Below are 1037570 nucleotides of genomic sequence, written 5' to 3' on the forward strand. Positions count from 1 at the left end.
CGATCAGACTTTTTGATCGCTTTCTACTTGGTAGAAAATTTGGTATTTTAAAACTTTTAAGGCGTTCACCATATTGGATAAATAATGTTATATTTTCATTTGGACAATTAAGCATGCAGCAATACCAAATATGTTTATTTTTATTACACTGCTCAAAAAAATAAAGGGAACACTTAAATAACACAATGTAACTCCAAGTCAATGACACTTATGTGAAATCCCACTGTCCACTCAGGAAGAACACTGATTGACAATCAATTTCACATGCTGTTGTGCAAATGGAACAGACAACAGGTGGAAATTATAGGCAATTAGCAAGACACCCCCAATAAAGGAGTGGTTCTGCAAGTGGTGACCACAGACCACTTCTCAGTTCCTATGCTTCCTGGCTGATGTTTTGGTCACTTTTGAATGCTGGCGGTGCTTTCACTCTAGTGGTAGCATGAGATAGCGTCTACAACCCACACAAGTGGCTCAGGTAGTGCAGCTCATCCAGGATGGCATATCAATGCAAACTGTGGCAAGAAGGTTTGCTGTGTCTGTCAGTGTAGTGTCCAGAGCATGGAGGCGCTGCCAGGAGACAGTCCAGTACATCAGGAGACGTGGAGGAGGCCATAGGAGGGAAACAACCCAACAGCAGGACCGCTACCTCCGCCTTTGTGCAAGGAGGAGCAGGGGAGCACTGCCAGTGCCCTGCAAAATGACCTCCAGCAGGACACAATTGTGCATGTGTCCTCTCAAACGGTAAGAAACAGACTCCATGAGGGTGGTATGAGGACCCGACTTCCACAGGTGGGGGTTGTGCTTACAGCCCAAAACCGTGCAGAATGTTTGGCACTTGCCAGAGAACACCAATATTGGCAAATTCACCACTGTTCCACTGTTTCACCTGTGCTCATTACAGATGAAAGCATGTTCACACTGAGCACATGTGACAGACGTGACAGAGTCTGGAGGCGCTGTGGAGAATGTTCTGCTGCCTGCAAAATCCTCAAGCATGACCAGTTTGGAGGTGGGTCAGTAATGATGTGGGGTGGCATTTCTTTGGGGGGGGGCCGCACAGCCCTCCATGTGCTTGCCAGAGGTAGCCTGACTGCCATTAGGTACCGAGATGAGATCCAGACCTGAATCCGATTGAGCACATCTGGGACATCATATCTCGTTCCATCCACCAACGCCACATTGCACCACAGACTGTCCAGGAGTTGGCGGATGCTTTAGTCCAGGTCTTGGAAGACATCCCTCCAAGCCTCATTTTGACTTGTTTTAAGGACATTACATCGAAGTTGGATCAGCATGTAGTGTGGTTTTCTCTAAACCGTAATCCTCTAAATCTTGCAAAACTACAACTACAACAAAACTACAGCTACGCTACATAAAATATAGGGTAAAACACTACATATACACACTTACACTGTCCCCCCAATAAAAATGAATGAAAAACGAGTCGTACGGCACTGTTTCTAAAACGGAGCCTCTAGCTGTTGCAAAACTCCCAGCATTTCCGGACAGCCACTGACTGTCCAGGCATGCTGGGAGTTTAGCAACAGCTGGAGGAACCCTGTTTGGGAATCACTGTCGTAGAATATTTTTGGTAGCGCACGCAATTGTAACGCTTGCATCCAATTCCACCCCTATGCAATCCCTAATTTAGGCCTCAAATGCACATGGCACTCTCTCACTTCGGAGTCCTGTCGTATTTCAAGGCAACAGTTTAGAGCCACATATGGGATATTTTCATACTCAGAAGCAATTGCGTTACAAATTTTGGTGGGCTTTTTCTCCTTTTACCCCTTATGAAAAGGTAAAGTTGGGGTCTACATCAGCCTGTTAGTGTAAAAAATAAAACATTTTATACTAACATGCTAGTGTTGCCCCATACTTTTCATTTTCACAAGAGGTAAAAGGAAAAAAGACCCCCACAATTTGTAACGCAGTTTCTCCTGAGTACGGAAATACCCCATATGTGGACGCAAAATGCTCTGCGGGCGCACAACAAGGCTCAGGAGTAAGAGCGCACTATGTACATTTGAGGCCTAAATGACATGAACGCAAAAAAATAAATACCAACGTGTGAACCCATTTTGTAAACTACACCCCTCACAGAACGTAACAAGAGGTATAGGGAGCCTTAACACCCCACAGGTGTGTGATGAATTTTTGTTAAAGCTGGATGGGAGAATGAAAAAACTTTTTTTTTTTTCACTAAAGTGCTGGTATTACCCTATATTTTTCATTTTCACAAGGGGTAATAGGAAAAAAGCCCCCAAAATTTGTAACCCCATTTCTTCTGAGTAAGAACATACCCCAAATGTGGATGTAAAGTGTTCTGCGGGCGAACTACAATGCTCAGAATAGAAGGCGCACCATTGGGCTTTTGGAGAGAAAATTTGTCCGGGAATTATAGGCCACGTGTGTTTACAAAGCCCCCATGGTGCCAGAACAATGGCCCCCCCCCCCCCACATGTGACATTTTGGAAACTTCACATAATGTAATAAGGGGTGCAGTGAGCATTTACACCCCACTGGCGTTTGACAGATCTTTGGAACAGTGGGCTGTGCAAATGAAAATTTAAAGTTTTCATTTTCACGGACCACTGTTCAAAAAATCTGTCAGACACCTGTGGGGCGTAAATACTCACATAAATTCTCTTTCCAAAAGCTCAATGGCACTTCTTCTCTTCTGAGCATTGTAGTTTGCCTGCAGAGCACTTTACATCCACATATGGGATATTTCCATATTCAGAAGAAATGGTATTATGAATTTTGGGGGGTACTTTCTCCTATTACCCCTTGTAAAAGTAGAATATGTCAAAAAAAAAAAAAAAAAAAAAAAACATTGTCGGAATCAGAATGAAAGGTTAAAGCATCCCAGAGTTATTAATATATAAAGTGACAGTGGTCAGATTTGCAAAAAAGGCCTGCGTCCTTAACGGGTTAAAACCTAGTGATGTCGCAAACATAACATTTTCCGTTTGTGAACAGCGAACGTGAATTTCCGCAAAAGTTTGCGAACGTACGAACCTGGCGAACCGCCATAGACTTCAATAGGCAGGCGAATTTTAAAACCCACAGGGACTCTTTCTGGCCACAATAGTGATGGAAAAGTTGTTTCAAGGGGACTAACACCCGGACTGTGGCATGCCAGAGGGGGATCCATGGAAAAACTCCCATGGAAAATTACATACCGTATATATCGGCGTATAACACGCATTTTTTAGGCTAAAATTTTTAGCCTAAAGACTATCTGCGTGTTATACGCCGATAAGCCGCTGCAGTTCAATTATTTAAAGCGCGCGCTTAAAATCAATGAACTGCAGCGGCTTTTGCAGGTCCAGAGACCTGCTGTCGCAATGACGAGTGACGTCTTCAACGCGACGTCACTCATCATTGAGCCTCGCAGCGCATAGCAACGACGCAGGAGACGCATACCGGAGCCAGAAGCAGCGCGGACCTGACCCCGGCAACAGGTAATTATAAAACCGGGGATGGGGAAGGCAATGGGGCAGCGGCGCCGATAGCCAGGGGGAGAGAAGCGGTGGCAGCAGGGCTCTAGACCCCAGGAAAGGCAAGGGGAGAGAAGCGGGCAGCGATGGCCTCTCCCCACCCCTGCCTTTTCTGGGGGCTTCTGCGGGGTCAGAAACAGTGTATCGGGGTATACGCATGCACACACACGCACCCTCATTTTACCAAGGATATTTGGGTAAAAAACTTTTTTTACCCAAATATCCTTGGTAAAATGAGGGTGCATGTTATAGTCCGGTGCGTGGTATACCCCGATAAATACGGTAGTTGATGCAGAGTCAGGTTTTAATCCATAAAGGGCATAAATCACCTAACATTCCTAAATAGTTTGGAATAACGTGCTTAAGGTGTGTAAAGTAGTACTATTCCTATCAGTTTAATCCCTGTTATGTCCCCTATCAGGTGATGTGTATATTGCATTGATTTTAGGAACCGGGAGATGGAAAAAGATGCTTGGTCGGACCTCCTACTTCTCCCTGCTTCCAACTCGTCTTCTCCTCCTCTCTGTCTCCCCATCTGAACTTTCCCCCTGTTCTTCTTCTCTTCTAGCGGGCACCCACGTGACATCCACAGACGCATCGTCATCATCAACCGCTTCACTTGTATCTGACAACTCAAGAAAGTACAACATCATCATCATCACACCGTACGTCCATGTGTGTAATGCTGCCTGACTGAGACATATCCCTGTTAACTACATCCTCTGGCAATAATGGTTGCGCATTACTCATTTCTTCCAACTGATGTGTAAATAACTCCTCTGACGGATCAAGTAAAGCGGCTGTGGTGCTAGTGTTGGTGGTGGCGGCAGGCAGGCGAGTGGTAACTTGAGAGGTGCCCGAAGCTAAGCTAGAGGAGAAGGATGGTGCATCAAGGTTCCGAGCGGAAGCTGTAGAAGAATGGGTGTCCTGTGTTAGCCAGTCAACTATGTCCTCAGAACTTTGCGAGTTCAGGGTACGTGGCCTCTGAACACTGTCCATTATTCTAGGGCCAAAGGGAATCACAGCACCACGACCACGACGGCCCCTGCGGGGTGGCCTGCCTCTGCCTGCCATTTTTTTTCAATTAGTGGTACTATGCGTGCAAGCTACTGTGACAACAGATATGAGTGGCACTGAGCACTGGCAGAAGTTGGCAGAGTAGACGCTGTAGGCCTGACACACATGCTTGCAGACAACTAACTGCTATTCAATGTATTACAGTCCCAAAAAATTTTTTTAAATTTACACTACTGTTACACCAAATATGAATTGCACTAGTGGGACACTGAGCCCTGGCAGGCCCCAAAACTCCCAAGTGTGAAGTAAACTGACTGATATTATTTCACAGTCAAAACATTTTTTTTTTTTTTGGTTAAATGTACACTACTGTTACACCAGATATGACTTGCACTAGTGTGACACTGAGCCCTGCAGGCCCAAAAACTCCCAAGTGTTTTGTAAACTGACTGATTTTATTTCACAGCCAAAAAAGTTATTGTTTTTCAAATTTACACTACTGTTACACCATATATAAGTAGCACTGGTGTAACACTGTGCCCTTGCAGGCCCTGAAATGCACTTGTGTGATGGAAACTGACTGTTATTATTTCACAGTCAAAAAAGTGTTTTTGGAAAAAAGAAAATGCAGACTGATGTTTGAGCCCTAAAAAGGGATATTTTGGGTGCTGTCCTTACAGCAGAGATCAGATGAGTCCTTCAGGACTTTTGTGGACACTGAATACTGTAGTTGCTTGAAAGAAAGAAAAAAGTTTTCCCGAGCTAAAGGGGTAGCCATAGCGATACATAGGTCCCTGGCCCATCAGGTTCTAGATGTTACACTTGACGCGCATGCAAGGTACATTATCTTATCCTTATCGTTAAATGGAAGGCCCTTTACAGTTATCAATGCTTATGCTCCTAACCAGGGCCAAGTGGAGTTTCTGGTTAACTTGGTGGATGTCGCGCTGCCCTTGGTTCGGGGAACGGTGGTTCTGTGCGGGGATTTGAACTTAACTCTCGACCCTACTTTGGATAATTCCACGGGTCGTTCTAGTCTGTCATATGCGGCCATTAACCCCTTCATGACCCAGCCCATTTTCACCTTCATGACCTGGGCATTTTTTGAAAATCTGACCACTGTCACTTTAAACATTAATAACTTTGGAATGCTTTTACTTATCATTCTGATTCCGAGATTGTTTTTTCGTGACATATTCTACTTTATGTTATTGGTAAAATTTCACTGATATTTGTATCCTTTCTTGGTAAAAAATCTAAAAATTTCATGAAAATTTTGAAAATGTAGCATTTTTCTAACTTTGAAAGTCTCTGCTTGAAAGGAAAATGGATATTCCAAATAAATGACATATTGATTCACATATACAATATGTCTACTTTGTGTTTGCATAAAAAAATTGACGTGTTTTTACTTTTGGAGGGCACCAGAGGGCTTCAAAGTTCCGCAGCAATTTTCCAATTTTTCTCAAGATTTTCAAAATCGTAATTTTTCAGGGCCCAGTTCAGGTTGGAAGTGGATTTTAAGGGTCTTCATATTAGAAATACCCCATAAATGACCCCATTATAAAAACTGCACCCCCCAAAGTATTCAAAATGACATTCAGTAAGTGTTTTAACCCTTTAGGTGTTTCACAGGAATAGCAGCAAAGTGAAGGAGAAAATTCTAAATCTTCATTTTTTACACTCGCATTTTCTTGTAGACCCAATTTTTGAATTTTTACAAGGGGTAAAAGGAGAGAAATCACCCTAAAATTTGTAACCCAATTTCTCTCGAATAAGGAAATACCTCATATGTCTATGTAAAGTGTTCGGCGGGCGCAGTAGAGGGCTCAGAAGGGAAGGAGCGACAATGGGATTTTGGAGAGTGAGTTTTTCTGAAAGGGTTTTTGGGGGGCATGTCCCATTTAGGAAGCCCCTATGGTGCCAGAACAGTGGACCCCCCCCCACATGTGACCCCATTTTGGAAACTATACCCCTCATGGAATTTAATAAGGGGTGCAGTGAGCATTTACACCCCACTGGCGTTTGACAGATATTTGAAACAGTGGACTGTGCAAATCAAAAATTGTATTTTTCATTTTCACAGACCACTGTTCCAAAAATCTGTCATACACCAGTGGGGTGTAAATGCTCACTGCACCCCTTATTACATTCCGTGAGGGGTGTAGTTTCCAAAATGGGGTCACATATGGATATTTATTGTTTTGCGTTTGTCAGAACAGCTGTAACAATCAGCCACCCCTGTGCAAATCACCTCAAATGTACATGGTGCACTCTCCCTTCTGGGCCTTGTTGTGCGCCCCCAGAGCACTTTGCGCCCACATATGGGGTATCTCCGTAGTCGGGAGAAATTGCGTTACAAATTTTGGGGGTCTTTTTTCCCTTTTACCTCTTATGAAAATGAAAAGTATAGGGCAACACCAGCATGTCAGTGTAAAAAATTTATTTTTTTACACTAACATGCTGGTGTAGACCCCAACTTCACCTTTTCATAAGAGGTTAAAGAAGAAAAAGCCCCCAAAATTTGTAAGGCAATTTCTCCCGAGTACGGTGATACCCCATATGTGACCCTAAACTGTTGCCCTGAAATACGACAGGGCTCCAAAGTGAGAGAGCGCCATGCGCATTTGAGGCCTAAATTAGAGATTTGCATAGGGGTGGACATAGGGGTATTCAATGCCAATGATTCCCAAACAGGGTGCCTCCAGCTGTTGCAAAACTCCCAGCATGCCTGAACAGTCAATGGCTGTCCGGCAATACTGGGAGTTATTATTTTGCAACAGCTGGAGGCTCCGTTTTGGAAACAGTAGCGTACCAGACGTTTTTTTATTTTTTGGGGGGAGGGGGGCTGTGTAGGGGTATGTGTATATGTAGTGTTTTTTACTTTTTATTTTAGGTTAGTGTAAGTGTAGTGTAGTGTTTTTAGGGTACAGTCACATGGGCAGAGGTTCACAGCAAGTTTGCCGCTGGAAGTTTGAGCTGCAGCGCAAAATTTGGGCCATCTCAAACTTGCAGCACTCACTGTAAACCTCCGCCCATGTGAGTGTACCCTGTACATTCACATTGGGGGGAGGGGGCAAACATCCAGCTGTTGCAAACTCCAAGCATGCCCTTTGGCTGTCCGTACATGCTGGGAGTTGTAGTTTTGCAACAGCTGGAGGAACACTGGTTTGGAAACACTAAGTTAAGTAATAAACTTTCAAGTGTTTTGCAATCAAACTTAGTGTTTCCAAACCAGTGTGCCTCCAGCTGTTGCAAAACTACAACTCCCAGCATGCATGGTCTGTAAGTGCATTCTGGGAGTTATAGTTTTGCAACAATTGCAACAGCTGGAGGCACTGAGGTAGGAAACGGACAATGTTTCCCAACTAGTGTGCCTCCAGTTGTTGCAAAACTACAACTCCCAGCATGCCCAGACTGCCCAAGCATGCTGGAAGTTGTAGTTCGGCAATATCTGAAGGATCATATGTTGCCGAACTACAACTTCCAGCATGCTTGGGCAGTCTGGGCATGCTGGGAGTTGTAGTTTTGCAACATCTGGAGGTCCACAGTTTGGAGACCACTGTATAATGGTCTCCAATCTGTGCTCTTCCAGATGTTAGAGAACTACAACTCCCAGCATGCCTGGACAGACTGAGCATGCTGAGAGTTGTAGTTTTGCAACATCTGGAAGAGCACAGATTGGAGACCATTATACAGTGGTCTCCAAACTGTGGGCCTCCAGATGTTGCAAAACTACAACTCCCAGCATTCCCAGAAAGCCAAAGGCTGTCTGGGCATGCTGGGAGTTGCAGTTTTGAAACTCTCAGAGGCAGCAGTGAGATCACTTTACGGCGATCTCACTGCTGCCAATGAAGATGCCGCACTGCTGCCGGAAACTCACCTCCGGGACGCAGCGCAGCCGGACCGCATGGAGGACGCCGGGACCGCCGGGACCACTCGGGACACCGCTTGGACGGGTAAGTGACGCCGGGGGACGGGTCAGGGACACTTAGCAGAGCGGTGTGTGTCCCGATCCCCGTGATCCGGACTCACACACCGCGCTGCTAAGTATTTTCATAGGGAAACGCTGCTATCAGCTAGTCAGATTTGACCAGCTGATAGCAGCGATCGCTGGGGGGGGTGGGGGACGAAACCCCCCGTGGTCACACGGTAAGATGGCTGGCTATCAGTGATAGCCACCATCTTTCCGGGCGCTGAGGGATGCCGCGAGTAGCGGCAGTAATGTTCATGACGTACCTGTATGTCATGGGTCGGGAACACCTTGCCACCCATGACGTACAGGTATGTCATAGGTCGGGAAGGGGTTAAACGTGTGAAACGGGCCTTGGCTCTTCTACAGTTGGGTGACATATGGCGTTTGCAGCATCCTCTGGACAGAGATTATAGTTTTTTCTCTTCCCCGCACGGATCCTACTGTCGACTAGATTATGTGCTGGTTCAACATACTGCCCTTCCTTGGGTGGTCTCTTCTTCAATTGGCAACATTCTATGGTCCGACCACGCTCCCGTCTATTGCTCTCTCCATCTTCCTTTTCTAACTAAGTCAGCCTGGTTGTGGAGATTGAACGAATCCCTATTGTTAGACCCGCCTTGTTTGGCTGATCTGTCGACCACGGTTGCCGATTTCTTTAGAGACCACGAGGAAAACTCTACCAACCCGTTTATACAATGGGAGGCTCTTAAGTGTGTCCTCCGAGGGGTCCTTATTAAGCACGGGTCTCGCCTCAAGCAAGGTAGGGCTCAGAAGCTACGTAGGGCTCTCTCTGCAGTTTCCTCCCTCGAAGTTTTGCATAAGCGCTCGCTTTCCCAACCGGTGCTTCGAGACCTGCAGCTCGCGAGGTTTGAGGTGAAGAAGCTTTTAGAGGAATCCTGGGGTCACTGGCTCCAGATGGGTCGTAGCAGGTTTTATGAATATGGGAATAAGAGTGACCGCATGCTGGCTAGAGCGCTGCGCTCCAAGATAGCTCAATCACATATCCCTTGCATTCGCACCCCATCTGGCCATATAGCTCACTCCACTGAAGATATTGCCTCCACTTTTAGGTCCTTTTTTTTCTGATCTCTATAATCTCCCCATCACGCCAAGTCTTCCAAATTGCCTCTAATGATTCTTTCTTTGGATGCCGAAAAGGCATTTGATCATGTCTCCTGGTCCTCCCTGGCGCTGACCCTGCGACATATTGGTTTAGGCCCTGTTTTTACTGCTAAGATTATGGCCCTCTACCACTCCCCAGCTGCCCAACTCAAAATTAATGGCGCCATGTCCTTCTCCTTCCACATTAAGAATGGCACGCGACAGGGCTGCCCCTTATCTCTGCTTCTCTATGTCCTGGTGATGGAGCATCTCTTGGCCTCTATTCGGTCAGACCCCAACATCCACGGTGTGGTGGTGGGTGACCACGAGTATAAATGCTCGGCATTCACCGACGGCCTGCTAATCTACTTGATGGAGCCCATTTTGTCCTTACCTAACCTTATGCGCAAACTCACTGAGTTTGGCTCCTGGTCGAATTTTTTAATCAATTTCTCTAAATCAGAGGCCTTGAACGTTTCATTACTGGGGCGTGTAGAGGCTTCCCTTCGTTCCGCTTTTCCCTTTACCTGGCCCTCTGGGGTGATTTCATACCTAGGAACTAGGATTTCATCCGACCTTTCTCAACTGTTTTCCCTCAACTTCTCCCCACTACTAGCCCGTTTCCACACGGACTTATCTGCTTGGAATAGAAGGGAGTTTTCTTGGTTTGGTCGAATGAACATCTTGAAAATGACACTTATGCCCCGCTTGTTATATCTCCTACAGACCTTACCCATCTACATACCTACTTCCTTCTGGCGCTCGGTTCGTAAATGTTTCGGCTTATTCGTCTGGTCCTCGACACGCCCCCGCCTGAATCGCACCCTTCTCTTCAGACCTAAGTTGTCGGGAGGGACTGGACTGCCTGATTGTCGCTTGTATTATCTTGCATGTATGCATGCTCGTGTCCTGGACTGGTCGCATAACTTGGAGACTAAATTATGGGTACGGTTGGCCCAGGATCTTTCCTCGAGGTCCCTAGCCACGTTGCCGTGGACGTGGTCCCCCTCCCGACAAGACATGTTCCCATCCTCGTTTTCTACACGTCACACCCTAGCTTCCCTGCACGCGATGGGCGGTGGGGAGTGCCTGGTAGATAGATTAGGCCCACTTCTCCCGGTGTCGAGTAACCTGTCCTTCCCGCCAGGGGACCCCTCGGGAGGTGACTTTTTTGGGGCCTCTTTGACGAACCCTCTTAGGCTTTAGCAAATAGTGAAGGATGGAAGACTTAAGACTTTGGAGGAACTGCTCGCTGACGGACCCCCATCTAGGCGTGCCCCGTTCACTTATCTGCAATTACGCCACTTCTTTTTCTCACTCCCTCCTCAGGCCAGGGTACACCGCCCGCTGTCACCCTTTGAACATCTCTGCCTTGCCTCCTCTTACCCTCGGCATGCCATCTCTTTAATGTATGACCTTTTACTGCCTCCCAGAACACGCTCCCTTCCGTCTTATTGTCGAGCTTGGGAAGCTGAATTAGGCAAATCGTTTTCTGACGAAGAGTGGGCGAGATGCTTCTACCTGACACATAAAGCGGTTATTGCCTCTAAATCCCAGGAAACCTGCTACAAAGTCTTATCTAGGTGGTATCGAGTGCCATCGGTATTACATCGTTGGTAGTGTATGTTGGAGATGTGGTACTGCTGAGGGTACGATGACTCATATTTAGTGGGCGTGTCCGCTGCTGAAAAGATTCTGGGAAACGGTTCTCCGGGTGGTTGAGGAGGTCACGGGTGTACGGGTACCTCACACCCCGGAGGCTACGCTGCTTTTCATGTTCCCCATGGCGCAAGCGAAGTATAAACGATCTTTAGTGAGACACCTCTTACAGGCAGCTAAATCAGTTATCCCTAGGAAATGGAAGTCCCCTGACCCTCCTACCATTGAAGAATGGATGGCTGAAGTGGCGCAAACACGTCGTATGGAGGAACTACTAGCAATCCTCCCAGACGACGTTATGAGAATAGGTGCCACATGGCTTCCTTGGGGTGAATTTTGTTCCTCCGGACGATATAGTTCAATGTCGTAGGATAGGCCTGATCCATTACCCTGCTCTTTTACACATCATTGCACGCAGAGGCTCTTGCTCAGTAGCCCATGTGTCCCCGATCCCGATTGGTACTCAGGTTTGCCGTCTCTGTCTGTGGGCTTTCTTGCCCTTTTCTCCTACCTGTTCTGTTTTTCCACACTATCCCTGTCTCTCTTCCTTACTTCTTCTCCCCTTGTGTATTCGTGGGTATGTGAGTTTGATGTTTATTCTTTTCCTTTATCTAGTTTTCTTCTTTCGCTGCATTTTTGCTACTTAGACTTCTGCATCTAGCGAATCTTTCTTATACATACGCTCTCTTTACCTAGTGGTGCTCTGAGCTGGATCTCATTGCTCTATGTTTAGTATTCGATTATTATGTTCTGCTTGTTATTTTGATGCATTTACTTATCCATTGCATTTATACATTGATTTGATTCTTAGCCCCTTGTACTTTTGGCCTCTCAAGGCCGACGGGCTCGAATGCAGTTGATGTGTTTTCATGTTTATCTGTCATTCTTATGTTAATAAAAACCCTTTTGAATTTGAAAAAAGTTTTCCACCGGAGTACCCCTTTTAACCAGTGGTTCTCAACCAGGGTGCCTCCAGCTGTTGCAAAACACACAGGTGAAAGAAACTGACTTCTATATTACTGCTATATTGCAAGCTATTGTGACAGCAGATATGAGTGGTGCCACTGGGCAAGTGGGCACAATATACCCTGTGAGCGAGTCTGCCACACGCTGCCAGGCAGGCAAATGCTATTAGTGTACACAGGTGGAAAACAAAAAAAAAAATGCAGACTGATGTTTGAGCCCTTAAAAGGGCTTTTTTGGGTGCTGTCCTTACAGCAGAGATCAGATTAGTGCTTCAGGAGTGTAGTGGACCCTGAATAAACCACCTAACTATCGCTTTCCCTATTAAATCAGGAGCAGGTTCACTATCCCTCCTCTCTCTAACCATGCAGCTTCAGAATGAAGCTAAAATGGAGTCCGTGATGGAGGTTGGAGGGTCTGGAAGGGAGGGTCTGCTGCTGATTGGCTGTAATGTGTCTGCTGACTGTGATACACAGGGTCAAAGTTTCTTGCAATGATGACGAATAGGGGGTGGATCGAACATCGGCGAACGCGAACAATTCACATCTTTATTAAAACCCTGTATTGATATCATGACCCTGGCACTGTCTTACACCAAGTACTGTAGTACATACTAGTGGCAGACCATGAGGCTGCTATGGGGCCCTTGGAAAAAGAGAGAGAGGGGGCCCTGTCCTGGTTGGTTCCATTTCTATTGGTAAGATGTGCAGAACTCCTCTCTCCAGGGAATTGCATTGTCCAAAAATCCATGGAGAGGATACTGACCAATGGGTAATAAGACACAAATAGGAAATAACATCAGACCTTTCTGCCCTGGGGGGTAAAATCAAATGCCATATGGCCCCCTCTCTTCTATGTACGCCAATGGTCTAACATTTCTTTTTATGAATCAGATTTCATACGCTCTATGAACTCTAAATAGAATGTTTTCTAACCGTGAAATGTCACATTGGTCTGAAAGACATACCAAACATTCTGGAACTCTGACGGGCCAAACGCTTGCTGGGAATGAACATGTAACCGAATAGTCATTTCGAGCATACGGCGGTGACGGCTCTAAATAGCTTATGGAAAACATCAGGAGATCTATGTTTGAATCATAGCTGTAATGCTTCAATGGATGAACATGCTTAAAATATATTTAGGGACCACGCAGGCATCCAGGCTATGGATCCTGTTGTCAGGATTTATTTCTCCCTGTGATCAGTCAACTCCAGCCGTGTTGATTAGTAGACAGATTTAATGTACATGTATGGAAACAGGTGGATGTTCTCTTACATGCAGAAAAACCGCTCCGCAGAAGAAATCATACCCAAAGTTAGGTTACAGATTATTTTATAGCTGATAGTGTGAGCTGATTGGCTAAGGAACACTGGTGGCTCATAGTGCATAAATAGTTTAATTGCCAATCACAGTACCCCTTTCACAAATCTTTCCTAATGTAGCAAAGTCTTATTATTCTACAAAAGCTCATTAATTCTACTACCCAAGGTCAGTTGCATAGTTTCAAGCATCGCTGGGCACTGTCCAGAACTAAGATAAAAGTTAACTGAAGCTAGGAATAAAAACTAGCCAAAGCCATCTTTAGTTAGACAATATATAGAAAATACAGTGAATATAGAAATTAAAATATAATTTTCCCAACATTTGTCATCCGGCACGCTTGTGTTTATTGTAATTGCTTGTTTTTATTGTTTATTCTTGTTATGTATTTAAACCCTTCAATATTTTATATATAAAGCTCCCTGGATGATAATAAAATATATGAAACATTTTGTATTAAAAGTCAAATAAATATTTGACAAATATATTTTCTTGAATCTGCATTGTGGCTTCAGTTTATAATAAATTGAGACGCCATTGTAAACGTGAACATATACAAATGGAAGTTGGGGGGCTCACACTATATATGATATACATATATATATATATATATTTATATATATATATATACATATATAAAATCGAGGTACTCATGTTGCACTTAAACCTTCGTGCCAAAAAGAAAGACATAAAAGCTTAGAATACAGACCTCTATATATATATATATATATATATATATATATATATATATATATATATATGAGATGTACATAAAGTTTATAGATAGTTTGTAGCATGGTTCGGTGCTCTGCACTACTCACCGCACCGCTGTACAGATGGAAGCTCCGGGATAGATGGTAAGATATTACGGCTCAGTGACGAACTTCGCTTCCGCAGACTGGCACGGCTATGCAGACGGCTCGAGGGTGGTATCTGCGCAATGTGTGGGGTCACGATGCCTTTCCGGAGTGGCACAGACTGGTTACTGGCTGGCAGATGGATGCTGTGGGATGCGGTGAGTGGAGATGCAGGCAGGCAGCATCCTCGTGGATCCAGCGATTGTCCAGGTTTGCACATTCTGTTGCTGGATCCACAAGGACGCTGCCTGCCTGCATCTCCACTCACCGCATCCCACAGCATGCATCTGCCGGCCAGATGCCAGTCTGTGCCACTCCAGAAAGGCATCGTGACCCCACACATCGCACAAATACTACCCTCCTGATTCCCAATGCACATGCTTAACTGTGCATGTGTTCTGAATGAGGAGATATCTCTGAAGGCGGCTTATGTCCCCAAGGTTAAAAAGATTGGGCACATGCCCAGCTTTAAGCTACGTGGCTGATCCTGGTAGTGGATATTTTCAATGATTGGTGAGGCCTAATTATTACAATGGTTTAGCTAGTGAGGTTTACGGGGGTTTTTCCAATATGAAGAATTATCCGATTGGTGGTGGTCTAATTGCTGGGATACCCAATGATTAAGGGAACAGAGGTACACTGCCCCGCCTGGTGAATGGAGCATCATGGCACATGCTCAGACACTGCTCCATTCATAGTCTATGAAGTGCCGTAGAGAATGAATGAAACATATGCGATGCTGCGCCATTGTAAGACTCACAGCAGTAGGCAGGACACACACAGAGGTAGTGGATCCGCTGGATCTGTGTGGCAGAATGCGCGGTCCATGCCAGGGAGCGGAGTCTAAGGTACTGCTGGTTTTCACCAGAGCCCGCCACAAAGAGGAACCGTCTTGCTGCGGCAGGCGGCACCTAGGTCGCTACCCCTGGCACGATTCGACCACACAGGCGGCTGGGGAGGTATGAGGCACAGGAGGAATACGGCAAGTTGTGGTCTGAATAGCAGACGGTCAGGGCTGGCAGCAGAGGTGCCGAGTCAGGAACATAGCAGGAGGTCAATAGGCAGGCGGCGAGGAGCAAGGTCAGGTCATGGAACACAGCAAGGCAAGACACAGGATAGCTTTCTCTAGAGCACAATGGCAACAAAGATTCAGCAGAGGTTAGTGGGAGGTACAGATACTTATAGACAGGTGCAGGCGATGGTGATAATTACGGGTGCACGCCCCAGGAGGCGGGGGCACGCATGCTGGAGCTGCGAAAGGACCGGAGGGACAATAGAGAGAGAAGGTGAGTGAGTCGCATGCGGGCATGTCCCGTGATGCAAATCCCGGCCCCATTGACTGAGGAGGAGAGGGAAGGAAAACGCTCATGGCCAGCGCGTCTGGCCGGAGCGCTGACGTAACAGCCATTCACCCAATGGGTCTCTGTTATTGCGATTGTTTGGGTTCCCAGCATACAGATCCTCATCAATCAACAGTTACTCCCTATCCTGTGCATTAGGGATAATATTTAATCTTGGAAAACCTCTTTAAAGAAAACGTTTGAGAAGCCTTGTTCTATTTTCAGATATACTGGTTGGACTTTTCAAATGCGACATTCAAGCAAACGGAGGTTGATTTTATGCTTCATTTATCTTGCTACGTGCAGCTACATAGCTACTTTATGGTATCCCTTTAAAAACAATAAGCTTGCAATATTTTTCCTACAGCAAAAAATAAAACACCATTTTAATTACAAGTTATTGTTTTTGATCCGTATTGCAAATAAATTGCACTAGACTTCTGCTAGATAAACACGTTACACAAAGCAAGTGGCGGCTACAAAGCCCAGAGCAATTAATGCTACATAAAATGTCAACAAAATTTCAAGTTATTTGACTTTCAGAACATGTGCGCAGGACAGACCATCTGCGATAAAGTGGAATAACAAGACTCTCAAAGAGAGCAGCTCTGCTCAAAAACTCCCCGGATGGAAGGAGTCGCTCTCTCAGTTTTGGGGTTTGCGCAGCTGTTGTACATCCCCACATCCACCTCACTACATGATTTCTACTTAATTAATATGAAACAAAGTATGAATGCAGAATGCAGATAATTAATCTCCTCAGCGCCAGAGGACCCTTAATCTCATTATACTGCAGACAGCCTTATGGTGAGGTCTGCCTTGGAACAAAGGGTTAATGCCTTGAAGAACAGGGAATGCTATTTTGCTGTGAGCCTGCATAATCTTGTTATGGCAGACACATTGTTGCTGCATTTAGCAGCTCAGGGTATGATTATGTGGATATCAGAGTTAAATAGTGTGTGTAAGCGCCACTCTGCTAGCAATTTGCTATTATTTTAGTTTTTATTTTATCCTGTCATGCTATTTTATTCTTTCAGACACCCTTGCCCCCCAACCTAGGCCATACACATCCGACTGCTGTTGGCCAAGGATTACCTCTCCTTTTCGTTATGTTGGGCCAAGCATTTAATTATTCTGAATGGGAGAAAGGAAGTAAGCCACTGTCAGACTTCTCTGGTGACAGATTATTTCCCCAAAAGTAAAAGAATCTGGCAAGCAGAGTTCATTGTGCCCGGTCCCCCTCTCCACTAACATCATCGTGTGGCCCCATACATGATGACATCATCAGCCTCTCTTGCAGAAATTGGCTGGTTTGGGCAACACAAGTCCAATGTGTACAGAAGCCATGATTCTATGTTCATACGGTAAAGTACTTTTTGCTAGGGCTATACCTTGGCATACTGATAGAAAGATACCGTATGCCAAAATATACCTTGGAGTATCCAAGCCAGGCCTATTGAGTTCATTGGACTGAACGTAGTCTACTAAATACTATATTCGGTACATTTTTGAATGTGTACCTTATTTTGCGGGACTCAAAAGTGTGGCTTCCTGTGCCATGATCACCTGGCATCACTATGATGAAAGGCTGGGACCAGATTAAAGGGGTACTCCACCCCTACCCAAAGGATAGAGGATAAGATGTCTGATTGCTAGGACCCCCCCCCCATGATCTCCGGCCCGGCACCCTGGCATTCAGGACATTTATGTGTTGTGCGGGTTGTGCTTGGCTTCAGGTGGCCGTGTTTGTCATGCCCCCACATGAAAGCTGTGGTCATGGTCATGCAGAGAGGAGTTCGCTCCGTGCAGCAGATTACTTGGGTGCCAGGTCGGAGATTGCGGGGGTCCCCGATAGACATCTTATTTATCTTATTATAGGGGATAAGATGTCTAGGAGCGGAGTACCCCTTTAAGGTCCCCAGGGATGCTCCTTATAGAAGCAGAGGCATGCCATTAACAGGTCCCTATAGATCTTTCTCGGTAGATATTTCTACTATACTGACATACATAAGTATGCTAGTATATTGTAATAAAAACATGATGTTAAATCAGATTTCTTTATTCTATTGGGAAAAAAAGTAAAAAAAAATAATAATCATTAAAAATATTAATTGTTCAATAAAAACAAACAGGGTAATTCAAAAAGGATGGTGGAGGGAGGGCAGATACAATGAATGCTTAATATGGCCGCACAGAAAAAAGTCGCAGGGTATTAGATCTGTTGATCATGGAGGCCAGCGCAACATTGGTAAATGGTTGTTTCCAGAGCAGCAAATAGAATGTTCCGGTAGGGTTTCATCCAGGTATTGGTGAACATCCAAATGGAAATGTGGAGGTGACATCCTGCTGATAGACTACGCATGGCAGATCTTCCTCTATCTGTGGCAGAGGCCATTCCTATTACTAATTCAGTTTCTATGCCAAGCTCATTTACCACATTTCTCTGTACTGTAACAACAGACAATGTTATTGCAAATTCCAACATACAAAAATCTTTTTCTTGCTTCAATGTTACCATCTTATGTCACACTATGTAAGCACATTTTCAATTTGGCTACTAAAAATTATAGCTTGGCCCTTGATTGGTTCCAAAGGGCAACTATTTTTAGCTTTTCTCCCAGGATGAAATAAATTCAATCGTAACCTATACAGTATGTACTCTTTAATGTTAAATGGGTTATACAGGATTAGAAAAAAAAAGGGCTGATTTCTTCCAAAAACAGCACTACACCTATCTTCAGGTTGTGTGTGGTATTACAGCTCAGTTCCATTAAAGGTGTATTCCGCTGCTCAGCATTTGGAACATACTGTTCCAAACGCTGGAGTTGGCGCCGGGAGCTTGTGACGTCATAGCCCCACCCCCTCATGACGTCATGCCCTGCCCCCTCAATGCAAGTCTATGGGAGGGGGCGTGACGGCTGTCACGCCCCCTCCCATTGGCTTGCATTGAGGGTGTGGGGCGTGACATCATGAGGGGGCGGGGCTATGACGTCACGAGCTCCCGCCTCCAGCTTTTGGAACAGTTTGTTCCAAACGCTGAGCAGCGGAATACCCCTTTAAAGGAGTATTCTAGCGCAAAATAATTTATCCCCTATCCAAAGTATAGATCGCGGGGGGCCCGAGCGCTGGGGCCCCCCGGGATCTCCTGGACGGGGCCGCGGCAGTCTGCAGGAAGTGAAGTTTTCTCCCCAGCAGAAAGCCGCGGCAGACACGCCCCCTCCATGTTTCTCTATGGGGTACATGGAGGGGGCGTGTCGGCCGCCGTGTCATGCGGGGACAGAACGTCCCCTTTCCAGCATACTGCTGCGGCCCCGTCCAGGAGATCCCAGGGTTCCCCATCTATAACTTATCCCCTATCCTTCGGACCAACCTAAGGACAGGCGTGGTGCTTGGAGAAGCTCTGTTTTTCTATTCCTGTAAACACTTCAACTTCTCCAACAAAAAACAAGACCCCATATTGCTGAATTGACAGAAAAATTAAAAAGAGAAAAAAATATATATATTGTGTCCTGCAGGTCAAAATGGTCCTGTCATGAATAGGTTAATAATAACTCATCAGAATAGCTTTACCATCATGGGAGGTTGCAGATGATAAAATGACAAAAATATTTAGTTCTCTTTATTCTTGTGTACATGGAGTAGTGGTAGGTGTATTTTAGATATAGGACGCAGCTGATATTTCACAGCTTTCATCGCTGAACCTCTGCAACCAAAAACCTCTACACGCTCCCTAATCCCATTTTATATTTTTATTGACTTTCTTGAACTCTTAATGGCAAATCAGACAGGTGGTAAACGTTTTCGGTCAGGGGACCTTCATCAGACCATCTGTGGAACTATTACAAAAGTAGATTAAGTATTGAAACAAATATTCTGTGTTACACTCATAGATCATATAAAAGAAATCTACAACAACAGCAAAACAAAATTACAAAGCAATAATAACAGCATCTGGTGATGTAAAAAATAATCATAAATCATTGCTATTACTAGAACACATTGTAAAAGTAAGAGGGGCTGGGAATATATAATAATACATTGGGAAAGAGGAGCCTTAAGAACAGACCTTATATGAATCTGCAAAATAGGTATCTGCATTGTTAAACAAGTCCATCTCTACACATTGGTATTGTCACATCCAGTGCTCTCGCCAGACACGCTGGCCATGAGCGCTCCCCTTCTCTCGCCTCTCCAGCCGGCGGGGCTGGGATTAGCATCGCGGGGCGCACCTCCGTTCTCTTCTGCCCTTTCCATCCTCCCTCAGCGCCGGCCCTAGGAGGCAGGGGCACACGCTTGCTGGAACTCTCAGATTTAAAGGGCCAGTGTGCCAGTAATTATGTCTTGCACCTGCACCTTTGTTATAAGTACCTGCACCTCCCACATACCCCTGCCGGATCTTTGTTGCCTTAGTGCCCTAGGGAAAGCTATCTAGTGTCTTGCCTTGCTGTGTTCCAGACCCCTTGTTCCGTGACCTTGCTCCTTAGCCACCTGCCTATTGACCTTCTGCTACATTCCTGACTCCGCACCTGTGCCGCCAGACCTTACCTTCTGCTATCCAGACTACGACTTGCCGTATCCCTCCTGTGGCTCACATCACCTCAGACGCCTGTGTGTCGAGTCGTGCCAGGGGTAGCGAACTGGGCGCTGGCTGCCGCAGCAAGGCCATACCCCTTTGCTGCTGGCTCTGGTGAAAACCAGCGGCCCCTTAGTCTCTGCTGTCTGGCACGGCCCGCGTCATCTGCCACACAGGTCCAGCGGATCTACTTCTGTGTGTGTCCTGCCTACAGCCGTGAAACACCAGTTCACAAAAAGCTAGCCAGTGTGTTATGGTAATCTCACAACATAGTCATTTAGCCCCAAGACAAGCGCAGATCCTTCCTAAGCATGTCCATTACTGTCTGCCAGGTACATACTAAAATCACCTTATGGTGGAGAACCCCTTTAACATTCCTGCAAGTCATGCCTGGCCCCTTTAAGTATCCTTAAAACATGACTGGGGATTACTAGTCAAGTTATCACTATCACTGCCCTGTTCTCGTCTTTCAAAGAAGAGTCACGGCCCTACAAATTAATTCTGACATTGATAAATCGTTCTGTAGATAGTCCTCTGTGTCACGTAAGAACTTTGAACTCCTTTCAGTTCATCTGGTGGTAGAATCAAATACAAATTCACAAACAACGACAAGCTTACATTTTCTTTGATTCATCAACTGATTTTTGTAGTAAAATCAATAGTCAGGATCTTCAGATTATTCAAGTATGTTTAAAATATTTTTAAGGCACTCACAGTACTCTTCCTTGTCCTTAAAAAGCATTGGTCTAAGTGGCACTTGAGGGTTTGAGGATTCAGTCAACCAATACAATTTCAGGAATAGCTGAGTAATGCAGTTCAGTAGTCAATGGCCCAGATTTATCAAACTGTGTGAAAGAAAAATGACAGTGATTTTCCCACATCGACCAATCACAGCTCAGCTAACAAGCTCTGGTAAAGTGATGCTGAGCTGTGATTGGTCGCTGTGGGGAAAGTCACTATTTTTTCTCTCACAAAATTTGATAAATCTGAGCCAATAACTTTATAGATTCTTTCTGCAAATCAAAAAGTGTTGCAGTACAGTGATCCGTCAACTTACAATGGCCTCAACATACAATAGTTTCAACATACGATGGTCTTTTCTGGACCATTGTAAGTTGAAACCAGGCTCAACATACAATACTACAGACAGTCCAGATCTGTGAAACGTGTCAATGGCTGAAAGAACGGACCAATCAGAATGTGCATTCACTGGTAAAACATCTGTATTACTGAAGTGCATGCAGTGACTGGTGTCTGGTAGCGCCCCCTACAGTACAGGGAGGTATTACATGTTCTGTACTCTTTACCTGTACCAAGGTAGCTGCTCCTTTGGACACCAGGTGAGGGCTCCATGTTACTTTTTTAGGACATTGCATGTACTGTACAGGACCCAGAAGAAGCTCCTGTCCTCTACATAGACCAGTGTTTCCCAAGCAGGATGCCCCCATCTGTTGCAAAACTACAACTCCCAGCATGTCCGGACAGCCTTTGGCTGTCCGGGCATGCTGGGAGTTGTAGTTTTGCAACAGCTGGAGACACCCTGCTTGGGAAACACTGACCTAGACAGTGATTACAGCTTCCAGCAGATCTTTCTTACTTTTTTATGTAAGGATTTGCTTTAGCTATATTAGTTATCTACTTATTTTTCTTTAATCCTCACTTTTTTCCCCTATTTTTGGATGACATTTTGTTGGCTTCAGAACCAATTACCAAGTTTCCATAGAGTTCTGGTCTCAACATACAATGGTTTCAACATACAATGGTCGTCCCAGAACCAATTAATATTGTAACTTGGGGGACCACTGTATCTTGCAATACCTTTTTTATTGGACTAACAGAATTTTGTAGAGACAAGCTTTCGGGATAAATCCCGAAAGCTTGTCTTTACAAAATTCTGTTAGTCCAATAAAAAAGGTATTACCAGATATTGCAAAATTTTTTGATTTGCATCACTGGACTAATACGGCTACTCAAATGTATTAGATTCTTTCTCAAATTAAAAAATATGTAGGTACAAGTAGGAGAAAAATAGATCAGCTCACCACAATCTTCTTATGGAACAGACATCACACCATAGGATCCGGAAGCACGGAACAAAGGGGGTCGCTTCTCCTCGTGGTAACAGAATTGAAGAAATATGTAAATCCAGCTCCCGATGGAGAGAAAATGAGTAAAACTTAGCGTTTAATAAACCATATTAAAAACTGGTAGCCACATCGGGGGCAAGTGACATGTCACTTGATAAAAATGAGTGGAACGCCGACGCGTTTCGAGCTTGTGCTCTTAGTCATGGCTAAGCCATGACTAAGAGCGCAAGCTGGAAATGCGTTGGCGTTCCACTTGTTTTTATCAAGTGACATGTCACTCGCCATCATTGTGGGTACCAGTTTTTAATATGGTTTATTAAATGATAAGTTTAAAAACTGGTAGCCACACCAGTGGCGAGTGACATGTCACTTGATAAAAACAAGTGGAACGCCGACGCATTTCGAGCATGCACTCTTAGCCATGGCTTAGCCATGACTAAGAGCGCAAGCTTGAAATGCGTCTGTGTTCCACTAGTTTTTATCAAGTGACATGTCACTCGCCATCATTGTGGCTACCAGTTTTTAATATGGTTTATTAAATGTTAAGTTTAAAAACTGGTAGCCACATCAGTGGCGAGTGACATGTCACTTGATAAAAAACAAGTGGAACGCCGACGCATTTCAAGCTTGCGCTCTTAGTTATGGCTTAGCCATGACTAAGAGTGCAAGCTCGAAATGCGTCGGCTTTCCACTTGTTTTTAACAAGTGACATGTCACTCGCCACCGATGTGGCTACCAGTTTTTAATATTGTTTATCAAACGTTAAGTTTTACTCATTTTTTCTCCATCGGGAGCTGGATTTACATATTTCTTAAAAATATGTAGCTCATTCAAGGGGATCAGTATAAACTTGCTAGAAACAGTTACTTGGGAAATAATGAGAGCTACTGCTTCTTGTCTTCTTAGATGAAGGCCCCTGACAACATGTCACAAATAGGGATGTTCTGTAGTAAGAAAGATGAAAATGTGTAGAAAATTACAACACTCTGGTGATTCTGGAAGAGAAGTTGGTGGGAACTGACAAAGCACTGATTGCAATCAAAAACTTCCACACAACTGCTTAATCAAATGTGATGGGAATAATTCATCATTGCTTTTTAGCCTCTTTTTGACTGCACCTTCCTGACATTCATTTTCAGCAGTGCTCTTGAGATGTCGGGAAAGGATACGTGCAGCCCGGAGCTGACTTACCCTGACTTATAGGGTGGCCTCCAACCACAGTGTCTGGTCCTAAGGTGCAGGGTATAGCGAAGTCAACAAAACAAGCTAAACAGTCAAGGAACAGGTCAGGCCACAACAGTTTAACAAAGGAACAAACCTGTAATACATCAAAACTGAAAAACAAACAAATAAAGCAAAGTCAGACAGGATAGATTCAAAACCAGGATGGAGCAGAGGTACAAACACCCAGGGCACAGGCAATGTTAGAAAATGAGCAAGCAATGGGTCAAACCTATAGAGTGGCAGAGTACAAAATCAGCAAGACAGAAGAATGGTCAAGGTACAGAAAGGAGGTCAGACAAAAAGGTACAGGAAAGCAGGCAGACAGTAGTCAGAAAACAGGCCAAGAGGTCAGAACTTAAACAAAGCAGCAAAGGTAGCAAGAGTACAAACACTAGTAATATAGGGAAACTGTAATCATGCGCAGGGCTGGGACACGTTACAGGGATTTAAATATGCAACCTGCTGCTGCTGATTGGCCAGGCTGGCAACTGTTCCTATTGGTTAAAGCGTCTCAGAGCATGAGGGCCACGACTACCTTAGAAGCCGGCTAGCATCAGCTGAGGCGGAGGAGACAATGTTGGAACATGAACATGTGGATTCAATACGGCTCTTCTACCGTAGGCTTTTTTATAAATTAGGGTTGCAGTGGTTAGGAGTTTATCAATAGCAACAATTTGAGATTCTCCAAATTTATGCCGCATACAAGGACAATTTTTGTGCAATCCAATACCGGCTCCTACCACCTGTAAAAAGGTCATAACTACTTTAGCCACACAATCATTCATGAATTCCCCACTATATCTCTATTGACTTTTTCAAACTCTTTTTACAATGTCTTTAGTTTTAGGAATGGGTCCTCCTAACTTTACTATTAAAATAACACCTTATATTTTCTCCCAACACTCTTTCTTTGAAAGGACAACTGCAGTAAAATAAACTCCGCAAGATAGGGGATAAGTGTCTGATAGCAGGGGGTTCCGACCGCTGGGAACCCCCGCGATCTCCCGAATGGTGCCCTGGCATTGCCGCACTGTGCACCGGCTAATGCGCAGGTTGTCGAGCTCACTGAGCTCGACGGACACGCCCCCCCAGGGCCCCATGCAGGAGATTGCGGGGGGTCCCAGCGTTCGAACCCCCGCAATCAGACACTTAGGGGATAACTTTATTTAACAGCAGATTTCCTTTAATAGAGTTTTCTACTGATATTTTCTGCGTATAAGTTTTCACATTACCAGATGCTGTTAATATTTTTCTGCATTTTTGCTGTGCAGTAACTCCCATATACTGTTATATGATTTAATAATATACACAGAATATTTGTTTATATACTAAATCCACTTTTGTAACAATTACACAGATGGTCTGCTGAAAGTCTGCTGAGAGAAAATGTTTACTACCTGCCTGATTTACCATTAAAGGGGTACTCCGGTGTAAAACTTTTTTTTTTTTTTAAATCAACTGGTGCCAGAAAGTTAAACAGATTTGTAAATTACTTCTATTAAAAAAATCTTAATCCTTCCAGTACTTATTAGCTGCTGAATACTACAGAGTAAATTCTTTTCTTTTTGGAGCACAGAGCTCTCTGCTGACATCATGAGTACAGTGCTCTCTGCTGACATCTCTGTCCATTTTAAGAACTGTCCAGAGTAGGAGAAAATCCCCATATCAAACATATGCTGCTCTGGACAGTTCCTAAAATGGACAGAGATGTCAGCAGAGAGCACTGTGCTCGTGATGTCACCAGAGAGCACTGTGTTCCAAAAAGAAAAGAATTTCCTCTGTAGTATTGCGCAGCTAATAAGTACTGGAAGGATTAAGATTTTTAAATAGAAGTAATTTACAAATCTTTCTTACCTATGCATGTGGAGAAGGGAACTATCGACGCAAAGATTGCAGAACGTCTGCTCCCCCTTTTTCCTAAAGAAAACATAATGGTACATTTTACCCAAGGTGCACAAGTCACAGTCCAATCCCCCTGGCCTCCCTATAGTGGCCGGGATTGGGTCTGTGACCAAGCACCTGTCAAGATATATCTATTGGTTGTTGCGTCCTTTGCTCCCTTCTTATATGAATGATTCCACCGAAGTCCTGCAGTTCATACAAGGCCTCCCTTGGTCAAAGAATTACAGTTTAGCCAGCATCGATGTGGAGAGCCTGTACACCTGCATCCCCATCGATGCGGGTGTACAGGCGATCCGCTTCTTCCTCCAGCAGACAGACAAATCCATGGGGTTTATCGATTTCATATGTGATGCCATTAATTTTATACTTACACAGAACACATTCCAATACGAACAGCAGTGGTATAAACAAAGCATTGGGACTGTTATGGGGACCCCCATATCATGTACGTTTGATTTTTTTGGCTGTATTCGAACATTTCTATATTTTTTCTACAAGCAACAAATTTGCTAAATACATTAAAACATTTAAACGATACATGGATGATATCCTTATAGTGTGGGACGGACCCAAAACACTGTTTGACGAGTTTGTTAACCATCTGAATTCCACTAATACCATGAATATGCAATTTACCAGCGTTTTTAGTACTACCAACTTGGAATTCCTGGATATTAATATTGTCATCACCCCAGAGGGACTATGTACTGAGGGTTTTAGAAAAGGGATTGCCAAGAACAGTATTTTACATTTTTCTAGCTCGCATCCAGATCACACCAAACGCGGCATTCCGCTCTCAAATGCCTAAATAGCGATCCTGATACATATATCCGTCAAGCAGATGAGTTAGAAAAGGCTGCTAGATAGGGGCTACCCCCCCCCCCAGCATATCTTAAGAGCGCTGAAGATAAGGTGGCAAATATGAGTAGGCAAGACCTCCTGTGCTATAAAAACAGGAAAAAAAGATAAAGAACATGAAGAAAGACGTTTCACTCTCTCCTTTAAAAACTCTACAATGAATTCTATTATAAATACTACAATAAGGAAATACTGGCATTTTCTTGAAAACGACAAAGATATTTGTAAGATAGCCAAGAAACCACCATTAATCATATTTCGAAAAACATCACAATCTCTGATCATCTGAAACACCTAGTTAAAAAACATCCAAAAAACACTGAGACCTCTGGCCAGTGGCTGAGTGATAGGAAAATCACGGGCAATTTCAAATGCGGTAATTGCCGATTTTGCCGTTACATTACTTGCGCCAAATCATGTAACCTAGGAGGTGTTCATTTTCCGATTTCTTAAATGATCTCATGTAAAAGTATATACGTAGTTTACTATATTATCTGTCCATGTTCACGTTTCTATATAGGTAAAACTAAGCGCCAGTTGTGCGCACGATTTAGAGAACATCTCTATATCCTAAAGAAAGGTACGGGCATTCCTAGACTGGCCGAACACCTGTGAACATGCCACGATAATAACGTGGATGTATTGAAATTTGGTGGCCTCCAAAAAATTGTAGTACCCAACACAGGAGGCGACCTTCACAATTTACTTCTCCAGCAAGAAGCCTGCACGATCCTAAGAACTGGGGCTCAGGGTCCTGCCGGCTTTAAAGATCGTGTGGACATGTCTCCTTTCTTAGTCTAATTTTTATTCTCCTCGATGCTTTAGGTTTTATTTAATAATATTCGTAGGCCTATTTTTTCACAATAGTATTCCGTTACACCTATCTATATTGTTTTGTTCTTTGAGGGGTTTGGGTTGCAGAACCTTTTCTCTATCTTGGCTATAGCTATTTTTATTATTTTTCTGGTTTCCATTCTGTTCTTATCTTTTTCACTCCTAGGTGTTCACACACTGTGTTTAGTTCCTCTGTATTTTCCCCGTTACACCTGCATGTGGTATCGGAACCTTTTTGACCTTCCTCACCTTCCATTGGTATGTTTACTCTCACCATGGTTACCACGCTCCTCTTTGTTTCTGATAAATACCAGGCGCAATGATGTAAAACTTTGAGGCCGGGAGAAGCACACATACACGTGTGAAACAGCCGGTGTAGCCTCCGAGCGCCCTTCCACCTGCACCGATGCTGTGATCCAGCCCGAACCGGACTTCCATGATGAGCTGTCTCGGCTGAGAGGTGAGTGCACACACGTGTCTTTGTTATTGTACCTATTGATATTTCATATCCTTCGTAAGTGCACCCCGCAGGAGACCTACTAAGGGCCACTGAGTCCTTGCAGTACCCTCGAGACAGGTGTAGTAACACCTTAGTGTGCCCTCTCCTTTATTGCTTCTTTACATTGCACCTAATTTACAAATCTGTTTAACTTTCTGCCACCAGTTGATTTGAAAAAAAAAAAAAAGTTTTCCACTGGAGTACCCCTTTAAGAGTTCAAATCAATAAAAATCGAAAATGGGATTAAGAAGTGTGTGAAAGTTTTTGAATGTAATTGATCAAGGTTTAGGGACCTACCACCTGCACCTCCACAATCGAAGTACCATGACTTACTATATATTTCTGGACAGACAGCCTGATGTTTAGTTTAGACTGTGTGTTGAGGTGTAGTATAAAGCTAGACCCCAAATGTGTACATTATGTACATTTTCCTCAGATGCATTTTTTTTTTAATAATATTAGCCAAAAATAAAAAGTAAAAAAAATAAATGAAAACCACCATATTCAAAACCTGAATAGGAGTCTTTTTGACTATATATTTATAATTACATCATGCAAAAAGGTGTGAGAGAGCTTCTTTACTTTCTAGTTCTTCCCAAAATTCTCAGTGGAGCAGGAATGGCTTATAAGTCTCCACACATCTTTATGACACTCTCCTCAAAGAGAAACATTCCCCTTTGGTCCCACAATGATAGGCCCCTCACCAGCCACCACCCTGACATCTTCTTCCTGCTCAACACCTTGGATGCGCCGTCGCGCCGTCGCGTCCAAGGTGTTGAGCAGGAGGAAGATCTCGGCTCAGATACGTCTGTTGATGTGCTAAGCTCCACTTTGTTAGAAGATTTATGAAGAAGTCTCTAAAATAAAAACAACTGAAATAACCAGAAATGAACATCGTAATTGTTGAGTTGCTACCCAGCTGGGTCTATATATGATAGGCAGGGGAACTCCCATGGAAAACTTTTTTTTTTTTAAATCCACTGGTGCCAGAAAGTTAAGCAGATTTGTTAATTACTTCTATTAAAAAATCTTAATCCTTCCAGTACTTTTTAGGGGCTGTATACTACAGAGGAAATGCTTTTCTTTTTAGATTTCTCTTCTGTCATGACCACAGTACTCTCTGCTGACCTCTGCTGTCCATTTTAGGAACTGTCCAGAGCAGGAGAAAATCCCCATAGCCTAACATATTCTGCTCTGGACAGTTCCTAAAATGGATAGCAGAGGTCAGCAGAGAGCACTGTGGTTGTGACAGAAGAGAAATCCAAAAAGAAAAGCATTTCCTCTGTAGTATACAGCCCCTAAAAATTACTGGAAGGATAAAGATTTTTCAATAGAAGTAATTTACTAATCTGTTTAACTTTCTGGCACCAGTTGATTTAAAAAAAAGTTTTCCACGGGAGTACCCCTTTAAATGTTTCTACATCCCACGGTGTGTGAATATATTGTAGCTATAAGGCAGAGGTGGAACTCCCTTGTGGGACTATACACTCAGGGCCGGATCATCATTGGCCCTCACAGAGCGCCTGCTCTGGGCCCTGTGCCTGCAGGGGGCCCCTGTCACATTCGGGACATCCCTGTGTCCTGAAAAATCTTTTCAGGACACAAGAATGCCCCGGTTACCTCTCTGCGGCGCCGCGTTAACTCCAAAAACGCAGGGGCCACCGGGAAGTAGCGCACCCAGGGATGTCACTGGGACGTCACCAGCGGCACGTCATCTTCAGTGTTCCAACCACCCCTCCTCCGGTCCCGGGACCTACTGCTATGGCCCATAGGCCACAGCAGTAGATCATGACCCCGGAGCGGTGGTCGGAACACTGAAGTGGGGCAGTAAACAGTCATACAGCCTTTAGCCATACACTGTATATGGCTGAAGGCTGTATGTCTGTGGGGGAACTGTACTGAACCTAATGTGGGGAACTGTACTGCACCTAATGTGGGGAACTATACTGCACCTAATGTGGGGAACTATACTGCACCTAATCTGGGGAACTATATTGCACCTAATGTGGGGGACTATACTGCACCTAATGTGGGGGACTATACTGCACCTAATGTGGGGAACTATACTGCATGTAATGTGGTGAACGATACTGCACCTAATGTGGGGGAACTGTACTGCACCTAATGTGGGGGAACTATACTGCACCTAATGTGGGGAACTATACTGAACCTAATGTGGGGGACTATACTGCACCTAATGTGGGGAACTATACTGCACCTAATGTGGGGAACTATACTGCACCTAATGTGGGGAACTATACTGCACCTAATGTGGGGGACTATACTGCACCTAATGTGGGGAACTATGCTGCCAACCTAATGTGGGGGACTATACTGCACCTAATGTAGGGGAACAATACTGCACCTAATGTGGGGGAACTATACTGCCAACCTAATGTGGGGGGACTATACTGCACCTAATGTGGGGGAACTGTACTGCACCTAATGTGGGGGAACTGTACTGCACCTAATGTGGGGGAACTGTACAGCACACCTAATGTGGGGGAACTGTACTGCACACCTAATGTGGGGGAACTGTACTGCACACCTAATGTGGGGGAACTGTACTGCACACCTAATGTGGGGGAACTGTACTGCCAACCTAATGTGGGGGAACTGTACTGCACCTAATGTGGGGGAACTGTACTGCACACCTAATGTGGGGGAACTGTACTGCACACCTAATGTGGGGGAACTGTACTGCACACCTAATGTGCAGGGACTTGTACTGCCAACCTAATGTGCGGAGACTTATACTGCACCTAATCTGGGGGAACTACAACCTAATGTAACTATACTACACCTATTGTGGGGAGCTATACTGCACCTAATGTGGGGAACTATACTGCCAACCTAATGTGGGGGAACTGTCGGGGGGGGCATCATAATGAAGGGCTCCGTCTTCCAGGCAGCCTTAATATGGCCCTGTATACACTGCATTGTGTGATTTTTTGGCAGACCTTTTGAACTGTGTTTTTAGGCTAAAATTCCACTGAGATTTTTTTTGCAAAAATGCTGTAAAAAAAACGCTTATTTTCCCGCACAGCGTTTTTTCAGTGAAAAAACACAGCATCCAGATGTTAGCTGCAAGTCAATAGTAATCTGCAAAATGCCAGATCCACTTGGCATTTTTCAGTTTGGCATTTTTTTTAATCCTTTTGGCGTTTTTCAGAAATTTTGGGCTCAGAGGATGGTTTTTCAAAACGCCAGACAAAACCTAGTTTGGCGTTTTTTTCAGGCGTTTTTTATTCTTTTTTGGACTTTAGCGATCCAAAAAAGTGATGGAGATACCTTTTTAATAAAAATTTTTTAGGGTACCATTAAAAAAAAAAAACAATAAAAAAGATACAGTAGTGATGGAAAAAATTGTACTTAACGAAATTTATATTTTTTATTATTAAATTTTTATTAATTTTTAAACAGGGAACAATTTATGTGTGTGGGTAAAGCTCTAAAAATGTAGCCCACAATAATAAAAATGTAGTGTGTGTGTTTTTTACTTTTTTTTTCCAATTTTTTTTAGGTAGTACTACTACTCCCAGCATGGAACACACTGTTCCATGATGGGAGTAGCAGTACATGTACTAATAGACAGATCGCCTGTTGCGATCCTCCTGTATAATGTATAGATGCGGCTGGCCGCTCTTCTATGGTCCCCTGCACTGCCGTATATACACATATTCATATTTCCCGCAGAGAGCTGTGATTGGTCAGATGGTTCCAGCCAATCACAACTCTCTGTGGGAAATATGAATATGTGTATATATACGTCAGTGCAGGGGACCATAGAAGGGCGGCCGCTGCATCTATACATTATACAGGAGGATCACAGCGGGATACTCACTGTGATCTGTTCTTAACTACAAGTACTACTACTCCCAACATGGAGCACACTCTGCTCCATGCTGAGAGCTGTAGTACCTGCATTAATAGACAGATCACAGCAGGTGTCAGGAGTTACACTCGCTGCGATCTGTTTATTAATGCAGGTACTACAGCTCACAGAATGGAGCAGAGTGTGCTCCATGTTGGGAGTAGTAGTACTTGCAGTTAAGGACACATCAAAGTGGATGTCACTACTGACACCCGGTGTGATCGTCCTGTCTATTGCAGAGATGTGGAGCGGCTATATACATCGCTCGCATCTCTGCCACTCACTCATTGATATTTCCCTCAGAGCTGTGATTGGCTGCAACCATCCGGCCAATCAACACTCTGGGCGGAAAATATGAATGAGTGATGTTCTATTCTCCTATATAATGGATGATCACATCGGGTGTCAGGACTGAGACCTGGGGCCTGGTGTGATCATCCATTATGATCATCCATTATAGTGAGTTCCATGCTGGGAGTAGTAGTACTGCATAAAAAATGTAAAAAAAACAATAAAAAAGAGAGAGAGAAAAAAAATAATTTAACACAAACATACACTTTATAAAAAAATTTATAAAAATGTTGTTATAAAAAAAAATAAGGTTAAATAAATTTTTTTACATCCCCACTGCATCCTTTTTAGTTGGTACCCAACTAATTTTGTACAAAAAACGCCAAAGGGGCCAAAAATGGCAAATTCCACACAAAGGTAAAAACGCAAGAAAAACGTCAGAAAAAACGCCAAACAGTAGCAGTTTTTCTGGTGTTTTTAAACGCAGGTCAAAAACCTTAGTGGAAATCTAGCCTAACAAGTAATCTCTGGCTCGGCATATATTCCCAATACATTTCTAAAACTCTGAATTGGAATAAAACACTGACTTCAAAGGAAAGCTGCTTTGCATATCCTTTCTTCCCAAGGTACCTGAATTTACCGTATTTATCGGGGTATACCACGCACCGGCCCATAACACCCACCCTCATTTTACCAAGGATATTTGGGTAAAAAAAGTTTTTTACCCAAATATCCATGGTAAAATGAGGGTGCGTGTGTGCGCGTGTATACCTCGATACACCCCCAGGAAAGGCAGGGGGAGAGAGGCCGTCGCTGCCCGCTTCTCTCCCCCTGCCTTTCCTGGAGTCTAGGGCCCTTCTCACCCCCTGGCTATCGGCGCCGCTGCCCGTTCTGTCCCCCTGACTATCGGTGCCGGCGCCCCATTGCCGGCACCGATAGCCAGGGGGAGAGAAGCGGCGCCGACAGCCAGGGGGAGGGAAGGGGCAGCGGCACCCATTGCCTGCGCCGCTGCCCCGTTGCCTCCCCCCATCCCCGGTGGCATAATTACCTGTTGCCGGGGTGGGGTCCGCGCTGCTGCAGGCCTCCGGTGTGCGTCCCCTGCGTCGTTGATATGCACGGCGCGGCGCACTGACGTCATGCGCTGCGCCGTGCAGCACATAGCAACGACGCAGGGGACGCACGCCGGAGGCCTGCAGCAGCGCGGACCCGACCCCGGCAACAGGTAATTATGCCACCGGGGATGAGGGGAGGCAACGGGGCAGCGGCGCAGGCAATGGGTGCCGCTGCCCCTTCTCTCCCCCTGGCTGTCGGCGCCGGCAATGGGGCGCCGGCACCGATAGTCAGGGGGACAGAACGGGCAGCGGCGCCGATAGCGAGGGGGAGAGAAGAGCCGGCAGCAGGGCTCTAGACCCCAGAAAAGGCAGGGGGAGAGAAGCGGGCAGCGCCGGCCTCTCTCCCCCTGCCTTTCCTGGGGGTGTATCGGCGTATAACACACACATAGACTCTAGGCTAAAAATTTTAGCCTAAAAAGTGCGTGTTATACGCCGATAAATACGGTATGTCCGGTACACCAAAGATGTCTGTAACAGCAGGTACCAGCATCACATCTGCTTTTAAGGAGATACCGTATATACTCGAGTATAAGCCGACCCGAGTATAAGCCGAGACCCCTAATTTCAACCCAAAATCCCAGGAAAAGTTATTGACTCGAGTATAAGCCTAGGGTGGGAAATACCTCATCCCCCCCTGTCATCATCCAGACCCGTCATTAACATCCTCATCATCCCCTTGTCATCATCCCACACATCCCCCCTTCATCATCCCCTTGTCATCATCCCACACATCCCCTTATCATCCCACACATCCCCCCTTCATCATCCCCTTGTCATCATCCCACACATCCCCCCTTCATCATCCCCTTGTCATCATCCCACACATCCCCCCTTCATCATCCCACACATCCCCTTATCCCACACATCCCCCCTTCATCATCCCCTTGTCATCATCCCACACATCCCCTTATCCCACACATCCCCCCTTCATCATCCCCTTGTCATCATCCCACACATCCCCTTATCCCACACATCCCCCCTTCTTCATCCCCTTGTCATCATCCCACACATCCCCCCTTCATCATCCCCTTGTCATCATCCCACACATCCCCTTATCATCCCACACATCCCCCCTTCATCATCCCCTTGTAATCATCCCACACCCCCCCCCCTTCATCATCCCCACCCCCCTTCATCATCCCCACCCCCCCCCCCCCTTCATCATCCTCTTCTCATCATTCGCCCTCAGTGGTCTTCAACCTGCGGACCTCCAGAGGTTTCAAAACTACAACTCCCAGCTGGGAGTTGTAGTTTTGAAACCTCCGGAGGTCCGCAGGTTGAAGACCACTGCGGCCTTCAACATGCGGACCTCCAGAGGTTTCAAAACTACAACTCCCAGCAAGCCCGGGCAGCCATCGGCTGTCCGGGCTTGCTGGGAGTTGTAGTTTTGAAACCTCCGGAGGTCCGCAGGTTGAAGACCACTGCGGCCTTCAACATCATCCAGCCCCCTCTCACCCCCTTTAGTTCTGAGTACTCACCTCCGCTCGGCGCTGGTCCGGTCCTGCAGGGCTGTCCGGTAAGGAGGTGGTCCGGTGAGGAGGTGGTCCGGGCTGCTATCTTCACCGGGGGCGCCTCTTCTCCGCGCTTCCGGCCCGGAATAGAGCCGTTGCCTTGACAACGACGTATCTGCGTCGTTGTCAAGGCAACGTGACTATTCTGAGGCCGGGCCCGAAGCGCTTAGAAGAGGCCTCCCCGGTGAAGATAGCAGCCCGGACCACCTCCTCACCGGACCACCTCCTTACCGGACAGCCCTGCAGGACCGGACCAGCGCCGAGCGGAGGTGAGTACTCAGAACTAAAGGGGGTGAGAGGGGGCTGGATGATGTTGAAGGCCGCAGTGGTCTTCAACCTGCGGACCTCCGGAGGTTTCAAAACTACAACTCCCAGCAAGCCCGGACAGCCGATGGCTGCCCTGGCTTGCTGGGAGTTGTAGTTTTGAAACCTCTGGAAGTCCGCAGGTTGAAGACCACTGCGGGTGGGGGAGTTCACTCGAGTATAAGCCGAGGGGGGTGTTTTCAGCACGAAAAATCGTGCTGAAAAACTCGGCTTATACTCGAGTATATACGGTAATTAAAAGGTGACAACTCCTGCAATGATGCCGCAACATCATAGAAAAAAATTATATTTATGTAAATATTTCTTATCACTGAACTTTTTTAGCAGCTCTAGCGTATGATTACTAGTATATACCACTTTTATATCTTTGTTGGAAATCTTTTGTATTAAGCGTATAACAAATGTTCAGCTTCTTATATGGCCAAGACTTTGTTCTTTTTATTGATTCTGATATATAAAAATTGCCTGGCATAATGTTTTCCATCTACACCAATAATCCCTCTAATCTAGGTGTAAGAGACACTAGTGCATTCTTTCTCTGAGTGCTGAGGACAGACAGGATGTTCTATGCTCAACTTAAAGGGGTATTCCAGGCAAAAACTTATTTTTTTATATATCAACTGGCTCCGGAAAGTTAAACAGATTTGTAAATTACTTCTATTAAAAAATCTTAATCCTTCCAATAGTTATTAGCTTCTGAAGATTTCTGTCTAACTGCTCAATGATGATGTCATGTCTCGGGAGCTGTGCATGATGGGAAAATATCCCCATAGGAGCTGCACAGCTCCTGGGACGTGAGTCATCAGAAAGCAGTTAGATAGAAAACCGCAACTCAACTTCAGAAGCTAATAACTATTGTAAGGATTAAGATTTTTTTAATAGAAGTAATTTACAAATCACTTTCCGGAGCCAGTTGATATATATATATATATATATATATATATATATATATATATAAAAAGTTTTGGCCTGGAATACCCCTTTAAATAGAGTGATTCTGTTTATATTTCAGTTTGAACATCATGTACAACACACTTGATCCAATTCTCTTGATTATTTTCCTGTGTGTAAAAATTCTTGACTTTTTAATTGAATTTTTAAGAGTGTTTTTACCCAAAACTATAGCTTTGCACACAAAGTGCACACAGTAATGTCACATGAGATACAGTGGTCCCTCAAGTTACAATATTAATTGGTTCTGGGACGACCATTGTATGTTGAAACCATTGTATGTTGAGACCATAACTCTATGGAAACCTGGTAATTGGTTCTGAAGCCACCAAAATGTCATCCAAAAATAGGAAAAAGTGAGAATTAAAGAAAAATAAGTAGATGACTAATATAGATAAAGCAAATCCTTATATATAAAAGTAAGAAAGATCTGCTGGGAGCTGTAAACCCTGTCTATGTCAGTGTTTCCCAAAGATGGTGCCTCCAGCTGTTGCAAAACTACAACTCCCAGCATGCCCGGACAGCCAAAGGCTGTCCGGGCATGCTGGGAATTGTAGTTTTGCAACAGCTGGAGGCACCATCTTTGGGAAACACTGGTCTATGTAGAGGACAGAAGCTTCTTCAGGATCCTGTACAGAACAGGCAATGTCCTAATAAAAGGAAAATTGAGCCGCCTTCAGCTGATGTGCAAAGGAGCAGCTAACCCAGGTACAGGTAAAGAGTACAGAACATGTAATACCACCCTGCACTGTAGGAGGCGCTACCAGACAGAAATTCAGTGCATACACTTCAGTAATACAGGGGTTTTACCAGTGAAATATCCATTCTGATTGGTCGGTTCTTCCAGCCATTGACACGTTTCACAGATTCCATTAGCATTGTATGTTGAGTCTGGTTTCAAGTTACAATGATCCAGAAAAGACCATTGTATGTTGAAACTATTGTATGTTGAGGCCATTGTAAGTCGAGGGATCACTGTAATTGGATAGGGGTTAAGGGAAGATAAGATATAAACTACCCAGCATAACTATAGCTCATGAGTGATGCAAGCAGTGACGTCACAATAGTGTGATAATGCACAAAGTGATATCATACAACAGAAATAATACAATAAGCAATGCCACAGTATAGGGCCAGATGATATTGCAGTACAAGAATAACGTCCTTTCCTTGGTCCTAGGTTCAGAGCCTCTGATGGGCTCCAGATTTTGTGGGGAGAATAGTGCGGCTATGCTATGAAGTCTGTTGGATGATGGTGGCAATAAATAAGTTCTGCAGGTTTTTTTTTGTTTGCCTTTTCTATCTTTCTAAGTAAAACCTAACCATGACTGTATACTTTTGGATACTGTTTGTCCTTGAGGAGAGTGTGATAATGACTCCTATGGGAATTGTGGGGCGATAGGATATGCAAAGAAGCTCTCACACCAATTTTTCCCAAGAAGCGTTCTCTTAAAGGGGTACTCCACCCCTAGACATCTTATCCCCTATCCAAAGAACAGGGGATAAGATGTCTGATCACGGGGGTCACGCTGCTGGACCCCCTGCAATCTCCCTGCTGCATCCGGCGTTCGTTTAGAGAGTCGGATGCAACACTGGAGGCTCGTGACATCATGGCCACGCCCCCTCCCATAGACTTGCCTTGAGGGGAAACGGCCGTGATGTCACAAGCGGGGTGTGACCGGGACTTCATGGGCCTCCGCCCCGCATCGACAGCCAGCGAAGTTCGCTCCTTGCACTGGAAGTCTGGGGTGCCGCAGTCGAGATTATGGGAGTCCCCAGTGGCAGGACCCCCGCGATCAGACATCTTATCCCCTATCCTTTGGATAGGGGATAAGATGTCTAGGAGTGGAGTACCCCTTTAAAGTCAGTGTTTCATTACAATGAGGAGTCTTAGAACATGACTGGGAATGTATACAAAGCCAGAGACCTCTCCAAAAGGAACAAATACATATTTGTAGACAACTGTTTCAGGGTTTTGGCCCTCTCATTACAGAGCAGGGTGCTGGTAGACAGAGCTGCTTTGCATATCCTTTCTTCCCAGAACTCCTAGTGGACATCATGGCCTATAAGTCTCCACACGTTTTTATGACATTCTGCCCAAGGAGAAACATTCCCCCTTTTGAACCACGATAGGCCTTTCACTAGGTAGCCAGCAATAAGGGCCAAAACCCTCAAACAGCTGTCTACAGTTTTTCTTCTGGAGAGCTCTCTGGCTTGGCATATGTTCCCAGTTATGTTCTAAGACTTCTAGTTGGAATGAAACAGTGACTTTAAGGGAAAACCATCTGGAAAAAGTGGTGTAAGAGCTGTTTTGCACATCCCTTCATCCTCATATGTTTCACATGTAAAGGGATGCGTGCCATTAAAAAGTACAGCTTATCCCACAAACAAATAAGCCCTAATGGGCTCTGTAACTAGAAAAAATGTTAAAACGTAATGGATCTTAGAGTATGAGGAGGAACTTGTCCAAGTTATTAAATTGTCCAAACTATTAAAATATAACATTATTGATCCCATAAGGTGCACGGCTTAAAGGAGTAGTCCAGTGGTGAACAACTTATCCCCTATCCTAAGGATAGGGGATAAATTTGAGATCGCGGGGGGTCCGACCGCTGGGGCCCCCTGCGATCTCCTGTATGGGGCCCCGACAGCCCGCGGGAAGGGGGTGTGTCGACCTCCGCACGAAGCGGCGGCCGACACGCCCCCTCAATACAACTCTATGGCAGAGCCAAAGCGCTGCCTTCGGCAATCTCCGGCTCTGCCATAGAGATGTATTGAGGGGGCGTGTCGGCCGCCGCTTCGTGCGGAGGTCGACACCCGCTATCTGGCCGGAGAGCCTGACCCCCGTACAGAGAGATCGCAGGGGGCCCCAGCGATCGGACCCCCCGCGATCTCAAAATTATTCCCTATCCTTAGGATAGGGGATACGTTTTTCACCACTGGACTACCCCTTTAAAAAAACAATAATGAAGTCTAAAATGTATAAAAAGGCTTCCACTACTAAGCCTAGTAAAGTAAATGTTAAGAAAAAACACAAAACATTTTAAAAACTTTTGTTCAAAAAATCACTCCCCCACAAGCGCTGATTAACCATTTTATTAATATTTAACAAAAAAAATGCAGGTCAACGTTGTAGTCCACGGAATCTGAAGAAGTCCTCTGCATACACAGATCTGAAATGAGAAAAAAAAAAAAAAACAAGAAAAATAGGTTAGTAAATTTAGGGGGGAAAAAATTGGTAAAAAACATATGTAACACACACACACACATATACATATACATATACATATATATATATATATATATATATATATATATATATATATATATATCACATACCCTGCACTGTGATACATTTGGTGCACATTTCCAATACCAAAAATTAAGGTGTAAAAAAAATACACAACCACTACTACCAGCATTCCCTGAAAGTGAGGACATGCTGGGAGTTGTTGTTTTACAACAGCTGGAGAGTCATAGTTTGAGGATCACTGCCCTAAAATGTGTCTCGCTATATCAGTCTCTTTCTCCAGCACGACCAGTTGTCCTTTGTCATGACATCACTCATTTTACCACAAAATGTATGGCGCACCCAAAAAAATATTATTTGTGTGGGGAAATTGAAAAGAAAATGCAATTTTGCAAATTTTGGAAGGTTTCGTCTTTACGCTGTACACTTTACGGTAAAAATGTATTTTTCTTTTTTTATTCTGTGGGTCAATATGATTAAAATTATACCCATCATTACATACTTTTCTATTATTGTACTGCTTAAAAAAAAATCTCAAACTTTTTAGACAAATTAGTATGTTTAAAATCCCTCTATTTTGACTACCTATAACTCTCAAATGTTTCCGTATACGCGGCAGTATGAGGGCTCATTTTTTGCGCTGTGATCTGTGCTTTTTATCGATACCACATTTGCCTATATGAAACTTTTAAATCGCTTTTTTTTTGGAATGTAATATGACAAAAAAGCAGCATTTTTTTTCTCTACGTTTATGCCATTCCTCGTACAGGATAATTAACATTATATTTTGATAGATCGGACATTTACGCATTCAGCTATACCAAAAGTTTATTCATTTATTAATTTATATTTACACTTTTTGGGGGTAAAATGGGAAAAAGTGACAATTTACATTTTTATTGGGGGAGGGGATTTTTCACATTTTTTTTCACACCTTTTAAGTCCCCACAGGGGACTATTTATTGCAATCATTTGATTGCTGACACTGTTTAGTGCTATGCCTTATGCATAACACTGATCAGTGTTAATCTGCGATCTTCTGCTCTGGTCTGCTCAATCTCAGACCAGAGCAGAAGACCCGATGAGATAGACGGAGGCAGGTGAAGGGACCTCCACCCGGCATTTTGGATGACCGGATCCCTGCAGCACTGTTACGGCGTGGCGATCCAATCATCCAGTTTAACGCCCGCATAGCCGCAGATGTTGTGATCTGTATTGATCATGGCATCTGAGGGGTTAATGGTGGATATTAACGCGATCGCTGATGTCTGCCATTACTGGCGGGTCCCAGGCTGATAGCAGCCGGGACCTGCCGTGTAGGGTGCGAGCACCGATCCGGAGCTCGTGTCATGTATAGAACGTAAATGTACATCCTGGTGCGTTAAGTACCACCACACCATGACGTACATTTGCATCCTATGTTGTTAAGGGGTTAAAGGACAAGCATCATGTAAAAAACGTATCTCCTAACCGAAGGATAGGGGATACGTTTTAGATTGCGGGGAGATCTGAGTGCTGGGCCCCCCGCACAATCTCATGTTTAGAGCCCCAGCTCCCCTTTAAAGCAGCACATCAGGACCACCACCTGAAGCAGGGACCACCAAGCCCCCTCTATATCTGTATGGGAGAGCCGAAGAAGATTGCCGAACAGCTCTCACATACAGCTATATGGAGAAGGGGGGGAACAGCCTCTGCTTCGGGCTGGGGTCGTTACACGCCGAACAGGAGCCCTTCGGATAGGATTTTTTTTTTTTTACATGATACTTGTCATTTAAGGGGTTAAACTCGATTCTTGTGACTGTATACTTTGTTTCACTGAATACAGGAGATATATATATATATATATATATATATATATATATATATATAATCTTACCCATTCTTCACAACCTATAAGCAGACCAGTGACCAGTCCCCTGATTCCAGTAAATGAAGTCACCCAGCACAGTCAGCCATACACTACTACCTCACACCCCAAAATATCACCATAACCGCATCTACAAAGCGCGCGACCCCTCACACTTCCCGCCAAACCTCAACAACAGCTGCGGCCGCTGACTGACAAGCGCAGGTAACCTGACCTGAGAGTCCAGCGCGCGGCCGCTCCGTCACCACAGCAGGCGGCGCCTGTCAATCAAAAGCCATGTTGTGGGCGGGGCCCTGGAGCCGAGCGGTAAACAAGAGGCGAGAATAATCCTCCCGCGCGCGTTCCAAGATGGCGGCTGCGTGGTGACGTCGCCAATCCGAATGTAAACAAAACGTTGGAGAATAGCGGCGTAGAGCGTTCTCGATGGTTCTGGATTGGCCGGCGTGACGTCACGCAGGGGGAGGGGCGTGGCGCGCGAGTAGAATTCTACAGCGATGACGTCGTTTGTTTTGTATTCTTTGCGTTATGTGAGAGCGGATTTTTAACCATAGTTTTTTTTTTATTTCACTAATCTTATTCTTATGAGTGTATTGTGTTACAGAAGTGAAAAGTTTTGAAGGAACTACAGACAAAGTGATGACGTCATGAATTTTGCTGTCACTTTAAGGGGGAATCCCTTTGTTTAAAGCATTTTCCCAAACAGGGTGCCTCCAGCAAAACTACAAGTCCCTGCATGAGCCAAAGGCTGTCCGGGCATGCTGGGAATTGTAGTTTTGCAACAGCAAACAACTCCCTTTACGGTAAACAGCGAGCCCCCATTAATCTGTTGTATAGGCGCACAGTACGCAAGATCATCTGTGTACCACTACCACTAAATATATGGGGAAAACTACATGTAGTAATAATAAATTACTAGAGATGAGCGAACTTACAGTAAATTCGATTCGTCACAAACTTCTCGGCTCGCCAGTTGATGACTTATCCTGCATAAATTAGTTCAGCCTTCAGGTGCTCTGGTGGGCTGGAAAAGGTGGATACATTTCTAGGAAAGAGTCTACTAGGACTGTATCCATCTTTTCCAGCCCACCGGAGCACCTGAAAGCTGAACTAATTTATGCAGGAAAAGCCATCAACTGCCGAGCCGAGAAGTTCGTGACGAATCAAATTTACTGTAAGTTCGCTCATCTCTATAAATTACTATAACCATATATGAGAAGCTACTATCAGGGCAAGATAGGAGTTGTAGTTTGGCAACAGCTGGAGAACCTGGGGTTGGGGAACACCAGTCTAGACATGTGGCACTATATGACACTATTGCAAAACTACAACTCCCATCATGCCCTGACATCCGAAATGACCCTATATCAGATGTCAGGGCATGATGAGAGTTGTAGTTTTGCAACAGCTGGAGATCCTCAGATTAGGTAACACCGGTCTAGGAGCCCTATATGGCACTATAGATGTCATTTTGGCTTTCAGAGCATGATGGGTGTTGTAGGGTTGTAACATCTGGAGTATTGTAGTTTAGCAACAGCTGGAGAGCCACAGATTGGGAAACATCAGTCTAGACACTCTTGATGTCACATTTGTTGTCTGGACATGATGGGAGTTGTAGTTTTGCAGGTTGGGGAACATCAGTTTACTGCGGGCCTCTATATGACACTACTGATGGAATGATGGGAGTTGCAGTTTTGCAACAGCTGGAGAGCCGCAGATTGCGAAACATCAGTCTAGACCAATGGTCTCCAAATTGCGGACCTCCAGATGTTGCAAAACTACAACTCCCAGCATGCCCGGACAGCCAACGGCTGTCCGGGCATGCTAGGAGTTGTAGTTTTGCAACATCTGGAGGTCTGCAGGTTGAAGACCACTGGTCTAGACACTCTTGGCCACTATTGATGTCACATTTGTTGTCCGGACCTGATGGGAGTTGTAGTTTTGCAGGTTGGGGAACATCACTTTACTGTGGGCCTCTATATAACACTACCAATGTCATATCTGTTGTCCTGGCATGATGGGAGTCGTAGTTTTGCAACAGCTGCAGAGCCACAGATTGGGGAACATCAGTCTACACACTGTGGGACACTATATGACATTACTGATCTCATAAACGGGTTATCCGGGCAATGTTCCCCAAACAGTGTGCCTCCAGCTGTGGCGAAACTATAACTCCCAGGCTGTTCCAGTAAGAACGCTGCTCATCAGACACTGATATGACACTATTAATGTCATCTACATTCCATGGGGGAGATTTCTCAAAACCTGTGCAGAGGAAGAGCGGTGCAGTTGCCCATAGCAACCAATCAGATTGCTTCTTTCATTTTCCACAGGCCTCTTTAGAGGAAAATGAAAGAAGCGATCTGATTGGTTGCTATGGGCAACTGCACCACTCTTCCTCTGCACAGGTTTTGATACATCTCCCTCTGTGTCCCTTATTTTTCTAAACATTTATTATATTTCTCAATAACTACGTTCCATGAATCATTTTGTATCCATTGTTGTCTTGTTGTGTAACCTTCACCCACAAGTAGATAGTATCTGGGGGTATTTTTCCTTGGCATGATGTAGCAGTATTACTATCAGTCATTATTTAGGAGGGTGACACAGTGATAACGTGTGGGCTATATTTACACCCACCCCGGTGAGTACTGTGTATATAAATACGGCAGCATGGCTCAGGCCATTGACACAAACAGCGCAGCTCCTCCCGCACCATGCCCGCCTTCTCCTACCTCCCCCAGGCGCAGGGCAGCGCTCACACCCACTTCAGACCCATGTGCAGCCAGGAGAGGATCGTGCCAATCCGCCTCCTCCAGCCAAGATTTGGGAGGTCGGGGTCCAGCATGCAGCTATCTGCCCCCCATCTCCAGAAGAGCCAGGAGTGCCAGGCCCAGCCGCAGCCATCCTCCTCCCCCCCTTCAGACCTCCATACATGGCTGAGCGATATGGTGCAGCAGGAAAGCATCAGGCCGGAGGAGAGCAGCCGATACTGGCGGCCCAGCACCAACAGCTCCCCCTCCCTGCCGCTGGCAGATCAGGGCCCCAGGGGCCCCGCGGAGTCCTCCCAGGAGCGCCTGGCTTTGCATCTGGCCGAGTTGGAGAAGCAGGACAAGTATCTGCGAGAGAAGAACCGATATCGCTTCCACATCATCCCCGACGGTAATTGCTTGTACCGAGCGATCAGTAAGGCCATGTACGGCGACCAGAGCCTGCACTCCGAGCTCCGGGAGCGCACCGTGCACCATGTGGCCGACCACCTGGACACCTTCAACCTGATCATCGAGGGGGACATCGGGGAGTTCCTGATCAACGCCGCCCAGGATGGAGCCTGGGCCGGGTACCCAGAATTACTAGCCATGAGCCAAATGCTCAATGTCAACATCCACCTGACCACTGGAGGTCGCCTGGAGTGCCCCACTGTGTCCACCATGGTGCACCACCTGGGGGCAGAGGACCCCTCCAGGCACAGCATCTGGCTAAGCTGGCTCAGCAATGGGCACTATGATGCTGTCTTTGGGGAACCCTTACCCAATCCGGAGTATGAGAGCTGGAGCAAGCAGAACCAGGCCCAGAGACACCGAGACCAAGAGCTGGCCAAGTCCATGGCCCTTTCCCTGTCCAAAATGTACATTGAGCAGAACTCTTGTTCCTGAGATGTCTCCTTCTAAACCTTGAGCAGATGGACCTGGACAAGGTGGAACCCCAACCCTTCAATCCTTGAGGAAAAGGACCCTCTAACCCTGACCACACAAGGGGCCTAAAACCCCTCCAGCACTTTAAACCTTCTTCTTGCCCCCCCCCCCCTTCCCCTTAGACTTGAGGCCTTATGGTTTGTTTATTGTGTAGTTGTACCCTCGGATAATAAACTCCATGTGCTATTTATACTGTGTCAGATCCATTGACAAGATGTCTCTCTGATATTAAAAAAAAAAAGCGATTCTATTTGTACAAAAAGTCTATTTTGCTACATTTTGTTTGTTTACTATTCGCCTTGTTGTGGAGAACTGGATACTTTGTATCGGTCTGGGCGGAGGGGGTGGGGCAGCAGCATGGCGATATCTCCTTTCTTCTGTGTTGCAGCTCAGTATTTATTAATCCGATTCCTATTTTTCAAGTTTTTAGTTTTTTTTTTTGTAATGTTTTATGGGATTTCTATGTACATTCTAGTGACATTCCTTGTTTTTAGTTTTGGAATGAATAAATTTTCTTAACTTTTGTTTTTCAATCAGTGTTGTTTGTTCTTAACCCCTTTGTCTGGCGGCAGAGAGATGGTCCTGCAGTAGGTGGCAAAGTGCGGCCTGTTCAGACTGCGCATTTTGGACAGTGTGTGCCTCCAGCTGTTGCAGAACTAGAATTCTCAGCATGCCCAGACAGCCTTTTGATGTCTGGGGATGCTGGGAGTTGTAGTTTTGCAACAGGGAAACATTGCGTTAGAGTATTTCTCGGTTCTACTCCTTGGTAAAAATATTTTGTGTTGACATAGCCTTACAGCAGTGTTTTCTAAACAGTGTGTCTCCAGCTGTTGCAAAACTACAATTCCCACGGCTGTCCGGGAATGTTGGGAGTTGTAGTTTTGCAACAGCTGGAGACACACTGTTTGGAAAACACTGCCTTACAGTGTTATGCAATGGTGATTTATAAACCATTGTATTCGTGTTATACAATGGTTTGGAAATCCCTGCCTTAGGGTGTTACACAATGGTTTCATGCTGGAAGTTGTAGTTTTGCAACAGCTGGAGGCATCGTGTTTGGGGAAACACAAACAACTGAGTATTTCTCAGTTATGGTGCCACTCCTTGATGAAATACTGTGTGTTCACATAGCCATACAGCAGTGTTTATTCCAAATATGGTTTCTTCAGCTGTTGCAAAACTACAACTCTCAGCATGCCCTTTTACTATCTGGGGATGCTCGGAGTTGTAGTACTGGGAAACATTGCGTTAGAGCATTTCTCGATTCCACTCCTTGGTAAAAAATATTTTGTGTTCACATAGCCTTACAGAAGTGTGTCTCCAGCTGTTGCAAAACTACAACTCCCAGCATGCCCAGACAGCCTTCGGCTGTCCGGGCATGCTGGGAGTTGTAGTTTTGCAACAGCTGGAGACACACTGTTTGGGAAAACACTGCTTTACAGTGTTATACAATGGGGATTTCCAAACCATTGTATTCGTGTTTATACAATGGTTTGGAAATCACTGCCTTAGAGTGTTACACAATGGTTGCATGCTGGAAGTTGTAGTTTTGCAACAGCTGGAGGCACACAACTACAACTCCCAGCATGCCCAGACAGCCGTTTGCAGCCAGGCATGCTGGGAGTTGTAGTTTGGCAACAGCTGGAGGCATCGTGTTTGGAGAAACACAAAAAACAGAGTATTTCTCAGTTATGGTTCCACTCCTCGATAAAATACTGTGTGTTGACATAGCCATACAGCAGTGTTTTTTCCAAATAGTGTTTCTCCAGCTGTTGCAAAACTTCAACTCCCAGCATGCCCAGACAGCCTTTTACTATCTGGGGATGCTGGGAGTTGTAGTTTTTCAACAGGAAAACATTGCGTTAAGAGTATGTATCCGTTTTAGTTTCACGCCTTGGTAAAATACTGTGTTGCAGCAGTGCTTTACATACTGTGTATCTCCAGTGGCCAAACAACAACTCCCAGCATGCCCAGATAGCCTTTTACTGTCTGGGCATGCTGAGAGTTGTAGTTTTGTAACAGCTGAAGGTACACTGTTTGGGGAAATGCTGCATTAGATTATTTCTCTGTTTCGATTCCACTACCTGACAAAATACTGTGTGTTCACATAGCCTTACAGCAGTGTTTTCCAAACAGTGTGTCTCCAGCTGTTGCTAAATTACAACTCCCAGTATGCCCAAAGGCTGTCTGGTCATGCTGGGAGTTATAGTTTTACAACGGGGAAATACTGTGTTAGATTATTTCCCTGTTTTGGTTCCATTCCTTGGTAAAATACTGTGTATTCACATAGCCTTACAGCAGTGTTTTCCAAACAGTGTGTCTCCAGCTATTGCAAAACTACAACTCTCAGCATGCCCGGTCAGCCTTTTACTGTCTGGGCATACTGAGAATTGTAGTTTTGCAACAGCTGGAGGCATGCTGGGGAAACGCTGCTTTAGAGTATTTCTCTGCTTTGGTTCCACGACTTGGTAAAATATTGTGTATCCGTATTCTCATAGCTGTACAGCAGTGTTCTCCAAACAGTGAGCCTCCAGCTGTTTCAAATCTACAACTCTCAGCATGCCCGGACAGCCTTTGGCTGTCCGGGCATGCTGGGAGTTGTAGTTTTGCAACAGCTGGAGCTGTAGTTGTAGTTTTGCAACAGCTGGAGACACACTGTTTGGAAAACACTGCCTTACAGTGTTATACAATGGCTGTATGCTGGAAGTTGTAGTTTTGCAACAGCTGGAGACACACTGTTTGGAAAACATTGCCTGACAGTGTTATACAACGGTGTATTGTATTGTTTACACATTTGCAATGAAGTTTCTAGCAAAAGTGATTGTTTACACCAGAATAAATGTCCGCACCTAAGGTGTTTCCTTACAGTTATAGTATTAAGTTCTAGATCGCGGGGGATCAGAACGCTGGGACCCCCCCGGAATCTCCTGTAGGAAGCAGCGGCAGTCTTTAGGAAGCGCCGTGTCGTCCTCTATGGGATACATGGCGGGGGCGTGTCTGCCGCCGCGTCATGCGGGGACGGAACCCCCCCCCTTTTCCAGCATATTGTTGCGGCCCCGTACAGGAGATCGTGGGGGGGGGGGGGGGGGTCCCAGTGGTCGGACCCCTCCGCGATCTATGCCTTATCCCCTATCCTTCGGATATATGCGCTACAGTTCTCTATAGTCTACTGAAAAGTATCTCCAGTCCGTTGTGCCCGGGCTGCAAAAAAACCCACCTGAAAACAAACTTTAAGGGCATATTCACATCGCGGAATTCCATGAGTGGAATTCCGCGCAGTGAACGTTACCATCAGTGTGAATTCCGCTGTTGAAATTGTTTCGCGCAAAGAAGGAACATGTTCTTTGTTTGCACGGAAGTCCTCAAGCACTGCATTGCCATCAATGGTGACGGCGCAGTGCTGCGCGGTCCATGATAAAAAATACAAAGACTTGTAATGAGAAAAATGCAGGGGATAAAACATTAAAGGGGTATTCCAGGGAAAAACTGTTTTTTTATATATCAACTTGCTCCAGAAAGTTAAACAGACTTGTAAATTACTTATATTAAAAAATAGTACTTTCAGAACTTATGAGCTTCTGAAGTTAAGGTTGTTCTTTTCTGTCTAAGTGCTCTCTCATGAGACCTGTCTCGGGAAACGCCCAGTTTAGAAGCAAATCCCCATAGCAAATCCCCCGAGATGTGTCATCAGAGAGCACTTAGACAGAAAAGAATAACCTTAACTTCAGAAGCTCATAAGTACTGAAAGGATTAAGATTTTTTTTATAGAAGTAATTTACAAATCTGTTTAACTTTCTGGAGCCAGTTGATATATAAAAAAAAGTTTTTTCCTGGAATACTCCTTTAACCCCTTAACGACGCAGGACGTATATTTACGTCCTGCGCCGACTCCCGCGATATGAAGCGGGATCGTGCCGCGATCCCGCATCATATCGCGTCGGTCCCGGCACTCATCAACGGCCGGGACCCGCGGCTAATACCACACATTGGCGATCGCGGCGATGTGCGGTATTAACCCTTTAGAAGCGGCGGTCAAAGCTGACCGCCGCTGCGAAAGTGAAAGTGACCCGGCTGCTCAGTCGGGCTGTTCGGGACCGCCGCAGTGAAATCGCGGCGTCCCGAACAGCTGACCGGACACCGGGAGGGCTCTTACCTGCCTCCTCGGTGTCCGATCGACGAATGACTGCTCCGTGCCTGAGATCCAGGCAGGAGCAGTCAAGCGCCGATAACACTGATCACAGGCGTGTTAATACACGCCAGTGATCAGCATGAGAGATCAGTGTGTGCAGTGTTATAGGTCCCTATGGGACCTATAACACTGCAAAAAAAAAGTAAAAAAAAAGTGTTAATAAAGGTCATTTAACCCCTTCCCTAATAAAAGTTTGAATCACCCCCCTTTTCCCATAAAAAAAATAAAACAGTGTAAAAAAAAATAAACATACCGTATGTGGTATCGCCGCATGCGTAAATGTCCGAACTATAAAAATATATAATTAATTAAACTGCACGGTCAATGGCGTACGCGCAAAAAAATTCCAAAGTCAAAAAAAGCGTATTTTGGTCACTTTTTATACCATTAAAAAATGAATAAAAAGTGATCAAAAAGTCCGATCAAAACAAAAATTATACCGATAAAAACTTCAGATCACGGCGCAAAAAATGAGTCCTCATACCGCCCTGTACATGGAAAAATAAAAAAGTTATAGGGGTCAGAAGATGACATTTTTGAACGTATTAATTTTCCTGCATGTAGTTATGATTTTTTCCAGAAGTGCGACAAAATCAAACCTATATAAGTAGGGTATCATTCTAACCGTATGGACCTACAGAATAATGATAAGGTGTAATTTTTACCAAAATATGCACTGCGTAGAAACGGAAGCCCCCAAAAGTTACAAAATGGCGTTTTTTCTTCGATTTTGTCGCACAATGATTTTTTTCCGTTTTGCCGTGCATTTTTGGGTAAAATGACTAATGTCACTGCAAAGTAGAATTGGCGACGCAAAAAATAAGCCATAATATGGATTTTTAGGTGGAAAATTGAAAGGGTTATGATTTTTAAAAGGTAAGGAGGAAAAAACGAAAGTGCAAAAACGGAAAAACCCTGAGTCCTTAAGGGGTTAAGTAAAAAGAAGACAATATTAAAAAACACTTTTTGGGGAAAAAAATACCACAAAAAAATTCATCAAGAAGGAGAAAAACGAGGAGCATTTTTTGTGGCTTTTTGTTGAGTCCAAAAAGAGGCCAAACAAAAGATGTGTGTGTTCGTAGCCTCAAAATAGAAAAATAAAACTGTGCACCTCTGGTACCCTACTGCCTGCCTTATGTGTCCACTGCTTTTTGTAGTAATGTCACCACTGCGGCCCATCATGGTAATATAAATACATTGTACAGTTTGTTATTTTTCCATTTTGAGACCAAATTTAGCAACTCTTTTTAAAGTGCCAAAAAAGGGGTATAGTTACTCAAACATAGTGTTAATTTGTATACATTGTGCTCTCTTAAGAGGGTTGTCCTAGTTTACAACATCTTAAAAATATGGCTTGTGGCACAGTAAAAATAAATAAATAGTAATACTCACCTATCCTGGTCCTCTGCATATTTAATTCCAGCGCCTTCCGGTCCCCCGCTCTTCACCATGTGTTCCCATTTCCGAGATCAGTCTTCTCAGCAGGACCTTACTGCTCAACCAATCCCTGGCTGCAGCAGTATCCCGCCTAAATCAGTGATTGGCTGAGCAGCCTGATACTGCAGTAGGAACAAGCAGTGACCACACGGGAGCTGTGTGGGACTGGAGTAGGTGAGTATCACTTATAGGTCCCCAGCCTATATCCAATTCTTTTTTTCAACCTAGATGACCCCTTGAATATCTTTTTGTTATGAGAGTCCCCTGAAGAGCTGATTTTTGTATGTTCTACTGCTGCAACCCGCAGTGATTAGCTGTAATCTATGGGGGAACCTGACTGTAAGGGACTATTTAAACAGCAGAATTTCTACCTCAAATTAAAGCCCATAGACTTCTATGGGATTCCGCACTCCCATTCACACTTCTGAATTTCCCATAGAAGTCTGTGGGCTTTAATTTGAGGCGGAATTTCGCAAGCGGAAATTCTGCCATGTTAACAGACCTTAAAGGGGTACTCCGCCCCTAGACATCTTATCCCCTATCCAAAGGATAGGGGATAAGATGTCAGATCGCCGCTGCAGCACCCCGCTATTATTACTGCGCAGAGCGAGATCGCTCTGCACGTAATGACGGGCAATACAGGGGCAGGAGCATTGTTACGTCACGGCTCCGCCCCTCGTGACGTCATGGCCCGCCCCCGTCAATGCAAGTCTATGGGAAGGGGGTGTGGTGGTCGTCACGCCCCCTGCCATAGACTTGCATTAAGGGGACGGGCCGTGATGTCATGAGGGGCGGAGCCATGACATCACGCTGCTCCGGCCCCTGTATCGCCCGTCGTTACGCAACATCGGGACCGCGGCAATCTAACATCTTATCCCCTAGGGGGATAAGATGCCAGGGGCGGAGTACCCCTTTAAGTGTTCAACTCACCTGTAGCACTACCACTGGGAAAATAAAGTGTTACCCATTTAAAGTAATGGACTATCATATAAGGCCATGTTCACACACACACACAGTAAATGTATTTTTTTTCCAGTTTTAAATGGCTGAAAGGATGACCAAAAGCATAAATTGGCTTCTTTTTAAAGGGGTACTCCGCTGCTGAACGCTTGGAAAAAAACTGTTCCGAACGCTGGAGCAGGCGCTGGGAGCTCGTGATGTCATAGCCCCACCCCCTAATGATGCCCCGCCCCCTCAATGCAAGTCTATGGGAGGGGGCGTGATGGCCGTCACGCCCCCTTCCATAGACTTGCATTGAGGGGGCGGGGTGTGACATCATGAGGGGACGGGGCTATGATGTCACGAACTCCCGGCTCCAGCATTCAGAGCAGTTTGTTTCGAACGCTGAGCAGCGGAGTACCCGTTGATGCACTTAGTGTCCCATCGAGTGCCCTATAGGCTGAATTGGGGCACAGTGCTATACCTTAGGGCCATCCGTTAGAGTTGGCCTAGGTTGTTGTTGTATCAGATCAAATATCGCTTCATGAAATATTTTTTGATCCAGCACAACTGATGGCCACTATACCGATCTAGACATATGTGAACCTGTCCTTACATAGTGAAAGCAGGTTTATTATGTATTCCATTGATATGGATCAGTATATGTTAACATGCACTTCCCTCCAGCACATATACTGTACTGAGTTTGTTAAGAATCTATAGCAAGGTCACATTCACACGGCTGTATTTTGTATCAGTGATTAACATTTTAAAGGCATCCGTTTGCATCCGTTTTTTTTTTCAATTTGTTTTTTGATCCGTTTTTATTTCTGAGCATGCTCAGAACCAAAAATAATAATTTTTTTTATTTATCAACTGAACAATAACAGATCCAAACATATACCATCCGTTTTTATCCATTATTATCCGTTTTTTTTTTAAGTCCATTTTTTTCTTGACGGGAGAAGAACAGGAAGGGTCTAGACGGCCGTGTAAACGCAGCCTAAAAGTGGACTAAGTTATGTGCCCAGTCCTTTTAGGGATTTTTAGATAATATAATACAACGTTTTTATATGGTCCATTACTCTTTTCTTTAAAGGGGTTGTGCGCTGCCCTGACTTTCGGAGCTCCGCTCACAGCGTCCGGAAGTTCATTACTCCGAACGCTGTGTGCGAGCTTCCGTGTTCGCGGCCTCCGGGCATGACGTCACGCCCGCCCCTCGTGACGTCTCGCCCCCTCAACGAAAGTCTATGGGAAGGTGGCACGACCACTGTCGTCACGAGGGGCCGGGCGTGACGCCACGCCCGGGGACCGCGAACACGGAATCCCGCAAGTTTGGAGTAATGAACTTCCGGACGCTGTGAGCGGAGCTCCGCAAGTCAGGGCTGCGCACAACCCCTTTAAAGGGGTACTGCCCTGGAATTTTTTTTTAAATCAACTAGTACCAGAAAGTTAAACAGCTTTGTAAATTACTTCTATTTTAAAATCTTAATCCTTCCAGTACTTATCAGCTGCTGTATGCTCCACAGGATGTTCTTTTCTTTTTGAATTTCATTTTTGTCTGACCACAGTGCTCTCTACTGACACCTCTGTCCATTTTAAGAACTGTCCAGAGCAGGATAGGTTTTCTATGGGGAGTTTCTCCTACTCTGGACAGTTCCTGAGGTAAGACAAAAAGGAAATTCAAAAAGATAAGAACTTCCTGTGGATCATACAGCAGCTGATAAGTACTGAAAGGGTTAAGATTTTTTAATAGAAGTAATTTACAAATATGTTCATCTTTCTGGCACCAGTTGGTTAACAAAATTTTTTTTTTTCCAGTGGAGTACCTCTTTAAGGTCCAATGGAGGTTAATTATCAATAATGGTCTTGGCTAGATCATTTTTGTGGTTTGTCTAGATGCGGGTTTTATTAATAAGAAGGATTGCAATGGACCCGGGGCGATCTGTCAATTAGTACAGGTACTACTACTCCCATCACGGAACACTGTGTTCCCTGCTGGGAGTAGTGGTACAACATAAAAATTTTAAAAAATTAAGAAAAAAAGTGAAAAACACACACACACTACATTTTTATTATTGTCGGCTACATTTTTAGTGCCCTGCCCGCCCACATAAATTGATCCCTGTTTAAAAATGTTGTTATAAATTAGATAAATGTCGTTAAATTCTTTTCTACTTTTTTCAAATTTTTTTTTTTTTGCACTACTGTATCTTTTTTATTATTTGTTTTTTAATGGTACCCTACAAATTTTTGTTAAAAAAGGTATCTCCATCACTTTTTTAGATCGTTAAAGTCCAAAAAAGAATAAAAACCACCTGAAAAAAATGCCAAAGTTAAAACCCACATGTCGTTTTTCTTGGCGTTTTTCCCCCAAAAAACAAGTGGAATTGTAGCCTACCCATTCCTTTTTTGTACCTTAAAAATATATATCTGAATGTTTCACTGCTTTACTTTTCCTTTGCACGTTATTTCTTATTTTTGAACTTTTTATTTATTTAAACACTCTTATTCTCTACCTTATTTTCTCTCTCTGTCTATCTCCCTCTCTTTCACTTTGACTGATGTTTTTGGCAAACAGACAGGAGTAATCATTTTTTTTAGACTTGGTTGGAAGGTGGTCTAGATTTGTGTTTTTTTTTTTTTTAATTTGCGTAAAAATTTAAAACACGCAGATAATAAATTTGTGACCACTGCATCCGTAACTTTAAAAAATGGTCTAGCAACACCAAAAGGTCAAAATGAGGGATTTTAGAACTTGTAAAAAAAAACCTGCAAAAATAACCCGCAATTTGTGCAAAAATGTAAAAAATTCGCAAAAGTAGATGTCACGATTCGGCTTACGGGTTGTGGAACCGCTGTGTCAGCGAGGGATAGGCGTGGACCGTGCTAGTGGACCGGTTCTAAGAGGCTACTGGTGTTCACCAGAGCCCGCCGCAAAGCGGGATGGTCTTGCTGCGGCAGTAGCAACCAGGTCGTATCCACTAGCAACGGCTCAACCTCGCTGACTGCTGAGAAGGCGTGGGACAGAAGGACTAGGCAGAGGCAAGGTCAGACGTAGCAGAAGGTCGGGGGCAGGCGGCAAGGTTCGTAGTCAGGATGGATAGCAGAAGTTCAGGTAACACAGGCTTTGGACACACTAAACGCTTTCACTGGCACAAGGCAACAAGATCCGGCAAGGGAGTGCAAGGGAGGAGATCAGATATAGCCAGGGAGCAGGTGGAAGCCAATTAAGCTAATTGGGCCAGGCACCAATCATTGGTGCACTGGCCCTTTAAGTCTCAGAGAGCTGGCGCGCGAGCGCCCTAGAGAGCGGAGCCGCGCGCGCCAGCACATGACAGCAGGGGACCGGGACGGGTAAGTGACCTGGGATGCGATTCGCGAGCGGGCGCGTCCCGCTGTGCGAATCGCATCCCCGACGGCCATGACAGTGCAGCGCTCCCGTTCAGCGGGACTGACCGGGGCGCTGCAGGGAGAGAGACGCCGTGAGCGCTCCGGGGAGGAGCGGGGACCCGGAGCGCTAGGCGTAACAGTACCCCCCCCCTTAGGTCTCCCCTTTTTTTTGTCCGGTAACTGCCTCCCCTGGGATGAGGACACCGGGAAAGAATGGAGGGTTTCCTCAACGGCAGGCAGTATAGCAGGAGTTGGAATGGGGAGGGAGGGCAGAGGGTGAAGCTTGGCACGGGGCAGGGTGACACCAGGACGGGAGCCATGAGGAGGCACAGAGGCTTGCCTGACGGGACTGGGAGGGGGGGAGAGGCACTTCCGATGGCAAGCAGAGTCCCAGTTCTTGATCTCCCCGGTGGTCCAATCAAGGGTGGGAGAATGAAGCCGGAGCCATGGCAGACCGAGGAGGACCTCAGAGGTACAGTTGGGGAGAACGAAGAGCTCAATCCTTTCGTGGTGGGGTCCAATACACATCAGGAGGGGTTCTGTGCGGTAACGCATGGTGCAATCCAGTCTGACTCCATTGACCGCGGAAATGTAGAGCGGCTTGACGAGACGGGTCACAGGGATGCGGAATTTGTTCACAAACGACTCCAAAATAAAATTCCCAGAGGCACCAGAGTCCAAGCAGGCCACGGCTGAGAGGGAGGAGTTGGCAGCAGGAGAAATCCGTACGGGCACCGTGAGACGTGGAGAAGCAGACTTAGAACCAAGAGACGCCACACCCACGTGAGCTGGGTGCGTGCGTGCGTTTCCCAGACGTGGAGGACGGATAGGGCAATCCACCAAAAAATGCTCGGTACTGGCACAGTACAGACAGAGATTTTCTTCCCTACGGCGATTCCTCTCTTCCTGGGTCAGGCGAGACCGATCCACTTGCATGGCCTCCTCGGCGGGAGGCCCAGGCGTAGACTGCAAAGGATGCTGTGGGAGAGGTGCCCAGAGATCTAAGTCTTTTTCCTGGCGGAGCTCTTGGTGTCGCTCAGAAAAACGCATGTCAATGCGGGTAGCCAAATGGATGAGTTCTTGGAGGTTGGCAGGAATCTCTCGTGCGGCCAGCACATCCTTGATGCGACTGGATAGGCCTTTTTTAAAGGTCGCGCAGAGAGCCTCGTTATTCCATGATAACTCGGAAGCAAGAGTACGAAATTGGATGGCGTACTCGCCCACTGAAGAATTACCCTGGACCAGGTTCAGCAGGGCAGTCTCGGCAGAAGAAGCTCGGGCTGGTTCCTCGAAGACACTCCGGATTTCAGCGAAGAAGGACTGGACTGTGGCTGTGGCAGGATCATTGCGGTCCCAAAGCGGTGTGGCCCAAGACAAGGCCTTTCCTGAAAGAAGGCTCACTACGAACGCCACTTTAGACCGTTCTGAAGGGAACAAGTCCGACAACATCTCCATATGCAGGGAACACTGAGACAGAAATCCACGGCAGAGTCTAGAGTCCCCATCAAATTTGTCCGGCAGGGACAAGCGGAGGCTAGGAGCGGCCACTCGCTGCGGAGGAGGTGCAGGAGCTGGCGGAGGAGATGGTTGCTGCTGTAGCAGAGGCAGAAGTTGCTGTAACATGGCGGTCAACTGCGACAGCTGCTGTCCTTGTTGGGCAATCTGCTGCGATTGCTGAGCGACCACCGTGGGAAGGTCAGCGAGACTTGGCAGCGGCACCTCAGCGGGATCCATGGCCGGATCTACTGTCACGATTCGGCTTACGGGTTGTGGATCCGCTGTGTCAGCGAGGGATAGGCGTGGACCGTGCTAGTGGACCGGTTCTAAGAGGCTACTGGTTTTCACCAGAGCCCGCCGCAAAGCGGGATGGTCTTGCTGCGGCAGTAGCAACCAGGTCGTATCCACTAGCAACGGCTCAACCTCGCTGACTGCTGAGAAGGCGTGGGACAGAAGGACTAGGCAGAGGCAAGGTCAGACGTAGCAGAAGGTCGGGGGCAGGCGGCAAGGTTCGTAGTCAGGATGGATAGCAGAAGTTCAGGTAACACAGGCTTTGGACACACTAAACGCTTTCACTGGCACAAGGCAACAAGATCCGGCAAGGGAGTGCAAGGGAGGAGATCAGATATAGCCAGGGAGCAGGTGGAAGCCAATTAAGCTAATTGGGCCAGGCACCAATCATTGGTGCACTGGCCCTTTAAGTCTCAGAGAGCTGGCGCGCGCGCGCCCTAGAGAGCGGAGCCGCGCGCGCCAGCACATGACAGCAGGGGACCGGGACGGGTAAGTGACCTGGGATGCGATTCGCGAGCGGGCGTGTCCCGCTGTGCGAATCGCATCCCCGACGGCCATGACAGTGCAGCGCTCCCGGTCAGCGGGACTGACCGGGGCGCTGCAGGGAGAGAGACGCCATGAGCGCTCCGGGGAGGAGCGGGGACCCGGAGCGCTAGGCGTAACAGTAGACCTAAAAAAGCAATAGAACACAATGATAAATAACCCCTAATGTGTCCCAGTGGGGTGGGGACCCCTGAAGGCTGGGGCTCACTGTGTGGCGGCATGGACATGTATCTTACTTCCCCACTATTTAGCACTTATCGATTGAATCCCATAGTGGATTTTTTTTTTTTATAGATCTGGCCAGATGTCCAGGCTGTACACACCAAATATTGTGTGTTTGTTCACTAGGATTGTCCAGGGGGCACTGCTCTTGGTACACCCCTCCTGGAGGTCTAAGGGAGAAGTGTATGGCCATTAGGTTCCTCGCCTCCCTGCAATACCGGGTACCTTTTTTTAAAGAAAAACTGACAGCCTGTTCACCCACACTAAACCCAAGGATTCTAATGAGGGGTCACTTACTTATTTTGGTCCACTGGCTTCTGAGATATTTGCCTGTAAAGTTCAGGTATTTCTCCCATGACTAGCGCATTGAAGGCATTGCCCCTGTTCACCCACACTAAACCAAATACACCGGGTTATAGTGTGGGTGAACAGGATTCTAACAAGGGGTCACTTTCTTATTTTGGTCCACTGGCTTCTGAGATATTTGCCTGTAAAGTTCAGGTATTTCATCCATGACTGTTGCATTGAAGCGCATCCATGACCAAAATAAGTAAGTGACCCCTAATTAAAATCCTGTTCACCCACACTATAACCCAGTGGATTGGGTTTAATGTGGGTGAACAGGCTGACAGTTTTTTTTAAGGATTTCAACCAGTTTGGCTGCCCGGTTGACATTTCACAGGGCCCAGGTAGATGCTGGGAGCATGTTGGTTCCCCCTAAGCTTTGGCAAAAGGGGGACATCAATCCAGGACCCTCGCAGGGATTGTACCATTGTGTATTTTTATTTCTACAGGAAGTGGGTCCATTATAGGGAAGTGCAATGCAAGGTTCTTTATTAAAGGAGAACTCCAGAATATAAAAATTGTCCCCCATACTGCCGGCAGTAAAAAAATTAACAGGTACATACCTTCCTCAACTCCCCCAGGGCCTCCAGTAACTGTTTTTAGCCCTGGCAGCAGGTGCCGGTCTAGTGAAGAATTTTGTGTCCTGAAGCGCTCTCACACTGCAGCTCAGCCTATCGCCGGTCGAGTCGGGACTTCATTGCGGCCGGTGATTGGCTGAGCGCAGTATGACTCACCGACCACCAGCAATTAGGAAGAGGATACCGGCGGAGACCGGAGCCGGTTACCGGAGGCCCCGGGGGAGCGGAGGAAGGTATGTACCTGTTTATTTTTTTTTACTGTCGGCAGTATTGGGGCCAATTTTTATATTCAGGAGTTCTCCTTTAAATCCCGTGGTACAAGAATTAAAGTACAGAGCAGTAAGTACAGCTTATGTGTTATTCACCCTTAGTCATGGTGCATGTTCTGATTACAAAGAAGCGCATTAAAATACTCTTACAATATGGTCACATGACTATGGCTTCATGGCACTTCCTTGTGCTGGACCTTCTTTCTTTAGAATTACATTTCTCCTGCCAGAGAACACTACTAGTGGGGAACTATACTGCCAACCTATTGTGGGGGGACTATACTGACTAATGTGGGGGAACTATACTGCCCCTAATGTGGGGAACTATACTGCCTAATGTGGGGGAACTATACTGCACCTAATGTGGGGGAACTATACTGCACCTAATGTGGAGGACTAGACTGCACCTAATGTGGGTAACTATACTGCACCTAATGTGGGGGAACTATACTGCACCCAATGTGGGGGAACTATACTGCACCTAATGTGGGGAACTATACTGCACCCAATGTGGGGGAACTATTCTGCACCTAATGTGGGGAACTTTACTGCACCTAATGTGGGGAACTATACTGCACCTAATGTGGGGGAACTATACTGCACCTAATGTGGGGAACTATACTGCACCTAATGTGGGGTACTATACTGCACCTAATGTGGGGAACTATACTGCACCTAATGTGGGAGAACTATACTGAACCTAATGTGGGGGAACTACAGCCTAATGTGGGGGAACTATACTGCACCTAATGTGGGGAACTATACTGCCTAATGTAGGGGAACTATACTGCACCTAATGTGGGGGACTATACTGCACCTAATGTGGGGGACTATACTGCACCTAATGTGGGGAACTATACTGCACCTAATGTGGGGGAACTATACTGCACCTAATGTGGGGGAACTATACTGCACCTAATGTGGGGGAACTATACTGCACCTAATGTGGGGAACTATACTGCACCTAATGTGGGGGAACTATACTGCACCTAATGTGGGGGAACTATACTGCTCCTAATGTGGGGGAACTATACTACACCTAATGTGGGAAACTATACTGCCAATCTCATGTTGGGAACTATACTGCCAACCTAATGTGGGGAACTATACTGCCAACCTAATGTGGGGAACTATACTGCCAACCTAATGTGAGGGAACTATACTGCACCTAATGTGGGGAACTATACTGCACCTAATGTGGGGGGAACTATACTGCCAACCTAATGTAGGGGGAACTATACTGCAAACCTAATGTGGGGGGAACTGTGCTGCGTACTTAAAGGGTAGTCCACTGCCCCAGCGTTCAGAACATTGTGTTCCGAACGCAGGGTGCTGGCTGCGGGGGTCCACACACCTCCTCCCATAGATAGACTTGCATTGAGGGGTGTGGCGTGATGTTAAGAGGGGTGTGGGCGTGATTTTACACCATGCCCCTTCAATTCAAGTCTATGGGAGGGGGCGGGTCGACCACCGCACACTACTCTGATTGTGACCCTCCCGAGACTAGACTCTGGATCCGCCCCTGAATGAATGCATGCACAGTATGTCATGTGTACAGTATGTGTGTGTGTATGATGCATGTACAGTATGTAATGTGTACAGTATGTGTGTGTGTCTATGATGCATGTGCAGTATGTAATGTGTACAGTATGTTTGTGTGTATGACGCATGTACAGTATGTAATGTGTAGTGTGTGTGTGTATGAAACATGTACAGTATGTAATGTGTACAGTATGTGTGTGTATGATGCATGTACAGTATGTAATGTGTACAGTGTGTTGTGTGTATGAAGCATGTACAGTATGTAATGTGTACAGTGTGTATGTTTTGTGTTTGAAGCATGTACATGTATATGATCTGAATCTGTCACCAAGTTTTGCCTCATAAGCTCACACTGTGCTATGGGCCTTTTAATAAACATTTCTGCCATGTCTGTGCTGTAGCTGACACCGTTAGCACAATTCACATATTTAAATCAGCCATGAGCCCTATGCAAATTGTTTTATTGTATTTGTACATGAGGTTCTGTGTTTAACATCAATAGAACCAAGGGAACTATGACAATATCTGTATAATAAATGTCCTTATGCATTAGGAAGGACTATTAGGTGTACAGTGAGTCAATGTACAGTACATATTAACCCTGTTCTGTGAGTCACTGTACAGGATTAATATACACAATGATGTCACAGTCAGGGATAATATACAGTGATGTAATAGTGCAAGGACAGGACTCAGGAAACAGTATGTGGGGAACAGAGTCTAAATGAAAAGGACAAAGAGGTCAGGAGAAAGGGGCAGTGGGGTGATGAGGATCTCTGGAACAGGATCGAGGGGTTGGAGAAGGAGGGAAGAGAGGGATCTGGAGGAGGATGGGTGATGACGTAGGGGTCTAGGGGGTGACTGAGGAATCTGTAGGAGTGAGAGGAGGAGGGGAAAGGGGGGTCTTGAGGAGGACTGGGGTGACTGAGGGATCTGTAGGAGGACTGGGGGTCTGGTTGGAGGAGGGGACATAGGGGTCTGAAGGAGGACTAAGGCATTTGAGGTGACTGAAGGGTCTGGGGGTGACTGAGGGGTCAGGGAGGAGAAGACAGGGATCTGGAGGAAGGGACACAGAGGTCTGGGGAGGACAGTAGAGGGTGGGATTCAGCCAAACTGAGAAGAAACAGTGTGTGGCAGTATTTTCAGGGGCTTAGTGTTTGGCAGGATTATATTCAGGGGGCACAGTGTCTAACAGGCTCATATTGATTATTTTTTCATATACAGGATAAAGATCTGCTGACAAAGTGAGGAACCAATGATGTCTGAGCATCACACTCTGCAGAGGAAGATGTAGCTGGAAACAGCTACCCCATCTGGACCGGTTGAGGAGAAAATGGAAGACAACAGAGAAGACGTCACCTGTGAGCCATTATATCATTGTGTATTCTGTCTGACTAGGTGATCATGAGTGAAACTGTACCCCAATCTGTGACTTTCCAACTGTTGCAAAACTACAACTTCTGTGATGCCTAAGGCTCTCAAGACATTATGGGAGTTGTAGATTTTCATAGGTGGAAAGCCACTGGAACTGAGGTAATTAATGGGGGTCCCAGCAGATGGACCCCACCAAAAAATGGGCTGCATAATCTGAAGTGCCCATGCCTATGTGAAGGCTTGTTAATTGTCATCACTGAAAACATGCACAGGGTGGTTGAGGTTTAGGGATGTGCCTGTGTCGGTATTGGTTTATTTTCGGGGAAGGGGGGCCCCATCATATTAAAGTGCTCCGTCCTCCAAGCAGCCTTAATCTGGCCCTGGCTCTGGACATAACTTTATTTCAATATTTCTTGCTATCGGCAAGATACAAGCCATTCTGTTAATATGTAAGTGAGGCTCACGTGCAAGGAGCTTTCCCCAGAGCACAGGTAAATCCAACCCATGTCCTCTTTATCACCACCCCACAGTCCGCTTGCATCCGCCTTCCCTGTTTGACAGATAGCCACTAGCTAAAGAAGACATTGACTGGACCTGGGCTCTTGCCATCCTGGGGATCGCCCCCTGGGCACTTAAACATAATTTGCATAGCAACAAAAAGGCTGATGAGATATACAGATAAGTAGATAAAAAAGCCAGAAATCTCTCTAGAAGCAAACAATTGCCATCTGTAGGCAGCTGTTTCGGGATTATTGCCATAGGCCCCTCACTAGCCTGCCAGCACACCCTGCTCTGTACTGACAAGGGGCAATAACCCTGAAACAGCTGTCTACAAATGGGTACTCTTTCCTTCTTGAGACATTTTTGCCTTGGCATACATTCCCAGTTGGTTTCTAAGACTCCAATTTGGAATGAAATACTGACTTATAGGGTCTATTCACACGTACAGTATTCTGGGCAGATTTGATGCGCAGGATTTTCTGCTGCAGATTTCATGTAAACTGAATGACTAAACACGGCGCATCAAATCTGCACAGAATACTGTACGTGTGTATAGACCCTTAAGAGAAAACTACCTAAGGCTATTTCACACTACACTAGAGGCTCCATTACAATTGGACGTCAATGGCTTTTTTTTTTTTTTACTTTGACTAAAGGTAAAATCACATTGTCTGATTTTTTAAGAATTTATTTGCAAATTATGGTGGAAAATAAGTATTTGGTCACCTACAAACAAGCAAGATTTCTGGCTCTCTCAGACCTGTAACTTCTTCTTTAAGATTCTCCTCTGTCCTCCACTTTTTACTCGTATTAATGGCTCCTGTTTGAACTTGTTATCAGTATAAAATACACCTGTCCACAACCTCAAACAGTCACACTCCAAACTCCACTATGGCCAAGACCAAAGAGCTGTCGAAGGACACCAGAAACAAAATTATAGACCTGCACCAGGCTGGGAAGACTGAATCTGCAATAGGCAAGCAGTTTGGTGTGAAGAAATCAACTGTGAGAGCAATTATTAGAAAATGGAAGACATATAAGACCACTGATAATCTCCCTCGATCTGGGGCTCCACGCAAGATCTCACCCCGTGGTGTCAATATGATCACAAGAATGGTGAGCAAAAATCCCAGAACCACACGGGGGGACCTAGTGATTGACCTGCTGAGAGCTGGGACCAAAGTAACAAAGGCTACCATCAGTAACACACTACCCCGCCAGGGACTCAAATCATGCAGTGTCCCCCTGCTTAAGCTAGTACATGTCCGGGCCCATCTGAAGTTTTCTAGAGAACATTTGGATGATCCAGAAGAGTATTGGGAGAATGGACTCAGATGAGATGAGACCAAGATGAGACCAAGGTAGAACTTTTTGGTAAAAACTCAACTCATCGTGTTTGGAGGAGAAAGAATGATGAGTTGCATCCAAAGAACACCATACCTACTGTGAAGCATGGGGGTGGAAACATCATGCTCTAGGGCTGTTTTTCTGCTAAGGGACCAGGACGACTGATCACTGTAAAGGAAAGAATGAATGGGGCCATGTATCGTGAGATTTTGAGTGAAAACCTCCTTCCACCAGAAAGGGCATGACAATGATCCCAAACACACTGCCCGGGCAACGAAGGAGTGGCTTCGTAAGAAGCATTTTAAGGTCCTGGAGTGGCCAAGCCAGTCTCCATATCTTAACCCCATAGAAAACCTTTGGAGGGAGTTGAAAGTCCGTGTTTCCCAGCGACAGCCCCAAAACATCACTGCTCTAGAGGAGATCTGCATGGAGGAATGGGCCAAAATACCAGCAACAGTCGGCCTCATTTACTAAGCTGAAACCAACCAGTTTTTGTCTGGTTATTTTGGCGCAGAGTGTCTGAGACATGTCTGCGCCAGTCTGCGACAGTGTGCGCCTGGAAAATCCGACAAACCCAACATTGCACTGTGAAAAGCCAAAAGAGGCATGGTCTGTCGCAAAGGGGGCATTGCCATCCAAAAAGGGGCATGGTTTCACAACCCGACTGATTTACTATTGAATTCACAGAAAATCCTGTGGATAAATGGCTGGAAATATCCACCTAGAAAAAGCTGGTCAGAAAATGTTCCCGACTTTTCCCAATAGTAAATAGAGTGGAATCCTACAAGTCTGAAACAACTTTTCCCACTAGTAAAAACCCGACTCTCTTAGTAAATGAGGCCCAATGTGTGAAAACCTTGTGAAGACTTACAGAAAAGGTTTGACCTCTGTCATTGCCAACAAAGGGTATATAACAAAGTTTTGAAATGAACTTTTGTTATTGACCAAATACTTATTTTCCACCATAATTTGCAAATAAATTCTTTAAAAATCAGACAAGATTTTTTTTTTTCTAATTATGTCTCTCATATTTGAGGTATACCTATGATGAAAATTACAGGCCTCTCTCATCTTTTTAAGTGGGAGAACTTGCACAATTGGTGGCTGACTAAATACTTTTTTGCCCCACTGTACAAGCTTAAAGGGGAACTCTGCCCCTAGACATCTTATCCCCTATCCAAAGAATAGGGGATAAGATGTCTGATCGCAGGGGTCCCACCACTGGGGACCCCCGTGTTCTCAGTAGTGGCACAGAGGAAAATCTCTGTGCATGATGACGGGGCGATAAAGGGGCCGGAGCACCGTGACGTCACGGCTCCGGCCCCTCGTGCCTTCAAGTCCCGCCCCCTCAATACAAGTCTATGGGAGTGAGAGTGGTGGCCGTCACGCCTCCTCCCATAGACTTACATTATGGGGGCATGACATCACGGTGCTCTGGCCCATGTATCGCCCTGTCATCACGCACAGAGATGTTCCTCTGTGCTGTGATGACGGCGGGGTGCCGCTAAGGAGAACGTGAGGGTCCCCAGCAGTGGGACCCCTGCGATCAGATATCTTATCCCCTATAGCTCATGAGTACCCCTTTAGCTCATGATACCTAAACAGGGTTTAACTATCTGGATACCCTCTACAGCTGCATGGGCCTGTTCACACTATGTATTTTCCACTGTGGAAAGTCCAGTGCAGCAGCCTCCCATTGTGTTCAATGGGATTCTGCTGCACTAGTCACACTACGGAAATTCTGGATCCCAGACTCTGCTCAAAGAATGAACGTGTGGGCATGCTGCCCATGGAATATCTGCCTAGAATTTCTCTGTACGGAGAATCCATAGTGTGAATGGGCCCTAACACAGCAGCTGGTAGATGAGTACCGGGATTCTGCACTAGGGGTGTAACTATAGGGGTGCAGAGGTAGCAGTCTAAGCGGGCCCCAAGGCACATCTGCCCTATAAGAGACTAGTATTATGAATGACACATGGGCCCCTGTTGCAGATTTTGCATGGGGGCAGAGAAGCTACAAGTTACACCTCTGTACTGCACTATCACCCCCAAGTAGTTTCTTAAAGAATGGTGTTGTTTTACTCTTTTATCCTTGTAGTTGTGCTGCTCGTTTTTCTTGTACGCTTCACAATGCACCACATACTTCCCAGAATGAAAATTTGCTTCCCCTAGTGTTTTTTTTTCATGTAGGAATACAGAAGCCCCATTCATCAATTCCTCTCCTCCAAATGTACCTTCTAAATCTTGAAATTGCACCCAGCAGAGTACAGTCACAATACAGGTGGGATTTATAGGGGCTGTCAAGGGTTTTCTTTACCGTGTTTGTCATTCCCAGGAAAGCGTGCGTGTCGGATTTATTTTCACTCTAAAAGGAACATAACAGCTATTCTTTTATCGCAATGCAGCTACACTAAAACGAAGGGGAAGTTGGTTGTGGGGAGGTCAATGTGTTAGGCACGTCTATTAAATGATAGAATGAAAGGACTTACGGAAAATTTGTTGAAAAACTTCATGTACCATCATACTATGTGGACTTATAGGGGGAGATTTATCAAAACCTGTCCAGAGGAAAAGTTGCTGAGTTACCCATAGCAACCAATCATATCGCTGCTTTAATTTTTCAGAGGTCTTTTCAAAGATGAAAGAAGCGATCTGATTGGTTGCTATGGGCAACTCAGCAACTTTTCCTCTGGACGGGTTTTGATAAATCTCCCCCTAGTTTACTTATTGTGAGTCTGCTAAAGACTCTCCCAAAGAAATGCATTGAGGGGGCATGGTATGACGTCATTAGGGGCGTGGCCGTGACATCATAACACCCGCAGCCCGCACCCAGCATTCGGAACAAAATGTTCCGAACGCTGAGGCAGTAGAGCACCCCTTTAATATGTATCTGTCAGCAGTTTTGAGCCATCAAAGATACTGACAGTTTTCTACAGAGGTCGAGGAATGTAATAATAGCAGGGTAAAATTGCTGGATCTTAAAAACTCTATTTCTTAAGGAGTTATCCAGCCTTTAAAAAAAATAATAATAATATTGTGATGGGGCAGGACACCCCTGCAGACAGTGATTGGCTAAGCCAGCAGGTCCAGGTCCTGCTCCAAACACTCGTCTGCGAATATCAGGGGAGTGAGCATGTGTTGCATAGGACCAGCAGGTCATTGTGGCTAGAAAAGTATGGGTTTTTTACTATTTCCCCCTTCCCTACACCATATTATTTTTTTAAAGGAACCGCAGGTAAAAAGCCAAAGGTTGTCCGGGCATCCTGGGAGTTATAGTTTTGCAACAGCTGAAGGCACACTGTTTGGAAAACACTGCAAAAACAAAAAGCAGAGGCACTCCATGGTGCAGGCTTGTTACAAGGTGAGAAAGAGGGGGAGCAACAGTTTACCAGAGCAGGTTGTGTACCCGCATACGCAACAATGGTAAGCGTGTAGAGGAAACGATCATTCAGCCTGACTGCAGCCTTCCTGTATAGATGATAGGACAACAAACGACTTCGGAGAGGAACAGGAATTTCAGCAGCGCTGTGCAGGACATCCATCACGGGAGATGCCAGGTTACGGATAAAACTTTACTGGACAAGCATACAACGCGTTTCACTGCCCATGCGCAGCTTCTTCAGGCATCTGCCTGAAGAAGCTTCACATGCGCAGTGAAACGCGTTGTATGATTGTCCAGTAAAGTTTTATCCGTCACTTGGTGTCTCCCGTGATTGATGTCCTGCACAGCGCTGCTGAAATTTCTGTTCCTCTCTGAAGTCGTTTGTTGTCCTGGAAAACACTGCTGTAATGAACTCTTATGGGGAAAAGATATGCTTCATTGTGGAGGTATTATACAGTGGCACCATACCTAAGACCAAATACACCCTGTTCCAAATTATTATGCAAATTCTATTTAAGTGTCACAAAGATTAAATATTTTGTTTTTCAGTCTAACTCATGAAAACTCTGAAAACAATCTTGGACACTAGTGATAATTAGATTGTAAGGTGAGCCCAATTTAAGGAAAAACTACTAAAGGGCGGTGGTGCACATTATTAAGCAGGCGCCATTTTCAAGCAATATGGGGAAGAAAAAGGATCTCTCTGCCGCGGAAAAGAGTGAAATAGTTCAATGCCTTGGACAAGGTATGAAAACATTAGATATTTCACGAAAACTTAAGCGTGATCATCGCACTATTAAGAGATTTGAGGCTGATTCAGAGCACAGACGGGTTTGTGCAGATAAAGGCACATTGAGGAAGATTTCTGCCAGATCCATGCATCAGATCAAGAGAGCAGCTGCTAAAATACCATTACATAGCAGCAAACAGATATTTGAAGCTGCTGGTGCCTCTGGAGTCCAACAGACCTCAAGCTGTAGAGTCCTCCAGAGTCTTGCAACTGTGCATAAACCAATGCTCACAAGCAGAAATGGCTGCATTGGGCAGAAAAATACATGAAGAATAATCTTCAAACAGTCCTGTTCACTGATGAGTGCCATGCAACCCTGGATGGTCCAGATGGATGGTGTAGTGGATGGTTGGTGGACAGCCACCCTGTTCCAACAAGGCTGGGACATCAGCAAGGCGGTGGTGAAGTAATGCTTTGGGCCAGAAGCATGGGAAGAGAGCTGGTCAGCCCCTTTAGGGTCACCAAAGGTGTAAAGATGACCTCAGCAAATTATGTGGAGTTTCTTACTTCCAATTTCTTCCCTGGTACAGAAGGAAGAACTATGCTTTCTGTAATAAAATAATATGTAATAAAATAATAAAATAATCTTTTGCAATTTTTCACCAACAAATGATGCAAGTATTGACAAAAATTTACCACTAACATAAAGAAGAATATGTCACGAAAAAAAAATCTCGGAATCAAATTCATAAGTAAAAGCATCCCAGAGTTATTAATGCTTAAAGTGACAGTGGCCAGATTTGCAAAAAATGCTCTGGTCCTTAAGGCCAAAATGACCTTGGTCATTAAGGGGTTAAAATCTAAATTTAAACTTAGGTAAAATATACATCCCATGTGCTTGTTACATATTTGAATAAGTAAAAATAAACATATGTATCAAACAGTGATTCATACCAAAGGGAATATCCCAGCCTTATGTCATCAGGTCAGCCTGACCTTGTATATATAAATATATATATATGACTGGTCGTTGTCTTATTCATTGTGCAATAAATGATCTGGAAAAAAACACATTGTGGCATCATGAAGGCATCTCAGCAATCTCTGCCTCTGCCAATATCAGGGTTCTACATTTTCCTTCTTATGTCTGTACAATTCCATCATCTCCGGGAGACATAATGTACAGTATTCACTCAGTGCAGTCTGTTCTTTATACATACACCTGCTCACTGTGGTTTCAATAGCTGCCACCATGAGATGCCAAATATATCTTTACCTATGTATTACTATGTATTAAGGGGGTATTCCAAGAATTTTTCTTATTTGACTGTGCTACAGGGGCTGTGTAGTTAGTATAGGTCATAATGTAATGTCTGTCCCTGTATTTTAATGGCTGCTTTCGCAATTCTTATATTTGCCCCGATATTAATTTTTAGCAGCATACAAATGAGGCATTTTGATGAAACTATACCTAGCGAAACAATTGTTACCTGTGTCACATTTGCTTATAATAAAAGAAGTTAGACCATTCAAGAGTGCTGCAGCGATTCTCTTCTCCATTTGTGCTATCTGAATAAACACTTACCGTATTTTTCGCACCCAATTTATAGGTGCAAAATCTAAAAAAATAAAGATTTTGAACCCAATAGTGGTCTTCAACCTGCGGACCTCCAGATGTTGCAAAACTACAACTCCCAGCATGCCCGGACAGCCGTTGGCTGTCCGGGCATGCTGGGAGTTGTAGTTTTGCAACATCTGGAGGTCCGCAGATTGAAGACCACTGCATAGGAGGTAATACTCACGTGTCCCCGCCGCTCCGGACCCGTCACCGCTGCCCTGGATGTCGCTCCATCGCTGTCACCGTGTCCCCGTCGCTCCGGAACGTCTCTGCTGCCGGACGGGTATCCTCGCTCTCCGTCGCCGCCATCACGTCGTTACCCACGCCAACGCACGTACGCGACGACGTGATGACGAGGAAGGAGAGCGCCGGCCATACAGGGGATCCCTGAACGGAGAAGACACCGAGGAGGCAGGTAAGGTCCCCCCCGGTGTCCTGTAAGCACTAACCCGGCTATTCAGTCGGGCTGTTCAGGACCGCCGCGTTGAAATCGCGGCGGTCCCGAACAGCCCGACTGAACAGCCGGGTTAGTGTCACTTTCCCTTCAGACGCGGCGGTCAGCTTTGATCGCTGCGTCTGAAGGGTTAATACAGGGCATCACCGTGATCGGTGATGTTCTGTATTAGCCGCGGGTCCCGGCCGTTGATGGCCGCAGGGACCGCCGCGATGGTGTATTCGCCGTATAAGATGCACCGACTTTTCCCCCCCCAGTTTTGGGGAAGAAAAAGTGCGTCTTATACGGCGAAAAATACGGTACCTTGTGGGACTGATTGTGCACTGAACTAGTCCAGCTGCACCTATCCATAAGTCCAGCTTTTGACTCTCTCGCCCACTGTGTATGTGTGGATCTTGGCTGTGCTGGCGGACTTTTCTAAACATATATTATACAAAATTAGCACTGTCCCAGGTTTTCCCAGGTTGCAGTGTGGCTCGAGACATTACATCACTAGTCAGGTATCTGTGCTTTAATGGGCAGAGTGACCGCTTGGTGGTGGTTGGGGGTGGGTGACGGGGGATAATTCCCCACAGGACTTCAGGGAATTGTAGCTCAAGTGTGCTTCAATAGGTGGGGTGACTGAGTTGTGTGGCAGAAAAAAGTGACCTCACACTTACAAACCACGAATCCTGGGACTTGTAGTTGGTGGAGAGAACTCCAGAAGGAAATATTTATTTGACAAAAAGAAAGCAGTAGCGTTATAGTGGATTAACAACACAGCCATTTAGCCCCAAGACAAGCACTGATCCTTCCTAAGCATGTCCATTACTGTGTGGCAGGTAAGTACTAAAATTACCTTATGGTGGCTAATCCCCTAAAGAGATGGTATAAATATACTTCTCCATCCAAGTGCATTAGAAAGATGATAGGTAAAATAATATATCATAAATCAGTGAGCAGTACCCGATAGTAGCCCTTGGCATAGCTTTTCAATACTGAAATGTAGACCTGGAGATTTATCGAAACCTTTGTAGAGGAAAAGTGGCACAGTTGCTCAGAGCAACCAATCAGATCGCTGATATTATTTGGCATTTTTAAAAATTAAAAAAGCAATCTGATTGGTTGCTGTGGGCAACTGCACCACTCTTTCTCTATGCAGGTTTTGATGAATCTCCAGGCCTAAACTTTAGTGTTGAAGAGCTAAGCCAAGGGGCCCCTATGATTACTGATTTATTATATTCGTCCCCACAAATTTTATCTGTGTTCATCAGCTGCAGAAACAGAATATCTGGGAGGAACCATAGCTTTGTGTTTCTAGAATTCCAGGTTCACTAATAGAATATCAGGATTACAGAAAAGGTGGAACTACTTTAAAGGGGTTATCCACCATAAACCTGCCAGGCTATCTTTTTGTGAACTGGGTATTTCCTGTTGGAGTTCAGTCTCTTAAAGGGGTTGTGCGCTGCCCTGCAGTTCGGAGCTCTGCTCACAGCGTCCGGAAGTTTCACGCCCGCCCCCTCTACCAAAGTCTATGGGAAGGGGGCGTGACAGTGGTCACGCCCCCTTCCCATAGACTTTCGTTGAGGGGGCGGGCAAGAAGTCACGAGGGGGCGGGCGAGACGTCACGAAGGGGCCGGGCGTGACGTCCCGCCCGGCGGCTGTGAACACGGAAGCCCGCACACAGCATTCGGAGTAATGAACTTCTGGACGCTGTGAGCGGAGCTCCGAACTGCAGGGCAGCGCACAACCCCTTTAAACTACACATCCCATAGTTCCATGCTTGAAAGTGTGAAGTTACATTCCTCACTCCCACACATCAGTCACCCCACCCATTGCAGCACAAATAAGCTCAAAAGACCAGTGTTTTCTAATCAGGGTGCCTACAGCTGTTGCAAAATGATCTCTCTCCCACCCAGCGGTTGCTCCACCCATTGAAGCAGGACTGGCTCCCTGTCCACAACTGACGAGTGATGTCAGGTCTCAATGCACGGCAACCTGGGAAATCCTGAGACCTGAGTAAATTTGTATGCTGTTTAAAATGAATATTGGGGCGGAAATCACATAAGAACTGCGAGAAAACAGTCACACACACACAGATACAGACAATATAATATGAATTACACTAACTTTATAGCCCCTGTAGCATAGTCAAATAAAAAAATTTCCTGGAATACCCCTTTAACTATATTTTGTAACATGTCAAGAGTTTTGCATAGATAACAATCAAGCTGAGCTTCACTCGGCTATACCTAGTGATTAGTGGGGGTCTAAGCCTTGAATCCCCAGCAGAACAAAACCTTAAACATAACTGTGTTAACCCCTTAAGGACGGACCCATTTTTTTACCTTAATGACCAGGCTCTTTTTTTTTTTTTATTTGACATGTGTCTCTTTAAATGGTAAAAACTTTAGAAAGCTTTTTCTGAGCCTAGCGATTCTGAGATTTTTTCGTGACATATTGTACTTTATATAAGTGGTTTTTATGGTGTACACTGTGCAGTAAAAGTGATGTTATATTTATTCTATGGGTCAGTATTATGGCGATACCCATTTTATATAGCTTTTTATGTTCTTTTTCCTTTTCTAAGCAAAATTCTTTTTCTGCCATTTATTTTCCAACAGCCGTAACTTTTTTATTTTCCGTCCGATGCTATTGAGTGATGGCTTAATTTTTGCAAGATGTGCTGTGCTTTTTATTGGTATCATTTTTGCGATAAGTGCAACCTTTTGATCTTTTTTTATTCCGCTATTTGTACCAAAATTGGCCAATTTTGTGCTTTTTTTGTTGTTGTTTTTTTATGGCGTTCACAGTGCGGTATAATTTATATTATAGTTTTATAGTACATGTCATTACAGACGTGGCAATACGTATTATGTATATGATTTGTGTTTTTGATGACAATACAGGGTTTTATTGGGAAAGGGGCATTATTTTATTTTATTTTTTTACACTTCATACATGTATTGATCAACCTTTTATTATTTTATTTTTCACTTTTTACAGGTAATACTATGCTGCAATACATCTGTACTGCAGTACAGTATGACCTGATCTGCTGTCGATACTACAGATTGTGTGATCCAGCCTGTGACTGGATCTCACAGGCTGCCGTAGCAGGCAGACAGGAGGTTATCATCTGACCTCCTGCTGCCATAGCAACCAACGGCAATCCACGATGGTATCGCGGCACCGCTGTTGGTCAGGATTGATCACGGCATCTATGTGGTTAATGCTCCCGGGACCGGTGCGATCGCTGCCCCAGCAGCTGCATCGGGTCCCCGGCTGTGAGCGGGTGCCCGCAGTGCAGGAGATAGCTAGGGCGTATGCTTACGTCCCAGTGCGCAAACATGTCGGGTGCTGGGACGTATGCATACGTCCTGTAGCGGGAAGGGGTTAAAGGGTTTGTATGTAAAAAAAAAAAAAAAAAACATTGGCAGGCTGTCAACCAATCACTGGCTGAGGTGGGGCAAGTCTTTGGCCAGTGACTGGCTGGTGGCAATGTCTTGCGCTCATCCCAGCACCCAGCCACCGATGAACTTCGCTTCCTGGTGTTGGAGCCCAATACATCACATCGCTGGCTGCAGTGGTGTCCCACCTCAGCAAGGGATTGGATGAGCCCCACTATGACGCCACAGGCACCGGCACCAGAAAGTGAAGTGTAGCAGAGATGGGGAACGGCAAAACCAGAGGCTACAGGGTCCAAGGGAGTTAATGTGTACCTGTGATATCACAGAAAAAAATGCTTCTATATGTTACTCACGAGGTCATGCAGATGCTTTATACAGTATGGCCGACATTTATCATTGTCTTTAGACTGTGTTTTGTGTCTACAAAAGGCGCAAAAAAGGCGCAAGCAGGGTTTATTTGCGCCTTTTTTTGCACCTTTTTGTTTACACATTTCTGCTTATTTTGAGTTGCAATCCACTGATTTTGGCAACAGTGATGAAATGACGGGTTTTATGAACTGCGCCTTTTTGTGAAAAGGCACAAAAAAGGTGCAAAGCCACTGAAAAGTCTCTAAAACTACACCAGCCCAGACTTAGCTTTTCAGTGTATGTGAAGAGAGGAATTTCAGAAAATGTGACCTGCACAAAATTTATCAAAAGCTCTGCGACCATATAATAAATGTAATGCTCCTACACATTACAGCACACAAAAAAGGTGTAAAAAGGCTTCACTTACACTTACAATGATAAATGCCGGCCTATGTCTTTTTTAAGTGTATCTACTGCTCACTCATTCTGACATCCACTGCTCAGGAAGGGGTGTGTCTGAGGCAAGCACTGAGCCCCACCAGTGAAACAAAAATAGAGAAATAGAAACACAGCCGCACATCCACATTTTGTATTTTGATCTACTTGCTTCTCAGCATAATTTCAAAAACTAACAGGCTGTTCGTATACATTTTTATTACAAAGTACAAGCCCACTCATCACGTCAAGGAGGCCACCTAGTCAGGTCCCTAACCTAACACTGGCGTAGCGCCGGGTGGCGACCACTGCCTCTGCGACATCAAGCCAACAGGGAATGACCCAGTGCTGCCTGACCAAGCCCCCTGGCTCTGGGCACACCACCCCACAGACAAAGCATCACACCAACAATGGCCGCCACAGAGCACCACACCAGTGTGAACACCTACTATGTGCTCCCTGCCAGAGGGCTGGGAGAATACTCGGAGGACACCTGTTTTCATGCTGCAGCCTGTTAGGACAGGAAAGAGGAGTGCTAGTCCTGCCCTCTATTATTAAATTTTGTCCCTGCTTGTGCTCCAGCGTGGACAAAGATGATGCTGCAGTCAGACAGGATTATGTTGTGGATGGTATGGCGACCCCTAGTGGTCTTTAACTTTTTATAGAAATCATGGCTTATAAAAAAAAAAAAAAGAGTTAAAACGTTTTTCTGATGAATTGACTTTTTATAGAAATTGGAAAGGCTAATGTTTTGCCAAGATGTACAACATATAAAATGTTTTTGATTCTGAGAGTGCCCAAAAATGTGGCAAAAATGACATCAGGAAGTGCAACCATATTGGTTGTCACTTTTGAATTTATCTGTCTGTAAGCTCCAGCCGCCATGAACACTCCATAAACTCTATTAGATGAGGATTTTACTGTCCTTGTTCTTCAGCTCATATATATTCTGTGTTCTGATCATGAACCAGTTTGTGTGGGTGCGTCCTTTTATTGAGGTCAGGGTGTGAGAGCTATTACCATGAAGCATGCAGATTATAGATGTGAATGTATTATTCATGAGCGCTGATTAATTGTAATTGTGTGGTGCCGGCTCTTGTCTTCCTTTTACCTTTCTATGTATTTTTATTTTATGCCTGAGAACATGCATAAAATAACAGAGAACAAAGACTATGAAGATGCTTCACACAATACATTCATTCAATTACATAGGAAATATAGAATCCTGATTAATAAAGTCTATTGTAGTAATAATACAAATCTCTATTCATATAACAATATGTTAACCATTAGGGAAATAACAAACAAGTAAAATGACAATCACAACAAATGACTAGTGTGACAAAGGAGATGCAGCCCTGCCCATAGGAGCTCACAATCTAAATGGAAGAGAAAAAGCTACATAGCAGGTACATGGAGGTATTTTTGCCCAGGTCACCGGCCCCTTGTGGTGGCAACTGAAATAAAGGAGGCAAGTCAACCATAACATTAAATGGGCACTGTCATTAAAGCTCATTTTTAAAACTAAATTTTTGCTATTGCACTCCTTTGGTAAATATATATTTTTTTTAATGTACTACAAAAAAAAAATTAAGTTTTCTATGTTTTATTTGGGTCTAAAAAACTGCCACTAGGTGTCTCCCTACTTGTCCAGAGCACATTTCCCCCCATCTCTTGCACAGACTTTGGACTCCTGCTGGCCTGGCAGAAGTCCAAAATCAGGAAATGCAGTCTGGAGTGCTGAGGGTGGTTGGCTACAGGGGGTTGTTTCTGGGGGTGGGGACGGGGGCAGCCTTGGTAAATCATAGCTCATTTCACACTGAACTGCTCTGGGCTGTGTGTAGCAGAGTGAGGGAGGAAGTTCTCCCTTGTATGGCTTCAGATGATGTCACGCCTGCTGGGGAACGCCCCTTCCAAGTCTGTGAATCTGACTGAGACTGAGCAGAAAATACAGAGCAATATGAAGGTAGAAAACTAACAAATAATAAAAATAAAGGCAGGGGGTGGTTTATCATGATGGGGGCAGTGACCTGGGAGGATTATAAAATTTAACAAGATCATGACAGGTACTCTTTAAGTTGGATAACATTAATTATCTTGTTACAATGGTGCAAGTCATGGCCTGGGGTATATTAGACAGTAAGTGAACAGTCAGTTCTTGAAGTTGGTAATAGGTAAAGTGTAAGGATCTGAGTGACTGACAACGGTCAGATTGTGATGTTTAGGCAACTGGGTTGGAGAATCTGCAAACTGGCAGGTCATATGGGGTGTTCCTGGTATGTAGTAGTTAGTACTAGAGATGAGCAAACTTACAGTAAATTCGATTCGTCACGAACTTCTCGGCTCGGCAGTTGATGACTTTTCCTGCGTAAATTAGTTCAGCTTTCCGGTGCTCCGGTATCCACCTTTTCCAGCCCACCGGAGCACCTGAAGGCTGAACTAATTTACGCAGGAAAAGTCATCAACTGCCGAGCCGAGAAGTTCGTGACGAATCGAATTTACTGTAAGTTCGCTCATCTCTAGTTAGTACCTACCAAGAGTGGCCCAAGAAAGAACAACCAGTGACGGGTCATAGGTGCCCAAGGTTTATGAATGCACTTGGGATCAAAGGCTCATGCTAACCCCTGTCCACCACCAAAAGTACCTACAATAGACAGATGAGCATCAGAACACACAGTGACAATAAGCATTAGATAAATCAGACATGTTCCGTGAAGTGCCGCCCAAACATCTGGCAGGATCTATAAAAAATTATCATATCATCCAGCAGCCAAAAGTGCGTTCTAAGTGCTATCCATCGAGTTAGTTCAGGCACCTACTTACCATATCCAAACCTTCAGGGCAGCTATTGGGCCAACACCGGACCACTTATTATACTCCATGCCACCAAAAGAACAGACGTTACAGTTGATCTTAGCCAAAAGGCTGAGAAGAAAATGCTGATAGTTAACCTGGTCTGATGAATCACAATTTTATTCATGTGGCAAACTGGCTCCATATGTGACACTTACCTGGGAACAAAAGAGATAATGTTTTTTTCCCTTGAGGCAAGTGTCATATAGATGTGTGGGGACTTATAGGCCATTCACGCTCTACTAGGAATTCTGGGAAAAAACGATATCCATTCTTTCTAGAATTCCCAGTGAAGCATGAATGGCCTATACATCTCCACACATCTTTATGAAGCTAAAATTATTACAGCTTTATTTCATTCCAAGACGAGAGTGACAGCTGTTTCGTGCCATGCACTTCCTCCAGGTGACCTGGCTCATCAGATACACATTTACTTAATTGTAGATTAGTGCTTTTCCAAAAAATACAAAATATAGTCTGATGGGGTGGGCATTAATTTTAATGCAATGGGTCCTCACTGAAACAAATCTTTACCTTCACGCATGACTGAAAGGAGTTAGGCTACAGTCAGAGAATTCCAACACATAAAATCTGCAGCATTTGAGCACCACAATTTACAACAGAATATCTGCATCAAATTGTGTGGATTTTTTTCACTGCAGATTTTAAAGGTGGAATATACAAATTGACTAACGTTAGAAAAAAACAACAACAAAAAAACAACAGGGCCCAAAAAGTTAAGTTATCTAACTCTCAGACAGTGCAAACTTTAAGTAGACAGTCTTAAAATGCACCAGATATCACAGTGACTCTGGCTGTTTATTAACTCTGGAGAACCTATAAACTGTCTAGAAGTTTAGCCCATTCCACACATGTGCACCTTAGCTTAGCGCATTTGTGATACATGGCGTTGGCATTTACGTCATGCCCTCTTTCAGTTATGTCCCTTGCCAAGCGAGTTACCAATGTGCCTAAAAACTGTTTAACCGGTTGCTGTCTAAGGACCAGCCGGCTTGTCCTGAGATGGCAAGCGGTGTATTTCACGGGCTCCCGACTTGAGCTCGCATCATACTGTCTGACCCCCAGCTGATTCTTGTAGCTGGGGGCCGCCGTTAATAGCCGACATGAGGCGATCGCAGTGGCCGGCTATTAACCCTTTAGTTTGCCGCTGTCTAAAGGGACATTTAAACCATCCCTGGTGGTCCAGTGGGGTGTATCACCCCCCGCGATCACGCTGTGGAGGTAGCCGGAGGGCTTACCTCATGTCCTGTGCTGGCTGCGGCTCTGACAAGGATAAAGCCTGGCAGGACCAGGCTTTATCAATCGAGTGCAGTGCACACAGATCAATGTGGTTCTCTGAAACCACATTGATCTGTATGAGGAATCTAATGATTCCTCCTAAAAGTCACCTAAGGGGACTAATAGAATAAAAAAAAAAAGTTGAATAAAAAGTAAAAAAAAAAACACATATTAACCCCTTCCATTTTCAAAGTTTGAATCACCCTCCTTTTCCCAAATTCCATATAAAACATATGTAAACATAATAAAAAAGTGCTATCGCCGCGTGCGTAAATGTCCGAACTATAAAAATATAATGTTAATTAAACCGCACAGTCAATGACATGCACGTAAAAAAATTCCAAAGTCCAAAGTTGCATATTTTTGGTCACTTTGTATCCCCTAATCAAAGCAAAAATGGTACCAGTAAGGGTACGTTCCCACACGACGTATTTTGCTGCGTATTTGGTGCAAATACGCAGCAAATACGCCGTGTGGGAATGTACCCTAAAAGTTATAGGGGTCAGAAGAGGACAATTTTTCACATACTAATTTTGGTGCATGTAGTTATAATTTTTTAAAGTAGTAAAATAATATAAAACCTATATAAATTAGGTATCCTTGTAACGATATGGACATACAGAACAAAGATATGGTGTCATTTTCACGGAAAAATGCACTGCATAGAATCAGAAGCCCCCAAAATTTACAAAATGACGATTTTTTTCCAATTTTGCCCCACAAATATATTTTTTCTTGTTTTCCCGTAAATGTTGTGGTGAAATGATTGATATCATTATAAAGTACAATTGGTGGCGCAAAAAAAAGTGGTCACATGGGTCTGTATGTGCAAAATTAAAAGCGTTATGATTTTTAGAAGGTGATGAGGAAAAAACGAAAGTGAAAAAATGTAAAAACCCTGTGTCCTTAAGGGATTAAAACACAAAACTGTACTACGACTTGTGTCACAGTACAGAGGTAATGCATATAGGTATGTCGTAGAAGTAAGATAAAATGTACAGTGATGTCATAATACAGGGATAGTGTTTACAGCAATGTCACAATATTAGCATAATGCACACAATGCAGTCACAGTACAGAGGTACAGTACACAATGATGTTATTGCCTAGTAGTAGGCTGTCATATACCTGTGACCTTACCAATGGGGAAACATAATGGTAGCACAATACAGAAATAATTTATAAAGAAATACCTCAAATAGCAAATGTCACTAAGTTCACACTTCATCTTCTGTCCCATGTCAAGTTATATGTCAGCAACCTGTCAAAAAGAGATGCAGATATATAGCTTATGTATTGCCAATGGGCACTTTGACTGGAATGTAGTCTAATAATGACTACGTTCTGTCCATTTCCTGAATACATACTGTTTCTGTGCAGGACTTAAATGGCCATCAAAAGAATAGGGGTAGTAGTTCTGGCTAACTAAGGGTACATGTCCCACTGGCAAAGTCTGTGGTAGTGTTAAATGTGGCAGGGTTGCTTGCTAATTGGATGGGTCCTCCTGTGAGCCCTTACAACTTTTGTTAATGGGGGTCCTTGAGCCCTAAGGTTTTCTTAATGTGGTGGCTGGGATTGTACCCTTGGTTATGAGCATAATACTCTGGCTACACTTTTGTAGGCTAAAACAAACTAAACTGTTTTTTTTTTTTTGTGAAGGATCCAGCTGTCTGGGGAGAGGGGAGGTTGGTCTAGGGAACTCCTTCCTGAGCCTTTCCAGAAGCTTCTACATAGAAACCGACTGGAGAGTGTCATGTGACCAATGATTTACTCGTCCTGCACAAATATAATGCAAATGTTAACCCTTACACTTCCAATAATACTGCAGTGTATGCTAAAATGGCAGTACTTCATACAAAACAGCAGTTACACAAGTCAACTCACGATAACCCAAATACAGATTTAGGCACTGCTCAGCCACTCAAATTCACATTTTTTGTATCGGGATACTGCAAGTAAGCCCATTGGCCATACATCAGGCTGTACCTTGGCATTCTTTAACCCCTACAGGACCCATGACGTGCATGTACGTCATGAGTCCGCTCCCGTTCTATAATGCGGGGCCACGGCGTCATAGCGGGTCGGGCCCGGCCTCTAACAACGGCTGGGACCCGTGGCTAATAGCGCGCGGCACTGATCGCGGTGCCGTGTGCTATTAACCCTTTAGACGCGTCATTCAAAGTTGATCGCCGCGTCTAAAGTGAAATTAAAACGTTGCCGGTTAGCTCAGGGAGCTGTTCGGGATCGCCACGGTGAAATCGCGGCATCCCGAACAGCTTACAGCACAGCCGGAGGGTCCCCTTATCTGCCTCCTTGCTGTCCGATCGCTGAATGACTGCTCAGTGCCTGAGATCCAGGCATGAGCAGTCAAGCGGCAGAATCATTGATCAGTGGTTTCCTATGAGAAACCACTGATCAATGTAAAAGATCAGTGTGTGCAGTGTTATAGCCCCCTACGGGAGCTATAACACTGCAAAAAAAAAAAAAAGTGGAAAAAAAGATCATTTAACACCTTCCCTAATAAAAGTTTGAATCACCCCCTTTTCCCATTAAAAAAAAAAACTGTGTAAATAAAAATAAACATGTGGTATCGCCGCGTGTGGAAATGTCCGAATTATAAAAATATATCAATAATTAAACCGCACAGTCAATTGCGTACGCGCAAAAAAATTGCGAAGTCCAAAATAGTGTATTTTTGGTCACTTTTTATATTATGAAAAAATGAATAAAAAGCGATCAAAAGTCCGATCAATACAAAAATGGTACCGTTAAAACTTCAGATCACGCCGCAATAAATGAGCCCTCATACCGCCCCATACACGGAAGAATAAAAAAGTTATAGGGGTCAGAAGATGACAATTTTAAACGTATACATTTTCCTGCATGTAGTTATGATTTTTTCCAGAAGTGCGACAAAATCAAACCTATATAAGTAGGGTATCCTTTTAACCGCATGGACCTACAGAATAAAAGATAAGGTGTCATTTTTACCGAAAAATGTACTGTGTAGAAACGGAAGCCCCAAAAGTTACAAAATGGCATATTTTTTTTCAATTTTGTCTCTCAGATATTTTTTTTCCATTTCGCTGTAGATTTTTGGGTAAAATGACTTACATCATTACAAAGTAGAATTGGTGGCGCAAAAAATAAGCCATCATATGGATTTTTAGGTGCAAAAGTTATGATTTTTTTAAATGTAAGAAGGAAAAAAAAAATTTTAAACGGAAAAACCCTGGGTCCTTAAGGGGTTAAAGAGTACCTGTCACCAAACTAAACTTTTAGTATATTGTTCCTTATGTAATTATAAGACACTTTGCTATTTACTTGCTGTTAAAATTCTCAACCTTTATATGTTTTTTTTATGTGATTGAAAAAACAGTCACTAGGTGGCTCTGTTCTGTTCCCTGCCGCAAGTCAAACAGTTAATTTAGTCTTCTCCCAGCCTGGCAGGAGACCAAACTCAGGAAGTGCGTGCGGAGCATGGTGAGGCACAGCTCTCACAGGATTCAGTGACATCACGCCTGCTGGGGAACGCCCACTTTCTCCTGCCAATGTGAGCAAGGGGAAAGGTATGATACACAGCTTTTCAAAGCTTGGAATTTTTTTAAGGGCAGGAGGGGTGTTAGGAGTAGTCAGACTCTCCATAGTCATCACTAACTATACCTTTATATCTATTATCATTTTTACTGTACTTTTTTCTTATGCCAATATCCCATTTTCAGCTGTGTGAACATAGACTTACAGTCAAATAAACTTTATTCAAACTTTTACTGTTCTGGTGTAATTTATTCATAGCGCACATACTTCAAGATCTCTGATGTTATTTCATTTAGTCCTGTGTATATGACGGACTATGTAATCTTTTATCAATCAAATGATTATTATGAGCTGCCTATATAGACCTAATGAATCCTAAACTATAGTCTGTGAGGTGTATGCCGATGTAAGCGGCTTCATTCACTTCTCTCTCCTCCTTTCTGTAATTCACTGATCAGTAATTACTATTTTCATTGAATGCTTTAGCTCCTTTTCTTTCTGCAGGATCACAATGGACACCATGATTCCTGTATAAGCGAAGGATACAGCACCACCTACTGTTAGATAGGTACAGCAAGCCACCACATTACAGGAAATGCATGGTGACTTTTATATTTGTAATAACATTTTTAGAATAGATTCCTGAATAGGAAATGGCTACAATGCTATTTTATTATTTAGCATATGTTTCCATGGGGAAGATACACTACAGAAAATCTGCAGCATAATACCTATCCTGTCCACTAGTTACATAAAAACCAATCCCAAGAATATCTGCACATAAATTTACTTGTGGTGCGGATTTATGTCACTTTCATGCTGCGGATACACTGCTGATATACACATATTAGGAATCGACCGATATCGTTTTTTTAGGGCCGATACCGATACTCTGTGGAGGTTCGGGCCGATAGCCGATAACTTATACCGATATTCCGGTATAAGTTAACGGCTATTTATCCTCCCGGCAACACCGCTGCAGATCATTGATTTATAGTGGGCGCTTTAAATCAATGAACTGCAGCGGCTTTTGCGGGGCCAGAGACTGCCGCCACCCACTTCTCTCCCCCTGCCTGTCCTGGGGTCCTGAGTCCTATCACCTATTTTATTTTATTTTCTTCTTTGCACGTTTAAAATTGTCATCTTCTGACCCCTATAACTTTAAATGGGGCTATATGAGGGCTAATTTTTTAAGCCGTTGTCTGTAGTTTATTGGTACCATTTATGTTTTGATGGGACTTTTTTTTTTTATCGCTTTTCATAAATATTTTTATGGTATATGAAGTGACCAAAAATGCAGTTTTGGACTTTAGTATTTTTTTTACGTGTACGCCATCAACTGTGCGGTTTAGCTACTCTTATATTTTAATAGTGCAGACATTTATGCACGTGGCGGTACCACATATGATTATTTTCATTTTTCATTTCATAATTTTATTAAAAAATATGGGCAAAAGAGGGGGGGGGGGTTCAAACTTTTATTATGAAGGGGTTAATTCACTTGTATTAACTTGGAGTAGCAGATCACCGATCGGACAGCGAGGAGGCAGGTAAGTACCCTCCCTTCGTCCTCTCAGCTGATCAGGACATCACGGTTTCATCTTGATGGTCCCGATCAGCTCCGCTGAGCTGCCCGGACACTTTTACTTTCATTTTAAACACCGCTATCAACTTTGATCGTGGCGTCTAAAGGGTTAATGCCGGGAATCGGCCCGATTGGCGGTGCCCACCATTAACCCTGGGTCCTGGCTGCTGATCGCAGTCGGGACCCACCGGGTTTGAAGCGTGCTCAGCTCGTGTACGCCCTTGGTCCTTAAGTACCGGGCCACAAAGGAGTATCTGTACACCCATGTTCCCCAACAATTTAAATATGGGGTCAAGGAGGTATTTCCTCTATCCTATATGGTTGGATTTGTCAATCTCACACAGTAATCGGGTCATGTCTGGTATCTATAGAAAGGGAATTTGATGGAGAACCCAAATGATGTGGGTGCCTGGTCCATGATTGAAGATAGAGGCATTTTTCTTTTTCTTGATCATAAATGTATGGCTAGGAAAAGGGTGGTTCTATTCCAGCCCAGGGACTGAACCTAGAGGTGTCACCTTTCACAGGCGGTATAAAACTCAAATCTCTAGGGGGGCTAGGGTACGCTTGCATAGGGGACAAGATCTAATTTTGGATACCAGTGCGGTGGCCCAGTACAGAAGTGGCCCTTCTGTATCCTGTTTGGTCCTTTCAGGAGGACTCAGTCCCAGTCCCCTGGCCCCACACTCCTCAGGACTCTTGTCACACTATGGTTCATATAAAGGGATAATGTGTTGTATTTAAGTGAGTATGTCTTTAAGTCCTGTTGTTAAGTCATGAAACCTGGGAAGGTGTCAGTGACCAAGTGACTTGTGGGTGACCTATGGGAGTCCTCCAAGTTGCTCCCTTATATACTTGGGAGGAGCTAGTCAGCTCAGTTCTGAGTGGAGTTGCAGTGCAGTGTCTGGTGTTCTAAGGAGACCAAGGCCTGACCACTCAGTCATGCTTCCATCAACAGTGTACCCCTCCAGGTGAAAGTCAAAACCTGGTAAGCAACCACAGGGGAGATGTCTAGTCAGTCATAGTCAAGTCTATCAAGTCAAGTCTATTATCCATTTTAACCGGTTATAGCCCATTATTAATAGCGGACGTTATTTTGTGACCGATTTATTCACTCTCCCGTTACAAAATAACGTCTATTATTGTAAAAAAGGATAATGTAAAAATCCATAATGGGATTTTGTAACGGCCGTATGGGATTTTGTAACGGACGATTTTCAGGGTTTTTATAACGGACGTTTATAATGGATATAGTGTTTTAAAGTGTGAAAGCAGCCTTACCAGTCCTCGGCATGCTCTGGCCCCCACCTTCTGGGAGGAGCGATTTCCCAGTGATTAGACCCCCACGTTCTCTTGTACGAGGCCCATCTACTTACCCATCCTCGGTGTGCTCTGGCCCCACCTTACTGGACATGCGATGTCCCAGTGGCCAGACCACCCGGTGATCAGACACTTATCCCCTATCCTGTGGATAGAGGATGTGTCTGATAAGTTCAGCCCCACCGGACTACCCGGTGGAAAACACATTTATTTATTTTTTTATCAACTGGTGCCAGAAAGTTAAACATATTTGTAAATTAGGAGCAAAGTAGAAAAACAGTCAGCTCACCCGGCCACCGCACGGCAATATAATCCTCCAAGGATACGAAGAAAGCAGGTAGATGCCAGCGATTATGAAACTTCACCTTTATTAGAACCACGTAAAATCATTGACATGGAGAGACTTTAATAAGACAAACATTTAAAATTCCAGGAATCAGCGCAAAGCATGACGCGTTTCAGGTCATGTGACCTTTCATCAGATGCATGGTGGGAACCACCCCTCTGCTTCCCACCATGCATCTGATGAAAGGTCACATGACCTGAAACGCGTTATGCTTGGCGCTGATTCCTGGAATTTTAAATGTTTGTCTTATTGAAGTCTCTCCATGTCGATGATTTTACGTGGTTCTAATAAAGGTGAAGTTTCATAATCGCTGGCATCTACCTGCTTTCTTCATATTTGTAAATTACTTCTATTAAAAAATCTTAACCCTTCCAGCACTTATCAGCTGCTGTATGCTCCAGAGGAAGTTGTATTATTTTTTTTCTGTCTGACCACAGTGCTCTCTGCTGCCCCCTCTGTCCGTGTCAGAAACTGTCCAGTGCAGAAGAGGTTTGCTATGGGGATTTGCTCTTACTCTGGACAGTTCCTGACATGGACAGAGGTGTCAGCAGAGAGCACTGTGGTCCGACTGGAAAGAACTATATAACTTCCTCTGGCGCATACAGCAGCTGATAAGTACTAGAAGGATTAAGATTTTTAAATAGAAGTCATTTACAAAACTGTTTAACTTTTTGGTACCAGTTGACTAAAAAAAAAAAAAATTGTTTTCCTCCGGAGTACCCCTTTAAAGGTGTTGTCTGCGTTTTATCTGACCGATGGGACCCCACTCATCAGCTGTACCCTGCATGGGAATCCAGCTGTAAATGTTCAATTGCTGTGAAGTGCCACCACAGGTGAAATGAAATATTATTATATTCTATTGTTCTCAATGTAAATCACTGGCTATTTCTGTGATCCACAAATGTGCTGGGTCCTCCAGCGAGAGGGAGAGAGATATTCTTTGGTTAATTGATAAAAGTCCATAATGAGAGATCCCCCTGAGTTTATTCTGGATGCCCCAACAGGGTAATTGAAAAGGGCTTTCTGAGCTATACAACCCCTTTAATAAAATAATGAGATTTCTCTCTTTATTTCCTACAGACCTGTCCTTTAAGCAATCGACTTGACTTTGTCCTAATACAATGTAATCAGGACGCCGTGACACATTGCCGGATGAGATTTATTATTCTTTCTTTCCAGTTTCATAGTTTATCTATTGTCTGTGAGACTTTTTCAGTCTCTGTTCTCTGCCAGATGATGCTAAATAATGTGTCCAGAGTTTGATGAAGTGGAGGCCTAGACCTGCTTCTGCTGATTACTACTGTCCTATGGGAGCGGAGAGGCTATGGGAGCGGAGAGGCTATGGGAGCGGAGAGGCTATGGCCGACAATGGTTAGTCCAGTGTTTTCCAAACAGTGTTCCTCCAGCTGTTGCAAAACTATAACTCTCAGCATGCCTGGACAGCTGAAGGATGTCCAGGCATGCTGGGAGTTGTAGTTTTGCAACAGCTGGGGGCACACTGTTTGGAAAACACTGGGTTAGTCCTTGGGGCAAGCATAAGGCTATGTTCACACAGCAGAATTTCTACACTCTGAATGAATTTGTAGCCAATTCACAACAGAAATTGTGCGTGTGAACATAGCCTAAATCCGTGTTCACACGGCGGAATGTCTGCACGGAAAATCTCCTTGCAGACATTCCGTACAGTGCGGGGAGCCGGCAGGATCTGCGGGGGCTAGGACCGCACGGAATGCACCGTCTCGAAGACATCTATGCATTCCGTGTGGACTCTGCACAAAGAATGAATGAAACATCTGGCACGAAAATTTCGTTGTGTGCACAACGCAGCAGAATCCCGTGGAATTCAACAGAACTCTGTTGTAGCAGAAATTTTGTGTGGACATTCCAGACGGAAGTCCGCAAGGAATTTTCACCAAGTGAACCCGGCCTGGGGCCGGGTTCACACGGCAGAATTTTTGCACTGAATTCTGCATGAAAATTCTGCATGAATTTATAGCCCATACATAGAATTCCTGCAGCAGAATTTCTGCAGCAGAAATTCTGCTGTGTTAATGGGACAGCGGAATCTCATTAAAGTTAATAGGCTTATTAATTCTGCCATGTGAACTCGGCCTAAGAAGACATATATAGGAATATAGGTTTCTGCTTGTATCTACACAGTCCTGAACCTAACTATAGTAAGCCCTAACCATAACGTAGATGATCTTTAGAAACGCCTAAAAACACTCAGGGTCATACTAAGCTGCGTTCACATGGCCGTCTAGACCTGTTCCGTTCTTCTTCCGTCAAAATTAAAAACGGACTTTAAAAAAAACTGACAATAACGGATGCAAATGGATGTTATCCATTTGGATCCATTTTTGTTCAGTTAATAAACCACAAAAAAAACGGATCAAAAATGGATTGAAAAATGGATGCAAACGGATGACATTAAAGGCTCATCCGTTTACCATAGACTTCAATGTTATATTTACTGTATCCGTTTTTTCTTCCATTTTTTGGACGGAAGAAAAAATACTGCATTTGCCGTTTTTTCTGCCGTCCCAAAAAAAAACGGAAATGAGTGCAGATGGGTGCAAATGGGTGCAAACAGATTGTAAAAAAAATCCCATTGACATGAATGGGATTTTTTTTTAACCGTTTTGAATCCGTTTAAAGCCTGCAAAAAAGGAAACAAAACGGGGGGGGGGGGGGGGGGGGGGAAACGGGGAAAGAGAGCTGTGTGAATGCACCCTAATACATTGGGGGACATAGACCTGTGCGGAGGAAAAGTTGACCAGTTGCCCATATCAACCAATCAGATCGCTTCTTTTCTCTCTCTCAGAGGCCTTTTTTTTTTTAAATGAAAAAGCCATCTGATTGGTTGCTATGGGCAACTGGTCAACTTTTCCTCTGGACAAGTTTTGATGAATCTTCCCCATAGTCAAAACCTTTCACGCCACTTCTTACTGAGTTTCCCACTAAAATTCTGGTGCAAAACAATCACACTACATTTTCAAAGGAGTTTACCCCAAAAAGAACAAAAGTTTACACAGTGCACTCCAGTTTTTAAAAAGTGGGCATCATGTCGGATTTAGTCTGGATTACCGGACATTTTCAAAGCCTCATACATGTTTGCATCAAAATTCTGGTGCAAATTTTACACTACCTTTAGGCTATGTTCAAACGTCAGAATTTCCGTGCAGAATTCCGAGGTGTGCCTTAGTTAGCGCCCCTGCCACATTTGTTCCACCGCTCCCTGCCCGAACCTCTGCACTATGGGGCAGATTTATCAAAACCTGTCCGGAGGAAACGTTGCTGAGTTGCCTATAGCAACCAATCAGATCACTATTTTCAATGTTCAGAGGCCTTTTTAAAAAAGAAAGCAGCAATCTGATTGGTTGCTATGGGCAACTCAGCAACATTTCCTTTGGGCAGGTTTTGATAAATCTCCCCCATTGCACCTTTACCTTGAAATACAGATCAAGTAATCTGAAGACACTGACGCAGTGAGTGCTCCATTCGTTCGTTACTATTAAAGTGTTTTATTCTTGTTTTCCTTGTAGTTTTCCAACCACTGGAGGCCACAGGTTGGAGAACACTACAGTAAATTATTAAGAACCTGTTTAGCAATTAAAGGGGTACTCCGGTAGAAAACAAATGTTTTTAAATCAACTGGTGCCAGAAAGTTATACTAATTTGTAAATTACTTTTATAAAAAAATCTTAAGCCTTCTATTTATTACTTCTATTTAAAAATCTTCAGTACTTATCAGCTGCTGTATGCTCCAGAAGAAGTTGTGTAGTTCTTTCTGGTCCGACCACAGTGGTCTCTGCTGACACCTCTGTCCATGTCAGGAACTGTCCACGGCAGGAGAGGTTTGCTGTGGGGATTTGCTCCTACTCTGGACAGTTCCTGACACAGACTGAGGTGCCAGCAGAGAGCACTTTGGTCAGACTGGAAAGAACTACACAACTAACTCTGGAGCATACAGCAGCTGATAAGTACTGGAAGAATTAGGATTTTTAAATAGAAGTAATTGACAAATCTGTATAACTTTCTGGCACCAGATGATTTGAAAACATTTTTTTTCTCCCACCGGAGTACCCCTTTAAATCCCGAGTCTGATGACACTTCCCCTTTAATGTGATATGATATACATAGTTCTGACTTTAGCACTGAATACAATGGAGTAAGCTGAGTGCAATTTGCTGCTCTTTCTCCTTTGCCGCGTGTCATCAGCGCCCGTGCGCCCTCGCCACATCACTGGGTAGATAATCAGGTGGAAATTGTTCTGCTCCAATCTGTCTCTCTCCAGTGACAAGATGCTCTGTACTTGCTGTGCTTTATCTGAAATGCCATTTGTCATTCCCTGGTCAATTTTTTTTCCTCGTCTTTCCTGACTATATTTTCTTCCTTGGGATCTTGGTTGCTGTATGCTTCGACAACCAGGTTTTATGGGTTATAGTGTATAAGCAACTTCAAACATCTAATGAAAGTTTGGCGCTGAGGCGTGTGAACTCATGCATGTTATTAAAGGAAAATTCCATCCAAACGAATATTGAGATGGTGGTTAGAATGTAAAAAGTGGGATTCCCGATAAACATAGGACCTGTCGTCTATGGGCCGGATGAGAGAGCTTTGCAGGGAGCAAGCTTCAGTGATGGCCATCTCCAAGTGATCATCTATTACATTGTTTCCTGTTCATTAAATGCATACCATATAATACTATATTGACTTTAGAACAAATGTGCACTACATGGACAAAAGTATTGTCATTGCACCTACAGGGGCTTCTAGGACAACCCATTCTAAATCCATAGTTGGATTGTTTTTCCCATTCATCCAGAAGAGCACAACAGGCATCAATGGGTCCTGATGGATCCCATTGATACGGTGTCCATATTAGGGCATCCTCATGAGCTCCGTTCCTCTTCAGGCAAATCTCTGTTCTCCCTCAGGCAAAACTCCATCCTCCTTCTTTCCTCAGGCAAAACTCTGTCCTCCCTCAGGCAAAACCTCATCCTCCTTCTTTCCTCAGGCAAAACTTCCTCCTCCATCATGCAAAACTTCATCCTCTCTCCTCCCTCAGGCAAACGCCCTCCTCTCTCCTCCCTCAGGCAAACTCCCTCCTCCATCAGGCATAACTCCATCCTCCCTCAGGCAAAACTCCCTCCTCCTCCCTCAGGCAAAACTCTGTCCTCCCTCAGGCACAACTCTGTCCTCCCTCAGGCAAGACCTCGTCCTTCTTCCTCCCTCAGGTAAAACTTCATCCTCTCTCCTCCCTCAGGCAAACTCCCTCCTCCATCAGGCATAACTCCATCCTCCCTCAGGCAAAACTCCCTCCTCCTCCCTCAGGCAAAACTCCACCCTCCCTCAGGCAAAACTCTGTCCTCCCTCAGGCACAACTCTGTCCTCCCTCAGGCAAGACCTCGTCCTTCTTCCTCCCTCAGGTAAAACTTCTTCCTCTCTCAGGCAAAACTCGTCCTCCCTCAGGCAAAACTCTGTCCTCCCTCAGGCAAAACTCTGTCCTCCCTCAGGTAAAACTCTGTCCTCCCTCCTCCTTCAGGCAAAACACCCTCCTCCCTCAGGCATAACTACGCCCTTTCTTAGGCAAAACTTCCTCCTCCATCATTCAAAACTCCGTCCTCCCTCAGGTAAAACTCCTTTCTCCCTCAGGCAAAACTCTGTCCTGCCTTAGACTGAGAGGTCTGCAAAGTGTGAGAGAGGCCACACACGGAAGCATGAATGCATAGTGCAGTGTTTCCCAACCAGGGTGTCTCCAGCTGTTGCAAAACTACAACTCCCAGGTGTGAGGCAGGACGGAGTTTTGTCTGAGGAAGGAGGGATTTTGGTCTGAGGGAGGAAGGTGTTTGGTCTGAGTGAGGAAGGTGTTTGGTCTGAGGGAGGAGGGAGTTTGGTCTGAGGGAGGAGGAAAGACTGGGTTTTGCCTAAGGGAGGACAGAGTTTAGGATGATGTCTGAGGATGTCCTAAAATTAATTATAATGGGGTCCATCAGGCGCCGTTGTTTTTAAGCAGGAGAAAAAGATGGCACATACAGGAATTTTTTCAGAAATTCGCTCATCTCTAATCCGAAACACACCTCCCGGGCAACAAAGGAGTGGCTTCGTAAGAAACATTTCAAGGTCCTGGAGTGGCCTAGCCAGTCTCCAGATCTCAACCCCATAGAAAACCTTTGGAGGGAGTTGAAAGTCCATGTTGCCCAGCGACAGCCCCAAAACATCACTGCTCTAGAGGAGATCTGCATGGAGGAATGGGCCAAAATACCAGCCACAGTGTGTGAAAACCTTGTAAAAACTTACAGAAAATGTTTGACCTCTGTCATTGCAAACAAAGGGTATATAACAAAGTATTGAGATGAGCTTTTGTTATTGACCAAATACTTATTTTCCATCATAATTTGCAAATAAATTCTTTAAAAAAATCAGACAATGTGATTTTATGGATGTTTTTTTCTCATTATGTCTCTCATAGTTGAGGTATACCTATGATGAACATTACAGGCCTCTCATCTTTTTAAGTGGAAGAACTTTCACAATTGGTGGCTGACTAAATACTTATTTGCCCCACTGTATCTATCGATCTCTCTACAGAAAAAATGCAGGCAGCACACCACAGCTTGTATCAAAAAAGAAGGTGAGTTTATTCCATGATGTGATAGAGACTACGTTTCTCCAGCCTCACGCTGGCTTTCTCAAGTGCTTAACAGTTGACATGTATGAGGCTTAAATAAGCCAACCAATCACAAATTTATGACATCACATAGTGATTTACATATGTAAACAGAATACAAGAAAGCTTAAAATTAAGGCATCCAGAACACCTGAATGCAAACCAGTGTCCATACTTTGTGCACAAAGTGTATATGGTTCATTGTGCATCACCTGATCGTGAAGTGCAAACAGTGTCCATAAAAAAATGTCCAAAATCCATATATAAATTACCTCCTGAGCCGCTACCACGGTACTCTCCTTCCGGGACGCTTATTTCATCCTATCGCAGCCTCCTGCTGTATAAGCTTACGACTTCCGGTCTGTTAGACACGTCACATAGCGTCCATGGCAACCTGTATTGCTGCACCTGGCAACTCTTCTGTGTTTAATTGCAAAGCCCGGCATCCATAGCAACCAATGTATCATCCAATGCTTGTCCGTTGTTTTGCGCATGCTCACTTCCAAAATCGGCATACTTGCAGAGATGGCTTCGCTCATCTATATGGCTGTTGTCCTTGGCAACTGAATCTTGTCACATTATTCAGGTGAGCGGAAAAATAATTTTCCTTATAGTTGAATACTTATATCAAGGGTAACAATGTCGCAACGGACACATTCAGATCAGATGCTTCGGGGTGGTGTCATTGTAGTCCCCTGTGTATAGGGCGCATCGGGAGGTGCCTTCACAGTGTATTATATGTATCACTTACACCAGCACCGGATCAGGGACATTCCAGTAACCTAGACTAGATGTCCTCTCTTGTCATCCATGATCCCTTGCCCACACAGTTTGTAGGGAATTTACACCAAGTTACCCCCAACATACATACATAGATTTCATGCATACCTGTTGCAATGACAATGTTCTCCTTGAATAAGATGTTATCTCGACACATCAGAAAGAGGCAGGTCCGATGTAAATTGATTCATTTCTCAGCAAGCTTGGTTGCAAGGTTGCTATGGGTAACGGAAAAAAAAAATTTTATATAAAAAGGAAAAAAATAGGCATGCAAAATCCTGATGTGAAATAATTCCCTTTGCAGCGAATTTGGTTACAGGTTGCCATGGGTGACGGAAGCTGGATTTTTGTGAAAAATGTTTCTAGTACTATAGTGATCTTAGGTATTTTATTGATTGTAGTAATATATATCGTCATGGTAGGAGCAGTAGCATGGGCGGTCTCAGGTAACATCAGATACTAAAAGAAAAAGAGAAAATATACTTTAGTTTCATGTCACTTGTTATATATACATACACAAAGACTGAACTAATCACAAGTGGGGCTCAAACTTTCAACGCTTTATCATTTTAGGTAAAACCGTAAATTCAACATTTAGCCCATTCGGCTTTAAACTATTGAGTAGATAAATCCATTTGAGTTCTCTGGTTTGGAGTTGTATCTATCTATCTATCTATCTATCTACCTATCTACCTATCTCTTACCTAACCTTACCCCAAAGCTGCCCTAAAATGAACTCCCAGTTCACATGTTAAAGGGGTATTCCAGGCAAAACCTTTTTTTTATATATATATCAACTGGCTCCAGAAAGTTAAACAGATTTGTAAATTACTTCTATTAAAAAATCTTAATCCTTCCAATAGTTATTAGCTTCTGAAGTTTTCTGTCTAACTGCTCAGTGATGATGTCACGTCCTGGGAGCTGTGCATGATGGGAAAATATCCCCATAGGAACTGCACAGCTCCCAGGACGTGAGTCATCAGAAAGCAGTTAGGCAGAAAACAACAACTCAACTTCAGAAGCTAATAACTATTGGAAGGATTAAGATTTTTTAATAGAAGTAATTGACAAATCTGTTTAACTTTCCGGAGCCAGTTGATATATAAAAAAAAGTTTTGGCCTGGAATACCCCTTTAAAGCCAACACTTAAGAATTTAAAACTAGTTTATTTCCCACCCCGGCTTTCTCCTGAGCTCTGAGGAGGTCACTGACCCTATGTCTTGGCTTATTATGGGGGCCTCTCAAAAATCAGAGTGAGAGAAAAATGATTAAATATTTACTACGGGTCGCCCTGTGAAAATTGAATTTTTTCCTCTTTTAAGCTCAAAGGTTCTAGTTCCTTTGCTATTTGTGTTATGTGCAACCTTTGGTAGACTTCAATCTTTACAAGGTTTAAAATACAATTTCTCTATCAATTTTAACCATTACATAACTACAGTATTCTGTATGGACAAAGTATGTGGACACTTTACCATCACACATATATGAGCTTGTTGGATACCCAATTCCAAAGCCATTTCCATTTTATAACCATAAAACCATGTTTATGTCTATTAGAGCTCCCACTCTTCCGGTAAGACATTCTACACAATGATTTACTATTGTAAACCCGACCTATTTTGTTGGGTGGTGCGCCACAATGTAAACTACACAACAAATCGAAATAGCCCCTGGACAAAAGGGGAAGGTGCCAAATGACACAGACAACTAAGTGCCCAAAGGGCACTAAAACCCTATAAACCCCAAGTCCACTAAAACATCATTTTTATTAGTTTACCTAAACAAATTCAAATGGAAAAGAAAATTTAAAAGAACTGAAATTTAAATGTGCATGACTGAGACCATTCTTTAAAATTTCCATTTCTACATTGTTGAATTTTTTAAAGTAAACTAATAAAATTGATGTTTTAATGGACTTGGAGTTTATAGGGTTTTAGTGCCCTTTGGGCACTTAGATGTTTGTGCGCCAAAATGTTACACATTGCACCACAAATTGTGTCTGCATCAGAATTTGCGCAAGAATAAGAAAAAAAAAAAAAAACGACCAACTCTCCATTTTACATAGAAAACCCGAAAAAGGCATGTGGCCCCCTAAAAGGTCCTTGTTTCCGACATTTGTGAAAAAGCCCAACATATTTACTAAGGTTTCCACAGAAAATGTGGTGGATAGGATATGAGCTCTGGAAAACCGACAGCTCAGAGCATGTGTTTAAAAATAAGCAAAACACAGGCAAAAAGTGCAAAACGTAGGGAAACATTAGTAAATACCATGTAAAAATCCAGAATCAAAACTAACATGTTTTCATAGACGGCAATGCATTCCTGAGTGGAATCCGCAAAAACAATGAACTTGTTAATTGTTTCTGCAGATGCCGAAATTCCCGCGGAAGCTGTGAAAATTGTGCCATAAGCACGGAGCAGCAAAATCCCATTGAAATGAATGGAGCAGAATTTCTGAGCGGAATATTTCTGTGGAATTCTACTTGGAAGTTTCGCCGCGTGAGCATAACTTTAGTGAATTCTTAGTAAATCCCCCATTAATTTATATCACAGAGTGAATGCTGTAGAAACAAAACCCCAAAAATGTTGTAAACTATTCTTGAAAGATAATCAATAAGTTATACGTATCCTTAACCCCTTAAGGACTAAGCCCAGTTTGGCCTTAAAAAATGGTCATCCTGTTCACACACATTAAACTCAATACACTGGGTTATAGTGGGGCAGGGAGACTGATGTGGGGTCAGGGAGTTAAATACGCACCCTCAATCTGGCGCCCGGTCCCACCGAATGTCTGCTTCTATCTTCGGTGAATTGCGCTCTGGAGGCGGGCCCTCCAACTGAATTTGAATATTCTTGGTCGCTGGTCACGTGAGCGCACAGTAGGCACTATATATAAGCTCTGATACAGCTGCACTGATAAAAAAAAAAAATAGTTATGGATAAAAGTTATGTGAGGATGAGAGAAATATAAAAAAATTGTTAGACCTTTAAAGGGGTTATCCAGGAAAAAACTTTTTTTTTATATATCAACTGGCTCCAGAAAGTTAAGCAGATTTGTAAATGACTTCTATAAAAAAAATCTTAATCCTTTCAGTACTTTCTTGGGGAATCCGCTGAAAGAATAGACATGTCTTTTCTTTCTGCGGACGCCGGAATCGAAATTTCCGAGGCAGAGGCAGAAAAAAACATCTGACACAGAAATTATATATATATATATATATATATATATATATATATATATACATATACTGTATATATTGTAAGGATTCCTCCCTGGGGATAGCTCTGGGATCGTCCTTGACACCGCCACGGACACGTTTCCTATCAATAAACCGGCAAACAACAGTTCTTTATGCAAGTCTGGCACCTCACCAGCTTTATTAGACAGGTTGCAGGATAAATAAATATAAAACAGGAACAAACAAAACCCTAGACCGTCTAGTCACTAACTGAACAAATCAGCATGCTCTGACTAACAACTGGTGAGCTTCTTTTGGCCAGTTAAACGTATGCCTCCGGCAACCTTCTACTCACTGTTCACACACAGCATTTGCAATCTCCTGCTGTGTGTCTCGTCCACACCACTCTTTGGGGCCACTCACAGCTCGGGCTGTGTGTTCCTCAGCAGGACCCTTGCCTCTCCCCTACAGCCAGATTGCTGTCTCCTAGGGAGAGCCACAACTACTGTGTCTGTGTTCTTTTTAAAGACACTTCCCCTTTCTGCTTCTTCATTAATTAGGCCACAGGTGGAGGTTTCTCCAGGGTGAGCTAGGGAAATACACCCTTTCCTTGCCACAGTGTCACATATCCCCCCCACCCCCTCTGTTCAGACCACCAGAAAGGAGCACTTGCATTCAAAAGGCAGAGCCCAACTGCCTTTCCTTTTCCCTGGACAACTCCGTCCAACAGGTTCTGAGGCCCTTGGCTTCCTTCTTTAGCAAACTCCACCTGCACCACTCCAATGGTGAATCCCTCTTTCATTCGCACTCTCACCAGCCACCAAACACAAGACTCTTGGTCACCTTTGAAAAATTCCCTGCAAAAGGCTCCACTCATGTCACACCTCTCCAACGCCAGGTTCTTCACCTTGGTCTGTGCAGTGCTCTAGACACTAGGTGTGGACATGGCAGATGCTCCAGGCCTTTGTCTTCTTCTGTCAAGTATGGCCAACACCTAAACTTTGCTGGTGGCTAACCAAGCCTGTATCACCGATTTGCAGGACTTCTGCAGTTACATCTGTTTTAGCTTCTGCCTTAGAGAACTTCTCTGCCTCAGCATTTTCACTATCCAATGTACATATATCTGCAGCTTCACAGGACCATTCATAGGGTTTTACGTCAGTCTCAGCTTCAGAGGACTTCCCATATGGTTTCACCTCAGACTCAGCTTCAGAGGACTTCTCATATGGCTTCTTCTCATGGTCTTCAGACTCTACTGTTTCTTGAGTCCATTGTTCAGACCACTTTTAGAGAAAGCATCCCTGCCTCCAGTAGCTTTTGCCCCACAAGCAGCCTTTCTTCTTCTACACGGACGGCTGTGGCTTTGGCCTCAGTTTCCATCTGAGACACTTTTAACCTCTCTTTAGCCAGCTCTGCTACAGCTTGGTCTCTGCTTTGTTTTAGGACCTTCATGTCTCCTTCCAGCTTTAAATGTTTCTGCTGCTCACTCTTGAGCTTAGCAGAGGTCATTTTCTCCCTTTCCAGTAATTCTGTCAAGTTTTTGACAGTATCCTCCAGGGACAGCAGTTGTTCTCTCATCTGCTCATTGTCTTTTAACAGAGCCTCTTGTTCGGAGAGCTGCGTTCCCAGCGAATCCAAGGTAGTTGCATGAGACTTAATGTGTGTTTCGTTCTGCGTCTCCAGGCTCTGCACCTTATGAGCCATTATTAGTGTTGAGCGGCATAGGCCATATTCAAATTTGCGAATATTCGCGAATATATGGACAAATATTCGTCATATATTCGCGAATATTCGCATATTTGTAATATTCCCGTTTTATTTTCGCATATGCGAAAAATTCGCGTATGCGAAAATAACATATACGAAAATTAACATATACAAAATTAGCATAAGCAAAAATTAGCATATGCGAAAATTAGCATATGCAAATATTCGCATATGCGAAAATTCGCACACCAGTCTCACACAGTAGTATTAGAGCCTTCTTTACACCACACAAGCTGGAAGCAGAGAGGGATGATCACTGTGATGTGTACTGTGGAAAAAAAAATACGAATATTCGTAATTACGAATATATAGCACTATATTCACGAATTCGCGAATATGCGATATTCGCTAATAAAATTCGTATTGCGAATATTCGCGAGCAACACTAGCCATTATCACTCTCTCCTTCTCCAGCTCTTCCATGGCTACCAACCTAACCTTGTGTTCACTCTGTAGAGCCTGATATGCCCCACACAGAACATTCACTTCTTCTTCCTTGAATGAGATCTGCTTGGCCAGACCCTCCAATTCACTCTCCTTGCAAGTCACAAGACCATGGGAGCAGAACAGTTCATCCTGTGGTGCTCCATATCTTTCTGCAGCTGAAGCTTTGCTTCTTGCTCTTTCTTCAAGTCTGCAAGTGTTTTTTCTTTCTCCTTTGTCAGGTGATGAACCTCTTCTTCTTTTTGCACCAATTTAGCAGAAACCATCTGTAAGGTTTCTTAAAGATTCTGGATCTTCCCCCTTTTCTTACCAAGATCAGCTCGTTTTTTCCGAGACCTGTTACTTACAGCGGTCTCCTCACTCTCGCTGCTGGAACGTGAGTCATTCTCTTGTCCTCTGACAGTCCCCTGTCCTTGGCCTGTCTCTTCCTTCAAGCCAACTCATTCCAACTCTTCTTCATCTTTAGGAGTAGTCTCCCCCTTTGCAGGGGTCTTGGCCACTTGGGCCTCCGGGTAGTTCCCATACAGTCTCGCTGGACTGTCTTTCTGCTCACTGGCAGACTTTTCTTTCACTTCAACACAGTCTCTCCACTGCCCGGCAGAAACATCTAGGGCTCCTGGGTCTGCAACAACATCTGGTCTAGTGGTTCGACCTTCTTGGTCACGATCTCTCTCTAGTCCAGACGTCACATCTCCTTCACTTTTCTCCATCTTTAGGAGAAGTCTCCCCCTTTGCAGGAATCTTGGCCACTTGGGCCTCCGGGTAGTTCCCAAAAAGTCTCTCTGGACTGTCTTTCTGCTCACTGGTAGACTTTTCTTTCACTTCAACACAGTATCTCCGCTGCCCGGCAGAAACATCTAGGGCTCCTGGGTCTGCAACAACATCTGGTCCAGTGGTTCGACCTTCCTGATCACGATCCCTCTCTGGTCCAGACATTAAATCTCCTTCACTCAGGACTCTGTCTGTGACAGTAAGCGCTGTACCCAGCTCCACATGTACTCTCTTCAGTACTTCTGTATTATCCACAGATATCTCTGTAGCACCACAGACATCTCTGTAGCACCTCTTCCAGATGACTGCACAATTCTAGCCCCACCCTGGGCTCATCTTCAGCTGGTGGATGGAACCCATGTTCCTGTACCTGATCCGTTTCTGGTTTTACTGAAGATTCTGTTTCAGTCAGAGGCACACTTGTCACTTGAGTCTCTGGATCCTCTTGGACTTGACTTGCGGACTGTTCTTCAGCTCCCCAAGCAGTCTGGCAGACCCCTATCTGACATATATCTAGTGACTGCTGACACTCCCCGTCCTCAGCCTCTGCTGAGTAACTCTCAGCTAGTGTGTGGTGCTAGTCAAGTGTTGTGAGCCTATCAGGTGTTCCTGCTCTAGTCACCTGACAGTCTTCCCTTAATTGCTGAAAAAACGGAAAATCCGTCCCCAGTACTACATCATACTCCAATGAGGGCTCTATTGGAACCTTTTGACTCACAGTACCATAGGGAGTAGAAATACAGACATTAACTGTTTTATAACCCCAAATATATGCTTGTATAGACACTATGACGGGGTCTGGCTTTCTGCAACTGGTCTTTACCAGACTTATTATACCCCTAGGCTCTAGCAAAGCAATTATCTTTTTACCACCTACTACCAGCTCACACAGGTTTTCTTTTGTTCTGTCAGAGTTGGCAGCAGTACACATTACTTCAGAACACATAAGCATGAGTTTTTGACAAAAAACCTTATCACACTGCATAGGTTCAAAATTTACAGGACAGTTCACACAGTCAAGTAGTGACACACCAGTCATCATCAGCTCAGGAACCTTTGCGGCTTTTCTGGCACACTCTCCTCATCCCACAACTGCCAAAAATATGAGAAGTCTCTGCCCAGTATAATCTCTATCTTAAGCTCGGCACACACCTCCATAACATGGCTCATTGTTCCAAAATAGGTTTCAAAGTCAATTAGAACAGTCTTACCAGGCTCTGGTCGGGTTTTCTCAAACAGAATTATCTCCGGCATGACTCTGGATACAGCCTGGTGACAGTCCAGACCCACAAACAGTGGGATTCCACCCACCAGTAACTCACGGGTCCTCACATCCCTCTTGGCAACAACCGGTTGCTGCCCATGTCGATTGCTCCTAGCAACGGCATTTCAACGTTGACCCATCTTTCAGGACAAACAACACAGCTTACTCCTGTTGCACTGCACAGGTGGCCGGTCCACCTGTCTCTTTAGCTGAGAGACGTGATCTGTTGCCCCTAGCAACGCTTTCACCACAGGCTCAGTCCTGCACTTGTACTCCACAGCTGGGCTCATCCGACTTGCAACATGCAGGGTGGATTGCTCCTAGCAACAACTTTACTGCAACTCGACCGTTGGTTACCCTTAGCAACGTGATGCCCGCATCCTCCACCAAATGTAAGGATTCCTCCCTGGGGATAGCTCTGGGGTCGTCATTGACACCACCACGGGACACGTTTCCTATCAATAAACTGGCAAACAACAGTTCTTTATGCAAGTCTGGCACCTCGCCAGCTTTATTACACAGGTTGCAGGATAAATAAACATAAAACAGGAACAAACAAAACCCTAGACCGTCTAGTCACTAACTAAGCAAATCAGCATGCCCTGACTAACAACTGGTGAGCTTCTCTTGGCCAGTTAAACTACTCACAGTTCATACACAGCGTTTGCAATCTCCTGCTGTGTGTCTCGTCCACACTGCTCTTTGGGGCCACTCACAGCTCGGGCTGTGTGTTCCTCAGCAGGACCCCTGCCTCTTCCCTACAGCCAGCTTGCTGTCTCTTAGGGAGAGCCACAACTATTGTGTCTGTGTTCTTTTTAACGACACTTCCCCTTTCTGCTTCTTTATTAATTAGGCCACAGGTGGAGGTTTCTCCAGGGTGAGCTAGGGAAATACACCCTTTCCTTGCCACTGTGTCACTATATATATATATATATATATATATATATATATATATATATATACATATATATATATATATATATATATGTAACTTGTTAGATTTAACAAACAAGCTTCTGAATTGAGCCATTATCTGGAGACATTTCTAGGAGAGTTTTGTACAGACTGAAGTTTCTTTCCTTGTAATTAATCTACGGCTCAGTAGCTTCTGCGGAGCGCAGACGGATTATTTATGATAGTAATGATTCTCAGATTGGTGCCCTTTCCTCTCTGTATTTTATCCCAATCATTTCACAATAACCAACAAAGCACTGGGGGATCAATTGGAACATTTGTGTCACTTTACAATATTAGATTTTTGGCTAATAATCCGGTGTTATTATCACATTCTTGAGCCAGCTCAGTGTAATATAAAAAGTAATACAGGGATCTACAACAGAAGTCTTTGATGCTCTTATATTTCCGCCATAGAAACGCAGTAATGTCTCTAATAGGTATAACTAAAGGAGTGTTAAATGATTGTATTGTAAGAGAACAGGAGCATAAAATGAGCACTGTCAGATTCAAAAACTTTTTATATCTTGTTAATGTTGAAAATTGAAGACCTTTTGTTATATGGTTGTTTAACCTCTTCAGGACATAGGGCGTATGGATACGCCCTGAATCCCGAGTCCTTAAGGACCGAGGGCGTATCCATACGCCCGTGGGAATTCCGGCCCCCACCGCTAGCCGGTTGGGGACCGGAGCCGGATGCCTGCTGAAATCGTTCAGCAGGCATCCCGGCATATCGCCCAGGGGGGTCATTATGCCCCCCCATGTCGGCGATCGCCGCAGATCGCTGGACAATTCAGTCCAGCGATCTGCGGCGATTCCGGGTCAATCGGGTCTCCAGTGACCCGATGACCCGGAATTACTGGCTGTTCGGGGCCGTCAGAGACGGCCCCGAACAGCCAGAGCCTGCAGGGGTGAGGTGGCACTGGTGCCACCTCACGATCGCCCTGATTCGTCGGCCGGATTACCGGACGACCAATCAGGGCGCCTGCTGCGGGTGTCACTCCCGCACCCGCTCCGCCCCTCTTCTGGAGGACGTGAGCGGGTGCGGGACGTGCACCCCGGGTGCTGGGGACCCCGATCCCCGGCGCCCCTGTTGGGATCGGGGCCCCAGGAGCAGCTGCGGCGGCGGGACTGACCTGCAGCGTCTGGATCGTTGGAGGTGAGTGACAGCCTCCTGCTGTTGCTTAGCAACAGCTCCCAGCATGCAAAAAGGGCATGCTGGGAGCTGTAGTTATGCAACAGCAGGAGGCAGACAACCACAACTCCCAGCATTCCCTTATGGGCATGCTGGGACTTATGGTTTTGCAACAGCTGGAGGCACATTCTTTCTATGGAAAAGTGTACCTTCAGCTGTTGTCTAACTACAACTCCCAGCTTGCACAAACAGCTAAAGTGCATGCTGGGAGTTGTAGTGGTGCATCTGCTGGTTGCATAACTACAACTCCCAGCATGCCCGTTGGCTGTCGGTGACTGCTGAGAGTTGTAGTTTTGCAACAGCTGAAGGCACACTGGTTGTGAAACTCAGAGTTTTTTTTTACCTAACTCAGTGTTTCACGACCGGTGTGCCTCCAGCTGTTGCAAACTACAACTCTCAGCAGTCACCGTACACCATGCACCGTACATGCTGGGAGTTGTAGTTTTGCAACAGCTGGAGGCACACTGGTTGTGAAACACTGAGTTAGGTCACAAACTCAGTGATACATAACCAGTGTGCCTACAGTTGTTGCAAAACTGCAACTCTCAGCAGTCACCGACAGCCAACGGGCATGCTGGGAGTTGTAGTTATGCAACAGCTGGATGTCCCCCCCCAATGTGAATGTACAGGGTACACTCACATGGGCGGAGGATTACAGTAAGTATCTGGCTGCAAATTTGAGCTGCCGCAAACTTTCTGCTGCAGCTCAAATTGCCAGCGAGAAACTACTGTGAACCCCCGCCCGTGCGACTGTACCCTAAAAACACTACACTACACTACCACAAAAAATAAAATAAAAAGTAAAAAACACTACATATACACATACCCCTACACAGCCCCCCTCCCCTCCCCAATAAAAATGAAAAACGTCTGGTACGCCACTGTTTCCAGAACGGAGCCTCCAGCTGTTGCAAAACAACTCCCAGTATTGTCGGACAGCCGTTGACTGTCCAGGCATGCTGGGAGTTTTGCAACAGCTGGAGGCACCCTGTTTGGGAATCACTGGCGTAGAATACCCCTATGTCCACCCCTATGCTATCCCTAATTTAGGCCTCAAATGCGCATGGATCTCTCACTTTGGAGCCCTGTCGTATTTCAAGGCAACAGTTTAGGGCCACATATGGGGTATCGCCGTACTCGGGAGAAATTGTGTTACAAATTTTGGGGGGTATTTTCTGCTTTTTGGGAAAACAAGCATTTTAGGTAAAAAAAAAATTTTTTTTTTACATATGCAAAAGTCGTGAAACACCTGTGGGGTATAAAGGTTCACTTAACCCCTTGTTACGTTCCCCGAGGGGTCTAGTTTCCAAAATGGTATGCCATGTGGGTTTTTTTTTGCTATCCTGGCACCATAGGGGCTTCCTAAATGCGGCATGCCCCCAGAGAAAAATTTGCGTTCAAAAAGCCAAATGTGACTCCTTCTCTTCTGAGACCTGTAGTGCGCCAGCAGAGCACTTTTCACCCCCATATGGGGTGTTTTCTGAATCGGGAGAAATTGGGCTTCAAATTTTTAGGGGTATTTTCTGCTATTACCCTTTTTAAAAATAATTTTTTTGGGGGAAAACAAGCATTTTAGGTAAAATTTATTTTTATTTTTTTACATTTGCAAAAGTCGTGAAACACCTGTGGGGTATTAAGGTTCACTTTATCCCATGTTACATTCCCCGAGGGGTCTAGTTTCCAAAATGGTATGCCATGTGTTTTTTTTTTGCTGTTCTGGCACCATAAGGGCTTCCTAAAGGTGACATGCCCCCCAAAAACCATTTCAGAAAAACGTACTCTCCAAAATCCCCTTGTCGCTCCTTCCCTTCTGAGCCCTCTACTGCGCCCGCCAAACACTTTACATAGACATATGAGGTATGTGCTTACTCGAGAGAAATTGGGCTACAAATACAAGTAAAAATTTTGTCCTTTTACCCCTTGTAAAAATTCAAAAATTGGGTCTACAAGAACATGTGAGTGTAAAAAATGAAGATTGTGAATTTTCTCCTTCACTTTGCTGCTATTCGTGTGAAACACCTAAAGGGTTAAAACGCTGACTGAATGTCATTTTGAATACTTTGGGGGGTGTAGTTTTTATAATGGGGTCATTTATGGGGTATTTATAATATGAAGACCCTTCAAATCCACTTCAAACCTGAACTGGTCCCTGAAAAATACTGAGTTTGAAAATTTTGTGAAAAATCGGAAAATTGCTGCTGACCGTTGAAGCCCTCTGGTGTCTTCCAAAAGTAAAAACACGTCAATTTTATGATGCAAACATAAAGTAGACATATTGTATATGTGAACCAAAAAAAAAATTTATTCGTAATATCCATTTTCCTTACAAGCAGAGAGCTTCAAAGTTAGAAAAATGCTAATTTTTCAAATTTTTCATCAAATTTACGGATTTTTCACCAAGAAAGGATGCAAGTATCGACAAAAATTTACCACTATGTTAAAGTAGAATATGTCACGAAAAAACAATCTCGGAATCAGATTGATAACTAAAAGCATTCCAGAGTTATTAATGTTTAAAGTGACAGTGGTCAGATGTGCAAAAAACGCTCCGGTCCTTAAGGCCAAAATGGGCTCCGTCCTGAAGGGGTTAAAATATTTTTTATATTTAATAAAGAAAATGGGTCCTGAAAATCCCACCACTAGGGGTCCCCATACCTATTAGGACACTAATTAGTCCTGCAGCAGCATCACGCTTGTCCATGAGTTATGGACAAGGCTGCATGAACAGACACACCAATCACCTCCCACCACAAGGGAGTTACATGCTGCCTCCCACCACACACCACAAGGGAGGGACAGACCCCCTCTCACCACACACCAATCACCTGCCACCACCACAAGGGAGGGACTCACCCCCCTCTCACCATACACCAATCACCTCCCACCACCACAAGGGAGGGACAGGCCCCCTTCCCCTGGGAGGATTTCAAACACTGTGAGCCAATGAAAAGAGGGATTTTTTTAAATAATAAATATAGGTGACAGAGGCATAAAAATTAGGATTAGGTACTGAGTAACATATTCATTATTTCTTTTTGTGGAATCTGACAGGTACGTTTTAAAAGATTACAATGTAAAATATTATAGTAAAATATTATTTATACCACATTAAAAAACAGAAGTAATCATTTCATGTAAAGGGTCTCTTCTGAAGCTTTATGTTTTTGGTTGAGCCAACACGGCATTCTACCCTATGAGAAACAAATCAAATGGTAACTTGACCTGTACTGAGTCTATAGTATCCATTGAGTTTAACTTGTTGATCCAGAGGAAGCCAAAACATTTCAAAACAACAACTGCAAAAAAATTTTGCACAGATATTCCGCATTGATTTCAATGGGATTTTGCTGCACTCTGCACACGGCGGACCTTCCCCGGCAAATGTTTCTACCACAGAAATCCCGATTCAAGCATTCACAGAAAGAATAGTCATGTCTACTCTTTCTGTGGATTCTGCTCAGAAATGCATTGACATCTATGAGTGGTTTTAGTGCCAGCTGGATCATTCCCCACTGAATGGGCCATGTGAACATAGCCTTGGACCGGAATCACTCTTATATTTTTTAAACTAAAGATAGGAGTGGACCTCAAAGAGACCTTTCTGAAAAAATTGACTTTGCTATGCTCTTTTGTATCTATTTTACCTTAAAAAGTACCTGTCACGAAAAAAAAACTTTTCTAAACTAACTCAGGCTATATTCCCTAACTACTCCTAACACCCCTCCTGCCCTTAAATTCTTTTTTTTTTAGAGCTTTAAAAAGCTGTGTGTCTAACCTTTCTTCTTGCCCAGCAGGAGAAAGTGGGCATTTCCCAGCAGGCATGACATCACTGAAGCCTGCTGGGGGACCACTTCCACCCTCACATGGTTGCAGCGCTGTGATGAATAGAAGACCTCAGGCTCTGTGCATGTTTCAGTCTGTGTTGCTATCAGTGAGGCTCTCCTTCAGCTGTCAGTCTGTGCAGCTTTCTGTGAGAATCTGTGGAGCTTTCACTTCCTGTGCAGCTGTCAATTAAGCTCAGTGCAGAGAAACACTTCCTGAGTTTGGACTCCTGCCAGGCTGGGAGGAGACCAAACTCACTGTATTAATTGTGGCAGGGAACAGAACAGAGCCACCTAGTGGCCATTTTTTTATTTTACATTTTAAACATATTTATGTTGATAATTTTAAAAGCAAGTGAATAGTGTCTGCTAATTACACAAGGAACACTATATTAAAAGTTTTATTTGGTGACAGGTACTCTTTAAAGCATCACTGTTATTTAAAAAAAAAAAAAACTCCTTTTGACATGTTATCAAAAGTTTAGATCACACCCTGCTGCAATGTGAGTTATAACCCTGTGAAGTGTGCGGCAGCGCTTTTTTCCCTCTCGACGGCCACTTTGTCCTACTTATTCTCTACATAAGGGTATGTTCACACTGAGGAATCTTTGTGCGGAATTCAGATCAGGAATTTAGCTTAAAGATTCTGGTGTGAATGGACCTTTTGCTGACCCATTCACACTGTTGAATTTTAGCGGCAACAAAATTCCACCATGGAAATTCATATGCTGAAAGAAGCAACATGTTCATTCCTTTGGCTGAATTACACGCAGACTGCATTGCCATCAATGGTGAGGTTGCAGGTTGGCACAGTCCTAGCACCAAAGGATTTTGGCAGCAGCCACTCTGGATATCTCCAGGCAGAGGTTCTGCAGTGTGAACATATATAGAGTCTATGGTGAATGAGTCGGATTGAGTGAAAGTCATGGAGTGAAGTCAGTGATGCCATGCACTTCCCCCGGCTGTAACTCGTATTGGCAGTGGGACAACATACCAAAAGTTTTTCTATATGACAGTGATACTTCAGCCTCATCAGCTTAGAATTCTAATGGTTACCAAAGCCAATTGAAAATATCTCATACAGACATAATTTCTTTTCTGCATGAAGGGCCTTTTATAAAGCCTTATAGCAGCAGCCATCCAATGAGTGCACCGATTTCCTCTTCTTCAATAGTGGGGGCAGACATGATGAATGGAAACTTTTCAGGGATACCTAGATTCCCTTACGTCCTAACCAGCAGCACAAGTGGGGTGTTCTGCCCCTGTGAAGCTGGCAGGACGGTGGAATTTTTAATTCCGCCCAAGCAATTTAAATTAATTAGCCCCCCCATAAAAGGCCTCCTCCCCTAGGCCATCTCGCTTTTTTTCTGTCCTGTGTAAGGAAAGCAGGACGGTGCAGGCTCCTTTGGAGCCTGCCTGGATGTCTCCCCTGTATTGGGGAGATATTTTTGGAGCGCAGTACCTTTTCCAACTGCCCCCTGTTTTTTTCTCTTTATATTATCTGGGCCTCCGGCCTGGTTTATCTTAAAACTATTTGTTTTGACTATTTTTTGTTGCTAGAGGGATCCGGTGATCCCTCATAGCATTAGGGATGCCGCCGCGGGTTTTTTCTTACCCGCCTGGCGTCCCACGTGTCCCGGCGCACGCTCGCCTCCATTACACTGTGCGAGCCGTGGACCGGAAGTACGTCATCTGACGACTTCCGGTCCCGGCCTCACTTTCTTCAGCGCTTTGCGCTGCCTTTTAAGTTTTATATTTAGGTGAAAATTCAGGCGTGAGCCCTTTCCTAGTTAGGGAAGGGCTCAGTGGATAATTTTTATTAAAATTCCCTTCCGGGTGTTTCAGCCTATTGCAGGCTGGTCTTTCTCTGAAGGGGGCGGGGCTTCCGGGCCCCTTCCCATATAAAGACAGCTGAGACCTTCATTCAGTCTCTGCTGCCATCATAGCTAGTCCTATTTACAAGCCTAGCATTAGTGGTTAGAGCTCCTATCTGCATTATAGGTATCTCTCCCTCTCTATTTGGCGTTAGGGCGATAATAATTTTATTTATTATCCCTAACTTATTTTCTTTCTTTCCAGAGTCATGTCTACTCCTTCCTCTAGTGACCCACACTCTGGTGGTCGTAAGGCTAGCGCCAAAAAACGCCATCTAACTTGCGCCAATTGCGGCACTCCGCTTCCGGACGCTTACGAATATAACAGGTGTCCCGGTTGCCGTCCACCCTCTAATCCAGCTGAACCTACTGTCCAGGACATGTTCATCTGGATGAAGGAGTTTATGGGAAATTCCATATCTGAAATTAAGAGTGCTCTTGTTCCCAAAAGAGCTAGAACTGAATCCACTCCTCCTTCTGTGGCGGAAGAATCCGTTATGTCGGTCGATGTTTTGGACCAGAGGTCATCTGTACAGTCTGAACAGCCTGTTGAGGTGAAGATGTTTCCGCCTCTTTTCCCTGCGGAAAAGACGCAGAGATTACTTAGGTCCATCCGGTCAAGGGACCAGGATGTTGACCAAGGGGAAGCCTCTGCATCCACCTCTAGAGAACCTTGGGTTTTCAAGGTGAATGATGCACGCAAAAAGATGATGAAGGCTGAGTGGAAGCACCCAGATAAACCTGCGCTTGTCACTCGTACCTTCAAATTGATGTACCCTCTCTCGGACGCGGAATCTGATTCCTGGATGCCACCTCCTAAGGTTGATATGGCAGTAAATAAACTGTCCAAGAGAGTCTTGGTTCCCGCGGATGATGGAAGCAACCTCCAGGACCCGCTTGATAGGAAGGTGGATTCCCTTCTCAGACGCACATATTCAGCAGCATCAGCGTCTGCCTCTGTGGCTATTGCCTCGGGAGAAGTGTCTGTCTTCGTGAAGGAGCGTGTGGAGCGCATACAGACCGAGATTGACAACAATGTCCCCAGGGAAGACATCTTGGACAGCTTCAAGACACTCCTCCTTGGTATAGACTTCCTCTGCGAGGCCTCCCAGCAACACCTTAAGCTAGCTGCCAAGTCCATGGCACTCGCTTCTGCTAGCAGACGTCCCTTGTGGTTACGCCCTTGGGTAGCGGACAACACCTCCAAGTTTAACTTGTGTGGGATGCCTTTCGAGCCTACTTGGCTATTTGGTTCTGAACTGGATCGCATAATGGAAGGTTATGCTGACAAAAAAGGCAGGTGCCTTCCTGTTCAGGCCTTTCGGGGTAAAGGTAGAGCAAGAGGGGGGAAGTCCCAGGGCCCTCCTAGATCCCAGAGACGTCAGTCCTTTCAAAAACGTGGTGGAGGTCACGGCCGCGGTAAAGACCGGAAGGCTGAGCTATGACTCTCCACTGACATCCACCAACGTTTTCCCTCTCCCTTCCCCTCAAGTGTTTGTTGCAGAGAATCTATCTGCCCATCCTCCTCCAGTAGGAGGACGTTTAAGTTTATTCCTTACAACCTGGATGCAAGAAATCCAGGATCCCTGGGTTCTGAAGGTTATTCAGTCGGGGTACAGGATAGAATTTACCTCCCCTCCCCCAAGGAAGTTTGTCTTAACAAAGTTACTTCCTCAGCCAAAACAGGCTGTCATAGAAACCTCAGTTCTCCAATACTTGAAAAAGCAAGCTTTGGAAGAAGTTCCCCCAGATCAAAGAGGATCTGGCGTCTACTCCCCGATATTTTTGGTTCCCAAACCAAATGGCGACTGGCGCATGATAATAGACCTGCGCTACCTAAACCGATTTATAAGGAAAAGGCGGTTCAGAATGGAAACCATTCGTTCGGTGGTCAGTATCCTGAACCCACAAGATCTCATGGTCACTATAGACTTGAAGGATGCATATCTTCATGTCCCTATATTTCCTGCCCACAGGAAGTTCTTAAGAATCGCCGTCACCATAAAAGGTATGGTAAGGCATTTCCAATTTGCTGTTCTACCGTTCGGCATTACCTCCGCTCCCCACACCTTCACAAAGGTGGTGGCTCCAGTTGTCTCTGCTCTAAGACTAAAAGGCCTAGAGATTGTTCCTTATCTAGACGACTGGCTTTTAAAAGCCGCGACTCTAGACATTCTTCAAGCTCATCTTCAACTGACCCTGGATTTTCTTCAACACCTAGGGTGGCTCATAAATTGGGAAAAATCCGAGATCATTCCATCTACCTCAAGAAGGTTCCTGGGGTTTGTCCTAGACTCCTCTCGGATGACGCTGTCTCTCACCCCAGAAAGGAGAGAGCGCGTCATAAGAGCCGCAGAGTTTTTGTCGCTACCTCGCAGAGTGCCCATCAGAACTCTAATGAAGATGTTGGGCCACATGTCAGCGTCTGCAGAAGCAGTCCCCTGGGCCCTGTGGCACCTCCGACCTCTCCAAGATCAGGTCTTGACTGCCTGGAATCGCAACCCTAGTGGGTTGGACAAAAAATGCACCCTGTCGTCCGAAGTCCGTGCCTCTCTCAGGTGGTGGACGAACCTGACAGATGGGAAGTCCTTGATTTAACCTCTGTGGATCACTCTGACCACGGACGCCTCCCTTCTAGGGTGGGGAGCCCATCTGGACGACCATCCGGTTCAGGGTACCTGGACCCCTCAGGAAAGGTTACTCTCATCCAACATGAGAGAACTGAGAGCAGTTCGTCTTGCGCTCCTCCACTTTGCTCCCCATATCTTAGGGAAAGCAATAAGAGTCCGGTCAGACAACACCACTGTAGTGGCTTATATCAACAGACAGGGTGGCACAAAGTCCCAAGTGCTCCTCAAGGAGACCGGACTTATTCTATCATGGGCAGAGCTCAACCTATCCCACCTTGTTGCAGTCCACATCAAGGGGGATCTCAACGTAGTGGCAGATCATCTAAGTCGCGGGCTTGCAGTCCAGGGAGAATGGTCTCTCAACGAGAAGATCTTCAGGAGGATAACCCTGAAGTGGGGTACACCAGAAATAGACCTCATGGCAACCCGGCTGAATGCCAAAGTGAGCAAGTTTTGTTCCCTTTACAAGGAGGACAATCCGGTTGCGATAGACGCTCTGTCCATCCCATGGAGGTTCAGGCTGGCCTACATATTCCCTCCACTTTCCATGATACCAAGGGTATTGATGAAAGTCAGGCAAGACCAGACCTCAGTGATTGCCATCATCCCATTCTGGCCGAAGAGGTCTTGGTTCACCCAACTCATGAGGATGAGTCAGGGGTGTTATTGGAGGCTTCCCCACATGCAGAACCTTGTGTCTCACAACACAGGCTCCTGCCTAGATCTGAGGAGACTCAATCTGACAGCCTGGAGATTGACAGGACCCTACTAAGGAGTGGGCTTCCTGCGGAGGTCTTGAGAACTATTGCACACTCTAGAGCAGAGTCTACAAACAAGGCTTACTCCAGGATAAAGAAGATTTTCCTTCAATGGTGTGCAACGAAAGAGGTAGTTACCTCAGATCCTCCTCTTTCTGCAATACTGCGTTTTCTCCAGGATGGCCTTGACAAGGGTCTTAGCCCATCCACGTTAAAGGTTCAGGTCGCAGCACTCTCTGCCTTCCTAGGCAGGTCTCTATCACAAGAATCCCTGGTTAGAAGATTCCTCAAAGGGGCTGAAAGACTTAAACCTACAGTTCTCAGACCTATTCCCAGTTGGGATTTAACCACTGTTCTCAGGGGGTTATGCGTTCCCCCCTTTGAACCTCTGGAAGAAGTAGACTTTAGGTATTTGTCCCTTAAAGTCACTTTTTTATTGGCCATAACCTCAGCCAAGAGAGTGGGTGAGCTTCAGGCCCTTTCGGCTTTCGAGCCTTATACTGTTTTTCTACAGGGCAGAGTCCTGTTGAGGTTTTTACCTACCTTCCTTCCTAAGGTTCTGACTTTCTCCAATACCAACCAGGTTATTTCCCTTCCAGTTCTACTCCCTAATCCATCCTCTCCTGAAGAAGCGGTTGACCACACTCTGGACATCTCTAGAGCTCTCAGAGTCTATATCTCAAGAACTGGAGAATTCAGGAAGTCGGAACACCTCCTTGTTTCTTTTTCTGGAAAGAACAAGGGCTTGAAAGCCTCTAAACCTACCCTAAGTAGGTGGATTAAGGAGGCAATCCGAGAGACCTTCATAGTCCAGGAGCTAACTCCTCCTGCCTTTGTCACTGCCCATTCCACTAGGGCAGTCTCTACTTCCTTTGCTGAGAAAAGGTCTGTTCCTCTGGAACAGATTTGTGCTGCTGCTTCTTGGAGCACCCACAATACTTTTTTGAGTCATTACAGGGTTAATGCCAAACGATCGGAAGAGTTGGCCTTTGGGCAGTCAATCCTAAGTGCCACTCTGCCGTAGTACCTCCCTATTTGTGTTGTTACTCGCTAAGTCCCCACTTGTGCTGCTGGTTAGGACGTAAGGGAAGCGTTAATTTTTAACGTAAATTTGTTTTCCCTTAGTCCTAACAGCAGCACACAAATTTCCCGCCCTAAACTTTTTTGTTACTTGTTATTAAGCGAGATAGCCTAGGGGAGGAGGCCTTTTATGAGGGGGCTAATTAATTTAAATTGCTTGGGCGGAATTAAAAATTCCACCGTCCTGCCAGCTTCACAGGGGCAGAACACCCCACTTGTGCTGCTGTTAGGACTAAGGGAAAACAAATTTACGTTAAAAATTAACGCTTCTTATCCACAATTCCCTTCTCAATCCAAAGCTCTCATATGTCTCAGTGTTTGCTTTATAGTCAGCGCAGTCTGATTCCTATGTGACAAGCTGATCTTATGGAGTCCCGGATTCTGTGCCAGGGCTAATGAGGGCGAAGAGGCCGACACTGAAATATTGTTCAATTAGGCGGCTGCTTGGTCTGCGAGCAAGAAATCAATGCGCAGCCAAGTGCTGAGCCAGGAGCTGGAGAACCTGCCAGGACGGTATCTATGGGGATCGCTCTACATACCCCCTCTTCTCTGTGTTTGCCTGCAGATTTCCACTGTTAATGAAGCACTCCAGGTTCCCCCCCCCCCTATATTATGCACACTGACCATTACTAATCCTACAGTGCCATCTGTTTTATTCTAGCACAGCTGCATCTAGGCATTTCATTACTGTAACTGGGCCATGTGATCACCAGTCTGACCGACATAAAATCCCAGTGTGTAATGTGTCTGTCCTGGGTCAGCTGGCTATTTGTGAACTACAAGATTACATCATCTTTAAGATCCCAGACGCCTCCCTACCCAGGACTGTTTGTATACTGCTACTGAGATCAGGATATATAGTAGTTATACAGCTCCCCTTCAGCTCTATCAGTATACTGTTGCTATCTCTATGGGATTAGCATACATAGTAGTTATAAACCTCACCTCCAGCTCTATCTGTATATTGCTCCTGCTATCTCTATGGGATAAGGATATACAGTAGTTATACACCTCCCCACTGGCTCTATCTGTATAGTGCTGCAGCTATCTCTATGGGAACAGCATATATATAGTAGTTATACACTTCTCCACCAGCTCTATCTGTATACTGCTACTGCTATTTCTATATGATCGGGATATACTGCAGATATATACCTCACCCCTGAGGCTGCGTTATACACCTCCCTACTGGCTCTATCTGTATAGTGCTGCAGCTATCTCTATGGGAACAGCATATATATATAGTAGTTATACACTTCCCCACCAGCTCTATCTGTATGCTGCTACTGCTATTTCTATATGATCGGGATATACTGCAGATATATACCTCCCCTGAGGCTGCGTTCACACGTTGCATTTTTGCAGCTCTTTTTGCTGTGATTTACTTGAAATCACCACAAACTGGTGCTATTTCTTACAGCTTAAATTGCTGTAAAATGCAGCAAAAACACAGCCAAATGCTATTAAAACACAATGTGTGAACACAACCTGAAGATTTCACATCTTCATAAAACATATCAATTGTTAATAAAGGACAGATCACTTTCTCCATGTTTAAAAAAAAAAATTAAATCCACTTTGAAATAAATAATGCACCAAAACTGAACATAATGTGAACTGATTCCAACCCACAATGAATCAAAACAGAGCACCTAACTAGATGAATTGCAGTGATGAGACTCCACTCTGTCTCTCTCCAAAGCCAGAGGATTCATGGGAAATGAAGGCAGCAGTACAAAATCAGGGGAAAATACAAGTTAATCTCATGTCTGCCATCAGGTAAAACAGGTAAGCACAAGGGATACACAAGAACCTCGACATTATAAGCAGAAATGCTTGGGGGATCTGCGCCAAGGGTGCAGCAGCAGAGACAAGCTGGTGAGTTGGAGAGATCTGAGCTAATTCCTGTACAGCCTGTGTGAGCAGTAAGAGAAACTGATCTGGTTTCGGGTGGTGTGAGGGTAAGCCAGAAGCACTTCTTCCCTGTCTTCATGCAATATGTTCCCAGCAGGACCTTCCCATGCTTACCCTGAATGCTCCGCTGGGTGGAAGCACTGTCGCAGACAAGTACCCCCTGCTCCCAAGAAGATGAGTCTCAGGATCGGCCTGCCAAGTACAGAGAGACACCAGGGGACACCCCAAAACCCCATTACAACTGTATCATATTTGCTTCATCCACTATTTAAAGGGGTACTCTGGCGCTAAGACATCTTATCCCCTATCCAAAGGACGCAGCACCCCGTTAGAATCAGTCCCCGGAGCACGTCACTGTCACACCCCCTCCGATAGGCGCTTGCATTCAGGGGGCGGAGCGTGACGTCACACGGTGGCGGGGCCATGACATCACAATGCTCCGGCCCCCGTGATCACCAGTAATCAGACCCGGAGCGAACGTGCTCCGGGGACTGATTCTAACGGGGTGCTGCGTGCAAGATCACGGGGGTCTCCAGCGGCGGGACCCCAGCGATCAGGCATCTTATCCCCTATCCTTTGGATAGGAGATAAGATGTCTTAGCGCCGGTGTACCCCTTTAAATCAGTCTCTTTTCCGAAATTTCCCGAATTTTACAACGTGGCACAGATCAAAACTTTATCTTCTGTTCATCTCACATCTTCCCTCTAGAGCATTTCCGTGTACAGCTGCTACCGCTGAATTAAGTGCTCTCCATCCACTGACCTTGCAGGCTAATTCATCTAGAACAGAAGAAAAGATAATATTTTTGGCATAGTATGGAGCCAAGCCACACAGCACCATGGTCGAAATTCCGTGCAGCTGCCCAGGGGGATTTCTTGTAGATTAGCAATCACAAACCGCCTGCTGTGCTTGTCTTGGCACTGGATCCTTAGGAACTGCAGACGCTCGGTGCCAACACAAACCTCATAGATAAATATGTTGTGGGATTGAACTTTTTTTCTGGCTACTTCCAGAGCGCGCCAACATAAACTGTACGGCCATTGAAGGGCTCAGTCCTCTGGAGGTAACCGCTCGACAAAAACGGTAGGGCCGCCAAAAATAAAGAATGTGTATGAAAACAGCAATGGATACATTTGTATGTGAACAGATCCCAAACTTTGTCTACTCTAGAGAAGATGCAAGGATTGGCCGACTATCTAAAGTTGTGTTTCCCAACCAGAATGCCTCCAGCTGTTGCAAAACTACAACTCTCAGCATGCCCGGACAGCCGAAGGCTGTCCGGGCATGCTGGGAGTTGTAGTTTTGCAACAGCTGGAGGCACACTGGTTAGGAAAAACTAATCTAAAGAGTATATGGGTCTCTAGACTCTCTATTGATGGCAAATGTATGGCGAGCTGAGTGTGCACATCTATGGCCGAATTGGGAGGTATAGCTGTTGGCCAACAGTTTTGGGCTTTAGGCTTCTGATCTAAAATTGTAGCTCAAAAAGTGTAACCCTGCTTTCAGAAAAAAAAAAAATCCTTTTTTTTTTCTTTTTAAATGTAAATAAATAAAAATCGACAGATATTAAAGGGGTATTCCAGTGAAAAACTATTATTTTATTACTTCCTATCAAGTGGCTCCAGGAATTTAAACAGATTTGTATATTCCTTCTATAAAAAAAAAAAAAATCTTAATCCAACCAGTACTTAACAGCTGCTGAAGTTGAGTTGTTCTTTTCTGTCAGACCACACTGCTCTCTGCTGACATCTCTGTCAATCTCAGGAACTGTCCAGAGTAGTAGCAAATCCCCATAGCAAACCTCTCCTGCTCTGGACAGTTCCTGAGACAGACAGATGAGGCAGCAGAGAGCACTGTTGTCAGACTGAAAAGAACCACTCAACTTCAGCAGCTGATAAGTACTGGTAGGATTAAGATTTTTTAATAGGAGTCATTTACAAATCTGTTTAACTTTCTGGAGACAGTTTATATGAAAAAAATTGTTTTTCACCGGAGTACCCCTTCAATTAACTCATCTCACAACAAAAATAAAACAAATATATGGGAATAAGGAATAAAAAAAGGAAAAAAATAAGTCAATTAGAGATGAGCGAACTTACAGTAAATTTGATTCGTCACGAACTTCTCGGCTCGGCAGTTGATGACTTATCCTGCGTAAATTAGTTCAGCTTTCAGGTGCTCCCGTGGGCTGGAAAAGGTGGATACAGTCCTAGGAAAGAGTCTCCTAGGACTGTATCCACCTTTTCCAGCCCACCGGAGCACCTGAAAGCTGAACTAATTTATGCAGGATAAGTCATCAACTGCCGAGCCGAGAAGTTCGTGACGAATCGAATTTACTGTAAGTTCGCTCATCTCTAAAGTCAATATAAAAAATCTGCTTCATCCCTTAAAATCAATAAACTTCCATGTTTCCATTTTTCCAATTTCTTCGGACTCTTAATCGAGCTGTAGGTTCAGCCAACATTCTTACCAACGTAGCCATCTCTGCCATTATATTTTACAGCAGACAACAGTATATAGAGAGAGCTCATCCTTTATTTGCTCATGCAAATCCAGACACTCCAGAACTTACTCCATTTGCCAATTCAGCTCCTCTTCTCCGATCTCCAGTCTGACCACAGTGCTCTCTGCTGCCACCTCTGTTTATGTCAGGAACTGTCCAGAGCAGGAGAGGTTTGCTATGGGGATTTGTTCCTGCTCTGGACAGTTCCTAACATGGACAGAGGTGTCAGCAGAGAGCACTGTGGAGCAGCTTCCTCTGGAGCATACAGCAGCTGATAAGTACTGGAAGGATTAACATTTTTAAATAGAAGTAATTTACAAATCTGTATAACTTTCTGGCACCAGTGAATTGTAAAACATTTGTTTTCTGCCAGAGTTCCCCTTTAAAGGGGTACTCCACCCCTAGACATCTTATCCCCTATCCAAAGGATAGGGGATAAGATGTCTGATCGCCGCTGGGGACCCCCGCAATATTGCATGCGGCACCCACCTGTTTCTTGTCCAGGAGCGCTGGAGGGTCTGGGTAGCGACCACGGGAACGGAAGTCCGTGACGTCACGACTCCGCCCCCATGTGATGTCACGCCACGTCCCTTCAATGCAAGTCTATGGGAGGGGGCGTGACGTCACACGGGGGCGGAGTCGTGGCGTCACGGACTTCTGTTCCCGTGGTCGCGACCCGGACCCTCCAGCGCTTCTGGACAAGAAACAGGTGGGTGCCGCATGCAATATTGCGGGGGTCCCCAGCGGCTAGGATAGGGGATAAGATGTCTAGGGGTGGAGTACCCCTTTAAGGACACCTCCTGTTTTTACCCTAATGACTGGGCCCTGTTTTTTTTTTATATCTGGCATGTTTAATAACTAATGTTTTTACCGAGCGAAGCCCAGGACCTTGAAGTTATGGCTCTAGCCAGGGTTGTAGCTAGAGATGAGCGAACTTACCGTAAATTCGATTCGTCACAAACTTCTCGGCTTGGCAGTTGATGACTTATCCTGCGTAGATTAGTTCAGCCTTCAGGTGCTCCGGTGGGCTGGAAAAGGTGAATACAGTCCTAGGAAAGAGTCTCCTAGGACTGTATCCACCTCTTCCAGCCCACCGGAGCACCTGAAAGCTGAACTAATTTACGCAGGATAAGTCATCAACTGCCGAGCCGAGAAGTTCGTGACGAATCGAATTTACTGCAAGTTCGCTCATCTCTAGTTGTAGCTATAGAGCAGTGGTCTTCAACCTGCGGACCTCCAGATGTTGCAAAACTACAACTCACAGCATGCCCGGACAGCCGTTGGCTGTCCGGGCATGCTGTGAGTTGTAGTTTTGCAACATCTGGAGGTCCGCAGGTTGAAGACCACTGCTATAGAGGATGCAGAGGTAGCCGTCACACCAGGGCTCTGGTGCCTAAGGGGGCCCCAAAGCACATCTGCCCTATAAGAGACCAGTATTATAAATGGCATATGGGGCCCTGTTGCACTTTTTGCATTGGGGCCCAGAAGCTTCAAGTTCCGCCTCTGCCTCTAGCTATCCTGTAGCTGAAGATCATTCCTCCATTACATCCACAGTCTATAGAGACAAGTCTATGATCTCCAATCTGCAAAAATGAAATCAATTTAATTAGAAATTATTTCCCTGTTTATTCCTCCCATTAACACAAGCCTGTGGCCTCGTTCAACAAACAAATTTTCCCTCGCCATTTGCCCATTAAACAGTTTTTCGGTTTATTTAATTAAATATACATGAGGACCTGTGGGCATATGTGTTTTGCTTCTTCATATAATGAAAAAACATTTTTTTTTTTTTGGCTTCTGCGTTCGCCGCTCCAATGCAAATCTAATTGCGTCTTTTAACCAAGAGATTAAAGCAATCAGGAATGGCTGCCGAGTAAACACAGAGGAAGGGGCGAGCAATGGGGTATAGCTGCTGGGACTGAAAAAAACACTATACTAGGAATACTCTCTCGGGCTGCAGGTTGCTCATGATGATGTAGAAATGCTGACTGCAATTAGGATCGTGGTTATGACTGCTCTATATAGACTGCACTGTTCTCGATGCATTTTACAGTTCATCAGGAGCACTTTAGGTTAGATTAGTACTGCTAAAAAATTAGGAACTGCGTGCCGCTCAGCATCTATCAAATAGAGTACGCTTTAATATCCTACAGTCAATACCAACCAAAGAAACAGTCTTTTAATCTAAATATGTTAAAAAAAATTTATGTAAATTCATTCCTTAATATATCTTAATGGCGATCAGTTTTCATTTTCTAATACAGAGCTCCATATACCTAAACAATAGAATTCTGGCTACCTGCAGCCGCCACTAGGGGGAGCTTGCTGCATATTCTCAATAATTAAGCAGTAACTAGTATATGCTAAACTCTCCGAAGACCAACCCATTTATGGCCTTAAAGGGGTTATCCAACATAAGGTGACTTTAGTAAATAATTGTAATACAGTAATAGACATGCTTACCAAGGTTCTGTGCTTGTGTTCGTGGTAAATGGCTGTGCCCTGTGTAACAACATCCCGCTGCTGACTTGTTTTTGGGAACTGTCTACTTCCTGTTTATGGGGTCTCACTCAGACTACAATCCCCAGGATCCTTTGTTTCAAAATGGGAGGGGTTGATTTATTGTCCTCCCACATATCGGTCGGCCCACCTATTGCAGCACAGCACAACATGACACACAAGCTGTGGATCTGTGTGATGATGAATGCACGCACATGTGTACCTACAGATGAAGCAGGCAGCCAAGCCCCCTCTTAGCATCTGACTTCGGAATACCCCTTTAACCCCTAGAGGACACATGATGTAAAAGAACATTATGGTACCCTTGTACTTAGTGTCATGAACATGAAGCTCATCGCTAATGGCGGACATCAGCGGTCACGCTGATGTCACCACCGCAGCTATCTCACTTAGCCCAGCTGCGAGCAGGCTTGAAGAAGAAGCAATGGTGATGTCAACGTGCTCTTGGAGCGCTGCCTGTACACCAACCCTGCTGCCCGAATAAAGGAGATAAAGGGCAAATGGGGCCACTGATCAGGGATAGGTAAGTATCATTACCATCAGTGTCACCTGAACTACAAGCCTGTACCAACAAGTCAGTGTGGGTGACACAGATTCCCTTTAATTGAAAGGGATGTGGCTTTGTGGGGAAAGGGGTATGGTTTGTCCATGTCTCCATGTGCCAAAGTTGTGACGGAATAATTTGACGTAATCCAACGGTATAGTTACATCCAGAGGAAGGGAAAAAGCTCTAAGAGGCTGATGTCAATTGCCCCATACCAGGGGAAAAAATTCCTTCCAGACTCCCAATGTGGCATCAGAATAAATCCTTGCCAACCATTATCACATGTCGGGGGGTTACTGTACAAGTTATGTACTGGACAGAAATAGTACTGCTCCTCATATACACACACAGGACAGCTTATCCTGAAAAGCCACCTGAAATTACAAGTACGCTGACTACCTGTCATATCCCACCAAATTTTTTTTTATATGTTACTCTAGTACATAATGTTGATCATATACATTTAACTTTTATGTGTCTAGCACCTATAGTTCTCTGACAAATAGCTACTGTCTGTTGCCCAGATGTTTTTTTCATCCTGTTCTGGGAGGGGGCGTGCCCTCACTCAGCATGACTCATCTTCCTCCCTGAGCCTGCTGTTCTGGGTCCCTTCATCCTATCACTGCAGGCTGCTCTGTAACTCCCTCCTCTGTGTTTTCATGCTGAAGTTTGATAGGACAGGAGTGATAGTCCCTCCCACACTTCCTGGACAGAAAGATGAGGCTGCAGCCGGACAGGATTATGATCTTGATAATATAGGGACCCCTAGTGGTCTTTTTTATAAGCCATTATTTCTATAAAAAGGAAACACTTCTTATGTAGTATATTGGAAAGTTTAATGTTTTGCCAAGATGTTAAACATATAAAAAGTTTTTGAATCTGACTGTGTCCATGTAAGGCTAATCTACATGTGTGCTCTTAGTTGTATGCAGCTCAATGGTCTAGATTCACTAATACTGTCTAAAAAAAATTGTGCCAAATTTATTAACGTGGCTAAGGCTTGTTGGTAAATCTGACACATCTTCAGACTGTCTAGTCTAAGTTCAGATCATTTCAAAAGAGGCCTAGACGCATTTCTGTATACTAATAACATTACAAGTTATGGATTCCAGATTTAAGTGGATAGAACGTTCATCCAAGGATTTGTTCTCAGGAAAAAGAGATTTGGCCACTACTTTACAACAAGCCTGTGGACTGGACAAGCTGGGATCTGGGTACATACACTTAGGTGTATTAAGTTTGTGGGGTGCAGTGGCAGATCCAGGGGGGGGGGGGGGGACAGGGCAATTGCTCCCCCCCCCCAGATTAATTTCCCCCATCAGTATTAAGGACATCCCTGTGTCCCAAAAGATCTTTTCGGGACACAAGGATGTCCTGGTTAACTCTCTGCGGCCCCGCTTTAACTTTAAAAACACAGGGGCCGCCGGGAGGTAGCGCACGCAGGGACATCACTGAAGTCCCGTGCGTGCGCCCATAGGAGCGGAGGAGCGAACCATCGAGCAGGAGGATGTGCGGTGGCCAGCATGGTAAGTTATGAACAAGATCTGTGGTATAGTGACCACCACACAGTAGGTGAGATGCTTGATTAACTCTTCCCAGCAAAATTAAATAACAAAAAAGGGGAATAAACCATAGGAAGTGCTCTAAAACATAACTTTTACTGGCTTCTTGACTAAAATACACAAATTCTGTGATATTCCGATATAATCTGGTGCCAATTGTACCAAATGTGTAGATGGCCCAACACGTTTTCCACTGCATGCAGCAGCTTCCTCAGGGGATTAATAGTAATGGTACAATTAATTATCTCCTTGACACACAATCTGATAAATCAAACATGAGAATAATCAAAGATGCAGCAAAGCCATAGGTTCCGACTATACTGTTTCAGTAAGTATGCATAGTGCTTCAATCTCTTATAGACAGACACTGATAAAGATGGAATCTAAAAGAGGTAGTCCAGTGCTGAAAAACTTATAAGTTTCAGATCGCAGGGGGTCCGACCACTGGGGCCCCCCGTGATCTTCTGTACGGAGCCCCGGTTCGCTGGCCATATAGTGGGTGTCGACCACCGCACAAAGTGGCGGCTGACACGCCCCCTCAATACATTGCTATGGCAGAGCCGGAGATTGCCGGAGATTGCCGAAGGCAGCGCTTCGGCTCTGCCATAGAGTTGCCATAGAGCCTGGGATGGATAAGTATATTGATTGTATCATTTCTACACTAAATATTAATGTCATAGGTGTGCGCAGCCAATTGCATTTGGGTGTGCACCCTAAAGCACAAACTCACTCCGCGCACGCGTGTGTGTGTTTATATATATATATATATATATATATATATATATATATATACATACACACACACTCTTGCTTGCATAGTGTTTGAGGATTGGATCCAGGGCCGGTTTTAGGCTTAGCATGGCCCTGGGCAAAATCAGAAGTTGGGTTCCAAAAGTTGTAATAGTGCACTAATCGGATTAGCAAATTTTTGGTCACTTCAAATACCATAAAAAATATCTAAAAAGCAAAAAAAAAATGGTACCAATAAAAACTGCAAATCACAGCGCTAAAAATGACCCTCATACATCCCCATATACAGAAAAATAAAAGTGCTATACGGATCAGAATAGTACAATTTTATATTTTTGTATTCACATTAGGTTGGCAGCATAGTTCCCCCACATTAGGTTGGCAGTATAAATCTCCCACATTAGGATGGAAATATATTTCCCCCACATTAGGTTGGCAGTATAGTTCCCCCACATTAGGTGCAGTACAGTTCCTCCACATTAGGTTCAATATAGTTCCCCCACATTAGGTGCAATATAGTTCCCCCACATTAGGTGCAGTATAGTTATAATAGTAGGAAGTAGAGCAAGTCTAGAATTTACCATGAGGCTTACGGGACTAATTCTACCCCTGATCTTATATTTGCCAAGGGGTTCAATGGGCGGAGCCAAAGGGTTGTCAAAATTAGGTTTTGCCTAGAGTGTCAAAAATCCATATACAATATGTCTACTTTATGTTTGTGTAGCGGTCAGAGGAGTAGGGACCGCAGTGCAGGATTCAAGTACGGTACAGCAGACAATAAGGCTGAAGCAGAAACCCGCTTTATTAACCAACTGAGTATAATGGCCAGAAAATGATGTTAACAGAAATAACAGATTACATAGGTTTACAGCAAAGTTGACTGTAACGGGATACATAAAATGGCGCTCACGCCAACGCACACACAGAAATACAGGCTACTCTGCTATATGATCCGAACTGTTTCCCGCTAACCGGAACACGTTGCTGCAACGTTCTGTCTAAGGGAACCTGCTCTATGCCCTACCACAGGTCAGCACCGGTGCACACTCACAGTTCTGTAGGTACAGCTGCTTTGTCTCAGTCTCTGTGATGGTGGATGCAGTCAGGTCTCTGGGTCTCTCCCTTGCTGTCTACAGCTGCAGTCTATAATGCACTGGTCTGGGTTTCTTTGCAGGTTGCTTATCTTGTTCTGTCACTTGGAGGTCACTGCAGTCTGGTCCCTTGCTCTGTAACTTGCTTGTTCTGGGATGTTCTCTCCTCTCTTTCTCTGGTTCTCAGCTGCAGTCTGTAGCACCACAGTTCAGCTCTGTCTCCTCTGGCAGGATACTGTTGCTCTGTCCCTGGATTACACTTTGTACAGTCCCTCAAGGCCACTTTGTACAGTCCCTTTCCTCAGCTCAGTACAGCCATAGAGAGCCGAACACCACACAGTCCCAGGAACTTCCTGCCCCTCCTCCTCTCCAGAAAGATCTCTCTTCTTAAAGCAACAACAACAACTGTGTCTTATTCTCACTTACAACAACTGTGACATCTTGTGGCTGAAAGATGCCAGTCTGTGGGACTTTCTCACTATATGAACAGTGTACTGGAGTTTAGTCATTCTAGGGGCTGACCCCCCTACATGCCTCCCCACTTAACGATGGTCGTCCTCGGCCATCCTATATAGTCCATGGGGAAGAAAGTGATTATTACAATCTCTAACAGCAGCGCAACATTGTCCACAACACTTACAGGTTGACCAAACAAACTGATCAGCATTGTACTTGTTTGGTGGAACCCCTGCAGTAGACCTATTGGATCTCCAGAGGTCCTGACTATCTGTAATGGACTGACTTCCCTCATTGGGAGCTGCCAACCTGGGTTCCTCCTCATTGTGAGCCGGTGGTGATTCTGTAGCATAAGCTTCATCCCCTATGGCCTGGAGACCTTCCGCAGTGTCAGGAACAATCCACCAGTCTTCATCATTATTTTCATCGGAGATAATGAGTTCTGAGGACGGGACAGGAAGTGTTGTCTCTTCAGCAGGTTTGGGATCTTCAGACCGACATGGCCGTAACATATTCCTATGTAGGATCCTTGAGGCAAACTCCTCATTTTCCACCCGTACTTCGCAGACCGGGCCATTGGGGTACACTCTCCTGATCACTTTGTAAGGTTGTACCTCCAAACGCTCACTCAACTTGCCTCTGGGACGTTTCTCCCGCACCAGTACCCGGTCTCCAGGTTCCAGCGGAACTTCCTGGAGGGGAGGACGGTCAGTATGAGTTCTCTCTTGCAAACGCTGGCCTGCTAACTGGCGGATGGTCTGGAGCCGCTGACGGTGTTCTTTCACCTATGAGGTGGTCGATCGTTCTATTAGGTCCTCTGGTTGTTCTAAATTCAGTTCAACAATTTCCCGGCCAGCTCTGCCGAACAACAGCATGTACGGGGTATACCCGGTTGTGTTGTGAACCCGATTATTGTAAGCCCAGACTAATTTATGGAGGTAGTCTGGCCAGTGCATCCTTTTGTCTTCCTCTAATGTCCTCAACATCTGAAGCAGGGTTCGGTTGAAGCGCTCGCAGGCCCCATTCCCTTGGGGATGATATGGAGTTGTCCTGGATTTTTCAATGCCATACAGTCGATGTAGCTCCTCCATCACTTTCCCTTGAAAGCACGCTCCTAGATCTGAATGGATCCGCTTCGGACACCCGTAGACTCGGATGAAATCTTGACAGATGGCCCGAGCTGCAGACTCAGCCATCTGGTCTCGAGTTGGGGTGATCACTGCAAATTTAGAGAAGTGGTCAATCATGACTAGGCAGTATTGTGGACCTCTGGCGGATTGGCCCACGAGATTGTCTATCATCAATACTTTCAGCAGTTCTTTGGTCTGTATGGGCTGCATGGGTGCCCTCTGTTCGGTGCTTTTGGTCAGTTCACACATTCAACACTGCCGGCAGACTTCCATAACCGTGGCCTCCAGTCGTGGACAATATACATAGCGTTGCAGCCACTGGAAGGTCTTAACTGGCCCGAAGTGAGCTCCAAATTCATGAGCCTCCTTGGCTACCTCTCGTGCCATGCTTCTGGGTATTACTACCTGCCACCTTGCCTCTATATCAGCAGGCTGCTGCCACTTGCGGTACAAAACAGCTCCATGAACTTCCAGTCTATCCCATTAGTGTAGAATGGACTTCATCTCGGCATCAAGCTCAGTCCTATCTTCTCTGTCAGGTTTTCTTCGCTGGGACACCCAACCTTTCATCTGCCGCAGTCTGACATCTTCATCCTGTATTCGGCCCCATTCTTCATTGGTTCTTCCTAATGCCTTGGGTAGAACTTGGGCCTCCCCACTTGTCTGTGCTGTAACTGCTGGAGGTGTGAACCTGCGGAAGTCTGGAGTTTCATCCTCTTCTTTTTGTTCATCCAGATCCCCTACTGGAGTCTCAAAAGTAACCCTCGACAGACCATCGGCATTAGTGTTCTCTGTAGCAGAGCGGTAGCGGATCGAGAAGTCATACTTGGCAAGGCGAGCTGCCCAACCCTGCTCCAGGGCTCCCAGTTTGGCAGTATCCAGATGGGCCAGGGGGTTGTTATCGGTCTGTACAAAGATCTTAGCCCCTGTCAGGTAGCTCGCAAATTTTTCGGTCATCGCCCACACCAGGGCAAGGAGCTCCAGCCGGAAGGAACTATAGTTATGAGGGTTTCGCTCTGTATCCTGCAAAGACCGACTGGCATAAGCGATAACTCTTTCACGTCCTTCTTGTACCTGTGAAAGAACTGCCCCAAGTCCATAGAGGCTGCCATCAGTCGATAAGAGGAATGGTTTGTCAAAGTCAGCATAAGCCAAGATGGGGGCCGATGTCAGGGCTTCTTTCAGGGCCTGGAAGGCCTCTTCCTGCTTCTGTCCCCAGGGGACACTTTGACCCTTGGGCCTCCCAGCTGTTCCTCTATGCAGCTCATTCAGAGGGACCGCTATCTTTGCGTAGTCCTTGATGAATCGCCGGTAATATTCGATCAGACCGAGGAAAGCCTTCAACTCCCGCAGTGTTCTGGGCGCTGGCCATTGTCGTATTGCAGCCACTTTGTCTTGAGATGGCAGCACCCCATCTTGGGACACCGTATGGCCTAGGTACTCTATTTTCCTCTTGAAGAGATGACACTTCTTTGGCTTTATCTTCAGGCCATGGGATCGCAACCGCTTGAGTACCTGTCCTAGTCGGTCTAGGTGTTCTTGAAAAGTAGCGGAGTATACAATGATATCATCCAAGTATATCAAGGTTGCTTAAAAATTCAGGTCTCCCAGACACTTCTCCATCAGCCGCTGGAAGGTGCTCGGGGCATTGGATAGCCCGAATGGCATTCTGTTAAATTCGAATAGTCCCATGGGGAGTATGAATGCAGTCTTGGCCCGGTCCTTCTCGGCCACCGGTACTTGCCAGTACCCGCTTGCTAGATCCAGGGTGGAGAAGTATTTAGCCCGCCCTAGGGCTGTCAGGGACTCCTCGATGCGTGGCAGAGGGTATGAGTCTCGTGTGGTGCATGCATTCAACCGCCGATAATCCACACAAAATCGAATAGTGCCGTCCTTCTTCTTGACAAGCACCACTGGGGCTGCCCAAGGACTTTGACTACCCCGTACCACTCCTGAATCTATCATCTGTTTCAACAATGTCTTCACTTCCTGGTACAACTTGGGCGGAATCTGACGATATCTCTCCCGGATTGGGGCAGCGTCCCCGGTCGGTTTCTCATGTGTGATAGCATCTGTGCAGCCAAAGTCATCGGCATGGCGGGCAAACACAGCCTGATTCTCCCACAGCATGGCTTCAACCGCCCGCAAACGGTCTGGACTGAGATTCTTCACATCTATCTCCATTTGGTCCACAATGGTTCTCCCATTCCATTCTGGGGTCGGAGCCTCTTCGGGTCTGGCAGTAACTGCCAGTGTCCACGCAGCATTGCCTATCGGAGCTAAAGTCACTTCTTCCCGACTTAGCACTTCTCCCCAATGTAAGTACACACGGGCCAGTTCTACTCCAGGCGCCAAAGCGACTTCCAGATGTCCCACATTCACAGCTCTTATGGGTACTTGTCCATTCTGGACCACTGCCAGTGTCCGGGCCACTAGGGCATCCTGACCTAGTTCTCCTAGACCCCCTGGTTCGATGATCACCTCCATACCTTCAAGGTTGCGGAAGGTTCCCACAGGCAGTGTCAGTATAGTCTCCCGACCAGGAGGAAGAATGAGGGTAGCCTTTCTCGGCACTCGGATAGTTCCCACAGACTGGTGTACTGGGACACTCTTCTGTGTCCCACAGAACCGGATCAATCGTTGGAAAGCTTTTTGCGTGGGTTTGTGTGGGGTGGCTTGCTTCCAATAGCCTGGTCCCCGTTTAGTGAACATGATCTGGTCCAACTCTCGTAGAATATTCATGCCCATTATCATTGGTACATCCTCCTTGAACGTCTCGGGGACCAGCAGAATGCCTTTTCTTCCCACTTCCTGTCCACACAGCCGTACGTTCATCCACACGACTCCCGTGACCGAAATTTGCTGATGGTTCTCAGCTGTAACTAGGACCAATGTCTCTCGTTCTGGCTTAGCCAGTGCTTGGAAGTAACGATTGAAGTATGACTCAGGCATGATCGTCACCTGTGATCCGGTATCTACTAAGCAGTTGACTGGGATTCCTTCAAATTCAGCTTGTATGACGGGGCACCCTGCGACCAGGTGTTCAGAGCTGTGCTGGGTGTCTTGACTCTCCACCTCCCCCGCAGTACGCCCCACTACTGCGGGGGCCGGTAGTTTAACGCCGGCTCTGAGCGTCTAGATAGATCACTCTGACACTCTCTGGTAAAGTGTCCTTCTTCTCCGCACCGCCAGCACTGTGTCCCTGGACGGTAGTCTCTCGGCCTGCGTGCGGGAGGCGCCCTGGCTGGCCTTGTTGGAAGATATTGAGGAACTTGGTGTGACGGTGAACTCGGGTAAGGATGATGTGGTGTAGGAACCAGTGGGGAAATCTAATAGAGCGGATAGGCAGCCCCAGGGGAATAGCTCAACTCCATTCGCCTTTCCATTTGTGTCATTTTTTCGTGCATAGCACTCAGGGAGCTTTGCAGTTCTTGTACCACTTTAACTGGGACCTCTTCCTTCCCCACAGCCCCAAAGGGTGTGGCGGTCTGGGTCCGTATCACTCTGGAGGCATAACTTTCTTCTTTACTGCGTGCCACAGCCTTCGCCAATATTTGCCTAAAGTTCAGAGTAGGGTCCACCCTAACTCGCTCCCGCAGGACCTGTCTCAGGGGAGAGCTGAAGAGTCCCAGAATAAACTTTTCCCGCAATATTCGGTCTGCAGATCCCATGCCAGATACTCCGTCTGCCTCCTTTTTCTGTACCTCAGCCAATACTTCTTGTAGAGCCATCGCATATTGTGAAACCACTTCATTTTCTTGCTGAACCCGGTAGAAGAATTTCGCCCGGAGGTGGCCCGCACTAGCTGTTTCACAGTATATTTCTTCCAGAAATCGCACAATCTCTTGCAAGGTGCTGCGTGTGGCTTCTGATTGTAGAAACACATTCTTTCGGGCCTCACCCTCCAGGGCAGCCAAAGCAATTTCTACCTGTAGCTCTGGGCTGACATTGTAAATTCTTGCAGCACTCTGTAATCTTGTCACCCAGTCTGACAGTGACATGTTCTTGCCACCAAATTTTGGCAGCAAGTTAAACAGCATGCCCATATGGAGGGCCCTTGCAGGGGTTCCACCATTGCCTGAGGTACTCACATTAGCATCATGCACATTTCCTTCAGCCGCCTCCATCTCTGTAACCGTACCCTGCTCGCAGCGCCACTTGTACCGGTCAGAGGAGTAGGGACCGCAGTGCAGGATTCAAGTACGGTACAGCAGACAATGAGGCTGAAGCAGAAACCGGCTTTATTAACCAACTGAGTATAATGGGCGGAAAAGGATGTTAACAGAAATAACAGATTACATAGGTTTACAGCAAAGTTAACTGTAACGTGATACATAAAATGGCGCTCACGCCAACGCACACACAGAAATACAGGCTACTCTGCTATATGATCCTATCTGTTTCCCGCTAACCGGGACACGTTGCTGCAACGTTCTGTCTACAGAAACCTGTTCTATGCCCTACCACAGGTCAGCACCGGTGCACACTCACAGTTCTGTAGGTACAGCTGCTTTGTCTCAGTCTCTGTGATGGTGGATGCAGTCAGGTCTCTGGGTCTCTCCCTTGCTGTCTACAGCTGCAGTCTATAATGCACTGGTCTGGGTTTCTTTGCAGGTTGCTTATCTTGTTCTGTCACTGCAGTCTGGTCCCTTGCCCTGTAACTTGCTTGTTCTGGGATGTTCTCTCCTCTCTTTCTCTGGTTCTCAGCTGCAGTCTGTAGCATCACAGTTCAGCTATGTCTCCTCTGGCAGGATACTGTTGCTCTGTCCCTGGATTACACTTTGTTCAGTCCCTCAAGGCCACTTTGTACAGTCCCTTTCCTCAGCTCAGCACAGCCATAGAGAGCCGGACACCACACAGTCCCAGGAACTTCCTGCTCCTCCTCCTCTCTAGAAAGATCTCTTCTCTTAAAGCAACAACAACTGTGACATCTTGTGGATGAAAGATGCATGACAGTCTGTGGGACTTTCTCACTATAAGTACAGGGTACTGGAGTTTAGTCATTCTAGGGGCTGACCCCCCTACATTTGCATCAAAAAGTTGACGTGTTTTTACTTTTGGAAGACACCAGAGGGCTTCAAAGTTCCGCAGCAATTTTCCAATTTTTCTCAAGATTTTCAAAATCATACTTTTTCAGGGACCAGTTCAGTTTGAAGTGGATTTTAAGGGTCTTCATATTAGAAATACCCCATAAATGACCCCATTATAAAAACTGCACCCCCCAAAGTATTCAAAATGACATTCAGTAAGTGTTTTAACCCTTTAGGTGTTTCACAGGAATAGCAGCAAAGTGAAGGAGAAAATTCAAAATCTTCATTTTTTACACTCACATGTTCTTGTAGACCCAATTTTTACAAAGGGTAAAAGGAGAGAAATCACCCTAAAATTTGTAACCTAATTTCTCTCAAGTAAGTAAACACCTCATATGTGTATGTAAAGTGTTCGGCGGGCACAGTAGAGGGCTCAGAAGGGAAGGAGCAACAATGGGATTTTGGAGAGTGAGTTTTTCTGAAAGGGTTTTTGGGGGGCATGTCCCATTTAGGAAGCCCCCTATGGTGCCAGAACAGTGGACCCCCCCACATGTGACCCCATTTTGGAAACTACACCCCTCATGGAATTTAATAAGGGGTACAGTGAGCATTTACACCCCACTGGCGTTTTACAGATATTTGAAACAGTGGACTGTGCAAATGAAAAATAGTATTTTTCATTTTCACAGACCACTGTTCCAAAAATCTGTCATACACCAGTGGGGTATAAATGCTCACTGCACCCCTTATTACATTCCGTGAGGGGTGTAGTTTCCAAAATGGGGTCACATATGGATATTTATTGTTTTGCGTTTATGTCAGAACTGCTGTGACAATCAGCCACCCCTGTGCAAATTGCCTCAAATGTACATGGTGCACTCTCACTCCTGGAGCTTTGTTGTGCGCCCCCAGAGCACTTTGCGCCCACATATGGGGTATCTCCATACTCGGGAGAAATTGCATTACAAATTTTGAGGGTCTTTTTTCCCTTTTACCTCTTGTGAAAATGAAAGTATGCGGCACCACCAGCATGTCAGTGTAAAAAATTACATTTTTATACACTAACATGCTGGTGTAGACCCTAACTTCACCTTTTCATAGGGATTGAAGAAGAAAAAGCCCCCCAAAATTTGTAAGGCAATTTCTCCCGAGTACAGAGATACCCCATATGTGTCCCAAAACTGTTGCCCTGAAATATGACAGGGCTCCAAAGTGAGAGAGCGCCATGCCCATTTGAGCCTTAAATTAGGGATTTGCATAGGGGTGGACATAGGGGTATTCTATGCCAGTGATTCCCAAACAGGGTGCCTCCAGCTGTTGCAAAACTCCCAGCATGCCTGGACAGTCAATGGCTGTCTGGCAATACTGGGAGTTGTTGTTTTGCAACAGCTGGAGGCTCCGTTTTGGAAACAGTAGCGTACCAGACGTTTGTCATTTTTATTGGGGAGGGGAGGGGGGCTGTGTAGGGGTATGTGTCTATGTAGTGTTTTTTACTTTTTATTTTAGGTTAGTGTAAGTGTAGTGTAGTGTTTTTAGGGTACAGTCACACGGGCGGGGGTTGATAGCAAGTTTGCCGCTGGGAGCTTGAGCTGCAGCGCAAAATTTGCGCCATCTCAAACTTGCAGCACTCAATGTAAACCTCCGCCCATGTGAGTGTACCCTGTACATTCACATTGGGGGGAGGGGGAAGACAGGATTATCACCTTAGAACCGCAACATAGGGGATATGTTTTTCAGCACTGGATATCTCCTTTAAATAACGTCCATCACAGCATGGTTAATGATGAGGTAAAGATAATGTAAAAACAGTACATAATATATGACAAATACCGGACAGGCTTATTTCCTGAGGGAGACCTCCAGTCCCTTGCGTTTAGATGTCCAGTATGTAATAAAAATGAACAGGCCCGAGCGCTACCTACAGTGGTAGGGAGCAGTAGATTGTGACCACGGACCGGAGGAGCTGTGGTCGGAACACTGAGGTGGGGCAGTACAGACAGCCACACAGGATATACAGCATCCAGCCATACACTGTATATGGCTGGATGCTGTATGTGTGAGGGGGCCACTGCCTACCTAATGTAGTGGAACTATATTGCCTACCTAATGTAGTGGAACTATATTGCCAACTTAATGTAGTGGAACTATACTGCCAACCTAATGTGGGGGGAACTATACTGCCAACCTAATGTGGGGGGAACTATACTGCCAACCTAATGTGGGGGGAACTATACTGCCTACCTAATGTAGTGGAACTATAGTGCCAACCTAATGTGGGGGGAACTATACTGCCTACCTAATGTAGTGGAACTATACTGCCAACCTAATGTGGGGGGAACTATACTGCCAACCTAATGTGGGGGGAACTATACTGCCAACCTAATGTGGGGGGAACTATACTGCCAACCTAATGTGGGGGGAACTATACTGCCTACCTAATGTGGGGGGAACTATACTGCCTACCTAATGTAGTGGAACTATACTGCCAACCTAATGTGGGGGGAACTATACTGCCAACCTAATGTGGGGGGAACTATACTGCCAACCTAATGTGGGGGGAACTATACTGCCAACCTAATGCGGGGGGAACTATACTGCCTACCAAATGTGGGGGGGGAACTATACTGCCTACCTAATGTGGGGGGAACTATACTGCCAACCTAATGTGGGGGGAACTATACTGCCTACCTAATGTGGGGGGAACTATACTGCCTACCTAATGTAGTGGAACTATGCTGCCAACTTAATGTGGCCCCGACATATGATCAAATCGACATACCATGGCCTCTCAGAGGCCATTGCATGTCGATGTCAGCATCGACTTACGATGCTTTTATATGTCGAGGCCATCGCATTAACTGCTATCCGACAGCACAATATGCTTAAGCTGCTGTCGGATAGCAGTTTTAGCATCCCGGACAGGTTCACTTACCTATCCCCGCTGCTCCGGGTCCACTTCGCGATCCTCTGGCGTCTTCTGCATTTTTTCCGGGGTCTGGGCCTCGCTTTCCGGCGTCGTTATTATGTCGTGCGCACGCCGTGCCGGCGCAGCAGCGTAATAACGTCACCAGAAAGCGAGGCCCGGATACTAGAGAAGATGCGGAAGAAGCCGGAGGATCCCGAAGAAGACGCCGGAGCAGCGGGACAGCATCGGGAGCCCCTGGGACAGCATCGGGAGCGGTGAGGACGTGGTCCGGAGCGGGGGGACAGGTGAGTATAACTTCCTATACTTTACATTGCACGGATCCCTCAACATACGATGGATTTGACAAACGATGGGTCGTTTGAAACAAATTACCATCGTATGTTGAGGGACCACTGTATATGGTATTTTTCTGCAGATTTCTGCTCTGCAGGCTTCATCTCTAATTTGCAGTTCCCCCAAAGCCGGTGGACAGAGCTCCCCCTCCATAGATTTGTATTGCTTGTCTTGCAGATGCAGACAAAGCTGAGCCTTTAATACATTGTCACAGGAGAGAGGGGAAAAGGGAAGACGCTTCATAACAGGAGAAAAAGCATTTGTCTAATAAGATATATTACAACGTTTCTTATATTCATTTGTAACATTGTTGTATGCAATGTTTGTTGAAATAACACAGTGCCGATTTACCTAAACTAGATTAACACATATCCTATGGGACCTTGGGCTCAAATAAAGTTTTTACTTTAGGTTACTTCAAGCTTTCGCCGTTTGGCAACTCAACAAAAAAACAAATCTTCATAGGGGAAGAAGCATTGATTCTAGAAGTAAACAATATGGGGGAAGTGTCTTTTCCTAATTATCTCTGATGCTCAGCTGTGTCGGATACGGAATGAAAATGAATCCTGTATTAGAAATTAATACATTGGAAGGCGCTTATCATCAGACAGGCTGAGCCACAGCTTTTCCGTCAGTTCAGCATACCATTTAACCCTTCAATGGACAGTCACTTGTACTAGAGCAAGTGGCTGGACATTTCTATATGCTGTATCACTATGGTCTATTACAGTGTTTTCCAACCAGTGTGCCTCCAGCTGTTGAAAACTACAAATCCCAGCATGCCCTGACAGCCTTTGGCTGTCAACTAAAATATAGTAGAGTTAAATTAACTCTAACCCACCCCCGTGAGTGGGATTCTCTGAAGTCCCATGCAAGTCTATGGGACTTTCGGTACATCTCCTGATCACATTACTCTCGGGCCACAGAGATTGCCCAAGAGTTTTAAACATTCTGCCAACTTTCTGACTGGCAGGTGCAGAGAATAGTTAGTGCAGGGGACGGCATATAAGGTCGGGGTATGGAGACAGCATATGAGGATGGATATGAAGATGTAATATGAGGATGTGATATGAGGTCGGGATATGAGATCGGGGTATGGGGATGACATATGAGGATGGATATGAGGATGTGATATAAGGATGGCATATGAGGTTGGGATATGAGGATGTGATATGAGGTTGGGATATGAGGTCGGGATATGAATCGGGATATGAGGTCAGGATATAAATTGGGATATGAAGACAGGATATGAGGATGGGATATGAGGTCAGGATATGAATTGGGATATGAGGATGGGATATGAGGATGGGATATGAGGATGAGATATGAGGAGGTGATATGAGGTCAGGATATGAATTGGGATATGAGGTTGGGATATGAGGTCGGGATATGAATCGGGATATGAGGACGGGATATGGATTGGGATATGAGGTCGGGATATGAATTGGGATATGAGGTTGGGATATGAGGATGAGATATGAGGATGTGACATGAGGTCAGGATATGAATTGGGATATGAGGATGGGATATGAGGATGGGATATGAGGATGGGATATGAGGATGGGATATGAGGATGGGATATGAGGATGAGATATGAGGAGGTGATATGAGGTCAGGATATGAATCGGGATATGAGGTTGGGATATGAGGTCGGGATATGAATCGGGATATGAGGACGGGATATGGATTGGGATATGAGGTTGGGATATAAGGTTGGGATATGTATTGGGATATGAGGATGTGATATGAGGTCGGGATATGAGGACGGGATATGAGGTCAGCATATGAATCGGGATATGGGGATTGGATATGAGGTCAGGATATGAGGACCGGATGTGAGGACAGGATTTGGGAACTGAATATGGAGAACAGGATATAGAGTAGGGATCGACCGATTATCGGTTTGGCCGATATTATTGGCCGATATTTACGATTTTGGACATTACCTTGCCGATATATCGATAATGCCCCGTTCCCCTGCCCCACCTCCCTGGCCAGAGACCACTGCCGCCACCACCACCGCTGCCCCATTGCCTCCCCCATCCCCGGTTTTATAATTACCTGTTCCTGGGGTCCGTGCTACTTCTGGCTCGTGTGACGTCCTGCGCTGCATAGCGCAATGACGAGTGACATCCTCAACGCGACTTCACCGTCAGTGCGCACAGTGACAGCTCACGATGCTGCCGGAGCCAGAAGTTGCGCTGACCCCGGGAACAGGTAATTGTAAAACCGGGGATGGGGGCGGCAATGGGGCAGCGGTGGTATTTGGACTCGGGAGGACCCCAGGAAAGGCAGGGGGAGAGAAGCGAGTGGCGGCGGCTGTCTCCGGCCCCGCAAAAGCTGCTGCAGTTCATTGATTTAAAGCGCCCGCTTTAAATTATTGATCTGCGAGGCCGAGGGGGAAATAGCCGATAACTTATCCCAGAATAACGGTATAAGTTATCGTCCTGAAAGGTTGCAGATTATCGGTATCGGCCCTAAAAAATCGACATCGGTTGATCCCTAATATAGGGATATGTGAATGAGAGCGTCATTGTTGCTTTTCCTCTCCCACAAGGTACTGCTGGGTACTTTTCTAGTTGGTAATAAACTATGATTTCCAAGGAGCTTTATTGTCAACAAATGAATGGATTGGGTAGTGATAAACCTTTTTGTTCTGGGGTGAAAAATCATATGCCATAAAAGGAGGCCCCTTTCCATCTTTGCCCCTTTTCTTACATTGATGTCACTGCTATAGACATAGATGGTTGGCCGATCCTGCTGAATTTGAAGGTTTTGACCATCTTTAATGTATTGTATATGGGCAGCTTTATCTAGACTTTACTACGCTCACAAAAATTAACACTTGGCTAATATTTGTGTGGGACGTGATGTGTTATGGAATAATAAGTATAGGCTCTAGTGTAACATGTTTCCAGGTCAGAGGATTCTCCTTGCTGTTTCCGGGCTGTGTTCTCTAGGTATTCCGGCATCTCATATGCAGTGAGTTGGATTCTGGCAGTAGATGGAGCAGCGCACCAGGGGAAGCTCCGAATCAGATGAAACATGTGCAAACAAATTGTCTAATTAATGTCCTTCGTAGGATAAGTGATTTGTGTTATTATACTGTTGTTGTCCCATTTCATACTGTCGGTGCCGTGCTGTTTACTAACAAGGACACAACGCCTTTGGCTGATCTCTGCCTTCTAAATACATTTCTATTATGCGGGATGGCTTGTTTCATTCAGAATGGTTTATTAGCATTTTCTCTTTTTTTTCCCAGTTCAAAACTCCATTTTACTGTATAAATATTTACTTTTTATGGCGTTTACATGCATTTGAGCATTTTTCTGTCTCGAGGCAAAGAACAATTTACTTCATTACCTACTGCCCGCAAAGGGATGTTAATATGACATTACTTATAGGGATAAATCGTTTTTGATGTGTATTTCTAATGCAAATGGTGTGAGATGAATGCAAGGATTTTTATGGCTGCAGTGTTTTTTGGCAGGCTGCTTTTTAAATTTGTGTCAATAATTTCAAGCAAATAATAATAATAGTAATAATAAAAAAGGGAACGCTTGTTCAAAAAATTTATTTGAAGGCGTACAGATCAAAAAAAGTTTGCTCATCCGGCGTACAGGAAAGTTGTCCTACAACTGTCCAAAACACCTACTAACCAAACATGTCACTCATCATCCATCATTGTAATATCCACCTGTACGAATGGAGGGCGCTGGTATCCCCTGGATCAAGACACTCTCAACCCAGATAGAGACTATAAAAGAGGAGAAAAAAAAAAAGAAAGCAATACCAGCACTCAGAGGGTTAATGGCTCCTTAAATGATCAATTATTTCGCATATCCAGTCCCCAATTACTGTATAGTGTGGGGGGGACAAGAGTATTATAACCATCCACCCCTCCAGATTGGCCTATCCTATCTCCACCAGTTAATAGCTTCCACCTCATGGTTTGTCCCATAGATTGCATAGGTCACAAAAATGTGATAATTTTTTAAAATCAAATTTTATGTGGATTCTTATTGGGGCCGCAATTTTGCCTGAGCTATTTTTAACAGCATTTAGTGATATGCTTTACAGCAGGACTTATGGACCACAGACAAAAATAGACTGAAGCTGTCCAATTCAGATCAATTGTGACCTTTTCAGAAGTAATTCTACAGGGAGGGGAAGGCTGTTCTCTGAGCAAAAGCTATTGTGTGTATGCTATTGGTGTCACCTTTCACTGTACTCCTTGTCAGTGCTGTGAAGAAAGCACGGAGTATGTTTTTTGATAAAAAAAAATTTTAATAGAATGAAGTAAAGATTTGAGATTTTAACATTTTTCCTTGTGGAGCTGGATACCTCTTGCCTTGTAGTAGCTGTGAAGAAAGGGCATTACAGTGGTCCCTCAACATATGATGGTAATTCGTTCCAAACGATCCATCGTTTGTCGAATCCATCGTATGTTGAGGGATCCGTGCAATGTAAAGTATAGGAAGTTATACTCACCTGTCCCCGCCACTCCGGACCAGGTCCTCACCGCTCTTGATGCTGTTCCAGGGGCTCCCGATGCTGTCCTGCTGCTTCGGTGTCTTCTTCAGGATCCTCCGGCTTCTTCCCCATCTTCTGCAGGGTCCGGGCCTCGCTTTCTGGTGATGTTATTACGCTGCTGCGTCGGCACGGCGTGCGTAGTGACGTAATAACGACGCCGGAAAGCGAGGCCCGGACCCTGGAGAAGATGCGGAAGACGCCGGAGGATCCTGAAGTGGACCCGGAGCAGCGGGAATAGGTGAGCAAACCTGTCCGGGATGCTTAAACTGCTATCCGACAGCAGCTTAAGCATTTTGCGCTGTCGGATAGCAGTTAATGCGATGGCCCCGACATATAAAAGCATCGTATGTCGATGCTGACATCGACATGCGATGGCCTCTGAGAGGCCATCGTATGTCGATTTCATCATATGTCGGGGCCATCGTAGGTCGGGGGGTTACTGTACTGGGAAATGGTCTGTACAGAACAGAAAATCTCAGCTTAGAAAATATTTAGGAAAATATTTTAGGATTAATATAAAATATAAACAAAAAAATTAAAAATATGAGAAAATATCACCAATAATTCTTAACATCTATGGTGAACATAAAAACCTGATTGAAGCAATACACACATTCCCTTTAAAGGAAAGCATAACGAATATCCCAGAAATTCCTGTCTTAATATCCTGTTTTCCTTGGATTCTGTTTTATCTGCAGCAGGATCCTCCCCCCACTGCCCTGTTTGTGGTAAGCCACGAATATCATTAAAAGGGTATTCTGGAATATTTTTTTTTATTTGACTGTGCTATAGGGGCTCTAAATGTAGTGTAGCTCATAAGATAGAAGATAGTGTCTGTACCTGTGTTTGATGACTGGTCTTCCAATTTTTATGTGATCTTTGCCCTTATATTCATCTTTAGCAGCTGTAGCAAGGTGTTGGGGGTGTCCCTTGACATGTCTGGGGTCCTTTACCCTAGTTACATCACTATAGACAAGTTACAACAGGCAGATCCTGAGCCTCCGCTATCTGTGAGCTGGGGTACATTTCTGCAGCAGTGCCTCCACCCAGATGCTTCTCCGGGGTTGGGATATGGGGTCTCACTGGGAACATACTTTATGTAATGAAGCCTAACCAGAACTAACCTTATATAGAAAATATCAAATGAACAAGCAGTCATAAGAAAATACAATGACAACAGTATAGCATGAAAAGCAATGCAATGTGGATTTTCCTTACCCTGCAGCCCACCCTTTGTCTTCCCCCTAATGGCCCTTGTTGCACATAGGAGAGATGGGGCCTTCAAAAGTCCTACTCTGCAGCGTCATTGAAACAGGCTAAGGGTGGGTTCACACTACGATTTTACTGAATGGGAACCGAATCCGGCTGGGGGGAGCAAAAACCGGGCACTCCCGTATCCCAGCCAGACCTGGCCCGTGTCTAAATTATTTCAATGAGCCAGAGTCAAACAGTGACTCCGGTTGGCTCATTTTTGCCCCATATCCGGTTTTGTGACCAGACCTAAAACCATGGCATAATACGGTTTTAGGTCCGGTCACAAAAACGGATATGGGGCAAAAATGAGCCGACCGGAGTCACCGTTTGACTCCGGTCGGCTTATTGAAATGAATTAGACATGGGCTGGGTTCCCGTACAGTAAAATCGTAGCGTGAATCCACCCTGAGCTGGGTAATGTCCACCGGATCCCAGAGTCTTCACTTTGAATGAGAACACAGGTGCCTTGTGGTGAAACAGGGTAGAGAGGGCTTTTGGCTTACCCTACAGTGCCCGTAACCAGGTCAGTCCAACGGCAGTCTCCTCTCACTGCACCCACCAGATGTCTGGACTCAGTGCTTGTCTCTCTAATGCTGCCAGCAGGTCCCTCTCTCGCTGAACAGGTGCTATAAAGCAGATTCCTAAAGCTAGAAGCACATCCTCCCTCTGGCTAGTCTTCCTCTGGTCTGAGGAGATTCAGGACCTGTGTGATGTCACAATCATGTGATTGGAGTCTCCACCTATGCTGAACCATTATCGTCAAATGGCCGCTGATCACGTGATTATAATTCCATTGTTCAGCAAAATGGGGTTAAGTTAATTTGTGTTAATTTGTGGTCTCAGTCCACCATCTACTGGGCATTTTAGGTACTACAGCAGAAAAACTACAGGTGTTGCACAGCATAAAAACTACAGGGGTTGCACAGCTGTTGTCTAAGCTTTACCCATGTTGCAGTACGGCCTGAGCCATATTTAGTTTAGGCGATAAAAGGGGATCATGGCAGTTCTTCAATGGATGGAGTGACTTCTGGGTGGGAGATCATTCTCCACAGGGCTGCAGAAATTGTAGTTTACAGCACAACATGCAAGGCAGCTCAGCTGTACTGCAAAGGGTGGAGTGGCTGATGTGTTCGAGGGAGAAAAGTGACCTCACACTTACAAACAAGGGATCCTGGGACTTGTAGTTGGATGGAAGGAACTCCAACAGGAAATAGCTATTTCACAAAAAGAAAGCAGCAGCATTATGGTGGATTCAAAACACAGCCATTTAGCACCAATCCAAGCACGGGTCCTTCATAAGCATGCACATTACTGTCTGGCAGGCAAGTATTAAAATCACCTTATGGTGGATAACCCCTTTAATTCTTCTTTACCCTAAGTGAAGCCATACCTCTCATCATGTTAGTTTTATACCGAAATTTTGCAGACTGAGAAGCAGTGGCCAAGGTTTATTAAAACTGTCTAATTCTTAGTGGAAGCTTACTCCCTGCAGTCTAAGAATATGTCAGATTTATCAAAGTGACACAGCCTGTTTGATAAATCTGTCACATTCTAAGGCTGTCCATCTAAGTATAGACAATCTATTAGCTGGCTTAAAGGGGTACTCCGGTGAAAAACTTTTTTTTTTTTTTTTTAAATCAATTGGTGCCAGAAAGTTAAACAGATTTGTAAATTACTTCTATTAAAAAATCTTAATCCTTCCTGTACTTATTAGCTGCTGAATACTACAGTGGAAATTCTTTGCTTTTTGAAACACAACTGTCTGCTGACATCACGAGCACAGTGCTCTCTGCTGACATCTCTGTCCATTTTATGAACTGTCCAGAACAGCATATGTTTGCTATGGGGATTTCCTTTTACCCTGGACAGTCCCTAAAATGGATAGAGATGTCAGCAGAGAGCACTGTGCTCATGATGTCAGCAGACAGCTCTGTGTTTCAAAAAGAAAAGAATTTCCGCTGTAGTATTCAGCAGCTAATAAGTACTGGAAGGATTAAGATTTTTTAATAGAAGTAATTTACAAATCTGTTTAACTTTCTGGCACCAGTTGATTTAAAAAAAAAATGTTTTTCACCGGAGTACCCCTAGTGTGCCAGAATCTTGCACCAGAATTGGGAGACTGGGCCCCGATGTGGATCCCAGAGGTTGGACCTCCACCATGTTCACACACTTTTTCACTCATTGCTGGGTCTATTACTTTAGAAGAGTGGGGTGGTCCCTCTAGATTTCGAATCCCCTATAGTTCTGCACAGAAAATTTAAGATGCAAAAAGATTTTATTATTATTTTTTTCTCCCCGTCTTATTGCTTTATTGCTATGACCAGGAACTTTGGACAACTCCACCAATAATTCACACAAAACAATTGCCATGTCCAGAAGATGATATAAATCACAGTATTTCAATGACTATTACAAGATATTCATTTAGACTAAGATTTATATGGCTGCCACTGGCGGCTTTTCCTATATGATGTAAATGGGTTTTCATCTCAGTCAACATACACTGCTCAAAAAAAATAAAGGGAACACTTAAACAACACAATGTAACTCCAAGTCAATGACACTTCTGTGAAATCACACTGTCCACTCAGGAAGGACACTGATTGACAATCAATTTCACATGCTGTTGTCCAAATGGAACATACAACAGGTGGAAATTATAGCCACCCCCAATTTATAGCCACCTTCAATAAAGGAGTGGTTCTGCAGGTGGTGACCACAGACCACTTCTCAGTTTCTATGCTTCCTGGCTGTGTTTTGGTCGCTTTTGAATGTTGGTGGTGCTTTCACTCCAGTGGTAGCATGAGACGGAGTCTACAACCCACACAAGTGGCTCAGATAGTGCAGCTCATCCAGGATGGCACATCAATGCAAACTGTGGCAAGAAGGTTTTCTGTGTCTGTCAACGTAGTGTCCAGAGCATGGAGGCGCTACCAGAAGACAGGCCAGTACATCAGGAGACGTGGAGGAGGCCATAGGAGGTCAACAACCCAGCACAGGACCGCTATCTCCGTCCTGCAAAATGACCTCCAGTAGGCCACACATGTGTATGTGTCCGCTCAATCGGTCAGAAACAGACTCCATGAGGGTGGTATGAGGGCCCAAGTCGCCTGATGTCCACAGGTGGGGGTTATGCTTACAGCCAAACACCATGCAGGATGTTTGGCATTTGCCAGAGATCACCAAGATTGGCAAATTCGCCATTGGCACCCTTTACTCTTCACAGATGAAAGCAGGTTCACACTGAGCACATGTGACAAACATGAGTCTGGAGACCCTGTGGGGAACATTCTGCTGCCTGCAACATCCTCCAGCATGACTGGTTTGGCGGTGGGTCTGTAATGGTATGGGGTAGCATTTCTTTGGAGGCCGCACAGCCCTCCATGTGCTTGCCAGAAGTAGCCTGACTGCCAAAAGGTACCGAGATGAGATCCTCAGACCTCCTGTGAGACCATATACTGGTACGGTTGACCCTGGGTTCCTCCTAATGCAAGACAATGCTAGACCTCATGTGGATGGAGAGTGTCAGCCGTTCCTTCAAGAGGAAGGCATTGATGCTATGGACTTGCACGCCCATTCCCCAGACCTGAATCCGATTGAGCACATCTGGGACATCATGTCTTGCTCCATCCACCAACGCCACGTTGCACCACAGACTGTCCAGGAGTTGGCAGATGCTTTAGTCCAGGTCTGGGAGGACATCCCTCAGGAGACCATCCCCCACCTCATCAGGAGCATGCCCAGGCATTGTAGGGAGGTCATACGGGCACGTGGAGGCCACACACACACTACTGAGCCTCATTTTTACTCGTTTTAAGGACATTACATCAAAGTTGGATCAGCCTGTAGTGTGGTTTTCCACTTTGATTTTGAGTGTGATTCCATATCCAGACCTCCATGGGTTGATACATTTGATTTCCATTGATAATTTTTGTGTGATTTTATTGTCAGCACATTCAACTATGTAAAGACGAAAGTATTTCATACGATTAGTTCATTCATTCAGATCTAGGATGTGTTATCTTAGTGTTCCCTTTATTTTTTTGAGCAGTGTACATAAAAGTTATTCATCCACAATACAATTAAAAGTCATTACGCGGAGGCGCACCATAGATCAACCTTTTCTGCAGCCCGATGGATGTCTAGACTAATGTCTGCTGCCTGCCACATCCCTTTCCAGAGGAAATCCATGTCTTTTAGGAACAAATTAAAAGCTTCAATTATCTATTACAGTAAATTACGGAGAACGTCAAACATCTGAATCTTTTTTATTTTGTCACTTTCATAGCTTTTCGCCCAGATGTATCCTGGTATCATCAATCACTAGGCTGATACTCTGTCCTTTATATACTCCATTGCCTAAAGGGACTATTTTCTTCTAGTGTTAAATTAAAATGGAAAAATTCCACAGGGAAGGACGATCCATTTTTACAAGGCGGACAAGGCACTTTTTGCTGATATTTCAAGCATTATTGTAATAATAATTGTTACTTGCTTGTCCTGGAAGTCCCCAGATCTCGTTTTATTCTATAACGTTTATATTTAAGCACATTGCTTTTCTCTCCGGAGGACTCCCGCCTGGTGTTATTACCTCCATAAAGTCTACGGCTATTTGTCCTGGACTGGTAATAGGGTTCCTTCTATAGGAATACAATATGCAGACAGATTCACTACTGACCTGGTATTAGGGATTTTTTTGTTTCTTTGTTTTTTCAGATTTAAATAGGCTAACCACACCTCCCGCTTTAAATAGGACTGTCCCCCTGTTTTTTTTTATTTAGAGTCTGTCTCATTTTTTTTTTAATACAATGTTGATTTTGTCAGGCAAAATTTACATTTCAGCATTTTTTGTGCTGCAGCAGACGCTGGTCGCTGTTCTTAAAGTGACCACGGCCTGTGCTGCCTGATCTTAAGGTGGCTGCTGGCGCCACGACCACTTTAAAGGGATACTCCAGAGGGAAAAAAGTATGTATCAGCTGCTGTATGCTCCAGAGGAAGTTGTGCAGTTCTTTCCAGTCTGCCTTCGTTGCCCTCTGCTGCCACCTTTGTCCGTGTCAGGAACTATCCAGAGCAGGAGAGTTTTGCTATAGGAATTTGCTCCTGCTCTGGAAAGATTTTCAGAGTCAAGCATATCTTATATGGGATCTCAGTTCAGTTGTTTAATTTTGCAAGGACAATGAGTGTTATGTGGGATGAAATTAAATTGTCATTAGTAACTCCTATTTTTTTTACTCAACCTTCTTCCATAAATGCACAACTGAACTGATATACCATATAAGATATGGATGGCCCTTAAAACATAGGGGACAATTTGTGTCTTGTTATTGGAAGCACTGTCAGGTTGCAAGATGCCCTGAAACTCTGGAAATATAGTTACTATGCATGGGTACACAAGTTTGGAATGGGATTTAAATGTAATGTAATCCTCCCAGTTCACTGCCCCCATCATGATAAACCACCCCCTGCCTTTATTTTCATTATTTTCTAGTTTTCTACCTTTATATTGCTCTGTATTTTCTGCTCAGTCTCAGTCAGATTCACAGAATGGGAAGGGGCGTTACCCAGCAGGTGTGACATCATCTTAAGCCATACAGGGGAGAACTTCCTCCCTCATCTGCTACACATAGCCCAGAGCAGTTCAGTGGGACTTGAGCTATGATTGGCTAAGGCTGCCCCCCCCCCTCAGCACTCCAGACTGCATTTCCTGATCTTGAACTTTTGTCAGGCCAGACTGTGCAAGAGATGGGGGAAAATGTGCTCTGTACAAGTTGGGAGACACCTAGTGGCAGTTTTTTTTAAACACGAATAAAACATAGAAAACTTCATTTTTTACACTTTCAAAATAACAGAAAACAAAAAAATGGCATCTGCAAAAGTTTGGGCACCCTGCAGAATTTATAGCATGCACTGCCCCCTTTGCAAAGCTGAGACCTGCCAGTGTCATGGATTGTTCTCAATCATCATCTGGGAAGACCAGGTGATGTCAATCTCAAAGGTTTTAAATGCCAAGACTCGTCTGACCTTGCCCCAACAATCAGCACCATGGGTTCTTCTAAGCAGTTGTCTAGAAATCTGAAACTGAAAATAGTTGACGCTCACAAAGCTGGAGAAAGCTATAAGAAGATAGCAAAACATTTTCAGATGTCAATATCCTCTGTTCAGAATGTAATTAAGAATAGTGTTGCTCGCGATAATTCGCAATTCGAATTTTAATCGCGAATATCGCGAATTCGCGAATATTGCGAATATAGCACTATATATTCGTAATTATGAATTATGCTCATATGCGAAAATGTATGCGCATATGCGCTAATATTGAGTCCTCCCTTATTTAATGGTATTGGGAACTATTATTGGTGCATTAACTCTGTGATTTTGTTTGCCCATTGAAACCAATAGGCCCATTGTGGTCTATGGGGATCTTACAGCATGTAAAACAGTTAGATAAGCAAAACTGTCTCGGCAGCACAGTGGAATGGGAGACCACCACTGGTTCAAGTCCCAGGGTGTTATAGTGCTGTGTGTGAGGGGTAGTGTAGTCAAGGTTTTGCTTCGGTATATCAAGGGTTAAGGTTAACCCTATAGTTTGTGACCCCAGGCTGAGGGCTAGTATGCTGAGGTAATTCTCCGGCCTATCGCCGCCCTTCCCAGTAACGATAGGTGCATGCAAATAATGACTGAAGGTCTACAAGGTAGCTGAACTTGAACTTGGATAAACTTTACTTAAAGACTTGCTGTACATCCAATGAACAGTAACAGTCTCATCAATACAGTCTCTATGCACTTCAGCGACGGACTGTTGTTGCGGACTTTGACTTGTTTTATAAGTCTCTGAATTTAGGGTTAATTGCGAAGATCCATCCTGATTTAGGGGATATATAAGGTCCCGTGATCTTGCAGAGTGCTTAGGGATTGATACAATCACGGTTTGGTAATGATCAGCCGTTGCCGCAAGGCTCAGGCCTAAACTCACTGATGACAGCAGCGCAGATCCCTCTCTCACCAAAATCCGGGAACAAGAGAGCGAGCTATGGCCGCCACTTCCTTATATGGGCAGGGGCAGGGCCGTTTTAATTGGTCTGAATATCTGTCACTCACTGTTACAAGGAATTGTGGGCGCAATACATCATAGGGACCTCCAAAGGTCCTTAAGCAAAAACCATAGAGTTTACCTGATCATGTGACCCGCAGGTCCTGCCACGCTCCATACAGGTAATTAACCACTTATATACATTTGTACAATTACATTTATAGAAATCCTGAGTAAACTGTAAGATAACTAATATCTAGATGAGAGGTGACAAGGGGTGGACTAAATAAGAAGGACCCCGACGTCCTAGGGACTCTGGCTATGGGGACCTATATACAGGTACCGTATAGGATGCGGTACCGGGACACCACATGTGGTTTAACTTTACTTTACTGGAAAAGCAGCTGAGTTGTCGATAGCAACCAATCAGATTGCTTCTTTCATTTTTCACAAGGCCTCTGCAAAATGAAAGAAGCAGTCTGATTGGTTGCTATGGGAAACTGCACAACTCTTTCTCTACACTGGTTTTGATGAATCTCCCCCATAGAGGGAGACTTATCAAAGCCTGTCCAGAGGAAAAGTTTCTTAGTTGCCCATAGCAACCAATCAGATTGCTTCCTTCATTTTGCAGAGGCCTTGTGAAAAATGAAAGAAGCGATCTGATTGGTTGCTATGGGCAACTCAGCTGCTTTTCCAGTAAAGTAAAGTTAAACCACAGCACTGTAACACCCTGTCCCATCCCATGACTCAAACCAGTGGTGGTCTCCCCTTCCACTGTGCTGCTGAGACAGTCCTGCTTATCTTACTGTTTTACATGCAGTGAGATCCCCATAGACCACAATGGGCAAAAAATCACCGAGTTAATGCATTAGTCATAGTTTCCTATACCATTAAAGAAGGGAGGGTTCAATATTCACGAATATGCACATATATTTTCGCATATGCGCAAAAATCCAATATAACGAATATGCAAATTTTGCGAATATATGATAAATATTCGTCCATATATTTGTGAAATATTGCAAATTCGAATATGGCCTATGCCGCTCATCACTAATTAAGAAATGGCAGTCATCAGGAACAGTGGAAGTTAAAGCAAGATCTGGAAGACCAAGAAAATATCAGACAGAACAGCTCGCAGGATTGTGAGAAAAACAATTCAAAACCCACATTTCACTGCACAATCCCTCCAGAAAGATCTGGCAGACACTGGAGTTGTGGTACACTATTCCACTATAAAGAGATACTTGTACAAATATGGTCTTCATGGAAGAGTCATCAGAAGAAAACCTCTTCTACGTCCTCACCACAAAAATCAGCATTTGAACTTTGCAAATGAACATATAGGCAAGCCTGATGCATTTTGGAAACAAGTTCTGTGGACCGATGAGGTTAAAATTGAACTGTTTGGCCGGAATGAGCAAAGGTACATTTGGAGAAGAAGGGGAACAGAATTTAATGAAAAGAACCTCTGTCCAACTGTTAAGCATGGGGGTGGATCAATCATGCTTTGGGGTTGTATTGCAGCCAGTGGCACAGGGAACATCTCACGAGTAGAAGGAAAAATTGATTAAATAAAATTTCAACAAATTTGGGATGCTAACTTAATGCCATCTGTGAAAAAGCTGAAGTTAAAGAGAGGATGGCTTCTACAAATGGATAATGATCCTAAACACACCTCGAAATCCATGGGGGATTACATCAAGAGGTGTAAACTGAAGGTTTTGCCATGGCCTTCACAATCTCCTGACCTCAACATAATTGAAAATCTATGGATAGACCTTAAAAGAGCAGTGCGTGACAGACATCCCAGAAATCTCAAAGAACTGGAAGACTTTTGTAAGGAAGAATGGGCAAAGATACCTCAAACAAGAATTGAAAGACTCTTGGCTGGCTACAAAAAGCATTTACAAGCTGTGATACTTGCCAAAGGGGGCAGTACAAGGTATTAACTCTGCAGGGTGCCCAAACTTTTGCAGACGCCATTTTTTTGTTTTCTCTTATTTAGAAAGTGTAAATGATGGAAATAAAATCTAACTTTTGTTGACATATTATAAGAATGTCTAATCTGTAATTTGATGCCTTTTGGAGATTTTTCCATCTTTCCTTGGCTTCTTTATGCATATTAATACAAATTTTTACCAAACTTTTGATCCCCACTGTGCATTCAAAATATTATTTTTTTAATTTACCATAAGGAGTGCAACAGCAGAAATTAGTTTTAATGAGAGTGCCAATTTAACTTTATGTCATGGCACTAGAGGATCTGATGTGTGCCATTTACATGTACATCAGACAATGCTGTAGCCAAAGCCCCATTTGAATCACTCTACCATCGGCATGTGTAGTGCCCAGATAGGAGCACTAGTTGGTAGGCAGGGCCTTCTTTTCCACCAGCTCCAGTGTTTAGGGGTGACATTGCTAACTCCTGAATTCATCTCAAATAGAAAGTCTATATAGTGAGCGTAAGCAGCGATGCATACAGCGGGCTGACCCGTTATCAGTGAAAGTAAAGGGTACTCCGCTAAAAAACATTTTATCCCCTATCCAAAGGATAGGTGATAAGAAGTCTGATCGCGGGGGTCCCGCCACTGGGGACCCCTGCTATTTCCAGGCCAGCAGCGGCGGCATCATGCCACGTCCCCTCCATTCATGTCTATGGGAGGGAATGTGACGGCTGTAGTACCCGGATGACTGTGGTGCTGCACCTGAGATCGCGGGGGTTACCAGGAGCGGGATCCCCACGATCAGACATCTTATCCCCTATCGTTTGGATAGGGGATAAGATGTTTTTCGGCAGAGTACCCATTTAACTGAGCGGTGAGGCATACTGTACAGTGTATGCCTCGCTGCTCAGTATCTCAGTCTCTCCTGACCCATCCACTCTCCTGACCTGTCTTATCCTAACTACCCATCCTTCCCATGAAATTGTTCTGGAGCACCCTTTCTAAAAACTATGCAATGTGCCATTCTTCTGTTAATCCTCCTGGAAATGTGCTGTAGCAGACTCCAGTATTCTTTCTGAAGGAGGAATATGTAAGTGTAGATGTCCCCACTCACTTTTTCAATACCTATAAAAGAAAAATTTATTTTCACCCTCATACCACTAAGGATTTGCCTTTGAGATACACAGCAAAGGTACAGAACATTCCCTGAATGTGTTGGGTAATATAGATGATTATGGATATTCATCTTGCAGTGCAAATCCACCAGCAGAATGACTGCCGAAGTAATTCAGGAGAGTAACATTATGAGTTTTTTGGTGATTCAATTTCCAAGGTCTTTCGTGCTCCTACCTGTTCTGCTCTTTATTGGATTTCAATGCTCCGGGGTCCTTCAGGAAAAGGCAACTGTTGCAGCCGATTGTATAATTATTTGCTGTTTTAAGAACCGACCTAAATTATCTGTAGTGCAATAAATCGATCACAGAAAAAAGACTTGGGGGGTGTAACTGGGGGTCGGTAATTCACAACATTTGGCATTTAAATCAGTGGTCTCAAACTGTGGCCCTCCAGATGTTGCAAAACTTCAATTCCCAGTATGCCTTTTTATATATAGCTTTTAATATATTGTTCCTTATGTAATTATAAGACACTTGGTTATTTACTTGCTCTTAAAATTCTCCACCTTGACTGAAAAAACGGCCACTAGGTGGCTCTGTTCTGCTCCCTGCCACAAGTCCAACAGTTAGTTTGGTCTGCTCCCGGCCTGGCAGGAGACCAAACTCAGGAAGTGCGTGCCGGGCATGGTGAGCCACAGCTCTCGCAGGCTTCAGTGACGTCGCACCTGCTGGGGAACGCCCACTTTCTCTAGCCGGGACCTCACACAATCTGATCAAGGGGAACGGTATGATACAGAGCTCTTTAAAGCTCAGAAAAAAACTTTTAAGGGCAGGAGGGGTGTTAGGAGTAGTTAGGGAATATAATCTTAGTTAAGAAAATATGCTTTGATGACAGGCACTCTTTAAATCCATTAAACAGATCATTTTAATTCATTCATAAGTTAAAGTGTGGAAGGTCAAGAAAAACAGTAGCTGCCTAATGAATAACCAGAGAAAAAGGCAAGTAATATTCCTTTAAATGGGTTTCCCAGTATTAAAGGAAATCTGCAGAAAAATAAACTTATCCCCTATCCACAGATAAGGGGACAAGTGTCTGATTGCGGGGGTCCTAACGCTGGGACCCCTGCACGGGGCCCCAGGTCTGACGCGGCTCTCCCAATTAGGAGGTGTACAACGTCCCCTCCATGATTCTGTATGGGAGAGGAGGGGTTGCAGCGTGCGTGCATCCCCTCCTCTCCCATAGAGCTGTATAGGGGGGGGGGGGTGTTCATCGACCATGTTACGAGTATATGGTATATGTCATCACTATTGGGGATCTCCATCAGTCAATAGAATGAGGGGGCTTTATAGGGTTTCTCTGCACAGTGACATGGCTTGAATTGAGTTGCAATTTTTGGCTTAGAGACTGGACAGAAGTGCTACTGTGCAGGGGGAAAGTGGAAGGGACCTTGGACCCAAACAATTATATTTTTCTATTGAATTTAGGAAATTCTGCGGATGCCCTCGGCCTAAAAGAGAAAATGTTATTTTGTTTAAAGCAAGCGCATAAAATCAATTCTGCAGATAAAATGTAATTTTCTGATCTATAAAACAAGTTATGTGGATGAATTGTTGATGTGGAGCACTGCGGGCGTAACATGATCGATGTCTTTTTAAAGGATTATAATTGTAATCAATTGCGTAACCCATACTGGAAGTTTGAATGTTTGTATGAGGGAAGGTGAGCAATTCACTTTTTATGAATAAAGTTTTGAATTGCGTTAACTTATGTCTGGTCGAGCCGTGAATTTTTTACTTTTTAGAAAATGACAAATTAGAGGGATGGTCCGCATCATCTTAATACTTTCGGAGAAGCAGGACTTGTATCTCCTGGGCACCAATGGGAAAGCTGTAACGGTGTGGTGCCCATGAAGAGGATTGGTGGAGCAGCCTAAGTCAACTGTAGTCCTCTGGACAAGTGTTTGATGTGGTCTTGATGTGGTGTAGCAGGGTGGTCTTGCTAATCTGGTGGGTCCCCCTATGAGCCTGCACGTCATTCCCCACCATAGACACTGAGGCTGGTTTGACATTACAGAATCACAGTAGGGTTTCCACAGCTGGAGGCACCACTGGTTGGGAAACATTGACCTATATTATATACTACTATATAGTTCAACATGCTGGGAGTTGTAGTTTTGCATCAGCTGGAGGCACCACTGGTTGGGAAACATTGACCTATACTATATACTACTATATAGTCCAATAAGCTGTGAGTTGTAGTTGTAGCTGCTGAGCCACAGGTTGTATCAGGTCATGCTCGGAGTTGTAGTTAGTAACTAACTGCAGCTCCCGAATTTTATTTAAAAAAAAAAGCGATCAAAATAAAAATGGTACTGTTCAAAACTACAGATCCGGGGCGCACAAAATGAGCCCTCATACAGCCCTGTATAAGGAGAAATAAAAAAGTTATAGGGGTCAGAATAGGACAAAATTTCCCCCGCATATGTGTATCCTGTGATGTTACGCACATATAATTAATTATGCAAATTAGCAATGTATTCCATGTGGTATTTCACTAAAAGAATGATTCCCTCCCTTCCTCTTGTAAGCTGCCACCCTAGGCTCTGGCCTGGACTGGCACCCCCACCTGTTCTGGCCTCTTCTGGCCTTCATGCAGTTGCTGGAGGAATTCCAAAAATAGTCAAGTCAGGGGTAGGACTCTCATTTATCAGCTATTTTATGTCATACATTATTGACTTAGGAATGTCCCTTCTAGGCTCTGTACCATGATCTGTTATAGAAGAAACTACTTGTGCCACCTTCCCATAGGATCTAAGCTAATTATCTGGATGTGTCTATCGACAAGCTTGTTGACTGTTTCCGATGACAACCAACAGAACTGTCAATGTAGCTCTGGAATATATTACAGGCCAATGGGGACAATTTCTCAATGTTGGTGTGAAGGAAACAATTTTCTACACAGTTTGAAGTTGTGGTTTTTGGTGTTCTTGCGCCAAACTTATAAAAAAAGGCCCAAACTTTTTTGTGCAATTAAGCCATTGCACAAAAATTTGCATTTAAAATAGATAAATGTGGGGGAAGTACACATAACGTACTCCCGGGCATACGGGGGTAAGAAGAACTTGATTTACACAGAAATTCTCCCCCTAGTCTATGAATAAATGCAAATTTCCTAATTAAAGTCACATTGTTAAATGATTTAATGTAAACAAAATATAGCCGAGTCCTTAATACAGAAAGTTTTGAAAAACTTCTTAACACTTTGATAAATTTTGCCATTTTCAAATTTAAAAAAAAAAAATCTCTCGGCTGTACTAGAACTCGGCGTCTCTCAGAAGATCTCACACACAAATGATGTCCACAGATAATAATCTCTAACCATCTGCTTCACAAACAGCGTCTTCCCATTTTCCCCATGAGAAAGCCAGGATTGGAAGTTGATTAAAGGCACGGGAGAATCTGCTGTATTTCAACAAGATTTCACTTGGATAAACCAGCGCAGGCCTAAAAAGGACTTCTGGCAATGGATTTGTATGTGGAATTAAGCATGGCAGAGATTCATAAGATTGTAGGAATTGTGATAACGGGAACAAAATGTAACCTAATATATTAAAGGGGTACTCTGCCCTTAGACATATTATCCCCTATCCAAAGGATAGGGGATAAGATGTCTGAGTGCAGGGGTCCCGCAGCTGGGACCCCCACGATCCTGGGCTAGATCCTGGGCTAGGCACTGGGGCAATGAAGACACAGACGCCAAATTACAGACAATGGTAGCTTTACTGAGGGTAGACAATTGTTACAGCCTATGCAGTACAGCTAGGGCCCAAGAAGGTGACCAGTGACACAGAAACCTCGCAGGTTTGCTGGGACTTGTAGTAGACAGGAGAATTTAGTGCAGGCCACGCTGGATAGACAGAAGACTTGACTGACAGGACTGTGACTTTAGCTTACTTTGCACTTGACTTGTGGCTGCAGGAGAGGACTTGAGGCTGCAGGACTTGACTTGTAGCTGCAGGGCTTGACTTAAGGCCTCCAACTTTATGATACATTTCTGATTGGGCTGCCTGAGGCTATCTACCCAATGCCTTGGCTACTGGGGTCCCTTGGTTTAACACACTATCCCCCAGAACTCTACACATAGACTCCAAACATCATCTTACATTTACATTTGGTTAACTCTGTCTCTACACATGTGTTGTGAAGCTATCAGGAATACCTTCTGGCCAGTAAAGTATCCTGTACACTGGGACAGGAGAACAAATCAGACATACTCATTATAGACATGGGTGGACTGAAAAATATACAAATATACAAGGCTACAGTTCTATCTAATCATTGACATTGGATTAGTAATAATAGTGCAATGACTACACTGGACTATGTATGGTACTTAACTTTTACTTATGAGTTAATCTTTGTACCTTGCTGGGAGCTGTCCATGGGTGGAGCTTTGGGACCTACGCAACACCACTTCAGGAGAGTTTGGAACACTTGCGTCTTCTTGAGCTCTCGGTACAGTTGGAACTATGACGGGGTGTTCCTCAGCGAATTCTAGAGTTGGTACAGGGTCCAGACTGGCAGGACTCGGAGTCGCTGATTGTGGTGCTAGACAGACTGGTTACTGAGTTGGCACTCTGGAAACTGGTGTATAAAATGGAGCCAACGGTGACAGGACTGGAGCTGGAATAGAAATTAATGTTGGTGGAATAGACTCCAAGGATGGTGAGACACAGAAGACCGCAGGCTGACTTGGGGAAGACACAGGGAAGTCCATAGATGGATGAATCCCCTCGCCTGGGACGTACTCTCTTGCAGGTCTAACAGCTCGAGGAGATGGTGTGGGGAGCAGTGGCAGATCTTCTTTTAGGCACAGTTTGATTTGGTTGTGATGAACAACTTGTGGCTCATACCCATGCTTTTGTACTTCGTACACGTCGGAGTCTGGATAGTGTATGGCCGTCACTGTGTACGGTTCAATCTCTCAGATAGAGTCTAATTTATGGGTTCTTGGATACTTCTGCAGCCACACTTTAGCGCCCAATTGAAGTGGTTTGGCAGAAGCATGACGGTTATAATCCTCCGGTTGTCTCTGCAGGGCCTCGTCCATCTTCTTGCTGACAATTTCTTTGGCCTCTTGGATTCTTCTCTGGTGGTCAGAGACCCACTCCAGGGAGGCTTGCGGAGAGTTGTTGAACAGGACTTGGAGCCCAAATGTTCGGTCTTTAGGCAGTTGTCCATGGGGCCCCATCATCAAGTAGAAAGTGGTGTACCCCATAGAACAGTGGACTGTTTTATTATAAATCTCCAATAGTTCAAGCAGCAGTCGGGGCCACTCTTCTTGTCTTGACAAAGAAGAAACTGCTCGCAACATGTGGATAAAAACTTGATTGATGCGTTCACAGAGCCTGTTCCCCTGGGGGTGTTAAGCAGTAGTCCGGAGTTTCTTGCAGGCATGGAATTGACACAGTTCTTGGAAGAGTTGGGCCTCGATGGCCGTTCCACGGTCCATTAGGACAGACTCTGGACACCCAAGGGTTTGCACCCAATTGGAGTAGAACATCTGGGCCGCTGTCTTGGCTGTGAGGTCTTTAATGGGTAGAACGATAACCCATTTGGAGTAGTGATCCACCATGGTGAGAGCATTAGTGTACCCGGAGATAACTTGACATGGTCTAGCGCGACCAACTGGTTAGGCCTTTCACACTGGATGGAATGGAGGGGTGCTCTGGCGTCCTTGTGCACATTCTTGGTGACGTTACAGACTGCACATTCACTGCACCATTTCTCAATGCTGCTCTGCATTCCGACCCAGTAGAATCTGCTCCTGAAAGTAGCTTCTGTCTTGTGGACTCCAAAGTGTCCCGACTGATCATGGTATGCATTAAGGAACATCGCCGCATCTCTTCGGGGAACCAGAATCTGATGAAGTCGATCACCAGAGACCGGATCCAAATAATTTTGGCACAACAGTCCCTTGTGCACAAACAGTCCCTTGCTCTGTGGCCACAGACATTTCAGCTCACAATCACACTGGATCCAGCGTAGATGAGTTGGTACCTTTTTCGCCAGCAAGTAGTCCAACAGATCCTTCAGGACTCGACTTTCGTCTTGAAGAATCTTCCAGGTGTATAGGTCTTCTTGAACCTTTTCGGACCTGGGCTCGCCATCCCTGAGGGCGGTCACAACATTTTGATTCACGAACCGTTGATAAAATGGGGGCATCTCCACGTCTTCCCACACGTCTTCAACAGGGGGTTCTTTGGGGATCATCCGAGACAGTACATCGGCATTGACACTTGATTTGCCACTTCTGTACTTGATGGTGAAGCTATAATTGGCTAATCTTGAAGCCCAACGTTGTTCGATGGCACCCAACTTGGCAGTGTTCAAGTGGGCCAAAGGCTTATTGTCCATGTAGACAGTAAATGGCGTGGCAGCCAAGTAGTCTTTGAATTTTTCAGTCATGGCCCATACCAAAGCAAGAAGTTCCAATTTTAATGAGCTGTAGTTTGCATTGTTCTTTTCGGCTCCTCGCAGGTTATGACTGGCATAGGCAACTACCCGTTCCTGTCCTTCCTGGACTTGGGACAGGACGACTCCCAGACCTTCAAAACTGGCATCGGTATATAACCCGAACAGCTGACTGAAGTCTGGATATGCTAGGATGGGTGGTTCAGTCAGCAGACGTTTGAGAGCTCGGAACCCTGTCTCATGCTCTTTGGCCCATTCGACAAGTAGTCTTCCATTGTAGTTCTCCTTTGCTGTACCCTGTAAGAGAACTGTGAGGGGTTCTGCAATCTGGGTGAAGTGGGAAATGAAGCGGTGGTAGTAGCCAGCAAATCCGAGGAAGCTCCTGACATCTTTCACCGTGCACGGGGTAGGTCAGTTCTTGACAACTTCCACCTTTTCAGGATTGGGCTGAACTCCGTCGGCGCTGACAACATGACTTAGGTAGTGTACCTTGGGTTTAAGCAAGTGACACATTGAAGGCTTGATCTTCAGCCCATGCTTGATCAGGACTTGGAAGACGTCTGACAGATGACTGAGGTGCTCCTGGTAGGACTTGGAATACACAACAAAATTGACACTTTGAAAATTCAGATGGCCCAGGAATCTTTCCATCAAACGCTGGAACGTAGCAGGCTCATTACACAGCCCAAACGGCATACTTTTAAACTCGAACAGTCCCATGGGTGTCACGATGGTGGTCTTCTCCCGGTCTTCCACGGCGATGGGCACTTGCCAATATCCGCTGGTTAAGTCCAGGGTGGAGAAATAAGCAGCAGACCCGAGGGACAGGAGAATTTAGTGCAGGCCACGCTGGATAGACAGAAGAATTGACTGACAGGACTGTGACTTTAGCTTACTTTGCACTTGACTTGTGGCTGCAGGAGTTGACTTGAGGCTGCAGGACTTGACTTGTAACTGCAGGACATGACTTATGGCCTCCAATGTTCTGGATACACACACTAAAGCGACTTGACTGCACTGAACCTCAGGAACAAGAGCGAGAAGCTAGCTCCACTCAGGGTTTACATGGGGAAACTAGCAGGGAGCCCATAGGTCACCTTTGGGGTCAGCTGGTCACTAGTACTTCCTGGGTAACAATCACACGGTACATTTATTAAAGATTCAACACACAATATAATACACAACATATTTACATGGGAGAAACAACTGCAGGCGCCCTGGGGACACTGAGGGACACTACCTGACAGGACAGGGACGGGGAATCACTATCCCGTACTGGGTCACCATATATTGTATGGGGAAAAAAGTTGTGATGGCTTTTATTTGTGTCTGAGTCATAGAACTAGGGGCGAAGCGTGTCTTCTTGAGGAGACCACCAAACTGGCATGTGGAGTCTTACAAGTTGTGCAATGCTTCATGGGCAAAAGAGTTTGCAAAGTAGCTCACTTAGAAGGAAAAGAGCTTACTCTACATTGCCACCTTGAGGTAGCTTCCCTTCAAATCAAGTGTCTTAAAACAGGATTAGGGAAGGTGCACCAAGCCAAAATCTTCAGTGGGTAAACCCCCTTTTTGGAGGATATCCTGGTTTGACATGCAACCACTAATCAAGTTTTAACACTTGTCGGGTTTGCAATAGTAAATGATGGTCATTGAGTTTTTCCTTTTGACTGCACCTCAGTCAGCACCAATTGCATTGCTAAATATGTAAATGAACAGGGTAAGAGTTAACAGCCATCACTCCAGAATACTACAGTATAACATAGGATGTGGCAGAAAGGGTATTCCTGCTTTTTTTTTTTTTTGTCATATGTGGAGTCCTGGTACAGGACCTTGTCCTGTACCATCCTTAAGTCCCCTCAGGAAGAGTCCCTTGAGCCCATAGGTCTCTCCTGCAGGGCTCCCCCATGTTGCCTCATATAAATGTAATGTATTTGCATTGTGTACATATTGTCTGTATGTATAAAGTTGTATAGTTTGTATACCATGTAGAGGACCTTCCTTGGTCATGTGACCTCCTGTCAACAGGAACCCCAAGCATTAGCAACCAATGGCCTTTAGTCCAGCCCCCAACTATATAAGGGGCTGTAGTCTCTCAGTTAGCTCTCTTATTTCCTGCTTCTCATCCTGTACACTAAAGCAGCATCAATTCCTGCACAATTGCATCTAGGCCAAAGCCTAAAGAAACGCAGCCACTTCTAAAACGTGAGTTACAATTCTCTCTACAAAAATCCAGTGACTACTACTCAGCTAAGAAATATATTAGTAGCACAATGGCCTGCCTAAATATCTCAATAACTACAAGTCCAATCTAGCCTGCGAGGTATCCTGTGTCCCGGTTGCCTCTGAGGGTACTGCATTATTGTAAAGACTGTTCCCCAAGCATTTCAAGTAAAAATTCCAGTTTATTCAGAATCCTTGCTGTGGACATTCCTTTATTACAAACCGTTTTTGGGTTGATTGACGGCAGTTACCATATCGGAATAACCACATCCTGGCGTCACAAACACTAAGGGGTTAACAACATCTTGCCCCCAGGGTTAATTCCACTAGACCCTGCTACATACTGCAACACCCCAGTCACCACCCATATACTACTGGGTGGATTTTTGAGGTTACAAAAGAAAAAAAGAACATACTTACCTAGCCCTGGTCCCCCGCTTCTCTCATTTGCCTCAATTTGGTTCACCTGATCTGTCTTCTTCCTGTTTCCGGGACGAGCGCTTGGTACAGTAATTGTGTGGTGCCAGTAATTTGCTAAGTAGGCAGGTCCTGCACCAAGTGTATATCTCAGAAGGAGGAAGAGGACAGAAGATCAGGGCACAGAAGAGAATGGAATAGCAGTTGAGGAGGACCGGGCATAGGTAAGTATGTTTTTTTTTTTTTTTGCTATCCCCACCCCTTTTAAATACCCCATACCCTTTTAAATGGGCACATCATAAATCACATAAACTTTTTGTATGTTGTATATCTTGGCAAACCATTATCCTTTCTAATATACCTAATACAAAATGTGTATCTATTTTTCATAGAAATCATGGCTTACAAAAAAAAAAAAAGAATGCTAAGGGTTCCTATACCATCCAGAACATTATCCTGTCCGGATGCAGCATCATCTTTGTTCCAGCTGAAGTGCAGGCTGGGACAAAGTCAAGTAAGTTAGGGGGGGGACTAGCACTCCTTTGTGCTCACTCCTGTCCTTTCAGACTGCAGCATGAAAACAGAGAGGAGTGGGTTACAGAGCAGCCTTCAGTGACTGGATGAAGAGACACATTACAGCAGACTCAGGGAGGAAGTGAATGCATGGTGAGCGAGGGCGGGCTCAGTGCTGGCCTCGGACATGCCCCTTCATGAGCAGTGGGTGTCAGAATGAGTGAGCAGCAGAAAAGAGGGATTTGTGAGCCAAATACAGAAGCTAGACACATAAAACCTAGTGAGTAATATATAGAATCATTTGTTTTTTCTTTGATATGACAGGTACTCTTTAAGGTTCACTTGAATGAGGCCGATGTTCTTCATATGCGTGCTGCTTTCTGTCTGGATAGTCACTGAAGTGTTTGGACCCCACTAATGGCCGTACCCAGCGTTTCAGCATACATAATGCTACTCTTGCCATCAAAGCAATGGCGATACCCCAAAGACCTTGGATCCCTCGGACACTATTTGCGACCAGCTACGTGACCTCCATTGTGAAGGATCAGCTGTGATCTCCGCCTTAACCCATTCCTTTCCAGAGTGCGCAGCCTAGAGAGAGAACACAGGCGCCGCTGACAGTCGGCACACGTTTTGACACGTTTATTGGTTACCATAGATATGCTGAAGCCTGCAAATTGCCCTATTGATCCTATTTACTGCAACATTTAAGAAGTGTCAGGTAACGGCTCCGAACGGAAGGGAAACAAACCGATTGAAGGGACGAGCAGAACGAAGCGGGGCTGTGTGAGCGCTCGAAAAAAAAATGTGCAGACAGAGGTGAAAGATGTCAAGACGAGAGACGGTGAGATCATGTATTAACATTTCGGCACCGGCGCGGAAGGGGGGGGGTGAAAGCGCGGGATACGCTGCTAAATCAAAATCAATGCGTCTCTTATAGGAACTTAATTAATAATAAGCCGAGGATAAAAGCGGGAGTCGCCAAATGAAGGAAAATGGAAATTAGTCTGTACATTTGTACAAACTATAGTCTTCAAATCTACGAGGGATTATAGATAAAATTTGATCAGCAAATATGGACAATGCTAAATTATATCGGTGATCTGCAAACTGCGGCCCTCCGACGGTTCCAAAACTACAACTCCCAGCATGCCCGGACAGCCGTTGGCTGTCCGGGCATGCTGGGAGTTGTAGTTTTGCAACAGCTGGAGGGCCGCAGTTTGGAGACCACTGCATTAGGTCACCTTCTAGCAGCCGGTAGCACTGCTTTCTCTACAGTAAAATGTCCTTTAGTGATGCATGAAAGAGAAGAGAGGGAGGAGGATTTTGCTGTCTGTCCGCCTCAGACTGCCTGTGATTGTTAGGCTGCATTCACATCTCGTTTTTGCAATACGGTTCCTGTATCCGGTTCCATTGAAAAAACACGTATGGAACCATATTGCAAACCGTATATAAAGACATTTCATTGTAAACCGTATGCCAACCGTAGCATCAGCTTGTGTACGTTTTGCATCATTTACGGGTTTATACGGTTTTTACGGTACACAAAACCGTAGTCTAGTTATTTTAAAATGGAGTTCTATGGTAACCGTATTGAACCGTATGTGCGTACGGTTACATCCGGTTTGCACAATACGTTTTTTCATTCTTTATTTTTTTTTTGGCAAATTCAATAAAAAGAAGAGCTTTATTTAAAATGTTGACAAACATAAAACCGTATCCGTTTTTTTTCAAGGAAAACGTATTTAAAGGTATACAAACAGATATCCTTTTTCAAACCATATACGGTATAAAAACGTGAGGAGGCATTTACGCTTGCATACGGTTGCATGCGTTTCGGTCCGGTTTGGAGACATACGTTTTTTGTACAGAAACGGGATACTGGACCCGTATTGCAAAAACGAGATTTGAATGCAGCCTTAAAGGAGTTCTCCCACAGCCAAATGTTCGGCTTCGCACTAATGTTTGGAAGCCCCATAGAATGATTGGGGTAGTGGCGGTGGATGCCCATTGTGCTATGTTCATTCACGTGGCTGGTGAACCCAGTGGTCAGACCCCCACTGATCATCTAGTTATTCCCGATCCTATGGTTATGGGGCAACCTCTTTTGGTTGTCGGATACCCCTTTTAAGCGACAGTGATTGCCTTAAATGTTGGCACCCCTGAAATTTTTCTAAAAAATGAAGTATTTCTCACAGAAAAGGATCGCAGTAACACATGTTTTGCTATACACATGTTTATTCCCTTTGTGTGTATTGGAGCTAAACCAAAAAACTGGAGGAAAAAAAGCAAATTGGACATAATGTCACACCAAACTCCAAAAATGGTTTGGACTAAATTATTGGCACCCTTTCAAAATTGTGGAAAATAAGATTGTTTCAAGCATGTGATGCTCCTTTAAACTCACCTGGGGCAAGTAACATGTGTGGGCAATATAAAAATCACACCTGAAAGCAGATAAAAAGGAGAGAAGTTCACTTAGTCTTTACATTGTGTGTCTATGTGCCACACTAAGCATGGACAACAGAAAGAGAACTGTCTGAGGACTTGAGAACCAAAATTGTGGAAAAATATCAACAATCTCAAGGTTACAAGTCCATCTCCAGAGATCTAGATTTGCCTTTTTCCACAGTGCGCAGCATTATCAAGAAGTTTTCAACCCATGGCACTGTAGCTAATCTCCCTAGGTATGGACAGAAGAGAAAAATTGATGAAAGGTGTTGTGGTGGCCCAGTACAGGTGTTGTTACCCTGTACCCTTGCTGCCCTGTCAGGTAGCCTCCCTACAGTGTCCCCTGGGCCCCCCTTGCATCTGTCCCCCCATGTAAATATGTTTCTAATGTATTATACTGTGTAATGTGTTCAGAAAGCGTTGTCACTTTAAGACTGTTTACCATGTGACTTGTCATGTGATTGTTACCCAGGAGGTACAAGTGACCAGGTGATCCCAGGGGTGACCCATGGGCTCCCTGCTAGTCTCCTCCATATAAGCCCTGGGTGGAGATAGCTCTCTCCTTACAAATCTTTGCTGAGGTAAAGTCGAGTCCTAGAGAGTGTCCAGAGTCCTAGGAGGCCTCAGGTCCAGTCTGCAGCTACAAGCAGAGCTGTAGGCACACACCCGTATCCTGTTCGTGAGACGCCAAAAAGCTATGTGGTGAGCTTGTGGGGATGTAGGGTAGGTAGGGTGTAGCTGTGCAATGATGAAAGGTTGTTGGATTAACCCTTAACTCTCGTGATGCCAGGGTGCGGGTTCTTCCTCTGTATATATATATATCCTGACGCTACCTGTCCCAGGAACGATAGGGAGGAATAAAGGATTGTCCACAATCGGAGGTTTATTAAATACAGTGATGTCACAGTATAGGGACAATACCCACAGTGATGTCACAGTATAGGGACAATACCCACAGTGATGTCACAGTATAGGGACAATACACACAGTGATGTCACAGTACAGGGACAATACCCACAGTGATGTCACAGTATAGGGACAATACACACAGTGATGTCACAGTATAGGGATAACGCACACAGTGATGTCACAGTATAGGGACAATACACACAGTGATGTCACAGTATAGGGACAATACCCACAGTGATGTCACAGTATAGGAACAATACACACAGTGATGTCACAGTATAGGGACAATACACACAGTGATGTCACAGTATAGGGATAATGCACACAGTGATGTCACAGTATAGGGACAATACACACAGTGATGTCACAGTATAGGGACAATACCCACAGTGATGTCACGGTACAGGGAATACAAACAGTGGTGTCACAGTATAGATAATACATATTGGAATTCCCTAATGTAGAAGAGTGTTCCCTGGGTCCCTTTAGGCCATGAGGTTTAAGTGCATCTGCATCTTTTGTAATCCCCGTACGATTGTCACGATTCTTTATCCACTGGTCGAGTCAGGAGCTTATTGATTTATTGGAGAATAAAATGATGCCCATGCATGGAAAAGAATTGTTCACACCTCATATGTTTTGATTTAATTCTCCATTTTTGTGCGGTGAACCCTTCATTGCTGGTTTTAATGCCTAAAAAATAAATATATAAATGCGTAATAATGACAAATCTATGTCAAATACCTATTAATAATAGATATTTTAAACAGGCATAATAATTTAGCTGAAATAAAGGCAGGATCATTCGTCTCTGGATTGTGAGGCTGACTGCGGTTTTCCATTGTCAGTGATTAACAGTCGGCTTCACATGAAACCAATTAGAACACAAATACACCGCCGCCGCTGCCGTCACTTATACTGCCTCAGTATTATTTCCATTATCAACCCGGCTGAACAGCAGTCACACAATAAGAGCGCTGCCGCTGGAAAAGTCTGGGGCCGCTCTAATATTTGTGCACTGACTTTGTTACTTTTAGAAGTATTTGCTGCAGTCACAACCCAGCCCAAGGAAAAACGACTTTGCCAAGTCAGGGGTTCTCAAGTTTACTGCTAAATCATATGTCTTGTCAGTAATATGGAGATATAGTGTAATATATAGTATCCAGGTAGTCAGCAAAACACACACACTCTAAAGAATGAGCAAGCAATAACAATATCAAAAGCAACGCAAATGGTTAACCTAATCACATTTCTTACTTGTAGTTTAGTTTTTTCTCATTTAGAATCCAGTTAGGATAGGAACCTAGGGCACAATTACGGAGCATATGCGCTCCTTCATCAGGGATTTCCATAGGATGTCTATGGACATCCCTGATGAAGGAGCACATATGCTCTGAAACGTGTTGGAGATTTTTTTTTATTTCTGTAGTAGTGATGTCACTTACCCATAGGAGTGGGGCTATGGCTTTCATATGCGCTGCTGAGATGCTATATGTTGCTGATAGCTGGTTATCATGGTTCCACCTTTTAGAACATTTTCTGGCAGCAGTAGATGTACACTAGCTTCTTCCACCAAGCGCTAGTGTTCACCAAATTTAAACTCACTGGGGGAAATATTAAAAGACTTGTGCTATTAGGGCTCTTTATTTTGCACCTCAAAGAGAGTTAACTGCGCCTCATTTTCAGACGTGTGTTTGTTCTTTTGAAAATTTGTGGCAAGTAGCAAAATTAGCACATCATTAACTGCGACACTGTGCACCAAAAAGTCATGCAAAACCTTTGAAAATAGGATGTTAATGTCACAAAAACCCTAAACACGCCCTAAGCATGTCGCTTTAAAAAAAAATTGGCTAACAGGGCACTAAATCAGTTGCTAAATATCTCACCCCTTTGAAATGTAGTTCAATTGTGTCTGGCATTGGCAATTTAACCCAAAATGCAGGAATATATTTAGATCAAATACTTCGCCCTTTTGTACTTAGTCTACCTTCCTATCTAAGAGGCACAATGGATCTATTAATGAAAATAGCATACCTTACACTGGACCCGGAATGTTGGTTATGTTCGATAGATGTAGAGGCACTTTACAGCTCCATACCCAATGAGGCGGGGATGACTGCAGTAGCCCACTACCTTCGGAGTAGGAGTATACATTGTGTACCAAATAACCAATTCATCTTGTTAATTTTACATTTCATTTTGACCCGTAATTGTTTTAACTCCCACACCTACCACCAGCTCAGGGGTACCGCCATGGGCAGTCCCGTGGTGTCAACTTTTGCAAACTTGCTCCTGGGCTGGTGGGAGGAGTTGATGGTCTTTGGGGAATCCTATTCACATTTTCATCAGTTTATTCAATACTGGGGGTGCTACATAGATGACGTTGCCGTCATCTGGTCGGGTCCCAAATGTGATTTTGAGAAATTTATGGTGGTCTTAAACAAGAACGATATTGGCCTCACTTTCACCTATGAAATGCACTGTGACTCATTGATGTTTCTGGATGTTCTCATACAGAAAAATGACTCGGACGGTATAGAGACACAAATTTATGGGAAACCGACAGCCAGAATTTGTTATCTTGGGAAAGCCATCACCCATACCCCTTGAGGAAAGGAATCCCCAAAGGGCAATATTTAATGTTGTGTCGAAATTGCTTGTCAGACACAACATTCCACCATGAAGCAAAAGCCCTACGTAATAGGTTTAAATCAAAAGGTTATCCAGATAAAGTGCTAAAACAAACTTATCAACATGTCGTACCTCTTATTAGGACAGCTCTCCTACAACCTAACCCTAAGGAGAAAGAGCAATCCATTCCCACCCGGATTATTGCATCTTATGATGCCGTATCAGAGGATATTTGGGGTATCATCTCGAACCATTGGTCGATTTTACAAACTGATCCAACAGTGGGCTCACTAGTGGAGGAAAGACCCATAATCACATACAAAAGAGAGAAAAATGTAAGTGATCATTTGGTACACAGCTATTTTGTACCCCCAGCAGGCCAGCACCATCTGGCACATGGCTAGATCGGAAGATCACTGGAACATATAGATGCGGAGCGTGTAAAGCATGTCAATACATTAAGATCTCCAAGGGTCAGATAGAGACAGGATCTACAAGTGCCTCAATTATGCCAACTGTAAAACCAACAGGGGGATCTATCTGGCATCTTGCCCTTTAAGCTATGTGGGCAAAACCAAGAGAGAGCTAAGGCAACGGATTACAGAACATGTGGGCGATATCAAGCATAAATGTGAGAAACCCAATTCCCACCCACATTCATCATCCTCTATCAGATAATCCTCTATCAATTACTTTCCAAGTAATTGAAGTCTTACAAAAAGACATCAGAGGTGGAGATATAGACCAATTGCTTCTAAAAAAGGAGACTTGGATTTACCGGCTATGTACTGTAGCACCAACGGGTTTGAATGAAACATTATCATTTTGCGCCTTTATTTAATTCCATGCTATAATGTCAGTTCAGTAGTATTTTTCCATTCAGCAGCGCTGTTGTTATTTTGTGCCATTTCTGTCTTGCCATAATTTATTATCCATTTGGATTATCCTTCAACTAATGGACTTTTTTCCTTAACCATTATTATCATTATTATTATACCATCCATTTTCCTTTGCTGTATCCAGGTTTTCTGACCAATATATTTGTATCAATTTCATAATTTATGCACTGTATGTGTTTGTATGTGAATTAACATTCTCTGTGTTGCAGTTTTTCATATTATCAATTGTCATTCATTCTACCAATTAATCTGCAGCCCATGGCAATATTTTTAAGGTTTATTCAGTTTATTTTTCATCATAGTATAAATCTTATGTGCCCCTTTGGGCCAATAGCAGTAGTTACATATCTCTTCCTAATTTCTATTTCTTTTCCGATACCCCTTTTTTCTCTTTGGTGTTATTTTTTCCAACCAGCCCTTGCCACCTTTTGATCCTTTATATAGGCATACAATAATTTGATGCGCATCAGCTCATCCTTTAGCTAACGTTATCAGCTCCTCCGGTGTGTGAGGCGCACTGCGGATTACAGCTATTGCAACAGCCCTTCCGCCTACTTGGAACACAAAACGGTCCATAGCCGGCAGTTGTCGCATCCGGACATACGCATTAATTGCACACTAGCTTCATCATTTCTGGTCCGGAGGTATTTCAGTCAGACGCGCGTCACCTGCTGGTACCACAGGCCATGGTTCTGCATCGTGAGGAAAAAACCGAGGCCTTGCCCAGCCAGTCAGCCCCATCCTGCTCCTCCTTGCTCCAGTCATCTACCGGAGCCCGCACCGTTGGCTCTGTGACACGTGCAAAGCGCTGCAGCCTCTCCAAAACTCCCGACACCTCTGCGCAAGATGGCGCCGGCTCCCCCTGCATCTCTGCCTCACAATCTTCTGGTGCTCCCTGTGTCTTCCTATTATGTTTCCACCCAGCCATCCCGGTACCAAAATGCTTCAGGCACCTTATCCCACAGGTAGGCGATGAGAAAAAGCCGAATTCTAGCCAGATGTCCAGGATAAACGAAGGATGCTCAGCAGAGCTCCGGACCGTGTGTCTTCTCACATGCCGCGCTAAACCACGCCCCCTGGACCAGATTATTGCTTAGGATAAAAAAGGTTTATATATATATATATATATATATATATATATATATATTAAAGTGTGCTAAATCAGGTAACTTCTCAGGATAAACTATGATGTAAGTACATGAGGAGCTTCACTATTTCTAGGCATTACTTGCACATGGCATTTTTTCCCACAAATTTTCCCCTCTACAGGATTAATCTCTAATTCTCAGTTGTGCCTAGCTATTGGGAGGAGGTTAGCTGCTATAATGTCTCCCATATATTGCACGTATTCATAAGAGGAGAACCTATTCCTCTATATATCTATAGCACACCCATGGAAGCAGCAGCAGGGGGACATTATAGAGCAGTGCTAAGCAGTGTAAGCTTTAAATGAAGCACTAGCGTGGGGTATGACAAATTTTTGTATTCACTCTTTTTTCTCAAAGCTACAAAAGTAGAAAAAGGAAGTTATTTCAGCCACAATTTTACCATAATACTATTATGACTTTCTCACACCCCACCCTCCGAACTTCCGACAAGGGAAGGCGAGAAAAAAAAAAGTGTATGTATATATATATATATATATATATATATATATATTTTTTTTTTTTTATTCATTTATTGATTGAAAGGGGGAAAAACTTCAAAACTCTGCAATGTTTTTTAATCAGGTCTGACATACTCCAGATCCATACCTAAAAGGATGCAGGAACACTTATCCCCTACAGTCCTCAGGAATGGGGCGCCGACCCCGCACAAAGCGGCAGCCTACACAGCCCTCCTTGTACCTCTATGGTAGAGCTGGAGATACCCGAACGCTGTATCTCCAGCTCTCCTATAGAGCTACTTGGATGGGGAGTGTCGGCAGCCGCTCCGTGTGGAGATCTCGGGGCGGGGGTTGGTCCCTACAGTCCCTTTGGATAGGAGATAAGTGTTCCTGCACTGGACTACTCCTTTAAGTGAGCCAACAAGAACTTTACTCAAATAAGATGATCCCCAGGTCATATTCCAAGACATATTGCAACACATAAGCTTATGTGCCGTTGATTAGCCAAGTGTTTCCCAACCAGGGGGCTTCCAGCTGTTGCAAAACTACAACTTCCAGCATGCCCGGACAGCCGAAGGCTGTCCGGGCATGCTGGTAGTTGTAGTTTTGAAATAGCTAGAGACACCCTGGTTGGGAAACATTGGATTAGCCAATGGGAATTGGCCTATACGGCCATGTAACAATCATGAATGGCAAGGGGTGGATAACTGGAAGGTTTTGGAATAGCAGATCTACAAGATCTCTAGATTTTTTAGTCCTACTGGAAAGGGACTACTCATTATTTCTCGTGACTTTAGCAGAGCATTTCAGCGCTGTCGGCATTCTGATCTTCATGGCAGAAGATATTCACATTTCTGTTGACATAACAAAGGACATAGACCGGAATGACAATAAAGGACATTCATGTATCACGAGTATAAATAGAAATGTGTCTGGAGAGGCAGCTGAGTGCGGAACAGAACGGGCTGTAGAAAATAAGTCATGAATAGAAAGCTGTAATAATAATAATTATTCAAATATTTCCATTTATAGAAAGGGGGAAAAAAAATAAACAGTTTACCATGATGATCTGTGTAAATTACATCAAATGATTTATACTGCTATTAGGTTGAAAGGAAACGTGTTCATTCTAAGCATCTGTGTAGATGTCTAAATATGGGTTTGTCTTAACCCCTTAAGGACACAGCCCATTTTGGCCTTAAAGGGGTACTCCGCCCCTAGACATCTTATCCCCTATCCAAAGGATAGGGGACAAGATGTCTGATTGCGGGGGTCCCGCCACTGGGGACCTCCGCGATCTCTCCTGCAGCACTCCCTGTTCACCAGCTGCACAGAGCGAAGAACGTGGCTGATGACGGGCGATACAGGGGCCGGAGTATCGTGACGTCACGGACCCACCCCCTCTTGACGTCGTGACCTGCCCCCTCAATACAAGCCTATGGGAGGGGGCATTGTAATGACACCTTTTATTTTACCATACAATCTACGGCAAAACAAAAAAAAACATTATTTGTGTGGGGAAATTCAAATGAAAACTGCAATTTTTCACATTTTGGAGGGTTTCGCTCTTACGGTGTACACTTTACGGTAAAAAGCATGTTTCCTTCATTCTGTGGGTCAATACGATTAAAATGATACCCATGATTACATTGTTTAATTATATTTTGACCACCTATAACTTTCAAAATTTTTTGTATATGGGTTTGTGTGAGGGCTCATTTTTTACGCCGTGATCTGTAGTTTTTATCGGTATCATATTTGCTAATATGTGATATAATATACATTTTTTTGTAAATTTTTTGGTATATAATGTGACAAAAAAGCTGCAATTAAAATGTTTTTTTTTTTTTACGTTTACTTCCTTCACCGTACGGGATCATTATCATTATATTTTGATAATTTGGACATTTACGAATGGTGTGATACCAAATATGTTTATTCATTTTTTTAAATGCTTTTTGGGGGCATAGTGGGAAAAAGGAGGGGATTTTTTTTTTTTTTTTTACACTTTTTATGTCCCCATAGAGGACTATTTATTGAAATCATTTGATTGCTAATACTGTTCAGTGCTATGCATAGGGCATAGCACTGATCAGTGTTATCGGCGATCTTCTGCTCTGGTCTGCTCGATCTGAGACCAGAGCAGAAGACCCCAGGGGATGGACAGAGGCAGGTGAGGGGACCTTCATCCGCCTATATGGATGACCGGATCCCCGCGGCGGTGCCCACACTGCCGCAGATGGCGTAATTTGTATTGATCACGGCATCTGATTGGTTAATAGCGGACATCAGCGCAATCGCAGATGCCCGCCATTACCAGAGGGTCCCTGCCGCGGGGACCTGCCGCGCATTATGCGAGCACCATTCTGTTGCTCGCATCATGTATAGGACATAAATGTACGGCCTGGTGCATTTTGTCCTATGTTGTTAAGGGGTTAATGTATCGCCTGTAAATAGCTAAAGGTGATGTAGTTGATACCTTCAAAAGGGTACCCAGGTGAAAACATTTTTTTCAAATCAACTGGTGCTTAAAAGTTGTACAGATTTGTAAATTACTTCTATTTAAAAATCTTACTCCTAGCAGTACCAATACATCTATGTGGTGTACTATTTTGTTCCTGTTAAAGGGGTACTCCGGTGGAAAACTTTTTTTATCAACTGCTGCCAGAAAGTTAAACAGATCTGTAAATTACTTCTATTAAAAAATCTTAATCCTTCCAGTACTTTTTAGCTGCTAAATACTACAGAGGACATTCTTTTATTTTTGGAACACAGTGTTCTCTGCTGACATCATGACCACAGTGCTCTCTGCTGACATCTCTGTCCATTTTAGGAACTGTCCAGAGCAGCATTTGTTTTCTATGGGGATTTTCTCCTACTCTGGACAGTTCTTAAAATGGACAGAGTTGTCAGCAGAGAGCACTGTGGTCACGATGTCAGCAGAGAGCTCTGTGTTCCAAAAAGAAAATAATTTCCTCTGTAGTATTCAGCAGCTAATAAGTACTGGAAGGATTAAGATTTTTTAATAGAAGTAATTTACAAATCTGTTTAACTTTCTGGCACCAGTTGATTTAAAAAAAAGTTTTCCACCGGAGTACCCCTTTAAAGTCTTAAGGGCCTAGATATTGTGAAAGGCCAGGCAAAAGTACACACCTCCTGCTGTTCTAGACAAATACTGTTTTAAGCGTAGTGAAGCGTATTATACTCATATATGCACTTAGAATGTCAGGCAGAGAAGTGCCAGGACGTGCACAGTGGAGTGGCAGAGGCCTAAATTCATCAGGCAGAGGTCACAGCAGGTAGGGACGAATGGCATCAGGAGTCGCAGCGAGAGGCCTGAGCTTCCGGTATCAGCTAGCGGTCGCGTCTTGACCAGCAACCCATCTGCTGTCATTGATTGGTTAACACGGTCATCCACTTCATCACAAGTGACTTCTGACACCCCCAGTCAACAGTTGGTGAGTTCCTCAGACACAACCCTCAGTTGGCATGGCCCTGTCCTCCCATTGCCTCTGTCCTATGCTGTTCCCTCCCCCAGAGAAGTACCTTACGTTTTGGGTTCAGCTCCACTATTTAGTGAGGGCGATCTAGAGGATAGTCAGCAGCTACTGCCCAGCCAAGAAGTGGAGGAGACATCCGCCGCTTCCTCCGCTAGGCGGGCAAGTAGTGATGAGGAGAGTGGCGTGGGAGGTGGAACTGCGAGCGTTCAGGTTCCTGAAGCAGACACTGTTGAGGAACCTGAGGAGGACATCAGTGACGTGCAGACACAACTCGATGATGATGAAGCCGATCGCACTTGGGAGCCGGGTGCAGAAGGAGCTTCATCATAATCATCATCATCAGGAGAAAAGGGTTGCAGGTTGTCCGTGAGGCAGTAGCCGAGCCAGCAAGGTGGTAGCATAATTGGCAGCCAGCATTGGGGCAGAAGTGGAAAGTGCCCGGGGTAGACCACCTGCTCCGTGACATCCTACCTTCCCGGGAGGTAGTGGAACAGGGGTTCCTGGAGTTGGCGGCAGTAGCAGTCAATCAGTGCAGACTGTTGGTGAGAAAATCACCTACTCGGCAGTGTGGAAGTTTTTCATTAAGCATCCGGAAGAGGTTAACATGGCCACATGCAAAATGTGTAGGCATAAGGTGAAGCGTGGCCAGGGTCCAAATGTTGGCACCACTGCCCTGCGTCAACATATGCAGCCTCACCATAAAGCGGCCTGGGAGAACCGTGGCTTCGATGTGGTTATCCAACCTGCTGCATCACCCAGTGACACGCCGCTCCCTGTTTTAGCCAGCCAAGGCTCCACCACCTCAGTCGAAGGGAGCTGTGTGTCATACCCTCTTTCTGTCACTCCAGATGCTCTTGCTCCTCCTATATCGAGTCATTCCGCCAGCAATCCATCGGCGAAGCAACATACAAGAGACAACAGTATGCGCCCATTCATTCAACGGTGCAGAAGCTGAATGTCCCTTTTCAAGTGGTGGACTCTGCACCTTTCAGAGAACTGATGGCTTGTGCTGAACCGAGGTGGAGAGTCCTAATTTATTTGCGAAGAAGGTAGTACCAGCCCTGCACAATTTTGTGGAAGAGAAAGTGGGCCAGTCCTTGAGTCTGTCGGTGTGTACCAAAGTGCACAGCAGCACCGACATGTGGAGCTGTAACTACGGACAGGGACAATACATGTCCTTTACGGCCCCCTGGGTGAATGTGGTTCCTGCACATCCACAACAGCAACTTGGAAAGGTCACGTCATTCCTGCCTCCACGCTCTCCGCCTCTTGTGACAGTGTGCGACTCCGCCTCCTCATCCTCCACCGTGTCCTCAGCCTCCACTGTACGGACAAGTCTATGTGCCCCTCCAGCATACCATGTGTGCAGGGCACATCGGTGTCACGCTGCTCTTCACATGGTTTGCCTTGGCATACGGAGTCACACAGGGGAGGAACTGTCATTCATGAAGAAATTGAATGATGGCTTACTCCACAAAAACTGGAAATGGGCACCATGGTGACCGACAATGGGAAGAACATTTTGTCTGCGCTGCAACAAGGAAGCCTGAGACATGCGCCCTGCATGGCACATGTGTTCAATCTGGTTGTCAACTGGCTCCTGAAGTGTTCCCCCCATCTGCAAGACATCCTAACAATGGGAAGGAAACTTTGCATGCACTTCAGCCACTCGTACACAGCAAAGCACACCCTCCTTGAGCTGCAGCGTCAGAACGGTATCCCCCAACATAGCCTAAATTGGGACGTTTCCACACGTTGGAATTCCACTCTCCATATGTTGGACCGTCTATGAGAACAGAGAATAGCCATCACCGATTTCTTGATGATCCATGTGAATAGGGGGACTCCCCTGTGTAACTTCAATGTCAAAAAGTAGCAGTTCATACATGACACCTGCCGTTTGCTCAGGCCCTTTGAGGAAGCCACATTATTAGTAAGTCGCCAGGATTATGGGATGAACAAAGTCATTCCACTGCTTCATCTACTACAACACGTGTTGGAAACAATGGCTGGTCAGGGCACTGGAGACATGGCGCCTACATCTCACGGCCACATGAGCCCTGTGGGGGCTGAACTGGAGGAGGAGGATGAGGGGCACAGTGGAGCACACTTTAGGTTTAGTGAGATGGGTGGTTTTTCTAGTCATCTGACAGGAGAGGAGGTGCAGGAGCAACTAGAAGAGCTAGAGGGTTATGAGGAAGGCGAAACAGAGGACCCAGACACACCGTGTAGATGGAGGAGGGGAGACCCTCCGAGTCACTTGCGCAAATGGCAAGATGCATGCTCACTTCTGGCTCTCCACCTTATTGGACTCTCGCTCCCGGCACAAAATGGGGGCCTTTTTTACACCCACTGAGAGGGAGAACAAACGGACCTACTACAGAGACATCCTAAGTAGTCAGTTGGCCGATGCCTATCTCCGCCATCGTCCATCCTCTTGCAGGTCTGACTCGGAGGGCCCTCTGCACTCACCTTCCACTGTCATGGCTGCTGGGGAGGGGTGGCAGGAGCAGTACCAGCTCTATCAGCAGCAGCCTGAGTCTACAGTCGGTGATGAGTACCTTTCTTCACCCGCATAGTGAAGCAACTCATTAGCAGCAGGTAGACCTGGAGCAGGACCTGAACCAGCAGGTGGTGGCATACCTTCACATGACCATGCCAACACACCTTGAAGATCCGCTGGACTTCTGGGCAGCCAAACTCGATTTGTAGCCCCAACTAGCAGAGTTTGCCCTGGAAAAGCTGTCCTGCCCGGCCAGTAGTGTGCCATAAGAGCGGGTGTTTAGTACGTCAGGGGCCATAGTAACCCCAAGGAGAACTTGACCCTGGTGCCACACCAACACTTCACAAATATGGATAGTGCTAAACATATTTAAGTCGCTGCTCCCCAGTTAAAGACATTCCTCCTCATCAGACCACAAGTAAATATTGAGGATATGCATTACGTAAAACTTAACTTTTAATAATATTCTTAGGATAAAATATATGGACCCCAAATTTTTTTTCAATCAAACAGAAGGAAAGGTGTGCAAAAAACGGCATGTGCCACCTACACCACCAAGTATTGATGTGATGCAAAGACCTCTAAAAGGTGGAAGGGAACAACGTATGGTCCATTGTAACCAGTGGGGGTAAAATCTTCCCCTGTAAGGCCCTACCCTCGCATTATTAATTCCCTTCTTGGCAAGTGTTACTCGACCCCACACAGGAACCTCTCCCTATTTCCCCCTACAAACACTGCCATTTCCCAGGGTTTTTAGGTGCAAATAGATAGTTTTCTGTGTGGGGCCGTCCTTTTTAGGTTTAGTAGCAATTGCCAAGAAAGGAATCAATAAGGCGAGAGTAGGGCTTTACAGGGGAAGGTTTTACCCCCACCTGCTACAATGGACAATACGTTGTTCCCTTCCACCTTTTCGAGGAAAGTGTTACACGTCTTAAAAAAGTACCCCACACAGGAATCAATCCCTATTTCGACCTAAACTTCCTGGGAAAGTTTTTGTAGGTGGAAATAGGGAGAGGTTCCTGTGTGGGACTGCCCTTTTTAGGGCGAGTAACACTTGCCAAGAAGGGAATTAATAATGCGAGAATATTTACCCCCACCGGTTACAATGGACCATATTTTGTTCCATTCCGCCTTTTAGAGGTCTTTGCATCACATCAATACTTGGTGGTGTAGGTGGCAAATTGTGTTTTTTGCACACCTTTCCTTTTGTTTGATTTAAAAAAAAAAATGGGGTCCATATATTTTATCCTAAGCATATTATTAAAAGTTTAGTTTTACGTAATGCATATCCTCAATACTTACCCATGCACACTAACACTTTTACAAAGGAGACCTTATGCCTACCTATCTCAGCTACTATTTTCATCCTGCCACCCGCCTGATGCCAAGTTCTCCTTTTTTCACCCACCTTCGTCACCGAGTACTGGTATTGCCACCCACCGCACCACTCTGTTACCGGGTCACTTTCAGGACTCCTGATGCTGCTGAGGCCACCTCCAGGCTGTCTCATTCTGCCACCATATGTTCTCCTCATGCTGATGCCAGCTCCAAGCTGTCTCATACTGCCACCATATGTTCTTCTTATGCTGCTGCCACCTCCAGGCTATGTCATTCAGCCACTATATGTTCTCCTCATGCTGCCGCTACCTCCACGCTGTGTCATTCAGCCACTATATGGTCTCCTCATGCTGCCGCCACCTCCAAGCTGTGCCATACAGCCACTATATGGTCTCCTCATACTGATGCCAGGCTCTGTCATTGTGCCGCTCTGCGACAGTGATTCTAATAGCGACGGCTCTGATCTGCATGTCATACTGAATAACAGTATTATTTCACTAACCCAGCACACACCCTATGCGTGTTACAGCAATTCAAAGTGTTATACACCCCTATTGAGGCTCCCTGTAGGCCAGAAATAGCCTTTTTTAATAGCGATTTGCCACAAATAAATTTGGACGAAACACATTTTTGGGGAAAATTTGGCGAATCGGCTGAATCGAATTTTTCAAAAATTTGCTTATCTCTAGATGAGACCATTGCCAAAGTATACAGCATAAACATACTCAATTTCTACCTAGGGCCAATACGGTGAAGAATGGCCAATGGTATTCAATGGTATTCACTTTTAGGACTTCTGATGCTGCTGCCACCTCCAGACTGTCTCATTCTGCCACCATATGTTCTCCTAATGCTGATAGCAGCTCCAGGCTGTCTCATTCTGTCACAATATGTTCTCCTCATGCTGATGCAAGCTCCAAGCTGTCTCATACTGCCATCATATGTTCTCCTCATGCTGCTGTCACCTCCAGGCTGTGTCATTCAGCCACTATATGGTCTCCTCTTCCTTCCGCCACCTCCAGGCTGTGTCATTCAGCCACTATATGGTCTCCCCATGATGCTGCCAACTCCAGGCTGTGTCATTCAGCCACTATATGTTCTCCTCATGCTGCCGCCACCTCCACGCTGTGTCTTTCAGACACTATATGGTCTCCTCATGCGGCCGCCACCTCCAGGCTGTGTCATTCAGCCTCTATATGTTCTCCTCATGCTGCCACCAACTCCAGGCTGTATCATTAAGCCACTATATGGTCTCCTCATGCTGCCGCCATCTCCATGCTGTGTCATTCAGTCACTATATGGTCTCCTCATCTACATGTTACAGCAAGGCAAAGTGTTCTACACCCCTATTGAGGCTTCCTGTAGGCCAGAAATAGCCATTTTTAATAGTGATTCACCACAAATAAATTCAGACCGAAACAAATTTTTGGGAAAATTCGGCGAATTGGCCGAATCAAATTTTTCAAAAATTTGCTCTTCTCCAGATGAGACTATTGCCAAAGTATACAGCATAAACATACTCAATTTCTACCTAGGGCCAAAACGGTGAAGAATGGCCAATGGTATTCAAATCTCTAAAAAGAATGCCCTATGATAAGTTTTACATTAAGTGAATGTGTACTCTTATATACTGTATAGTTTATTGGGCACCGGTGCAGGGAAATAATTGAATAGGTCAATGGGTCAATTGATAGGACTAAAGTAAGTCGCGCTCTGTGCCTTTTTTGATCCTTGACCATATTCTTGTTTCCAGAAAAGTCTTCCATCATAGAAATGAAATCTCACTGCACAGGACTAGGTTTTAAAAATGGTCGCTTTCTATAAAAAGCCCAGAACACATGCATGCATAAGTAGGAGCTTTCATACATCTTCATGGGTAATTGGAGGAATAGATATCAGATGCTGAAGACAGAAAATCACAACCAGGGAAATGAGAACGAATCTCAGTCATTTCAGTACAACAGATGGTCCCATATTTCAGTACAACTTGGTGTAATGAGAGGAATGTACGGAGTTAATTAGGACGCAGATCGGTATCACTGGTTAATGTTACTTTTTACATTTGTCACAGCTCAGAAGTTCAGGGCCTTAGGACTCATTTCTGGAGATAAGAAAATATATTACACCTTCTTTAATCTGACATCAATGAGGCCTGAGAGGTAGCAGATATTTAGATATTCTGGATGATTGAACTGTCCTGAAATACTATATAATACTGACTCGTACTGAGATAACCTTGGGGGAAGCCCAAAATACAACACTAAGACAAAGCTATTAACTCCATCCAGACACATATTCTTTTAGTAGACTTGTATTTTAAAGCTTTAAAGTTTTTTCTTGTTCAGTCATTGAAATGCATTTTACATCATGCTTTCTGTGATATGTAGAGCTTTTTTATGTCATGTTAATTGTAGTATATTTATATTATTGTATTATGGAGGAAAAGTAAGAAACAAAGTCATTATGTGTCTATTTTTTTAATTCTTTTTTACTAGAAGCACAAAGTGCATCTAAAATACTTTTGAAAATTGTGCCTTCTTTCTATTATAGTCCTTGTATATGAAAGAAATATAAAGTTGCAGCAATTTTTTTGTCCGTTATTCATGCATTTTGTTTTACATATTTATTTTTTTATTTTTACAAATTATACCTCCCATAAGGTCAAAAAGACTTTTGAGGGTTATTTTAACATTACATGTTTTTATTGCTGATTTCCCATGTAACTGGGGCTAACATATAGGCCCCAGTTACTGGCATACAGCCCTCCGAAAGGAGAGAGGGAAAAAAAAGAAGAAAGGAAGGAAGAAATAAATGAAGAAAGAAAGGAAAGGGAAATGAAGGAAGGCGGAAAATAAGGATGGAAGAAAAAAGGGAAGGGAGGAAGGAAGGAGAGGGAAGGGAAGAAGAAAGAAGGGAGGGAAGGAAGGAAAGTAAGAGGAAAGTAAGGATGGAAGGAAAGAGGGAAGAGAGGAAGGAAGGAGAGGGAAGGGAAGAATAAAGAAGGGAGGGAAGGAAAGAAAGTAAGAGGAAAGTAAGGATGGAAGGAAAGAGGGAAGAGAGGAAGGAAGGAAGGAAAGGTAGGAAGGAGAGAAGGGAAGAAGAAAAGAGGAAAGAAAAGTAAAGGTAGGTAAGAAAGAAAGAAAGAAAGACAGAAAGAAAGAGAAAGATGGAAGGGAAGAGAAAAAAAGAAAAAAGCGAAGGGGAAAACGAATGAGAAAGGAAGCATAGAAAAAGAGGGACGAGAAGAAGTAGGGGGTGAAGGGAGGAACTAAGAAGAGAGGGAAGAGTAGAAAAAGGATGGAAGAAGGATATAAAGAAAGGAAGGAAAGGGAGGAAGGAGGAAAGTAAAGATGAAAGCAAAAGGGAAGAGAGGAAGGAAAGAAAAAAGAGGAAAGCAAGGATGGAGGGAAAGAGGGAATGGAATAAGAAAGAAGGGAAGGAAGGAAGGAAGAAAGAGTAAGAAAAAGGAAAAAAAGAGGAAAAGAAGGGAAAAAAGAAAAAGAAGAAAAATGAAACAAAGTAAGAAAGGGAAGAAAAAAAGGGGAGAACTGAGGAGTGAAGGAAGGAAGGAAGAAAGAGATGGAAGGAAGCGATGCAAGGATGAATGTATGGTTGTAAGAACTATGGGGGGCATTTACTAAGATATGTGTGATGTAGTTCACTTTTTAGTTCTTTTTTTTTTTTCCGTGACTCTACCAAATTTATTAAATGGTCGCAGGGCTTTTGATAATTTTTGTCGAGTACACATTTTCTGAAATTTCACTCTTCACATACACCACAAAGTTAAGCTAAGTCTCAGCTGGTGTAGTTTTGTGACTTTTTGGTGGTTTTTATGACTTTTTGAAAAAGTCACAGTTAATAAATTCATTACCACTGCACTGTTGTAAACCAAAAAGTCACAAAACATAGCCTGAGGTGCAGTACTGTGCCAAAATAGAGACAAATCTACACACAAAAACAGCTCTGAAGACAATGATAAATGCCCCTCTATATTTTTGATTTGTTCATACCCTGTGTAATATTATCTGCATAAGAGTTAACTTAGTATATACAGTATTTATATGTAATATTATAAAGATGTAGAAGATTTGATTGTAAATAAATACTCATAAGATGTATTGCATTATCAGTGTGAATGTATCAAGGAAATAAAAGGGAACAAAAGTCATTGAACATTTTTCGGTTAATTAGATACCGTATTTTTCGCCCTATAGAACGCACAGGCGTATAAGACGCACCCTATTTTTAGGTGCAAAATCTAAAAAATTAAAGATTTTGAACCCAATAGTGGTCTTCAACCTGCGGACCTCCAGATGTTGCAAAACTACAACTCCCAGCATGCCCGGACAGCCGTTGGCTGTCCGGGCATGCTGGGAGTTGTAGTTTTGCAACATCTGGAGGTCCGCAGATTGAAGACCACTGCACAGGAGGTAATACTCACTTGTCCCCGCCGCTCACCGCTGCCCTGGATGTCGCTCCATCGCTGTCGCCGTGTCCCCGTCGCTCTGCTGCCGGCCGGGTATCCTTGCTCTCCGTCGCCGCCATCACGTCGTTACGCACGCCGACGCACGTACGCGATGATGAGGAAGGAGAGCGCCGGCCATACAGGGGATCCCTGAACGGAGAAGACACCGAGGAGACAGGTAAGGTCCCTCCTGGTGTCCTGTAAGCACTAACCCGGCTATTCAGTCGTGCTGTTCGGGACCTCCGCGGTGAAATCGCGGCGGTCCCGAACAGCCCGACTGAACAGCCGGGTTAGTGTCACTTTCCCTTCAGACGCGGCGGTCAGCTTTGATCGCCGCGTCTGAAGGGTTAATACAGGGCATCACCGTGATCGGTGATGTCCTGTATTAGCCGCGGGTCCCGGCCATTGATGGGCGCAGGGACATCCGCGATAGGGGTGTATTCGCCGTATAAGACGCACCGACTTTTTCCCCCCAGTTTTGGGGAAGAAAAAGTGCGTCTTATACGGCAAAAATAACGGTAGGTGCTCATTTTTGTCTGGTGCTGGGACTAGCCTTAGTCTTCATAAATTTGCCCCAATGTGTCATTGACTGGTCAAGAGTGAGAATCTTATTAAAGTACAATCGTTGCCTTCACATACTTTATTATTCCAGTTTAATTTATATCTTCTTAAGATGTTACTTTTCTCAGTCAAAGCCTCATGGTATCACCGCAGGTTGTCCTCCAGTACTTGGGGAGAGAGAAATAAGAGTCACGATTATAGAAATGTTGGGATATTTAAAGCTGACGTTTCCAAAAAGGTGTGAAATCTGAATAATGAATGCATGATTACCATCGTCTATAAATGGTGCTGACTGCAATGCCGGCGGGTAATTAGGACTCTATAAGAAAGGTGATCAGCAAAGACGGCACTGATCAACTCTAACACACAAGATTCATACAAGGCAGAAGATTGGACTCAAAGTAAAGTGAGGGAGATTTATCCAAACCTGTGCAGAGGAAAAGTTGACCTGTTGCCCCTAGCAACCAATCAGATAGCTGCTTTCATTTTTAAAAAGGCCTCTGAAAAATAAAACAAAGCATTCTGATTGGTTGCTATGGGCAACTGCACCACTTTTCCTCTGCACATTTTAATGACAGGAGTTCAGGAGGCCCTATACACATTAAACAGCTGTAGATACAGTCATGGCCGTAAATGTTGGCACCCCTGAAATTTTTCTAGAAAATGAAGTATTTCTCACATAAAAGGATTGCAGTAACACATGTTTTGCTATACACATGTTTATTCCCTTTGTGTGTATTGGAACTAAACCAAAAAAGGGAGAGAAAAAACCAAATTGGACATAATGTCACACCAAACTCCAAAAATGGGCTGGACAAAATTATTGGCACCCTTTCAAAATTGGGGAAAAATAAGATTGTTTCAAGCATGTGACGCTCCTTTAAACTCACCGGGGGCAATTAAAAGGTGCGGGCAATATAAAAATCACACCCGAAAGCAGATAGAAAGGAGAGAAGTTCATATAGTCTTTGCATTGTGTGTCTGTGTGTGCCACACTAAGCATGGACAACAGAAAGGGAATAGGAGAACTGTCTGAGGACTTGAGAACCAAAATTGTGGAAAAATATCAACAATCTCAAGGTTACAAGTCCATCTCCAGAGATCTAGATTTGCCTTGGTCAACAGTGCGCAACATTCTCAAGTTTGCAACCCATGGCACTGTAGCTAATCTCCCTGGGCGTGGATGGAAGAGAAAAATGTATCAAAGGTGTCAACGCAGGATAGTCTGGATGGTGGATAAGCAGCCCCAAACAAGTTCCAAAGATATTCAAGCTGTCCTGCAGGCTCAGGGAGCATCAGTGTCAGTGCAAACTATCCGTCGACATTTGAATGAAATGAAACGATATGGCAGGAGACACAGGAGGCCTACAAAGAAAAGAACACAGTACCTACAGTGAAATATGGTTGAGGTTCAATGATGTTTTGGGGTTGTCTAGCTGCCTTTGGCACTGGGTGCCTTAAATGTGTGCAATGATTACTAACGGATTTTGGGTCGCACTGTACAGCCCAGTGTCAGAGATCTTGGGTCTTCCAGCAGGACAATGGGGGAGATTTATCAAAACCTGCCCAGAGGAAAAGTTGCTGAGTTGCCCATAGCAACCAATCAGATCGCTTCTTTCATTTTTCACAGGTCTCTCTAAAAATGAAAGAACTGATCTGATTGGTTGCTATGGGCAACTCAGCAACTTTTCCTCTAGACAGGTTTTGATAAATCTCCCCCTATGACCCTAAACATACGTAAAAAAAGCACCCAGAAATGGATGGCAGCAAAGTGCTGGAGAGTTCTGAAGTGGCAGCAATGAGTCCAGATCTAAATCCCATTGAACACCTGTGGAGAGATCTTAAAATTGCTTTTGGGAAAAAGCGCCTTCCAATAAGAGAGACCTGGAGCAGTTTGCAAAGGAAGAGTGGTCCAACATTCCGGCTGGGAGGTGTAAGAAGCTTATTGATGGTTATAGGAAGCGACTGATATCAGTAATTTTTTTCCAAAGGGTGTGCAACCAAATATTAAGTTAAGGGTGCCAATAATTTTTTGCAGACCATTTTTGGAGTTTGGTGTGACATTATGTCCAATTTTCTTTTTTTCCTCCCTTTTTGGTTTAGTTCCAATACACACAAAGGGAATAAACATGTGTAGAGCAAAACATGTGTTAGGCTAAGTTTCTATTTAAAAAATGTTTTTTCTGGCACTGCCACTGACGTTTTTGAGCCAAAGCCAGAAGTGTATTCAAAAGGAATAGGACATATAAAGGAAGGACTTACACTTCTCCTCCCTTATGGGTCCACTTCTGACTTTGGCTCAAAAACTGCCAGAAAAAGAAAAAAAAACTAAGTGGAAACTTAGCCTTACTGCAATCCTTTTCTGTGAGAAATACTTAATTTTCTGGAAAAATTTCAGGGGGGCCAATATTTACGGCCATGACTGTGTGTGTGTGTATATATATATATATATATATATATATATACAAATGTGTGTGTATGTGAGGTGTGGGTGGCTAAATAGAACCACATTTATAGAAAAAAAAAATGTCTTCTATGTATTTTCTTATTTTGATTATATTTTTTGTCGAATTTCTGGACTACAATGATGGGTGTAAGAATGGGATCACATCTAGTATTCTGGCCAGTATTTGTAACCAAAATTGACACGATCATGGAACCAATTGCACCCCTTTTCTGTATTTTGGACCCACTGGGGGAGATTTATCAAATATTGCCCATTTGCCCATAGCAATGAATCAGATCGCTTCTTTCATTTTTGAAAAGGTCTCTTAAAAATGATGGATTAACTAAACTTCAATAAAATCCGATTTTGGTGTAAAGCCGCACATTTTTCGGAGCGGCTGATACTCCTCCAATTCTTTGTCTTCTCTGTAATTCTGCATATTCTTTTTATTCTTCACAGGGAAGGGACATCACAGGACAGAAGAAAGAGCTGGTCAGTCACTATGAAAAGGATGTGTCTGCGCATTGTCAAGATATCTGCTTCTACATCCCGCCGCCGCTCACTTTATCTCGTATCCACCTGTTCTGTGTGATTCTTCTCCGCTGTCAGGGCACATTCATCTCACTTCATTTCTCTCTCACAGACATGTTCATGAAAATGTTCACTTGGGGCCGTATTGTTATAATGTACTCATTACACGGCATGTCTGGCTACTATAATAAGACCTGCAAAGACAACTGATAATAGGGGCATAACTATAGGGGTCCGAAGTCCCATAGGCTAAATAAGAATACACCATTGGGGTGCGTTCCCACCCGGCATATACGCAGCATATTTTATGCTGCACAAAATTTGTGGCCGCAGCAGGAAATATGCTGCGTATTCCTTGCTCACTATACACACAGGGCTTTCCGGCGGCAGCCCTATGCGTGTAGTGAGTTTTGGAGGCGGGGCCGTGTGCCAGCGTGACTATGACGCGCGCCTCCGCCTCCAAAACTCACTGCACACATAGGGCTGCTGCCGGAAAGCCCTGTTTGTATAGTGAGCGAGGAATATGCAGCGTATTTCCCACTGCTGCCGCAAATTTTGCGCAGTGTCAAATACGCTGCGTATACGCCAGGTGGGAAAGCACCCTTAGGGTACGTTCACGCGAGCGGATCCCCAGAGCGTATTACAGGTGCCCGCTCGGAGCGGCAAAACGCTGCTACAAACAGACACACTGAAGCGATGTGCGAGTCACTGCGCATGCGCGGTGTACTCGCTCATATTGCGGCCTCTCCCCCTGCTCTATGAGCTAGGCCGAGAGCTGCCGCGATGTGCAAGTATACTGCACATGCACACGGCAACTCGCACATCGCAGTGTGTCTGCTCGTAGCGGCGGATTGCCGCTTTGAGCAGGCACCTGTAAAGGCAGCATACAGAGGTCCTTCAGCGGCAGATCCGCAGCGTAATATGTGCTGGGGATCCGCTCGTATGGACGTACCCTTACAGTATTTCCCAACCAGGGTGCCTCCAGATATTGCAAAACTACAATTCCCAGCATGCCTGCACAGCCTTCGGCTGTCCGGGCATGCTGGGAGTTGTAGTTTTGCAACACCAGGAAGCACCCTGGTTGGGAAACACTGCAGAATTATAATAAATGTCTCCCAGTATAGGTTCGAAACATATTGTTTTTAGAGATGAGCGAACTTACAGTAAATTCCATTCGTCACGAACTTCTCGGCTCGGCAGTTGATGACTTTTCCTGCATAAATTAGTTCAGCTTTCAGGTGCTCCGGTGGGCTGGAAAAGGTGGATACAGTCCTAGGAAAGAGTCTCCTAGGACTGTATCCACCTTTTCCAGCCCACCGGAGCACCTGAAAGCTGAACTAATTTATGCAGGAAAAGTCATCAACTGCCGAGCCGAGAAGTTCGTGACAAATCGAATTTACTGTAAGTTCGCTCATCTCTACTTGTTTTATATGGTATATCAGTTTTTGATTGTCAATTATCGGGAGAAGCAACTTTCTTCACATCCAACTTTTTCAGTGAATTTCTATTCTTCAATCCACTTTTAGCGCAACACAATCTGGTTAGTGCTTTTAAAGGGGTACTCCGGTGGAAAACATTTTTTTTTTTAAATCAACCAGAAAGTTAAACAGATTTGTAAATGACTTCTATCAAAAAAAAAAAATAATAATCTTTACCCTTCCAGTACTTTTTAGCAGCTGTATACTACAGAGGAAATTCTTTTCTTTTTGAATTTTTTTTTTGTCCTGTCCACAGTGCTCTCTGCTGACACCTGATGCCCGTATCAGGAACTGTCTAGAGCAGGAGAAAATCCCCATAGCAAACCTATGCTGCTGTGGACAGTTCCTGACACGGACATAGGTGTCAGCAGAGAGCACTGTGGACAAGACAAAAAAAAATTCAAAAAGAAAAGAATTTCCTCTGTAGTATATAGCTGTTAAAAAGTACTGGAAGGGTAAAGATTTTTTTTAATAGAAGTCATTTACAAATCTGTTTAACGTTCTGGCACCAGTTGATTTAAAAAAAAAATAATAATAATGTTTTCCACTGGAGTACCCCTTTAACTTTGGGATATAGTTTGCCATCAAAATGAGCTGAACTAGAGACACACCTTTACTTTATGTTTTTTAAGTATCTACATGGCAAGTGGGGGCTCTGTTACAGATCTTGCTGTCACGATTCGGCTCACAGGTTGTGGATCCACTGTGTCAGCGAGGGATTGGCGTGGACCGTGCTGGTGGACCGGTTCTAAGAGGCTACTGGTTTTCACCAGAGCCCGCCGCAAAGCGGGATGGTCTTGCTGCGGCAGTAGCAACCAGGTCGTATCCACTAGCAACGGCTCAACCTCGCTGACTGCTGAGAAGGCGTGGGACAGAAGGACTAGGCAGAGGCAAGGTCAGACGTAGCAGAAGGTCGGGGGCAGGCGGCAAGGTTCGTAGTCAAGATGGATAGCAAGGGTTCAGGTAACACAGGCTTTGGACACACTAAACGCTTTCACTGGCACAAGGCAACAAGATCCAGCAAGGAAGTGCAGGGGAAGTGATCAGATATAGCCAGGGAGCAGGTGGAAGCCAATTAAGCTAATTGGGCCAGGCACCAATCATTGGTGCACTGGCCCTTTAAGTCTCAGAGAGCTGGCGCGCGCGTGCCCTAGAGAGCGGAGCCGCGCGCGCCAGCACATGACAGGAGGGGCCCGGGACGGGTAAGTGACCTGGGATGCGATTCGCGAGCGGGCGCGTCCCGCTGTGCGAATCGCATCCCCGACGGCCATGTCAGTGCAGCGCTCCCGGTCAGCGGGACTGACCGGGGCGCTGCAGGGAGAGAGACGCCGTGAGCGCTCCGGGGAGGAGCGGGGACCCGGAGCGCTAGGCGTAACACTTGCATTGGGGCCTTGGTGCTTCAAGGGCCCCCACAATTTACTTATCTAGCCCACCATAAGTATACCCACATGAGGGCATCATGGACATCATATATTTATAAATGACACCTCTGTCATGCTATGTTGTCTCCACAGCAGTACTGCATGCATTTTTTACCTCTAAAACGACTGATCTTTGGGCTTCAAGCAGCATCCTCCCCCTAAAACAAGCAGCAAATAAAAACAGCTAATAGGGGGTCCTACATTACTCACTGCCTTGGGGCCCCCTTTTCTGTAAACCCAAAATGACGTTAAAATGGTTATCCTCCATAAGGTGATTTTAGTACGTACCTGGCAGACAGTAATGGACATGCTTAGGAAGGATCTGCGCTTGTCTTGGGGCTAAATGGCTATGTTGAGAGATTACCAGAACACTGTGGCTAGCTTTTTGTGAACTGGGTATTTCCTGTTGGAGTTCATTCCCTCAAACAAAAAATCCCATAGTTCCTTGTTGTAATTATGAGGTCACTTTCCTCCCTCCCACACTTCAGCCACCCCACCCATTGAAACACAAATGAGCTGCATTCCATTCAAAAGACCAGTGTTTTCTAACCAGCGATCGCTTCACCCATTGAAGCAAAACAAGCTCCCTTTGATCACCTGACTAGTGATATCATGTCTCGGCCGCACTGCAACCTGGGAAAACCTGAGACCTGAGTAATTTCGTATGCTGTTAAAAATAAATATTGGGCCAAAAATCACAGAAGAATTGCAAGACCAATGTCACACACAGGTACAGACACTATATTAAGAATTACACTGACTGTACAGCCTTGTAGCATAGTCAAAAAAAAGGATCATCTTATCATGAGCTAAATGTCTTCCACGTATATCCGACACTATAATATGAGAAAAACAGCAGTTTTTGCCCTTAAAGTTGGCACAAATGTTTAATGTTGACAACTTAATTTATTTTAATATATTGTGATAAGAAGCTTCTTTATTCCACAAGTATAGTGGGCCCAGGCCTGACTAGTCTGTAGTTAACCTGTTCCTTTAGGACAAAGGCTTTTCATTGGGGTTCTCATTAAAGTCTCAGAATTTTCCAATTTTTTAATTTTTTTTTCTCCTGCTATTGTGGGTGGAGGGTGGGGTGGGTTATAATAGGACCAAATAAATGTATATGTATTTGTAACTTGTTGTATTGTTTTTGTAAGAACTTGTATTTTTTTCTGTAAGCGTTGAATAAAAAATAATGTTAATAAAAAAATAAAAAAAGTCTCAGAATTTGGAGATAAGTTCTGCCTGTTCTAATAAAGAATGCCAATGTAATCCCATTGCTCCCTTACTTATCAAAGCAGAATATTTATCTGCAGCGGAGGGAGCGTGCTGTCCTGTGCTCAGTACATTGTAGATGAAGTTGACGGATAATATGCGATGTGGAAGGTAATGAAGTGACACAAGAAACAAGTTACATTTGTCCCTCACAGACCGCTGCCCAAAATGGAGACCCACTTGGATGCAGTCCTTACAAGGGTATTCCCATTTCACTAAAACAGGGCTTTTTGGACCCCTCCAGCCTGTTTTGAGCTGGTGGAGGGGGTTGAGAAGCCAGACACAGCAGAGCCGACTATCTTACATAACACTCATTGACATTAATGGGGTTATCCAGGGGTAGAAAACGGAAATAATTTCTTCTGAAAAACAGCACCACACCTGTCCTCAGGTTGTATGTAGTATTACAACTTGGCTCCATTTACTTCAATGGAACTGAGCTGCAATACCACACACAATCTGAGGACAGATGTGGTGCTGTTCTTGGAAGAATTCAGCAGTTTTTTTTAGTCCTCGATAACCCATTTAATAGGAGTTGAGTAAACACTTTAGCCCCATGATCTACGCTGTTTACAGAACTTCTGAAGTTACCTAACAGCACAGCTCCCGGTGTAATGCCATGTATGAAACTCCCATGAAAGTAAAAGGGAGTTAAAGTATACCAATCATAAACAAAAACTTTTGATATAATGTAGATAATACTATTATATGTATATAATGTAATATAGATTGGTTAACAAATGTGCATATTTTTGGGGTGAAAAAACTGCTGTCCCTGCAGCTATAGTCTGTGTGTCTCTATGAGGAGTCCAAATACAGGAAGTGAGGGCAGAACTATTAGGGATCTTTGCAGGCTCCTGGCTTGTCAGTCATCCTGCTGTGTGAGCCGGTGTAGAGCCTCACTGCATAGAGCCCAGATTGTCCTCAGTGTACAGAGCCCTGCTTGTCCTCAGTGTACAGAGCCCTGCTTGTCCTCAGTATACAGAGCCCTGCTTGTCCTCAGTGTACAGAGCCATGCTTGTCCTCAGTGTACAGAGCCCTGCTTGTCCTCAGTATACAGAGCCCTGCTTGTCGTCAGTGTACAGAGCCCTGCTTGTCCTCAGTGTACAGAGCCCTCCTCAGTGTACAGAGCCCTGCTTGTCCTCAGTGTACAGAGCCCTGCTTTTCCTCAGTGCCAGGGCCGGATCATCATTGGAGCTCATGGAGCACCTGCTCCGGGCCCCGTGCCCGCAGGGGGCCCCGTCACATTCGGGACATCCCTGCGGGCTGCTTAGTCGCGGATCGGGGCCCCCGATAGCCCGGCCGCGGCCATTTTAAAAAAGTGACCAGCGGCGGCTCCTGTGGGCCCGCCCCCGACTCCTCCTGCTTTTTCTATATTTCATATTTCCTTACCAGGCTCAGGTGATGCGTCGGGTCATGTGGGCTGTGACGAGTGACGTCTCCTGCGGCTCCTCTGCACAGTGTCAGGGACGTCACTCCTCATTTCTGGCAGCCGCGCCGCTACAGGGCACAGTTTTCTTCATTACACCCCAGCGCTGCAGGAAATGACGAGTGACGTCGTGCAGAGGAGCCGCAGGAGACGTAACTCGTCACAGCCCCTGAGACCCGACGCATTACCTGAGCCTGCCGAGCGCGGCCAGGTAAGTAAATATGAAAAATAGAAAAAGCAGGAGGAGGGGGGAGCAATGAGCAGGGGAGGATGATGAGGCAGAGGGGGGCAATGACAAGCAGGGGGGTAATGACGGGCAGGGGGGGTAATGAGGAGCAGGGGGGGGTAATGATGAGCGGCGAGGGAGGTAATGATGAGCGGAGGGGGCGGTAATGATGAGCGAGGGGGTAACGATGAGCGGGGGGGCGGTAATGATGAGCGGGGGGGGTAATGATGAGCAGGGGGGTAATGATGAGCAGGGGGGGCAATGATGAGCAGGGGGGAGGAATGATGAGCAGGGGTGGAATGATGAGCAGGGGGGGAATGATGAGCAGGGGGGAATGATGAGCAGGGGGGAATGATGAGCAGGGGGTGGAATGATGAGCATAGGGGGAATGATGAGCAGGGGGGGAATGATGAGCAGGGGGGGAATGATGAGCAGGGGGGGAATGATGAGCAGGGGGAATGATGAGCAGGGGGGGAATGATGAGCAGGGGGGGATGATGAGCAGGGGGGGGAATGATGAGCAGGGGGGGGAATGATAAGCTGGGGGGTAATGATGAGCAGGGGGGAATGATGAGCAGGGGGAGGGAATGATGAGCAGGGGGGAATGATGAGCAGGGGGGGAATGAAGAGCAGGGGGGGAATGATGAGCAGGGGGGAGAATGATGAGCAGGGGGGAATGATGAGCAGGGGGGGAATGATGAGAGGGGGGGAATGATGAGCAGGGGGGGAATGATGAGCAGGGGGGGATGATAAGCAGGTGGGGAATGATGAGCAGGGGGGAATGATGAGCTGAGGGGTAATGATGAGCAGGGGGGAATGATGAGCAGGGGGTAATGATGAGCAGGGGGTGGAATGATGAGCAGGGGGGGAATGATGAGCAGGGGGGGGAATGATGAGCAGGGGGGTAATGATGAGCAGGGGGGTAATGATGAGAGGGGGGGAATGATGAGCAGGGGGGAATGATGAGCAGGGGGGGGGAATGATGAGCAGGGGGGAATGATGAGCAGGGGGGGATGATGAGCAGGGGGGAATGATGAGCAGGGGGGGAATGATGAGCTGGGGGGGTAATGATGAGCAGGGGGGAGAATGATGAGCAGGGGGGAATGATGAGCAGGGGGGGGGGGGAATGATGAGCAGGGGGGGAATGATGAGCAGGGGGGATGATGAGCAGGGGGGAATGATGAGCAGGGGGGAATGATGAGCAGGGGGGAATGATGAGCAGGGGAGGAATGATGAGCGGGGGGGGGGGAATGATGAGCAGGGGGGTATGATGAGCAGGGGGGGATGATGAGCAGGGGGGAATGATGAGCAGGGAGGAATGATGAGCAGGGGGTAATGATGAGCAGGGGGGAATGATGAGCAGGGGGGAATGATGAGCAGGGGGTGGAATGATGAGCATAGGGGGAATGATGAGCAGGGGGGGATGATGAACAGGGGTGGAATGATGAGCAGGGGGGAATGATGAGCAGGGGGAATGATGAGCAGGGGGTGGAATGATGAGCATAGGGAGAATGATGAGCAGGGGGGGGATGATGAGCAGGGGGGTAATGATGAGAGGGGGGGAATGATGAGCAGGGGGGAATGATGAGCAGGGGGGGGGGAAATGATGAGCATGGGGGAATGATGAGCAGGGGGGAATGATGAGCAGGGGGGGATGATGAGCAGGGGGGGAATGATGAGCAGGGGGGGAATGATGAGCTGGGGGGTAATGATGAGCAGGGGGGAATGATGAGCAGGGGGAGGGAATGATGAGCAGGGGGAATGATGAGCAGGGGGAATGATGAGCAGGGGGGAATGAAGAGCAGGGGGGAATGATGAGCAGGGGGGAGAATGATGAGCAGGGGGGAATGATGAGCAGGGGGGGGAATGATTAGCAGGGGGGGAATGATGAGCAGGGGGGGGATGATGAGCAGGGGGGAATGATGAGCTGGGGGGTAATGATGAGCAGGGGGGGAATGATGAGCAGGGGGAGAATGATGAGCAGGGGGGGAATGATGAGCAGGGGGGGGAATGATGAGCAGGGGGGGAATGATGAGCAGGGGGGGATGATGAGCAGGGGGGAATGATGAGCAGAGGGGGGGAATGATGAGCAGGGGGGAATGATGAGCAGGGGGGGAATGATGAGCGGGGGGGAATGATGAGCAGGGGGGGAATGATGAGCGGGGGGGGGATGAGGAGCAGGGGGGAATGATGAGCAGGGGGGGGAATGATGAGCAGGGGGGGAATGATGAGCAGGGGGGGAATGATGAGCAGGGGGGAATGATGAGCAGGGGGGGGAATGATGAGCAGGGGGGGAATGGTGAGCAGGGTGGGAATGATGAGCAGGAGGGAATGATGAGCAGAGGGGGGATGATGAGCAGGGGGGAATGATGAGCAGGGGGTGGAATGATGAGCAGGGGGGGATGATGAGAAGGGGGGGAATGATGAGCAGGGGGGGATGATGAGCAGGGGAAAACACAGTCTCTTGAAGGGTTATAATGATGTTGTCTTTTTACAGAGGATGAGGATTGGCTGGCAGAGTGAGGAACCAATGATGTCAAGGCGTCAAACTTTACAGAGGAAGATGGAGCTGGAAGAAGACCTGGCGTCTGGACCAGATGAAGAAGAAAAGGAAAAACAACAGAGAAGACGTCTCCTGTGAGTCATTTTATGTTTGTGTTTTCTCCTGACTGTCCCATTAGATCTCTCGTCACTTCTAAGTTTTGCAGTAATAATGGATGACACTGTATATGAGGCTCCAGCTGTTACAAAACTACAACTCCTATAACGCCTGAAGCTCTCCAGACATAATGGGGGTTGTAGCTTTGCAACAGCTGGAAAGAGTGACATGAACTAAAGTGATTTTAGACCATGTAGCCCGTTTTATTTTAACAGGGGCCTGATTCCTGTTCCACTCAGTGGAAGGGAAGGGGGACTGTCGGGGGGGGGGGGGGGGGGCATCATAATGAAGTGCTCTGTCTTCCAAGCAGCCTTAATCTGGCCCTGCTCAGTGCACAGAGCTCTGCTTGTCCTCACTGTACAGAGCCCTGCTTGTCCTCAGTGTACAGAGCCCTGCTTCTCTTCAGTGTACAGAGCCCTGCTTGTCCTCAGTGTTCAGAGGCCTGCTTGTCCTCAGGACTGTCGGGGGGGGGGGGGTGAGGTCTTCATAATGAAGTGCTCCGTCTTCCAGGCAACCTTAATCTGGCCCTGCTCAGTGCACAGATCTCTGCTTGTCCTTCCTGTACAGAGCCCTGCTTGTCCTCAGTGTACAGAGCCCTGTTTGTCCTCAGTGTACAGAGCCCTGCTTGTACTCAGTGTTCAGAGCCCTGCTTGTCCTCAGTGTACAGAGCCCTCCTTGTCTTCAGTGTACAGAGGCCTGCTTGTCCTCAGTGTTCAGAGCCCTGCTTGTCCTCACTGCACAGAGCCCTGCTTGTCCTCAGTGTCCAGAGCCCTGCTTGTCCTCAGTGTACAGATCCCTGCTTGTCCTCAGTGTACAGAGCCCTGCTTGTCCTTAGTGTACAGAGCTCTGCTTATCCTCAGTGTACAGAGCCCTGCTTGTCCTCAGTGTACAGAGCCCTGCTTGTCCTCATGTACAGAGCTCTGCTTGTCCTCACTGTACAGAGCCCTGCTTGTCCTCACTGTACAGAGTCCTGCTTGTCCTCGGTGTTCAGAGCTCTGCTTGTCCTCGGTGTACAGAGCCCTGCTTGTCCTCGGTGTACAGAGCCCTGCTTGTCCTCGGTGTACAGAGCCCTGCTATTCCTAGGTGTACAGAGCCCTGCTTGTCATCAGTGCACAGAGCCCTGCTTGTCCTCAGTGTACAGAGCCCTGCTTCTCCTCACTGCATAGAGCACTGCTTGTCCACAGTGTACAGAGCCCTGCTTGTCCTCAGTGTACAGAGCCCTGCTTGTCCTCAGTGTACAGAGCCCTGCTTATCCTCAGTGCACAGAGCCCTGCTTGTCCTCAGTGTACAGAGCCCTGCTTGTCCTCAGTGTACAGAGCCCTGCTTGTCCTCAGTGTACAGAGCCCTGCTTGTCCTCAGTGTACAGAGCCCTGCTTGTCCTCAGTGTACAGAGCCCTGCTTGTCCTCATTGCACAGAGCCCTGATTGTCCTCAGTGTAGAGAGCCTTGCTTGTCCTCAGTGTACAGAGCCCTGCTTGTCCTCAGTGTACAGAGCCCTGCTTGTCCTCAGTGCACAGAGCCCTGCTTGTCCTCAGTGTACAGAGCCTTGCTTGTCCTCAGTGTACAGAGCCCTGCTTGTCCTCAATGCACAGAGCCCTGCTTGTCCTTAGTGTACAGAGCCCTGCTTGTCCTCAGTGTACAGAGCCCTGCTTGTCCTTAGTGTACAGAACCCTGCTTGTCCTCAGTGTACAGAGCCCTGCTTGTCCTCAGTGTACAGAGCCCTGCTTGTCCTCAGTGTACAGAACCTTGCTTGTCCTCAGTGTACAGAGCCCTGCTTGTCCTCAGTGTACAGAGCCTTGCTTGTCCTCAGTGTACAGAGCCCTGCTTGTCCTCAGTGTACAGAGCCCTGCTTGTCCTCAGTGTACAGAGCCCTGCATGTCCTTAGTGTACAGAGCCCTGCTTGTCCTCAGTGTACAGAGCCCTGCTTGTCCTTAGTGTACAGAGCCCTGCTTGTCCTTAGTGTACAGAGCCCTGCTTGTCCTTAGTGCACAGAGCCCTGCTTGTCCTTAGTGTACAGAGCCCTGCTTGTCCTCAGTGTACAGAGCCCTGCTTGTCCTCAGTGTACAGAGCCTTGCTTGTCCTCAGTGTACAGAGCCCTGCTTGTCCTCAATGCACAGAGCCCTGCTTGTCCTTAGTGTACAGAGCCCTGCTTGTCCTCAGTGTACAGAGCCCTGCTTGTCCTTAGTGTACAGAACCCTGCTTGTCCTCAGTGTACAGAGCCCTGCTTGTCCTCAGTGTACAGAGCCCTGCTTGTCCTCAGTGTACAGAGCCCTGCTTGTCCTCAGTGTACAGAACCCTGCTTGTCCTCAGTGTACAGAGCCCTGCTTGTCCTCAGTGTACAGAGCCTTGCTTTTCCTCAGTGTACAGAGCCCTGCTTGTCCTCAGTGTACAGAGCCCTGCTTGTCCTCAGTGTACAGAGCCCTGCTTGTCCTTAGTGTACAGAGCCCTGCTTGTCCTCAGTGTACAGAGCCCTTCTTGTCCTCAGTGTACAGAGCCCTGCTTGTCCTCAGTGTACAGAGCCCTGCTTGTCCTCAGTGTACAGAGCCCTGCTTGTCCTCAGTGTACAGAGCCCTGCTTGTCCTCAGTGCACAGAGCCCTGCTTGTCCTCAGTGTACAGAGCCTTGCTTGTCCTCAGTGTACAGAGCCCTACGTGTCCTCAATGCACAGAGCCCTGCTTGTCCTCAGTTTACAGAACCCTGCTTGTCCTCAGTGTACAGAGCCCTGCTTGTCCTCAGTGTACAGAGCCTTGCTTGTCCTCAGTGTACAGAGCAATGCTTGTCCTCAGTGTACAGAGCCCTGCTTGTCCTCAGTGTACAGAGCCCTGCTTGTCCTTAGTGTACAGAGCCCTGCTTGTCCTCAGTGTACAGAGCCCTGCTTGTCCTTAGTGTACAGAACCCTGCTTATCCTCAGTGCACAGAGCCCTGCTTGTCCTCAGTGTACAGAGTCTTGCTTGTCCTCAGTGTACAGAGCCCTGCTTGTCCTCAATGCACAGAGCCCTGCTTGTCCTTAGTGTACAGAGCCCTGCTTGTCCTCAGTGTACAGAGCCCTGCTTGTCCTTAGTGTATAGAACCCTGCTTGTCCTCAGTGTACAGAGCCCTGCTTGTCCTCAGTGTACAGAGCCCTGCTTGTCCTCAGTGTATAGAGCCCTGCTTGTCCTTAGTGTACAGAACCCTGCTTGTCCTCAGTGTACAGAGCCCTGCTTGTCCTCAGTGTACAGAGCCCTGCTTGTCCTCAGTGTACAGAGCCCTGCTTGTCCTTAGTGTACAGAACCCTGCTTGTCCTCAGTGTACAGACCCCTGCTTGTCCTCCGTGTACAGAGCCCTGCTTGTCCTCAGTGTACAGAGCCCTGCTTGTCCTCAGTGTACAGAGCCTTGCTTGTCCTCAGTGTACAGAGCCCTGCTTGTCCTCAATGCACAGAGCCCTGCTTGTCCTTAGTGTACAGAGCCCTGCTTGTCCTCAGTGTACAGAGCCCTGCTTGTCCTTAGTGTACAGAACCCTGCTTGTCCTCAGTGTACAGAGCCCTGCTTGTCCTCAGTGTACAGAGCCCTGCTTGTCCTTAGTGTACAGAACCCTGCTTGTCCTCAGTGTACAGAGCCCTGCTTGTCCTCAGTGTACAGAGCCCTGCTTGTCCTCAGTGTACAGAGCCCTGCTTGTCCTTAGTGTACAGAACCCTGCTTGTCCTCAGTGTACAGAGCCCTGCTTGTCCTCAGTGTACAGAGCCCTGCTTGTCCTCAGTGTACAGAGCCCTGCTTGTCCTCAGTGTACAGAACCCTGCTTGTCCTCAGTGTACAGAGCCCTGCTTGTTCTCAGTGTACAGAGCCTTGCTTGTCCTCAGTGTACAGAGCCCTGCTTGTCCTCAGTGTACAGAGCCCTGCTTATCCTTAGTGTACAGAGCCCTGCTTGTCCTCAGTGTACAAAGCCCTGCTTGTCCTTAGTGTACAGAGACACACAGGCAATAGCTGCAGGGACAAAAATATACACACATTGCTAACCAAGGTATATTATAAATATACATATAACAGTATTATCTACTTTTTAAAAGTTTTTGTTAATGACAGGTACACTTTAAGAAAATTGTTTTTGATTTCTCAGCCCCCCTCCAGCAGCCTCAAACAAGCCATAATAACCAGAGAGCCATGTTTTTGTGAGATGGCAATACTGCTTTAAGGGCTGCATACACATTAGCGTGACGTTGACTGCATCTTATGTGTATAGACGCCTCCCGATTGTTCACCAACTGAAGGTGGATGGGCTCTGTTGAGCTTCTACCCCTTATCCTCCTCTTCCTCCTGGAGTTAAGCCACAACCAGTGGTGTCTCGCTGCGGCTTTCTCCTTACATTAAAATAACATCCACGGTTGCCCGATCTGAGAGTACATATGTATTGGGGGTCAGAAGGAATTGTTGTCTACCGAACAAGTGTTCATCCAACAGCTATTGAAGTTGATGGGCAACCTTATGGTACATCTACATGGCGTGGGATTGATGCAGATTTTCCACAGCGGAAAAATCCACAGCACTTTTTCAAAATAATCTGCAGTGGCAAATCCATCCCAAATTCTATGGGTTTTGGTATTGAGAGATTTGCGCTCTTGGAGTTTAGTGCAAATTAGATTATTAGGGAAAAAAATTCAGTGTTAGAAATCCACAGCACAATCAACAGCACAAAGGTGCAAGGGGGATAAGATTAACTATACCTTTAGTTTTGTAGATCACTGAATTATAAAAGTTCAATTTTTTGTTAGCAGCTGAAGAGTCAAACTGGCAGTGCTGAAACAGGCTGAAAACAGAGAATAATAGCTTGCATTCAACTGCATAGCAAATGGTAATAAGATAGACTTTTGGTATAATAAGGAATTACCCTGAGACATCGGGAAGCCATTAAATCCTTATAACAGACTCCTGTATTTATGTTGGCTAAGCCATTGACAAAATCAGGTCAGTGTGGCAGCGTTGGGCAAACTACTTATTCCACATAAGCTGTAATTATGAATGAAGAAGTAGACAGGCAGCTTAGCAGGAGAGCGATATCGATCAACAGCGAGTTCATTATAGAGATGCTACGTCTTTTAAGGGAAGTACAAAAGAAATGGAGAGATTGGAAATAAAAAAAATTATTTGGTACTTTAAATAGTTACATTTTGTCGCTCGTCATTTTATCCCTCGTCTTACAAAGGTAATTACATTTCTCTATCCAGTGAGTCCAGTAATAAATGACTTGCAAATAAATACTGAAAACATCTTCACCCCAGGTTGGATATAGATTATTTTGATCTGCACCGACATTTGTTGATTTTTGTCTTCCCCATAATCTGAACTGTGAACAGACTTTATTTTCTACCAATATCACTCTTTGGCTACATTCACATCATGATTTTTCAATACGGTTTTGCATCATTCCCCCCCCCCCCCCCCCCCAAAAAAAAGCAGGAAACAAAAAAACTAACCAAGCCGTAAGCATAGTCTGTTCCATGATGTGAGTAGTAGTAGGAAGGACGGCTCCTGCTGGGGAAGTGGGAGGCATTGTGCTACGTTCCCCGAGCGGACAGCTGCCAGTAATATGAAATTACATCACTGTCATTTCATATTCCCCGCTGAAAGCCGTGATTGGCTAGTCGGTGCTGGCCAATCAGGGCTTCCAGTGGGGAATATGAAGTTGCAGAGATTTTCTACTCTTCACATCACTGGCTGGCTGGGGAGCAGAAAATATCGCCTGCTTCACAGGCTTCTAAGTTTGCATAGCAGCGGGTCTCAGGAGTGAGACCTGGTGTGATCGATACCTCAGACTATGTACTACTACTCGCAACATGGAACAGACTTTGTTTTATGATGGGAGTAGTGGTAGTACAAGCGATCCTGCAAAGTCACCATAGCCGCCCGCAAACTCCTGCAGCCGGGGTACTACTGCTCCCATCATGAAACAGATTATGTTCCATGATGGGAGTAGTAGTACCCCCCACCTTGCTGCAGGAGTCTGCTGGCAGCTTTGGAGTAAATTGTAAATAACAGGACAGAACTGTGCACAAAACTGTGGTTCACCACATTTTTTCCAAGGAAAAAAAAAAAGCACAAAACCTTTCAAAGACTTACACAACCGGATACATTTAGTTGTGTAAGTTTTTGCATAGTAGGTCAATGAATACAGTTTGCTATTCAGTTGTATATGGTAAATAGAAAACCGTATACGGCAACTTTATAACAAAAATGATATGAATGCACCCTTAGAAAATGCTTTTTTGGTACTCTCTGCTTCTGGAGACATTTCTGGCTTGACATACATTCCCAGTCAGTTTCCAAAACTTTACAGTTGGAGAGAAACACTGAGGCAACACTGAAAGCTACCTGAAAAGGTGGTGGGATTGAAAAGGAGCAACCGCAAACCACGTAAGGTAAAAAAAAATATGTTGGTTTATTAATTTAAAAAAACAACAATGGACAATGCATTTCGAGAAGCCTCTGCCTCTTTGTCAGGTTGGCGCTTTTAGAGAAGCCTCCGCCTCTCTCCGTCAGGTCCGGTGGACCTGACGGAGAGAGGCGGGGGCTTCTCGAAACTTGTTGTCCATTGTTTTTATAATCTATTAATAAACCAACATTATTCATTTTACCTTACGTGGTCTGCGGTTGCTCTTTAATCAACTGACCATTGGCCGGGACACTGGCAGCTGCCGGATATCTTGACACATATATGTCGTCATGTGATCATAGATGTCGAACTCCATGGTCAACATCATACGATGAGCCAATTTCCTATCAACCTTCACCGAACACTTAAGGTACTGCACTAGGGAGCGCCCCCTCCTGCCTCTCTTTAATTTTTTTCATATATCCTATGAATCTCTGTCCAGCTAAGGTCCCATCTCATTGCAGAAGTATGTCAGCAGTATACTGCAACGTACCTGCATCGGGTCAAATGGCTTCAATGGACTGAATGTAGTTTAGTATACTAGTGGCTACATTTGGTCTGTTTTACAAAAGTAGACACTGTTTTTTTTTTGGAGCATGGTAGACTATGTTTTTGGTCTCACAAAAATAAAAAATATATGTTCAGGAAATAGACTGAGAGTAGTAACTAGTAAATAGCATTGGGCCCACCACTTGTACACCAATAAGTCAAGTATACATTGACTTACCTTTTTTCAGGTATCCCAATGTATATTGATCTTGAAGCTATATACCCCAAAAACATGACGTAAAAAGTGCTCTAAAACAGATGTCCAGTGGCAAAGCTGATGACACCAAACACATTATTGACTTCATAGGAAAGTTTGGGATCAGTGATGTCCTCAATAGGTCACCAACCATATTGTACTCTGGGCTAGATATATGTCACCAAGCCCTTGTATGACAGAAAGGATGTTTGGGTAGTCTCACGTGTCACAGCCAGGGTGCAACTAAAACCTCTGTCCTCTGTAGCTTTGTCACTGCTCTAGATATCCTTTTGGGGTATTTCAGTATTATTTTTATTATATTCATTGCTAGGCTTGGGGTACAAAATAATAAAAAGTCATACCACCCTAGTCCCGTTGTGGCTACTTCAGGTCCTTGGCCAGTGATTTTGGTTTAGTGGGAAGGCCTTGTTCTTAGAAGTAGGGAGAAGAGATGAGCAGCAGAGGATTGTAAGTAGCGAGAATGGGAACTACAGGGAAATGGGTAGGTAAGTGTGACTTTTCTTAAAATCTTTTTTTACCCCAGGCCCAACAGTATTTATAATTTTTTTTTAAATACTGAAACACCCCTTTACAGACCATCAGGTTGCTCTTGCATGATGACTAATGCCATTAAAACATCATGACATTGCATTAACAAACTATGGAAGAATTGTCTTGATGTGGGGTGCAGTGCTTGCGAATTGGTCAGTACCTAGTAGATTAGGCCTCTTTATGGTTATGTGATGTTACCAGAGCCGTATAAGCCACCGGAGTCCATCAGGAAGCATCTTGCACAACTTTATGGCTTCCCTTATAAACAAATGTGAATTTAGCCTAATAGTTTATTTTTTAGGACAATTTACGAAAAACCTACAATATCATGAAAAGCCAGCGTAAGTCCCCCCATACCAATAAATCTGCTTCTAGGAAATAACTCAAAGTGTTTGGTGAAAGTTTAATGGTAAAGCTTCAGTAAAATGAATCAAATCCTCAACAAAAATGAAAATATGAAACATTATTACTTTAGTTGCACAAACACAGTATATTCTTATGATTTATTAATGCAGCTTTCCCAGTAAAGCCAATAAGCACACACCCACAACTCAATACTGTTTTTCCAGCTCAATGCTTTGCAGATGGAAGAAGATTTTGTAATGCATCTCATGATGTACCGCACCGCAACATCACATAGAAAGGCCCCAAGGTGTTTATTACCTCTGGTCTAGATATTCAGATTTTGTTTGTGCTCCTCTTCCCCTATCCCTGAAGCATGTTGTTTTTATATTACTGTATGTTTATCTCCAATTTTTTTTTTTTTCTTCTAAGACACATATCTCTCTTACTTATCAATCTACAGAACCATATTAGTGCTTGTTTTTTTCAGGACCAGTGGTACTTTGTAAACGACCCCCTTCATTTTACCAAAAACTATACTGCAAAAAACAAAAAATGGAGACTGAACAACCCCCCCTACCTCAATTTAGCAATTGAAAGGTTCCATTTTTACACTGTTCCCCATATGGTAAAACTGACATGTTGTCTTGTTGCCTTTATTCTGCAGTCAGTGGGATTACAATAATGTTGTTTTCTACTACTTTTTATTACTTTTAAAAATATGGGTTGCATTGCCATAGCTTGGTCTCTATAACTTATTATTTTATTTCCTATGTGAAACTGTTGGGTGCTTTTTTTTTTTTTTTGCAATGTGATGTGTAGTTTCCATTAGTACCATATTGACATAGATGGGACTCTTTGATTGGTTTTTATTCCATTTTGTCTGGGAAGTTATGTAAACAAATATTTAGCAATTTTAGCATTTGGTATTTTCATTTAATTTATGAATCACCATTCATCTAATATGCTATACGTATATGTTGCACTGATCTATTCAACACAAAATCTACTAGTACAGCCTGCCATATGGGAAGTTACAAAGACCTGAAGAAGGCCTTGGGCTTCCATGACAACTGATCTTACCTTGCCATTGTGTCAGCATGGAGTCGATCAGATTACTGAACCGCAAATAATGTGCATTACAACAGTATCTAAATTCTTAAATAACCAGCACTGAAGCTTGCTCTGTGCTAGGTGCTGTCAATGGCCACTGGGTATGGAGTGGGCTGAGCTTAAAAGTACCATGTCGTCAGCCGTGTAACTGTTGTGCAAAAGCAAGAGGACATGGAAGACATGCTGCTGAGACCAGCTCATAGCTTAAAGGGGTACTCCGCCCCTAGACATCTTATCCAATGGATAGGTTATAAGATGTTTGATCGTGGGGGTCCCGCCGCTGGGAACCCCTGCGATCTCTCTGCGGCACCCGGCGTTCCTTTAGAGCGCCGGGTGCAGCACCGGAGGCTCGTGACATCACGGTCACGCCTGCTCGTGATGTCACGGCTATGCCCCCTCAATGCAAGTCTATGGGAGGCCGTAACGTCATGAGCATGCGTGACCGTGACGTCACGAGCCTCCACCCCGCATCGCCAGTCATCTGCCACGGAGCGAAGTTGGCTCCGTGCAACGGATGTCTGGGGTGCCGCAGCCGAGAACGTGGTGGTCTCCAGTGGCGGGACCCCTGCAATCAGACATCTTATCCCCTATCCTTTGGATATGGGATAAGATGTCTAGGGGCGGAGTACCCCTTTAAGAAGTACAGCCTTAGACTAAGGACCAAGACTAAGCTAGTGCCACCCAATGTGACTTGATCCTGTGCAATATTGACCCTTTCTTAGAAAAGTTTTTATGCATTTTGCTTGATGCTACATAAAGGTTAAAGGGGATGTTTGCTTTTGCAACCCCTTTTAAAGATCGTCATTTATTAGCCAGAACACAGAGGAGGTATCTCCAACTTTAGAGGACCCCGTATGTCAATGCAATATGCGAACGACCCCCATTGTTTTTAATGGGCCCTTTGTAGAGATTTCTTCCCCTGTGGAGGTGCTCCAGAGATATTGAACACTTGCTGGCTTGTTTAGTTACTATGTTAAAAAGTGATGTCATTTGTTTTGGAACAAATAAAGTAAAAAAAAAGCACAGAAACTTTTTGAATGTCCCTGGTATCAAACCTAGTGGAAAGGAAAAGTAGAACAGTTGCCCATAGCAAACATTAAGTACAAAATATACACAATTAAAGGAAAACTATCAGCCTGTTCACCCACACTAAACCTAATACACTGGGTTATAATGTGGGTGAACAGGAGTCCAACGAGGGGTCACTTACCTAAATATGTCCAGTAGGTCCTGAGATATGTCCCCCAGAAGATCCTCTGCTGAATTCAGTGAATCGCGCACAGGAGGCGTGGCTTCCTAGGCTCAATTTACATATTTATTCTCTGTGACTCCACATCCTAATGAAGTGGAGTCACAAAGCCCCGCCCCCTGCACGCGATTCACTGAATTCAGCAGAGGATCTTCTGGGGGACATATCTCAGGACCTACTGGACATATTTAAGTACCGTATTTTTCGCCCTATAAGACGCACCGGCATATAAAATGCACCGTCCTTTAAAGGTGCAAATTCTAGAAAAAAAAGATTCTGCACCCAACAGTGATCTTCAACCTGCGGACCTCCAGATGTTGCAAAACTACAACTCCCAGCATGGCCAATGGCTGTCCGGGCATGCTGGGAGTTGTAGTTTTGCAACATCTGGAGGTCCGCAGGTTGAAGACAACTGGAAAGGAGGTAATACTCACGTGTCCCCGCCGCTCCGGACCCGTCACCGCTGCCCTGGATGTCGCTCCATCGCTGTCGCCGCGTCCCCGGGGTGTCCCCGACACTCCGGACGTCTTCTTGCCCGGGATCCACGCTCTCCGTCACCGTCATCACGTCGCTACACACGCCGCTCCTATTGGATGACGGGTCGGCGTGCGCGACGACATGATGACGTCGAAGGAGAGCGCCGCCATGCAGGGGATCCCGGCACGGAGCAGACACTGAGGAGACAGGTAAGGTCCCTCCCGGTGTCCTGTAAGCTGTTCGGGATTTCACCGCGGCGGTCCCGAAAAGCCCGACTTTCGCTTCAGACGCAGCGGTCAGCTTTGATCGCCGCGTCTGAAGGGTTAATACAAGGCATCACTGCGATCGGTGATGTCCTGTATTAGCCGCGGATCCCGGCCGTTGATGGCCGCAGGGACCGACCCGATAGGTGTGTATTCGCCGTACAAGACGCACCAACTTTTCCCCCCCCAGTTTTGGGGAAGAAAAAGTGCATCTTATACAGCAAAGAATACGGTAAGTGACCCCTCGTTGGACTCCTATTCACCCACACTATAACCCAGCGTATTGAGTTTACTGTGGGTGAACAGGCTGACAGTTTACCTTTAAGAGACAATCTAAAGAATAACAAACGTTATCTCCCGTTAAAATGTGCATAAACACCACATAAGATAGGGGGGTCTGGTTGCCAAGACAGCTTTTTTGCACTGCCTGAGACAGCTCCTGCAGAGTCACTTTAAGATTTTATCTATTTCTAAGTTTTTATGTTTTCTTTGAGATTATAACTTAGTCTCCATTGTGTTTCCTACCTACAAAAAGAGTCTTCATGTTTACGAGTTAATACCATAGAGATGTGCGATTCTCCACTCCGGGGTGTTTTGTGATTCATACATAGAGTGTACAGCTGGACGATGAAAGGGACAGGGACAGATTCTGGAGTTTGCGTTGGTTCTGAAGTGACTGGTTGCCAAGAATGATGATTTCCCTAAAAAACCCTGAAGGAATCTAATCCTCGACCGCAGAGTCTTTGTTAGGTGGTGTTTCATTCCAGGTTCATTGTCCTCCGGGCTCACGGGAAGGCGATTTCCTCTCGGCCACAGACTTATCATTAGAGGGAGAAATTAATTTGGCTTTTAAAAGAGTTTTCTCTCTGGACTATTATTTTACGGTGCTCGGTTCCTGCGGTGGATTACTACCTTCATGTTAGATTAATAGGAAAACTTTCATTTTAGGTGTAAAGTGATTGCAGGTGTTGATGGTGATATCAGTGCGCATACCATGGCGGTACCCCTTATTTCCTCCTTAAACTATTGTTTGTGTTGCCCCCCTTGTATTTGTATATGCCTCCAGTATGTTTGTCCTTTTGGGGTGCATGTCTGCTTTGCTTCCTTTATTCTGATGTTTGTTAAGCTCAGCGCCATAGCGGGTGCACCCCACCAAGGCGGTAGGCATATTTAGAATTGAGGGGTGCCAGCGGGGCCTTTATTTGGTGCTTGGCTTTATGAAACAGCAGGCTTCAGGGTAATTTGGGTGGTCTTCTGCATTTGGCCAATGATATCAGACCATTTATGCAGGCTCACCAGGGGTGTCCAAGACAATGATTCTAGGCTCAGCCCTGGTTGGGCAGCTAAACATGGTGGCGCTGCTGTACCCGGACTACCTCACTGAGTACTGTAAATATGGCGGAGGGATCTGCTGCATGTATTCTGGGAGACTGCTAGAATGATAGACTTAAAGGGTTACTCCGCCCCTAGACATTTTATCCCATATCCAAAGGATAAGGGATAAGATGTCTGATCGCGGGGGTCCTGCCACTGGGAACCCCTGCGATCTCTCCTGCAGCACCCTGTGTCATCTGCTGCACGGAGCAAAGTTCGCTTTGTGCCTGCCTGACGACAGGCGATACAGGGGCCGGAGTATCGCGCTGTCACGGCCCCGCCCCCTTGTGACATCCCGCCCCCCAATACAAGTCTATGGGAGTGGGCGTGATGGTCACCACACCCCCTCCCATAGACCCATAGACTTGCATTGAGAGGAAGGGCCCCTGTATCGGCCGTCATCAGGCATCAGATGACACAGGGTGCTGCAGGAGAGATCGCAGGGGTTCCCAGCAGCGGGACCCCTGTGATCAGACATCTTATCCCCTATCCTTTGGATTGGGGATAAGATGTCTAGGGGGTGGAGTACTCCTTTAAAAGAGAGCTGAGTAAAGTATATTTAAGTAGAACATCTGTCCGGAGTACAGACTGAGCAATGGACAGAGCAGCTATGTGTCTGCTCAAGAGAGTAAGTGGACTGGTGGGGCAAAGGGGACAATGGTAAAAGGGGTTATCCAGGAATAGAAAAACAGAGCTACTTTCTATCAAAAAAACTCTCCCCGTCTGTCTCCAGGTTGAATGTGGTTCTGCAGCTCAGTTTCATTAAAGGGAATGGAGCCAAGTTGTAAAACCACACCCAACCTGGAGACAGACGGTGAGCTGTTTTTGAAAGAAATTAGCTGTGTTTTTCTATTCCTGGACAGCCCCTCTAAGAGTATTACTCCTAGTGAGTACTGAAGTGGTGTGTAAAAAAGCTGACTATGTGTTCTGCAAACATTCAGCCTCTTGTTGTTTGAAGAGGACCTGTCACACTGAAAATGCAATTTTGTGATACCCACAAGGATAAGTGCAGTCGTTTAGGTTAGTTGGGGATACTAGTCCCTCAGAAGAAGTATGTTGTAATAATGTCATGTATGGCAGGGTGATCTGGCTAACCTGATGAGCCCCCTTGTGAGCCCAAACAACTCTTTTGTCAATGGGGGGGGGGGGGGGGGGGGGGACTGCACAGTAGACAGAGGTATTGACCCTGGGATATTTGTAGTGAGATGTCTGGAAATGTACCGTGGTGCACTAAGACTCCAGACACAGTTAGAACTTGAATCAAGTTCTCTCCCTGCCTGTATTAGCTCTTCTGAAGACAAAAGAACTCTGCGCACCCTTGACATTCCTAGGTGTCTGAGAAGTTTTTTTTAACCTGACTGAGGAATTTAGGGGAAATGAAAACTTGCTTATATTATTTTCTAGCGTCATCCTCATTATTGTGCTGCTGGTGGGATGGAAGGGCAGCGTTAATTTCTAATGAAAAGTTGTTTTCCCTTAGTCCTTACAGCAGCACGCAAATATCCATCCCTTCATTTTTAAACTTCTTCTTGTTACTACACACTTAGTGTTGGCAGAGGTCTCCCTTTATAAGGGGCTATTTCTTTTGATTGATTGAATCATTGAATTCATCTATCAAAAATTACGTTTGTCCTATCAGTCTCATTGTGCCCCTGTTAGGACTGAGGGAGAAAATTATCATAACAAATAAGATGTGTGAGGGTCTATTCACACGGCAGAATTTCCGCTTGCGGAATCCTGCCTCAAATTAAAGCCCGTAGACTTCTATGGGATTCCGCACTCCCATTCACACTTCTGAATTTCTGCTTGCGGAATTCCGCTAGCGGAATTCCGCAAGTGGAAATTCGGAAGTGTGAATGGGAGTGCGGAATCGCATAGGAGTCTATGGGCTTTAATTTGAGGTGGAATTCCGCAAGCGGAAATTCTGCCATGTGAATAGTCCCTGAGTCTTTCAATAAATTTCCAGCAAAGGTATATTTTTTTATATTGACACCAGTCTTAAAGGGGTAGTCCAGTGGTGAAAAACTTATCCCCTATTCTAAGGGTAGGGGATAAGTTTGAGATCACGGGGGGTTCGACTGCTGGGGCCCCCTGCGATCTCTCTGTAGGGGGGCCAGGCTCTCCGGCCAGATAGCGGGTGTCGACCTCCGCACGAAGCGGTGGCCGGCACGCCCCCTCAATACATCTCTATGGCAGAGGCGGAGATTGCCGAAGGCAGCGCTTTGGCTCTGCCATAGAGTTGTATTGAGGGGGCGTGTCGGCCGCCGCTTCGTGTGGAGGTCGACACGCCTCCTTCCCGCGGGCTGTCGGGGCCCTATATAGGAGATCACGGGGGGCCCCAGCAGTCGGACCCCTGCGATCTCAAACTTATCCCCTATCCTTAGGATAGGGGATAAGTTGTTCACCACTGGGTTCACTACTGGACTACTCCTTTAATAAATGTAAGACTAAACGTTTATCTCTTTTGTGCAGGTCTGATTCTTGTCTTCATTGTATGAACTACGTAGGTGGCCATGTGAGATGTAAAGATTAGCTGAGCAGTATCCCAAGTCACTACATCTCTAATCTGCTCTGCTAGTGCATCTGATGTTCACCTGTCGTTGCGACTGAATTATCACAGTCGTTCATCCCCGGAGCAGTTCATTTATCAATGGGGAATAAAGGCATTTTGAAGCGTTTGATATTTCACAGTATGACAATTTGCAATGTTTAGCAGAAATCTCAGGGTGTTTGTAGTTATTAAAATAAATCCCCTGAAAAAATGCTTTGTGAAGGATTGGTGGCTTTTCCTTCAATTCATGCCTATTGCACTTTGGGGTTACTGCTCTAGTTCACATTTTCTCCCCATTATATATTTAAAAAGAAACGTATGTCGTCTGTAACTTAATATTATTGATGGGCGGTGGGGACCAGAACTACAAAGCCCTGGCAAAAATTTAGACAGGAAAATGAGTATCTTTTCACAAAACATTTTTATATTCTTATATTTCTGGGGTCTAGAGGCAGGGACAACATCATCATCCCTGGTGGTCTAGGGCAGTGAAGAGAATTAAAGGGTTATTCCAGATTTTTATTTATTTTTTTAAATAAAATTTTTATTCACAGGAAATAGGAGATACAACATTACTGGTACAGACGTTAAGCATGTAAAAATACACAGTAAGAATATGGTCAAAACATCGACATCTCAGTAAATAGCACAGCCGTCATGCCCCCTTCCATAGACTTGCATAGCGGGGCGGGGGGTGACATCACACGGGGGGCGGAGTCGTGACATCATGATACTCCGGCCCCGTGGTAGCCACCCGGTGTTTGTGAGCTGGCACTGCGTGGTGCCAGACCCCCGCGGGGATAAGATGTCTCAGGGCTGGAGTACCCCTTTAAGGAAAACGGGCAAAAGAACAAGGGACCGAGGGGTCTTTAACTTGTTTGTGAACAATTTTATGTGAGCTACATTACCAGTTTGAGGCAGTCGCCCAGATGACAATATCTCTATGAATACTGATAGTAATGTGGGGCCTAATTGGTCAGTTAAAGCTTTATAGAACTCCCCAAAATAGCCATCTGGCCTTGAGCTTTATGGTTTTTCAATGATTTAATCGCCAAGGACACATCCTCTAATTGAATAGGAGCATTAAGGGATGTCAATGCCTCCTCAATGAGTCTAGGCATAGAACGGGAATCTAGAAATGCCATAGCCTCTGGGATATCAATAATACCCCCCCCCCCCTCCTGTATATAATCAATGGTAGCAATAATGTTAATAAGAGTTTTTAACTGGTCTAATTGGGTCAATAGTACGTTGTCCACATGCCAAATTGGACAACATTCTCCCCGATTTATTCCCAAATTTATAAAAGTCGGCTAGGAATCTATCTCAATCATAGGTATCTAGGGTAGACTGAGCCACTTCAAAGTCCCGCTGGGCCTGTGTCCAAGTTGACTTGTTAGCTTCTATGGGATTGTATAAGTATTCTGTATAATCCTCTCGAACTGCATTAGTGAGCTTGTTAGAAGTTTCCCTTCTTTTTATGAAAGGAGACATGTGCTATGATCTTTTCCTCTCATTACTGCTTTACCCGCCTCCCAAAAGAGAAAAGAGTTATCTGTATGTATGTTATTCAGGGAGGAATATTCCATCCACCACCATTTCAATAACTGAACAAACACGTCATCATTAGCTAAATAGGACGGGTATCGCCATACTGTGTCTGAGCCTGGGGGGGTGGGAGGGAAGTACCTCAAAACTAACGGGAGCATGATCTGATATTACTATATCGTGGATCAGTTCCGCACCAAAGGAGTGGACACTAAAAGATAATCTAGTCTTGACCATGAACTAGGAGAATGGGAGTAATGAGTAAACGTTCTATCAGTGGGGTTACGGTATCTCCATGCATCTATCATGTCTGTGGTGGACAAGAATGTATGTAGGTGAGATTCCACCAAAGAGGAGGTACGTTTTCTATTTTCCAGAGTATACAGTACTGTATTCATATCACCTGCCACTATTATATGTCTTTCTTGATCACTCTGAATTCGTGTCCGTAACGTAGGGAAAAAAGCATGTTTGCCTCTTTAAGGTCCATACACATTGTAAATGCTAAAACGGCTGTCCCCATTATCCAAGATAATCTGCTGTAACATACCATCCCCGCTGTCCCATCAATGAACAAGGGAGGACACAATTTTCCTAAGCAATAAGATGACAACTCCCCCTTTCCTATCTTGTGCAGGAGAACGTAGAACATCGCCCACCCACAACTTTTTCAGTCTAAACAAGTCTTCTGACTTTAAAGGGGTACTCTGCTGCTCAGCGTTTGGAACAAACTGTTCCGAACACTGGAAACGGCGCAGGGAGCTTGTGATGTCATAGCCCTGCCCCCTCATTACATCACGCCCCACCCCCTCAATGCAAGTCTATGGGAGGGGGCGTGACGGATGTCACGCCCCCTCCCATAGACTTGCATTGAGGGGGCGGGGCGTGACTTCATGAGGATCGGGGCTATGACGTCACGAGCTCCCGACTCCAGCGTTCAGAACAGCGGAGTACCCCTTTAAATGCGTTTCCTGCATTAAGGCCACATCTGTTTTCAATTTTTGTAAGTGTCTTAAAACTAGAGACCTTTTCGTAGGGGGATCTGAGTCCTTTCACATTCCATGAGACTATTTTCATCCCCATAAACCAAAGAAAAATCTAGATATCATCGCTGACCATTTGTGTAGAAGATGTCGGACAAAGTAAAAAAGTAACACCCATGTAAACAATGTGACAAAAGTTCCCTGGACCGTATTACTATCAGGAGCAAATAATGATGTCACCGCAGCCACACTGAACAAGAACATTAACTGAGAACAAAAAACTATAAAGTAAGGACCTAGGGTCCAAAGCGAGAAATATGGAAGTTGGGACTTCACTTCTTTCGCCGAGTCCATACGGGTTCCCGCACACTTGTTCATCCTGAGAGAAGGATAAACTTACTGCAAGAGACAGGACATAGGCCCTCATTTACTATTCTAAACCCGACTTGTTTTGTAGTTTTTTTTTTGGCTCATCTTTGTCTGCGACATGTCGCAGACATCGTGCGCCAGTCTGTGACATGATGCAACATTTTTTCCCGACGGACCCGATGTGGATTCTCCCAAACCCGAAAAAGGGACGTAACTCGACATTTCTGAACTTTCCCACGTATTTATAAAGGTTTCCAACCCGAATTTGTTGAATTGTTGTGGATTTTTTCCCGACAACTCAGAGGAGTTGGAAACCAAAACCAACAAAACCCACGTGCAACAAACAGGATGCGACATGATAATAAATACCAGGGGAAAAAAGCAGTCGGGTAAGAAAGCAACATAGACTTACAACCCGATTTTCTAAGTAAATGAGGGCCATACAGTATACACACGTAGAAAGGGGGGGGGGGGGGGGGTAAGAGAAACGGCAGCAGTAAAGAGAGAGGGAGAAAAAAGAACTCATTAGCAGAGCAGGAGTAGGAGATAAAAAAGGGGGAAGGAGGGAGTTTACATGTAGGGAAGTTACATAGTTACATAGTTAGTATGGTTGAAAAAAGACATACGTCCATCAAGTTCAACCAGGGAATTGAAGGGTAGGGGTGTGGCGCAATATTGGGGAAGGGATGGGATTTTATATTTCTTCATAAGTTATTTTGTTCCAGGAATGTATCTAACCCTGTTTTAAAGCTGTTAATTTTTCCTGCTGTGACCAGTTCCTGAGGTAGACTGTTCCATAAGTTCACAGTTCTCATGGTAAAGAAGGCGTGTCGCCCCTTGAAACTAAACCTTTTCTTCTCCAGACGGAGGGAGTGCCCCCTCATCCTTTGGGGGGGGGGGGGGGGGGGGGGTTGACCTGGAACAGTTTTCTCCATATTTTTTGTATGGGCCATTAATATACTTATACACATTTATCATATTAAAGGGGTACTCCCGTGGAAAACATTTTTTTTTAAACAGATTTGTAAATTACTTATACAAAAAAATCTTAATCCCTATAGTACTTTTTAGGGGCTATATACTACAGAGGAAATGCTTATCTTTCTGGATTTCTCTTCTGTCACGACCACAGTGCTCTCTGCTGACCTCTGCTGTCCATTTTAGGAACTGTCCAGAGCAGCATATGTTTGCTATGGGGATTTTTTCCTGCTCTGGACAGTTCCTAAAATGGACAGCAGAGGTCAGCAGAGAGCACTGTGGTCGTGACAGAAGAGAAATCCAGAAAGATAAGCATTTCCTCTGTAGTATTTAGCTCCTAAAAAGTACTGGAAGATTTTTTAATAGAAGTAATTTACAAATCTGTTTAACTTTCTGGCACCAGTTGATTTAAAAAAAAAAAAAAGGTTTCCACAGGAGTACCCCTTTAAGGAGGGAGGGAGGGAGAATAAGGGGACTAGCAAAAGAGGGAGTTGTAGTTTTGCAACACTTGATGGTCCACATTTTGGTGACCACTGATCTAAGGTATGACAAGGATCAGATATCATGGACAGGCCGTCATATATTGTCATTGAATCATTCCATCCTACTTCCACACATCGATGCTTAACTTTGCAGCCAGACCTATAGCAAGGGGTGTTTTTTGCCCCCCCCCCCAGCGTTTCCATAGTAACCTACGCGTGCCGCTGAGTGAAAAATCACAATTTGGTGCAGGAATTTTAACCGTCGGGTAAACTAATAGGACATGATAGAAACAGAACTGACAACAAACACTGTGGAAATATATATTTTTTAAATCAACTGGTGTCAGAAAGTTAAACAGATTTGTTAATGACTTCTATAAACAAAATCTTTACCCTTCCAGTACTTTTTAGCTGCTGTATGCTACAGAGGAAATTCTTTTCTTTTTGAATTTCTTTTTTGTCTTGTCCACAGTGCACTCTGCTGGCACCTGATGTCTGTATCAGAAACTGTCCAGAGCAGGAGAAAATCCCCATTGCAAACCTATGCTGCTCTGGACAGTTCCTGACATGGACAGAGGTGTCAGATAAGAGCACTGTGGAAAAGACAAAAAAGAAATTAAAAAAGAAAAGAATTTCCTTTGTAACATACTGAAAAAACAAAAAAACAAAAATAGGAGAGCGGACAGGATCGATATTCATATACAGCCAATTTTATGTAGCATAAATATATATAAAAGAGATATATATATATAAAAGAGAATAAAATTAATACACGAACGCATTTTAAATCAATTGATTCAAATGTCTATTTGCACTTTATAAGTTGTCATCAAAAAAATTGGAAGGTTAATATCGCCTTCGGACAACTAAACAGAATAAAAAGAAATTGTTCGGAAAATAAATGTTATGAAAATCAAGCTAAAATAATAGAGAATAGATTTTTAGAAAAAGGCTATCCACCTTCAATTATTGAAGGTGCCGGGAAGAAAGCGGATCTTATCGTGAGAACAGATCAAATAAAAAAAACTAAGTTTAAATTATAAGAAAAAAGATAAAAATTATAAAAAAAAAAATTATTATTGCACAGCATTTGCATCCCGTTTCTCCAAAGATGCCAAAAAAATTGAAAATATAAAAAAAAAAAATTGGGATATATTACAACAAGACCCCTTTTTAAAAGAAGCATTAGGAACCAATGAATTTAGACCTAATTTTATTTATGGGCGAGCAAGAACAGTAGCACAAGAAATTGCACCTTCGTATCCCAAATTAAACATAAATACAAATAAAAAAAAACAAAAAAAAGAACAAGAAAAACCGAAAGGATCTTTTAGATGTAATGAAAGGAAATGTGGTACATGTTCACATATAGAAAAAGGGAAACAGAAAATAATAAGTGCGTCTACTGGTGAGGAAATTCCTATAAAATCTAAATTAAATTGTGCCAGCAATTTTGTTATTTATGTGCTCGAATGTCCGTGTGGGACCCAATATGTGGGCCGCACATCACAAACACTTCGAAAAAGAATAAATTCACATAGATTCAAAATTAAGCATAAATATTTAAAGCATAGTGTTTCCCGTCACTTTACGCGTTTTCGCTTGTCGCTTCGTCAGGGGGCGTGACACGCCCCCTGACGAAGCGACAAGCGAAAACGCGTTCGGGGTAGGTGAGCTGTCCCAGGATAGGGTGCATGACCAGAATTTGTTTGCTTTTTCCATTCTTTGTTTACCCTGTCTTTTTTCTTCGTATTTGATACCTGTTCTTCATAGTCTCATTCTCATACATATTATGTGCTTGCATATTGGCATACCCCATGTGGTACGCCACCGTTCTGGATGAGACTTTTTGTATTATGTGCATTCTGTTTATTCATACGGGACATTCTCATCATTTTGTTGCAGTGTGTGTTGTATGACCACCGACTTATTATTGTCATGTAATTTTTTAGTACAAGTTTTTACTGTATTTTCAATAAAGTATATGAATCTTTTCCATATGTGGCCTCATTGTTTTTGGTGAGAGTATGTTATAGTGGCCTATGGTACTATTATCTAGATAGTTCTTTGGCTAACATAGATGAAATAGACTTTTAGTATATTTAATGTCCCGGCCAATGGGCAATTGTTTCCGGGTGAATATGGGGTCATGGAACCAGATAAAAGTAGCATTTGTGTTAGGAATAGGTATCCCTGAGGAAAGGGAATTTTCTCCCCGAAACGCGTCAGATTGTATGTATTTCATGAAATAAATTGTTCTTTTGAATGAAGCTCAGTGCATCTCAGTGATTGCAAAGAAATTTTCGGGTGGACCCGAAAAAAAGGAGCAAGTGAATAACGGTGTGTAAAGTACCTGGTTGGCGTGGTGAAAGACGAATACGTTCACAGGCTGCCGGATTGAGGGGGGATTAAGGATGAATAAAAACCTCTCGACGAAGTAAGTAGGATTGCTCCATTGGTACATGAAATTGGCTGTATATGAATATCGATCCTGTCCGCTCTCCTATTTTTGTTTTTTCGTTACATTATTCGGGGTGACGAGTCACTTGTCGAGGAGGATTGATGCGGAGAAAGGACTGATATGAGAGATCACTGTTTGCATCTACGGGTCTTTTAAAGTGTGTGAGTGGTTTGAGAAACCACTCACCAAGTGTAAGTGTGAACTTCATTCATTCAAAAGTGTTTTGCTAATTGAAGGATCTGTACACCGCTCCCAAAAAAAGTTTTTTCTCTTACGTACTTTCTACTTTGTAGCATACAGCTGCTAAAAAGTACTGGAAGGGTAAAGATTTTTTTAATAGAAGCAATTTACAAATCTGTTTAACTTTCTGGCAACAGTTGATTAAAAAAAAAATAATAATAATAATGTTTTCCACTAGAGTACCCCTTTAATGTGTGCGCAGATCTGACGTCCATTGTGACAACACTTCAGATGACATCGGTGGACAGCATGAAGGCTTTATTTATTTATTTATTTTTTGTTACTTTTTTTATTCAAATTTTTTTCTCAATATGAAAAATAAAAAATCCTGCACTGTAACATTGAAACTGTCAACAAGGTGATGTTGACAGGATGCTACTCATTACTTTGATATAATTCAGTTTTACTGTGGATGGGCTGTAGATCTGTTGATGCTTTAAAGGGGTACTCCGGAGAAGAAAAAAAAATGTTTTAATAACAATTTGTGCCAGAAAGATAAACAGATTTGTAAATTACTTCTATTAAAAATCTTAATCCTTTCAGTACTTATTAGCTTGCACAGTGCTATCTGCTGCCACCTCTGTCCATGTCAGGAACTGTCAGGAGGAAATCCCCATAGCAAACCTTTCCTGCTCTGGACAGTTCCTGACATGGACAGAGGTGGCAGTATAGATCACTGTGGTCTTACTGGAAAGAACTACACAACTTCCTCTGGAGCATACAGCAGCTGATAAGTACTGGAAGGATTAAGATTTTTTAATAGAAGTAATTTATAAATCTGTATAACTTTCTGTCAGCAGTTGATTTAAAAACATTTTTTTCTCTCCAGAGTACCCCTTTAACAGTGGGGAGCATGAAATAGGGGAAGAAATCAAGGTCCCAAAACATTAGAAATTACTCTGAAACGCTCAAGTGTTTCAGAGAAATCATAGGTTATATAAACCTAAGTAACTAGTCATGGGGCGGGTCCCATCGGCTGTTCTTCACCCCAACCCCTCTGTGTATAGGGAGAAATATGTCACTCCGTGCTGGTGGGCGGAAAGTATCTGACAAGACCCACCCCAAGGACTAGTTACCCTGGGTCCCAGCAGCTGTTTGAACTATGAACCAGGCATCCAGCTCCCTGCACATCTTTTATGTTGTAAGAGATGGGCACTCTGAGTCTGCAAGAGCAAAACGTACATACATACCCTTCATTTTACCCAGGTGCCCCCGCTCCAAGCACTGTCCAATCCTGTCAACCTGTCAGCTGCTAAAGAAAGCTGTATACAGAATTGCTGGTAATACGGAATTCGCAGAAGTCTATCTACTTCTGCCAATTCCATATACCGCTCACTATAGCAGAGGAGAATGGAGATGACTGGATTCAGTGCTTGGAACCAGTACCTGGATGAAAAGAGATGTACACTTTATAGGGCAACTGTCCTGCATTATAATGTTGGGGTTAACCACCTCTATTGTGTCCAAATGCTCTAATAGGAACCTTTAATGCAGCGGTGACCTATCCTGAAAAAATTAGGAAAGGGGGATTCAAGCTTTTATTAGGGAAGGGGTAAATCCGAAAAGAAAAAAAAAAATGTTTGCACTTTTTTCTTTTTGTTATAGCTTCCATAGGGTATTTGCAGACTTCAGGGCATTGCACCCTAGGGTCTTTAGAAGACAGACAGAGGCCCTGGGAGGACCACCGGCCTGGCCGGGGCCGCAGCACAGCACACCGTGTGTAAATTGTAACATTGGTGGCAGCTCTGACTCTGACCTACCGTACTGGGCCTGGCGGCAGGGAGAAGAGAATAGATCCTCCAGGGCAGGCTGAGCACGGGCTCTGTGTCCATAAAATGGTGGTGCGCAGGTGACGGGGGAAGAAGACAAGACTGGGAGGAGCAGCAGCACCACCCTGCTGCGCTGCTGGTGAGTCCTAAGCTAGTGACTGTAAGCGGAGGGTGGGGCTAACTGAGTCACTGAGGCTGCCGCGAGGGTGCAGGACTTTGCAGGAATTGTGGGACCCACAGGCATAGTGTCTGACCGCCTGTTCGCAGCAGCCTCCTGACCACCTGCAAGTTTTGGGTTGGGTCCCGTGGAATCTCATTCCCCATGCAGGCCTCTACTATACACAACATACAATACTACAGACAGTCCCGATCTGTATAACGTGTCAATGGCTGGAAGATCTGACCAATCAGAATGGACATTCACTGGTAAAACCCTGTATTACTGAAGTGAATGCACTGACTGTTGTCTGGTAGCGTCCCCTACAGTACAGGGAGGTATTGCATGTTCTGTACTTACCTGCTCCTTTGGACACCAGGTGAGGGCGGCTCCATGTTTCTTTTTTAAGGACACTGTGTACTGTACAGGACTCTGAAGAAGATCCTGTCCTCTACATAGAGAACTTGCCTTATCTCTGTTAGTTACCTAGTAATTTTTCTTTAATCCTAACTTTTTTTTCCTATTTTTGAATGACATTTTGAGGGCTTCAGAACAAATCATCAGATTTCCATAGAGTTATGGTTTCAACATACAATGGTCGCCCTGGAACCGATTCATATTTTATCTTGAGGGACCACTGTATGTTGTACAAATTAACCTGTTGGGGACGAAGGGCGTACCTGTACTACCTACTCCCTTTCTATAACCCGGGGCCACGGCGTCATAGCGGGTCGGGCCTGGCCTCTAACAACGGCCGGGACCCGTGGCTAATAACGTGCCGCACTGTTCGAGGTGCCACGTGCTAGTAACACTTTAGACACGGCATTCAAAGTTGATTGCCGCGTCTAAAGTGAAACTAAAATGCTGCCGGTTAGCTCAGGGGTCTGTTCTGGATCGCCGCAGCGAAATTGCGGTGTCCCGAACAGCTGTAGGACACGAGGAGGGTCCCTACCTGCCTCCTTGGACCTGATCACCGAATGACTGCTCAGTGCCTGAGACCCAGGCATGAGCAGTCAAGCAGCAGAACCATCGATCAATGGTTTCCTATGAGAAACCATTGATCAATGTAAAAGATCAGTGTGTGCAGTGTTATAGCCCCTATTGGAGCTATAACATTGCAAAAAAAAGTTAATAAAGATCATTTAACCCCTTCCCTAATAAATGTTTGGATAACCCCCCTTTTCCCATAAAAAAAAAAACTGTGTAAATAAAAATAAACACATGTGGTATTGCCGCATGCGGAAATGTCCGAATTTTAAAAATGTATAGTTAATTAAACCACAAGGTCAATCATTGGCGTATGGGCAAAAAAATTCCAAAGTCCAAAATAGCGTATTTTTGGTCACTTTTTCTATCATGAAAAAATGAATAAAAAGCAATCTAAAAGTCCGATCAATACAAAAATGTTACCACTAAAAACTTCAGATCACGGCGCAAAAAATGTGCCCTCATACGGCCCATAAGTGGAAAAATAAAAAGTTATAGGGGTCAGAAGATGACAATTTTAAACATATAAATTTTGCTACATGTAGTTATGATTTTTTCCAGAAGTACGACAAAATCAAACCGATATAAGTAGGGTATCATTTTAATCGTATGGACCTACAGAATAAACATAAGGTGTCATTTTTACCGAAAAACGTACTGCGTAGAAACATAAGCCCCCAAAAGTTACAAAATGGCGGTTTTCTTCAATTTTGTCGAACAACGATTTTTTTCCCGTTTCGTCGTAGATTTTTGGGTAAAATGACTGATGTCATTACAAAGTAGAATTGGTGGCGCAAAAATAAGCCATCATATGGATTTTTAGGTGCAAAATTGAAAGGGTTATTATTTTAAAAGGTAAGGAGGAAAAAACGAGTGCAAAAGTGCAAAAACGGAAAAACCCGCCGTCTCCAAGGGGTTAAAGTTAAATTGATGCACAAGTTATGATGAGTCTTTGTGTGTTCGGGGTAATTGCATTTCACACCGCTATATAAACCTGCATTTGTCCCGGGCTAGAACACCTTACCGTAATATATTTATTACCTGAATTTCTGCCCCTTCCCTGCATGTTACAGATGTAAGAGACAAGGTGGGCTCCATGGATGGGGGTCACTGTATCCCTATGAGAGGTTTCATTATTTTCTGGCAGAAAGAAGAAGACTCTGAATAACACAATTATTAGGTTGTTCCCACCAGTGGATTTTATATAAGCCTTTTTATTCAGATAGAACGTGCAGTGTCCATATATACTGGTATTTCCTCAGAGACATGTCTGAAAGCCTAAGGAAGTCACACAAGCTCCTTACAAGCAAATGAACACAATTTATTGGCCTTAACAATGTGCCTTTAAGGAGAAGGAACATGACAGAAATAACCAGACGTGGTAACACGTCAGCCTCCTCTCTGCGCCGTCACTCACATCTAGGGCCCAGCGTTCCTCATCCCTGGCATTTTAATGGTACGTTGCAGAATTTTATACTCGAAAATGAGAAAGTTACAGAAACTTCGAATCGCCGAGGCTCACAGGAAATCAATACTGTCTGGCTGGAGGAGGACGGGTATAATGGACGGCTGGGGACATGTGCTTGACAGTTGTTTCACATTTTTGTAGAACTGTTTTAGTGGCACAGAAAGTCATTGATGATTCTGCATTATATTTCTCCTATGCAGAGTGTACAGGACCTGGTACGTCTTTACTTTAGACCAGTGTTCCCCAATTTGTTGTTCTATGTTCCCATCTACTCACAACTCTATGTTCCCATCTACTTCCCATCTACTCACAACTCATGTTATAGAGCAGGAGGAGCTGAGCAGATGATATATACAATACAGTACAATCTGCAGGTATCATGTTATAGAGCAGAAGAAGCTGAGCAGATGATATATACAATACAGTACAATCTGCAGGTATCATATTATAGACCAGGAGAAGCTGAGCAGATGATATATACAATACAGTATAATCTACAGACATCATGTTATAGAGCAGGAAGAGCAGAGCAGATGATATATACAATACAGTATAATCTACAGACATCATGTTATAGAGCAGGAAGAGCTGAGCAGATGATATATACAATACAGTACAATCTGCAGGTATCATGATTGTCACGATGCCGGCTGGCAGGTAGTGGATCCTCTGTGTCAGAGAGGGATTGGCGAGGACCGCGCTAGTGGACCGGTTCTAAGTCACTACTGGTTTTCACCAGAGCCCGCCGCAAAGCGGGATGGTCTTGCTGCGGCGGTAGTGACCAGGTCGTATCCACTAGCAACGGCTCACCTTTCTGACTGCTGATGATATGCGAGGTACAAGGGAGTAGACAGAAGCAAGGTCGGACGTAGCAGAAGGTCGGGGGCAGGCGGCAAGGTTCGTAGTCAGGGTGGATAGCAGAAGTTCTGGTACACAGGCTTTAGACACACAAAACGCTTTCACTAGGCACAAGGGCAACAAGATCCGGCAAGGGAGTGCAAGGGAGGAGACCAGATATAGCCAGGGAGCAGGTGGAAGCCAATAAGCTAATTGGGCCAGGCACCAATCATTGGTGCACTGGCCCTTTAAGTCTCAGGGAGCTGGCGCGCGCGCGCCCTAGAGAGCGGAGCCGCGCGCGCCAGCACATGACAGCAGGGGACGGGAACGGGTAAGTGACCTGGGATGCGATTCGCGAGCGGGCGCGTCCCGCTGTGCGAATCGCATCCCCAACGGCCATGACAGAGCAGCGCTCCCGGTCAGCGGGACTGACCGGGGAGCTGCAGGGAGAAAGACGCCGTGAGCGCTCCGGGGAGGAGCGGGGACCCGGAGCGCTAGGCGTAACAATGATATAGAGCAGAAGGAGCTGAGCAGATGATATATACAATACAACACAACCTGCAGGTATCATGTTATAGAGCAGGAGGAGCTGAGCAGATGATATATACAATACAGTACAATCTGCAGGTATCCTGATATAGAGCAGAAGGAGCTGAGAAGATGATATATACAATGCAATACAACCTGCAGGTATCATGTTATAGAGCAGGAGGAGCTGAGCAGATGATATATACAATACAGTACAATCTGCAGGGATCATGTTATAGAGCAGGAGGAGCTGAGCAGATGATATATACAATACAGCACAATCTGCAGGTATCATGTTATAGAGCAGGAGGAGCTGAGCAGATGATATATACAATACAGTACAATCTGCAGGGAGCTGAGCAGATGATATTTATACACAATACAGTACAATCTGCAGGTTTCATGTTATAGAGCAGGAGGAGATGAACAGATTAAATATACAACTAGCTTTTGCCCGTGGCTTTGCTCGCGTTAAATTTGAGGTAACATAGATCTACTTTTTATAATCCTATAGTAATGAGGCCGCTCTGCGTAAAGTCTACGGGCATCCAAACAACCCGAATTCTTTCAACTTTGATCGCCACGTCTAAAGAGTTAATGCCAGACATCTGCCGGAACGGTGATGTCTGGCATTAGCCACAGGTCCTGGCTGCTGATAGCAGCCGGGACTGTGCGGGTATGATGCGAGCTCAACTCCTGAGCTCGCTTCATAACCCTCCCGTGCCGCAGCGCCAAGTATACCCGGCGTTTTGTGGCAAGGAGTTAATCCATACAAACTTTGAACCCCTGTTTCACCCCTTCAGGGGGGGAATTTTAGAAAACATTAAAACACATGTTTCTTTATCTCTAATAGGTAGCCTAAAAACAAAGTTTCATGCTTCTAGCTTCAAAAATTATGGACTTCCATACAAACTTTCAACCCCTTTTTCACCCCCTTAAGGGTTGAGTTTCGAAAAATCCTTTCTTATTCCTTGTTACATCTTTAAAACACCTGTGAAAAAATTCAGCTTTCTAGGTCCAAGGGTTTAGGCTGGGCGTTAATGAGTCAGTGAGTCAGGTCTTTTCTTTTTTATGTATAGACACAGTACATTATACAGGTATAATATTATAGAGCAAGAAGAGCTGAGCAGATGATATATACAATACAGTACAATCTGCATGTATCATGTTATAGAGCAGGAGGAGCTGAGCAGATGATATATACAATACAGTACAATCTGCAGGTATCATGTTATAGAGCAAGAGGAGCTGAGCAGATGATATATACAATACAATTACAATCTGTAGGTATCATGTTATAGAGCAGGAGGAGCTGAGCAGATTATATATACAATACAGTACAATCTGCAGGTATCAGGTTATAGAGACGGAGGAGCTGAGCAGATGATATATACAATACAGTACAATCTGCAGGTATCATGTTATAGAGCCGGAGGAGCTGAGCAGATGATATATACAATACAGTACAATCTGCAGGTATCATGTTATAGAGCAGAAGGAGCTGAGCAGATGATATATTCAATACAGTACAATCTGCAGGTATCATGTTATAGAGCAGGAGGAGCTGAGCAGATGATATATACAATACAGTACAATCTGCAGGTATCATGTTATAGAGCCGGAGGAGCTGAACAGATAATATATACAATATACAATCTGCAGGTATCATGTAATATAGCAGGAGGAGCTGAGCAGATGATATATACAATACAGTACAATCTGCAGGTATCATGTTATAGAGTAGAAGGAGCTGAGCAGATGATATATACAATACAGTACAATCTGCAGGGATCATGTTATAGAGCAGGAGGAGCTGAGCAGATGATATATACAATACAGAACAATCTGCAGGTATCATGTTGTAAAGCAGGAGGAGCTGAGCACATGATATATATACACTACAGTACAATCTGCAGGTATCATGTTATAGAGCAGGAGGAGCTGAGCAGATTATATATACAATACAGTACAATCTGCAGGTATCATGTTATAGAGCAGGAGGAGCTGAGCAGATGATATATACAATACAGTACAATCTGCAGGGATCATGTTATAGAGCAGGAGGAGCTGAGCAGATGATATATACAATACAGTACCATCTGCAGACATTGTGTTATAGAGAAGGATGAGCTGAGCAGATTGATAAATAGTTTTGTGGAAAAGTTCCATTCTGGGACAGTGTTTCCAAACCAGGGTGCCTCCAGCTGTTGCTAAAACTACAATTCCCAGCATGCAAGGACAGCTAACGGCTGTCCGGGCATGCTGTGAGTTGTAGTTTTGCAACAGTTAGAGGCATTCTGGTTTGGAAACACTGCCCTGGGTTAATTAGTCATGTGGGTGGTCCTACTTAACCACTGAGTAGGACTGCCCACTTGCCTAAATAGCCCAAAATGAGCAGAGATGCACATGAATAAATGCAGATAATAAAAAAATAAGTAAAACTACTTCCACAAGCTTGTCTATCTCAGTACGTTCTGCAACACTTGGCCAAATATTAGGGGGGGGGCCTCTTCTGTGTAATCCTCATCTCCGCAGCGAGCGCGCATTAGTTCTGTCCGGTGAACAATTAATTCAGTGCGACCGTCTCATCAAGCTATGTCCGGACTTAATTATTCGGCTGATGATTAAATAGTGTCAGACCCTGAACTCAGATTAATAGGACATTACCAGATGAGGGACGGAAGAACAGGGTGATATAAACCATGGGGGGGATCCTGAGGAGCATCAATGAGAGGGTCCATGGGTAGAAGATGGGGGTGATATAAACCATGGGGGGGGGGGATCCTGAGGAGCATCAACGAGAGGGTCCAGGGGTAGAAGATGGGGGTGATATAAACCATGGGGGGGGGGGATCCTGAGGAGCATCAATGAGAGGGTCCAGGGGGTAGAAGATGGGGGTGATATAAACCATGGGGGGGGGGGTCCTGAGGAGCATCAACGAGAGGGTCCAGGGGTAGAAGAACAGGGTGATGTAAACCATGGGAGGAATCCAGAGGAGCATCAAGGAGAGGGTCCAGAGGGGTAGAAGATGGGGGTGATATAAACCATGGGGGATCCTGAGGAGCATCAATGAGAGGGTCCAGGGGTAGAAGATGGGGGTGATATAAACCATGGGGGGGGGGATCCTGAGGAGCATCAACGAGAGGGTCCAGGGGTAGAAGAACAGGGTGATGTAAACCATTGGAGGAATCCTGAGGAGCATCAAGGAGAGGGTCCAGGGGTAGAAGATGGGGGTGATATAAACCATGGGGGATCCTGAGGAGCATCAATGAGAGGGTCAAAGGGTAGAAGATGGGGGTCATATAAACCATGGGGGATTCTGAGGAGCATCAGTGAGAGGGTCTCAGGAAAACAGTATGTGAAATGACTGCAACAGGTGATCCCAGGACTACACACACAACATGATCATTGTAGGCTCCTGGCTCATCGCTTTTAGCAGATCCACTTTCCCGTATATCTTATTACGGCCTCATTTAGAAGCCTTAATGCGACCGTAACGCCATAACACCCATAATGTGACTGCACTTTATCATCTGTATTACAGCCGCAAGAGTTAAGAGCTGGACTCCTCACTGTTAAAATGAACGAAACATAAAAAGGTTTTCATATCTCATAATTTCATATCTCATAATTTCATATCTCATAATTTCATATCTCATAATTTGATGGCATGTAGCTATGACATCACTTTATGATCGGTGGTGGCCGAGAGGTTGGACCCCCATTGATTGTGAAAATAAAAGCGATACAGAACTGGCGTATCACTCTCTTTTAATGCCGCGCACCCCCATTACCAGGAAAAAACTCAGCGCGGCCCTACACCAATCCCTTTGTTTTTATGATGGAGGTCCCAGAGGTTTTATCATAAAATGGTGACAGATTCCATCCTTTACCACGGTCTTCACTGTACTTGGCTATCTTCACCAGTCCCTTGGACTTTAAATGGAAAGGAGGAGCGACTGCTTCATTATTTGAATGGGGTAATCGGTAGGCGTCCCCTTTAGGAGCTGGAACTATGGCTTACATTGATCTTTAACCATTTTGGGACCTTGTTGGACAGTTTTTACCATAAGAAGTGGGCACTAAAAAAGAATTGGGTTAAAGTATACCTGTCCCACAGACATCTCAAAACATTTTGATTGGTCGGTACTGAGACCTCACACGTGCAACTGGGAAGAAGCGTTTCACTCCCGGCTTGCAGCGATCACCGTCCAGCTTCTCTGACTAGTCCCATTATTAGTCTATGGGGCCATACAGCTTGTTCTCCTGGTGGGGGTATCAGCACTGAGACCCGACTAATCAAAACATCTTCCTCTGTGTCATCCCCGGTGGGAGATTGCAGCTCAGGTACTATATCACAGTCATTACATGTGGAGGAAACCAACTCTTCATGTGGTGGCCAATGGCCACACAATGTTTGGTGCCGCATTATGCAGCCATTGGCTACTACATGAGGACTTCTCAAAGAACATGGCTGTCATGTGGACCTGAAAATATGTCACAGGAAATCTGGTCTGGATAAGGGTGGTGGTCCTCTCAAGGAGGTGGTATTTTGGAGAGATTCTGCTCTATACAGTGACCCCTCGACCTACGATGGCCCCGACATACGATCATTTCACCATATGTTGGCCTCTCAGAGGCCATCGCATGTTGAAGGCAGCATCAATATACGATGCTTTTGTATGTCGGGGCCATCACATAAACGGCTATCCGGCAGCACAGACTGCTTCAGCTGCCACCGGATAGCCGTTTACGGTGCCCTGTGAGCTCCGTTGATGTCTCTTACCTGTCCTCGGGGCTCCGGCGCGTCCTCTTCGGGATCCCCTGCATCGTCGGCGCTCTCCATCGACGTCATCATGTCGCTGCGCACGCCGTCCCGTCATCCAATAGGAGCGGCGTGCGTAACAACGTGATGGCGGCGACGGAGCACGCGGATGCCGGGGAAGCAGAGGCCTTGCCGGAGCGTCGGGGACACCTCGGTGACGTGGCGACAGCGATGGACGGCGACATCCTGGGCAGCCGTGACGATCGGTGATGGTCCGGAGTGGCGGGGACAGGTGAGTACAACTTCCTCTAACAGTGGTCTTCAACCTGCGGACCTCCAGATGTTGCAAAACTACAACACCCAGCATGCCCGGACAGCAAACGGCTGTCCGGGCATGCTGGGTGTTGTAGTTTTGCAACATCTGGAGGTCCGCAGGTTGTAGACCACTGTCCTATACTTTACATTGCACGGATCCCTCAACATGCGATGGTTTCAACATACGATGGTCCGTTTGGAACGGATTACCATGGTATGTTGAGGGACCACTGTATATAGCTTGGACATAGAACCATAATGGTGGATTCACACGTGATATCATTTTACATCACTTTTGATGTGGATTTTGAGGTTCTGTAGGTCTGCTGTGGATTTCACCCATCGCCTACGATGGAGGAAATTTAAAGTGATAAATCTAAATCAAAAATTCCATCAGATTTTATGACAAACACACATTTCTGTGCACAGTGGGGGAAGTTCAAAAACTAATCTCTTCTGCAGCTTTGAAAATATGAAAATATGTGAGAATTCATTTTCGTGCCTCTTTCTTTCTTGGCAAAATTGCCAAATTTGTCGACAAATCTTTTTCTGCCCCATATTCATTTTTTTGCGCCAAAACTGTGGAATTTGCCACCCAAATCATCAATTTTAGCAACAAATGGTATATCCTAGAAAATTTGTCCGGAAGCATCTGATGTAATTTTCATGTTTACTAGTGTGCCCAGACAATCAATAACTGTGTGGATAAAACATGTCCAGGGGTTAAATGCGAGTGCAGGTGTAGTGACCATAAAGAGAAAAAGAAAAAAAATGTATTAACATTTGCCATTAATTAAAGGGGTATTCCAGGCAAAAACTTTTTTTTTATATATCAACTGGCTCCGGAAAGTTAAACAGATTTGTAAATTACTTCTATTAAAAAATCTTAATCCTTCCAATAGTTATTAGCTTCTGAAGTTTTCTGTCTAACTGCTCAATGATGATGTCACGTCCTGGGAGCTGTGCATGATGGGAGAATATCCCCATAGGAACTGCACAGCTCCCGGGACGTGAGTCATCAGAGAGCAGTTAGGCAGAAAACAGCAACTCAACTTCAGAAGCTAATAACTATTGGAAGGATTAAGATTTTTTAATAGAAGTAATTTACAAATCTGTTTAACTTTCCGGAGCCAGTTGATATATAAAAAAAAGTTTTGGCCTGGAATACCCCTTTAATATTTATATTTCAATAACTGATTAAATAATACTTTAAAATAAATAAATAAAGGAAAAAAATACAACTAAAAAGACTACAACCATTTTTGTGATTACTACACTACCAAAGAGCTGGAGTGACATTTTTTATGTACAATGGACTCTCACCCTTTAAAAATATCATGAAAAACATGAAATTTACATAACCATGCCCTCTTTTACAAAACTGGTGTGATAGTGTAAACCTTGGATCATTATAATGTAAGACACTTTGAATATCTGGCGAAGCGTGACATTTATGACGTAAAGAGTTTTGAATATGACCCCCAGTGTCTTAAGAAAACTTTTTTTTATTTTTATTTTTTAATCAACTGGTGCCAGAAAGTTAAACAGTTTTGTAAATTACTTCTATTAAAAAAATCTTAATCCTTCCAGTACTTATTAGCTGCTGAATACTACAGAGGAAATGCTTTTCTTTTTGGAACACAGAGCTCTCTGCTGACATCATGAGCACAGTGCTCTCTGCTGTCATCTCTGTCCATTTTAGGAACTGTCCAGAGCAGCATATGTTTGCTATGGGGATTTTCTCCTTCTCTAGACAGTTCTTAAAATGGACAGATATGTCAGCAGAGAGCTCTGTGTTCCAAAAAGAAAATAATTTCCTCTGTTGAATTCAGCAGCTAATAAGTACTGGAAGGATTAAGATTTTTTTTAATAGAAGTAATTTACAAATCTATTAAACTTTCTGGCACCAGTTGATTTTAAAAAAAAAGTTTTCCACCGGAGTACCCCTTTAAAGCATACCTGACGTTTCAGGTAACCTTTCAGGATAAGCTGTCATGAGGAGTAGCACTATTTCTTGCCTTTGTATCACTTGTATGTTTGTCATTATCCATCAGATTTCTGCTCCGCAGTCTTCATCTCTGATAATCAGCTTTTCCTGAGTTAGTGGGCGAAGACTGTCTGCTAGCATGTCTCCCATAAACTGCACAGACACAGAAGAGGGGATCCTGCTTCAATCTCTTTCTAGCACATCCTAAGAAGCAGCATTCATATAAAGGACATTATAAAGCAGCACTGATCAGTCTAAGCTGTGAAACAAGCCCTGGAATGAGATCGAATACAGTGAAATCTCCCTTAGTGGACACCTCCCATTAGGGGATACCTCCCAATAGTGGACAATTTTTTAATTCCCTTGCAGAGTCCTTATAGGACTTAATGTATTTGCACCCTCCGAATAGGGGACATTCCCAATAACGGTCGAGGACACACTCAATAGGGGACAAAACACTACCAATAGGGGGAAAAACACTCCCAATAGGGGACAACTAGGCTTATGTGCCACCCTTCCTTGTACACAGGTCTGCCTTCAGGGGGGTACAGCCAATATCCCAGTAAGTGGCTTGGTTTCCCAGGGGGCCATGGCCCCTGCTGGACCCCCCAGTAGCGGCCCAAGCACACCCCTTGTGCCAAATAATCCCCCCTGTGCCAAATCATACCCCCCTCCTCTGCACCTCAACCACTGAAAGCAGCGGCAGCTGCCTGAAATGACGAGTGACGTATGGAGCGTCACTGCTGACAGCCGCCGCTGCCCTCATTAAGTGAAGCGCAGAGGAGTGTCACTCATCACTGCCTGCAGGCCAGGTAAGAAATAAGAAGAACTGGGGATGAGGGAATGATTTGGCATTACTTTTTTTTTTTAAAGCCTTAATACAGTGCAAACTTATTTATTTATATTGAGCTTTTTATCGTGTTTTGTAGGTAATTACACTCTGGAGAGAGTACAGAACAGTATTCTGTTATTTAGAAAGATGTTTAAGCCTTTTCCCCAATAGGGGACATGTCTCAATAGTGGACACTTTTTTATTCCCCATTAGTGTCCGCTGTTGGGAGATTCTACTGTACTCCCCATAAACGTGTATACTCTTTTTGCAGTCTGTTTGCTTCTGGATCTCTCCAATCCCTCATTGATTTTCAGATTTGGGGGACATTCACATGTACAAGATCTGCTACAGATTTTCTGCAGCAGATTCCATGCTGTTAAATCAATACAAATAAATAGTTAAACTCAGCTACAAATCTGTATGAGATCCTGTACCTTGAATAACGCTCCGGTAGCATGATATGCCCACAAATATTGGGCCCCTTCTGATCCTTTGACTTGCATGCAGACTATCGCAGTCTGGAGATGGAGTTGCTTGAAGTCCCATACAAGTCTACGGAATTTCTGGAAAATCCGTCTCCAGATCGCAATAGTCTGCATGCAAGTTGCGGAAAAAAAGCAGCCTTGATAATTTTGGACATATCCTGGTGCCGGAAGAGAAAAAAAAAAAAAGTTGTATGGGGGGAAGGCTGAAAAGAGGAGAAAGCAGCATTTTTCTCTGGTAAGATACTGTACAAAGTTTCCTATAATCATTTTTCCTATTGATTTATTCTAGGTTTGTTAAAAAAAAAAAAAAAAAAAAGACCATTGGGGTTACACAGGAGCAGAAAAATATGTTTATTTTCCTACAAAAACAATGACAGCTGCCGAAATATTATGAGCAGAATCGCCTTACAGTTCCATTCAAGTAGATGGAACCAGTCTGCAATACCAGAGACAACCAATAGACAGGTGTGGTGCTGTCTCTGGAAGGATAAAACGTGTTATTTGAATAACGTTATAAATAATTTGCAGTGCATATCCCCTGTGAACCTCCAGATGTTGCAAAACTACAACTCCCAGCATGTCCAGACAGCCAGTGGGAGTTGTAGGTTTTGAAATAAAAAAAAAATTGCTGTCCGTATCTAATAGAGATCCTGACTCTTTTCTTCTCCATTCCTGGCTAAAGCAAGGATTCTGCTTGCTTCTTGTCAGCAGCATTATCTGCACACATTAGTGCTAAACCAGAAACTACATAGTACTAAGCCAAAGCTACAACTCCCAGCATGCCTAGACAGCTGCTGGCTGTCCGGGCATGCTGGGAGTTGTAGTTTAGAAACATCTGGGGCGCTAAGCTGTCGGTAGGGATTTGGAAAGTAGTAGTTTTGCAACATCTGGATGACCATTGTCTGTCTGGGCATGCTGGGAGTTGTAGTTTTGTAGTTTTGCAACATCTGGAGGGCCACTGATCTAGAGCAATGTCCGCCTACCTGTGGCCCTCCAGCTGTTGCAACACATTACATAGCACTAAGCCAGTGGTCTCCAAACTGTGGACCTCCAACTGTTGCAACATTACACCTCCCAGCATGCCCGGACAGCCAAAGGCTGTAGTTTTGCAACAGCTGGAGGCCCACAGTTTGGAGACTATTGGCTTATTGACATTTGTAGTTTTTCAACAGCTGGGGGTCAACAGTTTTCAGACTACTGTCTTGCTGGGAATTGTAGTTTTGCAACAGCTGCAGGTTCACAGTTTGCAGACTACTGTCTTGCTGGGAATTGTAGTTTTGCAACAGCTGCAGGTTCACTGTTTACAGACTACTGTCTTGCTGGGAATTGTAGTTTTGCAACAGCTGCAGGTTCACAGTTTGCAGACTACTGTCTTGCTGGGAATTGTAGTTTTGCAACAGCTGCAGGTTCACAGTTTACAAACTACTGTCTTGCTGGGAATTGTAGTTTTGCAACAGCTGCAGGTTCACTGTTTACAGACTACTGTCTTGCTGGGAATTGTAGTTTTGCAACAGCTGCAGGTTCACAGTTTGCAGACTACTGTCTTGCTGGGAATTGTAGTTTTGCAACAGCTGCAGGTTCACTGTTTACAGGCTACTGTCTTGCTGGGAATTGTAGTTTTGCAACAGCTGCAGGTTCCCTGTTTGCATACTACTGTCTTGCTGGGAATTGTAGTTTTGCAACAGCTGCAGGTTCACAGTTTACAGACTACTGTCTTGCTGGGAATTGTAGTTTTGCAACAGCTGCAGGTTCACTGTTTACAGACTACTGTCTTGCTGGGAATTGTAGTTTTGCAACAGCTGCAGGTTCCCTGTTTGCATACTACTGTCTTGCTGGGAATTGTAGTTTTGCAACAGCTGCAGGTTCACAGTTTACAGACTACTGTCTTGCTGGGAATTGTAGTTTTGCAACAGCTGCAGGTTCACTGTTTACAGACTACTGTCTTGCTGGGAATTGTAGTTTTGCAACAGCTGCAGGTTCACAGTTTGCAGACTACTGTCTTGCTGGGAATTGTAGTTTTGCAACAGCTGCAGGTTCACAGTTTACAAACTACTGTCTTGCTGGGAATTGTAGTTTTGCAACAGCTGCAGGTTCACTGTTTACAGACTACTGTCTTGCTGGGAATTGTAGTTTTGCAACAGCTGCAGGTTCACAGTTTGCAGACTACTGTCTTGCTGGGAATTGTAGTTTTGCAACAGCTGCAGGTTCACTGTTTACAGGCTACTGTCTTGCTGGGAATTGTAGTTTTGCAACAGCTGCAGGTTCCCTGTTTGCATACTACTGTCTTGCTGGGAATTGTAGTTTTGCAACAGCTGCAGGTTCACAGTTTACAGACTACTGTCTTGCTGGGAATTGTAGTTTTGCAACAGCTGCAGGTTCACTGTTTACAGACTACTGTCTTGCTGGGAATTGTAGTTTTGCAACAGCTGCAGGTTCCCTGTTTGCATACTACTGTCTTGCTGGGAATTGTAGTTTTGCAACAGCTGCAGGTTCACAGTTTACAGACTACTGTCTTGCTGGGAATTGTAGTTTTGCAACAGCTGCAGGTTCACTGTTTACAGACTACTGTCTTGCTGGGAATTGTAGTTTTGCAACAGCTGCAGGTTCACAGTTTACAGACTACTGTCTTGCTGGGAATTGTAGTTTTGCAACAGCTGCAGGTTCACAGTTTACAGACTACTGTCTTGCTGGGAATTGTAGTTTTGCAACAGCTGCAGGTTCACAGTTTACAGACTACTGTCTTGCTGGGAATTGTAGTTTTGCAACAGCTGCAGGTTCACTGTTTACAGACTACTGTCTTGCTGGGAATTGTAGTTTTGCAACAGCTGCAGGTTCACAGTTTACAGACTACTGGCTTGCTGGGAGTTGTCCTTTTGCAACATCTGGAGGTCTACAGTTTGGAGACCACTGGCTTAGCGCTAATGCAGTGGTCTTCAACCTGGGGACCTCCAGATGTTGCAAAACTACAACTCCCAGCATGCCCGGACAGCCAACGGCTGTCCGGGCATGCTGGGAATTGTAGTTTTGCAACATCTGGAGGTCCGCAGGTTGGAGACCACTGCGCTAATGCTTCATTCTCACGTGAAACAATTTCAATATGTGCAATAAATATGCAATGTGACAGCAAACAGATACTTCTACAAGTGATCTACAAAGAGATTATGACTGGGGGAAAAAAAATGCATTCTAGGACAAGACGTAGTCACCAGAAAAGGGGGGGGGGGGGGGGCATCCTCCAGCTTTTTGACAATTGATAGCACTATTAACACATGCTTAGCTAAATGTAGCAGCTGTCAGCTGTGTATGTATCACCAACCTCCAGCACAGAGGCACATGCCCACCAAGATGTCATTAGAGTCTATTGTGTTGTCTTCTCATGGTCACAACTTTTTTTTAAATTTTTTTTTTTTATGTGATCATAACCCCTTGAGGAAACATCTTGCATTGCATTGCACTTCTGCCAGACAAAGCCACCCTTTGCATGCCACTCTGGGAATTTTGTTGGGCAAAAGAGATGACGTCATGACTGCAGTCCCTGTTAGCTGAGGGTAGAACAGTGTTCTTGTGTAAATGCAAAGCCCTGATCTCCCATCAATCACTGAGTGCATGCATCTCTATGCCCAGGCTGCCTGAGAAGCCAACACGCCCCCCTCTCACATGCATGCCTACCTAGAGCAGCACTGCTTCTCCTTCTCCATCCAGGTGAATTGAAAGTCGTTGCAAGGAAGGAAGAGAAGAGCCAGAGCAGCTGCTTTGCCTTGTGCTGCAGTCCTTGTCATGCACAGAATATTGCAACCCCAACAGAAAGAACCAGCAGAGCTAAAGCACAAGATGAACACAGAGACACCCTGCTGGGAGACAAGGGCTGCATGAGGACAGGGGTGGTGGGGGGGTGACCCATCCCTACATCTCCTCCCTGGCATATGCCAGTCTGGGAGAGCACACTAACCTAAAGACTTGAGAAGACCACTGCAAGGACCTGACCTTAGTCAGAAGGCATCTCAGCCCTGCAAGATCTCACCTCATTCTGGAACAGGAGGTGATCTCTACCCACCAGGGACTGGCTGCAAAGGGGATCCAGCCTGTAGGTGCAAACTTCAGCCACAAGTGGACCATACACAGGGGAGCAAGAACCAGAAGTTTAGCAAAGAAGTCTCCATATAGAGACACTGAAAGTAAAGAACTGCTCTGACTAGGACCTGGTTTTGTGTTCAGGTAAGAACCTCAACCCAACTGGTTTACCTACTAAACCTAGCCAAGAAAAGGACTATCCTTAGGGTTACCACCTAACCTACAGGGGGTTCACCTTCTAAACCTATCCAAGAAAAGAAAGGACTATCCTTAGGGTTACCATCTACCCTTACAGGGGGTTCACCTTCTAAACCTAGCCAAGAAAAGAAAGGACTATCCTTAGAGTTACCAACTGCCCCTACAGGGGGTTCACCTTCTAAACCTAGCCAGGAAAAGAAAGGACTATCCTTACGGTTACCATCTGCCCTTACAGGATATTTACCTTCCAAGCCTAGCCAAGAAAAGAAAGGACTATCCTTAGGGTTACCACCTGACCCTACAGGGGGTTCACCTTCTAAACCTATCCAAGAAAAGAAAGGACTATCCTTAGAGTTACCACCTGCCCCTACAGGGGGTTCACCTTCTAAACCTATCCAAGAAAAGAAAGGACTATCCTTAGAGTTACCACCTGCCCCTACAGGGGGTTCACCTTCTAAACCTATCTAAGAAAAGAAAGGACTATCCTTAGGGTTACCATCTGCCCTTACAGGGGGTTTACCTTCCGAGCCTAGTCAAGAAAAGAAAGGACTATCCTTAGAGTTACCACCTACCCCTACAGGGGGTTCATCTTCTACACCTAGCCAAGAAAAGAAAGGACTATCCTTAGAGTTACCACCTACCCCTACAGGGGGTTCATCTTCTACACCTAGCCAAGAAAAGAAAGGACTATCCTTAGAGTTACCACCTACCATCTTCTACACCTAGCCAAGAAAAGAAAGGACTATCCTTAGGGTTACCACTCAGCACAACTGACCTCATACAGTGTGACCATACCAGCTACTACTGACCTCCATGTCCACTTTTTGCAGAAGACATTAGAACAAGACCTGAGAATCCAGGTAGGACTTCTCCACCAGGACCTGACCCTTTTAGGAGATATATTTGGAATGGCTACACACAGAGTCCAGTTCTTCAATGTGTCCCCAGGACTCCAGAGAACAGGAAGCCTCAAGCTGCCCTGTAAGTGTACAACTTTGTTTTTTATTATGTCTGAGTAAGGTAAATATTTTGCATTTATGGGATACAATGTTTCACTGGCTCTTCATAGTTTCTCAACTAAGTGTGCAGCCAAGGATTACAATAACTAAGTGCAGTGTGTGACTATTGGAGATGACCTTGTCCTCTAATCCTCCTGGTGTGACTACAGTGTCCACATTGTGTGTTTTTGTTACTGTATCTTTATATGCTTCATATTGATTTGAAAATTGAAACTTTATCTTCATAGCTATCTTCCAGAGCTTCGTTCTATTATGAAGCGGTGTATTGTGCACATTTTACAGTATGTCATTGTCACTGCTGCAAATTACAGGTGTAGCAGAGGTGAGTTTACTGCGTGTTAGACGTTTGCCTGTCCTGCAGTCTGATAAAAACTATCAGATAGAAACAAAGGATATAAAAGATCATATAAACCATCTAGTCCGTCTTTATATTATTTTCTTATTTGTCCCTATTTTTTTTTTTTTTTTATTATTATTATTTTATTTTTTTATTATTTATTTATTTATTATTATTTATTTATTATCTTAGGATAGATGGATATTTGTCCCAGGCAGGTTTACATTCACTTACAGTAGATTTACCAACCACATCTGCTAATACTTTGTTCCAAATATCTACTCCTTTACTTTCTGTAAAACAATATTTTATTCACCTTGCTTTTAATACGCCCCCGCCTTCCCAACTATTTCCGGATTGTGCCCCCTTGATCTTGTGTTTAACCTAGAACAACCTAAAATCTTGAGGTCAAAATAACTTTTGCTCAATGACAAACTCAGTTCGGCCACATATATTTGCATTGAACCAGTAGATTTTTAAAGCTCTAGAGTGGTGGTCTCCAAACTGTGGACCTCCGGTTGTTGCAAAACTGCAACTCCCAGCATGCCCGAACAGCCAACTGCAACATCTGGATGGCCGTTAGCAGTCTGGGCATGCAGGGAGTTGTAGTTTCGCAACATTTGGAGGACCACAGTTTGGAGACTACTGATCTAGAGGAATGTCTGACAACCTGTGGCCCTTACATGTTGCAAAACTACAATTCCCAGCATGCCCGCATAGCCAATGACCCTCCAGATGTATCAAAACTACAACTCTTAGCATGCCCGCATAGCCAACTGCAACATCTGGATGGTATAGCGGGAGTTACAGTGTTGCAACATCTAGAGCAGTGGTCTCCAACCTGCGGACCTCCAGATGTTGCAAAACTACAACTCCCAGCATGCCCGGACAGCCAACGGCTGTCCGGGCATGCTGGGGGTTGTAGTTTTGCAACATCTGGAGGTCCGCAGGTTGGAGACCACTGATCTAGAGGGCCGCTGGCTGTCCGGGTATTCTGGGAGTTGTAGTTTTGCAGCAGCTCTACAGCACTGTCCACTAACCTGTAGTCCCCCAGCTGTTAAAAAACCATAATTCCCAGCATGACCGCACAGCCAATGGCCCTCCAAATGTTTAAAGACCACAACTCTCAGCATGCCTGGACAGCTAATGGCCCTACAGATGTTTCAAAGCTACAAATCCCAGCATGCCCGGACAGCCAATGGCTGTCCAGGCATGCTGGTAGCTGTAGTTTTGCAACATCAGGAGGACTGTATTTTGGAAACCACCACTCTATATCTTTTTTGTCATCAGGATTTAAGGTTGCACTAAGTTAAACACAAGAACAAGGGGGCAGAATTTGAGAAAAAATTTGGAGCAAGGTGAAAAAAAATATTGCAGCATGCCCTGAACAGCCTTTTGGCTGTCAAATGACAAACTCAGTCCTGCTACATATCTTTGCATGAAATCAGTAACTATTGAAGCTCTAGATCAGTGTTCCCCAACCTGTGACTCTCCAGCTGTTGCAAGACTAACGACTGCCATCATGCCCTGACAGAGGAATGATGGGAGTTGTAATTTTGCAACAGCTTGAAGCCACAGGTTGGGGAACACCGATCTAGATCCTCACACCTTATTCAAGAATTGAGATGTTATGGTTGCAATGATAATATATATTTTATTTATTGTCTGTGTATTTTCTAGTAATTTCTAGTTATACACCAATTATTTGGGGATGGCAAATGTTATACCCATGTAGGTTCTGTATAGGCTTATTTTTTTTATGCAAAAAGTGCTCTGCATTTGCATGTGTTTAAATGTATATGAAAAGTGTTTACATGAACTTACACAGGAGAATTCCTTTAATTTGGCATTACCTTAAAAAAAAATTATTATAGTTTTTGGTGACCGTAGGTTATAGGTCATAATGGCTTTATGACGTCTCGCTATACAAAATATCCGACAATGGTAACTAAACAGTTTGTGAACTACATGTGCCTGGATGCAGAAAACAAAAATAACATCAAAGTTTTGGCTCAGATTGAGGATCTATGGGAATCTCACGGTATGTAAAGCTGTAAGATAAGCAGGAGGGTCTCGGCAGTACAGTGGATGGGAGACCATGCGGTGGTTCAACGGAGTGTTACAGTATTTTGGTTTAACTTTTTTACTCGTGATTGACAAATGTAGGTCAATTGGTAATTAAGAAAGCCTTTGAACCATGGGAACTAGTTCAATTGGCAATTGAGTGTTTTAACCATGGGAACTAGGTTAATGGGGTACCAAATATGGGTATTGGTGTTAATTGAAACTGGATGTAATGTGTAAAGCTGGGTATGAATGAATGAATGAATGAATGGGAGGTTAAGGAACATAATGGGATATTTATCAATACCTGTGCAAAGTTAAGGTTGCCCAGTTGCCCATAGCAACCAATCAGATCTCTTCTTTCATTTTGCAGAGGCCTTGTGAAAAATGAAAGAAGCGATCTGATTGGTTGCTATGGGCAACTCAGCAGCTTTTCCAGGAAAGTAAAGTTTAACCACAACACTGTAACAGTTCCCCATCAGTTCCCTATACCATTAAAGGGAGGGCTGAATATTCGCATATGCGCATCGATTTTCGCATATGCGCATACATTTTCACGAATGCGCATAGAAAAAAGGAATATATGCGAATTTCGCAAATATATGACGAATATTCGTCCATACATTCGCGAAATATCGCAAATTCGAATATGGCCTATGCCGCTCATCACTACTCTTTAAGTAGTTTTGAGTACAGCTCCACAGTTCTGGCACATAAGATTCTGTAGTAAAGGATCACGGCTGTAAGTAAGGCACATAAACTTACGCAAAATGGTTACAAAGAGTTCTTGGTTAGTCCACCGGGCACTTTTCTTGAACATTGCAAAAAACCTAGAAAACAACAGTGGTATCTCCACATAACAGTGTCAGTCTCACTACTAAGTAGTAGAAAACAAAATAATCACCTATAAGGATTGGCCTGGAAACCTTCCATCCCAGCCTTGTCTGTCGGACTGCTTACTAGGCTGGGAAATGTAATGGGGACCACGGAACTGTGCCCCCTCTAAAGGGTTCATATGAGTGTTCCAATTCACTCTAGAAAATGTGGACTCGGTTATGGTAGGAATCACAGTGACTACCATTTGTACAGGAGCAGCTTGCTCCACTGGGGGACAATGTGTTGGTGCTTGTCAGGCCGACCAAACCTCCTCCTCAGCAGTAGTAGGCTGAGGAACTTTGGTTGGTGCCTGGTGAGTAGGCCAAACCTCCTCAATGCCAGGAGTAGGCCTGGGCATATCTGTAGATGACTTTGTCTGATGTTTCAGTGCCATGATGGGCGCCTTGGGCAGGTATTCTTCCTCTTCTTGACAGATGCCCCTGGCTTTAGGGGTCAGAAAGCCAAAGGGGTCTGCATTTCAATCTTCTGATGGGAAGTAGGTGAAGGGGAGTTGCGTTGGGTTCTTTGGACTTGTAGGGGTTTAGACTCTTGGCTAGGACTAGATGGAGAAGTAAAGAAAGCGGCCTCAGCCGGGGTACTCACATCTGACTCCTCAGTGTGGATCTCTGCCCAGGATCCCCAGGTCCGGTTTTGTGGGGACAGCCTCACCGGTGACGCTCCTCGGGACGATGCAGGAGTTTTCTGAAACCTGAGTTACATTAGCATCTAATGCATTTTAATTACCCCTAACTGAATGTGCTGGGTCAACCATTACAGATGGAGCATTGATGGCATGGGTTAATACAGGAGGTGCTGAACTAGTAGATGGTAATGGACTAAAGATGGGGAGAGGGGCCACCCAAGCAGAGATAGCTGCAGCAGGGAGGCCCCGCTGAAGCTGGCTGCTTCCGACGGCGATCCCCTCTGCTTCGTCCGACTCGCATTCCGGAGCGAGCGGCGCAGCTATCCTGGAGATCCCAGAGTAAGCGGCGGTCCACCTGCCATGACAGGTCCTAACGCAGGCGCTGAAGATACTTCACCGTGTGGCTCCGCCTCCTCTTCACCGTTGACACTTCCGGTAGGAACATAACTCACAGACAGAGGTGGCGGTGGCATGGTAAGCAGCTCCCCATCTTCGGTCTCCGGGCCGGCTTGCTCCCTGAGACAACGGAGGAGCCAGGCTTCACCTCCGGACCCTTTCTCCAACAGCCGAAGATAGAGCTCATTAACAGCCGAGTCGGCAGGGGCAGATAACGGGTCTTCTGTAGGCTGGTGCATAGTACCGAACGAAACGCAAGCTGGTTCTTCTGGTTCTCTTCACAGGCTGGTACCCAGCGCAGCGATGTGGCAGTTTATATAGACTAAAGATTCCCGCCGTGGCTGAAGAACAGCCAATCAGAGTCCGGTCCAGATCTGCACAGCAACCGCTGGCCCTGTAAGACCTCTCAGCACAAAAGTTAGTAAAGTATTTAACTATTTCCTTACCAGGACACACCTAATAGCAAAACTAATGTTAACAGTGGAACATGGGGAGGGGACTCCCTATTTGGCCCCTCCGTTACCCTCCTGGGCCCTATACATTGGTTTGCATGTGGTATAAAAACAAACAAAAATATATATCAAATTTGTTTCTTAGACATTTTGCTGAAATATGTTTTACTTTAGATGAGTTAGAGGATTAAAAATAAATTTATGAAAGAATTGTAAAACTTTCCTATAGTGGGACCTGCTACATTGTAGAACCCTGTTTTATTTTCTTTGCCTACAGAAAATACCGTCAGACATATGCTGGGTTATGTACAGTCTATCTATGCTCAATGCATTGTATGTGACAGAATCCAACCATCTGGATACTTGCTGTAGGCAGTTTGTTTTCGTGATGTAGCGGTGACCACGTATATAGGCCAATTCTTCACCCTTTCAGAAACACGGCCCATACACAGCAGATATTGTGATAACTGCTCCAGTATCACAGTTTATATATGTACAGAACGGTACGTGCATTCTTTATATTGTTGTAATAGACAGGGTTAGTAAAGTTATAAAATGTTAAAGAGGTATTCTAGGGGGAAAAATTAAAGGGGTACTCCCATGGAAACCTTTTTTTTTTTTAAATTTTTTTTTTTAATCAACTGGTGCCAGAAAGTTAAACAGATTTGTAAATCACTTCTGTTAAAAAAATCTTAATCCTTTCAGTACTTTTTAGGGGCTGTATACTAAAGAGAAATCCAAAAAATAAATGCATTTCCTCTGATGTCATGACCACAGTGCTCTCTGCTGACATGTACAGCAGAGGTCAGCAGAGAGCACTGTGGTCATGACATCAGAGGAAATGTATTTCTTTTTTAGTATACAGACCCTAAAAAGTACTGGAAGGATTAGGATTTTTTTTAATAGAAGTGATGTACAAATCTGTTTAACTTTTTGGCACCAGTTGATTTAAAAAAAAAAAAAAAAAAGTTTTCCATGGGAGTACCCCTTTAAATCAACATGGTACCGAAAGTTGTATAAATTTGTAAATTTTAATTAAAAATCTCAGTCCTTCTGGTACTTATCAGCTGCTGTAGAGGAAGTCATGTAGTCTTTTCAGTCAGACATAGTGCTGCCACCTCTGTCTATGTCAGGAACTGCCCAGAGCATGAATAGGATTACTTCTATTTAAAAATTTTTTATATTTCAGTATATATCAGCTGCTGTATGCTCCAGAGGAAGTTTTGTAGTTCTTTCCAGTCTGACCACAGTGCTCTCTGTGTCAGGAACTGTCCAGAGTAGAAGCAAATTCCCAAAGCAATCTCCTTCTCTGGACAGTTCCTGACATGGACAGAGGTGGCAGCAGAGAGCACTGTGTCTGTCTGGGGTTGTCCACATTGTGCAACACATTGTTGTTTGACAGGTCCCCTAATGTTTCACTGCTGTGACCCAAGGAAATAAACTATAATCTTTGGGGGAACATGCTAGTAAATGCGCAGCAGCCGTGCCCTGCAGAGCCACCACCGGGGAAGTGTAGCATTACACACAGCAAATTGAGATTGGTGAGCTACCAATGCAATGCAAAGAGACACAGGGTCCTCAATAGATAAATGTTGTTCATACACATTACATAGCTGTGGGATGAACAAGTTGCTCTCTTTCCCGATCCTCCCATACACAGGCACGGCACGCTAGTCTGAGCATGCATGTTATTGTAAAAGGGAGAGGAGGTAAGTTGCTGCTAGACTACTTTGGTGGTAGATTATCTTCATGGAAAAATGTCCTAATAGGGTATGAGAAAATCCTTATTAGTGTCTGATTCACACTTGCATGCATGACAAAATTCTTTAAACGAGTACTACAGCAAAGGTTAAAGGGGTACTCCGCTGCTTAGCGTTTGGAACAAACTGTTCTGAACGCTGGAGACGGCGCCGGGAGCTCGTGATGTCATAGCCCTGCCCCCTCATGACGCCCCGCCAACTGAATGCAAGTCTATGGGAGGGTGCGTGACAGCTGTCACGCCCTCTCCCATAGACTTATATTGAGGGGACGGGTGTGACGTCATGAGGAGGCGGGGCTATGACGTCACAAGCTCCCGGCGCCAGCTTCAGTGTTCGGAACATTTTTCCAAATGCTGAGCAGTGGAGTACCCCTTTAACTTATGCCCAATCTACAGGATATGGGATAATTAGCAGATCGCAGGGTTCTGAATGCTGGGACCACCGCAATCTTCGGGACAGGACCCCGGCTCTCTTACTGAGGAGTGCATGTTGTCTACCAGTATACGGCAAGCACTTCATTAATTTCTATGGGAGCACCGATGATGCCCGAGCGCCATCTGCAGCTTGCGCGCTTCACTGAGCCTCCCATCCTGGACATTGCGGTGGGCCCCATCGGTTGGACCCCCCCGCAATCAGCTACTTACGGGTTATCCATCAATCAAACGGATTATCCACTGGTTATCCACCAATTTGGTGCTGGAACGATAGTGGTGGGGTGTGTGGGTGTGTAAGCCAAACTCACCTAGCCCTGGTCCCCCGTAGTGCCTGTTTTTTTTCTCTTCTTCCTGCTTTCAAGATGAGAGCTCGATGGAGGACCTCTCGGCTCAGCCAATCACTGGTCAAAGTGATGTACTGTCTTGGCCAGTGTGCTCTTCTCTTCTCGGTAGCAGGAAGAAGAGAAGACCGGAGGACCATACAGAGGTGAACAGGAGCTGCAGAGGACCAGGGCTAGGTAAGTATGGCTTTTTTTCTATTTACCAATACCCTCAAACCATGTACCCCCTTTCCCTCCCCGCAGTCCCATCAACATATTAGTTTTCATACCAGATAACCCCTTTAAAGCATACCTGTCATATTACAGAAGAAAATAATGCATATACATGTTACTCACTAGGTCATGTAGATGATTTACATGTCTTTTTTATGTGTCTAGTTTCTCACAAATCCCTCAGTTCTACTACTCAGGAAGGGGCATGTCGGAGGCAAGCACTGAGCCCACCCTCACTCACCATGGATTTACTTCCTCCCTGAGTCTGCTGTGCTGTGCTAGGTCTCTTCATCCAATCACTAAAGGCTGCTATTTAACCCCCTCCTCTCATGCTCCAGTTTGATAGGACAGGAGTGAGCACAGAGGAGTGCTAGTCTCGCCCTTACTTCCTGGACTTTGTCCCAGCCTGTGCTTCAGCTGGGACAAAGATGATGTTGCAGTCGACAGGATTATGCCCCGAATGGTATGGGGACCCCTAGTGGTCTTTTTTTTTATAAGCCATGATTTCTATAAAAAGGAAATATAATTTTCTTATGAAGTATATTAGAAAGGTTAATGTTTTGCCAAGATGTACAACATATAAAAAGTTTTTGATTATGACAGTGCCCATTTAAGTATATGTTTACACGTTCAGGTGTCAGCCATTTCTTTATAGGTGTCCTTCATTTAGGATCTTCTCCTGGCTTTTTGTTGAAAGATTGCAATTGAAAACTTGAATGTGTGAACACGCCCTAAGGGTTGCACAGGTTCTGTAAATCTAATAAAAACCGGGTTGTAGTCAATAAAAATACAGCTCCCACTGAGAATGTCATACCAGGCCTTATATAGTGATACAAAAGATTAAGGTTAGTGTTTTTCCTGGCTGGGGAGCCTCCAGCTGTTGCAAAACTAAAACTCCCAGCATGCCCGGACAGTCGAAGGCTGTCCGGGCATGCTGGGAGTTTTAGTTTTGCAACAGCTGGAGGCACCCTGGTTGGGAAGCATTGATCTAGGCAATAACTAGGCAGATTTACTAGTGCCCACATTGGATGTCACCCAGCTTTCCCAGAAACAGATATAATTACATAGGTGACCACAGTTGCTACTAACTTGACTTAAGAGGACAACTCAAGGACATCCATTCGTAGATGATTTTATTATCTTCTTCAAGGGGCGTTTTGGCTTCTCCCGCTATCCTTGCGACACCACATGAGGAGTAAAGGAATGGACGTGGACGCAGAGATTGGCTCTCGAGATTTTGAGGCTGACAGCTCCTGCTTGTTTGTAATTGTGTTTGGCAGCGGAGATGAATACTGCCCGCTCTCTACATAATGTTCTCTGTGTACTGGCTGTCATCACTTCTGAACATTCAACCGCAAAAAACATCATTATTCTTGTTCTATCACATCATAATGATTTAATTATTGAGCACTGCCGAAAATTTTACAACGCCCGCTTTATGTTTAATGCAGCTCAAGGTTTGATGGAGGGAAGAAAAAAAATGTAATAAATAAATAAATAAAAAAATAGCAGCGTTTGTCCTTTTATTAGAGAGCGCCAACGTGTATATCGAGAGCCGCTTTGGAATCAGGAAATAATGATACATTTTGTTGTCATTTCTGTTCCTATCTTCTTAATGGGTATAAAAATAAGAAAAGAATCAAAGGACTGGACGCGGCGCTGTATACCCGGCCGGAGTAAGAATATAATTGGGACTTTCTGGACTGGAAATCATCAAATGGACCTGTTAAGGGGAAGGATTTTTATTTTTATTTTTTTATAAAGCATTAGATAATTTTATTCTATTTATTATTATATTATTGTCATTGATTATATAAATTACATAACATTACATGTGTTCACCATGATACCAAACAGTACAGTGACTACTTTTTACCCTCTAAGGGTAGAGTCACACATAGTGTATATGCCACATGTTTCACGCTGTGCAGGGGATTTCGCACAGCATGAAATACACTGCATGGGGGGGTTTTATCAAAACTTGTGTAGAGGAAAAGTGATGCAGTTGCTTCTTTCATTTTTAGAAAGGCCTCTGTAAAATGAAAGAAGCAATATGATTGGTCGCTATAAGCAACTGCTCAACTTTTCCCCAACACAGATATTGATGTATCTCCCCCATATACATTAAGTGGGACCAGGGGCGTTGCTAGGGTGGGGGCTAATGGGGCTGTAGCCCCAGGTCTCAGGCCCATAGCCCTGGGTCTCTGACTACCGCTGGTTTTATTTTTTATTGCCACCGCTGCTTTAATACAGTGGTGGCTTCTGGGAAGTGACATGATGCTCCTGGTGCCTGTCAGCCCCGCTGTTCTCCCGATCTCCGCGCATAGCCGTAGTCTCAGAAGGATTCAGCATACATTTAAAAAAAATTAAAAATATAATAAAAATTTAAAAACACTATATATCTGGTAGTGCCGCATGCGTAAATGTAAATTTTTTGAAAATATAGGGATAGATTTATCAAAATCTCTCCAGAGGAAAAGTTGCTGAGTTGCCAATAGCAACTAATCAAAACGCTCCTTTCATTTCTGAAAAGGCCTCTGAAAAATTAAAGAAGCGATCTGATTGGTTGCTTTGGACAACTCAGCAATTTTTCTTCTGGACAGGTTTTGATAAATCTCCCCCATAAAGTTTATTATACCATGGAGTAAATATGGAGTAAACTTTAAAAAAGGGGGGATAGCTAGGTGATCGTGAGGTCTGCCTGCTGGGATACTCACCGATCAATAGAATGGGGGAGCAATGTCCTTGATAATTCTTCATGCATTCTCTTAGGGTGTGATTAGGGGTGTGGCTGGGCTATGGCCTCTATGCCCCTGAGTGGCACCCTAATCTAAACAGGATGACTGATTGATTACAAGTTTGGAGACACCTTATTTTTATTAATTACTAATTTTTATTAATTACTACTTTTGCCAGTTTCAAGTTATTCCAGGGGGATTGTGGGTTTTCCTGTTTTTAATGGAAGAGTACCAACAATTTTGTCCACTTGTGTATATATATATATATATATATATATATATATATATATGATTTTAAAATGACCTGCCGAATAAAACTAACAAGCCAATTATACCACACCGTGGTATATATATATATATATATATATATATATATACATACATATATATGCAATTATATTATGTAAACAGGTCAGATTCAAAAACTTTTCATATGTTGTAAGTATTGGCAAAACATCACACCTTCTACTATACTTCATGCAATTTTTTTTTTATCTCATAGCAATCATGGCTTATAGGGGTCCCCATTCAAAACATAATCCTGTCTGGCTGCAGCATCATCTTTGTTCCTGCTGAAGCACAGGATGGGACAAAGTCCAGAAAGTAAGGGTGGGACTAGCACTCCTCTGTGCTCACTCCTGTCCTGTCTATCAGACTGCAGCATGAAAACAGGGAGGAGGGGGTTACAGAGCAGCCTGCATTGATTAGATGAAGAGACCCAGCACAGCAGACTCAGGGAGGAAGTGATGGGAGGTGCATGGTGAATGAGGGTGGGCTCAGTACTTTCCTCGGACATGCACCTTCCACAGCAGTGAATGTCAGGATGAGTGAGCAGCAGAACAGAGAGTTAATAGTGGTTGGAAATCCGTTTTTTCCCCCTAGGGGTAGAGCCTATGAGTTTATTGCATACTGATTTGAACTAAACTCAAAATTTTGCAATAAACTGTCCCTATTGGTGGCTGCAGCCAGTGAAGATTTTAAAATGACCTGCTGAATAAAACTAACATGCCAGTTATACAACACGGTAAAAAATTAGTAAAAAAAAACCAAACCTGTGGCGAATGAGTATATTTAGATTTAGTTGCGCTCCCAGTGGAGTAGGGCTCATTCTGCAATTTCATATGTGGCCCTGTGGTTTCGTTTTTTTATTTTAGAGAGAAAGGATTTGCATTCTACGTGGATGTGGGAAATCTCTGTGGATACCGAGTCCTATAGTTTTCATCGGGTAATAAGAAAACATTAACATTTGCCGCATCGGCTCGAGTCGTAAAGATCTCAATATCTCCCCGCGCTCAGAGCTCATTTCGAATGCGGATAAAAATGTCAATGTTGACAGTAATAAAGTTTTTCGATAGCATAATATGAAAGAATTGATGGAAGCGACAATAATAAATCTATCCGGCCAGGAGGCAGAAGTAGTGTCATCCTGTCCGCCACATAATAAAGTGTACTTTGTGATCCTGCCGAATTTCATTTGGGTATCTTAGTTGTAAAGGCAGCTTTAAAGGGGTTATCCAGGAAAAAACTTTTTTATGTACATCAACTGGCTCCAGAAAGTTAAACAGATTTGTAAATTACTTCTATTAAAAAATCTTAATCCTTTCAGTACTTATGAGCTTCTGAAGTTGAGTTGTTCTTTTCTGTCTAAGGGCTCTCTGATGACACGTGTCTCGGGAACCGCCCAGTTTAGAAGCAAATCCCCATAGCAAACCTCTTCTAAACTGGGTAGTTCCCGAGACACGTGTCATCAGAGAGCACTTAGACAGAAAAGAACAACCTTAACTTCAGAAGCTCATAAGTACTGAAAGGATTAAGATTTTTTAATAGAAGTAATTTACAAATCTGTTTAACTTTCTGGAGCCAGTTGATATATTAAAAAAAAGTTTTTTCCTGGATAGCCCCTTTAAATATTCATTAGGGCAGTATTTTCCCAAACTGTGTGTCTCCAGCTGTTAAAAAAACTACAACTTCCAGCATGCCCGGACAGCCGAAGGCTGTCCGGGCATGCTGGAAGTTGTAGTTTTGCAACAGCTGGAGGCACATTGGGGGAGATTTATCAAAACCTGTGGAGAGGAAAAATCAACTAGTTGACCATAGCAGCCAATCAGATTGCTTCTTTCATTTTTAACAAGCCCTCTGAAAAATAAAAGAAGCGATCTGATTGGTTGCTATGGGCAACTGGTCAATTTTTCCTCGGCACAGATTTTAATAAATCTCCCTCATTGTTGGTAAAACACGGCATTAGGGGTTTGGTTCTGTCCATTTACAAAGGGCTTTCAATTCAGGATCGTAGAAGGGGGTCCATATGCTGTGATAGGGCATGGTTGTCCCCCAACCTATGGCTCCGCAGCTGTTGAAAAACGACAACTTTTACCATGTCCTGGCCACCAATGGCTGGAGAGTTGTCATGTTGCAACACATGAGAAGCCACAGGTTGGGGGATACCGATGAAGATGTCGAGAGGTGACTGAGCTACAGTGATCCCGATTGGCCAAACAAATGGCCCTTGATTAAAAATTCTCCAAGCTCCACCCATTAGACTCATCCTAACACAATTTTTATGCGTAAAAGCGCAGGCAGCATAAAAATGGTGCAGGCAGCGGAATCAGGGGACTCTATGATTTACTCTGAAATGCATTTCAGAGAAATCATATTCTAAATGGGTATTCCAGGAAAAAACTTTTTTTTATATGTCAAGTGGCTCCAGAAAGTTAAACAGATTTGTGAATTACTTCTATTAAAAAATCTTAATCCTTCCAATAATTATCAGCTGCTGAAGTTGAGTTTTTTTTTTTTTCTGTCTGGCAACAGTGCTCTCTGCTGACATCTCTGCTTGTCTCGGGAACTGCACAGAGTAGAAGAGGTTTGCTATGAGGATTGGCTTCTACTCTGGACAGTTCCCGAGACAGATGTCATCAGAGACAGAAAAGAACAACTCAATTTCAGCAGATTATAAGTACTGAAAGGATTAAAGGGGTTCTCCGGTGCTAATACATCTTATCCCCTATCCAAAGGATAGGGGATAAGATGCCTGATTGCGGGAGTCCTGCCGCTTTGGACCCGCCATGATCTTGCACGCGGCACCCCGTTTGTAATCAGTCCCCGGAGCGTGTTCGCTCTGGGTCTGATTACCGGCGACCACAGGGCCGGCGGCGTGTGACGTCACACCTCCGCCCCGTGTGACGTCACTCTCCGCCCAACAAAACAGCAAGCCTATGGGAGGGGGCGTAACAGCTTTTTAACTTTCTGGAGCCATTTGATATATAAAAAAAGATTTTTCCTGGATAACCCCTTTAAATTCCACTGAGACCCGGGTAACTAGGTATTTTTTCATTTAAAAAAAAAAGGATTTAATTGTTATAGAAATCATGGCTTATATAAAAGACCACTAGGGGTCCCCATACCATACAGAACATAATCTTGTTCGGCTGCAGCATCATTTTTGTCCCAGCTGAAGCACAGGCTGGGACAAAGTCTGGGAAGTGAGGTTGGGACTAGCACTCCTCTGTGCTCACTCCTGTCCTATCAGATTGTGGCATGAAAACAGAGAGGAGAGGGTTACAGAGCAGCCTGCAGTGATTGGATGAAAAGAGACAGCACAGCAGACTCAGGGAGGAAGTAAATGCATGGTGAGTGAGGGCTTTCCTCTGACACGCCCCTTCCTGAACATGGATAGGGGATAAGATGTCTAGTGGCAGAGTTCCCCTTTAAAAACTAGAAAAACTAGAAAAGGGCATAAATGTATAGCTATGGAGACCATTCGGCACAGGGCTCTGTAATATGCATCACTGCTTTAGTTCCAGTGTAAGGAAATTTTATTTGTACAACATAAAATAAGCAATGCAATTTAATATTATTATTATTATTATTATTTTTTTTTTATTAAAACAACATTTTTGTTTAAGGAAAGTCCTCTCTTATTAATTCTTTATGTTGGGAAAATGTGAACAGAGCCTTAACCAACATCAGTGCCCAATCTTTCCAGAAGAATGAAGACTGTCATAGCAGAAACAGAAGAGACCAACTTTATATCAAAGCACATGAGATGTTCGACCAGAAAACAGGTCATATAGTCTCATATTTTTGTCCTTTCTCCTGCTATGGTCTCTGATATTACCGTCGCTGCTGAAGGACAAAAAATCTTCAGTAGATGGCGCTCTAGCTCAGAGTCATCCAGACTTATCTATCGGCGTACAGTCATAATGTGCATGGATATGTAAAACGTTAGATTACTACTCTATAGGAAATCCGAAATTCTGTGACAGCCATTTTATGCCTGACTAGGACCCCCTTTGGCTGTGGACCCCGGGGTACTGCCCTGTTGGTCATTGTGGCCAAAGCTGCCTGACCAGCGGTTATCATGTAATGAATGGCATAAGTCGCTATATACCTGTCCTTGACTAGCATTATAACTAAAAACCAGTTACACAACCTACATTAGAGGGTACATACTTTATCAGTAGGAGTAATGGGACATACTTCTACTGATAAAGATGGCTAGAAGGGTGGAGGAGTGTTTAAACTAGGGACTGGGAGGGGGAGGGAATCTACAACATAGAGGGGAAGATAGTGTAGATAGAGAGGGGGGACTTATTAATGTACCTGGGGGTGGAGCGGGGGAGGGGTTAGAATAGTTAATAGGGATAGGCTTCATAGAAGAAAAAAACATACACCTTTGAATTGCATGATGACTGATGCCAGAAGTCTGACCAATAAAACAGATGAACTGGAGTGGTTGATGCCTGACATTATGACATAGTAGGTATAACAGAGACTTGGTTGGATGATAGCTGTGACTGGGCGGTCAACATACAGGATTATAGTCTATTCAGGAAGGATCGGACAAAACGGAAAGGGGGAGGAGTCTGTCTTTATGTAAAGTCCAGTCTGAAGGCCGCACTGCGGGAGGATTTTTGGGAGGGAAACGATAACGTGGAGTCATTATGGGTAAAAATATATGGAGATTAAAAAAATTCTTATAGGGGTTTGCTATAAGCCTCCAAACATAATGGAAGAGGCAGAAGATCAATTACTGAGGCAAATAAACAAGGCAGCAAATCAAAATGAGGTGATAATAATTGGGACTTTAACTATCCTGATATAAACTGGGAGACAGAGACCTGTGAATCTCATAAAGGAAAGAGGTTTCTGACCATAGCTAAAGACAATTATCAGTCCCAAATGGTGCAGAGCCCGACCAGAGGGGGCGCCCTACTGGAATAATAACGAACAGACCTGACAGAGTAACTAATGTGCAGGTAAAAGGACACCTAGGGAATAGTGATCACTTGTTCTGCAATAAGGGAATCTCTCAAGGGGCCACAAAAACAATGGACTTTAGGAAGGCAAAGTTTGATCAACGCAGAGAAGCCCTTAAAAGGGGTACTCCCGTGGAAAACTTTTTTTTTTTTTTTTTTTAAATGAACTGGTTAAACAGATTTGTAAATCACTTCTATTAAAAATCTTAATCCTTCCAGTACTTTTTAGGGGCTGTATACTAAAGAGAAATTAAAAAAAGAAATGCATTTCCTCTGATGTCATGACCACAGTGCTCTCTGCTGACCTCTGCTGTCCATTTTAGGAACTGTCCAGAGCAGCATATTTTTTCTATGGGGATTTTCTCCTGCTCTTGGCAGGTCCTAAAATGGTCAGCAGAGGTCAGCAGAGAACTGTGGTCATGACATCAGAGGAAATGCATTTCTTTTTTGGATTTCTCTTTAGTATACAGCCCATAAAAAGTACTGGAAGGATAAAAAATTTTTTTAATTGAAGTGATTTACAAATCTGTTTACATTTCTCGCACCATATGATGAATTTTTTTTTTTACCCCTTTAACATTGTAAAATAGGATAATGTCCTCAAAAACAAGTATACTGACACTAAATGGGAGACTTTTAAAAATATCTTAAATTCTCACTGTAAGAATATACCTTATGGGAATAAAATGGTCAGAAATAAAAGAAAACCAATATGGATGAATAAAAATGTTAAGGGAGCAATAAATGACAAAAAGAAAGCATTTAAAATACTAAAACAGGACGGCAGTGAAGAAGCATTAAAAAGCTATAGAGAAAAATGTAAAATATGTAAAAAACTGGTAAAAGCCGCAAAAATAGAGACAGAAAGACTCATTTCCAAAGAGAGTAAAACTAACCAAAAAAGTTTTTTTTAACTAATATTTTTTTTTTTTTTTTTTATTCAGAAGAGTTTTATTAATTGAGCAGTATACAAACAGTAGCAAAGAGCATTGTTAGAGTACTCAATAAGAATCTCCATCAGTGGAGTCAATAGGGAAAACAGCATGAAAAAGATAAGGCAATGAACATTTGGTACAAAGTATCAACAGGAAAGGAATGTCATCTGGAGACAATATACAATGCCATGGATACTAACAAGTTGTACCAGGACAAACAAGTAGTTAAACTGTCGATAGACATGTCTCTATATCCTTATGTGTTTAGGAAGAGATAAAAAATCTGTGATATAATAAAATAAAGTTGAAATAAAATAAAGTAAAGGGGTAAAGGGAAAGAGCTGGGGAAGACGACAAGGGGAGAAGTAAGGGGAGTTGGAAGAGAAGAGAGGAGAAACATCAGAACTCGGGTACTCACTTGAATCGCTACGTAAGGGTGCAGCCACCACCCCAACACTCCGGCCCCGGTCCACGAGAGGGTTACCACGTCTCCCTCAAATACCATCATCCGCCGCGTAGAGGGGTGAGTTAACAAAAGTGAGCCAGGGAAGCCAAATCGTAGTGTATTTTTCTTGTCTACCCGAGGAGTCTGCCATCAGTTCCTCCATACGGCATAAGAAGAGTATCTCCCTGTACCATTCAGAAATGGTCGGGGGGCAAGGGTCTTTCCAATGTCTGGGTATGACAGTTCTCGCAGCCATGAGGAGGAAGTGTGCTAGTGCCCTAGAGGGGGTTCTCCTAGTGGCGGGTAGTATGGAGAGTAGGAGGGCTTTTGGGTGGTTCATGTATGTCACACCAGTAATGGAGGCGATGCGGGCAACCACCACCTCCCAGAAACGGGTCAGTGAGGGGCACGACCACCAAATATGGGTCATTGTTCCACCAGGTGCGCCGCAACGCCAACATAAGTCCGGTACAGTGGGGTACATGCGGTTCAGAGTAGAAGGAACCCTGTACCACCGGGATAGTAATTTGAAGTTAGTCTCCTGCGCCCTACACGATATCGACAGTCGGTGACACATGGTAAAGGCAGTCGTCCAGTCCGAGGGAGCAAAGGTCGTGCGTAGCTCCGACTCCCACGCCCCCACAAACCTTGGAGGCGATTGCTCAGCCTTATCCATAATTAAGCGATAAATCTGTGATACAGGCCTGAGGGGCGCAGAGTCAGAGATGCACATCTGTTCCAAAGGCGAAAGAGGTCTTGCCAGGAACAGTGTCTGTCCCGTGGTCCGGATAAAATGATCTAATTGTAGGTATTGCCACTGGACTAGCGGTGTACGGGAGCGTTCAGGGACTAGTGTCTCATAGGGTTTCAGTCTCGTGCCGTCCAAGAAAGTGTTAATCGGGAGGAACCCTCGTCCCGTCATCCCCAAAAAGTCAGTACGGTGTAAACCAGGAGTGAAGAGGGGGTTGCCAACGACTGGGGTCAGGGGGCCACCCGGTATGATCAGTTCAGTCTTCGTTATATAGCGCCTATATGTCGTGACCATTTCCCTCAACACCCAGGGTAGAGTGCGGATGGATTCCCAGGACAGGGCATCTGGGGGTAACCAGGGGAAGGCGGCCAGTTGTTTGCCAGTCCCCAGCTCGGATCCCACCCATCTCTTGGACGCGTGACCGTGAAAGAGGTCTAGGAATCTCACCAGAGTGGCTGCTACGTAGTAGGCCTGACTGTCCGGGACCGCCAGGCCTCCCGCCCGCTTACTTCTCAATAAAACTTGCCTGGCTATCCTTGAAGGCCTGTTTGCCCAGATAAAGTCCCTAAACAGCTTGTTTATCTTTTTAAAGAATGCGGGGGGTAGGGTGACAGGCACAGTTTGGAATAGGTAGAGGAGTCTTGGGAGAACATTCATTTTAAGGATGTTCACTCTACCCAACCACGAAAAGGTATCCTTCGTCCATCTCCGTAAGTCCCCCTCAATCGTAGACAGTAAGGGCTGAAAGTTAAGGGCATAACAGTCCGATAGATTCGCGGGCACCTGGACACCCAGATAAGTGATGGATGTGGAGGACCATCTGAAAGGGTGGGCTTCCTTAAGTCGAGTCACTAACTCCCCAGGGAGGGTCACACTGAGGGCAACACTTTTGGTCAGGTTGATTTTATGGTTACTAAAGTGAGAGTACGTCTCTATGGTCTGCAATATAGCTGGCAGGTAGACCAGAGGGTCCGCGACGTAAAGGAGCAGATCATCCGCGAACGCAGAGCAGGTGTGACTCTCCACCCCCTGTCGAAACCCAGTAATCGCAGGGTTCGATCTTAGGGCAATCAGTAGGTGTTCCATGCACAGAACATAAAGTAAGGGGGAGAGAGGGCACCCCTGTCTCGTACCGTTCCGGATTGGAATGGGGGATGAAAGGGAGCCATTAATCCGCACCCTCGCCTGGGGGTTATCATATAGGGCCAAGATTCGCCCCAGCATTGAAGGGCCCAGTCCTATCTGCCCGAGGACAGCTTTCATGAACCCCCAGTCCACCCCGTCAAATGCCTTTTCGGCATCAAGTGACAGCAACATTAATGATTGGCCAGACGTCTTGGCCTGGTGTATGATAGAGTATGCTCTGACAGTATTGTCTCTGGTTTCCCTCGATTTAACAAAGCCAGATTGGTCAGGGTGGACTAGGGGACCAAGAACAGTGGTCAGGCGATTCGCCAGCAGCTTGGCAAACAGTTTGGTGTCAACGTTCAACAAGGAGATGGGGCGGTAGCTGGCACATAAATTGGGGTCCTTGCCTTCCTTAGGTATTACTGTAATATGGGCATTTAGGGCGTCTCGAGGGAAACTAGAGCCGAGGGAGATAGCATTGAACGCCCCGTGTAGGAGGGGGAGCAGGTCATCCCTCAGGGACTTGTAAAACTTGGCTGTGAATCCATCCGGACCGGGGCTTTTCCCCGATGACTGGTTTCTAATCACCGTGGCCAGCTCCTCCTCTCCAAACGGGGCCTCCAAGAGCTCAATGTCCTCTCCAGATAGCCTGGGGAGGGCTGTATCGGTAATATAGTCAGTCAAGGAGAGGTGAGGTGAGGTCGATGTTAGGGTGTCGGTGGGTGATGGGAGATTATAGAGATTGGTATAGTAAGATTCAAATGCGGCAAGGATGTCCTTCGTAAGGAAGGACCTCCCAGTCTGGGACGTGGTGATTGACGGGATATAGAGCGCAGCTCTTCTGTCTCTCAGTGCCCTGGCCAGGAATCTCCCGGGTTTGTTTCCCCACTCATAGAAAGTCTTCGAGCAGTGTTGTCGATAGTATTTGTAACCGTCGTTAAGGAGGGTACAGATGTCGTGGCGGGTTTTGATGAGGGCACGTAAAGAGGATTCCTGTAAAGATCGTTTGTGTTGTGCCTCCAGGGAAGACAATGTTTCTAGAAGACGCCGTAGTCTCTCCGATCTCTCTTTTTTGAGGCGGGAGCCATGTCTGATCAGCACACCCCGTAACACACATTTAAGTGCTTCCCATTGGGTGGGGAGTGGTGTATCATCAGAAACGTGGTCAGTTCTGAAATGTGCGATGGTGGTTTTGAGATCGGACAGACAGAGCGTATCAAGAAGTAGAGATTCGTTTAATCTCCAGTTATATTGCGGTCTGGCGAGGGTGGGGAAGAATAATGTGCAGTGGACCGGTGCGTGGTCAGATAGGAACAAGTTCCCAATTTGAGACGATGTCACTCTGGGTAAGTAAAAGTGAGGGAGGAATATGTAGTCTAGGCGGCTGTAAACATTGTGGGGGCTAGAGTAGTACGTATAGTCTCGGTCGGTGGCGTGCTGGAGCCTCCACACATCGCACAGCTGCATGGAGTGCAAAAGTTTTCTGAGTGTACTAAGTTGTCTATAAGAGACAGCAGAGCGCTGCGCGGAAGCGTCCAGCAGGGGTTGCATAGCTAAATTCAAGTCGCCCCCCAATATCAACATGCCCTGTGTGAATGAGGACAATTCCTCCAGCGTACGTGTGAGGAATGGGATTTGTAGTGAGTTAGGGGCATAAATCGTCGCTACAGTCACCACCTGCTCCAAAACCGTCCCCTTAACAAACAGAAATCTGGCTTCAGGGTCGGTTCTGACGTCTAGGACCGAGAAGGGTAGGGAACGATGGAAACCAATCGAAACCCCCTTCGAACGAGACTCAGAATTTGTACTATGGAACCAGGTGGTGAAGTATCGACTCAGGCGATCTGGCATGTGGCCTGTCTTAAAGTGAGTCTCCTGGAGACACAAAATTTTTGTGCGGTTTTTGTGTAAGTGGTATAAGATTTGGGACCTCTTTTCCGGGGTATTAAAACCCTGGACATTCAAAGTGGTTACCTTAACGTCCGACATGATGCTAGTGGTTACTGGGTCCAGAGGAGGGGGTCCGGAGCGCAGGGGTCAGCGGCAAGTCCCAAGTCCTAGATCGGAGGACAAAAAAAGAAGGACACACGAGGGAAGAAGAGAAAATTAGGAGAAGGAAAGATAAACAAAAATACAAGGTCTGTAAAAGAAAAAGCAAGTGTACTTGCAAACAAATCTACCTGCAGCACTAGACGTCTGCGTATCTGGTGTATGTGAACTACACCTACCCTAGTGGGGGGAAGGGTACGATGTGAAGGTATCAGAGCTAGTTCTAAAACCGCGTAACAAAATCAGAGAACAACTAGAACTATCGGCTGGGTCCGTCAATCCCAGGCCTCTACAACTGCTAAATAAAGGCGGCGGCAGTTCGTGCCACCACCGTCTAAACTCAAGATAAGGGGGGAACAGTGGCAGCTCGTGGGAGAAATGCTACCGATGGGGGGTAGGGGGGGGTAGGGGGGGGGGGGGGGAGGGAGATGGAGAAGGGGGGGAGGGGGAAGGGGGGTAGGGGAGGGGACCAGAAGAGGGAGGGGAGGGGGTGGGGGGGGGGTATGAGTAAATGGGAGGGCGGGGGGAAGGAGTAGGTGGTGGAGAGGGAGGGGGGGGGGGGGGGGAAGGGGTGGTTGAGAGGAAGGGGGTGGGGGGGGGGGGGAAGGGAGAGTGGGTGGGAGTTAGATTATGACATGGGTATAGACGTTGATAGGGTCGGCAGGAAATCAGGTGGCCCATTGGGGGGTACATAAGTGGTCAAAAAGGGGGGGTTCGGAGACAGTAATGGTCGTTAATGCGAAACTCAATCACAGATCCATTCAATCACAATTCCAATCCCCTCGACTCCGATCTGGTAGGCCGGCGTCTCTGAGGGAGCGGCTCCCCATCAGCCAGGCGTCGGTTCTGGGAGCGTTGCGAAGGTCTCAGGGTCGGGGGGGGTGCATAAGGGTCCCTCAGGTAGTTGATCCATTCAGGTAGTGTCAAAGGTGGGAGTCCCAACGTAGTCAGGAAGGATGAAAGGTCACCCGGGTGACGTAAGGAGGCCGTCTGGTTTCCAGAGGTGGCATATAAGGCAAACGGGAATCCCCATCTATACGGGATGTTACGTTCCTGCAGGTGTCTCAGCAATGGGCGTAGCAGAGCCCTCTGTCTCAGTGTGCGGCGGGACAGGTCAGGATATATTTGTAGAATAGCACCATCAAAGTCTATGTCCCCTTGTAGGCGCACTTTCTGCATGAGCTGCTCCTTAATTGTGTATTTGTGGATACGGCAGATAACATCTCGCGGTCGAGAAGGGTCCGTGCTGGGAGCTCTAAGAGCCCGATGGACTCTGTCAATTTCAATATGAGTAGTTGGTGGGTGTCCCAGTATCAGGTTGAAAATCCCGGTAACCGTGGCAAGCAGGTCAGGTGTTCTGGTGGCCTCAGGAAGGCCCCGTATACGAACATTATTTCTCCGGTTTCTGTTCTCAATGTCGTCTAAGTGATCCGCAAAGGCGTGGTGTGTGGAAGTTTGAGCATTCAGAGCAGTTTGCATGTCCTTTAGTGAGACAGTAACAGAGTCCTTAAAGTCCTCCAGAGCTCCAATCCTACCCTGCATGTCGGCTACATCGCGTTTAACAGGTTGCAAGTCCTGGCGCCAGGCAAATTTGAGATCTGAGGCCAACGCAGACATATCAGCTTTCGTGGGTAGCAGTGCCAGCAGTGCTTGTAATTCGGGGTGCCCCTTAAGGAGAGCCACGGCTTGGGCAGGTGGTGGGAGGGTGGAAGCAATATTCATGTATTCTGGGGAGCCAGCAGGCACCCGACGAGACCCTTGGTCCAGCACACCCTGTCCCCTCAGTGGAGGTCCCCCAGAGGCTAGGCTCTCAGACATGGCAGTCGGATCATGGGCCAGGGAGGGCGACAGCCAGGCTGGGGATGTAGTGGGAGACCTCTGGCGAAAGTGGGGGTCGTCCTGGGTAGGCAGATCGTGCGCCCCTTCTTCTTCTGGAGGGTGGAGAGGGGGGGATGGAGAGGGGGGTCCCTCTTGGCTTCCAAATATGGAGGGGATGCTAGGGGATGGAGAGGGAGCCCTGCATCCCTCCATGGCAGTGGAGGGCAGAAGAGATAGGGCCCGGGGTGGTGGCGTGTTCAGGACCCCTCCAGCACTCACCTCCGTCCAAGACGTTCGGGGCGCTGCCTCAGCGTGGGTCCCCGGCTGCTCGCGGGCATCCTCTGAGGGGCAGTCCATGAGGTGCGTTTGCGGAGCACCCATACCTCCACCCGTCTCTTCCGGTGGCTGCCGAGGTACCTGGAGCCCGGCCTTCACAGTCCCTGGTGGCAGCGGAGGCTGTATGGAGCTGCGAGGGGCCCTGGTCGGTAAGTCCAGAAGTGCTGGGAGCGGGGTCCCATGTGGCGCCGCTCCGGTCCCCGCTGTGCGTTGCCTCGTGGCTGGAGGGGAGTGGGCGGGAGTTGTGGAGCCCTGCTGGTCTCGCGCCATCTTGGACTGGGCCGGCATCTTCTGCGGTGGCTCCTGCAGGGCACTCAGCGGGCCGAAGAAGTTCCGGATCGGGGTCCCTGCGTTCTGGGGTGTCTTAGTGGAATGTCCCCTCTTTCCAGATCTCCTGCCGACCATTTATAGTGGCGATATCCCCCGATTTGACGGCCTGGGTGACGGAGCTCTGTGCCTCAGCGTCTTGCTCGCACCATGGCAGGACACGCCCCCTAACTAATATTTTTTGCTAATATAAATAGCAAAAAGTTTAAAAATGAAAGTGTTGGTCCTTTAAAAAACGATAAAGAAGAAATTATAAACGGGGATCAGCAAAAAGCAAATATGTTAAACAAATTCTTCTCCACTGTATTCACCGAGGAAAATGAAATGCCAGGTGAAATACAGCGAGATAAGGTAAAGTCCCCAGTACAGGTCACCTGTCTAACCCAGGAAGAAGTACAGTGCCGCCTACAAAAAATCTAAACAGACAAATCACCAGGTCCAGATGGCATCCACCCCCGTTTTCTAAAGGAATCAAGTAATGTAATAGACAGACCCATATTTTTAATATTCAGGGACTCTATAGTAACAGGGACTGTTCCCCAGGACTGGCGCATGGCAAATATAGTGCCAATATTTAAAAAGAGGTCAAAAGGTGACCCGTGAATTATAGGCCTGTTAGTTTAACCTCCTATTTTAGAGTATCTTGATAAAAATAAATGAATGACCCCGTATCAGCATGGCTTTATGAGGGATCAGTCCTGTCAAACTAACCTGATCAGCTTTTATGAGGAGGTGAGCTCCAGACTGGACATGGGGCAATCGCTGGATGTCGCATATCTTAATTTTTCTGAAGAATTTGCTACAGTTCTACATAAAAGGTTGGAGCATAAAATGAGAAGGTTTGGGCTGGGGGAGAATGTGTGTACGTGGGTAAGTAACTGGCTCAGTGATAGGAAACAGAGGGTGGTTATTAATGGTAATTATTCTGATTGGGTGACTGTTACTAGTGGGGACCACAGGGGTCAGTCTTGGGTCCTGTTCTATTTAATATATTTATTAATGACCTTGTAGAGGGGTTGAATAGTAAAGTAACAATCTTTGCAGATGATACTAAACTCTGTAAAGCGGTAAACACTATACAGCGCTGCGGTGGCCCAGTACTGGAGGTGTTTACCCGTACCCTTGCTGCCCTGTCAGGCAGCCTCCTGCAGTGTCCCCTGGGCCCCTGTATCTGTTTATTGCAATTGTATATAATCCCTATGTTATATATGTAAGAGTGTTATACCTTTAAGACCGTTTATCATGTGATTGTTACCCATGAGGTATCAGTAACCAGGTGACCTAGGAGTGACCAATGGGACCCCACCAGAGCCTCCCCATATAAGCCCTGGGTGGAGCCTCTGCTCGCTCTCTTAGTCTCTTGAGGATAAACCACGCCCTGGCATCACGAATACAGGGGGTTAATGCCATCTGCCCATAGGGTAATTCCATCTGCCCTTTGCATCACACCACATACCACAGTGCACTATTACAAATGGATCTGGATAGGTTGGAGGTTTGGGCTGGGAAGTGGCAGATGAGGTTCAACACTGATACGTGAAGGTTAGCTGGAAGAGCTGACCTAATTTGTGGGAGGAGTCTGAGCCTGATTTAAGGCAGAGGCCCTGACTCACGGGTGTCTGCCTCAGCACCGTGCTGCTTCCGGTACAGCTACGCGGTTTTACCCGGTCCTGACGTTTTGCTTCTGGGAGTCAGGTAAGGGCACCTTCGGGTATACCTGGTTATTGTTTCCTCATAGCCTGCGGAGGTTTGGGTCACCAACCCAACCGGCGATAAGGTCCTTCGTTCTAGGCATACGAGCACAGTAACTACGGGGTAGGGTATTATGTGGTGTCACTGCTATTCCCCGCTAGTCACGTGGGCTGCTGAGAGGGGCACACGTATCGGAGCGCCGCACCGAAGCCCAGAGGTCGGTCAAACAGGCAGCTCGGCCTGCTCGCTGTCACTAGCCGCCGCTGCGGTCAGGGAGGTGCTTGGTCCAGGGGGGGGTTTGGTGTTTGCAGGTACAGCGGGGTTTTCAGCAGCGTCCCGTGGTGCCCCCGGCAGCCCAGTTTCACGCCGGGTTAGCGGGACCCTCCCACGGGTGCTTACTGGCTGTCACGGGGACACCATGGGGCAGGCTGGAGAGGCCAGGATCGGGGTCCATGTTTGGGCCATCTTTTCCCGTGGTCTCTGTCAGCACGATGTCTCTGGTGTCTCCGGCATTTGCGCATAGTCTTTCTCCTTGAAACCGGGCTTCGGGTCACGCCGGGGGGGGGGTTTGGGACACTCAGGGAGGCTAATAGGCAGGGGCGGTTGCTACAGGCAACAGTTACTGGGCTCACCAGTATAGAGCCTAAATAGTTGGGTTTCAGGGTATGGTTGCCGGTGTTGCAGGTCACTTTGTTTTCGAACGTTAGGTAGCTGAACTATTCCTACTGTCTGTCTGTCAGGAGGGTTCTCAGTTATACACGGATTTATTTAGGTATAAATTTAAGTACATGCACCTTTGGAAGTAGTATATTTTGTGAGACACTGAGAGGTTTAGGTTACTGTGTTCTCTCTGCACACCTGTCATGAAGTCCTCTATGTGGTCAGACCAGGTCATGCTGACGCAGCACTTGTTATGTTATTTCTACAGATCCCGTCTGACTGAACATCTTACAGCCAAATAATCGGGCTAAAGTTTGTAAGTATGTATTGGTATCTAGACTGGATGTAGATGTCATGGTGTCATAAAAGTGGTGGTGGATAGGTAGTTTATCTAGTTAATACGGTATTTTTCCATATTTAGGTTAGGCCTTCTTTCCTTCACCGGAATTAGGAAAGTCACGATCCAACTTTAAGGTAGCGTACTGTTATGATTGCTTACGACGGTTGGGCACAGTTAGGCTTATACTGGTTTTTCTCTCTCTCTTTTAGCAAAGCCAATTGCACGTCTTGTGAGTAAAAAAAAAAGAAAAAAAAAAAAGAGTATTATAATTGGGGGGGGGAACGAGATACATGGCAGTTACACATGGGTTAGGGGCATAAATTCGAGGTGTTCAATTCACATAGGTGTTTTAGGTTATACGTGGTTATATGCATCAATAGGCATGGCAGGGGTAAGATTCTTGGATGTATATCCTGTCACTTTTGGTACAGGTCGAGGCGGATTGCCGGGTCAATCCTCGGGTCCTCTTTCTGTTATCAATAGTCTTGGATCGTCAGTAGAGGCTGATTGCCCGCGCAGTCCTCGCGCTTCGTAATCTGACGTAGTGTCACATATAGTTCACCTGTCTTGTCCTAAGAGCACCTCTCGAGGTTGATTGTCTCATCAATCTACGTGCCTCACGTGGGGATTTTCTCGGGAGCATCGGGTTTTCATCATATCAGGTCAATCCTGATATTCCGGTATTTGTCTTTCAGGAGATGTCGCACGTGTCAGAAAGCATGGACGGGGCCGCTGCCCCTCCTTCCACCGCTCCGCTTTCACCAGCAAGTTGTTCGTCTGGCGGGAATGCAATGACTCTTAGGTCCTGGACCATCCCTAGAATCACGGCTGAACTTCGCCGTCGGGGTATCCCCTTCCCTGCCACGGCAAGGAAAGCCGAGTTATTTAGGATCTTGCATTCCCACGAGGGCAATAGCTCCCACAGTCAAGAAGATTGTGATCCAGTATCCTTAGTACAGATCCATAAGCTTCTTAACTCGTTATCCACCTCGATGCACGAGATGCAGGATAGGCTTACCACTCTGGAGTCCCGTCCAACTGCCATCACTTCAATGGCACCCCCCGAGTCCACCAATCCCTTACCCACAGCTAGAAACTCCGCGGCCGTGAGCACTGGAGGTTCAGGTGTTGGGACGCCACCTGTGGCAGCTGCCACTCCAGTTATTCCATCAGGACCACCGGTCCTGTCCAGCTCGGGAATGGTCACACCTGTTCCTGATCCCCTTTCTGAGTTAATTTCTTCAGGTACGTCCTCTTCAGCCGTCAGCCTTATCCCGGCACATTTCATACCTGAAGCCATCAGGAGGGACATCCTAGAAGGGAAAGAGGTTAACCTTGCATCTCTCCTGGTGGCTTCCCAAGACGTCCTTGACAATAGAACCTTCGCCTGCGGAGAGGTCTCGGTTGTTGTCAAGGCTAGGGACCCCAGACTAAACAAAAAATTTAATATCCCCGAGTTTGTTTTGGCATTCGGTCTTTACGGAGATGTGGTGTGTGCTGCTAGTCCTCACAGGCGCATTGAATTGGACCAATACCTACACAAACTGGTAGACCTGGGGTACAAATATGGCGGTTTCGCGTTTTATGACTATCATCGTTCCTTTGCTGCTAAAGCCGCCGCGACATTGTCCCAATTCCAGCAAATCACAAATTGGGCCGTGCTAGATACAGAACTATTTTGCAGGCATTTTGCCGGCCTTAGGGCACCTTTGTGCGCTATATGTCAGTCATCTACGCACGCCACAAATTGGTGCTCTAGTTCAGTAGCCAGTACCTCGACAGCAGATAATGGTACAACCCCCAAATCTCAGTTAGGTGCCTCATTGGACAAACTAGGCAGGCCAGTTCACTATCTAGGGAATGCGCAGATATGCAATAATTTCAACTACTCCTCTTGCAGGTTTAGTCAGTGCCGGCTGTTGCATGTCTGCAGCATTTGTCACCGCGCCCACCCTAAGAGCCAATGCCCCAAGAAGACAGGACCAGAGGCATGACTAGGCCTGGTAAACACCCTAGTCCTTAGAGAATACCTCCAGGGTCACCCAGCTCCTGATCTCGTGGATTTCCTGTGTAATGGTTTTGAGTTAGGTTTTCACACAGGCCTGATTAGTCTTCCTCAGGAAACTTTCGAATGTCGGAATTTACAATCAGCATCTGCTAACCCTGAAGTCGTCACGGAGCTCTTAAGGAATGAGGTGATTAAAGGTTTCATTATCGGTCCTTTCCCTAGGGCTCCATATAACCAGTGGAGGGTGAGCCCCATTGGAATTGCTTGCGGAAAGTTCTCTAATAAATTTCGTATGATCTATGATTTGTCCGCCCCCATTCTTGTAACATTCCTAGCCTCAACTCCTTGATACCGTCAGAAGAATTTGCCATGAAATACATGTCAGTAGACGCAGCTATCCAGCGGATTTTGGACCTTGGCACTGGCACCTGGTTATCAAAAGCGGACATTACCGATGCGTTCAAATTACTGCCCATCCATCCAGACTTGTGGCAGTGGCACGGTATCAAGTGGGAAGGGCAGTATTACTTTGCCACCCGCCTCACTTTTGGCTCTAAGAGCAGCCCTTGGCTTTTTGATACCTTTGCTACAGCTGTTGAATGGATTTTGGTTAACCAGTGGTCCTGCACCAACGTTCTTCATTACCTAGATGACTTCCTTTTGTTAGAAAGTCCAAAGGAAGTACCCAAGGACTTACAGACGCTTATATCAGTGTTTGGCCACCTGAATATCCCAGTAGCTGATAAGAAAGTGGAAGGGCCCTCTACATCAATTACCTTCCTAGGGGTAGTATTGGACACAGTGAGGATGATAGCCAAATTGCCACAGGAAAAGTTAGAACGCATTCGCACAGTTATCCATGGTATGGCTCGTTCCTCGGTCACAAATAGACACCAGTTACTGAGCCTGTTAGGAATGCTCAACTTCGCCATGAGGATCATTCCTCAGGGCAGGGCCTTTATTTCCCGATTACTGTCCTTGTTACCATCGGCCCCAGAGATGGATTCCCCGGTGGTCCTGGGACAAGCGGCAAAAGCTGATCTAGTAATGTGGGACCAGTATCTTACAGATTGGAATGGGATTTCTATGTTCATCCCTTTAGCCAATGCTTCGTCACCTGTGGTTGTTACGGATGCTGCTGCCTCAGCTGGGTATGCTGCCATTTATGATAGCCATTGGTTTTCAGAAGCTTGGCCGCCCAAACTTCTGGCTCTGCCAGAATTCTCTGCCACCTCGGCCTTGTTTGAAATAGTCCCCATAGTCGCAGCAGCTCAAACATGGGGCACTTGTGGCAGGGACACACAGTAGTGTTTCACACTGACAACATCGCCACACGAGACATTATCCAAAAAGGCAGGTCCAGGTCACTCACCTTTATGTCTTTTTTGCGACGGCTGGTCCATACAGCATTAATGAAGCAGTTTCGCATAGAGTGCATGCACATTGAAGGTAGTAAGAATACGGCCGCTGATGCTCTTTCACGCTTTACTTTACAGGTTTTCCGACAGGTCATGCCACAGGCGGACGAGATAGCCACACCAGCACCTTCTCTCAGCCTTTTGACTCTGGACTAAGAACTCATTTGTCAGGGGCTTTACAGTTAATCAGTAATTCATTAGCCGGCAACACAGCCAGGGCTTACAAGGTTGCCTGGAATACTTTTCTCAAATTTACACATAAATATCCGACCTCTTCTCCCCACGACATCCATTACATCCTAGCTTTTGTGTCTTTTTGCCACTCTTCCCTTAACTTATCGCACAGTACCATCCGCAGTTATTTAGCAGGGATACAACATTTCCACTCACTAATTCACCCTAGCCTTCCTTCCATCTTAAGTGCACACCCCATTAAAGCAGCATTAAAAGGTATCCAAAAGTCTGAGAAACCCAGGTCGCCATCTAGAGTCCCGGTATCTGCCGCCGATTTTCAGGCTTTCAGCAGAATCCTCGATGGGAACCCGTTCGGTGTCTCGGCTAGCTTGGTTATTAAAGCAGCTGTTTATTTGGCATACTATGGGTTTCTGAGGCCGGGTGAATTTACCAAAACCAATTACAAATCCGACACCTTACAGATTAGACATTTATCAACCGACGGATCCGGTTTCAAGTTACGATTAGGTAGAACCAAAACACAACAGACTAAACAGGTGGAAATCAACATCTACCCCTCCAATAATCAGTGGTGTCCGGTAAAGGTCCTACAACAACTCCTAACTCTACTACACGACAAATCACCTGACTCCCTGTTACTGCCTTTCCCTGTATTACCCTTGTCTGCCAAAGATTTTACTAGACACATACGCATTTTAGCCCTTACCGCCGGATTAAATCCTTCTACAATATCTGGCCATTCTTTCAGGATGGGGGCGGCATCTTCAGCCTCGAGACACTCCATCCCTGCTCACGTCATTAAGAAACTTGGAAGGTGGAGTTCTTTGTGTTTTCACAGATATATACCCAATCCTAAAAAAGAGATGGCTAAAGCTTTTAGCCAGTTAGCACACGTATAACCTGTATCGTAATAAACATTTATTATTCACCTATCAGTTGGTATTTTGCCCTCTTCTTTATAGACTACCTTAATCGGCCATCCGGGCACACCTCTGGCTCTAGGTTTTAGTTACCAGGTTTCAGTATACATTGAGTATGATATACCTCAGGGGTGTGGTAAGTAGGTACTTCATAACCATCATACGTATATTAACTTGACCACAAATGTAAGGTAATGCACATGGGGAGGAACAATCTGGGCTGGGATTATGTATTAAATGGTAGAACACTTGGGACGACTGACATGTAAAAGGACTTGGGAGTCTTAGTTAATAGTAAATTTAGCTATAGTGACCAGTGTCGGGCAGCTGCTGCCAAGGCAAATAAAATCATGGGGTGATCAATAGGGGCATAGATGCCCACGACAAGGAAATAATTGTACTGCTGTACAAATCACTAGTCAGACCACACATAGAATACTGTGTACAGTACTGGGAACAAGTGTACAAGAAATATATATAGGAACTGGAGAGGGTTCAAAGACGGGCAACCAGGGTAATACAGGGAATTGGAGGACTACAGTACCCAGAAAGATTATCAGAATTAGGGTTATTTAGTTTAGAAAAAATAAGGCTTATGGGAGACCTAATAACTATATATAAATATATCAGGGGACAGTACAGAGATCTCTCCCATGATCTATTTATACCCAGGACTGTATCTATAACAAGGGGGCATCCTCTACACCTAGAGGAAAGAAGGTTTCTACACCAGCACAGACGGGGGTTCTTTACTGTAAGAGCAGTGAGACTGTGGAATTCTCTGCCAGAGCAGGTGGTCATGGTGAACTCTGTAACAGAATTCAAAAGGGGTCTGGATGCATTTTTGGAGAGTAACAACATCGCTGGTTATGGATTTTAGATTTATATGGACAGAAGATTGATCCAGGGATTTATTCTGACGCCATATTTGGAGTCGGGAAGGAATTTTTACCTCTAGTATGAGGTTTTTTTTGCTTCCTCTGGATCAACTCAGTAGGGACTCATTAGGGTTATAGGTTGAACTTGATGGACTCTGGTCTTTTTTCAATCTTATGAACAATGTTACTATGTTACTATACTAACGCTTACTACAGTGTGTGATATCTGAGAAGGTTCGTACCTTGCCACCTCCACTTTATATCGACTGTACAGAGTAAAGATTCCCCGACGTTCTTCCTGCCGCCTCCTCCGCTGACTCTGCAGTCGTCAAGGGCTAAATCGAGAAGGAAATGTGGAATGTAAATCAAGTATTTACTGTTCGGCTAACATCTGTGCATCTGCATAGGATAAAGCTGCTTGGTTTTGTTTTGTCATTTGATTTAAAAATACTTTTTATAGATTTTGTTATGTAATGTATATTATAAATGTTTAAAGCGGATCTATCATTTTATATTGATGAAGCGATATCCGGGAAGGAGGTCAGGATCAGGGTCAATCGGGAGTCAGCATGAAGAATAATAGGACAAGGAACAGCAGCTGTAATAGGGCAGGTAATGGTGACAAACTTTGTCCATTCCAAGCCAACAGTCTGCAGCAGTGTTTCCCAACCAGCGTGCCTCCAGCTGTTGCAAAACTACAACTTCCAGCATGCAAGTATGATAGAAGTTGTAATTCTGCAACAGCTTGAGGCACGATGGTTGGGAAACACTAGTCTACAGTGCATGGTGGTCTTCCAACTCTGATCCTACGGTTTATGTTGGGGAGAGAAAGAACAGTCATGTTTGATTTTAAAGGGGTACTCTGAAGTTAAAAAAAAAAAGGTCTTTAAACCAATTGGTGGCAGAAAGTTATACAGATTTGTAAATTACTTTTATTTAAAAATCTTAATACTTCCAGTACATATCAGCTGCTGTATTCTCCAGAGGAAGTTGTGTAGTTCTTTTCAGTCTAACCACAGTGCTCTCTGCTGACACCTCTGTCTGTGTCAGGAACTGTCCAGAGCAGGAGATGTTTTCTATAGGGATTTGTTCATGCATTGGACAGTTCCTGACACGGACAGACTAGAAAGAACCACACAACTTCCTGTGGAGCATACAGCAGCTGATAAGTACTGGAAGTATTAAGAGTTTTAAATAGAAGTAATTTACAAATTTGTTAAACTTTCTCACACCAGTTGATTTGAATTTCTTTTCTTCTGGAGCAATGACACTGTTGTGAGAGATAAGCCACCACCAGAGCTGTCTGGCTGCAGCTTTCCTCTCGCCTCTCCAGAGGACACATGAACATTTGCTATGCCAAACGTTTGTGGTGTCCCAGTACAGAACGTGGTTCTGTACAGTCCTAAAGTCCCCTCAGGTAGAGTCACTCAGGTCCACAGGGCTCTCCTGCAGGGTCCCCCCCTAAGTCATTATATGGTTATGTCTTGTATATTAAGTATGCACAGTACATCCATTGTATGTATTGTACAGTGAAAGTAAGTAATATATGAAGGTTGTTAGGATATTTACCCTGTATAGGACCTTCCTCATGTCATGTGATGAGTCATGTGATGTGTGATCACATGATATACCCTGATATATAAGGGGCTGTAGTCTCCACATTCTCTCTCTTATCTCCTGGACATTAAAGCAAGCACAAGTCCTGTACAAGTCTAGTCCAGAATATCTAGGCCAAAGCCTATAAATCTGAAGCCACATTAAATCTGTGAGTACAAGTCATAACAGTAGTACAGTGTCCTGCATCATCATTATAATAACTAAAATTCCAAGCAAGCCTGAGAGGTTCCCTGTGTCCCGGTCACCTCTGTGGAAGTTGGCTATTTGTAAAGAATGTTTTCTGCCTTCTTCAGAAAAGTTCCAGATGCATCAAAACCCTACTTTGGACTCTCATTTACTATATGCCGTTTTGGGTTTGTTGTCGGCGGTGCCCTACACCATACAACCACATCCTGGCATCAGGAACACTAGGGTTTAACAATATCTTGCCCCAGGGGTTAACACCATATGGCCCCACTACCTACACCACTACACCCCGTGGTCCCGCTATAACACCGGTGGCTCACCACACGTTCATGTGTTGAGAGATATAGCTGTCGGACGTATGTTTATTGAAAGTGTGTTGCCACCTTAAGACATGGGAGGATGGTTCCTTCTAATGTTGTCCTTGCTGTCACACCAATTTGACATCAAGGTGCCACCAGGAGGAATGGGACAGTTTTCCTTCAAGGAAGCATGAGTGAACCTACTGAAGTACTGCGGGCTGACAAGGAATGGCCCTACTGGGAGGTGTCAAGGAGGCATGAAGGTTAGAGACCAGACATTGTCCTCTCCAGAAGACACATGAACATTTGGCTGTGTTAAATGTTCATTTGTAGGGGGAGGCCGAAAGAGATAGCTGTCAGACGAATGTTTGTTGGAAGTGTATTGGCACCTTAAGTCATGGCAGGGTGATTCTTTCTAGCAGGAGATGTCGGGGTGGCGTGAATTTTTTTTTATTATGTAATTATAAGACACTTTGCTATTTACTTGCTGTTAAAATTCTCAAACTTTATGTGTTTTTAATGTGATTGAAAAATGGCCACTAGGTGGCTCTGTTCTGTTCCCTGCCGCAAGTCAAACAGTTAGTTTGGTCTCCTCCCGGTCTGGCAGAAGACCAAACTCACGAAGTGAGTGCGGGGCATGGTCAGGCACAGCTCTCACAGGATTCAGTGACATTGCACCTGCTGGGGAACACCCACTTTCTCCTGCCGGGAGCTCACACAATGTGAGCAAGGGGAAAGGTATGATACAGAGCTTTTTAAAGCTCAAATTTTTTTTTTGGGCAGGAGGGGTGTTAGGAGTAGTTAGGGAATATAATCTGAGTTAGTTTAGAAAATATGGTTTGATGACTGGTACTCTTTAAATGTAGGAACACTTTACTCAGTATTGACTTAAATTGCTGACTTTGCGCTAACTGCCAACTTACAAACTTGGCAACATCTTTTAGCACACAGAACCTCTCCTTGGACCCTCACTGGAGTGATCACAGCCACAAGAACTATTTGTAGTCTTTACTAGGGAGAGCCCTTAATCCATTGCACAATCTGAGGTGGTACTTGGCCTGCTGCTTCTCAGGGCCAACATGATCCCATTCCTTTTGTAGATGTCCACGCTCCACCGCACTTCTCAGGCTGTCCCTAAGACCACGTCACTTGTCACACACAACTTAAAGGGGTATTCCATGGAAAAACTTTTTTTTTATATCAAGAAAGTTAAACAGATTTGTAAATGACTTCTATTAAAAAATCTTAATCTTTTCAATAATTATCAGCTGCTGAAGTTGAGGTGTTGTTTTCTGTCTGGCAATAGTGCTCTCTGCTGACATCTCTGCTTGTCTTGGGAACTGCACAGAGTAGTAGATGTTTGCTATGGGGATTTGCTTCTAAACTGGGCGGTTCCCAAGACATGTGTCATCAGAAAACAACAACTCAACTTCAGCAGCTCATAAGTACTGAAAGGATTAAGATTTTTTAATAGAAGTAATTTACAAATCTGTTTAACTTTCTGGAGCCAGTTGATATATAAAAATAAGTTTTTCCTGGATAACCCCTTTAATGCACAACATGCCCCTGTCGGTAGCCCTAAATATGATAACTTCCCTTCCCAATTAGTCCTGTGACTTACAGAGTGTCCCCAAGACAGTATGGGAATCTCAGTCAGCTACCAGGGGTGGAGGCATGTGATGCAATGTTTAGGAGATTTCCACATAATACATCATATCATGCAATGCATATGAGCATCTCCATTAGGAATAACAGTAAAATGTCATCTGAAGTGCAGTACACAAGTAATAACCAAGGCTCATGTGAGAAACAACATGGCTGACCTGAACATCAACCCTTGGCCCAACTGGCCAGTTTCCTAAATTGTAAAATTAGCAGTATAAACCCTATTTACACCAATTTAATAACCATGGTTCCCAGTGGGCCCTGTTTCCTCTACTCCCTCTATAGTTCGGATCCGCAACCACTCACTGGGATGTGTTGCCGAAACCGGACAAGTTGACTTACACCCCCCATAATCGCTGCTTTATCTCACATATCTCCATCCTTACAGCCTCCAGATATCCATGTGTATGAATGATATCATCCGCTGTGGTTATAGCAGCTTTTATCGGGTGTGAACTTTAGGTTAAATGCCCCTTTAATGTAGCTGAAGCATAAAAGCTGGACGTTCCCCTCCTCCTCCCTGGAGAACGCACAGCGGCGAGTTGCGGTAGTCAATACCGTCCAATCCACTATATAAATCACCGCAGCCACAGTTGCTTGTATCATTAGGCCGGGTTACCTCCGCCGACAACCCTGTTCTCGCTGTCATAAATTGTGTCCCAACCATCTTATTGTAAAGGAAGAAGAAGCCAAAAAATAAAATTGCCAAATAAGTTTCAGTGACTTTTCCGTAACCGCAGTGTAGAAATCATTATATTTGTATTTGTTCCTTCACATCAAAGCGCCCCCCCCATCCCCCCCACCAGCCCTCACGAAAACTCTCTCCTCGTCTTTCAATCGGCTTATGAGTGTTATCCCTGGCACCTTTCAGTTCCTCATTTACTGTAACAAATGGGAATGTTACTTGTTCTGTCACTCTCTCTATCTCCCTCCGAACACTTGTGACCCGCTCACCGTCTACAGATGAGTCATTTCTCTGGAGACCGAGCTGTTCAGAACCAGCGAGGGGGGAGAAATACATAAAACAATTCTTTTAACTATTACCTAGCCAGGTCTAGCCATAAAAAAATGTCATGTCTTAGAACAGTGGTCTCAATCTTGGGCCAGACGAAGCTCTCTAATTAGGCAAGTTAGGCAGCCGCCTAAGGCCTTGCTTTAGTGGGGGCCTAACTCACCCTCCTAACAATGTAAAATGAATAGAGATGCATACAAAAATGCAATTTATATAGTTCATTTTTACTATCACTCTTTTTTGTATTCATGAGTGTCAGTGAGGGCCTCATGTTTGAGTTTCGTCCAAGGCCACACAAAGTCTAGAGCTGCCTCTGACTAACGCCCTCCAAATGTTGCAAAACTTCAACTCCCAGCATGCCCGGACAGCCGTTGGCTGTCCGGGCATGCTGGGAGTTGAAGTTTTGCAACATTTGGAGGGCCACAGTTTGAGACTAGCCTTACAATCATAACACAATTTATTTTGTAATAGGTGTAATTTTTTGGGAAATCTATGTATAATATCTGCTATGGATATTTTAAATATAGTACTGAATGTGTTATGCTATATCCTATGTCAGTATAGTGCAGTGCCATGGGTGGGGCATCTAGACGGAAATGGGATTTCTTGGCTTGGTTGATACATTTTCAGAACCTGTAAAACTTAAAGGGGTAACTAGAGTGTAAAACAACTTATCTTCTATCCAAAGGATAGGGGATAGGTGTCTGATTGCGGGGGGTCCAACCACAGGAACCAGGGGCGTAGCTATAGAGGTAGCAGTCGCACTGGGGCCCTGGTGCCTAAGGGGGCCCAAAAGCACATCTGCCTCATTAGAGACCTGTAATATAATTGGCATATGGGGCCCTGTTGCAGATTTTGCATCGGGGCCTAGAAGTTACAAGCTACGCCTCTGGCGGGAACCCCCCAACAATCTCCCGCCTTGGATCTCCCATACACAGAGCTGTGTCGACCCTCGCACAAAGCGGTGGCCTACACGCCCCTGCCTTGTATCTTTATGGGAGAGCTGAAGATAAAGCATTCGTGTATCTCCGGCTCTACCATAGAGATACATGGAGGAGGTGTGTTGATCACCGCTTTGTGTGGGGGCCGACACAGCTCTGTGTATGGGGGGAGCCAAGGTGCCGCGCAGGAGATTGCGGGGGATTCCTGCGTTCGGACCCCCTCCCCGTGATCGGACACTTATCCCCTATCTTTTGGATAGGGGATAAGTTGTCTTACACTGTAGTACTCTTTTGACATAATGTAAGAATAACTTCCAGTCCCATTTGGTCCCATGTGTTGATTAAGGTGCAGTGATGTCTTGTAAACTCATCATCCAAGGGCAGTAGGCCACCGATGGTGTTCCATAATGTAATTTGTCATAACATACTTTGCAGTCTTATGATATCATGTCAGTAGGGCATATGTGCTTACTAGAGATAAGTGAAATAATTTGGTTACTAATTCAGTTTGTTCTGAATTACCCCCAAAATTCTGACTTGCTCAAATCAAAAACCTTTGGCATTTGAAGTGACATAGTAGATAAGGTTGAAAAAAAAAGCCCTTTAAGTTGCACCTATAACCCAATGTTAATCGAGAAAAATGCAAAAAAAAAAAAAGTTAGAAGGCAGAACTTGTTTCGGTCGAATCATTCAAATCTCTGACCCTTAACCATGAGAAGTCCTGTATGACACAAAGATCTCCTAGGACTGTATTTCACCCTTACCCCTACCTTAAAGGGGTTATCCATGAATAGAAAACATAGCTACTTTCTTTCAAAACCGTCTGTCTCCAGGTTGGGTGTGGTTCTGCAGCTCATTTCCATTGAAGTGAATGGAGCCAAGTTGTAATACCACAATCTGGAGACAGACATGGAGCTGTTTTTGAAAGAAATTAGCTGTGTTTTTCAATTCCTTGATAACGCCTTTAAAGGGGTATTCCGGTGCTTAGACATCTTATCCCCTATCCAAAGGATAGGGGATAAGATGCCTAATCGCTGGAGTCCTGCCGCTGGGGACCCCCGTGATCTTGCACGCGGCACCCCGTTTGTAATCAGTCCCCGGAGCGTGTTCACTCCGGGTCTGATTACTGCCGATCACGGGGTGCCGCATGCAAGATCACGGGGGGTCCCCAGCGGTGGGACTCCCGCGATCAGGCATCTTATCCCCTATCCTTTGGATAGGGGATAAGATGTCTAAGCACCGGAGTACCCCTTTAAGGGTGCATTCACAACACGTTTTTGTAATATAGTTCCCGTATCAGGTTTTTGATGAAAAAACTTTTTTTAAACTTTTTTTTAAACCTTTTTTGAAACCGTACTAAACTGTATCAAAATGTGTGTACAAATTTTAACCCGTATACGGTTTGAAAAATTATGTCCTGTTGCATCCGTTTTTTAAGAAAAAAAACTGATACGTTTTTAACTTTTCACTCCATTATGAATAAAGTTTCACTTGTTTGATTGAAATTCCAAGAAAAAAAACTGTGCGAAGTCAAAAGCCGTATGGTGCAAACCGAATGGAACCGTACGCACATATGGTACTCTACGGTTCCCATTGTCTATCATGCAAAAAAAAAAAAAAAACATATATGGTTTCAATACGGTTTTTCACCTGGGCCAAAAACCGTGGTAGGCTATGGTTTTGAGTAAGGGAAAAGAAAATGGACAAAACTGTAAAAGACTCAAAACAGATTCAACCGGATGCATCGTTTGGCATACGGTTTTCAATGGAGAGTCAATGCATACATTTTCAATACGATTCCATACGGTTTTCAAATTGAAAACATAAGCGCGAACTGTGTCGCAAAAATGTGGTGTGAATGTGCCCTAAGGGATGAGGGTTAAATACAGTTCTAGGAGACCTCAGTGTCATACATGATTTTTTGGGGAACTTTCAGAGGAAGAAATGAGATCTCAAATTAAGTTAACCAAGCCCACAAGTACAGGCTACATCCTCTAGATAAACAATTGGATGAAGAGAACACAGAATTTTTGTGGCCGCTGCTTCTCTGATCAGAAAATTCCTTTATCAAGTCTCCAGTAGAACTCTATGTTGTGAGGATGGACCATGTGTGGAGACCATGTTTGCTTCCACGAAATTCAAATCCTACTGGACTGATGGAGTTATCCGACAGGACTCGGGACGACCTCTTTTTACATTGCTCGGCCATAGTGTTCTTTCTCAGAATAAATATAGGTTTTTATTTTTATATATTTACGACCCAGAAGCATTCAGTACAGCTTGTGCCTCTGCGCTGTAAAGACGGTTCCATTAAGTCAATAAAGGCTGTGGCAGTGATTTTTCTGGACGGCTTAAATCCTACAGAACGTTCTAGCAGATTTGTGTCAGATTTGTGTGCAAATAGTCTGTAAGGAAGAAGCTGACTGATATTCAGGTTATATTTCTGTATCTGGGGCACTGGTGTTCATAGAAGAACATCGCAGTGATCACAAGGGGACCCGTTATTATGGTGCCAGATCATACCACCCATGATGAAAGAATTTGTCTCCCCACCCACACCTCATCCAAGGACTGTATCCCACCCCAATGTAATTCTCCCACAGCATCATTTTTTATATTTGAAAATGTAAAAACATGACCCTGTCGCGCCCCCTCCCACAGACTTGCATTGACGTCACAAGCTCCCGGCATCGGCTCCAGCATTCAGAACAGTTTGTTCCAAACGCTGAGCAGCGGAGTACCCCTTTTCTCTATTACTAACTGGTCTGTCAAGTTTCCACCTTAGCATGTGACCTATGTCTGACTGTTAGCATTATGAGTCCATCCTCTCCTAGTTCTCCCAGCTCGTTCTTGTCATGTGTCGGGGTCAGAACACTCAGACCCAACCAATAAAAACTCTTGAATGTCTTTTTTCTTTTTTAAAGGGGTACTCTGCTGCTAAGCGTTTGGAACAAACTGTTCCGAACGCTGGAGCCGATGCTGGGAGCTTGTGACGTCATAGCCCCACCCTCTCATGACATCACTCCCCGCCCCGTCAGTTTTCACCTCCTTTTTAGTCAGCATGCAGGGAGGGCACTGTAGTACCAATGCCAAATGTCACCTCCTTCTTCCAACCAACCACAGAGCATTCCATTTATAAAACATAACTCCCACTGTATATAGTAGACCTTACACTAATGTGGATCCTATCATTCAAATTGTTACACCAGGGGTTTACATTTAAAGGGGTTATCCAGGAATAGAAAAGCAGAGCTAATTTCTTTCAAAAACCACTCCCTGTCTGTCTCAAGGTTGGGTGTGGTTCTGCAGCTCAGTTCCGTTGAAATGAATAGAGCCACGCTGTAATACTACACACAACCTGGAAACAGACGTGGAGCTGTTTTTGAAAGTTTTTTTTTTTTTTTTTAAAGTGTTTCATGATAACCCCTTAAATAGAAGGGCAGAGTAATATAGTTGGACTTATGGGTATAACTGAGGTATGTTTGTACTCTATGGAAAGCATAGCATGCATACATAAAGGCTCTAGCTATTACACCAATGTAGATCCTACAAGGAAATTGTAGGAACATTATTAAATGAACCATATTTGACCAGATGTAGAATATGCAGGACATCTAACCAAATGTATATGTTACAGTTAAAACTAGTTTTTAGTTAAAACTAGTTTTCCCTAGTGAAAACTAGGTTTGACTGAATGCCTTTGTGAAAACTAGTATTGACTCCTTTTTCCCAGTGAAAACTTGTTTTGACTATAAAGTCTTTGTGAAGACTAGAATTTACTGCATGTTCCTAGTTAAAAACAGTTTTTACTAAATGCCTTTGTTGAAACACCAGTTTTACTAAATGCCTTTGTACAAACTAGAATATTTAGCGAACGCCTTCGTACAAATTAGAATTTTCTGCTAATCAAAAACCGAATGTCAATTGGAACTTGTTTAAAATAGAGAAAACTAGTTTTAACAAAATGACTCAGTTCAAACTGTTTCCACAAAGCTCAAAGTTCATCTACTTACACGTGACGCTTGAGATCAAAGTTCATCTAGTTTATGAACTTTGAAACATGAACACATGAAAATAAATAGTTTTTCTAATATACTTCTTAAAAAAAGAAATCACATTTTATTAAAGAAAACCATCTTTGAGAATCACATCACTAGGGGTCCCCAAACCTCCTGGGACACTGATGAGTCCCACAGCAGCATAAGCTTGTCCACGAGTCATGGACAAGAGATGGCTGATGGACAAAGCTGCGGATGGGACTAACATTCTGCTGTTCTCGCTGCCGGCCTGTTACTTTGCCTGGGGGAGCGCGCGGCTGCAGGGAGCTAGCGTACATGAATTTACAGCATCAGTGCTAGGAGACTCTGAGGATCCCAGCACAAAACCAGGAGTTCATAAACTTTTATGGAGCTTCACTTCAAGGGACACCATTATATTTTTCTGTAAATATGTATGCTTTGCTACTGTTTCCATTTTCTTTTTCTTTCTTCTCTGTGGTGGAAAAAAAAACTGCATGTATCAACAAAATGTACTACTAATATAAAGTACAAAATGTCACAAAAAAACAACCTGAAGCAAAAAAAAACAAACAAAAAAAAACAGGCATTCAGTAAATATTCTAGTTTATACGAAGGCATTCAGTAAAAACTGGTGTTTCAACAAAGGCGTTCAGTAAAAACTGGTTTTAACTGGGAAAAAGCAGTCAATTCTAGTTTTCACAAGGCGTTCAGTCAAAACTAGTTTTCACTAGGGTAAAGCAGCCAACCCTACAATAGTTTTCACAAAGGCATTCAGTCAAAACTAGTTTTAACTGTAAGGCTAAGTTTTTTTTCTGGCAGTTTTTGGAAAACTGCTACAGCAGTTTTTGAGCCAAAGCCAGGAATAGGACATATAAAGGAAGGACTTAAACTTCTCCGCCCTTATTGATCCACTTCTGAATTTGGCTCAAAAACTGCAGTGGCAGTTTTCCAAAAACTGCCAGAAAAAAACCAAGTGAAAACTTAGCCTAACATATACAACACAATTAACACAGGGCTGGTTCTGGTTGGCAGAGGTCTTATTTACAGTCAAGTGTTAACTGGTGAACAAAGAGAAGACAGAGGAAAGAACAAGTCTTTGATGCCATATGATAAAACAACAGAAGCAGTTATAGACTAGCAAAAATCCTGGACAGAATAAAAAAGCATGAAGGTTGCTTTCTCTGCTAAAATATCAGACACCATCATGGAAACCTGACTGACCCCTTTACAGTCATTGGGGCCCATTGGTGTCTGGTGTGCAGCCGTTCTGGCACAGGTGTCAGTTTCGTTGTTCTGCTGAACAATGGAAATCTTGATGGAGATGTGAACAAGGCCTTAGCTTAGATGAAATGTTTTTTATTCCCACATCAGTGGGGCAGCCAGTTACTGGCCTCAGGGGCATACGGTATGATACTACTAAGATCAGATTGTCTGCAAAGGTGACATGGGTATACGGGCATGTCATGTCAGTGTTGACTATAAGACTATAAGTTATTTACTGTAACAACTCCATTCATTTCTTCAGATATCTCTATATCTAGACTCCAGTTAGATTAAAGGAGTACTCCGCCCCTAGAAATCCCATCCCCTATCCAAAGGATAGGGGATAAGATGTCTGATCGCGGGGGTCCCGCCACTGGGGATCCCCGTGATCTCGGCTGTGGCACTCCAGACATCCGGTGCACGTAGCAAACCACACTCCGTGCCGGATGACTGGCGATGCGGGGTGGAGGCTTGTGACGTCACGGCGAGGCCTCCTCAATGCATGTCTATGGGAGGGAGCGTGATGGACATCCCGCCACCTCCTATAGACTTGCATTGAGGGGGCGTGGCCGTGACGTCACGAGCGGGCGTGCCCGTGACTTCACGAGCCTCCGGCACTGCACCCAACGCTCTAAACGAATGCCGAGTGCAGCAGGGAGATCGAGGGGGTCCCTAGAGGCAGGACCAGCGCGATCAGACTTCTTATGCCCTATCCTTCGGATAGGGGATAAGATGTCTAAGGGTGGAGTACAGCTTTAATCATAACTCAACATAACTAGTCAAGTGACAACCCCCAGGGAGGTGTAATGCCATCATATTGGTTGCAGTCATTCATTTCCCCCAGTAATAGTTACAGCTAAGCAATGGCTGACTTTCCTATCTGCTGAACACTTCCTATCTGTTACACCAGGCTCCACATGTCTTCCTGTCTGACATTCTCATGCTGCCAAAATACACAAATTCAGAGATGTAACAAGGCCAACGCTGGCAGGGACAGGAGCTAAGGGCAAGGACAGGTGCGATCTCACATTAGGCAAAATATCAAGTTGAAGCTTTATTAAGAAGTGTTTTAGTGAAATCTGTAAGGTGGATTTGGTTATGATTGTGCAATTATTTGTATACATTGTACCCTGTTTTTAAGGAAGACTCCAGGAAAAACTGATACAGTAGTTTATGCTTGGTGCAATTCTTTAAAGGGGGACATCACTACCTTTAAAAGTATCCTCTATCCAGAGGATAGCGAAAAAGTCTGTGATCACAGTAGGTCTGACCTCTGGGACCCTACGATGCACTGTCTATGGAGGTGCTGTGTAAACCAGAGTACAGCACTTGTGTATCTCCTGTGCTTTAAGTGCGACTGCATAAAGAGCTTGGTTACACATTGCTCCCAGCAGATGGAAAGATGGTACCCTAAAGGAGTACTCCGGGATATAAAAACTTACCCCCTATCCTAAGGATCCAACCACTGGGACCCCTGCGATCTCCTGTACCGGGCCCACGCTCTCTTCCAGAATGGGGTGAGTCGACCACCACAGGAAGCCACGGCTGACACTATCCCTAAATGCATCACTAATGGGAGAGCTGGAGCGCTGCACTTGGGAATCTCCACCTCTCCCATAGAGCTGCATGATGGGGCATTATGGGAGATCTTGCAGGGTCCCAGCAGTCGGACCCCCCAATAACTGCCACTTATCCCCTATACTTAGAATAGGGGATATGTTTTTATACCCCCGAGATCTCCTTTAATCTTTAGACCACAGGGTCGTATCCTCTGCGATTAGGCACTTTTCTGCTATCCTGTGGCCACATATCATAGAAATCAGCCAAATGCACGTGCAGATCATTTCTCCCAATCTCCTCATATATATGAAGACTTGGCTTGACCAAGGTCCGTGTGTTTTCAAAAAAGCTCCTGCCAGACTCCTCTTTTGGTGGCTTATCTTCTTGAGACATAAAGAATGAGACTGTTAAATTCACGTTGCCTGATCCATTCCCTCCCAACATAATTTGTTAGAGGAGAGTTGGGAAGCCCCCATACACATTAAATAGTCAGCTGGTCCTGCCAAGATCATCAGGTTTGGCTGATTTTTGTCTGTGTATGGAGGCCTAGAGGTATGTGCAGTCATCATCCTTAAAGGAAAACTGTCAGCTGTTTACCTACACTAAACCAACTGAACTGGGTTATAATGTGGGTGAACAAGAGTCCAACGAGTGGTGACTTACTTAAATATGTCCAGTAGGTCCTGAGATATGTCCTTGAGAATATCGTCTGCTAAATTCAGCGAATTGCACACAGGGGGCGGAGCTTTTCCAGCTCAATTTACATATTGATTGTCTGTGGCTCTACTTCACTAGGATGTGGAATTACAGAAAATGGATATGTAAATTGGGCCAACAAAGCCCCGCCCCCTGCACGCGATTCACTGAATTCAGCAGAGGATCTTCTGAGGGACATATCTCAGGACCTACTGGACATATTTACGTAGGTGACTCCTCGTTGGACTCCTGTTCCCCCACACTATAAGCCAGTGTGTTGGGTTTAGTGTGAGTGAACAGGCTGATAGTTTTCCTTTAAACAGGTTGTATAGCAGGATAAATATATATTTTTCTATTTCAATTTCAATGCTAAAAAAAAACAAAAACATTATAGGGTTAGGGGCAAGTATCTGATTGTGAATGGGTCTTATGTCTGCCTGGTCAATTTACCAATTGTGTCATCACCATTGAGCACTCCAGCCCTACCTTGGGAGACGTGCTTGTCGGCCAGCCCATCCCCAGCCAAGACAGGGTCCCATGTCAGCCAGTGTTAGACTGAGCGGAATGTCACTCCTGTTTACCACAAGCCTGTCTCTGAAGATTAGGTTGGAGTGCTCCAAGAAGAAGACTCAAAGGGTAAGTTGACTGGGCAGAGATGGGGCTTCATTCAGGAGATTGTGGGACCGCTGGGATAGGGAATTCATTAAAAAAAATGGTGGTGCCCCTTTAATGACTTCACCAAGTTGAGGGAGTGTGGACTTTCCCACAGGGAATTCTGAGGCTGTTAAAAAAAAGTGTGGAACTCACCCAAGATTTCCATTTAAGGGCTGATCCTGCAGGACTTCTGCTAATGGAAATGATGTTCCTGCATTGGAAAAAAATGCAGGAACTCAGTTTCCACATGTTCCTGCAGGACTTGAGCCCTGGTTCCACTCCATTACCAACATGATGGTAGAATTCTCTCTGACAACGATCTGGAATGGGGGTATGAAGTGAACAAGTCTTTGCAGGAATACAGGTATACGGGTCTCATGAACCAACCCAGTAACGGCACTTAGACATTTGCTACTGATCCCCTGTAATCAGCAAATACCTGTAATTGTCAACCTTGATAAAGTCACAAAAGCTGCACTTTGTTTTGACATAGAATCAAATACAACAGAGTTAAGCGTCTGATTGCCTCCATGTTATTTTTAGGTATATGGTTCGCTATCATATAAATAAGTATTCCCCTGTTCAGTCCCTGTCAAGTTTTGTTGTTACAATTTAAACATGATTGTGCTGCCTATAAATATCATCTTAATTAAACCATAATTTCCATAATTAAAAGGCACGCATATAATTAATGTGAAGCTGCTACCCAACGCTGAATAAAACCCATTAGAACCAATTCCCCTTAGATGGCAGCACGACACATAACGCAATGGTGGTACTTCTGTGCCCAGTGCTTAATATGTCCAGTATGTGGAAGACCCCTGCTGAAGGGAGGAAGGTTGGACCGACAATAAGTTCTGTGCAGTGTCTTTAGTTATATAAGTTGAATTGGTTTCCAAAGGTAATTATACAACATATTACCAGTTGTACTATATATATATATATATATATATATATATATATATATATATATATATACGTGTTGGGTGTTCTGGAAGAGGGGGTGCTAGTTATTGTTTGCACTTTATTTTTGATACCATTTTAGGACTTTTAAACGATTGCATTGGGCTTTTAATTGTAGGTATATTGCTGCATTTACTACAATTTTTTGCCAGCATTCACCCACTATCTTTGGCGTGTTGCATTGTCAACTTTTTATTTGATCCTAATCTATTGAGGGTCTTTGTATTTTCCTGTTGTATACATTTAAAAAGATTTTATCATGTATTTTCTTTGATGTATTTTTTGGTCCTGCATGCTTTCGTACATATGGGTTGTTATTTTCTCATATTTTGTGACATGTAAGCAATGCAGCACTAACTCCGGACAGAAACTCAAAAATAAATAAGAGACAGAAGAGTCCTTGCTCAGCTATTCTCTCATCTGGCAAGATGATTCCCCCTTTTGAAGCAGTGCGAGAACACAATAATAAAGATTAAAGGGGTAGTCCAGTGGTGAAAAACGTATCCCCTATCCTAAGGATAGGGGATAAGTTTGAGATCGCGGGGGGTCCCTGCGATCTCTCTGTACGGGGCCCCGGCTCTCGGCCCAGATAGCGGGTGTCGACCCCCGCACGAAGCGGCGGCTGACACGCCCCCTCAATACATCTCAATGGCAGAGCCGGAGATTGCCGAAGGCAGCGCTTCGGCTCTGCCATAGAGTTGTATTGAGGGGGCGTGTCGGCTGCCGCATCGTGTGGAGGTTGACACGCCCCCTTCCCGCGGGCTGTCGGGGCTCCGTACGGGAGATCGCAGGGGGCCCCAGCGGTCGGACCCCCCGCGATCTGCAACTTATCCCCTATCCTTAGGATAGGGGATAAGTTGCTCACCACTGAGTCACCACTGGACTACTCCTTTAATGCCTTCTCAGGGTGGACTGAAGACAGTCCTGAGTAAATCTCCTAAACCACCACAGGGTGCCATGATCACCATGACCGACCCAGAGCTGATTCAGGAGAAACTGCTACAGAAAATCTGTAATGCATAACTGGGCACTGAGAAATTGAATTTCTCTAATGCTTTCCCTATTGTTATGAACGGGGGTGGGCCGGGAGAAGTGATCTTTAAGCTGTCCCTAGAAACACTCTCCCTACCTACTTGTGTAGAGAAAGAAAAAAAAACGGTGGATCGACAACTTGGAGCCGGTTCCTTTCTGCGCTAAAGTGTAATGGCGTCAAGGTCAACAAAACAAACAGAACTGTACATAGTCGTGGCCAAGTCAGGAACATAACAGGTATAATAGCCAGAACAGATATCCAAATATAAACTAGGCAGGATATAGCATACTAACATAAAACGGGGCAGGAAAACTAGAACACTGTTCACAATGGACTTAGAACAAAGAACACACTAGACACAAACAGATACAAGTTCAGAGGACACAGATCAGTGTTAAAGGGTACCTCTCATCAAAAAAACTTTTGATATATTATAGATTAATGTATGCAGATTAACTTTACAATTGCATGTTATTAAAAAATATGCTTCTTTCTATTTAATTTTCCACTTTGAAGAAATGACCACTAGGGGTCTCCCTACCAGTCCTGGCAGCAAGCATTTCAGACTCATGCTGGAGTCCTAAACACTATGAGCTGCCAGTCTGCTTTGTTCACAAAGGAGAACACTCAGAGCTGCCAGCCTGCTTTGTTCACAGCCTGTTTGGCTATGAACAAAGTAGGCTGGCAGCTCTGAGTGTTTAGTACTCCAGCATGAGTCAGAAATGCTTGCTGCCAGGACTGATTGGGAAAAATACAATAGAAAGAAGCATTTTTTTCATTAACATGCTATTGGAAAGTTATTCAACATTCATTAATCTAAAATATATCAAGTTAATTTGATGAGAGGTACCCTTTAATGCACAGAGGACACTATAGACCAGTGATCATGTACTAAAAACACTAAGGATCAGTAATCATGAACACACTAGACTTTCCATTCCAAACATGTAGGGACAACAATTCCAAAGCCAAATAGACTCCTAGCCAGCTGGCACTCTCCACCAAGTGATCAAGATACTGGCCTAGAAGGAAACAGAAATACTAAATACAAGACAACACGGGTACATGACTGATATAACGCACAGTGTGAACACAGACTAGGATATAGCAAGGTGAATGCAGAGCGAACATACAAAATACTAAAACCTGACAAATGTACTCAAACCAAGCAGGATAAAATCTATATACAGTATGTTAAACAGGACCCATAGCCATGGTTAAAACTAAGAATAAATACTAAAACAGACAAAAGGTGCATAATAAAACGAGACATGGTCAGAGTAAGAACTAATCACCAGCCAAGAGTTCCAGAAGAGCTCGGGTTTTATATCCAGACCCAAGCTGCCATAGACTGAGAGCAATAACTCTTCCAACACAAGGATAAATAGCACAAAAACTGTTCAGACATAAAAACAAAGTCTGAACAGGACCTAAAACAGCAAAATGCAAAAAACACAGAAACGGACATTACACCTATGCTGTATGGTGCCTTCTAATACCCCCTTCACCATATGATATATTGTTATATAGTGTATAAATTACTGTACCAAATATGTGTCGAATGATATGGTGCCCAAGTGGCATTTGCTGACCAAAAAACAATGAAAGGGATTTACCCTTTTCCTAAAGTGATGGCATAGCACAAGGATCGGCCATCACTTTATGACCATGGGGTCCAATTACAAGAAGTCTCACCAATTGTAAGAATGAAGGGGACCCAGCACTAGTATAGTGGTATAGTGCTGTCTCCCCTTTCTAGTTCTACCCAGCACAGTGGCAATCTTGGCCTTCAGCATTCATTCCCATGTGCTGCCGTTCACTGCACAGCTGGGTGGTCTTACAGTTGCCTAAATAATAATTGCACATAGTTCCGCCATATACCAGAAAAATAATGTTCTCCGCTCACCTCCTTTCAGCTGAGTGCTCGGATCCGCACCAAGCTCAGCGTCCGCTATGACTGCAACAATAAAACTGGTCCTTTATTGGATATGCATTAAAACACAGTTCCACTCCATAAGGCACTCCACTGCTCACACCCAGTCACCCATCTCATACATCCCAACGTGTTTCGTGTGCATATGCACAAAATGCTTTGGGGCGTACGAGATGGGTGACTTGGTGTGAGTGGTGGAGTGCCTTATGGAGTGAAACTGGGGGATTTTCTACATTCTTGCAACAATAATATACTGTATCATACCCAAGTAGTAATGCCACATGAAGCATACATGTCACACAGTACTATACATGGTTAAATGAGTACTGTTTTATTATACTAGACATCGGTGGAGCCCTCTTCAGCTGGGGAGGAGATGCTGTTCAGTGTTGTAACTGAAATCAGGGACATACAGAGGAACACTAGGGCCCCATAGAAGTACAGTGATCCCTTAACTGACAACGAACTCAACATACAATAGTTCAACATACAATGCTCTTATCTGGACCATTGTAACTTGAAACCAGACTGAGCATACACTGCTACAGACAGTCCAGATCTCTAAAACGTATCAATGGCTGGTAGCGCCCCCTACAGTACAGGGAGGTATTACATGTTCTGTATTCCTTACCTTTACCAGGGTTAGCTGCTCCTTTGGACAGATGTTACTTTTTTAGGACACTGTGTACTGTACAGGACCCTGAAGAAGCTCCTGTTCTCTACATAGACAGTGATTACAGCTCCAGCAGATCGTTCTTACTTTTATATGTAAGGATTTGCTTTATCTATTTTAGTTATCTACTTATTTTTCTTTAATCCTCACCTTTTCCTATTTTTGGATGACATTTTGGGGGCTTCAGAACCAATTACCAGGTTTCCATAGTTATGGTTTCAACATACAATATGAAACCGATTCATATTGTAACTTGAGGGACCACTGTATATAATTTCCTATTACAGCATAATAAACCCCTTTTGGGCACAAGCCTGTACGTTTTACATCGGGTCGGCACCATCAAATACCATAGCAGTAAATAACAAGTGTTCTATGTAAACTTGACTTTACACAACAGGTAACTTCATGCCTAATTTCCATGGGTACGGTAATTTGCCGCTGCGCACAATCCTTAGCCGTCATCACGGTTTACCTTATTAACCACCAGCGAGATGTTTATGACAAGAAACCATTACTCACATCACACTTCCCCAGCCTCTTCCGAATTAATGGCACCTATTTGCACCGGTTACTTCCCACTGCATTAGAACTTTCTTCTGAGTTGTTCAGGTTAAGAGATGAATAGCTGCTTATTCATCCAGACTACGGAAAGCTAGAAGCAAGGAGGGATGTGATAGTTCTGTAGATTTCCTATAGGACACTGCTATAGAGGAAATATGTCACACTGTCACAAAATAACGTCCGTTTTTAATAACAGACTATGACGGGTTAAAGCCCCAGCGATCAGACATCTTTGGATAGGGGATAAGATGTCTATAGGCAGGGTGCCCCTTTAAGAAAAGTGCTTTGTGAGTGCAGCAATAGGTCAGTGGCGATAAATGGATTATTGACCTAGGTTTTTGGCTTATATCAGCAGCTTTGTCGTTGGTGACCGTAAAGAGACTCATATTCCAGCGTTTTTTCTTGGCTTGCACATGATTTACTCAGAAAACGGCACATCACACGGGCTCACCTCTACACCCTCATCATTGTGCTCATGTATCATGTATGCTCCCACATCAGGGGAATGAATAGGTTCTGTAGATACATGATGAATGCCAGGGACAACAATGAGAAGCCCGCAAGCAAGGAATAATATTGTTCTCCCCTGTATAATGTTTTCCTATTGACATGAACTGTTCTCTTTCAGTGCGCGACACTTTACCAATAACTTTTATCGAGCACATAAAAGATGACTGTCATTTGCAGTATTGGAAAGAATATTATTGAGTGACTATAGAACATGTGAGCACAGTGTGACCGCAGCGCACACCGTAATGTAAGCCAAGCGCACATTAACTGGGAACATCACATATATATTCATAGAAGTAATTGTATTCGTACATTCGTATGCATCTTACAGAAACATGTGTGGTGGCCCAGTATAGGAGATGTTACCCCGTACCCTTGCTGCCCTGTCAGGCAGCCTCCTTTAGTGTCCCCAGGGCCCCTGTTTCCCCCCTGTACATATGTTCTGCAGTGTATTGTACTATAAAATGTGTATAAAAGAGTTATGTCATGTGATGTGTCATGTGATTGTTACCCAGGAGATACCAGTGACCAGGTGATCCCAAGAGTGACCTATGGGCTCCCTGCTAGTCTCCCCATATAAGCCCTGGGTGGAGCTTCTCTCTCTTCTCTCTCTTCTCTCTCTTCTGCTGAGGTCCAGTGCAGTCTTGTCTAGTGTGTGTGTCCAGAGTGTTGGAGACCTCAAAGTCAAGCCCTGCAGCCGCCATCAATTCAAGTAAGATAAAGTCACAGCTTTATGAGTCAAGTCAAGTCAGTCCCTGTCATCTGTCAAGTCAGCCTGGTCTGCATTCAATTGTCCAGTCCTAGTACAAGTCCCAGCAAGCCCTTAAGGTCTCTGCATCACTGGTCACCTCCTTTACCATCTGTCTACCCTCAATAAAACTACCATTGTCCGTAACTTGGCTTTGGAGTCTTTATTGCCCCGTGCCTAGCCCACGATCCAGTGGTATACCTTCGGGTGGTTTTAGGCTAAACCACATGCTGTCATCATGAATACAAGGGTTTATTGGCATCTGCCCCTAGGGTAGCAACATTTGCCCTCTTCACACCCCGCTACTGTGACAACTAGCGCTCCGGCCATACCCCTGGCCTTTATCGCAATGTTCCTCTCCCTTCCCCAGCTGGCGGGGCTGGGATTCGCATCGCGGGACGCTCCCCTATGCGTACTTAAGCCCGTCACTCACCTCAGTCCTCTTCTTCTTCCTCTCAGCTCTGGCGCATGTGCTCCCGCCTCCTAGGGCGCGTGTGCGCCAGAGCTCTTAGATTTAAAGGGCCAGTGCGGCCGTAATTATGGTTGTCATCTGACACACACCTATACGTTTCTGCACCTCCCACATTCCTCTGCCGGATCTTTGTTTGCCCCAGTGCCTTAGTGAAAGCGTTCTACTGTGTTTCCTTGCCATGTACCAGACCTAGTATTCCGTGACCTGACCGTGTACCTTGCCGCCTGCCTACTGACCTTCTGCTAGGTTCCTGTTTACGCTCATATGCAACCTGCCCTGACCTCCTGCTCTCCAGACTACATCCTGTCTCTTCCCTTCTGTACCTCGCATCACTTCAGCCTCCTGTGTGGTCGAGTCTTGCCAGGGGTAGCAACCTGGATGCCGCTTGCTGCAGCAAGACCATCCCACTTTGCGTCGGGCTCTGGTAAAAACCAGCGGCACCTTAGACTCCGCTCCCTGGCACGGTCCTGTGTGCAAAGTTACTGCATATGCACAGGATAGGGGATTACTATCTCATCATGGAAATCCTGACTACTTTGGCCCCTGCGATCTCAAGAACTAGGAACTGAGTCTCCCATTAGAATGAAGTAGGAGTCATGCATGTGCGCCATCGCTCAGTTTATTTTCAATGGTTCCCATAGAGCAAGGGTACTCAACTACTTTTAGTAGGGGTCCGCTATTCCAGGTCTGCCATCAGGTGAAGGTTTGAGCTAAACGCTAAGACCTGGTTCACACCTAGCGGCCGCAGTGCCATGCCAGAAATAGGCGCTGCCTGTTGTAGAACATAATTAGAACTTAATAAGTCATAATTGTTTTCCAACTGCCACACACTGTGTCCCTGGTATAATACTGCCACATATTGCACCCCTGAATATAATACTACCACATACTGTGCCCCTGGTAAAATACTGCCACATGTTGTATACCTAAATAGAATGCTGTCAAACACTATGCCTCTGATATCATACTGCCACACACAGTGCCCCTGCATATAATACTGCCACACACTGTTCCCCTGTGTATAAAACTGTCACACACCGTGTCCCTGAGTATAATACTGCCACACACTGTGCCCCTGAGTATAATACTGCAACACACTGTGCCCCTGAGTATAATACGGCCACACACCATGCCCCTGAGTATAATACTGCCGCACACTGTACCCCTGAGTATAATACTGCCACACACCGTGCCCCAGAGTATAACACTGCCACACACCGTGTCCCAGAGTATAATACTGTCACACACCGTGCCCCTGAGTATAATACTGCCACACACCGTGCCCCTGAGTATAATACTGCCACACACTGTACTCCTGAGTATAATGTGGTGAAGCACTATGTGGAAAGCCTTGTGGGGGTGTAGGGTAGTAGGGGTGTTGCTGTTCAATATAATAAAGGGCGCTGTTAACCCTTGTCACTCGTGACGCCAGGGTGAGGGTTAAACTCTGTAGTGATGCTGGGCCTATCGCCACCCTTCCAAAGAGCGATAGGTGAGTGTAGAATAAATAGATTGTCCACAGCAGTGCTGAACTTAAAACTTGCAGGAATCTTTACTGAAGATTTTCTGTATATGCATTAACGGTAACAGTCCAGATAACAGAGTCTTTACAAATAGCACAGCAGTGATTGACAGATGCTTAGGACCGGAAAGTTACCTTTAGATATTGAGGATTGTATTTGCATAGATCCGCTGGATTTAGGGGTTAGATTAGATCCAGAGGTCTTGCTGAGATAGCGGGGAATTGTAAGAACTATCCGTCTCTAGCGCTAGCCTAAGCCGCAAGGCTTTGGGCCTAGTAATTTGTCTTGTAAGCTGCGGAGGTCCTACCTCGTCCAAAGTCAGCAACCCAAGAGAGCGACAATATGGCGCAGTTCCCTTATATGGGCAGGAGCTGGCCGTTTTGGATTGGTCCAATCAGCTGTCACTCACCGTTACAATGGATTGTGGGTGATCACATGTCCAAAACCACCAAAGGTCCTTTAGCAAAAAACCATAGAGTTCTGCAACCCGGTCACATGACCCGCAGGTCCTGTGACGCTAAAACAGTGAGTAATACCATATACATTTATTTAGATAGATAATATTTATAAATATTAAATGACTAAGGGGTGACTAGGGGTCAAATGGGGAAAGCGAACCCCGACAGTCCTAAGGACTCCAACTTTGGGGACTAATAACCAAGGCACTGTATGAAATACGGTGCCGGGACAACACAATAATACTGCCACATTTTTTGCCCGTGATTATAATGCTGCCTCACACTGTGCCCCTGAGTATAAAACTACCACATGCTTGGCCCCCGAATATTATATTGCCACTGTGCCCTGAAGCGAATTATACCTCTGTGTCCCTTAAAACAATGAATGAGGTGCCCCCCATATGAACTCTCCAGCTGTTGCAAAACTAAAACTGCCATGATGCAGACAGGAGAGCATGATGGGAGCTGTAGTTTTGAAACCACTGTAGAGATAAAGGTTGGAAAATACCTGTAATACACATACTTTCAGGGCCGGACAGGGAGCAAAAATAGGCCCAGGCACATTAGACTACTTTTTTACGGTGGGTCGCAGTAGACACCTATTAAAATAAAATAGGCTGCATACTCTAAAATCACCTCAGTTTAAGTGGCTCTCCAGCTCTAGCAAAGCCTAAGGCGTTATGGGGGTTATAGTTTTGTAACAGTTGGAGAGCCACAGATTGGGGTACAGTGTCACCCATCATCACTGCAGAAATTACAAGTGACAACAGCTCTGATGGGACAGTCAGGAGAATACAAAATTGTATAATGACTCACAATAGACATCTTCTCTGTTTTCTTTACTTTTCTTCTTCCTCTGGTCTTTGCCTTCTTCCAGCTCCATCTTCTCTGCAGAGTCATATGCCCGGACATCATTGGTTACTTTGTTAGCAGATCCTCATCCTCTGTATGACAACAATAATCATTATAACCCTGCCAGACATCCTGACCCCTAAAAATAATACTGCCAGAAATGGTTTCCGCTGTTTGTTAGAATCCCAACCCAGTACTCCCCCAGATCCATTTTCTCCTCCTCCTACAGACCCCTAAGGTCCACACTGAGGATATTTAATTGGTGGAATGTCCGCTTGCTGCATGCGCCTCCGAAGCCAATGACTGTAGGACTGCACGGATGTGCTCCATCTCTATAGATGACATTGCAGTCCAGTGGAATTCCACCAGCAGAATGGATGTCCACCCAAAGAACGAACATGTTTGTTCTTAAGTTTACGTCCATTCTGCTGGGGGAATTCCACGTTGGTGATTCCAGAGTATGCACAGAGCAGCAGAAAATCATTGAAAACTTCATCATCCTTCTTTACACTTTTCTGTCCCCCCAGACCCCTCTATCCCCTTCTGCCCTAACACTCCACACATGCCAAGACCCCTGCATCATTCTTCTTAAAACTTTTCAGCCCCCTCAGACCCCTATGTCCACTTCTGCCCTAATACCCCCATGACACCTGCATCATTCTTCTTTGATTTTCTGCCCCCCCCCAGACCCCTTTATCCCCCTTCTAGCCCTAACACCACTACCCCCCCAGACCCCTGCATCATTTTTACTTTCACTTTATGCCCCCCCCTTTATCCACTTATCCACTTTATCCCTTCCTGCCTTAACACCCCCAAGCCCCCCCCCCCAAGACACCTGCATCATTTACTTTCAGTTTTATGACGCAGATGGCTAGCTCCGCTGACATCCCGATCCTGCTGCTTCATTATACCAGGTCCCGCACTGCTCCACTGCTCTGGCCTCTTCTTGTCAGGCCTGGCTAGAGCAGATGATGCAGGCAGCACTAATCACATCGTAGGAGATGCACGGCTGTGGTGGTCCAGTACAGGAGTTGCACTCCTGTACCCTTTCTGTCCTGTGTGGCGGACTCTATTTCAGTGTCCCCTGAGTCCACTCTTATTGTATATATCTTAAATGGTTAATAAGTGCCTTATGCTATGTATGAGAATGTCTTTATAATGATATATGCCTTTAAATGTTGTTACCAAGTCATGTAACCAGTGAAGGTCTCAGTGACCAGGTGACTTGTGTGGTGATCTATGGGAGTCCTCCAAATTGCTCCCATATAAACCAGGGGAGGAGCTAGCTAATTATCTTGAGTACATGCTGAGGAACAGTCAAGACCTGAGAGTGTCTGGTGTCCTGAGGAGACCCAAGGCCTAACCACGCAGCCACGCTTCCACCAAAAAAGTTCCCTACAGCTGAACGTGAAAGCCAGGTAAGCTACACAAGGGGTGGAGTCTAGTCAGTCCTAGTCAAGTCAGTCAAGTCTGTCTAAATTCAGCGTGGGTCTGCAGCATTCTATCCAAGTCCACTACAAGCCCCAGCAAGCCCACAGGTCTCTAAAGTCACTGGTCATCTCCTTGGGCCTAACTGAGCTGTAAAGACTATTCCATCTGCCTGCCTCAGTAAAGCTGCTATTGTCCCGTAACTTGGCATTGGAGTCATTATTTGCCCCGCTCCTAGCCCAGGATCCAGCGGCTATACCTCGGATGGTGCAAAGGTTAACCACGCCCTGGCGTCAAGAATACAAGGGGGTAATGCCATCTGCCCCTAGGGTAATAACATCTGCCCTCATCACACCCTCACCACATGGCCGGGCAGGGAGCAGAGTGTTCCCTTGCTCCGGCAGCGCTCAGCTATTCATTTGTATCAGTGTCTAAAAGACACCAATACATATGAATGCCAGGACAGCGGCTGCCACCTCTTGCCACTGGTCCGGATGACTGGCGGCTGCGGTATGGATTTGGACCGCAGTTCGCCAGTTGAGTACCACTGCTCTAGAGAATGAGTGGAGCGGCAATGCAAATGCACGACCCTCCGCTCCATTCTGACTGGAGACTCTGTCCCCACTGTCTAGACCGCAGGGGGCCCCAGTGTTTGGACCTCTGTGGATAGGGGATAACTTTGCAAGTTGGGAAAAAAAAACTTTAATCATAGTGTGCAAACAGACCTTAATAAAGAATCACCAATCAATACAATGAGGAGTAAGAACAATGTGATGCAATTTGACAGGTGCATTCTGACATGTAAAATCTGTGCATAGAGTAGTATGTCGACACATGCTCCTTCCATAGGTGTGCCGTGAGCCGCACATACAGCTGGAAGCAGTGTTAGCCTGGGGATCCAGGACAGGTGTCTTGGATCTCCAGTGGCAGCGACAGGTGGCGGGCCCTATACCTGTCCCGGCCCTCGGACCACGTCCGGCCAATCAGTCCGCCCCTTCCTGCTTGTTAAAAATCTTCTTGGTGCGGCAAAATGCCACCCCTGTGTAGGGCTTGCCCTGCCATTGCCCTAACTAAACATATACTGCAGAATTACAAAAAAAAAGGTGAGGACCCACGCTTGGGAGAACATCTTCTTCAGCATAGGATGGCTATGGTGGTAGAGGGATCCCAGCGGTGGGTAATTATGTGTTCCACTATAAGATCTCAGCTGAAGGAGGCTCCCAAATGTACACCCATGCCTTCTGATCTGTTTCCACTTAACTAATATATATATAGAATTAAGGTTGTATAAAGTGTTGATGCATCTTAACTTACACATTGTGAAATCCACATATCAGTATTCTTCTATTTACCTTTTGAAGCCTATTAATATTTATTGAAGAATGTATTGATTCCATTCTAATGAATATTTTGAGCCTTGTGTGTTAATGTCAGCCCTGGATTGTAGTGAATTAATATATTACTCTCCTCAATGTTGGTTGGCCTCACACTGTGTGTGTGGGAGACAGGCGCAATGGATTCTGACAGCTGCATCCTACTTATCATCTAACATAGTTGTACAATTAGTGTCGAGCGGAAGGAACGGCTCTGTGGATATTAATAAAGAATGTAACAAATGTCTCTAGTTAAAATCCTATTTGATAGTTGACTGGAACATTTTAATTGACGTATTGATTTTCCATATAACCTACAATGGGGACAGGACAAAAGTCTGAAAGGTCTTACATTGTAAGATAAGGCAAAAAGTCAAAACGTTCTCTCTGTAGTTCACCAGAATCTTATCAGTCCTGGACAGAGAAAGTAAAAAAAAAACTACACCTCAAGGCAAACATTAAAAAATATATACCAGGCGTTGCCTGGTTTTTCCTTCCTAATCCTTGTTGGGGAGGAAAATCAACAAAGGAGGAAGCTTTTGACTTCATATCCCATCCTCATATATTGTTGTCATATCCCGTCCCTATGTCACGACCTCCTATCCCGACATCATATCCTGACCTCATATCCCGTCCTCATATCTGGACCTCCTAACCGTATCTCCTATCCCGACCTCCTATCCCTTCCTCATGTCCCGTCCTCACATCTCAACCTCCTATCCCATCCTCATATCCCCTCCTCATATCCTGACCTCCTATCCCGTCCTCCTATCTCAACCTCCTATCCCGTCCTCATATCCCATCCTAATATCCTGACCTCATATCCTGTCCTCATATCCCGACCTCATATTCTGTCCTCATATGCCGTCCTCATATCCCGTCATTATGTCCCACCCTCATATCCTGCCCTCAGGTGGGAATGATTTGTGATAAAGATATTGTAAGCTGAAAATAGAAGGGGACGTGGCTTTGTGGGACTGGGTGTGATTTGCAAGCCAGACCGATGCACAAAAAGGCTAAATAATAAAAGGGGTGGGGCTTAAACAGTGGGCATGTCTTTGTGAGATGGGGTGTGGCTTGCAAGCCGGACTGACACATTCACCAGGAGATGCAGAGCGGAGCTTGTGGAGTAAGGAATTGGAAGTCCTATATACTTGCATGGGACTTGAAACAAAAACCCATCTTTTATATAAGGGTGTAGGTAAGGGTTACATTAACTATCATTCAACTATCTCTGGGTCAGTGAGAGGTGGTGGGGTCATTGAGAGGTGAAAGGGGCGGTGTAGGGAAGAGGTCATAAAAGGGCAGGAGAAGGTGGGAAGAGGCAGTCTGGAGCAGGGAGAGATTTGCCCGCCCGCCCTGTGTGTTTTCAGTTCTGGCATACGGTGTTGGTTTGGGTTTGATTTGTTGGTCCTTGTTGCAGCGGCAGGAGATGGAGGGGGAATCAGAGGCATATAAGGAAAAGGAGGTCGTGGAATGGAGCAATTGGTGTGGTGAAGCTGGGGATGGCACCCAGCTTGGTTTGGAAAACCCCTGCAGGCATGGTCCCAAGGGGAGGAGAAGGTCTCTGAAAGAGGTGTCCTGGGGTCAAGGTTCCGGCTGACCCAGGGCAAAGTAGGAGATCTGGAAGGTCACGTTGCCTCTGAGTTCCTCTCCTCTTTGGACGTTATACATTTACATATGCACTATTTGTTATATTTTGATACTGGTTATTTATGGAAATGTTTGGATATGAGAATTTGTTATTTAATAAAGTGGTCTGCTGTGGCCTTTCTACCATATATAAGAGTGTTGTGGTAATTGAAAAGGAAGGTAGAAGGTTAAGGGGTTCAGTGGGGAGTGGTGATGCTGGTATAGCGGAGATTTACGCTTCCCTAGTCATGAAAGTCTATGGATATCTCTTGAGTCTATAGACTGTCAAGGGGGTGGTCATCATGTGAGACCCTTAAACTAATAATACAGATAGCTGGAAAATGGGGGAGGGATTAGAAGAAAAGAACATCCCAGGTCCTCTTAAAGTCTACCTGTCGTTAAAAACTTTTTATATAATGTATATAATATCATTATATGTATATTTGTAATATACATCAGTTAAATATTGTGTATATTTTTTTCCCTACAGTTATTGTCTGTGTGTCTCTGTGAGGAGACCAAATACAGGAAGTGTGGGTGGACAAGCAGGGCTCTGTACACTGAGGACAAGCAGGGCTCTGTACACTGAGGACAAGCAGGGCTCTGTACACTGAGGACAAGCATGGCTCTGTGCACTGAGGACAAGCAGGGCTCTGTACACTGAGGAAAAGCAGGGCTCTGTACACTGAGGACAAGCAGGACTCTGTACACTGATGACAAGCAAGGCTCAGTACACTGAGGACAAGCAGGGCTCTGTGCACTGAGGACAAGCAGGGCTCTGTACACTGAGGAAAAGCAGGGCTCTGTACACTTAGGACAAGCAGGGCTCTGTACGGAGGACAAGCAGGGCTCTCTAAACTGAGGACAAGCAGGGCTCTGTACACTGAGGACAAGCAGGGCTCTGTATACTGAGGACAAGCAGGGCTCTGTACACCGAGGACAAGCGGGGCTCTGTACACTGAAGAAAAGCAGGGCTCTGTACACTGAGGACAAGCAGGACTCTGTACACTGAGGACAAGCAGGGCTCAGTACACTGAGGACAAGCAGGGCTCTGTACACTGATGACAAGCAGAGCTCTGTACACTTAGGACAAGTGGGGCTCTGTACGGAGGACAAGCAGGGCTCTGCACGGAGGACAAGCAGGGCTCTCTACACTGAGGACAAGCAGGGCTCTGTACACTGAGGAAAAGCGGGGCTCTGTACACTGAGGACAAGCAGGGCTCTGTACACTGAGGACAAGCAGGGCTCTGTACACTGAGGACAAGCAAAGGTCTGTACACTTATGACAAGCAGGGCTCTGCACGGAGGACAAGCAGGGTTCTGTGTACTGAGGACAAGCAGGGCTCTGTACACTTAGGACAAGTGGGGCTCTGTACGGAGGACAAGCAGGGCTCTGCACAGAGGACAAGCAGGGCTCTGTGCACTGAGGACAAGCAGGGCTCTGTACACTGAGGACAAGCGGGGCTCTGTACACTGAGGACAAGCGGGGCTCTGTACACTGAGGACAAGCAGGGCTCTGTACACTTATGTGGTGTCCCGGTACAGTATTGCATACCGTACCTAGTGTAGAGGTCCCCAAAGTCAGAGTAACTACGTTCAGGTAGGGTACCTTAGGTGTGACAGCCCCTAGTCGCCTCTTTTCAAGTATATCTTTAGTAATAATATATATGTATATATTTAATAATTATATATATTTTATAGTAATGTATAGTGCTTACCTGGTTCAACGTCGCAGGACCTTCGGTCATGTGACCATGCTAGTAACCTCTATGGTATGTTGGAGGACCTTTGGAGGTCCTTGGGTCACGTGTTACCCACAAATCTTTGTAATGGTGATTGACATCAGTATGGACCAATTAGCATTAGTCCAGCCCCTGCCCATATAAGGGAGCTGCGTCCAATTATCGCTCTCTTGGGTTGCTGCTCTCGTGGATGCCGGACTAACAGGACGGTGCTATGCAACTTTCAAAGACACGTTAGGCCTCAAAAACCTGCAGGCCTCAGCTGAACCAAAACCGTGAGTTTAAATCTAAATCCCCGCTAATGCTAGCATGACTACTGGACCGCAACTAAACCCCTAAATCCAGTGGAACAACGCACAGTACTAAAAGACTCTAAATGCTAAAGTCCCAATCATTGTCAATCTCCAAGGAAATCAGTTGTTATTCTTAGAGACTGTTCTGTTATCGAAGCTTGCAGAAAACCTTCAGTAAAAGTTAATGCTGTTTCAGAAAACTCTCTGGTTGTGGACAATCTATTCTTATTATCTACCTCCCTATCGCTCTTGGGAAGGGTGGCGGTAGGAAAAGCATGATTGAAGAGCCCTCACCCTGGCGTCACGAATAGCAAGGGTTAACAAGCACCCTTTAATTACTGCACAGCTACACTCCCCATACCCTACATCCCCCAGGCTATCACACTTAGGACAAGCAGGGCTGTGTACACTAAGGACAAGCATGACTCTGAACACTGAGGACAAGCATAGCTTTGTACACTGAGGACAAGCAGGGGTCTGTACACTGAGGACAAGCAGGGCTCTGTACACTGAGGACAAGCAGGGCTCTGTACACCGAGGACAAGCAGGGCTTTGTACACTGAGGTCAAGCAGGGCTCTAAACACTGAGGACAAGCAGGGCTCTGTACACTGAGGACAAGCAGGGCTCTGTACACTGAGGAAAGCAGGGCTTTGTGCACTGAGGACAAGCAAGGTCCTGTGCACTGAGGACAAGCAGGGCTCTGTACACTGAGGACAAGCAGGGCTCTGTACACTGAGGACAAGCAGGTCTCTGTGCAGTGAGGACAAGCAGGGATTTGTGCACTAAGGAAAAGCAGGGCTCTGTACATTGAGGACAGGCAGGGATTTGTACACTGAGGACAAACAGAGCTCTGTACACTGATAGAACTCCACCGTGCTCTTTTCTGTCTGATAGTACTCCTCTATGCTCTCTCCTGTCTAATAGTACTCCTCTGTGTTCTCTACTGTCTGATAGGACTCCTCTGTGCTCTCTCCTGTCTGATAGGATTTCTCTTTGCTCTCTCCTGTCTGATAGTACTCCTCTGTGCTCTCTCCCATCTGATAATACTCCTCTGTGCTCTCTTCTGTCTGATAGTACTCCTCTGTTCTGTCTCCTGTCTGATAGGACTCCTCTGTGCTCTCTCCCGTCTGATAGGACTCCTCTGTGCTCTTTCCTGTCTGATAATACTCCTCTGTGCTCTCTCCTGTCTGATAGTACTCCTCTGTGCACTCTCCTGTCTGATAGGACTCCTCTGTGCTCTCTCCTGTCCGATAGTACTCCTCTGTGCTCTCTCCTGTCTGATAGTACTCCTCTGTGCTCTCTCCTGTCTGATAGTACTCCTCTGTGCACTCTCCTGTCTGATAGTACATCTCTGTACTCTCCTGTCTGATAGCCCTCCTCTGTGGTCTCTCCTGTCTGATAGCACTCCTCTGTGCTCTTTCCTGTCTGATAATACTCCTCTGTGCTCTCTCCTGTCTGATAGTACTCCTCTGTGCTCTCTCCTGTCTGATTTTACTCCTCTGTGCTCTCTCCTGTCTGATAGCACTCCTCTGTGCTCTCTCCTGTCTGATAGTACTCCTCTGTGCTCTCTCCTGTCTGATAGTACTCCTCTGTGCTCTCTCCTGTCTGACAGTTCTCCTCTGTGCTCGCTCCTTTCTGATAATACTCCTCTGTGCTCTCTCCTGTCTGATAGCACTCGTCTGTGCTCTCTCATGTCTGATAGGACTCATCTGTGCTCTCTCCTGTCTGACAGCACTCCTCGGTGCTCTCTCCTGTCTAATAGGACTCCTATGTGCTCTCTCCCATCTGATAGGACTCCTTTATGCTCTCTCCCATCTGATAGGACTCCTCTGTGCTCTCTCCTATCTTATAATACTCCTCTGTGCTCTCTCCTGTCTGATAGTACTCCTCTGTGCTCTTTCCTGTCTGATAGCACTCCTCTGTGCTCTCTCCTGTCTGATAGTACTCCTCTGTGCACTCTCCTGTCTGATAGTACTTCTCTGTACTCTGCTGTCTGATAGCCCTCCTCTGTCCTCTCTCCTGTCTGATAGCACTCCTCTGTGCTCTCTCCTGTCTGATAGCACTCCTCTGTGCTCTCTCCTATCTGATAGGACTACTCTGTGCTCTTTCCTGTCTGATAGTACTCCTCTGTGCTCTTTCATGTCTAATATTACTCCTCTGTGCTCTCTCCTGTCTGATAGCACTCCTCTGTGCTCTCTCCTGTCTGATAGTACTCCTCTGTGCTCTCTCCTGTCTGATAGTACTCCTCTGTGCTCTCTCCTGTCTGATAGCACTCCTCGGTACTCTTTCCTGTCTGATTTTACTCCTCTGTTCTCTCTCCTATCTGATAGGACTCCTCTCTGCTCTCTCCTGTCTGATAGGACTTCTCTGTGCTCTCTCTTGTCTGATAGCACTCCTCTGTGCTCTCTCTTGTCTGACAGGACTCCTCTGTGGTCTCTCCAGTCTGATAGCACTACTCTGTGCTCTCTCCTGTCTGATAGTACTCCTCTGTGCTCTTTCCTGTCTGATAGCACTCCTCTGTGCTCTCTCCTGTCTGATAGCACTCCGCTGTGCTCTCTCCTGTCTGATAGTACTCCTCTTTGCTCTTTCCTGTCTGATAGCACTCCTCTGTGCTCTCTCCTGTCTGATAGCACTCCGCTGTGCTCTCTCCTGTCTGATAGTACTCCTCTGTGCTCTTTCCTGTCTGATAGGACTCCTCTGTGCTCTTTCCTGTCTGATAGCACTCCTCTGTGCTCTCTCTTGTCTGACAGGACTCCTCTGTGGTCTCTCCAGTCTGATAGCACTACTTTGTGCTCTCTCCTGTCTGATAGTACTCCTCTGTGCTCTTTCCTGTCTGATAGCACTCCTCTGTGCTCTCTCCTGTCTGATAGCACTCCGCTGTGCTCTCTCCTGTCTGATAGTACTCCTCTGTGCTCTTTCCTGTCTGATAGCACTCCTCTGTGCTCTCTCCTGTCTGATAGCACTCCGCTGTGCTCTCTCCTGTCTGATAGTACTCCTCTGTGCTCTTTCCTGTCTGATAGCACTCCTCTGTGCTCTCTCCTGTCTGATAGGACTCCCCTGTGCTCTCTCCTGTCTGATAGCACTCCTCTGTACTCTCTCCTGTCCTATCATACACAGAGGTGTGCTAGCCCACTCACACTAGACTAGTTACACTAGATATTTACACCATACAAATAACAGCCTGTTCTTCTATATTTTCCCTCTTTGTGTTCTAACCTAAAATGTATATTATTCTAGCCCAAACTCATTAAACAGTGGAGCCCCTCAGTGCGGAGCCTCAGCGCCATGTGTGATCATAACATCAGACGGCTGATGTCTGATAGCCCTCCTCTGTCCTCTCTCCTGTCTGATAGCACTCCTCTGTGCTCTCTCCTGTCTGATAGCACTCCTCTGTGCTCTCTCCTATCTGATAGGACTACTCTGTGCTCTTTCCTGTCTGATAGTACTCCTCTGTGCTCTTTCATGTCTAATATTACTCCTCTGTGCTCTCTCCTGTCTGATAGCACTCCTCTGTGCTCTCTCCTGTCTGATAGTACTCCTCTGTGCTCTCTCCTGTCTGATAGTACTCCTCTGTGCTCTCTCCTGTCTGATAGCACTCCTCGGTACTCTTTCCTGTCTGATTTTACTCCTCTGTTCTCTCTCCTATCTGATAGGACTCCTCTCTGCTCTCTCCTGTCTGATAGGACTTCTCTGTGCTCTCTCTTGTCTGATAGCACTCCTCTGTGCTCTCTCTTGTCTGACAGGACTCCTCTGTGGTCTCTCCAGTCTGATAGCACTACTCTGTGCTCTCTCCTGTCTGATAGTACTCCTCTGTGCTCTTTCCTGTCTGATAGCACTCCTCTGTGCTCTCTCCTGTCTGATAGCACTCCGCTGTGCTCTCTCCTGTCTGATAGTACTCCTCTTTGCTCTTTCCTGTCTGATAGCACTCCTCTGTGCTCTCTCCTGTCTGATAGCACTCCGCTGTGCTCTCTCCTGTCTGATAGTACTCCTCTGTGCTCTTTCCTGTCTGATAGGACTCCTCTGTGCTCTTTCCTGTCTGATAGCACTCCTCTGTGCTCTCTCTTGTCTGACAGGACTCCTCTGTGGTCTCTCCAGTCTGATAGCACTACTTTGTGCTCTCTCCTGTCTGATAGTACTCCTCTGTGCTCTTTCCTGTCTGATAGCACTCCTCTGTGCTCTCTCCTGTCTGATAGCACTCCGCTGTGCTCTCTCCTGTCTGATAGTACTCCTCTGTGCTCTTTCCTGTCTGATAGCACTCCTCTGTGCTCTCTCCTGTCTGATAGCACTCCGCTGTGCTCTCTCCTGTCTGATAGTACTCCTCTGTGCTCTTTCCTGTCTGATAGCACTCCTCTGTGCTCTCTCCTGTCTGATAGGACTCCCCTGTGCTCTCTCCTGTCTGATAGCACTCCTCTGTACTCTCTCCTGTCCTATCATACACAGAGGTGTGCTAGCCCACTCACACTAGACTAGTTACACTAGATATTTACACCATACAAATAACAGCCTGTTCTTCTATATTTTCCCTCTTTGTGTTCTAACCTAAAATGTATATTATTCTAGCCCAAACTCATTAAACAGTGGAGCCCCTCAGTGCGGAGCCTCAGCGCCATGTGTGATCATAACATCAGACGGCGTGAGAACATTTCATCACAAAGAATTCACTTCTAGTTAAGTTCATGCCAGTGACTATGAAAGAGATTCCTGTCACTTGCACGTCTTGCAGACCTGACCACTGGTTTGTGAAGGATGGCACGTGACTTCTGTGAGACAAAATATGGGCACTGGGTGATGGGCAAATATGATGTGTGTATATACAGTATATAATATCTATCTAATACAAGAGAAGACTGCAGCACTTCAGTATTGAAGATGTTCATCTTGCAGAACATTTTTTATTCCATCATGTGCCCAAAAGAACAGTAGTGGCAATGTCCACTCATGGAACCTTTTGCTGTGCATACCTATCTAGATAGATAGATGACAGACAAGGGATTACTGCAGCATACCAGCGTATCTTTGCAAAAAAAAAAAGTGTGTTTCCAACCAGAGTTACAGGCAATGTTTTTGCTGGCTCATCCTGACATTATCAATCAGTGATCCCTTGTCTTGCTTAAATAGATAGATAGATAGATAGACAGATAAGTAAATAGGTAGATATGAGATAAATAGTAGAAAGATAGATATGAGATAGATAAATACATATGATAGATAGATTGATATGGTATTAATAGATATATAGAGAGCTAGATAGAAAGACAAATAAAAGATTTATAAATGTATATCTAGATACAGTATAAACATTGATGGATAAATAGATCATTTCTATGCCTATCTTTCTGTCTGTTCATCTATCTATTTTATAGATGGGAAGATCTATGGATAGAAACATATAAGTTAGATAGATAGATATGTGTTGGCCCAGTACGGGGGTTGTTACCTGTACCCTTGCTGCCCTGTCAGGCGGCCTCCCTGCAGTGTGCCCTGGGCCCCCCCAGCATCTGTTCTACTGTAATTATATTTTATCCCCTATGTTATATATGTGTAAGAGTGTGTATCTTTAAGAAAGGTTAACATGTGATCTGTCATGTGATTGTTACCCAGGAAGTATCAGTGACCAGGTGACTCAAGGGTGACCAATGGGACCCCTGCTAGACTTCCTTATTAAAGTCCTGGGAGGAGCTAGCTCGCTCTCATTGTAGATAAGTCTTTGCTGTGATCAAGTCGAGCCTAAGAGTGTGTCTGGAGGCCTCAAGTCAAGTCTGTAGCCACCAGTCCACAAATCCGCAAGTATGCTAAAGTCACAGCTTAGTCTACCTCAAGTCAAGTCAGTTACTGTCATCTATAGTCAAGTCAGCGTGGCCTGCACTAAATTGTCCATATCTAGTACAAGTCCCAGCAAGCCCTTAAGGTCTCTGAAGTCAGTGGTCAACTCCGTGGGCCTGGCTACATTGTATGGACTTTACCATCTGTCACTCAGTAAAGCTTCCGTTGTCCGTAACTTTCCGTATGAGTCATTATTGCCCCCGTGCCTAGCCCAGGATCTAGCAGTATACCTTCGGGTGGTATTGAGGATAAACCACGCCCTGGCGTCACGAATACAAGGGGTTAATGCCATCTGCCCCTGGGGTAATTCCATCTGCCCCTGGGGTAATTCCATCTGCCCTGCATCTTACACCCCAGTACCACAGATAGATAGCTAGATATACACATCCAAAAGGGGCAGCACTCCATAAGTATAAGGTCCATGAGTGCCCGCTGCAATATGGCCCTGGCTATGGACCCAGTGTAGATACTCCAAAAAATGAACAGCGGCAACTACGGTGAAAAAAGTGATGGTCTTAATTCACAGTGTGATGCAACATTTCGGCTTGCACACCAAGCCATTTTCAAACAGCAAATAAGTGAACAAAGTGCTTATTTATGGTCACGCAGGACCAATACAGTAATTAAACAATTAATATAAATATGAGTGCAAATATATAAAATATTATACGATCCACACAATAAAGTGATTAGTGCATTTTCATGAGGCATATATCTTCCATATTCAGTGCTGTACATATTAATACATACATATATAATGCTCAGATTGTGTTAATCATCTAAGAAGTGCACATGTGTAATTCATATATTCATTAATAAGATGGGCGGAGAGGGTAGGAATCACTCACCATACTGTATCTATGCTGTAGAGACACGAGGACGCTGAACCAAGGTGTCTTCCGGTGATGGAGTAATGAAACCGGATGTTGCACTCCGCCTTGCAGCACATGACTAGATTGTCCTAAAAACGCGTCCTCTGTGGCCATCGCATGCGCAGTGCCCAACAAGGAAACAGCGGACGCCATTATACAAATGGTCACTATGTTATAATATGATACAGGCGCACAGCAATCCCCTATACAGAGCTCTATTTGCACAAGGGGTAAACAAAGGTGCAGCGCATAGCGTCGCACACTTAGCTCCCCAACCATCTCGGCTGAGCGCGGTCACCATGGGCAACTCCACCAGCGATAGACGGGTGCTGACTGGCTCTTTTCTGGAGAAGTGCATCCTCTATATAAACAGCAAACATATATGTGACCTGTGTACACTTTATAGATTGTATCCAACAAGACATGTGAATAAACAATATTTATGCACAAGACGTTATATATTGCATTTTTGGTGAGTGATTCTCCCGACCTCTACTCCATCTGTAAGGTGAAAGAAAAAAAAAAAAAATTATTAATAAAAATTAATCCAACCTATACAAATATGAGGCCAACATCCTTATGCATTATAAATCTCCTGTGAAATTTTAAAATCGTCATTTAAACCATGTGTTTTTAACGTATTTAATTCATAGATCCACCACAGTTCCCTGCGTTTGAGAACTGCGGTGCGATTTCCACCCCTTTTCAGTGGGGGTACATGGTCTACTATAATAAACGTCAGATCCTACTCATTGTGACCACATTCGATAAAGGGACTTGGGACTCGTAGGTCCATTCACTTTTTACGTATTGAATAACAATGTTGGTTAATTTTTGTTTTTACACTTAAAGTAGTTTCCCCTACATAAAGTAGGTTACATGGACATATAAGTATATAAATCACATGATCTGCATCGCATGTGAAAATTGATCCTATACTTTTTTAAGGACTGAGCGATTTCACGTTTTTGCATTTTCGTTTTTTCCTCCTTGCCTTTAAAAAATCATAACCCTTTAAATTTTACACCTAAAAATCTGTATTATGGCTTATTTTTTTGCTCCACCAATTCTACTTTACAGTGACATTAGTCATTTTACCGAAAAATCCACGGCAAAACTGAACAAAAATTCATTGTGCGACAAACTTGAAGAAAAAATGCCATTTTGTAAATTTTGGGGGCTTCCGTTTCTACACAGTAAATTTTTCGGTAAAAATGACACCTTATCTCTATTCCGTAGGTCCATACGGTTAAAATGATCCCCTACTTATATCGGTTTGATTGTGCATTACTTCAGAAAAAAATCATAAATACATGCAGGAAAATGTATACGTTTAAAAATGTCATCTTCTGAGCCCTATAACTTTTTTATTTTTCTTTGAGCGCCGCATCGGAAGGGTTAATAGCGCATGGCCGAACGATTGCGGCCGTGCACTATTAGTCGTGGGTCCCGGCTGTGAATAGGCGCCGGGACCATCCCGCTATGACGCGGGGTCCCGCCGGGACCCCGCGTTATAGACATCGACCCCACTTAGAACGTTTATTTGCGGTAAGGGGTTAAAGTTGTAGGATGAACAAATTCAGTGGTTTTTTGCATATAGGAACAATTGATACTAGAAAGACATGGAAATGACCCTTTCCTAATGGTGGACATATAGCGTTTTATGGATTTTTTAACAGACACATCTGCTTTTACAGTTTTGTCCCTAAGATTTGGTGTGCGGCGGTATGACATCAATGGAAAATTGGCAAACTCTGGGATGTGATTTAAACAACTACTCAGGATATGCCAATGTTTCCTCATAATATTTGTCATTTTATTTGACACCTCAGAGCATGTGCTTACAAAGGCAATACGTTTTTCCTGGCCTTTTTCAGGTTTAGTTTCTATTAGGGTGAATCTCTCCAAAGGTAGAACTTTTTGTTTGCTATTATACACCACCTTATGTGGATGCCCACGTTTCTTAGACTTGCACATCATAGTATTTAATGCTGGATCTATTCTCTCCTCCTCGTTGATGATTCTCTTTGCACAAATCATCTGGCTGATGGGCAAGGAACGAATCATATTGTGAGGATGATGACTATCGTTTCTCAATGTAGAGTTACAGTCTGTTGGCTTTCGGTAAATGTCTGATGTTAATTTGTTTCCAGAAACAGAAATTACAGTGTCAAGAAATTGTATGGAAGATGAAGAAGTAGTGAGGGTGAACTGGATACCCGCAAGCATAGAGTCAAGTTGTTGATGAAACTCATTAAGCTTTTCAAGGGAACCGGTCCACACTAGGAAAATGTCATCTATGTATCTCACCCACTTCAGCACAAGGCCAAAGGGGGGAAACATATAGATGAACGATTCCTCCATGTGGGTGATAATGTTTGGATAGGAGATAGATAGATAGAAGATAGATAGATAGATAGATAGAAGATATATAGAAATTAGATAAATAGGTAGATAGATAGGTAGATAGATATGAGATAGATAGATAGATTAGATAGATGGATAGACAGATGATAGATAGATAGATATGAGATAATAGATGGATAGATAGACAGATAGATAGCTAGATATGAGATAGATATGAGATAGATAGATATGAGATAGATATGAGATAGATGGATAGATAGACAGATAGATAGCTAGATATGAGATAGATAGATAGATATGAGATAGAGAGATAGATATGAGATAGATGCATAGATAGATAGATAGATAGATAGATGAAAGATAGATAGATAGGTAGATAGATATGAGATAGATGGATAGATAGATGATAGATAGATATGAGATAGATGGATAGATAGACAGATAGATAGATAGATAGATAGATAGAAGATAGATAGACAGATAGATGATAGATATGATAGACAGATAGATAGGTTGGTGATTGATAGATGCACAGATAGAATGATATATTGATAGATTTGTGAATGATATGCCATGGACTTCTATTGCCACTGTCATGTATGTGCCCGATACCCTTTTTACAGTCTTCGCCAATGTGGACCACAACCTCAAATTCGGATTTGAGTTTAGATCTGTAAACAAAAATATGAGCATAAAAAAAAACTCCTACTAAGCCATTGCTATCCAGGTTGTGTTCCCAGCTCTGCTATCTCCATGTATCCGTCATATAGGGGTTTGCATGGCTTGTTATACAGCTCCCAGACTTTAGAGTAAAGAGCCTTGTGCAAATGCTATCATCTCTCTATTGAAGCCAATGCAGCTAGCGGTCAATGGACCCCTGTGCTCCCCTGATAGGTGGGGTGTAGATGTAATACCCCTTTCCAATACCCCTTTATTAAATAAATGATCCTCCATAGCTGGGTGACTAGGCCCGGAGAGACACAGAGAACGTGGTTTTCTTCGTCCCTGCGTTGTATCCTTTATAATATATCGTCTCTTAAATAGCCCAAGGTCTGCAGTTATCTCCAGCTCGAAATTAAAATCAGAAATCCAGAAAGAATAAGACACATTTCAGAGGTGAAATGCACATTTTAAGTGGCGTACAATAAGCCTACTCATTGCATAACAAAGCGGAGCTTTCCACCACATAGTTAGCGAGATTCTATTCGCTGGTAGTGCCCCATAATCATGCCACATAAATATGATGATTCAGATCCCGTAAATGTCATCAGATAAGAAGAAACTTCTAGATAAGGTAAGCGTTCCTTCCTAAGCCGTACGGTGAAATGGAAAAATTGCTGGAACGTCTTAGCGTTAAACATTTTGTTGTACTTGGAAAAAGAAGTATTGAGCTTGACATTTCCCTCTCCCTGACAAGTCCAATTTCATTGTTACATTCTGAGCTCAGAATTGTACATGGGCTGGAATGGTCTACAAGGAAGATTTACAGGAATAACTTCAGTTACATAGTGTCAGGAGCCAGAGGAAGAACCAGGGATTATTTTTTATATATATTTTGGGCATAGTGGATAAGGCTATGTTCACACTGCAGACAGTCCATGCGGAATTTCACTGGAATATTCCGCACAGACATTCTGCTGCAGCAGAGTCCTATTGATTTCAGTAGGATTCTGATGAACTGTGCACATGATGGAATTTTTGCCATAGAAATCCAGATTCCAACATTCATAGAAAGAATAGACATGTCTATTCCTTCTGCAGATTTCGCTCGGAAATGCATTCCCGTCATGGCGCATTTCTGAGAGGTCCTAGCGCCCGTCGGTCCTAGCGCGCCATGCCGCACATTTTGCTACCATGTGAACATACCCTTAAAGAAGTACTCCAGCGAAAGTTAAAGGGGTACTTCGGCCCTGAGACATCGTATCCCCTATACAAAGGATAGGGGATTAGATGTCTCACCGCGGGTGCCAGCTCACAAACAGCCTGGTGGCGACCATGGGGCCGGAGTATCGTGACGTCACGACTCCGCCCCCGTGTGACATCACCCCCGCTATGCAAGTCTATGGGAGGGGGCGTGACGGCTATCACCGTGGCGTGAAGCTCAAACAGGTGGATGGCGAATACAAGATTGCGGGGTCCCCAAGCGACGGGATCCCCGCGGTGAGACATCTTATCCCCTATCCTTTGGATAGGTTATAAGATGTCTCAGGGTTCGGAGTACCCCTTTAACTTATCCCCTATCCATAGCTTATCATGTGGGGTCCAACCACTGGGACTCTCCGCGATCTCAGGGATGGGACCCCGGCTCTCTCCCTGAGGGGCGCCTGTCGTCTACTGGTAGGCGGCATGCGCTCCATTCATTTCTATGGGAGCATCGATGATGCCCGAGTGCTGTGTTCGGATCTTTTAGGCGCTCCCATTGAAATGAATGGAGCAGACGGCACGCGCTGCTCTCTGAGCATCAGGCCCCATTCTGGAGATCTGGCCGGGCCCCCCGCGATTAGCTACTTATCCCCTATCTTGTATATAGTGTTATTTTTTGCCATAGTTCTCCTTTAAGGAAGATCAATGCCTGACCAGGGAAAGAGGAGAAATCAGAATAAACGAGGACCCAACCATGATAAGAAAGTTTTGTTAATTATTTACTGCAGTATAAACTTGGCTAACTTTTTTGACTGCAAGGGTGGACATATCATAGAGCAGTGTTTCCCAATCAGGGTGCCTTCAGCTGTTGCAAAACTACAACGTCCAGCATGCCCAGACAGCCAAAGGCAAATCTGCCATGGTAGATATAGAGGCTTTCAGAAGGTCTCCAGCTGCCATGGTAACCAATCTGCACCCTTCCATTGTGTCGTGAGGGTGCTGATTGGACCCTTGACAGTTGAGGCTCCTTTTTACATTCTGCCATCGCTATTGATTCCAAGATGCAAAGGGTTAAACCACCGGGATTGGACTGACGTCCGATCCCGGTAGGCATATGTTGGCTATAGTTTAGGCAAATATGATGGCTATAGGTTACAGCCAGCACCCACCACATTTAGAGAAGTTATTAATGTGTGGTGTCCCGGTACCGTATTTCATACTGTACCTTTGTAGAGGTCCCCATAGTCAGAGTCCCTAGGAACGTCGGGGTCCCTCTTCTATTGTTATCCCCTTGTCACCCCTCAGTTAATTCATATTTGTATAGAAGTTCACATAAATATAAGTATAAATATGTATATATTCAATTGCCTACCCGTTCAGCGTAGCAGGACCTGCGGGTCACGTGATTAGGTTTGGAACTCTATGGTTTTGCTACAGGACCTTTGGAGGTTCTCATGATGTGTTCACCCACAATGCAATGTAACGGTGAGTGACAGTAGTTATGGACCAATCAAAAACGGCCAGCCCCTGCCCATATTAGGGAGCTGCGCCATCTTGATCGCTCTCTTGTTCCTGCGCTGCTAAGCAAGCAGCATCATTGCTCTTGGGTTGCTGATTTTGGAAGAGGTAGGACCTCCGCAGCTTACAAGACAATTTACTAGGCCAAAGCCTTGCGGCCTCAGCCTATATCAAAGCGGTTATACTTAGCAATTCCCCGCTACTCCCCGCAAGATCACTGGACCTAAACGCACCCTTAAATCCAGCGGATCTATGCTACAAAATCTCCGAGAAGCTAAATTGAGCTTATCTGATCCCAACCAACTGTCAATCGCTGCTCAGCTATATCTGTAGAGACTCTGTTATCTGGACTGTTACTATTGCTGCATGTACAGAAATTCTTCAGTAAAAGTTCCTGCAAGTTTTCAGTTAACAGTGGTTGTGGACAATCCTTTATTCTACATTCACCTATTGCTCTTGGGAAGGGTGGCAATAGGCCCATCATGATTACAGAATTTAACCCCCACCCTGGCATCACGAGTTACAAGGGTTAACAGCGCCCTTTACTATTCTGAACAGCAACACTCTAACTACCCTACACCCCACAAGGCTTTATCCCCCAAGGTTACCACAAATGCAGTGTTTCCCAACCAGGGTGCCTCCAGCTGTTGCAAAACTATAACTCCCAGCATGCTCGGACAGCCATTGGCTGGGAGTTGTAGTTTTGCAACAGCTGGAGGCACCCTGGTTGGGAAACACTGCATTAAAGAGTTAATCTAGAGAGCTCTTTTGCTATAGGGCAGCACTGTGGAATATGTGAGCACTGCAACCAGAAATGCACCTTTTCTCTACCCCCTCCTTAAATTTTCAATCACTCTTCAAAAACTACTCATATCCCACTCAAGCCATCAGCTCACTGAGGGATTGAGATACAGCTGCCCATAGAACTGTATAGAGAAAGGTAGGAGCTGCAAAGTGAGACAGAGAGAACGACACACATATATAGAAGCTGCTGAAAGCTCTGATAAGTGATTTTTCTCACTTCAGTGCTTTATTCATGACACTGCTCAGTACCACTCTATAATGTCCTCCATGCTTCCCCCTACTACTGGGCACATGCTATAAACTTATGGAGGAACAGGAAACATTAGCAGACAATTTCTATCCACTTACTCAGGGATATCTGAAAATTCATGGAGCAAAGGGGAAAACTGGTGAAAAACGCCATATATAAAGTATGTAATGGCCAATAAATTGTGCTATTCCTCATGTACACAATTAATTAAAAATGGGATCAATTTTCCTGCACTGAAAAGAGGCAATACTCACTAGTTACCGATACAGCATGATGTAGACACCAGCATGGTGGCTCAGTGGTTAGCACTGTTTCCTTGCAGCACTGGAGTCCTAGGTTCAAATGTTTCCCCATTGTTTACCCATTGTTTACCCCAGTTTCCTTCCTTACTCCAAAACATACTGATAGGTGAGTATAGATTGAGCCCCAATGGGGACAGGGACCAATTTGAGCGTACAGCGCCATCATATGTGTGTGCTCTATAAATAAAAAAATTATTATTATGATACTAATGAGCATGGGCTCCTATAGTAAAGTTTACCCCTCATGTTCACACATATAGCAGCTTATCTGCCTACCTGAAAGTGCAGCTACACTTTAAATATTTCCTTAAAGGGGTACTCCGGTGGAAAACATTTTTTTTTTTTTTTTTTTTAAATCAACTGGTCCCAGAAAGTTAAACATACTTATTACTTCTATTTCAAAATCTTAATCCTTCCAGTACTTATCAGCTGTTGTATACTACAGAGGTTCTTTTCTTTTTTAATTTCTTTTTGGTCTGACCACCGTGCTCTCTGCTGTCCATGTAAGGAACTGTCCAGAGAAAAGAACTTCCTCTGTAGGATACAGCTGCCAAAGTATTGGAAGGATTAAGATTTTTAAATAGAAGTAATTTACAAATCTCATGATATCCGTGAAGAGAAATGAAAATATCGGCACTCACCAGTGTGGCTGCAGGGTCTTCTTTATTGAGACATACTCACATGCGGGGTACAGAAAAGAGGGGAGTGGGGGGACAAGTGGTGGCGACCGAGCTCTAGTTTCGCACACTTGATGTGCTTCGTCACCACCACTTGTCCCCCTACTCCCCTCTCTTCTGTGCCCCGCATGTGAGTATGTCTCAATAAAGAAGACCCTGCAGCCACACTGGTGAGTGCCGATATTTTCATTTCTCTTCACGGATATCATGAACTTTGCTTATTATAGTATCTGAGCACCACCAGAGGCAGTACAGCTACACCAACGATCCCACCTGCCATTCCTAATCCAGCACACTCACGCAGTGCCGCACTACCTCCTTTGTGAATAATTTACAAATCTGTTTAACTTTCTGGCACCAGTGTATTTAAAAAAAAAAAAAAAAAGTTTTCTACCGGGCTTATCACAGCAGACAAAAAGAGCGCTCAACTTCCGGGGAGCACGCCAACACTGCAATATACATTCCTGCCTGCTTGCAGCAAGTGGGCTGTGCCACCAGGGACGATCCTGTATTGCAACCTCTGCATGGCTAAAACTATGCCTGCTTATAGCGGAGCACATTATTATCCAAAGGGAGCACATTATTGACGATACTGTGGCAGCATCGTGGGAATGGTTTTGGAGGTCCCAGCTAGTGATGAGCGGCATTGCCCATATTCGAATTGGCGATATTTCGCGAAAATATAAACGAATATTCATCTTATATTCGGGAATTTCGCGTATTCGTTATATTCGCATATGCGAATATTCGCTTATTCGCGTATTCAAGGAAGAAAACAGTGAGGGGGTGGGCAACTTTACTATTGGTTGCTAGGGATGTTGTTGATAACCTCTGACAAGTGTATTTGCATCATTCTAATTGGCCCAAAAGTGAAAAGAAGGAATATGTGAATATGCGCATATGCGGAAAAAAGTGAATATTCGTAATTTTGAATATATAGCAAATATATTTGCAATATTCGCGAATTTGCGATATTCGCGATAAAAATTCGAAATGCGAATATTCGCGCCCAACACTAGTCACAACATAGGATCGGCCCCAGCAACACAGCCAGCCTCCTGCAAGCGGGCAGGAAAGTATAGTGCCGGCACAATCCCCGGGGAGCATGGCTGTGCAATCACTTTTTACCTATGGAAACTATTAAAAACTATCAGTAAATCAACAATATGCATTATTAGTTTTCTCCCTGGGAAATCATCACAAGTATAAAACAATAACATAACAAGACTGTGAATAGGGGAATACATGGGAGTAAAGGCACTTTGTTTCTTTGCAGACTGTTGACAGGATTGTACATTTTATTGTGCCAGCGTAGGCATTGGCATAATATCACAGCAGAACATTGAGCAGATGGCGAAGTCATGAAGTGAGAGTCTACCATAATGGGCGAAACAGAGAGAAGACCTTAGATTACCTAAGAAGTGACTTTACCCTTATTTTACATATAAGGCTATAGAGTAGCTCAATATCCAATTTCGGGCGACACTTGCACTGGGGTTTACATAAAGCTAGATTACTTTTTTGGGAATATTGTAATATGTCTTAAGAAAATATTTTAAAAAAAAATTTGATTACACAGATGTACGTGAACACTGAAAATAAAATAAAAAGTTTTAAAAAATGTGTCATTTTTTAAAGTTTTACACGGTGACACAGATTTATGTGAACACTAACACATTTAAAAAGTTTTTTAATGAATTGAATTTTGTTGAACTCAATCCATATGTTCATTTTATGGCCTAAATTTTATGGCAATCAATCTAAGTGTTGGGTCCTTTTTTTTGGCACCGCTTATGGGCCAAAATACAGCCATTTTTTTGCGGCCATATGTTGGCATGCATTGTGGGCAGTAAGGCCCAGAATATGGCACACATAAAAATCGTGAAGCTTATGTTACAGCCGAAAAAAATTATAATGGATATGGCCAAAAACTGGCTGCAAAAATAGTTACAAATAAAAAAAGAATGCCCATTGTGTGTGTGTGTGTGTATGGTGGGGAAGATAAGTGTACGACTGCAAGGTAAGGCTATATTCACACACCATTTTTTGAGTCTTATTTTTATCCATAAACAGCCGAAAAAAATTGACCTGTTTACAGGACAAGTATCCTGGATTCTCATTAGCAAGTGAGTCTTGGCCAGACCAGGGGCTATAGCCCCATTAGCCCCCACCTAACGACACCACTGATGCTAGTATTTCCCAACCAGGGTGCTTCCAGCTGTTGCAAAACTACAACTCCCAGTATGCCCGGACAGCCAAAGGCTGTCCGGGCATTCTGGGAGTTGTAGTTTTGCAACAGCTGTAAGTACGCCGGTTGGGAAACTCTGGTCTATGTTTTTGTTGCAAACTTTTGTAAAGTTTTATTTCACCGCGTTTTACTCTATGAACCTGGGAATAAAAGGGTTTATTACTCTCTAGCCTGGGAATCGTTCCGGCTCTCGCTGGATGATAATGCGCTCTAATTACATGCAGCAAGTAATGTACAGAAAAAGCTGAGATCGCTGTTAACACAATCAATGCATTAAAGCGACCGAAAATGCTGACACTACATCAAAGAATGACAGCTAAAAACAGGCTGAAACAGCGCACCAGCGACATTAGCAGGGTCACCTTTCTGCAAAGTCTCTTGACAACCCGAGACTGATGCCGTCCGCTGTCTTTTGCATTTCTTTTGTTCTTTCAGTTCAAACGCCGAATGCGTAGCGCCTACTGTATATGGATGTTTATAGCTGTCACAGCGCTTCATGGACACTGAAACAGACACTATCTGGGGAGAAGCTGAGCTTCAGAGGGTTCACAAGGTTATGAATATTCTATTATAAATATCATGGAAAATTTAACCTAATTGACATTTAAAATTCATGTATTTGTGGTTAAGTACTATTCAGTAAAAAGTTCTCCAAAAGAACACCTCCTAGTCCAGACCAGATTTTCTGTGACACATTATACGTATATTTGTAATATACATTGGTTAAAAAAATGTGTACATTTTTGTCCCTGCAGCTATTGCCTGTGTGAGGACAAGCAGGGCTCACTGAAGACAAGTAGGGCTCTGTACACTAAGGACAAGCAGGGCTCTGTACACTGAGGACAAGCAGGGCTCTGTACACTGAGGACAAGCAGGGCTCTGTACACTGAGGACAAGCAGGGCTCTGTACACTGAGGACAAGTCAAAATTCCTTGAAAAGACTCCTTCTCTAAAAGACCATGTTCTGTTCAATTTTGGGGTTGTTTTAAAGAGGTTTAAAGCTATGTTCACATGGTGGAATTTCCAAGTGGAATGCAATAGAAAAATTCTGCTCAGAAATTCCGTTTCAGCACTGTTCCATTGTTTTTAATGGGATTCTGCTGCACTGTGCGCATGGTAGAATTTGTTACTTTGGCAGACTTGGGCGATATTTATGACACAATGGGAGACTATATGATAAATAAAGATGCAACAAAAGTGACTTGAAAAATTGGCATACAGAACAACTTCAGTGATAAATCCCCCCACCCCCTTTTGTTTTCGCCAATTCAAAATGTATCTAAAAATGTGAAATTTGACAAGCGGGTCTAATCTGTGAGCATATTTAATTATTTGCGTCTTGATCTGATGAAACCAACATTAGGAGCTGTGAAATTGAAAATGACCTAATTAAACAGCTTTATGATTACCGCAGCCTCTTAGTTAAATGTGTCACTTTCTGGTGACGGGAAAACAGAGAAGAGAAAAAAGATTAAAAGTTTGCTGGAAAAGACAAATAAAGATAACTTGGAGGCTACCTCATTAACTCCGGTGAACTCCGAGCCACTTAGCCCGGGTACTAACACTTTGACGGATTTATTTGCTCTTAAGTTTTATCATAAACAAAAACGCGTAAAATAATGATGGCTTAACCCATGTGTGGTTGGATAATGGCAGCAATTAGTGGTCATTCTACCAAATCTACTTTATAGAAGGAGCTTTTAATGAGCAATGGAACGTCTTTGCCTGTTACATCAATGGAAAACAGTTACTGAGGTTTATTTATTATTTTTCTAAAATAAATTAAGATGTTTTTTTTACTTTTTCTTACAGTAAAGGACCTTCTGATTTATCCTCTTACAGAGCATTTGTCAACAAGAAATGCCCTCATAAGTGGATAATTAAAAATATACTAAATATAGGCTTAACATTAAGGCAGTGGTGTCCGGGCATGCTGTAAATTGTAGTTGTGCAACAGTTGCAGGCACCCTGTTTGGGAAACACTGACTTAGGCACACCTAGCCCCCCCAGACATATACATATACACCCTGGCAACACTGGACTTTAAAACTTAGACCAGTATTTCCCAGCCAGGCACACCTTGCCCTCCTGACATGTTTTGCTCATCCAAGCGTCTTCAGAGGTCTTGTCCAGATCTGGGCTAATAAACAAATAAGATCTATTAAGATCTGTTATCATCAGTTACAAAACACATAATAAAATTTTGGCTATGTTCACATCAGCGTTCAGAGCTCCGTTCGCTGATTCCGCAAAAAATGACAGAACTTTAGCTGAGAAAATAATCCGCATGTTAGTTTTTTTTTCTCCACAAAACTTTCACAAAATATCAGACATCTAATGGAACACTAATGGACCCCATTCAAAGTGAGTGGGACCTGTCGGGATCCATTGATGTTGTCCCAGCCCTGTTATCAGCATATCATAAAAAGTGCACAAAAGTGAAATAAAACTCTTCATGTGGCTTCTTCACAATTAGTGTAAAACAAAAAAAAAGACTGTCACAATTAACTTCTAATGAAAACCTATTTTGCAGAGGCAGAATGTTCTCTGCTTCTTTACTACAATTATTATATATGTGTCTACTACTCCTATCTGTGTTGTTCACTGCTCACTGTCCCTCACAGAGATCTTCATCTAACACCTGCTATCTCTAAAATGGCTGCTGAAGCTGTCCATAGGTTTTCATAGTTGCTCAGACATCAGACCTATACTACTGCCTGATTGGCTGTAAGGCTGTTTGAAAGGCATTATGGGATACCCTTAGGTCATGCGATCTTTTCTTCTCCTTACTGCTATGTGGCTGATCTTCCTGAAGTTCGAGTTCTAGCGGAACCCAATTTTTAGCAAAGTTCTGACTGATTTGGGTTTTACGGCTTCTGTTCCTTCATCTCTATTGGTCACAAAGGGGTTAAAGCAGAATACTAACAAACTTTAAAAAGTATAGTTTTAAAACAAAAGCTTTCCCTCTCTCAGGCAGGCAGAATAATGATAATCAGCCAGTTCTGTGTTAATTTTATTATTTATTTAAATGTTCTAACTTTGGACATTTTCACAAGTGGTCCTGGAGTGGGCAGTGAATGGCGCGCGAAAATACAACTAGAGTGCACCTAATGTGCCTATATCTGTCTCCAAATATGAGCCCAAATGTTGTAGGTACATTACAGTGACAGGTAATTGCTGTCCATCTTTACCGCCTTTTACATGCTGCTGTTTTGGGGTCTCTTCACATGAAAACAGAGTTAAAAGCATAATTCAATACATTAGGGGCACAGAATACCCAATATAACTTTTTATTTTATTTTTATTTTTTATCAACCACAAATCCGAACGAGGGCTCCTTATTGTAAGGTGCATTTTATTTGTTAATGCAGCATTTATTTTAACATATAATGTATTGAGAAGCTTTTTTTTAAAAAATTAAACATGATATTAAGCTGATATTTTATGTACTTCTGATTTGGAAAACTTTGCCCAATTTTTTGTTTATATGATGCAATTCTATACAGTATACCAATTTTTATTCTTTAATAGAAAATAAGTTTTGTGGAGTGGAATTAAATTCTGCCAAGTTCAATTTTCATACTGTTTTCTCTTGGACATGTTAAAGGGCTATTTTGGGATTTTTGGTTCTTTGAATGTAAGACAGGGGCAGCAAAGTTAGTCTAGTTAATAATATACTTCACTTACCTGTGTTGGTGGCTGGTATTGAATTTAGTTGTCTTTCTTTTTCCCAGAAGTTCATTTTCTGCAGCCTACAAAATGAGTGTATTCTCTGACCATTTTCAGCTACAGTGCGGCCCGAGACACTGCATTACAATTCAGGTGCTGAAAGGGGGCTTGGTTGCTTTGTCTTATGTGTCAGGTGATGTCGGGCAAATCGTGATCAAAGGGAACGTGGCTGTACTGCAATGGTCGAGGTGACCAATGTGTAGGAGGGAAAAAAAGATGGAAACAAAAGATTCTGGGTATCGTATTCTGACCACAGTAACAGGAAATAGCCAGTTCCCAAACACAAGTCAGCAGCATGATGGGGAACACAGGACATGGCCATTTACCACCAACAGAAGCACAGATCCTTGGTAAGCATGTATGACACTTAATTACTATAAGCACCTTCTGTTGGATAACCCCTTTAACTTTATCCTGGTCAAATTTACCAAATGTATTAGGAATTTTTGTTATCCAAACGAAGAATGTCCGGCCCCAGATATGCAGATAAAACTTGCTTTATTAATTCTTGCAAGGAGTCACAATACAGACCAGCAACGTCTGACGTGCGGTGCGAAATGCATCAGACGTTCCTGCTCTGTATTGTGACTCCTTGCAAGAATTAATAAAGCAAGTTTTATCTGCATATCTGGTGCCGGACATTCTTCGTTTGGATTTCTATGGTGAAGCTGGGATGGGACCGGCGTGTCCGATACCACAGGTGTGCAATAGTGGTCGGAAGTGGAGGAGCGGACAAGCACCGCTCTTTTCTTAAGAATTTTTGTTACGTTTTCCTATTTTATTTTATTTTTTTACTTTGGGAGTACATACAACTTTTTGATCAAATGAAGAAAAAAACTTCCTAGTTTAGTAGCGCAACAAAGCTCTTCCTTTTTACATTAGGTGCAACACTTGTTTTTCCATAGAAAATAATATTGTCACGATGCCGGCTGGCAGGTAGTGGATCCTCTGTGCCAGAGAGGGATTGGCGAGGACCGCGCTAGTGGACCGGTTCTAAGCCACTACAGGTTTTCACCAGAGCCCGCCGCAAAGCGGGATGGTCTTGCTGCGGCGGTAGTGACCAGGTCGTATCCACTAGCAACGGCTCACCTCTCTGGCTGCTGAAGATGCTGAAGATAGGCGAGGTACAAGGGAGTAGGCAGAAGCAAGGTCGGACGTAGCAGAAGGTCGAGGCAGGCAGCAAGGATCGTAGTCAGGGGCAACGGCAGGAGGTCAGGAACACTGGTTAGGAACAGACAAGGGAACGCTTTCACTAGGCACTAAGGCAACAAGATCCGGCAAGGGAGTGCAGGGGAAGTGAGGTAATATAGGGAAGTGCACAGGTGATCACACTAATTGGTAATTGGGAAGATTGGGCCAGGCACCAACATTGGTGCACTGGCCCTTTAAATCGCAGAGACCCGGCGCGCGCGCGCCCTAGGGAGCGGAGCCGCGCGCGCCGGGACAGGACCGACGGAGAGCGAGTCAGGTACGGGGACCGGGGTGCGCATCGCGAGCGGGCGCCACCCGCATCGCGAATCGCATCCCGGCTGGAGGCGGGACCGCAGCGCACCCGGTCAGTGGATCTGACCGGGGCGCTGCAGCAACGAGGATGAGGCGAGCGCTCCGGGGAGGAACGGGGACCCGGAGCGCTCGGCGTAACAAATATTTTGTGGCACAACAGTGACATGAAATTTTTATTCTCCTCCCTGGGGGGAAACTTATTCCTGGGCTTATGACAAATGTCATGTGACAAAAATATGTATGAAAATTAGAAACCATAATTGAAAAAAAATTTACATATATTGACATATGCTGTATACCTGAAGCCATGGTGATATTTCTCACCATTCATTTTTATAAATACATATGTTTAGTCATAAAATAATAGAAGTCAGCATATAAAGTAAATATATAAATAAATATATAATTATAATGAATGTTAATAAAAGATTGTATGCTGGTGACATTGCAGTACAGTCTTGTGCTTTGTATTGGGTCTATACAGTACTACATTTGGGAGCTGTTCTTCTCTAGATGCAATGTTCCATAATATGACATCTGATGAAGCCTACCATTATTTTCTGTTCCCAAAGACTGTTCACGTGTGCTGGATTACATTACAGGCATTATCTAACATAAGATGACAGTAATGGACATGCTTACCAAGGATCTGTGCTTGTGTTGGTGTCCGTGTCCAGTGTCCCCCAACACACTGATGGCCTTTTTTTGAGGAACTAGCAACTTCCTGATTCTGTGGCCTCCCTCTAAGTACAATCTCCAGAATCCTGTGTTTCAAGGTGGGAGCTAACTTATTTTCCTCTCACACATTGGTCGCACCACCCATTACAGCACAGCCACGCTCCTTTTGATGACATGACTTGCCCTACATCACCCAACGGCTGTGAATCTGCGTGATGATGAATGCATGTACATGTGTGCCGGTAACGTCATCAGAAGGCCGGCTTAACAAACAACAGACAAAGCAACCTTCAGCACTTGACTTGTGATGTATTGTGTCAGACAGCAAAGCAAGCTGGGAAAGGTCAGAGACAACACTCATTTTGTAGGTTGCTAAAAAATTAACTTCTAGAGAAAAGAAAGACAGAAAAATTTGATACCAGCCACCAAACACAAGCCTGAGTCTAAGCACCCGTTACCTATATATGAATAGATATACCATAATTTACACCCATGGACCTCTAGGGGCAATACGATACGCATGCAAAAGTTCTTTTTGCTGGGAAATAAAAATCATGTTATGTTCCATCCTCCAACCTGTTATGGAGCTTATCTCCCCTATATGTCTGTATCTTTAACATTTATTGACAGGTCTGTATTGATTTTACTCACAGGGGCCTGAAAAGGGAACAATTTAGCACTTTCCTCCGTCCTCGGAAATTAATTAAAGTGCATTAGTCCCCCCGGTCACATCTAATTACATAGGGAGTGCATTGGACAGGAAAGTTTAGTGACATTAGGTCACGTTTTCTCAATAATTTTTCCCTTCAATAATTATATTCATCTTCATGCCCGAGCTGTAGTACTGCGACGGTAATTATGTGGTGAAGTAGGTACAATAAAACCAGGACCCTGGAAACGGAAAGCGTCATTTTATTGTTATGCTGTAAAGGGGTCATCTTCTCTACAAAACCCTTTTCACTAAATATTAGGCCAGTGTGTCTTCAGCTGTTGGAAAACCACTACTCCCAGCATGCCCGGACAGCTAATGGCAGCTAAACAACTTCTCACTTCATAGGCAACCCTCTTAAAAGACCCTCCCAAGGCCCCTGTGTATGGTGGCACAGTGACTGGCATCATCACATGTCCTTTGCCAAAATATACAGTGGGGCAAACAGGGCTCAAGTCCTGCAGGAACACACAGGAATGGAGTTCCTGCACTTTTTCCAGAGCAGGAACACAGTTCCCATTAACAGGAGTCCTGCAGAACTAGCCCTTGAGTGGAAATCAAGGGTGAGTTCCCACGCTTTTTTCCCCAGAACTTGACCCCTGGGGGCAAAACGTATTTAGTCAGCCACCAATTGTGCAAGTTCTCCCACTTAAAAAGATGAGGCCTGTAATTTTTATCATAAGTTATAACCTCAACTATGAGAGACATAATGAGAAAAAAAAATCATAAAATCACATTGTCTGATTTTTTAAGAATTTATTTGCAAATTATGGTGGAAAATAAGTATTTGGTCACCTACAAACAAGCAAGATTTCTGGCTTTCACAGACCTGTAACTTCTTCTTTAAGAGTTTCCTCTGTCCTCCACTCGTTACCTGTATTAATGGCTCCTGTTTGAACTTGTTATCAGTATAAAAGACACCTGTCCACAACCTCAAACAGTCACACTCCCAACTCCACTATGGCCAAGACCAAAGAGCTGTCGAAGAACACCAGAAACAAAATTGTAGACCTGCACCAGGCTGGGAAGACTGAATCTGCAATAGGCAAGCAGCTTGGTGTGAAGAAATCAACTGTGGGAGCAATTATTAGAAAATGGAAGACATACAAGACCACTGATAATCTCCCTCCATCTGGTTCTCAATGCAAGATCTCACCCCGTGGTGTCAAAATGATCACAAGAACGGTGATCAAAAATCCCAGAACCACACGGGGGGACCTAGTGAATGACCTGCAGTGAGCTGGGACCAAAGTAACAAAGGCTACCATTAGTAACACATTAAGCCGTCAGGGACTCAAATCATGCAGTGCCAGACGTGTCCCCCTGCTTAAGCCAGTACATGTCCGGGCCCATCTGAAGTTCGCTAGAGAGCATTTGGATGATCCAGAAGAGGATTGGGACAACATCATATGGTCAGTTGAAACCAAAGTAGAACTTTTTGGTAAAAACTCAACTCGTCGTGTTTGGAGGAGAAAGAATGCCGAGTTGCATCTAAAGAACACCATACCTACTGTGAAGCATGGGGGGGGAAACATCATGCTTTGGGGCTGTTTTTCTGCTAAGGGACCAGGATGACTGATCCGTGTAAGGGAAAGAAGGAATGGGGCCATGTATCGTGAGATTTTGAGTGAAAACCTCCTTCCATCAGCAAGGGCATTGAAAATGAAACATGGCTGGGTCTTTCAGCATGACAATGATTCCAAACACACCTCCCCAAGCAAGGAAGGAGTGGGTTTGTAAAAAAGCATTTCAAGGTCCTGGAGTGGCCTAGCCAGTCTCCAAATCTCAACCCCATAGAAACCCTTTGGAGGGAGTTGAAAGTCCGTGTTGCCCAGTGACAGCCCCAAAACATCACTGCTCTAGAGGAGATCTGCATGGAGGAATGGGCCAAAATACCAGCAACAGTGTGAAAACCTTGGGAAGACTTACAGAAAACATTTGACCTCTGTCATAGCCAACAAAGGGTATATAACAAAGTATTGAGATGAACTTTTGTTATTGACCAAATACTTATTTTCCACCATAATTTGCAAATAAATTCTTTCAAAATCGGACAATGTGATTTTACGGATGTTTTTTTTTCTCATTATTTCTCTCATAGTTGAGGTATACCTATGATGATTATTACAGGTCTCTCACCTTTTTAAGTGTTACTGTGACCTATTAGTGGCCTCGGCGGTCACGTGCCATGCTCAGTGACTAGAGCCATGATGCCAGAAGAACAAAGCGTGACAGCTGAGGTGGGTGATTGACTGCGACGGTCACATGGGACCAGTGCGGGATCAAACGGGAAGGTAAGTAAAAATTTAATATTTTATTACATTCGGGTTTTAGAAAAATAAATAGGTTCAGATGTACATAATCTAATGTGTATTTTATGTTGCTACCCATTGACTTCAATGGGTCTGCAGCAAATATGTTGTGTTTTTATGCTACGAATTATATATGTAACCTAAGGCTGAGTACACACTGTATTTCTGTTTATTCTTCATGTGTGCGTTTTATACTCTAAAATGTGTCCATTTAAAATAAAAAGCCAAAGAATATAGGTGCAGTTGCCCATAGCAACATTTCAGACGGCTTCTTTCATTTAAAAAAAAAGGCCTGTGAAAAATGAAAGAAGTGATCTGATTGGTTGCTATGGGCAACCCGTTAACTCAGGGGTCAAGTCCTGGAAAAAAAAAGTATGAGTGACACACTGTAACAAACCTCCTCCTCATGTAATCACCTTACTACTGGGGTGACACACTGTAACAAACCTCCTCCTCGTGTATTCTCCTAACTACTGGGGTGACACATTGTAGCAAACTTCCTCCTCATGTAATCACCTTACTACTGGGGTGACACATTGAAACAATCCTCCTCCTCATGTAATCTCCTTACTACTAGGGTGACACACTGTAACAAACCTCCATCTCATGTAATCTCCTTACTACTGGGGTGACACACTGTAACAAATCTACTCCTCAAATAATCTCCTTACTACTGGGGTGACACACTGTAACAAACCTCCTCCTCATATAATCACCTTACTACTGGCGTGACACATTGTAGCAAACCTCCTCCTCATGTAATCACCTTACTACTGGGGTGACACACTGTAACAAATCTACTCCTCAAATAATCTCCTTACTACTGGGGTCACACACTGTAACAAACCTCCTCCTCATATAATCACCTTACTACTGGCGTGACACATTGTAACAAACCTCCTCCTCAATGTAATCACCTTACTACTGGAGTGACACATTGAAACAAACCTCCTCCTCATGTAATCTTCTTACTACTGGGGTGACACATTGTAGCAAACCTCCTCCTCATGTAATCACCTTACTACTGGGGTGACACACTGTAACAAACCTCCTCCTCAAGTAATCACCTTACTACTGGGGTGACACACTGTAACAAACCTCCTCCTCAAGTAATCACCTTACTACTGGGGTGACACACTGTAACAAACCTCCTCCTCATGTAATCACCTTACTACTGGGGTGACACACTGTAACAAACCTCCATCTTATCTGTAATCTCCTTACTACTGGGGCGACACACTATAACAAACCCCCTCCTCATGTAATCTCCTTACTACTGGGGTGACACATTGTAACAAACCTCCTCCTCATGTAATCTTCTTACTACTGGGGTGACACATTGTAGCAAACCTCCTCCTCATGTAATCTCCTTACTACTGGGGTGACACACTGTAACAAACCTCCTCCTCATGTAATCACCTTACTACTGGGGTGACACACTGTAACAAACCTCCTCCTCAAGTAATCACCTTACTACTGGGGTGACACACTGTAACAAACCTCCTCCTCATGTAATCTCCTTACTACTGGGGCGACACACTATAACAAACCCCCTCCTCATGTAATCTCCTTACTACTGGGGTGACACATTGTAACAAACCTCCTCCTCATGTAATCTCCTTACTACTGGGGTGACACATTGTAGTGTGGTAATTGCCTTGGGGGTGTAGTGTGGTTGGGGTGTTGCTTCGGTATATGAGGGGTTAATTTAACCTCTGTCACTCGTGACACCATGGTGAGGGTTAATACGCTGAGGTAAATCTTCGGCCTATAGCCACGCTTCCCAGAAACGATAGGTGTGTGCTTAAATGAATGAAGCTCCACAATAGAGATGAACTTGAACTTGCATAAACAGATGCTGCAGACCATGGACTTATCCAAAAGACTAGTAGAATTAGGATTGGTGCAGAGATCCGTCAGGATTTAGGGGTCTGTTTAGGTCCGGTGATCTTGCAGAGTTAACAGGGATTGAGATAACTCACAGTTTTGTAAGATGGCCCTGGGCCCGCAAGGCTTGGGCCTAGTCACTGCGGAAGGTAGCTGCGCAGATCCTCCTTCATCAGCAGCCCACGAGGAAAGAGACTGAGTAATGGCCTCCCTTACATGGGCAGGGGCAGGGCTGTTTTGGATTGGTCCGTGTCAACTGTCATTCACCTTTGCAATGCATGGTGGGTGCATACGTCACGGGAACCTCCAAAGGTCCTAAAGCAAAAACCATAGAGTTTCTACCTGATCATATGACCCACAGGTCCTGCTACGATGCGAACAGGTAAGCAATTACATATATACATATATCTATACTTATATAAATATCAAATAGAATTACTATATATTTACTGACTAAGTGAGAGGTGACAAGGGGAAAACTAGAAAAGAGGGACCCCGATGTCCTAGGGACTCTGACCATGGGGACCTCCACACAGGCAACGTACAGGATACGGTACCGGGACACCACAGTAGCAAACCTCCTCCTCATGTAATCACCTTACTACTGGGGTGACACATTGTAACAAACCTCCTCCTCATGTTATCTCCTTACTACTGGGGTGACACACTGTAATAAACCTCCTCCTCATGTAATCACCCTACTACTGGGGTGACACACTGTAACAAACCTCCTCCTCATGTAATCTCCTTACTACTGGGGTGACACATTGTAACAAACCTCCTCCTCATGTAATCTCCTTACTACTGGGGTGACACACTGTAACAAACCTCCTCCTCATGTAATCTCCTTACTACTGGGGTGACACATTGTAACAAACCTCCTCCTCATTTAATCTCCTTACTACTAGGGTGACACACTGTAACAAACCTCCTCCTCATGTAATCTCCTTACTACTGGGGGGACACATTGTAACAAACCTCTTCCTCATGTAATCTCATTACTACTGGGTTGAAACACTATAACAAGCCTCCTCCTCATGTAATCTCACTAGTGGGATGACACACTGTAACAAACCTCCTCCTCATGTAATCTCATTACTACTGGGGTGGCACATTGTAGCAAACCTCCTCCTCATGTAATCACCTTATTACTGGGGTGACACACTGTAACAAACCTCCTCCTCATGTAATCTCCTCACTACTGGGGTGACACACTGTAACAAACATCCTCCTCATGTAATCTCCTCACTACTGGGGTGATACACTGTGACAAACCACCACATTATGTAATCTCCTTACTACTGGGGTGACACACTGAAACAAACCTCCTCCTCATGTAATCTCCTTACTACTGGGGGTGACACATTGTAACAAACCTCCTCATGTAATCTCATTACTACTGGGGTGACACACTGTGACAAACCACCACATTATGTAATCTCCTTACTACTGGGGTGACACACTGCAACAAACCTCCTCCTCATGTAATCTCCTTACTACTGGGGTGACACATTGTAACAAACCTCCTCATGTAATCTCATTACTACTGGGGTGAAACACTGTAACAAACCTCCTCCTCATGTAATCTCACTACTGGGATGACACACTGTAACAAACCTCCTCCCCATGTAATCACCTTACTACTGGGGTGACACACTGTAACAAACCCCCACATTATGTAATCTCATTACTACTGGGGTGACACACTGTAACAAATCTCCTCCACATGTAATCTCCTTACTACTGGGGTGACACACTGTAACAAACCCCCACATTATGTAATCTCATTACTACTGGGGTGACACACTGTAACAAATCTCCTCCTCATGTAATCTCCTTACTACAGGGTTGACATACTGTAACAAACCTCCTCCTCATGTAATCTCCTTACTACTGGGGTGACACACTGTAACAAACCTCCTCCTCATGTAATCTCCTTACTACTGGGGTGACACACTGTAACAAACCTCCTCCTCATGTAATCTCCTTACTACTGTGGTGACACACTGTAACAAGCCTCCTCCTCATGTAATCTCCTTACTACTGTGGTGACACACTGTAACAAACCTCCTCCCCATGTAATCTCCTTACTTCTGTGGTGACACACTGTAACAAATCTCCTTCCATGTAATTACCTTACTGGGGAGACATGTGACCTCTTCTCCCGCTCAGCCCCGCCTCCTCCCCAGCATCCTGCAGTACTCGAGCCCTGGGTTAGCGTTTCCTCAGCACAGGTCTTGATAACTCTCCCCCATTATTCTGTGTGTTCTGTAGAGAGCGCCCCCCCCCCCCTTCCCATTTCATTCAGCTTTTATTTTATTCACCCCAAGAAACATTTTATTTTTCTAAACCGAATCACAGTAAAATCTAATGACCCACGAAACATGTCAGAAAGTGTAAATTGTGAATTATGTGGAGACACGGTGTCTTTTCTACGGTTAAATTTAAGTATTCAGGTTTCTGTTCGAATTGCGGGTCAGGTCATGCTCAGAAAACCATCAAATATTAGGAAGGGAAATTGCATTGGAACGCTGCCCGGATTTGAGAACTTAGACGATAGAGGAGGGCATAAGCGGAGCGATTCTGTACATCTCAAAGAGGTAGTCAGCAAATAATTGTAGGAGCCGAGTCTATAGAGTTTAATGGTGTCTGCCCCCGAAATAACAGAGGGGCTTTTATTACAACGCACAATTATCCAAATATAGCCCCTTATAGAAGAAACCATCCTACTGATGTGCTGCTAAAATGCGTCTATAGCTTTTTGTTATACAAGACCAGTATATGGATTTACTAATTTCCAGCAATTATGTAATTTTTATGATATATAGCAGAGATTTTTCCAACCAGGGTGCCTCCAGCTGTTGCAAAACTACAACTCCCAGCAAGCCCTGGATAGTCATCGTAGTTTTGCAACAGCTGAAGGCACACTGATTGGGTATAACGCACACACACATATGGTATGCCAGCTGTAGAGTTTATGAGATTGAAACCCAATGCAAGCACAGTTTGGATATTGCAGCTCACACAGCCGAAAATGTGCCGCATGTCCGCCCGGGGGAACAGTCCGTACAATGGAATAATCCAGCAGGGGAGGGGCTAGGACCTTCCGGAAATGCGCGGTTGATAGACAAGTCTTTTTTTTTTTGTAGATGCCGGAAACAGGATTCCTGCCGTATGCACAGTGCAGTAGAATCCCATTAAAATCAGTGGGACTCTGCTGCAGCATAATATCCATGCGGAATATTCCGTCCGTGTGAACATACTCTTGAAATAGCTTACCTGACTGTGTGGAGTTGTGACATCACAGCGACTGAAACATTTTTAGGTTACAAGTTAAAAACTCTTAGCCTCTTCAATCACACGGCAGCAACTCAATGCATTAAGGCATGTAGAACTGGTCAAGACAATTTTCTAAAGTTCAATCCGAGCATCAAAATATGGAGGAAAGGGGATTTGAATGTGGCATGGCTGTTGGTGCTGGACGGGGTGGTCTGAGTATTTCAGAAACTGCAGATCTTCTGGGATTTTCATGCACAACCATCTCTAGGGTTTACAGTGAAGAGTACAAAAAAAAGAGACCATTTTCAAAAAGCTCCATTTGTGTGGATAAAAATGCCTGTTGATGTCAGAGAAAAATGGGCAGACTGGTTTGAGGTGACAGAAAGGCAATGATAGGGATGACCCTTCTGTTTCTAATGACTGATCAATATACTAATACTAATATGCCATTGCTGCTGGAAAAATATATCTGTTCCCTACCCCTTAACCCATATACATCAGCTTGCAATATGCTCATGACTACGATGGAGGCCTTGCCATGACACCGATACAACTGAGATAAGGAGTAAAAGACAAAATATCTGACGAACAGAGAACTCTGGAATTTCCCAGTAGAGAAACTTCTGCCAAGAAATTAATGGACACTAAATATGCTAATATATATATACGGACACAATAATGAAACAAGCAATCAAAATGTAACATGCTAATTTTGATGTCACAACTAAACCTCCTTCCTTGTCCAATGTAAAAACTAAATTTACTTCCTGGAATAAACACAACTCTTTTGGGGCAGCTGCGAGTATGCTGAGAGAGAGAGAGTTATATGAACATCCTGTTATGTCAACACTTAGCAGTATATAACAGCACCTTCAATCACAATTGAAAGCCTCACCCTCGGGCCATCCCTGACAGCAAGAGTAACTCTAAAGCCACTGGTTACAACCAAGGTATGCAGAATACCATCTCTGAATGCACAACATGTCTAACCTTAAAGCAGATGGGCTACAGCAGCAGAAGACCACACAGAGTGCCACTCCTGTCAGCTAGGAACAGGAAACCGAGGCCAGCTCCAGCAGCTGGGGCAGACAGCCTAACCCCCTTCCCCCTAAAAGTGATAGGAGTGTGATTACAGCAATTACACTCCTATCAAACAGTCGATGCAGCTCTGGAGGTGACTGCAGTAAAAGACAGCAGAATAGTAAATGCAGCTCTAGAAGTGACAGGAGGAAGACATGATCTAACAGCAGAATAGTGACTTCAGCTCTGGAGCCAACTAGAGTCTAAAATGTGATGCTAAAGCAGAATAGTGAGCGCAGCTCTGGAGGTGACTAGAGTATAAGATATAATGCAAGAGCAGAATATTGATTGCAGCTCTGGAAGTGACTAGAGTATAACATATAATGCAAGAGAACTGGTTGAGGACCAATAGTCTACTGCACTATTCTTTACCTTTTATAATGGCCATATTTAGGCCGATGTCGAACAACTGTAACCCTAATCATGTCAAGAAGATTCCAGGTCTAAATCCTAAATGTTCAACACACGTGATATGGACAGGGCCGAAATTTCTTATTAGGCTCCAAAAAAAAGTCTCAGCTTACAAAGTCAATGGGGAAAACCAGCTCCCTATCCGGCAAGGTGAACCCAATACTTAACCCAGATCTATAAAAGTCACGGCTGCCAAAAAGAAGTGACAGACCAGCTCGTATAAAGAGAGATGTGGGCAGCGAGATTCCTCCGTAATGACTCTTCATGAGGGAGTTTGTCAATGACAGGATGTGACCTTGAGCGCTAAATATATGACTTCCAAATATTCCGTATCAAGTTTCCAGCCGTCAAATCGCGTCTTCAGATGGAATGTTTAGCGGCTTTGTTTCCCCAGAAGCCTAGGACGATATTACTAACAATCATTCACATAAATTACCCCCTAATATAATTTCATCTTTATGTTCTGCACGAAATCTTCTTTTAATCACCAGTTATGTAATTGCATTTTATGGGTCTGCAATTTATTAGTCTAATAACTGCGCCGAAGTACAATAAATAGGGCACAGTTGGTAGGAATTTTACTTTCAGTGGATTCTTAGAGAGGTTTTTATACCAATTGACAATTTATGGCCAGTTTACAGGGTATGTAATTAAAGGGGTACTCCACTGCCAGAGTGTTCAGAACATTTTGTTCTCAACGCTGGAAGTGGGGGTCATGACGTCACACCACGCCCCCTTAATGCAAGTCTATGGGATGGGGCGGGGCAGCTGCCACGCCCCCTCCCATAGACTTGCATTGAGGGGGAGTGGTGTGACGGCACGAGGGGCGTGGCCGTGACATCACGACCCCCACAGCCTGCTCTCAGCGTTCAGAACAAAATGTTCCGAACGCTGGAGCAGTGGAGTATCCCTTTAGAGCCTGGTCATTGGAAGTGCGGCGCCCTCGGGACAAGGCCCGACAACAAGCTGGGAAGGACACCTCTCGGAACTGTAAAAGGTGAAACCTGTGGGCAGGGTGGGTATTATGGTTTGTAACTTTTTTTCATGGGAAAAAGGGGTCAGAACTGGTTTGTGCAGTCCCTAGGGTGGGCTGTAGCTGGTCTGCTGTAGTATATGGGATAGTTGGAGTAGTAGTAGGTAGTGATGGAAGATAGGAGCAGATACAAGTAGAACAATAACAATAATTCCTCCTTTACTTCTTGTAATTCAATAATAAAAGTCTCTTCACAATACAGTGCAAGTTATGGCAGATTTATACACTGCACAGAACACACAAGTGTACGGTGTCCATTTTAGGACAGCATCAGCCGTCAGCCGCACCTCCCTCATCCTTCAGCGAAAACTGCATCCCACCTCCTCCGTCAGGCGTCAGCCAAAACCTTTGTCAACCTAAACTCTGTCATACCTCAGACGGAAATGAAAGTGCTGAGTCAGCAGAGCAGAGCTTCGGCAGACCTGCTAGCACAGACAGTGTGTGATTGGCTGCAAGCACAGATACTGTGATTGGTTGATGGGAGGGTGTGTGCATTCCCGCTCCACTGTTTGGATACACTTCTTTACAAACCCTAATCCTCTCATGTATCCTGCAAAACAAACCTATGCTCTCGGCTTTTCCCGATTCCTGCAAAACCTACAGTTATGTACTCAGCTTTTCCTGATTCCTGCAAAACCTACAGTTATGTTCTCAGCTTTTCCCGAATCCTGCAAAACCTACAGTTATGTACTCAGCTTTTCCCGATTTCTGCAAAACAATTGACAATTGACATGAAGATGACTTTGGGCTTACTTGAGCTGACTTTGTGGCTGCAGACTTTAGGCTTGAGGCCTCCAATGCTCTGGACACTGAGACGACTGCACTGGACCTCAGCAGGAATAGCAATGAGCTAAGAGAGAGATTGTAGCTCCTCCCCTGGTTTTATAGGGGAGCTTAGCAAGGATCCAATAGGTCACTTGGGGAATCACCTGGTAACTAGTGCCTCCTGGGTAACAATCACATGGTATACTATTTAAAGCAACAGTACACTAGTAATACAAACATATATACAATAGAGGTTACACTGTAGGGGAGCCCTGGGACATGGAGGGACTCTGCCTGACAGGGCAGGAGAAATGTACGGGGACACCCCATCCCATACTGGGCCACCACAAATGTCTGGAGCATATGCATAAAAATGTCATGTGAACAGGTCCTGGGAAAATGTTTTTGCATCAATTGCAGATCTCTAGTTATTTATTAACACGCTCATCATTCGGTCCTTGGCATTGTGTTGGCATTCTTTTGAAACTAGAAAAGAGCTAGTTTGACAGAAAAGTGAACTATATTGAAAGCTTATATCTGCTATGACGCCCTTAATTCATGTATCACAGTGTAGTAAGTAATAGTATTATCTTGCTTAATGGGGTACTCTGCCCCTAGACATCTTATTCCCTATCCAACCCCGCGATCTTGGCTGCGGCACTCCAGACATCCGGTGCACGGAGCAAACTTTACTCCGTGCCAGATGACTGGCGATGCGGGACAGAGACCCATGGCGTCCCGGTCACGCCCCCTCAATGCAAGTCTATGGGAAGGGGCGTGACGGCTATCATGCCCCCTCCCATAGACTTGCATTGAGGGGGTGTGACCGTGGCTGTGATGTCACGAGCTGGGTGTGGCCGTGACGTCACGAGCCTCCAGAGCTGCACCCGATGCTCTAAACAAATGCCGGGTGCAGCAGGGAAATTGTGGGATAGGGGATAAGATGTCTAGGGGCAGAGTACCCCTTTAAAGGCTGAAGTAGATTGCTTTAGAAAACATGACTTATATTGCATTATTCTGTTTTTAAAATGTATATATAGGGGTTTTCATGTTACGACAGTAATTGGTTCCAGAAGAATACAGCGTTGTTAGTTGAAAATATTGTAAATAAAGACTATAACTCTATGGGAAACTAGCAATTCATTCCAAAGCCACCGTGTCATCACGAAATAAGAAGAAAAATATTTGGGACAGCAAGGTTTTACTAAAATGTTTTTTTTTATGGATATACAACACCCCAAATTATCCTAGGTATGCCAAAAGTAGGCTTGTAAAGCCCTACTGCATTGTCACTAAGAGTGTTGTGTAGGTTTCTTTGTCGGTTTTAATTCCCTACAATTTTTTTTCCACGGTATTTACTAAGGTTTCCCTACATTTTCCACTTTTCTCTTAATTTTGCTTTTTTACACATGTTCTGATCTGTCTGGTTTTCCTCAGCTGAAATCCACCACATTTTCTGTGGATACCTTAGTAAATATGTTGGCCCTCATTTACTATTGTAAACCTGACATGATTTGTCGGGTTGTGCGCCAGAAATTCTGTCTGCGCCATAATTAGCGCCATAATTCTGTCTCATTGTGCCAGAATTCTGTCTGCGCCAGAAATGAAAAACCCAACCAACTCTCCATTTTACTGAGAAAACCCCAAAAGGGACGTGTCTGTCAGGAGAAGGGGGCGTTGTCACAGAAAAGGGGAGTGTTCCCGGCATTTAAACAAAAACCCTACATATTTACTAAGGTTTCCACAGAAAATGTGGAGGATTTGAGCTGAAGAAAACCCTACAGATCAGAGCATGTGTATAAAAAGAAAGCAAAATGTAGGGAAAAGTGCAAAATTTATGGAAAGCTTAGTAAATACTGTGGAAAAAATTATTGTAGGGAATTAAAACCCAGGTTTTCCCAGTAAAATGGAGAATTGGTCAGGTTTTTCATTTCTGGCGCAATGAGACAGATTCTGGCGCACAAGCCGACAAAACATGTCGGCTTTACAATAGTAAATCAGGGCCAGTGTGTGCAGCTTCCCAAGTCTATTTAATGTGCCAAATGCTCTAAGCCACATCATTTGGTTGCCCAGTGAATCAAATATATTCAGTGTTGTGAGAGACCAGAGGTCCACTGTGGCTTGGGTGACCATGGGCCCACATAGATATGGTTAGTCCTATATGTACAGCTGCTGTAATTGTACTTTTGCCTATAGAACTGACAAGATAATTACCACTACATCTTCTGACATCTCAACAACTTTTCTCAGGAAAAGATTGGGGAGGGAACTGCTAGCTGCCACCGAGATTTTGAGGTTACTATTGACTGTGACATCTAGGGGTTCAACTAGGACCTGAGGAAGCTGCTCATGTGCAGTGAAACGCGTTGCATGACAAAAAATAAAAGGTTATTCTATCTTTCGTGATGCATAGTCCTGGTCAGTGGTGACATATTCCTGCATTTGTTGTGGAGTTTGTTTGTGTTTCTGTATATACCCTAGGCAGGAAGGCTGCAGATAGGACCCAAGTATACCTCTACATACGAGTATCATTGATGTGTATCATTGTTGTGTGTTGTGTAGGTTACACAACCATCTCTGGTAAGCGGCTTCAATACAGATTCGCTCACCTGCTTGGGAGTTGTTACACTATGGAGCGCTTCTCTTTTGCCCTCTGCTTAGTGATTGACAGCCCCCCTTTGCACACAGAGCTATCAATCACTAAGGGTGCGTTCACACGGCCGTCTGTTCCTTTTGTTTTTACCCCCGTTTCGGTTCCGTTCTTGCAGGCTGTAAACGGATTAAAAACGGTTTGAAAAAAATCCCATTCATGTCAATGGGATTTTTTTACAATCCGTTTACACCCGTCTGCACTCATTTTGTTTTTTTTTTTTTTGATGGCAGAAAAAATGGCACATGCTCTATTTTTTCTTCCGTCAAAAAACAGAAGAAAAAACGGATGCAGTAAATTTAACATTGAAGCCTATGGAAAACGGATGAGCCTTTAATGTCATCCATTTGCATCAGTTTTTTGATCCGTTTTTACTTCTGAGCATGCTCACAAAAAAAATAAAAAATTTCGGTTTATTAACTGAACAATAACGGATCCAAACAGATACAAACGGACAATTTAAAGTTCATTTTTATTTTTGACGGGAGAAGAACAGGACGGGTCTAGACGGCTGTGTGAATGCAGCCAAAGAAGGACCGCCCCCTGGACTCCTAGACAAAAATCTACTGGTATTAAAACCAATACATTCCAAGTCCTACCTAATAATTTTCTATAAAATCTATGTACTCCTCTTGTCTTGCTCTATAACATAGAAAGCATACTCAATCAGACCGGTTCCCTTTACCTGTACCGAAAACTGAATTCACACTTGAGGATAAATGCCTTCTATGAAATTGGCAGAAGCAGGTGTACGCATGTAATTCCTCTAGAGCCGGAGTGGAGCCATTTTTCTGTTATTTATATTATATTTCTAATCTAATTCTAATGTGTCTAGTCCCCAGATCCCCGCAGTTATGTGGATTGATGACGTCCATTTTTGAAAACTTTTGGACTAGTTGCTTTTATGAGGCTGCTTTGCAGCTGACGGATGTTCTGAAATTGGATTATTATGTAGCGAAGGTGCAGTGAAGAAGAGTTAATTTAATAGGGAACATTTCTGACTAGGAAACGCACTGTCTCTTCCAATATTACCTTGCCACTTTGATTTTAAAAACAAATATATTTTATCATTAGTAGGGCGCACTGCCTCGCGACTACGGAGCGTTCCTGGGGATGAATGTACTCAATTAAATTGCTCTTGTTGAATCTGTGACATTTCAGCTGAGCAGAGGCATAATATAGCTCCATCCCAAATCTGATAAATAATAGCCTGCCATTTTTAAATAGCGGAAAACTGATTTTTTTTTCCATTTCTTTTCGCTAATGTTCTGCAGATTTGGAGACATTTTACTCACTGTTTGTACCTTATCTCTTCCATACTTTGAAGCCGCAGATTGGAGCTGATTTGTTTGATCTAACAGAAACGCAACTTCTCATCAAGACCGCGAGACCCACTTTAGAGCAAACCGAAAGAATTATCATATTTTCCAGCTAGATAGAAATTACAACCCTGACTTCTCATGCCATAAACTACTTCAAATCTATGTATTAAATAAGATTCTATCTACTGTATATAAATTTAGAATCTTACAGGCTAGGGCTTCATAGTAACTTTTGGCTGCTCATAAGTCATGATACAATAGGAGATTTAAGGCCATTTTAGCCGTTTTTGGGACTACAGCAAAAGCTGCGGCCCCCAAAATGGCTGTTTTAAGTTGGGACCTTTACTTTATAAAATATATCCAAACTTATATGATACAGCCGTATACAGATGCGGGCAAAATTGTTGTACTTTCCGTTAAAGACAGAAAAACCCACAATGCTCCTGAAATAACTTAAAACATAATGAATAAATATTTACTGAAAATTACCTGATGAAAATCAGACATTGCAGACATTGCAGACATTGCTTTTGGATTGTGGTTAAATAGAATAATTTTGAAAAGTAACATAATAAAACTGTCCTGAACTTATTATTTTGTTGCACAACCTTTTGGGGCAGTCACTGCAGTGCAGCGTTTCTGTAATTCTCAATGAGACTTCTGCACTTGGTCCACTCCTCATAAGATCCTGCTCCAGCTGTCTCAGGGGTGAAGGTGTCTTCTCCAGACTTCAGGTATCTTGGCCCACTCCTCATAAGATCCTGCTACAGCTGTCTCAGGTGTAAAGGTGTCTTCTCCAGACTTCAGGTATCTTGGCCCACTCCTCATAAGATCCTGCTACAGCTGTCTCAGGTGTAAAGGTGTCTTCTCCAGACTGCAGGTATCTTGGCCCACTCCTCATAAGATCCTGCTCCTGCTGTCTCAGGTGTGAAGGTGCCTTCTCCAGACTGCAGGTATCTTGGCCTACTCCTCATAAGATACTGCTCCATCTGTCTCAGGGGTGAAGGTGTCTTCTCTAGAATGCAGGTATACTGGCCCACTCCTCATAAGATACTGTTCCAGCTGTCTCAGGTGTAAAGGTGTCTTCTCCAGACTGTAGGTATCTTGGCCCACTCCTCATAAGATATTGCTCCATCTGTCATAGGGTTAAAGGTGTCTTCTCCAGACTGCTGGTATCTTGGCCCACTCCTCATAAGATACTGCTCCAGCTTTCTCAGGTGTGAAGGTGTCTTCCCCAGACTGCAGGTATCTTGGCCCACTCGTCATAAGATCCTGCTCCAGCTGTCTCATGTGTGAAGGTGTCTTCTCCAGACTGCAGGTATCTTGGCCCACTCCTCATAAGATCCTGCTCCAGCTTTCTCAGGTGTAAAGGTGTCTTCTCCAGACTGCAGGTATCTTGGCCGACTCCTCATAAGATCCTGCTCCAGCTGTCTCATGTGTGAAGGTGTCTTCTCTAGACTGCAGGTATCTTGGCCCACTCCTCATAAGATCCTGCTCCAGCTGTCTCAGGTGTCAAGGTTTCTTCTCTAAACTGCAGGTATCTTGGTCCACTCCTCATAAGATCCTGCTCTAGCTGTCTCAGGTGTGAAGGTGTCTTCTCTGGACTGCAGGTATCTTGGCCCACTCCTCATAAGATACTGCTCCAGCTGTCTCAGGTGTGAAGGTGTATTCTCTGGACTGCAGGTATCTTGGCCCACTCCTCATAAGATACTGCTCCAGCTGTCTCAGGTGTGATGGTGTCTTCTCCAGACTGCAGGTATCTTGGCCCACTCCTCATAAGATACTGCTCCAGCTGTCTCAGGTGTGAAGGTGTCTTCTCTGGACTGCAGGTATCTTGGCCCACTCCTCATAAGATTTTTCTCCAGCTGTCTCAGGTGTGAAGGTGTCTTCTCCAGACTGCAGGTATCTTGGCTCACTCCTCATAAGATACTGCTCCAGCTGTCTCAAGTGTCAAGGTTTCTTCTCTAAACTGCAGGTATCTTGGCTCACTCCTCATAAGATCCTGCTCCAGCTGTCTCAGGTGTGAAGGTGTCTTCTCCAGACTGCAGGTATCTTGGCCTACTTCTCATAATATACTGCTCCAGCTGTCTAAGATGTGAAGGTGTCTTCTCCTGACTGCAGGTATCTTGGCCCACTCCTCATAAGATACTGCTCTGGCTGTCTAAGGTGTGAATGAAATTTTGCGTCCTGCTGCCCCTCCACACATCGGTGAGATTGAATTAGCACCACCCTGGCAGTAGCATCCCAGTCATCCAACAACAAACCCCCCCCCCCAGCAGTAGCACTCCCATCATCCGTCAGCTCATGCTATTACCACAGGGGGGTGCTACTGCTGGTGGGGGATGTTGCTGGTAGATGATGAGGGGTGCATGATGGTGGCATTATACGTAAAGGGCGCATGATCAGTGCATTATATGGGCGCATGTTGGGGGCATTATATGTGAGGGGCGCATGCGGCCCAGCCTCATCCAGCCGCTACCTCCAGTGGCCCCCAGATAAGATAAGAGTTTGAGACCCCTGCCCTAAACTATAAAAAGTTTTGAAAAATTCCCAGTGAAATGCTCAGACTCCTGCTCGATGGGAATATAAACTTCCAGATTGCCGACCAATCGAAATTTTGACATGTCTCTAAGATATGTAAAAACTTTTTCAAAGTGATGTGTGCACTATAACATTTTTAATCGACAAACTATGGAAAACATAAAAATGGAATATAGTAGATAAATAATAAAGTTAAAATGTTATTTATACTGCATGGTAAATAAATGCAAAAAATAATAGCATTTTCAAATTTGTGCTGTACACTGTACCCCCAAACTGATGCAAAACAAAATGAAGGATTTTTTTTTTATTATTTGACTATGCTACAGGGGCAGTTCATAATATAATATAGTGTCTGCACCTGTGTGTGACGGTGGTCTTGTAATTATTCTGTAATTTTCGCCCCAATATTTATTTTTAACAGCATACAAAATTACTCAGGTCAAAATGTTTCCCAGGTTGCAGTGTGTCGAGATGGGACATCACTAGTCAGGTGTGCAAAGGGAGCCTGTCCTGCTTCAATGGGGGGAGGGACTACTGGGTGGGAGAGAGATCATTTTGCAACAGCTCGAGGCACCCTGATTAGAAAACACTGGTCTTTTAAATTGGAATATATTTGTGTTTCAATGGGTGGGGTGGCTGATGTGTAGGAGGGGGAAAAGTGACCTCACACTTACAAACTATGGAACTATGTGATGTTTAGTTTAAGAGAATGAACTTCAACAGGTAATACGCAGATCACAAAAAGATAGGCACAGTGTTATGGTAATCTTACAACATAGCCATTTAGCCCTAAAACAAGCGCAGATCCTTCCTAAGCATGTCCATTACTGTCTGCCAGGCACGTACTAAAATCACCTTATGGTGGAGAACCTTTTTAAAATCCTATTGTTAAAATGTATTTTTTTTGTTAAATGTAATGTGTATTCAGTTTTCCCAGCCTATTTACAATCAGATCTTTCTTTTTATATGAATTACTGTTTTCTTAGACAATAATTCACACATGGCACTAATGTGTCAACTGGTGAAATTTTCGGCCTGTGGCAGATGTTGTGGGATTTGCGTTCTTCAGGCCCGGAGTGGTCAGTTTTTGGCCATCAGTTAAACACCGCCCTGACTGACACTAATTGGCGTGCCGGCTGACAGCGGGATGCACCAGGCGAAAACGAACACGAAGCTCTGCTTTCATGTGATCTCCTCTGTACAGAAAGCACCTTCAATGTGCATTATTTATTAATGGCTTCATCAATCCAGCTGTTATAATGCCGGCCTCGTAAACAAGGAAGTTATGTTCTCTGCAGGAGGCCTCACAATGAATAAAAGAGACGCTAACATGTAAAAATCAACACATAAAATAATAACCTGCGGGTGACTGCAGCTATAATATGTCTTATTAACCGGAGAAATCTGTTATAGTTAGATATGCTTATTGGTATCATTATTTATTATCATTACTACTTTATGTTACTAATGTTGTTCCTATATAAAAGGAAAATTACAATTTCTTCATTATAACTTAAAATTATACCTATATAATACCTTTTGTTATTACCATTTCTATAATTTTTATTGCTACTATATGAAATATGTTGTTTGTATTATCTTATTTTTAACTCTATATTATTAGCATTGACTTAATTATTGTTGTTGCTTTCAATTATACTTTAATCATTTTTAATAAAATAACTTTATATTTCAACATTGATTTGATAATTAGTATATTTACTATCATCATTATTATTATTATTCATGTATATAAATATGTAACTCAACATGTACAGTCGTGGCCGTAAATGTTGGCACCCCTGAAATTCATTTATACTTTAATCATTTTTAATAATATAACTTTATATTTTAACATTGATTTGATAATTAGTATATTTACTACTTTCAATTATACTTTCATTTTATTATTTTTATTCTTTATTATTCTTTAATTATATTATTCTTTATATTATGAGCATTTCCATGGTTATTATTATTATCATTATTATTATTCATGTACCATATTTATCGGGGTATACCACGCACCAGCCTATAACACGCACCCTCATTTTACCAAGGATATTTGGGTAAAAAAAGTTTTTTACCCAAATATTCTTGGTAAAATGAGGGTGCGTTTGTGTGCATGTGTATACCACGATAAATCCCCAGATAAGGCAGGGGGAGAGGGTCCGTCGCTGCCCGCTTCTCTTCCCCTGCCTTTCCTGGGGTCTAGAGCCCTGCTGCCACCGCTTCTCTCCCGCTGACTATCTGCGCCGCTGCCCGTTCTCGCCACCCGGATTATCGGTGCCGCCCCATTGCCGGCGCCGATAGCCAGGGGGAGAGAAGCGGCGCCGGCAATGGGGCAGCGGCGCCAATAGCCAGGGGGAGAGAAGGGGCAGCGGCAACCATTGCTGGCGCCGCTGCCCCGTTGCCTCCCTCATCCCCGGTTGTATAATTACCTGTTGCCGGGTCCGCGCTGCTTCACGCCTCCACTGTGCATCCCATGCGTCGTTGCTATGCACTGCACGGCGCGACGCAATGACGAGTGACATCATTGCATCTTGCAGCGCATAGCAACGACGCAGGGGACGCACACCGGAGGCCTGAAGCAGCGCGGACCCGGCAACAGGTAATTATACAACCAGGGATGGGGAGGCAACGGGGCAGCGGCGCCGGCAATGGGTGCAGCTGCCCCTTCTCTCCCCCTGTCTGTGGCACTTCTGCTCCATTGCCGGCACCGCTTCTCTCCCCCTGGTTGTCAGGGGGAGAGAACGGGCAGCGGCGCCGATAGCCAGGGGGAGAGAAGGGCCGGCAGCAGGGCTCTAGACTCCAGGACAGGCAGGGGCAGAGAAGCCGGCAGCGGTGGCGGTCTCTGCACCTGCAAAGCCGCTGCAGTTCATTGATTTAAAGCGCCCGCAGCGGCTTATCGGCGTTTAACACGCAGGTAGACTTTAGGCTAAAAATTTTAGCCTAAAAAGTGCGTGTTATACGCCGATAAATACGGTATATATAAATATGTAACTCAACATGTACTGTATATGTGTGTGTGCAGTGGCGTTGCTAAGGTTGGTGTCACCCGGTGCGATATAAAATGGTGTCACCCCCATACCTACCCCCCCCCCCAGTAAGTTTTTAGCCTGTTGTGACAGGCGCCACTGATGTAGCGCATTGTGAAAAATTCCAGTATAATAATCAAATATACCAATTGCCAAAGAATGGGAAAGTGCTAAAAAAAGGTTTCACCAATTAAAACTACAGCTCCCAGTATGACCTAAGCAGTGGTGAGGTTATGCTGGGAGCAGGCCCGGTGCTGTCATAAGGCAAACCATGCTTCCACTTGAGGGCGCATGGACTCGCAGCTGATGGAGGCGGAAAAATGAAGACTTTTTTTTATACTAAGACCCCCACCTGTGCGCCCGCCGCCGCACAGCAGAGGTCACTGCCACCACTCCACCCTCTCTGGTTTTATTGCTGCGGCCCACCGAGATTCCCGAAATGGAGCTTCGCTTGTGTAGGCAGAAATCCTTGCACCGGCCCTGGCTGGGAGTTGTAGTTAGAACTTACAAGTGACTACAGCTCTGATGGGACATAATGAGGAAAATACACAATAATATCAGTGACTACAGGTGACTTCTCTATAGTCTTTCCTTATGCACCCTCATCATACATAAGGAGGATCATCCTCCTGCCAGAGGTACCCCCATCATCCAGGATGGTGGGGGTGCTACTGGCAGAAGGATGATCCTCCCAATGGATTATGAGGGTGCTACGGCCAGGATGATGGGGGTGCTACATCTGCAGGAGCATCCTCCTGCCAGTAGCACCCCCATCATCCCGGAGGATGATCTGCTGATGGATGATGGGGGTGCAGCACCCCCATAATTCATCAGTAGCACCCTCATCATACATAAGGAGGATCATCCTCCTGCCAGAGGCACCCCCCCCCCCCCCCATCATCATCCAGGAGGATGATCCTGCTGATGGATGATGGGGGTGCTACTCACAGGAGGATGATCCTGCTGATGGATGATGGGGGTGCAGCACCCCCATCATTCATCAGTAGTACCCCCATCATACATAAGGAGGATCATCCTCCTGGCAATGTCACCCCCCAGAGCCTCTCAGCACCCCCTTTCTCCCTGTTACATTAAAACATTAAATCAGTGTTTCCCAACCAGGGTGCTTCCAGCTGTTGCAAAACTACAACTCCCAGCATGCCCTGACAGCCAAAGGCTGTCTGGGCATGCTGTGAGTAATAGTTTTGCAACAGCTGGAGGCACCCTGGTTGGGAAACACTGCATTAAATACACAGTTTTGCAGAGAGGTCTCACCAACTCACCAGTCTCTTGTCTTCACTTTCTCCTCTCCCCGGGCGGCTCCAGGTCCAGGAATGTCCGGGGTTTGGGGAGGAATTTATCACCCATGCAGACGCGGAGCACATGAGGCAGGGACACGTCGGGGGAGGGAGCAGACGTGCGCACGGCACTTCTGTTCCCAGAAAACATTGCAGGTCTTAAACAGGCAGCTTCCTGGGGCTGGGGGATAGGATTGTGTCGGGGGCTGAAACTGGAGTGCGGCAGCCTGCAGGACATGAAAGAAGCCTCTTCTGTCTGGGGATGCTGCAAATACCGGCTGAGTTGAGTGACTGTGTGCAGATACGGGGGGATGCTGCCGGCCGTGGTGTCACCCCTCCAGGCTGGTGTCACCCGGTGCGCTCCGCACCCCCCGCACCCGGGTCGCAACGCCACTGTGTGTGTGTATGTTCCAGCATTACCTCCAAATGGCTGGAGATATTTCGATGAAACTTGGTACACATGATACTTATATGTCAACTAAAAATATAGAGTAGAGTAAAAGGGGTATTCCGGTGAAAAACTATTTTTTTTCATATCAACTGGCTCCAGAAAGTTAAACAGATTTGTAAATTACTTCTATTAAAAAATCTTAATCCTACCAGTACTTATCAGCTGCTGAAGTTGAGTTGTTCTTTTCTGTCTGACCACAGTGCTCTCGGCTGACACCTCTGTCTGTCTCAGGAACTGTCCAGAGCAGGAGATGTTAGCTATGGGGATTTTCGCCTGCTCTGGGCAGTTCCTGAGACAGACAGAGGTGTCAGCAGAGAGCACTGTAGTGAGACAGAAAAGGATTTAAAAAATTTAATAGAAGTAATTTACAAATCTGTTTAACTTTCTGGAGCCAGTTGATATACTGAATACACCTTTAAATCAACCCCAATCCACCCTGTGTGCGAGGGTGGGGTTTCTTCAAAAGTCCCATACAAGTCTTTGGAACTTCCATTCATCTCCTGGTCACGTTACTCTTAGGCTGCTGATTGTCCAGCAAGCAGGTGTGAAGAATAGTTAATGCGGGGGACAGGATATGAGGTCTGGATATCAGAATGGGATATGAGGACAGGATAGGCGGATGAGATATGAGGTCGGGATATAAGGTTGTGATATGAGGACGAGATATAAGGTCTGGATATAAGATCGGGATATAAGCACTTTTCTGCATGCTGTGTGGGAATGTCCCATCATTGCTCTCTTCTGGAGGGAGGTGATTGGGTTTTTGGCTGATAATCTAGACTTTCCTTTCCTACTCACCCCTATGTTATGCCTGCAGGGAGTCATTAATGAGGTGGTTTCTAGTTCTCATAGATGCATATTGATTCGCTTTTTGCTGTTCTGTGCCCGTAAGGTGGTAGTGATGACCTGGAAGGATATCTCCCCTCCCCCATTGTCTCGTTGGCTGGCTTTGGTCAACAAGTATGTCCCATTATACCAGGCTCTTTATGTGAGTCGTAAATGCCCAAATAAATTTGACAGGGTATGGACCCCCTGGTTCCTGCTTGATGTGTCGGTAGATCCCCCGGCTAGACTGTCTAGTTTTCTATGTGTACTGTGGTTCTTACTTGAGGAAGGGCTGGGTTGAGGTTACTGGGATGTGTGTTTGTGTGTATGTGAGTGTGTCAGTCTGTGTTGGGCTTCATCCGGTGGGGTCTCAGCTTTACCCTTATGTTCTCCTGAGTAGTTTTCCATATTTTCTATGGAGTTTGTTCTATATGTTGTGTTTTGTTCCACCGTGGGTGGTGTTTGCTACTTATATTGCTAAAAATTTAAATAAATAGTTAAAAAATAAAAAGATCGGGATATGAGGATGGGATGTGAGGTTGGGATATGAGGATAGGATATGAGGACAAGAGTATAATTTAGAGTTGAGCGAACTTACAATAAATTGGCTCGTAGCGAACCTCGCAGCTCGGCTGTTGATTACTTTAGTCTGCCTAAATTAGTTCAGCTTTCCAAGGGATTCAGTTGCCTGGAAAAGGTGGATACAGACCTAGGAGACCTAAGACTGTCAGCCTGGAATTTTTTCCAGGCAACCAGAGCCATTGGAAAGCTGAACTAATTTACGCAGTGTAAAGTAATCAACAGCAGAGCTGCGAGGTTTGCTAAGAGCCAAATTACTGTAAGTTTGCTCAACTATAGTATCATTGTTACTTTTTCTCTCCCACAATGCTTAGGTAGGGAGACTGGGCAACACCGGGTTCTCAGCTAGTTAATAATAGTATTATTATTACTATTTTTATTAATAATAATAATAATAATAATTTTGGTTATTAAAGGAGTTCTTTAAGCTTTTTTTTATTGATGACATATCGGACATGTCATCAATATCTAAATAGTGGTGGTTTATATCATGGACCCCTGTCAATGAGCTGATTGCATTGGCTGCTGTGTCCTGCAAGCACTGGAGCCTCTTCACTTCCTACCAGGCACAGTGCAGTGCACTCCCTAGTGGCTGTACTCAGTATTGCAGTCATCTGTTTTATTTCAGTTGGACTACTGCAGTATGAGGCATAGCTGCTACCCAGTGACCAGTAGGAAGTAAAGAGGCTGCAGCACTTGTTCGAGCAGTTCGGCCCCCTTAGACATTTGATCTGAGTTCTTTTTCATATATTCATTTGAAATAACCCTAAAAGTTGTGACCACAAAATATTACACTGTAATTGCCTAATACAGTGATAGGGCATGAGAGTTTAGAAAGAAGGGGGTACGGAAGGGAAATTACATGCCTGAAGCTTTTTTGAGAGACAAAACACAAAGGGACAAAGGGGAAATGGGGGAAGGAAAGGGTGTTAATCCTCTTCTTCCTCAATATCTGGATTGCCTCTGACAGAATAGTCTCTTAGCAGGTTGTAGACTGCCTGCGGCAGTCCTGGACTGACGAATTTATCAGGTGATTCCTATCAAACCAAAAACTGGCCACCAACAGTTCATAAGACTCCAGTCCTCCAGAATAGCCCCAACCGTGTGGTCCCCAGGAAATAGTACATAAAGTAATGCGATAGGTTACTCCTGGTAACAGAGTCTCTAAGTTCATATTTCAGGGCATTTAACATGGCCTGTGTGAAGGGGACTACCAAAGGAGGTGCAAATTCATTTCCTCAACAAAAGGGCATGCATAAAAGTTCTTGGAGGCAGAGCCTCCTTAGCGGCTATGTACATGGAGCCACACAAGGTTAGGAAGGAGTTACAGATATCCCCTCTTTGCTGCAGACCTTCTTTGTGCGTGACTCTGTTTGCAAGACAAAATTAAAAGGAGGCTCAGCGTTGGACAACTGGGGTGACAAGCTTGGACAAGCTGGAGTGAATAAAGTCCGATTTGTGGAAACTGAATGTGGTGGCCCAGTATGGGAGGTGCTCCTGCTGTCCTGTCAGGCAGCCTCCTTCAGTGTCCCCAAGGCCCCCTGCAATTCCCCATTGTAAATGTGTTTTACCATGTTAAGTGTTATAAAATGTAATGTTGCTTTAAGAGTTATACCATGTGATATGTCATGTGATTGTTACCCAGGAGGTACCAGTGACCAGGTGATCCCAGGAGTGACCTATGGGCTCCCTGCTAGTCTCCCCCATATAAGCCCTGGGTGGAGCTTCTCTCTCTTCTCTCTCTTCCTGCTGAGGTCCAGTGCAGTCACCTAGTGTGTGTGTCCAGAGTGTTGGAGACCTCAAAGTCAAGTCCTGCAGCCACCATCAATTCAAGTAAGATAAAGTCACAGCTTTATGAGTCAAGTCAAGTCAGTCCCTGTCATCTGTCATGTCAGCGTGGTCTGCCTTCAATTGTCCAGTCCTACTACACGTCCCAGCAAGCCCTTAGGGTCTCTGCGTCACTGGTCACTTCCTTGGGCCCTGGCTGAACTGAATAGACTTTACCATCTGTCTACCCTCAGTAAAGCTACTGTTTATTGCCCCGTGCCTAGCCCAGAATCCAGTGGTATACCTTTGGGTGGTTATAGGCTAAACCACACCCTGGCATCACGAATACAAGGGGTTAATGCCATCTGCCCATAGGGTAACAACATCTGCCCTGCACCACACACCCCGGCACCACACGAAGACTGTCCACAAGATCTTCAGTCTATTTTAATGCTCTATGGGGGAGATTTATCAAAACCTGTTTTGTCAAAACCTGAGGCAAAGTTGTCCAGTTGCCCATAGCAACCAATCAGATAGCTTTTTTCGTTTTTCACAGGCCTTCCTAAAAATGAAAGAAGCGATCTGATTGGTTGCTATGGGCGACTTGGCAAGTTTTCCTCGGCACATCTTTTGATAAATCTCCCCCTATGAGGCCACGGCCAAGACAGTTTGGCAGGGGCAGACTGATAACACCCAGGGCCCCCAAACCAAGTAAAGCAAGGACCCCCCTGTGAGAATCGGTCCCTATCCACACCTCTACCCTGCCCCTATTCCACCCAAATCCCTCCTCATGCACCAGTTCTACACACAAAATAAAATTTATATATATGTATGTATGTAAAACATGTTAACATAGGTAAGATAATTTTCCATGCCCAATAATACCAGTATACAAGGAGGAAATATATACCACCACACAATGACTGGATTATACCGCCATACTGTACTGAATAAAACCACTATACACAGACCATTATTCCCCCATACAGTTCCCATATAGTTGTAGATACCAGTTGTACACAGGATCTGCAGACTATATAAGTGATAGGTAGAAAAAAAAATGTTCATTTTCACTGACCACTGTTCCAAAAGTCTGTCAGACACCTAAGGGGTGTAGTTTCCAAAATGGGGTCACATGTGGGTGGTTTTTCTTTTTGCGTTTATGTCAGAACCGCTGCAATTATCAGCCACCCCTGTGCAAATCCCCAATTTAGGCCTCAAATGTACATGGCGCTCTCTCACTCCTGAGCCCTGTTTTACGTCCGCAGATCGTTTTGTGTCCACATATGGAGTATTTCCGTACTCAGGAGAAATTACAAACAATTACAAATTTTGGGGGTCTTTTTCTCCTTTTACCTCTTGTGAAAATAAAAAATAAGAGGCAAAACCAGCATATAAGTATAAAAAATTAAAAAAATTTACACTAACATGCAGGTGTAGCTACGAACTTTTCTTTTCAATAAGGGGTAAAAGTAGCAAAAGCTTGGCAGTAACACAATTTCTGCCAAGTACGGAAATACCCCATATGTGGTCCTAAATTGTTGCCTTGAAATACAACAGGGCTCCGAAGTGAGAGAGCGCCATGCGCATTTAAGGCCTAAATCGGGGATTTGCATAGGGAAGCACCCTGAAGCAAGCATGGCGTTTGCCCCCTCCACCAAAAACACACTACAGCAGTGTTTCCCAAACAGTGTGCCTCCAGCTGCTGCAAAACTCCCAGCATGCCTGGACAGTCAATGGCTGACCAGCCATGCTGGGAGTTGTTTTGCAACAGCTGGAGGCTCCGCTTAGGAAACAGTGCCGTACGAGTAATTTTTCCTCTTCATGGGGGGTTAACTGTGTAAGGGTCTGTATATGTAGTGTTTTACTTTTCATTTTGTGTAGTTGTAATGTAGTGTAGTGCGATGTTTTTACAGTAAGTACACACGGATGAGTTTACGAGTTTCGCGGCAGATTTCCGAAACTCAAACTTGGAGTGGGAAACTGTAAAGACGCCCGTGTGCTCTGGCTGTTGCAAAACTACAACTTCCAGCATGCCCTTTGGTTGTACATGCTGGGAGTTGTACCTATGCAACAGCAGAAGACATATAGGCCTCACCTCCTGCTGCTGTCTTGATGCTGCTGCTATTCCCAGGGTCCCGATCCCGCCGCTGTCCTTCAGTGGCCTCCATTGCCAGTGACACTGCCTGGCAGGAGCCCAAATCATGCTGGTCGCCGAAAAGGGGAGGGGGCGATGTGCCGGGATGCTTGCTGTCAGATATCAGCAGTCATCCCGTGCCGATCACCGCCCAGTGCGCGGCAGTGACTGGAAAAACGGAGGGCATACAGGTATGCTTTTTGTCCGTAAGTCCCAGGACGCAAGAGTGTACCTATACACCCTTAGTCCTTAAAGGGGTACACCACTGGCCAGTTGAGTACCCCTTTAAGTGTTAAGGTATTAATGATAAGCAAACAAGCAGTGTGTCCACATGTTGTCCCACCAGTGGGGTCACTTTCCCTCCTCCAGTGTCCACAGGTTACAAACAGGTCACATTACAAGAAAATAATTTTGAAAAATTGCGGCAAAACTGGTGCAGTTCTGCTGCGATTTTTCACAAAAAATTGTTCTTGTAACGTGACCTGTTTGTAACCTGTGGACACTGGAGGAGAGAAAGTGACCCCACTGGACTGCTACTATACACATCACCCAGCTCCAGGTTATACTGCTAGTAGGAGGAGAGAGAGGCAGGACACAGTCACACTGGCTAACTCACCCTCACATGAAGCGGCCACTCTGCTGTGTTCCCGGGGGCCTGTCAGCTCTCGGCCCCCATCCCTATTCCTGTGTCTTGGGGCAGAGCCATAAGTCAGGGACACTTCATCCCTCCGCTGCTGCTGCCTGTCCCTACTAATGATACGCAGAGTAAAAGCAGCACAGGGATATGTACATAGAAAAACACAAGGAAAGGGAGGTCCAGCGCTTCTTGAGGAGGCTTTCAATTGTATGACTGGGGATCCAGGACAAATGTCCTGAATCCTTAGTAGCTGCAGTGGGCCCTTTACCCGGCCGGGCCCTCGCACCACTCCCAAATGGACCAGCTGGTCAGTCCGCCCCTGCAGTTTGGAAAACTGTGGCTTCAGGCAGGCTTACCAGTGGGCACAAAGACCTGGCATGGATGGCTTTTTAAAATCCTTAAAGGCTCCTTAATTAGTCAATGACGTGAAGGAAATCTGCATTCCAACAGGTGGCACCAGAGAGCTCTTTCCTTCTTTGAGATAGAGCTACTTTGCATATTTTTTCCCATGTTCTTTGCAGATGCAGCCATGAATGGTGCCACCAACACCTAAATGGCAATATGTGACTGACCACTGAATGAGGAAAATTACAGCTATACATAGCACATATTAATATTGTATTGAAGTCATTTCTTTTCCTGACACAGTCATCTATATGCAGCCGAGCCGAAATAATTAATTGCTTTGTGCCTCCTAACATTTAAATATTGGTTAAATTTTGCAGCGTTTAAAAAGTAATCAGCGGCTGATGTAATTGCATGGCTACCGCTTGGTCAGTTCTAATTCTACAATCCATAGATAATATTTGGCAATGGCAGGGCATAAACCAGTGTAACCGCTAAGCCTTTGTAGCTTGGTATCGGGGCAGTATTGACCTGGGCGCTGTGCCCTGTAAACTGGGCAATCTAAAACAGCAGCAAAGAAATATTGCCATATAGCAGCAATTACTTCATTAGAACATAACTGCTTGGAGTAGTTAATGGGTTTATAGTAACATCCCTGGGGTAATAGATCAGGACCTATGCCGTGGTGAAGTACAAAACACAAACAGGTCAGAATACAAGTCAGGATACAGGTTCAGGTAACAGATACAAACTAGACAGGATAAAATCGGCCATTAGTACAGACAGATCACAAGACAGATATGACAAGGGAAAAAAACAGATAAACAGGTCAGAACTACAAAGCCATGGCAACATCAAGCTAAGTCAGAACTGAAGCAGGCAAGCCTAACATCAAGCAAAGCTAAAAAATTAAGCAAATCAAGAGGAAAGCCAGAAGGCTAAAGAAGAATCTAAATACCCAGCCTCAGCTGCTGATTGGCCCAGGCCTGTAACTTCCAACTGTCCAGAGTACAGCATACAAAGCCTGAGCAGGTGTCATCATTACATGTTTGCAGTTTTTCGAAAGGCTATTCTTGCCATTGGTTGGTATTCTAGAGGTGTTTCCGTCCTGTTTTCTTTTATGGATTTAATTAAAATAAAAAGTAAATAAGAAGTTTATTTTTTACTCCCTTATTCAGATGCTGTTACCTTTTGAGTCAGGGAATGACATTTTCTTGTAACCCACATTGCAGGAATGACTTGGTGATGGGTGAACTTATGAAACCAGTTAAACCCTCATGTTGATGTTTCCTTACCATAAGTTGGTATCTAACAGAATAAATTCTTCATGAATATTCATTGCAACTTATCAGGGTTCAGTGTACTCAATCCTGCTTTCCCGCCATATAATTTGGTTATTGTCTTTTGTCTTTTACACACCTGGGAAACGTTGGCATCATATGGAGGCCCGGGCTGTTCGGCTATGTTATTATAAGCTCCCCATAAGGTTATTAATATGGAGAAACACACTCATTGTAACAGCTTAGGATCTAAGGGAGGAGATTACTGGGAGAAGAATCGGCAGTGGAGTGGTGCTTTAAGTCTTGGCATCTCCTCCCTTCAATCATGCTTATAGCCAAGTTAATTAAACTTCCAGTCACTTAAAGTTTCGAGCACTTTCTCAGTTTGTGATGTTGCTAAAAATCAGTGTTTATGCTGAAGATGAGAATTTCCATGGCCATCTGCTCAGGGGAAAGTGAATTAATTGAGTTCATACTGCGAGACAAATAAATCAGTGGGTGCAAAATGCGGGATATTACTGGGAAAGTAATTGGAAGAAATAATCCGGGATTTCTGAACAGAATAGATTCTTATCACAAATGTGCTTCGGAGCATGTCCCCACTGTATCCCAATAGGAGTTCCGTGGATGTATGTACAGAGCCTTTGGACAATATGTCGTCTTTATTTCAGGACATTCCCAATGCACCAGTTTATATGAAATGTAATCACAAACATGCAAAAAGTAGATAAAGGATGTATAAAAAAAAAGGTAAAAAATGGACAAAAGTTTTGGATGAATAAATTGATAAATTAATTAAAAAAATACTCAGAAAATAAACGAGGGATGTCTAGCACAGAAGAAGTGCAGTAAAATGTCCAGATTTATTAAAAGTCATTAACACAATTATTGTGAACATAAACACGTTTTAGTCATGCTGAAAATGATTTTATTTGAAATAACAAATAGTTATTTTAATGAAACCCACATACCATGGAATCACTCAGGTATTTGGTATTCCTCTGTATGTAACAAGCTATAACTAAAATACATGCACGTTATTTTAGTCTGCTATGAAGAGGGTAAAAAAAAAAACATGGAAAAATTGTATTTTATTATTTTTTTGCTTGTACGCCCAAAATAATATCTTTACATTTCCCAAACTGGTATAGTCTGCAAAAACAACAAAGCCTCAGTTAAGCATGTTGATCTCAGAATACCCCATAAAAAGGTCAGGTATGCCAAGATTAAAAGATTTTTTGGGCTATTTCCATCTTCAACATTTATGAAATACCCACAGGATACCACCTCTAGGACCTACACCGATAGTGAGATCAGCGTCCCCAGCCACCCTTGTGTCCAGCTACCAGAGGTGATTGGAAAGTTGTAAACAGCAGAAACAACTGTTTTATACTGCTTGCATAACTTTTATTGAGATTATTGGGAGCTACATTAACAGTCTAGTACCTTAAAATACGTAACTCCCAAGTTACTGTAACACCATAGCTTGTGGTGCTAAACTGTTTACCAACTTCCATTAAAGGGGTACACTGCTGCTCAGCGTTTACATTGAAGGGGAGGGGCATGACATCATGAGGGGGTGGGGCTATGACGTCACGAGTTCCCTGTGCCAGCTCCAGCGTTTGGAACAGTTTGTTCCAAACGCTGAGTAGCGGAGTACTCCTTTAAAGGGGTAGTCCAGTGCTGAAAAATGCAGGGGGTCTGACCGCTGGGGCCCCCCACAATCTCCTGTATGGGGCTCCGGCTCGCTGGCCAGATAGCGGGTGTTGACCACCGCACGAAGCTCATACATTGCTATGGCAGAGCCGGAGATTGCCATAGAGTTGTATTGAAGGGGCGTGTCAGCTGCCACTTCCTGCGGTGGTCAACACGCCCCCTTCCCGCAGTCTGCCAGGGCCCCATACAGGTGATCACGGAGGTCCCCAGCGGTCGGACCCCCAGCCATCTGAAACTTTTTCAGCTCTGAATATGTCCTTTAACATAAATGAGAACTTACATAAAGTGTGTACAACTGCAGGCTCGGCTGTTTTCAGCTTTCTGACTACCTTTGGTTGTGGCAACCCTGCAGGAGGGGGTTAGGGGGCCCTTAATCTAAAGATGGGACCTGCGTTTATACCATATTTATGGCATATCCTGAGCTGGATCAGGCATTTAGTTAGTTAGCAAAAAGTAGGGTGAGATTGAGGAAACTTTAACTCCACGATCAGACTACATAGGATCTGTTTGTAGTCTGTCACCATGGAGAGGCATAGAATTGTATGGAAATTGTACAAAAAAACTATAAAAAGAAGAAAAATAGAATTATTGATCATATGCTAATAAACTGGATATTCATGATTCAGAGTTTCAGATTTTTCTCCTAATTTAATTGAACCCTCCAGTGGTGAAAAATCAGAGTTAAAAAAGATATGCAAGTTAGGCTTTGGAGCCCACTGGGTGTTTCCCTCGGCCTCTAGATTACAGTGTAGAGGTTTGGATTACAGTACAGACTAGGGGCTGCCAATTATAGGGGTAGAGGAGGTGACAGCGCATAGGGGGGGGGAGCAACTAACTAGGGAAGGGGCCGGACTGTGCTGGACTCTAGCAGCTTAGGGGAACACCCAGTGGGCTTCAAAAGCCTAATTTGCATATCTATTTAAAATCCGATATCTCTTGACACTGGAAGGGTTAAATAACTAATGAGAGGTATGTACGGATTCAGGGTCCAAAGCCCTTTATATCCTTATTTAATACTCTAAAAACCTGCTGATCTAAATATGTGACTGAGCTGTATTTTTTTCCACAATTGCGGAAAATTAATAAATAAAAAGTTCCTGAAAACCTTTAGTAAAGTTTCTTAATTTCTCATTTTAGAAAACATTTGTTGGCGAAGGTGGACATCGCTTTTAAGTAGAGAGTCTGTTTCAAAATACGAATGTCCAGAGGAAGATGGTAACTAAAGAGTAATAACTTCTATTGTATAAGATGAGCTTATAATTAAGATTCCAGCTCAAGCCGCGTGCGTTGTGTTAAGTTATACATTTGTTCCTGTGCTGACAATGGAGAGAAATTAGGATGGTAAATCTCAGCGTATGCGCGGGGTATAAAATATGGCTCATTATGAACAGTGGTGCCGGTGCTGTATATCAGGCGAGTCATTTTTTATAAAATGTTGGAAATTAAAACACATTATGGAATAGAACGGAAGAATTTAGGGATGGGAATAAATTTCTGGTTCAGATCAAAAAGGTAATTCCAAAGGAAAACACTGAAGATATGTGGAATGTATGAGCGTCATTTTTTATGACCCTAATAGTATCTTAAAGAAGTATATTTTATTGCAGCAGGTAAGATAGGATTCCTTTGGAAGATTTCATAAGGTGGAAAATGAATTCTCTTAGTCTACTAATTGCTATTCAGAATTTGGCTCACTCTGCAATACTATGAACTTAAAGGGGTATTATGGGATTTTTTTATTTGACTGTGCTACGGGGGCTGTAAAGTTAGTGTAGTTGATAATATAGTGTCTGTACCTGTGTTTGATGGCTGGTCTCCCAATTCTTATGTGATCTTTTCCCCGATGTTCATTTTTATCAGCATACAAAATAAGTGTTGTCTCAGATTTTTCCAGGTTGCAGAGTGGCCCGAGACATTACATCACTAGTCAGGTGTTGAAAGGGAGCCTGTCTGCGCTTTAATAGGTGGAGCGACTGCTGGGTGGGAGGGAGACCATTTTCTGCAGGGCTGCAGGGAATTGTAGTTTACAGCACAGCATGAAAGGCAGCTCAGGTGTGCTTTAATGGGTGGATAACTGATGTGTGTGAAGGAGAAAAGTGACCTCACATTTACAAAGAAGGGATCCTGGGATTTGTAGTTGGAGGAATGGCACTCCAACAGGAAATAGCCATTTCACAAAAAGAAGGCAAAGTCTAAATGTTCCTGTCTCCAGGACAGATGCTTTGTAAAAAAAAGGTTTTGGTCATCATGCAGTTGCTACTGTACTATCCAATCTAATAGCTGTGTCTCTTGATCAGTGATGACATCCTGGTCTACACTGTAGAAGCCCAAAGGTTCTACTGCAGTGCTGCTATGCAGGGGAGGCTTAAGGTTGTTATGGCTGACTAACCACCCAGTCCGCCAATTTGGGTTCCTGCCCTCAGAGTTAAAGGGAATTTTTTTTTCACATCAACTGCCTTCAGAAAGTTAAACAGATTTGTAAATTACTTCTATTGAAAAATCTTAATCCTTCCAGTACTTATCAGCTGGTGTATACTGCAGAGGGAGTTGAGTTGTTCTTTTCTGTTTGACCACAGTGCTCTCTGCTGACACCACTGTCCATTTTAGGAACTGTCTGGAGTAAGAGAAAATCCCCATAGCAAACCTATCCTGCTCTGGACAGTTCCTGACATGGACAGAGGTGTCAGCAGAGAGCACTGTGGTCAAACAGAAAAGAAATTCAAAAAGAAAAGAACTCTGTAGTATACAGCAGCTGATAAGTACTGGAAGGATTAAGATTTTTTAATGAAAGTAATTTACAAATCTGTTTAACTTTCTGGCACTAGTTGATATGAAAAATATTGTTTTCCACTGGAGTACCCTTTTAAACTTTTGGAAGGAAACAAGAAGACCAACAATAGGTGATATGTTTTTTAGAGTTTCCAAGCTTTCCTTAGGTATCCAAATGAACAGTTCAACCAAGATGAAACAAAAAATACCAACAAAAACTTAACACTTCGTAGATTATATGAAATGTGTTTGAAACGTATCATTTGATATCATTATTAAACTGTAAGTTGTATCATATCTGTTATCTGCGTGCAATGTGTTTTCATACCCTCGGTGGTCTTGTTCTGAGTTACTTCCCTAAATCTTCTTACATAATTTATCTAGATTATAAATCACCGGGGTGTATGCAGCCGGCCAGATCTCCTAATTGACTGAATGCCTCTGCGCTGCTACTTCTAATAGAATCATTCAGTTCATTGGGGTGTCAGCTAGCGCTCTCCATTGTGCCTTGATCGAGGCAATTGTTTTAATATTGGATTTGCGTTGCGATAACATAATGTCACTCTTGCATAAGAACGTATTTTATGTCTATTATTAGCATTGTTTGCTGCCGTTCCATCGGTAATAATAATATATTCTCATATGGCTAAGCTATTAGACCTGTGCTTGCAAAGGGCACACTGTGGACTATCACTAAAAATATATTAGAGCAGGTAGTTCCAGCACAGTGGTTTCTCAAGAACATACTGTAACCTTCAGCATGTGGAGGTGTTAGGAGGAAATTACAGCCACATTACAAAGGTCTTAGCCATAGGAGATTATTATTTTGACATTCAATTGTCGATAATTTAGCAGACAATTATGAGCAGAGGAATGAGCAAAAAAAAAATAAATAAAAATAAATATATATATATAATCCCTTTTCTATATGTAAAACCCCCTGTAGGGCCAGGAGCAGGATCATCGCATGCGGTGACCAGTGGCCGCAATGATGTTGATGCAATATTGATAACATGGTCCAACCACAGGTCAACATATGTGGGCCTGGTTTTGCCTGCATGTGCTTCAAAGGGGTACTCCGGTGAAAACCTTTTTTCTTTTAAATCAACTGGTGGCAGAAAGTTAAACATATTTGTAAATTACTTCTATTAAATAATCTTAATCCTTCATGTACTTATTAGCTGCTGAATACTTCAAAGGAAATTCTTTTCTTTTTGGAATGCTCTTTGATGACATCACAAGCACAGTTCTCTCTGCTGACGTTATTATAATAATAATAATAACACTTTATTGATTGTTGTCCTTAGTGGGCTTTGAACCCAAGTCCCCAGCACTGCAAGGCAACAGTGCTAACCACTGAGCAACCATGCTGCCCTTAGCTTAGATCTACTATGCATGGTTGCTAAAATGGACAGAGATGTCAGCAGAGAGCACTGTGCTCGTGATGTCATCAGTGTTCCAAAAAGAAAGAAATTTCCTCTGTAGCATTCAGCAGCTAATAAGTACTGGAAGGATTAAGATTTTTTAATAGAAGTAATTTACAAATATGTTTAACTTTCTGCCACCAGTTGATTTAAAAGAAAAAAGGTTTTCACCGGAGTACCCATTTAAAGGAGTAGTGCAGTGAAAAATGTCTTATCCCCTATCCAAATGATAGGGGATGTTATAGATTGTGGGGGGAACGACCGCTGAAGCCCCCATGATCTCCTGAACGGGGCCCCGGCAGTCTGCTGGAAGCCGCCATTTTAGACCCCCGCAGGGAGCAGCGGCCGACAAGCCCGGGCATGTATCTCTGTGCAGGGGTCGACACGCCCCCTTTCAGCAGACTGCTGGGGGCCCCGTTCAGGAGATCCCAGGGGTCCCTGCGATCAGACTCTCCCGATCCATAACTTATCCCCAGGGCCGGATCATCATTGGAGCTCATGGAGCGCCTGCTCTGGGCCCCGGGCCCGCAGGGGGCCCCCGTTCCGGGCCCGCAGGGGGCCCCCGTCACATTCGGGACATCCCTGTGTCCCAAAAAATATTTTCAGTACACAAGGGTGTCCCGGCGGTTACCTCTTTGCGGCGGCCCCCACGTTAACTTTAAAAATGCAGGGGCCGCCGGGAAGTAGCACACTCAGGGACGTCACTGAAATCCCTGCATGCGCCCATACGAGAAAAGCAGAGTGTAGAGTGGGGAGCTATACTGCACCTACTGTGAGGGACTATACTGCACCTATTGTGGGGGAATTATACTGCACCTAATGTGGAGGAACTATACTGCACTTAATACTGGGAACTATACTGCACCTAATGTGGAGAGCTATACTGCACCTAATGTGGGGCAACTATACTGCACCTAATGTGGGGCAACTATACTGCACCTAATGTGGGGAGAACTATACTGCACGTAATGTGGGGCAACTATACTGCACCTAATGTGGGATGTGGGGGAACTATACTGCACCTAATGTGGGGGAACTGTACTGCACCTAATGTGGGGGAACTGTACTGCATCTAATGTGGGGGAACTGTACTGCACCTAATGTGGGGGAACTATACTGCACCTAATGTGGGGGAACTATACTGCACCTAATGTGGGGGAACTATACTGCACCTAATGTGGGGGAACTATACTGCACCTAATGTAGGGGGAACTATACTGCACCTAATGTGGGGGAATTCTACTGAACCTAATGTGGGGGAACTATACTGCACACCTAATGTGGGGGAATTGTACTGCACCTAATGTGGGGGAACTATACTGCACCTAATGTGGGGGGAACTATACTGTACCTAATGTGGGGGGAACTATACTGCACCTAATGTGGGGGAACTGTACTGCACCTAATGTGGAGGAACTGTACTGAACCTAATGTGGAGAACTGTACTGCACCTAATATGGAGAACTGTGCTGCACCTAATGTGGTGGGAACTATACTGCACCTAATGTGGGATGTGGGGGAACTATACTGCACCTAATGTGGGGAACTGTACTGCACCTAATGTGGGGGAACTGTACTGCATCTAATGTGGGGGAACTGTACTGCACCTAATGTGGGGGAACTATACTGCACCTAATGTGGGGGAACTATACTGCACCTAATTTGGGGGAACTATACTGCACCTAATGTGGGGGAACTATACTGCACCTAATGTAGGGGGAACTATACTGCACCTAATGTGGGGGGATTCTACTGAACCTAATGTGGGGGAACTATACTGCACACCTAATGTGGGGGAATTGTACTGCACCTAATGTGGGGGAACTATACTGCACCTAATGTGGGGGAACTGTACTGCACCTAATGTGGAGGAACTGTACTGAACCTAATGTGGAGAACTGTACTGCACCTAATGTGGAGAACTGTGCTGCACCTAATGTGGTGGGAACTATACTGCACCTAATGTGGGGGAACTATACTGCACCTAATGTGGGGGAGCTATACTGCACCTAATGTGGGGAGCTATACTGCACCTAATGTGGGGGAACTATACTGCACCTAATGTGGGATGTGGGGGAACTATAGTGCACCTAATGTGGGGGAACTGTACTGCACCTAATGTGGGGAACTGTACTGCATCTAATGTGGGGGAACTGTACTGCACCTAATGTGGGGGAACTATACTGCACCTAATGTGGGGGAACTATACTGCACCTAATGTGGGGGAACTATACTGCACCTAATGTGGGGGGACAATACTGCACCTAATGTGGGGGAACTACACTGCACCTAATGTGTGGGAACTATACTGCACCTAATGTAGGGGGAACTATACTGCACCTAATGTGGGGGAATTATACTTAACCTAATGTGGGGGAACTATACTGCACACCTAATGTGGGGGAACTGTACTGCACCTAATGTGGGGGAACTATACTGCACCTAATGTGGGGGGGAACTATACTGTACCTAATGTGGGGGGAACTATACTGCACCTAATGTGGGGGAACTGTACTGCACCTAATGTGGAGGAACTGTACTGAACCTAATGTGGAGAACTGTACTGCACCTAATGTGGAGAACTGTACTGCACCTAATGTGGTGGGAACTGTACTGCACCTAATGTGGGGGAACTATACTGCACCTAATGTGGGGAGCTATACTGCACCTACTGTGAGGGAACTATACTGCACCTAATGTGGGGGAATTATACTGCACCAAATGTGGAGGAATTATACTGCACTTAATGTGGGGAACTATACTGCACCTAATGTGGGGAGCTATACTGCACCTAATGTGGGGCAACTATACTGCACCTACTGTGGGAAGCTATACTGCACCTAATGTGGGGCAACTATACTGCACCTAATGTGGGATGTAGGGGAACTATACTGCACCTAATGTGGGGAACTGTACTGCACCTAATGTGGGGGAACTGTACTGCATCTAATGTGGGGGAACTATACTGCACCTAATGTGGGGGAACTATACTGCACCTAATGTGGGGGAACTATACTGCACCTAATGTGGGGGAACTATACTGCACCTAATGTGGGGGAACTATACTGCACCTAATGTGGGGGAACTATACTGCACCTAATGTGGGGGAACTATACTGCACCTAATGTAGGGGGAACTATACTGCACCTAATGTGGGGGAATTATACTGAACCTAATGTGGGGATCTATACTGCACACCTAATGTGGGGGAACTGTACTGCACCTAATGTGGGGGAACTATACTGCACCTAATGTGGGGGGAACTATACTGTACCTAATGTGGGGGGAACTATACTGCACCTAATGTGGGGGAACTGTACTGCTCCTAATGTGGAGGAACTGTACTGCACCTAATGTGGTGGGAACTATACTGCACCTAATGTGGGGGAACTATACTGCACCTAATGTGGAGGAACCACACTGCAACTAATGTGGGGGAACTATACTGCACCTAATGTGGGGGAACTGTACTGCCAATCTAATGTGGGGGAACTGTACTGCCAACCTAATGTGCAGGGACTTATACTGCCAATCTAATGTGCGGGGACTTATACTGCCAACCTAATGTGGGGGAACTGCAACCTAATGCGGGGGAACTATACAGCCAACCTTATGTGGGGGAACTATACTGCACCTAGTGTGCAGTCTGTCGGGGGGGGGGGGCATCATAATGAAGTGCTCCGTCTTCCAGGCAGCCTTAATCTGGCCCTGCTTATCCCCTAGGGGATAAGTTATCTTTCACTACACTACTCCTTTAAATGATTGCGCTCCCCCCCCCCCCCATATATATCAGAAGGTATTTTCCTGCTCCTGGATAACCCCTCTAAGCTGCCGGACAACAGCTACTTCTCTAGACCCCCCGCTTTACATACATGCATGCTCAGCCAAGTCTAAATGGGGAGAGGGAAGTAAGCTGCTGCCAGAAACCTCTATCAGTGTCTTATCTTCCCACAGAACAAAAGGACTGAACATGTTGAAACACAACAACCAACATCTATTGGGGGAATAGAGGGTTAGACAGTCCCATCAATGTATATGTAAATACATGACGCGTTTCGGGTTTAACCCTTCCTCAGATTAGCAATTGCCAATCTGAGGAAGGGTTAAACCCGAAACGCGTCATTGGTCAATAAAGAACATTTCTTCTAGACAATCCTGTCTATGTGACTGGATTGGGAAAATCAGCGCCTAATTTTTTTCCTGCATCTGTAAACAGATAGAGTTAGGTCTATTTGAATATCCCTACGGCCTCGCAGCAATCCCAGGAATCCTTTGTACCCAATGCACTTGGGCGATGCGTGCATATCCGTTGCGCTCAAGGTGAGCATATTACCAGCCTTCTAACCTACTGGTTTATTGGGGTAGCGCACCAGGCGCCCTGTGTGGTTTTCTTTTTCTCGTCCTGTCATGGCCATCCTCAATTATAATTTCAGAGCTGAGTAATACCTATCCTTTCCAAATATCATATCCAAAGGAACGCTCTATAGCAGTGGTCTGAAACTGTGGCCCTCCAGATATTGCAAAACTTCAACTCCCAGCATGCTGGGAATTGAAGTTTTGCATCATCTGGAGGGCAACAATTTCAAACCACTGCTCTATAGTCATTTCACATGGTATGACTTGGATATTTCTTCTTAAAGGGGTACTCCGGTGGAAAATATTTTCTCGTCAAATCAACTGGTGCCAGAAAGTTAAACAACGTTGTAAATTACTTCTATTAAAAAAAATCTTAATCTTTCCAGTACATCAGCTGCAGTATGCCCCAGAGGAAGTTGTGTAGTTCTTTCTAGTCTGACCACAGTGCTCTCCACTGACACCTCTGTCCGTCCCAGGAACTGTCCAGAGCAGGATAGGTTTGCTATGGAAATTTGCTCCTACTCTGGACAGTTCTTGACACGAACAGAGGTGTCAGCAGAGACTGGAAAGAACTACACAACTTCCTCTGGAGCATACAGCAGCTGATAAGTACTGGAAGGATAAAAAAACATTTAATAGAAGTAATTTACAAATCTGTTTAACTTTCTGGAGCCAGTTGATTTAAAAAAAAATGTTTTCCATGGGAGTACCCCTTTAAGGTAGAGAGATTCATGTCCAATGACATCCATCGGAAGCACATGCACCACCCACGTCTCCTTAGATGTTGGGACCAAAATAAAAAAAAATAAAAAAAATTGTTATTTCAAAAACAAACTTTATCTATAAAAACCTTTAAGACACAGAGAACAGTTCTCAGTTAGATCCATCTTTTTGATTTAGTTTATTACTATCACGGTACATATGGTGCTTCACTGTGTAAATGGATAAAATGTGATAAAAAAAAATGGAGAAAAAAATTAAAGTTCATCTCTTTAAATCTTCACAGAGTGTTTTTTATGTATTTTTCTGCGAAATGTGTCCAACAATAAAAGAGGAATTTTTTGATAGAATGGTAGAGTTCTAACCAGCCATGCATGCGGGAACTCAGAGCTTGGCGAATAAAAGCTTCCTTGATATCGCAGTTAAGAAAACAGCACTTTAGTCTCCCCGGTTATTATTGTTGCATTGTAAACAGAGATGATCCCTGCGCCGTGGTGAGGAGCGGTGCTCACCGGGATATTAAGCGTCTAACAAAGAAAACTCTGAACTTTCCACGTGCACGAATGCTCCGCTATTAGTCCTGACATACATTGTGTATTTAAAGGGGTTCTCCACTGCCCTGCCTTCCGGAGCTCCGCTCGCAGCGTCCGGAAGTTTATTACTCCGAACGCTGTGCGCAGGCTTCCGTGTTCGAGGCCGCCCCCTCGTGACGTCACGCCCACCCCCTCGTGATGTCACGCCCACCCCCTCAACGAAAGTCTATGGGAAGGGGGCGGCCTCGAACACGGAAGCACAGCGTTCGGAGTAATAAACTTCCGGACGCTGCGAGCAGAGCTCCGGAAGGCAGGGCAGTGGAGAACCCCTTTAAAGGGGTATTCCGCCCCTAGAAATCTTATCCCCTATCCAAAGGATAGGGGATAAGATGTCAGATCGCCGCGGTCCCGCTGCTGGGGACCCCCGGGATCCCCGCTGCGGCACCCCGCTCTCATTACAGCACAGAGCGAGTTGGCTCTGTGCGTAATGACGGGCGATACGGGGGACGGAGCAGCGTGACGTCATGGCGCCGCCCCTCGTGACATCACGGCCCGTCCCCTTAATGCAAGTCTACGGGAGGGGGAGTGAAGACCGCCACGCCCCCTCCCATAGAGTTGTATTGAAAGGGGCGGGCCATGACATCACGAGGGGCGGAGCCGTGATGTAACGATGCTCCGGCCCCTGTACCGCCCATCATTACGTGCATAGCGAGCTCGCTCTGTGAAGTAATGATAGCGGGGTGCCGCAGCGGGGATCCCGGGGGTCCCCAGCAGCGGCACCGCGGCGATCTGACATCTTATCCCCTATCCTTTGGATAGGGGATAAGATGTCTAGGGGCGGAATACCCCTTTAAATAAGAGCTCTTTATGGCACTATATAATGCAATATATTATTGATCTCCCTATCCGGCCCTTAGTAGTTTATCTATCCAGTGTTTTTGTATGTCTGATAATTCGAGGTGTAGTGTAATGACAGAATACAATGTATAAAGTCCTGTACACAAAGTGGGACAAAAAAGTATTTAGTCAGCCACCAATTGTGCATGTTCTCCCACTTAAAAAGATGAGAGAGGCTGTAATTTTCATCATAGGTATACCTCAACTATGAGAGACATAATGAGAAAAAAAATCCATAAAATCATATTGTCTGATTTTTAAAGAATTTATTTGCAAATTATGGTGGAAAATAAGTATTTGGTCAATAACAAAAGTTCATCTCAATACTTTGTTATATACCCTTTGTTGGCAATAACAGAGGTCAAATGTTTTCTGTAAGTCTTCACAAGGTTTTCACACACTGTGGCTGGTATTTTGGCCCATTCCTCTATGCAGATCTCCTCTAGAGCAGTGATGTTTTGGGGCTGTCGCTGGGCAACTTTGATGCACTTTCAACTACCTCCAAAGGTTTTTTATAGGGTTGAGAGGTGGAGACTGGCTAGGCCACTCCAGGACCTTGAAATGCTTCTTATGAAGCCACTCCTTCAATGCCCAGGCTGTGTGTTTGGGATCATTGTCATGCTGAAAGACCCAGAAATTGACATCAGAAATGTTGGGGCCCCTTACACAACTCAAGGCCTCTTGAGTTTCTATTTTTTGGCCCATTCTCTGTAAACCTTATAGATGGTTGTGCGTGAAAATCCCAGCCGTTTTTGAAATACTCAAACCAGCTCGCCTGGCACCAACAACCTTCAAAGTCACTTAAATCCCTTTTGTTCCCCATTGTGTTGCTCGGTTTGAACTTTGGCAAGTTGTCTTGAATGTCTACATGTCTAAATGCCTTGAGTTGGTGCCATGTGATTGACTGATTAGCTATTTGTGTTAAAGCAATTGAACAGATGTATCTAATAATTTGGCCAGTAAGTGTAAATGGTCTGTTGAATCCTATGGCTATGCCAGTGGCATGCAGTGGTCTACACCAGAGTACCTTTTTGATGTTATCATGATGTATAACAGCAGAGTGTAGCCGAAACTCCATGTAAAGCACCAATTTTGCCTTAAAGGGGTACTCCGGTGGAAATTATTATTATTTTTAAATCAACTGGTACCAGAAAGTTAAACAGATTTGTAAATTACTTCTATTTAAAAATCTTAATCCTTCCTATACTTATCAGCTGCTTTATGCTCCAGAAGGAGTTCTTTTCTTTGTGAATTTTTTTCTGTCTGACCACAGTGCTCTCTGCTGACACCTCTGTCCATGTCAGGAACTGTCCAGAGCAGGAGAGATTTGCTATGGGGATTTGCTCCTACTCCGGACAGTTCCTGACGTGGAGCACTGTGGTCAGACAGAAAGGAAATTCAAAAAGAAAAGAACTTCCTCTGGAGCATACAACAGCTGATAAGTACTGGAAGGACTAAGATTTTTTAATAGAAGAAATGTACAAATCTGTATAACTTTCTGGCACCTGTTGATTTAAAAAATAATAATAATAATAATGCTTTCCACAGGAGTACCCCTTTAAGGATCCTGTCTGCCATTGCAACTAATACCAGACAAAGCCTTAAGACAAGAAAGCAGCCATGTTTTTCTAGTCTTATACAAGCACTTTGGTATTCGAATAATGTATCCCTACATTTGCGGTTTCTCGTTTGTTAATAAAAAAATTATAAAAAAAAAAAATCATATAGGGGTTTAGTTGACATCTAAGAGCTGAGTGGTGAAATTCCTATCATATCTGAATATAACATAATGATATTATTCTTCTACGAATGTCTCCATGGACTAACTAGTTGAGTGTTTCCTTTCAGCACTACATTGCCTGAAGCCTTTAATCATCAGCGAATCACACAAGACTACATAATGATCCGTCAATTTAGTGCATACCTTTTATCCTACAATTTCCTCTAGTATGTTTATACTGTTGATGATGTTATCATAATTACATTTCACTCAGGCTTTGGCAGTACCACTCTTTAAAAGCCGCTCTTTGATTGCTAGGTGACAAGTGGGGGTACTTAAGAGTGCAGAGATTTTTTTTTTTTTTTTTTGTTATTCTGTATTTTTCTATGAAATATGAAGCAGTAATCAAAATATTTCCCCCCGGCATATTCAATCTTTATTTCATGTTAACTCAAGAAGAAAATTGACATTTGTTTGGTTTGCTGTAAATAAGTAGCAGCATAGTTTTACCATGGAGAGATGTGGCATGTATGATTAAACCTTTGTGCAAAGGGCCAGTAACATTCATAGCCAAGAGAGGTTCTCCCGTAGCAAAGATCAAACTGGCCCTTCATTTTACAGGGTTAAAAGGGTTTTCCACCCCTAGACATCTTATCCCCTATCCAAAGGATAGGGGATAAGATGTCTGATCGCGGGGTCCCCGGTGATCTCCCTGCTGCACCCGGCCTTAGTTTAGAGCGTTGGGTGTAGCGCCGGAGGCTCGTGACGTTACGGCTGCGCCCCGCCCGTGACATCACGGCCAAGCCCTCTCAATGCAAGTCACGCCCCCTCCCGTAGACTTGCATTGAGGGGGCATGGCCGTGACATTGTGAGCGGGGCATGACCATGACGTCAAGAGCCTCCACCTCGCATATCACCAGCCAAAGTTTGCTCTGTGCACCGGATGTCTGGGGTGCCACAGCCGAGATCATGGGGTCCCCAGTGGCATAGGGGATAAGATGTTTAGGGGCGGAGTACCTATTCCCCATCCTCTGTTTCCTTTGAAAATTTAAAGAGCCAAGAAGCGTGTGACACTAAGAGTGCACAAGGATGCGGTCTATTGCAAGACTTTCTCTAAAAGGAGAGAGGCCCCCACCAACCTTTCCTTACCCTTTGGGACAAAAGGCACCTGCAAGGGTCCAGGATCTAAGTTCCAACTCTTGGTTACCACCTGGACACCAACCCAAGTTTAGCTGAAGAGCCGACATTGTGGCATCCCATCCAAAACAAGGACCCGGGGTTGCAGGGTGGAAAGGAACCAGATGGCCACACATACCTCCCCTATACAGACAGGAGGGACATCCAGAAGGGCACATGTCAAGTGAACACACAGTGACAAAAAGTACTAAAGTAGATGCGTGCTATGAAATAGTGCCCAGATATCTGGCCGAACGTATAAAAATCTTTCATAGGGACCAGCAGGCAGGGAGGTTAGAGGTATAAGCTCAGAATGTGCGTGATGCTGCTGACAGATTCCCTTTAAATTGCATTTTACAATGCCCACTAGAGGTATGTGTTTGGGTAATTCCATTTCCCAAATCAAGAATATAATGTATGGAATAGCACCGGAGCCTGCAGGATTAAGAGCTACAAGTGTAAAGCCTATCAGGCTGTATTTGTGGGAGGATCAGGATCAATTAGTATGGACGCTGACACGTTTTCAGGTCCTTTCACTTACGCAAGCATGTTTGCAGTACATGACCCATAGACAGTGATGGTACCGTTGTCCTGACACGCTTTCAGGGGACATCCCTGTATGGTGGGTGTTAAACGACACGTTTTCAGAGCATCCTCTCACTGACTGGTATACTTGCATTGCAGGTATGTCAGTAACACTGTTATCTGCTAACACTTGGGCAGTTCAACAGTTGCATCACACATAGGTGGTGATTTACCGTGAATCCTGACACACTCCTCAGGGGGAATCACTACATTATTGATGTTATTGACACATCTTCAGGGCATCAATTTCGACATACAGGCTTTGGTCACTGTTATCTTGAAACGTTTTCAGGGGTGACCTTTGCTGTTAGCTGTTGCTGACACGTCTTCAGAGCAACTATTTTTTTATGTCAATTTACATACTGTGATTCCAGCATCACGACCTACCATACTTCTCCTTCGGGCTGTTCACGGTCACGTCTCGGTTGTCCTAGTTGAGTTCTTTCTCAGGCTTATATCACGGCTGCATGTTACTTTCATTCCGTTTCACTCCAGTAATTATGCTTTCACATTATTGCACCAAGTACCTGTACCTGTCACGGGTCAGGGTCGCTTCTCCAGTCTCTGACTTGGTATCAGTCTTTAGTTCACATTAAGATTCATGTTGTTTTCACAACCCAGTAGATGTCATGGTCACTTTGCTGGGATTTACTGGTAGTTGTTGGTAGAAAGGGGTCACTTTATTTGGTATTAATACCATATCTTCTTGTTAGCTTCCTGAGGCTTCGCAAGTTTTCCTTGTTATTATTATTGGGTCTACAGGTTAGTAGTTGTCTTGAGGGGTAGGATTTTGTGGTGTTTGCTTCTGTTGTTTCATGATTTATCACTCTTCCCCTGGCACCCTTTCTGGACCGGACAGGTTAGATTTTCAGTTAAGTATGTCTCACGGATCAGACATCAAGAATCCTCTGGCGATTCCCCTAGGAGCTCCCTCATCGGCTTACCGAGCATAGACCATCCCCAAGCTCATGGAAGAGTTACGCAGGGGGGAAACCCCTTTCCTGCCTCAGCTTGTAAAGCGGAGTTGTTTAAATTGTTGATGGCGGAGCCAGCGGCAGGGGGTAGTCAGGATGAGGCACTCGGGCAGGCTTCCATTGCACATTCCACGATGATGGAGTCATTGTCTGGTGTCCAGTCCAGTCTGGAAGCTCTTCAAAGGAGAGAGGTCCGCAAGACAGTTGCTCTAGCCAAGGCGGCAGCAGCATTCAGCCAATATGCTTATGTCACAGACTGGAGTGTGGTGGACACGGAGTTGTTTTGTAACCACTTTGCGGGGTTAAAATCCCCAGCCTACATGTTATGCCGATATCGATATCGCATATGGCAGCCTGGTGTTCAGGAATCAACCAGCAGGCCAAACCTGGTACTAGCAGGAGCTAGGTGGTCCCGTAAGGTACCTAGGGAGGAGCCAGATTTGTAATAATTATAATCTGTTGTCCTTCAACTATAGTAATTGCAGATTCCTGCACATGTGTTTCCTGTGTTATAGGGCACAGCCGAGCTCGATGTGCACTCAGAAGGGTCAGATGTGACTAGACGGGGTGCAGGTCACGGCTTTGGCTAGAATACTCGCTGGGCACTCAGACACCATTTGGGTACAGTGGCTTCTGGACGGTTTCGTGTATGGCTTCCACACAGGGCTGGTGGCTTTGCCACAAAGCACTTACAAGTGTAAGAATCTGCAGTCAATGATCCTCAAGTGGTATCGGATCTTATCCAGACAGAATTAGACAAGGGGTAAATAATCAGTCCGTTCCCGGTTCTCCCTTTTGATTTGTGGAGGGTTATCCCTGTGGGGGTAGTCTGTGGGAAATTCAACAATAAAAAACGTATGATTTATGATTTGCCAGTCCCATACTCTTCTGTCATACCTTGTATCAATGCACTAATTCCATTGGAAGAGTTTACGATGCATTATGTGTCTATTGACAAAGCAATTCAGATTATCATTCAGTTAGGACCTGGCACCTGGTTAGCTAAAGCGGATGTCGCAGATGCATTTAAACTTTTGCCTATTCAGCAAGATCTGTGGAAATGGTATAAAGTGGGAAAATCTTTATTACTTTGCAACTAAGTTAACATTTGGGTCAAAGAGTAGTCCATGGCTCTTTGACCAGTTAGCACAGGCTCTGCATTGGGAACTTGTCAACGTTGCCAGCTGTACCCATGTCATCATGATTTTTTTCTACTCGAACCACCTGATGCAGAGCCTGGTAACTTGGCAGCAATATTAAACCTGTTTGCTGAGGTAGATGTACCTGTGTCCCCCAAGAAGACGGAAGGTCCTCCAAAGCAATTGACCTTCTTGGGGGTGGTTCTAGATACAGTCACCATGCAGGCCAGCCTACCATTGTAGAAATTGACTAGGATTAAGGATATAATCCGCAGGTTCACGGTTACCCAGGTCACTTCAAAAGTAGAATTGCAGAGTCTGCTTGGCATGCTAGCTTTTGCAATGAGAACAATCCCACAGGGGAGGTCCTATGTGTCATGTCTACTAGCTCTGTTGCATTCAGTCCCTTATCAGAATAGTCAAATTAAGTTAAACACAGACGCCGCGGCGGATCTTATCATGTGGGACAGGTATATTGGGAAATGGAATGGTAGGTCAATGTTTGTCTCAGCAGTCACGGGAACACCTCCGCTCTTTTTAAAAATGTTCCCATCGTGGCAGCGGCCTCAGCCTGGGGACGTGATTGGTCTATTCAGACAGTACTGTTTGTTTGCGACAACGAGGCTACAGTGCAGATTGTGAATAAAGGGCAGTCTAAAAATGTACAGGTTATGAGTTTTGTCAGAAAGCTGGTTTGGATATCATTACAGTGTAAATTTAATTTAGTGTGCTCCCATATACCGGGAGCTCTGAATGTAGCTGCCGACGCGCTCTCCAGCGCTAGTTATTGTCTTTTCACACAGGTGATGCCTTATGCAGACCCAGTTCCTACTCCAGCCCCTCCTCTTCACCAGTTAATGATGGACTGAATTATTATACTCAAGTTGCCAATGGTCTCATCAGGGATTCACTAGCACCAAATACTAAGAGGGCAAACAACAATGTTGTATGCCCTCTTAGTGTGTTACAATGTTTTTGGCTTTCTACGGTTTTCTGTGGCCGAGGGAATTTGCATGTGTTCATTCTAAAGCTACACCTCTGACAAAGTCACAACTAAGATGGAAGGGTGACTGTTTTGAACTTAGCCTTAGAGCTACTAAGACTTGTAGGGTGGGGGGCGGTAATTAGATACTTTCCGTCCAACAACCCTTGGTGCCTGGTGGCGGTTCTGTCACAATTATTACGGGCTTTAAAGGACAAGACTGATGATTAACCCATGTGACCTTTTGAGTCAGGAGCTCTGACCATGGCACAGTTTGTTTCCCATATACGCACATTGGTCAGCAACTTGGGGGGTGATCCAAGGCAGTTCTCTGGTCACCCCTTTCGTATTGGGGCTGCATCTGCCGCCTCGCATCACAAGGTGCCTCCTCATGTTATCAGAAAATTAGGTAGGTGGAAGTCAGGCTGCTATCCAGTGTATATACCTAATCCATCTCAAGAAATGGCTGATGTTTCCACTTATCTGGTATTTTGATTCAAATACATTTTCTATTTCTCACCTGCACAGCTTTAATGTTTTTTGCCCTCTAAAGGCGGACCCTCGGTCGCAGTTTTGGGCACAGTTCAGTCGCTATTGTAATATATGTCTGTTCATTTCTTATTAAGGTTTGTTGACAGGTTTTATTTCTAGGGGGTCTCTGGCGATGTCGGCGTAAGGTGTATGGGTCAAGTAAATTCAGATGGTCACGTAGTAGTCCTAATGACAAGTGTAAAGCTCCTCAGGGCGTACGGTGCATTTGGCAAGCCAACCCTCCCTTCCCCCTTTTTCTTTTCGCTTATGATAGGGGATGCCCCCTAAAGGCGCACCCTCGGTTGCGGCTTTGGGCACAGTTCAACCGCTATTGTAATATATGTCTGTTAATTTCTTATTAAGGTTTGTTGGTTTTATTTCTAGGGGTCTCTGCCAATGTCGGCCTTAGGTGTATGGGTCAGGTAAGTTCAGAGAGAGTAGCCCTGACCACAAATTAACCTAAACCCTGATGTGAACCACACGAACAAAGTCCACAGTGACAGTCTTTGGCTTCTATCGGGTCATGGTCTGTGAATACATTTATTGATGCCAATGGCATGTGAAAAAAATGATGCAAGAAGAATATAGATCAGCGGCACCTACCACTCGTGAAAATCTTCTTTATTTCGTAGATACACTACCCGTACAAGCAGGGACAGCTGGACAGACCCCCGGCGATAGCCCCCGGTCTGTCCAGTCATCCCTGCTTGTACATGTAGTGTATCTACGAAATAAAGAAGCTATTCACGAGTGGTAGGTGTCGCTGATCTAATTTCTTCCTGCATTGTTATTTGGGACTTGTTGGTCTTTAGAAGCTGTGCACCACTAGCGTGATTCCTTGTGGTTCCATCCACACATCTGCTGTCCTATATGAGTTGGATGCTATTGTGAAGTGTCGGTCTGCCTTTCCTCATTGAGCATGTGAAAAAAAGCCTAAACAGAAATAGGAATTCTCTTCAATAGGTTTTATGATCTATGAGCCATTACCATAACTCCCATTGATTTCAGTGGGGAAAGACGACAAGTGTCAGCTACTTGAAATGGAGATGTAAGCTTTGAAGCTTGCAGAATTGTGAATGCAGCTCAGGAGAACAATACATGCCATAACTCAGGATCAGTACAAGATGTGTAATGGAATCAGTTTTTAAAATACAATTTTTTTTAAGTGGATCCACTGTTTGTATATGCAGCAATATAGGAGGAGATTTATCAAAACCGGTGTAGAGGAGGAGAGGTGCAGTTCCCATAGCAACCAATCAAATCGCTTCTTTCAGATTCCAGAGACCTTTTTTAAAATGAAAAAGCAATCTGATTGGTTGCAACGTGCAACTGGTCAAATTTTTTCTCTATACAGGTTTTGATAAATCTCCCCCAGAGTGTTTAAATAGGAACTGCAGGGTATGTTCACACAAGGAGGATACACAGCAGATAGGAGGAGATTTATCAAAACCTGTGCAGAGGAAAAGTTGCTGAGTTGCCCATAGCAACCAATCAGATTACTTCTTTCATTTTGCAGAGGCCTTGTTAAAAATGAAAGAAGTGATCTGATTGGTTGCTATGGGCAACTCAGCAACTTTTCCTCTGGACAGGTTTTGATAAATCTCCTCCATAGTCTCCAGCAGGGACGTGCACACATAGGAGTGAAAGGGGGCTGGAGCCCCTGCCCTTTTGCTCACCTGCCCCTCTAGTGCCCTCACAAAAGGAGCTTCAGACTCAGGGGGACAGGTTCAGTAAAAAGGATCCATTGCTGGGGAGATTTGTATGTGGTTTAATGGAGGGTGCTGTGCCCGCCCTGCAGCAAGGGGGCGCCACTTACCCTGTCATTATCTGCCATTTCTCTGCTTCTCTCCACATGGAGGAGACAGGAGCAGAGGAGGCAGAGAGAAGCCCCGTCCACAGCATGTCCGGCCACAAATTTCAGTCTATGCAGCCGTCACTGTAAGTAACTGTAAATATATGTGAGTGATTGTATGTCACTGTATGTGTATGTATAGAAATGTGTGTGTGTGTGCGTGCATGTGTTTGTGTATCTCTATGTATGTGCCTGTGCAGAGAGGGATGGCTGGGGCATTAGTGTAAGTGACTGTGTATATATTGAGTGACTGTATGTCAGTGTGAGGTGTATATATGTGTGTTTGTGTGTGTCTATATCTATGTATGTGCCTATATATGTGAGCAAGTGAATCTATGTATGTGTGTGTGTGTGTATGTATGTATGTATGTGTGTGTATATATATCCAATTGGTATAGGTCACAGCAAAAAGTATGCAGACTCCCAATTTCAAAAAGGCTGTGGTCTTTATTTAGGTCATCAGCAATGCAGCGTTTCGGCTATAGTGTAGCCTTTGTCAAGCATCTCATGCTTGACAAAGGCTACACTATAGCCGAAACGTTGCATTGCTGATGACCTAAATAAAGACCACAGCCTTTTTGAAATTGGGAGTCTGCATACTTTTTGCTGTGACCTATACCAATTGGATGTTCTGTATCTGGACTGGTTATCCGGATGGTCACGGGCATAAGAGCAGGGACTAGTGCTGTCTTCCTCCTTGGACGTGTGTGTATATATATATATATATATATATATATATATATATATATATATGTGAGCAAGTGAATCTATGTATATGTGTATACATCTAACCATCTGGAGTCACAAACAGGATCCATACACCCTGTACCCCAGTGGAGAGAAACCTTTCTGGTGGGCTGGGCCGTATGAACAGACAAAAGGGAAAGTGACTGACTCTGATCAGAGAAGACATCACTGGATGTAACTGCACTGGAATCACTATATCGACTATATACTCTGTAGTGATAACAAATAACAGGTATTATATGCTTGGTAATGGTAAATTGATGATAGCTTTCTGTGTATAGCACTATCTGAAGGGTTTAGGGGGTACTTTACATATTGTACTGTAAGTTGTGTACAAGTTATATTACCTTTTTAGATCTACAGACTGGAAAATAAAGTCCTTCACAATGCTAATTTCATGTGATACATTATATTGATACAATGTGTTTACATAATGACTAAGTTCACTGCAGGGAGCTTCACAAGACTTTAATTCCCCATCATTTCTACTTATCTAGGATAATGAGCCATAATGACAAATATTACCAGGGGCCAAGAAAGAATACGGAAATAACTCACTAAGTGGTGAAACGGGATCTCTACGGACAGCTAACAGCTGGATGTCTTATTGTCATTTGTATTTTAAGACTTCTGCAGTAGTTTCATAGAAAATTAATTGTCGTAGAATAGTTACAGGGTCATGCTAAGGCTACCTGGCCTTAAATTGCACCACCTGTTGGTGTGGCAATGTTATCACAGCAGCCGCCTCTAGAAGGAGCTCCATACAAATTTATGTAGTTCTATATAAATCCATCTGCAGTTAGCTCCCCCTAGGGGTCATGGCTTGCAGTTAGAATTATTACATTTTTATAATTTACCGTATTTTTCGTTCTATAGGACGCACCGGCGTATAAGACGCACCCAATTTATAGGTGCAAAATCTAAAAAAATAAAGATTTTGAACCCAATAGTGGTCTTCAACCTGCGGACCTCCAGATGTTGCAAAACTACAACTCCCAGCATGCCCGGACAGCCGTTGGCAGATTGAAGATCACTGCATAGGAGGTAATACTCACGTGTCCCCGCCGCTCCAGACCCGTCACCGCTGCCCTGGATGTCGCTCCATCTCTGTCGCCGTGTCCCCGTCGCTCCAGAACGTCTCTGCTGCCGGACGGGTATCCTTGCTCTCCGTCGCCGCCATCGCGTCGTTATGCACGCTGACGCACGTACGCGACGACGTGATGACGAGGAAGGAGAGCGCCGGCCATACAGGGGATCCCTGAACGGAGAAGACACCGAGGAGGCAGGTAAGGTCCCTCCCGGTGTCCTGTAAGCACTAACCCGGCTATTGAGTCGGGCTGTTCGGGACCGCCGCGGTGAAATCGCGGCAGTCCCGAACAGCCTGACTGAACAGCCGGGTTAGTGTCACTTTCCCTTCAGACACGGCGGTCAGCTTTGATCACCGCGTCTGAAGGGTTAATACAGGGCATCACCGCGATTGGTGATGTCCTGTATTAGCCGCGGGTCCCGGCCGTTGATGGCCGCAGGGACCGCCGCGATAGGGGTGTATTCGCCGTATAAGACGCACCGACTTTTTCTCCCCAATACGGTAGATAACCAGATATGCTCTTTAAAAAAAATTGTGACCTTAAACAGCATTGGGTTTTTTTCTTCCTGCGTTATACGGTAGTAGAATGGCCGACATTAACTTTAATAATAGAGTAGTAAAAATTTGCCGAACTCTATATAGCTATAGAGTTTTTCAAATTTCAAGTCCTTGGAGGAAATTTGAATCCACTCCAGTGCCATTCACATGCCAGCCTGGTATTAAAATTAAACTTTCCCAGGCATTCGCGGGGCATATGGCCGGGGTTGCAACCATACACGATCTTTAGGCTATGCTCACACTTTATAGTTTTTCACACTTTTTTTGCTGTAAAACGGATTGTTTAAAGCTAGAAAAAAAACTTGAGTTCAATAAAACTTAACAGTAAAACGATTGTTAAGTGTTATATCCACAAGATTATGCTGTGGCTCAGTGGTTACCAACAACCCCCCCGCCCCCCCTCCACCAATCCAGGTAGGGACTGAAGGGAGAGGATTATACAATAGAAAACTTCAGAAAAGTGCATAGGAGTTACAGAAATGTCACAATACCACTGGAAAGATAAAAGTGGCACTATTGTGATGTAAAACCTAGCCATATATTAAGGGATACAGGATTCTCAGATATGTTACTGTGGGAAGTCAAGGTCCTGTGTCTGCTAGTCCAGATGTGCTGGGAAGAAAACTCAAAGTCATAATCAAATCCACTGTACAAAGAAAAACAGTAACCCGCACTCACCGCTAAGCTGCTGTAGGTCGACTCGAATGTCTCGGCTCTCACTGACTCTCCGGGACCAGATCCGCTGCCGGGCGCTCTGAGCGCCCTGCAGCAGATCTGGTACCAGAGAATCCGTGAGAGCCGAGACAGTCGAGTCAACCTAAAGCAGCTTAGCGGTGAGTGCGGGTTACTGTTTTTCTTTGTACAGCGAGTTACGGAAATGTGGTGACTAAAGGTACCGTGTAAGATGTGCTAGGGCTTACTGCCGGGATGGATTTGTATTGACCGGAGTTGCTTGAGGCTTTCTCTGTCGTATCCTCTTCTTTTGCTTATGGGGCCTGTCAGCTCACTTGGCTCTTCTCCCCACTGTGAACTTGGGTCTAAACTTGAATGGACAGACTTTATGGTTGACCTGGTTGGCGGGATCCTGTGAAGGTTACTGTTGCTCAGGAACAGCTTGATGAAGAAACTGGGTAGCTTAGGCCTGTTCTCATGTGGTGAGGTACAGGTCCACAGCAGAGGTCGGAAGTTGACCTCCACTATCCTCACTCTCTTGACTCAACTCCTCACTACTGACTAGCTCCTCCTTGTCAAGCTAGACTTGTTGGAGCAGGAGCCCTGACTGGATGAAGCAATCCACAATAAATTGCATTTGACAATAAATATTACAATACAATAAATTATACAAAATTACACGTATAAACCTGAGTAAGGGTCCACGGCAGACATGTTAAGTGACATCCACCTGACAGGTCAGGGAGACAGGTGTGTTCTGTATGGGACACCACAGAAACAGCATGGCACAGCGAGTACAAATCATACAATTCTGGCACTTACAAGTATAAACCAATAGCTTGAATTTTCTTTAATAAAAAGCTATGTGCAAACATTATATCAGTACCATAAAACCTAAATGTACCATAAACCTAAATGCAGGTATGTCAGCACACAAAGGAAGATATACATACAAATAAAGGAAACCCTCTCTCTATGGAGCGCCTGCCACGTCTGCCTGACATAATATGTAAATTATATCGTGTAACAAAACCCATTCATTAACAAGTAAATGAGCGGAGCGCCGTATTGTCAGCTCCCGTACTGTTGTAAAATACAATCTGAATACTCTGATGAGTTTTCCTTTCTTCCTTTTTTTCTGCTAAATTCCAAATTCAATTTGCTATGAGACTCTAATGGATTTCCCTGAAAGTGATCCCCAGGTCTGTGTGATGTATGGCACTTTAAATGTTATGTATAAATGTTTGTTCTGGAGTGTCGTGACAGGTGGCCGTATATAATACGCTGGCAGATAACAAATGTTCGCTTGATACAGTGTAGCTCTTCCATCAACATCTCTGCTGCTCATTTTGTTTTCAATTCATTGTAGATGAATAACTCAAAGCAATATAGACAATATTCTCAATAAAAGCTGAAATAATGTACTGAAGAATCAATGAGGCATCTACCGATTTCAACATTTACTCTGACAGGCAAATTTATTTTCTACATATTCTTTAATAACAAAAGCAACACTGCAATATCATCTGCATCCAAGCAATTACAAGTATTGGTTATTTAAAGGCATACTCACCTGCATTATCCTCCATCCTGATGGGGCCCGAGTGCCGAGTCCCTACAGTGATCTGTAAAAAAACAACAGATCACCTCCTCAAAGCGAGCATGGGTCTACACCTGGTTTAGTCTGTGCAAGGCAGCTGGAAAGTAACAAGTCCGATCCAGGGCTTCAGAAAATATTATTGCAGCTTTAGTTCATCCATATTAATACAAGGAACAACTCAACTGTGCTACAACAGCTTGACGCGTTTCGAGAACATGCGCTGTCAGGAGATGCCAAACCTGCATGATGTTATTTTCTCACCAAGTGAGGTTTTCCTCTGGTGTACCCCTTTATGATCTCTTTAGCCAATGGTAAATTGTCCTTATCCAAAAAGAAGTTGTGCTTGAAATGTTCTTTAAATAGTTGCTAGTTCTTACTGTAAATTTTTTTTTACCAGAAACATCCTTTTATCCTTTACCCACTGTCATTGATGATGTATAGTCTGAAAGATTGAAACGGCCAATATTAACTACATTTTGTATCGTTGATTCGGCTAAACATAGTGCCAGCCAAAGGCATTGTGCTGCCTGGGTCTGAGAATAAAATGCTGCCTACACATAATAACATTACACCAACAAAAACACCCTCGTATCCATTATTTTATATATATATATATATATATATATATATATATATATATATATATATATTCGCCCTTTACCCCTCTTCTGTCTCACCCCTATTCCACCCAACCTCCTCCTCAAATTTTTTTATAAATACTGGTATACAAGGAGGTAAATATCAGACATATTGCCATCATACTGTTACAGACCAAATCCTGTATACTGAGACCAATATTATCAGTAATACCTGTACTACCACAAAAAGAATGGATAATGCCACCATACTAAGTTAAATCCACACTACACAGTAAAAACAATACCAATAATAACAGAATACAAATAATTCAAGGGCCAAAATAATATTGGCACACCAGGAACACACTATACACCACGCAGTGACAGACTAATGCATCAGACTGTAACTGAATAAAGCTACTGTACACAGACTTGTATTCCCACTACAGTGCCAGCTAGGTAGGTAGTGTGGTAGGTAGTTAGCTAGGTAGCCAGGTTGCTGGGTAGGTAGCCCAGAAGGTAGGTAGGTAGCCAGGTAGGTAGTTAGCTAGGTAGTCAGATTGGTAGTTTGCTACCTAGATGGGTTGTTATCTAGCTAGGTAGCTGGGTTGATAAATAGGTAGCTTTCTGGGTAGGTAGCCAGGTAGGTACTTAGGTAGGTAACCAAGTTGGTAGGTAGCCAGGTAGGTAGCAATCTATCTAATCAGGTTGTTATTTAGCTAGGTATGTAGGTAGTTAGATAGGTAGCCAAGTTAATTGGTAGGCAGCTAGCTAGGCAGGTTGTTAGCCAGGTAGGTAGTTAGGTCGCTAGGCATATATTTGACCAAAATATGACTTTTTTTTTACTGTGTACCTATTGCAGTACCAAATGTTTATATACCTTCCATTCAACCATTGTTTTCTAATTTGTTATGGAATCATAAGAGACGGCATGTCTCACTTATCTAGCTCTCACGGAAAAATAGACGGAGGATGTGTTACCAGATAGACACATTTGTCTCGATGGTTAGAGCTAGTTTGCTCTCCCTTTCCTCATATTTTCCTTCATTTTCCAATCCCCTTCATGTTGATATCAAATTATCTTCAATTCCTCCCTCTATCAGCCCATTTTGTGGCTGCCACACTACTCCTTGTTTGTTTTCCTCTTTTATATTACACGAATGCTCTGGTACTGATTCAGATTTTTCCTTCCTTCTCCCCTAACCCCAGTCTTTTTTTACTCCCCATGATTATTAATAAACACATCTTCCTATCACATTTACATTCTTTTACATGAGAAAATTTATATTTCAATAAGCAAAATGATGTAGTCTCTAAATATTTTAGGCGTCATTACTAATATATGTCCTTATGTCCTCTAAATTGGTTAGAGAGTTTACATTTATTTCCTAACGTCCCTAAGAAAATAATATCCAAGCTTTATTCTTACCTGATTACTTCTGCTCCTGATAGTAAACCAAAATTAATTCTGAAATGGGAAGATGTGCTAAATATTCACCTCCCTGAAGAGCAGTCTAAAGTTAACTCTTAGCATTCACATGGCTTCTCCCCCTGTATTCGTATACAGGAAAGTTAATAAAAATTATATTTTTGGTGGTATGGGACTTCTACTATTCTTTCTTATTTCCGAATCTGGTCACTCTTTTACATATATGGTGGTCTTACTTAAAAATTCAACCTTTCTGGCAGGAAGTTATTTTGATCATTTCCTTGGTAACAACAAGGAAGATTAATTTCTCTGAAAATGGTTCTTCTGGGGGTTTCTTCTTCGGATTTCTGTCCTAGCTTGAGTTGGCTGAATCATACACCTATTTCGAGGCTAGACAGCTTAGGCTGGTGTCACATCAGGGTTCAGAGTTCCATTTGCTGATTCCGTTATAATGACGGGAATTTAACAGAGAAAATATATTTTTTTCTATGCTAGAACCGTGTAAAATAACGGGCATCTAATGTTACCCCGATGGACCACCCTTCAAAGTGAATGGGATGTCCGGTGTCTCAGCCTCATCCCAGCCCCTTTATCAGCTGTTGTAACGGAGCTCCACAATGTAGATGTGAACACAGCCTTATTCCAAAACACTGGAGATCTGCAACCCAACCCCCCCTAATGCGGAAAAGTTTCCCAGTCTTTTAGAATGGAGGTCGGGAGAAAGAAGCTTCAAGAGAGACGCCGGCTCAACGTGGCGCAGGACATCAAAGTGAATGGGATGTCCGGTGTCTCAGACTCGTCCCAGCCCCTTTATCAGCTGTTGTAACGGAGCTCCACAATGTAGATGTGAACACAGCCTTATTCCAAAACACTGGAGATCTGCAACCCAACCCCCCCTAATGCGGAAAAGTTTCCCAGTCTTTTAGAATGGAGGTCGGGAGAAAGAAGCTTTAAGAGAGATGCCGGCTCAACGTGGCACAGGACACAAGCAGCAGGTAGGTAAAAGCCAACGTATTTTATTTCCCATAATGCGTATTCGCAGCCTTCATTTTCACAGCTGTTCCTTATGGTCATTATTTTACTGTTAAAATGTTTTTTCCCAAACCAAATAAAATCCAATACTGTTTCCATGCACTTATCAACTTTCATGATGCCTTCAGTCAAAAACAAATCTCCAATCCAGATGTTGTGTTTAATCTCCAGACTTGCACTGTTCCTCCATGGGGGTTTACTGACAAGGTTCGGAAGAGTCTTTCATGCAGTAGTTCCATGGCATACATACCGCCTCCTATTGCATCTTAAAGATTCTTGCCTAAAACCATACTTTCATGGTTGTCTACCAAGTTTTGCCCGTATGAACATTAGTCTAATTTTCCCTGTATCTTTTTTCCACTCATTTTTTCCATTCATTCTCCGAATCTTCAATCATTTCAGAAATATATCTTTTAGCCATTTAATAGACATATGAGTAAGAAATTTGAAAATCTAAGATATGTTTGGTTAGTTGCTTGGGTGCCATAAAATGTCTCCTTGAAGGTTGACTTTGTTAATACTCTTTGTTGGGTTCTCATCAATGTACTTCATTGATTTTAAGACTGAAACGAAGAAATGTTAAACTGGCGGGAGGGCGCATAAAGTAGAGAAATGAAATACTGTTAGATTTCATAATGTGTTAACTCTATGAGGTTTTTGGGTAATTTTCTGATATATGCAGTGGTCCCTCAACATACGATGGTAATCCGTTCCAAACGGACTGTCGTTTGTTGAAACCATCGCATGTTGAGGGATCCGTGCAATGTAAAGTATAGGACAGTGGTCTACAACCTGCGGACCTCCTGATGTTGCAAAACTACAACAACCAGCATGCCCGGACAGCCGTTGGCTGTCCGGGCATGCTGGGTGTTGCAGTTTTGCAACATCTGGAGGTCCGCATGTTGAAGACCACTGGTAGAGGAAGTTGTACTCACCTTTCCCCGCCGCTCCGGACCGTCACCGCTGCCCGGGATGTCGCCGTGTCCCTGACGCTCCGGCAAGGCCTCTGCTTCCCCGGCATCCTTGCTCTCCGTCGCCGCTCTCCGTCACCGCCATCACGTCGCGACGCACGCCGCTCCTATTGGATGACGGGATGGCGTGCGCAGCGACGTGATGACGACGATGGAGTAGGCGCTGACGATGCAGGGGATCCCGACGAGGACGCGCCGGAGCCCTGAGGACAGGTAAGTGATCGTCAGCGGACCACACAGGGCACCGTAAACGGCTATCCGGTGGCAGCTGTAGCATTCAGCACTGCCAGATAGCCGTTTATGCGATGGCACCGACATACAAAAGCATCGTATGTTGATGCTGCCTTCAACATGCGATGGACTCTGAGAGGCCATCGCATGTTGAAATTATCGTATGTCGGGGCCATCGTAGGTCGAGGGGTCACTGTATATATATATATATATATATATATATATATATATATATCTTCTGCTCCTAGCATGATATTGAAATATAAATAACTTGCACTTAACTGGCCATTAAATGCAAGAATAAAAATTCTTTCCACATTTATATATCTGGCTCCGGTTTAGATTTTGAACGTTTACGATCTTCACGCAATTAATTATTCAATGGCAACAAGTGCTCTTTATGGAAAGGTGCGACATGCAGCGCATTCAGGGATTTCAGGGACTTTTGAGACTTGGTTTCCTAAATTAGGCCAGGCCTTATCTGGAAACTGTCATTGGTCAGATGAAGAAGACTCATAAATCATTGATGATAGATAATTCCTTTCACTCCACAGTGGGATTATATTACTTGGTCGTCTCAATGTTATTTTTACTGTTGACCATAAAATGTTTAATGGTCTCTGTACTTTATGTAGCTTTCCAATGTACAATTTACACTGTAAATATAACATAGAAAGTGAAAGAAAACAAGCTTTACACCCCTGCCTCCCATGGGCTTTAGAGCAGGGGTAAATTTAGGATAAGGAGATTGGGTTCTTCTAAAAGAGTATGACTTTTTTTTTTTTTTTTTTAAGCTTGGCTGTTATCTGTTGGATCACCCAGTAGATAAATATAGGTTCTGAAAACACTTGACTGGTATAAAGTCATTATAAAATTGTAATCAGTCGAGTCTTCAGGTGAACCCATCCGATCCCTAGATCGAGTGCTGAGAGAAAAGCTTGTCCACCCTCTTCTCTCCCTGCTCTGTGTCTATGTAAGCGAGATGGTCTAATAGACTTTCATTATGAGACCGCCTCAGTCTCATCTGGGAGAGTAAGAGGTAAGCAATCACAGAAATTGATGTGATCCAAGGTTGATACAAGGTGCCCAACCCCAAGTGCAGTTGTGCACCTACGTTGGAGTGGAGGACCCGCACCTATGGATCACAATGTGGTTTCACTGCTGTGGTTAATGTAAACAATGACATTAGCTATACCTCAAAACTGATGTAAAATTGAGACATTAGCCAGTATATCCTTATATGAAGGACACACTTGAGCCCGCATACCACGCCAAGGTTTCTCAAGTGATGCGGGTCCTATCAACTAACCTACCTGGCCAGATAAATAAAACCAGGAACCGATATACGGCAGCCATAGGCCTGACTTGCAGATTGCTCCTCAGTCACCTCCAGTATGAATCTAAGCACACATACAATGGGAGGGAGTAGACAAACTACAAGCCCCACCCCTGGTTGGTTCATTTGTAGCAGGCCTCACAGGTGAAACCCTAATGCTACCCAGCAAGATAAAAGGGTGCATTAGTATAAGCCTTAAGCAAAGACATGTCGGCTTATATTTGCATGAACATGGTTATAGCATGAAAACTCAACCCCAAGTGCAGTTGTGCACCTTTGCTGGGGCGGAGGTCCTGCTCTTGTGAACCATTGCTAAGGGCGATCCCCAGCATAAATTTGCATACAATGGAGGATGCCTGCAAACGGTCACAAGTACCACAATAGCATCCTGACACCAGATAAATGTGTATGTGGATGTATTAAATATGACTAAACAATCACAGAAATTGATGTGATCCAAGGTTGATACAAGGTGCCCAACCCCAAGTGCAGTTGTGCACCTACGTTGGAGTGGAGGACCCGCACCTATGGATCACAATGTGGTTTCACTACTGTGGTTAATGTAAACAATGACATTAGCTATACCTCAAAACTGATGTAAAATTGAGACATTAGCCAGTATATCCTTATATGAAGGACACACTTGAGCCCGCATACCACGCCAAGGTTTCTCAAGTGATGCGGGTCCTATCAACTAACCTACCTGGCCAGATAAATAAAACCAGGAACCGATATACGGCAGCCATAGGCCTGACTTCAGGTGAACCCATCCGATCCCTAGATCGAGTGCTGAGAGAAAAGCTTGTCCACCCTCTTCTCTCCCTGCTCTGTGTCTATGTAAGCGAGATGGTCTAATAGACTTTCATTATGAGACCGCCTCGGTCTCATCTGGGAGAGTAAGAGGTAAGCTCACACTTCTCCCGTTCTACAGACTGATCAAAAGTTTTTTTTTTATATAAACAGTGTCCATTATAACCATTGAGATTTTTTTTTTCATTTAACCAATGTGCCCAGACTGCAGAGTAAAACAGAAACTATAAAACTCCCCTCTCTTGCTTCCTTGTAGCGTCCGGTATCTGCACCCAGTCTTAGCCGCTGCAATACTTCACGAAGTTGCAGATGCCACATGATTGCTTAGCCAATCACTGACCCCAGCGATGTCCAGCGTTACTCATTGATTGGCTCAACGGCTATGTGAAGTGGCATCTTTTTTTGTTCTATTATGAAGAGTGGACTAATTTTTGTAGTGTACAACCCCTTTAAGCATTCTGATGATTCCCCCAAAACCGAAGTATTTTCTCTTTAAAGCTAAAGGACCCCATGCACATTAGTGTAAAGTCAGCTAACCCCAACAATTTTAGTATGACCACCCCTCTCTTTTATGTGTTTGGGGGCTTCCTAGCTTTCTTCTAACAGATAATGTTTGGGAAGCGAATGGTCAAGCAGTTGAAGTTACAGAAGTCTGGCAGTGGCTTAGGCTAAGTTCACACTGTCATTATGCTCCGTCCCATTTTTGGCCCGGCTCTTTTTTTTTTTTTATTTTTTTTTTTTTTTTGTGCTGAATGGACCCAGAACAAGTGACACCATAGGGTCCCGACAGATCTTATTGACTTGAATGGGGTTCATCGGGGATCAGGTATTAAACTTGTTGCGTTGAGCAGAGAGAAAAAAAATAGGACATGCAGTATTTTTGCTCAACTTATATCTTTCCACAATGGCAGTGTGAACGAGCCCTTACTTCCTTTCTCCCAATTCAGAACACATAAATGTTAGGCCAAGCAAAACCTTTATGTATTTGGGGTCAACGAGGAAGGGGAAGAGAGATCGTTGTTAGCCAAATGGAATGTTTAGCCAACAGCGATTAAAGTTGACACCTTCACACAAAAACAAACTTCCCACAATAAAGGTGGCCATGCAATAGATATAATTTGGCAGTTTGCTGATGAACTTGTTGTACACTGTTGGTCTGTGATTGTTGGAATTGTCATTGTGACGGACAACACCATTGATCGCCACCTTAGTCTATGTCCAGGATTTGTTCAGTAACCTAAATGTCTGCTAATTCCTTGAAAAACTAACTACAAAGTCAATAACCGATCTATCATGTGATGCCAAAATAGGCAAAATGACAAAAATATGTTGTTTAAATCTGTCATTAAAGGGGTACTCCGCCCTTGGACATCTTATCCCCTATCCAAAGGATAGTAGATCAGATGTCTGATGAAGGGAGTCCTTGGATCAAGGGGGACCCCTGCAATCTCTGTGCAACACCCAGCGTTCATTTAGGATGCTAGGTGCGGGCGGCTGGGGTCATGACATCAAGGCCACGCCCCCTCGTGATATCCTACCACACCCCTCAATGCAAGTCTATGGGAGGAGGCATGGCGCCCGAAACACCCCCTCCCATAGACTTGCATTGAGGGGGTGTGGTGTGACATTATGAGGGGCGTGGCCGTGACGTCAAGACCCACCCCCCGCTGCCCGCTCCATGCGTTCGGAACGTAATGTTCTGAATGCTAGGACAGCAGAGTACCCCTTTAAATCCGTGACAAGCGAAAGGCCTTTCAGTGAAGATCAAGAGATCACGGTTTCCTCCATTGTTATCTGCTTTTCAGTTTGACAACCAATAATAGATAATATTACCTTTAATTATACTATAATACACGTGGATGTAATTGAACTGTTGTGGAGAAGAGTCTTTGTGCCGTCCACTGTGTTAATGCAATCACTTAGGATATGAAGTGGAAAGCAATTGAACTGCATGAATATGGTGATCAAGTAGATACTCCATGAAGTTGTTATAATGATGGAAAGGATAATATACAGGTGAAGCATCATTTTCTCAGATCTATAGAAGATGCAATGATATGAGGAATATTCCCCCTATATTAAGTCAAGTTCACGTATCATTTCTCCTATTTTTTTTTGCAAGTCTATTAATAGGGACCAGAATTCAGGGTATTCAGTGAAATGGGTTTTCCAGGATTATAATACTAATGGATTATCCTTAGGATAAACTGTAAATGTTGGTATGGTAGTGGTCGCCTGGCACCCGCAATGATCATAAGGTTGAAAGGGCCTCTGAACTCCAAAACAGCTGTGCCACAAGTAAGGTTGTGGGCGTGTCTGGTATTTCAGCTTCTTTCCTTTCACTTGAATGGGGCAAACATGCAGTACCAAGCACACCTAGAACAGTTTAATTGAGCGAGCTGAGCCCCCCTGAACAAGATTTGTTAACGTAGAGGGGTTAGCGGCAGGGGCCGAATGACAGATGACAGAGTACAGCTCAGCCCCGCAAGGTTAATGCTGAGCAGTGCTAGATAACTCCTGGGGGAGTTGTATACATTATACAGCCATCTATATGGCTGTATAATGTATACAATGAAGAAAGTGATACCTACCATCTCTTTGCTGGTCCGGGCATCTTCTTGAGTAGCTCTGCCCCTTGTGACATAACCACTAGAGGCAGGGCTACACAAGAGGCCCGGACTAGTGACCAGATGGTAGGTATCACTCTCTTCACTATATACATTATGCAGCCATATAAATGACTGTATAATGTATACCCCAAGGAATTAACTAGAGCTGCTCAGCAGTGCTAATTAACTCCTTTCTTGCTGGGCTGGGACAAAGCGCTCAGCCAAGCAAGATGTTACAGTAAAACAACAGATTCACTGGTTTGCGGTGACGAAAGAGTTAAATTGCGCTGAGCAGCAGCACAAATCACCCCTTTCACTGCCGAACACAGGAAAAGCCCCACTCCATATATGGTGGGTGCTGGCCTTATTATACAAGTGATACCCACTACAGCGGCCAGGGTAAAAGATAATGTTGATCTGAATGATTTAACCCATTAGATTACACCGTCAATAGTAGCTGTGGCATCTAAAGGGCTAGACAGATAGAGGGCACTCTTTCCATCACCTTATCGGCCCCCTCACACTGCAATTGCACAGTGTTGTTGGGTTGTCTTGACAATAGGGGCTTAGTGAATGTCTCTAGGCCCACCACAATAGTACTCCTCAGCCAAAAGTAAGAGGCATGGTGTAATAGGACATTGGTAAATTACAATACACTGCAATACAGAATAATTACAGTGTTCAAGTGATCAAATGTTCAAGTCCTCTCGGGTAACACTACAAAAGTTAAGTTTTTAAAAGTTGACCCCCCCCCCCCCATTTCCCCATGTATTATTTACTAAAATAACACGTAAGTTTTCCTCAATAGATAAATGCTACAAAAGAATTGATAAGCATAATCTAAGTTTACAATTAATCTGGGCCGTTATATGGTAAAAAAAAAAAAAAAAGGATGGTACCGTTAAAAAATATAACTCATTCCTGATACGGTTGTGCCGATAAAAATGTAACGGCACATGGCTATATGCTTATGGCAGACCTGTCAGCAAGAAAACAAGAGTGTGAATAAGTCCATGGCTAGATAAGGCTAGCCATCAAGATTCCAGGCATTCTATTTTTTTTTTTTCATTGTCAAATTATTATTATTTTTTTTAAATCTCTTATTAATATAGAAACTAGACTTAAGTGTCCAGGGGGTATTTTCCAGCACGTCAAGAGCCCAGGCAAGTCCAGCCCTTGTCCTCTTTATTACTGCCCCTTTGTCCACTTACATCGGCACACACAGTTTGACTGACAGACACATGGGCTGGACCTACCTGGGCTCTTACCGTGCTGAGGCACACCCCCTGGACACTTGAGCCTAATCACATATCAATAAAAAAGGCTTAGAGAAGACTATTGAAATAAAAAGAATGTGTCCACAATCATGATGGCTGACACTATCTAGCCATAGGATTATCTACAACCCCGTTTATCTGCTGACAGGTCTGCTTTAAGGGAATAAGGTACACTTTATTTTAATGCATAAAACCCAATATGTTTTGCATCAATGCCTCATTTCGGTTATGGTCGTCCTTATAGGTATTAAAGGGATACTCCACTGCCCCAGCGTTCGGAACATTTTGTTCCAAACGCTTGGAGCTGGTGGTGGGGGTCGTGACGTCACGGCCACACCCCTCGTGAAGTCACACTACGCCCCTCAATGCAAGTCTATGGGAGGGGGCGTGACAGCTGCCACGCCCCCTACCATAGACTTGCATTGATGGGGCGTGGCATGGTATCACAAGGGGTATGACCGTGACAACATGACCCCCACCACCCGCACCCAGCACTCTAAACGAACGCCGGGTGCTGCACAGAGATTGCGGGGGTCCTGCAACTGGATAGGGGATATCCATTGGCTAGGGGATAAGATGTCTATGGGCAGAAAATACCCCTTTAAAGGGGTTCTCCGGTGCATACACATCTTTTCCCCTATCCAAAGGATAGGGGATAAGATGCCTGATCGCGGGAGTCCCGCAGCTGGGGACGCCCGCGATCATGCACGCGGCACCCCGTTTGTAATCAGTCCCCGGAACGTGTTCGCTCCAGGTCTGATTACGGTCAATCGCAGGGCTTGCGGCGTGTGACGTCCCGCCGCCGTGTGACGTCACGCTCCGCCCCTCAATGCAAGCCTACGGGAGGGGGCGTGATAGCTATCACGCCCCCTCCCGTAGGCTTGCATTGAGGGGCTGAGCGTGACGTCACACGGGGGCGGAGGCGTAACGTCACACGCCGCTGGCCCTGCGGTCGACCGTAATCAGACTGATTACAAACGGGGTGCCGCGTGCATGATCGCGGGCGTCCCCAGCTGCGGGACTCCCGCGATCAGGCATCTTATCCCCTATCCTTTGGATAGGGGGAAAAGATGTGTAAGCACGGAGTACCCCTTTAAACACTTGTTCCTCAACAGATTACTGCTGATCACTGTTGCTTTCAATGGCAGGGCACCCTATGAGTGATTTATTTTTTGGATGACTTTTTTTAATAAAAACTAATTTTTCAAAACCAGCAACTCCTATAACCTTCATAGTTAGTAGGATTGCTAGAGCCTGTGTAGGGTCTCATGCGAGGAATGAAGACGAAATGATAACAATCCCTGTGACTTCATTATACCTCCCCCCACCTCAGTTTGCAATGTTTTTTTATGTGAAATATAATGGTAGACGCTGTTGTGGATTTTAGATTGGAATCCTGTAGACACCGGTTTTATGTATTCACGCCTTGTTAATTCGCTGTCCTGCTCAGAAAACACTTGCGCTGAGTGTAAGGACGGTAACCACGAGGCCACTGCCATATAAAGGAGCCATAGGGAGGGACGTTTTAGCATTCTCTTTAATTAAACCGGCCTTCTCACAATAAGATTTGGGCAGTAACTCCTTTTCCAGGATACGGATTCCCAGTCCCTTTGTATCTACATCCAGATGGCGACATTTTTTTTTTCCACCTGGGTTGAATTTTTCTGCATCCCATTAGCTCCGTATTGCTCCTGAAATGATGCACTAAAATTTCTATTCAAAAATATCCAAATTCCTATCTGCCAGCAATATCACAGTTTGCTTTTTAACCCTTCCCGCTACAGTTAATTTTTGTTTATGTTTTCATTTTGCGTACTTGGCTTCCAAGAGCTATAGCTTTTTAGTTGTTCCATTAACATAACCAGATGAGGGCTTGTTTTTCGCACGATGAGTTGTAAGTTTTAATTACACAATTTAATGTACCATATATTGTATGGAGAAACTTACAAAAAAAAATTAACACTTCAGCACTGGAAACGGTGAAGCTTGTCAGGTCACAATAAGGCAGCGACGAAGCGGGGAGGCGGAAGATGGAACGGGGGGGGGGAATAAGGTGTGGGGCCACAGCCGTATCGCACCTTGTGGTGCTTCGTCAGGCCCCTGCGACTGGTCGCAGGGGCCTGACGAAGCACCACAAGGTGCGATACGTCTGTGACCCGACGCCTGATTCCCCCCGTTCCATCTTCCTCCTCCCTGCTTCTTCGCTGCCTTATTGTGACCTGACAAGCTTCACCGTTTCCCGTTGATCGGGTGAGTTGCTCCGCTTCTGTCTCTCTGTGATTCCATTTTGCTCTGTTTTGTCTGGCGTGTAGCACCAATCACAGGAGAATATTGACTGCAAACACTGGGTGTACTACTGAAGGTATCAACTACTGAGTTAAAGGGACAGTGCCGGATTCTTTCTTTTCTTTTGTGTTTGCATACTAATATAATGTTTTTAGCCATACTGCAGAGATCTTTATCCCCTGTAACCAGTGATATTACGTGACAGGCTGTGAAAGCAGTCTGCTTCACCAATCCTCCCTTTCCCCTCCTGTCTGCACGGAACGAGACCAGTGATGTGAAGCAAGGGGAGCTGATATTACAGCACATTATATTTATGACTTATCAGATAAGGCAGCAGGAAGCCATTCTCAGTCACAGTATTTCCTGTCAGAACAAGCTCCCTGCTACCTGCAGGAGACAGCCTCCATTGTCTATGGAAACTGACTCCTGCAGTATAAGGCTAGGTTCGGACTACGGAATTTCCGCCTGCAATTCTGCTTTGAAATTGCAGGCGGACATTCCGCTTGCTAAAATGTACTGTATAGTGGATGGGTTTCCGTTCCCAAATTCACACTTCGGAATTTATGAACGGAAAATCCGCTTGGAAATTTCCACCTGAAGAAAGGGGTTGCTCTTTCTTCAGGCGGAAATCCGCGCAGAACACATTGTAGTCTATTGCAGACTGCAGTGTCCGCACGGTCCTAGCGCCGACTGATTCAGTCAGCGCTGGCCGCACTCAGAATCCTTGGGCGGAAATTTTCTGCCCGGAGATTCCGTAGTCTGAACCTAACCTAAGTCTTTTCAAAGAATGAAAGTTTTCTTGTAATTGGTTACAATAAGCAACAAAGACAGTTTTGTTGTTGAAGGGGTATTCTGGAGAAGAAGAAAAAATTTTCATATCAAGTGGTGCCAAAAAGTTAAACAGATTTTAAAATAACTTCTATTTAAAATATTTTAATCCTTCCGGTACTTATCAGCTGCTGTATGCTCCAGAGGAAGTTGAGTTGTTCTTTCCAGTCTGACCACAGTGCTCTCTGCTGCCACCTCTGTCCGTGTCAGGAACTGTCCAGAGCAGGAGAGGTTCACTATGGGGATTTGTCCATGTCCATGTTTGCTGCAGGCATTTGCTCATGCTCTGGACAGTTCCTGACATGGACAGAGGTGGCAGCAGAGGGCACATTGGTAAGACTGGAAAGATTACACAACTTCCTCTGCAGCATGCAGCAGCTGATAAGCACTGGAAGTATTAAGATGTTTTAAATAGAAATTATTTACAAATCTATATAAGTTTCCGGCACCAATTGATTCGATTTTTTCCTCTCTCCAGAATACCCCTTGAATTTTTACTCATGTGACCTGCGATTGTGATTTATACGCCAGGAAAGTTTATGGCAGGGTGCCTCACTCCCCATCTGTCAGTCAAATCTAACCTTTTCTTTGCCTAAGTCTATGCTGAAAAAAGGTCCGATCGGCCAGCGGAGGAGTGGAACACGATGCCGTGCACTTCCCCAACTTATTACTCTCGATCGCAACGGGTGTCAGGACTGCGACCCAATACGATCAAAACCTGTCAGGGTAACATGTCAAAAGTTTTTTTTAAAATAAATGAAAGTAATGCTTTAAGGTAGAAGACAAATATACTAGAGTGTAACACATCTATCATAAAGCGCAACATCAGAGCAAATATAATAAGAGAAAAATAAAGTTTTGTACATGAACAACAGGATAGTGGGGTTGAAGAAAGTCGGGTGAAGGTTCAAGTAGAACCTATCGGAGAGATTTATCAAAACCTGTGCGGAGGAAAAGTTGACCAGTTGCCCATAGCAACCAATCAGATCACTTCTTCAATTTTTAACAAAATGAAAGGATGGTTGCTATGGGCAACTGGTCAACTTTTCCTCTGCACAGGTTTTGATAAATCTCCCCCTATGTGTATTGTTATAGTTCAGTACTGTAGTGTGGCAACATGGTAACAGGGAAGTGTTCCTCCTCGACTCCATGAAGGTATCTTAGCTCTTTAATTGCTGCACCACCCCCTCTGGCAGGGCGGTCACCATCAGGCCCCTTGCAGCATCACCAGCAGCCTGTACGGTCATCATCCCATCCTTATTGGGGTTAACTTTAAGGCCACCACTTACATTTGACCCCACATATACCTTTCTATGGTTTGAAAGTCCCAAATGAACATTTATGGGATTATAAATATATATACAATATGTACACATTTACTTTTAAGACTGAGTCATCCGCCCTATTACACCGGGTTCACACCACGTTTTTGCAATACAGTTCCCGTATACGTTTTCAATTGGAAAACTGTATGGAACCATATTGAAAACCATATGCATTGACTCTCCATTGAAAACCGTTTGCCAAATGATGTCTGTTTTGCATCCTGTACGGTTTTGTCAGTTTTTTTTCCCCGTACCCAAAACCATAGCCTACCACGGTTTTTGGTCCGAGTGAAAAACTGTATTAAAACATATACAGTTTTATTTTTTTAACATGGGAGTCAATGGGAACCGTACAGAACCGTATGTGCGTACGGTTCCATCCGGTTTTCACCATCCGGTTTTTGACTTTTCACAGTTTGTTCTTGGAATTTCAATCAAACAAGTGAAACTTTATTCATAATGGAATGAAAAGTTAAAAAGGTATACGTTTTTTTTCTTAAAAAACGGATGCAACCGGACATCATTTTTCAAGCCGTATACGGATTAAAATTTGTACACACGTTTTCATACAGTTTAGTCAGGTTTTGAGGAATCAGTTTTTTTTTAATCAAAAGCCTGATACGGGAACTGTATAGCCAAAACGTGGTGTGAACCCAGCCTTATAAGGATTCACTGGGTCCGAGCAAAGGAAATATTTTGTTCCTTTCCCAGTTATTCTAACAGGTTTCCTTTAAGCTAAGCAGATGTTTCCTCTTTGAGTCGTTCTTCTGAAGATTCGGCAATTTACTTGTTTCTATGTTTACCATCTGTCACCATGATCTGTCATTGCCAAATATCTGCTCCGTGTCCTGGTGCACCTGAGAGAATACATTGGTATTCTTCCTTTTCCAGCTCATATGACCCTTTTGTAGATATCAAAGCTGTCGTCTGAATTCATCATATGCAAAGTACCGACATTTTGCATATTCCCCCACGGCTGTAGTGTTCTTTTGATACATCTACCGAGAGAGCTGCTTTGTCTTATGTCTTAAAACATTGCGCTGTATAATATGTGATCATGTTTTTTTTAATAAAGACAGTGATTTTCTCATCTTGTTCTTCCTACTAGAGATGAGCGAACTTACAGTAAATTCGATTCGTCACGAACTTCTCGGCTCGGCGGTTGATGACTTTTCCTGCATAAATTAGTTCAGCTTTCAGGTGCTCCCGTGGGCTGGAAAAGGTGGATACAGTCCTAGGAGACTCTTTCCTAGGAATGTATCCACCTTTTCCAGCCCACCGGAGCACCAGAAAGCTGAACTAATTTATGCAGGAAAAGCCATCAACTGCCGAGCTGAGAAGTTCATGACGAATCGAATTTACTGTAAGTTCGCTCATCTCTACTTCCTACCTGTAAAATAAGTCATCAATATGGAATATGCAAACATCCAGCCTCTGGTTGCATCAGTGTTTCCCAACCATGGTGCCTCCAGCTGTTGCAAAACTACAACTCCCAGCATGCCCCGACAGCCGTTGGCTGTCCGGGCATGCTGGGAGTTGTAGTTTTGCAACAGCTGGAGGCACCATGGTAGGGAAATACTGGGTTACATCATGAGCTGGATGAAGAGGTAAGCACTAGAGCAAGTCACTTTAGTCAAGGGTGGAAAATACTGACATACGTCTACAGTGATCCCTCAACTTACAATGGCCTCAACATACAATAGTTTCAACATACAATGGTCTTTTCTGGACCATTATAACTTGAAACCAGACTCAACATACAATGCTAAGGAATCTGCGAAACGTGTCAATGGCATGAAGAACCGACCAACCAGAATGGATATTTCACTGGTAAAACCCATGCATTCCTAAAGTGTATGCACTGACTGGTGTCTGGTAGCGCCCCCTACAGTACAGGGAGATATTACATGTTCTGTACTCTTTACCTGTACCAGGGTTAGCTGCTCCTTTTTGGCATCAGGTGAGGGCGGCTCCATTTTCCTTTTTTGAGGACATTGCGTGTTCTGTACAGGACCCTGAAGAAGCTTCTGTCCTCTACATAGACCAGTGTTTCCCAAAGAGGTTGCCTCCAGTTGTTGCAAAACTACAACTCCCAACATGCTGGGAGTTGTAGTTTTGCAACAGCTGGAGGCACCCTGGTTGGGAAACTGAAATAGACAGTGATTTACATGTAAGGACTTGCTTTATCTATATTAGTTATCTACTTATTTATCTTTAATCCTCACTTTTTCCTATTTTTGGATGACATTTGGATGACAGGTTTCCATAGAGTTATAGTCTCAACATACGATGGTTTCAACATACAATGGTCATCCTGGAACCAATTAATATTGTAACTTGAGGGACCACTGTATATCCACCAGTTACCAGAAGGATATATAGATGATATCCTGCTTCACACTCAGACAGAAACACAGAATACATCCTGCATGTCCAGTGTTAACCATACAGCTCTCGTCCCTGTCTATTCAGGTGGCTTACTACCAGCCACCTAACAAAGTGAGACAGATCACAATGTCCTCTTTTGAGGATGCAAACATCTAAATTGAAACTCTTATCAGAGATTAAAGGAGTATTCCAGTGTAGAACAACTTATCCCCTATCCTAAGGATGAGGGATAGGTTTCAGAATGCAGGGGTCTGACCGCCGGGGCCCCCCCGAGATCTCCCGTACGGGACCCCGGCTCGCTGGCCAGAGAGCGTGGGCCAACCACCGCACAAAGCAGCGGCCGACACGCCCCTGTATACAGCGCTATGGCAGAGCCAGAGATTACCAAAGGTCTGAAACTTATCCCCTATCCTTAGGATAGAGGATAAGTTGTTCTACACTGGATTATTCCTTTAAAGGGGTACTCTGGTGGAAAACTTTTTTTTTTAAATCAACTGGTGCCAGAAAGTTAAACAGATTTGTAAATTACTTCTATTAAAAAATCTTAATCCTTCCTGTACTTATTAGCTGATGAATACTACAGTGGAAATTATTTTCCATTTGAAACACAGAGCTCTCTGGTGACATCATGAGCACAGTGCTCTCTGCTGACATCTCTGTCCATTTTAGGAACTGTCCAGGGTAAAAGGAAATCCCCATAGCAAACATATGCTGTTGTTGACAGTTCATAAAATGGACAGAGATGTCAGCAGAGAGCACTGTGCTCGTGATGTCAGCAGACAGTTCTGTGTTTCAAAAAGAAAAGAATTTCCGCTGTAGTATTCAGCAGCTAATAAGTAAAGGAAGGATTAAGATTTTTTAATAGAAGTAATTTACAAAACTGTTAAATTTTCTGTCACCAGTTGATTAAAAAAAAAAAAAAAAGTTTTTCACTGGAGTACCCCTTTAAAATGGACAGAGATGTCAGCAGAGAGCACTGTGGTCATGATGTCAGCAGAGAGCTCTGTGTTCCAAAAAGAAAAGAATTTCCTCTGTAGAATTCAGCAGCTAATAAGTACTGGAAAGATTAAGATTTTTTAATAGCAGGAATTTACAAATCTGTTTAACTTTCTGGCACTAGTTGATTAAAGAAAAAAAAAGTTTTCCACTGGTTTTCCTTTACTCCTCACAGCCTCACTTGCAAACAGACTGTCACCTAATTTTAAAGCCCAATGACGAGCTGTGTTCGGCACCTGTGCTGATTTGAGCTAGTCTGAAAACCTGGAATTGTCCAGGAAGGGGAGGAAAATCTCCACTAACAAACCTGCCTTACATCTTATGCAAACTCAGGCCCGATAACAGGGCTTACCAAAGTCCCTTGCAAGCGAAGGCTCGCCAGGGATTTTAACTCTTTCCTTTATTCCCCATATCTCACCGATGAGATAGCCAATGGCTATGCTGGGAGTTGTACTTGTGCAAAAAATGGAGGACCGCAGGTTGGACACCCCTTACCCTACGTCTTTCCTTTACATTTTCCATTCCTTTTGAATCCACTACTGCATCAAACACTGCATATGCGTTTCCATCACTGCAGTTTCCTTTGCTAGGACTTGACCTTGCGTGTCTGGTAGAATATATTATTTGAGGAGGTAATGGATTGCGAGCTAGGGTAATAGCTCTTGACTTTTCCTGGAAACAATGTCAGCGGAGGTGCGATATATGCGCTGGTTCTGTGAAGCGTTTATCTCTTCATCTGTACAAGCTTGTTCACAACTTCTCTTGTCTTTGAATCTAAGTCTGATGACTGACTGACAGGGTATCGTAGACGTACGCCTGACATTGGCCATCTGCATTGCAGGTGTATACAGTGTATACAGGGGTCAAGTCCTGGAAAAAAAAAGTGTGGGAACTCACCCAAGATTTCTAATACAACCCCCCCCCCTCCCCTCCCGATGTCACGTTCCGCCCCCTCAATATAAGTCTATGGGAGGAGGCATGGCAGCCATCATGCCCCCTCCCATAGACTTGCATTAAGGGGACGTGACATCACGAGGAACAAAGCCGTGAAGTCACGATACTCCAGCCCCTGTATCGCCAGTCATTACGCACAGAGCGAGTTTGCTTTGTGCATTGATGACGGCGGGGTGCCACAGCCAAGATTGCGGGGGTCCCCAGCGGCGGGCCCCCCGCGATCAGACATCTTATCCCATATCCTTTGGATAGAGGATAAGATGTCTAGGGGAGGAGTACCTCTTTAAGTACCAGGGCACCAAGACGTATATTTACATCCAATGGCAGAGATTTATTAAAACCTGTGTAGAGGAAAAGTGGAGCAGTTGCCCATAGCAACCGATCAGATCTTTTCTTTCATTTTTTTAAAAAGGCCTCTGAAAATGAAAGCAGCGATCTGATTGGTTGCTATGGGCAACTGCTCCACTTTTCCTCTGCACAGGTCTTTTGTATCTCCCTTAATGTTCTTAAGGGGTTATCATTCTGATAATACACTGTACCAAAAACCTCCTTATGTCCCTATCATCATGATAACACACTGTAACAAACCTCCTCATGTAATCTCCTTACTACTGGGGTGACACACTGTAACAAACCTCCTCATGTAATCTTCTTACTACTGGGGTGACACACTGTAACAAACCTCCTCCTCATGTAATCACCTTACTACTGGGGTGACACACTGTAACAACCTCCTCCTCATGTAATCTCATTACTACTGGGGTGACACATTGTAACAAACCTCCTCCTCATGTAATCTCCTTACTACTGGGGTGACACACTGTAACAAACCTCCTCCTCATGTAATCTCATTACTACTGGGGTGACACACTGTAACAAACCTACTCCTCATGTAATCTCATTACTACTGGGGTGACACACTGTAACAAACCTCCTCCCCATGTAATCTCCTTACTACTGGGCTGACACACTGTAACAAACCCCTCCTCATGTAATCTCCTTACTACTTGGGTGACACACTGTAACAAACCCCTCCTCATGTAATCTCCTTACTACTTGGGTGACACACTGTAACAAACCCCTCCTCATGTAATCTCCTTACTACTGGGGTGACACACTGTAATAACCCTCCTCCTCATGTAATCTCCTTACTACTGGGGTGACACACTGTAACAAACCTCCCCCTCATGTAATCACCTTACTACTGGGGTGACACGCTGTAACAAACCTCTTCCTCATGTAATCTCCTTACTACTGGGGTGACACACTGTAACAAACCTCCTCATGTAATCTTCTTACTACTGAGGTGACACACTGTAACAAACCTCCTCCTCATGTAATCTCCTTACTACTGGGGTGACACACTGTAACAAACCTCCTCCTCATGTAATCTCCTTACTACTGGGGTGACACACTGTAACAAACCTCCTCCCCATGTAATCTCCTTACTATTGGGGTGACACACTGTAACAAACCTCCTCCTCATGTAATCTCCTTACTACTGGGGTGACACACTGTAACAAACCTCCTCCTCATGTAATCTCCTTACTACTGGGGTGACACACTGTAACAAACCTCCTCCTCATGTAATCTCCTTACTACTGGGGTGACACACTGTAATAACCCTCCTCCTCATGTAATCTCCTTACTACTGGAGTGACACACTGTAACAAACCCCCTCCTCATGTAATCTCCTTACTACTGGGGTGACACACTGTAACAAACCTCCTCCTCATGTAATCTCCTTACTACTGGGGTGACACACTGTAACAAACCTCCTCCTCATGTAATCTCCTTACTGTGATAAGTGATAAGCTGCCCTTCCTCCAGCACTGCCATCTCCCTGCCCCCGCACTGATTTGTTCACTCCCACTTCACTCTTCTCTCAGCTGGTAATAAATGTTCTCTCCCCACACCCACCCCAGACAGGGAAGCAGGACTCACAGGCTTTTTCTAGGAGTGAGCGGAGGAAGCAGGATTCACAGGCCTTCTCTATGAGTGGGCAGTGGAAGTAGGGCCCACAGCACCTGTTTATGAGTGGATGGGAAAGCAGGACTCCCAAGCTTTCTTTTTGAATAGTGGTAAAGCAGGACTCACAGTCTTTTTCTATGAGAGGGTAAAGTAGGACTCCCAGGCTTTCTGTATGCAGGTAGGAGAATCAGGACTCTCAGGCTTTCTTTATGAGTGTGCAGGATAAGCAGGACTCACAGGTTTTCTCTATAAGTGGGTGGAAGAAGCAAGAGTTAAAGCTTTTTCTATGAGTTGGTGGGGTTAGAAAGACTCGCAGGCTTTTCTCTATGAGTGGGCGGGGTTAGAAAGACTCGCAGGCTTTTCTCTATGAGTGGGCGGGGTTAGAAAGACTCAGGCTTTTCTCTATGAGTGGGCGGGGTTAGAAAGACTCAGGCTTTTCTCTATGAGTGGGCGGGGTTAGAAAGACTCAGGCTTTTCTCTATGAGTGGGCGGGGTTAGAAAGACTCAGGCTTTTCTCTATGAGTGGGCGGGGTTAGAAAGACTCAGGCTTTTCTCTATGAGTGGGCGGGGTTAGAAATACTCTCAGGCTTTTCTCTATGAGTGGGTGGGGTTAGAAAGACTCTCAGGCTTTTCTGTATGAGTGTGTGGGGTTAGAAAGACTCTCAGGCTTTTCTCTATGAGTAGGCGGGGGAAGCAGGACTTTTATGCTTTTTCACTTGCCAAGACTAAGGGTCTCAGTAGACCCAAATCACATCTGCGTCACCTGTCCGGTACCTTTTATCAGTTTGTGGTGTCAGCAGTGTGCAATGCAAGGTAGCTGTTATAACCCTAGGGGCAGATGTTATTAACCCCTTCTTGTCGTGATGCCAGGGCGTGGTTTAGCCTTAATCACCCAAAGATAATACCGCTGGTCCTGGGCTAGGCACGGGGCCAATGAAGACACCGATGCCAAGTTACAGACATTGGTAGCTTTACTGAGGGTAGACAGGTGATACAGTCTATGCCGTACAGACAATATCCCAAGGAGGTGACCAGTGATACAGGGGGACCTCGCAGGCTTGCTGGGACTTGCAGTATGTAGAGACACTTTAGTGCAGGCCACGGTGACTATATAGAAGACCTGACCAGACAATTGACATGAAGATGACTTTGAGCTTACTTCAGCTGACTTTGTGGCTGCAGACTTTAGGCCTGAGGCCTCCAATGCTCTGAGACGACTGCACTGGACCTCAGCAGGAACAAGAATGCTGGAAGAGAGAGATTGTAGCTCCTCCCCTGGTTTTATAGGGGCAGGGGGGGGTGTGTGTGTGCAAGGAGCCCATAGGTCACTTGGGAGGGGGGGGAGAACGCCGCTTCCGGGTGTACGGAACACGGCACATGCGCGGCCCTCCCCACCAGCCCTAGAAAAAGGAGTTAGACTACGAGGATAAGTTCATGAATATTCATGAGCCGGGCGGCAGCTCCGCCCAGCTATAATGACGTGTGGCCGAGTCCCAGATGATAACACCTCCCACTGGGTCCCAAGCCAGGGAATAACAGAAAACTAAAGATATAGATATCTGGAGAACCGCTGAACCATTTTTAACCAGGTAAGGAGCGTTTTAATCAGGATCACCCGCACTACAAGCCTGTGTAACAGGTTTAGTGCGGGTGATTCTGATGACAGATTTCCTTTAACAGTTTTTTTTTTTACTAAATAAAGTTGTGAAAACGTATAAGAATAGGCGAAACGATTGCACTCACCACCTCTGTAGTTTTTCTTTATTGCTGGTGCTTTACTAAGTGACAGCGTACAGCAGAGAGCATGATCTGCAGCGGGCGAGGACGCCGGGACGCTCCCGGCACTGATGACAGCTGTTTCGTAGGACTAAACAGCTGTCATCAGTGCCAGAATCGTCCCGGCGTCCTCTCCCGCTGCAGATCATGCTGCTTGCTGTCACTTTGTAAAGCACCAGCAATAAAGAAAAATGAGGTGGTGAGTGCAATCGTTTCGCCTATTCTTGTACATTTGGATATAGCGTCTTGTGCATTAACGGTATTAGCCCCCCACCTGTGTAGCTCCTACATAGGGATCCAGGCTCACACTTGAACAGTGTAACTTGCCGGATAAAACTGAGTACTGTGCCAGACATATTGACTCTTTCTCTTATATGGCTTAAAGTCATGAAAACAATATATCCCCAAGGTTTTCATCTCCTCATACGCTTCCCACAGATAGGCAAGCAGATTTGGTTGACTGTACACAGCTCATAGATCATTGGACGGTTATTGCCATAAAGAACATGCTACCAGAATTTTTGTGACGCCACAGCACTCACCAGGCCTGAATATTTTGTTCGCAAGATATACTCTAGATCGCAGATCAGAGCTTTTGTACCTTAAAGGGTTTTTGACTTACCCTATTTGTTTTGTTTCATTTCTATTCTTGTTGTTTAAGCTACTCTATTTCCGTTCTTTGTTGTCTTTTTATCCCCCACTTTGTTTTCCTGTCTTTGCTTCTATTTCCTGTTTCTTGCTGTGCTGAAAACTACAAATCCCAGCATACCACATGCCTTGCTGGTTTGGGGCGGTTCCTTTTTTTTCTGCCCTTTACCCACCCTACTATTTTCCCGGGTCAGCCCCCTTATACACAGCACACTAATATAATCAGCCTTGGTTGGGATACACTGGCATACACACACACAAAAGGGACTACAACTCCCAGCATGTGTCATTCAGGAGTCTTCAGTCTGTGGTATAACACCAGCATGCTGCCTCTGTATTCTCCTGGGGGTTGTAGTTCACCACACCTCTGTAGGGTATACACCAGTGTTTCCCAACCAGGGTGCCTCCAGGTGTTGCAAAACTACAACTCCCAGCATGCCCTGACAGCCTTTGGGCATGCTAGGAGTTGTAGTTTTGCAACAGCTGGAGGCACACTGGTTGGGAAACACTGGTGTAACATGATGTGTATGCTGAATAGGCTAGAACAGTGTTTCCCAACCATTGCACCTCCAGCTGTTGCAAATCTACAACTCCCAGCATGCCCAAAGTCTGTCAGGGCATGCTGGGAGTTGTAGTATTGCAACAGCTGGAGGTACACTGGTTTGTAAATTCTACAACTCCCAGCATGTGTCATTCAGGAGTCCCCCCCCCCCTTCCCCCTTCACATATAGGGGGAGATTAATCAAAACCTGTGCAGAGAAAAACTTGTCCAGTTGCCCATAGCAACCAATCAGCTCGCTGCTTTCAGTTTTATGAAGGCCTGTGAAAAATGAAAGTATGAGATTTATTCCCCTGCAGTCCATACATCCCCAGCCCGTGCACCTTCTCGTCCTCCCCTTCAGATAACACTTATCTTCTCCGTGTTTCTTCTCCTGTGCAGACCTGCGTCCTTAGAATACAGAGCAGGGGGGGAGGGGGAGGAGCTGTGTACTCAGCGGGATGAGATGAGGGGGCGTGGCTTATTCCTCTCATGCAGACAGAGAGAAAAAAAAAAGCTGTGACATCTTGTCCACAACAGACTCAGAACTGTGGACAACAGTAAAAGAAAACCCTCTGAACTACAGAACTTCCTGCCCAACAAACAGGTAAGAAAAACACATACATGCTGCCAAAACATATAACACGTGTATATTGCAAAAAAACTAAACTTACAAAGAAGATGCCATATAGTCAAAAAAAAAATTAACCACCGGAGTACCCCTTTAACATACGGTATTATTCTTAGGACACTGGTGGTGACAAATGTGGATCGCGGACTTGGGCTGTATCCCGGGCATGGGCTGTGACAGGCTCTTAAACATATGAATTAAATGGCAGGATTACAACAGCTTTCCACCAGAACAGCAGGACAGTAGCCAGATCGAAAAGCCTTAAAATACACATAAAATACAGAACAATCTGATTCTGTTATATTTGCAAGGGCATCGACTTAATCTGAGAACAATCTAACATATGTACCGTATATACTCGAGTATAAGCCGACCCGAGTATAAGCCGAGACCCCTAATTTCAACCCAAAATCCCAGGAAAAGTTATTGACTCGAGTATAAGCCTAGGGTGGGAAATACCTCATCCCCCCCTGTCATCATCCAGACCCGTCATTAACATCCTCATCATCATCATCCCCTTGTCATCATCCCACACATCCCCCCTTCATCATCCCCTTATCCCACACATCCCCCCTTCATCATCCCCTTATCATCCCACACATCCCCCCTTCATCATCCCCTTGTCATCATCCCACACATCCCCCCTTCATCATCCCCTTATCATCCCGCACATCCCCCCTTCATCATCCCCTTATCATCCCGCACATCCCCCCTTCATCATCCCCTTATCATCCCACACATCCCCCCTTCATCATCCCCACCCCCCTTCATCATCCCCACACCCCCCCTTCATCATCCTCTTCTCATCATTCGCCCTCAGTGGTCTTCAACCTGCGGACCTCCAGAGGTTTCAAAACTACAACTCCCAGCAAGCCCGGGCAGCCATCGGCTGTCCGGGCTTGCTGGGAGTTGTAGTTTTGAAACCTCCGGAGGTCCGCAGGTTGAAGACCACTGCGGCCTTCAACATCATCCAGCCCCCTCTCACCCCCCTTTAGTTCTGAGTACTCACCTCCGCTCGGCGCTGGTCCGGTCCTGCAGGGCTGTCCGGTGAGGAGGTGGTCCGGTGGGGAGGTGGTCCGGTGGGGAGGTGGTCCGGGCTGCTATCTTCACCGGGGGCGCCTCTTCTCCGCGCTTCCGGCCCGGAATAGATGCGTTGCCTTGACAATGACGCAAATGACGCACCTCTGCGTCGTTGTCACGGCAACGTGACTATTCTGAGGCCGGGCCCGAAGCGCTTAGAAGAGGCCTCCCCGGTGAAGATAGCAGCCCGGAACCACTATCCCACCGGACCACCTCCTCACCGGACAGTCCTGCAGGACCGGACCAGCGCCGAGCGGAGGTGAGTACTCAGAACTAAAGGGGGTGAGAGGGGGCTGGATGATGTTGAAGGCCGCAGTGGTCTTCAACCTGCGGACCTCCGGAGGTTTCAAAACTACAACTCCCAGCAAGCCCGGACAGCCGATGGCTGCCCGGGCTTGCTGGGAGTTGTAGTTTTGAAACCTCTGGAGGTCCGCAGGTTGAAGACCACTGCGGGTGGGGGAGTTCACTCGAGTATAAGCCGAGGGGGGTGTTTTCAGCACGAAAAATCGTGCTGAAAAACTCGGCCTATACTCGAGTATATACGGTAGTTCATTTCCTATTCGGTGAAACTGAGCTGTTATGAGGGCTTAGTCTGTATCCAGGATTGCTGAGGTTAAGGTGGCCCGTATTAGGTGGTCATGTGATCAGATTATGGTAACAGGCCTAAGAAAAGAGTCAGGCGACAGCTGCCTGTTGATCTACTACCAATGAAACGTACCCCTGCTAAATATGAATAAATGCTATTGGAATCGATGCAGATACATGAGGTACTGTATATTGGTATGATTATTTGGGGGGGGGGGTGATAATACTACATTTCATGTTTTGCATGGCGAAATTTCCGTCAGCAGAATTCCGCCTCAAGTGAAAGCCCAATACACTTCTTTGGGATTCCGCACTCCCGTTGACACTTCGGAATTTCCGCAAGCGGAAATTCCAAAGTGTCAACGGGAGTGCAGAATCCCATAGAAGTGTATTGGGATTTCATACGAGGCGGAATTCTGCTGACGGAAATTCCACAGTGGGAATAGACCCTAAGTATTATTGTGCATTCTTCTCCTTTAACCTTCAGAAGGAGCTGTGGACTTTCCTAGAGGGAATCTTCACACAGCTTTCCCCTTGGTAGAACATAGATGGACAGTAGACACCAAGACACAGTAGCAAGGAAATTGGAACTATACAGTACAGACCAAAAGTTTGGACACACCTTATTCAGAGTTTTCTTTATTTTCATGACTATGTAAATTGTAGATTCACACTGAAGGCATCAAAACTATGAATTAACACATGTGGAATTATAGACATAACAAAAAAGTGTGAAAATATGTCATATTCTAGGTTCTAGCCACCTTTTGCTTTGATTACTGCTTTGCACACTCTTGGCATTCTCTTGATGAGCTTCAAGAGGTAGTCACCTGAAATGGTCTTCCAACAGTCTTGAAGGAGTTCCCAGAGATGCTTAGCACTTGTTGGCCCTTTTGCCTTCACTCTGCGGTCCAGCTCGCCCCAAACCATCTCGATTGGGTTCAGGACAGGTGACTGTGGAGGCCAGGTCATCTGGCGCAGCACCCCATCACTCTCCTTCTTGGTCAAATAGCCCTTACACAGCCTGGAGGAGTGTTTGGGGTCATTGTCCTGGTGAAAAATAAATGATGGTCCAACTAAACGCAAACCGCATGGAATAGCAGCCGCTGCAAGATGCTGTGGTAGCCATGCTGGTTCAGTATGCCTTCAATTTTGAAGAAATCCCCAACAGTGTCGCCAGCAAAGCACCCCCACACCATCACACCTCCTCCTCCACACCAGCACACCTGTGAAGTGAAAACCATTTTAGGTGACTACCTCTTGAAGCTCAACAAGAGAATGCCAAGAGTGTGCAAAGCAGTAATCAAAGCAAAAGGTGGCTACTTTGAAGAACCTAGAATATGACATATTTTCAGTTGCTTCACACTTTTTTGTTATGTCTATAATTCCACATGTGTTATTTCATAGTTTTGATGCCTTCAATGTGAATCTACAATTTTCATAGAAAACTCTGAGGTGTGTCCAAACTTTTGGTCTGTACTATATATATAACGAAAAGTTCAGAGCATTCTTATCACTATAGTATGTCTTAGTTTATTCCATAGAAATAGAAATGGCCACTTGTTGTGTGTAAGATACAACAACTAGTAGGTATATAAATACAGAAATGGTGTTGCCTCTGGAAACCAGTCTACAAGTGCAGTCCTGGCCGATGGTTGAAATGGAAAAATGAGCGTCTGGGTCTTCATGCCGCAACTTACTTGGACTTAGGACAGGAGAGCTTATTGCTGACCAACAGCGGGGTTCTTTTAATATTAGATAGCAGTCTTGCCATTTATACACTGAAGAAGAGACACTGTTGTCTAGAAACACGTTTGTTCTTGCCTACTGTCAACATAGACAGCAGCCAAGAAGAAACACGCTTCGAGGCAACAGTGTCTCTTCTTTGTAGCAGCTAGAAGAGGAATGTCGGGTGCCCTTGTAGGTGGACTGGTGGAACATTACACCAGCACTGGATATTGGAGTTTGGGGTAGGTTTCTATGTAAGATAAACCTTGTTCATGAACTTTGTTCCGTTTCTTTGGGGATTAATAGGGCTACACAGGGTGAACGAGAAGGATTGGTACCTACTTAAATAAATAAGATTCTTTAAAGGGAACTCCTGTCCTGTCTGAAAACAGAGAGGAGGGAGTTATAGAGCAGCCTACAGTGATTGGATGAAGAGACCCAGCACAGCACAGCAGACTCAGGGAGGAAGCAAATGCAAGGTGAGTGAGAGCGAGCTCTTTACTTGCCTCGGACATGCCCTTTCCTCAGCAGTGGATGCCTGTATAAGGAAGCAGCAGAACAGAGGGATTTGTGAGCCAAATACAGAAGCTAGACATATAAACCTAGTGAGTAACACATATGAGCATTATTTTTTTCTGTGATAAGACAGGCACGCTATAAAGACGCCGGGCGTACCGCTGCATGAGGAAATGGACAAACTAATAAAATATAATGTAAATTAAACTGCACGGTAAATGGCGTAAACATAAAAAATTCCAGAATTGTTGATTTTTTGGTCCTTAAACAGCAACTGTCACTTCCGTAAGAGGTGCGGAGGTGCAGACACCAGCACATACAGCATAAGGAAATGGAAAAAAATGTGCCTTTACCTACTATGGTCGCAGTTTGTAAAGTTATATTGCAGCTGTTTTCTAATCCAGTTGAAAATTTGCAAAGGCTGCCGAGTTGCAGTGGTTAAAGGCTCCAGCTGTTGCTAAACTCCCAGCATACCCAGAAAGCTAACAGCTTCGGCTGTTGCAAAACTACAATTCCCAGCATGCCCAGACAGCCAAAGGCTTCAGCTGTTGCAAAACTACAATTCCAAGCATGCCCGGACAGCCAAAGGCTTCAGCTGTTGCAAAACTACAATTCCCAGCATGCCCGGACAGCCAAAGGCTTCAGCTGTTGCAAAACTACAATTCCCAGCATGCCCGGACAGCCAAAGGCTTCAGCTGTTGCAAAACTACAATTCCCAGCATGCCCAGACAGCCAAAGGCTTCAGCTGTTGCAAAACTACAATTCCAAACATGCCCAGACAGCCAAAGGCTTCAGCTGTTGCAAAACTACAATTCCAAGCATGCCCAGACAGCCAAAGGCTTCAGCTGTTGCAAAACTACAATTCCCAGCATGCCCAGGCAGCCAAAGGCTTCAGCTGTTGCAAAACTACAATTCCCAGCATGCCCAGACAGCCAAAGGCTTCAGCTGTTGCAAAACTACAATTCCCAGCATGCCCAGACAGCCAAAGGCTTCAGCTGTTGCAAAACTACAATTCCCAGCATGCCCAGACAGCCAAAGGCTTCAGCTGTTGCAAAACTACAATTCCCAGCATGCCCAGACAGCCAAAGGCTTCAGCTGTTGCAAAACTACAATTCCAAACATGCCCAGACAGCCAAAGGCTTCAGCTGTTGCAAAACTACAATTCCCAGCATGCCCAGACAGCCAAAGGCTTCAGCTGTTGCAAAACTACAATTCCCAGCATGCCCAGACAGCCAAAGGCTTCAGCTGTTGCAAAACTACAATTCCCAGCATGCCCAGACAGCCAAAGGCTTCAGCTGTTGCAAAACTACAATTTCAAGCATGCCCAGACAGCCAAAGGCTTCAGCTGTTGCAAAACTACAATTCCAAGCATGCCCAGACAGCCAAAGGCTTCAGCTGTTGCAAAACTACAATTCCCAGCATGCCCGGACAGCCAAAGGCTTCAGCTGTTGCAAAACTACAATTCCCAGCATGCCCAGACAGCCAAAGGCTTCAGCTGTTGCAAAACTACAATTCCAAGCATGCCCAGACAGCCAAAGGCTTCAGCTGTTGCAAAACTACAATTACCAGCATGCCCGGACAGCCAAAGGCTTCAGCTGTTGCAAAACTACAATTCCCAGCATGCCCAGACAGCCAAAGGCTTCAGCTGTTGCAAAACTACAATTCCAAGCATGCCCAGACAGCCAAAGGCTTCAGCTGTTGCAAAACTACAATTCCCAGCATGCCCAGGCAGCCAAAGGCTTCAGCTGTTGCAAAACTACAATTCCCAGCATGCCCAGACAGCCAAAGGCTTCAGCTGTTGCAAAACTACAATTCCCAGCATGCCCAGACAGCCAAAGGCTTCAGCTGTTGCAAAACTACAATTCCCAGCATGCCCAGACAGCCAAAGGCTTCAGCTGTTGCAAAACTACAATTCCCAGCATGCCCAGACAGCCAAAGGCTTCAGCTGTTGCAAAACTACAATTCCAAGCATGCCCAGACAGCCAAAGGCTTCAGCTGTTGCAAAACTACAATTCCAAGCATGCCCAGACAGCCAAAGGCTTCAGCTGTTGCAAAACTACAATTCCCAGCATGCCCAGACAGCCAAAGGCTTCAGCTGTTGCAAAACTACAATTCCCAGCATGCCCAGACAGCCAAAGGCTTCAGCTGTTGCAAAACTACAATTCCAAGCATGCCCAGACAGCCAAAGGCTTCAGCTGTTGCAAAACTACAATTACCAGCATGCCCGGACAGCCAAAGGCTTCAGCTGTTGCAAAACTACAATTCCCAGCATGCCCGGACAGCCAAAGGCTTCAGCTGTTGCAAAACTACAATTCCCAGCATGCCCAGACAGCCAAAGGCTTCAGCTGTTGCAAAACTACAATTCCAAACATGCCCAGACAGCCAAAGGCTTCAGCTGTTGCAAAACTACAATTCCCAGCATGCCCAGGCAGCCAAAGGCTTCAGCTGTTGCAAAACTACAATTCCAAGCATGGCCGGACAGCCAAAGGCTTCAGCTGTTGCAAAACTACAATTCCAAGCATGCCCAGACAGCCAAAGGCTTCAGCTGTTGCAAAACTACAATTCCCAGCATGCCCAGGCAGCCAAAGGCTTCAGCTGTTGCAAAACTACAATTCCCAGCATGCCCAGACAGCCAAAGGCTTCAGCTGTTGCAAAACTACAATTCCCAGCATGCCCAGACAGCCAAAGGCTTCAGCTGTTGCAAAACTACAATTCCCAGCATGCCCAGACAGCCAAAGGCTTCAGCTGTTGCAAAACTACAATTCCAAGCATGCCCAGGCAGCCAAAGGCTTCAGCTGTTGCAAAACTACAATTCCCAGCATGCCCAGACAGCCAAAGGCTTCAGCTGTTGCAAAACTACAATTCCCAGCATGCCCAGACAGCCAAAGGCTTCAGCTGTTGCAAAACTACAATTCCCAGCATGCCCAGACAGCCAAAGGCTTCAGCTGTTGCAAAACTACAATTCCCAGCATGCCCAGACAGCCAAAGGCTTCAGCTGTTGCAAAACTACAATTCCCAGCATGCCCAGACAGCCAAAGGCTTCAGCTGTTGCAAAACTACAATTCCCAGCATGCCCAGACAGCCAAAGGCTTCAGCTGTTGCAAAACTACAATTCCAAGCATGCCCAGACATCCAAAGGCTTCAGCTGTTGCAAAACTACAATTCCCAGCATGCCCAGACAGCCAAAGGCTTCAGCTGTTGCAAAACTACAATTCCCAGCATGCCCAGACAGCCAAAGGCTTCAGCTGTTGCAAAACTACAATTTCCAGCATGCCCAGACAGCCAAAGGCTTCAGCTGTTGCAAAACTACAATTCCCAGCATGCCCGGACAGCCAAAGGCTTCAGCTGTTGCAAAACTACAATTCCAAGCATGCCCGGACAGCCAAAGGCTGTCCGGGCATGCTGGGAGTTGTAGTTTTGCAGCAGCTGGAGGCACCCTGGTTGGGAAACACTTGTACAAGGTGTATTTATTTTCTCATTCCTTGCTAAATTACTTTCCAGTGATGCAAATGCTAATATCATTAAAATTCAATCACTTGTTTTTCATTTCTTAAGAATAATAAATATTTTGTTAAAGCGAAATTACTTTCAGATGAATATTGATGTGAAAATTCTCCGCTGATAGATGAACGAGTCTTTAAATAAAGTTATGAAAGTGAAAGATTGTGTCAAATAACCTGGAGAATAAAACTGGAGAATAAAAGGAAGTGCAAAAAGGAGCTGCACCATGTGAAAGCATTGTTATTACGGTACGGATCGGTAATACGTGGCCCATTCTGCCACGTGCCTGCCATTTCATACATATGTGTTATGTCTGGCCTGAGATTCCAAAGTGTGAACCTGGGCTTGTCTGTACTATGGATCTTCCACATAGGAAATTCCTAAACAGACTTCACTTGCAGCAGCCTCCCATTCAGCGCCAATTCCGAGCAGCATTGATCTACTGAGGAAATTCAGCAAGGAACATACCCTTAGGCTGGGTGCACATTACGGAATAAGAGATTCCGAGGGAGGCCGGCGGTCCCTCATGATAGTTAACACTGTAACTGTATTCCAGGGAAGTAACTGTAACTGTAACTGTATCTCTTCCTTGTATCGCCCTATCATAGCTATGGCCCTCTGCAGTTTGCCCTCTCTTTACATTGGCTACATCAGTCTCTCTACAGTATGGTAGACCTTCCATTGTCATCTACTTGCCAGGTTCACATGCTGGGAGGCCCTACTATCTACCAAGCTGCAGCACCTTTGCCTAATCCACAGGCGTGCTCCCAGTGCCAGCACACATACTGTCCTACTTCCTGCTCGGCAGCTCTATATATTCAGTCTCTGGTACTCCGTTGACACTTAGTTGCAGAAGATAATATGTCAGGCATAACTCTGCTCTCTCCTTTGTGCTGTGACATCAGGTCACATTCTTTGAAAACAAAGAGCTCCCGTCCGTGCTCAGCTCTCCCCTCCTGTCTGCACAGGATGAGACCATTCATGTGAAAAGAGGGAGATCATATTACTGCTATTACATTTTAAGGCAGGAGGAAGTCTTTCTCGGTCACAATAGTTTCCGTAAGAACAGGCTGTTCCATCAGAACAGTAATATTTGCTCCCCTCTACACATCAATGGTCTATTCCTGAGCAGACAGCAAGGGTGGGGGGAGCAGGGACGGAAGGTCTTCTGTCAGAGAGTGTGACGTGATGTCATAGCTTCAAGGGAGAGATCCATGCACTGAGGCTAATAACACTATATTAGTAAATCGCTTTATTATACTTTTTGACACCAGACACAGGTTGTTTCTTTTGCTGGACAACCCCTTTAAAGAAGGAAGTACATGTTTGCCCCCACTGCCATGCTGGACAACCACAGTCCAAATAGCAAACGTAAGGAAGTCAAAATGTTGCAGTAATTAATGTGGTACTCCCGGGGAAAACTTTTTTTTTTTTTTTATTAAATCAACTGGTGCCAGAAAGTTAAACAGATTTATACATTACTTCTATTAAAAAATCTTAATCTTTCCAGTACTTATTAGCTGCTGAATACTACAGAGGAAATGGTCTTTTTTTGGAACACAGAGCTCTCTGCTAACATCACGAACACAGTGCTCTCTGCTGACATCATGACCACAGTGCTCTCTGCTGACATCTGCTGTCCATTTTAGGAACTGTCCAGAGCAGCATATGTTTGCTATGGGAATTTTCTCCTACTCTGGACAGTTCCTAAAATGGACAGCAGATGTCAGCAGAGAGCACTCTGGTCATGATGTCAGCAGAGAGCTCTGTGTTCCAAAAAGAAAACCATTTCCTCTGTAGTATTCAGCAGCTAATAAGTACTGGAAGGATTAAGATTTTTTTTTAATAGAAGTAATTTACAAATCTGTTTAACTTTCTGGCACCAGTTGATTTAAAAAAAAAATATATATATATAGTTTTCCACGGGAGTACCCCTTTAAGGGCCCAGAACATACACAGTGACATCTCTCTGCATATCAAAGAGGTCTTCTCGGGTGGTGGCCTTCTTAAAGAAAGGTGAGAAGTATGCAAAATAAATGGTGGAACTCCGGCCTGGCTAAGTGGACATTTAGCACAAAGGCGTTCAAGGCAGAATGTATAGCAGGAGGCATAGTAGGGCTCTGAGCCCTTTTGTCCATTAATCTGCTCGGTTTTACCAACCTTTTGCGCTGCCCATAACTCCACACGTTGAAGAGAGATGGTGATTTACTTTACATCTGCCTAATAATACGTCAATAAACCTGAAGCCTTCATGGAACGAATCATCTCAATGGCAATGTGGAAAATCTCTGAACGGAGTCGCCATTTGGCTGAAGAATGTACATCTGCAGAACAGGTTTCCTAGGGAAAGTCTGAATATACCGTCAATAGGTCTATCCAACTCCTGTGTGATGTCACAGCTGCCCGTATACATACGAATGCCTATAGAGGTTGCTAGACCAGTGTTTGCCAACCAGTGTGCCTCCAGCTGTTGCAGAACTACAACTCCCAGCATACCCGGACAGCCAACGGCTGTCCGGGCATGCTGGGAGTTCTAGTTTTGCAACAGCTGGAGGCACACTGGTTGGCAAACATTGTGCTAGACGATTACTCAAGTCAAGTACAACAGGTTTAATTTGGTTTATGGGAGTTTAAAGGGGTACTCTGGAAGAAATAAGCGCTGCGGAATCTGTAGGCTCTATATAAATAAATAAATAAGAAAAAAATTAATTTTTAAACCACCTGGTGCCAGAAAGTTATACAGATTTGTAAATTACTTCTATTTTAAAATCTTACTCCTTCCAGTACTTATCGGCTGCTGGATGCACCAGAGAAAGTTGTGTAGTTCTCTCAAGTCTGACCACAGTGCTCTATGCTGCCCTCTGCTGCCCAAAACCGGATACGGGGCGAAATGAGCGTACCGGAGTCACTGTTTGACTCCGGTCGGCTCATTAAAGTAAAAGGATTTCAGCGCCGGTCCGGCTGGGGTACGGGAGCGCCCAGTTTTCCCCTCCCCCAGCCGGATCCGGCAACCGTAAGCTGCAATCGTGGTGTGAATGCAGCCTTGAACAGATTTGTAAATGACTGCTATATAAAAATCTTAATCCTTCCAGTACTTATCAGCTGCTGTATGCTCAGGAGGAAGTTGTGCGGTTCTTTCCAGTCTGACCACAGTGCTCTCTGCTGACACCTCTGTCCATGTCAGGAACTGTCCAGAGCAGGAAAGGTTTGCTATGGGGATTTGCTTCTACTCTGAACAGTTCCTGACATGAACAGAGGTGTCAGCAGAGAGCACTGTGGTCAGACTAGAAAGAACTACACAACGTACTCTGGAGCATACAGCAACTGATAAGTACTGGAAGGATTAAGATTTTTAAATAGACGTAATTTACAAATCCGTTTAACTTTCTGGCACCAGTTGATTTGAAATATTTATTTATTTATTTATTTTACTCCGGAGTACCCCTTTAAAGTCTCTATGAGGTTTCTTTAGAGCTGGATGTGCTGCAGGTTGGGTGTCCGGATGGAGATATAACTTTTTTCTTTTTTTCCTTCCATTTATTATCAGAGCGGTTGATTTGCGGTAAATGCTATACAACAGCGCGCAGTTTATTAAAGGAGGAGAAAGTGTAGTAGTAATTGCATTTCTGTGATGAAAGTAGTGATGAGCGCGGCGCTCTCGGTGGAATAATTACTTTAGCCCGGAGATGTTTTAAGTTTAATTTATAGGAAAGATTATTAAAAAAAAATAAATAAATAAATAAAAAAAGTTTGTAGTCCAGACAGGACTTATGGGAGAAGATAAATTCATTAATGTTCACCTGCTGGAGGGGAGAGAAAAGGAAATGCACTTACGCTCTTGTGCTTGCCCTTTGATGCATTTCGCAGTTTGGTTCTATCAGGTAAAGAAACAAAAAAAAAAGTGGACTTTATTCTGAAATCACCACTTTTGTGTCTGGTATTGCAGCTGGTTTCATTTATTGAAAGGAGCCGAGTTGCAATACCAGGCACAGCCTGTGGACAAGAGCGGTGCTGTTTTCAGAAGATCAGATGATTGCCAAAGCCTGGCTCTTAAAGGCACAGACACGATAGGTGGAGGTGGTGTGCAAACCACACATGAACATTAAAAAAAAAAAAAATTAAACGTAAATTCACCATACTATGTGAGACATATTTGCACATTTAAAGCTGGCAAAAACTCCCCCCCCCCCCCCCCCCCCCAAAAAAAAAATAAATAAATAAATAAAAAAAGCACATTCGTTGCACTGCATTTTTTTGCTGTAAAGAAGCTGCCACCAGATATTAGCCAAAAGTCAATAAGGAACCTACTTGGCTCATTTTTCTTTGGAGATTTTTCACTTGTCTTGGGTGTTTTTGGACAGCATGCTGAGACAATGGCATGTTTTGTTTTTAGACATTTTGTTTTGTCTCACATAGAGTGGGAGCCCAAAAAACACCATCAAATGGGTTTGGTTCTGGCATTATTTATGGCATACAACCCCCCACCCCGCAATTCTTTAATAGAAATCCTTAAAGGGGTACTCCGGTGGAAAACACTTTTTCTTATCAACTGGTACCAGACAGTTAAACAGATTTGTACATGAATTCTTTTTAAAAATCTTAATCCTTTCAGTACTTATCAGTTGCTGTATGCTGCAGAGGAAGTTCCTGATACGGACAGAGGTGTCAGCAAAGAACACTGTGGTCAGACTGGAAAGCACTGACTTGCTCTGGAGCATACAGCAGCTGATAAGTACTGGAAGTACACCAAAAAATAACTTCAGAAGAGCGTCTGTACTATACTTTGTATACTATATATTATGTGTTATCTTAATGTGTCGCTTCAAGAGAAATCAATAGAAAATCCATTTGAGTGCACTAGAGAGAAGGTTATTCACAGTTTAGCTCACTCTGTGTAAATGTGTCAAGTAATAACATCTTCTATCTATTTTGGGGGTTTATAGACGGTAGAAGTGTTTTTTGTGCAATTAAATTTTTTTGGATGGTTTCAGAGCTGAAGTAGTGTTGTTTTTTGTATACAACTCACATGCAGCCCTATGTGTTTCTATGGTTACAGCTGACATACATACTGGACCAGGCCGATCATGCAGTCATAATACCTTCTTTTTGTTCCCTACTCAAGGTTAAAGGTGAGGTCCAGCCGAAATTAATGTATCCCCTAATTACAGGATAGGGGATAAGTAGCTGATCGGGGGGGGGGTCTGGCCGCTGGGACTCTCCGTGATCTCCATAATGGGACCTGGCTCTCAGTGAGGAGCGCGTGTGGTAGACGGCATGCCCTCCATTCATTTCTATGGAAGAGTCGAAGAGACCCGAGTATAGCACTTGATCATCTTCTGCGCTCCCATAGAAATGAATGGACCACGTGCTGTCTACCGTGCTCTTCACTAAGAGAGTCGTGGTCTGGTTCCGGAGATTGCCTTTGGGGGGGCGCAATGGTGGATAGGGGATAAGTACATTTTGGCCTGAGTTCTACTTTAAGGTTAGCGTTGAATGAATCTACAGTAAGATTTGTTGAACCCCAATCTAAGAAATTAGCCATCGATTAATTTAGTCTTGTAAAAGTCGTTTCGCTTTCCAAGCGTTCTGCTTGGAATTAGAGTCTTTAGCCCAGGTGTCCAACCTACGGCCTTACAATCATTGCAAAACTACAACTTCCAGCATGCCCGGACAGCCTTTGGCTGTCCGGGCATGCTGGGAGTTGTAGTTTTGCAACGGCTGGAGGGCTGCAGGTTGGACATCTAGAGTCTGATTCCAAACTTCCTCTCGGGAAGCAAAACAGTTGGAAAGCGAAATGACTGGAATCAGACTCTAGAGTCCAGTCAGGGCACGCTGGTCTGTCCAGGCATGCTGGGGGTTGTAGTTTTGCAAGCACTGGAGGCCTACAGGTTGGACAGAAGGTTGGACAGGTTGGGTAAGCAGAACACTTGGAAAGCGGAACTACTTTTACAAGACACAATTAATCTATAATGATGAAAAAAAAGGGGGGTATCTAGCTCCCAAAGAAAAAAATAGGAGAATTAAAAGTCAAAAATGTATTGATCCATGTGAAAAGCATTTAAAGAAAAACACCCCGGGAAGGTAAAACCCCTACTCCGACGCGTTTCGGACCAATGGGTCCTTAGTCATGGTCAAGACTAAGGACCCATTGGTCCGAAAAGTGTCGGCGTAGAGGTTTTACCTCAACTGGGTGTTTTTCTTTAAATGCTTTTAACATGGATCAATAAAATTTGGACTTTTAATTCTCCTATTTTTTCTTTTTGGAGCTGGATACCCCCCCTTTTTTTCACCATTATTACCTGCACCGAGGGAACGGCTCGGCATCATCCTGGCTTCCTAAAAAACAACAACGAGTGCCCGGGGACTGATCTACTATGAGCGGTGAGCTGGCTACTATTTTTCTTTACAATTAATCTTTGGCTGATTCCTTAGATTTAGTTTGGGTGAATCTTACTATAGATGTGCGTTCTTTCTTTCTTTCCTTCTTTCTTTTTTTGTTATTCTATTTTGTGACTATTCATTTAAAAGGAAATTCAATAGCACTGCAGATGTCCTAACCATAGAAATGCTACTCCATGTTTTATGTTGAATGCAATGGTATGTAGAATGGCACAAAAAAACTATTTTCACGAATAATCTAAAGCCAAGGTTCCCCAGGCAGTATTCCCCAACAGGTGGCTATCCAGCTATTGCGAAACTACAACTCCCATCATGCCTTGATGGCAACAGCTTGAGAGCCATAGGTTGAGGAACAATGCTCTAGGGGGTCCTACTTGATATTGCGCTGTAGGCAGGGCTCAAGTCCTGCAGGAACTCGTGGGAACAGAGATCCTGCACTTTTTCCACAGCAGGAACGCAGTTCCCATTAGCAGGAGTCCTGCAGGACCAGCCCTTAAAGGGGTACTCCGCCCCTAGACATCTTATCCCCTATCCAAAGTATAGGGGATAAGATGTCAGATTGTGGGGGTCCCGATGCTGGGGACCCCCGCGATCTTGGCTGTAGCACCCCAGACATCCGGTGCACAGAGCGAGCATTGCTCAGTGCCGGATGACTGGTGATGCAGGGCAGAGGCTCATGACGTCACAGTAATGCCCCCTCAATGCAAGTCTATGGGAGGGGGCATGACGGCCGTCAGGCCCCCTCCCATAGACTTGCATTGAGAGGCCATGACCGTGACGTCACGAGCCTCCGGCGCTGCACCCAACGCTCTAAACGAATGCCGGGTGCAGCAGAGAGAATGTGGGGGTCCCCAGTGTTGGGACCCCCAGGATCAGACATCTTATCCCCTATCCTTTGGATAGGATATAAGATGACTAGTACCCCTTTAACTGGAAATTTTGGGTGAGTTCCCACACTTTTTTTCACAACACTTGACCCCTGGCTGTAGGGTTCAGCACAGAGCATGATCATACTCTTGTAGGTAATTTAATGGGTTAAGGAGTACTTGACTTGGAACAACTGGAGAGTACACGCAGCCTAGTTTGCTTTTCGAAACAATATGAACCTTTGTGAACTGTAACAGTTTTGGAACTGTAAAGGGTGAGATTTATTGTAGAGCACTAAAGGTTGTATGCCTGTCGGCTATAATGGTGCAGACTCCGTCATTCTACATGTCTTATCTGTGTCAGATCTGAAGGAGACATTTCCAGGTGTTTCGGAACTAAACAAGAGTAAAGCGTGCAAAGTAGTCCTCCTCTGGAGGGAAGAGAACATGCTCTCTGGCGCCACCTAGTGAAGATAGCAACCGGGCAGGTCAAGTCTTGACCTCTTTTAGAGTCTTGAAACATGACTGGGGATTATTAGCCAAGTCAGAAAACAGTTACCCCTGTATAGACAGTTGTTTTGGGGTAACGTTTCAGCTGCCTCTTGCAGCCATTTTCATTGGATATTTCCATGAGAGAAGAAGCTGAAATGTTGCCATCTGTGAAACTTTCGTTTTTTTGGTGAAACAAACGTCAGCCTCATCTTCACTTATAGAACAATGTGCTGCAATTATCCTTGACTACTACATTGGGGAACCTGTGACTAGGGTTTCTATACTTGCGAGCATCCTCCATCTGGCACCCAGGGCCTTGACATAGGGTCAGCAAAATAGGAAAGGCAAGGATACAGCTGGACTCCAAAGGAACTCAAATTAAGCCATTGATTCATCCATGTGCAAGGGCTGGAAAAGGCTTTAGAGGGAGCTGAAGCATTGCCCGGCACATTGGCAGATAAATCATCGGCTTAGTTAGAATTCCTTTGGAGTCCTGAGATATTCGGGCTTGTTGTATTTTGGAGACCATTCCTTTGGAATGTTGCGTTATTTTTCATATCTATTTATTTCATATCAATCTATCTCATATCTATCTGTCTCATATCTATCTCATATCTATCTCATATCTATCTATCTATCTATCTCATATCTATCTATCTATCTATCTATCTCAATCTCATATCAATCTCATATCTATCTCATATCTATCTCATATCTATCTATCTATCTCATATCTATCTCATATCTATCTATCTATCTATCTCATATCTATCTATCTCATATCTATCTATCTCCTATCTATGAGATCTATGAGTTTTGCTGTGAGAAACTTTTGATGGAATAAATGTAGACCTTTTTTTCACCTATGTGTGTACTGTAGGACTCTCCATTTTGCTGTTGTCTGAAGTTAAGATCCCTAACCTGTATTCAGTAACCGGCACCACCTCAAACTACTACATGCTTATGGGCTGTGCTGTTCTTCTTGATTTGTTTTTTATATCCTTTCTATCTATCTATCCATCTCATATCTATCTATCTCATATCTATCTATCTGTCCATCTCATATCTATCTATCTCATATCTATCTATCTGTCCATCTCATATCTATCTATCCATCTCATATCTATCTATCTATCTCATATCTATCTATCTCATATCTATCTATCTCATATCTATCCATCTCATATCTATGTATCCATCTCATATCTATCTATCTCATATCTATCTATCTGTCCATCTCATATCTATCTATCTCATATCTATCCATCTCATATCTATCCATCTCATATCTATCCATCTCATATCTATCTATCTCATATCTATCTATCTATCTCATATCTATCCATCTCATATCTATCTATCTCATATCTATCCATCTCATATCTATCCATCTCATATCTATCCATCTCATATCTATCTATCTCATATCTATCTATCTATCTCTCATATCTATCTATCTCATATCTATCTATCTATCTATCTATCTATCTCATATCTATCTATCTGTCCATCTCATATCTATATATCTATCTCCTATCTATCTATCTAATATCTATCTATCTCATATCTATCTATCTATCTCATATCTATCTGTCCATCTCATATCTATCTATCTATCTCCTATCTATCTATCTATCTATCTATCTATCTAATATCTATCTATCTCATATCAATCTATCTCAATCTCATATCTATCTATCTATCTGAATGTATAAAGAACCAAAGGACCAAAACCCGACTCCCTATTTCTGTATTCTGAGCGACGATGCATACAGTACTGTGGGCATTGCTGCTCAAAGTCTGGCCTGGCGATCTAGTAAGTGCATCCCTCCATTCTTCGCCTATTATGTATACTTGTCTAAATTGCACCCATAGCGAGTGTCACAGTGTGCCAATACCACACGAGGCTGACCCGCTCCTGTTGCCAGCGACTTCATTTGTATGAAACTAAAACACGTCTATAGCTCAGATCCTAATGTTCTTATTAGCAGCATTTACTGTAACCCAGGGGGACGGTGATCACAGTCTTAATAACCTGCACAGGCTACTCCAGCAATAAAATCTTCTCTACTTAGAGCAGCCATTGCCCACAAAGCCCCCCTATTGCTATAAACTGCCTGTGAGTGTAGGGAATTGTGCTCAGATAGTGTTATAACTGTTCTGCAAGTGTATTTGCTGTTAATTTATTCGCACCAATGAAGAATTAGGAACCCCCTGAGGGTAATACATAGTAAATAGTTGTAGTTTGCAGCTTGTCGGATCTCAGTCTACAACAGAGTTGGGAACAAATTGCATTGATGTTTATGGAAAGTATTTTCTCCTAAGGGCCTATTCACACTACGGAATTCCCGATTAGAGTTATGTGAAGCGGAATTCCACTTCCATTCTGATCGTCATATTGGAGTCGTGAAGGAATTTTTCCTCTTTCATGAGGCATCAGCCTCATGGGGGGATTTTGCCTTCCTCTGGATCAACACAGTAAAGTGTTAGGTTAAAGGGGTACTCCGGTGGAAAACCTTTTTTTTTTTTTTATCAACTGGTGCCAAAAAGTTAAACAGATTTGTAAATTAAACGTGGGGAAGAGTACGGCAATGCCGCCGAGCTTGCTGCACTCACCGCTACAGCTTCCAAAGGTATGCTCCTAGACGACCTCCTCCAGCGGGGACTTCAGAAGACAGGGGCGCTCAGACTTGAGGCGACTGCCGGCGGTTTCGCACAGGATCGTGCTTCGTCCGGCCTAGCCTTATTTTTTCTGTGGACGCCGTAATCAGAATTTCTGCAGCAGAAACATCAAGAATTCCATTGCAATCAATGGGACTCTGCTGCAGCTGAATGTCTGTGCGGAATATTCTGTGCAGACATTCAGTACAAATTCCTCCGAGTGAACCCAGTCTTACCCCCTATCTTACCCCCTATCCTTTGGATATCTTATTGCACATTCTGTACATTTGCCCGATTCAGCAGGCGGCGCGCAGGGACCGCTCAGAAATGTGGCGTCTCATAGAGAGAAATTTCCTGACCGAGTCTTCAGAAAGAATAGACATGTCTATGCTTTCTGCGGATGCCGTGATTGGAATTTCAGCGGCAGAAACATCTGTGGAAACTCTGCAATCAATGGGACTCTACTGCAGATGAATGTCTGTGCGGAATATTCTGTGTGGACATTAAATAGGGGAGATTTATCCTTTTCCAGAGGAAAAGTTGCTGAGTTGCCCATAGCAACCAATCAGATCGCTTCTTTCATTTTTGAAAAGATAAGATATCTAAGGGCGGAGTACCCCTTTAAGGAGAAAAGTCAGCTCATTAGATCAGTGTTTTCCAAACAGTGTGTCTCCAGCTTTTGAAAAACTACAACTCCCAGCATGCCCGGACAGCCGAAGGCTGTCCGGGCATGCTGGAAGTTGTAGTTTTACAACAGCTGGAGACACACTGTTTGGAAAACACTATGCAAGACTATGTGGAATTTGCCCAAATCCTTTTCCCGTGCAGAGTACACATCTGTGTGGTGGTCCAGTAGGGGAGGTGCACCTTCTGTCCTGTCAGGCAGTCTCCTTCAGTGTCCCCAAGGCCCCCTGCACTTGTTTCCCCAATGTAAATATGTTTTACCATGTTAAGTATTATAAAATGTAATGTTGCTTTAAGCGTTCTATCATGTGATATGCCATGTGATTGTTACCCAGGAGGTACCAGTGACCAGGTGATCCCAGGGGTGACCTATGGGCTCTCTGCTAGTCTCCCCCATATAAGCCCTGGGTGGAGCTTCTCTCTCTTCTCTCTCTTCCTGCTGAGGTCCAGTGCAGTCGCCTAGTGTCTGTGTCCAGAGTGTTGGAGACCTCAAAGTCAAGTCCTGCAGCCGCCATCAATTCAAGTAAGATAAAGTCACAGCTTTATGAGTCAAGTCAAGTCAGTCCCTGTCATCTGTCAAGTCAGTGTGGTCTGCATTCAATTGTCCAGTTCTACTACAAGTCCCAGCAAGCTCTTAAGGTCTCTGTGTCACTGGTCACCTCCTTGGGCCCTGGCTGAACTGTATAGACTTTACCATCTGTCTACCCTCAGTAAAGCTACCGTTGTCCGTAAATTGGCGTCGGAGTCATTATTGCCCCGTGCCTAGCCCAGAATCCAGTGGTATACCTTCGGGTGGTTATAGGCTAAACCACGCACTGGCGTCACGAATACAAGGGGTTAATGCCATCTGCCCCTAGGGTAACAACATCTGCCCTGCACCACACTCTCCGCCACAACATCTGTATTGTGTTGCACAACTTTACCTGAGTGGGTTGGGCATTGTCAAATTCCTGTTACTTTGTTGTGATGGTCAGCATCTAGTCTGAGCATGCAGCAGAATCTCGCCCAGCCACTCGCTCCCCCAGCATCATCCCAGCACCACCGCAGAGGAGTCCTGAGCCTTATCCCAGGGCACATTTACATTCCACAGGTCTGATAAAGCACCCGGTCTGCCTGCGAGACTCCCAACTCCTTCAACTTGCATCTCTCAGCAGTTCTGTCTCAGCAGCAACAAGGTGCGTCTGAGAATTCCCCCGACTGCTCCTTTGAACTGCAAAGTAATGTCGACTTGAAAAAAGGATTTATTTTTATTATATTTTTTGTAAATTGTATTCTTCCCATCGTGGAAATTTTTTTACCGCCTCCCATTGAGAATGTCCAAGCCGTCGCGTTTGGCCAGGCCGGTGTCAGCTAACATAACGTCTAAGCTGCCTGTGAGTCGGATTGAAGATTTTAACAGCAGATCAAAAAAAAGCAGCTTAGGAGAAAAGATTCCGAGAGCCGGCAGTGAAGGAAGCCTGGCGGCGAGGAAGAAGCAGCAGCAGGTGAGAACGGCGCAGACACCCATCAAGCAGCCCGGAGCGAACAATTGCAAAGGTACCGTACTGTATAGAGACTAATATATATATAATCTATCATGTCTAAAACCTGCGGAAGACTATTGTCGAGCCATATCCTGTGTTTGCATATCACTTTACTGAACGATTTTCACTCTTTATTGCTTACCGAGCTGTAGAAGGTGCATAAAGTCACCTGTAGCAATCGAGCACAACATGCTCACTAAAGTAGTAACTGTGAGACAGTGACAGGAATGGTGGTCGAGGATCGCTATATTTCCCCAAGGTACCTGTCATTTGTGGATACTAGGTTTCAGAAAGCACATCTCTAATCTAGGGAAAGCTGGGTGAAATGTGGGGTATCCAGGAAAAAGTTAAAATACTTCGCTTGCTAGGGAATTTGGTAAGCCATGTTATGGGGTCTGTATTTTTATAAAAAGAAAGGCAGGTTTGGTAGTGGGGCCTTTCATCCTCCTTCCAGCCCCGAGTCAGCACAGGTGCTGAGAGGCCGATTAGTACTGGGCTTACAGAAAGGTATAAGCAAGTCTGCACTAGGAGGCTGTGTGGAAGCTACGATGAGAGTTGGTTGGAGTCCTGAGGTGGGCAGTCTTAAAAGGAGTAACACATTTTTTGTGACTGTTTTGTTGGGTGGCTGGTAGTAAGCCACCTGTACAGAGAGGAAAGATTTTGTGTAGTCAGCGCTGGACATGCAGGATTTATTTTGTATTCATTTGTGCCTGATGTTAATGGCTGTATTTGTTTTGTTACTGAGACAAAAAAAATGTCCTGTTTAAAGCAAAACTGACAGCCGGTTCACCAGCACTAAAACCAATACATGGGTTAATAGTGTGGATGAACCAGTTATAACTTACCCGGATCTGTGGTCCAGTTCTGGATATAGACCTGTTATTAGGCGGCATTGCTAATATATCAGTTGCTGGCTTTGTACAATTGAGATGGGATATGGCATGGAGGCAGGGATGCTGGGTATGCCGGGTCCCCTCCCCATTGCTCAAAGCCAGCAATTAACATATTAGCAATGCCTATCTCCAGAACCGGACCACAGTTCCGGGTATGTTATTTCTCATTTTAATCCGATTCACCACTATTATAACCCTGTGTATTGGGTTTATTACGAGGAAAACGGCTGTCAGTTTTCCTTTAAACTTTACTCTCTTGTCCCTGTGTCTGACTGCTATTTTGATGCCTTTTGAATGGGTCTAAAGAGCTAATCTCCCACATTACTAACTGGTTGGTGAGGGTTAATGCTATGTGTGACAATGCCAGGCATTTGTAGCCTAAGGAAGAGTTCTGAATAAGACAGAATCTAACGTTTTCCTTGTAGAGGAGGTGTAACTTGTAGCTCCTGGGCCCCAGTGCAAAGAATCTATCACAGGGCCTTCTACCTGCCATTTGCCATTTATAATATTGGTGTCTTCTTATATGGTAGAGGGGCCTTTGAGCCCCTTACCCCCTGGACCCTGGGGCAACTGCTGCCTCTACATCCTCTATAGCTACTCCCCTGCATGAACAACCAACATTTACTACAATTGTATAGAAGTGTGCCTTGTGCGCCACATGTGACCCTGCCCTAATACATACGGATGATCTGATAATGTCATGTGATGTATTTTCTTCGCCGACCAATGGACGCCTGTACTGCTTGTCTTATAGCACTTAAGTGTTAAATGCGTTTTTTAAGCCTATAACATGTATTCCCTATCCACAGGATAGGGGATACGTTTCTGATTGTGGGTCTGACTGCTGGGACCCCCTGTGATTGCAAGAACGGGTACCCAAGTCACCTGTTGGGTTGTGTGTGCACAGGTGTACCACCTGTTGCTCCATTCCGACAGCAGACTGGGTTTAGAGATCACAGATGGTCCCATTGGTAGGACCCCATGATCAGACACGTGTTCCCTTTCAGGCTGGAATTCTCCTTTAAATATTAGTGGCAACAATTGTGATGCACTTAGAAATATTGCTTGGGGGAACCTGATATTTGCCCGCTTATACTGCCCTCCTGGCATTTTCCCAGTCTCTCTGTCCAACGCCAGTAGCCATGGACCCGCCACCCCCTAATCCTCCTCCTCTTATGATCTGGATGATGAAGAAGAGAGAGACACAAGTGCACAATGGCAAAGCCAAAACATAGTCACTGTTATGAGGCTCTCCGCTCCCTCTGCTGTAGTCTGCACTTGCACGCTGTTCTTCTTTTCCGACTCTATTGACCAACAGCCCCTCTGCTGCGATGTGTTACTTTTGGGGGAAAAAAACCCTAGCTGCATAAATGGAGATCAGATCCAATCTTTAAAGGGGTCCTCCGGTGGAAAGCGTTTTTTTTTTTTTTTTTTTTTTTTAAATCAACTGGTGCCAGAAAGTTAAACAGATTTGTAAATGACAAATGAAAGAAATTGGGGCTCAGAGTCTTGAATATTGGATTAAATTAAAACGTTTTTTAAACATGATATAAAATTGTACATATAAGTATTATATACCGTATTTTTCGTCCTATAGGATGCACCGGCATATAAGACGCACCCAATTTTAAAGGTGCAAAATCTAGAAAAAAAAGATTCTGAACCCAACAGTGATCTTCAACCTGCAGACCTCCAGATGTTGCAAAACTACAACTCCCAGCATGCCCGGACAGCCGTTGGCTGTCCGGGCATGCTGGGAGTTGTAGTTTTGCAACATCTGGAGGACCGCAGGTTGAAGACCACTGGTATAGGAGGTAATACTCACGTGTCCCCGCTGCTCCGGACCCGTCACCGCTGCCCTGGATGTCGCTCCATCGATATCGCCGCGTCCCCGTGGTGTCCCCGATGCTCCGGACGTCTTCTTCCCCGGGATCCACGCTCTCCGTCGCCGTCATCACGTCACTACGCACGCAGCTCCTATTGATGACGGGGCGGCGTGCGCAACGACATGATGACGTCGAAGGAGAGCGCCGGCCATGCAGGGGATCCCAGCACGGAGCAGACACCGAGGAGGCAGGTAAGGTCCCTCCCGATGCAACCGGGTTAGTGTCACTTTCGCTTCAGACGCGGCGGTCAGCTTTGATCGCCACGTCTGAAGGGTTAATACAGGGCATCACCGCAATCGGCGATGTCCTGTATTAGCCGCGGGTCCCGGCCGTTGATGGCCGCAGGGACCGCCGCGATAGGGGTGTATTCGCCGTATAAGACGCACCAACTTTTAGGCCTTACACCATGCAAAATATACTGATCAGCCATTCTAATATTGTGTAGGTTTTCAGCAGCAACCAAAAACAGCTCCGACCCATTGAGGCATGAACCCCACAAGACTTCTGAAGAGGTCCGGTGGTATCTGGTGCAGTAGCAGCAGATCATGCAAGTAGCAAGCAGGGGCATAACTATAAGGGGTGCAGAGGTAGCAGATGCACCAGGGAAAAACTGTTCTGCCACGTAAGACAACACTGGCATTATAAATGGCACATGGTAGACATAAGGGCCCTGTTACAGATTTTGCATTGGAGCCCAGAAGCTACAACTTACCCCTTTGGTCCAGTGCTGGTCCACTGGTTGTCCTTCCATGGATCACTTTGGTAGGTTCTAAGCACAGTATATTGTGAACACCCCACACGACATTCATGTTGCTTTTTTGGTGAAAGTCTGATTCTGTCTAGTGTTGAGCGCGAATATTCGCAATTCGAATATTTATCCAGAATTTTGCGAGTATGGCGAATATAGCGCTATATACTTGCAATTACGAATATTCGTAATTTTTTTCCCCCCCACAGAACACATCACAGTGATCTCATCCTCCCTAAAGAAGGTCTGAAGAAGGCCCCTATACTATTTACTGTATTAGACTGGAGGGCGAATATTCCCGAATATCGTCACTAAAACTATCTATCTGATAGTGACAATATTCGCGAATATGACATGACAATATTCAAAATGAAAAATGTCATAGACCCATTATCACTTCTGTATAGACCAAGAATATTAGGAGATGGATAGATAGATAGATTATATAGATAGATAGGTAGATAGTTAGATAATATAGATAGATAGGTAGATAGTTATCCACATTCGAGCATGCGCATTTACGCAAAGCAAAAATAACAGTGAATATATCGAATATGCGAATTTCGAGAATATAGGACGAATATTCGTCTATATATTCTCGAAATATCGCGAATTCGAATATGGCCTATGCTGCTCATCACTAATTCTGTCTTCTAGACATCACAATTTGGCTGTGGTCAAAGTCCCTTAGATCCCTACGCTGCCCATTTTACCTACTTCTGGCCCATTAAAGGGGTACTCCGGTGCTCAGCGTTTGGAACAAACTATTCCGAATGCTTGAGTTGGCGCCTTTGTGACGTCACACCCCGCCCCCTCAATGCAAGTCTATGGGAGGGGGCGTGACGCCCCCTCCCATAGACTTGCATTGAGGGGGCTGGGCGTGACATCATGAGGGGGCGGGGCTATGACATCATTAGCTCCCCGCGCCAGCTCCAGCGTTCGGAACAGTTTGTTCCAAACGCTGAGCAGCGGAGTACCCCTTTAACTTCAAGAACGTACTGTCCACCTGCCGCCTAATACAGTGTAGTCTTCCCCTCGATCATCAATGTTATTCATGTCACCTGTCAGCTGTCTTAATGTTATGGCCGATCCTTTGTACATGTATTATGTCGATGTAAAATAATTTGCGCAGGAACATCATTCATCAATTCAATGCTATATAAAAAAAAAAGCGTAATGAAAGCCGAAGCTATTGCCTTATCCAAGGTTAACCCACATCTCCCTATTCACTGAGAACAGCAGCATTTACCATAAAACTTGTCAATGAAAAATTAATAAATCATGGCCGTGGGCCGATTAGGATGGAAACAGGTAAAATGAAAAGACTCTTGTACATTTCCAGGAAGAGCTTTGTGGATGTAGCTTCGAAGTGCTGGAGGCCATAATACATTATAGTCTATGTAAATCTTCTGGAAAGGTCATGTGCTCAGAGAGCATTGGTCTTCTGTAGCTGCCGGCGGTGGAGCGGTCATATGTTGCGCGCAAGCAGAGACTGGCTGATAGTATGACAGAAGCATTAGACGGGTGATACTAAGTTAAAGGGGTACTCTGCCCTTAGAGTTAAAGGGGTACTCTGCCCCTCATCTTATCCCCTATCCTTTAAGATGGCTGATCGCGGGGGTCCCGCCGCTGGGGACCCCCACGATCTTGGCTGCGGCACCCCAGACTCGTGGAGGCTCGTGATGTCACAGCCACGCCCCTCAATGCAAGTCTATGGGAGGGGGCGTGACTGCCGTCACGCCCCCTCCCATAGACTTGCATTGAGGGGGCCTGGCTGTGTCAACACGAGCAGGGCGTGGCCGTGACAAGCCTCCTGTGCTGCACCTGATGCTCTAAACGCATGCCGGGTGCAGCAGGGAAATAGCGGGGCTCCCCAGCGGTGCAACCGCCGCGATCAGACATCTTATCCCCTATCCTTTGGATAGGGGATAAGGTGTCTAGGGGAGGAGAACCCCTTTAAGATGAAATGGTTTCTTGTTGGATCAGCAGATGTCAGGGACGCGTGCCCACCCTGAGTCATGTCCTGTACTATTTTACTGCAATAAACCAGAACCAGACGCGTTTCTTATATCAGAAACTGACTAATCGAAGAGAGAAACCATTTATTTGGCCTCTTCTAAGGTTTTGACTCCACAAAATAGCAAAGAAGAGGCAGAAGACGTAAGAGACTGTCCTGATGTGCCCCAGTTTCGCGGTAACACCGTGCCCACTGAGGCAAAATGTACAAAGTCATGATTTCTGCATCTGGAATGACATGTTTGGGGCACTCATGGGAGATGGCATTATGTATGCTGGTTTACTTCTGCATTATTTGTCTAAGAATAGCATGGAGCCCACATTGCCTTCTTTTACAGAGTGCGAGAACAGGACTGTGGGAACTGTTGAGGTCACAGGAGCCCAGCATTACATGGACATCAGCTACGGAGTGGAAGTCACCCCAGAACTTCTTAAAGGGGTACTCCAACATCAGGTTAAAGAAATAAAAAATGGTGCAGAAGCCAAAAGCATTACTTACCAGTCTGCCTGATTCTGAAATCACCAAGAATTCATTTGTTTTAGGGGTCATAGTCCTGTACTTCTTGCTTGTACTTCCTGGTTGAGCTGTTGCTCAGTACCACAATTCCCAAAATGCATTGCTCTTTCTCAGCTCTTCATCACAGTCCTCCCATGTTGCCAATTTCCATCTTGCAGCACTACTGCCAGTTCCATGCCCAAAGCTGTTGCAAAACATCTCATTTCACAACAGACTATCAGTGAGGTTGCAGCACCTGCTATTCATTCTCTGTGTGCTCCTCTGCCTGTGGCATTGTTCAGCACAAGGCAGCATGTTAAAAAGCACACTTCATTCTTCCCTAAATGTCCCAAGATATATATATATATATATATATATATATATATATGTGTGTGTGTGTTTATGACAGGGAGATGATGTAGGCTATAGAGGCTGGTCAGACGTGATGACATCACTCAGTGGGCGGTACTTGAGCTCAGAAACAAGATCCAGCCACAACTCTTGAGACAGGAGAAGAGAATGAGACAAAACCACACTGACATTGAGAGCACTACACAAATTCCTGTCAGGGGCAAATCACACAAAAAACATGCTAAAACGGTACAATCTGAGATAACACTATATTAGTAAGTTATGTGTCTTGGGTTTACAGTCTTATCTAAAATCATTTTTCTAAAACCGGAATTGCCATTTAACATTGCAAAAAAAGGAACATAAATTATGTAAAATAAAAATCCAAAAAACTATTAACATAAGTTACACAGACAATTGCAGCTTTTTAAAAATGTAAGTCTATGTGGAAAACGCCTGCTATGTTAGACTGTCTCGACTAATGTGTCCCAACCTGTGTCCCAACCTGTGTGCCTTCAACTGTTGCCAAACTACAACTCCCAGCATGCCCGGTCAGTCATTGGCTGTCTGGGCGTGATGGGAGTTGTAGTTGGCAACAGCTGGATGCACACTGGTTGGGAAACACTGGTCGAGACTCAGTTTGCACTGTTCAAAAATACAACAATTTTCAATCATCCCCACTGTGTGCAAAGCAAAATCAGAAAACTCCACATCTGCATTATGCTGGGGAGGGTTAGTAATACTAATGCACTTTACACAGCTTCTCCCCAGTGCAATGTGCGCCACATTAATCTGCCGCCGGCCATAAACACTGCTGCCAGTTTTTCCTTATAAAAAGAAGTGTCAGGACAGATAAATGAGTTGCAACCTGCAAAACTATGACACCCTGCCAACTTTTTTCCTGAAACATTCATTAGTGTCAGAAAAACATGGCGCAGGGGGCATCATAAATATGACGTTTGGCCCTAATGCCATGTGTTTCATTGGATTTATTTCAGTAGACTGGGAAAAAACGGGTGGTAAAAAATGCCAAAAAACAAACAAACAATATCAAGGGGGGAATTTATCATTTGTACCTGTTTTGCTTAATTATTTTTAGCCTGCATACCAAAAAGGATTTTAAAAAAATCCGGGACAAAAAAAAAGATAAAGTAAAAAAGAAAAATGCAATTTTTCTAATTTTGGGGATTTTCGTTTCTACGTAGTGCACTTTACAGGAAAAGGTACATGTATTCATTCTGCCGGTCAATACGATTACAATGATACCCAATTTATATAGCTTTGGTTCAATTTTACTACTTAAAATTGTCCTTTTCTGATCCTTATAACTTTATTATTAATCTGTCTGTTTGAGGGCAAATTTTTTGCGCAGTCATCTGTACTTTTTTTTTTAGGTACCATTTGTGTTTAGATGGGGTTTTGATAGCTTTTTATACATTTTACACCGTTTACCATGCTGGATTGTAAACATTATATTTAAATCGTTTGCACAATTCTGCATGAACCAAATATGTTTATTTTTATTTTTTTTTATGTTTTTGTTTATAAATTGGGAAAAGGGAGGGTGAATTAAATTTTTATTAGGGGAAGGGGTTAACGTTCATATTTTTTTAAATGCATTTTTATTTTTTATTACACATTTTTTAAGTCCCTCCTATAACATGCAATCTTTTGATTACCAACATTGTTCAATGATATGCCATAGCATGATACGGACATGGGACGTTGGGATTCTCCCTATTCTTTCCTTCTTGTTACATCAGTTGGTAACAGCCGCAAGACCAAAACGTCCTCAATATGGCATCTTATCTGAATCTAAATATGATCATCTCAGTCAGGATAAATTGAATCCGTAAGTCTGCTGTCGTAATTTAAAGGGAACTCGTCACAATCTCCGGCCGCAGGATATGTTTAAATTGGCACTGCCAGAATCAAAAAATGTTATACGTTGTACAAATAGTATTTCATGGCTTCTAAAAAAGGACCCCTAGGTGTCTCCCTTACATCCAGAACATAATCCTGTCTGGCTGTAGCATCATCTTTGTCCCAGCTGAAGCACGGACTGGGAAAAAGTCCAGAAAGTTAGGGCAGGAAGAGCACTCCTTTGTGTTCATTCCTGTCCTATCAGACTGCAGCATGAAAACAAAGAGGAGGGGGTTACAGAGCAGTAATTGGATGAAGAGACCCAACACAGTACAGCAGGCTCAGGGAGGAAGTAAATGCATGGTGAGGGAGGGCGAGCTCAGTGCTTGCCATGGACATGCCCTTTCCAGACAAGTCAATGTCAGAATGAGTGAGCAGCAGAACAGAGGGATTTGTGAGCCAAATACAAAAGCTAGACATATAAAAGAGACATGTAAAGAATTTGCATGACCTAGTGAATAACATTTAGAAGCATTATTTTTACTGTGATATGAGAGGTACAGTTTAAAGCTCCCGCAATCTTGTAGCCCAAAACTTGCTCTAAGACTAAAACAATCAGAGGACAAATTTCTGGAAGACCAACAGACTTTGCAAGGGACTTCTGAAAAAAATGTCCTCCTTTTGTGTCAGCCATGGACAACGTCTGGAGGTACTTGAGTGCCCCGGAGCTTTAAACATATCCTGCCCCCCCAAGATCGTGGCAAGTACCATTTCAAGAAAGGAGACAGAGAGCCATATGGAAATATAATTTTGCGTAAAAAAAAAAAAAAAAAGGACTGTCTAACGTATCTGGAAGAAGATGGGCTCAACAACAAGCACCCATTGATAAGCGAAGTGCACAGTTAACTTCAGGATTTTACGGATCATGGCGGCAGCGCTGGTGGTTTGTCATGCTGCCATAGCTGCGGATAGGCTTGTAGACTTGGGAACTTTTACGATTATTCTTGTTCTATTTAAACAAACAAGACATTCATTGTTTGAAGCCTAGACGATGGGTGATTCCAACGAGACTCAGGATGAATCAGATGCCTCATGTCTTTATTCACACCTTTATAACTGGATTCTTTTGTGTGAAAGACTCGGTTTATAGGTGAAATAGTTATTTGCTCAAAAAGTCAAGAAGAAGTAGCAGCTTGTCCCCCCGGCAAACACCTCGCGCTCTCCCTCAAGTCTTGCGGCCGACCTGCTATCATTACTCATTCAATTTCTCTAAACCTGCCAGGATGGGATTGTGTAACCTGAACCGGCTGCTTTTCAAGTTTACCCAGAGGCCTCGGAGGTTAACATTCCTGGCTCTGTGGCTCTGGAGAGGGTTTTAAAGCATTTTTTCAGCGTGACTTGTTCTCTACACCACATAACAAAGGTGATGACACATTATCTTATCAGAGCTGATGGATTAAGTGCTTCAGCACTGGAGCTGCATGAGAGGCAGGGATGATTCCTGGAACCATGGGTGTCTGCTGGAGGGTCAAAGACACTTTGATCAAGACCTTAGAAGTGGTGTACATCAAAAAGGACAATATACACAGAAATGCATAAACAGAATAAAAATAAAAGGTTGTCCTAAAGGTCATAAAAGCTAAGCTGGTTTATAGGCAAAGCCTGTTCTGGGCTCTCAGATAAAGTAGGTATATGTCAGTTGATACCCTTAAAGCATACCTGTCAGTTCTCACAAAAAAAAAAAAAAAAAAAGAATTACTATATTACCTCAAAGTCCAGTCCTGCAGCCGCCATCAGTTCAAGTAAGATAAAGTCACAGCTTTATGAGTCAAGTCAAGTCAGTCCCTGTACTCTGTCAAGTCAGCCTGGTCTGCATTCAATTGTCTAGTCCTACTACAAGTCCCAGAAAGCCCTCAAGGTCTGCATCACTGGTCACCTCCTTGGGCCCTGGCTGAACTGTATAGAGATTACCATCTGTCTACCCTCAGTAAAGCTACCGTTGTCCGTAACTTGGTGACGGAGTCTTTATTGCCCCCCGTGTCTAGCCCAGGATCCAGCGGTATACCTTCGGGTGGTTATAGGCTAAACCACGCCCTGGCTTCACGAATACAAGGGGTTAATGCCATCTGCCCCTAGGGTGACAACATCTGCCCTCATCACACCCAGCTACCACAAAAGGAATGGTACCAACCAAGACGGGGCCCACTCTCTCCACGGACCCAGAGCTGCATGGACATTTTTTTTAAAATGATATGAATGTCACATACCAATACATTAAAGAGAAATCACAAAATACATGACACTTTAACTTGGAGCTGGGGTCCAGAGCAGACACCATAAAGTAACATCCACCTGACTGGGCAGGTTTACAAGAGTGTTCCGCACTGGGACACCACAGGATCCTGCATGGAGAGGTTCATGACCCTCTGGAGACACCAGCAGATACTATTACCTGTTTGCTGCTCAGCACTGACATTTTTACAGCTACCCTTTTAATATGATTCATTTGTCTGACAGAAACTTTCCTAATAAACCTTTATCAGATCGGATTTGCCTGTTCTCTGAATCCCTCACACGCCTATCCACAGTACCATGATCTTTCTTCAGTTTTCATAAAATATCAATTGTTTTCAAACCTTTTACGAGACATTGAACTATTTAACACTTTTCATCTCCAGAAAGGTCTTTTTTTCCACCACATATTGGATGAGAACTGTGACTTAGTAACATAGAACAATGGGGGAGATTTATCAAAACCTGTGCAGAGGAAAAGTTACCCAGTTGCCCATAGCAACCAATCAGATTGCTTCTTTCAGTTTGCAGAGGCCTTGTTACGAATGAAAGAAGCGATCTGATTGGTTGCTATGGGCAACTGGGCAACTTTTCCTCTGCACAGGTTTTGATAAATCTCCCCCAATGGCCCTCATTTACTATTGTAAACCCGACTTGTTCCAATGTAAAGTATAGGACAGTGGTCTACAACCTGCGGACCTCCAGATGTTGCAAAACTACAACTCCCAGCATGCCCGGACAGCCAACGCCTGTCCGGGCATGCTGGGAGGTGTAGTTTTGCAACATCTGGAGGTCCACAGGTTGAAGACCACTGTTAGAGGAAGTTGTACTCACCTGTCTCCGCCGCTCAGGACCGTCACCGCTCGTCACCACTGCCCGGGATGTCGCCGTCTATCGCTGTCTCTGCGTTCCCGATGCTCCGGCAAGGCCTCTGCTTCCCCGGCATCCTCCCTCTCCGTCGCCGCCATCACGTCGCTACGCACGCCGCTCCTATTGGATGACGGGACGGCGTGCACAGCGACGTGATGACGTCGATGGAGAGCGCCGACGATGCAAGGGATCCTGAAGAGGACGAGCCGGAGCCCCAAGGACAGGTAAGTGATCGTCAGCGGACCACACGGGGCACCGTAAACGGCTATCTGGTGGCAGCTGAAGCAGTCAGCGCTGCCGGATAGCCGTTTATGCGATGGCCCCAACATACAAAAGCATCGTATGTTGATGCTGCCTTCAACATGCGATGGACTCTGAGAGGCCATCGCATGTTGAAATGATCGTATGTCGGGGCCATCGTAGGTCGAGGGGTCACAGTATAGGATAAAATAAGGTTACTCACCATGCCCGATGTCCTTCAGGCCGTTCTCTATTGTGTAGAAAGGTAGTTTTAAAATTGTTATGTGCTGTATACTAATGGCCCATAAGTAGTCATCTGGGCATGCAGCATGCAGAGGTAGTCACGGCGCTTTGGGTTCTAATCCTGCCTACTTATGCTTGACTGACAGCCCAGGAATGGCCAAAGTCACTGCTCTGCTCCCTCTGTCTCGCACATGCCCAGAAGCACCAATATCCTTGGCTTTGAAGTAAAGCTTTTGGGCAGGCATGAAACTTCAGTGTGCAGAAGGAGCAGAGCGGTGACTTTGGCCGTCAATCACGCATAGGTGTGATTAGAGCGTTGTGACTGCCTCAGGATGCCGCACACTGCAATGACTAGGGACAGGGCATTAGCATATGGCACAGGCCAATTTTAGAACTACTTTTCTACACTATAGAGGACAGGCTGGAGGATATTGGGCAATGCAAGAAACATTATTTTACCCTATATAACATGATGCCACCAGTTATATAGGGTAAAATCTGATGACATGTTGCCTTTATTGGACCTGCCCCCATATGAAATTAGAGGCATATGGAAGTACAGTAGAACCCACCATATGGTGCCATATTACAGCTCTGTAGAGCCCTGTGAATGAGGCCTTACAGTAACTTTGTCATGTCTTTATGTGAGGTTACCGAGATTATATATTTTGGTTCAATAAATCGGCACAGCTTGAGTTTATTTCTACCCATCTTACTGCGAGACCGAAGTTTTAGACGTTCTTCAGAATGATTTGGTCACTTGGCTTCACTTCACGTGTCTGTACGGATGTATTCTTTTCATGTGTGCAGGGATGTTTTACATGTTGGCGTTGTGGATGTTTTGTTGTGCTGGCTGTTTCTGTAATGTTCTCCAAATGATATGGGATAAATGTGATTAAAGACAGCTGAAGGGGAGAGGGCTGCGGAACGTACCGGACCAGGGCTGTAAATGAGAAGCAGGCCTCAGTGACGTAGGGCGCGGCGCACTGTATCCGTATACTGTATCTGAATCGCTTTACTGTCGAATTCTTAAGAATAAACTAGAATGACAATAATTAGATCGATAGACGTCACACGTTTTTGTTTCCTTTATTTTCCTAATCTAATAAACTAAATTGCTTAAAGAAATCCATAGATATTAGTCATTGAAATCACAGGGACTGACATCACGACATATTCTTCTCTAAGAACGACTGCTCTGGCAAGTTACTACATCAATTCGGGTTTTGTTCTGGGAACCTCGATGTGTTCATCTGACAACTGATTTTTCTTAATCATTATAAAAGAGAGAGGCGCTCCCAGTGTACACCGAAGGACTAGGTTCGAGATAGATAGAGTGACAAAGGGCTCACTAACCTTTCTTGCTTGTCCTAGGATTGGAACAACACTATAGAAAGCATAAAATGAGGAATCCACTGCAGCACTTCCCAGTGGGGTCCGGCGTCCAGCCATAAGGAAGAGCTAGATGAAAAGTCAACAGATTAAATAGGCCGGGATACTGCTATGGAGGATCATCTGGATAACCAAGAATGCTCAAGGCATCCACTTCGTCAAATTATAGATTGGGTGATGCTTAATCTCTGATTTGTGGAAGTGAATGCCCCTCCATAGCGCTCTTGGTAATCCAGATGCACCTACATAGCTGTGTCCTGACCTATCTACTCTATTCATATTCCTTGCAGCATGTGAAGTATTAAGGACCCTGTACACATTAGAGAAAAGTCAGCTAGACCTGTCGATTTCAGGAGGACTAGCTTTCTGTCTAATGTGTATGGGGGGGTCCTTCAAACTCCCTCTGCACAGATGAGGTCAGGGGAGAGAAGGTTGGGGCATGTTAATTTCAACTCCCCTTTTCCCCCTGACACCTCTGTCCATGTCAGGAACTGTCCAGAGCAGGAGAGATTTGCTATGGGGATTTGCTCCTGCTCTGGACAGTTCCTGGCTAGGACAGAGGTGTCAGCAGAGAGCACTGTGGTCAGACTGGAAAGAACTTCACAAATTTCTCTGTAGTATATCCATAGTATACAGCAGGTGATAAGTACTGGAAGGGTTAAGATTTTTAAATGGAAGTCATTTACAAATCTGTTTAACTTTCTGGCACCAGTTGATTTGGAAACAATGTTCTCCACCGGAGTACCCCTTTAAGGCTGGGTTCACACACAGATTCTCTTTGATAGGTTATCCTTGGATTTCTGGTGCATTTCATTCTTCTTTACTGCAAGTTTTTTTGTGGTGCAGACTTCACATGAAATAAGGGATTTCACTAATAGTGATCTGAGATACACACCTAATAAAAAAATGTGCTATTGTTCAGTGTGAACATATTGCTATTAACAACAAGCAAGCATTTTTTCATATAAAAAAAAAATACACTGTGGGAAATTGTCTGTAAAGGGTTACTGTCATTAGAAAAAACTTTTGACACGTTGCCCACACATTTCAAAAGTTTTGATCACACTGATCGCTGTGGTCGCTAGTTCAAAGCCAAGGAAGTTTGTGGCAGTGCTTGGCTCTTTTCACAGCTGTCAATCAAATCCAAACTTTTCACTGTATAAGTCAATGCAGACTTATATAGAAAAAGGTTGGATGTTCTGGTCGGCTAGGGAGTCGAGCGTGCGATCGAAACTTTCAACATGCAACATGTCATCAGTTTTTTCTAATGACAGTAACCCTTTTAAAAGTGTCAAGATAGAGGACTCTTTCTATTAACTCTGTATGCCCTATACCTTGGTAAGGTGTATTGAACCCTATGGTTATGCTGTGGACACACCACTGTATACACCAGAATACTGATCCTATGCCAATGTATACCTGTGGCGTACAGCCAAAACTTGAGGTATACATTGGCATATGATCAGTATTGGCAATATGGCGGCTTCTAACGTCTATGATCAACAGGTATCAATAAAGCTCCCAAATTCTACTATCCAGAAGTATACTGACAACATTATATCAAACTGGATATAAAATCTGTAAAATCTAACAGACACCACAATAAAAAATTTTATGTTGGTTATAAAAAAGTCAGACGAAACATAAAATTTACCGTATACGGAGAGATAATTAATCCTAACTCGGTTGCATTTTATGCGGAGATCTTCCAAAGCGTGAAACTGGAACTATTGATTGAGTCCTTTTTATTGGCACAGAGAAGTGTATTTTACCAAGAACAGAAGTGAATATCTTCAAGTGCCCGGGCGCTGATTTATGGCGGCTAATATATTCGCCTCTGTAATACAAGACAATATCTAGAGCTGTTTATCTGATGAATACTAAGCACGACAGCCAGGGCTCCAGAGAGGAGCAAATAAAAGGGAGCCGGTGTTGACAAAAGTCATAAAGAGTATAATAGATATTCCTTCCCCTCTAATAGGAGGTTTAGCGGGAGAGCCGCCAACGTCTTGGTAAAATAATAGTCGGTGGAGAAAGTGTGAAATTGAAAGACGGTTGGAAAATATTTGCTCCATTACATTTTATTTTAATAGTCTTGAGTTGTGCCGGGTGGTGACGTACATATAAAGCAGAAGGCTAGTGTTGACAGCGCTCGCGTTAGGTTGGCCATGTGGGAGAAATCTCTATAGGCATCAGACCAGAACCTGCACCAAATAAAACCCCACTATTTATTTACACAGGCTGAATGGCAAATAGTTTCTTCTCTTGTTGGTTTCTCCAAGGACTCAATGACAATAGTTTTCTTTTTCAGATATCAGATGTAAAATCATGTCCTTCTACCTTCAGCTACGTCAACATATTTGGCGATTTAACCCCTTAAGCACGCAACAGGTTTTTGTCTTGAGGACACAGCCAATCTTCATTTTTGCATTCTTTCTTGTCCTCGGCTTTTAAAGGAGTAGAGCAGTGAAATATAACGTATCCACTATCCAACCGCTGGGACCATCCGCGATCTCCTGAATGGGACCTTGGCAGTCTGCCGGAAGTGGCTGTTCCAACCCCCGCAGGAAGCCGTGGCGGACACCACGTGTGAGCGTGTCAGCTGGCGCTCTGTACAGGGTGTCTGTGCAGATTTATTTGGATAGGGGATAAGTTATATTTCACTACAGAACTCCTTTAAAGGGGTACTCCGCTTCTCAGCGTTTGGAACAAACGAACAGCGCCAGGAGCTCGTGACGTCATAGCCCCCTCATGGCATCACGCCCCAACCCCTCAATGCAAGTCTATGGGAGGGGGCGTGACAGCCGTCACGCCCCCTCCCATAGACTTGCATTGAAGGGGTGGGGCGTGACACCATGAGGGGGCGTGGCTATGATGTCACAATCTCCAGGCTCCAGCTGAGCAGCGGAGTACCCCTTTAAGAAGCATAAGTGTTTTATTTTTCCACCACCAGACCCATAGAAGGGCTTGCTTTTTTGCGTGACCAATTGTTCTTTGTAATGTAGAGTAGTGGGGGAATTGGAAAAGAAAACACAATTAAGCTAATTTTGGGAGACTTTGTTTTTACACAGAATACTTTTACAGTAAAACTGACATGTTAACTTTTTCTGCGGGTCAATACATTTACAATGATACCTTTATTACATCGTTTTTGTGTCATTTAACCACGTAAAAAAAAATTCTACTTTTTTCATTTTATTTTAACAAAATAAGTATGCCTTAAAGGAGAACTCCGGGATAGCAAAATATGTCCCCTGTCTCTCCTGTAGTGGGCCCCAGCTCTCCTCCTGAATGGGGCGGGTTGACCACCGCACAAAGTGGCGGCTGACATGCCCACTCAATGCAGTTCAATAGGAGAGCCAGGGCCCTGTACTGGAGATCGCGGTGGGTCCCAGTGGTCGGAGCCCCCACAATCTGGCACTTATTCTCTATCCTTAAGATAGGGGATAGGTTTTGCTCTCCTGGAGTTCTCACTTTAATCACCCTATTCTAAGTCTTATAACTTTTTATTTTTTTGTGTATGTGGCTGTTTGATGGTGTATGTGGCTGTTTGTGTAGTTTTTATCGATACCACTATTGTGTATAGGTGACTATTTCATCACTTTTTACTCCATAGTTTCTGGGATGTGATGTGATAAAAAATCAGCAATTTTGGATTTCGGTATCGGTTTTGTGTTTATGCCATTTGTCGTATGGAATCATTGATACATTTTAAAAGCTAGGACAAGTCCTCTCAGGGCAATACCAAATATGTTTATTTTTATTTTAAAAATTAGGAAGAGGGGGGGGGTGATTAGACTTTTTATCAAGGTGTGGGATTTTTTACATTTGAAAATAATACTCTAGGGGACTTTTATAAGCAATCATTAGATTGCCCATACTGGCAATCGGCATTCTGCTAGTTAAGTCTGGCTTTACAAGGCAGACTCTACGAGCAGATTGCCGAGTGGCCAGCATGGAGGCCTTCAGAAGGCATAGAAACTTATTGGACCACCGTAGTAACATTGTGAGGTTGCCGATCAGGATGGTGACAGGGGCTGCTTTTAGAAGTCACAAACTTCTAAAATGTCACAATTGCTGATAGCAGCTGTCACTCAGAGAAGCTGTGCTAGCTTCATAGCCGAACATAACATACATGTACATCTAGGGGTTAAGGGGAACAAGACACGTTAAACATGATGTCTGATCTTTCATGTTATAGAGCAGAAAGAGCTAAGCCTATTGATATATAGATTTTGGGGGAAAGATGCCATATAGCATTTAACTTATTGATTGAAATCTCTGCTCATTCTAGGCTTAGGAGTCCAGTGGGTGGTCCTAGTCAGCAATTGACAGCTCTTTCTATGCAGGAAGGCTGCTAATCATTGAGTGACACCACCCACTGCACTCAGAATAATTATTAAAAGGCTTTTCTGACCACAAACATTTTTCAACTATATCTTGGATAGGTGAAAAATGTTAGAGGGGATCTGACCTATGTGGAAGAAATAACCCATATAAATTTATATATAGGACGTTTCTCCCAGTGACAGCTACAGGCAGGTAGAATTGTATTAATTCATTTTATTACGGGAATAGAGATGAACTAATTGTTTCCTTATAAACCTTAGAATTTCCCCCCAAAATTTGGACTCCTCTGTAAAGTTATTTTTTGGGGATTTACTTTGGGTGAATCGCAAACAGGATCAGGGATTTCTATCTGTAAGAACCCGAAGGGTTAATCTGCACTAAGGTCTTTTGTTATTCTGGCTACTGTGGAAACACCCTGTTCTCTTGATGGTCAGCTGACCTCGTTGGCTTTTCACCTGCTTAGCTCCTTTTTTAAACCCTCAGTATTCATCCAGACGTCGCCTGCGAATGAGCTCTTACTCCTAGCTAGGGTTTGTATTGTATCTTGAATTTCTGGCATAATTGACCCATTGGCTCTGCTCTCTGACTCTTCTCCTGTTTCTGCGATTTGGCATTTCTGTAATTTCTTGGTTTTGACTCGGCTTGTGGACTGTGACATATTGTGTGTGTATGTTTAGTTATTATTTCTGTTAGTGTGTATGATTCCATACAGTGTCCTCACCTCCGTCTATATTATAGTTTATTTTGTTGACGTTTGAGACGTTTGACTCCCTGCATGTATTCAGGCTGGTACTGTCACCGTGGTTGTGGACCCATAACCTAGGGTGGGTACGTGAATAGGCAGGGCAGGTGGAAGCAGGTGAGTTTAGGGCTTTACTCTTCCCTGCCCATATGTGAACCTATCAAAGACAGGGGTTCCTGCTTCTTTACACTGAGTGGCCACCCATAGATAAGTTGTGATGCTAACACCAGCAAATATTACCTTAGTGGCAAGGCATACAGTGTGTACCTTACTGCTCGTCGTATAGGAGCAAGGACTCCTGTCTTTCGACAGAAGTTCCTTCTCCTGTACTAATCTGAATTGGCTATAGAATCCAATGGCTAATTCAAGCAAACAAGAGATATGGAGCTCTGTAGAAAAAAAAAACTCCTGTAAAGCTATATGGTGAAGTTTGACTGTGGGTCCAAAAATGCTCTGGGTGGGTCCCTGAGCTATGTATTCAATTGTGAATTGTGAGATACACCCCTCAGGCCCATTGAGATAATTATGTTTGATATAATGTTTAAAACTGTTCAGAACCAGTTATTCCATTTGCTTGTTTGTGCCTCTTTTTTAATTTCCACCTGTGCTTGTTACATCTGTATTTACGACATAGTTAGAGTTTATTCCGCTGCTCTGAGACACATCACAATGCCGTTTTATGGACATAAAAGAATGAAGTGCAGGAAGATGTGCCATAACACAAAATAGTAATGGGCCTCCTGAAAGTTATTTGCAAGGAAGCCGCTATTACTGTGTGACTACGTATAGATTTGGTGTCGGGTGAGGATAATGTGCAAATTAACCTTTTCGTGATGCCAGGGCATGGTTAACCTATACACATTCCAAGATTGAGCCAGCTTCTTCTTTGCCAGGCACGGAGCAATGAATACTCTGATGCAAGTTTACAGAAAAACTGGCTTTACTGAAGCAGGATAGATGGTAAAATCCATTACAGCTCTACAGAGTAAACCTTTGAAGCTTATCACCTTGCTGGGACTTGTAGTTGATTGTGCTGTATATGAATGACTTGCTGTATGGCAACCCACGCTGACTTTAGTGACTTTAAAAGATGCATGGTTGCAGGATTAGACTTGAGGCCTCCTCAGAATCACCTCACACTCTCTCTTCACACTTTCTTCAAGACTGTACCTCAGGTTAAGCTGAACTCTGAACTCCTACCACACTTTGGAAGGGGCAGATTTGGAGGATCCTCTTTGGGCTGACAAGTCACATGGTTTACCCCATGTACACTCCCCTAACAACAAGTTTTAACAGGCTTAAAGCAACAGGTACATAGAAAATACCAATACATTAACCATAGCATAACATTAAGGCACATTGAGTCCTAAGAAATGTGGGCCCAATATGGACACTGAAGGCAACATCTGCCACACAGGATGGGCAGTATGCTATATTCTGTACTGGGTCACCACATAGACCTACCCTCTCATCAGTGGAATTCTCAGTCCCAAGCAGATTCCCATTAATTCTGCTGTAGATATTTATTTAAAGGGAACCTGTCATCAGATTTTACCATATGTAATGTGTGGTAACATCAGGGAAACATTTCTGGCGGTCACAATTTTTAAAATATGAAGTTTGAAATGTCCCCGTTGGCACATAAGTAGTCACCTGGGCGGGAGCCATCCTCTTCTAGATCCATCTGCTCAGGCTGTAATCACACCCCCTAAGCATGATTGACAGTCACCATCATGCTCCCTAAACAGACAGATCAGAGTGATGACGTGGGCTTTGCCCCAGCTGTCAATCACATTTAGGGGGCGGGATTACAGCCACAGCAGACAGAACTATAAGATCTTGTTACCTGTATAAAAGACACCTGGGAGACAGAAATCTTCCTGATTCATAGGGGATCAAATACTTATTTTACTGATTAAAATGTAAATCAATTCATAACTTATTTGAAATGTGTCTGGATTTTATTGTTTTTATTCTGTCTCTCACTATTAAAATAAACCATCCATTAAAGAGTACCTGTCATGATCTTGATACATTTTATAATCCTCCCAGGTCACTGCCCCCATCATGATAAACCACCCCCTGCCTTCATTTTTATTCTTTTTTAGTTTTCTACCTTGATATTGCTCTGTATTTTCTGCTCAGTCTCAGTCAGATTCACAGACTGGGAAGGGGCGTTCCCCAGCAGGGGTGACATCATCTGAAGCCATACAGGGGAGAACTTCCTCCCTCACTCTGCTACACACAGTCCAGAGCAGTTCAGTGTGTGAGATGAGCTATGATTGACTAAGGCTGCACACACCCCTTTCAGCACCCCAGACTGCATTTCCTGATTTTGGACTTCTGCCAGGACAGCAGGAGCCCAAAGTCTGTGCAAGACATGGAGGGGAAATGTGCTCTGGACAAGTAGGGAGACACCTAATGGCAGTTTTTTTTTTTTTTTTTTTAGAAAGAGTTTTGATTTACCATAAGGAGTGCAAAAGCAAAAACATTTTTTATGACAGTGCCCATTTAAAGGGGTATTTCAGGCAAAACCTTTTTTTATATATATATATATATATATATATATATATATATATATATATATATTTATATATATCAACTGGCTCCGGAAAGTTAAACAGATTTGTAAATTACTTCTATAAAAAAATCTTAATCCTTCCAATAGTTATTAGCTTCTGAAGTTTTCTGTCTAACTGCTCAATGATGATGTCACATCCCGGGAGCTGTGCATGATGGGAGAATATCCCCATAGGAACTACACAGCTCCCGGTACGTGAGTCATCAGAGAACAGTTAGACAGAAAACAACAACTCAACTTCAGATGCTAATAACTATTGGAAGGATTAAGATTTTTTTAATAAAAGTAATTTACAAATCTGTTTAACTTTCCGCAGCCAGTTGATATATAAAAAAAAATGTTTGGCCTGGAATACCCTAGACCAGTGGTCTCAAACTGTGTCCCTCCAGATGTTGCAAAACTTCACCTCCCAGCATGCCCGGACAGCCGTTGGCTGTCCGGGCATGCTGGGAAGTGAAGTTTTGCAACGTCAGGAGGGCCATATTTTGAGACCACTGTTATAGACTGATCAAACAGAATCACGAGGGGATCAAATAATCTTTTCCTTCACTGTAGGTATTGCTATCGTTTATATCTATATATGTCTATGTATTCTAATGTATCTCCTCTCTCTTATGGGGATATGAGAATTCATTGGCTGTCCCCTGTGTCTTTATCAGTCACTGAATCGGAATGTAATCATTGAGTCGCTATTAAGCTCTTCAGGTAATGAATACCTCATAACGCCTTATTCCACAACTTCATTATATTACATTAGTGGTGAAGACAGATTGAAGATTAATGGTCGGCGATGTCAAGGAGTCTGTGAGCCGTCTCCTACGTATCACATGCACCATATGGCAGGGGCCTTGTAGCGGGTGCATCAGGCGGCTGACATTTATCCAGGGACAGTTGAATGCCAAGCTGCATCGCTTCTTCTGCACATTAGATGAGACTTTGTCAGTTCTGTCAGTTCTTCATCTACATTTGGGAAAGCTAAATTGTTTTTACAAAGCCTATTGTGTTTTTATACATTTCGTATGCACTGAAGATTTTATCCACACATGGGATTTTCGTGTAGATACCTTTTACCATTCTTAAAGGGTACCTCTCATCAAATAAACTTTTGATATATTTTAGATTAATGAATGTTGAATAACTTTCCAATAGCATGTTAATGAAAAATATGCTTCTTTCTATTGTATTTTTCCCGATCAGTCCTGTCAGCAAGCATTTCTGACTCATGCTGGAGTCCTAAACACTCAGAGCTGCCAGCCTGCTTTGTTCACAGCCAAACAGGCTGTGAACAAAGCAGGCTGGCAGCTCTGAGTGTTCTCCTTTGTGAACAAAGCAGACTGGCAGCTCGTAGTGTTTAGGACTCCAGCATGAGTCTGAAATGCTTGCTGCCGGGACTGTAAGGGAGACCCCTAGTGGTCATTTCTTCAAAGTGGAAAATTAAATAGAAAGAAGCATATTTTTTTAATAACATGCAATTGTAAAGTTATTCTGCGTACATTAATCTATAATATATCAAAAGTTTTTTTGATGAGAGGTACCCTTTAAAGGGGTACTCTGGTGGAAAACAATTTTTTTTTTTTTTTAAATCAACAGGTGCCAGAAAGTTAAACAGATTTGTAAATTACTTCTATTTAAAAATCAAAATCCTTCCAGTACTTATCAGCTGCTGTATGCTACAGAGGAAGTTGTGTTGTTCTTTCCAGTCTAACCACAGTGCTCTCTGCTGACACCTCTGTCTGTGTCAGGAACTGTCCAGAGCAGGAGAGGTTTGCTATGGGGATTTGCTCCTACTCTGGACAGTTTCTGGCATGGACAGGGGTGTCAGCAGAGAGCACTGTGGTCAGGCATAAAGGAAATTCAAAAAGAAAAGAACTTCCTCTGGAGCATACAGCAGCTGATAAGTACCGGAAGGATTAAACATTTTTTTATAGAAGTAATTTACTAATCTGTTTAACTTTCTGGCACCAGTTTAAAGTGTACCTGTTATATCACGAAAAAAAACATAATGCTTATACATGTTTCTTAATAGGTCATGCAGGTGCTTTAAGGGTGCATTCACACGCTCTTTGTTTTTGCGGGTTTTCTGCTGCGCATTTGAAAGGGGCGGGCTCTTCTCGGCTGTCCATAGCAGATTGTCCGCGGCGGAATTAACGCTGCGGAAAATACACCGCAGTCCCTACTGACTTCAATGGGGCTTGCGGCGGATTTTCCGCAGCCTAAATTCCTCCGTGGAAAATCTGCTGCGGATAGCCGAGTAGAGCCCGCACCCTTTCAAATATGCAGTGGAAAACCCGCAAAAACAAAGAGCGTGTGAACTGCTGCTTGCTCACTCTGACATCCACTGCTCAGGAAGGGGCGTGTCTAGGGCAAGCACTGAGCCCGTCCTCACTCACCATGCATTCACTTCCTCCCTGAGTCTGCTCTGCTGGGTCTCTTCATCCAATCACTGCAGGCTGCTCTGTAACCCCCACCTCTCTCTTTTCATGATGCAGGTGGACAGGATTATGTTCTGGATGGTATGGGGACCCCTAGTGGTGATTTTTATAAATCATTTTTTTTTATGAAATATGTTACAAAGAATAAAGACATAAAATGCCATCACATACAACACGTGAGCACGAGAAATTTGTTTACAGTGACAATACAAAAACAATGCAAAAATATTATGCTGGGCAGGCCGAGACAGTCCCCTTTTACAGAGACAATTTTATAGTTTTGCATTCTCTATTTTTTTTTTTTTTTTTTGTAGTTCTTTGTATGTAGGAAAGAAGGGCTATGCTAGAGGAACAGAGCTCTGAACCAGGTATATTATAAATTTTTTGCTTTTAGGGCATATGGCCATTACAAAGGGTATAAATCAGTGTTTTTTTCAACCAGTGTGTCTCCAGCTGTTGCAAAACTACAACTGTATACATTGGTATGAACTAAAACAGAGAGAGCTTCCAATGATCAGCAGCTATGTGTGAATTTTTTTATTCAGTTTTTGCCCTTTTGTGACAGTGTTTCTGGTGTCTGAGGCAATGGTTTATTTTTTATAGTCATGGTGCAGTTTCTTTCTGGTACTATTACATGGTCTGCAAACTGCTACATTCACTTACTGGATGGTCTGCAAATTGCTACATTCACTTACTGGATGGTCTGCAAACTGCTACATTCACTTACTGGATGGTCTGCAAACTGCTACATTCACTTACTGGATGGTCTGCAAACTGCTACATTCACTTACTGGATGGTCTGCAAATTGCTACATTCACTTACTGGATGGTCTGCAAACTGCTACATTCACTTACTGGATGGTCTGCAAACTGCTACATTCACTTACTGGATGGTCTGCAAACTGCTACATTCACTTACTGCATGGTCTGCAAACTGCTAGATCAGTGTTTCCCAACCAGGGTGCATCCAGCTGTTGCAAAACTACAACTCCCAGCATGCCCAGACAGCCTTTGGCATGCTGGGAGTTGTAGTTTTTCAACATCTGGAGGCACCCTGGTTGGGAAACAAGATTCTAGATTCATTTACTGCATGGTCCGCAAACTGCTACATTCAGTTTCTGCATGGTCTGCAAACTTCTAGATCAGTGTTTCCCAACCAGGGTGCATCCAGCTGTTGCAAAACTACAACTCCCAGCATGCCCAGACAGCCTTTGGCATGCTGGGAGTTGTAGTTTTGCAACATCTGGAGGCACCCTGGTTGGGAAACAAGATTCTAGATTCATTTACTGCATGGTCTGCAAACTGCTGCATGCACTTACTACATGGTCTGCAAACTGCTTCATTCACATACTGCACAGTCTGCAAACTGCTACATTCACTTACTGGATGGTCTGCAAACTTCTAGATCAGTGAAACAAGGTTCTAGATTCACTTACTACATGGTCTGCAAACTGCTACATTCACTTACTGCATGGTCTGCAAACTGCTAAATTCACTTACTGCATCGTCTGACAACTGCTGCATTCACTTACTGCATGGTCTGCAAACTTCTAGATTAGTGTTTCCCAACCAAGGTGCTTCCAGCTGTTGCAAAACTACAACTCCCAGCATGCCCGGACAGCCTTTGGCTGTCCGGGCATGCTGGGAGTTGTAGTTTTGCAACATCTGGAGGCGCCCTGGTTGGGAAACAAGGTTCTAGATTCACTTACTGCACGGTCTGCAAACTGCTACATTCACTTACTACAAACTTTTCTTTACAGATTCAGAAGAGACTTTTGCTATATTAGATAGAGACTTCTGGTGATTTACTGCAACTTCTCTCCATCTCTTTATATATTCTTGACACGCCGTAAAAAGTGCAGTGCAGCGCAGCACACCAGCATGGAGAGAAAAAAGAAACGTATTTGTAAACGAATACAAATACGGTGCGGCTTTGGAGGCCGACTGTGGTAGGAATAGCTGCGGGTCATGTGGCTGTAAGGCGAAATCAAATAGAGCGGAGTCGCTTTGAAATCCTAAGGGCTGAGCGCCATGAAAGCTCTGCGGTCACATTTAATACAATGCAGAAGAGGGACGGTAATGATAAACTGTAAATAAATGCTGATTGAAGCAAATTGATGTCTCATAGCACATACAGTATGACGTGATAGAAGGGAAGAAATACAAGCCATGTGTGTATACTAGATATATATATATATATATATATATATATATGTCCTGGATGTAACTATTTAAAGGGGACATCTAGGGATTATGGATTAGAACAGGGCGTTATAGAATTCTCCATTTATGTAACAGATAGCACAGATCATCCTGCTATGCTGCCTTCTCCCATCTACTAGTTGTTTGGGTAGTTGTCTTCAGCTATCTTGACCATTAGCCCTGGACTGTTTACAGTGGAGTTTCCTATTGGTTGGTCTTTTTTTAAAGTGTACCTGTCATATCACAGAAAAAAAAAAAAATCCTTATTCATAGTTCCATAGTTAGTACGGTCGAAAAAAGTTCAACCAGGGAATTGAAGGGTAGGGGTGTGGCGCGATATTGGGGAAGGGATGGGATTTTATATTTCTTCATAAGCATTAATGTTATTTTGTTCCAGGAATGTATCTAATCCTGTTTTCAAGCTGTTAATTGTTCCTGCTGTGACCAGTTCCTGAGGTAGACTGTTCCATAAGTTCACAGTTCTCATGATAAAGAAGGCGTGTCGCCCCTTGAGACTAAACCTTTTCTTCTCCAGACGGAGGGAGTGCCCCCTCGTCCTTTGGGGGGGTTTAACCTGGAACAGTCTTTCTCCATATTTTTTGTATGGGCCATTTATGTACTTATATACATTTATCATATACCCCCTTAAACGTCTCTTCTCAAGACTAAACAATTGTAACTCCTTTAATCGCTCCTCATAGCTAAGATGCTCCATGCCCCATATTAGTTTAGTCGCGCGTCTCTGCACCCTTTCCAACTCCGCAGTGTCCCTTTTATGGACAGGTGCCCAAAACTGAACAGCATATTCCAGGTGAGAATATGTATGTTACGCTCTAGGTCATGAAGATGCTTTACATGTCTTTTTATGTGTCTAGCTTTTTTATTTGGCTCACAAACTCGTCTGTTCTGCTGCTCACTCATTCTGACATCCACTACTCAGGAAGGGGCGTGTTCGAGGCAAGCACTGAGCCCCCCCCCCCCCACCCCCCTCACTCACCATGCATTCACTTCCTCCCTGGGCTGGGTCTCCTCATCCAATCACTGCAGGCTGCTCTATAACCCTCCCCGCTCTCTGTTTTCTTGCTGCAGGAGTGAGCGCAGAGAAGTGCTAGTCCCGCCCTCACTTCCTGGACTTTGTCCCAGGCTGTGCTTAAAAGGGATACTCCCGTGGAAAACTTTTTGTTTTTTAAATCAACTGGTGCCAGAAAGTTAAACAGATTTGTAAATCACTTCTATTAAAAAATCTTAATCCTTCCAGTACTTTTTGGGGGCTGTATAATAAAGAGAAATTCGAAAAAGAAATGCATTTCCTGTGATGTCCTGACCACAGTGCTCTCTGCTGACCTCTGCTGTCCATTTTAGGTACTGTCCAGAGAAGAAGAAAATCCCCATAGCAAACATATGCTTCTCTGAACAGTTCCTAAAACGGACAGCAGAGGTCAGCAGAGAGCACTGTGGTCAGGACATCACAGCCCCTAAAAAGTACTGGAAGGATTAAGATTTTTTAATAGAAGTGATTTACAAATCTGTTTATCTTTCAGGCACCAGTTGATTTAAAATAAAAAAAAGTTTTCCACGGGAGTACCCCTTTAAGTTGGGACAAAAATGATGTTGCAGCCGGACAGGATAAAGTTCTGGATGGTATGGTGATTTTTTAAGACAGATTTCTATAAAAAGAAGATATTTTCCTATGAAGTATATTGGAAAGGTTTATGCTTTGCCAAGATGCACAACATATTAAGAGTTTTTGATTCTGCCCATTTACAATTCCTTGGCTTGTAAAGTTCAGTCCGTATTATAGTGTATGCTTTGTGCACTTAAATTCAGAATTTCTTGTCTCTCTCCTGTTCATTGGTTCTGGTCTTTGTTCCTATTTTTTTTTGGTATTTCTTGGTTCTTGTTTTTTGCAATTCTGTTTTTTTTTACTCATGGAAGTTGCTGCAGTTTTTCTCAGATTGTCTTGTTAAAAGTGGCAAATATTCAAGTTTTGTTCAGCTTTGTTTCTCTGGGTCCTAGAGCCTTCCTGTTCTTTTTGCAAGTGAAAATTGGTCCAGGGTTTCCATAGGGACATTGCAGGGACAGTGAGTTGGGCCAATCAGCTTTGGTGTCGGCACACCCATCTCCTGGAGGTGGGAGATTTTAACAGGCATCTTAGTATATAATTGTAGTTTTTGCCTTTTACCAGCGTATTGTCCCTGTTTGCCTTCTTCTGACTCCTAGCAACCTGTTTCTTGACTATCCCTCCATCCTGCTGATTTTGATACCACACTACCCTTTTTTTTTTTTTTTTTTTTTTTTTATCCTAGGCTCCAGCCTGGTAATAACCAGGATAGCTGAAAAGTTTTCATTGTTTTTATTTGTAAATAAACTTTATTAACATTGTATCAGTATTGCCCAGAGACAGGCGGCTGTGACAGACAAACATGTACAAAGAAGTAGCGGATTCTTATTAATAAACATTATTCTAACAGTAAATCATGTATAAGCCAGAACAAGAACAACAACGCAGAGGTCTATGGGAAACACTGAAAATGACAGAATTACTGATTATTATCAATAGCTCCCAACATTCCAAGAGGTTTTAGAGGACATTTAAGGGGGTTCTGTGCTTTGGACAATCCATAATAGAGATAGGTAAATGTCCTGAAATTGATTTAAGGTCTTAACCCCTTAAGGATCGGGGGGTTTTCCGTTTTTGCATTTTCGTTTTTTGCTCCTTGCCTTTAAAAAATCATAACCCTTTCAATTTTGCACTAAAAATCCATATGATTGCTTATTTTTTGCGCCACCAATTCTACTTTGTAATGACGTCAGTCATTTTGCCCAAAAATCTACGGTGAAACGGTTAAAAAAAATCATTGTGCGACAAAATTGAAAAAAAACAAAACGCCGTTTTGTAACTTTTGGGGGCTTCCGTTTCTACGTAGTACATTTTTCGGTAAAAAGGACACATAGCTTCACTATGACGCCGGGCCCGCCGTGATATGATGCGGGGTTACCGTGTAACCCCGCGTTATATCACGGGAGCAGGACCAAGGACGTACCGGTACGTCCTTGGTCCTTAAGGGGTTAAAGGAGTAGTCCAGTGGTGAACAACTTATCCCCTATCCTAAGGATAGGGGATAAGTTGCAGATCGCGGGGGGTCCGACCGCTGGGGCCCCCTGCGATCTCCTGTACGGAGCCCCGACAGCCCGCGGGAAGGGGGCGTGTCGACCTCCGCACGAAGCGGCGGCCGACACGCCCCCTCAAAACAACTCTATGGCATAGCCGGAGCGCTGCCTTCGGCAATCTCCGGCTCTGCCATAGCGATGTATTAAGGGGGTGTGTCGGACGCCGCTTCGTGCGGGGGTCGACACCCGCTATCTGGCCGGAGAGCCGGGGCCCCGTACAGAGAGATCGCAGGGGGCCCCAACGGTCGGACCCCCGGGTTCTCAACCTTATCCCCTATCCTTAGGATAGGGGATACGTTTTTCACCACTGGACTACCCCATTAATTGGCCGTCAGACTCGATTTGGATTCCGATTTAGATGTCCACTTGGAAATTCTGTAGTGTGAACAGAGCCTAAAGGAATTTACAAAAGTAATTCTGATTAGAAATTACACTCAGAAATTCCAGTGCAGCAGAGTGCAGCAGGATTCTGGTCAGGGCTGACCCTAAAATGGGTCCCGCTGGGTCCTTTGGACCCAGGCGTGCCGCCTGGGTCCAATGGACCCAGCGGGACCCATTGTAGGGCCAGCCCTGACCAGAATCCTGCTGCACCTGCACTTCTTCACAGGGGCCGTATATTGCTGCCCTGAGAAGATTTTTAACCTCCCAAACTATGAAGCATATGAAAAAAACGATGAACCCTCCCATAGGCTTACATTGAGGGGGCGGAGCCGTGACGTCACAACGCTCCATCCCCGTGATTGCCAGTATTCAGACCCGGAGCGAACACGCTCCGGGGAATGATTCTAATGGGGTGCTGCGTGCAAGATCACGGGGGTCCCCAGCGGCGTGACCCCCGCGATCAGGCATCTTATCCCCTATCCTTTGTATAGGGGATAAGATGTCTTAGTGCCGGAGTACCCCTTTAAACTTTTGTTAGGGAAGGGGTTAATTCACTTTTATTAACTTTTTTTCACATTTTTTTATTACATGCAATCTTATGATTGCATATACTGTTCATTGCAGCTCCAACATTGATCAGTGTTATCGGTGCTCCATTGCTCCAGGCTTTTTTTTTTTTAAATAAAATGATGTAAACAAGAATAAATATAAACATACGTGGTATTGCTGCGCGCGAAAATGTCCGAACTATTAAAATATAATGTTATTTAAATCGCACGGTCAATTGGCATGCAAAATCCAAAATTGTGCATTTTTGGTCACTTCACATACCATAAAAAAATTAATAAAAAGCGATCAAAAAGTCCCATAAAAAAAAGTGGTACCGATAAAAACTACAGATTCTTTTTTCAATTTTTTAATGGGGCAGGGGGGGGGGGGCAGCATTTCGCTCTTGGACGCAGGCAGCACAATGGGATTCTACTGCACAATGCACACTATGAAATTTAAATGGCGGATGTTCTGACGCTGTAATTCTGCCGCCAAAAGACCGCTCTTGCTCATTCTTTTGGTGGATTCCGTCTGGCATACATTGTCGTCTATGGGGATGGCAATGTACGTGCAGTCCTAGTGCAGACTGATTCAGTCGGCGCTGACCGTATTACAAATCTCCGGCCAGAATTTTTCAACATCTGGAGGGCCACAGTTTGGAGACCACTGGTGTAGGTGGTGGATTTTATCATATATAAGAATTGGATTGTTATATATTAAGATATACAAAAATCATAAAAAATGATTATATCATCCATGGCGTAGCTGTATAAGGCCTCATTCAGTGTGACGGCCGTCGGGGCCGCCGGAGAAAATAGCAGGAGAAAAAAATACAGCTTGCGCCGTCTTTTTCTCCTGCTATATTCACTGAAAAACAGCGACACCCGATAGACTCCATTAACTATAATAGGGTCCATCGGGACCCACTGTTGCCCGTTTAACCCCATCAAAATGACGGCCGACAAATTGGAAAAAATTAAAAGAGAGAGTTTGGCGGCCGTTCTTGACGGGACGCAACGGCAGTGAGAAAGAAGCCTAACATCTGTCATTGCCAGTACATGTGGCCGGTTGTGGGGGAGGGGGGGAGCACCAAGGTTCTAGAATAATCTCATCTTTATTGATGTATCACAACACTAGCAGCTTACGGAGGAAATACAAATGTTAAACCATGAGGCTTTCTGTGAATCTACGCGTGATGGAGAGCTTCATACTGTTTCATAAAGTAAGAATTAATAAGCACGATGTATACAGCGGCCGGTAATGTAATCTACCCGCGGCGATAATATCTGACATTTTTAAAAGGATAAAGGAATTCTGATAGCGAAGACGTGCGGAGCTTTCAAGACGCGTAATTATTTACCTCTAATGCTCATGGAAACGTAATGACCTCCAGTCATGTCAGTTTAGTTCTGCTGTTTTCCAAGAACATCCCTTTAAGGACGAAGGAATTAAAATAATATAGAGCCGGAGAGAGACGGGGGCTTTATTTAAATGTGGAGAATGTTTGCTAAAGGATTATTCTCATATATTGTTATTAGAGATGAGCGAACTTACAGTAAATTTGATTCGTCACGAACTTCTCGGCTCAGCAGTTGATGACTTTTCCTGCATAAATTAGTTCAGCTTTCCGGTGCTCCGGTGGGCTGGAAAAGGTGGATACAGTCCTAGAAGACTCTTTTCTAGGACTGTATCCACCTTTTCCAGCCCACCGGAGCACCTGAAGGCTGAACTAATTTACGCAGGAAAAGCCATCAACTGCCGAGCCGAGAAGTTCATGACGAATCAAATTTACTGTAAGTTCGCTCATCTCTAATTGTTATACAATCAAGTACAAAATACAAGCGGCAGTAAGGAGTGGGGATACACCGCCCAGGCCAATACCAGCTAAATCATTCACTGCAATATTGTACTTAAAGGCGTACTCCAAAGGATAGGGGATAAGATGCCTGATTACGGGGGTCCCGCCGCTGGGGACCCCCGCAATATAGCATGCAGCACCCACCTGTATCTGCTTCCGGCAGCGCTGGAGATTCTGGCTCCCGACCACGGGAACAGAAGATCATGACGTCACGACTCCGCCCCCGTGTTACATCTGTCACGCCCCCTCCCATAGACTTGCATTGAGAGGGCGGGACGGGATGTCACACGTCGTGACATCGAGATCTTCCGTTCCCGTGGTCAGGAGCCAGAACCTCCACCGCTGCCGGAAGCAGATACAGGTGGGTGCTGCATGCTATATTGCGGGAGTCCCCAGCGGCGGGACCCCCGCGATCAGACATCTTATCCCCTATCCTTTGGAGTACCCCTTTAAGCAAAATCCTAATGCAATTGTCCTTCACTTCCCATATACACATCTGTCCTAAGAGAATACAAACTGACAAGATCCCTTACCTGTCATATCACAGAAAATAATAATGCTTCTATATGTTACTCTCTAGGTCATGCAGATTATTTACATGTTTTTTATTTGTCTAGCCCAGTGGTCTTCAACCTGCAGACCTCCAGATGTTTCAAAACTACAACTCCCAGCATGCCCGGACAGCCACCGCATGTCCGGGCATGCTGGGAGTTGTAGTTTTGAAACATCTGGAGGTCTGCAGGTTGAAGACCACTGGTCTAGCCTCTGTATTTGGCTCACAAATCCCTCTGGTCTGCTGCTCACTCATTCTGACATCCACTGCTCAGGAAGCGGTATGTCCAAGGCAATCACTGAGCCCGCCCTCACTCATCATACATTCACTTCCTGTGTCTGCTGTACTGGGTCTCTTCATCCAATCACTGCAGGCTGCTCTGTAACCCCCTCCTCTCTGTTTTTATGCTGCAGTCTGATAGGACAGGAGTGAGCACAAAGGAGTGCTAGTCCCTCCCTAACTTTCTTGACTTTTTCCCAGCCTGTGCTTCAGCTCGGAGAAAAGATGGTGCTGGAGCCAGACAGGATTTTGTTCTGGATGGATTGGGGACCCCTAGTGGTCTTTAAAAAAAAATAAAAAATGTATAAGCTGTGATTTCTATAAAAAGGGGATACATTTTTTATGAAGTATATTAGAAAGGTTATTGTTTTGCCCAGATGTAAATATATATACTGGATTCTATGTAATAAAGAAAAACAAATCTAAGCTTTTAAACTGCTATAACTTTAGTTTAGTGTGATATATATATATATATATATATATATGTATAGATATATATATGTACAATTATATATATATTATATATATATATATATATATATGTATGTATGTATGTGTATATATATATATATATATATATATATTGTTCTTTATTACATAGAAGCCAGTTCATTTTACTGCATATATATATATATATATATATATATATATATATATATATATATATATGTATGTGTAATAGAGAGCAACTTAATCTATAATGCATATATATTTTTGTTTCCCAGATTTTCTTTTACCAATTCATAAAGTGTATCCTATAGTAATATTCTTTACAGGGCCGAGCTGATAGATCTAAACAAAACCACGCGGAGATTTACTGACCAACAACAACCGAGAGCTCCGATATTTTATTCTATTTTATGCCGCACTAAATTACGTCAATGGCTCGGTTGACAGAATTATTGTGTAATACATAATACATTGTGTCTAAGCATTCCATATGGGAAAGGTTTATGTATTTGGAATAGAAAGACAGAGCTCAATGGAAAATGAGGATTTTTATTTCTTTATTGTATTATTTTCTTTTGTGTCGTGCTTTTTTTTTTTTTTGCTATTAAGATTGTTGGTAATGTAGGTCGCAGGGCATTTGATATATTTTGCGCAGGTACCCATTTCCTACATTCTCACTTTAGTGCACTATTTGATATGGTTTTACACAATTTTGTGACTTTTTATCTTATTGTGCAAAAATGTGCAACTTTTCTACACCAAAAAGTTGCGCCCATTCTCCGCTGGTGTGTTTTTGCGACTTTTTGGAGGTGTAGGGGCAAAAATTTGGAACAGTTTTTAAAATGTCACGGTTAACATATCCCAGGCCATTCAAAAAGCTAAGCGTGCCACCCTCCATTCAAAGTCTAATTGCATTGCGCAAAATATTGTGACTTTTTGACCCATTACACAAAAAAACAAACCAATGATATAGTGGGGATCAAAAGTTTGGGCACCCCAGGTTAAAATTTATTTTGATGTGCATAAAGAAGCCAAGGAAAGATGGAAAAATCTCCAAAAGGCATAAAATTACAGATTAGACAATCTTATAATATGTCAACAAAAGTTAGATTTTATTTCCATCATTTACACTTTCAAAATAACAGGAAACAAAAAAATGGCGTCTGCTAAATTTTGGGCACCCTGCAGAATTTATAGCATGCACTGTCCCTTTGCAAAGCTGAGACCTGCCAGTGTCATGGATTGTTCTCAATCATCATCTGGGAAGACCAGGTGATGTCAATCTCAAAGGTTTTAAATGCCCAGACTCATCTGACCTTGCCCCAACAATCGGCACCATGGGTTCTTCTAAGCAGTTGTCTAGAAATCTGAAACTGAAAATAGCTTACGCTCACAAAGCTGGAGAAGGCTATAAGAAGATCGCAAAACATTTTCAGATGTCAATATTCTTAAGAAATTAATAAATGGCAGTCATCAGGAACAGTGGAAGTTAAAGCAAGATCTGGAAGACCAAGAAAAATATCAGACAGGACAGCTCGCAGGATTGTGAGAAAAACAATTCAAAACCCACGTTTGACTGCACAATCCCTCCAGAAAGATCTGGCAGACACTGGAGTTGTGGAACACTATTCCACTATAAAGAGATACTTGTACCATGTTCTTCATGGAAGAGTCATCAGAAGAAAACCTTTTCTATGTCCTGACTACAAAAATCAGCGTTTGAACTTTGCAAATCAACATATAGACAAGCCTGATGCATTTTGGAAACAAGTTCTGTGGACCGATGAGGTTAAAATTTAACTTTTTGGCCGGAATGAGCAAAGGTATGTTTGGAGAAGAAGGGGAACAGAATTTAATGAAAAGAACCTCTGTCCAACTGTTAAGCATGGGGGTGGATCAATCATGCTTTGGGGTTGTATTGCAGCCAGTGGCACAGGGAACATCTCACCAGTAGAAGGGAAAAATTGATTCAATAAAATTTCAGAAAATTTTGGATGCTAACTTGATGCCATCTATGAAAAACTGAAGTTAAAGAGAGGATGGCTTCTACAAATGGATAATGATCCTAAACACACCTCGAAATCCACGGGGGATTACATCAAGAGGCGTAAACTGAAGGTTTTGCCATGGCCTTCACAGTCTCCTGAAAATCTATGGATAGACCTTAAAAGAGCAGTGTGTGACAGACAGTCCAGAAATCTCAGAGAACTGGAAGACTTTTGTAAGGAAGAATGGGAAAAGATACCTCAAACAAGAATTGAAAGACTCTTGGCTGACTACAAAAAGCGTTTACAAGCTGTGATACTTGCCAAAGTGGGCAGTACAAGATATTAACTTTGCAGGGTGCTCAAACTTTTGCAAATGCCATATTTTGGTTTTCTGTTATTTTGAAAGTGTAAATGATGGAAATAAAATCTAACTTTTGTTGGCATATTATAAGAATGTCTAATCTGTAATTTGATGCCTTTTGGAGATTTTTCCATCTTTCCTTGGCTTCTTTATGTACATTAATAAAAAAAATTTTGCCCAAACTTTTGATCCCCACTGTAAATTTCCCCCATGGAATTCACAGGAGTAACACCTCCAGTTCTTGTCTGCACTAATTGTCATACTTGTTGCCTAGAATGTTTTTTAATGTTGTTTAAGGGTGCATTCACACGCTAGTGTCACGATGCCGGCTGGCAGGTAGTGGATCCTCTGTGCCAGAGAGGGATTGGCGTGGACCGTGCTAGTGGATCGGTTCTAAGTCACTACTGGTTTTCACCAGAGCCCGCCGCAAAGCGGGATGGTCTTGCTGCGGCGGTAGTGACCAGGTCGTATCCACTAGCAACGGCTCAACCTCTCTGACTGCTGAAGATAGGCGCGGTACAAGGGAGTAGACAGAAGCAAGGTCGGACGTAGCAGAAGGTCGGGGCAGGCAGCAAGGATCGTAGTCGGGGGCAACGGCAGGAGGTCTGGAACACAGGCTAGGAACACACAAGGAAACACTTTCACTGGCACAATGGCAACAAGATCCGGCGAGGGAGTGAAGGGGAAGTGAGGTATAAATAGGGAGTGCACAGGTGAACACACTAATTGGAACCACTGCGCCAATCAGCGGCGCAGTGGCCCTTTAAATCGCAGAGACCCGGCGCGCGCGCGCCCTAGGGAGCGGGGCCGCGCGCGCCGGGACAGGACAGACGGAGAGCGAGTCAGGTACGGGAGCCGGGATGCGCATCGCGAGCGGGCGCTACCCGCATCGCGAATCGCATCCCGGCTGGAGACGGTATCGCAGCGCACCGGGTCAGTGGAGCTGCCCGGAGCGCTGCGGTAGCGAGAGAGAAGCGAGCGCTCCGGGGAGGAGCGGGGACCCGGAGCGCTCGGCGTAACAGTACCCCCCCCTTGGGTCTCCCCCTCTTCTTAGAGCCTGAGAACCTGAGGAGCAGACTTTTGTCTAGGATGTTGTCCTCAGGTTCCCAGGATCTCTCTTCAGGTCCACAGCCCTCCCAATCCACCAAAAAGAACTTTTTTCCTCTGACCGTCTTGGAGGCCAGTATCTCTTTCACTGAGAAGACGTCAGAAGAACCGGAGACAGGAGTGGGAGAAACTAATTTGGGAGAGAAACGGTTGATGATGAGTGGTTTAAGAAGAGAGACATGAAAGGCATTAGGAATACGGAGAGAAGGAGGAAGAAGAAGTTTGTAAGAGACAGGATTAATTTGGCACAAGACTTTGAAGGGACCAAGATAGCGTGGACCCAGTTTGTAACTGGGGACACGAAAGCGGACATATTTAGCGGAGAGCCATACCTTGTCTCCGGGAGCAAAAATGGGGGGAGCTCTTCTTTTCTTATCGGCAAACTTTTTCATGCGAGATGAAGCCTGTAAAAGAGAAACTTGGGTCTCTTTCCATATGGTGGAAAGATCACGAGTCACTTCATCTACCGCGGGCAAACCAGAGGGCAAGGGAGTAGGGAGGGGGGGAAGAGGGTGACGGCCGTACACCACGAAAAATGGGGATTTGGAGGAAGATTCAGAGACTCTAAAGTTATACGAGAATTCGGCCCATGGTAGAAGATCTGCCCAATCATCCTGGCGGGAGGAAACAAAATGTCGTAAATAATCACCCAAGACCTGGTTAATTCTTTCTACTTGTCCATTGGATTGAGGATGATATGCAGAAGAAAAGTTTAATTTAATCTTGAGTTGTTTACAGAGAGCCCTCCAGAATTTTGACACGAATTGGACGCCTCTATCCGAGACTATTTGTGTGGGCAACCCGTGAAGACGAAAAATGTGTACAAAAAATTGTTTAGCCAACTGAGGCGCTGAAGGAAGACCAGGAAGAGGGATGAAATGTGCCATCTTGGAGAATCGATCAACGACCACCCAAACAACAGTGTTGCCACGGGATGGGGGTAGGTCTGTAATAAAATCCATACCAATCAGAGACCAAGGCTGTTCGGGGACAGGCAGAGGATGAAGAAAACCAGCGGGCTTCTGGCGAGGAGTCTTATCCCGAGCACAGACAGTGCAGGCTCGCACAAAGTCCACGACATCCGTCTCCAGAGTCGGCCACCAATAGAAGCGAGAGATGAGTTGCACAGATTTCTTGATGCCTGTATGACCTGCGAGATGGGAGGAGTGACCCCATTTGAGGATTCCGAGGCGTTGGCGTGGAGAGACGAAGGTCTTTCCTGGAGGAGTTTGCCTGATGGAGGCTGGAGAAGTGGAGATCAGGCAGTCAGGAGGAATGATGTGTTGCGGAGAGAGTTCAACTTCCGAGGCATCCGAGGAACGAGAGAGAGCGTCGGCCCTAATGTTCTTATCGGCAGGCCGAAAGTGAATTTCAAAATTAAATCGGGCAAAGAACAGAGACCACCTGGCCTGGCGAGGATTCAGCCGTTGGGCAGACTGGAGATAGGAGAGGTTCTTGTGATCGGTGTAAATAATAACAGGAAATCTTGATCCCTCCAGCAGATGCCTCCATTCCTCAAGTGCTAATTTAATGGCTAGAAGCTCTCGATCCCCGATGGAGTAGTTCCTCTCCGCCGGAGAGAAGGTCCTAGAAAAAAAACCACAAGTAACAGCATGCCCGGAAGAATTTTTTTGTAGAAGGACCGCTCCAGCTCCTACAGAGGAGGCATCAACCTCCAATAGGAAGGGTTTAGATGGGTCAGGTCTGGAGAGCACGGGAGCCGAAGAAAAGGCAGACTTGAGCCGTTTAAAGGCGTCTTCCGCTTGAGGAGGCCAAGACTTGGGATTGGCATTTTTTTTGGTTAAAGCCACGATAGGGGCCACAACGGTAGAAAAATGTGGAATAAATTGCCTGTAATAATTGGCGAACCCCAAAAAACGTTGGATAGCACGGAGTCCGGAGGGGCGTGGCCAATCTAAGACGGCAGAGAGTTTGTCTGGATCCATTTGTAGTCCCTGGCCAGAGACCAAGTATCCTAGGAAAGGAAGAGATTGGCATTCAAACAGACATTTCTCTATCTTGGCATAAAGTTGATTGTCACGAAGTCTCTGAAGAACCATACGGACATGCTGGCGGTGTTCTTCTAGATTGGCAGAAAAAATCAGGATATCGTCCAGATATACAACAACACAGGAGTATAAGAGATCACGAAAAATTTCATTAACAAAGTCTTGGAAGATGGCAGGGGCGTTGCACAGGCCAAAGGGCATGACCAGATACTCAAAGTGTCCATCTCTAGTGTTAAATGCCGTTTTCCATTCATCCCCCTCTCTGATGCGGATGAGATTATAAGCACCTCTTAAGTCCAGTTTGGTAAAGATGTGGGCACCTTGGAGGCGATCAAAGAGTTCAGAGATGAGGGGTAGAGGGTAGCGGTTCTTTATCGTGATTTTATTAAGACCGCGGTAGTCAATGCAAGGGCGTAGAGAGCCATCTTTTTTGGACACAAAGAAAAATCCGGCTCCGGCAGGAGAGGAGGATTTACGGATAAAGCCTTTTTTTAAATTTTCCTGGATGTACTCCGACATAGCAAGAGTCTCTGGGGCGGACAGAGGATAGATTCTGCCCCGGGGTGGAGTAGTGCCCGGGAGGAGGTCAATAGGACAATCATAAGGCCTGTGAGGAGGTAGAGTCTCAGCTTGTTTTTTGCAAAAAACATCCGCAAAGTCCATATAGGCCTTAGGGAGACCGGTTACAGGGGGAACCACAGAGTCACGGCAAGGGGTACTGGGAACCGGTTTTAGGCAGTCCTTGAAACAAGAGGGCCCCCAACTCTTGATCTCCCCAGTGGACCAATCCAGGGTTGGGGAATGGAGTTGAAGCCAGGGTAGTCCAAGGAGGATTTCGGAAGTGCAATTGGGGAGGACCAAAAATTCAATCTTCTCGTGATGAGGTCCGATGCACATTAGAAGGGGCTCCGTGCGGAAACGTATGGTACAGTCCAATCTTTCATTGTTTACACAATTGATGTAGAGGGGTCTGGCGAGACTGGTCACTGGGATGTTGAACCTGTTGACGAGAGAGGCCAAAATAAAATTTCCTGCATATCCGGAATCCAAGAAGGCCATAGTAGAGAAGGAGAAGGCAGAGGCAGATATCCGCACAGGCACAGTAAGACGTGGAGAAGCAGAGTAGACATCAAGGACTGTCTCACCTTTGTGCGGAGTCAGCGTACGTCTTTCCAGGCGGGGAGGACGGATAGGACAATCCTTCAGGAAGTGTTCGGTACTGGCACAGTACAGACAGAGATTCTCCATGCGGCGTCGTGTCCTCTCTTGAGGTGTCAGGCGAGACCGGTCGACCTGCATAGCCTCCACGGCGGGAGGCACAGAAACGGATTGCAGGGGACCAGAGGAGAGAGGAGCCGGGGAGAAAAAACGTCTTGTGCGAACAAAGTCCATATCCTGGCGGAGCTCCTGACGCCTTTCGGAAAAACGCATGTCAATGCGAGTGGCAAGATGGATGAGTTCATGTAGGTTAGCAGGGATTTCTCGTGCGGCCAGAACATCTTTAATGTTGCTGGATAGGCCTTTTTTAAAGGTCGCGCAGAGGGCCTCATTATTCCAGGATAATTCTGAAGCAAGAGTACGGAATTGTACGGCGTACTCGCCAACGGAAGAATTACCCTGGACCAGGTTCAACAGGGCAGTCTCAGCAGAAGAGGCTCGGGCAGGTTCCTCAAAGACACTTCGAATTTCTGAGAAGAAGGAGTGTATAGAGGCAGTGACGGGGTCATTGCGGTCCCAGAGCGGTGTGGCCCATGACAGAGCTTTTCCAGACAGAAGACTGACTACGAAAGCCACCTTAGACCTTTCAGTAGGGAACTGGTCCGACATCATCTCCAAGTGCAGGGAACATTGGGAAAGAAAGCCACGGCAGAATTTAGAGTCCCCATCAAATTTATCCGGCAAGGATAGTCGTAGACCAGAAGCGGCCACTCGCTGCGGAGGAGGTGCAGGAGCTGGCGGAGGAGATGATTGCTGAAGCTGTGGTAGTAGCTGCTGTAGCATCACGGTCAGTTGAGACAGCTGTTGGCCTTGTTGCGCTATCTGTTGTGACTGCTGGGCGACCACCGTGGTGAGGTCGGCGACAACTGGCAGAGGAACTTCAGCGGGATCCATGGCCGGATCTACTGTCATGATGCCGGCTGGCAGGTAGTGGATCCTCTGTGCCAGAGAGGGATTGGCGTGGACCGTGCTAGTGGATCGGTTCTAAGTCACTACTGGTTTTCACCAGAGCCCGCCGCAAAGCGGGATGGTCTTGCTGCGGCGGTAGTGACCAGGTCGTATCCACTAGCAACGGCTCAACCTCTCTGACTGCTGAAGATAGGCACGGTACAAGGGAGTAGACAGAAGCAAGGTCGGACGTAGCAGAAGGTCGGGGCAGGCAGCAAGGATCGTAGTCGGGGGCAACGGCAGGAGGTCTGGAACACAGGCTAGGAACACACAAGGAAACGCTTTCACTGGCACAATGGCAACAAGATCCGGCGAGGGAGTGAAGGGGAAGTGAGGTATAAATAGGGAGTGCACAGGTGAACACACTAATTGGAACCACTGCGCCAATCAGCGGCGCAGTGGCCCTTTAAATCGCAGAGACCCGGCGCGCGCGCGCCCTAGGGAGCGGGGCCGCGCGCGCCGGGACAGGACAGACGGAGAGCGAGTCAGGTACGGGAGCCGGGATGCGCATCGCGAGCGGGCGCTACCCGCATCGCGAATCGCATCCCGGCTGGAGACGGTATCGCAGCGCACCGGGTCAGTGGAGCTGCCCGGAGCGCTGCGGTAGCGAGAGAGAAGCGAGCGCTCCGGGGAGGAGCGGGGACCCGGAGCGCTCGGCGTAACAGCTAGTAACTAGCAGCGGGTTTCCCGCTGTAGGAAACCCGCTACGAGTTACGCTACGATTCATTTGAATGGGTCCATGTACAGTCCGCAAATTTGACACTATTGCGGACTGTCTGTGGACCCATTTAAATCAATGGTAGCGTAACTCGCAGCGGGATTCCCACAGCGGGAAACCCGCTGCTACTAATAGCATGTGAACGCACCCTTAAACAGTTTAAATTTTTTTTTTTCTGTATACAGGGATATATGAGGGCTAAATATTTTGCTTTGTGATCTGAATTTTTCATCGGTACCATTTTTGTTTTGATGGGACCTTGTGATCGCTTTTTATACATTTTGTAGGGTATACAAAGTGACCAAAAATACACAATTTTGGACTTTGGAATTTTTGTAAGGCATTGACCATGTGGTTTAATTAACATTATATGTTTATAGTTCGGACATTTATGCACGCAGCGATACCACATGTCTATTTTTATTGACTTTCTTTTTATGGGAAAAGGGGAGTGATTAAAATTTTTATTAGGGAAGGGGTTAAATCACATTTATTAACTATTTTTCTTACACCAGAACGACGATCGGACGGCGGGAGACAAGGTAAGAAGCCTCCCGTTGTCCTCTCAGCTGTTCTGGATGCCACGATTTCACCGAACAGCCCACTGAGCTAACCGGCAAATGAGCTAACTGGCAATGCTAATATACGCTCGTGTTTGTTAAGGGGTTAAAGTCAATGTAAACTGCTGTAAAAATTCCGCTGCGGATTTTCAGGGAAACTCGCTGCAAACTCGCAAATAAATTTGTTAGTGTGAACATACCCTTAGGCTGGGTTCAGGAGAAGTAAACTGAGCCGGACAATCCACTGCAAGACTTAGAGACCCCCTTGACTTTAATAGGCTCCATTGGGTTTTCATTTGGTATTGGTCTGTCTTTTTTTTTTTTTTTTTGTTAATCAAATATTATTGTTAAAGTTTTATACATTTTTAAACACACAAAAACACCCACACACAGCTTTAGCCAATCATAGCACATCTCACACTGAACTGCTCTGGGCTGTGTGTAGCAGAGTGAGGGAGGAATTCTCCCCTGGATGGCTTCAGATGATGTCACACCTGCTGGGGAACGCCCCTTCCCAGTCTGTGAATCTGACTGAGATTGAGCAGAAAATACAGAGCAATATCAAGGTAGAAAACTAGAAAATAATACAAATAAAGGCAGGGGGTGGTTTATCATGATGGGGGCAGTGAACTGGGAGGATTATAAAATTGAACAAGATCATGACAGGTACTCTTTAAGTTGGACTTCTGTAGGCCAGGTTAATCGCCCCCCCCCCCCCCAAGCCCCATAATGCTAAAGAAAGGCACCCCTCATTTTGCAGGATTCTAACAGGACAAATAAAATACTGCATGCAGGGTTCTTTTGTCCCGTTATATAAAATGGAATTTGCGACGGAACCTTCAACACAGATGTGAATCCATAGGTTTATGTCCTATACCACAACTAAACATTCAGAAAAATAGGATTATACAGGGTTAACCCTGTAATATAATTTTTTGCACAGATGTATAATGAGTGCAGTGATACATACGGCATTCCTCCTGCTGAACCCAAATATAAACTAAATATCCATAATTCATAAGCCACCACAGTGCTTTATACAGAAATATACTATACTTTTTATGGACTGGTATTTTTTTCAAAATAGAATAGAATTGCAAAAAAGTTTGAATTTTACTCTTGACTAAAGTAACAATGAAACTAAAAACAAAAGTCCCATTGCTTTCAATAGGATCCTACTGCACTTTGCACATGGCAAATTTTCTGCAATAGATGTTTCCGAACGGAAATGCAGAATCGCTGACCACCAAAAGACTGTTCATTCTATCGATAGAATCCGCTCAGGAATGCATTACAGTCTATTAGAATCCGCTCAGGAATGCATTACCGTCTATTGAGAGGTCGCATTTCTGAGCAGTTCCAGCTGATTTTGAATTGGATCTGTCACTGATTTGCTGCTCCAGATTTAAGTGCAGAATAAATAAATTGAAAATAAAAAAGGTGGCAAGTGTCTACCATAGGTAATTGACTGAACCAGGAGTAGAGGTGAACATTGTCCAGTCATTTCTTGAGTCCTTGATAATGTTCTCTCTTAAAGGGGTACTCTGCTGCTAGACATCTTATCCCCTATCCAAAGGATAGGGGATAATATGTCTGATCGCCGGGGTCCTGCCGCTGGGGGCCCCCCGCAGCATTCGGCATTCTAAACAAACACTGAGTTCATGCGGCAGTGGTGGTGACATCACGGCCATGCCCCCTCATGACGTCACGCCACACCCCCTCCATTCTTATCTATGGGAGGGGGCGTGTCGGTCAACACACCCCCTCCCATAGACATGAACGGAGGGGGCGTGGCTGTGGTTTCACAATCACAGACTCCGGCTATGAGCATTCTGAACAAAATGTTCAGAAGGCTGGAGCACCAGAGTACCCCTTTAATGCTCATGAGTGTGACTTCATATCCTGACAGCGGGTCTTGGCTGAGGTAAAGAATGTGTGGCCGAAAAAAAATACTCACTATAATTTAGTGGAAGGGTAGTGTAGTGTACAGTATAATATAAATTTTAAGTAAAACATACAATAGCAACAGGATAAGAATGAAACAAAAAAAAACTTTATTAACATAAATTTTACCTCACAACTGACATTCACACAGGTGGCACCAGCACACATAGTAGAAAAATACACAGGAAAGACCCCTAAACAATGGACCATAAGGCTTACAGATGTATAGCAAAAAGGGGGGTAATACAGAGCACTTTAGGTGCAGCTGGAGTGAGAAGGATACCGCTGGAAGGTATATGGTACAGTGACCCCTCGACCTACGATCGCCCCGACATACGATAACTTCAACATGCGATGGCCTCTCAGAGGCCCTCGCATGTTGAAGGCAGCATCAACATACGATGCTTTTGTATGTCGGGGCCATCGCATAAACGGCTATCCGGCAGTGCAGACTGCTTCAGCTGCCACCGGATAGCCGTTTACGGTGCCTCGTGAGCTCCGGTGTCACTCACCTGTCCTCGGGGCTCCGGCGCTTCCTCTTCGGGATCCTCTTCATCGTCTGCGCTCTCCATCGGCGTCATCACGCCGCTGGACGCCGTCCCGTCATTCAATAGGAGCGGCGTGCGTAGCGACGTGATGGCGGCGACGGAGCGCGAGGATGCCGGGGAAGCAGAGGCCTTGCCGGAGCGTCGGGGACACCTCGGTGACGTTGCGACAGCGATGGACGGCGACATCCCGGGCAGTGGTGACGAACGGTGACGGTCCCGAGCGGCGGGGACAGGTGAGTACAATTTCGTCTAACAGTGGTCTACAACCTGCGGGCCTCCAGATGTTGCAAAACTACAACACCCAGCATGCCCGGACAGCCAACGGCTGTCCGGGCATGCTGGGTGTTGTAGTTTTGCAACATCTGGAGGTCCGCAGGTTGTAGACCACTGTCCTATACTTTACATTGCACGGATCCCTCAACATGCGATGGTTTCAACAAACGATGGTCCATTTGGAACGGATTACCATCGTATGTTGAGGGACCACTGTATATGTATATATATATATATATATATATATATATATATATGTGTGTGTGCGTGTGTAATAGAGACACCAAACAATGCATAAAGGAACTAGAAAGCCAAAAGGGGAAGCAGACAATAGGTATGTGCCATGTGTGGGGTCAGTCCCATGTATACCTACCCCAATGCACATTTCGCTTCTGGGCACTTTGTCAGGGGACACATTTTCCACTATATGTGCTGGTGCCACCTATGTGAATGTTTGTCGTGATTTTATATTTATACGTTGTTAGTGTATGTTTTCTTTGGAGCTTAGGTAAAAAATGCAGCTTTTGACTGTCTCTCTCCCTTTCTCGACTCGTTACCTAAGTTGCCTGTGATTATGGTTTACACCTTCACCAGCGTTTGTGACCCCTGTGTTATATACTTTTCCTTTTTTTTTTTTTTTTTTTTACTTCCTGGTTTACTTTCTGATTAACCCCTTGTCTGCCTTCTCGGTAACTGTTTTGCCTGTGTCTTGCTGACCTGGCCTGTTTGACCTCCCTGAAGCTCTGTGCACCCTTTTTATTGCCGGTTGCCAGATTTAGGGCTGATCGTTCAAGTAGGTAGAGACAGTGGTTTGAGGCAAGCTCCGGTCTGCACTGATTCCTACCCAACATGACAGAGTACTTGTAACTGCAGCATCAGGATAGGGGATAACTAGCTGATTGGTTGAGGTCCGACCTCTGGGACCCCCACTAATCATGAGAATAAAAATCTATTGACCTCCGTTCTTGTGATTGATCTCCACCTCTCAGCTAGATAGCCCCTATCCTGTGGATGGGGAACAACTTGAGAAAACCCCTTTGAAACAAAAACATTTGGGGGAGATTTATCAAAACCTGTCCAGAGGAAAAGTTGCCCATAACAACCAATCAGATCACTTCTTTCATTTTGCAGAGGCCTTGTTAAAAATGAAAGAAGCGATCTGATTGGCTGCTATGGGGCAACTTTTCCTCTGAACAAGTTTTGATAAATCTCCCCCTTGGTTTGTACTGCATCTGTGAGTATAGCCGTATTACATCAACTTACCAATGTTTGAATTACTTTTATACTTTGTAATATCACAGTTTGGCAAAGAAAACTCACTCAAAACCAACAAGGAAACCTGACCAAGTCTTGCCAAACCTGTGCCCGCCAAGTCTCCTATGGAGACATTCCACCCATAAGCAATGCTTCCTTATACCATCATATAAATGGAGTCCAATGGAATATATTACAATTTGTATTCTTATAGATTTGCTGGAGAATAACCTATGGATGTCTTTGTATAAATCAGAGATATACCATAGTACAGTAGAGGGCTCATGCATCTCGATAGGAGCCCTACTGTAACCGTAATATTGCCAATTATATTCCTGAAGGGCGAAGTTCTCCACTATAACCAGTTGTGATGTTTCTTCAAACAAAAGATAAAGGAAAAAAAGGAGGTGAAGGAACCTTTGCTTCTTCCATACATCTCCAAAGTTGACCCTTGTTCACAGCTATCCCTACGGGCCATCCTGTCTATTAGCCTGCCATGCTGTGTGTAATGTGCCGGTGCCCTCAGAGCCGGGATCTTACAGATTTCGTGAGCTGAAGGAATGAGCCGCCTGAGTGGTAAAGTACTTCTGAAAACCGTAAGGGAATTTTTGGAGACTCAGCATTGTGTGCTTGTTGGGAAAATTCAAAATAATGATGAAATTCTGAATCCTGCCTTCTGTGGTAATGATCTCTAGTTGAGCGAGTTGTATACTGCCTGGAGAACCTGTAATAAGAAATAATAATACATATATATACAATGCAAGCAAATCCCTGGTAGCATTCAGTAGAAGTTTGGTAGCAGTTCTGAATGTGACTAAAAAAAAAAAAACAATCAAGATCAGTTCAGGATAAAGTATGTGCAAGGTCAGCAAGTATAGAGTGTAAATGTAAGGGTACGTTCTCATGGAATGAAATGCTGTATGTTTTCTGTAACATTTGTGTGTAGAAAATTTGCATTATTTCTGCAGGTAAATGTCCAGCAGAAAATGTGTTGAAAATGAATTCTGATTTTGTGTGTGGATCTGTTACTGAGGCCATGCTGGAGATTATAGCGCATAATATGTAAAAATAACATGAAAAATAATAAAAAATGTTTTTGTGTGTTTTCATTTTTTCCTCCTTTCCTTCTAATAGGGATAACTCTTGCAGTTTTCCTCCTACAGACCCATGGAAGGACTTGTTGTATGCTGTGAAACGGATTTGAATTAGTCACGTCAAAAGTAGGGTTGTAGTTAGTATGTGTGACTGATGATGAGGGTTGTAGTGTTCAGTGGGGGAAGAATAACAACCTTGTCACACCTTTATTGGGAGTCTGCCTCCGACTACAATTGTCAGGATCCGGATACTGTGAGGATACTGGTGGTGGATCCTCTGTGTCAGTGAGGTGATGACGTGGGCCGTACCAGGGGAACGGAGTCTAAGGGGTTACTGGTTTTCACCAGAGCCCGCCGCAATGGATGGATTTGCAGCGGCAGGTAACCCCCAGGTCGTTACACCCGATAGCGACTCAACCTCGACTGACGGCTGAGATAGGCGCGGTACAAGGGATTAGGCAAGAGCAAGGTCTGACGTAGCAGAAGGTCTGGGCAGGCAGTAAGGATCGTAGTCAGGGGCAACGGCAGAGGGTCTGGAACACTGGCTTGGGACATACAAGGAAACGCTTTCACTGGCACAAGGCAACAAGATCCGGCAATGCTGGGAAGGGGAAGTGAGGTTATAAAGACATGTCACAGGTGTGAGCACTAATTGGGCCAGGCGCCAATCAGTGGCGCACTGGCCCTTTAAATCATAGAGAGCCGGCGCGCGCGCGCCCTAGGGAGCGGGGCCGCGCGCGCTGGGACTGAGCCGTCGGGGAACAGGATGGGTGAGGAGACAGGGATGCGAGCCACGAGCGGGCGCGTCCCGCTATGCGGGTCGCATCCCCGCCGGTAACATTAAGGCAGCGCTCCCGGTCAGCGGGTCTGACCGGGGCACTGCAAGAAGATGAACGCCGCGAGCGCTCCGGGGAGGAGAAGGGACCCGGAGCGCTCGGCGTAACAACAATATTCCAGGACTAGACAAAAAGCTGCAACCTTTCTGGTGTGTCCTGCTACATGTTTAGGACCAACTCAAGTGGTTGCTTTAGGGTCAACAGCAAAGCTGACTGCCTAAACTGACCCACACAACTGGCTGCCTAACTTCATACCTGGCTACCTAACTACATTCATACCTGGCCTACATACCTGGCTGCCTAATTACATACCTGGCTACCTAACTACCTTCATACTTGGCCTATATTCCTTGCTACCTACCTACATACCTGGCTACCTAATTACATACCTGGCTACCTAACTACCTTCATACATGGCCTACATACCTGGCTGCCTAATTACCTACCTACATACCTGGCTACCTAACTTCCTTCATACTTGGCCTATATTCCTTGCTACCTACCTACATACCTGGCTACCTAACTACCTTCATACCTGGCATGCATACCTGGCTACCTAACTACCAACCTACATACCTGGCTACCTAACTTCCTTCATACCTGGCCTATATACCTAGCTACCTAACTATTTACCTGGCTACCTAACTATGTACCTGGCTACCTACCTACATACCTGGCTGCCTAATTACCAACTTACATACATGGCTACCTAACTACCTGGATACCTTCATACCTGGATACCTAATTACATACCTACCTATATATCAGGCTGACTAACTACCTAGCTATCTACCTACTTACATGCCTGGCTACCTACCTAACTGTATAGTTACTTACCTACATATCTGACTACCTAACTACATAGTTAGCTACCTGCCCTTTTCTGTGCAGGACGCAGAGGAAGGCATTATAGATGGGGATATTGTGTAGAGGAGGGGACAGCACTGAAAAAATGCAGAGTCTAACATGTTTATCCTGCAGCCAACGGCTGCCCCGGCATGTTGGGAGTTGTAGTTTTGCAACAGCTGGAAGCCCCTTGGCTGGGAAACCCTGTATTATTTATGATCAGTGGTCATTCAGTAGCATCAGTAACAGCGAGTTGAAGATTACCCCTATTAAATGTCTTACAATTTTCTAAAGAACGGAGTATCTTGCATTGGCTGCTCAAGGAAAAAAATAAAGATAGAAAAAACAAATCCCCTTTGGCACGCTATTTTGAGTAACTTGTCATGCAGTCTAATCTGTTTAAATCCTTTATTGCTGTAACCGGCAGCATGACAATCGGTTTAGTCGTGTTGTTACTAGACTCTCTGTCAGTCACAACAACAACAAAAAAGAAAGAACGCGTTTGTTTGACTTGGATTCGTGCGCTGAACTTGCCAGGGAAAAGGCGGCCGCAAAGAGTCAGTTTATTTACTTTTTAATGGTTTCTTAACACGTACAAAGTCGCACTCTAATACCTCCAGGATACATGTAAATAATAACGCGACCCGAGTCACTGAAAAAATACCCGCAATCTGCCGCGCATTAAATCATTTCATTTCCATCTGTTCACAGTTGTAACATTTTTCGGAGGTGTAAATTTCTTGAATGTGGAGTTTGGAGAATTACAAGCAAATGTCGCCCTTATAATGCCGCTGTTACGCCTAGCGCTCCGGGTCCCCGCTCCTCCCCGGAGCGCTCACGGCGTCTCTTTCCCTGCAGCTCCCCGGTCAGTCCCGCTGACCGGGAGCGCTGCTCTGTCATGGCCGTTGGGGATGCGATTCGCACAGCGGGACGCGCCCGCTCGCGAATCGTATCCCAGGTCACTTACCCGTTCCCGTCCCCTGCTGTCATGTGCTGGCGCGCGCGGCTCCGCTCTCTAGGGCGCGCGCGCGCCAGCTCCCTGAGACTTAAAGGGCCAGTGCACCAATGATTGGTGCCTGGCCCAATTAGCTTAATTTGTTCCCACCTGTTCCCTGGCTATATCTAGTCTCCTCCCTTGCACTCCCTTGCCGGATCTTGTTGCCTTAGTGCCAGTGAAAGCGTTCTTTGTGTGTTTATATCCTGTGTACCAGTACCTTTGCTATCTCCCTTGACTACGAACCTTGCCGCCTGCCCCCGACCTTCTGCTACGTCCGACCTTGCTACTGCCTACTCCCTTGTACCTCGCCTATCTTCTGTATCTTCAGCAGCCAGAGAGGTGAGCCGTTGCTAGTGGATACGACCTGGTCACTACCGCCGCAGCAAGACCATCCCGCTTTGCGGCGGGCTCTGGTGAAAACCTGTAGTGTCTTAGAACCGGTCCACTAGCACGGTCCTCGCTATCCCTCTCTGGCACAGAGGATCCACCTCCTGCCAGCCGGCATCGTGACAGTAGATCCGGCCATGGATCCCGCTGAGGTTCCCCTGCCAGTTGCCTCTGATATCACCACGGTGGTCGCCCAGCAAGCCCGACAGATCGCCCATCTAACCCACCAGATGTCAGAAATGTCCACCATTGTGCACCAACTTCAGTCGCAACTTCATCAGCAATCATCTCCTCCGCCAGCTCCTGCACCCCTTCCGCAGCGAGTGGCCACTCCTAGCCTCCGCCTGTCTTTGCCGGACAAATTTAATGGGGACTCTAAGTTTTGCCGTGGCTTCCTTTCGCAATGTTCTCTGCACTTGGAGATGATGTCGGACCTGTTTCCTACTGAAAGGTCTAAGGTGGCTTTCGTAGTCAGCCTTCTGTCTGGAAAAGCCCTGTCATGGGCCACACCGCTCTGGGACCGCAATGACCCCGTCACTGCCTCTGTTCACTCCTTCTTCTCGGAAATTCGAAGTGTCTTTGAGGAACCTGCCCGAGCCTCTTCTGCTGAGACTGCCCTGCTGAACCTGGTCCAGGGTAATTCCTCCGTTGGCGAGTATGCCGTACAATTCCGTACTCTTGCTTCTGAACTTTCCTGGAATAATGAGGCTCTCTGCGCGACCTTTAAAAAAGGCCTATCCAGCAACATTAAAGATGTTCTGGCCGCACGAGAGACTCCTGCTAGCCTGCATGAACTCATTCATCTAGCCACTCGCATTGACATGCGTTTTTCTGAGAGGCATCAAGAGCTCCGCCAGGAAAAAGACTTAGATCTCTGGCCACCTCTCCCACAGTCTCCACTGCAATCTGCGCCTAGGCCTCCCGCCGAGGAGGCCATGCAAGTGGATCGGTCTCGCCTGACCCTGGAAGAGAGGAATCGCCGTAAGGAAGAGAATCTTTGTTTGTACTGTGCCAGTACTGAACATTTTCTGGTGGATTGCCCAATCCGTCCTCCACGTCTGGGAAACGCACGCTCACACTCAGCTCTCGTGGGTGTGGCGTCTCTTGATGCCAAGTCGGCTTCTCCACGTCTCACGGTACCTGTTCGGATTTCCACTTCAGCCAGCTCTCCCCTCTCAGCCGTGGCCTGCCTGGACTCTGGAGCTTCTGGGAATTTTATTCGGGACTCCTTTGTGAATAAATTCCGTATTCCGGTGACCCGTCTTGTCAAGCCACTCCACATTTCCGCGGTCAACGGAGCCAGGTTGGACTGTACCATACGTTTCCGCACGGAGCCCCTTCTTATGAGCATCGGATCTCACCACGAGAGGATTGAACTTTTGGTCCTCCCCAATTGCACCTCGGAAATTCTCCTTGGACTTCCCTGGCTTCAACTTCATTCCCCAACCCTGGATTGGTCCACTGGGGAGATCAAGAGTTGGGGGTCCTCTTGTTCCAAGAACTGTCTAAAACCGGTTCCCAGTAACCCTTGCCGTAACTCTGTGGTTCCTCCTGTATCTGGTCCCCCTAAGGTCATTAAGGACTCTGCCTGCCACAGGAAATGCCCCTCCCCCCCTCCCAGTTCCATCAGGCAAGCTTCTGTGTCCCCTCATGGCCCTCGTCCTGGTGTCACACTGCCCCGTGCCAGGTCCCGCCCTCTGCCCTCTCTCCCCATTCCTACTCCTGCGGTTCTGCCTGCCGTTGAGGAATCCCTCCATCCTTTCCCGGTGTCCTCATCCCAGGGGAGGCAGTTACCCGATAAAGAGAAGGGGAGACCTAAGGGGGGGGGTACTGTTACGCCTAGCGCTCCGGGTCCCCGCTCCTCCCCGGAGCGCTCACGGCGTCTCTTTCCCTGCAGCTCCCCGGTCAGTCCCGCTGACCGGGAGCGCTGCTCTGTCATGGCCGTTGGGGATGCGATTCGCACAGCGGGACGCGCCCGCTCGCGAATCGTATCCCAGGTCACTTACCCGTTCCCGTCCCCTGCTGTCATGTGCTGGCGCGCGCGGCTCCGCTCTCTAGGGCGCGCGCGCGCCAGCTCCCTGAGACTTAAAGGGCCAGTGCACCAATGATTGGTGCCTGGCCCAATTAGCTTAATTTGTTCCCACCTGTTCCCTGGCTATATCTAGTCTCCTCCCTTGCACTCCCTTGCCGGATCTTGTTGCCTTAGTGCCAGTGAAAGCGTTCTTTGTGTGTTTATATCCTGTGTACCAGTACCTTTGCTATCTCCCTTGACTACGAACCTTGCCGCCTGCCCCCGACCTTCTGCTACGTCCGACCTTGCTACTGCCTACTCCCTTGTACCTCGCCTATCTTCTGTATCTTCAGCAGCCAGAGAGGTGAGCCGTTGCTAGTGGATACGACCTGGTCACTACCGCCGCAGCAAGACCATCCCGCTTTGCGGCGGGCTCTGGTGAAAACCTGTAGTGTCTTAGAACCGGTCCACTAGCACGGTCCTCGCTATCCCTCTCTGGCACAGAGGATCCACCTCCTGCCAGCCGGCATCGTGACAGCCGCATTGTCGTAGTAACATTTTGTACTGATTAATTTCATAAACTATTTAGCGATCGTCTCTGCCGCAGACAGTTTTGCCTTTTAGGACATGGTCATTTTTTTTATTTTTGCAGTATTTCATCCCCCACCTTCCAATAGCCATAACTTTTATTATCTCTCCGTTGGCCTTGGCTCGTTTTTTGTGGGATTTGAGTTTTTCAATGGACCATTTTGAAGTATCTATAACTTATTGATAACATTTTAGGAACTTCTAAACACAGCGACGATTTCACCATAGAATTTTTAGCTTTTAGTGCCATTCACCATATGGCCCAAAGGGGTACTCCGGAGGGAAAAAAAATTTTTGCACATCAACTAATGCCAGAAAGTTATACAGATTTGTAAAATGCTTCTTTATAAAAATCTTGATCCTTCCTGTACTTATCAGTTGCTGTATACTACAAAGGAAGTTGTGTAGTTCTTTCCAGTCTGATCACAGTGCTCTCTGCTGACACCTCTGTCCATGTCAGGAACTGTCCAGAGCAGGAGAGGTTCTGTAATGTCCGTTTATTTGTTGTTGTATTTTTCTGTTTAGGTGTGTATTCACACACTAGTTTCTTCAGAGCAGTTTGCTTTTCCACCTGGATAGGGACTAGTTATTGCTCTGAACGAATGAGAACTCGGGTGGCGTTATTTAGCCAGAGTTCTCCTGCATTCTGGTGCTGGTTATTCAGTGCAATACTACTATGTCTCTTTGTGTTTATATTCTGACTATGTCTACTAGAGCATTTACCTTGAATTTATCTTGTCATTTTATCTGGGTTTTTAACCATGGTTATATAGCATGCTCCTTGTATTTTAGTCTGTGTTAAATTTGGGAGCAAACGGAGCGGGGGAACCCCTGGCGTAGTGGCGTCTTGACGGGGGTTTTAGTGGCCCTCCCAGATGTTAGTAAGGGTTAATGGGGTTAGAGGTATATTTCAAGAGAATGGGGGTTAAAGGGTTAAATGGCTGCTGCTCCTTTAAGGGACAGTAGCAGGTGGCTCGATAGTGGGGTGAAAGAGAGGTCATCTGGAGGGGAGGGGGAGGAGTGTATATAGGGGGGTGCCCCAGGGGGGGAGGGTACTCACCAGTCGGCGTGTAGAAGCGAGAAGAAGGTCCCGCCCGCCCGCCCTTTTTTAAACGCTTGGTGGGTGGGATTCTGATAAGGGGGAGGCATGTGAAAGGGTCCCGGGGGAGTTAATAGTTTGAAAGATAAATGTTTGAGATGGTTCAATTGGGCCTCCTGGTGGTGGTTCTGGGCCTCAGGAGTTCGAGGGATTGTGCGGAAGCTTACCGGGGTGCCCCTGGGCCAGGGGCTCGCGGCCAGGGGTAAGAAGCGTGTTGCACAAATCCGGTTGGGGGAGGGGAGTGCCCTCCAGTTTGGTTATGTTTATATGTAAATATTCAAATGTTATTTATTGGTTTGTTAAATAAATGGGCCACACGGCCCAATTTTCCCACAGCAGGTGTCAGTGTCTTTTCTATTGGGAGAAGGGGTTGTTACGTGGTTAAGAGTGGGTTAGAGAGGAAGGGATGTATCTAAAATCCCATCCAGTCAAGTCGCTTTTAGGATTATGTCTGTTTAGCTTTGTCGCTGTTCACACTATGTCTGAGTCTTGCTTGTACTCTGTATGTTATATTCCTGTTTGGTATTCTGGAGTCTATTCAGCCTCATCCGGTTCTAGTCTAGTGTTTCATTTATTATATTTCCGTTTCCAACTGGGTCAGCATTTTGTCCACACGGTGGAGTGTGTCCGCTATTAATGGCTACTCCTTTTGTGGAGTGGGGTGTCCAGTTTGTTTGCTCTGTGTCCCAGTGTGAACAGTGTCTTATGTTTCCTTATCAATTTGCCTCTTTATATTCTGCCCTGTTAGTATTTGTATCCTGTTTGGTATATATCTGGTTGTCTAGTTGTTTTCCGTTTCTGGTCTGTGACCGACTATGTATATTATGTGTTTTTATGCCACTGCACTTTAGCGCAGGAAGGTACCGGCGGCCAGTTGTCGATCCATCGTTTAGGATGGATGGGCAAGTAGGCAGGGAGAGTCTTTTTAATGTCAGTTAGGGCTCACTCTCCCTGTCCCCCAGTCGGTCATGACAGGTTCACTATGAATAGTTTCTCATGTTCCAGACAGTTCCTCATACAGACAGAGGTGGCAGCAGAGAGCACTGTGGTCAGACTGGAAAGAACTACACAACTTCCTCTGGAGCATACAGCAGCTAATAAGTATTTAAAAGATAAAACATTTTTTATATAGAAGTAAGATTTCTAAATCTGTATAACTTTCTGCCATTAGTTAATTTGAAAAAAAAAAATCCCTCCGGACTACCCCTTTAAATAAAACATTCTCTTTTTTTCTGCAGGACAGTACAAATATGATGGTACCAAATTTATATAGTGTTACTGTTTTTGCACAATAAAAAGGTAAAAATAAGATAATTGTTTGGATTGCTATATTCTGACACCCATAACTTTTTTTTCCCTATCAATAGGACTGTGTAGGGGCTTGTTTTTATTTTTATTTTTACACAATTTATTCGTCTAACAAGGGGCCTTGTTATGTGATCCTTTTCTTGCTCACTAAATACACAGTGCCATATAGTGCTGGACATTATTTCTGCCTGTTAATGTTCTACTAACTAGGCTCACACACATGACAGATAGGGTGGCCTTTGTAAGCCCATGGATGCCACGGCAACGGAGCGGCACCCCATGAACCTATAACTGCTTAGATGCCGCTGTCGCTAAGATTGCTGTATCTAGGTGGCTAAATGGTTAAATGGCCAGGATCTGATTTAACATTATTTAGGTAAAGGAAATAATAAATAAATTAAAGAAAACAACAAATTGATATTGAAGACTGGATATTCACTTTAAAGCAAAGACACAAAATACATTAGTTATCTGTATCTCTCTGATGTCCTTCAGAACAATTAGACTATCTCTACCAGACATAAGCATGGGAGGTTAGATAGCTATGACGGGTGCCTTTAATCTTCCTAATGGAAGGTGTTTATCTGACGCTGTCCGTATATATTAGTTTGGCATATCCCTGTTTTTGTCTGGATCCACCAATAATCTAATGTCTATCGGACCCTTGTCTTTCAGTAGATGTGAGAAGAATATATGAGACGTGTTGGATTCTTCCTGTCTGATTCTATCATTTCCCCTTAGATAAGTGGCACCAGAGGGGGTTGGAAACTACTCATCTCTTCTATTGAATTCAAATGCTCATGCATGAAAGATATAGAAGGAAGTTAAGTGAGGAACAGGACGTCTTAACTGATCGGAATACTTTAAGGCTATGGACTTGTTCCTGCCCTTTCACAGATGATTGATCTTTCTTTGTTTCTGTTTCTTCGGCTGCTCCAGAGAAATCTTGTGGATGTGAATGTGAGAGCGAATGTGAGTTATAGGATAGTGGTTGAGAAGGAACATGGATCTTCATTGTAGTTTAAAGGTTATATTTCATTAAAAAAAATCCTGTCCATAAACCATCTTAGTGCATAGAGACAACATAGATAAGAGTCACCACTTGGGCCAGAACCGCTCCCGAACTGGTGGACTTGAGAGATCCATGTGTTACATGGACAACTGTTACTACGTGTTATGCAAAGTATCACTCCTCCAAAAGGAAAGAAGTTGGCTCTCTAGTGCCACCTAGTGGACGTAGCACTAGAGAACCAGATCTTTTGCCCCTGGAGTGGAATGTCATCTGCATATTCCCAGGGAACATTGCCTGACCTATAAAACTCCCTACTCCAGCTTGACCATCTCCCCAAGTTGACACATTACCCCCTTAGTGCCATGTAATACTACATTTACCATGCAGGAGATAAGACAGTATATGGTGGGACCTTCTGAAATACTCACATACAAAACCACCATGTTCCCTGTTTTTTGTTACAAAGATTTTTGGGGTATGGCGCCCCTTTATGTGTCCTTCCTGGAGGTTTTTGTCCAATTTGTTGGTTTTCCCTGAGTTTCTGCGAAGGTGGGACATTGATCTAGGTGCCTTTTGGCTTGAAAGGGAAGCTTTGTGGGGGTCCCCTCTCCTTTTGGTGAAGGGCTTGTCATAGATTGCATTCTTGTGCACTTTTTATGCAGTCGGGTATAGAGCATGTACCTCGACTCTTAAAAGACAAAAACAAAACACCATTAGGGAGATTTATCAAAACCTGTCCATAGGAAAAGCTGAGTAGTTGCCCATAGCAACCAATCAGATCGCTTCTTTCAGTTTTCAGAGGCCTTTTCAAAAATGAAAGAAGCCATCTGATTGGTTGCTATGGGCAACTGCTCAGCTTTTCCTCTGTACGGATAAATCTCCCCATGTCCTCTGTTCTATAACTTGATGTCATATGACAGGCAAACGTTTACCCTGGACAGGGCATTAGATATACCCGGATTCAATGGGCGCTTGTGGGTTTAGTGGGGTTGGCCACCTTTCTTATGTTTTTATAAAAAAAAATCACTGCTGTGATTATGAAGATGTTACATTGTGAGGATGTTACGTACACTGTGAGGCTTCCCTGAGGCCATGTTCTCTTACATCACCCGGGTTCGCCCCCACTCAGTCTTCGGCTATACACATACCCGAAACGGCTCATTGTCCATACATGGCTGCCTATGGAGGGGCACGTGACGGTACATGTCCCTGTGGAGGAGGTAGAGTGACGTGTATTGTCACATGCTCCTTCATAGGCAACCATGTATGAACAATGGGGGAGATTTATCAAAACCTGTCCAGAGGAAAAGTTGTCCAGTTGCCCGTGGCAACCAATCAGATCGCTTCTTTCATTTTTAACAAGGCCTCCAATGGGCAACTTTTCCTCTGGACAGGTTTTGATAAATCTCCCCCAATAAGCCTGCATGTAGGCACCGAAGACTTAGTGGGAGCGGAGCTTAGAGACATCATGTGATTTATTTAAAAAAATTATAAAAAGAAGGTGGACAACCCCTTTTAAAGTTGAAATTTTCTCCTCCACAGATATCTCCTTAACCAAACACCAGTCGCTTTTAACCAGTGATAGAACCAGTAGCATAAAATACAATGACCCTCATTTACTAAAAGTGGAGTGTTTATTGTGGAGTGTTTTCTATATCACTCCATTTTATTTACTAATCTGGACAAAAAGGAATTGGGGCTCAAAGGTCAAAGATAGTGGATCCCAATGGTAAGTATAAAATAGCAATGATTTATTGGTATTTAGAATAGTATATTATATAGTGGTACCAGTGACTCACAGGGCCCTTGTGAAATCACAGTATTCACGGTAAAATAATACAAAATTAATAGTAATAAATAGATGCAAATATCATGCAATAAAAATATATAGAAAAATATAGAAAATAATACTGCTGCTGAAGAAAAAACTGAGCTAGTTTTGAAACGCGTCCAGCATTTATTCAAAGACATTGTGACCACCACAATCAGCATTTATTCAACTTATGTTGGCTTCTTACCCCGCTGACTAAAGGAGAGGCATCTATCAGCCACCCGGCCTATCACACGCGCGCCTCGCTGCCACGAGGACGTCGCAGGTATCTACACCTATTCAGCAATTGAAGCGCTGCAGGACCGCCACCGGGAGACCACCGCTGTCCGACACTGCCCTTCTGGGAGACGGCCGAGTCTCCAGGCAGTGTTCTTATCTGAGAGATCGCAGGCATCTGGAGGCGATCGCTACGTCCCCTGCTATACACATCGTGGCAGCCCCGGAGTGGTGAGAATACAAAGTATCGTTTTCCATTATCTAAGCGCTACTGTTCCACTCAGTTGAAACAGTGCAGTCATCTATCAATTGCATTTATGCTGGCAATTCATTTCTATGACTGATTGCTATTGCTTAACAAACTATCAGATTGTTGCTACGGGTTACCCCGGCTAGCTACTGACCAGCATTATCAGACTTTGCACATTGGGATCCACAACTGCTATATTAGGAGCCACTCCACCTACATATTGCATTATTTACTAATCTGTCACACATGTTGGTAATTTTTCTGTCGCACGTTTTTTTTGTGTCGCACTAGTCAATTGTGTCGCACAAACTCCAAACACGTAAAAACCTTAAAGACCATTTATAAATAAAAATGTATTTGTGTGAGTCAAAAGGTTGTGGACTAGTTTGTTTATAAACAGTTTCATTAATTACAATTATTCAGGTGTTATAATGTAAAAAAAAAATATATATATATATATCACCAAAGCATTAAATACTTTATTCAAAAAAGTGTTTAACTGTACAAAATGTTTTCCGGTGATAAACCAAGTTACTTTCACACCAAACACAATGGCAAACAGTCCCTTGTTAGAAATCCCTCCATTTTTGGAATTTCTCCCGGCCTCTTGGCTGTCGGTTATGGTGTGAGGCAAACTCACACTTTTTATCGAGTGATTTTGGAAGTACTCCGAGTATTTTAGTTTTTTTGGCGGTAAAGCGCCCATTTTTGCATAAAACATGCTCATTTTAGAGTAAAAAATAAAACCACTCCGAGTGTTTTCTAAAATGTCGGTTGTGCGACAAAAATTTGGTCGCAAAATTTGTGTCGCACAGACGTTGCGACCAAAATTAAGGCGCAATAACCGAGAAAAAGAGTTGGTTGGACTTCAGTAAATGAGGGCCAATGTGTACAAGCCAGGGTTGCCACCTTTCCTGGAAAAAAAAATACCAGCCATGCTAATTTGCATAATTAATTATATATGCCTAACATCAAAGGATACACGTATGCGGGGGGGGATTTTGTCCTATAACTTTTTTTTCTCCTTATACATTGCTGTGTGAGGGCCCCCGATCTGTAGTTTTTAACAGGACCATTTTTGTTTTGATGGGACTTTTTGATCGCTTTTAGTTACTAACTACAACTCCCAGCATGCCCTCATACAGCCTGTGGCTCAGCAGCTGCCCCAAACCGAAACTACAACTCCCAGCATGTTGGACTATATAGTAGTATATAGTATAGGCAGTGGCGCACCTACTGATTGGTGAGCTCGGCGCACACCCAGGAGGGGCGCAGGCCGCCAAATATGTCAGGCCGCCCCACTACTAGATTATAACATACACGTCCTCCTGACGTCACGCCCCGCCCCTTAATGTAAGTCTATGGGAGGGGGCATGATGGCCACCACGCCCCCTCCCATAGACTTGTATTGAGGGGGCGGGGTGTGATGGCACGAGAGGGCGAAGCCATGACGTCACGGTGCTCCGGCCTCTGTATTGCCCCGTCATCACACACAGAGATTTTCCTCTGTGCTGTGATGACGGCGGGGTGCCGCTACTGAGAACAGCAGGAACCCTCGCGATCAGACATCTTATCCCCTATCCTTTGGATAGGGGATAAGATGTCTAGGGGCGGAGTACCCCTTTAAGAGTAGTGCAGAACATGTAGTACCTCCCTGTCAGTGCATACGCTTCAGTAATACAGGAGTTTTACCAGTGAATGCCCATTCTGATTGGTCAATTCTTCCGGGTATTGACACGTTTCGCAGATCTGGACTGTCCGTAGCATTGCATGTTGAGTCTGGTTTCAAGTTACAATGGTCCAGAAAAGACCATTGTATGTTGAAACTATTTTATGTTGAGGGATCACTGTATATGTTTGGGGTGACATCTACTGAACCTTCTCGTCTTCTTGATGTCTCCTATAAATCAGCTATGTCAGGTCCCCTCGAGGCGTTTTCAATAGGACATAATGAATGTATATTTCCCTTGGATAGGATCAGTACTTACATAGCCAGAGAGCACATCCAGTCTCTTTTGACCAGCTTGGGCCACATGCTGCTTCTCTGAGATATTTTGTTTCCAGCCAATTGCACCATTGAGGGATTTTCCAAATAATTAAATCACAGCGGACGGACACCGCAGGAAATGTCAGCTCACGTCTACAGCGCATTCCAGGGACTTTTCTTTATTTGTCCGGTTTACAGAAGGGAACATAAACAAGTACCAACCTGCACGAAGGGGCAACATAAAAAAAAAATATGTGGGTTACAGACTTAAAGGGGTACTCCGGTGAAAACCTTTTTTCTTTTAAATCAACTGGTGCCAGAAAGTTAAACATATTTGTAAATTACTTCTATTAAAAAATCTTAATCCTTCCAGTACTTATTAGCTGCTGAATGCTACAGAGGAAATTCCTTTATTTTCTGAACACTGATGACATCACGAGCACAGTTCAAATACCACTAAGGACAACAATAAATAAAGAGTTATTATTATAATGACGTCAGCAAAGAGCACTGTGCTCGTGATGTCATCAGAGAGAATTCCAAAAAGAAAAGAATTTCCTCTGTAGTATTCAGTAGCTAATAAGGACAGGAAGGATTAAGATTTTTTAATAGAAGTAATTTACAAATCTATTTAACTTTCTGGCACCAGTTGATTTAAAAGAAAAAAGGTTTTCACCGGAGTACCCCTTTAACCAATTTAAATGCAGAGTGAGAGCAATTTGAAATGCTCCTGGGACTATATTATACCCATAGTGTACTATGCTATCCTCATAGCCGGCAATGCATTTCTGTTCCTTCTTAAGTCGGATGAATTTCAGCGGCGTAAAGTTACACCACTGAAATTCCCCAGTGTGCACTGTGTAACAGAATCCTATTGACAGCAATGGGACTCTGCTGCATTGGAATTTCCATGTAAAATTCAGTTTGGAAATTCCGCAGTGTGCATGGACAAGTCTAATGAGAAGGGAAACATCACAAAGCTTCCTCTGTTAATGGACCAAGAGGGCTTAGTACAGTGTCTCCCAACCAGTGTGCCTCCAGCTGTTGCAAAACTAAAACTCCCAGCCTGCCAGGAGAAGTCGCTGTGTTCACATTGGTTAGCACCTCCTGCAATGTACCCTCTTCTTCTATCAAGCTGAATACATTGTCCATTATCAGACCCTTACTAGGAACTGAAACCCTATATTAGCGGTCTTTAAACTGTGAACCTCCAGATGTTGTAAATCTACAACTCCCAGCATGCTCGGAGGTCCACAGTTGCCTTGAGGTCCACAGTTTGGAGGCCACTGGAATATGTAATTGTATATGAATTTCTATGTATTGAAGTTACATAAAAAAAACAACAATAATAACAACAATAATAATAATAATACGCATCAATAGTTACAGAAACATCACCTTCTGATGTCAAAATACACCCCCTACATAGGTACTACCGATCTAGTTTTGCTAAAGATTGCTGTGTGGAGCTCCAGATGTTGCAAAACTACAACTCCCAGTATGCCTGGACAGCTGGACAAACTTTAGCAAATTTGTTAAAGGGGTACTCCACCCCTAGACATTTTATCCCCTATCTAAAGGATAGGGGATAAGATGTCTGATCACGGTGGTCCTGCCGCTGGGGACCCCCACGATCTCTGTGCATCACCCAGCATTCATTTAGAACGCTGGGTGTGGGCGGCTGCGGTTGTGACATCACGGCCACGCCCCCTCCTGACGTCACACCCCACCCCCTCAATGCAAGTCTATGGGAGGGGGCGTGGCAGCTGCCACGCCCCCTCCCATAGACTTGCATTGAGGGGGTGTGGTGTGACATCACAAGGGGCATGGCCATGACGTCACTACCTCCCCCACTGCCAGCTCCAAGCGCTCGGAACAAAATCTTCCGAACGCTGGGGCAGCGGAATACTCCTTTAACATCCCTGTATCGCAAGTGATTTTTTTTTTCTACCAAACTGACTAGATAGACGTTTGTCACTGGTAATGCAGGCAGTCCACAAGATGCAAATGGTTCAAAAAATTCGCAAATCTACACCACGCAAGCAGAGCTCTAGAAAAGGCCTTTTGTTACATGTTAATCGGAATCTCACTACCTTTTTTAGAGTACTTGCGTAAAAATTTATCACACATCGTGCAAACTTTTAATCAATTTCCCTTATGTCCACGTTCACATGGCGTTAAATGAGCGGAATGTCCGCACAGAAAACATGTGCGGACATTCTGCACGTTTTAATAATCTGGCGGGCGCTAGGATGGCTTTGAAATGCGCTGTCTCATAGACGGCAATGCACTTCCGAGCGAAAGAATTGACATGTCTATTCTTTTTGCGGACGCCAGAATCGGGATTTGCAACGGGGAAATTAAACCGTGTGCACAGTGCAGCAGAATCCCATTAAATTCAATGGGACTCTGCTGCAGTGAAATGTCGATGCGGAATATATCTACAGTGGCGTTGGGTGGGGGCTGCAGACCACACTGGGTGACACCATCAAGCGGGAAGTAATCCCGCGATGGTGTCACCCCAGCAACGCAAGCAAGAGGCAAAGGCAGTACACTAGAATGGTGGAGCTGGAGCTGTCAACTCCCGCTCCACCACTCACGCTCACTCACATGCTGCAGACACATGCTGAGAAGCAATTAGATCATTGTGCAAGATTGTAGATGTGCACCATGTCTGTTTTCTACCTGAATTCACATAGTGTTTTCTATCCCCTCTTTTTTTTTGTTTTTGTTTGAACATGTTGTCTGCACTCTTCCCCACCCCCTCAGCCCAACCCTATATAAGTAGTAGTTAGCTACACATGGGCCTTTTCTTTCCTGGCAGCCTCCCAGTTTGACTGGGAGAGCATGGTAAGTGTGCTGTAACATCCTGTTCACACTGGTGTGGTGCTGTGCGGCGTCCGTTGCTGCCGTGTCTGCGGGGAGGTGCGACCCATGGACTGGTTTGAGTGGCATTGGGGCCGCTCTGCCAGTGGGTCGTTCCCCCTGTGGGCATTAGTGTCGCGGCGGTGGTGGTCGCCGCCCAGTGCTACGCCATTTTATGCTAGGGACGTTAGGGACCCACTCTAAATAGGTGGCCTTGACGTGGCGAGTGGGCTTTGTATTTTGATCAAAACGTATACTAACAACCTGTTAGTTTTTGAAATTATGCTGAGAAGCAATCAGATCATTGTGCAAGATTGCAGATGTGCACCATGTCTGTCTTCTACCCGAATTCACATCATGCTGCAGACACTTCTTGCTTGCAGCATGTGAGCTGCAGAGACGCGATCCCCAGCAGGCCGGCACGATGATGTGATGTCATTGTGCCTGCCCGGAGATCCTGTCCCCACGGCTCACAGCAAGCAAGAAGCAAGGGAGAGACCTGCTCGTGGGAACGTGGATTAGGTGAGTATAATTGCTGTTTGTAAAGAGAACGGAGAAGACCCAGCACAGCGGCATACGGTAAAAACACTTGCTTTTTATAAGCTTTCACATGGACATCAGTTCACATAAGTTTGGACAACAGAGTGACGCGTTTCTGTAGACGTGTCTGCCTTAGTCATACTGGCACATGGTACTGGTACAGTATTGAAACGCATCACTCTGTTGTCCAAACTGATGTGAACTGATGTCCATGTGAAAGCTTATAAAAAGCAAGTGTTTTTACCGTATGCCGCTGTGCTGGGTCTTCTCCGTTCTCTTTACAAGTTACAACGTGCGGTCCACACGTGTCCGTGACACAGCAGACACGGTGGTGAGCTGTATAACACATACAATTGCTCTAGATCTATAATTGCTGTTGTTTTTTTTAACTATATTTTGGGCACTATGGTACAGGAGGCATTAATAAAACTTGGGGGACACATGAAAGGGGACATATCTGAGGGGCACAGGACAGGGGGTATTTAATGTAGGGGCATATGCAGGGGGTATTTAATGTAGTCCTGTCAAGGTAATGAAGACTTTTCCTCAGGGTCATGAACGTCCTCCTTCCCTGCACTACACTCTACAGGGGACACATTAGGGGTTCCCATTGGCAGGCAGGGTCACATGGGGTTCACTGCTCTCAATTAAAGGTACAGTAACATGGAAACATATATACATATGACCAAAATAGAATTAATTTAAGAAAATATATTATCTGACATTATAATATGCAAATAATTGATTTAAATGTGAAACTCTGGGATAAACACCTTGTGCTGCAAAGCTGCCCGAGACAGTCGAAAGCCACAGGACAGCTATTGGTGCTGGGACACCACAGGGGCACATGACAGGGGGCTTATACATCAGGGGCACAGAACAGGAGACATTAAATGTGAGTGGCACTGGACAGGGGGCATTATTATGTGGAGGGCACAGGACAGGGTACAGTGGATGGTATTTTATTCAGAGGGTACAGTGTGTGGTATTATATTCAGAGGGTACAGTGTGTGGTATTATATTCAGAGGATACAGTGTTTGGTATTATATTCAGAGGATATGGTGTGTGGTATTATATTCAGAGGGTACAGTGTGTGGTAGTATTATATTCACAGGGTACAGTATGTGGTAGTATTATATTCAGAGGGTACAGTTTGTGGTAGTATTATATTCAGAGGGTACAGTGTATGGTATTATATTCAGAGAGTACAGTGTGTGGTAGCATTATATTCAGAGGGTACAGTGTTTGGTAGTATAATATTCAGAGAGTACAGTGTGTGGCAGGGTTATATTATTGTTTTCATATAAAGATTCAGAATAATTTTTTAGAACAGGCTAAAAAATTACTTTGGGGGGCATGGGGTACGGGGTGACACCATTTTTTACTGAACCAAGAGACACCAACCCTGGCAATACCACTATATACCTGCAAAATTCCGCATGGACATTCTGCAATGTGACTGGTTCAGTACCATAGCTTAACGCTGCAAGAAGCGACTATAGCGACTATACACAACGACCAATGATAAATTCCCCTCTCAAATGTTTCGGTCACATAACGTGATAGTTTTAGGAATAATGAAAAAACATTTTTTTTCTTAAGAAATCTGCATTTAGCAGCCTAGAAAAAGACCATTGGTGGCGTCCGTCTCCTGGTATCATGACTTGCGATAAGAAGGAACAGTAGCTGAGCCCCCTGAAGAATCCTATAGAAATCCCACAACCATAGGGACGGAGCAGCAGGAAATCCTGCATATGTTTTCCTTTAAGTTTCAGGACTTCTAAGGCCTGTTCCATTTCTCCTCAAACATCCTCACACTGTTGTATAATAACAGGAGCAGGGAAGGGAGGGGGGAGGCAGGAAGTGTCACGGTGCAGCCGCAGAGAGGGGCACCAGGATTGGGATACAAGAACGAAAATATTTCCACTTTTTTTTATTATTTTTTTTTTCCCTCATTCACAATTTCGGTTTCTCTGTAAATGGATAAAGCTGTCTCCGATCCAGACGGGATATCTGGGATATGGGATATAAAGACTGCGGACAACTAAGAGACAAGTATGTACAATCTGCTCAGTATAACAGGATCATATAAGGCAGTGATCTTTAAACTGTGGACCTCAAGTTGTTGCCAAACTACAACTCCCAGCATGCCCGGACAGCCTTTGGCTCTCCGGGCATGCTGGGAGTTGTAGTTTGGCAACAACTGGAAATCCGCTGTTTGGAAACCACTGATATAGAGTTTCAGTTCCTACCAAGTAATGTTTCCAGCTTGATACTGGGAAATCGCAGGAGGTTGCGACCAATGAGACCACAGCGACTTGTCCCTGTCTTATGGCTTTTTTCTTATAAGGGAGATTGTAAGCCCCTCGAAAACATTTTGGGGAGGTTTTATCAACTGCTAAATTGCGTTGTGTGTGTTTTTAATTACATTTTATATTTATTTAGTTATCATCTAACTTTGCTCTATTTTCACGTAATCGGTTCTGGTTTCTCCTGCTGTGTGCTTGCAGGCGTTTGGGGTTTGCAGATCATTGCATAATTATTTTTGCGCAAATGAAATCCAGTGAGACGTTCACGTTTCATGCGTCCTGTTATTTGCGCAAATATGTATTTGTCTTATTATTATGGTTAATAATTATAATTCATATTATTATTTATATTATAATAATTGATAATAAATGCAGTATGATTATTATTGTTGTTATTATTATTATTATGATTATTATTATTATTAATAAAAATAATAATATGAACAATAAAAATAATATGAATACTACTACTACTACTACTACTACTACTACTGCTACCAATAATAATAATAATAATAATAATAATAATAATAATAATAATAATAAAAATAATATTAATGATAATAATAATATGCATTATTATTAATTGTTATTAGTGCTAACTGTATGGTGGAGATTTATTAGTGGCGTAGATTTTTGCACAATGCAAAACCTTCTGTGTTGCAAGAGGTTTATGAATATATGATATTATTACTACTACTACTACTGCTAATACGGTAATATTAATAATAATAATAATATAATAGTATTATTATATTTATTTTTGATTAATATTATTATTAATATGTATTTATTTTTTATTAATATTATTATTATATTTATTTTTTATTAATATTATTATTTTATTTATTGATTATTATTATAGTTATTTATTATTATTATATTTATTATTATTGTATTTATTTTTTATTAATAATATTGATATTATTATATACATTTTTTTGTTAATATTATTGTTATATTTATTTTTTATTAATAATATTATTATATTTATTTTTTATTAATAGGATTATTATTATTATTATATTTATTTTTTGTTAATATTATTATATTTATTTTTTATTAATATTATTATATTTATTTTTATTAATATTATTATAATATTAATGTTTTATTAATATTATTATTATATTTATTTTTTATTAATATTATTATTAATAATAATCATTGTTAGTAGTCATAACTACATCGGGGGTTATAAGTAGCGCAGATTAAGAGCACCAACCAATGCATCTGCTAACCAAATCCCCCTGAAATGCACAAGTGAAAAGTGGTGTAGGTGAACGTCTTTTTACTCCATTAATTCTCGTGTTGGAAACTGTGTACCTGCACCAAATTCCTACACGGCGCAGGGCAAGTGATAAATCTGGTGCTGATCCCTTTTCTCTGCAAATTTTTGTGCGACTTTTTAACCTTTGCGACAAATGTGCGACTTTTTAATAATGTCAGTTTCTAAGCCATCTGAGGACTGGTGTAGAATTGCGCCCCAAATAAACGTAGATGCACCAAAAAAATGCCACAAAAAGAAAAGTAAAATAAAAAATAATGAATTCCTGAGCACTGCATGATTTCAATTTAAATCACGACTTCCAATGTCACTTTTGTAAAAAAAAATGTTTTATTGGGTTTGGCGCAAAACATTGTCGCGAAAAACCACTGCACCAAAAAAAAAAAAAAAAGTAACAAAGTACAGCCAAAATTATTGGGTAAAAGGTTTCATAAATACCCTTCAAAGTGTAGACAAAAAAAAGTGGAAACACAGCCTAGGTCAGGCTGGTAAATGTTCCCCTATATGTTGTATTTTGGAATTTCTGTAGGAATTTCTGGCATTCTGTATTCTGCCACACGAGGGGGGGATTCACATAATACGGCATATGCCAGTTCTCCCAGTCTGTACAGCAATGTTTGCCTACCAGGGTGCCTCCTGTTGTTGCAAAACTACAACTCCCAGCATGCTGGGAGTTGTAGTTTTGCAACAGCAGGAGGCACCCTGGTTAGGAAACACTGCTGTAGAGCTTTTATATTGGGTTGCCTCTTGTTATAAAGTGAGTTTTTTCATCCATCACAATATATATATATATATATATACATATATATATATATATATATATATATATATATATATATATATACATATATATATATATTATGGAATTGCCGTCATGCAGTTTCCCCTAGGCAACTAACTGATAAATGTCTCAATGTCTCCAGATGTCTACAAGACAAAGATGAAGCCCATATGACCCGACATCCTCCTGTACCAATTACTATAGTTCACTTTCCCTGGCACATGTAGGAAGAAGAGTTTGCGGATTCCCACTGTGTGTTGCTTTGGGAAATTCATAATGAGAACAAAGTAGTTGCCTGGGAGTAGTCAGACATTTAATAATGTACAGTGATTTCTTTTGGCTAATGGCTTTGGCCCAGCTGGCGGGGAGTCTAGATACATCACCCGCCATATCATGCACAGAAATATTGCTCTAGTTATCTTCTTTAATACTGAATTAATTGCGGAGGGAGCCGCCACATTAGACTATTTACTGAGTGTATGGATTCCAGCAGACGGAGGAGGATGGACCATTCCCTAGGACATTGTTCCCCAACCTGTGACTCTCCAGCTGTTGCAAAAACGACAACTCCTTGCATGCCCGGACAACAGAAGGCTGTCAGGGAATGCTGGGAGTCGTAGTTTTGCAATAGCTGGAGAGCCGATAAAAAGGCCAGATATGAATATTTTGGGAGGACATTTAGTTACTTCCCAACTTTTGCAGAGATCAAAGAGGGACAAGCCACGTCCATTAACGCCAAGGGCTGCAGGAGGTCACGGTGGGGGGGGCCCAGAAGCGGGACCCCCACGATCAGACATCTTCTCCCTTAAAGGGATACTCCCGTGGAAAACCTTTTTTTTTTTTTTTTTAAATCAACTGGTGCCGAAAGTTAAACAGATTTGTAAATCAATTCTATTAAAATAATCTTGATCCTTCCAGTACTTTTTAGGGGCTGTATACTAAAGAGAAATCCAAAAAAGAAATGCATTTCCTCTGATGTCATGACCACAGTGCTCTCTGCTGACCTCTGCTGTCCATTTTGGGAACTGTCCAGAACAGGAGAAAATCCCCATAGCAAACATATGCTGCTCTGGACAGTTCCTAAAATGGACAGCAGAGGTCATCAGAGAGCACTGTGGTCATGACATCAGAGGAAATGCATTTCTTTTTTGGATTTCTCTTTAGTATACAGCCCCTAAAAAGTACTGGAAGGATTAAGATTTTTTAATAGAAGTGATTTACAAATCTGTTTAACTTTCTGGAACCAGTTGATTTAAAAAAAAAAAAAAAAAAAAGTTTTCCGTGGGAGTACCCCTTTAACCTCTTAAGGACGCAGGGCGTATGGATACGCCCTGCATCCCGAGTCCTTAAGGACCGAGGGCGTATCCATACGCCCGTGGGAATTCCGGCCCCCACCGCTAGCCGGTTGGGGACCGGAGCCGGATGCCTGCTGAAATCGTTCAGCAGGCATCCCGGCATATCGCCCAGGGGGGTCATTATGCCCCCCCATGTCGGCGATCGCCGGAGATCGCTGGACAATTCAGTCCAGCGATCTGCAGCGATTCCGGGTCAATCGGGTCTCCAGTGACCCGGTGACCCGGAATTACTGGCTGTTCGGGGCCGTCTCTGACGGCCCCGAACAGCCAGGGCCTGCAGGGGTGAGGTGGCACTGGTGCCACCTCACGATCGCCCTGATTCGTCGGCCGGATTACCGGCCGACCAATCAGGGCGCCTGCTGCGGGCGTCACTCCCGCACCCGCTCCGCCCCTCTTCCGGAGGGCGTGAGCGGGTGCGGGAAGACGACCCCGGGTGCTGGGGACCCCAATCCCCGGCGTCCATGTTGGGATCGGGGCCCCAGGAGCGACGGCGGCGGCGAGGGACAGCCTGCGATGGAGCAGCAGCAGGAGGTGAGTTACAGCCTCCTGCTGTTGCTTAGCAACAGCTCCCAGCATGCAAAAAGGGCATGCTGGGAGCTGTAGTTTGGCAACAGCAGGTGGCAGACCACCACAACTCCCAGCATTCCCTTATGGGCATGCTGGGACTTATGGTTTTGCAACAGCTGGAGGCACATTTTTTCTATGGAAAAGTGTACCTTCAGCTGTTGCATAACTACAACTCCCAGCTTGCACAAACAGCTAAAGTGCATGCTGGGAGTTGTAGTGGTGCATCTGCTGGTTGCATAACTACAACTCCCAGCATGCCCGTTGGCTGTCGGTGACTGCTGAGAGTTGTAGTTTTGCAACAGCTGAAGGCACACTGGTTGTGAAACTTAGAGTTTTTTTTTTTACCTAACTCAGTGTTTCACGACCGGTGTGCCTTACACCATGCACCGTACATGCTGGGAGTTGTAGTTTTGCAACAGCTGGAGGCACACTGGTTTTGAAACACTGAGTAAGGTCACAGCTGGAGGCACACTGGTTTTGAAACACTGAGTAAGGTCACAAACTCCGTGATACATAACCAGTGTGCCTACAGCTGTTGCAAAACTAAAACTCTCAGCATGTACAGTCTGTCAGCGCATGCTGGGAGTTGTAGTTTTGCAACAGCTGGATGTCCCCCCCCAATGTGAATGTACAGGGTACACTCACATGGGCGGAGGCTTACAGTAAGTATCGGGCTGCAAGTTTGAGCTGCAGCAAATTTTCTGCAACAGCTCAAACTGCCAGCGAGAAACTACTGTGAACCCCCGCCCGTGCGACTGTACCCTAAAAACACTACACTACACTAACAAAAAATAAAATAAAAAGTAAAAAACACTACATATACACATACCTCTACACAGCCCCCCTCCCCTCCCCAATAAAAATGAAAAACGTCTGGTACGCCACGGTTTCCAAAACGGAGCCTCCAGCTGTTGCAAAACAACAACTCCCAGTATTGTCGGACAGCCGTTGACTGTCCAGGCATGCTGGGAGTTTTGCAACAGCTGGAGGCACCCTGTTTGGGAATCACTGGCGTAGAATACCCCTATGTCCACCCCTATGCAATCCCTTATTTAGGCCTCAAATGCGCATGGCGCTCTCACTTTGGAGCCCTGTCGTATTTCAAGGCAACAGTTAATGGTCACATATGGGGTATCGCCGTACTCGGGAGAAATTGGGCTTCAAATTTTGGGGGGTATTTTCTGCTTTTACCCTTTTTAAAAATGTAAAGATTTTGGGAAAAGAAGCCTTTTAGGTAAAATTTTTTTTATTTTTTTTACATATGCAATAGTCGTGAAACGCCTGTGGGGTATTAAGGTTCACTTAACCCCTTGTTACATTACCCGAGGGCTCTAGTTTCCAAAATGGTATGCCATGTGGGGTTATTTTGCGGTCCTGGCACCATAGGGGCTTCCTAAATGCGGCATGCCCCCAGAGCAAAATTTGCTTTCAAAAAGCCAAATGTGACTCCTTCTCTTCTGAGACCTGTAGTGCGCCAACAGAGCACTTTTCACCCCCATTTGGGGTGTTTTCTGAATCGGGAGAAATTGGGCTTCAAATTTTGGGGGGTATTTTCTGCTTTAACCCTTTGTATAAATGTAAATTTTTGGGGAAACCAAGCATTTTAGGTAATTTTTTTTTTTTTTACATATGCAAAAGTCGTGAAACACCTGTAGGGTATTAAGGTTCACTTTACCCCTTGTTACGTTCCCCGAGGGGTCTAGTTTCCAAAATGGTATGCCATGTGTTTTTTTCTTGCTGTCCTGGCACCATAGGGGCTTCATAAATGCGGCATGCCCCCAGAGCAAAATTTCGTTCAAAAAAAGTGACTCCTTCTCTTCTGAGACCTGTAGTGCGCCAGCAGAGCACTTTTCACCCCCATATGGGGTGTTTTCTGAATCGGGAGAAATTGAGCTTCAAATTTTGGGGGGTATTTTATGCTATTACCCTTTTTAAAAATGTAAAACTTTAGGGAAACCAAGCATTTTAGGTAAAAATTATTATTTTTTTTTTTACATATGCAAAAGTCGTGAATCACCTGTGGGGTATTAAGGTTCACATTACCCCTTGTTACGTTCCCCGAGGGGTCTAGTTTCCAAAATGGTATGCCATGTGGGGTTTTTTGCTGTTCTGGCACCATAGGGGCACCCTAAAGGTGACATGCCCCCAAAAACCATTTGACGCTCCTTCCCTTCTGAGCCCTCTACTGCGCCCGCTGAACACTTTACATAGACATATGAGGTATGTGCTTACTCGAAAGAAATTGGGTTTCAAATACAAGTAAAAAAATTTTCCTTTTTACCCCTTGCAAAAATTCAAAAATTGGGTCTACAAGAACATGCGAGTGTAAAAAATGAAGATTGTGAATTTTCTCCTTCACTTTGCTGCTATTCCTGTGAAACCCGTAAAGGGTTAAAACGCTTACTGAATGTCATTTTGAATACTTTCGGGGGTGCAGTTTTTATAATGGGGTCATTTATGGGGTATTTCTAATATGAAGACCCTTCAAATCCACTTCAAACCTGAACTGGTCCCTGAAAAAAAGCGAGTTTCAAAATTTTGTGAAAAATTGGAAAATTGCTGCAGAACTTTGAACCCCTCTGGTGTCTTCCAAAAGTAAAAACTCATCAATTTTATGATGCAAATATAAAGTAGACATATTGTATATGTGAATAAAAATTTTTTTTATTTTGAATATCCATTTTCTTTACAAGCAGAGAGCTTCAAAGTTAGAAAAATGCAAAATTTTCAAATTTTTCATAAAATTTTGGGATTTTTCACCAAGAAAGGATGCAAGTTACCAAAAAATTTTACCACTACGTTAAAGTAGAATATTTCACGAAAAAAACAATCTCGGAATCAGAATGATAACTAAAAGCATTCCAGAGTTATTAATGTTTAAAGTGACAGTGGTCAGATTTGCAAAAAATGGCCGAGTCCTTAAGGTGAAAAAGGGCTCAGTCCTTAAGGGGATAAAATGTCTAGCAGCAGTGTACCCTGTTAAGCTTCTCCCCCTCCCCTGTAAGACTGTATTCCACTGTTTAAAATCAGCTCAGCTTTGTCCCGTTCTGCAAGACAAACAATACAAGTATATGGATGGGGGAGGAGGAAGCTCTACCCACCAGCTCCGGGAGAACTGCAAATGAAGATAAAGACTGCAAAGCAGAAATCTGTTGAATAATACCATATACAAATTATATACTGGCTAGAAATGGTGCTGCCTCTAATCTAGGCAAAGGCCTATTGGGAGTTGACAGTCTTACTTAAATATATGGAATATAAGCCGGACAGAGGTGTGCTGGCAACTTCTGCCATTAACTGGTCACCAGGTGGCACTATTCTACAATCTAGAAGTCCAAGTGTGGTGGCCCAGTACAGGAGTTGCACCCCTGTACCCTTGCTGTCAGGCGGACTCTATTGTGGTGTCCCCTGAGTCCCTCTTTAATCTATGTCTTGTAAATGGTTAATTATACCTTGTGTTATCTATTATAATGTCTTTATACGGTTATGTGCCTTTAAATACTGTTAAACAAGTGTTGTAACCAAGGAAGGTACCAGTGATCACGTGACAGATAGGGTGACCTATGGGACCCCTCCAGAGTCTCCCCATAGACACCCTGGGAGGAGCTAGCTAGTTAGTTGTTGCTGAGCTACAGTACAGTCAAGACCTGGAGAGAGTGTCTGGAGTCCAGAGGAGACCCAAGGCCTACCACACCGCCACACTTCTACCAATCCAGTGCCCTACAGGGGAAAGTCAAACCTGGTAAGCTACATATGGTGTGAAGTCTAGTCAGTCTCAGTCAAGTCAGTCAAGATCAGTCTGCATACAGTCAGTGTGGGCCTGCAGCAAATTGTCCAAATCCACTACAAGTCCCAGCAGCCCCTAAAGTCTCTGAAATCACTGGTCACCTCCTTGGGCCTAACTGAGCTGTCAAGACTATTACACCTGTCTACCTCAGAAAAAGCTGCCGTTGTTCCGTAACTTGGCATCGGAGTCATTATTTGCCCTGTGCCTAGCCCAGGATCCAGCGGCATACGTTTGGGTGGTGCAGAGGATAAACCACGCCCTGGCGTCACCAATACAAATGTCACGATGCCGGCTGGCAGGTAGTGGACCCTCTGTGCCAGAGAGGGATTGGCGTGGACCGTGCTAGTGGACCGGTTCTAAGCCACTACTGGTTTTCACCAGAGCCCGCCGCAAAGCGGGATGGTCTTGCTGCGGCGGTAGTGACCAGGTCGTATCCACTAGCAACGGCTCACCTCTCTGGCTGCTGAAGATAGGCGCGGTACAAGGGAGTAGGCAGAAGCAAGGTCGGACGTAGCAGAAGGTCGGGGCAGGCAGCAAGGATCGTAGTCAGGGGCAACGGCAGAAGGTCTGGAAACACTGGCAAGGGACACACAAGGAACGCTTTCACTGGCACTAAGGCAACAAGATCCGGCAAGGGAGTGCAAGGGAAGTGAGGTAATATAGGGAGTGCACAGGTGATAACTCTAATTGGAACCACTGCGCCAATCAGCGGCGCAGTGGCCCTTTAAATCGCAGAGACCCGGCGCGCGCGCGCCCTAGGGAGCGGGGCCGCGCGCGCCGGGACAGAACAGACGGGGAGCGAGTCAGGTAGGAGAGCCGGGGTGCGCATCGCGAGCGGGCGCTACCCGCATCGCGAATCGCATCCCGGCTAGCAGCAGGATCGCAGCGCCCCGGGTCAGAGGACGTGACCGGGGCGCTGCAGCGGAGGAGGTGAAGCGAGCGCTCCGGGGAGGAGCGGGAACCCGGAGCGCTCGGCGTAACAGTACCCCCCCCCTTGGGTCTCCCCCTCTTCTTGGAGCCTGAGAACCTGAGGAGCAGACTTTTGTCAAGGATGTTGTCCTCAGGTTCCCAGGATCTCTCTTCAGGACCACAACCCTCCCAATCTACTAAAAAAAAATTTTTTCCTCTGACCTTTTTGGCAGCCAAAATCTCCTTGACCGAGAAGACGTCCGAGGAGCCGGAAACAGGAGTGGGAGGAACAGATTTGGGAGAAAAACGGTTGAGGATGAGTGGTTTGAGAAGAGAGACGTGAAAGGCATTAGGGATACGAAGAGAAGGAGGAAGAAGAAGTTTATAAGAGACAGGATTAATTTGACACAGAATTTTGAAAGGACCAAGATAGCGTGGTCCCAACTTGTAGCTAGGGACACGGAAGCGGACATATTTAGCGGAGAGCCATACCTTGTCTCCAGGGGAAAAAACGGGGGGAGCTCTTCTTTTCTTATCCGCGAACCTCTTCATGCGTGAAGAAGCCTGTAAGAGAGAATTTTGGGTCTCTCTCCATATAATGGAAAGGTCACGAGAAATTTCATCCACAGCGGGCAGACCAGAGGGCAAGGGGGTAGGGAGGGGGGGAAGAGGGTGACGGCCGTACACCACGAAAAATGGGGATTTGGAGGAAGATTCAGAGACCCTGAAGTTATACGAGAATTCGGCCCATGGAAGGAGATCTGCCCAGTCATCCTGGCGGGAGGAAACAAAATGTCGCAAATAATCACCCAGGATCTGGTTAATTCTTTCTACTTGTCCATTGGACTGGGGATGATATGCAGAGGAAAAATTTAATTTAATCTTGAGTTGTTTACAGAGAGCTCTCCAGAATTTAGACACGAATTGGACCCCTCTATCCGAGACAATCTGCGTAGGCAACCCGTGAAGACGAAAAATGTGTACAAAAAATTGTTTAGCCAACTGAGGCGCAGAAGGAAGACCAGGAAGAGGAATGAAATGTGCCATTTTGGAGAATCGATCAACGACCACCCAAATAACGGTGTTGCCACGGGAAGGGGGTAAATCAGTAATAAAATCCATACCAATCAGAGACCAAGGCTGTTCGGGGACAGGCAGAGGATGAAGAAAACCAGCGGGCTTCTGGCGAGGAGTCTTATCCCGGGCACAGATAGTGCAGGCTCGCACAAAGTCCCCAACATCCGTCTCCAGAGTTGGCCACCAATAGAAGCGGGAGATGAGTTGCACAGATTTCTTGATGCCCGCATGACCTGCGAGATGGGAGGAGTGACCCCATTTGAGGATTCCGAGGCGTTGGCGTGGAGAAACAAAGGTCTTTCCTGGAGGAGTCTGTCTGATTGAGGCAGGAGAAGTGGAGATCAGGCAGTCAGGTGGAATGATGTGTTGCGGAGGGAGATCAACTTCTGAGGCATCCGAGGAACGAGAGAGAGCATCGGCTCTAATGTTCTTATCGGCAGGACGAAAGTGAATCTCAAAATTAAATCGGGCAAAGAACAGAGACCACCGGGCCTGGCGAGGATTCAGCCGTTGGGCCGACTGGAGGTAGGAGAGGTTCTTGTGGTCGGTGTAGATAATAACAGGAAATCTTGATCCCTCCAGCAGATGCCTCCATTCCTCAAGTGCTAATTTAATGGCTAGAAGTTCTCGATCCCCGATGGAGTAGTTCCTCTCCGCTGGAGAGAAGGTCCTAGAGAAAAAACCACAAGTGACAGCATGCCCGGAAGGATTTTTTTGTAGAAGAACAGCTCCAGCTCCTACTGAGGAGGCATCAACCTCCAATAGGAAGAGTTTGGAAGGGTCAGGTCTGGAGAGCACGGGAGCCGAAGAAAAGGCAGACTTGAGTTGTTTAAAGGAGTCTTCTGCTTGAGGAGGCCAGGACTTGGGATCAGCATTTTTCTTGGTTAAAGCCACGATAGGAGCCACAATGGTAGAAAAATGTGGAATAAATTGCCTGTAATAATTGGCGAACCCCAAAAAGCGTTGGATAGCACGGAGTCCGGAGGGGCGTGGCCAATTTAAGACGGCAGAGAGTTTGTCTGGATCCATCTGTAGTCCCTGGCCAGAGACCAAATATCCTAGAAAAGGAAGAGATTGGCATTCAAACAGACATTTCTCAATTTTGGCATAGAGTTGGTTGTCACGAAGTCTCTGAAGAACCATACGGACATGCCGGCGGTGTTCCTCTCTTGAGGTGTCAGGCGAGACCGGTCGACCTGCATAGCCTCCACGGCGGGAGGCACAGGAACAGATTGCAGGGGACCAGAGGAGAGAGGAGCCGAGGAGACGAAACGCCTCGTGCGAACAGAGTCCATATCTTGGCGGAGTTCCTGACGCCTTTCAGAAAAACGCATGTCAATGCGAGTGGCTAGGTGAATAAGTTCATGTAGATTAGCAGGAATTTCTCGTGCGGCCAGAACATCTTTAATGTTGCTGGATAGGCCTTTTTTGAAGGTCGCGCAGAGGGCCTCATTATTCCAGGACAATTCAGAAGCAAGTGTACGGAATTGTACGGCATACTCGCCAACGGAAGAATTACCCTGGACCAGGTTCAACAGGGCAGTCTCAGCAGAAGAGGCTCGGGCAGGTTCCTCAAAGACACTTCGGATTTCCGAGAAGAAGGAGTGTACTGAGGCAGTGACGGGGTCATTGCGGTCCCAGAGCGGTGTGGCCCATGACAGGGCTTTTCCGGACAGAAGACTGACTACGAAAGCCACCTTAGACCTTTCAGTGGGAAACAGGTCCGACATCATCTCCAGATGCAGGGAACATTGGGAAAGGAAGCCACGGCAAAACTTAGAGTCCCCATCAAACTTATCCGGCAAGGATAAGCGTATCCCAGGAGCGGCCACTCGCTGCGGAGGAGGTGCAGGAGCTGGCGGAGGAGATGACTGCTGAAGCTGTGGTAGCAACTGTTGTAGCATAACGGTCAGTTGAGACAGCTGTTGGCCTTGTTGCGCAATCTGTTGTGACTGCTGGGCGACCACCGTGGTGAGGTCAGCGACAACTGGCAGAGGAACTTCAGCGGGATCCATGGCCGGATCTACTGTCACGATGCCGGCTGGCAGGTAGTGGACCCTCTGTGCCAGAGAGGGATTGGCGTGGACCGTGCTAGTGGACCGGTTCTAAGCCACTACTGGTTTTCACCAGAGCCCGCCGCAAAGCGGGATGGTCTTGCTGCGGCGGTAGTGACCAGGTCGTATCCACTAGCAACGGCTCACCTCTCTGGCTGCTGAAGATAGGCGCGGTACAAGGGAGTAGGCAGAAGCAAGGTCGGACGTAGCAGAAGGTCGGGGCAGGCAGCAAGGATCGTAGTCAGGGGCAACGGCAGAAGGTCTGGAAACACTGGCAAGGGACACACAAGGAACGCTTTCACTGGCACTAAGGCAACAAGATCCGGCAAGGGAGTGCAAGGGAAGTGAGGTAATATAGGGAGTGCACAGGTGATAACTCTAATTGGAACCACTGCGCCAATCAGCGGCGCAGTGGCCCTTTAAATCGCAGAGACCCGGCGCGCGCGCGCCCTAGGGAGCGGGGCCGCGCGCGCCGGGACAGAACAGACGGGGAGCGAGTCAGGTAGGAGAGCCGGGGTGCGCATCGCGAGCGGGCGCTACCCGCATCGCGAATCGCATCCCGGCTAGCAGCAGGATCGCAGCGCCCCGGGTCAGAGGACGTGACCGGGGCGCTGCAGCGGAGGAGGTGAAGCGAGCGCTCCGGGGAGGAGCGGGAACCCGGAGCGCTCGGCGTAACAACAAAGGGTTAAAGCGCAATTGTCATGAAATCTTTGTGCAATAACCTGCACACGGCCTTTGTACTGTGAGCAGGTGGTGGGTATAGCAGTGTTTTTACCTAATATTTGCAGGTTTTCATTACCCCAAAAAAACGGTCGGATAGACGTGGCGCGAGGTAGGCGATGCCCCGCCGCCGCCATGCCCACCCCCTGTATGTCAGAGCTGGGACCGCTGTGTGATTGACACAGGTCCCAGAGCATGCGCCGTTCAGCTAATCTCATGTGCATGCCGTGCGCGCGTGTCATCCAGCTAGCACTGCGCAGGCGCACTGAGGAGAAAGACGGCGGCGGGAGCGAGCACTTGCTGGATGACACACAGCGGCGCTCACATTAGATTAGCTGAAGGGCGCATGCGCTGGGACCTGTGTGTCATTCACACAGCGGTCCCAGCGCTGACATACAGGGGGAGGTGTGGCGGCGGCGGGGCATCGCGCACCTCGCGCCACGCCTATCCGACCTTCAGTGGCTTTGATCAAAAGCATTTTTTGGGGTAGTGAAAGCCTGGAAATATTAGGTAAAAACACTGCTATACCCACCACCTGCACACAGTACAAAGGCAGTGTGCAGGCTATTGCACCCAGATTTCATGAAAGTTGCGTTTTAATGCCATCTGCCCCTAGGTTAATGACCTCTGCCCTCATCACACCCTCACCACACAAGCAAAGCCTTGAAACTCTGTAGTTGATGCGATCTGTCATTTTTTTTTTTTCATAATAGTTTCCAAGTCCCAGGTTGCAGAGCATAGCTATTGGGGTATGACGGCTCAGACCTTGGTGCCTTCTGTAGATTTACAATAGAGGGGTCTTTTAGCATTGGGGCTTATAGGGTGACACCTCCACTGCCTAAACTGTTTTTGGCTATAGCACAACGTGTTGCTGGGTGTAGTGATAATTAGTGTTGAGCGGCATAGGCCATATTCGAATTCGCGAATATTCGCTAATATATGGACGAATATTCGTCATATATTCGCTGAATTCGCATATTCGTAATATTCCCGTTTTATTTTCGTGTATGCGAAAATTCGCATATGCAAAAATTTACATATGCGAAAATTAGCATAGACAAAAATTAGCATAAGCGAAAATTCCCATCTTCTCACGCAGTAGTATTAGAGCCTTCTATCTTTACACCACACAAGCTGGAAGCAGAGAGGGTGATCACTGTGATGTGTACTGTGGGAAACAAAAACAAAAAAACAAATATTCGTAATTACGAATATATAGTGCTATATTCGCGAATAAAATTTGCATTGCGAATATTCGCGAGTAACACTAGTGATAATCCTAATGCTTCAGACACTTTCCCCATTCGCCCCAATTTATATGTAAAGGCTATATGTAAAGTAGTACCTGGAATCTAATCTGTACCACGCCTCCTCCGCCTTCCATTTTACTGCCGGTGTCTTCTATTGTGGGAGAAGGGAACAGTTCCATGTGGATTCGAAGGGAATGACTTTATTTGCTATAGAACTGTCTTAATAAAGGTTGATGGTATCTTTGGCGCACGTATGAGTCGGTACTTCTTCTGAGTTACGAGCTGTCAGATTCTGTAAGAACATTTATATTTATTTGTTTCATTCCCCTGAAGGACAACTGAGATGAAAATATGGCAGAATCTTTATGCCTGAATATATAATATAATAAAGTGGAAAGTAAAGTTTTCTAAAACTTTTTGTCATGGTCATGGCCCAACCTACTGTAGACAGGTTTATATCTGTGCCGGATCCTTTGAATGATATTGTTACGCCGAGCGCTCCGGGTCCCCGCTCCTCCCCGGAGCGCTCGCTACACTCCTCTCACTGCAGCGCTCCGGTCGGTTCCACGGACCCGGGGCGCTGCGATACCGCCTCTGGCCGGGATGCGATTCGCGATGCGGGTAGCGCCCGCTCGCGATGCGCCCCCCGGCTCCCGTACCTGACTCGCTCTCCGTCAGTTCTGTCCCGGCGCGCGCGGCCCCGCTCCCTAGGGCGCGCGCGCGCCGGGTCTTTGCGATTTAAAGGGCCACTGCGCCGCTGATTGGCGCAGTGGTTCCAATTAGTGTTTACACCTGTGCACTTCCCTATATCACCTCACTTCCCCTTCACTCCCTCGCCGGATCTTGTTGCCTTAGTGCCAGTGAAAGCGTTTCCTTGTGTGTTCCTAGCCTGTGTTCCAGACCTCCTGCCGTTGCCCCTGACTACGATCCTTGCTGCCTGCCCCGACCTTCTGCTACGTCCGACCTTGCTTCTGTCTACTCCCTTGTACCGCGCCTATCTTCAGCAGCCAGAGAGGTTGAGCCGTTGCTAGGGGATACGACCTGGTCACTACCGCCGCAGCAAGACCATCCCGCTTTGCGGCGGGCTCTGGTGAAAACCAGTAGTGACTTAGAACCGATCCTCTAGCACGGTCCACGCCAATCCCTCTCTGGCACAGAGGATCCACTACCTGCCAGCCGGCATCGTGACAGTAGATCCGGCCATGGATCCCGCTGAAGTTCCTCTGCCAGTTGTCGCTGACCTCACCACGGTGGTCGCCCAGCAGTCACAACAGATTGCGCAACAAGGCCAACAGCTGTCTCAACTGACTGTTATGCTACAACAGTTACTACCACAGCTCCAGCAACCATCTCCTCCGCCAGCTCCTGTACCTCCTCCGCAGCGAGTGGCCGCTTCTGGACTACGACTATCCTTGCCGGATAAATTTGATGGGGACTCTAAGTTTTGCCGTGGCTTCCTTTCCCAATGTTCATTACACTTGGAGATGATGTCGGACCAGTTCCCCACTGAAAGGTCTAAGGTGGCTTTCGTAGTCAGCCTGCTGTCTGGAAAAGCCCTGGCTTGGGCCACACCGCTCTGGGACCGCAATGACCCCGTCACTGCCTCTGTACACTCCTTCTTCTCGGAAATTCGAAGTGTCTTTGAGGAACCTGCCCGAGCCTCTTCTGCTGAGACTGCCCTGTTGAACCTGGTCCAGGGTAATTCTTCCGTTGGCGAGTATGCCGTACAATTCCGTACTCTTGCTTCTGAATTATCCTGGAACAATGAGGCCCTCTGCGCGACCTTTAAAAAAGGCCTATCCAGCAACATTAAAGATGTTCTGGCCGCACGAGAAATGCCTGCTAATCTTCATGAACTTATTCACCTAGCCACTCGCATTGACATGCGTTTTTCCGAAAGGCGTCAGGAGCTCCGCCAAGATATGGACTCTGTTCGCACGAGGCGTTTCTTCTCCTCGGCTCCTCTCTCCTCTGGTTCCCTGCAATCTGTTCCTGTGCCTCCCGCCGTGGAGGCTATGCAGGTCGACCGGTCTCGCCTGACATCTCAAGAGAGGACACGACGCCGCATGGAGAACCTCTGCCTGTACTGTGCTAGTACCGAACACTTCCTGAGGGATTGTCCTATCCGCCCTCCCCGCCTGGAAAGACGTACCCTGACTCCGCACAAAGGTGAGACAATCCTTGATGTCCACTCTGCTTCTCCACGTCTTACTGTGCCTGTGCGGATGTCTGCCTCTGCCTTCTCCTTCTCTTCTGTGGCCTTCTTGGACTCTGGATCTGCAGGAAATTTTATTTTGGCCTCTCTCGTCAACAGGTTCAACATCCCAGTGACCAGTCTCACCAGACCCCTTTACATCAATTGTATAAACAATGAAAGATTGGACTGTTCCATACGTTTCCGCACGGAGCCCCTTCTAATGAGCATCGGATCTCATCACGAGAGGATTGAACTTTTGGTCCTCCCCAATTGCACCTCGGAAATTCTCCTTGGACTTCCCTGGCTTCAACTTCATTCCCCAACCCTGGATTGGTCCACTGGGGAGATCAAGAGTTGGGGGCCCTCTTGTTCCAAGGACTGTCTAAAACCGGTTCCCAGTAACCCTTGCCGTAACTCTATGCTTCCTCCAGTAACCGGTCTCCCTAAGGCCTATATGGACTTCGCGGATGTTTTCTGCAAAAAACAAGCGGAGACTCTACCTCCTCACAGGCCTTATGATTGTCCTATCGACCTCCTCCCGGGCACTACTCCACCCCGGGGCAGAATTTATCCTCTCTCTGCCCCAGAGACTCTTGCCATGTCTGAATACGTCCAGGAGAATCTAAAAAAGGGCTTTATCCGTAAATCCTCCTCTCCTGCCGGAGCCGGATTTTTCTTTGTGTCCAAAAAAGATGGCTTTCTACGTCCTTGCATTGACTACCGCGGTCTTAATAAAATCACGGTTAAGAACCGCTACCCCTTACCCCTCATCTCTGAACTCTTTGATCGCCTCCAAGGTGCCCACATCTTTACTAAATTGGACTTAAGAGGCGCCTATAACCTCATCCGCATCAGAGAGGGGGATGAGTGGAAAACAGCATTTAACACCAGAGATGGACACTTTGAGTATCTGGTCATGCCCTTTGGCCTGTGCAACGCCCCTGCTGTCTTCCAAGACTTTGTTAATGAAATTTTTCGTGATCTGTTATACTCCTGTGTTGTTGTATATCTTGATGATATCCTAATTTTTTCGGCCAATCTAGAAGAACAGCATGTCCGTATGGTTCTTCAGAGACTTCGTGACAATCAACTCTATGCTAAAATTGAGAAATGTCTGTTTGAATGCCAATCTCTTCCTTTTCTAGGATACTTGGTCTCTGGCCAGGGACTACAAATGGATCCAGATAAACTCTCTGCCGTCTTAGATTGGCCACGCCCCTCCGGACTCCGTGCCATCCAACGTTTTTTGGGGTTCGCCAATTATTACAGGCAATTTATTCCACATTTTTCTACCATTGTGGCTCCTATTGTGGCTTTAACCAAAAAAAATGCCGATCCCAAGTCTTGGCCTCCTCAAGCGGAAGACGCCTTTAAACGACTCAAGTCTGCCTTCTCTTCGGCTCCCGTGCTCTCCAGACCTGACCCATCTAAACCCTTCCTATTGGAGGTTGATGCCTCCTCAGTGGGAGCTGGAGCTGTCCTTCTACAAAAAAACTCTTCCGGGCATGCTGTTACTTGTGGGTTTTTTTCTAGGACCTTCTCTCCGGCGGAGAGGAACTACTCCATCGGGGATCGAGAGCTTCTAGCCATTAAATTAGCACTTGAGGAATGGAGGCATCTGCTGGAGGGATCAAGATTTCCAGTTATTATTTACACCGATCACAAGAACCTCTCATACCTCGAGTCTGCCCAACGGCTGAATCCTCGTCAGGCCAGGTGGTCTCTGTTCTTTGCCCGATTTAATTTTGAAATTCACTTTCGGCCTGCTGATAAGAACATTAGGGCCGATGCTCTCTCTCGTTCCTCAGATGCTTCTGAAATTGAACTCTCTCCTCAACACATCATTCCTCCTGACTGCCTGATTTCCACTTCTCCAGCCTCCATCAGGCAAACTCCTCCAGGAAAGACCTTTGTTTCTCCACGCCAACGCCTCGGAATCCTCAAATGGGGTCACTCCTCCCATCTCGCAGGTCATGCGGGCATCAAGAAATCTGTGCAACTCATCTCTCGCTTCTATTGGTGGCCGACTCTAGAGACTGATGTGGTGGACTTTGTGCGAGCCTGCACTATCTGTGCCCGGGATAAGACTCCTCGCCAGAAGCCCGCTGGTTTTCTTCTTCCTCTGCCTGTTCCCGAACAACCTTGGTCTCTGATTGGTATGGATTTTATTACTGACTTACCCCCATCCCATGGCAACACTGTTATTTGGGTGGTCGTTGATCGATTCTCCAAAATGGCACATTTCATCCCTCTTCCTGGTCTTCCTTCAGCGCCTCAGTTGGCTAAACAATTTTTTGTACACATTTTTCGTCTTCACGGGTTGCCTACGCAGATCGTCTCGGATAGAGGCGTCCAATTTGTGTCTAAATTCTGGAGGGCCCTCTGTAAACAACTCAAGATTAAATTAAATTTTTCTTCTGCATACCATCCTCAATCCAATGGACAAGTAGAAAGAATTAACCAGATCTTGGGTGACTATTTACGACATTTTGTTTCCTCCCGCCAGGATGACTGGGCAGATCTTCTACCTTGGGCCGAATTCTCGTATAATTTCAGAATCTCTGAATCTTCCTCCAAATCCCCGTTTTTCGTGGTGTACGGCCGTCACCCTCTTCCCCCCCTCCCTACCCCCTTGCCCTCTGGTCTGCCCGCTGTGGATGAAATTTCTCGTGATCTTTCCATCATATGGAGAGAGACCCAAAATTCTCTCTTACAGGCTTCTTCACGCATGAAGAGATTCGCGGATAAGAAAAGAAGAGCTCCTCCCATTTTTTCCCCTGGAGACAAGGTATGGCTCTCCGCCAAATATGTCCGCTTCCGTGTCCCTAGCTATAAGTTGGGACCACGCTATCTTGGTCCTTTCAAGATTTTGCGCCAGATTAATCCTGTCTCTTACAAACTTCTTCTTCCTCCTTCTCTTCGTATTCCTAATGCCTTTCATGTTTCTCTTCTTAAACCACTTATCATTAACCGTTTCTCTCCCAAATCTGTTCCCCCCACTCCTGTCTCCGGCTCCTCGGACATCTTCTCCGTCAAAGAAATTTTAGCATCTAAAAAGGTCAGAGGGAAAACCTTCTTTTTAGTGGATTGGGAGGGTTGTGGTCCAGAAGAGAGGTCCTGGGAACCTGAGGACAATATCCTGGACAAAAGTCTGGTCCTCAGGTTCTCAGGCTCCAAGAAGAGGGGGAGACCCAAGGGGGGGGGTACTGTTACGCCGAGCGCTCCGGGTCCCCGCTCCTCCCCGGAGCGCTCGCTACACTCCTCTCACTGCAGCGCTCCGGTCGGTTCCACGGACCCGGGGCGCTGCGATACCGCCTCTGGCCGGGATGCGATTCGCGATGCGGGTAGCGCCCGCTCGCGATGCGCCCCCCGGCTCCCGTACCTGACTCGCTCTCCGTCAGTTCTGTCCCGGCGCGCGCGGCCCCGCTCCCTAGGGCGCGCGCGCGCCGGGTCTTTGCGATTTAAAGGGCCACTGCGCCGCTGATTGGCGCAGTGGTTCCAATTAGTGTTTACACCTGTGCACTTCCCTATATCACCTCACTTCCCCTTCACTCCCTCGCCGGATCTTGTTGCCTTAGTGCCAGTGAAAGCGTTTCCTTGTGTGTTCCTAGCCTGTGTTCCAGACCTCCTGCCGTTGCCCCTGACTACGATCCTTGCTGCCTGCCCCGACCTTCTGCTACGTCCGACCTTGCTTCTGTCTACTCCCTTGTACCGCGCCTATCTTCAGCAGCCAGAGAGGTTGAGCCGTTGCTAGGGGATACGACCTGGTCACTACCGCCGCAGCAAGACCATCCCGCTTTGCGGCGGGCTCTGGTGAAAACCAGTAGTGACTTAGAACCGATCCTCTAGCACGGTCCACGCCAATCCCTCTCTGGCACAGAGGATCCACTACCTGCCAGCCGGCATCGTGACAGATATATATAGACTCCATTGTGTTCTGTGATCCATCTTGTGACTGATACATTTAAACAACCTGAGCATTCGAGCGTTCTTTTGTCTTTGTTGTGTTATTAAAGGGGTACTCCAGTGGAAAACTTTTTTTTCATAAATCAACTGGTGCCAGAAAGTTAAACAGATTTGTAAATCACTGTTACGCCGAGCGCTCCGGCTCCCCCTCCTCCTCCGGAGCGCTCGCGGCGTTTCCTGCCCGGCAGCGCTCCGGTCGGCAGTGCTGACCGGAGACGCTGCTCAGCTGTGCCCGGCGGGGATGCGATCCGCCTAGCGGGACGTGCCCGCTCGCGGATCGCACCCCGTCCCTCTCACCTGTCCCGTTCTCCTGCTGGGTCCCGGTGCGCGTGGCCCCGCTCTCTAGGGCGCGCGCGCGTGCGCCGGGGCTCTCAGATTTAAAGGGCCAGCGCACCACTAACTGATGCCTGGTCCAATCTTCCTAATTAGCTCCCACCTGCTCTTTGTGAATAAAAACCCACTTCCCTTTCCTGTCCTTGCCGGATCTTGTTGCCTTGTGCCCTGTGAAAGCGTTTAGTGTGTTCCCAAGCCTGTGTACCCAGACCTTCTGCTGTTGCCCCTGACTACGGCTCTTGCTGCCTGCCCTGACCTTCTGCTACATGCGACCTTGCTCTTGCCTTGTCCCTTGTACCACGCCAGTCTCAGCTGTCAGTTGGGGTTGAGTCGCTATCGGGTGGAACGACCTTGGGGTTACCTGCCGCTTCAAGTCCATCCCGCTTTGCGGCGGGCTCTGGTGAAAACCAGTAACCCCTTGGTACGGCCCACGCCATCACCTCACTGACACAGAGGATCCACCACCAGTGTCCTCTCCTCATACCAGTCCGGATCCTGACAATCACTTCTATTAAAAAATCGAAATCCTTCCAGAACTTTTTAGGGGCTGTATACTAGAGATGAGCGAATTTACAGTAAATTCGATTCGTCACGAACTTCTCGGCTCGGCAGTTGATGACTTATCCTGCATAAATTAGTTCAGCTTTCAGGTGCTCCGGTGGGCTGGAAAAGGTGGATACAGTCCTAGGAAAGAGTCTCCTAGGACTGTATCCACCTTTTCCAGCCCACGGGAGCACCTGAAAGCTTGAATTCATTTATGCAGGATAAGTCATCAACTGGCGAGCCGAGAAGTTTGTGACGAATCGTCTTTACTGTAAGTTTGCTAATCTCTACTGTATACTAAAGAGAAATCCGAAAAAGAAATGCATTTCCTCTGATGTCATGACCACAGTGCTCTCTGCTGACCTCTGCTGACCTCTCCATTTTAGGAACTGTCCAGCGCAGGAGAAAATCCCCATAGCAAACATATGCTGCTCTGGACAGTTCCTAAAATGGACAGCAGAGGTCAGCAGAGAGCACTGTGGTCATGACATCAGAGGAAATTCATTTCTTTTTTGGAATTCTCTTTAGTATACAGCACCTAAAAAGTACTGGAAGGATTAAGATTTTTTAATAGAAGTGATTTACAAATCTGTTTAACTTTCTGGCACCAGTTGATTTAAAAAAAAAAAGTTTTCCACGGGAGTACCCCTTTAATGCATCGTTGGTAAACTTTCTGGGTATACTTATGTTTGTTATGTTTGGGCATAAACAGGGAATCTCAATTTAACTGATGATGTAACTTATACCATTTAGAGGATCCAGAACTTTCTGTATGGTGCTAGCATATACTGTAGAGATGTACAGAGATCATAATCAGTCACATTAGTACATTTCCCAAATGGGGCTCATGAATTATTTCCCAATATCGGACACAGGGAACCTGTCATTGTACAAGAACCAAGGGTCATCGGGGTGGTCCCTGTTGACTTCTTCCCGTCCCACCGACCTTGATTGCTAGATCTCTCTCTCATCTCTCATCTATCTCTCTCTATCTATCTCATCTCTCATCTCTACATGTGGAAGTGCTGATAATAATAAAATAATAAAAGGAATAATAAATAAATACATAAATATATTATTAAAAATAATAATAATAATATTATAATAAAAAGAAAGAAATTGTAAAAATGGTGGGGCTGAATACTTTTAAGGAGCTTTGTAAAAGCACCTAGAATATTAGAGATGTTTATTGTGAAGGAAAAAAATCAGTGTTTCCCAACCAGGGTGCATCCAGCTGTTGCAAAACTTTGGCTGTCCGTGCATGCTGGGAGTTGTAGTTTTGCAACAACTGGGCACCCTGGTCGTTTTGAAACAACTGGGCCCCCTGGTCGATTTGCATCCATCAGGACCCTCAAATGTTTACTTGAGGGATCTGATGGATAAAAATCTACCTCTATATGTAGCCCGTATGGCATCATTTTTGAGTTATCATTTCTGATATCAGTGACTTTTGAATTTCATCAATATCAGATCCCAAATAAGATATACTGATATACTGTATACAGAGCCCCCCAAGACCCCCCCCCCTCCCCCGTTCTTACATCTGGCATTATTCAGTGACTATCACTACTTTATCTCATCTTCTAGGTGTAATTGCTTTTTGATATTTGTCAAATATACTAGAAGAAGAGTTCAATCAATTCATACGGCAAAAACTGGATGGTTAGAATACATTACTAGACCGCTGAGATGATGATAATATTTTCATTATTTTCTGTTTTACTATGTTCAACAACTCCAGTCGTATAGGCATCAGGCCTTCTGCTGGATTTCTGGTCCGGATATGAGGGTTACAAGGTTCTGGGTTATTTGTAAAACTGCAATTTATATATCCACCCAGGGCCAGGGGTATTGGGATTGAGGTGCAGTTAAGGTGGGGTAATCGGTAGATAGAGGCGGAGGAAGAACCCAGCTGAGTACTTTACTCCCTAACTCTCTGCTCTATTTATCTTGTTGCTGGTGTCGGACTCCATAGTGTTAATGTTACGCCGAGCGCTCCAGGTCCCTGCTCCTCCCCGGAGCGCTCACGGTGTCTCTCTCTCTGCAGCGCCCTGGTCAGACCCGCTGACCAGGAGCGCTGCACTGACTTTGCCGGCGGGGATGCGATTCGCATAGCGAGACGCGCCCGCTCGCGAATCGCATCCCAAGTCACTTACCCGTCCCGGTCCCCGGCTGTCATGTGCTGGCGCGCGCGGCTCCGCTCTCTAGGGCGCGCGCGCGCCAGCTCTCTAAGATTTAAAGGGCCAGTGCACCAATGATTGGTGCCTGGCCCAATCAGCTTAATTAGCTTCCACCTGCTCCCTGGCTATATTACCTCACTTCCCCTGCACTCCCTTGCCGGATCTTGTTGCCTTGTGCCAGTGAAAGCGTTTAGTGTTGTCCAAGTCTGTGTTTCCAGATCTTCTGCTATCCACATCGACTACGAACCTTGCCGCCTGCCCCGACCTTCTGCTACGTCTGACCTTGCCTCTGCCTAGTCCTTCTGTCCCACGCCTTCTCAGCAGTCAGCGAGGTTGAGTCATTGCCAGTGGATACGACCTGGTTGCTACCGCCGCAGCAAGACCATCCCGCTTAGCGGCGGGCTCTGGTGAATACCAGTAGCATCTTAGAACCGGTCCACCGACACGGTCCACACCAATCCCTCGCTGACACAGAGGATCCACATCCAGCCTGCCGAATCGTGACAGTTAAAATGGAGATTATGGCCTGCTAGGGAGTAAAGCAGGCTACTGTGAAATCTCAGGGGGCGTGGCTAGAGCTCAGAGACAAGATCCAGCCACGCCTCCTGAGACAGCAGAAGATGGAGAGAAGGAGGAGCCGGGAGCTGCTGAGACAATACCACACTAACAATGAAAGGACTACACAACTTACTTCCAGGAAAGAATCACACAACAGCATGCTGAATCCAGGACAATTAGTGATAAGACTAAATTAGTAAGTTATAGTCTCATTTAAATACCTTTCTCCAACAGCGGAATATCTCTTTAGGCCCATCCGGAGTAAAAGTTCTTTATTTCCACTTGCTTTTGTGACTAATGAGGACGGGGGGGGGGGGGGGCATCCTCAACAGGGTACCCCATGTTTAAAGGGGTACTCCGCTGCTTAGTGTTTGGAACAAACTCTTCTGAATGCTGATGCCGGCGCCGGGAGCTTGTGACATCATATTCACGCCCCCTCATTACATCACACCCCGCCCACTCAATGCAAGTCTATTGGAGGAGGCGTGATGTCTGTCACGCCCCCTCCCATAGACTTGCATTGAGGGGGCGGAGCGTGACATCAGGAGGAGGGGGCTATGACGTCACAAGCTCCGGGTGCCGGCTCCAGCGTTCGGAGCAGTTTGTTCCAAACGCTAAGCAGCGGAGTACCCCTTTAAACTCAGAATTCCCATATAGAATGTTTGACTAGGCAAACCTTTTATGTGTGCAATAAAGTTATAGGGGTTATCCAGGAATGTAAAAACACAGCTACTTTCTTTCAAAAACAGCTCCCCGTCTGTCTCCAGGTTAGGTGTGGTTTTACAACTTGGCTCCATTCACTTCAATGGAACTGAGCTGCAGAACCACATCCAACCTGGAGACAGACGGGGAGCTGTTTTTGACAGAAAATAGCTGTGTTTTTCTATTCCTGGAGAATCCCTTTAATTATTGTTTTACAATTTTGTTTCCAATATGTCTGTACATCTGTTATACTTAACATTTCTATAAAAGCAAAAGTAGCAGATATAAAAATAGATGACATTTCCTCTTCAATATTTCTCGTGATTGACATCTTCAGGATGCTGCGGTTTGAGTGGGAATGTAGAGTCTCCAGCTGGGTTTGTGATCCCCGCTGTGTGGAGGAGCAGAGCTGTGACCGGAACATGTCTGTGCTGCACTCTCTGGGATTGTAACTAAGCATTTAATTGGGAATCTGGGTAATGAGCGTGTAATCCCCCGAGGAAGCTTCAGTAAGCGCTTACTTCTTATCCTACATTTCCTGAAACTGGGATGAGTAAGAGTATCCTGAAGAATGTTCTTTACACATGGGCAGTTCCTCTGGTTCAGACGCTTTTAGTTTATGTAAAAAACTAGATTCCAATTTTGATGGTCCACCCAAGAAGCAGATGGGCGAAAGGGATTTTTTGAAATGAATCTATATATATATATATATATATATATATATATATATATAAAACTCAACGTGTGTGCGTGTGTATGTATATATGTATGTGTGTGTATGTATATATGTATGTGTGTGTGTGTATATATGTATGTATGTACAGTATGTGTGTATGTTCCACAAAAACTTCCAAAGGGCTAAAGATATTAACATGAAACTTGGCACACATGTTATTATATGTCAACAACAAACATAGGATAGGTGATTTAACCCTTACTCACCCCCCATTTGCCAGGGGCGGGGTTTATGTTTAAAGTCCCATGCAAATCAATGGGAAATGTATGTTCCCACATAACTTCTGTACGGCTGGAGATATTTCAATAACTGGTACACATATTACAGGTCGGGATAGGAGGTCGGGATATGAGGACAGGATGGGAGGTCGGGATAGGAGGTCAAGATAGGAGGTCAAGATAGGAGGACGGGATGGTCGGGATAGGAAGTCAAGTTAGGACGTCGGGATATGAGGACCGGATATGAGGTGGAGATAGGAGGACAGGATAAGAGGTCGGGATAGGAGGTCGGGATAGGAGGACGGGATAGGATGGGATAGGAGGACGGGATAAGAGGTCGAGATAGGAGGTCGGGATAGGAGGACGGGATAGGAGGACGGGATAGGAGGTCGGGATAGGAGGTCGGGATAGGAGGTGGAGATAGGAGGACAGGATAGGGGTTGAGACAGGAGGTCAGGATAGGAGGACGGGATAGGAGGTCGGGATAGGAGGACAGGATAGGAGGTCAGGATAGGAGGACGGGATAGGAGGACGGGATAGGAGGTTGGGATAAGAGTTCGGGATAGGAGGTCGGGATATGAGGATGAGATGTGAGGATGGGATATGATGACGGGATAGGAGGTCAGGATATGGGGTTGGGATATGACAACAATATATGAGGACGGGATATGAAGTCAAAAGCTTCCTTCTTTGTTTATTTTCCTCCCCAACAAGGATTAGGAAGGAAAAACCGGGCAACGCCGGGTACTCAGCTAGTAAAAATAATTAAAAAAGAGGCTGATTAGGTTAAAAAAAAGCGTATCCTACTACATAGGAAATGCCCGATTTCTGGCTGCATTATTTACCTGTGTGACTCGGCTTTTCCTTGCGTCACGACAGGGACCAGAAAATCAAGCTACAGGGGGATTGGTGAGTGCTCCATTATTTAAAGGGGTTGTGCGCTGCCTTGCCTTTCGGAGCTCCGCTCACAGCGTCCGGAAGTGCCCTGCCCTTCCCATAGACTTTCGTTGAGGGGCCGGGCATGACGTCACGAGGGGGCGGCCGCAAACACGGAAGCCCGCACACAGTGTTCGGAGTAATGAACTTCCGGACGCTGCGAGCGGAGCTCCGAAAGGCAGGGCAGCGCACAACCCCTTTAATCCAGTTTTCCTCCTTTAAAAAAAATAAAAAATAAACAATCACTTTAAGGGTAGGGTCACACATGCCATATTTTGCTGCGTTTTATCTGCAGCTGATTTTACTGCCCATTGACTTAAATGGGTAGGAAAATATGCAGCAGCAATTATGCAGCAAAATACGGCATCTGGGACCCTACCCTTTAAAGGGAATCTCTCAACTCTTTATCATGCTCAAAGCTGCAAACATGAGCAGATACATTAATGGCCGTAAATGTTGACACCCCTGAAATGTTTCTAGAAAATGAAGTATTTCTCACAGAAAAGGATTGCAGTAACACATGTTTTGCTATACACAAGTTTATTCCCTTTGTGTGTATTAGAACTAAACCAAAAAAGGGAGGGAAAAAAACCAAATTGGACATAATGTCACACAAAACTCCAAAAAGGGGCTGGACAAAATTATTGGCACCCTTAACTTAATATTTGGTTGCACGTCCTTTGAAAAAATAACTGAAATCTGTCGCTTCCTATAATCACCAATAAGCTTCTTACACCTCTCAGCCGGAGTGTAGGACCACTCTTCCTTTGCAAACTGCTCCAGGTCTCTCTTATTTCAGGGGTGCCAACATTTATGGCCATGACTGCAGCTGATAGAAAGCTAAAACAAATTATACCTGTCTCTTAGCTGATGGTTGTTTGCAAAGTTATAAAATCATGTTTTCCTTCCTAGCTCAGGAGTCACATACTAAGCTGCAGCATGCATACCTCCTTCCTCCCCCACCCCTCCGTGTACTGCATGATTAATGTACAGGGCTCAGTGCTGGAAGCCTAGCAGGGAGGGGTGGGGGAGGGAGAAGTCATGCACGCTGCAGCTCAGCATGGCATCTGTGACCCCTGAGCTTGAAAATATATAATTTTAAGTATATCAAGCATATGATTTTATATAATCGGCAGCTCTGAGCATAGAATAGAGCTGACAGATTAACTTGTTTGGGCTAAATGTGGTGTTGGCCCCTGGGTATTCTGGGTAAAGGGTACTCTGGTGGATTATTATTATTTATTTATTTTTTTAATATGCCCACACTGCGTGAATTTTAAAAAATAAACCTTTACTTAACTTCCATGCTCATCCGGTACCTCCAGTATCGTTGCTTCTGTCGATATGCTGCTCAGCAAATCACTGACCGCAGCAGTGTGCCGCCTCAGCAATGTGACTTATGCCCCAGCAACAGGAAGAAGACCGGGGCCAGGGCTCAATAAGTCATATTGCCACTTATCACTGGCAGTCTGGGTTTATAAAAAAAAAAACTGAGTCAGGGTACCCCTTTAAAGGCCATGGGTCCTTTGCAAACCCCTATAGCCAGAACACGCTCACTGTCTATGGCAGAGCCAGAGCTATTTGAGTCTTTGTGAGGCAGTGTTTTCCAATCAGGGTGCCTCCAGCTGTTGCTAAACTACAACTCCCAGCATGCCCGGACAGCCGTTGGCTGTCCGGGCATGCTGGGAGTTGTAGTTTTGCAACACCTGGGAGCACTCTAATTGGGAAACACTGGTGTAGAGATATGATTCATAAGAAAGTAGATGGCAACACCCCATTGCTAATTTACTTGTGCATTTCCAGGAGGAATAATAGAGGAACTAGATTTTCTAGTTTTGTCAAAAACACTTTGCTAAAACCTCACACAATGCTATTAATTGTTTAAGCATCTTATTGACTTTAATACTTTTACTTAGTATTGGACCAAGAATCAAATATTTCCCCGGTGGGACATGCACAGACGGTAGACCTCCATCTGTTCATACGCACTTAGAAATATCATTAAGGAGCGGATTAAAACTTACCATGAGGTAGAACTATTCGGACGCCCTGTCAGGAAGGCGTTTCAGCGTGATTTTATTGTGTTTTCCATTGTATTGATTGTGCGTCTTTCCAGCTGTGTCCAACCCTCGTTACACTGTGTTAAAACAAAATGACCTCCGCAGGTCAATTCTGCATGAAGGGGCTGGCTGGAAACTGCTGGCGTGACATAATCCATTCATTTACATGAATTCTAACGAAACAGTCAATTTTATTTCTCTGGTTTCATAGTTTGCGTCATCAAATACAGGTCATTCAGAAAGTATTCAGACCCTTTCAATTTTTTCACTTTTTGTTAAAATAAAAAGTCCCCCCCCCCCCCCCCCCCATCATTCTGCACTTAATGACAACGTGATAACAGCATGTGAGAAATCTGTACTAATTTATTGAAGAAGAAAAACTAAAACCTGGCAGTGCCATAAGTATTCATAACCTTTACTCAAGTCTTCGACAGGGGGTTCCATCCGCCAATTTTCTTTGGGATAAGGCGGCCATAAGGTTATTCATTGGGTTCAACTGGGTACTTCCGCCCCTAGATGTCTTATCCTCTATATAGGGGAAATGATGTCTGATCAAGGGGGTCCCGCTGCTGGGGACCCCCACGATCTCCCTGCTGCACCCGGCGTTCGTTTAGCACGTTGGGTGGAGTGCCGGAGGCTTGTGAAGTCACGGCCGCACCCTGCTCGTGATGCCTCCTCAATGCAAGTCTATGGGAGAGGGCGTGACGGCCGTCAGGCCCCCTCCCATTGACTTGCATTGAGGGGGTGTTGCCGTGATGTCACGAGCAGGACGTGACCGGGACATCACGAGCCTTCCCCATGCATTGCCAGCCATCCGGCACAGCAAAGTTTGCTCCGTGCACAGAATGCCTGGGGTGCCGCAGGTAAGATCGCGGAGGTCCCCAGCGGCAGGACCACCGCAATCAGACATTTTAGCTCCTATCCTTTGGAGAGTAGCCCTTTAAGTCAGGACTCATTTTCTCCTGTCTTTTAAAATGTAGATAATTCCTGTCAGCAGGGTTACTGTTACGCCGAGCGCTCCGGGTCCCCGCTCCTCCCCGGAGCGCTCACAGCGTTCTCCTACTCGCAGCGCCCCGGTCAGACCCGCTGACCGGGGTGCGCTGTGATAATGTCCCTAGCCGGGATGCGATTCGCGATGCGGGACGCGCCCGCTCGCGATGCGCATCCCGACACGCTTACCAGACCCGCTCCCCGTCTGTGCTGTCCCGGCGTGCGCGGCCGCGTGCGCGGCCCCTGTCTCCTACAAACTCCTTCTTCCTCCTTCTCTCCGTATTCCCAATGCTTTTCATGTCTCTCTCCTTAAACCACTTATCCTTAACCGCTTCTCTCCTAAGGTTGTTGCTCCTACTCCTGTCTCCGGGTCCTCTGACATCTTCTCGGTTAAAGAAATTCTGGCATCCAAGACAGTCAGAGGTAAAAAAAAATTCTTGTAGATTGGGAGAATTGCGGTCCGGAGGAGAGGTCGTGGGAACCTGAGGACAACATCCTTGACAAGGACCTTATCTATAAATTTTCTGGTTCTAAAAAGAGGGGGAGACCCAAGGGGGGGGTACTGTTACGCCGAGCGCTCCGGGTCCCCGCTCCTCCCCGGAGCGCTCACAGCGTTCTCCTACTCGTAGCGCCCCGATCTGACCCGCTGACCGGGTGCGCTGCGATAATGTCCCTAGCCGGGATGCGATTCGCGATGCGGGATGCGCCCGCTCGCGATGCGCATCCCGACACGCTTACCAGACCCGCTCCCCGTCTGTGCTGTCCTGGCACGCGCGGCCCCGCTCCCTAGGGCGCGCGCAGCGCGCAGTTTTTTTGCGATTTAAAGGGCCGGTGCGCCACTGATTGGCGCATGGCTTTTAATTAGTATGTTCACCTGTGCACTTCCCTATATTACCTCACTTCCCCTGCACTTCCTTGCCGGATCTTGTTGCCATTGTGCCAGTGAAAGCGTTCCTTGTGTGTTCCTAGCCTGTGTTCCAGACCTCCTGCCGTTGCCCCTGACTACGATCCTTGCTGCCTGCCCTGACCTTCTGCTACGTCCGACTCTGCTCTTGTCTAATCCCTTGTACCGCGCCTATCTCAGCAGTCAGAGAGGTTGAGCCGTTGCCGGTGGATACGACCTGGTTGCTACCGCCGCTGCAAGACCATCCTGCTTTGCGGCGGGCTCTGGTGAAAACCAGTAGCAACTTAGAACCGGTCCACCGACACGGTCCACGCCAATCCCTCTCTGGCACAGAGGATCCACCTCCAGCCTGCCGAATCCTGACAGTTAGTTTTTGCTGGACTAATGGTCAAGGCTGGGTTTTTGTTGCATCTGGTTCTTGGTTATGCCATCATCTATTTAAGGGTCCATCTACTAGTCCCAGGTGCTGATTTATTGGTTTAGTCTGCAATGTGCTTTCTATGTCCGTCCAGTCTATCTTTGCACATTTTAGCATTTGATTTTAGAAGTTTTTTTAGTGTACTATATAATTTTGCCTATTGATTTGTTGGATTTTCTTGTTGTCAAATATTCCCTTTAGTCTGAGTAGTCCTGTGATGTGTTTGTTGTTTGCATGTTATCTGAGCCATCCTGCAAGACTACTACTCTCTGCAAGATTACTACTTCCACAGGCCACCAGCATCCAATGGTGATTTGCCATATGTTTTTGCTTCTGATATCTGATTCAAGTCTTTGTGATTTTCCTATAAGACTGCTAATAAGTCACAACCTTCTGCCTTACCATAAGTCCTAGGGGTATCTGAGTAGAAAAAGCTATTGTTAGGACCCAGAAAAGTCGAATCCCGGTTCTAGTGACCCGTCAGCATAGTTGCAAAAACATAACTAAATTGCACAGCCTTTGGAATAAATATGCTACAATTTGGTGTATAGCTCTTCTGCAGAGCTATGCATCTCTATAGTGAAGAATACTATATGCAGTCTAATTATTTGGTCATGTTTTAAAGGAAATCTGTCATCAATGTCACCTGCACTAACCTGTCAGTACTTACCTTGTCCCATTCCGTGCAGGGGATCTCCGGTAATCTTCTCTGTTATGTTCAGTTCCGGGCCCGGCTTGGAGCATGGGCGGAGCTTAGTGACGTCACCGCTGCTGTTCTCTTCTGGGTCCCGCTGCTAGAGAACAGCAGTGGTGACATCACTAAGCTCCGCCCATGCTCCAAGCCGGGCCTGGAGTTGAAGATAACAGAGAAGATTACCGGAGATCCCCTGCACGGAACGGGACAAGGTAAGTACTGTTGTCATCAGTGTCACCTCCACTTCCTGTCAGTACTGACAGGTTAGTGCAGGTGACACTGATGACAGATTTCCATTAAATGATTGCAGGATCAGACTAGGAGTTTGATTGGAATTGGTTTCCATAGAGATACATAAATCTACATAGGAAATGTAAACATAAAAAGGCAGGATGTTTTTTAAATATGAATGTTGCTTTACTTTTTATTTAAATGGTCATTTTCAGCTTCAAAAACTTTTTATATGTTGTACATCTTGGCAAATCATAAAACTTTATCTTCTTTATATAGAAATTGCGGCTTTTACATAAGACCACTAGGGGTCCCCAAACCATCCAAAATATATTCCTCTCCGGTTGCAGCATCATCTTTGTCCCAGCTGAAGCATAGGCTGGGACAAAATCTAGGAAGTGAGGGCAGGACTATCTCTCCTCTGTGCTCACTCCAGTCCTGTCAGACTGTAGCATGAAAACAGAAAGGAGGGTGTTATAGAGCAGCCTGCAGGGATTGGATGAAGAGACCCAGCACAGCACAGCAGACTCAGGGAGGAAGTGAATGCATGGTGAGTAATGAGCGCGGGTTAAATGCTTGCCTCTGACACACCCCTTACTGAGCAGTGAATGTCAGAATGAGTGAGCAGCAGCACAGAGGGATTTGTGAACCAAATACAGAAATTAGACACATAAAAAAGACATGTAAACCATCTGCATGACCTAGTGAGTAGTTTTTCTGTGATAGGTACACTTTAAGTTGCATTGGTGCAATGAAATGAACATGGACATCTATGACAGAGAGAAGCAGGCACTGGCGGCCATCCCTTCATTCCTCTCTCTAGATGTTGCAGCTGGTGGTCATCCATTAAGCAGGCGCAGGTCCCATTCTACAAACAGGCGCAGGTCCCAGAGGTTGGTCTCGCCTCTATCAAACATGAATGGTCTATCCTGTAGACATACCAAATATAACCTTGTTGGGAGTACCCCTTTAAGATTTGTCTCCCGTATGCTCCTGATTATGCCACGTCTTTTCCACATTCTTATGTTGACCAGAGAAACCAGACTTTTATCCTCTGCACAATCTTTTTCTTTTTGTGTTGGAAATACACCACATTTGTAAGTCGTTGGATGGTTGCAAAGGGGTTAATGTGCCGTATGTTGCAATAGCGGGGGAATATATCAGTGCGTGTTTACTACATTCCAGCTACCTTACTTGAAGAAGCTTTAATAATACATCACCTCTACACTCCATAGTACACCGATCCCCCGAGAGATCCCCTCTGTCTCTGACATACACGTGGAATACTACAGATGAGGTTTCCAGGGCCGGGAATGGTTTTTCAGCCTTTCTGGATATTTCACTTTTTTTTTTTTATCAGCTGATAATTAATATTCCGGGCAGCAATTTATTCGTTGCAATTATTGGAACATTTCGGGTAATTATGAAACAGCTGCTATATTAATGGCAAATGTACAGGAAAGTCCCTGAATATCCCAGATATATTAGTTACATCACGGGATTTCATTCATCTTTACTATACTTAAAGGAGAACTCCAGCCACAATAAACGTATACCCTCTCCACAGGATAGGGGATAAGTAGATGATCGTGGGGTGTTTGACCGCTGGGACCCCCCCCCCCCCCCCCCCCCGTCGATCTCCAGAACTGGACCTGGCTCTCAGTGAGGAGCGTGTGCTGCAGACTGCACCCGTTCCATTCATTTCTATGGGAGCGTTGAAGTGACCCAAGTACAACACTTGGGCACCATTGGCACTACCATAGAAATGAGTGGAGCGTGCGTCATCTACCGGAAGATGGCACACGCTCCTCACTGAGAGCGGATAAGTTCATTGTGGCTGGAGTTCTCCATTAACTATATTAAAGGGAACCTAGCATGAGATTTCTTCATATACAATGCGTGTCACCCTCTCCAAAGGACCTTCCTGCCCGCAGGGAGGGTGAGGATATGAAGTAAGTTAGTTTCCCCCGCTGGCCCCGTAAGTAGTCCCCTGGGCGGGGAGCTATACTCTATTAATCCCATCTTCTCAGGCTTTAATCATGCCCCTTACGCGTGATTGACCCCTCCAGAGTCTTCCCCCCCCCCCCCCACCCATATAAACCCTGGGTGGAGCTAGCTCAGGCTCTTAGTCCAAGTCTTTGCTGAGTACAGTGAGGTCAAGTCCCAAGAGAGTGTCTGGTGTCCTGAGGAGGCCTGAAGCCTACCACGCAGCCACCGATCCGCAAGTCCACTTATGGTGTCCCGGTACCGCATTCTATACGGTACCTATTTATGTATGGGTCCACATAGCCAGAGTCCCTAGAACGTAGGGATCCCTGTCATCCAGTCTACCCCTAGTCGCCTCTATTTCAGTTTATAGATCGGTATTTTATGCAAAGATTAATGTAAATAGGATAACATATATGTAAATAAATGGTTAATTACTTGTTTCCATAGCGTTGCAGGACCTGCGGGTCATGTGACTCGGTGAACTCTATGGTATTAAGCTTAAGGACCTTTGGAGGCCCTGTGACGTAATCAATCCCATTACACCATGTAATGGTGAATGGCAGATGTTTGGACCAATCAGATTCCCCCTGCCCATATAAGGGAGCGGCGGCCATGTTTCTCTCTCTTACCTCGTGGGCTGTCATGAGAGAAGGATCTGCGCAGCAACTAACGCAGTGAGTTAGGCCTGAACCTTGCGGCGACGGATGAACAATCTAATTATAGAGTGTATCAATTCCTAAACACTCTGCAGCATCACCGGACCTAATAATTCCCCTAAATCCGGACGTATCTGCAAATCTCTCCCTAAATTCAGAGACTGAATAACTAACTCAAGGTCCGCAACAACTGTCAGTCACTAAGTAACCTAAGGACTGTTTATATGAGACTGTTACTGTGCCGTGGATATTGCAAGCACTTCAGTAAAGTTGTTCACGTTCAAGTTTAATCTCTTTGTGGCCCTTCAGTCATTTCATGCACCTATCGTTACTGGGAAGAGCGGCGATAGGTCGGAGCATTGATTCAGCATACCAGCCCTCAGCCTGGCGTCACGAACTATAGGGTTAACATTAACCCCTCATATACCGATACTATACCACCACTACCATACACCCCCCAAGGGCTACCACACACTACCCCACAGGTGAACGTCAAAACCTAGTAAGCTACAAACGGGGTGAAGTCTGTCTAGTCAGTCCCAGTCAAGTCAGTCAAGATTAATCTGTGTCAAGTCAACGTGGTCCTGCAACAAATTGTCCAAGTCCACTACAAGTCCCAGCGAGCCTGAGGTCTCTGAAGTCACTGGTCACCTCCTTGGGCCTGGCTAAGCTGTTACACCTGTCTACCTCAGTAAAGCTGCCGCTGTTCTGTAACTTGGCGTTGGAGTCATTATTTGCCCCTGTGCCTATGCCAGGATCCAGCGGTATGCCTTCAGGTGGTGTAGAGGTTTAAACCTCGCCCTGGCGTCACAAACACAAAGGGTTAATGCCATCTGCCCCTAGGGTAATTCCATCTCTCCCTCACCACAGTTCCCTGAAGGGGAAGCCAGGGATGGGGTAAAATGATCATATAAAATATACAAGAAGGATATTGGGGGAGATTTATCAAAACCTGTGCAAAGGATATTCATGTATTTCACCAACCTATTGTTCTGGGGGAAATAAGCCAGCTTACCCCCTACCCGCAGCTTACCCTTTCCCTTGAACATCCATCTATCCTGAATGTTTATGTGGTGAGGGTGTAATGAGGGCAGATGGAATTACTCTAGGGTCAGATGGCATTAACCCCTTGTTTTCGTGACACCAGGGCATGGTTTACCCTCTACACCACCTGAAGGTATACCGCTGGATCCTGGGCTAGGCACTGGGGCAAATAATGACTCCGATGCCAAGTTATGAAACAACGGCAGCTTTACTTAGTCAGACAGATGTAACAATCTATACAGCTTGGCTAGGCCCACAGAGGTGACCAGTAACTTCAGAGACCACAGGGCTTGCTGGGACTTATGGTGGACTTGGACAATTTAATGCAGGGCCATACTGACTTGAGACAGATTGACTTGGACTGATTATGGCTGCATTCACACCTCGTTTTTACGTTATGGGTGCCGGATCCGGCTGGGGGAGGGGAAAACCGATCTCTCCTGTACCCCAGTCAGACCAGCGCTGAAATCCATTTACTTTAATGAGCCAACCGAAGTCAAACGGTGACTCCGGTCGGCTCATTTTTGACCCGTATCCGGTTTTGTGACCGGACTTAAAACCCTAGTATACTACGGTTTTAGGTCTGCAAAAACAAAATGAAACAAATGTAGCCAGCACCTAGCCCAATACACGGGGGCACGCTGCTGTTGCAAGTACAAGACATGTAAAAACAAAAAAAAGAAAATGGCAGCAGCACACTTGGTCAACAAAATGGACGCTCTTAGCGCACTTTTTGATCAGAAGGTTTCCCCCCATCCACCACGTGGAGGTGGCCTCATATAGGATGGGACCCTAACATTCACTCACCACAGGCTGGGCGACATGCTGGATCCACTAACAACCTAAAACCACCTCCTGTGAAAATAGGGGAGGGGATGTTAGTGGATCCAGCATGTTGCCCAGCCTGAGGTGAGTGAATGTTAGGGTCCCATCCTATATTTGGCCACCTCCGCGTGGTGGATGGGGGGACACGTTTTGATCAAAAAGTGCGCTAAGAGCCTTCATTTTGTTGACCAAGTGTGCTGCTGCCATTTTCTTTTTTTTTGTTTTTACATGTCTTGTACTTGCCACAGCAACATGCACCCGTGTATTGGGCTAGGTGCTGGCTACATTTTTGTTTCATTTTGTTTTTGCTGTGCAATGTGGGGGGAGTGGCTCCCTCTGTAGCCGTGCATCCCCTCCCCTATTTTCACAGGAGGTGGTTTTAGGTTGTTAGTGGATCCAGCATGTCGCCCAGCCTGAGGTGAGTGAATGTTAGGGTCCCATCCTATATGAGGCCACCTCCGTGTGGTGGATGGGGGGGACACGTTTTGATCAAAAAGTGCGCTAAGAGCCTCCATTTTGTTGACCAGGCTTTAGGTCTGGTCAGGAAACCGCATACTCCCCCAGCCGAATCCGGCGCCCGTAACGTAAAAACAAGGTGTGAATGCAGCTTATGACAGACTTTATCCCGTTTGTAGCTTACCAGGTTTTGACTTGGACCTGGGGGGTAGTGGACTTGTGGATCTGTAGCTGGGTGGTAGACGTTAGGCCTCTTTAGGACACCAGACACTCTCTCCAGACGTGACCTCACTGTAGCTCAGCAAAGACTCAAAGAGAAACAGGAAGCTCCACCCAGGGTTTATATGGGGGAGACTCTGGAGGGGTCCCATAGGTCACCGTGTAGGTCACATGGTCACTGGTACCTTCCCTGGTTACAATCACATGACAACAGTAGTTAAAGGCATAGAACAATTATGTACATTGCATTGGATAAAACCTACATTATTTAACTATTCAGGGCACACAGGTGAAGGGGAGGCCCAGGGGTCACGGAATGGAGTCTGCCTGACAGGGCAGCAATGGTACAGGGGGGCAACTCCTGTACTGGGCCACCACATTTACAGTATGGGGAAGTCTGGGGAGATAATTGTCAGCTGAACAAATAGTTATTGGATATGTGTGTCCTCTTTAAGTGGGTCGTCCCATATAGGTTCCCACCACCCAAAAGCCAAGGTAGTGAGATCACCAAAGCTGGGCCTATTCTTTCTAAATGCACATGAGCTGCCATTATTGTACATAGGCCCCCTGGCCCCTGATCATAGTATTATGATATGAGAACCTATTGCCTACCTACAAGTTCCCAGGCCTGATGGGGTACTCCAGTCCTTTAAAATGTAACCTCTATTTGCGGGATGGGGATATGTATCTGGTCGTGGGGGGGGGGGGGGGGGGGGGTCTGTGTACTAGAACCCCTAGATCTCTAAAACAGGATCCCAACTTTCCCAGTGGGGCTAGGACGTGCTCCCTGTCTATGGAAGCACCAGAAACATCTGAGTACAGCGCTCATGTATCTCTGTACATGCTCCCATAGACAATACATGCCAACCCCACCACTTCATGAACAGGGATAGCTGGGGCCCCATACTTGAGATCGCAGGGGTCTCCAGAAAGATCCAGAGACACTTATCCCCTGTTCTGTGGATAATGGATAAGTTTTAAAGTACTGAAGGGCCCCTTTAAGATTTGCAGATAAGCACAGATATATTTCATCACACTAGTTACGAAGTAACACGATGGTATTAGACCTATATAAATTTAATTGATCTTGCTCTCGCATTACCACGCTATATGAATAAAATCTAACCACTTTCATCAGCTCAATTTAATGTTAATAAAATCCATCGGGCTATCAGTGAGAGGAATATGAATGCCGCCGACCTCTCTGGTGTGAAGAACGGCTTGAAGTGACATCTAAATTTAATGAATTTCCTCCATTGAGTAAGTCTTGGCTCGAATTCTTTTAAAGGGCAAGTTCACTTTTATCACCCACGGCCACTTTAGACCCAGAAATCACCTGTCTCGCCCATCGCATTCACATCTTGTTCTGTGTTGGGATCCTTTCAGTTGTCACTGGAAACAGCATTAAAGGGATACTCTGTGGGAAAAAAAATTAAAATCAACTGGTTCCAGAGAGTTAAACAGATTTGTAAATGACTTCTATTTAAAAATCATATCCCTTCCAGTACTTATCAGCTGCTGTATGCTCCAGAGGAAGGTGTGTAGTTCTTTCCGGTCTGACCACAGTGCTCTCTGCTGACACCTCTGTCCGTGTCAGGAACTGTCCAGAGTAGGAACAAATCCCCATAGCAAACCTCTCCTGCTCTGGACAGTTCCTGACATGGACAGAGGTGGCAGCAGAGAGCACTGTGGTCAGACTGGAAAGAACTACACAACTTCCTGTGGAGCATACAGCAGCTGATAAATACTGGAAGGGTTAAAATTTACAAATCTGTATAACTTTCTGGCACCAGTTGATTTGAAAAAAATAGTTTTCCACCGGAGTACCCCTTCAACATCATTTAATAAAAAATAAAAACTTTTGACCTGACACGTCAAAAGTTTACATAGGGCTGGGTCTTTGTGTGCCCCCCCCCCCCAACCTATCTTGAGATATACCTGGGAGAAGTGCACGATAGCACGCTTCACTCCCCAGGTCGGCGCTCAATCCGTCATACTGCAGGAGTCAGGCTTCATGCTTCTCCCGACAATATTATGAGATCGGAAGGGGGGGCCTCAACACTGAGACCCTGACGGATCAAAACTGTGTGACATATCAAAAAAAAAAAAATCCTAAAATGACAGTAGTGCTAAGGTTTTTTTTTTTTTTTTTTTTTTTTTTTTTACGGAATACAACATTTATGACCAATCATCAGGATAAGACACCAATATCACAATGGGGGTTCCGACTTCAAAAAGCTGTACTAACCATCACAGCTACTATTAAATGTATGGCAAGGGAGTATATGGGGCAATGTAAATGATAAAGAGGCCCCATTGCCGCATAGGTACCTCAGACCCTTCAAAACTACAATTCCCATCATGCCCGGACAGCCAATGGCTGTCCGGGCATGCTGGGAATTGTAGTTTTGCAACATCTGGAGGACTGTAGTTTGGAGACCACTGGTTTGCTGGATGGGGGTCTGATTGCTACGATGCTCAACAATAACCAGAACTAAGTATCACCAGCAGCATGTATAGTCAATGTCCGTAATATGGTCTCCGAAAAAGAGTGGAATGACACCTTAGAGTATGTTCACCTGGCAGAATGTCCGCCTGGAAATTGGCCTCATTCCACAGACAGCCGGCTGAATATCCCGGTGCTAGGACCGCTCGGAAATGCGCTGTCCCCACACCTGCTTATGCATTTCCAAACGAATTGAAGTTGGAATTTCCGCGCCATATTGAAAACAATGGGACTCTGCTGCAGAGAATTCTCCAAAATTCCGCCGTGTGAACATAGCTTTACTAGCGGCGCTGCCATTTCATTGCAGCAGTTCATGGCCGGCTCTGCCTTTAGGCAAAATAGGCAGCCGCCTAGAGCGCACTCTATGTGGCATCTGGAGCACCCACCCATCCACCAAAACCCCACCACCCCAGTAGTAAGGTGATTACATGAGGAGGAGGTTTGTTACAGTGTGTCACCCCAGTAGTAAGGAGATTACATGAGGAGGAGGTTTGTTACAGTGTGTCACCCCAGTAGTAAGGTGATTACATGAGGAGGAGGTTTGTTACAGTGTGTCACCCCAGTAGTAAGGAGATTACTTGAGGAGGAGGTTTGTTACAGTGTGTCACCCTAGTAGTAAGGTGATTACATGAGGAGCAGGTTTGTTACAGTGTGTCACCCAGTAGTAGGTTATTACATGAGGAGGAGGTTTGTTACAGTGTGTCACCACAGTAGTAAGGAGATTACATGAGGAGGGGGTTTGTTACAGTGTGTCACCCCAGTAGTAAGGTGATTACATGAGGAGGAGGTTTGTTACAGTGTGTCACCCCAGTAGTAAGGTGATTACATGAGGAGGAGGTTAGTTACAGTGTGTCACCCCAGTAGTAGGTGAATACACGAGGAGGAGGTTTGTTACAGTGTGTCACCCCAGTAGTAAGGAGATTACTTGAGGAGGTTTGTTACAGTGTGTCACCCCAGTAGTAAGGAGATAACATGAGGAGGAGGTTTGTTACAGTGTGTCACCCCAGTAGTAAGGCGGGGCATGTCAAAGGGTGGAGCCAATGGGCGTGGTCAAGGAGCGGCAAGATTAGCTTTTGCCTAGGGTGGCAAAAAGCCTTGCACCCGGCCTGCAGCACTTGTACCCTTCGCCTAATACAACCCCTGTAACTAATGTAAAGATTAATCAATCTTTTTTGAAAACTAGATGCAATGACATAAGCGGCTCCATAAGGACTGACATCAGCCAATACTTTTCCTACTTTGTAACATAAAATTTATTCATTTTCCGGCGTGAGCAGCTCTATAGGAATGTCTGATTTCCATAATGAGCCCCATTATCTCCGCCAATACCCTTATTGATTGGTAACTACCGCCTGCACAGCTGTGGCCTGCGCTGTTTTCTGTTGTCAAATTTCTGACAATTATCGGAAAAAGAATAAATAAAATCTGGCCGGCATTGTTAGTTCCTTCAATGGCGGAAGAATTGCCCATGATTATCACTTGTTGGAAATGCGGTGCTGTATAGAACACGTACGGTCGGCTGTTCTTCATGGCGGAAAAAAAAAATATCTGCCGATGTTTACCGTTTTCTTTCCTTCCGTTTATTGATATGTTTCTCCTTATGTAACTTAAAGTGCCAAAAATCATATTACCTTATTGGGAAGGTGTTTTTTCCTCCCATTGTAAGTTAATTTATATTAAAATTTGCAAATCACCGATGGCAGACGAGGGAAGAAATATGATGAATAAGTAAAATATTCCTTTGTACTTGGTTTTCAAAGACATCAATGACGTTCCTATGTAGTCTGTACATTTTGGAAATAAAAGAAACTTGCGATAGAGAACAGCGATTCAAAGGTAGCGGCTGAGTCTGGTTCTCTGAACAAGGATTCTAGGTCTGAATGATAGGGAATTTAACTCCTTTGTGTATACTGGTTTACAGTTCTACACTACAGTATTATTGTTTGGACAATTGGTAGGAGTTTGCTGGGGACTTATGTTGCCCTGAGAGCAGTGTAAGATAGAGGGAAAGAAGCTGAGCTCTGTGATATTTTAATGCAGACATATTGACAGTGTCTGGGCTACACGCATGCTCTTGCTGCTTCCTAAAGGGAACCTGTCATTAGATTTTACCATATATAACCTGTGGCAATGCCAGATTATGGCTCTGCTCTGCTTTTGGAGGTGACAGGTGACAGCCCAGCACAGGCAATCTAAATCTGTCTTCCATTGGGATTGTCAGCTCGCCCTACCTACTGTCCCTGCTTGTTATGTCCTTCTTGGCTAGTGTTGCTTTGCCCTGAAATGGGGCGGCCCCCATACTGGATCCTATCTCTGTTGTACCCTGGATACCCTGACCTCCCGACGTGTTTCATCCACCTGTGTCTGTGTAGTCCTCAGGGAATCTATGTCTATGGGACAGTATGGAAAAGCAGATATTTGTGTCAACTTGACCTGACACAAGTCACAACACAAACACCTAGATAGGTAACAGCTCTTAGTTCCTATATCACTACCAAGCATATAAGGTTAGTGCAGAGTAATCATCAACTAATTTTCCACCTATTTCTTACTAACACTGCCTATTTAGGTAGCTGTGGTGTCCCAGAACCAAAGGCTGTCCTGTGGGCTGCGGATCTACTCGTGCATGCCTACAGCACTAATGTTGGGCCCTCTGTAAAAATGTCTGTGTATATGTGGTGTCGGACGGGGTAATATGTGTATTAACCTCTTCGTTACGCTTATCCTATACACCACCCGAGATAGACCAGCTTCACCTGGGCCAGGCACGGGGGGAAAAAAATCACTCCGACTCAAGGTTACGGTTAACTGGTATTCTTTACTGAGGTAGACAATGTGTTAAAGTCCATACAGCTCAGTTTGGCAGGGTGAACTTAGGGAAGGTTGTCGGCTTGCTGGGACTTATAGTTGCTTGACTGATAATGAGGCGACAGTCGCACTGGTGATGCCCCTCATGACGATGCCAGTGTTCCATCTGCAGGGGTTGCTGGCCAGCTGCTTTCACTCTCTGGTACCTGTGTCTGGAGGCATTGCTCATCCAAGGTCAGCTTTTCCAGATGCTCCGCCAGTGCTGAGAAGACTTCTCAGGCGCTGCAAGCCATGCTGGACTATTTGCTCACAGGTTGCTCCACCATCTTCTCTCTCTCAGGTACTTCCGGTGGACTGAAGAGGTCCGGCTGCACCCCACTCTTTATACCGGTCCTCGGCAAGATGGCGGCCAGCCGGAAGTGCGTCAGCGGTGCGCCCTCATCACCCCCCCCCCCCCCCCCCGGCAACAGGGGGCGGACCTTTCTGGTTCCACTTTGGATTTGAGACTTGACTTCCACGCCCAGGGGCGGGACGCTGGTTTTCGCAGGACTTCTTAGAGCATTTTTCCTCCAGCAGTTTCACCCTTTCAGGTATGGCGGCAGACATCTTGGTACGCAACATGGCCTCAGTACGAATCTTGCACATGGCAGACACAGACTTCTTGCGGGCACAGTAGCCCGAATAAAGTTTTTTCAGAGAGTTCTAGGGAGAAGGGACCAATAACTGAGATTGACCTGGATTTGCCAGACAGGATGGGCAGAAGTACAGAGGAATGCATGACTCTGTACTGGGTCACCACATATAATATGTTCAAGCACCTTATAATTGTGGTGGCCCGATACAGGAGTTGTACCCGTACCCTTGCTGCCCTGTCAGGCAGCCTCCCGGCAGTGTCCCCTGGGCCCCCTGCATGTGTTCCCCTTGTACAGTTATTGTTATGCTATGTAATGTCATGTGATTGTAACCCAGTGATGTGTCAGTGACCATGTGACCGAAGGGTGATCTATGGGACCCCACCAGAGTCTCCCCTATATAAGCCCTGGGAGGAGTCTCCTCTCTTTGGAGACTAACTCTTTGCTGAACCACAGTGCAGTCAAGTCCTTAGTGTGTGTCTGGAGTCCAGAGGAGGTCTGTCAAGCAGCCACAAATCAACATGTCCACTACCCCCCAGGTCCAAGTCAGAGCTGGTAAGCTACAAACGGGGTATAGTCAGTCAAGTCAAAGTCAACCTGTCTTCAGTCAGCATGGCCTGCATCAGAATTGTCCCAGTCCACTATAAGTCCCAGCAAGCCCTAAGGTCTCTGAAGTCACCTCCGTGGGCCTGGCTAAGCTGTATAGACTATTCCACCTGTCTAATTCAGTAAAGCTACCATTGTTCCGTAACTTGACGTTGGAGTCATTATTGCCCCCGTGCCTAGCCCAGGATCCAGCGGTATACCTTCGGGTGGTATTAAGGATAAACCACGCCCTGGCATCACGAATACAAGGGGTTAATGCCATCTGCCCCTAGGGTTAATTCCATCTGCCCTGCATCACACCCACTACCACATAATATTTTCTATATGCACTGTACATTATGTTCTTTATGACCTGTGCCTTTAAGAGCAGGAGAAGCAGTGTTAACCAGGTGACCCTGTCTGCCCAATGGGAACCCCTCATGTATATAGTGTAGGGGGGAGGAGTTGCCCGAGTTTAATCTGAGCTACAGTGTGAAAAGGTGGTGAAGTGGTGTGTAGAAAAATCCTGACAACCCTGCAATTCTACAAGTGTTCCCCCGTAGAGTGGCGAGTCAAGCCCTGGTGGTGATTGGACCTTGTCGGAACCCTTGTCTGCGTGGGAAGTCAACAGTCTCTAATCTAATCTCAAGTCAGTATGTGGGTGAAAAGCACCATTAGTCCCAGAAAGGCAACAGTGCTCCCAAAGGGTTCCCCTGCATCCCTTTTACACTCTATCATCTGCAGCTGCTTAGTAAAAGACAGTTATCCATAACCCAACGTCGGTGTGTCTGGCCCCGGAGAAGCTGTCTCCACCTCGGTCCGTGTGTAGGCTAACGGTGCCCTAGCGTCACAATGTGATAGGAATTCCTTGCACCACCTGGTGACCACACAGCTCCTGCTCTGATTGTGCCAGATTATTGATATCTGATATGAGATAAATAGATAGCTAGACACTCAGATAGATAGATATGAGATAGATAGATAGATAGATAGATAGATATGAGATAGATAGATATGAGATAGATAGATATGAGATAGACAGATAGATATGAGATAGAAGATAGATAGATATGAGATAGATAGATAGATAGATGTGAGATAGATAGATATGAGATAGATAGATATGAGATAGACAGATAGATATGAGATAGAAGATAGATAGATATGAGATAGATAGATAGATAGATGTGAGATAGATAGATATGAGATAGACAGATAGATATGAGATAGAAGATAGATAGATATGAGACAGATAGATAGATAGAAAATTGAAGAAATGTAGCACAACAAAAATGGTGAAAGCAGGGTAAATAGGTGTACGCAGAGTCTCAAGCCTTGGTTAGGGGCTCCATCACAGTAGATAAACAGAAGCTCTCCACTTCACAGTGCTGTGGAGAGCTTCCGTTTATCTAGATAGATAGATAGATAGTAGATAGATAACAAGCAAATGGAGTAGCACTCAGCATAAGTAGAAGAACCAAGTAGAGAGGAGCAGCACCACCGGTGGCGTCCAAGGAGAGTGGGCCCAATCGCAGCCCTAGGTCACTGGCAGCAGCAGTAGAAACCAAATAAAGCGTCCCACAGCACTCCAGGATAGTGAATCAAATGGTGTAGTTTATTGCCTCATACAGCAGTGCAACATTTCAATCAGCTCTCATGGTCTTTGTCAAGCAATAAACGACACTGTTTGATTCACTATCCTGGAGTGCTGTGGGACGCTTTATTTGGTAGATAGATAGATAAATATGAAATAGATAGAAGATCGATAGACAGATAGATACACTGTAGCTTAGATCAGCGTAAATAAGTGTTTGCTGTCTCACAATGAAGCATATGCTCTTTAATTCCCTATAAATTGTCGGACCCTTTAAACCATGGCCGCCTCATGTTTGTACCCAAAATACCTGACATTCTGCCAAATGCAATGATTGGCAAGTGTCCAAATCCCAGCGAACTATTCTTCTTATCTGTTCGAGCAGCACACTGGTCCATTTGCATGTGAATTATTAGTTGTTATTTTGGCACAAAGGTTCTGGTATTTTACCAATTAGTGGCCGGGAAATCGCGCCAGATTCCTGAATATCACATTCGGGGCTGTTTTGTCTTGTGCGCTACATTCCGTCCTTTGTATGAGGAATGCATTAGAGGACTTCCTCCAGGGAGGATTGTTTCTTTATTTTTTTCTTGTAAGTCATGGAACTTTTTTAAAGGAAAGTTATTTTTTTGCAACCTATTTTTGTCCAGATCAGCTAACAAAACATTATCCCAAACAATAGAGGGCACTTGATTTATTTTAACGAAATTCTTGGCCTTGTTCCAAGGTAAAAGAAAAAAAAAAAAAGAATGTACTTAACCCCTTTGTTACCCACCAGTCTGTACTGTCTTCATTTGTCCTGAATATAACTGTAAGAGAACCGGTCAGCTCTTCTCTTTGCTAAATTCTTGTATTGCTATGGATTAAAGGGAATGTGTCATCAGAAAATGAATCAGTTTTATGTTAAAGGAGAACTCCAGCCAAAACTAACTTATCCACAGTATAGGGGATAAGAAGCTGATTGCGGGGGTCCGACTGCTGGGACCCCCCCCCCCCCCCCTGTAATCTCCAGAACGGGACCCTGCTCTCAGTGAGGAGCGCAGACGGCACAAGCTTCATTAGCTTCTATGGGAGCACAGAAGAGACCCAAGTACAGCACTTGGGCATCTCCAGGGCTCCCATAGAAATGAATGGAGTGCCGTCTACTGGTAGATGACACGCAGTCCTCACTGACAGCCGGGGTCCCGTCGCCGTGATTGCAGGGGGTCCCATGATCAGCTACTTATCTCCTATCCTGTGGATAGGGGATAAGTAAATTTTAGCTAGGTTTAAGCAAACCATTAGGTTAGGTTTCCACTTTATTTTATTTTATTTTGATTGTTTCCATAAAAAACTTCCCAGTCATTTTGCAAATTTTTAAAATGCAAAAAAAGTCTCTGCATGCTGCAATTTCACAAAACACCCAAAAAGAGTAAAAAAAAAAAATGACAGAGGAAAAAATACCAAGTGGGGTTGGCATTTCATAATTTCCTATTTACTTACAGCTTACCGTATATACTCGAATATAAGCCGAGTTTTTCAGCACGATTTTTGGTGCTGAAAATGCCCCCCTTGGCTTATACTCGAGTGAACTCTCTGCCTGTCAATCCCTTTCAGTAGTCTGCAACCTGCGGACCTCCAGATGTTCGGGCATGCTGTCCGGGCATGCTGGGAGTTGTAGTTTTGAAACATCTGCAGGTCCGCAGGTTGAAGACCACTGCGGTCTTCGTCATCATCCAGACCCCCCCTTTAGTTTTCTACTCACCTCCCCTCGGTGGGATGGAAGGGTGAGCTGTTCCGGGCCATCTATGCTGCAGGGACCATCCGGTGGGGAGGATTAGCCGTTCCGGGCTGTCCATTTTCACCGGGAGGCCCTCTTCTCCGCTTCGGGCCCGGCCCCGGACTAGTGACATTGCCTTGACGACGGCGCACAGGGACGTCCCTGCGAATGAACGTCCGATTGCTGTCCGGGCATGCTGGGAGTTGTAGTTTTGCAACATCTGGAGGTCCGCAGGTTGAAGACCACTGAAGGGATTGACAGGCGGTGATGATGAAGGGGGGGGGGATGATGACAGGGGTCTGGATAATGACAGGGGGGGGAGGATGATGTATTTCCCACCCTAGGCTTATAGTAGAGTCAATAACTTTTTCTGGGTTTTTGGGGTGAAATTAGGGGCCTCGGCTTATATTCGGGTCGGCTTATACTCGAGTACCGTATATATATATATATATATATATATATATATATATATATATATATATATATATATATCTATGGTACATCTGGTCAATGTGTTTCATAAATCTGTAGGTTTTTCATAGGTTTCCAGCAACTTATTTAATTGATAGTCCAACAATATTAGATGAGTTGGGGTCCAACACCCAGCACCCCTTTCAATCAGCTGTTTTTCAGAGTGGCAGAATCAGCATACATAGAATACAGAACCGGAAGCAGACAGCTCCATACATTGGGGGAGATTTATCAAAACCTGTCTAGAGGAAAAGTTGCTGAGTTGCCCATAGCAACCAATCAGATCACTTCTTTCATTTTTGAAAAGGCCTCTGAAAAATGAAAGAAGCGATCTGATTGGTTACTATGGACAATTTAGGAATTTTTCCTCTGGACGGGTTTTGATAAATCTCCCCAAATTGTGTTGTGGCCCTGCTGCTCAGCTCTGATTCACTTTAATAGAAGCTGAGTTGTAGTAACCCAGTGCGGCTACTACACAATGTATGGCACTGTTTTCGGTTACATCTGATCCGTCGGGTTGCCATATGTCTGCACCCCACTGGTCTGATATTGGTGGCCTAGAAACCTCTTTACACTAAGCACAGCTAAAAAAAAATTCTACCACAAGATAACCCCTCTTGGGTAGGCATAGTATGGATATAGGTCTACTCTACTATAAACCCAAACGGCAGAAAACATATTGTGCCATTTGGTTCTGGGTCTGCAGTGTTCAGGTCAGGAGGGTATGGACGGGCAGCATTGACATACATATGTGTGAGTGATCTTAGCAGTTCTATCTCCCCTTATATTAGCTTAATATTTCAGGTTTATGGCCCTTTACCGTTATTTTATACGTACACCATAAACACCAAATGCGGACAACCCTTTAACAGCAATACTATTGTAAACCTTTATAACCCTGACATAAACACTTGCTTTTGGTTACAAAAATGGAGCAACCTTTCCTTCTTGATTAAAAAGGATATAAAGGCGCTGGGTAAGTATCTCGCTGTCCGCGGTATCAGTCACCAGTAGGCTGTCCTGTCGGATCTTATATACACCATCCATTAAACAATGTGTGCCGCCGCCATCTATCATATCGTTCCTCTCCGTCACACGTTGGTAGTCTCACAGCCTAGTGTGCCTTTCTTTAGCCATAAAAAAAAGGGTTCATCAAAAATAAATTATGTAGAAAATGACAGGGAGAGGCTGTATACCGATTCTTCATCACCAATGTAGCGTCGCCGGCGTTGACATTAAAAGGGCAGCAATTCATTTGACATTAAGAGATCTGGATGAAGCGGGAGGCTGGTTGGTTTGTTGTGATTATTGAAGTTTATAATGCTTTTTAAGATATTTAGGCATTTAGAGAGTTTAGCAAATAGAGGCATAAGAAGTGCAAACCTAGAACAAGGTGGCTGCGGGGCACTTACATAAATAATATTGAGCCTGTCATTAACTCCTTCCCGCACCAGAAACAGCAAATGTTGACTGGTAATTTAAACCATTACATGCCTCTTGTCAGAAGCAAATAGCATCTAAGGGGGAAATTTATCAAAACCTGTGCAGAGGAAAAGTTGTCCAGTTGCCCCTGGCAACCAATCAGCTTGCGTTTTTCATTTTTAACAAGGCCTCTGCAAAATGAAAGAAGCGATCTGATTGGTTGCTTTGGGCAACTGGGCAACTTTTTCTCTCCACAGGTTTTGATAAATCTCCCACTAAGTGTTTAGATCCGGGTTTACCAACCAATGTGCCTCCAGCTATTGCAGAACTACAACTCCCAACCTCATATCCCATCCTCATATCTCGCTCTCATATCCTGTCCTCATATCTTATTCTCATATCCCGTCCTCATATCTCATTCTCATATCCCATCCTCATATCCCGTCCTCATATTCCATCCTCATATCTCATTCTCATTTCCCGTCCTCATATCTCATTCTCATATCCCATCTTCATATCTCATTCTCATATCCCGTCCTCGTATCTCATTCTCATATCCCGTCCTCGTATCTCATTCTCATATCCCGTCCTCATATCTTATTCTCATATCCCGTCCTCATATCCCGTCCTCATATCCAATCCTCATATCCCGTCCTCATATCCCGTCCTCATATCTCATTCTCATATCCCGTCCTCATATCTCATTCTCATATCCCGTCCTCATATCTCATTCTCATATCCCGTCCTCATATCTCATTCTCATATCCCGTCCTCATATCTCTTTCTCATATCCCGTCCTCATATCTCATTCTCATATCCCGTCCTCATATCTCATTCTCATATCCCGTCCTCATATCTCATTCTCATATCCCGTCCTCATATCTCATTCTCATATCCCGTCCTCATATCTCATTCTCATATCCCGTCCTCATATCTCATTCTCATATCCCGTCCTCATATCTCATTCTCATATCCCGTCCTCATATCTCATTCTCATATCCCGTCCTCATATCTCATTCTCATATCCCGTCCTCATATCTCATTCTCATATCCCGTCCTCATATCTCATTCTCATATCCCGTCCTCATATCTCATTCTCATATCCCGTCCTCATATCTCATTCTCATATCCCGTCCTCATATCTCACTCTCATATCCCGTCCTCATATCTCATTCTCATATCCCGTCCTCATATCTCATTCTCATATACCATCCTCATATCTCATTCTCATATCCCGTACTCATATCTCATTCTCATATCCTGTCCTCATATCTCATTCTCATATCCCATCCTCATATCTTGCTCTCATATCCTGTCCTCATATCTCATTCTTATATGAGGATGGGATATGAGGACGGAGATATGAGGTCGGGATATGAGATCAGAACATGAGGATTGGATATGAGTTCCGGATGTAAGGACGAGATTTGAGGACGGGACATGAGGAAGGGATATGAAGAAGCGATATGAGGTCAGAATGTGAGGTTGGGATATGAGGATGGATTTATGAGGTCAGAATATGAGGTAAGGATATAAGGACGAGATATGATGATAGACATATGAGTATGGGGATATCAGGTTGGAATATGAGGTCAGGATATGAGGATGAGATATGAGGACAAGAGCTTAATTTTTGCTTTTCCTTTGCCACAAGTTTAGGTAGAAAGACCGGGCAATGCCGGGTACACTGGGAACTATAGGAAGATAAAAAGCTATGTCACTTAGATTGTAGGGGTACAAAAATGACAGCCAAAAAAATTAAACAGTCCTTTAAGGGTTAAAAGGAAAAGTTAATAAAAATAAAAGAAGCCTTTCCTGCAGGAAACCAGTGGTAGTGTGAGCTCACAGACTATAATTTTTCCTTTAAAGCCCCCCATTTACAGCAGATTATCACACTCATATGAGCGAATTCGAGCTACAGCTACATTACGGGAGGAGGGTTTCATGGCAAAAATGAAGATGGAGTCTTAATGCACTTTTTTTTAGTCCATAACTACTGTAGTTACACCATTTTATCTTCAGTATTTTTCTGCAATTTCCTCTTTAAAGTGCCCCCATTGCGACTGCGCTCGAGGTTTTGTGTTCCCACTGCTACACTACTGATGGCAGCCTCGGGGGACGTTCTAAGGCGAGTCCTTCAGAACAAACCATGTGTGAAAGAGGACATCTTTCCAGCCTAGGACTCGTATTGCCTCCCCGTGACCTTGCATTTGGAACATTGGATCTCTTTCTGATGTATACTGGACAGACGTGGCATAAAGATTCAATAGAACCTTGTAACTATTTATGATCCAGTAAAAGACGACTAGAAATTCCAGACCACTGGGTTCATTATTATATACCGTATTTTTCGCCCTATAGGACGCACCGGCATATAAGACGCACCCAATTTTAAAGGTGCAAAATCTAGAAAAAGTTTCTGAACCCAACAGTGATCTTCAACCTGCGGACCTTCAGATGTTGAAAAACTACAACTCCCAGCATGCCCGGACAGCCGTTGGCTGTCCGGGCATGCTGGGAGTTGTAGTTTTGCAACATCTGGAGGTCCGCAGGTTGAAGACCACTGGTATAGGAGGTAATACTCACGTGTCCCCGCCGCTCCGGACCCGTCACCGCTCCGGACCCGTCACCGCTCGTCACCGCTGCCCTGGATGTCACCCTCCATCGCTGTCGCCGCGTCCCTGTGGTGTCCACGACACTCTTGACGTCTTCCTCCCCAGGATCCACGCTTTCCGTCCCCATCATCACGTCGCCGTCATCACGTCGCTACGCACGCCGCTCCTATTGGATGACGGGACGGCGTGCCCGACGACGTGATGATGTCGAAGGAGAGCGCTGGCCATGCAGGGGATCCCGGCACGGAGCAGACACCGAGGAGGCAGGTAAGGTCCCTCCCGGTGCAGCCGGGTTAGTGACACTTTCGCTTCAGACGCGGCGGTCAGCTTTGATCGCTGCGTCTGAAGGGTTAAAACAGGGCATCACCGCGATGGGTGATGTCCTGTATTAGCCGCGGGTCCCGGCCGTTGATGGCCGCAGGGACCGCCGCGATAGGTGTGTATTTGCCGTATAAGACGCACCAACTCCCCCCCCCCCCCCCCCCCCAGTTATGGGGAAGAAAAAGTGCGTCTTATACAGCGAAAAATACGATAGTTGGTTTTTTTTTCAACAAAATTTCCTCATATCCAGTTTCTCTAAGACGTGAACTCTCTAGCACTGTAAATATATACTGTATATCTTCTCGTTCCAGTAAGTCAACCCTCATTCAGTGTCAATAACTCAGCTGCCGGCTGATATTATCCCAAGGTACAGTAACAGCATGAACTGTACGACAAGTCAAATTCTACCATCCAATACTGATGGATAACTTTACCTGTTAGATCATGTTTCAGACAACAGTAGAAATTCCAAAAATGCTTCCATATTTGTTTCCAGTGACCAATACTTTTTTTTCATGCAAGTCTCCCCTAAAGAACACCTATTCGGTAAAACACTTAGTTGACTAATTTTAGACTTTGGCAGTGCTCAAGACCAAATCCATTGCAGTATTGACCCCAAAACAGGGAATAGAAAGGTAATTAGACATCCTAGTATGTCCTGATGACAAAAGGTTCTGAGCCCCCATCACAAATTCCTTAAAGAGGACCTGTGACCAACCTGTTCCTGAGGGTTTAAAGATTGTCTGACAATTCAGGGAATCAGTCAGATAGGCGTGAAATTAAAGGAGTACTCTGGGATATGAAAACTTATCTACTATCCTAAAAATAAGGGATAAGTTTGTGATTGCGGGGGCTCCAACCTCTGGGCCCCCCCCCCCCCGCGATCTCCCGTACAGGGCCCCCGGCTCTTTGCCGAAATAGCCTGTTGATTCAGTGTAGGGACGGGACCCCAGAACCCCACGCGTGGATCCTGGGGAGGAAGACGACAAGAGTGTCGTGGACACCACGGGGACGCGGCGACAGCGATGGAGGGTGACATCCAGGGCAGCGGTGACGAGCGGTGACGGGTCCGGAGCGGTGACGGGTCCGGAGCGGCGGGGACACGTGAGTATTACCTCCTATACCAGTGGTCTTCAACCTGCGGACCTCCAGATGTTGCAAAACTACAACTCCCAGCATGCCCGGACAGCCAACGGCTGTCCGGGCATGCTGGGAGTTGTAGTTTTTCAACATCTGAAGGTCCGCAGGTTGAAGATCACTGTTGGGTTCAGAAACTTTTTCTAGATTTTGCACCTTTAAAATTGGGTGCGTCTTATATGCCGGTGCGTCCTATAGGGCGAAAAATACGGTATATAATAATGAACCCAGTGGTCTGGAATTTCTAGTCGTCTTTTACTGGATCATAAATAGTTACAAGGTTCTATTGAATCTTTATCATGTTTCAGACAACAGTAGAAATTCCAAAAATGCTTCCATATTTGTTTCCAGTGACCAATACTTTTTTTTCATGCAAGTCTCCCCTAAAGAACACCTATTCGGTAAAACACTTAGTTGACTAATTTTAGACTTTGGCAGTGCTCAAGACCAAATCCATTGCAGTATTGACCCCAAAACAGGGAATAGAAAGGTAATTAGACATCCTAGTATGTCCTGATGACAAAAGGTTCTGGAGCCCCCATCACAAATTCCTTAAAGAGGACCTGTGACCAACCTGTTCCTGAGGGTTTAAAGATTGTCTGACAATTCAGGGAATCAGTCAGATAGGCGTGAAATTAAAGGAGTACTCTGGGATATGAAAACTTATCTACTATCCTAAAAATAAGGGATAAGTTTGTGATTGCGGGGGCTCCAACCTCTGGGCCCCCCCCCCCCCCCCCGCGATCTCCCGTACAGGGCCCCCGGCTCTTTGCCGAAATAGCCTGTTGATTCAGTGTAGGGACGGGACCCCAGAACCCCACGCGTTCCGTCACTGGTTGTGTGTCCACAACACCCCTGAGGAAGTCACAACCAGTGACAGAACGCGTGGGCTTCTGGGGTCCCTCCCTACACTGAATCAACTGGATTCTCCGTCTGTGGTTGCTGCTAATTGGTGATATTGCCTGCTATTTATTCTGCACTTTATTTATTGCCTTATATGTGGTGATGCTAGTTTAGTATATATTGACATTGTTTGGAATGTATTTAGTGCAATAGCAGTAGGCATATCTGTGTTATTTGTGTATATTTAGAACCACAGTTAGTGTGTCATATCCAGGGAAGGGATATTGGTGAGAGGGGGTTCATGGCCCCTCTCCCATGTTGGGTCATGCTCTGTTGAGCTTTTTAATTGATTTTAACCCTTGTTTTGTGCTGTTTCATAAAATCATGTTATCAATAAAGATATACATTTGTATACTATATGAGTATATTATTATTTTTGCGGTGTGCACTCTATACAGTATTCTTTTTCTTGGCTGTTGAAGGTGTTTCTCTTACTGAGTAGTAGCACCGGCAGTATTATGTAAATATATGGTGAGCCCCCCATTTCTTTACTACAGACTTCCTTAAATCAGTCAAATTTCAGATACCATGACAGGACCATCGACTCTATTGTTAATCCATGTGATCCACTGGACACCATTGTTACCCATTGTATGAAGGAAGAGTATTTTGGCCACAAGACAAACTGAACGTAGCCTAAAGTAGTTTGGCATGGATGACCCACACTAAGATACCAGGTTAATGTACATTTATGACTGTTATGGTGACATAGACAATCAGGACTAATCCACAACCCTTTTGTGTATCAAGGGCAACATTGACCTTTAAAGAACCTGGTCAAGGATTCACTTGAAGACAGCAGCATCAAGAGCTGTCACTTTGACAGTAGGTTTGGACTAATTCATTCTGCTCAAAGAATGGGGCCAGAAAAAAATACTGGAAAAAAAACTATGTAGCAGCTTTTTTGGAGTAGGAATGTAAGAAGGGGTTGACAAAATAAACATGGGTCACCCCATGGTAGTAGACCATACGTCAAAGCTTCGTGACCCCAATGCATTCGATTCTAGATGCCTTCTTTTCTAAATCATATCCAACATTTGATTGACCCATGTTAAATAACTAATCAAACATCCAGAACCTGATGAAGAGAGTATGTGCCCCTCAAAGCGCGTCATCTGAATCTAAATATAGTCTATTATATTGCCGATTGGCGCCATTTTCTTTGGGTGGATTCCTGGCTATAGACTGGACTACTTCCTACAATAAAATGGACCTGCTTGCCCTTGGTTCTGAATGATGGGAGGACTCTGGCAGCCATCTGCACCCCGTTGAATGACCACCAGCACCCCCTAAATGTGCAAGTAATATTGTTGCATTTTTAGCCGAGTACATAATACACCTCAGCTTCATATCACTGTAATAATGGCACCTAGAGCGCCATACTGTTCCTTTTTTTTATCTTTACAAATAAGCTTGACAGTCATGCGATAGTTAAAGGCTACATCATATTTATAGCTGTAGTTTCCTGGCTTAAAGACATTGTAGGCGGTAGATCCCTCCGTGTGTGCACCACGTGTATGTAGAAAGCTATCCAGCCGTAAAGTGTCACTGGAAATGTTATTGAGATGCCGGACGGTATGTTACTCATACATGAGAATATAAATAAGCAGAAGGAACTGGGAATTATTTATGGAGCCATATGTTCAGCTCTGATCCTGCCGGGGGTGAGATGACTACAATTCACACATGACATTTCTTATACTCATTTCTTTTCTGATTTGTGGAAGAAAAAGTATGTAGGACGGTGTACCCATACATATGTGAATATACTTCATAACCTTCGGTTCAATCCACTTTGAGTCATTAATCATTATAATTTTGTTTGTTCTATAAACTGCATCCTATATTCCAGTTTTGCTGTGGAGCTGTCACGATTCGGCTGGCTGGAGGTGGATCCTCTGTGCCAGAGAGGGATTGGCGTGGACCGTGTCGGTGGACCGGTTCTAAGTTGCTACTGGTATTCACCAGAGCCAGCCGCAAAGCGGGATGGTCTTGCAGCGGCGGTAGCAACCAGGTCGTATCCACCGGCAACGGCTCAACCTCTCTGGCTGCTGAGATAAGCGCGGTACAAGGGAGTAGACAAGAGCAAGGTCGGACGTAGCAGAAGGTCAGGGCAGGCAGCAAGGATCGTAGTCAGGGGCAACGGCAGGAGGTCTGGAACACAGGCTAGGAACACACAAGGAACGCTTTCACTGGCACAATGGCAACAAGATCCGGCGAGGGAATGCAGGGGAAGTGAGGTATAAGTAGGGAAGTGCACAGGTTAAAGTACTGATTAAAACCTCATGCGCCAATCAGTGGCGCACCGGCCCTTTAAATCTCAAGGACCCGGCGCGCGCACGCCCTAAGGAGCGGGGCCGCGCGCGCCGGGTCAGCACAGACGGGGAACGGGTCTGGTAAGCGAGTCGGGATGCACATCGCGAGCAGGCGCGTCTCGCATCGCGAATCGCATCCCGGCTGGGAGCATTATCGCAGCGCACCCGGTCGGCAGGTCTGACCGGGGCGCTGCGAATAAGAGAACGCTGTGAGCGCTCCGGGGAGGAGCAGGGACCCGGAGCGCTCAGCGTAACAGGAGCTAACAAAGAAAACAAGTGTAATTTAGATTGGAGCTTTATATCCAGGGGCATAGCTTTGGAGGAGACAGCAGTAGCCCCCATGCTCTAGTGTCAGAGGTGGCCAAGGACTCCTCTGCAACACAAGAAGACACCAGTATTCAGAATGGCACAGCCCAAATAACATAATAACATAGTTTGTAAGGTTGAAAAAAAGACAAAATGAAAACAAGAATTCATACAAAAAAGAGCACATACACGTGCACTCACCGCGAAGCAGAGACCATCAAGCCTGGAGGTCCGGTGGCGAAGACGGGGTGCCGGGTCTCGGCATCGGCGCTGGCGTGTGGCGCTCGGAGCGCCACACGCCAGCGCCGATGCTGAGACCCGGCACCCCGTCTTCGCCACCAGACCTCCAGGCTTGATGGTCTCTGCTTTGCGGTGAGTGCTCTTTTTTTGTATTTACGTTGTATACTTCACACTGTCATATGTGCACCCCGCAGGAGACACTGACAGAGGTCGCCGAAGACCGCTTTGCTTATAGAAGGTCATATTGCTCTTAAGAGTGCTCTCCCCTTTTTCTGTTGCTTTTGTGGATGTTGAAAACAAGAGTTCATCGAGTTTAATCAAAACTCTACTATGTTGATCCAGAGTAAGGCAAAAAAAAAAAAATTTGGGTTCATGCCAATTGCCCTATGACACAGGAAAAATTTCTTCCCGACTACAAAATGGCATCAAAATAAGTCCCTGGATCAACGTTCTATCAACATAGGTCTAGTATTCATAACCTGTACATGGGGGGCCTTATTACATAAATTGCATTTGGGTCCTAGTGGTCCTAGCCTTTTCCTATATGTAAGAATAATGGCAGCCATAGACATGCACACACTGTAGATTGTCAGCCAAAACTGCCAATTTCAGCAGGATTGGACACAAAATGACCAGGCTTGTTGGATTTCAACTGCCCCATCCTTATATTCTTAGATGGATTAGCTGCAGCCAAAAGAGTCTGGCAGCAGTTTTCTTACTTCTGCCCATTGAGAACACTTGTGTGCTTCGGTCGAGCCATGTATATGTGTTTGTATAAGGAAATCAGGAGAAATAGCCAAATAAGAATTCGACCCTCAACCATCTTATGTGGATGACAAACGTACGGTGTAGTGTATATCAATATCTGTCAAAGACAAGAAAAACTTCATGTTGGCTTCCTGGTTAGTATTGTTGCCTTTCAGAGCTGAAGTCATTGGTCCAAACCCCACCAAGGGGTCAATATCTGTCAAAGGAAAAGAAAAGCTGAGTGCTGGCTCAGTGGTTAGCATGGCTGCCTTACAGCAGTGGGACCCTAGGTTCACACTCCACCAAGGAGAATGGGGTTGATTTAGTGGAGTGGAGTTTTCTGTGTGGGGATATCTTTCCATGGTATTAAAGGGGTACTCCGGCCCTAAGACATCTTATCCTCTATCCATAGGATAGGGGATAAGATGTCTGACTGGGGGGTCCTGCCGCTGGGGTCCCCGCAATCTTGCATTCAGCACCCACCCTGGGGAGCTGCACGCCGCGCTGCCAGCTCAGAATCTGCCCCCTGCCATAGACTTGCATAGCAGGGGCGGGCGTGACGTAACACAGGGGGCAGAGTCGTGATGTCACAATACTCCGGCCCCTGTGGTGGTCACACGGCAGATTCTAAGCTGTCAGCGCGGTATGCAACTCCCCAAGGTGGGTGCTGAATGCAAGATTGCGGGGGTCCCCAGCAGCGGGACCCCCCCCCCCACAGTCAGACATCTTATCCCCTATCCTTTAGATAGGGGATAAGATGTCTTAGGGCTGGACTACCCCTTTAACTAATTTTTAGCTTTTTTTTACAGCAGTTCTAAACTATCGGATTTTCCAGAGTTGAAATCCACCACATTTTATGTGGAAACCTTAGTAAATATGTCAGGACCACACCCCTTTTGTCAGGGCCACACCCCTTTGTCAGGGCCACGCCCCTTTCCCTGGGAAGATACACCCCATTTTCATTTTTTTTTTTTTTTAAATGAAGTGATGGTCGGGTATTAAGTTTCGTTGGAGGCGCAAATTTTGGCACACATGACGTGCGCCTAAATATCGCTGCAAAAAAACCATCATGAACCCCAATATCTGTAAAGAGTTTGTACTGAATTGTGAGCCCTAATGGGTATAGGGAACAATTTAAGTGAACAGCACTGTGGAGTGCGTGTGTGCTATATAAAGGAAATAATTATTATTGTTGTATAGCTATAGGGTAGTGTCACATGTAGCGTCACATATGAGGTGTCAGCAGAGAGCACTGTGGTCAGACAGAAAATAAATTCAAAAAGAAAAGAACTTCCTGCGGAGCACACAGCAGCTGATAAGTACTGGAAGGATTAAGATTTTTAAATAGAAGTCATTTACAAATTTGTATGTAAAAAAAAATTGTTTTCCACCTGAGTACCCCTTTAAAGGGGTACTCCCGTGGAAAACTTTTTTTTTTTTTTTTAAATCAACTGGTGCCAGAAAGTTAAACAGATTTGTAAATCACTTCTATTAAAAAAATCTTAATCCTTCCAGTACTTTTTAGGGGCTGTATACTAAAGAGAAATCCAAAAAAGAAATGCATTTCCTCTGATGTCACGACCACAGTGCTCTCTGCCGACCTCCGCTGTCCATTTTAGGAACTGTCCAGAGCAGGAGAAAATTCCCATAGCAAACATATGCTGCTCTGGACAGTTCCTAAAATGGACAGCAGAGGTCAGCAGAGAGCACTGTGGTCATGACATCAGAGGAAATGCATTTCTTTTTTTTGGATTTCTCTTTAGTATACAGCCCCTAAAAAGTACTGGAAGGATTAAGATTTTTTTTTTTTAATAGAAGTGATTTACAAATCTGTTTAACTTTCTGGCACCAGTTGATTTAAAAAAATAAATAAACGTTTTCCACGGGAGTACCCCTTTAAGTTAGGTGCCATCATTAGGTGTCATTATTTTGTTAAGATATATATGGCCGGTCATTCCAAGAGCTCCTATCTCATTACTCAGTACTAAAAATAGGGATCTTGATCCTCCTTAGATTCCTCATTCAGAAGTCTTTGGACTATGTAGGATCAGGGGATCCATAAAGTATTCCTTATCGCAGCCTTCACTCTCATTAACTCCAACTTTGTTCATTTCTAATTCAAAGGAATATGTTACCTTTGATCACTTGAGTATGGACAAAATGGAATCCATCATGGCCTACGTGCGCATACCTCATGCCATTCATCAGTCTCTCTGCTCGGTCGTCTTGTTTCATCTGGGTGACTAATGTTTTACTATAAATGAATGGACAATAGGTTATCAGGAAGATTATAATAAGTAGCTAAAGAGAAGGGAAATACTGGTCACGGCCCATAAATCCTAAAATATTGCCTTTATAGGGGAAATTAGGGTAGAATGACAAAAAAAAAAAAAATGGTTTAATTCAGGGTTTTCCAACCAGGGTGCCTCCAGCTGTTGCAAAACTACAACTCCCAGCATGCCCAGACAGCCATCGGCTGTCTGGGCATGCTGGGAGTTGTAGTTTTGCAACAGCTGGAGGCACCCTGGTTGGAAAACCCTGGACTAGCCAATCTAAGAATGCACTATTTATCAGAGTTGTCCATGTCATTGAATAATTTGGTGCATTAGTTGACTTAATTAGTGCCGGAATATTTTTTGGCTCGAATTTTGGGGCACGCTTCCATATTTAAGGTGGAAAATATTTATTTATTTATTTATTTTTTTTTTAAATCAACTGGTACCAGAAAGTTATTGTATTTGATATTTTATTTAAATTATTTAAAAACCTTAATCCCTTCAGTACTTATCAGCTGCAGTATGCTCTGGAGGAAGTTGTGTAGTTCTTTTCTGTCTGACCACAGTGCTCTCTACTGTCACCTCTGTCCATGTCAGGAACTGTCCACAGCCGGATAGGTTTGCTATGGGGATTTGCTCCTGTTCTGGACAGTTCCTGACATGAACAGAGGTGTCAGCAGAGAGCACTGTGGTCAGACAGAAAAGAAATGAAAAAAAAAGAAAAGAACTTCCTTTGGAGCATACAGCCGCTGATAAGTACTGGAAGGATTAAGATTTTTATATAGAAAGAATTTACAAATCTGTTTAACTTTCTGGCAACAGTTGATAAAAAAAATAAAAAATAAAAAAAATAAATAAATAAATGTTTTACACCGGAGTACCCCTTTAAAGGAGATCTCTGGCAAAAAATAACTTATCCTCTATCCACAGGCAAAAAATTTACTTATCCCCTATCCTGTCCCTGTAGTAAAGTAGAGGGGAAAAAAGACAGACCGCGTACGGCGCTTGTGTATTACCTTTGATATATTAAATAAAGTTTTGTCTTCGGGGACAAAAAAACCCTATTAGGGTGGGTTCACACCACAATTTTACTATACGGTTTCATAAAAAAAAAAAAAACATACAGAAAACCGTGCCCATAGACTTCCCATTCAAAACCGTATGCACCATAATGTATACCGTTGTCTCCGTTTTTCAAACCATCCTTTTTTTTACTTTTTTTTTTCCCCAGACAGAATACCGTGGCCTACAACGGTTTTTGGTCCGGGTGAAAAACTGTATTAAACCGTATACGTATATATATATTTTTTTTAACATGGGAGTCAATGGGAACCGTACAGAACTGTATGTGCGTACTGTTCCATCCGGTTTTCACCATACGTTTTTTTGGCTTTGCACAGTTTTTTTTTTTTGGAATTTCAATCAAACAAGTAAAACTTTATTCATAATGGAGTGAAAAGTTAAAAGCGTATACCTTTTTTTCTTAAAAAAACGGATGCAACCGGACATCATTTTTCAAACCGTACAGTGATCCCTCAACTTACAATGGCCTCAACATACAATAGTTTCAACATACAATGTTTTTTTCTGGACCATTGTAACTTGAAACCAGACTCACTCACCATACAATGTTACGGACAGTCCAGATCTGTGAGACGTGTCACAACTGGGAGAACTGACCAATCAGAATGGGCATTTTACTGGTAAATCACCTCTATTACTGAAGTGTATGCACTGACTGGCTGTCTGGTAGCGCCCCCTACAGTTCAGGGAGGTATTACATGTTCTGTACTCCTTACCTGTGCCAGGGTTAGCTGATCCTTTGGACACCAAGTAAGGGCGGCTCCATTTGGGACACTGTAGGGGAGATTTATCAAAACCTGTGCAAAGGAAAAGTTGCACAGTTGCCCATAGCAACCAATCAGATCTCTTCTTTCATTTTGCAGAGGCCTTGTTAAAAATGAAAGAAGCGATCTGATTGGTTGCTAGGGGCAACTCAGCAACTTTTCCTCTGGACAGGTTTTGATAAATCTCCTTCTGTGTGTACTGTAAAGAAGCTCCTGTCCTCTACAAAAACCATTGTTTCCCAACCAGGGTGCCTCCAGCTGTTGCAAAGCTACAACTCCCAGCATATTTCAGTGTTTCCCAACCAGGGTGCCTCCAGCTGTTGCAAAACTACAACTCCCCGCATATTTCAGTGTTTCCCAACCAGGGTGCCTACAGCTGTTGCAAAACTACAACTCCCAGCATGCCCGGACAGCCGTTGGCTGTCCGGGCATGCTGGGAGTTGTAGTTTTGCAACAGCTGTAGGCACCCTGGTTGGGAAACACTGAAATAGACAGTGATTTACAGCTCCCAGCAGATCTTTCTTACTTTTATATGTAAGGATTTGCTTTATCTCTATTAGTTATCTACTTATTTTTCTTTAATCCTCACTTTTTCCTATTTTTGGATGACATTTTGGTGGCTTCAGAACCAATTACCAGGTTTCCATAGAGTTATGGTCTCAACATACAATGGTTTCAACATACAATGGTCGTCCCAGAACCAATTAATATTGTAACTTGAGGGACCACCGTATACAGATACAAATTTGTGCACACGTTTTGATACAGTTTAGTCCGGTTTTGAGGAATCCGTTTTTATATCAAATACCTGATACAGGAAGGAAATGTATTGCAAAAACGAGGTGTGAGCCCAGCCTTAGGTGGCAGCTTACCGTGCAGATAATAAAAACAGGCGTGTCACCCTGAAAAAAGGGGTACTCCGATGTGGAGTCTGCTGCTGCTATGTCAGAAGGTCGCAGGAATCAGAACTTACTGTCCTGGTAGAATAGGCATAAACGAGAGAAGAAAAGAACGCCTGGAGCAGGAGGTCCTTTTCTTCGCTCATTTATGCCTATCCTGTCCCGGTAATCATGGGGGGGCCCCAGCAGTCAGACCCCACGATCGGCTACTAAGGGGATATGTAAATTTTTTGGCCAGAGTACTCCTTTACTTCAAATCCCTCTCCCATGAAGTCACAACCCCTTTACAGCTAAGCTAGACCTTCTAATCAGATAGTAGCAAGAAATAGCTAACAAAGTCTCACCTGTTCTCATGCTGAGGTCTGCAGGGTCGACCCGGAGAAAGGGCCCACAATGATCCAATACCAGAGAGAGGCAGGACCAAAATTGTACTTCTTTATTGTAGAATGAAAACCCAGGAAATTCTACACACATGGACGTAGAGATGGGTTGACGGGTTTTGGCAAACCTGGTCTTATTCATGTTTGCCAAAAAAAGTTTATGGGTTTATGAATAAGGCTATGTTTGCCAAAACCCGTCAACCCATCTCTATGTCCATATGTGTGGAATTGCTTATGTGTTGATGTGTTAAATTCTGCTGCATCTCTCTTGTATTGGAGCCACAGTAGTGATCTTATGGCAATTCTCTATAGGCATTTACAATCATGTATCTCTGACTTGTTTACTTTAAGAGTTTTAAGAATGTAGAATACACTATAAAGGCGTGAAAACAGTAAAGTAACTGAGAAAACGCTGGGAACTTTTCATATCTGAACCTAAACAAAGCGAACACTATTTGTGTTTAATTTCACATTCTTAAGACTATAACCTGTCCTGAAATACAAGATTCCTGCAATATCAGTCTAATCCATAGATGACACACATTATATTACCGGTCAATGGTCCTACTGTTCTGTAAAGAAAATAGTAAACGTAGAAGAAACTAGTATCTACCTCTTGCTGATGTCACCATGACTGGTTCCCAGCATTCCTGATAGTCAGCAATTTATTGCTAGAAATGAAGTAGAGAAAAGACTTCGGTTTCGTATAAGTCCAGCATGTTGCCTTGGCACCTTAGGCTGGGTTCACACTGCAGAATTTCTGGGCAGAATTTCTGCCGGAGATCGAGCCAGCGGCACTAGGACCGAGCAGACTGCATTGCCGCCCCCATAGACTGCAATGCATTTCTGGGTGGATCTTTTGGGAGATCTGCTCAGAAATGCATTGCCATCTATGGCAACGACAATGTAGTTTGCGCGGTCCTAGTGCCGCCGGCTCGATATCTGGCAGAAATTCTGTCCAGAAATTCCACAGTGTGAACCTAGCCTTAATCTTGATGAAAGCTAGACTAGATAGACCTGGTAAAGGGAAGAGGAGGACCTGAGGGAGAACTGAAAGGCTGGGTTCACACTGCGGAATCTCTGGGCAGAATTTCTGCCGGAGATCGAGCCGGCGGCACTAGGACCGCACGGACTGCATTGCCATCCCCATTGATGGCAATGCATTTCTGGGTGGATGTTTTGAGAGATCTGCTTAGAAATGCATTGCCAACTATGGGGACGGCAATGCAGACCGCATGGTCGTAGTGCCGGCAGCATCGATCTCCGGCAGAAATTCTGCCCGGAGATTCCGCAGTGTGAACCCAGCCTAAGGGTCTATTCACACGGAAGAATTTCCGCTTGCTGAATTCCGCCTCAAATTAAAGCCCATAGACTTCTATGGGATTCCGCACTCCCATTCACACTTCTGAAATTCCGCAAATGGAAATGCCACTGTGTGATTAGACCCTAAGGTTGGGTTCACACTGCGGAATCTCTGGGCAGAATTTCTGCCAGAGATCGAGCCAGCAGCACTAGGACAGCGTGGACTGCATTGCCGTCCCCATAGATGGCAATGCATTTCTGAGCAGATCTCCCAAAAGATCCACCCAGAAATGCATTGACATCTATGGGGGCAGCAATACTAGCGCCACCTGTGGGATCTCCTGCGGAAATTAAACCCAGAAATTCTGCAGTGCGAACCCAGCCTAAGTGTTGCACAATTTAGGTAGTAAACTCCTCCATGGAAAATCTGTTGCAGACAGCCGAGAAGAGCCCGTCCCCTTTCAAATACGCAGCGGAAAACCCGCAAAAACAAATAGCGTGTGAACGTACCCTAAAGCTGGAATACCCAAGGACTGCAGGGGGAGAGGAACCTGATGGCCACACACACACCCTAGACCGACAGGGGAACCCTAGACCATCAGGAGGAACACCCAGAAGGGCTAACACACCCTGACCAAATCCTTTTGGACAAACAGAATACAAAAGTGTAAGCACTAAGCATTATCTTCATTTTGGTGAGAAGCGGATCCAGGATCAATGTCCTCCTCTTGACGAAGCTCAGGGAGAACCAACATTGCATCCTGGCATCCACCAACCCAAGGAACACAACAGCAGGTTGGTATCCCTTAGAAAGGATTGCTTTTGGTTAAATCACCAACCAGACCAGGCCAGATGGAAGACCCAGCCAAAAGAATCGTCAGTCTGGTTGTCTGGACTCCAATTATGGAGTAAGGATTCCCCTTGAAGAGAGTGCAATAAAGGAGTATGGAGAGTTATGGTCCATATTATTGATAGGCACCATATTTTCTTCTGTACCTCCCACCCATGAAGCCAAGGGCTCAATAACCAGTTTAAATAACGTAGATATAAGAATATTCTAAGGTAAAATATCGTGCCCAAGACTTATTCAGACCAAAACCTTCGGAAAGTGTGTCAGTCATCACAGAGCGATCGCAGGTAACAGACGCCTGATGTGTTATCCGTGACCTGACCTCCTTTCTATAAATTCTTTGTGTCCGTGTTTCCTCTTTCTGGGAGGCCGGCCAACTGCTGAAACTCGAATGAAAGGACTAATATGTGAAATTACTGCTGTTTTCCTTTGAATAGATCTTGGTTAATAACCGCCGGTATTCTTTAGCTTATTCTCCATTAATACATTCTATTATTTCTGAAATATAATTTATAACAAAGTTAATATCATCGGCATTCGGCCGCTTCTTGCTGATCATTCTAAATGCAGGAGAATGTTTTATATGGAGCTGTACTCACTGCTAAGAGGAGATTTACACAGTTTTTTTTGTAGTCCATGATACACAGGGCCGGCTCTGCTTATAGGCATAATAGGCAGCCGCCTAGAGCGCACTCCTGATGGGGGCGCCGCTTTGACTGCAGCAAGGTGGAGCCAATGGGCGGGGAGAATAGGCAGCAAAATTAGATTTCACCTAGAGGGATAACACCAGGCCTGACGATACATTAGGGCGGACTTCCTGATTTATTTATTTACTCATCATTGTATCAGTTGCTTTGGTCAACATCCAAAATGGGAAATATCAATTAGCATGAAAATAACAGACAAAGTTCTCATCTATCACTGGCCGATGTATTCTGTATGTTGTGACATGTTAATGTGATAGTCTGGGGGTATAGGGTATATGTAATGTAGCTGTGCGGTACTTCAATGGGGTCTGTTTAACCCTTTCTACTCGTGACGCCAGGGTGAGGGCTCCTTTGCAATGCTTGTCCTACCGCCACTCTCCCCAAAAGCGATAGGGAGGTATGAAATAATGGAATGTCCACAACCGGAGTTTGCTGAAAACAGTCGGAACTTTACTGAAGATTTTATGCAAGCTTTATAACCGGAACAGTCTCTGTACAAGCAAAGTCTCTTAGATATTGACAGTGGTTGGGACCTTAAGCGTTTTAGAGTCCGTAGACTGATATGCGCTATTCTGCTGGATTTAGGGAATTTAGTTGAGGTCCAGCAGTCACGCTAGCTTTAGCGGGGATTTAGCTGGACCCTACCTGAACGTAGTAACTCTTGCTTTGGGGACCACCGTACAAGGTACGGTATGCAATACGGTACCGGGACACCACATTAAACCAGTGCTTCCCAACCAGGGTGCCTCCAGCTGTTGCAAAACTACAACTCCCAGCATGCCCGGACAGCCAGCGGCTGTCCAGGCATGCTGGGAGTTGCAGTTTTGCAACAGCTGGGGGCAACCTGGTTGGAAAACACTGCGTTATACTAACAAATCCCAGAGCTTATGTCATTATCGAATTGTAGGAAACAAAATTAAATGATTGCGCTACATATTTCTACCACTAGGTGGTGATTGAAAATATTGGGGGAGATTTACTAAGTGCAGCATTATCATGCCCTGATATTATGTAAAGCTCCGCCCGTGTTTGCTGTGCGGCACATGCCTTTCGCTAAATGTACACAAGTTAATACAAAATAATGGAAGAATTTATTAAAGGGGTACTCCAGCATTTTAAAACATATCCCCTAAGTGTCTAATCACAGGGAGTCCAACCTCTGGGACCCCCCACTATATTAAGAACCGGGCTCCGAATCTCTCAGCTTGGAGAGTGGGGTCGGCACTGCTGCATGCATTCTCTACTGGAGCTCCAGAGATACACAAGTGCTGTACTCTGGTATCTCTGCTGCTTCCATAGAAAATACAAGAAGTGGGGAGATCAGGTTGTGTGCAGTATTATAACTTTTCTCCTTTCACTTTATTGGAACTGAGCTGCAATACCACAAACAACCTGAGAACAGGTGTGGCACTGTTTTATTTTTTAAGAAATCATCTCTGTTTCTCTAAACCTGGATAAAGGGGTACTCCGCTTCTCAGCATTTGGAACAAACTGTTCCGAATGCTGGAGACGGCGCCGGGAGCTCGTGATGTCATAGTCCCGTCACCTCATTACATCACACCCCGCCCCCTCAATGCAATTCTATGGGAGGGGGCGTGACTATGACGTCAAGAGCTCCCGGCGCCATCTCCAGCTTTCGGAACAGTTTGTCTCAAACGCTGAGCAGCGGAGTACCCCTTTAAGACTTTGACATAGAAGTCCACGTCCGTATCAGAAAATGCCCAGAGGAGGAGCAAATCCCCATAGCAAACCTCTCCCGCTCTTGACAGTTCCTGACACGGACAGAGGTGTCAGCAGACTGCGAAGAACCACACAACTTCCTCCGGAGCATACAGCAGCTGATAAGTACTGGAAGGATTAGGATTTTTAAATAGAAGTCATTTACAAATCTGTATAACTTTCTGGCACTAGCTGATTTGAAAAAACATTAGCTTGGATACAAGGCTTGGATACCAGTTTTCTGGTTAAAAAAAACAAACAAAAAAAACGTAGGAAAATATTTGCACAAACCTAATAAATTTGGGTGTAGCTTCGGCGAAGAGAGTTTTTAGCTACATTTATTATTTAAAAAAAAAAGTTTATTTATTTTTATTATTTATTTTTGTTGCACAACTCCACACCATTCAATAGGTGGCGTACAAACCACACGTCACAAAAAAGTGCATAAATAAATAAAAAAAATAAAAAAATAAAAAAAAAATATATATATATATATGTAAATTTTATAAAATTATTTTTTAAAACAATTTAATACATTTTTGCCCAATTAAAAGTGGCATAAAAAAAAAGCTTAAAAAAAGGTATGAAAAAAAGTTGCAAATAATTTATAAAAAAAAAAAAAATATGACATCTCTCTTTTTTGGATTTCCCTGCCGTCCCGTCCTGCCCTCCAGTGAAGTGATTCCATTCATAACGCGGCAGTCGTCGTGGCTATATGTGGAGTAGTGGGCAGAGAAGCCCGTCACCTGTTGGGGCCCTGGCGTTGCGCCTCCTTGGGACTATACCAGCAGCAGGAGCTGCAGCCAAGGCAGATTGTATTGGAGCTTGTCAGAGACCGTCGTCGTCTTCTTCTTCCCAGGGAGTGTGGTTAGACCGGGGGCTGGAATGCTGTTTGTTTTTGTTGTTTTTTATTTTTTTTCCCCCGTAATCTCTTTCTGTTTTTAAAGTTTTGTTGAAAAAAAAAAAAAAAAGCCATCAGCTGTTTGTTAAAAGGAGAATGGAGGAAGAAAATGCGATCCACACGCGAATTAACGGTGAGTAACAGGATTATTCTTAGGGGAGGTCGGAGCTGCCGCGCTATAGTTATTCCTTACTGTGCACGGCTTAATCTGGTAAAACTTAACCCTTTGCTCGGGGTCCCTTTAAGAGAATTCCATCATATGATACTGTAGGTATTCCCGGCACAAAAAAAAAAAAAGACTAACGGGTATCGGCATGCAGAGATGTACACTGTATTCCTCCATACCAGCAGTTGCAAAACTACAACTCCCAGCATGCCCGGACAGCCTTCGGCTGTCCGGGCATGCTGGGAGTTGTAGTTTTGCAACAGCTGGAGGTCCACTGGTTAGTAAACGCTGTTCCGTACAAAAACGCAGGAGATCCTCCAGCTGAAGGGAAAGTGAATTCACAGAACTAATATTCTTTGTACAGTGAAATATAGGTTTTATGGGATTAGCATTTATTGTTCACTTTACTGAAATTATAAACTTTGTCGTTTGCACGGAAAATTAATTCCAGAGCTGGGATGATGTTGCTTAGGTTGTACGTGTTGTGCGTGTGATGCTATATATGTGCATGCTGTATAGGTGACAAGGAAGAGTACCCGGCGTTGCCTGATCTTCTTACCTAAACCTTGTGAGAGAAAAGAAAAAGTATTATCCTCATGTCTTGTAACCATATACCGTCCCCATATCCCATCCTCATATCATGTCCTCCTGACCCAATATTCTGACCTCATATCCCGTCCTTATATCCTGAACCTCACATCCCGTCTTCATATCCCATCCTCCTATTCCATCCTTATATCCTGTCCTCATATCCCATCCTCATAGCCCATCCTCCTATCCCATCCTTATATCCTGTCCTTATATCCCGTCCTTATATCCCATCCTCATATCCTGTCCTTATATCCCGTCCTCATATCCTGTCCTTATATCCCATCCTCATATCCGGTCCTTATATCCCAACCTCATATCCCGTCCTCATATCCCATCCTTATATCTCGTCCTTATATCCCGACCTCATATCCCGACCTCACATCCCGACCTCACATCCCGACCTCATATCCCGACCTCATATCCCGTCCTCATATCCTGACCTCACATCCCGTCTTTATATCCTGTCCTTATATCCTGTCCTCATATCCCAACCTCATATCCTGTCCGCATATCCCGAACTCATATCCCATCCTCATATTCCATCCTTACTGTATATCCCGTATTCATATCTCGACCTTATATCCCGTCCTCATATCCCATCCCGCCTCATATCCTGTTCTTGCATCCTGACTTCATATACAGTACTTACAGTATATCCAGTACCCGTAACACGCCTAGTTCTTTCCAGTTTGACCACAGTGCTCTCTGCTGCCACCTCTGTCCGTATCAGGAACTGTCTGGAACATTAACAAATCCCCATAGTGAACCTCTCCTGCTCTGGATGGTTCCTCACTTGGACAGAGGTGGCAGCAGAGAGCACTATGGTCAGACTGGAAAGAACTACACAACTTCCTCTGAAGCATTTAGCAGCTGATAAGTACTGGAAGGATTAAGATTTTTAAACAAAAAATAATTTACAAATCTGTATAACTTTCGGGTATCAGTTGATTTCAGAATTCCCCCCCCCCCCCCCTTCGGAGTACCCCTTTAACCCCTTCAACCTAAGGGCACAGGGCATACATTTACCTACATGTAATGTATGTATAAATGTATGCCCTGGAGCATTAAGTTACGTTATTCTCTTCCTGACCCATGACATACATGTACGTCATGGGTCGGGTGCGCGGACATTACGCGGACCTGCGGGTCGAGTGCACGTCATAACCGGGAGATGTCCATTGCAATCAGCAGCTGACATCTGTTGGTAATGACGGACATTGGAGATCACTGTGCTATCTGCCATTTAACTGGTTAAATACCGTGATCTATACAGATCACGGCATTTAAACATTAAATACCTCTATTCCCTCGTGTCTAGTGGTCCCATAGCCCCCCCCCCCCCCCCCCCATGATGTAATCATTAGTTGCTAGGAAAGCCTGAGGTCTTACCTCCAAAGGATCGGGAATAAGATGTTACATCGGAGGGGTTCCGCCACTGGGACGAACCCTAACACATTTCTGTAGGTGGAAAACTTAAAAAAAGTTAACATTGTAATGAATCAATTATTATTATTATTATTTTTTTAACCATAAAGCTAAACGAAAATTATTAAAGTTTGGTATCATTGGAATCATACTGACAATTTATGTAATGTACTCAAGACGACTATTTTATTATTGTGAACTTTATATTATGTTTACTTAATGTGACACCAACAAAAACCATAGTATTATTATTTTATTTTTATTCTTATTTTTTTATTCTTATTATTATTATTGTTCACCAATTGATTATGAGATCTCCTATATCCCCCGAACAAGACGCAAAAGTTTGACCCTGAGGTGAGTCCTCCCTAATGGCCTCCTCAATGAATGAACTGTAAGCTCTTCAGACCAGGGATATACGTAGGAATATATCCTCCGCACACAGTTCTATAGCACTCCGTGTCAGTAGCGTCGTAGCCTATAAAAACAGTTTACACATAAACCCAACAGATAGAGAACTCCTCCCGCTCCTATTACATTACACTATTGTGCCCCCGCCGCCGTCTGTTGTGTAAATACTTGTGTGTTTTATATATTTATGGTTCAGCGCCGCACAAACAGCAACTTATAAAGTGATAGACTTTCTCAGGCTTTGTGCTCGGTGACCTTTGAACTCTGCTGTTTAGTTTGACTCGTGTCAACATTGACTGTGCGGATATATCTGCCATTACCATCCCCATCAGGTTATACCCACTCTAAACAAACATATTCAGGTACATATGTGGTATGGGGTGTGAGATGCAGGGCAGATACCGTAGTTACCCTAGGGGCAGATGGCATTAACCCCTTGTATTCGTGACGCCAGGGTGTGGTTTATCCTCAATACCACCCAAAGGTATACCACTGGATCCTGGGCTAGGCACGGGGGGCAATAATGACTCCGACACCAAGTTACGGACAATGGTAGCTTTACTGAGTGACGGATGATACAGTCTATACAGTCTAGCCGGGCCCATGGAGGTGACCAGTGACTTTAGAGACCTTGGTCTTGCTGGGACTTGCAGTGGTTTAGGACAATTTAGTGCAGGCCACGTTGACTTGACAATAGATGACTTGACTGGAGACAGACTAAGCTGTGACTTTAGCATACTTGTAGACTTGTAGCTTGTGGCTGTAGACTTGACTTGAGACTCCTATGGCTCCACACACACTCAGGGATTTTATGGGGGGAGACTCTGGTGGGTTCCCATTGGTCACCCTTAAGTCACCTGGTCACTGATTCCTCCTGGGTAACAATCACATGACAACTCACATGACAACTGGTGATCACATGTTAACCTTTCTTAAAGATACAACATTCTTATATACATAACAAAGGGGATAATATACAATTACAGTAGAACAGATGTAGGGGGGGGGGGGGGAGGGGACACTGCAGGGAGGCTGCCTTACAGGGCAGCAAGGGTACGGGGTAACAACTCCCATACTGGGCCACCACACATATATAAAGGGACTATTTCCTAAGTTCTCCTATTTCCCCAAAATAGCACAAGGGAATATAGTGCAAGTGTTGTGTGTTTCCTTCACTGAAATAATAGTTATAAGGAGAACATGTCAATTGCTGAAATACAATTTGTTAAAACACTATATTGGTGAGTTATATACCTTGGTGTGATTCCTTCATTCACCTTTACACGAGGGGATAAGATGTCTTAGCGCCGGAGTACCCCTTTAAGCGGTGAGTGCATTATTCACGTTGGTGCTATGAACTTACTTTGTCTAACTTAGTCTATGATTCAAAGGGATCGTTTGCTAGTTTGTTGGCCAAAATATTAGACACGGCAGTATCGGTATCGCCAGTATGTTTGGCCAATAATTGCCCCGTGTAATAGGGCCCTAAGTAGCTACCTGGTAGGTGAGAACTATGTCTCCTATTGGTATAAACCAAAGGCAATCCATACCCCTTATTTCCTCAACTCTGTTATTTCTAGTGCATGAATATAGGAGGTGGTGAGTGACAGAAAGATTCAAATTTCACCAAGGAGAGAATCCTCGTGTCATGCTCCGCCCCTGAGGGACCTGCACTAGGCATTACATAGTGTATTTCTTTGAGACAGAAATACACAGGCACATACACCACTAGTAGTCTCAGTGATCACCAGGATCGAATGCCGATCTTCAAACACCTGCCCTGATTGAGGCGGTGCACGTTGCCGATCAGAGAGTGAAATTGCAAAAAATTAGAAAACAGCAGCCAGCACTCACCATTCAGGGGTCATTTAGTGCAGGAATCGGTGCATGTACACAACTTCGACGAGCAAGGTATGGGGAGCAGGGGTCTCGGGACAGCAATGTTTCGCGCACCTCTCAAGAAACATTGCTGTCCCGAGACCCCTGCTCCCCATACCTTGCTCGTCGAAGTTGTGTACATGCACCGATTCCTGCAATAAATGACCCCTGAATGGTGAGTGCTGGCTACTGTTTTCTTCTTATTTTTGCATTACATATTGTATCTGTCTAGTCCAGAGTGTCCCATTAACATAAATAACCACATTATAAAGGGAGTGTGCCAGAATATTTGAGCCCTCCACCCATACCCCTTCCCTTTGTCCATCTCGTCCCCTTATTAGTTGAACTTGATGGGCATGTGTCTTTTTTTTTTAACCATACTACGTAACTATGTAGCTGCTGACAAATGTTTACAGAGGTTGGGGAGGGTTGTGGAATGATACCTTGTGATGCAGTCATGCAACCCACATGACCGAGAAACATGTTGTCCTGGCCGCTGCTACCGCAAGTGTCCAGGAGGCGGGATCTTCTTGATAGGAGCCATAGCTATCTGCATTGAGCTTCCCTTGCTCGTCTTTTTAACTATAACGGTCTCCTGATTGGACGCTACAGCTGTCACTCAAAAACATACCGTACGTAGGAATATTTTCAAAAAATGGAACCTTACATAATTACTTTTGGACTTATTTCTAAAGACGACTGCGAAAACGTTTTTTTCTATGTTATCAGCCATTTCAGGTTGACAATAGAGTTAGGGAAATGAATTACACAAAGTTTACTATGTTTAGCACAATAAATAGTCTGAGAATTACCATTTAATCTCAGATATTCATATAATCCAGGAAGGTTTGGGAATGTTAATAGCAGCGGATGTAAATGAAGCGGCTTCATACCGTTAAGTCTTGTGACTCTTCAGAATTCTCCAGAGATCCACTGTACGACCTCAGACAGTCTTCATGCTGTTTACCACAAGGAAAACATGTGACATTGATGCTGGGGGGTGAAGACATTGATGCTGGAGGTCATTGCTCTGGCTTGTTAACCATCGCTGATGCCGGAGAGGAAACGCAGGGAGAACACAGTGCGGCGGTACAGGATATTGACACACAATGAGCCGTAGTTTTTTGTGGCTTAGAGGGCATGAAGATGTGCCCGAATCACACTGCGGCAGCTAATAAATAATCTTAAAGGGGTTATCCAGGAAAAAAAATGTTTTTATATATATATCAACTGGCTCCAGAAAGTTAAACAGATTTGTAAATTACTTCCATTAAAAAAATCTTCATTCTTTCAGTACTTATGAGCTGTTGAAGTTGAGTTGTTCTTTTCTGTCTAAGTGCTCTCTGATGACACGTGTCTCAGGAACCGCCCAGTTTAGAAGCAAATCCCCATAGCAAACCTCTTCTACTCTGTGCAGTTCCCGAGACAAGCAGAGATGTCAGCAGAGAGCACTGTTGCCAGACAGAAACCAACAACTCAACTTCCGCAGCTGATATTTATTGAAAGGATTAAGATTTTTTAATATAAGTAATTTACATATCTGTTTAACTTTCTGGAGCCAGTTGATATATATATATATATATATATATATATATATATATATATATATACTGTATATATATATATATATATATATATATCGTTTTTTTCCTGGAATACCCCTTTAAAGTCAAATTACTTTGCTGGAAAATAGCTCTGTACTTAGGTTATACATACGAATATATCATCAACTATTACAAAGTATAAACGCTTCATAAAAAATATCTCTTTTATTTTATCTATCTATCAATCTACCCATCCATCCCGTTCTGGGTCTGTTCGGCTCTTTCTTTTTACACCGAATGGGTCCAGACGGGTTGGAGCAGAACTGACAACACCCGGTCCCGACGGATCCCATTGACTTGAATGGGGTCCTTCCGCATGTGCAGGAGTTGAGGACATTTTTGAGTACTATTTTTTCCCGCTCAACTCATGTCTTTCCGACTGATGTTCCTTTACCAGAGATCAACAGCAAATGTGAATGAGCTCCATCATCTTTGACTCGTAGTATGTATATTAAAGGGCCAGTATATTAAGTTTAACTGGCATCTTTTAGGGCACATCAAGTTCTACTGAGAACGTCTATCACAGTCCACATTATGGAGGGAGAAGATAAGAGTTCTACAGAAATTGAAGTTGTACAGGAGACTAATAACACACTAGACCTTGGCTTCAAGCCAGGCCTAGAGGCATTGTTGCTGCCAAGCTGCAGATTATCCAAAGGACCTTTTTTGATTGAAACTAACTTTATTAGCAATGAATCATCATAAACATACATGCATTGTACTGCAATGTAGCACAGGTTAGGAAGCAGCACAAAATAAGTTAGCACAATTACCATACATAGAATGACAGTACAACATACAGCACGGGTGTCCATACACTATACATCATACCACACTCTACTCTAACATTCCTGCACACATCATAAAACAAAGTCTAATTATAAAGCATTACAGATAGGGTTGGGCAGATTATACAAACGACCTGCACTTTACAGTCGGCATTGTAGCTCAACTCGAGGACTTCCTATTTTATCAAGTATCTGCTGGAAGCCAGAGAGAGAGAGAGAGACAACATTGGGACTGGAGTCTGACAAAGTTCAAAAGAGTAATAAAGAGACCCCAGATTCCTACCTCATACCCCTCAAGGGAATTCCCAATTCTAAAGACTGTGTTATCATTCTTCTTCCTCTGTGTATAGTTTATTATCTGCATCAGCAACACCAAAGACTGTCCACATCTGGGACTTATCGCCATCTGTCACCACCATGCAGTTCCCCTTTGCTGTGCCAGCCTAAGGAGTGCGGAACTATCCTGTGAAGCCCCGAAGCTACACTAAGCACTAGGGGCTGTAACAGTACTACTCCTAGCCAACCAATAGCAAACACTATGCCTCCTCCCAATGGACCCAAGTCTCTTACCGTCTAATCATGCCTCCTTGTTGTTTGAGGTGGAAGCAGAGCCCAAAACAAGTAGTCAATGGGCCATATTTACTAAGACTTTCACAATTAGATTTTGTAGGTTTTTTTGTGTCCCATGTGTCGTGCGCCAGAATAATAATAGAAAAAATCTAAAAAACCCTACTAACTCTTCACTTTACTCAGAAACCCCCAAAAAGCGGTGTGGCCTTCAGGTCAAGGGGCGTGTCTACAAAAAAGTGCCATGTCCCCAACATTTTCTGGGAAAAAAACAACAAATTTACTAATGCTCCCACATAAAATGCGGTGGGTTTGGGCTCTAAAGAACCCGACAGCTCAGAGCATAGGTAAATATATTGGCCCTTATTTACTAAGAGTGTTGTGTAGGTTTCTTTGTGGGTTTTAATTCCCTACAATTTATTTTCTACGATATTTACTAAGGTTTCCCTACATTTTCCACTTTCCCTACATTTTCCTTTTTTTACACATGATCTGATCTGTCTGGTTTTCCTCAGCTCAAATCCACCACATTTTATGTGGAAACCTTAGTAAGTATGTTTGGGTTTTTGTGAAAATGTCAGGAACACGCCCCTTTTCAGAGACCATGCCCCCTTTGCTCGGCAGCCAGGCCCCTTTTTCAGGGTTTTCTTAGCAAAATGGAGAGTTAGGCTGGGTTCACACCACGTTTTGTTAAATACGGTTCCCGTATACGTCTGGGAGGAGGGCTGCGGGCCTTTATCGCTGCGCCCGTGGTCGACCACGTTTTTGCCTGTGGTCGGGAAACCGCATACGGCCGAAAACGAAGCCGACCGGAGGCTGCGGTTCACTCCGGTCGGCTCATAGACATGCATTAAATACGGTTCCCGAATACGGCTGAGTGCGGGCGCCGCGATTAAGCCCCGCCCCCTCCTCCCAGCCGTATACGGGAACCGTATTTAACAAAACGCGGTGTGAACCCAGCCTTAGTCGGGGTTTTTTCAATTCTGGTGCAAATTCTGTCACAGAAAGAATTTCTGGTGCAATGGGACAGAATCTGGCGCACAACCCGACAAAACATGTAGGGTTTGCAATAGTAAATGAGGGCCACTATGTGTGTGTGTATATATATATATATATATATATATATATATATCATCTATTATTTATATATATTTACATATGCTCTGAGCTTTTGGGTTCTTTAGAGCTCAAATCCACCACATAGTAAATTTGTTGTTTTTTTCCCTATATATTATATATATATATATATATATATATATATATATATATATATATATATATATATATACCGTATATAATACACACACACACAGTAGAGAAAAATAGTAAATACAGTGGAAAAATACCTATTGGGACCCCACACCCCCCCACACACACACAAAGTTAACTACACTCCACTCATATTAATTGAGGGCTAATGTGTTGAAAATAAGATGTGTCAAACTGCACTAAAGTTGTACAGGTTTTCGTTGAATTTTACCTCGCATGGGTATAGCATGGGGCAATTGGCATCAGCCTCGTGGGGGGATTTTTGCCTTCCTCTGGGTCAGCACAGTAGGGTTTTTGGTTGAACTTGATGGCCTCTTGTCTTTTTTTAACCTTACAACCTATGTAACTGTGTCATAAGGATTAGGTACCCATTTTGGTAAATCTGCCTCATGGAGTTAAATTAATAATTTTTTTGTCACCACTAGGGGGAGCTTGCTGCATACAGATTTGTTATTGACTTTTTTTGGGTCTCCATAAATTTTCATGCGATTCCCTCTAGAGCAATGGTCTCCAACCTGCGGACCTCCAGATGTTGCAAAACTACAACCACCAGCATACTGGGAGTTGTAGTTTTGCAACATCTGGAGGTCCGCAGGTTGGAGACCACTGCTCTAGAGTTTTATTATATAACCAGACAGCTGGGTGAAGAGAAGAAGAGATTTAGAGCGTTTTATCTAGAACAAAAGAATAAATAAATAAAAAAAGAGAGCTCGGGTCGCTAAAAATTTATTAACCCCTAAAAACCCATGCATCTTAAACAATATATCTAAGCATTGGGGTAGAGGGGATTTGGTTGTATCTTTTAGAGCAGTGTTTCCCAACCAGGGTGCCTCAAGCTGTTGCAAAACTACAACTCCCAGCATGCCCATGCTGGGAGTTGTAGTTTTGCAACAGCTGGAGGCACTCTGGTTGGGAAAACACTATTTTAGAGGATCAAACCACTTGGAAACCACTAGTGTAGTGGTCTCCAGTCTGTGGAGCTCCAGCGGCTGTCCGGGCATGCTGGGAGTTGTAGTTTTGCAACATCTGGAGGTCCGCAGGTTGGAGACCACTGCTCTGGAGTTTTATTATATAACCAGACAGCTGGGTGAAGAGAATAAGAGATTTAGAGCGTTTTATCTAGAACAAAAGAATAAATTTAAAAAAAAGAGAGCTCGGGTCGCTAAAAATGTATTAACCCCTAAAAACCCATGCATCTTAAACAAAATATATAAGCATTGGGGTAGAGGGGATTTGATTGTATCTTTTAGATCAGTGTTTCCCAACCAGGGTGCCTCCAGCTTTTGCAAAACTACAACTCCCAGCATGCCCGGACAGCCAAAGGCTGTCCGGGCTTGCTGGGAGTTGTAGTTTTACAACAGCTGGAGGCACTCTGGTTGGGAAAACACTATTTTAGAGGATCAAACCACTTGGAAACCACTAGTGAAGTGGTCTCCAGTCTGTCCGGGCATGCTGGGAGTTGTAGTTTTGCAACAGCTCTAGTCCTACACGCTCTTACTATGTGTCTATGGATACGGTCACTGACCTACTCCCCCGGTCCATATACTGTTCCTAGAAGAAGACGACCCCAGGATGTATGGACTTTACTGTACATGGAAATGCCTGTATAGTGACCTTCAGCTCTGCTACATCTGCATTGAACTAATCCACAGCAAACAAATAGTGGAGAGGATTAGTGGTGAATTTATAGACTTTTGGAGGGCCTCCAGCCTGGGATATATTTGGAAGCGGGGGATTCACTTACTCTCTGCACTTCTGTTTTAGTTCCAGCAATGTTTTTACTTGTGTGATTTAAACAGGATACGGAATGTGGCTGCCATAGTGTGGGGATAAATATTTCACCGTGTTTTCCCTTAAGGCCACATAACATCATTTCATAGGGGGGCGAAAAAAGCCGATTGTTGACATTCTACGCTGGCGATGTCCAAGTCATTCAGTTGCGGGAGGCGCAATCCTATTAACTATGCATTTGCCGGCAGTGTGCTGTACAAAACATTGTGTTATTGATGGGATTTGCAATACTACAACTCCCAGCATGCCCGGACAGCCTTCGGCTGTCCGGACATGCTGAGAGTTGTAGTTTTGCAACAGCTGGAGGCACCCTGGTTTAGAAACACTGCCTTCCTGTCTCAACAGAACAGGATCTCTGCATGTCTGTGAAGCTTGGCTGACTGAAAACCTACTGTAGTCACCTCTAGTAATACTGTGTTTAAAGGAAATTAAAATGGAAAATAATAATATTATTATTCATAATAATAATAATAATAAAGATAAATGTTTTGCTCCGTAGACCTTCCCCAGAGGTCCCTACCAAATCAACTAGCCCCCCCCCCCCCCCCCCGACATGTTTTGCTCAGATGAGCTTCCTCAGAGGTCCTCCCCAAACAGCTAGCACCCTGACATGTTTTACTCCATAGAGCTTCACCAATTCCACACCGAATCAACTAGACCCCCTAACATGTTTCGCTCTACAGAGCTTCCTCATAGGTCATTACCAAATCAGCAAGCCCCTCCCCCCCTAACATGTTTCACTCCATATCACTTTTTTAAAGGTCTTCACCCAAACAACTAGCCCACTGGCATGTTTTGCTTCGTAGAGCTTCCTCAGAAGTCATCACCAAATCAACTAGCCCCCCCTGACATGTTTCACTCCATATCGCTTCCTTAGAGGTCTTCACCCAAACAACTAGCCCACCGGCATGTTTTGCTTCGTAGAGCTTTCTCAGAGGTCATCACCAAATCAACTTGCCACCTTGACATGCTTCACTCCATATCGCTTCCTTAGAGGTCTTCACCCAAACAACTAGCCCACCTGCATTTTTTGCTCTGGAGAGCTTCCTCTGAGGTCATCACCAAGTCAACTAACCCCCTCCCCCCCCCCCCCCCCCCCGACATGTTTCGCTTGATAGAGCTATCTCAGAAGTCCTCACCAAATCAAATAGCCCCGACATGTTTTACTCCTTAGAGCTTCCTCAGAGGACCTCAACAAATAAGCTAGCTCCCCTGACATGTTTTGCTCCATAGATTTTCCTCTGAGATTGTTACCTAATCAACTAGCCCCCCTGACATGTAGAACTTTGGTCTTCAATAAATCAACTAGCCCCTCTGACATGTTTCACTCCATAAGGCTTCCTTAGAGGTCATCACCAAATCAACTAGCCCCTCTGACATATTTCTGAGGCAGCTCTACAGAGTGAAACATGTCGGGGGGGGGGGGGGGGCTAGTTAATTTGGTGTTTTAATCACTGTAGCTGGAAAGTGGCAGGTGCAGCCCTTCTCCAGTAAAGTGAGTGGGGTTGACCTGCAATACTAAACACAGCCTGTGGACAGATGTGGCACTGTTTTGGAAGTAGTTGTACATGTTTGTATATTTCTGGAATATGTAAGAAAAAATATAGAGGGAATGTACCATGGGCCTAGGAGAGCAGTACTACAAATAGTATGTAATAGCTAGGTAACCATATTACATGTTTTGCTTAAGGGTCCTTGATATGTTCTTTTTAACGTTATGTTATTTACTTATATATATTTTTCAGGTCAGACAAAAAACAACACCTTTGGAGGCTCCTTAGATGATACAGAATGTCGCCAGTCAAAAGAGAGTCTATCTAATGGAAACAGCCCTAACCCATCCAGAGCGGGGCGGAATATACCCAGGAGACACACAGTAGGTGGGCCGCGGAGTTCAAAAGAAATCTTGGGAATGCAGACATCAGATATGGACAGGAAGAGGGAAGCCTTTTTGGAGCACCTCAAGTACAAATACCCTCATCATGCCACCGCAATAATGGGACACCAGGAACGTCTGAGAGATCAGGTACGTCATGAACAGTACACTAGACTACCGTGCTACTTAGCTTACATCACCGCTATGTATTTCCTTAGCTGACGTGTATTGTAAATTATTGTTTAAATATGCTTTATTCAGTTTTTATGGAGATAGACAATATGAAAAGGAAGCAGAGATACAAGGCGCAGCAGTGTGCCGTTACCCTTGCCAACAAAAATTAGTGGAAAACTATAATGGTTCTGCTCACCTTGTGGTGTTGCACTGTGAGTACAACACCATGAAGCACTTCGCGCCAAGGCAGTGGGCAGATATCCTCGTGTGGGGACCCAGGAGGGCCGCCGGCACCACTCCGTCCTAGGGAAGCTCCTGGACGGTTTGGACAGTGGAAAACAGGATACCGCAGCCTGCAGTTTCAAAATGCGGTGTACCCGGCGCTCTTCCTCGGTCACTGGGTTACTCCTCTCGATCACAGAGGGAGAATGTCCAAAGTATATTTGAAAAGACACTTAACATTTAACGACAGGTACCAGAGGATGACGCGTTTCGAGGTCTGATCTGACAAAGAGGGGGTCCCGCCCCTCGAAATGCGTCATCCTCTGGTACCTGTCGTTAAATGTTAAGTGTCTTTTCAAATATACTTTGGACATTCTCCCTCTGTGATCGAGAGGAGTAACCCAGTGACCGAGGAAGAGCGCCGGGTACACCGCATTTTGAAACCGCAGGTTGCGGTATCCTGTTTTCCATTATTCAGTATTTAACTATTACAACAAAATAGTATATATATTGTGATGACTCGCTCTTGCAGATAGGTGCGGTTGCAGTTTAGAGGCAAGGAAACAGTACTTTTCAAATCAAAGTTCAGTGTTTTATTCACACTTGGCACACAGCAAACAGTCTTTAAACGCAGAAGAAAGGAAAACATAACAAAAGTCCACCTGTATTCCTTAGGTGTTTGTTCACACCTGAGTTCGTGCCATGCGGCACCAAGCATGTCTTTTCCAGGCCTCCAGGCAGGCTGTTTACCAGCTTCCAACCTTAGAGCAAATGCAGGGAAGAACTCCACTCTCAGCTCTCTCTAGCAGTCTGAGCTGCAACTAGCAAATCCCCCTCAGCTGGTGAAACAGGTTGTCTTTAAGGCCAACAATAAGCGGCCTGGATTGTGTGGAATGACCCCCACCCTGCACTTGAGCCGTCCCGGATTGGCCTTCCAGCCATACTACAGCCATAGCGTCAGTCTGCATCGCAGCACAGACACTGACTAAATACCAGCTCTTACTTCACCAAGGCCAGGAGCCTTGGTGACACATATCGCCCATCCACCACGATGCCTTTCACCTTCTCACAATATACATATTAATATAACTTTTTTTTGATAACTTACCTCCTAAGACCAAAACTCAAAACCTCAACCACCTCCGTAAACATCTCCACCTTCCAATTGTTTACTTATGTATTAGGCCTTGTTCACGTTCCTATCAAACACAAATTTAGCGGCTGCTAGTACACGTTACTCACAATAACCAGATTGGGCGTCCCAGCAAGTATGACAGTGAGGTGCGTGAACAGCAATGCATATAGTACTGCAAAAAAACAAAAGAAACAATGCCAATGGCACTCACCCATAAAAACTTTTACTTTATTTCTTCATTTAAGACTCATCGGCAGACAGTCGGGAATCGAAGGTCTGGGAACCACATCAGGCGAAGCTGAGCAGTGAGAAAATCGGCGGCAGTTTCACGGTCAAACACCCGCTTCCTCCGGCCTCGGCCGGAGGAAGCGGGTGTTTGACCGTGAAACTGCCGCCGATTTTCTCACTACTCAGCATCGGATGATGTGGTTCCCAGACCTTCGATTGCCGACTGTCTGCCGATGCGTCTTAAATGAAGAAACAAAGTAAACGTTTTTATGGGTGAGTGCCATTGGCATCATTTCTTTTGTTTTTTGACATATTGTTGCTTTTTGTTTTTTTATTTTTTGTCATTTACACCCCCAATATATTTTCCCTCTCCCGGAGTTTTCGTTGAAGGGCATTTTTGCATAGAGTGTGACGCCTGAGTAGTAGTGCCACCCAGCTGTCTTCGTACCGTGCATATAGTACTGCATTCATCGCCGTTCACCAGGCTGAATGCAACAGCTGGTTTGGCAGACGTGACAGTATGGTGCGTGAGTGGCAGGTTCGGCATACGTGACAGTGCATACAGTACGATATGCATCGCCGCTCACCTCACATTTACTGGGCTGGGTGCAGGGGTAGGCTTGACGTATGTAACAGTGCATATAGTAGGGGTGTGAATCGCCAAGAATTTGGCGATTCGATTCGAATCGCGATACCAGTGTGGCGATTCGATATATCCCGATATATCGCGATACCGTCTAGGTGACGATACATCGCGATATATCGCGATATATCGCCCACCTGGGAGCATTCATAGATCCCAATAGACGCCGCTGTCAGCTTTGACAGCGGCGATCTAGTACTCCGGTGCACACTTTTCTCATGTTATCCCGTCCGGGCTGCAAAATAAAATAAAACGCACTTTATCTTACCTGTCAACGAGCCCGCGGAGCTCCGGTACAGTCCGGTACAGGTGTTCGGTCCCCGGGCTGTATTCTTCTTACTTCCTGTTAGTCCGGCACGTCACATGGAGCTTCAGCCTATCACCAGCAGAGGCGGGACATCGCTGCGGCTGGTGATAGGCTGAAGCTCCATGTGACGTGCCGGACTAACAGGAAGTAAGAAGAATACAGCCCGGGGACCGAACACCTGTACCGGAGCTCCGCGGGCTCGTTGGCAGGTAAGATACGGGCGTCCGCAGATAAAAATTTCACATCCCTAAAAGAATCGATTCAAAAATATTTTGAATCGATTCTGTATCGGCAAATGAAAAATCGCGATTATCGCGAGAATCGATTTTTTCTTACATCCCTAGCATATAGTACTGCATACATCACCTCACATTCACTTGGTCTTGAGCAAGAACTGGCCTGACAAATATGACAGTAATGTGCATAAGCGGCAGTGCATACAGTACTGAATGCATTGCCGCTCAACTCACATTCACCAAGCTGGATGCAAGAGCTGGCATGGCGTATGTGGCAGTTGGTTGCTGTATGCATTGCCGTTTACTGTGCTATCATGATGTAGTGCCACTACTATCTAGTTGTCAGGAACTATGGGGGAGATTTATCAAAACCTGTCCAGAGGAAAAGTTGCTGAGCTGCCCATAGCAACCAATCAGATCACTTCTTTCATTTTTGAAAAGGCCTCTGAGAAATGAAAGAAGCGATCTAATTGGTTGCTATGGGCAACTCAGCAACTTTTTCCTCTGGACAGGTTTTGATAAATCTCCCTGTATATCTGTAGGTGAAGGACAACGAAAATCATGTGAGTACCAGGTCCACTGCATGCTGGACACTGACAGACACTTAAAGGGGTTATCCAGGAAAAAACTTTTTTTTATAAATCAACTGGCTCCAGAAAGTTAAACAGATTTGTAAATTAATTCTATTAAAAAATCTTAATCCTTTCAGTACTTATGAGCTGCTGAAGTTGAGTTGTTATTTTCTGTCTAAGTGCTCTCTGATGACACGTGTCTCGGGAACCGCCCAGTTTAGAAGCAAATCCCCATAGCAAACCTCTTCTACTCTGTGCAGTTCCCGAGACAAGCAGAGATGTCAGCAGAGAGCACTGTTGCCAGACAGAAAACAACTCAACTTCAGCAGCCAATAATTATTGAAAGGATTAAGATTTTTTAATAGAAGTAATTTACAAATCTGTTTAACTTTCTGGAGCCAGTTCATATAAAAAAAAAATATTAATTTTTTTCCTGGAATACCCCTTTAAGTGACTATAATGGGGTCAGTTAAAGGGGTACTCCACCAGAAAACATATTTTTTTTTTTATCAACTGGTGCCAGAAAGTTAAACAGATTTGTAAATTACTTCTATTTAAAAATCTTAATCCTTTCAGTACTTATCAGCTGCTGTATGCTCCACGGGAAATTCTTTTCTTTTTGAATTTCCTTTCTGTCTGACCACAGTGCTTTCTACTGACACCTCTGTCCATGTTAGGAACTGTCCAGAGCAGGATAGGTTTGCTATGGGGATTTGCTTGTACCTTGGACAGTTCCTAAAATAGACAGAGGTGTCAGCAGAGAGCACTGTGGTCAGGCAGAAAGGAAATTAAAAATGAAAAGAACTTCCTCTGTAGTATACGGCAGCGGATAAGTACCTGAAGGATTACGATTTTAAAATTGAAGTAATTTACAAATCTGTTTAACTTTCTTTCACCAGTTGATTTAAAAAAAACAAAAAACTTTAACTTTCTGTTATGGTGTCTGGAATTTTACCCAACAAAATATTGCTGTATGCTGTGCTACCGTGTCCAAAGATTTATCCCATACGACAGAGGCTTCTAGCGGAACCTTCCGCTCCGATATGAACAAGGCCTTAAAGAGTTAATTATCTTAAGGACTGGAACATTGTCTCTCTTTCTTTTGCGGAGAACATTTCTCTAATTAATGAAGACGTCTCTTCTGGAAGATTTTCCAATGTTCTTGTAATTTCGTATCTTGCTCATATTCCAGTATAATTAATTTTCTTAAAATCCCAACTAAACGAGAATAAGTCAGAATTGTTTTTGTATGTAATAATTCAACATAACTTTGTCTGCGGATAACAATGCCGAGTGCAAACCTTGAATATTTTTTAGCTATGCTGATTATAATTTAGAAGGCATCTTGGTTATTGGGGTATTGATTCTCATTGAAGAGACTTAGTGGTGCCTGGAGACTAGTGTTGAGCGGCATAGGCCATATTCGAATTCGCGAATATTCGCGAATATATGGATGAATATTCGTCATATATTCCCTAAATTCGCATATTCGTAATATTCTCGTTTTATTTTCGCATATGCGAAAAATTCGCGTATGCGAAAATTAACATATGCGAAAATTAGCATATACAAAAATTAGCATAAGCAAAAATTCGCACGCCAGTCTCACACAGTAGTATTACAGCCTTCTTTACACCACACAAGCTGGAAGCAGAGAGGGATGATCACTGTGATGTGTACTGTGAAAAAAAACAAAAAAAATGAATATTCGTAATTACGAATATATAGCGCTATATATGCGAATAAAATTTGAATTGCGAATATTCGCGAGCAACACTACTGGAGACTAACAATGCTTTCAGAAAGTCTTCAGACCCTTTCATAACTATTTTCAATACAATACAACAATAGGAGTGTAGTTACAGGAGCAGGAACTCCGACTTACGATGGCCCCGACATACGATCATTTCAACATACGATGGTCTCTCAGAGGTCATCGCATGTTGAAGGCAGCATCAACATACGATGCTTTTGTATGTCGGGGCCATCGCATAAACGGCTATCCGGCAGCGCAGACTGCTTCAGCTGCCACCGGATAGCCATTGACGGTGCCCCGTGTGGTCCGCTGACGATCACTTACCTGTCCTCGGGGCTTCGGCGTGTCCTCTTTGGGATCCCCTCCATCTCCGGCGCTCTTCATCGTCGTCATCACGTCGCTGCACACGCCGTCCCGTCATCCAATAGGAGCGGCGTGCGTAGAGACGTGATGGCGGCGACGGAGAGCGGCGACTGAGAACAAGGATGCCAGGGAAGCAGAGGCCTTGCCGGAGCATCAGGGACAGCCGGGGACGCGGCGACAGCGATGTAGGGCGACATCCAGGGTAGCGGTGACGAACGGGGACAGGTGAGTACAGCTTCCTATACCAGTGGTCTTCAACCTGCGGACCTCCAGATGTTGCATAACTACAACTCCCAGCATGCCCGGACAGCCAACGGCTGTCCGGGCATGCTGGGTGTTGTAGTTTTGCAACATCTGGAGGTCTGCAGGTTGTAGACCACTGTCCTATACTTTACATTGGATGGATCCCTCAACATACAATGGTTACAACAAACGATGGTCCGTTTGGAACGGGTTACCATCGTATGTTGAGGGACCACTGTATCACTGTATCGAGTGCTGCAGTACCATGATGTAGTGCTGCAGTACCATGATGTAGTGCTGCAGTACCATGATGTAGTGCTGCCCTGCTCATGATGGCGGGAACTGCATCTGTATGCCAATGATCTCTCCTCCAAAGAGACAAGACTATCTCATATTAGCCATACCCCAAAAGGAAGAGTTGTCCATCTGTAGACAGCAGCTTTAGGGTTCTTGCTACTTAAAGGGGAGCTGTGGCCAACCCTAAATAAATAAGATTTTACTTAACTTAGGTGGTCCCGATCACACACCTCTTCACAGTTTCTTGATACGCTCTTCAGTTCCTGAGATATGAGGGTTTATAATTTGTCTGACAATTCATGGAATCAGTCAGATGGGCGTTAAGCTAAGTTTAATAATGGGAGTGGCTACCAAGTGATGGGAGTATACAGTCAGGGGGTGTGAATGTTGTACATTGAGGGGGGCGTGTATGCTTAATACACACCCCCTGTCTGTAAAATCCCACTCATCACCCAATAATCACTCCCGTTATTAAAATGAAATCACGCCCATCTGACTGATTTGCAGAACTGTCAGACAAACTATAAATCCTCATATCTCAGGAAAGAAAGGGTGTATCAAGAAACTGTAAAAAGATGTGTGATTGGGGCATCCTGATTAATTTAGTAAAAATGCGATGTCATTATTTTTGGGTTGGCCACAGGTCCTCTTTAAAGGGGAACATTTTTTTTAAATCAACTTGTGCCAGAAAGTTAAACAGATGTGTAAATTACTTCTATTAAAAATCGTAATCCTTCCAGTACTTATCAGCTCCTGTATGATCCACAGGAAATTCTTTTCTTTTGAATTTCCTTTCTGCTTGACCACAGTGCTCTCTGCTGACACCTCTGTCCATTTTAGGAACTGTCCAGAGTAGGAGCAAATCTCCATATAAAATCTATCCTGCTCTGGACAGTTGTCAGCAGAGAGCACTGTGGTCAGACAGAAAGGAAATGCAAAAGAGAAGAACTTCCTGCTGATAAGTACTGGAAAGATTAAGATTTTTTTTTAATAAGAGTAAATTACAAATCTGTTTAACTTTCCTGCACCAGTTGATTTAAAAAATGTTGTTTTTATAGTGGAGTACCCCTTTAAAAGGTAAAATAAATAACAAGGAATAAAAAAAAATTTATAAGCCAGTTAAAATACCAATTTTATTTTTGGGTGACTGAACATTTCATAATACAGGACAAGAACAATTGCATTCGCTACATCATATTGTAGACTTTTATGAATGTACTTTTCCACTGGAATGCAAATGATTGATGGATATTCCATCGAGTTTTCATCATTTTTCCGAGTAGATAAATTTCCTAATTTTTATATTATTTTATTGGCCTTTTATATGTCATCATAAACACTGACTTCACGGGTACATTGCATATATTCCCTATTCATTCCGCTTTCATAGTGTCTTTTATTAATCAGAGATGATGATCTTCCTCTTCTCCGGAGAAGTCTCCATTATCAGATCCGGTAAATTATTCTTATTTGGGGCCATCAAGGTGATTTTGAATCCTTGCCAGTTTTTGAAGAATGATCCTTGGGACGACTTGTCTTACGTTTTGAGTCTTCAGGCTTCTTAGTAATGTTTTCGTGATTTCTTTGACGCCATTCATCCATCTTGTTGCCAGTGATGAATTCGTGGCATCTAGATGGCTGAACAGTCGGCTCTGATGATTCTGCACATAGAATAAAAGTGTCATTTTATTAAGAATCTCCTATAGGAGTTTCTCGGCTACTCTACTCTTTGTATTATGCAAAGGCTGGGTTACTTACTTGGCCTAAAACAAATACTATATTAGGGACTATATTTCTTACAGCTTAAAGGGGTACTCCACTGACCAGCATTTTCGAACATTTAGTTCAGAACACTGTGTGCATGCTGCGGGGGTCGGCCACGCCCCCTCGTGACGTCAGGTCATACCACTCCATTTAAGTCTATGGGAGGGGGTGTGATGGTTGCCATGCCCCCTCCTATAGACTTGTATTGAGGGGGCGTGACCTGACGTCACGAGGGGGCGTGACCGACCCCCAAAGCACGCACACAGTGTTAGGAACTAAAGGTTCCGATTGCTGGACAGTGGAGTACGCCTTTAAACAAAGCTTTGACATAAAAGTAACATCCCACATTAAAGAGGTGCTCCGGTGCTCCAACACTCAGAGCCGGAGGCTGTGATTGTGATGACACAGTCACAACCACGTCCCTCGTTACAACACGTCACGCCCCCTCCATTCATATCTATGGGAGGGGGCGTGTCAGATGACACGCCCCCTCCCATAGATATGAATGAAGGGAGTCTGGCATGACATCACAAGGAATGATCAGACATCTTATCCCCTATGCTTTGGATAGGGGATAAGATATCTAGCAGCAAAGTACCCCTTTAACAAAAATTTTGACTGGTTGTCCACTTTGGTGAAACCCATTTTGATAGCTTATTGGAGTCCAATTCCGTTGAAAGTGATCATGCTGATGCTCGCCATTAATACCTTAGATGCCAAGATCAATGCTGTGAAAAGAGAAAAAAAGGAGAGGCCCAAGAGATGCGCCTAATATATTACCCTGGGAGACAAGAAGTACCCCACAAAAAGTGGGGGTGGGTAAGGGGTCTAGTGATGGCCGCTCACCTGGAGCGTATATTAAATACTCATGTAACCTCAATCTGAGGTAAGAGGAGGATTCTGTGCAAGTCCACAGGTCTCAGGATGAATCCAGAGGAAGATCCTGTATGTAGACTGGATATAACGAGTAAAAGGTGATCTTAGTGCAGGCGCTCAGAACATACCCCTTCTTCAGATTGACAGATTGAATCTGTCAATCTGAAGAAGGGGTATGTACACCCCGAAACGCGTTATTGCTGCTATGAAATAATAAAGCTTGAACTTAATTCACTTCCATGACTCTGCTGTGAGATCTCTCTGGACTTCCGAGCGCATGCACTAAGGTCACACCTTTTCCTCGCTATATCCATGATCCATGCTGATCACCACTGGGTGGGTGGGTGGGGGGTTAGACTTATCCGGCCACCCAAGTTGCAATCATGGGGGTCCAATGAGTTAAGAGATCTTCTACTTCTTTGCTCTTCAAGAAGGCAGACCAGAGAAGATCACAGATAACACTGATCAATGTAATGCCTATGCATAGCACTGGAATAGTATTAGCAGTCAAAAAAATGGGTACTAAAAAAAAAAAAGTTAAATAAAAAATAAAAAAAAGTTTTTATAAATGTGAATAAGCCCCATTTCCCCCTGTTAAAAATAAAAAAAATGTAAAAAATAAAAAAAAGAAATAAACATATTTGGTATCACCACGTACACAACAAGTTTGCTCTGTGCACCAGATGACTGGGGTGCTGCGCCGGAGATTGTGTGTGTGGGGGGGGATCACAGCTGCCTGATCCGCGGCAATCAGACATCTAGGGGATAACATGTTTAGGGGTGGAGTACCCCTTTAAGGGCTTAAAGGGGTACTCTGGCGCTAAGACATCTTACCCCCTATCCAAAGGGGGTAAGATGCCTGATCGCGGGGGACCCCCGTAATCTTGCACGCAGCACCCCGTTACAATCAGTCCCCCGGGATAAGATGTCTTAGCGCAGGAGTACCCCTTTAAAAATCTAAATTAAACCTTTGTTATTTGGAACCCGAAAGCTTCCCTCATGTAGTTGTTGCACAATGTTTTTATTTTTTATATTTTCTTGTTCTCAAAAGTGTATAAAACTATTAAACCAGAAAAAAATCTAAATTAATTAAAAACAATGCAAATAAAAAAAATTCAAAATAAATAAGTTGAGTGACAGGTTCCCTTCAAATGTAGGGAGGACCACCATTCTCTGCAGCTTTCCTTTGCCCTGCTTCTTCTTAAAGAGGTACTCCAGAGGAAAAAGAATGTTGTCACATCAACTGGTGGCAGAATGTTATACATATTTGTAAATAACTTCTGTTTAATTATCTTAATCCTTCCAGTACTTACCAGCTGCTGTATGCTCCAGAGGAAGTTGAGTTGTTCGTTTCTATCTGACACCCATTGCTCTCTGCTGAACCTCTGTCCGTGTCAGGAACTGTCCAGAGCAGGAGAGGTTTGCAATGGGGATTTATTCCTGCTCTGGACAGTTCCTGATACGGACAGAGGTGTCAGCAGAGAGCACTGCGTCAGACTGGAAAGAACTACACAACTTCCTGTGGAGCATACAGCAGCTGATAAGTACTGGAAGGATTAAGATTATTAAATAGAAGTCATTTACAAATCTGTTGTTACGCCGAGCGCTCCGGGTCCCTGCTCCTTCCCGAAGCGCTCGCGGCGTTTCTCTCCCTGCAGTGCCCCGGTCAGACCCGCTGACCGGGAGCGCTGCACTGACATTGCCGGCGGGTATGCGATTCGCATAGCGGGACGCGCCCGCTCGCGAATCGCATCCCAAGTCACTCACCTGTCCCGGTCCCCGGCTGTCATGCTCTGGCGCGCGCGGCTTCGCTCTCTAGGGCGCGTGCTCGCCAGCTCTCTGAGATTTAAAGGGCCAGTGCACCAATGATTGGTGCCTGGCCCAATCACCCTAATTAGTTTCCACCTGCTCCCTGGCTATATTACCTCACTTCCCCTGCACTTCCTTGCCGGATCTTGTTGCCTTAGTGCCTAGAGAAAGCTTCCTTCTGTGTTTACCATTACTGTGTTCCTGACCTCCTGCTATTACCATTGACTACGAACCTTGCCGCCTGCCCCGACCTTCTGCTACGTCTGACCTTGCTCTTGTCTACTCCCTTGTACCGCGCCTATCTCAGCAGTCAGAGAGGTTGAGCTGGTACGACCTGGTTGCTACCGCCGCTGCAAGACCATCCCGCTTTGCGGCGGGCTCTGGTGAATACCAGTAGCAACTTAGAACCGGTCCACCGACACGGTCCACGCCAATCCCTCTCTGGCACAGAGGATCCACCTCCAGCCTGCCGAATCGTGACAGTAGATCCGGCCATGGATCCCGCTGAGGTCCCCCTGCCAGTTGTCGCCGACCTCACCACGGTGGTCGCCCAGCAATCCGGACAGATCACCCATCTAAGTCACCAGCTGTCGCAAGTGTCCACCATGTTACAGCAACTTCAGTCGCAGCTACAGCAGCTGCAACAGCAGCCACCATCTCCTGCACCTCCTCCGCAGCGAGTGGCCGCTCCTAACCTCCGCTTGTCCCTGCCGGACAAATTTGATGGGGACTCTAGACTCTGCTGTGGTTTCCTGTCACAATGTTCCCTACATTTGGAGATGTTGTCGGCCCAATTTCCTACAGAACGGTCGAAGGTGGCTTTCGTGGTTAGTCTCCTGTCTGGGAAGGCTTTGTCTTGGGCCACACCGCTCTGGGACTGCGATGACCCTGTCACCGCCACTGTACACTCCTTCTTCGCTGAAGTCCGTAGTGTCTTCGAGGAACCAGCCCGAGCTTCTTCTGCCGAGACTGCCTTGCTGAACCTGGTCCAGGGTAATTCTTCAGTAGGCGAGTACGCCATCCGATTTCGTACTCTCGCTTCCGAATTATCTTGGAACAACGAGGCTCTCTGCGCGACCTTTGAAAAAGGCCTATCCAGTAACATCAAAGATGTGCTGGCCGCACGAGAGATTCCTGCCAACCTGCATGAACTTATCCATTTGGCCACCCGCATTGACATGCGTTTTTCTGAAAGACACCAGGAGCTCCGCCAGGAAAAAGACCTTAATCCCTGGGCACCTCTCTCACAGTATCCCTTGCAATGTACCCCTGTGCCTCCCGCCGAGGAGGCTATGCAAGTGGATCGGTCTCGCCTGACTCTTGAAGAGAGGTCTCGCTGTAGGGATAAAAATCTATGTCTGTACTGCGCTAGTACCGAACATTTCTTGGTGGATTGCCCTATCTGTCCTCCACATCTGGAAAATGCACGCACGCACCCAGCTCACGTGGGAGTGGCGTCTCTGGGTACGGAGTCTGCCTCTCCATGTCTCACTGTGCCCGTGCGGATTTCTCCTTCTGCCAACTCCTCCTTCTCAGCCGTGGCCTGCTTGGACTCTGGTTCTTCTGGAAATTTTATTCTGGCCTCTTTGCTTGATAGGTACTGCATCCCGGTGACCCGTCTCATCAAGCCGCTCTACATTTCTTCGGTCAACGGAGTCAAGTTGCACTGCACTGTGCGTTACCGCACAGAGCCCCTGCTTATGAACATTGGACTGCATCACGAGAAAATTGAATTTTTGGTTTTGCCCAACTGCACCTCTGAAGTCCTCCTCAGTCTGCCATGGCTCCAGCATCATTCTCCCACCCTTGACTGGACCACCGGGGAGATCAAGAATTGGGGTCCTGCTTGCTGCAAGAAATGCCTCACTTCTGCTCCCAGCCCCGTCTGTCGAGCCTCAGTGTCTCCTCCTGTGCCTGGTCTCCCCAAGGCCTATCAGGACTGTGCCGTGCCTCCTCATAGCCCCCGTCCTGGTGACACTCTGCCCCGTGCCAAGCCTCACCCTCTGCCCCCCCTCTCCCCATTCCCACTCCTTCTGACCTGTCTGCCATTCTTGAGTATACCCAGGACTTCACTGTCCCCCAGAAGGAGACTCTACAATCGCTCCCAATGTCCTCGTCCCATGTGGAGCGACATCCCGACAAAAAGAGGGGGAGACCTAAGGGGGGGGGGGTACTGTTACGCCGAGTGCTCCGGGTCCCTGCTCCTCCCCGAAGCACTCGCGGCGTTTCTCTCCCTGCAGTGCCCCGGTCAGACCCGCTGACCGGGAGCGCTGCACTGACATTGCCGGCGGGGATGCGATTCGCCCGCTCGCGAATCGCATCCCAAGTCACTCACCTGTCCCGGTCCCCGGCTGTCATGCTCTGGCGCGCGCGGCTCCGCTCTCTAGGGCGCGCGCGCCAGCTCTCTGAGATTTAAAGGGCCAGTGCACCAATGATTGGTGCCTGGCCCAATCACCCTCATTAGTTTCCACCTGCTCCCTGGCAATATTACCTCACTTCCCCTGCACTTCCTTGCCGGATCTTGTTGCCTTAGTGCCTAGAGAAAGCTTCCTTCTGTGTTTACCATTACTGTGTTCCTGACCTCCTGCTATTACCATTGACTACGATCCTTGCCGCCTGCCCCGACCTTCTGCTACGTCTGACCTTGCTCTTGTCTACTCCCTTGTACCGCGCTTATCTCAGCAGTCAGAGAGGTTGAGCCGTTGCCAGTGGATACGACCTGGTTGCTACCGCCGCTGCAAGTCCATCCCGCTTTGCGGCGGGCTCTGGTGAATACCAGTAGCAACTTAGAACCGGTCCACCAACACGGTCCACGCCAATCCCTCTCTGGCACAGAGGATCCACCTCCAGCCAGCCGAATCGTGACATCTGTGTCACTGTCTGGCACCCGTTGATTTACAAAAAGTTGTTTTCCACCGGAGTACCCCTTTAACATACAGTTGCTTAAGACAAGAGATGCGTTTTCCCGTCAGCCAGGTCATTGATATGCTAAACAGCGGAGGCGACGGGGAATAGAACGACGTTGATATTTGTGAAGAATAATTGAGTGTACTTTCCTAATCTGCTGTTTATTGGGATTTGTTTGTAATGAACAGATACAGAAATGTGCTGCTTTGTTAATAACAGAGTTTTTCGGAATTGAGATTTGGTTTATGGTGTTCTATTTATTGCCATTCTGCTTGTTACACTTATTCGGGGATTGACTGCTGCCTCCGATCAGAAATGCAAGGGGCTGTCCGGTCCTGCGAATGAAATTTAACCATAGTACAATCTGTAAGATCTCTGCTTGCTGTCAGTGAATAGGAGACATTCCAATAGCTGAAAACGCATTAGCAATGTACCAGTCTTTCCTTTACACCAGTGGTCTCCAAACTGTCCGGGCATGCTGGGAGTTGTAGTTTTGCAACAGCTGGAGGTACACAGTTTGGAGACCACTGCTTTATATTTTTCTCACGTATCGGCTTCAGACTTTGGCTCCATATGCAGTAAGCTGGGAAGGTGTGTTTAACCATAGAACAACCTGAAATATCTCTGCTTGCTGTCAGTGAACAGGAGACATTCCAGTTGACATCTAGAAACAGAAACCACTTTGTGACATAGTACCTTTTATGCTGGAAATCAAAGTACTAGTCTTTCCTTTATAATAGTGGTCTCCAAATAGTGGTCTCCGAATTGCAAAACTACAACTCCCAGCATGCCCGGACAGCCGTTGGCTGTCCGGGCATGCTGGGAGTTGTAGTTTTGCAACAGCTGGAGGTTTGCAGTTTAAAGACCACTGCTTTTATACTTTTCTTATGTATCAGTTTAACCATAGTACAATCTGCAAAATCTCTGCTTGTTGTCAGTGAATGGGAGACATTCCAGTTGACATGTAGAAGCTAACAACGCATTCTGACCTAGCAAAGTACCAGTCTTTTTATTTATACCAGTGGTCTCCAAACTGTGGACCTGAAGCTGTTAAAGCCGTTGGCTGTCCAGGAATGCTGGGAGTTGTAGTTTTGCAACAGCTTGAGGTCCACAGTTTAAAAAGTGCGGTGGCCCAGTACAGGAGTTGTGCCCCCGTACCCTTGCTGCCCTGTCAATCAGCCTCCATACAGTGACCCCTGGGCCCGCCCTGCGCCTGTACCCTATGTATATTCCTAAGTGCCTGTGTTGTATAGTGTGTTGCCTATAAAATGTGTTATGCCTTTAAGACCTGTTGTCATGTGATTGTAACCCAGTGAGGTACCAGTGACCATGTGACCTAAGGATGGCCTATAGGACCCCTCCTAGTCTCCCCCATATAAGCCCTGGGTGGAGCAAGCTCACTCTCTTAGTTCCTGCTTAGCTGAGTTGCAGTAAGGTCAAGTCCTAGGTGTGTGTCTGGAGTCCGGAAGAGGCCTAAAGTCTACCACGCAGCCACGGATCCACGAGTCCACTACCCCCCAGGTCCAAGTCAAAACCTGGTAAGCTACAAACGGGGTAGAGTCAGTCTCAGTCAAGTCTGTCAAAGTCAACCTGTCTCAAGTCAGCATGGCCGTGCATCAAATTGTCCCAGTCCACCATAAGCCCCAGCCAAGCCCTGTGGTCTCGGAAGTCAACCAACCAACCAACCTCTATAGACTGTTACATCTGTCTGTCTAAGTAAAGCTGCCGTTGTTCCGTAACTCGGCGTCGGAGTCATTATTTGCCCCCGTGCCAAGCCCAGGATCCAGCAGTATTCCTTCGGGTGGTGTAGAAGATAAACCACACCCTGGCGTCACGAACGCAAAGGTAAAAGTCATCTGCCCCTAGGATAATTCCATCTGCCCTCGTCACACCCTCACCACAAAAGCAATGCTTTCTACTTTTGTTCTGCATAAGCTCCAGTAACTGTATACAGAGGTCAAACTAGATATATAAAGCGCAAAACACATTCCACGCTATATCCAGTCGGAAATAACATTTGGTAATTATTAACCCTAACATGGAATTCTCTGCAGGTTTTGCCGATAACTTTTTTTTTTTTCTATGTCACGGCAGGAAGATCACAAGAGATCATTACAACTCTTATCTCTGCTATCTCATCACCTTTAGGGGTTAATCGGCGCACAATTTTACATTTTATGATTGGAGAAAAACCAAGTAGAATTGGTGTTTTAAAGCTGTGTTCACAATTTTGTGGATTCTCTTGTGGTGAAATTGCAGCAGAAAAAAAGTTGCCGTTTTATAGCAGTTTTGGTAAATTGCGCCAAAAAAGTTAAAGTTACTGCAACACACCTTTTGTTTATTTTTCCATATACAGGACTGTACAGGGATTATTTTTTCTGTCATGATTTGTAGTTTTTAACCGTACCATTTTTGTTTTGATGGGACTTTTTGATCACTTTTTGTTCAATTTATGTCTTGATACCGTTATCCTGCGGGAACATACACATCATGTTTAAAGAGTTTGAACAATTCCGCATGCGGCGATATCAAATAGGTTAATTATTATTATTATTATTATTAACAATAATAGATGATAATTTTAAAAATAGTAATTAATAATAATAATAAATATTATCATTATTATTATGATTTTTTTTCTTTCTTTATTTTGCAAAATGAGAAAAGGAGTTGTAGAGATGAGCGAACTTACAGTAAATTCGATTCATCACGAACTTCTCCGCTCGGCAGTTGATGACTTTTCCTGCATAAATTAGTTCAGCTTTCAGGTGCTCCGGTGGGCTGGAAAAGGTGGATACAGTTCTAGGAAAGAGTCTCATAGGACTGTATCCACCTTTTCCAGCCCACGGGAGCACCTGAAAGCTGAACTAATTTATGCAGGATAAGGCATCAACTGCCGAGCCGAGAAGTTCGTGACGAATCGAATTTACTGTAAGTTCGCTCATCTCTAAGGAGTTGATTAAAAATGTTATTAGGGGGGGGGGGGGGAGCTTTTATATCATTTTCAAAACTTTTTTTCTTTTTGCACATTTTAAGTCCCTATAGGGGTCTATTAGGTAATCATTAGGCTGCATTCACTATACAGTGCTATGCCTATTGCATAGCATTGTACAATGTGATCGGCGCTCTAATGACACAGCCTGGCTCTTTAGGGTGCTTCATTGAAGCGACAACATGGCGACAGGAGGCTGGGTAAAGGGAACCTTCATCCCTATTTTAACTCATCAGACCCCTGCAATCGCACTGCGGCGGGGGGTCCAATGAGCACCATAAAGAAAGCTGCACCTGTCATTTGTTCTTTTAGATGCCACGATCCATATTGATCATGGTGTTTAAAGGGTTAATGACGGGTTGTCTGTCATTAGCGATGAATGCCCGACTACTGATAGCGCCCGTCACTCAACGCAAGTGCACCACTTGCGCTCGCTTCATAGACTGTTATATCACTAGGGCGTAAAGATGATGCGCCCTGGTGCTTTAAGTCCCAGATGGCAGGGGAGTACAGGTACGCTTTGTGTCATCTAGGGATTAAAGCCACCCTATTGTCATAAAACTACAGACATTGGGGGAGATTTATCAAAACCTCTGCAAAGGAAAACTTGCCCAGTTGCCCATAGCAACCAATCAGATCGCTTCTTTCATTTTGCAGAGGCCTTGTTAAAATTGAAAGAAGCGAGCTGATTGGTTGCTATGGGCAACTGGGCAACTTTTCCTCCAGACAGGTTTTGATAAATCTCCCCCATTATCTCTGGATGGTATTTTTCATGAAAATTGGTAATAGGCGTCATCCATTTTTGGCATCCCACCATTTGGATTCAGACTGATAGGTGATAAACTTTTATTAGGGGGCAACCCATCTGCAAGGCTCGAAGTTCCAGGAATGTCCGGATTGCGCACTTTGGAACTTGATACTGATATCGTTGTCGCACAATAAGTATTCGACTATTTCATAACAGGCATTTCACAAGTTACAGCAGAGAAAATATGGACTCTCACAAATACTTGGTCTAGGATCATTTTGGTCTGTAACCCCATTGAGGGGTCTGTGTAACCCCTACATCTGGCCTGAAGGGACTTATAACTTAAAGGAGTACTCCACTGGCCAGCGTTCGGAATTAAATGTTCCGAATGCTGTTTTGGCGCTGCGGGGGTCGGCCACACCCCTCATGTCATCCTGCCCACACCCCCTCAATGCAAGTCTATGGGAGGGGGCGTGACGGACGTGATGTCATTGAGGGGGCGTGGTCGTGATGTCACAAGGGGTGTGGCTGACCCCCGCAGCGCCAAAACAGCATTTGGAACATGTACTTCCGAACACTGGCCAGTGGAGTACTCCTTTAAATATATCAAGCATGTAAGCACCTTACTTTTAGGCTAGGTTCACACTACGGAATCTCCATTTCCGCCCGGAGATTCCGACGAGTGCGGCCGGACCGTTTCGGACACTGCAGTCTCCAATAGACTGCAATGTGTTCCGCTAGTATTTCCGCCTGAAGAATGAGCAACGCCATTCTTCAGGCGGAAATTTCCAAGCGGATTTTCCGTTCACAAATTCCGCTTCACCAATTCCGAAGTGTGAATTTGTAAACGGAAACCCATTCACTATGCAGTACATTTTAGCAAGCGGAATTTCTCCCTGCAATTTCAAAGCGGAATTGTAGGCGGAAATTCCGTAGTGTGAACCTATCCTTAGGCTGCCCTGATCAAATATCTTTTTACAGTTTCTTGATCCGCCCTCCCGTTACTGAGATATGTAGGTTTATAGTTAGTCTGACAATTCAGGGAATCAGTCAGATGGGCGTGAACTTAATTATAATAATGGGAGTGACTATCGGGTGATGGGCGGGATTATACAGTCAGAGCGGTTTAATAGGCAGATAAGCCCCTCAATGTACAGTAATCACACCCCCTGACTGTATAATCCTGTCCATTACTGTTACGCCGAGCGCTCCGGGTCCCTGCTCCTTCCCGGAGCGCTCGCGGCGTTCCTCTCTCTGCAGCGCCCCGGTCAGACCCGCTGACCGGGAGCGCTGCACTGACATTGCCGACGGGGATGTGATTAGCATAGCGGGACGCGCCCGCTCGCGAATCGCATCCCAAGTCACTTAGGGCTGTCATGTTCTGGCGCGCGCGGCTCCGCTCTCTAGGGCGCGCGCGCGCGCCAGCTCTCTAAGATTTAAAGGGCCAGTGCACCAATGATTGGTGCCTGGCCCAATTAGCCTAATTAGCTTCCACCTGCTCCCTGGCTTTATTACCTCACTTCCCCTGCACTTCCTTGCCGGATCTTGTTGCCTTGTGCCAGTGAAAGCGTTTAGTCTTGTCCAAAGCCTGTGTTCCAGATCTCCTGCTATCCTCATTGACTACGAACCTTGCCGCCTGCCCCGACCTTCTGCTACGTCTGACCTTGCCTCTGCCTAGTCCTTCTGTCCCACGCCTTCTCAGCAGTCAGCGAGGTTGAGCCGTTGCCGGTGGATACGACCTGGTTGCTACCGCCGCAGCAAGACCATCCCGCTTTGCGGCGGGCTCTGGTGAAAACCAGTAGCAACCCTAGAATCGGTCCACGGACACGGTCCACGCCAATCCCTCGCAGACACAGAGGATCCACATCCAGCCTGCCGAATCGTAACAATTACCTGATCACTCCCATTATTAAAATGAACGCCCATCTGACTGATTCCCTGAATCGTCAATCTGTAAACCCTCATATGTCAGGAAGAGGAAGGCGCATAAAAAATGTAAGTAAGTAAAAAGGTGCGTGAACAGAGCCTCCTAAGATATTTAATGATAGACCTATGTTTTGGAGGGGTTGAATCCCAGATCCTCTTTAGGGTACGTTCACACGTGCGTATTTTTGCTGCAGATTTTGCTGCCTATTGAATTCGATGGATAGCTAAAACCGCTACAGCAAATCTGCAGCAGAAAATATGCACGTGTGAACTAACTCTTAAAGGGGTACTCCGCTGCTCAGCGTTTGGAACAAACTGTTCTGAACGCTGAAGCCGGTGTGAAGTGAGATTTTCAAACCAATGTAAAAGTCGGACCGCTCCGAAGCTAGAGCGGGGAGGAGCGAGGGCAGAGCCCGAGGTCGCGCGTCTGCAGGAAATAATTAAGCCACGCTCCCTTATCTCCCCCTCTAGGAGGATGGAGGACGCAGCTCTGCATTAGACAAGAAGACAGAGCAGGGGGGGAGAGAGGACGTACACAGCTCCCCAGCTCCCTCCCCTCCCCCTGCTCTGTCTCCAGGGGACCTAACTTACAACGGGGAGGTTGCAAGTTTGCACGGGGAAACCCTTGTTACTCCCCGCTCTAGCTTCGGAAAACTTCGGGGAGCGGAGGGGAGGAGCGGTCCAACTTTTACATGGGTTTCAAAATCTCACCTCACACCGGCGCCGGGAGCCCGTCACATCATAGCCCCTCCCCTCATGATGTCACGCCCCCACCCCCTCAATGCAAGTCTATGGGAGGGGGTGTCACGCCCCCTTCCCATAGACTTGCATTGAGGGGGCGGGGCGTGATGTCATGAGGGGGGGCTGGGCTATGGCCTCACAAGCTCCTGGCGCCGGCTCCAGCATTCAGAACAGTTTGTTTCAAACGCTGAGCAGCAGAGTACCTTATAGGATAAAGTTTACTGGGTGTAGTTTGTCAAATTATGCGTTTTATTTTATTTTTTTTCTCATTTGTCACATTTTTTTCACAAAATTTTGTGTATACTGTACATTTTTTTTTTTTTTTTTTTTTATAAAGCCTGGATAACCCATTTGATTCAAACCAGATCTAAAAAATATTCTAGACCTCCAAATTCAGACTCCAGATCAGACCTCAAAATCTGACTCTAATATTCTAACTCTACAACCCAAAATTCAGACCCTATGATCCAGACCGCAAACCAGAAAACAATATTCAGACCGCAAAGCCTAGAACCCAAAATTTAGAAACTGGGCTCCATAAGTCAGACCCCAGATCAGTCCCCTATTATCACTTTTCCGTACACAAGGCTCATGTTTGGCCTGAAGAGAAGTCAGAAGTGAAGAGACATGGGTAATATTGGCTGTTATCTGTGAGTGTAGTATTGGTGGGGGCCCTATAAAAAAAAAAAAAGAAAAAGGGCCACATTGATGAGAAGCCCATTGTACGGATTTTATTGCCATGATTACCTATAGCCAGAGAGCAAGGTTTATCAAATATAGTGTAAGACAATATTGGAGCTGTTGTCCATTACAAGTAGAGATGAGCGAACTTACAGTAAATTCGATTCGTCACAAACTTCTCGGCTCGGCATTTGATGACTTATCCTGCATAAATTAGTTCAGCTTTCAGGTGCTCCGGTGGGTTGGAAAAGTTGGATACAGTCCTAGGAGACTCTTTCCTAGGACTGTATCCACCTTTTCCAGCCCACCGGAGCACCTGAAAGCTGAACTACCGTATTTTTCGCCGTATAAGACGCACTTTTTCTTCCCCAAAACTGGGGGGAAAAAGTCGGTGCGTCTTATACGGCGAATTCACCCCTATCGCGGCGGTCCCTGCGGCCATCAACGGCCGGGACCTGCGGCTAATACAGGGCATCACTGATCGCGGTGATGTCCTGTATTAACCCTTCAGACGCGGCGATCAAAGCTGACCGCCGCGTCTGAAGGGAAAGTGACACTAACCCGGCTGTTCAGTCAGGCTGTTCGGGACCGCCGCGATTTCACTGCGGCGGTCCCGAACAGCCCGACTGAATAGCCGGGTTAGTGCTTACAGGACACCGGGAGGGACCTTACCTGCCTCCTCGGTGTCTTCTCCGTTCAGGGATCCCCTGTATGCCGGCGCTCTCCTTCCTCGTCATCACGTCGTCGCGTACGTGCGTCGGCGTGCGTAACGACGTGATGGCGGCGACGGAGAGCGAGGATACCCGGCCGGCAGCAGAGACGTTCCGGAGCGACGGGGACACGGCGACAGCGAAGGAGCGACATCCAGGGCAGCGGTGACGGGTCCGGAGCGGCGGGGACACGTGAGTATTACCTCCTATGCAGTGGTCTTCAATCTGCGGACCTCCAGATGTTGCAAAACTACAACTCCCAGCATGCCCGGACAGCCAACTACAACAGCTGGGAGTTGTAGTTTTGCAAAAATACGTTAATTTATGCAGAAAAAGTCATCAACTGCCGAGCCGAGAAGTTTGTGACGAATCGAATTTACTGTAAGTTCGCTCATCTCTAATTACAAGCAATAACATTTTACTTATTTTCCAAAGACTTTTTGGAAACTCAAAGTATTAACCCAATGGCTACCATGGGCATCATCCCGACTTTTGAGAAATCTCCTCCATTGTTTGCACAGTTTGTAATGTTACTTCCTATCTATCCCTGCAGTACTGGGCTGCAATACTCCATGTCAGCATTGTCTCTAATTTGCATAAATGTAAATTTCCTACGCAAAGGATCATTTACACTTTTGCTGATCTCGAATGTTTCCTTTCCAAAACATATCCAAACAAATAAAGGCTGAAATAAAAATGTTAACACCTTCCCTGGACGTGACAGCTTAAAGGGGTACTCCACTGGAAAACATTTTCTTACAAATCAACTGGTGCCAAGAAAGTTAAACAGATTAGCAAATTACTTCTATAAAAAAAAAAAAAAAAATCCCAATCCTTCCAGTACTTATTAGCTGCTGTATAATAAAGGAAGTTCTTTTATTTTTGAATTTCCTTTCTTCCCGACCACAGTGCTCTCTGCTGACACCTCTGTCCACGTCAGGAACTGTCCAGAGCAAAAGAGGTTTGCTATGGGGATTTGGACAGTTCCTGACACGGACAGAGGTGTCAGCAGAGAGCACTTGTGGTCAGGCAGAAAGGAAATTCAAAAAGAAAATTATACAGCAGCTGATAAGTACTGGAAGGATTGGGATTTTTTTTTTTTTTTATAGAAGTCATTTACAAATCTGTTTAACTTTCTGGCACCAGTTGATTTAAAAGAAAATGTTTTCCAGTGGAGTACCCCTTTAAGGGCTTGAATTTTATTGGGATTTACTGTCAATGATATTTTATGCTATTTCAGGGGTAAGTACATGGCTGTATAGGGCTTTTCACCACAAATCCATACATACCTCTTATTAGTTAACTGACCCCTCCAGCATTGAGATATCAGAGTCAAAAAATATGCAAATAAGGCTTTGGAGTCCACTGGGCGTTCCCCTAGGCTGTAGAGTCCAGCACAGTCCGGCCCCTCACCAGTTAGCCCCTCCCCTCTGGGCACTGGGCACCTCCTCTACCCCCTCTTATTGGAATTCACTAGTCTGTACTGTTACCCCCTCTACCCGGTAATATAGCAATCAAGGAGAACATCCAGTGGGCACCAAAGCCTTATTTACATACGTTTTTAACCCTTTAAAAGAAAAAAGGATGTGATTGATTGCTATGGGAAACTGGGAAAGTTTTCATGTCTCCCTTGGTGCCCAATGCCCTATGCAGACATTCTTTACTTTATGCCAATGGTGTCCAAACTGTGGCCCTCCAGATGTTGCAAAACTACAACTCCCAGCATGCCCGGACAGCCGTTGGCTGTCCGGGCATGCTGGGAGTTGTAGTTTTGCAACATCTAGAGGGCCACAGTTTGGACATCACTGCTTTATGCCATAAAAACCTGCTGACAAGTCTGTTTAAAGGGGGTGTCCACTGTCCAATTTTCAGGAGATCCTGGAGTTCCCTGTAGCGCCAGCACAGCAAAAATGAATTATTAAATAGAATTCAGTGAAATCTATGGACTGTTCATGGTTCGCATAGATTTCCTAGATCTTCCATCTTCGGCTATGTTCACATGGTTGTTTCCGGTGGCCGTTCTGCACATTTGAATATTCCGGCGGTGCGCTAGGACCGCTCATAGACGGCAATGCATTTCCGTCTTTCTGTTTGTTCTTTATGCAGATGCCAGAATCAGGATTTCTGCGGCAGGTTTGCACAGTGCTGCAGAATCCCAATGAAATCAATGGGACTCTGCTGCAGCACAATTTCAAAGCGGAATATTCCTGCTGCATTCTGCTCGGAAATTCTGAAAATAGTCTTAGGCCTCATTCAGCCAAAGGGTGCCCCGGCATGCTGGGAGTTGTAGTTTTGCAACAGCTGGAGGCACGTTGGTTGGGAAACACTGAATTACACAGTTAAAGGGGTACTCCACTGGAAAACATTGTTTTATTTTTTTTATTTTTTTAATCAACTGGTGCCAGAAAGTTAAAAAGATTTGTAAATTACTTCTATTAAAAAAAACGTAATCCTTCCAGTACTTATCAGCTGCCATATGCTCAACAGGAAGTTCTTTTCTTTTTTAACTTCCTTTCTGTCTGACCACAGTGCTCTCTGCTGACACTTCTGTCCATTTTAGGAACTGTCCAGAGTTGGAGCAAATTCCCATAGCAAACCTACCCTGCTCTGGACAGTTCCTAAAATGGACAGAGGTGTCAGCAGAGAGCACTGTGGTCAGACAGAAAGGAAGTTAAAATAGAAAAGAACTTCCTGTTGAGCATCTAGCAGCTGATAAGTACTGGAAGGATTAAGATTTTTTTTAATAGAAGTGATTCACAAATCTGTTTAACTTTCTGGCACCAGTTGATTAAAAAAAAAGTTTTCCAGCGGAGTAACCCTTTAATTCATCTGGGCACTATGCAATAGTCTGCACATTTTGGCTCTCCAGGTTGCACATCCATCACTCATGTAATACCAGAAATAATTACTAAACAGCGGCATCTAACAATGGGACCACTCCCAATAATGCCTGGTACAACCGGTCTTTTATATTATACCTGCTGATAGGAAATTTGGGGTTTATTTATTTGCCTGTTTATGTATTTATTTATATTATTTGGCCTTATTAGAAAGCAAATTCGTATTAGGTGATAAATATGTATATAAATATAAATATATATATATAAATATATATATATATATATATATATATATATATAATTTTTTTTATTATTTTTTCCCATTCACCTACACAGAACTTTAACAGGACAATTTGCCCTTGTAGGGTTAGTCGTGCTTCAGCGTCCTGCATTAATCCCGCGGATCTTTTCCATCACATTCCACATGTGATCCCATTCTATTTATACACAATTATAGGACAATTGAAAACTATTGACTCCAGCAGCAGGGCAGGATGTTTAGCCCAGATCCTGCCTCATCTTCCCGTGACCTGGGGCTAGACAATTGCAGCCACGCGTTCCCAGTCTGCAATTGGACCAAAGGGTCTCACGGTGCAGGTATTTGGGGCAGTCAAGCATACTGATCTTCTCATCCTACAGCTGGGAATGTTCCCAAGACACAAATCCATAAATGTATCAACCTATCTGGTGGACAGAGGGATTTAGTTCAATCCTGGAGATCGTCCTTCCAAGTAGGAGCATGTGGGGGGGCAAGGGTGGGTCAGATCCTACATTGGCAAATTGTCCTTGTTTCCAACTCATCTGGGTAAACATTAATCAATGATTGGCGCCCCCCACATGCCCCATTCTTGGCGGCTGTTCTAACAAATGGAAAAATAAATCTGCAGGCTTTCTGCCAAATAAGCCCCATTTAGATGAATGGTACCGATTTTAAAGGGTAACTCTGCCCTAGATATAACCTTTGGATAGGGGATAAGATGTCTGATATTGGGGGTCCCACCGCTGGGGACCCCCAAGAACTCGGCTGTGGCACCCCAGACATCCAGTGCACGGAGCGAACTTCGCTCCGTGCCGGATGACTGGCGATGTGGGGCAGAGGCTCATGACATCATGGTCACGCCCCTCAATGCAAGTCTATGGGTGGGGGCATGACGGCCGTCACACCCCTCCTAGACTTGCATCAAGGTCATCCCCCGTTCGTGATGTCACGCACACCCCCTCCTAGACCTGCATTGAGGGGGCGTGGCCATGATGTCACGAGTGGGGTGCGGCCGTGACATCACGAGCCTCTGGCGCTGCCCCCGACGCTCTAAACAAATGCCGGCTGCATTAGGGAGATCGCGGGGATCCCCAGTGGCGGGACCCCCGCGATCAGACATCTTATCCCCTATTGTTTGGATAGGGGATAAGATGTCTAAGGATGGACTACCCCTTTAAGTTGCTGAATTATTCTGAAACAATGGGGGAGATTTATGAATCACGCTATCACTGAAAAGGGAACTGATGTACTGATAAGTCAGGAGCCAATATAGCGAAAATTCACAGTGAAAGTAGTTTTAGCTCTTTAAAACAAAACTTTTACTCAAATCATTTAAAATAAACCGTCCTCAAAATTAAATAACATCAACATAGAGAAAAAATATATACAAGTAGGGTGGGGACAGGAGGCTAACCATGGACCACCTCACTGCTAATCCCACCAGAAATATCAAGCAAAGAGAAGAAGGTTGTGTCAATGACCACAACCTGATTGTAACAGTCTCAGCGTGTTTCTCTCTCTCCAATATAGATAGTAGGAGCCGATGCGGGGTTCATCAGGGGAACATTGGTAGGCAAACAAACATAAAGATAAATAAATAACAATTGATGTGGCTACCCATTAGTGTTTGCCAAGAAAATGAAATGATACCAGGTCCAGTAAGGGCCACTCACTCAGACCCATAGATGTAGTTGATGTGACAGGTGGGGGACACCGGATGAAAGCGTCTCCCCTGCAAAACGGCAGCAGCAAGAAACAGATTCCCCACGATCCCCATGAAGGAGTGTGGGGAATCTGTTTCTTGCTGCTGCCGTTTTGCAGGGGAGAAATTAAAACCACTATCCAAATAGCATCACTATAGTGTCACACTATGACAATGTCACTCTCAAGTGACCACAGGTTTACACTCAGGTCAGTCAGTTACTTGACAGTCTCAGTATGCTTATGATACTTAATAGCACTAGCTCAATTCATTTGTATATTCAATCGTTGCCACTGTGGGTATTTATTGGGCTGTATGAATTGGAGGTGCCCATCCGCACTCAAAGAGTAACCCTTTATTCACCCCATTCGTGGCAGGGATAACTGGCTGCAATGTCATGCTGTCAGTCATTCACCTTGATAAAGCCACATTGAGTGGTGAAACATGCCGGGGTGTGACAGTTATACCTTTTAAATAGCTTTCCCATTGCATCCAATACTATATAGTTCTTACAAAATGTATCTCTTAAGAATCAAGTGGCTTGTGGCCATAAATTTATTAGTCCGTACCTGCGGTGCACAGCAGGGTAACGGACACCGATAAGAGATATTGGGGGAGATTTATCAAATCCTGTCCAGAGGAAAAGTTGCTGAGTTGCCCATAGCATCCAATCAGATTGTTTCTTTCATTTTTGAAAAGGCCTCTGAAAAATGAAATGAAAATCTGATTGGTTGCTATGGGCAACTCAGCAACTTTTCCTCTGGACAGGTTTTGATAAATCTCCCCCATTGAATTTTACAATACTAAGAGAACCAGTTTAACTCTCGGTAGTGACTTATAAATCCCCCCCCAGAACACATGAACGCTCCGCTGAACTGAATGTGTATGCAGGGATCAGCTGTTGGCCACACAAACATTTAGCTGGCAACTATTGCATGTGTATGAGTGCCTTGTTGCAGAGAGACCTTCGGGCCCTCTTGGGCACCAGGATCCAGTTGAGGCTGCTTCCTCTGCACCCACTAGAGCTACACCCCAGGGTGCATCTCCACCTGTATATGTGTAGACTTGAGTTAAAGCGGTACTCCGCCCCTAGGCATCTTATCCCCTAACTTATCCTCCGCCGCTGGGGACCGCACCCCAGACATCCGGTGCACGGCGCAAACTTTGCTCCATGCTGGATGACTGGTGATGCGGAGGCTCATGACATCACAGTCACGCCCCGCTCGTGACATCATGCCCATGCCCCCTCAATGCAAGTCTATGGGAGGGGCGTGACGCCACCACGCCCCCTCCCATAAACTTGCATTGAGGGGGCGTGGCAGTGAAACCATGAGCGGGTCAGGGCCATGACATCACGAGCCTCCAGCGCTGCACCTGACGCTCTAAACGAACGCTGGGTGCAGCAAGGAGATCGCGGGGGTTCCAAGCGGCAGGCCCCCTGCGATCAGACATCTTATCCCCTATCCAAAGGATGGAGTATAGGATATCTAGGGGCGGAGTACCCCTTTAAGGACATTGGAATGCAAACCCCTCAGGAGACAAGGACTGATAGAAGCGTCTTTGTTCAGAGCTGCAACATCAAAAATGAATAAATAAATAAACAAAAAGTATATATAAACAGATAAATAAATATACAAATATTAATATAACATACATACAATTGTAAACATTTCTTGAAAAAGAAATACAAAAATCAGGAAAAAACACTAGAGCAAAAAATACTAGTGTACAGTACGAAGATTGTTTACATGGAAGAAGGAAAGGGGAAAAACCTGCTGCGGCAGAATGCTGAAACCCTCCGGAGCTGCCAGCAATACCTGGTGGCACTGTTATGGACATTGTTAGACAGGGAGGGGCAGATAAGGGGGGGGGGGGGGAAGCCATTGTTCTATTCATGGCCAGGAGCCCTTTGCTAAACTCATCAAACCTCTTGACTAGTATTATGTACACACCGGACCTGTGGGACACAGAGGTGCTGACAGAACAGGATGGAAAATGTGCTAAAAAAAAAAAAAAAAATTTAACAAAAAAATAAAAAAAAAATTAACAAAAAAAATATATTTGTTTTTAGTTTTTTTTTTTTTTTTTTGTTTTTTTTTTGCATTAGCCAGTAGAGGCGAAGTAACTTTGCCAGGTGGGGTTGTAGTAACCATGGCAATGTTGTGATGTCACGGTCGGGAGAGCATGTCAAGGCAGCTGAGTGAACATGTTGCAGCGGCAGAAGGTCCCATAAGCTGGAGGCAGTTTCCAAGCAAGTACTGGAGGGAGATGGGGCTCATGGTTTACCCGAAAGCCTGATAGGAATACAAGTTGTTGACCGGGATATAACTTTGGATTGCGACTCGAAACTTTGCCGGACACCTTGTCACCTGGCGGCCAGGTAAACGCAGACTCCCCCACCCCCACCCCCCCTTTAAAAAAATAAGTAACTTATTGTAGTCAAATCTTATCAGATTGACAGGCGAAATCTTTTTGAGGGTCTATTCACACGTACAGTATTCTGCGCAGATTTGATGCGCAGGATTTTCTGCTGCAGATTTCAATGTAAACTGAATGACTGAACACAGCATAAAATCTGCGCAGAATACGGTGCGTGTGAATAGACCCTGTTAACATAGGATTTGTTGACAATACCTTGTGAAAACTTTTAAAGTACATGCGAAAGTGCAGATGCACTAGAAATTCCTTCATCAGGCATAGCAGAGCTGAGTTTGTCATTTGGCGCAAATCATTATTACATTGTTTATTTATATTTAAATTATTTTATTATTTTATTTTTATTTTATTTTTTTGTTTTTAAAGGCCCAGTTGTTCATTGGGCAACTTAAATTGGTAGGAAATCTTTATTTAGGTCAGTGTTTCTGAACCAGGGTGCCTCCAGCTGTTGCAAAACTACATCACCCAGCATAGGAGATGTAGTTTTGCAACAGCTGTGGGCACCCTGGTTGGGAAACACTGATTTAGGTTTATCGCCATGCACAAACAAGTTTGTCCACGAGGAGTTAAATAGCAGATTCACCTCTGCTACATCTGTATTGTGGATTTTCAAAATGCTAAGGCCCCTTTTCACACGACAGGTATCATCCTGCTTTTTTACTGCCGTTATTTTAAAATAACAAATGAAAAAAAAAAAAAAAAAAATGATGCAATAACTGGTAATAACTGATGATAACTGATGACCATCATCGGTTATTTTTTATGGTTTTTCATCCGTTATTACAAGTTACATTTTTAATGGTTGTTCATCCGTTATCATTCGTTATCATCCGTTATTACCAGTTACATCTGTTTTTTTTTTATCAGGTTTTTAACCCTTTTTTTGTAAAGCTGCACTGAGCATGCTCAGTACAAAAAACGGATGTTAAAAAACCTGGCAATAACTGATGATAACGGACGTTTTTTTTTTTTTTAACCTCCGATTCCCATTGACTTTAATGTTAAATTTTAACATCCAGTTTTTCACAATTTTTTTTTTCTGCCGGACCAAAAATTTGTACATGCACCGTCTTTTGTGCCGGCAAAAATAACTGGCATCAGTAAAAACGGACATGCCTGATGCAAAAGGATGGTCAAAAAATCACATTGACATGAATGGGATTTTTTGACGCCCGTTTCCAGGACTTTTTGCCGGGAGTAATAACGGAGGTTTTTATTTTACAGGATAGTGTGAAAGGGACAATAGACATTACAATTAAACGTATTTCATTCTGGGTGAAATGCGACACCTCCGCACATCCCGCAGGTCTCGACAAGCTGGAAAATTGTAAAGTTACAAATTTGTAAAGTAAAAGCGTAAACTGTCGACGACCAGGTACATGCATAGATGTAGCAGAGCTGAAGTGCTGTTGTGTCGCTAGTTATAGGTGAAGAATTAATATACTAATAAAAGTTGCAAATTGCTTGGCTACCGTTGGATATATGTACACAGATGTAGTATATACACAGATATACTTTTGTATTGTAAGTGATACACAAGCGACAGCTTAGTAATAGTTTTATTAAAAGTTGTAGCACTATGCAGAACTTTAGGTTATCTTGCTGCATCTTGATTTCTACAGTAATAATAATAATAATATTTACAATATTATTAAATTAATAAAATTCATAATATTTATTTAATAATAATATTAATTTATAAAACTAATACTCATAATACTATTTATTTATTATAAATAATATGTATTTAGTTATAAAAAAAATCTTATTCTTATTATTATTATATTTAATAATAATATTCATTTATAAAACGAATATTCATAATACTATTTATTTATTATAAATAATATGTATTTATTTATAAAAAAAATTATTATTATTATTATTATATTTAATAATAATATTAATTTATAAAACTAATACTCATAATCTCATAATACTATTTATTTATTATAAATAATATGTATTTATAAAAAAATCTTCTTATTATTATTATATTTAATAATAATATTAATTTATAAAACTAATACTCATAATCTCATAATACTATTTATTTATTATAAATAATATGTATTTATAAAAAAAATCTTCTTCTTATTATTATTATATTTAATAATAATATTAATTTATAAAACTAATACTCATAATACTATTTATTTATTATAAATAATATGTATTTATTTATTTAAAAAAATCTTCTTATTATTATTATTATATTTAATAATAATATTATTTTATAAAACTAATGCTCATAATACTATTTATTTATTATAAATAATATGTAATTATTTATTTATGAAAAAATTCTTATTCTTATTATATTTAATAATAATATTCATTTATAAAACTAATACTCATAATATTTTTGTTGTAATAAAAAAAAAAAAAATTTTTTAGAATACTAATACTACTACTAATAATAATAACAACAATAATAATAAAAATAATAAAGAATAACTATTAATATTATTATTTATAATAATATTTTTATTTATTTATTTGTTCATTCAGAATAATTAAATGCATTTACCGTATATGGCGCCCAAAAATTGTACACCAAAAAAAATAAAGACAAATAGCAGACAGGACAATATTACACACTGAATATTGGAATAAAAGGAATGAGGGTCCTGCTCCGCAGAGCGTAAAGTCTAAGGGTACGTTCAGACGAGCGGATTTTCCACGCGGATTTTGCTGCGGATCCGCCGCTGAAGGACCTCTATATGCTGCTCGGAGCGGCAATACGCCGCTATGAGCAGACACACTGCGATGTGCGAGTCAACGCGCGCATGCGCAGTATACTCGTACATCGCGGCAGCTCTTGGCCTGGCTCATTGAGCAGGGGGAGCAGCCGCGTTGTGTGCGAGTACACCGCGCATACGCGGCGACTCGCACTTTGCTTCAGTGTGTATGCACATAGCGGCGTATTGCTGCTCAGAGCAGGCACATGTAAAGGAAGCAGACAGAGGTCCTTCAACGACGGATCTGCAGCGTAAAATACGCTGTAAATCCGCTCGTCTAAACGTACCTCAAGTGGTTTTCACATTTTTGCAATGCGCTAATTCAGCGCCGCTACTCCTATAGGACACAGTTGTTGGCCTGCACCATATATACTCTTTTGCGTGCACCATTGTTGTTCTTCCATGCAAATATCTGGTTGTGCAAAGAGATTATGGTGAACATCATGTGTGCTTATAGCAGTGTTTCGCAACCAGGGTGCCTCCAGCTGTTGCAAAACTACAACGCCCAGCGTGCTGGGCGTTGTAGTTTTGCAACAGCTGGAGGCACCCTGGTTGGGAAACACTGGGTTATAGTGATAATTTTGAATACTCATTAGGCGCTTGCTACATTCTATTGTAACAGCAATTACAAAACGTTGTATCTACAATTGTTGAAACAGCAGTAAGGAGTTAGTGTCCGCATTGCAGATAATTCACAAGATGTATTTTTATTTTTGACATCAATGCGTCAGTTAAAATCGTGGACTCGGCTTGTTTTTTATAGTCACCTTGTCTTACACAATAAAAATTCTGCATAGCAAGTAAAGCGGATTTGGATTCTAAGGTGAGGCCGGGCTGATGCATGTGATCTAGTAATAATAAACAGGATGTGAACAATGCGGGAATCATCGCCTCCGGTCTGGTTTTTAAAGGACTTGTGTCCACGAAATGAGAGAGTGACTACATCAGGAAAAAAAAATGTATCCTCCGAGATGATGATCACGGTCATGTTCACACAGGGCAGTTTTACGATGCAGTTTTTAAAGCCAAAAAAAAAAAAAAAAGAAATGTATGGAAAAGAAAGCAGTATTAGGCTTTGTTCACATAGGCATTGAAAAGGGTTATCCAGGATTAGAAAAAAAAAACATAGCTGCCTTCTTGCATGAACAGCGCCACGCTTGTCCTCAGGTTGTGTGTGGTATTACAGCTCCGTTCCATTGAAGTGAATTGAGCCGAGTTGTAATGCTACACATAACCTGAGGACAGGTGTGGCGCTGTTTTCAGCAGCTACGAAAGCAGCTATGTTTTTCTAGTCCTGAGTAATCCTTTTTAAAAGAAAACACCACAGACCAGAGCTCAGCTTTTCTTAGATCAACCATACATTATTCAGTCCTATATTATTTCTAACCTCCCATGCCATTTGTCTGTAAATTAGCATAAATTAGCATATAGCGCTTGTTTGAATGCAGCCGTAGTATCTGCCATCACTTCGTATTGGGGTATGGTATCCATAACCTGACTGCTCTAACTGTAAAGAACCCTTTCCTAAATTGATGTCTGAATGGAGCCAGGTTCTAATACCACGTACAACCTAAGGACAGGTGTAGAGCTGTTTTTGGAAGAAATTTTCATTTTTTTCTATAAAGGCATATGCTCAAGAAAAAAAATTACACAGATTTATAAATTACTTCTATATAAAAATCTTAATCCCTCCAGTACTTATCAGCTGCTGTATGCTCCAGAGGAAGGTGTGTAGTTCTTTTCTGTCTGACCACAGTGCTCTCTGCTGACACCTCTGTCTGTGTCAGGAATGTCCAGAGTAGGAGCAAATCCCCATAGCAAATCTCTCCTGCACTGTACAGTTCCTGACATGGACAGAGGTGTCAGCAGAGAGCACTGTGGTCAAACTGAAAAGAACCGCATAACTTCCTCCTGAGCATACAACAGCTGATAAGTACTGGAAGGATTAAGATTATATTTTTATTTTAAAGTAATTTACAAATCTGCTTAAGGCTGAATTCACGCCATGATTGCAGCCTACGGTTGCCGGATCCGGCTGGGGGAGGGGAAAACCGGGCGCTCCCGTACCTGGACCGGTGCTGAAATCAAACAGTGACTCCAGTTGGCTCATTTCTGCCCCGTTTCCGGTTTTGGGACCGGACCTAAACCGCGGTATACTATGGTTTTAGGTCCTGTCACAAAACCGGATACGGGGCAGAAATTAGCCAACTGGAGTCCCTGTTTGACTCTGGTCGGCTCATTAAAGTGAATGGATTTCAGCACCATTCCGGCTCGGGTACGGGAGCAACTGGTTTTCCCCTCCCCCAGCCGAATCCGGCAACCGTAGGCTGCAATCATGGTGTGAATGCAGCCTAACTTTCTATCAGCAGTTCATTTGTAAACATTTTTTTCCCCACCGGAGTACCCCTTTAAGATGTCTCTGCAAAAACTGCTTCAAAAGCCACCTCTGATTTCAGTGCTTCCTTTGAGGCGGCTTTTTCAGTTTTTGGGGCTTTGCGGGCCTACCCTTTGGCAGTCTAGTAGAGCATCTTTGACAATGGTGCGGTGACAGTGACGCTCCTCCACTGTTCCTCACATCCCAATTGTGTGATCACCTGTGAGTTTCGCTCATCCTAAGGCCATGTTCACATGATAGCAATGGATACAAGTCCTAGCCTGACCTAGTCCTTCCGAGGACCTGTGCTGCCACCTGCGTCCATAATAGGGTCCGAAAATATGCATGTGAAACAACGTTCTCTGCAAAAATCCAGATAGATGAGAATCAGTCGCAGCCCTCGTTCTTGTAGCTGTCACTTCGGAAAACTTCTGCAGATACATCGGAAAAAAAAGGCCCTTGAGTAAAATAACTCCGAAATCTCATTATCGGGACATCTTGATAGACAGATGAGACAAGTTGCATCGTGTATGGTATGAAGTCCATTCTCCTATGATCTGGGGGATTAGAAATGGATATAAACAAGCGGATGCCTCCTTTACTGAGTCCTTACAGACACCCGATAAGTACAGGGAGCTCTGTGTTTATTAAAGGGCATTTCCTAAAATAAAAACGGATGGGAAATGGAAGACTTCCCGCTCTTGTATAGTTGTATACAAAGTAACAAACAGAGCTCGTCCCTGACCTTGAATGGAGTAAACATCTGATGCACATAGTTACATTCCTCTTACTGCTCCTCCTGGTTTGTATGTGTCAGTTTTTAGGTTCTGTCCAGATAAGAAATTTCTTTTATAGAGGCTTTCCAGCTGTTAAAAACCTACAACTCCCAGCATGCTTTCGGGGCATGCTGGGAGTTGTAGTTCTGCAACAGCTGGAGAGCCGCAGGTTGAAGAACTGTTTTTGGAAAACTGCGTCAGTTTTTACTTTACTTTTAGAATTCTATTCGAGCTCCAGGGTCTGTCCTAGATGCTTTCTAGCTGTTGCAGAACTACAACTCACAGCATGCCCGGACAGTCACTGTCTGTAAGGGCATGCTGGGAGTTGTAGTTCTGCAACAGCTCGAGAGCCGCAGGTTGGAGAACAGTTTTTGGAAAACTGCGTCAGTTTTTAGTTTACTTTTAGAACTCTATTCGAGCTCCAGGGTCTGTCCTAGATGCTTTCCAGCTGTTGCAGAACTGCAACTCCCAGCATGCCCGGACAGCCGCTGGCTGTCCAGGCATGCTGGGAGTGGTAGTTCTGAAACAGCTAGAGAGCCGCAGCAGGTTGGAGAACTGTTTTTGGAAGACTGCGTCAGTTTTTACTTTACTTTTAGAATTCTATTGAAGCTCCAGGGTCTGTCCTAGATGCTTTCCATCTGTGGCTGTCCGGGCATGCTGAGAGTTGTAGTTCTGAAACAGCTGGAGAGCCGCAGGTTGGAGAACAGTTTTTGGAGAACAGTTCGTCAATTATGACTTTACTTTTAGAATTCTAATGGTGCTATAGGTTCTGTCCAAATAGATTGTTGGAGATTGTTGCTTTATAAATGCTTTTCAGCTGTCATGAAACTACAACTCTCAGCATGCTGGGAGATGTAATTCTGCAACAGCTGGAGAGCCGCAGGTTGGAGAGCTGTCTTTGGAAAACATTGCTTCAGTTTTTACTTTACTTTTAGAATTCTATTCAAGCTCCAGGGTCTGTCCTAGATGCTTTCCATCTGTGGCTGTCCGGGCATGCTGAGAGTTGTAGTTCTGAAACAGCTGGAGAGCCGCAGGTTGGAGAACAGTTTTTGGAGAACAGTTCGTCAATTATGACTTTACTTTTAGAATTCTAATGGTGCTATAGGTTCTGTCCAAATAGATTGTTGGAGATTGTTGCTTTATAAATGCTTTTCAGCTGTCGTGAAACTACAACTCTCAGCATGCTGGGAGATGTAATTCTGCAACAGCTGGAGAGCCGCAGGTTGGAGAACTGTCTTTGGGAAAACATTGCGTCAGTTTTTACTTTACTTTTAGAATTCTATTGGAGCTCCAGGGTCTGTCCTAGATGCTTTCCAGCTGTTGTAGAACTACAACTCCCAGCATGCCCGGACAGCCGAAGGTTGTCTGGGTATGCTAGGAGTTGTAGTTCTGCAACAGCTTGAGAGCCCCAGGTTGGAGAACTGTTTTTGGAAAACTGCGTCAGTTTTTAGTTTACTTTTAGAATTCTATTGGAGCTCCAGGGTCTGTCCTAGATGCTTTCCAGCTGTTGCAGAACTACAACTTCCAGCATGCCCAGACAGCCGAAGGCTGTCTGGGCATGCTAGGAGTTGTAGTTCTGCAACAGCTGGAGAGCCTCAGGTTGGAGAACTGTTTTTGGAAAACTGCGTCAGTTTTTAGTTTACTTTTAGAACTCTATTCAAGCTCCAGAGTCTGTCCTAGATGCTAGCTGTTGGAGAACTACGACTCCCAGCATGCCCGGACATGTCCGTGCATGCTGGGAGTTGTAGTTCTGAAACAGCTCGAGAGCCGCAGCAGGCTGGAGAACTGTTTTTGGAAGACTGCGTCAGTTTTTACTTTACTTTTAGAATTCTATTGGAGCTCCAGGGTCTGTCCTAGATGCTTTCCAGCTGTTGCCGAACTACAACTCCCAGCATGCCCGGACAGCCGAAGGCTGTCTGGGCATGCTATGAGTTGTAGTTCTGCAACAGCTGGAGAGCCGCAGGTTGGAGAACAGTTTTTGGAAAACAGTGTGTCAGTTTTTACTTTACTTTTAGAATTCTATTGGTGCTATAGGTTCTATCCAAGTTGGAGATTGTTGCTCTATAGATGCTTTCCAGCTGTTGCAGAACTACAACTCCCAACATGCCCAGACAGCCGAAGGCAACTCCCAGCATGCTGGGAGATGTAGTTCTGCAACAGCTGGAGGGCCGCAGATTGGTTAACAAAAAATTTTGGGAACAGTGTGTCAGTTTTGACTTTACTTCTCAAATTCTATTTGTGCTCTTGGTTCTGTCCAGATAGGAGATTTTTGGATTCTGCCTCATAGAAGTTTTCCAGCTGTTGCTGAACTACAACTCCCAGACATGCTGGAAGTTGTAGTTATGCAGCAGAGGGTGAGCCGCAGGTTGGAGAACAATGTTTCATTTGTGATGTGGTTTCTGTCCAGAAAGGAGATTGTTGAAAATTGATTAATAGTGTAGACCGGTGGTCTCCAACTGTTACAGAACTACAACTTCCAGCATTTTCACACAGCCAGCATGCTGAAAGTTGTAGTTCTGCAATAGCTAGAGAGCCACAATTTGTCAGTTTTTGGAAAACAGTGCGTCAGTTTTGACTTTACTTTTGGAATTCTATTCACGCTCGAGGTTCTGTCCAGATAGGAGATTGTTGGATATTGCTTTATAGTGTAGACCGTTAGTCGCCAACCTGTTGCGGAACAACTGTCTTCATTTGTTGGGAGTTGTGGTTCTGCAACAGCTGGAGAGCCACAAGTAGGAGAACACTGGTGTAGGCAATAGTTTATAGCTTAATTAAGTTTTCATAAAAAAAAGTTTGTACTGTTTTTGAAAGTCAGTAGGGCGACATATGCAAATGTATGCCATATGTTAGAATATATTTCCATACCTAAAATGTGCAGAAAACAAGACCATCTTCGCCTGGTGTGCAAAAGAAGGCGAGAAATGTGCATAAAAAAAAAATAAACACATGGGTTGAGACTGTGGTTATGGTAAATATTGCAATTTTGTAGCAATAAAGCCTAAGTTCAGTCACTATTAACTATACGGCAGTATTTTATTTAATGGCCCTATTTTAAGCCATAATCGGGAAAAAAAAAGCCTATTTACAATAACAATAAACAATAACATAGCAATTATACAAATAACATATAGTTGTATAATACATACAAACTGTGTCCTTATAAAGTGAAAAATATTTTGCCCGGATCAGCCTCATTCCTACCAAACACGCATCACGTGTGGATTGTAGGAGATCACCAAACCACAGGACACCTAAACCACTGTTCACAAAAGCTCCAAGACGTTCTTAGAATCCCAAAAAAATACACATTCCTACTTAGGGACGTGTCAGTACGACGCGTTTCTTGGGTCGGCCCCTTCATCAGGTACCTGGTTCATCAGGACCAAAAAAAGCTTCAAGCCACACCTCCATGTATCTACAATTTTTCTTGCAGATTCATCATTAGGGGTTTTCCACCATAAGGTGACTTTATTACTTACCTGCCGACAGTAATGGACATGCTTAGGAAGTGGGGCTTGATGACTCTGTTGTGAGCCCACCATAATGCTTCTTCTTTGTTTTTGTGAAATGGCTATTTCCTGTTGGAGTTCTCTCATACCAACTACAAGTCCCAGAATCCCTTGTTTGTAAGTGTGAGTTCACTTTTCTCCCTCCCATACATCAGTCACCCACCCATTGCAGCACAACTAGGCTCCCTTCCATGCTGTGCTGTTCATCAAACTACAATTCCCTGCAGCCCTGTGGTGAATGATCTCTCCCCCACCCAGCAGTCGCTCCACCCATTGAAGCAGACAGGCTCCCTTTCAACACCAGACTAGTGATGTAACATCTCGGGCCGCACTGTAATCTGGGAAAACCTGAGACGACACTAATTTTGTATGCTGCTAAAAATAAACATCAGGGACAATGTTCACATAAGAATTGCGAGATCACCATCAAACACAGGTACAGACATTATATCAGTGGTCTCCAAACTGCGGCCCTCCAGATGTTGCAAAACTACAACTCCCAGCATGCCCGGACAGCCGTTGGCTGTCCGGGCATGCTGGGAGCTGTAGTTTTGCAACATCTGGAGGGCCGCAGTTTGGAGACCACTGCATTATATGATGAACTACATTAACTTTATAGCCCCTGTAGCATAGTCTCAAGTAAACAAATTCCTGGAATATCCCTTTAATGCTTGCTTTACAGTATGATACATAATGGAAAAATCCTCCCTTAAAGGGGTATTCCAGGCAAAAACTTTTTTTTATATATCAACTGGCTCCGGAAAGTTAAACAGATTTGTAAATTACTTCTATTAAAAAAATCTTAATCCTTCCAATAGTTATTAGCTTCTGAAGTTTTCTGTCTAACTGCTCAATGATGATGTCACGTCCCGGGAGCTGTGCATGATGGGAGAATATCCCTTGCATGATGGGAGAATATCCCCATAGGAGCTGGACAGCTCCCGGTACGTGAGTCATCAGAAAGCAGTTAGACAGAAAACAGCAACTCAACTTCAGAAGCTAATAACTATTGGAGGGATTAAGATTTTTTAATAGAAGTAATTTACAAATCTGTTTAACTTTCCGGAGCCAGTTGATACATAAAAAAAAAAGTTTTTGCCTGGAATACCCCTTTAAAAGCATTGCCATATGGAGACACCAGACTGTAGAACAGAGTGCCTATAGGCTTGTAATACAGAACAGCGGACACCAGACTAGCGATGTAACATCTCGGGCCGCACTGTAACCTGGGAAAACCTGAGACGACACTAATTTTGTATGCTGCTAAAAAGAAACATAAGGGACAATGTTCACATAAGAATTGCGAGATCACCATCAAACACAGGTACAGACATTATATCAGTGGTCTCCAAACTGCGGCCCTCCAGATGTTGCAAAACTACAACTCGTAACCTTGTGCATACCCCCTAAGGACATAACTCTGCTAGATCTGGATCTGTCCGCCCATGGGCACCTCCTGCAATGTCTCTACAGTGCACATAATGGAGCATTTATACAGGTCCTGGGAACATTTCTCACCTCCGAGAACATTTTGTTACAGTTATCTCTATATATTCTGTCTTTATAACATTCAGCTCTTGAATAGTTTCATGTGTCTGAAATGTATCTCTGGCAGATGGAACCTTTTTTTTTTTGTGATACGGTACAATGTAACGTGCGTGTTGTGATTGAGAACATCGATCACCCAGAATGCTTTGCACATTTTATTACTTTGAAATTCTCCATAGGGCGCACATGTACCCGATGCTGAGATTATTGAGCGTGTCGCCGCCGCAGACCTCTGCCACCTCACCCCTCAAGCAGCTCTTCTTTACTTTAGAAGTTCTTTACATTAATTGAAAGGTGGAGGGCATCATTGATCCTAATATACCTGTCGGAGCTCGGCCTACGTATCTAATACATTTTGACCTTCCGCCGGCATCTGATCTGAATTATTATCTGTTCTAATCCTCTGTCCGTAAAAAAAAAAAAAAAGAAATTTGGAAAATTAATATAGGCTAACCTGTGATGATAGGTCAAATGACTCACTGTCCAAAAATATTACGGGGACGGCATCATAGGTGACCAGAGATTGGTTGTAGAGGATTAGAAAATTGTGGTTGCACCCTCCTTGTCCTCAGGTTGCTGGTGGTATTGCATCTCATTTCATTGAATGGTGAGGAAACACTGGACTACAGTGATAGTAGGAATCTTGTTGAGCATGTGTCCACTTGGCATCAGCACAAACCATGTGATCAGCTGTGTCCAGGCAGTGAGTAAAGCAGCTCTCTCTCCCCCTTCCTAGCAGGAAATCCCAGCACAGACCTGTATAACCAATAAAATGTGACATAAGGGGCATACCTAGAGCATTTGGCACCCGGGACAGACCCTTTGTTTGGCACACCACCCCCACCCCCCCCCCCCTTATTAACACCTCCCTCCCCCCTCTAATTACACCCCCTCCCTTCACATAGAATTATTTACTTACATTTTGATGATGTCTCCGTCCGACCGCTTGTGATGGATCCTTCCGCTCCTTTAAAAGATCCGTGAAGGCGGCGTCAGCGGCGTGACGTCACGTTGTGCGCCGCCGCAACACTCCTCCCCCTGCTGCTCTGACTCCACAGACGCAGGCGCGGGGTGGAAAGGCATCTCTGTCGCGGTGCAGCAGTGGATGGGGGTGGGTGACTCCCCTCATACATACCTTCCTACGAGCCCCCGTTGGTCCAGCACAGGCGTCACAGTCCGGCAGTGCCGACGTCATTCCACTTCCTGGGGACGGGGAAGCCGCAGAGCCGTCGGCGTATCAACGGCCGCAGCCATGTCCCGCCCCGGCTGGTGATAGACTGAGCCGACTGTCATGTAAGAAGCCGGCTAGAGCTCCTTACATGACCGGTGGCTCAACCTATCACCAGCCGGGGTGAGACATCGCTATGGCCGGTGATACGCCGACGGCTCTGCGGCTTCCCCGTCCCCAGGAAGTGGAATGAGGTCAGCACTGCCGGACCGTGAGGCCTGTGCCGGACCAACGGGGGCTCGTAGGAAGGTATGTATGAGTTTATTTTGTTTGTTTTTGAGGCATGGGCATATGTAAAACGGTACCACTACCAGTTGTCCTTTAAAGGGGTACCCCGCTGCTCAGAGTTTAAAACAAACTGTTATGAACGCTGGAGCCGGGAGCTCATGATGTCATAGCCCCACCCCCTCATGATGTCACACTCCCATAGACTTGCATTGAGGGGGCGTGGTATGATGTCATAAGGGGGCGGGGCTATGACATCACGAGCTCCTGGCACCGGCTCCAGTGTTCAGAACAGTTTGTTCCAAACGCTGAGCAGCGGAGTACCCCTTTAAATATATATATATAGCTCTTGGGTTTATCTATGCTATGTGTGCAAAGGTGGATGGTGTATAGAGGCGAGAGGTAAAGGTGTTCAGATAACACTGTTTACACCGTTAAAATTAAGTATTATTATAATGTCATTATTATACCATAATATGATAGCTGTGAAGCATTAATACCTCATTGTGTTTGATCTCTCTCCCCACTTGTTTGCCCTTGTTTTTATGTCTATTGACCATATAGTATTTGGGTATGGTCACACTTAATGTATAAGCCCTATAGTGTGCCTCCTGCTGATCCCCGACATACCACTCTCACCCCTCTCCCCTGGTCCTGCTCGCAGCAGCAATCCGGCGCTATGAGCCACCACACAGGGACGAGCGAGTCGCTGGGTCTCATTTCTCAGTAATCTGCGAGTGTGTGGTGGCTCACAGGTCCATGTGTGGCTGCTCGTAGCGGTTAATTGCTGGTGCTGGACACGGGTGGTGGTGGGTGGGCTAGGAGGTAAGGGGGGCATTGGGGAAAACAGCAGGAGGCACACTATAGGGTCGGGTCACCGACGGATCTGCAACATAAAATACGCTGTGTATACGTTACATGTGACCCTACACTTAAAGTGACTGTCTGGTGGTATGTAAGGACTTGTTCACATTGCTACTGTGCTCCGCCAAAGGGAGCTTAGTCTATTGGAAGGACAGAAGTAGAGTGTAGAAAAAAATACAGCATGTCCGATCCAGTAAAATACAGGACGCAGTTTTGGACACAGTCTGAAGTGGTCTCAGACACACCCCTACCCCTACTTCACCATTGGTTCTGGACACTGCTTTCTCCCGCCCACTGCAGCTCTAAGCCTATCACAGACTGACCAGGGGAGCTGATTTCATTTAGACAGTAGGACAGAATGATTGTAAACTACAGATTAATAGACCAAAAAATAAAATAAAATATTTATTAAGTGAAGGGGATGAGTCAAGGTAATTGGAAGCCTTGTAGGTTGCATTAAAACAGTATTCCCATGTCCCATAGTTAAATTTGCATATGCATTCATTTAGCAAATGTTCCTCCTTCTCCTGATATTCCTGCTTCTTTCCTCCCCTTGTTGATAGCTCATTGCCTAGGTTGTTGGGATGGTGAGCTTGTGTATGTATCCATATATAGAGCCTAAGGATAGGGGATAAGTTTCAGATCACTGGGGGTCCGACTGCTGGGCCCCCCGTGATCTCTTGTACAGGGCCCGGAGTCACTGGCCAGATAGCGGGTGTAGATCACAGCACGAAGTGGCGGCTGACACGCCCCCTCAATACATCGCTATGGCAGAGCCAGAGATTGCTGAAGGCAGCGCTCCGACTCTGCCATAGAGTTGTATTGAAGGGGCGTGTCGGCCGCCACTTCGTGCTGTGGTCAACACACCCCCTTCCCGCTGGCTGCCGGGGCCCTATACAAGAGATCGCAGGGGGCCCCCGTGGTCAGACCCCCCACGATCTGAGCACTGGATATCTCCTTTAAATCTGCAGCAACGTGTGTTAATATACTCTTAAAGGGGTACTCCGCTGCTCAGCGTTTGGAACAAACTGTTCCGAACGCTGGAACCGGCACCAGGAGCGTGTGGCGTCATAGCCCCACCCTCTAATGACGTCACACCCGCCACCTCAATGCAAGTCTATACTCCAACCCTTTAGACATCTTATCTCCTTACCAAAGGATAGGGGACAAGATGTCGGATCGAGGGGGCACAGCCACTGCGGACCCCCTCTATCTCCCTGCTGCACCCCGCATTCTGAACATTATGTTATGATGTCACGTTATGCCCCTCCTTTCATGTCTATCGGAGGGGGCATGACGGCCATCACGCCTATTACCATAGACATGAATGGAGGGGGGGGGGGTGACGTGACATCACGACCATGACCACCTGAACCCACCCGCTGTATAGGGGATAAGATGTCTAGGGGAAGAATACCCCTTTGGCGGTCAAATTGGTGGGAGTCTTTTGATTCTTTGGGGCCAAGCAGAGTCTCTCTTGGTCACCCCATTTACATCAAGCACGTCCCTTGTCATATTTTGTTATTTTGTGGTGATTGAATACACAAACACATCATATGTATATAAATTTTAATAATAAAAACATTAAAAGTTATATTTTAGGCACACCCCTGACACTTTAATGGTGCTCACATAATTCTACCCCTTTAAGCTCCCAGACATTGATATAAGAATACAATTTGCTGGCGAATAATAATAATAATAATAATAATAATAAAAAGCTAAACCTTTTCTGCATTTATTATTGTATAACTCTCCGCCATGAAGCTGATTGATTGCATGATAAACACCGGTAATGATGGGAGAATTCCATGAAGGTAGCGGTGGGTGTCAGGGATCATGTTAGAGGATTCCAGCCTTTTATGTGTATACAGGGTTTACAGAGGTGATACGTTCCAGTAATTCATTGTCAACAAAGGCTGGAAAGAAGTCAGTGAACTAAAGAAATAATCCTGCTCCATGTTTACCTCCCTCACCCGCTCAGTCTGCGCAAACAGCGGTAAAGTCATCTCTGCCAGTAATCTTGTGAAGAGCAGTGGGTGACCAGAGATGGACAGATAAGAAGACGATCTTAGGGTGGGTTCACACCACGATTTTCGATACAGTTTTTGGATACGGTTTAAAAAAAAAAAAAAAGTATGCAACTGTACAGAAATCCGCGCCCATAGACTTTCCATTCAAAACCGTATGCACCATATTGTATACGGTTGTCTCCGTTTTTCACACCACACGGTTTTTGGTCCAGGTGAAAAACTGTATTGACCCGTATACGTTTGTTTTTTTTAACATGGGAGTCAATGGGAACCGAACAGAACTGTATGTGCGTACAGTTCCATCCAGTTTTTACCATACGGTTTTTGACTTTGCACAGTTTTTTTTCTTGGAATTTCAATCAAACAAGTGAAACTTTATTCATAATGGAGTGAAAAGTTCAAAACGTATGCGTTTTTTTTCTTAAAAAACAGATGCAACCGGACATCACTTTTCAAACCGTATACAGATAAAACTTTGTACACACGTTTTGATACAGTTTAGTCAGGTTTTGAGGAATCCGGTTTTTTATCCAGAACCTGAAAAAAAAACTGTATTGCAAAAATGTGGTGTGAACCCAGCCTTATGGTGGTTATGTGTTTGTATGTGTCTGGAATGTTTTCTACCATAGCTACTCATATACCTCTGTGTGCATGTGTAAGGGCCAATTCACACTACGGAGAAATTCTGCTCAGAAATGTTAGTGTAGCAGCTTCCATTCTTCTTAGGCACTGCAGAATTTCAGCAGAAATTACAGATTAGAATTTCAGCAGAAATTTCAGATTCCTAACATGTTCATTCTTTTTGCGTAGACTGCATTGGTCATGGCGCCAATTGATTTTGGTGGCACCCACTGCACATGAGATCTCAGTGTGGTGGCCCAGTACGGGAGTTGTTACCCCGTACCCTTGCTGCCCTGTCAGACAGCCTTCCTGCAGTGTCCCCCTCCCCCCTGTAATTGTGTATTATCCCCTTTGTTATGTATATAAGAATGTTAACGTGTGATCACCAGTTGTCATGTGATTGTTACAGGAGGTATCAGTGACCAGGTGACTTAAGGGTGACCAATGGGACCCCACCAGAGTCTCCCCCATAAAAGCCCTGGGAGGAGTCTCTTCCCTCTCTTAGTTCCTGAGTCTTTGCTGAGGTGCAGTCGAGCCTATGAGTGTGTCTGGAGTCATAGAAGGCCTCAAGTCATACGCAGGGTGCAGCAGGGAGATCGCGGGGGTCCGCAGCAGCGGGACCCCCACGATCAGACATCTTATCCCCTATCCTTTGGACAGGGGATAAGATGTCTAGGGGCAGAGTACCCATTTAACATTGGGGTGAATGGAATTTTCGCTGTCCCATTCACACGGCAGATTTTCTGCTGTAGAATTTCTGCTGCGGAAATTCTGCATTCCAGATTCCACAAAAAGAATAACATGTTGACATTTTTTGCAGAATTCCGCAGCAGAGTCCCATTGAAGTCAATTCTGTCCGGAATCTGTGTGTTGAGTGCAAGAAATTCTGCATAAATTCAGCACAAACTCTTCACACATTCTACGCAGAATTCTCAAAACTGCAAAAAATCCACTGCCAGCTTGGCAGAATAAAATCTGAGCGGAAGCACAGAAATTCCGCCGTGTGAACACAGCCTTAGGCAGAGTAGTCCGCTCGAAAATTCTGCTGCAGCAAAAATGTTTCAGCCACGGAAATTGCAATTCCGGCATCTGCAGAAACAATGGGGGAGATTTATCAAAACCTGTCCAGAGGAAAAGTTGCTGAGTTGCCCATAGCAACCAATCAGATCGCTTCTTTCATTTTTGAAAAGGCCTGTGAAAAATGAAAGAAGTGATCTGATTGGTTGCTATGAGCCCGCCCGCAGGAACTCCGGCTAGGACTACACAAATTTATGATTGTGGACCTGAGGAAGGCGCCAGCGAGCGCCGATACGCGTTGTCCTGTTTTTACTTCTTGACTTCTTTTTTCAATAAAAGTTAGTCCTGCATAAGTGCTGGCTCATACCGTTTCTTGACTTTGACTATCGCCATCTGACAGTAGCGCTCTCAAAATACCCCCCATTTTTACTCCTCCTACTTTGCATCTTTTAGACAGGTTATCATGACTTATCAGGCAGCACGCTGTATGTCTCCTTGTAGACATTTCTGCGTTCAGGCGCCCACACTGACAAAGTGCTAGAAAAACACAAAGCACTACTAGAAAGCAGCTGTAACGAGTACCAGACAGGAAGGGGTGTAAGGGTGAAAAGTGCTGCAGTTTTTATTGCAGTTTTTTTTTTTTTTTTAAAGGGTACCTCTCATCAAATAAACTTTTGATATATTTTAGATTAATGAATGTTGAATAACTTTCCAATAGCATGTTAATGAAAAATATGCTTCTTTCTATTGTATTTTTCCCGATCAGTCCTGGCAGCAAGCATTTCTGACTCATGCTGGAGTCCTAAACACTCAGAGCTCCCAGCCTGCTTTGTTCACAGCCAAACAGGCTGTGAACAAAGCAGGCTGGCAGCTCTGAGTGTTCTCCTTTGTGAACAAAGCAGACTGGCAGCTCGTAGTGTTTAGGACTCCAGCATGAGTCTGAAATGCTTGCTGCCAGGACTGGTAGGGAGACCCCTAGTGGTCATTTCTTCAAAGTGGAAAATTAAATAGAAAGAAGCATATTTTTTAATAACATGCAATTGTAAAGTTATTCTGCATACATGAATCTATAATATATCAAAAGTTTTTTTGATGAGAGGTACCCTTTAATATTTTTTCTATATGCTGTCTATTTGTGCATAATTTTCTTTTTGCTTTTGGTGGTGCTTTCTATCATGCACATTACTTACCTCCATGAGGTATAGGTTCTTATGTAGGTGTCTATAATATAATATAGTATTGTATAGTATAATTTAACATAGTATAGTATTGTTCAGTCTAGTCTAGTATTATATAGATAACATGATATAGTTTTATATAGTGTTACTGTATATAGCAGTGGTCTCCAACCTGCAGACCTCCAGATGTTGAGGGATCCATTCAATGTTAAATATAGGAAGGTATACTCACCTGTCCCTGCCGCTCCGGACCATCACAGCTGCCCTGGATGTCGCTGTCCATCGCTGTCGCCGCGTCCCCGGGGTGTCCCCGCCGCTCTAGAGCGCCTCTGCTGCCCGGGATCATCGTTCTTCATCGCCGCCATCACGTTGCTACGCACACTGCTCCTATTGGATGACGAGACGGTGTGCGCAGCAATGTGATGACGACGATGGAGAGCGACGGCGATGCAGGGGATCCCGAAGAGGACGCGCCAGAGCACCGGGGACATGTAAGTGATCGTCAGCGGACCACACGGGGCACCGTAAACGGCTATCCGGTGGCAGCTGAAGCAGTCTGCGCTGCCGGATAGCCGTTTATGCGATGGCCCCGACATACAAAAGCATCGTATGTTGATGCTGCCTTCAACATGCGATGGCCTCTGAGAGACCATCGTATGTTGAAATTATCGTATGTCGGGGCCATCGTAGGTCGGGGGGGGGGGGGGTCACTGTATACTGTAGTTTTGTATTGAATAGTACAGTACAATAAAGTATAGTATACAGTGATCCCTCAGCTTACAATAGCCTCAACATACAGTAGATTCAACATACAATGTTTTTTTCTGGACCATTGTAAGTTGAAACCAGACTCAACATACAATGTACAGACAGTCCAGATCTGTGAAACGTGTCAATGGCCGGAAGAACTGACCAATCAGAATGGGTGAAGTGCATGCAGTGACTGGTGTCTGGTAGCGCCCCCTACAGTACAGGGAGGTATTACATGTTCTGTACACTTTACCTGTGACAGGGGTAGCTGCTCCTTTGGACACCAGGTGAGGGCGACTCCATGTTACTTTTTTAGGACACTGTGTACTGTACAGGACCCTGGAGAAGCTCCTGTCCTCTACATAGACCAGTGTTTCCCAAGCAGGGTGCCCCCAGCTGTTGCAAATCTACAACTCCCACCATGCCCGGACAGCCTTTGGCTGTCCGGGAATGCTGGGAGTTGTAGTTTTGCAACAGCTGGAGGCTCCCTGCTTGGGAAACACGGACCTAGACAGTGATTACAGCTCCCAGCAGATCTTTCTTACTTTTATATGTAAGGATTTGCTTTATCTATATTAGTTTTCTACTTATTTTTCTTTAATTCTCACTTTTTCCTATTTTTGGATGACATTTTGGTGCCTTTAGAACCAATTACCAGGTTTCCATAAAGTTCTGGTCTCAACATACAATGGTTTCAACATACAATGGTCGTCCTGGAACCAATTAATATTGTAACTTGAGGGAGCACTGTATTATACTATAGTATTGTATAGTGTAATATAGCGCAGTATAGTATAGTGTTGTATTGTATAGTGTAATACAGCGCAGTATAGTATAGTGTTGTATTGTATAGTGTAATACAGCGCAGTATAGTATAGTGTTGTATTGTATAGTGTAATATAGCGCAGTATAGTATAATGTTGTATTGTATAGTGTAATACAGCGCAGTATAGTATAGTGTTGTATTGTATAGTGTAATATAGCGCAGTATAGTATAGTGTTGTATTGTATAGTGTAATATAGCGCTGCATAGTATAGTGTTGTATTGTATAGTGTAATATAGCGCAGTATAGTATAGTGTTGTATTGTATAGTGTAATATAGTGCAGTATAGTATAGTGTTGTATTGTATAGTGTAATATAGTGCAGTATAGTATAGTGTTGTATTGTATAGTGTAATATAGCGCAGTATAGTATAGTGTTGTATTGTGTAGTGTAATATAGCGCAGTATAGTGTTGTATTGTATAGTGTAATATAGCGCAGTATAGTATAGTGTTGTATTGTATAGTGTAATATAGCGCAGTATAGTGTTGTATTGTATAGTGTAATATAGCGCAGTATAGTATAGTGTTGTATTGTATAGTATAATATAGCGCAGTATAGTATAGTGTTGTATTGTATAGTGTAATATAGCGCAGTATAGTATAGTGTTGTATTGTATAGTGTAATATAGCGCAGTATAGTATAGTGTTGTATTGTATAGTGTAATATAGCGCAGTATAGTATAGTGTTGTATTGTATAGTGTAATATAGTGCAGTATAGTATGGTGTTGTATTGTATAGTGTAATATAGCGCAGTATAGTATAGTGTTGTATTGTATAGTGTAATATAGCGCTGCATAGTATAGTGTTGTATTGTATAGTGTAATATAGCGCAGTATAGTATAGTGTTGTATTGTATAGTGTAATATAGCGCAGTATAGTATAGTGTTGTATTGTATAGTGTAATATAGTGCAGTATAGTATAGTGTTGTATTGTATAGTGTAATATAGCGCAGTATAGTGTAATATAGCGCAGTATAGTATAGTGTTGTATTGTATAGTGTAATATAGCGCAGTATAGTATAGTGTTGTATTGTATAGTGTAATATAGCGCAGTATAGTATAGTGTTGTATTGTATAGTGTAATATAGCGCTGTATAGTATAGTGTTGTATTGTATAGTGTAATATAGCGCAGTATAGTATAGTGTTGTATTGTATAGTGTAATATAGCGCAGTATAGTATAGTGTTGTATTGTATAGTGTAATATAGTGCAGTATAGTATAGTGTTGTATTGTATAGTGTAATATAGCGCAGTATAGTATAGTGTTGTATTGTATAGTGTAACATAGCGCTGTATAGTATAGTGTTGTATTGTATAGTGTAATATAGCGCAGTATAGTATAATGTTGTATTGTATAGTGTAATACAGCGCAGTATAGTATAGTGTTGTATTGTATAGTGTAATATAGCGCAGTATAGTATAGTGTTGTATTGTATAGTGTAATATAGCGCTGCATAGTATAGTGTTGTATTGTATAGTGTAATATAGCGCAGTATAGTATAGTGTTGTATTGTATAGTGTAATATAGTGCAGTATAGTATAGTGTTGTATTGTATAGTGTAATATAGTGCAGTATAGTATAGTGTTGTATTGTATAGTGTAATATAGCGCAGTATAGTATAGTGTTGTATTGTGTAGTGTAATATAGCGCAGTATAGTGTTGTATTGTATAGTGTAATATAGCGCAGTATAGTATAGTGTTGTATTGTATAGTGTAATATAGCGCAGTATAGTGTTGTATTGTATAGTGTAATATAGCGCAGTATAGTATAGTGTTGTATTGTATAGTATAATATAGCGCAGTATAGTATAGTGTTGTATTGTATAGTGTAATATAGCGCAGTATAGTATAGTGTTGTATTGTATAGTGTAATATAGCGCAGTATAGTATAGTGTTGTATTGTATAGTGTAATATAGCGCAGTATAGTATAGTGTTGTATTGTATAGTGTAATATAGTGCAGTATAGTATGGTGTTGTATTGTATAGTGTAATATAGCGCAGTATAGTATAGTGTTGTATTGTATAGTGTAATATAGCGCTGCATAGTATAGTGTTGTATTGTATAGTGTAATATAGCGCAGTATAGTATAGTGTTGTATTGTATAGTGTAATATAGTGCAGTATAGTATAGTGTTGTATTGTATAGTGTAATATAGCGCAGTATAGTGTAATATAGCGCAGTATAGTATAGTGTTGTATTGTATAGTGTAATATAGCGCAGTATAGTATAGTGTTGTATTGTATAGTGTAATATAGCGCAGTATAGTATAGTGTTGTATTGTATAGTGTAATATAGCGCTGTATAGTATAGTGTTGTATTGTATAGTGTAATATAGCGCAGTATAGTATAGTGTTGTATTGTATAGTGTAATATAGCGCAGTATAGTATAGTGTTGTATTGTATAGTGTAATATAGCGCAGTATAGTATAGTGTTGTATTGTATAGTGTAATATAGCGCTGCATAGTATAGTGTTGTATTGTATAGTGTAATATAGCGCAGTATAGTATAGTGTTGTATTGTATAGTGTAATATAGTGCAGTATAGTATAGTGTTGTATTGTATAGTGTAATATAGCGCAGTATAGTGTAATATAGCGCAGTATAGTATAGTGTTGTATTGTATAGTGTAATATAGCGCAGTATAGTATAGTGTTGTATTGTATAGTGTAATATAGCGCAGTATAGTATAGTGTTGTATTGTATAGTGTAATATAGCGCTGTATAGTATAGTGTTGTATTGTATAGTGTAATATAGCGCAGTATAGTATAGTGTTGTATTGTATAGTGTAATATAGCGCAGTATAGTATAGTGTTGTATTGTATAGTGTAATATAGTGCAGTATAGTATAGTGTTGTATTGTATAGTGTAATATAGCGCTGTATAGTATAGTGTTGTATTGTATAGTGTAATATAGCGCTGTATAGTATAGTGTTGTATTGTATAGTGTAATATAGCGCAGTATAGTATAGTGTTGTATTGTATAGTGTAATATAGCGCAGTATAGTATAGTGTTGTATTGTATAGTGTAATATAGCGCAGTATAGTATAGTGTTGTATTGTATAGTGTAATATAGCGCAGTATAGTATAGTGTTGTATTGTATAGTGTAATATAGTGCAGTATAGTATAGTGTTGTATTGTATAGTATAATATAGCGCAGTATAGTATAGTGTTGTATTGTATAGTGTAATATAGCGCAGTATAGTATAGTGTTGTATTGTATAGTGTAACATAGCGCTGTATAGTATAGTGTTGTATTGTATAGTGTAATATAGCGCAGTATAGTATAGTGTTGTATTGTATAGTGTAATATAGCGCAGTATAGTATAGTGTTGTATTGTATAGTGTAATATAGCGCAGTATAGTATAGTGTTGTATTGTATAGTGTAATATAGCGCAGTATAGTATAGTGTTGTATTGTATAGTGTAATATAGCGCAGTATAGTATAGTGTTGTATTGTATAGTGTAACATAGCGCTGTATAGTATAGTGTTGTATTGTATAGTGTAATATAGCGCAGTATAGTATAGTGTTGTATTGTATAGTGTAATATAGCGCAGTATAGTATAGTGTTGTATTGTATAGTGTAATATAGCGCAGTATAGTATAGTGTTGTATTGTATAGTGTAATATAGCGCTGTATAGTATAGTGTTGTATTGTATAGTGTAATATAGCGCAGTATAGTATAATGTTGTATTGTATAGTGTAATATAGCGCTGTATAGTATAGTGTTGTATTGTATAGTGTAATATAGCGCAGTATAGTATAGTGTTGTATTGTATAGTGTAATATAGCGCAGTATAGTATAGTGTTGTATTGTATAGTGTAATATAGCGCAGTATAGTATAATGTTGTATTGTATAGTGTAATATAGCGCTGTATAGTATAGTGTTGTATTGTATAGTGTAATATAGCGCAGTATAGTGTTGTATTGTGTAATCTAGTCTAGTATTGTATAGATAGTTTACTATCCTATAGTTCTGTATATTATTACTGTTTATTGTATATTATTGTATAGTGTAGTAGGATTCTATGGCTTCAGGACTTGTTTTATTTCTGGTGTACGGAATCTCTGTACGGAAGAAGAGATCATTTCCTTGTCACATGCACTTAGAAGAAAAACCAGTTTCGGGGAAGTTCTCTCTTGGATCCAGTAAATAATGAAGGTTCAGGCTCATTTAGAAGGCGCTGAGTGACATTTGGCGCCTCTGGTCGGCACTGGCTGCTGTGTGAGTGAATGCAGGCCGGCCGCACTGTCACACAGGCATGAAGCGTGGCCTGCTGTGATCTCATGTCATGGTATGTTGTCTGCTGTCCGGGCATGCTGGAAGTTGTAGTTCTGCAACAGCTGGAAGTCCAACATATGGAGACCACTGCTTTATTGTGTCCAGAGTTTAAAGGGGTACTCAATTGGAAAACATTTTTTTATGAACTGCTGCCAGAAAGTGAAACAGATTTGTAAATTACTTCTATTAAAAAATCTTAATCCTTCCAGTACTTATTAGCTGCTGTTATGATCCACAGGAAATTCTTTTGGTTTTGAATTTCTTTTCTTTCTGCCTGACCACAGGGCTCTCTGCTGACACCTCTGTCCATGTCAGGAACTGTCCAGAGCAGGAGAGGTTTGCTATGAGGATTTGCACCTACTCTGGACAGTTCCTAAAATGGACAGAGGTGTCAGCAGAGAGCACTGTGGTCAGACAGAAAGGAAACTGAAAAAGAAAAGAACTTCCTGTGGATCATAACAGCAGCTGATAACTACTGGAAGGATTAAGGTTTTTTAATAGAAGTAATTTACAAATCTGTTTAACTTTCTGGCACCAGTTGATTTAAAAAAATAATAATAATGTTTTCCAGTGGAGTACCCCTTTTTCTGATATAGAGCACAATTTTAAATATTGAAAATCTGACTACCTGCAGCCACCACTAGGGGAGCCGAGGAGCTTATTACCACTTACTGTTTAATTATGGAGTCTAATGTATAGATACTATGCTGTTGCCTCTCGGGATCCTCTTAGACTCTGTTCACATTGGCATAATGGCTTTTGTTAACAGTGGAAGCCACATTTCCCTAATTAATTCTACAAACATGAAACTCATTTCATCCTCTGGCCACTGGGAGGCGTTGTTCTGTAACATTGTACAGTATCATTAAAATAGCATAGTGGGGAAATGGAAGAGAATTTTATTATTATTATTATTATTATTATTATTATTATAATTAATTATTAATTAGAGTAGTGTTCCCAAAATGTGTGGCTCTCCAGATGTTGCAGAACTACAACTCCCATCATTTCCTGACAGCAAAAGAGTTGTAGTTTTGCAACAGCTGGAGAGCCATAGGTTGGGGAACACTTCTTAAGTGTTCATGCTTTAGACCAGTGTGCCTCCAGCTGTTGCAAAACTACAACCCCCAGCATGCCCGGACAGCCAAAGTCCATCCGAGCATGCTGGGAGTTATAGTTTTGCAGCATCTGGAGGCACACTGGTTGGGAAACACAGGTTTTAAGCAACAGCGTATATGGTCTCTTAAAAGTATCAAGACTCACAAGTTACAATGTTAAAACAACCAACCAGGGTGCCTCCAGCTGTTGCCAAACTACAACTCCCAGAATGCCCGGACAGCCAAATACTGTTTGGGCATCCTGGGAGTTGTAGTTTTGCAACAGCTGGAGAGCCACAGGTTGGGGAACACTGCTTTTGGGTTAATACTTGAGACCAACATTTCCCAACTAGAGTGCCTCCAGCTGTTGCAAAACTTCAACTCCCAGCATGCCCGGACAGCCAAAGGCTGTCCGGGCATGCTGGGAGTTGTAGTTTTGCAACAGCTGTAGGCACTCTGGTTAGGAAACACTGATTTAGAAGTAGCATGCATGTTATAACAGTATAACTTGTGAGTCTTGATACTGTATATATAGAGGATATACACTGTTGCGTTGTCTCCCTTTAAACCTTAGAATGACTCGGTTGGTAAATCAGATTTCATGTTGCCTTATTAGCAATGACGGGACGGTAAAGTTTTGCTTTAAAATTTGTCGAGTAAGATCCTGGTGTCGTTTCTTGCACACTCGCATAGGACTGCTGATTTAGGCACATTTTTGTGCTGCTGTCGGTGCATACTTCACACTTGTTATGACATGTGCGCTCCCTGCAAAGGCACAGACGGAACGCAGGTTGTTGTCAAAGTTTTGTCCGTTTACAGTTCTGGAAATTTTATGTTCTTTGATCTATGTTCTGTATCCAGGGGGGGAACCGAAAAAATATCATTAGAAATGTATGTGCACTTTAAAGGAATTTTCTCACCAAGATTTAAGGGCGTATGTATGTAATTGAAGGGGGTTCCCTGCACAGTTAAAAAGATCAGCTCATTGTGGGAAACCTGCCCCATCAGAGAATTACATGGACAACCATTAACTTAAATTACTGGCCTGTAATACTACATCTCTAGTGGCTGCTGTTTATGTCTATCTATTACCTATGTATCTATCTGATATCTATCTATCTATCTATCTATCTATTACCTATGTATTTATCTCATATCTATCTATTACTTATCTATCTATCTATCTATCTCATATCTATCTATCTATCTATTACCTATGTATCTATCTGATATCTATCTATCTATCTATTACCTATGTATTTATCTCATATCTATCTATTACTTTATCTATCTATCTATCTATCTATCTCATATCTATCTATCTCTCATATCTATCTATCTATCTATTACCTATGTATTTATCTCATATCTATCTATTACTTATCTATCTACCTATCTCATATCTATCTATCTATCTCATATCTACCTATCATCTATCTATTACCTATGTATCTATCTCATATCTATCTATCTATCTCATATCTACCTATCATCTATCTATTACCTATGTATCTATCTCATATCTATCTATCTATCCCATATCTAATATCTATCTGTCTATTACTTATCTATCTATCCCATATCTCACATCTATCTATCAATCACATTTCTATCTATCTCATATCTTGCAAGCAGAAAGACCAATCTCACCCCCCTAACTGTGTATCCAATAATCTACAGCATCATCCTACCAACACACACAACATTGCTGTGGAGCACTGTTGTTTGAGAGGCCCAAGAGGCTTCTGCAGCACCTTGGAGACTTGCTTATTCTCTTTGGAAGTTATTTTTTGGGATCCTTCCTCCCCTTTCTCCTTCCTTTCTTTCTTCTTTAATTCTTTCCCATTCTTCTTTTTACTTCCATTTCCCTTCCTCTTTTTCTCCCTACCTTCCTTCCCTTCCTGATCTTCCTTTCTCCTTCTCTCTCTCTCCCCCTTCCTTCTTCTCTCCCTCCCCTCCTTCCTGTCTTCTTTCTTCCATTCCTTCCCTTTCTCAATTCTACTTCCTATTTTTTCTTCTGTCTTTCCTTCCTTCCTCCCTCCTTTTCTCCTTCTATCATCTGTCCCTTCCTTTTTTTCCTCCCTTTCTTTCTTCCTCTCTCCCTTCCTTCATTTCCTCCTTCCTCCCATTCTTCCTGTCTTCTTCCAATCCTTCTCTTTCTTATTTCTTCTTCCATTCTTTCTTCTACTTTCCTTCCTACCTCTTTCCCTTGCTTCCTCCCTCCCTCCCTCCCTCCATCTCTCCCTTCCATCCTATTTCCCTTCCTCTTTTCCTTCCTTTTTGCCCCTCCCTCCTTACCTTCCTCTCCCTAACCTTTCTTTCTCCCCTTCTCCCTTCCTTTCTTCCTTCTTTCCTTCCTTTCTTACTTTCTCCCTTCCTTCCTGCATTCCTTTCTCCCTCTATCCATTCCTTCCTACCTCTCTCCCTATATTTCTTCTCTCCCTTCCTGTCTTTACTAATTCCTTCCTCCCTACATTCCACTGCTCTATTCTTTCTCCTTCTTTGCTTCTCCTTCTTTCTTTCTTTCTTTCTTTCTTTCTTTCTTTCTCTTTCTCCTTCTTTCTTTCTCTTTCTTTCTTCTTTCTTCCTCCTTCTTTCTTTCTTTTTCTTTCTTTCTCCTTCTTTCTTTCTTTCTTTCTTTCTTTCTCCTTCTTCCTTCCTTCCTTTCTCCTTCTTCCTTCCTTTCTTTCTCCTTCTTCCTTCCTTTCTTTCTCCTTCTTCCTTCCTTCCTTTCTTTCTCCTTCTTCCTTCCTTCCTTTCTTTCTCCTTCTTCCTTCCTTTCTTTCTCCTTCTTCCTTCCTTCCTTCCTTCCTTCCTTCCTTTCTCCTTCTTCCTTCCTTTCTTTCTCCTTCTTCCTTCCTTCCTTCCTTTCTTTCTCCTTCTGTCATTCCTTTATCCCTTCCTTCCATTCTTCCCACACTTTGTCAGCCAATGCTTAAAACATGTTATCTAGCAGCAGCCGCAGTAACATAGAAGTTATGAGTTTGACCATATTTGTTAGGCCCATAAGCCATCACCATTAGCTGCTCCAAAATAATTTAAATGTAAATAATGTTAGTTAAAATGACATATGAATCTCATCCAATAACATAAAAATCGCCCAGGATGTTCTATATAAATTATATTGGGATATTTCAGGTTTATTAAATAAAAAAAAGCTGCAGCTAAATATTGAAACAATGACAAACAAGCTGTAAAAATCATTATCCAAGTGCGAGCGAGGAAGAATGTGGTTATTTATGGGCAGCTATTATATGGCGGTGGAGATCTTGTATTACATAAAGCTAACAAAGCACGTCTTCTAAAATGTTGTTCTGGGTTTTGGGAAGCATTAAATGACGGTAATAAATCCGTCGTCTTAAAAATATAACAAGTCTATGTCTAATCAATCTGGAGCCATAAAGTGGAAGCTGGAGGATTAAATGAGTGTCAGCGAACATCTGGGATGTGAATGATGTCATTTATAATGTGATAAAATGGGAAGAAAAAGTTCATCAGGTGCCATTCTGCCTCCGCTAACCTGGTAAGAGCTTTAGATCAGATAAAGGATGACATCACAGTGACAGGATGGCTCCTCCTCCTTCTATTAATGACATCACAGTGATAGGATGGATCCATATTCTATTAATGACATCACAGTGACAGGATGGCTCCTCCTCCTATTAATGACATCACAGTGACAGGATGGCTCCTCCTCCTCCTCCTATTAATGACATCACAGTGACAGGATGGCTCCTCCTCCTTCTATTAATGACATCACAGTGACAGGATGGCTCCTCCTCCTTCTATTAATGACATCACAGTGACAGGATGGATCCATATTCTATTAATGACATCACAGAGACAGGATGGCTCCTCCTCCTTCTATTAATGACATCACAGTGACAGGATGGATCCATATTCTATTAATGACATCACAGTGACAGGATGGATCCTCCTCCTATTAAAGACATCACAGAGACAGGATGGCTCCTCCTCCTATTAATGACATCACAGTGACAGGATGGCTCCTCCTCCTATTAATGACATCACAGTGACAGGATGGCTCCTCCTCCTTCTATTAATGACATCACAGTGACAGGATGGATCCATATTCTATTAATGACATCACAGAGACAGGATGGCTCCTCCTCCTTCTATTAATGACATCACAGTGACAGGATGGATCCATATTCTATTAATGACATCACAGTGACAGGATGGCTCCTCCTCCTATTAAAGACATCACAGAGACAGGATGGCTCCTCCTCCTATTAATGACATCACAGTGACAGGATGACTCCTCATTCTATTAATGATATCACAGTGACAGGATGACTCCTCCTCCTTCTATTAATGACATCATAGTGACAGGATGACTCCTCATTCTATTAATGACCTCACAGTGACAGGATGACTCCTCATTCTATTAATGACATCACAGTGACAGGATGACTCCTCCTCCTTCTATTAATGATATCACAGTGACAGGATGACTCCTCATTCTATTAATGACCTCACAGTGACAGGATGACTCCTCATTCTATTAATGATATCACAGTGACAGGATAACTCCTCCTCATTCTATTAATGACATCATAGTGACAGGATGACTCCTCATTCTATTAATGACCTCACAGTGACAGGATGACTCCTCATTCTATTAATGACATCACAGTGACAGGATGACTCCTCCTCCTTCTATTAATGACATTACAGTGACAGGATGGCTCCTCATTCTATTAATGACATCATAGTGACAGGATGGCTCCTCCTCCTATTAATGACATCACAGTGACAGAATAGCTCCTCATTCTATTAATGACATCACAGTGATAGGATGGCTCTTCCTCATTCTATTAATGACATCACAGTGACAGGATGGCTCTTCCTCATTCTATTAATGACATCACAGTGACAGAATAGCTCCTCATTCTATTAATGACATCACAGTGACAGAATAGCTCCTCATTCTATTAATGACATCACAGTGACAGGATGGCTCCTCCTTCTATTAATGACATCATAGTGACAGGATGGCTCCTCCTTCTATTAATGACATCATAGTGACAGGATGGCTCCTCCTCCTATTAATGACATCACAGTGACAGAATAGCTCCTCATTCTATTAATGACATCACAGTGATAGGATGGCTCTTCCTCATTCTATTAATGACATCACAGTGACAGGATGGCTCCTCCTTCTATTAATGACACCACAGTGACAGGATGGCTCCTCCTTCTATTAATGACACCACAGTGACAGGATGGCTCCTCCTTCTATTAATGACACCACAGTGACAGGATGGCTCCTCCTTCTATTAATGACATCACAGTGACAGAATAGCTCCTCATTCCCATTCTACTGATGACATCACAATAATAGGATCGCTCCTCAAACTCATGTTCTAGATGACATCACAGTGACAGGATGGCTCACGAAACGTATGTTATAGAGTTTCACGTTTAACTTTCTTGCACCAATTGATTTAAAAACATAATTTTTCCCCCGGAGTACCCCTTTAAGTCTATGAATTAGCTGGTACCTGCCAAATATGCAGATCATTTGTCTTCAGATCATTGACACAATCTGTTCAGCATTCCCGGCACCTTCCAATGTCTTAGTCTCTGAAGATTTCTCCTTCGTTGACAACATAGATGTTTGTAAATGTCCATTCCCCGCAGACGGCATCCGTTCCAGTCCGTGTCTGCCATATGGAAGGTGTCGTGGTGTTGGCGGTAATGAATGGCCACTGGTTGAGTCAATTCGGTAATTGTACAATAACAGACTAAGAGGAGTCCTTACAGTCCAGACCGTGAGAGCTCCCTGTCAAGATGTCATTTCCCATAAATATCCCTTTAATTATTTACATTTTATGTTTCGTTTTATATGAGTGGAGAACTAAGTCAAAGATGAAATATTTTGCCAAAATTAAAAAAAAAATAATATATTTCTTACCCACCTTTTAAAAACTAAAAGAACACCTGTAGCATGTGTTATGGGCTCTGGGCACCATAACTCACCCTGTATGAGGCCAGTACGGCTGGTTTCATATGAGCGCAATACAGGTGCATTTTTGTATCTCTATTGCTGTTACAAGTACTGGCCCGACTGTCATTGGCTGTCCGGGCATGCTGGGATTTGTAGTTTTGCAACAGCAGGAGGCACCCTGGTTGGGAAACATTGGTCTAGACCCACAGTAGGGTCAGAATTTGCGGCTGCCACAATGCACCCATATTATGCTTGTGGTGCATTTCTTTCTTTCTTTTGCTTTCTTTCTTTTATTCTTTCATTCCTATATTCCTTCCTTCCTCCCAATATTCCTTCATTTCTCCTTCCTTTTCTCTTCCTTGCTTCATTCATTCCTCCTTTTCTTCCTTCCTTCTTCTTTCCTTCTTCATACTTACCTTCCTTCCTACCTTCTTCTTCTATGCCTCCCTTCCACCCTTCCTTCCTTCTCCCACCCTTCCTTCCTTCCTCCTTTACTACCATCAAACCTCCTATGTGACCTTTTTGCACTGTGACCTGTGACCCTGGGATCCAATGCTATGTGGAAAAGACATTTTAGTAGTGTTGAGCGGCATAGGCCATATTCGAATTCGCGAATATTCGCGAATATATGGACGAATATTCGTCATATATTCGCGAATATTCGCATATTCTCGTTTTATTTTCGCATATGCGTAAATTCGCGTATGCGAAAATTAACATATGTGAATATTAGCATATACAAAATTAGCATATGCGAAAATTCGCATATGCGAATTTTCGCATATGCAAATTTTCGCCCGCCAGTCTCACACAGTAGTATTACAGCCTTCTTTACACCACACAAGCTGGAAGCAGAGAGGGGTGATGTGTACTGTGAAAAAAAACCAAAAAAAAACAAACGAATATTCGTAATTACGAATATATAGCGCTATATTCGCGAAATTCGCGAATTCGCGAATATGCGATATTCGCGAATAATATTCGAATTGCGAATATTCGTGAGCAACACTACATTTTAGTGCTATAGGTCAGGAAAGCAAGGCCAATTTCTGTCCTGGGGGGTGTAGTGGGGGAAGGAAATATATTGGTAGAGCATTTGCCCCCAGTGCTGTGTCTCAGGGGGGCATTTAAACTACCTTTGTTTTTGCAGAAGTGTAGTCTACATACTAGATACAAAACATTAATATAGTAGAAAAAACAACAACAAATGATAAAATTCAGGTAAATCCTTAAGGGTGTGTCTGACAAACAATATGCTGACTGTTTACCTTGACAACCAGCAGAATTGTGAATGCAGCTCTGGACTATAATACAGGATGTAAGCCAGGATTAGTAAAAGATAAGTAATGCAATGTATCTACAAAATTACTCAAATTCTCATGTGGATTATCTCTGTATAAAATGTGCAGAATAATTGTACTCACAAAGGCTTTAAAAATGTTTGGATTGTAACTATGCTGTAGGTGTAATGTTTTCTATAATTAATGATTCTTTTATTATGTTCACATTACATTACTGATGATTGTTAATCTTGGATGAATGTATTTTAGAAAAGAATACAGAACTACTGTGCAATGTAAAACATCAGGTAAAGTTTCAGCATGCTCTATATTACAGCCTCCGGCAGTGTCCTCGCCAGCACTCAGGTTGGACAGGTTTTACCAGGCAAAATGGCCCGTCTCATTTACATAAATGAAAGAAAGTGCCAAGTGACTCCCTGTGCCGTGAGCCAGGGTCCTATCGCCACATAACTAGATGGACACTTGTGATGTCATAGTCCATTTTACTTGACTGAATCACACTTGTGATGTCACCGCAGTTTGACGCACACACACTTGTGATATTAGAGGTTGGAAAACAATAGTGATGTCACAACAGCTTAACTAACACGAGGGCAATTGTGATGTCACACAGCAGGATAGCCAACAAAAATACACTTGTGATGTCGCCGCAGTTTGACACATACTTATGATCTTAGAGGAGCTTACATGGTTAAAAACAATAGTGATGTCACAGCAGGATGAATAACAGAAACATAATTGTGATGTCACACAGCAGGGTAACTAACAGAAACAGTTGTAAAATACTTGGGACCTGTCAACTAGACTGACACTTGTGATGTCACAGTTAATTGGCTGACTTAATCACACTTGTGATGTCACAGCAGTTTGACGCACACACCTGTGATATACGAATAGCTTGCCTGGCTGTAAAACAATTGTGATGTCACAGCAGGTTTATAACAGAAACCCCTTTGTGATGTCACAGCAGGTTTATAACAGAAGCACCTTTGTGATGTCACAGCAGGTTTATAACAGAAACCCCTTTGTGATGTCACAGCAGGTTTATAACAGAAACACCTTTGTGATGTCACAGCAGGTTTATAACAGAAACACCTTTGTGATGTCACAGCAGGTTTATAACAGAAACACACTTGTGATATCACAGCAGCCTAACTTAAATTAACACAGGTGTGATGTCACAACAGCTCATCGTACAGAAATACAGTTGTGAGGTCAGTTGTGTCTGGAACACATTTGCGGTATCACATCCTATCAAAACACAGTTGTCAGTTTGACTTATCTGACTGGTGATGTCCAGTGAGATTTCCCGACTGAATATTACATTGGCTGTCATACTGGCATGCCGAATTAATACAAAGGTGTGATGTCACAGCCGTTCATGTGACTAAAACCCACTTTTTATGTCACGACACTCATATATCCGAAATCAGGGAGTTCCTTTTCAGTTTTTCCTTTTATACTATTATTTGGGCGTATGGGTTCCGTAATGGCTTTAGATTAAAGTTTACTTTAGATAAAGTCAGTGGTCTCAAACTGTGGCCCTCCAGATGTTGCAAAACTTCAACTCCCAGCATGCTCGGACAGCCAACGTCTGGGCATGTTGGAAGCTGAAGTTTTGCAACATCTGGAGGGCCACATTTTGAGACCAATGCTGTATGTGGCATTGACATGGATAACATAGGCTCCTGCCGAAGGGACGGACATAAAAGAGGGGGTATCATGGCAAATATCAAAAGATATCTTCTTTACCAACGTTGGTTCTTGGCACTAGTGTGACCAGAAGGACCTTGTACATAACAAGAGCTGTGGAACCATCTTAAAGGGGTATTCCAGGAAAAAAAAAAATTTTTTTTTTTTTTTTTTTAGATCAACTGGCTCCAGAAAGTTAAACAGATTTGTAAATTACTTCTATTAAAAAAATCTTAAACCTGTCAGTACTTATGAGCTGCTTAAGTTGAGTTGTTCTTTTCTGTCTAAGTGCTCTCTGATGACACCTGTCTCGGGAACTGTCCAGAGTAGAAGCAAATCCCTATAGCAAACCTTTTCTACTCTGTGCAGTTCCCGAGACAAGCAGAGATGTCAGCAGTGAGCACTGTTGCCAGACAGATAAGAAGAGCTCAACTTCAGCAGCTGATAATTATTGGAAGGATTAAGATTTTTTAATAGAAGTAATTTACAAATCTGTTTAACTTTCTGGAGCCAGTTGATCTAAAAAAAAAAAAAAAAAAATTTCCTGGAATACCCCTAAATATGAGATCACCTTTGGGAATGGATATGGGGCCCCACTTGTAATGGGTCACCCCAACCGGTAGTACAAGCCCCTTCCATAGACTAGAAATGAGTGAAATGCCCTTGAATTCCATACTGGTTCCTCTCCGCCTAAAACTTTACATTCCGAAGGAGTTAAATAGTTTGTCTTAGCTGTAAACCGAGAATTGCTTAGTATAATATAGCTAGAAGAAAGGAGGCAGACAAGGTAACATCAAAGACTCTGCAGCCATATGGAGTTATCTGTGCCCCTCAGCATCACTATTAGTCATCTCTTTCTTGTTGCTCTACCTATAGTTGGATTTATTCCGCGCTGGCGGATGAGAAGGGAAGACGAGAGAAAAAAATATTCTTCTTCTTCTGTCTTGTTTAAAGTGATCCGGATTCCTTGGAAGATCTGTGCTTTTATGGGCAGTGGTGATTTAGAAATTTGCACAACTTCAGCTCCACCTCCTCCTATTCAGTGTGTTTCACCCATGACAGACCGGTAACGAGACACTGGAGAGAAGAGTGAGCTGGAATATCCGGCAACCTGGTATTAGGCTCCAGCTGAACATGCACGGGCGAGACGACTAGTGACAACAAGCTCCATGGCTGTTCATACAACCTACGACCGGAGCTGAGGGCGCCCTGGAAATGGAGAAGGACTTGCGAGACGACAAGAAGATCAGATCTGAGAAAAGATTTGTGTCGCTGTGTTGCGCCGGATCCAGACACCAATCGGGAATCAGTAAGGTAGAAGACCCTCCAATGATATCTATACTTATACCATATAGTAGGACTGAGTTTGCCATTGACATTACTCATGGTGTTATCTGTTGACTTGCACATAGATTTACTCCATTATCTTACCTTATCGCAAAGTGCAAACAAAGTAAAGGTAAATGACAAATTCAGCTCTGCTGTATCTGCCACAGTTGGTTGAAGTAGACCGTAGTCTAATAACTATGACTTTTTCTATTGCTCTTTAGGTCTTACTTTTTATTTTACTTGTCGACGATAGATTAAAGGGTTGTTGTCATTTTTTATATTCACTTTGGTGAACTCCAACCTGTTGCTCTCTGGCTATTTTGTTCATTTTGGTCTGTAAAAAAAGGAATCAGTGAAAGGGGGGGATTCCAGAAGTAGGTAGTGAAAACAGATCAGTAGGAATAGTGGGAGTCCAAAAGCGGGGAACTCTTAATTCAAAGGACAAGCAGGGCAATGCAAGTGAATGGGGCTGGGCAGAACGATTGGCCATCCATGTGGCTGGGCAGGGAAAATATTTGGTAAGAAGAAGTGGTGCCCCACAGAATGCCACAACCTCTTCATTCTAGCAATAGGTCATCCCTTCCAGCCAGAACATCCCTTTAGAGGAGAATATTTGTAGACATCGGTTTGTCTTACAGCACTCACTATATAGAAGACAATGACTGTCTTAGCTGATTGCATTGGGAAGTTCCTAGAGCGGCTTTCAACATATTGAAGTGAAGAAATTGTACTGGAGAAGTGCCAGTAAATAAATATGTCTATAAAGAACCTACACAAATGGGAGGGAAATGGCCCAAGGGGGGTCATTAACAGGGCATGAAGGGGGCAATACGCACCCAACCCGTATATCCTGAATTGTGGTATTTGGCCCCATAATAGGTGACCTAGTTTGATCCTTGCTAGGGTCTCTACTCTTCCATGTCTGTCCATGTAATGCATGCACAGGCTAAGTACACAGTATTCGGAGAAAATACTCAGGCCCCCGTCTACCAGAACTAGGGTCACTCTTACAGAGCATCCCCTCTATGGGGACTATATGCTTTACTGTTGTCAGATGGAGCTCCACTCATCACCAGAGGAAGATGTGGTGTCTCCTGCAGGTTAAATGTCGGTCTATCTTCTTTTGTTTTTGGGAAGAAGCAAAATTGTTAGGTCAAGTGAGGTCCTGAAAAGGCCATGGAGCGAGCAACATGTACCAGGCCACTCTATCCCAAGTCATAAAACCTGGCATCGTAATAGAGGGCATAGACTGATCCCTAAAATTGGATCCCCCTCTTCTATGTGAATCCCTGGTCCAATCATGTTATGCATGCACTAACCAGGTGCACTCCTTCTGGGCCATGTCCACCATTTCAGATGCCATTTTTATAGGGCACCATCCATAATGATCGTACATTTTACTATTTGGTGGCTGAGTTAGTTATCACCAGGAGAGGCTGTGGTGGCTGCTGCAGGATAATGGTTGGTCTCATTCTCTTTCCTATTTGGAGATAAGAACCTGCATAGATAGTGGCATAATGGCTCAAGGCAGGGTAAAACACACCAGGCCCTTCTATCTTAAGATTCCCATACATGTGGTAGGTAGTCTGATGAATGTTCGTTCTGTTGATCCCTCCATACACATGAATAATCTGATTGGCTAAATCTTAATCTGAATGGAGAGAAAAGGAAAAAGACTCCTCTGGCAGCAGCTTTACTCTCTACGAACAAAAAAGATCAGGCACTTGAAATCCAACATGCCCGATCCTTCTCTTACCTGACATCATCTGTTACAATAGATGCAGGAGGCCCCTTAAAGGGGTACTCCAGGGAACTAAACCCATATCTCATCCTTTCCCTCTCACCAACCTATGTATTTGTCTAAAAATCATTCATTACCTATATACAGCAGTTTTCCTCTTTCAGCTGTCACTTACATGCAGGAAGTGTGAGGGAAAACTTCATCCAGCCAACTGCTGTGTCTTGATAGGAGGGTGGGGGCTTGGTCAGTGAGGGGTTTACACAGAGACAAGCACCACATGATACCTGGCTTCACAGCCACAGCTCCCCTCCCCCCCTCCCCTCTCCTCTCTGTGTGCTGTGAGACAAGCTGAGTTAAGATTGCTGTAGATCTTATCACTTACTGCTGCATTCAAAGCATAACATGGTTTATTGCTGGAGGAAGGATGAAAAGACCTGTACAGTGTGTGAGCTGCAGTGTGAACATACACACAGATAGTGAAAGCAATTGGCTGGCAGCCATTACACAGAGCTGCACTGACTTCTGGGAGTAGTAGTCTGTGCTGCAAACAAGGGAAAAAAAGCATGTAGGAGACAACAGGGGCCACAGGACTTGCCAAAACCACATGAATAACTACAGGGGACAAAGAACAGGTATTGTGGTGGCTTTGGGGTATTTTTATTTTTCTTAACTTTGCCGGAGTACCCCTTTAACACATTACATAATTGGACAGTCTCACAGTAAGTCAACTTTTTTCTAATGTGTATGGAGGCTTTTAGGCTATAAAACCTGGCACTCAAATAGAGGGTCTAAGTTTACCCACAGTATGGACCGCCAGTCTTCTGTGTACTTCCAATGAATTCCACTAGTTTGGGGAGAATTCTAACAGGGTTGCTCTCCTCCTGGGCTGGATCTCTCAGAGTGGGGGCCGTGCTGACAAAACACCACCCCCTCTGATATCCATATGCCCTTATAAGCGAACAACCATTTTAAAGGGGCTCCAAATAGCCTAACCTATGTACTTCCATACATCATAATAACACATTGTTTTGTAAGTTTACTATAAGATTCGTGTATCCGTCTTCTGCCAGCGATTGGCTGTTTTGCTCTCTAGAAATACAATTTTCGACAACTGACGGCATTGTTACTGTTATAATCCTAATGAAAATGTCAAGTAATTACTGGAAGCATCTAGAATAGCAGACACCTTAAACTGTGACTCTTATCTCCACTGACTTTTAAATAACATTCATGTTTCATTGCAGTGAAGATAATGGTCTGTGATACACCGCCTGTGTCCTCCGCTTGCTCCACCTCATTTCTCTTTGATTAACTTTGTTTCTTGAAAACAAATTATGTCTTATAAGTAAATGTTGGTATTAGTTATTTTTCCTGCCTGGAGTTAAGTGAGTAGAATTTTTTTTTTATCCAATTGTAGAATCTTTAGGGGCTAGGAAATATCTTCATAATGTATCTCGGGCTTTGGGCTCACAGGACTTTGAGAGTCTCCATCCTTTATCATGTTGGCTTTGGGTACGACATATTGTGGGTGACACAACAAAACTAAGGAATGCTTCCAAAAAGACGATCTGTGCTTCGTAACGGCCAAACCAGAGTCCTGATCTTTGCCCTATTGGTATACTGTAGCATGTTCTGAAGTGTATAGTGCACAGAAGGTGACCCAGAAATATACTAAAACACATTTGCAGGGAGTAGTGTTCCAAATATTTGCAACTATAGGAAATATTTGGGGGAGGTGACTATAGGTCAATTTCTCCCTGCACTGTGGATGTTTACTCAATGTTTTCCATATAAAACATGAACAGTACAGCTGTTTGTGTTTTATCAGGCTGGGTTTTACATGTTTACCTGGTTTGTTGGAGCAGCAACCTGTCAAAATTGTATGCTATGATGACATTTCATTGCATACTGGAAGCATCCCCATTCAGTTTAATGGTCAAAATGTAGTCAACTGGAGGCTTCATTTGTAGCAAGTATAGCCTAATTAAACATATAACTGACAACTGGCCTGAATGTTGTCAATAGTTGACTACTTTTGAGCCATTCAATTGAATGAGGCCGCTGCCAGCATGTAAAGGTATATGGCGGCATATTCAGGGGTATAATACTAATACACTGGCTAAATGCTCTGAGAACCCAGCCTTAGTTTAGTTAAATTATGTTTTCTCTAACGGTGACTTAGATAAATATCTGATCACATTTTATTAATAATAAAAGACATGAACCATACAACTATTTGTGTGTTATTAATTTAGTTACATTGTGTTTACCTTTAATTGTGACTAAGGAATCAGACCACATTTTATTAGTCATCAGTGCACAAAATCCATTTATGTCCAATGAACTTACCTACTTTTTCCCCAACATTGTGGGTGTTTGCTGAATAGGCACAGTAAAAAGGCACAACTGTTTGTGTGTTATTAGTTTAGTTACATTATATTTGTCTATAAATATGATTTAGATATCAGACAACATTTTATTAGTCATGAATGCAGAAATCACGGTAATTCCAATGGACTTTCCTACTTTTTTTCCCTACATTGTTGGTGTTTACTGAACGAGGTCCGTAAAAAGTCATGAACAGTACAACTATTTGTGTGCTATTAGTTTAGTTACATTGGGCTTACCTATAATTCTAAAATAGGAATCGGACAACATTTTATTACTCATTAAAGGGGTACTCCACTGGAAAAAAAAATTTTTAATCAACTGGTGCTAGAAACTTAAACAGATTTGTAAATTACTTCTGTTTTAAAAATCTTAATCCTTCCAGTAGTTATCAGCTGCTGTTATGATTCACAGGAAATTCTTTTCTTTTTGAATTTCCTTTCGGTCTGACCACAGGGCTCTCTGCTGACACCTCTGTCCGTTTTAGGAACTGTCCAGAGTAGGAGCAAATCCCCATAGTAAACATATCCTGCTCGGGACAGTTCCTTACATGGACAGAGGTGTTAGCAGAGAGCACTGTGGTCAAACAGAAAGGAAATTCAAAAAGAAAATAACTTCCTCTGGATCATAAGAGCAGCTAATAAGTACTGGAAGGATTAAGATTTTTTAATAGAAGTAATTTACAAATCTGTTTAACTTTCTGGCACCAGTTGATTTAAAAAAAAAAGTTTTTCCAGTGGAGTACCCCTTTAATGCAGAAATCTAGGAAATTCCTACAGAATCACTTTTTTCTTTTTCCCCCGACATTGTGGGTGTTTACCTATAATATTGACTTAGGAATAAGACCACAGTTTATTAGTTATCAATGCAGAAATCCAGGTGATTCCAATAGACTCACTTACTTTTTCCCCCTGACTTTGTTGATGTTTACTGAATAGCTTCAGTAAAAAGTCATGAACAGTACGACTATTTGCGTTTTATTAGTTTAGTTTAACTATAATTGTGACTTAGGAATCAGATCACGTTTTATTAGTCATCTTTGCAGAAATTGAGGGAATTCCAATGCACTCACTTACTTTTGTCTCCCTACATTGTGAGTGTTTACTGAATGGGCTCAGTAAAAGTCATGAACAGTACGACTATTTGCGTGTTATTAGTTTAGTTACATTGTATTTGTCTATAATTGTGACGATTATTATTAGTCATCAATACAGAAACCCAAGACATTCAAAAAGTTTTTTTGTTCTTTTTTCCGTTTTTAGCTTTATATTAAGCATGTTGCAGGGGGGGGAAAAAAAAATTTTTCTGTTATTCCTGGAAAAAAAAACGTTGTGTCACCGACTTAAATCAATTCATATAAATTGAAGAAGGTGTCCTATAAGGGCACATGGAGGTCATAAAGGAGATATTGCAACCCTATTCCATCCCCCAGGAGATAAGGCCTGCTAGACGTGTACGGGAGTGTGTTATTTCTCTATAGTAACTTGATATCGGAGTCGTGGTGAAGATTATATGGCAGGATTATCTGCTGCTACATTTATTGCTGTATATGGAATACTTCTGACAGATCACACTCCCGTCCTCTAATCCGTAATTGAAGGGAGGAGATGTGATGTATGTCAGGTTATAAAGATATACGGTATGATATCCGTGATGTAATATGAACATTCATACTATTAGGAATGTGCCTGAACGCAGTGAAGCATCGCAGTCCTGAGTTTATAAATACGGGTCAGATTGAAATGAGCATTATTAATAATAATAATAAAAAAATAATAATAGTCCTGAGTTTATAAATACGGGTCGGATTGAAATGAGCATTATTAATAATAATAATAATAATAATAATAATAATAATAATAAAATAAGAATAATGGTCCTGAGTTTATGAATATGGGTCGGATTGAAATAGGCATTAATAATAATAATAATAATAATAATAATAAAAAAATAATAATAGTCCTGAGTTTATAAATACGGGTCGGATTGAAATGAGCATTAATAATAATAATAATAATAATAATAATAATAATAATAATAATAAAATAATAATAATAGTCCTGAGTTTATAAATACGGGTCGCATTGAAATAGGCATTAATAATAATAATAATAATAGTCCTGAGTTTATAAATACGGGTTGGATTGAAATGAGCATTATTAATAATAATAATAATAGTCCTGAGTTTATAAATACGGGTTGGATTGAAATGAGCATTAATAATAATAATAATAATAATAATAGTCCTGAGTTTATAAATACGGGTCGGATTGAAATGAGCATTAATAATAATATTATTATTATTATTATTATTATTATTATTAATAGTCCTGAGTTTATAAATACGGGTCGGATTGAAATGAGCATTATTAATAATAATAATAATAATAATAATAATAATAATAAAATAAGAATAATAGTCCTGAGTTTATGAATATGGGTCAGATTGAAATAGGCATTAATAATAATAATAATAATAATAATAATAATAATAAAAAAATTATAATAGTCCTGAGTTTATAAATATGGGTCGGATTGAAAAGAGCATTAATAATAATAATAATAATAATAATAATAATAATAAAATAATAATAATAGTCCTGAGTTTATGAATACGGGTCGGATTGAAATAGGTATTAATAATAAAAATAATAATAAAATAATAATAATAATACATTTCAACTAAAAGGTCACCATCTCCTTGTCATTGTAAAAAGTACTTTTATTGGGACTGGACCATTGTGGTCAATAGTGTACACCAGTGTTTCCCAACCAGTGTGCCTCCCGCTGTGGCAAAACTACAACTCCCAGCATGCCCGGACAGCCTTCGGCCACAGCAGGAGGCACGCTGGTTGGGAAACACTGGTATAGACCTACAGTAGATTTCATTCCTTTTGACCCCTTACCCAATGTACATTATTGGTATACATTGAGATACCAGTGAAATGACACCATATTGTGCAGCATGCCCTCGGCTGGCCCATTGACCGGTGTAATTTTTTGACATATTCTTTTATTTTACAGGGATCGAAAAGCATGGCAGACTATGCAGAATAAAAAAAAACAGTATACACTCAACAGATACACTGACTATAGTCACTAGTAGACTATGTTTGGTCCATAACAAGTCAATTGGTCATAGGTTGACCGTGCTATATGTTGGTATGCTATTTTGGTATCCCGACATATTTTGGTGACGTATGAAGCAAACCCAACGTAACTTGTAGTATTATGTCAGACCTATATTGCAGCATTATTTAGGCTCTTTAAAGGGGTACTCTGGCTTAGAAAAACTTATTTCCACAGGTTAGGGGATAAGTGTCTGATCACAAGGGGTCTGACCATTGGAACTCCCCACAATTTCCTCAAGGGAGCGCCACCGCTGCCTACTCAACTTACCAGTCATGTCTTCTTCCCCAAGGGCTACGGCCCCCACCTTTAGAGACAGGCTTGTCCTTAACAGCAGTGACGGCCCACTCAGCGAATCGCTGGTCCAGAAGGAGACTCTTCTTAGCCGGTGATTGGCTGAGTGGGCCATCACTCCTGTTCACCATGTGGAGGTAGGAGCACTCAGGGGAGAAGACGAGACTAATAAGTTGAACAGGCAAAGACGGGTCTCAAACCCCTGCAATCAGACACTTATTCCATATCCTGTGGAGATAAGTTTTTCTAAACCAGAGTACCCCTGGGCCCATATAGTACTGCAATAGAGGTCTAATATAAGACTGCAAATAAGTTGCCCAGTTAGGTTGGGTCCACTCTAGGTTGGGCCCATACGTCACCCGAATATGTCAGGATATCAAAATGGAATACCAACGTATACCACGGTCAACCCTTTTTTTATCCATTGACTTTATTGGACCAAACGTAGGCTACTAGGGGAGTAGAATAAAGTTGCTGAGTTGCACATAGCAACCAGATTTTTGCTTTCATCTTTGAAAAGACCTCTAAAAAATGAAAGAAGCGATCTGATTGGTTGCTATGGGCAACTCAGCAACTTTTCCTCTCCCTAGTGACTACAGCCGGTCTATCTCTCGAGTGTATACTTAGTTTTCTTTCTGCATAGTCTACCATGCTCTTGAGTCCATTATATGGGCATAAACCATATGGCAGTGTAACCTTCAATAAACAAACCACTGGCTAAAAATGATAAGGTGGGGGGATACATTACTTGTTCCCTACTTTTGTGATTGGCATTCCAGTACATGGGCTGTACACTTGCCTTAGTCTATAAATGAACTGACGGCTGTCAGTGCATGGTGAGGGTTGTGGTTTTTACACACAGCTTGGAGAACACTACTATAGAGACCAGTCTTTCTAGCAAGAACCAGATTTCCCATTCCGCGGATGCAGACCTGCTGGACCATTGTGAAAATGCCCTTCAACTATTCTTTTCCGGGCCGGTGACTAATTACAGTAAATCTAATATTAGCTCCAGTGCTTTATAATCTTATAATAACTGGTTGTAGAAGAATAGTAATAAATTCTGTGGTAAATAGTAGCTTATGGCGGACGTGATCCCTTCTCTGCAGAACAACAGAATACCTCAGCAGTGACAAGGCAAACACTACACTGTTTTCTTTCCAGGCTCAATATCTTGCGATAGGGTGTATTTACATTGACACCCTGTATTTGTGTGGTACATACCTGTGCTCTGTCGCAGGATGTCCAGTTGTCAATGACAACTCAAAGAGGTACTCCTAAAGGTATACCCTTAGTATACCTGTCACTTCAGGGTAACTTTCAGAAAAATCTGTCATGTATGTTTACATGAGGAGAAGAACTATTTCTTACCCTTATATAACATTTTTGACCAGTTTTCTCCTCTACAGGCTCCATCTCTAATTTTTAGTTGCCCACCAGCTAGTGGGTGTGGATTAGCTGCAATAATGTCTCCCATACACTGCACACACAGAATGCAGGATCCTGCCCTCTATATCTCTATAGAACACCCTTAGAAGCAGCAGTATGGAGGACATTATAGGGCAGTACTTAGAAAGGAGCATGAAGGACATTATGGGGCAGTACTGAGTATGGAGCATGGAGGACATTATAGGGCAGGAATGAGCATGGAGCAAAAAGGACATTGTAAGGCAGTACTGAGTATAGAGCATGAAGGACATTATAGGGCAGCATGGAGGACATTGTAGGACAGTACTGAGTATGGAGCATGGGTGAGATTATAGGGCTGTACTGAGTAGCCCAAGTTGGGAATCCAGCACTGGGCTGAGATTTTATACTCACTAGAGTCTCCTGTAAAGTCTCCTTGCTTCTGGCTCTCTCCAGCCACCACCACCCCTCCTCTCTCCACAGACATCTATAGGCATCAGGTAATATGATCCCTCAGTAAAGTGACAGTATGTCTTCTCTTTTTAATCAGAATTAAGCTATAATTTTTTACATTTAAAGAGTTGGTCTCCCTTCGCTTGGGCTGCAGGATACATTTAAACTTTCGGGGCAAACTGGTAGCCCCAAGTCCAATGTCAGAGGTGCTATTGAAGTGCATGGGACCTCCGGTTTAGAACCTTCAGGAATCCATCTGATTAAGTTACTCTTGGAGCAATTCTTAGGCTACCAGATTGCCTAGAAAGTTTAAATGTATTCTGCAGGCCGAGCGAAGCGAGACTAAGTCTTTAATAGTGAGTTTAGGACAGTGCTTGCCAACCAGTGTGACTCCAGCTGTTGCAAAACTACAACTCCCAGCATGCTCGGACAGCCAAAGGCTGTCCGGGCATGCTGGGAGCTGTAGTTTTGCAACAGCTGAAGTCATACTGGTTGGGAAACACCAGTTTAGGAGGAGGGGGCACAGGTAATAATAATTATAGAAAGAGCCATTATATATATATATATATATATATATATATATATATATATATATATATATATATAATCTTATATTTCCATGTCAGCAGTGTCCATACCCTTTAACATATCAGTAGACATAGGATTGTATATGAGGCTCAGGTCTGACTTTCCATTCCTCCCAGAATATCCACAATCTATTGTTAACTTATAAATGTATTTTTCTAGATAGGAAATAAGCAGAAAGAACCTTTCTCAGCAGTTTTTCCCTGAACCTGCGCTTGTTTAGTTAGATCAACAAAGTTGCAAAAAAAAGAGAAAAAAAAAAAAAGAAAAAACTGCCTGGCTCAGCACAACCGGATGGAAAAAATAAAATTTTGATGTGATTCTTTGAAAAAGTCCTACAAAGCTGCTGTTATAGGAGAGACGATCATCCAGACGTGTCTTTGAAATACTTTGTAAAATGAAATAATTAAAATTCTGAAAGTTGCTTGTTTGTGATTATATAATTTAATTTTGGCTGCTGGTCTTGGAGGTCACCCAGATGAACTGGAGTCATAAGTGGGTTGGTGTCAGTTCACACTAAGTGCAGTTTTGATAAGTTTTTATTTTTTTTTGTTTGTTTAAGGATCCGTTAACACAGGCGGATTTCCTGTGGTTTTTCCGCATTGTATTTCCTGCAGAAATTCTGCAGCAGGCTTTGGTTACCGTTGACTTCAATGGGTCGGCAGAAAATCCACAATAGTAGCAGACTTGCTGATATACCTCAGACCCATAAAAGTCAATGGTAGCAAAATCCACGTCACGGAAATTACGTTTCCCCTGTCCGCAGAAAGAATGAGCCTGTTCATTCTTTCTGCAGACTCTGCACGGAATGCATAGCCATCTATGAGACGGAACATTCCCGTGCGGTCCTAGTGCTGACATATTCCAGTCTCCGGAATGTCCGCACAGGAATTTTCCATGTGGACATTCCAAAGTGTGAACATAGACTTAGGGTGTTGTTGTTTTTTAGAGAAATCTTGTCATGAGGTGAAAGTGATTTGTCCTATAATCCCAGTTGAGGTGTTTTATGAAGATTTGAAATTTTAAGCCATTGTTTGCACGTTGAACTTTTACTGTATTTTTCCTTCTTGTGCTGCCATTTTCCAAAATTACAGTAAAAATTACACATATATACTGTGATTTGCACAATTACCGTAAAAATAGCAACTTTTTTCTGTGTTTTGGGGGAAAAATGGCAAAAACAGAAAAAGAAACGCAGCAAGAAATGCTATGTGTGAACAAAGCCTCAGGAGAGGTGTCTATCTACTATATATCCTGATACCATAGAGATAGCAGCAGTATACAGATAAAGCTGGAGAAGAGATGTATAACTACTGTATTTCCTGATTCTATAAAGATATAAACAGCAGTATAAAGATAGAGCTGGAGGGAATGTGTATAACTACTATTTATCCTTTAAAGATAGGAGCAGCAGTATACAGATAGAGCTGGAGGGTAGGTGTATAACTACTATATATCCTGATCCCATAGAGATAGCAGCAGTGTACAGAAAGAGGTGAAGGGGAGGTTTATAACTACTGTATATCCTGATACCATAGAGATAGCAGCAGTATATAGATAAAGCTGAAAGTAAGGTGTATAACTACTATATATCCTGATCCTATAAAGATAGGAGCAGCAGTACACAGATACAGTTGGAGGGGATGTGTATAACTACTATATATCCTGATCCTATAAAGTTAGGAGCAGCAGTATACAGATGGAGCTGGAGGGGAGGTGTATAACTACAATATATCCTTATCCTATAGAGATAGCAGCCGTATACAGATAGAGGTGAAGGAGAGATGTATAACTACTACATATCCTGATCCCATACAGATAGCAGCAGTATACAGATGGAGCTGGAGGGGTGGTGTATAACTACAATATATCCTTATCCTATAGAGATAGCCGCCGTATACAGATAGAGGTGAAGGAGAGATGTATAACTACTACATATCCTGATCCCATACAGATAGCAGCAGTATACAGATAGAGCTGGAAAGGGGAGGAGTCTGTGAGCTGCCAGAAATGATCTGAAACACATAGATGCAGTTGTGCTATAATAAAGTATATAAGAGAAGATTTATCAAAATCTGTTTAGAGGAAGAGTGGTGCAGTTGCCCATAGCAACCAATCAGATTGCTTCTTTCATTTTTCACAGACCTCTACAAAAATGAAAGAAGCGATGTGATTGGTTGCCATGGGCAACTGCACCACTCTTCCTTTACACAGGTTTTGATAAATCTTCCCCTACGTGTTGTACGACTAATGATGTTGAGTGTGCACGATATGGGGGAGTGCTTCTTTAAGCAATAATCTTTTTGTATAATTATTACCAAAAAGTCTAGATAATGTATTCTAGAAGTGATGAATGTGGCAGCCATGGCCAGCACTACAGTAGTGTTCCTGCCTTAGTTAAGAATAAAGTTCTTCTCCCAGGAGAGATACTCTTTAAAACAAATCCAATAAAAAGCAAAGAAAAATGAAAAAGACTCTAAACAGAACCTTCCATACATCTTGCAGCTTACGCTGACAGTGTTTTCTTCCCATGGAAACTAATGGACAATTGTCCAGACTGAAACAACCAAATTGCTTGCTAGAATAATTGCGCGGATTTCGACGGTTCGATAGTTTGGAAATGGATGATATATTGGATACTGTTAACTGGAAGCGGGGGCCGAACATAAATACATTACCTTATGTGTCCACACGAAAAAGCTTCATGTACTGCCGCTAAATTACCTTCATGTTATTTATAGGCAAACAGTAGCGAAAAACCTGCTGTGTTTATGATTACCTTAAAAATACCCATCACCGAATAAAACTTTTAATATAGTGTTCATTCTGTAATTAGCAGACACTTTCCCATTCACTTGCTTTTAAAATTATCTACATAAATATGTTTAAAATGTAATATAAAAAAACAGCCACTAGGTGGCTCTGTTCTGTTCCCGGCCACAATTAATACAGTGAGTTCGGTCTCCTCCCGGCCTGGCAGGAGTCCGAACCCAGGAAGTGCTTCTCTGCACGGAGCTTGATTGACAGCTGCACAGAAAGTGAAAGTTCCACAGATTCTCACAGAAAGCTGCACAGACTCGCAGCTGAAGGAGAGCCTCACTGATAGCAACACAGACTGAAACATGCACAAAGCCTGAGGTCTTCTATTCATCACAGCACTGCAACCATGTGAGGGCGGAAGTTGTCCCCCAGCAGGCTTCAGTGATGTCATGCCTGCTGGGAAACACCCACTTTTTCCTTCTGGGAGAATGCACTATGCAAGCAAGAAGAGCAGTAAGATACACAGCTTTTTAAAGCTCTGACATTTTTTTAAGGGGTGTTTGGAGTAGTTAGGGAACATAGTCTGAGTTAGTTTAGAACAGTTTATTTGGTAACAGATATTTTAAGGCAGTATTTGCCCAACCAGGGTGCCTCCAGCTGTTTAAAAAATACAACTCTCAGCATAAATCTGTAATATGGGGCCTATAGCCTACAATGGGCCCATAATCCTCCTCCCTATCCGAGGTCTCTTTCCTTAATTTTTCAAGGCCTGACCTTGCGGCTATGTTTCTGGGTGTCCCCAGCTGTTGAAAACTACAATTCCCAGCATCCCAGTGTCCCCAGCAAGTAGAGTCAAGAGCTGACCTGGTGAATGTGTCAATACAAGATACATGAGCAGCGAAGCATACAGTACTGTATGCATTGCCGCTTACATCACCTTTGCCGGGCTAGGTGCGAGAGCAGGTCCGTAAAATGTGACAGTACCTAGCGTGTGAGCAGTGATGCATACAGCAATGTCGCTCATCTTATAGTTGCCAGCCCTCTGTGCTGTGTTGGGCTGGGTTCACACCACATTTTCTAAAATACGGCTCCCGTATACGGTTGGGAGGAGGGGGGGCGGGGCTTAATCGCGGCGCCCGCATTCGACCACGTTTTTGCCTGCGGTCGGGAAACCGCATACGGCCGAAAATGAAGCCGACCGGAGGCTGCGGTTCACTCCGGTCGGCTCATAGACATACATTAAATACGGTTCCCGAATACGGCTGAGTGCGGGCGCCGCGATTAAGCCCCGCCCCCTCCTCCCAACCGTATACGGGAGCCGTATTTAAGAAAACGTGGTGTGAACCCAGCCTTATGGCGATATAGCGTTGTCGCTTTCTACTTGGTGGCTGCTACATAATATCTTTGTAGTGGCAAATGGAAAACCTGTTCCCCTAGTCATAAGCCACTAGCAAGCCACTCACAGAGTTGTGCGTCCAGATTTAAAGGGCCACTGCCACAAAGTGTTCTAGTAACGGCACAGTGTGCACTCAGATTTCACCCTTTATACTCTGGCTGAGGACCACCACGATACGTAAGAGACTGATTGAACCTACTTCTCTTACTGTAGAGAAAAATCTGCCTTGAACAGAGTCTCCAATCATAAATCAATCAGTAATGATTTGTATGAATGGAATGCGATAAATGTAATCACAGGAACCTGATATGTCAAGCCGGCAGGTCTGCTGTGCCTCCCAACGGGTTTTTATTGATAAATTAGAGTAATCAGGGATGACATGATGAAACTAATGGAGAAGGTTTGAGGAAAGAATGGGATATGATGTAAGTGATCGTTTCCATTGTTGCTTGCGCTTATTCCTATTGAGTCTAGTTTGGTGTTTCCCAACCAGTGTGCCTTCAGCTGTTGCAAAACTACAACTCCCAGCATGCCCGGACAGCCAAAGGCTGTCCGGGCATGATGGGAGTTGTAGTTTTGCAACAGCTGGAGGCACACTGGTTGGGAAACACTAAACTAGACTCAGAATAGGAATAAGCGCAAACAACAATGGAAACGATCACTTACATCATATCCCATTCTTTCCTCAAACCTTCTCCATTAGTTTCATCATGTCATCCCTGATTACTCTAATTTATCAATAAAAACCCGTCGGGAGGCGCAGCAGACCTGCCGGTTTGACATCTCATTCCAGTGATTACATTTATCACATTTCATTCATACAAATTACAAAAACACTTACAAATGCAAAATACAAGGGAGTTTACATTTAGGGGGACATTCTGCAGCCAGTGTGTGAAGGCAAAACATGTCGGGGCTAGGACCGCTCATCACCATAGACGGCAATGCCTTTCCAAGAGGATTCCACAAAGATAACTGACGTGTCAATTCTTTCTGCTGAGACCGAAAACGGAATTTTTGCGGCAGATGTTCGGGCCTTGGAAATTCCGGCATGTGCAGGGTGCAGCAGAATGTCAGTGACAACAATTTTCTGAGCAACATTTTTTTTTCCCCCAGATTCCACTTGGAAATTCCATGTTCCATGTGAACAAGGCCTAAGGCAGTTTTTTCCCCTTTTTTTATTTCCTTTTTGAAAAAAAAAATATATATAATAATTTTTCTTTGAGTCGCATGATGAATGAGTCACATGACTTTGAAAAAGGCAGAGAAAAAAAAGCCATAGGAAAAAACGCCTGTAGTAATACCCACCATTTAAAGGGGTACTCCACTGGAAAACATTTTATTTTTTATTTTTTATTAAATCAACTGGTGCCAAAAAGTTAAAACAGATTTGTAAATTCCTTCTATTAAAAAAATCTTAATCCTTCCAGTACTTATCAGCTGCGGTTATGTTCCACAGGAATTTCTTTTCTTTTTGAATTTCCTTTCTGTCTGACCACAGTGTTCTCTGCTGACACCTCTGTCCATTTTAGGAACTGTCCAGAGCAGGAGAGGTTTTCTATGGGGATTTGCTTCTACTCTGGACAGTTCCTAAACTGAGCAGAGGTGTCAGCAGAGAGCACTGTGGTCAGACAGAAAGGAAATTCAAAAAGAAAATAACTTCCTGTGGATCATAACAGCAGCTGTTAAGTACTGGAAGGGTTAAGATTTTTCAATAGAAGTAATGTAGAAATCTGTTTAACTTTTTGGCACCAGTCGATTAAAAAAAAAAAAAAAAAAAAAATGTGTTCCAGTGGAGTACCTCTTTAAATAAGTAAATACAAAAATAAATAAATAAATACATTTGGAAATTGAGGGGTAATTTTTTTTTTTTTTTTTTTTTTTCTTGAGCCAAAAAAAAAAAACTTTTGTGGAAACTAAGCCTGACAAGTTTTTTTCGTGGTAAATAGTTATTGCCCATAGCTGAACAGTAGAGATGAGCGAACTTACAGTAAATTCGATTCGTCACGAACTTCTCGGCTCGGCAGTTGATGACTTTTCCTGCGTAAACTAGTTCAGCCTTCAGGTGCTCCGGTGGGCTGGAAAAGGTGGATACATTCCTAGGAAAGAGTCTCCCAGGACTGTATCCACCTTTTCCAGCCCACGGGAGCACCGGAAAGCTGAACTAATATGCAGGAAAAGTCATCAACTGCCGAGCCGAGAAGTTCGTGACGAATCGAATTTACTGTAAGTTCGCTCATCTCTACTGAACAGTATTGTATATTTACTCCACAGGATGTATTGGATTTAGGGGAAGCTATGTTCTGTAATAAGGGATTATTATCATCTATTAGTCCTCACTAAATAAGTGTGAATAGTCTAATTGTCTCGTTCCTGAGGTTCCACCTTTATTAATGTGCATCATGAAGTCTATAAAATACCGTCACTGTGTGTCATGGAATCCGTATTGTACTGTAGACCAAACTTTTTCTGTAGGATGTCCTGGCGATTGTGCAAGTACCGGTAATATTAAGGCGCACAGCATTTTATATTAATACACCCTGTTCCAAATAATTATGCAAATTATATTTTTCTCATTTACCTTAATAATTGATGTAAATAACAGTCAGCATAATTCTCATGTTATCAACTATTAAGAGAACAATTCAAATTTTATTGAACAAACCCCCTAATGATAATTTTTATTTTTAAACATAAAAATCTTACAATGCACTGTTCCAAATTATTATGCACAGTAAGTTTCAAAATACTAAAGGTTGTAAAGAACAGTCATTTGTCATTGTCATTTGTTGTGTTTGCAGCATATTAACTGAAATCAAAAGCTATTTCACTCAAACTTTTAACAACATTTTAACTTTTTAAACATTTTAACAGGTCACGTTACATTTTAACATAGGACCCCTTATTTGATAGCAGCTTCACAAGTCTTGCGTCCATTGAACTTGTGAGTTTTTGGATAGTTTCTGCTTGAATTTGTTTGCAAGATGTCAGAATAGCCTCCCAGAGCTGCTGTTTGGATGTAAACTGCCTCCCACCCTCATAGATCTTTTACTTGAGGATGCACCAAAGGTTCTCAATAGGATTGAGGTCAGGGGAGGATGGAGGCCACACCATCACTTTCTCTCCCTTTAACCCCATAGCAGCCATTGATGCAGAGGTATTCTTTGCAGCATGAGATGGTGCATTGTCATGCATGAAGATGATTTTATTATAGAAAGCTTAGTTCATTGGTCAGTCAGAAACTCCACATACTTTGCAGAGGTCATCTTTACACCTTCGGGGACCCTAAAGGGGCTGACCAGCTCTCTTCCCATGATTCCAGCCTAAAACATGACTTCACCACCGCCTTGCTGAGGTCGCAGCCTTGTTGGAACATGGTGGCCGTCCGCCAACCATCCTCTACTCCATCCATCTGGACCATCCAGGGTTGCATGACACTGATCAGTGAACAGGACTGTTTGAAGATTAGTCTTCATGTATTTTCTGCCCAATGCAGCCATTTCTTCTTGTGAGCATTGGTTAGTGGTGGCCGAATAGAAGGTTTATGCACAGTTGTTTTCGTGAACTATCTAATGTTTTCATACCTCGTCCAAGGCATTGAACTATTTCACTCTTTTCGGCAGCAGCGAGATCCTTTTTCTTCCCCATATTGCTTGAAAATGGCGTCTGCTTAACAATGTGGAACACCCACCTTTAGTAGTTTTTCCTTAAATAGGGCTCACATGGCAATCTAATTATCACTGGTGTCCAAGATTGTTTTCAATGAGCCCTGAGACACAAAAATGTCATCCATTGAGTTCAACTGAAAAACTAAATATTTTATCTTTGGGACACATTTGCATAATAATTTGGGACAGGTTGTAATGAAGCATACCTGACCATCAAAAAAGGACTGAATTGTCATAAGGACATGTCAAAAGTCTTTATCGTTTGGGGTCTGAACACTGTAGGGTTTGTTTAGTTTTTTTTGGACAGAACCTTTATTTAGTCCTTTCATTTTGGAATGCTTGATTTCCAGGAACAACGCCACTCTTGATGATAGGCAGTGCCTGGTATTGCAGGCAAACTACTCAAATGGGGCTCAGCTGCAATACCAGACACAAATTGTGGACAGACCCTTTATAACCCCTTTAAAATTGCAATTATTTCTTTTTTTCCAGAAACTGCGCCACTCTTACCCATAGGCTATGTCTGGTATTGCAGGCAAACTACTCAAATGAGACTTAGCTACTTTTCCAGACACAACCCATGGACAGAAACTTTATTTAGTCCTTTCATTTTGGAATGCTTTTTTTTCCAGAAATAGCACCACTCTTGCCTATAGGTTATGCCTGGTATTGCAGTCTTGTATAATCCCTGTAAATTTGAAATTATTTTTCCCAGAAACAGTGCCATACTTGCTGCTAGGTTCTGCCTGGTATTGCAGTCTTGTATAATCCCTATACATTTGGACTGCTTTTTTCCAGAAACCGCGCCATTCCTGTACATAGGATCTCTATTGTATTTCAGGCAAATAACTGAAATCTGACTCAGCTGCAATACCAGACACAACTAATGGACAGACCCTTTATTTAGTCTTGCATATCCCCTTTAAAATTGAAATGTCCCCCCCCCCCCCAAGAAACAGCGCCATTTCTGCCCATTCACTAGGTTTGGTATTGCAGACAAACTACTGAAATGAGACTCCGCTACAATACAAAGCAAATCCATGGACAGTCCCTTTATTTAGTGTAACAATTTTGGAATCCTTTCTTATCCCAGAAACAGCGCCACTCTTGCCCATAGGTAATGCCTGGTATTGGACTGCTTTTTTCCAGAAACTGCGCCATTATTGCACATAGGATCTCTATGGTATTGCAGGTAGACTACTCAAAAAAGGCTAAGCTACAATACCAGAAACAACTCCTAGATAGAGCCTTTTATTTAGTCTCGTATAACACCTTTAATTTCGAAATGCTTTTTCTGAGAAATAGCGCCACACTTGCCCATAGGCTATGCCTGGTATTGCAGTCAAACTACTGAAATGAGGTTTAGCTGCAGTACCAGACACGGCTACATTTAGGAGAGGGTTTCCTAACCAGGGTGCCTCCAGCTGTTGAAAAACAACTGTTGGCTGTCCGGGCATGCTGGGAGTTGTAGATTTGCAACAGCTGAAAGCACCCTGTTTGTGAAAGAATCTCACTGCACGTACTTATCATGTGCAGAGATGGTTCAGGTTGGGTGGGCCATATAAACAGATATATCTGTATGATAAAACGAAGGAAGGCGGAAGGCGTGGTAGAAAATTTGGGCCTGCCAGCAGATGCCCCATCTCTGTACAGGCAGGTTTATACCAACTATGACTATGTGAATAGAGAACACCCACGTCTCATCTGAATTCATCACATACGGCAGTGTGTAATCTGTAAATGCTCCCTGCACAGTCATGATCCGGCTCTGTATGTCACATTTATGGGACCGTGATAAAGGGAATTAGTTCTGCTAGTAAATACTGCACATTCTCCATGCAAAATTAACTATTTATATGTTGTGCTCCCTTTATACCCTGTCCCTGCAATATTTTCCTAGTGGAAGCGTGTAGGCACGATATTATTGTATATAAATTATAATGGATGATGTTGTCGTAGAGTAAAATATGCAACGGATGGCTGGGTGCACACGAACTGGGATGGCAGTCGCCTTTAGTGCTAGATAAAATGACAGGAAAAACTTTGCATTAAAGTGTACCCGTAAGATCCCACAAAATAAAAATAAAAAAAACTGTTTTATGTTACTCATTACCTAATCCTGATCATGTACGTGCAATTTTTATGTCTCTATCATCCATATTTCACACAAAAAATAGCATAAAACAGCTGCTCAGTGTCTTTTCCATCTTCCTAGAGGGAGAGGGCGTGTCCTTCTCTTGCCTGCACTGTGATGACTTACTCTCATTCACTCTGCTGACTCACTGCTCTCAGGAGCAAGTCTGGCTGCCCTACTCTGTAACCCTTTCCTCTCTGGATTTATGCTGTGTACACACACACACACACACACACACAATGATTATTGGAGATTCCATGTACTTTACCACCAAAGACAATATGGTGAGCATATAGCTTACATCTTCCTATGTCATTCATGCCAGTCATCCTCTGGTAGTCCTGTAATGCTGGGACTTGTAGTATTGAAATAGTTGGAGGTACGGTGTTTGGATAACTCTTTTTTGCAGCAACGTTGCCTTCAGCTGTGTGCCTACAGCTTTTGCAAAACTACAACTCCCAGCATGTCCAGACATCCTTTCGCTGTCCAGGCATGCTTGGAGTTGTAGTTTTGCAACAGCTGGAGGTAAAACTCTGTGTTACAGCAGTGTTGCTGTAAGCTGTGTACCTCCTGCAGTCTTGTCAATAAGCCATCTCGTGTCCATGACACTTGGACACCCTATTGCTACTGAGGGACTCATCAGTGTCCCAGGAGGTATGGGGACCCCTAGGGGTGGGATTTTTGCGAATTTTTGTTTAAAGAAGTATATTAGAAAAATTGCCAATATTGTAAGATGTACAACATATAAAAAGTTTTTATATCTGACAGTGGCCATTTAAGCCTCCTGGACACGTCTGTTTTACAAATGCATACATCTGTAATATGTTGCCTATGGCCTGCAATGGGTCCATAGTCTTTCTCCCTAACTGATGTCTTTTTCCTTCATTTTCTTAGGCCTGACCTTACAGGTACAGTTTAGGAGAGTGTTTTCTAACCAGGGTGTCCCACCTGTTGGAAAAAACTACAGCTCCCAGCATGCAGTTGTAGTTTTGCAACAGCTGGAGACATCCTGTTTGGGAAACACTGGTTTTCAATTACACACAAACCCATCCTGATTGCACTGAATCAATGAAGATATTTATAGAGCCCTATGTTTAAACACTCAACTAATGGGTTATTCCTCACCCAAAAGGCGATTCCCTTTGCACAGGATGAGAAGCTGATCGTTGGGGGTCATACTGGGGGAAGCCCACCACAAGAATGGAGTAAAATGGTCTGCACCTGCATGGCCAGCGCTCCATTTTCTATGGGGTTTCCAAATATTCAGGTTCATGTTAATGCTCTCCGTTAACTTGGCCAATTTCCCCCATTCTTATGATCGGTGGGGGTCCCAGTAATCAGACCCCCATTGATAAGCTTGTTCTCCCTTATCCTGTGAACAGAGGATAACTTTTTGAGTTGTGCATACCCCTTTAGTATACCCAATTTTTGGGGAGTTTTTTTTTTGTTTTTTAACACAGTTCCTGAAGTTTCAGTTCTTAGATGTTGTTTTGTGGTGAATGATAACTTTTGCTATTTTTGGGGAAAGGCCAAGATTTCCAGGATTACTACAAATAAGAGGAATCCTTTTACATGTAGAGATTTTTTTTACAACCATCTATTAACCATCATACATACAGTAGAAACATACATACAGTATAATTATCATACTGTATAATAATCATCATACATACTGTACAATCATGGTACATACAAAATAATCATTATACAGTGTAATATTCATCATACATACAGTCTAATCATATATACAGTATAATCATCATACATACTGTATAATAATCATACAGTGTAATCATCATGCATACAGTATAATCATATATACAGTATAATCATCATGCAGTGTAATCATACATACAGTATAATCATACATACACTATAATCATCATGCATACAGTATATTTATGGTGCATACAATAAAATTTAACAGTATAATAATTATCATCATCCTACATACATACAGTATAATAATCATACATACAGTATAATCATACATAAAGTATAAGCATGCATACAGTATAAAAATCATCCATACAGACAATATATTCATTCATATTGTATACACATAAAACATACAGCTTAATAATCATACAGTATAATCCTGCATACAGACATACATACACTATAAACATTATACAATATATTCATCATACATACACCGTATAATCATTTATACAGCATAATAATCATCCATACAGTATAATCTGAAAACAGTGTAATCATCATACAGCATAAGAATACATAAGGTATAATCATACATACCGTATAATAATCATCTATAAAGCATAGGTATACATACAATATAATCATTACACATACAGTATTATCATCATGCATACAGTATAATCATCATTCAGTATAATCATCATACAGTATAATAATCATCTATAAAGCATAGGTATACATACAATATAATCATTACACATACAGTATTATCATCATGCATACAGTATAATCATCATACAGTATAAGCATAAATACAGTATAATCATCATGCATACAGTATAATCATCATACAGTATAATAATCATCTATAAAGCATAGGTATACATACAATATAATCATTATACATACAGTATTATCATCATGCATACAGTATAATCATCATTCAGTATAATCATCATACAGTATAATAATCATCTATAAAGCATAGGTATACATACAATATAATCATTACACATACAGTATTATCATCATGCATACAGTATAATCATCATACAGTATAAGCATAAATACAGTATAATCATCATGCATACAGTAGAATCATCATACAGTATAATAATCATCTATAAAGCATAGGTATACATGCAATATAATCATTATACATACAGTATTATCATCATGCATACAGTATAATCATCATACAGTATAAGCATAAATACAGTATAATCATCATGCATACAGTATAATCATCATACAGTATAATCATCATCTATAAAGCATAGGTATACATACAATATAATCATTATACATACAGTATCATCATCATGCATACAGTATAATCATCATACAGTATAAGCATAAATACAGTATAATCATCATGCATACAGTAGAATCATCATACAGTATAATAATCATCTATAAAGCATAGGTATACATGCAATATAATCATTATAAATACAGTATCATCATCATGCATACAGTAGAATCATCATACAGTATAATAATCATCTATAAAGCATAGGTATACATACAATATAATCATTACACATACAGTATTATCATCATGCATACAGTATAATCATCATACAGTATAAGCATAAATACAGTATAATCATCATGCATACAGTAGAATCATCATACAGTATAAGCATAAATACAGTATTATCATCATGCATACAGTAGAATCATCATACAGTATAAGCATAAATACAGTATAATCATCATGCATACAGTAGAATCATCATACAGTATAATAATTATCTATAAAGCATAGGTATACATACAATATAATCATTATACATACAGTATCATCATCATGCATACAGTAGAATCATCATACAGTATAATCATCATGCATACAGTATAATCATCATACAGTATAATCATCATGCATACGGAAGTTTTCAAATGCAAGTTCCATCGTAGCTGCTTGTATTGTAGAATTTGGGAGGTACGTCATTCGCTGTTACCGCTAACCTTAGTGATTATTGTGAGGTATGTGTGATCAGTTTAATGTCTAAATTGATCTATGTAAAAACACATATATAGATGGGCACTGCAAAAATGGGAAAGGGGTGCAAAAAGAATGTCCTAAACAGAACATACAAAAATGTGAACCCCCCCAGAGACACAATACAATGTAAATGTTATTCAATACACAGACTATAACATATCGTCCCCCTGTAACATATCTTTTTGAAGCATTTTTAGATTTTGTTTTTGTTTTTTGTAGTCTGTGGATTATTTAAGAAGTATGAATTTACCCTTAAAGAGAATAGGGCATCAAGCTATTTGATAGTAAACAAAAGAACATCTGACCTGTCACTTTATTTAGGGGAAAACTTTACAGCGGGAAGAAATGTTTTGGGCAACAGATGACTAGAAACACGCCTGTAGCATATCTGTGACCTCCACGGGTGCCCTGAAGGTTAATAGATCGGAAATAAACTTGTACCTGTTCCAAAACCTAAAAAAATAATAATAATAATAATATTTACATATGAGTTGCATTTTCCTGCCCAAATTTTGGAAGATTTTAATCTGGCACGAATTGGGAAAAAGTTGAGCTATGAAAATACCGTGAGAAAGAAAGGTGTAATCCAAATTACTGTAACATACATTACAAATGTTTTTGAATACAGTGCTCCCTCAAGTTACAATATTAATTGGTTCTGGGACGACCATTGTATGTTGAAACCATTGTATGTTGAGACCATAACTCTATGGAAACCTGGTAATTGGTTCTGAAGCCACCAAAATCTCATCCAAAAATAGGAAAAAGTGAGGATTAAAGAAAAATAAGTAGATAACTAATATAGATAAAGCAAATCCTTACATATAAAAGTAATAAAGATCTGCTGGGAGCTGTAATCACTGTCTATGTCAGTGTTTCCCAACCAGGGTGCCTCCAGCTATTGCAAAACTACAACTCCCAGCATGCCCGGACAGCCGTTGGCTGTCCGGGCATGCTGGGAGTTGTAGGTTTGCAACAGCTGGAGGCACCCTGGTTGAGAAACACTGGTCTATGTAGAGGACAGGAGATTCTTCTGGGTCCTATACAGTACACACAGTGTCCCAAATGGAGCCGCCCTTACTTGGTGTCCAAAGGAGCAGCTAACCCTGGCACAGGTAAGGAGTACAGAACTTGTAGTTCCTCCCTGTACTGTAGGGGGCGCTACCAGACACCAGTCAGTGCATGCACTTCAGTAATACAGGTGATTTACCAGTAAAATGCCCATTCTGATTGGTCAGTTCCTCCAGTTGTGACACGTTTCACAGATCTGGACTGTCTGTACATTGTATGTTGAGTCTGGTTTCAAGTTACAATGGTCCAGAAAAGTCCATTGTATGTTGAAACTATTGTATGTTGAGGCCATTGTAAGTTGAGGGATCACTGTATATCCCCCACTGTATGTACAGTGAATGGGGGCTGAGCTGCAGTACCCCAAACTGACCACTACACAATATACGGAGCTGTTGGCTTCCGGCTCTGTTCACTATGTATGCTGGCACTATGGCTCTGATTGGCAATGGTGCCAGGGGTCACCTCCCCCTCCTTATTTATCAGACATTGATAAACTATCCTAAAGAAAAGTCATGAATACAAAAAAATTCCAAAATCACTCATTTAAATTTCCATCTATATTAAAATCCATAGTCACTTAGCACACCTCGCCTCATAGCTTGCATCTGTTGTAACCGTAATTGCTGAAAAACTGAAGTAGGAAAAAGAGTTATACCAGACCCTTAAGCAGACGCTACGCTTCAGCAATTAGCGCTTACCGAGTGAGCGCCATTAAGACAGCATACGATTAGCAAAATGATTTTGAAAGGGATCACCAGGCAACAAGACCTCACACTGTGGATTACTTGTAAGCAATCTGCATATCTACAAGATGAGGATGACACAAAGCTAAAACAGACAATAACAAATCCAGACAACCCCAGCGATGCGCTGCTGCTTGTATCACAGATTAAGGGTAATTCCACCTAAAAAAAACGGTGTTGTCCCCTCGCTTTATCTGAGTAAAAATGTAAACATACTTGTCAAAAGTCCCTCAAACTAGGCTGCAAAATGGACAAGGTTTAATAAGCCACACCCAAAAGTAGGTGTTTCAGGGGCATTCCCAGGAGGCCTCAGGGTGGGGCTTGGAGGGGTACTCTACATTGAACTGGGTGGGACTTTTTTTTAAACTTAAACAGAATTTCGGTATTTAACCCCTTAAGGACTCAGGGTTTTTCCCTTTTTTTCCATTTTGAATTTTTCCTCCTTACTTTAAAAAAATCATAACTCTTTCAGTTTTTCACCTAAAATTCTATGCGACAGCTTATTTTTTGCGCCACCAATTCTACTTTGTAATAACATCAGTCATTTTACCCAAAAATGTACAGCGAAACAGAAAAAAAAATCATTGTGCGACAAAATTGAAGAAAAAGCACTATTTTGTCACTTTTGGGGGCTTCTGTTTTTACGCAGTACATTTTTTGGTAAAAATGACACCTTATCTTTATTCTGTAGGTCAATATGGTTAAAATGATCCCCTACTTATATACTTTTAATTTTGTCGTACTTCTGAAAAAAAATCATAACTAGAAGCCGTAAAATGTATATGTTTAAAATTGTCATATTCTGACCCCTATAACTTTTTTATTTTTATGGGGACAGGATAGTAGGGGTGCTCATTTGATCTGAAGTTTTTATTGGTACCATTTTTATTTTGATCGGACTTTTTGATCACTTTTTATTCATTTTTTAATGGTTTGAAAAGTGAGCAAAAATACGCTATTTTGGACTTTGGAATTTTTTGGCGCGTACGCCATTGACCGTGCGGTTTATGTAATGATATAGTTTTATAGTTCGGACATTTACGCATGCGGCGATACCACATATGTTTATTTTTATTTTTATTTACATGTTTAATTTTTTATTATAGGAAAAGGGGGGTGTTTTAAACTTTTCACCGCGTGTTTAAAACGATTTCACAGCGGTGGTCCCGAACAGCCCGACTTACTAGCCGGGATAGTTTCACTTTCACTTTAGAAGCGGCGGTCAGCTTTGACCGCCGCTTCTAAAGGGTTAATACAGCACATTGCCACTGTCACGGATCGGCAGGCTGGAGGTGGATCCTCTGTGTCAGAGAGGGTTTGGCGTGGACCGTGTTGGTGGACCGGTTCTAAGTAGCTACTGGTTTTCACCAGAGCCCGCCGCAAAGCGGGATGGTCTTGCAGCGGCGGTAGCAACCAGGTCGTATCCACCGGCAACGGCTCAACCTCTCTGACTGCTGAGATAGGCATGGTACAAGGGATAAGGCAAGAGCAAGGTCGGACGTAGCAGAAGGTCAGGGCAGGCAGCAAGGATCGTAGTCAGGGGCAACGGCAGGAGGTCTGGAACACAGGCTAGGAACACACAAGGGAACGCTTTCACTAGGCACAAGGGCAACAAGATCCGGCAAGGGAGTGCAGGGGAAGTGAGGTATAAGTAGGGAGTGCACAGGTGGAAACTAATCAGGCTAATTGGGAAGATTGGGCCAGGCACCATCATTGGTGCACTGGCCCTTTAAATCTAGAGAGCTGGCGCGCGCGCGCCCTAGAGAGCGGAGCCGCGCGCGCCAGAGCATGACAGCCGGGGACCGGGACAGGTAAGTGACTTGGGACGCGATTCGCAAGCGGGCGCGTCCCGCTGTGCGAATCGCATCCCCGACGGCCATGACAGTGCAGCGCTCCCGGTCAGCGGGACTGACCGGGGCGCTGCAGGGAGAGAGACGCCGTGAGCGCTCCGGGGAGGAGCGGGGACCCGGAGCGCTCGGCGTAACAGTACCCCCCCCCCTTGGGTCTCCCCCTCATCTTGGAGCCTGAGAACCTGAGGATAAGACTTTTGTCCAGGATGTTGTCCTCAGGTTCCCAAGATCTCTCCTCTGAGCACTCGACTACAAAGGGTCCAAGATAACGTGGTCCGAGATAAAAACTGGGGACACGGAAGCCGAAATACTTGGCGGAGAGCCACACAAAAATAGGAGGAGCTCTTCTCTTTTTTCCGGCAAGCCTCTTCACCCGGGATGAGGCCAGCATGAGGAATTTCAGAGTCTTTCTCCAGATGGTGGCGAAGCCCCGGGAAACCACATCAACAGCGGGCACACAAGAAGGCGTGGGGGTGGGGAGGGAGGGAAGAGGGTCAAGCCCGGCATGGGGCAGAGTGTCAACAGGACGGGAGCCGTGAGGAGGAGACACAGCATAGTCCAGACAGGCCTTGGGGAGGCCAGGTAAAGGGGGAGACACAGAGGCTTGACTGACGGGACTGGGAGCAAACGTGAGGCACTTTCTGTAGCAAGAAGCACCCCAGCTCCCGATCTCCCCGGTGGTCCAGACAAGGGCAGAGGATGGGGGTTGGAGCCATGGCAGACCGAGGAGGACTTCAGAGGAGCATTTGGGCAAAACAAAAAGTTCCATGCTCAAGAGCAGGGGTTCTGTGCGGTAACGCACAGTGCAGTATAGAAGTAAATCTTCTTTCTTCCTGCGGCGAGTCCTCTCTTCAGGGGTCAGGCGGGACCGATCCACTTGCATAGCCTCCTCGGCGGGAGGCACAGGGGTGGATTGCAAAGGATACTGTGAGAGAGGTGCTCCGGGCGGTGTGGCACATGGCAGGGCCTTCCCAGGCAGGAGACCACGGCAGAGTCTAGAGTCCCCATCAAATTTGTCCGGCAGGGACAAGCAGGGGTTAGGAGCGGCCGGTCGCTGCGGAGGAGTTGCAGGAGCCGGCGGAGGAGATGGTTGTTGCAGCTGCTGTGTCTGTGACTGAAGTTGCTGTATCTGCGGCAGCAGCTGCTGTATCTGTGACTGAAGTTGCTGTGTCACGGTGGTCAAGTATGCCAGCTGGTGATTTCGTTGGGTGATCATTAAGGATTGCTGGGCAATCACCGTGGAAATGTCGGCAAGACTTGACAGCGGCACCTCAGCGGAATCCATGGCCGGATCTACTGTCACGGATCGGCAGGCTGGAGGTGGATCCTCTGTGTCAGAGAGGGTTTGGCGTGGACCGTGTTGGTGGACCGGTTCTAAGTAGCTACTGGTTTTCACCAGAGCCCGCCGCAAAGCGGGATGGTCTTGCAGCGGCGGTAGCAACCAGGTCGTATCCACCGGCAACGGCTCAACCTCTCTGACTGCTGAGATAGGCATGGTACAAGGGATAAGGCAAGAGCAAGGTCGGACGTAGCAGAAGGTCAGGGCAGGCAGCAAGGATCGTAGTCAGGGGCAACGGCAGGAGGTCTGGAACACAGGCTAGGAACACACAAGGGAACGCTTTCACTAGGCACAAGGGCAACAAGATCCGGCAAGGGAGTGCAGGGGAAGTGAGGTATAAGTAGGGAGTGCACAGGTGGAAACTAATCAGGCTAATTGGGAAGATTGGGCCAGGCACCATCATTGGTGCACTGGCCCTTTAAATCTAGAGAGCTGGCGCGCGCGCGCCCTAGAGAGCGGAGCCGCGCGCGCCAGAGCATGACAGCCGGGGACCGGGACAGGTAAGTGACTTGGGACGCGATTCGCAAGCGGGCGCGTCCCGCTGTGCGAATCGCATCCCCGACGGCCATGACAGTGCAGCGCTCCCGGTCAGCGGGACCGACCGGGGCGCTGCAGGGAGAGAGCAGGGAGAGAGAGAGAGACCGTGAGCGCTCCGGGGAGGAGCGGGGACCCGGAGCGCTCGGCGTAACAGCCGCGATCGGCGATGTGTGGTATTAGCCATGGGTCCCGGCCGTTGATGAGCACCGGGACCGACGCGATGTGATGCGGGGTAGCAGCGCGTTAATATACATCCTGCGTCGTTAAGGGGTTAAAGAATTTTTTTTACTGTACTTACCTCCTGCCACTTCCCTAATGCCTCTAGTATCCTGCACCCATCCTCTGCAGTGATGATAGGCTGAGCAGCAGTCTGACATATTGACCCACAGCCTTCTTCCCGGTGACACACTGTACTCTAGAGGGGCACTACTAGAAACTCGAAAAGTGCAATAAAGGGGTAATACAGGAAAAAACTTTTTTTTTATTTATTTATTTCAACTGGCTCCAGAAAGTTAAACAAATTTGTAAATCACTTCTATTAAAAAATCTTAAAGGGGTATTCCAGGATTTTTTTCATTTGACTATGCTACAGGGGCTGTAAAGTTAGTGTAGTTCATAATATAGTGTCTGTACCTGTGTGTGACGGTTTTCTCACAATTCCTATGTGATTTTCACCCCAATATTTATTTTTACCAGCATACAAAATGACTGTTGTCTCAGATTTTTCCCAGCTTGCAATGTGGCCGAGACCTGACTCACTAGTCAGCTGATGACAGGGAGCCTGTCTGCTTCAATGGGTGGAGGGGTCGCTTGGTGGGAGAGAGATCAATCTGCAACTAATGCAACAGCTGTAGGCACCCTGATTGAAAACCACAGGTCTTTTATTTCAATGGGTGGAGTGGCTGATGTGTGGGAGGGAGGGAGGAAAATGGAATTTAGGGATTTGTAGTCAAAAAAAGAAAAGTCAAACAGGAAATACTAGTTCACAAAATGATAGCCACAGTGTTATGGTAATCTCACAACATAGCCATTTAGCCCCAAGACAAGTGAAGATACTTCCCAACCATGTCCATTACTGTCTGCCAAGTATGTACTAAAATCACCTTATGGTGGATAACCCTTTTAATCCTTTCAGTATTTATCAGCTGCTGAAGTTGAGTTGTTGTTTTCTGTCTGGCAACAATGCTCTCTGCTGACATCTCTGCTTGTCTCGGGAACTGCACAGAGTAGAAGAGGTTTGCTATGGGGATTTGCTTCTAAACTGGGCGGTTCCCGAGACACGTGTCATCAGAGAGGACTTAGACAGAAAAGAACAACTCATCTTCATCAGCTCTTAAGTACTGAAAAGATTAAGATTTTTTAATAGAAGTAATTTACAAATCTGTTTAACTTTCTGGAGCCAGTTGATATGTAAAAAAAAGTTTTTTCCTGGAATACCCCTTTAACTTCATTAACCAAGTTGTTTTACAATGAAATGGGCCTTTTAGTTCTTAGGGTAGAGGCACAAGGCATTGATATATGTGCCCATTTCTTAAATTACATCAGTCTTGTGATTTTTACAGAAGACCTGAGGCCAACCCCAAATCATGGCTTATGGCGCTCTGATCACACACCCTTTCACAGTTTCCTGATGCGCCCTTACGTTTCTGAGATATGAGATTTTATAGTTTTTCTGACAATTCAGAGAATCAGTCAGATGGGCGTAAACTTAATTTTAATAATGGGAGTGACTATCATGTCATGGGTCGTCACGCCCCCTCCCATAGACTTGCATTGAGGGGGCAGGGTGTGACATCATGAGGGGGCGGGGCTATGACCTCACGAGCTCCCAGCGCCGGCTCCAGCATTAGGAACACTTTGTTCCAAACGCTGAGCAGCGGAGTACCCCTTTCAACTATAAAACCTCATATCTCAGGAACGGAAAGGCGTATCAAGAAAGTGTAAAGAGATGTGCGATTAGGGACCCCCAAAGACAGTAGAATTTGAATTTTTAGGGGTTGCGCACAGGTCCCCTTTAAAGTGGTACTCCGGTGCTTAAACATCTTATCCCCTATTCAAAGGATAGGGAATAAGATGCCTGATCGCGGGAGTCCCGCAGCTGGGGACCCCCGAGATCATGCACGTGGCACCCAGTTTGTAATCAGACCCAGAGCATGTTCGCTCCGGGTCTGATTATGGTCGACCGCAGGGCGTGTGACGTCACGCCTCCGCCCCCGTGTGACGTCACGCCTCCGCCCCCGTGTGACGTCACGCTCCCTACGAGAGGGGGCGTGATAGGGGCGGAGCGTGACGTCACACGGGGGCGGAGGCGTGACGTCACACGGGGGCGGAGGCGTGACGTCACACGGGGGCGGAGGCGTGACGTCACACGCCCTGCGGTCGACCATAATCAGATCGGGTCTGATTACAAACGGGGTGCCGCGTGCATGATCCCGGGGGTCCAAAGGATAGGGGATAAGATGTTTAAGCACCGGAGTACCCCTTTAAAGGAAAGGACCCGCAGATATAAGTTACAGTATCCACAATAGATTTCTTTCAGGCATGGGGGCGATGACGTGTGTGATCTCCATGTATAGAACATCTGTGATGATAGAAAAGCATTCATTGTGTCAGTGGATATATCCACTTCTTGGAGATCCGATTCAGCTGTTCAATTTTCCTACTCAAAAACAAATGCATATTATTTGCATCAAAGCTGTCAGCAAATGAGGATTGGGGCTGGTCAGCGGAGAGTAATGCTAGTGAGCGGTCTGTAATCTGCATAGTGAGGGACTACAGGATGCCGACATGAAAATTCTTATTTATTTCCTTTTCTTCTATGGATCTTCATTTTTTTTCTTCAGTCTTTTATTTTTTTTACAGTAACTTTAGAAAGAACTCAAGTTATATTGTTTGCTGTTTACATTCTAAAAACAGCACCCCACCTGTCCAAAGGGTGTATGTGGTACTGCAGCTTAGCCTGCTATCTTCAATGGAGTGGAGCTGCAGTACCAGGCAAGACCCCTGGACAGGTGTGAGCGGCCATGTTTTTATCCTCTTAGGGTGCACGCACGCCACGTATTTTGCTATACCGTTCCCGTATACGGTGTCAAGTTAAAAACCGTACGGAACTGTATAGAAAACTGTACGCACTGACTTAAAGGAGTACTCCGGAGCTAACCTTTTTATGGGGGAATTGGAGCATGAGGCAAAGGTATATAACATTCTAATATACTCACGTTTTCCATATGGTCTTCTTCCCGGTCTTCTCCTCGCTTTTCTCTCCGGCCGGAAGCTGGGTCTCTTGATGACGCTCGACCTGTATTTCTTCTTGATCCGCCGCCATCTTCGCCCGGCGATTCATCGCTCCCATGAGTCACTGCGGGCTGCGCCGGCCTCCCCGCCCAGAGTCGGCTACTCCCCCAAAGTTAATTTATTCTGCGCATGCGCAGTACTACGCAAATAGCGTAGGGCTAACGCTAGACTCCTATCGCTGCCTACGTTAGCCCTACGCTATTTGCGTAGTGCTGCGGCATTCTTGTGACACCGCTAGTGCAGTGTTTCCCAACCAGGGTGCCTCCAGCTGTTGCAAAACTACAACTCCCAGCAGCTGTCCGGGCATGCTGGGAGTTGTAGTTTTGCAACAGCTGGAGGCACCCTGGTTGGGAAACACTGCCAACTGAGGAGGATGGAGCTGCTCCATGTTATTCATAAGTCAGTGTTTCCCAACCAGGGTGCCTCCAGCTGTTGCAAAACTACAACTCCCAGCATCCCCGGACAGCCGAAGGCTGTCCGGGCATGCTGGGAGTTGTAGTTTTGCAACAGCTGGAGGCACCCTGGTTGGGAAACACTGCACTAGTGGGCGCATGGATCAGTGGGCTAGTGGGCACATGGATGGGTGGATCAGTGGGCTAGTGGGCACATGGATGGGTGGATCAGTGGGCTAGTGGGCACATGGAGAGGGCTGATGAGGTGGGAGGGGGAGGATGGGAGGAGATAACCACAAGGGAAGGAGCTGTGGGCGTCCCTTTATTATAATTTATAATAATTTCCTGGGGGGGGGGGGGGGGGGGAGGGGAGAGTAGCAGCTAACAGGAAGCTGGCGCAGGGAGTCATGGGAAATGTAGTCTTTATGACATGGCTGCTTACTGCTACAGGTGGCAATTACAAGAGAATGGCTGGGCCAAATTTGACAAATGAGGTATCGTTGGAAAGGTCTTTGAAAGAGCTATCAGATGAGATAAACTTTTTTTTTTTTTTAAGTACCAACGCTCCGGAGTACTCCTTTAACATTGTAAACCGTATGTCAAACGCATCATTCGCTTTAGTCCGTTTTGGATATCATACGGTTTTGTCCGTTTTTTTTTACCCGTACCCAAAACCGTAGTCTACCACGTTTTTTGGTCCGGGTGAAAAACTGTATTAAACCGTATATGTTTTTTTTTTAAACATGGAAGTCAATGGGAACCGTACAGAACTGTATGTGCGTACGGTTCCAATCCGGTTTTCACCATACGGTTTTTTACTTTGCAGTGTTTTTTTTCTTGGAATTTCAATCAAACAAGTGAAACTTTATTCATAATGGAGTGAAAAGTTAAAAACGTACATGTTTTCTCTTACAAAACGGATGCAATCGGACATCATTTTTCAAACTGTATACGGTTTTCAACCGTATATGGATTAAAATTTGTACACACTTTTTGATACAGTTTAGTCCGGTTTTGAGGAATCCGTTTTTTATCAAAAACCTGATACAGGAACTGTATTGCAAAAACGTGGTGTGCATGCACCCTCATATAGACTCTATCATAATCATTAAAACAGATCTCTGGGGATTGCTGGAGCTTCGCTTACCTGCATTTAGTGACTCTACTACCGAGTGGAATTCAGTGTAAACAAGAGGAGCTACAGAGACACAAGAGGAGGAGGACAGAGAAGGGACTGTGACTTTGGGTGATTCTGTGACCAAATAGCCCCATCAGGGATCCTTAAAAGGCAGCTGGAAGTTAGTTGTTTCCTAAGCCAAGCTGCAAGTTAGGACTTTGTTCATATCTACATTGTGTCAAAATATCAGATAAGCCAAATTGAATCATATCTATCTAACCAAAGAATAAGTTGGCCAGCACTATTGATTCCAAACTATTATATGGACCTGGCTTACAGGTGCAGGCTGCTGGGCTAAATATACAGCAACAGGAGAATACAGTGTAGGGCCCGTCCCAAAATGAGGTCACCTTACCGTGGTGGGACGGTCCAAGCTATTTGGCTGCCAAATTTGCAAGCTAAGTTCCTCACTGTTTCATAATTTCATATTTTCAATTGTTGCACTACAGCTGTATAGCTTTTCATGTTTCATCTATATACTCATGTTTTATCTATATCTTTGTGCTAGCAGTGTGCTGCTGTATTCTCCTGTTGCTATCTATCTATCTCATATTTACCTATCTGACTATCAATCTATGGTTTTTATCCATATAAACACCCTCAATATCAGTCTCTTTATCCTTTAAAGGGGTACTCCACTGGAAAATGTTTTTTTTTTTTATTAATTTTTTTTATCAACTGGTGCCAGAAAGTTAAACAGATGTCTACGTTACTTCTATTTAAAAATCTTAGTCCTTCCAGTACTTATCGGCTGCTGTATGTTCCAGAGGAAGTTTTTATCTTTTTGAATTTCCTTTTTCTGTCCACAGTGCTCTCTGCTGACACCTCTGTCCATTTTAGGAACTGTCCGGAGTAGGAGCAAATCTCCATGGCAAAGCTTTCCTGCTCTGGACAGTTCCTGACATGGACAGAGGTGTCAGCAGAGAGCACTGTGGTCAGACAGAAAATAAATTTAAAAAGAAAAGAACTTCCTGTGGAGCATACAGCAGCCAATAAGTACTAGAAGGATTAAGATTTTTAAATTGAAGTAATTTACAAATCTGTTAAACTTTCTGGCACCAGTTGATTAAAAAAAATAAAAAAATAAAAATAGTTTTCCAGGGAAGTACCCCTTCAACACTCAATTCCCAGTATGCCCCCCATGGGTGCAGTACAGATGTTCCTGGTAATACTGCAGTACCAGGTGTCTGATCCAGGTGAGTATAAGACATCAATCACCCTCTACATATAAACAGCCATTAGAGTACTCAGATCCTCAGCGGGGCAGATCTTCAAATAAATGCAATAAACACTAAAGTGCGGTGATTAATTCACTGATCCCATCTTTTCACCCCGGGGATCAGTAGGCTGGCTGCATGTAGCTGCGTCACTGCTTCCTGCCCCCCGCTGTTGAAGACACGTTAAGAGATTAAAATACAATATGAATTATTCTGAAGCTTTCATCTCTTAACCAAACAGAACAGGGGGACAATAGTTGTTCTGTATGACGAGCTCTGATGTTCAAGTGGAGCTGAACATTTTTCGGCTGTGAACATTTCCAATATTTTGTTACAGTGGATAATGGAAGCGGCTCTCTGGGAATACAGGAATATGGCTCAAATAAAAGCGTGGATGTGCCATAGCCTAATATACATGAGCTGCAGTCAGACGTCACCCCCAGCTCTTGAATGGCCCTAACTGCAGTAAATATATCTCCAAGACCAATACCTGTTAAAGGGGTACTCTGCCCCTATCTTATCCCCTATCCAAAGGAGCTGGAGACCCTCGCTATCTCACTGCTGCACCCGCCTTCATTTAGAGCATCGGGTGCAGCCTCGGAGGCTTGTGATGTCACGGTCGCACCCCGCTCGTGATGTCACTTGCATTGAGGGGTAGTGGCCGTGACGTCACAAGCGGGCGTGACCGCGGCGTCACGAACCTTCGCCCCTGCATTGCCAGTTATCCGGCACGGAGAGAAGCTCACTCCGTGCACCGGATGTCTGGGGTGACGCTGCCAAGATTACTAGTGGCGGGACCCCTTTGGATAGGGGATAAGATGTCTAGGGGCGGAGTACCCCTTTAATGTTGTAAACTACACTACAACAGTGGAGACTAGGGATGTCCCGATACCAATACCAATACCCGGCATTTGCATTGTATCGGGGACTTGTTTAATGTGCCCGATACCATGTCCGATAGTGCGTCCAGGCTCCGCTGCCCCATTTTCCCGTCCGCATCATGGCGTCCCATGGAGGAGCATGTGACACACGTAACTCACCTCCTCCCCTGCACCCAACATAACGCTACGGAGGAAGCAGAGTGACGTGTATGTCACATGCTCCTCGATAGGACGCCATGATGTGGACGGGAGAAATTGAGAACAGGGCAGCGGAGCGGCAACACCCGAGGACTGCTGCAGGTGAGCGCTGTCTACAAGGAGGGGGGGGGGGCTGCTGTCTGCAAGGGTGGGTCCCTGTCTACAAGGGGGGGGGACTGCTGTATACAATGAGGACAAGGTGGGACACTGTCTACAAGGGGGGCCCCTGTCTACAAGGGGGGGGGGCCTGCTGTCTACAAGGGGGAGCTGCTGTCTACAAGGGGGGGGTCCCTGTCTACAAGGGGGGCCTGCTGTCTACAAGCATGGGGGGCTTCTGTCAACAAGGGGGGCCTGCTGTCTACAAGCATGGGGGGCTGCTGTCTACAAGGAGGGGCCTGTTGTCTACAAGGGGGGGCTGCTGTCTACAAGGGGGGCAATGGGGGCACTATCTACAAGGGGGGGCTGCTGTCTACAAGGGAGAGGCTGCTGTCTACAAAGGGGGGGGCTGCTGTCTACAAGGGGGGCTGCTGTCTACAAGGGGGGCTGCTGTCTAAAAGGGGGGGAGCCTACTGTCTACAAGGGGGGGGAGCCTGCTGTCTACAAGGGGGGGGGCTGCTGTCTACAAGGGGGGGGGGCTGCTGTCTACAAGGGGGGGCCTGCTGTCTACAAGGGGGACAAGGGGGTGCTGTCTACAAGGGGGGCCTGCTGTCTACAAGGGGGGCTGCTGTCTACAAGGGGGGCTGCTGTCTACAAGGGGGGGGGCTGCTGTCTACAAGGGGGGGGGGGCTGCTGTCTACAAGGGGGGGGGGCTGCTGTCTACAAGGGGGGCCTGCTGTCTACAAGGGCGGGTCCCTGTCTACAAGGGGGGGCCTGCTGTCTACAAGGGGGAGCCAGCTTTCTACAAGGGGTGGCCTGCTGTCTACAAGGAGGGGTGCTGTTTACAAAAGGGGGTGCTGTCTACAAGGGGGGGGCGTGCTGTCTACAAGGGGGGACTGCAGTCTGCAGGGGGCTGCTACTAATGTCTGCAGGGGGGCTGCTGCTAATATTTGCACCAATACTACCTACTATTAAAGGCAATCTTACAGCAGAGTCACCTGCACTAACTTCATTTATAGGTAGATAGTGCAGGTGACCCGGTTTCTATCGCTGCTCACCATGTGAACATCAGCGCAATCGCTCCGGAGACATTGGTCTCACCACCAAAGCAAATTCCCTGTTCTGCCCAATGGAGAAGAGAGAAATCTTGGCTCATACTACAGCATCCGCCTCCATTGTACACAACATTGCACACCCACATATCAGCACGGTAAGCAGCGCCAGAGACCGCGTCACCCTGGTGTCAGATTCCCCTTTAAATAAAAGTACTCGTAATTGGTATCGGTGAATACTAGAATTAAAGTATCGGTACTCGTACTTGGTCTTAAAAAAAAAATGGTATCGGAACATCCCTTATGGAGACGTATTTGTGATTTGTTACAAATACTTGAGTGCATCTCTGCCTATTCATTTATTTTATTTATACTTTATATTAAGTCACAGACCTCTTATAGCACATAGCTAGCTGTTATAGCTTATACATTGTATCTCTATCTGTTTTTCTGTTAAGATATATCCACCGTAATTGTGGTGTAGTGTCCCAGTACAGCAGTTCCAGCTGTTCCTTATGGGTACCTGAGTAAATAAATACTTTCTGGATGCACAGTGTGTAAATCAAGCACATAGGATAGGATAGGATTGCTAATGTGATTATCTGCTGAAAATGTATTTTCTGTATTTCTTTTTTATTTTATGCATACCCTAAGGTAACCAGAGTATAGAAGGTTAATCTTGCTTGCATGTCTTGCATTTCATTCTACAGCGGAATGTTTATTTGGTCACATGCCATCTCCTAGCCAGTGATTGCAGAATAAAGGCTCAAGTCCAACCTTCCTCTCCTGGGGAAAGAGGTGGACCTATTCTGTTCTATGAGATCAAGCCCTGCCTTTGCCAGAGTCACGCATGCCTCAGCTAGCTCTAGTTATAGCTAGGCCTACATCCTTCTAGGCCACATGTACTTTCAGTTGCTGTTTCTAAGCCAGTTCTAGTCCATGCTGTAAGGATATGTTCTAGATTGTCTTAGACTCCAAGAGGAAGAGTATTTTCAAGAAATGATAAGTTGTCCAAGGACCTTTCTGTGTTTCACTTTTCTAAATGAGATTTCTACATGTTGTGTCACAGATTACCACCGAAAGAGTGAGTGAAGGAAAGTTCTTTATAGCACCTTATACCATGGATAACCAACCTGTGAAGATCCTCCTCCAATAGTTTCAGGAGTTTGGACTTTAAGAGGTTGCCCGGGGAAAGAAAAAAACGTATCCCTTATCCACAATATTAGGGGATAAGTTTCTGATCGCAGGGGGTTCTGACCACTAGGACCCCCCCAAGATCTCCAAAATGGGGCCCTTGTGTATGCAGTTATATTGTGGTATATGTTTCTTCATGATAAACACAAGTTTGTTGTGTGTTCTGTGTGCTGCCCAGCTGATTTGTGAAAGGTGTTGATAGTAATTAAAGAAAAATCTGCCAAAAATAAACGTATCCCCTATCCACAGGATAAGAGGTTGATTGCGGGGGTCCAACCTATCCAGGACCCGGCGCTCAGTGGGGAGCATGTGTTGCAGGCGGCACGCACTCCATTCATTTCTATGGGAGCGATGAAAAGACCTGAGTACATAGAAATTAATGAAGGGCGTCTCATCTACCAGTAGGCGGCACACGCTCTTCACTGAGAGAGACGGGATCCCATCACACAGATCGCAGGGGGTCCCAGTGTATGGACCCCCCTGTGATCAGCTACTCATCCCCTATCCTGTGAATAGGGGATAAGTAACTTTTTGCCGGAGTTCTCCTTTAAAGTGCAACTGCAATGTTGAGTTATAATGATGAGTGAATATTGCTGCGTGAATATCTGCTGCGATAGTTGATCTGCTAATACAGTCAGCTTCAGGTAGACTTTACTGGCAGAGCGCCAATTTCATAAAAAAAAAAAAAAAAAAAAAATATATATATATATATATATATATATATTTATTTTACACACTTTACAGCTATGCATAGCATTGAACAGTAAAAGTAATCAAATGATTATTATAATATTACCTTATGGGGACTTAAAAATAATAATAATAATAACAATAATAAAAAATCATATATGGTATCACCACATGCAGAATTATTAAAGGGGTACTCCGGTGAAAACCTTTTTTCTTTTAAATCAACTGGTGGCAGAAAGTTAAACATATTTGTAAATTACTTCTATTAAAAAAATCTTAATCCTTCCTGTACTTATTAGTTGCTGAATACTACAGAGGAAATTCTTTTCTTTTTGGAATGCTCTCTGATGACATCACAAGCACAGTTCTCTCTGCTGACGTTATTATAATAATTATAATGCTTTATTTATTTATTGTTGTCCTTATTGGGATTTGACCCCAAGTCCCCAGCACTGCAAGGCAGCAGTGCTAACCACTGAGCCACCATTCTGCTCTTAACCTACCTCTGCTATGCATGGTTGTTAAAATGGACAGAGATGTCAGCAGAGAGCACTGTGCTCGTGATGTCATCAGTGTTCCAAAAATAAAGGAATTTCCTCTGTAGCATTCAGCAGCTAATAAGTACTGGAAGGATTAAGATTTTTTAATAGAAGTAATTTACAAATATGTTTAACTTTCTGCCACCAGTTGATTTAAAAGAAAAAAGGTTTTCACCGGAGTACCCCTTTAAGCTGCAGAGGAAGCTGTGTAGTTCTTTCCAGTCTGACCACAGTGCTCTCTGCTGACACCTCAGTCTGTGTCAGGAACTGTCCAGAGCAGGAGCAAATCCCCATAGCAAACCTCTCGTGTTCTGGACAGTTCCTGACATGGACAGAGGTATCAGCAGAGAGCACTGTGGTCAGACTGGAAAGAACTACAAAACTTCCTCTGTAGTATACAGCAGCTGATAAGTGCTGGAAGGATTAAGATTTTTTTTAAATAGGAGTAATTTACAAATCTGAATAACTAGTCATTTGAATACATTGTTTTTCTTTGGAGTACCTCTTTAAATGACAGCTGTTCTATATTTGTTCTGTTTGATATGAAGAGAAGTTACATTGTTCGAAAGTGTTTGGTCTTAGTGCCAAAAAGTTATTAATAAATTCTTAGACTGGAAGAAATGATAGACTCAGCAGAAATCAAAGCAGCAGAAAAATATCTCCACTTATCCAGCTAGCTGTATACAGGGAGACATTAGAACAAATGGGACTCTGGGTATATTGAGATGGTTGATGCTTCTTTATAAGGAAACAATTATACATTTCCTGGTGTGAAGGTTCTAGGATCTAAATGACTTTTGCGCACAGTAGGACGGTCATACAGTTCAGCTCTATAGGTTACAGTCTCATATATTACAAGTCGTTCTCCGCACTCTCTATGAGAATTCTTGCAGGCTGTAATAGATCTGTACTGTTCGGGTAATGTATCATCCTCTTGTGTTCTCCAGTGCTCAGCGTGGATGAGTTATCATTGTTCTCTATTGTTTGTTGCGCTGATTTAGGAGCCATTGCCTGAACCCTGTATAATAAAGCCATAATATGTAATTTAAAACCACAGTGTATAAATGGAAGTCTTATGTCAAGATAGAAATATCTGTCCTCCTGCCGGATATTGGGGATAGAACATTTCTCGAAAAGGCAGAATGTTCTCATTCTTTTGTCAGGATCATAGCTTGAAGCCACTGGGCCACCAAGTAATACTACATTTGCCCTTTAGCAACCTATTCGGGAGAAATGACTAGCCAGACAAGGCTTTCCCAGCACAATCAGCTGTATGCCAGGGGTTCCAGAAGCCAGAGCATCCTAATTCTTACTTTAAAGGGGTACTCCACTGCCCGAGTGTCCAGAACGTTTTGTTCCGAATGCTGGATGCGGGCTACGGGGGTCGTGATATCACGGGCACGCCCTTCGCGATGTCACGCAACGCCCCCTCAGTGCAAGTCTATGGGAAGGGGCGTGGCGAATGCCACGCCCCTTCCCATAGACTTGCACTGAGGGGGTGTTGCGTGACATCACGAGGGGCGTGGCCGTGAAATCACGACCCCCGCAGCCCGCACCCAGTGTTCGGAACAAAATGTTCTGGATGCTGGGGCAGTGGAGTACCCCTTTAAAAGAGCCGACAAAGAAAAAATTCCTTCCTAAATGTAGGCTCCAAGGCTAGAGAATAATAATGGAATAAAAATAAAAATAGGGGTTCACAAGAACAAAAAACTAAATTAAATTAGGTTTGGCTGCGAATATTCCCAATGCAAATTTTATTCGCGAACATCGCATATTCACGAATTCGCGAATATTCGCAAATATAGCACTATATATTCGCAATTACGAATATTCTTTTTTTTTTTCACAGTACACATCACAGTAATTCTCTTTGCATAAGCCTGGCACTTGTATTATCTGCTGCTACTTCTCATGGTAACTGCTGTTTCTCACAGCCACTTTCATTTACTTGCTGCTAAATTTCACGGTATTTGCAGGATATTTGGCATTTGCCAGAGAATACCAAGATTGGCAAATTCGCCACTGGTGAATAGATGAAAACAGGTTCCCACTGAGCACATGTGACAGACATGAGTCTGGAGACACCGTGGAGAACGTTCTGCTGCCTGCAACATCCTCCAGCATGACCGGTTTGGCGGTGGGTCAGTAATGGTGTGGGGTGGCATTTCTTTGGGGAGCCGCACACTCCATGTGATTCCAGAGGTAGCCTGACTGTCATTAGGTACCAAGATGAGATTCTCAGACCCCTTGTGTGACCATATGCTAGTGCGGTTGGCCCTGGGTTCTGCCTAATGCAAGACAATGCTAGACCTTGTGTGGCTGGAGTGTGTCAGCAGTTCCTGCAAGAGGATGGCACTGATGAAGCCGCGCAAGCGCAGTGAAACGCATTGCATTGTTTTAATAAAGCCCTTTTCTAACTACCTGACGTGCCTGTCCCTGGTCAGTGCCGTGGTAACCCACCACCCTCTGGAAGTCGATATGAAACACACTGGTATGTGTCACATAGAGGGCTTAAAGGGGTACTCAAGTTATGTAAAACATGTGCCCTATCTCAGTAGACCAAACAAATCCCCCCCAATCTCCAGAACAAGGCCTGACTCTCTTCACTAAGTGCTCTGGACCCAACTTCTGAGAAAAACTTGTCTCAGGAGTAACGGTCTGCTCCACCAATTACCAGCCACAGCCAATGGTTGGAGGAGCCGGGCCATCACTCCTGAGATCAGTTAGTCTTGGAAGGTGGTGGCAGGATCGCTCAGAATGGAGAGACGGAGCTTGTAAGGGAAATTGCCGTGGGTCCCAGTGGTTGGACCCCCTGCGATCAGACAGCTATCCCCTATCCTGTGGATAGGGGATCAGTTTAAATAACTAGATAAGCCCTGTAAGCTGAACATGATACAGTTACTTTGTTGCATATTTTTTCGATTTAATTTACGTAAATTTTTTCTTATGTCTCTGGTCCTAGAGCCTGCTTTTTGCTCTGCTAGGGTTACCTTACAGATTAGAGTTACCATAGGAAAAGTAAGGGTTAATAGTGGCTGGTGCTGGGTTAAGTGTTCAGGGATAGATCTAGGGAAAGATTAGGGATAGTTATCTATGGTCAGTTTTTTGAGTAGTTCCTGTTCATCATCCATTCACCATCATTCGGTCCTTGCTGTGGTACCATTCTTTTTACTTTCCAGCATTGATGTGCTTTGTATATTTATCTCTTGCAACTGTTTGTTGTACAACTTACAAGCTCTACTGTAAGTCCTGGGAAATCTGAGTCCTGGGAGCCACAGATAGGACCCTGGAAATGGGGCTGCTATAAGTCCAGTTCTCCCATTTTATGACTAGCCAGAATTGTTACAGCTACATCTTCCATATCAGCCTACTGTTCATTAGGGAACAATATGCATTGAACTAAAATAGATTAGAAATATCAATATTTAGAAAAACAAAATCAACCAATGTTGAAAAAACAAAAATTACAAAAATTTCCAAGGTTACACAATTCCAAGGACATAGGGTTTGATCACACTCAATGTTTACACTTTCTATCCTGTAGTCGTCAATGACCCAGTGACCACCAAGAGTAACTCTATCGCATCCGGCAGCCGATTCCAAAGCCGTATTAGATTTCTATATAAGGAAATGAGATTTGGCTGTGCTTGGTGAGTACCCCCGTGTGTCTCCATGTTGTTATTTCCATCACATGGGAGATGTTTTCTTCTCTTATGCAATGGTTGATTTGCGCCTCCAGTAATAACAGCCGGGATACATGTTGGTTTCTACTTAATGAGATACTTGAATCCTTGACACCGGCATCGGGAGATTAGATTTCTGGATGCAGCTAAATGTGGCTCCCGCCTCAGTGTTGGCCGAACACTTTTGTTGAATGAAGTTTAGTTAGGAGATGGAAGAAAATACACGTAAATCAATAAATAAGCCTTCACAGCTTGTTAGCGCAAATCACCATTTTCTGTTCCTTGTTATGAAATAAACTGGATAATAATTTCTTTATAACCCAGAAATACAAGGTGTGTTGTTCTCAATGAGTAACATGGAAGATTATCGATACTTAGATGCTTATATTGACAAGGTTTAGGAGACCTTCTGCAGCTTTGTTGGATTGTACAATTTGGTTTTAAGAAATGCAACGGCATCTAAAAGGCCCAGGACTCAAGTCCTGCAGAAATGCGTGGGAACTGAGTTCCTGCACTTTTTCCACAGCAGGAACACTGTTCCCATTAACAGGAGTTCTGCAGGACCAGCCCTTGAGTGGAAATCTTGGGTGAGTTCCTGCCATTTTTTTCCCCAGGACTTTACCCCTGTAAAGGCCCCCATACACATTAGAATAAAGTGGGTCAAATCTGAGAGACCTGGACAACTGTGTATGGGAGTCCCCCAATTCTCCCCCTGACCAATTATTTTGGGAAAGAAAAGTATCGCTATGGGGATCTTCTCCTGTTCTGGACAAAGGTGGCAGCAGAGAGCACTGTGGTCAGACTGGAAAGAACTACACAACTTCCTGTGGAGCATACAGTAGCTAAGTACTGGAAGGGTTCAGATTTTTGTAATAGAAGTCATTTACAAATAACTTTCTGGCACCAGTGGATTTGAATTATTTTTTTCCCACCGGAGTACCCCTTTAAGTTAAACTTGCATTTCTGTAGTTCATTGTTAGTTTCCAATGGTCCATTACTCGGTCCAACATGTTTCCTGCTGTATAGCACTCGACAGGGACCTTGTAGCCTCTATTGCAGTACATTATTTAGCTTGTGTGTATGGCTCTGAGAATAGAGGGGAAACAAATGTATGTCTCCAATATGGCTGCTTCCTGGAGAAGGTAATAGAAATAAGAAAATAAATAGCCAAAATACCAAAAATAAATAAATGAATGAATAAATACACGATCGATACTTTAGATGCTTATATTGACAAGATAAGGAAAACCTTCTGCAACTTTGTTGGATTGTACAATTTGATTTTAAGAAAGGAAAAAGGCCCCCATACACATAAGATTAAAGTGGTCTGAATCTGACAGGGCCAACTGTATATGGGAGCCCCCAACTCTCCCCCTGACAAATTATGTTGGGGAAGAAAAGTATTGGCTATTTTGAGCTGTCTGGAGCAGGAGAGGTTAACTATGGGGATTTGCTCCTGCTCTGGACAGTTCCTGACACGGACAGAGGTGGTGTCAGCAGAGAGCACTGTGGTCAAACTGGAAAGAGCTACACAACTACCTCCGGGGCATACAGCAGCTGATAAGTACTGGAAGAATTAAGATTTCTATATAGAAGTAATTTACAAATATGTATAACATTCTGGCACCAGTTGATTTAAAAACATTTTTTTTTTCCTTGAAAATACCTCTTTTAAGTACAACTTGCGTTTCTGTAGTTTATTGTTAGTTTCCTCGGTCCAACGTGTTTCCTGCTTTATAGCACTCATCAGGGACCTAGTAGCCTCTATAGCAGGGACATCATGCAGCTTGTGTGTACAGCTCTAAAAATACAGGAACAAAAATGTGTATCTCCAACATGGCTGCCCCCCAGAAAAACATAAAAGAAAAAAAAAAAAAAGAAAAAAAAAAAAATAATAATAAAAAGTCAAAATATAAAAAATAAATAAATAAATAAATAAACACATGATTTCTCTTCTGTAAACTTTCATTCAATTTATAAATTTATGAAACTAATATTAAAGATATGACACCATCCTCGCCCTATGTACAGCAGAAGAAAACACCCGCCATGTCGAGTCAGTCTATATGACTGTTTCCTTGGATTATCATGTTATCATTCTGAACCCTTGTAGTAAATGCAATATATTTGGTGGTTAACATTTAAGAATAAATAATTTTTTGTCCCCCCGCCATGGCAGAAGGTAAACCTTTCCATATAAAGCAATGCGGCGGGTTCACTTAGGGTCTTGTTTATAATAAGATTAACGCTTAAGGTTTACGTGTTCCCTGGACCTGGAAATAAAGTTACAGATAGACAAAGAACAGAACCTATCTTCTCCTAACACCCTGAGTCAGACGTAAACCGAAAACGTTTTTTTTTTTTTTTTCTTTTACAAACTGTGAGCTAATCCCAATAAATGCTGACTGCCGCAGGGGCTGATGGATGTTCCAATTTTCGGTTCTTGCTCAGGATCACTTGAGGGAAGGAGGTGCGTCCTCCAGAAGATTACGACTTTACATGTGCATTGTAAATACTGAAAAAAGTAACACCTAGAGAAGGTTACTTGACCTACACCATAAATGTCAACGGCTGTCCGGGCATGCTGGGAGTTGTAGTTTTGCAACAGCTGGAGGCACCCTGGTTGAGAAACAATGTATCACACATTTATGGTGTAGGTCAAGTAACCTTCTCAAAGATGTTACTTTTTGGGATTTGTAGTTTGGCAACAGCTGGAGGAACCCTGGTTGGGAAACAGTGTATCAGACATTTATGGTGTAGGTCAAGTAACCTTCTCAAAGATGTTACTTTTTGGGATTTGTAGTTTGGCAACAGCTGGAGGAACCCTGGTTGGGAAACAGTGTATCAGACATTTATGGTGTAGGTCAAGTAACCTTCTGAAGGTGTTACTTTTTGGGATTTGTAGTTGTGCAACAGCTGGAGGCACCCTGGTTGGGAAACAGTGTATCAGACATTTATGGTGTAGGTCAAGTAACCTTCTGAATGTGTTACTTTTTGGGATTTGTAGTTGTGCAACAGCTGGAGGCACCCTGGTTGGGAAACAGTGTATCAGACGTTTATGGTGTAGGTCAAGTAACCTTCTCAAAGGTGTTACTTTTTGGGATTTGTAGTTTGGCAACAGCTGGAGGCACCCTGGTTGGGAAACAGTGTATCAGACATTTATGGTGTAGGTCAAGTAACCTTCTCAAAGGTGTTACTTTTTGGGATTTGTAGTTTGGCAACAGCTGGAGGCACCCTGGTTGGGAAACAGTGTATCAGACATTTATGGTGTAGGTCAAGTAACCTTCTCAAAGGTGTCACTTTTTGGGGTTTGTAGTTTTGCAACAGCTGGAGACACCCTGGTTGGGAAACAGTGTATCAGACATTTATGGTGTAGGTCAAGTAACCTTCTCAAAGGTGTTACTTTTTGGGATTTGTAGTTTGGCAACAGCTGGAGGCACCCTGGTTGGGAAACAGTGTTTCAGACATTTATGGTGTAGGTCAAGTAACCTTCTCAAAGGTGTTACTTTTTGGGATTTGTAGTTTGGCAACAGCTGGAGGCACCCTGGTTGAGAAACAGTGTATCAGACATTTATGGTGTAGGTCAAGTAGCCTTCTCAAGGTGTTACTTTTTGGGATTTGTAGTTTTGCAACAGCTGGAGGCACCCTGGTTGGAAAAAAACACTAATAAGGTTTAGGGTATTTAATAGTGTGATTTCTAAAAAAAAAAATAGACAGCCCTTTAAAGGGTTACTCCCGTGGAAAACTTTGTTTTTTATTTTTTTTTAAATCAACTGGTGCCAGAAAGTTAAACAGATTTGTAAATTACTTCTATTAAAAAATCTTAATCCTTCCAGTACTTATTAGCTGCTGAATACTACAGAGGAAATGGTTTTCTTTTTGGAACACAGAGCTCTCTGCTGACATCATGACCACAGTGCTCTCTGCTGACATCTCTGTCCATTTTAAGAACTGTCCAGAGCAGGAGAAAATCCCCATAGCAAACATATGCTGCTCTGGATAGTTCCTAAAATGGACACAGATGTCAGCAGAGAGCACTGTGGTCATGATGTCAGCAGAGAGCTCTGTGTTCCCAAAAGAAAACCATTTCCTCTGTAGTATTCAGCAGCTAATAAGTACTGGAAGGATTAAGATATTTTAATAGAAGTAATTTACAAATATGTTTAACTTTCTGGCACCAGTTGATTTAAAAAAAATAAAAAAAGTTTTCCACCGGAGTACCCCTTTAACATAGGATACGTTTTTAGGGTTTGAGTCTGAACCCTCCAACCTGCCAACTAGTGGCCTCCATTGGCATTGCATTTGTATGCATACAAAGAATGTATACATAGGGTGTGACATGCTCTTCATGGACACACTTTATGTAACCATATATCCCTCTTTCTTAAAGGGGTACTCCGGTGGAAAACCTATTATTATTATTTTTTTTAATCAACTGGTGCCAGAAAGTTAAACAGATTTGTAAATTACTTCTATTCAAAAATCTTAATCCTTCCACTACTTATCAGCTGCTGTATGCTCCAGAGGAAGTTCTTTTCTTTTTTAATTTATTTTCTGTCTGACCACAGTGCTCTCTGCTGACACCTCTGTCCGTGTCAGGAACTGTCTAGAGTAGAAGCAAATCCCCATAGAAAACCTCTCCTGCTCTGGACAATTCCTGACATGGACAGAGGTGTCAGCAGAGAGCACCGTGGTCAGACAGAAAAGAAATTAAAAAAGAAGTACCCTTTTAATATCAAAATGACTCGTAAAGTGTAGATATCAATAAAATAAAAAAAAACTTTTGGTCTAGGGACATGTGAAAGGTTTTTATCAGTCAGGGTCTGAGTGTTGAGACCCCGATCGATCACTAGAATGAGCCGGGTGAGAAGCGTGCAGCTACTGTGTGTCTATGAGGCCAGGACAGTTACATAAAGAGTCCATCCTGGTCACATGTCACAAAGCCAGGAGAGAATGCGCTAAGCATGCACTCCTTGAGGTTTCTGTTATCTGTCAGGGTCTGACCACTCAGACCCCGACTGGTCAAAACTCTTGACATGTCTGTAGAACATATCAAAAGTTTTGTTTCATGACAGTGCCCATTAAATGTATTACATACGTTTAAGGGTAAGTGCAGCGAGAAATTCCGCTGCACTGATCTAGGATTGGTTTGAATGGGGGTTCCGCTGACCCATTCACACTGCGGAATTTCAGCAGCAGAAAATTGTGTTGCGTAAATTCACAGGCAGAAAGAGTAAACATGTTCATTCTTTTGGACGTCAATCATGACTGCGCAGGTCCATGCGGTCTTAGTGCCAAAGAATTCCGCCGGCGGCTACTCAGACTCAGAAATTCTACGGGCGCAGATTACGCAGTGTGAACAGTGTTACCTGTTTAATCTACTGAGATATTGTTTATTGTTATAAAACAGGAGGAGGTACTACGATTGATATAGAGATTTTTAGAAAAAGATTTAGTAGAAAGTGTGATTGATTAAAATTCCTGTTCTTTCTGTGTTTAGGAGTCCAGTGGGCGGTCTTAATTAGTGATCGACAGCTATATCTATATGTATGGTAATACAGCAAAGCTGTCAATCATTAAATGGGAGATCCTACGGGACTTCTAGGCATAAGGGTACGTTCACACAAGCGTATTTTTGCAGCGTATTTTTGCAGATCTGCTGGTGAAGGCCCCGCTCTATGCTGTCTTTACATGTGCCTGCTCGTAGCGGCAATACGTCACTACGAGCAGACACACTGCGATGTGCGAGTCGCAGTATACTCGCACATCGCGGGAGCTCTCTGCCTAGCTCAGAGCAGGGAGAGCGGCCGCGATGTGCGAGTACACTGCGCACATCGCTGCAGTGTGTCTGCTCGTTGCGGCGTATTGCTACTACGAGCAGGCACATGTAAAGACAGCATAGAGAGGGCCTTCACCAGCGGATCCGCAGCGTAAAATCTGCTGTAAATCCGCTCGTGTGAACGTACCCTAAAATTGTATGCTAACCTTACAGATTCCCTTTACGGACAGTGATCGGCATTTAAAGGGTACCTCTCATCAAAAAAACTTTTGATATATTATAGATTAATGTATGCAGAATAACTTTACAATTGCATGTTATTAAAAAATATGCTTCTTTCTATTTAATTTTCCACTTTGAAGAAATGACCACTAGGGGTCTCCCTACCAGTCCTGGCAGCAAGCATTTCAGACTCATGCTGGAGTCCTAAACACTACAAGCTGCCAGTCTGCTTTGTTCACAAAGGAGAACACTCAGAGCTGCCAGCCTGCTTTGTTCACAGTCTGTTTGGCTGTGAACAAAGCAGGCTGGCAGCTCTGAGTGTTTAGGACTCCAGCATGAGTCAGAAATGCTTGCTGACAGGACTGATCAGGAAAAATACAATAGAAAGAAGCATATTTTTCATTAACATGCTATTGGTAAGTTATTCAACATTCATTAATCTGAAATATATCAAAAGTTTATTTGATGAGAGGTACCCTTTAAAGGTACAGTGACCTAACAACTACTTGACTGGTACACTTGCACATGGGAAATGTGAAAGCATGCCTGTCATTTCAGGTGACTTTTAGGGTAAGTTGCCCTGTGTGTGTACATGAGGAGCTGCACTATTTCTTTCTATTATATAACTTGTATATGGTATTATTCAGCAGATTTTTCCTCTGCAGGCTTCATCTCTAATTTGCAGTTCTCCCAGAGCTGGTGGGCAGAACTCTCACCTTCCACTTCCATATGCATGCAGACACAGGGCTGATGCAAGGATTTTTGCACCCCTAGGCCAAAGGAATTTTGCCGCCCCCTTGAACCCGCCCATTGACACGCCCCACCTTACTACTGGGGTGACAAACCATCTCCTCATGTTATTACCTTACCACTGGGGTGACACACTGTAACAAACCTCCTCATAATGTAATCTCCCACTACTGGGATGACACATTGTAACAAACCTCCTTACTTCTTTGGTTATGGTTCGGGGTGGGAGTTGAGGCAGATGTATGGAGGCACGTGCGATGTCATGATGCTGGACGGACCTGACCTGCCTGTCTGCCTCGGAAGTGGCACTGCGCTCCTCCAACAGGCAGAAGAATACAAATTATTATGGTACCGGGGAAAGGGGGGTGTGACCTGGTTTCTGGCTGGGCGGATGCTTCTAATAAGCGATGCTGGCTACTAACTTTCTTGCAGCGGGCAGTGCGGCGCCCCAATCAAGACGGCGCTCTAGGCAGCTGCCTATTTTGCCTATAGGCAGAACCGGCCCTGTGCAGATACAAAACAAACCTGAGCTAATCTTCAGAGTGGAGTACAGTCTTACTGCAGAGGATGGAGAGGGAAGAAGCATAATAACAGGAGAAAGAAGCATTTTTGTCAAATAAGATATATAACAAAGTTTCTTATATTCGCTGGTACTATTGATTTATGCAAAGTTTAAATGCCAGTGCCTATTTAACTACAGTTGCTTGGTCCTTGGTCCCAGATGGTATCCACCGTAAGTTATCACCGGTCAATTGTAACAGCCAAATGGCACCGCACAAAAGATTTTAGAAGACAAAACAGTTTATTCAGTCCACAGATGTTACGCCTTAGTATATTTATCTTCCCACTTGTAAACAATAACCAATGCCAGATCTTACTAGAGAGAGTCCGAGGCTGAGCCATGTTTATGGAGATGTTCCAGGCTGTGTGGTCCGGGGCTATTTTAGGCATCATTGACACAAACGTTAAATCAATCTGGGTTTATTTTAAAATTGTCTGGAAAGGGAGAGGTGCAGGGGGTGATCTTCTAATATAAATTGAGATTTTAGAGGAAACGTGAGATGTGGCCATGGCAGTGTTTTCCATTCAGTGTGCCTCCAGCTGTTGCAAAACTACAACTCCCAGCATACCCGGACAGCCAACGGCTGTCCGGGCATGCTGGAAGTTGTAGTTTTGCAACAGCTGGAGGTGCGCTGGTTGGGAAACACTGGTCCATAGCCTCATATTTACATTATTATTTCTAGCTGTTCATGTAAGTAGATAATTTTTAAGACTAAAGAATATATTACAGCTATATGGGGGTCTCAGCAGTCAGACCACACTGATCACTTACATCATGGTTAAAGATAAACACATATCCCAAAATTTGTTACTGGATTTTCCCCTCGAAACGACCTTGTGATTCAGTTCAATGGCAAGCCGTTCCTCCCGTACACTGAGCAGTGAAGCATAAACTGCATCGCCACTCAGTTAAAGGGGTACTCCAGTGATTTTTTTTTTTAAATCAACTGGTGCCAGAAAGTTAAACAAATTTGTAAATTACTTCTATTTAGAAATCCTAACCCTTCCAGTACTTTTCAGCTGCTGTATGCTCCAGAGGAAGATCTTTTCTTTGTAACATAGGAGCTGTAGACGTGACATCACAGGATGTTTCCAATCAGACAAAGCTAGTTGCAAAGTTACTTTATTTTTGATTAATTTTTATAAGGAGACTGGATGTGTACCTTTAAAGGGGTACTCTGGTGGAAAGCATTTTATTTTATTTTATTTTTTTTTTTTTTATCAACTGGTGCCAGAAAGTTAAACAGATTTGTAAATGAATTCTATTAAAAAATCTTTACCCTTCCAGTACTTTTTAGCAGCTGTATGCTACAGAGGAAATTCTTTTCTTTTTGAATTCCTTTTTTGTCTTGTCCACAGTGCTCTCTGCTGACACCCGATGTCTGTATCAGGAACTGTCCAGAACAGGAGAAAATCCCCATTGCATACCTATCCTCCTCTGGACAGAGGTGTCAGCAGAGAGCACTGTGGACAAGACAAAAAAGAAATTCAGAAAGAAAAGAATTTCCTCTGTAGCATACAGCTGCTAAAAAGTACTGGAAGGGTAAAGATTTTTTTAATAGAAGTAATTTACAAATCTGTTTAACTTTCTGGCACCAGTTGATTTAAATAAAAATGTTTTCCACCGGAGTACCCCTTTAAGCTGTCCTACACCTATATTCTCTCCTCCTGACCCACATCTCATCCCCGCAGGCAGAAAATAAAATGAACAGCTGGTCGGTGCCGAATTCTATTCAAGTGATATTTCCCCCAAAATGTTTGTTTAAGGCAAGCTGTGTACAAAGATGAACAATAGCTGGATGACGGGGATTACTTTTTTTTCATTTATTTATGTTTCTCTTTGTCATATTAATCGGATCCACTGCGAGGCATGTTGTATTATTTATGAAGTGTTAAACTAACATTAAAAAGATGAAGCTTTCATGTTTCATTGTATCAAACGGCATACAAAGCACCGTTACCTAAGTGGAAAGGCGCTGTAAAAGCCGAGCATTGCTAAGCAGCGTGTCCTTGTGGATGTCTCCTTATAATATTGCTCAAAACAGGATCTATTATTCACATTCTGAATTGGTATTAAATTGATTGTGGAGCTGAGAGATAACAAAATATAACAAATAGGCAATTGCAAACCCGTATAAGATAGTAAAATAGGAAAGAAAGGACAGTAAAGTTTCTTTCAGCCAAAGGTCACTAATGTTTATGGGGCCTAACAAACCATCGGCCAAGGGCAGTCAAGGGGAACGTCATAATCCGACCGGATGTATTCTTACTGTTTAGTCTTTTTGTTTCCTCTGGTAGGGCACCAGTTCTCACTGACGAGATCCATTGGTGTGTGAAAACGTGTTCAAGAAGAACCAGTACTCACCTGAGCTACATCAATGGCATCTTTCTAGCCAACCATCAGGACCAGACCCCCCCTGATCAATTGCATATCTTGTAGATGGGGATATGTTTTTTTGAAGATCTAAACCCTTTAAGTTGGCCATGAGATAGTTGGTGTAGCTGAAATCTCCTTCTATCCCATCATACACGTAATCGCTGTTCCTGTGTTTTCGACAAAAAGTCTGACAGTGGCTTCTCTCTCCAAGAACCTAAGGGTCAGGTGGGTGAAATTAAACTTGCCCAATCCTTCTCTTCTCCCCGACTTTATATGTTAAGGAAGAGTTGAGAGGGCATTCATATAAATTTCATGGTTGGTGGTCCTAACAAAAACATTATTAATGCAACTGTCTGACATTGTTATTCGGTCAAAGCATGGCATTGTTTTTTTGGACACGATCCTGCATAGCATTTGTAACTAGGAATTTTATTCTATTGATATTTGTACATATATATAGACATATGATAGATATACTTAGATGGCATTACCTTCAGCAGTCAGAAAGCTTAAAGGGGTTCCGTCATTTAGAATAACCTTTGGCATGTCCTAGTGACCTGTCAAAAGTTTTGATCAGCCGAGGTCTGAGTGATCATACCGCCGCCGATCAGAAAAACGAGCAGGAAAAAGTTTGCACTCAGGGCTTTCCCTCCTGACTCCTTGTCACTTAATTTAGACCGTCTTATAATATTGGTCTATGCATTGTGTCTTGATCATATGACACAGAGCAGGTAGCGGATCACGTAGCAGGGCAGACTTCTGGCTCGTTCTCCTGATCAGTGAAGGTCTGAACACTCAGACCCGAACGCATCAAAACTTTTAATATGTCGCTAGAACACCCCAAAAGTGTTTACAAATAACAGGTACTCTTTAAGACTTTACGAAACAAGCAATGACTGGAATAACTAAAAGCCTTAATGATGCCCTGAGGTCACAATATGAGGAATGAGGCAAAACTGCTAAAACATGAAGGAGTTATTCACAAAGACTAGAAGTGACTGAGCCTGAGGGCTAATACATTAAAGATCTCCCTATTCTTATCTAATCATCCTTTTAGGTAAAGCAAGTTGAGCTAGAAGTTACCCTTACAAACTGAAATGACCAGCAGGTGTGGACCCACCGTGCCACCTAACCAGTTTAAACCACTCCTGAAGGTGTTGACTAAGTGGTTCCATTGGTTTTAAAGTGTCCCTGTCATTAACAAACATTTTTGATAAAAATTTAGATAATACTATTATATATTAGTATATTTGTAACATACATTGATTAAACATTTTTTATATTTTTGGGTAAAAAAAACTGCTGTCCCTGGAGCTATTGCCTGTGTGTCTCTGTGAGGAGTCCAAATACAGGAAGTGAAGGCAGGATAAGCAGGGCTCTGCGCAGGATCCTGGCTTGTCAATCATCCTGATGTGTGAGCCAGGGATGTTTCACAGAGCCCTGCTTGTCCTCAGTGTACAGAGCCTTGCTTGTCCGCAGTGTGCAGAGCCCTGTTTGTCCTTAGTGTACAGAGCCCTGCTTGTCTGCAGTGTACAGAGCCCTGCTTGTCCTCAGTGTACAGAGCCCTGCTTGTCCTCAGTGTACAGAGCCCTGCTTGTCCTCAGTGTACAGAGCCCTGCTTGTCCTCAGTGTACAGAGCCCTGCTTGTCCGCAGTGTACAGAGCCCTGCTTGTCCTCAGTGTACAGAGCCCTTCTTGTCCTAATTGTACAGAGCCCTGCTTGTCCTCAGTACACAGAGCCCTGCTTGTCCTCAGTGTACAGAGCCCTGCTTGTCCTCAGTGTACAGAGCACTGCTTGCCCTCAGTGTACAGAGCCCTGCTTGCCCTCAGTGTACAGAGCCCTGCTTGTCCGCAGTGTACAGAGCCCTGCTTGTCCGCAGTGTACAGAGCCCTGCTTGTCCGTAGTGTAGAGAGCCCTGTTTGTCCTCAGTGTACAGAGCCCTGCTTGTCCTAAGTGTACAGAGCCCTCCTCAGTGTACAGAGCCCTGCTTGTCCACGGTGTACAGAGCCATGCTTGTCCTCAGTGTACAGAGCCCTGCTTGTCCTCAGTGTACAGAGCCCTGCTTGTCCTCAGTGTACAGAGCCCTGCTTGTCCTCAGTGTACAGAGCTCTGCTTGTCCTTAGTGTACAGAGCCCTGCTTGTCCTCAGTGCAAAGAACCCTGCTCCAGGCTTGGAGCAGCAGATCACTGATCGGACAGTGAGGAGGCAGGTGAGCACCCTCCCGCTGTCCTCTAAGCTGATCTGGACATTGCGGTTTCACCGTGATGGTCCCGATCAGCTCAGCTGAGCTGCCGGGACACTTTTACTTTCGGTTTAGATGCCGCGATCGGCGGTGCCCGGCATTAACCCTGGGTCCTGGCTGCTGATAGCAGTCGGGACCCACTGGGTTTGAATCATGCTCAGCTCGTGAGCTAGCTTCAAACCCTGGGAACGTGACGAGGATATGCAGGTATGCTCTCTGTCCTTAAGTACCAGGACGCGAGGGCATACCCATACGCCCTCCGTCCCCAATAGGTTAAATAGGCACTGTCACTTGAACAAACTTTGCATAGATCAGTAAGTACAAGAGAATATACTAATCTTTGTAATATTTATTATTAGACAGAAACACTTTTCTCTTATTATGAAGCGTCTCCCTCCCCCCCCCCCACCCCAGTTTTCTGTGAGAGTGTATTCCACGCTAAAAATTAGCTCCGCTTTGTCCTGTGTCTGCAAGACAAGCAACACATGTCTTTAAAGGAGGGGAGGAGGGAGCTCCACCACAAGCTCTGGGAGAACTGCAAATTAGAGATAAAACCTGCAGAGCAGGTCTAGTCATCAAGGCTCAAGTCATCAAGGCTCAAGTTTGATATAGACAGAATTGGGTAGAGTTAAATTAGAAATCAGAAACTACATATGGTAATTTCAGAACTGTGGGAAACTTTATATTCCCAGTCCAAACGTGCAATAATAATTATGGATGGTAATAGTTTCCTGTATGTTTGCAGAATGTATGCCGAAAATACTCCAGCGTTCTCTGGGATAATACATTGTTAATGCAGCATCTGTGCGCTGACATAGGACTGCCATCATTTCCCTACGCCAAGTTGTCATGGTGCCCGGGAATTATTTGGGGAGACTAAAGCACTTGGCAGAGCTTTGCCGTCATATTTGCCTGTTAATATGAGACCCTAGAATCTGTTTGATCATTAGGTTAATTCTATGCTAAGGATATTACTGGGCCGGAATGGAGGGGTTATAATTCTGTTATTAAATTTACGTATGTCAAGTGTTCTATACTGCCTGTTCTTTATGTCTTCTATGGCTTCTAAAACCGAAGTCGTGCCTATCATACCCAAAGCTTGGGGGTTACTGTTTTAGAAAATGTCTCTTGTTTTCTGTCCTAAAATATAAAGCAGTGTTTTCCAAACAGTGTGTCTCCAGCTGTTGCAAAACTCCAACTCACAGCATGCCCGGACAGCCGAAGGCTGTCCGGGCATGCTGTGAGTTGGAGTTTTGCAACAGCTGGAGACACACTGTTTGGAAAATATCAATATAAAGGATTGGGACAAGTAGCTAACTAAGCATTTGGGCCTCAGTGCCTATGACCTTTAAAGGGGTACTCTGCAGGAAATCAACTGCTACCTGAAAGTTATACACATTTGTAAATTACTTCTGTTTAAAAATCTTAATCCTTCCAGTACTTATCAGCTGCTGTATGCTCCAGAGGACGTTGTGTAGTTCTTTCCAGTCTGACCACAGTGCTCTCTGCTGCCACCTCTGTCCGTGTCAGGAGCAAATCAGCAGAGCACGAGCAAATCCCCATAGCAAACCTCTCCAGCTCGGCACAGTTCCTAACATGGACAGAGGTGGCAGCAGAGAGCACTGTGGTCAGAGTGAAAAGAACTACACAACTTCCTCTGGAGCATACTGCAGCTGATAAGTACTTGAAGGATTAAGATTTTTTTAAATAGAAGTAATTTAGAAATATGTATAACTTTCTGCCACCGTTGATTTAAACATTCATTTTTTCCCCTCCAGAGTAACCCTTTAAATGCTTAGATGGCCCCTTGTCCCAATCCTTTATATTCCTGTTTTCCAAACAGCGTATCTCCAGCTGTTGCAAAACTCCAACTCCCAGTAATTTACAAATCTGTAAAACTTTCTGGCAACAGTTGATTTTTATTTATTTTTTTCATCCAGAGTACCTATATCGCTCTCATTTCACCTAATATAAGGTACCTATAGACATAAAGTATGATAATAATAATCTTGAAAAGTCTTAAACAGTACCTATCATGATATAAACTCTTCCTAATCTATCCCCCCCCCCTCCCAATCTGTCCCTGACTCTCACTCACACTATCCCTGTATTTCATTTCATTCAAAACCCCCTCTTTCTACCTGATTTATTGTCTTCTTGACTACTCATTCAGCCTTCCTAGTGTGAGGGAGGAAGGAGGACGTGGCCCAGCATAGAGGCAGTGAACACAGCAGCCGGCAGCTCTGAAACTTCTCCTCTCTGTTTACAACTGTATGTGCAAAGAGAAGAATGATCGGAGCTCAGATAGTAAAATGAATGAGGGCATGGAGTAAGGCAGAGTCAGGAGTATGCCCTGCTGTGCTATGAGCACAGTGCTGGCTCCTGCCTGTCTGATTGACAGGCAGGGAACAGTGCTGAGCTTGTCTGTGTCCTTTCTGCAGTCTAAGATTAAAGGGGTACTCCGGTGTTTAGACATCTTATCCCCTATCCAAAGGATAGGGGATAAGATGCCTGATCGCGGGAGTCCCGCCGCTTGGGACCCCCGGGATCTTGCACGTGGCACCCCGTTTGTAATCAGTCCCCGAAGCGTGTTCGCTCTGGGTCTGATTACCGGCGACCACAGGGCCTGCGGCGTGTGACATCACGCCTCCACCCCATGTGACGTGACGTGACGCCCCTCAATGCAGGCCTACGGGAGGGAGCATGATAGCTGTCACGCCCCCTCCCATAGGCTTTCATTGAGGGGCTGAGCGTGATGTCACACTGGGGCGTGACGTCACACGCCGCAGGCCCTGTGGTCGCCGGTAATCAGACCCGGAGTGAACACGCTCCGGGACTGTTTACAAACGGGGTGCCGCGTGCAAGATCCCGGGGGTCCCCAGCGGCGGGACTCCCGCAATCAGGCATCTTATCCCCTATCCTTTGGATAGGGGATAAGATGTCTAAGCACCGGAGAACCCCTTTAATGACTCCAGCATGAGTCAGAAATCTATAAAAAGGGCTTACAGCCAGTACTGGTAAGGAGACCCCTAGTGTTCTTTTTTTCAAAGTGGAAAATTAGATAAAAAGAAGCATATTTTTTAATAACATGCAATTGGAAAGTTATTCTGCATACATTAATCTATAATATAGTAAAAGTTTTTTTGATGAAAGGTACCCATTAATTGTCTATAGATGACACCAGAAATCCATCCAACCGATCTAGGGGAAAAGCACTCTGACCATTAAAGTCTAATCTGGTGTCTATAGATACTTTGACCTAATATTATAAGGATGTTATTATTGCATTTTGATTAGACAATCTACCAAAGTACCTAAATTTCAATGCAAATATTGTGCCTCTGTAACCCAGGTCTGCTGAATGTGAAGTGAGCAATGATAGATGGAAGTGCCTGTACATATATTCCATAGCATGCTACACTGGTCGTGTGGTGCTCGAAACAGAATACTGTGCCACCAATTATATCTGTAGTCTTACTATCAAATAAGAGTAAGTATTCAGCCTGGTGAATGTGCACTTACTGTAGTAAGCGGTGATGCATACACTGTATGCATTGCTGCTCACTTTACATTTGTTGGGCAGGGCTAGAGCGCACAATACTAGCCTGGCTACACCAATGGTGCCCATAGTGCCCAACTAAGCAAAGTTTTTGGGCCCCAGTGCAAAAACTATAGTAGTGCCTCCCAACAACCCTGTGCTAATGTAAAATCCTGGTGTCCTCTGAGGAGATTTTGGGGCCAAGCCCACACCGGGGCCCTTGTTTGATTGCTCTGTGCTTTGGTGTTTCTTTACTGACCTGCAGCTTCTTTCAGAAAGGTTTTATTTGTCTGGAAGGAGAGATTATTATCTCCATTCTCACAGTAAACACATGTCTGAAGTACCTGGCTACCTGCTGTTATAGAAAGCATATGTGGATATTATTGCTGTTCTTTCCAGGTTGGAGAGGGCAGATTGAGTGGGAAAATAAAATTGGAATGATGGGCCAATACTCATGATAATGGGGTCAATTCAGCAGGAATCAGTAAGTCTACTAATGCATCGATGAGTGCTCTATGGAGATACACAAATACATTGATGCAATTTTCTCTCCATCTCTTGCTCTCCGGGTTGACGTATGTCCCGTATACCTAACTGCAGTAATTTCTTTTTTGCCAAATAACTTTTTTAAATTTGTATAGTTAACACTGGATCCACCACCATTCACAGCAGAGATCAGGATAAACCCCCACCCTGTAGAATGACCTCTGAAAAGGTCACAGAGAATGTCCAGGTGCATCTCTAATTCATGTGAATGGGACAGGTTCTGTCTATTGTTGTTTATGTTCATGGGTCCTGCTGTGAAGCATATATCCAAATGCTGTTAAAAACAGCTCAGACAAGATGGCAGCCCCTGTAGAAGTGCGCAGGATGTCATGTAATCAACTGCTGCCGATCCACTGCCAGGGCCATTCAGATGGTGCCCATCCCCTTCCAGAGCCCAGCGGATGGTGCCAATTCTGCGGAAACACAGGAAATGTCTGCTTAACCAAACAATATATGAGGCGGTCACCTCTGTGGTCAGTGATCAGCTGAGGCTTTTCCTATGTGTCCAATGCTACCCTGAGCACTTTTAAGTGTAAAGTTACTCTTCAGATAACCCCTTTAACTTTTTCCCTCCATCTGCCCCATGATAGAGACCACAGCACTTAAAGGGGTAGTCTGGCAAAAAACAACTTATCCCCTATTCACAGGATAGGGGATAACTGTCTGATCGTGGGGGGTCCAAGTGCTGGGAACCCCCGCTTTTTCCTGCCTGGTGCCCCAGCTCTCTGAGAAGAGTGCGTACTACAGACTGCACATTCTCCATTCATTTCTATGTACTCAGGTCTCTTCGGTGCTCCTATGGGGTGCATGCCGTCTGTAGCATGTGCTCCTCTCAGAGAGCCAGGGCCCCAGACAGGAGATTACGGGGGTCCCAGTGGTTGGACCCCCCACGATCAGACACTTATTCCCTATCCTATGCATAGGGAATAAGTTGTTTTTCACCGATCCACCCCTTTTAAGGAGTTTAACATAGGAAGGGGCTTCGTCTGTGGGCAGATTTTGCTACTTATATTCTGTAGCTGATTTTTTGCTTTTTATTTTCTGCTGCTTCTTTTCAGCTGCTTTTCTTCTGCTTCTTATTTTATCATTGACTTAGCAGCAGAAAAAAAGCAGCTTAAAATCCGCAACGAAATCCGCAAAAGTAAAAAAGTTGCAACCTCTATCCAGGGAATAACAACCCCCCCCCACCTTGACTATGTATCAAAATATAGGAAACATTGATCAGTTCCAGGACCTCGCTTTTAACCATAGGCCTCATAGCCCGTACGATGGAGAGACACCATTGCATATATGTATTGTTTAAAGAGTACCTCTCGTGATCTTGTTAAATTTTATAATCCTCCCAGTTCACTGCCCCCATCATGATGAACCACCCCCTGCCTTTATTTTTATTATTTTTTCGTTTTCTACCTTGATATTTCTCTGTATTTTTTACTCAGTCTCAGTCAGATTCACAGACTGGGAAGGGGCGTTCCCCAGCAGGTGTGACATCATCTGGAGCCAATCAGGGGAGAACTTCCTCCCTCATCTGCTACACACAGCCCAGAGCAGTTCAGTGTGAGATGGCTAAGGCTGCACCCCCCCCCCCCCCCCCCATCAGCGCTCCAGACTGCATTTCCTGATTTTTTACTTCTGCCAGACCAGCAGGAGTCTAAAGTCTGTGACATGGGGGGAAATGTGCCCTGGAAAAGTAGGGAGACACCTGGTGGCAGCTTTTTTAAACACAAATAAAACATTCATTTAAAAAAAAAAAAAAAAGCAGAGTACATTTGATTTTTTTATTTACCATAAGGAGCGCAATAGCAAAAATTAGTTTTAATGACAGTACTCATTTAAATATATAGAATATCTGGGGACCTCATACAGCAGTAAAATTGCATTATACAGACAAGAATATAAGAGATTTCAGTTACGTTTCTTATACAGGATAGCCATATACTCTGGATAGCATCTGCATCCGGCGTACAATGGCTGCGGTGTGATTGGGACTGTGAGCCTAAACCCGGTGGATTGTGTTCTCATTTTTCAGTAAGGCTGCGCCTGTAAAGCTATCACAAAGGATCCCTATTAATGCCGGGACAATATGGGTGATATAAATAAGGTTATCTGAGCTAATACAATAGGCCTCGTACAAAGGAGAACAGGTAGAGTCTGGATTAGGCGCAGCGGCAGAAATGGAATTAAAGCGTACAAAGAAAAGAGACGGACTGGTGAATGTTATCGAGAGGGATTTAACAGCGCAATCCCTCTTAGAGGCGTACATTTGTTTTACAATATAATACAAGTCTGCGGAATACATTTAAAGCTCCACCTGATATAGTCATCAAATGGAGAATCTAGTACTTGTTATAGTTCTGTACTAGATCAGGACGCGGCTTTGCCCGGCTTCCCTACCTAAATCTTATTGCAGAGGAACTTTTGAGGTTCATTCACAACATATCAAATGGCTTTGTCTGGTCTCTAGAGCAGTGGTCGCTAAACTGTGGACCTCCAGCTGTTGCAACACTACAACTCCCAGCATGCTCGGAAAGGTGTTGGATGTCTGTGCATGCTGGGAGTTGTAGTTGCTCAGCAACTGAAGGCAGGACTCAATACCCCATGTTCAGCATATTCAATAGATATAGAAGCAGCACTCCGGAATGGCGTGAAAGCAGCGTGTCTTTATTCACCCTTCCAAGTTTACTGTGCTACGTTTCGGTCTACACCATTTGTGAAAGGATGGGTGAATACAAGACACGGTGCTTTCACACTAATCCAGAGTGCCGCTTCTACAGTCATGGCCGTAAATGTTGGCACCCCTGAAATTTTTCACACAGAATAGGATTGCAGTAACACATGTTTTGCTATACACATGTTTATTCCCTTTGTGTGTATTGGAACTAAACCAAAAAAGGGAGGAAAAAAAGCAAATTGGACATAATGTCACCAAACTCCAAAAATGGGCTGGACAAAATTATTGGCACCCTTAACTTAATATTTGGTTGCACACCCTTTGGAAAAAATAACTAAAATCAGTCTCTTCCTATAACCATCAATAAGCTTCTTACACCTCTCAGCCGGAATGTTGGACCACTCTTCCATTGCAAACTGCTCCAGGTCTCTTATTGGAAGGCGCCTTTTCCCAACAGCAATTTTAAGATCTCTCCACAGGTGATCAATGGGATTTAGATCTGGACTCATTGCTGCCACTTCTGAACTCTCCAGCACTTTGTTGCCATCCATTTCTGGTGCTTTTTGATGTATGTTTGGGGTCATTGTCCTGCTGGAAGACCCAAGATCTCGGATGCAAACCCAGCTTTCTGACACTGGGCTGTACAGTGCGACTGAAAATCCGTTGGCAATCCTCAGATTTCATGATGCCTTGTACACATTCAAGGCCCCCAGTGCCAGAGACAGCAAAACAACCACAAAACATCATTGAACCTCCACCATATTTCACTGTAGGTACTGTGTTCTTTTCTTTGTAGACCTCATTCTGTTTTTGGTAAACAGTAGAATGATGTGTTTTACCAAAAAGCTCTATCTTTGTCTTCTGTCCACAAGATGTTGTCCCAGAAGGATTTTGGCTTACTCAAGTTCATTTTGGCAAAATGTAGTCTTGCTTTTTTATGTCTTTGTGTCAGCAGTGGGGTCCTCCTGGGTCTCCTCCATAGTGGGGTCCTCCTGGATCTCCTGCCATAGCGTTTCATTTTATTTAAATGTCGACAGATAGTTTGTGCTGACACTGATGCTCCCTGAGCCTGCAGGACAGCTTGAATATCTTTGGAACTTGTTTGGGGCTGCTTATCCACCATCCGGACTATCCTGCATTGACACCTTTCATCAAATTTTCCCTTCCGTAAATGCCCAGGGAGATTAGCTACAGTGCCATGGGTTGCAAACTTCTTGATAATGTTGCGCACTGTGGAAAAAGGCAAATCTAGATCTCTGGAGATGGACTTGTAACCTTGAGATTGCTGATATTTTTCCACAATTTTGGTTCTCAAGTTCTCAGACAGTTCTCTTCTCCTCTTTCTGTTGTCCATGCTTAGTGTGGCACACAGACACACAATGCAAGGACTACGTGAACTTCTCTCCTTTTTATCTGCTTTCAGGTGTGATTGTTATATTGCCCACACCTGTTACTTGCCCCAGGTGAGTTTAAAGGAACATCACATGCCTGAAACAATCTTATTTATCCACAATTTTGAAAGGGTGCCAATCATTTTGTCCAGACCATTTTTGGAGTTTGGTGACATTATGTCCAATTTGCTTTTTTTCCTCCCTTTTTTGGATTAGATCCAATACACACAAAGCGAAGAAACATGTGTATAGCAAATCATGTGTTACTGCAATCCTTTTCTGTGAGAAATGCTTCATTTTCTAGAAAGATTTCAGGGGTGCCAACACTTACATCCATGACTTGTATATCTATTGATGTGTAAAATGCTGTGGTGACAGATTAGGTGGTGATCATTAACCAAGCAGTGGACAAATCAATTTTCATATATTATGAATCCTTTCCTTTATTTTATCATGAGCACTGGCTTCTTAGTGACTCCGCCCCCGTTGCTTCCTTTAGAACATTGAATATAAGTGGGCCATTGAGCGCCTTTTATACCGATGATGTGCTGAGTGCCATGCACACCACTCCTCAGCTCTGATAAGTGATATTATCACAATAAGTGGTGATACTAGTACTCTGGTAAGTGTCTTATAAAGTGAACCTGTTGACTGACAGTGACATGAAGTGCCATGTGCCACCTGCAGACCGGCGGGAGCAACAAACAAGCGTCTGCTATTAATTCCCCGGTGCGCGGTCGTATTGTGTCGCCATACAAGATAATATTGACCCCCCGAATTCAGCTATACCGCACGTTATTCCACTGTCTGTAATCCACATTGACTTTGACTTGTCTTTATTTAGTCCCATTGTGAAGAGAGATAATGACAGGGATAAGGAGCCAGGACAAATCTTTTTATTTTCCCTCGACAAATTGCCTCTTTCTTCTCTCTTTTGTCTTCCTTCTCCATCCGCAGGCTGTGCAGTGTATGCTGGCCTCACTCCATTCAGAACTTGACATTCAAAGGTACTTGATGAAAATTGAATCCTCTCAGAGAGTTAGTACTTTATTCCTTTTTTGTGTGTGTGTTTTATTTTATTTCTTATTTTTTTAATACGGCTTACAATTTTCCACTTCTAATAAGTCTGCAGTGTAAATGCACCTGCTAACCTTTGGGAAGAACTGCATGAATTTCACTTAACAAAGCATGGCTTAAATGGCATTCCCTAAGAAAAAAGAAGAAGAATGAATCTTTTCAGGTGGTAAAATTCTCTCTAGGAGGCTAAAGGGGTACTCCGATGGAAAACCTTTTTTTTATTATTATTATATTTTTTTTTAAATCAACTGGTGCCAGAAAGTTAAACAGATTTGTAAATGACTTCTATTAAAAAATCTTAATCCTTGCAGTACTTATTAGGGGCTGTATCCTACAAAGGAAATTCTTTTCTTTTTGGATTTCTCTTCTGTCACAACCACAGTGCTCTCTGTTGACCTCTGCTGTTCATTTTAGGAACTGTTCAGAGCAGGAGAAAATCCCCATAGCAAACATAAGCTGCTCTGTACAGTTCTTAAAATGGACATCAGAGGTCAGCAAAGAGCACTGTGATTGTGACAGAAGAGAAATCCAAAAAGAAAATAATTTTCTCTGTAGTATACAGCCCCTAAAAAGTACTGGAAGGATTATAGGGGTACTCCAGTGCTAAGACATCTTATCCCCTATCCAAAGGATAGGGGATAAGATGCCTGATTGCGGGGGTCCCACCGCGGGGGTCCCGCCGCTGATCTTGCACACAGCACCCCGTTACAATCAGTCCCCGGAGCATGTTCGCTACGGGTCTGATTACTAGCGATCACGGGGCCGGAGCATTGTGACGTCACGGCCCCGCCCCCATGTGAGGTCACGCTCCACCCCCTCATGGCAAGCCTATGGGAGGGGGCGTGGCAGCTGATCCCCGCAATCAGGCATCTTATCCCCGAACCTTTAGATAGGGGATAAGATGTCATAGCGCCGGAGTATTTTCCAAATCTGTTTAACTTTCTGGCACCAGTTGATTAAAAAAAATATATATAGTTTTCCACCGGAGTACCCCTTTAAATCTGCTTCTCAGAAAGCTGGATGAGGAGAAATGTGGTTACCATTACAGCTTCCACTGGGTTGGCTGGTGCCCTTCTCTCATTTGGAGTACTTTTATAGTGCCCAAATAATCGCTACCATTACAGTTTCTACTGGATTGGCTGCACTGTGCTCTATTGATGCCCCACCCACCCAAAAACATAGCCTATTCTGTAATAAAATCATACAGTGCCCAAAAAGTACTTACATTGCCATAATCACAAAATCATATTAGACTATAACTAAATATTATAGTAATACAGTGCCCAAATAATACAACTATACAGTGCCCAACAATATAGTCATACATTGCCCAAATATTGCAATCATATAATGACACAATAATATAATCATGTAGCGCCCATATCCTACAGTCATACAGCCGGTGCCCAATGTCAGCATTCTGGGCCCCGGACGGTGATCATCTGGATCCCCGAGCTTTAGTGTTGGGCACCAGACAGGAGGTGGAGGAGGCGGGCAGCCATGTCCTGCCCGGCTCCCCCCCCCCCCCCCCCCCACTGGCACAAAGCAATGTCCCTACTGTAGACCCCCCCCCCCCCCAATAGGATTGGCCCGCATTTCCCTTTAGGCACAATGCTGATCATTATGGGCTCCCAAGCCCAATGAGTGAAGGTATCTTGCCCGATACTAAGCTCCAACCTGGAGACAACTTTAGCGGTAGTAGGGAAATGGCCTTTTAATGTAGCTCTTGTGAATGTGAGTGATGCCATGCTTTGTGACTATGCTGTGAAGTTTGCTCAGAGTTAAGAGACCAATGAGCTATGATCTGTATGGTGCATACATAGAAACATAGACATAGAATGTGTCGGCTGATTAGAACCATTGGCCCATCTAGTCCGCCCAATAACATACATGCCAATTCTGATGCAGTATTATACTATTCTGTATACTACTATAAATACTGTACATATAACTGCTATATTGAGGTTACTCTGCTACCCTTTTATAAATAACCTAGTAAGGCATTGTAAGGAGGTGAGTCTCAGGCATGTCTATAGACAAACTATTAAATTGCACTTTTCAATTCACCATATTGCGACAAAATATGAGGAAGCTTATGATCTGCATCATCCAATGATAACAGCTGATCTATTGGGGTCCCCTGGTAGCATCAAAAGTTATCCCCTATCCTGTAGATAAGTGTTCCCCAAGAAGTGTGCCTCCAGCTGTTTCAAAACTACAACTCCCGGCATACTCGGACAGCATCCCTCACCAATTCCTAGAATGGGGGTCAGTTGCCCCCCCCCCCCCCCCGAATAAATAGTGCGGCAGCGTGCAAGCACAGCCAGTACTCTATTTATTCTCTATGGGGCTTTTATTCATTGCCAAGCTTGGCTCTATCCAAAGGCTATCCAGGCATGGAGATGTAGTTTTGCAACAGCTGGAGGCACACTGGTAGGGATTTACTAATGTAGGACCACTAGGCTCCTCACTAATCCAAAAAATGGTGGTCAGTTGCCCCCCTCGAAATAATGGTGCTGCAGGATGCAAGAACAGCCAGTACTCTATTCATTCTCTATGGGGCTTTCAATTATTGCCAAGCTCATTGCTATCCGGTGGGAAGGGGAATAACTTTTGAAGTTTTAGAACCTCTATAATACAACATCCAAATGACCGTGCCATGATTTATCTTCTCCTGGACCTCCATATACAATCTGAGGAAAAACAATGCTGGATTCAGTGTAATACAAGCAGTATATGGGCCCATATAGGCCCATACTGGGCCTATATGGGCCCATATACTGCTTGTATTACACTGATACTGAATCCAGCAGTGTGCATGAGGTCTAAGGAGTCCTCTATTTTGCATGAAGATTTGTTTTATAATTATCATAGGTTTCTCCATAAGACTACAGCCCTCCTTTAAGAATGTCATTTCTCGTGCTATTGAACGTTCCCATCCTCCCCCACCCACCCAGGCCACTGGCATTCTTCGCAAAGGAGAAACGAGGAGATCATTTTGTTTCAGCATTTATTTTCTTTCAAGTTGGCATTAAGAGCCGAGTAGTTAAAGGTCACATTGCTCTTCCCAATGAACCTAATGTCTTTGGCTTATTAAGTGTCGAAAGAATAAGTGATATACTTGGCATGTGCAGCACATCAGGAGTAACAGTATAGGTGGGTGTCTTCCCAAACGGCAGAGGGAAGCCAATGGAAAGTTCTCCGGGGACGTCAATACTGCACTTAGGTCCTGTGCTATAGAAAGGTACCATGGATTCTCCCCATCCTATTAGAAGACAGGGTGACATTGTCTACCGTATCTTTCGTCCTATAGGACGCACCGGCGTATAAGACGCACCCAATTTATAGGTGCAAAATCTAAAAAAATAAAGATTTTGAACCCAATAGTGGTCTTCAACCTGCGGACCTCCAGATGTTGCAAAACTACAACTCCCAGCATGCCCGGACAGCCGTTGGCTGTCCGGGCATGCTGGGAGTTGTAGTTATGCAACATCTGGAGGTCCGCAGATTGAAGACCACTGCATGGGAGGTAATACTCACGTGTCCCGGCCGCTCCGGACCCGTCACCGCTGCCCTGGATGTCGCTCCATCGCTGTCCCCGTCGCTCCGGAACGTCTCTGCTGCCGGCCGGGTATCCTCGCTCTCCGTCGCCGTCATCACGTCGTTACGCACGCCGACGCACGTACGCGACAACGTGATGACGAGGAAGGAGAGCGCCGGCCATACAGGGGATCCCTGAACGGAGAAGACACCGAAGAGGCAGGTAAGGTCCCTCCCGGTGTCCTGTAAGCACTAAACCGGCTATTCAGTCGGGCTGTTCGGGACCGCCGCGGTGAAATCGCGGCGGTCCCGAACAGCCCGACTGAACAGCCGGGTTAGTGTCACTTTCCCTTCAGACGCGGTGGTCAGCTCTGATCGCCGCGTCTGAAGGGTTAATACAGGACATCACCGCGATCGGTGATGTCCTGTATTAGCCGCGGGTCCCGGCCGTTGATGGGCGCAGGGACCGCCGCGATAGGGGTGTATTCACCGTATAAGACGCACCGACTTCCCCCCCCCCCCCAGTTTTGGGGAAGAAAAAAGTGCGTCTTATACGGTGAAAAATACAGTAATTCGGAGGTTCTGTAACTATGGTACACAACTCCCACAGAGATTAGAGGTAAGTTGGGTTGAATGATGGAATCGGTCAGTTTTGGAGAACATTTTGGGTTAACTATTAGCTTTTATGACATCTCAGATGGGAAATCATTGGTACTTGGTCGTCCAGTTTCCGGAGTGCAAGAGGGGAACCAGTACTAACAACCAGTCGTAAAAAGTTACCTGTACATACTTTCATTGAATTTATCTACTGATATTATTTCTGTAGCAACGTTTGCAGCTTTTGGCAGTAGATAACTGGATTATTTTGGTCCTTAGAACATTACCAAAGTCAACCAACCAATGAAGAACAGTTTGTTAAAGGGGTACTCCGGTGAAAAACATTTTTTTTTTTTTTTTTTTAAATCAACTGGTGCCAGAACATTAAAGGGTAGCTCCCACCATCCTATTTTTTTTTCTGTCCCTGCCTATTACCAATCTATCCCTAACCCCCTCCCTGCTTTTAATTTTTATTTTTACTATATTAAAAATAACTTTTTTTCTGCCTGGTAATGTGCTCACTACCAGGCAGACTTCCCAAGCAGGCACCACGTCACTGATGCCTGCTGGGGGGGGGACTTCCGCCCTTAGTTTATCTACACAGGGTGCCTCCAGCTGTTTCACCACTACAACTCCCAGCTTGCCCTGACATCTATTGGCTGTCAGGGCATGCTGTGAGTTGTAGTATTGAAACAGCTGGAGGCACCCTGTGTAGGTAAACTATTAGTTAGTTACATGCGGCGCTACGGCGCTAGCCCGTTCCCTCCGTCGTCGTCCCCCCGCGCCATACCCTGTTCCCTCCATCACAAACCCCCCTCCCGCATAACCCATTCCCTCATCACACTTACTGCAGAGTCCGGCAACGGGCGTGCAGAGACAGCGGCGGCGATGTGCGGGAGGAGTGGCCTCCCAGCCAGTGGCCGGGGAGCCAATGCGCTCGCTCCCACCTGTCTGATTGGCAGGCAGGGAGCGAGTGCAGCCTAACTGAAAAAGGACTGATTGCCAGGCCAAAATCAGTCCTTTTTCAGGCGTGACGTCACGCCAGGCTGCAGCCGGCCACTAGGAGGGAGACCCCTAGTGGCCGGTTTTCAAATGTAAATTAAACCATTTTAATAAAAAAAAAAAAAAAGTATATTAGAGATATGTTGTTGTACATAAGTACTACAACATATCAAAAAATAAAGTTGGTGACAGTGCCCATTTAAACAGATTTGTAAAATACTTCTAATCCTTCCAGTACTTATCAGCTTCTGTATGCTGCAGAGGAAGTTCTTTTCTATTAAAATGTATTTTCTGTCTTACCACAGTGCTCTCTGCTGACACCTCTGTTCATGTCAAGAACTGTCCATAGTAGGAGCAAATCCCCATAGTAAACCTCTACTGCTGGACAGAGGACAGAGGTGTCAGCAGAGAGCACTGTGGTCAGACAGAAAGGAAATTCAAAAAGAAAAGAACTTCCTATGGATCATACAGCAGCTAATAAGTACTGGAAGGATGAAGATTTTTTAATTGAAGTCATTTACAAATCTGTATAACTTTCAGCCACCAGTTGATTTGAAAACATTTGCTTACCACCGGAGTACCCCTTTAAGGACTTTTTTGGGGATCACTGGATTAACTTGATCATTGGTTGTCTATAATAATGTCTGGAGATCATATCAGTGAAGCATCTCTGCCCCGGAAAACCAGAAATCTTGACCAAATTCATGACAAATAGGACAAGTATTGATAGGCTTGAAAATGATATAGGTCCTGCAATTTTGTGGAACCCCTTGGGAGGTAGTGTGAGAAAGGTAGCATCTTAGTACACCAACAGGGGTGTACTATGGGGAATCAATGGGGGTCTGACTACTGGGACTCCCACCGGTCATGAGAATTGGGGGAAAATTGTCCTCCGAATGAATGGAGTGCGTAAACTTAAAGGGGTACTCCGGTGTAAAACAATTTTTACATCAACTAATGCCAGAAAGTTAAACAGATTTGTAAATGACTTCTTTATTTAAAATTTGTAATCCTTCCAGTACTTATCAGCTGCTGTATACTACAGAGGAAGTCTTTTCTTTTTTGAATTTCTTTTCTGTCTGACCACAGTGCTCTCCATAGCAAACCTATCCTGCTCTAGACAGTTCCTGACATGGACAGAGGTGTCAGCAGAGAGCACTGTGGTCAGACAGAAAATAAATTCAAAAAGAAAAGAACTTCCTGTGGAGCATACAGCAGCTGATAAGTACTGGAAGGATTAAGATTTTTAAACAGAAGCTATTTAAAAATCTGCTTAACTTTCTGGCACCAGTTGATTTGAAAAATAATAGTTTTCCACCGGTGTACCCCTTTAAACCTGAACGTTTGTAAGCCCCAATGATCAGCTTTCTATCCCTTTTCCTGGGAATAGGGGATAGCTGTTTGGGATAGAAATACCCCATTAAAAGCCTGTTTTAACATAGGGCTCTATAGAGATCTTCATTGATTCAGTGCAATCATGGTGGGTTTGTGTTTAAAGGGGTACTACCGTGCTGACAACTTATCCCCTCTCTAAAGGATAGGGGATAAGTTGCCTGATCGTGCGGGGTCCCGCTGCTGGGGATGCCCGCAATCTTGCACGCAGCACCCCGCTCTCATCAGGCCCTGGAGCGAACATCGCTCTGGATCTGATGACTGCCGATCACGGGGCTGGAGTTTAGTGATGTCACGGCTCCGCCCCCATGTCACATCATGCTCCGCCCCTCAATGTAAGTCTATGGCAGGGGGCGAGACAGCTGTGATGTCACGGGGGCGGAGCTGTGACGTCACGATCAACGTCCCCGTCATCAGACCCGGAGCAGATGTTCGCTCCGGGGCCTGATGAGAGCGAGGTGCTGCGTGCGAGATCGCGGGGGTCCCCAGCGGTGGGACCCCGCGCGATCAGGCAACTTATGCCCTAGCCTTTAGATAGGGGATAAGTTGTCAGCACGGTAGTACCCCTTTAATCGTAAAAAACAGTGTTTCCCAACCAGGGTGCCTCCAGCAGTAGCAAAACTACAATGCTCAGCTGTTGGAAAACTACAACTCCCAGCATTGTAGTTTTGCAACAGCTGGAGGCACCCTGGTTGGGAAACACTGCCATAGACAAACCCAGAATCTGGGATATAAAGTCAGTGGGTAATTTAATCGTCAATCTAGTATTCTGGACAATATGAATATTCCGGAGTAAAGTGCTACCGCGTGTCACATGGTAATAATTCAATAAGGCTGTCGTTAAAAGATCAGTAAAAGGCAGCGGATGTCTGGGGGGGAGGGGAAGAGCCGCGTACATCACATGAGGTGTTTTTAGTAAACAATTTGCGATGTACAGTAGATGGAGAAAGAAGCATATTGCCGGCTAAAAATACCGCAGCCGGCTCCGGCTAATTGCAGAGCAAACGCATCCAACCGATTTCACGGCAGGGCGCCAGATTATACCTAATATTGTAATAGCAACATGTCACAGACATGACCTCCAGATGGTCTCTTCTCCGCGCTAGTTATTCCTGTCATATAATTACAATTTAATAGCCATGACAGAAGCCGAAAATGTAACTAATAAAATATAACGTATTCATACAATCCGTACAAATAGCTTTAATAACATAATGCATCTGGTTAAACAGGGCGACATTAATACTGGTAATTGGTGCAGAGGCCTTTTTTTTTCATTCTCTGGATACAGAACGTTTCTAGTATATACATATAACACTCAGTAATGGAGTATGGCATCTGATGGGTCAATATAGGTCATATTAGGCAATAGGGTAACAAAAATACCGGTCATATTCCGTGATAAAAAAAAAAATTTATATGCTACCTAGAGCCTAATCCTCATCATGTATATAGGTATACTTTTTATGTGTCTAGCACCTATATTTCTCTCACAAATACCTTTTTTCTGTTGCTCACTTGGTATGTCATCCTGTATTCTGTGTATCCTTCCGCGAATGACTCATCTTCCTCCCTGAGTCTGCTGTGCTGTACTGGGTCTCTTCATCCAATGACTGCAGGCTGCTCTGTTACCCCCCTCCTCTTTGTTTTCATGCTGCAGTATGATAGGACAGGAGCTTCTCCCGCCTTCACTTCCTGGACTTTGTCGCAGCCTGTGCTTCAGCTGGGACAAAGATGATGCTGCTGCCGGGCAGGATTATGTTCTGGGTGGTATGGGGACCCCTAGTGGTCTTTTTTATGAGCCATGATTTTTATAAAAATTAAATAAAATGTTCCTATGAAGTTTATTAGAAAGGTTGTAGTTTTGCCAAGGTGCACAACATATAAATAGTTTTGGAATCTGACAGTGCCCATTTAACCTTCTTTAACTGAGGAAAACACATAACATCAATGTAATATACATTGTTATTAAAAGTGTACCAGACGTCAACAAAAATTTTTTAAATCAGGTATATAATACCATTATATATATATATATATATATATATATTTGTAATATACATTGGTTAAATAATGTGTATATATTTTTTCCCTGCAGCTATCGCATGTGTGTCTCTATTAGTGTTGAGCGGCATAGGCCATATTCGAATTCGCGAATATTCGCGAATATTCGCGAATATATGGACGAATATTCGTCATATATTCGCGAATATTCGTCATATATTCGCGAATATTCGCATATTCTCGTTTTATTTCCGCGCATGCGAAAATTCGTATATGCGAAAATTTGCATATACGCAAATTTCGCATATGCGAAAAGTAGCATATGCAAAGATTCGCATATGCGAAAAAACGCACACCAGTCTCACACAATAGTATTAGAGCCTTCTTTACACCACACAAGCTGGAAGCAGAGTGGGATGACCACTGTGATGTGTACTGTAAAAAAATAAAAAACCAATATTCGTAATTACGAATATATAGCGCTATATTTGCGAATATTCGTGAATTCGCGAATATGCGATATTCGCGAATAAAATTCGCATTGCGAATATTCGCGAGCAACACTAGTCTCTAACAGGAGTCCAAATACAGGAAGTGAGGGCAGAACAAGCAGGACTCAGTGTCCTAAGAAAAAGCAGGACAGTGTGCACTGAGGCTCTATGACATGCCCCTGGCTCATACATCAGGATGATTGACAAACCAGGAGCCTGCACTCAGCCCTGCTTGTCCCACCCTCACTTCCTGTATTTGGACTCCTCATAGAGACACACAGACAATAGCTGCAGGGACAGCATTTTTTCACCCAAAAATATACACAATTTTTAACCAATGTATATTACAAAGATAATGTTATTATCTACATTAGTTAAAAAGTTTATATTCTACTTATTTAGAATATAGCGATATATATACGTAATGACAAATATTCTTTTTTTTTTCTTCACAGTACAAGTCACAACAATGATGTGTACTGTGTAAAAAAAAGAAAAAGGTGATCATCCCTCCCTGCTTAAAGGGGTACTCCGGTGAAAACCTTTTTTCTTTAAAATCAACTGGTGGCAGAAAGTTAAACATATTTGTAAATTACTTCTATTAAAAAAAATCCTAATCCTTCCAGTACTTATTAGCTGCTGAATACTACAAAGGAAATTCCTTTCTTTTTGGAACACTGATGACATCACGAGCACAGTGCTCTCTGCTGACATCTCTGTCCATTTTAGCAACCACGCCTAGCAGTATGCTAAGGGCAGCATGGTGGCTCAATGGTTAACACTGCTGCCTTGCAGTGCTGGGGACTTGGGGTCAAATCCCACTAAGGACAACAATAAATAAAGCATTATTATTATTATAATAATGTCAGCAGAGAGAACTGTGGTCGTGATGTCATCCGAGAGCATTCCAAAAAGAAAAGAATTTCCTCTGTAGTATTCAGCAGCTAATAAGTACAGGAAGGATTAAGATTTTTTAATAGAAGTAATTTACAAATATGTTTAACTTTCTGCCACCAGTTGATTTAAAAGAAAAAAGGTTTTCACCAGAGTACCCCTTTAAAGCTTGTGGTCCAGAGAAGGCTCCAATATTATTTACTGTGTAAGTCGGTGTGAAGCGCGAATATTTCGTATATGCGAATATGCAAATATTTACGAATATCGGCACTTCCAGAGGACACTGATCCCTCCCTTTTTTTAGATGAAAGATATAATCGCGCATGCGCACTATGAGAATTTCATTACGAATTTTAGCATGGAAAAAAAAAAAAGGAACGAACATAGCGAATTTGTGAATTTCCCGAACATAGGACGAATATTCGTCCATATATTCGCAAAATATCGCGAATTCGAATATGGCCCCTGCCGCCCGACCATCTTCATTGACAAATGCCGTGTGCAACTGTTTCCTAAATATAGCATTAAACGTTTTTAGTAATCATTTTTCTCTCTTTCCTATTTTTCTAGACGAAAAGTCCGAAGCTTTCGTCCAGTCCACAGCCTAGCCTGGGAGAACCGGCGGAACATCTCTCGGAGGTGTCTGTCGATTCTGGAGAAGCCATGTTTGAAGGCGAGTCAACGGCGCCCTTTGTCAGAGGCAGCCGGACAAGAGCCAGCCTGCCAGTCGTCAGATCGACAAATCAGACGAAAGAACGCTCATTAGGTAATGGATTGTTCTATGGGTTTTTGTTATGATACATGAATTGAAGCAAATGTTAAGGATAAGCCACGATCCATATCAATTTAATTTTAGTAGGAGGTGGCTTAAATTTGTAAGTTTACATTTGTTGTTTCCAGTAAATGTCTATTCACACTTCAGAATTCTGCCCGTGGGAATAGACCCTAAGGCCAATACAGTGATCCCTCAACTTACAATGGCCTCAACATACAATAGTTTCAACATACAATGGGGGATATTTATTATAAACAGTGTAGAGGAAGAGTGGTGCAGTTGCCCATAGCAACCAATCAGATCGCTTCTTTCATTTTTCACAGGCCTCTTTGAAAGTGAAAGAAGCAATCTGATTGGTTGCTATGGGCAACTCAGCAACTTTTCCTCTAGACGGGTTTTGATAAATCTCCCACTATGGGGGAGATTTATCAAAACCCGTCCAGAGGAAAAGTTGCTGAGTTGCCCATAGCAACCAATCAGATCGCTTCTTTCATTTTTAACAAGGCCTCTGCAAAATGAAAGAAGTGATCTGATTGGTTGCTATGGGCAACTCAGCAACTTTTCCTCAGGACAGGTTTTGATAAATCTCCCACTATGTTTTTTTCTGGACCATTGTTACTTGAAACCAGACTCAACATACAATACTACAGACAGTCCAGATCTGTGAAACGTGTCACAACTGGAGGAAATGACTAATCAGAATGGACATTTTACTGGTAAATCACCTCTATTACTGAAGTGCATGCACTGACTGGTGTCTGGTAGCGCCCCTTACAGTACAGGGAGGAACTACAAGTTCTGTACTACTCCTTACCTGTGCCAGGGTTAGCTGCTCCTTTGAACACCAAGTAAGGGCGGCTCCATTTGGGACACTGTGTGTACTGTATAGGACACTGTGTGTACTGTATGTTACCCAACCAGGGTGCCTCCAGCTGTTGCAAAACTACAACTCCCAGCATGCCCGGACAGCCAACGGCTGTCCGGGCATGCTGGGAGTTGTAGTTTTGCAACAGCTGGAGGCACCCTGGTTTGAAAACACTGACATAGACAGTGATATAAAGCTCCCAGCAGATCTTTCTTACTTTTATATGTAAGGACTTTTTTTTTATCTGTATTAGTTATCTACTTATTTTTCTTTAATCCTCACTTTTTCCAATTTTTTGGATTACATTTTGGTGGCTTCAGAACTAATTACCAGGTTTCCATAGAGTTATGGTCTCAACATACAATGGTCTCAACTAGAGATGAGCGAACTTACAGCAAATTTGATTCGTCACGAACTTCTCGGCTCGGCAGTTGATCACTTTTCCTGCGTAAATTAGTTCAGCTTTCCGGTGCTCCGGTGGGCTGGAAAAGGTGGATACATTCCTAGGAAAGAGTCTCCTAGGACTGTATCCACCTTTTCCAGCCCACCGGAGCACCTGAAAGCTGAACTAATTTATGCAGGAAAAGTCATCAACTGCCGAGCCGAGAAGTTCGTGAAGAATCGAATTTGCTGTAAGTTCGCTCATCTCTAGTCTCAACATACAATGGTTATCCTGGAACCGATTAATATTGTAACTTGAGGGACTACTGTATAAGACCCTCACAACTACTCTGTTCCAAAAACTTCTGGAATGTTCATATTTATGGACATTTATCAAGGGGTTTAGTCAGGTTTTCTTTACTATAATTGTCGCAAAATTGTCGCAACTGCGACTACGCGATTTTTCGTGCGACATTTTGACTGGAAAGCGAGAAAAGCAAGTTTTCCAAAAATTAAGTACGCAGTAATAATTTTAAAATGGACTACGGGTAGTCTGGTATTTATTAACTGCGACAGTCGCAACTGCGCAAAAAAAAGGTTAAAAATTGACAAAATTTACTTCAGCTCAAACATGGAGCAGAAAAAGCTACTACCAAAGTAAAAAATAGGAAAAATTGCTTACGTGAAAGAAAATTATCAACAGGCTGAAACCAGATGATAAATAAGTCACACATAAGCAAAAAAAAAAGTAAGGAAAAAATTACTAAAAAAAAAGGAATACATAAGAAACCATTGATAAATGTCCCTCATTGCTGGCAGCCAATGGAAGGAGTTGTTTGGAACTGAATGTGGTAGAGGAGTATTCTGGAGCAAATCAAGTTTTTTGGGGTAGGCATATAGCTCTGATGAACCTAAAGGGGTAGTCCGGTGACAAACAACCTTTCCCCTATTCACAGGATAGGGGATAAGTGTCTGATTGCAGGCGGTCTGACCTCTGAGACCTGCCGCGATCTCCTGCCCAGCGCCCCAGCTCTCTGAGAGGAGCGCGTGCTACAGACAACACATCCTCCATTCATTTCTGTGGGAGCAGCAGAGAGACCGGAGTGCCGGACTACCCCTTTAATACTGAGTATTTAAGAAAGTTACTCTATAGAGTTCCCTCCTCACCTGTGAGTCCATATTTGAAATGGTGTAGGCATCTCTGTTACTCCATTGGAAATCTTGTAGATCCCTTCGTTCTATGTGACGTCAAATATAGCACAGCGAAAAACTAAACGTGTGAGTGGTGTATATTGTTGTCCATATGTGTAGGGAGAATCTTATACTGGAAATCTTGGACAGCCTCATTCTTAATCTTAAATATCGTAAATATTGTATTATCTTTTCCCGCTGATTTAAAGGGGGTTATCCAGGAAATTTATATATATATATATATATATATATATATATATATATATATATATATATCTCAACTGGCTCCAGAAAGTTAAACAGATTTATAAATTACTTCTATAAAAAAATATTAATCCTTTCAGGACTTATGAGCTTCTGAAGTTGAGTTGTTCTTTTCTGTCTAAGTGCTCTCTGATGACACGTGTCTCGGGAACCGCCCAGTTTATAAGCAAATCCCCATAGCAAACCTCTTTTACTCTGTGCAGTTCCACAGGCAAGCAGAGATGTCAGCAGAGAGCACTGTTGCCAGACAGAAAACAACAACTCAACTTCAGCAGCTGATAATTATTGAAAGGATTAAGATTTTTTAATAGAAGTAATTAACAAATCTGTTTAACTTTCTGGAGCCAGTTGATATTTAAAAAAATAAATAAAAAATTCCTGGATAACCCCTTTAACCCCTTAAGGACCAAGGACGTACCGATACGTCCTTGGTCCTGCTCTTCTGATATAACGCGGGGTTACACAGTAACCCCGCGTCATATCACGGTGGGCCCGGCGTCATAGTGAAGCCGGGACCCGCCTCTAATAGCGCGCAGCGCCGATCGCGGCGCCGCGTGCTATTAACCCTTTAGCCGCGCGCTCAGAGCTGAGCCGCGCGGCTAAAAGTGAAAGTGAAAGTTCCCGACTAGCTCAGTCGGGCTGTTCGGGATAGCCACGGCTAATCGCGGCATCCCGAACAGCTGACAGGACAGCGGGAGGGCCCCTACCTGCCTCCTCGCTGTCCGATCGCCGAATGACTGGTCAGTGCCTGAGATCCAGGCATGAGCAGTCATGCGGCAGAATCGTTGATCACTGGTTTCCGCGAACACGGAAGCCCGCACACAGCGTTCGGAGTAATGAACTTCCGGACGCTGTGAGCGGAGCTCCGAAAGTCAGGACAGCGCACAACCCCTTTAAAATATCAAATTCTCACTGCCTGCAGCCACCACTAGAGGGAGTTGAGGAGCTGTTTTACAACCAAGTTTCCTATACAAATTTGTTTTTACAGTAAATTTCTTATCCATCAATAGTGGTCCTTCAAGAAGTTGAAAGTTTGTTTCCAAATTTTCAGGAGAAATAACAGAGGGACGTGCAGAGTTCTAAAAAAAGATTGTCGGATACTATTATTTCACGGGGAATGGGAGTGTTTTCTTAAACAGACAAAGTCAGGAGAGCAGATAGATAAGAAAAAAATCAGGAAATCAATCTGAAAGGTCGAGCGCTTTGAGTGTTTGCACTCGTTCGCGGCCTTTTCTGTCCAACCGGTGATTTGTGAAACTGTTGATACAATATCGAAATTTACCAGATGACGCATTAGGATGTTGACTGTCATCAAGCTTTTGGAAATTGCTGTATTAATGTCCAAATAACAGATTATTCATAAGGTAGGCTGCGTTGTGCGGTGACAGCCGGTGATTTCTGTGTTAGGCCATAGTTATTCATTGAATATTATTAGCATTCTTTACATACTGGAGAGAGCAATTGCTATATTCTAGATAGTTATTAAGCCCCGAGCTGCCGGAATAGGATGGATCAAAGTTATTTAAACAAGCAGCCGCTTTCCTATAGTTTCAGACGTTTTTCGTGCTTTTCATTAGGGGGATGACCCACTGCAATTGGCAAGGTGTGTGGGCATTCATCTCAAAGCCGTCATCAGATACTTAACCGTACAAAGTCAGCACGGAACCCACACCGCCTTTTGAGAGCATTATCTGAGGGACAAATTCCGCTCTTAAATCCCAAATTAGGTTTCTGACGGCTTTATAGCATATTTAAGCCACGTGTAGCAGTGATTCTTAACCTTTTCATTAGCAGGCCCCCTACATAGCATGAGAAATAGCTGCACATGACCTATAAATCTAGTTTAATGGGACTAAACCCCCCCCCCCCATGGTAATTAATGGGATATCACTAGGATATGTCAACACTTCCTGATCGGTGGGGGCCCCAACTACCAGCACCCCATAATCCTCAACAATTAGGGGCCCAGGGTTTTTCTGCACAGTGGTGGTCTATCGGTGCCGGTCAATTCATTCACTTGAATAGAAGTATATTGCAATTCCTTGCAGGGCAGGTTGATGTACATGGAATGGCCATTATGTTCTTTATTCTCTGGCTTGATGGGTATCATATTATTATAAGAAATACATTATGTCAGAACATGTTACAATAGAAATGCCACTTAAAGGAGTAGTCCAGTGGTGAACAACTTATCCCCTATCCTAAGGATAGGGGATAAGTTGCAGATCGCGGTGGGTCCGACCGCTGGGGCCCCCTGCGATCTCCTGTACGGATCCCCGACAGCCCACGGGAAGGGGGCATGTTGACCTCCGCACGAAGCGGCGGCCGACACGCCCCCTCAATACAACTCTATGGCAGAGCCAAAGCGCTGCCTTCGGCAATCTCCGGCTCTGCCATAGAGTTGTATTGAGGGGGCGTGTCGGATACCGCTTCGTGCGGAGGTCGACACCCGCTATCTGGCCGGAGAGCCAGGCCCCCGTACAGAGAGATCGCAGGGGGACCCAGCGGTCAGACCCCCCGCGATCTCAAACTTATCCCCTATCCTTAGGATAGGGGATACGTTTTTCACCACTGGACTACCCCTTTAAAGGGGTCGTTCGTTTATGGAAGGATTGCCTAGCCTTATTGACTGAAATTTTTAGTCTGCGTATTGTTTGCTCCCCACAAGCCGTACTTCTGTTTCTTGATTTACATCTGTTACCTCCATCCATGCGTGCTTTATTTAGTATAATATGCATAATTGCAAAAAATCTTATCACTAGTAGATGGAAATCTGATTCCATCCCCCAAATCTCACAAGTGGTACAAAAAAATCCATAACACATATGCATTCGAAAGGATAATAGCTGCAGGTTCAGGCAACTACTCTTCCTTTCTTAAGAAATGGCAATTTTGGATTGATTCCCCCCTGTGTATATCCCTGTGAATCACACCTGACAAATGGTCTTCCTGGCTGTTCCGAATCCCTTTGGAACAAACCGTAGATAACGTACTTAATTGTATATGAACACCTTGCTTGTTTAGACTTCGTTCACTAGCTTACTGACTCATTATCTGAAATATAAATCAGAAGATGAGACATACTATTCATTTGACACACAATTTTATTTCTCCGAAGTACTAATTGGATGGACTTCTATGGATGTTGACGTCAGTTTTTCTTTTTTCTTTGTTCTTCGAATAAGCTCAGTTGCTTTAATATTTAATTGTTTATCCCATGGACCTGCCAGTCCAATGTTTGTGTTGTTTTCTTGTTAAAACTCTTCAATAAAAATGTATTGAAAATAAAGGGGTTGTTCGACCCCACAAAAGTCCAGTGTATAGATTTGGCTGAGAAAAAAAATAATAAAAATAAATAAATAAAAAAAGATACTTACTTGCCCTGATTCTGCTCGGCCAATCATTGGCCTAAGTGGTGACCAGTGATTGGCTGAGCAGAGCTTTCCTGCATGTGGAGAGTTAAGCTGAAAGTGTTGCTCAGCTGAAACTACTTCGTTTATTGGGGTCAGACACCATTTAGTGGGGTCAAACAACCCCCTTTAGGGTACGTTCACATGTGTGAATTTTGCTGCAGATTTTCAATAATAATATAAGCAGCAGAAAATCCATAACAAAATACAAACTAGTGAACGTACTCTGTCATCTGTGGTACCCTTAGGATACCTTTTTGCCAATATGCCGACATAGACCTGGCAGAACTTGTAATAGTAATGTAAATAGGGCCTAAATTTTGCATTCACACAACAATTATTTTAATTGATAGTCTGGACAAAGAGTAAAACTTTTGCTTTTGCTCATAGTTTAGTGGCCCTGTGCACCCACAGGTCCTGTAGGCCCCGTAGAAGTAGATTGAGCTTTTGTACAGATATGTGACTTAGCTGTGATCGTTAGTGTTGAGCAGCATAGGCCATATTCGAATTCGCGAATATTCGCGAATATATGGACGAATATTCGTCATATATTCGCGAATATTCGCATATTCGTTATATTCTCGTTTTATTTTCGCATATGCGAATATTCGCGTATGCGAAAATTAACATATGTGAATATTGGCATATACAAAATTAACACACGCGTAAATTCGCATATGCGAAAATTAGCATATGCTAATTTTCGCATATACGAATTTCCGTATATGCGAATTTTCGCACGTCAGTCTCACACAGTAGTATTACAGCCTTCTTTACACCACACAAGCTGGAAGCAGAGAGGGATGATCACTGTGATGTGTACTGTGAAGAAAAAAAAACAAAACAAAACAAAAAAAAAGAATATTCGTAATTACGAATATATAGCGCTATATTCGCGAAATTCGCGAATTCGCGAATATGCGATATTCGCGAATAATATTCGAATTGCGAATATTCGCGAGCAACACTAGTGATCGTGTCACTGTTGTCTGAGCTCCCATAATGCACTGCTCTTTTGCACCGTTTTCCTTCAATCTGTGCCATAAAAGTATTGCAGATTTAAATTTCAGTTATAAACTAGTCCAGCAGAGGGCGATCTCCCTTTTTAAGCTGGTGAGGGATATAAAGTGCAAGTGAAGATAATTTCGGTTTGCTTTAGTTTTATGAACAGCCGCACATAAAACAGGTCTACAAAATAAAATGTGAATAAATGGTACCGTAAACCTGCTGCCGGAGGATAGAGGCTATATACCTTCTACCAGACACAGACAGTATCTCAGACCTAACTGGTACTAAGTATCTCTTGATGTAACATTGAAACAATATATATATATATATATATATATATATATATATATATATAGATCACATATACACACACAGTCATGGCCGTAAATGTTGGCCCCCCTGAAATATTTCTAGAAAATGAAGTATTTCTCACAGAAAAGGATTGCAGTAACACATGTTTTCCTATTCACATGTTTATTCCCTTTGTGTGTTTTGGAACTAAACAAAAAAAGGGAGGAAAGAAAGCAAATTGGACATAATGTCACCAAACTCCAAAAATGGGCTGGACAAAATTATTGGCCCCCTTAATTTAATATTTGGTTGCAACTGAAATCAGTCGCTTCCTATAACCATCAATAAGATTCTTACACCTCTCAGCCGGGATGTTGGACCACTCTTCCTTTGCAAACTACTCCAGGTCTCTCTTATTGGAAGGCGCCTTTTCCCAAAAGCAATTTTAAGATCTCTCCACAGGTGTTCAATGGGATTTAGATCTGAACTCATTGCTGCCACTTCAGAACTCTCCAGCATTTTGTTGCCATCCATTTCTGGGGGCTTTTTGATGTATGTTTGGGGTCATTGTCCTGCTAGAAGACCCAAGATCTAGGACGCAAACCCAGCTTTCTGACACTGGGCTGTACAGTGCGACCCAAAATCCATTGGTAATCCTCAGATTTCATGATGTCTTGTACACATTCAAGACACCCAGTGCCAGAGACAGCAAAGCAACCCCAAAACATAATTGAACCTCCACCATATGTCACTGTAGGTACTGTGTTCTTTTCTTTGTAGGCCTCATTCCGTTTTTGGTAAACAGTAGAATGATTTGCTTTACCAAAAAGCTCTATCTTTGTCTCTTCTGTCCACAAGACATTTTCCCAGAAGGATTTTGGCTTACTCAAGTTCATTTTGGCAAAATGTAGTTTTGCTTTTTTATGTCTCTGTGTCAGCAGTGGGGTCCTCCTGGGTCTACTCCATAGCGTTTCATTTCATTTAAAATGTCGATTAATAGTTCGTGCTGACACTGATGCTCCCTGAGCCTGCAGGACAGCTTGAATATCTTTGGAACTTGTTTGGGGCTGCTTATCCACCATCCAGACTATCCTGCGTTGACACGTTTCATCAATTTTTCTCTTCCGTCCATGCCCAGGGAGATTAGCTACAGTGCCATGGGTTGCAAACTTCTTGATAATGTTGCGCACTGTGGGCAAAGGCTAATCTAGATCTCTGGAGATGGACTTGTAAGCTTGAGAGTGTTGAAATTTTTCCACAATTTTGGTCCTCAAGTCCTCTAGGTTCCCAGTTCTCTTCTCATCTTTCTGTTGTCCATGCTTAGCGTGGCACACACAGACACGCAATGCAAAGACTAAGTGAACTTCTCTCCTTTTTAACTGCTTTCAGGTGTGATTTTTTTTATATTGCCCACACATGTTACTTGCCCCAGGTGAATTTAAAGGAGCATCACATGTTTGAACAATCTTATTTTCCCACAATTTTGAAAGGGTGCCAATAACTTTGTCCAGCCCATTTTTGGAGTTTGGTGTGACATTATGTCCAATTTGCTTTTTTCCCCTCCCTTTTTTGGTTTAGTTAGTTTTTTTTTTAATAAGAAGTAGCAGTATTTCTATATTACTTGTATATGGCATTTATACTAGTCTAAGATGTCCCTAGGCTAGTGGTTGGAGACTAACCTCTATTAGGTATCACATACACTATACACACAGAAGTGGGGACCCTTAGAACAGTGTTTCCCAACCCAGTCCTCAAGGCACACCAACATTCCGGGTTTTTTCAGTTACTCCATTGGAATAGAACAGGGAAAAATTAAAATCCTGGAAACACTGCCTTAGAAGCAGCAGCAGCATGGAGGACATTATGAAGCAGGGCAGCAACTTTGAATCAAGCTTTGTGGTGAGATCTCATACTCAAATTAAAGGGGTTGTCCAGAAAAATTTACATTTGAGATATTTATCCCATATCCACAGGATAAGTCATAAGTGTCTGATCTTGGGACTGTCTGGGCATCCTGGGAGTTGTAGTTTTGCAACAGCTGGAGGTGCCCAGTTTGAAAATCAGTGCTGTTAGAAGACAAGGGCATTGTGAGCCTCCTGATTGTTCGATACAGTACAGCCTCTATGCATATGGAGATAGGAAATGGAGCCCACCCCACGGTGCCCATAGACTTACCATACATAGATGAGCGTCTGACATGTTATATAATATCAACTAATAACACAAAACAGCTGAATATAACTCCTCTACATAGATGCAGTCAAATACACAATATTTAAATGATCCTATAGCATTTTAGTGTGTATGTCTGGATACATGATGTCCTTAGCAGAGCTCTCTGTGGCCGTTGTTATATATATATATATATATTTGCCCCAGTCCTACAATTCCTATCCTGCTGTCACATTGTTGCTCGCAGGCCCAGTAAATAGTGATGTGACAGGTATTCATCCAGACAGTCTGGAGACCACGAAAGGTAAAAGTCACATATAATAGAACATTCTAACCAAACCTCAGGGCAAATATGGGATGTCTGTCTGTAATACTGTGAAGACAAAAACAAACGTGCAGGCCCCATAAATCCCCATTCAGGCCCGTACATATACATGCCATGTGCTTGTCAGGGGAGACACGCCACCTCTCCCAGGCACCTGTACAGCAGAACACACCCAGACATGCAAAGGATGAGAACAATGTGGGACCGCCCGGGGGTCTGGGGAGTAGGCTCCAACACCTCTGTTCGGGATTTGTTACAATTCATTACATCCATGTTATTCTACCTTCCCAGACCATTGCTGGGACTCAGGCTCTGAACCAGAACCGGTTACTTCCTGCACCTTGTAATCTCTCCCCGGTGAACCGGAACATCAGAGCCAAGACAAGAGATCTCTCCACATTCACTTACACTCAGAATGCTCCCTACAATCCCTCTATCTATCTATCTATCTATCTATCTATCTATCTATCTATCTCTCTCTCTATCTGTCCGTCTGTCTATCCATCTACTGTATGTATGTTACAGAAACGCAGTGTGTGAACACAGCCTTAGTGGAGGTGTATAACTGCTATATATTCTGATACCCTAGAGATAGCAGCAGTAAAGAGATAGAGCTGGAGGGTATAACTACTCTATATCCTGATCCCATAGAGATATAAGCAGCAGTATACCAATAGAGCTGGGGAATAGGTGTATTACTACTATATATCCTGATCCTATAGAGATATGAGCAGCAATATACAGATAGAGTTGGGGGATAGGTGTATAACTACTATATATCCTGATCCCATAGAGATAGCAGCAGCAGTATACAGATAGAGCTGGAGGAGAGGTGTATGACTGCTATATATCCTGATCCCATAGAGATATCAGCAGCAGTATATATATAGAATTGGAGGGGAGGTGTATAACTTCTATATATCCTGATCCCATAGAGATAGCAGCAGCAGTATACAGATAGAGCTGGAGGAGAGGTGTATGACTGCTATATATCCTGATCCCATAGAGATATCAGCAGCAGTATATATATAGAATTGGAGGGGAGGTGTATAACTTCTATATATCCTGATCCCATAGTGATAGCAGTAGTATACAGATAGAGCTGGAAGGGAGGTGTATAACTACTATATATATCCTGATCCCATAGCGATAGCAGTAGTATACAGATAGAGCTGGTAGGGAGGTGTCTAACTACTATATATCCTGATCCCATGGCGACAGCAGATGGAGCTGGAAGGGAAAAGAAGCAGAGGGTTCTGGTAGGTAATGATATCATCCTGTAGTCCATAGGAAGTCAGACTCGGTATTGACATCCTGATGTGACCATAAAGCACTGGATGATTTGGAGAGTCAGACTGGTGATCACATGACCAAATGTTAGTAATGAAACACCTGTATGCAGCTGTACTAGAATAACACAAGCGGTGCTGTATGACTAGTGATGGTGATAGAAATGGCAGCGGCCGTTATATAGGCAATAAGCTTTAACCTTTTCCCTTTATATTGTTTAGTAAAAATACATTTAATGCCCTTTATTAGGCGGAATTGTTGCTGCACGGCCCCAGGATTAGCAAATAATAGTTGTTATATTGTTTTATATCTGGTGGTGATAGCTGGAGCGGTGTGCCGGCCGGCGCGGATGGAGAAGAAATATTTCCATCGGTTCTTATGAGGAGGACGACAACACCTTAGAAGCGGATGTGATTCCCCGCGCTCCTCGTCTCATCACCATTAAAAAAGCAAACTCTGCTTAGTGCGCAATTCCTGATACCTGACACCCTATTAGTCTGACTGTTTGCAGCCATTAGAGGGTTTATTTGCATATCAAGGCTCTTAGAAGAAAAGTAAATTATGAGGCTGATAATGAACTCCGCGCCAGGCTTCTGTACACAGCGCACTGTAATATCGCTACGTGTTTGTATGGCTGTTAGGTATCCGGACCATTTATATATTAGTCCGGGTTCACACTGCATTTTGCGTTCACATTTAACGTACAGATTTTTATACTGTTGAAAAGGAGAAAGACTTATACATTAACCCCTTAGGGTCTATTCACACGGCAGGAATTCTGCTATCAGAATTCCGCTAGCGAAATTTCGCAAGCGGAAATTCAGAAGTGTGAATAGGAGTGCGGAATCCCATAGAAGTCTATGGGCTTTAATTTGAGGCAGAATTCCGCAAGCAGAGATAACTATCACAGTGCAGTCACTATACAGAGATAACTATCGGATAAATTCTGCCGTGTGAATAGACCCTTAGGCTAGGTTCAGACTATGGAATCTCCGGGCAGAAAATTTCCACCCGGAGATTCCAAGTGAGGCCAGTGCCGACTGAATCAGTCAGAGTTAGGACCGCACGGACACTGCAATCTCCAATAGACTGCAATGTGTTCCCCGAGTATTTCCGCCTGAAGAATGAGCAATGCCATTCTTCAGGCGGAAATTTCCAAGCGGATTTTCCGTTCACAAATTCCGAAGTGTGAATTTGTGAACGGAAACCCATTCACTATACAGTTCCTTTTAGCAAGCGGAATTTCTGCCTGCAATTTCAAAAAGGAATTGTAGGCGGAAATTCCGTAGTGTGAACCTATCCTTAAGGTCTTTGCTTTTTCATTTCCTTTTCCTCACCTTTTAAGGGTCCTAACTTTTTTTCTTTTTCCATCCACAGACCCATATGAGGGCTTGTTTTTTCCGGTCCAATAACATCTATCTCATATCTTTCTATCTATCTATGACTGGGTTCACATCACGTTTTCTCCCATACGGGAGCGCATACGGCAGGTGAGAGCTAAAACCTTGCGCTCCCGTATGCCTTTCTATGCGCTCCCGTATGTAATTCATTTCAATGAGCCGTCCGGAGTGAAACGTTCGGTCCGGTCGGCTCCTTTTTGTGCTGTATGCGCTTTTCCCCCGGACCTAAAACTGTGGTCAACCACGGTTTTAGACCTGGTTGTAAAAGCGCATACGGCACAAAAATGAGCCAACCGGACCGAACGTTTCACTCCGGACGGCTCATTGAAATGAATTGCATACGGGAGCGCATACGAAAGGCATACGGGAGCGCAAGGTTTTAGCTCTCCCCTGCCGTATGCGCTCCCGTATGGGAGAAAACGTGATGTGAACCCAGTCATAGATAGATAGAAAGATATGAGATAGATAGATATGAGATAGATAGATAGATAGATCGATATGAGATAGATAGATAGATATGAGATAGATAGGAGATAGATAGATATGAGATAGATAGATAGATAGATAGATAGATAGATATGAGATAGATATGAGATAGATAGATATGAGATAGATGAGATAGATAGATAGATAGATAGATAGATAGATAGATAGATATGAGATAGATAGATAGATAGATAGATATGAGATAGATAGATAGATAGATAGATATGAGATAGATAGATAGATAGATAGTTAGATAGATAGATAGATATGAGATAGATAGATGTTATTGGACCGGAAAAAACAAGCCCTCGTATGGGTCTGTGGATGGAAAAAGAAAAAAAACGTTTACAGATAGCAGTAGGAGCCCGCCATCTATAAAGTTAGTGCAGTTCCTGCACTCGCTTCACAGAATTTGTACACGTCCAGGTGGCCAGGGGTTAAAAAATGTATTGTGCTGTATGCCATATGACGGAATGTGTTTCCCTATTGGAATGCATTAACATAAAAGAACATATATTTTTTTTTTTTGTTTGTTTTTTGCTGGGTACACTAGTGCACATAACTTTATTATATTATACAGCAAAAAAATAAACAAACAAATAAATAAATGCTATGGAAACTAGTGAAACACTGTAAAACGTAAACGTTCTGTTTCGCTGCGTTGCACCATAGAAATGAATATGTATATTGAGGCCGCATTCACATTGCGATTTTTGCACCCGTCAAATTCATACAATTCTGTCTGTGAAAAAACTTATAAAATGGTATATCTAGGCGTACCCATTGACTTCTACTGACAAATCGTATCCAGCACATGCACCATTTTGGTCTATTTACATTTTTGACCATGGAAAAACATGGTTGACTACGGTATTTTTATTCCACGACCACGATTTTTTATTTAAATTGTGTCCAATTTTTTTTAATAATTATTGTCTATGTAAATTATATTGAATCGCATCGCTGTGCGTTTTGATCCCTTTAATCGTACAAGATTCCTTTTTTTTTCACATGCGCAGTAGCTCAGGAATAGTCTAGTAAGTTCGCGAAAAATAAAAACAGATACAATATTTTCTAATAAAATGGACAAAAACATGTAAAAAAAACATATTACCGTGATTTTTAGACGTTTCCGATTAGATTTTAAGCCAACCATATGTTGTACGGATGCAAAAAACGCGATGTGAATGCGGCCTAAACACAAAACGCAGTGTGACCCCAGCTTTACTACTCTGTACCAGTTGTGAGAAGTAGTTGTGCAGGATTAAAGGGGTACACCACTGGAAAACATTTTTTTTTTTAAATCAACTGATGCCAGAAAGTTAAAGGGGTACTCCTGTGAAAAACTATTTTTTTTTTTAAATCACTTCTATTAAAAAATCTTAATCCTTCCAGTACTTATCAGCTTCTTTATGCTCCACAGGAAGTTCTTTTCTTTTTGAATTTCCTTTCTGTCTGACCACAGTGCTCTCTGCTGACACCTCTGTCCATTTTAGGGAACTGTCCAGAGTAGAAGCAAATCCCCATAGAAAACTATCCTGCTTTAGGCAGTTCCCAAAACGCACAGAGGTGTCAGCAGAGAGCACTGTGGTCAGGCAGAAAGGAAATTCAAAAAGAAAAGAACTTCCTGTGGATCTTAACAGCAGCTGATAAGTACTGGAAGGATTAAGATTTTTTTAATAGAAGTAATTTACAAATCTGTTTAACTTTCTGGCACCAGTTCATTTAACAAAAATGTTTTTCCAGTGGAGTACCCTTTCAAAGGTATCCTGTGTGAGTGTCTGTGCCTCTCGTGTGACAGCATATGTTTACGTGGAGGTGTTTTTATTCACACTCCATGTACCATACATCGAAAGCCATATGGATGCCAATTTCCCGCCCCCCCCCCCATTGAAGTAAAGGAAGACTGAAGACACATCAGTGTGTATAGCAGGGTTTCCCAACCAGGGAGCCTCCGGCTGTTGCAAAACTACAACTCCCAGCATGCCCGGACAGCCTTCGGCTGTCCGAGCATGCTGGGAGTTGTAGTTTCGAAACAGCCAGAGGTCCCCTGGTTGGGAAACACTGGTGTAAGGATTCATGCAAAATCTCAAAACGTATAGTGCAAGGAGGACTGGTTTTGAAGTAGGAAATACATCCAGATGTCATACCCAAATGTAGCGCTATGCGGAAATATATAGGGGGAGATTTACCAAAACCTGTCCAGAGGAAAAGTTGGCCAGTTGCCCATAGCAACCAATCAGATTGCTTCTTTCATTTTTAACAAGGCCTCTGAAAATTGAAAGCAGTGATCTGATTGGTTGCTATGGGCAACTGGCCAACTTTTCCTCGGTGCAGGTTTTGATAAATCTCCCCCAGAGTGTAAAAGCTTTCACAAAGGGCCCCCTGCGCATGCGCTGTAATTATAGCTGCGCTGTCATCAGCGGCTAACACTAGAGGCCATCAGAAGGCGAGCTCTCTGCCTCTAGTTATTACGACACACCCGCAGTTAGTCACAGAGCTTAGGAATCGTTTGAAGACTCGCCGCGTGTACACAATAACAACGCATACGCGGGAGGCCCGTTGTGTCTATTACACTAGGAAGATGCTGCAACGTAGGAGGAGAGAGGAGCAAAGCGGACCCCGGGCTATGCCTCTCCGACTGTTTCGGATTGTACAAAAAAAAGTGATTTTTCAACTAAAAAAAGCCACAAAATACACGAAAGGTATGACTTAAAGGGGAACTCCGGTGGAAAACTTTTTTTTTTTTTTAATCAACTGGTGCCTGAAAGTTAAACAGATTTGGAAATTACTTCTATTAAAAAAATCTTAATCCTTTCAGTACTTATGAGTAGTGTTGCTCGCGAATATTCGCAATTCGAATATTATTCGCGAATATCGCATATTCGCGAATTCGCGAATTTCGCGAATACAGCGCTATATATTCGTAATTACGAATATTCGTTTTTTTTTTTTTTTGTTTTTTTTTTTTGTTTTTTTTTTTCTTCACAGTACACATCACAGTGATCACCCCTCTCTGCTTCCAGCTTGTGTGGTGTAAAGAAGGCTGTAATACTACTGTGTGAGACTGGCGTGCGAAAATTCGAATATGCGAAAATTAGCATATGCTAATTTTCGCATACGCGAATTTTAGCGCGCGCTAATTTTGTATATGCGAATTTACACATATGGTAATTTTCGCATATGCGAATCTTCACGTATGCGAAAATAAAACGAGAATATGACGAATATGCGAATATTCGCGAATATATGACGAATATTCGTCCATATATTCGCGAATATTCGCGAATTCGAATATGGCCTATGCCGCTCAACACTACTTATGAGCTTCTGAAGTTAAGGTTGTTCTTTTCTGTCTAAGTCCTCTCTGGTGACACCTGTCTCGGGAAACGCCCAGTTTAAAAGCAAATCTCCATAGCAAACCTCTTCTAAACTGGGTGTTTCCCGAGACAGGTGTCATCAGAGAGCACTTAGACAGAAAAGAACAACCTTAACTTCAGAAGCTCATAAGTACTGAAAGGATTAAGATTTTTTAATAGAAGTAATTTACAAATCTGTTTAACTTTCTGGAGCCAGTTGATATATATAAAAAAGTTTTTGCCTGGAATACCCCTTTAATCCTTCCAGTAAAGCTACACCACCAGGGACTAGCCTTTGGCATCCAGCTGCCTGAGGCTTTCTACTGTATCTATCCCGGACTAGCACTGTGTGGCCCGTCGACTCACCGGCTCCTGTGCCCACAGCTAGGAATTTCTGACTTTTCCTGGACAGGGAACACTTGCAGAATGGTGTGGTCGCTTGTTTGAGGAATTTCTTTAGGCTTCCCTTGAATCACCTCACCCTCCTGCTGACTCCTCTCCACACTGCATCTCACATTGAGCTCTGCATTCAACTGAAACTATTTCTTAGACTGAATAACTTCTCCCCCCCCCACCCCCTACACTGTGGGCCTCCCATTGGGCAATCAGGATCACATGGTACTCCGCATCATTCCTGCTAACAGATATCCTTCACATTTATTAAAGGTACAGTGCAAAACATTATAAAGCAACAGACAAAAACTGTAATGAATATCAAGGCATTGCCTAAGCAGTGGGGCCCAGCACATGTACCTGAGGTAATGTTTACCTGACAGGACCCACTTCTGTACTGGCACACCACAGTTGGATTGTGTCACATGTAGATATGGAATCTGTCAGAATATGTCTGACCCACATTGGAAACTGCAGGCGAATCCACAGCATAGGAAGTCCATATCTGTAGCTGCAATTTCAGGGTAATGCTTTGGATTTCCACCATGGAGTCTTTTCCAATGGAAATGTGGTGTCAGGGTGTGAGGTGCAGGGTAGATGCAGGGCAGATGTTATGGCCCAAGGGGCAGATGGTATTAACTCCTTCTTGTCGTGACGCCAGGGCGTGGTTTAGCCTTAACCACCTGAAGGTAGTATCGCTGATCCTGGGTTAGGCAGGGCAATGAAGGCACCAACGCCAGATTTAGGATAACGGCAGCTTTACTGAGGCAAGACAGGTGATATAGTCTTTGCAGTACAGCCAAATATCCCAGGGAGGTGACCAGTGACACAGGGGGACCTCGCAGGCTTGCTGGGACTTGCAGTAGTTAGACTGAATTTAGTGCAGGCCACGGTGACTACAGATGTACTTGACTTGACAGAGATGGTGACTGACAATAAGATGACTTGACTTACTGATGACCGACTTGTGGCTGCAGGACTTTAGGCTTGAGGCCTCCAATGCTCTGGAGAAAGACACTGAGACGACTGCACTGGACCTCAGCATACAGCAGAAGAGAGGAAGAGAGAGATTGGTTATATAGGGGGGCTGTGCAAGGAGCCCATAGGTCATTTTGGGGTTCACTTGGTCAATGGAGCCTCCTGGGTAACAATCATGTGATCCATTACATTCTAAATACAAAACCTATGTACAACATGGGGAACTGTAAGGGGGACCCTGGGGACATGCAGGCACTCTGCCTGACAGGGCCAGAGGAATGTACGGGGCCACATCATCCCGTACTGGGACACCACAGAAACATTTGCCTTTTGAACATAGCCTAAGATGAGCCTCATGTACTTCTCTGTTTTCTTTTAGTTGAAAAAAAGGTATAATAGCCTATGCCAAACATGCGCCAAAGTTTTACCTATTTTTCTGATCAGTCTTTAACTCTTTGCAGATTTAAAAAAATCTGGGTGTGTCTTTTTTTTTTGTTTTGTTTTGTCACAATCCAAGTTGTTTACAAAATTTTTCACCTTGTTTTTGGTGCCTTTTCAGGTTGTGATTATTGACCTTCATCAAAGAGGTTAAAAACTTTGGCACAATGTCAATGCCCCAAACTTTCCCAATGCATATGAGGGGAAATGAAAAAGAAATAGTATAAAAATAAATAAAGGGAAGAAAATAGTAGATGAGGCCCATTGTGTGTACAAATGCCGTGACCTCATATAACCCCACTATACAGTTCGTCGTCCCAGTTTTTCTTTCTCCTTTACAAATGATAAAGTTGTCAGGAGTTTGGCTCCTGGTGTTATTAATGCTTATATATATTTATATATATTCTGCCTATAACAATCCACCTGGACTCTGTAATCGTAAGTGGAATTATTGCCAAAACCTATTGTCTTGAGATGTATGCATGTAAATGCCGTTTTTCCCAGTAGTCCCCGAAAGATGAGTTGGACAATGCTGAACCAAACATCCAGTAAGCGAATGATTCACAAAGAAACTTAATCTCTTTTTGGTTAATTACCAAAAATCCCGGCAGCCTCGCCCTCTAATAAAACATTGTGTCTATGATAGGGAAGAATCTCTACTAGGAACACAACATATTGATATAAATATATTTTTCTCAGAATCCTCATTACTGCTTGTAGGGACCTGAATTGAGGTGAGAAGTTGCGGTGCTCGCCCACGTACGGTGCGGACAGGCGGTACAGTTGGAGGTCTTAGTTCCCACTAATGATTTTGCCAATTAAAACAGTTTCATAGAATGTTGTGTTTTCCTTTCTATAAAATATTGGGGAACTATTATTACTTTTTTATATGGTGAAACTATGGGGGATGCCAAGTTACTGGGGCAAGATCAATTTTTGGTGGAACTATTCTTTCTCGAGGCCAAGAACAATTTGACATTGCCCCCATAACCTCGTAAGGGTAGGGTCACATACAGCACATACGGAGTATATTTGACGCTGCAAGAAATCTCCCGAGCAGCAGAAAATATGCTGCATATGCGCTAGAGGCAGACACACGTCTTTCCTGCCGCAGACCTGTGTGTGCAGTAAAGTTTGGAGGTGGGCCAAGCGCACTGACGTAACTGTGACGTGTGGTGTGCCTCTGAACCTCACTGCACACACAGGGCTGCAGCGGGGAAAGCCCTGTGTGTTTATTTCAAGTGCATACACAGCATATTCAGAATTTACAGCTGATTCAGCTTCGTACACGAACAGGGACTCTTGTCAAAGGACAGGAGTCCCTGCTCTTTTAGACTAAGGACAAAGGCCTTGCTGCTCAGTTATATTCTCCCAGCGAATGCAGAGAGTATAATTGGCAATGCATACAGCATTACTGCTTACGTGTTCAGTGAGCAAAGCCCAGTCTGCTCATAGGTTAAAAAAAAAATTGTGTAGTGTGTCCCCAATAATGCATGCTGGATGTGAGGTCTGTGTGTTCAGGAGTCTACAGCTTGTTTTCTTTAGACCAGTGTTTCCCAACCAGCGTGCCTCTGGCTGTTGCAAAACTACAACTCCCAGCTGGGAGTAGTAGTTTTGCAACAGCCAGGGACACCCTGGTTGAGAACACTGCTCAAGACTTGTGCATAGCCTATGTGATAAATTCTACAGAAACTTCTTAAATGGGCACTGTCAGATACAAAAACTTTTGATATGTTGTAAAGCATGTATAACCAATAGGTTTTGCAATTGCTTTCATTAGAAAATTACTGAAAAAGCCAGTCAAACAACTGCCCCCTCCCCCCCTGCCTGCTTGGACACATACTAGTCCTGCTGTGTCCATGAGTTATCACCTATGTCATGGACACACTTCCTTGATTGACAGCTGTGAGCGCAAGGCTCACAGCTGGAGGAAAAATCCTCCCACTGTCAGCTTGTGTCCCGCTACTGTCAGTGAGGACAAGCTGGGAGTTGTAGTTTTGCTAATGCTAGGGGAGATGTGAGCAGACAGCATACTGAGGGAGGGGCGGAGACCTCACAGTGAGGCCACACCCCCTCCCTTTGAGAGGAATTCAGACTAGTGAGCTAAACTAAATGTGTAATAAAAACAAAATTAGATGTACATGGTCAGGATTAGGTACTGAGTGATATATATAAAAAAATTGTTGGATCTGACGGGTATGCTTTAAGTGCTTTCTTTCCCTACCACAGCCTGTGTGTGTATGATGTATGTACAGTATGTAATGTGTACAGTGTGTGTGTGTATGATGCATGTACAGTATGTAATGTGTACAGTGTGTGTGTGTATGATGCATGTACAGTATGTAATGTGTACAGTGTGTGTGTGTGTGTATGATGCATGTACAGTATGTAATGTGTACAGTGTGTGTATGATGCATGTATAGTATGTAATGTGTACAGTGTATGTGTGTATGATGCATGTACAGTATGTAATGTGTACAGTGTGTGTGTGATGCATGTACAGTATGTAATGTGTACAGTGTGTGTGTATGATGCATGTACAGTATGTAATGTGTACATTGTGTGTGTGTGTGATGCATGTACAGTATGAAATGTGTACAGTGTGTGTATGATGCATGTACAGTATGTAATGTGTACAGTGTGTGTGTGATACATGTACAGTATGTAATGTGTACAGTGTGTGTGTATGATGCATGTACAGTATGTAATGTGTACAGTGTGTGTGTGTGTGTGATGCATGTACAGTATGTAATGTGTACAGTGTGTGTGTTGCATGTACAGTATGTAATGTGTACAGTGTGTGTGTGATGCATGTACAGTATGTAATGTGCACAGTGTGTGTGTGTATGATGCATCTACAGTATGTAATGTGTACAGTATGTGTGTGTATATAATGCATGTACAGTATGTAATGTGTACAGTATGTGTGTGTGATGCATGTACAGTATGTAGTGTGTACAGTGTGTGTGTATGATGCATGTACAGTATGTAATGTGTACAGTGTGTGTGTGTGTATGATGTATGTATAGTATGTAATGTGTGCAGGGTGTGTGTATGATGCATGTATAGTATGTAATGTGTACAGTGTGTGTGTATGATGCATGTACAGTATGTAATGTGTACAGTGTGTGTGTGTATATAAAATGCATGAACAGTATGTAATGTGTACAGTGTGGTGTGTGTGTATATAATGCATGTACAGTATGTAATGTGTACAGTATGTGTGTATATGATGCATGTACAGTATGTAATGTGTACAGTGTGTGTGTATGATGCATGTACAATATGTAATGTGTACAGTGTGTGTGTATGTGTATGATGCTATATATTATGTAATGTGTACAGTGTGTGTGTGTGTGTGTGTGTAGGATGCATGTACAGTATGTAATGTGTACTGTGTGTGTGTATGATGCATGTACAGTATGTAATGTGTACAGTGTGTGTGTGTATGAAGCATGCATGTACAGTATGTAATGTGTACAGTATGTTGTGTGTATGAAGCATGTATGTACAGTATGTAGTGTACAGTATGTTGTGTGTATGAAGCATGTATGTACAGTATGTAATGTGTACAGAGTGTTGTGTGTGCATGAAGCATGCATGTACAGTATGTAATGTGTACAGTATCTGTGTGTGTATGAAGCATGCATGTACAGTATGTAATGTATACATAATGAGCAACGGCCCCCTTGAGAAAGGTTACGAAACGGCGTTGGGGACGGTGGAGCAGCACACGAATGGGTGAGACATTAGCACTTCAAATCCTTTATATAGAGATTGTTGACAATACTATGCACTTTATTGCTATTATGTATGTCTAGCCAGGCACTTTCTTATTATAGAATGCCATATGCCTCCATGTTAGGTAGCAGTTTGCACTTTATGTTGAGGAGGGGTAGGTAAGGTATTCTCCATGCACAGGAGTGACATTTTACTTAGTTCATTTTGAGATTGTCAGTGCTCCCGAATATTTGTGGTGTGTTATGCTCCCTGTACAGTTGCTCGGCCTATGCTCTGAGGTCCTCCAAATTTTAGTATCCAGTTGGTTTATATTTAATACAATTATAATAAAAGTTACATTTTATTCAAGTGGCATTGTGTAAACTCTTCCTTTTTTATTTTTTTTTTTTTTTTTCTTCTGTTGTTATAGTATGGTGTGTGTGTATATAATGCATGTACAGTATGTAATGTATACATTGTAATGTGTGTGTATATAATGCATGCAGTGGCAGATCGGGGGGGGGGAGAAACAGGGCAATTGCACCGTCCCGTGCGTGTGCCCATTTGAAAGCACAGCTTCAGTGCTCCGACCACCGCTTCTCCAGTAGTGTTGAGCGGCATAGACCATATTCGAATTTGCGAATATATGGACGAATATGCGTCATATATTCGCGAATATTCGTATATTCGTAACATTCTCGTTTTATTTTCGCATATGCGAAAATTTGCATATACAACAATTAACATATGCGAAAATTCGCATATGCGAAAATGTACATATGCTAATTTTCGCATATGCGAAAATTCGCACACCGATCTCACACAGTAGTATTTGAGCCTTCTTTACACCACACAAGCTGGAAGCAGAGAGGGATGATCACTGTGATGTGTACTGTGAAAAAAAAAATACTAATATTCGTAATTACGAATATATAGTGCTATATTCACGAATTCGCGAATATGCGATATTCGCGAATAAAATTCGCATTGCGAATATTCGCGAGCAACACTATTCTCCGGGACCTACTGCTATGGTGGCCGGACAAAAGGAGCAGTGGTCAGAACACTGAAGTAGGGCAGTAAACAGGCATACAGCCTCCAGCCATACACTGTATGGCTGCAGGCTGTATGTCTGTGGGGGAACATACTACACCTAATGTGGGGGGACTATACTGCACCTAATGTGGGGGAACTATACTGCACCTAATGTGGGGAACTATACTGCACCTATTGTGGGGTTAACTATACTGCCAACCTAATGTGGAGAACTATACTGCACCTAATGTGGAGAACTGTACTGCACCTAATGTTGGGTAAACTATACTGCCAACCTAATGCGGAGAACTATACTGCACCTAATGTGGGGTAAACTATACTGCACCTAATGTGGGGGACTATACTGCACTTAATGTGGAGAATTATACTGCACCTAATGTGGAGAACTATACTGCACCTAATGTGGGGAACTATACCGCACCTAATGTGGACAACTATACTGCACCTAATGTGGGGTAAACTATACTGCCAACCTAATGTGGAGAACTATACTGCATCTAATGTGGGGTAAACTATACTGCACCTAATGTGGGGGACTATACCGCACCTAATGTGGAGAACTATACTGCACCTATTGTGGGGTTAACTATACTGCCAACCTAATGTGGAGAACTATACTGCACCTAATGTGGAGAACTATACTGCACCTAATGTGGGGAACTATACTAATGTGGAGAACTATACTGCACCTAATGTGGAGAACTATACTGCACCTAATGTGGGGAACTATACTGCACCTAATGTGGAGAACTATACTGCACCTAATGTGGAGAGAACTATACTGCACCTAATGTGGGGGACTATACTAATGTGGAGAACTATACTGCACCTAATGTGGAGAACTATACTGCACCTAATGTGGAGAGAACTATACTGCACCTAATGTGGGGGACTATACTAATGTGGAGAACTATACTGCACCTAATGTGGAGAGAACTATACTGCACCTAATGTGGGGGACTATACTAATGTGGAGAACTATACTGCACCTAATGTGGGGGACTATACTGCACCTAATGTGGGGGACTATACTGCACCTAATGTGGGGAGAACTATACTGCACCTAATGTGGGGAGAACTATACTGCACCTAATGTGGGGAGAACTATACTGCACCTAATGTGGGGAGAACTATACTGCACCTAATGTGGGGGACTATACTGCACCTAATGTGGGGAGAACTATACTGCACCTAATGTGGGGGAACTGTACTGCACCTAATGTGGGGAGAACTATACTGCACCTAATGTGGGGAACTATACTGCACCTAATGTGGGGGAACTATACTGCACCTAATGTGGGGAGAACTGTACTGCACCTAATGTGGAGAACTATACTGCACCTATTGTGGGGGAACTACAGCCTAATGTGGGGGAACTATACTGCACCTAATCTGGGGAACTATACTGCACCTAATGTGGGGGAACTATACTGCACCTAATGTGGGGGAACTATACTGCACCTAATGTGGGGAACTATACTGCACCTATTGTGGGGGAACTACAACCTAATGTGGGGGAACTATACTGCACCTAATGTGGGGAACTATACTGCACCTAATGTGGGGAACTATACTGCACCTAATGTGGGGGAACTGTACTGCACCTAATGTGGGGGAACTGTACTGCACCTAATGTGGGGGAACACTGCTAGCCTAATGTGGGGAGAACTATACTGCCTAATGTGGAGAACTATACTGCCTAATGTGGGGGAACTATACTGCACCTAATGTGGGGGAATATTGCTAGCCTAATGTGGGGAGAACTATACTGCACCTAATGTGGGGGAACTCTGCTGCACCTAATGTGGGGGGAACTCTGCTGCACCTAATGTGGGGGGAACTCTGCCGCACCTAATGTGGGGGGAATTCTGCCGCACCTAACGTGGGGGGAACTGTGCCACACCTAACGTGGGGGGAACTGTGCCACACCTAACGTGGGGGGAACTGTGCCGCACCTAACGTGGGGGGAACTGTGCCTCACCTAACGTGGGGGAACTGTGCTGCACCTAATGTGGGGGCCTCATATAGACGTTCGCTCACGTTGCGCTTCCAGCATTCAAGGGCCGGCGTTACTACGTCCTGACGCCGGCCCTAGAGCGTGACGTGCGTGAACATCAAGGGGGGGGCCTCCATGTCCATTTTGCTTGGGGCCCCCAAATTCCTTCAAATGGCCCTGCCTGGACATGCCCATTTGCTGCAGCTAACGGCTGTCGGGAATGCTGGTAGTTGAAGTTTTACAACATCTGGAGGGCCACCAGTTTGAGACCCCTGCCCTAAATGCATGGTCTCTCAACTGTCCACACTCTCAGCTGATATGTACCTTTTTTTCCTCATTAAAAGTTTTATTTTTATTATAAACAAATAAAAAGTACAAATGAACATACATTTACATTGTATGCAAAAAAAAAAGAGGCAATTAAAAAAAAAAGAATCCAACACAAGAAACAGAATAAAAGCTCAAAGACAAAAACAAGACAATGAAAAGAAAACCCATCTATTCAGCTCCCTAGATACATCTCTAGAAGCTAACTCCATTTCCCAAAGGAGATCTTATCCAGGTACGAGAGTAATTGTCAAGGTAAAATATTTAAAGAATTGCAACGTATGCAAAACAGGAGCAAAGCTACACACTCTTAAAGGGGTTCTCCACCCCTAGACTTCTTATCCCCTATCCAAAGGATAGGGGATAAGATGTCAGATCGCTGGGGTTCCGCCGCTGGGGACCCCCGGAATCTACCATGCAGCACCCTCCTTTAGCAGCTTCCGGAACCGCTGGAGGTCCTTAGGCTGAGTCCATCTCGACCACGAGGACGGAGCATAGTGACGTCACGGCGCCGCCCCGCATGACATCACGCTCCGCCCCCTCAATGCAAGTCTATTGGAGGGGTGTAACAGCTGTCACACCCCCTCCCATAGGCTTGCATTGAGGGGGCGGAGCGTGACGTCACTATGCTCTGTCCCCGTGATCGCCAGTAATCAGACCCGGAGCGAACACGCTGATTTTAACGGGGTGCGGCGTGCAAGATCACGGGGGTCCCCAGCGGCTGGATCCCCGCGATCAGGCATCTTATCCCCTATCCTTTGGATAGGGGATAAGATGTCTTAGCGCCAGAGTACCCCTTTAAAAACAGTGTTTTTCAACCAGGGTCCCCCAGATGTTGCAAAACTGCAACTCCCAACTTTCGGCTGTCCGGACATGCTGGGAGTTGAAGTTTTGCAACATCTTACTGCTCTAGACTATATCAAAGTAATAGAAAACACACCATAATAAGATCAAGTCATGACTAAGCAGTAATGAGGGAAGATACAACCTAAGAAGAGGAGGAGTGCAGTGAAAATAGGCGCTAGGCCCCGGGTACACAAACTCATTTAGTTGTATTGTAAGACTTTCTTAAAGGGGAGGATAAAAAATATTTTCAAATCAACTGGTGGCAGAAAGTTAAAGGGGTATTCCAGGAAAAAAAATGTTTTATATATATATATCAACTGGCTCCAGAAAGTTTAACAGATTTGTAAATTACTTCTATTAAAAAATCTTAATCCTTCCAATAGTTATCAGCTGCTGAAGTTGACTTGTTCTTTTCTGTCTGGTCATAGTGCTCTCTGCTGACATCTCTGCTTGTTTCGGGAACTGCACAGAGTAGAAGAGGTTTGCTATGGGGATTTGCTTCTACTTTGGACAGTTCCCTAGAAACGTGTCATCAGAGAGCACCTAGACAGAAAAGAACAACTCAACTTCAGCAGCTTACAAGTACTGAAAGGATTAAGATTTTTTAATAGAAGTAATTTACAAATCTGTTTAACTTTCTGGAGCAAGTTGATATATAAAAAAAAGTTTTTTCCTGGATAACCCCTTTAAACAAAAGGGAAGTAAAAACCTGCTGTTTATGGTTACCTTAGACTCTAAGGTGTCAAACACAAGGCCCGCGGGCCGAATCTCAGCCCGCCAGACCTCGTCATGTGGCCCGCGTAGCCGCCGCCAGCCTTCACCTTTTATTTTCGCTTTTTATTTTTTTTGACACAAGAAAGCCACCTCTTCAGCGCATGCGCGGCAGCCTACAAGCCAGAGAATGTCTGCCCTCTAGCGATCCTCCTTCGGTCCTCCTGGTCCTCCGCCTCTATGGTTGTACGCACAGGACGTCAGTGATGTCCCGTGCGCACAACCATAGAGACGCGGGAGGACGGCAGGATCATCGCAGGACGTGCCGGCCGGGGCCTGGTAAGTGACCGGCGGCGCGTTATCTTCTTCAGCGTTCCGGTCACCACTCGACCGGTCCTGGCACGTACTGCTATGGTCCATAGGCCATAGCTGTAGATTGTGACCCCGGGCCGGAGGAGCGGTGACCGGATCACAGTGGGGGCAGCACACAGACATACAGCCTCCAGCCATACACTGTATATGGCTGGAGGCTGTATGTCTGTGGGGAGGGAGGGAGGGGGGGGGGGTGCTGACAACCTAATGTGGGGGGAACTATACTGCCAACTAATGTGGGGGAACATGCTGCCTACCTAATTTGGGGGGAACTATACTGCCAACCTAATGTGGGGGAACATGCTGCCAACTAATGTGAGGGAACATTCTGCCTACCTAATGTGGGGGGAACTATACTGCCTACCTAATGTGTGGGGAACTATACTGCCAACCTAATGTGGGGGAACATGCTGCCTACTAATGTGGGGGAACATGCTGCCTACCTAATGTGTGGAGAACTATACTGCCAACCTAATGTGGGGGGAACTATACTGCCAACCTAATGTGGGGGAACATGCTGCCAACTAAAGTGGGGAAACATGCTGCCTACCTAATGTGGGGGGGACTATACTGCCTACCTAATGTGGGGGGAACTATACTGACAACCTAATGTGGGGGAACATGCTGCCTACTAATGTGGGGGAACATGCTGCCTACCTAATGTGTGGGAAACTACAAGGTACTGTACATTGCGGTAGGAGGGGTAGTCTTATATGGCGAGTATATCCCAAACTCTACAATTTAACTGTAAAAGTTGGGGGTCGTCTTATACACCCAGTCGTCTTATACACCGGCATATATGGTATGTGGGGGGTCCTACAGATACAACCGGCCCTTTGAGGGTGACCAAACTGCTGATGCGGCCCCCGATGAACTTGAGTTTGACACTCCTGCCTTAGAGCAGTGTTTCCCAACCAGGGTGCCTCCAGCTGTTGCAAAATTACAATTTCCAGCATGCCCAGGCATGCTGGGAGTTGTAGTTTTGCAACAGCTGGAGGCACCCTGGTTGGGAAACATTGTGTTAAGGTATTATATAGAAGTTACATAGCCAGTGATGCCGTGGCCATTAAGCAGCTGGGCCCTGCCTCCATGACACTTAAAGGGGTATTCTGGACGGAATTATTATTATTATTATTATTATTTTCATCAATTGGTGGCAGAAAGTTATACAGATTTGGGACTTACTACTTTTTTAAAAACTCTTAATCCTTCCAGTACTTATCAGCTGCTGTATGCTCCAGAGGAAGCTGTGTAGTTCTTTCCAGTCTTACCACAGAGCTCTCTGCTGCCACCTCTGTCCATATGAAACCTCTCCTGCTCTGGACAGTTCCTGAGACAGACAGATGCCGACCTTGGCTCTTCCGTACGGTTAATATTAACTATCTCTAATAACCACTCGGATAACAAGGGTGGGGGGGGGGGGGGGTATAACCATTTTAGCTGCCTGAAAGAAAAGACAATATAATGATTTCGACACCATCCTCTCTTTCCATGGGAAAATAGAAACAAACAGGGGTGCAGGGTGATGTTCTAATTTGTATCCAGTAAAGTAGAGGCAAAATCAGAAGTACGGTATTTGCAATATATCGGCTTACAGTAGGAAAATCCTCTACGGTGATGGGAGATTATACAGAGACAATATACTATTCCTGAGGCGCTTCAGCTATATCTGCAGTGTACTGAGAGATCTCACCATTTTAAAGGGGTTATCCAGGAAAAAAAATGTTATATATATGAACTGGCTCCAGAAAGTTAAACAGATTTGTAAATTACTTCTATTAAAAAAATCTTAATCCTTTCAGTACTTATGAGCTGCTGAAGCTGAGTTGCTCTTTTCTGTCTAAGTGCTCTCTGATGACACGTGTCTCAGGAACTGTCCAGAGTAGAGGAAAATCCCTATAGTAAACCTCTTCTACTCTGTGCAGTTCTCGAGACAAGCAGAGATGTCAGCAGAGAGCACTGTTGCCAGACATAAAAGAACAACTCAACTTCAGCAGCTGATAATTATTGAAAGGATTAAGATTTTTTAATAGAAGTAATTTACAAATCTGTTTAACTTTCTGGAGCCGATTGATATAAAAAAAAAAAGTTTTTTTCAGTTGATATAAAAAAAAAAAAAGTTTTACCCTTTAATAGAGGGTAACAAAGGGTAACAAAAGTGTCCGCCCGCGTGTGACGTCATGCTCCGCCCCCTCAATGTAAGCCTATGGATTGTGACAGCCGGTATGTGCTCCGTCCTTTCTTCATATCCTTTGAAGTTGGTTTATTTGCATGAACTGTTCCATACGTGAGCACTACTGAACATTGCTTAAGGGGTAGTACATGAACATAGATGCAGAAGTCCTGGAAAGCAAGTACAGCAGTATATCTGTTTGGCGATGCCGGTATACACACCTCTTTGCGGGTTTCAACTTAGCTGCAGCAATGTTTTTTTTTTTTTTTTTTTTTTTTTTTTTTTACTCCGGTCTTAAAGGGGTACTCTGGTGGAAAACAAATGTGTTCAAATCAACTGGTGCCAGAAAGTTATACATATTTGTATAGATTTGTTTTTTCACTTTAAGGGTGCGTTCCCACCTGGCGTATATGCAGTGTATTTCAGGGTGCGTTCACACGTGCGTATTTTTGCTGCAGATCTTGCTGCTGCAGATTTTGCTGCCCATTGACTTTAATGGGCAGCAAAATCTGCAGAAGCAAATCTGCAGCAGATCTGCAGCAAAAATGCGCACGTGTGAACGCACCCTCACGCTGCTCAAAATATGTGGCAGCAGCGGGAAATAAGCTGCGTATTCCTTGCTCACTATACACACAGGTCCAAATTCCACGTACAGGGGGAAACCATGCCCCTTTTTCTGCTAAGCCCCACCCACTTGGTAAGTGCATTCTAGAACAAGTCTCAAAATTCACAACTAATTAGTGCAAAATTCAAAAAATTCCCCCTATTTGTTTTAGACACTGACACCCCTTACCCCCCCCCCCCCCCCCCCCCCCGTTCCAACATGGGGAGCAGCTTCAGATAAAATGGGCGTGGCTTTTTAAAAAAAAAAAAAGGAATATTAGTGCAAATTAGAGGATTAGTCAATATCAGAACCTCCAAACCATCAGAATGCTGTAGGATTTGTATTCATATGAGGGGAATTGTTCCAGTTTTGGAATGCATGATATGTTTTCCGATTTCTCATCCACTTTTTTTCCAGTTCTTATGAATGATCACTTTATACAAGACAATAATCGTAAAAACAATCATTATGGATTGAACTGGGCGGAAAATCACTCTGGTAAATGAGTCCTTATTACTTCAGGACTGTAATATGCCTGGGTTCCATTGTCATCGCCAGCTGTTTACAACAATGGTGCCGACAGCCTGCCTATACAAGGCAATGAGCTTCCATGTATGACCTCTAGGTGGCATAGTCTCTATATGGAAAATAACAGATGTTGTGTTTACAGTGGACATGGTTGGGGTTCGGCTTAAAGAGTACCTGTCACCAAACAAAACTTTTAATACATTGTTCCTAATGGATTTATAAGGCGCCTTGTTCCACCTTTCTGTTTGTCCCGCAATGCTTGAATAAAAGATTTTATTTGCATGAGAAGACCTGGTGCCGTGGATTCTTCTCCCTCTATGAATTGTAATTATAAGACACTTTGCTATTTACTTGCTGTTAAAATTCACAACCTTTACATGTTTTTAATGTTATTGTAAAAACAGCCACTAGGTGGCTCTGGCCTGTTCCCTGCACAAGTCAAACAGTTAGTTTGGTCTCCTCCCGGACTTGTAGAAGACTAAACTCAGGAAGTTCGTGCTGGGCATGGTGAAGCACAGCTCTTGCAGGCTTCAGTGACAGGCTTTGCCACTGCTGGGGAACGCCCACTTTCTCCTGCCGGGAGCTCCCACAATGTGAACAAGGGGCAGGAGTGTTAGGAGTAGTTAGGGAATATAATCTGAGTTAGTTTAGAAAATATGGTTTGATGACAGGTACTCTTTAAAGAAATATTATAATGTAAGGCTAGGGCTAAATTGTCATTTTGGCTGCAACACAAGCCGCGTTGCATCACAGCTCAAGCAAGTAACAGGGTTGTGTTGTGATTAGGGATCGACCGATTATCTGTTTGGCCGATATTATTGGCCAATATTCACGATTTTGGACATTATCAGTATCGGCAATTTCCTTGCCGATATGCCGATAATGCCCCCCCCGCCTCCCCGGCCAGAGACCACCGCCGCCACCATCGCCGCTGCCCCATTGCCTCCCCCATCCCCGGTTTTATAATTCCCTGTTCCCGGGGCGTCCGTGCTACTTCTGGCTCCTGCGACGTCCTGCGACGCTGTGCAGCGCAATGACGAGTGACATCCTCAACACGATGTCACCGTCAGTGCGCACCGTGACAGCTCAGGACGCCGCCGGAGCCAGAAGCAGCGTGGACCCCGGGAACAGGTAATTATAAATCCGGGGATGGGGCAGCGGCGGTGGTGGTTGGACTAGGGAGGACCCCAGGACAGGCAGAGGGAGAGAAGTGGGCGGCGGCGGCGGTCTCTGGCCCCGCATAAGCCGCTGCAGTTCATTGATTTAAAGCGCCTACTTTAAATCATTGATCTTCAGCGGCTTCTGCGGGGCCAGGTGGGGGGGAAATAGCCGATAATTTACACCGGAATATTGGTATAAGTTATTGGCTATCGGCCTGAAAGGTCACAGATTATCGATATCGGTCGATCCCTAGTTGTGATCCAACAGTGGCTTCCACCGAGGCATGACATTCCCAAGACATCCAACACCTTTTCACTGTGCCAGCCTGTCTGATGTAAGTCCCTAGCCATTGTGACCATAACAAACTCTGCCGTGACCAGACTGCGACAACCATTAAAGGGGTACTCCACTGTCCTTCATCATGTTATGCCACGCCCCCTCAATGCAAGTCTATGGGAGGGGGCGTGGCACGCCCCCTCCCATAGACTTACATTGAGGGGCGTGGCATAACGTCACGAGGGTGTGTGGCCTTGTCATCATGACACCCGCAGCCTGCACCCAGCGTTCGGAACTAAATGTTCCTAATGTTGGGGCAGTGGAGTACCCCTTTAGGGACTACGACCTTCATAACTCATCACCCTACACATCCCGCTAGCTCCTCTAGAACCATTGCACTTCCCCTGGGCTGCTGCATCTTTGCCCCGGTTCCGTTGGATCCATTGTGATCTCAGAAATGTTGATAAATTATCATTGTGTATAAGAAGTGGGGCAAGTTTTACTTTTTACATTTCTACAATCTGCAAGTTTTCCATGTAATGTCAAAACCCGTATTTCTTGTTCAGTTACTAATTTTAGACACTATGGAAACACAACACTCCCTACAGTCCGCTGTGTGATCTACTATCTGGTGAAGGACTAGAACAGGTTCCTTCCTTATGGATATCTTCTCACTTTATGGTATTTGTTACCACTTTCCACTCCTCTCTATGGGATCTTTTTTTCTCTTCATTCTTTTCTCTCAGATCAGCTCTCTATTCTTCTCTGCTTTGTATACATTCCATCTGTTTATGTCTCCAGGATCAGTTTCCATGTACATCGTCCAATTATTTCCATTTGTCTCTGTTTTATTTCTATAGGATGTTTTCCCAATTTACATTTCCCTTTAACCCAATTACTGGTGCCAGAAAGTTATATAGATCTGTAAATTACTTCTATTTAAAAATCTTAAAGAGTACCTGTCACTAAATAAAATTTTTAATATAGTGTTCCTTGTGTAATTAGCAGACACTTTCCCATTCACTTGCTTTTAAAATTATCAACATAAATATGTTTCAAATGTAAAAGAAAAAACGGCCACTAGGTGGCTCTGATCTATTCCCTGCCACAATTAATACAATTAGTTTGGTCTCCTCCCAGCCTGGCAGGAGACAGAGCTTGATGTCTTTTATTAATCACAGCGCTGCAACCATGTGAGGGCGGAAGTGGTCCCCCAACAGGCTTCAGTGATGTAATGCCTGCTGGGAAACGCCCACTTTCTCCTGCTGGGAGATTGCACTATTTGAGCTAGACGAAAGGTATAATACAGAGCTTTTAAAAGCTCTGAAGTTGTTTTTAAGGGTGGGGAGCGTTTTAGGAGTAGTTAGGGAAGATGAGCCTGAGTTAGTTTAGAAAAGTTTATTTGGTGACAGGTACTTTTTAATCCTTCCGGTACTTGTCAGCTGCTGTATGCTCCAGAGGAAGTTGTGTAGTTCTTTCCAGTCTGACCACAGTGCTCTCTTCTGCCACCTCTGTCCATGTCAGGAACTGTGCAGAGTAGAAGCAAATTCCCATAGCAAACCTCTCCTGCTCTGGACAGTTCCTGTTTCGTCACAGCATTCTGATGTTGAATAAAGCCACACTTACTTTCTGGATGTACTGCTGTGATATTTCATGTAGATAGATAAATGTGGGATAGATATGAGATAGATAGATATGAGATAGAAAGATATGAGGTATATAGATAAATATATAGATAGATAGAAAGATAGATATAGATCATTAGATAGATATGAGATAGATAGATAGATATGAGATGGATAGATAGATAGATAGACAGAGATAGATATGATATAGATAGATAGATAAATAGAGTTAGATATTAGATAGATAAATATAAGATAGATATGAGATATATAGATAAATATAAGATAGATATGAGATAGATAAATATAAGATAGATATGAGATAGATAGATATGAGGTATATAGATAAATATATAGATAGATAGAAAGATAGATATAGATAATTAGATAGAAATGAGATAGATAGATATTAGATAGATAGATAGATAAATAGATAGAGTTAGATATTAGATAGATAAATATAAGATAGATGTCACGATGCCGGCTGGCAGGTAGTGGATCCTCTGTGCCAGAGAGGGATTGGCGTGGACCGTGCTAGTGGATCGGTTCTAAGTCACTACTGGTTTTCACCAGAGCCCGCCGCAAAGCGGGATGGTCTTGCTGCGGCGGTAGTGACCAGGTCGTATCCACTAGCAACGGCTCAACCTCTCTGGCTGCTGAAGATAGGCGCGGTACAAGGGAGTAGACAGAAGCAAGGTCGGACGTAGCAGAAGGTCGGGGCAGGCAGCAAGGATCGTAGTCAGGGGCAACGGCAGGAGGTCTGGAACACAGGCTAGGAACACACAAGGAAACGCTTTCACTGGCACGATGGCAACAAGATCCGGCAAGGGAGTGCAGGGGAAGTGAGGTGATATAGGGAAGTGCACAGGTGAACACACTGATTGGAACCACTGCGCCAATCAGCGGCGCAGTGGCCCTTTAAATCGCAAAGACCCGGCGCGCGCGCGCCCTAGGGAGCGGGGCCGCGCGCGCCGGGACAGGACCGACGGAGAGCGAGTCAGGTACGGGAGCCGGGGTGCGCATCGCGAGCGGGCGCTACCCGCATCGCGAATCGCATCCCGGCTGGAAGCGGAATCGCAGCGCCCCGGGTCAGTGGATCTGACCGGAGCGCTGCAGTGAGGAGAGTGTAGCGAGCGCTCCGGGGAGGAGCGGGGACCCGGAGCGCTCGGCGTAACAGTACCCCCCCCCTTGGGTCTCCCCCTCTTCTTAGAGCCTGAGAACCTGAGGAGCAGACTTTTGTCTAGGATATTGTCCTCAGGTTCCCAGGATCTCTCTTCTGGACCACAACCCTCCCAATCAACTAAAAAAAAATTTTTTCCTCTGACCTTTTTAGATGCCAGAATCTCTTTGACGGAGAAGATGTCCGAGGAGCCGGAAACAGGAGTGGGGGGAACAGATTTGGGAGAGAAACGGTTGATGATAAGTGGTTTAAGAAGAGAAACGTGAAAGGCATTAGGAATACGAAGAGAAGGAGGAAGAAGAAGTTTGTAGGAGACAGGATTAATCTGGCACAAAATTTTGAAAGGACCAAGATAGCGTGGTCCCAACTTGTAGCTAGGGACACGGAAGCGGACATATTTAGCGGAGAGCCATACCTTGTCTCCAGGAGAAAAAATGGGAGGAGCTCTTCTTTTCTTATCCGCGAACCTCTTCATGCGTGATGAAGCCTGTAAGAGAGAATTTTGGGTCTCTCTCCATATGATGGAAAGATCACGAGAAATTTCGTCCACAGCGGGCAGACCAGAGGGCAAGGGGGTAGGGAGGGGGGGAAGAGGGTGACGGCCGTACACCACGAAAAATGGGGATTTGGAGGAAGATTCAGAGACTCTGAAGTTATACGAGAATTCGCCCCATGGTAGAAGATCTGCCCAGTCATCCTGGCGGGAGGAAACAAAATGTCGTAAATAATCACCCAAGACCTGGTTAATTCTTTCTACTTGTCCATTGGATTGAGGATGATATGCAGAAGAAAAGTTTAATTTAATCTTGAGTTGTTTACAGAGAGCCCTCCAGAATTTAGACACGAATTGGACGCCTCTATCCGAGACGATCTGCGTAGGCAACCCGTGAAGACGAAAAATGTGTACAAAAAATTGTTTAGCCAACTGAGGCGCTGAAGGAAGACCAGGAAGAGGGATGAAATGTGCCATTTTGGAAAATCGATCAACGACCACCCAAATAACAGTGTTGCCACGGGAAGGGGGTAAGTCAGTAATAAAATCCATACCAATCAGAGACCAAGGCTGTTCGGGGACAGGCAGAGGATGAAGAAAACCAGCGGGCTTCTGGCGAGGAGTCTTATCCCGGGCACAGATAGTGCAGGCTCGCACAAAGTCCACAACATCCGTCTCCAGAGTCGGCCACCAATAGAAGCGAGAGATGAGTTGTACAGATTTCTTGATGCCTGCATGACCTGCGAGATGGGAGGAGTGACCCCATTTGAGGATTCCGAGGCGTTGGCGTGGAGAAACGAAGGTCTTTCCTGGAGGAGTTTGCCTGATGGAGGCTGGAGAAGTGGAAATCAGGCAGTCAGGAGGAATGATGTGTTGCGGAGAAAGTTCAACTTCAGAAGCATCCGAGGAACGAGAGAGAGCATCGGCCCTAATGTTCTTATCGGCAGGCCGAAAGTGAATTTCAAAATTAAATCGGGCAAAGAACAGAGACCACCTGGCCTGGCGAGGATTCAGCCGTTGGGCAGACTGGAGGTAGGAGAGGTTCTTGTGATCGGTGTAAATAATAACTGGAAATCTTGATCCCTCCAGCAGATGCCTCCATTCCTCAAGTGCTAATTTAATGGCTAGAAGCTCTCGATCCCCGATGGAGTAGTTCCTCTCCGCCGGAGAGAAGGTCCTAGAAAAAAAACCACAAGTAACAGCATGCCCGGAAGAATTTTTTTGTAGAAGGACAGCTCCAGCTCCCACTGAGGAGGCATCAACCTCCAATAGAAAGGGTTTAGATGGGTCAGGTCTGGAGAGCACAGGAGCCGAAGAAAAGGCAGACTTGAGCCGTTTAAAGGCGTCTTCCGCTTGAGGAGGCCAAGACTTGGGATCGGCATTTTTTTTGGTTAAAGCCACGATAGGAGCCACAACGGTAGAAAAATGTGGAATAAATTGTCTGTAATAATTGGCGAACCCCAAAAAACGTTGGATAGCACGGAGTCCTGAGGGGCGTGGCCAATCTAGAACGGCAGAGAGTTTGTCTGGATCCATTTGTAGTCCCTGGCCAGAGACCAAGTATCCTAAGAAAGGAAGAGATTGGCATTCAAAAAGACATTTCTCTATTTTGGCATAGAGTTGATTGTCACGAAGTCTCTGAAGAACCATACGGACATGCTGGCGGTGTTCTTCTAGATTGGCAGAAAAAATCAGAATATCGTCCAGGTATACAACAACACAGGAGTATAAGAGATCACGAAAAATTTCATTAACAAAGTCTTGGAAGACGGCAGGGGCGTTGCACAGGCCGAAGGGCATGACCAAATACTCAAAGTGTCCATCTCTAGTATTAAATGCCGTTTTCCATTCATCCCCCTCTCTGATGCGGATGAGATTATAAGCACCTCTTAAGTCCAGTTTGGTAAAGATGTGGGCACCTTGGAGGCGATCAAAGAGTTCAGAGATGAGGGGTAGGGGGTAGCGGTTCTTTACCGTGATTTTATTAAGACCGCGGTAGTCAATGCAAGGACGTAGAGAGCCATCTTTTTTGGACACAAAGAAAAATCCGGCTCCGGCAGGAGAGGAGGATTTACGGATAAAGCCCTTTTTTAAATTTTCCTGGACGTATTCAGACATGGCAAGAGTCTCTGGGGCGGACAGAGGATAAATTCTGCCCCGGGGTGAGGTGGTCAATAGGACAATCATAAGGCCTGTGGGGAGGTAGAGTCTCAGCTTGTTTTTTGCAAAAAACATCCGCAAAGTCCATATAGGCCTTAGGGAGACCGGTTACAGGAGGAACCACAGAGTCACGGCAAGGGTTACTGGGAACCGGTTTTAGGCAGTCCTTGGAACAAGAGGACCCCCAACTCTTGATCTCCCCAGTGGACCAATCCAGGGTTGGAGAATGAAGTTGAAGCCAGGGAAGTCCAAGGAGAATTTCGGAAGTGCAATTGGGGAGGACCAAAAGTTCAATGTTCTCGTGATGAGATCCGATGCACATTAGAAGGGGCTCCGTGCGGAAACGTATGGTACAGTCCAATCTTTCATTATTTACACAATTGATGTAGAGGGGTCTGGCGAGACTGGTCACCGGGATGTTGAACCTGTTGACGAGAGAGGCCAAAATAAAATTTCCTGCAGATCCGGAATCCAAGAAGGCCATAGTAGAGAAGGAGAAGGCAGAGGCAGATATCCGCACAGGCACAGTAAGACGTGGAGAAGCAGAGTAGACATCAAGGACTGTCTCACCTTTGTGCGGAGTCAGCGTACGTCTTTCCAGGCGGGGAGGACGGATAGGACAATCCTTCAGGAAGTGTTCAGTACTGGCACAGTACAGGCAGAGATTCTCCATGCGGCGTCGTGTCCTCTCTTGAGGTGTCAGGCGAGACCGGTCGACCTGCATAGCCTCCACGGCGGGAGGCACAGGAACAGATTGCAGGGGACCAGAGGAGAGAGGAGCCGGGGAGAAAAAACGCCTCGTGCGAACAGAGTCCATATCCTGGCGGAGCTCCTGACGCCTTTCGGAAAAACGCATGTCAATGCGAGTGGCTAGGTGAATGAGTTCATGTAGGTTAGCAGGAATTTCTCGTGCGGCCAGAACATCTTTAATGTTGCTGGATAGGCCTTTTTTAAAGGTCGCGCAGAGGGCCTCATTATTCCAGGATAATTCTGAAGCAAGAGTACGGAATTGTACGGCATACTCGCCAACGGAAGAATTACCCTGGACCAGGTTCAACAGGGCAGTCTCAGCAGAAGAGGCTCGGGCAGGTTCCTCAAAGACACTTCGAATTTCCGAGAAGAAGGAGTGTACAGAGGCAGTGACGGGGTCATTGCGGTCCCAGAGCGGTGTGGCCCAAGACAGGGCTTTTCCAGACAGAAGGCTGACTACGAAAGCCACCTTAGACCTTTCAGTGGGAAACTGGTCCGACATCATCTCCAAGTGCAGGGAACATTGGGAAAGAAAGCCACGGCAAAACTTAGAGTCCCCATCAAATTTATCCGGCAAGGATAGTCGAAGACCAGAAGCGGCCACTCGCTGCGGAGGAGGTGCAGGAGCTGGCGGAGGAGATGATTGCTGAAGCTGTGGTAGTAGCTGCTGTAGCATCACGGTCAGTTGAGACAGCTGTTGGCCTTGTTGCGCTATCTGTTGTGACTGCTGGGCGACCACCGTGGTGAGGTCAGCGACAACTGGCAGAGGAACTTCAGCGGGATCCATGGCCGGATCTACTGTCACGATGCCGGCTGGCAGGTAGTGGATCCTCTGTGCCAGAGAGGGATTGGCGTGGACCGTGCTAGTGGACCGGTTCTAAGTCACTACTGGTGTTCACCAGAGCCCGCCGCAAAGCGGGATGGTCTTGCTGCGGCGGTAGTGACCAGGTCGTATCCACTAGCAACGGCTCAACCTCTCTGGCTGCTGAAGATAGGCGCGGTACTAGGGAGTAGACAGAAGCAAGGTCGGACGTAGCAGAAGGTCGGGGCAGGCAGCAAGGATCGTAGTCAGGGGCAACGGCAGGAGGTCTGGAACACAGGCTAGGAACACACAAGGAAACGCTTTCACTGGCACGATGGCAACAAGATCCGGCAAGGGAGTGCAGGGGAAGTGAGGTGATATAGGGAAGTGCACAGGTGAACACACTGATTGGAACCACTGCGCCAATCAGCGGCGCAGTGGCCCTCAAAGACCCGGCGCGCGCGCGCCCTAGGGAGCGGGGCCGCGCGCGCCGGGACAGGACCGACGGAGAGCGAGTCAGGTACGGGAGCCGGGGTGCGCATCGCGAGCGGGCGCTACCCGCATCGCGAATCGCATCCCGGCTGGAAGCGGAATCGCAGCGCCCCGGGTCAGTGGATCTGACCGGAGCGCTGCAGTGAGGAGAGTGTAGCGAGCGCTCCGGGGAGGAGCGGGGACCCGGAGCGCTCGGCGTAACAATAGATATGAGATAGATAGATAGATATGTAGATAGATAGTTATGAGATAGATAAATAGATATAGATATGAGGTAGATAGATAGATAGATAGATAGATATGGGATAGATAAATATAAGATAGATATGAGATAGATTGATAGATATGTAGATAGATAGATATGAGATAGATAGATAGATATGAGATAGATAGATATGAGATGGATAGATAGATAGATATGAGATAGATAGATGGATAGATATGAGATAGATAGATAGATATGAGATAGATAGATAGATATGAAATAGATAGATAGATAGATATGAGATCGATAGATATGAGATAGATAGATATGAGATAGATAGATATGAGATCGATAGATATGAGATCGATAGATATGAGATCGATAGATATGAGATAGATAGATAGATAGATAGATAGATAGATAGATAGATCTGAATACAAGTCCATCCAATTCCCCTGTTTCTAGCTGGTGTAAAGGCGTCATGCGGTAGCCTTGCATTTGCATTGTAAATCGTATCCCTCTCCCGGATAATCCTTCCCTTTATGGTCTCTCACAGATGTTCTGCAATGTTAGACTTTCCTGCCTACATACTAATAGTTCAAAGTCACCCACACACACACACTGAGGGCCAACGTAAATGGTCCAGTAACTTTTACTTGGCAACATTACCTCTACAATCTATTCTAAGAGACAGGATGAGGTTTTACATTGATCTGAATCAGGGAAAGTCTATGAAAAGCCGATTTACATTATCATAAATCTTAAGACAAGAGCCACAATTTCATTCAGTCTACGCCATGACCACTAACCAGTTAACACACTGGTAGATTATTAGTAATTGTGCAATAACAACCACACAGGGAGCCCCTGGCTAGGTGGTGACCTCCGGGGGAATTTTAAGCTCGGAGCCCCCAATATATATTCTTTTACAGGCCCCCTGCCTGTCTACCATTGACTGGTGCCCGTGGCCTCCATCATACACCATGGCCGAGCCGCAACTGTCTCCTCTGATAATATTTGTTAACGCAAAAGTAACTTCTGAATAAAGACATTACGGGCAATGTGGGTTTTTTTTGTATTTCTCTACAGCGGGAACTATTTCGGTTGCAATAATTGTTCCCATTGTTCCCATTGTAGCACATTTCCTTGTATGTCTGCTGAAACGCACTTTCCATTATGAAATTATTGGGACGTTCATCTGAATCTGATCCCTATCCTTTAAATTATAATAATTCACTGCAGGACTATTTAACAAATACCAGATTGACACAATGAAGTTATTAACCGCTTCATGATAGAATTCTATTCCTGAGATTCAGACCTCCAGACTTTTCTCATGTGCTAGACTAGGTACTGGCCTCTTGAATTGGTGGTTAAAGAGTACCTGTCATCAAAACTATTTTTACATTTTAAATGCTTTTAAATTGCATACTTTAAAAAAAAAAAAAAATTTATATGTACACCTTTTTTTTTATTTCTGAAAAATTACCTATAGGGGTCTCCCTACATCTCCCGGCCGCAAGTCTCCCATAGAGTTCGGACTCATTGCTGCCTGACATGAGTCCAATCTCTGTCAGTGCAGCTGGGTCAATCAGCGCTGTGACCGCAGCCTCTCCTTACATGGCCTGCCGGCTGGGACATTATTTAATATTTTTTCTGTAAATTATGGCCACCCACCATATTGTCCTTGGCAGGAAGTGCAGCTCGCACGGCAGGTTCTCGCTCCTACACTCCTCCTCCCTGTAAAGCATGTGCAGTGCTAAACAAGGAGGAGGAGACCCCAGAGCAACCTGCCGTGCCATAGGCTAATCATTTTTGTGTGCTCTTGACATGGAACGCAGCAGAGAGGAAGTGTGGTCCGAAGCTGTCCCCCAGCAGGCTTCAATGACATAGCACCTGCCAGAGCACGTCCACATCCTCCTGCCTGCAGCTCAGACTATGTGAGCAAGAAGAGAGGTAAGAAATAGAGCTTTTTAAAGCTCTAACAAAAAAAATCTAAGGGTGGGGGTGGGGGAGGGGTGTTAGATGTAGTTAGGGAACATAATGGAAGGTAGTTTAGGTGAGTTTGTTTCCTGACAGGTATTCTTTAACTGGTTCTATGTCTGAATCTCTGTGCAGATGTCCAATATTTCATGTTGTGGGGCCCTTATATAGCATGCAAGATGGTTCGTGAAGGCCAAATTTGAGCCTAAATGGGTTATTTCAAGATTAAAAGTGATTCCCTATCCACAGGACAGGGGATGACTGGCTGATCAGAGAAGGTTCAATTGATGGGATCACTGCTTATCATGGCAACAGGGGTTAATGATAAGTAGTGAGTTAATGGAGTGACAGCGCACAACACTGCTCTATTCACTGTCTATGGGACTTTAAGACATAGCCGAGTTCTTGTGACTGATGTGGGGCCCCATTGGTCGTATAAACTAGTTCAGCTAGTTTTCCCCTTTGCTACTATGGGACTATGGGCTGTAATACCAGACAGAACCTGTGGACAAGTGTGGTGCTATTTTGGCAAAAAAAAAAAGAAAAACTTTTATCCATGATACTTTTTGTTCTTTTAGGTTCTACAAATGATTTTGGCTGACAATTTCAGTGTTGGAATTACTAAGGTTTTTATATACAATGTGTGCAATGACGGACGCTTATTTACAGACTTTAAAGGGGTTATCCACCATAAGGTGATTTTACTACTTACCTGCCACAACTGGGTATTTCCTGTTGGATTTTGTTCTCTAAACTACACATCCCACAGTTCCATGCTTGAAAGTAGGAGGTCACTTTCCTTCCTCCTACACATCAGCCCCCCACCCATTGAAACACAGTGTTTTCTAACCACGGGGCCTACAGCTGTTGAAAAATTTTAGCAGGACAGGCTCCATTTGATCACCTGACTAGTGATGTCAGGCCTTGACGCATTGCAACCTGGGAAATCCCGAGACAAGAGTAATTTTGTATGCTGTTAAAAATAAATACTGGGACGAAAATCACAGAATTGTGAGAAAACCGTCACACACGGGTACATACACTGTATTATGAACTACACTAACTTTACAGCCCCTGTAGCATAGTCAAATAAAAAAAATGCTGGAATACCCCTTTAATAAAACACATTATTAGATAAAAAATACTGGTACTTTTTCTACCTATTTTACAGTTTTCAGTGTATTTTTTTTTTTTTTCATTTTGCAATGTATGAGCAAAGCCTAAGGAGGGTATTTATCATTGGCTTGACCATTTTTGTTTTTTGTTTGGTGGTTTTTTTTTTTGGCACAAATTACTGTGCAAAAATTTTACAACTTTTAAGTGCGCTTTCCTTTTTAATAAGTAGTATGGTTGACGTTAAAAGAGCTTTCACTTTACAGTGATATCTATCAAATAAGACAATTTAAATTGCAATAAATATTTGCTGTCACTCACATTTGTTTGCAATCTGACTGATAAAGAGATTGTAGGTAGAGAAAAGGGGGTGTGGGTGGGGCTCAGCTGTGATAAAGAGATTGTAGGTAGAGAACAGGGGTGTGGGTGGGGCTCAGCTGTGATAAAGAGATTGTAGGTAGAGAACAGGGGGTGTGGGTGGGGCTCAGCTGTGATAAAGAGATTGTAGGTAGAGAACAGGGGTGTGGGTGGGGCTCAGCTGTGATAAAGAGATTGTAGGTAGAGAACAGGGGTGTGGGTGGGGCTCAGCTGTGATATAGAGATTGTAGGTAGAGAACAGGGGTGTGGGTGGGGCTCAGCTGTGATAAAGAGATTGTAGGTAGAGAACAGGGGGTGTGGGTGGGGCTCAGCTGTGATAAAGAGATTGTAGGTAGAGAATAGGGGGTGTGGGTGGGGCTCAGCTGTGATAAAGAGATTGTAGGTAGAGAACAGGGGGTGTGGGTGGGGCTCAGCTGTGATAAAGAGATTGTAGGTAGAGAATAGGGGGTGTGCGTGGGGCTCAGCTGTGATAAAGAGATTGTAGGTAGAGAAAAGGGGGTGTGCGTGGGGCTCAGCTGTGATAAAGAGATTGTAGGTAGAGAATAGGGGGTGTGGGTGGGGCTCAGCTGTGATAAAGAGATTGTAGGTAGAGAAAAGGGGTGTGGGTGGGGCTCAGCTGTGATAAAGAGATTGTAGGTAGAGAAAAGGGGTGTGGGTGGGGCTCAGCTGTGATAAAGAGATTGTAGGTAGAGAATAGGGGGTGTGGGTGGGGCTCAGCTGTGATAAAGAGATTGTAGGTAGAGAATAGGGGGTGTGGGTGGGGCTCAGCTGTGATAAAGAGATTGTAGGTAGAGAATAGGGGGTGTGGGTGGGGCTCAGCTGTGATAAAGAGATTGTAGGTAGAGAATAGGGGGTGTGGGTGGGGCTCAGCTGTGATAAAGAGATTGTAGGTAGAGAATAGGGGGTGTGGGTGGGGCTCAGCTGTGATAAAGAGATTGTAGGTAGAGAATAGGGGGTGTGGGTGGGGCTCAGCTGTGATAAAGAGATTGTAGGTAGAGAATAGGGGGTGTGGGTGGGGCTCAGCTGTGATAAAGAGATTGTAGGTAGAGAAAAGGGGTGTGGGTGGGGCTCAGCTGTGATAAAGAGATTGTAGGTAGAGAAAAGGGGTGTGGGTGGGGCTCAGCTGTGATAAAGAGATTGTAGGTAGAGAATAGGGGGTGTGGGTGGGGCTCAGCTGTGATAAAGAGATTGTAGGTAGAGAACAGGGGTGTGGGTGGGGCTCAGCTGTGATAAAGAGATTGTAGGTAGAGAAAAGGGGGTGTGGGTGGGGCTCCGCTGTGATAAAGAGATTGTAGGTAGAGAAAAGGGGGTGTGGGTGGGGCTCAGCTGTGATAAAGAGATTGTAGGTAGAGAATAGGGGGTGTGGGTGGGGCTCAGCTGTGATAAAGAGATTGTAGGTAGAGAATAGGGGGTGTGGGTGGGGCTCAGCTGTGATAAAGTGATTGTAGGTAGAGAAAAGGGGGTGTGGGTGGGGCTCAGCTGTGATAAAGAGATTGTAGGTAGAGAATAGGGGGTGTGGGTGGGGCTCAGCTGTGATAAAGAGATTGTAGGTAGAGAAAAGGGGGTGTGGGTGGGGCTCAGCTGTGATAAAGAGATTGTAGGTAGAGAAAAGGGGGTGTGGGTGGGGCTCAGCTGTGATAAAGAGATTGTAGGTAGAGAAAAGGGGGTGTGGGTGGGGCTCAGCTGTGATAAAGAGATTGTAGGTAGAGAATAGGGGGTGTGGGTGGGGCTCAGCTGTGATAAAGAGATTGTAGGTAGAGAAAAGGGGGTGTGGGTGGGGCTCAGCTGTGATAAAGAGATTGTAGGTAGAGAAAAGGGGGTGTGGGTGGGGCTCAGCTGTGATAAAGAGATTGTAGGTAGAGAAAAGGGGGTGTGGGTGGGGCTCAGCTGTGATAAAGAGATTGTAGGTAGAGAACAGGGGGTGTGGGTGGGGCTCAGCTGTGATAAAGAGATTGTAGGTAGAGAACAGGGGGTGTGGGTGGGGCTCCGCTGTGATAAAGAGATTGTAGGTAGAGAACAGGGGGTGTGGGTGGGGCTCAGCTGTGATAAAGAGATTGTAGGTAGAGAACAGGGGGTGTGGGTGGGGCTCAGCTGTGATAAAGAGATTGTAGGTAGAGAATAGGGGGTGTGGGTGGGGCTCCGCTGTGATAAAGAGATTGTAGGTAGAGAACAGGGGGTGTGGGTGGGGCTCAGCTGTGATAAAGAGATTGTAGGTAGAGAACAGGGGGTGTGGGTGGGGCTCAGCTGTGATAAAGAGATTGTAGGTAGAGAAAAGGGGGTGTGCGTGGGGCTCAGCTGGGATAAAGAGATTGTAGGTAGAGAATAGGGGGTGTGGGTGGGGCTCAGCTGTGATAAAGAGATTGTAGGTAGAGAAAAGGGGTGTGGGTGGGGCTCAGCTGTGATAAAGAGATTGTAGGTAGAGAATAGGGGGTGTGGGTGGGGCTCAGCTGTGATAAAGAGATTGTAGGTAGAGAATAGGGGGTGTGGGTGGGGCTCAGCTGTGATAAAGAGATTGTAGGTAGAGAACAGGGGTGTGGGTGGGGCTCAGCTGTGATAAAGAGATTGTAGGTAGAGAAAAGGGGGTGTGGGTGGGGCTCAGCTGTGATAAAGAGATTGTAGGTAGAGAAAAGGGGGTGTGGGTGGGGCTCCGCTGTGATAAAGAGATTGTAGGTAGAGAAAAGGGGGTGTGGGTGGGGCTCAGCTGTGATAAAGAGATTGTAGGTAGAGAATAGGGGGTGTGGGTGGGGCTCAGCTGTGATAAAGAGATTGTAGGTAGAGAATAGGGGGTGTGGGTGGGGCTCAGCTGTGATAAAGTGATTGTAGGTAGAGAAAAGGGGGTGTGGGTGGGGCTCAGCTGTGATAAAGAGATTGTAGGTAGAGAATAGGGGGTGTGGGTGGGGCTCAGCTGTGATAAAGAGATTGTAGGTAGAGAATAGGGGGTGTGGGTGGGGCTCAGCTGTGATAAAGAGATTGTAGGTAGAGAAAAGGGGGTGTGGGTGGGGCTCAGTTGTGATAAAGAGATTGTAGGTAGAGAACAGGGGGTGTGGGTGGGGCTCAGCTGTGATAAAGAGATTGTAGGTAGAGAAAAGGGGGTGTGGGTGGGGCTCAGCTGTGATAAAGAGATTGTAGGTAGAGAAAAGGGGGTGTGGGTGGGGCTCAGCTGTGATAAAGAGATTGTAGGTAGAGAAAAGGGGGTGTGGGTGGGGCTCCGCTGTGATAAAGAGATTGTAGGTAGAGAATAGGGGGTGTGGGTGGGGCTCAGCTGTGATAAAGAGATTGTAGGTAGAGAAAAGGGGGTGTGGGTGGGGCTCAGTTGTGATAAAGAGATTGTAGATAGAGAACAGGGGGTGTGGGTGGGGCTCAGCTGTGATAAAGAGATTGTAGGTAGAGAATAGGGGGTGTGGGTGGGGCTCAGCTGTGATAAAGAGATTGTAGGTAGAGAAAAGGGGGTGTGGGTGGGGCTCCGCTGTGATAAAGAGATTGTAGGTAGAGAAAAGGGGTGTGGGTGGGGCTCAGCTGTGATAAAGAGATTGTAGGTAGAGAATAGGGGGTGTGGGTGGGGCTCAGCTGTGATAAAGAGATTGTAGGTAGAGAAAAGGGGGTGTGGGTGGGGCTCAGCTGTGATAAAGAGATTGTAGGTAGAGAAAAGGGGTGTGGGTGGGGCTCAGCTGTGATAAAGAGATTGTAGGGAGAGAAAAGGGGGTGTGGGTGGGGCTCAGCTGTGATAAAGAGATTGTAAGGAGAGAAAAGGGGGTGTGGGTGGGGCTCAGCTGTGATAAAGAGATTGTAGGTAGAGAAAAGGGGCTGTGGGTGGGGCTCAGCTGTGATAAAGAGATTGTAGGTAGAGAACAGGGGGTGTGGGTGGGGCTCAGCTGTGATAAAGAGATTGTAGGTAGAGAAAAGGGGTGTGGGTGGGGCTCAGCTGTGATAAAGAGATTGTAGGTAGAGAACAGGGGGTGTGGGTGGGGCTCAGCTGTGATAAAGAGATTGTATGTAGAGAATAGGGGGTGTGGGTGGGGCTCAGCTGTGATAAAGAGATTGTAGGTAGAGAATAGGGGGTGTGGGTGGGGCTCAGCTGTGATAAAGAGATTGTAGGTAGAGAAAAGGGGGTGTGGGTGGGGCTCCGCTGTGATAAAGAGATTGTAGGTAGAGAACAGGGGTGTGGGTGGGGCTCAGCTGTGATAAAGAGATTGTAGGTAGAGAATAGGGGGTGTGGGTGGGGCTCAGCTGTGATAAAGTGATTGTAGGTAGAGAAAAGGGGGTGTGGGTGGGGCTCAGCTGTGATAAAGAGATTGTAGGTAGAGAATAGGGGGTGTGGGTGGGGCTCAGCTGTGATAAAGAGATTGTAGGTAGAGAATAGGGGGTGTGGGTGGGGCTCAGCTGTGATAAAGAGATTGTAGGTAGAGAAAAGGGGTGTGGGTGGGGCTCAGCTGTGATAAAGAGATTGTAGGTAGAGAACAGGGGGTGTGGGTGGGGCTCAGCTGTGATAAAGAGATTGTAGGTAGAGAATAGGGGGTGTGGGTGGGGCTCAGCTGTGATAAAGAGATTGTAGGTAGAGAATAGGGGGTGTGGGTGGGGCTCAGCTGTGATAAAGAGATTGTAGGTAGAGAAAAGGGGGTGTGGGTGGGGCTCAGCTGTGATAAAGAGATTGTAGGTAGAGAATAGGGGGTGTGGGTGGGGCTCAGCTGTGATAAAGAGATTGTAGGTAGAGAATAGGGGGTGTGGGTGGGGCTCAGCTGTGATAAAGAGATTGTAGGTAGAGAAAAGGGGGTGTGGGTGGGGCTCAGTTGTGATAAAGAGATTGTAGGTAGAGAACAGGGGGTGTGGGTGGGGCTCAGCTGTGATAAAGAGATTGTAGGTAGAGAAAAGGGGGTGTGGGTGGGGCTCAGCTGTGATAAAGAGATTGTAGGTAGAGAAAAGGGGGTGTGGGTGGGGCTCAGCTGTGATAAAGAGATTGTAGGTAGAGAAAAGGGGGTGTGGGTGGGGCTCCGCTGTGATAAAGAGATTGTAGGTAGAGAATAGGGGGTGTGGGTGGGGCTCAGCTGTGATAAAGAGATTGTAGGGAGAGAAAAGGGGGTGTGGGTGGGGCTCAGCTGTGATAAAGAGATTGTAGGTAGAGAAAAGGGGGTGTGGGTGGGGCTCCGCTGTGATAAAGAGATTGTAGGTAGAGAATAGGGGGTGTGGGTGGGGCTCAGCTGTGATAAAGAGATTGTAGGTAGAGAAAAGGGGGTGTGGGTGGGGCTCAGCTGTGATAAAGAGATTGTAGGTAGAGAAAAGGGGGTGTGGGTGGGGCTCAGCTGTGATAAAGAGATTGTAGGTAGAGAATAGGGGGTGTAGGTGGGGCTTAGCTGTGATAAAGAGATTGTAGGTAGAGAACAGGGGGTGTGGGTGGGGCTCAGCTGTGATAAAGAGATTGTAGGTAGAGAACAGGGGTGTGGGTGGGGCTCAGCTGTGATAAAGAGATTGTAGGTAGAGAACAGGGGGTGTGGTTGGGGCTCAGCTGTGATAAAGAGATTGTAGGTAGAGAAAAGGGGGTGTGCGTGGGGCTCAGCTGGGATAAAGAGATTGAAGGTAGAGAACAGGGGGTGTGGGTGGGGCTCAGCTGTGATAAAGAGATTGTAGGTAGAGAAAAGGGGGTGTGCGTGGGGCTCAGCTGGGATAAAGAGATTGTAGGTAGAGAATAGGGGGTGTGGGTGGGGCTCAGCTGTGATAAAGAGATTGTAGGTAGAGAAAAGGGGGTGTGGGTGGGGCTCCGCTGTGATAAAGAGATTGTAGGTAGAGAACAGGGGTGTGGGTGGGGCTCAGCTGTGATAAAGAGATTGTAGGTAGAGAATAGGGGGTGTGGGTGGGGCTCAGCTGTGATAAAGTGATTGTAGGTAGAGAAAAGGGGGTGTGGGTGGGGCTCAGCTGTGATAAAGAGATTGTAGGTAGAGAAAAGGGGGTGTGGGTGGGGCTCAGCTGTGATAAAGAGATTGTAGGTAGAGAAAAGGGGGTGTGGGTGGGGCTCAGTTGTGATAAAGAGATTGTAGGTAGAGAATAGGGGGTGTGGGTGGGGCTCAGCTGTGATAAAGAGATTGTAGGTAGAGAAAAGGGGGTGTGGGTGGGGCTCCGCTGTGATAAAGAGATTGTAGGTAGAGAAAAGGGGTGTGGGTGGGGCTCAGCTGTGATAAAGAGATTGTAGGTAGAGAATAGGGGGTGTGGGTGGGGCTCAGCTGTGATAAAGAGATTGTAGGTAGAGAACAGGGGGTGTGGGTGGGGCTCAGCTGTGATAAAGAGATTGTAGGTAGAGAAAAGGGGGTGTGGGTGGGGCTCAGCTGTGATAAAGAGATTGTAGGGAGAGAAAAGGGGGTGTGGGTGGGGCTCAGCTGTGATAAAGAGATTGTAGGTAGAGAAAAGGGGGTGTGGGTGGGGCTCAGCTGTGATAAAGAGATTGTAGGTAGAGAAAAGGGGGTGTGGGTGGGGCTCAGCTGTGATAAAGAGATTGTAGGTAGAGAACAGGGGGTGTGGGTGGGGCTCAGCTGTGATAAAGAGATTGTAGGGAGAGAAAAGGGGTGTGGGTGGGGCTCAGCTGTGATAAAGAGATTGTAGGGAGAGAAAAGGGGGTGTGGGTGGGGCTCAGCTGTGATAAAGAGATTGTAGGGAGAGAAATGGGGGTGTGGGTGGGGCTCAGCTGTGATAAAGAGATTGTAAGGAGAGAAAAGGGGGTGTGGGTGGGGCTCAGCTGTGATAAAGAGATTGTAGGTAGAGAAAAGGGGGTGTGGGTGGGGCTCAGCTGTGATAAAGAGATTGTAGGTAGAGAAAAGGGGGTGTGGGTGGGGCTCAGCTGTGATAAAGAGATTGTAGGTAGAGAACAGGGGGTGTGGGTGGGGCTCAGCTGTGATAAAGAGATTGTAGGTAGAGAAAAGGGGGTGTGGGTGGGGCTCAGCTGTGATAAAGAGATTGTAGATAGAGAAAAGGGGGTGTGGGTGGGGCTCAGCTGTGATAAAGAGATTGTAGGTAGAGAAAAGGGGGTGTGGGTGGGGCTCAGCTGTGATAAAGAGATTGTAGGTAGAGAAAAGGGGGTGTGGGTGGGGCTCAGCTGTGATAAAGAGATTGTAGGTAGAGAACAGGGGGTGTGGGTGGGGCTCAGCTGTGATAAAGAGATTGTAGGTAGAGAAAAGGGGGTGTGGGTGGGGCTCAGCTGTGATAAAGAGATTGTGGTCGAAGAACCTGTGGTGTGGGTGTATCTAGTAAAAATAATGTTTGCACCCTTAAGCAAAAAAAGGGCAGAAAATGGAAGGGCGTGGCATGTGAGAGGGGGTGTGTCTTGCAAAATGGACCCACAAACTCACCAGGAGATGTAGAGCGAAGCTTGTGGAGTAAGGTACTCAAAGTCCCATAGACTTGTATGGAACTTTAGCCCAAAAACCACGACCCTTGCAAATAGGGATGGGCTAGGGTTAATTTAATTATCCTATATTTTTAGCTAAAATATAAGTAACATGTACATCAAGGAGATAATGAAATGAAAGGATGCACTCACCCTGGAATCGACAGGCCGAAGAAGTGCGCCTTGTGCGTAGGAAGCAGCCGGTCGCTGCGAGGTTGCTCCTCTGCGCCTACCCGCCTATGTGTTGTACCGATTCCTGAATAAAGGTGTTCTGCTATCAAAATTCCCGGGTGAGTGCATCCTTTCTTTCATCATCTCCTTGATGGACATTTGTATCTACTTCTGCTATCGGATCGTACCCCCAGGCACTACATGAACTGTGGGAAATGTAACGGACGATTCCGTTTTGTGTAATCTAGTTGGACAGCAGTGCCGGACTGCACTTTCTGCATATCATATAAGTAACGTGATGCTGGAACATACATATACACCGGGGTAAAGTCCTGGGAAAAATGTGTGGGAACTCACCCAAGATTTCTGCTCAAGGGCTGGTCCTGCAAATGGGAACTATATTCCTGCTGTGGAAAAAGAGCAGGAACTCTGAGCCCTGCATACACACATTGAGTTATGTGTGTGTATATATATATATATATATATATATATATATATATACATACACACACACACACACACACACACACACACACACACACGGGGGGGGGGGGGGGGGGGATTTATCATTGGTTTTACCCTGGTTTTGTGGTGTACATTTGTCTCACAGTTTGTTTCAGTTTCTGTTTTGAGACTTTTCATTGCGACTTTTGCTTTAGAAGGTTTTTCAAGAGTAACATACCAAGTGGTGGTTTCAGTTGATATCCTGCAGTGGTCAGGAACTTATGATGTGCGACATTTCAGTTTGTCGCTTCTTTTGTCGCAACTGCCTATACTGAGGCGCAAAGCTACACCACCTCTGACTTGGCTTACAGACTGACTGTAGACAGCAGTATTAAAAAGTCCCACATTTTGTTGCACGGGATAAAAAGTCGCACAAAAACATACAAAGTGGAGTACAGAAGTAAGAAATGTGATCAGCACCAGATTTATCACATGCCCTGCTCACAGTGTCCACCACATTAATTAATGGGGTTCACCTCCGACACTCTTAAAAAAATAACCCCATACTGTACACCCAGGCAAACTGGCTTAAAAAAATTTGATTTAAGCAGACAATGATAAATTCTTAGTTTTTCTTGTGTCATTTTGTACAAGGGTTTTTCCTTATTTTTGGATGCTTTGTTAAGAAGCCTATGGAAACAAAAATTGCAAGAAAGTAACACAAAGGCAACTGAAATACTGCAAAATGTTCTATGTAAAACCAGCCTAGGTCTATCCAGTAATGCCTGTAATGCCTTGTTTTGCCTTTAGGGGAGCTGTAGAGAACAGAAGTACCTAAGCATCAGAAATCTGCATGTGAAACCAGCCTAGGTCTATCAGTATACAATATGTTGCCTTTTCTCAATCTGCATATAAACCATTCCTTATGGGAAATATTCAGAACCATAGAAGGTTTTACACCGGCCCATAAACTGCACTGGGATTTTAAGAATTCATATGGTATTGGAAGGAGTTTTCGATTTTTGTATTATTATGAGAACAAACAGTCCATTTAATGTATGGCAGGTGCCATCCAGCGTGATCTCCCATACCTGGCTTCCCGCAGGTAGAATTATACGCGCGCTATGATTACAGCCGCATGGGTTTTTAACATATCCGTCGTAATTACAGGGAAATATCAAAACTTGCGAGCGAGAATAGTTATTTTAGATTAAAGCTTGTCATGTTTATTATTCTAAATGACTTCAATTTTCTCATCTTTTCCTCGCTTTTGCTGGCACATCGATTTTATTTGGAGGCTGCATGAAATTTTTAGCGAAAAAAAATAAAATGATATAAAAATAAAAGGATTGTGGGTAACAGAACAAGGAGTGAAAAATATCATCCCTGTAATATACACTTTGTGTCCATCTAGTTTCTCTATAAACATTCCAGGTAAAGGGGTATTCTAATCTTAGACCTCTAAAGCAGTGTTCTTCAACCGGAGTGCCTCTAACTGTTGCAAAACTACAAGTTACGGCATGCTGGAACGTGTAGTTTTGCAACAGCTGGAGGCACACTTGTTGGAAAACACTGCTCTAAAGCATATGTCACATATATCAGATAGATGTGACCGACATCTGATAAGTGTGACTGACCCTCCTCTTTCCCAAGGTGTCCAGTGCATCCGGGCAGAAATAGAATGGAGTGGTAAACCATTTATTCTTGACATTCTTAGAAAGGATTTACGCTTTTCTTAGGGCTAAATGGCTATGTTGTGAGATTACCATATCTATTCCCTCTTGGAGTTTGTTCCCTAGAACTACAAGTCCCATGATTCCTTGTTTGTAAGTATGAGGTCACTTTTCTCCCTCCCACACATCAGCCAACCCACTTATTGTAACACACCTGTGATCCCTTCCATGCAACAGACCAGTGTTTTCTGACCAGGGTGCCTCCAGCTGGTGCAAAACTACAATTCTTGCAGAATGATCTCCCACCCAGTGGTCGCTCCACCTATTGAAGCAAAGAAAGCCTCCGTCTGAACACCTGACTAGTGATGTAATGTCTCGGGCCGCATTGCAACCTGGGAAAACCTGAGACAACAGTCATTTTGTATGCTGTTAAAAATAAACATTGAGGCAAAAATTACAGCAGAATTGCGTGACCACCATGAAACACAGGTACTATATTAAGAACTACACTAACTTTACAGTCCCTGTAGCATAGACGAATAAAAAAAAACTAATACCAGACTACCACTTTAAAAGCTTGTTTTTGATAAAAAATCATCACTATAAGATGTCGTCTATAAACCAGCACTATTGTCTGTTACCCTAATAATCCAAAATTACTTCATTGGTATGCACAGTGGCGGATTGACTTAAAATAACATAGTCGGGATAGGACAGAGGAAATCATAAACAGTGCTGGACCTCATGGGCTCCTTTTGGCTGAGCCTCCTGTTCTCTGGTGGGTTAGGTTGACCCTTTTATATTGTGCTTCTGTCTGTATATATTTCTAAGCTGCACACAGACCACCTGGATTGCTGAGCCTTGACCTTCGCAGAATGATGTGGGTAGATGATTCAGATGTTCCTCCCATCATCTGTGTTCTGGTTTTTACTTCAGCTGTGCAGAATCCCTAATCCCATAACAGCTTTAAAGCAATTTCGGCAACAGTTTAAAAAAAATACTGTGATACTACAAAATGTCCTAAATCCTATGAACATAATAAGTGCACAACCTGTTCTAAGACTAAATACTTTGAACAATTCCAGATACTTCCTCAAATTGTAATTCCAAGAAGAAGAGAAAAAAGCTGGTTCTGCAATGGTGCTACCACTATGGATCCAAGATCGGATATCGTATCAACGTATTTTACAGCTTTAAAAAGAACAATATTTGTGTTCTGTTTTGCTAGCTGTCGGGCTTAACCCTCCATGCTGTTCTTTGTATACTTTAATATATTACTTAGTATTTTGAAAAACTCTTTAATAAAAAATTCAGTTAATAAAAAAATGTAAAAAAAACAATAAAACATGACAGATAAAAGTTAATTCTTCCTTTAACAATTTGCAGGATATAAACGTATATATTGCAATTGAGAAAGGAGAATCCCCATAGATCTGGTGTGATCAATTGCCTTTGCAAGTCACACTTCTAACTATAAATATGTTTCATAATTAGTAAATAATGATTTACCTATCTGCAATTTAATATCAGTACAAATAAACCTGTTCTATGAAGAGTTTGTTAAAGAGTAATACTGAACAATCAGCAGCATATAGACCAAGAAGCTCACCAAATAGGTCAGGTCTTTTTAAGTCTCATTAAGTCTATTTGAACTCCATAAGGTCCAAGGGGTTGAATACTTAAAGGGATACTCCGCTGCTAGACATCTTATTTCCTAAAGATGTCTGATCTTTGGGGTTCCCACCGCTGGGACTCCCGCAATCTCTGCGAAGCACCCGGCATATGTTCACAACGCCAGGTGCTGCACGGGGAGTGGGGGGACACTCCCGCGATCAGACATCTTATCCCCTATTCTTATCCCCTATAGCAGCGAAGTACCCCTTTAAGCAAGGCACCGTACATCCTAAAAATATACAGTGGTCCCTCAAGTTACAATATTAATCGTTTTTAGGATGATCATTGTATGTTGAATCCATTGTATGTTGAGACCAGAACTCTATGGAAACCTGGTAATTGGTTCTGAAGCCACCAAGATATCATCCGAAAATAGAAAAAAGTGAGGATTAAAGAAAAATAAGTAGATAACTAATAGAGATAAAGCAAATCCTTATAAAAGTAAGAAGGTCTGCTGGGAGCTGTAATCACTGTCTATGTCAGTGTTTCCCATCCAGGGTGCCTCCAGCTGTTGCAAAACTACGACTCCCAGCATGCCTGGACAGCAAAGGCTGTCCAGGCATGCTGGGAGTTGTAGTTTTGCAACAGCTGGAGGCACCCAGATTGGGAAAGACTAGTCTATATAGAGGACAGGAGCTTCTTCAGGGTCCTGTACAGTACACGCAAAATGTAGCCACCCTTACCTGTGTCCAAAGGAGCAGCTAACCGTGGCACAGGTAAAGAGTACAGAACATGTAGTATTACTTGTATTGTAGGGAGGCGCTACCAGTCAGTCAGTGCATGCACTTTAGTAGTACAGGTGTAAATGTCTATTCTAATTGGTCAGTTCAATTGGTACAAGTTTGATAGATCTGGACTGTCCGTAGCATTGTATGTTGAGTCTGGTTTCAAGTTACAATGGTCCAGAAAAGACTATTGTATGTTGAAACTATTGTATGTTGAGGCCTTTGTAAGTTGAGGGATTACTGTATTACAATCACCCTGGAAATGTCTAAGAAGTGAATCATTTTGTGTCTGTATTGCTTTAAATCCAAAAAGTAGCTACCAACACAAAAGTCCTATCCTATAACCTGAAATATTTCCTATTACTTCTTTAAAAGGATATTTAAAAGGCAATCTCTAGATCCTAAGCTGTAAGACCCCACAACAATGTATCAGAGCCTCAAATAGCTGTAGACGGCACGTTGTGTAGGGTCTGACAAACCAAACCCTGCGAAAACGTATAGAGGTTAAAAAATTCTTCATTGTCGGGAGGTATTAAATGTTAAATTGATTCCGGCTCCACAAGAAAAATGTTCTACAGGAATCGAGAACAAATGCAGAGCAGGCTATAAACATTAGTGCGAGCTAACCTTCCTTTATACAGCTCTGACCCATTGTGTGAGCTGGAGCTTTCTTCCTTTGAAATGAGGATTAGTGGTAAATTCACCGTATCAGTGGCGAGTGAAGTTTGATGAATTTGGCCCTGGAAACAGGATTTAATTTCATGAATAATTTCTGTACTTTAAGTTCTAGAAAAGTTGAAAAAAAAAAAAAAAAAAACATGTGCAATTGACGTTAACTATTTCAGTTCACAATGTGGATGAGCTTTGTTTTTAAAGAACAACCAAAAATTAAATAAAATTTAAAAACTTGCAAAAAATTTTATTATTTTATTTGAAGGGGTTTTCAATGATCAGAAGAGAAGGTCTGGTTATTTCTATAAATAACACAATACATGTTCCTAATCTATGTCTAGTTTTGCATTAAGAATCTGACTAAAGCTGAGCTACATTTACAGTATAATGTAGTGATTTTTCCAGCATATAATTTAAGTTTTTTCAAATGGCCAAAACAAAAATTACGGGAAAAACTGTTTCAGGTAAAAAACCCTTAAAGGAGTAGTCCGGAGTGCACTTTTTTCATTTTATCCCGTCTGGGCTGCAAAATAAAAGAAAACACACTTTCTCTTACCTGCCAACGAGCCCCCGGTGCTCCGGTTCACTCCGGTACAGGTGTTATGTCCCCGGGCTGTATTCTTCTTACTTCCTGTTAGCCCGGCATGTCACACGGAGCTTCAGCCTATCACTGGCCGAGGCGGGACATCGCTGCGGCTGGTGATAGGCTGAAGCTCCGTGTGACGTGTAGGGCTAACAGGAAGTAAGAAGAATACAGCCCGGGGACCGAACTCCTGTACCGGTGTGTACCGGTGTGTACCGGAGCTCCGGGCGCTCGTTGGCAGGTAAGAGAAAGTGTGTTTTCTTTTATTTTGCAGCCCGGACGGGATAAAATGAAAAAAGTGCACACCGGACTACTCCTTTAACAGACAAAGGGGCACATCTGAAGAAAAAAAAGGTTTAGCCTCCAAACTAGAACTGTGAATTTATGGAACAGTCTACCTCAGGAACTGCTCACGGCAAAAACAAATGGGGCTTCAAAACAGGCTTAGATACATTCCCATAACTAAATAACATTAATGCATATGTAGAAATTTTGTATCACATCCCTTCCTCTTTATCCACCCATACCCCTTCCCTTGACCTCCTTGGTTGCACTTGATGGACATGTCTTTTTTTTAACCATACTATCAATGTAACTAGTCCTAATCAGTCCCTTTAAAGCGATTCTGGCCTTTGGAAGTCTCTACTTGTTAGACACATCCTGACACAGCTGATAAAGTTTCCCCCTGGTTCAATCTGTTGTAATCTGTGGGGAACCTTGCAGTAAGTGTTTAAAGGGGTACCCCGCCCCTAGACATCTTATCCCCTATCCAAAAGATAGGGGATAAGATGTCTGATTGCAGGGGTCCCACCGCTGGGGACCCCCAAGATCTCCCTGCTGCACCCGGCGTTCGTTTAGTGTTAGGTGCAGTGCTGGAGGCTCGTGACATCACCGTCATGCCCTGCTCGTGACATCATGGCCATGCCCCCTCAATGCAAGTCTATGGGAGGGGGCGTGACGGCCGTCACATCCCCTCCCATAGACTTGCATTGAGGGGGCGTGACCATGATGTCACGAGTGAGGATTGGCCGTGATGTCATAGACTTGCATTGAGGGGACGTGGCCGTGAGCTCACGAGCGGGACGTGACTGTGACGTCACGAGCCTCCGCCCATCTTATCACCTCTCCTTTGAGTAGGGGATAAGATGTCTAGGGGCAGAGTACCCCTTTAATTCCCCTACAGCACCATCATAGGAGAAATTGCGGAGCTTTGAGGCCTAGTGTTATGTCAGGACCTAGGCTCAGTAGGGGATCTGCTGGTACCTTGCATGAAATAATTCTGGTTACTTGGGCCAGAAATTAGTAGAATAATGGTGTCGACTGCTCTTCTTTGAAGATGGGATCTACAATTGATCATTATAGAACCTGATAATCTTTAAATTTAAGAATGCGTAAAGCAGGATATGTTGCACGCTACAATGTTTTAGATCATACAGAGCATTTGTCAAGGACGTATGTTCCAACATGCAGGTATAAACTGGACATTGCAAAATAAAATTTTTAATATTTTGTATTTATGTCTCCCATATGGGTTCATTTACTTTTTATTCCCTTTTAATGGAGAACAGTTTCAGGTTATTAGAAAGAAAAAAAAAAGTAATCTCTGTGATCTCCAAATGTTTGTGCAGTCCTAATAAGGTAGGAGGTCACGACAGTCTTGTAGAGTTGGTTTTCCAGAGTATACAAACAGTATTTGTGGGCCTCCTGCACTTTGTCTGACCTTTTTTTTGGGGGAAAAAATCCTTACCTCTGTGTCTTTAATGACATTCCTAAAAACCAGATGTACAGTTTATCTTACCATGTTTTCTTTGCCGAGAATGAAAAACATATCTATTGTTTTTATTAAAGAAAAGGTATTTGTGAGATTCTATAATGAAAATTATATTAATAATTCTTTACAGAGGATTTATATAGACAATGGAAAATAGTCATTTTAGTCAAATCATTAGGATAAGCCCTAACCCAGTCCTCAAGGCCCATCAACAGTGCAGAATTAAAATTTTTCCCTGTTCTATTGCAACGAAGTTACCGAAAATCCCAGAATGTTGGTGGACCCCCCATTGCAGAACATCTTATGCCCTATCCACAGAATAGGGGATAAGTGTCTGATCGAGGAGGCGGGGGACTGCTGGGACCTTCCAGAGTCTACTGCCAGGCACCTCGGCTCTCTCTGTGCATGGAGCAATCTATGGGAGAGCCGGAAATACAGTGCTTGGGTGTATCTGGTGCCGCGGTAGCAGGCAGGAGATCGGGGGGAGACTGACCACTGGGACCACAGGACAGAGGATAGGAGACTTATTCACTGGACAGGGGATAAGATGCTCTGCAACAGAGTACCCTTTAAGAACTGTGTTGGGGACAACTGTGTTATAGCACCCTCTTTATAATTTCACTATACCTAAAGAACCACAGGTTGCAGACCACTGCTTTATCATGAATAATATGGACATGTCCCAAATAAAACCCTAATTTTGCTAATAATTTGCATTATGATAGACAATGGCTCCATTAAACAGTGATGGACAGTAGTTCCTTAGTGTAGAAGATTTAAAGGGGTACTCTCCAAAGGATAGGGGATAAGGAGTCTGATCGTTGGGGTCCCGCTACTGGGCACCACCCCCAGACCCAACACCCCCCCCCCCCCCGTGATCTCCCTGCAGCACCCAGCGCTCATTTAGAACGCCAACTGCCGCACCGGAGGCTATGCCCCATCATGACACCACTCCACGCCCCCTCAAAGCAAGTCTATGGGAGGGGGCATGGCGGTCATCACGGCTGTGACGTCACGAGCCTCTGGCGCCGCATCTTTAATCTGGCACGGAGCGAAGCTTGCTCCATGCACCGGATGACTGGCATCCTGCAGCATAGATTGCAGGGGGTCCCGCCTTTGGATAGGGGATAAGATGTCTACTCCTTTAAGGACTACCCCTTTAAGGACCCACTGTGGTACCTCAGGCCACCAGAGCAAATTATTCTGAGGGCTACTCACCATCTATAGAGAAGATGCAATTATACATTATACCATGGCTATACACAATGAGGTCTAATGGGTTATTTGTGGGGTGGCTGGGGTGAAAATTGGCCATTTATTGGTTGAAGATGAATATATAATGCCATTGTCTTCTTCGGGAGCTTTGAGACCTATTGTTATGTCAAGAGTTCTCATAAGATTAGTGGGGTAAGGATAATACCTTTATGGGCTAACTGAGAAGATATAGAGTGCAAGCTTTTAAGACCTCTCAGGTCCCTTCGGGACCTGAGAGGTCTTAAAGACTTGCACTCTATATCTTTCAATTAGCCAATAAAGGTATCATCCTTACTCCACTTATCTCATGTCTTTCTGGGCCTGGACCCAAAATAGGACTCTCTGGTACCCTACATAGCATAGTCCTGGTTACTATCATAGCCATTCTACGTTCTAGTTAGTTATTGGGTTAAGAAACCCGTGTGGACTAGGCGTTAGTAGGATAATAGTGTAGACTACTCTTCTTCTTTGAAGATGGGATCTACAGTTCACGTTTATAGAATCTGATAATCTTCAAATCTGACAATGCGTAATGTAGGATACATTGCATTCTACGAAAAAGGCTCTACGTAACGCTCCAAAGACAAAAGCCTGCAGCATTAAAAATCTATTACTTCTGAATTATTGTTTTTTTGCTTTGATCCTTTTCCTCACATTGTTATCCAGAAAAGCCAGCTGTCAGCGGACACAATGCATTGATCTAAAATCTGCTGGGTCTTTTTGGGGGGGTGGATGAAAAAGCATTGCTAAAATAAAAGATATGAAGAACACTCTTATTACCAAAATTGGAAATATTTCTCTTCTCTGAAGAATAATGTCTGACCAGATGTTTCACAAAAAAAAATAAAAAATTGGCAGAGGAGGTAATATGTAGTCACCTTTCCTGAATTCGTTTCCAACCTCTCATGTATATAAAATACGGTATCATACTTTGCCATAACTGATATTCTTCAAGGCTTGTAAAAGTCTTGTAGAATGTTTTTCGATCCCAAGGAATTTGGGTTTGAGTAAATGTCTTTCCATCGGATCCTTATTTCCAGTCCTATACTAATGAATCATTTCTTGAACTATTTTATTTGAACCAGTAGTACCTGGAAAGTCTTGGTCAACAATTGGGAAAGAAGCGGCCAATTTGGCTCTCAAAGGAGTACTTTTGTTATTACAAGGGTTCGTTGACAATAAACTGGTCAAAAATATCCCTCCTATGGGGCCACTGATCAGCTGTAATCTGTGGGGAAACCTGGCACTAAAGACGGGTTCACACCATGGAATCTCCAGTCTGTATTTCCACCTGGGATCCTAAGGGTGGCACTAGGACTACGCGGACTGCATTGCCATCCCCATAGGCAGCAATGCATTTCTGAGCTGATACACAAAAAAATGTTCATGTACACATATTTGTGGTGTCCCAGTACCGCATCTTATTCGGTACCTATGTATGTGTGGGTCCCCATAGCCAGAGTCCCTAGGACGTAGGGATCCCTGTGATGTAGTCTACCCCTTGTCGCCTCTATTCCAGCTCATAGACCAGTAATTTATGTAAATATAGTAATATATATGTAAATAAATGGTTAATTACCGGTTCCATAGCGTTGCAGGACCTGCGGGTCACATGGCTAGGTAAACTCTATGGTATTAAGCTTAAAGACCTTTGGAGGCCCTGTGACGTAAGCAATCCCATTACTCTCTGTAATAGATGTTTGGACCAATCGGATTCACCCTGCCCCTTGCCCGTTTAAGGGAGCGACGGCCATCTTCTCTCTCTCTTGTTCCTGTACTCCTGACGTGGAAAGACCTGTACAGCAACTAACGCAGTGAGTTAGGCCCGAACCTTGCGGCAACGGCTGAGTAGTCCAGAATATAGAGTGTATCAATCCCCAGACACTCTGCAGCATCACCGAACCTAATATAACCCCTAAATCCGGACGGATCTGCAAATATCTACCCTAAATTCAGAGACTGTTTAAATAGCTCAAGGTCCGCAACAACTGTCAGTCACTAAGCAATATAAAGACTGTTTGTACAAGACTGTTACTGTGTCTTGGATGTATCGCAAGCACTTAAGTAAAGTTGTTCAAATTCAAGTTCAATCTCCTTGTGGACCTTCAGTCATTTCATGCACCTATCGTTACTGGAAAGGGCGGCGATAGGCCGGAGTGTTGCCTCAGCATAACAGCCCTCAGCCTGACGTCACGAACTATAGGGTTAATATTAACCCCTCATATACCGATACATACCACCACTACCATACACCCCCCCCCAAGGGCTACCAAATATTCTTTCGGCGGACCAGCTCAGAAATGTATTGCCGTTTATGGGGATGGTAATGCAGTCCACATGTTTCTAGAGAATATATATATACAAGGAAGATATTGATTAAAGGGCTTATCTGGCAGGAGGGGGGCTTTTTTTTATTTTTTTTAGAAGAATGTCCATTGTTCATTATATTAAAAAATAAACCCTTACTTACCTCCAGCACTTTTGCGGTTCCTCCAGTGTCCCACTGCTATTTACTTCCCGTTAAAAAGCATAACACTTGGGTCCGGAATGATGTCTGGGCCCAGAGTGTCATACAGCCACCAATCACTGGCTGCAGCGATGTTCAGTCTTAACTGGTGATTGGCGGAACATTCTGTGGATATGTGGGGATATGTTTCATTCCCTAGATAATCCCTTTAATGCCAACAACTCTCCAACTTGTACTTCACGGCCAATCAAAAAGGTCTGTTTGTTATCCTGACTTGACTGTTTTAGTAAAAAATTGTAGTCCCTATATCACCTTTTCTTAGAACTCTGCATTATGTCATCCCCCTGTTATTCCTCCTAGAAATGTATGAATGAAGAATTGACAACTGGGTGTTTCGATCTCCCTTGACAATAGGGACCTGTCACCACTGATTGAACAATGTCAGATTGTAGGGGCTCAACCCTATTGTCACATTGGGCAGAAGAAAGTGCAGCCCTGAGCTCATCCAGACCACTGCCAAAATCCCTTAAAGGGGTACTCCACCCCTAGACATCTTATTCCCTATCCAAAGGATAGGGGATACGATGTCTGATCGTGGGGTTCCTGCCGCTGGGGACCCCTGCAATATAGCATGCAGCACCCACCTGTATCTGCTTCCGGCAGCGCTGGAGGTTCTGGCTGCCGACCACGGGAACGGAAGATTGTGATGTCACGACTCCGCCCCATGTGATGTCACACCCCCGCCCCCTCAATGCAAGTCTATGGGAGGGGGCGGAGTTGTGACATCACGATCTTCCGTTCCTGTGGTCGGGAGCCAGAACCTCCAGCGCTGCCGGAAGCAGATACAGGTGGGTGCTGCATGCTATATTGTGAGGGTCCCCAGCAGCGGGACCCCCGCAATCAGACATCTTATCCCCTATCCTTTGGATAGAGGATAAGATGTCTAGGGGTGGAGTACCCCTTTAATAGAATAGCCCAACCCAAGGTGCTGGACCCTAATCAACTACAGTGCAAGATGAGTCAAGTCCAAAACAATAAACAAACACTGTACACTGTCAGGAAAGCAGGTCAGGACACAATGGGTTAACAGGCAAAGAACTAGATACAAAACACAGGATATAAACAGGCAAATAGTAAGAGAGTAATCAGACTGGCCGAATCCAAACCAAGAGAGTCCGCAGTACAAATACGGAAAACAGAAGAATAGTCAGATCATTTAGCCAAGCGTCAAAATACACAGGAAAGGTCAAACAATAAGCAATACAGGACTCAGTGGAGAGGCTCATGGGGGCACAAGGGCTCTAAGTTCAAATAAATATAATAATTTTTTTTTTTATTCTCACCAATATTCCTTTAAAAAAAACTCTATATACTGTTAGAACCTGGGGGCAAACAGATGTTCCTCAAGTTCTCTGGTGGCCTGACTAACACTGCCAATGACATTGTCGTAGTTACAGAGCAGCATATTGAAAGCAGATACAAGTATAAAAATCACGGAGAACCATAGAAATGCATGTGGTTAAAGTTAAATAGAACACCAAATGTGACTTATCATGCAGGTTTCCATTAATATTTTCACACAGTATAAAATGCGATGGAGAACCAACATGTCTGTGTCTAATGGGACTTGTGTAATGCCTTCTTTCACCTGTGGTGGCACTGCAGGGAAATTGAACACTTGCTGCCTTGGATTAAAGCTGATTGTTGGGGGGTCCCAGAAGTTGGACACATTATGGGCAGATTTTTGATTGGGGAACCTTCTAGTAAAGGAAGTTTCTAATGCAAGCGACCCCCTTTATGTTAAACATTCGTTACTGAAGATTTTTCAGTTTAAAAGCAATTTCACTAAATCCTCCTTGAGCTAAATAAATAAATTGCCAAGAAGAGACATATTTCTATTGAGTTATCCCAGCATCCATATGTTATTCTCTTCCCCTGAGGACAGCGACTAAAAAAAATTGTAGACGCCGCTGCTTTAATCGGTGCATAATTTATTTTATTAATGTTTTAACCATTAGATTGTCGCTGTTTTCATGCATAAATTCATGTGTATGTCATGCTTGTTATACGGAGGTTGTATAAGGAATTATAATCCTGTTATGATTAAGAGGTGAAGAGTAAGGAATGCAAAATGGATTTCACAGACCCCGACGGAACCGCTAATGGGCTGTAGAGAAAGTTTTAAGATGAGGACTGTGAAAATGATTTTTAATATTATTGTACCTTTTTTTTTTTAGCTGACCTTTAGTTTTTTGGTGTCTTGAAATTGGTCACTGATGGTTGCTTCCTAAAGCTGTTTTAATAGTGTCTGGAAATATCACAGAAAAAATACTAGGTCATGCAGATTCTTTACATCTCTTTTTATGTGTCTATCTTCTGTGTTTGGCTCACAAATCCCTCTGTTCTGCTGCTCGCTCATTCTGACATCCACTGCTCAGAAAGGGAAATGTCCGAGGCAAGCACTGAGCCTGCTCTCACTCAACATGCATTTACTTCCTCCCTGAGTCTGCTGTGCTGGGTCTCTTCATCCAATCACTACAGGTTTCTTTATAACCACCTCCTCTGTTTTCATGCTGCAGTCTGATAGGACGGGAGTGAGCACAGAAAAGTGCTATTCCCACCCTCACTTCCTAGACTTTGTTCCAGCCTGTGCTTCAGTTGAGACAAGGATAATGCTGCACTATGTTCTGGATGGTATGGGGACCCCGAGGGGTGTTTTTTAATAAGTCATGATTTTTATAATTAGGTTTTGCTTGTTAAAAATGTTACTGTGTTTTCAGTGTAGCAATAATAGCATCCACTAATGTACCACTTTCTGTCTTATTGCAGGTGTGCTTTTTCTACAGTATGGAGAGGACACAAAGAAATTACAGATGCCCAATGAAATTACCAGTGTAGACACCATTCGTGCCCTCTTTGTAAGTGCCTTTCCGCAGCAGCTGACAATGAAAGTACTGGAATCCCCCAGTACTGCCATTTATATAAAGGATGAAGGACGGAATATCTACTATGAACTGAGTGATGTAAGGTAAGGATCCACAACATACTTAATTCAAGGAGACTTTATTATAATTATTCATATGTGGTGTATGCAAAGGTGCAGCAAAGTGTGTGATGTGGAGACCCAGTTTGGTAGAACTGAAGGAAGCATTAGTCCTCGGATGTCACGGTCTGCTTCACAGTGGTCAACGTGGCTGTGGCTGGGGTCTTTCCACCAGATGAGGGGTTTGCAATTAAGGATGATGGTAGGCACTCGTGTGTGATGGCTCCTGGATGGTGTAAGCTGGGGTGCCCTTGATGATGAGGTGCAGACAACAGGCTGGAGACTTGAGTAACTTGACACAAGTTGTTTATACTTGGCAGGCAGATGGTTAAACACTTACAATTCAAGATGGAGGCACAGATTCTTTGCGATACACAGGTGAATGCAGACAAATACTCACAAGGCAATTTCTCTCTAGTCTTATTTCCTTCAGTGCAATTCCCAGTTGCGGTTTGTATATATCCAGTAGTTGCACAATCTTAGCGCTGCAATTCCCAACTGCGGGGTGCAGCTCCGCAAAAAAAGATGCAGCAGGTTAGCTAACAGCTTGCCAAGTCAGGTCTGAGGCCTAAGACCTAGTCCAGGGCTGTCACGTCCTTGGCAAATTTCTCCTCATAGACTTCACTCTTCACAGTCTACTCACATTTCTGTTACTTACTCTGCATTTTCCTGTACTTAACTCATTGCACCTTTCCAGAAAGTTCTAAAGTTTTGCATTATAAAACGCACAACAAAAGGCACAACAAATAAAAGGTCCCAACTATTCCGCACTAGTATTGTCCTAGTGGGAAACTAAAAAAAATTAACTTTTGATTCCCTGTATTTGCTATAGTCATGAAATATGGAATATAAAAGTAGTCAATGCAGTATATGAAATAGCAGAAATGTTCACAGACTTTTAGTAAACCTTTATACTGCTCTGTAGCATTATTGTCATGAGGAGGGCACTAAGGTGGCACTTTCTCTGTTTGGGGGCACTATTGCTACGTACAGACAGAAAGATGGTTCTATAAATGTATAGGACACTGAAGGAGGCACTTTTCATGATGTGTGTCACCCAAGATGGGGCCCACTGTTATATTTCACACTCCCACCACCCACATACCCACCTGGTATGAACTTCTAGCAACACCTCTGAAGGAATCAATAGGTGGCACCAGAGAGTAAACTTCCTTCCATCTGGAGGAGGGGACTGAAAAAATCACATGGTTCCCTACCATTGTTTTACATTATCCCAGTTCCGTAATGAGATTCTATTAAAATAATTTTGTTCCATTTGATCTATGCGCCCATTTCAGCGCTAAATGAGGACGGCTATATTTTAGCCATTAAATGAAGTCAAATTTTATGTAAAATCTAACATCTTGCGAAAGTTGATTCATCTCGCTTTGCTGCCTTGTGCCAGGAAATAAAAGTGTAAATACTCTAGCGTCAGATTTATTGGGTCTGTGCTATCCCTCTATATGCACCACGGCACACACTGTCAACACTAGATCAGAATAAATGGTGAATATTAATATTCCAGACATTCACAGCTCTTGATACGAAGTCAGTCATCATAGAGGTTGGAGGCAATTTAAGTACTGCAGCAGTGATATTAATATTCTATAATCTCACCCCTAGGACTCGTTCCGAGCACCTCATTATCATTATCATATGAAATTACAGCATTACACCAGGGCACATGATCAGAATCATGCAGCATGTGCAAATAATGGAAATTAACACTAATAACTTAAAGATTTTTTGGCAGTTTATTATTTGGTTTTTCACATATTCCACCCCGCCACCACCCCGCCACCACATATTCCACCCCGCCACCACCATAATAACTACTCCCCCATATAGCAGACATGTAGAGTCACTGCGGCACACACCTGCATTTTATATGACCACCCTGGAGAGTCCATTAATATGGGCCTCCTCTTTTTATAGTTTTTACTTTGAAAAAAATGATCATAAAATGTAGTTATATTATTATTACTTTTACATTTTTTATGTGTTATTTTTTTCAGTATTTTATTGTAACTAATGGTTGTCCAGCTGCTATAGTAATGAAAAACCATAAAAAGACGAGTCGCATTATTCCTGTGTGAATACGGCTCACTGCTCCTTGACACTCTCGAAATCAGAAGCAGCTTTAAAGAATATAACGTAACAAACTCCCATATGAGTAAAGAAGAGTTGGAGACACGTAGGCCAGGCAAGCATGGGCTCCACTTTATGAGAACAAAAGCAACAAAGAAGAAATGGAAAGATAAATAGTAAGAAACAACTAGGGAAACAATGATCTCCAATACAAATAACTGCACCGAAAGGTTACAACATAACCTCCGGACTTTCAAATGATATGTATCAGTAAATGTGGGACTATGGAAAACAGTAATCGGTATGTAATGTGCGAGGACCTTTGTGGAAACAAAACTATATCTATAGTACTCAAACTGGCTTTTATTTGAGCCTAAAGGGGTACTCCGGTGGAAAACTTATTTTATTTTATTTTTTTTTTAAATCAATTGGTGCCAGAAAGTTAAACAGATTAGTAAAGGGAGATTAGTGGGGAGATCTGTGAGCACCAGAAGAGTCTGACAGCAGCTTACCTCCCCTCTCCCCATTCAGGACACATGACAGCTTGGCCAAGGTGGAATGAGAGAGAATGGGAGAGATAGCTGCTGAATGAATGAATGATTGTGGTGTATGGGCACCTTAAAGGGGTACTCCAGTGGAAAACTTTTTTTTTTTTAAATCAACTGGTGCCAGAAAGTTAAACAGATTTGTAAATTACTTCTATTAAAAAAATCTTAATCCTTCCAGTACTTATTAGCTGCTGGATACTACAGATTCACTTCTTTTCTTTTTGGAACACAGAGCTCTCTGCTAACATCATGACCACAGTGCTCTCTGCTGACATCTCTATCCATTTTAGGAACTGCCCAGAGCAGCATATGTTTGCTATGGGGATTTTCTCCTACTCTGGATCAGTTCTTAAAATGGACAGAGATGTCAGCAGAGAGCACTGTGGTCATGATGCCAGCAGAGAGCTCTGTGTTTCAAAAAGAAAATAATTTCCTCTGTAGTATTCAGCAGCTAATAAGTACTAGAAGGATTAAGATTTTTGAATAGAAGTAATTTACAAATCTGTTTAACTTTCTGGCACCAGTTGATTTAAAAAAAAAAAAAAAAAAATTCCACCGGAGTACCCCTTTAAGGTGCCCATACACCACAATCATTCATTCATTCAGCAGCTATCTCTCCCATTCTCTCCCATTCCACTTTGGCCAAGCTGTCATGTTTCCTGAATGGGGAGAGGGGAGGTGAGCTGCTGTCAGACTCTTCTGGTGCTAACAGATCTCCCTGAAAACAAAAGCATTGGGCAGTTGAAATCCAACAAGTCTGATCCTTCTCTTCCCAGACATAATGTGTCATGTGGAAAGTGAAGAGGCCTCCATACACATTAAACAGTCGTCCAGTCCCAACAAAATAAGCACGTTCAGAAGACTTTTCAGTTCAGAGATCACCATGGACAACATCTGCAAAGAGTTTGTATGTTCTCCCCATGTTTGTGTGGGTTTCCTCCAACACATAAAAACATAATGACAGAGGCCAATTTAAGTGAATAGTGTACAGCACTGCGGAATCTTTGTGCACTATATAAATGAAGAATTATTATAGTAATGTATATAGGGGCCTTAATCAAAGCTGCAAGTAGCACCAAGGGCTGCACCTTTCTACCCTTGGCCATAAAGTAGTATTATCTGTCCTAGTCACTTTTCTTAAAGGAGTATTCCAAGTAATTATTTTCTAAAAATCTGCTCAGCCTGGTGAAAAACATAAAAAATCATATACTCACCTTCCTCGCTCCCACTCTTCTGGAGCCCAGCCCTTCTTGTGTTTTGGGTGGGCATGTCCATTGCCTGCTCAGAGGAGCAGGCAATTGTGCTACAGGACTGGCTCCTGGAGAACGGTGGCTGCGAGGGGAACAAGGAAGGTAAGTATAAGGTTTTTTTTAGGTTTTCCGGCAGGTTAAGCAGATATTTAGAAAAAAAAATTACAACTTGGAATACTAGAGCAAACACAAAACGGAGTCCAGCTCACTTCCCGAGCCCTGTGCGCATGGACTGGCGTGGGCAGCGCCGCTGTATGTAGACCAAGAACAAAGGGATGTCCAGCGCACGAGATGCAGAACGTTTTCTTTATTGCAGGTAAAACTTCACAGCATAGCAGACATGGACACAAGCATGTGACGCGTTTCGGCCCTAACGTCGGGCCTTAGTCATAATATGACTAGGGCCCGCCGTTAGGGCCGAAACGCGTCACATGTTTGTGTCCATGTCTGCTATGCTGTGAAGTTTTACCTGCAATAAAGAAAACGTTCTGCATCTTGTGCGCTGGACATCCCTTTGAACTTGGAATACTGCTTTAAAGGGGTACTCCGCCCCTAGACATTTTATCCCCCTATCCAAAGGATAGAGGATAAGATGTCTGATCGTGAGGATCCCGCCACTGGTGGAGGCTCGTAACGTCATGGCCGCTCCCTCCTCGTGATGTCATGGCCACGCCACCTCAATGCAAGTCTATGGGAGGGGGGCGTGACGGCCGCCACGCCCCCTCCCATAGACTTGCATCGAGGGGGCGTGGTGAAGACGTCTTGAGCGTGGTGCGGCCATGACGTTATGAGCCTCCACCCCGCATCGCCAGTCATCGGCACAGAGCGAAGTTTGCTCCGTGGGGTGCCGCAGCCAAGATCACGGGGGTCCCCGGCGGCCGGACCCCTGGGATCAGACATCTTATCCCCTATCCTTTAGATAGGGGATATGATGTCTAGGGGCTGAGTACCCTAGACATGGTCCCGAATGGTCCTCCTAGATGAACCTAAATGGTGGTGACTACCCAGTTGGCAGGCTATGCCATGCACTAGTACCATATAGAGTGCCAAAACTTACAGAACTAAATTGAGTGAACAGGAGGGGTCTTGGGGGAAAAAATAAAAAGTACAGCTATCTGAGACATGGCATTTGATAGCTGTACATTGACATGGTTTTTTAAAGAGGCCACAGGTTGTCTTTTAAAAAATAAAAAAAGACTAATTCTTAAAACAATGAGTGATGATGTAACAGCTACAATATGTACTACAAACGATATAGACATCACTAACACTATACATCTGTACTATTTAGGATAATTATTGGGATCTGCAGATTTATAGCCCAGTCCTCCCGTATACATGACAGGTTTACGTTTATTCACCTGCCTGGTTTGCACTTCTAACCTCTCCTGAAGGAGAACTTCCTGACGTCACCCCCTGACCCTGTCCCCTTCAGCCTCTTGTTCCACCACCTAAATCTCTGTAGAAGTATCTGTCAGCACTCCATAAAGGAATCAGCCACTTTTCACCATCATCCTATTTCCCATGGGAAGGCCCTGTATGAAGCAGATGCTGCGGCTTTATGTGATGCATGGACTCTGGATCTCAGCTCGAAGAATATTTTGCTGAAGAAAATTCTGATTCATTCTGACAACTGTCCAGCTTCATTCCATATATATCTCCTAGTGATGACCTTTACCCGGTGGAGGCCAAACATAGCCCCTGGCAGTCCAGGCCCTCTCATTGGTTATTGCAGAAGAACAATTAGGAAAAAAAAAATTTGATTTTTTTTTACATTTTTGCAACCACAGGCAATGGCTGTATACGTTTTCTAATAGCAAACAAGTAATCCATTGTTTCAGAAGTTCTTTAAAAACTAGAAGTAGATTTATATCTAAGAGGTTTTACCATCAAAGTGAATTGTACTATGCTATTTGAGACACTGGCTTCTTGTTATTGCATGTTTCTACTTATGCTATTACTTTACTGAGAGAGTAGTGGATGCATGGAATAGCCTTCCTGCAGAAGTGGTCGCTACAAACACAGTGCAGGAGTTTAAGCATGCATGGGATAGGTATAAGGCTGTCCTTCATATAAGGTAGGGATAGGTATAAGGCTCTCCTTCATATAAGATAGGGATAGGCATAAGGCTATCCTTCATATAAGGTAGGGATAGGTATAAGGCTATCCTTCATATAAGGTAGGGATAGGTATAAGACTATCCTTCATATAAGATAGAGATAGGCATAAGGCTCTCCTTCATATAAGATAGGGATAGGTATAAGGATATCCTTCATATAAGATAGGGATAGGCATAAGGCTATCCTTCATATAAGATAGGGATAGGTATAAGACTATCCTTCATATAAGATAGAGATAGACATAAGGCTATCCTTCATATAAGATAGGGATAGGCATAAGGCTGTCCTTCATATAAGATAGAGATAGGCATAAGGCTCTCCTTCATATAAGATAGGGATAGGTATAAGGATATCCTTCATATAAGGTTGGGATAGGCATAAGGCTATCCTTCATATAAGATAGGGACAGGCATAAGGCTATCCTTCATATAAGATAGAGATAGGTATAAGACTATCCTTCATATAAGATAGGGATAGGTATAAGACTATCCTTCATATAAGATAGAGATAGGCATAAGGCTATCCTTCATATAAGATAGAGATAGGCATAAGGCTCTCCTTCATATAAGATAGTGATAGGTATAAGGCTATCCTTCATATAAGACAGAGATAGGCATAAGGCTATCCTTCATATAAGATAGGGATAGGTATAAAGCTATCCTTCATATAAGATAGGCATAAGGCTATCCTTCATATAAGATAGAGATAGGCATAAGGCTATTCTTCATATAAGATAGGGATAGGTATAAGGCTATCCTTCATATAAGACAGAGATAGGCATAAGGCTATCCGTCATATAAGATAGGGATAGGTATAAAGCTATCCTTCATATAAGATAGGGATAGGCATAAGACTATCCTTCATATAAGATAGGGATAGGTATAAGACTATCCTTCATATAAGATAGGGATAGGTATAAGGCTATCCTTCATATAAGATAGGGCCAGGGAATATTCATAGTATTCAGAATATTGGGCAGACTAGATGGGCCGAATGGTTCTTATTTGGTGACACATTCTATGTTTTTAAGTTTCTATGCAATAATAAAGAAGGAAATGTTTTAAAGAACTTCTATAATGTTGGATTACTGGGGGGTAAGATGCTGCACTTGTGTGATGTCCGTGCGTTGGGTTCACTTCCTTGAAGGATGAGCTGAATTTGTCTTCTTAGCTGTAAAGGTTTTGTTTCACACTGGTGTCATGGGTTTCATTCTTAACAGAACCAAGATGGATGTGTTGGACCCATTGTGTACAATACATTCAGAATGTTCTCAGACCCTCTCCCTTTTTCACATTTTGTTAGGTTGAGGCCTTGTGCTCAAATAAAAATATTTAAAAATGTAAGTTTTTCTTCATCATTCTCCATAAGCTGGAATTGAGAACTTGACAAAAAAATTATAAATAATAATAGTAATAATAAAATCTGCCAAATGATTTGCTCCAAACAATGTGGTAATAGATAAGTGTACAGACTTTGATATCAGATCCCCTTTATCCTGGTCCCTTGTAATGTTTACTGCTAAATATTTGGGGTAGACGGGTGTTGTTTATGCCAGTAATATTACAATGTTGTTTGGCATTGACCCATGTGCATCTTGTGACATCCCAACAGACAGACTGATGGCTCAGTAAGATAATTGTCATTGGTCAATTGGAAACAACGCTGGAACGGTCATAGAAGTATATTAGGAACTGGAATCTTTTACTATTTCACAATAAATTCCATTCATTTATTAAAGGGGTACTCCGCTCCCCAGCGTTTGGAACAAAGTGTTCCGAATGCTGGAGCCGGCATTGGGAGCTCGTGACGTCATAGCCCCATCCCCTCAGGACGTCATAGCCCCATCCCCTCCCTTAGACTTGCATTGAGGTTGTGACGTCATGAGGGGGCGGGGCTATGACATCATGAGCTGCCGGCTCCAGCGTTCGGAACAGTTTCTTCCAAACACTGAGCAGTGGAGTACCCCTTTAAGCCAAAAGAACCTCCGAGGGTATCTTTAATAATACTAATACTAAAAATAATGATAATAAATATTTATATAATGCCATACTCACCTGTCAGGTCATGTGATGGCTCCCGGTCCTTACTGCTTTTTGGTTCCTGAGATGCATTAGTTAGTATGGGGCAAGAGTTAGGCTACGATCACCACTTTTCTGCATGAATCTAACATGGGTAAACAATGGGTTTTCCGTTTACCCATGCACACTGCGATGAAAATGTTGCCATCAATGTCATGGCGCGTGACCCCATAGTCCTAGAGATGGAGAATTTCGACAGTGTTGCAGCAAATGGAATCTGCACCTGGAATATTTTCAGAGTCCTTAGATATTTACTAAGGCTTTTCATACAGTTTCTGGTGCAAATTGTCTTATAGTGGTGCAACGGAACTGTATAGTGTTTTCACTCTTCAGGACATCTCTACATTGGCCTGTTTTCACGTCAGTGATGTCATTGGTCCAGTATGGGGCACATTGGGGGAGATTTTTTTCAAAACCTGTTTAGAGGAAGAGTGGTACAATTGTCCATAGCAACCAATCAGATCGCTTCTTTCATTTTTCAAAGGCCTCTTTGAAAATGAAAGAAGCGATTTGATTGGTTGCTATGGGCAACTGCACTACTCTTCCTCTACACAGGTTTTGAAAAATACAACAAACCCCACATGGGTAACTGATCCCACGTTAAACATGAAATTAGAACAAAAAGCACATGCGTTTACGGATCAAACATAAAATTTTATTGGTACACACAAAAATAAAAACACTACATGACATAAAAATACAAATGCAGTAATGATAGTCCCAATGGACCAAAACAGAGAGCGGTGGTTAAGGTAAGTAATATACAGTAATAACATATAAGGTGCAAGGGAAGGCATGTTATGATCAACCCTTAAAAGTGTGTGACACCCCCGAATGAAGCAGTAAGCGAAACGTCGGGTTCAGTGTGTGGCTAAATAGGTATACTGTTTCCCACGGTGGTCGTGTACGTATATTACTGTTTATTACTATTTCTATGGTGTGTATAGTCTCTTACCATTGTTTTACTATACTTCTGTGTGATGTCCCGAATGAAGCATTAAGCGAAACGTCGGGTTCAGTGTGTGGCTAAATAGGTATACTGTTTCTCACTGTTGTCGTGGACGTATCTTACTGTTTATTACTATTTTTATGGTGTGTATAGTCTCTTACCATTGTTTTACTATACTTCTGTGTGATGTCCCAAATGAAGCATTAAGCGAAACGTCGGGTTCAGTGTGTGGCTAAATAGGTACACTGTTTCCCACTGTGGTCATGTACGTATATTACGGTTTATTACTATTTGTATGGTGTGTATAGTCTCTTACCATAGTTTTACTATACTTCTGTGTGACGCCCCGGATGAAGCAGTAAGCGAAACGTCAGGTTCAGTGTGTGGCTAAATAGGTATACTGTTTCCCACTGTGGTCGTGTACATATATTACGGTTTATTACTATTTTTATGGTGTGTATAGTCTCTTACCATAGTTTTACTATGCTTCTGTGGGCTTTGCCACTTACTTTTAAAGGGGTTATCCAGGAAAAAACTTTTTTTTATATATCAACTGGCTCCAGAAAGTTAAACAGATTTGTAAGTTACTTCTATTAAAAAATCGTAATCCTTTCAGTACTTATGAGCTTCTGAAGTTAAGGTTGTTCTTTTCTGTTTAAGTGCTCTCTGATGACACGTGTCTCGGGAACCACCCAGTTTAGAAGCAAATCCCCATAGCAAACCTCTTCTAAACTGGGCGGTTCCCGAGACACGTGTCATCAGAGAGCACTTAGACTGAAAAGAACAACCTTAACTTCAGAAGCTCATAAGTACTGAAAGGATTAAGATTTTTTAATAGAAGTCATTTACAAATCTGTTTAACTTTCTGGAACCAGTTGATATATAAAAAAAAGTTTTTTCCTGGATAACCCCTTTAAGGGTTGATCATAACACGCCTTCCCTTGCACCTGATATGTTATTATATTACTTACCTTAGCCACCGCTCTCTGTTTTTGGTCCATTGGGACCATCATTACTGCATTTGTATTTTTATGTCATCTAGTGTTTTTATTTTTATGTGTACCAATAAATTTTCATGTTTGATCCATAAACGCATTTATTTTTTGTTCTAATCTACACAGGTTTTGCTAAATCTCCCCTTTGGCACAAGAAGGTGCACAGAGTACTGGTTAAAAAAAAAAAAAAAACTGCCAAATACAATAAGCAGAAATCAGAAGATAATAAATCTAGCGGGATGAGAAATGAAAACCCTAATGTGGCGAGATTTTTGATTTTGAAAACCTGCCAATCTTATAGTAAATCCCGGGCATTGTGTTCTAACAGGACGCTCTTCAGTCTTTCTGTAGGAACTAGAGATGAGCGAACTTACAGTAAATTCAATTCGTCACGAACTTCTCGGCTCGGCAGTTGATGACTTTTCCTGCATAAATTAGTTCAGCTTTCAGGTGCTCCGGTGGGCTGGAAAAGGTGGATACAGTCCTAGGAGACTCTTTCTTAGGAATGTATCCACCTTTTCCAGCCCACCGGAGCACCTGAAAGCTGAACTGAATTTATGCAGGATAAGTCATCAACTGCTGAGCCGAGAAGTTGGTGACGAATCGAATTTACTGTAAGTTCCCTCATCTCTAGTAGGAACGCTCTTGCCTGACCTTAGCGCCGCGTAATGTTTAATGAGTACCATCTAATCTCCTCCGCAAGTTTCCACTAGTTGGTGCTGAAGAATTTCTCTTTGTATGGCAGATCTGACTGAGCCAAATAATCTGTTTTATTTCAAATTGTGTTTAAATCCCCATAAGGGAAATCTACATCTAAAGTACACGCTGCGCCGGCAGAGGCGGTGTGTGTATTTTGTAAGGTTTTCACAGATTTCGGCATAAAAGTTTTCATACTTTGATCAGCATTTAAGTTCCTTAATCTCGTCTGGAGCTGATATAAGCAATCTGTCTCTCCTCAGCTGTCACCGGGCCGCTGGGTCACGTTCTCTACCTTTCTACCGTAGAAAGCTGCGGAATGAAGTGTCCGACACTCGTCCCGTTCAGTTGTCGGTTGTCAGGAAAATTTAGAAAATTGGTAGGAAAAAAAAAAAAAAATCCAATCACATTTTGTCATTGTAATGGAGAATGGGGTATGATTAAAGGGGTACTCCACTGGAAAACATTGTTTGTTTGTTTTTTAAAGCAACAAATCAACCAGCAACGCCAGAAAGTTAAACTGATTTGTAAATAAAACAAAAAGAGGGGCACGCACGTGCAGTCACCGCAAAGCAGAGACGGTCGGGTCTGGAGGTCCGGTAACGGGATGGCGGTTCATGGCATAGGCGCTCGGACGCTATGTCGGCAGTTTCGCACGTAAGTGCGTGCTTCTTCCGGCCTCGAGGCCGGAAGAAGCACGCACTTACGTGCGAAACTGCTGGCGTAGCCTCCGAGCGCCTATGCCGTGACCCGGCATCCCGTTACCGGACCTCCAGACCCGACCGTCTCTGCTTTGCGGTGAGTGCACATACGTGCCCCTCTTTTTGTTTATACTGGATACTTTACACTTTCGTATATATGTACCCCGCAGGAGACATAGGATCGCTCCGCTGTTTATATAAGGTGATATTGCTCCTTGAGTGCACTCCCTCTTTCTTTTGAGATTTGTAAATGACTTCTATTAAATAAATCTTAATCCTTCCAGTACTTATCAGCTGCTGTTATGAACAACCCTTAAAAGTGTGTGACACCCCCGGATGAAACAGTAAGCGAAACGTCGGGTTCAGTGTGTGGCTAAATAGGTACACTGTTTCCCACTGTGGTCGTGTATGTATATTACGGTTTATTACTATTTTTATGGTGTGTGTGTAGTCTCTTACCATTGTTTTACTATACTTCTGTGTGATGTCCCGAATGAAGCAGTAAGCGAAACGTCAGGTTCAGTGTGTGGCTAAATAGGTATACTGTTTCCCACTGTGGTCGTGTACGTATATTACGGTTTATTACTATTTTTATGGTGTGTATAGTCTCTTAGTTTTACTATGCTTCTGTGGGCTCCTTGAGTGCACTCCCTCTTTCTTTTGAAATTTGTAAATGACTTCTATTAAATAAATCTTAATCCTTCCAGTACTTATCAGCTGCTGTTATGATCCACAGGAAGTTCTTTTTTTTTTTACTTTCCTTTCTGCCTGACCACATTGCTCCCTGCTGACACCTCTGTCTATTTTAGGAACTGTCCAGTGCAGGAGCAAATCCCCATAGAAAACCTATCCTGCTCTGGACAGTTCCTAAAATGAACAGAGGTGTCAGCAGAGAGCACTGTGGTCAGGCAAAAAAGGAATTTCAAACAGAAAAGAACTTCCTGTGGAGCATAATAGCAGCTGATAAGTACTGGAAGGATTAAGATTTTTAAATAGAAATTATTTACAAATCTGTTTAACTTTCTGGCACTGGTTGATTAAAAAATGTTTTTTTCCAGTGGAATACCCCTTTATTGTGGAGATTTTGTATTGACTGCATAAAAATGGGCTGTTTTACAAATTTATCATCTCGTAAACCAGAGCTTTTTAAACTTTTCATGTTGGTGACACACTTTTTAGACATACCTAGTTTGGGGACACGTCCCCCGCTGTACCGCCAATTGCACGTATAACGTTGCGTGTCCGTTGGCTGTCCGGGCATACTGGGAGTTGTAGTTTTCCAACATCTGGAGGCGCTCTTGTTGAGAAACACTGGTATAGGAAATGGTGCAACATTCCGGGAGTCGGAGGATTGGCTGGCATTGCATGGCCGGTATTTTTTATATAAAAAATACCATCAGGGGGGCCAAAATATTGGCTGTGCCAGTAAAATACCGACCAGGTGGCAACCCTAGGCATGACTCCCAGTGAATACCCTATGGATATATGTGCTACTCTGTGAGACAACATTGAACTGGGTGAATCATAGAGATACCGACATAGAGAGGGAGTGAGATGCGGCACAAGAAGGATCTTTCCTTCAAATCTCAAAGCATTGAGAATATCTTCCTAATACATTGCTGTGTATTGTGAATCCCAGTAAATGTCCTATGTATAAAAGCTATTCTCTAAGACAGCATGGATTTAAAGGGGTTCTCCACCATAAGATGATTTTAGTACGTACCTGGCAGACAGTAATGGACATGCTTAGGAAGGATCTGCGCTTGTATTGGGGCTAAATGGCTATGTTGTGAGATTACCATAGCACTGTGGCTAGCTTTTTGTAGCTTTTTGTGAACTTGTATTTCCTGTCTGAGTTTTCTTCTTTGACTACAAATCCCATAATTCCATTTTCCTCCCTCCCACACATCAGCCACCCCACCCATTGAAACATAAATGAGCTGCATCCATTCAAAAGACCTGTGGTTTTCAATCAGGGTGCCTCCAGCTGTTGCATTAGTTGCAGATTGATCTCTCTCCCACCAAGCGATCCCTCCACCCATTGAAGCAGACAGGCACCCTGTCATCAGCTGACTAGTGAGTCAGGTCTCGGCCGCATTGCAACCTGGGAAAAATCTGAGACAACAGTCATTTTGTATGCTGTTAAAAATAAATATTGGGGTGAAAATCACAGAAGAATTGTGAGAAAACCGTCACACACAGGTACAGACACTATATTATGGACTACACTAATTTTACAGCCCCTGTAGCATAGTCAAATAAAAAAAATAAAAAATCCTGGAATACCCCTTTAACCCCTATAGACGTCGGATTGCACAGGTCCTTCCCGCATTCTGACATCTATAGACGTCATTCAGTTAACCTGGCGATGCGCGGCATCGCACGGGTTAACTGGCAGAAGTCCCGCTGTTACCAGTGGGGGACAACTTCTGCTAGCCCCCCAGGACCATCTGTGAATGGTCCCTGTGGACCAATCACAGTGTCTCAGCTGACGCGGGGTGAAAGTTCAGATCCCCCGCTCTGCCCTCCCCTAGACGTTGGGCAGGGCGGGTGAAGAGGACCCCGAGAGCTGCGGGGGATCCGCAGCACATACCTGCGGGGAGACCGGTGTGGCAGTGGGGACCGGGGACCGGCGGCAGGCACACGTGGAGGCTTCAGGCAAGTGGAGGAGGCGGCGGCATCAGAGACAGCAGTGAAGATCATCACTGATCTTCGCTGCTGCTTCTAGGAGTTTCAAAACTACAACTCCCAGCATGTCCAGACAGGCTTTGGCTGTCTGGGCATGCTGGGAGTTGTAGTTTTGCAACATCTGGAGGACCACAGTTTGGAGACCTCTGTGCAGTGGTCTCCAATCTGTGCTCTTACAGATGTTGCAAAACTACAACTCCCAGCATGCCTGGGCAGTCTGGGCATGCTTGGATTTGAAGTTTTGCAACATCTGGAGAGCCACAGTTTGGAGACCACTACAAAGTGGTCCCCAATCTGTTCTCCTCCAGTTGTTGCAAAACTACAACTCCCAGCATGCCCTTCGGCTGTCTGGGTATGCTGTCTTTGGAATGTCTATTTTCCTCACAAGCAGAAAGCTTCAAAGTTAGAAAAATGCTACATTTTCAAATTTTACATGAAATTTTGTAATTTTTCACCAAGAAATGACGCAAGTATCAACGAAAATTTACCACTATGATAAAGAAGAATATGTCACGAAAAAACAATCTCCGAATCAAATTCATAAGTAAAAGTATCCGTGAGTTATTAATGCTTAAAGTGACAGTGGTCAGATGTGCAAAAAATGCTCTGGTCCTTAAGGCCAAAATGACCTCGGTCCTTAAGGGGTTAAAGCAGGAAGACCGTGAGGTAAAGTGGAAGGGTGATAGATAGGAGAGATACAGCAAAGGAGGAGTCCTTCTTTACAAATCTCAAAGCATTGCTTCCGGGGCCTGAAATATTTGCTATACTGTGATGTACAAAGGCTTCATAGGGCAACTCTGTAATATGGAGCCACAGAGACCGCATGTCACTGTACCCGCACTTTGCACATGGTTTTGCCCTTGCATGATTAATGAGGTCTCACAAAGCATTAAAGGGGTACCCCGGCGGAAAACAATTTTATTTAAATCAACTGGTGCCAGAAAGTTGAACAGATTTGTAAATTACGTCTATTAAAAAATCTTAATCCTTCCAGTACTTATCAGCTGCTGTATGCTCCAGAGGAAGTTGTGTAGTTCTTTCCAGTCTGACCACAGTGTTCTCTGCTGACCCCTCTGTCCATGTCAGGAACTGTCCAGAGCAGAAAAGGTTTGCCATGGGGATTTGCTTCTGCTCTGGACAGTTTCTGACATGGACAGAGGTGTCAGAAGAGAGCACTGTAGTCAGACTGGAAAGAACTACACAACATCCTCTAGAGCATACAGCAGCTGATAAGTACTGGAAGGATAAAATGTTTTTATAGAAGTAATTTACAAATCTGTTTAAAGGGGTTATCCTGTTTAAAGGTTTTTTTTTTTATAATCAACTGGCTCCAGAAAGTTAAACAGATTTGTAAATTACTTCAATTAAAATGTTTTAATCCTTTCAGTACTTATGAGCTGCTGAAGTTAAGTTATTCTTTTCTGTCTAAGTGCTCTCTGATGACATGTGTCTCGGGAACTGTCTAGAGTAGAAACAAAACCACATAGCAAACCTCTTCTACTCCCATGCAGTTCCCAAGATAAGCAGAGATGTCAGCAGAGAGCACTGTTGCCAGTCAGAAAAGAACAACTCAACTTCAGCAGCTGATAATTATTGGAAGGATTAAGATTTTTTAATAGAAGTAATTTACAAATCTGTTTAACTTTCTGCAGCCAGTTAATATACATATATATATATATATATATATATATATATATATATATATATTTATATATTTATATATATATATATATATATATATATATATATATATATATATATATATATATATATATATATAGTTTTTTTCCTGGATATCCCCTTTAACTTTCTGGTACCAGTTGATTTAAATAAAATTGTTTTCCACCAGAGTTCCCCTTAAATAGAGGTGTGTGGGGACGTCTTGTACCTTCTGAGAGAGAATATTTCCCATTTGCAGCATCCACCAGAGCATCATACAGCTGAATAGGGGACTGTGTGGGCCACATATAGTCTAAGTAATGTTTCACATCTGTGCGTTTTGTGGAATAATGCTACATTTTTAGCTTCCAGAAATGGACTTTAAAGCAATGAGAATTCTAAAGTAAGAACTTATTACAAAAAATATAATGAAAGAAATACTTCCTCTTCCTACTGGATCTGCTTATGCATTGGACTTAAAGAAACACATTCAAAATTGTAGTCCCCCCACCCCACCCCCCCCCACCCCCAAAAAAAACAGCATTATAAAATGAAGAAGCAGAAGCATTACTATTATAGAGACATAACTTCCAATAGACACGTCACAGGTTTTGCTCAGTTGCGGTCTAGGTGTTCAGACCCCGACCAATCGGTAGAATGAGCCAGGAAAAGCACGTGGCTAGTCGTCTCTCTCCCTATCCTTGTCCCAATGCAGAAGATGGGTCCATAGATCTACTATTGAATCCGTCTCCTGCAGTGAGGTGCCGAAAGCTACAAGTGGGGAGAGAAGCACTCAGCAGTGCTCTTCTCCAGGCTTATTGTAGAGATCACTGGGGATCTGAACTCCCAGACTCCAACTAAGCAAAATTGATTACATGTCTCCATGACAAGAGCTCTTTCTTACCATGTAAACTCAATAAGGATTCATAACCTTCAGAATGACCTTCATGAGATAGTCAGGTCACTGTGGAGGTCAGAAGATATCAGCTTGTCATTGTGCATGGAGAGTAATGGTAATGTTCATGGGTTTTTCAGCTCCCAGACTCAGACTGATCCAAATTTTTTACGTCTTTTTGACATGAGCTCTTCCTTCCTGACCCATACTCGGAGTCTGACCCCACCAAGCATTACCATGACCCTCTTTGCGCAACAGGAGGCCTATACTCCATTATTCATTTGACCTCCACAGCCATCTCGCTATCTGATGAAGGTCATTCTGATGGAAACGTTATCAATCTCTCTAATTAGTAGAATGCTAATAAAGTTTACAAATATCTCCAATTGGAGCGCCAAGATTTCTCTGCCTGTCAATCATTTTTTGATAGTAACTCTTTATAGCATGTCTCCCGACATCTTTAGGTGCAAAATTATAGAATGTTCCTAAATCTTATAATACCTTTTTATTAGACAAGCTTTCTGGAGGATTCCCGAAAACCTCTTTCTACAAAATTCTGTTAGTTCAATAAAAAAGGTATCACAAGATTCAGCAACATTCTATGATTTTGCATCCGCATGACTGGATTAATACGTGTACTCCGAACTACTGCGACATTTTAAAGGGGTACTCTGGCCCTAATACATCTTATCCCCTATCCAAAGGATAGGAGATAAGATGTATGATCGCGGGGTCCCGCCGCTGGGCATCCCCATAATCTGTAATTACGCACCCACCGTTGTGAGCTCTCCGCAGCGCTGGAGGTTCCTGGTGTGTAGCGTGATGACCACGGGGACGGAGTATCGTGGCATCATGATTCCGCCCCGATGTGATGTCACGCTCCGCCCCCTCAATTCACGTCTATGGGAGGGGGCGTGACGGCCCCCTCGCATAGACTTGAATTGAGGGGGTGGAGCGTGATGTCACACGGGGGCGGAATCATGATCACGTACTCCGTCCCCGTGGCCGTCATGCCCCCTCCCATAGATTTGAATTGAGGGGGTGGAGCGCGACGTCACACGGGGGCGGAATCATGATCACGTACTCCGTCCCCGTGGCCGTCATGCCCCCTCCCATAGATTTGAATTGAGGGGGTGGAGCGTGACGTCACACGGGGACGGAATCGTGACATCAGGTACTCCGTCCCCGCGACCATCACGCCCCCTCCCATAGACTTAAATTGAGGTGGCGGAGCGTTACGTCACACGGGGGCGGAATCGTGATGTCACGATGCTCCGTCCCTGTGGCCATCACACCCCCTCCCATAGAATTGAATTGAGGGGGTGGAGCGTTACGTCACACGGGGGCGGAATCATGATCACGTACTCCGTCCCTGTGGCCGTCACGCCCCCTCCCATAGACTTGAATTGAGGGGGTGGAGCGTGACATCACACAGGGGCGGAATCATGATCACGTACTCCGTCCCTGTGGCTGTCACGCCCCCTCCCATAGACTTGAGGTTGAGGGGGAGGAGCGTGACGTCACACAGGGGCGGAATCATGATCACGTACTCCGTCCTTGTGGCCGTCACGCCCCCTCCCATAGACTTGAATTGAGGGGGTGGAGCGTGACATCACACAGGGGCGGAATCATGATCACGTACTCCGTCCCTGTGGCCGTCACGCCCCCTCCCATAGACTTGAGGTTGAGGGGGAGGAGAGTGACATCACACAGGGGCGGAATCATGATCACGTACTCCCTCCTTGTGGCCGTCATGCCCCCTCCCATATACTTGGATTGAGGGGGTGGAGTGTGACGTCATGCGGAGGCGGAATCGTGACATCAGGTACTCCGTCCCTGTGACCATCACGCCCCCTCCCATAGACTTGAATTGAGGGGGCGGAGTGTGACGTCACACGGGGGCTGAATCGCGACGTCACAATACTCCGTCCCCGTCACGTTACACACTTGGAGCCTCCAGCGCTGCGGAGAGCTCACAACGGTGGGTGCGCAATGACAGATTGCAGGGGTCCCCCGCGGCAGGACCCCCGCGATCATACATCTTATCCCCTATCCTTTGGATAGGAGATAAGATGTATTAGGGCCGGAGTACCCCTTTAAGGAAAAAGATTCTGTCAATCTTCCTGCTCTTATTTATCTCGTCTCCTAACTCCATCTAATCCTAGCCGGGTCTTATAGGATGCCACATTGTATCTGACTACTAGCTGATAACACTGGCAAGGACAGCATTTCTTTCCATTCTAAATCTGGAAACTCTCCCTTTAAAAAGCACTAAAAATAAGACCAGCCCAAAACATTCTTCTTCCTTCTCTTTTTTTTTCCGCCTTCCCTTGAACATAATCTCCTTGGTTAAGCTCAACCCACCAAACCCTGTTTCTGCACCTGGAGCAATGGAATTCCGCCCTCATTTACAAAGCGTCCTTATTCACTGGCTCGTATCTGGGAAGGAATGTCTTTCCTGAAGGCGTCTGAAGAGAAGCGATAGATTGCTTTATTTTTCTTTTTTATTTCTTTGTCCCTTTTTTTTTTTTTTTTTTTTTTTTTAGGTGATTAAATTATTATTTTTTTTTAACCCTGGAAAAAAAATCCTTCCAATTGTTGTGCAGCAGTCGAAGTTAGTTGTGCCGGCGAGTTACCGCAGGATGTCTGGAAGCTGTAACGCAAGAAGGAGATAGAGGGGGCTTCCATGTGAGTTTGGTTTGTGCAGACCCCGGTCGTACTTTACATTAGGTGCAGAACAATGGCCGGCTTGTGTTTCTTCTTGCCGTGCGTTGCGCAGATAAGTTCTTAGGTGTCTCTCCTGTTTGCTTTCTATGGGCCGAGAGATTTTTGTAAATATTAACCCGGCTTGGGTTGAGTTTATGGTTAAATGCTTTTCGCTTCTACTTCTCTTCCTGGGTTTTGCTCTTAGTCACATTACAGTCTTTACGCCTGGCACCACCTGAGTTACACAGGGTGTGGAGATATTTGGGTAGAACAGGGGTTCTCGTACAGTCGAAGGGCTACAGGTTTCTTGGGGGGGGTCCTCATCTACGTTAATGTCTCCGTCCATGGTCTTCTCCATTGGAAAATCATGAGGTTAAATGTGAAAGGGTCACAGTCTAAATCCTTGGTCATCTGCAACAGATATCCCTGTTTATGTTTCCAGGAATATTCAAGACCGATCCTTCCTGAAGGTTTACAATAAGGACCCGGCTCAAGCGTTCAACCACACTCCCAGTGCGGTCAATGGAGACGTAAGGGTAAGTGCCTCCTTATTGTTACCTAATAACAGTAAGGACAGTATCTACTGTGCTACAGGTTCTTCATATATGGGTCAGTGATAATACTCATAGATACTACTACTAATACTAGAATACTGTAGATCGGTGGTCTCGAAACTGTGGACCTCCAGCTGTTGCAAAACTACCATTCCCAGTATGCCCGTATAGCTGTTGGCTATCCGGGCATGGTGAAGTTGTAGTTGGGCAACTAGTTGAAAACTACTCCTGTATATAGAAAATTACCTATAGGTTAAAGGGGTATTCCAGTGAAAAACTATTTTTTTTCATATCAACTGGCTCCACAAAGTAAATGACTTCTATTACTAAATCTTAATCCTACCAGTACTTATCAGCTGTTGAAGTTGAGTTGTTCTTTTCTGTCTGACAACAGTGCTCTCTGCTGACACCTCTGTCCATGTCAGGAACTGTCCAGAGTAGGAGCAAATTCCCATAGCAAACCTTTCCTGCTCTGGATAGTTCCTGACATGGACAGAGGTGTCAGCAGAGAGCACTGTGGTCAGATAGAAAAGAACAACTCGACTTCAGCAGCTGATAAGTACTGGTAGGATTAAGATTTTTTTAATAGGAGTAAGTTACAAATCTGTATAACTTTCTGGAGCCAGCTGATATGAAAATTTTTTTTTTTCACTGGAATACCCCTTTAATGTAATTAAAGCAGTGTTTCCCTTTACCTACAGATAGCCCTATGGGATATATATATATAATTAGTGTTTCTATGAGTATTATCAATGGCTCTTTATCAATAATGGGGGCAGTCATATTTCTGGACTACTTGTTCATATATGTCCATTTTTGAGTGAGGTTAGTTTAGTATCCCTTTAAAGGGGTACTCCACTGGAAAATACATTTTCTTTTAAATCAACTGATGCCAGAAAGTTACCGATTTGTAAAGTACTTCTATAAAAAAAAATCTTAATCCTTCCAGTACTTATCATCTGCTGTATACTACAGAGGAAGTTCTTTTCTTTTTGAATTTCCTTTCCAGTCTGACCACAGTGCTCTCTGCTGACACCTCTGTCCATGTCAGAAACTGTCCAGAGCAGGAGAGGTTTGCTATGGGGATTAGCTTCTTCTCTGGACAGTTTCTAAGATGGACAAAGGTGTCAGCAGAGAGCACTGTGGTCAGGCAGAAAAATAAAAAATAAAAAAAACGTTCTCTGTAGTATACAGCAGCTGATAAGTACTGGAAGGATTAAGATTTTTTTTTTAATAAAAGTAATTTACAAATCTGTTTATTTTATTTTTCTGGCACCAGTTGATTTTAAAGAAAATGTTTTCCAGCGGAGTACCCCTTTAACTCAGTATTTTCCAACCAGGGCGCCAATAGCTGATTATTATCAACGACTCTTATGGCAATGATAATGGAGGAATGGATATTTCTGGACTTCTTGTTCATATATGTACATTTTTGAGGACTCGGGAAGCACTTACATGCATAGGAGTGAGTGAAGTTAGTTTGGCATCACTTTATCTTAGTCTTTTCCAATCAGTGTTCCTCCAAATGTTATGAATGTGAAACATCTATTCTTCCTATATTGCTGTTATATCTGTTAAATGACTTTAACTTTTTCCAGTATTACAAAAATATAGTGGCCTTTTTTTATTTTATTTTTCCAAAAGCAGCGCCACTTTTGTCCTGAGGTTGTGTGTGGTATTGCAGCTCAGATCCATTGAACTGAATGAAGCCAAGTTGCAATACCCCACACAACCTGAGGACAGGTGTTTAACTCTTTATGGCCAAAAGTATAAGGCTATGGTTGTGTGAATGCCATAACTGACTATAATTTACCCGGATGTTGTGTACATACCATTGTGTGGAATTAAATATATTTTTGGTTAGATGAGGGATTATTGCAGTGTTTCCCAACCAGGGTGCCTCCAGCTGTTGCAAAACTACAACTCCCAGCATGCCCGGACAGCCAACGGCTGTCCGGGCATGCTGGGAGTTGTAGTTTTGCAACAGCTGGAGGCACTCTGGTTGGGAAACCCTGGATTAATGTGATGAAATCAGGAGTTGCCATTAAAAATTCATTTCCAAAAGAGAACTTGATGTTTCTTGGTGCAGGTTTAGTCACTTTGTATTGCTTGCCTATGATGTACAGTGATCCCTCAACTTACAATGGCCTCAACATACAATAATTTCAACATACAATGGTCTTTTCTGGACCATTGTAAGTTGAAACCAGACTCAACATACAATGTTATGGACAGTCCAGATATGTGAAACGTGTCAATGGCCGGAGGAACTGACCAATCAGAATGGGCATTCACTGGTAAAACCCCTGTATTACTGAAGTGTATGCACTGACTGGTGTCTGGTAGCGCCTCCTACTGTACAGGAAGGTATTACATGTTCTGTACTCTTTACCTGTACCAGGGTTACCTGCTCATTGGACACCAGGTGAGAGCGGCTCCATGTTACTTTACTCCATGTTACAGTACTGCGTGTACTGTACAGGACCCCGAAGAAGCTCCTGTCCTCTACATAAACCAGTGCTTCCCAAGCAGGGTGCCCCCAGCTGTTGCAAAACTACAATTCCCAGCATGCCCGGATAGCCTTTGGCTGTCCGGGCATGCTGGGAGTTGTAGTTTTGCAACAGCTGGAGGCTCCCTGCTTGGGAAACACGGACATAGACAGTGATTACAGCTCCCAGCAGATCTTTATTACTTTTATATATAAGGATTTGCTTTATCTATATTAGTCATCCACTTATTTTTCTTTAATTCTCACATTTTCCAATTTTTTTGGATGACATTTTGGTGCCTTTAGAACCAATTACCAGGTTTCCATAGAGTTCTGGTCTCAACATACAATGGTTTCAACATACAATGGTCGTCCCAGAACCAATTAATATTGTAACTTGAGGGACCTCTGTATATACAGCCGAATTAAAGTACGATGACAATTCCCGATACTGATTTGTGTGACTCTTTCCAGTGTAAAACATGGACATTATCAGACTTATGACATTTTATGGAGGAGTACCGTGAGCCCTGCACCGTGTACTGCCTGCCACCCAGCTTTTCCAGCCTCCTGAAGAGAATGTCTGTCTGGTAAAGCTCTTTGGGAAAGCTGGGTGGCACGCATGCTGCCACCAATGTACAGTACAGAAATAAAAAGTGACAGTCATATAAAATAAGAGGTTAGTCATGTTTTTGAAGGTGTCGATCTATGAATCATATACAACAACGAAAACTTGGAAGTCACAGTCAGGATAGTTAGAAGTTATTTATAGTCAACCTTCTATTCTAGGAACATGGTTGGTGACTAGTCTTTAAAGGGGTACTCCACTCCACTTTCTTTTTTTTTTTTTTTAAATCAACTGGTGCCAGAAAGTTAAACAGATTTGTAAATTACTTCTATTAAAAAAATCTTAATCCTTCCAGTACTTATTAGCTGCTGAATACTACGGAGGAAATTCTTTTCTTTTTGGAACACAGTGCTCTCTGCTGACATCTCTGTCCATTTTAGGAACTGTCCAGAGCAGCATATGTTTTCTTTGGGGATTTTCTCCTACTCTGGACAGTTCTTAAAATGGACAGAGATGTCAAGAAAATAATTTACTCTGTAGTATTCGGCAGCTAATAAGTACTGGAAGGGTGAAGATTTTTTTTTTTTTTAATAGAAGTAATTTACATATCTGTTTAACTTTCTGGCACCAGTTGATTTAAAAAAATAAATAAATTAAAAAAAAAAGTTTTCCACCCGAGTACGCCTTTAAAGGGGTACTCCACTGGAAAACATTTTTTTTTTTTTTTAAATCTACTGGTGCCAGAAAGTTACAGATTTGTGAGTCACTTCTATTAAAAAATCTTAATCCTTTCAGTACTTATTAGCTGCTGTTTGATCCACAGGAAGTTCTTTTCTTTTTATTTTCCTTCCTGTCTGACCACAGTGCTCTCTGCTGACACCTCTGTCCATTTTAGGAACTGTCCGGAGCAGGAGCAAATCCCCATAGCAAACCTATCCGGCTCTGGACAGTTCCTGATATGGACAGAGGTGTCAGCAGAGAGCACTTGTGATCAGACTGGAAAGGAAATTCAAAAATAAAAGAACTTCCTCTGGAGCATACAGCAACTGATAAGTACTGGGAGGATTAAATTTTTTTAATAGAAGTAATTTACAAATCTGTTTAACTTTCTGGCACCAGTTGATGTGAAAAAATAAAAAAAAATGTTTTCCAGGGGAGTACCCCTTTAAGTAGAAATTTGTATAAATATCGCTGAAGAATTTTTGGCCATTAGGCATCTCTGTCCCTTTAAATCAGCTCAGGTCATGGCACCTGTTCCGCATGCCCCCCACCCCCATCTCTAGATAAACACTCCTTCCACACTGTTATTAGCTCTGCTGATTCATGTGTTCCCTGTGCTGCTGTACACGCAACGAGTGATGTCACCGCACGGACACATTGCAACGCGTGGCCCTCGCCATGTTGTGTAAAAACATAGGAAAGTTTTTACCTGATCGACTAGGGTTGGGTTTCTTCTATACAGAGGAAGGTCGTGTATATTATCCTGCTCTTTGTAATATGACAAAGAGTATATAATAGTATATAATATATAATAGAAGCAGCCCTGCAAAATAAGCATGTTGATCTACTATTGTTGGTGTATACCAGTGTTCCCCAACCAGGGTGCCTCCAGCTGTTGCAAAACTACGACTCCCAGTATGCCTACATCTGTTGCAGGGTTTCCAAACCAGTGTGCCTCCAGCTGTTGCAAAACTACAACTCCCAGTATGCCCGGACATACACTAATAATTATTATTATATAATAATAATAATAATAATAATAAAAATAAAAATAAAAATAATAAAATAATAAAAATAATAATAAAATTATAATAATAATAATAATAATAATAATAATAAAATATTAATAATAAAAATGTTATTATAATTAATTAAGTGTTAATTAAAACTTATGTAATTTAAATAAAAAAGAAAAGAAACAACAACTCTCAGCATGTCTAGAAGTTGACAAAAAAATGATTATTATATTAATACTACTAATTATTATTATTTAATATTTATTATTATTATTATTATTATTATTATTATAATTATTATTATTAATTATGAATAAAAAATGTCATTTAAATAAAAAAGAAAAAGAACAACAACAACTCTCAGCATGCCTAGAAGTTGTGGTCCAGCAACAGCCAAAGAGTCACAGGTTGAAGATCAGTGCCTTCAAGTCCAGTGTTTCCCAACCAGGGCGCCTCCAGCTGTGGCAAAACTACAACTCCCAGCATGCTGGGAGTTGTAGTTTTGCAACAGCTGGAGGCACCCTGGATAGGAAACACTGTTCTAGCCTGATAGCATATACAAATACACCACGGTGATCGCTCATTGTATACAGCACTCTGTTGTAGCATTTTATGGTAGGTGCTAGAGATGAGCGAATTTACAGTATATTTGGTTCGTCACGAACTTCTCGGCTCGGCAGTTGATGACTTTTCCTGCATAAATTAGTTCAGCTTTCAGGTGCTCCCGTGGGCTGGAAAAGGTGGATACAGTCCTTGGAGACTCTTTCCTAGGACTGTATCCGCCTTTTCCAGCCCACCGGAGCACCTGAAGGCTGAACTAATTTATGCAGGATAAGTAATCAACTGCCGAGCCGAGAAGTTTGTGACGAATCGAATTTACTGTAAGTTCGCTCATCTCTAGTAGGGGCTTTAGGACAATGGATGTCTTCATTAGAACCACTTTGCCGTCTGCAAATAAACGCTCTTCTCTATAACAATAGAAGCCCCATGAGAGGAGAACAGAGGGCCGCTTGTCGGTAGCGCTGGGGTATGCCGTCCATGCTAAGCTTAAAAACATTATTTTTCTACTTCTGTTGAGTTACCGAAGGTTTGGGGTGGGGGGGGTTGTGTGTGTGTTTAAAGTCTGCGAGAAGCCTTCGCACGTCGCACATGCTCAGCAGGCCTGGTGCGAAAGCCACTTGTCATGTGGAAGATGAAACACCTTTTGGAACCAAGCAGAGGCTCTTTGAAATAATACATTTAATTGCAAACTCTTTTCTGCTTTACTTGAAGCCATTCCAGTATGTTGTATCAGAGCGGCGTGTCCATCACCGCGAATTCAGGCAGAGGCGTAGTGGGAAAATATATTTAGGTAGTGGCGTGAAAAAGGTGCTGGTGGCTTTGATGGATGAAATTATTATTTTTTTTATGTTTACATTTTTTTGTGCTTTTTTTAAAGGGGTATTCCAGGAAAAAAATGAGTGTATATATATATATATATATATATATATATATATATATATATATATATATATATATATATATATATATATAATATCTCAACTGGCTCCAGTAAGTTAAACAAATTTGTAAATGACTTCTATTAAAAAAAATCTTAATCCTTACAGTACTTATCAGCTGCTGAATACTACGGAAGAAATGATTTTCTTTTTGGAACACAGAGCTCTCTGCTGACATCACGAGCACAGTGCTCTCTGCTGGCATCTCTGTCCATTTTAGGAATTGTCCAGAGTAGGAGAAAATCCCCATAGAAAACATATGCTGCTCTGGACAGTTCCTAAAATGGACAGAGGTGTCAGCAGAGAGCACTGTGCTCGTGATGTCAGCAGAGAGCACTGTGTTCCAGAAAAAGACAAGAAAGTCCTCTGTAGTATTCAGTAGCTAATAAGTACTGGAAAGTAATTTAATAGAAGTAATTTACAAATCTGTTTAACTTTCTGGCACCAGTTGATTTAAAAAAAAAAAAAGTTTTCCACCGGAGTACCCCTTTAATCCTTCCAATAATTATCAGCTGCTGAAGTTGAGTTGAGATTTCTGTCTAATAGGCTCTCTGCTGACATCTCTGTCTGTCTCGGGAACTGCACAGAGTAGAATAGGTTTGCTATGGGGATTTGCATCTACTCTGGACAGTTCCCGAGACACGTTTCATCAGAGAGCACCTAGACAGAAAAGAACAACTCAACTTCAGTAGCTCGTAAGTACTGAAAGGATTAAGATATTTTAATAGCTGTAATTTGCAAATCTGTTTAACTTTCTGGAGCCAATTGATATACAAAAAAAAGTTTTTTTCCTGGATAACCCCTTTAAAGTGCTGCAGTTTATTTGCTCAGAATATAGGTAGGATTCAGTAAATAATGATAACCGTAGTACTATTAGGCTATGGTTCACATGTCAGAATGTCTGTGCGGAGTCCGCCGAAAGAATTAACAGGTTCATTCTTTTTGCGGACGTGGAAATCGGAAAACATCTGGCACACAAATTCTGCAGCGCGCACAGCAGAATCCCACATAGACTTAGTGTTGTGCAACCCTTGATTCGCACTAAGGCCATGTTCACACAACAGAATTTCCAAACAGAATTTTTTTGGGGATTCTGGGATTGGGATTCTGTTGCATTGTACACGTGACAGAAACATCTGCCAAGGAAATCCACATTCCGGCCTCCGGCCTAAGTAAACGTTAAGTGTTATATTTTTCCTCCATTTTCCACTGAGCTGCAATCCACGCACAACCCGAGGACAGGTCCCATTCCTTTCTTTATTGGTAAGGAACGGTGAAGTACTCCTCTCTCCAGGGACCTGCACTGTCAGCAAATAATTGGTGGGCAGGGCAGGCCCAAGACATTATGCTGCCTGAGTCCAAGAGTAAAATACTATTTAGGTAGCAGAGATTCCCCACATTAGGTAGCATAGATTCCCCATATTAGGTAGCATAGATTCCCCACATTAGGTAGCATAGATTCCCATCATTAGGTAGCATAGATTCCCCACATTAGGTAGCATAGATTCCCCACATTAGGTAGCATAGATTCCCCACATTAGGTAGCATAGATTCCCCACATTAGGTAGCATAGATTTCCCACATTAGGTAGGTAGCATAGATTCCCCACATTAGGTAGGTTGCAGATTCCCCACATTAGGTAGGTTGCAGTTTCCCCACATTAGGTAGGTTGCAGTTTCCCCACATTAGGTAGGTTGCAGTTTCCCCACATTAGGCAGCATAGTTTCCCCACATTAGGCAGCATAGTTTCCCCACATTAGGCAGCATAGTTTCCCCACATTAGGCAGCATAGATTACCCACATTAGGTAGCATAGTTTTACCAAATTAGGTAGCATAGCACCACCCGCCCACCCCTGACACAACCACAGACACACTTACCTGGCCTGCGCAGCGCTTCTCCTCTCTGCTGGCGGCCTGACGAGTGACGTTACTGACGTCCTCCTGAGCTGGTCTGCAGCCTCGTCAGACCCGAGTCGGCCGGCCGCAGACTCACTGTCTAAAGTGCCTGCTGTGCCATTATACTCCGCGGCCGCTTTAGAACTGTGAGCAGCAGCAGGGCCGGCCCTACCATGAAACTAAGAGGCACAAAAAAAAGTGCCGCCTGGGACCAATGGTCCCATGGTAGGGCCAGCCCTGCTGAAGGGGGTAGCAACCAATGGGTCATGGAAAACAAAGGGAATTAAATGCCATACCGAAATAAGACACCATTATAGGGGATAACTTCAACTTGTGCCTGCAAAGACTTCCTCCTCTTCACTAGTGTTGCTCGCGAATATTCGCAATTCGAATTTTATTCGCAAATATCGCATATTCGCGAATTCGCAAATATTCGCGAATATAGCGCTATATATTCGTAATTACGAATATTCGTTTTTTTTGTTTTTTTTTATATATATATTTTTTTCACAGTACACATCACAGTGATCATCCCTCTCTGCTTCCAGCTTATGTGGTGTAAGAAGGCTCTAATACTACTGTGTGAGACTGGTGTGCGAATTTTCGCATATGCGAAAATCTGCATATGCTAATTTTCGCATATGTTAATTTTTGTATATACAAATTTTCGTATATGTAAATCTTCGCATGCGCGAATATTCGCAAATGCGAAAATAAAACAAGACTATTACGAATATGCGAATATTCGCGAATATGACGAATATTCGTCCATATATTCGCGAACATTCGCGAATTCGAATATGGCCTATGCCGCTCAACACTACTCTTCACCTAAAGCAGTGGTCTCAAACTGTGGCCCTCCAGATGTTGCAAAACTCCCAGCATGCCCGACAGCCAACAGCAGTACCTTAGTGTAGAACATTATAAGGTGCGACAGATTATTCAGATCAGGTCAAGGATGTATTGATCCCTCACGATGTATGCGGATGTGGGATAGACTTTCATGATGATATACAAGCTCCATTGAGCAGCTTCCTAACCACAGCTGACAAAACTTTCCGGGAATGCTTACATAGCAATATATATATATATATATATATATATATATATATATATATATATATATATATATATATATATATATGTGTGTGTGTATAAATATTTTTCAAGTTTCATTTTAATGCACATGTTTAAAAAAAAAATAAGCTATTGCGCTGTATCCCAGCCTGTCTTGATAATGTTGCTGTGACTGGGTGAGGAAATGGTGTTGCAGGGTCTGGAGGTATTAACCTTTGAATTGTCGTGATGCCAGGGTGCGGTTGTTTTGTATAGAAGGCCCTGTCGACAACCAGCCCAAAAATGGCAGCATAATAAACGGAATGTCCACAGCAGGATTTATGAGATAACTGGAACTTTTACTTAACTTCTGGTGCAACAGTCTTTACAGTTAAACAGTTTCTCTTGAGGTAACCGGGATGCAGGTTCCTCACAGGCTTTGCTGGGACTAGTAGTCCTGAGATTTAAGCAGGCTACTGTGCAACTAATTATAGGATTTGAGTTGAATAGTAGTCACTAGGAATTCGTAGATAGAGCTTGGTAACTCACGTTTTTGTAGTGGCTGCTGGTTCTTTAGGCTTTGGCCTAGTTGCAATTGTGCTTGAATTGGTATTGCTGAAGTGCAGGAACCAAGAGAGAAGAGAGTGAATTTAGAGACTACAGCCCCTGATATACTAAGGAGACTGGACTACAGCCCATTGGTTGAAAAGCCTGTAGGTCCTGAACCCAGAGAACTCTGGGTACATCACATGCCATTATCAAATGACCCAGGAAGGTCATGTGATAATTGCATGTGATATACCTTTGTACACCTTTATACAATAAATCACGTAACCTAGGACGGTCCTATACATTTATATTACCTTTATATACACAACTTTATACATAATTAACAATATGCCTAATACACTTATATGAGATGAGCAAAGGGGTAAACCCTACAGGAGAGCCCTGTGAATGGAGGAACTCTAACTGAGGGGACTTAGACAGGGACAGGACAAGGTCCTGTACCGGGACACCACAATGTATTCAAGATATGTGTAATAATAATATTACAAGAATCCAAGGTTATATTATCCTTGACCTCTCTGGTTATTGACCATATGCCATGGAACATGCTGACAACTTGTTGTATTTCTTGGTTCGCGTAGATTACACCAACGCCCTTCTACATAAACAGCAACAACAATTCCCACAACTCAGCCCTGATGACATTTTCACCTTAAAAAGCAAATATGAATATACTCTGAAATCAAAAGATGAAGTCCTCTTAGGTCCTTAAAGGGGTACAACGGTGGAAAACAATTTTTTGAAAATCAACTGGTGCCAGAAAGTTAAACAGATTTGTAAATTACTTCTATTAAAAAAAAAAAAAAAAAAATCTTAATCCTTCCAGTACTTATCAGCTGCTGTATACTACAGAAGAACTTGTGTAGTTCTTTCCAGTCTGACCACAGTGCTTTCTGCTGACACCTCTGTCCATTTCAGGAACTGTACAGAGCAGGATAGGTTTGCTATGAGGATTTGCTCCTACTCTGGACAGTTCCTGACATGGACAGAGGTGTCAGCAGAGAGCACTGTGGTCAGACAGAAAAGAACCACTTAAAGGGGTACTCCGGTGGAATTTATTTATTTATTTATTTTTTTAAATCAACTGGTGCCAGAAAGTTAAACAGATTTGTAAATTACTTCTATAAAAAAAAAACTTTACCCTTCCAGTACTTATTAACAGCTGTATGCTACAGAGGAAATTATTTTCTTTTTTGTCTTGTCCACTGTGCTGTGTGCTGACACCTGATGCCCGTATCAGGAATTGTCCAGAGCAGGAGAAAATCCCCATAGCAAACCTATGCTGCTCTGGACAGTTCCTGACATGGACAGAGGTGTCAGCAGAGAGCACTGTGGACAAGACAAAAAAGAAATTAGCTGCTAAGTACTGAAAGGATTAAGATTTTTAACTAGAAGTAATTTACAAATCTGTTTAACTTTCTGTCACCAGTTCATTTAAAAAGAAAGTTTTCCACCGGAGTACCCCTTTAACTTCCTCTGTAGTATACAGCAGCTAAGTACTGGAAGGAATAAGATTTTTAAATAGAAGTAATTTACAAATCTGTTTAATTTTCTGGCACCAGTTCTGGCACAAAAAAAATAAAAAATAATTAAAATGAAAGTCTTCCACCAAAGTACCTTTTTTAAAGTGAAGCTCTATCTGTGTAGACACTTTGGGGAATAGATGAGGGAACAGCAGCATACATAGCTGTTACCTAACCTATGTCTATTGACGTCATTAGACAATCACCTCAACTTTACAAGATGGCAACAAAATTCTCGTGTAGCTTTAAAGGGGTTGTTCACTGTGGACAATCTCTCATCAAGCATTAAATGGGCACTGTCAGATACAAAAACTTTTGAGATGTTGTAAAGCATGTATAACCAATAGGTTTTGCAATTACTTTCATTAGAACATTTTCAGTATTTCATACTCAAAAAGCCAGTCAAACAACTGCCTCCCCCACCTGCTTGGACACATACTAGTCTTGCTATGTCCATGCATCATCACCTATGTCATGGACACACTTCCTTGATTGACAGCTGTGAGCGCAGGGCTCAGAGCTGGAGGAAAAATCCTCCCACTGTCAGCTTGTGTCCCGCTACTGTCAGTGAGGACAAGCTGGGAGTTGTAGTTTTGCTAATGCTAGGGGAGATGTGAGCAAACAGCATACTGAGGGAGGGGGCGGAGACCTGCATTGTGAGGCCACACCCCCTCCCTTTGAGAGGAATTCAGACTAGTGAGCTAAATTAAAAGTGTAATAAAAAAATAAATAAAGGTGCTAGACACATAAAATTACATGTACATGGTTAGGATTAGGTACTGAGTAGAGATGAGCGAACTTAGTGATTTGATTCGTCACGAACTTCTCGGCTCGGCAGTTGATGACTTTATTCTGCATAAATTAGTTCAGCCTTCAGGTGCTCCGGTGGGCTGTAAAAGGTGGATACATTCCTAGGAAAGAGTCTCCTAGGACTGTATCCACCTTTTCCAGCCCACCGGAGCACCTGAAAGCTGAACTAATTTATGCAGGATAAGTCATCAACTGCCGAGCCGAGAAGTTCGTGACGAATCGAATTTACTGTAAGTTCGCTCATCTCTAGTACTGAGTGATATATTTAAAAAAAAATGTTTTTTTTGTTGGATCTGACGGGTACACTTTAATCTTCCTGTAGAGTCAACAAAGAAACATAGAAGATTGTTGTCAGTATACAGCCCCAGGGTCCATCTAGTTTGCCCTTATATTAGAGAAATAAACCATTATGCAGTTCTTATGAAAACCCATGGGATGCCCATATAAATTATAGACATGTCGTTGATCAGATTAAGCGTCCTGATCAGACACCCGGTACCTCCGGAAAACTTGTAAATCAGTGGTCTCCAACCTGCGGACTTCCAGATGTTGCAAAACTACAACTCCCAGCATGCCCGGACAGCCGTTGGCTGTCCGGGCATGCTGGGAGTTGTAGTTTTGCAACATCTGGAGGTCCGCAGGTTGGAGACCACTGTTCTAAATGAACCAGACACAGCGCCATATATTTGGATGTAGTTGTGCCTAGTACTGCAGTTCAGTTTCATTCCCGATGAACAGTGAATGGCTCCTTCATGTAGCTGTTTGGCTTTGGGAGTTGGGAGTCAAATCCCCACCTATCAGATAGTGATGGCTAATCCTAAGGAGAGGCCATCAGTATTCCACTCACGGCAAACCCTACTAGGATTTAAAGGGGTTTTCTTTTGGAAAATAGTTTATTTTTTATTTTTTTATTTTTTAAATCAACTGGCTCCAGAAAGTTATACAGATTTGTAATTTACTTCTATTAAAAAATCTTAATCCTTCCAGTACTTATCAGCCGCTATATGTTCCAGGGGGAAGTTCTTTTCTTTTTCAATTTATTTTAAGTCTGACCACAGTGCTCTCTGCTGACACCTCTGTCCATGTCAGGAGAAAATCTCCATAACAAACCAACCTCTCCTGCTCCGGACAGTTCCTGACATGGACAGAGGTGTCAGCAGAGAGCGCTGTGGTCAGACAGAAAGGAAATTAAAAAAAGAAAAGAACTTTCTCTGTAGTATACGGCAGCTGATAAGTACTGGAAGGATTAAGATTTTTTAAATAGAAGTCATTTACAAATCTGTTTTAAACTTTCTGGCATCATTTGATTGAAAAAAATATATATATAAAAAAATAAATAAATAAAAAAAAAAAAAATATATATATATATATATATATATATATATATATATATATATATATATATATATATAAATAAAATATTCTACTGGAGTACCCCTTTAGGCTCTTCATGTCACTATTTCCTGGCTCATGTGTGCAGCTAGATATCATCTGATGACTCCTGGTTGTCTGAGATGACTTGGAATCTATTTCAGAAACAGGCTCCCGAAAGTAAATGTCTGTCTATATTTTTGACCGAGAAAAAACAGGTGCGGGAGCTCTGATATACAGGGTGGGCCATATATATGGAGACACCTTAATAAAATGGGAATGGTTGGTGATATTAACTTCCTGTTTGTGGCACATTAGTATATGTGAGGGGGGAAACTTTTCAAGATGGGTGGTGACCATGGTGGCCATTTTGAATCCAACTTTAGTTTTTTCAATAGGAAGAGGGTCATGTGACACATCAAACTTATTGGGAATTTCACAAGAAAAACAATGATGTGGTTGGTTTTAACGTAACTTTATTCTTTCATGAGTTATTTACAAGTTTCTGACCACTAATAAAATGTGTTTAATCTGCTGCCCATTGTGTTGGATTGTCAATGCAACCCTCTTCTCTATATACTGCTATATACACCGCAGGAGAAATGCTAGCACAGGCTTCCAGTATCCGTATACACTGCTATATACTACTATATACACCGCAGGAGAAATGCTAGCACAGGCTTCCAGTATCCGTATACACTGCTATATACTGCTATATACACCGCAGGAGAAATGCTAGCACAGGCTTCCAGTATCCGTATACACTGCTATATACTACTATATACACCGCAGGAGAAATGCTAGCACAGGCTTCCAGTATCCGTATACACTGCTATATACTACTATATACACCGCAGGAGAAATGCTAGCACAGGCTTCCAGTATCCGTATACACTGCTATATACTACTATATACACCGCAGGAGAAATGGAAGCACAGACTTCCAGTATCCGTATACACTGCTATATACTACTATATACACCGCAGGAGAAATGCTAGCACGGGCTTCCAGTATCCGTATACACTGCTATATACTACTATATACACCGCAGGAGAAATGCTAGCACAGGCTTCCAGTATCCGTATACACTGCTATATACTACTATATACACCGCAGGAGAAATGCTAGCACAGGCTTCCAGTATCCGTATACACTGCTATATACTACTATATACACCGCAGAGAAATGCTAGCACAGGCTTCCAGTATCCGTATACACTGCTATATACTACTATATACACCGCAGGAGAAATGCTAGCACAGGCTTCCAGTATCTGTATACACTGCTATATACTACTATATACACCGCAGGAGAAATGCTAGCACAGGCTTCCAGTATCTGTATACACTGCTATATACTACTATATACACCGCAGGAGAAATTCTAGCACAGGCTTCCAGTATCCGTATACACTGCTATATACTACTATATACACCGCAGGAGAAATGCTAGCACAGGCTTCCAGTATCCGTATACATTGCTATATACTACTATATACACCGCAGAGAAATGCTAGCACAGGCTTCCAGTATCCGTATACATTGCTATATACTACTATATACACCGCAGGAGAAATGCTAGCACAGGCTTCCAGTATCCGTATACACTGCTATATGCTACTATATACACCGCAGGAGAAATGCTAGCACAGGCTTCCAGTATCCGTAGTTTCAGGTGCTGCAGAATGGGCAAAACAAAAATTGGAACAGGACCCTCGGCTTACGCAGAAGATTTTGTTCAGTGATGAGGAAACTTCTATGTGAATGGTGAAGTTAACAAACAAAACCACCGCTATTGGTCTGACACTAACCCACATTGGAGAGATCCCTACAAGACTGTTGGAACACAAAAATTGATGGTATGGTGTGGTATCTGGGGTACAAAGATAGTGGGGTCATTCTTCATCAATGGAAACCTCAAGGCCACTGGATATGTGAAATTGCTACATGCTGATGTGTTTCCCCTTTATGCACTGAAGCTGGAACGTTCCCTGAGTTTTTCCAGCAAGATGGTGACCACCACATTATGGGTGTCAGGTCCGAGCATTCCTAGATGAACAGTTTCCTGGAAAGTGGATTGGTCGTCGTTGGCCAGTTGAATGGCCCCCAAGGTCTCCCGATCTGACCCCCTTAGACTTTTATCTTTGGGGTCATCTAAAGGCAATTGTCTATGCTGTGAAGATACGAGATGTGCAGCACCTGAAACTACGGATACTGGAACCCTGTGCTAACATTTCTCCTGCGGTGTATATAGTAGTATATAGCAGTGTATACGGATACTGGAAGCCTGTACTAACATTTCTCCTGCGGTGTATATAGTAGTATATAGCAATGTATACGGATACTGGAAGCCTGTGCTAGCATTTCTCCTGCGGTGTATATAGCAGTATATACAGATACTGGAAGCCTGTGCTAGCATTTCTCCTGTGGTGTATATAGTAGTATATAGCAGTGTATATGGATACTGGAAGCCTGTGCTAGCATTTCTCCTGCGGTGTATATAGTAGTATATAGCAGTGTATACAGATACTGGAAGCTTGTGCTAGCATTTCTCCTGCGGTGTATATAGTAGTATATAGCAGTGTATACGGATACTGGAAGCCTGTGCTAGCATTTCTCCTGCGGTGTATATAGTAGTATATAGCAGTGTATACAGATACTGGAAGCCTGTGCTAGCATTTCTCCTGCGGTGTATATAGTAGTATATAGCAGTGTATACAGATACTGGAAGCCTGTGCTAGCATTTCTCCTGCGGTGTATATAGTAGTATATAGCAGTGTATATGGATACTGGAAGCCTGTTCTAGCATTTCTCCTGCGGTGTATATAGTAGTATATAGCAGTGTATACGGATACTGGAAGCCTGTGCTAGCATTTCTCCTGCGGTGTATATAGTAGTATATAGCAGTGTATACAGATACTGGAAGCCTGTGCTAGCATTTCTCCTGCGGTGTATATAGTAGTATATAGCAGTGTATATGGATACTGGAAGCCTGTGCTAGCATTTCTCCTGCGGTGTATATAGTAGTATATAGCAGTGTATACGGATACTGGAAGCCTGTGCTAGCATTTCTCCTGCGCTGTATATAGTAGTATATAGCAGTGTATACGGATACTGGAAGCCTGTGCTAGCATTTCTCCTGCGGTGTATATAGTAGTATATAGAGAAGAGGGTTGCATTGACAATCCAACACAATGGGCAGCACATTGAACATATTTTATAAGTGGTCAGAAACGTGTAAATAACTCAGGAAAGAATAAAGTTACGTTAAAACCAAGCACATCATTGTTTTTCTTGTGAAATTCCCAATAAGTTTGATGTGTCACATGACCCTCTTCCTATTGAAAAAACTAAAGTTGGATTCAAAATGTCCGACTTCAAAATGGCCGCCATGGTCACCACCCATCTTGAAAAGTTTCCCCTCTCACATATACTAATGCGCCACATACAGGAAGCTAATATCACCAACCATTCCCATTTTATTAAGGTGTATCCATATAAATGGCTCACCCTGTATTTTCCTGTGTATGGAGAGTATAAGCCACAGTGAGTCATGTGCCCCTTGTGGTTTGGAGGAATCACAAATTAATCTACAATTAATGCGCTTGTTCCAAAAATATAAAGTAACCTTACAATTAACCAGTGCCTTTATCTTACTAAGAGATGATTTTTTATTTTTTATTTTATGGAGAATTTGCGACAAAGATAATTCCTTCCCTATTAGAGTTACTTTAAGATAATACAAGGTAATACTAGAAGGCACAAATACTCCTACTAAATGACAACTACCAACTAGGGGGCTGAAATGACATGTCCCTTTGAAGAAGACAAGAGAAATATATTATATTTTTCCCTATATCGTGCAACATGGGCTATTATTAGATAATAATGTAGAGGTTCTTGTGTATGCCTTGTGCTCACCTGTTTTAGCTGATGTGGCAGGCATGTGTTTTCAGCCTTTTCTGATTGCAAATCTACATTGAAATGACTTGATAATGCTGCCTGTATTTTTCATAAATGTTCTGACTGAGGGTGTGGCGTTTGATGACTGCACCTAGTCATTTCATTAGGCAACTGGTGCTGAAGGTCACCCAGGTAAACTTATTAGACCTATTAGAATGGGTTGGTGTCAGTTCACATTATGTGCAGTTTTAATCAGTTTTTTTAGGTCATTTGACCTATAATCACATTTGGGGTGTTTTTATAAAGATTCAGGCTGTGTTCAAACCTGTGTTTTGTACTGCATTTTGGCTGTTTATGTTGTGATTTTCCAAATTGTACTGTGATTATGACTATGGCGGTAAAATAGCCCTTTTTTTGCAAAAAAAACATTGGGAAATCACACAAAATCAGGAAAAAAATGCAGCAAGAAACGCAATGTCTGAATACAGTCTCAGGAGAAGCAAATGTCTACTATATATCCTAATCCCATATAAATAGCAGCAGCAGCAGTATACAGATAGAGCTAGAAGAGATGTGTATAACTACTGTATATCCTGATCCATAGAGATAGTAGCAGTATACAGATAGAGCTGAGGGGGGAGGCTGTATAACTACCATATATCCTGATCCCATAAAGCTAGCAGGAGCAGTATACAGATCTGGGTGGTGAGGGGAGGGAATTTGGAGCTAGCAGGAGAGAATCTTGTAGGTGATGATGTTATCCTGTAGTTCACAGAAAGTCAGCTGATGGAGGACTAACTTCCTTTAGACACATTAAAGGGGTACTCCGCCCCTAGACATCTTATCGCCTATCCAGAGGATAGGGGATAAGATGTCTGATTGTAGGGGTCCCGGCTAGCTCTGCTGTGGCACCCCAGACATCCGGTGCATGGAGCGAACTTCGCTCCGCGCCGGATGACTGTCGACGCGTGGTGGAGGCTCTTGACGTCACAACCCAGCAGTGGGACCCCCGCGATCAGACAGCTTATCCACTATCTTTTGGATAGGGAATAAAATGTTTAGGGGCAGAGTACCCCTTTAAGCTATGTACGTTTCTGTGAGTCAGACTGGTGACCACATGATCAGGTTATAGCAATGAAATGCATGGATGTAACTGTGCTGCAATAAAACAAATGGCGCTGTATGACTAGTGATGGTGAGTGTGCCTGATATGGGCCAAAAAGTTCTTCTAAGTTCACACAGTTCATGTCCCTCAATGAGTCCTCTTGTCCAACAGGATCTCCAGCCCATAGAACTGGTTTGGTCGGTACTTGGCCCTATGGTATTTACAAACTAAACCAGATGACTTCTAGATTGTTAGACAGTCATCTTGTTCCATCACCAGGGATTTCCTTAAAGAGTACCTCTCATGATCTTGTTAAATTTTATAATCCTCCCAGTTCACTGCCCCCATCATGATAAACCACCCCCTGCCTTTATTTTTATTATTTGTTAGTTTTCTATCTTGATATTTCTCTGTATTTTCTGCTCAGTCTCAGCCAGATTCACAGACTAAGAAGGGGCGTTCCCCAGCAGGCGTGACATCATCTGAAGCCATACAGGGGAGAATTTCCTCCCTCATCTGCTACACACAGCCCAGAGCAGTTCAGTGTGTGAGATGAGCTATGATTGGCTAAGGCTGCACACACTGTTCAGCCTCCAGACTGCATTTCTTTATGTTGGACTTCTGCCAGGCCAGCAGGAGTCCAAAGTCTGTGGAAAAGATGGGGAGAAATGTGCTCTGGACAAGTAGGGAGACACCTAGTGGCAGCTTTTTTTTTTTTTTTTTAAACACCAATAAAACATAGAAAACTTCATTTTTTTAAAACAAAGTACATAGGATAAGGATAGGGGATAAGTTTCAGATCGTGGGGGGTCTGACCGCTGGGGCCCCCTGCGATCTCCTGTACGGGGCCCTGGCTCGCTGTCCAGATAGCGGGTGTCAACAAGCGCACGAAGCGGCGGCCGACACACCCCCTCAATACATGGCAGAGCTGGAGATTGCCGAAGGCAGCGCTCCGGCTCTGCCATAGAGTTGTACTGAGGGGGCGTGTCAGCCGCCGCTTCGTGCGGTGGTCAGCATGGCCCTCTTTCCATGGGCTACCGGGCCCCCTACAGGAGATCACGGGGTCCCCAATGGTCGGAACCCCCGCGAACTGAAACTTATACCCTATCCTTAGGATAGGGGACAAGTTTTTCAGCACTGGATATCTTCTTTAAGATTATTAAATAGAAGTAATTAACAAATCTGTATAACTTTCTGGCATCAGTTAATTTGAAGACATTTGTTTTCGGCAGGAGTACCCCTATAGTAGATGCAGACTATGTAGTCCCACACAGCCATGATGCCCCTTTCTACATAAAACTGGGGGCCAGGAGTTTTAACCTATACTTCTGGATAACCATTAAAGGGGTTATCCAGGAAAAAAACTTTTTTTTATATATCAACTGGCTCCAGAAAGTTAAACAGATTTGTAAATTACTTCTATTAAACAAATCTTAATCCTTTCAGTACTTATGAGCTGCTGAAGTTGAGTTGTTCTTTTCTGTCTAAGTGCTCTCTGATGACACGTTTCTTGGGAAACGCCCAGTTTAGAAGCAAATCCCCAGAGCAAACCCATTCTACTCTGTGCAGTTCCCGAGACAAGCAGAGATGTCAGCCGAGAGCACTGTTGCCAGATAGAAAACAACAACTCAACTTCAGCAGCTGATAATTATTGAAAGGAGTAAGATTTTTTTTAATAGAAGTAATTTACAAATCTAAAAAGAAAAAACTATGTAGGTGTGTGCAGCTCACAACTATTACGCACCGAGGTCAAACGGGGCAAGCAACTATACCTTAATTGCTAGAAAAGGGAAAACCAAAAAATACAGTGTAGCCCGCACCTTCTAGGTGAGTATAAAATGGATATGCATGGATCGTGCTTCAATAATAATTATCATTTATTTATAAAAATAAAAATAAGAATTTGACACTTCTCACAGGGCCCTTGTGAGAAGAACATACATATTAAAAGGCAACCTAACAATGTATTAGGCAATAATATTAAAATTATAAACTTGGCATAGGGTAATAGAGTAAAATAGCAGAGTAAGATCTGTACCATGCAAATATATTAGAAAGTTGCTCTTCTAGATGTTTAGGGTAAATATGTCCCTTTTAGATACAGTAGCAAACAGTCTGTGTTATTAGAAATTGTTACCGGTCTGTAAATTGTAGCTCAGGCGGTGGATATTGCTCCCGCAATGGCTGAGTGTCCGTGGTGTGTACAGTTCACTGTGCGGTGCTTCCAATTGTAAGCCTGGTCCAGTAGGGTCTGAGCGTGGTGGCAGTCGCTGTCGGATAAGGCGCTGGCAGGCGCCGAAGATCGTGGTGGTGTCCGGGGACTGCTGGCGCTGGCGTGCGCTAGAGCTGGTATTCCTCACCGCTTTGTTAGTTGGTAAACAGGACCATATACTGGAGGGCTGGAAGTTCACCTCGTGGTGCCGGCGTCTGACGTCAGAGCCGGGATGGCTACACCAGGATAGTTGCACCGGGATGGATCTGAACTGCTGAACCGGGTAGGTAGCAGAGTGAGAGCGCTAATGATGGTACAGTTCATGAAGTGTAACTGGCCATAAAATTTAGGCACAGTTCAAGTACTACTATGCCAGTAGATAACGACTAGACGCGTTTCAGGGTTGTATAATATAACCCTTTCCTCAGTAGTCATGACACTCAGCCATTGCGGGAGCAATATCCACCGCCTGAGCTACAATTTACAGACCGGTAACAATTTCTAATAACACAGACTGTTTGCTACTGTATCTAAAAGGGACATATTTACCCTAAACATCTAGAAGAGCAACTTTCTAATATATTTGCATGGTACAGATCTTACTCTGCTATTTTACTCTATTACCCTATGCCAAGTTTATAATTTTAATATTATTGCCTAATACATTGTTAGGTTGCCTTTTAATATGTATGTTCTTCTCACAAGGGCCCTGTGAGAAGTGTCAAATTCTTATTTTTATTTTTATAAATAAATGATAATTATTATTGAAGCACGATCCATGCATATCCATTTTATACTCACCTAGAAGGTCCGGGCTACACTGTATTTTTTAATTTACAAATCTGTTTAACTTTCTGGAGCCAGTTGATATAAAAAAAAAAAAAGTTTTTCCTGGAATACTCCTTTAAGATCACACCGATTGTATATAACTATGAAGAGAGCCATTATTTTTACCCAGTTATCCGATTCAGCAGGACAGTAGGGTATATACTCTGACTAGATATCATAGGGGGTTTGCCTTGTAAATACAACCCCCATCTCTAAACATAGCCACCAAGGAGATCAGTATCGGTCCAGTTATGGTGCAACGTTTTATGCGCAGCAATCGCAGCATCTTCTGCATTTTGTATTTTCAAATGATTGGTTGACCATGTAAAACATTTGACAGCCGGAATAACTATTACCGTACTTAGTGTCGCTCTGGATAATAGAGGAGAATGCCAATCAGGGGATGTCTTCTCTATGATGGCCATATGCTGCTGCAATGGAAGGACAGTATGTCCGGGGGTCTGGCTGTAGACCACCTTACATGGGAGAAAGACGTGTGACATACATAGAAGAAAGGGGGCTCTTTGGCAAAATCAGACACCATAATAAGGGGCCCATTTTGATATTTGCTAAAGGATATAAAGGGCTGAAAGGTCTTTTTTTTTTTCCTCTTGCTTTCCATGACCCAATGGTCAATACTTCCCTCTATTAATGTGCTGACAATGAAGTTCCCTGGAGAGAGTCCTGCACAATGTTTTCCTAATAGAAAAAGGTATAGGATCAGGGGCCCCATAGCAGCTGCATGGTCTGCCACTATGTATGCCCTTAGTTATAACTGTACGAAACCCAATATCCTGTTTTAAAACCATACCGAAACAGATCAGAATGCGAATCGGCACTGGTATATCTGACTGCCCTTGCTTATCGGGTAGGGACTTGTCGGATGTGCTGAATTATGAATCGGGATCTCGGGAGGTGCTCATGTGGAACAAAGTGACTCCAGTGAATATCGAAACTTAAAGATAAGTAACGGAGCACTCACCCGGTCAATCGTCCCAAAGCTGGCAGACTGTCACCGACCTATAGTCATATCTTGGCAGGGAGGCGGTGGATGGTACGGGGGACGTCGGCCGGCTTCGGAGCTCCCCCCTTAAAATCCACCGCCTCCCTGCCAAGATATGACTACACGTCGGTGACAGTCTGCCAGCTTTGGGACGATTGACCGGGTGAGTGCTCCGTTACTTATCTATATGTTTCGATATTCAATATCCTTTTTAGCTTGCAACTGGTACTGAAGAAGCAATATCTTGTTGGCAGTTAAGCTGGTGGCTTGTATCTCTGTATATTCACCTTGTGACTCTCTCTTAGGTTGCTTATGATATCCCCTGCCTCCAGACATTACAGCTTAGGCCGAGTTCACATCAGCCTTGAGAAGCTCCGCTGGCTAAGTGCGTTCAAACTATGGGACTTGAGTGGAGGAAACAAAAATAAAAAATACTGAAAGCAGTAATTATTTCTCCACCCAACTCCTGCGATGCAACGGACACCTGATGGAAACCCGTTGGACACCAATAAAAATCAGGGGTATTCATCAGTACCTGGCAGAAAAAACAAAGCAGAGTTGACCTCGAACATGTCAAATCCCAATGCTGATGTGAGCTTAGTGAACTCATTCAAATGTGATGTGGTTTTTAAAAAACAAAATGAAATATTAAAAAAGGATAAGTTGGCCAGCACATACTGATACCAAACTACTGCATGGACCCAGCATACAGGTGCACGCTGCTATATATATATATATTATATATTTATAAATTTTTTGTAGATTTCAGTCCCCTTTTTGAAGGGGTACTCTGCTGCCAGACATCTTATTCCCTATCCAAAGCATAGGGGATAAGATGTCTGATCGCAGACGTCCCGCTGCTGGGCCTGCGATCTCCCGCAGCACCCGACATTCTAAACAAATGCTGAGTTCCTGCTGCAGTGGTCGTGATGTCATGCCACACCCTCTCCATTCATGTCTATGGGAGGGGGCGTGTCTGTGATGTCACGATCACGGACTCCAGCTCCCAGCAAAATGTTCAGAGCGCTGGAGCACCGGAATACCCCTTTTAAACTTTATCATGACAGGTGCACTGTAACCTACACAGCGCCATGATCCCTTGTGTATTTAGCAAAGTTGAGATGAAATGTACCCCTAGTAAGATTGTTCCATCCTCGCACTGTCATATTATCCTAAAAAATGTTCCATGAGGGACCAATCTCATGGTAAATTTCCCATCTATTTCCTAATGCCATTACCTTCACTTTGTATCTGCTAAGTAGAGAAGCAGCGGAGTCTCTGAATGTTCCACACTAGCGGTTTTGTTGGTCGTTTCGGAAGGTTAAGGTCATTTCCAGAGACTCATGGTGAATTGTAAGGATGTCGTCCTGACTTAGAAGGCAGACACTGTCAAAATCATTGCTACTGTATGTCACCGTGTTACAGACAAGGCGACACAGGAGAACACTTATAGATTACAGAACGAAAACACGAAGGCCAAGTAGACAAAACCGGAAGAGCAGAAGGGATCAATATGCATCAAGAATTCCTCATAAATATGTTGATCAGGTGCAAGGACGTGAACAGACATTTTGGGGGGCAGGGCAAGGGAGAAAAGGGGCACTACTCATGATTATTTATTTAAAGGGGTACTCCGGCGCTAAGACATCTTATCCCCTATCCAAAGGATAGGGGATAAGATGTCTGATTGCGGGGGTCCCACTGGGGACCCCTGTAATCTTGCACGCAGCACCCCATTAGAATCAGTCCCCGGAGCGCGTTCGCTCCGGGTCTGATTACTGGCGACCATGGGGACGGAGTATTGTGACGTCACGGCTCCGCCCCCGTGTGACATCACGCTCCGCCCCCTCAATGCAAGCCTATGGGAGGGTGAAAAGTTGTCATAGAACAAATAAAAACCTTCTGAACAACCCAAACAGAAGGACCTGGAGCCCCTATCCTATTTTCATGACTCAATTTACGTATGAAGACCACAGTGCAATGTTATGACCATCCGGTGTGGGCCCTATGACCATAGTGTCCCCTGCTTTTCTCCTTTTGACCCCTTCACAGAAGTCTGGACCACCAGATAGCCTCCTCTAGGAGTGGTCCTGGTGTAGGTGCCGGCTTGTCTTGCCTTGTGTAAAGCACCGAGCGATGAGGCTAGAGTTGCCACCTTTCTTGCAAAAAAAAGATACCGGCCATGCTAATTTGCATAATTAATTATATATGCGTGACATCACAGAATACACATATGCGGGGGGGGGGGGGGGGGAATTTTGTCCTATTCTGACCCCTATAGATTTTTTATTTCTCCTTATAAGGGCCTGTATGAGGGCTCATTTTTTGCGACCCGATCTGTAGTTTAACAGTCCCATTTTTGTTTTGATGGGACTTTTTGATTGCTTTTTTTTAAATTAAATTCGAGAGTTGCAGTTTGTTACTAACTACAACTCCCAGCAGGCCCTGATACAGCCTGTGGCTCAGCAGCTGCCCCAAACGAAAACTACAACTCCCAGCATGTTGGACTATATAGTAGTATATAGTATAGGTCTGTGTTTCCAAACCAAAGGTGCCTCCAGCTGTTGGAAAACTACAACCCCCAGCATGCCCTGATAAAGCCTGTGGCTCAGCAGCTGCTCCAAATGAAAACTACAACTCCCAGCATGTTGGACTATAAAGTAGTATATAGTATAGGTCAGTGTTTCCAAACCAAAGGTGCCTCCAGCTGTTGGAAAACTACAACCCCCAGCATGCCCTGATAAAGCCTGTGGCTCAGCAGCTGCTCCAAATGAAAACTACAACTCCCAGCATGTTGGACTATATAGTAGTATATAGTATATGTCAATGTTTCCCAACCAGGGGTGCCTCCAGCTGTTGCAAAACTACAACTCTCAGCATATTGGACTATATAGTAGTATATAGTATAGGTCAGTGTTTCCCAACCAGGGGTGCCTCCAGCTGTTGCAAAACTACAACTCCCAGCATTCCCTGACAGCTGTTGGCTGTCCGGGCATGCTGCGAGTTGTAGTTTTGCAACAGCTGGAGGCGCTATGGTTGGGAAACACTGGTATAGCATGTGGTTCAACATTCTGGAAGTTAAAGAATTGGTTGGATGAATATCGATAAAAATACTGGCAGGGTGGCCAAAATACCGGCTGTGCTGGTAAAATACCGGCTAGGTGGAAACCCTAGATGAGGCAGAGGGATTCTGGGTACAGGCTGAGGTCTTTGGTATGTGCGTGGTCAAAAGTCAGACAACAGGTCAGGTTTGGCCTGACAGATGTGGCCAGGGTTAGACACAGCAGATTCAGTAGAGTAGATAACAGCAGACCGGGATGAGGTTGATGAGGAACGACCGCCGATCTACAAGATTGGCGCTTAAGGAGGGGCACAAAAGTGATCACTAGATGGCTCATTTGGCCCTATGATACCATCAGTCATTGGCCACTCATTCCCTTTTACACAGGAAGATGTGCAGTTGGCAGACAATGATATTTTGAAGGTCAAAGCTACCCGTTTGCTTGTATGTTGGCTTATCACTGGCCCTATTACACAGGGAGAGGTCATAATAGCCCCATGGAATAGGATCCTACAAACACTAGTGGACTAGGAACCTTATTGCTCAGGCAGGTTAAGGGGTACTCGGGTGGAATACATATATATATCTTCTATTAAAAAATCTTTTACCCTTCCAGTACTTTTTAGCAGCTGTATGCTACAGAGGAAATTCTTTTCTTTTTTAATTTCTTTTTTTGTCTTGTCTACAGTGCTCTCTGCTGACACCTCTGTCCGTGTCAGGAACTGTCCAGAGCAGCATAGGTTTGCTATGGATATTTTCTCCTACTCTGGAAAGTTCCTTATAACGGGCATCAGGTGCAGCAGAGAGCACTGTGGACAAGACAGAAAAGAAATTTAAAAAGAAAAGAACTTCCTTTTGTAGCATACAGCTGCTAAAAAGTACTGGAAGGGTAAAGATTTTTTTAAAGAAGTCTTTTACAAATCTGTTTAACTTTTCTGGCACCAGTTGATTAAAAAAAAGAAATGTTTTCCATCGGAGTACCCCTTTAAGCAAGGTAGAGCTGCCTTATAGAGGCAGTACAATGGAAAATGATTGTTGGGGGAAGGATTTTAGTGTGCACACTGGCCCTTTCGGAGGCAGGGAGGGAATACACAGAACTACAGGCAAGAGCAGCAATATCAGAGGAACTGGCATGGGAGCGAGGAAAAGCATAGGCCATGGTGTGTGGAGCAAAGGAGCAGACCACCGGCATCGGGCATAGGTTCTCCCCACCTACTAAAACGGGAAAGAAACCAACCTGGAGTGGGTCTCCCCCCCCCCCCCCATAGGGCCTTCGTTGGCTGCCGGTATTGTACAAATAAGCCCTTGAGGTTGATTCATGGTCAGTAAGAAACAAATAAACAATGTTTAGTGAGTTGCCTATTATAGGTTCAGTTCACAGTGTTACAATGGGGCTTCTAGAAAGTGGTGGGGGGCTAAGACCGAACCTCTTTCCTGCATGACCCAATTGACTTACACATAAAATGAGTACATGTTAACACCCTTCTTGAACCAGCTTTTGTCCTTGGATAGGCAAATATAGAGGGGCTAATACTATAGCAGGATTGATATCATGGTAGTTCCGGTTGGATGACCCTAAAGAGCCCACTTTACCACTGGCCATCCTCTACCATTGAAGTCAATTACACAATTATTTCTCTTAGTCTCATTTCTTAGAAAGTTTAGAGATTTGAGACAAAGGCGCCAAAACACTGACCAAATTACTGTATGAGATCTAGAAACAGAGAAGATGGGGCTGAAGGTCCATACAGTGTACACTATGGTTTTATGGGTCCGTCAGTATGTTTGATATATAACCCCATAAACCCTTCTCCAGCAAAACCTCATGCAAATCCGCTCATATTTGCTTTCACCTTGCTCTGCCTATTCTCCTTTGTTCTTGTAAGCTGTTTGTTAATGGTGCATATGCTAATCTGGCAGATTCGTATTTGGCTTCAGTTCCTGCAGTTTACTTACATTCACTGAATCGGGGTATAGTTTTTGCTACTTCCCAACACTTTAATGAGGAATTTCACTTTATCATAATATATATAAAAAATTAAAGATCCCATTATCAAATGACTTTATAAAAATTCTATGTGATTGGAGAAGGACCCTCGTTACCCTTGAAACTAAAGCTTGTCCTCATATCTCTGAAGCTTCACTGTATTATTAATATGAATAATAATGTATATTCATCTTCATATAAGTAATTAAGACTGGTCTCTGTCCTTATGATCAAAGCCAATCCTGATCTTAGATGTGCTGGGCTTCTTTAAAGGAGACTTGTCATGTTAAAAATGATTTCTGAGCTGCAGATGATATGTTATAGATCAGGAGGAGCTGAGCAGATGATATATACAATACAGTACAATCTGCAGGTATCGGGTTATAGAGCAGGAGGAGATGAGCAGATGATATATACAATACAGTACAATCTGCAGGTATCGGGTTATAGAGCAGGAGGAGCTGAGCAGATGATATATACAATACAGTATAATCTGCAGGTATTATGTTATAGAGCAGGAGGAGCTGAGCAGATGATATATACAATACAGTATAATCTGCAGGTATCAGGTTATAGATCAGGAGGAGCTGAGCAGATGATATATACAATACAGTACAATCTGCAGGTATCAGGTTATAGAGCAGGAGGAGATGAGCAGATGATATATACAATACAGTACAATCTGCAGGTATCAGGTTATAGAGCAGGAGGAGCTGAGCAGATGATATATACAATACAGTATAATCTGCAGGTATTATGTTATAGAGCAGGAGGAGCTGAGCAGATGATATATACAATACAGTATAATCTGCAGGTATCAGGTTATAGATCAGGAGGAGCTGAGCAGATGATATATACAATACAGTACAATCTGCATGTATCAGGTTATAGAGCAGGAGGAGATGAGCAGATAATATATACAATACAGTACAATCTGCAGGTATCAGGTTATAGAGCAGGAGGAGATGAGCAGATGATATATACAATACAGTACAATCGGCAGGTATCAGGTTATAGAGCAGGAGGAGCTGAGCAGATGATATATACAATACAGTATAATCTGCAGGTATCATGTTATAGATCAGGAGGAGCTGAGCAGATGATATATACAATACAGTACAATCTGCAGGTATCAGGTTATAGAGCCGGAGGAGCTGAGCAGATAATATATACAATACAGTACAATCTGCAGGTATCATGTTATAGATCAGGAGGAGCTGAGCAGGTGATATATACAATACAGTACAATCTGCAGGTATCAGGTTATAGAGCAGGAGGAGATGAGCAGATGATATATACAATACAGTACAATCTGCAGGTATTATGTTATAGAGCAGGAGGAGCTGAGCAGATGATATATACAATACAGTATAATCTGAAGGTATCATGTTATAGATCAGGAGGAGCTGAGCAGATGATATATACAATACAGTACAATCTGCAGGTATGTTATAGAGCAGGAGGAGCTGAGCAGATGATATATACAATACAGTACAATCTGCAGGGATCAGGTTATACAGCAGGAGGAGCTGAGCAGATGATATATACAATACAGTACAATCTGCAGGTATCATGCTATAGAGCAGGAGGAGCTGAGCAGATTATATATACAATACAGTACAATCTGCAGGTATCCTGTTATAGAGCAGTAGGAGCTGAGCAGATGATATATACAATACAGTACAATCTGCAGGTATCATGTTATAGATCAGGAGGAGCTGAGCAGATGATATATACAATACAGTACAATCTGCAGGTATGTTATAGAGCAGGAGGAGCTGAGTGGATGATATATACAATACAATCTGCAGGTATCATGTTATAGAGCAAGAGGAGCTGAGTGGATGCCATATATACAATAGAGTACAATCTGCAGGTATCATGTTATAGAGCAAGAGGAGCTGAGCAGATGATATATACAATACAGTACAATCTGCAGGTATCAGGTTATAGAGCAGGAGGAGCTGAGCAGATGATATATACAATACAGTACAATCTGCAGGTATCATGTTATAGAGCAGGAGGAGCTGAGCAGATGATATATACAATACAGTATAATCTGCAGGTATCATGTTATAGAGCAGGAGGAGCTGAGCAGATGATATATACAATACAGTACAATCTGCAGGTATCATGTTATAGAGCAGGAGGAGCTGAGCAGATGAATCAGAGGCACAGTTAGTATCTCATGTCTGAGCACCACGAGACGCTTCTATAACAAGTGACAGTGTCCATCAATAGCGCATTAGGAATCCGAGTCGCAGCAGTGCAAAACAGATTCTTTTATACGTGTGTGTCAATGATATCTTTAAAATGTCTTAGTGCAACATCATTTAAAGGGGTACTCTGGTGGAAAACAATTTTTTTTTTTTAAATCAACTGGTGCCAGAAAGTTAAACAGATTTGTAAATCACTTCTATTAAAAAAATCTTAGTCCTTCCAGTACTTATCAGCTGCTGAATAATACAGAGGAAGTTCTTTTCTTATTGAATTTTTCTGTCTGACCATAGTGCTCTCTGCTGACACCTCTGTCCATGTCAGGAACTGTCCGGAGCAGGAGCAAATCCCCATAGTAAACCTCTCCTGCACTGTACAGCTCCTGATATGGACAGAGGTGTCAGCAGAGAGCACTGTGGTCAGACAGTCAGAAAAGAAATTCAAAAAGAAAAGAACTTCCTCTGGAACATACAGCTGCTGATATGTACTGGAAGGATTAAGATGTATTAATTAGAAGTAATTTACAAATCTGTTTAACTTTCTGGCACCAGTTGATTTAAAAAAAAAAAAATTCCACCAGAGTACCCCTTTTAAGTATTATATAGTTACATAGTTAGTATGGTTGAAAATAAGACACATGTCTATCAAGTTCAACCAAGGAGGTGAAGGGGAGGGGTCTGGGTGGATGAAGGGGAGGGGTCTGGATGGATGAAGGGGAGGGGTCTGGGTGGATGAAGGGGAGGTGGTGGGATTCCTTTAGATAAGAATCTATCAATTAGATCTTAGTATCTAAGCATATTTGAAATCCTGCAATAGTTTTTGCTATGAGTAGTTCCTGAGGTAGACTGTTCCGTAAATTCACAATTCTTATGGCAGTGTTTCCCAATCAGGGTGCCTCTAGCTGGTGCAAAACTTCAAATGCCAACATGCCCCGACAGGTAAGTGTTCTATAAGACTGGTTATGTGGGCACTACAATGATGAGGTGTCCACAATAAGGCTGAGATTACTATACGACTGGGACTATGGGTACTACCATGAGTATTTTTGTACTGCTACTGCTCCCACTTCTTTCCTGGAATTACCTTTTTAAAGGGGTACTCCGGAAAACTTTTTTATTTTTTATTTTATTTTTTTATGAACTGGTGCCAGAAAGTTAAACAGATTTGTAAATGACTTCTATTAAAAAATCTTAATCCTTTTAGTACTTTTTAGCGGCTGTATACTATAGAGGAAATTCTTTACTTTTTGAATTTGTTTTTTGTCTTGTCCACAGTGCTCTCTGCTGACACCTCTGTCCATGTGAGGAACGGTCTTCTTCTGCCTATTCTATCATATGGAGCCTTGGGATCCTGTAGTTGCTGGGAGATGTAGTTTTCACAACAGCTGGAGGCACACAGGTTGGGAAACACTGGTTTAAAGGGGTACTCCGGTGGAAAACTTTTTTTATTTTTTAAATGAACTGATGCCAGAAAGTTAAACAGATTTGTAAATTACTTCTATTAAAAAAAATCTTAATACTTTCAGTACTTTTTAGCAGCTGTATGCTACAGAGGAAAGTCTTTATTTTTTTAATTTATTTTCTCCTGCTCTGGACAGTTCCTGATACCGGGCATCAGGAGTCAGCAGAGAGCTCTGTGGACAACACAAAAAAATAAATTGAAAAAATAAAGACTTTCCTCTGTAGCATACAGCTGCTAAAAAGTACTGAAAGTATTAAGATTTTTTTTTAATAGAAGTAATTTACAAATCTGTTTAACTTTCTGGCATCAGTTCTTTTAAATAAAAAAAAAAGTTTTCCACCGGAGTACCCCTTTAAACCAGTGTTTCCCAACCTGTGTGCCTCCAGCTGTTGTGAAAACTACATCTCCCAGCAACTGCAGGATCTGAAGGCTTCATATGATAGAATAGGCAGAAGAAGAAACTGGGACCATTTGGGAACTGCAGATGTTCATTAAAAGTAATGAGTCAACATAGTACAGATGTAGCAGAGCTGAGTTTGTTATTTTGTGCGCGGTTTATGGTTTTACACTGAAGTGCAAAAATATTCTCAAAAAGTTAAAGAACAGCTCTGCTACATCTGTTGCAGTGTTTCACAACCAGTGTGCCTCCAGCTGTTGCAAAACTACAACTCCCAGCATGCCCGGACAGCCGAAGGCTGTCCGGGCATGCTGGGAGTTGTAGTTTTGCAACAGCTGGAGGCACCTTCGGCTGTCCGGGCATGCTGGGAGTTGTAGTTTTGCAACAGCTGGAGGCACCTTCGGCTGTCCGGGCATGCTGGGAGTTGTAGTTTTGCAACAGCTGGAGGCACCTTCGGCTGTCCGGGCATGCTGGGAGTTGTAGTTTTGCAACAGCTGGAGGCACCTTCGGCTGTCCGGGCATGCTGGGAGTTGTAGTTTTGCAACAGCTGGAGGCACCTTCGGCTGTCCGGGCATGCTGGGAGTTGTAGTTTTGCAACAGCTGGAGGCACCCTGGTTGGAAAAGACCGACTTAGGGTAAAGAAGGCTTGTCGCCCCTGGACTCTGTTCTCTCTTCCGTAATTATATTACAGTTCAGTGATAGATTTTTCCGGATTATCAGACGCCGGATTAAAGGAATAGAACGTATCCTCACGTTCACATAGGGCAATGAAGCTTCCATGACCCATTTTATTATTATTAAAAAAAATAAATAAAAAATGTCTTCCTTAGCTCCGTCAAACCTACTTATCTGCCCCCCTTGCTCCGTGACAATAATTTCTCCTGTCGGTTCTCTCTCTCTCATCCCAGTATCACGAATGCAACTTGCTCGGAGGCAAAGTTTTTCTAGAGCACACTGGCTTCCAGTGCAGGCGACTGGCGGCGTTTCGATGTTTTGCTGCTGTATTTTGGACCGGGGCTAGGAAAAAAACTTGTTTTTTTTTTTCAGCGGGGGGGGGGGGGGTGAGGGGCGGGTGCATGCGGTGAGTGCTGGCTGCTGGGACCCCCTGGATAGCTTAAGGCTTCCGCTCTTTGGATTCGTTCTCCTTGTCATCGAGAGGTTACGACAACATCGTCGGCGTCGTATTTATAAACATCACGTGTTTCCTCGCCGAGGTTCAGTCCGATGTTCCCTTTAAGCCGTGTGCACTCCGGGAAGGAAAGAGTTAAAAGGACATTCTAATGAGGATTCCTGCCCTGCGGCGGCAGTGAGGGAGCGATGTCTGCAGTCCCTGCGCTCAGGATTTTCGCCACTCTCGGATCGGGCTGGGTGTACGGTAGACGGTGGGCGCCGATTATAACCGGAGGGATCAGATCTTAGCTCCGGCTGTTCCTCGTTTCGTTCTCTACGCTTCGCTGCGCGCTCCCTGGGCTGAGATCAGGGTGACATGCAAGGTAAGGGCTGCGCGGATGACTCTACATACAGTACCTGTGGCTGCTGCCGCCTTGTTCTCCGCGTTCCGGTATGTGAGAGCGCGGCTGGGTCTAATGCAATTATTCAATTGGCAGCAACTTCTTTAAATCTTTTAGATGTAGCAGAGCGGAGTGTGTGATTGCGTTGCGAAGAGCTCCCTTCTGTGCGTCGGGATAACTATAGGAGCTGAGACGTGCCAAGGTGTATGCCCTCAGATGTTACTAGTTTGTAAGGCTGAACAAAGACACACGTCTGTAAAGACACAATCGGGGATAGCTGCAGTCCTATGTAAATCCACATTATAGCTGCAGTCCTATGTAAATGACATTGTGAGGATTCACTCTACTCATTATATATATATATATATATATATATATATATATATATATATATATATATATATAATCTGTAGTCCTGTGCAAATCTACAGATAATACGTCGTGATCAGGATTCTACATGTTAAGATTTTGCAGTAAATTTGCCAGCAGTCCTATGTAAATCCGTAGGTTAATTACACAAAGTTAACGCACTGGGTGTGCCTGGATTCCTAGGTAAATTGATAGATACTAACTATTGGTGAAGATTACTTCTATCAAGATAATGCAGCGGGTGTGCCTGCAGTCCTATGTAAATCCATAAGTAACATATTGTCATGAAGGTCCATTAGTCAAAGTGAATGCATCGGGCGTGCCTGCAGTCCTAGGCAAATGAAAAGATACTAAATCGTGACGCAGATTTCTTATATCATGATGATGCAGTGAGGGTGTCTGCAGTCTTATTTAAATTAATAGATAGAAAATAGCCATGAAGATTTCTTTTATAAAGATAATGCAGTGGGTGTGCCTGCAGTCCTATGTAAACTCACAGATAATACATTGTGACAAGGATTCATTGCATAAAGATTTTACCATGAGCATACCTGCATTCCTTTGTAAATCTATAGGTAACATGTTGTTAAGGTTCATGCCTGCAGTCCTATGTAAATCCATAGGTAACATATGATGAAGGTTCATTCTACAAAGTTAATACATTGAATGTATCTGCAGTCCTATGTAAATCTATTAGTTAATATTTTATGAAGGTTCATTATACAAAGTTAATACAGTGGGTGTGCCTGCAGTCCTATGTAAATCCATAGGTAACATATGATGAAGGTTTTTAATACAAACTAAATACAGGGGGTATGCCTGCAGTCCTATGTAAATCCATAGGTAACATATGATGAAGGTTCATTCTACAAAGTTAATACATTGAGTGTACCTGCAGTCCTATGTAAATCTATTAGTTAATATTTTATGAAGGTTCATTATACAAAGTTAATAAAGTAGGTGTGCCTGCAGTCCTATGTAAATCCATAGGTAACACATGATGAAGGTTTTAATACAAACTAAATACAGGGGGTATGCCTGCAGTCCTATGTAAATCCATAGGTAACATATGATGAAGGTTTTTAATACAAACTAAATACAGTGAGTGCGCCTGCAGTCCTATGTAAATCCATAGGTAACATATGATGAAGGTTCATTCTACAAAGTTAATACATTGAGTGTACCTGCAGTCCTATGTAAATCTATTAGTTAATATTTTATGAAGGTTCATTATACAAAGTTAATAAAGTAGGTGTGCCTGCAGTCCTATGTAAATCCATAGGTAACATATGATGAAGGTTTTTAATACAAACTAAATACAGTGAGTGCGCCTGCAGTCCTATGTAAATCCATTAGTTAATATTTTATGAAGGTTCATTATACAAAGTTAATACAGTGGGTGTGCCTGCAGTCCTATGTAAATCTATTGGTAACACATGATGAAGATTTATTATACAAAGTTAATGCAATAGATTATGTATAGAGGTGAAGATTTGTTATATAAAGAGAATGCAGTAGGTGTGCCTGCAGTCCTATGTAAATTTATAGATACAACAATGCCACAAATATTTATTATATAAAGATTTTTCAATGAGTATGCCTGCAGTCTGATTTTAAATCCATACGTTACACATTGTCATAAAGGTTTATATTATAGACTTAATGCACTGGGGAGTGCCTGCAGTCCTATGCAAATCCAGAAATAACACACTTTTTGCGACACTTTTTGAGACATGTTTGGACAAAAAGTAGTCTATATTCTCACAAATCACTCGGAGAGTTTGAGAAAACCCTACAAAGGGGCGTGGCTTACAAAAAATGGGCGTAACCCAACATTATTCAAAAATAACTCTGTTTTTTTTGTTCAAAACCCGATGAAAAAGCGGGGAAGAGTGAATTCTGAAAACTCGACTGCCAGAGGCTGGTGCTATGGTCGGTTCACCCCCCACATGGTTATTATGGGCAATATGCATAAACTTGGTAATCCAAAATTATTATTATTATAACTCTCATTTCATCGGAACTTATATTACTGACTTGATAGGATATATGTACAAATACTTAATTTGTATACCTTTAAAGGGGTACTCCGCTGCTCAGAGCTTGTGATATAACCCCGCCCCCTCATGACGTCACACCCCGCCCCCTCAATTCAAGCTGTCCAGGCATGCTAGGAGTTGTAGCTTTGCAACTGCTGGAGGCACACTGGTTGGGAATCACTGCAACATATGTAGCAGAGCTGTTATCAGGGGCGGACTCAACGTTGTCCGAGAGCCCGGCCGAGTACAGGGCCAGCCACTGCCGCCGCTCCTGTGGATCCTCTTGTCCCGGATCCCCAGCAGACATCGCTTCCTTCTCCTGTATGTGTGGAATACGCACATACAGGAGAAGGCGTCCCCTCTGTGAGAGCCGCGTCTGAGCCTACACAGAGGAGACGTGTCCTCCGCCCCTGCTGCACAGTGCAGGCGCCGATGATGTCACTCATCCGCGCCTGCACTGTGGAGGTAGCGAGATGCGGGCCTCTGCTGCGCTCCGGAAGAGAAGATCGCTGCGTGGGACATCAGGTAAGCATCATTTTTTTTTTTCAACTTTTCAACCTGGGATTGGGAGGGATGGAAAAAAAAAACTCTGCCTACACCTACTGTGGGTGGACCCCCTCTGCTGACACCTACTGTGACACCTACTGTGGGGGGGACCCCCTCTGCTGACACCTACTGTGACACCTACTGTGGGGGGACCCCGCTGCCTACACCTACTGAAGGGGGACCCTGCTGCCTACACCTACTGTGGGGGAACTCTGCTGCCTACACCTACTGTGGGGGAACTCTGCTGCCTACACCTACTGTAGGGGGAACTCTGCTGCCTGCACCCACTGTGGGGGGAACTCTGCTGCCTGCACCCATTGTGGGGAACTCTGCTGCCTGCACCCACTGTGGGGGGAACTCTGCTGCCTGCACCCACTGTGGGGAGAACTCTGCTGCCTGCACCCACTGTGGGGGGAACTCTGCTGCCTGCACCCACTGTGGGGGGAACTCTGCTGCCTGCACCCACTGTGGGGGGAACTCTGCTGCCTGCACCCACTGTGGGGGGAACTCTGCTGCCTGCACCCACTGTGGGGGGAACTCTGCTGAGTGCACCCACTGTGGGGGGAACTCTGCTGCCTGCACCCACTGTGGGGGGAACTCTGCTGCCTGCACCCACTGTGGGGGGAACTCTGCTGCCTGCACCCACTGTGGGGGGAACTCTGCTGCCTGCACCCACTGTGGGGAAACTCTGCTGCCTACACCCACTGTGGGGGGGACTCTGCTTCCTACACCTAATGTGAGGGAACTCTACAGCTAATGTGAGGTGCTATCTACTATGTTCCTGCCTAGCTAATATGGGGACAAACTACCAAACTAATAGGAGGGCTACCTACTACCTGCATAGGGGGTTTTCATACAGGGGCAGCTATCTGGTGGATTTACCCACAGGGGGCATAACTACCTACCTGGGGGACATTAATTACCTGGGGGCATGATCTACTAGGGGCCACTACCTTCTGGGGACATTACCTACCTGTAACTTCCGTAAGCAACACCTTATTTTCTGTCTGCTAACACAAAATACTCTGATAGTTCCCCTCCCGAGGCTACACTCTGGATCCACCACTGGGTGGAGAGGGGTACTGGCTACATACTTGACTAACTACCTGGCTACCTAACTTTATACCTGGATGCCTAACTACCTACCTACATATCTTGCTACCTACCTGGCTACCTAACTATGTACATACCTGACCTTCATATATGGCTGCTTAAGTACCTAGCTAGTCACCTACCTACATATCTGACTTTCTGATCTACCTATTTACCTGGCTACCTACCTACCTGCCCTTTTACTGTGCAGGGCACCAAGGAGGGCATTTTTACAGTTTGTGGGCCTATAAATGGGAAGATTGTGTAGAGGAGGGGAGGGCACTGGAAAAATGCAGAGTCTAACATTGTCCTGCAGATTAGATCGACATGGCGGTCTGATCCAGACGGAGAATAAAAGGAAAGAGGACGCCGCTGATAAGAAAACACGTAATTGTGAGTCCCTTTATGTAACTGTAATCACTTATATGATATACAAATCAGGGCGAGATTTGTCAAAACCTGTCCAGAGTAAAGTTGCTGAGTTGCCCATAGCAACCAATCAGATCGCTTCTTTCATTTCTAACAAGTTCTCTGCAAAATGCAAGAACCAATCTGATTGGTTGCTATGGGCAACTTTTCCTCTGGACAGGTTTTGATAAATCTCCCCCATCCTATGTACAGCTTATATCTACCACCATATGGTCCTGTATATACGGTAATCACCTATATTGTATACAGATCCTGTATAGTATACTGGTCTGTATATAGTTTTATTCAGTACAGTATGGCGGTATTATCCAGTTATTGTGTGGTGGTATATATTTACTCCTTCTGTACTGGTATTATTGGTCATTATTTTACCTACATTAAAGTGTTTCTTATATATATATATATATATATATATATATCAAACATTTTGTTTATTTTGTGTGTAGGGCTGGTGGAGGGATTTGGGTGGAATTGGGGCAGAAGTGTGACCAGTGGCGGAGCATCAGAGGGGCCCTTGCTTTTTTTTGGGTCCGGGGGCCCTGATTGTTGTCAGTCCGCCCCTGGCTGTTATTTAACTTTTTGAAAATACTTTTGCACTTCGGTGTAAAACAATAGACCAGGCATTGCTTTGTCGCACAAAACTACAAACTCAGCTCTGCTACATCTGTACTCTATTGACTCATTACTTTTAATGAACATCTGCAGTTCCCAAATGGTCCCGGTTTCTTCTTCTGCCTATTCTATTATATGGAGCCTTCGGATCCTGTAGTTCCTGTAATTGAGAGTGACAAGTTGTTGTCGTCTGACACTTTTGATGTCTCACAAAGGAGACCCTGCGGTCTCTGTCTGTCACTTCGCCCCCTGCCGAATGATGGAGGTGAGATGACTGTTCTAGTGCCGGTTGCATAGCATGGCGGTGTGAAAAAAAAATCCCAATCTCATGTTGTTGTCACTTAGGTGACATTTCACTCTTTTGTCTCTTTTAAGGGAGTGCTGCCACTGAGAATAGAGCTCTGCGCGGTGTTCTAGTGACGGCTCTAGTCACATGTTTACGCCGGATCACTGCGACGGGAGACTAAACTTGGGGAAAAAACACAGTTTCATATAAGCCAATGCATTAAATTCAATGTATAAGGGAGGCGAGCAGGGGCTATGCATTTCTATGAAGCCCGGGCGACTCCGTGACAAAATAAACCTATAGCTGCTAAAATATCTGATTTAACTGATTGACATAGGAAGAAGCGTGATCTCTGTGATATAAGAGCAGCACAGCGATGTTGTAATTTTTTTTAAAGCAGACCTATCCCTAGTAGTGATTGGTAGGGGTCTGAGTCCCTAAAACAAGGGGGTGGGGGGGGCACAAGCATTTACCAGGACACTGCGCAGATTCGTCTCTGCTACACTGGTTTATAGAAAGACTATGCATTCCACTTCCTTGTATGTATTTATAGTAGTATAGTTCGAACAGATGTAGCAGAGCTGGGTTTGTCACTTGGTTCCACTCTCCTCTGCAATGGTCACATAGTTTTGCATGTAAACCTACCGCATAATCTTACTGTAACAATGTAGTGTGATCCAAAAATGTACAAGATAAATTCTCCTCTGCTACATCTGCGTACCCATTTGTAATATACTTGTGTTGCAGTTCAGTTGATATGTTTGCAGTCCTATGCAAATCCACTGATAGATTTATAATACATGGAAAGTCTCATCCTTTTATAAACTAGAGGACGGCAGATACAAACCCATATATGTATCATAGTCCAAACCAAAGATAACTGTTTCCAAACCAGGGTGCCTCCAGCTGTTGCAAAACTACAACTCCCAGCATGCCCGAACTTCTGAAGGCTAACAACAAACTCAGCCCTACTACATCTGTTGTCTAATGAACATCTTCAATTCCCAGTTTCTTCTTCTGCTTGTTCCATTATATGGAGTCTAAATGGCGTACAAGTTTATTTTTGGCACAAATTTCACCAGAATTCTAGTGCATTAGTAAACCTGTACACTGGAAATGGCTCTGTTTCTGGATGATTTTTTAGGAGTCTTTTTGGTATTGTTACAGCATCAGTAAGTTTAGTAACAAGCATTGACGAGTTTCGGGGTGCATTCCTTCTTCCTCAGATTGAAGGAATTTGAAGTGCACGCGTAAACGGGCCATTGCTCTTTGTATCGTTTTATTATTATTATAATTATTATTATTGTTTTTTATGTGTCATTAAACTTATTGATTCTGTAACAATACAAAAGGCCCCCTGAAATTCATCCAGAAGCAGCGCCATTTCTAGTGTATGTTTTCTTCGCTCCTTGTACTTCCATGGACGGACTCCAACTGAGGATAGCAGTTCTACACTCTGACGGGAAGCAGCAACGACCTGGATATACCCCGTGTGTAGTGGTGATATGCATGAGCGCAAGTTCTAATAAAGGCGAGAGTCCAACCACATTTGAGGGTCTCTCCTTTATGTGGCAGCACCCACAGGATTACATAAGACACTGACCTCCTTGTTTGTTTTTATGCCTTCTCCTTATTCTACTTATCAGAATGTGTATGCCTTAGAGCAGCCAGCGGGGAAGCACCAACCAACCATAAATAGCTTAGTTCCCATGCCCGCCTGGCACAGACAGCCCTCCGTTAGGTTGCAGAGAGATTTGTAGTACAGCAGCCGTAAAGTGAGACAGCATAGTGCTGCTTAAATCCAATTGTGCGCCATCTGCTGGCATTAGGCCTATATGACCTATTCTTTAATAATATTACTCTAGATTATCAGAATTTGTATGTATTAGGGCAGCCAACAGGGGGAAGCACCAGCCAACTATACATAACCCAGTTCCCATACCCTCCTGGCAGGGCCGGTGCAAAGATTATTGCCACCCTACGCGGAAGCTAATTTTGCCGCCCCTTGACCCTTCCCAATGGCACTGCCCTTTGACACGACCCACCTAACTACTGGGGTGACACACTACAACAAACCTCCTCATCATTTAATCACCTTACTAGGGTGACACACTTTAACAAACCTCCTTCTCATATAATCTTCTTACTACTGGGGTCACACACTGTAACAAACCTTCTCATCATATAATCACTTTACTTGGGTGACACACTGTAACAAACCACCTTCTCATGTAATCACCTTACTACTGAGGTGACATGGTGGTGCTGTCTGGGCGGGTGCTTGGGGTGAGCGGGGGCTTCTGATGCTAGCTAGGTACTAACTTTCGTGCAACATGCAGAGTGGCGCCCTCATCAAGAGGGCGCTCTAGACGGCTGCCTATTTTTTCGGATAGGCAGAACCGGCCCTGCCTCCTGGCACAGGCAGCCCTTTTTTTGGATAAGGTTGCAGAGAGGTTTGTAGTACAGCAGCCGTAAAGGGAGACTGCATTGTTCTGCATAAATCCAGTAGTACAATACAGGAATATGGGTGCACTACTGTGGTAGATGTATACAATGACATTGGCTAATCCCTCAACACTGATGTTAAAATTGAGACATTTGCCAGTATATCCTTGTATGGAGGACATACCTTCATATAAGGATACACTGGCGAATGTCTCAATTTTAACATCAGTGTTGAGGGATTAGCCAATGTCATTGTATACATCTACCACAGTAGTGCACCCATATTCCTGTATTATTCTAATTGTTACACATCCACACCGTTTATCTGATGTAGGATTCCATTGTGGCACTTGTAGTCCGCTGCAGGCATCCTCCATTGTATGCATTTTTATGCTGGGGATCGCCCCTAGTTTAGGACTACAAGGGCAGGATCTGCTCCCCCAGTATAAATGCACAACCGCATTTGGGGTTGAGCACCTCCAGCCATTTGAGACCACGTTTTTTGTTGTTTGTATAAATCCAGTAGTGCGCCATCTGCTGCCATCACGTATGCATGACTTATTATTTGATGATATAAATGATGTGGCTATTACACTCAATTATAATGGCTGCACAACTTTTCTATAGCCACCGGCTAGTCTTTTAAAATTTTTTTTTTTTACTTTTTTTTTTTTTTTTTTGGGGGGGGGGGTTCTTTTTTTGACATCGGTGTCACCGAGTGGAATGTTACACTGACAAAATTTGCAGCATTGTGAGATATTTCCATAGCCAGGCATCCAGCTTAGAAAATACCTCAGTAAGGCAGTGGCGGACACGGTGCTACATTCCTCAGTCCCCGCAGCACAAAGGGCGCTTTCATTCCGTCGATCAGGCTAGGCGACCCCAAGGGTTATGTTTTTTCTTAAAACTCGTGTTAATCGCGCCAAGCAGCTTTACTTCCTTGTGGCCTAAGAACTTGAGGGAATACGGGGATAATGTCTGACGCCAAGCCCAGGCAAATTGTAGGGACGTAGAAGTAGGTTGTGAAGACGTTGGAGGAAATTCTTGCCGCAAATGTTTAACCGCTCCCGCGGATGGAGCCGTTGGATGCGGCTACGGTCGGAGTTTGCTGCGATTCATCACGCAGCAGAAACATATTGGATTTTTTTATAATGTGGCACGGAAAATTCGTATGGCGTGAAAGGAGCGTAGCGGGGTAATGATTGTCAGTTCGATCTGTTCATTAATCACCTTGAGCGCCGACGCCGGGGGATGGGATACATTTTTATTTAGTTTCCAAATGCTGAGGGGAACGAGGTAATTTCCTGTTGCCGTAGGAGCAGACGTTGTCTCCGATATCATTACTGTCTTTGTAAAGCGTTGACATGTTATAGGGAGCTACAAGGAGAACGCACCGAGTGTCCTAGGCCAGTGGTCTCAAAACTGTGGTCCTCCAGATGTTGCAAAACTACAACTCCCAGCATTACCGGACAGCCGTTGGCTGTCTAGGCATACTGGGAGTTGTAGTTTTGCAACAATGTCCTAGACCCAGGTCCAAGCCAATAACTGCACCAGTTAAAGGGGTATTCCGGTATCATAAAATTTGTATTTTAATAAAGCTATCACCCCACCAAGATATATAAAATTTATAGCTTACTATTATAGAGTTATCACAAATTGTGATGGCTTCAGTGTGTTTTTGGGTGATTTAACCCTGACAGGAAGTTGTGTAGTCTTTTCATTTTCAGTGTGGTGTTGTCTCAGGAGCTCCTCGGCTTCTCCCTCTCTCCCAAAACATTGCATCATCCTCTGCTGTCTGAGGAGGCATGATCGAATTGTCTCTGAGCTCTAGCCCTGCCCCCTGATTGATGTCATCACCTCTGACCAGCCCCTGCAGCCTAATTCACCATCTACCTGTCATATACACATATATACATAAATATCTTTATTGGGGTATTTAGAGAAGAATGAGGTGTGTTTACAGCATGCTGCCTTGTGCTGAGCAATGCCACAGGCAGAGGAGCAGTCAAGCAATGAGTAGCAGGTGCTGCAACTTCATTGATAGTCTGCTGTGAAATTAGATGTTCTGCTTCAGCTCTGGGTGGGGAACTGGTAGGAGAAATGTGGAAGGAGAGTAGGCAGGGAGGAAGGACTGTGATGCTGAGAGAAAGCAATGCATTCTGGGAATTGTAGTACTGAGAAACTGCTCGACCAGGAAGTACAAGCAGGAATTACAGGACTAAGACCCCCCAAAACTATTAGATTTTTGTTGATTTCAAAACTGGGGAAGATTGGTAAACAATGCTTTATGCTTTTGCTGAATTTTTATAGTTTTTTTTTTTTTTTTTAACTATATGTAGGAGTACCCCTTTAACCACTGTAAACCACATTGCCTTGTGCCTATGTAAAAAGGTAGTAAAATGCCAGCTGTCCTGAAATTTTTGACCATGTTTGCCTTGGCCCAGTCAGATGTAGACTTTTCTCTCAGGCTCGAAGGAACAGGTTTGGGATGAGTTTGTGCCGTGTGATTCCTCAATTGAGGAAAGACTGTTCTTTAGATCTGACAATGGCGATAAGACATGAGAACGCCTTAGGGTGTTACCTTGTCTGTCTTCACCATTCTGTTCGTTGACACATGGTAATCTCGTGGTCATCCATCACAGATACCAATGAAGCAGCTGTCAGGGGAGAAAGGGAATAATGGAGAACATACACCATTTTAAGTACCAGCCCCCTGAGGGGGGTCTAATGTTTGATTATTGCTGTGAGACACCATCTCATGGTCTCTCAATAGTACATACGGCATACTTGCTATGGTATTATATTGATCCTTACTCTTAGGCTGGGTTCAAAATGCTTGGGTGCATAGGGAGAGGTATTAGAAGTAGAAAGAGGGAAGTGCTCATGGATGCATAGGGAGAGGTATTAGCAATAGAAAGAGGGAAGTGCCCAAGGGTTTATAAGGAGAGGCATTGGCAGTAGAGGGAAGTGCTCATGGGTGTATAAGGAGAGGTATTAGCAATAGAAAGAGGGAAGTGCTTATGGGTGTATAGTGAGAGGTATTATACACCTGAGAGCACTTCCCTCTCTACTGCTAAAACCTCTCCTTATACTCCCATGGGCACTTCCCTCTTTCTACTGCTAATACCTCTCCTTAAACACCCATGAGCACTTCCCTCTCTACTGCTAATACCTTTGCCTATACACCCATGTGCACTTACCTCTCTACTGCTAATACCTCTCCTTATACACCTGTGAGCACTTCCCTCTCTACTGATAAGGAGAGGTATTAGCAGTAGAGAGGTAAGTGCACATGGGTGTATAGGCAAAGGTATTAGCAGTAGAGAGGGAAGTGCTCATGGGTGTTTAAGGAGAGGTATTAGCAGTAGAAAGAGGGAAGTGCCCATGGGAGTATATGGAGAGGTTTTAGCAGTAGAGAGGGAAGTGATCTCAGGTGTATAAGGATAGGTATTAGCAGTAGAGAGGTAAGAACTCATGGGTGTATAGGCAGAGGTATTAGCAGTAGAGAGGGAATTGCTCACAGGTGTATAAGGAGAGGTATTAGCAGTAGGGAGGTAAGTGCTCATGGGTGTATAGACAGAGGTATTAGTAGTAGAGAGGGAAGTGCTCATGGGTGTATAAGGAAAGGTATTAGCAGTAGAGAGAGAAGTGTTCATGAGTGTATAGGCAGAGGTATTAGCAGTAGAGAGGGAAGTGCTCATGGGTGTATAGGCAGAAGTATTAGTAGTAGAGAGGGAAGTGCTCATGGGTGTATAAGGAGAGGTATTAGCAGTAGAGAGGGAAGTGCTCATGGGTGTATAAGGAGAGGTATTAGCAGTAGAGAGGGAAGTGCTCATGGGTGTATAGGCAGAGGTATTAGTAGTAGAGAGGGAAGTGCTCATGGGTGTATAAGGAGAGGTATTAGCAGTAGAGAGGGAAGTGCTCATGCCACTGTACAGAGCACTGATGAGACCTCACTTGGAGTATTGTGTGCAGTACTGGAGACTGTATTTCCAGAAGGATATAGATACATTGGATAGAGTTCAGCCTTCGGCTGTCCGAGGATGCAAGGAGTTGTAGTTTTGCAACAGCTGGAGGCCCCCTGGTTGGGAAACACTGTATTCCATAGTTCACAGACAAGCCAGCAGTTTCTTACATTGGAAGTAATAGCAGCCTGGATATCAGTGAAGCATTAGCCGTGCAGAGAGAAGTGTTAATTACATATGGTGGGGCCCGGAATAGCAGCGTCGGACTCGCCCCCAGCCGCACAGTCTCCCAGGTCTCTTCTTCGGCTGCTGCTTAAATGTTTAAAGCTAAATATAGCCTTGCGGTGTGGTAGTCAGAACGAGCCGTTTTAGCACGTAAACATTTATCTGTCGTATCCCTTTCCAGCCGCCATCGCTCAGCCCCAGCTCTGGTTTTGTCACTTCGTTTCATTTGTCATTGGTCCCCAGGTCCCCTCGAGGTTGTTTACTGTGATAATCCTTAACAAAGTATCGACCAGATCTTCTCCACCATCGCGCCGACCGTAACTAAGTTCATTTAAGGATTTTCTGTTTGCTGAAGTTAATGACTCAAGGTAATGCACACACGAAACCTAAAACGCTGCAACTGCACAGCCCTGGAATAAGGATGTACAACGGCGGCTTTGTGGTTTCCATGGGGGAAGATGTAGGAGAAATCCAGATGTTACATTTGTCTAAGACAGTGTTTCCTATCCAGGGTGCCTCCAGCTGTTAATAACTACAATTCCCAGCATGCCTGGACAGCTCCCTGGATATCTTCACATCTTTTATGTATCCTATGTGCGGGTATATGTAGGCATGGCAGCAGAACAGTATATTGACATATTCTGTGGCACATGCATTTCAAAACTGAATGTAGTAGAAGAAATCCAGACGTTACATTTGTCTAAGACAGTGTTTCCCAACCAGGGTGCCCCAAGCTGTTGCAAAACTACAACTCCCAGCATGCCCACACAGCCGCAGGCTGGAAGTTGTAGTTTTGCAACAGCTGGAGGCACAATAGGTGGGAAACACTGGTCTGAGACAAGAAGGCAAATGTCCTAAGACTATCAGTCTGTCTAATCTTTGTCGTATCAATATGATGAGGGGCTTTTAGGGTCCTTTAATGGAACGAACTTCCTTGATCACTACTCTAATCTTTCATATTCCTGACAACGCTATAGATGAGTGTAAAGATATATTCACATAAAGTATCCTATGTTCAGAACAGTATGCCAACTTATACTGTGGCACATGCATGTCAGAAGGGAACATAGTAGGAGAAATCCAGATGTTTTTGTCTCTAAGACAGTGTTTTCCAATCAGGGTGCCTCCAGCTGTTTCAAAACTACAATTCTCAGCACACCCGGACAGACTTTTGGTGGTGTATGCACTGCATTGCTTGAAAATGGTTGCGTGAGGCAACGGAAAGATCGCTGCTGAATCTTTTGCTTCCATCTGTCTATCTCCTATCTATCTATCTCATATCTATCTATCTATCTATCTATCTCATATCTCATCTCTATCTATCTCATATCTATCTATCTATCTCATATCTATCTCATATCTATCTCATATCTATCTATCTATCTATCTATCTATCTATCTCATATCTATCTATCTATCTATCTATCTATCTCATATCTATCTATCTATCTATCTATCTATCTCATATCTATCTATCTATCTCATATCTATCTATCTATCTCATATCTATCTATTTATCTCATATCTATCATCTATCTATCTCATATCTATCTATCTCATATCTATCTATCCAGGGCCGGTTCTGCCTATAGGCAAAATAGGCAGCTGCCTAAAGCTCCCTCTTGATACCCTGCCATGCTACCCCCACCCCACCCCACCCATACTATAAGAAGCAGCATTTTTCAGCTTGCTGGAGGAGCGCAGTCCCACTGCCAAGGCAGATAGGGGCGATCGCTAAGGTCAGAGCCGTCCAACATTGCGCGCACCTCCATACATCGGGAGGAGCTTTCGCCTAGGGTGGCAAAAATCCCTGCACCAGGCCTGTACCTATCTTCACATATCTCTCTCTCTCTATCTATCTATCTCATATCTATCTCATATCTATCTCATATCTATCCCATATCTATCTATCTCATATCTATCTCATATCTATCTCATATCTATCTCATATCTATCTCATATCTATCTCATATCTATCTCATATCTATCTCATATCTATCTCATATCTATCTCATATCTATCTCATATCTATCCATCTATCTATCTGTCTAAATAACTGTATGTTATGGGTCAAGGACTAGGTATGTTAGATGGTGGTTGAGTTCCGCTCCCGGCTCAGGATTGATGTCTATATTCTGTCTTTCCTCTTCCTACCCATTATATAGGGCAGTGTTTTCCCAATTTGTGTCTCTCTAACTACAACTCTCATCATGCCCCGATAGCCTTGGGGCTAGAATTGTTAGTAAAATGATCCTGGGCTACATTTGCTATATAGGGGATGTTTGCTGGGAACTATATGATCCCATTTTGTATTATGTAGCCCTGTACTGTTGGCTGGAATGCAAGTCCCTTTTTGTGCAGTGCTGAATGGTAATGTGGTGATACCTCCGAGACTAATCTTCTGTTCTCTATAAAGTGAGGAGTTGTCTGGTAAATGTAGCATGGCTTCTGCTTTCTATGACCCAAGAGGAACCGGCACATGACAGCGATGGGTTATGAGCGGCCTGATTCTCTCTCCACCCGTTCTAGGTGATGTCAGATCTTTATAGCTGTGTCGGGGCATTCTTCACCTCATACATCAGGCTTGGACCTCGGCCATATATAAGTCGGTCGGGCTGAAAATAGCCAATGTGTGGAAATGGAGTGTTCAACACGAATCCAGTCCTGCGGAGGGAGGTTTTTTTTTTCTTGTGAGTATCTGGTAGACTATGAAATGTGAGTTACCGGTGACTATAGCAGCTTATTAAAGTGGGCCGTCTGCTTTATATCAGAGTAAGCCAGACTATTAATGTGGAAAGTGAGGCAACGCCGCTCCAGCCCGGGAGAGAAATGTGACAAATCCATTAATACTGAAATTAGGTTATTTTTATAGCCTACAAACAAGGTGATACACATAGAAAGGATGGATGGAACACAAAAGGCATAAAGGAAGCTCAAAACTTGGATAAAAGTCGTAGCCTCAAAGCAAAGTGCCAAGCTCCAGGCTGCGAGAAATACTCAACAGTTTCCCTGCAATGGCGATCTTCAGGGCACAATATCTACAGGCCGAATAGTTTTTTCCCACAATCATAAACATTTTTCCCATGAAAATGATAACAGTTGTTAAAATTTTTTTTGGGGTGTCATGTTCTCCAATTTGGATGCTATATCGACGATGTTCCTTCACCCCTTCTGGCCCGGGCCCATTTTGTGCCAATTTTTACATTGTTTGCGTTTTCGTTTTTCCTTCTCCCTTTTTTTAAGAGGCATAACTTATTTTAATTTTCAACCCACAGCGCTTGTTTATTTACCTGACGTATTGGACTTTGTAATACCACCTTTCATTTTACCGCTAAATGAATGTCAAAACAAACAGTATTATAAAATATTATTCGTAGGGGAGAAATTTGCTACTTTTGACTGCACAAGAAGATTGGAGATCCTGCGTGTCTAAGGAGGGTAAGAGACCTCCAGCTGACATTTGCACTCATCGGACACCCAAGATTGCGCTGCGGGGATCCGATGAGCACCCGGAACTCACTGGCATTTGATTTTTTTTTCTTTTTTCCCGTATAGATGCCGTGATCGGCATTAATCATGGCATCTATAGGGTTAATGACAGACATCAGCGTGATTGCTGATGTTCGAAATTAGCGGCGAGGCCTGGGCTGTTGATAGCAGCCTGAACTCACAGTAATTGTCTGGAACTGAACATAATAGGAGAAATCTAGAGGTTACATTTCCCCAAGACAGTGTTTCCCAACCGACGTGCCTTCAGCTGTTGCAAAACTACAACTCTCAGCATGCCCGGACAGGGCATGCTGAGAGTTGTAGTTTTGCAACAGCTGGAGGCACACTGGTTGGGAAACACTGCCCTATGGTATCTATGTCCTTGTTCGTAGCAATGCCATGGCCTTCTCTGTTTATTCATGCGATTTTATATATACCGTCAGGTGAGAGGTAATTTTGGAATCGAGAATACAGATCCCCTTTACGAAAAGCTAAAGTCCGTTTGTATTTCCTAATATAATTAGTTTTAAATTCTAATCATTCTGGAACTTTTAAAATAGCAGAGACTATCCATATAGTCACCAGAAAGGCAAGAAATACGGAACGCTAAATGAATAGCCGCCCCGCCGCTGTATTGCCAGTGACTGCTGCGTGTTTGCGATGAGCGGCTTCTATCCGACAATTCATAGGGGAGCTGCTCGAGGACAAAAGAAACATAATGATACCGATGATAATAATACAGCAACATCTAAATTAGATATCCTTATTTTACTCTAAAAGCCCTGTTATTTCTCTCCCACCAGCGCCGGGCGATCAAGTGAGCGGTCGTTTCTTTTGATGTGATATTGCTGTGCGGATAGATTTTTTTTTTGGAGTCTTTTTTGAAATACACATAAAAATTACTTTGGAAAATAAAAATATAATAATATAATAAATAAAAAATAATAAAATAAAAGATAGCATCAGAAATCCACATCCCTTCGAAGTTGCAAACATTTAAAGGGATTGGACAGGCAGGGGCGTAACTTGTAGCTTCGGGGCCCCCATGCAACATGTGCAACCGGACCCCATGTGGCAATTATACTGGTCTCTTATGGGGCAGATGGGACTTGGGGCCCCCTTAGGCACCAGGGCCCTGGTGCGACTGCTACCTCTGTGCCCCCTATAGTTACGCCCAGAGGTGTAACTTGTAGCTTCTGGGCCCCAATACAAAATCTGCAACAGGGACCCATGCACCATTTATAATACTGGTTTCTTATGGGGCAGATGGGACTTGGGGCCTCCTTTAGGCACCAGGGTCCCAGTGCGACTGCTCCCTCTGCACCCCCTATAGGTATGCCCCTGGTTACGCCCCTGGGTACAGGATTAAAAAACATGGCTGTTTTCATTCAGAGCACTACACCGAAACATGGGTTGTGTCTGGTATTGCTGCTTAGCTCTATTGAAGTTCATGATACACAAACCCTACAAAGGGATGGGAAAGGGGCAATAACATTAGCCCCGGGTATAAAACCCCTTATTGGAAAATCCTTCCCCTAAAACTTAGCTTTTATTACTATAACTAAAACATACAAAAGTGATTCCAAAGGTAAAGACAAGCAACTCCATGTGTATGAATAGATAGATTACCTTAAAGGGGTTCTCCACCATAAGGTGATTTTAGTACGTACCTGGCAGACAGTAATGGACATGCTTAGGAAGGATCTGCACTTGTCTTGGGGCTTAATGGCTATGTTGTGAGATTACCATAACACTGTGGCTAGCTTTTTGTGAACTGGTATTTCCTGTTTGACTTTTCTCCTTTGCCTACAAATCCCATAATTCCATTTTCCTCCCTTCCACACATCAGCCAACCCCACCCATTGAAACATATAAGAGCTGCATCCATTCAAAAGACCTGTGGTTTTCAATCAGGGTGCCTACAGCTGTTGCATTAGTTGCAGATTGATCTCTCTCCCACCAAGCGATCGCTCCACCCATTGAAGCAGACAGGCTCCCTGTCATCAGCTGACTAGTGATGTCATGTCTCGGCTGCATTGCAAGCTGGGAAAAATCTGAGAAAACAGTCATTTTGTATGTTGTTAAAAATAAATATTGGGGTGAAAATCACAGAAGAATTGTGAGAAAACCGTCACACACAGGTACAGACAATATATTATGAACTACACTAACTTTACAGCCCCTGTAGCATAGTCAATTAAAAAAAATTCCTGGAATACCCCTTTAAAATTAGACTGCGATTAAAGGACCCTGTGTATGTAAGGTACTAGAGCTTCACAACATAGTTTGTTATATGTGACAATTGGTCACTAGACGCAAAAAATTCAACTGCTCTTCATTCACATTTAGAGCCTTCTTAACATGTTTCACTGTAACCACAGCATCATCAGGGGCAATTGAAATTCATGAGACTGAGCTGTAATACCACACACAACCTGGAATAGCAAATTTGTACTTTTAGTCAATTTTTGGGGTAAAGTATTGAGCACAAACTGCAAGTGGACCTTTACTAATCAAGGGGCCCTCTTTTCAAGGAGCCCTCTTTTCACTGATACGTGGCCATCGCTCTTCAGTAGAGAAGTGGGCATTGTAACACACAGCCCTATCATTGAAGAAGCTAAGAACTGCTTTCTGGGGATATGGGGAAAATGATTAAAATGGGAATACACCACTTTAAGGGCATGTTTACACAGCAAATAGCTGCATGTTCTTTGGTACAGAAACAGCTCTGATTTCTGAAGCAAAAACCACATGGTGTCACTGTCTGAAACCCCGTTGACATCGGGGAACTGCACGGAAAAGAAGTGAAAGTGAAGACAATGGGAGCCTCAGGGCTGCGCACCCGCACTGCCTACATGGCACAGCGATGCACATGGGCATGGATTATACCCATATGCATAGTCCCTAAAGGGCCTATACACTTTATACTAAAGTCGACTAAATCTGGAACTGCTGGTGGTTTCAGCCAATAAGATGGCGCCATAGCTGTCTGGCTGTAGCTTTCCCCTCCTCTCTTCATAAACAACACGTGAACGATGGGCTGTGGGGTTGGGAGAGAAGACTGTCTGTGGAACGTTCGTCCGACAGTTGCTGAAAATGTATAGCTACTTATAGGCTAGGTTTACAGATGTCCATCAAGTCGCCATGTGGCGTGGTTGTGCCAGATCAGAAGTAGTTGCATGTTGTGTTTTTATGCATGGCACAAACTTGCTGGAGGGTGTTGCACCATCGATGACCTTGGCACTTTGCCCCGTTTTAGCCTATGATGCTCTGGATAGGACAAGCAGGTAAAACGGATTCACCCACAGGATCATCCAACATATTTCAACCCGGCCTAAAGGACAATGGAGGACATTTATCATGGGATAGGGACCGCCCCCACCATCCCCCAAACCTTCCTCTACAAAATAACCACACCATACTCCGTTTGGGGTAAAAGGCCACGGCCGTTTATTGAGGGTAGATAGGGTATTTAATTTTATTAATAAATAACCAATAACTTAATTCATAAATAAATAACCAGTTAAACCATCTTCCAACATGTAGACACCAGTTGTCCACACAGAAAATCTGGGTGACACCCCCTTTTAACCCCAAGATAACTGTCCACCATTGGTGACCCCCTCAAAAAAAAACAGACCGTAACAGGGAGGGAGGGATGGGCAGCTGTCTGTCCTTCAGGTAGATCTTCTGACTAGCAGCCCGCTCTGTCCAGCTGTATCTTAAATATCCTTCAGGGTTCCCGCCATGGCCTAAGCTGGCCGATTGGAATCCTCTTCAATTCTGCCCGGCAACACCCGTAGACCTATGAGAGAAGCTCAGCCACAAGTAACTCTTTAAATACTGTATATTGACTGTTTAATTCTTATTGCCGCTACTTCAATAATTCACTACCTAATCTAGCGAGAAGGGGGGGGGGGGGGCGACCCATCCCATGAGGCCCTTCCATTATCTTCCAGGGCCTATACAAAACCTGTGTAGAGGAAGAGCGGTGCAGTTGCCCATAGCAACCAATCAGATCGCTTCTTTCATTTTTCACAGGCCTTTTTAAAAATGAAAGAAGAAATCTGGTTGCTATGGACAACTGCACCACTCATTCTTTACACAGGATTTGATAAATTCCCCCCCCCCCCCCCCCAATGACTGCCCCCCAGTTACTGCCCCCCAGTAAATATATGGGATTTATCTGTAGGATTGCTTTTTGTATAACCAGCGTACAACTTTTTGTTTCCCATAAAACTGGACAATTGGCTTTCACCCAAGTCTCTCTACTATTCCTGGAATGCTGCAGACTAGAGGGTGGTAAAGTCACAATTCTAGTATTACATGTTACTCGAACCATTGTCTACGCCTCTCAAGAACTTTGGACTCTTGTGTTTGAAATGCTTCCTTGGCTTACCTGAGCTTCTATTTGTTTTTATCTGTTTCGAGTATTAGAAAACATAGTGTCAGAAACAAGGGCACTCTTACAAAACTACAACTCCCAGCATGTTGGACTATATAGTACATAGTATAGGTCAGTTTTTCCCAACCAGGGATGCCTCCAGCTGTTGCAGAACTACAACTCCCAGCATGCCCGGACAGCCAACGGCTGTCCGGGCATGCTGGGAGTTGTAGTTCTGCAACAGCTGGAGGCACCCTGGTGGGGTAAACACTGTTTTAGATAATGGCAGGGTGTGTGTGGTATAGTTACTCCTCCCTACAGTGGGACAAAAAAGTATTTAGTCAGCCACCAATTGTGCAAGTTCTCCCACTTAAAAAGATGAGAGAGATCTGTAATTCTCATCATAGGTATAACCTCAACTATGAGAGACAGAATGAGGAAAAAATCCATAAAATCACATTGTCTGATTTTTAAAGAATTTATTAGCAAAATATGGTGGTAAACAAGTATTTGGTCAATAACAAAAGTTCATCTCAATACTTTGTTATATACCCTCTGTTGGCAATGACAGAGGTCAAATGTTTTCTGTAAGTCTTCACAAGGTTTTAACACTATAGCTGGTATTTTGACCCATTCCTCCATGCAGATCTCCTCTAGAGCAGTGATGTTTTGGGGCTGTCGGTGGGCAACATGGACTTTCAACTCCCTCCAAAGGTTTTCTATGGGGTTGAGATCTGGAGACTGGCTAGGCCACTCCAGGACCTTGAAATGCTTCTTACGAAGCCACTCCTTCGTTGCCCGGGCGGTGTGTTTGGGATCATCGTCATGCTGAAATACCGAGCCACGTTTTCATCTTCAATGCCGTTGCTGACTAAATACTTTTTTGCCCCACTGTATGTATTTTGTTGGAGCTGAGCTGCAATACCAGACACAGCCTACGGAAAAAAAAGAGGCACTATTTAAAAACATAACAAAAAAAAAACAAAACCGACCCTTCATTAAAAGTAAGGACAATTGTTGCGTTTTTTTTCTTTATACCTGCAATGAAAAGTAACATAGTGAAAGAAAAATTAGAATTGGGAAAGAATGAAGGGTATATGGTGGTGCATTTATGGTAGTACCCATACCACCAGCCTCATGCTGAGTATCAGCAGGTACTTTCTTTACTTTCCTGTTCTGGTACCAATCTCTATTACTTACAGTGTCTATTACTTATCATTCTTGATGGGACAACCTAGGGACATTTCACTCAAGATGCTGACATCGACAAAACACAGCGGACATAGAGAACTTAGACAGCGCTTTGGGTGGACCAAGTGCGTGTAGTGGGCACCAACACATGTATTAGACGTGTGGTTTATAGCATCTCCCTAGCCCCAAGCTGTGTCCTGGAAAAACTATAATTCTTATAATGCTCTGATAGGTTCAAGTTGGGTTGCCACCTGGCAGGTATTTCACCAGTATTTTGGCCACCCTGCCGGTATTTTTATATTAAAAATACCAGCAATGCAATGGCCGGTAATTATCCAAGAAATCCTCCATCTCCCGGAATGTTGCACGATAATCTATACCAGTGTCTTCCAACCAGAGTGCCTCCAGCTGTTGCAGAACTACAACTCCCAGCATGCCCGGACAGCCAACAGCTGTCCAGGAATGCTGGGAGTTGTAGTTCTGCAACAGCTTGAGGCACCCCTGGTTGAAAAACACTGACCTATACTATATACTACTATATAGTCCAACATGCTGGGAGTTGTAGTTTTTGTTTGGGGCAGCTGCTGAGCCACACCCCTCCTGCCCTTAAAAACTATTTCAGAGCTTTAAAAAGCTGTGTATCTTACCTTTTATTCTTCTCGCATAGTGCAATTTCCCAGCAGGAGAAAGTGGGCATTTCCCAGAAGGCATGACATCACTGAAGTCTGCTGGGGGACCACTTCCGCCCTTACATGGTTGCAGCGCTGTGATGAAAAGAAGACCGCAGGCTCTGTGCATGTTTCAGTCTGTGTTGTTATCAGTAAGACTCTCATGCAGGTTTCAGTCTGTGCAGCTTTCTGTGAGAATCTGTGGAGCTTTCACTTTCTGTGCAGCTGTCAATCAAGCTCCGTGCAAAGAAACACTTCCTGGGTTCGGACTCCTGCCAGGCCGGGAGGAGACCGAACTCGGTGTTTTAACCGGTAATTATCCAACAAATCCTCCAACTCCCAGAATGTTGCAACCTAACCTATACCAGTGTTTCCCAACCAGAGTGCCTTCCGCTGTTGCAGAACTACAACTCCCAGCATGCCCGGACAGCCAACGGCTGTCCGGGCATGCTGGGAGCTGTAGTTCTGCAACAGCTGGAGGCATCCCTGCTTGGGAAAAACTGACCTACACTATACACTCGTTTCGTGAGAATCTGTGGAGCTTTCACTTTCTGTGCAGCTGTCAATCAAGCTCCATGAAGAAAAACACTTCCTGGGTTCGGACTCCTACCAGGCCGGGAGGAGACCGAACTCGCTGTATTAATTGTAGCAGGAAACAGAACAGAGCCACCTAGTGGCCGTTTTTAAAAAAAAAAAAATTAAATTACATTTTAAACATATTTATGTTAATAATTTTAAAAGCAAGTGAATGGGAAAGTGTCTGCTAATTACACAAGGAACACAACATTAAAAGTTTTATTTGGTGACAGGTACTCCTCAATGGTTTATAACATTATCTATTTTTAAAACTGTCATGAAACGTTGTGGCTCATTGTAACCAGTCGGCACCTGTCGTACGGCGCTGTCACCAGTCTTGAAAGTCACGTCAATGATATTCTCCTGACTATCTGATTGTCGGTGAGGTGGCTGGCAGCAGACCTTCAAGTCTGTCCTGAATTATAATTAGACTTCGTTTACGTACATAGAGATTTATATTTATTGCAAGGACATCCAGCAGTATAATCCCGCCATGAGATTCTAGACATTCAGATGAAGACTTGTCCTAATTGTTTTCTGGTAACCAAAGTGTAGAGTCATGTGGTTTTACATAAGACGTTTGTGTAGGTTCTCTCCATCTGGCAAATAGTTCATCATGTCTTGGAAATGTTTACATGATGAATGAGGTTAGAGATTATCTTCATCCAAACCTACAAACAATGGGCGAGTGTACGAGAAACGGGATGAGTATACCGAATATAACAAATGTTACTTCCTGTCACTTCCCGTATCCTCTGTTCTGATTGATCCCTTGTCAAATGGAAAACCAAGCCAAAGAACTGCTCGGTAATGTCTCTGTATAAGTATTCTGCTGGTATAGGTGGGACCGGGACAACCGCTGCTGCTTTTTCATGACACCGTCAACAGGGCTGGTGCAAGGATTTTTGCCACCCTAGGCACAAGCTTATTTTGTTGCCCCTTGACTTCTCCCATTGACATGCCCTTTCTTACTACTGGGGTGACACCAGGGCTCGAGTCCTGCAGGAACGCACAGGAACGACATTCCTTTGCTTTTTCCAGAGAAGGAACGCCGTCCCTGTTACACTAGTCCTGCAGGGCCGACCTCTGAATTATTCTTACCCTCCCCCCCGTCTCCTCCACGGCCTGGACTGCTAGACGCTGGAGATGTAGGACCTGTGATGATGTCACCATCACATGTTAGGGGCGGAGCTTAGCTGTGGAGGAGAGGAGAGATTGTGGCTGAAGGACCTGTGTGATGGTGTGGAGGAGGCGGGGCTAAACTGGAGGAGACATGACATAATCTGTAGTAAGGAGATTTCATGAGGAGGTTTGTTACAGTGTGTCACCCCAATAGTAAGAAGATTACATGAGGAGAAGGTTTGTTACAGTGTGTCACCACAGTAGTAATGAGATTACATGAGGAGTAGGTTTGTTACAGTGTGTCACCCCAGTAGTAAGGTGATTACATGAGGAGAAGGTTTGTTACAGTGTGTCACCCCGGTAGTAAGGAGATTACATGAGGAGAAGGTTTGTTACAGTGTGTCACCCCAGTAGTAAGGAGATTACATGAGGAGGGGGTTTGTTAGTGTGTCACCACAGTAGTAAGGAGATTACATGAGGAGAAGGTTTGTTACAGTGTGTCACCACAGTAGTAATGAGATTACATGAGGAGTAGGTTTGTTACAGTGTGTCACCCCGGTAGTAAGGAGATTACATGAGGAGAAGGTTTGTTACAGTGTGTCACCCCGGTAGTAAGGAGATTACATGAGGAGAAGGTTTGTTACAGTGTGTCACCCCAGTAGTAAGGAGATTACATGAGGAGGGGGTTTGTTAGTGTGTCACCACAGTAGTAATGAGATTACATGAGGAGGAGGTTTGTTACAGTGTGTCACCCCAGTAGTAAGGAGATTACATGAGGAGGGGTTTGTTACAGTGTGTCACCCCAGTAGTAAGGTGATTACATGAGGAGGAGATTTGTTATAGTGTGTCACCCCAGTAGTAAGGAGATTACATGAGGAGGAGATTTGTTATAGTGTGTCACTCTTATACTCTGTAGGCAGCTATATGCCTGTGGCCTGTAGGAATTCTGGAACTGTGCAGGATGTCCAGCTTTAGCTTGGACATTTTAGTTTTTTGTTTTTGTTTTTTTTGCACAACCTGGGGGGGGAGTGTTGTATTAGAAATCTTGGGTTATTTCCCACACTTTTTTTTTCCAGGACTTGACCCCTAAGTGACACACTGTGACAAACCTCTTCCTTATGTTATCTCTTTACTACTGTGGTGACACACTGTAACAAACCTCTTCCTTATGTTATCTCTTTACTACTGGGGTGACACACTGTGACAAACCCCCTTCTCGTGTAATCTACTTACTATTGGGGTGACAGCTTAGCAGCTGTCAGGAGCTGGAGAAATAGCTTTCTTGCAGAGGGCAGAACGGCGCTCCCATCATGAGGGTGCTCTAGGCGGCTGCCTATGTTGCCTATGGGTGGAGCCGGCCCTGACAGTCAGGAAAGAACAGTTTACCACTGCATGAAACAGTTTGCACAATTCTTCACTACAGTGATTTCTTTCTATGTATTAATACTTCATGAAATGATTTTACGTTTGGAACTACACTACTATTTATCTTGCAATATAATGTAGCTCAGAGCTGCGCACATAATTCTGCTGCTGATTGGAAACAGATGATTGTATCGTTTTCAGACATAAGATTAGGCTTTCTGATCCTAGTAGTAGAAGATCCTAGTAGTGGCCTATTAATTCGATATTCCATAAATTATCTGAGAAGGACTCTATGCATGATCACGAGACCAAAGAGCTAAAAATTCTAAGAGATTTCAGCTCTTTGTCCTGCAATAAATGCCATTTTGGACTATAATCCAAGCTGTAGCTCAGGATCAAATACAAGATACTTTTCATGGTTCTGCCATATCTATGTATAAGCCATTGTTTCCCAACAAGGGTGTTGCAAAACTACAACTCCCAGCATGCCCGGACAGCCGAAGGCTGCATTCCAGAGCTGCATTAACAATTCTGCTGGTAACTGAAAACAGTCGACCACCTTGTACTCATTTCTAAAGGGTTTTCCCATCCTACTAAACTATGACTGAGAGATTTCACCTCCTAAAATTTACCTTTTTATCGGTCGTTGTATGAGTGTTCAGACCCCGACCAATTACAAGAATGTGCAGAGAGAAGCACGCAGCTATGCAGTTCTCTCCCCACTCTGTGAGACCAGGATGGCCCCATAGACTTACATTATGAGTGTTTAAGTCATATGAAACAGTCTTTCTCGTGATCGGTAAGGAGCTGGACACTCAGACCCATGACTAGGAGCTTATGCTCGAAACGCGTCAGTGTTTCACTTTGATTTTAGAGTGACATGTCACCAATCACTTCCACCACGGAATTTTATTTTTAATTGGATTAAGTAAACGTTAAGTTTTATTGTACTTGTACCTTGGGAGCTGGATTTTCCTCTTGTTCTCTGCCTGAATGTTATGGGGACAGGCGGATCCCTGCATCCGTGCTTCCATAATATCATCCGTCTGTGTCTGGAGTCTCCAAGTGGTGAGCTGATCTATTTCCCTTCTATTCTATTTTACCTTCTATTCTTATATCTCTACATTATATCAAAAGGTTAAACATCAAAAGTTTTTCAACCTCAACATCAAATGTTTTTTTTTCTCATGACAGTGCCCATTTAAAGGGGTACTCCACCCCTAGACATCTTATCCCCTATCCAAAGCATAGGGGATAAGATGTCTGATCGCGGGGGTCCCAGCACTGGGGACCCCCGTAATATAGCATGCGGCACCCACCTGTTACTGCTCCGGAAGCGCTGTCACGCCCCCTCTCATAGACTTGCATTGAGGGGGCGGGGTGTGACATCACACGGGGACGGTGTCGTGACATCACGATCTTACGTTCCCGTGGTCGGGAGCCAGACCCTCCAGCGCTTCCGGAGCAGTAACAGGTGGGTGCCACATGCTATATTGCAGGGGTCCCCAGTGGCGGGACCCCCGCGATCAGACATCTTATCCCCTATCCTTTGGATAGGGGATAAAATGTCTAGGGGTGGTGTACCCCTTTAAGCCTCATGAAGAATTATGAATGCAGCTCTGCAGTATCATCCAGGGAGTAGTTCAGGACCAACCACAAGATATAAAATGTATTTACAAAGTTAAATCAGATCTATTAAGGGAGATTAGCGCAATAGAAACAGTTAAATAGCAGCAAGCCAGCAGTCAGAGACAGGGACACTGAAGTAAGGTTTACACAGGGCTTCTCCTTTATTTCTTTTTCAGCAGTAACAAAACAAGACTGAATCAGAGCAGTTACACTCAGTCATCTGCTGTTTTGTATGTAGGAGTAAAAACAGATGCAGAAAATGAGGCTTTTTGGCTGCAAAACATGGAATAGGGCCCCAACCTACCACGTGCCATATATAATGAGGTGTCGTCTTATGTGGCAGTGGGGCTGTTGTTATGGGTTTTCTAGAAGAAAGAGAAGGTGCGATCTGTGTAAATTCAATACAGAGAACCGACCTGATTTAGTCCATGGAGAACATTTAGTCCATGGAGAACAGAAGAAACCCAGAAATCCATAATCTAGTTCTACTATTTTTTTTTTAAATAAGATTATAATATAAAACTTGGAATGTTAAGAAGACATATGGCAAAAACATCTTAATCCTGAATCCTGGCTTGTTCAATGCATAGAACTGCAACATGTGAGACATATCCGACCCTTTACAAGTACATGCTAAAAAAGGCAGAGGGACTGCACTGAGCCGCATTGTAACATTATAGACTTACTAGGTTGTAGCTCCAGCTGTACACATAGAAGGAGAGACCAGGGAAAGGACATTACTGCCTGAGGGTGAAGAGCGACCTCTACTTAGGTATGGCATAATTCCTAAATATATGGGGACATTTACAAATGACCTGTCTGTCTATTATCTCATATCTAGCTATATACCTATATGTCTCATATCTATCATATGTATTTGTTTATCTATCTATCTTATTTCTCTACCTCATATCTATCTATCTATCTAAACAAGGATAAGTTGGCCAGCACATACTGACACCTAAACTACTGCATGGACCTGGCATACAGGTGCACGCTTCTAGGCTGAATATACATAAACAGGAGAATACAGCAGCACATTGCTAGCAGAAAGATACAGATAAAACATGAAATGCTATATAGCTATAATGCAAAAAATGAAAAAGTGAGGTACTTAGCTCACAATTTGGCGGCCAAATGGTTTGGACCATCCCACCACGATAAGGTGACTTCATTGGGACGGACCCTACAATGTGAATATGCCTCTGTGCAAACAGTTTATCAGGCTTGCAAGGTCTGAGACATCCGCACCTTATACAACACCTAATAGAGGTGGGTGGGGTGCAGGAGACAACATGGAGGTAGCCACTCCCCCATATGTCCAAACCATTTGGCCGCCAAATTGTGAGCTAAGTACCTCATTTTTTCATTTTTTGCATTATAGCTATATAGCATTTCATGTTGTATCTGTATCTTTGTGCTAGCAGTGTGCTGTTGTATTCTCCTGTCTATCTATCTATCTACCTATCACCTATTTACAGTGGGGGGAAAAGTATTTAGTCAGCCACAAATTGTGCAAGTTCTTCCACTTAAAGGTGGTAGAGGCCTGTAATTTTCATCATAGGTATACCTCAACTATGAGAGACATAATGAGAAAAAAACATCCATAAAATCACATTGTCTGATTTTTAAAGATTTTATTTGCAAATTATGGTGGAAAATAAGTATTTGGTCACCTATGAACAAAGTAACAAAGTAACAAAGGCTACCATCAGTAACACACTACGCCGCCAGGGACTCAAATCTCGTTATGTTTGGAGGAGAAAGAATGCTGAGTTGCATCCAAAGAACACCATTCCTACTGTGAAGCATGGGGGTGGAAACATCATGCTTTGGGGCTGTTTTTCTGCTAAGGGACCAGGACGACTGATCCGTGTAAAGGAAAGACTGAATGGGGCCATGTATCGTGAGCTTTTGAGTGAAAACCTCCTTCCATCTGCAAGGGCATTGAAGATGAAACGTGGGGCTGGGCCTTTCAGTATGACAATGATCCCAAACACACTGCCCGGGCAACGAAGGAGTGGCTTCGTAAGAAGCATTTCAAGGTCCTGGAGTGGCCTAGCCAGTCTCCAGATCTCAACCCCATAGAAAATCTTTGGAGGGAGTTGAAAGTCCATGTTGCCCAGCGACAGCCCCAAAACATCACTGCTCTAGTGGACCCAAAATACCAGCAACAGAGTGTGAAAACCTTGTGAAGACTTACAGAAAACTTTTGACCTCTGTCATTGCCAACAAAGGGTATATAACAAAGTATTGAGATTAACTTTTGTTATTGACCAAATACTTATTTTCCACCGTAATTTGCAAATAAATTCTTTGAAAATCAGACAATGTGATTTTATGGATTTTTTTTTCTCATTATGTCTCTCATAGTTGAGGGAGAACTTTCACAATTGGTGGCTGACTAAATACTTTTTTGTCCCACTGTATCTATCGATCTCTCTATCTATTTATCTACCTATATACATGTGCAGTCATGGGACAGATTTTGGTTCATGCAGTATACATGCACTTTTGGGTATAATGATAATTCTGACCAGCAGTTTGCATGTTAATTAGTGTTGAGCGCGAATATTTGAATAGCAAATTTTTACCGCAAATATTGGCACTTTGTGATTTCGCGAATATTTAGAATATCGCGAAATGTATTCGTTATGACGAATATTCATTTATTTTTCACAGTACACATCACAATGATGTGTACAATGTATATAAAAAGTGATCATCCCTCCCTGCTTCCAGCTTGTGGTCCAAAGAGGGAAAATATGCGAAAATTTGCAAATATCGGCACTTATAGAGGACACTGATCCCTCCCTTCTTTTAGCTTGTGGGCCAATGAGAAGGATGCAAATACAGTTGTCAGAGGTTAGCAACATCCCTAGCAACCAATAGGAAAGTAGTTTGTTGAAAGATATAATCGCGCATGTGCATTTTGCGAATTCTATTACGAATTTCACATGGGGGGGAAAAAGTGAATATGTGACATTCGCAAATATAGGACGAATGTTCATCCATATATTTACAAAATATTGCCAGTTCGAAAATGGCCTATGCCGCTCATCACTAATGGTAATGTCAGTTCCTTTTGACTTCTATTTTATGCACCTAACTTGCAACATAATTGGTGACAACAGATATTTAGAAATGTTCAACTATATTTTCTTATTCAGAGATCATACAGTGACACCTCTTTGAGAAGACCACCCAATATTGCATTCAAAAGTGATTTTCTATGGAGGTGGTCTTCTTACTGACAGTAGCCAATATGCATAATGTATGGTGAACTGAAAATGTGGTCTGGATAAGAGGGTGGTCTTCTCATAGAAGTGGCCTTTTGGAGTGGTTTTACTTTTTATGCAAAATATTCTTCATTATGCTGAAGCCCAGAATTTGGAAATGTTAAATTGTTTCAAGATTTGTAAAAGGGGAAAAAAATTAAAATTTTGCTCCAGATCTTGTTGTTTTGGTCGGTCACTTGACTCCATTCCGTCCTGTCATTGTATTCAGCTTAAATCTTTCCTTTAGTAAATGCAATAAAGCTTGTCTATTGCTTTTGTGATATTCCTCCTCCATTGCTCCTCTGCCTCTGTGGTTTGTGAGCCTCGCAGAACCACATTGGGAACTGGTGATTTTCTGTGACTTGGCAGAGGAGCATGTGGTTAATGTCACACTAGCAAAGTCAGTGGTTAAATCAGAGGGGAACAAGACAATGATTTGCCATCTGGCCGTGGACTCTGAATAGCAGCTAAATTGTAATGCTATCCAGAGTAAACATATTGCTCCCTTGAAAACCTTTTGTCAGTTCACCAAAACTCTTCATTACACAGTGAGGCTTGTTTGTGAGATGGTTCCACCCATATAGTAAATCTTCCCTGTAAAGAACGTAGTCTACAATTTCCTTTACCTGCATCGCAGATATAAAGAGTCTTCTGTCTGTCCTGGGAGAATGACCAATATGCCTCTTAATGTCAAAAGTTCAGGTCAACTGAGAATGAATTGGTATTGGTTGTATTTGCAGTAACAGTGGGAAAAAAATTTAAAAATCCTTTTATCAAGTAATGTGATCCTTGGGGGAGGGTCATTCAGTCATTAAAGATAATAGATGAATTATTATTTTTTCTACATCCAGGTTTAGAAGGAGTTTGACCAAAATTATCCTTAATGACAAAGAATATTTTGGTTTTGGTTATATCTGCAGAAATAATAAGAAAAACAGGAAGATCCAATTTATCAATCAATGTGTCTCAGCAGTGATCCTTGGGGGAGGGATCTTTAGTCATCAAAGATAATAGATAAATATTCTGTATCCAGCTTTAGGATGTGGTTGATCAATAATCCCTTTATTGTCAAACTTCAACTCGACGAAGATTGTATTGTATTGTTTATATCTGCAAAAACAATGGGGGGATAATCCTACTCCCCCAATCATTGTTTTCCAGCAGTGATCCCCAGGGGAGGGGCCTTCAGCCTTCACAAATAATGGACAAATATTCATTTTTCTATATCCAGCTCTAGGATGAGATATTTTCTTAAATTTCAAACTTTAAGTTGACCAAGAATGCATTGTCATTGATTTTATCTGGTGAAAGATAGGAAATAAAACAGAGAGATCCTACTTACCCAATGTTTTCCCAGCAGTGATCATCGGAGTATGGGCCTTCAGCCCATACAGATAATGACTTAGATTCTGGATCCATCTTTAGGATGGGGTTGATTTGCATCAACATTTCTACTTGATGACCCTCAAGTGAAGAAAAGTTGAAAGAATAGTTCAATGATGTAGGGATAATGGTCAAAGTTGAGTCGCCTCATCTCAACAAACCTTTCTTCAATTGGACCTGCCTAGAGATCAGATGATTGTTGCAAATTCACTTTCAGAAACCCCCCTTATTACAGAGGGTGGCTGCCCCTGGTCATACATGTCCCATGCAGTGAGGAATGAATGTAAATGAATGGATGAATATGAGATGCAAGGACATACCATGAGAACATGAGCTATGGACTCGATAGAGAAACAGCTCCGGCACATATGGAAGTGTGAATAGGCGTGGTATGGGACACAGTCCTGGCCAACCAGGGAGTATACAGGTGTGGTGGTGCGTTGTCACGGAAGGCACAATAGTTCAACAATAAAGAAGACGTAGGAGACGGCACTCACCATCCAGTAAGATGCTTTATCCTCGGCTAGCAGTCATCACAAGTACAGGCACGTGTGGGAGCATAGACGAGGACGGGGGCAGCCTGGCTGCCCCCGTCCTCGTCTATGCTCCCGCACCTGCCTGTACTCATAATGCCTTCTACCTGAGAATAAAGCATCTTACTGGATGGTTAGTACCGTCTCCTACGTCGTCTTTATTGTTGGAGAACATGAGCTATGCTTTTGCTGGCAGCTCTCTGCTCCTGATCTAGTTGTCCACATGGGACCCTCCTCTGTGAAGTTCATTTATCTTAATAGAACATATGGAAGATAAGATATGTACCAGCTGCTGCCTAGCAACAAAGAACTTGGCCTGTGGACGACAACACTGGATCCCCATGCTCCTGTCGAGTTTGGTTATATATTATATACTTCTCACAGCACTTGATATGGTTGGGCTGGGAGGTAGATTGCTTGTCTACTTGATGGACATTAATTGGAATCACACATACACATATATATACCATACAGATGAATAACTTGCCCGTCATACGTAGGTGATTCTCCACGGAGCGAGGCAATGGACATGAAAAGGTTGAAATTTACAATAAGGATCACATTTTGGAAAGAGTTGAGGAAGTTAAATTAATAACACAAAGATCAAAAACAGAAACAGAAAAAAGGAAAGTGCCAGAGGAAGAGAGACAGCGGGAATCACAGCATTGTTATAGGAATACAAAAACCCACAATTTCACATTCATGTCTGGCAGGGATACTGCTATAGACTCAGTTTTCCTACCCAGAGAATCCTCATACAGTTCATTTAAGAAATTTACAAATTCATTTTAAATGTTAATCTCACCCAAAACATTTTACTATTGTGAGTGAGCGATCCATATAACATGAATTCTGAAAAAAATCTCACGGGAACATCATTCCAAGTACAGTGAAGCCACTCCAAAATACCATCTCTTTGAGAAGACCTTTCTCTTAAAAGACCACTTTTTTGGGTTGGCTTGTCAAAATGGTTTGACTGTATTTCCATTATTGTTGTTGGTAGTTCACGATCATTCAGAAACAATTTATGGAGGGTTTACAAGAAGGGTTACATCATGTAGGGTTTACAAGATTGGTCTTAAGTTGCTTTAACCCTTCAGATCTTATTGGCCACTGACTTCTTTGATGAAAAATTGTAATGTGGCACCCCCTATAGTCTATGGGGCTGTGTACAGTATCTGCTTTACATATCCTAGTGGACAACATCTCTATATTACTCTGCCTATAACACAGTGATATGGGTGAATGCTGTAGAGAAGTGGTTCCCAACCCAGTCCTCAAGGCCCACTAATATTTAGTTACTCCATTGTAATAGAACAGGGAACAATTCAAATCCTAGACTGTTGGTGGGGCTTGGTGGACTGGGTTGGGGACAACATCTCTGTCACTATGCCTTATGGAAACACCATACAGCAACACATAGAGAGCCAAGGGAGGTCCACATGATGCTGCCATATGTATGAGCCCATGGTCCATGATTTGTCCTTTCTTGTGTGGTTTAACAGTCTATTCGGTCCCTTCTTGGTTGTATCTAGTTTTTATTTACTGGTTTTCTAAAGATGAGCAAATCTTTAAAATGTTTTCACATATGGTTTAATTTTTATTTCCCAACGCTGTATTTCAAGCAAATAATATGTTGGTGGATGAAACATTGAACTATTGATCTGTATTTCAGCCTTTATTGTTTTACTTGAGGCTCTGTAATAGGTCATAAATCAGTTTTCTAATGCCCTTGTCTCTAGGTACAGTTCTTCTGGTCAGAAATGACAGATTCTGTAGAGGTTAATAGGCTTCTTATTGGCAAATGATATGAGTGAATGCTGTAGGGCAGGGGTCCCCAACCCAGTCCTTAAAGGGGTACTCCGCCCCTAGACATCTTATCCCCTATCCAAAGGGGACCTCTGCTTTAGGGTGTATGTACACGTTGTTCGTTTCTCTAGCAGAAATGTATTCCATGCATATGTATGGTGTAGCTACCTATAGGTGTCAATAGAGAGACAGTTTTCTTCCTTCTCCAGGAGAGCTAATTTGCATACTTTTTTTCCCATGGAGTTTTGCGACTCCATACATTAGTTGAATCTCCTCAATAATAGTCGGTCACTTACAGATCTACAAACCCCAGTAAGCTGTATGAGACGGATCAAGGGGTCGGCCCTCTTAAGAAAAGGGTTAGTCTTGAGTACCTATAGATAAGTAATCTCCTTGAACTTTTTCCGACATTGCCTTGATACAATTGCTCCTACCAGTTCTTATGTTGGTATGATTTGTGTCCCTGTACTTGCAGGACTGGGACTGTGATCTGAGCCGGACGTCTTTAAAAAGAAACAAATAAACTCTGCGCCTAATTATAACGTATGACTTTCACTAGACGTCAGTTCGGGGAAGATTGCGCTTGCAGTAAATATTCCTTGTGGTAGATTTCACATGGTCTGAATTTTTTTCTGTGGCATGTGATATTTGGCTGAAGCAATATTATTCTAAAAATATGTTAATGATCCCACAGACCATATATCTGTCTTAGAAGCAGCGCTTATTCAGTCAGCACATTGCTCAATACTGAGTATCAAATATATATATATATATATATATATATATATATATATATATATATTTCAGGTTTAGAGAAAAAAGTGTTTTTTTGGGGATATATATATTTATATAAATATATATGTATGTTTGGGCATTTTCAAACTGGAAACAGGAAGTGCTGATTAGCAGGAATGGCAGTGGTGGGGGATCATGCGGGTAAGTATCACCTTTTTTTTTTTTTTTGTTTGTTAAGCCAGCCTAACCTCTTTACGATAGTGCCTTTAACCACTGGAGAGTCACCTGGCTTTACATTGTACATAACATAGACAATTTTAGATATGTTTTATCGAACCTTGACCTTACTTTGTGATGTGTTCATATTGTAGACGCAATATTCTGTATTTACAAACATTTAAAACTGAAATATGGCACAGTGCCCAAAATAAAATCCTTCTTGTTGTTGTAGTTGTTTGCGTTTGCTCTGTTTTGTAACAATAAATTATCTGGGGAGGAAACTAAATACACACTATAGTGTTTTTATAGTTTTATAACAAATTCAGTATATGAATAATTTTTTGAAAGCAGTTGACAAAAATGTTGCTTAGTATGAAATCTCATGAAATTCTCTTGTTTCCATCAGATGCAAAGAGATATTGCCTACAACGTTCGAGAAGGCCCAGTGGTCCACCGGCCTGGGTCAGCAACATATCCCTCTCATGGAGGCCCGATATCTCCACCTCCGACCCCTGTGCCGCACTCCATGCCGCCTTCACCATCTAGGATTCCATACGGTGGCGGGCGTCCACCGGTTGGACAGAGTAATACAACAATGCCAAGAGACAGACTATCCAGTTTGCCTGTCTCAAGATCTATATCTCCTAGCCCCAGTGCCATCTTGGAAAGGAGAGATGTGAAACCAGATGAGGATTTGGGCAATAAAAATGTCCAGTTGATACGAAATGACAGTATGTATGCGGATCCCTACATGTACCATGAAGGCAGGATGAGCATTGCGTCTTCGCATGGTGGGCACCCTCTTGACATGCCAGATCACCTTATTGCTTACCATAGGGGTGCGATGAGGTCTTCAAGCACTTATTCAAACACTATGCAAGTGGAAATGATGGAACAGTCAGTTTATAGACAAAAGAGTCGAAAACACTCAGACAGTCATTTGCCAACCCTTGGATCTAAAACTCCTCCAGCCTCACCTCACAGAGTGACTGATATAAGGATGATGGAGATGCACGGTCATAATGCTCATGGGCCCCCTCATGGTATACACAGTGAAAGGTCTTCTCCAATCCGACAGTCCTTTAAAAAAGATCAGGTTCCCGGAGTATTTGTCGAAGCCAAAGTCCGAAACACTGGTGGAATACTTGGTATGGCTGATATAGTCCCATCTCCTACTGATAAGCAAATGTATGCTGCCGGATATGGAGCTCCCAAAGATAACTATACACGGTAAGAAGTTTGTAGTCTGCTAGAACTAATTTATGTTGATTGAGTCACGCAAGGACTCAAACATTAACCCAGTGTTGTAGACAATTATATTAAGATGTCCTGAGATGATGAGGACCATAGCGTTATTCTTGAGAATGTTGTTGTAGGATGTGTAGGTCATAATGTAAGGTTATATTTGCTGTCATAATAGATTTCTTTGACCCCCTTATCAAGGACCCTTCCAAAGTGAGGCCATATCTATAATTCATTCCAGAAGATGAGCAAATGCCATGTCTTGTCTGGTTCTTCATACTCACATGTGCATGTACATTACTTCTAAATGCTAACCAACTAAACTGCATGAATAGTAATGATGCTTGTAGACTTCTTATTGCTATACAATGGATACCAAGGCTGCTTTCACACTACAAAATCCTCCGTTTTTAAAGATCCGTAGCAAGATCCGTGTGAATATCAGCTGAAAACGGAAGTAACAAAATCCTATACGTCCGTTAGAAAATCCCATTATAGTCTATGGGATTTTCTAATATCCGTATGATTCCGTTATAATCCATTATTGATTACGGACGTTAGTTTGTTACGGAAGAAATAGTTCATGAACTATTTCTTCCGTAACTATCTTCTGTAACAAACTAATGTCCGTTATCAATAACGGATTATAACGGAATCATACGGATATTAGAAAATCCCATAGACTATAATGGGATTTTCTAACGGACGTATAGGATTTTGTTACTTCCGTTTTCAGCTGATATTCACACGGATCTTGCTACGGATGTTTAAAAACTGAGGATTTTGTAGTGTGAAAGAAGCCTAACAGAATGGTAAACTCTGAGAATTCAAAAAAAATCTTTCTATGTTCTAATGGATAGTTCTTTTGTTTTTGCCATTTTTGGATATTTTAGAAGAACTTTGGCCAATGTGTATGATTGCTAGTTTTGTTCTTAACTTTTCCCTGCTGTGTGTATGGAGATGCTGGTCCACCATTGGGGATAGACTACAATCGAGACAACACATGCATGAATATGTATGTAACGTATGGTGAAATCCAATTGATCTTGTGAAATGCTTTCTTATGGTGGTGGTGCACTTTCTTCTAGTAGGTAGTCAGTCCTGTAGTATGTCTGTGTTGTGGGGAGAACTTGCCCTTTATGCAGATGTTTTCTCTCTTCTGAATGCATATTACAATATCTTCTGTTTCCAATTTCTGTAGCCGGTGCAGTTGTTTTCTTCGGCTTGATGGCTTTGTTCCCAGAGTTTATGTATGTTAGGACGGAGATTGCAGATTGATGCTTGTAGGGTTGGATATGTGATGCGCTATGCAAATACACAGTTCCAATCCTACACCCTTTATGTTCATTATCTCGCTCCACCGTGCCGTCTGCTCTATTAAAGCCATAGCATCACAAGTAGTAGAAGAATTAGAGTTGTTGTTCTCCTCTGTCATGTTTTATATGTTGTTGAGCTGTTTTAAGTCGTATTTGTTTTCTTGCAAATGAGGAAGGTCATTTGTTAAGCTACCATTACTACAGAGGTAGTACCCTTCCAACATGGTAGATTTACTTGGGGTGGGGCATGACTACATAACCAAGTACAGATTATCCTGTTGCAGGGACAGTCAATGATCAGCAGTAGTTGGTGGACCATGCTTGTAACAAGTGCTTAATTTACCTCCACAGGGCAAATTACACATTTGTACTGACATGCTAAGTCTTCCAAATGATAAAAGTTTCAATGTAGCCACTTTGGCTAATAGATGAGTGTCCTGGATGACTAAAAACTCCCAAGATATTGCACTGTTTCTGGAAGGAAGCAGCCAAACTTATGTAATTATGTTCATTCCCTTTAAAGGGGTTTTCTGGGACTTTAATATTGATGGCTTATCCATAGGATAGGCCATCAATATCAGATACATAGGTCCCACTCTTGACACCCCACTTATCAGCTGATTAAGGGGGCCACAGCTCATACCATGATCTTTACAGTCAGCTGATCAATGGGGTTTGTGGATGACATTTTGGGGTTTCAGAACCAATTACCAGGTTTCCATAGAGTTATGGTCTCAACATACAATGGTCGTCCTGGAACCAATTCATATTGTAACTTGAGGGACCACTGTACAATGCAAATACATTTTTCTAGATGTACCTAAATTGTGAAGATCTATATACAAGAAATAATAACAGCAGAGCTCCTTATAACGTAGTATGTTTCAAATATCACCTTATAAGGGAAACAGATAGAAACCTGCTCACCTGTTGCTATTGTGTAGGAAAGACACAACAACTTATAGGGCTCTCAGCAACGTTTAAGAACAGTACAGCCACGGGGTGCCGGTCTGGATCATCTGGTCCACCAGAATAGCCAAAGGTCAACAGACATTCAACAAAAACGTCCCAGGTTCTCAAGGCACAATGGGGGGCATTTATCACTGTAGGTGTAAGTGAAGCATTTTTTACACCTTTTTTTTGTGTGTGCTGTAATGTGTAGGAGCGCCAAATTTATTAAATGGTCACAGAGCATTTCATACATTTTGTGCAGGTCACATTTTCAGAAATTTTACTCTTCACATACACCAAAAAGCTAAGTCTGGGCTGGTGTAGTTTTAGAGAATTTTCAGTGGCTTTGCGCCTTTTTTGCGCCTCTTCACAAAAAGGCGCAGTTCATAAAACCCTTCTATATCATGTGTATTGCCAAAATCAGTGGATTGCAACTCAAAATCAGCAGTAATGTGTAAACCAAAAGGCACAAATAAACCCTGCTTGCGCCTTTTTTTTTTTGCGCCTTTTCTAGACACAAAAAAACAGTCTAAAGACAATGATATATGTCGGCCAATGTCTGCTCACTAAGGAAGAATGGTGCTCTTCAGACTTTCACACCAATGAAGATTTATTGAATAAAACGAACACTTAATAGCCATAAATCATGACGTGTTTCAGGGCATTCAGCTCCCCTTCCTCAGATGTGCAAATAGCATACTATTTATCTACTATGGTGGAGAATTATTAAAGCTTGTGGAGAGGAAAAGTTGACCAGTTGCCCAAAGCAACCAATCAGATCGCTTCTTTATTCTTAACAAGGCCTCTGAAAAATAAAAGAAGCTATCTGATTGGTTGCTATGGACAACTGGTCAACTTTTCCTCTCCACAGGTTTTGATACATTTCCTCCTATGTCTCGGACTACAAATTTTGGTAGTTGACTGTAACGCTTATGTTCGGAATACCCCTTTACATCTTCACTGTTTTTTGTTTAATAAACAAACAGTTTTGGCACATGGAATAACTATATACTGTACATATTAAGCACATCCATCATATTTTTCCCGCATGCACAACTACTACTATTTTTTTTTATTTTATGATTTTATTTCATTTTTGCAATATTCTGGTTGATCTAATAATACCTTTTAATTAAAGTGTAGGTTTATGAATCATTTTGATGTTAATATCACTTCTATCATAACTGTTTTCTCTCTTTTTTTTCTCTTTTTTATTATGCCTAATCTAGCTATAAAATATTTTATTAAAAGAAGAGATTCATTTTTTAGCTTGGATGCCAACTGGCGCCTGAGCACAGCTTAACCTTTATATTGATGGTTCGGGGAATTTTATGGCGCTACATCGATTTTTAATGTTTTTATTACGTATGCACTCAACCGGAGGTAAAACCGAGCAGCAGGCTTTGTTTACATTGGATCTGATTATGTATTAACCACCATTCATGGTGAAATGTTATTATTCCCGGGACATGTTATTTCATTGTTTACCTTGGACGTAATGAATCACTGACTAAAAGTCAAGTAGATTTCTGTGTATCTCTGGAATATTGAGCCGCTAAATAAGAAAATATGTTCTTATTCTATTGTTAGGGATTCTCCATTTTGGACATTTTCTACCTATGAGGTCCTCTAGGGAGTAACTTATTCTGGGAGGAGCTCCAGCTAGGACCACCCACGATGAGCATTACTCGTTGGCACCCTTTGAAATCTATAGGTGTAGAGTGGTTCTTTGGATAGGGGATAAGATGCCTAGGGGCAGAGTACCCCTTTATGAGAAATAGATGCTAAGAGAATATTGGCACAGTTCAGGAATCCCCTTCAGTGGCTTGACTATAAAGGATACCAAAGGAGGACTGCAGTTCAGGACCATGGTAAAGATTTTAATTCATATTCCTACTTCTTTCCCCTTCTGTTACCTCCATATGCCATAATAAGGTACATGAAAAGAGGTATCCTTAAGCTTTAGTGCCCATTCACACTACGGATTGCGTCTGCAGCAACGCAATGGTAACAGTGCAAGCCTGTGCAGAATTCCGAGGAAAGAATAAACATGTTCATTCTTTCGGTGGGTCCGAATCCGGAATTTCTGATGTAAAGTTTTCCACCGTGAAAATTACACATTGTGAACAGGTCAACAGGAAACCCATTCATACGGATGTTATTTTTCATGCAGTGGAATTTCCAAGATGGATTTCTGAGCGGAATTTCTGTAGTGTGATCAGGCCATAAGGGGCATTTACTTTATGTAAAAAAGTGTGCCTTTCATTTCAAGTGACTTTTCAGCATAAGCTGTGTGTTTACATGAGGAGCACCACTATTTTTGACCACTTTATAACTTGTAGACAGCATTTTTCAGCAAATTTCTGCTGTGCAGGCTTCATCTATAATTTGCAGTTCTCCCAGAGCTGGTGTTCAGAGCTCCCCCCGTAATAGACTTGTATTGCTTGTCTTGCAGTCACAGGACAAAGCTGAGCTAATTTTCTATGTGGAAAACAGTCTGACAGGAGAGGAAGGGGAGGGACACTTTGAGTGTCTAAACTATGTGGATCTGACCACTGGGACTCCAATAAGTCAGTAGAATTCCGGCCCTGTGTTCCCAACCTGGTATAGTGGATTAAGGGCAGACCATCAATTTAAAAAAGTCAGATGACCCCTTTAAAAACTTTTTTTTTTTTTTTAAAGCTCTAGACTGCCCTTTTAAGTCCTTGAGTTGTCTTCAATTTTGTAGTTACATGATTGTATTGTTAGCTGGTTTACAACCAATACTGTCCCTACTATGGCTCCTATAGTTTTTCTTATATGCAATCCTCCTTGAATGAAATCCTTTCTTCGAATGCAGCTGTGGTGACCCAGGGTTGTGGGGTGACCACAGGGCGTGAAGGGTGTAGGTGGATGGGCAGATGGTATTAATCCCAGGGGCAAGATGTTATTAACCCCTAATGTTCGTGACACCAGAGAAGTTTTGGGGGATCGGTAACCACCCAAACAATATCTCTGCTATCCCAAGGTTAGGCAGGGCAAGAAAAGTCCAAGACCAGGTTATGGGTTAACTGAGGTTTTACTGAGGTCAGACAGTTGTTATAGTCTTTACAGCTAGGCCAGAATCCCAGAGAGTCAGCCAGTAACAAGGAAAGGGCCCTGCAGCTTGCTTGGGGTTGCGATACATTTGGATCAGACTTCCATGCAGCCACTCTGACTATAATTGACTTGACTGGTAACTTGACCTGGTTGTAGGTAGAGACAGTAGACATAGATGGCTGGACTTACTGACATATGCAGGCTTGAGTGCAGGCTTTATGGCCTCCAGGTGTACTGGATACTGGATCAGAGGTGTCTGTGCTTTGCTGTCCTCCGCAGAAAGAGCAAAAGAGGTAGATTGCAGCACCTCCCTTCCTTAAGAACGGGGGGGCTGAACTAGAAGCCCATAGATCAAGCTGCAGGTCATGTGCTTAACTGGTGCTCTCTGGGTAACATGTGAGAACATAACATGTGAAAACTCCAAAGGTCCTTTAGACATTTACATTGGTCTTCCAAAGGTCCTTTATACTTTATATACACATAATACCTAATGTTGTACTGGCTTGACATAGTAACACTAATTCATTATGGGGGAGACACTGCAGGGAGCCCCCAGGACACTGAGGGACTCAACCTGACAGGGCCTAAGGGTAGTACAGGGTTATATCCTGTACTGGGACATTACACAGCAATCCGGAAGTATTTTTTTGTGTGTATTTCCCATGCTTTGCCAAATTATAATTTTTTCTATATTGAATAACTATTTTAATAGGGTTAAAAAGTAGGTAGGTTACAGTAGATCCTGAGCAATGACCTAATAGGGACAAATTACTTGCGGGTAGCAGTGGCAGCAGTCACAGGCTTTATTAATACCATGTCTTGGCCTCTCAAGACCACTTTTCTTCCCAGAATTCCCCCTGCGTCTGGTTTATAGACAATAAAAAGATACCCACATAGTATAATAACCATAAATAATGACCGTCGCCATTATTCTTCTAACTCAAAGGGCCGTGAAACAACAATGCTGGGAATCAGAAACCCTCCATAACTACTGGTTGAGCAAGTCGATTATGACATTTGGTTACATTTACACTCGAACCTTCCGAAAACCAGCGCTGAGAAGTGCTTATTATTCCGAGCCCCTGCATAGATGAGATGGAAACCGCACGGTGTAGTCTGTCATTATGTGATCCTGCCTTGAGCCAGCTTCTTAGTCCTCACCACACGTGGTACAGCCCATGGAGTAATGGAAGCAATGCCTTATTTTATCGAATGAAATGCATGAAGGAAGAATTTACGTCAAATTGTGACCTATTTGTATTTGATTTATTCAGAGATTAATTTTTTCTTTTTCTTTTTGCTGCATTGGATTTTAAAAACGACATTAAAGGGGTACTCCACTGGCCAGCGTTAGGAACTTAATGTTCTGAACGCTGTTTTTGCGCTGCGGGGGTCGGCCATGCCCCCCTGTGACATAAAGGCAACGCCCCCTCAATGCAAGTCTATGGGAGGGGGCGTGACGGTCGTCACGCCCCCTCCCATAGACTTGCATTGAGGGGGCGTTGCCTTTATGTCACAGGGGGGCATGGCCGACCCCCGCAGCGCAAAAACAGCGTTCAGAACATTAAGTTCCTAACGCTGGCCAGTGGAGTACCCCTTTAAAAGCTCATCCACCTCTAGAATGGGCAATGTTACACAAGTATACATTAGAATACTGCAATGTAGAGTGTGTGTGTGGGGGGGGGGGGAGGGGGTCTACCGTATTTTAGCCCAAAAATTAAACATATACCAGCATGATGCAGACCAAATATAATCAGAATTAGCCTATATGTTTGGGCTATTGAAGCCGAGATGTATACCCCTGGCAAAGCACCCATTCTGAATGTGAATGAGCCCTATGATGTATACGCCTGGCCTGGTATATTTTGGTATTACCATAGTATTATTTGGCACTGTTTGGTAGTACTTTTTCAAAAACAGTGATTGGATAATTGAGGCCATTTAGCTATACAGTGAGAAAGAGTTATTAAGGCACTGTATTATGTAAGTACTGTCAGTATGCATTGGATCTTAAGCATTGTGTGACGGTGTATATATATATATATATATATTTTTTTTTTTGGTACAGTTGTGACCAGTTACTTTGTTAGTGTCTCAATCTATATTATTAGGACACAGTATTTATATACAATATGAAAACCACTCTAAAGGCTTCTTTTATGGTTTGATACCTCAAGACAGGGGCGTAACTTTAGTGGGTGCAGAGGTAGCAGTCACACTGGGGCCCTGGTGTCTAAGGGGGTCCTAAAGGACATCTGCCCTATAAGAGCCCAGTATTATAATTGGCACATGGGGTCTTGTTGCATATTTTGCATCAGAGCTAGGGTTGCCACCTTTCTTGCAAAAAAAAAATAAAAAATACCGGCCTTGCTAATTTGCATTATTAATTATATATGCGTAACATCACAAGATACACATGCAGGGGAAAATTTTGTCCTATTCTGACCCCTATAACTTTTTTATTTCTCCTTTTACGGGCCTGTATGAGGGCTCATGTTTTGCGCCCCGGTCTGTAGTTTTTAACACGACCATTTTTGTTTTCATGTGACTTTTTGATGGCTTTTTTAATTCAATTTGGGACTTGCAGTTATTTACTAACTACAACTCCCAGCATGCCCAGATAGAGCCTGTGGCTCAGCAGCTACAACTACAACTCCCAGCATGTTGGACTATATAGTAGTATATAGTATACCGTAGGTCAGTGTTTCCCAACCAGGGGTGCCTCCAGCTGTTGCAAAACTACAACTCCCAGCATGTTGGACTATATAGTAGTAAATAGTATATGTCGGTGTTTTCCAGCCTGGGGTGCCTCCAGCTGTTGCAAAACTACAACTCCCAGCATGTTGGACTATATAGTATATGTCAGTGTTTTCCAGCCAGGGGTGCCTCCAGATGTTGCAAAACTACAACTCCCAGCATGCCCGGACAGCCGTTGGCTGTCCAGGCATGCTGGAAGTTGTAGTTTTGCAACAGCTGGAGGTGCTCTGGTTGGGAAACACCTGTATAGGAAATGGTGCAACATTCTGGGAGTCGGGGCGTTGGTTGGATAAATACCGGCCGTTGCATTGCCGGTATTTTTAATATAAAAGTACCGGCAAGGTGGCCAAAATACCGGCTGTGGCGGTAAAATACCAGCCAGGTGGCAACCCTAATCTGGGCCCAGAAGCTACAAGTTACTCCTCTGGTTTTAGGTTAGAATTTCCATGGTTAATTTTGTCCACTTTTTGGAATTTTAAATGTAGTTGAAAACTAAAGAAAAGATTTAATACTTTCCACCTGACTGGAGAAAACATAAGTGACAGCATGAAGGAAAATGTTATTATTCATGGTGTCAGCCGGCACCCCATAAACATAGGTGTCTTTGTTCATAGGTGTCGGAGACGTCGCATCTCTACCTCTAATCTCCTGCGTTCTCCATACAGTCATAATAACACCCCGGGCTTCTCTGTTCTTGATGGAATCAAATTTGAGGAATTTTACCTCACTTTCCTTTCATCTTCTCTCAACGCTTCTCAAATAATAGAATTTGCGAAAGAAAAAAAAAGAAAAAAAGATTTTTTTTTTCATATTTCTTCGTGAATTCCGAGCTGCTTCCTTAAAAAAAAAAAAAAAAAAAGAGACGCTGTGGTTTACCAGAATAGGCCAAGTTCATCCTTGAAAAGTCATAATTTAGTCAAAATTCCGAATTGTTTCCAGATTGTTCCATCTAGAAATAGACCGGGTATCTGACTGCGCCACTTAGAAGACGTATATTTAGTCCTGCAGCCGGACTTCATGACAGTCTTCAGACGCTCAGAAGAAAATGTTGTCTCTTTTTTAAGAAGTTTTGGTATCCAAATTAATTTATTAAGTAATTTAGAGAAATGTCAAATGACTGATAGAATATGTAGTGTGGGAGATTAGCTCCAAAGAGCCAGGCAAATAACGGCAAAACAACAGTTAGAGAAAGTGACGTATAGTTCAAACAAGGCTTTTGCTGTTTTAATTTGTAGCGCAAAACAAAATACAGTGGTTCCTCAACATACGATGGTAATCCGTTCCAAATGAACCATCGTTTGTTGAAACCATCGCATGTTGAGGGATCCGTGCAATGTAAAGTATAGGAGGTTATACTCACGTGTCCCCGCCGCTCCGGACCGTCACCGCTGCCCTGGATGTCGTCTTCCATCGCTGTTGCCGCGTCCCCGACGCTCCGGACGTCTCTGCTTCCCCGGGATCCTCGCTCTCCGTTGCCGCCATCAAGTCACTACGCACACTGCTCCTATTGGATGACGGGACGGCGTGCGCGGCGACGTGATAACGACGGAGAGCGCCGTCGATGCAGGGGATCCTGAAGAGGACGCTCCAGAGCCCTGAGGAAAGGTAAGAGATCCTCACCGGAGCACACGGGGCACCGTAAACTGCTATCCGGTGGCAGCTGAAGCAGTCTGCGCTGCATGATAGCCGTTTATGCGATGGCCCCGACATACAAAAGCATCGTATGTTGATGCTGCCTTCGACATGCGATGGCCTCTGAGAGGCCATCGCATGTTGAAATTATCGTATGTCGGGGCCATCGTAGGTCGGGGGGGGTCACTGTACAGCCTTACCTTAAAGGGGTACTCCCGTGGAAAACTTTTTTTTTTTTTTTTTTTTTTTTTTTTTTTAAATCAACTGGTGCCAGAAAGTTAAACAGATTTGTAAATCACTTCTATTAAAAAATCTTAATCCTTCCAGTACTTTTTTAGGGGCTGTAAACTAAAGAGAAATCCAAAAAATAAATGCATTTCCTGTGATGTCATGATCACAGTGCTCTCTGCTGACCTCTGCTGTCCATTTTAGGAACTGTCCAGCATATGTTTGCTATGAGGATTTTCTCCTGCTCTGGACAGTTCCTAAAATGGACAGCAGAGAGCACTGTGGTCATGACATCAGAGGAAATGCATTTCTTTTTTGGATTTCTCTTTAGTATACAGCCCCTAAAAATTACTGGAAGGATTAAGATTTTTTTAATAGAAGTGATTTACAAATCTGTTTAACTTTCTGGCACCAGTTGATTTAAAAAAAAAAGTCTTCCACAGGAGTACCCCTTTAAATGCAAAATAAATACTTCTTGGAAAAGTAAACAAAACAGTATCATTCCTATCTATACAGGTGGCTTCCTACCAGTCACTGCAGCAAAACAATATATATATCAATATGAGTTCCTCACATGTGAAAAATGTTGCCTTAGAGCAGTGTTTCCCAGCCAGCTGCCTCTAGCTGTTGCAAAACTACAACTCACAGCATGCCTGGACAGCCACCAACTGTCCGGGCATGCTGGGAGTTGTAGTTTTGCAACAGCTGGAGGCAGCTGGTTGGGAAACCCTGCCTTACAGCCTCTCCTGCAGATAGAGTTAAGCTTCTTTTTAAGCCCAGCAATAATCGACCTTAACTCCTAGTTTTCCAGTTTGCACAGGTGCTGTCAGGAAAGGAATGAGCGGCCCCACTACCCAACTGCCTTTCATTTCTTAAAAATCAAGTTCCATAAACCGATTTTACCAAATGTCCAGTAGCAGCTGGGGTCTGCTAAGGATTTCACACTGTTTTTGGACTTCCCATATCTCACCAGGCTTTCGGCGGGTAGTTAGGGTATAAAGCAAGGGCATGGCTATATGCCTTTTGACCCTAAATCAGTACTTACCTTAATTAATTCCTCCAGTGCCGAGATATCAGAGATAAAAAAGAGATTCAAATTAGGCTTGTAGCCCACTGGGTGTTATCTTCAGGGTAGAGGTTTGGATTACAGTGCAGACTAGTGGCTGCCAATCAGGGGGTAGAGGAGGTGACCAGTATGCAGGGGGAGGGGCTAACTGGTGAAGGAGCTGGACTCGAGGAGTGAAGGGGAACGCCCAATGGACTCCAAAGCCTAATTTGCATATATTTTTAAGCTCCGATATTTTGGCGCTGGAGGGGTCAATTAATTAGTGAGAGGTATGTATTGATTCAGGGTCCTAAGTCCTATACAGCCATGGCCTTAATTTATACCCTTAAACCTGGCAGATAGTTCGGATGATATAGACCGGGTCTTGTTCTCTCATGCTTTCTTATTCTGCTTTCTTACCACTCCTATGTCATCTTAAAGCGTCTCTTATCTATATCCATATATCTATCTATCTATCTATCTATCTATATATATATATATATATATATATATATATATTCATACTGTGTACTTTGGGAACTGCCTGCTGTGGATGGAGCATTTCAATGACTCTGCTTCATAAAATGATGGATACGGTTTTCTGGTATGCGCTCTTAGTTTCTTTGTTCTCCCTGGTCAGTAGTCTCCAAAAGTGTGGCCCTCCAGATGTTGCAACCGTTGGCTGTCCGGGCATGCTAGGAGTCGTAGTTTTGCGAAATATGGAGGGACACACCTTTTGGAGACTACTGTCTCAGATTAGTACATTCATTTTTATGTAAACATTTTTGATTGGTCAGTGATCAGTACTGAGACCCCCTCAGTTTAATAGCTAAAGGGGAATGGCAACACCTAAGTTTTAGCTTAAGTATACATTTCCAAGAGGAGTAACAGAGGAATAGCACAAAGCAGATGCTCACGATTTGTAGACAAAAATTCTGCAACTATGAAGGTGAAGTAAGGATAGGTCTATGCTATTGGCAGCCATTGTATTGAGCCTCTGAAAGGCGTTATCCACTATTGGAAAAACATGGCTGCTTTCTTAAAGAAACAGCGCCACTCTTGCCCTTAGGTTGCGTGTGGTATTGTAGCTGAGTTGCATAAAAGTGAATAAAGTCAAGTTGTAATACCAAACATAACCCGAGGACAGGTGTGGTGCTGTTTTTTTTTCTTATTCCTAAATAACCTCTTTTAATGGTTACCAGAAGTCACAATCATTTTTCAACGACATGGTACGTTCCCTCATGTACGTTCAATAATACAACTCACATCTCCATGTTGCCCTTCCAAAACTTTTTTTTTTTTACAAAAACATCTTTGATGTTTAGATGTCTGACTACATGTACATGATGGTGGTTAGACTGTAATTTGTGAATCTTAATATCTGGATATATATATATATAATTTTTTTATTTTTTATTTTTTTTAGTTTATTTTTCAACTCTAGTAATAGGCTATTCCCTTGTTTTTACAGAGAGAGGATGCATGCCATGGAGAAACAGATTGCTAGTCTAACTGGCCTGGTTCAGACTGCACTTTTTAAAGGGCCCAGCCCAAGCAGCAATAAGGATGCACCTGGGTAAATATGCGAAAGCTTTTTATTTACATTTAGCCAGTACCCAGGGCGGAATTTACTATGTTGGCGGAGGACATAACTTTATTATAAATGGGTATGGTCTGAGATATTTGGGAAATGCAAGCATAGCAGAGAGTAGCTCTACAAATGTGCAGCCTGGAAAGTAAAGAGTTAAGGGGATACCAAGGTTTTTACAGTTAGAATTAGGGGTGCACATAAATAAGAATGGGCTTCCATGGCATAAATCAAACCATGCTAGTGCTGGTTGCCCACATGTCCTCACTTTACAGCAAGTTTATTCTTATTTGCTCTGCCTACTTTCTAATTGCCTATTAGTCTATAGTAGTGGTCTCAAACTGTGGACCTCCAGAGGTTGCAAAACAGGTCGTGGACAACATGTTGAGGAACATTGCTCTACAGCAGGTTGAGGGCAAGAGCTTGAGGAGCATTGCAACAGCTGGAGGGCAACAGGATTAGGAACATTGCAACAGCTGGAGGGCAACCGGATGAAGAACATTGCAACAGCTGGAGGGCAACAGGATGAGGAACATTGCTCTACAGCAGTGGTCTCAAAACTGTGGACCTCCAGATGTTGAAGAATATGAAAGCAACATGTTGAGGAACATTTCTCTACAGCAGGTTGAGGGCAAGAGGTTGAGGAACATTGCAACAGCTGGAGGGCAACAGGATTGGGAACATTGCTCTACAGCAGAGGTCTCGAAACTGTGGACCTCCAGATGTTGCGAAACAGGTTGAAAGCATGAATATTGAGGATCATTGCTCTACAGCAGGTTGAGTGCAACAAGTTGAGGAACATTGCAATAGCTGGAGGGCAACCGGTTGAGGAACATTGCAACAGCTGGAGGGCAACCGGTTGGGGAACATTGCAACAGCTGGAGGGCAACCGGTTGAGGAACACTGCAACAGCTGGAGGGCAACTGGTTGAGGAACATTGCAACAGCTGGAGGGCAACAGGTTGAGGAACACTGCAACAGCTGGAGGGAAACAGGTTGACGAACATTGCAACAGCTGGAGGGCAACAGGTTGAGGAACATTGCAACAGCTGGAGGGCAACAGGTTGAGGAACATTGCAACAGCTGGAGGGCAACAGGTTGAGGGACATTGCTCTACAGCAGAGGTCTCAAAACTGTGGACCTCCATATATTGCAAAACTACAGCACCCAGCGGCTGTCCGGGCATGCTGGGAGCTGTAGTTTTGCAACAGCTGGAGGTCCACAGTTTCGAGATCACTGGTCTGTAGGGATCACAGCCTTCTCTAATAAACATATGCAAAGTTTGCAAAGTATCTCCATGAGTACTTTAGTCTTTCGATGGGGTGTCACTTGCATGGTTTGAGCACGGAACCCGATAGTAACGACGGACACGCATCTTGGAGTGAATAAAATAATAATTGTACACAAAAGTGCATCTTGCATGTGATTGCGCTTTAACCCTTCTAACATATTAAAAAACAAACGTAACATGGTTACATAGAAACATACATAGTTGCGGGGCCCAGGATCCTGACAGTATTACCGCCAGTACTGCCCTGATCATATATGACAGACTTTAGAAAATCCCTAATCCACCAGAATATATATTTGGAAAGAAAATTTTTCCTCCTGTGGGCATCATTGAGGGTATCTGCTATCCGTGCTTAGAATAACCCAAATGTTCTTTTCTCTCCTCCTTTAATAACAACTGATCTTTCCGTTTTCTTTATTTCAGTGAAAAAGTCATAAGATCTGCAAGCAGCACTCCGCCGGTCACCGACAGCCCAGGTACAGTGGGAAAAGTGTGGTTCTTCTATTGTCTTTTGCTATTGAATTATACGTGATAACGGGAGCCAATACTATTAAAAGGGGTACTCTCGTGAAATTATTATTTTTTTAAACAGATCTTTAAATTACTTCAATTAAAAAATCTTAATCCTTCCAGTACTCATCAGCTTACTACAGAGAAAGTTCTTTTCTTTTTGAATTTCTTTTCTGTCTGACTACAGTGCTCTCTGCCGACACCCCTGTCCGTATCAGGAACTGTCCAGGGCAGGAGCACATACTTATAGCAAACCTCTTCTGCTCTGGACAGTTCCTTACATGGATAGAGGGGTCAGCACTGTGGTCAGACAGAAAAGCATTTCAAAAAGAAAAGAACTTTCTCTGTAGTAAACAGCAGCTGATAAGTACTGGAAGGATTAAGATTTTTTTAATAGAATTCATTTACAAATCTGTTTAACTTTATGGCACCAGTTGATTTAAAATAAATTGTTTTCCACCGGAGTACCCCTTTAAGTACTATGGCAGCCAATACTATACTATAACTTTTTAAATTGTATTCACTAAAAAGAACCTTAAAGGGGTTATCCAGGAAAAAACTTTTTTTTTATATATATATCAACTTGCTCCAGAAAGTTAAAAAGATTTGTAAATTTCTTCTATTAAAAAATCTTAATCCTTTCAGTACTTATGAGCTTCTGAAGTTAAGGTTGTTTTTTCTGTATCTGAATGAAAGGATGTGGTATACAGGTGAAACTCGAAAAATTTGAATATCGAGCAAAAGTTCAATTTATTTCAGTAATGCAACTCCTCTGCGGAAGAAAGCATGAAGTGCTCCAAAATCTCCTGGTAGAAGGATGCATTGTCCCTAGACTTAATGAAGCGCAGTGAACAACACCAGCAGCTGACATGGCCCCCAAATCATATCATATATTGGGGATTTGGGGTTTTCATGAGCTGTAACCATAATCCTCACAATTATGACAAATCACGGCTTGAACTATTTTGCTTTGCATGTAGTGAGTCTCTCATATATTAGTTTCATTACTAAAAGAAATTAACTTTTGCACGATATTCAAATTTTTGGAGTTTCACCTGTATTCCTGGCTATGGGCACTGGCCTAATGCCCAAAATGTAGTTCTCCCTTGCCCTAAATGCTATTGCAGCTCTCTAACACTCACTGGGTTTATTCAGCCGAACAGAAAGACTGAGACCCTCTGAGTAAGAACAATTCCTTAGTGTATGGGTAGAGGGGCTTCACAACATGGCCTTGTATGAGGAAGGCATTAGGTGAAACACATGACTAACCGTAAAGAGGAAAGGGGAAAAAAGGTGCGCACCTAGTGAAGCCTGCAGATAGATTGTAGAACTGCGATGGTGGTTGTTACCGGATCCATATGTGCTCAGACCACAACTCCTCTCCGGGCACATAAAATATAGAAAGTCAGCAGCCGTGTAAATCCTCTAGACTCTGCAGACACCAGTGAAGTATCTATTCCATAAAGTGTGCCGCGTTTCTAGTCCCTGCCGGGCTCTTCATCAGACACCCTGGTCCTGATGAAGAGCTCGGTAAGGGTTAGAAACGTGGTACTTAGACTTCACAAAAAGTAGATCCTATTCTAAAACTTCTTTCCATTCGCTCACCTACAGTATTTTTTTTTCTTTAAGTTAGTGTGGTTACGGGGTGTGATGAGGGCAGATGTTGTTACCCTAGGGGCAGATGGAATTAACCCCTTATATTTGTGATGCCAGAGCGTGGTTTATCCTCAATACCACCCGAAGGTATACCGCTGGATCCTGGGCTAGGCACGGGGGGCAATAATGACTCCGATGCCAGGTTACGGATAACGGTAGCTTTACTGAGGGTAGACAGATGGTAAAGTCTATACAGTTCAGCCAGGGCCCAAGGAGGTGACCAGTGACTCAGAGACCTTAAGGGCTTGCTGGGACTTGTAGTAGGATTGGACAACTTAATGCAGGCCACGCTGACTTGACAGTTGCTGACAGGGACTGACTTGACTGACAAAGCTATGACTGTAGATTACTTGCAATTGACTGTGGCTGCAGACTGGACTTGAGGCCTCCAATGACTCTGGACACTCACCTAGACTCTACTTGACTGCACTGGACCTCAGCAACAAGAGCTCTAAGCTCCAAGAGAGCGAGTGAGCTCCACCTAGGGCTTATATGGGGGAGACTAGCAGGGAGCCCATAGGTCACCCCTGGGATCACCTGGTCACTGGTACCTCCTTTGTAACAATCACATGGCACATTTCTTAAAGCAACAACACATTATATATTATAATACATAGAAAAACATATATACAGAGGGGGGGGGGGGGGGGGAACAAGCATAAGGGGCCCAGGAGACACTGAAGTGAGGCTGCCGGACAGGGCAACAAGGGTGCGGGGTAACTCCTCCCGTACTGGGCCACCACATTAGCTGGTAATGCCAAGCAGTTACAAATTTTAAGAAGGTCTGCATAAAGAGCTATAGGGATAGCATTGCAGTAAGCTAGTCGATAGCAGACCACGTTGATACCTACCACGGACTACTTTAGCAAATAGTAAAAAAAAAAATAAAGTTTTGTTTTGTAACCTGTTCCATTAAAGTGATCAGTGTTTTAAGCATTTCTTTAGGTTTGTTTATAGCTTAGTCTTCCCTTGTAACTGTTCAGTGGTTTCCAATCGATAGATAATTCCTTCTCATTATCTACATTATTGACAGTGATTCTTCACTGTTTGTGTACCGAAAAGGCAAGCTCAGTCAAAACAGCCACAGAAATGCTGTTTGCCGTCCAAAATAAATTTCCTGTCAGCAGAAACAGAAGGCGCGTATTGTTTGTCGTGCTGAACACAATGAGCTGGGGAACTGTGATTAACCCATTTTGCGGGGGATGGAAGTGCATCGTGAAGTGATGCCTCCACCAGCAAGAAAAACAAACCTCATGAATTGTTTCCCTGCTGTCACCTCCTGACTGACACTGAGCCATGTGTTGGTGATTTAATAGAGAGACAAATGCAGAAGCTTGGTTTACCACATATTCAGGCCCAAAGTATCTACTGTGCAGTATATACACAGGGAATCGGCGTCTTTGAGATGGCTCAATATAGTGCAGTTAATGCCAATGTTTTGGGGTTAGATAGTGGTTCCAAAATAGGAAAAATGCTCACCTATGGGTGTTGTGCAGGGGCCGGCACAACACTGGCGATCGCATGTGTCAGGTAGCAGTATGCAGTGTCGGGAGGCTGCCGGCCATGGGTCCCGCTGTGCCAGTGGTGAAGAGACAGAGGGGAAACAGCTGGTACTGGGATAACTTGGCGAGGTTACCGCAGTATTCCGGACGAAAATTCAGATTTTGGCTAAAGGCGCACACCCGAAAGTAGTGAACAAAAGCAGGCTTTGTTAAGTATAACAACTTGCAGTGCACATGGGACAACGCGTGAAACGCGTTGTCCCATGTGCACTGCAAGTTGTTATACTTAAAGAAGATATCCAGTGGTGAAAAACATATCCCATAACCTAAATATAGGGGAAAAGTTTGAGATCGCGGGGGGTCCGACCGCTGGGGCCCCCCTGCGATCTACTGTACGGGGCCCCGACAGCCCGTGGGAAGGGGGCGCGTTGACCACCGCACGAAGCTGCGGCTGACACGCCCCCTCAATACAACTCTATGGCAGAGCCAGAGCGATGTCTTTGGCAATCTCTGGCTCTGCTGTAGAGAGGGGGGGGGGGGGCGGCCGCCGCCTCGTGTGGTGGTCAACACGCGCTATCTGGCCAGCGAGCCTGGCCCCCGTACAGAGAGATCTTAGGATAGGGGATACGTTTTTTTTTTTACCACAGGACTACCCCTTTCATAAAGCCTGCTTTTGTTTACTACTCTCGGGTGTGCGCCCAGGGGCGTACCTAGAGCATTTGGCACTCGGGGCGGAGCCTTTGTTTGGCAACCCCCCCACACACACACACACACACACACACACACACCCTCCCCCCAGGGGCGGACTGACAACACTCGGGGCCCCCGGACCAAAAAAAAGGCAAGGGCCCCTACTAGGCTCTGCAGCTCGTCAATCTTCTGCCACGCTCCTATTCCACCCAAATCCCACACACACAATAAACTAAAATTTATATATGTAAGAAACACTTTAACGTAGGTAAATTTCCATGACCAATAATACTGGTATACAAGGAGTAAATATATACCACCACACAATAACTGGATAATACCACCATACTGTACTGAATAAAACCACTATATACAGACCAGTATACTATACAGGATCTGTATACAATATAAGTGATTATATACAGGACCATATGGCGGTAGATATCAGCTGTACACAGGATGTGTATACCATATAAGTGATTGCAGTTACATTTAGGGACTCACAATTACGTATTTTCTGATCAGCGACGTCCTTTCCTTTTCTTCTCCGTCCGGATAAGACCGCCATGTGGATCTCTTAAAATCTGCAGGAAAAACCTGTCAGACTCTGCATATATTCAGTGCCCTCCTCAACACAATCTTTCCATCCATTACAAACTGTAATAATGCCCTCCTTGGTGTCCTGCACAGAAAAAGGGCAGGTAGGTAGCCAGGTAACCCCCTCTTTCCCATAGGTATATGCAGAGTTACACCCCCCCTCTTTCCCATAGGTATATGCAGAGCTACACCCCCACCCCCTCTTTCCCATAGGTATATGCAGAGCTACCCCCCCTCTTTCCCATAGGTATATGCAGAGTTACACTCCCCCCCCCTCTTTCCAATAGGTATATGCAGAGCTACACCCCACCCTCTTTCCCATAAGTATATGTAGAGCTACATCCCCCATTCCCCATAGGTATATTCAGAGCTACACCCCCCCTCTTCCCCATAGGTATATGCAGAGCTACACCCCCCCTCTTTCCCATAGGTAAATGCAGAGCTACACCCCCCCTTCCCCATTGGTATATGCAGAGCTACACCCCCCCCCTCTTTCCCATAGGTATATGCAGAGCTACACCCCCCCTCTTTCCCATAGGTATATGCAGAGCTACACCCCCCCTCTTCCCCATAGGTATATGGTACGCCACTGTGTGCGCCTTTAGCCAAAGTCTGAATTTTCTGCTGGAATACTGCGGTAACCTCGCCAGGTTATCCCAGTACCAGCTGTTTCCTCCCATCTTCATGCCTGGGTAGATGTATTCCCTTTTAACCTGGATAGGTCTTCATTTTTCTCTTGGGTAGGCCCGTATCTTCTATCCTGTCTTTATTTCTAAGTTAGGTTAGTCTTTATCTTTCAGTCTGTTTAGGTTTTCCTCTTCTAACCTGGATAGGTTTTTATCTTCTATCCTAAGTAGGTTTTTATTTTCTGTAACGGGTAGGTTTTTTTCTTCTCACTTGGGTAGGTTTTTATTTTCTATCCCGGGTAGGTTTTTATATTCTATAACGGGTAGGTTTTTATCTTCTTACTTGGGTAGGTTTTTATCTTCTCACTTGGGTAGGTTCTTATCTTCTCACTTGGGTAGATTTTTATTTTCTATCCCGGGTAGGTTTTTATTTTCATATCGGGGTACTGAGTAGGTCTTTATTGTCTGTCCTTCGGTTTTCATCTTCTAACCTAGGTAGTTATTTGTTTTCTATCCCGGGTAAGTTTTTATCTTCTCACTTGGGTAGATTTTTATTTTCTATCCCGGGTAGGTTTTTATCTTCTCACTTGGGTAAGTTTTTATTTTCATATCTGGGTACTGAGTGGGTCTTTATCTTCTGTCCTTCTGTTTTCATCTTCTAACCTAGGTACCGTATTTTTCGCCATATAAGACGCACCCAATTTTAAAGGAGGAAAATCTAGAAAAAAAAGATTCTGAACCAAATACTGTAGTAAAATATTTTATATCAGTATAGTTCCCCCACAATAGTTGGCAGTATAGTTCCCCCACAATAGTTGGCAGTATAGTTCCCCCACAATGGTAGGCAGCTCCTCCCCCCCTCCCCCCACAATAGTTGGCAGTATAGTTCCCCCACAACAGTAGGCAGCTCCTTCCCCCTCCCCCCCACAATGATTGGCAGTATAGTTCCCCCACAATAGTTGGCAGTATAGTTCCCCCACAATGGTAGGCAGCTCCTCCCCCCTCCCCCCCACAATGGTTGGCAGTATAGTTCCCCCACAATAGTTGGCTGTATAGTTCCCCCACAATGGTTGGCAGTATAGTTTCCCCACAATAGTTGGCAGTATAGTTCCCCCACAATGGTAGGCAGCTCCCCCCCCCTCCAAAATGGTAGGCAGCTCCCCACCCTCCACAATGGTTGGCAGTATAGTTCCCCCACAATGGTTGGCAGTATAGTTCCCCCACAATGGTTGGCAGTATAGTTCCCCCACAATGGTTGGCAGTATAGTTCCCCCACAATGGTTGGCAGTATAGTTCCCCCACAATGGTTGTCAGTATAGTTCCCCCACAATGGCTGGCAGTATAGTTCCCCCACAATGGTTGGCAGTATAGTTCCCCCGCAATAGTAGGCAGCTCCCCCCCACAGACATACAGCTTCCAGCCATATACAGTGTACGGCTGGAGGCTGTATCTCTGTGTGCTGCCCCCACAGTGATCTGGTCACTGCTCCTCTGGCCCGGTGTCACAATCTATTGCTATGGCCTATGGACCATAGCAGTAGGTGCCGGGACCGGAGGAGCGGTGACCGGAACGCTGAAGATTACACACCGCCGGTCACTCACCAGGCCCCGGTCGGCGTGCGTCTTCCTCCGGCGCCTCTATGGTTGTACGCACGGGACGTCACTGAGGTCCCGTGCGTACAACCATAGAGAGGCAGAGGATCGCAGGAAGACCGCAGGAGGACCGGAGGAGGACGCGCATCGGACAGCCTTATGTCCCGAAAAGATTTTTCGGGACATAGGGATGTCCGGCATAGGAAAACCTATGATTTTATCTGCCCTGGTCGGCTCCTGTGTGCGGCTGCAGGCGGGGGCCGGCCAGAGCAGGTAAAAACTAATACTGTATATTAAAAACCAGGGGGCCTCCAGCTGTTGTGAAACTACAACTACCAGCATGCCCAGACAGCCTTTGCCGGTCCGGGCATGCTGGTAGTTGTAGTTTCAGAACAGCTGGAGGCCCCCTGGTTTTTAGTATACAGTTATTAGTAATTCACTTGCCCGGCACCCGGAACTGTATGTTCCAGGCATAGGGCAATAAACATAGCTGGTGTGAGGTGAAAAATTCACCGGCGGTCATGAGGCTGCTGCGGGTGGGGAGCGGGTAGTCAGCGCTGTACCGGACCGCCGCAGCCTCTGTACTTACAGCTGACTTCCCGCTCTCGCCCGCAGCAGCCTCGGGCGTATATTCGCCGTATAAGACGCACCAACTTTTCCCCCCACGTTTTGGGGAAGAAAAAGTGCGTCTTATACGGCGAAAAATACGGTAGTTATTTATCTTCTATTCTGGGTAGGTTTTTTCTTCTATCTTGTATAGGTTTGTTATCTTCTAACCTTTAGTAGGTCTTTATATTCTATCCTGAATAAGTCTTCCTCTTCTAACCTTGGTAGATTTTTAGCTTCTATCTTTGGTAGTTGTTTATCTTTTAACCTGATTAGATTTCTATATAACCGGGGTATGTCTTAATCTTTTAATCTTTTTAGGCATTTAAAGGAGTATTCCAGGATTTTTTTCTTCAGCCAAGTTATAATACTGTGTAATTTTCTTCTATTATCTCAGTAAATCTGGTTTTCGTGCACAGGACCCACACCCGGACTTTTTTTTTTTTTTTTTTTCACAGTTCTCTGTTCTTTCCCAGCATTTCATGTGGCCAGAGATATGTCATAAGTCACATGGTCTTTCAGGGGGTGTGGCTTTGCTGCGCAGGGTGAATGAATAGCAGGGTAATAGGGATTTACTGTGGTATTGCTATTAACAGCTGGAGGCAACCTGGTTGGGAAACACTGAAGACACTAGTATAAATGTATCTGAATCTAGCTTAGGAGGACCAGGTCATATCTCTGATAACTGTATATTATGGAAACGACCCTGTAAGTATCAGCTCCTGCTATATAACTAGACTGCACTTGTATCTGGATCCTTGACAAATGTAAATATTTTCAGATATAATAGACTATAAATACACAGGAACGTTACAGTAAGGTGCTCCAAGTTCAACATCTGAGGAAGCCCTACCCTTCCTTGTAAGCTTCGTCTGTAAAAACACGAACCCAGGGAGCATGTTCCTCTCTTCCCGTTGGTAGCCAACTCTTCCTGTCTTGGCCTGTCTCTTAGTGCAAAGGAAGTAAAGTGGTGAAAAATAAGTATTTAGTCAGCCACAAATTGTGCAAGTTCTCCCACTTAAAAAGATGAGAGAGGCCTTTAATTATCACCATAGGTATACCTCAACTATAAGAGACATAATGAGAAAAAAACATCCATAAAGTCACATTGTCTGATTTTTAAAGAATTTATTTCCAAATAAGTATTTGGTCTATAACAAAAGTTAATCTCAATACTTTGTTATATACCCTTTGTTGGCAATAACAGAGGTGAAATGTTTTCTGTAAGTCTTCACAAGGTTTTCACACACTGTTGCTGGTATTTTTGCCCATTCCTCCATGCAGATCTCCTCTAGAGCAGTGATGTTTTGGGGCTGTCACTGGGCAACAGGGACTTTCAACTCCCTCCAAAGGTTTTCTATGGGGTTAAGATCTGGAGACTGGCTAGGCCACTCCAGGAACTTACATAGTTACATAGTTACATAGTTAGTACGGTCGAAAAAAGACATATGTCCATCAAGTTCAACCAGGGAATTAAGGGGTAGGGGTGTGGCGCGATATTGGGGAAGGGATGAGATTTTATATTTCTTCATAAGCATTAATCTTATTTTGTTCCAGGAATGTATCTAATCCTGTTTTAAAGCTGTGAATTGTTCCTGCTGTGACCAGTTCCTGAGGTAGACTGTTCCATAAGTTCACAGTTCTCATGGTAAAGAAGGCGTGTCGCCCCTTGAGACTAAACTTTTTCTTCTCCAGACGGAGGGAGTGCCTGAAATGCTTCTTACGAAGCCACTCCTTCGTTGCTTGGATGGTGTGTTTGGGATCATTGTCATGCTGAAAGACCCAGCCACGTTTCATCTTCAATGCCCTTGCTGATGGAAGGAGGTTTTCACTCAAAATCTCATGACACATGGCCCCATTCATTCAGAACTTGCACAATTGGTGGCTGACTAAATACTTTTTTCCCCCACTGTATGTGAAATATCTGTTACGCTCCTGTCTCCATTAGAAGTTGCCATTTTTTTTCATACCCTTTGGAATTGGAGACGTGCGGCAGATAATCCTGTGATTAATGCATGCACAGTCACAGCCCTCACCGGCTGGAAACAAAGTCTTCTTTCATGGTATCAGACTTACTTACATTTGCATGTTCATTTCATATAATCCAAGGGCACATGCTCTGCCAGCAATGCATTTGCATTATACAACTACCAACCCCCCCATTGTCAGCCGGCCAGTTTTCCGGATATTTCTGCTCAGAAAGAAGGACCTATACTGTATCTTTACAATAACATAAGCCTATACAGTTGTATCAGTCGTCCTACAAACAAGTTGTAACCCAAATCAGTGATAGTATTACCCTTGTGGCCCGGCTGTCTTCATGTTAAACTTGACCAAGATGTCATCTACAACAGTTGTCCCCAACCCAGTCCTCAGGGCCCACCAGCAATCCAGGTTTCTTCAGTTACTCCATTGGAATAGAACAGGAAAAAATCAAATCCTGAAGTGTTGATTGGCCTGGAGGACTGGGTTGGGGACCACTGATCTACCTTGATTCTAAATGGTCTTCCCATTGTTTTATTGTGCAAATTATCCTACAGAACCTAACTGAGGAACCTCAAAAAGCAGGTTTTCCTAAGTGCGGTCCTCAAGTACCCGAACTGGTCATGCTTTTAGGATTTTCATGGTCTTTCACAGATGTTATAATTGTGGTGATGCCTGATACACTGAACATAACTGTATCACCTGTGAAAGACTAAGGAAATCCAGAAAAATGACCTGTTGGGGGTACTTGAGGACTGTGCTTGGGAAACACCATTTTTTGAGGTTCCTCAGTAAGGTTTTGTAGGACAATTTGCACCATAAAACAATGGGAGTCTGTAAAAAATCCATGTAGATCAGAGGTCCCCAACCCAGTCCTCAAGACTAGAGATGAGCGAATTTACAGTAAATTCGATTCGTCACGAACTTCTCGGCTCGGCAGTTGATGACTTTTCCTGCATAAATTAGTTCAGCTTTCAGGTGCTCCCGTGGGCTAGAAAAGGTGGATACAGTCCTAGGAGACTCTTTCCTAGGACTGTATGCACCTTTTCCAGCCCACCGGAGCACCTGAAAGCTGAACTAATTTATGCAGGATAAGTCATCAACTGCCGAGCCGAGAAGTTCGTGACGAATCGAATTTACTGTAAGTTCGCTCATCTCCACTCAAGACCCACCAACAGTCCGGTCTCTCACGTGTACGTATGTGCGTGTGAGTTAGATTGGGGAAAATTTATCAAGCTGTTGGGATGGCTTTTTTGTCTACATTTGTCGCAAACGTTTTGCACAGGGACTTTTTCCCCTCAAGCTGTGCGACAGTCATGATAGACTAGAAAGCAAAGTATTCTATGCGAGTTGACTATTTAGTCGAGAAATTGCAGTGGTCAGAAATTTACCTTTTTAAAAAGGCGCAAATATAATATATATATATATATATATATATAAATAAGCGCACATGGCTGCCAAAAGTCACAAATACACGTTATATACAAGTTATAACAGCCATAGCTACATAAGCTGTGCGACTAGGTGATAACTCTGGCGCATTGACGCCAAAATACCCACAATAAAACCAATCTACACAAATAGCTTTCCACAACAAGAATTGATAAATAGGAGGGACAACATAGGGACTGATGGATTTTTAAATGGTACCTGTCGTAAAAAAAAAAAAAGTTTAGATCGGTCGGTTGGAGACCAAATCCTACTGAATTAGAAATAAATAGTTGCTTAAAGGATTACTCTGCTGCTCAGATCTGGCGCTGGGAGCTCGTGACATCATAGCCCCGCCCCCTCAATGCAAGTCTATGGGAGGGGGCGTGACAGCCGTCACGCCCCCTCCCATAGACTTGCATTGAGGGGGCGGGATGTGACATTATAAGGGGGTGGGGCAATGATGTCACGATTTCCCGGCGCTGGATCCAGCGTTCGCTGAGCAGCGGAGTACCCCTTTAAGGACAAGGTTAGCAGTGATTTTTGGATAGAATGTGACCATGTTTTTCTAAGCCTGGATAAATCTACTAAAAAAATGTATTTATTCTTTTGTTTACAAGATATTACAATTAGAGATGAGCGAACTTACAGTAAATTTGATTCGTCACGAACTTCTCGGCGGTTACTGACTTTTCCTGCATGAATTAGTTCAGCTTTCTGGTGCTCCGGTGGGCTGGAAAAGGTGGATACAGTCCTAGGAAAGAGTCTCCTAGGACGGTATCCACCTTTTCCAGCCCACGGGAGCACCAGAAAGCTGAACTAATTTATGCAGGAAAAGTCATCAACTGCCGAGCCGAGAAGTTCGTGACGAATCGAATTTACTGTAAGTTCGCTCATCTCTAATTACAATAAAGCAAATGTTTTCTTGTGTTTTCTGCAGAATCTCCAGTTGCTTAGTCTTTTTTATTATTTCTATTGCTTGTGCAGGTCACTCCGCATCCAGTGGGAAGAATTCATTGACAATTATTGAGACTGCAGCTGTCATTTCCCAAGCCCTACCTGTCGGCTCAACAGATATGCAAGTCAGTCTCCATGATATGAGACGCAATGTGGCAGAACTTCGACTTCAGCTTCAGAAGATGAGGCAGCTGCAGGTATGTGATCGTCTCTGTGTCATTTCAAACAAAATTCCCATATTTTAATAAAGGAATAATATTTCTCCTTAAGTAGAACATCATAAAGACATGAGAAGGTTTAAAGGCCACTTGCACTCCACTGGGTAGAAAGGGTAGAAAGGGTATGCAAAATTAGCTGGTGGTTTTCACTTAGGAACCTTGGAAACTGACTGGGAATGTATGCCATGCCATAAATCACTCCAGAAGAAAACATACCCATCTGCAGCATAGACCAGTATGCTAACTGACTATTGAGAGGTTTCTCATTGTGAGATTAAAAGAGGGAATGTTTCTTCTTTAGGAGAACGTCATAAAGACATGTGGAGACTTATCGGCCATTTACGCCTCACTAGGAACTCTGGGAACAAAGGATATGCTGGATGAAGTAGCTCTTACACAGCTTTTACCAAGTGGTTTTTACATAGGAGCCTTGGGAACTTGGTTGTTTGAAAAGTGCCGTGATTTCTGCTTTGCATATCCTTTTTTCCCAGAATTCCCAGTGGGGCATGAATGGACTAGAAGTCTCAAGATGCCTTTATGATGCTGTTCTCAAGGAGAAGCATTCCCCCTTTGGTCCCACAATGATAGGCCTCTCAGTAGCTGGCACCCTGATCTATGTTGAGCAATAACCCTGAAACAGCTCTCTACAGATGGGTATTCTTTTCTGCTGGACAGATTTTGGCATGCATTCCCAGTCAGTTTCCAAGGCTTCTAGTTAGAGTGAAACACTGATTTTAAGAGAGAGCTTGGAAACAAAGATGTGAGAGCTGATTTGCATATCTTTCTTCCCTTAATATAGTTCAGGCTCATGTAGGTCGGAGCATCTTAAATGCTCCTTCCCTGTCCACTCAATAAGGAGCAGCTTGGAAAGGATGATTAAGAACCGGACAGTCCTCCAATATTCGTTGATCCCGCTTTGCACTGTAAGGTTCAGAACCTGCCCCCTCACCTGTGTCCTCACTATGAATCACACTTCATATGCAGCCTAATCTGTATGAACAGGATCACAAATGAATTGGTCACTGCCTCCATCAACACCAACACACTCATCTGCTGCTGTTATGGTCATTTCTAATATTTACAAGGATTGTTTCCCTGACCATACCTAGAGTCATCAGGGGTGAAAAGAAAGGCTTCCAAGCTCTGGTCCAGCGCACATTTCACTCCGCTGTCTCGAGCACCTGTGTCCTCAGATTGCATTTACAGATGTTCATTCCTGAGCCGGCAGCTCCTCCCGGTTTCATAGGCGGCTTGGTATTACATTAGTATAATATTATTATTCATTACACTTAATCATACAGGGAAACGGGCACGGTTTGGGCCAGATTTAGCCATTTTAGACTTGGAATAAGCAGTAATACGATGCTGGCAGCCAGGATGGAAAGTGCGGGGAGGCTCGAGGAGAAGACGTAATTGGGGGAAAAGAAGGACTTATAGAAAGTAATAGTCCAGAAATAGCTTTTGTGGAGAATGATGTCAAGTTTGGAAAAGAGGAAGGGAAATCCTTCTGGAATTCAAGAGTTTTTCGGTAATGGTTGTTGAAGATACACAGGAGACTATGTATATGCAGATGTAGCAGAGCTGGATTCCTCATTTGATGTTTTATGGCATCCAGCAGAAAAAAGCCTTTGTGAAACCTCTTTAAGAACACTGTCCCCTTACCAGATTTTGTGACGGATCTTCAATTCACCGTACATTATGCAAAAGGGGCCATTTTCTTTAAGAAGACCACCCTCATAATAGGCCATTTTGCTGTATATAGTCGTGTGCCATACACTTTTATGAGTGCTGTATTAAGCCTCTATACAACTCGGAGGTCAGAGGTCGTCTTTGAAAAGAATAGGGGCCATTTTGTTTGAAAAGACCATTCCCATGAACAGGGGCATAGCTGGAAACCACAGGGCTCCGATGTAAAAAATTGCCCTGGTCCCCCTTACCCAGACCCAGGACGACCCACTAACCCCGGCCTTGGCCGCACAAAGATATATCAGTGATTACAGCAGTGATGGGGCACAGACAGGAGAATACACAATGATAGAAGTGACTCACTCTAGTCTGGTCTTTATCTGGTCCAGACCGTCATGACTTCCCTCTGCAGAGTCTGACGCCCGGACATCATTGGTTCCTCATTTTGTCAGCTGATCCTCATCCTCTTTATGAAGACAATAATTAATACAACCCTGTCACATACTGTACCATCTGAATAAGGGGCCTATCTAGAGTCCCATGGGACCTAGGACAAAATGTTGGCATTCATCCACACCGGCCCCCCAATTAGCATGTTCCCCATCCCTTCACACAGTGTCCCCCATACTTCCATTACAGTGTTTCCCAACCAGGGCGCCTTCAGCTGCTGCAAAACTACAACTCCCAGTGTGGTGGCCATGGGTGAGGTCCGCAGCCACCGCTACGCTGGGGTTAGCTACTTGATTCTTGGGGTATTAACCCAGGGTCGGATGGTATTAACCCTTAATGTCACGTGACGCCACTGTAGTCTTGGTATCTCCCGGGGTACTACAGGTCCGGGGAACTCCATCTCCCCACAGGCTAGCAAGGAAAGAATTGACTCCACACTAGGTTGCAGTTTAACAGAGGCTTTACTAACTTGAAGATAGGTGGTACAATCTCCACAGCGCTCAACCAAAGTCTCCCAAAGGGTTAACAGACAGTCTCTAGAGGACCACACAGCTCGCAGTGCCTGGACTTGATATTGCATATATACTTGGCTCTTAAGGCCGGACTAGGAGTTTTAGGTCTGCGCTATATTAGGCTTGAGATTAAAGTCACTTACTGAAGTGTCGGTAGATTTGTGGCTTTTTGCCGGAAGATAATGACTTGTCCTTTATGAATCCTCTGATCAAGGCTGAAGTAAAGGCTGGATATTCCTCCACTCTGTACTCTGAACTGAAATGAGTTGATGATTCTTCACTCTGAACTCAACTTCTCTCCTCTCAGCTTCTCTCCTCACCTGAACTCTACCTCTGAACTACACAGGAAATACCACCCCTTATAAGGGAAGGCTAAACTAAAGCCCATTGGCCAGGCAGCTGTGGATCATAGAGTTGTCTGTATCCCCTTAAGGATTTACAATAAAGTTACATACAAGTAATAACATAATTTCTGAGGAATCAGCTCGACGGCTGCCCCGATGTGACCTGTTCCCTCCGGGTCTCGCCATGAGGCTGAGAGGGTCTAGAGCCGAGGTACTTTTGTGCCTCGGGGAGTGGTGACCCCGAGGTGCCGAAACTCACTGGGAGAATAGGCTCACTGAGTTGAAGCACGGGCACCATAATCTCTTCACCTTGTGGCACTCACCTCTTGGTTCCCGGCCTTCTGGCTAGGATCAGAGAAATTTTTATAGATCCGGCCGGATGTCCTGGCAGTATATCTGCACACATTCACTTATTTATTTCTTTTTTGTCTCACTGTGTCACTTTTTGCGTGTTGTGTGTTCACAGGATTTGTCAGGATGCGGTAGCCCTTCTGGGTGTCCCTCCTGGTGGTCTAGGGGAGGTGTGTGTGTGGCCATTAGGTTCCGCACCTCCCTGCAAACACCCCGGGTACTCCTGCTTTGGCAGGGTACCTACCGTAATCGGCTCTGCGGGCAGATACCTTGGCCAACGCCAAGGGGGATGCCGGGAGCATTTGTGGTCCCCTAGTAGCTTCGGCGAAAAGGGACATCGAACCTGGAACCTCGCAGGTACCTTTTGGTCCGGAGGCGAAGGGTAAGGTTTGTTGGGGGGCCTCTCTCCTATCGGAGAAGGGCTTGCGATAGACCGCATCCTTTGTGCACGTTTTTTTAGTGTAACACGTTTGCACTTTTTCTTGCACTTTGGGTGAATCGAAAGCACGTTCCTCGGCTTTAGATAAAAAAAAAAAAAACAAGTAATAACATAATATAACACCTTACACAATAGTTTAGTCTAGCCCTCAGTCCTCCACTCTCACATACCCTGACTAGGCATGAGGTTGCTAGGTAACATACTTAAAGCTACAGACACCTAATAACAGATTATCAAGTTATAACAGTGCAAATACACATTAGAAATGGTTGAGTCCCTGCAGGGGAGCCCCCAGGACATTGGAGGTCTCAATCTGACAGGGCCTACAATACCTTGACACAATGTACCTGTACTGGGACACCACACCAGCATGCCTGGACAGCCTTTGGTATGCTCAGAGTTATAGTTTTTCAACATCTGGAGGCACCGTGTTGGGAAACAGTGCATGTCTCCCATCCCTCACGTAGTGCCTCCCTCCTGAGCGTGTCCCCCTTCCTTCCACACTGTGTCCCCCATCCTTCTATACAGTGTACCCCCCCCCATCCTTCCACACTGTGTCCCCCATCCTTCTATACAGTGTACCCCCCCATCCTTCCACACTGTGTCCCCCATCCTTCTATACAGTGTACCCCCCATCCTTCCACACTGTGTCCCCCATCCTTCTATACAGTGTACCCCCATCCTTCCACACTGTGTCCCCCATCCTTCTATACAGTGTACCCCCCCATCCTTCCACACTGTGTCCCCCATCCTTCTATACAGTGTACCCCCCACATGCTTCCACACTGTGTCCCCCATCCTTCTATACAGTGTACCCCCCCCCTCATCCTTCTGTACATCTGTTTTCCAATGAAGCTGCCTCCAGCTGTTCCAAAATGATAACTCTCATCATGCCAGACAGCCAAAGGCTATCTGGGCATGATGGGATTTGTAGTTGTTCACCATCTGAGGGCATTCTGGTTGGGAAACACTGGTCCGCTTAGAGACCACCTCCTCAGCATTGTACCCCATATCTCCGTACCAGTGTTTCCTAACAAATTTGCCTCCAGCTGTTGCAAAACTACAATTCCCAGCATGCCCAGAGACAAAGCTTCTCTGTGCATGCTGGGAGTTGTAGTTTTGCAATATCTGGAAGCACCATGGGGGGAAACATTGCTCCTCACAGTGCCCCCTCAGCAGAGGAGGAGGGGCAGGGGGCTTTTCCTCTTCCTGGACCTTGTGTGCCCCTCCTCTCCATCCTGACCTAAAGAGACTGCAGTCAGAAGACAGGGGGCGGGGCCATCACCTGTCGGGGGTGGAGCCTCGCCATAGGTGAGTAATACCAGCCTGGGCCCTCACCCTCCTCCTCCAGCAGACTGTTGAGACCCAGTTAGCTCCTAGCAGGCTATAACTTCCCCTCCCCCTTATTACAATAATTAATTAAATAATAACTGACAAAACAACAATTCAACTTTTCCGTGGGTGGGGATTTAACTGTAACAAAGACACCGATTGGCTTCTTACCAACCCGAGAGGTGCTGCCACACTGTCCTGTGTGGAGGTCTACCCCGGGTTGACCCCGATTTCACCGTCTTCTTACCACCAAGCTGTGACTTACAATAAACAGAGATACAAAAAAGGGAGGGAGGGCAAAACTCCGGGTCCTGGGCAGATTGAGGGGGGGAAGGGAGGTGCCCCAGCTATAAATACCCAGGGGAGGGCCCCTGAAAGCCCGGGAAACTATTAAACCCCTGATTGGTGCACTCCTCCCCCCCCCCCCCCCCCCAATGGGACATACCACTATATTTACCCACAAGTTTTACAGGCGGGGGAGGGGGCTAAAAAACCTTGCCTGTACATTTATTAACCCCTTAACTGCTCACCAGTCAGGGGGCAAGCTAGTTATGCACAGCTTGCCCCTCCACTCCTCCTCCTTGCCGCAGGCTGCCCACAGCGGCATTGATGGGTCTGTGTGACCTAGCGATGCAGTTATGCTCAGCAAAGAGGAGACACTGTATATAGTCAGGCCCCATAAACCTCTATGTAGGCCCTGTATATAGTCACTCAGGCCCTATAAACCTCTACGGATGCTGCATCAGGCTATATTCACACTGCAAAAAATGTTGTGATTCCGCTCAAATTCTGTTCTGATTTTTTTTTTTTTGGCCAGTTTTTCAGAACTTGAATGGAATTTTGGCAGAATTTCTGTGTGCTCAAAACTCTGAATTTTACCAAAATTCAAAGCTCCATTGACTTCCTTGGGGTTCTGTCCAGAATTCTGCAAAATTTAAAGGGGTACTCCAGTGGAAACCTTTTTTATTTATATATATATATATATATATATATATATATATATATGTATATATATATATAAAAAAACTGATGCCAGAAAGTTAAACAGATTTGTGAATTACTTCTATTAAAAATTCTTAATCCTTCCAGTACTTATTAGTGGCTGTACATTACAGAGGAAATGCTTTTCTTTTTGGATTTCTTTTCTGTCACGAGCACAGTGCTCTCTGCTGACACCTCTGTCCCATGTCAGGAACTGTCCAGAGCAGCATATGTTTACTATGGGGATTTGTTCCTGCTCTGGACAGTTCCTAAAATGGACAGAGGTGTCAGCAGAGAGCACTGTGGTTGTGACAGAAAAGAAATCCAAAAAAGAAAATAATTTCTTTTGAAGTATACAGCTGCTAATAAGTACTGGAAGGATTAAGATTTTTTTAATAGAAGTAGTTTCCACCGGAGTACCCCTTTAAGGACAAGTTCAGTGTTTTTGCAGAATTTCTGCTGCAAAATTTCTGCCGTGTGAATGGGATAGCGGAATCTCCTTTCAATGCAATGTGCAATACATTTTGCAGAATTTCCGAGCAGAATTCCGCACATAAATTGCGCCGTGTGAACACCGCCTTACAACTCCATACCCTGCCAAGACTAGTCACTTTATACTGCGTCCTTTATACACTGACTACGGCTACAGTCATTGTAAGTGAGTTGAGTGGATAATTTGTAACAAATGGCGCTTGCAGACCGGCGACGGCGATTACGGGCGGAGCCGCAGTTTTGATTCCGCAGAGCCGCAGTTTTGTGATGTTGCCAAATGATATCAGATTTCATCTTTAGAAATAGAAGAGCGACATGCGGCCTGCCTTCCAGTCAGAGAGAGAGAACAATTACATAAGAAAACATAACTAGGAACTATTTCCAGCGCTTTATTCTGGTTTCGCACAATAGACACGTGTGGTCGGGAATATTGCTACCTGCATAATAATAACAGTGCACATTGCACCACCTGCAGGCAGTTCATAGGTATTACATCTCGGAAAAAAAAAAATATTCGCAGAATGGCGCCTTCCAGGTGTGTTCTCCTTTTAGAAACAGCTGGAGGATTTTATGAATGATACAATGCATGAATGATAGAGTTCATGTAGTAATTTTAGGATAAAGCAGACTATAAGGAATTAAATTACATTTTTCTTCAAGAAAATCTTTTAGTTTTATTTTTTTGTAAAGACCAACATTCCCCATAAGCTAGTGGTCTCCAAACTGTGGCCCTCTAAATGTTGCAAAACTACAAATCCCAGCATGCCCAGACAGCCAACGGCTGTCTGGGCATGCTGGGAGTTGTAGTTTTGCAACATCTGGAGGGCCACAGTTTAGTGACCACTGCCATAAATTGACAATTCTTGTAAATCGACATCTGGGTGTTACCATTCCCCCTTGTCAAAGGGGTGTGTCCCAGCCTAATTAAATATATTTTTAGAGCTTCTATTCTTAGACCTCTACGCTGAGCTGTCCTTCTGTAATTTCTCCTAAAAATGTATGAATAATTTGACAACCGGGTGTTGCCAGTTCGGGGTGTATGTCCCTGCATACTCTTAAACTGTCCAATCAGTGCTGACAGCTCCAGACTGTGTAAGGACACGCCCCTTTCACAAGGACAGGAGGGAATGGTAACACCCAGATATCAATTTATTTCTAGATTTCCAGGAGGAATAACAGAGGAACGGCAAAACACATAGCTGTAAGAAAATATGCTCCAAGACTTTTTAGCTTATGGCAGTGGTCTCCAACTTGCAGCCCTCCAGATGTTTCGAAACTACAACTCTCAGGATTGCAGTAATGGATTAGGCCAGGGTTTCCCAACCAGGGTGCCTCCAGCTGTTGCAAAACTACAACTCCAAGCATGTACGAGCTTGTTAGGAGTTGTAGTTTTGCAACAGCTGGAGGCACCCTGGTTGGCAAACACTGAATTAGGGTGTGTGTGAATGCACCCTTATGGATTATTCATTATTATTATTATCCTATTAATGGCAGGACACTAAGATAACAACTATTAAAAAAGTTATATGAAATGATAATTTATTTTATTAAATAAAATAATAAAATAAAAATAAAATTATATTAAAATAATAAAAATGTATGTAGCCAAATGTCTTGATTTTGCTCCTACCATAAGAAGAGTATTAGATAAATACTAATGAAATAAAGGGTGATAAAAGTTAAACATAAAAAAAAAGGAGAAAAAATAAAAAGACTAAAATAAATAAATAGCTAGCCAAAATTAGCCAAAATTAGCTGGGCCCTTGGGGGATTAAATACGTTTGACACGTGTACCCCTCCCACAATATGTGGTCTTCAATTCGTCATGGTTCCCTGTAATAAGCTTATAGTTGTGGACGTCTCCTCCAAATTCTTCTTCTTGTATTTAGGGCGTTGGGCGGCGGCGAAGCGGCTGCCGTGTAATTAGCATAAAAGCCACGTTTGTTTCCTCGGCGGGGATGAGGAGTTTTTTCGCCTGTGAAATGTAACTGCATGTGATTAAGACATTTAAAAAGACACGTTCCCTTTCATATATCCGGCGTCTCACAAGAATCCCATCTTATTTAATTGCTCCTTTTTCCTCCGTAGAACTTAGTCTTCTCCTTCCCTAAGACGCTTTATCTGCAGACGCACATACAATCTATGTACGGGAATGGTAGAGAAATAATTAGACTGTTCTCCATAAATAATTCCGCCATCCTCTCACTTCCTTCCCCGAGTACATCCAAGCGTCAGAGTATATTCAGATGTAGCAGTCAAGTCACATGCCGGGCATGCTGGGAGTTGTAGTTTTGCAACAGTTGGAGGCACCCTGGTGTATATAGGTCTCACCCTAATCTTCACCATGCGGCCATTGGGTACCTTCAATTGGTTCTATTAAAATAAAGTTTTATGACTCTATATAGAAAAGTTAACAAACTTATATAGTATATGTGTTTTTTGGGGGAGGTGTCCACTTATTCTCCTGTGGTCTCTTACCCTAGTTACCTCTGACACAAGGCTAACTTGAAACCAACTTTGTATTGCAAACAATACGGTATGGCAGACAAGCACACCTGTGGCCCACCTTTATCTTCGCACTAGCGACTGTTGGGTACCTTCAGTTGATGCACGCTGAACAGATGGGGCCCATACAACATCCTGCTCTACAGTGTAACTTGGAGTAGACTAAAACACTCCATACCTTGTATCCCAATCTGCAATACCCCACACAACCTAAAGACAGGTGTGGTGCATTTTATTGAAGCAATGTGCTCTGTTTTTCCAATCTTTATGGTGTTTGTACACGTTTAAATTGCTATTATTAAAAGCAAAGTCAGGGACAAATCACATATGGAGGAAATATATAAAAGAAAGAATAAGATTTCTCTTTAAAAAAAAAAAATCCATTCTTGGCTTTGTATTTATTAATTACAATTTAAAAACCTGATCGTATGAACACAGCCTTAAGCAAATCTGAATTGTTCATTCCACCTGCAGAGGGCCACAGCGAGCACCATAATGGTTGGACAATTTTCATCTTTGTTTATTGGGGACTCTCCCTTTTTTTTCATGGTCTTAAAATACTTCAAATATGGCCTTATATTTCTTAAAGGAAACTTTAAATAATAGAACTTCCTTCCATCTTAAGCACATTCTGGCCCTGACCTTTTTTAATCCAATCACTTCTGCCCTTTTGCCCAACTTCATAGGTTCCCGGACTGCACAGAATCAAAGAATAGCAGCAGGCATAGCCATCCTACTGACAGGTCATCATCTCCGTACATCTATAGGGTTTATGGCGCAGACAGAACAATTTGCAGGCTTTTTATTCAATCACGGCCTCTTGTCGGCCTGATCTCCGTGTGAGCGATAAATTGTCGTCTTAGGAATCTCAGTAGGTGAAAAGAAAAACCAAATTAATAACTTGATTTCTTTTGTGTATCAGCTGCAGAACCAGGAGATGGTGAGGGCCATGATGAAGAAAGCCGAGCAGGAGATCAGCAGTAAAATGACAGAAATGGTGAAAAACCTAGAGGACCCGGTGCAGAGACAGCGCGTCCTGGTTGAGCAAGAGCGGCAGAAATACCTCCAGGACGAGGAGCAGATCGTCCTGAAGTTAAGGTAAAGTTAATACGAAATCTAAAAAAAACTTTAAAAACTTTGAAATAACTATTGGAATCCACATGTGTGGTGGTTCTATTGCTGTTAGTGGTTAAATGGCTGGGATCGGAGCTATCTCCATTTCCGGTCATCGATGGTGGCTGTCAGTTGTAGTTAACAGCCGGCACTCGCTGTGTATGGAGTGAGTTCAGCTACTGAGCCTAACAATGATGTAGTAGTATGGCATGGTGATGTTACGGGGATAAAATCTGGACTCAACTCTTAGCTAGGATATTATCCGCATAGAGTCCAAACATTTGAGTGGGTTTCCACTTGATTCTCCAGTTTTCTCAGAGAGACTAAGGGGGTAGTATTTCTGCTTGAGGAGACCACCAAACTGGCATATGTAGTCTATGCAAGAAATGAAGAGAGCTTGTTCTACAATAACACCTATAGATAGAAGCTTCCCATCAAATCAATGTTTGACCCTCAAGGGGCCTTTAAACATGACTGGGGATTATATACCAAGCCAGAATCTTTCCCAGAAGAAAGAGTTGCTCATCTGTAGACACAGCGCTGGTGCAAGGATTTTTGCCACCCTAGGCAATAGCTAATTGTGCTGCCCCCTTGACTCCACCAATTGGCCTGCCCTTTGACACACCCCACCTTACTACTGGGGTGACACACTGTAACAAGCCTCCTCATGTAATTAGCTTATTACTGGGGCGACACACTGTAACAAACCAGCTCCTCCTGCTTCTGACTGAGCGATTGGTTTGGATGCTGGTTGTCTAACTTTCTTGCGTATAGGCAGAGCTGGCCCTGTGTAGACAAGTGTTTCAGGTTCTTGCCCCCCGTTCCCCCTTCTGAGAGAGATTCTGGCTTGGTATATAATTCCCAGTCATGTTTCAAGGCCCCTTGAGGGTTAAATATTGATATGAAAGGGACATTGTAAAGCAAGTTTGCTTCTTGGCATTTTCTCACTTTCTATAAATCCTCTGAGTTTAGGTACAGGGACTGATGTAAGTGCTGGGTCCTCTAAATATTATAGGGATAGGGATGGATGGATGGAGTGCACTAGCATCTTATAACATATGACTGTAGATATATACAGTATATAGAATGCACTGGCTTCCTATAACATATGACTATAGATAGATAGATACAGTATATAGAATGCACTGTCATCCTATAACATATGACTATAGATAGATAGATACAGTATATAGAATGCACTGGCTTCCTATAACATATGACTATAGATACAGTTTATAGAATGCACTGGCTTCCTATAACATATGACTATAGATATATACAGTATATAGAATGCACTGGCTTCCTATAACATATGACTATAGATACAGTATATAGAATGCACTGGCTTCCTATAACATATGACTATAGATATATACAGTATATAGAATGCACTGGCTTCCTATAACATATGACTATAGATAGATACAGTATATAGAATGCACTGGCTTCCTATAACATATGACTATAGATAGATACAGTATATAGAATGCACTGGCTTCCTATAACATAGGACTGTAGATAGATACAGTATATAAAATGCACTGGCTTCCTATAACATATGACTATAGATATATACAGTATATAGAATGGCACTGTCATCCTATAACATATGACTATAGATACAGTATATAGAATGCACTGGCTTCCTATAACATATGACTATAGATAGATACAGTATATAGAATGCACTGGCTTCCTATAACCTATGACTATAGATATATACAGTATATAGAATGCACTGGCTTCCTATAAACATTACTGTAGATAGATACAGTATATAAAACGCACTGGCTTTCTATTACTGTATTGTGCCAGGATAACCTGTAGCATAATTTCTAACCAGCAGAGAACAGTATTAATGAAATGTAGATAATAAACGTGTAGACTGTACAGGAGGAGGCGCTTTTTCCACTTGATGTAATAAATCGGGTTTATATTCTTCTGCTGTCATCCGCAGCCCATTTCTCTGATTCCCCTTCTCCTCCTATCTGCTCCCAGTATTTGTCTGTCCCGCACCCTCTCAGTAAAAGGTCATTCGTCATTGAGGACATATAATCAGTCCATATTTACTACCGCATTTCAGTGCCCTTGGTCTCCATCCATAATCACCGTAGAGTCTGCGCCGCGCTGACATTTTTATAGAAATGTTCTGGATTAGGGCTTTTTTTTATTCTATTTTATTCTCAGCTATTCAATTTCCAGTGACAGCGTTTTCAGCACCTTTTCCTCTCCGAGACATGAGCAGCTGTTGTGCCTGTGAGCGAAGGGAACCCTCCTGCATGTAACAGCTGGGGCCGGGCCAAGGAAAATCAATCACCCATTGCGTGTCTGCCGCTAAATCCACCGCCATCCATCTTCACTAATTCACTTACTAAACTCTTGTAAATGGAGCCCACCTTATCTGCAGAGCCCCCTAAATCAATGTAAACATGTAGACTGATTATATAGGCTCCTATCTATCTGAAGTATCTAGATCAGTGTTTCCAACCAGGGTGCCTCCAGCTGTTGCAAAACAACTCCCAGCATGCCTGGACAGCCAAAGGTTGCAACAGCTGGAGGCACCCTGGTTGGGAAACACTGATCTATATTTCTATCTCATTTCGATCTATCCCATATCTATCTATCTATCTATCCCATATCTATCTATCTATCTATCTCATATCTATCTATCTATCAATCTCATATCTACTATCTAGTCATCTAATATCTATCTATCTAATATATATCTGTGGTGTCCCGGTACTGTATTTCATACTGTACCTTGTGTGCTGGGTCCCCAAAGTCAGAGTTCCTTGGTACCGTTGGGGTCCACTTGCTGAGATGGTCCCTAGTCACCTCTCCATTCTTTAATTTTATGTGTTACATGTATATAATTAGTGTAATGTATTGATCTATATAGTGTCTGCAGGACCTTCGGTCACATGACTAATGTTTCTACTGTTATGTTATGCTAAAGGACTTTCCAGGTCACGTGAGTAGTCACATGTTCTACCATAATCCTTTGTGTAAAGGGCTGACAGTTGGGATGAACCAATCAGCTCAAGGCCAGCCCCTGCCCATATAAAGGAGCTGCCAGCCAATCCTCGCTCTCTTGCTCTGAGCTGCAAAGCAAGCAGCATCTCTTGGGTTCCGGATCTGCTGATTAGCAGAGAGAGGAGATCCGTGAGACTTACAAGACAAAACCAGGCCTGAAGCCTAACCATCCCGCAACTTACTAATCGTGAGTAACTAAATCAAATCCCTGCTAAAGATTGCGTGACTGCTGGACCTAAAACCAATCCCCTAAATCCAGTGGAACAGCGTAAATCAAGCCCAGAGCTTAGACTCACAAGGTTCCAACCAACTGTCAGGATCCTCATAGACTGTCCATATGTAAAGACTGTTCCTGTTTAACCTCTGCATAAAATCTGCAGTAAAGTTTCCTACAGTTTTCTGAATCTCCGGTTGTGGACAATCATTTATTCCTCCCTATCGTTTTTGGGACGGGTGACGATAGGACAAGTATATATTGAGGAGCCCTCACCCTGGCGTCACAACAGTTAAAGGTTAAATCAGCACCCTTTCATCACTGCACAGCTACACCCCATATACCCTATATCCCCACAAGCTTACCACACATCTATCTCATATCGATCTAATTTTTGCAAAGTAGTCCAGTCTATAGACCTCAGGTTAGTCTGTATAGACCTTAGATTACTTGGTCCCCACAAGCCAATTACAGACTGTATATCAGTGGGCTCTAAACGGTGGGCATCCAGCTGTTGCAAAACTACAAATCCTAGCATGTTGGGAGTTGCAGTTTTGCGACAGCTGCAGGCACTCTCGTTAGGAAACACTGTCGAAGACCAAATTAATATCTGGATTTCTCCTACTATGTTAAGTTCCGACATGCATGTGCCACAGAATATGTCGGCATACTGTTCTGCTGCTATGCCTACATATACCCGCACATCATAGGATACTTAATAGATGTGAATATATCTTTATACACATCTACACATATATATATATATATATATATATATATATATATATTCCTACATATACCCCGCACATCATAGGATACTTTATAGATGTGAATATATCTTTATACACATATATATATATATATATATATATATATATATATATATATATTCCTACATATATGCCCGCACATCATAGGATACTTTATAGATGTGAATATATCTTTATACACATATATATATATATATATATATATATATATATATTCCTACATATACCCGCACATCATAGGATACTTTATAGATGTGAATATATCTTTATACACATCTACACACATATATATATATATATATATATATATATATATATATATTCCTACATATATGCCCGCACATTATAGGATACTTTATAGATGTGAATATATCTTTATACACGTCTACACATATATATTCCTACATATACCCGCACATCATAGGATACTTTATTGATATGAATATATCTTTATACACATCTACACATATATATATATTCCTACATATACCCGCACATCATAGGATACTTTATTGATATGAATATATCTTTATACACATCTACACATATATTCCTACATATATATCCGCACATAGGATACTTTTATTGGAGTTAGAAATTCCATTGACTCCTCTCTTCTTGCAGAACGTGTCATTAGAAAACCCAGACATTCACTTGACAAGAGACACCATTAATTCTTTCTATGAGCAGATCCTTGTGTTCAGGTCTCTGGCCTGCGCTGATAGTTCCCATGACTTACCTTACACTTCTCCATTAGTATTAGTACAGGCCACAGAGCAGGGAAAGGAAAAATCTCTAAACATATTCATAGACTTTGCCAAAAAGCTGCAGCGCAAGGAAAACAGCAGCGCTCTGTCCGAATAACTCCGGAAGATTTCATCCCCGATATTCTCTGTAGTCAAGCACATTTCCAGCTATTTATCTGTCATTTCTGATAGGAACGTGCCTCAGGATTCACTATAGAAATATTATTTATTAACAACTTGTCTAGATTATGTTAGTGCAGGTTGGAACATGGAGGTTGTGTGGTTTGCTCCATGTGGGCTGTCATGTGGCTAGTCATACAGGCTGAGTAGGCAGCTGTCTAGGCCACCATTACAGGGGGGCAACTTATAGAAAATGAAACACTTCCTTTCAGTTACTTTCTACAGCTGATTGTGTTTTGGAAGAGATAGTCTAGCTGTATGACACAACAATATACATATATGTTACATACAAAGACATAATAAACGAGATTTATCATTATTTTCAAACGTATAACTTTTATATGACAATATTTTTTAAACTTACTTTTGCTCACATGCGACCTATTTATCAAATAGTCGCACATCGGGTGACACCCTGCCTGGCACTAAATAGCTGCACTCCAACTATCCCGCAACAACCCATCCACCCTCCTCAGAAATTAAAAAAATATTAAAAACATACTATGCCGCACCATGAATATCCGTATTCCGGAGGATTTTTTGTTAAATTTTAAGCCCGTATTTTGTGGCGTTGGTGGGCGGAGTCTTGTTGCGTTGAGGCCGGATTTTACGTCGGGAAGGAAGACAGCGCAGCTCCAACAGGCAAATAAACAATAGTGAAGTCACAAGGAAGGAAAAAAATCAAGGCTTGGTACGTTACCCACCCCAAAATGTGAATGAAGCTGTGTTACTATGGATGTTTTTTGTTTTTTGTTTTTTTTAAGGAAACATTTTAGTGCCACATATGGGTTATTTACATAGTCTGTAAAAATTCTTACACAATTATTTTGTGCCTTATTCTATTTTAACACAACATAAATTTTAAAATGTAGTGAGTACTCCAGCATGTACGTGTCCTAAAATTAACAAGGTGTGCAATGTGCATTTTCAACCTTAAAATTTATAGTTATTAGTTATATAATTATTTTTTTCTATAATTATTAACATTAATGTAGTAGCTTTGTTTCAGGATGCAGAACAAGAACAGTTGTTGAAGTGGGTGTTAATGTCCTTTTCTGCAGACGTCTGCACTTTCTGTAAGCCAGGTTGGACCTGGAATGCATAGGACACTTTTAAATGGAGATGAGACTTTTTTTCCTTCATATATAGCGACTATCTCATTTGATAAATACATGACCACTGCAAAGTAAAATAAAATAAAAAATTACCACGTGAGCAGATTCAGAAATTTGCTTTGGAATAAGAAAAAATCAAAAAGTCGCAGCATGTATGGGGAAGTCGCACGTGCAGCTTTTTTTACGCAAAAAAAAAAAATCTACTACAGAGCTTGATAAATCTCCTTCAATGTGTTCTGCAGAACCAATCAGGCATGTTACTGGGTGAATCGGGATTTGTCCACCAAGGAAAAAGGTTTCTAAAATTCTGCTATAGGCTTTGACCTGTCCCTGATACAGAGGCCCCAAAGCACATATACAGAGACAATTCACATAAAGAGTGGTAAAGAGCGGCAAGGGTAAGGAAGTGACTGTAAGGGTTCTTTCACATAGGACTGAAATTCTGCAGATATGTTTCAGATTTTGACCTGCCTATTGAAATTTAAAACTAAACCCTAGTTTGTAAAAAGCTATCCCCTATCCTTGGGGGAGGGGTTTGGTCGGGGGGGGGGGATGATTCCCAGAACCCTTCCTGAGCGGCAAACTGGACTTGGGAGTGACAGCCAGCTCAGCCAGTTACCAGCTAAAGTGGGACAGTAACCGATGGATTGGTCCCTCAAGGCAGAGACTAGTGAGTTTTGGATGGTGGGGGCTAGAGCGCTCAGAGAGGAGAGTTGGGCCCCATTCTAAATATTGCTGGGGGTCCCAGCAGTTGGACCACGCTCAAGATCAGACACAAATCTGGAGTTCCCCTTTAACTCTGATAGATCCGCAACAAATCTGCAGCATTTCAGTCCCATGGAGAAGCCCCTTATACTAAGAAGAACCGCTCTGGAGCACAAACTGCGGCTCTGTGCAGACTAAGGAATAGTCATGGCCACATGGAAAGGTTTATCATTTGGGTGCCATTTCCCTTTGTTGGGAATCATTAAATCATTTGTACTGGGAAAGCGAACAGCTGAAATCTTGGATCCAGATAATATATTTAGGAACTTTTAATATAAGCAAAGTCTCTCATCAGCAGATCTGCATTCAGATAAATACAATAAATCATCGCCTTTGTTGTGACACTGTTTCTCATCTGTTTGGACAGGAAAGGAGGTTTCCAAGTTAATATGGAAAACTTTAAAGGGAACCCATCATGTTGAAGGGGCACTCCACCCCTAGACATCTTATCTTCTATGCAGGGGGTAGGGGATAATATGTCTGATCGCAGGGGTCCAGTCGCTGGGACACCCCCCAACCCCCCCCCCACCCCCCGCGCGATCTCGCGGCCGACACCCCCGCGTTCTGAATATTTACCAGGACACCAGTTTGGGGGCTTCTGTGTTCGTGACGTCGCCTCAGTCATCATGCCGCCTCCATTCATGTCTATGCGAGGGGGAGTGACGATGGTGGAGCAGAAGTACACAGCCGCTACAACCCCTTCCATAGACATGAATGGATGGGGCGTGATGTCTGTGGTCGCCCATCATCTGGAACGGAGCTGAGTTTGCTCAGTGTACCGGATGACTGGGGTGCTACCCTTTAAATTCTAATCTGCATTATGTTATAGAGCAGGAGGAGCTGAGCAGGTTGACATAGTATAACTAGTAATTTAAAGGGGTATTCCAGGAAAAAAACTTTTTTTTATCTTTATATCAACTGGCTCCAGAAAGTTAAACAGATTTGTAAATTACTTCTATTAAAAAATCTTAATCCTTTCAATAATTATCAGCTGCTGAAGTTGAGTTGTTGTTTTCTGTCTGGCAACAGTGCTCTCTGCTGACATCTCTGCTTGTCTCGGGAACTGCACAGAAGAGAAGAGGTTTGCTGTGGGGATTTGCTTCTACTCTGGACAGTCCCCGAGACAGGTGTCATCAGAGAGCACGAAGGCAGAAAAGAACAACTCAACTTCAGCAGCTCATAAGTACTGAAAGGATTAAGATTTTTTTAATAGAAGTAATTTACAAATCTGTTTAACTTTCTGGAGCCAGTTGATCTATAAAAAAAAAAAATTATAATAATAATCCTGGATAACCCCTTTAATCCTTTTCTCATTCTGGGTTTAGGAGTCCAGTTCTGGGTTTAGTGAGCCTTGAGTAGGACCGCCCACTGGACTCCTAAGAGGTTTACATGAACAAATTACTAATTCTACTGAATCTTTTCCCATAAAACTATATATCAATCTTCTCCGCTCCTCCTGCTCTATAACATGACGCCTGCAGATTGGAGTGAATTTTGAATTTAATGGATTCCATTGGAGTAGTAAGCACAGGTATGTGGTGGTATCAGGATGTTATCAAAATTGAAGATATTTAACATACTGTTGCGATCATGCTCTGATATCTTACTGGAGATAGTAATGCAATTGAAGAAATGTACAGCAATCCTTTGCCCAACCATGATATTTCAAATTCAGTACCAGATACAACCTATGGAAAGGAGGGGGGCGCTGTTTAAGGAAAAAATCTGTCATGGTTTTCTCATCCTGTACACTTTAGAAATGTATTATTAGTTCACAATGTGGATTGTGTCTAATTATTACAATTTTTTTTGTTTCTTATGTTACAGTGACTTGGAGAGTTTTGTAGAAGACATGAGGAAGGACTCTAGCGCCACCAGAGTAGTAACTCTCAAGGATGTGGAAGATCGAGCGTTCGTCCTACGGCAGATTGGAGAAGCGGTGTCTAATCTAAAGGGTAGGAACTTGGACGTAGGCTATTTTCATGTTTATCTTGTATTACGCTGTACAAGAGAATATTTTATTGAATGTTTTGAACGTCTAATGCAGTATTTCCCAAGCAGCGTGCCTCCAGCTGTTGCAAAACTACAACTGTCCGGGCGTGCTGGGAGTTGTTGTTTTGCAACAGCTGGAGGCATACTGCTTGGGAAACACTGGTCTAATAAAGTACTACTGAGTGCACTGGCAAAAATCAGTGAAACAGCACCACCTTGTGGCCTCATTGGTATGTAAAATCTTATCATGAATTAGATGGTAAAGATGCCCAGGAGGCAACAACTAGGTTTAAAAAGTGTAGGACAGTGTTCCCCGACCTTTGACTCTCCAAGTATTGCAAAGCTATAACTCCAATCATTCTAGGCATGATAGGAGTTGTTGTTTTGTCACAGCTTGGGGAACACTTGGGGAATGGTTTCAGATGAGGTCTTGATAGGACTTTCATGAAAGTGAATAGGACAGAATTGCAATACCGCATACAACCTGTGGATGAGTGGGGCACCGGTGGGATGAGTGAGTAGCCATGTTTTTTAAATCCTGTGCAACCCCTTACAATACTGGAAGTCAACACCTAGCGCCATCTATCATTAGATTATCATTAGTTATCCGCCACCATAGGTCAAAGCAGTTTTAGGAAATTAAACGTGGAATCTGGAAAAAATTCATAATGCCTATTAATACTAATATACACTGCTCAAAATAATTAAGGGAACACTAAGATAACACATCCTAGATCTGAATTAATGAACTAATCGTATGAAATACTTTCGTCTTTACATAATTTTTGTGTGATTTTGTTAGCACATTCAACTATCAATGGAAATCAAATGTATGAACCCATGGAGGTCTGGATATGGAGTCACACTCAAAATCAAAGTGGAGAACCACACTACAGGCTGATCCAACTTTATGTAATGTCCTTAAAACAAGTCACAATGAGGCTCAGTAGTGTGTGTGACCTCCACGTGCCCGTATGACCTCCCTACAACGCCTGGGCATGATCCTGATGAGGTGGGGGATGGTCTCCTGAGGGATGTCCTCCCAGACCTGGACTAAAGCATCTGCCAACTCCTGGACAGTCTGTGGTGCAACGTGGCATTGGTGGATGGAGCAAGGCATGATGTCCCAGATGTGCTCAATCGGATTCAGGTCTGGGGAACGGACAGACCACTCCATAGCATCAATGCCTTCCTCTTGCAGGAACTGCTGACACACTCCAGCCACATGAGGTCTAGCATTGTCTTGCATTAGGAGGAACCCAGGGCCAATCGCACCAGCATATGGTCTCACAAGGCATCTGAGGATCTCATCTCGGTACCTAATGGCAGTCAGGCTACCTCTGGCAAGCACAAGGAGGGCTGTGCAGCCCCCCAAAGAAATGCCACCCCACACCATTACTGACCCACCGCCAAACCGGTCATGCTGGAGGATGTTGCAGGCAGCAGAACATTCTCCACGGCATCTCCAGACTCTGTCAAGTCTGTCACATGTGCTCAGTGTGAACCTGCTGTCATCTGTGAAGAGCACAAGGCACCAGTGGTGTTCTCTGGAAAATGCCAAACATCCTGCACTGTGTTGGGCTGTAGGCTGTGGACGTTGGGCCCTCATGCCACCCTCATGGAGTCTGTTTCTGACCATTTGAGTGGACACATGCACATTTGTGGCCTGCATTTTGCAGGGCTCTGGCACTGCTCCTCATGCTCCTCCTTGCACAAAGGCGGAGGTAGCGGTCCTGCTGCTGGGTTGTTTCCCTCCTATGGCCTCCTCCACGTCTCCTGATGTATTGGCCTGTCTCCTGGTAGCTCCTCCATGCTCTGGACATTACACTGACAGACACAGCAAACCTTCTTGCCACAGCTCGCATTGATGTGCCATCCTGGATGAGCTGCACTACCTGAGCCACTTGTGTGGGTTGTAGACTCCGTCTCATGCTACCACTAGAGTGAAAGCACCGCCAGCATTCAAAAGTGACCAAAACAGCCAGGAAGCATAGGAACTGAGAAGTGGTCTGTGATCACCACCTGCAGAACCACTCCTTTATTGGGGGTGTCTTGCTAATTGCCTAATATTTTCCACCTGTTGTCTGTTCCATTTGCACAACAGCATGTGAAATTGATTGTCAATCAGTGTCCTTCCTGAGTGGACAGTGTGATTTCACAGAAGTGTCATTGACTTGGAGTTACATTGTGTTGTTTAAAGGGGTACTCTGCTGCTCAACGAGCTCCCGGCGCCGGCTCCAGTATTCGGAACAGTTTGTTCCAAACGCTGAGCAGCGGAGTACCCCTTTAAGTGTTCCCTTTATTTTTTTAAGCAGTGTATTATTATTATTATTATTACTACAGTTATAAATAGTAATAATAATTAGTAATTAATAAGATATTTAATAATATTAATAACAATATTAATACTCATTTATTATTAATAAATATAATAATAATACTTATTATATAGTTATATAAAGAATCATGAAAAGGTCAATGGTTATAACCATTATTACTTTGGGTGTAAGTATTTTTCTTGCGATTGATTAATACGGGGCACTAATAATAATTAGGAATAAATAATAATAAATAATAGTATTAATATTTATTAATCAATAAATAATTTATTAATATTACATATTATTTTTTTTTACTATTAGAGATGAGCGAAGTTACAGTGATTTGATTCGTCACGAACTTCTCGGCTCGGAAGTTGATGACTTATCTTGCATAAATTAGTTCAGCTTTCAGGTGCTCCCGTGGGCTGGAAAAGGTGGATACAGTCCTAGAAGACTCTCCTAGGACTGTATCCACCTTTCAGGTGCTCCGTGTTGCTGGAAAAGATGAACTAATAAAACTAATTTATGCAGAATAAAGTCAGCAACTGCTGAGCCAAGAAGTTCGTGCAGAATCAATAATAATACATTATTACTACTATTATTAATAATAATAAATATAATAATAATAGTAATAAATATAAAATTTATAATAATAAATATAATAATAATACTTATTATATAGTTATATAAAGAAACATTAAAAGGTCAATGGTTATTACTGCTATTACTTTAGGTGTAAGTATTTTTCTTGCAATCAATTAATACGGGGCAATAATAGTTGCCGTTTTTTTATGTCCTGAGTACAGTGATCCCTCAACTTACAATGGCCTCAACATACAATAGTTTCAACATACAATGTTCTTTTCTGGACTATTGTAAGTTGAAACCAGACACACCATACAATGTACAGACAGTCCAGATCCGTGAAACATGTCAATGAGCTGACCAATCAGAATGGACATTCACTGGTAAAACCCCTGTATTACTGAAGCGTATGCACTGACTGGTGTCTGGTAGCGCCCCTACAGTACAGGGAGGTATTACATGTTCTGTACTATTTACCTGTATTACTGAAGCGTATGCACTGACTGGCTGTCTGGTAGTGCCCCCTACAGTACAGGGAGGTATTACATGTTCTGTACTACTCCTTACCTGTGCCAGGGTTAGCTGCTCCTTTGGACACCAGGTGAGGGCTCCATGTTACTTTTTTACGATATTGTGTGTACTGTACAGGACCCCGAAGAAGCTCCTGTCCTCTACATAGACCAGTGCTTCCCAAGCAGGGTGCCCCCAGCTGTTGCAAAACTACAACTCCCAGCATGCCCGGACAGCCTTTGGCTGTCCGGGCATGCTGGGAGTTGCAGTTTTGCAACAGCTGGAGGCTCCCTGCTTGGGAAACGCTGACATAGACAGTGATTACAGCTCCCAGCAGATCTTTATTACTTTTATATGTAAGGATTTGCTTTATCTATATTAGTTATCTACTTATTTTTCTTCAATTCTCACTTTTTCCTATTTTTCCTATACATTTTGGGTGCCATTAGAACCAATTACCAGGTATCCATAGAGTTCTGGTCTCAACATACAATGGTTTGAACATACAATGGTCGTCCCAGAACCAATTAATATTGTAACTTGAGGGACCCCTGTATTTTTTAAATTTAGCATCATTATGGAAAATTGGGATAATTAACATGGGGGCAAAACATACCAAATCTCTCTTGGGCCTGTCAAATTGCAAGAAAGAGTATGCTGCTGTGTATATATACTACTTTCTGATATCTTCTTTGTATTTTTTAGGAGAGTTCCCATACTTACAGAATAAAATGAGGGCGGTCTTACGGGTGGAGGTAGAAGCGGTCAGGTTTCTGAAAGAAGAACCTCATAAACTGGACAGCCTACTGAAGAGGATCCGGAGCATGACTGATGCCCTGTCTGCCTTAAGAAGGTGACGTCTGTTCAACCAATGCATTGTTATGTTCACAACTTAGGGGTCTATTCACACTTACAATATTCTATACATATTTGATGCGCAGAATTTGAAGCTGCAGTGTTTAATGTAAGCAAATTAACAGAACACAGCATCAAATCTGCAGCTTCTAATCCTGTGCATCAAACATGTGTAGGATATTTATATAATATAGATAACATTGCATTTGAGATTGTCATATATATTGGTTAAAACCATTTATTTCTTGGGTGAGCAAAATGTTGTCTCTGCAGCTATTGCCTGCAGGAAGTGAAGGCAGGACAAGAAGGGGTTTGTGCAGGCTCCTGGCTTGTCAATCCTCCTGCTGTGTGAGCCGGGGGCCTGTCACAGGACCTCAGTGCAGACAGTTGTCAGTTCTGAGGAGTGAGGAAGAAGTTACCACATGAGATGTGATGGGAAGCAAGGGAACATTCCTTCCTTCTCAGTGAACTGCATGCGTGTGCTCATAAACAAGGGAATTATGAGCCATAAAAGGATGAAAACAAGGATTTATGGTTCACCAGTTAGAATAAACCTGGTGCATTTATTTTTTATTAAAATAAAAATCCTGGCACCCAAGCATTTTGTCATAAATGATCAAGCAAAGGAAATATGAAGACAATAAGGGTGTCTGAGAGTCGAGCCAGTAGACGTTGAGCTCAAACAGGACACGTTAAAGGGGTACTCCGGTGAAAACCTTTTTTCTTTTAAATCAACTGGTGGCAGAAAGTTAAAGATATTTGTAAATTACTTCTATTAAAAAATCTTAATCCTTCCAGTACTTATTAGCTGCTGAATACTACAGAGGAAATTATTTTCTTTTTGGAATGGTCTCTGATGACATCACGAGCACAGTTCTCTCTGCTGACATTATTATAATAATAATAATATCACTTTATTTATGGTTGTCCTTAGTGGGATTTGAACCCAAGTCCCCAGCACTGCAAGCAGCAGTGCAAACCACCGAGCCACCATGCTGCCCTTAGCATACATCTCCTATGCATCTCCTATGCATCTCCTATGCATGGTTGCTAAAATGGACAGAGATGTCAGCAGAGAGCACTGTGTTCGTGATGTCATCAGTGTTCCAAAAAGAAAGGAATTTCCTCTATAGCATTCAGCAGCTAATAAGTACTGGAAGGATTAAGATTTTTTTAATAGAAGTAATATACAATTATGTTTAACTTTCTGCCCCAGTTGATTTAAAAGGAAAAAGGTTTTCACCAGAGTACCCCTTTAAAGTAACATTTCCCAACTTGTGATTCTCCAGCTGTTGCAAAACTACAATTCCTATTATGCTCTGTAAGCCTGTGACAATCAAGGCATGATGGGAATTTTAATTTTGCAACAGGTTGGGGTACACAGGATAACACCACCTATGTTCTTAAGGAAAAAGAGATTAAACCGGTATGAGGTCTAAACATCTAATCAGTTTTGATGATTTGAAATGTAGACCGGTGGTGCTGTTGCATTGTTATCTATAAAAAACCTGCTCTAAGGTCACAGTGGTGGAAAGTGGTACTGCAAGTGGCATACCTAACTTTTTAAAGAAAACGTTACTGTGACCTCCGAGTAACACTTGCTTTACGTTGTTATTACAGACATGTTTCTGATGGATCCTTTAAGACTGTCGACTACAATCAAAATAACCAATACACCATCACCGAAAAAGGGACTGAAACCGAAGTGATCCAGAACAAAGAAGAGAAGAGCCAAGTCTACCTGCAGTCGGCACTGGCAGAATCGGGGAACACAACAGAGAGCCAGACAATCTCGGTGAATTCAGAGGTGGTCCCGTTGTCTGCTGGAGTTAAAGTCCTCCATGTGCAGAGCTCCCCCGTCCTAATGAAGCAGTCCCAGCACTCCACGGCTCTGGTGAACCTCCCCTTTACCTCCGGTAACCAGAGCAGTCTCTCAGCAGATTCATCGGCAAACCACCAGTCAGTAAGCACATCGGCTACACTGGAGCAAAACGCAACCGCACCACACACGCAGCTTAATGGGTCCTCGGCCCAAAGCTTGTTTATTGAGGAAATACAACACGTAGGCTACAGGAATCGGGCAGTATCAATAGAGGTAGGTTAAATACTCCAGGACTGATCATTATAATGACGTGAGGCTTTGTTATATAACTGTGTTTTCCAACCAGAGGGCCTTCAGCTGTTGCTAAACTACAACTTCTAGGCTGTCCGGGCATGCTGGAAGTTGTAGTCTTGCATCAGTCAGAGGCACATTGGTTGGGAAACACTATTATAGAACATTAAAGGGGTCCTCCATTGAACACGACTTATCCCCTACTCACAGGATAGGGGATAAGTGTCCGATCGTGGGAGCCGGCTCCTGCAGCTCAACTTACCGTAAGTCTGAGCCCTCTGGCCCCCAACTGCGGAGGAGAACCGGAGTAACAGCCCATTTACCAGAGCGAGCCATCACTCCTAATCGTATCCGAAGGTGGGGGCTGGAGTGCTCAGGGTTAAAGGGGTACTCGGCTGGAAAAAAATTTTTTTATAAATCAACTGGTGCCAGAAAGTTATACAGATTTGTAAATTACTTCTACTTAAAAATCTAAATCCTTCCAGTACTTATCAGCTGCTGTATACTACAGAGGAAGTTCTTTTCTATTTGAATTTATTTTCTGTCTGACCACAGTGCTCTCTGCTGACATCTCTGTCCATGTCAGGAACTGTCAGGAGAAGCATAGGTTTGCTATAGGGATTTGCTCCTACTCTGGACAGTTCCTGGCATGGACAGAGGTGTCAGCAGAGAGGACTGTGGACAGACAGAAAGGAAATTCAAAAAGAAAGTAATTTCCTGTGGAGCATAAAGCAGCTGATAACTACTGGAAGGATTAACATTTTTAAATAGAAGTCATTTACAAATCTGTTTAATTTTCTGGCATCAGTTGATTTAGAAAAAAAAATGTTTTCCAATGCAGTACCCCTTTAAGGCTACTAAATGGCAAATTCAGCACAAGAGTTGTGCCCCATATAGGACCACTGGGACCCCCTCATACTCATATTGCCTGCCCTGTGGATAGAGAATAAGTTGTATTCCCCGGAGTGCTCCTTTAAGAGGTTAGCATCTTGACTTCACTTTCCCGTCTTGATTTTATTTATGTGCATAGTGCCAACCTGTGAGGTAGTAGTTGCACCTGGTCCTGTGACTGAAAGGACCCCAAGGCACCTTTGCCTCATAACAAAAATAACAGTAGTATAAATGGGGCCCTGCTACAGATTTTGTATCGGGGCCAACAAGCTACACGTTTTGTCTCTGGTGCCAAGTTACTCCACAAATTGTCATCACTCAACATCAGTCCCTGTTCCCATTGGGGATCACCTTCTAAATTCCAAATGAACCCATTAGTATGTTGAAGGAGGAGGAAATTAAGATTGGTAGGACGCCCCAACGATTAAACTTTTTAAATTGTACCTGTCAGATCCCCCCCCCCCCCAAAAAAAAAGAAACTGTTCTAGGTTACTTAGGACCTCATCCTGATCATTTACATTTATGTCTCTATCAGCCATATTTCACAAAAAAATAGCATATTACAGCTGTTCTATGTCTTTTCAATTGTCTAAAAGGGAGGGGGCTGTCCTTCTCTTGCCTGCACTGTGCATGACTCCTCCCCCTCCCTCACACACACACACTCATTGGGGGAGATTTATCAAAACCTGTGCAGAGGAAGAGGTGTGCAGTTGCCCATAGCAACCAATCAGATTGCTTCTTTCATTTTCCACAGGCCTCTTTAGAGGCCTGTGGAAAATGAAAGAAGCAATCTGGTTGCTATGGGCAACTGCACACCTCTTCCTCTGCACAGGTTTTGATAAATCTCCCCCATTGGCCCTCCTTTACTTTTGCAAACCCGACATGTTTTGTCGGGTTGTGCGCCATATTCTGGCGCATTGCACCAAAAGTTCTCTCTGTGCCAGAATTTGTGACAGAATTTGCGACAGAATTTGCACCAGAATTGAGAAAAACCTGACAAACTCTCCATGTTACTGAGAAAACTCCCCAAAAGGGGCGTGACCATCTGGGAAAGGGGGCGTGGTCACAGAAAATAGGCGTGTAAATCAGGGCCAATGATTATTGGAGATTGCGTGTGCTCTACCACCAAAGACAATGGCCCTGATTTACTAAGAGTGTTGTGTAGGTTTCTTTGTGGATTTTAATTCCCTACAATTTTTTTCCACAGTATTTACTAAGGTTTTCATTCGTTTTGCACTTTCCCTACACTTTACTTTTTTTTTTTTTTTTTTACACATGGTCTGATCTGTCTGGTTTTCCTCAGCTCAAATCCACCACATTTCATGTGGAAACCTTAGTAAATATGTTGGGTTTTTGTGAAAATGTCGGGAACACACCCCATTTCTGTGACCACGCCCCCTTTCCCAGACAGTCACGCCTCTTTTTCGGGTTTTCCCAGTAAAATGGAGAGTTTGTCAGGTTTTCTCAATTCTGGCGCAGACAGAATTTCTGGCGCAATGCCCCAGAATCTGGTGCACAACCCAACAAAACCTGTTGGGTTTGCAATAGTAAATGAGGGCCAATATGGTGAGTGTATAACTTAGATCTTCCTATGTCATTCATGTGTATCATCCTTAGGCAGTTCTGTAATGCTGGGACTTGTAGTTTTGGAACAGTTGGAGGTACAGTGTTTGGATAACATTTTTTGCAGCAGTGTTGCCTTCAGCTGTGTGCCTCCAGCTGTTGCAAATTTACAACTCCCAGCATGCCCAGACATCCTTTGACTGTCCAGGCATGCTTGGAGTTGTAGTTTTGCAACAGCTGGAGGCATGTTTGGTAAAACTCTCTGTGTTACAGCAGTTTTGCCTTCAGCTGTGTTCGTCCTGCAGCCTTGTCAATCAGCCATCTCGTGTCCATGACCCTTGGACACACTCATGCTGCTGTGGGACTCAGGAGGTATGGGGACCCCTAGTGGTGGTATTTTCAAAAGCAGTTTTCTTTAATAAAATGTAAAAATGTTTAAAGTATATTAGAAAAACTATTGTTTAGCCAAGATGTACAACATATACCGTATTTTTCGCCGTATAAGACGCACTTTTTCTTCCCCAAAACTGGGGGGGAAAAGTCGGTGCTATCGCGACGGTTCCTGTGGCCATCAACTGCCGGGACCCGCGGCTAATACAGGACATCACCGATCGCGGTGATGCCCTGTATTAACCCTTCAGACGCGGCGATCAAAGCTGACCGCCGCGTCTGAAGGGAAAGTGACACTAACCCGGCTGTTCAGTCGGGCTGTTCGGGACCGCGGCGATTTCACCGCGGCGGTCCTGAACAGCCCGACTGAATAGCCGGGTTAGTGCTTACAGGACACCGGGAGGGACCTTACCTGCCTCCTCGGTGTCTTCTCCGTTCAGGGATCCCCTGTATGGCCGGCGCTCTCCTTCCTCGTCATCACGTCTTTGCGTACGTGCGCCGGCGTGCGTAACGACGTGATGGCGGCGACGGAGAGCGAGGATACCCGGCCGGCAGCAGAGACGTTCCGGAGCGACGGGGACAGCGATGGAGCGACATCCAGGGCAGCGGTGACAGGTCCGGAGCGACCGGGACACGTGAGTATTACCTCCTATGCAGTGGTCTTCAATCTGCGGACCTCCAGATGTTGCAAAACTACAACTCCCAGCATGCCGGACAGCCGTTGGCTGTCCGGGCATGCTGGGAGTTGTAGTTTTGCAACATCTGGAGGTCTGCAGGTTGAAGACCACTATTGGGTTCAAAATCTTAATTTTTTTAGATTTTGCACCTATAAATTGGGTGCGTCTTATACGCCAGTGCGTCCTATAGGACGAAAAATACGGTAAAAAGTTTTTATATCTGACAGTGCCCATTTATAGTTTTAGAATACAATATATATAATAAAAAGTAAAGTATTTATATATATTGAATATATTTTATAGGCATTGTGTATTTATGATGTGTCTCCCCTTCTACTCATAGGAAGCGGAGAGGAAATTTGAAGAAAAAAGACAGAATCTGGACCACTACGATGGGAAAGAATTTGAGAAGATGCTGGAGGAAGCACAAGCCAATATAATGAAGTCCATCCCCAGCCTAGAAATGCCAACTCAGAGTTCAAAAGTAGAGATCGTAGAAAAACTAGAGGTCAATGGTACGAGCCATAATAGAATACTGTGCACTTTTCTTATAAGTGTTTTGACTTTGTGGGCTGACTGTAAGACTCCCACCATTGTGAGGTTGTTAAATAGGCACATTTAAAAGAACAAACCTTGTATAGATTAATAGTACAATGGAATATACAAAACTTTGTATTCTATCTTATTAGACAAAAATGCTTCTTTTACCTGTTCTCAAGCTTCTTCCCTCTATCTCCTCGCCTTTGACATTGTATTCCACCCTGAAAATCAGCTCAGCTTTGTCCTGTGTCTGCATGACAAGCAATACAAGGCTATAGATGGGAGAGGAGGGAGCTCCAGCCACCAGCTCTAAGAGAACTGCTAATTATAGATGAAGCCTGCAGACCAGAAATCTGCAGAATAGTACTATATACATGTTATCTAATGACCAGAAATAGTGCTGCTTCTCATGTACACACACAGGACAGTTTAATCCTGAAATGACAGATACGCTTTAAAGATAATCCTTCGTATTGAAAATGCAGCCATGTTATAGAGCAGGAGTAGCTGAGCAGATAAATGAAAAAATTACAAGTTATATAGGACCTTCTCGGCAGAGGCGTAGCTTGATGCTTCTGGGCCCTGATGCAAAATCTGCAACAAGGCCCCATATGCCAATTATATAACTGGTCTCTAATGGGGCAGATGTGCTTTGGGGGCCCCGTTAGGCACCGAGGCCCCAGTGTGACTGCTACCTTGCTTCTCAGACAAATCTATATATCAATCTGCTCAGCTCCTCTTGCTCTATAACATGATACCTGCAGATTGTACTGTATTGTATATATCATCTGCTCAGCTCCTCCTGCTCTATAACATGATACCTGCAGATTGTACTGTATTGTATATATCATCTGCTCAGCTCCTTCTGCTCTATAACCTGATACCTGCAGATTGTACTGTACTGAATATATCATCTGCTCAGCTCCTCCTGCTCTATAACCTGATACCTGCAGATAGTACTGTATTGTATATATCATCTGCTCAGCTCCTCCTGCTCTATAACATGATACCTGCAGATTGTACTTTATTGTATATATCATCTGCTCAGCTCTTCCTGCTCTATAACATGATACCTGCAGATTGTACTGTATTGTATATATATCATCTGCTCAGCTCCTCCTGCTCTATAACATGATACCTGCAGATTGTACTGTATTGTATATATCATCTGCTCAGCTCCTCCTGCTCTATAACATGATACCTGCAGATTGTACTGTATTGTATATATCATCTGCTCAGCTCCTCCTGCTCTATAACTTGATACCTGCAGATTGTACTGTATTGTATATATCATCTGCTCAGCTCCTCCTGCTCAATAACATGATACCTGCAGATTGTACTGTATTGTATATATCATCTGCTCAGCTCCTCCTGCTCTATAACATGATTCCTGCAGTTTGAACTACATTTAAAATGTGATTGTTTCCCTTTAGTACAAAATGAGATTCTTCCTTTATTTTTCCTAATTAGAGTTTGGATAAGTGTTGTATATTATGAGTCTGAAATGTTTATTAATTCTATGAAGTGGGGAGAGATGTGAGAGCTTTGCTTTATCTATGGGGCCTGGAAACTCAAAGGAAACACTTCATCACTTTCATGCTGCCCAAGTCATCAGGGCGGTCCCTGGTGCTTTTTGAAAAATAGATTTCTTTCTATACCCAAACAGGGAGAGATCGATCAATCAAGGGTGGTGGAGCCAGGAAGCAGCCACTGTTGACCGTCCAGATTACTTAATTTGGGCAGCATATGATAACAGGTCCCCTGTAAAGTTCATTCACTAGAACATTATAGTCTTTTTATATGTATGTGAGGTATAGACCGTAGACATCTAACCAATAAACCCAGTTGGACCACACATCTTTGGTCAGGCCTCTGCATGACGTTGTGCAAGACAAGTGTTGACTGTGATTATTACTTACATTTTTTTTCTTTTGTTCTAGAAGGAGGTCAAGAAAGTGAGCAAGAAAATGAAAAGGTAACCAAATCTCCGCCTCCACCTCCTCCTCGTCGTATGTACCCCCTTGGAAGTAGTTTGAGCAGCTCATGGACGTCAGACTGGAAGGATAGCAAGGTGAAGAGAGTTTATTGTCCCCCGTGTACAAATCCCTTTAAGGTATTGAAGTAGTAACGTTCTTTCTTAAGGAGAGTGCCGAAAGGGGGAGTCTTAGGGGGAGATTTACCAAAACCTGTGTACAGGAAAAGTAGTCCATATCAACCAATCAGATGGCTTCTTTTACGTTTCAGAGGCACGTTTCAAAATGAAAGAAGAAATCTGATCGGTTGCTATGGGCAACTGGTCAACTTTTCCTCTGCACAAGTTTTTATAAATCTCCCCCTTAGGGTCCTTACAAGCTCAGCTGGGGGAAAAATATGCAGTGTAGTTTTCCTCCAGAAGGAAGAGTTCTCTTGCTTGGCTTAGAACTCCCAGCTGTGTTTTAAAGGGGTACTCCACTGGCCAACATTCACGACTAAATGTTGGGGTGTGGCCGACCCCCACAGCGCGAAAACAGCGTTTGGAATATTTAGTTCCGAATGCTGGCCAGTGGAGTACCCCTTTAAGGCTCCTAAAAGAGATGGACATTGACTTGAAGGGATGCTACCTTTAATAGGTATTCTGGAGGAGGACTACTTTGCATTAAAGAACTAGTAATTTTTACATTCATAGAAACCCATCAGGTAATGTAGTCTGGTGCATGACGATTATGGGAACATTGTAATATGTTCTTTCTAAATCAATACAGGATGCAGAAGATGTCCCTCCGCCACCACCGCCAAAAGCAAACAAGCCAGAAGTAGAGAGTCCCATCAAGACTTACCAAGTGAAGGATGAGGAGGAAGAGGAAGGAGAGAGGATCATGGCAGAACTTCAGGTATCTCTCACGGACTCTTTGCCTTTAGAAGTTTGTGCCATAGGGAGGTGCTCCCCAACATGTGGCTTTACAGCTGTTACAAAACTACAACAAAACTACAACAAAACTACAACTCCCAACATGATGAGAATTGTAGTTTTACAACATCTGGAGAGCCACAGGTTGGAAAGCACTGCCATGGACAAAGCTGGAAAAAATGACGGTGGTACCTGGGATAGTTTCCTGGTAGTGACACAATTTTTCGGGAAACAGCCAATAAACCACTGAAGACTATTTTTAACAACATTAGATGCCACCTTACAGTATTTGTAAAACACATCTATAATATAACGACATGGTGACCATAGTACTTAGCTCTTTGATTTTCCAATACACAATAAAGTTGTAAAATGAGGGTGTGCTGACTATAGCTTTCACCAGTAGAGATGAGGCCACATTATAATAGGACTAAAAATAAGTCCTAAGATTTGAGACAAGGGCTAAATGTACACAGACACTATGGGGGAGATTTATCAAAACCCGTCCAGAGGAAAAGTTGCTGAGGTGCCCCTAGCAACCAATCAGATCTCTTCTTTCATTTTTGAAAAGGCCTCTGTAAAATGAAAGCAGCGATCTGATTGGTTGCTATGGGCAACTCGGCAACTTTTCCTCTGGACAGGTTTTCATAAATCTCCCCCTATATGTATGCACCTGTTCTTTATTTTTGCCAAAAAAAGATTGAATCTGAGCCAATGGAAATAATTCACCCCTGTAGATTGGGGATAATTTTAAACAACTTTGATAACTTTAAGCCGCAATAATGTTGTAAGCCTGTCAACTGAGTTTAGCCCCCCAAACAGTAATAATGTCCCACACAGTAGAGTGGGTAGATGAGTGGGGTAGAAGAGTTGGTAGGTTGTCCCTAATTGGTAGTTAGGTCGCTTCAGTAGGTAGACAGGTCCCTTAAGGTAGTTTCCCCTATTACATAGGTGTTCCAAGTAGGTTGTTCTCCTCCTTTAAATAGCTGCCCCCAACAGGGAATTTGTAGAAAGAAGCCCCTATAGATAACTCCCCCATGTAGGTAGGTGGCCCACCTAGATAGCTGCCTCCACCCCTTGTAGATAGTCGCCCCCTCACCAGGATTCTTTATAAAACAAAAACACCTATACTCACCTTTTGGCACTCCCCAGGTCAGTGACACCTAGAACAGACTGCCCCCTACCTGCCCCTCCATAGATATGCCACTGTTTCTCCATCCTCCTGTTACTGAGACAAAGCTCCACCCTACAAAAAGAGACCCCTTCTGATACTTACTGACACTGGTGCAGCAGAGGAACCATATATCTATGCATTTGCTTGTGCACCACAGTTTGGACTATCAGTATATATGTATGTATTACATTCACTGGATGTATAATGATGTAGGAGAATAGAAGAATATAGATTTCAATACATAATCTCCATTGTATGTAACATTTTACACCCCGTAGGCTTTCCAGAAGTGTTCTGTAGTGGAAATTAATTCCAAGGTGCACTATGAGCCTTCTAAACCAGAGGTCCATGAGAGGGATTTCAGACCTTCAGGTTTAGCTTTGCCCAAGGAAAAGAAGGTAATTTCATTTGTAAGGCCTGTCCGTAACCTTCTTGGCCTATACTAACTAACCCCATGTTACTATATAACACTACAGTCTACTAGCTGCTAGATGCCCATCACGTATCTAACTTACAATTCTAACTTCTAACACACCCTTCCTTATTCTTAGCACTTTCCAGCTCATATACTCAACTATAGTTTTTATTGGTCTGTAAAAGTCTATTTATTGACAACTTAGAATTTATATTTATAAACTGTATTCTAAATGTTGCTAACCTCTAATCTCCCTGTATATCCTGCTTGTTCAGCATCTGTACAGAGCTTGCTTTTCTTCTTTGCGGTTACAACCCTCACCATGCTATGCCGAGGCAACCGTACAGCACCCAGCAAGTTCCGTGCACAAGTCTCATTCATCAGAAAAAGACTTGTGCACAGAACTCGCTGTACTCCCTGGCAACTGTATTGCCCTGTGTATTGACCAGCCTCTCTCCGTACTGATATTTGCGGGTGGGAGACACATTTTATACGTTATACTGTAATATAGGAGAAACAAATCTCCCAGAATGCAGTGCTCCAGAGTTTATTGCAGCTGCTGAGATGTTACAGGTGTTTTTTATGTCCCTTTCAGTGTGAATATTTCTGGCTGCTTTCTGGACTAACATGGGGCACAGTTGTTTCCCATGCTAGTGCACTTTGCAAAAAAGTAAAATTTTTATTTAACAATTACTATTAATAAAGAAAAGGTTTGTAGCTTTACCACCAGGGCTCAAGTACTGTAGGAATGCATGGGAACGGATTTCCTGCACTTTTTCTTCAGAAGGAATACCGTTCCCATTTGCAGGAGTCCTGCAGGACCAGCCCTTCAGTGGAAATCTTGGGTGAGTTCCCAGACTTTTTTCCCAGGACATGACCCTTGTTCGCGTCAATTTTTGTTTTAAATGCATCTATTAATCTTCTTAAGACGTAGTGTAAGTCAACATACACTGACCAGCCATAACATTACAACCACTGATAGGTGACCTGCATTACTTTGATCATGACATCATCACCTAACAGGAGGTGGGATATATTATGATTTCGATGTGTTAAAAGCAGGAAAAATGGGCAAGTGTAAGAGTCAGAGAATCTACAAAATGGTAGGTCTTGTGGGGGTGTTACCAGTATAACTACCAATAGTGGTTCGATGGAGGAACAACTAGGATGGACCACGAAGTCAGGTGTGTACAAGGCTCATTGATGTGTGGGGAGAGAAGGATAGACCATTTGGTCCAGTCCCACAGGAAAGTTACTGTAAAGTAAATTGCTAACAGAGTTACTATTGGCTACAACAGAAAGGATTTAGATCACATAGGGCATCACGGCATGCAGTGTATAGGGCGCAGTAGCCACATACTGGTCAGAGTACCCATGCTTACCCCTGTCCACTACAAACAGGTACCTACAACAGGCATATGAACATTCAAACTGGATTGTGGAGTAATGGAAGAAGACAGCCTGGTCTAATGAATCACATTTATGTGGATGGCCGGGTGCATGTGAGTCACTTACCATTAGAAGAGACAGCACCAGTAGGCGCTATAGGTGAAGACAAGCTGGCGAAGGCAGTGTGATGATCTGGACAAGTTTCTGCTCATCCTTAGGTTCTGGCATTCATTCGACGCGTACCAGCTCTGTATGAATCATTGCAGACCAAGTCTCCCTCCCTTTGAGGCAGGGGTATTCCCTAAGAGCAGTGGCCTCTTTCACATGGATACACCCTGGCCACACTACAAAAATTGTTCAAGAATGAGGATTGTGACAAAGAGTTCCAGATGTTGTCTTGGCCTTCAAAGTCCCCAGATCTCAAGCATCTGTGGAATGTGATGGAAAAACGAGACAAACCCATAGAGACCCCAGAAAACCTAAAAAAATGTCAGGCAGGTGGTTTTGATGTTATGGCTGATCGGTGCATTACTACATTAGAATAACCAACATACCTAACTCTCACTAGTCATTGAATTATTATTCACTCATATTGAGCAAGAAGATTTATATTTAACAAGTTGATTTCCCCTCTAATATTTCTTCATAGGTGTCATGCCTTGTTTCAAAAGAAAGTGTAAGTCCCGAAAGCCCAAAACTTGTTGAAAGCACAGAGGACAAGTGGAAAATGCAATCCATACCAAGTTCTGCACCTGACTTTGCTCAGTTTAGGCAGCCGGAGAAGGTTGTAGTGAATGAACAGTCTACCTACAGTCTGTTCATAGGCAGGGATGAACCAAGATCAACAGTCAGTAAAGAACCTGAAAAGGAAGATAAAAATGAAGAATTAGTTAACATGGCCTTATATAGATACCACAACAGGGAGAACCTTAAACACTTGACCTCTACAGTCCCAGAAGTGATTAATGGAGGAACAGATCACAAAATCTCAGAGTCAACTTCGACACTGGTCAAGAGTTTTAGTAGAGAGAGCCAGGATAGTCCAGTAGGTAGTTCTCCATCTCAAGAACAGGGAATGCCCTACTTTGATTTAGGCCAGACAGTTGTATTAAGACCAAAAAATTCTCGAAGGACTACCAGCCAACAATCTGACGACCTTGAGTCTCCGACTATCTCCCCAACTGAGCCAAGGTCCCCTGCAGATAACATTGCCTTTATGATCACAAATACTGAGGTGCAGGTCTTGTCAACAGGTGAAGTCCAAGATATTGTAAAACGGAAAGGTGGAGAAGTACAAACAGTTAATGTTGATAGTGAAAATGTGAAAATTCCTTCTCCCAATTCTGACCCACAAGATCCTGTTATGAGCACCGACAAAAAGCCAGTCATTATCATATTTGATGAACCAATGGATATAAGAGCCGCCTATAAAAGGTTGTCCACGATATTTGAAGAATGTGATGACGAGTTGGAAAAAATGATGTCTTCAGAGGCAAAGATTGATGAGGAAGAGGAGGAGGAGGAAGAAGAAGAAAATCACAAAGAATCAAATGCTCCTCCACCCAAAGAAGAACGGGCTGAAGAAACCAAAATGGTCAACATAACAGAGAATGTTGGGAAACAAGGCCAATACAGATTCAACTACCCATCTCTAGCAGAAATGAAGCAGACTATGTTCCAGGATACCAGTGTCTCCCAAGGATTCCTCACAGATGAAGAAAAGTCAGATGTGTCCGACTACCAAGATGGCCAGAGACAAGACGCAAAGAAAAAGTTCAAGTTCAGATTTCCTAAAAAACAGCTGGCGGCTCTGACCCAGGCCATCCGTACTGGGACAAAAACCGGGAAGAAGACCTTACAGGTGGTGGTCTACGAGGATGAAGAAGAGCCCGATGGCACTGTAAAGCAACACAAAGAAGCAAAAAGGTTTGAGATTGAAAGATCGAAGAGCGCAGATGACAATATCCAACTTGAAGTCCCCAACCTCGAAGAGCCAGATTCTGTGTCAAGGACGGATGAGATAAGACAAAATACATATAGAACCTTAGACAGCCTTGAGCAAACCATCAAACAGCTAGAAAGTACCATAAGTGGAATGACACCAAGACCGGGATCTGATCTGATAGAATCAAAAGACGATAACCGAACTTTGACAATAACTCCAGTGGTTGCCAAAGGATCTGTGTTAGCGGATGATGCAAAACTTGTTGTAGAGTCTCCATCATCCATACCTACTACAGCACGTAAGGTACCAGCGCACAAGACTTCCAAATCCTAATAGTGTGCCCATGAGATACTGGTGCCTAACCTCTGAGTGGTGTTCTTCTGGTGGTTGGCTTTGCCTTTAGCTGCTGTTTTTATAAGCTTGGTAACATGGTGAAGGGCAAATGAAGAGCAAAAAACAAAAAAAAAAGTGCCTGCTTGATTGACTTGACTTGTGTTTTTTGTCTCCTGTGATTTTTATGACTTTAACCTCTGATGTTTCTTCTGCATGCCTAGAGATTGATAAGATGTTGGTGAAGCATGGAATGTGAACACTGGATGATGACCTCAGATACGTTGTTTGATTTGTTTTTGTTTTTTTTCTGTCTCTCTCTTCCCATTGGCTGTTCTTATAGGGATCAAATGGAGCGCCACAAACCAGCAGAATGCCAATACCAATGTCTTCTAAAACTAGACAAGGAAGCATGGAAAAAACTAGCAAACAGCCAAAGCTACAGGAGCCGCAGCGTCAATTCAGACAGGTAGTTTTACCTTAGAACAGAAAAAAAAAAAAAAAACTTCAAGCCAAGTAAAACTGAATCAATGTAACCAAAACAAGGATGGCGCGATTGCTTTCACTCTTGTTTTTGTTAAAATATCTGGATCTGGTGGCATGAGAAATCCTGTGGTACTATGTCTCACTCCTGCCATCTCTCTGCATGCCTGCAATAAGACACCCACTTGCTTTGTCCCACTTCAAGACGTTCGGCCGAGATGAACGAAACTTTGGCTTACCACACGCAACCAAAATAAATAATCCGAAGTGATGTCTGTGTCGTCCGGTACTAACATGTATGTGCCACCGCATTCCATTAACCGCTTGCCATCTCGCCACCATTCTTTTTTCTCACCCAGCATGTAGAGCACTGCACTGTGGGCGCCACACCCTCCACGTCTCCAGTTTTTCTAAACCTTATCTTCTGTGCTTTTCTGGTTTCTGCCAGGTCCAGTGAGAAAATCTGCAAAATATATATTGTTTCTCTATTTTGGGGGCTTTTTTTTTTTTTGTTCCTGCGCCCGTGTTGGTGTGTTCATGTTGAAGGTTTTTTTTTGACAGACTGTCTCCCGCCATCTTTGTTTGCAGGCTAACGGAGGTGTTAAGAAAGCTGGTGGGGATATTAAGGCTGCTTCCCCTACTTTATCTGCTTCTAAGATTCCAGCTCTTTCTCCTAACACTGGAAAAAGCAGCTCTGTTTCCGCTCAGTGTAACGATACCGCTAACACCCATAACCCCCCCGTGAAGTCTCACGTCCCCGTAACCCATTCTAACTCTGCACCCGGTCGCAACGTTAACGCCTCCCCCTCCCTTATCCGTCCCGTTCACAATGGCACGTCGAAGCTACAGAGCCCAACCTATTCAGGTAAAGGTCACCATCTCTCATTTTCACTGCAGAACGCAAACGGCAGACCATCTCCTCCTCCTCCTTCTTCTTCCTCCTCCGCTACTTCTCCTCCTTCTTCTTCTGTCTCTCCCACTTCACTGGCCCAAAGTATGAAGAGCATCCGTACCATCCACACACCTAGCTTCACCAGCTACAAGTCACAGAACGGAAGCGCAACCAAGATGGCCGCTCCAAAGGACTCCTCCTAACTTGTGATGTCATCTTCACCCACAGCGCCCTCTGCTGGCATGTCGTTGTTCATCTATGTACATAACACACCGCTATATCCTTGTCCAAGATAGTTGCTGTTGTAAAATTATAGGCCTCTCTTATTTTATTGGTCTCCTGTTTCTATGTAACATAGTGAGCGTGCGCGTGTATGTGTGTGACTGTATATATTACTATACTGTATGTTTGCATGTGTGTGTATATTAAAAAGGTCCATGACGCGGATTATTTTGTATAGACTATTTTTCATTATATGGAACGGATGGAGTTTTTGGGGGGCTTTTATTTTACGCTCATGCCGGCTTTGACTACAGATTTCTATTTTTGTCAACTACACATGGCTTTCGCTTTTTTTTTTTATTTAAAAAAAAAAAATTTTTTTTTTTTTTTTGCCAAAATAATTTCGTATGGAACAATAGTGTGTTATATTCTTAAAGGGATTCTTTCATCAAAAAATAAAATAAAAATATTACAAACTATTTTCTTACGAGACGATTTAGGCAATAGTCAAATATTTTAGTTTTTTCATAGTCCTATCTGTAAATAATATTTATAAAAGATGTCAGAACTTGACGAATATATATACGGAGATCAGCGGGGAATAGGCGCCGCTTATCTCGACCGCTTACTGATCTCTTTTACAGAAAGTTTCTATCCCTAGTACAGCGTTTCCAAACCAGGGTGCCTCCAGCTGTTGCAAAACTACAACTCCCAGCATGCCCAGACAGCCAAAGGCTGTCCAGGCATGCTGGGAGTTGTTGTTTTGCAACAGCTGGAGGCACCCTGGTTGGGAAACACCGACTTAGTAACTGACATAGTATTCTCTAAACCAAAAAAAAAAGAGGTTCTGCAGCAGCTGCAGTGTGTATTATACAGTTTTATGTTTTAGCTGCAGCTATGATGATGCATATCATGGCAACAAAAAGGCAGCAGTCGCTCTTTCAATCTTTAAAGAGGTTCTGCAGCAGCTCTGGTGTGTATTTTAAGGAAGAACGTATAACGAATAACGTACCTCCTTTACTATAGAATTATAAGAATATAAAATATACATTTTAAATATAAAGTCACCATGAAGTTCAATGACGTGTAATTGCCCTTTTGCTTTTATAACCTTGTTTCCGACCTGTTGCAGAACTACAACCCCCATCATGCCCTGACAGCCGAAGGCTGTCAGGGCATGCTGGGAGTTGTAGTTCTGCAACAGCTAGAGAACTGCAGGTTAGGGGACACTGTTTTATAAAGGTCATGTAACTTTATGACGTCTATACAGTCTGTGTGTCACTTTGCCATAAAGTGAGACTCCAACAGTGCTGCAAAATACACAAGAAATATTTTATTATATAATAGCAAAAAATAAATAAATAACTAAAAATTATTTTAAAAAAAGTTAGATTAAAATGTAACTTTACACAGAGGCCTGTACGGAGAAGCCACAAGAGATATAGTTTATATAGTTAATATTTTTGATGATCGACACCCTTTAAGCGCCACCACTGCCCCGTGGTTCTATGTATAAGCGTGAAACGTGTAGAATTGACATATTTATCAAAATGCTACTGCCGACCATAGCTCTTAATCCATTTTTATTTTTTTAAATATTGCCCTGTACATAGACTCTACTTTTTACTTCTGCATAGAGATGTTTGCTCATCTTTAGGCAATGTGTGTGTGTCAATTACGAGGGAGGGGCGGTAAAACTACAACTCCCGTCATCCTGGCCAGAAAATGATGACGGTGGTGGTTGCAGTCGGAGTCACGCGTTGCCTATCTCTCATTGTTTTATGCATGCTTTCGAAACAGCAGCAACTTGGAAAGAAGAAAAAAAAAAGTGTTTGCACAGATTTTTTTGTAAATTTATTAATTTGTATAACTACTGTAACAAATATCTCTGTAAAAAAAAAAAAAAAAGCAGATCACTTTTCTGAAATAAAAATAAAGTGATGCATGCAGTTCTATACACGATTGGTGGTCTGTGTCCTGCTGAGCATCTTTGGAATTGGAGAGGGGGGGGGGGGTGTCACATAGAAGGCCAAATGCAACCACAAGACCTGGACTCGAATGGTTAAATGGGTTATCCAGGATTAGAAAAAGAGCTTTTAAAAAAAAAAAAAAAAAAAAAAAAAATACATTAAAAACAGTGCAACACCTGTCCTCAGGTTGTGATTGGTATTGCAGCTCAATTACATTAAAGTGAGTAAAATAAAGTATTAATACCACAAACAACCTGAGGACAGGGGTGGCACTGTTTATTTTTTATTTTTTGTTTTTAAAGAAATAAGCTCTGTTTTTCTATTCCCAGATAACCCACCTTTGATCGCCATACGGTTGTGGTTTGGGTTGAAACTCCAGGCAATGTTAGGCCATGTTCACACGGCAGAATGTTTTGTGTGGAATTCCATGGTGAAACGCTGCCGAAATTTACTGCCCATTGATTTCAATGTGATTCCACAGTCCCAGTCAGACAGCAGAATTTCCGCCACGGACATTTCACTTTCCGCAAAAATGTTAGAGCGGTTTTATATTTCGCGAAATCCCGTGGCGGAATCTCATTGAAGTCAATGGGGCTTAAATTTAGAAATTCTGCCGCAATTCCGCTCAGCAAGCTTTGCTAAATGGAATTTTTGCAGAAATTCCTCTGTGTGAACACAGCCTTAAGGTGAACACAATCTACTCTTTTTTGTTTTGGATAAGTGTAAATAAAGTCAACAGGGGGCAGCAGATTAAAGCAGGGTAAGTGGGATTTTCAATAGTTTTTTAAGACCTCAAATAAAAGGTTAAAGGGAATCTGTCAGCTGACACTGTTAGGGCAAAGTGACGCGTGGTGTGGTGCCATTCTATACCTGACTCTTCTGTATTGTATAAAAATGCTTTTATTCTCTGGTGCCAAGTGTAATAGAGGGGTTCCCAAGACCCTGAAGAGGACTGAACATCTCCTCGCTCCCCCTCCCATCCCTGCTTGATTGACAGTCAGCTGAATTCCGAGCCCTGTTCCCAAATCTCGTTCCTGCGCTGTGTATACAAGTTGTGGTGCAGTAATGAGGAAACAGGGCTTGGCTTCCAGCTGTCAATCAGGGACAGGGCTGGAAGGGAACGAGGAGACATTTCCACTCTCAGCACATTCGGGGCTTGGGAATGCCTCTTCTCCACCAGAGAATAATATATTTTTTCTATGTTATAAGGCACAGGCAGATATATGGCACCATGTGTGTCCTTGAATTAAAGAGGTACTCCGCTGGTCAGCGTTCGGAACAAACTGTTCCGAACACTGGAGCCGGGAGCGTGTGATGTCATAGCCCTGCCCCCTCATGATGTCACGCCCCGCCCTCTCAATGCAAGTCTATGGGAGGGGGTGTTACAGCTGTCACGCCCCCTCCCGTAGACTTGCATTTGGGGGGGGGGGGGGGGCGTGACATCACAAGGGGGCAGGTCTATGACATCACAAGCTCCCGGTGCCGGCTCCAGCGTTCGGAACAGTTTGTTCCAAACGCTGAGCAGTGGAGTACCCCTTTAACAGCTTGAATTCCAGCTTAGATTTCCCTTTACATTTTCCTCTATATACAGGGATAACCATTTGCTATACAGAATTCTCTTTTTAGCCCAACAGTGTTTTGTGTTGTGTATTACTACAGAATAACCATTAGATGGCAGCAACAGCACAAACCAAAAGGTATATAGCGTACAGTGCAAACACAAGGAAGTGCGGAATTTGACAACCATAAGGCAACATAAATAATACATAGAAGCATACTGCACATACCCTCTGCCCATACAGTGACCACAGAATTGATTGCAAAAATTCCCAACAATTATGCTAAGTCTCCATCTTTTTGGGGTTGGGCATTCCCAGGGCAAGCATAAAGGGGTACTCCGGTGGAAAACATTTTTTATTTAAATCAACTGGCGCCAGAAAGTTAAGCAGATTTGTAAATTACTTCGATTTAAAAATCTTAATCCTTCCAGTACTAATCAGCTGCTGTATGTTCTAGAGGAAGTTGTGTAGTTATTTTCTGTCTGACCACAGTGCTCTCTGCTGACACCTCTGTCCATGTCAGGAACTGTCCAGAGCAGGAACAAATCCCCATAGCAAACCTCTCCTGCTTTGGAAACTTCCTGACATGGACAGAGGTGTCAGCAGAGAGCACTGTAGTCAGACTGGAAAGAACTACACAACTTCCTCTGAAACATACAGCAGCCGATAAGTCCTGGAAGGATTAAGATTTTTATATAGACGTCATTTTCAAAGCCGGTTGATTAAAAAAATAAAAATAAAAAATGTTTTCCACCGTACCACCCATTTAAATGTCTAGATAAGTGGCCTCCAACCTGTGGCTCTCCAGCTGTTACCAAACTACAACTCCCAGCATGCCCTGGGAGTAGTAGTTTGGCAACAGCTGGAGAGGGAAAGTTTGGGAAACACTGGTCTAGATCTTGGATCTGAATTGAGGGTGGGGGCCATGAGCTGAGCTGCAGTGTCTAGAGTAGTGGTCTCAAACTGGTGGCCCTCCAGATGTTGCAAAACTTCAACTCCCAGCATTCCCGACAGCCATTCGCTGCAGCAAATGGCTGTCTGAGCATGTCCAGGCATGTTGGGAGTTTTCCAACATCTGGAGGGCCACCAGTTTAGGACCCCTGGTCTACATGAAGGGACTAATATCTCTGCTCATTCCTGTGATGGATTAGATTGCTGCATTGCACCGTGTCTGGTACTTTGGTGCCATCTAGTGGCCGATATACACAATTGCTCCTACTGACTGTACATGTATCTTATACTATACAGGAGGGGGTTTTCAGCCAGTGAACTGCAGAGGACGTACATTTGTACCATGAAGTTTGTAAAGTGCTTCAGAATCTACGGGTGTTATATAAATAAATATTATTATTATTTAAAACATTTGTAATATATTTCAATTTGAAACCGATTGCTATCTGCACTGCTGTCAAACTTCACATTTTTATTACTTTCTCCCCCTGAAAACCTGGATAGGCCTCATTCACACTTGTATCATCAATGATACCTAATGGTGCAAAGTATTCTGGATCAGTATCTATTAAGCCAAAAATCAGGATTGGAACATTAACACGGCAAAAGTTTAATAAGACTTGCACCATATAATATATATATATATATATATATATATATATATATATATATATATATATATATATATATTACTGTCCTGTGTTACACAATATACTTTTTACTCTTGGTTTATGTTTTCCATGATTTTATAATTGTGTAAACCAGTGTTTCCCAACCAGGATGCCTCCAGCTGTTGCAAAACTACATCTCCCAGCATGCCCGGACAGCGGCATGCTGGGAGTTGTAGTTTTGCAACAGCTGGAGGCACCCTGGTTGGAAAACAACGGTCTATAGTATTGCAAAGAACACGAAAACCTACTGCATAACCCTGGTGCAATAATAATACACGTCTATAGCAGTTTCCCAACTAGAGTGCCTCCAGCTATTGCAAAACTACAACTCCATAGGAATTGCAGTTTAGCAACAGCTGGAGGCCCCCTTATTTGGTGGAACAAATACTTCATGATGGTGATGATGGGAAACTGCTAAATTCTCCAAATCCAAAGAATTCTGGACTAATATCTGATCATTCCTATGAACTAGATTAGAATCTGGTACTTTAGTGACATCTAGTGGCCGATATACAGAATTGCTCCTACTGATTGTTGCATTTATACTATACAGGAGGGGTTTGGGCCTGATATACATAGAAATGCAACCTATATATGTAACACACACACACACACACAAAAGTAAAAGATGAGAAATATGGATCAGAACCCAGCATTTGGCCAGCGTCACCCAGTGAGACCTAGAAGAATGTTTTTGGAACATAAAAGATGAACTGCAGCAGCAATACTGCACATCTGAACACACGGCTAATATGGCTTCCATTGAGATTTTTCTCACTTGGTCTCGATTTTATGACTTTCTCACCATCAAAAAAGATATGCTAAACATTTTCCTAGCTTTATAAATTGGTGGGGTGCGACTTTTGGGACCTACTTTGATCATCTGGGTCACAAGGGTAGATCTCCTTGACAATTGTTTCCAGTTTAGTGACCTGTTCATCCATTTACTGTGCAGGATTAAAGGGGTACTCCTGTGGAAAACTTTTTTTTTTTTTAAATCAACTGGTGCCAGAAAGTTAAACAGATTTGTAAAACACTTCTATAAAAAAAAAAAATCCTATTCCTCCCAGTACTTTTTAGGGGCTGACCTCTGTTCTCTCTACTGACCTCTGCTGTCCATTTTAGGAACTGTCCAGAGCAGGAGAAATTCCCCATAACAAACATATGCTGTTCTGGACAGTTTCTAAAATGGACAGCAGAGGTCAGCAGAGAGCACTGTGGTGATGACATCAGAGGAAATGCATTTCTTTTTTGTATTTCTCTTTAGTATACAGCTCCTAAAAAGTACTGGAATGATTAAGTTTTTTTTAATAGAAGTAATTTACAAATCTGTTTAACTTTCTGGCACCAGTTGATTTTAAAAAAATTGTTTCCACCGGAGTACCCCTCTAAAGACTGAAGAATGTGCGGGGGTCCCAGGAGTTGAATCCCTATTGTCAGTATTATGGTATCTTCTACTCACACAGAGAAGAATGTCCCTTTAAGGGTCTATTCACACGTACATCAAATCTGCACAGAATACTGTCTCTGTGAATAGACCATAAAGGAGGATTTTTTATTTTATTTTATTTATGTATTTCATTATTTTTATTCACTGGTGCCAGAAAGTTATACAGATTTGTAAATTGACTTCTATATAAAAATCTTAATCCTTCCAGTATTTATCAGCTGCTTTATGATCCAGAGGAAGTTGAGTTCTTTTTTGTCTGACCACAGTGCTCTCTGCTGACACCTGTGTCTGTTTTAGGAACTGTCCAGAGTAGTGTAGTAAAGTAAAGTAAATCCCCATAGGGAACCTCTCCTGCTCTGGACAGTTCCTAACACGGACAGAGGTGGCAGCAGAGAGCACTGTGGTCAGACTGGAAACAACTACACAAGAACATTTTGGCACCAGTTAATTTGAAAACATTTTTACCCCTTTAAAGTGGCTTTTAAGGAATAAAACCATGGGAGCTCTGCCTTAGGGTGTATTCATACATAGACGTGACTGCTTTATTCATCCGAAAACCAAAGATACAGGAGTGACGCCTTGAGATGTAGGGGGATAGACAACCAATCACTGTCATGTAGGCACCATCTGAAGAAAGAACGGATGCTCCCAATTTTTATGGCAATTTGTGCAAACACAGTAAAATAGAACCATTTCAAAGCAGCTTTGGGAAAAATTGCAGGAAAAAAAAAAAAAAAAAACCCACAGCAAGTGCAACGTGTGAATACAGCATCAGGGGAAGTGTATAAGTTCTTGATCCCACAGAGATAGCAGCAGCAGTATACAGATAGAGCTGGAGGGGAGGTATATAACTAACTACTATATATTTATTAGAGATGAGCGAACTTACAGTAAATTAGATTCGTCACAAACTTCTCGGCTCGGCAGTTGATGACTTATCCTGCATAAATTAGTTCAGCTTTCAGGTGCTCCGGTGGCTGGAGACTCTTTCCTAGGACTGTATCCACCTTTTCCAGCCCACCGGAGCACCTGAAGGCTGAAATCATTTATGCTGGATAAGTCATCAACTGCTGAGCTGAGAAGTTCGTGACGAATCGAATTTACTGTAAGTTCACTCATCTCTAATATTGATCTCATAAAGATAGAAGCAGTATACAGAGCGCTGGAGGGGAGGTATATAACTACTATATATTGATCTCATAGAGATAGAAGCAGTATATAGATAGAGCTGGAGGGAAGGTTTATGACTACTATACATCCTGATCCTATAGAGATAGCAGCAGTATACAGATAGAGCTGGAGGGGAGGTGTATGACTACTATACATACTGATCCTATAGAGATAGCAGCAGTATACAGATAGAGCTGGACGGTAGGTTTATGACTACTATACATCCTGATCCTATAGAGATAGCAGCAGCAGTATATAGATGAGGAGGGGGGGGGGATGAGGAGAGGGGCACCAACCTCCTCATTTTTAACCAAAGTGTCTCCAGCTGTTGCAAAACTACAACACCCAGAATGCTGGGAGTTGTAGTTTTGCAACAGCTGGAGGCACTTTGGTTGGGAAACACTGCATTAAGCACTGTGATTTGTTTCCCCTTTTCTGGGTTAGGCTGGTGATCACATAACCCAGTTACAGAAACAACACAAACAGATGCAGCTTTGCTGTAGGACTAGTGGTGGGGGATGTGCATGAAATGGCAACAAAACCCCGTAAAGCTGGCAATCTATATTTTATATTTTACTGATGAACGTCTGATCACCAGCCCAGTTACAAAATGACATGGTAAGAGGACTACTTCACATTTATCGTTACATTAAGGCAGTGTTTCCCAACCAGGGGGCCTCCGGCTGTTGCAAAACTACAACTCCCAGCATGCCCGGACAGCCAAAGGCTGTCCGGGCATGCTGGGAGTTGTAGTTTTGCAACAGCCGGAGGCCCCCTGGTTGGGAAACACTGCCTTAAGGACGCCAAAATAATTAGTTGTGACAAAACCTTTCAGTATCACACTGTATAAACACATTCCTATATGTATATGTAATTTGTATTCCTAGAGTTCTACACTGGACTCCACATCTCAAACCAAAGGGTCATTCCCACCATTAAAGGGGTACTCCGGTGGAATTTTTTAAATTTATTTTTTAAATCAACTGGTGCCGCCAGAAAGTTAAACAGATTTGTAAATTACTTCTATTTAAAAATCGTAATCCTTCTAGTACTTATCAGCTGCTGTATGTTCTACAGGAAGTTATTTTCTTTTTGAATTTCCTTTCTGTCTGACCACAGTGCTCTCTGCTGACACCTCTGTCCATTTTAGGAACTGTCCAGAGTAGGAGCAAATCCCCATAGCAAACCTATCCTGCTCTGGACAGTTCCTAAAATGGACTGAGGTGTCAGCAGAGAGCACTGTGGTCAGACAGAAGGGAAATTCCTGCAGAGCATACAGCAGCTGATAAATACTGGAAGAGTTAAGATTTTTTAATAGAAGTAATTTACAAATCTCTTTAACTTTCTGGCATCAGTTGATTTACAGAAAAAAAAAAGTTTTCCAGTGGAGTACCCCTTGGGGCCCCCCGCGATCTCCCACCCGGTGTTCTAAACAAATGCTGGGTTCCTGCGGCAGTGGTCATGACAGGGGTGGACTGACAACTCATGGGGCCCCTGTGCGCCCATCCATGTATACGCCACACCCATATGAGGGCTTATTTTATGCACCACCAATTGTACGTTGTACTGACAGCATTTGTTTTACAACAAAAGAAGAAGAAAAAATTGTGGGGTAAAAAAAAAGCAACTTCGCAAATTTTGGGGGGCTTCCATTTCTGCGCAGTGCACTTTTTTTTTTGTAGAAATGACACCTTACCTTTATTCTGTAGGTCCATACAATTACAATTATCCCCGATTATATAGGTTTTGTGATTTTATAGGTTTTGATAGATATGAGATAGATAGATATGAGATAGATACAACCAAAGAATAAGTCAGCCAGCACTATTGATTCCAAACTATTGTAAAGACCTGGCTTACAGGTGCAGGCTGCTGGGCTAAATATACAGCAATAGGAGAATACAGCAGCACACTGCTAACACATGAAAAGCTATACAGCTGTAGTGCAATAAATGAAGATATGAAACAGTGAGGTACTTATCTTGCAAATTTGGCGGCCAAATAGCTTGGACCGTCCCACCACGGTAAGGTGACCTCATTCTGGGACGGACCCTACACTATGAATATGCCTCTGTGTGAACAGCTCAGCAGGCATTGCAAGATCTTACCTTGGTGGGACGGTCCAAGCTATTTGGCCGCCAAATTTGCAAGCTAAGTACCTCATAATTTCATATCTTCATTTATTGCATTACAGCTGTATAGCTTTTCATGTTCTATCTATATACTCATGTTTCATCTATATACTCATGTTTTATCTATATCTTTGTGCTAGCAGTGTGCTGCTGTATTCTCCTGTTGCTGTATATTTAGCCCAGCAGCCTGCACCTGTAAGCCAGGTCTATATAATAGTTTGGAGTCAATAGTGCTGGCCAACTTATTCTTTGGTTGTATTACACATACGGGGGAGTGGCTACCTCCATGTTGGCTCTTGCACCCCACCCACCTCTATTAGGTGTATATAAAGTGCCCGTATATAATGTTTCAGATCTGCTGAGCTGTTCACACGGAGGCATATTCATAGTGTAGGGTCCATCGCAAAATGAGGTCACCTTACCGTGGTGGGACGGTCCAAGCTACTTGGCCGCCAAATTTCCAAGCTAAGTACCTCATAATTTCATATTTTCATTTATTGCATTACAGCTGTATAGCTTTTCATGTTTCATCTATATACTCATGTTTCATCTATATACTCATGTTTTATCTATATCTTTGTGCTAGCAGTGTGATGCTGTATTCTCCTGTTGCTAGATAGATAGATACAAGGGCGGACTGACAACAATCAGGGCCCCCGGACCAACAAAGATAAGGGCCCCCTGCGATGCTCTGTTGCTGGTCACACATCTGCTCCAATTCTACCCAAATCCCTCCACCAGCCCTACACACAAAATAAACTACATTTTATATATAAGAAACACTTTAATGTAGGTAAAATAATTTACCAAGACCAATAACACTAGTACACAAGGAGTAAATATATACCACCGCACAATAACTGGATAATACCGCCATTCTGTACTGAATAAAACTATATACAGACCACAATACTATACAGGATCATACAATATAGGTGATTATATACTGGACCGTATGGCGGTAGATATCAGCTGTACACAGGATGTGTATACCATATAAGTGATTACAGTTACAGCGGCGTCCTCTTTCCTTTTCTTCTCCCTCCGGATCAGACCGCAATATCAATCTCTTACCATCTGCAGGACAAACATGTTAGACATTTTTCCAGTGCCCGGCCCTCCTCTACACAATCTTCCCATGTATAGGCCCACAAACTGTAATAATGCCCTCCTTGGTGTCCTGCACAGTAAAAGGGCAGGTAGGTAGGTAGCCAGGTAAATAGGTAACTAGGTAGGTAGACCAGGAAGCCAGATATGTAGGTAGGTGACTGGCCAGGTAGATTGCTTGCTAGGTAGTTAGACATCCATGTATGAAGGCCAGGTATGTACATAGTTAGGCAGCCAGGTATGTAGGTAAGTAGTTAGGCATTCAGGTACAAAGTTAGGTAGCCAGGGAGTTAGTCAAGTAGGTAGCCAGCACCCCCTCCACCCAGTGGCAGATCCAAAGTCTAGTTTTGGGAGAGGCACTATGAAAACCCCCTATGTAGTTAGTAGGTAACCCTCCTATTAGTTTGGTAGTTTTTCCCCATATTAGTTTGGCAGGAACATAGTAGATAGTCCCTCACAGTAGGTGCAGGCAGCAGCGTTCCCCCACACTGAGTGTAGGCAGCAGGGTCCCTCAACAGTAGGTGTAGGCAGCAGCCCCCCCCCCACAGTAGGTGCAGGCAGCAGCCCCCCCCCCCACAGTAGGTGTAGGCAGCAGGGTTCCCCCCACAATAGGTGCAGGCACCAGAGTTGGAGTCCCCCCCCCAACCCAGTAGGTGTAGGCAGTAGAGTTCACCCCACCCCCAGTAGGTGTAGGCAGCAGAGTTCACCCCACCCCCCAGTAGGTGTAGGCAGCAGAGTTCACCCCACCCCCCAGTAGGTGTAGGCAGCAGAGTTAGAGTCCCCCCCCCCAGTAGGTGCAGGCAGCAGAGTTAGTCTCCGTCCCCCCCCCCCCCCCGCCCCAGTAGGTGCAGGCAGCAGAGTTTTACCCCTTCCTCAACCCCCCACCACCACCTCCACGAAAAAAAATGATGCTCAACCGATGTCCCATACAGCGATCTTCTCCAGAGCGCAGCAGGGGCCCGCGTCTCCCTTCCTCCACAGTGCAGGTGCCGATGAGTGATGTCATCGGCGCCTGTGCTGCGTGGGGGCGGAAGTCACGTTTCCTCTAAGTATGTCACAGATACGGCTCACACAGAGGGGACCTTAAGGGTTAACTCCGTTGGAAACAACTTATCCCCTATCCAAAGGCTAGGGGGATAAAATGTTGGTTTCCAACTGAGTAAGAACACAGACAATTTCCTTTTCACTTGCTTTGCGCATGACCAATTGTTATTTTTAACAACATTTTACCCTAAAATGTACGACACAACCAAAAAAATATTATTTTGTGGGAAAATGGAAAAGAAAACAGCAATTTTGCAACTTTTGGAGGGTTTTGTTTACATACTGTACACTTTACAGTAAAACTCCCATGTTCTCTTAATCCTGTGGGTCAACACGATTACAATGATCCTCATGTTAAGACACTTTATTATTATACAACTTAAAAAAAAAAAAAATTGTATGTTTTAAAATCATTCTATTCTGACCCCTGTAACTCATTTTCCGTATACAGAGTTGTATGAAGCTCATTTTTTGCACCGTGATCTGTCGATTTTATTTGCATTACTTTTGAGTATATGTGACTTTTTGATCACTTATTTTTAAATTTTCCTGGGATGTGATGTGACCAAAAAACTGCAATTTTGGACTTTTATTTTTTTTTATCTTTTCACCGTAGAGTATAATTAACATTATAGTATACAAAGCTGCTCGGCACCACTCCAGCGTATGACACCGGACTAAGTGGATATGAGTGCAGCCCCTTGAAACTGCTGGGGGCTCCTAATGGCGGTTCTGCACATATTTTAGAGTTCATATGACTTGAATAGAGTAAAACAGCAGGGAGGACAGGTGTACGGACGCGGGGGGAGAGATCGTCTCGGTGACGGACCATTTGCGCGCCGAAGCACTTCAGCGCTTCGTCAGACCGGTCTGACGAAGCGCTTCGGCGCGCAAACGGCCTGTCACCGAGACAATCTCTCCCCCCCCCCCCCCCGCGTCCGTCCACCTGTCCTCCCTGCTGTTTTACCCTATGTCTTCATGTGACTAAAGTAGTAATTGCACAGGACTCCGGTGAGTGCTCCGTTTTTTCCATTTTCTCCGTGATTCAAGTTATAATTAAACATTATATTTTAATAATTTGGATATGTTTAGTGTGTTCATTTTTTTGGAAATTGGAAAGGGGGAATTTTTATTTTTATTGGGGAAGGAAGCTTATTCACATTTTGAAAAAACTGACTTATGTCCCCATAGGCCAGTGTTTTCCAACCAGGGTGTCTCCAGCTGTTGCAAAACTACAACTCCCAGCATGCCCAGACAGCCTAAGGCTAAAGTGTTCCGCGCAAAGAAAGAACATGTTCATTCTTTGCGCGGATTCCGCGAGCGGACCATAGCCGTCAATGGTGACGGCTCAGTGCCCCGCGGCCCTAGCGCCGAAGCACCTCCGGTGGTGGCCGCCAGGCGGAATCTCGGCTCACGGAATTCAGCCGCGAGAATTCTGTAGTGTGAACGGGGCCTTAAAGCAAAAATGGGCTTTAAGGAACTTACAGGTAGGTAATGCCCCCAGTAGGTTATGCCCCCCAAGTAGGTAGTCAGAGGCAGATAAATCCCTCAGATAGCTGGCCCCTGTATGAAAACTCCCACATGAGCTATGAAGGTAGCCCCCCTGTTAGTTTGCTAGTTAGTCCCCATATTAGCTAGGCAGGAAAGTAAGAGATAGCAAACCCCCCCCCCCAACATTAGGTAGGCAGCAATGAAATATATATTTTTTTCAAGGGGGGGGTTGGGGGATCTGCCACTGCCTCCAACACCCCCCCCCCCTCCCCAGGATGAATTTTTTTTTTAGCTCACTTGATTACGTCCAGCCAGAGAAACAAAGCAAACCAAAAAATGATAGATTTGGCTCCAACTAAACTAGATTGCAGACCTCTAGCTCCATTGTATACATGAATAGAAATCCGCACGTGCCCCATCATGTGTGCAGTATATAGAACAAGGCAGATTCCAAGAAAGAAAACGTAAGAACATTGGGGGAGATTTATCAAAACCAGCCCTCAGGAAAAGTTGCCCATAGCAACCAATCAGATCGCTTCTTTCATTTTTAACAAGGCCTCTGCAAAATGAAAGAAGAAATCTGATTGGTTGCTATGGGCAACTCAGCAACTTTTCCTCTGCACAGGTTTTGATAAGTCTGCCCCATTGTGACTGATCTCCTGCATTCTCTTGGTTGCACTTCGACCTTTTAAGAGGGGCCCAGGAAGCATTCAATGCATAGATCTCTGGGCATTGTACATGAAGGGGCTGCCACTTGCTAAAATGGTGCTGGGGGCATTAATAGAGATTGTCCAGGGAAATGATAAGGTATTACCTTTCCTTCTGCCTGGTGATTCTCTTCTTACTCTGTGCCTCTCTTGGCTTGGCGGTGTGGGCCATGTCCCTAGGACAGGTATTAAATTGTGACGCCGTACCTTTTCAGGAAATCTGTCAGTGTCACCTGCAGTAACCTGTCGGTACATACAAAAAGCTAACAATACTTACCTGTTCTCGTTCCATGCTGTAGTTTTCAAGCAATCTTCCAGCTTATGGTGTTCCTGCCCGACTTGGAGCATGGGCGGAGCTTCGTTACATCACCGCTGTTGCTTATCAGCTGGCTAGCAAACAGCAGTATTGTCTTCATGAAGCTCCGCCCTCTGCTCCAAGTCAGGCCCTGAACGGTATATATGGCGGAAGAACCAGAGCACCGAATGGGATCAGGTAAGTATGGTTGTCATCAGTTTCACCTGCACTTACCTTTTTTTTTTGTTTGAACATGTGCTGCACTCTTCCCCACCCCCTCAGCCCAACCCTATATAAGTAGTAGTTAGCTACACATGGGCCATTTCATTCCTAGCAGCCTCCCAGTCAGACTGGGAGAGCATGGTAAGTGAGCTATTGGACCTTGTTCACACTGGTGTGGTGCTGTGCGGCGTCCGTTGCTGCCGTGGCGCTGTGTCTGCGGGCGGGTGCGGCCCATAGACTGGTTTGAGTGGCATTGGGGCCGCTCTGCCAGTGGGTCGTTTCCCCCCCCCCCCCCCCCCGTGGGCACTGGTGTCGCGGCGGTGGTGGTCGCCGCCCAGTGCTGCGCCATTTTATGCTAGGGACGTTAGGGACCCACTTTGAATAGGTGGCCTTGACGTGGTGAGTGAGCTTGTACTTTTTGATCAAAAATGTATACTAACTACCTGTTAGTTTTTGATATTATGCTGAGAAGCAATCAGATCATTATACAAGATTGTAGATGTGCGCCATGTCTGTTTTCTACCCGAAGTCACCTGCACTACCTGTCTGTACCGACAGCTTAGTGCAGGTGAATGGGCAGTATGGTGGCTCAGTGGTTAGCACTTTGCCTTGCAGCGCTGGGATCCTGGGTTCAAATCCCACTAAGGACATCTGCAAAGAATTTGTATGTTCCTCCAGGTACTCTGGGGTTTCCTCCCACACTTCAAAACATACTAGGTTTAGACTGTGAGCCCCAATGGGGACAGGGACCTATACGAGTGTACAGCGCTGCAGCTAGAGATGAGCGAACTTACAGTAAGTTTGATTCGTCACGAACTTCTCGGCTCGGCAGTTGATGACTTTTCCCGCGTAAATTAGTTCAGCTTTCCGGTGGGCTGGAAAAGATGGATGCAGTCCTAGGAAAGAGTCTCCTAGGACTGTATCCACCTTTTCCAGCCCACAGGAGCACCTGAAAGCTGAACTCATTTATGCAGGATAATTCATCAACTGCCGAGCCGAGAAGTTCGTGACGAATCGAATTTACTGTAAGTTCACTCATCTCTAGCTGCAGATTCTGTGTGCGCTATATAAATAAGAGATACAACTGATGACAGATTTCCTTTAAATCTATGATTTCTCAGTCATGCAACCTACATGACCATTACCCCTTGGCTGTTTTCATTATCCTCTGAGAAAGAGACAGTAGATTGTGGGTCCCAGTAGATAAATGGATTGGATTTCAAATGCCCAATGGAATGGATTTCAAATGCCCAATCCTTATGAGATAAGCTAATGGCAGATCTGTCTGACAGCACCTTACCCCTCCTCTATCCATACAGTCAGCGGTGACAAAGGTTCATGTGTGTATGGAGAGAGAGAAATGTACAACATTCAATTGTCCAACAGATATTTGTAGCAAATAGACAAGCACTGAGGCAATGTATTTACCATAAGGTCGACACATCATACTGCCGCTCAGCAAATCAATGGCCGCAGTAATTTCCAGTCTCAGCTAGTGACAGGCAATGTGATATATGGAGCTCCAGCACCAGGAAGGGGACCGGGGCTCAATACATCAGACTGCAGCTCAGCTTCTCTCTGGGCGAAGCGAAACATCGATGCGACCAACGATTAGCTTAGCAGCAGTGTGATGCGTCAACCCCCAGCAACAAGGAGGACGACTGCAGGAAATATGAGGCACCGACGGAGCAGCGAGAGGCAAGTCCAGGTTGTTTTATTTTAATGGCAACTGGGCAGTTTTTTATTTACAGCCACATAACCCTATGGACACCTTTGACATAAAAATATTTTTTTTTACTTATTAGAGCAAGATACTGAAACATAGGCAACATTAGACAAAACCTGTGACCTTGACAAGAATGGGTAATGTTTCTAGGTATGCTCTGTGACCTTTGCAGAGGTCATGACACATGAAGGGGGAAGCTGAGCTGCGATCACCAACTATTGTCTGATCACCTCACTGGTGTCCCCCCCCCCAACTGTAATCCTGTCTATGATAAGACACTGCTGGGAAGTAATCTATACAGAACAAAAAGTCACAGTTTTGTTTTAGGCTCATTTTAAAATAGATAGTAAAATGGAAAATTAGAAAACAATATTCCCAAAAGATTCAAAAACATGTTTAACACAAATGCATGATTTAAAGGGGAACTCTGGTAGAAACAAGTAGTAAACAAATGTTTTCAAATCAACTTAATTAAAAAAAAATCTTAATCCTTCCAGTACTTATTAGCTGCTGTATAAAACAGAGAAATTTGAGAATTTATTTTCTATCTGACAATAGTGCTCTCTGCTGACACCTCTGTCCGTGTCAGGAACTGTCCAGGTTAGAAGCAAATCCCCATAGAAAAACCTCTCCAGCTCTGGACAGTCCCTGACACGGACAGAGGTGTCAGCAGAGAGCACTGTGGTCAGACTGGAAAGAACTTCACAAATTTCTCTGTAGTATATAGCAGCTGATAAGTAGTAGAAGGGTTAATATTTTTAAATAGAAGTAATTTAGAAATCTGTCTAAACTTTCTTGCACCAGTTGATTTGAATTTTTTTTTTCCACCGGAGTACCCCTTTAAAGGGGTTCTCCACCATAAGGTGATTTTAGCACTTATCTGCTAGTCAGTAATGGACATGCGTAGGAAGAATCTGCGCTTGTCTTGGAGCTAAATGGCTATGTTGTGAGATTACCATAATACTGTGGCTATCTTTTTGTGTACTGCCTATTTCCTGTTGGTGCTCCCTCCCTCCAACTACATGTCCCATGATTCCTTGTTTGTAAGTGTGAGGTCACTTTTCTCCCTCCCTCACCTGAGCCACCCCCCTCATTAAAACACACCTGTGCTCCCTTCCATGCAATAGACCAGTATTTTCTAACCAGTGTGCCTCTAGCTGTTTCAAAACTACAATTCACTGGAGAATGATCTCTCTCCCCCTCAAACCCCCCCCCAGTGGTCACTCCACCCATTGAAGCAGACAGACTCCCTTTTATCACTTGACATAGAAGGGGTCAGTGTGTTTTTTTTTTTTTTTTTTTTTTTAAGAGTATAAAGTGTGATTTGACTACTCTGATTTATCAATACACTTTTACACTGCCTGTGTAATTATCCCCCCCAAAAGTTGTCTTTTTTTCCCCTCCCACCCCATCTACAGCCTGTGTGTGCTGCCCTCCATGTATGCACTCCCAACTATCCACACCTTGAGCTGTTCCTCCCCTCTGCAGCGACAGATTTTATTTTAACACTCAGGAAGACAGATAGTCCGACACAGTCTGCAGAAGCTAAATGGTAAGAAGCTTGTTATGAAAATTATGTACAAAGTTTTTTGAATTGAGGAAACAAAAACAATAAAATCAAATCAGTGCAAAGGTGTCCACGGCCTTTAATCATCGGACGACCTTCTTTAATGTATTTGGGGTAAAAACGGTAAATATTAGTGTCAACTTTTGTTTGCATTCAATAATCTTTAAAACGTAAAAGGAAAAAAAAAAAAATCACCAAAACAATTTTATTTCCAGTGTTTAAGTGGGTATGCACACAGGCATGTACAGGATGGTATTAGATCGTCATGCAGAATTATACTCTTTTCAATGAAAGAAACCAGTTTCACCCAGGCGATACTATCTACATGCCTATCTTACAACATTTATATCAAAATCCGGTATCTGAAGAAAAGATACGCAATGTAATATATATATTTATATATATATTTTCTATACACATTAAGTTATTACTGTATCTTACAGAAAGATTAAAAATTCAAGTCACATAAAACTATTAAAAGTTGGTATATAAAAAACTTGAATCTACCGGAATGCACAACGAATGGAAGCGCTGAGTCCACCTGTTAAAATCGGTAAAATTTAATGAAATCTGGAAACTGATAAAATGCTCTGTTCACAACAGGTTTCTCCAATTAGCATGTAACAATATGGCACCCTAGCACACCAGATGAAGTCAAAATGAGGCACTTTTCTTAGTGACTAAATCAAAAACAAAAACAGAAAAAAGGGACATTGTTACATATGTTACATAGCAAATGTCTAACAAGAAAACCCTGGGTTACAGAAGCCATGATGCACAATCGAGAAGCGAAAAGAGATTTGATCAAATTTTGTAAGTACTTCCATTGAGAAGGTGTTTGTGTTGTTTGTTGTGGCCGCTCTGAAGACTTTCCACAGGGCCTATGAGTGAATTCAGCCCCATACAGGCTGCAGACAAGTAAAAATAAAAAAATAATTCAGGCACAGAGCAATATAGATTGGAATTTTTACTCAAGACATAGGCAAGCTTTAAGCTCACCGACTTGTTATACTACAATACAAGTTCCATCGGCAACTTCGAGGTCGACCCAAGTCACCGCCAATGGAACTCCTCAACAAAATTGGTTTGAAGTTCTTTAAAGGTACTGGTAGAAAGTAGATCTTGCCACCTGGGTACCAGAAAGCTTATGTGGGTGAGCGTCAACAGCAGGACTAAAGCTACTTTTGTTCTTGCTCTGGTAGCTCTCCCCATTTAATTGATCACTTGACTGTGGAGAGGTCAAGTCGGATATATTTTCAGTTCCGTCATTAGAGGTGGCAGAGTTGACTTGGGATGAAGATGGCGTTGGTGGGTTTGGCATCGATGACTCTCTTAATTTACTGTTCTGTAAAGGTGACTCTTCTAGATTTCCTGTACTGAGTTCAGATGTGCTAGTGCGTAAACGCTCTCGTGCGAGCCAGTCCGAGATGGAGAGGTCTTGCGATGGACACTTTGGTTTCAATCGATCCACAGCAGAAAGTTCATTCTCTGTACTGCGAGATGGTTCGTGGATTTTCCAAGAATTTAAAACACTTATTTCAGCAAAGTCTCTCTGCCCTCCCAGTGTGTGCCTCCTCCTGATATTCTTCTTCTTCCGGTTTTCGTTTGAATTTGCTTTTTGACTCCCTATTCCAAACATATCGTCCGCGGAAGCTTTAAGGCGCAGTTTAAGCCTGTCCGTTATTTTAAGCCTCCATCCCTGTTCATGCTTTTCTGGGTCGCTTTTTACTGACAAGTCTGTGTTTCCAGAAAGCATTCCTTTATTGTTTATATCCACAACATTAGAAGATGCCATGGTTTCGTCATTTTTGCCTTCAGCTGAACATTCACTGTCCGTCTTTTGTCGTACAGACTTTTTCCGCGATAAAGTATCACATTCAATGAGTTTATGAGAACTAAAACGTCGGCTGTCCATCCGCGGGGTTGAGCTCCCCTCAGTGCAGCTGGCACTTCCTTCAGAGTTCCTTCGAGAGAAATCTTCCACCTTCCCTCGATTCTGCCTATCATATGAGTTACTTGAACCATATATAGGAAAGTCCATTTCACTGTCCGTTTCCATTGGCCTGCCTTCACTTATTAATTCACTCCTTTCGTCGTCTGCCTCATCACCTTTGCTTTCCGCTACAGATTGCACCTCGTGGTTGATCAGGTTTGGTTCCAGCCCAACTGTGTACAAAGTGGATGACGTTGTAGAGTAGTCCGAAGTGATGGAGCTCACCTCTGCAGTCAGAAAGTCATTGCTTCTTACATCGGGGCTAATGATGATTTTAGGTTTTATTCGATGCGTGGAGGCCTGGGATGAAGTGCTAAGTACAGTTCCTGAATCTGACATGCTCTCCTGGGAAGGGAATATTTTTTTGTCATCAGACTGCACGGTCAGTCTTTGCCTTATGTCTGGAGAACTGGTGGGTTTTAGAGGAGTAGTTGGCTCATCAGAAGGTGTACTGTCCTTCCTGGGTATTACATCCACACATGCATTCGGATCATTTTTGCTTAGAAATTCTGTATTTATTTTCAGTGTCAGTGCTTTGGGTTTTAGAGGCACATTGTTAGTTTTTGGAGTTTCACATTTGCTACTCTCTGGCTTTTGTGTTTCATGAGGAGAGTGATCCCTTATGTAAAATACGTTGTCCAGCTCATCTTCGGAACTGCTTGGCTGAGCCTTGTCTTTTGGCTTCTTGCGCTTTCGACTGGCAGCAGCAAAAATAGAGGATACTAGCAGCTCTCTGCTATACTGATCTTTTCCAGATCCCCAAGAACCCTGGGAAAAAAATCATATAACATTGGTTAACATGTAATCTATAAAATGCTGTCCACAGAAGAAAACTGCACATTCAATACAAAAAAAAAAAAAATATATATATATATATATATATATATATATATATATATATATATTATTTTTTTTAATTTTTTTTCAAAAGTAGAACTTTATTGAAGTTTTCAAAAATAAGTGGTAAATTACAGTGCAAACAAATCGACTGAAAGAAGAAGTGTCGTTAATGTCACAATGGAGATGGCATAAATGGCTTAGACATGTTAATAAAAACTATAACAAAGCCGTTGCAGTGAAACTCAAGAGAAGGTCAAAAAAGAACATAGAAGGGAAAACCACACAAAGGAGGGCAAAATAAACTTTAAAATTGTTGAAATTCTCACTGCACTGATCAAAAATGGTAATTTCTAAATTATGTAAAAATAAAAAATAAAAAAATATAAATAAATAAACAAATTGGCCTGATTTATCAAAGCTTTCTAAAGCAGAGTTTACACTACATAATTTCCAAGCAGAATTCTGTTTTGAAATTCAGAATGGAAATTTCTATGCAGCAGAATCCCGACAAAAAAGCAGTCAGCCGACAAAAAATGAACTTGTCCATCTATTGGGAAGGCAATGTCTGGCCGCATTTGGAAGCAACCGGAGGAGCTTCGTAAGTGTGAACCCGGCCTAACTAGAAAACTGGCCTTGTGACACATAGAAGTCAATCACTATGCAGCTGAAAAAACACTTTAAATCCTTCTTATTATCTTTTTGAAAGTTTTGTCTTCATTCAAGTAAAAGAATAAAGGTTACACTGGGACATTACTCTTGCAACAGAATCATCCTTAAAGTCAAGCCATTTTTGCAACATAGGAAAAAAAAATAAAATAACTCAACAAGACTATGAGAAGACTGGGAATTAACTACGCCCTGTGCCCACTCTCCTGCTATGATGTGGGGTCACGAGCTGAGCCCATGTCATAGTGGGTCGGTCCGGGCAGCTATAAACGTCCGGGACCTGTGGTCGCAGTGATGTCCAGTACTAACCCCTTAGAAGCGGCAATCAAAATTGATTGCCGCATCTAAAATGGAAAAAAAAAAGCCTCAGCTGAAAAGGGTGCCCTTTTCCCATTTAAAAAAAATAAAATAAAAATGTAAACAAAAATAAACATAAGTGCCGCATGTGTAAAAGTCCGAACTATAAAAATATAATGTTAATTAAACCACAAGGTCAATGGTGTACACGTAAAAAAAATTGTGTATTTTTGGTCACTTTGTATACCCTAGAAAAATGTATAAGAAGAGATCAAAAAGTCACATCAAAACAAAAATGGTAACGATAAAAACTTCAGCGCAAAAAATGAGCACTCATACCACCCTGTATATGGAAAAATAAAAAACGTTATAGGGGTCAGAAAAGGACATTTTTAAACATACTAATTTTCGTACAAAAAGTTAGAATTTTTTAACATTGGTAAAATAAAATCAAGCCTATAAAAATTGGGTATCATTTTAATCGTATGGACCTACAGAATAAATATAAGGTGTCATTTTTACCAAAATGTGCCCTGCGTAGAAATGGAAGCCTCCCAAAAATGACAAAATGGCTTTTTTTTATTTTGTCCCACAATTAGTTTTTTTGTTTCTCTGTAGATTTTTTGGTAAAATGACTTATGCCATTACAAAGTAAAATTGGTAGCACATATTGGTCTGTAGGTGGAAAACAAAGTGTTTATAAAAATCATAAGTGCAAAAACGGAAAAACCCTGAGTCTTTAAGGGGTTTAGCAACAAAGATTTTCATGTAGCCAGAACATCAACTGCCGAGCCTAGAAGTTTGTGACGAATTGAATTTACTGTAAGTTCGCTCGTCTCTAGTCATAACAAAAGACTTGGCAGAGATATGTAGAGATACATCAAAAGTTTTTAACCGTCGAGGTGTGGGTGTTCAGACCCCGACCGATCACTAGTCAGAAGAATGCTTAGTGCATTTTCTCCTGGGTCTGTGTCACATATGTATCTTATAATGCTCATCTATGGGACTGTCTTGCTCAAACAGACACAAAGCAGGGAGTGAAGTATGCGGCTCAGCGCTTCTCTCCCGGCTCATTCTAGTAATCGGTCAGGGTCTGAACACTACATATCATTTAAGGCCCTGGCTACATGAAAATGTTTGTTGCTTAATTCCCAGTCTTGGTGATTTTTTTTTTTTTTCTGCAGAGTGTAAGGTGCGTGCAGCCAATAAAGTGACATGTGAACCAAGGATATGTACACTTTAAGGCTCAATTCACACAAGCATAATATGGGCACATTTGTGTCCCAGCCTAACTGCGGGTGCAGTGACCTAAACTGACAGAATCATAGTGATAATGTCACCTCCAGTAACTAGACCCACAGTCAGGCCAGGGCTTGAGGCTATAATACAGGTGCACAATTTTCCCCAAATTACAGAAATCTTTAAGCCCAGATAACACGGAAGGACATTCCGCACATTTGAATCATCTGGTTAGCGCTAGGACTGCTCGGAAATTCTCTCAAAACCAATGTTACTGGCATTTGCAGGAGGACTAGAGAAGATTCCAATCCAGAACCAGAAAATGTGGTGTCAGCAAAAAAAACGGTCAATGCTAAACAAAGGACGTATGGAACAGCCAATGCTTTCAGGCGGATATATTAGAAAGAATAAATCAGACCTACCTTAGATTTTGCTGAGTCACTAGTAGCGGAATCTGTTAAAGGAAATCACAGAGAGAACACGGTCAGTGGCGTTCGATGAGACACACAATGGCGACAAATAATGCTAGGCTTCATGGAAAGGACAAGCACAGAACAAAAATGTGTCAAAGCAAAAGAAAAACAAAGGGGATAGTCATAGCTCACAGAAGATGCAAGCTCCACCACAGAAAGCCACCGCCATGAAAGGATGCTGTGAATTGTAGGCAGAAACCAGCTCAATGAGAGGAATGGCAAGGAACCCTGTTCTTAAATATAACAACAAAAAAATAAAAAACACATTTAAAAAAGACCCGTCTAAGCAACACTGATCTATAGCGGGAGGCTCCCAACCAGACAGACCGGCTACTCTACATCTGGATCCCTTAAAACTCAAGATATGGGGAGAGGGGGACTAAAAGTTGCAAATGTGATATTATTTTTTTTTTTTTTTAAGTCAAATTTTGGGATTGCAGTACCAAAAAGCAATCCCTGCTGGGGAATAGTAAAAATTGGTGTTAAATAAGGGAAGAGGGAGGGTTGTAACTAAACTAGGCTACCGCTGTTATGGAGTGAGGAATGAACACCAAATAATCAAGTTATAGGGAAAGAAAACTGAGGCTAGACAAGAATAAAGAGAGTAGAAGGGGGCTAGCTGGACGTTCTACAATGTCAATTGGAATGAGAATTTGTCTACATAGGTAAATAATGCAAAAAGCTAAGCCCCATGCCACACCCCTTATAGACACATGGCTAATGCTTGTGACTAAAAAAATAAATAAAAAAAGACTAGTATAGACCATACCATGCTATCTCTCCTCAGGGTCTGCTTTCAGAAATAACAAGAAAACGGCAGAAAGACTTTAAGAAAGTAGCATTGATCTGTTTTAAATACGCTGAGCAGGAAAAAAAACTTGTACAGTGCAGGTTTTTTTCTTTAAATTAATATAAAATTTCATTTAAAAAAAAATTATTATATTAAAATTAATGGTTGGAAAATATCAAATGTCCAGTCACAAAAAACGGGGATTCCTGCAGACAAGGCAGCTACACTGTGGGCAGCAATCCTCCTTCTTCCTACAGTTCCAGCTGTCCATAAGTGACATCATAGAGTCCACTAGTGACATCACTGTGTGATAGACTCCTCCCATTTCGCCTGTTTACACATGTTGGTACAGTAAATATAAAAAGGTAGGAAACAAAACAAATAAAAGCAAAAAATATAAAAAAAAAAGCCCTTGAAATCGAGATCTATGTAGAGATATATGGGTTAGCACACATTCTAGTGTAAAGATTGCGTTATACCGTTAGTCATCGAGGACATCCGAAAAAACAGATAAAAGCAAGAGGTGGTAAGCCGCATGCTTTTATATGGGTGACGGAGATCCCGGGTGACGTCAGGGTTTACAATAGAAGGCAGTAGTCTTTATGATACACAAGTTATGATGACGTCACAACGCCTAAGCTATGACATGGCAACCCACTTGCCTATACACGAATATCAATTGCAGGAGTTTCATGTATAACACTACCACTTGTGTATTATAAAGAGATTATTATTATTATGCAGAAGAACATGCTTTGGTTAGTGCGATAGCAGGTAGGGAATATTTGCTGAGAGCGCCTGTGATACTACTACTTAGCCGAGGAACAGGTTGCAAGTGGAAAGACAGAAGGGAGAGTAACTTTAGTACATACGTCATAGCAGTAATCACACATCTCACAGGAGGCCGCCATTTTGTGGACGGAAGCGATACGCGTATACATGACAGCTCATCAACATTGTTGTGCCTCGGTTGGATAATGTTCATAAGCTGAAGGCTGCTCGAGTCCACAGAATGGCCGGCTATGCTTAGGAGAGGCAGACATGTTGAAATAGAAGTAGAAGGATTTAAAGCAGTGTTGCGAGACCATGAATTTTATTCCAAATAGAATAAAAGGGGTCGGCAAGGATTACAGAGGATCTACTTTTTTTTTCCCTGTAGAAACAGCGCCACTCCCAGGGCTTAGATGCCATTCTAGACTCGAGACATATGGTAAAACTGGTAAGAGTCTGCGGGACCACGAGTAGGGTATATGTATGGGAATAAAATATATTACTTGGCTCATTTCAAATAATATGCTATAAAGCATGAAAAAAAAAAATGAGGTAACAAGAGTCCAGACCATAAAAGAAAAAACGGTATGTTCAGACAAGCAGATCCACAGCATATTTGAACAGAGGATGCGGTCTATCGCAAGCCCTTCTCCAAAAGGAGAAAGGCCCCCCAACAAACCTTACCCTTCGCCTCCGGACCAAAAGGTACCTGTGAGGTTCCAGGTTCGATGTCCCTTTTCGCCGAAGCTACTAAAGGACCACAAATGCTTCCGGCATCCCCCCCCCCCCCCTTGGTGTTAGCCAAGGTATCTGCCCGCAGAGCCGATAACGGTTGTTACCCTGCCAAAGAAGGAGTTACCCGGGGTGTTTGCAGGGAGGTGCGGAACCTAATGACCACACACACCTCCCCTAGACCGCCAGGAGGGACACCCAGAAGGGCTACCGCATCCTGACAATCCTGTGGACACACAACACGCAAAAAGTGACACAGTGAGACAAAAAGAAATAAATAAGTGAATGTGTGCAGATATACTGCCAGGACATCCGGCCGGATCTATAAAAATTTCTCTGATCCTAGCCAGAAGGCCGGGAATCTAGAGGTGAGTGCCACAAGGTGAAGAGATTATGGTGCCCGTGCTTCCACTCAGTGAGCCAGTACACCCAGTGAGTTTCGGCACCTCGGGGTTACCACTCCCCGAGCCACAAAAGTACCTCGGCTCCAGACTCTCTCAGCCTCATGGCGAGACCTGGAGGAAGCAGGTCACATCAGGGCAGCCGTCTGTCTGATTCCTCAGAACCAGCCCCGGAACACCCTGGTACACCTGCTCCCTACCATGCAGCATCCATGCCCACCAGCTCCACACTGGCGTCGCCTGCCACCAGCATGAAACTGATAAGAACAGATACTACACTTGATCTTAGCCAAAAGGCCGAGAAGCCTACAGGGTGCGTCAGATGTGCCTGCTCAGAGCGGCTATCCACCGCTACGAGCAGACACACTGCTGTGATGTGCGAGTCGCTCCACATGCGCAGTGTACTCGCACACATCATGGCCGCTCCCCCTACTCCCTGAGCAAGGCTGAGAGTAGTCTCAATGTGCGGGTATACTGTGCATGGCGACTTGCAACTCACACATACTGTGATTGCCGCTCCGAGCAGTCACATCTGAGGCACCCTGTAGGGGTCCTTCGGCTATAGGTAGCCACTACAGCAGTGTTTCCCAACCAGGATGCCTCCAGATGCAAAACTACAACTGCAAGCTTGGCACAGTATTAGGCGGGATTCAAATTAGCTGGAAAACAAAAAAATAATGGACACCAGAGGGAAACCCAATGGACCCCAATGGGCTCTGTCCATCACGCATCTGTTTTTCGCTGCCAAACAGAATCTGTGAGAGAGTTCCCAAATGGAGACTCCATTGTAGATGTGCACCGAGCCAAGGAACCATGTCTGTCCAAACTGCAAACATTTTGTAGATAAACTAATCCAGGTGAGAATGAAAAGGAAATGAAGGCCTAGATTCGCCATGCAACACTGCTTTATACCCTGTAGCAGATTCTTAGAACCATGCGAACATTACACCCTGCAGCATTTACATACTGTAAGAACTTGCATTACCATTAGTAATTGATAGCATAGAAAACCTATACTTTATATCGTATCCGAAATGCTGTGCAGATAATACAGCGCAGAAGAAGAAAAAATTTAACCAGTTGTGCATATTAGGATAATTTCACCCAAAACTAAAAATGTATAAAATTCCTATACGGAATAAGCCAAATATCCTATACTGTTTAAAGAGTGTTCAGGAAAGAAGAGGTCCAGGATCACACAAAAAAGGTTCTGCTTTTTTATTTTTTTTACAGAAACAGCGCCACACATGGCCATGGACTGTGTCTGGTAATGCAGATGGAGATTGGTATAAGCCACAATAACTGCAACAACCTATAGGACGAACAGGACAATGATTTCCGGAAGAAAAAAAAAGCAGACCTGTTTTTCTATTCCTGTACAAAAGGGGATTATATAGTAATTAAAAACAAACAAACAAACAAAAATCACACCTCCCAAAAATGTGTGTGGTATTACAACTTGACTCCATTCATGTCAATGGAACCAAGCAGTAATACCCCACACAACCTGAGGACAGGGAGTGGTGCTGTTTTTGGAAGAAATTAAAAGGGGTCATTCAGGAATAGAAAGACTGAGCTAATTTCTTCCAAAAACAGCACCACCCCTGTCCCCAAGCTGTGTGTGGTATTACAACTTGAATCTATTCACTTCAGTGGAACTAAGCTGTAATACCACACACAACCTAAGAACAGGGATGGTGAGGTTATATTGGAAGAAATTAGCTTAGTTTTCTTAAAAAAAAAAAAAGAAAGAAAAACACCTTTGAAGTGATTATTATGACTTAAAGGGTTACTCCAGTGGAAAATATTTTTATTTTTTTTTTTTAAATCAACTAGTGCCGGAAAGTTAAACAGATTTGTAAATTACTTCTATTTAAAAATCTTAATCCTTCCAGTACTTATCAGTTGCTGTATGCTCCAGAGGAAGTTCTTTCTTTTTGAATTTCCTTTCTGTCTGACCACAGTGCTCTCTGCTGACACCTCTGTCCATGTCAGGAACTGTACAGAGCAGGAGAAAATATCCCCATAGCAAACCTCTTCTGCACTGGACAGTTCCGGGCATGCACAGAGGTGTCAGTAGAGAGCACTGTGGTCAGGGAGAAAATAAATCCAAAAAGAAAAGAACTTCCTCTGGAGCATAAAGCAACTGATAAGTACTGGAAGGATTAAGATTTTGAAATAGAAGTAATTTACAAATCTGTTTAGCTTTCTGGCACCAGTTGCTTTAAATAAAAAAATAATATATATATGTATATATTCCACCGGAGTACCCCTTTAAACCAGTGTGCCTCTGGCATGGTTGGGAAACTCTCTTTCCATCTTGTTCAACTAACAACCATTTAAACACCAACTTAAAATGTACGTAAACTTTCAAACAACTTGTTATAGAGTCGCGTCAGAAGTTCAGTGGGGGTCCGGCTGACCTTCCCTCAGTCCCATCCCTCAAAGGGGGCACTTCTGTCCCTTCGTTCTAGTGATCGGTGGGGGTCTCAGCAGCAATTTACAGCATTGGCAGCTGGACTTTCCCACCGATCACAACTTCTTTATGGCATTTCAGATGTTTGGAAGTTTAGGTAAACAAGAGATAGGAAGGTGAAAAGATTATATTTTAAATTGCAAAAAATAATTAAAACATTTTCAGCTTTTGGGTGGAGTTATCCATAACCGTCTAGTAAGGATTGTCAGAAGGATAAAGCAGGAAAATAGGGTTACAGAAGCATTCATAAGAACCCATGGATAAAGAGAAGAGGCCGAGTGTGGTTTTCGATTAGCCTGCGGGTTAACGCTGTCTGCGCAGGCAAGAGTTACCTGATACGTCTCCGGGGGACAAGCCGGTCCTTCCAATGTTGCTGAGTAAATGATCTATGTTTGGCACTGGCTGAGACTCTACTGTGCTTTCCTCCTGTACAGCTGTCTACAGTTAATAAACACAGATATCTTCAACATCGTCACACATATATATAAGTCTACTAGTGTACAGTTCTACAACACAGCAGCGAAAGCCTCAGGCGAATGATATCCGAGAGCAGGATATATATCGTGCATGTTTATTTTAGCTCCTCTGACTTTAATTCTAGTAACTTGCATAATAAAATCATAGTTCTAGAACAGTGGTCTCCAAACTGTGGCCCTCCAGATGTTGCAAAACTACAACTCCCAGCATGCCCGGACAGCCAACGGCTGTCCGGGCATGCTGGGAGTTGTAGTTTTGCAATATCTGGAGGGCCACAGTTTGGAAACCACTGTTTTAGAACATTTTTCCTCTAAGTGAAATCCTGTTATTTCTCCTGGAAACGTGTAAGGGCCCATTCCACAGTACGGAATAATCCGGAAATTATGGGTGGAAATTCCGTAGTGCGCATTGGCCCTTAGGGTGCTACCATTTTTTAAACTCTGGAAAGCCCCCTATAAAGGCATAAGGTTTCCCAGGCCCTTTTATTGATGTCCTTTCTGCATGATAGGTCAATGATATCTCATCATCTGAGATCTGAAATCCAGCACCCAGATATACAGAGAACAGAGCAGGAGACAGACGCCACTATACATTGTGTAGTGGCCATACTGGGTTGCTATAGCTCAGCTCCCATTGACGTAACTGGGAGCTGCAGGGCCAATGCACAATGTATGGAGAGGTCTGCTTCTGGCTGTGGTCTCTATATGTCTGTGCCACAGCACCAGCAAACAGCTGATCGACAGGGATGTAGGGGGTCACCCACACAGATCCCATCAAATCTTGCTGACCTATACATATCTCTCTCTATATACACACACACTATATATATATATATATATATATTTTTTTTTTTATATTATATATAAACAGTCATGGCCGTAAATGTTGGCACCCCATGAAATTTTTCAAGAAAATGTATCTATCACAGAAAAGGATTGCAGTATCACATGTTTTGCTATACACATGTTTATTCCCTTTGTGTGTAATGGAACTACAGGGAGGAAAAAAAAGCAAATTGGACATAATGTCACACCAATCTCCAAAAATGGTCTGGACAAAATTATTGGCCCCCTTAACTTAATATTTGGTTGCACACCCTTTGGAAAAAATAACTGAAATCAGTGGCTTCCTATAACATTAATAAGCTTCTTACACCTCTCAGCCGGGATGTTGGACTCTTCCTTTGCAAACTGCTCCAGGTCTCTCTTATTGGAAGGCGCCTTTTCCCAACAGCAATTTTAAGATCTCTCCAAAGGTTTTCAATGGGATTTAGATCTGGACTCATTGCTGCTACTTCAGAACTCTCCAGCGCTTTGTTGCCATCCATTTCTGGGTGCTTTTTGACGTATGTTTGGGGTCATTATCCTGCTGGAAGACCCAAGATCTCAAACCCAAACTAGGCTGTACAGTGTGACCCAAAATCCGTTGGTAATCCTCAGATTTCATGATGCCTTGCACACATTCAAGGCCCCCAGTGCCAGAGGCAGCAAAATAACCCCAAAACATCACTGGACCTCCACCATATTTCACTGTAGGTACTGTGTTCTTTTCTTTGTAGGCCTCATTACGTTTTCGGTAAACAGTGGAATGATGTGATTTACCAAAAAGCTCTATCTCGGTCTCATCTGTCCACAAGAAGTTTTCCCAGAAGGATTTTGGCTTACTCAAGTTCATTTTGGCAAAATGTAGTCTTGCTTTTTTATGTCTCTGTGTCAGCAGTGGGGTCCTCCTGGGTCTCCTGCCATAAAGTTTCATTTCATTTAAATGTCGACTGATAGTTCGCGCTGACACCGATGCTCCCTGAGCCTGCAGGACAGCTTGAATATCTTTGGAACTTGTTTGGGGTTGCTTATCCACCATCCGGACTATCCTGCGTTGACACCTTTCATCAATTTTTCTCTTCCGTCCATGCCCAGGGAGATTAACTACAGTGCCATGGGTTGCAAATTTCTTGATAATGTTGTGTACTATGGACAAAGGCAAATTTTGATCTCTGGAGATGGACTTGTACCCTCGAGATTGTTGATATTGTCCCACAATTTTGGTTCTCAAGTCCTCAGACAGTTCTCTTCTCTTCTTTCTGTCGTCCATGCTTAGTGTAGTATGCACAGACACAATGCAAAGACTAAGTGAACTTCTCTCCTTTTTAACTGCTTTCAGGTGCGATTTTTTTTTTTTAAATATTGCCCACACATATTACTTGCCCCAGGTGAGTTTAAAGAAGCATCACATGCTTGAAACAATCTTATTTATCCACAATTTTGAAAGGGCGCCAATAATTTTGTCCGGCCCATTTTTGGAGTTTGGTGACATTATGTCCAATTTGCTTTGTTTCCTCCCTTTTTTTTGTTTTAGTTTCAATACACACAAAGCGAAGAAACATGTGTATAGCAAATCATGTGTTACTGCAGTCCTTTTCTGTGTAAAATACTTCATTTTCTAGAAAAATTTCAGGGGTGCCAACATTTACGACCGTGACTGTATATATATATGTATATTAAGAACATTGTAGAAGAAGATAAATGCAGGTTCATGAAAAGGTGCATTCAGGGGGAAGAGAATGGACGTAAGTATAACAACCATGGTCATAAAATGAAATGTAGATTAAATACCATAGCTATATGTTGTGTGTAGTATTGTGACAATAAATAAAGATGCAGCAGAGCCGATATTGTCATTGTGAAGGTCATTTGCCATATTCAGTGATTGCAGATCATTAGCTTTAACCCAGTGTTTTGCAAACAGTGCGTCCCCTGCTGTTGCAAAACTACAACTCCCAGCATGCCTGGACAGCCATTGGTTCTGAAAAAGCTGGGGACACTGCTTGGGAAACACGGTTATAACCCCCATCAGGACACAGCTTTTTTTTCATTCATTTTTTTATTAATAATTGTCAGGGTGCAGCAGACATAGAAAAATTTAAAAGGCCCCACAAGAAATCCTGCTCTGCCCCCATCTTTAAATACATATCAGCCTTGCAGATATTTTGGATATTTCTGGATTGTCCATCAGTACCAGGGCAACACTATTATTCAGTCTTCCTTATTCAGTCACCTCAAGAACAAAAATAAATAAATCAAAATCGGAAACAATACTTACAATTGGTTCGTCTGCACTTTCATCAGTGAAAAACCAATCATGCTAGAAATACAAAATAAATATAATATGAATGAAATATTTACTACAGCGACGACATAGACAAAACACAATCCTTGTAAAGAGGGATGCTTACACATTGAATAAGGGTCTCCACTATTTTGTACTGGTCAGGCATGTGTGTGACCATGTGCGTCATGTTGTCTTCCGACGTTCTGACCAAAGTTGGACCAAACACAATGGCCAGGTTTCTGGGTTCCATCTAGTGAAGAAAAGTCCTAAAGCATTAATCCATGTACAGAAAAGAATTGAAAACTATTGTCTAAAAATAAGGTTACAGCTTAATTTAATAAAAAAAAAAAAAAAAAAAGTTAACAGTGCTTTAATAATAGAGACCCTCTTCAAGAACCACCAGCATCCACCGATTTCCATGGGCTCCTTGTAATGTTAAAGAGGTTATTTAGGCTTTAAAAACTGAAGGCCTTGCCTAGATCAGTGGGGATCTGACTGCAGCACCCTAGAAGATCAGTTGTTTAAAGGGGCTGTGGTGCTGGGGAACCCTGTGCTCTTGAGAACGGGGTCCCGGGTCTCCCATTGGAATGGAGTGTGGGTCACGTGTACACTACCATTCCATTTGCTGCCTATGGAAACTGCCGGTGATGGGTGGACCCTGTACTCCACTATCACCCGCAACTCTCATAGACCATGAATGTAGCGGCAGTGTGCATAACAGACTATCCAATTTAACAGGAGATTAGGGACCACACTCAAGAACAAGGGACTCCCTCCCCGATCACACACTTCTCCTCTACACCTCAGGCTAGTCACCTTATTTTTTTCTGAATTTTCTGCCACGGTTTTCAGATGTGTGCAAAGGAATTTGAGTGTTTCATAATGATGCTCTGGTAGATCGAGGATCTGTAAAAAGAAAAACCAGAAAATATCATTGTCTTTGTAATTTGGTCCATCAGTATTCACCTAGTCATATATCCTGCTAATCCTGACTTACCAGTTTTCAGACCATTTTATACCAGTTTTCATATCTTTTTCACGGGTGTCACGTAGGTTACAAGTGAATTTAGATGAAGTCTCAAAGTGTTGAGAGTTCTGTAAGTGACCACCAGTGCAGAGGAGGTCCCCACATGGTACTGGGCGGGATGTGTACCTCAGGTAATAGAGTCTGATATTTATAATGGTTTGTATTGGGTATTCAGCTGCACATTGCCCTATGTTTACGCTTAGATACATATATTCTGGGTGCACACAGTGCATGGATATGGATATGGGCTCAGTGCAATATACACTGCCCAAAAAAATAAAGGGAACACTTAAACAACACAATGTAACTCCAAGTCAATGACACTTCTGTGAGATCACACTGTCCACTCAGGAAGCAACACTGATTGACAATCAATTTCACATGCTGTTGTGCAAATGGAACAGACAACAGGTGGAAATTATAGGCAATTAGCAAGACACCCCCAATAAAGGAGTGGTTCTGCAGGTGGTGATCACAGATCGCTTCTCAGTTCCTATGCTTCCTGGCTGATGTTTTGGTCACTTTTGAATGCTGGCGGTGCTTTCACTCTAGTGGTAGAATGAGATGGAGTCTACAACCCACACAAGTGGCGCAGGTAGTGCAGCTCATCCAGGATGGAACATCAATGCGGGCTGTGGCAAGAAGGTTTGCTGTGTCTGTCAGGGTAGTGTCCAGAGCATGGAGGCGCTACCAAGAGACAGACCACTACATCAGAAGATGTGGAGGAGGCTGTAGGAGGGCAACCTCCGCTTTTGTGGGACCGCTACCTCCGCCTTTGTGCAAGGAGGAGCAGGGGAGCACTGCCAGAGCCCTGCAAAATGACCTCCAGCAGGACACAAGTGTGCATGTGTCCACTCAAACTGTCAGAAACGGACTCCATGAGGGTGGCATGAGGACCAGACGTCCACAGGTGGGGGTTGTGCTTACAGCCCAACACTGTGCAGGACATTTGGCATTTTCCAGAGAACACCAAGATTGGCAGATTCACCACTGGCGCCCTGTGCTCTTCACAGATGAAATCAGGTTCACACTGAGCACATGTGACGGACGTGACAGAGTGTGGAGACGCTGTGGAGAACGTTCTGCTTATTTTTTTGAGCAGTGTAGTATATGCACTACAAAATGATATATACCATAAGGTGCTGGGTTGTGATAAAAGTTCCTGTGGTCCTCAACCCTCCCCATATCAACATCAAAGTAATTAGTACATGCCTCTGAAAAATGTTTTTGGGTTGTGATTTATGGGTTTGGGGGATTCATGTGTTCTTATCTGATGTTATTTATTAACAGTGAGATTTTTGAGTATATTGTTCTTTTCACAGGTAGCAATTTTTGGAGTACCTATCAAGATCTTGTTAAAATTTCTAATCCTCCCAGTTCACTGCCCCCATCATGATAAACCACCCCCTGCCTTTATTTTTATAATTTTTTAGTTTTCTATCTTGATATTGCTCTGTATTTTCTGCTCAGTCTCAGTCAGATTCACAGACTGGGAAGGGGCGTTCCCCAGCAGGCTGTGACATCATCTGAAGCCATACAGGGGAGAACTTCCTCCCTAACTCTGCTACACACAGCCCAGAGCAGTTCAGGGTGAGATGAGCTATGATTAGATAAGGCTGGACACCCCCCCCCCCCCCTCTGAGTAAATGTATGCGCGGCCACTACTCTATTCACTGTCTATAGGACTTCTGATTGTTAAGTTCAGCGCAAGGTTTCTTTTTTCTTATTATTTTGGGAAGACTTCCTACTACTTATATACATACTTATTCTTTTCTGGCTGGAGAAATTAGTTTGCGCTCCATCTTACCAATCTTTTTAGCGTTACGAGTCTTTCCTTGGGGTCTTCTTTACGGTTTGCTTCAATGAAGTCATTGTACCTATCTGAAAACAAAATGACGCACATTAGAGATCAAATAAGTGCAACATTCTCCGTACATCTTAAAGGCATGTTCATACTGACGACCACTTGCACAAAACGTGCAGTGATTTTACACTAAAACTAAATCAATGTATTTAAAATCAACTGCAGAAAATCAGCATAGTTTGAAAGTACCCTTATAGCTGCTGAAGATTATAGTAGATATTAGTAACAATAATTACTATTAAAATTAATTATAAAAACATGGACTAATCATGGCAGAAAAACTGCATGCAAACAACCAGTGTGAAACTGGCCTCTGAGCAGTGGTCTCAAACTGTGGCCCTCCAGATGTTGCAAAACTTCACCTCCCAGCATGCCCGGACAGCCAACGGCTGTCCGGGCATGCTGGGAGGTGAAGTTTTGCAACATCTGGAGGGCCACAGTTTGAGGCCACTGCTTTAGAGAAAAGAGCTACATCCAAGCTGCTCAATCCACTAAGGTAAGGGCAGCTAAAGCTATTTCACAGGATTAGAGTAACACTGCCGCTTTCCTCCAGAACGACACCTGTCCATAGGTTGTGTGTTGTATGGCATCTCAGCAACAGTAGAGTGAATGTGGCTAAGCTGCAATACCACGCACAACCTGTGTACAGGTGCCGTGCTGTTTTGTAAGAAAGCAGCCCTGTGTTTCTATCTCTAGAAAATCTATTTAAAAGGAAATATCTATCGAAAATGTACTTATCCCCTATCCACAGGATAGGGAATAAGTAATTGATAGCAGGGGGGGTCCGACCGCTAGGACCTTGCGCTCTCTCCTGAACGGACCGCGGCTCTCAGTGAGGAGCGCGAGCAACAGGCAGCACGCGCTACATTCATTCCTATGGGAATGACGAAAAGACTCGAGTACAGCACTCTGGCATTAGTGGCGCTCCCATAGAAATGAATGGAATGGAATGCGTGCGGGATACCAGTAGACGACACATTGATTTTCACTGGAGTTCTCCTTTAAGATAGACAAAACGTTTGAAGATATTTGAGTACAGAATAGAAGAAGAAAAAAAAAACTGGCTTTTCCAGCATTGCTCATCGCTGTGTACGTGCTTGAGAGCACCGAATTAAGAAATAAGTACATTTTTCTTTGGAATACCGACTCATGTTACCGAGGTTTGCATTGCGTGACTTATTCTAGTTACAATCAGGAAATGTAACCAAACTGTACTTAAGTGTTTGCTGTAATTGCTCCTTAAAAAAGGTCAAGAGCTGAAATCTATGTGCACAACCCTTTGAACGTCTTCCCGGGGCAAACATCCTGGTCTCTTACCATTTAATGTTTAGCGCAAACTATAGAATTAAATGAGGCATGCCGTACATACAATATCCATTCATAACACTGCCATAATTTATAACACTTTGCTTTTTTTCTCTTACGTGTGACCTCTTGAATATGCCATAGTGTATAATGTGAAGTTGAACTTCCCTCTCTAACCATACAATGAATGAGATTATCATGGAATACACCAATGCTATGTTCACACGGTGAAATGCATGCACGGAAAATTTACGTGCAGACATTCCACCGACAGCGGAGTGCCAGCAGAACATGCCGGTGCTAGGACCACTCGGAAAAGCGCCGTCTCATCGAAGGCAATGCATTTGCTTGAGGAATCCGCAGAAGGAAAATACATGTCTATTCTTTCTGCGGACACAAATATCAAAATTTCCGCGGCAGAAACATCTGGCGGGGAAATTCCGCTGTGTACACAGTGCAGCAGAATCCCATTGAAATCAATAGTACTCTGCTGCAGCTGAATGTCCGTGCAGAATTCTTCTGTGGAAGTCTGTACAGAAATTCTGCTGTGTGAACATTTTTTTTTTTATTATTATTTTTATTTGAATCAACTGGTGCCAGAAAGTTAAACAGATTTGTAAATTATTCCCTACTCCCCTATTTTCACAGGAGGTGGTTTGGATCATTAGTGGATCCAACATGTCACCCAGCCTGAGGTAGGTGAGTGTTTAGGGACCCATCCGATAAGAGGCCACCTCCGCGTGGTGGATGGGGGACACGTTTTGATCAAAAAGTGCGCTAAGAGCCTCCATTTTGTTGACCAAGTGTGCTGCTGCCATTTTCTTTTTTTACATATTTTGTACTTGCCACAGCAGCGTGCACCCGTGTATTGGGTTTAGGTGCTGGCTACATTTTCAGTTTTTTTTTTCTTTGCTGTGCAATTTTGGGGGGAGTGGCTCCCTCTGTAGCCGTGCATCCCCTCCCCTATTTTCACAGGAGGTGGTTTGGATCGTTAGTGGATCCAACATGTCACCCAGCCTGAGGTAGGTGAGTGTTTAGGGACCCATCCGATAAGAGGCCACCTCCGCGTGGTGGATGGGAGACACGTTTTGATCAAAAAGTGCGCTAAGAGCCTCCATTTTGTTGACCAAGTGTGCTGCTGCCATTTTCTTTTCTTTTTTTTACAAGATTTGTAAATTACTTCTATTAAAAAATCTTAATCCTTCCAGTATTTTTTAGGGGCTGTATACTACAGAGGAAATGCTTTTCTTTTTGGATTTCTCTTCTGTCATGACCACAGTGATCTCTGCTGTCCATTTTAGGAACTGTCCAGAGCAGGAGAAAATTCCGATAACAAACATAGGCTGCTCTGGACAGTTCCTAAAATGGACAGCAGAGGTCATCCGAGAGCACTGTGGTCGTGACAGGAGAAAAATCCAAAAAGAAAAGCATTTCCTCTATAGTATACAGCCCCTAAAAAGTACTGGAAGGATTAAGATTTTTTAAATCGAAGTAATTTACAAATCTGGTTATGCAAAAAATTTATTACTCAATCCTCAGCATAACCATTCCAAAAAACTCTGTACAGTACAGTGTTTTTGCATAACCTTTTCTTCATTGATTCTCTTTGGGTGTGAGAATATCTCAGTTAACCTCGTATATTTTTTCTGTGAGCTACCCATATCTATTTATTTATTTATATAATTTAGTAAATTTGAGTAGCCGTATTAGTCCAGTGATGCAGATGCAAATCATAAAATGTTGCAGTATCTTGTAATACCTTTTTTATTGGACTAACAGAATTTTGTAGAGAAGCTTTCGGGAGTCCTCCCTTTATCAAGTCCAAAGCAAATCTAAGCTCACAATATCAATTTATATATTTTACAAATCTGTTTAACTTTCTGGCACCAGTTGATTTAAAAAATAAAAAATTAAGTTTTCCACCGGAGTACCCCTTTAATGTAAGATCTGTACTGCCTTATTAAAAGGGTTGCCCCATATCAGTTGTGATCAGTAGAGTAAATTGTGTTTGGCCATGCAGTGGCCACTACAGGAAAAAGGTGGTATTACATGTGGTTGTAATGTAATACGTAAATAGCTTGAGCCCTTCCGAGCCATAGAGGCTTTTTGAGTGGATCTTCACTCTTGCTCATAGAAAAGAGGGGGGGGGGGGGGGGGGGTGGTCACAAGTCGCGACCACATGTGGTCCATATAGCTTAACGGGGCATAGAGAAAGAGGTAGTCATTGACAGTATATACATTAAATAATGGTGTTACATTCCTTACCATTAGTAAACAGAGGCTCTGGAAGCTTACGGAAAAAGGACTTTAGCAGACTGCTTATTACGTTCAAATCCCGCCATTTCTATGGTAACAAAAAAAAATTGAAAAGAAAAATTAAAAATAAGCATTATACTTGATTTATACTATGTCAATTCCAAAATGGGGTTTAAAACCTACATCATCCTCCAGATCGATGTCCGTATATCCTTTGTTGAGCTCTTCCTGCATGCTGGCGATGGCGGCATTATTACCAGGAACTCTGTATATCCCAGTATTCTCCAGGCCTCGCTCTTCTACTAGTTTACAGCATATATCCACAATCAGAGGTACATACTGGAAACAGAGCACAAAATGACATTAAGCCGAGAGATCCTCATTGAGTAACAATGTATGTAGGCGAGTGCAAACCATTTACTTTGTTAGACTGAGCAGGGGGGCAGTCATCTAGACGAACACCAAAGGTACCGCCACCTGTTGTTTTCTTCTTTCTCATAATGTTATTAATACCTCGCCGCCACGTTCCTTTGTCTTTAGGTGGACTGGTCTCATCTTAACAAAAACAAACAAGAAAATTCAGTCTTAATTTCTCACGAACTTAAGGACCTTTTAAACAAACCAGTCTATGATTGAGTCAACAGATTAACAGGCATTCGTGAGTCGGCAGCATACCGCGCCAGAGAGATGCACTCACCTTGTGTTTAAGACGGTCACATTTTTATTTTTTTTTTACAGTAAATTCACAATAAAGATGTATGTGCAGTTTTGGAAAATGTTTCACAAATTTTTGTCATAGTGATAGGTTAGAAGTTTTGATCAGTGGAGGTCCTGGTGCGGAGACTCCAGGCTCCTTCGGCTGTGATCAGCTCGGCTAAGCTCTAAGGCTGGGTTCACACTACGTTTTTCAACTACGGTTCCCGCATACGTTTTCTATCAAAAACTGTATGGGAAAAAAACGGATGGAACAGTATGGGAAAAAGTAAACCGTATGGGTTTCTAAACAGTATACTGTTTTTAAAAGTGCATACAGTTCCGTCAGTTTTTATAGAAAAAAAAAAACCATACGTTATTGAAAATTCTGTCCATTTTTAATGGGAGGGGTCTTGGGTGGGGACTTTAGGATTCAAATGCGCATGTGCAAAGTAAAAACGTATACGTTTTTCCCGTATGGAACCGAATACATGTGCATTTCCCATTGACGTCCATGTTAAAAAAAACATATGCGGTTGCAGTACAGTTTTTAAACCGGAGACAAAATCGTGGTCAACCACGGTTTTGACTCCGGTTTTAAAACCGTACTGCAACCGCATACGTTTTTTTATTTTTTATTTTTTTAACATGAACGTCAATGGGAAACGTACATGTATACGGTTCCATACGGGAAAAACGCATACGTTTCTACTTTGCACATGCGCATTTGAATCCTAAAGTCCCCACCCAAGACCCCTCCCATTAAAAATGGACAAAATTTTCAAAAACGTATGTTTTTTTTTTCTATAAAATCTGACGGAACCGTATGCACTTTTAAAAACAGTATACTGTTTAAAAACGCATACAGTTTACTTTTTCCCATACTGTTCCATCCGTTTTTTTCAGCCAAAGGCTGTCCGGGCATGCTGGGAGTTGTAGTTTTTAAACAGCTGGAGGCACCCTGGTTGGGAAACACTGCTCTAAGACATGCCAAAGGTTTTGATCTGTCGTGGTCTGGGTGCTTAGAACTAGCAGGAAGGAGGGTTCTGCAGAGTGCTGCTCTCCCCTCCTCACTGCAGAAGATAGGCTGCATAGACTTACTATAGAACCTGTCCCCTGCAGCGGATCAGTCGAATAATTATTTTAGCTCATGCTAGCAATCAGTAAAGGGTCTGAATACCAGGCCCCCAGACTGATCAAAGCTTTTGACATGTCATACTTGTTTTTGCCACTGCAACTCAAGAGTTTATATAGGGGTACTCCGGTGGAAAACTTATCTAAATTTAATTATTATTTAAATCAACTGGTGCCAGAAAGTTAAACAGATTTGTAAATTTCTTCTATTTAAAAATCTTAATCCTTCCAGTACTTAGTAACTGGTGAATACTACAGAGGAAATTCTTTTCTTTTTGGAACACAGTGCTCTCTGCTGACCTCACGACCACAGTGCTCTCTGCTGACATCTCTGTCCATTTTAGGAACTGTCCAGAGCAGCATATGTTTGCTATGAGGATTTTCTCCAACTCTGGACTGTTCTTAAAATGGACATAGATGTCAGTAGAGAGCACTGTGCTCGTGATGTCAGCAGAGAGCTCTTTGTTCCAAAAAGAAAATAAATTTCCTTTGCAGTATTCAGAAGCTAATAAGTACTGGAAGCATTAAGTAGTAATTTACAAATCTGTTTAACTTTCCGGCACCAGTTGATTTAAAAAAATAAAATAAGTTTTCCACCAGTTGTACCCCTTTAAGTGAATGACCTGCAAATCTCAGCCCATAGACTAGAGTTATACTGTTTCTCTCATTTTAGCTACAAACAGCTCCTCAGAAGCCTCTAGGTATATTAGACAGTCAAGATAATGTTCATCTCTGTGTTAAAAACAATAGAAACCTGTACAGATTATGGATATAGAGACGTGTACAGATTATGGTTATAGAGACGTGTACAGATTATGGTTATAGAGACGTGTACAGATTATGGTTATTTACCTTTGAGCAGTTTCCGCTCAGAATCTTGCTTCGGGGAGTGCGGACTCTGCAGTTTCGAATCTGTTCTGGTGCGGATATTTGGTATAGTGAGGGGTTGGCGGGAAGGTTTGGGAGATGGTTCATTTTTGTTGCTTGAGGACCTAAAATAGCATAATAAATAAAAATTAAAGGGGACTTTTTTTATTTTTTTATTTTTTTATTTTATTTAACCATAAAGGGGCTTACCCATAAATACAAGTTATACTCTACCCTAGTGCTGGGCGGTATACCGGTTCACACCGAATACCGAAATTTTTGTCCTCCACAATATTTATTTTTCCCATACCGCAATACCGGTTTGGCCCCTCCCCCTCGGGAATGAATTCATTATCAGCCCAGCGCTGCGCTGCCCTCACATCGGGGAACTAATCATGTGTGACCCGCGAGCGCTGTTCTGCTTCTCTCCCCCAATTAATTATCAGCCCAGCGCTGCGCTGTCCCCATCGGGGAACTTATCACGTCCCCCTGCAAGCGCTGCCCTCCTCGCCCTCCTGTTTGTTGCGGGCCGCTGGAGATCTGTACTGTACGCTGTATCCCTATGCCCCCGGGCTGCAAAAGAAAAACAAAATAAACTTTAACTCACCATGCCCCGTTGGTCAGGCACCGGCCTCACCTGCTTCGGGGGACGCGAACTTTGGAGAGCCGTCAGCCTATCACCGGCCGCAGCAATATTCCGCCTCGGACGGTGATAGGCTGAGCTCTGGCCGGCTTCTTACATGACAGTGAGCTCAGCCTATCACCGACCGAGACGGAACATCGCTTCGGCCAGTGATAGTTTGACGGCTCTCCGACATTCCCGTCCCCAGGAAGAGCGCGAGACCGAAGGCGAGTTAAAGTTGATTTTTTTAATCTTATCCAGTCATGGGTGACATGTGATTAGTTCCCCAATGGGAACAGCGCAGCGCTGATAATTTATTGGGGGGAGCGCAGAATAGCGCTCGCAGGTCACATGATTTTGGGGGAGGAGGGAGGGAGGGAGAGAAATACCGTTATATACCGTGGAACTGCCAGACGTTACAAAAATACCGTGATACACATTTTTGGTCATACCGCCCAGCTCTATCTTACCCTCAGGATATGGGATTCCTATCTGATGTGTTCCTTGGTCTGAGATTGTGAGGGGGTCCCAGCTGTCGCACCCCCTGTGATCAGATAGTAATCACCTATCCTGAGGATAACTTTGTTTTAATTTAAAAGGGTTTGCACATGAATACAAAAGACATAAGTTCTTCCAAAGTCTTCACTTACTTCATTGCTGCGTTGTAGTCCTTGCGCTTTCTCTGTTCTTCTATGATGTCCCTGCTTGCTTGGTTAGTTTCCTAAATAAAGAAGAATAATAAAAAACTGGATTAACAAGACTTCACTTAATTACCTAGAGCAGTGTTCCCCAACCTGATGCAAAACTACAATTACCATCATTCCCTGACAGCTAAAGAGCCACACGTTGGGGAACACTGACTAAGGGTCTATTCACACGGTGGAATTCCGCCTCAAATGAAAGCCCAATACACTTCTATGGGATTCCGCACTCCGTTAACACTTCGGAATTTCCACTTGCGGAATTCCCGAAGTGTCAACGGGAGTGCGGAATCCCATAGAAGTGTATTGGGTTTTTATTTGAGGCGAATTTTGCCGTATGAATAGACCCTTAAAAGTACACATGGGCATTTAACCTTTAACATGACTCAAATTATCTGGATCCCAGGTTAAAGTGGTTTGTCAGCTAGAACAGTCTGGGGAACTCTAATGTAATGGATGTAAACTACAATAAAATGGCTCCGGTGCACCAGCCCCACACAATATATGCAATGGTTGACCGAAAACTAGTTTTAGTAGACCAGGTGGCTGTGGCTTTGTCAGTAAGGTCTATTGAGACTGTACATGTCTTCTAGCACATACCTCATCATTCTGGTTGCCATTTTCCCGAATAGTATTGATCCAGGCCAACATTTCATCCCGGTCTTCAGCTTGGAAGAGATACTCCCGGTTGGAAGTTGTAATACGAAAGACATTCTTCCGCTTTGTTTCGCTGTAGGATATATCAGCTAAGCACCCTGTGATGTTTATGGGCTGCTCTTCTTCAGACTGAGATGATAAGTGTCCAGACTGATCCTTCCTGTCCTTGTGCAGATATAAGGAGTTGTTGCGCAAAACGACATATACTTGCTTCCAAGGCCTCATACTGCCACCAACTCTCTAGAAATAAACATATAAAAATAGAATCATATTACACAAATCTAAAAATAGATGGATTTATAACATATTCCAGATCTTTTAAAGAGATTATACAGTATTAGAAGAACAGAGACCACAGCACCACACCTGTCCTCTGGTTGTGTGTGGTATTGCAGCTCAGACAATTAGGGCAGAACGGGACATCACCAGAAGACATGACAGCTGTGGTAACAGTGGAGCAGGTGAGGTAATGCGGGTGTTTGCTGTTTTACAGTACAGGCAGGCATAGGGTAACTATGTGGTTTTTATGGAAAACCTCTTAATTGTAGGTTTACATGTACAATATATACTGCATATTTGATGCTGCAGATTTCAATGTAAACTAAATGATTGAACACAGCTTCAAATCCTGCACATAAAATATGCATCATATACAGTACGTGTGGTTGAAGCCTCAGTTCAGATGCAAATGTGTGAGAATTCAACACAAAGAGAATTAACATTTTACATTCTCAGGTTACTTTACAAAGAGGAAATGAGTGAATCTCGAGTATTTAGGGATTAAGGCATCAATCTAAATAGGGGTGAGCTGTGATACCAGACTGGGCTGGAGGATGAAGTCCTGTAGCAGAATATTCAACCATTGTAAACAGTATACTGATGTAAAATGGCTGGATAAAGGGATATAGAGACACACAGACACATTTAGCATGCACATGGGGGGCTTTTCCAGGGTACAAGCTTCATGTATGGTAAAATCATGATGTGAACAAGGCCTTATGTATGCACTGCCTACCTTTCCTTTATCAGTGATAAGCTGCCGGAAGTACAGATAACCTTCCTTGTTCGAGTCAATGAAGACATCTGAGGAAGAATCTTTTCTGGACTCAGAGTCCTCGGAAGACTGTAAGCTCTGCGGGACCTGAAAGAAAAGACATGTTTAGAAGAAAAAAGAAAACGTGAAAAAAATAATAGTAATTGAGAGCAACTTCGGAAAACAGGATCACCCTTACTAGTAAAGGGGGTTGTGCAGTTTAGGGAAAAAAGGTCTGCTTTTACTCCATAAACAGCGTCACATTTGTCCATGGATTTGACTGTATTGCAGTTGCAGTTCAGTCGCATTTACTTAAAGGGGTGCCCCGAGACATCTTATCCCCTATCCAAAGGATTGGGGATAAGATGTCTGATTGTGGGGGTCCTGCTGCTGGGGACCCCCACGATCTCCCTGCTGTACCCGGCGTTCGCTTAGAGCATCGGGTGCATTGCCGGAGGCTCGTGACGTCACTGCCATGCACCCTCAATGCAAGTCTATGGGAGGGGGCGTGACGGCCGTCATGCCCACTCCCATAGACTTGCATTGAGGTGGCGTGGCCGTGACGTCCCGAGCCTCTGCCCCGCATCGCCAGACATCCGGCACGGAGCGAAGTTCGCTCTGTGCATTGGATGTCTGGTGTGCCACAATAGAGATCGCGAGGGTCCCCAGCAATCAGACATCATATCCCCTATCCTTTAGATAGGGTATATGTCGTCTAGGGGCGGAGTACCACTTTAAGTATGAATGAGCATCAACACTAGACAGTCAATGGACAAAAGCAGAAAAGAAAAAAAACAAACACACACCTTTTTGTCCAATCCTGTATGCAAATGTCTAATGTCTTTCTATCTAGTGTGATGAGTCCTTGGTGAATACTCATCATCTTATGTATGACTGTTTATGTACGACTGATTCCTCTTGTAGTTTATGTGCAACTGACTGACTACTGTACTGTGTGGGGTGATATGTGTTATTAAAACACACTATACATTTCTTACCCAGTTGTCCCCTGAGGATCTCGGCACCTTCCAGTGAGAAACACGTTGGGACTTTTGGATTCTATTGTCGCATTATGGGTCTTAATTGTTTGTTTTTACAGGGTGATTTCTTTACCTATTTCTTGTGTACACCAGGCTGTTCTAGTTCTCCTTGATCAATGGAGTTAGCCTTGTGATCTACATTAGTTTGTTTTCTTATGAAGGCACTGTATTAGCACCTGAATTTGGTGGGCAACCAGTGCATTCAGGTCATAATAGGTCATAATTGTATATAATTGTAAGGAGTATTTTTATCTTGTTTACATATTAAGTTACGTTTTAATACTGCTGTCGTAGTGACGATATTTATAACCACCCTGTGGCCAATAACCGCATTGCTAAACCATGGAAATTCACGGCAAAATCCACCGGGTGTCGCACACCACCACTATATATGAACCCAGCCTTAAACCCAGTGCAATACACAGATCTTTATGAAGCTATAAGAGATTACAGTGCAATATGCAAATCTTTATAAAGCTACAAGAGATTACAGTGCAATAAGCAGATCTTTATAAAGCTGTAAGACATTACAGTAATACGCAGATCTTTATGGAGCAAAACGAGATTACAGTACAATAGGCAGATCTTTATGAAGCTATAAGAGATGACATTGCTAGGCATTCTTAGTATATTCCCTTGCTAAAGTCTTTTTTATTTTTTCAAAATAGAAAATCAATAGTTTCCATCATGCAGTAAAGCTCCTGTCCATGCTTTCCTATGGGACATTGTTGGGCGTCAGCACATCTGGGATGATTTATTGAAGCAATCAGATTAATTGTAACATGTCAGTATACATCTATATAATTTGTAATATATAGCTTCACTATTACATACGGTGCCCCATGGCAGTAAAGACTTGGAACTCCATAACTCACATTACAAAAGGACATAAACGTCAGTCTTCAAGGAGAAAATATACTACATCACCCGTACAAACCAACATCATTTACAATGCACAAGCTCGGGCGCTATGGAATTTCTATGCAGATAAGCGCAGTTTCTTAGGCTGCTTTCACACTATACTTTTGCTCCATTAAAAGATCCGCTATAAACTTCCGTTAGAAAACCCTTAAAAACGTCCGCTAAACGGCCGTTACAAAATCCCATTCATGTCTATGGGATTTTTTGAATATCCGTTATAGCCCTTTATGAATAACGGACATTATTTGTGACAAAAGAAAAAAACGTCACATGCACTAATTTTTCTTCCGACAAAAATAACGGTGGAATAATGGCCGTTTTAACATTGAAGTCTTTGGCAAACGGATGAGCCTTTATGTCATCCGTTTGCACCTGGTTTATAATATCTGTTATTACTTCTGAGCATGCTGAAAAGAGGTGACATCAGCAGACTCCTGCAGTTTTGAGGGACTACTACTCCCATCATGGAACAGACTTGTTTTCTGCGGGAGTCTGCCGGTGGCTGGGGAGGTTACATTAGTGTTTGTACTACTACCCCATCATGGAACAGAGTCTGTTCCATGTTGGGGGTAGTAGTACAGGGGATAAGGGATTGATCACACCGGGTCTCACTTCTGAGACCCGATGCAATCAGCAGTTATAAAGCAGGGGAGCGGGCGGAATACTGCGCTCCCCTGCGATGTACATACTACTGTGTTAACCTTCATTTTGAAAACCCCAGCCGGGAGCCCTGAATGGCTGGCACCGAGGAGCCATTCAGGGCTACCGGCGGGGTTTTTAAACTACTACTTTGACCACTAAATGTATGTCCCCCATGCATATTTATAATAATTCATTGGCCCCAGTGTGCTTGTAATAATTCATTGTCCCCAGTGTGCTTATAATAATTAATTGGCCCCAGGGCAGCAGCGGGACATGTTGGCGGTGAATGAATGAAGCCGACATGTCCCGCTGCTGCCCTGCTCCTAGAGCAATCAGCACACCAGGGATAGGTCTATTGTCTTTTCTCTATCTCTGTCTGGTACTGTCCTTTAGAGGGGAAGGGTCTCATTGTGGTGGTCTGTGCTTCAGGAGGGAGGAGGGAGTGTCTTATTGTGATGGTATTTGCTTTAGGAGAGGGAGAAGGTGTCTTATTGTGGTGGTATTGCTTTAGGAGAGGAAGAGGGTGTCTAATTGTGGTGGTATTTGCGTTCGGAGAGGGAGGGGGCGTCATTGTGGCAGACTGTGCTTCAGGAGGGGGGAGGCGGTGTATTAGTGTGGTGGTCTGTGCTTCAGGAGAGAGGGAGGGGTGTCTTATGGCGGTAGTTTGTGCTTCATGAGAGGAAGAGGGTGTCTTATAGTGGTGGTCTGTGCCTTAGAGGGGAAGGGTCTCATGGTGGTGGTCTGTGCTTCAGGAGAGGGAGGGGGGTGTCTTATGGTGGTGGTCTGTGCTTTAGAGGGGAAGTATCTCATGGTGGTGGTCTGTGCTTCAGGAGGGAGGAGAGGGGTGTCTTATTGTGGCAGTCTGTATTCCAGGAGGGAAGAAGGGGTGTCTTAAGGTGCTGGTCTGTGCTTTGTGGTGATCTGTGCTTCAAAAGTTACAGGGTCTGGGAGTGTGGGACACATGCATACATACATACATTTCTAATGAAGCTGCCTCGTTTACAAAAATACTTGAACCCCCCCTGTAACACATGTACAGGCTTTACAGACAAACTGCACGTTATTAAGATGTCTGTGAGCGCAGAACACGACTAAACGCAGCATGATGAGCGCAGTCATGAATATGTATGTAACTTGTATATAACAAGTCAAGCAAAACCAACCTTTATGCCTTTCAAGCTGGATACATGCTTCAGAGCTCTGCTGAAAAGAAAACAAGAGCAAAATTATAAGATAATCAAGATATGGGAGGGAAATCTGTGATAAGGAATGAGGGTTCACTGCAACTTACGCTTTCCCTTCCTCCTTATAGTCATCGAGTCCCTCATCACAGGATTTAGACCTTTCAGTCTTTGAAGCGGAATGGACTTCAAGAGCGTTGGGCCTGGTCGGCTCTGAAATCAAATGAGTATGGTCAGGTGACTGCAGAATCCTCACATAATAATATGCGCGCTATAGAGATGTAGCAGAGCTCATTGTCTTCTCTTCTGTATCATACTAAATCAAATAATGTTTTAGGAGGCCTACAATGCATTCTGATTGTAGTATTCAGGTTATGTTCACACCACATTTGGGTAAATGTGTTTAGCATTTCAGAGAGTCCTTTTGTTATAGTCAGGGTCGTTATGGTCAGAGAGTCTTTACTATACAGTGTGCCACCACCAAAAAAAGAAAAAATAATTGCAATATGCTTTTACCCCACCCCTAGACAACTTATCCCCTATCCTAAGGATAGGGGATAAGATGTCTGACCACAGGGGTCCTGCCACTGGGGACCCCGCTATCTCTGCTGCGGCACCCCAGACATCAGGTGCACGGAGTGAACTTCACTCCGTGCGGGATGACTGGCGACGTGGGACGGAGGCTCGTGATGTCACAGCTATGCCTGCTCGTGACAATTTCAGCCACGCCCGCTGACATCAATAGGAAGCGCTAGTAGGATAGGGGATAAGATGTCTAGGGGCGGAGTACCCCATTAAGGTAAACGTATGCCACTATATGGCTATACACTGGCATACATCGGAGGTAAACCTCATGAAAGATTTCCCATTCATTCTTGATATAGAAAAGAAAACTCAGTGTGAACACAGACTTATCTACTTCTATAAAAAAGAGTGGCCTACATACAGGCACTCACGATTAGATGAATCTGTCTTATCAGCCTTATCTATATTGGATCCATCCACCCACCCACCTGTACGAAAGTTTCCGACGACTATTACTATTCTCCCTCTGTGTATTCAATCCACCCACACCACGTGCTACAAAGAAAAATCCCATATTGATTGCTTGTACAAAGGATAGGTTGTCAATGACTATGTCTAGAAAATCTTTTTTGTAATTCATGATGCAATACCATTTGCAACTATACTAGACCCACCCAGGTAATCTTATAATCATACAGTGCAAGGAACGTACACTGCTGGTCATAAATAACCCCAAATGTCAGATGAAAGAGACTTCCACAAATATACAGTAAGCGGATCAACTGCAAGGAGCGGGATACGATTAAGGCCGTAGGGTTATGCTCCAGCTAAATAAAAATAGTCAGCACGTAAGGAAGTCACACACTGATATATCTGATTGGAACATTTTGGGGTATATTATTGCACGTTACCTTGTCTTTTGTCCTGGCAACCAACATGGCATGTGTCCAGGAGGCGGGCCCTTCTTGTACAGTGCCCAGGGCACTCTGTATAAAACGCTTCTCTAGCCCCTCCTCTAAGCTCAGCATGACACTATCAGTCTTTTGATTGGATGCTGGAGCCATCACTTTAGAAGCAAGGGGAAGGTCCTGGGAAGCACACTCAATCTAGAGTGCCCTGGGCACCTTACAAGAAGGGCTGACCTCCTGGACACGGGCCAGGACACTGAAAAATGTTCTTTCACTAATGTTGGTAGCATAACCAGAACACCAGGTATCATTCCACCGCACAAATTGAAAACAAACAACACTTAAATACACAATAGCCTCCAACGCAACAAAAAGCTATAACTTCCAATTCTCCTGTGTTGTGGAACTAACCTACCAATGATAATCACAGATTAACCAGTGCAGTAACATTTGCAATAAGGTCATGTTCACACATTTTCAGTTGTATATGAAGCTATAAAAAAAAAAAAAAAAACACACATTCCTTTTTTGCAAACAAGCAAAGTTATAGAAATTGCTGCAGATTATTTCACATTTTTTATGGCCTTTTTATGTATGATAGACGCTGTTGCATAGACTTTCATACAACACATAATTTTGCAAAAATAAATCAGAAAATTTAATGGACCCCCCCACGATCTCCCTAACAGTGCCCCAGCAGTCGTTCAACGCATGAAGCAGCGGCTGACATGCCCCCTAAATACAACGCTATGGGAGAGCTGGAGCGCTGCATTCAGCAATCTCCGGCTCTGCCATAGCACTGCATTGACTGTGCATGTCAGTCGCCACTTCATGCGGTGGTCGACACACACCCTTTGCGCGGACTGCCGGGGACCCATACTGGAGATCGTTGGGGGTCCCAGTGGTCGGACCCCCTGTGATCTGACACTTATCCCCTTTCCTTAGTATAGGGGATAAGTTTTCAGATCCTGGAGTACTCCTTTAACTCAATTTTATGGCTGTTTTTGTAAAAAAAAAAATATATATATATATATATATATATATGCCTTGTTTTACAGTGTGAACAAAGCCTTAAACCCTATACAGCTCTCTGCAGTTTTAAGGACTCTAAACTGCAGACCTATTCCCTTTCTATAATGTGCAACCAAACTTGCAACTTGATAATGTACTTGACTCTATTAGACTATTACTAGTGTTGTGGTCACATCCTAATCAGTGTAAATTCAATCTTCCAAAATGAAATCCAAAAATGAGAAAAAATTGGTTATTAGGGGAATTGTGCAGCCATAGTCACCATAAGCCTGGCTCCTTCATTGGTTTTTATCAACATTAAATTCAGACATGTACATACCGGCACTTTTAATTTTGGATGCAAACAGTAATTCAATTCTTGAGAAATTACATTCTTTGTTACAAACTCTACTACAACAACGTGGCTTGGGCTGTCAAAAACCACTCATTTATCTCTAGGAACGCATAAAAACAGTTCTGCAGAAGGGCAGAGCTACTGTACACAACTCTTACACGTCCATACATGTTAAGTTACTTCGAACTTTTCTTCTAAATAGAGGTACGTTTTGCCTTAAATTTTACCACTAGGTGGCAATGCTTCACTGCTGTGCAATGGAGCCTTCACTGTAGGACGCTAATACTAGTACAGAATAAAGTGCTATAATTGTGGTAGGTGGCAGAAAATTCGTACAAGATGAATGATAAAGACTGCTTAAAGTCAGCATAAAAAAAATAAAAAATTACCGTGATCGTCCGAGTGGAGGCGGCGTAATGACGGTGCAGAAGACGTGGGGCTGGGAGGAACAGTAGTGATGGTCGGAGGCGGCTGCTGTACAGATGTGGAGATCACAGCAGAGGCTGGAATGTTTGCTATCTCGTGGTCTATACTGGGACTGGTCGGCTCATCTGTAAGGAGGGGGAGAAAAAAAAAACATTCCAATGAATTACTATTAACATATTGAGGCTTTTTTGCTTTACATCAAACCCGATTTTGACAAAAGTTTTATGCTTATATGCAAAATTTCATAGAACGGAAATACATAAAACAGAATAAGAATGGTAAATAAATCAACAAAATGCAACAATCAGTAGAAAAGTCAAACAAAAGATATATATATAATAGAGCTTTTTCAGCAGCCACAACATTGTTTTGAGGCCTATAATATCCTAATTTACAGAAATAGATAGATGAGAGAGATCGATAGATAGGCGAGAGAGATCGATAGATAGGCGAGAGAGATCGATAGATAGGCGAGAGAGATCGATAGATGGATGAGAGAGCTCGACAGATAGCTGAGAGAGATCGATAGATAGATATGAGAGATCGATAGATAGGCGAGAGAGATCGGTAGATAGATGAGAGAGATCGATGGATAGATATGAGAGATCGATAGATAGGCGAGAGAGATCGGTAGATAGATGAGAGAGATCGATAGATAGATATGAGAGATCGATGGATAGATATGAGAGATCGATAGATAGGCGAGAGAGATCGGTAGATAGATGAGAGAGATCGATAGATAGATATGAGAGATCGATAGATAGGAGAGCGATAGCTAGGAGAGAGATCGATAGATAGATAGATAGGAGATAGATAGATATGAGAGACAGACAGATAGGTGTTCCCTCAACCTGGGGCTCAACTGTTTTTGCAAAAACTACAACTCCCCTCATGCCCTGACAGCCTTTGGCTGTCAGGGCATGAGGGGAGTTGTAGTTTTGCAATAGCTAACGGGTCACTGGTTGGGGGAACACTTTTCTGGGAGCTATTACAGCGCCCAAAGGGACTTTCACTCTGCTTGACAGTCCCTGCAATTTTATGTTACACTCCATAACCATTTATTGTGCAGACATAAATACTGCTATTTACAGGTACCAAAAACAATCCATTGGTGAATAATTACATACATTTAAATAGTATATATCGTCAGATGGTGTATATCCATGTACATGTTTACCTACAGGTGGACACACGTGCTCAGTCACTCTCCACACTGCTGGATCCACCAATAAACAACTTATATTAGTTGCTAAAATGTTGTTCATCAGGACTCAAGCCTGTGCAGTAACAGCAATACGCAGCAATATTGGGAAGAGTGCTACTGAGGATTACATCACTCCCGGAAGAAGTAGGGTGAAGCGCGTGAGGTGGGGGAACACCGGAGCAATCGTTGCAAGCGCTATTGGTTGGCATCACCATTTCTACTGCTGTAAAAGGTTATGAGTAGTTTGCATATTATTGTGGTGGGTCCTTTTTGGGGTGCACACAGCCAGTCCAGCATAACTGCTGGTGACTATTTACTTATTTCAGCATTCACCGCATTTATTGCTTTATTGTATTGTTTACTTTGCATACAGTGGATTTACTCTGTCGATACTCTATAAGTGGTGATATTCACTATATTTTATTATCCCAGACAGGGATAGATTTGCATTAGATTGCACATTGTCTCATATAGTGACACATTTGTATATGTACCATCATGGTGTTGTACCACCACAATGTGTTTTAAGTGTCCCATGTGTATGTGTTTTTTTTTTTGGTGTGTTTTTTTTTTTTTTGGGGGGGGGGGGGGGGGGGGTAACTTTTGTTTCAATTTCTGATTTGTTTCAAATAGAATTACATATTTTTCTACTATTTTGACTGTGTGTAAACTTTTCGTTAAGACTGTCGTTGCTTCTAAGGACTGGACTGTGGGAGAGCTATTGACTATGATGGTAAATACTATTTCTATTCACAGTATTACAGTTGTCTGCCAGAGGGGGAAGGACACTAACTAGGGAACTTAAAGGGGTTATCCAGGGAAAACATTTTTTTTTTTTTTTTTTTTTTTATAAATCAACTGGCTACAGAAAGTTAAACAGATTTGTAAATTACTTCTATTAAAAAAAATCTTAATCCTTTCAGTACTTATGAGCTTCTGAAGTTGAGTTGTTCTTTTCTGTCTAAGTGCTCTCTGATGACACCTGTCTCGGGAACTGTCCAGAGTAGAAGCAAATCCCCAGAGCAAACCTCTTCTACTCTGTGCAGTTCCCGAGACAAGCAGAGATGTCAGCAGAGAGCACTGTTGCCAGACCAAAAAGAACAACTCAACTTCAGCAGCTGATAATTATTGGAAGGATTAAGATTTTTTTTTAATAGAAGTAATTTACAAATCTGTTTAACTTTCTGGAGCCAGTTGATATATAAAATTTTTTTTTTTTTTTTCCTGGAATACCCCTTTAAAGGGAGATTAAGTACAGCTACACGGGGAGGGAGGGGGGGATTTACTAGGGACTTTATCTACAGCTGCACAAGAAGGGAGAAGACTTACTAGGGACTATAATTTCAAAACACAATAGCACAGATTAAAAACTGATTAACAATGTGAGACACAAAATGAATACACACAGACACACACACACACACATATATATATTATATATTTATATATATATATATATATATATATATATATATATATATATATATATAGAAATATATATTTATTATGTGTGTGTGTTTTTATATAAGGGGGAGGGGGTTTGAAACAGAACAGCTCCATATGGTAGTTGTAGTTTTGCAGCATCTAAGCCAGTGGTGTTCAAACTGTGGCCCTCCAGCTGTTGCAAAACTACAATTCCCAGCATGCCCGGACAGCCGTTGGCTGTCCGGGCATGCTGGGAGTTGTAGTTTTGCAACAGCTGGAGGGCCACAGTTTGAAGCCCGCTGATCTAAGCAGTCCACAGTTTGGAGACCTTTGCTACAGGGCATTCTTATATTTAGCATGAACCAATCACCTTTTTAGCTCCTTAAGTTTGATCAAATCCTATAATATATAAACACAACCCCTTTATACAACACCACACACTTTTAATAACCCTCTGACCTTGATGCACCTTTTACGTCAACAAACTGTTCCTACAATAAAGCTATAAAACCAAAAAAAGGTCCAAAGCCAAGTGCTCAAAGGGTAACATACCAAAGCCATCTTCTATTAACACTTCATAGAAGTCCTGACAGTTCAAGCAGGTCCAGCAAACGCCGGCTTCGACAGCCAGAAGTGCCATTAAAGAGTTATTCATCGACCCATGGACAGAAGGGCATCCATGAAGTAAAGAGCCGTACCGCAAGCACTGCACTCATGGGTAGAGTCCCGCCCAATGTAACAAACTATTTTAGCGCCCCCAACATAGACGTACAAAAAGGAGGTAATAAAGAATGAAGAGCTCAATGTGAGATATCCGGCGCATCTGAGGTGATTTCACCAAGGCTTCAAATCCAGTCCTGGGAATATTAACAAGCAAACTTTTGTTCTATGCTCTGCTAGAAGATGCATTGTGCTCCCCCCCCCTCCCCCCCTTAACAGATCACAAGTTGCTCTGTTTAAATCAGCGATATAATGGTGCACCACACAAAGCCGGCACTGCGGACTGCAGCACAAGTTGGTACAAGAGCCAAGAGCGCAAGGAAATCATTTAATACACATATTTCCCAAAAAATCCCAACTACCGGTATATATCCATGAATGAAAACCACACTGTTGCTTAAGTTCAGTACTTTCCCCAGAAACAGTTCCACTCTCATCCTTAAAGGGGTACTCCGCCCCTAGACATCTTATCCCCTATCCAAAGGATAGGAGATAAGATGTCAGATCGCCGCGGTGCAGCTGCTGGGGAGCCACGGGATCCCCACTGCGGGACTGCGCTATCATTACTGCACAGAGCGAGTTCGCTTTGCACGTAATGACGGGCAATACAGGGGCCGGAGCATCGTTACGTCACGGCTCCGCCCCTCGTTATGTCACGGCCCGCCCCTTTCAATACAAGTCTATGGGAGGGGGGGGGGGCGCGGCAGTCGTCACGCCCCCTGCCATAGACTTGCATTAAGGGGATGGGCCGTGATGTCACGAGGGGCGGGGCCATGACGTCACACAGCTCTGTCCTCTGTATCGCCCGTCATTACGCACAGAGCAAACTCGCTCTGTGCTGTAATGATAGCGCTGTGGGGATCACGGGGATCCCCAGCAGCGGGACCCTGGCGATCTGACATCTTATTCCCTAACCTTTGGATAGGGGATAAGATGTCTAGGGGCGGAGTACCCCTTTAAAGGGGTTCTCCACCATAGGGTGATTTTAGTACGTACCTGGCAGACAGTGATGGACATGCTTAGGAAGGATCTGCGCTTGTCTTGGGGCTAAATGGCTATGTTGTGAGATCACCATAACACTGTAGCTAGCTTTTTGTGAACTGGCATTTCCTGTTTGACTTTTCTTTTTTTGACTACAAATCCCACAATTCCATATTCCTCCCTCCCACACATCAGCCACCCCAGCCATTGAAACATAAATGAGCTGCATCCATTCAAAATCAGTGTGGTTTTCAATCATGGTGCCTACAGCTGTTGCAGATTGATCCCTCTCCCACCAAGCCATTGCTCCACCCATTGAAGCAGACAGGCTCCCTGTCATCAGCTGACTAGTGATGTCAGGTCTCGGCTGCGTTACAACTTGGGAAAAATCTGAGACATGAGTAATTTTGTATGCTGTTAAAAATAAATATTGGGGTGAAAATCACAGAAGAATTGTGAGAAAACCATCACACACAGGTACAGACACTATATTATTAACTACACTAACTTTACAGCCCCGTAGCATAGTCAAATAAAAATTTTTTTCCTGGAAAACCTCTTTAAGTAGTGTCTGGTATTGGGCTTTACCGTTTAAGACTAGTCAATTCCACAGCTTTTTGTAAATTAAAGGGTATGCTGGAAGAAAAGATTTCAAATCAGCTGGAGCAAGAAAGTTATACAGATTTTTAAATTGCTTCTATTTAAAAATCTTAATCCTTCCAGTACTTATCAGCTGCTGTATAATACAGAGTAAGTTTGTGAAGTTCTTTCCAGTCTAAACCACATTGCTCTCTGCTGACACCTCTGTCCAGATCAGGAACCATCCAGAGCAGGAGAGGTTTGCTTTGGGAATTTGCTCCTGCTCTAGAAAGTTCCTGAAATGGACAGAGGTGTCAGCAGAGAGCACTGTGGTCAGACTGGAAATAACTATACAGAACTAAGAAGCTGATAAATCCTGGAAGGATTAAGATTTTTATATAGAAATAATTTACAAATCTGTAGAACTTTCTGGCACCAGTTGATTTGAAAACAGTTTTCTTTCCTCTGAATTACCCCTTTAATTTTCTGGAACACTTCCAATGGCTCCTGACATGATCACGCTACCGTCCACTTGACTAGAAAACCGTGTGAACAATAAATGCACCAGTAATACCATCAGTGAAAGGGGTCGTAAAGGAACCTTTTTTGAATTTGCCCTATTGAGATATTCTGCCTTGACAAATAGAAGGTGTAGTAAATGGGGCCACCGAGAAAAAATGCAATTGGGAATCCTTTTGCTTTGGAGGGCCCGAGGCATTGTGCATTACTTGGCCGGACAATTGTTTTTCAATGGCAAAATGTAATGTTTACCTAAAAATCAGTTCTGGTCCCTTTTACTGTTGATAACTAGAAGCCCCTCAACAAACCAAGATCAGTTTTAAGGGGGGTACTTTTTAACAACAACAACAAAAAAAGTATAGCAAGGGTTTATCTAAGGCTTCTTTCACACTAAAAAAATTCATCCATTACAAACGTCCGTCAGAAAACCCATTTTAAACGGCCATTAAACAATCCCATTCAAGTCTATGGGATTTTTTTATTACCCGCTATGAACCGTTATAGCCCGTCATGAATAATGGCCGTTAGTTATGATGGGAGAAATAACGTGACATGCACTAATTTTTCGCCCGTCACAAGAAACGGGTAAATTAACGGCCGTTATTTTTAACATTGAAGTCTATGGCAAACGGATGAGCCTTTATGTCACCCGTTTGCACCTGGTTTATACTATCAGTCATTTCTTCTGAGCATTCTCAGAAGAGGTGACATCAGCAGTCTCCTGCAGTGCTGAGGGACTACTACTCCCATCATGGAACAGACTTGTTCCCATGATGGGAGTAGTAATTCCCTGGCTCCGGGAATCTGCAGACAGCTGGGGAGGCTACATTAGTGTTTGTTCTACTACCCCCATCATGGAACAGAGTCTGTTCCATGATGGGGGTTGTAGCACAGGGGCTGAGGGACTGATTGCACCGGGTTTCACTTCTGAGACCCGATGCAATGAGAAGTTATTAAGTAGGGGAGCGGGCGGCATGGTCCGCAACCCTGCGATGTATGGTGTGTTTTAGCTTTCATTTTTGAATCCCCCGCGCTGAGCCCTGAATGGTCGGTCCTGAGGAGCCAATCAGGGCTCCTGCCGGGGGATTTAAAAATGAACATTGTGAGTAGCAGGGGGACATATCTATGTTAAAAGCGCTGTGGGGGGCAAGATATATAGCGCTGCAGGCGGGGACATATAGCCTATATATCTAGCCCCCCAGCACATTTATAATATGCCCCCTGCAGCGCATGTATAATGTGCCCTCGCAGCGCTGCCATCTATATACATATGTCACCGCTGCGCTATGAATGAAAAGCATTCTAGGAGCAGCATCGGCCGGCCTGATGCTGCTGATAGAAATGCTTTTCATTCATAGCACAGCGCCGGCATATGTATATAGAAGCGCTGTGGAGGGTGGCCCGATGCTGCTGATAGAAATGCTTTTCATTCATAGCACAGCGCCGGCATATGTATATAGAAGCGCTGTGGAGGGCGGCCCGATGCTGATGATAGAAATGCTTTTCATTCATAGCACAGCGGCGGCATATGTATATAGAAGCGCTGTGGAGGGTAGATAATGCTATATGTCTGCATACCCCAGCGCTTCTATATACATATGCATATATACAGAAGTCTGCTGGCACTATGCGCTGCAAATAGAAATACTTTTCATTCATAGTGCTGCAGGGGTATATGTATATAGAAGCAGACATATAGCGGGGTGTAGACATATAGCGTTATCTGCCCTCCACAGCGCTTCTATATACATATGCCGGCGCTTCGCTATGAATGAAAAGTATTTCTATCAGCAGCATCGGGCCGGCCGATGCTGCTGCTAGAATGCTTTTCATTCATAGCGCAGCGGTGACCTATGTATAAAAATAGATAATGTGCGTGGGCACATTATACATGCACTGTGGGGGGGGTATATATTTATTAGATATATAGGCTATATGTCTGACCCCTCCTGCAGTGCTATATATCTTGCCCCCCACAGCGCTTTTAATGTACATATGGCCCCCCTGCTACTCACAACGTTAATTTTTAAATCTCCCACTGAGAGCCCTGATTGGCTCCTCAGTAACGGCCATTCAGGGCTCCCCGCGGGGGATTTAAAAATGGAAGTTAAAACACACCATACGTCGCAGGGGAGCGGACCATGCCGCCTGCTCCCCTGCTTATTAACTTCTGATCGCATCGGGTCTCAGAAGTGAGACCTGGTGCGATCAATCCCTCAGCCCCTGTACTACAACCCCCATCATGGAACAGACTTATGTAGCCTCCCCAGCTGTCTGCAGACTCCTGCAGCTAGGGAATTACTACTCCCATCATGGAAAGAAGTCTGTTCCATGATGGAAGTAGTAGTAGTCCAGGCTGTGGGAGTCTCTAGGCAGAGGTGTTATGGCCATACATGAGGAATGTTATAAAAGGTGTTAACAGATATTTATTCATCTGTTAGCACCCATTATTTCATCCGTTATTTTACATCCGTTTTCACACAGAAAACGGACGTTTAATAACGGATGAATGTTCATCGTGTGAAAGCAGCCTAAGCCAGGTCTCAAACCTGTGGCTCTCGAAAGTTTGCAAAACATTGCTTCAAAGCAGATTGAGAGTCACCACTTGAAGACCATAGGTTTAGATAAATTAAAGAGTACCTGTCACCAAATAAAACTTTTAATATAGTGTTCCTTGCAGGGCTGCCATCAGAAATTTAGGGGCCCCTTACACAACTCAAGGCCTGCCCCCCCAAACCCCCGTGGCCAGCCCCCAATTTTATTTTATCTTCTAGATATTTATTCCTAATTAGATTAGAGCATTTATGGAGGGGGTGTGCCCGCAGCGGCTTCCTGCGGGGTACAGACATCAGCTTCCGGCAGGAGATCACAAGGGGCCCAATGCTCAGACCCCCCCCGCGATCTATAACTTATCCCCTATCCTTGGATAGAGGATAAGTTATTTTTCACCAGACTACTCCTTTAACAGCCGGAAAAAAAAAAAAAAAGTACAGGGACGTCCGGGCCCCCTGAAGCTCCGGGCCCCATACAAGTGTATGGGTTTGTAACCCCCTGATGGCGGCCCTGGTTCCTTGTGTAATTAGCAGACCCTTTACCATTCACTTGCTTTGAAAATTATCAACATAAATATGTTTAAAATGTAATAGAAAAAACAGCCACTAGGTGGCTCTGTTCTGTTCCCTGCCACAATTAACACAGTGAGTTTGGTCTCCACTTTCGGCCTGGCAGGAAACCAAACTCAGGAAGTGTTTCTCTGCACTGAGCTTGATTGACAACTGCACGTCACGCCTGGTGGGAAACGCCCACTTTCTCCTGCTGGGAGCTGGCATAATGTGAGCAAGAATAAAAAGGTAAGATACACAGCTTTTCAAAGCTCTGAAAACATTTTTAAGGGTGGGAGGCATTTTAGGAGTAGTTAGGGAATATAGCCTGAGTTAGTTTAGAAAAGTTTATTTGGCGACAGGTACTTTTTAAGAAAAGCAGCTTCAAGTGCTCAGAAAATTCCAAAATTTATATTCCGATAGGTGATCTTTACTTAAGTCTTCCACGGTTTTTGAGGAGCATGATAAGTTTGGTTTTGAATATGCCTCATTTGTCCAAATTCTATTTTCCAAAACGGTGTCCATCCTAAATGAATATCATATTCCCCTCAAGGTTAAGCTGTTTCCGAGGCAGAAGCTTAACATTATCTCACCTGAGGTGTTACAAACTTAGGAATGTGGTGTTAAAAATTTATGAAAGGTGGAAATATCCATTACTATAACACTCATCCATGACAATGCAGGAGAACACACAAGCGCCTTCTTTTCTGTCCATCATATTTTTTTTAAAACCTCATAAATGTGAACAAAAATAGGGATATGATTAACCATGCAGCGCTATCGTGTCTGCTCGATGACGTTCAAGCCTGCCTGCAGGAAAGTGACTCAATGTGCCCCAGACATAAACAAGGTGTGGAGGGCAATGAACCTTGTCACACACCAATGGCGCTGATGTCTGCACAGTCTGATTAATCTCATCGGACTAGGTATATCGAACATGATCTTAAAAATATATATATAAGATGACAAAATATTCACCTTCAGAGGACTGCAAGATAAAAACATAGAAGTGCTTAAAACAAACATTCTACGTAAAACTTATATCATATTTGGGGCGGACACTGGGATTGTAGGCCTGAGAGAGTAATGTGTCTCCTTGGGGTGACTACCAAGCTTACATATGAAGTCTTCAAGGTCACACAACGTTCTCCGGGCACTTTCTGTATTCAAATTAAATAGGGTGGTCACCTAAAATAAATGACACTAGAGACAACTTTTTTTTCCTCCTAGACTGTTCAGCTTCTTAGCAGTACGATACATATACCATTACATGTACTATACAGAGATGTGGATAAGTTGATGTTTCTCAGGATAAGTTTGATATCTTTGGTTCAATTCTGGCTCAATCTGAAAGTAACAACATTCGATAAAAGTTGGGGGCTAAGCAACGTTTTCAGCCATAGTCAATAGTACCTGGAAGAACGCTGCATAATCATGTTCATCCATACCTTTCCTCTCAGTTATACGTTTAATGGGCACTGACAGATACAATAACAATAAGGCCTCTAGGGGTCCCCCTGCCTCCTGGGACACATACCAGTTCTGCAGTGTCCAGTGGTCATCGACAAGTCACGGACACCATGAGTGATTGACAGTGCTGCAGGCAGGTCCAGAGCTGCTGTGCTTGCTCCAGGCCCTCTGTGAGTCAGAGCAGAGTGAGGAAGGGGGAGGAGTCATCACAGTGAGGAGAAGAGAGGGACACGCCCCATGCCTCTGCATGGACAGAAACCTCACCGAGCAACGATGGCAAGTAAATAAAGGTAATTCTGAGAGAAATATAGGCCATAGACACATACAAATTAGATATACATGATCAGAAGAAGATACTGAGCAACATATAACAGGTACGCTTTAAAGGATTGTTTATTTCCAGTTTGGTTAACTCAAAGTGAGGGTCCAAAAGACAAAAGCATTTTCAGCACCAGATGAACAGTAAAAACTTGGAGATCTTTATTGGATAAACTTCACATGGAACAAGTAACTCTGACGTGTGTCAGACCTAAAAGGTTCCTTAATCACGGCAACTCAACTCAAAGTGAGGGTCTTCCTACCTGCTTTGGACTGTGATGGTATATCGCTTCTGAGAAACAACTATGTTGATTTGAAAGAAAACTAAACACTATGGGATACCCATATAAATTAAGTATACCCTGCCTCGAGTGTCCATGATTAGCGCCCACTTAGAGCCACAGATACGTTCCGATATTGGAGTTCCAATATATGCCATAAATCCCCTTTATCAAACCACAAACTCAATTGACAAAATGGCCGCCATTATAGTGCATACAAATAGGTATATATGCATGTTCCTCACTAGTTCCTTTGACACGGTTATGCACTAAACAAGCCCTCTCTCTATGAAAATAACACTTTCTATGGGACTGTCCCAGCACTGTCTCTGTTAAATAAACATCTTCACGTTTAGATGGAGAAGAGAGGCGTAATGTTTATTCTAACAGGAGAATTTTAAGTGTCTTAGTTCTATAAAGTAAAAGCAACAATGCAAAAAGAAAGCTAAGTCTGCTGGATACTCAATGACCTGGTACTACACACAGTGAGGGCTATCTCCACAGGTTAGAGCAGACTGTGGTGGTCCGAAAACCAGGCCTCACATTCACCTGTCAGCTGGCAACTACCTCCTAAGAGTCATGTCATGGGATCCACCTCAGGTAGGGCTTTACCCATAGGGCACAGAGCCATACTGGTATACAGCAGAAATATGCTGGACCCCAAAGACACCTGTCAGACCCCCTGACTTATAATGAAGCTCACTACCTTCCATATTTCCTGTCAAATATGACAAATTCTGTGAGCCTCTAATGCAAAATTGAGCAGAGCCTTAAAGGGGTACTCCCATGGAAAACTTTTTTTTTTTTTAAATCAACTGGTGCCAGAAAGTTAAACAGATTTGTAAACCACTTCTATTAAAAAATATTAATCCTTCCAGTACTTTTTAGGGGCTGTAAACTAAAGAGAAATCCAAAAAATAAATGCATTTCCTCTGATGTCATGACCACAGTGCTCTCTGCTGACCTCTGCTGTCCATTTCATGAACTGTCCAGATCAGAAAAAAATCCCCATAGCAAACATATGCTGCTCTGGACAGTTCCTAAAATGGACAGCAGAGGTCAGCAGAGAGCACTGGGGTCATGACATAAGAGGAAATGCATTTATTTTTGGGATTTCTCTTTAGTATACAGCCCCTAAAAAGTACTGGAAGGATTAAAGGAGTACTCTAGTGCAGAGTATTCCTGCTCCGTCCTGCAAAATAAATGAACCATCACTCACCTCCCTGGGTTCCTGCGGAGTGCCGCTACAGCTGATTGGTCCTCCGGTGCATCTCCTCCATACTTACGGGTGTAACGAAGAGTCACATGGCGCTCAGCCTATCGCCGGCCGCCGCGATGTTCAGCCTCGGCCGGCGATAGGCTGAGCGCCATGTTACGCTTCGTTACACCCGGAAGTATGAAGGAGATGCACCGGAGGACCGATCAGCTGTAGTGGCGCTCCGCGGGAACCCAGGGAGGTGAGTGATGGTTCACTTTCATTTATTTTGCAGCCCGGGCAGGACGGAGCAGGAGTATTCTGCACTAGAGTACTACTTTAAGATTTTTTAATAGAAGGGATTTACAAATCTGTTTAACTTTCTGGCACCAGTTGTTAAAAAAAAAAAAAAAAAAGTTTTCCATGGGAGTACCCCTTTAAATGGAGACCTATGTGTCTCCATGGTTACAGACTACAAAGAATTCCAGTGTAGTCTGATCCTGCAATCGTGATGCTCCTTTTCCATCTCTCCTCTATTTCCTGGTAACCTACATTTGGTAGGTTAGTGGGGAAAAAAGGTAGAAAGGCATTTAAGCATGGAGTCTGCATGGAAGCTGTATACAAAATACGGCAGGTGACAATAGACTTTTTCCCAAAAGTATTTGAAAGGTTGTAAGTTTAAAAAGAATGGAAACAAATGTGGGTATACTCTAGAGTGGCGTTTCCCAATCAGTGTGCTGTCAGCTGTTGCAAAACTACAACTCCCAGCATGCCCGGACAGCCAACGGCTGTCCGGGCATGCTGGGAGTTGTAGTTTTGCAATAGCTGAAGAAGCTCTGGTTGGGAATAAATAACTCTAGAGTTCTCTGTAATTTTATATGAATCCAATTACTACATATAGCAACAACATATAGCTCCAGGAACAGAATACACTAACACTGAAACCATTATTACCAGTACTATGGTGATGTGCAATCTAGCTTTTCCACATTTTACTAATCTGACGGGCGTTAGGACCGCACGGAAACGCACAGTCTCATAGACTGCAATGCATTTCCTTGCAGTATCGGCAGAAAGAATAGACAGGTCTACTTTCTGCAGACGCCGGAATAGGAATTTCCGTGGCCGAAACATCTGGTGCGGAAATCCTGCCGTGTGATCAGAGCAGCAGAATCCAATTGGACTCTGCTGCTGCGGAATGTCTGTGCGGAATTCAACACAGACATTCCGCCGTGTGAACATAGCCCAAGTAATTGTAACCATCTCTTAGCGAAAGTGAGGACCCCAGTGGTAGCTGTAATGACGGCCACATTGGTTGTCATCCAGCATTCTCAGCACCACATAACCTAGGCAAGGAATAGAACTTTTGGCTTCTAGACAGAAGTTGATTCGGAAGGAGATTTATTCTTCTATAACTCGGGGAGGAAGCTCTTTTTATGTCCTGCAGATGTGGGGGGAAAATAAAAAATAAGAATGGCATTCATAAGGGACTGTACATCTGTAGACATCTGTCACCGAGGGCTCATAGAGAATGTCATTTGAGCGTTTCTTGTGGCCGAGGGATGAGCAAGTGTCCTCCAGTAGACTGCAGATGTTCACGAGAGGCACATCTAACAACACGATGGAGCACTTCAGGTCGTGAGAAGCTCGGGCTGAGCAGTTTCTCCCGCCTGACATATCCGAAATAAATAAATAAATATAAATAATATATATAAATATATATATAAATATATATATAAATATATATATATAAAAAAAAAAAAATATATATATATATATATATATATATATATATATAAATATAGAATAAAGAATAACTTCCATGAAGGTAACAGGTTATGACACTTTACAAATTTAAATAGAGGTTTCGGGAACTTAGAATTCCATGGAAAAAGATTCATCTTCCTGATATGTAAATTTTTACAACTGACATTTTGAACAAAAAGAACCTGTTTTTCTTCCTTGATTTGCGCAGGTTTATCTTTGCCATTTTAATCCATGTTAAAGGGGTACTCTACTGGAAACATCTTATCCCCTATCCGATAAGATGTTAGATCTCAGGGGGCCCCCGTCATTCGGTGCATGGAGCGAACTCCGCTCTGGGGGTGACTGGGGGTGCAAGCCGGCAAGCCCCTGCATTCACGACTATGGGAGGCGGCGTGACGGCTATGTACTAACGATCCCACTCCCTCCCATAGACATGAATAAGGGGCGTTGCGTGACGTCACAAACGCGAAAGCTGCAAGCCTCCGTGTTTCGGATGCCGTCGATGCCGGGCCAGAAGATCGCAGGGGGTCACCAGCAGTGGGACCCCGCCATCTAACATCTTATCCCCTAGCCTTTGGATAGGGGATAAGATGTTTCCAGCGCAGTACCCCTTTAAAATTTTACATATACTTGAGATATGTTCACATGATGGAATTTCTGAGCGCAATTCCGTGGGAATATTCCGCCGCGGCAGAGACCCATTGATTTCAATGTGCACACAGCAGTTTTTGCAACGGAAATCCTAATTCCGGTGTCCGCAGAAAAAAAAATTACATTTCTATTCTTTCTGCGGATTCCACTTGAACTCCTACTTCTCTTTGGGACGGCACATTTCTGAGCGATCCTAGTGCCCACCGGGAACATTCAAGTGGGTGAATATTTCCAGGCGGACATTCCACCTATTTTTGGCCGTGTAAACATTGCTTTAGTCAGAGCAGCATCCTGCACAATACAGTGAAACCAGCGTTCGGGTACGTCCATACGAGCAGATCCCCAGCGCGTATTACGCTGCCGATCCGCCGCTGAAGGACCGGTGAATGCTGCCTTTACAGGTGCCTGCTCGGAGTGGCAATATGCCCCTATGAGCAGACAGAGTGCAATATACTCACACATCGCAGCAGCTCTCGGCCTAGCTCATAGAGCAGGAGGAGCGGCCGTGATGTGTGCGAGTATACTGCGCATGCGCAGCGACTCGCACATCGCTTCAGTGTCTCTGCTTGTAGAGGCGTATTGCAGCTCCGAGCAGGCACCTGTAAAGGCAGCATACAACGGTCCTTCAGCAGCGGATCCGCAGCGTAATACGTGCTTGGGATCTGCTCGTGTGAACGTACCCTAATAGTGGATGACCCAAACATGAGTGCACCATACCTCTGGGGGGCAGGCCACTAGCAAGAATTACTGGGCTCTCTTCCAATAATCTGGAGTTACTAAACACATTGTAGCAGCATCAAACGAGCAAGAATGAAGAGCCACTTTGCTTTCGCAGACAACGCTTGTCCAAGAATTACATAGACCGCCATTTATCTGACATAGATGGGCGTATGTGGCTTATACAGGCAATGTCAACCGATCACCAGAAGGTTTCATAAGGACTAATTTTCTTGTAGGTACCTATGAACTATCAAGAAGATCCAGTCACCAGATTTTGCGAATCCCCTCCATGTTATGCAGACAACTGCTGTTGATTCCTCAATCTTAAGCAAAGTTAATTTTGTTGCAGATTTCTTGCGGATTCTTATTAATTTTGCTCTTTTCAATGGAGCCGGGTGTGAAGTCTGCAAGAAATCTACATCAAATTCTTCATTTTGGGGTTTTGCTGTGGATTTAACAAGCCTTTGTGGTGAGATTTGTGGCAGAAAATTTCCATCATTTTCGGATTAAAAATGGCCACACAGTCTAGGTGGCTGTTGGCCTATGGACCTGTGTTACGCAAGTGGCAGGAGCTGTCATTAGAGCCTTGATTACAAGTGAGAAGAGAAGGGGTTAACCCGCTGACATGGTTCACCCGTCATCCAGTAATGAACCTTGCTGTTTGCTCTACAGCCGCATCCCAGCAGTGAGAGTGAGTTCACCTTTATCTCGTATGGCCGGCTGCCAAGACACCGTAGTGCAGAGCGCTGATCTTCTGCGGAGCAGACCTGGCCCACATCCCTCCCTTGTCACACGTATGAAATATTTCTCTCCAAACAAAACCAAACCCATTTTTTTTTTTTTCTTTACGCAACATTTTATCTTTGTGTAATCTTACGAGCCTGTTGTGGCACGTCAAGTGGTGCAATATGGAAGAACTTAAGTAGAAATGGTAACAGATGTGCGCCGTGCCCATGTGATCGCCCGCACGCGTGTGTCTCATACATGGAAAAGGCTTTGATCTGAAAACTGACCTGTTCTCTATATACAGGTGGCAAATGCAAACCAGTCCTAAAGGCTTAAGATATTTACAGACGCCCAATTCCTAGTCTGTAAAATTAACAACTTTTAGGCCGGCTGTAGACGACCGTCACATTTTTCAGCCTGTATTATGGCCGCAAGTCCGAGACCAAACACTGATCTGAGGACTCGAACTGACAAAAGCTGTGAATGCACGAGATTTGGTGTGGATTTTGGTCTTGCAAATTTCCCAGTGAAATGGTTGTGGATTTTCTATGGAAATTAGTTTTTTTTTGTCTATAAAGGGTCTATTCGCACGGAAGAATTTCCGCTTCTTACGGAATTCCGCCTCAAATTAAAGCCCATAGACTTCTATGGGATTCCGCACTCCCATTCACACTTCTGAATTTCCGCAAGCGGAAATTCAGAAGTGTGAATGGGAGTGCGGAATCCCATAGAAGTTTGTGGGCTTTAATTTGAGGCGGAATTCCGTAAGCGGAGATTCTTCCGTGTGAATAGACCCTTAGTCCATCTGTTTCAGTCTGATCCAGAACACCTTATAGTAATAGTACATGCAAGAAAAGGCTGACGTGTTTCTGACATTCTGTTCTTAGTCATACATTTTTGCAAAAAGCAGCATTATCTACACATCTGTGTATAATGCTGCTGTTTGCAACAGAATGTAGACTATGACTAAGAACAGCACATTCTAACATTCGTTAGACTTTTCTTGGATGTACTATACAGTGACCCCTCAACATACAATGGTTTCAACATACAATCGTCTTTTCTGGACCTTTGTAACTTGAAACCAGACTCAACATACAATGTATGGACAGCCCAGATCTGTGAAACGTGTCAATGGCCGGAAGAACCGACCAATCACAATGGGCATTTCACTGGTAAACCCTCTGTATTACTAAAGTCTGGTAGCGCCCCCTACAGTCTGGTAGCGCCCTACAGTACAGGAAGGCACTACATATTCTGTACTATTTTGTATTACCTGTGCCAGGTATAGCAGCTCCTGGTAAAGAAGGCTCCATTTTACTTTTTTTTAGGACACTGTGTACTATACAGGACCCTGAAGAAGCTCCTGTCCTCTACATAGACAGTGATTACAGCTCCCAGCAGATCTTTATTACTTTTATATGTAAGGACTTGTTTTATCTGTATTAGTTATCTACTTATTTTTCTCTAATCCTCACTTTTTCCTATTTTTGGATGACATTTTGGGACTTCAGAATCAATCATCAGGTTTCCATAGAGTTATGGCCTCAACATACAATAGTTTCAACATACAATGGTCATCCTGGAACCAATTAAAGGGGTATTCCAGGCAAAAACATCTTATCCCCTATCGAAAGGATAGGGGATAAGATGTCTGCTCGCGGGGGGCCCGCTGCTTTGACCCCCCCAGGATCTCCCAGCAGCAGCCCGCATTCTATGCGTAGCTGCATCTGCAGTTTTGGAAACCGCCGGGCTTCCGAGACGGGGACGTGATGATTCATGTTTATGGGAGGGGGTGTTGCGGACGTCACATCCCTGTCCCGGAAGCCCGTCGGTTTCCGAAACTGCAGACATAGCTACGCATAGAATGCGGGCTGCTGCAGGGAGATCGCGGGGGGTCCCAGCGGCGGGCCCCCCGCGATCAGACATCTTATCCCCTATCCTTTCGATAGGGGATAAGATGTTTTTGCCCGGAATACCCCTTTAATATTGTAACTTGAGGGACCACTGTACTATAAGGTTTTCTAGACCAGACTGAACAAATGGACCATCGGTATCCATTTCAAGGTCCGATGAGCTGTAGTTTGCCTTTGTATTAATAGAATTGATAGGTGGGGTGCATAATGGGTTTTTGCAGCCAACTTTTACAAATCTGGCCAGGGCAAGGCAATGACAGAAAAAAAAAAAAAAAAAAAAAAAAAAAAAAAAACACCTGCTCTCCTGTTCCCTGCCCCCCCAATCCTGTGCCACGCTTGCTCCAGAATGACCCCCCTGTACACTCAGCACAGCATATAATGGTGTCTCCAAGGCACCTCCAAGCATCCATGGCGCCCATTACCTGGAGCAGGAAACAGCTACAAAGGGATAACAGACACACAAGCACAGTGTAATGCCATTGTTTTCCTGTGGTGGCACTGCAGGGAAATTTAACACTTGCTGCAGCTTACACCTTATCAATATTTTTATGGTATTTTCCATTTATAAATCCTATGTTAAAAGTTTCAGAATCACACATTTAGTCACTTTTTGTATTTTCTGCCAACTTAACCTAAAGGGATGAAACCCACAGCATACTCCAAGTGCACCTAATGTAGCCGCGATGCCTACCACCTGCGTGAGGACCTTCTAGCAACCATATTTGAAGCAAAATTTATATTAGTATCAATTTCCTCCGAAAACAAAATTTCCCAGATATACAATAATAAATATGGCATTAACTTGCAGCATAGTTGGGTTTGTAATTTTCTTTTTTGCAGCCATAAAGCGTTAAATGGCAAATTCGCCTCTGCTACACCCATACGTAGAATAATGTTCAGTTGTTTGCCACATGTATAAGGCATGTAATCATTTACCCCTGAGCATTGAGCATTTATCTGAGACAAACATGACACATGGGTTAAAGGGAATGTGTAGGTTGGACAATTGAGGCTGACAAACTCGTCACTGTAATACACTCGTAATAAAGCAGTGCTCACGACTCGTAAAACACATGTAAATAATGCACAGTGTGGGCTGAAGCGCTGCATGGTTACATGGCACCTCAATAAATATATTAGCTGCCGTTCTGCCATAGTAATATCATGAGAGATCTACTACTCCCATAATACACAGGTCCATATATAGTCCAAGCATGACTTTTACATATTTTTTTTGTAGTCAAATGTAAAATCAAAGTGTTTAAAATCCGAACAGCACTTCCACAGGCGAAATGGAGTATTACATAGTGTCCATTAAAAAGAATGAGTGTCTGGGCAGAGCATGGATATGCCAGGTCCTCCAGGACTTCACTAACATGTAGCCACTCTATTACCTCTCTCACAGGGCACGTGAATAAGGAATCATTTAGCCAAGGACAGACAACTCCTATAAAGCTTTGGATGTACCAAGGAGGTATGTCATATATCTGGGACAGTGTTTCCCAAAAGGTGTGTCCTCAGCTGTTGCAAAACTACAACTCCCAGCCAAAGGCTGTTCAGGCATGCTGGGAGTTGTAGTTTTGCAATTGCTGAAGACACCCTGGTGGGAAATCACTGCCTTAAGGCAGGGTCACACGTTTTGCATTTTGCTGCGTATTTTCTGCAGCGGATTTTGATACCCATTAACTTCAACAGATCGGAAAATACGTAGCAGCATGTACGCTGCAAAATACGGCACGTGTGACCCTACCCTTAAAGTGGTACTTTTTTTTTTCCCTTTTAAATCAACTGGTGCCAGAAAGTTAAACAGATTTGTAAATTACTTCTATTTAAAAATCTTAATCCTTTCAGTACTTATGAGCTGCTGTATGCTCTACAGGAAGTTCTTTTCAGCCTGACCACAGTACACTCTGCTGACACCTCTGTCCATGTCAGGAACTGTCCAGAGTAGGAGAAAATCCACATAACAAACCTCTCCTGCTCAGCACAGTTCCTGATATGGACAGAGGTGTCAGCAGAGAGCACTGTGGTCAGACAGAAAACACATAAAAAAACAACTTCCTGTGGAGCATTCAGCAGCTGATAAGTACTGGAAGGATTAAGATTTTTAAATAGAAGTAATTTACAAATCTGTTTGGCTTTTTGGCACCAGTTGATTGAAAAAAAAAAATGCTTTCCACTGGAGTACCCCTTTAAGGTGTACCGGTCAATGGACAAAACTTTTGAAATGCTCCTCGCCCAGTTCAACTGTATGTCTACAAGACCTTGATGGTCCCATACACTAAGTCCGTCCAGGTTCACAAAAAAACAAATCCACGAGAGAGCCCACACCTCTCTCAGCTCGTTTTCGTGATCGGTCGGGGTCTCAACACAAACTTTTGATATGGCTCCACAACATATCAAAGGTGTTTTTTTTTTTTTTTTTTAAACAGGTAGACTTTAAAAAGGGGTGTTTTCCAGGAGGGAAAATTTTATTTAGAAAAAGTGATTTTATAATAAAAAATAAATAAATAGAAAAAAAATTAAAAAAGAAAAAGCCATACCAACCTGCCCGATCCCCTACCACTGTGGTTTTTATGGTGCTCAGGTCTCCACTGCCTGCACCTTAGTGGATATACTATTTCTGCATGTTGGCAGGAAGCTGTGAGCAGCAGTGGAGAAAACAGACAGGTGTGTATGGCTTATTTTTATTATTTTTAGGGCACTGAAAATTTTTCTACTTAAAAAAAAAAAAAATCTAAATTTTTTTTTTTAGTTTACATAAATTTTTTTTTTATTTACAAAGAATGTTTTTTTCTCTAGAGCAGTGGCATCCAAACTGTGGACCTCCAGCTGTTGCAAAACTACAATTCCCAGCATGTCCGGACAGCCAACGGCTGTCCGGACATGCTGGGAGTTGTACTTTTGCAACAGCTGGAGGTCCACAGTTTGGATGCCAATGCTTTAGAGGACCTGTCCAATTAATTAAACAAACACTGTGTAATGCTTCATTTCATCTGCGGAGGCGCTACAGGGATATTCACTTGCTATCAGGCTTGGTCCTTAAAAAGGGTACTCTGGCGCTAAGACATCTTATCCCCTATCCAAAGGATAGGGGATAAGATGCCTGATCGCGGGGGTCCCGCCGCTGGGGACCCCCGGGATCTTCCAAGCCGTACCCCGTTAGAATCATTCCCAGGAGCGTGTTCGCTCCGGGTCTGATTACTGGCGATCACGGGGACGGAGCATAGTGAAGTCACGGCTCCGCCCCCGTGTGGCGTCACGCTCCGCCCCCTCAACGCAAGCCTATGGGAGGGGGCATGACAGCTGTCACGCCCCTCCAATAGATTTGCATTGAGGGGGCGGAGCATGACGTCACACGGGGGCGGATCGGTGACGTCACTATGCTCCGTTCCCGTGGTCGAGATGGACTCCGCCTGAGGACCTCCAGCAGTTCCGGAAGCCGCTAAAGGAGGGTGCTGCATGGTAGATTCCGGGGGTCTCCAGCGGCGGGACCCCCGTGATCTGACATCTTATCCCCTATCCTTTGGATAGGGGATAAGAGGTCTAGGGGCGGAGTACCCCTTTAATGGTGGGAAACTATTACAAGTAGAAATTCTCCACACTAGTGACAATGAGGTAGTAAAAACATATCGATAACACTGTTACAGCGTATACATTTTTTCTGCATTTTAAGGAGCTTTAAAGTGTAAACTTGTGATTCTTTGACCCCTGTGCAATAATTAAACATTTGAGTCATGTAGTAATGTATGGTGTAAGCAAATAGGAGATAAGCGTCTCCGTAGAGTAAAAAAAGGGAAGGGTCTAAGTTATACATAATATGGGTCATGTAAATGAATCAGCTTACGCAACAGCCTGCTGTGCGAGCTTCCTCTGTATACATCTACACAATGTATTTGTGTGTAAGAGTAGATACATGGCACATTAACAGGTATATAGACGATTATTTTTCTTTCTGAACCATCCTATACATTGCTACAAAGAGCTTTTACGAGAGCTCACATACATGTAATACCAGGAACAGTCACAGATGGTTGGGTGTAATTGGTCCTAGTGGAGATCTCACCTTATATTTAGGAATGAAATTAATATTTTTACTATAATATGGATATGAGAAGTCAAAGTTTCACAAACCATGCTCAAAAACACTTAAAAGCAAACTAACAATGGACAACAAAAAAAAAAGTCCACATAAGACGTTAAGCCACCCAGACAGACTTACCTATGAAGGGTATAGATGCCAATGAATCTCCCGGTGAACTGGAACCTGATGCCTTCTTCTGTTCTATACTTTTTATTTTGACTTCCCTCCGGGCATCGTTGGGTAACCAGCAGGTTGTGTCGCCCCCGGATTCTGGTTCGTTGACGGCAAAAATGTAGGACTGCTGCCGTATGGGCTGAGGAGTCTGGCCACCAGACGGAGATTTATCCCTTAAGACCACGGGATCCATAGAATTAAATTCTGCACCAGAATAACTGACTTTTGCGCTAGGGCTTTGCCCGTTCTGAACGCTCATTTTGTCCGAGGTAGCTGAGCTATTTGTTACCTGTTTCACAGGTCTGGTGGGAATCGGTGAAGAAGCAGCGATGGGAGATTTGATGACGGCATCCAGATGTAAGTTATGAGAGGCCTCGGCTGGGGATGTTTTCTGCACATTTAATGGCCCGCTCCTGCTTATGTGGTTCACTGCTTTTTGGTCTTTGATGATTGCATCATCCACGTTTATATTAAGAGTAAATGGTTTAGGTCCATAGGAAGAAGTACTTTTTACAGAATTAGCTTTAGCAAGTGGAAAGTTGGTTCTTTCAGATACAGGTGGCCGAGAATGTGGGTACCTGAAAGAAGAACTCTGAAAATTCCTTGATAGGGGAGAGCTTTTCGGGTCAGCCGAGACCTTCTGCAAAGGATGTGCTGAGCCCAAAACACGTCGCCTATGATCTGAACTATATACAACAGGTCCTGCAGGGAAGCTTGGGCCTCTAAGGGACATATGAAATGAATGCTGCCTAGATCGATCGTATATACCCCGTCTGTCATCTTGCTCAGTAAATCCAGTCCATTTGTAGTTGTGCTTTATTTCACCATTTGCATCGTGAGGATCACAGATATAGTGATCGACTTTATTTGTAAGGTAGTCACATGACCCCGTTCTATTGCTCCTGGGAATGGCAGCTGGTGATGTAAGAGTATCTTGGGAAGCACTACGGGGCCACTCTTTCCAACCTTTCACAATGACTGGGTCTTCAAGCCTTTCCTGAGAAACGCTCCGTTGTCTGATTTGGGCAGAATGAGGAACCCTGTCATGAGAAGTACTCCTACGACGGACCTCCGCAGAAGAGCGGATGGGAGAAATTTGGCTGTAGTCCGTGTTTTGTGATGCCGCTCTAAGGCTATCCAGTCGCTCTTGTATGGTTCTATGACCATACATCTGCATACGTCTGCTGTCTATGTACTCTCTGTAGGTTTTGTAATTTCTCCAGTCTATGTGCTGGTGAGAAACTGAAGAATAGTGATTGGTAGGAGATGGTGATTCCTCGCCTGGGCCAATTGCCCTGGGACTACAAAGAGAGTCAACATGTCCTCCATAGCTTGGAGGTTTGCTTTTAAGTCCACCATCAACTTGTCTAGTAACCATCGACATGACAGGGGGAACCCCAGAGGTTGGAGATGTGGTCCTTGGTATTATGAGTGTACAAGGATCTACCCGATGTGAAGGGCCAGCACTGCTAGGTCTACTTGATGAAAGCTCAACCACCTTCCCAGAAGGCACAATAACAGTTCTTACAGCTTCATTGCAGACACATACAGCAGTGTTCGATTTCACGAGATCTGTAGGTGATGGAGGCACTTGGATTTCCACTCGGTGGTTTCTGTCCGGTTGTGCTGGCGTTCTTACCGGACGAACAGGTTGCTTAGCCAAAGACGTGCCTGGAGGTGTAGCTTCAGGTGGTTGGGCCATCACCGAAGGTGCGGATTTTACACGAGGATAACATATAGGTGGGGGTTCAGGAATATAGTGTGCGTTGCCGCTGTAGGCATCATTTCCTTTCAGGTAAGCATCTTGGGAATATGCCTAGATGGAGACAGGATAGAATTAGGGATTTATAATGAAAATAGGGAAAAAAAATATTTGCATTACAAAGCAGAGGTTCCACCTGAAAAAATAATTTATTTTAGACTGCTTTCACACTATAAAAGTTATTCAGTTTTAAAGAGCGGTTATAATGTTCCGCTATGAAAACCCTTAAAAACGGCCTTTTAACGGCCGCTACAAAATCCCATACGGCTGTAACAAAATCCCATTAAAGTCTATTGGATGTTTACATTATGCGTTTTAACCCGTCACAGCCCATTATTAATAACAGACGTTATTTGTGACAGGAGAAAAAAACAGTACATGCACTATTTTTCTCCCATCACAAAATAACGTCTGTTATTAATAACGGCTATGACGGGTTAAAACGCATAATGTAAACATCCCATAGGCTTTAATGGGATTTTGTAATGGCCGTATGGGATTTTGTAACGGCCGTTTTTAAGGGTTTGCATAAAGGAATATTATAACGGCTCTTTAAAACGGAAGAACTTTATAGTGTGAAAGCAGCCTAACAAAGCAAAGGACCATATGATCTAGTTACTAATGACATAACAGGGGGTGTAAATAATACAATAAGTATTTAAAAATAGGAGGCAAGCAACATGCAAAAAATTAGCATTATTAAAATTAATACAAAAATACTGTGCAAAAGACTGATCATAACATAACTTACATAGGTTAGGCTCTGTTCACATCTGCAGCATGGTTTCTGTTTCCAGTAGACCCCACTGACTTACAGATACAGGGTCCATCAGATACCACAAAGGTGTTCTTGATTTTGACGCCTCCATTGCACGAAGTGAACTGAGCCTTCACCCAAACGTATTTTAGTCTAGTAAGGAACAAGTTTACGACAAATCGACACAAACCCCTCCCATCACGTAATGGAGACCTTACCTTCTGCCTCCTTAAAGACTGACTTCTCCGGAAAAGAGTTAAACTAAATTTGGCACGTTTTACCCATCTCCCTTGCGTATCATAATGCATTTCAGCGATCATGGCAAAAAATAAGTCTGATGTTTAAAGGAGGGGAGGGTGAATTTACTGGTTAGCGGGAAACGGCAAGCAATGGACCATCTCATATAACCACAATAAATAGGTTTTAAAAAAGGTTCCTGTACAGAGCGATTAAAGCAAATTAAGCCGACTGCAGAGCCTGCCGATGCAGAGAGAAAAAACTGGACTTGTGTCCTTAGGTATTTATATAGTACAGGTGTGGTATCCTATTACAGCCGTGACATGCTTACTGCAGGAGAGCCCAGCCTGCTTGCTGCTTCCTTATATTCAGAAGGTTATAAAGCTAACGTGTGCAATCGTAAACAGCACAAACTAGTGAACGGAGGGCGAGGCTTCTACCTCCTGCAGCATAGACAACGTTGCACACACAAAAATTAAATATAAAAAAAAAAAATAATAAATACAACATAAAATAAAAAGGCAGCACATGCAAATCCACAATGACAATAAGGCACAGACATGAAGCTACTGCTCGAACCAGTTCCGGTGTTAACTAGCAAAAGGATGTCAGACATATTAAATGAAAATTAAACATTCCATAGAGAGACATGGCTTCTGTGCATCTTACCAGAGCTGTGATATCCTTTGGAAACTGCAGCTAGGCAGGAGATAAAGCATAGTAAGAAAAAAAAGCTGCTTATTGGTGTAAAAAAGACTGAATTTATGTTGTCATATTGATGCCGGCTTTGAGCGAGCTAAAAATACATCTACACTGAATTCTGTGGAAGGTACCAAAAGAATCGACAGGGCGGTGGAGAGGATTTTTTCATTCCTATTTCCTCCTAAGGCTGCGGGGTCTCACACATGTCACTGCATGGACTGCTCTCGACTGCTGGAGGAGGAGAACGACAGAGCCTGTGCTTATGGACATGCCTTCTGCAACATGTAGGTAGCCTGGCTGGCAGGATGCAGATCCTTCTCTCCCTTACAGTTACTACAGCTCCTTCTCTCTCTACAATGCATTCGGCAGCGCGGCTTATAGATGACGAAACCAATGCCTTATTATGTATCCCAAATAGTGTGGCTTCCCATACAATCATGAGCACAGGCTCAGCTGACTGCAAGCTGCCCCTTTTCCACATTCCAGCTAAAATTAGAAAGACGCCGTAGAGATTTCTTCAATGCATAGATCCACAGGGAAGCATTTATATGGGTGTAGGTCATGTACATGCTGAGCCAGCCTAATAACGGCTCTGGGGTGGGACTACAAGTACCAGCAAACAATGATAGTTAAGCAGCCAACGGTGGGGACAGGGAATAGAGATACAGAAAATGTGTTATTTTTCTTTTTCTTAACCATTTATCTGTATTATTACATTTTCCACACAAATTGATTTAAATGCAATCACTTTTTTTCTTCCCTTTCCCACCTTCACTGGCTGATACATACATTTATATTTATAGCTCTTATTCCCTTTCTTTTCTTCTCTCCCCCCTTGGTTCCTTCTATAGTAACTTTTATACACGTTGACTATTTTAGGACAATTTTGAACGCTTGGGGATTTACTCAATGCCATTTCCTCACTACTGATAGTTGTGCATACAAAAGCAATCTCCATATGATCCACCTCTCTTTAGAGGCTCTCAAGTCTAAGTCCCCTCCCAAAATTGCCATCCTTGGGCCAGGATTAGAAATGTTAAAAATCTTGCCATTCATGCTCTGCAGCACTATATAGAAGAGTATTCACACCATCTCCTCTCACAATGTATCCTTTCTTTTAAATGGGCACTGTCAGATATAAAAACTTTTTATATATTGTACATCTTGGCAAATCATTAATTTTTCTAATATACTTAAGAAAATGTTATTTCCTTTTTATGGAAATCATGGCACAGAGGAGTCCTATCAGACAGGAGAGAGCACAGAGGAGTGCTATCAGACAGGAGAGAGCACAGAGGAGTGCTATCAGACAGGAGAGAGCACAGAGGAGTGCCATCAGACAGGAGAGAGCACAGAGGAGTGCCATCAGACAGGAGAGAGCACAGAGGAGTGCCATCAGACAGGAGAGAGCACAGAGGAGTGCCATCAGACAGGAGAGAGCACAGAGGAGTGCCCTCAGACAGGAGAGAGCACAGAGGAGTGCCCTCAGACAGGAGAGAGCACAGAGGAGTGCCCTCAGACAGGAGAGAGCACAGAGGAGTGCCATCAGACAGGAGAGAGCACAGAGGAGTGCCATCAGACAGGAGAGAGCACAGAGGAGTGCCATCAGACAGGAGAGAGCACAGAGGAGTGCCATCAGACAGGAGAGAGCACAGAGGAGTGCTATCAGACAGGAGAGAGCACAGAGGAGTGCTATCAGACAGGAGAGAGAACAGAGGAGTCATATCAGACACGAGAGAGAGAGAGAGAGAGAGAGAGAGAGAGAGAGAGAGAGAGCGCAGAGGAGTACTATAGACAGGAGAGAGAGAGAGAGCAGAGGAGTACTATAGACAGGAGAGAGAGAGCAGAGGAGTACTATAGACAGGAGAGAGAGCGAGCAGAGGAGTACTATAGACAGGAGAGAGAGCAGAGGAGTACTATATACAGGAGAGAGAGCAGAGGAGTACTATATACAGGAGAGAGAGAAGAAGAGTACTACAAAAAGTAGAGAGCGCAGAGGAGTACTATAGACGGGAGAGCAAAGAGGAGTATTATAGACCGGAGAGAGTACAGGAGTACTATAGACAGGAGAGAGAGAGAGAGAGAGAGAGAGCAGAGTACTATAGACAGGAGAGAGAGCAGAGGAGTAATATAGACAGGAGAGAGCACAGAGGAGTCCTATCAGACAGGAGAGAGCACAGAGGAGTATTATAGACAGGAGAGAGAGAGAGAGAGCAGAGGAGTACTATAGACAGGAGAGAGCGCAAAGGAGTACTATAGACAGGAGAGAGCGCAGAGGAGTCCTATCAGACAGGAGAGAGCACAGAAGGGTACTATCAGACAGGAGAGAGCACAGAGGAGTCCTATCAGACAGGCGAGAGCACAGAGGTGTGCTATCAGACAGGAGAGAGAACAGAGGAGTCCTATCAGACAGGAGAGAGAGCAGAGGAGTACTATAGACAGGAGAGAGCACAAAGGAGTGCTACAGACAGGAGAGAGCACAAAGGAGTACTATAGACAGGAGAGAGAGAGCAGAGGAGTACTATAGACAGGAGCGAGCAGAGGAGTGCTAGCCCACCCTGTACTTCAGCTTGGACAAAGCCATGATTTCTATAAACAGGAAATCAAATTTTCGTCTGAAGTAAATTATAAAGGTGAATGTTTTGCCCAGATGTACAACATATAAACATTTTTTTAATCTGACAGTGCCCATTTAAGTATACAACACATTAACAACATATTTGTTAAAGGTATCATTGAACATTAAAACGATAAAAGGGTTTCCTATCAGTTCATGAGTGTGGAAGCAAATGTTTAAATTTCCTACAGTATTCCCGCAGGAGAAATTGAGTATTACATAGTATCCAATAGAAACAATGAGCTGCTAATGACTGCTAAAAGAAGAGTGCCCCTATTACATCCCTTACAGGGTACATCAATAGAGAGTCATTTGGTCAAAGGCTGACTACTATTCCTTTAAAGCTTTGGATGTCACCTACGATACTTACATCCCAGGAGGGATATGTCAACTCTAGGGCAGTGTTTCCTGACCAATGTGCCTCCAGCTGTTGCAAAACTACAACTTCCGGCATGCCCGGACAGCCTTTGATCTGAGCGCTAACACCACTCACCGAATAGCTGTTTGAACGCACAGCGACACACAGATTACTGCTGCCTCTTCAATGCTGGTTTGTACTTGCAAATGTTGTACTGCATGTAGTGCGAGGTTGGATCTAACTATATATATATATATATATATATATATATATATATATATATACATACAAACAACAAAAAACGTGGTCTCAAATGGCTGGAAGTGCTCAACCCCAAATGCGGTTGTGCATTTATACTGGGGGAGCAGATCCTGCCCTTGTAGTCCGTTGCTAAGGGCGATCCCCAGCATAAAAATGCATACAATGGAGGATGCCTGCAGCGGACTACAAGTGCCACAATAGAATCCTACACCAGGATGGTGTAGGATTCTATTGTGGCACTTGTAGTCCGCTGCAGGCATCCTCCATTGTATGCATTTTTATGCTGGGGATCGCCCTTAGCAACGGACTACAAGGGCAGGATCTGCTCCCCCAGTATAAATGCACAACCGCATTTGGGGTTGAGCACTTCCAGCCATTTGAGACCACGTTTTTTGTTGTTTGTTTAAATTTTAAATTTGGAGGTGTGTAAACTCCAACATTAATGCGCCTTGAATATCTACCAGGCAGCATTAAGGAAGCACCTGTGAGGCCAGGCACCCATAATAGCCAACTCAGGTGGGGCTTGCAGCTTGCCTCCCTCCTCCCATTGCATGTGTGCGTAGTAACACTGGAGGGTATCTGGAAGGAAGTTGTGAGCCAGCCGAATGCTGCCGTAATTGCCCACTGGCCCCTGTTCTGTTTATCAAGCACAGGTAGGACTAGCGTTAGGTCTCGCACCAAATTGAGAAACCTTGGCGTTTGTGTGCGGGCTCTGGTGTGTCCTTCATATAAGGATACACTGGCGAATGTCTCAATTTTAACATCAGTGTTGAGGGATAGCCAATGTATTGTTTACATCTACCACAGTAGTGCACCCATATTCTTATATATTCATAAATATATATATATATATATATATATATATATATATATAGACAAGGATAAGTTGGACAGCACATACTGATACTGAAACTACTGCATGGACCTGGCATACAGGTGCACGCTTCTAGGCTGAATATACATAAACAGGAGAATACAGCAGCACACTGTTAGCACAAAGATACAGATAAAACATGAAATGCTATATAGCTATAATGCAAAAAATGAAAAAGTGAGGTACTTGGCTCACAATTTGGCAGCCAAATAGTTTGGACCATCCCACCACGGTAAGGTGACCTCATTGGGACGGACCCTGTAGGGTCCGTCCCAATGAGGTCACCTTACCGTGGTGGGATGGTCCAAACTATTTGGCCGCCAAATTGTGAGCTAAGTACCTCACTTTTTAATTTCTTGCATTATACCAATATAGCATTTCATGTTTTATCTGTATCTTTGTGCTAACAGTGTGCTGCTGTGTATATATACATACACACACACATATGCACAGAATAGGTCCAGCAGCACACCAGAGGTACAAGCAACTGTGTCTTTATTCAGCCCATGTACAAACAAATGCGACGTTTCGATGGCCTCACGCCATCTTTCTCAAGCATGAGGTGTTAGAACATCGAAACGTCGCATTTGTTTGCACATGGGCTGAATAAAGACACAGTTGCTTATACCTCTGGTGTGCTGCTGGACCTGTTCTGTGGATATTGATACATTTTCTAGTCTGCGACTGGGACTAGTTTTGGTCTGCTTGCATCCATCTGCACTCCTGCACCTTTAAACTGAAGGTTATGCTGCTCCTCCCGTAGTTTGCTAAATGTATACATACACATGTATATATTCTTACAAAAAAAATATATATATTATCACACCAGTATCCCAATCTGTGACTGAATCGTCGTTTCAGAGTGCAAGCGAACGGCACAGGTGTTTTACTTGCAGTGCATGGGATTTTATCCAGTGCTAATGATTGTGAGACGTTACATTATACTAGGTAGCACTTAGAGGACAATGTCTGACGCGTTTCGCACCTACGTACTTAATCAGACTCAATCGTAGAGTCTATGATTAAGCACTTAGGTGCGAAACGCGTCAGCCATTGTCCTCTGTCAGTGACTTCTGTTGGATTACCCTAATAAAAGCAAGATTTTACCTGAACGCCTAGCGCTGGACAATCCTTCTTTCCATTTGTTATATTCTACTACGACAGAAAATATTTGCATACTAAAACCTTTTTCCCCCCCATAAAGCATAACTTCGATCACGTTCCGGTGCCATGATATCAGTTTAACTCTCCCGGCATCTTTGTACTATACCGATCAGGGTACAGATTTGCCAGCAGTCCCATGCGAGGCTATGCTGATCGCTGTAGTCTAGGGCTGTCGGGAGATTTAAACAGATATCCTGGCGCCGGAGTTCCGCTTTAATTTTCATCTATAGCAATGGTACTGCACCGCTCCCACAGCATGTGCAAAGTAACAAGCCCAGCAGTGATGATTCCACGTATGTGCTGTCACAGGGCCAAGAATGAATAGAATGATCAGCAATCTGATCTCTCCAGAAAGAAGAGCGACATGGCCCGAGTACGCCGCAGCCGCTTTTCTACATGGACAAGTTGTGGTGCAGTCCAGAGAAGAGAACAACCCCCACCCCATTAAAAAAAAAAAAAAAAATGCCCAATTTACAACCATCTGTAATTACATCGAAAATGACTAAAGAAACAACATTACAAATACGGTAGTATGAACTGAGAATTTTGCATTGTTCCTTATCTACAGCTCCGATGCAGTTCAATGCGTCTCCATGGTAACACTCCGTTTTATCCGTCCCGCATGTCTCTCTATCCTGCAGAATTTACACTAGCATGGCGTACAGAGACGGGGTGACCGCGGTGCACTTTGTAGCGTTGTTACCATGGAGACGCAAATCTATATTGGAGCTATAGACACAGAATAGGAGGAGATTTTAGCAAAAGCGGCTTCATGCAATAGAACAAAAGGGACTTTGTCAGGACTTTAAACAGTGTTTCCCAGCCAGGCGCCTCCGGCTGTTGCAAAACTACAACTCCCAGCATGCCCGGACAGCCGAAGGCTGTCCGGGCATGCTGGGAGTTGTAGTTTTGCAACAGCTGGAGCCACCCTGACTGGGAAACACTGCCTTAAATACAAGGGATAAATAAACAGCACAAATGATGCAATAAAAACAAAGTGATTTAATATTTTGCCCATATAAAGCAAAAAGTAGTAGGGCTTTCTAAGTAAAATGGAGTTATAGTCAGGTTTTTTCCAATTCTGGCGCAATTTCTGGCGCAGACAGAATTTATGCCGCAATGTGTCGGGTTTGCAATAGTAAATGAGGGCCTATATGTCAATCTGCTCGGCTCCTCCTGTTCTAGAACATGGTACTGATCAAACTGCAAATTGAACATGTAGAAAAAAAATAAAATAATATTAATTATATATATATATATATATATATATATATATATATATATATATATATATATATTATCTCTATCATAAATGGACTAATACGGCTACTCAAATTTACTATATGTGTATATTTAAAATTAAGAGGGAAAAAATATATATTTTTATATTTAATACATTTATACATGGGTCTTTACATAATTTACAAAAAAAAATAAAAATATGCAAATATTTATTTATTTTTTGTGCACAAGCTATGGTCCAAAAATGGTGCATGATGAGCACTTGATGGACAAATATCACATCTGTATCAAAACACGGAAATATTAGTGCAACTGTGTCCATACTGTGGCTCTCCAGCTTTTGCAAAACTACAACTGCCAGCATGCCCGGACAGCCGTTGGCTGTCCGGGCATGCTGGGAGTTGTAGTTTTGCAACAGCTGGAGGCACCCTGGCTGGGAAACACTGTCTTAAATACAAGGGATAAACAAACAGCACAAATGACGCAATAAAAACAAAGTGAATTAATATTTTGTCCATATAAAGCAGTAGAGATTTATTATTTGGGAATAAAGAGGCACAGTGGCGGAGGCAGAGAACACATCCATTAAATCAGAGGATGAGTAGGATTAAATGGACTCTAATCTCACAATAAATTGCGCGCCGGTTACATGAATACTCACACAGTAAAACTACTCAGTCACAGAGAGAAAGACACAAACCTAGGCCTTGGAATGGTCGCCCGTGACACGCCGACAACTACTCATCACTGAGAAAATGTCTATTAAAAAAAGAGTGACTGTCCGTTCATTGTCGCCTGGGCATCATTAATACGTAATGACATTGTTCGTATATAGGTATGGGAGAGCTGCGTACCATATACGGGGCAAACGCCTGCTGTATAAAGAGTCATGGCCTTTCCTGGATGATGTAATGGAATTGATGACTAATTTAAAAAGTGGTATATTCTGGGAATCGTGGACTACAACTCTCAATGTCTGCGGCAAATACATATGCAACAAGCTTAAAATTATTTTTTTTTTAAATGACTTCTTTAAAAAACACAGTGCCACCTTTGTCCTCAGGTTGTGTGTGGTATTGCAACCTGGCTCCATTCACTTCAATGAAGCTGAGGTGCAATATCACACATGACCTCAGCACGGGTGTGGTACTGTTTTTTGGAAGTAATTATCTCTGTTTTTCTTCTCCTGGATAAACCCTGTAAAATGTTACAACAGGGCAACCTCAACAGGTTTCACCACACACCTCAACAGGTTTCACCAAACACAGTGGCTTTGTCAAGGGGCAGTATACTGCACCGTGGACTTTGTGAATAAATTTAAAGGAGATCTGCAGCCATAGACACTTATCCCCTATCTGCAGGGGGGGGGGGGGGTCTGACCCCCGCGATTTCTCATACGGTCAACAACACGCCCCCTCCATACAGCTCTACGGGAGAAGTGGGGAGGCACGAACACCGCATCTCCGCCTCTCTCATAGCGATACATAGATGGGGCGTGTCGGCGGCGGAGGCATCATGTTGTGGCTGAGACGCCTCCTGCGCGGAAGAGCTGCGGAAGAGCCGCGGCAGAGCCGGAGAGTCATACAGGAGATCGCGGGGGGTCTCAGCATTTGGACCCCCTGCGATCAGACACTTATCTCCTGTGGATAGGGGATAATTGTCTATGGTTGCAGATCTCCTTTAAAGCATCCCAAAGGAAAACAAAGTATTTGGGGAGATTTATCAAAGCCTGTGTGTGGAGAAAGAGTGGTCCAGTTGCCCATAGCAACCAATCAGATTCCTTCTTTCATTTTTCAGAGGCCTTTTTTAAAAATGAAAGAAGTGATCTGATTGGTTGCTATGGGCAACTGCACCATTCTTCCTCTTCACAGGTTTTGATAAATCTTCAACATTGTGAGTATTTAAAAAAAATGTTTTGTTAATATTTTTTCAAGCATAACAATGATAGGTATATAAAAACAGCGAGATTACAACCATATAGTTTATGTATACAGTTCACGGGGTATATATCACACAAGCAGTTGTAAACTAAATGTTGTGCAGGATACAACTGGGAGAGAACTAGGAAACTAAAATCAAACCAAGAATCCAGGCTCCAATTAATTGTCCAGGACAGCAAAGATTGAGAGTTGTAGTCCATGATTCACAGATTTTTTTCCCCCCATAATTTTAGCATGATGAAGTTCCTAACATGGAATTGGACTGTGCAAACTGGTGATTATTTGTCGCAGTACACAGAACTAAGTTACCTTAGTTTATTTCATTTGTATCTCATTAAACTGAAATTTTAGGCAACTTTTCTAAGAATTACATTATGTGCCATTCCTCTGTTCCGCCTTTAAATAAATTAATTGACAAGTGGCTGTGACATTATGGTGGTTAGAGGACACCAATTCCTTTCAAAAACAGCACCACCTCTGTCCTCAGGATGGGTGTGGTATTGCAGCTCAATTCTATTAAGGAGAATGGAGCCAGGTTGTAATACCAAAAATCCACCAAGTTAAAGGGGTACTCCACTAGAAAACATTTTTTTTCTAAATCAACTGGTGCCAGAAAGTTAAAACAGATTCGTAAATTACTTTTATTTAAAAATCTTTATCCTTTCAGTACTTATCAGCTTCTGTATACTACAGAGGATTTTCAGTCTGACCACAGTGCTCTCTGCTGACACCTCTGTCCATGTCAGGAACAGTCAAAAGTACAAGCAAATCCCGATAGCAAACCTCTCCTGCTCCGGACAGTTCCAGACATGGACAGAGGTGTCAGCAGAGAGCACTGTGGTCAGGCAGAAAGGAAATTCAAAAAGGAAAGAACTTTCTCTGTATTATACAGCAGCTGATAAGTACTGGGAGGATTAAGATTTTAAATAGAAGTAATTTACAAATCTGTATAACTTTCTGGCACCGGTTGATTTAGAAAAAAATGTTTCCCAGTGGAGTACCCCTTTAAGCCCAATATATGGAGAGTATTAATCTCAATAAACTCTTAGATCACTAAAAACGTGATCCAAAATGAACCTTAAACGTTATTAGAAAAACCTCAAAAATATTTTTAAAATTGTAGTGCAATTACTCCTGCTGGTATAAAGTGCAACGGTACTTGGATCTAAAAGCTCTCATTCATTACCAGTATTGACTATCTCCGTTGGTACTTGCAGTGTACAACGGAATTAGGAGTAAGCACTGAGCGTGCTGAAAAGAACTTTCGAAAAAGCGAAGGTTCTGTTCACACAGATATCAGTGTGTCCACTGCTATAGGGCTCATATGACAGATCTATTATGACCTGTTTGTTGGATTTAGTGTATGTATATGTGTGTATATATATATATATATATATATATATATATTTATTTATTAGGGCTGCACAATATGGGGAAAATGTGCGATTGCGATTTTGGGCCTAAATATTGCGATTGAATAAAATAAAAATGGTGAAATCCCCCCATTTCATGTCCAATCGCCTCCATTTCACATCTATCCACCCATTTTATGCTCACCGCCTATTTCACATCTCCCCTTGTAACATTCTCCTCCCCCGTCACATCCCCCCCCCTGTCACATCCCTCCCCCTCCCGTCACATTCTTGTACAGCAGCAATACACTGGGTTAAAATCTTCCACTGGACCAGGGAAACCGAGTGTATTGCTGCAGTACAAGACCTTTTCCCATCAGCCAATCACTGGCTTCAAACTTGACACCACTGCGGCCAGTGATTGGCTGAAAAGGGAAAGGTCCTACTGTACTAAGAGAGGACATTTCGGAGCGCACGGAGACTAATCTGCAGGGACAATGTGAGCAGAAGGTTGTTTTTATTTTTCTCCATGTGCCCTTAGCTCAGTGTATTTCTAGCAGGGTGCCTCCAGCTGTTGTGAAACTATTACTCCCAGCATGCCCAGACAGCCTTTGCTGGTTTGCTAAGAGTTGTAGTTTTGCAACAACTGGAGGCCCCCTGGTTGGGAAACACAGAATTTTAATATTTAAATGAGTTTTTACCAGTTCTGGCCGGCCTCCGCCACGGGAGCATATACCCCATTGACTCTGCTACTGGACAGCAGAAGGGGATGAATTTGGTGTATAGGTAATGGGAAAGCATCTTAATATACTATGCAATGAGATTATGTGAAAAACATGAGCATGTAAGGTTACAGAAACCGTGAAAAATCAGTTATGTTATTCTAATACATGGCCAGACATCAGCCATAGCTCTTGTGGGGTTATAATGAGAATATTGTTGATATGAAGACGCCTTCAGCATCACATGAGGATTACTTATTTTCTTATACAGGCAAGAAAAGTCAGAGAATCTGCGGAAACGGTTAAGGGAAACAGATTGTACACACATACTGAAAATGTGATAAAAACATACATCTATACATTCATATCAATCTCAAAAAAGGGGGCCAACCGAGCCCGAAAACCTCTTCTGTGAATGAGGAACCTCTTGCCAGCAGCTGATCACAGCAATCACTTTTTCACTGTAGTGGCCTCTTCAGGAAAAATAGGGTATTGCATGTACATTCCCGTTTGTACTAGTGGAAAAATAAGCAACCAAAAAAATAAAATAAAAATATTTAAAAAAAAATTCTACCTATAAAGTGTTTCACAGAGTCATATCCACCAAGGGAGGGGAATAAGAGCATGCTCCGATGCGTACAGTATTATGGAGGTAATGTACATAAAACCTTAACCAAGTATGCTCTTATCCTTTTTTTCCCCATCTCCAGTTGTTGCAAAACTACAACTCCCAGCATGCCCGGACAGCCTTCGGCTGTCCGGGCATGCTGGAAGTTGTAGTTATGCAACAGCTGGAGACACTTTGTTTGGAATACACTGCTTTCATCCCCCATGAGTCCACAATCTCGATATAAGGGTCGCTGGTGAACAACAGCTCGAAAGCCCCAGATGTGCAAAACTGCAGCTCCCAGCATGACCTTTGCAGCATGCTTTAAATTTTAGTTTGCAACAGCTGGAGACCCACAGGTTGGAGAGCACTGGTGTAACTATTCCAGTGTGAAATGTTGGGCAGCCCCTTTCCACTGCTGTGACCTCTGCAGGAGAAATGTGGTATTGCATCTGAATATTTCACAGCAATGCTTAGTCCTCAGGGGCAGAAATCTCTCTTTGCTCCAGTTAGAGGACTGCCCCTATGATATATATAGAACCCAAGAGAGGAGCAGCACACCTTAAGAGGTGGGTGCTATCGGTCCCAGGTCACGGGGCAGAAGTAGATAAATCCAAAGAAGACCACAGCACTCCAAGATAAAGTGAAATAATGTGGTTAGCGTTTATTCCATCTAGTTCAGAAGGGCAACGTTTCAGCTGCGTTTCAAACTTGAAAAAGGCTGCATGTATGCAGCTGAAACGTTGCGCTTCTGAACTTGCTGGAATAAACGCTAACCACATTATTTCACTATATCTTTGAGTGCTGTGGTCTTCTTTGGATATATATATATATATATATATATATATATATATATATATATATATATATATAAAAGTATCCTCCTCTAACCACCATCATGTCACAAAACACAAAAAAACGAAAATAAAATATTAGTGCATGCAACTACCGGATCCCTAAGGGACCTCATTAATGTCAATGGGATCTGTCAGGACCCGGTGGAATCAGTTGTGCTCCTATCTGTTTTGGGGCTGTTTGGCGCAAAAAAAAATAAAAAAAATAAACAGCCCTGAACCCAGAACGAGATGGAGCACAATGGCAATGGAAAAATTGCCTTACAAATTATGGGGAGTTGCTGATGATTTGCAACAGCTGGAGAGCAAGTGCTGGGAAGAATGCAAAACTACAACCCCCAGCATCGGCGGCTTTAAAGGGTTATTCAAGAATTTTCTTTCTTTTTTAAACGCTCCCTGTCTGTCTCCAGTTTGGGTGTGGTTCTGCAGCTCCGTTCCATTGAAGTGAAAGGAGTCAAGTTGAAATACCACAACCTGGGGACAGATGGGGAGGGTTTTTGAAATGAGCTGTTTTTCTATTCCTGGATAACCCCTTTAACTTGTAGCTCCTGGGCTCTGATGCAAAATCTGCAACAGGGCCCAATGTGGCAATTATACTGGTTTCTTGTGGGGCAGATGTACTTTGGGGCCTCCTTAGGCACGCCATAAAAATTTGCATCTGAAAAAATAATAATAATATACGTCATTACAAATATATAGTACAACATTCTAAATATTTGCGAAATCGCAAAGTGCCAATATTCGCGATAAAAAATTGCATTACAAATATTCGGGCTCAAGACCATTAGCTACGCCCCTGCCCAGTACGTCCGAACCACCACATATTTTATAGTCATGGACTTTAGGGGAAGGTGGAATCCCGGGCTCCCTGCAGACACACCTGCCGTAATGTATTATTAAGTCTCTCGCTTTCTGCCCCACCTTTGAAGTATTGAGCTACCTGCTTCCACATGAACCAGTGCATGACATACCTCTCTATGTAACCAGCACTTAATGACACGCACGTAGCAGTCCGCAGGCCACTTACACAACGTGTGGGTCAACTTGGTGCCAGGCAGGGAATTACTTAGTGAAAGGAAATGATTATTAGTCTTTATCTAATTTTAATGCAATAGTAATAGGAGCCACTGCTAAGAGAACAGGACGACGGTGATGTCAGCAGTGGAAGATTTCCAGCATGCTTCTGCAGACCTTTTTTATTTATTTTATTTTATTTTTTTTAAATCCCCATTATTAGGGGGATGGGACAGCAACATCCTCACAAAAGTCAAATTAAACAAGACAAACCGTAAGCTAAAGAAATATGAATTAAAAAGAAATGAGAGCTCACACACCTTCTAGATATTCCTGGTTCATTGTAAATTGCTCAGTGACCTTCTTACAAAACAAACTATTAAAGTGAGTAGGAGACTAAGAATCTTCTGAAGAAATGACAAGATAACAGAGGAATGTGCTATATTGCCAGTGACTATCCTGTATTGCCAGAGACTATCCTGTATTGCCAGAGACTATCCTGTATTGCCAGAGACTATCCTGTATTGCCAGTGACTATCCTGTATTGCCAGTGACTATCCTGTATTGCCAGTGACTATCCTGTATTGCCAGTGACTATCCTGTATTGCCAGTGACTATCCTGTATTGCCAGTGACTATCCTGTATTGCCAGTGACTATCCTGTATTGCCAGTGACTATCCTGTATTGCCAGTGACTATCCTGTATTGCCAGTGACTATCCTGTATTGCCAGTGACTATCCTGTATTGCCAGTGACTATCCTGTATTGCCAGTGACTATCCTGTCTTGCCAGTGACTATCCTGTCTTGCCAGTGACTATCCTGTCTTGCCAGTGACTATCCTGTCTTGCCAGTGACTATCCTGTCTTGCCAGTGACTATCCTGTCTTGCCAGTGACTATCCTGTCTTGCCAGTGACTATCCTGTCTTGCCAGTGACTATCCTGTATTGCCAGTGACTATCCTGTATTGCCAGTGACTATCCTGTATTGCCAGTGACTATCCTGTATTGCCAGTGACTATCCTGTATTGCCAGTGACTATCCTGTATTGCCAGTGACTATCCTGTATTGCCAGAGACTATCCTGTATTGCCAGAGACTATCCTGTATTGCCAGAGACTATCCTGTATTGCCAGAGACTATCCTGTATTGCCAGTGACTATCCTGTATTGCCAGTGACTATCCTGTATTGCCAGTGACTATCCTGTATTGCCAGTGACTATCCTGTATTGCCAGTGACTATCCTGTATTGCCAGTGACTATCCTGTATTGCCAGTGACTATCCTGTATTGCCAGTGACTATCCTGTATTGCCAGTGACTATCCTGTATTGCCAGAGACTATCCTGTATTGCCAGAGACTATCCTGTATTGCCAGAGACTATCCTGTATTGCCAGAGACTATCCTGTATTGCCAGTGACTATCCTGTATTGCCAGTGACTATCCTGTATTGCCAGTGACTATCCTGTATTGCCAGAGACTATCCTGTATTGCCAGAGACTATCCTGTATTGCCAGAGACTATCCTGTATTGCCAGTGACTATCCTGTATTGCCAGTGACTATCCTGTATTGCCAGTGACTATCCTGTATTGCCAGTGACTATCCTGTATTGCCAGTGACTATCCTGTATTGCCAGTGACTATCCTGTATTGCCAGTGACTATCCTGTATTGCCAGTGACTATCCTGTATTGCCAGTGACTATCCTGTATTGCCAGAGACTATCCTGTATTGCCAGAGACTATCCTGTATTGCCAGAGACTATCCTGTATTGCCAGAGACTATCCTGTATTGCCAGTGACTATCCTGTATTGCCAGTGACTATCCTGTATTGCCAGTGACTATCCTGTATTGCCAGTGACTATCCTGTATTGCCAGTGACTATCCTGTATTGCCAGTGACTATCCTGTATTGCCAGTGACTATCCTGTATTGCCAGTGACTATCCTGTATTGCCAGTGACTATCCTGTATTGCCAGTGACTATCCTGTATTGCCAGTGACTATCCTGTATTGCCAGTGACTATCCTGTCTTGCCAGTGACTATCCTGTCTTGCCAGTGACTATCCTGTCTTGCCAGTGACTATCCTGTATTGCCAGTGACTATCCTGTATTGCCAGTGACTATCCTGTATTGCCAGTGACTATCCTGTATTGCCAGTGACTACCCTGTATTGCCAGTGACTATCCTGTATTGCCAGTGACTATCCTGTATTGCCAGTGACTATCCTGTATTGCCAGTGACTATCCTGTATTGCCAGTGACTATCCTGTATTGCCAGAGACTATCCTGTATTGCCAGAGACTATCCTGTATTGCCAGAGACTATCCTGTATTGCCAGAGACTATCCTGTATTGCCAGTGACTATCCTGTATTGCCAGTGACTATCCTGTATTGCCAGTGACTATCCTGTATTGCCAGTGACTATCCTGTATTGCCAGTGACTATCCTGTATTGCCAGTGACTATCCTGTATTGCCAGTGACTATCCTGTATTGCCAGTGACTATCCTGTATTGCCAGTGACTATCCTGTATTGCCAGTGACTATCCTGTATTGCCAGTGACTATCCTGTATTGCCAGTGACTATCCTGTATTGCCAGTGACTATCCTGTATTGCCAGTGACTATCCTGTATTGCCAGTGACTATCCTGTATTGCCAGTGACTATCCTGTATTGCCAGTGACTATCCTGTATTGCCAGTGACTATCCTGTATTGCCAGTGACTATCCTGTATTGCCAGTGACTATCCTGTATTGCCAGTGACTATCCTGTATTGCCAGTGACTATCCTGTATTGCCAGTGACTATCCTATATTGCCAGTGACTATCCTATATTGCCAGTGACTATCCTGTATTGCCAGTGACTATCCTGTATTGCCAGTGACTATCCTGTATTGCCAGTGACTATCCTGTATTGCCAGTGACTATTCGGTTATATTAAAATAGCATTTACAGTAAAAAAAAAAAAGGATCTCCAATAGAACTTTCCAGCACTCCTAGAGGTGAATGAAAAAAGTGTTTCCAATTTCCAAAAACCACTACTAAATAAAACGAATGCGTTTTGAAAAACCTTTTTTTTTTTTTTTTTTTTTTTTTTTATAAAGGTCGCTATAGTGTAGCACTGAGACCACCATGGATTGCTACAATTTAGAGGGCCATGACTATTCGGCAATTATTTCGGTACTATGACTCAGGCCCCTTGGTCACATTACAGGATAGGGTTTAACTAGCTGATCGGTGAGGGTCCGACTGCTGGGATCCCCACCAATCACAGGAATGGAGAGCCTTTGCCTCCTATTGAATGGAGCGGCATCACACATTCAGTCATAGGGGTATTCCAGGAAAAAAACATTTTTATATATATATCAACTGGCTCCAGAAAGTTAAACAGATTTGTAAATTACTTCTATTAAAAAAATCTTAATCCTTTCAGTACTTATGAGCTTCTGAAGTTAAGGTTGTTCTTTTCTGTCTAAGTAATCTCTGATGACACGTGTCTCGGGAACCGCCCAGTTTAGAAGCAAATCCCCATAGCAAACCTCTTCTAAACTGGGCGTTTCCCGAGACACGTGTCATCAGAGAGCACTTAGACAGAAAAGAACAACCTTAACTTCAGAAGCTCATAAGTACTGAAAGGATTACGATTTTTTAATAGAAGTATTTCACAAATCTGTTTAACTTTCTGGAGCCAGTTGATATATATAAAAAAAGTATTTTTTCCTGGATAACCCATTTAAGGGGCATGAATTTAAATGGGCACTGTCAGATATAAAAACTTTGAATAGGTTGTAAAGCATGCAAAACAAATAGGTTTTGCAATTGATTTAATAAAAAAATAAAAAAATTAAATTTAAAAAAAAATCAGTATTTCATACTGAAAAAGACAGTCAAAAAACTGCCTCCCTGCCATCTGAGATACATACAAGCCTGGCTGTGTCCACTCGTCATCACCTACGTCATGGACACACTTCATGATTGACAGGTCTGCAGATCTAAAGCTGCTGTGATCGGCTCCTTCACTGTCTGTGTGAGAAGAAGGGGGGAGGGGCGGAGTACACTGCTGCCCGTGAGCAGATGATGATAGAAGCTGGGGAATGAAGATGGGGACTGAATGGAGGATTTATTGTTTAAAAAGCAAGTGTCCCTGCATGTATAGATTGTGTGTGTGTGTGTGTGTGTGTGTGTGTGGATATATATGTATGTGTGTAAATCTGTGTTGTCTAGGTAATGTGCATGTGTATGAATAAATGAAGTCAATGTGTGTATGTATCTAATACAGGGGGACTACAATCATATGCCTCCAGCTGTTGCAAAACTACAACTCCCAGCATGCCTGCACAGTCAAATGATGTGTGGACATGCTGGGAGTTGTAGTTTTTCAACAGTAGGAGGAACACAGCCTGCAGCAACACTGCTGTAAATCTGAGTTTTACCAATCATATGCCTCCAGCTGTTGCAAAACTACAACTCAAAGGATGTGTGGGCATGCTGGGAGCTGTAGTTTTGCAAAAGCTGTAAGCACACTGTGTGTGTGTGTGTGTAGCATAAAACCAGAAAGGAAGGGGTTACAGATGCTCACTCATGAGACCAGTGACTGAGGAGAGTGAGGGAGGAGGAGGGGGAGTGGTTATCACCTGAGGAGACGAAAGGGACCCGCCCCCCTGCTTCTGGTCAACAACATTAAGGTAATTCAGATTCAGAATCAAAGCTAATTCTGAGAGAAATATAGGTCATAGACACAAACAATATATGTACATGATCAGGATGAGATACTGAGCAACATATAACATTTTTTTTTTTGGGTGATCTGACAGGTATGCTTTAAAGGGGTACTCCGGTGAAAACCTTTTTTCTTTTAAATCAACTGGTGGCAGAAAGTTAAACATATTTGTAAATTACTTCTATTAAAAAATCTTAATCCTTCCAGTACTTATTAGCTGCTGAATGCTGCAGAGGAAATTCCTTTATTTTTGGAACATTGATGACATCACGAGCACAGTGCTCTCTGCTGAGATCTCTGTCCATTTTAGCAACCATGCATAGCAGATGTATGCTATGGGCAGCATGGTGGCTCAGTGGTTAGCTGCCTTGCAGTGCTGCGGACTTAGGTTCAAATCCCACTTAGGACAACAATAAACTGTGCTCGTGATGTCATCAGAGAGCATTCCAAAAAGAATTTCCTCTAGTATTCAGCAGCTAATAAGTACAGGAAGGATTAAGATTTTTTAATAGAAGTAATTTACAAATATGTTGAACTTTCTGCCACCAGTTGATTTAAAAGAAAAAAGGTTTTCACCGGAGTACCCCTTTAAGACCGGCCAGGAGGGTGGACCAGTGCACTACGGGGGCTAGGAAATGCCCCTAGTGCACCTCATTTACATATATTCGGGAATAGTGGCACCTGGGAAAATAAGAGAAACACCATTTTGATTAGTGGCACCCGCACTAACAGGCATGAGCAGATTAATGTGGATGATGCTGTTGTCAGTTTACCTTTAAAAGGGGGTACTCCACTGGCCAGTGTTACGGAACAAAAACATTTCTGAACGCTGATTTCGTGCTGTGAGGGTCGGCCACGCTCCCTTAAATGCAAGTTTAACGGAGGAGCATTACGCTCCCTCCCATAGACTTGCATTTAAGGGAGTGTGGCCATGACATCATGAGTGGCATGGCCAACCCCCGCAGCGCAAAAACAGCGTTCGGAACATTTCCTTTCAAACGCCAGCCAGTGGAGTACCCCCTTAAGCCTATGCCTATTTAGGGAAAATCCAAGAACAGAAAGACAGTTGATTTCTTTAAAAAAAATAGCGCCACCCATGTCCTCAGGTTTAGTATGGTATTACAACAACAATGGAATGAAGCTGCAATACCACACACAACCGTAAGACAAAAACTAGTGCTGTTTTTGGGGAGAAATAAGCTGTTTTTCTAATCATGGATCATCCTCATGGTTAATACTCAATATTTCTTTATTTATCACCCCAATTCAATCTAATACTGTAATAAACCTCCAGTGTCAAAAGGACAAAGAGCACATGGGGTAAAAGTGCCCTGAAGGCAAAGCCAAGAATAGGCCCAGAGACCTGCTCTAAAGGTTTTACTACGGATTGAAGAGACAAAAAACTAAATAAAAGCTGTATTCTCTAGATCAGCCATTAAACTGCAGCCATCAGACGGCAGTCAAAGGCAAATTTTCTGCCATTTTATTTTAGGCTGCGGTTATGATAAATACGCCCCATTGTGCTGAACACAAGGCTACTGTTTCCATTCATCCATACAGTAATGGACAAATATCAGACTGTAAGAGCAGCCGGGAAAGAATATTTAGAGAAATTCAATCCTCTCTACTGATAAGAAAAACATGATTGTGTCCATCGCCGGCCAGAGAGGGTGGTCAGCCGAAAAACCTTCCCATCTGAAATGATGATGTCTCCTATTCAGTAACAGCTGAAGCCGTAATAATTGTGCAGTTATCTTCTATATCCTTGTTCTAGGTCTCAAGCTCAGCAGACATGATTCCTTAGGGGCAGTGTTTTCCAACCAGGGTGCCTCCAGCTGTTGCAAAACTACAACTCCAAGCATGCCCGGACAGCCAACGGCTGTCCGGCCATGCTGGGAGTCGTAGTTTTGCAACAGCTGGAGGCACCCTGGTTTGAAAACACTGCCTTATGAGCGTCTATATCAGGAAGCTGCTGCTATCATTGCTTAGTGTTATGTGAATGAATGAGGGAAAGCAGCTGTAAAGGACACAAAGAGAGAATGAGGCTGGAATATCTTCACCTACATCATGTACAGGGAGAGATAAGGAGGAAATGTGATCTGCACCAACGTCACATACAAGGAGGCAGTACTATCTGCACCTACATCACATAAGGGAGAGACAGAAAGGCAGCACTATCAGCTCCTATGTCACATCAGGTAGAGAAAGGAAGGCAGTGCCATCTGCATCAACATCACATACAGGTAGACAACACTATCTGTCCCTTCATCACGTAAGAGAGAGACAAGAAGACAGCACTATCTGCACCTAACATTGTTTACAAGAAGAGACAGGGAAGCAGTACTATTTGCACCTGCGTGACATATAGGGAGAAAAAAAAAAAAAAAGACAGGAAAGTGTTAATATCTGTGTCTATGTCACATACAAAGAGACCGGGAAGCAGTACTACTATCTGAGGCTACTTCACGTACAAATAAAGACAGGGAAGCAGTACTATCTGAGGCTACTTCACGTACACAGAAAGACAGGGAAGCAGTACTATCTGAGGCTACATGACGTGCATAGAAAGACCAGGAAGCGGTACTATCTGAGGCTACTTCACATACAAATCAAGACAGGGAAGCAGTACTATCTGAGGCTACTTTACGTACAAAACAAAGACAGGGAAGCAGTACTATCTGAGGCTACTTCACGTACAAAACAAAGACAGGGAAGCAGTACTATCTGAGGCTACTTCACGTACAAATCAAGACAGGGAAGCAGTACAATCTGAGGCTACTTCACGTGCAAATAAAGACAGGGAAGCAGTACAATCTGAGGCTACTTCACATACATAGAAAGACAGGGAAGCAGTACAATCTGAGGCTACTTAATGTACATAGAAAGACAGGGAAGCGGTACAAACTGCAGCTTCAGTATGTCCCATACAAAGAGTGGCTATGCTGGAGTGGGTGGGTGGATAGCATTACTCCACTATCCTCCCACCACAGCATAGATATGCTCCCCTGGAGACCATGTGACTTATGACATTGTCTCTGGCCACATAGAATGCTGGGAAAGATCAAAGACAACAGTAAAAAACAAAAAACAAAATAAATAACTTGCACTGCAGCACTTTCAGGTGTGGGCCTTGTGTATAAAAATGGGACAAAACGACGCGTGAGGGTAATAGACGCAAATTATACAGTATTATAACTTGGCATCATGGGCTCAGGCTGAAGGAAAAAATCCTGGAATACCCCTTTAAGTTGTAGTGCAGGAATGTATTGGTCTTATATAGATGTCTATAATGAATGCATTTGTACAATAACTACAGTCTAATGGTTTGTCCTGCACTGAGCAGAAGACTGCGCTCCCCGTCTATATAACGTGTTACAAACAAAACCCACAAGCGGATTAATAATAAATGAGCAACAAGTTTCTTTGCTGTTTCCTTTAATAAAAAAATAAAAAACAACAACATTTTTTTCAAAGCATTAAGTACCTGGACTTGTATCTCAAGCGGAAAGTAAGAAATTGACTCATTCCTTATTAATGCAGATGTAACCGAGGTCTGATCCATTTGGTTAAGAGACTACTGCGGCTGATGCATTTATTTTCATTGCTGAAGACTGTGAAGACTTTCCAGCAACAGTTTATGAGATGACAATTACTGCACGGATGGGCTATAATGTAGAAATAACTACTACTCCAACATCCTCTGGAAGTAAATAGGCAAATGTTTACTGAACTCCTAAGGAGAGGTCATCAGGATCATGGTGGTGGTCCTACTTCTGACATCCCAGCTGATCAGCCGTACAGGGACGCTTTGGCACAGCACCATACATCTTGAAGTGGCCATACTTGGTACTGCAGCTTATTACAATGCTTTTAAAGTGAATCACAAAATGTGCCTGGTAATGAAAAGGTTACAGTGCTTTCTAAGCAATGTGACCCAGGGAGTCAGGAATCAACGCCCCACCAATCTGATATTAATGGCTTATCTTAAAAAGGGGTGGTCAATATTAAAGGGGTTATCCAGGTTTAGAAAAAACATACCTGTTTTCCCATAAACACTGCCATATCTGTGTCATATTTATTTGTATATCTCCCTTGGTTCTAGGTCAGGTCACGCCCCTCAATGCAAGTCTATGTGAGGGGGCGTGCTGGTCACCACGCCCCCTCCCTTAGACTTGCATTGAGGGGGCGTGGCCACGCACAAACCGTGTTCGGAACTAAATGTTCCCAACGCTGGCCAGTGGAGTACCCCTTTAAAGAGTGCTACTGGGGATCGCTCTGCCCTCTGTGTGTTCACCCGTGGCATAATTAGCATATTAATGGGCCAGACGGACAATATGGAGGAGGCAGGGGAGCTGGGTGAGCAGGCTCCCCCGCCTCCAGTGCAGTTACTTTACAAATACTAAACGGATTTAAGTAAGTGACCCCTGTAAAGCTGTTCACTGTCAATATAACCCACTATATTGGGTTTAGTGAAGGTAAACAGGGTGACAGATTCTCTTTAAAGATCAGTTAGTGAATGGAATATCTCTTAGAAAATGCCATTGTTTATATAAATGGGAAAACAAAATACAACAAACTAATTCACCTAAAAGAAAAATCATACGGGTTGGAGGGCGGGATGGTGACTACAATGCCTTCCTTCTGGTCACTGATTTCTATCGGTGTGTGAATGAGTGTGAGGTATGCTGGGTGTGTGTGCTGGGTGAATGTCTGGACTGCCATGTTACATAAGTCAGGGCGGGTTAGTTCATTCAGTCCTGAAAGTTTGGCTTTTAACAGAATTGTGCAAGTAGATAAAAGTTAGAGGCACAATCTCCTATGTGGTCATGACGCCCAATGTCAACAAGAATTTATGGTGCCACTTCCTGGGCACTGACAAAATGTAGCAGGTTGTAGTCTGATACTGCCCCCTATGGTGACAGTATTGGCCCCTAATGGTAGACTGCAGCAGTCTATCCTAAGAAGGAGGCAGCCATGGAGTCAAGCCAACTTTACATGGCAGCTGCGGGCAGTAGTATGTAGCTGCGCATGGTGGTGGTATTAGGGAATTGCATTGTAGTATTATGTAGGGTTATTTGGCCTCCCCTTTAGCTAATGATAAATTGATACAGCCTATTTGGATGCTATATGTGGGATGTAGATGGTATTATAATCTTGGCCCTGTGACAATGTATGCAGATGCAGCTTTTAAATGGGCACTGTAAGAAAAACAAAACTTTCATATATGTTGTGGAGACATTGAGACCCCCACTGACCACCGCAGGAGAAATTAAGCATTACTCAGTGTCCATTCAAGTCAACAGGATGTCTGAGTAATGCGGAGCGAGAGACGCTCTTTGTAACAGGGGATCCCTGTCTATTAATAGAGCTCGACTGATCACGAGCTGGGAGAAAAGAGCGCTTATCGTGTTTTCTCCTGACCGAGTCACGTGACCAGGACAGACTCATAATTTAAGTCTATGGAGACGTACTAATCTCAGATGCTACCAATGACCGGGAATGGCAGCCACCATGACTGCCAACACAGGGCGTCCATCGGTAGATCAGAACATCCAGGTAACAGATCCCGCCTCTTTATCTGTATTTTCCTATTCTATTGGCCCAAGGGTGTATAAACAGTCTTTTGTAAGTGCATTTAACCACTCCCTGAGGAAGCGTGATTAGCGAAACGGCATTGGGGTGACTCCAGGATTGGGGGTAAGGCATGCTGGTGTCAGTGATTTATGTGAAAGTTGGGTGAGTGGTTTACCTGCCTTTGCAGGGGTTAGAGGATCAGTGGCAATATACAGGTTGAGCAATAATATCCCCTCTGTGTTTATGCCCTGCCATCTCCCCAATATTCACCTATATTCATTTCTTGCCAATGGCACCATCTCCCCCTTTTTCCCTCCGCTACCTTTTGTATGGATTGTAGGAATAATATTTTAGTGGCCACTATAGTCCCATTGTTGGTTCATGTATGCTATCATTTTATATAGCCTTATGGATACTGATGTGCAATATAATAGCCACATTTTTGATTGATTCCTATGTTGTTATCCAACTCATATGGGAGACTTCTCTGAGTTTATTTTGCAGTCTGACTGTTTACTGCTCCATTTTTAATTATTTTTTATGTCTGTATGTCACTCAATAAAATGTCATATTTCTATATTATTCTTGGCTATAGCGTCAATTTGTAGGTTTACTAATAGATGCTTTTATGACACAATGCCCTAACATTGGTCATGTATAATCTCATATTTTTGGTTATAGGTCTACACTCCGCAGAACATGCGTATATGTTTGGAAAATGGACCATACTTAGTCACTAGTTGACTATGTTCGGTCCGTTAAAGGGATACTCCAGCATTTAAAAACTTATCGGCACCCCCATGATCAGACACTTATCCTCTATCCTGTGGATCATGGAGTCCTAGCTGTGATCTCCAGAATGGGGACCCAGCATTCCCCACTGAAGAGAGTGGAGTGTTGGCGGAGATACCCAAGTACATCACCGACACTGCTCCATGCAGAGGGGACAAGCTGGGCACTGATCTGGAGATTGCAGGGTCTCCAGTCGCTTGGACCAATGGATAGGGGGATATGTTTTTAAGTGCTGGAATACACCTTTAAAAGGGGTACTCCACTTTAAATCAACTGGTGCCAGCAAGTTAACATATTTGTAAATTACTTCTATTTAAAAAATCTTAATCCTTCCAGTTCTTATCAGCTGCTGTATGATCCACAGGAAGTTATTTTGTTTTTGAATTTCCTTTCTGTCTGACCACAGTGCTCTCTGCTGGCACCTCTGTCCATGTCAGGAACTGTCCAGAGCAGGATAGGTTTTCTATGGGGATTTGCTCCAACTCTGGACAGTTCCTAAAATGGACAGAGGTGTCAGCAGAGAGCACTGTGGTCAGTCAGAAAGGAAATTAAAAAAGAAAAGAACTTCCTGTGGATCATACAGCAGCTGATAAGTACTGGAAGGATTACGATTTTTTAAATGAAGTACTTTCTGGCACAGGTTGATTTAAAAAAAGAGAAAAAAAAAAAAAAAAAAAAAAAAAAAAATTATATATATATATATATATATATATATATATATATATATATATATTTCCCCCCCCCCCCCCCCCCCAGTGGAGTACTCCTTTAAACTTAAATGGCATGCTGACAGTACACTTCTGTACACCTTTTAGATGCCAAAGTAAACCTCCAGTGCTTTCAGAACTACAACTCTCACCATGCCCGGACAGCGTTTTGCAACAGCTGGAGGCACATTGGTTGGGAAACACCGTCGTGATAAAACGGATAGTGAACCCAGCTTAATTGAACAGGATTATCTTATTGCATTATAAAACGCCAACATATTCTGCAGCAACGTACAGAAATTGCCAACGCTTACAAGGGTCCCTGGCCAAAGTGTATCTATGAGAATGTTTTTGGAGAGTCCAAGGAAGATGTTGCCCTTGGATGGTTTTGAACCAGGTTCCCCGGCGTCGCAAACGGTAACCACTGAGCCTCTGGTTCCTCCGCTTTTCTATACTTACGATCTAAAAAAGGAGCAAGAATAATGACACAATATGGAAACGGCGCCGAGTGGGGCAGAGGTTAATACGGCGAAGCGGTGACAGCTCAGCAGGAGAGCTCGCAGTTAACGCTAGAAACAGAAGCGCGCACCGGGATCCGTGTTGTATAGGTTGATGCACAAAACATACAGCACAAGGCTGTAATTAGGCAACGAGAAGATGAGACTGTGAGTAACCATGGCGACGAGTCATCTGACTGACTGAGAAACGCGTTAAAGCATTACGCTCAGCCATGGAGGCTGCACACGGAAAAAAATAAAAAAAAAAACAGATCATTTATAAAAGCTTGAACTTTCCCAACCTGTTGCAAAACTACAACTCCCATCATGCCCTGACAGCCTTCGGCTGTCAGGGCATGATGGGAGTTGTAGTTTTGCGACAGCTGGCAAACCACAGCTTGGAAAACAGCGCTAGGCGATTATCTCAGCTCCTTTATAATCCAAAATCAATAGTGAATCACTGAGAATCTATCCCTGTGGAATAAAGAGGATGGGGGTGATCCATTTCTGAGCAGATCAATTATTCAGCCACACAATCAAGTCAATGACATCAATAGAAGTCACAATTATCAGGGTCCCAACATTGGCCCGGCCAACAGTATACTTTGTCCAAAAATTGGGCTGCAAAAACTGATGCTAAAGTGGCAAAAAGTTTTAAGCGACAAATCTGCGGCATGTGAACATGACTTAAAAGGGGTACAACTGGTGTCAGAAAGTTAAACAGATTTGTAAATTACTTCTATTAAAAAAAAATTCCAATCCTTTCAGTACTTATCAGCTGCTGGATACTACAGAGAAAGTTCTTTTCTTTTAAAACTTTGCTTCAGTCTGACCACGGTGCTCTCTGCTGACACCTCTGTCCATGTCAGGAACTGTCTAAAGCAGGATAGGTTTGCTATGGGGATTTGCTCCTACTCCTAAAATGGACAGAGGTGTCAGCAGAGAGCACTGTGGTCAGGCAGAAAGGAAATTCAAAAAGAAAAGAAGTTCCTCTGTAGTATACAGCAGCTGATAAGTACTAGAAGGATTGGGATTTTTTTTTTTTTTTTTTTTTTTTTTTTTTTTTTTATAGAAGTCATTTACAAATCTGTTTAACTTTCTGGCACCAGTTTATTTAAAAGAAAATGTTTTCCAGTGAAGTACCCCTTTAAAAGGAGAAGTATCCAAAGGATAGGGGATACGTTTTAGATTGCAAGGGTCTGATGGCTGGGACCCCTCCCCATGATCTCCTGAATGGGACTCTCCCAGAGAACGAGGAGTGTCGGCTAACACGCTCTCTCCATGTGTCTCTATGGGAGAGCCAGATATACAGCGTTCGGCTTGTGCACAATACTTCTCCTTTAAGAAACTGTTAGGGCCCTTGCACACCGTGAGAATTATTCAGAGCAGAACTCCGCTTGGAGCAACCTCTTTCAAATCAACTGGTGCCAGAAAGTTACACAGATTTGTAAATTATGTCTATATAAAAATCATAATCCTTACAGTACTTATCCGCTGCTGTATGCTACAGAGAAAGTTGTGTAGTTCTTTCCAGTCTGACCACAGTGCTCTCTGTTGACATCTCTGTCCATGTCAGGAACTGTCCAGAGCAGGAGAGGTTTGCTGCCACTCTTGACAGTTCCTGACACGGACAAAGGTGTCAACAGAGAACACTGTGGTCAGACTGGAAAGAACTACACAACTTCCTCCGGAGCATACAGCAGCTGATAAGTACTGGAAGGATTAAGATTTTTTATTTTATTTATTTTTTTATTTTATAGAAGTAATTTACAAATCTGTTTTCCACTGGAGTACCCCTTTAAGTGCTGTCCCATAGGCTGCAAAGCAAAGCTATCGTAAAAAGAATACAACATGTGAACACAGCTGAAAAATACTACAGTCTACTAACTATGGCCACTCAAAGAAAGCTGGGTAACAACAAGGCACTACTTTTAGGGTCAGTTCACACATCATTTTTGCTGCAGATTTTTCTGCTTAGACAAATAAGTAGTAAAATCTTCAGCAAAAAAATAAGGACATGTGAACTGACCCTTAGGATATTTGTGCTGGTCACCCTTTTCTTTAGACCAGTAGTCTCCACAAACTAGGGCGCTCCAGCTGTTGCAAAACTACAACTCCCACCATGCCCTGAAAGCTGCTATGATTGTAGACTTGCAACAGCTGCAGAGCCACAATTTGGAGAATACTGCTTTAGGGCTCATTCACATGAGTGGATTTATTTACAGGTTTCCCGCCGAGTATTTGAAAGGGGGCGGGCTCTCTATGGCTGTCCGCAACAGATTTTCAGCTGCAGAATTTCAGATGTGGAAAATTCACCACAAGCCCCATTAAAGTCAATAAGGTCTGCGGCGGATTCTCCATAGCCGAAAATCTGCTGCAGACATCCGTGGAGAGCCCGCCCCCTTTCAAACACACAGCGGGAAACGTGCAAATAAATCTGCTCGTGTGAACAAGCCCTTAACGACGGTTAACACGGGCGGATTTAGTGCCGATTTTCTGCAGCACAAAGACAGCAGCAGATTTTACTAGCAATGACTTTAATGGGTCCCCAACAAATCCACAAATCTGCCCCTATTGCGGATTTTCTGGTGGCCCATTTAAGTCAATGGTAGCAAAACCTGTAGCAGATTTTTTGGCAGCAAGTACGCTGTGGATATGCCCGTGTGAACAGACTCTTAGGGTAAAAACATGTGAAGCAAATATGCTGCAGATTTTGTGCAGTAGAAAGTGTGCTAAAGGCAGAAGTGGAAGGGGAAATCTCAATGAGGCTGGGTTCACACTACGATTTGAACTACGGTTCCCATATACGGCTGGGAGGAGGGGTGGGCGGGGCTTAATCACGGCGACCGCACTCAGCTGTATTCAGGAACCGTAGTTAATGTATGTCTATGAGCCGACCAGAGTGAACCGCCGCCTCCGGTCAGCTGCTTTTTCGGCCGTATGCGGTTTCCCGACCGCAGGCAAAAACTTGGTCGACCGGGATTAAGCCCCGCCCACCCCTCCTCCCAGCCGTATACGGGAACCGTAGTTCAAATCGTAGTGTGAACCCAGCCTTAGTGTGTAAGGCCATGTTCACATGGAGTAAAATGTACCCCCAGAAGACACAGTGGGATATTCTGCACCAGGACCGCTCGGAAATGTGCAGTCTCATAGATGCCAATTCATTTCTGAGTGAAATCCGAAACAAGAATACCCAAGTCTATTCCTTTTGCGGACACCGGAATCAGGATTTCTGCCTCAGATGTTCCACCATGTGAACAGTGCAGCAGAATCGCATTGAAATCAATAGTACTCCGATGCAGTACAATGTCCATGCAGAATATTTTGGCGCCATTCTGCATGGGCACTCCGTTATTTATACATACCCTTAGGGTAGGAACACCTGTTGTAGATACGCTGCAGATTTTCATGAAGCAGAAAATGTGCCAAAGGCAGAAAAGGAACCAACTGGAAGGGGAGATATCAAAGAAGGTGTTCTACTCCCCACCCCCCTTTTTTCAACTGGATCCACTTCTGTCTTTGGCACATTTTTTGCTGCAGAAAATCTGCACCATATCTGCAACGTATGTTCCTACTTTTAGACTGTCACATATCTTTACGAGGTTTATGACAACCAATGGCCACCATTGTTTTAACCAGTCCTACATGACAAATCCTTAAGATATACAATAATATGGGGAAAGCTGAGTGACATATTTATAGAAGATGCAATGGTGGTGGTAACGCAGTATTCATAGAATATAGGAGAAATATATATTTAGGGTTTGGTGACACATGCCATATTTTGCTGCATATTTGCTACTTTGTTTTTTCCTGTCTATTGAAGTCAATGGGAAGCAAAAACCAGCTGCAGAAAATATGTAGCAAAAAATACAGTATGTGTGGCCTCTTTTATAAGGAGGAAAAAAAATCCTATATCTCACATACATATAATAATAATTACAATAATTATAAAAATAATTACAGAGAAAGTCGAAAATCTGATCAATCCTGAGAAAAGACGACCCCATTCAGCTCTATAAGGAGGTAGAGACACTTACCAGCTGGAGAATGTCTTCATCTTTTGGCATCACACTCAGTTCTAAGGTGGAATCACTGCAAAAACAACAAGAAGTTCTGTAAATCGGATCTTTACTGACTGGTGTTTGTTCATTTCCCTCTCTTATTACTGAATATATATCTCAGGTGTCTATTCCGCCCAAAGACAAGATTCTCAAAATTCTGCTGACAACCAATCACTGATCTGAAAAATAAGATATTTTATTTCCTCTTCAGAAACATCCTTGGTATGTGATAGTGAACAAGACACTAAAACAAAACATTGACAAAAAAGCTTCCCTGTTATGATGTGAACAGCAATCTTTACACACTGTTCACACTACGGAGTGTAAACGGAATCTCCGCTCACAGAATTCCGCGAGCGGAGATTCAGCCTGGCAGCAGATGATGGCAGTAGGACCGCGTGGCACAGCGCCGTCACCATTGACTGCTATGCAGTACTCGCGGACCTTCCGCGCAAAGAATGAACATGTTCTTTCTTTGCGCGGAACAATTTCAGCGGCGGAATTGTCCACCACTGAAATTCCGCTGTGTGAACCGGTCTCGCGGAAGACTCATTCACACTAATGTTAAGTTCACACCGTGGAATTCCGTAGGGTGGTGACTGCCCCTAGAAGTGTTTCCCAACCGGCGTGTCTTCAGCTGTTGCAAAACAAAGACTCCCAGCATGCCTGTAATCTCATCAATACATATTTAAATATATTAAAATGCAAAGTTCAAGGGAAGAACTTGAACTTTGTGTGATTCCTGCATTCACTTAAACATATCAGTGCTTCCCAACTGGGATGCCTCCAGCTGTTGCAAAACTACAACTCCCAGGATGCCTGGACAACCATTCGCTGTCCTGGCATGCTGGGAGTTGTAGTTTCACAACAACTGGAGGCACCCTGGTTTGGAAACACTGACATTATGTATATGTGTATATATATATATATATATATATATATATATATATATATATATATACACACACATATATACACACACATACACACGTGACTTAACCGCCGCCCGGCCAGCAGCCCCGCCCGGCTTATGAATATTCATGTTCTCCCTCATCATCATCTCCCTCTTCTCCTCGCTGATTTCAGGACTCCACTGCACATGTGCTGGTTTCCCTTCTACACCGGGAGCCGCTTCAGCGCATTGAAGTCCTGAAATCAGCAGGGAGAACATGAATATTCATAAGCCGGATGGTGCTGGGGGCCGGACGGTGGTTACGTCACAGTGCCACATGAAAGCAGTAACCCTGCCTGTGCCAGTTAGCAGCTAATTTGCATATCAAGAAGAAAGATGATAATGGGTGAACGGCACGGCATTTCCGGCATGGTATGCATCAAACTGATCAGCATCCGCCACACTACCAGCCAGTACCACTGGTTAGTGCGGGGGGAGCAAGCTGACAATTTACAAATCTGTTCAAAGGAAAACTACTTCTATTAAAAAAAAAAATCTTAATCCTTCCAATAATTATCAGCTGCTGAAGTGGAGTTGTTCTTATCTGTCTGGCAAGAATGCTCTCTGCTGACATCTCTGCTTGTCTTGGGAACTGCACAGAACAGAACAGGTTAGCTATGGAGATTTGCTTCTACTCTGGACAGTTCCCGAGACAGGTGTCATCAGAGAGCACTTAGACAGAAAAGAACAACTCAACTTCAGCAGCTCATAAGTACTGAAAGGATTAAGATTTTTTTTAATAGAAGTAATTTACAAATCTATTAAAATTTCTGGAGCCAGTTGATTTAAAAAAAAAATATATATATATATATATACACACACACATTTGTTTTCCCTGGATAACTCCTTTTAACAGTGGAATGGCACAATGCAAAGTTCTTTGAAAAAAGTTTCAGAATTCATAGGGTCACCCAAGTTTTTCCTAAACCCGACATGTCAGGAGACCATCTACAGCAGTGGTCTCAAACTGTGGCCCTCCAGATGTTGCAAAACTTCAACTCCCAGCATGCCCGGACAGCCCTTGTCATCTGGGCATGCTGGGAGTTGAAGTTTTGCAACATCTGGAGGGCCACAGTTTGAGACCACTGATCTACAGGAATATGTACAGCATACAACCTTTGAGCACAACCATAGTGGCAGACACTAAAGTTACATACCTGTTCTGAATTAAAGCAATGACTTGAGAATAAGTCTTCCCGATAACACTTTCCCCGTTCACCTTGATGATTCTATCCCCTAGGATCACGAAAGGAGAGAATTATACACAGCTCTGCAGATTATATACGACAACACTTCAATTTTGCTACAAATGTGTAACATGCAGATTTTGATGCCAATTTCCAAAAAAAAAAAAAAAGTCAGTGATGCACTTTAGAATATTTATTGTAGACAAAAGTAAGTAAAAGCATAAATCCAGCAGTGATTTTACCATATAATATATATACGGTTGTAGTTTTGCAACAACTGGAGGCACACTGTCAGGGAAACATTATCTGTTTTCTAACTCAGTGTTTCCCAACCCGTGTGCCTTCAGCTGTTGCAAAACTATATGCACTGACAGACCATGCATGCTGGGAGTTTTAGTTTTGCAACAGCTGGAGGCACACGGGTTGGGAAACACTGAGTTATGTAATAAAACTTTGTTTTGCAACCAGTGTGCCTCCAGCTGCTGCATAACTATAACCCCCAGCATGCACGGACAGCCAAAGGGCATGCTGAAAGCTATAGTGGTGTGCCTCCAGCTGTTGCATAACTACAAGTCCCAGCATGCCATTCTGTCACTGCATGCTGAGAATTGTAGTTTTGCAACAGCTGGGGGTTTGCCCGGCTATGCGCTGAAAAGTACCTGCCAGTGCATGACCAGTATTTGTCGGCGCTTTCGCATACCAACGCTCAACCCGTGGCGTAACCCTATAGGTACGTGTACCACGGGTTGAGAACCCAGGCCTCTGGTTATTGGTCTGACTTTTTTTTTAGAAAAGGTGTACGTTAGACAACTTTTCACGCTAAAGGAGAGCTGCACCTTATTCATCATTACGCTGCGCATCATTGATTAATAAGGCGCACGCTAGTAAAAGTATAGACAAAAAAAAGGTTTAAATTTTATCTAAAATAGACATTTCTTGATAAATCTTCCCCTAGGTCTTTAAGGGGTTAGAGATTTTAGTACCCTATTTATGCGTTTTGTACTATGTACAACAACGTGTGGATTCACTCATAATTTATAGTTATAAATCACCTGTACACAAGCCGGCCTCGTACGCTGGACCGCCTTCCTTAACTTGTTTCACAAAGATGGTGTCCATTGGCTCCAACCGGTTTCTTTGTCTTCCTGTAGACAAAAAAAAAAATGTGGCTTTTATTGTAAGAGACCCATAGAATGTCTGTTCCTCTTGATATGGGGGGGGGGGGGGGGTCCACAATAATTTTACCTAAGAAACTTAACCACACCTAGACAATTAGTTACTCTCAGAAAATAGTATATAGCACTACGTTTTTTGTTTGTTTTACATATTCATTTTATACACTTAGAAAAGTAAAACAATAAAAACAAAAAAACCATGTATAATTTATTTTTCTGTACACAATAGCGTAGTTAACTATGTTTTGTATACGGTAAAATTAAACATACTGTAACAGTAGGGACACATACCACTTAGATAAGTAGTTAAAGGGTCGCTTTGTATAGTCTATTTTTTTATGAATTACAAAGACCAATATTCTTTCCCTCTAATCTATTTTTCATTTCGGAAATATTCCATTTTCTGTATATAAATATGGAAGGGGCTATTTTACTTCTGCTGCTCTAAACAGCATTTAGAGACTTGCATTACTGTAGTCACGTGGACATATAAAAACAGTATTCTGGAGATGACTTAAAGGGTTACTTCGGTGGAAATTATTATTTCTTTTTTTATTATTAACTGGTACCAGAAAGTTTAACAGATTTGTAAATTACTTGTAATTAAAAAATCGTAATCCTTCCAGTACTTATCAGATGCTATATACTACAGAGGAAGTTATTTTCTTTTTGGATTTCTTTTCTGTCTGACCACAGTGCTCTCTGCTGACACCTCTGTCCATGTTAGGAACCATCCAAAGCAGGAGAAATTCCCCATAGCAAACCTATGCAGCTCTGGACAGTTCCTGACATGGACAGAGGTGTCAGCAGAGAGCACTGTGGACAGACGAAAGAAATTCAAAAAGAAAATAATTTCCTCTGTATTATACAGCAGCTGATAAGTACTGGAAGGTTTAAGATTTTTAAATAGAAGTAATTTACAAATCTGTAATAATAATAATAAATATTTGCGAATCGGCGTACAGAATTATTATTTTTTATATATAAGGGTGGTATTAGACACTTACTGAGCAAGTAGTGGCCCGTTGTTTCCTGAGTGTCAGGGTTGATAGGGAGAGATTCAATGTTGACATGAAATTCCACTAAAAGTAGTAGATATAAGTTATAAGCAAATTTTAGTGTAATTTCATGTCAACATTGAATATATATATATATATTTATATGAATATACCACCCTTCTATATAAAAAAAAAAAATTCTGTGCGCCGATTCGCAAATATTTATTATTATAACTCATTGCAGCGACTGAGTGGCTGCCAGAATTAAATCCCTCCAGCGCTAGTGATACATATATTTATTTTTCAATTTACAAATCTGTTTAACTTTCTGGCACCAGTTCATTAAAAAAAAAAAAAAAAAAAAATGTTTTCCACCAAAGTACCCCTTTAAATGGGCACTGTCAGATACAAAAACTTTTGAGATGTTGTAAAGCATGTATAACCAATAGGTTTTGCAATTACTTTCATTAGAAAATTTTCAGTATTTCATACTGATAAAGCCAGTCAAATAACTGCCCCCCCCCCCCGCTTGGACACATACTAGTCCTGCTGTGTCCATGAGTCATCACCTATGTCATGGACACACTTCTTTGATTGACAGCTGTGAGTGCAGGGCTCAGAGCTGGAGGAAAAATCCTCCCACTGTCATCTTGTGTCCCGCTACTGTCAGTGAGGACAAGCTGGGAGTTGTAGTTTTGCTAATGCTAGGGGAGATGTGAACAGACAGCAAACTGAGGGAGGGGGCGGAGACCTGCACAATGAGGCCACGCCCCCTCCCTTTGAGAGAAATTCAGACTAGAGAGCTAAATTAAAAGTGTAATAAAAAAATAAATAAAGATACTAGACGCATAAAAATTAGATGTACATGGTCAGGATTAGGTACTGAGTGATATATTTAAAAAAAATGTTTTCGTTGGATCTGACGAGTACGCTTTAATCTTTAAAATATATTGTTGGCATACCCTGAGTAGGGAGAAAGAGGAAGAGAGTTGTGACCGTCACCTATTGTGAATGGTGGATACTGTGTTATCTATAGAGAGGCATTATCTTTTATTGTAGTTCTGCCTGTGATAAGATAAATTATCTTCAAAAAAATTAAATCTCTTACATTTTACAAAAATATCCACACTATGTCAGGGTCGGTGCATAGTGCTGGCAAGCACCGAGCAAATACTTAAAAAGTACAGAGAAATAATTTCAGGTTAATCACTGTATTGAGAGTCAATTGACCCCTACGTAAGGGTTAAGTCTTCAATAAAAGGTTTAGTCTTCCTTATCCGTTCCCATGTTCTCATCTGGATGGCACGCTTACTGTAATTTTAAACGCCGCATTGCCTCGTATGCTCCGATAGGCAAACGCTGGTTACTCCGGATCAGATTTCAATGGATTCCTCAGTCATTTAGATTGATACAGTGTCCAAAAGACAAGGAGTTAAGGGAGGTTACAGGGAACGTATAAGCCTGTAAAGTACAGGGATGTAGTTAGAGTCTAAGGAAGTCTCCTTTGAAGGTGCACCTGCCCTGCGCTTATTACTTATCACTAATAGGATGCCATTATTTACACCAATTCAGGAGGTCGCACTAAAGGAACCTATTTACTGATGATCTGTACAGACTCCACTTTCATCTGCAGTAGTGGTCTCCAATTTGTGGCCTCCAGATGTTGCAAACCTACCACCCTCTGCATGATGGGATTTGTAGTATTGCAACAGCAAAGGTTGGAATATACTGATTTATAGCATCATTGCCAAATTAAAGGGGTACTCCACTGGCAAACTTTTTTTTAAATTTATTATTATTATTTTTTTTTTTTATCAAACGGTGCTAGAAAGTTAAACAGATTTGTAAAATGCTTCTAATAAAAAAAAAAAACTCTTAATACTTCCAGTACTTATCAGCTGCTGTATGATACACAGTAAGTTCTTTTCTTTTTGAATTTCCTTTATGTCTGATCACAGTGCTCTCTGCCGACACCTCTGTCCATTTGAGGAACTGTCCAGAGCAGGATAGGTTTGCTATGGGGATTTTCTCCTACTCTGGACAGTTACTGACATGGACAGAGGTGTCAGCAGAGAGCACTGTGATCAGGCAGAAAGGAAATTCAAAAAGAAAAGAACTTCCTCTGGAGCATACAGCAGCTGATAAGTACTGGAAGCATTAAGATTTTTTTTATAGACGCATTTTACAAATCTATTTAACTTTCTGGCATCAGTTGATTTAAAAAATAATAAGATCGTTTTCCAGTGGAGTACCCCTTTAACAAGAAGTTTCATTCTCTTTAATGGGTTCCACAACTGACTGAACCTAATCCATATATAATAAACTACTCTACCCTATTAGATTATAATCAAATGTAACACATGTAATAAAACACAAAGTGGGGGGCATGCATCCCCTCCAAAACTTCCATTTACCCTCCTACCCGTAATCCACTGACAACATACCATATTTAATTCCTTAAAGGGGTTCTCCACCATAAGGTGATTTTAGTACATACCTGGCAGACAGTAATGGACATGCTTAGGAAGGATCTGTGCTTGTCTTGGGGCTAAATGGCTATGCTGTGAGATTACCACAACACTGTGGCTAGCTTTTTGTGAACTTGAATTTCCTGTTTGACTTTTCTTTTTTTGACTACAAATCCCACAATTCCATTTTCCTCCCTCCCACACATCAGCCACCCCATCCATTGAATCAAAAGACCAGTGGTCTTCAATCAGGGTGCCTACAGCTGTTGCATTAGTTGCAGATTGATCTCTCTCCCACCAAGCGACCCCTCCATCCATTGAAGCAGACAGGCTCCCTGTCATCAGCTGACTAGTGAGTCAGGTGTCGGCCGCATTGCAAGCTGGGAAAAATCTGAGACAACAGTTATTTTGTATGCTGTTAAAAATAAATATTGGGGCGATAATCACAGAAGAATTGTGAGAAAACCGTCACACACAGGTACAGACACTATATTATAAACTATACTAACTTTACAGCCTCTGTAGCATAGTCAAAAAAAAAATTCCTGGAATACCCCTTTAATTCCCCATCTTAGTTCATTAACAAATAATAATAATAATAATAATAATAATAATAATAAATATATATTAAAAAAAAAAACATTCCGGGGAAAAAAGGGGGTAGGAGACTTAACAGTGTGCATGATCTGTGTGACTTCCCTCACTAAACCCTCCATGAAATGTTCCCATGCTGCATTGTACAATGTGACATTACAACCTGACTCTAAACTATCACAATTATCTGAAAGGCAACAAGTCCCCGGCCACACCACATTCCTGAGATGCCGGACTATTCTTAACCGCAGCATTACTGACATAGGTAACATGACGGACCCCCCGCGTCCCCCACTGCACCCGCCGCAATACCAGCAATGTCATTTACGTGTAGATAAGATCTTATTACAGAACGAGCTCCTGGCAACAAATATGTCGTCTTAGCAGTGGCTGCAAATGTATAGGTAATCCTTGTGCCGCCATATTCACGGGAAGGAGAATACATTTATGCGGCCGAGAGCACATTGTGTTTTTGTCAACAAAATAAAAACAAAATACTCATCACCTGGTGGTTTCTTGGTTTCCCAAAACAACACACAACAGTCAATAGGGAAATGTGGAATGCCAGACCAAAAAGGCGAAAAATGTACCGTATATACTCGAGTATAGGCCGAGTTTTTCAGCACGATTTTTCGTGCTGAAAACACCCCCCTCGGCTTATACTCGAGTGAACTCCCCCACCCGCAGTGGTCTTCAACCTGCGGACCTCCAGAGGTTTCAAAACTACAACTCACAGCAAGCCCGGGCAGCCATCGGCTGTCCGGGCTTGCTGGGAGTTGTAGTTTTGAAACCTCCGGAGGTCCGCAGGTTGAAGACCACTGCGGCCTTCAACATCATCCAGCCCCCTCTCACCCCCTTTAGTTCTGAGTACTCACCTCCGCTCGGCGCTGGTCCGGTCCTGCAGGACTGTCCGGTGAGGAGGTGGTCCGGTGGGATAGTAGTTCCGGGCTGCTATCTTCACCGGGGAGGCCTCTTCTAAGCGCTTCGGGCCCGGCCTCAGAATAGTCACGTTGCCGTGACAACGACGCAGAGGTGCGTTCATTGCGAACGTAATTCTGCGTCATTGCCAAGGCAACGGCTCTATTCCGGGCCGGAAGCGCGGAGAAGAGGCGCCCCCGGTGAAGATAGCAGCCCGGACCACCTCCCCACCGGACCACCTCCTCACCGGACCACCTCCTCACCGGACAGTCCTGCAGGACCGGACCAGCGCCGAGCGGAGGTGAGTACTCAGAACTAAAGGGGGTGAGAGGGGGGCTGGATGATGTTGAAGGCCGCAGTGGTCTTCAACCTGCGGACCTCCGGAGGTTTCAAAACTACAACTCCCAGCAAGCCCGGACAGCCGATGGCTGCCCGGGCTTGCTGGGAGTTGTAGTTTTGAAACCTCTGGAGGTCCGCAGGTTGAAGACCACTGAGGGCGAATGATGAGAAGAGGATGATGAAGGGGGGGTGTGGGGATGATGAAGGGGGGGGGGGATGATAAGGGGATGATGAAGGGGGGATGGGTGGAATGATAAGGGGATGATGAAGGGGGGATGTGTGGGATGATAAGGGGATGATGAAGGGGGGATGTGTGGGATGATAAGGGGATGATGAAGGGGGGATGTGTGGGATGATAAGGGGATGATGAAGGGGGGATGTGTGGGATGATAAGGGGATGATGAAGGGGGGATGTGTGGGATGATAAGGGGATGATGAAGGGGGGATGTGTGGGATGATAAGGGGATGATGAAGGGGGGATGTGTGGGATGATAAGGGGATGATGAAGGGGGGATGTGTGGGATGATAAGGGGATGATGAAGGGGGGATGTGTGGGATGATGACAAGGGGATGATGATGAGGATGTTAATGACAGGTCTGGATGATGACAGGGGGGGATGAGGTATTTCCCACCCTAGGCTTATACTCGAGTCAATAACTTTTCCTGGGATTTTGGGTTAAAATTAGGGGTCTCGGCTTATACTCGGGTCGGCTTATACTCGAGTATATACGGTAAATTAATAAAAATGTATATTTATTTATTTATCTTTAAACATATTTAGGCTCAGGGGAAGTTTGACAAAATTGCAGTATGCTGAGAGTAGTGTTTTTTCAAGAAATCTTGAAAATATTCTTCTCATTGACTTCCATGGGTGGAAAGAGTCACTAAAAAAAGGCTATGGGGGAGATTTATCAAAACCTGTGCAGAGGAAAGCTGCCCATAGCAACCAATCAGATCGCTGCTTTCATTTTTAACAAGGACTCTGCAAAATGAAAGAAGCAATCTGATTGGTTGCTATGGGCAACTGGGCAACTTTTCCTCTGGTGTTTACCTATATCCCAGTTGTCTCCAACCTGCGGACCTCCAGATGTTTTAAAACTACAACTCCCAGCATGCCCG

General features: G+C 43.9%; 3 protein-coding genes, 1 long non-coding RNA gene and 1 pseudogene across 22 annotated transcripts in view; 2 read left to right on the forward strand and 3 right to left on the reverse strand.

The window, feature by feature from the left end:
- Nucleotides 1-38769: 38769 nt before the first annotated feature.
- LOC130273084 (uncharacterized) lies at nt 38770-87650 on the reverse strand. Its single transcript, XR_008843867.1, has 3 exons — nt 87503-87650; nt 78760-78827; nt 38770-38955 (listed from the first exon to the last, which is right to left on the reverse strand). It is a non-coding gene; the product is annotated as an uncharacterized LOC130273084 (long non-coding RNA).
- Nucleotides 43374-45837, forward strand: OTUD1 (OTU deubiquitinase 1). Its single transcript, XM_056519304.1, has one exon. It carries the CDS (start codon nt 43614-43616, stop codon nt 44550-44552), a length of 939 nt encoding a protein of 312 aa, XP_056375279.1. The 5' UTR covers nt 43374-43613; the 3' UTR covers nt 44553-45837.
- Nucleotides 87651-229898: 142248 nt separating the features above from the next.
- KIAA1217 (KIAA1217 ortholog) lies at nt 229899-922393 on the forward strand. 14 transcript variants are annotated; one of them, XM_056519293.1, is made up of 20 exons: nt 229899-231637; nt 562931-563211; nt 702223-702418; nt 767262-767460; nt 787291-787384; nt 855401-856224; nt 868715-868819; nt 870545-870597; nt 882299-882465; nt 892501-892676; nt 901342-901469; nt 905628-905775; nt 907398-907872; nt 911755-911926; nt 913892-914022; nt 914693-914821; nt 916291-916410; nt 918466-920064; nt 920435-920560; nt 921163-922392. In XM_056519293.1, exons 1-20 carry the CDS (start codon nt 231565-231567, stop codon nt 921667-921669), a joined length of 5703 nt encoding a protein of 1900 aa, XP_056375268.1. In that variant the 5' UTR covers nt 229899-231564; the 3' UTR covers nt 921670-922392. The 14 variants fall into 14 exon arrangements, with proteins under 14 accessions (XP_056375268.1, XP_056375275.1, XP_056375264.1 ...); XM_056519300.1 differs by lacking the exon at nt 229899-231637 and adding an exon at nt 349095-349111; XM_056519289.1 differs by lacking the exon at nt 229899-231637 and adding an exon at nt 416652-416880 and having other exon boundaries at nt 913895-914022; nt 921163-922393.
- A 17548-nt stretch (nt 922394-939941) lies between these two features.
- Nucleotides 939942-1037570, reverse strand: part of ARHGAP21 (Rho GTPase activating protein 21) — a 194252-nt gene continuing 96623 nt past the window's right edge. For 2 of the 6 annotated variants that reach the window (XM_056519305.1, XM_056519307.1), the window contains exons 4-25: nt 1031011-1031103; nt 1029929-1030007; nt 1027796-1027850; nt 998438-998467; nt 994977-996828; nt 973145-973306; nt 970067-970169; nt 969939-969978; nt 966155-966280; nt 965083-965379; nt 964432-964502; nt 963145-963284; nt 960887-961020; nt 960649-960804; nt 960475-960553; nt 956848-956921; nt 954830-954919; nt 954138-954263; nt 954005-954046; nt 950761-950866; nt 945208-945239; nt 939942-942511 (exon numbers count right to left, since the gene is read on the reverse strand). In XM_056519305.1, coding sequence (XP_056375280.1) covers nt 940847-942511; nt 945208-945239; nt 950761-950866; nt 954005-954046; nt 954138-954263; nt 954830-954919; nt 956848-956921; nt 960475-960553; nt 960649-960804; nt 960887-961020; nt 963145-963284; nt 964432-964502; nt 965083-965379; nt 966155-966280; nt 969939-969978; nt 970067-970169; nt 973145-973306; nt 994977-996828; nt 998438-998467; nt 1027796-1027850; nt 1029929-1030007; nt 1031011-1031103 — 5552 coding nt within the window. In that variant the 3' untranslated portion in view covers nt 939942-940846. The remainder of the gene's footprint in view (nt 942512-945207; nt 945240-950760; nt 950867-954004; nt 954047-954137; nt 954264-954829; nt 954920-956847; nt 956922-960474; nt 960554-960648; nt 960805-960886; nt 961021-963144; nt 963285-964431; nt 964503-965082; nt 965380-966154; nt 966281-969938; nt 969979-970066; nt 970170-973144; nt 973307-994976; nt 996829-998437; nt 998468-1027795; nt 1027851-1029928; nt 1030008-1031010; nt 1031104-1037570) is intronic. The other 4 variants (XM_056519306.1, XM_056519310.1, XM_056519308.1 and 1 more) reach the window with 3 other exon arrangements.
- Nucleotides 948171-948261, reverse strand: LOC130274621 (U2 spliceosomal RNA; annotated as a pseudogene).

The sequence above is a fragment of the Hyla sarda genome, chromosome 5 (assembly GCF_029499605.1).
Source record: "Hyla sarda isolate aHylSar1 chromosome 5, aHylSar1.hap1, whole genome shotgun sequence".
Lineage (NCBI taxonomy): Eukaryota > Metazoa > Chordata > Amphibia > Anura > Hylidae > Hyla > Hyla sarda.

What these genes read in the sequence shown, in the direction of transcription:
- OTUD1 (XM_056519304.1), top strand. Translation starts at nt 43,614, where the DNA reads ATGCCCGCCTTCTCCTACCTCCCCCAGGCGCAGGGCAGCGCTCACACC.
- KIAA1217 (XM_056519288.1), top strand. Translation starts at nt 416,658, where the DNA reads ATGTCCAAGCCGTCGCGTTTGGCCAGGCCGGTGTCAGCTAACATAACG. An exon ending in AGAAAAACTAGAGGTCAATG is followed by an intron (nt 911,927 to 913,891) that starts GTACGAGCCATA and finishes CTTTTGTTCTAG; the next exon opens with AAGGAGGTCAAGAAAGTGAG. An exon ending in CTTTGCCCAAGGAAAAGAAG is followed by an intron (nt 916,411 to 918,465) that starts GTAATTTCATTT and finishes ATTTCTTCATAG; the next exon opens with GTGTCATGCCTTGTTTCAAA.